Genomic DNA, 1,153,433 nt, shown 5'->3' with positions numbered 1-1,153,433 from the left:
GCATGCTTTATACCTAAGCTACTGTTTGATGTACAACATATAACAATCACTGGAGTATTGCCTATATAACATTGAGGACTGCGATTGAGTCCAACTATCTTACCCAGCTGATGGATAAAGACGTTGCACATGACTGCGATTGAGTCAACTGGTTTATACATCTTCTGCTAACTATGAGGAGGTGCACATTGCTTGGATAGCTACAGGTTTTTTCGGAATATGAGGAGCTGGAAATACATATTCTTTGGTTCAGTAATTACCTTAGCATGCACATTTCTAACCCAATAGAGTGCTTTGTTTGACCTGGGAAATTCCTAGAACTATATTTCATTCACAAGTTGCTCTGGATGTGTCCTGGTGTATATCTCTTTGGAGGACTGCAGCCTCCAAGAGACTCAAGTGTGGTTGTGGGAGATTTGGCTCCTTTTTTCAGGGCTCTCTTGTCCCTGTTTTAATCCTGTCTATGTAATGTATGTTATTCATGTTCTAGCAATGTATATGTTTTTGTATATCAACTTTTTCTATATTAAAACATTCTAGCATGCACCCAAGAGTCAGTTACTTCCTATGTAATTTTGCTATTTATCTTTGCTGACAAGGTGCATGCTAGGTAATATATTGGGATTTATCTTCATCACTTTGGATATATAGTTGGTGTCCTGTGGCGGGTCACCAACACACATGATAAGTCGTCTGCTACTTAGGTGTCCTTTTTCCTGTGCTTTCTCACACTGTAAATTGCCATCAGCAGTGCAGTGCGTTGTGCCTGCTGCAATGCCAAAAACAGACCTTCAGGGAGCACCGTGTTAGTATATGAGGTTCCCTGTCTGGCCACCAGCAAAGCAGGAAGTGACAATTTAAATACATCAATCAATAAGCACTTCTAAACACACACAAAAAAACTTAATGCATCTGACAAGATATTACAGCAGTATAGTAACATAACATTTCTACACATATAATTAATAGTCTAGAATGTTTCCTATACATGTATTTAGAAAAATGCTACTCTCAACCTGGGCCAATCATCTATTTAATGTTGAGTCCATCCAGGCAAGAGGCCTCTAAAGTTGGGATGCTATGTCTCAGTTTTCCCCCAAAAGTTCCGCATTTTTCGTGCTATATCTGAAGGTGTTATCCCGTCTGTTGAATTTTTTGGCATGTATGTTGTGCTGTCGTCTATTTTCATGAAAACATTTGGAACCTCTTTGATGTTTCACGTCCTATGGAGGAATTATGCTGCCAAAAATATGGTACACAAAAAAACAACATGCAGTACACTACAAATTTAATACATCACTCAATAAACACTTCTAAATACACAGAAAAATACAACAAGCATCTAAAAAGATATTGCAGCAGTACAGTGGCATAACATTTTTAAACACATAATTATTACTCTAGAATACTTACTCTACATGTAATAAAGAAAATGCTACTCACAACCTGGGCCAATCACCTGGGCCAATCATCCATCTTAAGTTGAGTCCATCCAGGCAAGAGGCCTCTAAAGTTGGGATGCCATGTCTCAGTGTTCCCCCAAAAGTTCCACATTTTTCGTGCTATATCTGAAGGTGTTATCCCGTCTGTTGTATTTTTTGGCATGTATGTTGTGCTGTCGTCTATTTTCATGAAAACATTTGGAACCTCTTAGATGTTTCACGTCCTATGGAGGAAATATGCTGCCAAAAATATGGTACACAAAAAAACAACATGCAGTACACTACAATTTTAATACATCACTCAAGAAACACTTCTAAATACACAGAAAAATACAACAAGCATCTAAAAAGATATTGCAGCAGTACAGTGGCATCACATTTTTAAACACATAATTATTCCTCTAGAATACTTACTATACATGTAATAAAGAAAATGCTACTCACAACCTGGGCCAATCACCTATCTTAAATTGAGTAGATCCAGGAAAGAAGTCTCTAAAGTCGGGATGCCACGTCCTAGTTTTTCACCAAAAGTTCTGCATTTCTTGTGCTATATTTAATGGTGTTATCCCATCTTTTGTATTTTCTTGCATGTATGTGCTGCTGTCATCAGTTTTCATAAAAGCAATTTCTCCAAATGTTCACCCAGTGAATCTCTCAAACGTTCCAAATCTATGGAGGAAATATGCTGCAAAACATCTTGTACAAAAAAAACATACAGTACACTACCACTTTAACAAAATAATGGTGAAACACTAAACTGGCAGCTATACAAACACACTTTTACATTCAATAACAAAGTCATGTAACCTGCAGAGTAAAACTCAGGGGCATATTTGAAGTGATTTAAATATACCCGTAAGCTTTACCTGTGGCCTCCTCCTCCCCTACAGCCACACCAAACACCAACCAAACTGGTACTAAGCAGGTTACATATGGTTGTGAACCGTTTAGGATGGTTCACACTGTAAATTGCCATCAGCAGTGCAGTGCGTTGGGCCTGCTGCAATGCAAAACACAGACCTTCAGGGAACACCGTGTGAGTATACGAGGTTCCCTGTCTGGCCACCAGCAAAGCAGGAAGTGACAATTTAAATACATCAATCAATAAGCACTTCTAAACACACACAAAAAAACTTAATGCATCTGACAAGATATTACAGCAGTATAGTAACATAACATTTGTACACATATAATTAATAGTCTAGAATGTTTCCTATACATGTATTTAGAAAAATGCTACTCACAACCTGGGCCAATCATCTATCTAATGTTGAGTCCATCCAGGCAAGAGGCCTCTAAAGTTGGGATGCCATGTCTCAGTTTTCGCCCAAAAGTTCCGCATTTTTCGTGCTATATCTGAAGGTGTTATCCAGTCTGTTGTATTTTTTGGCATGTATGTTGTGCTGTCGTCTATTTTCATGAAAACATTTGGAACCTCTTTGATGTTTCACGTCCTATGGAGGAAATATGCTGCCAAAAATATGGTACACAAAAAAACAACATGCAGTACACTACAATTTTAATACATCACTCAATAAACACTTCTAAATACACAGAAAAATACAACAAGCATCTAAAAAGATATTGCAGCAGTACAGTGGCATAACATTTTTAAACACATAATTATTACTCTAGAATACTTACTATACATGTAATAAAGAAAATGCTACTCACAACCTGGGTCAATCACCTATCTTAAATTGAGTAGATCCAGGAAAGAAGTCTCTAAAGTCGGGATGCCATGTCCTAGTTTTTCACCAAAAGTTCTGCATTTCTTGTGCTATATTTAATGGTGTTATCCCATCTTTTGTATTATCTTGCATGTATGCGCTGATGTCATCAGTTTTCATAAAAGCGATTTCTCCAAATGTTCACCCAGTGAATCTCTCAAATGTTCTAAATCTATGGAGGAAATATGCTGCAAAACATCTTGTACAAAAAACACTGCAACTTTAACAAAATAATGGTGAAACACTAAACTGGCAGCTATACAGACACAATTTTACATTCAATAACAAAGTAATGTAACCTGCAGAGAAAAACTCAGGGGCATATTTGAAGTGATTTAAATATACCCATAAGTATTACCTGTGGCCTCCTCCTCCCCTACAGCCACACCAAACACCAACCAAACTGGTACTAAGCAGGTTACATATGGTTGTGAACCGTTTAGGATGGTTTCACACTGTAAATTGCCATCAGCAGTGCAAAGCGTTGCGCCTGTTGGAAAGCCAAAAACAGACCTTTAGGGAACACCGTGTTAGTATACGAGGTTCCCTGTCTGGCCACCAGCAAAGCAGGAAGTGGCAATTTAAATACATCAATCAATAAGCACTTCTAAACACACACAAAAAAACTTAATGCATCTGACAAGATATTACAGCAGTATAGTAACATAACATTTCTACACATATAATTAATAGTCTAGAATGTTTCCTATACACGGAGTTAGAAAAATGCTACTCACAACCTGGGCCAATCATCCATCTTAAGTTGAGTCCATCCAGGCAAGAGGTTTCTAAAGTTGGGATGCCATGTCTCAGTTTTCCAACAAAAGTTCTGCATTTTTTGTGCAATACCCGATGGTGCTATCATATCTTTTGTAGTCTATTGTATGTATGCGGTGCTGTTTTCAAATTTCATAATAGCGATTTTTCCAAATGTTTACCTAACGAATCTCTTAAATGTTCCACATCTATGGAGAAAGTATGCTGCAAAACATCTTGTACACACAAAAAAACATGCAGTACACTAAAATGTAAATTCGTCAATCAATAAACACTTTGAAATGCCCATAAAAATACTACAAACATCTGAAAAGATATTACAGCAGTACAGTGGAATAACATTTTTAAACACGTAATTATTACTTTAGAATACTTACTATACATGTAATAAAGAAAATGCTACTCACAACCAGGGCCAATCATCCATCCTAAATTGAGTCTATCCAGGAAAGATGTCTATAAACTTGGGATGCCATGTCTCTGTTTTCCACCAAAAGGTCTGCATTTCTCATGCTATATATGTTGGTGTTATCCCGTATTTTGTATTCTTTCACGTATTTCAGTGCTGTCATCTATTTTCATAAAAGTAACTTTTCCAAATGTTCACCTAGAACACCTCTCAAATGTTCCACATCTATGGAGGAAATATGCTGCAAAACATCTTGTTCACAAAAAAACAACACATGCAGTACACTACAACGTTAAAACATCAATAAACAAACACTTCTCAACGCACACAAAAATACTTTAGGCAACTGACAAGGTATTACAGCAGTATAGTAGCACAACATTTTTAACCATGTAATTATTAGTCTAGAATGCTTCTTATACATGTAATGAAAAAAATGCTACTCACAACCTTGGCAAATAATCCATCCCAAATTGAGTCCATCCAGGGAAAATGTTTCTAAAGTTGTGATGCCATGTCTCAGTTTTCCCCCAAAAGTTCTGCATTTCTCATGCTATATCCGATGGTGTTATCCCGTCTGTTGTATTTTCTTGCATGTATGCTGTTCTGACGTCTATTTCGATGAAAACATTTTGAACCTCTTAGATGTTTCACATCCTATAGAGGAAATATGCTGCCAAAAATATGGTACACAAAAAACAACATGCAGTACACTACAATTTAAAGACATCAACCAATTAACACTTCTTAATGCACAGAAAAATACAACAACCATCTAAAAAGATATTGCAGCAGTACAGTGGCATAACATTTTTAAACACGTAATTATTACTCTAGTATACTTACTATACATGTAATAAAGAAAATGCTACTCACAACCTGGGCCAATCACCCATCTTAAATTGAGTCCATCCAGGAAAGAAGTCTCTAAAGTCGGGATGCCATGTCCTAGTTTTCCACCAAAAGTTCTGCATTTCTCGTGCTATATTTAGTGGTGTCATCCCATCTTTTGTATTCTCTTGCATGTATGCGCTGATGTCATCAGTTTTCATAAAAGCGATTTCTCCAAATGTTCACCCAGTGAATCTCTCAAATGTTCTAAATCTATGGAGGAAATATACTGCAAAACATCTTGTACAAAAAAAACATACAGTACACTACAACTTTAACAAAATAATGGTGAAACACTAAACTGGCAGCTATACAGACACAATTCTACATTCAATAACAAAGTAATGTAACCTGCAGAGTAAAACTCAGGGGCATATTTGAAGTGATTTAAATATACCCGTAAGCTTTATCTGTGGCCTCCTCCTCCCCTACAGCCACACCAAACACCAACCAAACTGGTACTAAGCAGGTTACATATGGTTGTGAACCATTTAGGATGGTTTCACACTGTAAATTGGCATCAGCAGTGCAGTGTGTTGCGCCTGTTGCAACGCCAAAAAAAGACCTTCAGGGAACACCGTGTTAGTATATGAGGTTCCCTGTCTGACCACCAGCAAAGCAGGAAGTGACAATTTAAATACATCAATCAATAAGCACTTCTAAACACACACAAAAAAACTTAATGCATCTGACAAGATATTACAGCAGTATAGTAACATAACATTTCTACACATATAATTAATAGTCTAGAATGTTTCCTACACATGTATTTAGAAAAATGCTACTCACAACCTGGGCCAATCATCCATCTTAAGTTGAGTCCATCCAGGCAAGAGGCCTCTAAAGTTGGGATGCCATGTCTCAGTTTTCCCCCAAAAGTTCCGCATTTTTCGTGCTATATCTGAAGGTGTTATCCCGTCTGTTGTATTTTTTGGCATGTATGTTGTGCTGTCGTCTATTTTCATGAAAACATTTGGAACCTCTTTGATGTTTCACGTCCTATGGAGGAAATATGCTGCCAAAAATATGGTACACAAAAAAACAACATGCAGTACACTACAATTTTAATACATCACTCAATAATCACTTCTAAATACACAGAAAAATACAACAAGCATCTAAAAAGATATTGCAGCAGTACAGTGGCATAACATTTTTAAACACATAATTATTACTCTAGAATACTTACTATACATGTAATAAAGAAAATGCTACTCACAACCTGGGCCAATCACCTATCTTAAATTGAGTAGATCCAGGAAAGAAGTCTCTAAAGTCGGGATGCCATGTCCTAGTTTTTCACCAAAAGTTCTGCATTTCTTGTGCTATATTTAATGGTGTTATCCCATCTTTTGTATTCTCTTGCATGTATGCGCTGCTGTCATCAGTTTTCATAAAAGCAATTTCTCCAAATGTTCACCCAGTGAATCTCTCAAATGTTCCCAAATCTATGGAGGAAATATGCTGCAAAACATCTTGTACAAAAAACACTGCAACTTTAACAAAATAATAGTGAAACACTAAACTGGCAGCTATACAGACACAATTTTACATTCAATAACAAAGTAATGTAACCTGCAGAGAAAAACTCAGGGGCATATTTGAAGTGATTTAAATATACCCGTAAGTTTTACCTGTGGCCTCCTCCTCCCCTACAGCCACACCAAATACCAACCAAACTGGTACTAAGCAGGTTACATATGGTTGTGAACCGTTTAGGATGGTTTCACACTGTAAATTACCATCAGCAGTGCAAAGCGTTGCGCCTGTTGGAAAGCCAAAAACAGACCTTCAGGGAACACCGTGTTAGTATACGAGGTTCCCTGTCTGGCCACCAGCAAAGCAGGAAGTGGCAATTTAAATACATCAATCAATAAGCACTTCTAAACACACACACAAAAACTTAATGCATCTGACAAGATATTACAGCAGTATAGTAGCATAACCTTTCTACACATATAATTAATAGTCTAGAATGTTTCCTATACATGGAGTTAGAAAAATGCTACTCACAACCTGGGCCAATCATCCATCTTAAGTTGAGTCCATCCAGGCAAGAGGTTTCTAAAGTTGGGATGCCATGTCTCAGTTTTCCAACAAAAGTTCTGCATTTTTCGTGCAATACCCGATGGTGCTATCATATCTTTTGTAGTCTATTGTATGTATGCGGTGCTGTTTTCAAATTTCATAATAGCGATTTTTCCAAATGTTCACCTAACGAATCCCTTAAATGTTCCACATCTATGGAGAAAGTATGCTGCAAAACATCTTGTACACACAAAAAAACATGCAGTACACTAAAATGTAAATTCGTCAATCAATAAACACTTTGAAATGCCCATAAAAATGCTACAAACATCTGAAAAGATATTACAGCAGTACAGTGGAATAACATTTTTAAACACGTAATTATTACTTTAGAATACTTACTATACATGTAATAAAGAAAATGCTACTCACAACCTGGGCCAATCACCCATCTTAAATTGAGTCCATCCAGGAAAGAAGTCTCTAAAGTCGGGATGCCATGTCCTAGTTTTCCACCAAAAGTTCTGCATTTCTCGTGCTATATTTAGTGGTGTCATCCCATCTTTTGTATTCTCTTGCATGTATGCGCTGATGTCATCAGTTTTCATAAAAGCGATTTCTCCAAATGTTCACCCAGTGAATCTCTCAAATGTTCTAAATCTATGGAGGAAATATACTGCAAAACATCTTGTACAAAAAAAACATACAGTACACTACAACTTTAACAAAATAATGGTGAAACACTAAACTGGCAGCTATACAGACACAATTCTACATTCAATAACAAAGTAATGTAACCTGCAGAGTAAAACTCAGGGGCATATTTGAAGTGATTTAAATATACCCGTAAGCTTTATCTGTGGCCTCCTCCTCCCCTACAGCCACACCAAACACCAACCAAACTGGTACTAAGCAGGTTACATATGGTTGTGAACCATTTAGGATGGTTTCACACTGTAAATTGGCATCAGCAGTGCAGTGTGTTGCGCCTGTTGCAACGCCAAAAAAAGACCTTCAGGGAACACCGTGTTAGTATATGAGGTTCCCTGTCTGACCACCAGCAAAGCAGGAAGTGACAATTTAAATACATCAATCAATAAGCACTTCTAAACACACACAAAAAAACTTAATGCATCTGACAAGATATTACAGCAGTATAGTAACATAACATTTCTACACATATAATTAATAGTCTAGAATGTTTCCTACACATGTATTTAGAAAAATGCTACTCACAACCTGGGCCAATCATCCATCTTAAGTTGAGTCCATCCAGGCAAGAGGCCTCTAAAGTTGGGATGCCATGTCTCAGTTTTCCCCCAAAAGTTCCGCATTTTTCGTGCTATATCTGAAGGTGTTATCCCGTCTGTTGTATTTTTTGGCATGTATGTTGTGCTGTCGTCTATTTTCATGAAAACATTTGGAACCTCTTAGATGTTTCACGTCCTATGGAGGAAATATGCTGCCAAAAATATGGTACACAAAAAAACAACATGCAGTACACTACAATTTTAATACATCACTCAATAATCACTTCTAAATACACAGAAAAATACAACAAGCATCTAAAAAGATATTGCAGCAGTACAGTGGCATAACATTTTTAAACACATAATTATTACTCTAGAATACTTACTATACATGTAATAAAGAAAATGCTACTCACAACCTGGGCCAATCACCTATCTTAAATTGAGTAGATCCAGGAAAGAAGTCTCTAAAGTCGGGATGCCATGTCCAAGTTTTTCACCAAAAGTTCTGCATTTCTTGTGCTATATTTAATGGTGTTATCCCATCTTTTGTATTCTCTTGCATGTATGCGCTGCTGTCATCAGTTTTCATAAAAGCAATTTCTCCAAATGTTCACCCAGTGAATCTCTCAAATGTTCCCAAATCTATGGAGGAAATATGCTGCAAAACATCTTGTACAAAAAACACTGCAACTTTAACAAAATAATAGTGAAACACTAAACTGGCAGCTATACAGACACAATTTTACATTCAATAACAAAGTAATGTAACCTGCAGAGAAAAACTCAGGGGCATATTTGAAGTGATTTAAATATACCCGTAAGTTTTACCTGTGGCCTCCTCCTCCCCTACAGCCACACCAAATACCAACCAAACTGGTACTAAGCAGGTTACATATGGTTGTGAACCGTTTAGGATGGTTTCACACTGTAAATTACCATCAGCAGTGCAAAGCGTTGCGCCTGTTGGAAAGCCAAAAACAGACCTTCAGGGAACACCGTGTTAGTATACGAGGTTCCCTGTCTGGCCACCAGCAAAGCAGGAAGTGGCAATTTAAATACATCAATCAATAAGCACTTCTAAACACACACACAAAAACTTAATGCATCTGACAAGATATTACAGCAGTATAGTAGCATAACCTTTCTACACATATAATTAATAGTCTAGAATGTTTCCTATACATGGAGTTAGAAAAATGCTACTCACAACCTGGGCCAATCATCCATCTTAAGTTGAGTCCATCCAGGCAAGAGGTTTCTAAAGTTGGGATGCCATGTCTCAGTTTTCCAACAAAAGTTCTGCATTTTTCGTGCAATACCCGATGGTGCTATCATATCTTTTGTAGTCTATTGTATGTATGCGGTGCTGTTTTCAAATTTCATAATAGCGATTTTTCCAAATGTTCACCTAACGAATCCCTTAAATGTTCCACATCTATGGAGAAAGTATGCTGCAAAACATCTTGTACACACAAAAAAACATGCAGTACACTAAAATGTAAATTCGTCAATCAATAAACACTTTGAAATGCCCATAAAAATACTACAAACATCTGAAAAGATATTACAGCAGTACAGTGGAATAACATTTTTAAACACGTAATTATTACTTTAGAATACTTACTATACATGTAATAAAGAAAATGCTACTCACAACCAGGGCCAATCATCCATCCTAAATTGAGTCTATCCAGGAAAGATGTCTATAAACTTGGGATGCCATGTCTCTGTTTTCCACCAAAAGGTCTGCATTTCTCATGCTATATATGTTGGTGTTATCCCGTATTTTGTATTCTTTCACGTATTTCAGTGCTGTCATCTATTTTCATAAAAGTAACTTTTCCAAATGTTCACCTAGAACACCTCTCAAATGTTCCACATCTATGGAGGAAATATGCTGCAAAACATCTTGTTCACAAAAAAACAACACATGCAGTACACTACAACGTTAAAACATCAATAAACAAACACTTCTCAACGCACACAAAAATACTTTAGGCAACTGACAAGGTATTACAGCAGTATAGTAGCACAACATTTTTAACCATGTAATTATTAGTCTAGAATGCTTCTTATACATGTAATGAAAAAAATGCTACTCACAACCTTGGCAAATAATCCATCCCAAATTGAGTCCATCCAGGGAAAATGTTTCTAAAGTTGTGATGCCATGTCTCAGTTTTCCCCCAAAAGTTCTGCATTTCTCATGCTATATCCGATGGTGTTATCCCGTCTGTTGTATTTTCTTGCATGTATGCTGTTCTGACGTCTATTTCGATGAAAACATTTTGAACCTCTTAGATGTTTCACATCCTATAGAGGAAATATGCTGCCAAAAATAAGGTACACAAAAAACAACATGCAGTACACTACAATTTAAAGACATCAACCAATTAACACTTCTTAATGCACAGAAAAATACAACAACCATCTAAAAAGATATTGCAGCAGTACAGTGGCATAACATTTTTAAACACGTAATTATTACTCTAGTATACTTACTATACATGTAATAAAGAAAATGCTACTCACAACCTGGGCCAATCACCCATCTTAAATTGAGTCCATCCAGGAAAGAAGTCTCTAAAGTCGGGATGCCATGTCCTAGTTTTCCACCAAAAGTTCTGCATTTCTCGTGCTATATTTAGTGGTGTCATCCCATCTTTTGTATTCTCTTGCATGTATGCGCTGATGTCATCAGTTTTCATAAAAGCGATTTCTCCAAATGTTCACCCAGTGAATCTCTCAAATGTTCTAAATCTATGGAGGAAATATACTGCAAAACATCTTGTACAAAAAAAACATACAGTACACTACAACTTTAACAAAATAATGGTGAAACACTAAACTGGCAGCTATACAGACACAATTCTACATTCAATAACAAAGTAATGTAACCTGCAGAGTAAAACTCAGGGGCATATTTGAAGTGATTTAAATATACCCGTAAGCTTTATCTGTGGCCTCCTCCTCCCCTACAGCCACACCAAACACCAACCAAACTGGTACTAAGCAGGTTACATATGGTTGTGAACCATTTAGGATGGTTTCACACTGTAAATTGGCATCAGCAGTGCAGTGTGTTGCGCCTGTTGCAACGCCAAAAAAAGACCTTCAGGGAACACCGTGTTAGTATATGAGGTTCCCTGTCTGACCACCAGCAAAGCAGGAAGTGACAATTTAAATACATCAATCAATAAGCACTTCTAAACACACACAAAAAAACTTAATGCATCTGACAAGATATTACAGCAGTATAGTAACATAACATTTCTACACATATAATTAATAGTCTAGAATGTTTCCTACACATGTATTTAGACCTTTAGGGAACACCGTGTTAGTATACGAGGTTCCCTGTCTGGCCACCAGCAAAGCAGGAAGTGGCAATTTAAATACATCAATCAATAAGCACTTCTAAACACACACAAAAAAACTTAATGTATCTGACAAGATATTACAGCAGTATAGTAACATAACATTTCTACACATATAATTAATAGTCTCGAATGTTTCCTATACACGGAGTTAGAAAAATGCTACTCACAACCTGGGCCAATCATCCATCTTAAGTTGAGTCCATCCAGGCAAGAGGTTTCTAAAGTTGGGATGCCATGTCTCAGTTTTCCAACAAAAGTTCTGCATTTTTCGTGCAATACCCGATGGTGCTATCATATCTTTTGTAGTCTATTGTATGTATGCGGTGCTGTTTTCAAATTTCATAATAGCGATTTTTCCAAATGTTCACCTAACGAATCTCTTAAATGTTTCACATCTATGGAGAAAGTATGCTGCAAAACATCTTGTACACACAAAAAAACATGCAGTACACTAAAATGTAAATTCGTCAATCAATAAACACTTTGAAATGCCCATAAAAATACTACAAACATCTGAAAAGATATTACAGCAGTACAGTGGAATAACATTTTTAAACACGTAATTATTACTCTAGAATACTTACTATACATGTAATAAAGAAAATGCTACTCACAACCAGGGCCAATCATCCATCCTAAATTGAGTCTATCCAGGAAAGATGTCTATAAACTTGGGATGCCATGTCTCTGTTTTCCACCAAAAGGTCCTCATTTCTCATGCTATATATGTTGGTGTTATCCCGTATTTTGTATTCTTTTTTTACGTATTTCGGTGCTGTCATCTATTGTCATAAAAGTAATTTTTCCAAATGTTCACCTAGAACACCTCTCAAATGTTCCACATCTATGGAGGAAATATGCTGCAAAACATCTTGTTCACAAAAAAACAACACATGTAGTACACTACAACGTTAAAACATTAATAAACAAACACTTCTCAACGCACACAAAAATACTTTAGGCAACTGACAAGATATTACAGCAGTATAGTAGCACAACATTTTTAACCATGTAATTATTAGTCTAGAATGCTTCTTATACATGTAATGAAAAAAATGCTACTCACAACCTTGGCAAATAATCCATCCCAAATTGAGTCCATCCAGGGAAAATGTTTCTAAAGTTGTGATGCCATGTCTCAGTTTTCCCCCAAAAGTTCTGCATTTCTCATGCTATATCCGATGGTGTTATCCCGTCTGTTGTATTTTCTTGCATGTATGCTGTTCTGACGTCTATTTCGATGAAAACATTTTGAACCTCTTAGATGTTTCACGTCCTATGGAGGAAATATGCTGCCAAAAATATGGTACACAAAAAACAACATGCAGTACACTACAATATGAAGACATCAACCAATTAACACTTCTTAATGCACAGAAAAATACAACAACCATCTAAAAAGATATTGCAGCAGTACAGTGGCATAACATTTTTAAACACGTAATTATTACTCTAGTATACTTACTATACAGGTAATAAAGAAAATGCTACTCACAACCTGGGCCAATCACCCATCTTAAATTGAGTCCATCCAGGAAAGATGTCTCTAAAGTCGGGATGCCATGTCCTAGTTTTCCACCAAAAGTTCTGCATTTCTCGTGCTATATTTAGTGGTGTCATCCCATCTTTTGTATTCTCTTGCATGTATGCGCTGATGTCATCAGTTTTCATAAAAGCGATTTCTCCAAATGTTCACCCAGTGAATCTCTCAAATGTTCTAAATCTATGGAGGAAATATGCTGCAAAACATCTTGTACAAAAAAAACATACAGTACACTACAACTTTAACAAAATAATGGTGAAACACTAAACTGGCAGCTATACAGACACAATTCTACATTCAATAACAAAGTAATGTAACCTGCAGAGTAAAACTCAGGGGCATATTTGAAGTGATTTAAATATACCCGTAAGCTTTACCTGTGGCCTCCTCCCGCCCCTACAGCCACACCAAACACCAACCAAACTGGTACTAAGCAGGTTACATATGGTTGTGAACCATTTAGGATGGTTTCACACTGTAAATTGGCATCAGCAGTGCAGTGCATTGCGCCTGTTGCAACGCCAAAAAAAGACCTTCAGGGAACACCGTGTTAGTATACGAGGTTCCCTGTCTGGCCACCAGCAAAGCAGGAAGTGACAATTTAAATACATCAATCAATAAGCACTTCTAAACACACACAAAAAAACTTAATGCATCTGACAAGATATTACAGCAGTATAGTAACATAACATTTCTACACATATAATTAATAGTCTAGAATGTTTCCTATACATGTATTTAGAAAAATGCTACTCACAACCTGGGCCAATCATCTATCTAATGTTGAGTCCATCCAGGCAAGAGGCCTCTAAAGTTGGGATGCCATGTCTCAGTTTTCCCCCAAAAGTTCCGCATTTTTCGTGCTATATCTGAAGGTGTTATCCCGTCTGTTGTATTTTTTGGCATGTATGTTGTGCTGTCGTCTATTTTCATGAAAACATTTGGAACCTCTTTGATGTTTCACGTCCTATGGAGGAAATATGCTGCCAAAAATATGGTACACAAAAAAGCAACATGCAGTACACTACAATTTTAATACATCACTCAATAAACACTTCTAAATACACAGAAAAATACAACAAGCATCTAAAAAGATATTGCAGCAGTACAGTGGCATAACATTTTTAAACACATAATTATTACTCTAGAATACTTACTATACATGTAATAAAGAAAATGCTACTCACAACCTGGGTCAATCACCTATCTTAAATTGAGTAGATCCAGGAAAGAAGTCTCTAAAGTCGGGATGCCATGTCCTAGTTTTTCACCAAAAGTTCTGCATTTCTTGTGCTATATTTAATGGTGTTATCCCATCTTTTGTATTCTCTTCCATTTAGGCGCTGCTGTCATCAGATTTCATAAAAGCAATTTCTCCAAATGTTCACCCAGTGAATCTCTCAAATGTTCCAAATCTATGGAGGAAATATGCTGCAAAACATCTTGTACAAAAAACACTGCAACTTTAACAAAATAATGGTGAAACACTAAACTGGCAGCTATACAGACACAATTTTACATTCAATAACAAAGTAATGTAACCTGCAGAGAAAAACTCAGGGGCATATTTGAAGTGATTTAAATATACCCGTAAGTATTACCTGTGGCCTCCTCCTCCCCTACAGCCACACCAAACACCAACCAAACTGGTACTAAGCAGGTTACATATGGTTGTGAACCGTTTAGGATGGTTTCACACTGTAAATTGCCATCAGCAGTGCAAAGCGTTGCGCCTGTTGGAAAGCCAAAAACAGACCTTCAGGGAACACCGTGTTAGTATACGAGGTTCCCTGTCTGGCCACCAGCAAAGCAGGAAGTGGCAATTTAAATACATCAATCAATAAGCACTTCTAAACACACACAAAAAACTTAATGCATCTGACAAGATATTACAGCAGTATAGTAACATAACATTTCTACACATATAATTAATAGTCTCGAATGTTTCCTATACACGGAGTTAGAAAAATGCTACTCACAACCTGGGCCAATCATCCATCTTAAGTTGAGTCCATCCAGGCAAGAGGTTTCTAAAGTTGGGATGCCATGTCTCAGTTTTCCAACAAAAGTTCTGCATTTTTCGTGCAATACCCGATGGTGCTATCATATCTTTTGTAGTCTATTGTATGTATGCGGTGCTGTTTTCAAATTTCATAATAGCGATTTTTCCAAATGTTCACCTAACGAATCTCTTAAATGTTCCACATCTATGGAGAAAGTATGCTGCAAAACATCTTGTACACACAAAAAAACATGCAGTACACTAAAATGTAAATTCGTCAATCAATAAACACTTTGAAATGCCCATAAAAATACTACAAACATCTGAAAAGATATTACAGCAGTACAGTGGAATAACATTTTTAAACACGTAATTATTACTCTAGAATACTTACTATACATGTAATAAAGAAAATGCTACTCACAACCAGGGCCAATCATCCATCCTAAATTGAGTCTATCCAGGAAAGATGTCTATAAACTTGGGATGCCATGTCTCTGTTTTCCACCAAAAGGTCCTCATTTCATTTCTCATGCTATATATGTTGGTGTTATCCCGTATTTTGTATTCTTTTTTTACGTATTTCGGTGCTGTCATCTATTTTCATAAAAGTAATTTTACCAAATGTTCACCTAGAACACCTCTCAAATGTTCCACATCTATGGAGGAAATATGCTGCAAAACATCTTGTTCACAAAAAAACAACACATGCAGTACACTACAATGTTAAAACATCAATAAACAAAGACTTCTCAATGCACACAAAAATACTTTAGGCAACTGACAAGATATTACAGCAGTATAGTAGCACAACATTTTTAACCATGTAATTATTAGTCTAGAATGCTTCTTATACATGTAATGAAAAAAATGCTACTCACAACCTTGGCAAATAATCCATCCCAAATTGAGTCCATCCAGGGAAAATGTTTCTAAAGTTGTGATGCCATGTCTCAGTTTTCCCCCAAAAGTTCTGCATTTCTCATGCTATATCCGATGGTGTTATCCCGTCTGTTGTATTTTCTTGCATGTATGCTGTTCTGACGTCTATTTCGATGAAAACATTTTGAACCTCTTAGATGTTTCACGTCCTATGGAGGAAATATGCTGCCAAAAATATGGTACACAAAAAACAACATGCAGTACACTACAATATGAAGACATCAACCAATTAACACTTCTTAATGCACAGAAAAATACAACAACCATCTAAAAAGATATTGCAGCAGTACAGTGGCATAACATTTTTAAACACGTAATTATTACTCTAGTATACTTACTATACAGGTAATAAAGAAAATGCTACTCACAACCTGGGCCAATCACCCATCTTAAATTGAGTCCATCCAGGAAAGATGTCTCTAAAGTCGGGATGCCATGTCCTAGTTTTCCACCAAAAGTTCTGCATTTCTCGTGCTATATTTAGTGGTGTCATCCCATCTTTTGTATTCTCTTGCATGTATGCGCTGATGTCATCAGTTTTCATAAAAGCGATTTCTCCAAATGTTCACCCAGTGAATCTCTCAAATGTTCTAAATCTATGGAGGAAATATGCTGCAAAACATCTTGTACAAAAAAAACATACAGTACACTACAACTTTAACAAAATAATGGTGAAACACTAAACTGGCAGCTATACAGACACAATTCTACATTCAATAACAAAGTAATGTAACCTGCAGAGTAAAACTCAGGGGCATATTTGAAGTGATTTAAATATACCCGTAAGCTTTACCTGTGGCCTCCTCCCGCCCCTACAGCCACACCAAACACCAACCAAACTGGTACTAAGCAGGTTACATATGGTTGTGAACCATTTAGGATGGTTTCACATTGTAAATTGGCATCAGCAGTGCAGTGCATTGCGCCTGTTGCAATGCCAAAAAAAGACCTTCAGGGAACACCGTGTTAGTATACGAGGTTCCCTGTCTGGCCACCAGCAAAGCAGGAAGTGACAATTTAAATACATCAATCAATAAGCACTTCTAAACACACACAAAAAAACTTAATGCATCTGACAAGATATTACAGCAGTATAGTAACATAACATTTCTACACATATAATTAATAGTCTAGAATGTTTCCTATACATGTATTTAGAAAAATGCTACTCACAACCTGGGCCAATCATCTATCTAATGTTGAGTCCATCCAGGCAAGAGGCCTCTAAAGTTGGGATGCCATGTCTCAGTTTTCCCCCAAAAGTTCCGCATTTTTCGTGCTATATCTGAAGGTGTTATCCCGTCTGTTGTATTTTTTGGCATGTATGTTGTGCTGTCGTCTATTTTCATGAAAACATTTGGAACCTCTTTGATGTTTCACGTCCTATGGAGGAAATATGCTGCCAAAAATATGGTACACAAAAAAGCAACATGCAGTACACTACAATTTTAATACATCACTCAATAAACACTTCTAAATACACAGAAAAATACAACAAGCATCTAAAAAGATATTGCAGCAGTACAGTGGCATAACATTTTTAAACACATAATTATTACTCTAGAATACTTACTATACATGTAATAAAGAAAATGCTACTCACAACCTGGGTCAATCACCTATCTTAAATTGAGTAGATCCAGGAAAGAAGTCTCTAAAGTCGGGATGCCATGTCCTAGTTTTTCACCAAAAGTTCTGCATTTCTTGTGCTATATTTAATGGTGTTATCCCATCTTTTGTATTCTCTTCCATTTAGGCGCTGCTGTCATCAGATTTCATAAAAGCAATTTATGTTCTCAAATGTTCCAAATCTATGGAGGAAATATGCTGCAAAACATCTTGTACAAAAAACACTGCAACTTTAACAAAATAATGGTGAAACACTAAACTGGCAGCTATACAGACACAATTTTACATTCAATAACAAAGTAATGTAACCTGCAGAGAAAAACTCAGGGGCATATTTGAAGTGATTTAAATATACCCGTAAGTATTACCTGTGGCCTCCTCCTCCCCTACAGCCACACCAAACACCAACCAAACTGGTACTAAGCAGGTTACATATGGTTGTGAACCGTTTAGGATGGTTTCACACTGTAAATTGCCATCAGCAGTGCAAAGCGTTGCGCCTGTTGGAAAGCCAAAAACAGACCTTCAGGGAACACCGTGTTAGTATACGAGGTTCCCTGTCTGGCCACCAGCAAAGCAGGAAGTGGCAATTTAAATACATCAATCAATAAGCACTTCTAAACACACACAAAAAACTTAATGCATCTGACAAGATATTACAGCAGTATAGTAACATAACATTTCTACACATATAATTAATAGTCTCGAATGTTTCCTATACACGGAGTTAGAAAAATGCTACTCACAACCTGGGCCAATCATCCATCTTAAGTTGAGTCCATCCAGGCAAGAGGTTTCTAAAGTTGGGATGCCATGTCTCAGTTTTCCAACAAAAGTTCTGCATTTTTCGTGCAATACCCGATGGTGCTATCATATCTTTTGTAGTCTATTGTATGTATGCGGTGCTGTTTTCAAATTTCATAATAGCGATTTTTCCAAATGTTCACCTAACGAATCTCTTAAATGTTCCACATCTATGGAGAAAGTATGCTGCAAAACATCTTGTACACACAAAAAAACATGCAGTGCACTAAAATGTAAATTCGTCAATCAATAAACACTTTGAAATGCCCATAAAAATACTACAAACATCTGAAAAGATATTACAGCAGTACAGTGGAATAACATTTTTAAACACGTAATTATTACTCTAGAATACTTACTATACATGTAATAAAGAAAATGCTACTCACAACCAGGGCCAATCATCCATCCTAAATTGAGTCTATCCAGGAAAGATGTCTATAAACTTGGGATGCCATGTCTCTGTTTTCCACCAAAAGGTCCTCATTTCATTTCTCATGCTATATATGTTGGTGTTATCCCGTATTTTGTATTCTTTTTTTACGTATTTCGGTGCTGTCATCTATTTTCATAAAAGTAATTTTACCAAATGTTCACCTAGAACACCTCTCAAATGTTCCACATCTATGGAGGAAATATGCTGCAAAACATCTTGTTCACAAAAAAACAACACATGCAGTACACTACAATGTTAAAACATCAATAAACAAAGACTTCTCAATGCACACAAAAATACTTTAGGCAACTGACAAGATATTACAGCAGTATAGTAGCACAACATTTTTAACCATGTAATTATTAGTCTAGAATGCTTCTTATACATGTAATGAAAAAAATGCTACTCACAACCTTGGCAAATAATCCATCCCAAATTGAGTCCATCCAGGGAAAATGTTTCTAAAGTTGTGATGCCATGTCTCAGTTTTCCCCCAAAAGTTCTGCATTTCTCATGCTATATCCGATGGTGTTATCCCGTCTGTTGTATTTTCTTGCATGTATGCTGTTCTGACGTCTATTTCGATGAAAACATTTTGAACCTCTTAGATGTTTCACGTCCTATGGAGGAAATATGCTGCCAAAAATATGGTACACAAAAAACAACATGCAGTACACTACAATATGAAGACATCAACCAATTAACACTTCTTAATGCACAGAAAAATACAACAACCATCTAAAAAGATATTGCAGCAGTACAGTGGCATAACATTTTTAAACACGTAATTATTACTCTAGTATACTTACTATACATGTAATAAAGAAAATGCTACTCACAACCTGGGCCAATCACCCATCTTAAATTGAGTCCATCCAGGAAAGATGTCTCTAAAGTCGGGATGCCATGTCCTAGTTTTCCACCAAAAGTTCTGCATTTCTCGTGCTATATTTAGTGGTGTCATCCCATCTTTTGTATTCTCTTGCATGTATGCGCTGATGTCATCAGTTTTCATAAAAGCGATTTCTCCAAATGTTCACCCAGTGAATCTCTCAAATGTTCTAAATCTATGGAGGAAATATGCTGCAAAACATCTTGTACAAAAAAAACATACAGTACACTACAACTTTAACAAAATAATGGTGAAACACTAAACTGGCAGCTATACAGACACAATTTTACATTCAATAACAAAGTAATGTAACCTGCAGAGAAAAACTCAGGGGCATATTTGAAGTGATTTAAATATACCCGTAAGTATTACCTGTGGCCTCCTCCTCCCCTACAGCCACACCAAACACCAACCAAACTGGTACTAAGCAGGTTACATATGGTTGTGAACCGTTTAGGATGGTTTCACACTGTAAATTGCCATCAGCAGTGCAAAGCGTTGCGCCTGTTGGAAAGCCAAAAACAGACCTTCAGGGAACACCGTGTTAGTATACGAGGTTCCCTGTCTGGCCACCAGCAAAGCAGGAAGTGGCAATTTAAATACATCAATCAATAAGCACTTCTAAACACACACAAAAAACTTAATGCATCTGACAAGATATTACAGCAGTATAGTAACATAACATTTCTACACATATAATTAATAGTCTCGAATGTTTCCTATACACGGAGTTAGAAAAATGCTACTCACAACCTGGGCCAATCATCCATCTTAAGTTGAGTCCATCCAGGCAAGAGGTTTCTAAAGTTGGGATGCCATGTCTCAGTTTTCCAACAAAAGTTCTGCATTTTTCGTGCAATACCCGATGGTGCTATCATATCTTTTGTAGTCTATTGTATGTATGCGGTGCTTTTTTCAAATTTCATAATAGCGATTTTTCCAAATGTTCACGTAACAAATCTCTTAAATGTTCCACATCTATGGAGAAAGTATGCTGCAAAACATCTTGTACACACAAAAAAACATGCAGTACACTAAAATGTAAATTCGTCAATCAATAAACACTTTGAAATGCCCATAAAAATACTACAAACATCTGAAAAGATATTACAGCAGTACAGTGGAATAACATTTTTAAACACGTAATTATTACTCTAGAATACTTACTATACATGTAATAAAGAAAATGCTACTCACAACCAGGGCCAATCATCCATCCTAAATTGAGTCTATCCAGGAAAGATGTCTATAAACTTGGGATGCCATGTCTCTGTTTTCCACCAAAAGGTCCTCATTTCATTTCTCATGCTATATATGTTGGTGTTATCCCGTATTTTGTATTCTTTTTTTACGTATTTCGGTGCTGTCATCTATTTTCATAAAAGTAATTTTACCAAATGTTCACCTAGAACACCTCTCAAATGTTCCACATCTATGGAGGAAATATGCTGCAAAACATCTTGTTCACAAAAAAACAACACATGCAGTACACTACAACGTTAAAACATCAATAAACAAACACTTCTCAACGCACACAAAAATACTTTAGGCAACTGACAAGATATTACAGCAGTATAGTAGCACAACATTTTTAACCATGTAATTATTAGTCTAGAATGCTTCTTATACATGTAATGAAAAAAATGCTACTCACAACCTTGGCAAATAATCCATCCCAAATTGAGTCCATCCAGGGAAAATGTTTCTAAAGTTGTGATGCCATGTCTCAGTTTTCCCCCAAAAGTTCTGCATTTCTCATGCTATATCTGATGGTGTTATCCCGTCTGTTGTATTTTCTTGCATGTATGCTGTTCTGACGTCTATTTCGATGAAAACATTTTGAACCTCTTAGATGTTTCACGTCCTATGGAGGAAATATGCTGCCAAAAATATGGTACACAAAAAACAACATGCAGTACACTACAATATGAAGACATCAACCAATTAACACTTCTTAATGCACAGAAAAATACAACAACCATCTAAAAAGATATTGCAGCAGTACAGTGGCATAACATTTTTAAACACGTAATTATTACTCTAGTATACTTACTATACAGGTAATAAAGAAAATGCTACTCACAACCTGGGCCAATCACCCATCTTAAATTGAGTCCATCCAGGAAAGATGTCTCTAAAGTCGGGATGCCATGTCCTAGTTTTCCACCAAAAGTTCTGCATTTCTCGTGCTATATTTAGTGGTGTCATCCCATCTTTTGTATTCTCTTGCATGTATGCGCTGATGTCATCAGTTTTCATAAAAGCGATTTCTCCAAATGTTCACCCAGTGAATCTCTCAAATGTTCTAAATCTATGGAGGAAATATGCTGCAAAACATCTTGTACAAAAAAAACATACAGTACACTACAACTTTAACAAAATAATGGTGAAACACTAAACTGGCAGCTATACAGACACAATTCTACATTCAATAACAAAGTAATGTAACCTGCAGAGTAAAACTCAGGGGCATATTTGAAGTGATTTAAATATACCCGTAAGCTTTACCTGTGGCCTCCTCCCGCCCCTACAGCCACACCAAACACCAACCAAACTGGTACTAAGCAGGTTACATATGGTTGTGAACCATTTAGGATGGTTTCACACTGTAAATTGGCATCAGCAGTGCAGTGCATTGCGCCTGTTGCAACGCCAAAAAAAGACCTTCAGGGAACACCGTGTTAGTATACGAGGTTCCCTGTCTGGCCACCAGCAAAGCAGGAAGTGACAATTTAAATACATCAATCAATAAGCACTTCTAAACACACACACAAAAACTTAATGCATCTGACAAGATATTACAGCAGTATAGTAACATAACATTTCTACACATATAATTAATAGTCTAGAATGTTTCCTATACATGTATTTAGAAAAATGCTACTCACAACCTGGGCCAATCATCTATTTAATGTTGAGTCCATCCAGGCAAGAGGCCTCTAAAGTTGGGATGCCATGTCTCAGTTTTCCCCCAAAAGTTCCGCATTTTTCGTGCTATATCTGAAGGTGTTATCCCGTCTGTTGTATTTTTTGGCATGTATGTTGTGCTGTCGTCTATTTTCATGAAAACATTTGGAACCTCTTTGATGTTTCACGTCCTATGGAGGAAATATGCTGCCAAAAATATGGTACACAAAAAAAAAACATGCAGTACACTACAATTTTAATACATCACTCAATAATCACTTCTAAATACACAGAAAAATACAACAAGCATCTAAAAAGATATTGCAGCAGTACAGTGGCATAACATTTTTAAACACATAATTATTACTCTAGAATACTTACTATACATGTAATAAAGAAAATGCTACTCACAACCTGGGCCAATCACCTATCTTAAATTGAGTAGATCCAGGAAAGAAGTCTCTAAAGTCGGTATGCCATGTCTAAGTTTTTCACCAAAAGTTCTGCATTTCTTGTGCTATATTTAATGGTGTTATCCCATCTTTTGTATTTTCTTGCATGTATGTGCTGCTGTCATCAGTTTTCATAAAAGCAATTTCTCCAAATGTTCACCCAGTGAATCTCTCAAATGTTCCAAATCTATGGAGGAAATATGCTGCAAAACACCTTGTACAAAAAAAACATACAGTACACTACCACTTTAACAAAAAAATGGTGAAACACTAAACTGGCAGCTATACAGACACACTTTTACATTCAATAACAAAGTCATGTAACCTGCAGAGTAAAACTCAGGGGCATATTTGAAGTGATTTAAATATACCCGTAAACTTTACCTGTGGCCTCCTCCTCCCCTACAGCCACACCAAACACCAACCAAACTGGTACTAAGCAGTTTACATATGGTTGTGAACCGTTTAGGATGGTTCACACTGTAAATTGCCATCAGCAGTGCAGTGCGTTGTGCCTGCTGCAATGCAAAAAACAGACCTTCAGGGAACACCGTGTTAGTATACGAGGTTCCCTGTCTGGCCACCAGCAAAGCAGGAAGTGACAATTTAAATACATCAATCAATAAGCACTTCTAAACACACACAAAAAAACTTAATGCATCTGACAAGATATTACAGCAGTATAGTAACATAACATTTCTACACATACAATTAATAGTCTAGAATGTTTCCTATACATGTATTTAGAAAAATGCTACTCACAACCTGGGCCAATCATCTATTTAATGTTGAGTCCATCCAGGCAAGAGGCCTCTAAAGTTGGGATGCCATGTCTCAGTTTTCCCCCAAAAGTTCCGCATTTTTCGTGCTATATCTGAAGGTGTTATCCCGTCTGTTGTATTTTTTGGCATGTATGTTGTGCTGTCGTCTATTTTCATGAAAACATTTGGAACCTCTTTGATGTTTCACGTCCTATGGAGGAAATATGCTGCCAAAAATATGGTACACAAAAAAACAACATGCAGTACACTACAATTTTAATACATCACTCAATAAACACTTCTAAATACACAGAAAAATACAACAAGCATCTAAAAAGATATTGCAGCAGTACAGTGGCATAACATTTTTAAACACATAATTATTACTCTAGAATACTTACTATACATGTAATAAAGAAAATGCTACTCACAACCTGGGTCAATCACCTATCTTAAATTGAGTAGATCCAGGAAAGAAGTCTCTAAAGTCGGGATGCCATGTCCTAGTTTTTCACCAAAAGTTCTGCATTTCTTGTGCTATATTTAATGGTGTTATCCCATCTTTTGTATTCTCTTGCATGTATGCGCTGCTGTCATCAGTTTTCATAAAAGCAATTTCTCCAAATGTTCACCCAGTGAATCTCTCAAATGTTCCAAATCTATGGAGGAAATATGCTGCAAAACATCTTGTACAAAAAACACTGCAACGTTAACAAAATAATGGTGAAACACTAAACTGGCAGCTATACAGACACAATTTTACATTCAATAACAAAGTAATGTAACCTGCAGAGAAAAACTCAGGGGCATATTTGAAGTGATTTAAATATACCCGTAAGTATTACCTGTGGCCTCCTCCTCCCCTACAGCCACACCAAACACCAACCAAACTGGTACTAAGCAGGTTACATATGGTTGTGAACCGTTTAGGATGGTTTCACACTGTAAATTGCCATCAGCAGTGCAAAGCGTTGCGCCTGTTGGAAAGCCAAAAACAGACCTTTAGGGAACACCGTGTTAGTATACGAGGTTCCCTGTCTGGCCACCAGCAAAGCAGGAAGTGGCAATTTAAATACATCAATCAATAAGCCCTTCTAAACACACACACAAAAACTTAATGCATCTGACAAGATATTACAGCAGTATAGTAACATAACATTTCTACACATATAATTAATAGTCTCGAATGTTTCCTATACACGGAGTTAGAAAAATGCTACTCACAACCTGGGCCAATCATCCATCTTAAGTTGAGTCCATCCAGGCAAGAGGTTTCTAAAGTTGGGATGCCATGTCTCAGTTTTCCAACAAAAGTTCTGCATTTTTCGTGCAATACCCGATGGTGCTATCATATCTTTTGTAGTCTATTGTATGTATGCGGTGCTGTTTTCAAATTTCATAATAGCGATTTTTCCAAATGTTCACCTAACGAATCTCTTAAATGTTTCACATCTATGGAGAAAGTATGCTGCAAAACATCTTGTACACACAAAAAAAACATGCAGTACACTAAAATGTAAATTCGTCAATCAATAAACACTTTGAAATGCCCATAAAAATACTACAAACATCTGAAAAGATATTACAGCAGTCCAGTGGAATAACATTTTTAAACACGTAATTATTACTCTAGAATACTTACTATACATGTAATAAAGAAAATGCTACTCACAACCAGGGCCAATCATCCATCCTAAATTGAGTCTATCCAGGAAAGATGTCTATAAACTTGGGATGCCATGTCTCTGTTTTCCACCAAAAGGTCCTCATTTCTCATGCTATATATGTTGGTGTTATCCCGTATTTTTTATTCTTTTTTTACGTATTTTGGTGCTGTCATCTATTGTCATAAAAGTAATTTTTCCAAATGTTCACCTAGAACACCTCTCAAATGTTCCACATCTATGGAGGAAATATGCTGCAAAACATCTTGTTCACAAAAAAACAACACATGCAGTGCACTACAACGTTAAAACATCAATAAACAAACACTTCTCAACGCACACAAAAATACTTTAGGCAACTGACAAGATATTACAGCAGTATAGTAGCACAACATTTTTAACCATGTAATTATTAGTCTAGAATGCTTCTTATACATGTAATGAAAAAAATGCTACTCACAACCTTGGCAAATAATCCATCCCAAATTGAGTCCATCCAGGGAAAATGTTTCTAAAGTTGTGATGCCATGTCTCAGTTTTCCCCCAAAAGTTCTGCATTTCTCATGCTATATCCGATGGTGTTATCCCGTCTGTTGTATTTTCTTGCATGTATGCTGTTCTGACGTCTATTTCGATGAAAACATTTTGAACCTCTTAGATGTTTCACGTCCTATGGAGGAAATATGCTGCCAAAAATATGGTACACAAAAAACAACATGCAGTACACTACAATATGAAGACATCAACCAATTAACACTTCTTAATGCACAGAAAAATACAACAACCATCTAAAAAGATATTGCAGCAGTACAGTGGCATAACATTTTTAAACACGTAATTATTACTCTAGTATACTTACTATACATGTAATAAAGAAAATGCTACTCACAACCTGGGCCAATCACCCATCTTAAATTGAGTCCATCCAGGAAAGATGTCTCTAAAGTCGGGATGCCATGTCCTAGTTTTCCACCAAAAGTTCTGCATTTCTCGTGCTATATTTAGTGGTGTCATCCCATCTTTTGTATTCTCTTGCATGTATGCGCTGATGTCATCAGTTTTCATAAAAGCGATTTCTCCAAATGTTCACCCAGTGAATCTCTCAAATGTTCTAAATCTATGGAGGAAATATGCTGCAAAACATCTTGTACAAAAAAAACATACAGTACACTACAACTTTAACAAAATAATGGTAAAAAAACTAAACTGGCAGCTATACAGACACAATTCTACATTCAATAACAAAGTAATGTAACCTGCAGAGTAAAACTCAGGGGCATATTTGAAGTGATTTAAATATACCCGTAAGCTTTACCTGTGGCCTCCTCCCGCCCCTACAGCCACACCAAACACCAACCAAACTGGTACTAAGCAGGTTACATATGGTTGTGAACCATTTAGGATGGTTTCACACTGTAAATTGGCATCAGCAGTGCAGTGCATTGCGCCTGTTGCAACGCCAAAAAAAGACCTTCAGGGAACACCGTGTTAGTATACGAGGTTCCCTGTCTGGCCACCAGCAAAGCAGGAAGTGACAATTTAAATACATCAATCAATAAGCACTTCTAAACACACACACAAAAACTTAATGCATCTGACAAGATATTACAGCAGTATAGTAACATAACATTTCTACACATATAATTAATAGTCTAGAATGTTTCCTATACATGTATTTAGAAAAATGCTACTCACAACCTGGGCCAATCATCTATTTAATGTTGAGTCCATCCAGGCAAGAGGCCTCTAAAGTTGGGATGCCATGTCTCAGTTTTCCCCCAAAAGTTCCGCATTTTTCGTGCTATATCTGAAGGTGTTATCCCGTCTGTTGTATTTTTTGGCATGTATGTTGTGCTGTCGTCTATTTTCATGAAAACATTTGGAACCTCTTTGATGTTTCACGTCCTATGGAGGAAATATGCTGCCAAAAATATGGTACACAAAAAAAAAACATGCAGTACACTACAATTTTAATACATCACTCAATAATCACTTCTAAATACACAGAAAAATACAACAAGCATCTAAAAAGATATTGCAGCAGTACAGTGGCATAACATTTTTAAACACATAATTATTACTCTAGAATACTTACTATACATGTAATAAAGAAAATGCTACTCACAACCTGGGCCAATCACCTATCTTAAATTGAGTAGATCCAGGAAAGAAGTCTCTAAAGTCGGTATGCCATGTCTAAGTTTTTCACCAAAAGTTCTGCATTTCTTGTGCTATATTTAATGGTGTTATCCCATCTTTTGTATTTTCTTGCATGTATGTGCTGCTGTCATCAGTTTTCATAAAAGCAATTTCTCCAAATGTTCACCCAGTGAATCTCTCAAATGTTCCAAATCTATGGAGGAAATATGCTGCAAAACACCTTGTACAAAAAAAACATACAGTACACTACCACTTTAACAAAAAAATGGTGAAACACTAAACTGGCAGCTATACAGACACACTTTTACATTCAATAACAAAGTCATGTAACCTGCAGAGTAAAACTCAGGGGCATATTTGAAGTGATTTAAATATACCCGTAAACTTTACCTGTGGCCTCCTCCTCCCCTACAGCCACACCAAACACCAACCAAACTGGTACTAAGCAGTTTACATATGGTTGTGAACCGTTTAGGATGGTTCACACTGTAAATTGCCATCAGCAGTGCAGTGCGTTGTGCCTGCTGCAATGCAAAAAACAGACCTTCAGGGAACACCGTGTTAGTATACGAGGTTCCCTGTCTGGCCACCAGCAAAGCAGGAAGTGACAATTTAAATACATCAATCAATAAGCACTTCTAAACACACACAAAAAAACTTAATGCATCTGACAAGATATTACAGCAGTATAGTAACATAACATTTCTACACATACAATTAATAGTCTAGAATGTTTCCTATACATGTATTTAGAAAAATGCTACTCACAACCTGGGCCAATCATCTATTTAATGTTGAGTCCATCCAGGCAAGAGGCCTCTAAAGTTGGGATGCCATGTCTCAGTTTTCCCCCAAAAGTTCCGCATTTTTCGTGCTATATCTGAAGGTGTTATCCCGTCTGTTGTATTTTTTGGCATGTATGTTGTGCTGTCGTCTATTTTCATGAAAACATTTGGAACCTCTTTGATGTTTCACGTCCTATGGAGGAAATATGCTGCCAAAAATATGGTACACAAAAAAACAACATGCAGTACACTACAATTTTAATACATCACTCAATAAACACTTCTAAATACACAGAAAAATACAACAAGCATCTAAAAAGATATTGCAGCAGTACAGTGGCATAACATTTTTAAACACATAATTATTACTCTAGAATACTTACTATACATGTAATAAAGAAAATGCTACTCACAACCTGGGTCAATCACCTATCTTAAATTGAGTAGATCCAGGAAAGAAGTCTCTAAAGTCGGGATGCCATGTCCTAGTTTTTCACCAAAAGTTCTGCATTTCTTGTGCTATATTTAATGGTGTTATCCCATCTTTTGTATTCTCTTGCATGTATGCGCTGCTGTCATCAGTTTTCATAAAAGCAATTTCTCCAAATGTTCACCCAGTGAATCTCTCAAATGTTCCAAATCTATGGAGGAAATATGCTGCAAAACATCTTGTACAAAAAACACTGCAACTTTAACAAAATAATGGTGAAACACTAAACTGGCAGCTATACAGACACAATTTTACATTCAATAACAAAGTAATGTAACCTGCAGAGAAAAACTCAGGGGCATATTTGAAGTGATTTAAATATACCCGTAAGTATTACCTGTGGCCTCCTCCTCCCCTACAGCCACACCAAACACCAACCAAACTGGTACTAAGCAGGTTACATATGGTTGTGAACCGTTTAGGATGGTTTCACACTGTAAATTGCCATCAGCAGTGCAAAGCGTTGCGCCTGTTGGAAAGCCAAAAACAGACCTTTAGGGAACACCGTGTTAGTATACGAGGTTCCCTGTCTGGCCACCAGCAAAGCAGGAAGTGGCAATTTAAATACATCAATCAATAAGCCCTTCTAAACACACACACAAAAACTTAATGCATCTGACAAGATATTACAGCAGTATAGTAACATAACATTTCTACACATATAATTAATAGTCTCGAATGTTTCCTATACACGGAGTTAGAAAAATGCTACTCACAACCTGGGCCAATCATCCATCTTAAGTTGAGTCCATCCAGGCAAGAGGTTTCTAAAGTTGGGATGCCATGTCTCAGTTTTCCAACAAAAGTTCTGCATTTTTCGTGCAATACCCGATGGTGCTATCATATCTTTTGTAGTCTATTGTATGTATGCGGTGCTGTTTTCAAATTTCATAATAGCGATTTTTCCAAATGTTCACCTAACGAATCTCTTAAATGTTTCACATCTATGGAGAAAGTATGCTGCAAAACATCTTGTACACACAAAAAAAACATGCAGTACACTAAAATGTAAATTCGTCAATCAATAAACACTTTGAAATGCCCATAAAAATACTACAAACATCTGAAAAGATATTACAGCAGTCCAGTGGAATAACATTTTTAAACACGTAATTATTACTCTAGAATACTTACTATACATGTAATAAAGAAAATGCTACTCACAACCAGGGCCAATCATCCATCCTAAATTGAGTCTATCCAGGAAAGATGTCTATAAACTTGGGATGCCATGTCTCTGTTTTCCACCAAAAGGTCCTCATTTCTCATGCTATATATGTTGGTGTTATCCCGTATTTTTTATTCTTTTTTTACGTATTTTGGTGCTGTCATCTATTGTCATAAAAGTAATTTTTCCAAATGTTCACCTAGAACACCTCTCAAATGTTCCACATCTATGGAGGAAATATGCTGCAAAACATCTTGTTCACAAAAAAACAACACATGCAGTGCACTACAACGTTAAAACATCAATAAACAAACACTTCTCAACGCACACAAAAATACTTTAGGCAACTGACAAGATATTACAGCAGTATAGTAGCACAACATTTTTAACCATGTAATTATTAGTCTAGAATGCTTCTTATACATGTAATGAAAAAAATGCTACTCACAACCTTGGCAAATAATCCATCCCAAATTGAGTCCATCCAGGGAAAATGTTTCTAAAGTTGTGATGCCATGTCTCAGTTTTCCCCCAAAAGTTCTGCATTTCTCATGCTATATCCGATGGTGTTATCCCGTCTGTTGTATTTTCTTGCATGTATGCTGTTCTGACGTCTATTTCGATGAAAACATTTTGAACCTCTTAGATGTTTCACGTCCTATGGAGGAAATATGCTGCCAAAAATATGGTACACAAAAAACAACATGCAGTACACTACAATATGAAGACATCAACCAATTAACACTTCTTAATGCACAGAAAAATACAACAACCATCTAAAAAGATATTGCAGCAGTACAGTGGCATAACATTTTTAAACACGTAATTATTACTCTAGTATACTTACTATACATGTAATAAAGAAAATGCTACTCACAACCTGGGCCAATCACCCATCTTAAATTGAGTCCATCCAGGAAAGATGTCTCTAAAGTCGGGATGCCATGTCCTAGTTTTCCACCAAAAGTTCTGCATTTCTCGTGCTATATTTAGTGGTGTCATCCCATCTTTTGTATTCTCTTGCATGTATGCGCTGATGTCATCAGTTTTCATAAAAGCGATTTCTCCAAATGTTCACCCAGTGAATCTCTCAAATGTTCTAAATCTATGGAGGAAATATGCTGCAAAACATCTTGTACAAAAAAAACATACAGTACACTACAACTTTAACAAAATAATGGTAAAAAAACTAAACTGGCAGCTATACAGACACAATTCTACATTCAATAACAAAGTAATGTAACCTGCAGAGTAAAACTCAGGGGCATATTTGAAGTGATTTAAATATACCCGTAAGCTTTACCTGTGGCCTCCTCCCGCCCCTACAGCCACACCAAACACCAACCAAACTGGTACTAAGCAGGTTACATATGGTTGTGAACCATTTAGGATGGTTTCACACTGTAAATTGGCATCAGCAGTGCAGTGCATTGCGCCTGTTGCAACGCCAAAAAAAGACCTTCAGGGAACACCGTGTTAGTATACGAGGTTCCCTGTCTGGCCACCAGCAAAGCAGGAAGTGACAATTTAAATACATCAATCAATAAGCACTTCTAAACACACACAAAAAAACTTAATGCATCTGACAAGATATTACAGCAGTATAGTAACATAACATTTCTACACATATAATTAATAGTCTAGAATGTTTCCTATACATGTATTTAGAAAAATGCTACTCACAACCTGGGCCAATCATCTATCTAATGTTGAGTCCATCCAGGCAAGAGGCCTCTAAAGTTGGGATGCCATGTCTCAGTTTTCCCCCAAAAGTTCCGCATTTTTCGTGCTATATCTGAAGGTGTTATCCCGTCTGTTGTATTTTTTGGCATGTATGTTGTGCTGTCGTCTATTTTCATGAAAACATTTGGAACCTCTTTGATGTTTCACGTCCTATGGAGGAAATATGCTGCCAAAAATATGGTACACAAAAAAAAACATGCAGTACACTACAATTTTAATACATCACTCAATAATCACTTCTAAATACACAGAAAAATACAACAAGCATCTAAAAAGATATTGCAGCAGTACAGTGGCATAACATTTTTAAACACATAATTATTACTCTAGAATACTTACTATACATGTAATAAAGAAAATGCTACTCACAACCTGGGTCAATCACCTATCTTAAATTGAGTAGATCCAGGAAAGAAGTCTCTAAAGTCGGGATGCCATGTCCTAGTTTTTCACCAAAAGTTCTGCATTTCTTGTGCTATATTTAATGGTGTTATCCCATCTTTTGTATTCTCTTGCATGTATGCGCTGCTGTCATCAGTTTTCATAAAAGCAATTTCTCCAAATGTTCACCCAGTGAATCTCTGAAATGTTCCAAATCTATGGAGGAAATATGCTGCAAAACATCTTGTACAAAAAACACTGCAACTTTAACAAAATAATGGTGAAACACTAAACTGGCAGCTATACAGACACAATTTTACATTCAATAACAAAGTAATGTAACCTGCAGAGAAAAACTCAGGGGCATATTTGAAGTGATTTAAATATACCCGTAAGTATTACCTGTGGCCTCCTCCTCCCCTACAGCCACACCAAACACCAACCAAACTGGTACTAAGCAGGTTACATATGGTTGTGAACCGTTTAGGATGGTTTCACACTGTAAATTGCCATCAGCAGTGCAAAGCGTTGCGCCTGTTGGAAAGCCAAAAACAGACCTTTAGGGAACACCGTGTTAGTATACGAGGTTCCCTGTCTGGCCACCAGCAAAGCAGGAAGTGGCAATTTAAATACATCAATCAATAAGCACTTCTAAACACACACACAAAAACTTAATGCATCTGACAAGATATTACAGCAGTATAGTAGCATAACATTTCAACACATATAATTATTAGTCTACAATGTTTCCTATACACGGAGTTAGAAAAATGCTACTCACAACCTGGGCCAATCATCCATCTTAAGTTGAGTCCATCCAGGCAAGAGGTTTCTAAAGTTGGGATGCCATGTCTCAGTTTTCCAACAAAAGTTCTGCATTTTTCGTGCAATACCCGATGGTGCTATCATATCTTTTGTAGTCTATTGTATGTATGCGGTGCTGTTTTCAAATTTCATAATAGCGATTTTTCTAAATGTTCACCTAACGAATCTCTTAAATGTTTCACATCTATGGAGAAAGTATGCTGCAAAACATCTTGTACACACAAAAAAACATGCAGTACACTAAAATGTAAATTCGTCAATCAATAAACACTTTGAAATGCCCATAAAAATACTACAAACATCTGAAAAGATATTACAGCAGTACAGTGGAATAACATTTTTAAACACGTAATTATTACTCTAGAATACTTACTATACATGTAATAAAGAAAATGCTACTCACAACCAGGGCCAATCATCCATCCTAAATTGAGTCTATCCAGGAAAGATGTCTATAAACTTGGGATGCCATGTCTCTGTTTTCCACCAAAAGGTCCTCATTTCTCATGCTATATATGTTGGTGTTATCCCGTATTTTGTATTCTTTTTTTACGTATTTCGGTGCTGTCATCTATTGTCATAAAAGTAATTTTTCCAAATGTTCACCTAGAACACCTCTCAAATGTTCCACATCTATGGAGGAAATATGCTGCAAAACATCTTGTTCACAAAAAAACAACACATGCAGTGCACTACAACGTTAAAACATCAATAAACAAACACTTCTCAACGCACACAAAAATACTTTAGGCAACTGACAAGATATTACAGCAGTATAGTAGCACAACATTTTTAACCATGTAATTATTAGTCTAGAATGCTTCTTATACATGTAATGAAAAAAATGCTACTCACAACCTTGGCAAATAATCCATCCCAAATTGAGTCCATCCAGGGAAAATGTTTCTAAAGTTGTGATGCCATGTCTCAGTTTTCCCCCAAAAGTTCTGCATTTCTCATGCTATATCCGATGGTGTTATCCCGTCTGTTGTATTTTCTTGCATGTATGCTGTTCTGACGTCTATTTCGATGAAAACATTTTGAACCTCTTAGATGTTTCACGTCCTATGGAGGAAATATGCTGCCAAAAATATGGTACACAAAAAACAACATGCAGTACACTACAATATGAAGACATCAACCAATTAACACTTCTTAATGCACAGAAAAATACAACAACCATCTAAAAAGATATTGCAGCAGTACAGTGGCATAACATTTTTAAACACGTAATTATTACTCTAGTATACTTACTATACATGTAATAAAGAAAATGCTACTCACAACCTGGGCCAATCACCCATCTTAAATTGAGTCCATCCAGGAAAGATGTCTCTAAAGTCGGGATGCCATGTCCTAGTTTTCCACCAAAAGTTCTGCATTTCTCGTGCTATATTTAGTGGTGTCATCCCATCTTTTGTATTCTCTTGCATGTATGCGCTGATGTCATCAGTTTTCATAAAAGCGATTTCTCCAAATGTTCACCCAGTGAATCTCTCAAATGTTCTAAATCTATGGAGGAAATATGCTGCAAAACATCTTGTACAAAAAAAACATACAGTACACTACAACTTTAACAAAATAATGGTGAAACACTAAACTGGCAGCTATACAGACACAATTCTACATTCAATAACAAAGTAATGTAACCTGCAGAGTAAAACTCAGGGGCATATTTGAAGTGATTTAAATATACCCGTAAGCTTTACCTGTGGCCTCCTCCCGCCCCTACAGCCACACCAAACACCAACCTAACTGGTACTAAGCAGGTTACATATGGTTGTGAACCATTTAGGATGGTTTCACACTGTAAATTGGCATCAGCAGTGCAGTGCATTGCGCCTGTTGCAACGCCAAAAAAAGACCTTCAGGGAACACCGTGTTAGTATACGAGGTTCCCTGTCTGGCCACCAGCAAAGCAAGAAGTGACAATTTAAATACATCAATCAATAAGCACTTCTAAACACACACAAAAAAACTTAATGCATCAGACAAGATATTACAGCAGTATAGTAACATAACATTTCTACACATATAATTAATAGTCTAGAATGTTTCCTATACATGTATTTAGAAAAATGCTACTCACAACCTGGGCCAATCATCTATCTAATGTTGAGTCCATCCAGGCAAGAGGCCTCTAAAGTTGGGATGCCATGTCTCAGTTTTCCCCCAAAAGTTCCGCATTTTTCATGCTATATCTGAAGGTGTTATCCCGTCTGTTGTATTTTTTGGCATGTATGTTGTGCTGTCGTCTATTTTCATGAAAACATTTGGAACCTCTTTGATGTTTCACGTCCTATGGAGGAAATATGCTGCCAAAAATATGGTACACAAAAAAACAACATGCAGTACACTACAATTTTAATACATCACTCAATAAACACTTCTAAATGCACAGAAAAATACAACAAGCATCTAAAAAGATATTGCAGCAGTACAGTGGCATAACATTTTTAAACACATAATTATTACTCTAGAATACTTACTATACATGTAATAAAGAAAATGCTACTCACAACCTGGGTCAATCACCTATCTTAAATTGAGTAGATCCAGGAAAGAAGTCTCTAAAGTCGGGATGCCATGTCCTAGTTTTTCACCAAAAGTTCTGCATTTCTTGTGCTATATTTAATGGTGTTATCCCATCTTTTGTATTCTCTTGCATGTATGCGCTACTGTCATCAGTTTTCATAAAAGCAATTTCTCCAAATGTTCACCCAGTGAATCTCTCAAATGTTCCAAATCTATGGAGGAAATATGCTGCAAAACATCTTGTACAAAAAACACTGCAACTTTAACAAAATAATGGTGAAACACTAAACTGGCAGCTATACAGACACAATTTTACATTCAATAACAAAGTAATGTAACCTGCAGAGAAAAACTCAGGGGCATATTTGAAGTGATTTAAATATACCCGTAAGTATTACCTGTGGCCTCCTCCTCCCCTACAGCCACACCAAACACCAACCAAACTGGTACTAAGCAGGTTACATATGGTTGTGAACCGTTTAGGATGGTTTCACACTGTAAATTGCCTCAGCAGTGCAAAGCGTTGCGCCTGTTGGAAAGCCAAAAACAGACCTTCAGGGAACACCGTGTTAGTATACGAGGTTCCCTGTCTGGCCACCAGCAAAGCAGGAAGTGGCAATTTAAATACATCAAACAATAAGCACTTCTAAACACACACAAAAAAACTTAATGCATCTGACAAGATATTACAGCAGTATAGTAGCATAACATTTGTACACATATAATTAATAGTCTAGGATGTTTCCTATACATGGAGTTAGAAAAATGCTACTCACAACCTGGGCCAATCATCCATCTTAAGTTGAGTCCATCCAGGCAAGAGGTTTCTAAAGTTGGGATGCCATGTCTCAGTTTTCCAACAAAAGTTCTGCATTTTTCGTGCAATACCCGATGGTGCTATCATATCTTTTGTAGTCTATTGTATGTATGCGGTGCTGTCTTCAAATTTCATAATAGCGATTTTTCCAAATGTTCACCTAACGAATCTCTTAAATGTTCCACATCTATGGAGAAAGTATGCTGCAAAACATCTTGTACACACAAAAAAACATGCAGTACACTAAAATGTAAATTCGTCAATCAATAAACACTTTGAAATGCCCATAAAAATACTACAACCATCTGAAAAGATATTACAGCAGTACAGTGGAATAACATTTTTAAACACGTAATTATTACTCTAGAATACTTACTATACATGTAATAAAGAAAATGCTACTCACAACCGGGGCCAATCATCCATCGTAAATTGAGTCTATCCAGGAAAGATGTCTATAAACTTGGGATGCCATGTCTCTGTTTTCTACCAAAAGGTCCGCATTTCTCATGCTATTTATGTTGGTGTTATCCCGTATTTTGTACTCTTTTTTTACGTATTTCGGTGCTGTCGTCTATTTTCATAAAAGTAATTTTTCCAAATGTTCACCTAGAACACCTCTCAAATGTTCCACATCTATGGAGGAAATATGCTGCAAAACATCTTGTTCACAAAAAAAAACACATGCAGTACACTACAACGTTAAAACATCAATAAACAAACACTTCTCAACGCACACAAAAATACTTTAGGCAACTGACAAGATATTACAGCAGTATAGTAGCACAACATTTTTAACCATGTAATTATTAGTCTAGAATGCTTCTTATACATGTAATGAAAAAAAAATGCTACTCACAACCTTGGCAAATAATCCATCCTAAATTGAGTCCATCCAGGGAAAATGTTTCCAAAGTTGTGATGCCATGTCTCAGTTTTTACCAAAAAGTTCCGCATTTTTCGTGCTATATCTGAAGGTGGTATCCCGTCTGTTGTATTTTTTGGCATGTATGCTGTTCTGTCGTCTATTTCCATGAAAACATTTTGAACATCTTAGATGTTTCACGTCCTATGGAAGAAATATGCTGCCAAAAATATGTTACACAAAAAAACAACATGCAGTACACTACAATTTAAATGCATCACTAAATAAACACTTCTAAATGCACAGAAAAATACAACAAGCATCTAAAAAGATATTGCAGCAGTACAGTGGCATAACATTTTTAAACACATAATTATTACTCTAGTATACTTACTATATATGTAATAAAGAAAATGCTACTCACAACCTGGGCCAATCACCCATCTTAAATTGAGTCCATCCAGGAAAGAAGTCTCTAAAGTCGGGATGCCATGTCCTAGTTTTCCACCAAAAGTTCTGCATTTCTCGTGCTATATTTAATGGTGTTATCCCATCTTTTGTATTCTCTTGCATGCATGCTTTGCTGTCATCAGTTTTCATAAAAGCGATTTCTCCAAATGTTCACCCAGTGAATCTCTCAAATGTTCTTAATCTATGGAGGAAATTTGCTGCAAAACATCTTGTACAAAAAAAACATACAGTACACTACAACTTTAACAAAATAATGGTGAAACACTAAACTGGCAGCTATACAGACACAATTCTACATTCAATAACAAAGTAATGTAACCTGCAGAGTAAAACTCAGGTGCATATTTGAAGTGATTTAAATATACCGTGTTAGTATACGAGGTTCCCTGGCTGGCCACCAGCAAAGCAGGAAGTGACTATTTAAATACATCAATCAATAAGCACTTCTAAACACACACAAAAAACGTAATGCATCTGACAAGATGTTACAGCAGTATAGTAACATAACATTTCTACACATATAATTAATAGTCTAGAATGTTTCCTATACATGTATTTAGAAAAATGCTACTCACAACCAGGGCCAATCATCCATCTTAAGTTGAGTCCATCCAGGCAAGAGGCCTCTAAAGTACGGATGCCATGTCTCAGTTTTCCCCAAAAAGTTCCGCATTTTTCGTGCTATATCTGAAGGTGTTATCCCGTCTGTTGTATTTTTTGGCATGTATGTTGTGCTGTCGTCTATTTTCATGAAAACATTTGGAACCTCTTAGATGTTTCACGTCCTATGAAGGAAATATGCAGCCAAAAATATGGTACACAAAAAAACAACATGCAGTACACTATAATTTAAAGAGGAGCTGTTAGGTATAAGGTCTCAGAGAAAATAAACACATATATCAGTAGCTAAATATAGGCTGTACTTACATTACATATGCATTTCACTGTCCACGTTTGGATTTCACAGAATTTTTATATAGTATATGCAGAGAATGATGCTCCTGACAGCTCATGGCAGGTTCCATGTTTGTCCGTCTCCCATGAAGCCAAATGTGTCGTCATGTCCTCCCTGCTTCCTGATCACAGAAAAGCTCGTACTGAATAACAGTAGTGAATATTAATAAGCCATGTGGCTAGGAACAATAGCGGACTCCTGCAGTGTACTCTGCAGGGAGATTTATCAGTGCTGTGCGCTGGACTGAGTTACATGCTATTGTTACTTGACCCTGTAACTTCTCATTAGCAGCCGAGGGGAGAGCCCCAGAATGCTTTGCAGTATGGAATGCGGCTTGCGTCTTCTTAAGAGCTTGGGAATAACAGCTTTGCTGATAAGCACACATCAAATGTAAGAGAGATTTTTATCTTCAGTAATGCCTTTTTGGCTTCCTTCTAAACTGTTTAACACAGGAGAATAGAGGTTTAAATTAGCTTTTGTAGCCTGACAGTTACTCTTTAAATACATCACTCAATAAACACTTCTAAATACACAGAAAAATACAACAAGCATCTAAAAAGATATTGCAGGAGTACATTGGCATAACATTTTTAAATACATAATTATTACTCTAGAATACTTACTACACATGTAATAAAGAAAATGCTACTCACAACCTGGGCCAATCACCCATCTTAAATTGAGTCCATCCAGGAAAGAAGTCTCTAAAGTCGGGATGCCATGTCCTAGTTTTCCACCAAAAGTTCTGCATTTCTCGTGCTAAATTTAGTGGTGTCATCCCATCTTTTGTATTCTCTTGCATATATGCGCTGCTGTCATCAGTTTTCATAAAAGCAATTTCTCCAAATGTTCACCCAGTGAATCTCTCAAATGTTCCAAATCTATGGAGGAAATATGCTGCAAAACATCTTGTACAAAAAAAACATACAGTACACTGCCACTTTAACAAAATAATGGTGAAACACTAAACTGGCAGCTATACAGACACAATTTTACATTCAATAACAAAGTAATGTAACCTGCAGAGTAAAACTCAGGTGCATATTTGAAGTGATTTAAATATACCCGTAAGCTTTACCTGTGGCCTCCTCCTCCCCTACAGCCACACCAAACACCAACCAAACTGGTACTAAGCAGGTTACATATGGTTGTGAACCGTTTAGGATGGTTTCACACTGTAAATTGCCATCAGCAGTGCAGTGCGTTGCGCCTGTTGGAAAGTCAAAAACAGACTTTCAGGGAACACCGTGTTAGTATACGAGGTTCCCTGTCTGGCCACCAGCAAAGCAGGAAGTGGCAATTTAAATACATCAATCAATAAGCACTTCTAAACACACACAAAAAAACTTAATTTCTCCAAATGTTCACCCAGTGAATCTCTCAAATGTTCCACATCTATGGAGGAAATATGCTGCAAAACATCTTGTACAAAAAAACCATACAGTACACTACAACTTTAACAAAATAATGGTGAAACACTAAACTGGCAGCTATACAGACACAATTCTACATTCAATAACAAAGTAATGCACCGTGAACCGTTCAGGCTGGTTTCACAATTGGCATCAGCAGTGCAGTGCGTTGTGCCTGTTGCAACGGTAAAAAAGGCCTTCAGGGGACACCGTGTTAGTATACGAGATTCCCTATCTGGCCACCAGCAAAGCAGGAAGTGACAATTTAAATACATCAACCAATAAGCACTTCTAAACACACACAAAAAAACTTAATGCATCTGATAAGATATTACAGCAGTATAGTAACATAACATTTCTACACATATAATTATTAGTCTAGAATGTTTCCTATACATATATTTAGAAAAATGCTACTCACAACCTGGGCCAATCATCCATCTTAATTTGAGTCCATCCAGGCAAGAGGCCTCTAAAGTTGGGATGCCATGTCTCAGTTTTCCAATAAAAGTTCTGCATTTTTCGTGCAATACCCGATGGTGCTATCATATCTTTTGTAGTCTATTGTATGTATGCGGTGCTGTCTTCAAATTTCATAATAGCGATTTTTCCAAATGTTTACCTAACAAATCTCTTAATTATTCCACATCTATGGAGGAAGTATGCTGCAAAACATCTTGTACACAAAAAACCACATGCAGTACACTAAAATGTAAAATCATCAATCAATAAACACTTGAAAACGCACAAAACAATAATTCATGTAACTAACATTACAGCAGTACAGTTGCATAACATTTTTACACGTGTAATTTTAGTCTAGAATACTTCCATTTTTAAACACGTAATTATTACTCTAGAATACTTACTATAGATGTATTTCGAAAAATGGTACTCACAACCTGGGCCAATCACCTGGGCGTCCATCCAAGCAAGAAGTCTCTAAAGTCGGGATGCCATGTCCTAGTTTTCTACCAAAAGTTCTGCATTTCTTGTGCTATATTCGATGGTGTTATTCCATTTTTTATATTCTCTTGCATATATGCGCTGATGTCATCAGTTTTCATAAAAGTGATTTCTCCAAATGTTCACCCAGCGAATCTCTCAAATGTTCCACATCTATGGAGGAAATATGCTGCAAAACATCTTGTACACAAAAAACAAATTGGCGGCAATGATGCAATGCATTCCACCTGTTACACCGCCAAAAAAGGCATTCAGGGAATACCGTGTTCACGGCCCCTCAGGAAAAGGCCAATCATCCATCCAGGAAAGAAGATTCTAAACTTGGGATGCCATGTCTCTGTTTTCCATGAAAACGTCAGCATTTACCAAGTGCTACTTTCAATGGTGTTATCTCATCTATTGTATTCTCTTGCATGTATGTGGTGCTGTTGTCAGTTTTCTCAAAAGCATTTATTTTCCATTGTTCACTTAGTGAACCTCTCAAATGATCTATGGAGGAAATATGTGCAAAACATCTTGTGCACAAAAAACAACCCACAGTGTACTACAACTACAACAAGGTAATACCAATATCTTTACTATTAAGCCAATTATAATTCATTAGAAAGTAAGGTTTTGGCACCTCTAAAACCTGACCGATAACCAAAACAAAGACAGGGCAAGGAGGTGTCAGAGGTGTAACAAACACACCAATGTTAACACTAAAGAAGATACACAGATCCTCATGGCAGGGTTTTATGGAAGACGGACAGAAAAAAAGTCATTGCTTAAAACCCACCCCCAGAAAAAAAAAAAAGGACACTTGGATCTTCAACAACACTACATGGTGGACTCCTCAAAAACACAAAAGAATGTGCTCAGTTCTGATGAGGCTGACCTTTGGCCAGCAATCTATCATGTGAAAACACCATATGTGACTAAACTCAACACTTCCCATCACCACATATCACAATTCCTGAAGTGATGCATGGCGTTGGCAGTATCATACTGCAAGGGTGCTTTTCAATAAAATGGGTCAAAAATGTAAGAAAAAAGGATGGCGCTAATTCTTGAGGTAAACTGGGATTTGGAATGACATTAACCATAGTGCTAAAGTGGAGTACATTAACAGGGAACATACTGTAAAAGTCATGGAAAGGCCTAGTCAAAGACCAGATCTCAACTCAACTGAGAATCCGTGGCATGATCCCAAGATTGCTGTAAGGCAATACAACCCAATACATGAAGGAGTTGGGGTGCATTATAGCCTTGAGGAATGGACTACCTGAGGTATAACTAAAAAGATGTTCATCTGTAACTTCAGCAAAAGGTGGCTCTAGAAAGTATTGACTAAAAGTACACCTGAACTTAGAGGATTATGTTGGCTGCCATATTTATTTCCTCAGGGGCAGCCTTTTGGTGGGGCAATCATCCCAAGACCCATGCCTGAAGGGGGCCCGCTCCCTCTGCAGGGGCCTTGGATTTCTCTGTGACAGTACCTTGTCTATGAGCAGCAAATTAGGGGGAGACATGTCAATTTACCTCCTACTGCTGAACACGTGCCGCCTCTCGCTATTACTGTAATTACTCTTTCTCTCCCAGAGCCCCGGCAAAGCATCTTTGAACCCCCCACCGGGGCTCCCGTTTGGTCCACTGTCTGGATCATTTTCATTATCTCAGACAGTGGAGCAATGGAGAGCCCCAAAGATGCTTGCCAGTGCTCTGAGAAAGTAATTACAGTGACATATACACTTGCGTCAAGAGGCAGCTGGTGTTCAGCGGCAGGAGGTAAATTGCCAGGGGTGGCAGCACAGCTACATGAAGGGCTTCGGCTATCTGCGGTGACCCGACTGGGAGCTCTGAGGGTCTCCTCATTAAAGGAGACTCCCAGATGCAGCTTCGGAAAATGGCGGTAGATGTTCGGCGGGTGCATGCATGTGTGGGAAGCAAGGCTGTGGTGCTGAAGGACAGCTCCACAAGGTAAAACCTCACTCCCCCTCACCCGGAAAAAGGGAGCAAAAAAAGGTAATGCTCCCTAGCGAACAGCCATCGCACGAGTGAAACGGGCAATAGGATTTGCCGGTAATCCTTGTACGATGGCAATGTGATAAGTAGCTCGCATCTGCAAGCTACTTATCACCTTGAATAGAATCAGGCCCATAGTGTCTGGCCCCTTAGTGAGGACGGTAGGAGCAGAGAGGTGAGATCAGGGTGGAGGGAGTCTGAATGTGGAGGGAGCGCCTGTGTGAAAGGAAAGGCAGAGAGATTGGTTTCCCCACTCCTATAAGCTAAAAGACAGGCACAGCTACAGTGTAGTGAAGGTGAAAGGTCATGCATTCATACCCTACAGGCACAGTACACTCTTGATGAGGCAGGTGTGTTTGTGTGCAATGCAGGTGCTGCCATTGGGAGACAGGAGAAGACCCAGGTAAGTAAAAATAGCTCTTTTTACTGACTTTTTCAGTGCTTCAAAGAGATCCCGAGGCAGTTCCTTGGGGGCAAATAGGACACAGAGGCATGTTCTCTGCCTCATGGCATGCCTCTGTGCCCCCACACCACTGTTCTCTGCTCCCCCCCCCCACCACCATGCTATAGCCCACTGAAATTAGCGATCATATTTGTCGCTATCTCGAATGGTAAATAGAGGAGAGTGATTGACTGTTCAAAATGCCCGCTAGGGGCGTTCCTTCAGGGTTTCTCTCTCTCCTTGGCCATGCCCCTTCTGCTCCCCCACCTCCCTGCACACTGGGGGAGAGATCTCTCTCCTTCCAGCGTCATGACCAAGAGGTCACGAAAGTGAAAGTGGGCCAATGCGGCCCACAGGAGCGTCGGAGAGGGCTACCCGATTTTTGGGGCTTCCGGATCCGGTCGGTTTTTATTTATTTCATTTTATGAGCCCACCTCAGGCTCTCTTTAAGTTACAGTACTAAATGTTTTGCAGTTATTTCTATGCACTCTGTTATAGTATTGGAAAATTTGAACTGGCTGCCTGTAGAGTTGCAATGGTATGAAATTCCACGGTATGATAACTGTCTAAAAAAATACCACGGTATGACGGTATTACGGTATAATACGATTATTTGGACCTGAGCCCCCCCCCCCTTACATTAAATAATGTGCCCCCACCCCAGTGTGTGGTGCCCCACTTCCTCAGCATACATATGATTAAGCCGCCGGGAGATTTGGGGCGCCAGGTAAAACTGTTAAAAGGCTCACTCTGCTCCTGCAAAAGTCCTGGTGGCATTAGAGATACTCAATCTCATTACTGTTCCTCTGTAAGTCATGTGATCCAGTGAAATTGTTACACTATCCTTTCCCGGCACTGCAGAGATGCCTGAACAGAAGTGGGAACGAATTATTAAAAGACCAGTAGTACAGCTAAAAATGTAAGCAGTTCAAATTTGACAAAACCGACATGTTGTGGACTAGTCCATCTGCTCATGGGGGATTCTCAGTTTTTTTTTTTCAAAACATTTCCTGATTGGCAGTTGCTAAGTCTAACTGCCAAAATAGTGTGTAGATAAGTAGGCTGGCTGGTATCTTACTGTTTTGGTAGTTATGCCTGTTGCACACTATGAGATTTTCTGACAGATTTACTGCCAGATGGATTATTTCCAACATGTCCGATCTGATTTTCCATTCACTTCTATGAAAAATCGATCAGAAATCAGATCAGACATGTTGGAAATAATTCATTTGGCAGTAAGGCCTCTTTCACAGTAGGACGTTGCGTTTTGATGCGACGTTAAAGTCGTAACGCAAATTACACTGCAATGCCCCCAAAAAGTCGCAACGCAACTTAATGCCCCATTACGGTCGCATACAGTAGTAGAGCATACAGGCAATGAACAGTGTGTCTCCAAGTCATTACTGAGCATGTGCAAACAGTCTAACGCAGGTAATAATGTGTATAACGCACAGCATGCAGTACTTTCACTTAACGTGCAGCGTTAGACACCAACGCAACGTGTGCACTGTGAACAGGGTATTGATTTTTCATTGCAGTGAGTTATTCTGCGGTAAATGTTGTTTTAACATGCAAATTTAACGTCGCACTGTGAAAGAGGCCTAAATCTGCCAGAAAAGCTCATCGTGTGTACCAGGCATTAGACTTAACAACTGTCATACAGGAAATGCCTTTTGTCGGTGCTGTCAGGATAGCCACTAATGATCCATTCTTTTTCATCCAATCTTACCAAATCTTTGTAGTAGAAGAGTAAACTGAGTAAATATATTGAATGAATACTATAGGCTGTCCCTTATATTACATAGAAATGGTAAGATTGCATGAAAAAGATTGGATCATTAGTGGCCACCTTCAGATTTTAACTGCTTATGTTTTTTTGCTGTAGTGGCATTTTAATGATAATCACTATTTAAATCAAACACAATAGTAATTGTTACAGCTAAAGGTGACCACTAATGGTCCAATTTCTAGCGAAAAAATCGTTTGAGCGAGCGATCAGAAACTCTGATCGGAAGAAAAATCGTTCACTACACCATCAACAAACCAATCTTTGCTTCCTATCTATTGCAACCAATCAAGAAAATCCATATTTCGGTTTAACAAAAATCTAGTCTATAATCGTTCATAATCGATTGCGCCCAACAACTGAGATTATTTTCAATCAGAATTTCTGATCGCTCAAACGATTTTTCACTAGAAATTTGACCATTAGTGGCCACCTTTAAACAGCTATTAACAGTAAGTACTCCTTTGCTGCTGGCTCCCTGGTGCAGGAGCCCAATGCCAGCTTCCATCCTACACTACTCTGGTCACACAGGCAGCTCAGTTATCTCCCTATAGCAAAGTGTAGCCCCGCCCCCTGTCACAGGCAGCTCAATATTCTGCCTTTTATCAAGTGTAGCCCCGCCCCTGTCACAAGCAGCTCAATGTTCTCCCTTTCCAAATGTAGCCCAGCCCTGTGACAAACAGCTGTGTTCTCTCTTTCCAAATGTAGCCCCGCCCTGTGACAAACAGCTGTGTTCTCCCTGTCCCAAGTGTAGCCCCGCCCCTCTACGTGACAGGCAGCTTAGTGATTTCTTTTTCCTATGCATAGCCCTGCCCTCTTTAACAAGAAGCTCAGCGTTCTCCTTTTCCCAAGCGTAGCCTCGCCCCCTATCAGAGACAGCTGTTCTCGCTTTCCTAAACATAGCCCCGCCCCTCTGTGATGTGATAGGCAGATTAGTGTTCTCCATTTCCCACGCGTAGCCACGCCCCCTATGTCATGTGCTGTCAATTTTAGCGATATCACTCGTGATCACATTTTATATTTTATCTGTATATAAATCAGCCAATTGCCGGTGCAGCAAACTCCCCCATATACCTTCTCTCTCTAATCCCCTTCAGGCCTGTCCTAGTAATTGCTCTGGCGGCCACCAGAGGGAGCTGCTGACAAATAGGAGTAACGGGCACTCACATATGGCTGCTGCTCTGCTGCCTCCCGTAGCTAGACGGAGACCCGTTCTTGTAGGCGGAGCCTCTGCCCGGGAATGCCACTCTTGTGTGTGGAGCCTCGGAGAGTCTGGAGACACGTCCTCCTCTGGTCCCGCCGCCGTCACTCTGCCAGTCCGCACGGGCTGCTTCTCCATGACGTCACATGCAGGAGCTCGGGGACTGCTGCTGCACGGGACTCCTGGTGACGTCAGCAGGCTATCCCTCTGCAGGTGCGTGATGTGTGTGCGGCATCCAGCCTGCCTGACAGTGGCGTAGCTCTGGAGCTCGGGGCCCCGGTGCAAGTTTTACATTGGGCCCCCCCCAAGCACTCTATACATAACACTTGATACAACGCAAAAAAAACCTGCTACGGTCATCTACAGTATTAGAGGTGCAAGAAGGGGATGGGGAACAGTGTGTTAACGATTACTACCATTCCAAGCATCTGTAGAAGTGATTATTACCACCATAGGACCAATAAACGCGTACATTTGAATACGGCGCTGGTAGACTTGGGCGCAGGATCCAGCTGTTAAATGGCTGGTCCTGCTTCTGCACAAGTCCGGGGCGTTTTAATTACTATTCCCCCTCCAGGCCGACATGGATAGTGGGGGAATGAAATAATTCGGCTTCCAGCGATTGCTGGAGGCCGAATTATTGTGTTTTTTAAACAACTTCGGCTCCGTCTTCTGACGGAGCCGACCTTCCTCACTGAGCGCCGCTATAGACTGATTCCCATTACAGTCTATGGCGGCGCTGGCTGCGCCCAAAGCTAGCAGCGCTGAAAAGCACTGCTCCGCAATAAACCGCTTATACTTTGGTTTAGGAAGGGCCCCGTGGGGCCCCTCTGACCCAAGGGCCCCGATGCGGTCGCTACCTCTGCAACCCCTATTGCTACGCCCTTGCTGCCTGACAGTATTTATATGTGTATATTATTGGGGTTACTGACATCCTCCTCATCCTCTTAGCATATATGCTGGTGACAGCCATGTAATGAGAGTATAATGACAGCAGCACTGTATCGGGTGTGTAAGAGAGGATCAGCCTGACACCAGCAAGCTGTGATGGGTTCCCCTTCTCATGCCCCTCCCCCACCGGTGATTCCCATGGCCAGCAGGCATACCACATGGCACTCTATAACAGCACTGGTTTTTATGACCAGTGATGAGCGAAAATGCTGACATTTTTTTCGCATTCATTTTTGCGGAAATTCACTTGAAAAGCATTTTGTAAAAAGGTTGTGATTTTTTTTTTTTAAATTTTATTTTAATTTATTTTTTTTCATTTTTCACGATTTTTTTGCACTAAAAAAAATGATTTTCGCAGTAAAAAAAATTACTTTTTTGGGCATTAGAAAGAAAAAAATCGTTTCCTTTGACCACATTGCGGAAATGCAGTAAATTTTCGCAAATATTTTTCCGAAATCAAAAATGGCATTTTTGATGTGAAAATGACTATTGACAATTTGCAGGCAACACTGTCCATGACACCTTCACCCTTCTCTAACAAGTGCAGCCCCCATGAGACTCCTCCCTCCCATGAGTGCAGCCATCTTCCCTTCCCCACCTCACTTACCAAATGCAGCCATCATTGCACCCACAAATTAAATGTACAGCACCCGGACGTCTTCCCTCCCCCATAGTTAGTGTGCCTCAGGATACACTTTTCTCCCCATAACAAGTGTGACCACCAGAGCTGACACAGGAGAGGGTGGAGCCAGCTATCCATGCAGCAGTGAAAACAGGTTAAAAGATACAAGAGCCGTAAGCCTCTGGTAAGAAGTGATGGTGCAGTGAGTAGAGGGGTATAAGCAAATACATAGCACTCCTCCCGTTCCCCTCTGTCACTCGCCATTCTCCTACAATCAGTCCTGTTATTCTTGGTGACTCCAATCCTGGACATACTGCGCCGTGCATGCGCAGTATGTCTGTTCCACGGCGCAGTATGTCTGTTCTGCTCCTCTGTGGCCGGGCAGTGATGTCACAGGACAGGCGTGCGCTCCTGAGTTCCGGCGTGCGCACTCCACTGCAGTGAGCATCAGATGCTGAGTGGAGACGCTGGGGGAGCGAGCGTGCTCCTGTCCTGTGACCTATTTCTGCATGGTCACAGGTGAGAAGAACAGACAGTATGTCCGGGTTTGGAGTCACCAAGAATAACAGGACGGATTGTAAAAGAACAGTGAGTGACAGAGGGGAATGGGAGGCACGGCAGATATTTGCTTATACCCCCCCCCCCCCCTCCTTACCCACTGCACCTTCACGGTGCTGGATAGTGTAATGTTTAAGGGCTCTGCCTTTGACACGGGAGACCAGGGTTCGAATCTCAGCTCTGCCTGTTCAGTAAGCCAGCACCTATTCAGCAGGAGACTTTAGGCAAGTCTCCCTAACACTGCTACTGCCTATAGAGCGCGTCCTAGTGGCTGCAGCTCTGGCGCTTTGAGTCCGCCAGGAGAAAAGCACTATTTAAGTGTTTGTCTTTTTTTTTTTTTTTTTTCACATTTTACCAGAGACTTTTTTTTTTTTTCCCCTCTGGTATCCTTTAAGGAGGCAAATTTCAATGACTGTGACACCTGACAGTTTGAGGTCCCATTGCCACAGATGCTAAATTAACTGCGTTTTCCCGCATGAGATTCGGATGGAGAAACACAACCTATTGAAATCAATAGGCTGCAGTCCTATTCGCATGAGGGGGCAGCATGCTGGATTTTTCCGCATTACACATCCTAATTCCTGTAGCTGTGTTAAGGCTAGAGGGATCTGGGTGTGTCTCGCCTCACAGCTGTGCCGTTATCGTGTCACACTATACATGCCTAGCACAGTGGAAACAAGCCCTAACCATGCTCCCATTCCTTGCCATCAGTATGCTGATCAGAATGAGTGGCTAGGGCTAGCAGCCACTCTCTGTCTCCAGCCATTGCCATTAGCAGCATTCAGTGGCGTAGCTAAGGAGCTGTGGGCCCTGATGCAAGTTTTACAATGGAGCTCCCCTAGCACTCTATACATAATATTGACATATTGATACACACCAAAACCTTCCAAGTACAACTACAGTGTCAGAGGTGCAAGAAGGGGATGGGGAACAGTTTAATGATTACCACTATTCAAAGTATCTATAGACGTGATTATTATGAGCACAGGACCAATAGAGAGCTAATACCGATGCGGTTGCAACCTCTGAAACCCCTATTGCTACGCCCCTGGCAGCATTCAGTTATCAGAGATTGTTTTATCTTTATCTACATCCCTTCTTTAGCGCTGGTTGTAAATAATCTGATCGGAATCTTTTTTTCTAGGCATTTCCCGCATTACCAGCGTGTGTATGCAAAACGGAGGAATCCTGGAGGCAGCCGAGGACAAGCTGAGGCCGCCGACAGGTAATGCATCACTTGCTCTGGGCCCCGGGGGGGACATTTAACATTAGGGGTGACGGGGCCGGGGGTTTCGTCGCATACGTCGGTCATCCCGAAATTGGACGCCGTTACCACCGCGTACCAATCAAGCAAGTCAGCCCTGCATCTTGCAGCGTGTGCGATCAAGTAATGTGACCAATTTTGGTCTGTAATTAATCGCATTAATGGTCGGGCATGCACTTGGCGGCACTGTTTTTTTTTTTCCCAATTTGGGTATGATAATCAAATTGGATGGTCGATCAACCGCCAAGTCACCTGATAGATGGCTACCTTAATCGTACAGATTGCTATCCCTCCCACACAGACATCACCTAGCTAACAACAGGCTTACATCACTGTGTAAACTCTTCAAAGGGAGGGGAGATTCAATTACCTTCTGGTGTAGTGTCATTATCTTATCTAAGATGGGATGTGTTTTGTTTTTTTTAATCTGCATTTTGAGATAAGCTTGGTACTGTAGCTAAAACCTTCCCACAATCCTGTTGGCACTGCACCGTTTAGCAATGGCACGCAGACTACGTAAAAAATAAAATATATGGACCATTTTGTTTTAAGGGGGCTTACATGTACATTAGGGGCACTAACTATTTTTAGTTTCATTTTTTTGGAATGTTACCACCCCCTTTAAAGGACAACTGTAATGAGGGGTATATGGAAGGGGCCATATGTATTTCCTTTTAAACAATACCAGTTGCCTGGCAGCCCTGCTGATCTATTTGGCTGCAGTAATGTCTGAATAACTCCAGAAACAAGCATGCGGCTAATATTGTCAGATGTGACAATAATGTCAGAAACACCTGATCTGCTGAATGCTTGTTCAGGGTCTATGGCTAAAAGTGTCAGAGGTAGAGGACAATAGGGCTGCCAGGCAACTGGTATTGCTTAAAAGGATATAAATATGGCAGCTTCCATATCCCTCTCACTTCAGTTTTCCTTTAAGTTTTGATATATAATGTTAATATGTGTGGACTCTGGGACTTTAATTTGGGATGTGGGGAAAACTCTATAATACTAATAAATATTGAAAGGAATGCTATTATAATCTTATATTGGTCTCACTCATATTTTATTCTGTCTACGTTTAGGGGCAGTTAGTTACACAATAACCGCTCACCCCCAGTTAACCCCTTCTAATAGGTTGCATTCTTCCTCAGATCCACCTCTTGAGTACATTGGTACAGACTCAGACCTCTACTGCAGACTGAATAGCAGACAAGTGCCTTAACCCCCCTGGCGGTATGAAAAATTCCGCCAGGGGGCAGCGCAGCAGTTTTTTTAATTTTTTTATTTTTTTTAAATCATGTAGCGAGCCCAGGGCTCGCTACATGATAGCCCCCCCCCCCAGCCCCGTCGATCGCCTCCGGCGATAGGCGATCAGGAAATCCCGTTCAAAGAACGGGATTTCCTGTAGGGCTTCCCCCGTCGCCATGGCGACGGGGCGGGATGACGTCGGCACCCTCCGGCGGCTTACCCCGTGTCCAGCACGGGGTTACCGCTAAGGAGGTTAAGGTGCCCATACACTCGTCAGATTGGCAGCACATAGATAAGAAATGCATCTGATGATCTATCTGATGCGTTTTTAGAACATTTTTTTTACCAGGATAGAATTCCAATAGATTTCAGTTTGAAATCTATTGAAATTCGATCTGATGGCATTTTTTTGCCATCAGATTTCCATTAAGGCCAATGCAAACTGATAAGCAATCTCATCAGATCGACCTAAATTTTCCACCCTGCCAGTTCGATGGAAATCCATCGAAATCGGCCATCGATCGGTCGATTGGCCAACCGATTTGAGATCGATCGATCGGTCAGAAAATCGGCTGAGTGTATGGGCCCCTTTAGTTACACCCTGGCCAGTAGCTCAAGCTTGAATCTGACCTGTATTATACTGCTGATCACTAGTAACTCTACTTGCAGAATGTTAGCGCTTTATACAAAGAAAGGACCAAAGAATGTTCCAAAAAAAGCACCACACCACTCATAAATTATCAATTCCAATTGCTATCTTTATTAACCGCAAATGCACAATAAAACCAATTAAAATAGGAGTAATTACAATAAGTAATGCATTACAATGCATCAAATTATACACTACAATCAATAAGCGATATATATATATATATATATATATATATATATATATATATATAACCCTGCGTTTCACAAATTAAATACATAGTGACCCGAAATGTGTATATATAAACCGTATACACACCATCAATTGAAAGGCATATTACAAACATGTCCAGAGAGTGAAATAGCATATAGAGTGCAATAGTGAGTTGAGGTAGAAACGAGACACAAGAAAGAGGCCATTAGGCCAATAATATAGGACCCCACCACTGAGGAAACCATAAAGTGCATATATGAATAATTAAGTGATATTGAAGTAAAAATAGACAGGCAGAAGAGAGAGGCATACCAAAGAAGTGTGTCAGGAGCACATGAGGGGCAAAGTGCGCTCCTAGGGCTGTCAGGATTCGCCCCCAAACCAATACAGCTTCCTCTGGTTGGTTTGGCGGCGAACCGCGACAGCCCTAGGAATGCGCTTTCAATAAGTAATGCTTTCAATGCATTACTTATTGCGCTTACTCCTATTTTAATTGGTTTTAATTGTTTTTATTGTGCATTTGTAGTGAATAAAGATAGCAATTGGTATTAATAATTCATGAGTGGTGTGGTGTTTTTTGTAACATTCTTTGGTCCTTTCTTTGTATAATGTGTAATATGGTTCCTTCTGCACACTCGAGTTGGATTACATTTAATTGGTGTGGTTGATGGTGCTTGCCCAATCTGCATGATTAGAATGTTAAAACATGACCATCAGTATGATCTCCGTTCACTTTTATTACATGTTATTCTCTTTCATTTAAAGTAAGCCTGTCATGAAAAAAGTGCCCCTAGGGGGTACTTGCCTCGGGAGGGGGATGCTTCTGGATCCTAGAGGCTTCCCCCGTCCTCCTTAGCCAGTGCAATCCAGCGCAGAGACCCCCGAACTGCCCACAAGCATAACAAGCCTATGACGCACCTTACGCAGGTGCAGTAGCGGCTTTCTGATGGGCTCTGGCGGAAATAACCGAGTCTGAAATCCGCTCTACTGCGCAGGTGCAGCCACCTCATGCTTGTGCAGTACAGCGGACCCGATCAGGCTCGGCTATTTCTGCCGGTGGCCAAACTGAAAACCGAGGCGCAGGATTGTATGTGTGCGTCACAGGATTGTGTGGAGCCGGATGACTGCTGCGCCTGTTGGGATTTTTGGAGGATGCCAGCGCTGAAACGGGGGTGCTGAGGACAGGGAAGCCTCTTTAGGATCCAGAGGTAAGTACCCCCCGGGGACACTTTTTTTCTGACAGGTTACCAGAAACATATGATTGTGATATTGTAATGGAACAACCCAGGCCTGTCACATTCACATAGCACCGGTTCAACAACCCCATAAATGCAGTTCCCAGGTGCTTTCATGTAAGTTTTACAGACTTATGTTGAACACTGTGAATTATATTTTTCCAGTAACCTCCAGGACAGGTCCACCATGAGACGACATAGGCTCCTCCCAGGAACAGGAAACGTTCCACTTGAGCACTCTATAAATTTTAAACCAACCCCTCTAACCTCAGTTGACGTTTCCTGTTCCAGGAAAGAGTACTCTATGTCGCTCGCCGGTCCGTCTAGCCAGGTGTGCTGGGGACCTTTGGTTGGCGACGCATGGTGGACCTGCCTGGAGAGGATGGGGGTCCGATGTAAGAAGGTCGGCTGTTTTACCTTCTTAGGATGCGTCTTGGCTGCCCGGGTGGTGGTGGTTCCGAGGACGCGAGCGGCGTCCATGATTCTCTCTTGGCGGAGGCTGTGGCGCGCCGGAAGTGACGTGGGGCAATCCTGGGCGTCCGGAGGGATTGGCAATCGGATTGCCCTCAATGGCGGCGCTCGTAGAGCGGACTTCCGCCCTTACGCGACGTCACTTCCGGTCGCGTGAGTGAAGAGACGCCGGATACCTGCATGGCTCGGCATTTCGTTGTGCGAGCGGAGCAGGATAGACGCTAAGCAGGAGCCGGGAAAGGTAAGATGGGCGGAAGGCTTGGTGACCTTCATGGTATGAGCCGAGGAGCCCTATACCGCGTCTATGCTGAGGTCTGATCTGATTATAAATATTAAGACACATAGCATATGATACTGCTTAAGCGTCTGATCTGAGGTCTCTTACTTTGACAGAGGATATTTATTCATATATATATTACGTCTGTCTGAGGTTTGAATTTATGCAGGGCTTAGTATGTATATCCATGCATATATTTTGGGACATCTGGTAGTCACTTTGTTGCTAATCCATCTAGATGTCTTATTGCGAATTTAGAAAGCCTGTTGTCTCTGCATATATTGTATACATTTTTTTCCCCAGAGTACCTCAGTTAAGGTTTATGTATAGTTTATTGATATACATGTACCTTTTATTTTTCATTCTGGTGAACGGATGATTACTCTAACCACGCTCTGAGAATTTATGCACCTGGGTGTCATTATAGCTACAGTTGTAGGCAGAGGATTGACATTTGGTTTTTATTGTGTTTTATTATAGGGCACAGAGTCTGCTGACCCTTCAAGGCCTAGGAGGCGTTGCCCGCTCTGTGACACAAAGCTTGCCCAGACGTACACTAAACAGTTTTGCCAACCCTGTTTTGTAAAATTAATTCAAGAGCAATCTGGGGGTCTGAAACAGGAGATTATGACAGCAGTTAAACAAGAAATGTCTGATACAATTAAATCCTTAAAGGAAGTTTTTTCTGCTGCTATGACCCCACCTACAGATACGCCTAGTGCTAGCGCTAGTACGGCTGCACTGGCAACTCCTGTACCTTGTACTGGTGAAACAGGGTCTGAACAGCCAGCAAAGAGTAAGAGTAAATCCTCCACCAAAAGACCTATCATTTCTTCCTCTGAAGATGAAGAGGCTGAAGAAGGGGAGGAGGAGGATGATAATGAATCTGAAATATCTTCAGCCAAGAGTATGGAGAGTATATCAGAAATAAAGAAAGTGTCTAGATTCAGATTTCCGGCTGATGAGACTGATCAGCTAATATTGGCGATCAATAAAACTTTAAAAATTGAACCAAAGAAATCTGAAGAGATATCTTTACATGATAGATTGTACCAGGGAATGGAACCGGATGAGCCACTTACATTTCCGGTACATAGGTCTACAAAGAATACTATTCTTAGTCAATGGAAATACCCAGATAGAAAGTTGTTCATGTCTAAGGGGTTTATTAAGAGGTTTCCATTCACTGAAGCGGATGCCAAAGTATGGGATCGATGCCCTAGACTTGATGCAGCATTCTCTCAAGTTAATAAGGATAACGAATTAGCTTTTGAAGATCTGGGATATCTTAAAGATCCACAGGATAAGAAGGTGGAGTTTGCACTTAAGAAGGCATGGACGTCAGCAGGAGCAAATTTTCGACCAGCTGCTGCAACAACATGTGTATCCAGGGTATTAGCCTTATGGGTAAAGGATGTTGAAGAAAAGGTAGAGAGAGGAGCATCTAAAGAGGAGATCCTAGAGTCATTAGACGTGGTGTCAAAGGCTACGGATTACATAACAGACGCAGCAGCAGAAAACATAAGAGTGAATGCAAGAACTTCTGCTTTAATTAATTCCGCAAGACGTAATTTATGGATAAAGAATTGGGAAGGCAGTCAGGCCTCAAAAGCAAGGGTGTGTAACATACCCTTTGATGGAGACCTGTTGTTTGGGGCCCAGCTGGATGAGATACTGGAGAGAACAGGAGATAGAAAGAAGGGATTCCCAAAGAAAAAGAAATTTATACAAAATAAAAGGTTCTTCAGAAGGAATAGACAGGAAAGCAGGGATAAACCTCAGCAGAGAAGGAAACCCTGGGCTATCAATAGAGAGGGAACGAAAAGGAATTTTCCTTTTCGGAACCCAGAAAACAAAGAGAAGAAGTGACGCCAAAGAGAGAGTTGGGGGTCGTCTAACACAATTTTATTCTCAATGGACGAAAGTAAGCAGAAACGATTTCATCCTCAGTCTGGTAAATCAAGGGTACAAGATCCAATTTCAATCACTTCCAAGAAACAGGTTTGTTTCCACTCCTCTGCCAAGGGACAAACAAAAGCGTCAGGCCTTACAAGGCATCATAAAAGATATGATAGAGGAGAAAGTGGTAGTTCCGGTTCCTTGCGATCAACATCGCAAGGGATTTTACTCTACGATTTTTCTAGTAAAGAAACCGACGGGCAAATTCAGGTTAATCTTGAACCTAAAACCTTTAAACCCGTTTGTGACTTATCAAAGATTCAGGATGGAATCGATCTTCTCTGTAAGAAACTTGCTAACCCCCAACTGCGTCATGACGAATATAGATCTAAGGGACGCCTACTGGCATATCCCAATAAGAGAGTCGTCACAAAAATTTCTCAGATTTGCGATAAAACGGAAAGATTCAATCCAGCACCTCCAGTTCAGAGTCCTGCCCTTCGGCATTTCATCAGCACCCCGCATATTCACGAAAGTAATGGGGGAGGTGATAAAGGACTTTCACGTAAAGGGAATTCTGGTAATTCCCTATCTAGACGACTTACTAGTAGTGGCAGACTCGTATCAACAGGCAAAGGAGGACACGAAGAAGGTGCTGGATCAACTTCAAGCTCTCGGTTGGCTGATAAATTGGGAGAAGTCGGTATTGGAACCGACATCAAAGATACAGTTTCTAGGAGTAGTCATAAACTCGGAAAAAGAAAGGCTGTACTTAACAGAAGAGAAAATGACAAAGTTAAAGAGGATAATACAAGATTGTATAACAGATCCAAATCTAACAATAAGAGAAGTCATGCGAATACTAGGATTTCTGACGTCAACATCCCCTGCAATCCAGTGGGCGTTATTGCACACAAGACAACTCCAATATTGGATGATGGAAGTCTGGAGCAAGAAGCAGGAGGATTTGGAAACAGAGGTAACATGTCCAGAGACAGTATTAAAGTCATTAGAATGGTGGACGTCAGAAAAGATTCTAACCGAAGGAAGATTATGGACAATCCCAACACAAAGATATATTACCACGGATGCAAGTCTCCTAGGATGGGGAGCTTATCTAGACGGAGAGATGTTCCAGGGTCTCTGGCCAAGACTAATAAGGCACCAGTCGTCAAATTACAGAGAGCTAAGAGCAGTAAAAGAGACATTAGTACGGACAGTACAGTTACTGAAAGGGCAACATGTGCAGATCAGGACAGACAATACGACAACAGTAGCCTACATAAACCGCCAAGGGGGGACAAGGTCAAAGAAGCTTCTAGACCTGGCAATAGATATCCTAACGATAGCGGAAGACAATTTCCTATCCTTATCAGCAGTCCACCTAAAGGGTTCCTTGAACAGCATGGCGGATTTCCTAAGCCGACACAGACTATCGAATTCCGAGATAGAGATATCCAGGAAAGTCTTCAGAACCTTAGTCAGGAGATGGGGTCGGCCCCAGCTGGACATTTTTGCGAACAAAAGAAACACAAAATGCAGAAGATTTTATTCCTTAAATCCAGGAGAAGGGGCGGAGGCAGTGGACGCGCTCAGTCAAAGTTGGACCTTCAAGAAAGCATATGCGTTCCCACCAATTCAACTGATACCCCGAGTTTTGCAGAAATTAATGCAGACCAGAGCAACTTTAATCTTTATAGCTCCAGACTGGCCAGGGAGAACCTGGTATCCAATTCTCCTGAAGATGAGGCTGGAGGGAACAGTGAGACTCCCTCACGGGAAAGTGCTGTCTCAGGTGCAAAGAGGAAGTGTAAGTTACATACCAAATCTAAACCTGTCTGCCTGGCTTCTGAGAGGTCTCCTTTAAGGAAGAGAGGGGTTTCAGAAAGGGTTATCAATACACTTCTGGACTGTAGAAAGAAGATAACCAGGAAAATATACTTAAAATACTGGAAGACTTTCAACATGTGGAAGGAACAATCAGGTTTTTCCGGAGGAGTGATACCCACAGTGTTAGAATTTCTACAGGAAGGAGTAGAGAAGAACATTGCGCTAAGTACATTGAAGGTGCAGGTGACAGCAATATCTACTTATCTGGACATAAAGTTAGCAAATGATCCCCTTATTATTCAGTTCTTTAGGTCTATAGAAAGAAAGAAGCCTATAATCAATAGGAAGGTTCCTTCTTGGGATCTATCCTTAGTATTAAGAGTTTTAAAGGGAGATCAATTTGAACCAATAACGGAAATTCCGATAAGACAATTAACAATGAAAGTAATTTTTTTAGTAGCAATTACTTCAGCCAGAAGAGTGAGCGAGCTGGAAGCCTTATGTTGTGACGAACCCTTTTGTCTAATGTTTAAGGACAAGGTGATATTAAAAACATGTGAGGAATTCCTTCCTAAGGTAGCTACAAAATTTCATAGGTCACAGGAAATTGTACTACCATCATTCAATGAAGAACCATCCTTGGACGTCAGAAGGTCCCTGATAGCTTATTTGGATAGAGTAGCAGATTTCAGAGAATCAAGAGCTCTATTTATCAATACCACAGGAGCTACAAGGGGTAAAAAGATGTCTAAAAGAACTATAGCCAAGTGGATAAAGATATGTATAGAAGAGGCCTATAGGTTAGCAGGATCTACACTGCTAGGTACAGTTAAGGCTCATTCAACTAGGGCAGCTGCCACATCATGGGCATACAGAGCGGGTGCTACGCCAGAAGAAATTTGTAGAGCCGCTACGTGGTCAAGTATGGGCACCTTCTCAAGACATTACAGGGTGAATCTGATGACTGCAAGACAACAATCCTTTGGGGAGAAAGTTCTACAGGCAGTCGGCCCACCCTAGAATTGGTAAGATCTTCTTGCTCATCTTCTCATGGTGGACCTGTCCTGGAGGTTACTGGAAAAACCAGTGTTAGTTACCTGGTAACATCCTTTTTAGTAACCTCCAGGACAGGTCCGTAACCCACCCGGATAACGGGATATATATATATAGATATATGTGTATGGAAATGTATTTATGTATGTATGTAATTATGTATATAGGTACATGGTATAAGGACCCTCTTTTTGGTTAACAGTTCTTGTGGTTGACTGAGGTTAGAGGGGTTGGTTTAAAATTTATAGAGTGCTCAAGTGGAACGTTTCCTGTTCCTGGGAGGAGCCTATGTCGTCTCATGGTGGACCTGTCCTGGAGGTTACTAAAAAGGATGTTACCAGGTAACTAACACTGGTTTCCTGCAAAGATGCAAATGATGTGATAATATGCTCTTAGAAATGTGACAGTTTTTGTTATTGTTAAAGCTTACAATAAAAAATATTGAATCAGAAAAGCAGCAGTCGTGTGACAGCAATTATTGAAATGGTTAATAAACCTCTCAGGGCCCTTTCACATTGAGGCCTCTTGCACAATACATGTGATTCTGATTATTATTATTTTTTTTCTATACGATCCGATTTTTGATTCAGATTTAAAAAAACGTATCTGAATCAATAATTGGATCATATAAAAAAAAATCGGAATCGCATGTAGTGTGCAAGAGGCCTGACACGGTGCGGTAAATTTACCGCATGACACCGCAGCCTAATGCTAGTCTATAGGAGAGTTCAGCAGAAGTATCCAGAATGGTGACCATTCTGTTTGTGTTGCCTTGACAAAGGGGACCTCACGGGGCCCCGAAACGAATCGTTGGTCTTTTGAATGGAATTTTGTCACGTTTGAATAAAACTTGGATGTTTATTCTTCGAGTGTGCGGACCTCCTGGATTCTTCTACTTGACTTATTTGGGTCCCAGCACCTCAACAGTGGTGTGCAATCTCATATCAATTCATGGGAGAGTTCACACTCCTCACGTTGCAGTACGCTGCACGGATGTGCTCTATCTAACGTGCTTCAGTAGTCACGTTACCGCGCAGCGTCCTGCGGGGATCTGTGTCAGGCCGGAAGTCATGTAAGTCTATGGCGACGTGTACGCTTTTAAATAACCTGCCCCAGTGACCTGCGTTGCAAATGCGTTGAAGCATGTTTTAGAAATATGCTTCAACGCACGTCATTGATTGCCAAATAGGAAGTGAGCGTCACTTCCTGTTTGGCCGGATGCCAGACGGGAATTATCCCTTACTAATGCGATAATCCCCGAAGGCCTGTTTTGTGCCGTGCAGCTACTACACCGCACCGCCAATCTACAGTGTGACGCCTGCCTTAGTGAAGTGTCCACTACAAGAGGCTTCTGCATAGATGACAATGAGCACGGTAAGTTTAGAGGCCCGTGAGTAACAGGAAGTTCAGGCTTGAAGTCACAACAATACTGTGCTGGTCCACCTATCAGTGGTGCTAAAGTGTGACCACAGTTCAGCACAGTTTGTCACACTGCAACGCACCACCTATGCGGGTGATTGAGGTACACCGGCATGTGGCATTATAATGCACTGCATGCAGTGCGTTACCACAAAACACACTGGTTAACGGTGACAGTGAAGAATTTATTTTGACTGTATGTGTCACTGTATACAACATATTGCGCGGAAAACACTATCCGTTTGTTGCATTCCTGCGGTTACAGGGAACACAACAGCCACTGTGCAGCTAGCCTGTGTGTTGAAATAAAGCAAAGCTATCCTGGGATGACTAATCATGGTCAGATATAAACCCCAGGGAAATATCTAGGAATAAGGCTGGGCTCACAGTCGGCACTGCGCTCCGTTCCCTGTAACAGCAGGAATGTAACACAGCAGGAAAGCAGTGCTGCCTGTTATCTGCACATTGTGTCTGATACAGTAAAGCATATAGTCAATGAAAAGTATGCTTCACTGCCACTGTTAATGCACCTGTTTTGCGATAATGCACAGCATGCAGTGCGTTATGGCTCACGTGCCCTTATATCGCAACGCACCCGCCGCACTGTGAGCGTCACATAGGTGGTGCATTGCAGAGCTGCAAGCTGTGTTACAAAGCGGCCGTTATGCTGCACCGCAATGCACCTCTGTGAACGCAGCCTACTACATTTCCAGGGACAAACCTTGGAAACACTCCCGGAGAAAAGGGACATTAAGCAAGCATGGATCTAGCACACTAACATTAAGTAGAAAATATCAGCTCACAATGACATTTTGCTAATGAAATATACAATGCAATATTACATGAGTGGGACACAAAGAATATAAGATGCCAACACCCCTGCTGGAAGGCCGACACTGGTAAAAGGGCCAGAATGTCCATGTGCCAGTTTGTATGCCTCATACCCACCTACTTACTATACTGAATACAACTTAATGATAAAATGCTTATTTTTTACAATATTACTTTATTAATTAGTATTTGTCCATTGTTAAATCTTTCCCCATGCCAATCATGAAAATATGCAAAATACATACATAGAAATGTAGATTTCTCCTAGAATAAGATGCACTATAGATCAGGGGTCCCCAACCTTTTCCGGCCCGGGGACCGCTCTCTGACCAAATTTTTCTCGGGGGGGGGGGGGGGGGGGGGTACGGTGTCAGGGGGGGGGGGATGTGGGTGGTGTGCGCCCTAGTGGACAGTGTTGTGCGCAGCGGGTTATGGGGGGGGGGGGTTGGGTGCGGCAGCATGACTAGTATAGTTGCCCCAGTATGGCTAGTATAGTTACCCCAGTATAGTGCCCCAGTATAGCTAGTATAGTGCCCAGCATGGCTAGTATAGTGCCCCAGGATGGCTAGTATAGTGCCCCAGGATGGCTAGTATAGTGCCCCAGCATGGCTAGTATAGTGCCCCAGCATGGCTAGTATAGTGCCCCGGCATGGCTAGTATAGTGCCCAGCATGGCTAGCAAAGTGCCCAGTATAGGTAGGTAGTGGCCCAGTATAGCTAGTATAGTGCCCCAGCATGGCTAGTATAGTGCCCCAGCATGGCTAGTATAGTGCCCCAGCATGGCTAGTATAGTGCCCAGCATGGCTAGTAAAGTGCCCAGCATGGCTAGTAAAGTGCCCAGTATAGGTAGGTAGTGGCCCAGTATAGCTAGTATAGTGCCCCAGCATGGCTAGTATAGTGCCCCAGCATGGCTAGTATAGTGCCCCAGCATGGCTAGTATAGTGCCCCAGCATGGCTAGTATAGTGCCCCAGCATGGCTAGTATAGTGCCCCAGCATGGCTGGTATAGTGCCCCAGCATGGCTGGTATAGTGCCCCAGCATGGCTGGTATAGTGCCCCAGCATGGCTGGTATAGTGCCCCAGCATGGCTGGTATAGTGCCCCAGCATGGCTAGTATAGTGCCCCAGGATGGCTAGTATAGTGCCCCAGGATGGCTAGTATAGTGCCCCAGCATGGCTAGTATAGTGCCCAGCATGGCTAGTATAGTGCCCAGGATGGCTAGTATAGTGCCACAGGATGGCTAGTATAGTGCCACAGGATGGCTAGTATAGTGCCCAGCATGGCTAGTATAGTGCCCAGCATGGCTAGTATACTGCCCAGCATGGCTAGTATACTGCCCAGTATAGGGAGGTGGTGCAACCGCGGCCGCCGCTTCTGTTACCGTATGAGCGGGCGGCCGCTTCCGGATTCCCCCAGGTGCCGCTCTCCTTCAGTATCTCCGATAACAGTAGCACGTCTTGTGGAGGCGGGAAGGAGGCGGGACAGCGGCTTCCTGTAGCGGCGATATGCTACGCCGCTACCATTGCAACCGCTGCCCCGCCTCCTTCCCTCCTCCGCAAGACGCGCTGCTGTTATCGGAGATACTGAAGGAGAACGGCGCCTGGGGGAATCCGTATGCGGCCGTCCGCTCATAAGGCAACAGGAGCGGGGGAGAGGGGGGAGATGACAGACCCGCCGCAGCCCAGCTGGAAACTGCCAACGGACCGGCAGTGGGCCGCGGCCCGGTGGTTGGGGACCCCTGCTATAGATGACTTTTTATCCTATATTGCTGTCACTTACAGTGGGTGGTGCAAATCTGACAAGCTTTGGGCTAGTTCATCTCCTCATGGGAGATTCTCGGTTATTTCTTTACAAAAACACTTACTAAACTTCAGTTGGTCAGTCCAACTGTCAAATTAGTGTGGAAATGAGTAAGGCTTCCTTTCCACGAACTGTTGAAAGGCAGTGCAATGACTCTCAAACTCTCTCAACTGCTCACTGCTGCCTGGTAACTGTTTGTTGCTGCATGATAACTGCTTACTGCTGCCTGGTAACTGGTTGCTGAGCACAGAGCTCAACAGTTCGTGGAAAGGAGGCCTTAGGAAGCAGGCTCACATGTTTGTATAGATCAGTGATGGCTAACCTTTCAGAGGCCGAGTGCCCAAACTGCGACCTAACATCGACTTTTTTATCTCCGAGTGCCACTGGGGGGGGGGGGGGGGGGGCCGCGGCGTGCCGAAAAATGGGCGTGGTCATGATATTGTATGGGCGGAGCTAACATAATGATGTAACAGCGAGGCATAAGAAAGCAGTGTTTTCCGCCATGATGTGGTGAAACCAGGATTCGCATCATGGGTGTGCAGAAACTGTATGATGCTATGTATACCCGCCGTAACCCCAAAGCAGCAAATATAGCCAACTATGACCACTGTCAGTTTTGACGCAACGCACATAATGTAAGATTCATATGGTAACATGAAAGTCAATAGACTTCCATGTTACCATTCACACTACAGGTGTGCGTTCCCATGCGTTACGTTGTAACGCATCTGGGAACATTTTAACGCACAACGCATACGTTTCCCCGATGGGTACAGCTGCTGACGTCCACGCTTTAGCGCACCAAAACGTGCATTCCGTGCGATCACTGTGCGTTGGCAGCGCATGCATGAAATCGCATTCGTGCATACGTTCTGTAGTGTGAATGAGCCCTTAATAATAAATGCAGCAAGTTACCCCAGACACCAGAAAATAAACGCAATGTGTGCAACATTTCAGCAGAAAATAATGCAATGTGGGCCACATTGCACCAGAAAATAAACGCAGTGGGCCACATTGCACCAGAAAATAAACGCAGTGGGCAGCATTTCACCAGAAAACAAACAGTGGGCCACATTTCACCAGCAAACACACGCAGTGGGCCACATTTCACCAGCAAACAAACGCAGTGGGCCACATTTCACCAGAAAATAAACGCAGAGGGTAGCATTTCACCAGAAAACAAACGCAGTGGTCCACATTTCACCAGAAAACAAACACAGCGGGCAGCATTTCACCAGAAAACAAACGCAGTGGGCCACATTTCACCAGAAAATAAACGCAGAGGGTAGCATTTCACCAGCAAACAAACGCAGTGGGCCACATTTCACCAGAAAACAAACGCAGCGGGCAGCATTTCACCAGAAAACAAACGCAGTGGGCCACATTTCACCAGAAAATAAACGCAGAGGGTAGCATTTCACCAGCAAACTAACGCAGTGGGCCACATTTCACCAGAAAACAAACGCAGCGGGCAGCATTTCACCAGAAAACAAACGCAGTGGGCCACATTTCACCAGAAAACAAACGCAGAGGGTAGCATTTCACCAGCAAACTAACGCAGTGGGCCACATTTCACCAGAAAACAAACGCAGCGGGCAGCATTTCACCAGAAAACAAGCGCAGTGGGCCACATTTCACCAGAAAACAAACGCAGCGGGCAGCATTTCACCAGAAAACAAATGCAGAGAGCCACATTTCACCAGAAAACAAGCGCAGCGGGCAGCATTTCACCAGAAAACAAACGCAGTGGGCCACATTTCACCAGAAAACAAACGCAGCGGGCAGCATTTCACCAGAAAACAAACGCAGAGGGCCACATTTCACCAGAAAACAAACGCAGCGGGCAGCATTTCACCAGAAAACAAACTCATTGGGCCACATTTCACCAGAAAAACGCAGTGGGCCACATTTCACCAGAAAACAAACACAGTGGGCAGCATGTCACAGGACATAAACACAATGTGACAAAACATTTTACCAGAAAATAACACAGTGGGCCGCATTTTACCTGAAAAAAAAAAAGTAATGTACTCACCTGACAGAAGTCTTCTCTCTCGGCTGGGCTCTGGCGCGCATCTCCCCCGGACGTTCCTCCTGCAGTCTGCTGCTGACACAAATAGTCTCCAGTACAGGGCTTCGGCAGCCATCTTGCCGTAGCCCTGGTCTGCCTCCCGGGAGACTGCGGGGCTGCGGGATATGAACTGGTGCGGCGGCGTCTAGTAGACGCTGCGGCCAGTTCATAAGCAGCGGTGGCGTGCCAGCAGATTAGGCTACGCAGCGGGCAGCATTTCACCAGAAAACAAATGCAGAGAGCCACATTTCACCAGAAAACAAACGCAGCGGGCCACATTTCACCAGCAAACAAACGCAGTGGGCCACATTTCACCAGAAAATAAACGCAGAGGGTAGCATTTCACCAGAAAACAAACGCAGTGGTCCACATTTCACCAGAAAACAAACACAGCGGGCAGCATTTCACCAGAAAACAAACGCAGTGGGCCACATTTCACCAGAAAATAAACGCAGAGGGTAGCATTTCACCAGCAAACAAACGCAGTGGGCCACATTTCACCAGAAAACAAACGCAGCGGGCAGCATTTCACCAGAAAACAAACGCAGTGGGCCACATTTCACCAGAAAATAAACGCAGAGGGTAGCATTTCACCAGCAAACTAACGCAGTGGGCCACATTTCACCAGAAAACAAACGCAGCGGGCAGCATTTCACCAGAAAACAAACGCAGTGGGCCACATTTCACCAGAAAACAAACGCAGAGGGTAGCATTTCACCAGCAAACTAACGCAGTGGGCCACATTTCACCAGAAAACAAACGCAGCGGGCCACATTTCACCAGAAAACAAACGCAGCGGGCAGCATTTCGCCAGAAAACAAACGCAGTGGGCCACATTTCACCAGAAAACAAACGCAGAGGGTAGCATTTCACCAGCAAACTAACGCAGTGGGCCACATTTCACCAGAAAACAAACGCAGCGGGCAGCATTTCACCAGAAAACAAGCGCAGTGGGCCACATTTCACCAGAAAACAAACGCAGCGGGCAGCATTTCACCAGAAAACAAATGCAGAGAGACACATTTCACCAGAAAACAAGCGCAGCGGGCAGCATTTCACCAGAAAACAAACGCAGTGGGCCACATTTCACCAGAAAACAAACGCAGCGGGCAGCATTTCACCAGAAAACAAACGCAGAGGGCCACATTTCACCAGAAAACAAACTCATTGGGCCACATTTCACCAGAAAAACGCAGTGGGCCACATTTCACCAGAAAACAAACACAGTGGGCAGCATGTCACAGGACATAAACACAATGTGACAAAACATTTTACCAGAAAATAACACAGTGGGCCGCATTTTACCTGAAAAAAAAAAAGTAATGTACTCACCTGACAGAAGTCTTCTCTCTCGGCTGGGCTCTGGCACGCATCTCCCCCGGACGTTCCTCCTGCAGTCTGCTGCTGACACAAATAGTCTCCAGTACAGGGCTTCGGCAGCCATCTTGCCGTAGCCCTGGTCTGCCTCCCGGGAGACTGCGGGGCTGCGGGATATGAACTGGTGCGGCGGCGTCTAGTAGACGCTGCGGCCAGTTCATAAGCAGCGGTGGCGTGCCAGCAGATTAGGCTACGCAGCGGGCAGCATTTCACCAGAAAACAAATGCAGAGAGCCACATTTCACCAGAAAACAAACGCAGCGGGCCACATTTCACCAGCAAACAAACGCAGTGGGCCACATTTCACCAGAAAATAAACGCAGAGGGTAGCATTTCACCAGAAAACAAACGCAGTGGTCCACATTTCACCAGAAAACAAACACAGCGGGCAGCATTTCACCAGAAAACAAACGCAGTGGGCCACATTTCACCAGAAAATAAACGCAGAGGGTAGCATTTCACCAGCAAACTAACGCAGTGGGCCACATTTCACCAGAAAACAAACGCAGCGGGCAGCATTTCACCAGAAAACAAACGCAGTGGGCCACATTTCACCAGAAAACAAACGCAGAGGGTAGCATTTCACCAGCAAACTAACGCAGTGGGCCACATTTCACCAGAAAACAAACGCAGCGGGCAGCATTTCACCAGAAAACAAGCGCAGTGGGCCACATTTCACCAGAAAACAAACGCAGCGGGCAGCATTTCACCAGAAAACAAATGCAGAGAGCCACATTTCACCAGAAAACAAGCGCAGCGGGCAGCATTTCACCAGAAAACAAACGCAGTGGGCCACATTTCACCAGAAAACAAACGCAGCGGGCAGCATTTCACCAGAAAACAAACGCAGAGGGCCACATTTCACCAGAAAACAAACGCAGCGGGCAGCATTTCACCAGAAAACAAACTCATTGGGCCACATTTCACCAGAAAAACGCAGTGGGCCACATTTCACCAGAAAACAAACACAGTGGGCAGCATGTCACAGGACATAAACACAATGTGACAAAACATTTTACCAGAAAATAACACAGTGGGCCGCATTTTACCTGAAAAAAAAAAAGTAATGTACTCACCTGACAGAAGTCTTCTCTCTCGGCTGGGCTCTGGCGCGCATCTCCCCCGGACGTTCCTCCTGCAGTCGGCTGCTGACACAAATAGTCTCCAGTACAGGGCTTCGGCAGCCATCTTGCCGTAGTTCTGGTCTGCCTCCCGGGAGACTGCGGGGCTGCGGGATATGAACTGGTGCGGCGGCGTCTAGTAGACGCTGCGGCCAGTTCATAAGCAGCGGTGGCGTGCCAGCAGATTAGGCTACGCGTGCCGGGCCCGGCACGCGTGCCATAGATTCGCCACCGCTGGTATAGATTCTTTCCACGGAATTCCTTTATAAAGAATAAAGGAAATACTGAGAATCCCTAATTAATAAATGACTTTTTCCTATGTCGCTGTTACAGTAGATCGTGCAAATCTGACAGGTTTTTGACTAGTCCATCTCATCATGGGGGGTTCTCAGTTTTATTTTTTTAATTACAAAAACACTTCCTAAACTGCAGTCTAACTGCTAAATTACTGTGCAAATGAGTAGGAAAGAAGACTGACATGTTTGTATGGATTCTTTCCAGGGAGTGCTTTTGTAAAGAATAAAGGAAATACCGAGAAACCCACATGTAGAGATGGACTAGTCCAGAATCTGTCCGGATTTTACTGTCTACTGTAAGTGACTACAACACAGGAAAAACACAATTAATAGTGCATTTTACTTCAGTAGAAAGTGTACATTTTAGATGTAATGTAAGTATTGTAAATATTAAAATGTTTCATAGTAATGGTCCTTTAGTACACCTGCAACATTTAAAAGAAATTTGGATACTTACCTCAGTAGGGCGGAGCCTTTGGATAATCCAGACTTTACCCCAATGACCATGGCACATCTGCTGGCTGGGACCCACCTCCTTTTCCCAGCCACGCCCCCCTCTGTGTACAAGTGCGGCCGTACTGCGCAGTAGCATGGAGCTGCTCCTGTATAAAGCTGTGTACGAGCCCCTCCATGCTACTGCACTGGTGTGGCCATCCATGCGTCTAGCCAGGGCTAGCGAGCAGGAAAAGCATTTGGTAGCTATCAGCAGCGCTTCACCTGGGATTGTCGTTTTTCACCCCCGTAGAGTGGCAATGGAGCGTGTCGGTGAACGATCCTGAATGCCATCAGGGTCGTCTAAAAATGATGCCAGCAAAGCACGGCATATGCGCAAACATCAGTGCCAGTGCTGTCCAAACTTAAACGACGTACACCGCATCCATTTTTTAGCGCCCATGTGAACCGAACCTTAGACTTTCCTAGTGGTCTCGGTCACCATGAGCTATCTGGGTATTAGTATTGTATGGTGAGCAGTGGCGTACCTAGGGCATTTGGCACCCGGTGCTGGGTATTAAAAGACACCCCCCCCCCTCCTAAAAAATGGGCGTGGCCACAACCTGCGGCGTGCTTCGCAGCAAAAAATGGGCGTGGTCATGACCAGATGAGGGCGGAGCTAACTGTATTTTAAAGTATTAGCTAGTATAGTTGCCCCCAGTATAGCTAGTACAGTTTCCCCCAGTATAGCTGCCCCCAGTGGAGCTAGTATAGTTGTCCCCAGTATAGCTAGTATATTTGCCTCCAGTATAGCTGCCCCCAGTATAGCTAGTACAGTTTCCCCCAGTATAGCTGCCCCCAGTGGAGCTAGTATAGTTGTCCCCAGTGTAGCTAGTATATTTGCCCCCAGTATAGCTGCCCCCAGTGGAGCTAGTATAGTTGTCCCCAGTGTAGCTAGTATATTTGCCCCCAGTATAGCTGCCCCCAGTATAGCTAGTTTAGTTGCCCCCAGTATAGCTAGTTTAGTTGCCCCCAGTATAGCTAGTATAGCTGCCCCCAGTATCGCTAGTATAGCTGCCCCCAGTATCGCTAGTATAGCTGGCCCCAGTATAGCTGGCCCCAGTATAGCTGCCCCCAGTATAGCTAGTATAGCTGCCCCCCAGTATAGCTAGTATAGCTGCCCCCCCCTAGTATAGCTAGTATAGCTGGCCCCAGTATAGCTAGTATAGCTGGCCCCAGTATAGCTAGTATAGCTGCCCCCAGTATAGCTAGTATAGCTGCCCCTCAGTATAGCTAGTATAGCTGCCCCCCAGTATAGCTAGTATAGCTGCCCCTCAGTATAGCTAGTATAGCTGCCCCCAGGTATAGCTAGTATAGCTGCCCCCAGTATAGCTGCCCCCAGTATAGCTAGTATAGCTGCCCCCAGTATAGCTGCCCCCAGTATAGCTAGTATAGCTGCCCCCCAGTATAGCTAGTATAGATGCCCCCAGTGTAGCTAGTATAGCTGCCCCCAGTGTAGCTAGTATAGCTGCCCCCAGTATAGCTAGTATAGCTGCCCCCAGTATAGCTAGTTTAGTTGCCCCCAGTATAGCTGCCCCCAGTATAGCTAGTATAGCTGCCCCCCAGTATAGCTGCCCCCAGTATAGCTAGTATAGCTGCCCCCAGTATAGATAGTTTAGTTGCCCCCAGTATAGCTAGTTTAGTTGCCCCCAGTATAGCTGCCCCCAGTATAGCTAGTATAGCTACCCCCCAGTATAGCTGCCCCCAGTATAGCTAGTATAGTTGCCCCCAGTATAGCTAGTTTAGTTGCCCCCAGTACAGCTGCCCCCAGTGTAGCTAGTATAGCTGCCCCCCAGTATAGCTGCCCCCAGTATAGCTGCCCCCAGTATAGATAGTTTAGTTGCCCCCAGTATAGCTGCCCCCAGTACAGCTGCCCCCAGTATAGCTAGTATAGCTGCCCCCCAGTATAGCTGCCCCCAGTATAGCTAGTATAGTTGCCCCCAGTATAGCTAGTTTAGTTGCCCCCCAGTACAGCTGCCCCCAGTATAGCTGCCCCCAGTGTAGCTAGTATAGCTGCCCCCCAGTATAGCTGCCCCCAGTATAGCTAGTATAGTTGCCCCCAGTACAGCTGCCCCCAGTATAGCTAGTATAGCTGCCCCCAGTGTAGCTGCCCCCAGTATAGCTAGTATAGCTGCCCCTCAGTATAGCTAGTATAGCTGCCCCCAGGTATAGCTAGTATAGCTGCCCCCAGTATAGCTAGTTTAGTTGCCCCCAGTATAGCTGCCCCCAGTATAGCTAGTATAGCTGCCCCCAGTATAGCTGCCCCCAGTATAGCTAGTATAGCTGCCCCCAGTATAGCTAGTATAGCTGCCCCCCACCCAGTATAGCTAGTATAGCTGCCCCCCACCCAGTATAGCTAGTATAGCTGCCCCCCAGTATAGCTAGTATAGCTGCCCCCAGTGTAGCTAGTATAGCTGCCCCCAGTGTAGCTAGTATAGCTGCCCCCAGTGTAGCTAGTATAGCTGCCCCCAGTGTAGCTAGTTTAGTTGCCCCCAGTATAGCTGCCCCCAGTATAGCTAGTATAGCTGCCCCCCAGTATAGCTGCCCCCAGTATAGCTAGTTTAGGTGCCCCCAGTATAGCTAGTTTAGTTGCCCCCAGTATAGCTGCCCCCAGTATAGCTAGTATAGCTGCCCCCCAGTATAGCTGCCCCCAGTATAGCTAGTATAGTTGCCCCCAGTATAGCTAGTTTAGTTGCCCCCAGTACAGCTGCCCCCAGTATAGCTAGTATAGCTGCCCCCAGTGTAGCTGCCCCCAGTATAGCTAGTATAGCTGCCCCCCCAGTATAGCTAGTATAGCTGCCCCCCAGTATAGCTGCCCCCAGTATAGCTAGTTTAGGTGCCCCCAGTATAGCTAATTTAGTTGCCCCCAGAATAGCTAGTACAATTGCCCCCAGTGTGAGGAAAGCCTGGAAGGAGGGGTGGCGGGGAGGGGGGCCGGACCCCCCACCTCCCTCACCTGGGTCCCCTCCTTCTGGCGCTTCCCTCTCCTAATTAACAGCAGCGGGCAGGAGCGGCGAAGAAGACTCACTCACCTGCTCCTGGCGATGGCGCATAGCGTCATCCTCACGCGACGCTGGTCTCCGACCTCTCTGTCGCTCACTGTGCTTCCGCCAATCAGGAAGCACAGTGAGCGGTGGAGAAGGCGGAGACCAGCGTCACGTGACGATGACGCTATTTGCCATCGCCTGGAACGCAGGAAGGTGAGTCTCTTGCCCGCTGCTGCCCGCTGCGACTAATTAGGAGGGGGAAGCGCCAGAAGGAGGGGACCCAGGTGAGGGAGGTGGGGGGTCCGGCCCCCCTCCCCGCCGCTTTCCCCGCCACCCCTCCTTTCCGTGCTGCTTCCCCTCCTGTCTTGCACAGGCCTCTGTGGGAGGCCTTGATGACACCCCCTGGGGCGCCCGACACCCGGTGCGGGGCGCCCCCTGCCGCCCTATGGTAGGGACGCTACTGATGGTGAGTAATGCATCACATTCTACTCAATCCCATTACTGTTCCTCTGTAAGTCATGTGATCCAGTGAAATTGTTACTCTATCCTTTCCCTGCACTGCAGAGATGCCTGAACAGAAGTGGGGATGGATTATTAACCCTCCTGGCGGTTTGTAAAAATCCGCCAGGGGGCAGCAAATACGTTTAAAAAAAAAAAAATTTCATGTAGCGAGACGAGGTCTCGCTACATGATAGCCGCTGCTCGGCGGCATCCCCCCAGCCCCTCCGATCGCCGCCGGCGATCGGAGATCAAGAGATCCCGTTCAAAGAACGGGATCTCTTGGAGGGCTTCCCCCGTCGCCATGGCGACGGGGCGGGATGACGTCACCGACGTCAAAGGGGACTCCGATCCACCCCACGGCGCTGCCTGGCACTGATTGGCCAGGCAGCGCACGGGGTCTGGGAGGGGGGGCAGCTGCGGCGACGCGTATAGCGGCGGATCGGCGGGTAGCGGCGGCGATCGGACACTGCACGCAGCTAGCAAAGTGCTAGCTGCGTGCAGCAAAAAAAAAATTATGCAAATCGGCCCAGCGGGGCCTGAGCGGTGCCTCCCGGCGGCATAGCCCGTGCTCAGCACGGGCTTACCGCCAGGGAGGTTAAAGGACCATCACAGCGAAAAAAGGAAGCAGTTTAAATCTGGCAAAACTGATGAGTTGGAGTAGTCCATCTGCGCATGGGGAATTCTCAGGGTTTTGTTTTCAAGAGCATATCCTAGGCGGCATTTTCTAATTTTAACTGCCAAAATAGTGCGCAAGTAGAGAGGCTGTTGGCAGTTAGACTTAGCAAACGCCATACAGGAAATATCTTTTGGGCCCGTACACACTAAAAATCGCAATGCAAATTTTTTTTTTTAAATCAAATTTCCATTTGCGATTTTTATGCGCTTGCAATTTTGGCTGAGGCAATCTTTTCCTGGTTTTCTCATCGTTTACCTAAAAAGCACAGCAGCCGCTGAGATTTTTCTAAAATCGCATTGCACCAGTGTGTACAGGTCATCACGATTTTCATGATTTTTCAAGACACATGCGATTTTTTAAAGTGTACCAGAGATGGTACACTATCGCTAGTTTATACATACCTGGGGCTTCCTCCAGCCTCATAAGCACCGTGGCTTCTCTTGCCGTCATCATCAGCCTCTCTGTTCTGGTGCTACGACTCGGTAACCCAGCCAGTGGCTGCCAGTCGAGCCCCTCTGCTCATGTGCGGCTCGGCAGTGCATGTGTAAACCCTCCCCCTCTGTGTCTCCATCCCCCGGAGCTTTCTGCGCCTGTGCAGTACAAGCCGTGAAGAAGATCTTGACTGCCGGATTCCTGGGAGTCATAGCAACTTAACGGACAGGCCGAGGTGCTTATGGGGCTGGAGGGAGCCCCAGGTAGGTATAAATGAGTGCTAGTGAACCATCTCTGCTTCACTTTAAATCACTGATTCTCAACCTTTTTAGCACATTACGCCACAAGTCAGTATACCTCCTATGTTTTTCGTAAGTTGGACGAGTATTTTGTGCTGTATATTTTTGTGACAATGAAGGCGCTTGGTTCACTAAACTGTGCTGCTACAGCAGCGCAGCTTAACGACAGCAGGGGGTGTTATAATCCCCTGCAAACGCTATGCAGCCATCGCGCGTGCAGTTACATTTACGCTGGGCTCAGATAGTTTAAAGAGCGCTTTGTTATACTTAACCAGCGCTCCAATGAATTCGCTCGAAGCACGGGGGGGTCCAGTAGCTTCAAAGTATGATATTCCTGCACTTTGGCCCAATAGCCCGACTGTCACTTGACAGGAATATCGTACTTTGAATCACTGATTTAAAGTAAAGCAGAGATGGTTCACTAGCACTTATTCTTACTAACCTGAGGCTTCCTCCAGCCCCATAAGCATCGTGGCCTCCCTCGCCGACCTCCTCGACCCCTCCGTTAAGCCGTTGTGACTCCCGGTAATCCAGCCTTCTGCGCTCGTCACGCTCCCGTCCCCTGGATAGTTCTGAACAGAACAGTCCAGGGATGGGAGCGTGGCGGGGGCATGCACGCGATCGAGCTGCGCAAGCGCAGAAGACCTCTCCTGTCGGTGACCGACTGGGTTACCTGGAGTCGTAGCTCCAGAACGGAGAGACTGAAGAGGATGGCGAGGGAAGCCACGGTGCTCATGGGGCTAGAGGAAGCCCCAGGTAAGTATAAATAAGTGCCAGTGTCCCATCTCTGGTACACTTTAAATGATAGAAATAACATTTAGAGTCTATTAAACTGATTTTTCAGTGGAAAAATAATTATCTTTACATAGATCTGGACATGAGTCCTGAAAGAGGGACAAATGAGGAAGAAAAAGAGACACAGGGATTTATTTCCTAAGGAGGGACTGTCCCTCTAAAAAATGTACAGTTGGGAGCTATGCATAAATGTGAACTCTCCCTGACACTTCTAGCCCTTAGCGTTGGTATGCGTTAGTACACGTTTATGCGTTAGAACGCGTTTTTTCCATAGCCGTGCATGGTGAAAAAGATTTCAGTTAAAACGTGTTAAGTGGGAAATGTGCCATAGGAAAACATGGGCATTGCTTTGAAAATCAGTTTTCTTTTGGTTTTAACTGAGAGCAATTATTTAAAGAGACTCTGAAGCAAGAATAAATCTCGCTTCAGAGCTCAGTTAGCAGGGGCATGTGTGCCCCTGCTAAAACGCCGTTATCCTGCAGCTTAACGGGGGTCCCTTCACCCCCAAACCCACCCCCACAAACCTTGGTCGCAAACTTGGTCGTTCCTGGAGGCAGGGCTAACGGCTGCAGCCCTGCCTCCAGTCGCGTCTATCAGCGGCGCATCGCCGCCTCTCCCCCGCCCCTCTCAGTGAAGGAAGACTGAGAGGGGCGGGGGAGAGGCGGAGATACGCGCTGACAGACGCGCGTGGGGCAGGGCTGCGGCGGTTAGCCCTGCCCCAACCAGGAAGAGATCCCCCCCGCTGCACCGAGGGGATTTGGGGGTGAAGGGACCCCCGTTAAGCCGCGGGATATCGGCGTTTTAGCAGGGGCACACATGCCCCTGCTATCTATGAGGTCTGAAGCGAGATTTATTCTCGCTTCAGACTCTCTTTAAGTGTAAACAGGGCCTTGGGCTTTTTTCATTATGCACGTTGTTACAATTACAGTGCTGACGCATTGCACATTACAAATGTGATGTTTACAGTGAAGCAAACAGTACCATTGAAAGTATGACACTGTAAATGCAGTGCATGCAGCGCGTTATCCTGACAGAACCCGCTGCACCGGACTAACTGCATAGGAATATCATTGCATCACGTCGTGAAGAAATATTTTCATTTGAGATGGATTCTCATTTGAGAAAAAAAAAATCTTCTATGAACTCCCCATACTCCTAACGCAGAATACCTTGGGGTGTCTTCTTTCTAAAATGGGGTCACTTGTGGGGTTCCTATACTGCCCTGGCATTTTAAGGGCCCTAAACCATGAGGAGTAGTCTGGAAATCAAATGCCTCAAAATGACCTGTGAAATCCTAAAGGTACTCATAGGACTTTGAGCCCCTTAGCACACCTAGGCTGCAAAAAAGTGTCACACATGTGGTATCGCCGTACTCGGGAGAAGTAGTATAATGTGTTTTGGGGTGTATTTTTACACATACCCATGCTGGGTGGGAGAAATATCTCTGTAAATGGACAATTGTGTGTAAAAAAAAAATCAAAAAAAAAAAATCCTCATTTACAGAGATTACGGCGATACCACATGTGTGACACTTTTTTGCAGCTAAGGGGCCCAAAGTCCTATGAGCACCTTTAGGCTTTACAGGGGTGCTTACAATTTAGCACCCCCCAAATGCCAGGACAGTAAACACACCCCACAAATGACCCCATTTTGGAAAGTAGACTCCCCAAAGTTTTCAGAGAGGGGCATGGGGAGTCTGTGGCAGATTTCATTTTTTTTTTTTTTGGCACAAGTTAGCAAAAATGGAAACTTTTTTTTTTTTTGTCACAAAGTGTCATTTTCCCGCTAACTTGTGACAAAAAATAAAATCTTCTATGAACTCACCATGCCTTTTAGTGAATACATTGGGATGTCTTCTTTCCAAAATGGAGTCATTTGGGGGATATTTATACTATCCTGGAATTCTAGCACCTCATGAAACATGACAGGTGCTCAGAAAAGTCAGAGATGCTTCAAACTGGGGAAATTAACTTTTTGTACCATAGTTTACGCCATAACTTTTACCCAAACAAATAAAAAATCCAATAAGTGTCGATTTATTGATCAAAGACATGTAGCACAATAAATTTAGACAAAATGACAAAAACAGACAAAAATGTAGACAAAAATGTATATAGAAATTTTACTTTATTTGAAAAATGTCAGCACAGAAAGTTAAAAAAATCATTTTTTTTGACAAAATTCATGCCTTTATGATGAATATAATAAAAACTAAAAATCGCAGCAGCAATCAAATAGCACCAACAGAAAGCTGTATTAGTGACAAGAAAAGGAGTTAAAATTCATTTAGATAGTAGGTTGTATGACCGAGCAATAAAAACCGTTAAAGCTGCAGTGGTCTGAATGGAAAAAAAAGTGTCTGGTCCTTAAAGCAAACCTTAGGCCAAAAAATAAATTAAAAAAGGGGAGTTTTACTCACCTGGGGCTTCCAATAGCCCCCTGCAGCTGTCCGGTGCCCTTGCCGTGTCCCTCCGATCCTCCTGTCCCCGCCGGCGGCCACTTCCGGTTTTGCCGTCAGGACCCGACAGGCTGGGAACGCGAGTGATTCCTCGCGTTCCCAGCCACAATAGCTTCCTCTATGCTGCTATAGCAGCCCTCTATGCTGCTATAGCAGCATAGAGGGAGCTATTGTGGCTGGGAACGCGAAGAATATGTATAGCTATAGCAGCATAGAGGGAGCTATTGTGGCTGGGAACGCGAAGAATATGTATAGCTATAGCAGCTTAGAGGGAGCTATTGTGGCTGGGAACGCGAAGAATATGTATAGCTATAGCAGCATAGAGGGAGCTATTGTGGCTGGGAACGCGAAGAATATGTATAGCTATAGCAGCATAGAGGGAGCTATTGTGGCTGGGAACGCGAAGAATATGTATAGCTATAGCAGCATAGAGGGAGCTATTGTGGCTGGGAACGCGAAGAATATGTATAGCTGTAGCAGCATAGAGGGAGCTATTGTGGCTGGGAACGCGAAGAATATGTATAGCTGTAGCAGCTTAGAGGGAGCTATTGTGGCTGGGAACGCGAAGAATATGTATAGCTGTAGCAGCATAGAGGGAGCTATTGTGGCTGGGAACGCGAAGAATATGTATAGCTGTAGCAGCTTAGAGGGAGCTATTGTGGCTGGGAATGCGAAGAATATGTATAGCTATAGCAGCTTAGAGGGAGCTATTGTGGCTGGGAACGCGAAGAATATGTATAGCTATAGCAGCATAGAGGGAGCTATTGTGGCTGGGAACGCGAAGAATATGTATAGCTGTAGCAGCATAGAGGGAGCTATTGTGGCTGGGAACGCGAAGAATATGTATAGCTATAGCAGCATAGAGGGAGCTATTGTGGCTGGGAACGCGAAGAATATGTATAGCTGTAGCAGCATAGAGGGAGCTATTGTGGCTGGGAACGCGAAGAATATGTATAGCTATAGCAGCATAGAGGGAGCTATTGTGGCTGGGAACGCGAAGAATATGTATAGCTGTAGCAGCATAGAGGGAGCTATTGTGGCTGGGAACGCGAAGAATATGTATAGCTGTAGCAGCTTAGAGGGAGCTATTGTGGCTGGGAATGCGAAGAATATGTATAGCTATAGCAGCTTAGAGGGAGCTATTGTGGCTGGGAATGCGAAGAATATGTATAGCTATAGCAGCATAGAGGGAGCTATTGTGGCTGGGAACGCGAAGAATATGTATAGCTGTAGCAGCATAGAGGGAGCTATTGTGGCTGGGAACGCAAAGAAGGTTCACTTTAAGGGGTTTTAAGACTGCAGTCCTTAAAGGGACTCCGAGCAGTGCAAAAACTATGGAAAGATGCATATCATTTTAAAGCTCTCTTTCTCCTCTTTCCAATGATATATAAACCGCCGCCCTACGCCTTTTAGTTTTCGCTATTTTCACGATTGAATTTGCCGCAGCCGCGATTTCAATCGCGAAAATAGAGAAAACTAAAAGGCGTAGGGCAACGATTTAGGTGTCGCCAGAAAGAGGAGAAAGAGAGCTTTAAAATGATATCCATCTTTCCATAGTTACTTGTATTACACAGGACGACACTTTCCCCAGTGTCAGCAGCTCCATTCAGCAGAATAGAGCTGCTGACTTTAGGAAAAAGTCGCCCTGTGTAATACAATGTAACTATGGAAAGATGGATATCATTTTAAAGCTCTCTTTCTCCTCTTTCTGACGACCCCTAAATCGTCACCCTACGCCTTTTAGTTTTCTCTATTTCCGCAATCGAAATCGCAGCCGCGGCAATTTCAATCGCGAAAATAGTGAAAACTAAAAGGCGTAGGGCGGCGATTTATATATCATTGGAAAGAGGAGAAAGAGAGCTTTAAAATGATATGCGTCTTTCCTTAGTTTCTGCACTGCTCGGAGTCCCTTTAAGTGGTTAAGTTTAGGTAGTTTACACAGCATATCTGAAAACCGCTTCAACAGTTTATGATTATTTATTCCTGTAATACAATGAGGGTAGCCATGTTCTGTTTGTCAATTTGTCACAGGCTGAGGGATGGAGATGTTATCAGCTTGCCTGTGTGTACATTCAGTCCCCCTACCCCACTCCCTTCTCCCCTCTGCCTCTGAAATCAATGGCTTGTAAACTCCTCCTCCTGCCCAGACTGAGCTCTCATAAGCCCTTGCTACAGTGCCAAGGCTCTGTGAAAAGCTGTGGGCGAGGCTTGTTTCATTTATAGGGAATAGAGAGTATTAAAACAAAACAAAAAAAGTTTTTGGCTTGAGGAATGCCCTATAAACTATATGAAAGAAACACATTTATGCAATGAATAAAAGTTTATCTCAGATCCACTTTAAACACATTTTTCAAGAGAAAAAAAATGTTTGCATAGATCTGTACATTAGTCTTGAAAGAGGGGCACATGGGGAAGTAAGCGGGACAAGGAGGGTCTGTCCCTCCAAAAGAGGGACAGCTGGGAGCTATGAATTACTGGGGGCCTAGCAACCTACATGGGGGGCAACCATACCTGGCTACCTATACCAGGGGCACCTTTACCTATCTACCTTTACAGGCAGGTCCGGTTCTCTCATGAAGCAAGGTGAAACACTTGCATCAGGCGCAGAGATTACAGGGGCGGCATGTTTGTACTGTTTACACTTACAGCATGCAGTCAGAGTACAAGAAGCAAGAGGGAAAGTAAGCGAGATGAAGAGGTCATCAATGGGGAAAAGCAGCTTGTTGTGCTTTGTGAGGAGTCTGACAGTGAGGGGGGAGGCAAAAGAGCAGCAGTGTTTCATTTGACTAGCACCGCAAAAGGGAGGAGGTGGCACTGCGGTCCTGACTGAGGAGGGATGGAGTGGCTGAGGGTGAGCAGTTTGTCACAGACTCACAGCTAGCCAGTGTGCTATTGTGTTGAGCTGCAGCATGTCAAGTCTCAAGTTGTTGCATATGCTCCCTTGCTGGCTGAGAACATTAACCACCCTGGCGTTCTATTAAGATCGCCAGGGCGGCTGCAGGAGGGTTTTTTTTAAATAAAAAAAAAACTATTTCATGCAGCCAACTGAAAGTTGGCTGCATGAAAGCCCACTAGAGGGTGCTCCGGAGGCGTTCTTCTGATCGCCTCCGGCGGCCAAAAGTAACACGGAAGGCCGCAATGAGCGGCCTTCCGTGTTTTGCTTACTTCGTCGCCATGGCGACGAGCGGAGTGACGTCATGGACGTCAGCCGACGTCCTGACGTCAGCCGCCTCCGATTCAGCCCTTAGCGCTGGCCGCAACTATTTGTTCCGGCTGCGCAGGGCTCAGGCGGCTGGGGGACCCTCTTTCGCCGCTGCTCGCGGCGGATCGCCACAGAGCGGTGGCGATCGGGCAGCACACACGGCTGGCAAAGTGCCGGCTGCATGTGCTGCTCTTTATTTCATCAAAATCGGCCCAGCAGGGCCTGAGCGGCACCCTCTGGCGGTAATGGACGAGCTGAGCTCGTCCATACCGCTAAGGTGGTTAAAGGAGTTATCAGGCAAATAAAGCGTTTCACTTACCTGGGGCAAAATAGCCCACAACACCCCTTTAAGGCTACTTGCACACTAAGACGTTGCGTTAGGTGCCACGTTAAGGTCGCATAACGTGCACCTAACGCGACGCCTGGTGCTCTTCTATGTGGACGTCAGAGTGAGCCGCGTTGTGCAGCTCACTCTGGCGTCCGTGATGCGTACTCTTGTGCGCATGCGGCATCACGTGGTCCCGCCGGCCAATCACTGCACAGAGCGGCCGCTCCAGGAAGTAAACACTGCACGTCACAACGTGCAGTGAATATTAATTAGCCATGTGCCTGGCTGCTCTCCGCTCCTCCCCAACATGACTACGCATGCGCAGACAGTCTAACGCGGCTTAAGCTGCTCTACCGCCGTAGCATGCTGCACTTTCTTAAGAACGTGCAGCGTTACATGTAACGCAACGTGGGCTGTGTGAACAGCCCACTTGTGTTACATTGCTGTGCGTTGGGGGAGCGTTACAGGCACACTAACGTGTGCCTGTAACGTCCCTGTGTGTAAGCAGCCTAAGAGTTATCAGGCAAAAAATAAAAAATGAGTTTCACTTACCTGGGGCTTCTACCAGCCCCATGCAGCCATCCTGTGCCCTCATAGTCACTTACTGCTGCTCTGGTCCCTCTCCGTCAGCTAGTTTAGTTTTTGCCAACCTCGGGGTCGGCGGGCCGCATTGCGTACATTTTTACGCATTCCCCCTGGTGCAGGAACATTTACGCGTTACTAACGTGTAAAAATGTATGTATCAATGTCCCTGCACCAGCGGGAATACGTAAAAGTTTACGCAATGCGGCCCGCCGACCATGAGGTCTGCAAAAACTAAACTAGATGACGAAGAGAGACCAGAGCAGCAGTAAGTGACTGCGAGGGCACAGGATGGCTGCATGGGGCTGGTAGAAGCCCCAGGTAAGTGAAACTCATTTTTTATTTTTTGCCTGATAACTCTTAAAGGGGTGTTGTGGGCTATTTTAAAAACAAAAACTGACACTTACCTGGGGCTTCTACCTGCCCCCTGTAGCTGTCTTGTCCGACGCCATCCTCTACGATCCTCCGTTACCCACCTCAGGTCACCGTCCAATTATTCAACTAAGTAGACGATTGCAACTGCGTGGCCTTGCTCGTGTCTCCGCGACCTTTCTGCACAGGCGCAGTACAAAGTTTTCTCGTACTGCGCCTGCACAAGAAACTCCCGCGAGACGCGAGGAGGTGCGGGCGCATTCGTCTAGTTAGATTATTGAACGTTGACCGGCGGCAGAGGAATGGATGATCGTAGAGGATGGCATGGGACAAGACCGCTGCAGGGGGCAGGTAGAAGCCCCAGGTAAGAGCCCGTTTTTTGTATTTAAAATAGCCCACAGATCCCCTTTAAATGAAGCTCAGCAAATTGTCGGGTGCTGTGCGATCATTCCAAAACCAGGGGTGGGCGCATCCTCTCAAAATTGCCTCAGGCTGCAAAAAGTCTACAACCGACTGTATACTATACTGCAACTATACCTGGCTACCTGCATTGCTGCTAATTACTGCAAACTTTCTATAACAGGCATGCATTTCAACTAGAGCTGACATTTGCCTTTTTTTTTATTCTACAAAAGCCAGCAAGTTTGAGTACTTTCTCCTTTTACATACAACGTGTGTATATACTACATTCACATCACTCTCTGCTCATCTCACAACGTATAGCAGCTATAGAACACGTGTCATCTTGGTTCAGGTCATTATTTTGCCAGTGCGCGATTAATCCTCTGGCAGATTTCCAGTATCTAAAGGTGGCCACTAACAATCCAATTACTAGCAAAAAATCGTAATTCTGATCGGATTGGTTGTAAATTATCTCTGTTGATGGGCACAATCAATTACAGACGATTATAATATCAGTCGTCCGATTGGATTTTCGTCTAACCAAAATTTGAATTTTCTTGTTGGTTGTGATAGATAGGAAGCAAAGATTGGTTCATTGATGGTGTAGTGAACGATTTCACTTCCGATCAGAATTTCTGATCGCTCAAACAATTTTTCGCTAGAAATTGGATCATTAGTGGCCACCTTGAGACTGATTGTGCTAGCGCTACTAGCAAACAGCTAGTGTGTGAAGAAGGCAGAGCTCAGACACGCTTGTGGGCATACCTCCCAACTGTATGAGATAAAAAAGAGGGACACTTAAGGTACTGGTCGATTTGCCATCAGATTCGACCAACAGATAGATCCCTCTCTGATCGAATCTGATCAGAGAGGGATCGTATGGCTACCTTTACTGCAAACAGATTGTGAACCGATTTCAGCCTGAAACCTTCACAATCTGTTGTGGTGGTGCTGCCACCGCTCCCCCCGCGCCGCATACATTAGCTGCTCCGCTGGTGCGACTGCCCCCGGTCACCGCTGCTCCGTCTCCGTTCTGGTCTCCAGGTCTGGCATGCTTTACTTCTTCCTGCCCGGCAGGAAGTTTAAACAGTAGAGCGCCCTCTACTGTTTAAACTTCCTGCCGGGCAGGAGGAACTGAAGCATGCCGGAGACCAGCGCGGACACTGAGCAGCGGTGACCGGGGGTAGTCGCGCCGGCGGAGCAGGTAATGTATTGCCGTTCTATTGCGTCGGTCGTCGGGCACTCGAACGCCGCAAGCGACGTGCTCCCTACCCGCGGGTGATCGACAGTAATTTTCCGCACGGAGCGATCGACGGGATCGGACGAAATGGATCGAAATTCGGCGTGTAGCGCGAACGATTGGCAGCAGATTTGATCCTAGTGATCGAATCTGCTGTCGAAACGGCGGCAAATCGGGCCAGTGTATGGCCAGCTTTAAGCCATTCCTCTGCCACACCCCTAACCATGCCCCTGACACACCCCTAGTCTTGCATACCATAAGGATTTCATAGGAAAAATATGTTGTTTTTGTTTTATAATTCAAACCACACTGGTCCTTTTTATCCTGGCTCATTTTCCTCCATATCAACACTTGAAAATAAGAAATATATCATTTTAAAGGATGTGAATACAGTTTAGAGTCATCTACACACAGTTTTTAGTAAAAAAAAAATACATATATTTACTCAGATCCATACATCAGTCCTGAAAGAGGGACAGGGTTCCCAAAGAGGGACTGTCCATCCAAAAGAGGGATGAAAAGAGAGAAAAAAGCGGGGGTTTAAGCAGGGGAGGACTGGCCAGGGGGGAAGGGGGGAGATTTCCCCCCAGGCTGCCACTCATTTAATGATTTGGGGCTGGTACAGTGCCTGGTGCATTCATGTTTTTGTATAAGGCAATGTCAACCACTAGGCTGGCTAAGGCAAATAAATACCCAATTACAGAGCAATTAGAGGGTGGGAAAGCTGGTAAATATACATAGCATGATACAGAGCAGAGGCTTGCCTGCAGGGTCTGTGGGAACAAATATATCTGGTCTCTCACCATTGTTAAAATGACTGCATGTGCACAGCTACATAAGGCATTGTCTAGGTTGAAAAGTATTCGACAATCCCTAGACTCCAGAAGGGCTGCTTGAAAACAGTCCCTAGACTCCAGAAGGGCTGCTGGCAGACAGTCCCTAGACTCCAGGACATCTGCTGGCAGACAGCGCCTAGACTCCAAATGGGCTGCTTTCAAGACTTGTGTGAGAGATTGGCAGGGACACGATTGATATTATAGGCAAGTAGCTTCTGTGTGATTTGGCTGCAATACAGATAAGCTCTCTGATCCATCTCAGGCTATTCTCATCTCTCTCCCACTACTGGAATATAGCACATGGGGCACGTGTGTGATGTCATTTGGGCTGGGGCTGCTGTAAAAATGGGCCTCTTATTTGTGTTTTCCCCCAAAGCCAAAAGGTCCCAGTCCTCCCCTGGGTTTAAGCTGGCCAGTACCTCATAGAGCAGCAGCATGCTTTTTCAGTTGGTTCTATCTTTATTACTGGTGGACGCGCTTCTATGGTCTCTATTATCTCTACAACTATTTTCTCTCTCCGGCCAGCAGGTGGCGCTGCTCACAGTGCGTGTCGCAGAGCCCTGCTGGCTGTACTCTCGCTGGTCGCCCAGCTGTGCGGAATAGAGGGGTGCAGATTGCAGAAGCCGCTGCTGCAGGTTAGTAGTAGCCGGGGAAAGCAGCTGCTGCGTGTAGAATGCAAGTGGCCGGGAACCGTGCTTCAGCTACCAGAGGCTGTACATTCTCCCTCCCGTACAGAGGCAAACTAGGCATTCATTCCTAAGTGCACTCCTCATGCAGTCTGAGCGTGCTACACTAACAGTCCCTCCTGCCCTAGCTGCGGGGGAGTTCTACAGTGTGCAGCATGGATCAATCTGGAGGGTGACACTGAACTGGGATTGAAAGCTGGGATCTAACCTTGTCCACATGTACAAGGGGAAGGTACTTACAACCAGTGATCTGCTTCCTCCTCAATATAAGAACATTCCCGATGTTAATGAGCTGCCCCAGACTTAAAGGTACCTGAACTGAGGCAATATTTAAGAGGTGGTCGGTCATACTGGGGTTTCTTCAGCGTCCCCATTATTACAGTGGTCCTTCAACTTCGCTGGTCTCCACTATGGGTTGGGGTCATGCCCTCGGTCAAACCTCCAAGCTCTGCCTGAACCCAGTCGGAAACATCTGTCACCAGGGGGGATGTGTTATAGGGAACACTTATTCCATCCCTTAAGCCCAATCTACACGATACGATTCTTTGTGCGATTCGATTACGATTCTATTTATGATTTGATTAAATCCGACATGTCCGATCGGGATTCGATTCGCCGTTGCAAAACAATGGCAAATCTAATTGAATCGAATCGAAACCCGACTGGACATGTCGGATTTAATCGGATCGTAAATAGAATCCTAATTGAATCACACAAAGAATCAAATCGTGTAGATGGGGCTAGTCTTCGTTCACATTGCGTTCGATCGTATTTGTGTTGGGCGGCTCCCAGCGATTTCTGTGAGTTGGGCGGTTTTGGTAAGCAATTTTGTAAACGCTTTTGCAGAGTGATTCTGTTTTTTTTACTTCGTGACGTTAGTCAGGAAGTTACCTCTTTGACCGGAAAAGAATAAATACAATGTATTTATTCTTAAAAATGCTCACGCAATCGCCGCACAAAGCGATTTTGTGAGCGTTTTTTGTTTTTCCGATACCTTCCATTGAGGCAAAATGCTTAAAAAATGGTCCATGCAGCGCTTCTCTGAGCGGATCGGAAATTAACTGCTCACGTGTTAACTCTCTCTCATAGAGAAACATTGCACAAGCGCTTTCAGGGCAATTTGGAAAAATCGACAGCACTTAAAGAGACTCTGAAGCGAGAATAAATCTCGCTTCAGAGCTCATAGTTAGCAGGGGCACGTGTGCCCCTGCTAAACCGCCGCTATAGCGCCGCTAAACAGGGGTCCCTTCACCCCCAAACCCCCCACTGTGACACTTGGTCGCAGACTTGGTTGCTCCTGGAGGCAGGGCTAACGGCTGCAGCCCTGCCTCCAGTCGCGTCTATCAGCGGCGCATCGCCGCCTCTCCCCCGCCCCTCTCAGTGAAGGAAGACTGAGAGGGGCGGGGGAGAGGCGGAGATACGTGCTGACAGACGCGCGTGGGGCAGGGCTGCGGCGGTTAGCCCTGCCCCAACCAGGAAGCGCTCCCCCGCTGCACGGAGGGGGATTTGGGGGTGAAGGGACCCCCGTTAAGCCGCAGGATAGCGGCGGTTTAGCAGGGGCACACATGCCCCTGCTATCTATGAGGTCTGAAGCAAGATTTATTCTCGCTTCAGACTCTCTTTAACAAACTCCAAAAGCGCCTCCAGTGTGAACAACCCCTAAAAGTTTGATTCAATTTATGTATGCACTGAGCCTCTTGCACATGCTAGACTGAACTTGCCCAATGAGTAACAGTAATTGTGTGCTTGTATGCACAGTAAGGACCCTTTCACAGTCAACTAATGGCCAGCAGTTAGGCAGCATTCTGCTGTGCTCTTGATGTCCTGTAGTAGACCCCTTCCCGCATGTCCACTGTCTTACAGCATGGCAGTGTATATTTTTCTAGAACACAGAAGTGCAGTGTATATAGTGTCAATGACAGTGGTTCCCAGACTTTTTTTCAAGTCATGATGTATCACGCCAAACGTTCAGCTATGCATGACACTGTTTCTGGGACATTGGCTGCTGCTTATCATTGACTGTTGTTACTGTCATAATGGCAGTTGATAATCAGTGGCTGTTACTGCTGCCAGCACAGTGGTGACTGCTAATTGGTGGTTACTGCTGGCACAATGGTGGCTGCTGCTGCTCATCAGGTTTTGCTACTGGCACAGTGGTGGCCACTGATCATTGGCTGGTGCTGGCACAGTGGTGGGAGCTGCTATAATGCTGCCTGCCTTCCACTTTCTTCAGTCACCATGTCTGACTGCAGATCTGCCTTTCCCTCCACTCTTCCTCCTCCTCACCCTCCCCGTTTGGGACTCCTGCAGCCGTTTCCGTAGTCCCACAACTGTTACTATAGGACTACAAAAAAATGGCCAACGGCGAACGCATTCACGGACATATTTTCAATATAAAGTAAAAGAAAACCTGAACTGAAAATTAAAAGTCAAAACAAACATACACATATTCTTCCCTCTGTGTAGTCTACTCATCCATCTTTCTCTTCTCCTGCGTCCTGTTTGTCCTCTGTGATCAATGGAATTCTCCATCCTCCATTTTGAAAATCACCATTACCCCATAACCGCTTCCTGGTCAGCACACTGATAAACTGTAATATCGCCACATACACATACACATACATACACGTTTTTCTCATCATGTCGCACATCGGCTCGAGTACACTTTAAAGGCAACCTGAAGCGAGTAAAATTATTTAAAATAAACATGACGTAGCTGCAAATGAATATTGCATACTAACCTCACCGTCAGTTCCTCTGAGAAGCTCACTATTTTCTTCTTACAGTGATCCCTTCCAGCTCTGACAATATTTTGTCAGAACTGAAATATACCAGTTGCTGTCAGTTACAACTGAATGTGCAAGGTAATGTCCATGTTTCCCTATGGCTCAAGTGGGTGATATATATTACAGTTTAACAGTGTGCTCACCAGAAAGCTGTTATGGGTTATTGGCCATGGAGGACGGAGAATTCCATTGATCACAGTGGACAAATGGGACGCAGGAGAGGAGAAAGAGATTGATGAGCAGACTACACAGGAGGCAAGTATGACCTGTGTATGGTTATTTTTACTTTTTTATTTGCAGTTCAGGTTTTCTTTAAAGGGGAACTGAAGAGAGAGGTATATGGAGGCTGCCATGTTTATTTCCTTTTAAGCAATACCAGTTGCCCTGCAGCCCTGCTAATCCTCTGCCTCTAATACTATTAGCCATAGCCCCTGAACAAGCATGCAGCAGATCAGGTGTTTCAGACTTTAAAGTCAGATCTGACAAGACTAGCTGCATGCTTGTTTCTGGTGTTATTGAGATACTACTGCAGAGAAATAGACCAGCAGGGCTGCCAGGCAACTGGTATTGATTAAAAGGAAATAAATATGGCAGCCTCCGTATACCTCTTACTTCAGTTCCCCTTCAAGTCTGCTTATTCTCCATTGACATCAACAAGGTACTTTTATCCACACAACTGCCGGTCACTGGATATTTTCTCTTTCTTGGACTCTGTAAACCCTAGAGATAGTTGTGCATGAAAATCCCAGATCAGCTGTTTCTGAAATACTCAGACCAGCCCTTTTGGCATCAGTCACTTTCACAGTCACTTGAGGCCTCTTTTCCTTGGACGTTGAACTGCTTGTATTAATGAGCTAGCATATCATAGCAGATATTCCAGGCAATGTATTTCACAATTACCTGTAAATAACATTCAAATTTAATGCATGGAAAATTACAAAAACTACCTACAATATATTTAAAAAATGTATGGTATTTGCTGCCTCTGAAGAAGCAGGTTATCCTGCGAAACGGCTGTCAGGCTGATCTTTTGTGCATGTATGTTTTGAAGGTGTTGGGAGCATAAATTAAAGGTGACTTCTTGATGCATATTGGTGCCCGGAAGTTCTTTTTCAACTGATACAATCCTTTGCTGGAGGCACAATTGCCTTTCTGCACCTATATCTCCCGACCTGCCAGAGCTTCATCTTGTGCCGATTTTTTTCTTTTCTTTGCTTTGATACCAATTTAAAAGATGTAGAGGAAACCATGTTTAAATGCACTTAACATGACATATATTCTTTCTAAAGGGTCGGACCCGGCTTGGGATATACCTGTACTATTTTGTGTATGAAGAATAGAACGCTCGCACAAGGAATGTGAGACTAGAGAACTGGGTTTAATGATGTGGAAGAGCTGTTATTATTTACGGTGAGTTAATTACAGTTGTATAAAGGCACAAAAATGTACAGCGTGTTATGGGAAGAAAAGTATTGCCTGTGAGGAGTGTAATGGGCATATCGGAACACCTCTATAGTGGAAAGAATGGTTTTTCATCAGTAAGGTTGGAATGGGTCAGCCTTACTGAGCACCCGCTGTTCCCGCTCTCAGGAGTTACCAACCCTGTTGTGGAGATTTCTTCCTTTTTGCAGTCATGTGTATCGTGTTAGAGAATGGACAGGTCTGCCAAATTGAGTTAGGGAGCAAAGGGTTCAGACAAATTCGACAAGGTAGCCAAAGCACTTTCAAAAATTACAGATTATTATTCCCTGCTTTCCAGTAGAGCTAGTGCCTAAAAATGTCTGCTCATGAGTTCCAAATCAATTCACCCACCCTGGACCTAAACAGTTTGAATTTTTTTTAGACAGGTTTACATTAAAGCTAATGTCAATCGAAATAAAACAAAAAACAAATCAACAGATACTGTATGTTCTGGCGTATAAGACTACTTTTTAACCCTTGAAAATCTTAGTCAGGGGTCGTCTTATACGCCGGGTGTCATTGATGCCGGGTGATATGCCCTATCCTGTTATTGATTCTCAGATCTCGCTCAGTGTTCTCCCCAGGATTTTTTCCCAGCCGGGTGGCATGAAAAAGTAACCGGGTGGGGGGCGCGGTGAAATTTGGCGGTGTGTAAAATTAAATATGCACTAATTATGTCCCAGACCTGCGCCCATGTGTACGCTGGCAACCACGTGGGGCATGTGTATGGATGAAGGACGCAGCCCGAAGCTAGCGGTGCACACGGACAGGTTAAATATAGGGGCGGGGGCACATTGCACATTAGGGGGGTAGGCGGCAGATGCGGCATCAAAAGACCGATTCCTGATCGAGTTCTGCATGAAATCGATCAGGAATTGGCCTGCAGTGTATGGACAGCCAACAGATCTTTAATCAGATTCGATCAGAGAGAGATCTGTCACTTAGGCGAATCTGCCCATCATCCCATAGATGTATGGCCACCTTTACTGTTTGTTACAAAGGGAAGAGCTGGACTCTCAGTGACAGCAGGGGGGGGGGGGGGAGCCTCTGGAATATGCAAAGCCTTGGCTCTATTGAGATGAGTACCCATTTTGAGCACTTTTTTTTCAGTACAGGTACACTTTAAACATTTTGCACTAGCAATGTTGCTGCCAAAGATGGCAAGAATTTATTATTTTTGTTATTTATATCTTTTACAATGTTTATTAAATGTTGTAAATGCGTTGTTTCCAGTGGGCATTCAGTGCCGTTATCGCATTTTGGAGGGAAATATCTGTGTCTTGTGATGCCAATGATGAAACCTCTTCAGCTAATGAGCAGAAATGGTAAAAGACTGGCAAGTGTCCTGTGCTATCGCCACCCAGTGTTTCTCTCTACATCCTGCACCTCACACAGCAGGAAGAAGAAAGTGAATGGTTATGAGGCCGTTGACCAAGAGAAGTACACAAATCTGGTACGGATGGTTACAACTTCCAAGACCACCTCACAGACTCCAGACAAACTCTTTGAAGAAGACAGCTTCTTGTATGGTGATGTCATAAAGTCAAAGCCTCCATCACAGAAAGCAGAGCCCAGGATACCCCAGAATAATTTACCACTGCACAACCCTAACAAAGTCCTGCTATCTGTAGAGAAGATGGACCCCAGCATCCCACTGAAAATCAACTTACCAGTTAGAGACCAGAAGAGCGGCGCCAGACTGCCAAGTGTCACCCGCATTCTCCAGCAGACCATGCCAATGGAGCAGGCATTTTATTTGGAAAGGTGGAAGCAAAAAATGATAATGGAACTAGGAGAAGAAGGGTTCATTCAGTACACAGCTGGTAAGTATGTCTATACTGTCATTTACAATTTACCTTTTTAAACAGTTAAGAAAATCTTTCTCATTTTGGAGGCACTCTATCCTTAACTTGTTCCAGCAGGCGAAGGCCCTCAACACACTTTAAAATGTAACTTGTATTGGTTTACATATAAAATCTTAATAGATGGAGCAAAAAACAACATAAATATATACAAGAAACTAGTGTCCACATCCTACAAAACCCACAATAGAGTCTGTATGTTGAGACACTACGGCTGTTTAGAAGAGGAGGAGGTATAGATATAATGGGCTCTATCCACAATGGGCAGTACTGTAAAAGCATTTTGGACAGTAAAATATCTCCTGCGGTATCTTACACTTTTTTTTTTCTAATTTACAAAAGTTTTCCCCCATGAAGCAGAAGTTCGGTAATTTACCAAACAAACATGTCTCTATTCACTAAGCCCTTCTGGTAAGTGTCACTTGCCAGAATTCTAGCAGGGCAGCAGGCAGGGAGCTGTGTGTGTGACTCAGAGGTTTTCCAGACTGTGTATACGGTCATCCCTTTAGATGTGCTGCAGCCACCAGGGGGAGCTCTTCTATGTGCTACAATACAAATATGCACATCTAAAGGGATTCAGGGGTGCCCACATAATTGTTTGTTTCTGCTTTGATACACTTAAAGACACACCAGCATCCCTGTTGCATCCAATCAGCGTGAGTAGCAGGCTGTGTGGCTTCCTATTGGCTTCCTGGCCCAACGGCTGTCTGTCAAGTTACCACATAGAGACAGCATGGGGAGAGCAAGTTATCGGCTGCTGTGAACTGGAGGAAAAAAAAAACACTTTTGGCCGGTAATTGAAATGCAGAAATCTTTGTGAATTGACATTTTCCAAAGTAATTACCACACAAGTCGGACACTGTGATTTTCTGTGCGGAGATAGGTTTAGTCAATTGTAACTTTTGAAGGTGATTGGTAAAATCAGCTGTTTTCAGCATTACTGAATGCAGTAATGCTTTGTGAATAGAGCCCAATATTGTCTATCTCTTTCATAGGCTGAGAGGAAGCTGAGAGCTGGCTCTCTGGTCATATGACTCAGCTGTGCCAGCTACTCAGCTTATGCCACTATATACTGCGTTACTCCAAAAAGCCTCCCCCTCTGTCCTATTGTAAGCTAACAGTATTGGTAAGTTAGTGCAAGACCTCAACAGCCACACACACACCCCTGTTGTTTGTAGCTGTTGAGGTCGTGCACTAACTCACTAAATGGATGCCACATAGGAGGTGGGCTGCTGGGTGAGCTGTGTTTTCAAAGCAAAAGACTAGCTAGTGCCCACTCCCATTTTCTCTCTGTCTAATGCAGGTGGTGTTGGGGAAAGGTGGAGGGGTTTTGTTGAAGTTTGCTTAGCTGCAGTCTAGCTAAGCAGCATCTGACATAGGCACAGCAAGTCAGCATTGCAAATCCAGCCATCCAGGTAATAAAAAACTGAATGATTCGAAACAGTTTGTACCATGCATGTTTAAAAGCCTGAACTTGGGCTTTAGTGTGAACCTAAGATGGCTCACTAGCCCTATTTATCCTTACTTGGGGTTTTCTCCAGCCCCATGACCACCGTGGACACCCTCTCTGGAGCTTCCGTTCTGCTGCTTTGCTGCTCCATTCTGCCAGGCAGCTGTATGCTTCTGCGCAAGTTCGGCCACATGCGCACCCCTCATCACGCTCCCGTGGCCGGGGCAGCGCGCTCCAGGGGACGGGAGCGCTGCCAGAGTGCATGCGCAGAAGCCCACGACTGGCGGCGACTGACTGGATTACCGGGAGTCGTAGTGCCAGAACGGAGAGGATGGCGAGGGAAGCCACGGTGCTCATGGGGTTGCAAGAAGCCCCAGGTAAGTATAAATAAGGGCCAGTGAGTGTACCATCTCACGTACTCTTTAAAGGTCCTTGTCAAATCAATGAAATATGCATATGCCAAATGGTCAGTCATCTAACAACTCTGCGATTGTTCTTAAGCTATTTTCTCCCAGGGAAAGATGTTCCATGCCAGGCTGGAGGACCTGCTGATGTCCAGGGAAGATCAGGTCCAGCATCAAGAAGAAACAAATGAGCTATCAGGATTCCTGGGCAGTGTGGAGCATATCCTGCCTGACATCACAGCAGTAAGGACACTTGAAAGTGCTGTTCTGCACTCCGAGCTGAAGTACTTGGGCTTTGTAGATTGTGTAGCTCAATATAGGTAAGAGATACAGAATTACCTGAAATACCTGACTTGACATTCTTTATACTGCTCACTTTCATTTTAGGGTATTCAATGTTTACCTACGATAGCAGAAATACTGTTCTGCTTTGTGAATGGGCTGACTTGTAAAAAATAAATAAATAAATTGGTCCCCATAATTATTATTTACTTCTTTGAACACAATTATACAGCATCATTTTCACTAGTTATGACAGGCAAATTTTATGGGGGAAGGGAGGGGCGGGTGTAACATGTTTAATGTACATGAAATTGAGAAAGCATAATCTGCCAGCTTGTCCATTTTATGTGAAACAGAACATTGCAAATTATCCAGGCATCAAATCATATTGTGAAACCACTTTTGTTATTACAGCTGGAGCTCTTTGGTGATTTATTTCTCTTAGCCTAGCACAGTGATGGCTAACCTTGGCACTCCAGCTGTGGTGGAACTACAAGTCCCATGAGGCATTGCAATACTCTGACAGCTTTTGTAAGCATAACTCGAGGAGACAGAGGCATGATGGGATCTGTAGTTTTGTCACAGCTAGAGTGCCAAGGTTAGCCACTCCCAACTCCTTCACATTAGATGAGTTGCGTCAGTGTACTGCAATCTTCACTTGATGCCACAGATTTCTAGTTGGATTGAGATTTGACTAGTTCATTCCAATACATTTAAATGTTTTACTTTAATATAGCCACAAGTCTATCATGAAGACTTCTTCTACCCAGAATCCTCTGGACTATAGATGGAAGTACCAGGGTCCCACTGGTTTCTGCCAGCTCTGAGCAGATGGAGCTACTGTATAACTTCCAATTCGGAAGGGACCTCAACATGATGTCTTCATCTGGTGCAAGACTCATTTTCCACTGTACGCACTTTGCTGTGTTTTATGGCCCTCAAAAGATTTGTGATTATCATAGACATCAGTTCAGTTTTCCCCTAAATTCAAATGCAGTGCATTTGCATTAAAGAGACTGTACCAAAATTTTGAGCCTTATTTTTTCTATCCTATAAGTTCCTTTGCCTGTTCTAATGTGGTCTGTCTTACTGCAGCATTTCCTACTTGCACTGTCTTAGTAATAAATCTTATCTCCTTTCCTCTGCCATGTCTGTCGGGCTGAGGCTGGAATGTGTGGAATGTGCAGCACTGCTTGTCATTGGCAGAAGCTTTACACACCCCCTCCAAGCTCTGTATGAGTCACACAGTAAGCTGTTCACAGCCTATGATACTCTGGTTAGAAGCCAGTCTTTTGTTTGTAAACACTGCCTAAAACTGTTAATTACAAACCAGGATTGCAGCAGGGAGTGGCAGAAACAGCACAGAGGGGCACAGGAGAAAATAAGGAATAGAATGGTATGCTTTTTAATGTAAGAATATTAGAGTACAGATTCTCTTTAAAGTAAATGGAAGAGTAAGAAAAGTGCATGCCAAGTATGGTACTTTGCCATTATCTTTCAATTTTGCAATAAAGTACTGTACAGTACCTTGAAACAGTGTGTTCCAAGCCTGCCCTCAAAGACCATCAACTATACGTTTTGAGGAAATCCACAGGTAGTTATCTAGTAGTGTTGTTGTTGTTTTGGTGCTTGGAAGGAAGGAAGGAGGAAGCATTTGAGTCCCGTGGATCGCAAATTCATGACTCTCTCTGTTAGTAATGGAACTGCTATGGAGTGCATTATCCAGGTTACCAAATACGGAAACCGGATTTGAACAACACTATGAACTAGCTGTGGCGAGACACCAATTGCTTCACCTATGGATGCTTGTGGTTTCCTGCAAAACATGTACTGTTGGTGGGCTTTGAGAACTGGGTTAAGGAACTCTGCCTTAAAAGTCAGGCATGCACAGATTGTACGTTATCTAATTAAAATTCATATCAGCATATATAAGTAATGATGAATGCTTGCTATCTGACTACCATTGACATTTGAGATGTATTTTCCATCTCTTTTACATGTACTTGTAAACAGGAAAGCTCTACTGAGGTTGCTTTAAGTGTACCAGAAACAAAACAAGAGAGATTTGATACTTACCCGGGGCTTCCTCCAGCCCCATAAGCACGTCTGAGTCCCTCGCTGTCCTCCCGTGGTCTGCTGTTCAGCCACAATCAGTCCTGGAAGCTGCTACAGTCGCGTCATTCAGGGTCTTCTGCGCATGCGTGGACCTCACACATGCGCAGTAGACCAAGGCCGATGCGACTGAACCAGTTACCAGGGAGAATTGTGGCTGAATGGCAGACCACGGGAGGACAGCGAGGGACTCGCACGTGTTTATGGGGCTGGAGGAAGCCCCGGGTAAGTATCAAATCTTTCTTGTTCTATGTTTTTGGTTTCCTTTAACCGCTTCCGGACCGATGTAGTTGGAATCTACGTCCTGCTGGTAGCTGTGCGGTTCTGACAAGATGCAGTTTCCCACTATTCACTGCCGCGCACTCATGCCATCCTCGCCGTTCACTCCACCGTTTGGCTCCTGACTGAGATGCGGAAGCTCTGCTGTCACTGAGACTGTAAGCGGGTGCAGGAACAATATCCTCCGCTTCTGACCCCATGATTACTGTAAGCCAATCACAGTATTCACAGGGCACAATAGGGAAAGGAATGCTCTAGTCCTTAAAGGACAAGTGCAAGAAGAAGAAAAAAAAAGAATCAAGATCTACTCACCTGGGGCTTCCTCCAGCCCCTGGCAGCCTATCTGTCTCTTGCCGCAGCTCCAGGGTCCTGGCAGCCCCTCCGTTGCAGATGCTGACCTTGGTTGGCATTTTCTGCGCCTGCGCACTGCTCACATGGCCTGGAGCGTTCTGCGTAGGTGCAGAAGTACTGCGCCTGCGCAGAACGCTCCTGGCCACGTGAGCACAATTGCAAGTGGCACGGCCACGCGCAGGCGCAGAAGATGCCGACCTGGTGATGTTGGCATCTGCCACAGAGGGGATCCCAGTACACTGGAGCTGCAGCGAGGGACAGATAGGCTGCAAGGTGCTGAAGGAGGCCCCAGGTAAGAAGATCTTGGTTTTTTTTTTTTCCTTCTCACACTTGTCCTTTAATGGGCCAGAGCCGTGCGGTCTCCAAAAGGTTAAATATTATAAAAGTTTAATTTTATTCTTTACATTCTAAATGCAACAAATGTTCTGTTATTTTCTCATCATTTCTTTTATGTGTAACACTTCAAATATTCTATTTGTGTGCCAGTACTGAGTATTACAATATATTGTAGGGGAAGACTTTGTGTGATAGACTGGAAGACTTCAGAGAAACCAAAGCCACATATAGAAAGAACATTCGACAATCCTCTACAGATTGCTGCCTATGCTGGTGCCATAAATCATGATGACAATTATAACTTTCAGGTATGTAGTTCTTGGTATAAATGATTATGGATGTGAATTGGCTTCCATAGCATTTGACGTGAACCTGAAATGAGAGGAATTCGTACGGAGGCTGCCATCTTTATTCTCTAATAAACAATGCCCTGACTTCTCTGCCTCTAATACTTAAGTCACTGGCCTAGAATGAGCATGCAGATCAGATGTTTTGACTGCAACTGGCATTGCTTATAAGGGAATGAAGATGGCAGCCCTGCCATATTCCTCTCACTTCAGATTCCCTTTAAAGTGTACCTGAGATGGTACACTGGGCTTTATTTATACTTGGGGCTTCCTCCAGCCCCATGAGCACCGTGGCTTCCCTCACCGTCCTGACTCCCTGTAATCCAGTCAGTCACCACCAGGCTCGGGCTTCTGCTTATACCGCAAGAATGGAGTGGTTGAAGAGGACGGCGAGTGAGGTTATGGGGCTGGAGAAAGCCCCCAGGTAAGTATAAATAAACAATCACCCAGTGTATAAATGCGCTCACTCACGGTTATCAAAATAACAATAGCTCAATATTCAATAATAGTAACAGTGGATAATCAATAGTGAAATTCAGTCCATTGTTTACGTGTCCATGGGTCGCAGAATCAGTCACCAAGCATATCGTGTATAATCCAATTCTTCAAAATATCCTGCGCTCACATGTATCACTTCCAATTCCGTGATTATATTGCTCATAAAAAGAAAAGAAATAAACAAAGAAACATAGCGTGATACTGTTTCAATAGTCTTATTTCCTAATACCAACTTCCCCAGTGCTATACATTCACTTGTGGTCTACCAGAGCTCAGTTGTCATAAACCCTCACCATGTGTCACTGCTGCCAGATCACAGACAGCAGTAAAAACCTTATATAACAACACTTCCCAGCAGTGAAGCAGACACTCCCACAGTTCTTAATCCAAAGACATAGTCTCATAGGTCCTCACCATTTGGGCGGAGCTTAGAGGCGTGGGCGAGTCGGCATGTTGGATCTGTCTTTTGATATGCGCATTTTTACTGAGGAGATGTGAGTGCACTACTTTTAATAAATGATACAGTTTTACACTGTCAAGCTCCTTCAGTCATTAGGTTTACAGCATAAGATATGAAGTTGTGAGAACTGTTTATACTGCTGAAGAAACGCTGTGGAGAGTGCTGAAGATTAACATAAGTGGGGGGGCGGAGCGTGCCATGGAAGTGTGAGGACGTGTGGTTCCAGAGCTCCCGGCCACATACAGAGATTTAGCCGGTTTAGCCCTCTATAATCACCTAGCTGAAGCCCGACAGGGTATGGCAAGTAAGCCCAGACGACAGAGCAGACGACGGCAGACTCAAAAGACCTCTAAAGGACCTTTAGATAGCTTTTTCTCCCAACGGGTCACCCGGAGCAGCACACCTAAAATGGCAGACACCCCGGCCTCGGGCCTCTCCCCAGCCAGCTCCCCAGGAGCCTCCGACAGAACAACAGCGCTGGAGGAGATGTGGGCATTTCTGTGGGGCATGCCAACCAAAGAAGATTTGATCCGCCAGACTGAGCAGATAGTGCGGTCCACTAGGGAGGAGATTGCCGCAATAAGGTCAGATATCGCAGCAACGTCACAACGGGTTACGGGACTCGAGGACATGGTGAAGGCACTACAGGCTGATGTTGCCTCGCTGAAGGAATCCCGGGACAAGCAAACCCTCTTGCAGAGCCACACACGTGCCCAGCTGGAGGACCTGCAGAACCGGAGCCGCCGCAACAACGTGAGAGTGCGTGGCCTCCCGGAGGCCACGAGGCAAGAAGATCTTGGGCCCTCTCTGCAAGCTATTTTTAATGGCTTGCTAAACAGACCAGTCGACACTCCTATAAAGATGGACAGAGCCCACCGCGCATTACGCCCAACACCTCGCAATGCAGAACCTCCTCGCGATGTGATATGCCGCATTCATGACTTCCCTATCAAAGACGCAATCATGAAAGCGGCACGCTCTGCTGGCTCATATGACTTTGATGGCGCTATCATCACTTTTTATCAGGACCTAGCGCCTTCCACCTTGGCGCAACGCCGAGCTCTGAAGCCGATACTGACTGCCCTGCAACAAGCTGGGGCCACCTACCGCTGGGGTTTCCCCTTCTATCTTTATGCAACCCTGAACGAGACCTCCTTCACACTACGGCACCCTAGAGATCTACCAGAGTTCTTCTCAACCTTGAATATCGCACAGGTCACCGTACCCGAGTGGGACCCGGATTCCCTAACTGTGCCTAAACCATCACGCGTAAGACGACAGAGATGTCGCCTCACCTACAACAGACTCTAACATGTGAGTGACATAGGAAACTCTTTCTTCCTCCTCATGGGACCGTCTACTGGTAAGACCCCTAGACCACTTTGCCCTCCCGAGCTAATATTAGAAGCTTGGACCTCCTTCGGTGCTCCCTTTCCTCTCGCCCCCACGCCCTGCTATACTCTTTGCCACAGTGCACTGCCTCCTCTTCGGACACAGACGCTACCTCACAAAACTTTATTTCCTGTGCACTAGAAGCGTCCTCCCCGTATTAACAATGGTTGTGTTATGCTCACGTACGGGACACTACTGTCACATACCTTGGCACTTCGCCGGATATAGGTACGCTTATCCCTTTGCCGCGGGCGTGGATCTTTGTCCTCCCTTTCCCTCCCCTCACTTCCCACATAGCACGAGACTTATTATCTATAGTTATACATGATATGTCACTTCCTTGCAACAAAGGTTTTATTCTAATGTTTATATACATCTGTGATCAGGATAAGCATACCCATTGCTTAGGTTTGAAAAGGTATGTACCTGTATAACAACTGCACTGTCATAGATGAATCAATAACCTTTGTATGATGCCTCACTTAAATGTGACATGGAGGATCTTGTGCGGGGGGGGGGGGGGGGGGGGAAGGGGGAGGTTGGTGGTGGGGAGGGGGTTGGGTTGGATCTTATGGTGAGGCGGGGGTGGGCGGGGGAGCAACGGGGTACTAGCAAATACACGAGGTCGCCCTATCCCAATAGGGTTATTCTTTTGTAAATTTCATAAGACTAAAAGGTTTTTCTCAGCTGTTGTTTCTATTTTCAGTTCTCCATACCTGTCCTATACTAAGGGATACCAAATATGCACTCCTTATTATTCTATGGCCGGGGGCAATGGACTCCATCCGTGATGGTGGTACATTTCCCCCTCCTTTTCTCTCTGGCCAGAACGTTAATTTTCCTCTCTTCAATTACGAACGAGGGGACTGGCCTAACGAGAGTATTATGCTGTGTGGAGCTTGAGCTTTACACGGCATGTACTTGGGGATTTTTTCCCCACCTCTTTATACTTGTTACTTTCCTTGTTGTCTACTTTCCTGTCTCTATCTTCTCTTTTTCTAAGCGATCTGGTTCGGCGTCGGGGACCCTGGTGGGGCATATATGCCCAACAATAACACAATCCAATGGCATTACTTAAAATACAGACGCTTAACGTCAGGGGATTAAACATTCCCGAACAGAGATCTGCGCTACTTGCGGAGCTCCGTAGGACCAAAACACACGTGACCTTCCTCCAGGAGACGCATTTACGCGGTGAGGAACATCCTAAAATAGACAACAAATATTTCCCTAATGCCTTCCTGAGCAATTCCCCTGACTCCAAATCAAAAGGAGTAGCAATACTACTATCTAAAGATGTCCCCATTTCCCAGATTCAAATATGTAAAGATCAAGAGGGCAGGTTTATTATAATAAAGGGTCGAATTAATAACCAAATGTTTACTTTTGGGTCATATTACGCTCCAAACTCAGGGCAACAAACCTTTCTAGAACACTTCCTACAGGAGCTGGACGCGTTTGCTGAAGGAAGCTTGGTTATTGGAGGTGATCTAAACGTTCCCTTGGACCCGGCCCTTGACACTTCCTCAGGTAAAACAGCCTTACCGTATAGGCTAATTTATAAATGCAAAAATGCTTTACGATCTAGGCAACTAGTGGACACTTGGCGTATTTTAAATCCTTCAGTTAAGGACTATACCTTTTTCTCCACCCCTCACGGGATCTACTCCCGCATCGATCATATTTTTGTCTCTCATAACCTCTTGTCACTGACATCGTTAGCTCAGATCGATACATGCCCATTTTCGGATCACTCATTTGTGTCTGCCTCAATTGCCATTCTTGAAGGGAGACGAGGCCCATTTTCCTGGCGGCTCAATACCTCTCTTCTTAAGAACAGAGATATAGCAGACAGGGTAGAGACTGCTATTACTGATTATTTTAAAGCTAATGATGTAGAGGGTATGTCCCCTATGACACTGTGGGCTGCGCACAAATGTGTGGTCCGGGGAGTTTTAATCCAGGAGGGGAGTAGGCTAAAAAAGGAAAAAACAGAGGAGATTAATAGGGCACTTGGGGAAATCCACAGATTGGAAACGCTCCATAAGCGCTCTATGTCAGGTACCGATCTAGAAGCTTTGACTGCCGAGCGTGAAAAGCTAAAGTCCCTGCTATATTTTAAAGCCAGATACGCTGCATCCAGATGTAAGCGCCATTACTATGAATTCGGTAACAAATGCAGCCGTCTCTTGGCTAGAGCCCTTAGGATCCAACAAAATGCAAACTATATTCCTCATATAAATGACTCTATGTCCAAAAAACACCACAGAACATCCTCAATAGCCCGTGTGTTCCGGGAATTTTACAAGTCTTTATACAACCTACCAAATCAGAAACCGAGCCGTTCAGGCACACCCACCGTAGAAAGAATACAAGACTACATTAAGCAGTCAGGCCTACCTAGGGTACCGGAGGGGTCGCTAGAGGAATTAGGTGAACCAATCTCCTTCTCTGAGCTTAAACTCGCCATCTCACAAACTCCATCAGGCAAGGCCCCAGGCCCAAATGGCTTCACGCTGGAGTATTACAAACATTATCTTTCTTTATTACACCCCTTTCTTCTTAAGGCCCTCAACTCCACAGCCGACCCTGATACACCGACTTCCTTCCCTACGGATATGCTACTATCGCATATTACTGTGATCCACAAGACAGGTAAAGACCCTTCTCTTTGTTCAAACTATAGGCCCATCTCCTTACTTAACATTGACCTGAAACTCTATGCCAAGATTTTAGCAAATCGCCTCTCCCCTTTGATGGCTAGTTTAATTCACCTTGATCAGGTTGGCTTCATACCCACCCGTGAAGCTAGGGACAACACCCTTAGAACCCTGTTGGCAGTACATTGGGCACGGTCGAAGGCCTCGCCCATGATGCTCTTATCCACTGACGCGGAGAAGGCCTTCGACCGTGTCCGATGGGATTTTGTTAATAGTACCTTACAGCACACCGGCCTTCCTAGAAATATGATAGATCACATTATGGCCCTTTATAAGTCCCCCTCCGCCAGGATCAAAATAAATGGAGAACTATCAGAATCATTTCCTATTTATAATGGCACCCGACAGGGATGCCCCCTTTCTCCCTTTATTTTTGCCCTATCCCTGGAACCCCTACTCCGTAATATTAGAGCAAATCCGGACATCAGTGGACTTAAGTTCCCGACAGTTGAACACAAAACCGCCGCGTATGCGGATGATCTCTTATTCTATATAACTAACCCACACATCTCCCTTCCTAACCTTATGTTGGAATTTTCCAAATACAGTGACCTATCTAACTTTAAAATAAACTATAGCAAATGTGAGGCGTTAAATGTCGGCCTCTCCTCCACCCTAAAGTCTCAATTAGAGTCCAATTTCCCTTTCACCTGGTCCCTTCGAGCATTAACATACCTAGGCTCTAAAATACCCAATAACCTTACAGAAGTCTTTGCCCTTAACTATGTCCCGTTGCTCTCTAAGATTAGGACTGATTTGAAAAGATGGGATGTAGCAAAATTCTCGTGGTTTGGTAGAGTGAATATTATCAAAATGAATGTGTTACCACGATTCCTCTACATTTTTCAGGCCCTTCCGATACTGGCACCTGCATCATATTTTAAAGAACTCAGGGTACTGCTTCAGAAATTCATATGGAAAAATAGACCTCCCAGACTTAAATATGCTTTAACGATCCTACCTAAAACTCAGGGAGGTATGTCAATCCCAGACCTCTCACTATACTATGGGGCCTCGTCACTCATACGGATTGTTGACTGGCATCGACATGGTGCCCTCAAGCAATGGGTGGGAATGGAGAGTGACTTAGTTTCGCCCCATTTACCACACCTACCATGGTCTAATAGGACAGTGTCTCCTATAGTCAAAGCCTCCCCGTTGACTGAGTGCACCCTCAAGACCTTAGGCCAACTTAATAGATCAAATATCCTCTTTACTCTGCCTTCACCTTTGACTCCCCTACTAGATAATCCTGATTTCGCACCAGGGCTATGTAAAAATGCTTATAAACAATGGAGAAACCCCGGCCCCATTAGAGCCTGCCAACTACTTGAAAACAATAACTGGGCGACTCTGTCGGCTCTCAGGACCCGTCTGAAATCCCCCTCACTGGACGTTTGGTCCCACTCTCAGTTCATACACTTTCTCTCGGGCCTTGGGAGGGCTGAGGCGTTCTCCAGAGCTCTCTCCCCCTTTGAGAAACTGTGTAGTGGGGATGGGCATGTCCAACGAGGTATCTCCCAAATATACTCACTGCTCCTTTCTGATGCTGGGCTATCAACCTCATTACGCACTAAATGGGAATCCTCCCTTGACAGAACTTTTTCAGATCTTCAATGGCAAAAGATTCTCATACTATCCCAGAAATCATCTATATCAGCGCGTATACAGGAGTCCGGTTACAAAATGTTGACACACTGGTACCACACCCCAGATAGAATACACAGGATGTTCCCTAACTCTAGCCCTCTGTGCTGGCGATGTACGGCTCACAAGGGTACCTTGCTCCATATTTTCTGGAGCTGTCCAATTATAGTGCCTTTTTGGAACGCCGTCAAATCTATCATCACTAAAATCACAGATGTAGAACCCTCGAAAGACCCTTCATATTACCTACTGCACAATACCCCGAGGAGACTGGGCAAATATAAGAAATCATTGTCAAAACACCTCATTAATGCGGCCAGACTTGTTATTGCACGCCACTGGAAGTCAAATCAGGCACCCCTTATCGCAGAATGGTTAAGAGAGATTCAATCTATTAAATATATGGAGGATCTTACACATTCCATCCAAGATCGTCTAGAACAATTTAACCGCACATGGTCACCTTGGTGAGAATTCGAGGAAACGGATACCTACAAAAACTTAATATTCCCTGGAGTGGGCTATTAGCCCTTAAGTTCCCTGTCGTTAAAGTAGCGTCACTTACACCCTGCGACATGTTATGGTTTTTTTTTTTAGAGAATCTTTTTCAGCAGACCCATCAGGTGAGCCTGAGACGTGCGATCCAGATCGTACCTTCACTTTTCCTTCTTACTTTCTCTCTTTCTATTTTCTTTGTTTCATCTTACCTTTTTCTTTCTTGTCTTTTCTCTTCTTCTCTTATATCACTATTGCACACTTACCTCTTCATACATTTGATTAAACACTGATAGATATGGCTATGTCTCCGTCTATCTCTGAGTCTCTTAGATACTTGCAGTAGAGGGTGAGCTCACTGGGTGTATGATCCCTCTGGGCCCCGGTGTCCTCACCCCCTCATACTGGATTGCTCTGCTACATAAAGTAGAGACTCGTATTATATACACATAGGGGCAGATATGTGTAACCACTCATTCACCGGGGACAGTGTTCATTTATTTCCTTAATCAGACTTAGTATCAGTGCACAAGCATACTCTCGCTCTGTTACGAATTTGACTTAAAAGGAGCTGCTGCTTGGCTCCTATGCTTATGTATAATATACAATTTAATATGTATGTAACATTGTGTCATTTGGAATGGTATTACTTTCTTCCATGTACTGTTATTTCCTTGAAAACTTCAAAATAAAGAATCTTTAAAAAAAAAGATTAACATAAGTGTGATCGCTGTCTTATAATCTGGACAGCAACCAGTAAGGTGAGAGGCCATTGGTGGTGGTGTGATACACTACACACAGGAGGAGGTGAATTGAGTTCGTGGGTTTATGCTTTTCTGCTGTCTGATTTGGCAGTCATTGGAAATAGTGAGGACCTGTGAGACTCTGTCTTTGGATTAAGCACTGTGGGAGTGTCTGCTTCACTGCTGGGAAGAGTGTTGTTATATAAGGTTTTTACTGCTGTCTGTGATCTGGCAGCAGTGACACGTGGTGAGGGTTTATGACAACTGAGCTCTGGTAGACCACAAGTGAATGTATGGCACTGGGGAAGTTGGTATTAGGAAATAAGACTATTGAAACAGTATCACGCAATGTTTCTTTGTTTATTTCTTTTCTTTTTCTGAGCGATATAATTACGGAATTGGAAGTGATACATGTGAGCGCAGGATATTTTGAAGAATAAGTATAAATAAAGCCCAGTGTACCATCTCAGGGTCACTTTACAGGGAAACTATAGCGGAAAAAACTCATATTTATATACATATATTTTTTAGGTGGACTGTGGCTTAATTGTAGTGGCCTATAAAGATGGATCCCCAGCTCATGCACACTTTATGGACCCTGAACTGTGCCGCCATTACTGGGACAAGTGGTTGCTACGACTGGAAGATTATAAAGACAAGAATGATGGAAAGCAATAGCAATGCAATGTACTGGACTCTGGAGATCGCACATCTCTAGCAGCAGCAGCTCATATTGCATCAGTGGGCTGTCCCATACCAGCATTTTTTTATCAGAATGCAGCTACATTAAGTGTTGCCCTGTAACTGGCAAATTGATCCATTTGTTTCTAGCTACTTATTGTCAGCAGTATCTCAACTGGTGATGGAGCAACATATCTCTGTGATTACTGCAATAGCATCTTTAGAAATTCAGGGCCATATGCAATTCGTTTTTTCACCTGAGTTTTCTCCTAGGTGATATTTTTAAACTTGTAAATAAAATGCATTTGAAGCCACCAGAAAGCAAGCAAATACTCAAAATAATTTTGATAGTACTTTTTCACCTACTTTTTGGTACTTTTTTAGTTGAAAAGTGCTGAAAAGTTATTTTAAATCGAAGATGCAAAATTATCTCCCAGGAGAAAACCCAGGTGAAAAAGTGAATTGCATATGGCCCTCAGTGTATGCCAGCCTGGTGCAGAGAAGAACGGTGGTGAACTTTGGAATGTAAATTTCTCAAATAGCTGCAACATTGTGACTGTGAAATGAGCCCACACACTTGAGTGCACATGCCTGTATTTTGTCCTATGCGCACACATGGCTTGTGTTATAGCAATCTTATCAGAATTGAAATATGGGAGCTGCCATTCTGGACTATTTTAAGGTGCTTTTTTCCTTATCTGTGTACTATGTTTTTTTCTACTTGAAGTTTTAGTGTAGTTGTAAAATGAGACTGGTCAATAGTACAACCTACTCTTATTACTAACTTTCACTTTTTTAAATCTTAACAGAATTGTAAAACTGGGTACACATTATTTTTTGTCCATTGAGATCGGGACCCAATCTCTCAGGAAAAAAAAAATCCCTCAGGTTTGGGGCAAAATGCTGTACAGACGCATTGCCAGCATATGGGCTAGTTTAGGCCATAGAGGCCTCTTTAGGCGATATTGGTAGGGCTCTTGTACACATAACTCTCGTCAACATGGTCCTTAAAGTGATCTGAGTTCTGGAATTTTTTATTTTTGGAAAACAAACCTCCTCATAAGGGAGGTTAGTAAGGGTGTGTGCCATTGGGGGGGGGAGGGAAGCATCATTACTTACCTATGGGAAGCTGCTTCTCTGGCTGCAATCTTAAAGAGGAACTTAAGCCTAAACAAACATACTGTCATTAAGTTAATTAGTTATGTTAATTAAAATAGATAGGTAATATAATCTCTTACCCACCCTGTTTTAAAAGAACAGGTAAATGTTTGATTTCATGGGGCAGCCATCTTTTTGGTTGAAAGGAGATGATAGGGAGCGTGAGATACAGTTCCAACTGTCCTGTGTCCTGATCACCCCTCCCAGTTGCTAAGCAATGAGAACAACATCAGAAATCCCATCATGCTTTGCACAGTATCAGGGGGAAAATGCCCGGGCAGCTTTCATTGATGGGCGCATCTTAGCTTCTGTGTAGCCAAAAGTTCTGAGGCTATGAAACTGTTAGGGCTCTTTCACACTAGAGGCTGTGGTAGAAAAGGCTGAAAGTCAGCCTTTTGCTTAACGCCAATACATAGCGTTTTCAAAGCCTTTTGAAAGAGTTTTACAGCCCATATGAAAACGTCCTTTTTTTTTCTTCTATAAAAATAAGTGAACAAGATAGCTGTAAAACGCTTTGAAAACGCTGAAGTTGGCGTTTTCCATTGACTATCATTGAAACGCCAACAGCCAACTTCGGCTGTTAACAGCCCTGAAAAAGCTCCTGGGAGCGTTGAAACGCAACGCTCCAAAACGCCGAGTTAGATGTGAAAGGTAAAATGAAAGTCTATGGACTTTCTTTTACCTAGCAAAACGCCAACTTCGGCCGTGGCGTTAAAACGCCGAAAAATCCCTCTGGTGTGAAAGGGCCCTTAAAGAAACACCAAGCCTTTTAATGGCTGCTGAGTAGATTTTTAGTCTTAAGGTCCACTTTAAGCTTTTGCCAGCATTTATAATTCCCAGTGTGTCACGCGTGTACCACAATGCATGCCGGAAGATGTAGTCCGTAGGTGCGAGTTTTGTAATTCCCGGAAGTATAACGTGCACACTGCAATGCATGCCGGGAGATGTAGTTTGTGGGCTACATCTCCCGGCATCCTTTGTAGAGTGAAACCACCTGGAATTACAAAAGCCGCCAGAATCTGCCAATTGGGATATCTTGTATGGTGAATCTGCCAGAAAATGGGGTATCTTGTATGGTGACCCAGTGGCACATACCATTACAATCCTTCCAAACAGTGTTAGTTACACTAACATACTTTGCATATTTACCCCAAGACAGCAATTATACAGTGATGTAAAAAACTATTTGCCCCCTTCCTGATTTCTTATTCTTTTGCATGTTTGTCACACTTAAATGTTTCTGCTCATCAAAAACCGTTAACTATTAGTCAAAGATAATTGAACACAAAATGCAGTTTTAAATGATGGTTTTTATTATTTAGTGAGAAAAGAAACTCAAAACCTACATGGCTCTGTGTGAAAAAGAAATTGCCCCCTGAACCTAATAACTGGTTGGGTCACCCTTAGCAGCAATAATTGCAATCAAGCGTTTGCGATAACTTGCAACGAGTCTTTTACAGCGCTCTGGAGGAATTTTGGCCCACTCATCTTTGCAGAATTGTTGTAATTCAGCTTTATTTGAGGGTTTTCTAGCATGAACCGCCTTTTTAAAGTCCTGCCACAACATCTCAATAGGATTCAGGTCAGGACTTTGACTAGGCCACTCCAAAGTCTTCATTTTGTTTTTCTTCAGCCATTCAGAGGTGGATTTGCTGGTGTGTTTTGGGCCATTGTCCTGCTGCAGCACCCAAGATCGCTTCAGCTTTTAGTTGATGAACAGATGGCTGGATATTCTCCTTCAGGATTTTTTGGTAGACAGTAGAATTGATGGTTCCATCTATCACAGCAAGCCTTCCAGGTCCTGAAGCAGCAAAACAACCCCAGACCATCACACTACCACCATTTTACTGTTGGTATGATGTTCTTTTGCTGAAATGCTGTGTTACTTCTACGCCAGATGTAACGGGACACGCACCTTCCAAAAAGTTGAACTTTTGTCTCGTCGGTCCACAAGGTAATTTCCCAAAAGTCTTGGCAATCATTGAGATGTTTTTTTTTAGCAAAATTGAGACAAGCCTTAATGTTCTTTTTACTTAAAAGTGGTTTGTGCCTTGGATATCTGCCATGCAAGCCATTTTTGCCCAGTCTCTTTCTTATGGTGGAGTCGTGAATACTGACCTTGATTGAGGCAAGTGAGACCTGCAGTTCTTTAGATGTTGTCCTGTGGTCTTTTGTGGCCTCTCGGATGAGTTTTCTCTGCGCTCTTGGGGTAATTTTGGTCGGCCGGCCACTCCTGGGAAGGTTCATCACAGTTCCATGTTTTTGCCATTTGTGGATAATGGCTCTCACTGTGGTTCGCTGGACTCCCAAAGCTTTAGAAATGGCTTCATAACCTTTACCAGACTGATAGATCTCAATTACTTTTGTTCTCATTTGTTCCTGAATTTCTTTAGATCTTGGCATGATGTCTAGCTTTTGGTCTACTTCGTGTCAGATAGCTCCTATTTAAGTGATTTCTTGATTGAAACAGGTGTGTCAGTAATCAGGCCTGGGGGTGAGTACAGAAAATGAACTCAGGTGTGATAAACCACAGTTAAGTTATTTTTTAACAAGGGGGGGCAATCACTTTTTCACACAGGGCCATGTAGATTTTGAGTTTTTTTTTCCTCACTTAATAATAAAAACCATCATTTAAAACTGCATTTTGTGTTCAATTATGTTATCTTCGACTAATAGTTAACGGTTTTTGATGAGCAGAAACATTTAAGTGTGACAAACATGCAAAAGAATAAGAAATCAGGAAGGGGGCAAATAGTTTTTTACATCACTGTATAACCGATACCTGCACAGTTTGATCAATATCAATCCTGAGGTCCAAAAACTCTTGTGCCCAATCCACCGCCATCTGCAAACTACACAGTAATAGTTTGCACACCAAGTGCCCAGACCACTGACTCAAAATAAGTGGTTTACCTTACCACCAGTGCCCAAACCACCTGTATTGTATTCATACTCATATAGCATGTAGCACTAGCCCTCAACCACCAAAAAAAGTTTATATTTCATTGTGAAAGTGTGTGACCATGGCTGCAATGTTTCTTTCCTTTTTGTACAAGTTTAACCATCAAAGATGGGTCATCCATTAGATTTAATGCAGTTCTCTCACCTGGGTCCATATGCAATTACATTTTTCTCCTGGATCTTATCTTGAAAAAGTATCAATATTTTGAGCTTTTATTCCTTGCTGGTGGGCTAAAAGGCATTTTAATGACAAGATGTGAACAGATCACCTAGGACAGGCATGTCCAAAGTTTAGCCTGGGGGCTAAATATGGCCCACTGAGTCATTTCTGGTGGCCATAAAGGTCGCCACAGTTGAAAATTCCATGTGGTCTGCAGGCTGTAGCTGCAGTGCCACATGCAGGGGCCAGCAGTAACAGCCACTGATTAGCAGCTACCACTGTGCTAACTGCTCACAGTATATGGGTTATTTCCCATGGAAATATTTTATTTGTCAAAATGTGATATTGGCATAATGTAACTAACAGCAATCAGCAAAAATGGTTTAATTTCGCTAGCTTGGCCCCCTTGTACTCAAGAACAGCGATATGGCCCTTGGCCTAAAAACTTTGTACACCCCTGACCTAGGAGAAAACATTAATTGCATATGGGCTGTGGCTTCCAGTTGCCTTGGCCCATTAACATTGAAAGCTTACTTGATTTTGCTAGTGACCAACACCACAGAAGTAATTTGACTGCTGCTCACAGGCATGGAACTGAGAATTTACTATGGAAACTAAATGTATTTCGGGCACCAGTGACACAGTTTTGTTCTCTGTGAAATCATGTGTTTTCAACAATACAGAATCTGAAATAAATGTTATAACTGTATGCCTCCCCAGTCTGTATATTTGCTTTAACCAGGAATTCAGTCAAATCTTAACCTCTTCAATAAATGTTATCACACTCGTGGAATTACTAAGAAAAGACTCCTGTAAAGAAAAATATCAAAACTTGTGCCTACAGACTTTATTTTAACTGAGCTAACATGGACTGTGCCCTGTATTTGTGAGAATTTTGTTCTTTGACCGCTTGGATTCAGAAAGATACTTGCCTAAAGCTGGCCACTAATGATCCAATCTTTTTCATCCAATCTTACCATTTCTATATAATATAAAGGTAACTGCCTGAAGCATCCATTCAATATATTCACTCACTTTACCCTTATACTACATAGATGTGGTAAGATTGGATGAAAAAGATTGGATCATTAGTGGCCAGCATAAGAAGGAAGAAGCCTCTGGATTCTAATGAGGCTTTCCATGGCATTCCCGGTCCCACATTGCCGCTCATGGACTCTCCAGCTGATCAGGGCCACTCTCCTTTCCTGACAAATGCGCATGTGTGCCCATTAACACACGGGCGCAGTACAGCCATGTTAATGCTAGAAGCGGAGCACAGCTGATCGATCATATTACCAACAAGCCTTTGTCGGTAAGCTTTGGAGGCTCCACTAGTGGCAACGGTGGATCCGAGGACACCATGGGGCGAACACAGAGAATCCAGCGCAGGAGACTTGGGCACACAGGGAGTAACTTCGGCGCCGTCAGAAGACAGAGCTGAAGTTACTTTTAAAACACAATAATTCGGCTTCCAGCAATTGCCGAGTTATTTAATTCCCCACCATCCTTGGCGGCCTGGAGGGGGAATAGTATTTAACATGGCTGGGACTTGTGCAGCAGCAGGATCAGCCATATACCAGCTGTATTCTGCGCCCAAGTCTCCCGCGCCGATTCCTCTCGTACACCCATGTGGAGCTTTATTTGGATCCAGAGGCTTTCCCTCTTAGGAAAGTATGTGCTTATACACTTTAACCTAAAAATTTGTACACATGCCAGACAGAACTCTGACAAGGCAGCCTTTTAGGGCCGTCTCTAACCAAGAGTCCCACTTTTTTCTCTTTGCATTTTTTTTTGGGGGGGGGGGGGGCAATAAGTACTACTTATTGCAGGGACCTTGCCTCCGCTGATTTTATCATAAGTGCCCTCAGGCAAAAAGTTTAAGTTAACTGCCCCCCCTGCTATGGCCTGCAAGTTCTACTTGGAATTTGGAATCTGAACGGCAGAGCTAATGCCTAAAGGTGATACCTTCTATTCTCTAGGGTTTTATTAACAGGAAAAATGGTGACATCTCTAGAAAGCCTTTTACTCAGTTCTACATATATGTGCAAGTGCATAGACCAATGTATGTAACTCAAGATGCTTTAAAGTGTAACTGAAAGGACCCCAAAAATGAGTTTGATACTTACAGTAGAGGCAAGCCTCTAGATCAGGGGTCACCAAACTTTTTCGGTCAATGGCCAGGTCAACATACTTCATAATGCTGGGGGGGCCGGAGTATACATAAAATTACATTACATTGAGCCTAGGTAGTGTAAATTACCTGTTAACATGTGCAGTTCTTATGTCTCCCATTTAACCAAATCTGATAGTATGCCGCCCAACACAGCATGTGCAGATAATATGTCCTGCAACACAGAGGAGATCTCCTCCAGAGAAGTAGCCATTCATGTTGTGCTCTAAGAACATCTTTTCTACAGACAGTGAAACAATTGGACCCATATGGATGGGTGGTGCCAGCAGTGCTATTCTATACGTGGGTCACAGATATTTAAAGATGCAGTGGACCGCATCTATAAGTAATAGATTTTGAGAGTGGGGGGCCGGTGAAAAAGCCTCAGGGGGCCGCTTTCGGCCTGTGGGCCTTAAGGTGCGTACACACATGCGACTATAGTCGTTTGAAACGATCGTTCCCCGATCCTTTCAAACGACGATAGTTTGAAAAAAAAGCAGCCAACGACCATGAAGTCAAACGACGGACGAGCTAGATCGTTCAAAACGAATGATCTAGCTTGGCGGATTTTTCCCAACGACGATCGTTTGCAAAAGTAGTACATCGTTGGAAACAATCGTTCGTACTAGGCTTGACATGCACATTTCACTATTTCTCCATGGAACGTTTCATTTTTATGCGCAGGCGCAATAGTTACTTTTACATGATGTAACGTTCGTTCTAACGATCTGATCGTTACACACCTTTTAAAACTAACTTTACTTAGGTCGTTCTTTCATCAATTAAAAGTTTGTTTCTTAGTTCACAACGAACGATCGTTGTCGCATGTGTGTATGTAGCTTTAGTTTGAGGACCACTGCTCTAGATAGTCCAGAGGCTTCCCATATCCTCTGCTGCACACTCCATATCACACACAAGCATACAGCGCTGCGTAATATGTTGGCGCTTTATAAATACATAAATAAATAATAAATACTGCACATGCGCAAGAACAGAGGGGAGCGCAGCCATAAGAACATACCTGACAAGTTCTTGTCAAATATGTTCAGTGAGAACTGTGGCATCAAAGAAGACATGAGATTGGCTTCTGAACTATCCAGAGGCTTTCCCTCTACTTCGATAAAAGAGAATCTGAAGCGAATAGGAAAACAAAAAACAGATACCTAAGGAGAGGGAAGGCTCTGGGTCCTACAGAGCCTTCCTGTTCCTCTCATCCTCTCGTTCCCCGCAGGCTCCCCCGTTTGAATCTCCTGCCGCAGGAGGCCCGAGTGCTCCCAGAGCAGAGGAGAGCTGTCTCCGACCCATGGGTCTGAGACTGTTAATGGGAGAACCAGCGCAGGAACAACGGGATGAGGAGAGAAATGGGAAGGCCCTATAGGACCCCCAGAGCCTTCCCTCTCCTTAGGTATGTTTTTTTTTTTCTTAGTTTATGGTTCAGACTCCCTTTACGTATCACACTTATTTTTTGGGTCCTTACAGGGTAATGTAAAGGATATCTGCATAATTGATTAACATTTCTAACATTTAAAGAATGAATAACGGTTGTACAAAAAAAAATATCTCCAAACAGCCTGTTAAAAAGTTGTGTAAAAATGTCCGGAGTGCACTGCATGTAACCAAAGAAAGATGCTATAAGAAAATGCATATTTCACTCAGAACGTTGTATATGTATGTATTTCAAAATAGTTTAATAACAAATGTGCCCAGTCTGTACAAGGATGAATATTGATAGTAAAAAAACAAAACAAAAACAAATCGCAGAATAATACAGAGTTCTTGACGTCAAGATTCACTCTCATCAATGTCTTTGTCAGGATCTTTTTCTTCATCATCTTCTTCATCGTCATCTTTCTGCTGCTTTTTCCAAAGTTTGGCCATGGCAAGCAATTTAAGATTGGGCTGATTGGCAGCATCTTCAGGAAAGATGTAGTCATAGTACTCCTCCCAACCAGCATCTGACTATAAGGGAAAAGTAAAGAATAGTTATCAGCTCCAGTTTAATTTAAAAAGGAATGACTATCCATACCATGGGGGACAGGCACTCTGTGGCTACATATACAGGTACTAGAGGGGCTCTCTAGCTACCTATACTGGTGGTCCGATTATGTCAGCATTTTTAAAGCGGTAAACAATGTACTGCTTTTGGTAGCAAACATAATCAGACTGCCAAGGTTGTTAAACATGCATTTTATGGCCCTGAAAAGTTTGCGGGTCTTGTCCTCAGTTTATATGATCTGCCAGAAATATTCCTATATCTCTTAAGGTGTGTAGACACCTATCATGTATTTCGGGATTGGGACCAGATTACCTTGGGCGACATTGCTGGGCCAGCCAGCACAGATGCATCAGCTACATAGCTGACGGTGCTCACTGTTGCAGGGCGGGGTGAATGTGGTATTCGGGGGCGGAAGGATGAAGGTATTCCATCTTCAAAGAAGTTGGCCATCCGACGGCTGAGTAGATCCACCATAGTAAATCCAGATAGCTCGTGGGTTGAGGGTCTGCGGCTGCTGTACACAAGCTTGATTGTTGGCTGAGGTGGTAGTTATTAGCTGCCTCAGCCAACTTAAAGAAAACCTGAACTGAACATGTAGTCTACTCCTCAGTGTCTTTCTCCTGTCCCGCGTCCTGTTGGTTCACTGTGATCAAGGGAATTTTCCGTCCTCCATTTTGAAAATAGCCATTACCCATAACAGCTTTCTGGTCGGCACACAGTTAAACTGCAACATCGCCCACTTGAGACAGGGAAACATGGACATTACCTGGTACATCAGTTTTCCTCTCAGCTATAACTGACAGCAACTGATATATAACTGACAGCAACTGATATACAGTGGAGGAAATAATTATTTGACCCCTCACTGATTTTGTAAGTTTGTCCAATGACAAAGAAATGAAAAGTCTCAGAACAGTATCATTTCAATTGTAGGTTTATTTGAACAGTGGCAGATAGCACATCAAAAGGAAAATCGAAAAAATAACCTTAAATAAAAGATAGCAACTGATTTGCATTTCATTGAGTGAAATAAGTTTTTGAACCCTCTAACAATAAAAGACTTAATACTTAGTGGAAAAACCCTTGTTTGCAAGCACAGAGGTCAAACGTTTCTTGTAATTGATGACCAAGTTTGCACACATTTTAGGAGGAATGTTGGTCCACTCCTCTTTGCAGATCATCTCTAAATCCCTAAGGTTTCGAGGCGGTCTCTGTGCAACTCTGAGCTTGAGCTTCCTCCATAGGTTTTCTATTGGATTAAGGTCCGGAGACTGACTAGGCCACTCCATGACCTTAATGTGCTTCTTCTTGAGCCACTCCTTTGTTGCCTTTGCTGTATGTTTTGGGTCATTGTCGTGCTGGAACACCCATCCACGACCCATTTTCAGTTTCCTGGCAGAGGGAAGGAGGTTGTCGTTCAGGATTTCACGATACATGGCTCCGTCCATTTTCCTGTTAATGCGATTAAGTTGTCCTGTGCCCTTAGCAGAAAAACACCCCCAAAGCAAAATGTTTCCACCCCCATGCTTGACGGTGGGGACGGTGTTTTGGGGGTCATAGGCACCATTTTTCTTCCTCCAAACACAGCGAGTTGAGTTAATGCCAAAGAGCTCTATTTTGATCTCATCAGACCACAGCACCTTCTCCCAGTCACTCACAGAATCATTCAGGTGTTCATTGGCAAACTTCAGACGGGCCTGCACATGTGCCTTCTTGAGCAGGGGGACCTTGCGAGCCCTGCAGGATTTTAATCCATTGCGGTGTAATGTGTTTCCAATGGTTTTCTTGGTGACTGTGGTCCCTGCTAATTTGAGGTCATTCACTAACTCCTCCCGTGTAGTTCTAGGATGCTTTTTCACCTTTCTCAGAACCATTGACACCCCACGAGGTGAGATCTTGCGTGGAGCCCCAGAGCGAGACCGATTGATGGTCATTTTGTGCTCCTTCCATTTTCGAACAATCGCACCAACAGTTGTCACCTTCTCTCCCAGCTTCTTGCTAATGGTTTTGTAGCCCATTCCAGCCTTGTGCAGGTATACAGTTTTGTCTCTGACATCCTTGGACAGCTCTTTGGTCTTTCCCATGTTGGAGAGTTTGGAGTCTGCTTGATTGATTGATTATGTGGACAGGTGTCTTTTATACAGGTGACTAGTTAAGACAGGTGTCCTTAATGAGGGTGACTAATTGAGTAGAAGTGTCTAACCACTCTGTGGGAGCCAGAACTCTTAACCTCCTTGCCGGTCTAAAAAATCCGGCAAGGAGGCAGCGCTGCACTTTTTTTTTTTTTTAAAATCATGTAGCGAGCCCAGGGCTCGCTACATGATAGCCGCTGAGCGGCAGCATCCCCCCACCCACTCCGATCGCCTTCGGCGATCAGAGTATGCAGGGAATCCCGTTGAGAACGGGATTTCCTGCAGGGCTTCCCCGGTCGCCATGGCGACCGGGCGGGATGACGTCACCGACGTCATGGACGTCGTGACGTCAGAGGGAATCCCGATCCGCCCCTTAGCGCTGCCTGGCACTGATTGGCCAGGCTGCGCAGGGGTCTGGGGCGGGGGGGGGGGGCGGCTCGGCGGGTAGCGGCGAATCGGCGGCGATCGCGTACTACACGCAGCTAGCAAAGTGCTAGCTGCGTGTAGGAAAAAAAAATTATGCAAATCGGCCCAGCGGGGCCTGAGAAATCCTCCTGCGCAGGTTACCCCGAACTGTGTTCGGGATAACCGTGTAGGAAAAAAAAATTATGCAAATCGGCCCAGCGGGGCCTGAGAAATCCTCCTGCGCAGGTTACCCCGAACTGTGTTCGGGATAACCGGCAAGGAGGTTAATGGTTGGTAGGGGTTCAAAAACTTATTTAACTCAATGAAATGCAAATCAGTTGCTATCTTTTATTTAAGGTTATTTTTTTTATTTTCCTTTTGATGTGCTATCTGCCACTGTTAAAATAAACCTACCATTGAAATGATACTGTTCTGAGACTTTTTATTTCTTTGTCATTGGACAAACTTACAAAATCAGTGAGGGGTCAAATAATTATTTCCTCCACTGTATTTCAGGTCTGACAAAATGTTGACAGAACTGGAAGGGATTATGGTCAGAAGAAAATGGTGAGCTTCTGAGAGGAACTGATGGCAAGATAACTATGTAATGTTCATTTGAAATTACCTCATGTGTTTATTTTAAATATTTTTACTCAGTACAGGTTCTCTTTAAGTCAAGTGTGTGTATAAGCCTTTCCTGTGCTAACAAAAATAAGTAAGCTCCCAGACAGTCTATTGTTACTCAAGAAACTGTTTTCTTTGGATCTATCAGTCAAGCTTTTTCTTTATTTGTATAATTCAATAGCGACAGTTCAACCAGACTAAAAACAGTCTGACCACAGATGTTCTAATGCCAATAACTAGTGATGCTCTCCGGATTGTATTTGGATGAAATCCGAATGAGTTTCATTCGGATTTCATAGTCTTAATTAATGCATCTGAGCGGGTGGGTGAGGGAAGATTAAACTTACACAGCATACGTCATCTTTCATCCGTCCCACAGCGCCTCCCACGCTACATTCCAAGCCGCGTCATGTGACTAAAAACACTTCCCCCTTCCGGGTTGAAGGAGGAAGTGTTTGTAGTCACGTGACACGTCTTGGGATGGATGAAAGAAGACGTTTGCTTGGTAAGTTTAAACCCCTCGCCCACTCGCTCAGCTGCATTAATTAAGAGGATAAAATCCAAATGACAGTCATTCGGCTTTCATCCGTCACTCATCACTGCTGAAGGATAAAAAATAAAAATGAATAATTATAGATCAAATGTTATTCCTTCTTAATTTCCTTTTCAATGACTGTAATATTCTGGCCTTACTGGTCACCACTTACCATTTTTGCAGGCTGAAGAGAATATGTGTGGTTAATGGGCAGTGGCAACCTTGTTTTTAACACACTTAAAGAGGAACTGTCGTGAAAATCTTAAAATTGAAACCCCATACAAATAAGAAGTTCATTTCTTCCAGAGTAAAATGAGCCATAAATTACTTTTCTCCTATCTGACATTACCGACAGATGTTGGGTTAGTCCATCTCTCCATAGGGGATTCTCAGCATGGCCTTTATTCTTTATAAAGACAGTCCCTGAAAAATCTTTATACAAAAGATAAAAAGAAGCTGACCAGCCTCACTGCTCGTAGCACACTTTTTTGGCAGTTGAGCAGAGCAACTGCCATTCACTAAGTGCTTTTAAAAAATAAATAAAACCCTGAAACCATGAACCCCCCCCCCCCATGAGAAGATGGGCTAGTCCAAAGTCTGTAGGTAATGTCAGATTTCTGCTACTGAATGTAAGTGACGGCAACATAGGAGAAAACTAATTTATGGCTCATTTTACTCTGGAAGAAACGTACTTCTTATGTTTACATGTATTTAAAATTTTTAGATTTTCGCGACAGAGGTCCTTTAAAGTGCACCCGAAATGGGACTAAAGGGCATATTTTTACTTTGCTGAGGCTTTCTCCAGCCCGATGAGGTGCATTGGTTCCCTCACCGTCCTCTACATTATCTTCCCCTGGTAATCCAGCCAGTTGTGCGCTCTTGTGCTGCCTAGCCGTGCGCCCCCATGCTTGGGAGTGTTCTGCGCAAGCGCACTGCTACTGCACAGGTGCAGAAGTCTCCCAACTGCAGGAGCACAATGGTGAGTGCGGCCGGCCAGATTACTGGGGAGGATTAGAAGATAACTGAGCAACCAGAGAGGATGGGGAGGGAGCCCATGCACCTCATGGGGCTGGAGGAAGCCCCAGGGAAGTAGAAATATGCCCTTTAGGCCTATTTCAGGTTTCCTTTAAAGCCAACTAAACACAAAACTAATGATGTTGAATTCTGAAAGCATGGGTTGTCTAATGTAAATTGCAGGTGATATTTTTGGCATTGAACATTTTAATTTAGAATTCTATGTTACACTAGTGCTAATCTGAATTCAGTTTAAAGGACAACTGAAGTGAGAGGTATATGGAGGCTGCCATATTAATTGCCTTTTAAACAATACCAGTTGCCTAGCTGTTCTGCTGATCCTCTGCCTCTAATACATTTAGCCATAGACCCTGAACAAGCATGCAGCAGATCTGGTGTTTCTGACATTATTGTCAGATCTGATAAGATTAGCTGCATGCTTGTTTCTGGTACAATTCAGACACTACTGCAGCCTAACAGACCAGCAGGACTGCCAGACAACTGGAATTGCTTAAAAGGATATAAATATATCAGCCTCCATATACCTCTCACTGTTACTTGGTCTCCTTTCAGTGTATAGTGAGGTCCTAGCTGAAGCTGAAGAGGTCCTAGCAGAATAAGCGATAGAGAATTACATTTGGGCAGAGGTATGTATCTTACCCCATCTTCTGCTTGGAGCTTTCTCCTTTTCTTGACTCTCTCTGGCATCAGTTTAGCTACTCTCTCTTGTGTATTTTCACTGCCAAACTCCTCCTCAAAACTCCTCCAGGACTCCAACAGCATCAGCCTCTCTTCCTTCTCTTCACAGTTCCTCAGAGTCCTGTTTGCCTCCTCGTAGATCTGTCTGCATTTGACCAGTGTATCCTCCCCTCCAGTAGTCAACTCAAACTGTGCAAAACTGATCCAAACCTTAGCAAATGAGAAAGAAAGTCAGTAGGACCAATAACATGAGATGGGTGAACATCTTTATCAGATTCTGGAAATATTGTGCTGATATTCTTAATACGTTTGAAGCAGAAACCTTCATGGAGAGGCACTCTGCACCTGGCTTTTGAAACCGTTCAGCACTTTATTTGGCCCGGGGAAGTGGGCAGAGGCCCACAAAACACATTGCCTGTGTTAATTAGAAATGCATATTTATATACATGGATTTGTCGTTATTGAGGTAAGCCACCCCCTCCCCCCCCCTTTTTTTTAATACTCTTATGAGTTTTGTGCACTCCTGGGCGCCTCTTACCCCTTATCCCCTTTGTACTTGTCTCCCTCCTTGCGAGGGCCAAGTCTGGTCATGTCAGGACCTTACTGCTGTTTTTCAAGAGTGCGACCATCACCACACTCTCTGGATACCCAAATGGAGTCGGGTTTGTGCATCTCCACCTGTTTCCAGTGGTCGGTTGCTCCCTATGGAACCTCCCTTTGTGAGTGTTCATTTCACCTAATTTTTATAGATTTAACGATGTACTGCACCATTTTGGCTTATGGGTAAATTTATAAAGATGTAAGTAATTAAATTAAATTAAATGCTTTAAAGAGAACCTGAGGTGGCATATTATAATCCTAATAGGACCCAGAGGCATGTCGTTTGCACAATGACATGCCTCTGGGTCATTGTATTGTTGCTGCCAGCCGCCCCCCCCCTCCCCCACGCCGTGGTGCACCCCGTTAAAAGATCTCCAGGCTAGCAACAATCTGCTTGTCGCTAGCTGGCTTTATTTATGTGAGGCTGTCAGTCAGACTCGTAGCATTTCCCCCGATAACGTAAAGTACTTCCTGGGTTGCGGCTTGGCTTCCTATTGGAGGACACAAACGGGGGGTGCGTTATCAAGGGGGCGATGCTACGAGGCTGACTGACAGCCTCACATAAATAAAGCCAGCAAGCGACAAGCAGATTGTCACTAGGCTGGCGATCTTTTAAGGGGGTACAGCGCGGCGCAGGGGGGGATGGCAGCGGCGATACAATGACCTCTGGGTCCTATTAGGATTATAATATGCCACCTCGGGTTCCCTTTAATGGGAAACTGCATTGCAGATGTATATCATTGTTCCCACAAGACTTCAGACATCAGAGCACTGAGGGAGACCTCAATAGGATCCTGAGGCTTCCATCTCTTTAGGCAAGTATCTAATTTTGTACTTGAGCTTTGGCTCATGAACACTTTAAAATCCCTGATACTACAGGAAAATGGAACCAAGTCAGGTTCCATTTTTTTTCTTAGACTATTTCTGTTTCAAATAATCAAAAAAATAAGTATTTGATTTAAATTCACCTTGTCCTGTTTGAAGTATAAACGAAGTAAAGCTGGCCATATTATACATGTCGATTTTTCTGATCGATTTATGGCAGAACTAGTAGACCCAAGCCTGTTTATAAACGGGCTCTAGGTCTGTCTCTCACCTGCCAGCCGCGCGCATACGCCCACCTGGCTAACTGGCCCCGTCCTCCTGTCCCAACGGTCTGTGCTGCGCACATGCGCAGTAGCAAAAAGCACAGACCCAAGGAAACAGAGACAGGAACACTTAGGTTTTATTAGGTAGGATTAATCACTTTCAATTGAATCTGCCAGTAATCTGTTGCTCCAACATATCTGATAATGTGCAGTCTATCGGTCAAATGTCTGATTGGATGACCCATAGCGTTCGACTGCATTGAGAAGCATTCAGCTTGTTGTTTCTGAGAAATCCATCAAAACTGAGCTTGCTATATATGGTAAGAATTGATCATTATCAGACTGAATTCCAAACAGATAGGTATCAATAAGCTTGGCATATCAGGCCATAATCGGCCCGTGTATGGCTAGCTTAAAATACCTGCCATTTATTATCCTATATATATGGAATACCTTAACATGCTGTGTTCTTTGCAGAAGTCTCCTGTACAAGTTTCTTGTCCTGTCGTATTCTTCCTGCTCTATTTCAAAGTCAATGTACGATTTCCAAAGAACCTGCAAGAGTCACAGACGAGTACATGAGACAGTCCTCTCCATTCTAATGTTCAGTGCACAATATATTTGTCATCCAAAACAATCTTTGATAATTTCTAATGGCATATTGCTGTACAAACTGCTCAGCTATCTGCAAAGCAGTTTGTTCTTCTTTAAGGGAAGGAATAGGAAAAGGTCACGCAACATCCACCTGCAATGTTTTTGAAAGGGTATTTACACACACACAGAGCAATACCATACCTGGTGTTTTGATTAAAAAACAAAATAAATTTCAGACCATGTTTTCCGATGGGACTTAGTCAGGGGTCATCGGGGCCGGAAGTCCATGGAGTGAGGACGTACTGAAGATCAGCTCCCGTCAGAGTCTTTAACCACTTCAACACGGAGGGGTTTTACCCCTTGAGCACCAGAGCAATTTTCACCTTTCAGCACTCCTTCCATTCATTCGTCTATAACTTTATTATTACTTATCGCAATGAAATGAACTATATCTTGTTTTTTTCGCCACCAATTAGGCTTTCTTTAGGTGGGACATTATGCCAAGAATTATTTTATTCTAAAGGTGTTTTAACCATCTTAGCGGTATGGACGAGCTCAGCTCGTCCATCACCGCCGATGGCTGCCGCTCAGGCCCTGCTGGGCCGATTTTGCTCAAATAAAGAGCAGCACACGCAGCCGGCACTTTGCCAGCCGCGTGTGCTGCCCGATCGCCGCCGCAGAGCGGCGATCCGCCGCGAGCAGCGGCGAAAGAGGGTCCCCCCAGTCGCCTGAGCCCTGCGCAGCCGGAACAAATAGTTCCGGCCAGCGCTAAGGGCTGGATCGGAGGCGGCTGACGTCAGGACGTCGGCTGACGTCCATGACGTCACTCCGCTCGTCGCCATGGCGACAGGAGAAGCCAAACACGGAAGGCTGCTCATTGCGGCCTTCCGTGTTACTTCTGGCTGCCGGAGGCGATCGGAAGAACGCCTCCGGAGCGCCATCTAGTGGGCTTTCATGCAGCCAACTTTCAGTTGGCTGCATGAAATAGTTTTTTTTTAATTTAAAAAAAACCCTCCCGCAGCCGCCCTGGCGATCTTAATAGAACGCCAGGGTGGTTAATGGGAAAATAGGAAAAAATTATTATGTTTCAGTTTTCGGCCATTATAGTTTTTAAATAATGCATGCTACTGTAATTAAAACCCATGAAATGTATTTGCCCATTTGTCCCGGTTATAAAACCGTTTAAATTATGTCCCTATCACAATGTTTGGCGCCAATATTTTATTTGGAAATAATGGTGCATTTTTTTCAGTTTTGCATCCATCCCTAATTACAAGCCCGTAGTTTATTAAGTAACAGTGTTATACCCTCTTGACATAAATATTTAAAAAGTTCAGTCCCTAAGGTAACTGTTTTTTTTTTTGTATTTTTTTTTTTAATTACAAAAAAAAAAAAAAATGGGGAGTGTGGGAGGTAATGAGTTAATTTATTGTGTAAAACTAATGTATTTGTATATGTAAAATGCTTTAGGGTGTAGTTTTACTATTTGGCCACAAGATGACCACAGTGAGTTTGTGTTCATGCGACCTGTAAGCGTCCGGAAGGACGCTTACAGGAAGCACTATGAGGCTGCGAAGATCACAATTATCGTGCTGTTTCTCATAGAAGCAGCAGATCATTGCGGGGGCTTAGATCAACGAACGGGAATGGATTTTCCCGTTCATTGATCTCCGGGCGAGTGGGGGGCGGCGGCGTGCACGAGCGGCAGGAACGCGGACGGTACGGATTTCTCCGTCCCTTAGTTTTTTAGGGAGGGAAAAAGGGACGGAGAAATTCGTACCGCGGGGGGTAAAGTGGTTAAAGGACCTCTTTCGCGAATGAGGGAAAAAAAATAAAAAGTGGTTTATGCATAAACTATTAAACATCCTTCTAAAATAGTGTAAAAAATTTTTTTTTTAAAATTAATGGTTTCATCAATACAACATGTAATGTAAACAGTGACTGATGACAGACTGTGAGGCTGATCCATTTGTTAGGGGTGTTTTTTTTAACTTTCATTTCACAAATATAACTGCTGCCTACCTAGTTTTCATTGGTGTAATCCATTGCTGGCAGGAATCGCCTTTACAGCTGTTATAATAACGCTCTGTATGTGTTTACATTGTTGCCTGGCAACCAGACTCTCCTCTGTGCAGAGAGTAATCTGTTATCAGCTGCTGGGAGAATCAGCCAGAATCAGCCCCATCTACACCATACGATTCTTTGTCCAATTTGATTAAATTCAATCCGACTTGTCCAATTCATGATTCGATTCAAATTGAATCAAATCATGTATCAGACATGTCAGATTGAATCAAATCGAATCAATGAATTGAATCAAATCGAATCTGACAAAGAATTGTATGGTGTAGATGGGGCTGATTCTGGCTGATTCTCCCAGCAGCTGATAACAGATGACTCTCTGCACAGACCAAATCTCTGCACAGATGGGAGTCTGGTTGCCAGGCAACAATGTAAACACATACGGAGCGTTATTATAACAGCTGTAAAGGCGATTCCTGACAGCAATGGAAAGGGGAAGTTCCTTACCTTGGAAGAAGGAAGCCTCTGTATCCTCCAGAGGCTTCCCACGTCTCCTCGAGACCACCACTGGATGCCGGAACCCTCTGGAAGTTTTAAGTAAGCTCCCATCTGAACGTGGCCACACTGTCTTGCACCTGCGCAGTAGCACGGAGCCGCTCGGGCTCAGCTTTTTCGGTCAAGCCTGAGCAGCTTTGTGCTATTGCCCACTGCAGCCGCACTAGTTCATGGATGGAAACACAGCTATGCGCACTCTTTCACAAGCCCTTGCCATAGAGGTTTGGGGGGTCCCAGCGCTGGATCGGTGGAAGTGAAGGGGATGGGGGAAGCCTCTGGAGACTTCCCTGTTGTAAGGTAAGTATCTAACGTTTCAGAAAATTTTAATTTCAGGTGCCCTTTACGTTTAATGTTGACATATCTTGTAACACAAGTAAGAAGCTACACACCGAAAAGGTTACTTACTTCAGGCATATCAAGGCGAGGCTGTCCAATGGCCAGTTCATACACAGCGCGGGCTCGTTCCACATCACCCAAAATCGTTTCCAGCTCGGAGAACTTGATCCATGTTGTGCAGTTTTCTGGTCCAAATTCCAAAAACTTTTCATACAGTTTTCTGCATCTGTCAAATTCTCTTAGTTGCAACTCCAACTCTATATAACCTTTAAACAATTTATGTTTTGGGCATTTTCCAATAGAGGTGCCCTGCATGGAGGAATAAAGTGAGACGTGAGTTAGATACAGTTCAGAGGCATCCTAAGGTGACTGCATACGGATATAAAAATGTTAGACAACAATCTCAGTCTGCTTTTTATTTTATTAACTTTCATATTCCACAGCCATGTGCCACATTTTCTTGGATGCACAGACCCAATTTACAACAATCAATTGTTTTCTGTACTAGATAAACTGCTAGTAATGGTGTTAAGCAAATGCTGTAGGGGAAACTGTGTGTAAGAGACACTGGGCCTGATGCAGTAAACTCTGGTAAAATTTCCGTGCAGAAGGCAATTTTACTGCCACGAGTGTGGGGGGAGTACCGGCCATGAACAGTTTAGCACCGCGCATGTTCCCATGGTAATGCTTGTGGCCATAAAGGTCAGTGCTCCCCCTGCACTAATGGTAATATTGCTGTGTGCTCCCTGAATATTGAATCAGGACCAGTGGTGCTTAAGGACAAAAAACACTGCTGACACAGTGGCTGCTGCTAATCAGTGGCTGTTACTGCTGCTGGCATAGTGGGCGTGGTTAATTAGTGGCTGCTACTGCTAAAGTGGTGGCTGATAACCTACAGGTCAGCAAAGGAGGAGGCAGAGCAGAAACACAAGATGGCCCCTGCATACAGCTACACAGCTACGTCCTGCCGGCCGCATGGAATTAACAACTGTATTGAGCTTCAGGGAGTGGGGGGGGGGGGGGGGGGGTTGAGGAATCACCAGAGAAGGCTTGGCGATACGTATTTTGACCTGGGCCAGACTTTGGATATGCCTGTCGTAGTAAAAACTGGTAGAGATAACTGAAAGCTAATAACATTGACACAACTACAGGGGTCTTTAAAAAAATTGAAACACGCTAGAAGACAAGCTAGAAACTTGGAGCACTGAAAAACTGTGAAGAACAATGCAGTAAACCAGTATGATGGGATGCAATTTAGAGGCCTCTTCAAATTTTGACTATGGGATCTTATAATTTGCAGCTGGCAACTCCCCTTTAGCCTGATCACATACATGTCTCTGTAGTACAAGATTCTGTATAGGAATGAAGACACCACTCTGCGCTTACAACGCTGTGGTATAGTAGTATTGGCCGCACTACTCTCTGGAAGGATACAGCAATCACAAGTTGAGAACTAGGTACAGATTCTGTACAAAAAGACACGACTACTTCGGAAATATGTTCACAAACGTTTCAAAATGTTTGCGCTTTTTTTATGTGGACACCCAGCCACCAACACCTTACCATGTTGCTGCTAAAAAAAAAAAAGGGGGGGGGTTTTGGATTCTAGTACCTTGACATCTGCTCTGTATAACCACGCTTGCAGCTACTCTTTCTGTAATTAATCGTGTTGTATTTATGAGCAATAAAACTTGATTTAAAAAAAAAAAAAAGGTTTTTGATATGTTTCATCACAGTAAAGGAGGGTCAACATCCAATAACCACTAAACCTTGGGAATGTCCAAAAAAACACAACGAGAAGCAGAACTATAGTGATGGATGGATAGTGTAAGTGATGGCTGGATAGTGTAATGGTTAAGGGCTCTGCCTCTGACACAGGAAACCTGAGTTCGAATCTCGGCTCTGCCTGTTCATTAAGCCAGCACCTATTCAGTAGGAGACCTTGGGCAAGTCTCCCTACCACTGCCTATAGAGCGTGTCCTAGTGGCTGCAGCTCTGGCGCTTTGAGTCCGCCAGGAGAAAAGCGTGATATAAATGTTCTGTGTTTGTTTTAGTGCAGATTTAAAGGGAACTAAAATAGACATGTTAATCTCCATATCCCTCTCACCTCTGGTTCCATTTAACAAGCATTTAGGAAGGACACTCATAAATTTATTACAACAGCTAAAAAAGAAAGCAACCATCTATGAGGCAAAGTAGGTAGTGGGGCTTCAATTGTCACGCAGCTGTGACACCAAACAGCAATAAAGATCACTTGTGTTTACAACTGGGAAGGTTTGTATGCAACACATTGTAACCATCAGCAAGAGACCATATTAGTGAAGACACCATTAAGGCTGCTTTCACAGTGGGACGTTACAGATGCACTTTAGAGCAGCCTGTAACGCAGCCCAACACACAGTAATGAAAAATCAATGGGCTGTTCACAGTGCCCACGTTGCGTTACAGTGTAACGCTGGAAGCTGAAAGACAGAGCAGCATGCTGTGCGTTATAGGTGGTTTTAGCTGCGTTAGACTGTTTGCACATGCTCAGTAAGGGGAGAGTCCGCTATTGTTCCTAGCCACATGGCTAATTAATATTCACTGCACTGTAGTGTTGTCCAGGTCATGAACAATTCGGATCTTTTTTGTGAGTCGAATCATCCGGATCATCACAATGAAGGATTCGGTTTACAGTGGATGTCTGGAAGAAACAGGATCTGCAGCTTCTGTGCACAAGCACAATCTTCCTGCTGCATCTCTCCCTTCCCCATTAGCACCCTCAATGTGCCCTCATTCTCCTGCACCTCTCACTCTGCTGCACCCCTGCTTCCTGCTTCCCTATTAAAATGATTCAAAGATTCGGTTCAAATATCCGGATCTTTTCAATGATCCGATTCGAATCATCCAAATTATTGAAAAGATCCGGACTTCCCAGGATAGCACCAAGAGCCTCATAACGTGGCTCAATCTGATGTCCAACTTCAACACCACCATGCGTTGCGTTACGGGCACGTTATGGGACCTTAACGTCCCCTAAAACGTGAACCCTTGGTGTGAAAGAGGCCTAAGAAAAGCAGCTAAACCAGCCATGTGAACCAACTAATTTATTATCAGCGTTCAGTGCAAACATTTCTAGTTTATGTTTTTCACAATGAGCCTAATTTACAAGTTCTGACCTGGTAATAAAAGAGATTGGATTGTCAAAACAAATCATACGACTTTTACTGAGCTTACCAAAAATTTTCGAGCCATAGCAAGGTCTTTTTGCCGTATTTCAAACTGGGCATACATTAACCAGATTTTTGCAAATGTAAACTGTAAAGATAGAAAACACAAGGTGGGATCAAAGATGCAGCTTCAAGCATATAACACACAGACAAAAATTGTTTTATACAGAGCATTGAACAAGCCAGTCACAGAACTATAGTCTATAAGGGCAATTATGTGGACGGAGGTAAGTACTCTACAGTTTAGCTTATCTCTTAAATTTTTGTTATTATAAAACCAAAGTAAACAACAAGGGACCAATAATCATACACCCTGCGGCAGACACACACTGAGGCTCACCCAATTCCCCCAGCGGCTGGTCTCTTGGGTGAAATCCCACACCCTTTGAAAAAAGCATATGAACTTGTGTTTATCTATAATTTGGTAATACACACCCTGGCACCAACTTCCATACTGAGCCAAGTATAGTTGTGGGACCACAAGAGGCATGTCTATTTATTATACATTCAATTATTTTACTGCAGTGACTTTCATACATGATGCACTGTTTACTTTTAGTTCTGCTTTAAATATGCCCGCAATTCATTATTTCCATGACACATGCCACGTCTGAAAGTGGTATACGCACAAACAATACCCAGTGTGCCACTTTCTTACCTTCTTATGTGGTATTAGCTCCAAACAAGCTCGATATACCTCTCTGGTCCTTTCTGGATCCTGCAATAAATTTAACATATACATAATGAACCCCTCAAAAATCACCTGAAGGCCAGGGATTTGATATAAAGTACATGTTAATGGAAGCACTGAATTAAAAAAAAACAAAAAAAAAACACATAATTACAGCTTTGCACTTTTAGACATGATAACACAAATAAAGCAGGCCACTGAATAATTTTATGCTATTAGCAATATCTTCTCTGTTGCCATGACTGCTAGTCCACTATTAAAAGCAAAGCCCAGTAGCATAGTAGATAGCACTCATCTTGCATCTGCATGGAGTTTTTATGTTCTCTTCATGTTTGCAGGTGATTCCTTTCGGCACACCTTAGACCATGGTAGGGACAATAGTATGGCACATTGGCTACCTATACTGGTCTGGTCCACAAGTCAAAAAGTTTGCCTACCCATTCAAAGAGACTCTGTAACAAAATTTTCAGCCTTATTTCTTCTATCCTATAAGTTCCTATACCTGTTCTAATGTGCTCTGGCTTACTGCAGCCTTTCATAGTTGCACAGTGGCTGTGTTATCTCTGTTATATGATCTAATCTTTTCTCCTCTGTCGGGCTCAGGCAGTCAGGCTGGAATGTGTTGTGCTGCTTGTGATTGGCTAGAAGCTATACACACCCTCTCCAGGCCCCCTGCAAGCTCTGTATGAGTCACACACTGACCTACTCTCAGCGTATCACTTGCTAGGTCTTTTGTTTGTAAAACACTGCCTAAAACTGGCAATGACAAGCCAGGATTGCAGCAGGGAGTGGCAGAAACAGCACAGAGGGGCTCAGGAGAACATAATGAATAGAATGGCATGCTTTTTATTGTAAGAATTTTAGAGTACAGATTCTCTTTAAAGAGACTCCGTAACAAAAATTGCATCCTGTTTTTTATCATCCTACAAGTTCCAAAAGCTATTCTAATGTGTTCTGGCTTACTGCAGCACTTTCTGCTATCACCATCTCTGTAATAAATCAACTTATCTCTCTCTTGTCAGACTTGTCAGCCTGTGTCTGGAAGGCTGCCAAGTTCTTCAGTGTTGTGGTTCTGCTATGAATTCCCCCTTCCAGGCCCCTCTATGCACACTGCCTGTGTATTATTTAGATTAGAGCAGCTTCTCTCTTCTCTCTTATCTTTTACAAGCTGGATAAATCCTCCTCTGAGCTGGCTGGGCTTTCACATACTGAGGAATTACATACAGGCACAGCTGTCTGCACTCTGCAGGAAGAAATAGCCTGACACTTCAGTGGAAGATAGCTGCAGGGGGAAAGAAACACACAAATGATCTCTTGAGATTCAAAAGGAAGGGTGTATACAGCCTGCTTGTGTATGAATGTATTTTCTATGTGTGGACATACTGTACATCAATCTACTTCCTGTTTTGGTGGCCATTTTGTTTGTTTATAAACAAACTTTTAAAAACTGTTTTTAACCACTTTTAATGCGGCGGGGAGCGGCGAAATTGTGACAGAGAGTAATAGGAGATGTCCCCTAACGCACTGGTATGTTTACTTTTGTGCGATTTTAACAATACAGATTCTCTTTAAGATTGTGGATGGAAACAAGATCACTTGAAGAAAACACAGGCAGATGTCGAGTCCATTCTGTCAGGATACCTAGGAGGAATCAATTTAGGAATCCCATGCTAAATGACAAGACAGCTAACCACTTAGCACCTATGCTACCACAATATCATAAGAAGTAACAAAAAAATATGCTTCCTAATATTTGTCAGACTAAAGTATAGGCAGATACACTTTCAGTTGTTTTACACATTGTTATACCTTTGCCTCTAGCTCTTCATAAAAGGCATAATTAATCCACAGGTAAATATATCTTTTCCAGTGTCTCTTCTCCTTGGTGGGTGGGACATTAGCTATGGCCCGCTCGTAAACCTCTCGCACCGTGTCCGCATCTGTATCGCTTTCCACCAGTCGCAAATAGTCAAACCACGCATCATAATTATGAGGATTGGCCTTTAGTAAGAGAGAAACCTCAGTGAGTTACATTGTTATGCTATCCAGGCACAGGTGAAAGACAGACATTAAACTACAGTATGTATGTCTTCATAACCTCGCAGTCAATTACCTTGACTTCTTCCTCGTACTGGAAACGCCTTTTATTCACGATGATATCTTCAATACCCCTCCGGTCACCATATTTCTTTTCGAAGATAGTGTAGTTCTTGAACAGTTCTTGGGCATTTTGCTTTGAGATTCTGTCGAGGGCATATTTATAGATAACTCGTACTCTTTCTGACTAAGGAAAGAAAGGTCGGTTTGGTTTATTTCAATTTGAGCACTCAGAGGACAAAATCTAGAAACTTGTTTTCACGGTAAACGTTTTGAATGCTACACAAATGTTATACACTAGAAACAGGCTGCTATTAAAATTATATTCCACCATGGTGAAAATATCACTGTTTAATACACTGCCTCCCTTTCTCCACAGAGCCGCCATACAATATAAAGCAAATTGGATGCACAACCTGCAGTGACCCGTCTGAACACATCTCTTTTTCAGCGGTGGACTCCTGTACAGGAAGTTCAAAATGATCTCATTGTGCCAACTGTGGTGGGAGATACAAACGTTTAGACAAGACACAGAACATTTATATTGCGCTTTTCTCCTGACTGATTTAAAGCATAAGAGCTGCAACCACTAGGACGCGCTCAGTAGGCAGTAGCACTGGTAGGGAGTCTTTCCCAATCTGCAAATGGGAATAGTATACTGAGGTCTTCTTTTCCCACAAAGCCACTAGAAAAGAAGCAGGTGGATGGAAGACCAAGCTTGGTTAAAGCAGGAGGATTAGTCATACTATGCCAGGGAAAAAATACACATATATAAGTAGATAAATACTTGATCTACTTACATAACACCTGTATTGTACTGTCCAAATTTTGATGTCAGTGAATTGTATATAGTAAATTAAGAGAATTCTGTTCCTGGTGGGAACTATGTCTTTTGCCCACAGTTTGAAGCTAAATACTGATGTCATTTCTTCCCTTAACTTTTTTCTTTTCTCCTCCAATGGCGGAGTCACCTCAGCCTTGCTTGTAAACACAAGTGAGCAGAGGATCAGGTTTCAGCTAGTCAGGGAAATAAAGAGAAGAGGAGGAATACATTATAGATAAAAAGACCCCCAGCATGAACCTGAATGGCAATGGCTATTAAAGGGCCAGTGCTCCTAAGGTATGTGATAACTCCAAACCATAACAGCAGAAAAAGTTTTCAATGCAGGATTAGCATCTTTATCACTTAATGCACTCAGACCAGTCGCTGTTGAAATTTGATTTTTATGGTGACAATCCCATTTCATACACTGCAGTGAGGAACATACATCTACCTATATTATATGACTATACTATGGTTGAATTTATTAAACAGTAATACTCCTACTTGCAGCAGCATATTACCTTACACATTACATCTACAGGTCTGTTATAAAATTGGTAAACAATATTAAAAAAAAAAAAAAAGATATTAAACATAACAGATAACAGAACTATGTCTGCACACATACAACTACTGTATACTGTTTTGCCAATAATAATTCTGCATTGAAAGATGGACACAAGACTGACTTCTCTGAAACACTGTAGAGTAAGCCCATCGAATTATAACTTTAAAGCAAACCTGTCATTTAAAAAAAAATACAAATTTACATACTTACTTCAGTAGAGGGAAGCCTCTGGATGATTCAGGGGCTTTTTTAATCCTCCTGGACCCTTGCCTCGCTGGGACTCTCTAAATAATCACTGCCGTACTCCGGTCTATGTACAATTGCGGTCGCACCGTGTCACCTCAAGTACTGCCGCACCTACACAGTAGCACAAAGCCACTTATGCATGGAGGGAAAAGCCATGCAGAAACCACTCCGTGCTACTGCCCAGGATGTACTTTGCACCTGCACAATGCAACCACATTCGTACATGGAAGGGAACACAGACGTGCAAATATATTTGACAAGGCTTGTAGAATATGGTCAGAGGGTTGCTGCACTGGAAAAGCGAGGTCCAGGAGGATGAGGGAAGCCTCTAGATTATCCATACTGAGGTAAGTATCTAACTATTGCATTTTTTCCCTTTGGGTACACTTTAAAAAGAGTATTTCAGGTTAAAATAGAGCCTGTAATGACAGGCTCTGTCTTAATAAAATCAGATATGGGGGAGGGGTCACGGAGATAAATACATACCTGTCCTGACGTATTCGGTGCAGAGGAGATGCTCCACCCCCCTCCTCGACAGTGCGGTGGTAGTGGGGTGGGCCGCAGCTATGCATATTGACGTGGCCAGTGCCTTAGCGGCGATTTAAAAACAAAATCGCCAGGGCCCATTCTGATAGGGAGGTGGAGTGATCAACTGCCTGAGGGGAAGACATCAGTACAGGCGAGTACTTAACACTGCGACCCCCTCCCTCCCCCAAATATTTCATCATTCAGACAGAGCCTATTTGGCTTTAGGTACACTTTAAGTATTCATCTTTCACATGTAAATGCAGCTAAAAGCCACAGAGAAGTCAATTTTCAGGATGGTCATAGTTTTCTGCTGTATTACAGGGCAGCAGTGCAATTAATGTAATCAGATTTATACTAAACCTAGATTAGAGCGCAATCACTATGTCCAGGGCTGCTACAGACCCAGGTGTAGCTAACTTAAAGGGGAACTGAAGAGTGAGGTATATGGGGCTGTCATGTTTATTTCCTTTTAAGCAATACCAGTTGCCTGGCAGCCCTGCTGATCCTCTGCCTCTAATACTATTAACCATAGCCCCTGAACAAGCATTCAGCAGATCAGGTGTTTCAGTGGTTCAGACTTTAAAGTCAGATCTGACAAGACTAGCTGCATGCTTCTTTCTGGTTTTTATTCGGATACTACTGCAGAGAAATAGACCAGCAGGGCTGCCAGGCAACTGGTATTGATTAAAAGGAAATAAACATGACAGCCTCCATGTAGCTCTCTCTTCAGTTCCCCTTTCAGGCAATTCATTCAAACTACAAAGATATGAAGGGAATAATAATAGAATATATGCGGAGCGCACAGCTTTAGGTAAATAGCTCCATTACAGTTAACCTTTATGCTCTCTCAGCATTTTGCAAGCTGAATACACTGCAGAATTGGGTATTTCAGAGCGATTATCATTCTAAAACAAAGTTTCTTATGTTCTAGTGGTTGAAATAAAAATCAGGCCGTTTTCAGCCTTGTACTGCTTAGCTTCTCTGCTGCCATCCAGTGGCTGAAATAGAATAATGCAGCTTTCAGCCTTTTACTGCTTTGTTTTTCTGTTACCATCTAGTAGTTATTGAAACAACACGATGCAGCAAATATGCATTATACTAGGAGTTTTGAATATGCTTTAAAATATTTAAGAAAATCTGTAACAAACCTGGATCCTAATGAGCCTTACCCTGTCCTCTTCACCCTCTGAGGTCCAGCGCTGGCAGCCCCTGACCACAGGTAAGATAGTTTCCTACCATGATCCTGTGCAGGCGTAGTAGTGGCTTTCCGATCGGACTCAAGCGGAAATAGAGTCTGATCAGGTCCACTCTACTGCGCAGGCGACTTGTGCATGTGCATGAGCAAAAAAGTCTGTTACCGATTCTCTTTAATGATTTTTGCATGTTTTTCTCGACGTAAATTTGACTTAAAAAGTTAATACGTGATAAACCAAAATACTTCAACTTACCTCTTTTTGATTCTCCTCAAACCTTGCAAAAGCAACAAAAAGATTCTCATCCATGTGAAACTCTCCAAAAAACTCCACAGCCCGCTCATAAACTTTTCTTGCATGTGCAATGTAGCCATGCTTCTCCTCAAACCGAGCATACTTGATCCAGTTCTTCACATCGGGGTGTACAATGACAAGTGCACTGTGGTTAAGGAAACCAATCTAGCCAGAAATCATTTACAAAGAGATTTTTTACTTTTCTGTGCATACAACAAATTTTAACTGAAAAACCTGAATCTAAATTTAACTGAATAATTTACAGATCCTGACTGCAGACTGGTATTAACCACTTCAGGACCACAGTCTTTTCGCCCCTTAAGGACCAGAGCCTTTTTCTCCATTCAGACCACTGCAGCTTTCACGGTTTATTGCTCGGTCATACAACCTACCACCTAAATGAATTTTACCTCCTTTTCTTGTCACTAATACAGCTTTCTTTTGCTGCTATTTGATTGCTGCTGCGAGTTTTAGTTTTTATTATATTCATCAAAAAAGACATGAATTTTGGCAAAAAAATTACTTTTTTAACTTGCTGTGCTGACATTTTTCAAATAAAGTAAAATTTCCTATACATTTGAGCGCGAAAGTTATTCTGCTACATGTCTTTGATAAAAAAAAAAACCATTCAGTGTATATTTATTGGATTGGGTAAAAGTTATAGCGTTTACAAACTATGGTGCCAAAAGTGAATTTTCCCATTTTCAAGCATCTCTGACTTTTCTGCGCACCTGTCAGGTTTCATGAGGGGCTAAAATTCCAGGATAGTACAAATACCCCCCAAATGACCCCATTTTGGAAAGAAGACATCCCAAAGTATTCAGTGAGAGGCATGGTGAGTTCATAGAAGATTTTATTTTTTGTCACAAGTTAGCGGAAAATGACACTTTCTGACAAAAAAAAGAAAAAAAAAAGTTTCCATTTCTTCTAACTTGCGACAAAAAAAAAATGAAATCTGCAAGAGACTCACTATGCTCCTCTCTGAATACCTTGAAGTGTCTACTTTCCAAAATGGGGTCATTTGTGGGGTGTGTTCACTGTCCTGGCATTTTGGGGGGTGCCTAATTGTAAGCACCCCTGTAAAGCCTAAAGATGCTCATTGGACTTTTGGCCCCTTAGCGCAGTTAGGCTGCAAAAAAGTGCCACACATGTGGTATTGCCGTACTCAGGAGAAGTAGTATAATGTGTTTTGGGGTGTATTTTTACACATACCCATGCTGGGTGGGAGAAATATCTCCGTAAATGACAATTGTTTAATTTTTTTTACACACAATTGTCTATAGAGATATTTCTCCCACTCAGCATGGGTATGTGTAAAAATACACCCCAAAACACATAATACTACTTCTCCTGAGTACGGCGATACCACATGTGTGGCACTTTTTTGCACCCTAACTGCGCTAAGGGGCCCAAAGTTCAATGAGTACCTTTAGGATTTCACAGGTCATTTTGAGAAATTTCGTTTCAAGACTACTCCTCACGGTTTAGGGCCCCTAAAATGCCAGGACAGTATAGGAACCCCACAAATTACCCCATTTTAGAAAGAAGACACCCCAAGGTATTCCGTTAGGAGGATGGCGAGTTCATAGAAGATTTTTTTTTTTTGTCACAAGTTAGCGGAAATTGATTTTAATTGTTTTTTTTCACAAAGTGTCATTTTCCGCTAACTTGTGACAAAAAATAAAATCTTCTATGAACTCACCATACTCCTAACGGAATACCTTGGGGTGTCTTCTTTCTAAAATGGGGTCATTTGTGGGGTTCCTATACTGCCCTGGCATTTTAGGGGCCCTAAACCGTGAGGAGTAGTCTTGAAACCAAATGTCGCAAAATGACCTGTGAAATCCTAAAGGTACTCATTGGACTTTGGGCCTCTTAGCGCACTTAGGGTGCAAAAAAGTGCCACACATGTGGTACCGCCGTACTCAGGAGAAGTAGTATAATGTGTTTTGGGGTGTATTTTTACACATACCCATGCTGGGTGGGAGAAATATCTCTGTAAATGACAATTGTTTGATTTTTTTTACACACAATTGTCCATTTACAGAGAGATTTCTCCCACCCAGCATGGGTATGTGTAAAAATACACCCCAAAACACAATATACTACTTCTTCTGAGTACGGCGATACCACATGTGACACTTTTTTGCAACCTAGGTGCGCTAAGGGGCCTAACGTCCTATTCACAGGTCATTTTGAGGCATTTGGATTCTAGACTACTGCTCACGGTTTAGGGCCCCTAAAATGCCAGGGCAGTATAGGAACCCCACAAGTGACCCCATTTTAGAAAGAAGACACCCCAAGGTATTCTGTTAGGAGTATGGTGAGTTCATAGAAGATTTTTTTTTTTGTCACAAGTTAGCGGAAAATGACACTTTGTGAAAAAAAAAACAATACATATCAATTTCCGCTAACTTGTGACAAAAAATAAAATCTTCTATGAACTCATCATACACCTAACAGAATACCTTGGGTGTCTTCTTTCTAAAATGGGATCACTTGTGGGGTTCCTATACTGCCCTGGCATTTTAGGGGCCCTAAACCTTGAGGAGTAGTCTTGAACCCAAATGTCTCAAAATGACCTGTGAAATCCTAAAGGTACTCATTGGACTTTGGGCCCCTTAGCACAGTTAGGCTGCAAAAAAGTGTCACACATGTGGTATCGCCGTACTCAGAAGAAGTAGTATAATGTGTTTTGTGGTGTATTTTTACATATAACCATGCTGGGTGGGAGAAATATCTCTGTAAATGACAATTGTTTGATTTTTTTTACACACAATTGTCCATTTACAGAGAGATTTCTCCCACCCAGCATGGGTATGTGTAAAAATACACCACAAAACACATTATACTACTTCTCCTGAGTATGGCGATACCACATGTGTGACACTTTTTTGCAGCCTAGGTGCGCTAAGGGGCCCAACGTCCTATTCACAGGTCATTTTGAGGCATTTGTTTTCTAGACTACTCCTCACGGTTTAGGGCCCCTAAAATGCCAGGGCAGTATAGGAACCCTACAAGTGACCCCATTTTAGAAAGAAGACACCCCAAGGTATTCCGTTAGGGGTATGGTGAGTTCATAGAAGATTTTATTTTTTGTCACAAGTTAGTGAAAAATGACACTTTGTGAAAAAAACAATAAAAATCCAATTTCCGCTAAGTTTTGACAAAAAATAAAATCTTCTATGAACTCATCATACACCTAACAGAATACCTTGGGGTGTCTTCTTTCTAAAATGGGGTCACTTGTGGGGTTCCTATACTGCCCTGGCATTTTACGGGCCCAAAACTGTGAGTAGTCTGGAAACCAAATTTCTCAAAATGACTGTTCAGGGGTATAAGCATCTGCAAATTTTGATGACAGGTGGTCTATGAGGGGGCAAATTTTGTGGAACCTTTCATAAGCAGGGTGGCCTCTTAGATGACAGGATGTTTTGGGCCTGATCTGATGGATAGGAGTGCTAGGTGGGTGACAGGAGGTGATTGATGGGTGTCTCAGGGGGCGGTTAGAGGGGAAAATAGATGCAATCAATGCACTGGGGAGGTGATCGGAAGGGGGTCTGAGGGGGATCTGAGGGTTTGGCCGAGTGATCAGGAGCCCACACAGGGCAAATTAGGGCCTGATCTGATGGGTAGGTGTGCTAGGGGGTGACAGGAGGTGATTGATGGGTGTCTCAAGGTGTGATTAGAGGGGGGAAATAGATGCAAGCAATGCACTAGCGAGGTGATCAGGGCTGGGGTCTGAGGACGTTCTGAGGTGTGGGCGGGTGATTGGGTGCCCGCAAGGGGCAGATTAGGGTCTAATCTGATGGGTAACCGTGACAGGTGGTGATAGGGGGTGATTGATGGGTAATTAGTGGGTGTTTAGAGGAGAGAAGAGATGTAAACACTGCACTTGGGAGGTGATCTGATGTCGGATCTGCGGGCGATCTATTGGTGTGGGTGGGTGATCAGATTGCCCGCAAGGGGCAGGTTAGGGGCTGATTGATGGGTGGCAGTGACAGGGGGTGATTGATGGGTGGCAGTGACAGGGGGTGATTGATAGGTGATTGACAGGTGATCAGTGGGTTATTACAGGAAATAACGAATGTAAATATTGCACTGGCGAATTGATAAGGGGGGGGGGTCTGAGGGCAATCTGAGCGTGTGGGCGGGTGATTGGGTGCCCGCAAGGGGCAGATTAGGGTCTAATCTGATGGGTAACAGTGACAGGTGGTGATAGGGGGTGATTGATGGGTAATTAGTGGGTGTTTAGAGGAGAGAAGAGATGTATACACTGCACTTGGGAGGTGATCTGATGTCGGATCTGCGGGCGATCTATTGGTGTGGGTGGGTGATCAGATTGCCCGCAAGGGGCAGGTTAGGGGCTGATTGATGGGTGGCAGTGACAGGGGGTGATTGACGGGTGATTGACAGGTGATTGACAGGTGATCAGGGGGGATAGATGCATATAGTACACGGGGGGGGGGGGGGGGGGGGTCTGGGGAGAATCTGAGGGGTGGGGGGTGATCAGGAGGGGGCAGTGGGCAGGGGGGGGGGATAAAAAAAAAAATAGCGTTGACAGATAGTGACAGGGAGTGATTGATGGGTGATTAGGGGGGTGACTGGGTGCAAACAGTGGTCTGGGGGGTGGGCAGGGGGGGTCTGAGGGGTGCTGTGGGCGATCAGGGGGCAGGGGGGGGAAATCAGTGTGCTTGGGTGCAGACTAGGGTGGCTGCAGCCTGCCCTGGTGGTCCCTCGGACACTGGGACCACCAGGGCAGGAGGCAGCCAGTATAATAGGCTTTGTATACATTACAAAGCCTATTATACATATGTGCAGCGGCGATCCGGGTGCTAGTAACCCGCCGGCGCTTCCGAACGGCCGGCGGGTTACTACGAGCGGTGGGCGGAGCCAGTCCCCGGCGGCTGATCGCGTCACGAATGACGCGATCGCCGCATAGCCACTCCCGCAGCCGCCCCCGCCGATGGGCGTATTGCGGTCGTTTGGGCCCGGACTTTGCCGCCGCCCATCGGCTGGGGGCGGTCCTCAAGTGGTTAAACTGAATAAGCATAAAAACTTTATAATACTACCTTTAAAGCGGATCTGAGAAAAAAAACGAACTATAACAAGTAACTTGTCTATATATCTTATCTAAAGTTTAGATAGTTTGCACAGCAAATCTAGCTGCAAACAGCTTCAATAGAATATGATTATTTCTTCCTGTGATACAATTACAGCAGCCATGTTGTTTGTAAACATGACACACAGGCAAGCTTATCTGCATCTTCAGCACTCAGCCTGTGAAAAAAACCTAATCCCCCTCCTCTTCCCTCCTCCCCTCTGCCTCTGAAATCTCTGGCTAGTAATACCTCCCCCTCCTCCTGCCCAGACTGAGCTCCCATGAGCCCTTGCTACTGTCTGAAAATGCCAAGGTTCTCTGAAAAGCTGTGGGCAAGGCTGGTTTAGTTTATAGGGAATTAGAGAATTAAAACAAAAAAGTATTTGGCTTGAGGAATGCCCTATAAACAGTAGGAAAGGAACACAATTATGCAATGAGTAAAAGTTCATCTCGGATCCACTTTAAGCAACTTGAGCACTTCTTCTAAAAAATATTTAAAAAAAAACATTCCCTTGAAAGAGGTTCCTAAATTATGTGTTCTATGTGAGGGGGCAGTGTTAAATTAACTTACCTATTGTGGCTGTTATGAAGGCCCATTTCCACAAGCCCATCCATCTTGCACCTGTCAATACCACAAATCTGCGGTTCAAAGTGCCCGCGAGTCCTCTGGTGCATGCAAAGAGATGTAGCATGTCCGGCCACTAGTGCATACTAGTAGATGCAGCGAGCCTGGCTGCTGGTGCATCTCTGCTGGGCGGGAGATGTAAAGGTATTAAGGACTACATTCTCCTGGCATACACCAGTAGCCAGGAATGCTAAATCTCCCAGCATGCACCAGTTGCTAGGAACGCTAAATCTCCCGGCATGCACCAGTTGCTAGGAACACTAAATCTCCCGGCATGCACCAGTGGCCAGGAACGCTAAAACTCTCCCGGCATGCACCAGTGGCCAGGAACGCTAAAAATCTCCCGGCATGCACCAGTGGCCAGGAACGCTAAAAATCTCCCAGCATGCACCAGTGGCCAGGACTGCTATCTCCCGGCATGCACCAGTGGCCAGGAACGCTAAATCTCCCGGCATTCACCAGTGGCCAGGAACGCTAAATCTCCTGGCATGCACCAGTGGCCAGGAACGCTAAATCTCCCGGCATGCACCAGTGGCCAGGAACGCTAAATCTCCCGGCATGCACCAGTGGCCAGGAACGCTTAATCTCCCGGCATGCACCAGTGGCCAGGAACGCTAAATCTCCCGGCATGCACCAGTGGCCAGGAACGCTAAATTTCCCGGCATGCACCAGTGGCCAGGAACGCTAAATCTCCCAGCATGCACCAGTGGCCAGGAACGCTAAATCTCCCGGCATGCACCAGTGGCCAGGAACGCTAAAAATCTCCCAGCATGCACCAGTGGCCAGGAACGCTAAATCTCCCGGCATGCACCAGTGGCCAGGAACGCTAAATCTCCCGGCATGCACCAGTGGCCAGGAACGCTAAATCTCCCGGCATTCACCAGTGGCCAGGAACGCTTAATCTCCCGGCATGCACCAGTGGCCAGGAACGCTAAATCTCCCGGCATGCACCAGTGGCCAGGAACGCTAAATCTCCCGACATGCACCAGTGGCCAGGAACGCTAAATCTCCCGGCATGCACCAGTGGCCAGGAACGCTAAATCTCCCGGCATGCACCAGTGGCCAGGAACACTAAATCTCCCGGCATGCACCAGTGGCCAGGAACGCTAAATCTCCCGGCATGCACCAGTGGCCAGGAACGCTAAATCTCCCGGCATGCACCAGTGGCCAGGAAAGGACCAGTGGCCAGGAAAGGTAAATCTCCCGGCATGCACCAGTGGCCAGGAACAGTAAATCTCCCGGCATGCACCAGTGGCCAGGAACGGTAAATCTCCCAGCATTCATCAGTGGCCAGGAACGCTAAATCTCCTGGCATGCACCAGTGGCAAGGAACGCTAAATCTCCCAGGATGCACCAGTGGCCACTAACGCTAAATCTCCCGGCATGCACCAGTGGCCAGGAACGCTAAATTTCCCGGCATGCACCAGTGGCCAGGAACACTAAATCTCCCGGCATGCACCAGTGGCCAGGAACGCTAAATCTCCCGGCATGCACCAGTGGCCAGGAACGGTAAATCTCCCGGCATGCACCAGTGGCCAGGACCGCTAAATCTTCCGGCATGCACCAGTGGCCAGGAAAGGTAAATCTCCCGGCATGCACCAGTGGCCAGGAACAGTAAATCTCCCGGCATGCACCAGTGGCCAGGAACGGTAAATCTCCCAGCATTCATCAGTGGCCAGGAACGCTAAATCTCCTGGCATGCACCAGTGGCAAGGAACGCTAAATCTCCCAGGATGCACCAGTGGCCACTAACGCTAAATCTCCCGGCATGCACCAGTGGCCAGGAACGCTAAATTTCCCGGCATGCACCAGTGGCCAGGAACGCTAAATCTCCCGGCATGCACCAGTGGCCAGGAACGCTAAATCTCCCAGCATGCACCAGTGGCCCGGAACGCTAAATCTCCCGGCATGCACCAGTGGCCAGGAACGCTAAATTTCCTGGACTGCACTAGCAGTCAAGAATGATGAATCTCTGGGCATGCACAAGGCACTGTGAACACCACATCTCCTGGCACACACCAGGGACACGCTGGACTTGCGGGCACTTTGAACCCCGACCTTGTAGCATTGACAGGTGCAAGATGAATGCCCTCATGGAGATGGGGGCTACAGAGCAGCCTCCATAGGAGAGTTCATTTAATTCTGCCCCTCACATAACACACATCATTTACAAACATGCCTTACAGGAAGGTTTTGTTTAAAATACCTTCTTTTATATGAAGTGGTCAGGTTGCTTTAAAGTGCTAATTAAACTATTAATAAAAAAAAAAAAATACTGGGGCCCACTAGACCACTAAGGATTTCAAGGAATGCGATTTTGGCCCCTGCAATCCCTGGATGAAATTGCTCTGAAAATGCTGCAGGTTTAACAATTGTGATTTCTGCAAATCATTGGAATCATTGCCATAGGCTTTCATTAGTCTAGTGCTTCTGGAAATGCCTGCAAAAACAGAAATTGCTGCTGAAACAACTCTAGTGGGCTCCACAAAACATGTCCAACCTACATTTCCGATCTTACTCAGAGGTACACACCTAGCCGCTCACTCCGCTCTTCCAATGAACTTCGCCTAACCGCCCCCCCGCATCACCTAGTCCCATGCACGCCTCCAGGACTTCTCAAGAGCTGCTCCAACACTATGGAACTCCCTACCTCCACCATCTTCAAGAAAGCCCTCAAAACTCACCTTTTCACTCTGTCCTACTACCCCGCACAAGTGCTCTAAACCCACAGCTGAACTCTGGTCCCCTACCTTTCGTGTCCTTGCCTTTCCCTCTAGATTGTAAGCCTTCGGGCAGGGTCCTCCTCCTTTTGTGTCCTACCTGATCATGCGCCTCCATTACTGTGAACCCATGCTATACATCTGAGTGAACCTAACTTGCCTAATCTCCATGCTCCATCCAGTGACTAAGCATTACCTTGTACTCATACTGTGGTCTTTCTTCTATTCATGTATTGTCATTTTGCTGTATGTCACCCCTAAATATTGTCTGTAACCTAAACTAATGTCCAGCGCTGGGTAATATGTTGGTGCTTTATAAATACAATAAATAAATAATGCCTAAGGGATGTTTTATACTGCAGGTGTCTTGCTGCATCTTGCAATCTGTTTGCAACAAATGACAAAACGACATGAATAAAACAACAGAAATCGTAGGGCATGTTTTATCCTGGTGTGATCCATTTTTTATCCAATTTATACTGGTGTGATTAATTCATGATCAGATTTTGCCTGATCGCACACGTCCAGTATGCTGCATTATTTCTGTGTTTCTAGCCTCCAGTATAAATCGTGAAATGCAGTCACAGCAAAATCATATTGTAAAAAAACGTATTGTGTTTTTTCAGTGTAATACTGCCCAAAAGGGTTTTCAGTGATGCTGGCCCCACCTTCTTCCATCTCCACTCTGATGACCTTTGCACTTGAGCAAGGCCCAAAGGACAAAAAGGGGGGCCAACAGCACAGACATTTAGGAAAGCAAAAACATATGATCTGCATACTCATTCTAGGTCATTGAGATGCAATAACCAGGAAAGTAGTACTGTTTAAGAGACATCCTTTCCATTTCTCTGACTTAGGGTTAATTTTATAGAACACTTGTGCCAGCAGCACCAGAGAGCTCTTCTCAAGCCAGAAACATGCAGATTATCCTATTGGTAGTACAAATTAAATGCATTTCACTAATGAGCAAAATGGACTTTTCACAGTCCACGAAATGGACTTTTGCAGTGCTGCAATATTTTTTTTTTCTAAACATAGTGACAAGGTTTTTTTTTTTTTTAAATAACAGTAAAAAACCCCAAATACAGTAATGCTTTCCGTCTGCCACTCCTTGCATTATACGTAGAACCTACAGAACTGTGGTGTAAACACAGTGGCATGTAACTCTTAAAGGATATATCTCTCATAGATAGAACGTGCACTTTCTATTTCCTTGTAACGAAGTTCAAAATTGATGTAGGAATGCCACGCTTGCTCCTCCGGCTGCCAATCCATCCAGCGCTCAAACACTTGCCTGGTACCCGCTACATTGCCCAGCATCTCCTCCATGTAGGTGTATTTGTACCTATTAAGTGAAAATAAGCACATGTCCAAATAAGCCACATTTCTAGAGAGGTCTACATCTGGCGTTCCATCATATAAAATACACAATTACATACCAGAACTGGTTGACTCTGGGTAGGACGGTGATAGCTCGATCCCAGATATTACGTGCATGGTTAACCTGGCGGTTCTTCATCTCCATCTCTGCATACTTCAACCATAATGTAATATTCCGGTGGTCCACATCCAACGCCCTTTCGTATATAGATCGGGCCCTATGAAGACAAAGACCAACTGTAACTTTTAATAAAAAACTTTTTATAAGGCTATCCTGAAAGCCATCAGATTGCAAATGATCACTTGCACAATAATTTACACATCAATGAAGTATCCGCAAATTATTATTATTTAGTAATAAAGAAATCACAAATAAAAACATAAAAAATGTAAACCCCAATTTACATACCTCTGAACCTCTTTCAGGCTTTCTTCCCATTGTGCATACTTTATCCAGTTACTTATAACAGTTCTGTTTTTCCTTATATTATCTTCAAAGGTCTGGATGTGGAAAACAAATTATATCAGAATAGATTATTTTGGCACAGACAGCACAGCAGACTTTCATAAAACAGGTGGTGGGTGCTGTACATATTGCAGATTAACGTTACATTACACAGTGTGGATTGCTAGTTACTTTTACGTTACACAGTTGAGGGCCAGTACAGCTTGGGGGAAGAACGAGTTCCTGTGCCTGGATGTCCTGGTAGAGAAAGTCCTGAAGCAGCGCCCCGATGGGAAAAGGTTAAGGTAGCAGCTGCCAGGATGGGTGGGATCGTTTGCAGTCCTCGCTGCCCTGGATTGCAGTCTGGAGAAGTACAGGAGGTCTAGAGATGGGGGGGGTTCTTATAATCTTCCCTTCAGCTTTGATGACTCTCTGGAGCATGTGCTTGTCCCTAGCAGAGCTGCCCGCATACCATAAGATGATGCAGGAGCAGATCATTTCAATCTCCTGGTGGTAGGCTTTTTTTACCACTCTTGTCCAAAACTAATCAGCTATTATTATAAACTTATATATAACATTATATCCTGATATCGCATGGGCCTGGCTGTAACAATGTATGCCGGGAGATGCAGTCCATCAATGTTGGGAGACTTAATCACACTGCTGGACTACATATCCTGCCATGCATTGCAGTGGCTGCACAATATCACCAGACACTTCAATCTCCAGCAGCTGTGGCATAACGCGGGGGATGGGCAGGAAGCAGCCCCCCTGAAGGTAACTAAATGTGCTCGCCGCCTCCACAATAGACCACTCCAATTATGAACTTCCTTTAGGGGGAGGCTCATTTCATATCATCTTTAACTGAACCGTCAAGTTAATTTGACGTTATCTGCATCGTGACGCAACAGATAAGCTTACCGCAGAAGGTTTTCATTATCAATTATCTTCCATAGTTAAATCTCTGCGTTTTTTTTCCTGCATGGGAGCTGACATTTTTCTGGTGAAGTCAACAGTGCACAGAGTAGGGAAAATACACAGCAATTTTTTTAAGCATGCTGTGTATAGCATATCAAATGTATATATATTTAACAGGGTTAATAGTCATCACTTCACTCACATCACTAATATTAAACTGGGCTTCTGAGTATTCAATCTTTTGTCTTATTTTAAAACTTTCTCAGGAGCAAGGTGTACTTTAAAGCGGTCTGAAAGCCAGCATTTCTACTTTGCTCTAAAAGATTCCTCACAGCTTGAAAGCTTTTTTTTTTTTTTTTAGCAGAACATCACTGAAATGGTTCAACAAAGCACTTTGTCCTGCTATTCAGCTTCAAATCTGCATCCAAACTGGAGAACAGTATCTTTGTTTGCATTCCAATGTTGATAGATAAACACAGTGTAACAAGTGAAAAGGAGCTCTCTGTCAAGCACACAAACCGCTCAGAACAGCTAACTAGAAGATGTTAATATATAATAAAAAGCAGTATGAATAAAATGCAATGGCAGGTTTCAGGGCAAGATAAACTACACTTTGGAAACTTGTAATTTGTAAACAGACAATATTACTTATGCACAAAAGCAAATATGATAACTGTATGAGTAATAAAAAGTAGGAAAACACATTTTTATTGAATGTTATGTCGGAGTTTCAGACCACTTTAAGGGGAAGTAAACCACATTATACAGTTGCATAGATTTACCTTCCTTTTCCTTAGTTTGTAGTCGTTTAGTTCCTCTTCATCTGTTATCTTCTGTTTCGGAGGAGGGGGCAGTAACTCAAGCTCTCTTTCCTTGGCTTCTCTCAGCAACTGTTCCGCTGTGATCTGGACTTCAGCAGGAGCTTTATTTTTTACCTGCACAAGACAAGAGGACATGTTTAGCATTCACATACATCAAACCACCTGGATAGTGTAATGGTTAAGGGCTCTGCCTCTGACACAGGAGACCTGGGTTCAAATCTCGGCTCTGCCTGTTCAGTAAGCCAGCACCTATTCAGTAAGGAGTTTCTTGGGCAAGTCTTCCTAACACTGCTGCTGCCTACTGAGTGCGCTCTAGTGGCTGCCTCGCAAGCGCTTTGAGTCTGACAGGAGAAGGGCGCTAAATACTGCAATTAATTCCATTATTCTGGCAGCAGTTACTCTGCAGTCTCTCTTCATAACATTTATGATATTCGAATTATTTGACAATATTAACAAATATAAAAGTTTAGCGGCTGTACTGAGATTTTGGACAATCTATGATGATCAGCAGCTGAAAAGGGCTGGACTCAAAAACAGCACTGAAGCACTGACCATGGCAGCAGGAGAACAGGCCCTGTGCACCTCAAAGAAACTCCAACACCTAGTGGCAGGGTGTATGATGCTAGCAGGAACAGCACCCACTCAGCAGCAGGGCTGTGCAGTCAGAGTAATTTTGGGTACCTGGAGTTGGAATAAACTGAGGAGTTGAAGTCAGATGATTTTTGAACCAAATCCATATCCTTTGTAAAAATTAGACTAAGGAGTCGGAGCAATTTTGGGTGCCTGGAGTCGGAGGTTTCATAAACTGAGGAGTCAGAGTCAGTTGATTTTTGTACCGACTCCACAGCCTGCTCAGCAGCACACTCAAATAGCTACCATCAAATACAGGAACATCTGCAAAGTATATGGAGTAGACCAGTGGTTTCCAAGTTTTTTAGACCAAAGAGTGAGCAAGGGCAAAACAAATTGGGGCATAACTTAAAAGTACCTCAATAAAACAAAAAATCAAATTCTATATTCAGCCAAAATCCAGAGATATACAAATAATACCAATGACCCGAAGATTATCAATGGCTTGTACACATTACTGGTATATCAAAGGAAAGCCAAATTCCAACAATGAATGACACAATTATGCAGTGCTACCACCCCCAAACATTATAATTAGGCAGCGTGTCCGTCCATACATCAAAATTAGACAGCGGGACAAAAATAATTAAGTAACGAGCTGTGAAATAATATTTAGAATGCCCCCCAAAATAAAATAGCCCTCAAATAAAACAGGTAGACTGCACCCCCCCCCCCCCCCATAGTATAGGTAGAAAACACCCTCAAACACAAACACAAACACACACACACACACACACACTAATAAAAATGTAGGTTGAGTGCACCCCCCCCTAGTATTATGCAGAGTGTTTGTGTCCCTCAAATAGCATAGGCAGAGAGTATGCCAAATATCAGGCGCAGTGCCCCCCAAATATAAGGATGAGATCTGCCCAATTGAGCAGAGCGATTTCCAAATATTAAGCAGTGTTGCCCCTACGAAGCAGACCATTCAATGTTAAGGGACGATTCCACTCCATGAGGCAGACTAACCCCCAAATATTAAGCAGCATGTCTTTTAAGGTGCCCACCAGTTAAGCAGAGTGACCTCTAGTTATAGATTCTCTATAGATTCTTCCGCCAACCAGGCAGACTAAACCCCCAATTCTCACCCCAGTTATGCACAGTGACCCCCTAAAAGTGATCCAGGGTTTCCCCTGAAAGATTAGGCCGAGTTCCATCCGCATTAGGCAGAGTGAATCATGCACAATACGGCAGTGTAACCCCCAAAAGTCAAGCATTTCCCCCCTCCCATTACGCAAAGCGATCTCCAAATATTAGATATACACACCTACCTAACAACTGATGTTGCCTACGGGGAATAGGGAGCCTATCCCCATGGGCAGCATCGCTAGGCCAGCCTCTACAGACGCTTGTCAGCTGTGCAGCTGAAAACGCGTTCTGTTGCTATGGGGGGCTGAGTTGAGGGACAATGGAGTGGTGGGTGCAGATTGTTTGCCAAGTGGCTGTTGCTGTTCAGGAGCCTCTGCTCCACATGCCTGACTATTGGCTTAGGCAGTCCTTATCTGACTTTATTTAGGAGTTCCACTTCCCCTTTAAAAAGAACACTGCCCAGGTTTCTTCCCTCGATGAAAGAATACCAATACTCCCACGTGCCTCACTGAAGACCTGGGTGATGCAGCGTGGCGTATATTAATGTGCTACTCCACATTAGTCCTCTTATATGCCTACACCATACTAACGGAGAACGGGTGATGCAGCCCCATATATGATAATGCTAGGGCACATACGCAATTGCTATTTTGTGGTGCTTCAGAGAACCACTTAAAGGCTTGGCAAGCTGTAGTTGGGTCCCACTGGGTAAAAACCTCCAAAGTGAAGATGGGAGATGCCACAGAAGGTCGTGGAAAATAAATGGTCTAAGGGTACATACACATGCAATTTTGATTAATCAATATCACTGACTAATTTAAGCACCTCCACGTAGCATGAGATCCAACAGATTTTGAATACTATAACCATATTGTGTAGGTAAGGTCTTGTACTACATGGGACTGGCAAAAATGTCCAATCAAAACTGACTGTGTATACACATGTTAAGATCCTGATCCAGACAGACAAATGGGTACTGGCAGCAGACTTCACAACAGAAGATAGCGCTTGTAAGAAATAAAGCAGCGGCATGTGATGGCAACATCAGGAGTATGAAAAGCTGGAAAAATGGCAAAAAAAATGAACTAGAGATGATGTGGAAAGTAAAGGACAATGGTTCCAGTAGCAGTGGCTCAAGGCACTGACGCTGAAGCTGGAGGGACAGCGGCGTAGCTGGGCTTTCAAGCACCCGGGGACAAATTGGGCATGGCCACACATCAGAATGTGGTCATGGGTGGAGCCAAATGTACAAATGCTGTTTAAATAGCCAAATGTGCCCCCCTTCCCCTCATTTAGATAGCCAGATCTACCCCCTATAGTTATCCAGATGTGCCCCCCTTGTTCTGCTGCTGTTAACACTTCTGCACTTCTCTGCAGAGGGTGGGCGAAAAGCAGGGGCACTTCGGGAAGCCAGCAAGCTGCTTCTCACTCACCTGGGGGTGCGGTGGCAAAACTCTGCACCTCCTTACAGTGCTGCGTCCGGGAACATGTGCCCCGGAGCAGTGCTTTTCAGCGCTGCTAGATTTGGGCGCAGCCGGCACCTCCATAGACTACAATAGGGATCATTCCTATTGCAGCGCTCAGTGAGTAACGTCGGAGCCGGCAGAAGACGTTGCTGAAGTTGCTTAAAAACATAATAATTCGGCCTCCAGCAATCGCTGGAAGCCGAATTATTTCATTCCCCCACTATCCATGGCGGCCTGGAGGGGGAATAGTAATTAAATCGGCCCGGACTTGTGCAGAAGCAGGATCAGCCTTATACCGCTGTATCCTGCGCCCAAGTCTACCGGCGCCAATTTCAAATGTACTCCATGTACCCCCCCCCCTTGCCCAGCCATAGCTACACTTCTGAGGGGCGCCTCCATCAGATCCCAGGAACATCAGACATTTCTGCATAAAAAGTGTGGTGTTATGCTGGGCACACACAATGCTATATGCTGTCTGGATCAGCAGGAATTAAAGGATTATTTCCGTCATGTCCGATCTGCTCAAGTTTGATAATGGGATCAATTTTCCGAAGTTAGCACGGGAAAAATCAATCCTGTTATCGATCAGGAGCAGTTTTCACATGTAAACACGATGCAACTTCCAGTCAGATCACCCATTGCTCGTACAGGAAATTGCATCGTGTGTACCCAGCATTAGAAACAGCTAAGGGACTGTAAAGTACCCTGAAGCTCCCAGGCCTTTGACTGGTAGAGAATCCAAGCTCGTAAAAAAAAAAAACATATGCCACCCACGTGGAGTTAGGAAATAAGTAATATTTTACAACATACATATTTCTTAATGACTAAGAAAGTCAGATCTCACTAATTAGTGCTAAAACTATGAGACAATATTACTGCACAGTCTACAGTAACACTGGGAGTGGGGGGCAGTGACTGCTCTGGGGACACCCATGAAGCCAGATTACGTGTCACCTCTCCTCTACCCACCTTTGCCACTTTCGGTATCCGCTGCTTCCCTGCCGCTGTGGACGCCATGTTTCCCCCGGTTCACGTCCACTCTAGCCTAGACTCAGAGTACACAACACACCGGAACGTCCGCACCGTACGTCCTTCCGTACGACTGACGTCAGAATGTCTCAGCACTGGAGGCTGAACACACACTGTTCCTGCACACGGCGGCCATGATTGTGAAGACCTTGGCATGCAACTTGTGCATTTTAATGATTTGATAGCAAAAAACCTCCAGCTTCGCTGTTCACCCAAGTCATACATGACATGTGAATGTCCTCAGCGGAGTTGTAGCTCTGCATTCTGCTTGCTGTAGCGCCTGTGTCACTTTCTCAGAGTGCAGGCGGCCATGTTTCTGTAGACTGAAATACAGCGCAGCTCAGGTGGATGACGTTGACTGTTGCCATAGCTACTACAGCGTCCTTTCCATAAGGGCTGTGTTGGGAAATCTGTTCTTTCTGCATTTGCTTATCAAGAGGAGGAAAGACAGAAGCACAGCGAGGTAATAATAATGATGGTTCTGTTTCTTCGAATGAGGTGAATTTTGGATTCTTCCAAGATGTTATTATTATTTAATATTTTTATAGTGCTGACATCTTCCGCAGTGCTTTACGGAGTATACAGTATATAGTCTTGTTACTATACAATACAATAACATTTCTATAGCGCTTTTCTCCCATAGGACTCAAAGCGCTTAGGCTCTCTCAGATTCAGTAATTGGTAGTAGGATGATGTATTCACACAACAAAAGTTATATTTCTGCAAATGCCAAACTGAACAGGTGGGTTTTCAGGCCGGATTTAAACACGTCCAGGGATGGAGCTGTCTTGATCTGTTGAGGTAAGGCGTTCCAAAACATAGGGGCAGCATGACAGAAGGCTCTGGGACCAAAAGTTTCCAAGTGGACTCTGGGTACGACTAGATTATTAGAACCTGTGGATCTGAGAATGCGGGGATTGTTACGCAGCTGCAACATTTCTTTCATGTATCCAGGGCCCAGATTATTCAGTGATTTAAATGTCAGTAGGCCGATCTTGAATAGGACCCTCCATTCTATAGGTAGCCAGTGAAGGGAGTGTAGGACTGGCGTTATGTGGCAGTGATGGGGTTGGTTGGTTAGCAGTCTGGCAGCAGTATTCTGTATCAGCTGTAGGCGTTACAAGTCCTTTTTTTGGAAGGCCAGTGTAGAGAGCATTGCAGTAGTCCAGTCGGGAGGTAATCAAGGCATGAACTAAGGTTGGTAGATCTTCTGGGGGGATGAGGTGCTTGATTTTTGCAATGTTCTTAAGGTGAAAATAGGATGATTTCATCACAGCAGAGAGGGGCTCACAATCTAATCCCTAACAGGTGAAGTTTCATACTTGTCATTTCTGCTAAATATTTTGTAACAATATTCAACCTTCATCCACAGCTACTGTAATGATCTGTAAATTATCACTGTGCAAATTATCAATAAAAAAACTTAAAGATAACCTAAAGTCAAAAAAAAAATGAGATTAACTCACCTGGGGCTTCCCTCAGCCCCCTGCAGACGATTGATGCCCTCGCAGCTCCGGTCCGATGCTTCTGGACCTGCCGACGACGACTTCCGGTTTCACCGTCACCGGCAGACAGGCATAGGGACGCGAGTGATTGTTCGCGTTCCCAGCCTGTATATCGCCCCCTATGCTGCTATTGCGACTAGGAGGCGCAAGCATAGGGGGCGATATACAATCACTCGCGTTCCCATGCCTGTCGGCCGGTGACGGCGAAACCGGAAGTCGTCGCCGGCGGGTCCAGAAGTATCGGACCGGAGCTGCGAGGGCACCGATCGTCTGCAGGGGGCTGAGGGAAGCCCCAGGTGAGTTAATCTCATTTTTTTTGTTGCCTTTAGGTTCACTTTAAAGTGGAACTTTAATACAAACCATCATTTAAAACTGCATTTTGTGTTCAATTATGTTATCTTTGACTAATAGTTAACGGTTTTTGATGAGCAGAAACATTTAAGTGTGACAAACATGCAAAAGAATAAGAAATCAGTAAGGGGGCAAATAGTTTTTCACACCACTGTATTTCCACTGGTCTAATGTCCATTCCTTGAGTTCTTTAGCCCAAACAAGTCTCTTCTGCTTGTGTGGCATTGAACTGGTCTCTAATCTGAGCTGCTGTTAACCTGCGATTTCTGAGGCTGGTGACTCGGATGAATTTATCCTCCGCAGCAGAGGTGACTCTTGGTCTTCCTTTCCCGGGGCGGTCGCATGTGAGCCGGTTTCTTTGTAGCGTTTGATGGTTTTTGAGACTGCACTTGGGGGCACTTTCAAAGTTTTCCCAATTTTTCGGACTGACTGACTTTCATTTCTTAAAGTAATGATGGCCACTCGTTTTTCTTTACTTAGCTGCTTTTATCTTGCTATAATACAAATTCTAACAGTCTATTCAGTAGGACTATCAACTGTGTATCCACCTGACTTCTCCACAACGCAACTGATGGTCCCAACCCTATTTATAAGGCAAGGAATTCCACGTATTAAACCTGACAGGGCACACCTGTGAAGTGAAAACCATTTCAGGTGACTACCTCTTGAAGCTCATCAAGAGAATGCCAAGGGTGTGCAAAGCAGTAATCAAAGCAAAAGATGACTACTTTGAAGAACCTAGAATATGACATATTTTCAGTTGTTTCACACTTTTTGGTTATGTACTATACTTCCACATGTGTTAATTCATAGTTTGGATGCCTTCAGTATGAATCTACAATGTTCATAGTCATGAAAATAAAGAAAACTCTTTGAATGAGAAGGTGTGTCCAAACTTTTGGTCTGTACTGTATATATATATATACAGAGAGAGCTGTATATATATATACAGAGAGAGAGAGAGAGAGAGAGAGAGAGAGAGAGAGTTATTCAGTTAAAGGGGCACAATGGCGATAACTGTTAAAATTTTAAATATGTGCAAACACATACAAATAAGAAGTACGTTTTTTCCAGAGTAAAATGAGCCATAAATTACTTTTCTCCTGTGTTGCTGTCACTTACAGTAGGTAGTAGAAATCTGACAGTAGCTACAGGTTTTGGACTAGTCCATCTCTTCATAGAGGATTCTCACCAAGGCTTTTATTCTTTATAAAGATATTCCCTAAAAAGGATTTAAACAATGATGCTGACCAGCTTCCCTACTCGCTACACAGTTTTTTGGCAGCTGGACAGAGCAACTGCCATTCACTAAGTGCTTTTGTAAATAAATAAATCCCTGAGAATCCCCTATGAAGAGATGGAGTAGTCCAAAACCTGTCGCTTCTGTCAGATTTCTACTACTTACTGGAAGTGACAGCAACATAGGAGAAAAGTAATTTATGGCTCATTTTACTCTGGAAAAAAAGTACTTCCTATTTGTTTATGTTTGCACACATTTAAAATTTTAAAATTTTTCGCCATAGTGCCCCTTTAAAGAGTAACTGTCAGGCTGCAGAAGCTAATTTAAACCTCTATTCTCCTGTGTTAAACAGTTTAGACAGAAGCCAAAAAGACATTACTAAAGATAAAAATCTCTCTTACATTTAATGTGTGCTTATCAGCAAAGCTAAGCTCCTAAGGAGGACGCAAGCCGCATTCCATACTGCAAAGCATTCTGGGGCCCTCCCCTCGGCTGCTAAGGAGAAGACGGGATCAAGTTTCAGCAGCTTCTAACTCAGTCCAGCCACAGCACAGATAAATCTCCGGGAAGAGTACTCTGCAGGAGTCCGCTATTGTTCCTAGCCACATGGCTCATTAATATTCACTGCACACTGTGTTATTCTGTAAGAGCTCCTCTGTGATCAGAAGCAGGCAGGACATGACGACACATTTGGCTTCACAAACATGGAACCTGCCATGGGCTGTCAGGAGCATCATTCTCTGCATATACTATATAAAAATTCTGTGAAATCCAAACGTGGACAGTGAAATGCATATGTAATGTAAGTACAGCCAATCTTTAGCTACTGATATATGTGTTTATTTTCTCTGAGACCTTATACCTAACAGCTCCTCTTTAAAACTCACCTCTCTGATCAAGATCAGCCCATTATCTGAATTTGATGAGTAAAGAAGGAGGCACTCCAATGGCTTATAAACTTTGGTTTATCAAATCTCAGCAATACACAACATGTTTCAGCCTCAATGTTAAGTAGAGGAAAATTGCTCTAAAAAGCGCTGAACATAACGATTTTCCAAGCGCTTTTCTGGTACAATTAACCCTTCGCACACTCACATGCAAATGTTCAAACAAATGCATATACAGATTTACTCATCCAGGCACAACTGTTATCCCTACAGCTAAATTAAAAGCCAGGGTTTTAGTTCACAGAAGAATGCATTCTTATGCTTAGTCACCTATACTGCGCAGAAGTACCCAGGTAAACATAGGTGTCCTAACTCTGGCCCTGTAACATGCATAGTGCAGACATGCAAACACATTCATTGCATCAAACCTATCAATGGATTAGGAGCACACATCCTAACTTATCATTGACCCCTGTGGCTAGGGTCCAATTCGGTGCACTCCCCCTTCCCCTGTATGTTTGTCAGCATGCAGACAGCTTATGCTGGTGTATGCGCATGGTGCACATGGAAACATAATGTTAGCTCCCTTGTGCGATTGGTAAGATGCACTGTCTTTCCCAGGAGAGGAAGTTAGGATGTGTGCTCCTAATCCATTGATAGGTTTGATGCAATGAATGTGTTTGCATGTCTGCACTATGCATGTTACAGGGCCAGAGTTAGGACACCTATGTTTACCTGGGTACTTCTGCGCAGTATAGGTGACTAAGCATAAGAATGCATTCTTCTGTGAACTAAAACCCTGGCTTTTAATTTAGCTGTAGGGATAACAGTGGTGCCTGGATGAGTAAATCTGTGAATGCATTTGTTTGAACATTTGCATGTGAGTGTGCGAAGGGTTAATTGATTTTTTCTGTTTCTAGCCACACCCCCTTCAGCACCTCCCTTTCCCTAATAATTTATTTAATGTCCTAACTAGAGGCGATGTGCCTGGATGTATGTATGTTTATTCTTATCATTGACCCCTGTGGCTAGGGTCCAATTCGGTGCACTCCCCCTTCCCCTGTATGTTTGTCAGCATGCAGACAGCTTATGCTGGTGTATGCGCATGGTGCACATGGACACATAATGTTAGCTCCCTTGTGCGATTGGTAAGATGCACTGTCTTTCCCAGGAGAGGAAGTTAGGATGTGTGCTCCTAATCCATTGATAGGTTTGATGCAATGAATGTGTTTGCATGTCTGCACTATGCATGTTACAGGGCCAGAGTTAGGACACCTATGTTTACCTGGGTACTTCTGCGCAGTATAGGTGACTAAGCATAAGAATGCATTCTTCTGTGAACTAAAACCCTGGCTTTTAATTTAGCTGTAGGGATAACAGTTGTGCCTGGATGAGTAAATCTGTGAATGCATTTGTTTGAACATTTGCATGTGAGTGTGCGAAGGGTTAATTGTTTTTTTCTGTTTCTAGCCACACCCCCTTCAGCACCTCCCTTTCCCTAATAATTTATTTAATGTCCTAACTAGAGGCGATGTGCCTGGATATATGTATGTTTATTCTTATCATTGACCCCTGTGGCTAGGGTCCAATTCGGTGCACTCCCCCTTCCCCTGTATGTTTGTCAGCATGCAGACAGCTTATGCTGGTGTATGCGCATGGTGCACATGGACACATAATGTTAGCTCCCTTGTGCGATTGGTAAGATGCACTGTCTTTCCCAGGAGAGGAAGTTAGGATGTGTGCTCCTAATCCATTGATAGGTTTGATGCAATGAATGTGTTTGCATGTCTGCACTATGCATGTTACAGGGCCAGAGTTAGGACACCTATGTTTACCTGGGTACTTCTGCGCAGTATAGGTGACTAAGCATAAGAATGCATTCTTCTGTGAACTAAAACCCTGGCTTTTAATTTAGCTGTAGGGATAACAGTTGTGCCTGGATGAGTAAATCTGTGAATGCATTTGTTTGAACATTTGCATGTGAGTGTGCGAAGGGTTAATTGATTTTTTCTGTTTCTTGCCACACCCCCTTCAGCACCTCCCTTTCCCTAATAATTTATTTAAAGAGAATCTGTATTGTTAAAATCGCACAAAAGTAAACATACCAGTGTGTTAGGGGACATCTCCTATTACCCTCTGTCACAATTTCGCCGCTCCCCGCCGCATTAAAAGTAGTCAAAAACAGTTTTAAAAAGTTTGTTTATAAACAAACAAAATGGCCACCAAAACAGGAAGTAGATTGATGTACAATATGTCCACACATAGAAAATACATCCATACACAAGCAGGCTGTATACAGCTTTCCTTTTGAATCTCAAAAGATCATTTGTGTGTTTACCTTCTGTCCCCTTCTTCTCTCATGCACTGAACATTACAGGCTTCCTGCAGACAGCTCTGCATGTGCCTGTGTTTGTAATTCCTCAGTATGTGTCAGCCAGCTACTTTCACAGCCTAACAGAGGAGGATTTTTATCCAGCTCTCTTCTATCACTGATAAGATAGCAGAGAAGCTGCTGACTTATGTAAAAAAAACACACACTGGAGTGTGCAGAGAGGAACAGACCAGCACGGAAGAGTTGGCAGCCTTCCAGACACAGGCCGACAAGTCTGACAAGGGAAAGATACATTGATTTATTACAGAGACCGTGATAGTACAAAGTGCTGCAGTGAGCCAGAACAGATTAGAATAGGTTTAGGGACTTGTAGGATGGTAGAAAAAACGTTGTAATTTTTGTTACAGAGTCACTTTAATGTCCTAACTAGAGGCGATGTGCCTGGATATATATATGTTTATTCTTATCATTGACCCCTGTGGCTAGGGTCCAATTCGGTGCACTCCCCCTTCTCCTGTATGTTTGTCAGCATGCAGACAGCTTATGCTGGTGTATGCGCATGGTGCACATGGACACATAATGTTAGCTCCCTTGTGCGATTGGTAAGATGCACTGTCTTTCCCAGGAGAGGAAGTTAGGATGTGTGCTCCTAATCCATTGATAGGTTTGATGCAATGAATGTGTTTGCATGTCTGCACTATGCATGTTACAGGGCCAGAGTTAGGACACCTATGTTTACCTGGGTACTTCTGCGCAGTATAGGTGACTAAGCATAAGAATGCATTCTTCTGTGAACTAAAACCCTGGCTTTTAATTTAGCTGTAGGGATAACAGTTGTGCCTGGATGAGTAAATCTGTGAATGCATTTGTTTGAACATTTGCATGTGAGTGTGCGAAGGGTTAATTGATTTTTTCTGTTTCTAGCCACACCCCCTTCAGCACCTCCCTTTCCCTAATAATTTATTGAATGTCCTAACTAGAGGCGATGTGCCTGGATATATGTATGTTTATTCTTATCATTGACCCCTGTGGCTAGGGTCCAATTCGGTGCACTCCCCCTTCCCCTGTATGTTTGTCAGCATGCAGACAGCTTATGCTGGTGTATGTGCATGGTGCACATGGACACATAATGTTAGCTCCCTTGTGCGATTGGTAAGATGCACTGTCTTTCCCAGGAGAGGAAGTTAGGATGTGTGCTCCTAATCCATTGATAGGTTTGATGCAATGAATGTGTTTGCATGTCTGCACTATGCATGTTACAGGGCCAGAGTTAGGACACCTATGTTTACCTGGGTACTTCTGCACAGTATAGGTGACTAAGCATAAGAATGCATTCTTCTGTGAACTAAAACCCTGGCTTTTAATTTAGCTGTAGGGATAACAGTTGTGCCTGGATGAGTAAATCTGTGAATGCATTTGTTTGAACATTTGCATGTGAGTGTGCGAAGGGTTAATTGATTTTTTCTGTTTCTTGCCACACCCCCTTCGGCACCTCCCTTTCCCTAATAATTTATTTAATGTCCTAACTAGAGGCGATGTGCCTGGATATATGTATGTTTATTCTTATCATTGACCCCTGTGGCTAGGGTCCAATTCGGTGCACTCCCCCTTCCCCTGTATGTTTGTCAGCATGCAGACAGCTTATGCTGGTGTATGTGCATGGTGCACATGGACACATAATGTTAGCTCCCCTGTGCGATTGGTAAGATGCACTGTCTTTCCCAGGAGAGGAAGTTAGGATGTGTGCTCCTAATCCATTGATAGGTTTGATGCAATGAATGTGTTTGCATGTCTGCACTATGCATGTTACAGGGCCAGAGTTAGGACACCTATGTTTACCTGGGTACTTCTGCGCAGTATAGGTGACTAAGCATAAGAATGCATTCTTCTGTGAACTAAAACCCTGGCTTTTAATTTAGCTGTAGGGATAACAGTTGTGCCTGGATGAGTAAATCTGTGAATGCATTTGTTTGAACATTTGCATGTGAGTGTGCGAAGGGTTAATTGATTTTTTCTGTTTCTTGCCACACCCCCTTCAGCACCTCCCTTTCCCTAATAATTTATTTAATGTCCTAACTAGAGGCGATGTGCCTGGATATATGTATGTTTATTCTTATCATTGACCCCTGTGGCTAGGGTCCAATTCGGTGCACTCCCCCTTCCCCTGTATGTTTGTCAGCATGCAGACAGCTTATGCTGGTGTATGCGCATGGTGCACATGGACACATAATATTAGCTCCCTTGTGCGATTGGTAAGATGCACTGTCTTTCCCAGGAGAGGAAGTTAGGATGTGTGCTCCTAATCCATTGATAGGTTTGATGCAATGAATGTGTTTGCATGTCTGCACTATGCATGTTACAGGGCCAGAGTTAGGACACCTATGTTTACCTGGGTACTTCTGCGCAGTATAGGTGACTAAGCATACGAATGCATTCTTCTGTGAACTAAAACCCTGGCTTTTAATTTAGCTGTAGGGATAACAATTGTGCCTGGATGAGTAAATCTGTGAATGCATTTGTTTGAACATTTGCATGTGAGTGTGCGAAGGGTTAATTGATTTTTTCTGTTTCTAGCCACACCCCCTTCAGCACCTCCCTTTCCCTAATAATTTATTTAATGTCCTAACTAGAGGCGATGTGCCTGGATATATGTATGTTTATTCTTATCATTGACCCCTGTGGCTAGGGTCCAATTCGGTGCACTCCCCCTTCCCCTGTATGTTTGTCAGCATGCAGACAGCTTATGCTGGTGTATGCGCATGGTGCACATGGACACATAATGTTAGCTCCCTTGTGCGATTGGTAAGATGCACTGTCTTTCCCAGGAGAGGAAGTTAGGATGTGTGCTCCTAATCCATTGATAGGTTTGATGAAATGAATGTGTTTGCATGTCTGCACTATGCATGTTACAGGGCCAGAGTTAGGACACCTATGTTTACCTGGGTACTTCTGCGCAGTATAGGTGACTAAGCATAAGAATGCATTCTTCTGTGAACTAAAACCCTGGCTTTTAATTTAGCTGTAGGGATAACAGTTGTGCCTGGATGAGTAAATCTGTGAATGCATTTGTTTGAACATTTGCATGTGAGTGTGCGAAGGGTTAATTGATTTTTTCTGTTTCTAGCCACACCCCCTTCAGCACCTCCCTTTCCCTAATAATTTATTTAATGTCCTAACTAGAGGCGATGTGCCTGGATATATGTATGTTTATTCTCATCATTGACCCCTGTGGCTAGTGTCCAATTCGGTGCACTCCCCCTTCCCCTGTATGTTTGTCAGCATGCAGACAGCTTATGCTGGTGTATGCGCATGGTGCACATGGCTACATAATGTTAGCTCCCTTGTGCGATTGGTAAGATGCACTGTCTTTCCCAGGAGAGGAAGTTAGGATGTGTGCTCCTAATCCATTGATAGGTTTGATGCAATGAATGTGTTTGCATGTCTGCACTATGCATGTTACAGGGCCAGAGTTAGGACACCTATGTTTACCTGGGTACTTCTGCGCAGTATAGGTGACTAAGCATAAGAATGCATTCTTCTGTGAACTAAAACCCTGGCTTTTAATTTAGCTGTAGGGATAACAGTTGTGCCTGGATGAGTAAATCTGTGAATGCATTTGTTTGAACATTTGCATGTGAGTGTGCGAAGGGTTAATTGTTTTTTTCTGTTTCTAGCCAAACCCCCTTCAGCACCTCCCTTTCCCTAATAATTTATTTAATGTCCTAACTAGAGGCGATGTGCCTGGATATATGTATGTTTATTCTTATCATTGACCCCTGTGGCTAGGGTCCAATTCGGTGCACTCCCCCTTCCCCTGTATGTTTGTCAGCATGCAGACAGCTTATGCTGGTGTATGCGCATGGTGCACATGGACACATAATGTTAGCTACCTTGTGCGATTGGTAAGATGCACTGTCTTTCCCAGGAGAGGAAGTTAGGATGTGTGCTCCTAATCCATTGATAGGTTTGATGCAATGAATGTGTTTGCATGTCTGCACTATGCATGTTACAGGGCCAGAGTTAGGACACCTATGTTTACCTGGGTACTTCTGCGCAGTATAGGTGACTAAGCATAAGAATGCATTCTTCTGTGAACTAAAACCCTGGCTTTTAATTTAGCTGTAGGGATAACAGTTGTGCCTGGATGAGTAAATCTGTGAATGCATTTGTTTGAACATTTGCATGTGAGTGTGCGAAGGGTTAATTGATTTTTTCTGTTTCTAGCCACACCCCCTTCAGCACCTCCCTTTCCCTAATAATTTATTTAATGTCCTAACTAGAGGCGATGTGCCTGGATATATGTATGTTTATTCTTATCATTGACCCCTGTGGCTAGGGTCCAATTCGGTGCACTCCCCCTTCTCCTGTATGTTTGTCAGCATGCAGACAGCTTATGCTGGTGTATGCGCATGGTGCACATGGACACATAATGTTAGCTCCCTTGTGCGATTGGTAAGATGCACTGTCTTTCCCAGGAGAGGAAGTTAGGATGTGTGCTCCTAATCCATTGATAGGTTTGATGCAATGAATGTGTTTGCATGTCTGCACTATGCATGTTACAGGGCCAGAGTTAGGACACCTATGTTTACCTGGGTACTTCTGCGCAGTATAGGTGACTAAGCATAAGAATGCATTCTTCTGTGAACTAAAACCCTGGCTTTTAATTTAGCTGTAGGGATAACAGTTGTGCCTGGATGAGTAAATCTGTGAATGCATTTGTTTGAACATTTGCATGTGAGTGTGCGAAGGGTTAATTGATTTTTTCTGTTTCTAGCCACACCCCCTTCAGCACCTCCCTTTCCCTAATAATTTATTTAATGTCCTAACTAGAGGCGATGTGCCTGGATATATGTATGTTTATTCTTATCATTGACCCCTGTGGCTAGGGTCCAATTCGGTGCACTCCCCCTTCCCCTGTATGTTTGTCAGCATGCAGACAGCTTATGCTGGTGTATGCGCATTGTGCACATGGACACATAATGTTAGCTACCTTGTGCGATTGGTAAGATGCACTGTCTTTCCCAGGAGAGGAAGTTAGGATGTGTGCTCCTAATCCATTGATAGGTTTGATGCAATGAATGTGTTTGCATGTCTGCACTATGCATGTTACAGGGCCAGAGTTAGGACACCTATGTTTACCTGGGTACTTCTGCGCAGTATAGGTGACTAAGCATAAGAATGCATTCTTCTGTGAACTAAAACCCTGGCTTTTAACCTCCTTGGCGGTAACCCCGTGTGTGACACGGGGTAAGCCGCCGGAGGGTGCCGCTCAGGCCCTGCTGGGCCGATTTTAATAATTTTTTTTTTGCTGGACGCAGCTAGCACTTTGCTAGCTGCGCCAGCACTCTGACCGCCGCCGGCCCCTTTGCGATCGCCGCTATCTGCTGCGGCGCGGGCCCCCCCCCCCCCTCCAGACCCCAGCGCTGCCTGGCCAATCAGTGCCAGGCAGCGCCGAGGGGTGGCCCGGGACTCCCAATGACGTCCCGACGTCAGTGACGTCGGTGACGTCATCCCGCCCCGTCGCCATGGCGACGGGGGAAGCCCTCCAGGAAATCCCGTTCTATGAACGGGATTTCCTGATCGGAGATCGCCGAAGGCGATCGAAGCGGGCGGGGGGGTGCCGCTCAGCAGCGGCTATCATGTAGCGAGCCCTCGGCTCGCTACATGATTAAAAAAAATTTTTTTTAAAAAAAACCTGCTGCGCTCCCTCCTGGCGGTATTTTTCATACCGCCAAGGAGGTTAATTTAGCTGTAGGGATAACAGTTGTGCCTGGATGAGTAAATCTGTGAATGCATTTGTTTGAACATTTGCATGTGAGTGTGCGAAGGGTTAATTGATTTTTTCTGTTTCTAGCCACACCCCCTTCAGCACCTCCCTTTCCCTAATAATTTATTCAATGTCCTAACTAGAGGCGATGTGCCTGGATATATGTATGTTTTTTCTGGTACAATTGTTAACTTTTAGGTCAAACTGTAAAAAAAAAAAAAATACACCAAAATGCTCGCTAGGCATATCTAGAAAATCGCTAGGCACATACGTCAAATCGATTTGAAAAAACACTTAAAAACCGTCTAGCGTTTGCGATTACGCTAGCTCTTTTAGGTGTGCACCAGCCCTTAGTGGCAGAGGATCAGCAGGACAGCCAGGCAACTAGTATTGCTTAAAAGGATATAAATATGGCAGCCTCCATATCCCTTTCACTTCAGTTCTCCTATAAGGTACTTTATTCCCCCCTTGAACTGGGGCAAAAAAAAGATGACTTTTACTTGTCTTGTTTAGTTGTCTATTTAACTGCTGTAAGAAGAGCGCTAAACACTCACAAAATCGCTTTATGCGGCGATTGCGTTTTTAAAAGAATAAATGCATTAGTTCTTTTCCGGGTCAAAGAGTTCACTTCCTGACTAACGTCAGGAAGTGAAAAAACAGAATCACTCTGCAAAAGCGCTTACAAAAGTGCTTTGCACAAAATCGTAGCGCGCAGTGGCGTGCTGGGAGGGGGAAAAAAACTCACAAAAAAATCAAAAATCGCTACCGTCAGCGATTTCGTTTTTAGATGTGAACAGAACCTTAAAGGGGAACTGAAGTAAGAGGTATACAGAGGCTGCCATATTTATTTCCTTTTAATCAATACCAGTTACCTGGCAGCCCTGCTGGTCTATTTCTCTGCAGTAGTATCTGAATAACACCAAAAACAAGCATGCAGCTAATCTTGTCAGATCTGACTTAAAGTCTGAAACACCTGATCTGCTGCATGCTTGTTCATGGGCTATGGCTAATAGTATTAGAGGCAGAGGATCAGCAGGGCGGCCAGGCAACTGGTATTGCTTAAAAGGAAATAAACATGGCAGCCTCCATATACCTCTCTCTTCAGTTCCCCTTAAACTGTTGTTTTGGTTTATAAGATGTGGGGAACCTTTGAGGTGTGTTTTCCTATCTATACAGTAAGAAATGTGTCCCTTTTGCTTTTCAGTGCTATCCTATTCAATCATGACTATCCTGACCTCAGTAAGTGGCACAGCTGAAGAGGTGACTGTGAGAAGAACAGAGTCTCTTGATGTTCATGGTATCGCTGAGCTTAAAACAACATCCACACAAAGCATATTTGGAAATGTGAATGTGATATATCTGCTGTAAGTGCATTCTCCGGGATTGTTTTATCTAAGGCCGGGTTCACACTGGCGTTAAAAAAACTTCCGTTCCTTGATCGGAACGGAACAGATCCTAATGGATGTGAATGGATCCAATGTTAAGCTGTGGATCCATTCACATCCATCCATTCAAATGAATCCCTTCCTCACGATCCGCTGAACAGAATGCAAGTTTCTGCAGCACCAATGTTTCCGGACCGCTGAGCCCAGCAGAACGGGAACGGAAGCTGAAGCGCTGCATTGGGGGCAATGAGAAAACGGAACGTTTCTTCACACTAGTGAAGACACGGACTATTCTAAATAGAAAAATACACTTTGAGGGTGGGGGTCTGGGTGGGATGTAGGGAAGTGGAACGTAAGCAGTGGAACGGAAACAGAGTGAATACGGATCTGATCGACAGGCTAACAGATCTGTTTTCACTGACCCGTTTGCCACTCCAATGCAGGCCCAGATTTACCATAAGGCAATGTAGGCACGTGCCTACAGGCGCCTGATGATGAATAGGCGGCTCACTCCCCTCCCCTCCCTCCCTCCTTCACTATGCAGAGTCCTGATGAGAGTGTAAATGAGAGGTTACTCACCAGCTCTCTGCATTCCACTTACGAGATCTCCATTCAGTCAGGGGCACCTCTAGCTACTTAATACTGGGGTTCCTCTAGCGACCTAATACTTGAGGACACTTCTAGCTACTTAATACTGAGATTCCTCTAGCCAGGCCCGATTTTAGGGCCGTGCGGCCAGTGCCGCCGCCCGGGGCGCTTTTGGAAGGTGGGCGCTGAAATGGAGGGGGGAGCCGGAGCCGCGGGGAGGGCAGCCCGACCTCTCCTTCCCTCTCCTGGGCCGCCCTCCATGCTCCCCCCCTCAGATGCAGAGCGCAGCAGCAGCCAGGGAGGGAGCGCTGTATACAACATACCTCCCTGCGTTCCAAGCGCTGCTCTCTCGCCGCTGGTCTCTTCCTCTCTGCCTATACGATGATACACACGCTGGTTCCGGCTAAACAGGAACCAGCGTGTGTATCGTATAGGCAGAGAGGAAGAGACCGGCGGCGAGAGAGCAGCGCTTGGAGCCAAGCAGGTGAGTTGTATACAGCGCTTCCTGCTGCGCTCGCTCTGCATCTGAGGGGGGAGCATGGAGGGCGGCCCAGGAGAGGGAGGGAGAGGTCGGGCTGCCCTCCCCGCGGCTCCGGCTCCCCCCTCCATTATGGGGGACAGCTACCTATCTAATCTACCCTGGGGGGCACCTACCTAATCTAACCTACGCTGGGGGGCACCTACCTAATCTAACCTACGCTGGGGGGCAGCTACCTATCTAACCTATCCTGGGGGGAGCCACCTAATCTAACCTACGCTGGGGGGCAGCTACCTAATCTAACCTATACAGGGGGGCAGCTACCTAATCTAACCTACGCTGGGGGGCACCTACCTATCTAACCTATACTGGGGGGCACCTACCTAATCTAACCTACACTGGGGGGCACCTACCTAATCTAACCTACACTAGGGGGCACATACCTTATCTAACCTACACTGGGGGGCACCTACTTAAAATAACCTGCGCTGGGGGGCAGCTACCTAATCTAACCTATACTGAGGGGCAGATACCTAATCTAACCTATACTGAGGGGCAGCTACCTAATCTAACCTACGCTGGGGGGCAGCTACCTAATCTAACCTATACTGGGGGGCAGCTACCTAATCTAACCTACGCTGGGGGGCACCTACCTATCTAACCTATACTGGGGGGCACCTACCTAATCTAACCTACACTTGGGGGCAGCTACCTAATCTAACCTATACTGGGGGGCAGCTACCTAATCTAACCTACGCTGGGGGGCACCTACCTATCTAACCCATACTGGGGGGCACCTACTTAATCTAACCTACACTGGGGGGCAGCTACCTATCTAATCTATACTGGGGGGCAGCTACCTAATCTAACCTACGCTGGGGGGCAGCTACCTATCTAACCTGTACTGGGGGGCACCTACCTAATCTAACCTACACTGGGGGGCAGCTACCTATCTAACCTACACTGGGGGGCAGCTACCTATCTAACCTATACTGGGGGCAGCTACCTAATCTAACCTACGCTGGGGGGCAGCTACCTATCTAACCTATACTGAGGGGCACCCACCTAATCTAACCTATACTGGGGGGCAGCTACCTATCTAACCTACACTGGGGGCAGCTACCTAATCTAACCTACACTGAGGGGCAGTTACCGATCTAACCTACGCTGGGAGCACTTATCTAACCTGTATTGGGGACACCTACCTAGCTAGCCTATACAGGTGGCAACTATACTGGCTACCTATATTGCAGGCACTTACCTAAATAACCTATACTGGGGGCACCTACCTATCTAACCTATGCTGGGGGCAACTATTCTGGCTACCTATATTAGAGGCACTCACCTAGCTAACCTGTACTGGGGCACCTACCTATCTAACTTATACCGGGGCGCCTGCCTATCTAACCTATACTGGGGGCAACTATACTGGCTACCTATACTGAAGGCACCTACCTGGCTAACCTATAGCGGGGGCAACTATACTGGCTCACCTATGCCTGGCTACCTATACTGGGGTACCTATTCTTGGCTACCTATACTGGGGGGACCTATACTAAGTGCAACTAGACCTGGCTAACCTATACTGCAGGCACCCATACCTTGCTGGGGGGGGGGGCGCAATTTTTACACACTCGCCCTGGGTGCATTTTAGCCTAGAAACTGCATTGCCTCTAGCTACTTAATATTGAGGGTACTTCTGGCTACCCAATACTTGTAGCTACCTATGATGGGCAGTGGAAGTAAGGGAGGAGGAGTGACAACTGGAACACTTGCGGTGCAGTTCGGTGGGGGTTTGTAGGTTCATAGAGGGCGAGGTCTAGGGTGACACGACATCTGTACCTATAGGCTCCTGTGAGGTAAATCTGGGCCTGATCTAACGCAAGTGTGAACCAGGCTTTAAGGTTCAACTTAAGGGGGAAAAAAAATAATTTCAAAGTTGGACAGTGTATAAGGGGGTCTAACATTTTTGTGGGGTTTTATTGCTGTCTGTGTCCCCTTCCGAGTGAATTTCCTTGGCAGGAAGTGACTATAGCTTTCCAAGAATGATGGACAAATAAAACCTTGATTTCATAGCTCCCAACTGTCCCTCTTTTGGAGGGACAGTCCCTCTTTGGGAACCCTGTTCCTCTATTCCTCTTTCTTACCAATTTGTCCTTCTTTGAAGACTGATGTATAGATCTGTGTTAATATATGCATTTTTCTACTGAAATTGTGTTTAACTGACTCTAAACTTTATTCCCATCAATTATTTCTTATTCTCAAATCTTAAAGAGAACCCGAGGTGGGCAGATGGGACACAGAGGCATGTACTCTGCCTCCTGACATGCCTTTGTGTCCCCATACCTCCACTCTCTGCCCCCCCCCCCCACTCCCCACCACCACACTATAGCCCCCCAAGAATATTTGTCGCTATCTTGGAGGTAAACATTGAGGAAAGAATTCCCTGTTTAAAACACCCGCCAGGGGCATTCCTACAGGATTTCCAGAGCTGCCGTTGGGCAGCTCTCTCTCCCTGGCCGTGCCCCCTGCCGCTCCCCCACCTCCCTGCACACACTGTTAGAGTGAGAGTCTCTCGTGGCAGCGTCGTGACCTATTAGTCACTAAATTGAAAGTGGGCCAATGCGGCCCATGGGAACGACATTTTTTTGCGGCTACCTGATCCTCTCAGCCCCGCGGATCAGGTAGCCTACATTTTTATTTTTTGAGCCCACCTCGGGCTCTTTTTAAAATGAAGAAAAACTAATGATAGAAATGAATAATGAGGTTTGAATGATAAAACTACATCTTTTGAGTCTGAATTCTTGGTGATATGCATGGCAAGGGGTGTGATTAGAGGTGTGGCAGGGGTGTGTCTTGAAGTGTCCCTCTTTCTTTCCTCAAAAAAGTTAGGAGGTATGTTTATGTTTCTTCACATATGGGTAGAAATATAAAATTATAATAAATGTTGTTATTGCTGTCTCTCATTTCCTGACCCAGAGACACCAAAATGCATATTAAAGAGAACCCGAGGTGTGTTTAAAGAATGTTATCTGCATACAGAGGCTGGATCTGCCTTTACAGCCCAGCCTCTGTTGCTATCCCAAACCCCACTAAGGTCCCCCTGCACTCTGCAATCCCTCATAAATCACAGCCCTGCTGTGAGGCTGTGTTTACATCTGTAGTGTCAGTCTCAGCTGCTCCCCTGCCTCCTGCATAGCTCTAGTCCCTGCCTCCGTCCCTTCCCTCCAATCAGCAGGGAGGGAAGGGATGCAGGCGGGGTCTGGAGTTCTGCAGGAGGCGGGGAGAGCAGTAGACTGACACTATAGAGATAAACACAGCCAGCTCTGACAAGCTGTTTGTCAGCAGCGTAGCTGTGATTTATGAGTGATTGCAGAGTGCAGGGGGACCTTAGGGGGGTTTGGGATAGCAACAGAGGCTGGGCTGTATAGGCAGATCCAGCTTCTGTATACAGATAATATTCTTCAAACCCACCTCGGGTTCTCTTTAAAGCAAATGCAGTTCATGGCCGTCTCAGGAACAGGAAGTGAAGGAAGTTCTCCCCAATAGAGAACCCCTCACAAAAGGTTCTTATCCATTAGCATGCTGTCCAAACTAAGTGAAAGCAGTGGTCTGGCATTGGGCTTTGTCATTTGATGTCGCTGGTTATGGTGATGGCAGCATAACTCAATACATTACGAAAGCCAGATATATAAAGAAACAATTTTTTGAATGTTTGATTTTTCATGTTATATAATGAAGACTAACCTTTTAGGGCTGGTTTACATGGGCGGTAAATGCAACATTTTAGCCTGTCGACGAAAACGTTGTTTAAAGGGGATCTAATGGAAATGTTTTTTAAATGCAGTGACAGCATTTGGCATCGTTCTTGCTGTTATTTTGAAAAAAAATACTTACTGGAACTGGAAGTGAACGTATATTCTTCAATTTCAGAGAGAAATCCAATTTGGCTGTGACCATCAGTACCAAGGAGAACAACATCATAGCTCATGCTACTTTTTTGGACTATCCCAGCTGTGGTGTGGTGGACCAGTCAGAGTGGGAAGAATGGATGCATAAACACTATGCAGAGAGCAACAGTTGTACAGTGAGTATAAGCAAGTAGTGCGTAGTATAAACAAGGAGGAAAAGAAGTGAGCACTTGCTGGTGGCAGCTAGGTAGCATTCTGTTTTTAATGGACCCACTTTCGCTGTTGGTTTTTGTGTCCATTGTTGTCCATTGTAGCATGTGTTTTGACAACATACAAAGCAGAACAGATTTTGGTGGGGTCTGGGGTTGGACGTTAGATATTTTTATCATGTCCGATTTTTACTGACGGCACTACCGAGAACAGATGTAGTGTAATTCTATAGACCTTCTTTCTGTTTGTCAAAATATGCATTGTCCAAAAAAATCGTGGAAGACAGGACTTTGCGTTCCGCTACCACAGTGGAGACAATCGATATGTTGTAAATGGGCATATCTGAATAGACTCTATAAATAACAAAAAATCCATTGACATGTCCGTTTATCCACTTGCCTCCATTCCGGAAAATGGTCTGTTTCTATGTTAATGTGAACCTAGCCTAAGGTTTTCTTGCATACCCTACAAAATGTTATTAGTGTCCCAAATAGGTTAAGCCTGTCCATTCTGAGGTCATCCCAAAGATCTGGCTTCCTGTACGTGACAACTGGACTGGTTAGGGGGCTGTAAGACAATAGTAAGACTTGAGAAGCAGTAAAGAGTGAGGCAAACTATAGATTATAAGTCATCATTTATCTTGCTAGAAAACTCTGGTATTCACTTCCAAATCATTGAGCAAGATAGGCAGAGATGCATGAAGACACCTCTGTGGATTTGTATGTCAGACATGCTGCTGAGGAAGCTAAGCTTTAATTAAGGCTGACTTTAATTGTAGACTCACTTGAAAGCAGAACTCCATACAGTTTTTATTTTTGTCAGAATGGAGATGGAACCTCAATTTGTAGTCTGTGTACATTTTGGAGAGATTCTCTCTAATATCCTGTTTTGTTGATGCCAACGCTCTCCTACAAGCAGAACTTGCTTTTTGCCTGATATAGAGTGTATTCTCCATATGTCTTTATTGAGTATCCATTAGTAAGCCACAGTCACTGTCACCAGCCCCTGCTAAAGTCTACATATGAATATTTGAAGAATGTGTTACAGAGAGGAGAGAAAGAAGTTCATTACATAGAATATTACAGGCAAGGGAATGGAAGGAAAATTTCCCCAACTTGGACATAGACGACAATAAGATACGGTAATTTTGACACAGATTCTAATCTTCTACTCTGTCCAGGATTGAAAAAAGTCACGTCTGCTGGGGCTTAACTACAAACCATCAGGCCCTCCCCTCAACTTAACGTTATGGGGCTCCCATCCTCAGTTGCCACACCCTCCTTTCCTTTCATGGTGTCCTCTGGTCTTAGGTGTCAATTCATCAAACATTACCGCATTCGGTAATGCTGAAAACAGCTGAGTTTATGGAGCATTTCATAAAAAGTCAATTCATCAAGGCTGTTACCACATGGCATGCTGAAGTTACCGGGCAGTGAGGTAAATTACCGAGTTGTGTGGTAAACAACTCCAACACATGTCAGCAAATGTCAATTCATGAAGATCAGAGCATGCGTTAAAGCCCAGAAACATTTTCCATATTTACCGGCAGCTCTTATCTGTCAAAAGCCAGCTTTGAATGCCTTCTATGTAGATATCCCCATGACTGACAGGAACAGAGAGCCAATAGGGACAGCCTCTCTCTCCTGCTACTCCATTTGGTAGGCTGTGATAGCCTCTCAGGCGGAACAAGCTTTTCTACCCCCCAGGCAGCTGAGCAGAGTGAACGGAACAAAAGAGGTTTCCCCTGCAGCCCTTCAGATGTTTAACAATTTAAGTTCCTTACCCCGGGGGATTTGTAGGGTATAAAGACCTTCTTCTGCGGGAATGCGGCATGTCACCTCTGCTCATATTGCTTAAGATAAGTAGCAGGTAAAAAGAAGTATTTATCTTCACTTCAGACTGTCTTTAAATTCAGCTCCTCTAGCAGCACAGAGCAGGTAACACTGTTACCTGCACTAGCTGAGTGACTGGCAGCTCTGGCACTCTAATCAAGCAGCTTCTATTAATATCATTGTGAAGTTGTTGTGTTTTGTATGCTCCTCCCCCCCCCCCCCCCCAAAAAAAAAAAAATAAGTACGTGAGTAAGTAAGTAAGTAAAAGTGAAGTAAGTTCATTTAATATTTCAGCCAGTAATCCTAGCAATGTGTAAAGCTGAGTTAAAGGGATCTCCTATTAGCCAACAATTCAGGACAGCTTAGATAAAAAAAGATCTGTCAGGCACATCCAGGACATTGATCACTACAATTTTCAAGGAAAAGCATAACAATATACTTGATCCTAACTGTAACATTCTCATGGTTTTCTAGGCCCTGAATACATTGTTTTTGCATCTGTTTGTTACCAAAGAAGAATTTTCCTTAGTAAGCATCCAAGAGATTCTCAGGTAAGTGAGATAATTGCTGTAAACTACAGAAAGCTATCACAAGTCGTCTATGACAGTGCTGTCCAACTTCATGGGCATGGAGGGCCATTTTTTTTTCAGACCCCATGGTGGAGGGCCGAAGGTTCTTGCTAGAGCCGCTGCCCCCCCCCCCCCCCCCCCCCCCCGGAAAAAATGCAATTAAAGGATAATTAGATTGGCAGCACTTTTCACAAAATGCAATTTAAAATAATGGTGAAGTTGTGTGAGGGTTCCATGGGTGTGGCCATGGACCAGAATGCGGGTGTGGCCACGGGTGGAGACAAATTTACATGAACTTAGCAATGTGGGACATTAGATTAGGATAGTGGTGGTGAACCTTTTGGAGGCCGAGTGTCCAAACTGCAACCCAAAAGTCACTTATCGCAAAGTGGCAACAGCAATTTAAACTACATACAAACGTTTTAACTCATACATGAACATTATGGAAAATCCAAGTTGAAAATAAACTGTGAAGATAAACAATTTCATCCATCCTACTCCTGAAAAATGTGGGGTTTTTTTTAGAACCTCCCAGTTTTATTTTCCGTTTTAAAAAGCTAAAAAAGTAGGTTTAATGCTATTGTCTCATGATGACGATTCAGCTTTTCCATAGTCTCACAGTTCGCAATCATGTGACCCCCAACAAGACAAATTCAGCAATCATGAGGCCCCCAACAAATCATGAGGCCCCCAACAAGACAAATTCAGCAATCATGATGCCCCCAACAAGACAAATTTAGCAATCATGAGGCCCCCAAAAAATCATGAGGCCCCCAACAAGACACATTCAGCAATCTTGAGGCCCCCAACAAGACAAATTTAGCAATCGTGATGCCCCCAACAAATCATGAGGCCCCCAACAAGACAAATTCAGCAGTCATGAGGCACATAAATAGACAGCATTTCACATAAATAAGCAGAATGACAGGTGACAGGTGCCCCCCACTTAGATAGTGACAGGTGCCCCCCACTTAGATAGTGACAGGTGCCCCCCAGCTAGATAGTGACAGGTGCCCCCCCAGTTAGATAGTGACAGGTGCCCCCCCAGTTAGTGACAGGAGCCCCCCCAGTTAGTTAGTGACAGGTGCCCCCCCAGTTAGATAGTGACAGGTGACCCCCCAGTTAGTGACAGGTGCCCCCCCAGTTAGATAGTGACAGGTGCCCCCCCAGTTAGATAGTGACAGGTGCCCCCCCAGTTAGATAGTGACAGGAGCCCCCCCCAGTTAGTGACAGGAGCCCCCCCAGTTAGATAGTGACAGGAGCCCCCCCAGTTAGATAGTGACAGGAGCCCCCCAGTTAGATAGTGACAGGAGCCCCCCCAGTTAGTGACAGGAGCCCCCCCAGTTAGATAGTGACAGGAGCCCCCCCAGTTAGATAGTGACAGGAGCCCCCCAGTTAGATAGTGACAGGAGCCCCCCCAGTTAGATAGTGACAGGAGCCCCCCCAGTTAGATAGTGACAGGTGCCCCCCCAGTTAGATAGTGACAGGAGCCCCCCCCAGCTAGTGACAGGTGCCCCCACCAGTAGCGAGCCCGTTACCTCTGGGGCTGGCCTCTCCTGTGTCCCCGCTGGCCTCTCCGGTGTCCCCGCTGGCCTCTCCGGTGTCCCCGCTGGCCTCTCCGGTGTCCCCGCTGGCCTCTCCGGTGTCCCCGCTGGCCTCTCCGGTGTCCCCGCTGACGATGCCGCTGCCTCTCCTATGTCCCCCTGCTGCCGCTGCCTCTCCTATGTCCCCCCGCTGCCGCTGCCTCACAGATCAGACCTCACAGATCGCGGCGACTGAAGCAAGCAGAGCGCGCGCATGACACCCGCGCGGCAGAACGTCACATGCGGTAGTGACTAATGATTCACTTCCGCATGTGACGTACTCCGTGCGGGTACCATGCGCCCTCTGTTTACATCAGTCGCCGCGATCTGTGAGGTCTGATCTGTGAGGCAGCGGCAGCGGGGGGACATAGGAGAGGCAGCGGCAGCAGGGGGACATAGGAGAGGCCAGCGGGGACACCGGAGAGGCCAGCGGGGACACAATAAGAGGGAGCAGGCATGGCGCCCATAGCGCAAGCCATGCCTGCATCCCAGGGAGACGAGCGGGCCGCAGCAGGTGGCCTGGCGGGCCGGATGCGGCCCGCGGGCCGCCAGTTGGACAGCACTGGTCTATGACAACACAAAGGTGCTAAAAGTCACTCACTGACTAATATTTTGATAATAACACCTCACTGCACATTATTATTATTGATTTATTTAGCTCTTTCATCTTCCGTGGCGCTGTACAGCATAAAAAAATAAAAACATGGGTACATAAAAAATACAGACATCAGTGTACAGACATTGATATATACAATACATAAATGGTATATACTATAATACAGTAAGTTAAAGTGACAATTGTGATTAACAAAAATCTGTACAGCAATTCACAAATAGGCGAGAAACTGAATGAATGCCTGTTTGCATTATCTGAGATCTGTTTTTTTTCTGATCCAGTGGCGTAGAAATAGATGATGCAGAGCTTGCGCCCGCATTGGGGCCCTTGGGCCAGAAGGGGCCCCGAGTAGCCCTCCCTCAACGGCAGTATTAGCTCTTTATTGGCTCTGTGCTGATCATTATCTCTTCTATAGACATGCTTTGAATAGTAGTAATTACGGTATTAACAAACTTTTCCCCATTCTCTGCTTACGCCTCTAATTCTGTGGCTATCCTTGGCAGGTTTTTGTGCACCGTATCAATTGTTATGTATAGAGAGCTCAGGGTGCACAAAGAAAAACTTGCATCGGGGCCCATAGCTCCTTAGCTACGCCACTGTTCAGATCAAGTCTAGTTTCATATCTCATAGAAAGCCGATGTTTTTCCTAAGTCACTTTCACAGTATGTTGTAAAAATCGGACAGATATTGGAGTAGTCCAACTCCTCATGGGGGGTTCTTGGGGTTTTCTTTATTTTTAAAAAGCACTCACTGATTGGTAGTTCCTCAGTCACATTTCCAAATAGTAATGTAATGTGTTTGCGATCAGTAAATTTGGAGTTGATTACTGAACATAGTATTAAGTTGTAGTGTTTTTGACTAGTCAGGAATAGGTCATAGAAGGAGCCTTTATTAAGGTTTAGCTAATAGTAATTAAAAAGTAATAAATACGAATAATCGATGATTTAATACTAGAATGTACATCTATTATAATTAAAATATGTTCTAATGGATGCATTTGTGAAGAATGTGAAGGATGACTGCAGGATTTTTATTTGCTGCTTCTTTACCAATTTGTTTGTTGTTTTGGCAGTTTTAGTAATTGTTATGGTGGTGGAATAATAATCCTCAATAACTTTACTTTCAATCCAGTGTATATGCTTTATTCAATTGTTTTTGTTGTGATTGTGTCAAAATCAAATACACAGTACGTGTGTGGTACATCTGTCCCATGAGTCAAATTTTCCATTTGAGCAAAAAAAAAAACACCATAGAAATTGGTGAATCACAAAAATTTTTTATGTGTGTGGCCACCTTTAGATTGGGTTCAAACTGCATATAAAAATGTTCTGTTTAACGGAACTAAACAGAACAGATTGTCACAGATGTGAATGGATCCTATGCAAAGCGAGAGGATCCGCTCACATTAGTGTGTTCCGACAAGTGGAATGCAAGTATGGGTCCTGCTTGACTTTTCTGGATTGGTTGGACAAAGAGGATGCCAACTGAATCAAAGCCTATGAGAACGGACAGTGTTTGTTTTCACTAGTAAGTGTACGTTTTTCAAGTTACTCACCTGCCGTCTATCCAGAGTCCATCTCCACTGCATGTAAGAATCACCTATATACCGACCGATTAAAGTAAAAAGGCTCTGCATTTAGATCCTCCCTTGGTTCATTTTTTTTCAGTTTCGTAATTCACTTCTTTGTAATCTTTATATGTACATGTTCATCAGAACACATTGTACCATCTCTGTGAGAGCACACACATCTGGTGAAATATTTGCTTTTGTTCCAGTCTGAAGCACTTATAATGCATCGTGTGACAATTTACTGATACATTTCATAATTTTGTCTGCTTAGATTGAATATTCCTAGAACAATGACATCTATAAAAAACGTATGACCTTGCTTGACTGAGGTTAACTCCTGTGCTTTCACTAAAAATATATATTTTTATTTTAGTTTTCAGCCTGGAAATGTCTAAAGGAGCCTTAAAGGAAATATAAAGTCAACAAAACAATCAGGTTAACTTATTTGGGGCTTCTTGCACCCCCGAGTCCTCCAGTGCCCACGACGTCCATCCAAGTCCCTCCGGCCAGCAGCAGTGACCCCCGTTAAGCTGGCCGGCCATGCACCGCCTCACCGTGCTTCTTTGGCCAGGAATGTCCTGGGCATACGCAGTGCACGGAAATGGCTACTGCTCATGCGTAGAACGCTCCTGGCCGCGGGAGCATGATCAGGGCATGCGCGGCTTGGTGACCGGTCAGCTCTGCGTAGGTCGCTGGAGGGACTCAGGCAGACGTTATGGGCACCGCGTGACTCCAGGTGGCTGCAAAAAGCCCCAGGTGAGTAAAATTGTTTTTTGTTTTTTTTACTTATAAAGATGAACTGTCGCGAAAATCTTACACTGTGTCGGGCATACCGCTCTGTGACCCCAGGAGTCCCCCATAAATAAATAAATGTGCCAAATGGCTGTAAATCCTCTAGCTAGCACTAGGCTAGCTAGTAAGAGTGTCCGGCACCCCCCGATCCCCGCCGCTTCCCCGTTTATACATTACCCAGCCTGGATCCAGCGATTGCGCAGCCTCCCTGCACAGCTCCGGTCTCTCTATGGGGAGGATCGTATTTGCGCATGATGTCAGAGACGTCATGACGTCATCTGCGATCCTCCCCATAGTGAAGACCGGAGCTGTCCGGGGAGGGCAAAAAATAACAAAACCTGAGCGGCGTAACGCTCAGGAGGTTAATAAACAGCCTGTCTTTAACTCTGGAGTTCGTCGGCGTGGGAGCGATCCATGCGGATGGGGCTGGAGGAAGCCCCAGGTATGTATAAAATCTTTTTTTCAGTTTTTAGGCAGTCTTCGTCTCTGGTTCCCTTTAAAGAGGCACTGTAACAAAATATAGTAGAATGCAGTAAATAATTCAAAATATTCCATCTCTGTCCCAAAATACAAATAAACATGGTATTTATTTTTTATTCACAGATCTGTATTTAACACAGTTGCAGATTTGCACTTTATCTGTCTGGTAGTACCGCATGGCATCACTCTACGTAAGTATCACTGCTAATGCTAGTTTTTCATTTGCTTCTCTCCAGATTCATGAATTCATAATAGGACATGACTCAAAAATAAATTCTGCCTTATGTCTCAGGCAACTTGCACACGATAGGCTTGATTCACTAAACTCATAGCACGGCCTCGCGAGGGTTTTTTGCGCAAGCTTTCGCGCGCAATCGCAAATTTCCACGCGCAATCATGAAAATACACAATTGTGCACGGAATTCGCTATTGCGTTCAAAAACACTAGCGCGGCCATGCTATGAGTTAGCAAGGTTTAGTGAATCAAGCCCCATACAGTATGTGATGGGATCAGTCACAATGCGATGCAATAATATTCCTATGGGGCTAACAAATTGATTGCAGTGCGGACAATATAATCATGATTGACAATATAATCACATCCCAACGTGATGCATTTATGTTTCTATGGTACGTTCCGTTCCGATGTGGCGCAGCGATTTCTGTTGGAGTAACACTCAGCATCCTGTGCATTTACCAGTCAACGTGTGCATTTAAAGGGACCCTGAGCAGAAGCCGGAAATACCATAATGAACTTACCTAGGGCATCCTCCAGCCCCCTGTAGTCTGCAGGGCTCCCTCCATTAGCTGTGCCACTTAGCCAGAAGTCTTGCACAACTACGCATGCACGGCCCCTTTGCACGCTCACCCTCTCAGGCTCCACCACCTGAACAATACCAACCTATGTGATTCGTTACATGCGTATGCTCTGCAAGAGGGAGGTGGTATACATATACCTCTCCTTCCCCTTGGAAAGCACCCTTGATGCCAGCTAGCATCAGGCCTTGACATGCTCCCACTGTGCTCTGCATCTGCACAGGTAGTACTGGGCGGGCGCAGAATGCTCACAGTGAAGGCAGCCTGAAGGGGGTATGTGGGCGACCAGGCTGCTCATGCGCAGTACAGCCCAACTGGCGGGACTGAAGGCTTCCTAACGGAGAGTATTGCTAAAGAATGGAGCTGCCCAGGCTAGGGAGCCCACCGGGTACACAGGGCTTGAGGAAGCACCAGGTAAGTATAAATTATTTTATTTAATCTCATGTATACGTTAAAGTTTCCCACCTGTATTTAAAGATGAAGACCACCTCATCCAATGACACTATACGCTGAAAACCAAATGGGTTTTAAATTTCCATAGCAGTGCATTGCAAAAAAGCTTTCAGTTTTTCAGTGAAAAGTGTTAAAGAGGCATTAGGAAAACATAGACATTACCTTGCACATCAGTTGCCCTTTTAAGTATAACTGAAAGCAACTGATAAGCGTAAAAGGACTCTTAGCTCCTTTTGCACTACGGCTGGTACTTTCAGAAAACTGATTTGCAAGGCCATGCCCATGTCTCCCTATGGCTCAGTTCACATTATATGCATTTTAACTGAAAGTTTTTTCACAATGCACCCAGGGCCAGATTTAGGCCAGGGCCATTTAGGCCATGGCCTAAGGCACCACAGGAGCGAGGGCACCAAAGCAGTAGGCTAAACTGGTGCAGCATTTGCAAGCTTGCAAATGCTGCCTGCAATGGAGGGGAGATCAGGCGAGCCACCTTGATCTCTGTGCACCTTGGCATTGTGGTGGGTGGCTATGGACTTGGGCAGCATTGGAGACAAAGGGAAAGACTAATAAAGCTACATACACACGAGGCACGGATGTTTGCAGCTGCATGGAGACAAGCAACAGTTGAAAGTCTCCAGCAACGACAGTTGTATACAAGCAACGATTGTATACACGCGGCAACAACCTGTCTGCAACATAGCGGAAACTGTTGCTCAACAACTTCTGTCGCAGGTTTAATGAACTGTCGGACTCACAAGAGTTGCTAGAGACTAGCATACACACGACTGCACCGACTTGAGACTAGGGACAGTTGCTGCAACATGCGCGCGCCATGTGTTTCCAGCAACAGTTGTAGCCCGTGTGTATGGGCCTTAAGCTTCTTCACTGGAGACGAGCGGAGAAGTGAGTGACACTGATGGCTGCTGCAGTATGGAGGCAAGTTGGCTACTTATACTGAAAGGGGGGAGGGAAAGGGAGGGATTAAGGGGGTCATCTGGGTACCTATACTGGAGGGGGATGGGTCCTCAGGCTACCTATTCAGAGAGAAAGGGAGGAGGGGTCACCTGGCTACCTATACTGGAGAGGGGGGTGGCCATCAAGTTACCTATACTAGAGGGAAGGGGTGGAGGGGTCATGTGGCTACCTATTCTGGAGGGAAGGGGGAGGGGTCATCTCACTACCTATACTGAAGGGGGATGGCTGGTGACAGTGGCCTTGGGAGGTAAAGAGAACAAATCCGGCCCTGAATGCACTTCTATGGAACAACTGATCAGTAGGACCATTACAACCAAATAAGAAAGCAGTTAAAATCTGACTGAATCAACAGGTTTTGAACTAGTCCATCTCCTCATGGGGGATTCTCCTTTTCAGGTCTAATTTACAGTGCTCAGTTGCATTGCAGAAAAATTCTGTGTGTCACCTCACTGCAATACACTACAATAAAATGGGCTTATTCACAGTACAGCATTGTAAGTGATCGTGTTGTTCTTACTCGCTGCATGCAGGCTTTGTATTGAAGTAAATGCCAGTCTCCATTGCCATTCACACTCATAACACATACGTTATGCAACTGACCACTGTGAACACAGCCTAAAAAGCATTTCCTGAATGGCATTTGCTAAGTCTGACTGCCAAAATAGTGTGCAAGTAAGTAGGGAGGCTGGCTGGTATCTTACTATAATGCAGGCGTTATGTAACTGACCACTGTAAACCTAGCCTCGTTCACATTAGGGCTGTTTCTGTGCATTTTTCACAACACATTGCCCTGTGCGTTCTGCAAGGTATTGATTTTCCCATGTATCTCGTTCACATCTATGCGCTGCGCTGAGCTGCATTACAAAAGCCTAGTGTTGCATGCATTTCTGTATGTTGTGCTGTAATGTGCACATCAATGCAAGTGAATGGGTTTGTTTTTTTAGCACATAGAAGCGCATGCGTTTTTTACCCATAATTGAAAAACAAAATACATTTACATATGAAAACAAAGCTTTATTGACAACTGCTACTGCTACAATAAGCAAAACATGCTTAAAAAAAGCGCACCGTAACGCACTTAAACGCGCACTAAAGCACGCACAAACGCATGCATTTGTTAACATGCGCTTTTACACGTTTCTCAACGCTCCCAATGTGAACGAGGCCTAAATCTGTACATTTCCGGCCCAGTCTAGTCCTGTCCGATCAGTTTTGCATCAGTTTTCTATTAGTTTTATCTGAGGGTACCGGAAATGTACAACTTTTATGTGTGAACACAGACATAGAAATACATACAAAAATGATACAAAACTGACAGGAATGTATACCTTTTAGGTTTTTCATAGTATAGTAAAAGAGACAAAACTGATGCCATTTAAAGGACCACTATAGTGAAAAAATTAAGCAGTTAAATATGACAGAACATAAGTTTTTCAGTGTATAGTGTAAAAAAGGCCTTCATGTTTTATGTGCAATTTAAACGTACCTTATTTTTGTTCATCTAGCTACTGCTTTGGCAGCTACATTTGAGCCTATGAGGTATATTCCATCTTCAAAACCTACAGAGGGGCATGCATTATATATATGTCACCGGCACAAACACTGTCCTGTTCTGTACATCAGGAAAGCAAGGTAAGATTATTGTTTTCATTGGCATTGGAAGATTATCAAGTGAGCTAGGAAGAGTTCCATCTGTGCAATGTTGGAAGAGCATAAGCATACTTACTGTTAGCTTGTGTATTTTCCCCATTACTACTTATATCACATTTACCTTTCATCCTGGCAGTGGTTTGAACCTCATGGCCTCAGTCTGGACTATACATTCAGGTTCTTAGCGTGTATTTTTAATGTTAAGAGCTAACAAAGAGTTTCACCACTTGAGGTCGCTGTAGTTCATAAAATAATATGCACAGCCAATGTTGAACAAAAAGAAATGACTTTTTTTTAAACGGTTATGTGTGATTGAACGCTAATGTGGCGGAAACATACCAAGGTAAGGTATGCAGTGCACTCAATCTAAATTTAAGTTATGACTACTTTTGTGCGGAATATTTTTACTTTCTACACTTTGTTTTTTGGATTGGTAAACAAATATAGGGAGGGTATATTAAATGAAACTTTAAATGATAACGCATTTCAATAATGGTGACGTACTGTACTTTCTGCAGCACTTTAAAGGTTATGGGCCCTTAGATTTGAAGGCTTTTGTTTGCTGTGATCACTTTCTGTATCGGCCTACACTGGAAACAGAAAGGGCATGTTATTGTGACCAGCAAATCAGAGCCTTACAACTCTATCAGCTGACCAAACTGATCACATGAGCCACTCTGTTTAGAAATATTTTTAAAAGAGAGACTTGTAAATAATTCCTTTTTTTTGTCAGCTTAGCCTCCTGCTCAATGCTACGATTTTAAAGCACAGCTGACCTAAGAGGGATATGGAGACTGACATATTTACAAACATTTCCTTTTACACAATACCAGTTGCCTGGCTGTCCTGCTGATCCTCTTTTTCCTCCTCTTCCTGTAATGTACAGTATATGCGCTGTAATGTGCATCTATACATTACCTGTCCTGTGTCCCGGTGGCTGTCCGTCTTCCTCCTCTCTTCAATTATCTGCATACACGCTGGCGGTGTGGCGCGTGTGTGAAGTCACCCGCCTGCTATGCGCCGGCAGCGTCTATGTGGCTAATAGGAGGTGGAAGACGGATGGACACCGCAACACAGGACAGGTGATGTATAGATACACTTCACAGCACATATACAGTGGTGTGAAAAACTATTTGCCCCCTTCCTGATTTCTTATTCTTTTGCATGTTTGTCACACTTAAATGTTTCTGCTCATCAAAAACCGTTACCTATTAGTCAAAGATAACATAATTGAACACAAAATGCAGTTTTAAATGATGGTTTTTATTATTTAGTGAGGAAAAAAACTCCAAATCTACATGGCCCTGTGTGAAAAAGAAATTGCCCCCCTTGTTAAAAAATAACTTAACTGTGGTTTATCACACCTGAGTTCAATTTCTGTAGTCACCCCCAGGCCTGATTACTGACACACCTGTTTCAATCAAGAAATCACTTAAATAGGAGCTATCTGACACAGAGAAGTAGACCAAAAGCACCTCAAAAACCACTCACCTGTCAACCGCTTCCTGTAAGCTGCAAAAAAATAAATTTAAAATCACAAACACTGGTGTGATTTGTGATTTTAAATTTCTTTTTTGCAGCTTCCAGGATGCGGTTGACAGGTGAGTGGTTAGGAAGGGGACCGTGTGGGAGATGTGCCTACACGGGGCGTCCCTGTAAAACGATGCAATCTAAGATTGCATCCAACCGAAGCCTCCCACCTGAATGCTAATTTATGCAATTCCTGCTAGATTTCTTACAGCAGGCAAAGGGTGTATGACAGTACACCTGCTTGGCTGACTGGCGTCTGCTGACCAGATAAAGGCAGGAGATTGCTCTAGCTGGGAGTTAGCAATTGTGTTTGTTGCAGTTAGCATTCAGTTTAGAGGCAGTGGGGGTAAGTTCCCTGGAGGTGAGAGGTCCAGGGCTTGCCCACACTTCCCTCTAGGTATCGCATGGTGGTTTGAGGGCCCCAGCTAGTGAGAGAGACCTGGGGCCCCCGGCTGTCGTGCGGACCAGTGTTTGTGATTTTAAGTCTATGGCAACATGCGTGTATTTAAAAAACCTATTGCAGTAAGCGTATTTTAGAAATACACTTCCACGTATGTCATCGATTGCCCAATAGGAAGTAAGCGTCACTTCCTATTGGCCAGATGCCAGACAGGGATTACCGTGTACTAATGTGGTAATCCCTGGAGGCCTGTCTTTGGCGGTGCGGTGTGTGAGCCGCACCGCTGCTGCCAAACTGCAGTGTGAAGCCGGCCTCAGGTGCTTTGACTAAAGTCTGACTGGATTAGCCACATGCTTGTTTTAGATCAGCAGGACACCAGGCAACTAGTATTGTTTAAAAGGAAATAAATATGGCAGCCTCCATAACCCTCACACTTCAGGCACAGATATTTCCTAACCCCGTGTAGGCGTTGAAAAGTTTTTTTCTAATTCTTCTTTATTAGTCAAAATAAGCTTTATTTCTGCTATAACATGGTTCTTCTGCTATATTTGGTAACTGGTTGATTTATGTCTATGTTGAGATGGATGTAAATAGACACTACAATTTATGCATGTGCTAAATAACTTTTCATTTATTTTTTTTCAGAGTGGAGGATCATGATGATCTAATACCAATTTTCCTGCATCACAATGAAACCCTAAAAGCCACCTATGGAGAGTATTTCCTTGCAGAATTAATCCAAGCTCAAGATGAAGAGACCCACGCTGTTGTTTGTGAGGTTGGTTTATTTCCTCTCTAGTGCAATTTAATTTTATGCATTCCACTGACATAGCCAACGTTGCTTTTGTGCTTCAATTATGTGTTTGTTCATTCATCCAGTCCAGTGTTCCTACAACCAACTTACCTTTAGATCCCTGGTGTCCAGTCTGCAGCCCAGGAGCCTCATTCAGGCCTTCAGTGTCTGTTGTGCAGCCCCTAGGCTGTTTAAACCAAATAAAACGATTCCAGTTTCAGCCTGTCACAGCATTATTTTTGGAAACACACAGCTCATTCTTGTGCAGTTATTGCCCTGTTTATGTAGCTGTCATAGAACGGTCTCTAATAACATGCAGTCACATTTTGGTCCACATATATTCCAGTTATGCAATATAAATAATACAGATATTATAAGCTTTATACCCTCCAACTGCCCTCAGTTCCCCTGGCCATTTCTTTTATATTTGAGTAATTTAAGGATGCAGATGCATGCAAGCTACCAAATGATTGGCAATGCTTTCCAATAACTATCATTTGGCAGCGTACGTTTGTTTCAGTCGCTATTTGCTTTAGGCGTGGGATATTGCTGAAATTAGCTTTTTGCCAATATCTTGTCATATTCGAGCGGAGAGCTCCCGCAATATAGCACTTTAATGCTTGCTTGTTTTTGTGGGCTGGGATGACTGAGGGGCTTTGGAGGAATTAATGTGGCGTTAATATGCGGCATTGTTGACTCACTAAAGTTTGGGTTTTATTTCTGATTAAGCACCATTACTTTTTTAAATAATGCAGAGTTCTGGAATATTTTTACGGCAGCTTCCACACAAAGAGGTGGTTTAGCAAAAAGGTTATAGGGTGGTGCACTCCCGGTGTTTTCTTATTTGAATTATCCTTGCATGTTCCCTCTCTGTCTCCTACTCTCACACTAACCTTTCTCCCTTTAACACCTGACACTAACCTCCCACTCTGATCCTAACCTTCTCCTTTTGACTCCTAACACTAACCTTCCCCTCTTCTCTCCTAACACTAACCTCCTGTAATGATCTGCTCTGCTGTCTGCACAGGCAGACAGCTGTTTGACCATTTTGTAAATCTGAGTGCTGCAGGTCTCTGGGAAAGAGACCTGTCTCCACTCTGCATGCTGCAGAGTTTCTGTTCTGGGGAGGAAATTGCATCCACTTGTCATGCAAATTGCTTAGCTGCTTCCTCTGATGGCTTGCAGTATAAAAAACATTTCTTCCCAGAATTCCTTGCTGGTCATGATGGTTTGTTCCTGCTAACTTACCTGGAGTCTCAGCCTTTGCTAATTGTTTGCTAAGATTATCTTAGAGTAATTCCTTGGGACTGCACTAGCATCCCTTCTAGCGTAGTCAGATTGTATTATCTGTTTTGCCTTGTTCTGTCTATCTGTATATAGTACCCACCAGCTCCTCTGGTTAGGTTTTGCTAAACTAGTCAGTTACTGTGTTATAATAGTACCCACCAGCTCCTCTGGTGAGGTTTTGTCAAACTAGTCAGTTACTGTGTTTACGATTTTCTTGTCGCCAGCGGCGGTCGACAGGAAATCGTTCTGTCTGTTTGTCTAGATCGCATTCGCCCTAGCGGTAGTGGCAGTGTTTCCTTCTGTACTCTGTCTGGGAGTGTAGGCCAGAGCTGCGGTTGCTACTGGCTACTCCTTCTGTTTGTCTTGTCTGGAACGAACGCTTGCTGTAGGCTCGGTGAGGTAACCGTTTAGCAAGCGTTCGCGTTCTCTGTTCGTTTTTGTGTTACATTAGTTAGTTACAGTTGGCGGGCTTTGTCTCTGTTGCGCTTTTCATGCAGAGACCACGCCATTAGCGTGCTTTGTCGCTGTTGCGCTTTTCGCGTGGTGACCGCGCTTAGCAAGTGCGTTTGTTAATTTCCTTGGTGTTCTGATCATTGTTATTTGCTGTGCCTTTCTTGCTACACTTGTACTCTGTCTTACTCGGTCTTGTGTCACTGTTGGCAATCGTCACTCTTGCGATTTCCCACTTGGTTTCCGCTGTTGTGTGTTCACCGTCGCCGGGTGGCGACTAGATTGGTGGACACACATACATTCTGTCTCTGTGCTCACTTTCTCTCTACAAGTGCATTGCACCATAGCTAGGTTCTGTTGTTATTTTATACGCTTGTGGAGGATTTCCGTAGTGTTAGCGTGCATCTTGTGCGCTGACCACGGAAATAATTCTGCAATCGTTACACCTCCCCCGTCCTCTTCTAACACCAACTTTTGTCATTACAATGTACCTGAAATCAATACCGATCGAATCACCGCCCCCATCGCTCCAACTGCTCAGCTACATCATAGCCGATTGCTTGGCCGGGCTTTGCTGTTATGCACCTAAACTCAAGGCCCTGGTAACTTATAGCCGCAAACTGGTATATTGCGGTTTATGGGTAGCCAAGACACAACAGGGGTGCCAAAGATGCCTGTTTTGCATTTGGCATACTCTTGCAGAGAATTTACATGCATGAAATTGTTGTTTCATACAGTAAAAAAAGATGTCAAGATCAGGTAATTGTATTCTACTTTCCTTTGAAAACTTGATATGGGGACCCAGAACCAAAAAATAATGAACATAGTTTTATTGAGTTGCAGGATCTTAGCTGTTGCTGGGTTACATGGTGAAGACCAGTATTAAACAGCACATCATCTAACATGGAGCCCTTCGTAGATGTCATAGGTTGAACCAATGGTCTAGAACACTACTTTGTTAAGGTCCATATACACCTGGGACTGATATGACCCTTCAGGGATCAGAACCCGATCCCTTGGCAAACATCACTGGGCCAACACTGCAAAGTTACAGTTGGTTGCGAAAGTTTGGGCAACCATGTTAATCATCTTGATTTTCCTGTATAACTTATTGGTTGTTACGATGGGGGGGGGGGGGGGGGTTGCAGGCTAAAGCTTTCCTGGTGGGCCCTTAGTGTCCCAGTCCGACCCTGAATCTCCCTAGTGTTAACCTATAGAAAGTTTTGACCACCCTGAGGCAACAAAGTAGCCATGGTCAGAGCCCTGACATGACAGATAGGTTTCACAACATTGTACAATGGAAAATAGTGGTGTTGGGAAGTAACCCACACAGGGCAGGGTTGAACTAGTCACCATTACCCTTCTGTTTATGTTCTCTTTTAACCTTTAGCGATGATGCAATCACCAAGCGCTTTTGTAGGGATTTTAGCAGGGTTTTCCAGATAGATTTCTGGTGATTTGACCACTTGACGACCAGGGGATTTTTCCTTTATCTGTGCTGCGTGGGCTCTTCAGCCCACAGCACAAATCGTGTTTGTAGCATGGCGATCAGACTTCTCCCCTTTTTTCCCCACTGGGGGGATGTCCTGCTGGGGGGGTCTGATCGCCGCCGGCTGTTTGGGTTTTGCGGGGGGGGGGCTCCTCAAAGCCCCCCTCCGCAGTGCTATTCTGCCCTCTCCGCCCTTCCCTCCCTCCCCTCCTTGCTGTGGGCGGCACAGGACGGCGATCCGTCCTGCGCCGCCTCTAATAGGCTTTAGCCTATCAGATGCCGGCGATCCCCGGCCAATCAGAGGCCGGGGATCGCTGATCTCCTTTACGGCGCTGCTGTGCAGCAGTGCCGTATTGATGTAAACAGCGGGGATTTCTTCCCCGCGTGTTTACAATTAGCCTGCGAGCCGCGATCGGAGGCTCGCAGGCTGTTCAAGGAGACACCCTCCGTGAACTGACATGGAACGGCCGCTCCATGGAAACACCACTTCGACCTGCCGACGCCTATCGGCGTTAGGCGGTCGTTAAGTGGTTAAAAGAGCTTTTTAGTTTAATGCTAGCGACTTGTGCAGCAATAGTGTTGAAACAAAATGTTCGTAATTTCTTGTTTCCTTATTTACGGATGCAAATTTTGCGGCTACGACACGAATTCAGAATTTCGTAATTGTCATACAAACACTAATTTGAAATAACGGAAGCAAAACTTCGCTTTTGTAATTTCGCTTTTAAGCGCAAATTCGCATTTAACACGAAATTTTGCATAATCGTAATTAGGTAATTGCGCTCATCACTAAAACAGCTATTTCCCCCCCCCCTGTTGTTCTGGGTAGTAAAATTGCTTTGTACAGTGATCGATAAGTAATTTTGCAGTGATCCTATACTTTGTGTTGAAGTGCATTTGCTACAAAACTGCCACAGGACCCGCAATTGCGATTTGATTTTTTAGTGAGATTTCTGTAGTGATTTGCCACTAACTGCCGTGCTACGGGACTGCAACGACAATCACTTCGTGATCATAATGCTGCTGTGGAACCACCCCTAAGGTTCCACTGTTACAATGCTTTTTTGATCAAGGCGGTTGGAAAGCCAGGCAGTTTGTTGCACTAATAACGTTTATTCCACCCTACTCCCTCCCAATTTATTTACACATCCCTCGTTCCTGGCTGTAATGCTGGCCATTTGGTCTCAGTAGTGGTTTTTTTTTTTTTGTGTGTGTTTTTAATCAAGATTTTTTATTGAGTTTTAGCCAACAAGACAAAACAACATAATAAACATAAAAAGAAAGACAGCGATCCAGCCACGTTACATCTCAATGACATGGGTCATATAGCAAGGAGATTCTTCCAAAAAGCTACATATTTTTTAAGAGTCATAAGTCAACACAACATCTGTATACGTCAACCAGGATTTCATTTCACATAGAGCGGTCTCAGCAGTGTTTTAGTAGCAGACTTGTAACAAAAATGTAGCCATTGGAATCAAGGAAGAGTCAAAACATGTGATTTGTATCCTTGTTCTAGGTCATGATTCAGAAGCTATTAAGAGCAATGGATCAACAATACAATACCAGCCAAATAGCGCTTATTAAAAGAGAGTTAGAAATGGCATCGTCAGCATATTTCTAAGCTCAGGCTTATTTAAAGGGAGCATACCCAACCAATTTACTTCCAGCTATAACACCCTCCCTTCCCCTTTCCCCCACCCCAGTAAAAAAAACAAACCTGTGAATTAGTTTGTTTCTAGGTAAATTGTGCCCCATGGGAAAAATGAATGTAACATTTTAGTACTACAAAGAATGTAAAGTTGGTGTGACCTCCGCTATCAATGACTTTGGGGGCCCTTACAGAGGAACTGTAGTGAAAATGACATAATTATTACAATTTCTTATTACTTTACAATATTCATTTATAGATTATTTAGTCAGTCCCTGATTTACATTCTGAAATTTATCACAGGTAGTAACATCTTTAGTCCTGTCAGGTGATCTCTGCAGAATGTTAGTTTACTGAGAATTCTATGCACTTCACAGAGGGAGAGATTGCTTGCTTGGCAGTTGGAAACAGATGTTGCAACCACAATGCAACAAGGTTCACAGACAGCAAACTGTCAAGGCCAGGGGCGTTGCTAGAAACCTAAGAAATCGGGGGCACCGCGCCATGGCAAAAATGGGTGTGACCATTCAGGGAGTGGGCGTGGTCATGGGCGGGACCAAATTACATGAACTTAACAGTGGTGTAACCTAATAATAATGGGCCTTCCTACTCAAAATTGTATGTGTATACAATGCTTTACAGCTTACACTGTACATACTGGTAGCAGAGATCAGCACACACTGCAGCTAGTTTACAATCAGTGAAGGCACAGAGTAACAGCTTATACTGTACATACTGGAGGTAGCAGAGATCAACACACACTGCAGCTAGTTTACTATCAGTACAGGCACAGAGTAAAATCTTATACTGTGCATACTGGAGGCAGCAGAGATCAACACACACTGCAGCTAGTTTACTGTCAGTACAGGCACAGAGTAACAGCTTATACTGTACATACTGGAGGCAGCAGAAATCAGCACACACTGCAGCTTGTTTACTGTCAGCACAGGCACAGAGTAAAATCTTATACTGTGCATACTGGAGGCAGCAGAGATCAACACACACTGCAGCTAGTTTACTGTCAGCACAGGCACAGAGTAAAATCTTATACTGTACATACTGGAGGCAGCAGAGATCAGCACACACTGCAGCTAGTTTACTGTCAGCACAGGCACAGTGTAAAATCTTATACTGTACATACTGGAGGCAGCAGAGATCAGCACACACTGCAGCTAGTTTACTGTCAGTACAGGCACAGAGTAAAATTGTATACTGTGCATACTGGAGGCAGCAGAGATCAACACACACTGCAGCTAGTTTACTGTCAGTACAGGCACAGAGTAACAGCTTATACTGTACATACTGGAGGCAGCAGAGATCAGCACACACTGCAGCTTGTTTACTGTCAGCACAGGCACAGAGTAAAATCTTATACTGTGCATACTGGAGGCAGCAGAGATCAACACACATTGCAGCTAGTTTACTATCAGTACAGGCCCAGAGTAACAGCTAATACTGAACATACTGGAGGTAGCAGAGATCAGCACATTGCAGATAGTTTACTATCAGTACAGGCACAGAGTAATAGCGTATACTGTATATACTGGAGGCAGCAGAGATCAACACACACTGCAGCTAGTTTACTATCAGTACAGGCACAGAGTAACAGCTTATACTGTACATACTGGAGGTAGCAGAGATCAGAACACACTGCAGCTAGTTTATTATCAGTACAGGCACAGAGTAACAGCTTAAACTGTACATACTGGAGGCAGCAGAGATCAGCACACACTGCAGCTAGTTTCCTATCAGTACAGGCACAGAGTAGTAGCTTATACTGTACATCCTGGAGGTAGCAGAGATCAGCACACACTGCAGCTAGTTTACTATCAGTACAGGCACAAAGTAACAGCTTATACTGTACATACTGGGGGTAGCAGAGATCAGCACACTGCAGCTAGTTTAGTGTCAGTACAGCAACAGAGTAATTGCTTATACTGTACATACTGGAGGTAGCAGAGATCAGCACACACTGCAGCTAGTTTACTATCAGTACAGGCACAGAGTAACAGCTTATACTGTACATACTGGGGGTAGCAGAGATCAGCACACTGCAGCTAGTTTAGTGTCAGTACAGCAACAGAGTAAAAGCTTATACTGTACAGGGGCATGGAGGCCACGATATGTGACGCTGGCAATGCCACTGGATATCTAGCTAGCAGCCAAAGCATGTATATAGCACAATGCACAGTAGTATAGCCTTGCACGCATACATTTATAGCAATACATATAAGTGTCCTAGCTGACAGCTTAACGAGAACCAGAGACCACGTATAGTGCTGTGTCCCTCGCCGTCCTCCTGCGATCTCCCATTCAGCCATGGTGAGCCCCGCAGCTCAGTGACGTCAGCGGTGGACCTTCTGCGCATACGCAAACGCAGAAGGCCCCGGTTGACGTCACTCAGTCAGACTGAGTCCAACTGAGGCACTTACCATGAATTGACTGTGGCTGATCGGCGGCACTGAGGACAGGGGGGGACACAGCCATGCTTATGGGGCTCAAAAAATCCCTGGGAAAGTAAAAATACAGCACTATGTTATCTCTGGTTCTTTTAAGCAACTGTACAACACAGTTTCTCAGTTTTCCCACACAGAAAATTAATCAGCAGGCTTTAGGGATTTGCATAAACTCCCATAACAAAGTTCAAAAGGACCCATATATTGTTCTGGTGGACTAGCAGTTCACAAGCAGGTCAAAGCTTAGGTCATAGATAAGGTTAGGCTCTGCAGCCAAGCTTTACAACTTTTTCTATATTGTCTCGCTGTCAGTCTATTGACTGACAGCAGCACAAGATTCAGGAGATCTGCTATCGGTAAATTCACCTCAGCCCTGGCCGGTGGCTGGAAGGGGAGAGAGGATGCGCAGGGCTTAGCGGACAGCCCGACTCAGACTGCAGCTTGCTAATCTAGCATTTTATGCCTGCCAGGCTGCCAGGAACTGCTTACCTCCTCGGTCCACGCTCTGAGCCTGCAGTCATCTTCCCTTCCTGTCTTCTCCCTGTAGCGTCTGATTCATTTTCAGACACTAGAGGGAGAAGCCTGGAGGAGAAGATGTCTGCAGGCACCGGGGACCAAGCCGAGAGGAGGTGAGTTACAGCACTATTCTTCCGGGGGGACTTTCGTGGCACCACACAAAGGGTCCGGGGCACGTGCTTCGGACCTTTTGTGCTAGCGACGCCTCTGGTCAAGGCCATGGCCCTGACATCACACTGTGGGATGGGCTTCAGCTCAATATCAGCCATACAGACATCCCTGATGATATATTTGAGAAAATGTTAAGATTTCTCATGGGAAATGGGATATTGGCTGCTACATGGGATGAAGTTCTAGCCTGGGTTAACGTTCTTCTTTAAGGAGCTCAGGAACCTAAGCATTTGCCTAGTGCACCGATATGGAAGCACAATCCCTGGAAAACCCAGACCATGATAGCTTAGGTGAAGGTCATGTGTTTAGCTCAATTGGCATACTCTTCTGAAAATCTCAGCATTGATCTCACTTGTTGCCAGGGGTATTTATTAATTGTCTTAAATGTTTTAGTTTTTTTTTACATTGGCAATATCTTAAATATGTGCCGCCTACTTAGGTGCTTTATGATGCTGTCCACTACAGTCTCCATAGTTTGAAGTTCTGTGTTTTCTCCTCATGAACTGCTAGCGATTTCCTAGCCATATGTGTTTTGCGTGTTGTTTTGGAGCTAATTATAAGTGACAATGAGCCATTAGCCTAATAGCTTGCTGCAAACAGCAACACAATAAATAATAGATTCACGTCACAAGCTTCCAGATCTGGAATAGGCAGACAAGCCACATTTCAAGCCATAACAGTAGATCCTCACCACAACTGTTGTAGATTGAATAGACAAGTCCAAGCGAGCCAGAGCTGATGCCAGTTTCCCCTGCCGAGTCTGGAGCTGGCAAGTTCTCCTTTCACATATGGTAAATGGATTGGGTAATCAGCCTTTGCTGAGTGTTGGCCCTCAAAGCAGACAACTGTAATGCCTCAGCCTTTGTTCATGTCCTCAGCTTGGACAAAAACAGCCAGTCATCCTTTTTGAAAGAGAGGATTTGCATTTTTACTCTTGCTTTCTTTATTATTATTATTATTATTATTATTTAGTATTTATATAGCGCCGACATCTTACGCAGCGCTGTACAGAGTATATTGTCTTGTCACTAACTGTCCCTAAAAGGAGCTCACAATCTAATCCCTACTATAGTCATATGTGTATGCATGTATCATGTAGTGTATGTATTGTAGTCTAAGGCCAATTTTAAGGGGGAAGCCAATTAACTTATCTGTATGTTTTTGGGGAGGTGGGAGGAAACCGGAGTGCCCGTAGAAAACCCACGCAGACACGGGGAGAACATACAAACTCCTTGCAGATAGTACCCTGGCTGGGATTCGAACCTGGGACTCAGCGCTGCAAGGCAAGAGCGCTAACCACTACGCCACCGTGCTGCACTTCTTTATGTAAAGTGTCTCACTTGTTTAAGGGACAGCCATACTATCCCAAGGAAAAAAAACACATATACAGTACAGTGCTGCCCATAATTATTCATAGCCCTCACAAATTTTGACTTAAAGTTACTTTTATTAAACCAGAAAGTAATGTTTTGACGGGAGATGACATAGGTGTCTCCCAAAAGATAATAAGTCGATGTATGATGTATAAGAGACATTATTGTGGGGAAAAAAAACATTTCTCAGCTTTTATTTACATTTGAGCAAAGAGTATCCAGTCCAAAATTTTTCATACCTGTAACGAAAAATACGCAACGCCGGATGGATTGCGGAAATATGGTCGCATCCAATCCGGCAAGCGGAATTTCCTACGCGGGATGCGGAAATTCGTCCACATCCGCTGCATAAACCCGTCCGAGCGTTCTGCTTCAAACTCACCAGCATGCTGCTCACCAGGGCTCTGCCATCTTGCCTCTAGGGGGTGCGCGCGCGCGCCAGGCACGCCTTTATACTCTGAGAAAGCGTGTCAGCTGACCTGGAGGTCAGCTGACATTTTAGCCTGCTCTGATTGGCTGCTGCCTGGGGTGGAGACTTCTCTCCCAGGCAGTATATAAGGAAGTGCTTTTCAGTCGCACTTTGTCTGTGTTTGCGATACCCTGTGTCAGCACTCAGACCTAGTCAGCCTTGTCTCTGGTTTTGTGTTATATATTGGTTTATCGCCAATATATACACATATTATACTGCCTTGATTTATCGTGTATGATTCTGTGCCTGTCTTGACTACTCTTCTGCTTCCTGATTTTGTACTTCGCCACCCGTACCGTTATCGACTATTGGCTTGGTTTCCGACTATTCTCTTGTCTCACGTTTCTGTACTGCTGCCGCCTGATCTGTTGCCGAACCTCATTTTGTCTGACCTTTCTCCCTTCAGTGGAACGTCTCCCACTGTAGGGTTCTAATAGAGGCTTGCCTCTTTGAGACGACTGCCACTGGCAAACCCTTGCTGCTAGAGGCCGAGACTCCTCCACGCTGTCCTTTGGAGGATCTCACACACAGGGTTCCCATTCAGAGGTAACCACACGGTGTGGTGGATATTTCCACAGACTTGAATTTACGCTGTATATTATTATTGTTGTCTGCTGTTCCAGCTTGCTGGAGGTTGTATCTCTGTGCCCTATAGAGATACTCTATTGTATCAAGCACCCTCTTGCATACGATTGGATCGTGTCACACTATACGTGCATTATTGGTGATTCTGCAGATCACCATATAATCAGGTATAGCATCTGAGTTATTGGTGATACTGCAGATCACCAATAATCAGAATAGCTGTGCTTGCTGACACCAATCGTTACATAAACACAGACCAGAAAGAAGTAAGATGGAGGAGGTGGTAAATCAGCTTCAGACCATAAGGCCAGAAGTATAACAGCTGAAGATTACTGTGACTGCACAGCAGGCTCAGATTACTCAGCTGACTGAGACTGTCCAGAGGCTGCAACCACCACTTAACGTTCTACCTCCCCCGACTCCTAGTGTGCCTAAAATTAATATTGCTGAGAGATTTTCAGGCGCTAGGGCAGATTTCCAGAACTTCCGCCACAGAGTGTTATCTTACTTTCAGATGAGACCTGTGTCCTCGGGAACCGAGGCTCAGAAGGTTGCTCTCATCAAGACTCTATTACATACAGACTCCCAGACTTGGGCTTATGGCTTACCTGATGAGCATCCTGCCCTTTCTTCTGTCCAGGAGTTTTTTAAGGCCATGGCAGTCATTTACGATGATCCGGATAGTGCCGCTACGGCTGAACGTAAACTCAAAAGCCTTAGACAGGGACGCAGTACAGCAGAGGAGTATGCGTCAGAGTTCAGGAAGTGGGCAGTCTCCTCTAGATGGGAGCGGTATGCACTCCTGGATAGATACCTAGATGGGTTATCAGAGGCAGTCACTGACGTGATGGTTAGTCACCCAGAACCCAAAGACCTAGATGAGGCTATATCACTATCTATTAAAATAGATAGACGTTTGAGGTACAATAAGAAGGGCAGATACCCTATGTACTCCAGGGCTTCAGGTGCTTGTAGCTTGTAGCTCGGCAGCAGTGGAGACTGAGGAGCCTATGCGGCTAGGCCACGGACGCCTTACGGAGGCTGAGAGGTCAAGAAGACACAAAGAGGGTCTCTGCATGTACTGCGGAGAGAAGGGCCACATTGCACAAAACTGTGGTAGGAAGTCGGGAAACTCCTTAGCTTAGGTGTGGTTGGGGGTACCACCCTAAGCGGAGTAGTTTCACCCCCTAAACAAGAAAAAATATTATTGCCCTGCTCCTTAAACTGGGAAGGGCAGAACTTTCCTACCACAGCATTTGTGGATTCTGGGTCGACTGCTAATTTTTTAGATTTAAGTTTTGCTTTAATTTTAAATATCCCTGTACTTCCGGTAGAAAAACATTTGTATGTTACAGCAATCAACGACACTCCTTTGCAGGGAAAGTCCCCACTGTGCCAGACTCCTCCTCTCTCGCTGCAAGTAGGAGCCCTGCATAAGGAGATCATTCAGTTTTTTGTTTTAAAGATGTCTACCTCTATGGTGATATTAGGGTTACCTTGGTTACGATTACATTCTCCTCAGTTTGATTGGGGGAATGGGCAGTTTATTACTTGGTCACCTTATTGCTCACAGCAGTGTTCACAGAGAATAGTCTTGTGTTCTACTAAGGTTCAAGTGGAAGGAGTACCTCCACAATATTAGGAATTTTCCGATGTCTTTTGTCCCAAGGCAGCAGATCAATTACCCCCCCCCCCCCCCCCCCCCCATAGACCTTTTGACTGTCCTATTGATTTGAAACCAGGAACCATGCCTCCCAGGGATCACCTATACAACCTCTCATCCCCAGAAAAATTGGCCATGGGTGAGTACATCCAGGAAAATTTACAGAAAGGATTCATCCGCCCTACGAGATCTCCTGCAGGGGCGGGATTATTTTTCGTTCAGAAAAAGGATGGAGGTTTGCACCCCTGTATCGACTACAGGGGTCTAAATAAGATCACGATTAAAAATCGGTATCCACTACCGTTAATCGATGATTTATTTACACAGGTTTCTGAGGCTTCTGTTTTCACGAAGTTAGATTTAGGAGGGGCCTACAATTTGATCCGTATCAGGGAAGAAGATGAATGGAAGACGGCATTCAACACTCCCAAGGGGCATTACGAATACTTGGTGATGCCCTTTGGGTTGTGTAACGCTCCTGCAGTTTTCAAGGAGTTTGTGAACGAAATCTTCAGGGAGGTACTGGGTCACTTTGTAATTGTATACTTGGATGACATCCTAATATTTTCTAAAAATCTCACTGAATATCGTCAACATGTTAAGTATGTGCTGAAAAAACTTAGAGAGAATCAATTATTCGCTAAGTTAGAAAAATGCGTTTTTGAAGTAAAGGAGATTGCCTTTCTGGGGTACGTTATCTCCACTACAGGGTTGTCCATGGATCCCAAGAAGGTCTCTGCTGTAAGGGAATGGCCACAACCATCTGGGCTTAAAGCACTTCAGAGATTCTTGGGATTCGCAAACTACTACAGAAAGTTTATCAAGGGATTCTCTTCTGTGGTATCTCCACTTACTAACTTGACTAAGAAAGGGGCTGATGCCTCTCATTGGTCCAAAGAAGCATGTGCAGCATTTTCCTCTCTAAAAGAAGCTTTTTGTTCTGCTCCCATATTACGTCATGTAGATGTTGCTTATCCATTCATAGTGGAGGTGGATGCCTCAGAGGTTGGAGTGGGAGCAGTGTTGTCTCAACGTTCAGGACTTCAGGACAAACTTCATCCCTGTGCTTTCTTTTCTAGAAAATTCTCCCCTGCCCAGAGAAATTATGATGTTGGGAACAGGGAATTGTTGGCCATTAAGCTTGCTTTTGAGGAATGGTGCCATTGGTTAGAGGGGGCTAAGCATGTAATAACTGTATACACAGATCATAAAAACCTACAGTACATCGAAAAGGCTAAAAGACTCACCCCCAGACAGGCTAGATGGGCTCTCTTTTTCTCCCGTTTTAATTTTATAATTACGTTTAACACCAGGGAGTAAGAACGTTAAAGCAGACGCCCTCTCTCATTGTTTTGAACCTGAGACTGCTCCATCTCCTTTCCCAGAGAGTATTCTGTCAAAAGAGATCATCCTGGCAGCCACTGAAATTGTTGAGGATCTTGTTAGCCTCTTAAGCCCTTTCCAGTTGGAAGTCCCAGAGGGGAAACCAGAAGGGGTTCTATATGTTCCTTGTCTCTTGTGTCCCAAAGTATTGCAGTTGTTTCATGGACACAAGAATGTTGGACATCCTGGCATTACCAGAACCCAGGAATTATTGTGTAGATCTGTCTGGTGGCCATCGTTACAATCAGATTGCGGGGAATTTGTTAAAACTTGTACCATCTGCGCCAGGAGCAAACCCTCCCGACTAGCTCCAGTTGGAACTTTACAGTCTCTGCCCTCCCCTCAGGAGCCATGGACGCACATTTCCATGGACTTTGTAGGAGAACTTCCGTTTTCCAACGGGAAGACTGTCATATGGGTAGTCACTAATAGATTCAGTAAGATGGCCCACTTTGTGGCTTTGAGTGGTTTCCCTACTGCTCAAACGTTGGCAGATCTTTTTATTCAAAACATCTTTAAATTACACGGTATTCCGGAAAATGTGGTCTCGGACAGAGGGGTCCAGTTTGTCTCCAGGTTCTGGCGGGCCTTCTGTAAGGGGATGGGTATGTCATTGTCCTTTTTATCAGGTTACCATCCGCAGACCAACGGTCAGACGGAAAGGATCAATCAGTCCTCGGAACAGTTCCTGAGATGTTATGTGGAGGACGCCCAACATCAGTGGGCGGATTTTTTACCATTTGCAGAATTTGCACATAACAATATCAGGAATGAGTCCTCTGGTTATGCGCCTTTTCAGATAGTCAATGGGAAGTTCCCCAAATTTTCTCCCTTGCCAGTGACGGCATCTCCATTCCCTGTTCTGGAAGAGTGGCAGGAATCTTTTTAGAGGATTTGGGCTAAGGTCGGGGAAAATCTAAAAAAGGCTTTTTCCATACAGAAGAGGCAGGCAGATAAGAAAAGATCTCCGGAGTGGGAGTTTAAACCAGGGGACAAGGGTTGGGTGTCAACTCGGCATATAGCTCTGAGACAGCCGTCCGCGAAACTGGGGCCCAGGTATATTGGACCATCTCCAATTTCGGAAAGAGTTAATCACGTGTCTTACAGAGTCAGTTTACCGCATTCCCTGAAGGTGGGAAGAACCTTTCATGTGTCACTCTTGAAGCCGGCTGTCCAGGTGGATTCCCTCCCTCCTCACCCTGTCATGGTTGATGGTGAGCCCGAGTGGGAAGTTGAGGAGATTTTGGACTCCAGGCGAGTTCAGGGCTCAGTACAGTACTTGGTGCATTGGAGAGGGTATGGTCCAGAGGAAAGATCCTGGGTCAAAACAGGTGATTTACATGCAGATAATCTTAGGAGACGGTTTCATGAGCTTCATCCTGACAGGCCGGGTGGGACGTGTCCAGGGGCCACTCCTAGAGGGAGGGGTACTGTAACGAAAAATACGCAACGCCGGATGGATTGCGGAAATATGGTCGCATCCATTCCGGCAAGCGGAATTTCCTACACGGGATGCGGAAATTTGTCCGCATCCGCTGCGCCAACCCGTCCAAGCATTCTGCTTCAAACTCACCAGCATGCTGCTCACCAGGGCTCTGCCATCTTGCCTCTAGGGGGTGCGCGCGCGCGCCAGACACGCCTTTATACTCTGAGAAAGCGTATCAGCTGACCTGGAGGTCAGCTGACATTTTAGCCTGCTCTGATTGGCTGCTGCCTGGGGTGGAGACTTCTCTCCCAGGCAGTATATAAGGAAGTGCTTTTCAGTCACACTTCATCTGTGTTTGCGATACCCTGTGTCAGCACTCAGACCTAGTCAGCCTTGTCTCTGATATTGTGTTATATATTGGTTTATCGACAATATATACACATATTATACTGCCTTGATTTATCGTGTATGATTCTGTGTCTGTCTTGACTACTCTTCTGCTTCCTGATTTTGTACTTCGCCAGCCCCTACCGTTATCGACTATTGGCTTGGTTTCTGACTATTCTCTTGTCTCACGTTTCTGTACTGCTGCCGCCTGATCTGTTGCCAAACCTCATTTTGTCTGACCTTTCTCCCTTCAGTGGAACGTCTCCCACTGTAGGGTTCTATCAGAGGCTTGCCTCTTTGAGACGACCGCCACTGACAAACCCTTGCTGCTAGAGGCCGAGACTCCTCCACGCTGTCCTTTGGAGGATCTCACACACAGGGTTCCCATTCAGAGGTAACCACACCTCTGAGGAATTACGGTGTGGTGGATATTTCCACAGACTTGAATTTACGCTGTATATTATTATTGTTGTCTGCTGTTCCAGCTTGCTGGAGGTTGTATCTCTGTGCCCTATAGAGATACTCTATTGTACCAAGCACCCTCTTGCATACGATTGTATCGTGTCACGCTATACATGCATTATTGGTGATTCTGCAGATCACCATATAATCAGGTATAGCATCTGTATTATTGGTGATACTGCAGATCACCAATAATCAGAATAGCTGTGCTTGCTGACACCAATCGTTACAATACCCTTCTCAATAATCAATAGAAAAGCCTTTGTTGGCTATTACAGCAATCAAACAATTCCTATAATTGCAGACTAGATTTTTGCACGTCTCCACAGGTAATTATGCCCATTCATCTTTAGAAATGAGCTCCAAATCTTTCAGGTTGGAGGGTCTTCTTGCCACCACCCTGATCTTTAGCTCCCTCCACAGATTCTCAGTTGGATTCAATTCAGGACTCTGTCTGGGCCACTCCAAAACATTAATGTTGTTGTCTGCTAACCATTTCTTCACCACTTTTGCTATGTGTTTTGGATCATTGTCACGCTGAAATGTCCACTGGTGCCCAAGGCCAAGTTTCTCTGCAGACTGCCTGATGTTGTCGTTGAGAATCCTCATGTATTGCTCTTTTTTTATGGTGCAGTTTACTGTGATTAGGTTTCTTGGTCCAATGGCGGAAAAAACACCCCAAAAGCATTAGGTTCCCACCACCATGTTTGACAGTAGGGATGGTGTTCTTTGGGTTGAAGGCTTCTCTTTTTTTACGCCAAATGAAGGAAACATCATTGTGACTAAACAATTCAATTTTTGTTTCATCTGACCATAACACAAAAGACCAGAAGTATTATTCTTTGTCCAGATGAGTATTTGCAGATTCCAAAAGAGCTTTTGTGTGCCTTATCTGGAGAAGTGACATCCTCCTTGGTCTGGAACCCAGCAGTGTGCAGCGTCCGTTGGATTGTCTGCCTTGAGACATTGCCACCAGCAGAGCCCAGATTCATCAGGATGGCCTTGGTGGTGATCCTTGGATTTTTTTTCACCTCTCTCACTATTGTCCTGGCCAGTACAGGTGTCGCTTTTGGCTTACGACTACATCCTCTGGGATTTTCCACTGTGCAGAACATATTGCATTATAAATATTTTTCAAAAATGAATTACAAAAACTAAATAAATAGAAATATATTTGTCATTATCTGCATTTTTTTCTGCAGTATCTTTTCATTCTTAATCATTTTCAATGGATGATCTTTGCCAGAGGTGCCATCTTACAGGTGATGTCAGCACTGTGCACAAAACAGGGATAACTAACAGCACATGCGGTCCAATCTACTGTGCATGAGTTCGACTTCTCATCTACAAGTCTTGAATATCAGAGAGCAGCAGAATCTAATCTTAAACCTCCTGACAGATTTAGTGTACTGTAATTATAAAGCCATCATACCAATTAATTAGGTCTGAGCTTGTGGCAGTCATAACAATTAATTAGGTCTTCCCTGGCCTTGTGCACATGAGCTGTACTAATGTTAACCTGGACATGTGTGTATAGGGGAGGGGGATGCAGCTCAGAGACTACTGCGAGCTGCGACCCCCCCCCCCCCCCCTTCCCCTATTACCCACAAGAGGTAGTCAGGAAAGAGCTTGGAGAAGAGATGAGCCAGTTTCTCCTCTGTAAACCTGCCTTTCCAGTTTCCAGTGATGCTTAGCCTAAGCTGATTGGATATGTCAAATCCTTCCCCCATCCCGAGTATCCTGGCTGAACCACCACCCCCCCCCCATCCCGAGTATCCTAGGCCCCCCCCCCCCCACAATGGGCAGACATTGACTATATAATGTATAAATAAATATTGTAAAAAAAATACAGTATGCAATATTATTTATCATAGCTCCTCTTTAAGGATAAGGCATGTGGCTGTAATGTTATACATTTTGTTTGCTAACCAATTTGTACACCTTTCCGGAGTGCAAAAACGCATGTACATTATTGACTTCATCTTAGTAACATTCCTAGTCGCTGGGAATGAGACTGACTAATGCTGTAGTCACTGCTGTATAGGCTTTCCGCACATGATGTCACCAGTGCAGGTATGATAGAGTGCCTTACTAATTCCACCTCTCATCTTTACTTACATGAACAACTCACTTCCATTATGGGAATGTATAGATGGACAAACACTTGGTGAAAACCTCTTTCACCCTCTACCTGGCTAATGTGTTTCCGTGCAGCCTCTCTGAGGATAGAAATGTGTTTTTATCCAGAAAATATGTCAGTTTTCAATGCATGGAAACTTACTGTACCCAGTGTGTTCTCTATTTCCATGCTGACTGTTAAATACTGTATATACATTAGTTCAATTGTATGGAAGATTTTGTGGCTACCATTGTACATTATAAACTGAAATGTCTGGTTGGTTGATATTCAATTTATATATTAGGATTATGTTTTAATCCAAATAAAATTACTGTATATTCTGGCATATAAGACTTTTTAACCCTTGAAAATCTTCTGAAAAGTCAGGGGTCGTCTTATACGCTAGGTGTCATTGATGGTGGGTGATGCGCCCTATCCTGTTACCGACTCTCAGATCTCGCTGCTGAGGACTGTAGTGAAGCGACGCAGGCGCACATGTGTGAGATCTGAGAGGCAGAGAAGGAGGTAAATAGGATACAAGGGCGGGCCAGAAGGGTCAAAGAGGCGTGTTTTATGGGCGCAATGCAATCTATTCTTCCATACAGCTCTGATAAACAGGTAGAGCTGACTAATCCACTTAGGGAGAGTTGACCATTCTAACCAGTCAATCGCCTATATACTGTTATATACTGGGTACCACATACAGAACAGCGCCAGTATCTGTTTATACTTAACACCAGTATATGATTTTTTAAAATTGTTATTCGGTGTGCGTTGGAAGAGGGGTAGTCTTATACGGCGAGTATATGCCAAACTCTATAGTTTAACTGGAAGTTCAGGGGTGGTCTTATACGCCCAGTCGTCTTATACGCCGGAATATATGGTAAGTATTTTTATGACTATATGACTGGTAAAATTGTGATAACTTTATTGATGTGATATCTTTACTAAACCAAGAGTATGAAGTCGCTGTTCTTATTCTGTATGTATTAGTAGTGTTTGTTTTGTGTTTAAATTTGGAAATTGTTCCAAATTCACCCGAACACCACCATTCAGCGCTGAACCTGTGGACTTACCTGCGCTCCACAGCGAGTTTTAACGTGAATTCATGCTTCCTCTTTCCAAAGCCAAAAGGAGGAAGTATCAGAGTTATGGGACAGATGCTGTGAAGTGCAAATAAATGAATGCTCCCTGACCCTGTCCGCAGGTTCAATGCTGAATGGTGCTGAAGTATGGTGTTTAGGTGATGTTCTGAATTCGAACATCAACAATATTTATTGGTATACGATGGGTGTTAGCTCCTTTATACAGGATATCTGCACTAATGTAAATTTGCCCTGTTAGCACCCCTAATTCCAATGGCGCTTGCTTTTTCCAGCACTGGGCTGCAACCATTGGAGACTGACTGCATCATCATCTGGTACTGTGTTACTTATTAGCTGCTGCTTTAGACAAAACATTGGAAGCACTGTGGAAAAAAGGAGCAGACAGCTTTTCCACTGAAGTGAATACAAAGGCAATCTACCTTCTCCTTAGCCCTGCTGTTGAGCAACCAGGAGGAGCGAGGGTGCTTATGTAAATATCAAAGTGCTGTCTCTTCACAGATCAAATCATCCCTATTGCATTCCCCTTTAACATGACCAGAAGATGAGTCACTTGGAGGGTGACCTTAGAGGAGGTGGGACTGCACTGCACAGTTTAATATTTCCCATAGTACATATTTATACCTACTAATAAGACAAAAAAGAAAACTGGTTCTGACTATAGTTTCTTTTGAAAGTACACCTGTCACTTGTCAACATGTGATGAGCGGAAACCCTAATAAAACAGAATTTCGTGAAGCATAGCTACAAAACCAGTGTCATAAAAATTACCTGATAAGCAAGGATAGTGGTAGACAAACTCTCAGCAGCAATATTTCATCGTAGGAAGGCGTCCTTTAACCTTACCTTACAGATATATATTGGTGATATCTGATAATGAGACAAAGCTGAAGTGCTAGATATGAAATATTAGATCTACGTAGGATTAACAGCAGCTTTCCTATTATGCTTCTGTGCAGGATCATGGCTCTGCTGTGGGTTTCATAAGTGTGAGCAGTGAAGTCAATGTCCAGTTGCTGCAAGATTCCTTTGACCTGGGACCTTTCCATGGGCTCTGTAAGCCACATCCTGAAGACATTCTTCAGGAACAAATACTCTTGGAAAAAGGTATGGCTAGCTATTTATTAGTCACTCTAATTTTTTTCCATATTTTACCTGTATTTATGAATATACACAAAATAGGAAGAAAAATAACCATCCCTTGAGAAATATTAGACCTGACAGGGGTAAAAATAATTACTTGCAAAGATTTTGAATAAGTTTGAGGTGCGGCCATCGTCCTGGCACGATCAAACATATGTCATAGTAATTGTACAGAACTGTAAAAGAGAGATACAAACTTTAAAAATGGGGGGTGAGTGGTGGACTTACCTCCCCATGGTAGACACAAGATGCTGTTTTTTTTTTGTTTTTTTTTTACAAAAAAACTATTATTTTACATACTCCAGATAAGTGCAACGCATTTTGCGGGCACATCCCACTTCATCAGGCTATAAAATGGAGCAAACAACTGTCACAGCAAATAGGGATGGTCACCGCTTTCCGCCGAATTGTATTTTCCACGATTCCGGATGGAAATTGGTCATTCCGTTCCGTTTGGTCGGAACGGAATTGCTTTCTCGATCCGGCAGAATTCCGAAATTGCCTATGAAATTCCGCCGGTATCCGTTGATGGTATTAAACTGAAAATTCAATGGCACCAAGTCCTAGAGAGTAGAGATGCAATTTCCGACTGAAAAAATCTCTCTCTCTCTCTCTCTCTCTCCCCAGCAGGTGGGGGTTCTCTTCGGTGCAGCGGAAGTGCAGCAGAAGTGTGCTGAGCCCATAACCCAGAGGTTGATGGATCTAAACCATCCTCTGCTAGGTGTGCTTTGGTTTCTACACCTTGCTTTACCACATGGGCCAATCAGTGGCCATAGCCCCGTAAGATAAAGTGTCATTAGGGCCTTGCTGTAACATAGATAGTAGTGTAGCTATTTCAACTAATGTTATACCCTTCCGACGGTATGTAGCAGTTACGGAATTTTGTGTTGGCGGAACGGAAATTGCACTTTCCGATCATCCCTAACAGGAGCAAACAACTGTCAATGGAGCAAACAACTGTCACAGAGGTGCTAAGCTTTCTACCAGACTGCATAAGTTGCTTGCTCCATTTTATAGCCTGATGAAGTGGGATGTGCCAGTGAATAGAGATGGCCCGAACGGTTCGCCGGCGAACGGGAACTGGTGAACTTCCGGGGTTCGCGATCGCGGGGAACCGTAAAGTCTGGTTCGCCCCTATAGTGCATCATTAGGGTCAACTTTGACGCTCTACATCACAGTCAGCAGGCACATTGTAGCCAATCAGGCTACACTCCCTCCTGGAGCTCCCCCCCCCCTTATAAAAGGCAGGCAGCGTCAAGCATTGGACTCACTTGTGTGCCTGCAGTAATTAGAGAAGGGAGAGCTGCTGCTGCTGCTGCAGAGAGAGCTATAGGGAAAGCTTAGTTAGGCTCTTGTAGGCTGTTAGCTTGCTCCTTGCTGATTCTTATTGCTAAAAAAGCACCCCTCAACAGCTCTTTTGAGAGCTAATCTTGTTGTGTGTGTGTGTGTGTGTGTGTGTGTGTGTGTGTGTGTGTGTGTGTGTGTGTGTGTGTGTGTGTGTGTGTGTAGATGTGAGCGAATCTCTATGTGGCCGTACTACTTCCGGGTCGCTATGACCCATAGTAGTACGGCTGTGCTGGGCCGGCGGTGCGCGACTTTGATCGCGCGCCTGTTGCCGGGCACTCTCAGCGCATGAGCGTGACATCACTCATGACGTCACGCACATGCACAGAAAGTGCCCGGCAACAGGCGCGCGATCAAGGACGCGCACCGCCGGCCCAGCGCAGCCGTACTACTAAGGGTCATACTGTAGTGACCCGGAAGTAGTAAAGGTTGAGGGGTTCGCCAGCGAACGGTTCGGGAACTGTTCGCCGACATCTCTATGTGTGTGTCCCACGGACACTTGTGTTGCATAGACAGCCTTGGCAATTCCTACTGTGCAAATCTTCCTGTTGCTTCTTCTTACAAGTCATGTTGGGATTGATAGAGGACTGACCACTGGATAACGATAAAAAGCTTCTGGTCAGATTATTGTGTTTCTATGCCAAAAAATCCATTGCGTTAGAATGGAAAAAGGCATCTGAGCCACCTCTTGGTTTATGGGTACAGCTAATACCTCTCTCCCTTTGTACCAGATGACTTGGTTGGTAAGGGGTGCTGGCTCTAAAGATCATAAAGTCTGTAGCTCCTAATAAGTACTGATTTGGTTATTAACAATTTAGATGTTATACCAGGAGGCACCCTCTGTACAAAGTCCCATATTAAATAACTTATTCTATTGTGTTTCCTCCTAGGTGATATGTTCACACCTTGTCAATAAAATGGCTTTTAAACCACCAGCAAGCAAGAAAATACTTTTGCTCCTACTTTTTGTACTTTTTCAGTTGCAAAGTGCAGAAAAGTTAAAAAAACTTAGGTGAACAAGTTAATTGCATATGGGCCTTTGTATTTTCTGACTGCACCCAATCAGTGGTCACAATCATCTCATTTTTGTCTGATGCTTTAAAGAGGAGCTGTCAGCCATACTATCCCAGAAAAAAACACATATATAAGTGGATAAATACTTGCTTTACTTACATAACAGATGTATTGCACTGTCCACGTTTGGATTTTAGTGATGTTTCTACAGTAAAAAAGAGAAAATCCTTCTTAGCATTTCCCATTTTAAGTGTGGCTATTTTGAAGCCAATCCTGATGTCATTTCCTGCCCTACTCTCCTCTGCCTGCTTTGCCCGCCCTTCACTATAGAAAGTGCATTGTCTCCGTATGAGAAATATTGGCCAATCAGAGAGGAACAGAGGTGTAGGAGGGGAAAACAGGGGGTAAACAGGCTTCAGCCCATCAGACTGCATTAGTTACGGTAAGACTGAGGGGAAATAGAGAAGCAAAAAAAGGACAACCCAGCATGCCCTGCAACTTCCTTTTTGTGTACCAAATTTTGTGTGTACCAAATAAGAGTCAGGTAAACTGGGGAATGATCATTTATCAGAAAGAAAAGTAATAGTGATTTTAACTTTTGGATTGCCTGGTTAGCATCCTTATTACTGTTTACCAAATAAAAATAAAGAATTGATTTTTGATGTTATGCCCGACAGTTACACTTTAGGTAAGCAGCTTGATTGTCTGAGGAGTGAGACCCACTACAGGCACTTAGTGGCAATCGGAAAGCTCCCCTGATTTGCCAAATCGTGGAAGTGCCGCAATTTCACTGTGATTCCCGGAGCAATCATGATTTGGCTACTGTAGCCACTGATGCGATCACTCCGGGATTGCTCACAAAATGCTGCAACACTGCTAGTGAGACCATCCCCATAGGGATCCACCGGTGTATCGCTTTCCTGATCGCGCTGCTAGTGGTTCACAAGCCTTAAAGTGGCTATGCACACAAAGATTGCTACCCATTGTGGCAAAATTATTGATACCTGTCTACTCTAAATCTGAGGAATCAATATCTATCACACACACGGCACATCAATTATTACGAGATTTCGGCATGAAACATATTGAAAAATCAATCGAGCCATGGCGTCGCGCTGCTTGAAACAGTGCAATGCCATGGACCATCGACCTGCCGTCGCTACTGCCAGCTCCTGCCCGCCCCCCTATCGACTGAGACTTTCCATCTTGTCCGATCTATAGTTTTAGCCCAAAATCAATCAAAATTACTATTGATCAAACATGTTTTGCAGTAGATTCCTGGCAGATTCAATCAGTAATTGACTCAAACAGGAAAATTGGTGTGTCTATGGCCAGCTTAAATCTTACTAAGGTTTCTTTGAATTTTAGTACTGTATAGATGCATGTACAATTCACCGAGAGCAATGTTTTTATTAGTGTGTGTTTTGTTAGGAAAACCAAATGAGCACAGCAGTAACATTAAAACTGCAACGCTTTAATAGGATGTTTCACCCCGACCTTTTCTTGGGATTTGTGTGCTTTCCCCCCAGTATCTGTGAGATATTTGGAAAGGATGCTGGCAGTGTAAGGAAACGAGAAAGTGGGCACATTGGGTTGGCAGTGCTTAGCAGGGATATTGTGCAGCTGGTGCTTGGTAGAAATGGGTGATTAGACCTGGCATGGATTCTTAAGCACTAGTGCTATGCAGCTGGGCCTATGTGCAGCAGAACCATGTCATGTGAAGGATGGATTTAATACAAAAACATGAACATAGGCATAAGCAACATCTAGGCCAACTATTAATAAAAGACCCATCTCTAGTATGTCACATTTAATCCATGAAAACATTCACAGTGTTCATTCTTTCCTTCACCTTAAGCTCCCGATGTTTAAAACCATGAATCGCCTTCTTGTGAGTTGATTGCTGAATGCAGTTTTTACGTTTTTTTAAGCTGTACAATTCTTACCTGTGTGTTGATGCTGGTAACTAAAACCGCAGACTCCAAGCACAAAGCAAACTACTCCGTTGAAATACAGTATTATGTGAATTTTCTTCGCTGCCAAAGCATTTGTCATACTGTCCACTCTGTTCTGTGATTCAGATGACTGTAGACAGCCCAATCATACAGCACTGGCAGAAAACTGATCTCTCTTTTATTTATTGTACTCCACCCAAAGCAGACAGGTCAGCACATGGTGATTGGACTATGAATAGCAGCTGCACATTAATGAGTCATTATTGCACTTAAACTCACAGTGTAAGATTTCCGGCTTAGTTCTTCTTGATTACAATGACAAAGGTAACCTGATAAATAAAATGTATAACAGAGTGGAAACTATAAAATTAATAACAAATTCCAAGACACAGAATGGTGAGGGAGCCCTGCCCTTGTGAGCTTACAATCTAAAGGAATGGGGGAAATACAGTGGATTGCAAAAGTATTCGGCCCCCTTGAAGTTTTCCACATTTTGTCACATTACTGCCACAAACATGCATCAGTTTTATTGGAATTCCACGTGAAAGACCAATACAAAGTGGTGTACATGTGAGAAGTGGATCGAAAATCATACATCATTCCAAACATTTTTTACAAATCAATAACTGCAAAGTGGGGTGTGCGTAATTATTTGGCCCCCTGAGTCAATACTTTGTAGAACCACCTTTTGCTGCAATTACAGCTGCCAGTCTTTTAGGGTATGTCTCTACCAGCTTTTCACATCTAGAGACTAAAATCCTTGCCCATTCTTCTTTGCAAAACAGCTCCAGCTCCGTCAGATTAGATGGACAGCGTTTGTGAACAGCAGTTTTCAGATCTCGCCACAGATTCTCGATTGGATTTAGATCTGGACTTTGACTGGGCCATTCTAACACATAGATATGTTTTGTTTTAAACCATTCCATTGTTGCCCTGGCTTTATGTTTAGGGTCTTTGTCCTGCTGGAAGGTGAACCTCCGCCCCAGTCTCAAGTCTTTTGCAGTTTCCAAGAGGTTTTCTTCCAAGTTTGCCCTGTATTTTGCTCCATCCATCTTCCCATCAACTCTGACCAGCTTCCGTGTCCCTGCTGAAGAGATGCACCCCCCGAGCATGATGCTGCCACCACCATATTTGACAGTGGGGATGGTGTGTTCAGAGTGATGTGCAGTGTTAGTTTTCCGCCACACATAGCGTTTTGCATTTTGGCCAAAAAGTTCAATTTTGGTGTCATCTGACCAGAGCACCTTCTTCCACATGGTTGCTGTGTCCCCCACATGTCTTGAGGCAAACTGCAAATGGGACTTCTTATGCTTTCTGTTAACAATGGCTTTCTTCTTGCCACTCTTCCATAAAGGCCAACTTTGTACAGTGCATGACTAATAGTTGTCCTATGGACAGAGTCTCCCACCTGAGCTGTAGATCTCTGCAGTTCGTCCAGAGTCACCATGGGCCTCTTGACTGCATTTCTGATCACCGCTCTCCTGGTTCGGCCTGTGAGTTTAGGTGGATGGTCTTGTCTTGGTAGGTTTACAGTTGTGCCATACTCCTTCCATTTCTGAATGATCGCTTGAACAGTGCTCTGTGGTATGTTCAAGGCTTTGGAAATCTTTTTGCAGCCTAAGCCTGCTTTAAATTTCTCAATAACTTGATCCCTGACCTGTCTTGTATGTTCTTTGGACTTCATGGTGTTGTTGCTCCCAATATTCTCTTAGACAACCTCTGAGGCCCTCACAGAGCAGCTGTATTTGTACTGACATTAGATTACACACAGGTGCACTCTATTTAGTCATTAGCACTCATCAGGCAATGTCTATAGGCAACTGACTGCACTCAGATCAAAGGGGGCCGAATAATTATGCACACACCACTTTGCAGTTATTTATTTGTAAAAAATGTTTGGAATCATGTATGATTTTCATTCCACTTCTCACGTGTACACCACTTTGTGTTGGTCTTTCATGTGGAATTCCAATAAAATTGATTCATGTTTGTGGCAGTAATGTGACAAAATGTGGAAAACTTCTAGGGGGCCGAATACTTTTGCATCCCACTGTACGTGAGTGCGAGAAGGTGATTCTAGAGGAAGACAAAAGAAGCTCATGTACAGATCCGAGATTGCGGTTGGGTTGGTATCTGGAAACAAGCGAGGAAATGTGTCCTCTCGGTTTCCCTCTTGCTGTGCAGGGAATTACAAGGCAGATCCAATCCAAGTATTTTTACTATTTATGCATACAAGTGCTTAAAATGTTGTTTTTATGCTTGCTTAGATATATTTTTGAATGAAACTTCCACTGTTTAAAATGCATGCTCATTTACAGAATAGGGAGAATAAAGGGAATGGGGAATTTATACCTGACAAAATACATACCAAAACACCCGCTTCCCTTCTGATGTGCTCCAGACTTTCCCTCTTCCTGGCATTGGTGCAGAGGATAGGTCAGAATTGCCAAACAAGCAGCCATTCCCAGGCAATCTAGCTGCATTCTGTGTGTGATGTCATCATCCTTCCTGTCTGTCCTTGTCTTGTTTATTGTGGTGGTTTCCAGAAGTTTAGAGCTGCAGTTGCTCTAAACAACCTTCCTCCCTGTTTCTCGTTTAACTACTCCTGCTTTGATCTGAACTGTCTCCTCCAGAGTGTATGCTGCACTACTTTTGGATATTACCCAGTATTTCCTGTCTTTGCCTAGTGGGTTCTGGTGGTACTCCTGCCTTCCCAGTCTCAGGGCCAGTGCACACCAAAAACCTCTAGCAGATCTGCAACACGCTAGAGGTTTTAGAAGCAGATTTCAGAGCGATGCTAGGCATGTTTAGAGGCATTTTCTAAACATGCCTAGCGTTGTTTGGAGCAGATTTCATATATTGTTAAGGTGGCCACACACGATACAATAAAATGATCCGATTTTACAGCAATTCGATAAAAACGATCGCATCTCCCGAAAAAATTTAAAGCTTTTTTTTGTTCATTCGACTGAAAAATCTGATCGGATTTCCCGTTTTCTTCAATTTTTATCGATCCGGAATGCCAGATATTTTTCTTCAATCTTTCTAAAGATTGTATGGTGTGTGTTAGATTGTGAATTTATTAATAAGCACACCCTAGCAATTTTGTCAGAGTTTCCAATCATTTTTTATTATAATTGAGGAAAAATTGAACATAGGTGTGTGGTACAATGGTCAGATTTTTGAAATGTTACAATCAGTCAGAAAAATTGATTGCAATTCTTAAAGAGAACCCGAGGTGTGTTTAAAGAATGTTATCTGCATACAGAGGCTGGATCTGCCTATACAGCCCAGCCTCTGTTGCTATCCCAAACCCCACTAAGGTCCCCCTGCACTCTGCAATCCCTCATAAATCACAGCTGTGCTGTGAGGCTGTGTTTACATCTGTAGTGTCAGTCTCAGCTGCTCCCACGCCTCCTGCATAGCTCCAGTCCCTGCCCCCGTCCCTTCCCTCCAATCAGCAGGGAGGGAAGGGATGCAGGCGGGGACTGGAGTTCTGCAGAAGGCGGGGAGAGCAGCAGACTGACACTATAGAGATAAACAGAGCCAGCTCTGACAAGCTGTTTGTCAGCAGCATGGCTGCGATTTATGAGGGATTGCAGAGTGCAGGGGGACCTTAGGGGGGTTTGGGATAGCAACAGAGGCTGGGCTGTATAGACAGATCCAGCCTCTGTATGCAGATAATATTCTTCAAACCCACCTCGGGTTCTCTTTAAATTGAACAGATATATAAAAAATGGTATGGTGTGTGGCCACCTTTACAGTAAAGCTGTTACTGAACGGGCTTCTGTAACAAAAACACCTGGAAAACCGCTCTGATCTAGCTTTTTTTCAAAGCGGTTTGAGCTTTTCCTATACTTTAACATTGAGGCAGAAACGCTTTAGAAATCTAAAAAATGCTGCAGCCTCCGAGTTTGCATTTGTGGAAAAAACGAACCGCTCTGGTGTGCATCAGCCCATTCTCTTTCTTTAGCCAAGCGGTTTTCCCCTTGCAAGTGTTTTAAAAAATGCTCCAGAACCGCTCTGGTGTGCAACCACCCTAAGTCTATGGGCTTGATTCACAAAGCGGTGCAAAGTGTTTGCACACCAGTGAAAAGCCCCTTATCACGCCTAAACTCACTTTAGGCGTGATAAGAAGAAACTCGCGCGAAGTTACCGCGCGTACGTGCGCGCGCAGCACCCGACGCTTCGCGCGAAGCTCCCGTTAAACCCTATGGGACTTTGCGCGCGCTCTCACGCGCGTACGCGCGGTAACTTCGCGCGAAGAGCAGGAAAAAGCGGTGATAACTCAGTGGTGAAAAGGTCATCACGCCTAAAGTCTTTTAGGCGTGATAACTAGGTTATCACCGCTTTGTGAATCAAGCCCTATATCTTCTATACTTTGGCATACTAAGTCCTGAGGGCAACCAAAGTCAGGCAGACAGTTCCAGCCTCCTGTTCAAGCAGGGGCTTGTCTAAAGGTAAACCTTGGTGTCAGATTAGTGTATAGAGGGTGAAGGAAGGTGAAAGATCTGCCAGGCCTTGCAGTGTCCCTTGTCAGTGGCATGTGTTTATACGGTACTTATTACATTCTAACAGGCAGTGTAGGATTGTCCATTAACTGGTGATGGTGATTAGCAAAGGACACCTTGATGTATTTGTTTTTCTATAGATTTATCTTTTTGTGCTCCCCTTTCATCGTGGTGAAAGAACACGTGTTGCGCCACATAAAAGCTGTGCTGCATCCTAAGGTCCATGTCGTGCAAGAGGCAGGATGCTAACATGCACTGTTCAGTTTCTGAATTTAATAGATACTAGATTCAATAAAAACATTGAATACAATGAAAATCTAGTTAAAACTAAGAGCCTCTCTTTTTATTGCTTTATCAGTTGAGCCTTATTCGGGACAGGCTATGTTTGGTGCGATGAGTGGTGGGCCTGAGTTTGGAGGACGTGAGTTTGGAGCAGGGTACGATCAATGGTCACATGCTGCATTCCTGGCTGCAGTAGAAATCAATGGAAATGATTTTATGGTCATACTGCAGTGAATCGTGCTTCAGATTGCCCTTTAGGGTGATTATGGTAGGCGGTCAAAGGACTATTATCACAAAATAATTGATTTTTACACAGTATTCACCACCAATACATAGAGAAATCACAGTGACTTTGTTTTTAGTTTTAAAGGGTTGAATGTAATGTATACATATGAATTAAATGCAGCAGTGATGTAGTCAGAAAACTGATGCTGACAGACTTAGGAATGATCCATTGCCATCATAGGTTAAGTAGGCTAAATCACCTGGTGTGATGAATACTGTGTATTTCATGATAGTGGTCCAAGTGTTTAATTTTTATAATCAAAACATAAGCTGGCACTTCCCAAATAAATGTGTTTATTGTTGCAAACCAAGCAGACATTTTGGGACACACAGGTTCCTTCATCAGCGATGTGTGTTCAACAGAGGCTGTGGCATAATTATGCAGCAGACTCCATTGAACACATATCACTTGCTAGTGAGTGTTTAGAGACTGACCACCTGGACATTGGTCCGTGTGATTCTGATTGACATACTGTTAATGCCCTGATGAAGGAACCTTTGTGTCCTGAAACATTGGCTTGGTCTGCAACAAGAAAGCCATTTATTTGGGAAGTACCATCTTATGTTTTGATTGTCTTGAATATAAAAGAGGGTGTTGTCAATGTTGTCGAGCACCCCCATTGATTGACTTGATCACTCCTACACATCATTGGCCCATATCAAGGGTGCACAGGAAGACCCTACCACAAACTGTTGTAATTGTTCTAAGCTTTCATGTAAATCTCTATGTTAGAGCTGCGAGGATTGGCAGGTGTCAGCAGCAAAAACTCACCCACTCGTCTGTAAATCATTAGAAGCCGGAAACTTCGACTTAATCAGAAACAGGCCCAAACTAGACTTCTACCTCTTTGAAACTCTCAAGGGAAACTGATTCACAATCCTTTAGAAATCCTCGCTGAATTCAAGCATTACTACTCAAAACTCTATGAAGGGTCTGTAACTGATAAAGCGAATGTCCCTGTCCCCAAAATTGCTGATTATTTAGCTTTCACTAATATCCCTAAAATAACCCCGGCAGAGAGAACACTATTAAATGATAAAATCTCTACAGAAGAAGTAGCTGCCGTTGTTAAAACACTAAAAAGCTCCAAAGCTCCTGGACCGGATGGTTTTACGGGAGCTTATAAAAAACTCTCCACTAGACTCATGCTAGTTCTTACAAAAGTATTTAATGATGTGATGTTCAAAGGTGTAGAATGGCCTTTGGATATGCTCAGGGCGCATATAGTTGTAACACCGAAGCCGAATAAGGACACTACACAATGCAGTAGTTACGGACCGATTTCACTAATTAATACAGACCTTCAATTATTTGCGAAGATTCTGGCAGTTCGTCTCAACCCCATACTCTGCCGCGTTATCCACCCCGATCAGACGGGGTTCATAGCGAGCAGACAAACCACCAACAACATCAGGTGGAATCTGGATCTGATACACTGGTTTCACACCTGTCGGACGCCTTCTCTGCTCCTCTCTGTGGATGCGGAGAAGGCGTTCGACAGGATAGACTGGAGATTCCTGCGCATGATCTTGCAGAGATTTGGGGTGGGCTCCCACTTTTTAAATGCTGTCCGAAGCCTGTACACTTTACCAACAGCAAAGATTTGCAATATGGGTTTTCTATCTGAAGAGGTGGCTATCAAAAATGGTACACGGCAGGGGTGTCCGCTTTCACCCCTGCTATTTGCCATGTGCATAGAACCACTGCTGGCTAAAAGAGTAAGAGACTCTCCTGATGTTCATGGGCTAACAGTTGGCAAAGAGGAGTTTAAAATCGACCTATTTGCAGACGACACAATGTTTTCCCTTTCTAAATCGGAAGTGTTACTGCCTATTCTGGTAAAAATTATGGATGCTTTTAGTCAGATGTCCGGATTTAAAGTTAACCCCACCAAGTCAGAAGCACCCCCTATTTATTTATCCAACGCTTAACAGTTGGCTCCGCACCAGTCCTTTGGTTGTATTTGGAAACCGAAGGGCCTGAAATATCTTGGTGTGACTCTCCCTTCTAATCTAGGTGACCTATATAAAATTAACTACACACCCCTATTTCAGAAGCCCTCTCCTCCTGGAATGGGAGAACTACAATATCTCTCTTTTTGGGCGCATAATCTCGATCAAGATAAACGTCCTCCCAAAGATCCTTTTTTCAGAGCTTTACCAATTCGAGTGGTTCCTGAGGATCTGTCTAGACTTCAGAGTCACATTAGTAAGTTTATCTGGAAAGGGAAATGTCCTTGAATTAGATTTAACTATCTGGTTCGCTCAAAATCACAAGGTGGTACAGGGTGGCCTAATCTCCCATTTTACTATAAGGTGGCTCGATTAGCTCAAATTATGGCCTGGGTATCACTTCCTCCCCACCCAGATGGGTCTCCCTTGAAGGTCAAATTATCCATCCTCTTTCTATCTCAGATATCCTCTGGCTTCCTAGTGGATCTCCCCTCCCAGATAAACTCTCACTCTCCCCCTTTATCCACTATGCAGTAAGTTCTTGGCTCTCATGGAGAAAAAAGGCTAATATTTGTTATCCACATGCTCTCTTAGAACCTTTATATCACAACCCTAACATCTCCTTCACTGCCCAAACACCCAACTGGGGCAGATGGAAGCGAGTGGGCATCAAGAATATCAACTCTATTTTTTGAGATGGCAAATTGCTTTCCTGGGATGATATGAAAACCAACTTTCACCTCCCAAATTCTGATTTCTTCTGTTACAGCACAGAAGCTACATTACATCTTCTCTAGATGTAGCGCATGTACCTACACAAATAAAACGGGAATATAAACAGGGAGCAGATAGACCAAATTTAATTTCCCAATTATACGCTTTTTTGTTGTATGATGCCCTGGAGCAGTGCTGTCCAACTTTGCGGGCATGGAGGGCCGGTTTTTTTCCAGGCCACATGGTGGAGGGCCGGCAGACAACCCCCCCCCCCCCCCCCCCGAAAAAAAAATCTAGCAGCAGTTTCCCCACAAAATGCACTCAGATTGGCTGCAGATGTACCCACAATATGCTGTCAGATTGGCTGCAGATGGACCCACAAAATGCACTCAGATTGGCTGCAGATGGACCCACAAAATGCTGTCAGATTGGCTGCAGATGTACCCACAAAATGCTGTCAGATTGGCTGCAGATGGACCAACAAAATGCACTCAGATTGGCTGCAGATGTACCCACAATATGCTGTCAGATTGGCTGCAGTTGTACCCACAATATGCTGTCAGATTGGCTGCAGATGTACCCACAAAATGCTGTCAGATTGGCTGCAGATGTACCCACAAAATGCTGTCAGATTGGCTGCAGATGTACCCACAATATGCTGTCAGATTGGCTGCAGATGTACCCACAGAATGCTGTCAGATTGGCTGCAGTTGTACCCACAATATGCTGTCAGATTGGCTGCAGTTGTACCCACAATATGCTGTCAGATTGGCTGCAGATGTACCCACAATATGCTGTCAGATTGGCTGCAGATGTACCCACAAAATGCACTCAGATTGGCTGCAGATGTACCCACAATATGCACTTAGATTGGCTGCAGATGGACCCACAATATGCTGTCAGATTGGCTGCAGATGTCCCCACAAAATGCACTTACATTGGCTGCAGATGTCCCCACAAAATGCACTTACATTGGCTGCAGTTGTCCCCACAAAATGCACTTACATTGGCTGCAGTTGTCCCCACAAAATGCACTTACATTGGCTGCAGATGTCCCCACAAAATGCACTTACATTGGCTGCAGATGTCCCCACAAATCGCTGTCAGATTGCCTGCTGTAATGTAATATTTCCAGCCCCCCTCCGCTCCGCTCCTCTCCTCTCGTCTCGTTCCCCCGTGCTGCCGCCGCCACACCTCAGATCAGCCGCGGGTAGGAGATAGCAACCAGCCACACCAGCGCTCGGCAGCCGCGCGGTGAATTTAAATGCAGGAAGTGACATCATCGGTCACGTCCCGCATTTAAAGTCCCCCGTGCGGCTGCCGTGCGCGGTGTAGCTGGTTCCTATCTCCTGCTCGCCGCCGGTCTGAGAGTTGAGACGGCGGCTGCATGGGGGAACTAGGGGAGATTAGCGGAGGGGGGCTGTAATTTAATATTACATTATATCAGAGGAATGGGGGAAAAGTTTAAAAAAAAAAAGCTCTGGGGACACGGAGGCCAACACTGCCACAGCAGGGGGGGCGCAGCAGAAGGCCTGGCGGGCCGGATGCGGCCCGCTGGCCGCCAGTTGGACAGCACTGCCCTGGAGTAATTCCCTAGCTTTTGAATCTCCCAAAGAGTGGACATCGATTTTCGATAATATGGCCAGAACTTCAGCTAATATTGTACTAAAAGAAAAAGCCTATAAAATACTATATAACTGGTATTTTACCCCTCAGAAGCTGGCCAAAATTAAAGCTATACCAACCCCTAAATCCTTTGATTGTACCGAAACTATTGCTGATATGGTTCACTGTTGGTGGAGCTGTCCTGCTATCTCTAAAACATGGCTGCTCCATAAAATCTCCGTCTTGGCTGCTCCATAAAATATGGTGGATCTATCTATCTATACACTTAAAAGGACACTTAAGTCAAACAAAAAAAAAATGAGTTTTACTCACCTAGGGCTTCCAATAGCCCCCTGCAGCTGTCCGGTGCCCTCGCCGCCTCCCTCTGATCCACCTGGCCCCCCCGGCAGCCACTTCCTGTTTCAGTGACAGGAGCTGACAGGCTGGGGACGCGAGTGATTCTTCGCGTTCCTGGCCGCAATAGCACAATCTATGCTGCTATAGCATATATCATATACCATATAGCAGCATAGAGAGTGCTAATGTGTCTGGGAACGTGAAGAATCACTCGCGTCCCCAGCCTGTCAGCTCCTGTCACCGAAACAGGAAGTGGCGGCCGGCGGGGCCAGGAGGATCGGAGGGAGGCGGCGAGGGCACCGGACAGCTGCAGGGGGCTATTGGAAGCCCTAGGTGAGTAAAACTCATTTTTTTTGTTTGACTTAAGTGTCCCTTTAAGTCTACTATGCACAATTATGATCAAATATGGGATCCTTGGATGTTAAAGGGGTTCTGTGGGGGTGTGCTGAGGGTAAAAACAGACACTTACCTGGGGCTTCTATCAGCTCCCTGTAGCAGTAATGTCCCCCGCCGTCCTCCTCCGATCTGCCGTTTCCCGCCGCCGGCACCAGGCAATTATTCATCTAACACAGCCGAATAATGTGTGCTCCCTCTTGCATCATCGGAAGCTTACTGTGCAGGCACAGTACGAAGGTTTCTTGTACTGCGCCGCACGCTTCCGATGACGCAAGAGGGAGCAAGCAGGGCCGCGCAGCCACAGTTGGAAAGCATCCCGCGATAGACCCGAGCCGGCGGCGGAGAACAGCGGATCGGAGGAGGACGGCGTGGGACATTACTGCTACAGGGGGCTGATAGAAGCTCCAGGTAAGAGTCTGTTTTTACCCTCAGCACCCCCCCCCCCTCCACCCCCCACAGAACCCCTTTAAGATTCCCTCTAGGCCAACCATCTTCTAGCTGATTTACCTTTTACTATGCTAAGCCTTAAATTATTTTCCTTGTTGATGCCATTCTTTGTGCATATTGTTTTCTTCTCCCTTGTGATACTCTGTTTTCATGCTATGTCTGCGATACTTTGTATGTGACCTAATGTATCACAAAAATTCTCTTGAATAAAAATTACTGTATTTTCCTGCGTATAAGACTACTTTTTAACCTTTGAAAATCTTCTAAAAAGTTGGGGGTCGTCTTATACGCCGGGTGTCATTGATGCTGCTGAGGACTGTAGTGAATCAGCGCAGGCACGCATGTACGCGATCTGAGAGGCAGAGGAAGTAAATAGAATACAAGGGTGGGCCAGAAGGGTGTAAGAGGCGTGTTTTATGGGCACAGAGCGATCTATTCTTCCATACCTCTCTGATAAACAGGGAGAGAGGGAGAGCTGACCAATCCGCTTAGAGAGTGGGAGAGGGAGAGTTGACCAATCCAACCAGTCATTCACATATATACGGTTATATACTGGGTACCACATACAGTACAGCACAAGTATATGATGTTTTTTAATATTTATTTTGTGTGCATTGGAAGAGGGGTAGTCTTATACGGTGAGTATATCCCAAACTCTATATTTTAACTGGAAAAGTTGGGGGGTCGTCTTGTAAGCCCAGTCGTCTTATACGCCGGCATATACAGTATAGTAAAAAAAAAAAAAAAGAAGTCTGAAACTTTACCCCTTCATCAGCATTTTTTTATAAAGTGTTCTGAACTCTGTGGCCACTTCCACCTGTGTCGCCTTGGACCGCCACCAGCTTTGGGCAGGCCGTGGTGGCCATAGAGCTTCAGAACACTTTGGGTAAAAATGGCTGCGGCAGTCTTGCAGATGGAGGGGCAGTTTTCAGAACCTCTAATGATTTTTACGGGTGAGCAGGTGAGTTACTGCCGCTGACACCCATCAATCCTTGCAGCTCTAACACAGAGCTTTTACGTTAAGGACTCTTTCCCCCTTATTGATGTACAAGCTTCTTTGTAAATTGGAAAGTCTTCATTTGGTGATCTGATAATGAATAAAGAAGCAGCTATCCGTTATCAGATCACCACTTCTTTATAAATAATTCCCTTAAAATCTGAGGGCTTATTCACAGTGGGACGTTGCAGAGCTGCGTTATAAACTCTTATAATGCAGCTAACCGCACTGCAATGCTAATCCTATGGGATGGTCACGGTGCGACGTTAGCGTCGCATTGTACCATTTAGAGTTATGGTAACGTGATTGCTGCAGTGCTTTATCTCTAAACTCACACGTTACTAGGTACAGGAAAGCATACTTTTCATTGCTTGTATGCTTTACTGCACCTACTGTATGCAATGGTAACGCAGCGTTAATGTGCGTTACCACCTTTATTTTGTGTTGTGTTGTAATGCTGCGTTGTGACTTTAGCGCCGCATTACAACACAACGTCCCACTGTGAATAAGTCCTCAAAAGACAAAAAGTAGCTACTCAGTAACAGCAAGGTTACATTTCTTTCTTCTCTCCACGTGGCTTGGTTGGTCACACACACACACACACACACACACACACACACACACACACACACACACACACACACACACACACACACACACACACACACACACACACACACGTGACAGATTTATTTTAATTTTAAAGTGGGATGAAACACTGACATAACGTTCAATAAAAATGTGTTTTCCTACATTTTATTACCCATACAGTTACCATATTTGCTTTTGTGCACAAGTAATATTGTCTGTATACAAATTACAAATTCCCAAACAACAGTTTATCTGCTCTGAAAGCTGCCATTGAATTGTATTGCATAGCTGCTGTATTTATATATTAAAATGTATCTAGTGATCGCTTCTCAGCTCTTTCTGCTTCTCAGCTCAGTACAGTTTCAGAAGTTTGCTAATGTTTACTAATTGCACCTGACAAAGGAATGTAAACAAAAGATAATGTTGTCACCTCTTTGGATGAGGTCAGAAGCTGCCCATTAAAGCAAGGAGCTTTCCACTGAAGAACAAAGTGCCCTGTTTAACTGAATGGTGCTCTGCTGCAAGTTTTTTTTTTGTGGTAGTAGATTTTATGCTGTAAATAATCTCTTAGAGCAAAGAGGAAATGCTGAGTTTCAAACCACTTTAAGATACAGACAGAGATCTGTTACAAAACAAAAGCATACATCTATCACTAAATATATAACAGACACAATATTCAGTATCAAGATATACAGAATGTTGTTTGCTATATGTATACCTACCAATTTTTTAAGATGAGTAAGAGGGACTCCCTTTAGGACAAGAGGAACCCCTTTTAGGACAAGACACCGCCCCACCTTCAGTCATGCAGACAAATTATTTATGAAAAATAGATTTCATTTTTCAGATCACACTGTTCCTCTCTCATCGCTACTCTTCATTCATACTGACATTTATTTATGCAGTACAAGCATATATTTACATTTAGAGACTGGGCATGATGTTCAGCACACTAGTAGCCCTCTTTTCAGCAGTTAAAGGACATCCGAGGTTAAAATAAACTGATGAGAAAAACAATTGTATATATCCTCCTTCTCCTAAAAATGACTTTTTTTTAGATATCCCACAGTTTTATTTTATATTTCAATCTAGTTTTTAGGTTTTTACTGTTTCATTGGCTCTGCTCAATGACATCTTCATTGAAGTTTGCCAGAGCTCAAATCTATAAATTATTGGCCCTTTGTATCTGTTTTTTGCACACAAAAGCCATTTACTGACAGGAAAGTGTTTTATGGCTGTAATCATTGAGGGTTATGCTGTAGTCTGACCTAGTCCCGACCCGGACAGAAACTGTGACTTCCGTATCTGATGTTTTAACTCTTTCAGGCAGAGAAAGAAAAAAAAGGAACACAGCATAGTTATTTGTGTGCTAGGCACTGTACATACACATGTCTATCTCATCATGTCACATGTCACTTCGGGTATCATTTAAATATGTTTATTTATATAAATCCTTACATCAGGCCTAAAAGACAGCAGCAAGAGGGACAGGCAATTTTGGTCCTAAGAAACAAGACGCCCATCCGAAATTAGGCACAGTTCTGAGTTATGCAATAATGGCCCTAAATTAAAATGTGTTAAATGTGAACATACACTTTAAGTAAGGGCTTATTTACACTACACGCAGATTGGATGCAGAATTGATGCAGAATGACTCCATTGAATGCCTATGGGAAAATCTGCATCAGAAAAATCGCGTTTAGTGGAAACAAGCCCATAGGCATTCATTGGAGTCAGTTTTTCTGCATCCATTCTGCATCCAATCTGTGTGTAGTGGAAATAGGCCCTAAATAAATGTCCTACTTATTAAATGGATAAAAATGTTTTTCACTCATCTGACTACTATAAGATAACAATCTATAGGCATGTACTGTTACTATCAATGAACATTAACAAATCACAGAATGGTGACACTCAGCAGAGAAGGGGTTAGGCACATAATTTGTATTTACAATGTAGGGTGCCAATTATGGAAACTATTGAACACAGCTCTGCCTCAGCCATTTGTTCCTGAGCCATTTACCCATCGAGCACAATAGGCCAACAGCTGCAAAATAGCCACAGAAAGCCTCCTGTGATAAAGCGCATTCTGCTTCCTTTGTGCTGTGCTACGACTGAAAGGATACAAAACCAGAGCACCATATAGTTCATATAGTCTGTCAGAAGAAATTCATGGAATTTCTACCCATCTCAGAGTACCTGCGTCTCTGTTATGTAAGCTGTGCGTGTTTTTACCAACAGTTTAGCGCTACTGAGAGAGGAGACAGGACTTCAGCATTAGCATTCTAGCAATAAATGTACAGCCTGAATAAGAACTGTTGTAGAGGAAAGGTAACTAAATGTCCTTGATAAAACTGTGACTTCCCCTCACTGTGAGATGTGCTAAAAGTGCTCATCTTGTATAAGTTTATTGTATAAATTTGGTCCTTGTTATTTCGGCCTGTGACCACATTTGTGCGACTAATGTAATCTCTAGTATATATCTGGCCCTTTTCCCACAGCACGCAATCTGATGCATTTTAGGGGATCAGAGAATCACCGTCCCGAGGTCTTATTCATAAAACGTCTGTACGGCTGTGTACAGTATTGTGATGCGGTTGCATGGTGATCAGCCAATGCACTGCATGTGATTGGATTTCTGCCTTATTTAGTACAACTGAATGGGATGTTGCAATTGTATCAAAAATTGCTTAGCAAATGCACAGGGAACACTATTACTTATTTCCCGTGTTTTGTGATCTGTAATGAAAACTGGCTCTTGTATAGTGTAAAGGAGATTATAGTGAGAGCAAGGCCAGATTTCCCATAAGGCACTGTAGGTGCATGCCTACAGCCGTTTGATGATGGAGGGGCGTCTCATTCCCCTCCCCTAGCGCCTCCCTCCTTCCTTTAGTTGGGGCACCACTAGCTACTTAATACTGAGGGTACCTCTGGCTACCTAATGCTAAGGGACACTTGTAGCTAACTATGACAGGTAAGGGAGAAGTGACAGCAGGGACAGCCAGCACACTTGCAGTGCTTTTGGGCGGGTTTTTGTGGGTTCCTGGAGGGCGAAGTTTAAGGTACCAGGACATCTGTGCCTATAGGCTCCTGTGATGTAAATCCAGGCCTGAGTGAGAGGCATGAGGAGGCTGACCTCTTTATATGCCTTTAAAAAATCCATGAGCGTTTGTAGGTACTACTGCAAACTTAAGTGATACATCACTGTTTTTGAACAGAAGTATTTAGACTGTACAGATTTATAAAGTTCCCATTTCTTTAAGCACTGAAAGAAGATTTCAGTAAAAGCCAAGCAAGTTGTTCAACCACTTCACATCCAGAGGTTATGGACCAGATACTTTAGCTATAAGGCTATATACAGTAGCCGATGATAATTGTATTACTACTTATTACACCTAACTGAAATATACAGTAGTACTGTATTAGCTAGGCCTAATTTTAACATTGAGTCTCAGGCAACCAGAACTTCTCATTATTGTGTTCCCATTATTGTGCCCAACATGTACAGTTATTACTCCCCCCCCCCCCCTTTGAGCACTCCTTTTAGATTGGGCCCCCATTATGGTATGTTAAAATGTACTTCTGCCTACTTAGTGGCTCTGCCTCCAATTCCCTATATGTATTATTAGGTAGCATTATTAGTTAGATGCTACCTGATGTCCAGTATCAGCATAATGGAAGTGATGCTGAGTAAGGCTAGGTCCACACAATGCCTGTTTGCAGAATCGACCTGCGGTCCGTGATCGTGGCGGTCCGTGAGCCTGTAAAACCTTAACGCAAACGGATCCGTGCTGCCCTTTTGCAGCAAACGTTTTTGAGGCGTTTGCATTCTTTTTTTTTCCCCAAAAAAATTGAATGGCTGCAGCCAGGACTCCAGTAGGTGTCCCCCAGGTAGCCTGAGGGGGTAGCAGCCAGAACAGGGGTAGCGAGCACAGCGGCGGGGAGGGGGGTCAGACCCCCCCCTCACCTGGGTCCCCCTGTCCTTGCTCCCTCCTCCAGCTATTTGCGACAAAAGTGTAGCAAGCGAGTGAGCAGGGAAGCACCTTACTTCCTCTGCTCGCCATGACTTCCTGCAATGCTGCCCTCTAGTGGGCGGCATTGCCGGAAGTCACGCGGCGAGCAGAGGAAGAAAGGTAAACGTCCCCTCTCGCTCAATCGCTACACTTTCCCACAAATAGCTGAAGAGGGGAGCAGAGACGGGGGGGGGGGGGGGGCAATTATAGGGGAAGCCAATTAATTTATCTGTATGTTTTTGGGATGTGAGGGGAAACCAGAGTGCATGAAGGAAACCCACACAGCCACAAGGAGAACATACAAACACCTTGCAGATGTTGACCTGGCTGGGATTTGAACCAGGGACCCAGTGTTGCAATATGCGAGCGCTAACCACTACACCACCGTGCTGCCCACCATGCCACTGTGCTTCCTGCACAAATTCACCTGTATTTAGATTTATGCAGGAAGCACTTTTTCCATTTCAAAGGTGCAGTTTTTTTTATTAAAGTGAACCTCCAGACTAAAAATCTACTCAACAGTACTGCAAAGGCTTGGTGTTTCTTTAACAGTTTCACAGCATCAGAACTTTTTTTTTCTTACCCAAGCCTCATTTTTAGCTGCACAGAATAAAACTTCCTGGGCATTTTTCCCCCTGATGCTGTGCAAAGCATTATGGGATTTCTGATGTTGTTCTCGTTCTGCTGTTTTGGTGCATTTTTTTTTTTAAATTGAGATTTGAAGCATAGTGCATGCAGCTGGGAGGGGTGATCAGGACACAGGACAGTTGTAACTGTTTCTCATACTCCCTGTCACCTGCTTTCAACCAAAAAGATGGCTGCCCCATGAAAAAGATGGCTGCCCCCATGAAATCACAAACATTTGCCAGTTCTTTTAAAACAGGGTCGGTATGAGATTATATTACCTATCTATTTTAATTAACATAACTAAGGTAACTTAATGACAGTATTTTTGTTTAGGCTGAAGCTCCCCTTTAATGCCGAAGGTTCATTATTCTCATTTCAATAACATATGCCTAGGACTAAAGTCTATGTGCTACAATAAAGTCGTACAACAAGCCGTGTATATACAGCCTGCTTCAACAAGTATTCACAGCTGACCAGCAGAGGCACCAGTGGGACTGCTGTGGCTCATTCACTTTCAATGGATTTCCGTTCAGCAGGATGTTTTATGCTAATATCAAAGAAAATACTAATTTCGAAGTCCAGGCCTCTAATAATCACCACATGTATTTTCGCTTCCCAACTGCTTCATTTCCTTAATCTTTGCGCTGTCTGCAGGTAGTTATTGTTTTCCTCTTAGAAACCTGTGTTAAACAACAACAAGGAATAATTAGGCAAAAATCAATTGTAACTATACCGTCGATATGCCATTTATGTTAGGAGATAATTACAGTTATTTCGATGCAACCCTATGTGAGGTCAGGAATTAGTTGCTTGAGAATAGCGATTTGGAAGTAGAGAAAAGATCCTTTTCCTCTAGGTAGCACACTGTGGGCCCCGCTGTTTTTCCCACTCAAAAACCTCATGTCGGTTCTGTCTGTTCAAGCAGCTTTTAATTTCTTTTTTTTTATTGAATTTAGGAGTTTTTTCTCCCTTTTCCAAAAAGCTGCTGATGCTTTTCTTTGTATTGATAGTCATAAGAAGCTGTTCGGCGAGATGCGGGATGTTATGCTTAAAATGTTAATTAATTGTTGGGATCTTCTGGACTTGTCAGCTTATATGCAAATAGGTTTTCATGTGATCTAATGAATGAGATGTTCAAAGTACACCTAAAGCTGGTTATACTTTTTGACTATGAACAAGATACTTTTTTTTGATTGGTTCTTTTATCAGTGCTTAGATTGAGAATCTTTGTCTTTCATAAATCATAAGGATATGGTACACTGATTTTTTTGTGCTTCGATATTACAATTGATTCGATTTCTCAGTTGAAACTAGTGTTGAATTTAAATTTTTTTAGTTTTACAACTCACAGATTTGCTCTAAATACTTTTTTTTGTTGCTTAAAGAGGAACTCCAGTCAAAATAATGTAATAAAAAGTGCTTTATTTTTACAATAATTATGTATAAATGATTTAGTCAGTGTTTGCCCATTGTAAAATCTTTTAAATCCCTGATTTACATTCTGACATTTATTACAAGGTGACATTTTTACTGTTGGCAGGTGATGTAGCTGCTGCATGCTTTTTTGGCAGTTGGAAACAGCTGTAAACAGCTATTTCACACAATGCAACAAGGTTCACAGACAGGAAACTGACAGGATTACCACGATCCTCAGAGTTTCTTGTGGGAGGGGTTTCACCACAATATCAGTCATACAGCGCCCCCTGGTGGTCTGTTTGTAAAAAGGAATAGATTTCTCATGTAAAAGGGGGTATCAGCTACTGATTGGGATAAAGTTCAAATCTTGGTCCGAGTTTCTCTTTAAGACTCAGTGTTAATAATAAACCTATCTAATACAGTACTATACCCCACTCTATATACTCACCATGAACTCTGTATTATAGGCCTAGCTAATACAGTACTATACCCCACTCTATATACTTACCATGAACTCTGTATTATCGGCCTAGCTAATACAGTACTATACCCCACTCTATATACTTACCATGAACTCTGTATTATAGGCCTAGCTAATACAGTACTATACACAACTCTATATACTCACCATGAACTCTGTATTATAGGCCTAGCTAATACAGTACTATACCCCACTCTATATACTTACCATGAACTCTGTATTATCGGCCTAGCTAATACAGTACTATACCCCACTCTATATACTTACCATGAACTCTGTATTATAGGCCTAGCTAATACAGTACTATACACAACTCTATATACTCACCATGAACTCTGTATTATCGGCCTAGCTAATACAGTACTATACCCCACTCTATATACTTACCATGAACTCTGTATTATAGGCCTAGCTAATACAGTACTATACACAACTCTATATACTCACCATGAACTTTGTATTATAAGCCTAGCTAATACAGTACTATACCCCACTATATATATATATATATATATATATATATATATATATATATATATATATATATGTATATATATATATACCATGAACTCTGTATTATAGCCCTAGCTAATACAGTACTATACCCCACTCTATATACATACCATGAACTCTGTATTATCGGCCTAGCTAATACAGTACTATACCCCACTCTATATACATACCATTATCTCTGTATTATAGGCCTAGCTAATACAGTACTATACCCCACTCTATATACATACCATGAACTCTGTATTATAGGCCTAGCTAATACAGTACTATACCCCACCCTATATACTTACCATGAACTCTGTATTATATGCCTAGCTAATACAGTACTATACCCCACACTATATACATACCATGATCTCTGTATTATAGGCCTAGCTAATACAGTACTATACCCCACACTATATACATACCATTATCTCTGTATTATAGGCCTAGCTAATACAGTACTATACCCCACTCTATATACTTACCATGAACTCTGTTTTATAGGCCTAGCTAATACAGTACTATACCCCACTCTATATACTCACCATGAACTCTGTATTATAGGCCTAGCTAATACAGTACTATACCCCACTCTATATACATGCCATGAACTCTGTATTATAGGCCTAGCTAATACAGTACTATACCCCACCCTATATACTTACCATGAACTCTGTATTATATGCCTAGCTAATACAGTACTATACCCCACACTATATACATACCATGATCTCTGTATTATAGGCCTAGCTAATACAGTACTATACCCCACACTATATACATACCATTATCTCTGTATTATAGGCCTAGCTAATACAGTACTATACCCCACTCTATATACTTACCATGAAGTCTGTATTATAGGCCTAGCTAATACAGTACTATACCCCACTCTATATACTTACCATGAACTCTGTATTATAGGCCTAGCTAATACAGTACTATACCCCACGCTATATACATACCATGAACTCTGTATTATAGGCCTAGCTAATACAGTACTATACCCCACTCTATATACATGCCATGAACTCTGTATTATAGGCCTTGCTAATACAGTACTATACCCCACTCTATATACATGCCATGAAGTCTGTATTATAGGCCTAGCTAATACAGTACTATACCCGACTCTATATACATACCATGAACTCTGTATTATAGGCCTAGCTAATACAGTACTATACCCGACTCTATATACATACCATGAACTCTGTATTATAGGCCTAGCTAATACAGTACTATACCCCACTCTATATACTTACCATGATCTCTGTATTATAGGCCTAGCTAATACAGTACTATACCCCACTCTATATACATACCATGAACTCTGTATTATAGGCCTAGCTAATACAGTACTATACCCCACTCTATATACTTACCATGATCTCTGTATTATAGGCCTAGCTAATACAGTACTATACCCCACTCTATATACATACCATGAACTCTGTATTATAGACCTAGCTAATACAGTACTATACCCCACTCTATATACATACCATGAACTCTGTATTATAGGCCTAGCTAATACAGTACTATACCCGACTCTATATACATACCATGAACTCTGTATTATAGGCCTAGCTAATACAGTACTATACCCCACTCTATATACATGCCATGAACTCTGTATTATAGGCCTTGCTAATACAGTACTATGCCCCACTCTATATACATACCATGATCTCTGTATTATAGGCCTAGCTAATACAGTACTATACCCAACACTATATACATACCATAAACTCTGTATTATATGCCTAGCTAATACAGTACTATACCCCACACTATATACATACCATGATCTCTGTATTATAGGCCTAGCTAATACAGTACTATACCCAACACTATATACATACCATAAACTCTGTATTATAGACCTAGCTAATACAGTACTATACCCCACGCTATATACATACCATGAACTCTGTATTATAGGCCTAGCTAATACGGTACTATACCCCACTCTATATACATGCTATGAACTTGCCATGTGTTAAATGTTAAAATACAGTAATTGAAAGTATATTAACCTTGGGGGAGCTGTGGACCCCAGTCTTTAAGCAAAGCAGAGCCCACAAATAACCTAAGAAGTTGGGCTTCACATTGTAAGTACTGCCATCAATTTGCTTTGGTTAGCTGAGACTTCTGTTTGTTTAGTTGAGTTCTGGATGACTGGGACTCTACTGTATATACTACAGATAAGTTATACTGCTCCAGAGGCCCATTGCAGTGCTCATGATTGGATGTATGGCAGTGCATCTGCTTTCCAAAAAAAATCACATAGGTCGAGTTTGTGGATTGTGGAAATGCAGTGGACAAAGTGAAACTCAGTAACAGTCATGTAAACAGGCCTATGGGAAAGCATGGGTCCATTCTGCATGTACATTGGTCCACTGCCATCCAATATAAGAAGTTGTTTGCAAAGCTGTGGAGTCGGAGTTGGAGTCGAGGAGTCGGAGCATTTTTGGGTGCCTGGAGTCAGAGTCGGAGTCAGTGGTTTCATAAACTGAGGAGTCAGAGTTGGATGATTTTTGTACCGACTCCACAGCCCTAGTGGTTTGGCAGCGCACCTAGTGTGAAGAGAGCCTTATATCAAGTCTCATAAGAGACAAGAAACTTAAAAAAAAAGTCTTATAAGAGACCTTATGCTGTGCTGTGCCTGTAAATGGGGGTGATGTTAGTACAGTCCTATGCATGCTAAGCTCATCTTACAACTTTGATAATAATTTATGTTCGAGGCCAAAGACTGTTCTCTCATGAAGCAAGGTGAAACACTTGCATCAGGCGCAAAGATTACAGAGACGGCATGCTTGTACTGTGTGTCTACACTTACAGCATGCAGAGTAGGAGGAGAAGCGAGAGGAGAGTGAGCGAGGTGAAGAGGTCATCATTGGGGAAAAACAGCTTGTTGTGCTGTGTGAGGAGTCTGACAGTGAGTGAGGAGGGGGAAGCAGGAGAGCAGCAGTGTTTAATTTGACTTCCACAGCAGAAGGGAGGAGGTAGCACTGCTGTCCTGATTGAGGAGGAATGGAGGATGGCCGACTGGCTGAGGGTGAGCAGTTTGTTTGTCACAGACTAATAGCCAGCCAGCGTGTTATTGTGTTGAGCTGTAGCATGTCATGTCTCAAGTTGTTGTATATGCCCCCTTGCTCACGAAGAACATCAAATGAAGCAGAGGAAATTGTCAAGGAATGGCGCATCCTCACAAGTTTGCCTCAGGCAGCAAACAAGTCTAGAACCGGCAATATTTGAGGGTGTACTTCTAGCCTGACCTAAAATTTGTACGTGTTAGAAGTGGATAGTGAGGGCATGCATCCTTTGGATTTCAGCTTGCTGACTGCTAGAAGATTATAATTAGATTGGGAGACATTTACATATTACAAAATGCATGTGTGTACGCTTTGCATTGTTGTACATTAATAGCATGGTAGCAAAATAGAATTAAAGTTTATTGCTGGTAGCAGATGTCTTAATACCAGGTATCACTTCAGCTACTGGTTGCAGCCCTAAGCCACTGATAACCTTGTGTATGTTGGAGTGATAAAGGACATGGGTGACATGTCCATGATATGTGCGCCTTGCTGTCACTGAAAAGGAACAATGGGACAGCTTGCATGTCACTCAGTCCTTTTTATTGCTGCCTGGAAAGTGTACAAAGCCCGATAAGCTCAGGCAAATGAGTCACTTGTGCATCTACAGCCAGTTTTGCTTGGGGATCCATCACATTATTTTTAGCAGAAAGTACAACAGCTGTTTGTTTATTTCTTAGAGATGTCCCAGGTTGATAGTAATTCATATTACCTGCAATGGGCTCACATTATATTGCCTTCTCAGGTTTTAGTGGCTGTTTATAGAGCAGGCAATTCTATTATCTGCAGTATCAAGTTAAAATCCCTGTGTCCTCTAATAGAAACTATTCATAGGTTTGCTGATTTCAAGCTCCCTGCTAGTGTGTTAGTGTTTTTTTTTGTTTTTGTTTTTTGAAAAGACAAGTTTTATTGATACTTAAAGATACAGCACCTGTCAACTGAGCGGTGTAACTGATAAAATGGAACAAAACATACAACATATGTATATTTATGGCCTATTTCAATTAGCAAGTGTTCGAACCGTGTACGGAAATCCGCATCCATTTTTAATGCGGATATGCATTGCGCATATGCATTTTTATGCACAAATATGCGTTTTATGCGATTTGAAAACTGCCCAGCAACAACACATGTCACATGTACTTGCTGGGTAAATCCACGTTCGCAACACGAATTTCCGTGTTTTTGAAGCGGATATATGTGGTCCCACTGACCCACATTAGCCGCGATTCACATCCAGATCCCACCCGCATGCGGAAAAATGCAGCATACCATCCAGAAAATTTGCATTAAATGGAAATAGCTCTATTCACGAACATGTGTTGCATTTTGGATGCAGAAATTTACATGCGGAAATAGGCCCTTAGAGTTGTGGCAGAGTGAGGCCCAAGCCCATGATTCAAAAAGTAATATTAAGGTATGCATTACGGCAAGTGCAATTGCTTACAGGTAACTTAATTTAGTGAAGTGTTGTAAAAGACTCAGCCACTTGGACCAGACAATATGGAATTTTTCCAGGATTTTCCTGTATTCATATACTTATTTAATTATTGGTAATTCTTGCTTAATATGAGACTCCAAATCCTGTTTTGTCAGAGAATTGCCATGGTCCTATCTTAAGACTTTTACCCTGATACCATAGTGGGCTAGGTTCCTAAACAGCAGGTGTTTATCCTCACCCTTTACTGTATCATTAATTATGCCCAGTAGGTAGTGTCTAGGCCCAGTCGGTAAAGTATGATTAGGAATAATTTTCTGCGTCCAGATTTGAATCTGCAACCAAAATGCTAACAAGTGAGGACATTGACATAAGAAAAGAAAGAAGTCTGCATCTACCAAGCCACATCTATGTTAAACAGGAGGGGTGTCTCTTTTGAGCAGTAAACTCTATGTAAAACCTTCAGCATGATCAATATTTCTCTTGCAGAAATTCTTGCCTTTACTGTAAAGGAGAGGGATTCCTCCCATTCCTCAGTGTCAAGATCAGGGTCATCTGCTTGTCACTTTTGTCCATTCTGTCGTACGTTTGTGGCAATAGTGCTTTGTAAAGTGTGGACAAGGCCTTAGGAAGGTTCTCAGTTGCTGCCATCGATTGTCGGGTCAGTTGGGTATTTAACCTGCCAAACTGAGATCCAAAAGCATGCAGAACTGGAGGAACCAGAAAAAGGGTTTATTACGGAGACTATATGTTTCCTTCAGCTAATCAAAGGTTATAAGATATCCATCCAAAACCAGGTCTCTGAGGCATATGACGCCCTTGGTCTGTGAAGTATACAGAGGAGTAGATACACTGTCCAGCAGTTGGGAAGGGTTAAAAGAGAGGTTCCTATTGCCATTTATGTGCCATTTATTCAGTATCTTTCACTGCTTAATTCTTCATATATATTTAAATGTACGGTATTATTCTTGATTAAATTATTATTATTATTTGTTGTGTCCCTACCTCTCCCTCTAGATTGTAAGCCTTTCGGCAGGGTCCCTTGAGTGAACTCTTAAGTGAACCTGACTTGCCTAATCTCCATGCTCCTATCCAGTGACTGACTAAGTATTACCTTGTACTCATACTGTGCTGCGTGATCTGGTTTGCATTTATTCCTGTATTGTCTTATTGCTGTATGTCACCCCTAAATATTGTCTGTAACCTTAACTAATATACAGCGCTGCGTAATATATTGGCGCTTTATAAATACAATAAATAAATACATTTGTGGAGTTATTAAATAATAAATGGTTTATCGGAGGCTTCTGAGACCTGGATCTAGAGTCACTGGGGGGCATTTATCAAGAGTGTCTGAGACAAAATATTAGTAGGTTTTTAGAAATTCATGCAGAACTGTCTCAGGCATCTTAAGAAATCATTAGATAGTGCAGATTCCTTCTAAAACTGTTGTAAAATAGGAGGCACTAGGTGGAGTCTCTCAGACAGTGCAGTGCATGAGGGGAATGCTGTTGCTGAGGTAACAAACACACCTGCTGTATTGATAGCAGCAGGCTCTGAGGAGGAGTTCAGCAGGTGGGAGGAACACATCACAAATCTTGTCTAGCCTGCACTCTGCAATCATGTCTAGTCTGCAATTCTACACTTGTAGAACTGCTATCAAGCACTTCTTAATCTGTACCAGTTTAGGGATGGATTTGCACTTTTCTTAAAGGATATCCGAACTGACATGTAACATGATGAGATAGACATGTGTATGTACAGTGCCTAGCACACAAATAACTACGCTGTGTTCCTTTTTTTCTTTCTCTGCCTGAAAGAGTTAGATATCAGGTATGTAAGTGGCTGACTCAGTCTTGACTCAGACAGGAAGTAACTACAGTGTGACCCTCTGATAAGAAATTCCCCTTTTTATCTCTTTCTTGCTCTCAGAAGCCATTTTCTGCTAGGAAAGTGTTTTATAGTTGGAATTTCTTATCAGTGAGGGTCACACTGTAGTCACTTCCTGTCTGAGTCAGGACTGAGTCAGCCACTTACATACCTGATATTTAACTCTTTCAGGCAGAGAAAGAAAAAAAGGAACACAACATTGTTATTTGTGTGCTAGGCACTGTGCATACACATGTCTATCTCATCATGTCACTTGTCACTTCAGGTACCCTTTAACTCAGGGGTCTCAAACTCGCGGCCCGCGGGCCATTTGCGGCCCGCGATACAATATTTTGTGGCCCCAAGGCCCCAGAGCTTGTAGGGGCCCCCAGTGGCTACAAGAGGAAAAAAAAATTTTGCAAATCGGCCTTATAGTTTTTGAGAAAATCGATTTTAAAGTTGCAAAGGAAAAAAATACACATTTAAAAACCCGCCGACTTTAATGGTTAATAGCAAATCCACCTTAAATGCTAGAAACCCTAAATTTAGGAATACGAGGAAAAAACAATTTTTAAAAAAGACCTTATAGTTTTTGAGAAAATCGATTTTAAAGTTTCGAAGGAAAATAGTATACTTTTAAATGCGGTAAATGTCACTTTTAGTAGCAAGCCTAACGGTAGTGTAATTTTACATGTATCAAAAGAAAGAGCAATACATTTCCTGACAGAGTTTCCAGGGGGTCCATACGCAGCCGCAGCGCTTTGGCCAGGTATCGCTATACAGCCGTAATATGGCTGTATGAAGATTCCTGGCATTTTTTCCTATTTTCCCAATTTTTTTTTTAATGTTTAGAGTGGGCGGGCAGAGGCGGCGATCCGCCGCGATTGACGTCAGGAGGGGCAGAGCTGAAGCTGAAAGCTCTGCCCCTTCCAGGAAATGCCGGCGGATTGCCCCCGGGGCAATTTGGGGGCTCTGCAGCCCTCGTTTTGCGGCGGGGACACGTGAACTCCCTTATGCGGCCCAGCCTCATCCTGACTTTGCCTCCTGCGGCCCCCGGGTAAATTGAGTTTGAGACCCCTGCTTTAACTGTAGTGTAGCTCTATAAATCCACGCTAAATTGCCACTATTACCTAGGATTTAAGAAGGTTCTTATTATTATGCAGAACTGTTCTCCCTGCTGGTTAGAACAGATTAAGAAGAAAAAAATTTCGGTAATGCGTTGATAAATCTCCCCCACTGCCCCTTATTCAATTCACATTTTCTCCTAGTTTTTCTCCTAGGTAATATTTTTGTACTTTATAAATTAAAGACCACCAGCAAGCAAGAAAATACTTAGAATAATGTTGACAGTACTTTTTCTCCATCTCTTTTTCTTCAGTTGCAAAGTCCTGAAATGTTCTTCTAAACAGAAGATGAAAAATGATCCCCACCAAGAAAACTTTAATTGTACCTAAAGGGAAATAAATCTGGCCAGTTTATTTTACCTGAGGCTTCTTCCAGCCCCCTGTAGTTGTTCTGGTCTCTCGCCATCATTCTATGCTGTTCCGTTTAGTCACTGCCCCCCTCAGAAAGCTGGTCGACTCATCCAGTCGCAGGCCACTGTGCGTGTCACCTCTTCAACCACACTCTCATTACTGGGAGTTTTCTGCGCATGTGCAGTAGCAATTTTTGCTCACTGCGCAAGTGCATTACACTTCTGGCCACGGGAACGTGATGGAGGAGCCACCCGTCACAGGTCGTGCATGCAGCATTCCGAGGGGCATGCTGAATGGAGCAGCATGGAATGACAGTGAGGGTCCTTGAAGAACAACTACAGGGTCCTGGAAGAAGCCCCCAGGTAATAATAATAATTCCTTTTTTTGTGTAGCGCTTTTCTCCTGTCTGACTCAAAGCGCTTGCGAGGCCGCCACTAGAGCGCACTCAGTAGGCAGTAGCAGTGTTAGGGAGTCTTGCCCAAAGAACAGCTTACTGAATAGGTGCTGGTTTACTGAACAGGAAGAGCTGAGATTGAACCCAGGTCTCCCGTGTCAGAGGCAGAGCCCTAAACCAGTACACTATCCAGCCACCGTAAGGTAAGTTAAAGAGGAACTTCAGCCTAAACAAACATACTGTCATTAAGGTACATTAGATATGTTAATTAAAACAGATAGGTAATATAATCCCTTACCCACCCTGTTTTAAAAGAACAGGCAAATGTTTGTGATTTCATGAGGGCAGCCATCTTTTTGGTTGAAAAGAGGTGACAGGAGGCATGAGACACAGTTCCAACTGTCCTGTGTCCTGATCACCCCTCCCAGTTGCTAGGCAAAACGAACAACAACATCAGAAATCCCATCATGCTTTGCACAGCATCAGGGGAAACATGCCCAGTCCGATTTCTTTGATGGGGCGGAGCTTAGCTAAAAATGCAGCTAAAATGAGGCTTTGGTAAGAAAAGTTCTGATGCTGTGAAACTGTTAAAGAAACACCAAGCCTTTTCAGTGCTGCTCAGTAGATTTTTAACCTGGAGGGTCACTTTAAACTGGACAGATTTATTTCACTTTAGAATCCCTTCAAGAGAAAAAGTGAATTGAATAAAGGCTACTGTCCCCATCTGACTCCTATGTGTAGGATGTGATGGCAGTTGCCCTATTTTTTTTTTTTGTGTGGAAGGAGTGGGTTAACACATTGTGTTTATTAAGAGACATGCATTATCTGAGAATACCGGAAGAAACAATATTGATGCATGTACACTACAGTATACATTACACAGTACAGCACCAGGAGAGTACTTCCCATAAGTACACACAGTAAAGTGGATGGCTCCACTCCACTACTAAGTAAAAAATAAATTCTAAACCTGAGTTGACAAAATTAAAGGGCCACTATGGTGAAAAATGTTTAAATTTAAAATATGTGCACACATAAATAAATAATAAGCATTTATTCCAGGGTAAAACGAGCCATAAATTGCTTTTCTCCTATGTTGCTGTCACTTTCTGTAGGTAGTAGAAATCTGACAGAAGCGACAGGTTTTGGACTAGTCCATCTCTTCATGGGGGAATTTCCAGGGATTTATTTCTTTTCAAAAGCACTTAGTGAATGGCAGTTGCTCTGTCCAACTGCCAAAAAACTGTGTAGCGAGCAGGGAAGCTGCCAGCATCATTGTTTAAATCCTTTTTAGGGAATATCTTTATAAAGAATAAAAGCCTTGCTGAGAATCCCTTATGAAGAGATGGACTAGTCCAAAACCTGTCGCTTCTGTCAGATTTCTACTACCTGCTGTAAGTGACAGCAAGATGGGAGAAAAGTAATTTATGGCTCATTTTACTGTGGAAAAAACATACTTCTTATTTGTCTTTGTTTGAACATATTTTAAATTTTACAATTTTTTGCTAAGTGCATCTTTAATAACGTAAAAGCAACATAGTGAACATAACTACACTAGGTACATGTCCCACTCTTATTTTTAAACCAGACCAGTTAACAATGTTGTACAATAGGTGCCTTTAAGTTTGTTAGCATGCACCAAGAGGTGACTTTTTCAAACTTGTCTGCATGTCTGCAATCTCTAATTCTGCCTTGCTTCAGTGACAGACATTTTAGCCTAACCACTTAACAATATCATATGTAATTCACAGAAAATGTTGTTAGCCCTGTTTGTAGTTAGATCATTACATTAAGTTTGGGCAATCCATAATTGCTGAGGGTAGTCTGGATCTCCTATGCCACTCCCTTCTATCCCAGTCCTCTTTAATTAATTCCAGAAAGTAAACATGTAATCACTCTTTAATTAATTAGTCTTAACCCAGTACCAGTCACTTCTCATTGTTTGATGTATATATTATGAATGTCTTGCAGAAGATGTAATCTGGAGCAGACAAGCGAGTCAAAGGTCGGGATCCAAATTATCGCAGCTGTCAGACGTCATCAGTGTTTGTGAGACAGATGAGAAGGTACATAATAATGACATTAATACAGCACATTCTGAATGCTGCATGCAGTGGATCATGGCTCTGGTCATATAGAAATAATCAGAAGAAATGTGCTCATATAATTTAGGTCAAAATAAGTTAGCAGAGCTGAGTTTTCCGTATTGTTTTGCATCAGCTATCTGTATTATATTGTATGCAAAAGCTTCATATTTTTCTGTTCCAGCTCTATAAATTTGCAAATAAAAAAAACAGGAGTTTTAGAATAATGGATAGCCTTACAGGACATCTGAGGTGAAAATAAATTTATGAGATAAACATTTGTATCTATTCTCCTTATCTTAAAAATGACTTTTCTAGATATCCCACAGTTTTATTTTATATTTAAATCTACTTTTTTATGTTTTTACTGCTTCATTGTCTCTGCTCAATGACACCTTGATTGAAGTATGTCAGAGCTTAAATCTATGAACTATTGATTCTTTTTATCTCTTTCCTGCTCTTAGAAGCCAGTTACTGTGAGGAAAGTTTTTTATGGCTGTAATTTCTTATCAGTGATGATTACATTATAGCCCGACCCAGTCCCGACAGAAATTGTATAAAAGTATAGTTATCTGTGTGCTTGACACTGTACATACACATGTCACCTCGGATGTCCTTTAAGGGTGTTCCATTACACCCAGCTAATGCTTTGTATGTAGGAAGGACAGTTCATATCAAAACTATTCAAGAAACCACAAAAAGATGCACTACATTTTTTTTTCTTTTTAGTAATGCAAATGTTCAGCTAATAAATAGATGCATTTCTTTCTTCAGTATAGGAAAAATGCACAGAGTATTCAGTTTGCAGTAACCGTCCGGTATTTTGGCAAATACATATACATTTTCCTGCCAGCTTGTTCCGCGTCTTAAATGACTCTTCTTCAGGCCTTTAAATAACAGTAGAAAAATCTGAAAATGGAAAAAAATATGTATATGTTACGGCCAGAACCTGAAGTCTGGCCACTTCGGGTTCTGGCCGGTCAAAACGCGAAGTGGCTGTGCACCTGCGGCCAATGTTAGAAATGAACAGGATTCCCTGCTCCCAGTGGCGTTAAATTGATGAATCCCCCGCCCCCCCCCCGGTGGCAATGTAACAGATTAATCCGCCGCCTCGGCTCTGCCTCCTCTCCTCCCCCTGCCTCTCTCTCCCATGCAGCTGCGACAGCCGGGGACACGCGTGCCCTCCAGGATCGTTCGTAGCAGCAGGGAAGCAGAGCGGGGAGGCTGCAGACATTATTTCTGCCAGCACCCGCTCTGCAGGAAGGAACGGCAGGATTCCCTGTCACTACGAATGACCCTGGGGAACGCGTGTGTCCCCTGCCTGCTAAAGCTGCATAGGAGAGGAGCAGGGGGAGGAGAGGAGGCAGCTTAATCTGTTACATTGCCGCCGAAGGGGGAATTCATCAATTTAATGCCGCCAGGAGCCGGGAATACTGTTCATTTCTCACATTGGCTGCAGAGGCACGGCCACTTCGCATTTTGACCTGCCAGAAACCGAAGTGGCCAGACTTCGGGTTCTGGCCGTAACATATACACTATTTAAAACCTTCATCAAAATACAAAGTGCGAACAACCACCAAGGTATATGAAAAGATGTAACCATTTATAAAGATGCTCACAAAATAATTTGATATTTTGGTTTAACCACTTGCCGACCGCGCACTCATACCGCGCGTCAGCAAAGTGGCAGCTGCAGGACCAGCGACGCAGTTCTGCGTCGCCGGCTGCAGGCTTATTAATCAGGAAGCAGCCGCTCGCGCGAGCGGCTGCTTCCTGTCAATTCTCGGCGGGGGGCTCCGTGAATAGCCTGCGGGCAGCCGATCGCAGCTCGCAGGCTAAATGTAAACACAAGCGGAAATAATCCGCTTTGTTTACATTGTACGGCGCTGCTGCGCAGCAGCGCCGTAAGGCAGATCGGCGATCCCCGGCCAATCAGCGGCCGGGGATCGCCGCCATGTGACAGGGGACAGCCTGTCACTGGTTGCACAGGACGGATAGCGTCCTGTGCAGCCCAGGTTGCTAGAGGGGAAAGGTATGAGAGGGAGGGGGGGAATTTCGCCGCGGAGGGGGGCTTTGAGGTGCCCCCCCTGCAACACCCAGGCAAGGCAGGAGCGATCAGACCCCCCCAGCACATCATCCCCCTAGTGGGGAAAAAAGGGGGGCGATCTGGTCGCTCTGCCTGCACCCTGATCTGTGCTGGGGGCTGCACAGCCCACCCAGCACAGATCAGCTAAAACAGCACTGGTCCTTAAGGGGGGGTAAAGGGTGGGTCCTCAAGTGGTTAAAAAAAAAGTAACTGTGAGGGCTCGTTCACACTAGGGGCGTTTTTGCCCTCTTTTCAAGCGCAAGCAATTTTCATAATCGCCCGTAAAATGTTTGTGCAATTAATCTCTATGAGAAGGTTCATATGAGCACGTTGCATTTTTGTAGCATTTATGCTATGATGGAAGGTATAGGAAAAACGCAAAACGCTCACAAAATCGATTGCGTTTGCGTTTTTGATAATAGATACATCGGGATTGATTCACAAAAGAGTGCTAGCTGTTAGCACGGCCGTTTTTGCGTGAATATTTGCGTTATTGCGCGCAAAAATTCGCGGCCGTGCGCAAACGTGAAAATTCGCGTAAAAACGGCCGTGCTAACAGCACTCTTTCGTGAATCAAACCCATTGTATTTATTCCTTTCCGGGTCAAAGAGTTCACTTCCTGACTTGCGTCAGGGAGTGAATTGCAAAACCGCTGTGGAAAAAACAGAAACGCAGTGCTCGATGGAGCGCCGGGAGGGGGGGGGGAAGCGCACAAAAACGTGAAACGCTTGCATTTTCGTTGTGAATGACGCCTGTATGAGTCATTTTCTGACTTATAAAGTATCCAGGGCAGCCATCAGGGGGGGACAACTGACACTGCACTGAGGGGCCCAGGGCTTCTGGGGGCCCTGGGTCCCCCAAAGTGCTGGTAGGGCTGCATGTGTTGGCTGCGGGCCTGTGGCTCACTTACCAGCACACTGCGTTCCAGCACTGAGAGAAGAGTGACATCAGCGCTTGAACGTGGGGAGCAGATGAGTAAGCCCACTACAGCGGACTTTCTATATTGGGGCACCACCTATATCTGGCTACAGGCTACCTATACTGGGCCACCACATATACCTGGCTACCTATACTGGGACTGGAACCACCTATACCTAGCTACCTATACTGGGGCACCACCTATACCTGGCTACCTATACTGGGGCTGGAACCACCTATACCTAGCTACCTATACTGGGGCACCACCTATACCTGGCTACCTATACTGGGGCACAACTTATACTTGGCTAATTAGACTGGGGCGCCTATAGCTTGCTACCTATACTTGTGGCACCTGTACCTGGCTAACCTATACTGGTGCATCACCCATACCAGGCTACCTATACTGGGGGCAACTATACCAGGCTACCTATACCGGGGCACCACCTGTAGTTGAATACCTATAATGGGGGCACCTGTATCTTGCTGGCCTATACTGGGGCACCAGCTATACCGGGTTACCTATACTGGGGCACCAGCTATAGCTGGCTACTTATACTGGGGGAACCTATACCTGGCTACCTATACTGGGGGCACCTATACCTGGATTCCTATACTGGGGGCACCTATACCTGGCTAGGGCAGGGGGACAAGCCTAGACAGAAGGGGACAAAAGGTAACACAGGGATAAAAGAGGCACAGGGAGAAAAGAGATAAGATGGGAAAATGAGGTCACACAGAGGGACACAAAGAGGCACAAACTGAGGTGAGACAGAGGAGGACAAAAGAGGCATAGGAAGAAAAGAGGGGGACTAAAAAGAACGGATAAAGGATAAGAACAGACCTACAAGTCCCTATCTCATTTTTTTTTTCTCATTTGTTAAACAGGGACTACCTGTATTTTGCTAGTTTTTGGCTCCACCCACAACATGCCATGGCCACGTCCAGTTTTTGCCGCATTACGCTGTTCATGCTGCTTTCCTCAGTGTCGGAGCCATGCACATATTTCACTGCAGCGCACTTCGCGCACGGACACGGGGGTGGCGTGGCTAGTGGGTGGGCCCAGGGAGGGGGCCAGGCTTGATGATGTGTGAGGGGCCCCAAAATTTCTGATGGCAGCCCTGAAAGTATACATGTGCCTTGGCTCAGTTAAAATGTGGACCTTGTAAGCTATGCGGTATACTTGTAATTTTAAAATTAGTGACATTTAGAGATGTCCTCATATTCAATATTCTCACATATTGGCGATACATGTTATCTCCCCCCCCCAATATGTACAGTTAAAGATGTTACTCTGTATCTAGCCTCATACAAAAATAATGCAGTGTATGGTGATCTCTGTCTGTAATTTTCGATTCCGAAATCTTCTTTCTCCCTATTTGTAAATTGTCCCTTTGCACTCCTGATTCTATCCCTGTGCAAATTTTCATCACTTTAGCACACGCTGAGAATGCAGTTAGCCAGTGCTTCTTTCTTAAAAGAAGGCTAAAATAAGTAATGCTAGTTTAGTGCACTGTTGATTGTAGCTCCATTTTAGGACATTTTAGAAAATCTTACTTGAGAAGCTCTAGGCCCCCCCCCCACCACCACCACCGATCCACGACACAGGCTGTCTCCTGTAACGTATATCGGGGGGGGGGGGGGGGGGGAGGCCCTAGAGCTGCGCAGCTGCACTCGCGTCTGTGCAGACTGTGCAGCCACTGCCAGCTCAAGCGGCCATTTTAGGGGAGGCAGGAGAGCCCGACCCGAGCTGTGGGGTCGGGAGCCGGGTCGGGGGGCTAATGAGCAGGACCCGGCGGAACGGCACTGGGGAGCGGATGGCATCCTCCATGCATTAAAATTTCATGCAGGTATTTAAAGGGACTCCGAGCAGTGCAGAAACTATGGAAAGATGCATATCATTTTGAAGCTCTCTTTCTCCTCTTTCCAATGATATATAAACTGCCGCCCTACGCCTTTTAGTTTTCGCTATTTTCGCGATTGAAATTGCCACGGCTGTGATTTCAATCGTGAAAATAGAGAAAACTAAAAGGCGTAGGGCGACGATTTAGGTGTCGCCAGAAAGAGGAGAAAGAGAGCTTTAAAATGATATCCATCTTTACATAGTTACATTGTATTACACAGGACAACACTTTCCCCAGTGTCAGCAGCTTCATTCTGCTGAATGAAGCTGCTGACTTTAGGAAAAAGTCGTCCTGTGTAATACAAGTAACTATGGAAAGATGGATATCATTTTAAAGCTCTCTTTCTCCTCTTTCTGGCGACACCTAAATCGTCGCCCTACGCCTTTAAGTTTTCTCTATTTTCGTGATTGAAATCGCGGCCGCGGCAATTTCAATCGCGAAAATAGCGAAAACTAAAAGACATAGGGTGGCAGTTTATATATCATTGGAAATAGGAGAAAGAGAGCTTTAAAATGATATGCATCTTTCCATAGTTTCTGCACTGCTCGGAGTCCCTTTAACTTTTTTTTTGTATTTGGCCTCGTGAGTCCTTTAAGGCCTGAGCCCACTAACGCAGTTGTATCCGCTTCTGTCCGCTTTTCTGCATCTCTAACATTGATGTGTAACTGAAAAGCGGACACAACTTCGTCAGTGGGCTCAAGCCCTTACTGTCCTTCTTGACTGCTGCTTTGTGCTGTTATCCATGACCGCCTCCTTTGTCTGCTCACCCCCAGTAGTGCATGCATGCAGACAGACACATATCACGTGCCAATTCTGCCAGATTGTGGGGGGTTTTCTGCTCCTCCCTCTGTATCAGTCTAGAGGGAGGGTGTGGCATGATTTAGGTAGCAGGGGCCAACACGGCTCTTCAGATGGATTCATTCCACAGCACTGGCACTATTGGACTTTGGAAGAAAATATGTATTTTTGCTAGGCAATTATTATTTTCCCCTAGATCAACAATGCTTCCCATTAAACATTAACTTGAAGGCAGATACGCGTAACTTTTTACCTGCCTGGAGCAGGTGAAAGTGTGTACCACCTACCTGCCACCACCTTAAGTTGGCATGTGTGAGTATCCTTTACTTAGGAGACCCAAGATGCCGGTCTTTTAGATAGGTGAAGGGAGTGCAATGGCCAGGTGACTTGCACACGGTAAGCTACTTATCACCTGGAATAGAATATGGCTAATTGTGTTGTCGTTAAAGGACCACTGAAGTTAGAAGAACATGGAGGGTGCCATATTTAATTCCATTTTCAGAATCAGAAATCAGAAAAATTTATTTCGCCAAGCATGAGGGGTCATGCCCGGAATTGTTTTTGGCACAGTACAAATAGCTCAGGAAGAGTACATAGAGAGAGACAGCAGTAAACAACAGGCAACAGGTTAACAATACATTTGTAATATACAACACATTCCCTGAGTGTCCCTGAGATGTCAATAGTTAGTCCTGTGGGTCGGAAGACTGGTCGGCCATAGCGCAGCCGGCATCGCCGTTCCTTGGGGCTTGCTTTGGTGGTAGGATGTGGAGTGAATTAAGGAGGCTGACTACCGAGGGGAAGAATGAGTTCTTGTGTCTCATGGTCTTAGTGGAAATGGCTCGTAGCCTCCGGCCCAAGGGCATAAGGTTGAAGTAGCGGTAGCCTGGGTGTGAGGGATCACTTGCAATTCTCAGTGCCCTGGATCTAAGTCTTTTATTGTGTAGTAGAGCAAGAGAGGGGAGGGGGCACCCAATGATCCTCTCTGCTGACCTGATGACCCGCTGTAGTTTGTCCTTGTCATCGGCAGTGGCGCCAGCATACCACACCAGGATGGAAGAGCAGAGGATCGACTCAATGGTGGCGGAGTAAAAGCTGGTTAGAATTTCTTGAGACATGCCGAACTTTCTCAGCTGGCGGAGGAAGAAGAGCCTCTGCTGGGCTTTCCGTTGGGTGGCAGTGATGTTGGTCTTCCAGCTGAGGTCGCTCGAGATGGTTGTACCCAGAAGCCGGGCACAGGGTACTCTGGTTACCTCATTGCCGTCAATGTAGATTGGCGGTGGGGTGGGAGCAGACTTCCTGAAGTCGATGATTAACTCAACGGTCTTAGCAGTGTTTAGCACCAGCCTGTTCTCCCTGCTCCAGTTGCAAATTCTCTCCACCTGCTGACGGTACTCCTGGACATTGTCCTTGGTGACAAGGCCCACAATGGTGGTGTCATCAGCGAACTTGATGACCTTGACAGAGTCTGTCTCCGATCTGCAATTGTTTGTGTAGAGGGAGAACAGCAGTGGTGACAGGACGCAGCCTTGGGGGGCTCCAGTGTTCGTGGTCGCTGCCTGGGAGTGGATCTTGCCCAGTCTGACGACTTGGGACCTGTTGGTAAGAAAGTCCGTGATCCAACGTTGTAGACTTGGGTGGACTCCAAGTGCAGCTAGGTCCCGTTGGAGAATGCTTGGGCATATGGTGTTAAAAGCCGAGCTGAAGTCTAGGAGTAGTATTCTGGCATACGTGTCTGGCCTGTCAAGGTGTTCGTTGATGAGCTCCAGGCAGATATTGATCGCATCATCGGTGGACCTATTTGCTCTGTAGGCGAACTGGAGGGGCGAAGTGGAGAGCTTGAGGTAGGCTAGGACCGCCCGCTCCATGGTTTTCATGATGACGGACGTCAGGGCCACGGGCCTAAAGTTGTTAAGTTCGGTGACCCCTTGTTTCTTAGGGACAGGTATGATGGTTGACCTCTTGAAGCACGCAGGGACCTTGCCCTCACCCAGGGACTTGGTGTAGATAGCGAAGAGGATGGGGGCAAGTTGCTGACAGCAGGTTTTCAGGCAAGCTGGAGATACTCCGTCGGGGCCGGGGGCTTTCCTGGCATTTAAGGTAGATAGGAGGCGCTGGACCTCGGCTTCACTCACCATCGTGGTCAAGGGCAGTCTCAGGGTGTTGCTTGCTGGGCATGGAGGTGGGGGAGTCCGTACCTGGTTCCCCTCCGGTTCTTCCTGGTGCTCGAACCTGCAGTAGAATCTGCTAAGTTCCTCTGCAAGTGCCGGGCTGGGTGTTGCATGCTGGGGTTGGGGCTTGTAGTTGGTGGCGGCCTTCAGCCCCTTCCATACAGCGCGTGAGTCGTTTGAGCGCAGGTTGTCTTTTATCCTCTCGGCATACTCTTTTTTGGCAGCACTCAGCTCCCGCTTAAGATCGTTTCTAGCCATCCTGTAGTCCTCCTGACTAGAAAACAGTTGCCTGGCAGTCCTGCTGATCTATTTGGCTGCAGAAGTGTCTGAATTGTTTTTATTTTTTGCACTGCAGAACTCTATTTATTAATTTTGTTTATCCTTCTTCAGGTAGATGGAAATGAGAAGAACACATCAGAGACTATGATAGGACTGGATGATAAAAATGTATGTTTGGCTGATGTCTGTGAAATGTTTATACTGTATGTATTATAATTTAAAGCACATGTGAAGTAAGGAGGCTGCCATATTTATTTCCTTTTAAACACTTCCAGTTGCCCGGCAGTCCTGCTGATCTCTATGGCTGCAATAGTGTCTGAATCATACATCTGAGATCTGATCTGCATGCCTGTCCAGTAGGGCTGCACGATTTTAGGGGAAAATCGAAATTGCGATTTTTCTCTCAGAAATCGTAATTTCGATTTCCCCCCGATTTTTTCAAATCCTGCTTTTTGCACTTGAGGGGGGGGGGGGGGGGTTGTTCACGGTCCGCAATGCCCGGTCCGCTGTCTGTAACTTGCTTCTGGCCCAGCTGTGCGCTGATTGGCCAGAAGCAGTGAATATGCATAAGTGTTAATGAGCGGGCGGGGGGGGGCGGATCCACTCGAGCGAGCGGCGGGCACATGCAGCATTTCTAATCACTGGCTAGCGATGGAATGACGGCAGCGGTAGGCGGAGCTGTATGCTCTGTACAGCTCCGCCTACCGCTGCCATCGTTCCATCGCTAGCCAGTGATTAGTAATGCTGTATGTGCCCGGCCGCTCTCTCGAGTGGATCCGCCCCCCGCTCATTAACACTTATGCATATTCACTGCTTCTGGCCAATCCGCGCACAGCGGGGCCAGAAGCCGTGATCCTCAACACTAGCGGCTTAACTAACAACATTAAGCTCGACTGAGATTTTCAGCTTGTGCTGCAAGGAGGGCACGTCTGAGTCAAGCGCTAGTACCAGTCTGGTACTATCTGCGCTTGACTCAGACGTGCCCTCCTTGCAGCACAAGCTGAAAATCTCAGTCGAGCTTAATGTTGTTAGTTAAGCCGCTAGTGTTGAGGATCACTGCTTCTGGCCCCGCTGTGCGCGGATTGGCCAGAAGCAGTGAATATGCATAAGTGTTAATGAGCGGGGGGCGGATCCACTCGAGAGAGCGGCCGGGCACATACAGCATTACTAATCACTGGCTAGCGATGGAATGATGGCAGCGGTAGGCGGAGCTGTACAAAGGATACAGCTCCGCCTACCGCTGCCGTCATTCCATCGCTAGCCAGTGATTAGTAATGCTGCATGTGCCCGCCGCTCGCTCGAGTGGATCCGCCCCCCCCCCCCCCCCCCCGCCCGCTCATTAACACTTATGCATATTCACTGCTTCTGGCCAATCAGCGCACAGCGGGGCCAGAAGCAAGTTAGACAGCGGACCGAAAAACCGAAGACACTGACGATCAGTAGATCGTCTTGCCTCGAACAGCGGTTTCGGTTTTGAACCGAAAAACCGTGCAGCCCTACTGTCCAGGGTCTGTGGCTAAAGCTATGAGAGGCAGAGGATCAGCAGAACTGTCAGGCAATTTGCATTGTTCAGAAGGAAATAAACATGTCAACCTCCATATTCATCTCAATTCTGGTGTCTTTTAACCACTTTACCTCCAAGGGTTTTTCACCTTAAAGCGGACCCAAACTTAACATTTTTTTAATTCAAAATATTTAGTTGCACCACTCTGACACATACAAATATAAATAAACACTCCTTTAAGCCTATGAGCATTTCAGTGCATGCTTTTCACCCTTCTCTTTTCATAACTAGGGTTATACAGGTGGCAGCCATTACTTCCGAGCTTAGTAGGAGGTTTTAGATCATGGGGTGTGTTTGTCATCAGCTACCCTCCCTCACAGGGGCGTCGTCTATGTGAAATCTCACACAAGCTGAGATCACCTCCCCTGTGACATCATCAGTAGCAGCCTGTGTTTTGTTTTTGTTTTCTATCTCCTCCACCAGTTTGCCGGAAAAATCCCGGCAATATGAAAGGAAGGGAGGGGTTCCTCCAATTAATGTAAAATATTTTATATTTGTCATCATGCAGCTGAAAAAAGGCTGCGACTTATTATTATAATTTAGAAAATAGATTTTATTTCTGAAATCTTGTATTTTTAATTTGGGTCCACTTTAAAAACCAGAGCAATTTTTACCTGTCAGCGCTCCTTCCATTCATTTGTATGTAACTTTATTACTACTATTACAACAAAGTAATCTATATCTAGTTTTTTTTTTGCCACCTAGGCTTTCTTTGAGGTCTACTTTTTGCTAAGAATTATTTTATTTTAACTGCATTTTAACAGGAAAAAAAATGGAAAAAAACAGATTATTTCTCAGTTTTCGGGCATTATCATTTTAAAATAAGACATGCTACCATAATTAAAACCTATACATTTTATTGGCCCATTTGTCCCGGTGATCGCAATGTTTACATTTCTTCCCTAGTACAATGTATGGCGCCAATATTTTATATTGTAATAAAGGTGCATTTTTTCAGTTTTGCGTCCATTCCTAATTACAAGCCCGTAATTTAAAAAGTAACAGTAATATACCCTCTTGACAAACATATTGAAAAAGTTCAGTCCCTAAGGTAGCTATGTATGTATTTTTTTTACTTGTATATACCGTGTTTCCCCGAAATGAAGACAATGTCTTATATTAATTTTTGCACCAATTTTTGCTAGGGCTTATTTTCAGGGGATGTCATATATTTCTATGAACACACAAGTTCTTGTGCTGTGTCCTCCTGCCTTCCCCACTGTGCCGCCTCTTCCTCTGCTGTATTCACGTCTTGTGTGCCCCTGTGTCCCCCTTGTACCTTTAGTGTCCTCCTGGTGTCTCCCTCTGCACCCGTGTCCTCCTCTATCCCCTGTCCTCCTGGTGTCCCCATGTCCTCCTGGTGTCCTCCATGTCCTCCTCTATCCCCTGTCCTCCTGGTGTCCCCATGTCCTCCTGGTGTCCTCCATGTCCTCCTCTATCCCCTGTCCTCCTGGTGTCCCCATGTCCTCCTGGTGTCCTCCATGTCCTCCGGTATCCCCCTGCATCCTCTTCTTTCCTCCAGCTCAATACCGCTGAGTCCCTGAGCTTCAGCTTATGAGGGAGAAGTACGGCAACTTGTGTTTCTGGGCTCCAGTAGAAACACAAGTTACTTTTTCCTCTGTCTGCAGCTAGGGCTTACTTTCGGGGTAGGGCTTATATTTTGCTTATGCTCGAAATTCTTGCTAGGGCTTACTTTCAGGTGATGTCTTAATTTCAGCGAAAGAGAGTATATATATATATATATATATATATATATATATATATATATATATATATATACACAAAAGATTTGGGGGGTTAACGATTAGGGAGTGTGGGAGATAAGGGGTTAATTTTAAATGTAAAAAAAGTCTGTATGAAAAAATGTTTGTAGATGTAATTTTACTATTTGGCCACAAGATTTCCTTGTGCATTACTTCTTATTGCATATTTACTATATAGTACGCTAAATAGGAAGCAATGCCCGCATGGCTTCTGCCGGATGTAAACAAATGATTGCACTAAAGGACCGCTATCGCCAAAATCATAAAATGTAAAATGCATGTAAAGTCATTGAAATAAGAAGTGCATTTATTCCAGAGTAAAATGAGCCATAAATTACTTTTCTCCTATGTTGCTCTCACTTGCAGTAGGTAGAAGAAATCTGACAGAACCGACAGGTTTTGGACTAGCCCATCTCCTCATGGGGGATTCTCAGGGGTTTCTTTATCTTTAAAAGCACTTAGGGAATGGCAGTTGCTCCATCCAACTACCAAAAGTGTGAGGCGAGCAGGGAGGCTGGCCAGCATCTTTGTATAAATCCTTATCAGGCAAAGTCTTTATAAACAACAAAGGCCATGCTAAGAATCCCCCATGAAGAGATTGACTAGCCCAAAACCTGTCAGTTCTGACAGATTTCTACTACCTACTGTAAGTGACAGCAGCATAAGAGAAAAGTAATTTATGGCTCATTTTACTCTGGAAGAAATGTTATTTTTATTTGTATGTTAAGTACATGTGTTTTAAGGCCTCTTTCACAGTGGGATGCTGCGTTTGATGCAACGTTAAAGTCGCTCAACGTGCCCCTAACGCAGCGCATGTAGGTTATGAAATTGGACATTATTTTGCACTGCGTTATGTGTCTCTTGGTGCGCCGTTTACGTTGCATACTGATGGAACGAAAACGGTGCATGCGTTACATTAAAAAAAAACAAAAAAACATTACTGAGCATGTGCAACACACATAACGCAGCAAATGTATTGCTAAACGCACAGCATGCAGCACTTTCTAAATATTGCTACACGTTACACACTACGCAACGTATGCACTGTGAATGTCGCACAGACTTTGTATTGCTGTGCGTTAGTCCACGTTAAAACATTTTCTAACGTGCGACTTTAACATCCCACTGTGAAAGAGGCCTAAATGTTAAATTTTTTCGCGGTAGTGGTCCTAAGTGTAAAAGGGCCCTGACTCTGGTAACATTTGATGGCAGTGCACACTACCATCAAATAACTGCTTTTTTGTCTGTGAGGGAATAGGAAGTCATCTTTAATCAATCGCATGGTGTTAACCTTATGCTGCTTATTTTAAAAATGATCACAAGTGATACTTGAAGTTCCTCAAATCAGTTTTGGGCCCCATGTGCAGAGCCTGAGATGGACATTTTAAATTGGTATTCTTTGACCTGTATTCACCTTATGCTTGCCAGAGTTTATTGAAAACACTTGACTTTTATCCTGACTTGTTGATTCCTTAATTAAACAAAAGAATATTGCTGATCCCATGTTTCTGCAGCAGAGCCGTGCACTTAGCAGAGAGTCTAGTACATCCAGTACAGATGATGCCATCCGAGGTGTGAATTGCAAAACCCCCGAGACACCTGGAATAACAGAAGAGAACCAGCCCTTCCACCCTGTCTACAGAGGAGAAGCCTCTGCATTCTGCATACAGTTGTTCTGCATCGATGAAAAGCATGAAACAAGGCAAGGCTGGAATAGTAGCTCTACAATTTCTTATCAAACAACAAGATGAAGTGTTGTTATACTAAACAAACCTCAATCTTCATTCCTATCAGTAAACCAAGTAGAAAATCAGTGTAAGCTTTACCTATCTTTAAATGGAACCTGAACCAAGTGAAATTATTTTAAAAAAAAACCAATGTACCAGCAAATGATTATTACATACTTACCTTGCTGTCAGTTCCACTCAGAAGCTCACCATTTTATTCTTACGATTCCTTACATTTCTGACAAGATTTTGTCAGAACTGAAATATACAGGTATTAGTTTCTGTCAGTTATATATCAGTTGCTGTCAGTTATAACCGAAAGGGCAACTGATGTGCAAGGTAATGTCCATGCTTCCCTATGGCTCAAGTGGGCAATATCACAGTTGCTGACCAGGAAGCTGTTATGGGGTAGTGGCCATGGGCAATGTACTAACAGGACACAGGAGAGGAGAAAGAGATTGATAAGCAGACTACACAGGAGGTAAGTATGACATGTATATTTAGCAATTCAAACAGTGGGAGGCACCCATCAGTTTTACAAAGATATAGTATATAACTTCTGATTCACAAAGGTAAGAGTATAAAATCTTACCTGAGAGGAAGACTCATAGACAGATATATAAGTTAATAATTTATTTTGCACTTGGACAACGCGTTTCGCGACCAAACAGTCGCTTCTTCAGGTCAAGTATCGTGCTAATAATACTGGAAATAAAGTCTGGCCGTCAGATGGCTCCCAGGCTTCATTTCCAGTATTATCAGCACGATACTTGACCTGAAGAAGTGACTGTTGGGTCGCGAAATGCGTTGTCCAAGTGCAAAATAAATTAACTTATATATCTGTCTATGAGTCTTCCTCTCATTTAAGATTTTATACTTTTACCTTTGTGAATCAGAACTTATATACCATATCTTTGTAAAACTGAGGGGTGCCTCCTACTGTTTGAATTGCTAAGAATCTTCACCCTACCAGTTAGGGTTACGTTCCTATTAATACATAGGGCACACTTTTTCTTAGGAGCAGCGACCTACAAGGCCGAGTGGAGACGGTTCTTCTCCACATGCACTGACAGTGGTTGCCTTCATAAGCAACCTACCCTTGTCAGTATAACATTTTTTACAATCGACCAAATATTGTGACATTATTAGGCCCGGTTCACATTAGCATTCGCTATCCGGATTTTCCGGATCTGATCCGGACCGCATACTGTACAAACGGAACGTACGTTCCGCATAGCAATGTAAAGGCTATGCGGACGTTCACACGTGTCCGTACAGTACGGAGCCGGATCGGATCCGGACTCTTTTCCAACATGCGCTATTTTTTGGGTCCGGCTCTCCGGCCCACGCACCCGGACCGCAGCCGGACCTGAGCCTGACAGCACCATCAGGAACACAGAAACCAATGGGGAACGGAAGGCACAGAACACACTGCCTACAAAAACCTGACGTTCTACCCCACTTCCTATGCGTATCCAAGCGGCCATTTCGGATGGGGACACATGGGCCAAGCATGTCTGGAGTGGAGCAGCAGTGACAGACGTGCTGGAGCTGTTTGGCAGAATGTCGGAGGTGGAGGTGAGGCCTACAGCGGAGGAACCTGATTCTACAGGTGCACCAGGTGCACCTTCTGCTGACCCCAACATTTTTTTTTTAAATTTCGCTATTTTTTTGCCCACGGATCCGGATGGCAGCCTGATGCATGCCTGATACAAACGGACCGGATCCGGATCGGAACCGTACGGTTCTGATCAGGATCAGGTCAGGATCCGATCAGGATCCGGTCCGTTTACTTGCCAAAACGCAAGTGTGAACGGGGCCTTACACAATATTGGGCTCCCGGTGTCCTTGTGTTTTTACTAGTCCAATGACATGAATATGTTTATTTTACTTTTATTTTTCATTTCAGGTTTGCTTTAAAGAGGAACTGTAACCAAGGATTAAATTTCATCCCAATCAGTAGATGATACCCTTTTTCCCATGAGAAATCTTTATCTTTTCTCGAATAGATCATCAGGGGCTGTGTATGGCTGATATTGTGGTGAAACCCCTCCCACAGTGTGATGTCAGGCCCTAGGTCCTGACAGTTTCCTGTCTGTGAACCTTGTTGCACTGTGGAAAGTAACAGCTTTTTCCAACTTCCAGGCAACCAGTATCTCCCTTTGTGCATATGTATATCTATTCAAAAATATCTTTTAGGGCCTCTTTCCTCTACATGCAGATTGGATGCAGAATGGATGCCAAAAAACTGACTCTGAGTCCAATTAATGCCTATGGGCCTGTTTCCACTAAACGCGATTTTCCTGATGCCAATTTTCCCACAGGCATCCATTCTGCATCCAATCTACGTGTAGTGGAAACAGACCCTTAGCCTATTGTTAGGAGGTGCGCTCATAAATAATGGCAGTTGTTCCGGTCTGATTTTTTCCATGTCTGCGAGTAGTAAAGATAGTTACATGCAGGTTGATTGTGGATGAAATTACATGGCGAGTATCAATCATTTCTTGTTCTCTCTTCTATTTTTTAACTTCTCACTTTGCAATGTATTGATTCCCCCCTTCCTTTCACTTAAGTTCCTTTTTAAGGAATTTTACTTATCCAAGCTTAAAGGGCCAGCTCATCCAGAACAGTTATTTTAGTAATAGCTGAATACTGCCAGGTTGTTACCTCTGATAAAAAAGGAAAAAGTTTGCGCTTGTGTGGATGAATGTGTTGCTGCTAGAGGTGGGGTTGGCTCAGACCCAATGATGAAGGAGAAAATGTGTATAGTACCTCAGCGCAAAAAGGGGTGTGAAACTTGCCCCGGGCTATGCAAGCCCACTCGAGATGTAAGCAGATGACAGTACAGTACCTTAATAGAGGTTACATCTAGCTGCCCAAATACTTGCTGTAATCCCGATCTCTGTATTTCAAGTAATCCCGATATCACAGTGGCGGGGGATAAGAGCTAGCTCGCTCTACCACTTCCTGTTTCCGGTCCGTCAAGCCCTACTGCCAGTAGGGTGCGTGCTGCACTGCAATGTAGTTCCGTGCGCCAATAAAATCGCCAATAAAATCGCACCGGACAGCTAGAAGCAGAGCTTGTTTATTGCACGTAATAAAACACGTAGACTCCTCTCCCGATTCGAGTTTCGGCTGTATGCCTTCCTCAGGAGCGATTTTATTGGCGCACGGAACTACATTGCAGTGCAGCACGCACCCTACTGGCAGTAGGGCTTGACGGACCGGAAACAGGAAGTGGTAGAGCGAGCTAGCTCTTATCCCCCGCCGCTGTGATATCGGGATTACTTGAAATACAGAGATCGGGATTACAGCAAGTATTTGGGCAGCTAGATGTAACCTCTATTAAGGTACTGTACTGTCATCTGCTTACATCTCGAGTGGGCTTGCATAGCCCGGGGCAAGTTCCACACCCCTTTTTGCGCTGAGGTACTATACACATTGTTACCTCTGATAGTTGTGGTCTACCCCCAATTCATTTATTTGCTTTATTTGGACACCTAAAAGCAAAACTATGAGCGATACAGTAAGGTCCTGGTTATTCGCAACTCAACTAACCAGCAATCTCAGCCAACCAGCACAAATCGCCGGCAGTACTCACAGTGGCAAAGGCCAAATTTTTAGCCTTTTTGTGGGCTAAAGCAAATCTGAAGCCAGCCAGCTTTAAAATAAAAAAAACAGATAGTTACCTAAGGAAAGGGATGGCTCTGGGTCCTAATGAGCTTTCCCGTTCCTCTCGCATTCCCCGCGTTCCAGCACTTGATCCCTGGTTCAAATCTCCCGTCCCAGAAGGCTTTGAAAGTGTTCAGGAGCCCGGAGTGGCCCGTCTTCGGCGACTGAAGACCTCTGAAGGGTTGAGCAGCGGCAGAGAGCAGTCTCTGACCAATTGGTCGGAGACTGCTTACGGTAGAGCCAGCCCAGGAACAACGGGACCGGAGAAGAATGTGAAGGCTCTTTAGGATCCAGAGCCTTCCCTCTCCTTAGGTGAGTATCTGTTTTTTCATTTTAAATCTGGCTTCAGACTCCCTTTAAAGCCTGGGTTCCACAGCTCCCCCAAGGTTAACATGCTTTTAATTAGTGTATTTTAACATTTAATACAGAGTTCATGGTACGTATATAGATTGGGGTATAGTACTGAATTAGCTAGCCTAGTTTTAACATTGTGCCTCAAGCAACCAGAAAGCACACCTAAGGCCCTTTTCCACTGCTATGCGTGATCACAAGCGCAATCACGCTGTTTTGCAACTGCCCAAGCAGTAATTTCCATTTGCAACGTTTGGGCCGTAGCTGTCAGAAATGGAGAGCAATTGCGGCAAGAATTGCGCAAGCTGGTGATTGCGTTCAGGGAAAAAACTACTTGAACTAGTGGGAAATGGTGCTCTTGCGATTGGCAAAACGTTTACAATCCACTTTTTGAAGTGAATCGCAGCTAGTGGAAAAGGGTCTTTATCTAGCATCAGTCTATCTCTGGTGGTGCCCTATAACCAAGACTCTACTGTACTTACTTTGGGAAGGGTCACTTTCCTGTCTCCCTCCACCTCGCCATTGCAACAGTGTGTCCTCCTGAAGCTCACCACTCTGTGCCTGTGCAGTAGCATGGACCTCGGGCTTCAGGGGATAAAGCCAAGCTCGGTGGAAAAAGACAAGCTACTGCACAAGTGCAAGCCATTGGACAAGTGCTTGTCAATGGTTTTCTGCAGGACAAAGTGCTGGAACGACCCGGTGAAAGGGGTATGGGGGAAGCCTCTGGATTATTTTAAACAGAAGATGAAAAATTATCTCCTAGGAGAGAACATGGGAAAAAAAGTGAATTGGATAAGGGCCCATTGTGTCAAGCACAAGTGACAAGTTGCTAAGTAGCAGGTAGATAAATGACTGGCAGACAAATGGCAGGCAAGTAGTAGCTATATAGAAGACAGGCATGGAAGTGGTGCCAGCAAGTCTCCAACTATGAGTACAATGCTAGGATGAGAAGCAAGTGGATTGATTTTTAATCCGATTCCCATTGAGTGTGATCAAATTTGTGTGGCACAAGGTAGTACATCAGTCACTACTACACGATTGATCTACAATCATAATGTTATTAATTGTTTGCTGAATATCTTTTCAACCCATGTATGGCTAACACACTCTGGCTCTTCATATTTCTTATGGTACCCATACATGGTACCATTTTTTTCATTCAATCTTACCATTTCTATTTAGTATAAGGGTAAATTAAGTGAATATACTGAAAGAATAATTTAAGCAGTTCCCTTATATTACATAAAAATGGAAAGATTGGATGAAAAAAAATTGTACCAGATATGGACACCGTGGGATTAATTCACTAAACCGTGCTAACTCATAGCACGGCCGCGCTAGCGTTTTGCAATAGTTTTCACGTTTTAGTTGTGCAATTGCAAATTTTCATGCGCAAGCGTAACTTTTCGTACGCAACTGCAAATTTGCACCGCGAAAACGCGCGCTAAACCATGCACAAAAACGCTAGCCCGGCCGTGCTGTAAGTTAGCAAAGTTTAGTGAATCAAGCCCCATATGTCACAAGGAAAAAAAATGCTTACTATTTTTTTCTAGTAGTTTTATTTGTTATTTTTCAAGTCCAACAGGAAATTATTCATGTATAGACCATATGTAAGCAATTTCCAAATTATCTTTTCATCTTCTAATAAGTGCTGCTTTCTGTCTTATAGATCTCTTGACTTTTTGAACCATGTTTTCAGCCTTTTTCCGGTAAGTATATTCAAGTATATTCCTCCGGTCCTTCACCTACACGTAATAAGCTCATTAACCTATGTTTAGACATGGCACATTAATGTTTGTAATATAGACATGGGAAAGATGATATTGTGTGTGGGAAGGGAGGACTCTGCTTACGTTTCAATGAAACCTATGTAGGATAGACGTTTACATTGCAATAGCATCTACTGCTTGAGCAATAGCATCAAGATGTCAGTCTGGAAATCTCAAGTGTGTAATGTCTTGCTGGCTCAGTTAAATGCTACACTCCAGCAAATAAAAATATACCGCTAATATATTAGCAATCGTGTTCCTAATACTATAGTGCTTCATATAATGGCTTTCCTTAAACTGCTCTCCCATGTAGTGCTCCTCACTATAAAAACAACACAAATACGCTTCCAAAATGAAGATATGACCCCTTCAAAGAATCCTTGGTCTCTTCTATGCTATACACTGTATACTGGAGCTCCTCCACCACAGGGTACAAAATGCAATCTAGAAAAAACAGGAGCGCTCCATAGTGTATTACCAAGGATATCAATTTATTCTTGTTCAAGGTTCTACTTACATAAAGAAGAATTACAATTCGCCTGTAAGCGGTAAGGCACATCCGCTGAAAGCCCGGGGGGATGGATCCACACGCACTGTGGCCTGCAGCGCGGTTTCCGATGGCCTGGGAGTTTCGTCTCTCAGGGCAGTGGGAGGAGCCTATGCCTGGTGTGCTGATAGTGTCATTACGCGTTTCGGCGCTCTGCGCCTTCGTCTTTATGTAAGTAGAACCTTGAACAAGAATAAATTGATATCCTTGGTAATACACTATGGAGCGCTCCTGTTTTTTTCTAGATTGCTCCTCACTATAGTTGTTCCTTATATAAGCAGTATATTGACCGTCTTTATATTGCTTCTCCATATGCCAGGCAATTAATTTCAGCGCACGCTCTTCCCCGCGCTGTGCCTGATCTGGGTGCTGCGTTATAATGTTATTCTACAGAGTGCACATATTTATACAGCACTCCCATGTATTGCAAATTATTATAGTGATCGTCCATAGAGCGGACCCCAGTTTGATATCCTCAATGTGTAGTCTTCCACTTTGTATCTCTCATTATAGTGGTCACCAAGATGATGGCTCTTATTATAGAGCCCCCATATAGTGGTTGTCATAGTGCTCCCCTTAATAGTGACCTTGCATAAATTACACTCTTGACCCCCTTTAGAGTGCCTCCATTATGGTGGTTCTTCATATAACTGCTCATTACAGTGGCCCTCATGCTAGCACTCACATCTATATAATGCTCCTCATTGTAACAGTTGCTCTTATATAGTCATTATAGGAATCCTGCATATGGTCAGTGTGCTAAAAGATAACCGTGTTAGAGTAAGAATCTCTGAAAATATAGGAAACATCACCTGCTTGGGAATAGAGGTCGGGTTGGTGGGGATTTCAAACAAGTGACGTCAGGATGCTAAAGCATACATTTTCATTCTGCATAGATTTGCGTACAATTTAGCATCAACTTGGAATTATTAGCAGCTCATTGACCACTCTTTGTTCTCAGATGCTACTCCTTCCTGTCAGTACTTTGACTGGTTACCCATAAACCGCAGAATACAATTCAAAGGATACCCTTACCTAAAAAACTCTCTCAAATCTGCTTTCTTCATAGAGGGCTCATTCACACTGAGGGTTCGATCACTTTAAGGGTGTTTTTGCCCTTTTTTTCCAGCGCAGTTGATTTTCAAAATCGCCCACAAAATGCTTGTGTAATGAATCTCTATGAGAAGGTTCATATCAGTACGTTGCTTCCACTTTGCGCTCTGCAAAGCGGTGCCTGTACCATTTTGGGGGCGTTTTTGCTATAATAGAAGGTATAGGAAGAGTGCTAAACGCTCACAAAACCGCTTTATGCAGTGATTGCACTCGCGTTTTTTAGAATAAATACATTGTGTTTATTCTTTTCCGGGTCAAAGAGTTCACTTCCTCCCTTGCGTCAGGGAGTGAATGACAAAATCGCTCTGGAAAAGCGCTCAGAAATGCGCTTTTACCAAAAACGCAGCGCCCAGTGGAGCGCCGTAAGGGGGAAAAAAAGCCACACAAAATCGCAAAACGCTTACGATTTTAGATGTGAACGAGGCCAGAGTACTACATTGTTTTCCAGACATAATCTTTAACACAACTTGTAGTCCGCTAATGATGGTTTCCTTTCATCCACCCTAATCACCACTTCCTACAGGATTTCTAACATGCCTTCCCTCTTCTCTAGAACTCCTTCACTAAGTCAGTTTGAAACTCGCCCACTTTTAAAAGTTTCAGACACAATGTAAAAACTGCAAAAATATAATCAGATCTAGGCAAATTTAGTCAGGTGTTCTTAACCACCATTGTTTCTCCTAAGCTATCCAAACATCACTGGAAGTGTACCTGAAATTTACCTGAAAGGTCTGCTTTAAAGAGAACCTGAACTGAAAATCAAAACTCAAAATAACCATACACAGGTCACACTTACCTCCTGTGTAGTCTACTCATCGATCTCTTTCTCCTCTCCTGTGCCCTGTTTGTCCACTGTGATCAATGGAATTCTCTGTCCTCCATTTTAAAAATGGCCATTACCCCATAACAGTTTTATGGTCAGTACACTGTTAAACTGTAATATCACCCACTTGAGCCATAGGGAAACATGGGCATTACCTTGCACAGTCAGTTGTAACTGACAGCTGCTGATATATAACTGGCAGCAACTGGTATATTTCAGTTCTGACAAAATATTGGCAGAACTTGAATCGATCACTGTAAGAAGAAAATTGTGAGCTTCTGAGAGGAATTGATGGTAAGGTTAGTATGTATTCATTTGCAGCTAGGCCATGTGTTTATATTAAATCATTTTACTCGCTTCAGGTTCTATTTAAGAAGGTACATACTATAGTAATGTTGAGAAACACTCCGTCTGAACACATTTCATGCAGAAGTCCATAGAAACAAATGACAAACAGAATCTGTTTTCTTCTTCTTGTTTGTCATTCTCCCATTTAATTTTTGATTTTATTCCTGCAATTTTTCACACCTGACCTGGTGTGAGACAGGGTTTAATTTCCCAGCAACACTATTGTTAAATATTCAAGAAAAACAAGCATCGCAGTTACACCAGGCTCAGCAATAATGTAGGTAAAATATTATCGCTCATGTCATTTTACGGTATTGTTTATTTATAAGTCCTGCTGGCAGCCTGTTCCACCTCTAGTGCATGAAATCATTCCAGGCTAATTCTGTGAGCTGTGATGCATGAAACATTTTAATTAATTAGTATTAATTCCCAGGTGTGAGGTATGCATGGATTCCAGTAATGTGCTTTGTGTTTCATTGTTCAAGGATAAAGACTTCTGCATCATCACGGTTCCTCACCTCACCCCCGAATTTCCTCTGCTGCAGAGCTTTGCGCGAGCCGTCCCTCTGAGCACTTGCACATTGCCCCAGGAGCTTTACATTTTCCACCGCGCTGGTTTGATCAAGTAAGTGGAAAATCAGCTCTGCAATCTTTGCCTGTGTCGTTACAGCTGCACTTGTGTGAAAAATACTATCACAATATGTTCTCGCATCAGCAGCCAGCTCTGGAGTTCTGGGGGGGCCGGTTTCATTTATTTTTTCCAGGCTTTCTGGCAACTTAATTAATACAAGCAATAGAGGAAGACACCCAGCTGATCACCCACATGCATACTTCATGTAGCCCCTTTTAAAGTGGACCTGAACTCCTCTCTGCTCTAAAAGATACACACCAGCATAATAACCTTTAAAGAAAAAACATTTATTTTTACAGCTGATACAAATCCTGCAATAAATCTACACAGTTTCTACTTCCTGGTTCATGGAAGCAGACATAGGGGTTGATTTACTAAATAGTGCTATGACAAATAGCACGCCTTATCAGGGATAGCACCCCTTATCAGAGATAGTACGCCTTATCAAAGATAACACGCCTTATCCGAGTAGTATAGCGAGCGCTACGAACCCACAGGGGCTCAAGGCAGGATGAGTGCCATTGCCAATTAGCAGGTATAAGTTCGTAGCGCTCGCTATGCTACTCTGATAAGACGTGTTAACTTTGATAAGGCATGCTATCTCTGATAAGGGGTGCTATCTCTGATAAGGCGTTTAGTGAATCAACCCCTATGTCTGCTTCCATGAACCAGGAAGTAGAAACCGTGCAGATGTATTGCAGGATTTGTATCAGCTGTCATTGTCAGGTTTTGGTGCTCCATATCAATTGTTACTGTTACGTATTAAGTGCTTGAAGGAACCCAGTGTAAAAGTGGAACTGGGGCCCCTAGCCCCTTAGATATGCCACTGCTAGAAAGACTCCTTCGGGTACTCATTTTTTTGTTTTAATTTTTGAGTTTTCATGAAAACAAAGCTAATTATTTTGTGCTCATCATTTATCAGGATGTGATACATCAGTGTTTTCTTCAGTGTTTATGTGCAAATATAATGGTTAGTACACACAAGGCAATTTTTCGTCAGATTGACGGTCAAATCAATTTTTTCCGACAGGTCTGATCTGATTTCTGATCGTTTTTCTGATCTATTTTGTATAGAAGTGATCAGAAAATCAATCAGAAAAGTGATCAGAAATCAGATCAGACGTGTCGGAAATAATCAATTCAACGGTCAATCTGACGTAAAATTGCATGGTGTGTACCAGGCATGCTAGATGTCTGCTGCAAGCACTATTGTGTGTTCTTATTCTTTGCTTTTCTGAAACAATAACGTTCCTTATATGATTTCAGAGCGACTTGTTTTGAATGTTTTTGCTTGAATGATAGATTGGGGAACAGCAAGTGGAAATAAGAAAGTAATGAAGTTAATCAAACGGATTATAAAATCCAGACACCCACTAGTGCCATGGGAGCAAGCTTTAATTAATGAGTAAAGATCATAAAGATAAGAACCTGCAGTCTAATTAATATTATGTCTACTGATGATTCTCCCTGCGCGACAGTGTTCTGAAACTAATAAAGGAGCGCATATTTAGTCTATGGCAGACATGCACACCCTTACAAACATACACAATTAGGGCTTACCAGCCTTCCTCCATGGTGCTGCACATTGCACTTCTACACTGTCATATGTGGTTCTTTTGTAATAAACACCCTACAATAGCTGGTTAATGCCATCTCTTATCATCTCTACACAGGCAAAAGAAATAAAGTGCAAATAGAGCACAGTGAGCTTTTTTACTGGTATGGTCAGCAAAGCACTATGCTTTTATGTAAGGGTTATTTGGAGAAAATCACATGTAAAGAATAAGTATCAAAGGAATATGTTAAATCCCCACTACTTTATTCCCCGTTGTTTACAATTACATCTGCTTTACCAGAAGCCTGTACACCTTATACAACAAAGCTGTATGTTGGTCTCACAACTTCCATTGCTGCCCCTATTTCACTTTCTTAAGGCCCCGTTCACACTGCACGCGTTTCCAGCCGCGTTTTGGAAACGCGTGCAGGAGGCAGACACGCACGACATCAGACAGTGCATAGAGTGCACTGTCTGATGTTCACACTGCATGCATTTTTTGTAAAAACGCGTGGCTGTCCCATTCACTTTTCAGTGAGGGGATCAGCCACGCAACGCACACAAACGCGGATTTTGTGATGTGACCCGGGCCTAAAAGATACCCAAGGTGACATGTAATATGATATAATAGACATGGGTATGAACAGTGCCTAGCACACACATAATTATGCTGTGTTCCTTTTTTCTTTCTCTGCCTGAAAGAGTTAAATAACCAGGTATGTAAGTGGCTGACTTATTCCTGACTCAGACAGGAAGTGACTACAGTGTGACTGTCGCTGATAAGAAATTACAACTATAAAACACTTTCCTAGCAGAAAATGGTTTCTGAGAGCAGGAAAGAGATAGTTCATAGATTTTAGCTCTGGCATAGCAATAAAACAGTTAAAACTTAAAAAGTAGATTTAAACATAAAATAAAACTGTGAAATATCTTAAAAAGTCATTTTAGGAGAAAGAAGATGGATACAATCCTTTATTTCAATCGTTTATTTTCACCTCGGGTGTCCTTTAAAAGAGTGCTGTAGGGGTAAAAGAGTTGAACTTACCCAGGGCTTCTAACGGTCCCCTGCAGACGTCCTGTGCCCACGCAGCCACTCACCAATGCCCCGGTCCCCGCCGTCGGTTCACTTCTGGAATTTGCGACTCTAAAGTCGCAAGCCCCTGCACGTCCGCGTCCTCACTCCTGCTGATGTCACCGGGAGTGTACTGCGCAGGTTCAGCACGGTCTGCCCCATGTAAGTTCAACTCTTTTTCCCCTTACCCCCCTTACAGCAACTCCTTTAATTAGGTCGCAATAAGGAGTGCACAGCATTAGGAAGATACTGTTCGATTTCAAAAGCAGCACAGTAGGTGACAAAAAGGACAAATATTGTGAAAAATTGGAAAATGTAAAATCATGCATATCAGTGGCTTAGCAATAGGACCACACAGGGGCCCTTGGGCCAGAGGGGCCCTCCCTCAGCCACAGTATTAGCTCTCTATTGGTCCTGTGCTGGTAGCAATCACTTCTATAGATGCTTTGAGTGGTAGTAATCATTAAACTGTTCCCCTTCCCCTTTTTGTACCTCTGACACTATGCGGCCCTTGGCAGGTTTTTGTGTGCCATATGAATTATGTATACAATGCTTGGGGGTGCCCAATGTGAAACTTGCACTGGGGCCCATAGCTCCTTGGCTATGCCACTGATACATATTATATGTGCATTACTCCTAGGGTAAAAGCACTATAAATTCATTTTTGCTGTTACTTACAGTAGGAAGCAAAAAAGGCTGGCAGATCTGAAAGATTTTGGACTAGTCCATCTCCTCGTGGGGGATTCTCAGGATTTCCTCTATGCTGGTGTTGTACTTTGTTCTCTGGTTGAACTCGATGGACGTATGTCTTTTTTCAACCCAAATAACTATGTAACTATGTAACTGTACAAAAGCAGCCACTGGAAAGGATGTATATAAAAATGCCAGTCAGCCTCCCTTCTCATTTGCACGGTATTTTGGCAGTTGGACTTAACAACTGCCATTCAGTAAGTGCTCTTGTAACACTTGAGAATCCCCCATGAGTAGTTGGACTAGTCCAAAACCTGCCAGATCTGTACGTGATAGTGACATAGGAACATTCATGGTACATTTTACTCTAAATGGGGGGAAATCTACATTTTATGTGTATATAGTTTGAATTTTACAGTTTTTTAGTTGGCCTTTAATTCATCTATATCAAGTTAGAACTGAAGAAGTGTTTTTAAGGGCCTGTACACACTGAAAATGACTGCCTTTTTAATCAGAATTCTACTTGTGATTTTTGTGCGTTTGCAATGCAATGCGATTTTGCTGAGGCTGTCTCTTCCTGGTTTCCCCCCAAAAACGCAATGAAAATTGCGTGCGTTGCATTTTTGCTGCGCTTCTCAATTTAAGCATATAAAAAATGCTGCAGGCACTGCAACTGTGATTTTCTAAAATGACATCTCACCCCTGTGTACAGTGCCTCGCGATTTGCTTCATATTCATGAAGGCTTTGCGATTGAAAAATAGCATGCGTTTCTAAAATCGCAGCGCAGTGCAGTCAGTGTGTACAGGCCCTAATTCAAAGCACTGACTAAGGGACTGTACACACTGCTGCGTTTGCGATGCGTTTTTAAAATCGCAAAGCTTTTATTAAAATAGAAAACCACATCGCACGAGTGTTTAGGGGTCTTCACAATTTTCCAAAAGATGTTGTGATTAAAAAATGCATGCAATTTTAAAAGCGCGTTGCAAGCGCAGCAGCGTGTACAGGCCCTAACACCCTGCATGCCACATAGCAATGCTCCATGCCAGTGCCATTACAGACAGGCCGGGTCAGACAGGTGTACCTCCTGCTTTGGTAGATGCCAGAGCTGGTATTTATTTAGACAATTGGGGGCCTAGTGAACTGTAGCAAAGCCGTGTTTTGTGGCTCCATTGGTATCCTCCGGCACATTTAGTTAGATGCTTCCAGACAGGTCAGTGTGATTATTCTTACCTCATTACAGGTTCACTTAACATCTGTTTCCGCAATATAGTCTATTATCATTTATTAACCTTAACTGATCAACTGTTAAGGAAAGCTTCGCCCCAGGCAAGAGTTAGTGAAAACAGCAGTGCTCTTATGTTATATTTTGTATATTATTGTTTATATGTGTATATGCTAAAGAGAAAAAAGTTTTATATCCATAATTGCACCATCTATGCATATAGTGAAATGGTTGGTCATTATGAAGCCAGTTCTTTATATTGTGATAAGGGACAAAAATGCAGGCTTCACATTATCCCAGTGCCACGCTTTACAGTGTACTCTCTGAGACAGAAAACAGACTGTGTGCATAAGTACTAAAAAGCCCAAGGGATTAATGTGCTAATGGTATTGTAGCTGCATTTCCCTGAGCTTCTCAGTGCTGCTTCCTGCCTCTGAATAATGGTGCTGAAAGAACAGCTCCTGTGGGTTTTTGCATTGAACATCGTGTGTTTAGCAGCTCCTGCTTTATAATAGGCAGCATTAGTACAGTTAATCTGCAATTACATTTCATGCAGTCAGACACCAATCATTTGCATGAATGTTTCACCTTCATTTTCAGCTCATTACAGGTGAGAGCAGTAAAGTTCAGTGACGTGCCAGCTGTTGAAAAGCTCGTACGGACGCTACACCTCCATGAAAACATATTGGATGACCTGAAAATCTACAATGAAGCACGGAGGGATGCTGTGAGTGAAGTCATTCAACAACTCTGTTGTCATAGTTGCATAGTTTATTTGAAAAAAGACAATCCTCCATCAAGTCCAACTAGAAAAAAATAAATTAATTAAACACCATCCTGAACATGCACGTATCCCAGTTGATCCAGGGGAAGGCAAAAAACCTTACAAGCCCTGGGGCAATTAGCCTTACAAGGGAAAAACTCCTTCCCAACTCCAGATGACAGTCAGATAAATCCCTGGATCAACTCTTCTGGGAATTACCTAAACATTATAGCCGTGGATGTCCTTCAATGCAAGGAAAGCATCCAGGCCCTCAGGAAAGCATCTAAGCCCTAAGGAAAGCATGCAAGCCCGAGTCATTTGTCTCGGGACAGGCAGTCGCATAATAAACTATTCAAGTAAAGCAGTTCTTCCTTTTGAGTTGCATTGAAAAGGTCAGCTCATAAAGTTACACATTACTTTTTGGTACATGCTGGAGCAGTGAAGCGGCTCTCATATCCTACACAGAACTCCATAGTTCATGGAGTTCACTGCATAAGTTAACTCTAGAGAGATGTTGTGACCCAAAGACATGTTGCAGTTGATGGAACGTGAAGGTTGCAAGTTGTGGTTACCACCCCCAACTGTGCTGCCCCCTAGCTGCTACTTCTTCCTTCTCCCAGGCATATAGCCATACACAGTGTGTCGGAAAGGGACTTGGTTAGGCCTGGTTCACACTGGACCAATCAAAAACTGATCCATGTAAAAACTGATCTATGAAACAGATCAGTTTGTGATCTGTGACCCTCCATTCCGCGTGGCCAATGTGACTGGAGATGTGGCTTTGGAAAAATCACTGCAGACCCAAACTAATGAAGGCAGAACAGCGTCATACAGAGATCCTTGGCATGATATGATATGCTTCCAATAATGTTACTGTGAGTATACTTAGAACACTACAAGTTAGAGAATTACGGCTTGTAAACATCTATTCATGGAGTAGAATTTGCATAGGCTTGTTTATTTTATTATTTTTTGTAGACTGTTTATATTTTCATTTTTACTTGTGTTATATTTGACAGGATGGAACACCTGTTCAGGCATTTGTGGCTGAAGTAGCTGACCAGATTGTTGGCATTTCCATACTGAGGAATGAAGAGGTATCATTTCTAGCTTAGTTGTAATTCTTCAGAAATTGTTTATCTAGTATATTCAGATTACATAAAATGGCACACATACCGTATTTTTCGGACTATAAGACGCACTTTTTCTTCCCCAAAGCTGGGGGGGAAAAGTCTGTGCGTCTTATAGTCCGAATGTACGGTTTCAGCTGAGCAATACCGGCATTCTCTTCTATGTGCAGGAGGCGGCCATCCATCCACGGGCATACATGCAGAGAGCTGGCGGCGGGTGTTAATCAGATGTCCCACCTGTTCAGGAGTGAGGCGGGCGGGCGGCCATCCATATGCGGGAATGCATGCTGTAAACTGGCGGCGAGTGGGAGATCGGCCATGTCCCACGTGTTTAGGAGTGAGGCAGGCGGGCGGGCGGCCATCCGCGGGCATACATGCAGAGAACTGGCGGCGGGGGATGAATCAGCGTTGCCCCACGTGTTCAGGAGTGAGGCGGGCGGGCGGCCATCCATCTGCGGTAATGCATGCTGTAAACTGGCGGCGAGTGGAGATCGGCCATGTCCCACGTGTTTAGGAGGGAGGAAGCCATCCATCCGTGGGCATGACACATGCTGCAGACTAGCCTGCAGCCCGCACGCTCCTCTCCTCTGCCTCAGTCTTTCTCCGTATGCAGCCGGTTTCAAAAATCACGCAGCGCTACCGGCTTCCCGTACTTCCTGGTGTATGACGTCCTATCACCACGTGACCTGAAAGACCATGTGACTCTTTCAGGTCACGCGGTGATAGGACGTCATACACCAGGAAGTACGGGAAGCCGGTAGCGCTGCGTGATTTTTGAAACCGGCTGCATACGGAGAAAGACTGAGGCAGAGGAGAGGAGCGTGCGGGCTGCAGGCTAGTCTGCAGCATGTGTCATGCCCACGGATGGATGGCTTCCTCCCTCCTAAACACGTGGGACATGGCCGATCTCCACTCGCCGCCAGTTTACAGCATGCATTACCGCAGATGGATGGCCGCCCGCCCGCCTCACTCCTGAACACGTGGGGCATCGCTGATTCATCCCCCGCCGCCAGTTCTCTGCATCTATGTCTGCGGATGGATGGTCGCCCGCCTCACTCCTGAAAATTGGGGATATCGCTGATTAACACCCGCCACCAGTTCTCGGAGGTCCTTGAAATCGGCTGCAGACAGTGGAGAGAAGGGTGTGTGCTGCAGCATGTGCGCATCTAAAGATGTAAGTTCACCTTTGGCTCAGTTCCTCACAAGGGGAATATATACAGTAAACCAATACTAGATAAATCAGGATTGTTCCTCTGACCTGCAAATGGGGGTCATTCTGGGTAGTGACAGTTTGGGGGAAAAGGTCCATTAGACACCCCTGCACTATAGACCACCAGGTTTAGTATATATTTTTTCCCCTGATTTTTGACCTCTAAACCTAGGTGCGTCTTATAGTCCGGAGCGTCTTATAGTCCGAAAAATACGGTATTTCTATGAGTTTAATGTACAATGATGTTCAGAAATGATGGTTGCTTCTTGATGTTTTCCCATTTAACTTTCCTTGAGGTTATGCCTCGGGATTTGCAAAATTGACACTCATCAGTTTAGTAAGATTAGGCCTTCATCTTAAAGTGGCATTACATTCAACAAAAATCTGTCTCCCATCTACTTACTGCCCATGTAATATTCCTGTCTGGCTTTATGCCAAAGTAATTTCATCCGTGTAAAAATCACAATTCTTCTGAGCTCACAGCACAACAAGCACTGGACAGAGCCACACTACATGATCATTTCATGCACAATGCAGACAGAGCTGTACAGTAAAGAATGAATAGCATTCTGCTGCATACAATCAGAGTAGCTATCACACATAATCACACAGAACTGATTTTCCTCTGTATGCTTTGACTTCTTATAGGGACCCTTAAGTGACACAAAGGCATTCAGTTTGACTTACCTGGGGCTTCTTTTAGCCTCCTGTAGTCCTTCAGGTCCCTCGCTGCCCTACCAATCCACTCCGTTCCACTCCTTTGCACCTCTGAAAGCTGTCCGACTGAGCCCTGTTGTGGGCTACTGTCACCGGCCTCGATTACACACCTGTGGCCATGAGCATTCTGCACATGTGCAGTTTAAAGTTTTACAAACTATTCATGTGCAGAACACTCCTAGCCACGGGGGTGTGAATGAGGCCGGGGCCGAAAATGTGCAATAGCCCGTGACAGGACTAAGTCGGACAGCTTTCAGAGGGGTACAGCACAGGACCAGGAGGACAGCAAGTGACCTGAAGGACTACTCAGACTTGAAGCGCCATGTTCCGTTTTTTCGCAATGAACCCAGCCTCAGTATGCTTTATGAGGTTTGTAAGATGAATAGGATCAGGCTTGCCCCCACCTTCAACACCTTCAAAAAAGCACTCAAAACTCACTCAAAACTCACTTCTTCAAGGAGGTTTACATCAACTCAACACTGCCCTAACCCTCCCTGCCAAGAACTTCTTGATGCACCCCCTCCTTTCGTGTCAACAACCCCTCCCTCTAGATTGTAAGCCTTTGGCAGGGCACTCTCCCCTTGTGTATCATACTTGACTGTGTGCACTTTACCCAGAGTTATGGAACTTGAATTTTTACCACTACCACTCCAGTGTATGATCTGGCATTGTATTACTATCTGCATTGTGTTGTGTATCTTACTGCTTATTACCTGTATTGTTGTATCTATTGTCTATTACCTGTATTGTGCTGTCACCCCTGTTATCATTGTCTGTAATCCTATTTATTGAACAGCACTGCGTAATATGTTGTCGCTATATAAATCCAATAAATAATAATAACAGGAGAGAAAAAGTTAGTACATGACTATGCAAACAATTTTTCATAATAAAAATATGTACACATGACAGTAAGGTCCACCCCCACCCCCCCTTTCCCCATGTCATGATTTTGTCCCAAGCTCTATATAAAGGACCACTATCGCGAAAAAAGTAAGCAGTTAAAATCTGACAGGACCGACAGTCCATCTCCTCATGGTGGATTCTCATGATTATACCTCTTATGATTCATACGAGCTGAGGTACAGATATGATAAAATAAACGTACTGTATTATTGAGTCACATAATAGAAGACATAAACTTTCTTCCAGTCCTTGTTTGTGAAATGCTACTGCAAGAGCTTCTACACTACACAGAAAGTGACCATTTGGAGTGAATCAGGTGCCTTTGGGTGCAGCAGGTTCTCACAGTCCCTGAGCTTGCTCTGTGATAGTGAGTCTTTCATCATTCATAAGTACTAATTAATATTTAAAGCTCTTATTGTGCTCTAAGAAACTCTGCATTCCATATGCAAATACCCACTTTCTGAAGGTCGCAGCCTAGACACAAGAATAACAAATCTCTTAAAAGATTTTGGAGGCATCTGCATTGTCCTGACAACGAGTCAGTATTAACATCTAGAGGGTTGGAACTCGTAGAGTGTACTCAAAGTGTGCAATAAAATAGTTTATTGATTGTGACTGAAAGCACATGGGTAGCTAAAGAGAACTGCAGCCAATTATAGCACTCTCACTAAGCCACCCTGGTGGGCATCTGAACTATAAGCGAGGACTCCTTACTGGTTATGTACTGGTTCCAGCCAAGATTCAAAGCCTGGTCTCCTGTGTCAAAAGTGGTGGCCTTAAAAGATACCCGAGGTGTAAATAAACTAATGAAATAAACAATTGTATCTAATCCAAAAACATACAGATAAGTTAATTGGCTCCCCCTAAAAATTGGCCCTAGACTACAGTACTTACACTACATAAGACATAGACATATGGCAATGGTAGGGATTAGATTGTGAGCTCCTTTGAGGGACAGTTAGTGACAAGATATATATATACATTGTACAGCGCTGCGTAATATGTCGGCGCTATATAAATACTAAATAATAATAATAATAATAACCTCCTTCTCCTAAAAATGACTTTTTAAGATATTCCACAGTTTTATATTTAAATCTACTTTTTTAAGTTTTTACTGTTTTATTGTTTTTGCTCAATGACACCTTCATTGAAGTATGCCAGAGCTAAAATCTAGGAACTATTGACCCTTTTATCTCTTTCCTGCTCCCAGAAACCATTTTCTGCTAAGAAAGTATTTTATAGTTGTAATTTCTTATCAGTGAGGGTCACACTGTAGGGTCACAGGAACATACCTAATGTTTAACTTCTTCAGACAAAGATAGAAAAAAAAGCAACACAGCCTAGTTATTTGTGTGCTTGGCACTGTACATACCCATGTCTATCTCATCATGTCACATGTCACCTTGGGTATCCTTTAACCAGTTCACTACTCTTGCATTACAGCAACCCACATGTAAGATTAGAAGAGTATGAAAAAAATAAGGTTCAGTTTATACTGTACAAACAGAAGCATCAGTGGAAGCTCCGTGCCCTGGATGTGCATCCCACAAATCTCCATTAACTGCAAGATTCTATTCTATCAATATGGGCCAACATTTCTAAAGAATGCTTTCAGCACCTTGTAGAATTAAGGCAGTTCTGAAGGTGAAAGGGGGTTAAACACCGTATTAGTATGGAGTTCCTAATAATCCTTTAGGTGAGTGTACATACGTACACTAAACTGATAGTAGGTATAACGTGGATTACTGGCTGACTTGATCAGTGTTATGATATTGGGTCAGCCAGTAACACACGTTATACCTACAATGTGTACATTGTATGTTTAACACAAGAAATGCCAACACTCGCTAATGTTTACATATGCTTTTAGCCCATGATAAACACTATTAAATACAATACACCATTTGTTACCCTCGTTACCTTTTCTGAATGTTTGGGCTTGGGAGGTAGGATACTGAGAGCTGATATTTAGAGAATTTTTAGATTTGGTCACCTGTACCAGGTTTATACAAGCAGTTTTTGATCCTCCATAACTGCCAGGAACTGAGCTTTACCCTTCAGTAAAGGTTGTTCTGGAGCTTATAAGGAAGTGAAAAACACTCCAGTAAACATCTGTTATCATACATTTATCGGAATCTTGTTGTGCAAACTAGAATTCTTCTTTGGAGCAAATCTGAGCTGAAATTAAACTGATGAGATAATGAATTGTAAGTATAGTATTAAATGGTAAATAGAACATTAGTAATATAGAACAGAATTTCATTTTTCTGTTTTATTTATTTTAAAGGCTGTATTCCTAAGTCTGAATTGCAAACAGCAGCCATGACAGTCTGATGTAAAATCTTTTTCATTCAGCTACAGAACAAAAGAGATATGAATGATAACATTTGTATAGCCCTTTTCTCCGGTTGAACTCAAAGTACTTCAGAGCTGCAGCCACTAAGGGTGCGCTCAGTAAGCGACCCAGGAATGTTAGGGCCCGTTTCCACTATAGCGTTGCGGAATCGCCGGCGAATCACCACAGGAAAATCGCATGCGGGTGCGATTCCGCATGCGTTTTTGCCGCGATTTCGCATGCGATTTCGCATAGGTAAGGGTGATGCGATTTTAACCATGTCACTGCCTGTGTGAATTAACATGGGTACCTATGCGAAATCGCATGCGAAATCGCGGCAAAAAACGCATGGGGAAAACGCATGCAATTTCCCTATTAAATACATTGCGTGCGATTCGCCTGCATTCCACACGCAGGCGAATTCTGAGGCCCCTACCCTGCAGATTTTTTCTGCACAGAAAAACGTGCAGGAAAACGTACAAGTGGAAACAGTCCCATCCACTTGCACTGGCTATGCGAATTCGCATGCGGGCACCGCATGCGAATTCGTGATAGTGGAAACTATCACTATTAAAAAACTATCACTATTAAATCACTATCACTATTTAATCTCACTATTTCTCCTCCTCTAATTGACAATTCTAGATCCAGGTAGGCTACTTTTTCTTTACTCCATTTAAAAGTGCAGTTCACTTTTGAATGGAGTAAAGAAAAAGTAGCCTACCTGGATCTAGAATTGTCAATTAGAGGAGGAGAAATAATCTCTAAAGGATACAAGAAACCAATTGGTGGAAATATGTTGTTACATAAAATAATACTAAATAATACTAAGTATGAAGACTTTATGGAACAAGCAATAGATCTGAAAAAGAAATTGGACGGAAGAGGATACGAGCCTGAGGCACTTGAGGTGGCATTGGAAAGAGCACAAAATATGGAAAGAGGAGCTCTGATAAGAGGAAAAAATAAAAAGAGGGATACAAACTTGGAATCAAGTGAGAGGTTGAACCTTGTTTTTGACTACACCCCAATGCATAGAGAGATAAGACAGAGTGTACTAAAGAATTGGAAAGTGATTCAGAGGGATCCGACCCTAAGAGAAGTGTATAGGCAACCACCATTGGTCACATTTAGAAGAGCGCCAACTTTAAGTAATAAACTGACAGCCAGTGAATTTAAAACACCAAGGGAACCCACATGGCTGGAGCAAGGAAGATCTAAGGGGAACTATAAGTGCGGCCATTGCTCTTTATGTACACATATGAACCCAGGGAAATATTTGAAGGTGGGACCAATAGATAATAGAACAAGGGACTTTATAACCTGTAGAACAACTCATGTAGTATATATTGTATGGTGTCCATGCCACCGCTTTTACATAGGCATGACGACAAGACAGATGAGGAAGCGAGTACAAGAACACATCAAGTCAGTAGAGACTGGAGTAGGATGTAGTAGATTGATTGAACACTTCAGGAATGTACATGACAGAGATACCACTTGTTTGAAATTTGCAGGCCTAGAACAGGTCCCAATCCCCACAAGAGGAGGGGATCGCGAACGTTTATTGTTGAGAAAGGAAAGTAGGTGGATTATCAGTAGTGATGCCTTGGGACCTTTAGGTTTAAACGATCATATAGATATGGCCAGTTTTCTGGATCCTTAATGAGAAGGTGCAATCGCATGGAACCCAAAACCTTTGATTACCATTATTGTTTTTAGATTGGACCTAGTATTTTCATGGATGGGGCAATGTGAGAAGTGTTAATATGGTGCTAAATAGTCGCAAACAGTTGACTAAGAAATAACAATGAATCAATAGAAAATGTAATGTTTAGCGCCACACACACACACACATTTTTTGTAGAACAACAAGAATATGCCCTGATAGCCCCTGAAGAGTAACTAGGCCCATTTTTTAATAATGAGGAATAATATCTTTAAATATTTTCCTGAATATTTTCTTTTTATTTCTAAGGAATAAATTAATAAAGTTTATCTTTTTAAGTAGTTCTAGGAAAGTCCACTCCATATAGGATACATTTGAAGAGTCTATCTAATTATTTAGCACCATCTAGTGGTACATTTGGGCGTCTTAAAGAATAGACGCACAGATGTCCAGAAAGACAAATACGTTACTTCCTGCTGAACGTACGCGTGGAACGCAAACAAATGCACGCATGCGTGTTCACGTAGTATACGTGTGACACGCAGACGAATGTACGCATGCGTGATGACGTGGAGACGCAGGAAGTGACGCGGAAGCGGCGTGACAGGTGCATTACACGGAGCGAACGCCCGGTAGTTTAAAAGAACCAGAAGTGGGATCTTTTGTGCGCACGGAGCCTCAGAAGAAGCTTGCACTAAGCGAAACGGTCGTCAGGCGGACCGCTGCTCCCACATTGCCCCACGGTAAGAAGATCATACGGGTATGTGATATACATCTGTGTTTATTATGGATGGAAGATTTTAACAATACCAATAAAACCAATGAAGATTTGCCTGGTGATAGTGCCGGAAATTTGTTTCTATGGTGAGAAGAAGAGATCAGATTACAACTTGTATTAGACACAAATGAGGGGGAATTAAACAGGCTAAACTCTCTAAATACGTACAGGGTGCATGTCTCTGTGTTTTCCTTCTGTCCTGTGCAAGAGTTCAGGTCCACTTTTAGTTAATTTGTGTTACTGCCCTACCCTTGGAAAAAAATACTGTGCTCTAATGTTGTGTCATTTATTTATAGGACATAGAGTACATTCGTTCACATTATAACATTGAAGACTTTATTTACTACAACCATCACCAGCGGGATGAGCATGGACATCTGTACCATTATGCTTTAAATCCTGTATTTAAACGCTACTGCAAGCATTTCCTGAAGGAGATTCTGAGGCTATCACACAAGTCTTCCCTGTACTACCCTGTTTATCCAACATATGATAGAGGAGGTCAGGTAAGCCGGGGCTCTTGTGTTTCAGTGTTTTATGAATGCAGATGTATTTTTATCATTCTACCTGTGATATCGAAATCTGTGTTCCCCCTAAAATTACTTGGCAACCTAAAATCCCTCCTACTGAGAACCATGGCAAAGTCCAATTTTGACATCGAATGCAAGCTTTATTTGCAAATTTCATTTACACATTACTATGAAGACCCACAATGCATCTCTTTAGGACACTGCTTGAATTTCCCATCCACTGTATAGGCCCAATACAATTGCAGTAGATAAAAGACTTGCGTGGATGAGTTCTTTTTATCTCCAGACCTTTCACACAACTGGCAAATTCAATTGCCGGTGTCTCACTGCCAGTGTCTCACTGTATGAGGTGATCTGTATATTGTGACCACCTGTTATCCAGAATAACACCTCTGGATAGCTGCTACAGGTATGGAACCATGCAGACTGCAATCCATACCGCAGTGGCTGATGGGTGTATGGTGGTGGATTCAGTTGCCAAACATGTCAACCGAGACTGTCCCAAGTGTGCTGAACTGGGAAATGGTCTGATGAGTTTAGAGGCTAGGGAAGTAGCTTAAAGTCTTCATCATGCTCTCTAAAACACTCACAAACAGTTCCGGTGGTATGACAACACATGTCCCATTGGCGATAGAGAAAACTGTCAAGTTGTATTGGTGTGCTTTATCCGCAAAGATAGAGAGATATCAATATCAGTTAAGAATTCTTTCCAGAAGTATAAAAGGACCCAGACTATACCAGGAAAACATACTCTGCACCATAATGCTTGTCAAAGACAGGTGTTAGCCATAATAATGTGATTCAGCTTTGTAGCTGCTGCTGCTCGAGCTAAGCTAAGAACTTTCTCCCATCTCTAAACGATAAAGGGGAACTGAAGAGAGAGATATATGGAGGCTGCCATGTTTATTTCCTTTTAAGCAATACCAGTTGCCTGGCAGCCCTGCTGATCCTCTGCCTCTAATACTATTAGTCATAGCCCCTGAAGATCAGGTGTTTCAGAATTTAAAGTCAGACCTGACAAGACTGGCTGCATGCTTGTTTCTGGTGTTATTCAGATACTACTGCAGAGAAATAGACCAGCAGGGCTGCCAGGCAACTGGTATTGATTAAAAGGAAATAAATATGGCAGCCTCCGTATACCTCTTACTTCAGTTCCCCTTTAAGCAACCGCATAATACCCTTTACAGAAAAGCTTTTTTCATTACAACGTATAGACAACCTACACAAACCCTGCAGTGTTTACTTCCTGGTAATTCCTGGGAGCACAGAAAGTGTTAACCTCCGGTATTTACATATTAGCCCAGAACGAGGGCACAGCTATCATCCCTGATTTACACTTTCTGATTACTTGCTGATATCAGCTAATTTGGCTTAACCACTTGCCGACCACCCCCAGCCGATGGGCAGCGGCAAAGACTGGGCCTAAACGACCACAATACGCCCATCAGTGGAGGCGGCTGCAGGCGTCATTCATGACGCGATCAGCCGCCAGCGACTGGCTCCGCCCCCCTCGCGCTGTAACCTGCCGGCCTATCGGAAGCGCCGGCGGGTTACTAGCACCCGGATCGCCGGATGTAATCTGTATAATAGGCTTTGTAATGTATACAAAGCCTATTATACTGGCTGCCTCCTGCTCTGGTGGTCCCAGTGTCCGAGGGACCACCAGGGCAGGCTGCAGCCACCCTAGTCTGCACCCAAGCACACTGATTTCCCCCCCCCCCCGCCCCCTGATCGCCCACAGCACCCCTCAGACCCCCCCCTGCCCACCCCCCAGACCACTGTTAGCACCCAATTACCCCCCTAATCATCCATCAATCACTCCCTGTCACTTTCTGTCAACGCTATTTTTTTTTTAACCCTAAACTGCCCCCTGCTCCCTCCTGATCACCCCCCCCACCCCTCAGATTCTCCCCAGACCCCCCCCCCCCCCCTGTGTACTGTATGCATCTATCCCCCCTGATCACCTGCCAATCACCTGTCAATCACCCATCAATCACAGGTAATTTTTATTCACAGGTAATTTTGCGACATTTGGTTTCAAGACTACTCCTCACCATTTAGGGCCCCTAAAATGCCAGGGCAGTATAGGAACCCCACAAATTACCCCATTTTAGAAAGAAGACACCCAAAGGTATTCAGTTAGGAGTATGGTGAGTTCATAGAAGATTTTATTTTTTGTCACAAGTTAGCGGAAAATGACACTTTGTGAAAAAACACAATTAAAATCAATTTCCGCTAACTTGTGACAAAAAATAAAATCTTCTATGAACTCACCATACTCCTAACAGTGAACACACCCCACAAATGACCCCATCTTGGAAAGTAGACACTTCAAGGTATTCAGAGAGGAGCATAGTGAGTCCGTGGCACATTTCATTTTTTTTTTTGTCGGAAGTTAGAATGGAAACTTTTTTTTTTTTTTTTGTCACAAAGGTTTCATTTTCCGCTAACTTGTGACAAAAAATAAAATCTTCTATGAACTCACCATGCCTCTCACTGAATACTTTGGGATGTCTTCTTTCCAAAATGGGGTCATTTGGGGGGTATTTATACTATCCTGGAATTTTAGCCCCTCATGAAACATGACAGGTGGTAAGAAAAGGCAGAGATGCTTCAAAATGGGAAAATTCACTTTTGGCACCATAGTTTGTAAACGCTATAACTTTTACCCAATCCAATAAATATACACTGAATGTTTTTTTTTTAATCAAAGACATGTAGCAGAATAACTTTTGCGCTCAAATGTATAGAAAATTTTACTTTATTTGAAAAATGTCAGCACAGAAAGTTAAAAAAGTCCTTTTTTTGACAAAATTCATGTGTTTTTTGATGAATATAATAAAAAGTAAAACTCGCAGCAGCAATCAAATAGCACCAAAAGAAAGCTGTATTAGTGACAAGAAAAGGAGGTAGAATTCATTTAGGTGGTAGGTTGTATGACCGAGCAATAAACCGTGAAAGCTGCAGTGGTCTGAATGGAAAAAAAGGCTCTGGTCCTTAAAGGGAACCTTAACTGAACGGGGGGTAAAGAGTTTCACTTACCTGGGGCTATTACCAGCCCCCTGCAGCAGTCCTGTGCCCTCGGCGCCGCTCTGGAATCCTCTGGTCCCCCGCTGTCACTTAGTTTCGTTTTTGACGACTCACCAGTCGCCGGCCGCCATGCGTATTATTGGACGCATTCACCAATGCAATTAGCGCTATTGCGGACCGCAACGCGTACAAAAATACGCACGCGTAGATATGCGGCAACGCGTATTTTTGTACGTGTTGCGGTCCGCAATAGCGCTAATTGCATGGCGGCCGGCGGCTGGTGAGTCGTCAAAAACGAAACTAAGTGACAGCGGGGGACCAGAGGATTCCAGAGAGGCGCCGAGGGCACAGGACTGCTGCAGGGGGCTGGTAAAAGGTTCCCTTTAAGGGGCGAAAAGACTGTGGTCCTCAAGTGGTTAAGTGACAGCAACATAGGAGAAAAGTAATTTACGGCTCATTTTACGCTGGAAGAAATGTACTTCTTATTTGTATGTGTTTTAAATTTTAGGATTTTCGTGACAGTTCCTCTTTAAGCATGCTATACATAATACATATATAGCAAAGCCTTGTGCAAATTCATAGATATTTTTAAAAAGTAAAGGTCAGACGCTATATACTGTAGGTGCCACATACAAGATTGGCATAGGCATTGCTCCAAACTTTTTGAGTTAAGGAAGAGGAACCCTTTAAGACACTCCCCTGCTACACCTCTAGACACTCCCCTGCCACACCCCTAGTCACGTATATAACAAAATAATTCATAAGCAAAAAGATATAATTTTATCATTTAAACCATGCTAGTCTGTCATCATTAGTTGTATTGCACAATAACATTTAAAAGTAAGAAATATATTAATTTTGAAGGATGAGAATAAAGTTTAAAGTCTATTTAAAACATATTTCAGAAGAAAAATACATATATTTACACAGTTTGTACATCAGTTCTGAAAGAGGGACAAATGAGGAAGAAAGAGGGACAGAGGGATTTGGTACCCAAAGAGGGACAGTCCCTCCAAAAGAGGCACAGTTGGGAGCTATGGCATAGAAATATATTAATTAGGCATTTGGACCTTTGATGTAAGGTCTTCCAAGCTTATAGCACAGCCCATTTGTTGTCGCAGCATTTGGTCTGAAGGTGAGGAGTAAACATGCTTTATATTTCCCATCACCTCATGTAACAGTTGATTCTGAATCCTGAATGGTTGTCGGCATGCATAGAACAAAACAGAGTGAGGTCAGGTCCCGATGATGTATGACAGCGCTGAGAAAACGAGCTCCTGGGAAAAATACTAGTACAGCAAAATGCCATAAACCCAGCCACTTGTTTATCTGTCATTCCCACTGAGATGGTAATGTAATTACTCTCATAATTATCTTCATTAGTGATGGGTATTATGTGAAATTCATTCCGCTGCTCTAGGAGTATGTTTATTTGTTATTATTTTCCCTAACCCTCGCTCACAATTTGCCAAGTCTGTTAGGAATTCTGTGTTTGTTGAACATCTGTGAGGCGCAGAGCTGACATTCTCCAAACTAAAGTGTTGATCGCTGTCTTTCAGTTTAAGATTCCCTGTGCCCATTCACTGACATCTGCCCTTCATTACATGGTTCCCGTGCGACCAAGACGACAGATTGTCTATCCTCTGGAAAAGCTTGGCATAAACGCTCCATCAAAGCAGGTCTCCAAGGATCAGGTGGGTAACAGAAGCTACAGCAGGCAACAGGCACCATGCCAGGCTCTACAAGGTTTGGCAGATGGCATGGAATTACTGCCTCAGCATCAATAGGTTGCTTCTTAATTACACAGAAGCCAGCGTTCATACCCTTACAGGCAGTGCGGCAGTCATTCATCGCTGTGTTTCTCTAGCTAATGGAGAATTTACAGGAGGAGCGTAAAAACAAAATAATTCAGTACACGTTTTATCCGAGCTTCATGGTGGGCATCTATTATAGCTGTTTTTGTGGATCTGAGTGAGCTTTGGTATTAAATATGTAACTGTTGGTATATTTACACCACATGGGCCCATATGCAATTAACTTCCTCCTAAGTTTTTGCCTAGGAGTTAATTTTTCAACAACTTTTCAGCTCTCTGCAATTGAAAAATTACCAAAAAGAAGGCGAAAAGTACTGTCAAAATTAGTATTTTCTTGCTTGCTGGTGGCTTAAAAGGTATTTTATTGATAACATGAAAATTCACAACTTAGGATAAAAAGTGAATTGGATCAGGCCCATTCTCTTATGAAAGTGTTTCCGAACTCAGGAACATTTTGTGTGTATGTGTGAGTTTCCCTCACAAAAACAATTCCACACATACCTGTCTGCACATTTCAAGTGATGTTTAGGAGATACTTATCTTGTTCACAATTTAGTCACCCTATGGAAAGCTTTGAAGAATTTGTAGCATTGACTCACCACTTGACTTTGATGTAACCCTATACCATAAATATATTAATTTCAGTGTAGCTTAGAGGCAGATATAACCATTTAGTGTCTGCAGCAAGCATCATGTATGATTTACAGTAGAAATATTGGGCCTGAAGATAAAGACATTTTTAAAAAGCAAGATGGTCTCCACCATGAAATACATTCTGCAGCTCTAGCCAGCAGTAAGAGAGGACTCTGTGCACTGGTAAAACAAAGTCATTAAGGTGTTAAACATGGCAGAGATAGACCTGCATTACTGACACAACAATAATGTATAGATAGAAGAGTTGCTAATAGTAAGTAAAATCCATTGTTCTATACCATAACCTGCTTACCTCTATACAGTGTCTCATGATTTATCCATATTAGAAGTAAATGTGAGAATATAAAAAGGTCTGTCACCCCTATTCCATCCTATGAGATAGTCAGGGAGGATGTGTGAGGAGGCAGCTCCCAGTCTTCCCCCTGGTGAGCACAGTTCATCAGACCATATCCATTTCCTCCATGTTCTGGGAGATTAAAGGTGGCCACCAGATTGACCATTTGATAGTTCTTGTCCCACTCGGGCCTGTGGTGAGTGAGGAAGCAGCTCACCTATCTGCTGCACACCTCCTCTAGTGTCTTCTCTGCATCGCCTGTACTCCATGACCCTGTCTCATGTACATGACATCAGTAGGTGAGATGGGGTCATGAGGTCATAGAGGGAAGAGGAGGTGCGGGGAGCTGTTCCCAAACTCACCACATTACATTGGGATAGACTGCCCAGGGCTCTGTCAGTCATTGGAATATTGAATGTCATCATCACTACTGTGCACCTGATCAAAGCAAAATGTTTCCAGTTTCGATCATTTTGATCGATTGGGTACCCCGTTGCAGCATTTGTCTTTGGCCGATTTGATCATTATAATCAAACTGATATATCGGCTATTGATGCCGCAAATCAAGTAATGCATGGGCAGATTGACTCTTTGTGGCCGATTATGCTTAGCAGAGGTTCATCTCCCAGTTTTAGTTAGTGAAACAAATAACTTGGCTCTTTCCATAGCCTCTCCATTGATTTTGTATAAGGGTTAAATAAGAAAGTATTTAAAATTATTCATTACAGGCTGGTCATGGCAAAAAGCTTTATTAAACACTGAGTAGGAAGGAACTGTAACTACAGTGCTGGGCACAAAGCGTTCATCTCGCTCAGTAAAAGAAGTGGGTGGGTCCAGTCAAGTTATCTGCTCTGTGAAAACTCCCACCCTGCTGGCAATAAGGAGTCACAGGAGTAGGGAAAATGCCATATAATCTGGTAATTCAATAGTTTTAATGCAAAACATTTTTATGCACCACCTATCTGCCTATGCACTCCTCAAGGTGTTTGCCCCAGGAACCCCAGGCTTCACTTTCCATTCAGGGTGGGGCTACTGCAAAGACATTTAGACAAACTTCAGGCAAACCTGAACATTCATTTAGGAACTCATACTATTATGTAAATGCTTACCGTATTAGCTAATTTACAAAGATGCAACAGGTTTTTGTATACTTCAGAAATATTGATAACCACTAATGTGGCTATGTTTAACAAGGTATAATTTGAAAGTTGACTTTTTCACTATTCTGGTCGTTTATATATTATCTAATCCAAAAAAAAAAAAAAAACAGAACATGGCTAGAGCTGACTAGTTCAGCACTGTCCTGATTGAATGGTTTACCACTCACTAGGGATGGCAATGCTTAGTAGAACTCATGGAGAAGCATGTGATCAGTTTTATCAGCTGATAGGTTTGTAAGGTTCTGATTTGCTGTGAAGACTGGTTTAACGCATGATCATGACCAGCAAATCAGAACCTTAAAAATCTATCAGCTGATTAAAATGATCACATGCTTCTCCTTGAGTTCTCCTAAGCATTGACATGCCTACCGCTCAACACGGATATTTTAAACTGAGGTACTAGTGTGGCTGGCTTTCTTCCATTGCCAGACACACCACCTTCGGGCTACGATCATGTTGCCATTACTTACTTCCTTTTTACTCCTCACTCCCATTTGCTAATATCATACTCTACCTAGTGTTATCCTATAGGGGCTAGAACCACTGTCACTAGATAGTGTGGATGCAATCCAAGCCCAAAAACAGTGGTTGGTGTCTGGTTTTCAGAAGGGCATGGAAAGAGGCTTCTTCTTTTAAGTACTTCTTTCATATGGAAATAGTGTTTAAGCATACACATTGGCTGGCTTCACTGAGGCTTTGTTGTGAAAAGTCCCTGAGAGAGAGGGCAAAGGGGATATTCTCTGACGTTTACAAACCAGAAAACGATGTAATTAGTTAAAAAGAAAGATTAATGTAAATTCTTTAACTTGTTGAATGATGGAAGCAAAGAGATATGAATGTGGTTTATACCTTTATGTGGGTTGCTATGCATTGTAAATCTCCAGATTCCCTAATGTTTGCTAATTCAAGTAATTTGAACTATAGCCAATAAACACTCAGGTCTTTAGGGAAATTGCAAACAGGAAATGGATATATATGGTAGAGAAATATGAAGGGTTCCATCATATAATAAATACAAATGGGAGGTTTGCTTTTTATTCATGCTTACTTTGATTCTTTACTCTTCCTTGTTGTTATACAGGTGAAACTCGAAAAATTAGAGGTGAACTTGAGGAGAGACTCGAAAAATGAGTCCATTGATTTCACTTAAAAGGTGAAATTAATATATGACTTAGGAACCCTTTGCAGGTGTTTTGGATGAATTAGCTGCATAGAGTCTGACACTTTGAGCCTAGAATATTGAACCTTTTCATAATAGTCTAATGATCTGAGATTTTGATTTGGGGGTTTTCATAAGCTGTAAGCCGTAATCATCAAAATTATAACTAATATAGGCTTGAAATATCTCCCTTTGCATGTAATGAGTCTATTTCATATATTAGTTTCGCCTTTTAAGTTGAATTACTGTACTAAATTGACTTTTGCTCAATATTCTCATTTTTTTTTACATTTCACCTGTAAATAACATTAGTGGTGCATATTTGTTGCGTTGTCCTCTCTCTCTGAATTTACTTTAAAGCAAACCTAAAGTAAAAATAAACTGATGAGATTGTGTCTGATTGTATATGTAGTCGTAATGGTGTAATTCCTGTAATTCAATTTTGAATAAAACTTCATTAACAGTTGTAAAGATTCGCAGAGGGTTATGGACAGTCCCAGTTTCAGTTTAAAGCGGAATGAAACCCAGGATTCCTTCTTTGCTCTAATAGATTATTTACAGCATATTATATACTACCACCATTTTTTTTTACTAGAACAGCATTCAAACAGTTAAACACAGGACTTACAAGCTCCCTGCAGGGAAAGCTGGACGCATCCGAACTGGAGATTAGAGATGGCTCGAACCTCCGATTTTAGGTTTGCGAACCTCAAATGCAAACTTCCGAAAACCGCCATAGACTTCAATGGGCAGGCGAACCTTCAAAACTACAAACATTAATTGTGGCCACTAAAGTGATGGAAAAGATCTTTCAAGGGGCCTAACACCTGGAGGAGGGCATGGCGGAGAGGGATACACACCAAAAGTCCCAGGAAAAAATCCGGATTTGACGCACAGAAGGGTTTAAGGGCAGAAATCACATTTTATTGCTAAATTGGAGGCCTAAAGTGCTTTAAAACATCTTGCATGTGTATACATCAATCAGGTAGTGTAATTAGTGTACTGCTTCACACTGACAGACTAAACTCACTGTGTAATGCACCGCAAACAGCTGTTTGTTTGGTGACGGCCGTGCTGGACTGGTGCGCACCATGGCGAGAGTGCAGGTGATGGCGGTTTTCAAGCCCATATGGTCGGGCTGAGGTAGCTGAATGACAGAACAACAGTGACTGAGTGTCCAGCTGATCGAATTTGGTCTGTCCACAATGAAGCAACGACCTTATTATCTATCTTCTTGGGTCAGGTGTGCCCACCCCCCCTTCCCCCCCGCTGAGCCCTGGGGTGATGGCATTATGGTGGCGTCAGCAGCTGACGTTGAAGGGCATGTTCGCTGGCTGTCCATAGGTGGCGATACATGCCGCCGGACACTGCCATGAGCTGTTTATGACTATGAGGTCCCCCTGGTTTTTTCAGCAACTCGTCTCCTCCTACTCCTCTCTGACTCCCCCTTTAAACTGTCCCCCTGTTCATCTCCTCTGTCGGGAACCCACGTGACTTCCATATCTTCATAATCATCCTCCCCAGCTTCGCTTGTATCAGACACCTCCAAAACTGCACCAACAGCAGGTACTTCATCCTCCTCCTCACAACCTACATCCATAGTGACGCCTAACTCAGACATATGAGGTGGTGTGACTTGCTTAGCGCCTTCATTTTGTTGTAACAATAATGGCTGTGAATCATTTAATTCCCCACCAAATAACTCCTGCGAAGTGTCAAATGTAGCGGATGTGGTGCTTGTAGTAGCGCTGGTGGCTCCGGAAGATGAGGTTTTCCTATGGCATGTCGCCATCATCTCAAACTAGGGGGCTTGGCGATGTGTGTCCGTGTGCGTTGTGTGCGATGGCGTAGACCATGGCGCCAGAAAGTGTAGAGGTTGCGCGTTGCAGAGGGCCGTGCGTGCGTACATGTTTGTTCTATTGCGCATGTGCGTGCGGCGTTGTGTGTTATGCGCGTACGGCGTTACATGTTACGCATGCGCAATAGATCAAACGTGTACACGCGCACGGCCCTCCGCAACGCAAATGCGCAACCTCTACGCTTTCTGGCGCCAAGGTCTACGCCATTGCACGCACGGACTGGTATTACAAATGTGCAGCTGTCACACACACAGGTACCGTGAACAGGTATGCAGTGACTGGTATATAAATTTGCGGCTGTCACGCAGGTGCAGGGAACAGGTATGCTGTGACTGGAATCAATACAATGTGCAGCTGTCACACACAGGTGCAGTGAACAGTTATGCAGTGACTGGTATACTATATAACACTGCGTGCTGTCACGCACATGAACAGGTATGCACGGTCGGACTGGTATTACAAATGTGCAGCTGTCTGTCACACACGCAGGTGCAGTGAAAAGGTAGGCACTGAATGTGCTGCGCCTGGCAGTGGCACAGTATAAGAATTAGCAAGGGCCAGTTGCGACTGAAGGGGCTGTATATGCAAGTATCGATGGGACACACACACAAAAAAAAAAAACAGATCACAAGAACAACATTAGCTCTCAAAAGAGCTGTTGTGGGGTGCTTTTTAGCAATAAGTATCAGCAAGGAGCAAGCTAACAAGTCTAACAAGAGCCTAACTAAGCTTTCCCTATGTCTACAGCAGGTTCCTCTCCCTTCTCTAATTACCGCAGCCACACAGATTGAGCTAATGTCTGCCGCAGCTGCCTTATATAAGGGGGGGGGGGGGGGCTCCAGGAGGGAGTGTAGCCTGATTGGCTACCATTTGTCTGCTGACTGTGATGTAGAGGGTCAAACTTTAGCCCAATGATGTAGTGTAGGGGGCAGGTCGAACTTGCATAAAGTTCGCGATTCAACGCGAACCACCGATGTTCGCGCAAATAAGTTTGCATGCGAACCGTTCGGGCCATCTCTACATGAGATAACATTGTCTTGTGTTTACTTAATTGTTTCAATTGAGGAATGTAAACACTTCTCTGACTGCAGACACTCCTGAACACAGACAGACACTCAGAAAGCATTTCTGGGGACATTACAAGATTAATAAACCAGTTATGAATAAAATGCAAGGGCAGCTCTCAGAGCAAAAAAAATGTACTTTGGGAACTTGTAATTTCTAAATGAACAATAATACTTATGCACAAAAGCAAATATGATAACCATATGGCATTTAAAAAGTAGGAAAACATGTTTTTATTGAATATTATGTCAAAGTTTTATACCACTTTAAGTAAGAGGTGCTGACCTCTACTGCAGTCATGAAATGGTGATTCTGAGTGACCCAAAAAGGGATTTTAGATCAATTGTTTTGGATATGCTTTATTTAACTTATGTAAGGGGGGGGGGGGGGGTTGTTTGCATGCTTCAAGAGAAAGGAATCAAGCCCTTACCTGTCCTATAGCGGCTATCCCAAGAGGTGATTCAAGCTGTGTGTGGTTGGGACAACCACAATCATTAGGCAGAGTGCACACTTGTCTCTTTGATATCATGGATGGCTTTCTGTTTCTCCAGTGCTCAGCGAATGCATTTTGGTTTGTCTTTTCAGCGTGCAATATTTCCATTTCATTAGTGATTTTATTATTTCGCAGTAAAATACAATAGAAGTACAAACGTGCATAATATTATTATTTAGTACACTGGTCCTCAAACTAAGGCCCGCGGGCCGAATGCGGCCCCCTGAAGCTTTTTCACCGACCCCCACTCTCATAATGTATTACTTATTGCTTAGTACTAAATATTGGCAGCCTGCATATAGAATAGCAGTGCTGGCACCACCCATCCACACAGCAAGTGTAAATAGTATGCCGTAATGATGAGCGAAAATGCCAATATTCTTTTCGCATTCATTTTTGCGAAAATAATGTTAAATTCGATTTGTTTGTGAAATTTCCAGCAAATATGTGTATTGTTATTTTTAACGCTTTTCGTAAATTTTTGCAGCAAAAATATTGTTTTCTTGCAGTAAAAATTGTTACGATAAAAATTTTATTTTTCTACATTGAAGTAGAAATATCGTTGTTTTTTTTGCGGTAAAAATATAGATTTTCCGCATTTTTGCGAGAACCGAAAAAATCCAAGCCTGTTTTTCGTGAAAAATTCTGGAAATTAAAAATAGCATTTTCGATGTGAAGATGACTGACGAAAATTTGCAAGCAACACTGTTAACAGGTAATAGATTATACTACCTAGGCACAATGTAATATTGTCTACATCATTTAATGTATACTTTGGCCCCCCAGCAGTCTGAAGTATGTTGACCCAGCCCTTGACTCAAAAAGTTTGGGGACCCCTGATTTAGTATTTATATAGCGCAACAGCGTCCACAGCGCTGTACAGCGTATATTGTCTTGTCACTTGACTGTCCCTCATAGGGACTCACAATCTAAGCCCCACCATAGTCCTATGTCTATAACGTGTAGTGTATGTATCTAAATTGGGGTAAGCCAATTAACTTATGGAGAAAACCCACATAGACACGGGGAGAACATACAAACTACGTGCAGATAGTGCCCTTGCTGGAATTCGAACTGGGGGCCCAGTACTGTAAGGCGAGAGTGCGAACCACTATGCCACCATGTCAGAGCCGGGACAAGGTCCTTCAGCACCCAAGGCTGAGACACCAAAGTGCCCCTAACACCTTAATCTCTAGTTATCTGGCTTGCAGTCACTGCCATGTATCCCTTTTCTTATTTCTTTCTGCTTCACACACAGTAGAACAGGGGTCAGGAACCTTTTTGGCTGAGAGAGCCATAAACGTCACATATTTTAAAATGTAATTCCATGAGAGCCATACAATATGGGACAGTAGGGCTCAAGTCCCTGTTGCCATGAGGATGTGTATACAGTTGATCCACCAGGCAGTGGAAGTGTCAGACACGTCTTCAGCTTCTCTTGAGTTTCAGCAACATCAGCAATTTCCCCAAAAGCCAGACAGGAGAAATACTAACTAACAGCTTGTACAAATAGCTAGCTGACTTGGGGGTTGATTCACTTTGTAGGATGAGATCCCCGCACTTTCGCCCAATAGGCTGCATGTCAAGTAAAAGGCAGCCTTTTGGGCCAATCAAAGTGTGGGGATCTCGTCCTACAAATTTACTGGACCTGACAGGGTCCAGGGTGGGACAATTGGAGCGACCGTTAGTTTTGCGGTAGCGTTAGTAAGTTAGTAGTGCACGCTACAGCAGTAGCTTGCCTACTTTGAAAATGTTACTTGCGCTGCCACACTAAGCTGTGCTGCTTGAGCAGTGTAGCTTAATGAATCAACTCCTACTGATTTGTCTGTGAGCCAGATGCAGCCATCAAAAGAGCCACATCTGGCTCCTGCGCCATAGGTTCCCTACCCCTGCAGCAGAGGAATGATAGCTGCGTGAGTTGTGAGCCCCCTCCTACACTGCGCCCTGAGGCTGGAGCCTCTCTTGCCTCAGCCCGGCCCTGCACCATGCTGCCCATTATGATATGCAGTAAAAAGCAGAAAGTTGTTTTGTTTTTGTTTTTTAAAACAGAACATGGATAATGCAAAAAACAAACAAACAAAAAAAAAACTATTCTTCAGCAGCCCATTGAATTTAGTCATATGTGCGGTGGTGCGTGTTTCCCGGTACGCGGCAAAGCACCCATTATTATAATAATAATAATAATAATAATAATAAAGTGTGTTCTCAGCTTTAGACTTCCTGTTTTTCTTCCCAAGCTTGCTATATTATATCTATAGGGTTAAAGGAAATAAAGTTCAACCTTCCTGTAAAAAAAAGCTTAATCGGAGCGCAAACTGCTTTTCAACCCACTGATGTGCGCAAATGTAAAATGATTTATGTACGGCAACAGTTAAGCTCCAGAGAACTGTTAGCTCACATTCCAAATACACATTTGATTAGCATTGCAATTCTTTGTTTTTTCTAGCACCAACTTAGTTAATGCGTGTTGGGCCATACTATATTTAGATTTTTATTTATCTTTTAACATGAAGTCCTTAGGAAAAAAAAACTGTTTTCAGCCTGTTTACTTCCTCACCATCTGCTAGCATTCTGCAATCCATCTGCTCATTGTCATTATGCAATTATTGATATGAGAGTGGCATAAGTGAAATAATTATAGGCAATAATTGACCTGCTTTGATAGCTTGCCCTCCTGGCCTTTTCTTCCTATTTTAAAATAATGCATCAGACCGGTATCACTGCTTTTGTCTTTTTAAAACCTTGTACATATAATTCATGCTCAAAAAGAAGACTGAAGTAAACGGAAAAGGCAATATTTTCAAATGTGCTAGGTCTAGCTTCTGTAGGAATCCTTTACCTTTACAACTTTCAAAGTCATTGACATATCATGGTGTTGTGACTGCTGTTACTGCTTTCTGGTTTTAGGTGTTCGGCTTCAGAACTACTAATGACAACCGATCGAAATGATGCCCAGGCAATGGGCAATTTTTCATGCGGGAATAAAGATACTATTCTACATATTTCTTTAGCTTTTGGCTCATTTAAGTGTACCTGAGGCAACATGTGACATGAGATAAACGTATATGTACAGTGCAAAACATATTAATCGCCATGCTGTTTTACTTGCTTTATTTTGCTGCCTGAAAGAGTTAATTTTTAGGCATGGAAGTGACAGCTTCTGTCTTGTCAGTAGCTTGTCAGGAATATAGTACACATCACTGATAAGAAAATTACAGCCATAAAAGTTTTCCTGGCAGAATATAACTTCTGAGAGCTGGGGGAGAGAAATAGTTCATGTATTTTCAGCTGTGATGCAGGCTGCTGGATGATGCAGGCTGCGGGAGTTCCGTGAGAAGGGGCAGCGTTTGGAGGCAGGAGCTGATTGTCAGCTGAGAGTGCGGGGGCTGCTGGCTGCCCGGACTGAAGAAGTTCGGCATGGCTCAAAAACTCCTGACAAGCTTCTACTCCATTACAATTGAATCAGTCATTTGCTCTTCCATCCTGGTCTGGTATGCTGACTGCTCCGCCAGGGACAGGCTCAAACTACAGAGGGTCATCAGACCAGCGGATAGAATTATCGGGAAACCTCTTCCCACTCTGGACCTCCTCTACCACTCCAGGCTGCGCTGCAGAGGCACCCAGGCCTTTGCTTCTTCAGCCGGCTTCCTCTGGGCCAGGGTATCGGTCCATCTCCACCAAGACCTCAAGACACAGGAACAGCTTCTTCCCCTTAGCTGCCAACTTTCTGAACTCTCTCCACGCACTCCTGCCCTCCCACTGTGGTCCTGCCACTACATGAAGTCGTTCATGTCATGCATGCACTAATGCACTTTGAACATGGATACTACCAAGTTCTTGTTTTAAATGGTGTTTTCCTGTAAATGATGCCACCTTGTTTACCTCTGCATGTGATATGGTGTTCTGTTCTTCTGTCGTATTCTGTGTCCTATCTTTTACTTGTTTCCTGTACATGCCAAACCCAATTCCAGACATGACCCAGTCATGCTTGGCAAAATAAAGATTCTGATTCCGATTCAGTCTGGGGCACCTAACAAGCTGCCACTAAGCAGAGGCAACAAAACATTCAATCTGCTTTGTAATTGTTTAAATATAAAATAAAACCATGTGATATCCAAAAAAAAGGCATTTTTAGGAGTAGGAGGATAAATACAATTGTTTATCTAATCTGTTTATTTTCACCTTGGGTTTGGTTTTCAATGAGTTTTGCAAAAAACTAGATAGGGTCCCACAATGTAATAGAAAACTTGTGTACAGCAGTTTCTGAACAACTGCATGGTGTAATATAACATATGTTATAATATATATAATCATAAATAATAGTTTTTATAATTTATAAATATAAAATATATATCATAGGCTATTACAGTAGGCTATTGGTCTGACCGCAATTTGTCCCATTTCTGTGTCAAAGAAAATGTTTTACTCTGATTAAATATTAGGCAATTAGATACAGGCACCCAAATAGACATGTAGCACTTGCCGTAATCCCACACGTGTTAAATATACTCATTGTCCGTGGTACCGTCAACAGAGGCTAAATACATTTTTGCATTTTGTAATTTCTTGTATGATGCCCCAGAATTTGCTACACAGATTATGTAGAGACATCTTCTGAAATAGTGAACAAACAGTCATCAGGTCAAGTGTCTTGTATGTCAGTAGACAATAGAGTTCATAATCTGCCAGCGCATCCAGGTGCGCTAAAGAATAAAAGGCTGTTTTTTTCTTTTCTTACTACAGTACTTGAAGTCTTTGAAAGACTGTTTGTTAATTCTTGCATGCATTATAATGTGGATCAGAATACTGTATTCATCAATTATTATTAGTAGTAATAAGCAAGCATTTATCATGTTATTGGTATTATTATTTAGGATTTTAGAAGTACTATCAGTAAGGTAGGACTGTTTTAGCCGCTATCAATGGGTTTTGGCTGTATACTTGTTTTCATTTCTTGTCTCTTATGACTAAACACCACTGACTGTGCATTAAGGCAATTCTGAGTTTATTTGCTTAGTGATCGCAGGTTAAAGCAAACCTGTAGCGTAAAAAAGTTAGTTAACACCATAGAGGAAAGCCTCTGGATGCTCCAAAGGCTTCCCCATTGTCCATGACCCCTCTGCTGCCGGTCTGGACCTTCTACCTCCTCACAACCTCACAAAGGCTTCCCCATTGTCCATGACCCCTCTGCTGCCGGTCCGGACCTTCTACCTCCTCACAACCTCACAAAGGCTTCCCCATTGTCCATGATCCCTCTGCTGCCGGTCCAGACCTTCTACCTCCTCACAACCTCACAAAAGCTTCCCCTCTGCTGCCGGTCCGGACCTTCTACCTCCTCACAACCTCACAAAGGCTCTGCTGCCGGCCTGGACCTTCTACCTCCTCACAACCTCACAAAGGCTACCCCTCTGTTACCGGTCAGGACCTTCTACCTCCGCACAACCGCCCTCCCAACCATTTACGATTGTGGTCACACTGTGCAGGCACCAGTAGGATTCACGTGTGTGCAGTAGCACAGAGCCACTCATGCACGGAGGAAAAAACCTATCTACAAGAGGCTCCATGCGACTGCACAGGCCATACTTTGCTACTGTGATGTGCAGCCATGCTCATACACTGAGGGGGGCACAGCTGAAGGCAATATTTGACAATAAAGTTATCCTCCCCTGGGCTGAGTATGTAGGTCCCTGAAAATTTCATTTGAGCTCCCAGGGGCGTAGATACTCCTCAATGTCTCGCGCGTGCATGCAAATGCGCAAGCCCGCGGCACCCTGTGGTAGTGCACAGACTGGTGAATGGGAATATATGTTCCCAAAGCCAAAGTCTCAACAGAGGCCGTAGGAAAACTGAGGAAGCCTCTGGACCATCTATTGGCTCACTTTTTTTTATCTGACTACAGATAGCCTTGAAACGCTCTCCTTGGTGCTGAATATGTTCAACTTTCTATAAAGCCAGCAAAAAGAATACAAGCATAGCAACCCCTCTCCTTTAGGTTATAGCTGCCCAGCCATAGCAGCTATAAGAGGTTACTGTCTGCAGTGGCTGATTGAGCATGTTTGCCGAGTGACTACTGTGGCTATCGCAAAAAAAAAAAATACAATTAAAAATACATATAAGACATACATTTGGCCGAGAGTAAAGACTCCTATTAGACCTACCGGTAATGGAGTTTCTGATTGGCATCCGGGACAACATGAGATCCGGTCCCGCCCCGGATCTGGGGAAACATAACCCCAAGAAGATTAAAAGCCCCCGCCCTCCCTCCAACCTCAGTGCGTCTGAAAGTAACTATGTCAAAACACCAAGATGAAGGAAGGAAAAAAAGAGAGAATAAACAACCTTCGTGGATGCTTAATATACCCCCCCCCCCCCCGTGCTCCTAGTCGTCAAGGAAAGGTGCCTGACAGGAAAGGGAAGGGTTATAGCCGTTGTCCCGGATGCCAATCAGAAACTCCATTACCGGTAGGTCTAATTGGAGTCTTTCTCTAATTGCCATCCGGGACAACATGAGAGATAAGCGAGAAAGTCTTTAAAAAACTTAAAGACTCACCTAGGGAGGGACCACCGCCTGCAGCACCTTTCTGCCAAACGATTGATCTTGTTGGGACAGCACATCCACCCTGTAATGCTTGATGAAGGTCGATGCACTTGACCACGTTGCAGCTTGGCATATTTGGTGAATGGTGGCTCCTGCTCTCTCTGCCCATGAAGTGGATAGTGACCGGGTAGAATGAGCCTTAATGTTAACTGGTACTGGGCAATTACTACTCTCATATGCCAAGGTAATAACCTGCCTTACCCATCTGGCAATTGTTTGTCTTGAAGCCTGCATACCCCTATTCTTCCCTGCAAATAGTACTAGTAAACTGCTGGATTTACGAAATTCTCTTGACCTCTTTAAATAAACCAACAGCGACCTTCTTACATCTAAACAATGGAAACCTTCCTCTTTCTCCCCCGAAGGATTGGAACAAAAAGAGGGCAGAATAATCTCCTGAGCTCTATGGAATTCCGACGTGACCTTAGGTAAATAGGCCGGGTCTGTCCTCATCCTAACACTATCGGAACATATAATTAGGAAAGGGTCTTTAATAGATAAAGCGTGTAGATCACTTAGCCGTCTAGCCGACGTGACTGCAATCAAAAAGGCTAGTTTAAGAGTCAAAAATGTTATGTCAATTTTCTCAATCGGTTCAAAGGGGGTTCTTATGAGGCCATTAAGAACAAGGGATAGATCCCATTGCGGAAAGATTTTCTGCTTGACTGGTGTAGATCTCTGTAAGGCTTTAAAGAAACTTTTAACCAACTCCTCCTGTGCCAGGTGTCTATCTAAAAGAATAGATAATGCTGAACACTGTACCTTTAGTGTACTGGGTGCTAGTCTCATATCAAATCCGTCCTGTAAGAATTCTAACACTGAAGGAGTCAAATTCTTATCCCTGGAACGAGATGAACACCACGCTAAATATACCTTCCATACTTTACGATAGATTTTCTGAGTCACCGGCTTTCTACACTTCAGGAGCGTCTCAATAACTTTCTCAGGAAGCCCTTTGTTCCTCAAAATCACCCTTTCAGGATCCATGCGGCCAGTTTGAACAAGTGGGGCCTGGGATGCAGTAGAGGACCCTGCATTAGTAAGTCTGGACGAACTGGTAGCAGAAAAGGTGGGCTCATTTTCGGCCAAAAAGGAGCTACGAGAATCAGTTTCCCTGATTCTTCCTGAAGCTTCACCAAAACCTGCGGAAGCAGAGCTATAGGGGGAAAAGCATAACTCAGGTTGAACCCCCATGGTAAACTTAGGGCATCCAGCCCCAGAGACCCCTAGCCCTTGTGTAGGGAGAAAAATTGTTTTACTTTTGCGTTTGCTGGGGAAGCAAAAAGATCGATCTCCGGGGTCCCAAATTTCTCTATTATCATTTGGAATACCTCCGCATGTAACTCCCACTCTGCTTGACTGACCTGCTGGTGGCTCAAAAAGTCTGCTTCTATATTGAGAATTCCTTTTATGTGAACCGCCGTTAAGGATAGAACTCGCGATTCCACCCAATTGAAAATTTCCGACGCGAGAAACATCAGATCCCGAGATCTTGTGCCTCCCTGCTTTGATAGATATGCCACCGTGGTGACGTTGTCCGAGAAAATCAGCACATGATTTCCCTGTATTAGAGATTGAAAAGATTGAAGCGCTTTCTGAACCGCCAGCAACTCCCTGAAATTGGAAGATTTCTTTCTTATCAAGGGAAGTCAATCCCCCTGGGCATGAAAACCTTCTGTTGTTGCTCCCCAGCCCCAGGAACTTGCGTCCGTGAAAATTTTCACTGGACTGGCCTGTCTCCAGACTCTCCCACTGTTCAGGTTCTCGAGACTCAGCCACCAAACTAGACTGTTTCTGACTGTTTCTGGAATCGAGATTGATCCCTCTAGGGACTCTTGAGATTTGTCCCAGTTGTCTAGAAGAAGGGCTTGTAGTTCCCTGCCATGGAACTGTGCCCAAGTCACTGCTGGCATTGAAGAGGAGAACAGACCTAGTATTCTCATGATCTGCCGAAGTGAACAAACCTCCTGGGTGAGAAGTTTCTCCACCTCGGATTGAACTCTCACAATCTTTTCCGATGGAAGATAAATCTTCATGTCTAAAGAGTTTATCCTGTACCCCAGAAAGGTGATCTCCTGGAAAGGTGTCAGGTTGGACTTTTCGTAATTTATAATCCAACCTACTTGAGTCAAGATCTTGATTACAATGTCCCTGTGACATAAAACCAAATCCTCTGTCTTTGCAAAAATTAGAAGATCGTCCAGATACGGGACGATTGATATACCCTGTAATCTCAAATCCTTCATGACCTCTGCTAATACTTTTGTAAAAATTCGTGGGGCAGATGCTATCCCGAAGGGAAGCGCCTGGAACTGGAAATGACGCAATTGGGAGCCGACCCTGATTGCGAACCTCAAAAATCTCTGATGACCTGGAAAAATGGGTATGTGCAGGTAGGCATCCTGGAGATCTATTGAAACAAAGAACTCCTTGCCCTGTAATAGTGCTCTTACAGAATAGATGCTTTCCATCCTGAACTTTTTGTAAATCAAAAATGGATTGAGAGATTTGCGATTCAGAATAAATCTGAATTCCCCGTTGGCCTTCTTTACCAAAAAAACGTGGGAGTAATACCCCTGGAATACCTCTTCCTGGGGGACTGGCAAAATTACCCTTTTCTCTAATAACTTCTGAATCTCTGATTCCAGGCCCCATGCTTTCTCTGGGTCCTTTGGATAGGGATTCACAAACTTCCTGTGAGGGGGAGTCCTTGAAAACTGAAGCCGGTAACCCCGCTTTATAATTTGAAAAACAAAAGGATCTGGGTTTAACCTTTCCCATTCCGAACAAAAATAAATTAGTCTCCCCCCCACTGGTAATGAGTCATTTATTGGTTTTGGGGGGCTCAGTCTTCCCGAGAGTGAACCCACCTCTACCTTTCCCTCTAGGAAAGGACCATTTCTTCTGCACATTCCTATTTTTCGGTTGATCAGAAGACTGTTTATTAGGGACAAAAGGTTTCCTCCCTTTAAAATTTCTCTTTTTATTCGGGAACTGCTTGCCCTTTTCTGCTGAACGAGATAGAACCTCATCAAGTCCAGAACCGAATAAGAGATTCCCCTCAAACGGGATTGAGCATAATTTATTTTTAGACGTCTGGTCTCCTTCCCAGGTTTTTAGCCACACTGCTCTTCTAGCAGCATTAACGAGAGCTGTAGTACGCGCCGAAACCCGAATGAGCTCAGTAACCGAATCCGCTAAAAATGCCACTGCCCTCAATACTACTGGTAGTGAGGCTGCATAATCTTTCAGCGGAACTCCCTTAGCAATCTGTTCGAATAAATTATCCATCCAGATTCTAAGGTTACGTGCGATACAAGTGGCTGAGATTCCTGGGATAAAACCAAACGCCGCCGATTCCCATGCTTTTTTAAGTAGGGAATCAACTTTCTTGTCCATTACATCTTTGAGAACCCCCGTATCCTCAAAGGACAAATCAGCGTCCTTGGAATACCTCGACAAGGATGCGTCTAATTTTGGGCATTTTGTCCATTTTTCAATATCAGACTGTTCAAAGGGATACTTCCTTTTAGCTGATTTGGGGATGAACAAAGGCCTCTCCGGGTTTTGCCACTGCGAGGTGATAATATCCTGGAGGGTCTTATGGATAGGGAACACTCTACCCTTAGACTGACCTAAACCCGAATATACCTGGTCCTGCGGGGTTAATTCAGGAACTGGTTCCTTAATTTGCTCTGTGGTGTATACAGCCTTAAGTAACTCAGAAGATTCGTCCGGAGAAAATAAAAATCTCGGAGTCTTAACCCTCTCCTCCTTTTCTGAACCCTCTGAATGAGGCTGTTCCCCTTCCTCGTGAGAGACGGACACCCCCTCCTCCTCCTCCTCCTCTTCTTCCTCTCCCTCCTCCTCCTCTGCACCTAAACCTTCAAAAAGGGTGGAAGGGGGGGGGGGGGCAAAAACCCTGAGGAGGGTCCTGGAAGGGGTTCAGGAGCTTGTGGTACAAAGGATTCTTTAAATTTGTCCAAAGTCTCCTGCATATTCCTGTTAACTACCTCCATTACCCCCTTTAAAATATCTGATGAATGGGAGGATACAATATCATCGGTACAGGACTGACACAAATTCTTTGGGGCTTCTAAAGCTATCTTGCTGTTACACAAGCCACATCTCTTATAAGTCTTAACTTGTCCAGCAGCCTTAGGATCAGTCTTTGTCTAAACACATAAAAAGATAGAAACAGACAAAAAGACCTGATAAGCCATCAATGCTGAGTAAGTAAGGTAACCAAACCTGTCCTTCACTGGAGGGCTTACCGTACTTGACCCTGATGGCTGGACTTGCCCGGAGGATTTTGCAGTCAGACCTGCCGCCTCAGAGTCCCGCTGCTGCGGCTGCTGTGGCTGCTCTCCCTTCTGCGACATCCTCCTCTCCGTAGCCCCACTGCGGAGATAGTGCAAGTGAGACGGAGACGCCAGGAACACGTTTCACTCTCCTGGGTCTCCTCAGTCCGCCCCCTTCCGGCCGTCAGCCAGCTGACGTCATCACCATGCGCCGGACAGAGCGCGGATGCGCCTTGCAGAGCCGGCTCTGAAGGGGAACGCTCGGCATGTCGGCCATACGCTGCATAGAGGCCGCATGCCGGATTAGCCGGAGGATCGTAGCCGGCGTTGCCTCCTGCGCTGCCCAGGCCACCGCCTCCCAGAACGAACTCACACACTGGTGAGTAATATATAACAAAAAAATAAAAAGCTGGAGCTTCTCTTCTTAAGTGTTTCCGACACGGAAACACAGATGAACTAAGGTTGGAGGGAGGGCGGGGGCTTTTAATCTTCTTGGGGTTATGTTTCCCCAGATCCGGGGCGGGACCGGATCTCATGTTGTCCCGGATGGCAATTAGAGAAAATACACTATAAATTACTTTTTTTTCTATATCGCTGTCACAGTAGCAAGCGAAAGTCTCTTGGGATAGTCCATCTCCTTATGGGGAGGAAGTTTCCTCAGTATTTTTTTCATTCTTTACAAAACTCCCTGTTGGCCAACCTGCTTACTCATTTGCATTTGCAAATGGACTGAGCACCGCTAAGTGCCCTTGAGAATAAAAAAAAATGTATGTTATATGTATGGATTTTACATTTTACAAATTTTCATGAAAGTGGTCCTTTAAGAAGCTTTCCATGGTGCTTTATATTTTTGGCTTCCTGAAAAGGCATGAAAGCATAACCCTATTATTCTGAGACTGTATTAGCCCCCACCCCTTCAATATATTCATGCAAAGGGAATCTGCACAAGCATTGGGGCTACCTCCAGGTCTTTCAGCAGCTTATTAAATCTGTCAGCAGTGGGGCAGTGCCCTGCAGAGGAGCAGTGACATAGCATTTCCTCCTATCAGAGCACAGCATCCACTGCAGGTGGACATGGGAGCTACTTGGTCAGCTCTGGAGTAGACATCACTTTTTAGTTCCGTAGGGATCTGGTCATTTTACAAAGGGAAAAGCACTTCAATAGAAGTATACTCTGTCAACATAAGGTAATATACCTTAGAGGCTGAGTTATTAGCACTTTCCAGATGCAGAAGGTTTGTTGGTCAACGATATATTTCAATTGCAAAGTTATAAAGAAGGGAGCACCGTCCCTTGAAACACGGCAAGACATGTAATTGCTATAACAAGACATAATGATCATATGCCGGAATAAAAAAGACTAGGCACTCAGGGACAGAACTGCAAATCATAGGCTCCGCCTCCCCAACATAACTTAGATGCCCCCCCTCCAATGTTCCCACCATTTCCCTAGCTTATACCTGGTGACTCCACATGCTAGGAGCCCAGCTTGCAATAGTCATAAAACATGTGTGGACATTGTAATCTTATAACAAGTATGTCCACAAAAACACCTGATCTGAAGGATGATCCCATGAATTGGAGGGGGTGTATAGTATTTGGGGCCCCCTTACTCTAGGTCCCCCCTGCCCTGTCACATAAGCTGCTCCCTCGTACATTGTTAGGTGCAGCGTCCTAGTGGACTTGGGTAATCCTTTCCATTTTTTTTTCTCATAAGTGAAGCTGAAATTGGCATGTGACAGCAGCTCCATTGTAATTGGGCTTATTCATTTACCCGGATTGGTTGTCCGTGTTGTTTATTATGTTTTTTTTAACTACTTGTCATTTCCTGTTTGAAGAGGCAAGCAGCAATACATTAAAACATTTTTTTTGTCTTAGGCCCCGTTTACACTTAATCATTTGCTCTCAGTTATAACTGAAAGAAAACTGATTTTCAAAGTAATGCCCATGTTTTCCTATGGCACCTTTCACACTTAAAAAGGAACTCCAGTGAAAATAATGTAATAAAAAAAGTGCTTCATTTTTACAATGATTATGTATAAATTATTTAGTTAGTGTTTGCTCATTGTAAAATCTTTTAAATCCCTGATTTACATTCTGACATTTATCACATGGTGACATTTTTAATGCTGGCAGGTCATGTAGCTGCTGCTCTCTTTTTTGGCAGTTGGAAACAGCTGTAAACAGCTATTGCCCACAATGCAACTGTAACGATTGTGGAATTATCTCCGTGGTCAGCGCACAGAATGCGTGCTGACACTGCGGAAATCCTCCACAAGCGTATAATTTGACAGAACCCAGCTATGGTGCTATGCACCTGTAGAGGGAAATTCCCAGATGGAGCTGTGCAGCGCAGATGAACACAGCCTCTGCACTGCCACAGATGCCAGTTGGGAATTGTACGAGTTGAAGCAATGCAGGGCAAGATAGCCCTTAAAGAGAGAGAGCACAGAGACAGAAGGTATGTGTGTCCACCAATCTAGTCGCCACCCAGCGACGGTGAACACACAACAGCGGAAACGAAGTGGGAACGCAATCACAAGAGTGGCGATTGCCAAATAGTGACACAAGACCGAATTAGACAGAGCACAGGTGTAGCAAGAAAGACATAGCAAATAACAATGATCAGAACATCAAGGAAAATAACAAACGCTAGCTAAACGCGAACACCGCACTCATTCGCAACAGCGAACGCGTTTAATACACGATCACCACGCGTTAGGCGCCCAGTGATAAGCGTGCCACCCTAACTAACCAATGTAACACAAACACGAAATAGAGAACGCGAACGCTTGCTAAACGGTTACCTCACCGAGCCTACAGCAAGCGTTCGTACCAGACAAGACAGACAAACGGAGTAGCCAGTAGCAACCGCAGCTCTGGTCTACACTCCCAGACAGAGTACAGAAGGAACCACCGCCACTACCGCTAGAGCGGATGCGATCCAGACAGACAGAACGATTTCCTGTCGACCACCGCTGGCGACAAGACAGACGCAAGACAGAAGGAGTAACTAGTAGCAACCGCAGCTCTGGCCTACACTCCCAGACAGAGTACAGAAGGAACCACCGCCACTACAGCTAGGGCGAGTGCGATCCCAACAGACAGAACGATTTCCTGTCGACCGCCGCTGGCAACAAGACAATCGCAACAGATAGACAAGACAGAATAGGCAGTACAAATATACACTAGCTGACTGCACTAAATAGGAATGCAAGGAGCACTCCCCAAGAATTAACTACACTAAGATTGCAATGGCTGACACTCCAGGTGAGTTTAGCAGGAACAAACCTCTATGACCAGCAAGGAATTCTGGGAGCAAAAGGTATTTATACTGCAAGCCATCAAAGGAAGGAGCTAAGCAATTTGCATGAAAGTGTATGCAAATTCCTCACCCGCAGAGTAACTCTGAAACTTGCAAAGTGAAGACAGGTCTCTTTTCCAGAGACCTGCAGCACTCAGACCTACAAAATGGTCAAAAAGCTGTCTGACAGCAGAGCGGACCATTACAGTACCCCCCCCCCCCCCCCCCTTCCTCTAGAGACGACTTCCAGACGTCTCTCAAAACTGATATTTTCAAAAAAATCTGACTGAACACTCATGAAGGTCAGGTCAGCCCGGCAAGGCCCGATTCCAGAGTCAGTCCTCCCGAAACCGACCTTGTCGGAGGCAGAAGCCACCGAAACATGCCCATCAGTACTACAGGTCTCAGCGTAACACCCATCAGAACTGTGAATGCCAGGGAAGAACCCATCGACACGCTCCAAGTAATACCCACCACCTTCCAGGGAGCGTCCAAAAATACCAAACCTGCCACAATACCCATTAGAAGTGTCCCTTTCAACAGAGAAGCCACTGTTGATCCCATCCAGGGTACCAAGAAAAATTTCTCTCAGAATCTCCCAGAACACTTTGAAGCTCCGCAGAGATCCCAAGAGGCCAGAACGGTCACCAGGCTCACATGGAGAACTACCAAGAACCCCTATGGAACCTATGACCATTCCAGATTCAGGATTACCAGGACAACCATCAAGATCAGGGCCTTCAGGGACCATTTCTGGGCATGCAGGTAACATCAGAACATGTCTCCACCGAGGAAGCATCTGAGCATGCTGGCAACCGAGACACACTTGGGCTTTCTGGGTCACAGAGCGCATTCGGGTACACTAGCACAAGAGAAACCTCAGGACATGTCGAGGAACTGCCAACCTCAGAGTTCGTCACGACAAGACCAAAACCGGGCAAAGAATCATCACGAGTAGTGGTCACAAGAACTGGACTTTCAAAAGAAGACTTGGACTCAGACTTAGAAATTTCTGTGACTGTAATGGTATTGAACCAAAACTCATCATTGACTACGCATGACTGAAGCTCCACAAGAGCTGCAAAAGTAGTCAGTATAGCAGCGATGCCTATTGAAGTGGGCAATACCTCAGACGGCCCTGCGGGGCAGGAGGCACCGCCTAAAAGTTCTGCACCCTTTGGGAGGAAATCGGAGACCTCCAGAACATCAAACAAAAGCTCAGGAGCATCGTTTCCCAAGTTTTCTGACAAAGAAATCAAGGATTCTGAACTATCCATGTTACAGGGCAAAATATCAAATACATTTTGCGGACAGAGCAAATGTCCCAGGGGTGGTTCTACAATCCGCTGAAACTGAGTTTCATCTTCATGAACAGGATGCACAGGAATATCTACTGGAACACACACTGACTCCCTAACTCTGATCTCACTGCACGCAGAATTCTGCATAGCAGTCAAACTAGACTGCAATTCAAAAATAACAGAAAAACAGGTGAGAATAGTAGCAATACCTAGACGGGCCTCTAGGGTCACTGCAGGAGATTTTATGCAAGGCAATACTGACTCATCCAGAGTACAGGGTGGAGAGTCAGTACTATCTTCAGAGCAAGAAAGGGACTCACAAATGTCAGTGCGAGTGGACATCATGGTTTCATTCATGGTACAGGGCAGGCTCACAGAAACCTTCTCTGGACAAGGCAAAGATCCCTCAGTATCAGATTCGCAAAACCAAAGCGCGGTCTCACCCTTAGACTCGGCTAACAATGTCAAATCCGAAGAGTCAGAACGCAAAATTTGTGAATCCAAGATCGCTTTAGGTTGTGAAACTGACGCTTCCAAAGCGCAAGCCCCGCAATCTGTGGACCAGACTGCAAAGTGTTCAGTACAGAAACACTGGAAAAACTGTCATCTGGCAACGTGCCTTTACAGGTGTGAACAGAGTGAGACATAGATTTATTTGCAGAAGAAGTTGTGACAACAACAGGAGAAACTTTATTAGTCATATTAACATTACTCTTGAGGCTGCATAGTTTGGGAATTTTCCCCATAGCAGGATCATAGATGATAGATCTTGAAGAATTACTGGGAGAAAAAGATCTGTTCAATGACAAGGGATCCCACATATCTTTGACAAAACTGACACATTTATGTTGATCATAATCTGCAGGAACACCTGAGAAACAGGCATTAGATCGCACAGATTCAAATGCCACAGAAACAGGAGAAAATCTTTCAGAATCCATACAGGTGTCAACAACAGTAGTACACCCATTCATTTCAGATCGCACAGTGGGCCTGATTCACAAAGCGGTGATAACTCAGTTATCACGCCTAAAAGACTTTAGGCGTGATAACCTTTTCACCACCTAGTTAACACCGATTTGTGCTGCGCAATAGGGCTTAATGGACGCTGCGCGCGAAGCGGGGGCGCTGCGCGCGAAGCGGGGGCGCTGCGCGGTTGCGCGCGGAAAATTCGCGCGAGTTTCTTCTTATCATGCCTAAACTGAGTTTAGGCGTGATAAAGGGCTTTTCACTCGCGTGCAAACACTTTGCACCGCTTTGTGAATCAGGCCCAGTGTCTGCACTCACTTGCTTTACCCCAGAAAGGCAGGAACAATCATCCGATAATGGTGTCTCTTTATTGGAGTCAATTGGTTGGTGTGTGTGCAATTCATCCAAAATCGTCTGCCACACACAAATCACCGGATCCACAAAACATTCGTCACACTCATCCGAACAGGGGTCTAGTCCTGGGAAAAGAAGTGAGTGGACTCACTTGGAGAAATGGGCGTGGCCAAGCACACCGTGGGCGTGGTCATGGGTGGGGCCAAATATACATGACCTTAGCAGTGATGTAAAAGGTCTGCCAAGGAAGTTTGAGCTCTGCCGTAGTGTATCCCCCAAAAATAGATGTAATCTGACAGCATTTCACCAAAAAGACACATAATCTGGTAGAAGTTCCTCCAAAATACAGATAATATGGAAGTGGTTCCCCCAAAATAGACAATGTGGCAGCAGCAGTTCCACCAACATACACATAATTTGGAAGCAGTTCCCCAAAATACGCGAAACCTGGCAGCGGATCACCCAAAATACACGTAACACCCAAAGGACATATAATCTGGCAGTAGTGGTCCCCCAAACATACACAATCTGGCAGCAGTTCCCCAAAATACACATAATCTGGCAGCAGCCGTTCCCCTAACATACACATAATCTGGCAGCTGTTCCCCAAAATACATAACAGCGGTTCCACAAAAATGCAGATAATCTGACCGCAGTTCCCCCAAAATAGGTACCCCCAGGTAGCCAGGTCTATGTGTCCCCAGTATAAGTAGCCATGAGTATAGTAGTCCCCAGTATATGTGGCCAGAGGTATAGTTGCCTAGTATATGTAGCCAGGGGTATATGTGCCCAGTATATGTAGCCAGGGGTATATATGCCCAGTATATGTAGCCAGAGGTATATGTGCCCAGTATATGTAGCCAGGGGTATATATGCCCAGTATATGTAGGCAGGGGTATATATGCCCAGTATATGTAGCCAGGGGTATATGTGCCCAGTATATGTAGCCAGGGGTATATACAGTGGTGTGAAAAACTATTTGCCCCCTTCCTGATTTCTTATTCTTTTGCATGTTTGTCACACGTAAATGTTTCTGCTCATCAAAAACCGTTAACTATTAGTCAAAGATAACATAATTGAGCACAAAATGCAGTTTTAAATGATGGTTTTTATTATTTAGTAAGAAAAAAAACTCAAAACCTACATGGCCCTGTGTGAAAAGGAAATTGCCCCCTGAACCTAATAACTGGTTGGGCCACCCTTAGCAGCAATAACGGCAATCAAGCGTTTGCGACAACTTGCAACGAGTCTTTTACAGCGCTCTGGAAGAATTTTGGCTCACTCATCTTTGCAGAATTGTTGTAATTCAGCTTTATTTGAGGGTTTTCTAGCATGAACCGCCTTTTTAAAGGTCATGCCACAACATCTCAATAGGATTCAGGTCAGGACTTTGACTAGGCCACTCCAAAGTCTTCATTTTGTTTTTCTTCAGCCATTCAGAGGTGGATTTGCTGGTGTGTTTTGGGTCATTGTCCTGCTGCAGCACCCAAGATCGCTTCAGCTTGAGTTGATGAACAGATGGCCGGACATTCTCCTTCAGGATTTTTTGGTAGACAGTAGAATTCATGGTTCCATCTATCACAGCAAGCCTTCCAGGTCCTGAAGCAGCAAAACGACCCCAGACCATCACACTACCACCACCATATTTTACTGTTGGTATGATGTTCTTTTGCTGAAATGCTGTGTTACTTCTACGCCAGATGTAACGGGACACGCACCTTCCAAAAAGTTCAACTTTTGTCTCGTCGGTCCACAAGGTATCTTCCCAAAAGTCTTGGCAATCATTGAGATGTTTTTTAGCAAAATTGAGACGAGCTCTAATGTTCTTTTTGCTTAAAAGTGGTTTGCGCCTTGGATATCTGCCATGCAGGCCATTTTTGCCCAGTCTCTTTCTTATGGTGGAGTCGTGAACACTGACCTTAATTGAGGCAAGTGAGGCCTGCAGTTCTTTATATGTTGTCCTGTGGTCTTTTGTGGCCTCTCGGATGAGTTTTCTCTGCGCTCTTGGGGTAATTTTGGTCGGCCGGCCACTCTTGGGAAGGTTCATCACTGTTCCATGTTTTTGCCATTTGTGGATAATGGCTCTCACTGTGGTTTGCTGGAGTCCTAAAGCTTTAGAAATGGCTTTATAACCTTTACCAGACTGATAGATCTCAATTACTTTTGTTCTCATTTGTTCCTGAATTTTTTTGAATCTTGGCATGATGTCTAGCTTTTGAGGTGCTTTTGGTCTACTTCTCTGTGTCAGATAGCTCCTATTTAAGTTTTTTCTTGATTGAAACAGGTGTGGCAGTAATCAGGCCTGGGGGTGACTACAGAAATTGAACTCAGGTGGGAAAAACCACAGTTAAGTTATTTTTTAACAAGGGGGCAATCACTTTTTCACACAGGGCCATGTTGATTTGGAGTTTTTTTCTCACTAAATAATAAAAACCATAGTTTAAAACTGCATTTTGTGTTCAATTATGTTATCTTTGACTAATAATTAACGGTTTTTGATGAGCAGAAACATTTAAGTGTGACAAACATGCAAAAGAATAAGAAATCAGGAAGGGGGCAAATAGTTTTTCACATCACTGTATGCCCAGTATATGTAGCCAGGGGTATATATGCCCAGTATATGTAGCCAGGGGTATATGTGCCCAGTATATGTAGGCAGGGGTATATGTGCCCAGTATATGTAGCCAGGGGTATATATGCCCAGTATATGTAGGCAGGGGTATATATGCCCAGTATATGTAGCCAGGGGTATATATGCCCAGTATATGTAGGCAGGGGTATATGTGCCCAGTATATGTAGCCAGGGGTATATGTGCCCAGTATATGTAGGAGGGGTTTATGTCCCCAGTATATGTAGTCAGGAGTATATGTGCCCAGTATATGTAGCCAGGGGTATATATGCCCAGTATATGTAGGCAGGGGTATATATGCCCAGTATATGTAGGCAGGGGTATATGTGCCCAGTATATGTAGCCAGGGGTATATGTGCCCAGTATATGTAGCCAGGGGTATATGTGCCCAGTATATGTAGGCAGGGGTATATGTGAACTGCAACAAACACAATTGCTAACTTCCAGTCAGAGCAATATCCTGCCTCTATCTGGCCAGCAGACGCTAGTCAGCCAATCAGGTGCACTGACATACACCCTTTGCCTGCTGTACCATACCTAGCAGGAATTACATAGATTAGCATTCAGGTGGGAGGCTTCGGTTGGACGCAATCGTGAATTGCGTCATTTAACAGGGACGCCCCGTGTAGGCACATCTCCCACACGGTCCCCTCCCTAACCACTCACCTGTCAACCGCATCCTAGAAGCTGCAAAAAATAAATTTAAAATCACAAACACTGGTCCACATGACAGCCCAGGGGCCCCAGGTCTCTCTCACTCACTGGGGCCCCCAAACCACCAGGCGACACCTAGAGGGAAGTGCGGGCAAGCCCTGGACCTCTCACCTCCAGGGAACTCACCCCACCACCTCTAAACTGAATGCCAACTGCAACAAACACAATTGCTAACTTCCAGTCAGAGCAATATCCTGCCTCTATCTGGCCAGCAGACGCTAGTCAGCCAATCAGGTGCACTGTCATACACCCTTTGCCTGCTGTACCATACCTAGCAGGAATTACATAGATTAGCATTCAGGTGGGAGGCTTCGGTTGGACGCAATCGTGAATTGCGTCGTTTAACAGGGACGCCCCGTGTAGGCACATCTCCCACACGGTCCCCTCCCTAACCACTCACCTGTCAACCGCATCCTAGAAGCTGCAAAAAATAAATTTAAAATCACAAACACTGGTCCACATGACAGCCCAGGGGCCCCAGGTCTCTCTCACTGGGGCCCCCAAACCACCATGCGACACCTAGAGGGAAGTGCGGGCAAGCCCTGGACCTCTCACCTCCAGGGAACTCACATCACCACCTCTAAACTGAATGCCAACTGCAACAAACACAATTGCTAACTTCCAGTCAGAGCAATATCCTGCCTCTATCTGGCCAGCAGACGCTAGTCAGCCAATCAGGTGCACTGTCATACACCCTTTGCCTGCTGTACCATACCTAGCAGGAATTACATAGATTAGCATTCAGGTGGGAGGCTTCGGTTGGACGCAATCGTGAATTGCGTCGTTTAACAGGGACGCCCCGTGTAGGCACATCTCCCACACGGTCCCCTCCCTAACCACTCACCTGTCAACCGCATCCTAGAAGCTGCAAAAAATAAATTTAAAATCACAAACACTGGTCCACATGACAGCCCAGGGGCCCCAGGTCTCTCTCACTCACTGGGGCCCCCAAACCACCATGCGACACCTAGAGGGAAGTGCGGGCAAGCCCTGGACCTCTCACCTCCAGGGAACTCACCCCACCACCTCTAAACTGAATGCCAACTGCAACAAACACAATTGCTAACTTCCAGTCAGAACAATATCCTGCCTCTATCTGGCCAGCAGACGCTAGTCAGCCAATCAGGTGCACTGTCATACACCCTTTGCCTGCTGTACCATACCTAGCAGGAATTACATAGATTAGCATTCAGGTGGGAGGCTTCGGTTGGACGCAATCGTGAATTGCGTCGTTTAACAGGGACGCCCCGTGTAGGCACATCTCCCACACGGTCCCCTCCCTAACCACTCACCTGTCAACCGCATCCTAGAAGCTGCAAAAAATAAATTTAAAATCACAAACACTGGTCCACATGACAGCCCAGGGGCCCCAGATCTCTCTCACTCACTGGGGCCCCCAAACCACCGTGCGACACCTAGAGGGAAGTGCGGGCAAGCCCTGGACCTCTCACCTCCAGGGAACTCAATCCACCACCTCTAAACTGAATGCCAACTGCAACAAACACAATTGCTAACTTCCAGTCAGAGCAATATCCTGCCTCTATCTGGCCAGCAGACGCTAGTCAGCCAATCAGGTGCACTGTCATACACCCTTTGCCTGCTGTACCATACCTAGCAGGAATTACATAGATTAGCATTCAGGTGGGAGGCTTCGGTTGGACGCAATCGTGAATTGCGTCGTTTAACAGGGACGCCCCGTGTAGGCACATCTCCCACACGGTCCCCTCCCTAACCACTCACCTGTCAACCGCATCCTAGAAGCTGCAAAAAATAAATTTAAAATCACAAACACTGGTCCACATGACAGCCCAGGGGCCCCAGGTCTCTCTCACTCACTGGGGCCCCCAAACCACCATGCGACACCTAGAGGGAAGTGCGGGCAAGCCCTGGACCTCTCACCTCCAGGGAACTCACCCCACCACCTCTAAACTGAATGACAACTGCAACAAACACAATTGCTAACTTCCAGTCAGAGCAATATCCTGCCTCTATCTGGCCAGCAGACGCTAGTCAGCCAATCAGGTGCACTGTCATACACCCTTTGCCTGCTGTACCATACCTAGCAGGAATTACATAGATTAGCATTCAGGTGGGAGGCTTCGGTTGGACGCAATCGTGAATTGCGTCGTTTAACAGGGACGCCCCGTGTAGGCACATCTCCCACACGGTCCCCTCCCTAACCACTCACCTATCAACCGCATCCTAGAAGCTGCAAAAAATAAATTTAAAATCACAAACACTGGTCCACATGACAGCCCAGGGGCCCCAGGTCTCTCTCACTCACTGGGGCCCCCAAACCACCATGCGACACCTAGAGGGAAGTGCGGGCAAGCCCTAGACCTCTCACCTCCAGGGAACTCACCCCACCACCTCTAAACTGAATGCCAACTGCAACAAACACAATTGCTAACTTCCAGTCAGAGCAATATCCTGCCTCTATCTGGCCAGCAGACGCTAGTCAGCCAATCAGGTGCACTGTCATACACCCTTTGCCTGCTGTACCATACCTAGCAGGAATTACATAGATTAGCATTCAGGTGGGAGGCTTCGGTTGGACGCAATCGTGAATTGCGTCGTTTAACAGGGACGCCCCGTGTAGGCACATCTCCCACACGGTCCCCTCCCTAACCACTCACCTGTCAACCGCATCCTAGAAGCTGCAAAAAATAAATTTAAAATCACAAACACTGGTCCACATGACAGCCCAGGGGCCCCAGGTCTCTCTCACTCACTGGGGCCCCCAAACCACCATGCGACACCTAGAGGGAAGTGCGGGCAAGCCCTGGACCTCTCACCTCCAGGGAACTCACCCCACCACCTCTAAACTGAATGCCAACTGCAACAAACACAATTGCTAACTTCCAGTCAGAGCAATATCCTGCCTCTATCTGGCCAGCAGACGCTAGTCAGCCAATCAGGTGCACTGTCATACACCCTTTGCCTGCTGTACCATACCTAGCAGGAATTACATAGATTAGCATTCAGGTGGGAGGCTTCGGTTGGACGCAATCGTGAATTGCGTCGTTTAACAGGGACGCCCCGTGTAGGCACATCTCCCACACGGTCCCCTCCCTAACCACTCACCTGTCAACCGCATCCTAGAAGCTGCAAAAAATAAATTTAAAATCACAAACACTGGTCCACATGACAGCCCAGGGGCCCCAGGTCTCTCTCACTCACTGGGGCCCCCAAACCACCATGCGACACCTAGAGGGAAATGCGGGCAAGCCCTGGACCTCTCACCTCCAGGGAACTCACCCCACCACCTCTAAACTGAATGCCAACTGCAACAAACACAATTGCTAACTTCCAGTCAGAGCAATATCCTGCCTCTATCTGGCCAGCAGACGCTAGTCAGCCAATCAGGTGCACTGTCATACACCCTTTGCCTGCTGTACCATACCTAGCAGGAATTACATAGATTAGCATTCAGGTGGGAGGCTTCGGTTGGACGCAATCGTGAATTGCGTCAATTAACAGGGACGCCCCGTGTAGGCACATCTCCCACACGGTCCCCTCCCTAACCACTCACCTGTCAACTGCATCCTAGAAGCAGCCCAGGGGCCCCAGTGAGTGAGAGAGACCTGGGGCCCCTGGGCTGTCATGTGGACCAGTGTTTGTGATTTTAAATTTATTTTTTGCAGCTTCTAGGATGCGGTTGACAGGTGAGTGGTTAGGGAGGGGACCGTGTGGGAGATGTGCCTACACGGGGCGTCCCTGTTAAACGACGCAATTCACGATTGCGTCCAACCGAAGCCTCCCACCTGAATGCTAATCTATGTAATTCCTGCTAGGTATGGTACAGCAGGCAAAGGGTGTATGACAGTGCACCTGATTGGCTGACTAGCATCTGCTGGCCAGATAGAGGCAGGATATTGCTATGACTGGAAGTTAGCAATTGTGTTTGTTGCAGTTGGCATTCAGTTTAGAGGTGGTGGGGTGAGTTCCCTGGAGGTGAGAGGTCCAGGGCTTGCCCGCACTTCCCTCTAGGTGTCGCATGGTGGTTTGGGGGCCCCAGTTAGTGAGAGAGACCTGGGGCCCATGGGCTGTCATGTGGACCAGTGTTTGTGATTTTAGGGGTATATGTGCCCAGTATATGTAGGCAGGGGTATATATGCCCAGTATATGTAGGCAGGGGTATATATGCCCAGTATATGTAGGCAGGGGTATATATGCCCAGTATATGTAGGCAGGGGTATATATGCCCAGTATATGTAGCCAGGGGTATATATGCCCAGAATATGTAGGCAGGGGTATATATGCCCAGTATATGTAGGCAGGGGTATATGTGCCCAGTATATGTAGCCAGGAGTATATATGCCCAGTATATGTAGCCAGAGATATGTCCCCAGTATATGTAGGCAGGTGTATATGTCCCCAGTATATGTAGGCAGGGGTATATGTGCCCAGTATATGTAGGCAGGGGTATATATGCCCAGTATATGTAGCCAGGGGTATATATGCCCAGTATATGTAGGCAGGGGTATATATGCCCAGTATATGTAGGCAGGGGTATATGTGCCCAGTATATGTAGCCAGGAGTATATATGCCCAGTATATGTAGCCAGAGATATGTCCCCAGTATATGTAGGCAGGTGTATATGTCCCCAGTATATGTAGGCAGGGGTATATGTGCCCAGGTAGCCAGGTGTGCCCCCACCCGGAGGGAGCAGAGCAGAGAAGGAGAGCTATGGGGACAGCGGGGATGGGCGGACATCTCCCCCCCATCCCTCACCTTCGTGCTCCCCTTCCTGCCTCTCCCCTCCGGCGTTGTGAAGTGTCGGGCACTGCGGCGAAAGTGGGCGGAGACTTACCTCATTCCAGCCGCAAGGGACGCTCCGCTCTGTGTGCGGCTAGTCTGGTCTTCTAGCCGCACACAGAGCGGAGCGTCCCTTGCGGCTGGAACGAGGTAAGTCTCCGCCCACTTTTGCCGCTGGGCCCGACACTTCACAACGCCGGAGGGGAGAGGCAGGAAGGGGAGCACGAAGGTGAGAGATGGGGGGGAGATGTCCGCCCATCCCCGCTGTCCCCATAGCTCGCCTTCTCTGCTCTGCTCCCCTCCACACAAGCCAGGGTGAACGGTGTTCACCCTGAAGAAAAAGTCGGTGGACGCCGTTCACCCGTGTCCACGCAGGACTCGACCCCTGCATCCGAATCAATCAAAGTGTACACAGAATTAACACAAGCATTAAGAATCTCTTCGCTTTCTGCGATGTAAAAATCGCAAAACGCCTTCCAATCAGCCTCGAACTCCTCAATCAAAGCCCCAATCTCCCATGAAGCAAATGGAGGCTCAAACAACCCTCTATCAAGGCAACACTCATATGGGTTAGGATCAGGAACATGCATAGATTTTCTTACACCTTTAATATACTGAATAATTCTGCCTATTATAGGATCCACATATGCTTTTGCTTGGGGCAACAAAACCTGAGACTGAGAATTCTCTCTGGATTCATCACATTCAAGTGTGTTCCACATTTCAGACTTTACAGAAATAATTTCTTTATTAGTAGTTGCTATGGGCAAAGGATTTTTCCGCTTGGAAGCCTTCCTGGATTTTCTCCTTAGTTTTAGCCGCTACAAGTGGCTGCTGTCTAGATACAAGGGAGCTGTTACTGCATTCATTATCACACTGAATGGTTTTGCATGGAATGGATAGAACAGCTGACTGATTAGCAGGTACACACTCGTCAAGAATAGATGGTAAGCAAGGCAGTTTAAACCAGTGGGAAAAAATCAATGTAAGAAACTGATAAGGATTACCATTCCTGGAATGACTTTTCAAAATCTCATAAGCCCACACAAACAGATCTCCTTGCAATAGAATATAAGCTAACTGGAGAGCCGATGTGGACGAATCAGTAATTTGAAAGGTAGTATTCAGAAAAAATCTTACACATTCAGACAGGAAGTCCTCCTTGGTTTCAGAGTCAAGTTTTTTAAACCTCTTAAAGGTACAAGAGCCATATTCGACAAAATCATACAAATCGAAAATTCCCTCTACACTGGGAATTTCGGTTTGGCTGGTCATACTGTAACGATTGTGGAATTATCTCCGTGGTCAGCACACGGGATGCGCGCTGACACTGCGGAAATCCTCCACAAGCGTATAATTTGACAGAACCCAGCTATGGTGCTATGCACCTGTAGAGGGAAATTCCCACTGGCAGATGGAGCTGTGGAGCGCAGACGAACACAGCCTCTGCACTGCCACAGATGCCAGAGGGAAATTGTACGAGTTGAAGCAATGCAGGGCCAGATAGCCCTTAAAGAGAGAGAGCACAGAGACAGAATGTATGTGTGTCCACCAATCTAGTCGCCACCCAGCGACGGTGAACACACAACAGCGGAAACGAAGTGGGAACGCAATCGCAAGAGTGGCAATTGCCAAATAGTGACACAAGACCGAATTAGACAGAGCACAGGTGTAGCAAGAAAGACATAGCAAATAACAATGATCAGAACATCACGGAAAATAACAAACGCTAAACGCGAACACCGCACTCTTTGGCAACAGCGAACGCGTTTAACACACGATCACCGCACGTTAGGCACCCAGGGATAAGCGTCATAGGTGTAGCAAGAAAGACATAGCAAATAACAATGATCAGAACATCACGGAAAATAACAAACGCTAAACGCGAACACCGCACTCTTTGGCAACAGCGAACGTGTTTAACACACGATCACCGCGCGTCAGGCACCCAGGGATAGGCGACAAGACAATCGCAAGACAGAAGGAGTAACCAGTAGCAACCGCAGCTCTGGCTACTGATTGGGATGCAGTTCAATTCTTGGTCACGGTTTCTCTTTAACACGTTTTAACTGAAATCTTTTTCACAATGCACTGCTATGAACTATGATCATATTGCATTATCTATAACTTGCTGGCAATTCTTGGCCTTCGTCTCCAGGACTTTGATCAGCCTTTTTGAATCAAGTCTTTCTCCTTTCTTGTTGATAGAATGCTTCTCCTCATGTTTCTGCCAGTCTTCATTTTGCTTCATGTTCCCCTGGAAAATGTTAACTAGTATCCTGCCATCGGCATCACTTCTATTTATAGGCACATCTGAGGCTCGCAGCAGCAGTGGTGGGAAATTTAAATAAGACCCTTTCTTGTAGCAGCTAATGTCACTATCCACACTAGCCTACCACTAAGCCCTGGCCGAGCCTATAAATACAAGCAGAGCTGGCGGCAAAAGATCAGGTGAGACAAAAAGCTTGAAGAAAATGAACCTCCTCCAGAGGCTTTTCAAGCAAGACAAATACTGCAGGAAACGCTTGGAGAAAACTGTAGTAAAAAAGATTGGACTTAGACCACAATCAAAGAGGCTGAAGACAGGTCGAGAGAAGAATAGATAATAAAATATTACAGCACAGTCTTTTTTATGATCTTTTACATGGGCACATGTGCAGGGCCGGTTCTAGACTTTTTGCTGCCCACCGATTTGGAATGATCGCACAGCACCAGACAATTTACTCTGCTTCATTTAATGTTCTCACATGACATGCTGTTGCTCAACAGCATCACACAGACTGGCTGTGAGTCTGTGACAAACACACTGCTCACCCTCAGCCACTCCATTCCTCCTCAGGAAAGTACACGGTATAAAAATGCTGCCCCTGAAATCTCTGGGCCTGATGCAAATGTTTCACCTTGCTTCATGAGAGAACCGGCCGTGCACATGTGTAAAGCCGAATACATTTCTAAAGATGGATCAGGGAGCATCACAGTGACGCCTCGCGACAAACAAGGTTCACCGGTCCATCTTCCTACCCGCGGGAACATGCGGCATCATGCAGCAGGACATAACGGGCGTCACGGGAGGTCAAGCGGTCGTGGTACTTTGCGCAGGAGTTGTTGGGGATCTTAAAGAGAAACTCCAACCAAGAATTGAACTTTATCCCAATCAGTAGCTGATACCCCCTTTTACATGAGAAATAGAATGATTTTCACAAACAGACCATCAGGGGGCGCTGTGTGACTAATTTTGTGCTGAAACCCCTCCTACAAGAGGCTCTGAATACCGCGGTACTCCTGGCAAACTGCCACAATGTAACAATGTTCACAGACAGGAAATGGCTGTTTACAGCTGTCTAACAGCTAGAAACAGCTAAATAACCTGCCCACAGTAACAATGTCACCATGTAATAAATGTCAGAATGTGAATCTGGGAGAGGAAAGATTTTACAATGAGCAAATACTGACTAAATCATTTATAGATAATTATGGTAAAAAATAAAGCATTTTTTTTACTACATTATTTTCACTGGAGTTCCTCTTTAAAGATCAGATCCGTCGTGATGGTCATTATCGAAATTGCAGAAGCGATTGCGAGATCGCAGAAACAATCGCTCATTGCTCAATAAATTGTCATTTGTCGAAAAAAATCAACATCAACATCACGTAGTGGGTGTGGCCTTAAGAGTTGTTAGTAGACTTCTGTACAGATTAGCCAGAGCAGCAGTGCTTGTCTTGTGTTAATTTGGGCTCAATTTTGCACAAATGTGTTAATTTATGCACATACATAATTATGAGCTAAATGAATGCAAACCTTTGCATGTTTCTTTAAAACCTGTTTGATTTAGAGGTAAAATGAAGACAACAAAATCTTCAAAAGGAAGTAAAAAGGTAATTTCACATTACATCACAAAATTACTTGTTCATCACCAGTCCATGTGTATGGCAGCTTTATAGCAAAAAGTGAAATTTACCTTTAAAACAATCACTAACCTTACAAAATTGTGTAAAATTACCGATATACTACTAGTTAATTTCAATAGTAAAATTGGTAATGTTCACTGATATTTTACTATGACCTAACTTTACCCTAACACTACCCCTCCCTCTCAATGCCTAACCCTAACAACCCCCCAGGTGGTGCCTAACCTTACAACCTCCCCTATGCTGAGGGGGAGGGAGGCAGCCTTAGTTACCTTTACTGAGGGGGAGGGGTTGCCTTAGCTAACTATACTGAGGGGGAGCTGGGCAGCCTTAGTTACCTTTACTGAGGGGGGGGGGGGCAGCCTTAGCTACCCACACTGAGGGGTAGGGGCTGCCTTAGCTACAGGTACTGACAGGGACTGCCTTAGCTACCCATATTGAGAGGAAGGGGGCTGCCTTAGCTACATATACAGAGGGGGAGGAGAGCTGCCTTAGCAAATTATACTGAGGGGGAGGGGGGCTACCTTGACTACCTATATTGAAGGGAAGGGGGGGTTACCTATTCTGGGGGCTACTTTTGGTACTTACACTAGGGGAGTGGGGCTACCTTGTCTACCTATGTTCAGGGGGTACCTATACTGAGGGAAGGGGGCTACCTATACTGGGGGGAGCAATCTGTACTCAGGAGTGGGGGTGGACCTTTGACTACCTACCTTTACTTAACTGCAATGAAAAACTGATAGTGAACAGATCCTATTTTATAAATAGGCTCTGTTCATATTTGTGAGTCTGCAACAGGTCCATTGGATCCGTTGTGTTAAAGCAGAACCGAGGAAACTGACTACAGTACATTACACAAGTAGAATTATAAATACAAAGTACAACAGTACTACCTAGCTAAACCTCACCCACTGTTGAAAATGTCACCCCTTGTGGGTTCCTTTATCAAATTCTGCCTACCACCATCTTAAAAAATGCAAATGCAGAACGCAACCTAAGAAAAAAGCAAAATGCAAACACAAAATGCAAATGCAGCCTAAAAATGCAAAATGATTCTGGGAGAGGTGCCTCTAGAAACACTTGTGATCTTGGAACCAGGAGAGTTGTGGTTGTAGACGGATGAAAGGGAGAGGCTAGAGGATAGTTGAAAAATGTGAAGTTCCGCTCGATGTTCCAAAAGTATCAAATTCTTTATTAATGCAGATCACACAGATAAAAGGTTCGCTAACATGTTTCAGACACACATTGGTCCTTAATCATAGCACGGATCCAAGTAAAATCACACAGATTATGTATGGGAAGACCACACCCAAAGCCCCCACATCCAATTGAGAGAAACACACCCAAAGAGGGGGGGGAGGGGGGGGAATCTATTAGGCTAAAAAAAGATTCTACAGTGTATATAAAATCAAAATTAAATGTTATGTCAATTAAGGAAACAGATCTTAAATTATTCAAACGCAGCAATGGATAAATTAATATATTAATATATCGGTAAAGCTCCCAGGACATGCCAGAAACATCAAAATGCTAATAATCCTGATAATTATGAAAATGATTAAAATGATTGTATGTAGACGGGCACTAAAAGTTCTTGGGTATATCTAGTGGGCAAAACATGAGAAAAGTGGGGCTCATAAGCTACATAATACGGCTGAGGTCCCATCTAGAATTTAGGCCCCTCGGTTTCCGTGTATCTAGCTGAAAGATCCAATAAGCCTCACGTGTCAAAAGTGTCTTATATAGATCACCCCCTCTCTGTGGTCTTTTGATTCTCTCTACTGCTTGAAAAGAGAAAGATGACATGTTGCCTGCATGCACCTGGCGGAAATGTCTAGGGACATTTGATATCTCCGTAGTTAGCCAACCGGCACCCCTATAATGTTCAGCAACACGCTCCCGTAATGGGCGTGTCGTACATCCAACATATTGCAGGTGACATGCAAGGCAAGAAACAAGATATACCACAAATTTTGTACCACAGTTTACATATTGCTTCAAGCGGAAAGTCTTACCATTGGTAGCAGAGGTTACCGTCTTTGTGACGTTATGAAAAGCACAATAGTTACAGGTTCGAATTCCACATTTGTATGAACCCACAGTGGTGAGCCAACATGGTTTATTATGGCTAGTTGAGAAAAGGCTTGGAGAGAGAATGCCACCCAAAGTGGGGGCCCGTCTGCTTGCAAATTTAACACCTTTACCTATCACCTCTTCTAATTGTGGGTCCAAACGCAAAATGGGTAACGATTCATTAATAAGGGAAACAACATGTTTGTATTCCTCACTAAAGGCAGTGACAAAGACTATATTGTTGTGTGAATAAGGTTGTTGTTGTCTTCCAGAAAGTGCCTGTAGTAAATGATCCCTATCTTTGTTGAGGGCAATTTTACGGCCCCGTATAATCATCCAGTTAGGGTAACCCCTCTCCCTCAGGCGAGATGCCACCACGTCACACTCCATATTGAAAGCCTCATCAGAGGAACAGTTTCGGCGCGCACTAATGAACTCGCCCACCGGAATTGCCCTCATGGTGTGGGACGGGTGGCAGCTGTTAGCCCCGAGGGTTGAGTTCCCACTGCACGGTTTCCGATACGTTCTGGTTGACAAAGAACTTAAAGGAGAGGAGAGGCTAGAGAGTAAAGGGAGAGGGAGAGAAAGGAAAACATCTTTCTTTTTTTTTTTTGGGGGGGGGGGGGGGGGGAGGTGGACTAATATGTGAGGAGACTATTAGTGATGACCCCACATTTGATCTCAGATCCACTTTAAAATGGTATGAAACCCAGCATTTCCTCTTTGTTCTAAAAGATTCCTTACAGCCTAAAATCTACTACCACAAAAAATAAATAAATAAAAATTGTATCAGAACAGCATTCAAACAGTTCAACACAGCACTTCTTCAATTGAAAGCTCCTTGCTTCAGTGGGCAGCTTATGGCTGCATCCAAAGAGGTGATAACATTATCTTTTGTTTGCACTCCTTTTTCAGATATATTTAGTAAACATTGGCAAACTGCCGAAACTAAGCTTTACTGAGCTGAGAAGTGATCACTAGATAGATTTTAATCTATAAATACAACAGCTATGCAGGAACATGCAATGGCAGCTTTCAGAGCAGATAAACTGTTCTTTGGGAATTTGTAATTTGTAGACAGACAATATTACTTGTGCACAGAACCACATATGATAATTGTATGGGTAATAAAAAGTAGGAAAACACATTAGTATTGAATGTTATGTAAGAATTTTATCCCATGTTAAGCACTCTTGTGCTGTCCACAAATTTTCCCAGAGAGCAAGTGTGTTTCCTACATAGCCTATGGTGGAAATTAATTTTCCCCAGAGTTCAACTGGACCACAACAGACCGCCTGGAGCAAGTGAGAACCTAGCCTTATAGTTCTCCCCTTCAAAATGTGCTTTGTTGTCTTTGTTATATTGTTTACATACATTCTGTTTTTATTTTTAAGTTACGCGGTTTCACAACTTCTTTTGGAAATGGGGCTGTGTTTATTTAGAAGCGATAGTGTTTTCCATTGTGCTTTATGAAACATTGTTCCATTTTATAGTAATACGTTGCTATTGCTGACTAACCTGCAGATTTCTCCATCCTAACTGCAGCGTTTCTCCTGCATCACCTTTCAGACCAGTGAGTTTACAGCACAAGTTTCCAGTGCAAACACATTACATGTAAAGTAACAGCCGCCAGTAAATTTCCTCAGTGTAAATGTCAGCAGGTTCCCTGTGTTGTTCCCATTACATCTCATCTGAGAGGCTGACTATTGCCCAATCGTGGCAGGAAGCAGATGGCATTGTTAGCAGGAATCTCCCTGATGTTTGTCACTTCTGAGCTTTTGTGAAATTAAAAGGAAGATGACCTACCTAGCCTTGAAAGCAAGATGTCAGCAGCGCACAGGTGTTAATGGCATTTACAGGGAAGCTGAATGATCATTGTGTGTGAAGGACAAGGCAGCCTTTTCAGCCGGGGCTGACTGGTTAATAAGTAGCTATCTGAATAAATGAAAATGAAAGAGTCACATTTCATAAATAAAAGACAGAAAAGAGATTTAATGAGTGTAGAATGTAACTGCAAAATAGGCAGCTGAGTGCTAGACATCTCTGATAACAATTAAAAAGAACATCAGACTACAGACAGCAGAATGCTAGCTCAAGCCTTGTACTCTGTTACTTGGTACCCAGTTTGCGCTATTATTTGACAGTCTATTCTACTGTGCTGCTTTATTCTCATGGTGTTTTGAATTCAGGCTTTTACTATGTGTTTTTTTTTCTGTGTGCTGGATAACAAACAAGTTGGTAATCAATGGTGTTGATCTGCTAATGTTGCAGTAGGCGGCGATGTCCCATCATTAGGAAAAATCCTAATCATATATTCACAAGAAAAGCAATGCCTGCATATGCTACACATGATGGCACATCAGGAATTTACTGTGCGATTCTTGCCCATTGCTGCAGAGCCTTAAAGAGATTCAGGGCTGAGTCTTCCTGCAGTTTTTTTACTTACCGGGGCTTCCTCCAGCCCCATAAGCATGGATGTGTCCCTTGTTGTCCTCCCGCGGTCCTCCATTCAGTCGCAGTCGCCAGGCAACTCCCGGTACACGGTTCAGTCGGACTCAGTCTGACTGAGTGACGTCAGCCGGGGCCTTTTGCCCTTGTGCAACAGGACCGCGCATGTGCAGAAGGTACACCGCTGACGTCACTGAGCCGCTTACCGGGGAAGATTGCGGCTGGACAGAGGCACTGAGGAGGACGGTGGGGGACACATCCATGCTTATGGGGCTGCAGGAAGCCCCAGGTAAGTAAACAAACAGCAGGAAGACTCAGCTCTGAGTCTTTTTAACCACTTGACGCCCATAGGCTTACACCCCCCTAAAGACCAGGCTATTTTTTACAATACAGGGCTGTGCAGCTTGGTCAGGGTGCTGCACAGCCCTGCAACTCAGCACACAAATTAACTTTACCTCCTTTTAGTGTCCTTAATAGGACACTCTGGCGGAGGTATCTGATCGCTGCTGCAATCTTTTTTTTAATTAATTAGAAAGGGGAGGCTTTTCCCTTCCTCCTTCCTCTCTCTCCCTCCCCCCTGTGCCGTCCTAATCGCCATAGGGAGGCGATCGGCCCTTATCCCCGCCTCTCATAGGCATCGGCCTATGAGAGGGCTTTGTCTGCCAGCCAATCCAGTGGACAGCCGTGTGTCAGACGTACAGTGCTGCAGAAGATCGCAGCGCTGTACAGAGGTAAACAAAGGGGAATTATGTCCCCTTTCGGCAGAAAACGTAAAACGGCAGGGAACGATCGTGTATGCGCGCACGCATTCCCTGCCAAACTGCAGCTCCAGGATTTGACGCTAATTGGCATTAGGCAGTCCTGGGGCTGCCACCGCAGTCACGCCCATTGGCGTAATGAGGTCGTTAGGTAGTTTAAACCTGGTACACACCATGCAATTTCCCGTCAGATGGGTCGAATAGATAATTTCCAGCAGGTCCGATCTGATTTCCAATCATTTTTTCTGATCGCTTTGCATAGAAGTGATCAGGAAATCGATCCGAAAAATGATCAGAAATCCGATTGAATCTGTCGGAAATTATCTATCGACCCATTTATCTGATGGGAAATTGCATGGTGTGTACCAGGCATAAAGTGTACCCGAGGCGACATGTGACATGATGAGATAAATGTGTATACGTACAGTGCAAAACATATTAATAACCAGGCTGTTTCCCTTTTTTTATTTTGCTGCCTAAAAGAGTTCATTTTTTAGGCATGGAAGGGACAGCTTTTGTCTTGTGGGTACCTTGTCGGAATATAGTAAACATCACTGATAAGCCATAAAAGTTTTCATGGCAGAAAAAACATCTGAGAGTAGAAGGTGATAGAAAAAGGTCAATAAATCATGTATTTTCATTTAGGAACTCTTAATAGGCTGCCACTTGAGCAGAGACAACAAAACATCCATTCTACTGTGTAAATGTTTAAATATAAAATAAAAACCATGGGATAGCTTAAAAAAAAGTAATTTTTAGGAGTAGGAGGATAAATACGATTGTTTATTTCATCAGTTTATTCTCAGCTCGGGCTCACTTTAACCACCTGAGCGGTCTGGACGAGCTGAGCTCGTCCAACACCGCCGGAGGTCGCCGCTCAGGCCCTGCTGGGCCGATTTTCATCAAATAAAAAGCAGCACACGCAGCCGGCACTTTGCCAGCCGCGTGTGCTGCCTGATCGCCGCCGCTCTGCGGCGATTCGCCGCGAGCAGCGGCGAAAGAGGGTCCCCCCAGCCGCCTGAGCCCAGCGTAGCCGGAACAAAAAGTTCCGGCCAGCGCTAAGGGCTGGATCGGAGGCGGCTGACGTCAGGACGTCGGCTGACGTCGATGACGTCACTCCGCTCGTCGCTATGGCGACGATATAAGCAAAACAAGGAAGGCCGCTCATTGCGGCCTTCCTTGTTTATTCTGGGCGCCGGAGGCGATCGGAAGATCGCCTCCGGAGCGCCCTCTAGTGGGCTTTCATGCAGCCAACTTTCAGTTGGCTGCATGAAATAGTTTTTTTTTTATTTAAAAAAAACCCTCCCGCAGCCACCCTGGCGATTTAATCAGAACGCCAGGGTGGTTAAACCATGTAATAACTGGGGCTGCTGCATGCTTACATTTATTTTGTCAGGGCGAATGGTTATTAAAGATCCCAGCAAACTTAAATGCGTTCTATAGAATTTTTTTGTTTTATATTTATTTTTTAATTACCATAACAGCACAGCTTCCCTCTAAAGCTTTAAAGCATGGGTCCCCAACCTGGGGGGTCCATGGGCAGATTTCTGGGGGGCCGCGGCTTCTCCCTCTCCCCCCGTGGCCGCCGCTCCTGTTACCTTATGAGCGGGCGGCCGCTTCCTTCCTTATATTCCTCCAGTCGCGGCTCTCCTCTTCACAGCATGTCGTATTACAGCAGCGCTTCCTGCGCGGCTGCTGTAAGGAGCCAAGGGAGCCGGGACAGCGGTTCCCATGGTAACGGTGATGCGTATCGCCGCTACAGGAAGCCGCTGCTCCGCCTCCTTCCCTCCTTAGAGCAGCCGCGCAGGAAGCGCTGCTGTAATACGACATGCTGTGAAGAGGAGAGCCGCGACTGGCGGAATATAAAGAAGGAAGCGGCCGCCCGCTCATAAGGTAACAGGAGCGGCGGCCGCGGAGTGGAGAGGGCACCTCTGCTAGCTACACTCGGGCAGCTATACTGGGGTAACTACTGGCTACACTGGGCTAATTGTACTGGGCTAACTGTACTGGCTACACTGGGCTAACTGTACTGGCTACACTCGGCTAACTGTACTGGCTACACTCGGCTAACTGTACTGGCTACACTGGGCTAACTGTACTTGCTACACTGGGCTAACTGTACTTGCTACACTGGGCTAACTGTACTTGCTATACTGGGGTAACTGTACTTGCTACACTGGGCTAACTGTACTTGCTACACTGGGCTAACTGTACTGGCTACACTGGGCTTAATGTACTTGCTACACTGGGCTAACTGTACTTGCTATACTGGGGTAACTATACTTGCCATACTGGGATAACTGTAGTTGCTATACTGGGCTAACTGTACTTGGTATACTGGGCTAACTGTACTTGCTATACTGGGCTAACTGTACTTGCTATACTGGGCTAACTGTACTTGCTATACTGGGCTAACTGTACTTGCTATACTGGGCTAACTATACTGGGGTAACTATACTATGCTTGCCATACTGGGATAACTTTACTTGCTATACTGGGCTAACTGTACTTGGTATACTGGGCTAACTGTACTTGCTATACTGTGGTAATTGTACTTGCTACACTGGGCTAACTGTACTTGCTATACTGTGGTAACTATACTAACTATATTGGGGCAACTATACTACCTAACTAACTATATTGAGGCAACTATAGTCCTTATACAGGGGCAACTGTGTTAGCTACCTATACTGGGGGCAACTATACCTAGTTACCTACTTACCTATATACTACACTTAAAATCAAGGAAAAGAGGGGGGCTGCCACCGCCACTAACCATGCCCCCCCAGAAAAGTTTGGTTGGGATAGTGGGCCCCGGGCTTAAAAAGGTTGGGGACCCTTGCTTTAAAGGACCACTATTGCAGAAAATTGTAACATTTTGGCTATTTTTACACATGGCGCAGTGCAATATTCCTGCGGCAGGAGAGCCCAGGGCAGGAGGATCGCACCGCACCATTTCCTCTTGCATATTACACCTATTACCTACAGGGTAATATACGTAGCTCCATCCCCCACTTAGAGTTGGGCCGAACGGTTCGCCTGCGAACTTCAGTGGTTCGCGTTCGCGTCCCGCAGGCGAACTTTTGCGGAAGTTCAGTTCGCCCCATAATGCACCATGAGGGTCAACTTTGACCCTCTACATCACAGTCAGCAGGCCCAGTGTAGCCAATTAGGCTACACTAGCCCCTGGAGCCACTCCCCCCCTAATAAAAGGCAGGCAGCGGCGGCCATTACGCTCACTCTTGTGCCTGCGTTAGTGAGAGTAGGGCGAGCTGCTGCAGACTGTCTCTCATAGGAAAGATTAGTTAGGCTTAGCTTGTTCCTGGCTGCATACCTGTTCTGTTCAGTGAGCCCACCATACCTGTTCTGTTCAGTGAGCCCACTGGATACCTGCATACCTGTTCAGTGAACCTGCCACTGCATACCTGTTCTGTGAACCCACCACTGCATACCTGTTCAGTGAACCCACCACTGCATACCTGTTCAGTGAACCTGCCACTGCATACCTGTTCTGTGAACCCACCACTGCATACCTGTTCTGTGAACCCACCACTGCATACCTGTTCAGTGAACCCACCACTGCATACCTGTTCAGTGAACCTGCCACTGCATACCTGTTCTGTGAACCCACCACTGCATACCTGTTCTGTGAACCCACCACTGCATACCTGTTCAGTGAACCCACCACTGCATACCTGTTCAGTGAACCCACCACTGCATACCTGTTCAGTGAACCTGCCACTGCATACCTGTTCTGTGAACCCACCACTGCATACCTGTTCTGTGAACCCACCACTGCATACCTGTTCAGTGAACCCACCACTGCATACCTGTTCAGTGAACCCACCACTGCATACCTGTTCAGTGAACCTGCCACTGCATACCTGTACTGTTCAGTGAACCCGCCACTGCATACCTGTTCTGTTCAGTGAACCCGCCACTGTATACCTGTTCTGTTCAGTGAACCCGCCACTGTATACCTGTTCAGTGAACCTGCCACTGCATACCTGTTCTGTGAACCCGCCACTGTATACCTGTTCGGTTCAGTGAACCCGCCACTGTATACCTGTTCTGTTCAGTGAACCCGCCACTGTATACCTGTTCTGTTCAGTGAACCCGCCACTGTATACCTGTTCAGTGAACCTGCCACTGCATACCTGTTCTGTGAACCCACCACTGCATACCTGTTCTGTTCAGTGAACCCGCCACTGCATACCTGTTCTGTTCAGTGAACCCGCCACTGTATTCCTGTTCAGTGAACCCGCCACTGCATACCTGTTGTGTTCAGTGAACCCGCCGTGGTGAAGGGGCTTGCGTATCACAATGAAGCAATGACCGGCGCCTAGATTAGTGTCTCGGGGGGCATACCCACGAGGTCGTTGCCTCATTGTGGTCAGACCAAATTTGATCAGCTGGACAGTCACTGTTCTGTCATTCAGCTACATCAGCCAGGCGACCATATGGGCTGTAAAGCCACCAAAACCTGCACTCTCGCCATGGTGCGCACCAGTCCAGCACGGCCGTCACTACACAAACAGCTGTTTGCGGTGCGTTACACGGTGAGTTTGGTGTGTCAGTGTGAAGCAGTACCTTAATTACACTACCTGATTGATGTATACACATGCAAGATGTTTTAAAGCACTTTAGGCCTGTCATTTAGCATTCAATGTGATTTCTGCCCTTAAACCGCTGCTTTGCGTCAAATCCAGATTTTTCCCGGGGACTTTTGGCATGTATCCCACTCCTCCACCTGGGGGTCCAGGTGTTAGACCCCTTGAAACATCTTTTCCATCACTTTTGTGGCCAGCATAATTTTTTTTTTTCAAAGTTCGCATCCCCATTGAAGTCTATTGCGGTTCGCGAACTTTTACGCGAACCGAACCTTACGCGGAAGTTCGCGAACCCGGTTCGCGAACCTAAAATCGGAGGTTCGGCCCCACTCTACCCCCACTCAGTGACATACTCCCTGCTAGACGACCAAGCATTCACACTTACGACGTTATAAGTATAAATTCTCCTAAGAGGCAAATTACATTGGCCCAGGGAGGGAATTAAATATAATCAATCAAGTTTCTAGAGGTTGGTTAATAAACCAGCTGCCTGCTAATTGATCTGCCTTTGACTTGATTGACTTTGAGTCTTCCAGAGTCAGTGAAAATTTGCATGTTAGGAGATTTTTTTTTACCTCACTAGTACATTTTCCACCCATAGCATAGAGCTTTTAATCCACACTATGTATGCTGGATAATTTGGGTTCTCTGCTATTCTCCAGTCCAGGTACATGCTGGTGGGTCACGTGATGACAGACCGGGACGACTAGGAGGAAGATGGGTCATGTGTGTCGCTGAATCATAGAGACGAGAGTCACATCACCTCTCTCCTCCACAGCGTACTCTGCATGCACCCACTTCTTCCCTCCCCACTACTTCACCCGAGCAGTGACCTGCCTCGCCCGCCCCTAAAAATGAGCCTGCTAGATCCTAATGATACAGTGCTACAAAGAGACCCCATTCATCCCTGTTTTTCTCTGGCTGGGGTAAGAGTCCCACCAACCTTGTCTTCAGGGGAAAGTCTGTGGTGATTGATTACATTTTTTTTTTTTCATTTAGAGACGTTATAGACAATACATTTACCTTTTGCACCAGTTATATTATTATTATTATCATGTCCTCTCTCACCACAATCTCTTTTTTCTTAAAGTGGAGCTTCAGCCTAAACAAACATACTGTCATTAAGTTGCATTAGTTATGCTAATTAAAATAGATAGGTAATTTAATCTCTTACCCACCCTGTTTTAAAAGAACAGGCAAATGTTTGTGATTTCAGGGCGGCAGCCATCTTTATCATGGGGGCAGCCATCTTTTTGGTTGAAAGGAGGTGACAGGGAGCAAGAGACACAGTTCCAACTGTCCTTTGTCCTGATCACCCCTCCAAGCTGCCAGCGCTAGGCTTCAAAATCTCAAATTCAAAATGAAAAATAATAAATTTGCACCAAAACAGCAGAAGGAGAAGAACAACATCAAAAATCCCACCATGCTTTGCACAGCATCAGGAGAACAATGCCCGGGCAGTTTTCTTCTGTGCAGCTAAAAATGAGGCTTGGGTAAGAAAACCAAGGTTCTGATGCTGTGAAACTATTAAAGAAACACCAAGCCTTTTCAGTGCTGCTGAGTAGATTTTTAGTCTGGAGGTTCACTTTAATCAGAATATTATCAAACTGCTGAAAGCTTGTTTGAATTGTCAGTCATGCTTTAGCTTTGTGTTGCTGTATCATGTGGTGTATTAGCAGTGCAGTTTCTAGGCTAAAATGCACCCAGGGCGAGGGTGTAAAAATTGCGCCCCCCCCGGAGCAAGGTATGGGTGCCCGCAGTATAGGTTTGCCAGGTCTAGTTGCACTTAGTATAGTTCCCCCCAGTATAGGTAGCCAAGAATAGGTACCCCAGTGTAGGTAGCCAGCTATAGGTCCCCCCAGTATAGGTAGCCAGGCATAGGTGAGCCAGTATAGTTGCCCCCGCTATAGGTTAGCCAGGTAGGTGCCTCCAGTATAGGTAGCCAGTATAGTTGCCCCCAGTATAGGTTAGATAGGCAGGCGCCCCTGGTATAAGTTAGATAGGTAGGTGCCCCAGTACAGGTTAGCTAGGTAGGTGCCTCTAATATAGGTGGCCAGAATAGTTGCCTCCAGCATAGGTTAGATAGGTAGGTGCCCCCAGTATAGGTTATTTAGGTAGGTGTCTCCAATATAGGTAGCCAGTATAGTTGCCACCTGTATAGGCTAGCTAGGTAGGTAGGTGCCCCCAATACAGGTTAGATAAGTGCCCCTAGTATAGGTTAGATAGGTAGCTGCCCCCAAGTATAGGTTAGATAGGTAGCTGCCCCCAAGTGTAGGTTAGATAGGTAGCTGCCCCCCAGTGTAGGTTAGATAGGTAGCTGCCCCCCAGTGTAGGTTAGATTAGGTAGGTGCCCCCCAGTATAGGTTAGATAGGTAGCTGCCCCCCAGCGTAGGTTAGATTAGGTAGCTGCCCCCCAGTGTAGGTTAGATTAGGTAGGTGCCCCCCAGTATAGGTTAGATAGGTAGCTGCCCCCCAGTGTAGGTTAGATTAGGTAGCTGCCCTCCAGCGTAGGTTAGATAGGTAGCTGCCCCCCAGTGTAGGTTAATTAGGTAGGTGCCCCCCAGTATAGGTTAGATAGGTAGCTGCCCCCCAGTGTAGGTTAGATTAGGTAGGTGCCCCCCAGTATAGGTTAGATAGGTAGCTGCCCCCCAGCGTAGGTTAGATTAGGTAGCTGCCCCCCAGCGTAGGTTAGATAGGTAGCTGCCCCCCAGTGTAGGTTAGATTAGGTAGGTGCCCCCAGTATAGGTTAGATAAGGTAGGTGCCCCCCAGTATAGGTTAGATAGGTAGCTGCCCCCCAGTGTAGGTTAGATAGGTAGCTGCCCCCCAGTGTAGGTTAGATAGGTAGCTGCCCCCCAGTGTAGGTTAGATAGGTAGCTGCCCCCCAGTGTAGGTTAATTAGGTAGGTGCTCCCCAGTGTAGGTTAGATAGGTAGCTGCCCCCCATTGTAGGTTAGATTAGGTAGGTGCCCCCCAGTATAGGTTAGATTAGGTAGCTGCCCCCCAGCGTAGGTTAGATTAGGTAGGTGCCCCCCAGCGTAGGTTAGATAGGTAGCTGTCCCCCCTAATGGAGGGGGGAGCCGGAGCCGCGGGGAGGACAGCCCGACCTCTCCCTCCCTCTCCTGGGCCGCCCTCCGTGCTCCCCCCTCAGACGCATACTCAGGCAGGAAGCGCCGCTGTTTACAACTCACCTCATTGGCTCCAAGCGCTGCTCTCTCGCCGCCGGTCTTTTCCTCTCTGCCTACACGCTGATACACACGCTGCTTCCGGCTAAACAGGAAGCAGCGTGTGTATCAGCGTGTATACAGAGAGGAGACCTGCGGCGAGAGAGCAGCGCTTGGAGCCAATGAGGTGAGTTGTAAACAGCGGCGCTTCCTGCCTGAGTTTGCGTCTGAGGGGGGAGCACGGAGGGCGGCCCAGGAGAGGGAGGAAGAGGTCGGGCTGTCCTCCCCGCGGCTCCGGCTCCCCCCGCCATTACAGCGCCCCCCTCCCAACAGCGCCCCGGGTGGCGGCACGCCCCACACGGCCCTAGAAACGGGCATGTGTATTAGCTCTGCTACACTGTACTCTTTAGCTGTTCTGGCATTTGTCTTGCTGTTGTCTTCCTAACCCTAACCTCAGGGCCGGCGCTACCATAGAGGCAAAATAGGCAACTGCCCCAGGGCCCCAGAGCTTGTAGGGGCCCCCAGTGGCTACAAAAGGAAAAAAAATTCAAATCGACCTTATTATAGTTTTTGAGAAAATCGATTTTAAAGTTTCAAAGGAAAAAAAATACACATTTAAAAACCTGCCGACTTTAATGGTTAATAGCAAATCCACCTTAAATACTAGAAACCCTAAATTTGCAGGGTATGTTAAGGAGATCATTGGGAATAAGAGGAAAAAACAATTTTTCAAAAAGACCTTATAGTTTTTGAGAAAATCGATTTTGAAGTTTCGAAGGAAAAAAGTATACTTTTAAATGCGGTAAATGTCACTTTTAGTAGCAAACCTAACGGTAGTGTAATTTTACATGTATCAAAAGAGAGAGCAATAAATTTCCTGACGGGGTTTCCAGGGGGCCCATACGCAGCCACAGCGCTTTGGCCAGGAATCGCTATACAGCCGCAATATGGCTGTATGAAGATCCCTGGCATTTTTTCCTATTTTCCCAATTTTTTTTATGTTTAGCGTGTGGGAATGAAAAAAAAAAATTATGTGGGGTCCCCCCTCCTGAAAATTTTTAACCCCTTGTCCCCCATGCAGGCTGGGGTAGCCAGAATGTGGAGTCCAACCGATTGGGGCTCACACCCTGACTATACCAGCTCCAAAAAAGGTCCCTTAATGTCGATTTTTGTTCTGGGGTATCTGTTGCCCCCCCCCCCCCCAGGTTTATTTTGCCCTGGGGCCCCATTGTTGCTTAAACCGGCCCTGCCTAACCTTGCCCCTAAATAACACTGTTGTATTGATGCCAATCCCTAACCTCCATCCTTTTAAAAACTCCCTTCCTCATGCCTACCCTTCACCACCCTTAAAGTAGATCTGAACTCTTGCACAGGACAGAAGGAATACATAGAGAAATGCTCCCTGCATCTATTTACAGGGTTTAGCCTGTGTAATTCCCCATCATCTGTGTCTAATCACTGGTTATAATTGACCCCTAGGCTGTGTCAGCTGACTGCTATGGCAAAGAGGCTAATGTGAAAGCACAGGAACGGGATACTACTATGTCTGCTTCCATGAAAGCAGGGAGTATAAACACTGCAGATTTATTGCAGGATTTGTATCAGCTGTAACAAAAAAATGCTTTTCTTTAAAGGTTATTATGTTGTTGTGTATCTTTTACAGCAGAGAGGAAGTTCCGGAGTTCAGGTCCACTTTAAATAAAAAATCTTATGCTAAAGAAACCCCCCTTCAAAGTCGGGGACCCCATCCATCGTAATAGTCTTGTACATGTGTCCAACCAGTAGAGGCAGTATTGGCATCAATTTCCAGATGCCCAAACCACCGCCTCTCTGCTGAATTTTTAGTTTTTGGTTTAGTCTAGTGATGATGTTTAAAACACCTGCCTGTTACTGGTTTATTCAGTAAAGTTACTAAATTGCAATACATATGTAATGTAGACATGAATGGCACATCTGCACTGCTCTGTGATGGAGAAATCTTGTGCTTTAAGATAAAATAACGTGTAATGTGCATGGCAGGTAAGAGAATATTCTTCCCTCTTTATCTCTCCGCGCAGGATACACTGTGGTCTGTGCAGTGTCCATGCATATCGATGGTCAATGAGATGCGAATAATTTCGAGTTGATGCTGTATTATGAAAATTATGAATGCAAATGTACGCAACTTAAAATTGAACCAATCAAATCCTACTGAGGTAGAATTTTATTGGTCTATTTTCAAGCTGCATACATTTGCATACAAAATTAGCATAATCTGGCATCAACTTGAAATAATTTGCATCTCATTGACCATCCCTATCCATGCGCCTTGTTCACATATTCACCATTGCTCATCTGGTCAGTTTGCGTTGCCACCTGTCCAGGTCACTGGTCGGCGCTCAGGTCCACTGCAGGAAAGAAGCGCTGGTATACAGATTGGTGCTCCATCAGAAGCATGGGGCTCTCCAATGGATTACAACAGACTAGTAGGAATCATCTCTCAAAGGGAAGAGCAGTTGCAATCCAGTGGGAAGCCCCATGCTTCTGCAGAATATTTATCTTCAGTATTATCAGACAGAAAAATCAAGGTACAGGTTTGTTTGCTGAAAAAATACACTTTTGTAAAATAAACTCACCCCCCCCCCCCCCTCCTCTAGGCTTATGTACAGCAGCCCCCAACCCGCAAACAATTCACCCAGCAGATCTACTCTCCCCCAGCGATGCCGATCCCTTTGTTTGCGCTACTCCCCCGCCCGCCGCTCATCATCCCTCTGTAGTCCCCCCGCCCACATAGCAACACAGTGCATCATCAGCTACACAGCTAACATACTTGTGTGCAGCCCAGGCCAGCAATGAAGCCCAAAGGGATCAGGCTCTGATCCCCGACGGGCGACATTCGTCAAAGCTTTGTACGCATCTTAAAGAGAACCTGAACTGAAAATAAAAAGTCAAAATAACCATACACATGTCACACTTACCTCCTGTGTAGTCTGCTCATCAATCTCTCCTCTACTGCGTCCCATTTGTCCACTGTGATCAATGGAATTCTCCGTCCTCCATTTTAAAAATGGACAATAACCCCTTAATAGCTTCCTGGTCAGCACACTGTTAATCTGTAATATCACCCACTTGAGCCATAGGGAAACATGGACATTACCTTGCACATTCAGTTGTAACTGACAGCTGCTGATATATAACTGACAGCAACTGGTATATTTCAGTTCTGACAAAATATTGTCAGAACTGGATGGGATCACTGTAAGAAGAAAATTGTGATTCTGATAGTAACTGACAGTGAGGTTAGGCCCGGTTCACATTAGCGGTTGTTTGCCAAACGGACCGGATGACCTGACCGGATCCGGACCGGATCCGGATCGGAACCGTACGGTTCTGATCCGGATCCGATCCGGATCCGGTCAGGTTGCATCAGGTGGCAATCAGGATGCGATCCGGATCCGTTTGGCAAAATATACGTAAAAAAAAAAAAAAAATGTTGGGGTCTGGGAGGTCAGCAGAAGGGGGACCTGTGGAATCAGGCCCTCTGCTGTTTAGCACTCACCTCCACCTCCGACATGCTGCCAACATCCTGCCAACACCTCCAGCTCCTGCTGCTCCACTCCAAAATGCTTGCCCATGTGTCCCCAGCCAATATCGCCGCAAAAATCCGCATAGGAAGTGGGGTAGAAGATCCGGATTTCTCAGCCAGTGTGTTGTGCGGCCTCCGGTTCCCATTTGTTTGTATTGGCCGGATGGTGCAGTCCGGCTCCGCCCCGGATACGGCTGCCGGAGGGGCCGGATGAAAAAATAGCGCATGTTGGAACGGAGGCCGGAGTCCGGATCCGGCCCGGATCCGGTCCGGCTCCGGTTCTGCAGAACGGACCCATGTGAACGGACGCGTAGGCTTTAATTGCTATGCCGTGCGTCCGTTCCGTCCGTTCTGCAGGCGGTGCGGCTCCGGCACGGCGATTCCGGAGGGCCACCGCAAGTGTGAACCGGGCCTTAGTATGTAATATTCATTGGCAGCTGCGTCATGTATTTTTTTAAAAATCATTTTCCTTGCTTCAGGTTCCCTTTAAAGAGGAACTCCAGTGAACATTTTACTGCTGGCAGGTGATGTAGCTGCTGCATTGTTTTTGGCAGTTGGAAACAGCTGTAAACAGCTATTTCCCACAATGCAACAAGGTTCACAGACCGGAAACTGCCAAACATTCGTACTTTTCTTGTGGGAGGGGTTTCACCCCAATATCAGTCATACAGAGCCCCCTGATTGTCTGTTTGTGAAAAGGAATAGATTTCTCATGTAAAAGGGGGTATCAGCTACTGATTGGGATAAAGTTCAATTTTTGGTCGGAGTTTCTCTTTAAAGTAGTTGAACTGACTGATCACCTATACAAAAAAGTGGTAAATCTTTGAGTTTGCAGAACTGCTCAGGATGTGTGACAACATTGTACTGTCATACTAGATACAAAGACACAACATACTGCATCTTGAATTATCTCCCACATCTTGAAATTTATCACGGCTGCAGACTGGAGTGTCAAAGTAACTTTAAACAACATTAAACGACAGATTGGTTTACATAGCTCTGCTGTGTTTGTATCAGTTTTTCTGCGAAAATGTCGTTTTTCTTTAAAACATGATTACATTAATTGGCAGCCCTTGGGGGCATGTGCCTATAATATACATTTTGTATTCCTTGTGAAAGATTTAGTTAAGCTTTATAAAATATTAATGAACTGACACGGTTTAGGAGCTTATGGCTTGGAAGAAAAGCAGACAGCAGCCTATATATACCTGTGTGCATGTTTTGCCTTTTTGCTTAATTACCCGTCAAGCCAGCAGCTAGGTACCATACGCTACTCCCATGATTGATAAGTATCACCCCATATGTTTTCCGCCTAATGCCTGGTGAAGCTGTGTAATGCCGTGTACATCAATGTACTTATCAGGACTCCTGTTTCTAGGTCTAATGAAAGGAGAACTGTAACTATGTGCATGTGATAGGATAGAAGCCTTTTATCTGCTTAAACACTGCTAGTGTTAAAGGTTAAAATACTCAACTGTTACCGTGGTAATTCCTGCCTGTCTTGTTCACTCAGAAAATATAAGCTTCTCTATAGATAATATATGCAAAGACCTTTTAGACCTAACACTGTTTTATGTGCTTCCATGAGATAAATGGTTCTTCATTAAAAAGGAATGTTGTTAATATGCTTATTGTGAATGGTCCATGAGATACTCTATCCCTTGGCATAATTAACATTGTTGGAGGCATGAGCAGATTGACATATGGCTATTTGTTTGTCCTGAATTATGGATGCAGGGAATGCATAATTCTGCCATTAAGCTGAATTCCATATTCTTTCCTGGGATGCCATCAAAAAATAAAAGCGAATGTGAATTTTAATTTACCTAGACAAAGGAACCAATGAGGCCAAAACACTCAAGACCAGCATGTCATTAATGGTGTATAGGACACGTCATAGATTCTGTGGGTGTATTCTGCACAGTGAAAAACATTTCAATGCAAGGATTTGTAGTTGATTTTAAGTAAACCTATCCCAGTGTAAAAGGGGAGTTGTTGCTATCTTTTTAGGGCCCTTTTCCACCACAAATTCGCAATTGGCATCACAAACGCAAACAGGGGACAGATAAAAAGTTCAGTAGTTCAAGATTTGTCAAGATTTGTCTGTGTGGGGGCAGAGAATAGACATCGAAAAAACTGTTGTCATTCAATTGAAACGTTAAACAAAGATGTTTATCCTTTAACCTAAAATTATAGGATCCCAGGACGTGTAAATGTCATTAAAGTCAATGGGAATTGGTGAAAACAAAATCAGCCAGATACTTACCTAAGGAGAGGGAAGGCTCTGGGTCCTATAGAGCTTTCCCGCTTTCCTCTAATTTCCCTCGTTGCCGCCGCAGCTCCCCAGTTTGAATCCTCCGCTGTGGGGAACTTTGGAAGTCTTCGGTAGCTAAGTCCTCCCAAAGACAGGCATGTCCATACTGCAAGTGCACGAGAGCAGGTGCTCACGCATGCACAGTTTTCTGAATATTAATCCGAGTCACCCAGTGACCAACTGTGCAAAGTTTGAGAACCCTACCATTAACAGTGTAAGAATGGCTGCAGTTTACATTTGCGCAATGAAATTTGTATTTTTCTCTACCCACTTATTTCCTAACATTGTTCAGGTATGTATTTGGCTGGTGTTGGCTCCGCCTACTATTTCTAACCCTAACACACAATTATTCAATGACCAAGTTTGTTCGCTTTGCGGTCTTTGGCATCAATAATTTGCATTGAGATTAAACAAATCTAATTGCCTGTTTGTGGCTCCAACCCTTTGTCTGAATTTGAACCCCAGTCACCCAATGACCAACTGTACCAAGTTTAAGGCTTGTGCCATTAACAGTGCAAGAATGGTAGTAATTACGTATTCCCCTAGAAAATCAATAGGTGAATTTTGATTGGCTTTTGTAGGCTCCACCCACTTCTCTGAATATTAATCCTAGTCACCCAGTGACCAATTGTGCAAAGTTTGAGAACCCTACCATTAAAAGTGTAAGAATAAGAATTGCTGCAGTTTACATTTTTTCAGTGAAATTTGTATTTGTCTCCGCCTACTGATGACCCAGCATTGCCCGATTATGTATTTGGCTGGTGTTAGCTGCGCCCACTTTTCCTAACCCTAGCACACAATTAATTAATTACTCAATGACCAAGTTTGTGAACTTTGTGGTCTTTGGCATCAATAACCTGCAGTAAAATGAAACAAATCATATTGACTGTGTGTGGCTCCACCCTGTTTTATGAATGTAAACCCCAGTCACGCAATGATCAGCTGTATCAGGTTTGAGGCTTGTGCCATTAACAGTGCAAGAATGGCAGCAATGAAATATTCCCCTGAAAAATCAACAGGTAATTTTTGATTGCCTTTTGTAGGCTCCACCCACTTTTCTGAATATTAACCCCAGTCACCCAGTAACCAACTGTGCAAAGTTTGAGAACCCTAACAATAACAGTGTAAGAATGGCTGCTGTTTACATTTTCCCCGTAAAATTTGTATTTGTCTCCGCCCACTTATGACCCTGTGTTGCCCGCTTATATATTTGGCTGGTGTTGGCTGTGCCCACTTTTCTAACCCTAACGCACAATTAATCAATTACTCAATTACCAAGTTTGTGAGCTTTGCGGTGTTTGGCATCAATAATGTGCATTGGAATGAAACAAATATAAATGGCTGTTTGTGGCTCCACCCCCTTTCTGAAATTGAACCCTAGTCACCCAATGATCAACTGTACCAGGTTTGAGGCTTGTGCCATTAACAGTGCAAGAATGGCAGCAATGTAAATATTCCCCTTGAAATTCAATAGGTTAATTTTGATTGGCTTTTATAGACTCCACCCACTTTTCTGAATATTAATCCCAGTCACCCAGTAACCAACTGTGCAAAGTTTGAGAACCCTACCATTAACAGTGTAAGAATGGCTGCTGTTTACATTTTCCCCGTAAAATTTGTATTTGTCTCCGCCCACTTATGACTCGGCGTTGCCCGCTTATGTATTTGGCTGGTGTTGGCTGTGCCTACTTTTCTAACCCCAACACACAATTAATCAATTACCAAGTTTTTGATCTTTGCGGTGTTTGGCGTCAATAATTTGCATTGAAATGAAACAAATCAAATTGGCTGTTTGTGGCTCCACCCCCTTACTGAAATTGAACCCTAGTCACCCAATGATCAACTGTACCAGGTTTGAGGCTTGTGCCATTAACAGTGCAAGAATGGCAGCAATGTAAATATTCCCCTTGAAAATCAATAGGTTAATTTTGATTGGCTTTTATAGACTCCACTCACCTTTCTGAATATTAATCCCAGTCACCCAACAACCAACTGTGCAAAGTTTGAGAACCCTACCATTAACAGTGTAAGAATGGCTGCTGTTTACATTTTCCAGTGAAATTTGTATTTGTCTCCGCCCCCTTTTTGGTTATGGGAATAAAAAGTATCCTATACTTTATTCCAGGTAATGTACTATGTGTGTGCCAAATTTCATTCAAATCCGTTCAGCCAGTTTTGCGTGATCGAGTAACAAACATCCGAACTGTCCCATTTATTATATTAGTAGGATTAGTCCTGCCACTGAGTTCCCTGGGAGGAAGAGAGGGGTTTGCTGTGTAGCATTGTTATCAGCTCAGAGATAAACAGTGTTATCTAGGATTTCGTAGGGAGTGGAGTGCAGATACTTATTTTCATGTCACGGGGAAGGAAGTGGTTAACACTAGTTTTTTTGTAGAAGACATTCCTAAAAATGAAAATGAATCAAAGCTGTAGGGAATTAGGGATCTGTAGTGAAAATAGAGAGAGCCTGATACAGCTTGAGGAAGGACCTTGTCCGAAACAGCGTTTGTCGCTGTTATGGCTATCTCTTTGTCTTTTTAAACAATAAAAGAGCTATATATTACTGACGTGGTGCTGTGGACTCTTCGTAGTGAAATTAATGTCATGAATAAATTCACTTATTTGATTAGAATATTGATTTATAAATGATTTAGTCAGTGTTTGCCCATTTTAAAATCTTTGCTCTCCCTGATTTACATTCTAAGATGTATCACAGATGGTGACATCATAAAAATATACCAGGCCTCCCAGAATGCTCTGGGGATGGCGGGGAATTCCGCATAACTGACAAGACTAATAGGTTAGACATTACTGGGAGGGCAGTCAATATACAATATACAGTATATATAATATATAGTATTCAATATACAGCAATATATTGTTGTAGGAAGGGTTTCTGATGCTGAAACCAGGAAGATTACTGTGAAAGTGGGTATCCTAAATAATTTACTGCATTCTATTATATGTCACTACAGTGCTTCTTTAACCATGTAGTGTTAACCCCCCCCCCCCCCCCCCCCCCCCTTAGTGACCAGGCTATTTTTCATTAAATAGGCCTCTTCAGATTTAAGGCCTAGCTGTAGGGCCGTACATGTCAGCACACAAGTTATTCTCCCCACCAACAGAGCTTTCTGTTGGTGGGGTCATATCGCCCCAGGAATGTTTATTCATTTTTTATAAATATCTTATTTGTTTTATCAAATTTCCCTATTTTTTTTATTATTTTAACAGCCCTCCCTCCCCTTGTCAGCCTATCACAGCGATCAGCTTCAGCCTATCACAGCTGATCGCTCCTGTGTCCCCCAGTGGGACAGCCAGGTGACACGGCTGTCCCCAGTATAGCGCTGCCTTAGATGGCAGTGCTGTACAGTCCTGTTAGATGGCGATTTCGCTGTCTAACTGTCTTCGAGTGGCGAGCGGCCGCTGGGAGAGTGAGGGCGGAGTGGAACTCCATCATTTCAGCTGGGATTTGCTCGCAGTCGGCAAGAGGTTAAAGTGGTGTTAAACTTCAGTCCACTGATTTATTCTTCAGTTGAAAGCTCCTTGCTTCAGTGGGCAGCTTCTAGCCCAGGCATGGGCAAACTCGGCCCTCCAGCTGTTACGGAACTACAAGTCCCACAATGCATTTGCCTTTATGAGTCATGACTGTGGCTGTCAGACTCCTGCAATGCATTGTGGGACTTGTAGTTCCTTAAAAGCTGGAGGGCCAAGTTTGCCCATACCTGTTCTAGCCCCATCTGAGAGGTGATAACATTATCTTTTGTATACATTCCTTTGTCAGATGCATTAAGTAAACATTTGCAAAGTGCTCTCCTTCTGCTTCTAGTATGTGTGCAGTTGAGAAGTGATCACTAGATAGATTTTAATCTATAGATACAGCAGCTATGCCATGAAATATAATGGCAGCTTTCAGAGCAGATAAACTGTACTTTAGGACCTTGTAATTTGTAAACAGACAATATTAATTGTGCACAAAAGCAAATATGGTAACTGTATGGGTACTAAAAAAGTAGGAAACACATTTTTATTGAATGTTATGTCTGAGTGTTATCCCACTTTAATAAACACTACTTACATAGCCCAAAATTATTATGTCAAGGATGAGCTTTTGTTTTTTTTTATAACATGCAATATCTCACCAATTACCTTAATAAATCAGGTCCATATTCATGTAACGTTCCTGGTCCATGACAAATAAGCTGAACTGCATTACATAATTACCCTAGCTGGGCACCATTAACGTCACTCAAATTGATTAAACCAACTTTTATATTAAATGTAGACGCCATGCATGTTTATTGACTCTTTACAAATCTGAGTATTATTCAGTTCACCACTGCCTATGTAAATTAATCTATTGTTTACAGTGTCACCGAATTCCTGCAGTGTTCTGGGTTGACAAAGCGTTCTCGTATAAGAGATGTATTATTCATAAGTGTATTCACTTGCAGTAGGGTAGATTGTGTCTGAAAAACAAAGACAAACAGATTGGAATTATAGGCATCCTGTCATATGTTATGCCTGATTACTGCTCAGGGAAACATATGTAGTTATTTGTGCTGACAGTCAAAAGAAAAGGTTGTCGGTATGGGACCAATCTACCTAATTCCCTGCACCCTATGGCCAGTTCGTATACGTATGTATGAAAAAAGCACTTTCCTATGCATGACAGCTGCTGGTTTTAAGCTATTGTGTCACCAACAAAAAGTCCTGTGTCCTGTCCATAGATTGCTTTGTAGTGTCGGCACAAGAACAGTTACTTAAATTATTCATGGTTTAACATGCCCATAACTGGTGCTTTATAGTCAAGTCACTTTTATGTACTGTATACAGCTTGTGCTCTGAAATATACGTTTTCCTTTGTGTTGTCCCTGGGATAATTTAAACTGGACCTGAACTCTTAGGCCTAGTGCACACCAGAGCGGTTCTGCTGCGGTTTGCGATCAGCTTGCGGGTGCGGATCCGCTAGGGTAATGTATTTCAATGGGCTGGTGCACACCAGAGCGGGAGGCGTTTTGCAGAAACGCATACTCCCGGGCTGCTGCAGATTTTGGATTGCGGATGCGTTTCTGCCTCAATGTTAAAGGGAAGGTTCAGGGAGGGTGGGTAAAAAATAAAAATCAATTTCCACTTACCTGGGGCTTCCTCCAGCCCGTGGCAGGCAGGAGGTGCCCTCGCCGCCGCTCCGCAGGCTCCCGGTGGTCTCCGGTGGCCGACCCGACCTGGCCAGGCCGGCTGCCAGGTCGGGCTCTTCTGCGCTCCAAGGCCCGGAACTTCTGCGTCCCACGCCGGCGCGCTGACGTCATCGGACGTCCTCCGGGCTGTGCTGCGCAGGCGCAGAACTACTGCGCAGTAGAGCCCGGAGGACGTCCGATGACGTCATTGCGCCGGCGTGGGACGCAGAAGTTCCGGGCCTTGGAGCGCAGAAGAGCCCGACCTGGCAGCCGGCCTGGCCAGGTCGGGTCGGCCACCGGAGACCACCGGGAGCCTGCGGAGCGGCGGCGAGGGCACCTCCTGCCTGCCACGGGCTGGAGGAAGCCCCAGGTAAGTGGAAATTGATTTTTATTTTTTAGGCACCCTCCCTGAACCTTCCCTTTAAATATAGGAAAAACGCAAACCGCTCTGAAAAACGGCACTTCAGAGCGGTTTGCCAGACGTTTTTTGTTACAGTATCTGTTCAGTAACAGCTTACTGTAACAATACATGAAATCTACTACACCAAAAACGCTTCACAAAACCGCAAAATGCTAGGTGAAACGCTACAGAAAAAGAAGAAAAAGCGTTTCAAAATCTGCTAGCATTTTGCGGATCTGTTAGCGGTTTTTGGTGTGCACCAGGCCTTACACAGGACAGATGGAAAACTTAGAGAAATGTGCCCTGTATGTATTTTGAGAGTTAAGCCTGTTTAATTCCCCCTTTTTAGTGACTAATCACCACTGTAATTTGATGTCTCAGCTGTGTCAGCTTAGGAATCTCCACTGCCTTGAATAGACAGCTAATTTGTAAACAAAGGATGTTAACAATATTTCTGCTTCCATGAAAGCAGGCAGTAGACACACTGCAGATCTATTTCAGCATTTGTATCAGCCTTAACAAATAGTTGTTTTTCTTTAAAGGGTATTATGCTGTTGCTTATCCTTTAGAGCAGAGAGGAAGTTCTGAGTTCAGGTCCGCTTTAAGTTGAACCCCATGCATAATATTATTATTTTTTCACGTATGTAACTGTCTTCAACGTTATAAACAGAGGAAACAAATCTTAGGCTGGGTTCACATTGTAAAGGATTCATGCCTTTGGAGGTAACTTTAAAGGGGCCCTATGGCAAAAAATTGTAACATTTAAAATATGTGCAAACATATACAAATAAGAAGTACGAGTAAAATGAGCCATAAATTACTTTTCTCCTATGTTGCTGTTACTTACAGTAAGTAGTAGAAATCAGACAGAAGCGAAAGGTTTTGAAATAGTCCATCTCCTCATGGGGGATTCTCAGGGATTTATTTATTTTTAAAAACACTTAGTGAATGGCAGTTGCTCTTTCCAACTGCCAAAAAACTGTGTAGCGAGCAGGGAAGCTGGCCAGCATCATTGTTTAAATCCTTTTTTAGGGAATATCTTTATAAAGAATAAAGGCCTTGCTGAGAATCCCTTATGAAGAGATGGACTAGTCCAAAACATTTCGCTTCTGTCAGATTTCTACTACCTACTGTAAGTGACAGCAACATAGGAAAAAGTAATTTATGGCTCATTTTACTCTGGAAAAAATATACTTCTTATTTGTCTATGTTTGCACATATGTTAAATTGTAAACATTTTCACCATAGTGCTCCTTTAAGTCCGCTGTCACGTCCAAGACATGAACGCCATGTTCAAAGTAGCTCTGCTGGGTCACTTGCAAGGGACATGTCATAGATAACTGCAAGGGACATGTCACGGATAACATGCTATCTGTGACACGCCTCGTGACCATCCGGTGCCTTTAGAAATCATGCAGGTCAGGACTTTGCGTTCCTTCACTGCAACAGACACAGCAAATACTGGACAGAACGGACATGTTAGTACTTGTATGAATGGATCCCATGCATAACCTTAACCTCTTTGATGGTCCATAGTGACCTGTTCCATGAAACAGAAAATTTTAGCCTCTAGTGGGGATCCAGCCTTACCCACAGGGTCCCTGGGGAAGCCAATTACATTAGGAGGAAACTAGAGTACTATGAGGAAACCCATGCAGACACAGGGAGAACATACAAACTCTGTGCAGATAATGCCCTGGCTGGGATTTAAACCAGGGATCCAGTGCTACAAGGTGAGAGTGTTATCCACTTTGCCGCCGTAACGGGCAGTAAGAATGATTGAACTTCTATATTCAGTAGAACCTGTACGGAAGATGAAAAATTATCACCGAGGAAAAAAAGTGAATTGGATTGGGCCCAAGGTGTTTTATTTTAGCTTATAATGTTATTTCTTGTGAGCTGCATAGGGTCGTATATTAATGTAACTATGGAATACAGCTGGATTTTATTAGAGTATAAACTTACAGTTATTAGCGTCTCATTCACCATCCCTATTTCTAAACAAAGGCAGAATGAAGTGAAGTAGGCCACCTTGAAGGTATTTTGTCTTAGAGGAATTCATATTCTTTCTCTTTTACTGTGCAGTACATTCACTGTTACTCTTTGTTTTCCATTCCATTCAATATAAATTGTCTCTCTTTACAGCCTGGTTACGCCTTGTACCACCTCAACCGAAAGCTTACATTTGAGCCAAAAATAACAATCAATGCCCGCATTGTGGTGGTGGGCTCTTCCACTGTTGGAATCTCTTTTCTGGAGACCCTCGTGTTCTGGTGAGTTTTTTTGTCAATTATATTCTGTTTTAATATTGCAAATATAATATCTCTAGTATATGTTTTCCCTCTCTATTATCTCTAATATATTAGAGATGTTAGAGAAATCTCTAATATATGTGTGGGAAGCACATGTACTCCATGCTGGGGATGACGTCCTAAGCAGCTACAGGACATGATAGGGCTCAGGGTGGGAGTAAAGGGGCAGCCAGTAAATACAAGGGAGCGCGCATAAGTTAGCAGTGCACGCTACACAGCCTGTAACGTGCGCTGAGGATTTTAACTTGCGCTGCTCAAACTAAGCTATGCTGCTGTAGCAGCTCAGCTTAGTGAATCAACCCCATAGTCCAATGAGTAGACATTAGGACTTACAAAATACCTGTTTGTATAGATAGATGAGATGCATGGACTTAGAAAGCAGCTCTACTGCCTGTTTTGCATACTGCACTCCATAACAGACTTGATCTAAACAGATTTGTTTTATCTGGCCGTAAGCTCCCCACTTTCAGGGAGACCCAATTGGCTTAAAAAAATTCTACCTGATTGATTGCTATCTGTCCAACATATGACAAGCAAGACAGGTGATGCCTATATAGTTATCAGACTGTTGGCTACAAGTGTTACAAATGTTTGTTTCTACAATACAAAGTCTAATGTATGTGCAGCCATGTATCCCCACCAGCTCTCTTTACCAAGCCCACCTCTCTCTTTTCACCATCTTCCCTAGCCATCTACCTGTATATCCTCGAATATAAGTATTATTATGTATAAGTCAACCCCAAGATTTGGCCCTCTCAAGCTGGATTTTTTTATTAATTCAAGTATAAGTCTATCCAACAAAGTTCATGGCTACACTTGGGAACCAGGAAGAATTAACAGCTGCACTTGGGGACCAGGAGGGGTAAATAACTGCACTGCATAAAGTATTGCAGCCATTAAGCCCTCCTGACCTTTAAAGAGAATCTGTATTGTTAAAATCGCACAAAAGTAAACATACCAATGCGTTAGGGGACATCTCTTATTACCCTCTGTCACAATTTCGCAGCTCCTCGCCGCATTAAAAGTGGTTAAAAACTGTTTTAAAAAGTTTGTTTATAAACAAACAAAATGGCCACCAAAACAGGAAGTAGGTTGATGTACAGTATGTCCACACATAGTAAATACATCCTTACACAAGCAGGCTGTATACACCCTTCCTTTTGAATCTCAAGAGATCATTTGTGTGTTTCTTTCCCCCTTCTGCTCTCATGCACTGAAGTTTCAGGCTGCTCTTTTCTTCCTGCAAACAGCTTTGCCCTTGTCTGTAATTCCTCAGTATGTGAAAGCCCAGCCAGCTCAGAGGAAGATTTATCCAGCTTGTAAAAGATAAGAGAGAAGCTGCCCTAATCTAAATAATACACAGGCAGTGTGCATAGAGGGGCCTGGAGGGGGGAGTTCATAGCAGAACCACAACACTGAAGAACTTGGCAGCCTTCCAGACACAGGCCGACAAGTCTGACAGGGGAAAGATACATTGATTTATTACAGAGACTGTTATAGTAGAAAAAGCTGCAGTAAGCCAGAACACATTAGAATAGCTTTTGGAACTTGTAGGATGATAAAAAACAGGATGCAATTTTTGTTACGGAGTCTCTTTAAGTGCAGCCAATAACTCCTCCAAGTCGCCAAGTGCTGCAATTATCCACCACCCCTCCATAGTAAGCAATGCAGCCCAGTATCTTTCTTCCTCCCCTTGTTAATTGCTGTGGCCATGACTTTCAGACCTGTGTTTTCTTGGCATTCCCTTTATCGAGAAAGTGTCAATTGCAACTGGGTATATTGGTGCAAATGGGAATGCCACTAATAGTGCACACATTACTCAGTGTGCTCAGTGTTGCAGGCATTCGTTGGTAAAATGTCAGTGTCTCACAGGCAATGTATGCCTCTTCAACCTTCTCATATTAAAAGTAAGCAAAAGGTGCAAATGGGAGGAGGGTTATAAAGCAGCATGGGTGCTGCGACTCACTCTGTAAAGGTTGAGAGAGTGGTGCGTCCCCTACTTCCTTGGCTATAAGTGGACTTTTCTACTACTTGCAATGTGGAGACTTTTCTTCACTACACTTCGTTGGCAATTGACGTCCAGGTCCGACTCGAGTACAAGTTGACTTCTAGACTTCTAGACTTCTAGTCGAGTGTATACGAATTTTCTCTTTCTTTCCCCATTTCTTTATCTTCTTCTTCTTTCTACATCTGCGCCCCCTCTAAAAAATTCTATATCATATTTAGCATATTCCACCTGTACCCAAGTCGGCACACTCTTCACTAGCAATTTCTGTTCTATTTGTCTTTTTGTTTTGGTGTTGTTTTTATGTACTTTTTTTATTCTTTCAAGCAATATGTTTAAGCCATATAAATTATATTTGAAATGGTAGAAAGGGTTATATTTTTGAGAGTGGGGTGAAGTTATGTGACAATCTCCGTTAATGGAGAGAGAATTTTATTACAAACATTTTGCAAGTAAAGTCAAACAGAAAACCTCTGTTTGCATTTATAAGTATGCCACTGACACGCGGAAAATGATTAAATTAAGTACTATAAAACATTTACTACTTATTTGTATAATTTTGCAGCCACTTTTGCCGCACGCTACAAAGGTTTCTTTCAATGAAAATACAGTGATTGAAGCAATTTAACAGCCTTTAATCCTTTAAAGAGGGAAGTCTTTTTTTCTTATATTTTATGTAATTATTTTAAAAAGCTTGTATCCATGGATACAAAAGTAGATTTGCTATCCTTTATAATAATACTTGGAATATAGCTGTTTAATTAAAAGCAGCGTATGCAAAAATGTAAGAGCTTGTTAAAGTAAAAAAGCAAAAATCCAACATTAATAGAGGTAGAAAGAAAAGAGGGGCGCTCTAAGTCCGCTGCACCACTATACTATGCATCAATAGGACAGGTCTCACCTGTTTACGATGGGGCTGGCACAGCGTACACAGCCCGGATTCGCCTTGTCCCTCTTAGCCGAGCCGGGGACTGAGCTCTAGCGCGGGGCGGAAGTGACGTCACTCGCTCCAGGAAGTGGTGGATCAATAGCCAGACGACGCTAGGCAGCTCTATACAGAGCTTCTGGTGCTGGAAAGGACCTCTTCCAACCGTGTGTGTGGTGGATGGTACCTCTTTCTGTGCATAAATCTTGCTGTAATCCCGATATCCAGGGACACGCTGGTGCTCTGCTCAGCGTGGATGGAAACTGACCACGTGATATCCTGGTCAGCTGATACCCAGACTTCCTGTTCCTGGCTTCTCTGCACTCCACCAGTGGCTCCAATCCCAGACTGCTACTGGGATTGGAGCCACTGGTGGAGTGCAGAGAAGCCAGGAACAGGAAGTCTGGGTATCAGCTGACCAGGATATCACGTGGTCAGTTTCCATCCACGCTGAGCAGAGCACCAGCGTGTCCCTGGATATCGGGATTACAGCAAGATTTATGCACAGAAAGAGGTACCATCCACCACACACACGGTTGGAAGAGGTCCTTTCCAGCACCAGAAGCTCTGTATAGAGCTGCCTAGCGTCGTCTGGCTATTGATCCACCACTTCCTGGAGCGAGTGACGTCACTTCCGCCCCGCGCTAGAGCTCAGTCCCCGGCTCGGCTAAGAGGGACAAGGCGAATCCGGGCTGTGTACGCTGTGCCAGCCCCATCGTAAACAGGTGAGACCTGTCCTATTGATGCATAGTATAGTGGTGCAGCGGACTTAGAGCGCCCCTCTTTTCTTTCTATCTCCACTACAGTGTTTTCAATGGGAGCAGCCGAGTTCAAACTGCGGGGGCCTGATCGCTATTTAGGGGCACACACTAGCTCCATATTTCCTTGGACATTAATAGAGGAACCTGGATGTTGACTCTGTGGATTATGATAAAACATGTTTGTGTGTTAGCAGTGATGGTACTAATACATGGGGAGAAATCATTCACTGTTATGTGCCCATTTTCTTTGAACCATTGCCGGGACAAGATCCTCCAGCACCCAAGGCTGAGACACCACTGGGCTTGATTCACTCAACCGCAGCACGGTGTTGTAGTGGTTAGCACTCTCGCCTTGCAGCGCTGGGTCCCCGGTTTGAATCCCAGCCAGGTCAACATCTGCAAGGAGTATGTATGTTCTCCCGAAGTCTGCGTGGGTTTCCTCCAGGGACTCTGGTTTCCTCCCACATCCCAAGAACATACAGATAAGATAATTGGCTTTCCCCTAAATTGGCCCTAGACTACGATACATACATAATTATATGACTATAGTAGGGATTAGATTGTGAGCTCATCTGAGGGACAGTTAGTGACAAGACAATATACTCTGTACAGCGCTGCGGAAGATGTCGGCGCTATATAAATACTAAATAATAGTAATAACTCATATCACAGCCGTTTTCGCGTGAAAATTCGCAATTGCTTGCAAAAATGTACGATTGCGTGCACAAATTCGCGAACACGAAAATGCGCGCAAAAACGGCTGTGATATAAGTTATCACAGTTTAGTGAATCAAGCCCACTGATTGCTATTAGACGAAGAGGCACCCTCCCCTCCACACACACACACCTTAATTTCTAGTTATCTGGCTTGCAGTCACTGCCATGAATACCATATTCTTATTTCTCTCTGCTTCAAACACAATGGGCTTGATTTACTAAGAGGCGCTAACCTACTTAGCACGTCTAAATTCTTAAGGCGCGCTAACCAGGGTGCTAAGTAGGTTAGCACCAGTTTTCTCAATCAGATCGTGCGCTAAGTACCACGCGCAAAGTTTTGCGCGCGCAAAGTCCTATGCGCGCGCTAAGTCCCATAGGCTTTAGTGGGCACTTTGCGCAGAGCGCCCTGCGCTCTGTGCAGTGCGTGCGCAAAACTTTGCGCGCGGTACTTTGCGCACGATCACTACTTCTCACATTTCAACTGAGTTTAGACGTGATAAGGGCCAGTGCTAAAGTTAGCACCGTTTTGTAAATCAAGCCCAATAAGGGAATGGTAGCTGAGTGAGTTGTGCGCCCCTTCTACACTGCGCCCGGAGACTGGAGTCTCTCTCGCCTCTGCCTCGGCCCAGCCCTGCTTTTAACCCCTTCATGGTGGCATAATTGTAAATTAATATTATGTATGACTGTTTAGAGTGCAATCACTAGACTTTTGTTTTCTGCTCTAAGCTGCTTTTCTAGCCAAGAACCTAACAAATGCATTAATACCCAGCATGTGAACATTGTTATCATTACCTTAATTACTATTATTAACATTTATATTCTATATTTTTGAATAAAAGAATTCTCTAGAATTTCCCTCCCTTCTTTGGGACTTCATTTCACAATATGTGTAGTACTCACCCGCTGTAACTGTCTTTAGACACAACGTAAACTCACCTTTTTCAGGCAAGCATATAATCTCACCTAGGGCACGCTAGTCATCAACCATTACACCACCTTGTACGCAGCTTCCCCTTACCAATTGTTCTACACCTTAAAGGGAACCTGAACTAAGTAAAATTATTTAAAATAAACACATGACGTAGCTGCAAATGAATATTACATACTCACCTCCCCGTCAGTTCCTCTCAGAGGCTCACCATTTTCTTCTTACATTGATCCTTTCCAGTTCTGACAATATTTTGTCAGAGCTGAAATATACCAGTTGCTGTCAGTTATATACCAGATGCTGTCAGTTATTCAGTTAACTGAATGTGCAAGGTAATGTCCATGTTTCCCTATGGCTCAAGTAGGTGATATTACAGTTTAACAGTGCGCTGACCAGGAAGCTGTTATGGGTAATGGCCATTTTCAAAATGGAGGATGGAGAATTCCATTGATTACAGTGAAAAAATGGGGCGCAGGAGAGGAGAAGGAGATTGAGGAGTAGACTACATGGGAGGTAAGTATGAGGGGTTTATGTTTATTTTGACTTTTAATTTTTAGTTCACGTTCTCTTTAAAGCTAATGGGAACCCGTTTTTTTTTTTTAAAAAGTCAGATACTCACCTAAAGAGAGGGAGGCTCTGGGTCCCATAGAGCATTCCCTCTCCTCTCCTGGTCCCCGCTGCTGTCCTGGCTCCCCCGTAGCGGTATTCGACCGTTTCGGACAAATACCGCTGTCTCTCGGCCGAAGGGAGGCTCCGGAAATGCTTCGGGAGCCCGAGTGCTCCCGAAGACGGGCCACTCTACACTGTGCACGCGCCTTCTATGACGCACTCGCGTGTGCGCCGCCTGTCTTCGGGAGGACTCGGCTCCTGAAGACTTCCGAAGTCCCCTCAGCGGGGGATGTGAACGGAGGAGCCAGCACCGGGGGCACCGGGAGAGGAGAGGGATGGCTCATTAGGACCGAGCCTTCCCTCTCCTTAGGTGAGTATCTGCCTTTTTTTTTTTTTTTTTTTAATACGGGGTTACATTAGCTTTAAAGAGAATCTGTATTGTTAAAATCGCACAAAAGTAAACATACCAGTGCGTTAGGGGACATCTCCTATTACCCTCTGACACAATTTCGCCGCTCCTCGCCGCATTAAAAGTGGTTAAAAACAGTTTTAAAAAGTTTGTTTATAAACAAACAAAATGGCCACCAAAACAGGAAGTAGGTTGATGTACAGTATGTCCACACATAGAAAATACATCCATACACAAGAAGGCTGTATACAGCCTTCCTTTTGAATCTCAAGAGATCATTTGTGTGTTTCTTTCCCCCTGTTCTCATGCACTGAAGTTTCAGGCTGCTCGTTTCTTCCTGCAAACAGCTTTGCCCTTGTCTGTAATTCTTCAGTATGTGAAAGCCCAGCCAGCTCAGAGGACGATTTATCCAGCTTGTAAAAGATAAGAGAGAAGAGAGTAGCTGCCCTAATCTAAATAATACACAGGCAGTGTGCATAGAGGGGCCTGGAAGGGGGAGTTCATAGCAGAACCACAACACTGAAGAACTTGGCAGCCTTCCAGACACAGGCCGACAAGTCTGACAGGGGAAAGATACATTGATTTATTACAGAGACAGTGATAGTATAAAGTGCTGAAGTAAGCCAGAACACATTCGAATAGCTTTTGGAACTTGTAGGATGATAAAAAACAGGATGCAATTTTTGTTACGGAGTCTCTTTAAAGGACATCCAGGGTAAACTCTATATGCAGCTTTACTTACTTGGGACTTCTTCCAACCCCTGGAAGTCTGTCTATCCCTCGCTGCAGCTCTGGTCTTCTCCTGGTTCCAGTATTTGCGGTGGCATATACTGTAATTGCGAAACACACATGTAGTGCGGGAAAAAGCTAGTGTGTTCCCTGCCTGAAGAGGGCAAATTTCTGTTTTGCATAGCATTTTTAGTAAGATGGCTTTTTGATCCTTTTTAGCCCCTTACACACTCCTAGGAGTTCTGGTTCACCATTAGCTTGCTGGGAAATCTGTAACTCTGGGTATTTCAAGTCTTACCTATAGAGCCATATTGATTCATGCCATGCACTAATGAGGATCAACCAGTCTGAAACAGTCTGTATGCATGTTGGATTAATATAACCCTATACAATTCTGTTCTGGAGGTGTGCCTAGCTTTCTAGGACAACAAAGGGACGATTTACATTTTCAGCAGTGAAGCAGTGTGGGACACCTCATATGCTCACTCCAACCTGAATAATCACAAATACCTTCTGTTTTAAGAAGGCAAATTTCTGTTTTGCAATATACATCACTAACTATTTCTAATGCTGGGCATCCATGGCTCGTTTTTGCCGCTCGATTCTGAAGTCGATTCTTTTATCTTCTGCTCGGTTTTCTTATCTTTTTCCATTCACTGCTATCACAAATCGAGCGGCGAAACGATCGAGCGGGAGATCGGACATGTTGGAAATGATCTATCGAGCCATCTAAATGGCTCAAAAATGAACCGTGTATTCCCAGCATAAAAAGAGCACACAATTGTACCACAGTACAAGAACAGTTTTTGGAGGAAGCCTTCCATACGTTGTTAAGGTAACACGGTACAGGGGGCGGGGATTCTGATGCTGTGTTTGTAACCCCTTCATCACAGACAACACACAGACAGCTCTTTCTCTTCACCTAAAACAATTATTCATCCTACTTGGACTACCTGGACAAATGTCTTAGAGAGTTGTGAGGATGAGAGTTAGTAGGCCAGTACCTGCTGATCTTTTTCATCAACATTGCAGCTTAGGCTTCTTTCCCACTAAGATGTTGCGTTTAGATGCCAAGTTCAGGTCGCATAACGTGCCCCTAACGCAACGCATAGTGGGCTTGAAGTTGGACGTCATATTGAGACACGTTATGTGGCTCTTCATGCGTCCGTGATGCCGTGATGCGTACTTTTGGACACATGCGCCATCACGTGGTCCCGCCAGCCAATCGCCACACAAAGCGGCCGCTCCAGGAAGTAAACACTGCACGTCACACAGTGCAGTGAATATTAATTAGCCATGTGGCTGGCCACGGAGGAGGAGGGGAGACCTCCTCCTCTAATATTACTGAGCATGTGCAAGCAGTCTAACGCTGCTTAGCCAAGTATAACATACAGCATGCAGCACTTTGTTTAAACGTGCTGCGTTACAATGTAACGCAACGTAGGCACTGTGAACAGCCCATTTAGTTTCCATTGCTGTGAGTTAGGTTGCGTTACAGGCTGCACTAATGTGCGCCTGTAACGTCTTACTGTGAAAGCAGCCTAAAGGGAATCCAAAGTGAAACTAAACTTATGATATAATGATTTATTTGTATGTGTAGTACAGCTGAGAAGAATTAAGAAACTGCAGTCGTCATCTATGCAAAAGAGCTTCTCTGAGCCCTCCGACCAAGCTAGGTTGGCTACAGTGCTGTTTTCTGAAGCACTTGTTTCTTGGTTGTTTAAGGGTTTACTGCAGGAAAGTTCAAAGGGTCATTAGCTTTGCTCTGTTTCATAGTTTAAAATACAGTATGTAGTTTGTAAACTGCAAATATTAGAGAATGATGTAATGTTATAAAAAAAAAAAAAAGCGATGTACACATACAATTCATTATATCATATTTTTTTTTTTGCTTCATTGTCACTTAAAATGCTGTCGCTGAGCTATACGCTTGTCTTTGGTGGTCAAAAGAGTAAAGGAATTTAACACGCCTAAGTTGACTTATCCTTTAATTATGATAGCTGCTTCTTATTTGTGGGGGAGCAAATATAGATAGGTCTTCTAATCTGCCTGAATGTTCATCTCCCATCAGGAATGGCAACAGTGGTCAATGGCTTTCCCCTGTTATACAAATCATTACAAGACCATCACCTGATCTGGAGGATAATATCTGGGTCACACAATTCTCTTCAAAAGTCAATAGGCAGCTAAAGAGTAGTTTAAACTGATAGAGCAGGGTTGTTATTTTTTTCAGTGAGGCTACCGTAATTATAAAACGTTGGCTGTGACATTTCATATTCTACAATTTGGCGATGACCTCTGTTAATTGGAGTGATGTTTTCTTCAGCAGCTAAAATCCCTGAGACTCTGCTGTATCTTGTCTGCGCCTCAGTTTAGCAGTGGGATTTAATCCTTTCCTTTGTATACAGGTGGAAGTAATGTAATTGCTTCTTGATAAGGGTAAATATCCTTTGTAATCCATGATTGAAAATTTCTTCTTAATCCATCCGGTACTGGAAGTAAGTTTCAAAGAGATGGAGAAATGTAATGTAGATACTGCAGAGATAAGGGAAATTACATGAGCCTAGGAAGAGAAATAAAATAAAGTGATGTTGCTGTATACGGATTAAGAAATCTGATTGATCATTCCTATGTGCAGAGGATTATTTGCACTGCAAATGTGCTGATATATTTGAAATGAGAATCTGTCTGCTTCAAAGGCACATTTGAATATTGCTTTCTCCCAATGCCTCGTCTGATCCCTGGCTTGTCTTTGCACGACCGTCTCTTTCTCATGTCAATATGCTTTTTATGTGTCTCTGGGTATCTCTACAAGTTCATTTGCAGATGATTAGTTATTGAGAAGGTACAAGGGAGATAATTTATTTGGAAAAAAAACGAAATTAGCTCGTATAAATAGAAATATTATTTTGAGCAGAATGTATACTTTTGTTTGTGTTATGTGAGTTGTTCCCCACATTTGCTTTTAAAGGACCACTCCAGCGAAAAAAGTAGGCAGTTAAAATCTGACAGAACTCACAGGTTTTGGACTAGTTCATCTCCTCATGGGGTATTCTCAGGGTTATCTTTTGTTTTCAAAAGCATTTCCAGGACTGCCAAAACAGTAAGATACCAGCCAGCCTCCCTACTCACTTGCACACTATTTTGGTAGTGAGACTTAGCAACTGTTGTTCAGAAAATGCTTTTGAAAACAAAGAAAACCCTGAGACTTCCCCATGAGGAGATGGATTAGTCCAAAACCGGTCAGTTCTGTCAGATTTTAACTGCTTGCTTTTTTCGCTGGAGTGGTCCTTTGGCAACATTTACCTGTCAGTGCTGCTGATGTTTCAAATTCCCCTTGCAGTATAGTAACATTAATATACAAGTCTAGTAGATGCCACCTAATAGTGCCCACTAAGGATACAATCTTTTTTTGAAGGAGGCACCCCAATTACGCAACTAATGGTGCCCATACAATTTTTGTTTTCTCTTATTAGATAATTTGGTTTGAGTGTTCAGTTCGAAAACATTGCATTGTTGTTTTTGAGCTACCATACATGAACATTCGATTTGTCAAAAAATCCAGAAAAAATTATCCAATATAAAGATTTTTCCAACATGTCCGATTGGATTTTCATTGAAAAAAATTGGATAATCGTTCATGTTTCTTGATCGAAAAAAAGATTATTTTCTACTTTTATTCAATTTGATCGTTTTGGTGGAATAAATTAATAAATCGAATGTTTTTACTGTACCATGTATGGGCACCATAACAGTATGAATGACAATTTGAAATGAAACAATCTGACCTCAGATTTTGTGGACACTTAATGGACGATGCTTTACGCAGACCTTACCCATTTCTTCAGGCCATAATTATAGTGTTTTAACAGCTCTGAGTCCATGGAGCTCTAAACTAAGACACTATCATTTTGACCTGAGGAAGTGGGTAAGGCCTGCGAAACATGTCATCCTTTACGTGTCCAATACATCAAATTCATTTTTACTCTTTTTTTTCTCTCTGGGGTAAGATTATTTTATTTCATATTGTCATTCATACTGTTAGTTGCATAATTTGAGCTGCCTTCTCCCACCCACCTTTGAATTTAGTCTTAAAAATTCAGCCCTTAAATTGAAGATAATGAGACTGCAGGATAGTTCTGTGAGGGTCTTTTAGAAAGTAACAGCTGATTGCTTTTATCTCCCACAAAAGGTATTCTTTCTGTCTAACTTAACGTAAATCTGTCAGGATAATCTTTTCTCTCACTGCAGGACTTGTCACAGCATTACGCCAGTAACTGTTTGTTCATCAGCATTAATATGAATGCCTTACACCAGAATTCCTCCAACTCATAGGTGAGGAGTGTGATGTACTTTAACAAAAAGAGTGAAAACCTTGTAAAAAGATACGATAAATGCTTAAATAAAGTAGGTGATTATGTGGAGAAATAATCAAAAGATACAGAGGCCCACATGCAATTAGCTTTGTACATCAATCACCATCATCATCTATCGCATGTCATGTATCACATGGCAGTGTAAAGGCTCTTACACACACCTGACTAAGGCGGCCGATAACGACAGCCTCAGCCGATAGTCTGGCGTATCTACAGCAGCTGCTGACCCCCTAACCCAGGTATGTCAAACTGGTCCTGCGAGGGCCGAGATCCTCACACATTTTTGATACAGCTCAAATGAATTGATGAGTTTGAATCAGGAAAGGTGTGGTCCATCAGGTAGAACACATTCCTTTCTTTCTCAGTCCATCCTAAACACTGGCATGGATCTGGCCCTCCAGGCCTGGAGTTCGACACATGTGCCCTAACCCATGAGCGATCCGCCCAGCAGATCGCCCGATGGCCAATCACATTGTCTGCACCGCTTCTCTGCCCGCCTTGTGACATCAAGCACGTGTTGCTCCGTCGTCCCTCCGCCCCTTCACATAGCAACAGAATGTGTCATCAACTACGTAAATTACACGCATCCATAAAAGCACGCGAGTGAAGTTGCCCTAGGGGATCGGGTCCCGATCCCTGAAGGGCGACACAAGTCTAGAGGTGTGTATGCACCTTAAGACAGCTCCCTTTGACTGCAAGCATGGATGTTAGAAGAGGGCTGTGATAGAAAGACTAATATAAGAGGCGGGTGCTGTCTGTGGTGCTGAATGTATATTTCTTTATCAAAGAAACAGATTCTGCTCAGAATCACAATCATTTTTTTTCTAAACTGTGGTGACCCACTGCAGTTTCCAATCAACTTGGTGCTCCAGTTGGTGGCCAGTGTGTGGCAATGGGGATTTGGATGCAATCTGTAAAACTTTATTTTCCCTGCATGCAAATCAGAAGCAGCCTATTGGTTTTAAAATCACGCTGAGTGAAAATAGTGCCAACAGGTTTTGGATTGGTCCATCACGTCCTGGGCGTTGTCAAAGTGACAGCCTCAGATTCAGTAGGTCAGCAATGAATTTACTCATTGTTGGGAGGGAGGTGCCAAAAGATAATAGGGGAATTAAAACAGAGAAAGGAAGTGAAATGGGACACTTATTCCTTCAAAAGGATGTGGAAAGCATATAAAGCTCCATACACAATAAAACTTGGTCAAGGCAGCAGATATTGTCTGCTTCTACTGAGAATCTAGCATGTGTACAGAAGCCCTAACCCTCTTGGGTGCTCAGCCAATGATTGGGCTGGCGGATTGCTCCAGCTGACAGTATTGCTCTCCTCGCTCACCCAACTCCTGCATGACATCACGCATGCACCGCTCTGTCGCCCCCCCCCCCCCCCCTCACCGGGCATCATGCCTCGTTCGTGTTTACCAGGCTTCAGGTATATAAACGCAACTGCATTACAAAACACTTTTTAAGGGTTCGTACCTCTTTCTTCAGACGAAAGAGGCTGTACAACATAGATGAGACTTATGCAAAGGCTGTGCTACAAAAATTACATCAGAAATCAATAATAAATAATAATAATTTTATCTTGAAAATGATAAAACAATGTATAAAATATACACTTATGCACTTAGGGTGACCTGGAATTGGGAGTACTTTCCTATTCTGTGCAATCCATCTGGTAATACCCAGATACTGCATTGGCTTGAAATGGCACATGCATAGTCAAATGCCTGATGACTACTAAATCCTGGCAGCAGATCCATTGCAGGCTGAGCCTGTATAATGACAGCGTTGTGATAACTTCTGTTATCTGGCTGAGCAGTACCCAATATCCTGCACATCTGTCCTGCCTGGCAATCACCAGTCCAATGCTGGCTGTTTAATTAGGCATTTTATCTCTAGATTTGTCTCAGGACATCTGAAGCCTTCCAACACTGCCTGTCACTTATTAGTTGACTAATTAAGTAGTTTGTGCTTACTTGCTGATCACAGAGCTGAGAGGTAATAAATGGTTGGGGGGTCGTTATTGTATTTCCCTATCTGTAAACTCCACTGTAGCCTGATAAAAGTGGACAATTCCTACAGCCTGACTATATTGTCATGGATGGGGAAAGCTGCACAGAAATTGACATTGTTGTGGTTGGGCATGTGTTGCCATTAATCTCTCATCACTCCAAAGTTATTTGTGTCTTTTGAGACAAGTGAATAAAGCACATATCATGTGTGAAGATTGATTGGAGGAATTTTCCCTTATTGCAGGTGATAGATGGTATCATTGAGTGCACATGAGAATTGCTCGGATAACTGTTCTATATTAGTGTAATCTGTTCTCATTGATCTGAAACCTAAGTAAACACACATGCATAGGGCTATTCTTTCTCTTTGTTCTTTTCAAATAGATGTTCAATTTCTGTCTCTTATCTATTGTCAGTGTTCATTTAGCTAGCAGCCTTATTTATTCATCCTGTTACTACCCTACAAGACAAATCTAAATGCTGTATAGACCTATTTCTCAGACAAAAATGCTGGTCTATATGCACAGCCCCATCTCCAAGATACAATTCCACGTGCGATTGATCGAATTCGATTGGATCGATTAAATCCGACATGTCCGATCGGGACTCTGTGAGGCGCTCAGTGTTGATGATACTGGCAGATGCTGTTTACTCCTATCTGTTATTGCCTGATGAAGCGGGTTTGTATCCCGTGAAACGCGTTGCACTTTATTTGGAGTATCCAATAAAATTGTTTTGACTGAAAATCCACAGTCGTGTGTTCTGCTTGGAGGGGGTGAGTCCACCACTGCCTCCTCTATTACCAAGATGGGTTTTTAAGTTCTTTTAGTGTTTTTTTTATCCTATTGGCGCCTCTGTTATCCTATTATCTCCATAGAGACAGTACACACCACTCAGGTACAGTATATCTAAGTGACATGTCTGTACAAGTCTTATTCACAATAATATTGTCCAGAGGAAATGCCTTGCTCCTCACAGGCAATGCTTATGGAAGGAGTCTTTACTCACAGGTTGCCTACTATGTATACATCAAAGAGTGTTTCGATATACAAGTCTACTTGACTAACTTGAGGGTCCCTTGGGAAGCGACACTAAAACTTTTGGGATTTCACCATCTACAGTACATACTACTATTTAAAGAGTCACAGCATCCAGAGAAATTTCTGTATGCAAGGTCAATATAGAATGGCTAGTATTTTGGGGCCATAAGCTGGAACTGCATTAAAAACAGACACAATTCTGTGTAGAAATGACCGGTACTTATTGGACTCAGGAAGTCAGTTGCTATATCCACAAATGCAGGTTAAAAAAAACTGCCAAGCAAAGACAAATTCTTATATAAACATGATCATCCCACATTAAAGGATACCTGAGTGGTCGTAAATTGTAAAAAAAAAAAGGGGGGGGGGGGAATGTGTAGGAAGCAATCCTCATGCTCCACCCATTCTCCTCCATCTCCCTTCATTACCTGGTCAGCCAGGTCGGTGAGTAGCGCACAGGCATCCTTGATCACTGGCCTACATAGTTGTGACTTCATGCGCATGTGCAGCAGAGCACTCCTGGCTGCAGGCGTGTGATCACGGTCGTGTGTCGCCGGGCCTTTAAGGTAATCCGGGTGTTTGTCTTTGTCAACCCTATCAGAACAGATCCAGTTGCATCTTATAGCTTGGCTGTCATGATCGCTGTACTTACTGTGTCCACTGCTGGAGACCAAGGTCCGATCTGACTATGTATGTCACATGTTGCATTTTTTTTTTTTTACAAATATGTATATACAGTAGCAAGAACAACTGTGTGAACCCTTTGGAATGATATGGATTTCTGCACAAATTGGTCATGAAATGTGATCTGATCTTCATCTAAATCACAACAATAGACAATCACAGTCTGCTTAAACTAATACTGAAAAAATAATAAAATGTTTCCATGCTCTTATTGAGCACACCATGTAAACATTCACAGTGCAGGTGGAACAAGTATGTGAACCCTTGGATTTAATAACTGGTTGAACCTCCTTTGGCATCAATAACTTCAACCAAACGTTTCCTGTAGTTGCAGATCAGATCTGCACAACTCCTCGCTCCAATTAGCTCTTGGAGATGTCATTAGTCTTGGGGTTCACATACTTTTTCCACCTGCACTGTGAATGTTTACATGGTGTGTTCAATAAAAAATGGAAACATTTCATTATTTGTGTGGTATTTGTTTAGGCAGACTGTGATTGTCTATTGTTGTGACTTAGATGAAGATCAGATCACATTTTATGACCAATTTGTGCAGAAATCCATATAATTCCAAAGGGTTCACATACTTTTTCTTGCTACTGTATAAATATGTATACAGTATATTAGGTGAGATCTGCACACCAATATGGTATACTGGTATGTAGGGTTGATAGGTGCTATTAACTAGAGGGTGAGTAGTGCCTTCAGAATTAGTATAATCAGGCAACTCAGATTTCCAGTTAGCTTTCAACTAAGGTAATATTTATACTTTTTTTTTTAACAGTAAATATTTATTGGTTTATTAAGAGTGGTACAAGTTATAAACATGTTGACACATAACAAGTATAAACCACAGATTAGTGGGATGGGTAAAAGTAAAGGAACAATATATCACATTAAAACAAAACCCATTACTTATACTCAAAATGTTCCAACTAGGAAGCAGAAGTAGAATATGAAAAGATCAACTACAACAAGAAACATTCAAAAAGGTAATGAACAGTAGTGAACAATAGTAAAAAAAAAGTGATGAACATTGGTAAGCATTAGTAAACATGGGTGGTGTACCCTAGGTAGCAATAAGGGATGTGAGAAGCCCAGGGGAGGCGTACATTTTTTAACTGGTTAGGGGTATTAGGCTCCGTATCTGATGGATTGGGGATAATAGTTATTCCGTAAATATTTATACTTTTATTGTGAAGCAGAACAAAGCTGAATAATCCAATGTTTCAGAATTTTGCAGGACCCATTTATGCAGGTAAGAAAACAAAATAGGCCTTGCAAAATGGAGAACATATGGAGTGTGTAATAAACAATACGTGAGACACTGAGAACCAATGCATTTACAAATAAATCCCCCAAACAATAGTGAATACTCCAGTGCAAAAATCAGTATTATCACTTGCATTCTCTGAAAGGCTACAGTTTTCCGTACCACCTTCCTTTGTACCCGCAATGTACTGGACAAATAAAATATATGCATACATTTGACAAGTCTGCATAGAAAACATGTAAAAACAATTTATGAAGGTATTTATGCTGTAACTTGAGATGTTTAAATATTTTTGGTTGAACATCTCAGAAAATATGCATATTTTTCTTTTTTTGCAATATAATTAAATGGTGGCAGCTTCCATATAATTGAAAAAGAAAGCTCTTTATGCCTTGAAAAAATACAACATTTGTTTGGAAATCAAAAAAGTCTCTGGCCAAGAATCTAGGTCACTAAAAAGTGACCAAGATATTTAAACTTAAAGTTGTAAAAATGTGGTAAAAAATTGGGTTTAGTCTGTTGCGTATATCAAAGATTTGCCACAATTCATTATCTGTCAGTGTGTACAGAAGTATCATTATCCTTTAAAAGATGCAAACATCGCTCAGCCTCTGATTATCAGAGCGATTAGACAATGTGAGACAGTTTCTGAAGGATACAATCTAATATGGATTATGTGCTATGAAACTACTACAATGGATCAGGGTTGAGACCAGCTGCACTCTTCTCTTTCTCTCCCTTCTGTCTTTGTTCTCTCTTTAATGCTCTGGGTCAGATGCAGTTCCAAGAGATAAAATACTTGCTGCAAGTGAGTCTTTTATCCCCCTGACATTGCATACAAGTTAATGTGTGATTCCGTTTTAAAGTTACCATTCCCGATGTCCCAAGGTTAATCTCACATAGCTTATTACAGAAACTGCCTAAAGGTATTTTAAGCAAAATGATAGGTGATTTTTGGGCAAGTTGCTGGGCGATTTCTAAACAACATTGTGGTTGTAGAGCTTTATCTTCAGCACCACTCACCACTTCTTGCTTCAAAGGTTTTGGTTTTTTTTTTAATATATTTTCATTTTGCCACCGGAACAATACCAGCTTGCATGGCCCATGACATGGGGAAATTTCTACAAGAAGGAGAAATTTTGCTTTGTTATTGCAAACCCCTCACCATGCCAATGACAAGAGTCTCATCTCTACCTCGTGCTTGGGAAAGTGGAGGGAACTATCCTACACATGTGGCAAGGAGGAGAAAATTAGTAGAGGAACAATATAAAGGCACGGACATCCGCCTGGGGAAGTGGGCAATTTTATTGTCCCTTCCAGTTTTTGCCCCGCATTTTTTCTTCCCCTACTCAAAAATGCACTTTAATGAAGTAAATTATAAATTTTCATGTTTGAACAAGTAAACAAACATTTTTTTGTATAGGCACAATTCAGTTCACATCGATACTAAGGGTAACTCACTAATTTCCACCTATTCAGGACCTCCTGATCATCTAACTGAACATCATGCTTTTTCTTTTCTTCTTCTTGTGCTTCTTTTTGTATTTATTCCTTTTTTCCTTCTTTCCCTTTTTCTTCCCCTCTACCCTTCAAGCCTAAAGGTGTGGTTGTAACTGAGCTGTGCCATACTCATTTTTGGCCATTAGAGGGAGCTCTTTCTCCTCTCTGATGGTACCATTTTTACGCATGCGCCATGCATAATAATGCAGTACGCGTGTATCCATTGGTCACGCATACAATACTGGCGCCATGCGTAATTGTATACGTGTGTGTCGCACAATGACGTATATGCGTCAATACGTACGTGCACACATTGCGGAAGTATGGGCGGCGCCGGAAGTGACGCCACACGCCGGCTCTGGATGATATATAACCAGAAGCCATTGCCCGCATGGTTGTAGCCTCTGTAGAAGCGCTGTTTAGCACGAAACGGCTGTCAGGCATCCAGTGCCCAGCACCCACCACCACCCACGCCTCTTCTCACAGGGTATGTGCTCCACCAATTGCATTTTGATTTGATGTTGTACAATCGCACATCTGCACCTTATGATGTTATAGCAATAAATTAAACACCTGCAGCAGTGCCAGCTTTCCATTTTTCTTTATTTGCCTGAACAATATAAAGGGAAAGAAAGATATATGACAATGAAAATGACAGAAATAGATGATGTCACAGAATACAAATATACCAAAGAAGAAATAAGATTACAGAATAGAAGATAGAAGTATACAAATAAAAAAAAAAAAAGCTACAAATGAAAAAAATGTTTTTATGTTAATAACTTTTTTATTGTTAACTCTTATTTCAAATACACTTTTTACAACAAATCCTTTCTTTGAAAGGGGTAGTGGACAAATATAAATGACTTCCTATTATTTATCATTAAACAGACCTGAATTCTTACACAGCACACAATGAAAAGTCTTTATTCCACATATAGTTCCTGAAGAAATTCACTGCTCTGTATTCTGTGTATATTTAGTCAAATTAAAGTGTCTAATTAGTTCTTATCAGGAGCTGTGAATAGACTGCAGTAGCTCTGCCAAGGCAGCTTTCTCCATACAGTAAACACTGAGGCTTAACCCTTTCAGTGTTCCCTGGAAAGTGAAATCAAGTTAACATTTCAGGCTTACCACTAGATGTGTGGGTTAGTTACGCCCATCTCCCCGAACACAAGGTAGGAATAAGCCCCTTCTCTTTGACAGGATTTGAAAGGATTTCTGCCTCTCTCCTGCAGAGTCCCTCCAGTGTTGTGGACTGTATAGGTTGATATTGTTCAAGTGGTGGTGCCCCACACTGACTTGCTGAGCCGTCCTAATAATACCAACTGGCATGGTGGACAAGGAATTAAAGAGGCTTCAAAGAGGTGCTATCCTGAGTTGAAAAAAATAAAATAAAAATAATAATTATAAAAAATGGCAAAAATCATTCTGAGATTAATATCGCCATGTTATTACCTGTTAGAATTGGTGCAGTGTCCTGTTTCTCCTGCTGGTGGCAGTATGTGAGACAGGTGTTCTTAGTGCTAGCTCTTAGTCGCATAGCGCCTGCTTTGGGCACCACCACAGACCACAGTATTATTACGGCTTAGCTGCGCTGCAGGGAAAACACTGTAATTCAGGTGCCGGCAATAGCCAGACCCCGAATTACATCCATAGAGGGACAGGCTAGGTAATCGATAGGGAAATATATTTGTTAAATTCCCCAACTTTGCAATGCACAGGGAGAGCCATCTCTCATTTTCTCCAGCACCCACCTAAACACTGCCAAAACCACATATACACGGCAGTGTGTGTCTTTACTATGATGAACTTTCACTGTTCACTGGATTTCCTTCTTGTGAGAAGATCTGGTTGTTTACACATTGCTAGTTAGGAATATGATTTGATATATTTTGTAAGGTCATGTGTTGACCTCTAAAAGAGCAAGATTGGAATTTGCTAGTAAAGTTTGAAAACAATATGTTAAGCAATGTGTCATGTGTCATCATGCACTATGTTAGTCAAGCAATGTTTGATATTTTTACTGTTTGTACAACATTAAAAACAGTGCTTTTTGTATTGAAATCTTGACTACTATCCATTTAAGTCCACCCAACCTCAGATTTATTCCTGGCAGTGTTGAGGCGACATATCTGCCAAACCTCATCTACTAGCATCTGCTTGGTTGGAAATATGCCCTTCCGAGATGTACATATGTGCGCATCGCCGGGGAGTTGGGTGTTCGGAGAGACGAATGACAGTTCTCCCTGCTGCCACAAAACTGCCCGGCGGCGTTAAATACTATTCCCCCTCCAAGTTGTCGCAACTCGACAGGAAGTGTAATTCAGGATCCAGCAACCGCCAGAGCCCCGAATTACCGTTACTAGTTTCGGCATCCGGCAGTGAGCGCCGTGTGCCAAAACCACCAGCTTCACTCCACAAGATAGTAGAAACATGTTCTGTAGTTCCGTGTACACTGTTAAATGCTGTTTAATATACTTACGGCATTTGAATATGGACAGTATAAAATAAGTCACAGTCCTTAGAGAATCAGTAGAAATATCTGTACATTTTGTAGACTTTAGGTTAGTGTTGGTATCCAGTTCCCATCTATATGGAGGTTAAATGAGACCTCTTGTCATTACGGAGATCTCAACTGAATATTGTTAGTACATCGATTACTATTACATTTTGAAGTGCAAAGGTTAACTAAACATTCACTTGACAGTGTAGAGCAGCAGAGGCAGAGACGTTTTTGCAGTTGTTATACACCGAAGAGTGGAGTGGAACATTATTATTTCGAAGAAACTACCATGATCATGCTGAAAAATTACTGACATCGCCTTTATTCTACTAGCTATTTAACAACCTGTCACATTTATTTAGTCTTTAATTATCCATGGAGTGTCATACTGATTGATTTTTACTGCTGACAAATGGTCAATACCCTTTCATGCTTATTCTGAAGCAAGGCCATGCATTATCATCAGAGAGCCCCTGCAGTTACCATACAGAAGAATGATCTTGGTTTAATTTGGCCCATTTACTAAAAATATACTAGATCAGTGCTTTGAAATGTTATGCAATCAGTTATCCAAAAGTAATTTTCAGCTACAGACTGTGGTCTGAGGGAATATTATGTCTATGGAAAGCAAAAGGAACCAGTTGTAAAATGATCTGACATCACTTATTCTTAAAATTGAGAATATATTTACTTCGTGTTTTTTCTTACCTAGTTATTCCTTTTTTTTAAAAAAAGAACCCTGTGGCGAACCAAAGTAAAAGAAACGGAGTATATGATTTAAAATACATAGCTTGAGATACCCTTAACGTAAAGCTGAGGCAGAGGCAAGAAAGGCACCCGTCTTGGGTGCAGCACTGAACTGGTTTGGAAAATTGCACAGCAGATACACATGCCATCTCACACAAATTGACTATGTTCTCATCCAGTGTTGTCAGTATGCTCATTAGAGCAAGACCCTGGGGGTTGTCAGATGGCATCTTCAGTGGCCTATCCCTATATATACACTCTGTAATGCAAGTGGCACCATGAGAAGGGCTGTTGAATGTGTAGATAAGTAACAAGGGCTGTGAAGTTAGAGTCTGAGCAATTTTGGGTACCTGGAGTTAGAGTCGGAGGTTTCATATACTGAGGAGTCGGTGTTGGATGTTTTTTGTACCGACTCCACAGCCCTGTAAGTAACCACTGTATGGGTGATTGGTGGGGGTTGAATAGGGGCCATCTCTGTCAGTCAGCCTGACTGAATAAATAAGCAAGTTGCAAGCAGGTTCTGATTTAAAAAGGGGGGTGGGGCAGTGGGCAGTATTCTCAATGTCAGTCTGAGTAAATAATGGATAAAAGGGAGGAGACACTTGAGTGCTGAGCAAACCATCAGGCAGGGAACACACTTGACTTTCAGTTTTCCGTGTGCGTTTTTCTGCATACTTTTTCTGCACACCAAGTGTGTTTCCATGCTGGAAAACACGCGCATTTTTTTCACAGCAGCTGATGTAATTGATACAGAAAACTGCCAAAATGTGCAGAGTAATCATGCAGAATGTCAGTTTTTTTTTCTGCGTGCGAACAACACAGTAAGTGTGAACTAGCACATTGATTAACATGAGTTCTCAGTTTTTCTGTGCAGAAAACGCGTACGAAAACTGTCAAGTGTGTTCCCTGCCTCAAGGTCTGCTGGGTGGCAGGGGGCACACTTTAGCATCTCTGTCTTGGGCACGAGAGAACTTTGTCCAGGCCCAGTGGTGTGTGCGTCTGACTCATGCTCTGTCCAACAGGAACACGTTTGATGAAAATAACGACATTAAGTCATTATCAGACTAAGTCTGTAGCTGAGTTTAATTTTTCCACTGTGGATAATTTTTCCATTCCTATCTGTATTTGTCTACTTTATGGCAACTGTTTTATTATCATGGATAATGTGTAACAGTAATTCAGGTGATGAATTCATTGACTTCTACCACCAGAAGCAGATGTGATGTGATGTTGTTGCTGCATAATAAGTATTCACAGAATGGCAAGCCCTTAAAGAGACACTGAAGCGAAAAAAAATATATATGATATAATGAATTGGTTGTGTACTATGAATAAGTACTAGAAGATTAGCAGCAAAGAAAATATTCTCATATTTTTATTTTCAGGTATATAGTGTTTTTTCTAACATTGCATCATTCTATAATATGTGCAGATTACACAACACTCAGCATTCAAAATGATTATTTCAGAGCAGTCTGTGAAGTAATGACATCTCCTCTGGCAGAGAAAAAGTAAATAGTTCAATAACAGTTGAGATAATAAAAGTCAGATAACAGCCCTCTCCACGACTTTGAAAGTCGTAGAGCTTAATGGCTTGTTTGCATAGAGATAACAACTGGAGTTTCTTAACTCTTCCTGTACTGAAAACAATTAGACTGATGTATCGGATCTTAATGTTTTATTTCTTAGCTGTACTACACATAATATCATAATTTTTTTTTCGCTTCAGTGTCTCTTTAAGTTTTGTTCCTCTCTCTCTCTCTTTTTAATATTAGTAATTTTTAATATTAAGTACTGTATATTTAATGTAATAAATTGAAATTTGGCATTTCTCTGAAGCTAGTTTAATGTTGAAATTTAGAATATCCAGAATGATTCTTGTTTTACTACTCTGTAGTGTTGGTGTTTAGGCTACGTGGTGCCAAATTCAGAACTCAAACACACGAATTCTGCACCATTTTAGCACCGAGCGCATTTCATTTATTTCTTATACTTCCTCTTCACAGCTTGGAAGAAGGAAGTATCAGAGTTGAATGAAACGCACCCCACACTGCTGTTCAGTGCTGAATGCATGTGTTCAGGTTCTAAACCACATAGTGCCAAATTCAAACACCAACACTACTACCCTGTAAAAAAAAAGAAAGAAAAAAAAGCTCTGAAGTTAACAATGGAGCTCAGTGATCATTCACCGAGTGAAGAAACTCGGAATTTGCAACATTATAAGCTTATTGCAGCAGTAAAGTAAAATGCTTTTTAGCTTACAAAATGTTAGTAGCCAGACTTGTAAAAAAGTGTTTCTTGTATTATTTTTTTCAATTACTCCAAAATTATGAATTCTTAATTCATCAAATAAACCCAAATAGATGCCGAGAACACTATGGACCAAATGCAAGTCCCTTTTTCTCCTCCTAGGAAATCATTTTTCATCTTCTCTTTAAAATAACTTTTCAGCACTTTGCAATTGAAAAATTCAAAAAGTAGGTGAAAAAAAGTACTGTTAGAATTAGTTTGAAAATGTTCTTGCTTGCTGGTGGCTTAAAAGGCATTTTATTGAGGTATAAAAATATAACCTAGGTGAAAACTCTGGAGAAAAAAAGGGAATTGCATATGGCCCTATGGCAGTGATGGCTAACCTTGGCACTCCAGCTGTGGTAGAACTACAAGTCCCATGAGGCATTGCAATACTCTGACAGCTCTAAGCATAACTCGGAGAGGCAGAGGCATGATGGGATTTGTAGTTTTGTCACAGCTGGAGTGCCAAGGTTAGCCATCACAAAGGTGTGCAAAAGTTTTCATGTGCGGCATTATAGACTTCTTTTCAGCAGCAGGCAGGGTGTTTCTCATATGATACTTATTGACTATTAATTATATATTAGACCTGCAGGAAGCAGGTGTTCTGTTATTGCAAAGCCAGGTAATATTTCCATCATGCTACAGAAGCACTGCTGGGCTTGAATTGTTTTGTCCCTTTTACATATGCAAACCAGCAGAATACCCTGAGATATAGGATGGAAGCTATAATTCTTATACATTTATATAGCATGGACATGTTCCTTAGGTCTTCACAAAGTCCAGTCATGTCTCTTATTGTTCTTGTGCAACTGTTTTTGGATTATAGGGGGAATACAAAGCAATACTTTTCATCAAGCATTTAAAGGGACACTGTGGAGAAATATATGTTGTTCTAATATCCCTATTATCAGTTGGGTAATAAAGACAGCATAGATTTCTCCATAGAGCTTGTGTTAAAAAAATGACCGGCTAGTAGCATTTTTTCATCACTAAACAAGTGATCTCCCATCAATAAATTAGCTACAGCCGATGTGGCTCCATAGAGCTTGTATTAAAAAATATGTACGCCATGCAAGGTAGATGCCTAAAGAGCTTTTGGTGTGAGGTCTGACTTTTTCATATTTAAATTTCAAAAATCCTTTTTTTGAATGTAGAACAGTTGCAAACAAGCCTCAGCAAAAGCTCAGCACCATGGAGAAACCCTGTTGTGCAGTAGTTGAGCTATTTACACTCAGACCAACACAACAGGTAGGAACAGTGTTTCTCTGCTATTGCACAAAGGTTTGCTATGGCAGGGCAACAACTATTGACAAAGACTAATATCTTATTGCTGAATGCTTATTGCCATAAATAGCTAATCAAAGCAGCATAATTTTGACTTATTATATATAACAAAACAAATGATTGAGACAAGACAGTATATCTAATACAAAATATTATATCCTTTTTTTTAATTCCTATAATTCAATTTTCAGCTTCCATTCAAAATAAACATACTTAAAGGGAAACCGTAACCAAGAATTTAAATTCATCCCAATGAGTAGCTGATACCCCCTTTCCCATGAGAAATATTTTCCTTTTCTCAAACGGATCATCAGGGGGCTCTGTATGGCTGATATTGTGGTGAAACCCCTCCCACAGTGTGATGTCAGCACCTCACAGCTCTGAGGTCCGGACATCACATTGTGGGAGCCTTGTTGCATTTTGGGAAATAGCAGCTGTTTTCAACAGCCAAAAAAGCAAGCAGCATCTCCTTACAGTGACATCTCCTGCAAGCAGTAAAAATATCACCATGTGATAAATGTCTGAATGTAAATCAGGGAGAGGAAAGATTTTACAATGAGTAAAAACACTGATTAAATCATTTATACATAATTATTATTAATACATAATTATTATTATTATTTTCACTGGAGTTCCTCTTTAAGGGTGAACTGCTTTCACTGCCTTGAACATGTCTCTATAAGGCAGGGAACACACTAGCTGCGATTGTGCACATTTTGCTGCACATGATAAAACCTGCACAATTCCACAGCCTATTGTAGTCAGTAGCCTTGCTCGGAAACAATTGTTGTGACCGTTCATTCAACGCTTACCCCGCACTTTTAAATCGCACAGCTTTCTGCTTTTTACCACATGATGCATGCATTCGCAAATCGCAAATGACAAATCATGGAACGATCATGGCAAAACATTTATGGAAAATGCGAATACAAAAGCCAACGGAGACTTGGGAATCGCCTGGGCAAGTGGTTCTTCAAGTGTGTCCCCTCCCTAGTGTAGCAGCTGCTGGCTGCAGGAACGGATACATGTTTACAAATTCTGTGCTTTTTTTTTATATTAGCGGCACATAAATGTAGGAAACATAAAGTATAATAAACTGTCTTTAGTTACACGTTGCTCACTGCATTAACGTATACAGGAAATTAATATTGCTACTTACTGAAAGACATAGTACATTCAACAATGAAAAAAAGCTTTATATGGCAATCCATACTGGAAATGGTATGTTCTGTTTCATTCGAGTCAAAAGTACTCGAAGTCTGTGACCTTTTGTATTTCAAGGACACTGGCATTTAGCTCTCATACCAGGCACACCGCCTTCAGTAGCACCAAGCAATGAAATTCAATAAGGTTTTCATTTATTTCCCTGGATACCCTAATACCTTTCCTGCGGTAGAGGAGTCTTTTGAGCATCTCTTTCTCTCTTTTTGTATCTGCAGCAACACACAATCCCTGCTAGAATTAGCTCCCGCTGCTACAATGCAGGTGCATTTGCTAAATGTTTTAGTGGCACTGCACTCCTACCTTTAGCCCATTCTGTAAAAGCAACACGTAAATAAGAAATATGAGAACAGTCATAGCCGCAGGAGTAATTAGATGTGCTTGACTCCTTCCCTTAAAATGACTATCAACTGTTAGCTAATTAATTTAATTGGTTAATCCAGGCTTTACTGTTTTCTGCATTAAAACATTGCATTCAATTAATGTGATTAGCCTTCTTCTTCTCCAATCCGACAATAAAATCACCAGGCATTGTGGCCTTTTGCAAAACAAAATGGTAAATGGTTAATATACGCTTAAAGGTTAATACTTTTAACATGAAATCAGTAAAAAAAACTCACATACAGAAAAAAAAAATCAATGTGCATTTGTTGAACCTGTAATAGTGAAGTGAAAGATATTATAGCTAAAACAGCAAACAAAATAAAATAATATAAAAAAAAAAAAAACATAATCTCTGTACAGTACTTTTTAGAACTAAACAATACTTAGTGTTTTATTTTAGCTTAAACAATTTATATCGAGCATGTTGGCCCAAGATTTTTTAACAAATCTGATCGATACATACAACCAATTTCAGCCCCAAATTGGTTGCATCGTTGATCGGCCATACATTTGGCGGCACCAATTCTCATCCATTTCGATAATAATTATTGAATCAGCTGGTTAATCGGCTGACAAATTTGCAGATGTATGGCCACCTTTGAACAGTTAATATCTGAATATTAATGTTAATTAGCTAGACTGCTGGCTGAAGTCCTTGGATTACCATAGTTACAAAATGCCTTGGAATCTTTTCAACTTAAATAGAACAAAAAAAAATGTCTTCTAGAACAGTAAAACAGTGTCCAGTTTAAGCTACCTAAATTTTCTTTGTATATACCGATGACCTGGATAAACAAGAACCTTCACAAATGTATGGAAAGGAATTAGAAAGTTTCAAGGTTTTTATTGCTGTCTTGCCAAATATGTTTTCGGGGTCCTCACGGCATTGGTGGTCTCCTGGAGGACATGGGAATCCTCTGAAGGATTCAGAGGCTTCTCTCTTCTTAAAGGACCACTATCGCGAAAATCGTAACATTTCAAATGCATGTGAACACATTCAAATAAGAAGTACATTTCTTTCAGAGTAAAATGAGGTATAAATTACTTTTGTCCTTTGTTGCTGTCACTTACATTAGGTAGTAGAAATCTGACAGAACCGACAGGTTTTGGGTGCTAATCCATCTCTTCATGGGGGATTCTCAGGAGTTTCTTTATTCTCAAAAGCCTTTAGCAAATGGCACTTGCTCCGTCCAACTGCCAAAAAAAGTGTGAAGAGCTCAGGGAGGCTGGCCAGCATTTTGTATAAATCCTTTTCAGGTAGAGAGTCATAAAGAATAAAGGCCATGCTGGAAATCCCCCATGAAGAGATGGACTAGCCCAAAACCTGTTGGTTCTGTCAGATTTCTACTACCTATTGTAAGTGACATAGGAGAAAATTAATTTATAGTTCATTTTACTCTGGAAGAAATGTACTTATTTGCATGTTATTACATGTATTTTACATTTTACATTTTTTCGCAATAGTGGTCCTTTAAGTAAGTAGCTTACTTTTTTGGATCCCCCTTGGATACTCTTTAATATTAAAACTGTTAACAGGACATGAGGGACAGTGATTTAAGCTAGTCAGCCACTGTAACTCCTTCACACTCACAAAAACAAACAAAAAAAGTTTGTGTCGCTGTGTGTGTTATCTTGGAAAGATGTCATCACTTTCTGCCTGTACAAAAAGTTCTGGAAATGCTCACAGATGTGGACAGAACAGAAATACATATCTAAGAGTTCCTAACTCATTACCACGCAATTCAGTAATTATTTTTTATTTTTTCACTACATCAATTAACTAACAGCATATTTTTTCTGCTTTTAGCCCACATCTGAAGTTCAATAATATCACGCTGATATCAACCCATGGTCTCCCTGGGAACAACCCTCCTGTTTCTTGTGTGGATCCAACATTCTTGTCTAGAAGGTGAGTGTGAAATCTTAACTTAGTGTTGCTGCACACATCATGTCAGAGCAATGTGTAATTGCTAAATTATGGGGATTCACTTTACGTAACGCTTGGTTCACACTTCACCACAGCCACAATGTTGATGGTCACAGGGGATCTGATGTATGATGATCCCCTGTGTCTGTCAATATTCATAGGTGTCCATAGTAACGGAAACTTCATAGATGCCACTATCATGACATGTCTGTGTTCTGTGAGGTGTACATCTGTGTTTTGTGAGGCGTCTGAAAACAAAGCTGGTAATTTTGGGCGCCAGCGGGACTTCTGTAAAGTGGGCACCACATTGACCGCAGTGTTAATTACGGCTATAGCGGCACTCAGTGGGTCTTTTGTAATTTGGGGGTACAGAGATCACAAAGGGCAAGTTTACCAAGTGAGAACAGGGTTAGGGTTATTGTATACTACCCCACCTCTTGTTCCACCCATTCCTTTAGATTGTAAGCTCGCAGGGGTAGGGATCTCTCACCCTTTAGTATCTTGGAATTTGTTATTCTTTTTCTGTCTTGCAATTTGTTATACATTTTAGACTAATATAGGATAAACAGAGGCACTATAAAGAATAAAATACACTAAACACAGTTTAAAAGGGGGAGGCAGTGGTGGACTTACTTCCCAACTGATGACACAATGGGTCTACTTCGACAGAGGCACCCATGCACTGAGAGACTTCTCACAGTTACCTGAGGAAGCGTTTCTTAACCCTAGTGGGGTCGGGTCTTATCTTCCCACCTGCATTTACATTAGTTGCCTATGTGGTAACCCACACTTGTGAGAATTGTTTCAGCTGTCGAAATTTGCCACAAACCTTTGTGTTATCCCATACAGCCATATCAATCCCTGCCAAGTACTGAGGATATTATACACACAATTGATCCCTACAGAAGTCCTTAAAATATAACTTTTATTAATTACTTATTAAAAATGTTCCATATTTGTTTTCATTTTATAATGTATAGACAACCCCAGATTAGATCTCTGGTACTGTATTGAGCATTTGCACCAATTTACGGTTTTTAGTGATCATGCTCTAAGACCTAAATCTGAGTTAATTGCTTTTTACTTTCTACATATAATTAATAAACCCCCCACCAATCCGACATGTTTCGACTCCTTAACATGGAGTCGTCGTCAGGGAAAAAAAAGTGCTTAGTGCAAAGAGTTGCTAGTGCATATAGAAGGAAGAAGCATTATATTTATATATACATTTCAGTAAGGAAAACAAAAATGAGAGTGTAGTGCTCTCTAGCTCTGTCAGCATTTCCATCAATGGAAAATTCTCCCTGTTGTTAGGGAGAATTAACCTAAAGCAGCCTATGGAGAGCCCCATGCTACTGCGGGCCTCTGGGCTGAATACGGATAGACCAAGCGGCGACGGGACAGGTGAGCAGCAATGTATATGGGCAGACATGATCGACGCAGGAGCGGACGGGCAGATGAGCAGAAGTGGAGCGGATGGGGAATTTGTTGCAAGCGAATGCAAAACGGACGGAATGCATCCATCTAGTGGATGCGCTTACCATTTCCGTTTAGCATTTGCTCTAGTGTGAACCAGCCCTAAGTAAATCAGGCTGATTTATGTTTGCCCAATTTGGCCTTGATAATGACACAAGAAGTAAGTGGTTGTCATTCTCTTGGCTAGGACACAATCTGCATGAAGTTTGCATGTTCTCACTGTATTTGCATGGATTTCCTCCAGGCACTTTAGTTTTTTCCCACATCCAAAAAGCATGCTGGTAGTTTAATGGGTCCCAGACTAGGGTAGGGGATGTGACTGTGACTATGACAGGTACATTAGATTGTGAGTGCCTCTGAGGGAAACTTAGGGGCATATGCAGTAAATCCCACTTAAGTTGCCATGCACAGAAAGAGTAGCAAGTAGCATAATGTACGTTAACCTACCCACACTTGCATTACCTAGGTAACACGAGTTACGCTAATTGTGCAATGTGTGCTTCTTTATCAGCGAAAGGTATGGTAAAATTGCTATGCACAACTTTCCCAGAGTTTACTGAATAAACCCCTTACAGTTCAAAGGCGCTCTATTCTTGGCTCAAGATACGTCTCGAGCACTGTATTTGGCCTGAAGAAGTGGGCGTTAGACCCACGAAACGCGTTGCCTGTGCATAATTATACTTTATTTGTGTATGAACGTGACGTTATTGAGGTAAGACACCTCCCCCTTCATTATTTTAGCCATTTTTAGCACAGTTTTATCTACCTTTAGGTGCCTGTTCCCTCTTTATACTCCTTAGAGACATTAACATGCCCTGTAAAGTGCTGTGTACAATATCAGCACTGCATAAATGTGTAATAATAACTCATTTTTTTGCAGAACAAAGTCTGCACAGATAAACCTGTATCTAATAGATCGTATTTATCTGTAAGCATAAGATGGGATAATAATAGCACCACTGTTCTAATTCTAGAAATGACTACTATTTCCATGTAAACCCTTACAGTCAGGAAGAATGATAGCAATTTTTCCATGTGTTCTAAGGTATTGAGTATTTTATTTTGCGCCTGTCAGTTATTCCACACAGAGCTGAATTATGACTAATCTCTTGGTAGAGGCTTTTGGAGAGTGCAGTGCAGGCAGCAGACTTAAACCACTAGAGACCCTCCACCTTCTCAGCAGATGTCTAATTAATGCCTGCTGTCAGCTGCTAAAATGTCACTTACGGCTTTTCTCTCTTCCCAGCCACTGTTATAATGATAAAGATTATGCACTGATGTCACTTCGATCCTGGGTTAATGTTGTGGTTGGTAAAATGACTGGCATAGACAGAGCTGCCAAGTTCGTGATTGTTTCCAGTGAGAGAAAAGTGCCCTACGACCATCTGATTCTTTCTACTGGGCAACAATACCAGGTAAGACGCAATGTTCATTTCAAAGGCTATAGTACTATGTGGCCTCGCTCAAGTCATACTACAGAGTTTAGCAGCAGGTCCTGTACCAAAAAGGGAATCTGTAATTACAGGAATAAATGTGACGTTGTAATCCTTGTATTCCCTCATAGTTTTTTGTAATGAAGCTGTCATTCCAATTTAAAGTGAAACGTCACTGTTGCTGTAGAAAAAATGTGTCCCTTCAGTTCAGTTGTATACATTGCTGGGTTCAATGGCATACCTTATTTCAGCTTACTTACATGTGAGCATGTAAGATACAGGTTTTCCTCAGGGTCACCATAGCAGCCATAGCAACTGCTATTCCTAGCCAAACGAGGCCCAATGGTAGTGGCCGGCAGCAGGAAGGGGGTCCTCAGTGGCCCCCTGAGGTGCAAAGTAATGCAAGCAGAGTAAAGGGGAGAAGTTATCTTTATTGGGCCTACCTAATACTGGGGACCCCTCAGGTTACTTATGCTGGGGCACTTTTACTAGAAGACCCTCTGACTACCCATAAGGGGGGCTACTTAATACTGGGGACCCCTCTGGCTACCAATACTGGAGGGCTAGTTATTACTAGAGGCCCCTCTGGTTATCCATACTGGAGAGCTACCTAATACTGAGGGTACCTTTGGCTACTAATACTGGGGAGTTGCCTAATTCTGGGGTGCACCTCTGGCTTCCTAAAACTGGTGTGTGTGTGGGAGGACACAGAGGTGTCTTTTTCTTGTTGTTGGGGTCCCCCAACCAATATTTTGCTATAGGGTCCCGTAGTTTCTAGCTACATCCCTGCTCAGGGCTCTTAACAGAGACTGTAATATGGAAGTTTGCAAGTTTGGTGCCAGTAAGTGGCTTAGCCTACGTGTGGAAAATGAGTTACAAGTTCCTACTTGTTAATCATACAGCAAGCCAGGAGGGGCCATATTCACAGAAGTTTGGTAAAGCTGCCGTGCGCAGGGAGCAGATGGTAATTTTACTGTTACTTACACTGACAAGGTAGTGCGTGATGTACAACAAGTGCTACCTGTGTTACCTAGGTAACTTAAGCCTACTAACTTTCATGTTACCTAGGTAATCCAGGTCGCACTAACTGCGTAACGTGCACTACCTTGTCAGCACAAGTAATTGTAAAATTGCTATGCTGGCAGCTTTACTATGCTATGGCATGGCAGCTTTACTGTACTTTTGTGAATATGGCTGATGGTTTCTAGCAGTCCATATACTGCAGAGATAAAGGGAGGGGGGGACACCAAGAGCCCAATAGTGTGAAATTGTATAGATGAAAATTAATAATGAGTAATATAACAATTTAATACTCACAAACCAGGGTTACCATTAGGCAACCACTGTGAAGGCAGGTGGGGAGATTAACCTGACCCCACTCAGGATTAAAAGTCGCTCTCTGTAGATGGGAAAAAGATGGGTACAACCCTCCACCAAGGGTGGACTTAGCAATATGTAGAAGCTCTCCAGAGGCGCTAATAGAATAAAGTCACTTAAACAAGCTTAAAACCGATGGGGCAGTGGTGGACCTATCCCATCCATGCGGACAAAACAAACAAAGGAAGGACTGTGGCATCAACAGTCAAACAACAATTTATTTATACTCCACAGTAAAAATAGGCAACGCGTTTCACGGGCACAATCCCGCTTCATCAGGCCAATCAAAAAGGAGCATACAGCTTATCAGCATCAAAACCACACTGAGGCGCTCAGTGTGGTTTTGATGCTGATAAGCTGTATGCTCCTTTTTTGATTGGCCTGATGAAGCGGGATTGAGCCCGTGAAACGCGTTGCCTATTTTACTATGGAGTATAAATAAATTTTTGTTTGACTGTTGATGCCACAGCCCTTCCTTTGTTTGTTTTGTCCGCATGGATTGGATAGGTCCACCACTGCCCCATCGGTTTTAAGCTCGTTTAAAGAGAATCTGTATTGTTAAAATCGCACAAAAGTAAACATACCAGTGCGTTAGGGGACATCTCCTATTACCCTCTGTCACAATTTCGCTGCTCCTCGCCGCATTAAAAGTGGTTAAAAACAGTTTTTAAAAGTTTGTTTATAAACAAACAAATTGGCCACCAAAACAGGAAGTAGGTTGATGTACAGTATGTCCACACATAGAAAATACATTCATACACAAGCAGGCTGTATACACCCTTCCTTTTGAATCTCAAGAGATCATTTGTGTGTTTCTTTCCCCCTGCAGCTCTTATTCACTGAAGTGTCAGGCTGTTTCTTCCTGCAGAGTGCAGACAGCTCTGCCTGTATGTAATTCCTCAGTATGTGAAAGCCCAGCCAGCTCAGAGGAGGATTTATCCAGCTTGTAAAAGATAATAGAGCAGAGAGAAGCTGCACTAATCTAAATAACACACAGCAGTGTGCAGAGAGGGGCCTGGAGGGGGGAGATGCATCACAGAACCACAACACTGAAGAACTTGGCAGCCTTCCAGACACAGGCTGACAAGTCTGACAAGAGAGAGATAAGTTGATTTATTACAGAGATGGTGATAGTAGAATGTGCTGCAGTAAGCCAGAACACATTAGAATAGCTTTTGGAGCTTGTAGGATGATAAAAAACAGGATGCAATTTTTGTTACGGAGTCTCTTTAAGTGACTTTATTCTATTGGAGCCTCTGGAAAGCTTCTACATATACTGCAGAGAGATTCTATGCATGCAGAGAAGTTTTAACTTCTATCAGGTTTGGAAATCAATAATGGGAAATTGAAATAGAGAAATTCTTTTTTTGATAACCTTAACCTATTATTTCCAGATTTTAGGGTCTAAAAGCAGTGTCATTTTTTCATGAGCTTTTAGACTCTAAAAGCAGGGGAAAAAATCATACCGCAGTGAGATCTGCTGCAGTCCCTGCATAGACTCACATCCCTGGGATCCAGCACTGCAATTCTCCCTCCTTCCTCTGGGTGGCATGGTAACCGTATCGTCAGATCACTGTCTGTCATCATGACGACAAACGGCAATGTCAAAAGAGGGATTGAGAGCCTCGGAGGACCGGAAGAAGAATGGCTGCCAGCATCTGAATCCCAGGGGAGGTGAGTTAGAAACATTGACACACTGCACCCCATACCTCTCGGCAGCTACTCCGAGTCAGGCTCAGGATTACCGCTCCTGGCTTCTTTCTTCCACCCTGGTTTACCACCAAGGAGGTTAAACTACACATTTTGTATGCAGCACCAATTTTTATGTTAATGTCCATTGGAAGTGAAATCTGACTTTAAATAAATGTACATATATATGGTCAAAAGCACAACCCTAGGTAAGAAGTAACCATGGTGATGATCAGGGCTTAACCACTTGCCGACCAGGGGTGATTTGCCTGATCTGTGCTGCGTGGGCTCTCCAGCCCGCAGCACAGATCAGTATTATGCCAGGGCGATCAGACTTCCCCCCTTTTTTCCCCACTAGGGGGATGACCTGCCGGGGGGGTCTGATCGCCGCCGGCCATCTGCGTTTTGCGGGGGGGGGGGCTCCTCAAAGCCCCCCTCCGCAGCCATCTCCGCCCTCTACCGCCTTACCTCCCTCCCTCCCTCTCTCCGTAATGCGCAGGACGGAGTTCCATCCTTGAAGGATAGGCTTCCACCTATCAGATGCTGGCGATCCCCGGCCAATCAGAGGCCGGGGATCGCCGATCTGCCCTACGGCGCTGCTGCGCAGCAGCGCCGTATGATGTAAACAGTGGGGATTTCTTCCCGCGTGTTTACATTTTGCCGGCGAGCTGCGATCGGCGGCTCTCTGGCTGTTAACGGAGACACCCTCTGTGAACTGACATGGAAAGGCCGCTCGATCGAGCGGCCATTTCCATGGTAACCCGCAGACGACCAGTTTACGTCAATCGGCGTTAGCTGGTCATCAAGAGGTTAACTAGAAGTCACTGGGCCGCCCTGCGAGAATTTGGATGCCCCCCACGGGTGCCTGCTCAGGGCTGTTTTGGGGGGCAGGAGGGGTCGCAACATGAGGGGAGAGCGATGCACATCGGCAAGGAGGGAGGACAGTCCCCCCTCCCTCCCCTTGGGCTCTCCTTTTCAGCGCACTCCCCTCCTGCATCTATCACTGGTAGCGGTGGCAGCAGGCAGGACATATACCTCCATTCACCGCAGAGGTCCGATCTCTAAGTGCTTCATGCTACCTGTTTAAACAGGAAGTAGTGTGAAGCACTTAGAGATCGAAGACCTCCGCGGTGGATGGGGGTATGAGCTGCTGCTGCCATCACTGCCAGTGATAGATGCTGGAGGGGGAGCGTTGAGAGCCCGAGGTGAGAGAGTGGCCTCCTCCAAAACGGCCCTGAGCGGGCCCTAGGGGGTCCTTTCCCCTTCCCCCCCCCCCATCCTGCCGGTGCAGAGACTGCATCCCCTATTGTTATGCCACTGGTGATGTGATGATTAAAGGTGGCTATAGATAGTTTGAGAAAAGATTGATTTGCGGCACATCTTATAATTTTTATTTAATCGGCCTGTAATCTTCTGCTCGCTGGAGATCAGTTCATGCCTTTTGGTAGATTTTCAGGGCCTAAGCATTTGAAGATGAACATACAGGTTGGACATTTTCAGCAGAATTGCCTACAAATCAATGGTTTGATAATGAAGTGAGCAGCAGAAAATAATGAAGAGTAGCAGGTTTTATCACTCTTAATCAACAAATAAATCCAATCAGAATTGCACTGCTATTTGTTTTAGGATTTGACTTCAAAGATTTTGTTATACCCATCCATTTCCAACCAATCTTTTGAACAAGCTTGGTGGGTTGTTGTCCAACTTGTCCCTGACCTCCCAGGATACCAGAAAAATCAAAGGGAACAAAACCAAGAGCCAATAGTGCAGACTGTTAAAACACCTTCAAAAGGTGTTATACTCGTGTTTTCAGGGTTGCTATTTAAGTGCAACCACTATCAGTGTGTATGGAAGGTTCCTACTTCTGCTTGGGTTGGAGTGTTCACCTGTGGTGGTCGCTCTCCAGGTGATTAGGCTCCTTGATGTAGGGAGTAAGTAAAAGCAGACTCTCAAACAAGGTGATGAACTGAAATTACAGCCTTCCAACTAAGGTGTAAAATGAAACAGCTGGTTAGGGGAGGCACCCAGGATAATACAATGCAATAAAAATACTAAAATAGAGATAAAGGTTGGCCTACCATTCTAGGCAAATTAACCAGTCGAACACTGCCTAATAGAAAATCATTTTTACTACCAAGACACTTGTTCCTTACTCACTGTCACAGAGGCGCTGGGTACTATATCGACATATGACTGTTAGATACTCCATTTTTTATTGCCCGATGAAGCAGGACTATACCTGTGAAACGTGTTGCAACATTGTTTTGGAGTATACCAATTAATCTATGTGTTTTTGAATTTAGACAGTTTCATATCTGCTTTGGGGAGGTAAGTCCACCACTGCCTCCTCAGCGATTTTAACATTTTTAGTTTATTTCTGTTGGCGCCTCTGTTCACTGCATACATTACCTAAAAAGACGGAAGCCTCCTCCAGTCCCTGTTGGCGAACTTCGATCCCGCCCCCCCCCCCCCCCCCAAAAAAAAGTCAAAGGTTTGTCGGTAAGAAGATTAGCTCCTCTTCAGGCACAAGCACAGCTGCACTGTGTCTGTGCGAGAACGCCCCACTTGTGCAGTAAGCCGGAGCAAGGCCCTCTGCTACTGTGCAGGTGCGCCCGTGCTCATGTAGGTGTGGCATGGCTGGACTCATACTCAAGTGGTGTGCGGCCCCAATGTTCCAGAGGGACCTGGTGAGCAGCGTCGAGCAGGACACGGGAAGCTTCTACAGGATCCAAAGGCTTTCCTCTTCTTAGGAAAGTCTTTTTTACCCAAGGTTTGACTCAGGTTCCCTTTAAGGCCTTGGAGGTCCATAGAAGTCCTAGTGCAGGAAGTGTGAAAAAATAATCTGATAAGAACATACAAAGTCAAAAGAGTGAGTTTTAGCTTTGGCACCAGAACCTAAATACAACACCGAAAGCAGAGACAAACAGCATTAATAAACATTCTCTAAGGCTGAGAAAAATATTACTAATACAGCTCATGTGACAGCGCAGATTGAATAAACATTGATATGGTTTGCTAGCAACCACGGTCGCTTAAACAATGTTTTCGATAGCACATATCAAGCTTATTGACCCATTATGCTTGTTTACCGTAGGCTTTTACAGCCTACAGACATCTGGACCTTTGTGCAAAAGGAACTGTGAGCATGTTTTTCACATATTATGACAGAAATAATTGTGTAGCAACATGTACAGTCACAGAGCTATTTGTGTATTATTTTCAGGGTTGTTTTTTTTTTTACTCTGCTTTTGTTATTTTGCCACTGAGCTGAGTTAATGCATAGCTATGAATGCACGCTCTGTATCTGCTTGAAACACATTAGATGCCCCAGCAGTCATTGTCGTGCATAACTGGATGTTCGCACAACAACATATATTAATGGAAACCTAATACCAACACCAACGTTGTTTACCGCTCTGAGCTGTTTTTATGCAGGTTCTATTTATATTTTAGATGCAGCTTTAAGTAGATTTGAGTTATTTTCCATTTTTTGTCAATACCGTTTTTCAAATCCCCTTTTTTTGATTAGTTGTGTACTAGCCTTTCTGAAGGTGGTCACACACAATAGAACGAAAAGATACAATTTTATGTCAATTCTATAAAAACGGTTGGTTGTACAGAACAAAGCTTGTTTGTTTTTTTATTTATTTGTTCAAATTTCTTTTTGTTTTTTATATTTTGATAAAAGAAGATCAGGGCCCCTATTCCAATAACTTGTGAGTTTTTTCCTAGGTGTCATTTTATGACCTTGTCAATAAAATGGGTTTTAAAGCGGTATAAAACCCTGACATAATATTCAATAAAAACATGTTTTCCTACTGTTTATATGCCATACGGTTATCATATTTGCTTTGTGCATAAGAATTATTATTCTTTTAGAAAATACAAGTTCCCAAAGTACAGTTTTTTTTTGCTCTGAGAGCTGCCTGTAATGATCCGCTCAGCTGGCTGCACAGGCAGCCAGCTGTTTGACCATTCCTTATGTCTGAGAGATGCAGGTCTCTGGATCGCACTCGCTCTGGCGGTAAGAGCAGTGGATCCTGCTTGCTCTGTTACTTTACCTGGATCGCACTCGCTCTGGCGGAACGAGCAGTGGATCTTTCCTATCCTACTTCCCGTCCGTCTGTCTGTCTTGTCTGATACGAACGCTTGCTGTAGGCTCGGTGAGGTAAGCGTTAAGCAAGCGCTGGCGTTCTCTGTTTTGTGTTTGTGTGGCTGGGGTTAGTTAGGCGTGCTTGTCTCTGTTGTGCTTAACGCGCGGAGACCGCGCTGTAAACGCGTTCGCTGTTGCGAATGAGTGCGGTGTTTGCGTTTAGTTAGCGTTTGTTATTTTCCTTATCTTCTCATTGTATGATTTGCTGTGCCTTTGCTACTCTTGTGCCCTGTCTTGCTTAAGCCTTGTGTCACCTCTGGCAATCGCCTCTCTCACGATTGCGTTCCTACTTTGTTTCTGCTGTTGTGTGTGCACCGTCACGGGTTGGCGACTAGATTGGTGCACATACATACATTCTGTCTCTGTGCTCATTCTCATTCGCAATCGCTTCTCTTGTGATTGCGTTCTCACTTGGTTTCCTCTGTTGTGTTTCCACCGTCGCAGGTTGGCGGCTAGATTGGTGGACATACATACATTCCTCATCTGTGCTTATTCGGTGTTGTGTTGCTGTTAGCAATCGCCATCTCTTGCGATTGCCTTCTCACCTGATCTTAATGGTTGTGTGTTAATCGTCGCAGGGTGGCGACTAGATTTGTGGACAATCTAGTCGCCACCCTGCTCTGCTCTCTCTCTTTCAGGGCTATCTTGCCCTGCGTTTCTTCCCTTTGTACAATTCCTGTCTGGCGTCTGTGGCAGGGCAGAGGATCTGTTCCTCTGCACTCGACAGCTCCATCTGCCGACAGGAATTTCCCTCTACAGGTGCGTTGCACCTTTTGCTGGGTTCTCTCAAATTATACGCTTGTGGAGGATTTCCGCAGTGTCACCACGGAGAGAATTCCACAATCGTTACAGTATGACCAGCCAAACCGAAATTCCCAGTGTAGAGGGAATTTCCGATTTGTACGATTTAGTCGAATATGGGTCCTGTGTCTTTAAGAGGTTTAAGATACTGGACTCTGAAACCAGAGATGAGTTCATATCAGAATGTTCCAGATTCTTGGCAAATCCTGAATTTCAGGCCACCAATATTTCCACTTGGAGTAGTCAGATTGCTTACAATCTTTTCCAAGGGGATCTGTTTGTGTGGGCTGATGAGTATGCCAGACACAAGAATCTGAGACATAACCCTCGCAGGTTTCTGGCTCGTTTTTTCTCGCAAGCTTGGAACTTCCATGCCATGTTATTTCTATGAGTTTTTCCCTGCAGTGCAAGTTGCTGATCAGATTGGTTTATGCAACACCTCTCAGTCATTACCATATGTTAATGAGTTGGTGCTTGCAGGCCAGTCTGCTGATTCGGCTTCTCAGCCAAAAAATTTGTTGCCCAGAGCAACTACAAATAAAGAGATTATTTCTGTCAAGTCTGAGATGTGCAAAGTTGCTAAAAAGGGAAAAACTAAAAACCGCAAGCATCGGAATAAAACACTCCCAATAGATGTTGACAATGATGTTGCTCAGTCTCAGGGTTTATTATCCCAATCAAAAGCTTTTGTGGATCCTTTAATAGGCAGAATTATTTTCTATATTAAAGGAGTAAGAAAGTCTATGCATGTTCCTGACCCCAACCCTTATGAGAGCTACTTAGATACCGGGTTGTTTGAGCCCCCATTTGCTCCTTGGGATATTGGAGCTTTGGTTGAGGAATTCGAGATTGATTGGAAGGCGTTTTGCGATTTCTATATCGCAGAAAGCGCAGAGACGCTAAACGCTTGTATAAATTCCGTGTACACTTTGATAGATTCTGATGAGTGTGACAGGTGTTTTGTGGATCCAGTGATGTGTGTGTGGCAGACGATTTTGGATGAGTTGCACACACACCAATCGATTGATTCCAATAAAGAGACATTGTTATTGGATGATTGTTCCTGCTTTTCTGGGGTAAATCATGTGAGTCGAGACATTGTGCGATCTGAAATGAATGGGTGTACCACTGTGGTTGACTCCTGTGCGAATCCTGAAAGATTCTCTCCTGACTGTGTGCAGTTTGAATTTATGCGATCTAAAAACAGATCTTTAAGATCTTCCATCTATGATCCTGCTATGGGGAAAATTCCTAAATTATGCAGCGTCAAAAGTAAAATTGATATGTCTTATAGACTTTCTCCTGTTGTTGTCGCTATTTCTTCTGCAAATGAGTCTTTGTCTCACCCTGTTCACACCTGTAAGAGCCCGTTGCCTAGTGACAGTTGCTCCAGTGTTTCTGTCCTGAACGCCTTACAGTCTGCGCCGCAGATCGCGGAGGTTTGCGCTATGGAAGCGTCAGTTTCACAACCTAAAGAGATTTTGGATTCGCAAGTTTTGTGTTCTGACTCCTCGGATTCGACATTGTTAGCCGAATCTAAGAGTGAGACAGCGCTTCGGTTTTGCGAATCTGATGCTGAAGCTTCTATGCCTTGTCCAGAGAAGCTTTCTCTGAGCCTGCCCTGTACCATGAATAACAATATGATGTTCAATCGCACTGACATTTGTGAGTCCCTTTCTTGCTCAGAGGCAGGTGCTAACTCTCCACCCTGTACTCTGGATGAGTCAGAATCTCCTGTGGTGACCCTAGAGGCTCGTCTAGGTATTGCTACCATTCTCACCTGTTATTCTGGCATTTTGGAATTACAGTCTAGTTTAACTGCTATGCAGAACCCTGTGTACAGTAAGATTAGAGTTAGGGAATCAGTGAGTGTCCCCGCAAAGATTCCCGTGCATCCTGTTCATGAAGATAAAATTCAGTCTCAGCGGATTGTAGAACCATCCCTGGGACATTTGCTATGTCCACAAAATGTATCTGATGTTTTGCCCTGTAACATGGATAGTTCAGAATCCGTGATTTCTGTGTCAGAGAACTTGGGAAACGATGCTCCTGAGCCTTTTCCTGTTGGTCTGGGGGTCTCCGACTGGCTCCCAGAGGGTGCAGAATCTTTAGGAGATGCCTCCTGCCCCCCAAATACGCCTGAGGTTTTGCCCACTTTAGTGGGCATTGCTGTTGTACTGACTACCTTTGCAGCTCTGGTGGAGCTCCACTCATGTGTAGTCAATCATGATATTACAGTCACAGAAATTTCTGAATTTGAGTCCGAGTCTTCTTTTGAAAGACCAGTACCTGTGACCTCCACTCGTGATGATTTTCTGCCCGGTCCTGGTGTTGGTCTTGTCGTATCGGACTCTGAGGTTGGCAATTCCCCGACATGTCCTGAGGTTTCTCCTGTGCTGGTGTACCCCGATGTGCTCTGTGACCCAGAAAGCCCCAGTGTGCCTCGGTTACCAGCATGCTCAGATGCTTCCTCGGTGGAGACATGCTCTGATGTTGCCTGCCTGCTTGCATGCCCAGAAGTGGTCCCTGAAAGTCCTGATCTTGATGGGTGTCCTGGTAATTCTGAATCCGGAATAATCATAGGCTTCATAGGGGTTCTTGGTAGTTCTCCATGTGAGCCTGGTGAGCATTCCGGCCTCTTGGGATCTCTGCGGAGCTTCAAAGGGTTCTGGGAGATTCCGGGAGAAATTTTGCTTGGTACTCTGGATAGGATCAACAGTGGCTTTGGTGTTGAAAGGGACACTTCGAACAGGTATTGTGGCAGGTTTGGTGTTTTCGGGCGCTCCCTGGAAGGTGGTGGGTATTGTCTGGAGGGTGTCGATGGCTTCTTCTCTGGCATTCACAGTCCTGATGGGTGTTACACTGAGACTTGTAGTACTGATGGGCATGTTTCGGTGGCTTCTGCTTCCGATGAGGTCGGTTTCGGGTGGACTGACTCTGGAATTGGGCCTTGTCGGGCTGTCCCGACCTTCATGAGTTTTCAGTTAGAGTTTTGTGGAAATACCAGTTTTGAGGGACGTCTAGAATCCGTCCCTAGAGGGGGGGGGGGGGGGGGCACTGTAATGATCCGCTCAGCTGGCTGCACAGGCAGCCAGCTGTTTGACCATTCCTTATGTCTGAGAGATGCAGGTCTCTGGAAAAGAGACCTGGCTTCATCTTGCAACTTTCAGAGTTGCTTTGCTGAGGAATTTGCATACATGCAAATTGCTCAGCTGTCTCATTGGAGGGCTGGCAGTATAAAAGCCTGCTGCTGACCAGAAGGCTTCGCTGGTCATAACGGTTTGTTAAATCACTCCTGGAGTGTCAGCCTTTCCTGTTGAATTGTTGTAGCTAGCTTAGAGTATTCTGGGGATGAACTAGGCAGCCTCTCTAGTGCAGTTGGCCTGCTTATCTGTTTTGTCTGTATTGTCTCTCTGTTGCGATTGTCCTGTCGCCAACGGTGGTCATCAGGAAATCGTTCTGTCTGTCTTTGGGTGCTAACCAGGGCAGCGGTTGTTACTGGTAGCCCCTTCTGTTTTATCTGTCTTACTTGGATTGCATTAGCCTCTAGCGGTAGCAGCTGTGGATCCTTCTGATCGCTTTCTTGGAGTATAGCTGGAGCAGCGGTTGCCACCGGCTATCTCATCTGTCTGTCTTGCTTGGATCGCACTCGCTCTGGCGAAAAGGGCAGTGGATCCTGCTAACTCTGCTTCTATACTTGGATCGCACTCGCTCTGGCGGTAAGAGCAGTGGATCCTGCTAACTCTGCTTCTATACTTGGATCGCACTCGCTCTGGCGGTAAGAGCAGTGGATCCTGCTAGCTCTGTTACTTTACCTGGATCGCACTCGCTCTGGCGGAAAGAGCAGTGGATCTTTCCTATCCTACTTCCCGTCCGTCTGTCTGTCTTGTCTGATACGAACGCTTGCTGTAGGCTCGGTGAGGTAACCGTTAAGCAAGCGCTGGCGTTCTCTGTTTTGTGTTTGTGTGACGGGGGTTAGTTAGGCGTGCTTGTCTCTTTTGTTCTTAACACGCGGAGACCGCGCTGTAAACGCGTTCGCTGTTGCGAATGAGTGCAGTGTTCGCGTTTAGTTAGCGTTTGTTATTTTCCTTATCTTCTCATTGTATGATTTGCTGTGCCTTTGCTACTCTCGTGCCCTGTCTTGCTTAAGCCTTGTGTCACCTCTGGCAATCGCCTCTCTCACGATTGCGTTCCTACTTTGTTTCTGCTGTTGTGTGTGCACCGTCGCAGGTTGGCGACTAGATTGGTGCACATACATACATTCTGTCTCTGTGCTCATTCTCATTCGCAATCGCTTCTCTTGCGATTGCGTTCTCACTTGGTTTCCTCTGTTGTGTGTCCACTGTCGCAGGTTGGCGGCTAGATTGGTGGACATACATACATTCCTCATCTGTGCTTATTCGGTCTTGTGTTGCTGTTAGCAATCGCCATCTCTTGCGATTGCCTTCTCACCTGATCTTCATGGTTGTGTGTTAATCGTCGCAGGGTGGTGACTAGATTGGTGGACACACATACCCTCTGTCGCTTTGCTCTCTCCGTTTCAGGGCTATCTTGCCCTGCGTTTCTTTCCTTCGTACAATTCCTGTCTGGCGTCTGTGGCAGGGCAGATGATCTGTTCCTCTGCACTCCACAGCTCCATCTGCCGACAGGAATTTCCCTCTACAGGTGCGTTGCACCTTTTGCTGGGTTCTCTCAAATTATACGCTTGTGAAGAATTTCCGCAGTGTCAGCGCAAGTCCTGTGCGCTGACCACGGAGAGAATTCCACAATCGTTACAGTGCCTTTGCATTTTGTTCATAACTGGTTTTTCATCTTGTAATATAAGCAGAAATGCTTTCTGAGGGTCTGACTGTGTTCAGGAGAGTCTGCAGTGTCAGAGAAGTATTTACATTCCTCACTTGATACAATCAAGTAAACACAAGATAACATTATCTCCAGTTCAGATGCGTCCAGCTTTCTCTGCAGGGAACTTGTAAATCCTGTGTTTAACTAATTGAATGCCGTTCTAGTAAAGAAAAAATGGTGGTAGTATATAATATGCTATAAATAATCTTTTAGAACAAAGAAGAAATGCTGGGTTTCATTCCGCTTTAAGCCACTAACAAGTCAGAAATTACCAGTAGTAAAAATAAATTTGATAGTACTTTTTTTTTTTTTTTTTTTTTGCAAAGTAGTGAAACAATATTTTAGAGAGAAGATGAAAAATGATCTTCTAGAAGAAAACTCGGGATATAAAGTTGATTAGAGGTGCGGGAGTGGTGGATTTTTCTAATCAGTTTTTATGAAAACTGAATGGTGTAGGGTAGATTGCCAATTTCTTGATTTATAGATCCAAGCCTTTTTTTCAGAGTTTGCAATGTATGTGGTTGATAAAATAATCAGATTTTTGAAATGTTTCAATCAACCAGAAAATTTGATTGTAGTTCTTGAATTGAAAAGAAATGTAAAACATTGTATGGTGTGTGGCCACATTTTCACTAACCTCTGGATGGACCATTAGTTGGCTCAAAGAATGTATTTGTTCCAGTTTGGTACTATCAGGGCCGGATTTACCAAAAGGCACTGTAGGCATGTGATGATGATGGAAAGGCGGCTCACGTCCCTCTCCTAGCTCCTCCCTCCTTTCCTATGCAGAGTCCCAAGTGAAGTGTAAATGAGAGGTTACTCACCCGGCTCTCTGTATTCTACTGACCAGATCTCCCCTCAGTCGGGGAACCACTAGCTACTTAATACTGAGGGTACCTCTGGCTTCCTAATGCTAAGGGACCCCTAGGGAAACCTATAGCTACCTATGATAGGCAAGGGAAGTAAGGGAGAAGTGACAGCTGAGCCTGCTAGCACACTTGCAGTGCGGGTTCGGCGGGGGTTTGTATGTTCATGGGGGGCTAAGTTTAGGGCGCCAGGACATCTGTGCCTATAGGCTCCTGTGATGTAAATCCGGGTCTGAGTACTATAGTAAAGAGAACACATGTACTGCAAAAATGTAAGGAAACTACAGGAAGGTATATAATCCCTCTGCTATGATGAGAATCCTTAAAGTGGACCTGAACTCAGAACTCCTCTCTGCTCTAAAAGATCCACAATAGCATAATAGCCTTTAACCTCCTGAGCGGTCTGGACGAGCTCAGCTCGTCCATCACCGCCGGAGGCTGCCGCTCAGGCCCTGCTGGGCCGATTTTTATCAAATAAAGTGCAGCACACGCAGCCGGCACTTTGCCAGCCGCGTGTGCTGCCTGATCGCCGCCGCTCTGCGGCGATTCGCCGCGAGCAGCGGCGAAAGAGGGCCCCCCTAGCCGCCTGAGCCCTGCGCAGCCGGAACAAAAAGTTCCGGCCAGCGCTAAGGGCTGGATCGGAGGCGGCTGACGTCAGGACGTCGGCTGACGTCGATGACGTCACTCCGCTCGTCGCTATGGCGACGATATAAGCAAAACAAGGAAGGCCGCTCATTGCGGCCTTCCTTGTTTATTCTGGGCGCCGGAGGCGATCGGAAGATCGCCTCCGGAGCGCCCTCTAGTGGGCTTTCATGCAGCCAACTTTCAGTTGGCTGCATGAAATAGTTTTTTTTTTATTTAAAAAAAACCCTCCCGCAGCCACCCTGGCGATTTAATCAGAACGCCAGGGTGGTTAAACAAAAAACATTTATTTGTTACAGCCGATACAAATCCTAAAATAACTTTACACAGTTTCTACTTCCTGATTCATGAAAGCAGACATATTGTTTACAGCCTGCATTTTCAAATAGGCTTATCTGCCATCTCTGCTATAGGCAGTCATGTGACACAGGGAGGATCAAATTACAACTTGTGATTAGACACAAATAAGGGGGATTTAAATAGGCTAAACTATCTAAATACATTCAGGGTGCATTTCTCTGCGTTTTCCTTCTGTCCTGTGCAAGAGCTCGGGGCGCTTTAACTACAAACAAAAGGGACATGTAAACTTCTAATATCAAGTATTGCAAGTGGTCATGGAGAAGTTCTAAAAACATACTTTTTGTCAATATAGCAAATGTTTCTTAAAGAGACTCTGTAACAAAATGTTCAACCTTATTTCTTATATCCTATAAGTTCCTATACCTGTTCTATTGTGGTCTGGATTACTGCAACCTTTTCTAGTTACAATGTTTCTGTAATCTAATCTATGGGAGAAAAGCGCTATAGAAATGTTATTGTATTATTGTATTATTTATCTTCTTTTCTATGTCAAGCTTTGTCAACCCAGGGAGGAATGGGCTACCCCTGTTGTAATGAATACACATTATGCACGCCCCCTGCAGGCGCTGTGTGCTTTGTTTACTCCTCACAGACACCGTCTCTGCTCTCAGTTTCAGCTTATCTGTAATGTAGTTTGTGAAGCTAAGGGAGAAACTGTGAGAATCCCAGACTGGGGCGCAGATAACTCACTAAGTAATAAAAACTTGTAGTAACTGTAACATTACATATATATATACACACACGTACACACACACGCACACATATACATACACACATATTAGTGTGTGTGTGTATATACTATATATATATATATATATATATATATATATATATATATATATATATATACTGAATATGTAAACAAACATCACTTCCTGGTTAGTTTCTTGTTTGTAAACACTGCCTAAAGCTGGCGATTAAAAGCCAGGATCGCGGCAGGGAGCTGTGAAAATGGCAAAGAAGGATCCAGAATATCACAGTGACTCGATTGGTATGTTTTTTATTGTACAAATTGGACAGTAGAGATTCAGGTACAGGTAATAATTTAGATAGCCTTCTTGCAAGCTTTCTAAGCCTATGTTTCTTCTTCATTTTGGTAATGCACTGGTATAGATTAACACCTCCCTAATATGTAAACCTAAATATTGAAAAACAGACAAAGAAGTGCTATGCTTCTGAAATCCCAAATCCCAAAGCACTGTTTAGTGTCAAAAAACATCGGTCCTCAAAGATTCAAGTGAAATTAGGTATCATTAAGGTTGTCGAGGCGTCCATGAAAGGTGGCGGGTGAGTCACAGCGTGTCGGCATGGTGTTTCAAGATTTTAATGTCCAAGTAATGGCATGTGACTTTACTTTCTAACCTTTGTAATATTATGATCCCAATTAAACTCCCAGAGACCCCTATTTCAATATTTATGTTACAAAAAGGAGGGGGACTCCAAGAGCCCAATATAGTGTAGTAAGTACTGGTATAGGATGATTAACCACTTCAGGACCAAACAAATTTTCACATATCAGCACTGCTCCCATTCATTCGCCAATAACTTTATTACTACTAATCACACCTAAATGATCTATATATTGTTTTTTTCAAGACAAATTAGGCTTTTGGTGTGTGATAATTTTGTTTAGTAATTACCTTATTTTCAAGGCATTATAAAGGAAAAAGAAGGGGGAAAGAAAAAAAACAGAAAAACACACTATCTCCATTTCCATCCATGATAGCTTTAACAATAAACCGTGCTAACTATAAGTTAAACCCACACATTTTATTTGCTTATTCATCCTGGTTATAACACATTTTATATTATGTTCATAGCACAATGTATGGCGACAATATTGTATTTCGAAATACAGGTATGTTTTTCTGTTTTTCATTTTTTGCTTTCTCATTGTACACTACTGATGATTATGGGACCTTATTTGTAAAAATAATAGTAATATACCCGTAAGGCATACATATTTAAAAAGCCAAGTTCCTAAGATAACAATATGTGTTGTTTATTTCATATTCTGTCACTTTGTTTTCATTTTATTTAGGTTCAAAATATGCAAAAATGTAATTGCCTTTGATATAGTTTGTGACTAAAAAGAATAAACAAGACTTGGGCCTCAACCCTAAAACTCTCTAAACTCTATTCTACTACTTATCACAGTTAAAATGTTACCACATATGTCTCTCGTAGTTTTGCTAAAACTTTCACAAATGTGATCATAATTTTGAAAATGACTTTTTTTTATGTTGGATTGAGGTTGTCCCTACCCATTTTTTATGTGACATGTGCCCAAGCTTTAAGACTCACCAAAATGTATTCTACAACTTGTCACGGTTAAAATGATATCACCTGTTTCTCATTTAGTAACAAACTGGTGGTGCACTCTCCACAAATCCAGTTGTCATTAAGTAGTTAATGTGGAATAGGAAAGTAATACTCACAAACCAGGGTTACCTCCAAGGCAACCACTGTATATGCAGGTGGGGAGATTAGACCTGTCCCCACTCAGAATTAAGAAGTCGCTTTCTGTAGATCAGAAAAAAAGGGGGAACCCGGGGTGGACTCTAATGTAGTATACAACAAACAGGGGCGCCAAAAGAATTAAATGAGCTAAAAATCTTCAAATTGCTAAGGAGGCAGTGGTGGGCTAACCTCCTTGAAGCAGACACAAAAACTGTCAATTTCAAGACAGATATATATTTATTGACATACTCCAAAAAACAATGTTGCAACGCATTTCACAGGCGTGATCCTTCTTCATCTGGCGACAAAACGAGGCGTATATAACAGTAGTGTGTCTGGATTACACCAAGCGCCTCTGTGCCTCCTTAGCCATTTTAAGATTTTTAGTTCATTATTTATGTTATACAGGACTAGATTAAAAATGTACAAAACTGCATATTACATGTATAAGCTTGTATACGAAGTGTCCTATACATAAACACGATTTTGAAAGTTTGTGTGAAACTATGATGAGTTATTTTTAAACTTATTACCTAATGTTTTACAAAAAGTATATTGTATTACAATGTATTATAATCTAATGCAATCCACACCACCTGTTTCTTGAAGGAGCAGACTCTGTTATGCAAATGGTTGTCTGTGAGGGGTTTTCAGACTGCAAGGCAATGCCTATGTGTTGGCATACAGAGAAGGTGATGTTTTAGTTCCAAGTAGGCTCAACAAGGTTTCTGTTATCTAAACTTTGTGCAATGCCTGGATGGCCAAATATGTCATATGCGTAAAAAACCTGGAAGACACATAGAAGTGCACATCAGGTAGCCACAAAAAAACGCCTCTCCCTGCCGTTCCTGTGGGCCACGCTGGCCCACTTTCATTTTTGTGGACTCTGGGTCACAACGCTGCAAGGAGAGACTGTGTGTTTCTCATTCAGCATGTAGGGAGGCGGGAAGTGGCAGGGGGTGCGGCCAGGGAGAGAGAGGTGCCTCTGGAAACCCTGCAGGAACGGCAGCTCTGGAAACCCCGCAGGAATGCCCCGGTGGGCGTTTTGAACAGGGAATCCCTCTCCCACATGTTTACCTCCGAGATAGCGACAAATATTGTCACCAATTTCGGGGGGCTATAGCATGGCAGTGGGAGGGCAGAGAGTGGTGATGTGAGGCATGTCATGAGGCAGAGAACATACCTCTGTGTCCCATCTGCCCCCATGTATCAGCCTCAGGTTGTCTTTAAAGGAATACTTAAGTCTAAAAAAAAATGATATTTACTCACCCGGGGCATCCCTCAGCCCCCTGAAGCTGGATGGTGCCCTCGCAACCCCGCTCCGATCATCCTGTCCCCACCGGCGGCTACTTCTGGGTTCGGCGACAGCTGCCGACAGGCTGGGAACGCGAGTGATTTTCCGCGTTCCCAGCCGCTATATCACCCTCTATGCTGCTATAGCGTATAACATATACGGGTGAGTAAATATCATTTTTTTTTTAGACTTAAGTATTCCTTTAAAGGAGGATGTCTTAATGTAGTATAATTTCGAAGTATTTAGCTGTATGTGACCGAGTAATCGATTATACAGTTGTAGCATGCAATTGTAGTTCTATCACTAATCCTGTACTGTACAATGTTTATTTTAGTTGATTTAGCACATGCTTTCTGCTCACTAATTATGTGTTCCTGTTAACTGTTATTGATTTATTACATCTTCTGTTAATTAGCTGTATTGCTTCTTTGACTTATGAATAATGGATAACCTTATTATCAGTTACAGATGAATATTGATCACATGTTGTCACAATGAAATTACAAACAAGAATAGAAAAATACTTATGCAACATAACTATTTAGTTATACTAATGTAGTTATTGCTAAGACAGGCGTGTTGGATCTTTACCTTTCAGAAAACTGTTGTTTTCTGAAAAGTTGGGGGATGATTGCATGCAAAATAGTAACCTTTGCAGCCCTGATATAAAAGGGCTGCTGTTTTTCAAGATCGAAGTCCTTATAACTCTATTTGCCCAATAACTCTTATGAAGCCCTTCAGCTCTTTGGAGGTTATTTTTTAAATGACAGAACTAAAGTACACAGCTCATTAGAGAGTCATGGAGGCTGCCATCTCTGCCTTCTCCTGAAAAATCTAGTTGGCTACAATGCGTATCTTCTGATTATAATACTTTCTAAATCATTAACCTACAGCAAGTATAGAGATCAGATATTTTGACATTTCAGACCAAATGGGTACTTCATGATACCCACATCAGACTTAGTCAGATCACTCTGTCACTCCTACTCTTCACGCTGGGCCAATCTCTCCCTCTGGCAGCCGTGTCTCTGCTGGTACGTCACTTCACATTGGCATGACACAGTTGCCATGGAGGTGTACCGTGGATCCGCAGTGATACCAGGAAGTTACGACCACATCTCCGTGGCTCCATCCCTGGCCTACAGATCTGCCACCAGTGTATGGCCACCGGCCAGTAAATACCTTTTTGACACACTGACTCCAGGCAGACACTATACGGAGGAAGTCCAGTGGAAGGGACCACCCCAGACTGACCTGTGGCGCCCACTCACACCCTGCGAGGGGTCACTGGATGCTGCCAAGGGGTAGGGGAAAGAGGTCACTGGGTGCTGCCGTGGATGAGATGAGGTCACTGGGTGCTCCTGGGGAAGGGGAGAGGCCACAGGGTTCTGCCTGGGTTGAGGGGTAGAGGCCACAAAGTGCTACGGTGGGGGGGGTATTACGTCACTGAATGCTACTGGAAGTTGGTAAAGGTCACTGGATGTTGCTGGGGGTCCAGAGAGGTCACTGGGTGCTGTTGAGGGGTGGGAGGAAAGTCACTGGGTACTGTCAGAGTGGTGTGGTTGAGAGATCACTTGGCGCTGCTGGCTAAAAGGGGTGAAGGTCACAGGGTACTGCCATGGGGTGGGGATAAGTCTACTGAGTGCTGCTGGGGGGAGAGGTCACTGGGGGGGGGTTGTGCTGTCGAGAGGTGGGGGAAAGTCATTGGGTACTGCCAGGGAGGTGGGGGGAGAGTTTGCTTGGTGCTGCCGGGGAAAAGGTAGGGAAGTCACAGGGTGCTGCCGTGGGGTGGGGGAGAGTCTACTGAGTGCTGCAAGGGGAAGGGAGGGAAAGGTCATAGGGTGCTGTCAGAGGGTGTGGGAGAGAGGTCACAGAGTACTTCTGGGGGGGGGGGGGCAAAGGTCACTAGGTGCTGCTGGGAAAAATGTGGGGAAGGTCACAGGGTGCTGGTGGAAGAGTGGCTACTGAGTGCTGTGGGGGGGGGGGAGCTTACAGGGTGCTGTTAGGGAAAGGAGAGGTCACAGGATGCTGATGGGGGTCAGAGCTTTCAGGAAAACCCCCATCTTACCTGCCCAGGCTGCCTTAACGCATCTCCAGTAATCCCCGTCTAGGTTCCAATGCATTACTTAGAGTGGGTGGAGCTTGCGGGAGGTGGAGCCTAGGATACACAGAGGTGGGGCTTTCACGGCAGGGGGTGGGGCCTCATCCGTGAGTTTTTGGCAATCAGCAGCGGCCCTGGAGATCAAAGGGCCCTCCTGCCACCACCAATGCTTCCTCTGTGCCGGGGACTTCAAGTAGAGGCACGGTAGAACATATGTTGACCCAGAGAGAAGGGGGGACAGCATGCAGAGGCTATGGGCAGCTCCGAGCAGACTTCTGCTCACACAGGAAGAGAGCTTCAGGAAGCAGAGCTGCGCTGAATGCTGTAGCTGGTAACAGGGCTCTGCTGCTCAGAGCTCTCTTGTCTTGTGTGTATGGAAGCCTACCTGGAGCTGCCTTCTGCATGCCATCTTGCCCCTTCTCTGCGAGTTGTCCTTGCCCTGTACGCAAGTTCAAACGGCCACTGGGGCCATACTAATGAGACTTACAAAGGGGGAGGTACTTGAGCACCCAGAGCACCCCCCTGTGCACATGCCTGATAACCAGTTTGCCTGAAACAAGCTGTAAGGAATGTTGCAAATTTTAAAGCACACCTGAATTGAGAGGTATATGGAGAATGACATATGTATTTCCTTTTAAAAAATGCATATTGCCTGGCTGTCCTGCTAAACCACTGCCTCTAATAATAAGCAGGGCTGGTTCTACACTTTTGCCACCTGAAGGCACTGGCACTACGCTTAATGCCCTCTGCTTTCTTCAAGACAGCCCAGCCACATGTGAAGTCTTGCTTCCTCTATGACTACAGAGTTACCTCATGTGACCCGGCAGCATGTAACAAGTCACATGAGGAACCACTGTAGCCATGAATACAGGATGCTGGATGGGGGGATGGTGATCGCATTGCTGGAACGCTGAGAGCAGGTGAGTGAAGCGGTGCCGCACATCTATTGAGGGGAGACAGAGAGTGCAAGGAGCTTGATATTTGGGGAGGGGAGCCGCCTCTTACCGCCCTCTAATTGTTGCCGCCCCAAAGCACGCGATTCACATTGCTTCATGGAAAAACCGCCCCCTGTGAACAAGCATAGAAGTAGATTAGATGTTTTTGACAAAAATCTGACAAGATTAGCTGCATGCTTATTTCAGATGAAGAATTTAGACACTACTCCAACCAAGGAGGTCAACAGGACAACCAGGCAACTCAAACTGCTTAAACAACAGAGGGTACTCTGTTGTTCATTTAGGATTTTAGGTGCTGTGAAGGTTATATTAAACTGGAACTGCTTAAAAGGAAATAAATATGACAGCCTCCGTATCCCTCCCACTTCATATGTCCTTTAAGGAATGGAAAGCAGTGCTGGATCTCCAGAACTACACCCACTGAAAAAGTGTTTTAACCACTTGCCGACCGCCCCCAGGCGATGGGCGGTGGCAAAGACTAGGCCTAAACGACCGCAATACGCCCCTCGTCGGAGGCAACGGCAGGTTATGCGGCGATCGCGTCATTTGTGACGTGATCAGCCGCCGGCGACTGGCTCTGCCCCACTCGCGCTGTAACCCGCCGGCCGTTCGGAAGCGCCGGTGGGTTACTAGCACCTGGATCGCCGCATGTAATCTGTATAATAGGCTTTGTAATGTATGCCCTCAGACCCCCCCTTATCAATTCGCCAGTGCATTATTTACATCCGTTCTTCCCTGTAATAACCCACTGATCACCTGTCAATCACCTGTCAATCACCCCCTGTCACTGCCACCCATCAATCAGCCCGTAACCTTCCCCTTACGGGCAATCTGATCACCCACCCACACCAATAGATCACCCGCAGATCCGACATCAGATCACCTCCCAAGTGCAGTGTTTACATCTGTTCTCTACCCTAAACACCCACTAATTACCCATCAATCACCCATCAATCACCCCCTATCACCACCTGTCACTGTTACCCATCAGATTAGACCCTAATCTGCCCCTTGCGGGCACCCAATCACCCACCCACACGCTCAGATTGCCCTCATACCCCCCCTTATCAATTCACCAGTGCATTATTTACATCTGTTCTTCCCTGTAATAACCCACTGATCACCTGTCAATCGCCTATCAATCACCCATCAATCACCCCCTGTCACTGCCACCTATCAATCACCCCCTGTCACTGCCACCCATCAATCACCCCCTGTCACTGCCACCCATCAATCAGCCCCTAACCTGCCCCTTGCGGGCAATCTGATCACCCACCCACACCAATAGATCGCCCGCAGATCCGACATCAGATCACCTCCCAAGTGCAGTGTTTACATCTGTTCTCTACCCTAAACACCCACTAATTACCCATCAATCACCCCCTATCACCACCTGTCACTGTTACCCATCAGAATAGACCCTAATCTGCCCCTTGCGGGCACCCAATCACCCGCCCCACACGCTCAGATTGCCCTCAGACCCCCCCCTTATCAATTCGCCAGTGCATTATTTACATCTGTTCTTCCCTGTAATAACCCACTGATCACCTGTCAATCGCCTATCAATCACCCATCAATCACCCCCTGTCACTGCCACCCATTAATCACCCTCTGTCACTGCCACCCATCAATCAGCCCCTAACCTGCCCCTTGCGGGCAATCTGATCACCCACCCACACCATCAGATTGCCCCAGGCCTACCCTCAGATCACCTCCAAAGTGCATTGTTTACATCTGTTCTGCCATCTAATCACCCACTGATCACTCATCAATCAGCCCCTGTCACTGATACCCATCAGATTAGACCCCTATCTGCCCCTAGGGCACCCAATCACCCGCCCACACCCTCAGAACGCCCTCAGACCCCAGCCCTGATCACCTCGCCAGTGCACTGCTTGCATCTATTTCCCCCCTCTAATCACACCTTGAGACACCTATCAATCACCTCCTGTCACCACCTGTCACCCCCTAGCACGCCTACCCATCAGATCAGGCCCTAATTTGCCCCGTGTGGGCTCTTGATCACTCGGCCAAAACCTCAGACCGCCCTCAGACCCCCTTCCGATCACCTCCCCAGTGCATTGATTGCATCTATTTTCCCCTCTAACCACCCCCTGAGACACCCATCAATCACCTCCTGTCACCCCCCTAGCACTCCTATCTATCAGATCATCCCCAATACAACCTGTCATCTAAGAGGCCACCCTGCTTATGACCGGTTCCACAAAATGTGCCCCCTCTTAGACCACCTTTCATCAAAATTTGCAGATGCTTATACCCCTGAACAGTCATTTTGAGAAATTTGGCTTCCAGACTACTCGCGGTTTTGGGCCCGTAAAATGCCAGGGCAGTATAGGAACCCCACAAGTGACCCCATTTTAGAAAAAAGACACCCCAAGGTATTCTGTTAGGTGTATGACGAGTTCATAGAAGATTTTATTTTTTGTCAACAGTTAGCGGAAATTGATTTTTATTGTTTTTTTCACAAAGTGTCATTTTTCACTAACTTTTGACAAAAAATAAAATCTTCTATGAACTCACCATACACCTAACAGAATACCTTGGGGTGTCTTCTTTCTAAAATGTAAATCGATAGAAGATTGCACACCACTCGATCGAGGTGCAGAGACCCATCTAAGTCATCAAGCAATCAAATCCAAAAGGGTCCGCACACTCACAGGATAAACTTCCAAGTTTTTTATTCAGACAATGTGACAATGTTCCATTCAAACGACCAACGTTTCGTTTCGGGGCCCCGTGGGGTCCCCTTTGTCAAGGCAACATGAACAGAATGGTGACAGTGAACAAATAAACCATTCGCCCTAATGGTTTATTTGTTCACTGTCACCATTCTGTTCATGTTGCCTTGACAAAGGGGACCCCACGGGGCCCCGAAACGAATCGTTGGTCGTTTGAATGGAACATTGTCACATTGTCTGAATAAAAAACTTGGAAGTTTATCCTGTGAGTGTGCGGACCCTTTTGGATTTGATTTCTTTCTAAAATGGGGTCACTTGTGGGGTTCCTATACTGCCCTGGCATTTTAGGGGCCCTAAACCGTGAGGAGTAGTCTAGAAAACAAATGCCTCAAAATGACCTGTGAATAGGACGTTGGGCCCCTTAGCGCACCTAGGCTGCAAAAAAGTGTCACACATGTGGTATCGCCGTACTCAGGAGAAGTAGTATAATGTGTTTTGTGGTGTATTTTTACACATACCCATACTGGGTGGGAGAACTCTCTCTGTAAATGGACAATTGTGTTTAAAAAAAATCAAAAATGTGTCATTTACAGAGATATTTCTCCCACCCAGCATGGTTATATGTAAAAATACACCACAAAACACATTATACTACTTCTCCTGAGTACGGCGATACCACATGTGTGACACTTTTTTGCCTCCTAACTGCGCTAAGGGGCCCAAAGTCCAATGAGTATATTTAGGATTTCAAGGGTCATTTTGCGGCATTTGGTTTCCAGACTACTCCTCACGGTGTAGGGCCCCTAAAATGCCAGGGCAGTATAGGAACCCCACAAGTGACCCCATTTTAGAAAGAAGACACCCCAAGGTATTCTGTTAGGTGTATGATAAGTTCATAGAAGATTTTATTTTTTGTCACAAGTTAGCGGAAATTGATTTGTATTGTTTTTTTTTTTCACAAAGTGTCATTTTCCGCTAACTTGTGACAAAAAAAAAAAATCTTCTATGAACTCACCATACTCCTAACAGAATACCTTGGGGTGTCTTCTTTCTAAAATGGGGTTACTTGTAGGGTTCCTATACTGCCCTGGCATTTTAGGGGCCCTAAACCGTGAGGAGTAGTCTAGAATCCAAATGCCTCAAAATGACCTGTGAATAGGACGTTAGGCCCCTTAGCGCACCTAGGTTGCAAAAAAGTGTCACACATGTGGTATCGCCGTACTCAGAAGAAGTAGTATAATGTGTTTTGGGGTGTATTTTTATACATACCCATGCTGGGTGGGAGAAATCTCACTGTAAATGGACAATTGTGTGTAAAAAAATCAAACAATTGTCATTTACAGAGATATTTCTCCCACCCAGCATCTGTATGTGTAAAAATACACCACAAAACACATTAAACTACTTCTCCTGAGTACGGCGGTACCACATGTGTGGCACTTTTTTGCACCCTAACTGCGCTAAGGGGCCTTTAGGATTTCACAGGTCATTTTGCGACATTTGGTTTCAAGACTACTCCTCACGGTTTAGGGCCCCTAAAATGCCAGGGCAGTATAGGAACCCCGCAAATTACTCCATTTTAGAAAGAAGACACCCAAAGGTATTCCGTTAGGAGTATGGTGAGTTCATAGAAGATTTTATTTTTTGTCACAAGTTAGCGAAAAATGACACTTTGTGAAAAAACACAATTAAAATCAATTTCCGCTAACTTGTGACAAAAAAAAAATCTTCTATGAACTCACCATACTCCTAACGGAATACCTTGGGGTGTCTTCTTTCTAAAATGGGGTCATTTGTGGGGTTCCTATACTGCCCTGGCATTTTAGGGGCCCTAAATCGTGAGGAGTAGTCTTGAAACCAAATGTCGCAAAATAACCTGTGAAATCCTAAAGGTACTCATTGGACTTTGGGCCTCTTAGCGCAGTTAGGATGCAAAAAAGTGCCACACATGTGGTATCGCCGTACTCAGGAGAAGTAGTATAATGTGTTTTGGGGTGTATTTTTACACATACCCATGCTGAGTGGGAGAAATATCTCTGTGAATAGACAATGGTGTGTAAAAAAAATAAAAAATTGTCATTTACGGAGATATTTCTCCCACCCAGCATGGGTATGTGCAAAAATACACCCCAAAACACATTATACTACTTCTCCTGAGTACGGCAATACCACATGTGTGGCACTTTTTTGCAGCCTAACTGCGCTAAGGGGCCCAAAGTCCAATGAGCATCTTTAGGCTTTACAGGGGTGCTTACAATTAGGCCCCCCCAAAATGCCAGGACAGTGAACACACCCCACAAATGACCCCATCTTGGAAAGTAGACACTTCAAGGTATTCAGAGAGGAGCATAGTGAGTCCATGGGAGATTTCATTTTTTTTTGTCGCAAGTTAGAAGAAATGGAAACTTTTTTTTTTTTTTTTTGTCACAAAGTGTCATTTCCCGCTAACTTGTGACAAAAAATAAAATATTCTATGAACTCACTATGCCTCTCACTGAATACTTTGGGATGTCCTCCCCCATCCCGGCAGAATATCTAGAAGCAATAATAACAGTGATCCCCAAATCAGATAAAGACCGTTCTAACCCAGCAAATTACCGCCCAATATCACTACTTAATTGTGACACTAAACTCTATGCCAAACTTCTAGCAAACAGACTAATGAATGTAACAAACACATTAATCGCACCTGACCAAGTCGGGTTCACTAAAGGAAGTCAGGCGGCCGATGGCACTAGAAGAATAATTAATATACTGAAATATGTGGAAATGTCGAAGGCCCCCTCCGTGTTCCTTACACTGGACGCGGAGAAGGCCTTCGACAGAGTACACTGGGGATTCATGTCTCAGGTGTTGCATAAATTTGGTTTTACAGGTCCGATCTTGGGTGCCATCTTAGCATTATACTCCTGCCCCTCAGCCAGGGTAAACGCGGCTGGCTTTATCTCGGAAAAACTCCCTATAACAAATGGCACGCGCCAAGGCTGCCCTCTTTCACCGATTATATTTTCTTTATTGGTGGAAACATTGGCAGAAAAGATAAGAACCAACCAAAATATCACAGGAATCAAGATGCATCAGATGGTTCACAAGATCGGACTATTTGCAGATGACGTAATACTAACACTTTCCAACCCCCTTACATCACTACAACAGGTCTTACTAGACCTGGATAAGTTCTCAACAGCCTCCCTCTACAAACTGAATAAAAACAAATCATTACTGATGGGAATACATATATCACCACGCCTAAAGACCGCTATAGACTCTGAAATTAACTTCCCGTGGGCCACTAAATCCATTCCCTACTTAGGGATCTCACTTCCCCACTCCACTGACGAGTTATTTAAATATAACTTTATCCCCCTTTTAATGACAGTCAAACAAGACTGCGAAAAATACAGCAAATCCATGATTTCTTGGCTGGGTAGAATTGTCTGCTTCAAGATGTTTGTTCTTCCTAAAATATTATATATCTGCCGTACTATAAATATACCTATAAAAAAAGCATTTTTTAACGATCTCAAAAGAATTATCTCAAATTTCATCTGGAAAGGAAGCAAGCCCAGAATATCCTACAACTTTATGACACTACCGACCAACAAAGGTGGACTAGGCCTACCTTGTGTAGAAAAATATTACTATGCTACTCTGTTAAGCATGTCCAAAGACTGGTGGGAAAAGACTCCTTCCAAACTATGGGTTGAAATGGAAGAACAAATAATGCACATTCCATTAAAAGCAGTTATATGCAGTATCCTAATTGGGAACAAATTCTCTAAACCCCCCTATCCTACAATTCAAGCCAGCATACTAGCATGGGAACATTATGCCAAATATCCGCGTATCAGCTCTAACTCTGCTACTATCCAACTACCTATCCAAATCCTTAATACTATAGCTACCAACTTAAACATTAATCCACTAATTGACAAAGGGATACAGCGCCTTGGAGACATTACGCAAATGAACAAACTAAAACCTTTTGATATATTAAAATCAGAGTATAATTTAGCCGATTCCTTTAGATTTACCCACATGAGAATACATCATATTTTGGAAACAACAAAACTAGACCCTCCCCGACTCCCAATGCATATAACAACCATGCTCAACAGCAAGCTGATATACAAAGGAGGAATTTCTATTTGGTACACTGAACTTTTCATAAACCAAATGACATTACTCACCAAATATACAAATATTTGGTCCTATGACTTAGAAATAGAAATTTCTCCAAATCAGATTATATTATCAAGTAGGTTGATCAAGAAATTCTCACATTGCGCCACGCACTGGGAGCAATTTCAAAAAATGCTCACGAGATGGTACCTAACCCCAAGAAAAATAGCCTCTTTCACTCCCAATCAATCTCCTTTATGCTGGAAATGCAATCATTCCCTAGGCACACTAAAACACATGTTGTGGGACTGTCATTTGGCAAGATCACTATGGGACCCTCTAGAGGTCTTCCTTAAAACATTAATTTCGAGAGATTTTTCACTGAAGCCCGAACTAGCACTACTAATGGTAGGACTCGATAATCTTGATACCCACAAGCAACCTATAGTATGCCACTTGTTAGTAGCGGCTACCTACCTTATAACAATAAACTGGAAATCCACAGAACCCATATCATGGACGAATTACCAAAATTTGGTCAACTCTAATCTACAGTTAGAAAGTATTATACGAACTAGAACCAGCAAATCTGCTAACACTTACCAAAGCCCATTTCCTAGGTAAATATAACTCTAACGTAAAACCCAACTTAAGGTACTTAGTGTCAAAAAAAAAATACTAATCCAGGCAGCTTCCTTAGATTATTAGATTAGTAGTTTGTAGTTTGTAGTTTTATAGTTGTGTTATTTGTTAGTATGTAAAACTCTATGAATACGATTTACCTCAATAAATCGGCTGCAACGCTCTGTAAAGTGGATAGAGAACCCACAAACAGCATAAAATGATTAGTAAGCTGATATCCAGTCAGGGTAAAGAAACTCAGGTTAAAGCAATTACCACACAAGAGCTTCAATTCTGAGAAGACTCACTCATACGGCCCCCTCCAACCTTCCACCTCTAGATACGGGAGGGTTGGGAAGGTTATGAGAGGGGACTATGCAAGAGTTTCTACCTGCTACATCAAGCAAACAGAACATTCTATGATAATGTGATTGAAATGTTAATTGGTTACAACTGTATATTTGGTTATAATAAGGTGCTCCATATTTCTTCGGTTTACCATTCTACTTATGTTTAATGCATGTTCCTGAACCCCCCAAACTGTACATGTATTGAGGTGAAACTTTTCACCATAATGTTGTAAAGCTTAAAATACACTTAATAAAAATTTTATAAATAAAAAAAAAAAAAAAAAAAAGAATACTTTGGGATGTCTTCTTTCCAAAATGGGGTAATTTGGGGGGTATTTATACTATCCTGGAATTTTAGCACCTCATGAAACATGACAGGTGGTTAGAAAAGGCAGAGATGCTTCAAAATGGGAAAATTCACTTTTGGCACCGTAGTTTGTAAACGCTATAACTTTTACCCAATCCAATAAATATACACTGAATGTTTTTTTTTTTTTTATTAAAGACATGTAGCAGAATAACTTTCGCGCTGAAATGTATAGGACATTTTACTTTATTTTAAAAATGTCAGCACAGAAAGTTAAAAAAGTCATTTTTTTGACAAAATTCATGTCTTTTTTGATGAATATAATAAAAAGTAAAACACGCAGCAGCAATCAAATAGCACCAAAAGAAAGCTGTATTAGTGACAAGAAAAGGAGGTAAAATTCATTTAGGTGGTAGGTTTTATGACTGAGCAATAAACCGTGAAAGCTGCAGTGGTCTGAATGGAACAAAAGGCTCTGGTCCTTAAGGGGCGAAAAGACTGTGGTCCTCAAGTGATTAACATCTTTATGATATGTATCCATATTGCAGCACAAGCTGCAAATAACAGGAGGTATACATTTCTCCAGTCTTTCTTGTCAAGACAAGACACAGAACATTTATATTGCATTTTTCTCAATTAGTGCTGCAGCCACTTAGGACATGCTCCACAGGTGGCTAGAATCATTATGGAGTCTTGCCCAAAGATTCCTTACTGGGTAAAAGGAGAAACAACAGGCAGTACAGTCACTAGTGCTCTGTAAGAGTAACAAATAGATTGCTGAAGCAAAGATCAGGTATATATTACAGGATGAGCATGCTCCAACCCATGAAAGTACACATCTCAATCATATATCAATGTAAGAAGACAGTTTGGCACATGCAGCTCCTTGTATAACATCACAGCTTTAATCAATCTGTCTGTACAACAATAGTGAACATTTCCAGCTTCAGTAAAAGTTCCTACCTGATCTTGCAGTTAGTGGGGTGAAGTGGGAGTGATGGATTGCTGACGTTTCGCTCAAATGAGCCTCTTCTGAGGCCCTGCGCACGGGCCTCAGAAGACACTCATTTGAGCGAAACGTGCGTCAGGCAATCCATTGCTCCCACTTTACCCGCTAACTGCAAGATCAGGTAGAAACTTTTACTGAAGCTAGAAACATTCACTATTGTTGTACAGCCGGATTGATTAAAGCTGTGATTTTATACAAGGAGATGCAGATTCCTTACTGGCTTGAGCAGCGATTCGAACCCTTGTCAAAGGCTCAAATCCTACATCAAAGGCAACAGCCTGGTTCAAAGTAGTATTTCTCTAGCTAGACCTTTACATTTTATATTCGGTAAATGTGATTTTACAGCTCTGAATTTTGTGTGATCCTTTCCCCTAGATCCCCTGTCCGAGTGGCGCAGATATAAGCAAGCTACTGACAAACCTTGAAGCACCTGATTGCTCCAAGCAGAGGTATACGGGCAAAATTCCATCAAACCTCTTCACCCTGCAGGATGATGAGGACTGTAATAAAGCAATGAGCTGGCTGAAGGACAATGCAGCCAAGCAGGACGGTAAGAGAAACTCTGCCTTCGCAATGAATACCATTCTTCCATCATCCTCAGCGTATAATTAGTGTCTATTTAATTGCGGCAAAATGTTGTATTTTTCTTGTCGTGTTTTCTTCGTTCATTCAAAGCATGCTCTTTTTTTTGTGCATATGAGAAAGGAGGTAGATAATCAGCATATGTAGCAGGAGTGGAAGAAGAGGGCTGATGCAGTTTAATTATATGTAATTACAATACAATACGAATTGAAAGTTCTGAAAGCAATGTATGTCTAAAATCATTAGCTAACTAATTAAAGAATAATTTAATTAACAAGTACGCTTTGCAATTATGTGGACAAAAAAAAAAAATATGTATCATTATGAGCTACAAAACAGCGCACAGAGGAAAGGAGGCCTAATTTAGAAATCATTTTCAAAGTATTTAAAACCATTTTTCTAATGTCTTTTTTGGCTTGGAATCATTTACACTAATAACGGGACAAATAGTAAATGTGAATCTGTTAGAATTCATTGTTTACTTAAATGAGCCTTGAAGCCGCTCTGGTTCACGCAGTCACCTGTTTTTCTATAATTTCCCTCCATTTGTGTCGGCTAAATTATGGAAAGTGGAAAACGAGGAAGAAGAAGATCGCTTCACGGGAATATTCTTTGATTAAAGAAAATGTCAAAGGGAATCTGAAAATAAACTGATGAGATAAACACTTATATCTTTAGCTCTACTCCTAAATTGGACTTTCCTAGAATCCCAGTCTTTTTGTGTTTGGAAGCTAAACACATAAGTTGAATAGCATGGTCTTTTTAAAGGAAACCTGTCATGAAAAAAAAAACAGCCTGTGGGGGGTACTTACCTCTGGATCCTAATGAGCCTTCCCTTATCCTTCTCCTCCCCAGCTCTGGGCTGGAAGCCCTCCAAAACCGGGGAGGTAAATATTTACCTACCGCTATCCAGCCTGGGCGCAGTAGCGGCTTTCCCATCGGGTTCAGGTGGAAATAGCCAAGCTTGATTGGGTCCACTCTACCGTGTAGGCACTCACGCCTGTGCAGTAGAGCGGACCTGATCGGGCCTGGTTATTTCCACCTGAGCTCATCGGAAAGCCAATGCTGTTCTGAAGGTATATATTGCTGCGCCTGCACAGTACTTGCCAGGGGAATTTTGGGGGAGGTGTTCATCCAGTGTTGGATCCCCAAGGCTACAGAGGTTGGGGGGAACCCTGAGGCTCCTAATGAGGTTTCCCTTCTCTTCCGAGGCAAGTATCACACAGGGGCTGTTTTTTTGTTACAGGTGTTTAATGTTTAATGTTTTATAGTTCCCATCTTGAACTATTGACCTTTCTATTCCCAGCATTGAAAGTGTTTTTTTCCTATGCAAGAGATTTATTGCTCGTAATTATCAGTGAGAGCTACATTATGGTTCAATTCAAGCCAAATTGAAGAGAAAGTGTCATTTAAGTACCTGAATTTTTAAACCTTACAGCGCGGAAAAAAATGTAGGCTTGGGACTGTGCATACGCATGTTTATCTCAACATGGCCCTAATTCACCCTCCATCAGTAAGATTGCCGTGTTAACCCGGTAGCATGCGTGGTGCTAATGGGTTAATGGGTGGTGCTCTCCCAGTGTTAGTACCGGTAAAAGTGTTGTACACTGCCTGGCAATCTTACTGGTGCATAGTGACTCACGGTCCATGTCACATGTAGATTTAAGTACCCTTTAAGCACCTTTTTTTTAACAGTCATAGAACTCAACATCATGTAACTTTAGAAGCCTGATGGTCCAGACTAAACCTTTTATGTCGGTCCTTGCTGGAGGAAGGGTGATTGAAATCCATGCCACACCCCCTTCCACAAAGTGTTGAGAAATGTTGAAGTGCTGGTGTACTTATAAGTATGTAACAGTTGTTTTTACAACTCTATTATCTCAGTCAATGCAGCCATGTGCTAAGTCTATGCCCTTTTCTTTTAGTTCCATCACTGTTTCTGCCCTCCTAGACACAAGTTAAAATTTCAGTTGTATTATGTCACACACTGTATGCGCTGTTGCAGACACAAGACTATGGCAAGGGTTACATAGTTACATAGTTAATTTGGTTGAAAAAAAGACATTTGTCCATCAAGTCCAACCAGAAAAATAAATAAATATATAAAATAAAAACAAAACACCATCCTGAACCTGCACGTATGCCAGTTGATCCAGGGGAAGGCAAAAAACCTTACAAGGCATGGTCCAATTAGCCTTAAAAGGGAAAAATTCCTTCCCGAGATGGCACTCCGATAAATCCCTGGATCAACGCTTCCAGGAATTACCTAAAAATTATAGCCATGGATGCCCTTCAATGCAAGGAAAGCATCCAAGCCCTCTTTAAATGCAGATATAGAGTTTGCCATAACTTCTTCCTGAGGTAAGATGTTCCAGATTTTAACCAGAAGGACCACTTTCTAAATAGATGGCAGAATAGAAGGTGTAATGGCCACCTTCATTGTAACCCCCAACAGCATGAATATGCTGTCACTCTAAAGGTCTGTGCCAGTGTCTGACATTCTATGTGATGACTGAAGACACATTTTCTGTCTGAAAAAATGAGCAGATCGTGTTGGTGCATTATGGAAACGCAGTGGAAAGACCCAGACACAGTGAAGATGGACATGTGCAAACCAGCCCATACTTTCCCAGAGGACAGCATTGGTCTTTCTTCATGTCTGTTGGTCTGCTGCTGTCTGCTCTGGGAATTGTGAACAGAGCCTATAAAGCTCTATCTACACGATACTATTCTTTGTGCGATTCGATTACGATTCTATTTATAATCCCATTAAATCCAACTTGTCCAATCAGGATTCGATTCAGTGCAATTCGATTTGCCATTCGATTTGCCATTGTTTTGCAATGGCAAATCGAATTGAATCAAATCAAATCCCGATCGGACGTGTCGGATTTAATCGGATCGTAAATAGAATCGTAATTGAATCGCACAAAGAATAGTATTGTGTAGATTGGGCTTTACACTTTCTCCTCAAACTCATATTACTGTCTCTGAGGCAATCTCCTGTAAGAAAGGAAAGGCTGCAGTACAGAATAGTCATTGCTTTTATTGCAATTGTCAAGAGGTTCCTAGACTTATTCACAAAATGTTACTGCTTCCTTCTTAAATAACTACAAAGTCAAGCTCCTTGTGCTGCTGAGGGACCCCATAACAGTTGCATGGTCTGCTTTGTTTGCAGTTATGCCATTGGTTCTATGATCCCACTTTACAGTCACAAATTGGTTTTAATCATTTACTTTTTGCAGTATGTTGTTTTATATAGTGAAGCCATAGCAGTCATGCATATTGCAGATCATTTTGCTGTGCTTGACCTTTTGTGTAATGTTTCAGACGGTATCCTTAAAAATGAAATAAATCTCCCAAAGCTAGAGCTTGTAGATAAAGTTTATCTTATTGTTAAAAACTGTAAGAAAGAAAGGATTCATTGTTGACCAAAGGCCATCTGTCTCTCTGAGGACTCAACACAAACAACCATTTTCTTCCTCAAATGCTGCAGATAAACCTTCTTTATTGAATATTATTGATCAAGACCTTTAGTTTCACTATCTTTCCATGCACACAACCCTTATACTGCTGCCACTGTTCTAAGCTGGAGAAAAGTGAGTAGAATAGTCAAGGAATGTTCCCTATTTCAGCGAGATGTATGAGAATCTTACTATATAAGATAAACTCTGAATATTATGGACTCCCATAGATGGAGAGTAACAGGTTTTAGAAGTTTTAAAGGATACCTTAGCCCTAATACACCATGTGTGTGTGGGGGGGAGGTGCGAATAGGCTTACCGCATCTCCTGTGGCTCAGCGTCTGTCTCCGTTTTTCTAAAAAAGCTCCCGGTACAAAGCAGTGGTCGGCAGAGTTAGTGGTAGCTGCAGTATGTTCGCAGAAGTACGTGCGCACTCCCACAGGAAGACGTAGCTGGCGTGTGTGCTCTCTGACCCGGGCATACTGCACGCACATGCGCAGTATGTCTGCTTGGGCACCTGTGACTGCGCACGCCAGCAACGTCTTCCCATGGGAGTGCGCACATACTTCAGCGGACATACTGCAGCTGTGCCGACCCCGCCTAACACTGTTTTGTACCAGGAGCTTTTTTAGGAACAGAAGGTAAAGCCGGACACCATCCGTAGTAATAATGCTCTTTTATTGAAGTTCCATAAGAACAGGCTGTCACACAGAGTGCAACGTTTTGGGATATATCCCTTTATCAAGCCAGTGACAGTCTGAATACATACACAAAATAACAGCTATTTATACATATCCACCAATCTAACAACGAATCACAGGCCAGAAAATTACTAGGCCAATCACAGGTCCCGAACAAACTAGTGGACCTGATGGGGAACTGAAAGATAGCACGTAGAGCCAATGGGAATACAGGACACTCACCTGTAGTTGCCTCGCCTTGGCTTAACTACATAAAGAATTTTTCAATTTGAAAAAGTAATCTCCATAGGTAATACTTACAATTTACACCAATCAAAGATTGCTTTCAGAATTTGCCTTGATTAGTTACAGGTTTAGATGGGTGTTAAGGCAATCTAACTGGATACACAGTGTTCTCTCTTTTCTTTTATCACACTTGATTTTCTTCACCTCTTTATATGTCATAGAAAGTGCAAAGTGGAGGAGCTAACTGGCGCTCAGTGTAAACCAAATTGTAAGTGGATAGGGCTGCATATGCTACTGCGCAAGGTGTAGGCCCCAGTGTCACACATTGTGCTCCAAACTGTAAAGATAGACTTTCAGATGAACAGATTTTAGCCTAGAATTTCGGCACTATTGTGCTATGTTTATTTCTAGCACAAACAGACACAGCACCTTCAACATGCATGCAATACAACGGTTCTGTACTTATCATTGCTGGTGACTCTTATGGGGGAGGGGGAAAAGAGGTGCACGGTGCAGGAGGGTCCCGGGCAGTGGCGGAGGTCTGGAGAATGGAATACTTAACAATACTTAGGTAAATATTGGACTGTTGACTCAAGGTTGACCTCTGGTTCTCTTTATATATACAGTATAATGAATTGCAAGAAATCAAACCTATTTATTTCAGTAGTCTTGAATTTGATGGCCATTGACAACCAATCCTTCTTTCGAAGTGGTCGCTTGACCACTGTGTGCATTAAAGTCACGCTGTACAACGGACCTCTCCCCTACAGCCCACAATTGGTTTGTATGGTATTGACCTCAGGTGACATCTCTCACTCATAGGCTTAGGGCCCTTTTCCACTAGCAATCACAATTGCTAAACGCTAACGATTGCACCTTCTCACTATTTTTGAAAGCACTTGCATTGCATTGTAAAATCACGGTAAAAATTGATCAGGCAATTTTGTAAAAATCTAATCACAGTAGTGGAAAATACCTACCGCGATTCCTATGTTAAAGTGGCAACCCTAGTGATTCAAAAATTGCTAGCGATTTGCGATTCAACACCGCAATCGCTGTAGGTGAAAAGGCCCTAACACTTCCATTGTATTGAGCCTCTGTTAATAGGTTTTTCAGGATCTATAGATATTTAGATTGCACATTATTGATTTATTTGTGATTGTCATAGCATTGGCACTTTTTTGAATTAACTATTTCATTATAATTATTGTTGTTGTTGTTACTACTGGGGCATTCCATCACCTGGGTCATGCTCCTGTAGGGGGAGGTCTACTTTGCATAAACATTGCATTCTAATGGAATCCTATGGTCCTGTATGTTGTTTTTATAGTTATGTCAAGGTTATGTCAATGGCTGTTTTCATGAATAAAATTACTTTTTTTTTATACTTTCTTTATGGTGGATGTTTGGGTTTATTCAGGTATTCAAAATTATAACAATGGTGGTTCTATAGGAAAACTCCTCCCTTGTCCCTCTAGTATAAAAATCCTGTTAGACCTGAGAACTCATTTCATTGAAAGCTGAAATAGTACAAAAAGATCTGCAGTCTGGTCTCCGGTCTTTTTCGATATATATATTTGTTATTCTTCCAATTTAGACACTGCCTCATAATTTTATTTTATAGTCTTTTTGTTTTACTGTTGAGAAATTAGATTATCAGCACGCTCCTACAGGAAGCGTTTCATTCTTCAGTGCTCATTGTGACACCTGTAATTTCCAACTAGATGTTGAGATTAGAAATGTTAATAACGGTTTTGTCTTCAGCTGTCAGGAATACTGCCAGTATTAGACCTTATTATAATATTAGATCATTTCGACACCCTTTTTCCAGCTGCTTAATTATACTGTGTGCGGAGTATTAATTATAGTATTTGTTCATGTATGAGGTTTTTAATTTCTCTATAAGTATAGTGTATGCCGTGGTGTAATGAATTATTTCCTTTGTTTTCCATAAAAATAGGCAAAATGTTAGGTTTCCATTGAGATAAATGTTTAGTGGAATGCCAGAGATGTAATGGAATACATCGCAGTTTCTGTGATCACACAGCAAACAAGCCACCGTTTGTGTTAGCGGCTAGTCTTGTTCGAATCCTCGGTTCCCTATTCTGATAATGCCATGCACAGTAGTTCAGCACCATTACGATCGGAGAGAGTCATGGAGTTGAACCTGCGTTGTACGTCATGATCCACGTGACTCCGATTCTTCTTCCTTCCAAGCTCTAAGAAGGAAGAATCGTAGTCACATAAAATGTGATAGACAAGGCAACGCCTTCACTCTCTCCGAACGTAATCGTGCTCCAAACGTAATGGTATCTGGGTTTATGAATAAGGAAACCTGGATTTGGACAACAACACTAATAGTATGGGGATTAGAATGATCTGAAGTATGAACGACTATTTCTTTGTAGTTCCAGCATGACAGCATAACCACCACATTATAACTTCAGAATCACAACTTCATCCCTACCTCAACTCTTGACCAATTTATCAATTGTCAATGTCACCTTGCTTGCATATAAAGAATGCTTTGCTACTGTCTTTATTGTTATAGGAATACTGACTTATGACTACAATTACTGGTGGTTGCGGTTCTGGTATTATAAGCTTTTCGCTTTCCACTTAAGGACTAGGGGTGTTTTGCAGGATCTGTGCTGCGTGGGCTCTCCAGCCCGCAGCACAGATCAGGATTTAGCCAGGGCGATCAGACTTACCCCCTTTTTTCCCCACTAGGGGGATGTCCTGCTGGGGGGGTCTGATCGCCGCCGGCTTGCTGCGCTTTGCGGGGGTGGGGCTCTTCAAAGCCCCCCTCCGCAGCGTTTTCGGTGCTCTCTGACTTCCCGTCCCTCCCTCTCCCTCCATTGGCTGCGCAGGACGGATATTGAAGGATAGGCTTCAGCCTATCATATGCCGGCGATCCCCGGCCAATCAGAGGCCGGGGATCGCCGATCTGCCTTACGGCGCCGTATGATGTAAACAGTGGGGATTTCTTCCTCGCGTGTTTACATTTTGCCGGCGAGCCGTGAACGGTGGCTCTCCGGCTGTTCACGGAGACACCCTCCGTGAACTGACATGGAAAGGATTTCATGGGAAACCACTTAAGACCTGCCGACGCCTATGGGCGTTAGATGCTTGATCTAATGGAAAGATGAAATATAATTTTTAAAATGTTGAGCAATTTAAAGGTTAGTTGTAATAATGAAACAAATCTAGCATGGCATTTAAATTCTCAATGGAAACCCATTCACTTCATCCTTTCCTTGCTACCCTGGCTTTCTAGCCTAGGCACAGCTTTACACTGGTTCCTGCTGTGTAATATCCAGGAGGAGGTGGACACCTGCTCAGTAATGATGGCATAAGGATAGAATCTGTGCAATTACTTGCTGTCAACCATCTTGACACAGACCTTGCCAACAGTCATCCCTTTTATTTGCCTTCCCTTCCCGGATATTATAGCACAGCAGCCTTTGTAAATGTGTTGATTCCAGATAGGCTGAGCATCAAAAAAACAGATGAGTTGGTAGAGAATTTTATGGGGATGCAAGCTATGATGTCTTGCGAAGTTACCCTTTCAACCACTAAATGGATGTATTTTGGTTTGACATGGCTGGATTCCATGCCGTTGGGGACGTCTGGCTACAGTTCTCATTCATTCAAATCATTTATCATATCGGGTATGCAACACTGTTTTTTTGTTTCATTATCCCTACTCTTCCATTGAGCTAATGTGAATGGATTCCCACTAACCAAAACACCCTTACGAAGTCTAAGGGCTTGATTCACAAAAGAGTGCTAACTGTTAGCATGGCTGTTTTCGCGCGAATTTTCGCATTGCATGCGATCACGAATTTTCACGCAAAATCGGTATCGCGAAAAATCGCGTTTGCGCGTGAAAACATTATAATTGCACGTGAAAATTTGCGATCGCGCGCAATGCGAAAATTTGTGCAAAAACAGCCGTGCTAACAGTTAGCACTCTTTTGTGAATCAAGCCCTAAGTCTAGTCTAAGTCTAAGTCTAGTCCTATCCTATCCTTTTGACAAAAAATATTTTTTGACCTTACCCCATTGATGCTAAGCCCTTCTTGATCCAAACGCTTCTCTCATTTTGCCTAACCTTAACTTCCTTCCTTAATAAAACTACCCTTCCAGTCAAAACACCCCTTCATAACACCAAACCTTCCCTTTTATGTAATCTTTTTTTTAATACCTAACCTTAACCAGTAATTCTAATTTTATCTTTTCGTCCTACCCAACCTGAACCCACCTGATCAATACCTAACACAAACCAATACTCACCTTTCATCCTCTTCATTTTGCCTTCAGTGCCTGCCAAAATGCAAATGACTGTATTCATGATTTTGCTAATGGAACAAGATTTGTCAAACAGCAGCAATATATGAAGAACTAGTTGGCACTTTCTAAATACATTCTTCCATAGAAGACAGAAACAGAGAGTATCCTCCTGCCCTGTAATCACTGTCTAGCAGGCTACATTCCATGCAATTAGGAGGTCTTCTGGAGGTGTAGAAAAAAAAAGAAATGTTCCTTTCATCTACAGAAGACAATGAACATCACGCATGAGCCCTATTTTATGGAATATACACTCACTGCCCATTGCTATGCCACTCCTAATATCCACGGCTACAGCTGTTTCCCCAGCCTGCATTGTAATCAGTATACAATTGCTGAGCTGTGCCCATGCTAACCATCCAAACACACCTATTAAAATTGTCTTCTCTTCAGCGCAATCCACAGAAATCTCTGTTCTTTTTATTCAGGGTATATCTTATTATTTTGGAAATTGCCAAAAGCTATTCATCTAGGCTAAGTACACTCTACTTTCACGGGATGTTTTGTTCAGATTCTTCTTTAGATTTTCTAGTTTGGGGTTGCTAAGCGACACTGTTTGCTTTCAACATCAGATAAATAATAGGGTCAGTGAGAGCAAATCTGTATGATAAAAAATTATGTTCTACTAATATGGATCTTTTATTTTTTTGCCTCTAAATGCTACGAGTATATTTTTCTGTATTTTTACAGGTAATGTGATTGTGTATGGAAATACACTGGATGCATACACAACAGTCGCTACGCTTTTGTCAATAGGAATTAGTGGCATTCGCATTCACTTGGTACAGCCTCCACTCACATCCAACATCACTTGCTTTAACAACTATGCAGTTGAGGAAACGGTGCAGAAAGCCTTATTGGCAGCCGGTGTGACTACCTACTACAACTGCAGGCTGGCACAGTGGAATGATGGTGCAGATCCAGATCCTATTAGTTGTTGTTCCTTCACAAGCGATACACAGCCACTCCGACTGCAATGCTCTGTAAGTATAGACAACCTAATATGAAAAAAATCATTTAAAAGACCATTAATAACAATGATTAGCTAGAAAGCAACAAGGCGATCAGAAAAATCATAGTAAATAATTATTGAATGTGTACATTTTTTTTCCTTATTTATTTGTAACACTTTTAACACTCCCTCCCCTCCACCACCACCACCCGCACAAAAATTGTTAATTAGGAAATATTAAATATACTGAGAGTAATCATTTGCAGAAGCTGCAGATATTATCACAATTGAAAAATATTGTAAACATTAGGAAAGGATTATTTTTTTTACGTATCATATGCCCAAAATCCTTAGTCTGATGTCAATTATTACATATAGAGGCTTATTTATGAAAATACATGCATATTCCCCTTGGTTTCCACTCTGTCACAGCGGTGTTCACCTCTATCAAAGTAGTGAACAAACAGGCCATATTTGTACAGGTAGCCCCCGACTTACCAACACTCAACTTACGAGTGACCTGCCGATATGAACTGCCCAAAAATATAATATTTGTTTTTGAGGAAACAAGTCAAAACATTTTTTTTTCAAAAAGACCTTGTAGTTTTTGAGTAGATCAATTTAAAAAAAATTCAAAGAAAAAATGTTTTTGAACTGGTAAAATTAAATTTTGCTGTGGTACACTGAGGACACAGGGGGACAGAGGTCACACAGAGGAGGACACTTAAGGCACGGGGAAATAGAGGTGACACAGAGGGGGACACTGGAGGTACAGGGGGGCATAGGGGAGGTACAGGGGACAGAAATGGAACAGTATTTCGACTTATGGACAGATTCAAGTTCAACAAACCACTCATGCTAGCTATACATGGGTTTAGCAGCCCAATATGCCAAACGATTGATGGCTAGTATTCATCAGTTGGACTGTTAAGGAAGGATTGTGAGTATGGAAAGCCCTTGGCGCCACGTAAAAACACTAACTTGATCATTGCACAGACGAGGAAAAACAACGTGCAGGTCCTGTCATTCTTACTGTAGAATCCACCCCTCCATAGCCAATATAATGTTTATTGTAGACCATACTGCTACTGGTGTATGGACATTATTAAGGGGTTGCTTACACACAGGTATCAAAAAATGACCATGTTGTGAAGCATTTTAAGTATCTCAAAGCAGTAAAAATGTCTACAGGAATAAATGGAAGCACTGGAAATGTTTCAAAATGCTTACAATACTGGCAGGATGGTTTCTGCAGTATATTCAAATGCCTCTGTGTGAGCAAGGATTTTTTATAATTATTTTTCCATGTAGGCTTTCTTTCTTAAAATCGTAAATAATATTGCAAAGTTGTGCGCTCATTCTTTACCTGCTTTTTGTGTCTTGTAGGCAGTGATGAACTTTACTCAGAAAGGATTAGACAGCGATGCTTTCAAAGCAATAAATGATGCATGTCTAGTATATGATGGAAGGTTGGTCATTGACACTGCATTCCACACAAATGATGTATCTATAAGAGCAGCAGGACCGTTAACCAAGTACTCCAGTCGGTATTATGCAGATGAATGGTCTCACAGCAACTTCAACTCTAAGGAAATTGGCTCTCAGCTTGCTGCTAGCGTGCTGCCTCTGTTTGACCCCACGCTGGAACCAGTGAGTGAGCCATCCCAGGAACTGGACAGGCTTATCCCAATTTACAAAGGACCAATTATTCAAGGTAAATAATCCGTCTATTTTCATTAGCTAGTGTAGTTTCTGTATTTTTAGTTTTGAAGAAAAAAAAACCTAAAGCCTGATGAGATAAACATAGGTACATATAGTACCAGCCCTACTAACAAATTGTCTGAATTTTCTTCTGTTTGTCAGTACAACAAATTGCTACCTAGGTAAATTAAGTGAGTTTGTCCAACAGCTTGTGAAATTCAGTCCGTTTCCTGAAAAGTAAAAGGAAGCCAAAAGAGCTTTAGCTGAGTGATGAATGGCTTCTGACAAGTTTTAAGGGTCATCATTTCTGTTTGTTTTTTAGCTGAGCAAGACAGATTTGTCACAACTGCTGTTTAGAATCCATTCTTAAACTTAAGTTCTAAAACTAAAAGTATGAGACTCAGTTCTTTGTTCCATTTAACTTTAGTAAAACACATACAATTAATAATCTCACATGTTTTCTTCATTTCAGGTTTGCTTCAACACATGATAATATTATCAATGCAAAGGGGTCCAAAGTTGCTACTTTACCTTGGGCCCCACTTGGTCCTATTCCAACCCTGCTTCCACTTTACTTGAGTCAGCGTGACCACTGACATAACACAAGTGATACTGCCATAAGACAAGAGAGAGTTATAATATAGGTGGAGGTTACATAACATATCAATTGTACTACGAAATAAATCAAAATCAGTCCTCAAACTGGATACCTTGCTAAACCAATCATGTACTCAAATATACTTTCCATGCTCATATTTTGCATAGAGAGATTGTGAGTATCCTATGACCCCAAAGGATCTTGTATATAAATGGAAAGGATCGCCTCTATGCATGATGAACCCATGGAGATCATGCTAGTGTGGAATACAGGTTTCATTTCTTGAATCCCTGGTTACTTCACTTGCAGATCAGGGGTGTGTGTGTGTGTGTGTGTGTGTGTGTGTGTGTGTGTGTGTGTGTGTGTATATATATATATATATATATATATATATATATATATGTGTGTGTGTGTTACAGGCAAAGTACAAAATTCAGACATTCTGTAGAATGCCTGACCATTTTAGGCAAAGTACGAAATGTCTGTTTTTGTTACGTACTTTGCCTAGGCATTCTATAGAATGCCTGAATTTCGTACTTTGCCTGTAACATATACAGTGAATGTAGAACCGACCCACCTGTAGATGTGAGTGGTCTCTCTCCTCCCCTGTTATGTCTGCAGCTCTCTTTCTCTTCCTTACTTTAGGTTATTTTCAGTAGTGCTCTCTTGTCTGTGCCTTTGCTTTGCTTTGTCAGTCTCACCAACGGCTGGTCTCTTCTTTAGTCTCTGCCCTTTATTTTCTCACAAAAAAAAAAAACATGCTTATTTGTTGCTGCAAAGTAGAGCATTGTATCATGACTCTAAACTTTTTTTTTCTTTTGCTGCATCATGGCTTTTCAGCCCCCCCCCCCCCCTCACTAGCAATTAAACTGCTAAAAAAAAAACTGCCATTTTTTTTCCACCTGCACATGTCCAGCGTTTCTCTACCCTCTTTCCTGTTCATGGGCTCCCCCCTGTTGGCAGAGCACCTGAAGGCTCCTTCTTCACAGCAGCACTTTCTACAAACAGTAAATATCAGCAAGCATGCACCCCATCATCATCATCACTAGCCTCACTGACACATCATAGGTATGCAGCTGTTACAGTCAAAGCGTGAAGAAAAAAAAAGCAGGCATTCTACAGAGAACTGGGTATTCTACATTTTGCCTGAACAACTTCAGACATTCTATAGAATGCCTAGGCAAGTACGTATATATATATATTCATTTTCACTGGCGTGCATGCCCGCACGTGCACCAGCACGCATTGCTGCCCCTGTCCTGCCAGGCACTGATTGGTGAATGGGAACATGTGTTCCCAAAGCCAATCATAGTGCCTGTAACAAATAACCACCAGCATCAGTGAGATGCCTGTGGTCATTCCCAAAGCTAAAGTAAAATACACATACACTACTGCAGTGGCGGACACAGGCAGCAGTGGGCCCCTGTGCAAAATATCAATTGTGGGCCCCCCTGACCTGCGGCGCGCGAAGCGCGCCGCGGCAAAAAATGGGCGTGGCTATAACCTACGACGCGCGAAGCACGCCGCAGCAAAAAATGGGTGTGGATAGAACCTGCGGCGCGTAGCGCCGCGGCAAAAAATGGGCGTGGCAATGACCGGATAAGGGCGGAGCTAACTGTAATTTAAAGTGATCCCGGGGTGAGAGTGATATGGAGGCTGCCATATTTATTTCCTTTTAAACAATACTAGTTGCCTGGCGGCCCTGCTGATCTATTTGGCTGCAGTAATAAACTGAATTACACCAGCAACAAGCATGCAGCTTAATCTTCTCAGTTCTGACAATATTGTCAGAAACCCCTGACCTGCTGCATGCTTGTTCAGGGTCTATGGTTGAAAGAATAAGAGGCAGAGGACCAGAACGGCAACCAGGCAACTGGTATTGCTTAAAAGGAGAGAAATATGGCAGCCTCAATATTATTCTCACCTCAGGTTCCCTTGAAAAGTGCAACGCAAAGACAGTGGGCCCAGGTTTTGGTGACCCTTTCCCCAGAAAATTCACATAATTGTGCAGGTTTTCTCATGAAAATACACATAATGTGAGCAGATTTGCCCAGAAAATACGTGCAATGATGTCGGCAGATATGCCCAGAAAATACGTGCAATCATGTCGGCAGATATGCCCAGAAAATACGTGCAATCATGTCGGCAGATATGCCCAGAAAATACGTGCAATCATGTCGGCAGATATGCCCAGAAAATACGTGCAATCATGTCGGCAGATATGCCCAGAAAATACGTGCAATCATGTCGGCAGATATGCCCAGAAAATACGTGCAATCATGTCGGCAGATATGCCCAGAAAATACGTGCAATCATGTCGGCAGATATGCCCAGAAAATACGTGCAATCATGTCGGCAGATATGCCCAGAAAATACGTGCAATCATGTCGGCAGATATGCCCAGAAAATACGTGCAATCATGTCGGCAGATTTGCCCAGAAAACACATGCAATCATGTAGCAAATTTGCCCAGAACATACATGCAATCATGTGGCAGACCTGCCCAGAACATACACCTGCTAAAATAAATAATAAAAAAAACCATTTACTCACCTGCAGCAGCAGACCTCCTGTCCCAGCCTCCATCCAGCGCGCAGCTCCCATGGGTGGTTGGGTGGATAGGTAGCCTGGTGGGTAGGTAGGTAGGCAGCCCTTAGCCGGGTGGGTAAGTAGCCTGGTGGGTGGCTGGGTAGCCGGGTGGGTGGGTAGCCTGGTGGGTAGGTAGCCTGGTGGGTGGGTAGGTGGGTGGTTAGGTAGCTGGGTGGGTGGGTAGGTAGCCTGGTGGGTCTTTAGGTAGGTAGCCTGGTGGGTTGGTAGGTAGCCGGGTGGGTAGGTAGGTAGGTAGCCTGGTGGGTGGGTAGGTAGCCGGGTGGGTGTGTAGGTAGCCGGGTAGGTAGCCGGGTGGGTGGTTAGGTAGCCGGGTGAGTGGTTGGGTAGCCGGGTGGGTGGGTAGCCAGGTGGGTAGGTAGCCGGGTGGGTAGGTAGGTAGCCGGGTGGGTAGGTAGGTAGCCGGGTGGGTGGTTAGGTAGCTGGGTGGGTAGGTAGACGGGTGGGTGGTTAGGTAGCCGGGTGGGTAGGTAGCCGGGTGGGTGGGTGGTTAGGTAGCCGGGTGGGTGGGTAGATGTGTGGGTGGTTAGGTAGCCGGGTGGGTAGCCGGGTGGGTGGTTAGGTAGCCGGGTAGGTAGCTGGGTGGGTAGGTAGTCGGGTGGGTGGTTAGGTAGCCGGGTAGGTAGCCGGGTGGGTAGGTAGCCGGGTGGGTGGTTAGGTAGCCGGGTGGGTAGGTAGCCGGGTGGGTGGGTAGGTAGCCGGCAGGGTGGTTAGGTAGCCGGGTAGGTAGGGGTGGGTAGGTAGCCGGGTGGGTGGGTGGGTAGGTAGCCGGGTAGGTAGCCGGGTGGGTGGTTAGGTAGCCGGGTAGGTAGCCGGGTGGGTGTGTGGGTATCCGGGTGGGTAGGTAGCCGGGTGGGTAGGTAGCCGGCAGGGTGGTTAGGTAGCCGGGTAGGTAGCTGGGTGGGTGGTTAGGTAGCCGGGTGGGTGTGTGGGTATCCGGGTGGGTAGGTAGCCGGGTGAGTGTGTGGGTATCCGGGTGGGTAGTTAGCCGGGTGGGTAAGGTAGCCGGGTGGATGGGTGTGTAGCTATCCGGGTGGGGGGCCCGACTCCTATCCTCCCTCACTCACCTCGGGGCCCCCCTCCCGGTATGCGCGGCGGCGGCGGCGGGCGGGAGAGCAGAAAATCCAGGAAGTCTCCGCCGGGGCTGCAGCAGACACTAGAGGCTGCTGCCGCTTGGTCTCCCGTGTCTCCAACTTTGTACACTGCTCGCTACTAAACCAGGAAGTAGCGAGCAGTGTACAAAGTTGGAGATACGGGAGACCAAGCGGCAGCAGCCTCTAGTGTCTGCTGCAGCCCCGGCGGAGACTTCCTGTATTTTCTGCTCTCCCGCCGCATCGCATGAGGGGGAGGGGGAGGGGGAGGGGGGGGGCGATGTGAGGGGGGAGGACAGGAGTCGGGGCCCCCCAGGTTAAAATAAAAGGTAAAATTAAAAAAAAAAACCTGCAATACTTAATGGGCCCCTGAAGCAGCGGAACTTCAGGGGCCCTCGTGCGGCGGCACGGCCTGCACGGCCGTATGTCCGCCACTGCACTACTGTATTGTTAACAGATGGGGACATCTGGTGGTCAAAAAATAAAAATACACAGAATACATTAACATACATTAAAAAATAAATCCCCCATTAGTTATTAATCCTTCCAAGTAATCCTAGACAAATACAAGTGTTCTGACTTCTATTTACTTTTCAGGAGAGCCCTTCCATTCAACTGACCAATAAATAAAAGCACATGTTTTCAACTGTCCACATGAATTATCACTAACTGTGGTCCTACTGGAGAATAAAAATATCCCCATGAACAAACTAGTGCATTAGATAAACTCTGAGACGAGAGCTAGATGACAGCAGCACTTTAACTTCCTCTGGATGCAGTTGGTAGACTTGAGGTGTCACACTTCTATATGTTTGTAGACGTTTAACTGATATCACACTTTTAATTAGTTTTAGAAGCAGATACTTTGGAGTGTTTTTGAGCTTGAGTACTTCCTTGTTTTTATTTATGTTTACCTGCCCCACCCATTCTTATTCACACACATTGTATAAGCTGCCAAGCTATTTATAGCCATTACTTCTTCCTGCCCTCTACATTGTACACCTGAGGCAGAAAGCTCAGTCACTCTGTGCTATAGCTTACCCTTTGGCTAGGTGCACACTTAGCAGAAACGCTAGCGTGGCGGAAAACGCTGAGTTCTGACCGCTAATGGAAGTCTATGGGCCGCAGGAAAAAACCCATATGTGCTTTCAAAAACACTGGTTTTTGTTGCATATTATGCAAAAACGCATCAAAAACGCAAATAATGAAAGTTAATGGAAATGTAATGGTATGCGTTTTCATGCGTTTTTATGTGTTTTTGTAACAAAAAAATATGTTTTGTGATGTATTTCCGCTTTCTGTTGTCTTCCTAATTATTTGCATAAAACGCAATTGTAAAACGCATACAAAACGCGTATGTGTTTTGTATATGCGAACCGCAAACGCATTAAATGCATGCAAAATACTTGAAAAACACATCTGCAGTAAAAAATGCTAATGCAAACGCATCATAAAAGGCAGTAAAAATGCAGGAAAAACGCACAATACATAAAATGCAACTTTTTATGTTATGTTATGTTATGTGTGCACCCTTTCTTCTAAGCTTATAGAAATTCCAGAGGAATGCATGCCTGAGATGAGACCATGTAGAGTATTTGCAGCATTAGCTTCCTCTCCATTTATTTGACCATATCAATCCTGATAACTGCAAGAGTACATTTATTGTGACAATAAGCAATCATTGTTCCCTAGAGAGTGGTTTATGGCTTCATCAAGGGCAAGAACAGGGCATAACATAGCTGCATTCCACCTTTCAAAAATAATCCTATTCCCCGTTCTGTTTGTCTTGCCATTCATTGCAGTTTTAACATTTTTATTGTTGTTAATAGAACACGTACCACACTTCAGACAGATATTTCAGAGGGACATTCTGTCCTATATTAGAGCCAATATTACTGCATGTTTTACAAATACATTCTGGTACCCTTTTTTTTGAGTCACAAATTAAAGGTCTGGTTTTGGCGATTGTAATTTATGCACAAAAGTCTCTATCAACATATTCCGTTTTTTCAGTAAGAAACCAAGCTTTAGACCTCCAATATAATATTTCCAATGCTCCAGTGTTGGTTACACTTTTTATTCCACTATTTAAAGGGACTCAGAGGTGAGCCTTCCTTCTTATTTTTTTCACTTACCCGGGGCTTCCTCCAGCCCTATGGGGCTGGAGGAAACCCCAGGTAAGTAAAAAAAAGGCAAGAAGACTCATCTCTGAGTCTCTTTAAAGCTCAGCTCCAGGATTACATTTTTATGATCCCTATTACCTCCCTTCCTCCCAACTTAAAGGATACACAAGGTGACATCACTGCCACCCACTAGACCCCAGACACGTGCCTAGGTTGCCTGGTGGTTGATCCTGCTCTGCCCCTCCATTTACCACTAATTAGAAGGCTCGCATGAACCGGCTATGAATGTCCTCCACCAGTATATCGAGCACAGGTGTGTGGAAGAGAGCTATGTGGTTGTGATGTGATGGATCAGGGCAGCAGGAATGAATGAGTGATGTGGGGATTCTTGGGATGCATTGCAATGAATTGTGTAGGAAAGGGCTGTGTGGACAGCATCTATCAGAGCTGGTTTGGCTTTTCAGCTGTCCGTCTGAATCCCAAGGTTGAAGAAAAAACTTCAGAGGTAAGTATAGAGAGAAAACAATTCAAAGCGTGTTCCACTGCGCTCAATCAGTAGGTATATCCACATAAAGTCGTTAAGCCACCAATGAGTGCTGCTCCTGATTTACTCTGGGATAAGAGTAAGTGTGCTGGTAAAACAGAAAAAGAAAGAGGAGAGGAGCGCTCTCTGGTGCATTAACTTTTTTAATTATGCTTTCTCGCACAAAGACAATTAAAAACTTACAATGTTAAAAATAATTCAGAGCATATCACAATATAGTGTATCACCGTGTCCAAGATGTAAATTCACCAATCTGGCCTCCTCCACACTATGGCCAGTAGATGTGGTAATCCGAGGATCAAGTAACGCCAGCGGGATGGGGTACACGGGAGTGTGGTCGGCAGCTGCCCTGCGCCTAGGACGTCATGACGCGTTTCGGCGTTCCACGCCTTCGTCAGTTCTTAAGTATAGAGAGAGGCAGTTGGAGAGTAGGTGATGTAGTTAGAACATTTTGTGCAAACTGGCTTTAAGAAAGATCTGAAACACGTAAGTTAATGCCATACAGGGCATTATAATATTAATAATAATTGTATTATTAATAATTGTTCTGTTCTACTAGGTGGAGTTGTTCCTGGAGGTTATCACTACTTACATGTCGCCAAGCCTGCCATCCCATGTCCATTACAAGCTCAGATAGCGCAACCCAATTATGTGAGTCACTTTATATTACTGGGTTAATAGACATGAACCTGTGAATAAAGCGGAGTACAAAATATGAATGGATGAAATGTATTCAGTCACATAAAATGCTTGCCCTTAAGTAGATATTTACTTAGAATTAAAATGTATTCTTAAAGGCACCCTGAATTGGATTCATTGCTGAATGCTTTAAAATGCTAATTACCTAGTTTTCGTAGCTATGCAGATGAGGAGTGCCAAATGTACTAGCTGCAAATACATCTAAAAATGGCGCTGGGACATTTGGGGCGAAAGGTGAAGCTGAAAAACGGCTCACCCAGCTCCTGCAAAAGTCCCGGCAGCGTTAATTACTATTCCCCCTCCAGGCCACCATGGACACCAAGGAAAGAAGTCACTTGCTTTAGACTTTCAATTAAGGTGGGCATGAAACAGGGCAAAGCCAATTTCTACTGGATTACAAACTCTAACATATATATACTATACACCCTGTAGCACTAGTACCATGTACTAGCCATCAGTGAAAGCGGAAAGTTTAAATCAGGATACCATTTATTGGCTGACAAAAAATTAAAAGCGTAAGCTTTCAGCTAAAAATCCTTCTTCAGACTCTATTTCTGTGACAGATGCTTTTTGCCTTCTGGAACAGCCACAGTGAAAAGCAATTCTGGAGTCTTTTTGATTCATCTTAACATTTTAGCCCACCAGCTCCATATCCTATGAAATTAGTGTAAGTTTTCCTATGTGTAATAACCAGCTTTTAATAGGGAAGTGCTTTGTTGATTCTTTAGGTGACAGAAAAGCAGGGAGGGTGCCAGATTCCCAGTAAGTCACATAATGTTTTGGGCTGAGTCAGAGGCAGTCAAGGTTTCTGAACTATCCCAATTGCCAAACTCACTTTGCCAAATTTTAGGCAACCATTTCTGCAGAATAAGTCTGTTATTCACACAAAATACCGTATGTCTCCTTTGTAATTGTCATTTTACTCAAAACTGGTACTCTTTCGAGAGTTTTATTATTTTGAGCAGACTGAGAATATATATTCAAAGCTTGGGTGTTTACGCAGGGGGGTAACTATAAATCATGGGGCCCCCAAGCAAAACTTTGATGGGGCCCCCCAATGTTTATACGCTTTCACTTGCCAACCCCTTGTGACCCTCACAGCCTGGGGGCCCATCTTGCAAGGGTCAGAAAACAAGTGTGGCCATCATTATTTTCACACCATAAATAGCACCTATTCTGAAGGCTGGACCCCTTGATCAGAGGGAGTGAAGTAGTAGTTGGGGCCCCCTTACAGCTCTGGGCCCCCCTGCTGTTGCAGTGATTGCTCCCCTCTAGTTACGCCCCTATGTTTAAAGCAATAAACCTGGCTTTGAAACTGTCTTAGCGCAGATGGCATCTGATTTGTTTAGCTGCCTTTAAAGGACTTTCCACTCGAAGTACATCTATTTATTAATATCTATCTATCTATCTATCTATTTATTTTTTACTCAGCTGGTGCTTCTACCAGCCCCTCGCAGCTGTCTCAGTCCCTTGCCGCAGCCTCTGTCCTCCTCGGTGTCCCCGCTGGCCGGCTGCAATGATGGCGACCCGCCGGCGGGGTCGTTTCTGCTGCTCCTGCTCTGGCACTAGTGCTCGCGCATCCACGTCATCTGGCGAGTACTGCACCTGTGCAATAGTTGTGTGCAGGCACAGTATGTGCCAGATGATGTGGACGCACAGGCACTCATGCCCGCACAGGTGCAGAAGAGTCGGCTGGTCGCTATCATTGCAGCTGGCCAGCGGGGACACCGAGGAACACCGGGGCTGCAGCGAGGGACTGAGACAGCTGCAAGGGGCTGGAAGGAGCACCAGGTGAGTAAAACGTAGATTATATATTTTGCCTCAGAAGTCCTCTAAGGAATGTCTATGATGCAGAGGTTGTTTTCCTCTGATGCATCTTTCGTGTTACAAAGTGAATTTGAAAATATGTAGCTAAGGAAGAATTCTAGCTTTGCTGCATCAGTTTAAGTGGTGCGCTGTATCTTATGGATGTTCTATCAGAAATGGTAAATTTGGGTATCATTGGGCATCAGCAATGGAGATTTTTGCTGACACCTTTGAAATCCCCAAACATTACTCGAGCCCCTTAAAGTCATTGGGAATCGGCTTTAAAAAAAGCTTAGGAGAGGGAAAGCTCTGGGTCCTAATGAGTCTTCCCTCTCCTTTCCCGGTGCCCGTTACAGCGCTGGCTCCCCCGTAGCAGCATTCCACTAATTTGGGTAAATGCAGCTGTCTCCACCGCCCAAGGGAGGCTTTGGAAGTCTTCAGGAGCCGCTCCATACTGCACATGTGTGAACGCCCTCTCTCGTCCAATCGTGGAGGACTCGGCTTCCAAAGATTTCCGAAGTCCCCTGCGGTGAGGGATTTAAACAGAGGAGCTGCCGCTGCAATGAGAGCACCAGGAGAGAAGAGTGAAGGCTCATTAGGGCCCAGAGCCTTCCCTCTCCTTATGTAAGTATCTGGTTTCATTTTTTTAATATAGCCTCCCATTGACTTTAAATAGACTACCCATATACTCTCCATTGGCCTGTGTTCCAGTCCTATTTGATAGTTGTACCCTAAAGCCCCAACTCCAATAATCATAATTTTAACTCGCTACTTAGACTTGAATATAACTCTAACTCATTTTCTAGTCCTAACCTTTACACAAACTCTATAAACCATGCCTAAATGTGACCTACCATGTACTCTAACCCTACGTTTACCCTAACTAATAAACTAGCTAACCTTAACCTCATAAAGGACAGGTATAGTAAGTAGGGGAGGTCTCGGTGTTGGAGTACCCATCTGACTGCATTGATCGTATTAAATTCCTTCTGTAAATGTTGCCATATGACAGCTAGCGGAAGAATATCAGAATATCAATAAATATAATAGTTCCAGAGTGATGGGAATAAGTGCAATCAGCAGCAGGGCAAGCCTGTAGCCACAGAGAACAGCAGCTAAGCAGACCATTGCTGCTAGGTGAATACTTGAAAGGGACCCTGAACAGAGGAATTTTATGGAATGTGAAATTATCTGGGCTTCCTCCAGTTCCCCGTAGCCCGCAAGGTCGCTCTGGGTCCCCTCCATCCTCCGGCTGGCACGCCCGGGAGGGCATTGTGACAGTATTTTTTTCTTTATGGGGAACATGGCAATAACATGTGATATATATATATATATATATATATATATATATATATATATATATATATATATATTTATTTTATTTTTTTTTCCTATTTATTTATTTATTTTTTCTTGGGCATCATGGTAGCCATGTTATAGTGGGTTACAGTATGACTTCATTTGTTATCATGGGGACTTGGCACCTGAAGTTGTTATTATAGGGGATGTGACAGTTGCACTTGTTATTATGGGGAACATGATGGATGCATTTGTTATTATGGGGGATACGGTGCCTGTTATTATGGGGTATGTGATACCTGCATTTATTATGGGGGCCTGGCAGTGGTATGTAATGACTAAAAATGTAATGAGGAATAATGAATAGGCTGCAGATTTAATTGGGCACAGATAATGAGCTACATTGTCAATGTGACTGCACATTTAGTGTGGGCACACGTGGGGATGCATAACAGTCAGTTCTGGCACTTGGAAAAAGCATGACTGTAATTTTCCAGTGCTTTGGTGCTACTATAATCTTGTATGATTGGATTCATTATGTTCCTTTTCTCAGCTAGATATGAAAATGTGTTTTGTCCATAGTGTTATCCATTGCTGAACAAACTCTGATGTGTTCTCTTGTCCAAATCTTATAAAGAAAAGAGCTGGATAAAATTATATTGAATGACATCAATGAAAACACAACATATAAACAAAAAGAGCAGTAGTGTAACTACAAATCTTGGGGATTCAAGTTTTATATGATCTCCAAGCTTAGGCACACTTTAGCCTCCCATATAGATATGAAAGGAAACGACAATATACAATCACAATCAAACAACCAATCAATATACAATCACCTGGACCCAAATGTATATTTACCACAGTTCCCATAATCTGCCCACTACATTTGTATGCTACTACCAATTTCCTTAATCTCCCCACTGCATCTGTACATACCCACCGACATCCTTAATCTCCACACTGCATCTGTATGTACCCACCGATTTCCATTATCTCCCCACTGCATCTGTATGTGCCCACCGACTTCCTTTATCTGCCCACTGCATCTGTATGTGCTCACTGTTTTCCTTTATCTCCCCACTGCATCTGTATGTGCTCACTGTTTTCCTTTATCTCCCCACTGCATCTGTATGTACCCACTGATTTCCTTTATCTCTCCACTGCATCTGTATGTACCCACTGATTTCCTTCATCTCCCCACTGCATCTGTATGTACCCACTGATTTCCTTCATCTCCCCACTGCATCTGTATGTACCCACTGATTTCCTTTATCTCCCCACTGCATCTGTATGTACGCACTGATTTCCTTTATCTCCCCACTGCATCTGTATGTACCCACTGATTTCCTTTATCTCTCCACTGCATCTGTATGTACCTACTGATTTCCTTTATCTCCCCACTGCATCTGTATGTACCTACTGATTTCCTTTATCTCCCCACTGCATCTGTATGTGCCCACTGATTTTCTTTATCTCCCCACTGCATCTGTATGTACCCACTGATTTCCTTTATCTCTCCACTGCATCTGTATGTACCTACTGATTTCCTTTATCTCCCCACTGCATCTGTATGTACCCACTGATTTCCTTCATCTCCCCACTGCATCTGTATGTACCCACTGATTTCCTTCATCTCTCCACTGCATCTGTATGTACCTACTGATTTCCTTTATCTCCCCACTGCATCTGTATGTACCCACTGATTTCCTTTATCTCCCCACTGCATCTGTATGTGCCCACTGATTTCCTTTATCTCCCCACTGCATCTGTATGTACGCACTGATTTCCTTTATCTCCCCACTGCATCTGTATGTGCTCACTGTTTTCCTTTATCTCCCCACTGCATCTGTATGTACCCACTGATTTTCTTTATCTCTCCACTGCATCTGTATGTACCCACTGATTTCCTTCATCTCCCCACTGCATCTGTATGTACCCACTGATTTCCTTTATCTCCCCACTGCATCTGTATGTACCCACTGATTTCCTTTATCTCCCCACTGCATCTGTATGTACCCACTGATTTCCTTTATCTCCCCACTGCATCTGTATGTACCCACTGATTTCCTTTATCTCCTTTATCTCCCCACTGCATCTGTATGTGCCCACTGATTTCCTTTATCTCTCCACTGCATCTGTATGTACCTACTGATTTCCTTTATCTCCCCACTGCATCTGTATGTACCCACTGATTTCCTTTATCTCCCCACTGCATCTGTATGTGCCCACTGATTTCCTTTATCTCCCCACTGCATCTGTATGTGCCCACTGATTTCCTTTATCTCCCCACTGCATCTGTATGTACGCACTGATTTCCTTTATCTCTCCACTGCATCTGTATGTACCTACTGATTTCCTTTATCTCCCCACTGCATCTGTATGTGCCCACTGATTTCCTTTATCTCCCCACTGCATCTGTATGTGCCCACTGATTTCCTTTATCTCCCCACTGCATCTGTATGTGCCCACTGATTTCCTTTATCTCCCCACTGCATCTGTATGTACGCACTGATTTCCTTTATCTCCCCACTGCATCTGTATGTACCCACTGATTTCCTTTATCTCCCCACTGCATCTGTATGTGCCCACTAATTTCCTTTATCTCCCCACTGCATCTGTATGTACGCACTGATTTCCTTTATCTCCCCACTGCATCTGTATGTGCCCACTGATTTCCTTTATCTCTCCACTGCATCTGTATGTGCCCACTGATTTCCTTTATCTCTCCACTGCATCTGTATGTACCCACTGATTTCCTTTATCTCCCCACTGCATCTGTATGTACGCACTGATTTCCTTTATCTCTCCACTGCATCTGTATGTACCTACTGATTTCCTTTATCTCCCCACTGCATCTGTATGCGCCCACTGATTTCCTTTATCTCCCCACTGCATCTGTATGTACCCACTGATTTCCTTTATCTCCCCACTGCATCTGTATGTACCCACTGATTTCCTTTATCTCCCCACTGCATCTGTATGTGCCCACTGATTTCCTTTATCTCCCCACTGCATCTGTATGTACGCACTGATTTCCTTTATCTCCCCACTGCATCTGTATGTGCCCACTGATTTCCTTTATCTCCCCACTGCATCTGTATGTGCCCACTGATTTCCTTTATCTCCCCACTGCATCTGTATGTACGCACTGATTTCCTTTATCTCCCCACTGCATCTGTATGTACGCACTGATTTTCTTTATCTCCCCACTGCATCTGTATGTACCCACTGATTTCCTTTATCTCCCCACTGCATCTGTATGCGCCCACTGATTTCCTTTATCTCCCCACTGCATCTATATGTACCCACTGATTTCCTTTATCTTCCCACTGCATCTGTATGCACAAACCAATTTTGTTAATCTCCATACTGCATTTGTATGTACCCATGGATTTCCTTAATAATCTCCACACTGAATTTGTATGTACCCAACAATTTCCTTGACCACTTAACTCAAACTGTATGGCAGTTTGAGGCACTGTATATCAATCTGGATGCCTATATGTGCCCAGTGTTTCTGCGGCAGGTGCTGCAAAAACTCTTTTTTGTGTGGATTTTTTTTGTATGTCGTTGTCTTTGGTTGCCATGGGGAAGGCACTTTTGGAAACAGTTGTTGAACAATCATTTGTTTCTGACAACTTTTGTTGCAGATGTGCCCAGAACTATATTTGAAAATGTTTCAGCCAATAACCTGCCATCAGCCTGAAATATGAATATCACTGAAGATGTCTGCTATGCACTTAAACATGCATGCTTTTGAGATTCCTGTACATGTGCACACATTCCTTTACGGGTAGAGAAATGTGCAGCAGTTTCTATACCTTTGTATATGCCTCACCTTACAAACCTGGCTTTCCTTTCAGTTAGGCAATAAATGGTACTATACTGAATCAAAACTTCACTCTTCACGATATCTAAAGTTAAGATTTTATCACTACGGTTTACTTAACACCTGTGATACTACAGCCATACATTACTTACTTAAAGCGTTTTTACACTGATGTCTTTTTCAGGGACGAGAAATAGTAACAGGCACGGCACAGAGTGGTGATTACTTCCGGCTACATATCAATCAGTACAATATGGTGGAAACAATAACCTGCCTATCTTTAAAGCCATTTCCTGCATCCAATTTTCTATGCCTGTTTGGGCAGCATGAACGTCTGCTGAATAACCTGTGTTCCAGATTTCAAGAGGGACTTATAACAGATCTCTATAGGTAAGGGTACTATCCTTTAGAACATCTAGAGATGAAATACATATGTATACCGTAATTCATATGAATTCATGGAGTCCTCTACTCTTGGTTGTTTTCACTGCTTCTGCGTGAGTCAGAAATGAAGGTGTGTCTTGTAGAGAAGTTGAATGAACTTTTATGGCATCTTTTTAATGCAATGCTGAGTAGTAGGAGCATCATTCACATAGTCTCTTCTGGTGCTTATGATTTTAAGTGATCCATACCCTGCAGCCATTGTAACACACAAGCTCACCAAGTGAATCACGCTCCTCTGGTTGAAAATGCCAGTTGTGTAGAATTTATCACAAGGCAGTTCACTGAAATCTTGGGGCAGAAAAAGGGCTTGCTGAGAAGACTTTCTTTTTTTAAAAAATAATTAAATCCCAGTACCTTGATTTTTGTTGGTGTAATCTTCGCCCACCGCATACGTATGGTCCAGGTGGTGGTAGTTTGGGCGCAGGAAGAAGCTGACAGATGACTCTCCCTGTGCTAGGTAATCTAGGAGAATATAACAAATATAACCTAATTTTATCTTTTGGTCAGATAATTCCAGGTACAGCTATTGCCAGCACCGGAATCCTGCACACTGCAAATCCGATTTGCGATTCCGATTCTGATTTGCGATTCCGATTTTCCCTGGATGCTGTCAAAAGAAAAACCAGAAAAAAACGCAGCATGCAATACCAATTAAAAATCAGAATTGCAAGTGAAAATCAATTACAAATTGTAAATCCGAATCGCATGTAGTGTGCAAGAGTGGCCTCTTGCACACTACATGCGATTCTGATTCCGATTCGCGATTACCCCTTTGTTAATTTCAATTCGATTCCGAATTTGCGATTTTGATGCGATTTAACATACGATTCCGATTTGCGATTTTCAATCATTACTGCATGCTGTGTTTTTTTCTACATTTTTCTTTTGATAGCATCCAGGGAAAATTGGAATCGCAAATCGTAATCACAAATCGGATTTGCAGTGTGCAGAGGGTCTAACAGTGATTTTACTGAAATTCCCCCTGTAGTTAACATTATGGTCTATGGCGGTGCCAAAGCTACCTGACACACTCCCTCCCGTGCAGATCACCCTCCCGCTCACCACACAGGCTGTAATACAGGCTTTTCAGACATTGCCTTGTCTCTGCAGCCATGCCCCCTGCCATAGGAAATATGGGGGTATATTCACTAAATTGCGGCAAGCAGAATAATCTGCGTAAAGTCTTATGCACGATGAGTAGAGCGTAATGCATTGTATGTAATGTATTGCATTATGCTCTACTTATTGTGTGTTTACGCACGTTATTCTACTTACTGCAGTTTAGTGAATATACCCCATGAAGAGGAAGTTTTAGTGGCAAGCTATGTTCCCTACCACTCCTGGCACCATATCCCACAGACCCTGGATACACTGGGTGCTTGACCTCAGTGGATGGCCACTCCCATCTCAATCACAAACAGTCCTAGTACAAGTCAGCACGCCAGTATAAAACATTTAGGTTTTACTGATCCACCCAAATAACAGAGTATCCCTTTGCCAAGGCATAAATCATCGTGTAAGAGAGTACCCCTTTGTCAAGGTATAAATCATGGTCTCTCAGAGTATCCCTTTGCTAAGACATAAATCATGGTCTAACAGATTACCTCTTTGTCAAGTTATATAATGGTCTAACAGAGTACCACTTTCCAAGACATAAATCATGATCTAACAGAGTACATTTTTTTTTTCAAGGCATAAATCATGGTCTAATAGAGTACTCATTTGTCAACATATTTCTCATGGTCTAACACAGTGATGGCTAACCTTGGCACTCCAGCTGTGGTGGAACTACAAGTCCCGTGAGGCATTGCAATACTCTGACAGCTCTAAGCATACATCGGGGAGTCAGAGGCATGATGGGATTTGTAGTTTTGTCACAGCTGGAGTGCCAAGGTTAGCCATCACTAGTCTAACAGATTACCCCTTTGTCAAGGCATAAATCATGAACTAACAGAGTACCCCTTTGTCAAGGCATAAATCATGGTCTAACAGATTACCCCTTTGTCAAGGCATAAATCATGGACTAACAGAGTACTCATTTGTCAAGACATTTATCATGGTCTAACAGAGTACCCCTTTGTCAAGGCATAAATCATGGACTAACAGAGTACTCATTTGTCAAGACATTTATCATGGTCTAACAGAGTACCCCTTTGTCAAGGCATAAATCATGGACTAACAGAGTACTCATTTGTCAAGACATTTATCATGGTCTAACAGAGTACCCCTTTGTCAAGACTTAAAGGGACTCCGAGCAGTGCAGTAACTATGGAAAGATGCATACCATTTTTAAGCTCTCTTTCTCCGCTTTCCAACAATATATAAACCGCCGCCCTACGCCTTTTCGTTTTCGCTATTTTCGCGATCAAAATCACGGCAGCTGTGATTTCGATCGTGAAAATAGCGAAAACTAAAAGGTGCAGGGCGGCGGTTTATATATCGTTGAAAAGAGGAGAAAGAGAGCTTCAAAATGGTATGCATCTTTCCACAGTTTCTGCACTGCTCGGAGTCCCTTTAAATAATGGTCTAACAGAGTACCCTTTTGTCAAGGCATAAATCATGGTCTAACGAGGACCCTTTTGACAAGGCATAAATCATGGCCTAAGAGAGTACTCCTTTGTGAAGGCATAAATCATGGTGTAACACAGTACCCTTTAGACAAGGGCATAAATCACGGTGACCCCCAAACTCGGACAAATAAAACTTAAATGGTTCATACAAGTGTGCTAACCTGTTAAGGACCTCTTATATCCTACCTTATATACGACCCCTACACAGCATCTGGAAATTCTGAATCCCTTCCTGGTTCTGTAGCCACACTCACTTCATTAAGAAGACTGGGATGGGAAGGTTCACTGTGAAGTGAACAAACACTGTTTTACAAATAATGCCTTATGTACCTTTCTGCCAATCTAAACACATACACTGCTACCGGGAAAAGTTTCTAGGATGCATCGATTTGTTGTTAAAACCTGAATGAGAAGGGAGCATACTTTTTTTTTTAAAGTACTTTAAAATATTTTACTTTGTGTTTTGTTCTGAATGCATCATGGTTAAAAGCATCTACTGTACTGCACAGAAGAGCAATAGCAGCTCTTAGCATTAAAAAACGTTCATTCCAAAGCACTTGAGACCCAGTGCTGCTGAGAAGTACATTGACTCTGTAGCAAAGTTACATAAGAATCATTTCCTCTGTACATTTAAGAATCAAAAATGAGATTAAGTTCCTACCTATACTGTATGGCAAATACAATGCATTATGCAGCAGATATAGTCATACTTAAAATGGATCTACACACAAAAATAAAATCTGTGTATTACAGCCCTCACCACATTCTTTAAGAAAATTCACAGATCTTTTAAAGTAAAACTTCAGGATTTGTGGTATAAGAAAAACCTGCTTTGTTAATTTAATTGATGACATTAACTTTTAAATAGCAATTTTCCATGTTTATAATCTGCCTTAACCCCTAGACTGCCGCAGACACATATAAGTTCAGTGTTTCTGCATCCCTACGCCACAAATGTATAAAGGCATTTTCGTACAAAACTACTTATGCCTGTTGCAGACATCTATAGGCATTTGTGTCCCAATATTCCTTTGCCAGGGATGTCATAAAGGTGTTTAGTACAAAGTTTTGTCTCAGTGCCAACTTTTTACTTTACATGAAATATGCAAATACTTCTGAGCTGAGATCTTTCAATGAGAAAGCACTCTCTGGCTTAACCCAAGAAAATGGTGAAGTGTGTGGAAAACCAGTTCCTGAGCACCACAGGATTTTCAATAGAATATATTTGTAGAGATCCACACCACTTCAGAGTATTAATCTTAGTTTATTTTACAAAGAGACAAGACAATTAAGAAGAACTGTAGGGCACCACAGTCCACTGTTTTAGGCTCCTACCCTTTTTCAACTTGCCCTGTTATAAAAGTACAAATCAGCAGACACATATACTGTATATACAAAACACAAACCAATCAGGATAGAGATGTAAATGAACGGACCTGATGGGAGATTGGAACTGTGGTCGGGGTGGCTCTGCACCCGGGAGTAGAGATACAGGAGACACAAAGACAAGAGCCCAGTAGTGCAATATGTATGGTATAGGAATTTGAAGTGTAATAATAGAAATACTACTCACAAAGGAGGGTTGCATGGGACAACCGACCACAGGAAGCAGGTGGAGACAACAAACCCGACTCCACTCGGGGTGGTCCTAACCGGGACCTGGATGTGGTCGCTCTCTTCAGAAAAAAATTAACAGGTGTCCGCCGTGGTGGGAACCACCGGTGGCCTGTCGCCACCCCTTGGACCAGAAAAGTACGGGGGTATACTTAGCACAATTGGGGGAAAGAGGCGCCCTGGGTGTAATAAAAGCATCTAAAACAGCTTAAAAACTATATATAGTATGAGGTAGCTTACCTCAATGATGAAATCTTTGTTAGTGTACAAAAGATTTTTTATTTAGCAAAAACACTCACTTTGTACACTCACAAAGATTTTGTCATTGAGGTAAGCTACCTCATACTTTATATCGTTTTTAAGCTGTTTTTAGACGCTTCTATTACACCCAGGGCGCCTCTTTCCCCCAATTGTGCTGATGGGAGATTGCTATTCAATATGCAGACCACTCCCAGGTCCCTGTATTTACTATTGCTTAGTATATATATTGGAATATATATTTAGGCAATTTTAAGACCTGTTTGAAAAAAAATCCCTGTAAAACACAAGTTTAAAATCTCTGTAGGTTTTTGCATTCAGGGGAACAAACAAAAACGTAATTCCATATCTCAGCACTCACATTTCAGCACACTGCTAAATTCCAAAATATATATAGTTTATTTAATATAAAATAAATATGAGCCTTCCCAATAGTGATTCTATAAAAACACAGAATCAGTAGCATGACACCATAATAAGTGAATATAAACATCACAGCTTCAAATGGAGCTAAGACTAAGGACCCGATGAGGTCAGAAACGTGTCAGCTTGCATGCTGCCATGCTTTTTCTGCTAATTTTCTACTGATGATTTAATAAAATATTCAATTTTTATCATATGGAAGGAGTGCAGAGATTTCTCTTTATCACAGCCTCAAAGTTAGCCATATACATATCTTATAGCTTGAATCTTAACTTTTGGACTTTGTTTTGCCTTGTAGAGACTTTTTTTGCCTTGTACCTTCTGGGTGTAACATCATCCATCATGGCAAACTATGACCAGGGATTTGTACTGCAGATCCCATTAAGTGTCAGTATGCCTTATAAGAAACTTAAGAAAACATTAAAGGGGTCATGTGATTTAGCATATATATATATATATATATATATATATATATATATATATATATCCTTCCAGTTAGTAGTAGGGTACGCCATCCTCTCCCCACCACCCCCTTTTTTATATACTATTCAGTGGACCTCTAGGGGAACTATCCTCCTCCTGGCCACACTTTTATGGCATCTCCCATTAGCAACTGTCAAACAATTACAATACTACCACCGCACAGGAAGGAAAAAAGCTGGAAAAGTGCTAGAAGAATGGGAGCTCTCAGTTCCTCGCTGGCTTACTTGTAGGTGTAGTGGTTAGCATTACAGTTTCCAGGCATTTGTTAATAGGACATATTGCACCTTCAAGAAAGACTCTTTACCCTACAAGCAAGAACAGAAAGGGAGGACCCAACTCCATGCGTCCATTTGGAGAGTCAGGCACCTAACCTCTAGCAATGTATGCAGATGCACTATTGCTTTTTACATGCAAAACACAAAGTCAAGTGAAATCATGTCTTTATCTCTGTTTATTCATAACACTGGAAATTCTTGGAATATATATTTAGGCAATTTTAAGACCTGTTTGAAAAAAAATCCCTGTAAAACACAAGTTTAAAATCTCTGTAGGTTTTTGCATTCAGGGGAACAAACAAAAACGTAATTCCATATCTCAGCACTCACATTTCAGCACACTGCTAAATTCCAAAATATATATAGTTTATTTAATATAAAATAAATATGAGCCTTCCCAATAGTGATTCTATAAAAACACAGAATCAGTATCATGGAGAGAGAAAGCATACGGTAATTTGCCAGATCATTGTAGCAAAAGAAACATGCTTACAAATTACGATAGCAAAGAGGATTATGTTGGAAGAACAAAATAAGAAAATATTGTAAACTGTGTTAATCATTAACAGACCATTCCTTTACCTCTGCGTACTCCTCTCACTCAGTGTAAAATTTGCACTGGGGCTTATGGCTCTGAAGCTACACCACTGGTGTTCAGTAATACAAATATGGTGACTTGATTTGTAATTGACTTCATTTTGTTTTGCATTTAAATCTGATCAAAATTGCACTGCTGTTTCTGGCAAGATTTGGCTTCAGTAGGACTGTACAATACTGTAATTCGTATCAAGTCCCCTTGCAGGGGGCTAAAGTGAATAGCATTTCATAACAGTACAGTGGAACCTTGGCAGGGGCATAACTAGGGAGGAGCAGCCCCTGTGATCTGTGGGGGCCCAACTACTACGGCAGGCAGGCGCAGCGGCAGCTCCACAGGTTGGGAATCGATTTCATGCGGAAATTGATTCAAAATCTGTGTGCAGTGCATGGGCAGCCAATAGATCCCTCTCTGATCAGATTCGATCATAGAGGGATCTATCTGTTGGTCGATCTGCTGACAATGACAATGTCAGCCCTTAGTCTGCAAGTATAAGTTGTTCCAGAAACATGCTTGTAATCCAAAGCACTCTAACAACAAAGTGCATTTCACCGTATTAATGGAAACTCAGATAATTTATTCTACAATCCTAAAACATTTATAGAAAAATATTAACTATAAAGTACTGTACTGTATGAAGTATAAAGTGAAAATGTAAAAACATACTTTCACTATAACTAAGAGAATGGTTGCTGTCTGTTGGCTCACCCCATCCTTTTGTGGAATGGCTTTAACAAAAAACGTATCCTACTTTTGAGGATTTTACGTAAATGTGACATGACATTTGACAGTCCCTACAATGAGATTAGGTACAATGTAGCAGATAGAGGAAAAGCAGTTGGCACATGCAAAGGTTTGCAGCGTAAAAAAGCTTTATTGTTAGGCTACATGCACAATATTAGGCAAACATGTCCGTAATAAAATAGATCCTACCCGGTACTTAGATGGCTGTGGGGTGAGGTGGGAGCGGTGGGGGTTGCCTTACGACCGTTTCGCTCTCCTGAGCGTCTTCAGAGGCAGTGCGCACTGCCTCTGAAGACGCTCAGGAGAGCGAAACGGTCGTAAGGCCGTATCAAACGGTCGTAAGGCATATCAAGTCAACGTTTTTTTGCCTTGCAAAGCGCTCTTAAACCATGTTACTTGCAATCCAAGGTTTTACTGTATAACATAAATGAACAATCCAATTACAGTAATTTACAGTACATCATGAGAAACCCATCTAATGAGAAGAAAAAACAAAGCCTATTAGATCAATATTGGTCCTACATGTAACCTATCTAACATTCAGTAGCAAAAATCAGCACCAGAGTTGGATTAATAAAAAAAAAATGTACTGGAGACTCAAATTATCAGCATAGACCATAGACTAGGTCTTGCTAAATTAAAGCATACTGTCCTCTACTAGAGCAATCATCCTTCATTGGATCATAATGCAATGATTTCTAGTTAAAGCATGATCAAGGACCACCTTGGAATCCTTCCACTTGAAAGATAAATAGGTTTTGGCAGTGTTAGCCATGCATCAAACTAAACTATGAATTTGAATTGGGTTCATCATAGGGATGGGCTTGTTTCTCAGTAGAAGTACTGAGGGATTTTTCAGAGGAGCCATATTTAGAGCTGTAGCAATTAGGACATTTACCTGAAACAAAAACTGGGAAACCCTGGATCATTCCCACCAAATATGATAAAATGCCCCTTAGGCCACATTTGCAAAAACATAGAACTGAGCTGTTACAGCATTCTCCCCAGGCTCTTTTAGCCGGGTACTCCACCCAACTAATTTTGATGGTTTTCCGGTTGTTTTTGGCTCATCTGCCTTCTATGCTGTAAGCAGAGCTGCATCGGGCCTGCATTCTACTGTCACACCTTATCTGGCTACTTTTTCATGCCACCCGGCCAGAAAAAAATTTCTGAGGAGAAGATATAATCTAGATAACAAATCTGTTGTTAAGTAGGCCCTATGCCAAATTTTAATATTAGTTTCAATGAGAGAGTAGTATAAACTTCCCTTCATGATTGTCTCCAAACAGTGCTCCCGCCTACTAGAAGAGGTTGAGAAACCAAAGTCCCTCTCCCACTAATCCATAATTGGATCCTTGAATTTTTAAGGGTGATTAGCAAGCACACCATTAAGGCACCCTGTAAAGAATATTCTTTACACCATAGCTAAAAATATGAGTAATCTGCATTAGGGGATATAGGACCCAGTGAGGACCAGCAATGATAAAGCTGACATATCTGGAAAACCTGGTAAGAAAAAACACTAGATAAACCTTATTTGGAGATTGGTTAATGTTAATAAAACGTAACTTTTAATAAAGTCGGGTTAAAATAGATATTTCGAACAGATTATACTACCCCTTAGTGCAAACAGTGATACATTGGGTTGGGGATAAAGGTCATTTGTCTGTCAGACTCTCCTCCAAACTCACAATGCATGTATATGAACAACCCCACACACAACCCTACATGTTTCACTTCCTTAATTGGAAACTTCGTCAGGGGTAACCAAAGCACTTAGAGTGCCTAAAGTGCTAAAGTATATACATTATAAAACATCACATATTACACATATCAAGGTTGCTTAGTAACTAGGTTAGGTCACTACCAGCAGCCAAATGAGTCTGCTCACCTCGCCCTTTTATAGTGGAGTGATGGCTCCAGAGGATGCTGAGGGGGAGGGTCCAGGTTACTCCCACCGACACGCCCCTTTGTTCCTGTATTATTTGTCAAAGGACCTATCAATCATGAGGTAGTCCAACTGGTATCTGGAAAACCTGGTAAGGCATGCAGCCATGACTAGCAACAAGATATACCCAGGATATGAGCTTCCCAGCATTTAGGAAATTAGCAAAGGTGTTTAAATCTAGGACATCTAGCCAGGCCTCATCTTCGGTGGTACCTAGAGTGAAGTAAATACTCTAGGAGTCAATAGGAAAAACCTTAGCGTGAACCTATTCTGTTTCCAAAATTTCAAGCGGGGTAATGGGAATATGGAGAAGATGAGGTTACCTCAGAGAGAGTTCTGAGGTAGGACCAGGGCTCGGATTTTCAATAAGGCACTGTAGACTTGTGCCTACAGAGGCCTAATGATGAAAAGGCAGCTCATTCCAATCCCCAAGTGCTACACTCTCTCCTTCCCAATGCAGAGTCCTGAGCAGAGTGTAAATGAGAGGTTATTCACCTGGCTTATTGCATTCCACTGACAACATCTCCCTTCAGCTGGCGGCATCTCTAGCAACCTAATGCGTGCACCTGTGGCTATTGAGAGTACTTCTGGTTAACTAATATTAAGGGGCCCCTGTGGCCACCTTTGCTGGGCAAGGGAAGTAGGAGAAATGTAACTGCTGGGCCAGCCAGCACACTTGTGGTGCGGTTCAGTAGGGTATTGTGGGTTTGTGGAGGGCGAAGTCTGGGGTGCCAGAACATCTGTGCCTATCGGCTCCAGTCATGTAAATCAGGGCCTGGGCAGGACCAAACCACCAAAGATTTTGTAGCTATTTCAATATGTTTTTTAAATCAAACTGAATATGATCAACTGTAGAGATGTTTATCATCTGTGAGAAACATACTTTTTTTTCCCTAAGAGCACTAATGAAATAAGATCAGTAATGGGCTTATAATTAGTGTGCAGATAGGAGAAATCACTGGCTTGCTGTATACTTTATTCTGAGTTCATTATGAAAGCTTATTATTGCTACTACAACAGTTATTTCTTTATAGCTCCGTAGATGCATAGCATGCCATGTTGGCTCTGAAAAGGCATTAGAAACTAAAATTGAGTCTGAAGCTAAATGGCATAAGGTAGAAGAAAACACTTTGAAATCATTTTATGTTTCTAAGAAATCTTTAACAAAGAGCTGAAAAAAAGGAGAGAGAGGACTTTTTTGTGTCCAAGTCTATCTTTTGTGGTCACCAGTGTCATCAGACTGAACCTCCCTAGGACAAGGATTGTAAGTGCTACTTACAAGTCAATAGCTAGTCGTGATAACATGCATTACCCAGCTACTCATGTGCTTGTCTCTCCTGGCAGTCAAGCACGCTGACCTTCTGGAAAGCAGTAATGCTTCAAAGCATCTTGAAACAAACACTATCATGAGCAACAGAAAAAAGATAAAAGGAACCACAGAGATGTTCATTTGAAATATTAACAAATAGGTGACATTGTTCTACTGTTATGCTACATAGTAGTGCTCCTCTATATGGGGTGAATGCTTTGTGATATAGGTCTCAGCAGACATTAGCTATTCCAGCATGAGAAATGTCTATGAATGTGGAGAGAAGCACTTACAAAAATTAAAAGCTGATACGGTACATGGAATATAAAAACAAGGTTTTATCATGAATAATGAAAGGGGAAAAATGCCTGTTCAAAGCCAAGGTATGAATAATTAGAGGCAGAGGCATATTATGTTGTCTGTAGAAATGCCAGCTGTATTCTGTGGACTGATGCTATGTACAGTAATGCAAGTATGTATAATAATAGTAAATTGAATAAATGTCATCTATATATCTAAACGGTAGTTGTAATCAGTGCAGTTTCTAGGCTAAAATGCACCCAGGGCGAGGGTGTAAAAATTGCCCCCCCGAAGCAAGGTATGGGTGCCCACAGTATAGGTTATTCAGGTCTAGTTGCACTCAGTATAGGTCCCCCCAGTATGGGTAGCCAAGAATAGGTACCCCAGTATAGGCAGCCAGCTATGGGTCCCCCCAGTATAAGTAGCCAGGCATAGGTGAGCTAGTATAGTTGCCCCAGTATAGGTTAGCCAGGTAGGTGCCTCCAGTATAGGTAGCCAGTATAGTTGCCCCCAGTATAGGTTATATAGGCAGGTGCCCCTGGTATAAGTTGGATAGGTAGGTGCCTCAGTACAGGTTAGCTAGGTGGGTGCTTCTAATATAGGTAGCCAGAATAGTTGCCCCCAGCATAGGTTAGATAGGTAGGTGCCCCCAGTATAGGTTAGTTAGGTAGGTGCCTGCATTATAGGTAGCCAGTATAGTTGCCACCTGTATAGGATAGCTAGCTAGGTGCCCCAATACAGGTTAGATAAGTAAGTGCCCCCAGTATAGGTTTGATAGGTAGGTGCCCCCCAGTATAGGTTTGATAGGTAGGTGCCCCCCAGTATAGGTTAGATAGGTAGCCCCCCCCCAGTATAGGTTAGATTAGGTAGGTGCCCCCCAGCATAGGTTAGATTAGGTAGGTGCCCCCCAGTATAGGTTAGATTAGGTAGCTGCCCCCCAGTATAGGTTAGAGTAGGTAGGTGTCCCCCAGTATAGGTTAGATTAGGTAGGTGTCCCCCAGTATAGGTTAGATTAGGTAGGTGTCCCCAGTATAGGTTAGATTAGGTAGGTGTCCCCCAGTATAGGTTAGATTAGAGAGCTGCCCCCCAGTATAGTTTAGATAGGTAGCTGCCCCCCAGTATAGGTTAGATTAGGTAGGTGCCCCCCAGTATAGGTTAGATTAGGTAGGTTCCCCCCAGTATAGGTTAGATTAGGTAGGTGCCCCCCAGTATAGCGATCCCTAGCGCTGTGTGAAGGCTTGTGTGATTATTATTCACCATGCCTCTCTAGCAACAGTTGCACACCTTCGCCATGTACAGCTCCGATCTGGGCACCTATACCAAGCTAACCTATACTGGGGACACTTATGCCTGAATAACCTATACTGGGGGCACATATACCTGGCTAACCTATACTGGGCCACCTATACCTGGCTAACCTATACTGTGGCACCTATACTAGGGACACATATACCTGGCTACCTATACTTGGGCACCTATACCCGGCTAACCTATAGTGTGGCACCTATACCTGGATAACCTATACTGGGGAGCCTACACCTAGCTATCAATACTGGGGACACTTATACCTGTCTACCTATACTGCAGACACCTATACCTGGCTATCTATACTGGGACCACCTATACCTGGCTACTTCCACTAGAGTTGGGAGCTGCAATTTTTACACCCTTGCCCTGGGACCAATTTAGCCTAGAAATTGCCTTAAGTGGAAGCTTAGCTTTTGTTTCCAATGCGCACTCTGCATCACACACATGGGGAGTGTGGGGCGGTCTTCGTTGTGTACCTACATTAGTTTCCCCAGTGTCTTCTTCCCTCTGTCCTTTGGCGGATTTGCTTCTCCCTCGGCAATGACATGTTCCCCTGCGGTCGGTGTTGATGATGCCAGATGCCAGGGTCACACAGCATCATACACATGTGGCGGCAAACTCATTTTTTTTTTTTTATTGAATTCAATACAAAAACCTGTATTCAATATTAATCATATGGACATGCCTGGGCTAAGGAACTAGCCTTTATATAAAAAATAATTACATGAAGATAGTGAAATTATCTTAAAATCTGTCAATGTTCTCCAGCATCATTCCACTGTTCCATCAAGGAAACTGTTGAGTTGTGCACCACCCACTTGACAAAAACGTGCAGAACCATATAAATTCTGCTAGGACTATGTAACCCCTGCCTCTTGCTTAACCCCCTTGGAGTTACGACTCTTTACGGATTTTAGAGTCTAAAAGCAGTGCAATTTTTTTTTATCCTAAAATCTGGAAAAAAATGATGCTGCTATGGAGTTCTGCAGCAGCCCAGCACTCACTCACCTCCCTGGGATCCAGCACTGTCATGACGACAGACGGCGATCTCACCAAGGGGAAGCAGAGCCTCGAAGGAGAGGAAGAAGAATGACGGCCGACGTTGGGATCCCCCAGGAGATGAGTTAAAACCCCTGCTGCGTGCTTTGCTCTGCATAGACCTCCCAGCGGCTACCATGAGTTTAGCTCGGGGTTACCGCTACTGGCTTGTTTTTTCCACCCCGAGCTAAACTCATGATTACCACTAAGGAGGTTAAGGAAGTTACAGAAAACTTACTTACACTATTGAAAATATCCTGAGGTTTCCATAAAACTGAAATGCAATTCATTGAATTGTTTGTAGCCTTACAGCCATGGGCGTAGCAATAGCAGGGGGGCCCAGAGGGTTTGGGGGCCTACCTCCTCCCTCTCCCCAAACACAAGTGCAGCCAATTAGCAAAAAAATCCTCCACGTTCGATCAAAAAAAAGTCCCTGCCAGGCGGCCACCTCCACCCGCCATGTAGAGTAGCAAGTAGCTGTCATTTTTTTTTCTGCTTCCAGACTCTGCTTCACAGCAGAACACTCCGTGCTGCCATTCGCTGACTCCCGATTACATGACCCTTATGAGGGATCGGGGACCAATGGGGCCCCATGCTGTAATTTTTGCAGGGGGCTCTATTAAGTCTAGTTATGCCCCTGCTTACAGCTCATTGAAAACATTATTTATGCTTACTGAAAGGTGAGTAAATTAAAAGCTATTGTCCCATGTATGCCCCAAGTTATTTAGTAAAGCAAAAAAGTGGGAAAAGAGAGTATTGATTATTCCTCCAACATATTGTAAAACAGTCTGGCCACTTTTCTTGCAACCTCTAGAGAAAATCATAAATAACTGTATAAGGGCAATTTTTTAAAATACTGTTTTCTTTAATAATTTTTTATAATTATTTAATGACAATAATTATCATTGCATGTGTTTCCAACCAAGCAGTCAATCAGACTACTAAGAGTGACAATGAAGCAAAAAAAACTTATGATATAATGAATTGTAAGTGTAATACAGATAAGTAATAGAACATTAGTAGAAAATAAATGAATCTCATGTTTTTTTTTTTATAGAAGTTCATCCTTCTATCATATGTGCATTGACAATCCACACTGTATTTTAAAGTGGACCTGAAGATACATGAAAAAAAAGAGATTCACTTACCTGGGGCTTCTCCCAGTCCCCTGCAGCTGTCCTGTGCCCGGGCCGCGCCGTACTGGAACGATTCTCCGCCCCCCCACCGTGGCTTACGTTCTGTTTCATCGGTCTCCGTCCATTGCACCTGCTCAGCTCTGGCCACGTGTGTCCTCATTCGCACTCCCATCGCAGGTAGCTTCCTCCGGGGGAGCAGTAGAGATTTTCTCGTTTTCTCTCACTGGCCATCGACTTGTATGTCGGCAGTGAAGAAATGGATTTGCTCTATGGATGAAATCGCACTCACTGGCTAGCCGTCCAATCAGGAATGGCAGGTGTGCTGGAAAAACAAATCCCGGGCACCACAGGATCCAAAGCTAGTATTAGGACATAGTAATCCGCACCACCTTCAGTAGTAATTCTTCATTTATTGGTATAAAAAGACATACAATTAAAATTAAGAACTGTAGGGCAAGACAGTCCATGTTTCAGGCTACCTGCCCATCTTCATGTTGCCCAGTTCTGGCGTCCTAATACTGGCGGTGAAGAAATGGAGCAGCGGAGGGGAACTGAAGGATCTTTGACTACCGGCGGGGGACAGGACGGCTACAGGGGGCTGGGAGCAGCCAAAGGTAGTGAATCTCTTTTTTGTTTTTTTACATGTATCTTCAGGTCCACTTTAAACTATGAAACAGAGGAGGGATAATGACCCTTTGACCTTCCCTGCAGTCAAAATCTTATCTGAAACTACCTGTCAATGTTTCTTTGAAGTATAAGTGCCTCAGGAAACAGCACTGTAAACTAAGTAGACTAAACTGGTCAGAGAGCTAAGAAAATCTCTTTTGCATAGATAACAAGTGAAGTTTCTTAACTTTTCCTGTAGTGGAAATAATATCAGACTGGTTTCTGTGCTCCTAATGTTCTATTTCTTAGCTGTACTACACATACAATTCATTATATCATAAGTTTATTTTCTCTTCAGATTCACTTTAAAAGGAGAAAATAAGTTGTCACTCTCTACTGTGTGGTATCATTGTGTGAGTTGTGTGAGGAAGAATCAGAAAGAAACCTATAGACTTGTATGTGAAAAGGAAAGGCTATAAGGCTATCTTTAAACATACTGATGTTCCTGTGACAACTGTTGCAAGTATTAGGATGTAGAAGGTCCATGGACTGTAGTTAAAACCTGGCTGGTAAAAGACAGCTTCTGTTGAAATGTAAGCTGAATTTCAAGGTCAAAGTCCATCAATGTTTGATTGCAATATCTAGTGTTTTTGAGTAACAGTGGGCTTAGCAGAAAAAGACCAAGGGTAACACCATCGTTGAAGGAAAAACATAAAAAAGCCAGACTGTTTTTTATAAAAATGCAAGGCAAAATGCTATGCTGGAAGATTGTCATTTGGAAAGCTGAGACAAAACTTGTATATTTTTTTTTTTTACAAGTTTCAGGAGCTCTGTGTCGTTTGACTAAATATTATATTAACCATACCTTTTTTTTTACAAATATGGAGGAGGCTTGGTTATGTTTTGGTGCTGTCTTGTTGCATCTGTGCAGGGAACAATGAAATCTCAAGAATACCAAGACATTATGGAGCCAAACTTCCCACATTAGGAAATCTCTCTCGTAAAGGTCAAGGATCACTGTCGTAAAAATCTTGAAATGTAAAATATATGTAAACAGATACAAATAGATTCATTTTCTCCTTTGTTGCTGTGGCTTACAGTAAGTAGTAGAAATCTGATATTACTGACATGTTTTGGGCTAGTCCATTTCTCTATAGGGGATTCTTAGCATGGCCTTTATTCTTTATAAAGACACGCCCTAAAAATGATTTATACAAAGATGCTGGTCAGCCTCCCTGCTCACCATACACTGTTTTGGCAGTAGGATGGAGCAAGCGCCTATCAGTAAGTGTTTTTGAAAATAAAGAAAACCCTGAGAATGCCTCCAAAACCTGTCAGTTCTGTCAGATTTCTACTACTTACTGTAAGTGACATCGACATAGGAGAAAAGTAAATTATGACTCATTTTACTCTGGAAGAAACACACTTCTTATATGTACATACAGTGGGATGCGAAAGTTTGGGCAACCTTGTTAATCGTCATGATTTTCCTGTATAAATAGTTGGTTGTTACGATAAAAAATATCAGTTAAATATATCATATAGGAGACACACACAGTGATATCTGAGAAGTGAAATGAAGTTTATTGGATTTACAGAAAGTGTGCAATAATTGTTTAAACAAAATTAGGCAGGTGCATACATTTCGGCACCACAAAATAGAAATGAAATCAATATTTAGTAGATCCTCCTTTTGCAGAAATTACAGCCTCTAAAACAGGGCTGCCCAATAGGTCGATCGCGATCTACCGGTAGATCGCGACCGCCTTCTTGGTAGATCGCGGCCTCTTGGCCGCGTCTCATTAAATTTTGCGGCCAGCAGCATGTTTAGCTGCCGGCCAATAAGAATGCAGGGCAGAAGACGCGGCGAGGAGAGAGGGAGGAGAGAGGCGGCGCGGCCGCTACGTCATGGCTGGGGGAGGCGGCAGGCAGCCTGCAACGTGCGTGCTTGTAACATGCCCGGCGCCGCCCCCAGCCATGACGTAGCAGCTGCGCCGCCTCTCTCCTCCCTCTCTCCTCGCCGCGTCTTGCCGTCTTCTCCCTGACGACATTCTTATTGGCCAGCGGACTGCCTGCCGGAGGTCCCAGGAGTCCACAGGACCCTGGCTAACCTAGGCTGCAGGTACATAAACCTGACTAAGCTACACTGAGGGCTACTATACCTGGCTAAGCTACACTGAGGGCTCCTATACCTGGCTAAGCTACACTGAGGGCTCCTATACTTGGCTAAGCTACACTGAGGGCCCCTATACCTGGCTAAGCTACACTGAGGGCTCCTATACTTGGCTAAGCTGCACTGAGGGCCCCTATACCTGGCTAAGCTACACTGAGGGCTTCTATACTTGGCTAACCTACACTGAGAGCCCCTATACCTGGCTAAGCTACACTGAGTGCCCCTATACCTGGGTAAGCTACACTGAGGGCCCCTATACCTGGCTAAGCTACACTGAGGGCTACTATACCTGGCTAAGCTACACTGAGGGCTCCTATACCTGGCTAAGCTACACTGAGGGCTCCTATACCTGGCTAAGCTACACTGAGGGCTCCTATACCTGGCTAAGCTACACTGAGGGCTCCTATACTTGGCTAAGCTACACTGAGGGCCCCTATACCTGGCTAAGCTACACTGAGGGCTCCTATACTTGGCTAAGCTGCACTGAGGGCCCCTATACCTGGCTAAGCTACACTGAGGGCTTCTATACTTGGCTAACCTACACTGAGGGCCCCTATACCTGGCTAAGCTACACTGAGTGCCCCTATACCTGGGTAAGCTACACTGAGGGCCCCTATACCTGGCTAAGCTACACTGAGGGCTCCTATACTTGGCTAAGCTACACTGAGGGCCCCTATACCTGGCTAAGCTACACTGAGGGCTTCTATACTTGGCTAACCTACACTGAGGGCCCCTATACCTGGCTAAGCTACACTGAGGGCCCCTATACCTGGCTAAGCTACACTAAGGGCTCCTATACTTGGCTAAGCTACACTGAGGGCCCCTATACCTGGCTAACCTACACTAGGGGCCCATATACATGGCTAAGCTACACTGAGGGCTCCTATACCTGGCTAAGCTACACTGAGGGCCCCTATACCTGGCTAAGCTACACTGAGGGCTCCTATACTTGGCTAAGCTACACTGAGGGCTCCTATACCTGGCTAAGCTACACTGAGGGCCCCTATACCTGGATAAGCTACACTGGGGGCCCCTATACCTGGCTAACCTACACTGGGGGCCCAAATGCCAGGCTAACCTACACTGGGGGCCCAAATGCCAGGCTAACCTACACTGGGGGCCCATATGCCAGGCTAACCTACACTGGGGGCCCATATGCCTGGCTAACCTACACTGGGGCCCATATGCCTGGCTAACCCACACTGGGGGCCCATATGCCTGGCTAACCTACACTGGGGGCCCATATGCCTGGCTAACCTTGACTGGGGGCCCATATACCTGGCTAACCTATACTGAGGGCCCATATACCTGGCTAACCTATACTGAGGGCACGTAACCTATGCTGCAGGCACATACACCTGGCTAACCTACGTTGGGGGGGGGGCATGCTTAGCATTTGGGACGTTGGTAGATCTCCTGGCCTCGGCAAATTTTAAAGTAGCTCGCGAGCCGAAAAAGTGTGGGCACCCCTGCTCTAAAAGCTTCCCGTAGGTTCCATTGAGAGTCTGGATTCTGGTTGAAGGTATTTTCGACCATTACTATTTACAAAACATCTCTAGTTCATTCAGGTTTGATGGCTTCCGAGCATGGACAGCTCTTTTTAACTCACACCACAGATTTTCAATTATATTCAGGTCAGGGTACTGAGTTGGCCATTCCAGAATGTTGTACTTGTTCCTCTGCATGAATGCCTTACTGGATTTTGATCAGTGTTTAGGGTCGTTGTCTTGTTGAAAGATCCAGCCCCGCCACAGCTTCAGCTTTGTCATTGATTCCTGGACATTGGTCTCCAGAATCTGCTGATACTGAGTGGAATCCATTCATCCCTCAACTTTAAAAAGATTCCCAGTCCCTGCACTGGCCACACAGCCCCACAGCATGATGGAACCACCACCATATTTTACTGTAGGTAGCAGGTGTTTTTCTTGGAATGCTGTGTTGTTTTTGCTCCATGCAAAATGCCCCTTGTTATGCCCAAATAACTCAATTTTAGTTTAATCAGTCCACAGCACCTTATTCCAAAATGAAGCTGGCTTGTCCAAATGTGCTTTAGCATACCTCAAGCGGCTTTGTTTGTAATGGGGCGGAGAAAAGGCTTCCTCTGCATCACTCTCGCATACAGCATCTCCTTGTGTAAAGTGTGCCAAATGGTTGAACGATGCACAGTGACTCCATCTGCAGCAAGATGATGTTGTAGGTCTTTGGTGCTGGTCTGTGGGTTGACTCTGACTGTTCACAGCATTCATCAATTCTGATTATCCGAGAATTTTCTTTGTCTGCCACTTCGAGCCTTAACTTGAACTGAGCCTGTGGTCTTCCATTTCCTCAATATGTTCCTAACTGTGGAAACAGACAGCTGAAATCTCTGAGACAGCTTTCTGTATCCTTCCCCTAAACCATGATGGTGAACAATCTTTGTCTTCAGGTCATTTGAGAGTTGTTTTGAGACCCCCATGTTGCTACTCTTCAGAGAAAATTAAAAGAGGAGGAAAACTTACAATTGACCCCTTAAATACCCTTTCTAATAATTGGATTCACCTGTGTATGTAGGTCAGGGGTCACTGAGCTTATCAAGCCAATTTGAGTTCCAATAATTAGTTCTAAAGGTTTTGGAATCAATAAAATGTAAACTGTGCCCACATTTATGCACCTGCCTAATTTTGTTTAAACAATTGTTTCACACTTTCCGTGAATCCAATAAACTTAATTTCCCTTCACAAATATCACCGTGTGTGTCTCCTACATGATACATTTAACTGACATATTTCAGCGTAACAACCAACGATTTATACAGAAAAATCATAACAATTAACAAGGTTGCCCAAACTTTCGCACCCCACTATATATATATATATATATATATATATATATATATATATATATATATATTACATTTTATGATTTTCGCAACAGTGGTCCTTAAAGGGTCATAAGGCCTGTACAAACACTTGATCAACGTTGGTTAAAAAATTAGCACTCCCCGATGGTTAGCGGCGAGCCAGTGATGTTGGAGGACATTTTAATTCAACAAGGGCACAATGATGGTCCACCAATCAGATAGTTTGTGGAAACGCAAAAACGAGGCCCTAGAAGTGCACAATTTGCCACACGTGATTACTTTGAATGGATCGATTATTTGTTGTCATTTGGTACGAGTGACTAACACTGATTAACGCCCCAACACAAACACAAGGAGGACACCTGTATGCTGCATATAAATGTTTAAGAATACAATAAATGGTCTGCATATATTATCTGTCAAGTTTATGACTGGTCAAGCAAAGGAAGTCTGGAGAATATTGAAAGCCATCATAAACTATGAATGGGCTTATGTCTATAGGCCTCTAAAGTATAACTATCAGGACAAATAAAAGAGAAAAGATAGCTTGTTCCTTAACCTATAAACATTAGGATGGACTTCAGCATTTCATGTTGCCTATTTGAACGTCCAGTTTTTGCTAACCATCAGCTCATATCATCAGACAAGTCAGATGGCATTACCTATACGCAAAGTGCATCAGTCCAATTACACATTCATCATTATGATGCTATGAGATATTCATTATTCCCATTTGTAATTCCTATAACAAATAGATAATTGCACCAGAAAATAACATTTCATTTGAGCTAAAGAGAACATTGTCTGGCGTAAGAATGGATCTTGCATTGAGGAAGGTAATTGAGGTAGATTCGGGCATGAAATGTGCCCATCTGTAGACTGTACTCTTCAGTCGCTGCCTCTTGTGTTCGCATTAACCGCTTATAATCTTGCAGCCGTAGCACTCACCTAGCCAGCAGCGCTCCTAGGATCGTATTTACAGGGAAGTAACCACTCAGCTAATGTTTTGAACCCTGTGGCCTTTTCACTTAGACTCAATTTATCAGGGCCATTGTTTGCATCAGGCTAAAAATGATTAAATAATTATCACAATTTTAATGCCATGCCAAGATAAAATTGCATGTGTAATGAGATAATTAGAATAAATGCTGAGCCAATAATGGGTAATAGAGACATTAGGGCGGAAGAATGGTTGCAGATCCCCGTATAGTAAGTGGTATTTTTCACAGGATCAGGGGAAAAGAAACGAATATGTTTGACAAAAGAGATTTTTATACAATAATAGTTGCTAATCAGATTATGCTAAATGTGAGATGCATACATAATGTTCACATTAAATAGGGAACATTAGTTGCTAGAAGAAAAAAAAAAAGCTACCTGCTTCTGGAATGTACCGAGGATAAGTAGGTCCACAATTACATAAAAGATGTATCATCTTGTTCTTATTGTTCAGCCCCTTCAAATAGTAGGAGAGTCATTTTTTTTTCAGACAAACACTGGGAAATGGGAATGACTGCGGTATTGACTGAGCAGCTGAGTGGGACTAATGCAGCTCGGTACACTTTGCAGTCTAATTAGAGGTAAATAGGTGTGCTTTTTATGAAGGCAGAGGTAGAATAGCAGAGGAGAAATATATGAAGGCAAACAAGAGACTGAGCATGTTTCCTTTGTACCGGAATTAAATGGCAGCCGTGCTTCCAACCACTAATTTCATCTCTCAGAACGAAATCAATAAAAATCGCTCGACAACTTAAGATGATTTCAGATATTTCATGTTATTTATTTCATTTCCTCTGTCGGTTTGCTGCCCTCGGCAGGAGGCTAGACTACACCGCTAATTTAGATGTTGGAGCAAATTTGCCGGGGAAAACGTGAAGTGCAGCGGAAATAGGTTGAACTACATAAAGATGACAATGCAGGGAGCATTTGTATAAGAAAAATAAAAGCGTTAAGGCTCACATGGGTATGAAAGAGAGCCGTGGTGTAGAGCAGCGACTTTCCTTCCTATGTACATAAGCTGGGTATTTCATGGCTTTGTCACCAGATCTCTTTCGAAGAAATCAAGGCTGACAAAAAAAGGTCAAGAAGCACCAAGTCATACATAATGATGAAAGCTACAAACCCAGAGATCTGCTTCCTGAAAGTTATGCCAAATATGCATCACTCTGTGGAAGGGTTATCATTAGCACGTGATGCTGCTCTCCCTACAATCAGCACAAATAAAAATTCCATCATGTATTGTTAGTGCTGCGTTTGTGCCCATTTGTGCTGCAAAACTTAAGATTTGTTCTGCTTTCCTATTGAAGATAGTAGCAATTATTTTTTTAACAGCCAATAACATCACCCAGCACAAATCTTAATTTTTGCAACACAAATGGGAACAAACTTAGCAGTAACCAAATATGATTACATTTTTATTTATGCTGATTGTAGTGGGCAGTGTCAGGAGCTATTACCACTGCCTATCACTTCATTAAAGGATACCCGAAGTGACATGTGACACAATGAGATAGACACGTGTATGTACAGTGCCTTGCACACAAATAACTATGCTGTGTTCCTTTTTTTCTTTCTCTGCCTGACAGAGTTAAATGTTAGGTATGTAAGTGGCTGACTCAGTCCCGACTCAGACAGGAAGTGACTACAGTGTGATCCTCACTGATAAGAAATTCCCCTTTTTACCGCTTTCTTACTCTCAGAGGCCATTTTCTGCTAGCAAAGTGTTTTATAGTTGGAATTTCTTATCAGTGAGGGTCACACTGTAGTCACTTCCTGTCTGAGTCGGGACTGAGTCAGCCACTTACATACCTGATACTTAACTCTTTCAGGCAGAGAAAGAAAAAAAGGAACACAGCATAGTTATTTGTGTGCTAGGCACTGTACATACCCATGTCTATCTCATCATGTCACTTTGGGTATTCTTTAACCCATTCACGTTCCGTCGTTTTCACGTGAGAAATGTTCACCTCCCATTCATTAGCCTATGTCTTTATCACTACTTATCACAATGAACTGATCTATATCTTGTTTTTCCGCCACCAATTAGGCTTTCTTTGGGGGGTACATTTTGCTAAGAGCCACTTTACTGTAAATGCATTTTAACAGGAAGAATAAGAAAAAAAATGGAAAAATTCATTATTTTTCAGTTTTCAGCCATTATAGTTTTAAAATAATACATGCCTCCATAATTAAAACTCACATATTGTATTTGCCCACATGTTATTACACCGTTAAAATTATGTCCCTATCACAATGTATGGCGACAATATTTTATTTGGAAATAAAGGTGCATTTTTTCCATTTTGCATCTATCACTATTTACAAGTTTAAAAAAAAAAATATAGAAATATTTCATCTTTACATTGATATTTAAAAAGTTTAGACCCTTAGGTAAATATTTACATGTTTTTTTTTTATTATTGTAATGGTTTTTTTTTTATAGTAAACATTTTATTTGGGTAGTTTTGGGAGGGTGGGAGGTAAACAATAGATTTATAATGTAAATGTGTGTTAATTTTTTTTTTTTTTTTTACTTTCAGTTGTAGTATTACTTTTTGGCCAGAAGATGGCGGCCATGAGTTTGTTTATATGACGTCACTCTAAGCGTAACACACGCTTAGAGTGACGCATCGGGGAGGGAACAGCCAGAAAAAGCACAGCTTCCGAGAGAAGCTGTCGCTTTTTCAGCGGGGGAGAGCAATCAGTGATCGGGCACCATAGCCCGATTCACTGATTGCCTGGCTAACGAACCGCGGGCCGGGAGCGCGATCGGCCGCGGGAGCGCGCGGCAGCGCGCATGGTTCCTGGACGTAGTTTCTACGTCCAGGAACCAAAATAGATTAACCTCTTGAGGACCATGGGCTTTACCCCCCCCCCCCCTAAAGACCAGGCTACTTTTGTCAAAAAAGGCCACTGCAGCTTTAAGGCCAAGCTGCAGGGCCGCACAACACAGCACACCAGTGATTCCTCCCCCCTTTTCTCCCCACCAACAGAGCTCTCTGTTGGTGGGATCTGATCGCCCCTCCCCCGTGTTTGTTTGTTTGTTGCAAATATTGTGGGTTTTTTTTTAAATAAAATTGCATTTTTCCCCCCTTTGTTTTCCCTTTCTCCCTCCCACCCCACAGCCAGCCAATAAAGGCGATCGGCTGTCATAGGCTTCTGCCTATGAGAGCCGATCGCTCTCTAATGTCCCATGGGGACAGCCGTGTCACACGACTGTCCCCAGTACAGCGCTGCTGAAGATCGCAGCCCTGTACAACGTAATTAGACGGAGACTGAAGCTCGGAGACTGAAGGCGGAGCTCAGCTCCGCCCACTAACAGGAGATGCGCACGCAGCGTGCGCGCGATCTCCTGCACTGCAAGCCCCAAGGACTTTACGCCAATCGGCATTAGCTGGTCCTGGGGCTGCCGCCGCGGCCACGCTCATCGGCGTGACGCGGTCGGCATGCGGTTAAGATGAAGCAAAAATAAACTTATGAGATAATGAATTGTATGTGTACTACTGATAATAAATAGAACATTAGTAGCAACAATTCTCATATTTTTTATTTTCAGTTATATAGCTTTATTTAAAACATTGCATTATACTGTCACAGTTGCATTATAGAATCCACACTCTGTATTTTAAGATGTACAAGAAAGCAGAGCTAATGACCCTTTAAACTTGCCTGCAGTAAAACCTTATCTAAAACTGTATCTCACTGTGTCTTGGCCATTTAAGCTCTTCAGAAAACGAGACTGATCTCAACTAATTAGTTGACTAGCTCAGAGAAGCTCTATTGAATAGATAACAACAGGGATTTTTTTTAACACTTCCTATACTGGAAATCAGAAAGGAACTTTACATCATTTCTTAGTAGGGCTAGTATCATATGTGAATATATTTATCTCATCATGTCACATGTCACTTCAAATTCACTTTAAAGCTTACCTCTGTCTAAAAAAACAACCTGTAGGATGAAAACCATATAATCATTTCCCCACAAAGACCTTCTCTTGTGGACCTTTCTTTCCAGGTCCCCTTTCATCTGCCATGATATTGATACAATAGGGCGAATTTATCAAAAACCAATGCAAGGTAAACTGGAGTAGAAATGGTGCAAAAAATGGAGTGTGCAGAACAAGGATTCTGATTGGTCATTCTGAGCAGCTGCTCCACTCCTGCTCCTTTATTGCAGCACATTTTCTCCAATTCTCCTTGTACTGATTTTGATAAACCTGTCTCAACAAGATTTACATTGCGACACATCTTAAAGAGGCACTGTACCCAGAAATCAACAGCTACATTATCACTATGCTCAATTACTTTATGGTATAACAACCTCATAATGGCAGAAAAATCCCTGCTGCTCAAATATCTAAATACCTGGGGTTATGATTTAAACTTGTTAGATTTTTCTGAAACAAAGACTCCTCTTGAAATACTCTAAATGTAATTCCCACTGGGAACAATTGCAGAGGTCCCTGACAAGGTGGTATATTACCCCAAGAAAAGCAGCGTCTTACGCTAAAACCGGGTCTTCCACATGCTGGAAATGCAGTAGAGACTTAGGAACTATGATGCATATGCTTTGGGAATGCCCCTTAGTAAGAAACCTGTGGCAAAAAATTTACTGCATAATTCAGACATATTATGAACCCTCTTTCAAATTGACGCCTCAGTTAGCGTTACTTTTAATCAATCTTGAGGAAATTGATATTCCACATCGCCTAATTATTTGTCACATATTGATATATGATAACCCATCTAGTTGCATTGGTAAAACGCAACTTAGTAATGGAACAATTACTTCGAAATAAGGCCCCGAGTAAACACTCTAACTATCAATTGCCAGATAGCTGGAAACCGTTCTTCAAGTTCTAGTTGGTTTTAGGCAATGTTTGTTTACCTTCCTAAACTAGGTTAACCATTTCTGCCAGGTATTTTTCACCTTACGCACCAGATCAATATTCACTTCCCATTCATTCTCCAATAACTTTATCACTATTTATCACAAATAATTGATCTATATCATGTTTTTTCCGCCACCAATTAGGCTTTCTTTGGGTGGTACATTTTGCTAAGAATAATTTTTTTTAATAAATACATTTTAACAGGAATATTAAGAAATAAATGGAAAAATTCATTATTTCTCAGTTTTCGACCATTATAGCTTTAAAATAATACATGCTACCACAGTTAAAACCTATGTATTTTATTTGCCCATTTGTCTCAGTTATTACACCATTTAAATTATGTCCCTATCACAATGCATGGCGCCAATATTTTATTTGGAAATAAAGGTGCATTTTTTCAGTTTTGCATCCATCACTATTTACAAGCTTATAATTTTAAAAAATGTTCGTAATATACCCTCTTCACATGCATATTAAAAAAGTTCAGACCCTTTTATTAATTGTAATTTTTTTTTCATAAAAAAGTTTATTTGGGTAATTTTTGGTGTGGGAGGTAAACAGTTACATTTTAATCTAATAATGTGTGTTTACTTTATAAAAAAAAAATGTATGTACATGTTGTTTTACTATTTGGCCACAAGATGGCCACAGTGAACTTTTTTCTTTTTAGTCCTGGAAGCGAACTCTCGCTTCCAGGAAGTATAAGGAGGATTGCCTCAGGTGGCAAAAAGTATAGAACCGGCCCTGTTCATCGGGGCCCAAATGAGCCCACCCTTAACCACAGGGCTAACTCTTTATCGGTCCCTTGCTGGTAATAATCACTTAGATGCTTTGAATAGTGGTAATCATTAACAAACTTTTTCCCAATCCATGCTTGCATCTCTGACACTTTGGTTCTCCTTGGCAGGTTTTGGTGTGCCATATCAATAGTTATGTATAGAGTGCTTGGGGGGCCCCAATGTAAAACTTACACTGGAACCCACAGCTCCTTAGCTACACCACTGTTTATTGTGCTTTCTAACAATAACAGTTCTCAAGATAACTCCTGGAGATATTTTTTGAAATGGTGAATGCAAATTAGATTTTTTTGACTGAGGGAAAAAGAAGCCAGGGCTAGGTATTATTGACCTGTCACACCGAATCCAAATAACTAATAACGATAGTATGCACTGATTTTTTTTTCCTTAAAACTTCAACAATGTTGTATTGTTTAATGATCCACATAAACATTTACCATCTGTTCTTTTTACTTCAGTGCCCAGAAACAAAAAATAAAAAATAACAGTCAATTCATTATAAGACACAGGGCCATATGCAATTCTCTTTTTCACCTGAGTTTTCTCCTAGGAGATAATTTTTCATCTTCAATTTGAAATAACTTTCTAGCACTTTCCAACTAAAAAAATACCAACAAGTAGATGAATAAGTACTATCAAAATTATTTTGAGCATTTTCTTGCTTTCTGGTGGCTTAAAAGGCATTTTATTAACAAGTTTAAAAATATCACCTAGGAGAAAACGTGAATTGCATATGGGCCACAGACAATTTATATTGCGCTTTTCTCCTGGTGGACTCAAAGCACCAGAGCTGCTGCCACTGGGATGAGCTCTATAGCCAGTAGCAGTGTTAAGGAGTCTTGCCCAAGGTCTCCTACTTAATAGGTACTGGCTTACTGAACAGGCAGAGCCAAGATTCAAACTCAGGTCGCCTGTGTCAGAGGCAGAGGCCTTAACCAGTACACTATCCAGCCACCGCTGCTGCTACACAAAGCTATTTAAATATTGAAATTCCTCTCTTCCTTCCCTTTTTTCCTGTTCCTAGTTTCAGTATATTTTATTTTGAAAACTGCATTCTTTAGTTATTGTTAGCATATTTACATTATTGACCAAAACAGAACAAAACGGGGCTGGGAAATGTGGGCGCACCTTGCGCCGCCATAGGCCGTAATGGGAATTATGGCTATAGTGGTATTCAGACAGTAATTTGGGTGCCATCAAAAGCCTATGCCCAAACTACTTCAAAATTCGTTCGTCAGCACTAGTTGCAAACTGAATTACGTCTTTCTCTAGTTTCCATGGGTGCCTGGACAGGGCCGCCATCAGGGGGGGAGAACTAGCACAACAGTGAGGGGCCCAAAGCCTCCAGGGGGCCCGGGGCTTCCCCCTCTAATGTGCAGCAGCCTGGTGCATGTGTCGCTGCACGCTCCGTCTCCGCATTCCCGCTCTGCCTGGTCGGAAGTTAGAGCAGGGCTACAAGAAAATGGCCGCCGATGTCCACAAATGCAGACATCGGAGGCCAATTTCCTGTAGTCTTGGTCTAGCTATCAATGGCAGAGCAGTGGAAACGCTACACGGGGGCCAGATGAGGCACTTTCCATCCCCCCCAATGGCTCACAGCTGTTTTTATGCGGTTCTGGGGAGTCAGGACACAGCACAGCAGCACACATAGAAGTGTGCTTCAGCACACTGCACAGTCCTGCTGTCTGCATTCACGCCCCGCCCCCTCTATCGCCCGACAGAGCGGTGTGTTTGAATGTGAGTGAGAGACACACACAGCCTCCTGCCTGCTGCCCATTTTGTTCCCTTCACAGCCAGAGACAGCCATCCAGGAGCAGAGGAGAAGAAGCTGCAGCATTGCTGAACATGCTGCTTATTGTGAAGATCGGTGTCCCCCTGTTATTACAGGCAAGTGAGCTGGTGTTCTGACTCCCCACTGCTCCTGTCTCTCTGTATGTCTCTGCCTTCATCATCATCTGTGTCCTGCACAGGACAACTGGCTGCTCTGCATTACTGATTTACCATTGTGATCAGCATATATGCTAATGATTACAGTATATGCTGATCACAGTGATCGATCAGAAGTGCAAGGGAAGTCAGTTGTAGAGTCAGGATACAGATAAATGGTTGCAGTGATTTGAGAAGTGATAGGAAAGCAGTGGGGAGTCCTGACTATAAGATAAGCTAAAGTGCCTGACTGCCTGTACAGCCAAATGATTCCTGGCTCTGATTTAGTACCCTATATCACCTTCACCCTGCGTGCCTGTTCTCGACCTGATCGCTCTTCCGCTTGATTCCCACTTGCAGCGCATCAAAATGTCCTGGTCACATCAGAGTGGTCAGTTCGGTGTCCGCTCTGATTCAGCTTCATCTGCCAGTTTGCATCCGCAGCGGATGCGTTTCCACCATAGGTCAATATGGGAAACACATCCACTATTTGGAAAAGATGCTGCAGGTTGGGACTTTATGTTGCATTATTGCATGGTTCCACTTGTATTTTTAACATTAGATCTGTTCGAGTGTCCAGCGCTGGATTTACCGTGTTCGGCTTCTGCTTCTCCTTCCTCCATGCACTCTATCGCTTGCCTGGAATCAGAACCCTATCCTTGGATGAATGTCTCCCCCCTCCTCACTGCAGCTCTCTTGTGTCTGGGGGCACCTCTAAATACTTAATACTGGGGGGGGGGGGGGGGGAGCAAGCACGAAAATACTCAAAATAAATGTGATAGTACTTTTTCACCAACTTTTGAGTACTTTTTCAGTTGTAAAATGCTGAAAATTTAGCTTACAGGGAAGATGAATATTATCTCCTAGGAGATAATTCAGGTGAAAAAATTAATTGCATATGGGCCTACGTCAGTTGCATTGTGTTGCATTGTAGGGGACAATATCATTGAATCACAGCATGATCCAATCATATTTGTATGTGGCTTTTACATACAGTTTGGTGTGGCGAGGTGCGGTGGGTTCCAACACAGTAACACACAATGGGGTTGATTCACTATCACTATAGCTCCCCTTACTGCATGCTTAGTGTGCCTTATAATAGTTAACATGCCTTATAAGAGTTAACGCACCTTATCAGAGTAGCATAGCGAGCGCTACGAAATTATGCCTACTAATTGGCAATGACGAGAGCTCCACTTGTCCTGCCCTGAGCCCCTGCGGGTCCAATCACTTTAAAGAACATTATCTCTGCACTTTGATTGGCCCAATGGGCTGCCTGTCAAGTTTCCTGTCAAGTGACAGGCAGCCTAGTGGGCCAATCAAAGTGCGGGGATAATGTCCTTTAAAGTGATTGGACCCTCAGAGGCTCAGGGCAGGACGAGTGGAGCTCTCATCATTGCCAATTAGCAGGCATAAGTTTGTAGCGCTCGCTATGCTACTCTGATAAGGCACACCGACTCTGATAAGGCATGCTAACTCTGATAAGGCACGTTAACTCGGATAAGGCACACTAACTCTGATAAGGCATGTTAACTCTGATAAGGCACACTAAGCGTGCTGTAAGGGGAGCTATAGTGATAGTGAATCAGCCCCAGTATGCTATGGGTTCACTGAGAAACTTGTGTTTACAGTGGCAGTGATGCATACGTACATTGTGCTGTATGCTTCACTGTGTAGTCACACTTTTTGTGACTTATCAGGCAGCATTGCATTACGATATGATCCAAATGCAACCTGCACAGTGTGGAAGGGCCCTTACTCTGAATAACTTCTTTTTCTTTAGGTCTGGTATATTACAAACATTCTGTTTAGAAGCAGCAATGATTAAATTTGACTGAATAACGCTGCTGCTCTGAACATTGATCAATAACCTCAAATCGATTTTCAGGATCTGATTTATTCAGATAGGTTGGTAAAGTTTGTTGCAATATGATCCTTTTATACCATATTAAACAATGCAAAAGAATGTAGGGTAGCAAATGTGTTCAGGTTAGCATCAAAATACGATCCAAACTGCACTGCTGTTCGTGGTAAGATTTAATTTTACAGTGGCTGGAAAGTGTAATGGTTAAGGGCTCTGACACAGGGACCTGGGTTCAAATCTCAGCTCTGCCTGTTCAGTAAGCCAGCACCTATTCAGTAGGTGACCTTGGGCAAGTCTCCCTAACACTGCCTATAGAGTGCGTCCTAGTGGCTGCATCTCTGGCACTTTGAGTCCGCCTGAAGAAAAATGCAATATAAATGTTTTGTTTTTGTTTGTTTAAAATGATTATTCAATCATTTGTACCCGATATTTTAAAGCACACCTGAACTGCATACAAAACTGGGGACTTTAACTTACCTGGGGCTGCTTCTAGCCACCTGTAGTCCATCAGGTCCCTCAGCGTCCTCTGGATCCCTTCTATTGGCACTGCCAAATCCATAAGATCTGCGACTGGAACTCTAGTCGCGCCTACTATGCATGCAGGGGGGCGCATCCGTGCGCCCTTCTTGATCATGCTCCCGTCACCGGGAGCGTTCTGTGCACATGCGGCTCGTTCTTTTGAGAATCCTCATAGAGAATCTGGAATGGTAAGTTAAAATCCCCAGTTTTGTATCCAGCGCAGGTGTGCTTTAAAAGATTGGGTACAAATGATTGAACAATTATTTTAAAGTTCTATCCTAACACGAACAGCAGTGCAGTTTGGATCGGATTTTGATGCTAACCTGAACACATCTGCGCAGGTGTGCTTTAAGCAATCATTTTGAGGGTGATGACAGGAAGACTATCTCTCTTTTCTCCATTCTACCTTTCCTACCCTCATCCTCCATATCTTTTTTCTTTTCTGTAATTTTTTTGGCTTGTTTCAATGTTTTTTTCCCGCCAAGTTAAAGTGGGCCCAAACTCCAGCACAGCACTCAATAAAAAGTTCTTAGTCCTCAAAAAAGTTGCTGAAAAAAATCCACTGCACTGAACTGCATGTTTTTTTGTTTATATAGCCAGATCAATCTGTCCTTTCTTTATTTTCTTGCTACTGAGAACACTTAGGCAGGGCGCCCGACCGCACATATGATAAAAGTAAATGGGCTGCTTACAATTCGGAGTTTGTTTTTCCATTCATTCGTGTTTCCTCCACATTAAAATGATTTTCTGCTTTTTTTCACATACCACAAGTATTTTGCTGCAATTACAAAATCACACAGAAAAACTAGAAATTATGTATGAAAAATGCAAACAAAATCACATTGCAACTCTAAAACAAAAACCGGCTGCAACATGGCACAGTCAATTGTGGTATCAACCAGCCTAGCGTTATGGACGAATTTTTTTTTTAAAACACACAGCTAGCACTTTGCTAGCTGCGTGTTTTATTCTATCTCGGCCGCCGATCCGCCGCTACGCGCCGCGAAAGAGGGCCCCCCCAGACCCATAGCGCAGCCTGGCTACGCTATGGGGTGGATCGGGACTCCCCCTGACGTCATGACATCGATGACGTCATTCGGATTGTCGTCATGGTGACGAGGGAGGCCCTAACAGGAAATCCCGTTCAGAGCGGGATTTCCTGTTCGGTATGATCGCCGGCGGCGATCGGAGGGGTGTGGGGGTGAAAGCGCAGGGATGGGGGAATAATGTAGCTAGCACTAGGCTAGCTACATGATAAAAAAAAATAGGTGAAAAAACCCACCCGTGGCCGAGCGCTGCAAAAAATCAAAACGCCAGGGTGGTTAAAATAATTATTAGGCTCAAACTACATTACAAGGACTGCAGCAATAAAAGATAAGTAGATAGAAGGCAGTGTAGGAGTGTGTTTTCACCACTAGTGGGCAGTTTAGGACAGGAGAGACGCTAGAGGACTGTAAGTCATGTGATAGAACAATCTTGGTATCGCATGGAATTCAAAGTATACTCATTGTTGGCACTTCTGTACTGTGTTATCTCATACAAGATAACTCGTGTAGTGTCTAAAAGGTTAAACACCTCCCCTATTCCTTCTTTGTCTCACTTGGTCCCTTAGGACCCTTCGGTTTGATATAGCTTGGGTAGATGTGCGTAGTCCTTTTAGCCCAATTGGGTTTGCCAGAACCAGGTTTAAGATGTGCCAGGGGACCAGAACTGCATCTGTTGTTTCATTTAAAAAGTAACATTAATTGTGGTAATGTACAGAACCAATATTAAAAAAAAAAAAGTTGTCTCTGTACAAATATTTATGAACGTAAATGTAAAGACGCTTTTTGAGCAGCTTGTCGAATTCAGTCCATTTCCTAAAAAAAATGCAAGCCAAAACCGCTGAGGAACAGTGAGATAAGGCTTCACATAAGGTTTTAGCGCTGGAAAGTTCAAAGGCTCATTACTTCTATTTGTTTTTGTATTTGTCCGATGCTATTTATAAAGAAGAAGCTTAAAATGAAGCCATTAAACTGAACATAAAAGTATGAAACTCAGTTCTGTGTTTAATTTACCTATAGTAAAACACATACAATTAATCATCGAATAAGTTTATTTTTCAGTCAGCTTCACTTTAATCTAAACAATTGATCTGCATAGGTTTTTCTGCCATTGACTTAAAGGGACACTTAAAGAGGAACTCCAGTGAAAATAATGTAATAAAAAAGTGCTTCATTTTTACAATAATTATGTATAAATGATTTGGTCAGTGTTTGCCCATTGTAAAATCTTTTAAATCCCTGATTTAAATTCTGACATTTATCACATAGTGACATTTTTACTGCTAGCAGGTGATGTAGCTGCTGCTTGCTGTTTTGGCAGTTGGAAACAGCTGTAAACAGCTATTTCCCACAATGCAACAAGGTTCACACACAGGAAACTGCCAGGACCATGGTCCTTAGAGTTTCTTGTGGGAGGGGTTTCACCACAATATCAGCCATACAGAGCCACCTGATGATCCGTTTGTGAAAAAAGAATAGATTTCTCATGTAAAAGGGGGTATCATCTACTGATTGGGATGAAGTTCAATTCTTGGTCACGATTTCTCTTTAAGCCAGGAATAAAAAATCAGTTTTACTCACCTGGGGCTTCTACCAGCCCCTTGCAACTTTCCTGTGCCCTCGCAGTCACTCACAGAGCCTCCGTCCATCCGGCCGCCTGCTAGTTTCGTTTTCGCTGACACACATATTTTCCTTTACGTTACCGTCCGCAATAGCATCCTGCGCCTGTGCAGGACGCCATTGAGGATGGGAACATAAAGAAGGAATAAACGCTGCCAGGCCTGCGCAGGCGCCGAAAGCCCGCCGACTCTCTGTCAGGGCCTGTCAGCGAAAACGAAACTAGCTGGGAGCGGGGGACCGGAGGCTATGTGAGTGACTGCGAGGGCACGGGATGGCTGGTAGAAGCCTCAGGCAAGTAAAACTGATTTTTTATTCCTGGCTTAAGTGTCCCTTTAAGTGTGGATTAACAGCACAAAAGGAATAGCCAGTATTTAAAAAAATACTAATGATGGCAGCCTCCACACTCCTCTCACTACAGGCCCACTTCAACTAAATGCCTGTTTACCAGCATTGTTTTTCTGCACTGTTATGGGATGTGAGTTATATGTATAATAAAATGGAATTGCTGCTACACAGAGGGTGTAATATTGTCGCCATATCCACCAGCTCAGTGTCGTTGAGCCTTGCTAGTGTTTGCTGAATGGCACAAAGCATTTTACCACCAACAGTAACTTGTTCCCTGTGTTATCTGCGCTGTCCTTCCCAATAAATTTTATTGCAGCCGGGGACAAAAAGGGCAACATATGGCATTGTGTTTCCTGGTTCTATCTCCTCACTGCTGGCGGTCCTTTAAAAGCATTGTCTGAGACTTTACAAGCCGCTGATGTTATCCCTAAATCCTAAATTAGTCTCTGTCATAACAGTTTTTAGTAAGTCACAGCCTTGATGGTTAGCCCGTTAAAAGTGTTCTGAATGCGCTACAAAAAAAAAAAAAGACACTCCAAGGAGTGGAAAATTACCTAAGAACTAGCAAGACACTGAGGAGAAAATGAGACTTCTTTGTGCTCAGTGGTTAATTCAGTGCAAGCCCTAATGGTCTTCAGATAATTACTGAAGTAAACTGAATTATCCTGCTCTGATCTATGGAATATAAATTAAAGAGCAAGTATTAATCACAAGATCAAGGGTTTATGATGACACCATTAGCCGCAAGATTTAAACGGCTTTTGGTTCTGGGATTTGTAAATGGCAATAAAAGTCACATCATTTAATAAATGGAATATATTATGATGGCACTAAAAAGAAATGATTTCTTATGGCTGAGGAGCCGTACTCTCCGATTCACTGTCGCCCATGCTAGCGGCTTCCTTTTATACAATGAGGAGGCAAGTGGCGGGGGTTACCTACTTATGTAACACTGTCTGTGAGTAACAATACTGCCATTGTTAAAGTGTAACTGTCGGGCATAAAATCAAAAATCAATTATTTATTTTTATCTGGTAAACAAGTAATAAGGATGCTAACCAGGTAATCCAAAAGTTAAAAATCACTCTTATTTTTCTTCTCCATAAAACATCATTCCCCAGTTTCCCTGGCTCTTATTTGGTACATCTGCCACACAAAGGAAGTTGCAAGGCATGCTGGGTTTTCATTTTTTCTTCTTTACTTTTCCCTCAGACTTGACTAATGCAGCCTTTTTTGCCTGAAGCCTCTTTCCCTCCTGTTTTCCCCTCCCACACCTCTGTCCCTTTCTGATTGGCCAATATTTCTCAAAGCACTTTCTACAGCAGAGCTGGGTGGGAGTGTCTGAAGACTGGGAGTGATACACAGACAGAGTAAGGGAGGAAATGACGTCAGGATTGGCTTTAAGATAGATACAGACAAAATGGAAAATCCTAAGAAAGATTTTCCCTCTTTTTACTATAGAAAAATCACTAAAATCAAAATGTAAACAGTGCAATACATATGCTATGTAAGTAGAGCAAGTATTTATCTATTTATATATGCGGGGGGGGGGGGGGGGGAGAAATGGGGGGGGGGATCTGAGATAGTATGGCTGACAGCTCCACTTTAAAGAGGAACTGCAGTGAAAATAACGTAATGAAAAAAATGCTTAATTTTTACAATAATAATTTATAAATGATTTAGCCCATTGTAAAATCTTTCCTCTTACTGATTTACATTCTGAAATGTATCACATGGCGACATCTTTACTGCTGGCAGTCGATGTCTGTGGAAGGAGATGCTGCTTTTTTGGCAGTTGGAAACAGCTGTTATTTCCCACAATGCAACAATACTCCCACAGTGTGATGTCAGTACCTAGGTGGTGACATCACACTATGGGAGGCGATTCGCCACAATATCAGCCATACAGAACCCATGATGATCTGTCTGAGAAAAGGTAAAGATTTCTCATGGATAAGGGGTATCAGCTACTGATTGGGATGACGTTCAATCATTGGTTACAGTTTCACTTTAATACAAGTATTATTTTTATTGATCCATATTACCTACTGCTTTAAATTCTTCTATCCTTTACTGCAATCCCCCTAATAGGTAAGGCAGTTTCAGAATCTATATTTTCAACAATGTGTTTTCCTACTGTGTACTCGTACTGAACTCTCTCACCCTCAATTTTGAAGGGTTTCATAGCTACAAGATTTTTTTCCCTAGTGAAAATCAGGTTGCTCTTAAATGGCAACAAACCGAGCGGCTCCTGTGCTGAAGTTTTAGTAACAATGCTGGAACTGTGATTCAGTGAAATGCACCGTTAAACTTATGATGCTATAACAAAAGAGGGAAGATGTGATTCACAGAAGCACACAATCCAGGTAAATCATTGAAGTAGCACGGAATTTAAATGGTAGAATGTAATACTGGTCCCCATCGAAAAGGGCGCCCGATTCACATCAATGCAAATCTTTTCTCTATTACTGCCAAGTGTATAAAAAGGGTGCCGCGTAAAATAATGTGGGGGGCACAGCAACCATGCAGAAACTATGGAAAGATGCATATCATTTTAAAGCTCTCTTTCTCCTCTTTCCAATGATATATAAACCACCGCCCTAAGCCTTTTAGTTTTCGTTATTTTCGCGATTGAAATTGCAGCGGCCACAATTTCGATCACGAAAATAGAGAAAACTAAAAGGCGACTTTTTCCTAAAGTCAGCAGCTCCATTCTGTTGAATGCAGCTGCTGACACTGGGGAAAGTGTCGTCCTGTGTAATACAAGTAACTATGGAAAGATGGATATCATTTTAAAGCTCTCTTTCTCCTCTTTCTGGCGACACCTAAATCGTCGCCCTACGCCTTTTAGTTTTCTCTATTTTCGCGATTGAAATCGTGGCCCCTGCAATTTCAATTGCGAAAACTAAAAGGCGTAGGGCGGCAATTTATATATCATTGGAAAGAGGAGAAAGAGAGCTTGAAAATGATATGCATCTTTCCATAGTTTCTGCACTGCTCGGAATCCCTTTAACAATTATATTACACATCCTCCTCTATCTAGCCGTACACTACAGAAGAGGTCAATATAATTAATTGCTAACACTATTCCAAAAGCTGAAAGATGTCCAGCAAATAGATGTGGTTACACCACTGTTTGGAGTATTAACTAAATTCATGTGTGCTGTCAATATAGGATACAAATCTAATAATCCAATAAAATTGGCATTGTGTGTAGATGACCTCTTTTTGCCTGAATAGAAGATCTAATGATATATTTGTACATACATAAATGTGAGTCATCGTAGGTCTTCAACACCTGCAACACCCTCAGGTTCATTATTAGGTATGTTTATAGCCACACATGATTGATTTTAAAGTGTACCTGAGATGACATGTGACATAATGAGACAGACATGTGTATGTACAGTACCAAGCATGCAAATAAATAGGCTGTGTTCCTTATCTTCTTCTTCTGCCTGAAAGAGTTAACAATTTAGATATGGTAGTGACAGTTTCTCTCCATTTTAGACTTAGTCAGTCTATAGCGTAACTAAGTCAGACATTTTGATCGCCGCCGCCCCCTGCTCCACCGCTGTGCCAGATAATTTAGATATTAAAGAGGAGCTTTAGCAAAAGTGGCAAAAATAAATCAATACATTTCAAGTTAAACTATAGAAGATAGATCAAGAAATAATCGATATTCGCCATGTAATTTGTTCATATTGTTTGATCCATAATTAGCCTGCACATCATCATCTTTACTACTGGCAGACATGAAAAAAACAGACAGCACCAACTGCCATTATTTATACCACACCCCCTAACAATGCGATAGGCAAAAAGGTTTTTTGTTTTTTTTATAGATATATATATGCAAAGAGGAAGATACTGATTGCTTGGCAGTTGGAAACAGCCATTGTTTCCCACAATGCACCAAGGCTCACTGAAAGGACAGCTTCTGAAATCACACTGTGGGAGGGATTTCACCACAACATTAGCATACAGGTCCTCCCTACCCCCCCTCCCCACCCAAGGAGCACATTAAGGCTTGATGCTGGGTTGAAACAACAGCATGTGAACTGGCGCTGATGCCGCCTCACCTCTTTGCTCTAGTGCGAGGAGGTAGAGACCCAGCTGGATCCTCTAACAGTAGCATTCTTTCAATCACCCACATTCATCACCCCTCCCCCACCCATGGGAAAAAAGTATGTGCTGGAAGGGACGTGGGTGATGGAGAAAATGGATTGAAAAGGGTTAACTCTTTATACAGTTATTTAGGGAAGTGCAGGGGGCCTTGTTTTGGAAAGACCAATGAAAAGTAATGAAATGTGTATTGTTTTAAAACTTAATTTATATAATTTAGGTCAAGAAATACTTAATGCATTATCTCATGCACTTTCCTCCCTGTCTTTTTTTCTCAATTTAGGCCTGATTTTATTACAGTTATCGCTACCATTAAAGGCTAGTGACAGTCTAACATAAGTAAATATATATTCAAATCATTCAAAGACGAAAAAATATTGTATGAAAATGTGCAGGCAAAATAAACTTCCCTGTTTGAAATTAATGTCTTTTTTTAGTATTGCAACAGTCTTTTCTCTTGAGATACTCTGGGCAGCATGGTAGCTTAGTGGGTAGCGCTCTTGTCTTGCAGCACTGGGTCCCCGGTTCAAATCCCAACATCTCCAAGGAGTTTGTATGTTCTCCCCGTGTCTGTGTGGGTTTCCTCCGGGCACTCTGGTTTCCTTCCACATCCCAAAAACTTACAGATAAGTTAATTGGCTTCCCCCCCAAAATTTGCCCTAGACTATGATACATGCACTACACGATACATACATAGACATATGACTATGGTAGGGATTAGACTGTGAGCCTATCTGAGGGACAGTGAAGTGACAAGACAATATACTCTGTACAGAGCTTCGTAATATGTCAGCACTATACAAATACTTAAATAATTAAAAATAAATAAGAAATTCAACATTTTTTGATGAAGCAAGTTTTTAAACACCGGTAAGTTGTCAGAGATTGTCTAAAGTTTGTCATTTTTTCTTGCCAAGTGCTTACAATACTGTATTGGTCTTTCTTAACCTTTTCACTGTGGAGGAACCCTTCAAATAATGTTGTGGATCTCAGGGAACCCCTGCATTAGCAGAAACATTAGCATTTATTTTGCAGGTGTCACGGTGTTTAACCTGTTCCCGATGGGCATCATCTCGCTCCCCAGCCTTGTCACTTAACTGTCCCACACAACGGCTTACAACCTGATCCCATACATAGGCTGATGCCTATGTATGGGTAGTGTAGTGTATGGATCCCTGTCTATGGCAAATTTAGGGGAGTAGGGTTAATTAAAAAAATAGGGTTTTTTCTTTTAAAAAAATAATGAATTTTAAGTAATTTAAAAAAAAATTCATAATGACAGCTGAAGTCTTAGGAACACTCAGCTGGAGGATGGTTACTATACAGCACATATGATATGCTATGAACCAAGACGCCAGTCGAGGAGTTGATTCACAAAGGGGGAAGATCTGTATCATCCCAGTAGTGAAGGCACGTCCCTCTGGAGTTCAGCACGTGGTGTCAATCATATATTGTATAGACAGTGCTGGGCACTATGTGTGCCCTCTTTCTGTTTTTATTATAGGGTGTCATATCTCCATGGGAGAGTGAACTGTGTATGCGCAACAAGTGATTTCTGTATATGCTGATATTTGAGTGGGTGACTCTATACAAGTTGCGATCCCCTATTTTTGTTTTTAATTTATCTGTGGAGCGCAGTAACTTTGTACTGTATTGGATAAATAACAAAAAGAGAAGTAGTAAGAACTAGTTAGAATTTCACAAAGATTTTGTGCATCAGGGCCTATGCATGACAAACAGTCACTAATTGCTTGTGTGGGTGGGACAAAATGTTACTGCATACTACGGGAGACATTGGCCTCAATTCACTAAGCTTATCTCCTGTCTTTAATAACTCTTCTAGAGTTGTTACCATGGTGATAAGGCATGTAGTATTCAGGAAACATTTTACCTCAGGCAAACCTAAAGTTAACTCTTCTGTCTTTAAGTTAACTCTTGAATCCTTAACCACTTGAGGACCTAGGGCTTTCTACCCCTTAAAGGGACACTTAAGTCAAATAAAAAAAATGAGTTTAACTCACCTAGGGCTTCCAATAGCCCCCTGCAGCTGTCCAGTGCCCTCGCCGTCTCCCTCCGAGTGATTCTTCGCGTTCCCAGACACATTAGCACCCTCTATGCTGCTATATGGTATATAATATATGCTATAGCAGCATAGATGGCGCTATTGTGGCCAGGAACACGAATAATCACTCGCGTCCCCAGCCTGTCAGCTCCTGTCACCGAAACAGGAAGTGGCTGCCGGCGGGGCCAGGAGGATCGGAGGGAGATGGCGAGGGCACCGGACAGCTGCAGCGGGCTATTGGAAGCCCCAGGTGAGTAAAACTCGTTTTTTTTGTTTGACTTAAGTGTCCCTTTAAGGACCGGCCACTTTTTTTCCATTCAGACCACTGCAGCTTTCACGGTTTATTGCTCGCTCATACAACCTACCACCTAAATGAATTTTGGCTCCTTTTCTTGTCACTAATAAAGCTTTCTTTTGGTGCCATTTGATTGCTCCTGCGATTTTTACTTTTTATTATATTCAGCAAAAAAGACATGAATTTTGGCAAAAAAATGATTTTTTTAAGTTTCTGTGCTGACAGTTTTCAAATAAAGTAAAATTTCTGTATACATGCAGCGCGAAAAATGTGGACAAACATGTTTTTGATAAAAAAAAACCCATTCAGCGTATATTTATTGGTTTGGGTAAAAGTTATAGCGTTTACAAACTATGGTGCAAAAAGTGAATTTTCCCATTTTCAAGCATCTCTGACTTTTCTGACCCCCTGGGAGAAATAACTCTGTAAATGGACAATTGTGTGTAAAAAAATCAAAAGATTGTCATTTACAGAGGTATTTCTCCCACCCAGCATGGGTATGTGTAAAAATACACCCCAAAACACATTGTACTACTTCTCCCGAGTATGGCAATACCACATGTGTGGCACTTTTTTGCACCCTAACTGCGCTAAAGGGCCCAAAGTCCAATGAGTACCTTTAGGATTTCACAGGTCATTTTGCGGAATTTGATTTCCAGACTATGCCTCACGGTTTAGGGCCCCTAAAATGCCAGGGCAGTATAGGAACCCCACAAATGACCCCATTTTAGAAAGAAGACACCCCAAGGTATTCCGTTAGGAGTATGGTGAGTTCATAGAAGATTTTATTTTTTGTCACAAGTTAGTGGAAAATGACACTTTGTGAAAAAAACAATAAAAATCAATTTTCCTCTAACTTTTGACAAAAAATAAAATCTTCTATGAACTTACCATACTCCTAACAAAATACCTTGGGGTGTCTTCTTTCTAAAATGGGGTCATTTGTGGGGTTCCTATACTGCCCTGGCATTTTAGGGGCCCTAAACCGTGAGGCGTAGTCTGGAAATCAAATTCCGCAAAATGACCTGTGAAATCCTAAAGGTACTCATTGGACTTTGGGCCCTTTAGCGCAGTTAGGGTGCAAAAAAGTGCCACACATGTGGTATTGCCGTACTCGGGAGAAGTAGTACAATGTGTTTTGGGGTGTATTTTTACACATACCCATGCTGGGTGGGAGAAATACCTCTGTAAATGACAATCTTTTGATTTTTTTACACACAATTGTCCATTTACAGAGTTATTTCTCCCACCCAGCATGGGTATGTGTAAAAATACACCCCAAAACACATTGTACTACTTCTCCCGAGTACGGCGATACCACATGTGTGGCACTTTTTTGCACCCTAACTGCGCTAAAGGGCCCAAAGTCCAATGAGTACCTTTAGGATTTCACAGGTCATTTTGCGGAATTTGATTTCCAGACTACTCCTCACGGTTTAGGGCCCCTAAAATGCCAGGGCAGTATAGGAACCCCACAAATGACCCCATTTTAGAAAGAAGACACCCCAAGGTATGCCATTAGGAGTATGGTGAGTTCATAGAAGATTTTATTTTTTGTCAAAAGTTAGCGGAAAATTGATTTTTATTGTTTTTTTCACAAAGTGTCATTTTCCGCTAACTTGTGACAAAAAATAAAATCTTCTATGAACTCACCATACTCCTAATGGCATACCTTGGGGTGTCTTCTTTCTAAAATGGGGTCATTTGTGGGGTTCCTATACTGCCCTGGCATTTTAGGGGCCCTAAACCGTGAGGAGTAGTCTGGAAATCAAATTCCGCAAAATGACCTGTGAAATCCTAAAGGTACTCATTGGACTTTGGGCCCTTTAGCGCAGTTAGGGTGCAAAAAAGTGCCACACATGTGGTATCGCCGTACTCGGGAGAAGTAGTACAATGTGTTTTGGGGTGTATTTTTACACATACCCATGCTGGGTGGGAGAAATAACTCTGTAAATGGACAATTGTGTGTAAAAAAATCAAAAGATTGTCATTTACAGAGGTATTTCTCCCACCCAGCATGGGTATGTGTAAAAATACACCCCAAAACACATAATACTACTTCTCCCGAGTACGGCGATACCACATGTGTGGCACTTTTTTGCACCCTAACTGCGCTAAGGGGCCCAGAGTCCAATGAGTACCTTTAGGCTTTACAGGGGTGCTCACAATTTAGCACCCCGCCCACTTGCCAGGACAGTTAACAAACCCCACAAATGACCCCATTTTGGAAAGAATACACAACAAGGTATTCCATGAGGGTAATGGTGAGGTCATTGAAAATTTTATTTTTTGTCACAAGTAAACGGAAAATGACACTTTGTTAAAAAAAAAATTAAAAAAAAATTCTGCTAACTTGTGACAAAAACTAAAATCTTTTATGAACTCACCGTGCACCTCACATAATACTTTAGGGTGTCCTCTTTCCAAAATGGGGTCATTTGTGGAGTCTGTCCTGGCATTTTAGGGTCTCTGCAATCATTACATGTATGGCCAGTATTAGGAGTTTCTGCTATACTCCTTATATTGGGTATACAAGTAATGCACTCTGGGCTGAAAGGAAAAATGAACGGCAAACATACCTTGCTCCACATCAATGGCAGATCTTCCTCCACATCAATGGCAGTGATAACCTCAGGAGAGAGACACCCCGTGCCACCCTGCACTCAGGGTGAGCCACCAACTTATGTGACTGGGCCTCAGAACTTTAGTATACAGCATTATGCCTGTAGGATACAGCAATATGCCTGCCAATAGAGATGACTCTGTGTGGCATTAAAGCATCATCATAGGCCCAAATCACATATAAACCGGGGGTGTCCACACTCAAGGGAAATTCAAACATGCCGTCTTATATCGCCAACCCAGGACAGATCAGCAATATCAAGCATGGAAACCGATCCTTCTTCCCACTTTTATGCTTACCCGTTTGGTCTTCAAGCTTACCTCTCCTCTCCCTGCGACAATGTGCGAAAGACCACTGAGTGTGTGCCTACTCCTGTGTCTGGAGTTCCCTAGGTTCTAATAGTGTACCTGCTCGTGGTACCTCTCAAAACACGGCCCTACGCATAGACCAGGCTGGTCAGGACAGCGGGGACAATAAAAACTGGTGTCATTCCTTCTTCCAGTCCTGCTGCAGACACGACAACGTTTTCTTCGGATGCGTTGACCTGGGGCACACGGAATCTGATAGGCGTAATGCCTACCATGCAGTCGGCTATTTGCATCTGGGGGGGGGGGGGCCTGGCACCTCCTGGATACAGGATGTCCAGAATGATCTGTTCCTGAAATTGGAGGAAAGATCCAGTTCTCCCAGCCTTACTGTAGAGAACAAAGCTGTTGTAAACTGCCAATTGAATCAGATAAAAAGACACTTTCTTATACCAGCGTCTTGTTTTCCGGGTCATTAAATAGGGCGCTAACCTCTGGTCATTGAAGTCCACCCCTCCCATGTTGACATTATATTCGTGGACGACAAGGGGCTTTTCAATGACCTTAGTTGCCCGTTGAATTTGGACTGTCGTGTCTGTGTGAATGGTGGACAGAAAGTAAACGTCCCTCTTGTCCCTCCATTTCACCGCGAGCAGGTCTTCAGTACGCAAGGCGGCCCTCTGCCCCCGTTGAAGTCTGGTGGTAACGAGCCGTTGGGGGAAGCCCTGGCGACTAGGCCGCGCAGTGCCACAGCATCGGATTCCTTCTAACTTTAAGTGCTGAAAGAGGGCCACACTTGTGTAATAATTGTCCACAAAAAGATGGTACCCCTTCTGGAACAAGGGTGACACCAAGTCCCACACAACCTTTCCACTGCTCCCCAGGTAGTCAGGGCATCCGACCGGCTCCAATTTTGAGTCTTTTCCCTCATAGACCCTAAAACGACATGTATAGCCTGTGGCCCTTTCACAGAGCTTATACAGTTTCACCCCATACCGGGCGCGCTTGCTTGGGATGTACTGTTTGATGCCAAGGCGCCCGGTAAAGCGTAAGAGGGACTCGTCTACGCAGATGTTCTGTTCAGGGATATAAGCATCTGCAAATGTTGAGGACAGGTGGTCTATGAGGGGCCGAATTTTGTGGAGCCGGTCATAAGCAGGGTGGCCCTTTTCATGACAGGTTTTGTCGTCGTTGAAGTGCAGGAAGCGCAGGATGGACTCAAATCGTGTCCTGGACATGGCAGCAGGGTACAAGGGAACATGATGTACTGGGTTCATAGACCAATACGACCGCAATACATTCTGTTTCATTAGTCCCAAGTGAAGGATAAGGGCCAAAAAGATTTTAATGTCGGAAACTTGGACTGGTTTCCACCCGAAAGGCTGGGCATACATGCTCTCCGGGTGCTCGGTGATGAATTGTGTGGCTTTACGGTTGGTCTCAACCACAATTAAGTCCAAGAGAACCTGGGTGATGAACAGCTGCAAAAATTCTAGGGCCGTTCCTAGATGAGCTGTCGCCACCTGGACTCCAGACTGGGCGGTGAAAGGGGGCACTACGGGTGCGGCGGAATCAGGGGATTGCCAATCTGGTTGTGCCAGCACCTCTGGGAGTCTATGGGTACTACGGGCCCGTCTTCTTCTTGGTGGCTGCGACGGGGGTACTACTGCACTTGCCACCGTACCAGTTTCAACTTCCATGCTGACGCTCACCACTTCGCCAGGGTCTACGGAAGCACTGGCACTAAGTCCAGGAGATGCTGCGCTGCTGGTGCCTGCCTCACCAAGAAAACTATCAACAGCGCTAGCACCACCCTGCTGCCCTTGAGGCGGATCCTGCGCCACCTGCGGTCTAACGACTTGGGGTCTGGTACGCCTGGCTCTAGCCGGGACCATAGCCTCGTCATCACTATCGGTCAGGGAACCACTGCTTTCTACAGGTTCAAATTCGGACCCGGAAGATTCGACGGAAGATTCTTCCCAAAAGAACTCATCCGACTGGTCCATGTACCTGTATACCTCGTCATCGGAAAGCCCCCTTCTTGCCATTTTGGATTGCTAAATTTATGGGGTTTTCCTCCGAGACTACCCAGAAAAAAAGAGCACCTACCTAGCAAAAAGGGAGTATTTGAGAGGTATTGGGGTTGGTGGGAAGTGGGGTCTCAGAGGCAATCAAGCAATCACAGGACAATCAAATACAATTACAGCACAATCGACTCCAATCACAGCACAATCAAATCTGATGCACTCGGAAGGTGATGGGGGGAGGGTGGGATTGGGTGTGGCGGGAAGTGGGGTCTCAGGCAATCAAACAATCACGGTGCAATCGAAGCCGATCACGGGACAATCAAATACAATTACAGCACAATCGACTCCAATCACAGCACAATCAAATCTGATGCACTCGGAAGGTGATGGGGGGAGGGTGGGATTGGGTGTGGCGGGAAGTGGGGTCTCAGGCAATCAAACAATCACAGGGCAAGCGAAGCCGATCACGGGACAATCAAATACAATTACAGCACAATCGAATCCAATCACAGCCCAATCAAATCTGATGCACTCGGAAGGTGATGGGGGGAGGGTGGGATTGAGTGTGGCGGGAAGTGGGGTCTCAGGCAATCAAACAATCACGGGGCAATCAAAGCAGATCACGGGACAATCAAATACAATTACAGCACAATCGACTCCAATCACAGCACAATCAAATCTGATGCACTCGGAAGGTGATGGGGGGAGGGTGGGATTGGGTGTGGCGGGAAGTGGGGTCTCAGGCAATCAAACAATCACGGGGCAATCGAAGCAGATCACGGGACAATCAAATACAATTACAGCTCAATCGACTCCAATCACAGCACAAGCAAATCTGATGCACTCGGAAGGTGGTGGTTGGAGGTGGGGGGGGGGGGGGGGGGGGGAGGGGGGGGTTGGGTGTGGTGGGGGGGGAGGGGGGGGTTGGGTGTGGTGGGAAGTGGGGTCTCAGCCAATCAAACAATCACGGGACAATCGAAGCAGATCACGGGACAATCAAATACAATCGCAGCACAATCAAATACAAGCGCAGCACAATCGAATACAAGCGCAGCACAGTCAAATACAATGCACTTGGACGGTGATTAGGGGGGGGGCCTGAGGGCGATTTGAGGGGGTGGGGGGTTGATCAGGAGCCTGCACGGGGCAGACTGAGTCCTGATCTGATGAGAGGCAGACACAGGGGGTTACTGATCAAAGATCAGTTAGTGATTGCTGGGGAGGACAGATGTAAACAAAGAGCAGGGGATGTAATCAGAAGGGGGGTATGAGGGCAATCGAGGGCCTGGGCAGGTGATCGGTTACCCCCGCGGGGCAGTTAGGGTCTGCTCTGATGGGTGGGGGTGCTAGGGGGTGATGGACAGGTGATAGACAGGTGATCAGAGGGGGATCAGAGGGGGATCAGAGGGTAAGGTAGCTGTATACAGATGTATACAGTATACAGGGGGGTAGTCTGGGATGGGGTCTGGGGGTGATCTAAAGGTAGGGGGGGGGGGATCAGGGGTGACTAGGAGGCAGTTAGGGACCTAAACTAAGGGGCAGCGTCGCTAGCTAGTGGCAGGTGGGGGGGGTGGGGGTTTTGTAGGGGTGCAAGGGTGCTAGGCAGGGGTCTGCTGGGGTGATCAGGGGGGGTATGAGGCCTGGGGTGGGTGATCAGGGAGGCTGAGGTCAAAAAAAGCTGTTTGCTGGATACACTTACGAGTGGTTCCTCCTCGCTGGTGGTCTCTGCAACAATGAGACCACGAGGCGAGGAGGAAGCACGTATAAGGCACTTTGTTTACCTAACAAAGTGCCTTATACTTTCCGATTGGCTGAATTTTCGGATTCCTCCGCTCGCCGGCTCTGCTAAGTGGCCGGCGAGCAGAGGCAAAATGCCAGGCTTCCGACTCCCGGCGGAGGATCGCGTCACTGATGACGCGATCGCTCCGCCCATGCCCCTACAAGGACCGCCGCCATTTGTCTATACGGCGGTCCTTGCGGGGTGCGCTTCCCGGCCGCCATTTGTATATACGGCGGTCGGGAAGTGGTTAAAATAACTCCAGAGTTAAAGACAGGCTGTTAATTAGATCATGCTAGAGATAATAAGGCAAGAGAAAACTTACCTCCACACGTGAGAGAGTTATCTTACCTCTTCATTCCTTAAGTTACCTCTCATGTAGTTAATTTACCTCCTCTGTAGTTAATTTACCGCCTCTGTAGTTAATTTACCTCCTCTGTAGTTATTTTCACATGCAGCTAATTAAAAGCCTGTCTTTAACTCTGGAGTTATTTTTAGGATTGGAGAGTTAATTTAAAGACAGAAGAGTTAACTTTAGGCTTGCCTGAGGTAAAATGTTTCCTGAATACTACATGCCTTATCACCATGGTAACAACTCTAGAAGAGTTATTAAAGACAGGAGAAAAGCTTAGTGAATTGAGGCCATTGTATCTGAACTTGTAATGAGCAGCACTATAAATGGTGAAGATGTACTACTGACAAAGCTTGTTAGGGGGGGGGGGGGGGGGTGAAAGTATAAGGGGAAGACACGGTGGTAGAAATTCATACAAGGAAGCATTATAATCACACTTGCATTGGTAGGAATGTGGGGGAGAGGCAAAGGAGGAGGGTATTTAAGTGAGAAAGCATAATGGTTGTATCTGTTAGGGGCATTTTTTAAGCATTTCCTATGGGGACATAATGAACGTACTTGTAGTATAGCGGAAACATGATGGAAGTAGAAGTAACTTACAAGGGTCCAATGGAGAGGTTTACTAAATAGGGGCATCAGCAGGGGTTCAAAGCATGACTACACAAAATAATATACAGGGGCATACAGGGCACCATATATAGCTTATTTAGGCTTCCCGTATGATCAGAAATTCCTCTACAGGCAAATCACTGTGGTTATGAAAAAAGTTTGAATAGGTTTCTTTTAAACTACTATTGCTAATACATTACAAAAAATGAAACATAACTTTTAAAGTTATGACACCTCTTTAACCATTTCCGGACCGCAGTGATAGAGATCTACGCCCTGTTTTGATGGGCTCCTGGCTGGCAGGGCGTAGATCTCTATCACCGGCGCCGCCGCTCCCCGCCGCGATCGCGCGCACCGAACCGGCTGCACTTAGCTGTCTTATGACAGCTAAGGCTTCCGGGTATCGACAGGAGCCGTCACTGATTGGCTCCCTGCCGTGTGATCGCTGTGAGCCAATCACAGCGATCACCCTCTGAAAGGCAACATAGTTGCCGTTCCGCCTCCCTCTCCGCCTCCCTCTCCCTGTCACTGTGGATCTTGTGTGACAGGGAGAGACGCACAGCCTGCAGCCGTGACAGGCTGTGCGATTTTAGTGTAAAAATAAACTTTTTTCCAGCTCTCCCCCCCCATGTATCCCTTGATCCCCTCCCAACCACCTATATATAGATCTATATATATATAGATCTATATATATATAGATCTATATATATATATATATATAGATCTATATATATATATATATAGATCTATATATATATATATATATATATATATATATATATATATAGATCTATATATATATATATATATATATATATATAGAGAGAGAGATCTATATATATAGATCTATATATATAGATCTATATATATATAGATCTATATATATATATATATATATATATATATAGAGAGAGAGAGAGAGAGAGAGATCTATATATATATATATATATATATATATATATATATATATATATATATATATACATATATATATATATTTTACTGGATTGTGATTTTAACCACTTGCCGACCGCCCCTACCTAGGGGCGGCGGCAAAGTGGAGCCCGCAACAACCGCAATACGCCGATCGTCGGCGGCTCGTTGCGGACTAGCTGGCCGGGGATTGCACGCTGGATGTGCCCACCCGCGACGTCAACCCGCCAGCCAATTAGCGGCGGCGGGTTGTTAACCCCCGATCTGCCGCATGTAAAGCGGATAATACGCTTTGTAATGTATACAAAGCGTATTATACAGGCTGCCTCCTGCCCTGGTGGTCCCAGTGATTGAGGGACCACCAGGGCAGGTTGCAGCCCTCCTAGTAAGTACCCAACCACACTGATCCTGCCCTCTGATCGCCCACTGCACCCATCAGACCCCCCCTGCCCACCCCTCAGACACCTGTTTGCACCCAATCACCCCCCTAATCACCCATTAATCACTCCCTGTCACTATCTCAACGCTATTTTTTAGATTAGGTCCTAAACTGCCCCCTGGGGGCTCCTGAACACCCCCCCCCACACCCTCAGATCCTCCCTAGACCCTCCCCCCTGTGTACTGTATACATCTATTCTTCCCTATAATCACCCACTGATCACCTGTCAATCACCCATCAATCACCCCCTGTCACCACCTGTCACTGCCACCCATCAGATCAGACCCTAACCTGCCTTTTGTGGGCACCTGATCACCCACCCACACCCTCAGATTGCGTGCAGACCCACCCTCAGATCACCTCTGAAAGTGCATTGTTTACATCTGTTCTCCCCTCTAATCATCCACTGATCACCCATCAATCACCCCGTCACCACCTGTCACTGCTACCCATCAGATCAGACACTAATCTGCCCCTTGCGGGCACCCAATCACCCACCCACACCCTAAATTAGCCCCCCAGACCCCCTCTGATCAACTCGCCAGTGCATTGCTTGCATATATTCTCCTCTGTAATCACCTACTGATCACCTATCAACCACCCCGTCACCCCCTGTCACCACCTGTCACTGCTACCCATCAGATCAGGCCCTAATATGCCCCCTGCGGGCTTCTGATCACCCGGCCAAACCCTCACCCGCCCCACCGCAGTGACAGAAATTTTTTTTCTGATCACTGCTGGTACGACTTAATTGCCATGTCCAGGTCACGATTTGAGAACATTCCTGCACTTCAGTGCCAATACAACCTGTCATCTAAGAAGCCACCCTGCTTATAACCGGTTCCACAAACTTCGGCCCCTCATAGACCACCTGTTATCAAAATTTGTAGATGCTTATACCCCTGAACAGTCATTTTGAGGCATTTGGTTTCCAGACTACTCCTCGTGGTTTTGGGCCCCTAAAATGCCAGGGCAGTATAGGAACCCCACAAGTGCCCCATTTTAGAAAGAAGACACCCCAAGGTATTCCGTTAGGTGTATGACGAGTTCATAGAAGATTTTATTTTTTGTCAAAAGTTAGCGGAAATTGATTTGTATTGTTTTTTTTCACAAAGTGTCATTTTCCACTAACTTGTGACAAAAAATAAAATCTTCTATGAACTCACCATACACCTAACGGAATACCTTGGGATGTCTTCTTTCTAAAATGGGGTCACTTGTGGGGTTTCTATACTGCCCTGGCATTTTAGGGGCCCTAAACCGTGAGGAGTAGTCTAGAAACCAAATGCATCAAAATGACCTGTGAATAGGACGTTGGGCCCCATAGCGCACCTAGGCTGCAAAAAAGTGTCACACATGTGATATCGCCGTACTCAGGAGAAGTATTATAATGTGTTTTGGGGTGTATTTTTACACATACCCATGCTGGGTGGGAGAAATCTCTCTGTAAAGGGACAATTGTGTGTAAAAAAATCAAAACATTTTAATTTACAGAGATATTTCTCCCACCCAGCATGGGTATGTGTAAAAATACACCCCAAAACACATTTTACTACTTCTCCTGAGTATGGTGATGCCACATGTGTGACACTTTTTTGCAACCTAGGTGCGCTAAGAGGCCCAACGTCCTATGAGTACCTTTAGAATTTCACAGGTCATTTTGAGGCATTTGGTTTCTAGACTACTCCTCACGGTTTAGGGCCCCTAAAATGCCAGGGCATTATAAGAACCCCACAAGTGACCCCATTTTAGAAAGAAGACACCCCAAGGTATTCAATTAGGTGTATGGGGAATTCATAGAAGATTTTATTTTTTGTCACAAGTTAGTGGAAAATGACACTTTGTGAAAAAAACAATAAAAATCAATTTCCGCTAACTTGTGAAAAAAAAATGAAATCTTCTATGAACTCCCCATTCTACTAACGGAATACCTTGGGGTGTCTTCTTTCTAAAATGGGGTCACTTGTAGGGTTCCTATACTGTCCTGGCATTTTAGGGGCCCTAAACCGTGAGGAGTAGTCTAGAAAATAAATGCCTCAAAATGACCTGTGAAATCCTAAAGGTACTCATAGGACTTTGGGCCCCTTAGCGCAGTTAGGGTGCAAAAAAGTGTCACACATGTGGTATCGCCGTACTCAGGAGAAGTAGTATAATGTGTTTTGGGGTGTATTTTTACACATACCCATGCTGGGTGGGAGAAATATCTCTGTAAATGGACAATTGTGTGTAAAAAAATCAAAAGAAATCTCATTTACAGAGATATTTCTCCCACCCATCATGGGTATGTGTAAAAATACACCCCAAAACACATTATACTATTTCTCCTGAGTAAGGCGATACCACATGTGTGACATTTCTTTTGCAGCCTAGGTGCGCTAAGGGGCCCAAAGTCCTATGAGCACCTTTAGGCTTTACAGGGGTGCTTACAATTTAGCACCCCCCAAAATGCCAGGACAGTAAACACACCCCACAAATGACCCCATTTTGGAAACTAGACACTTCAAGGTATTCAGAGAGGGGCATGGTGAGTCCGTGGCAGATTTCATTTTTTTTTGTCACCAGTTAGCAGAAATGGAAACTTTTTTTTATTTATTTTTTTTGTCACAAAGTGTCATTTTCCGCTAACTTGTGACAAAAGATAAAATCTTCGTTGAACTCACCATGCCTCTTAGTGAATACTTTGGGGTGTCTTCTTTCCAAAATGGGGTCATTTGGGGGGTATTTATACTATCCTGGAATTCTAGCACCTCATGAAACCTGACAGGTGCTCAGAAATGAGAGAGATGCTTCAAAATGGGAAAATTCAATTTTTGCACCATAGTTTGTAAACGCTATAACTTTTACCCAAACCAATAAATATACACTGAATGGGTTTTTTTTTTATCAAAAACATGTTTGTCCACATTTTTCGCGCTGCATGTATACAGAAATTTTACTTTATTTGAAAAATGTCAGCACAGAAAGTTAAAAAAATCATTTTTTTGCCAAAATTCATGTCTTCTTTGATGAATAGAATAAAAAGTAAAAATCGCAGCAGCAATCAAATAGCACCAAAAGAAAGCTGTATTAGTGACAAGAAAAGGAGGTAAAATTCATTTAGATGGTAGCTTGTATGACTGAGCAATAAACCATTTAAGCTGCAGTGATCTGAATGGAAAAAAGACTCTGGTCCTTAAGGGGTGAAAAGACTGCGGTCCTTAAGTGGTTAAAGAGGAACTCCAGTGAAAATAATGTAATAAAAAAAGTGCTTTATTTTTACAATAATTATGTATAAATTATTTAGTCAGTGTTTGCCCATTGTAAAACTTTCCTCTCCCTGATTTACATTCTGACATTTATCACATGGTGACATTTTTACTGCTGGCAGGTGATGCCAGTGACAGGAGATGCTGCTTGTTTTTTGGCAGTTGGAAACAGCTGTAAACAGTAAAACAGCTGTTGTTTCCCACAATGCAATGAGGTTCACAGACAGGAAACTGCCAGGACCATGGTCCTCACAGTTTCTTGTGGGAGGGGTTTCACCACACTATCAGCCATACAGAGCCCCCTGATGATCCAATTGTGAAAAGGAATAGATTTCTCACGGAAAAGGGGGTATCAGCCCCTGATTGGGATGAAGTTCAATTCTTGGTCACGGTTTCTCTTTAAGTAATACATTGAATTTTGTATATTATTTCTTACCTTTATTTTTTATTTTTTAACCACTTTACCCCCGGCGGTACGAATTTCTCCGTCCCTTTTTTCCCTCCTAAAAAACCAGGGACGGAGAAATCTGTACCTTCCGCGCTCCCGCCGCTGTCCGCGCTACCGCCGCTCGTGCGCGCGCACCCGCCGCTCGTGCACGCCGCCGCCCGCTTGCCCGGAGATCAATGAACGGGAAAATCCATTCCCGTTCGTTGATCTAAGCCCCCGCAATGATCTGCTGCTTCTTTCAGAAACAGCGTGATCATTGTGATTCTCCCAGCCTCCTACTGCTTCCTGTAAGCGTCCTTCCGGTCGCTTACAGGTCGCATGTAAACATACTCTCTGTGGCCATCTTGTGTCCAAATAGTAAACTACACCCTAATGCATTTTACACATACAAATAAATAGTTTTACATAATAAATTAACTCATTCCCTCCCACACTCCCCAATTTTTTTTTTTTTTGTAATTTAAAAAAAAATATATATACAATAAAAAAAAAAACATAAATAGTTACCTTAGGGACTGAACTTTTTAAATATTTATGTCAAGAGGGTATAACACTGTTACTTTATAATCTGCGGGATTGTAATTAGGGATGGACGCAAAACTGAAAAAAATGCACCTTTATTTCCAAATAAAATATTGAGGCCAAACATTGTGATAGGGACATAATTTAAACGGTTTTATAATCGGGAATAATGGGCAAATAAATTTCATGGGTTTTAATTACAGTAGCATGCATTATTTAAAAACTATAATGGCCGAAAACTGAAAATAATAATTTTTTCCCACATTTTTCCCTATTTTCCCCATTAAAACACATTTAGAATAAAATAATTCTTGGCATAATGTCCCACCTAAAGAAAGCCTAATTGGTGGCGGAAAAAACAAGATATAGTTCATTTCATTGCGATAAGTAATAATAAAGTTATAGACGAATGAATGGACGGAGCGCTGAAAGGTGAAAATTGCTCTGGTGGTCAGGGGGTAAAACCCCTCAGTGGTGAAGTGGTTAAAGACAGATATATTTCTCTAGACCTTCAACCACCTTTAGCTTTTGGGATATTCTGCAGAGCAAGATTGTTTTGTCAAAGCCAAGTCTTTGTGTAGCTTAGAAGTAGGCCTAAAGAAAAAAAAGCCATGACATCATTAATGTTTTTTGGGAAATTTTTAGCAAAGGTCAAAGACTGTAATCTGAACATCACTGCACATTAGTCTATGTGGAAATGCTATTTTAGAATAAATGTCCTAAACAGCCCTAGTGCTAAGATTACAGGAGGCAAAAATCTCTCCACTACGAGCTGCACATAAATGGTCTCTTATGAAGAGATGCAGAACGAAAAGATGTCCAAAAGCTGAGGCGGGGAGTATTAAGGTCCATCATTCTAAACACCAGAAGAGAACACAGCAACTTGGGAGGTAACAAATAGCAGACATTTTCAAGATAACATAATGCAATCAAAATGACTCTAATCAAAGAGAGGGACATTACAGAACTACCCCGTATAAAATAATGTTCTGAATCCTCTTGTATGATGGCTGATAGAAAACGGGATTCTAAGAGATTTCATATGGAATACTCATGTTAAAATGTGTCAGACAGATGATAGGAATGGCTTGACTGTTTGTATCACCTATGTCTTAATAGGTCATGCCTTGACAGACATAATATATATGTCTTGCCATGAGAGTATTAAAAAGAAACATATATGTGTGGTCCATTTATTTTATTTTTAGAAGCATTTTAAATATTTTTTTTTTGGGGGGGGGGGGGGGGGTATATTTCCTTTGTTTTTGTATTTATTGTCAGTATAAGCAGTACATTTAGAGCAGTTTTGGAGATGGACAACTGTAAATGGTTCTATTCTGTAAATACAGGGTAATTATCAATAATATTCTTGTGTTATATTTAATATGTATTTGATAAAATAAAGTAATCAAATATTTCATTTCTAGTACTGTACATTAAAAATGAATGCGGTATGTAGAAAAAAAAAATCATGTTTACTCTACATTAAAAAATAAATGCAGTACTGTATAGAACATATACTACATGTTTCTTTGAAATATTAGTCATACTTTTATTTTTTTATAAAATTATACTGAAGACAATACTGTCATGTACTATTTTATTGATTTTCTATCTCTATTTTGTTATTCTGCAGCAGCGGTCCATGCATATACTCAGGGGTGAGCCTGGGGTGCCTGGCACCTGGGTGCAAGATTTTCTCTGGCGCCTATGGGAGTGGTTAAATTAACCGCGCCCAACCACATAACCACACCCATGTCCTGCCTAATCACACCCATGTCCCCCGTTTAGGTAGTGAGTGACAAAGACCCCCGTTTAGGTAGTGAGTGACCGGGTCCCCCGTTTAGGCAGTGAGTGACAGGGACCCCCGTTTAGGCAGTGAGAGACAGGGACCCCCATTTAGGTAGTGAGTGATGGACCCCCTTTAGGTAGTGAGTGACAGGGACCCCCTTTAGGTAGTGAGTGACAGGGACCCCCTTTAGGTAGTGAGTGACAGGGACCCCCGTTTAGGTAGTGAGTGACAGGGATCCCCTTTAGGTAGTGAGTGACAGGGACCCCGTTTAGGTAGTGAGTGACAGGGACCCCCTTTAGGCAGTAAGTGACAGGAGCCACCCCTCTAGCCGCCGCCGCTCCCCCCTCACCTTGCAGTGTCAGACCTCAGGATCAGCGGGCGACCAGACCAGCCATTTGTAATAAGAAAATGGCAAGGGACTGTATGGTTGCCCCTCACAAGCCTTCCCCTTCATTTACCCGACAAAGAATACAAATAAACTCAAGAAAGAATGAATTGTATTTGTAGCACCAATAGTACATTCAACTTTCTTGGTGTCTCATGGTCTTATTTTCACTTTTAGGAATTAAATCTGATCTCTGAAGCGGCACAGCAGCCATGTCAGCAATCTGGTTTATTCAGTTCCCAACATAAAAAAAATAATTAACTTTCAGCTTTTCAGCACTCTGGTGTTATCAAGATTGTTTGCTCTGCTGGACTATTCAGGAGAGCCATGGTTGTATTTCACTGCAGCTGAACTGCTTTATTTGAATACATAAAGCACTGCTCTCACAATGCAACAAATAAAAAAATGAATGCAGGCAAGTTCTAAATTGTACTGAAGATGCTCTGTCTCTACTAAGAGATCTGATAGATTTCAGGACTCTGCTAAGGGCATTCAGACTCTATCCTAAGGTGAAGACTGCCTAATTGTTTACATTTTTATAGGAGGGCTTCTCTAAGGATCATTTACTTGCACTATGAGCTGAGGACTGAGAAAAGTCCAAAGTCCTTTGCCTCTACTACCGAGGTGAGGACTGCAAAATTTGTAGTAAATCTTCTGGCTAATTATTAATGCGCACGGCAATTTAACGCTAGCGGTTTTGAGTGCGGAGTGCAGATATTTGGCGCAATGCACACCGAGCAGATTTGGATGCGATCCGCCGGCCGCATCCGCCTGTCAATCCGCGTGGCTAATGTAATTGAATGGGCTGGTGCACGCCGTCGGTTTGAGTTCTTTAGCAAACCGCAAAATTGCTGCAGCAGGATAAAGCACACTAAAATAAGGGTTACTGTAAAAGTACTAAATTTGAGATCAGAATAATGAGTACATTAATAAATTAATAAAAGCACTGGGATAAGGAGACAGTATAAAGAGTGGCAGTATAATAGGGGGTAGTGAAATAAACACCCATACCTACTTTTAAAGTCCATGCCTCCTGCAAAATAAATGCAGGGGTTTCTTGCAGGTCCAACAAATATTTGCAGGGTTCCTTCAGGTTAAAAAGGCTGAGAAAGGCTGTATTAGAGGAAGAGGATTAGTACAATGGCCCAGTACTTAGCATTTTCCTAAAAAGGAATAAAGATGGCAAACTCCCTGTGGCTTTCACTACAAGTTTCCTTTAATTGACATTCGTATTATGGCATAACCCCGTATTATGGCATAGCATTCGTATTATGGCATAACAAGGTTCACAGCAAATTATAGACACCATTTTATTTATGTGCTAACACAGTGCTCCTCTGAAGCCAAACCACTTCAAGACTGAGACTCCATTACTCCCCAACAATGTCAGTGAATTATAGTATACGGTACTTCAAGTATGTTATATTATGGGCTGGACAGAGAACAGCTTTATTGTATTTATTAGTTTTGATCATAATGGGCAATTTCGCTTTTGTAAACTTTCACATACTTTTTTGCAATTCTGATTCTGTTCATAATTTGCATTTGGTGTGTAATCTTGATTTTGCTTAATTTTTTGCAAGTTGCACAAAAATGTATCCACTATCATTTGGGCATGAGAAAACAAAATTTCCCACAAATGCATTCAGGTCTTGGAAGGCCTAATCAGATTTGGAGCACCTAATCAGACATGTAATAAGCACTCCAAGTCGGTGCATGCAGCTGTTTAAGACGCTGTACTTATAGACCTGAAGAAGCGGGTAGGTTCCATGAAACGTGTCATCCTTTTGGTGCCCCATAAATTGAATGTTCTTAACCTCCATCCCAATTTGAATATAGGATTTTGTATTTGTGGATTTTAACATTTTTCTTCAAAGTATTTTCTTGAAATCAAAATGGGATGGTGGTATTTACAGGTGCTGTCCAGTCCTATCATGCTTCTACTGATCCCTTTTTATCTGACTTTGTACAACATCTCACCTGTATCTAATAACATCACATTTTTGTTTCCCTCAGGGACAGCTGCTTCTGCATCCTTTTTTTTAGTGTGTGACCTGCCCCTTGTGTTTATTCTGATCATTTTGTGCTATACAAGCCCTGATTCTTAATCGGGTGGAAGCTACAATTTATCTGATGTGTTTTGGAACTCTTGTTTGATTTCTGACAGGAAATACTACGTTTTATTTGTGCATTTTTTACAGAAATGTCATTTACTGCCTATTACATGAACAGGCTCAATGCTGAAGTCATGGTTACTGTGCTGTCCTTATCAGCAACTCATTTTGCCATTTGTACTGATTCCTGCAAAGTGTGAAGTGTCAGGTTTCATTGTGTCTGTCCATTTTGTGCTTACCTTTACAACAGCATCCATCCTGTGCTTTATTTCCTGCAATCACGCTTACAGGACATTTAGTTATTATTGTGTTTTGCTGTGTACTTACTTTTAATCATTACAAATAATGTTTTGATCTAGACTTTTGTTTTATTAGAATATGAAAAATAGTACAGTACTTTTTCAGAATCCTCTATAATAATCTCAGTGTCCCTGCGTGTGCTGTCTCTGTGTAGTGTTGTGCATGCTGAACTGCTGTGCGCATGTGCGCAGCACGGACCCAGCCTCACAGAGACAGGAGGACGGGATGAGGGAGCCAAGTGGGCGGCATGTGAGGGGGCAGCCTGGTGTGCGGCGGATCAGCGGGTGGCGCGGTGTGCAGCGTGTATACGGGCGTCCGGATGTCCTGTGTGTGCGTGCGCGAGTGATGCGTGCAGCGGCGGTTGAGTGGGCGATTGGGTGTGCTGACCCGCAGCGGCCGGCCGGGTGTGCGGCGGGCGGCCGGGTGTGCGCGCGGGTGGCGTGCACGCGCGCCGAGAAACACAGACCTAGAGCCCGTTTTTAAACGGGCTTAGGTCTACTAGTATCAATATAAAGTATCCATACACCAGAGAACTGTATAGGCGTTGGATGAGGCCATTAGACACCATGAAACTTTACAAGGGAGGAAGGTGGCCAGTAGGCATTGAGGTTGGCCCATGACTAGGTCTCAGTGTACAATTTCGGCCCACTTTGTATTTGAGTTTGACACTCTTGCTCTACCGCATTTGTTACATCACATAGGCGCCTCGGGACTCAGGAGTGAAGAGACAGGAAGGAAATCGACATTTGCTGGTTAGATGTCGGCAAAAATACTGTCAAATTTATCCTATTTTCTTGCTGGCTGGTGGCTTAAAAGACATTTTATTGATACGGTGTGAAAATATGACCTAGGCCTAACATATTTTTGGTATACCTGTCATATTTATTAACTTTTTACCAATGCCAATTTCCTGGCAGCTCTCCTGATCTCTTTGGCTGCAGTAGTGTTTGAATCACACACCAAAAACAAGTATGTGGCAAATATTGCCAGACACATCCAATTTTGATTGCCCAATGATTGGCCAATTTTACCACTTAGTAGTATGAGGGCCAACAGATTTTGAATACTGTGAACAGATTGTGTAGGTAAGCTCTCAGGCCGGTTTGACACTGTAAACTGGCGGCAGCAATGCGGTGTGTCGCTTTCGCAGCACCGCATCACACTGCCAGAAACAGGCCTTCGGGGAATACTGTGTTAGTACGCTGTATTCCCCATCTGGCATTGGGCCAAGCAGTAAGTGAAGCGAGCTTGCGGTCACTTCCTGCTTCGGGGTATGTGGAAGTGCACAGAAGCGTATTGTAAAATTATCGCCATAGAGGAACATGACTCCTGAGCCGACGCAGATCGCCACAGCGGGAATGCGGTGAAAAGGTAACTTCCGTCGCATTGTGCCATACTGTGGAACTATGAAAGTCTCCATAGGCTTTCATTGCCCGGCGGTGGGGTGCTGTAAAAATATCCCACCGCCCCGGTGTGAAAGGGCCCTGATACTACATGGAAGTGGTAAAATTGACCAATCAAAATTGGATGTATGTTCAGGATTAGCAAGATAGCCAGGAAATTGGCAAGGTTTAAAAGAAAAAAAAAAGCCAGCCATCATATTCCTTTCACCTTCTTTTAGACCCATTCACACTTAGAAGCGCAAAACTCTGGCGATGTTTGACGGCGTTTTGTGGGAGTGATTTTTCCGCGATTTCACATGGAAAAATCACTGGACATTGCAGTGATTTCTCCGCAATCGCGTTTAGTGCTTCTATATCACTGAAACGCGATTGTCGGGAAATCGCCTGAAAATGGTGCAGGCTACGCAATTCGCTTTTTGCGTTTTTGGGCGATTTGCGGCGATTACCGCAAATGGCCCAAGGGTTTTATTACACTAGTGCTTTCAAAAGCGCTAGTGTTTGAGCTTTTCTGATTGCCAGCGCTATCCAGTGTCCTATGGACCATTTCACACCAGACAGAATTGCTTTTGGCTTCCTTCACACTGATGCGCTTTGCTGATCATCAGCGATCAGCAAAGTGCTGCTGCATGAGTAATCTTATGGGAGTACTATCACTGCAGCGATTGCAATTTCTAACAATCCGCAATTGCTTCAAAAATCGCCTAGTGATTGATTATGATCGTGATTTGTGATTCCTGTGAGTGTGACTGAGGCCTTTATTAACCACTTTACCTCCCGCGGTACGGATTTCTCCGTCCCTTTTTCCACCCTTATAAAACCAAGGGACGGAGAAATCTGTACCTCCTGCGCTGCCGCCGCTGTCCGCGCTCCCGCCGCTCGTGCATGCCACCGCCCGCTTGCCCGGAGATCAATGAACGGGAAAATCCATTCCCGTTTGTTGATTTAAGCCCCCGCAATGATCTGCTGCTTCTATGAGAAACAGCGCGATCATTGTGATTTTCCCAGCCTCATAGTGCTTCCTGTAAGCGTCCTTTCGGACGCTTACAGGTCGCATGAACACAAACTCACTGTGGCCATCTTGTGGCCAAATAGTAAAACTACACCCTAAAGCATTTTACATATACAAATACATTAGTTTTACACAATAAATTAACTCATTACCTCCCACACTCCCCAATTTATTTATTTTTGTAATTAAAAAAATAAATACAATAAAAAAAAACACATAAATAGTTACCTTAAGGACTGAACTTTTTAAATATTTATGTCAAGAGGGTATAACACTGTTACTTTATAAACTACAGGCTTGTAATTAGGGATGGATGCAAAACTGAAAAAAATGCCACTTTTTTTCCAAATAAAATATTGGCGCCAAACATTGTGATAGGGACATAATTTAAGCGGTTTTATAACCGGGACAAATGGGCAAATACATTTCATGGGTTTTAATTACAGTAGCATGCATTATTTAAAAACTATAATGGCCGAAAACTGAAAAATAATAATTTTTTCCCACATTTTTTCCTATTTTCCCATTAAAACACATTTAGAATAAAATAATTCTTGACATAATGTCCCACCTAAAGAAAGCCTAATTGGTGGCGAAAAAAACAAGATATAGTTCATTTCATTGCGATAAGTAATGATAAAGTTATAGACGAATGAATGGAAGGAGCGCTGAAAGGTGAAAATTGCTCTGGTGCTCAAGGGGTAAAACCCCTCAGTGGTGAAGTGGTTAAAATCGCAAAATTGCTGCATGCAGCTTCAAAATCCCTTTATAATTGATTGCAAAAAATCGCTTTAAAATCGCCAGAACTTAATGGTGTAAAACAGTCCTTAATTGACTGTTTGTTCTACACTGGTTTTCAGCAGGAGCCATTTGAAGTTGGCTTGTGTTGAAGTCTGGGTGCACACATAATAGAGCGTGAAAGGTTGCATTTTCTGTCATGTGCGTGTTTTTTTTTTATTTGCTTTTTTTCCCGCATATGCGTTTTTTTGGTAGCAGGAAAAAAGGGCGCCAGCTGAGGGTGGACGAAAAGGGCGCCGCCATAGACTTTAATGCAATTATCGTTAATACAGCGAAAAAAGCAGAAAAATGGGCGCCACGAAAAATTTCGTTAATAACATTACAACATTATAGTTTTTGAGGTAGTTATCGTTTTAGAAGTTTACAACGGTATAGTTTTTGTCATATTATTTTGTTAATAACTACAAATTTTACATTTTCAAAGGTATTATCGTTAATATATGTAAAAGGGTGTTTCTGCAGAGGGAGTGGTTAGGGTTAGGCACCGCCAGGGGGAGTGGTTAGGGTTAGGCACCGCCTAGGCGGCAGTTCGTTTTAGGCAACACCAGGGGGGGGTGGTTAGGGTTAGGCACCACCAGGGGGTGGTTAGGGTTAGGCACCACCGGGGGTTAGGCACCACCAAGGGGTGGTGGTTAGGGTTAGGTGCCACTAGAGGAGTGGTTAGTTTTAGGTACCACCAGGGGAGGGTTCTGTGTGAGGGTAGGGTTGGGTTAAGCAGTATTGCCGAAAAACGTAACGACATTTAACGTTAATATTTATTCGTAATTACTTCTCGTATGTTTTTGCAACAGTAATTATCATTCATAAAGCTTGACAACAATGGTTCTCGTTAGCAAATTTTGTTAATACCTGGCGCCAAATTCGTTAATAAGTCGGGCCCTTTTTTCACGGCGCCCTTCTTCAGGCACGTGTTTTTTTCTAGTGCTTTGCATGCGTTTTTTTCACATTTGCGGTTCGCATATATAAAACCCCATTGACTTTCTTTATGTGCATTTTTGATGCTTTTTGTAATATTATGCAACAAAACCAGCATTTTTAAAAACGCACGGATACCAAACGCATATGTGTTTTTTATATGCGTTTTTTCATGCGGCCCATAGACTTCCATTAGCTGCAAAAACACAGCGTTTTCCACAACGTTTGTGTTTCTGCTAAGTGTGCACCTAGCTAGAGGAGGATGTATGCAGTGTCTCGCCCCTGAGATAATTGGGCAGGATTTCAGCTCTGTGAAACAAAATCCCCATAATCAGGATTTCATTACATGAACCCCTGGTTCTAGGCAAAGGCCTCTATTAGAATTCTATATTTAAAGCAAAACATGCTATATACCTACAAACTGTGCAGGGATAACACACACGGATTAAGAGATTGCAGCCTATAAAAGACAAGGTAACTGGACCCAGAGTGCAGCTTTTGTGCTATTCTGTGTAGATGGGTGTTTTGTACACCATATAGGCCCAATTTACTCAGGTAATTGAAGCTGAGGTACAGGCGAGTTTCCACAACAGCTGCTCTTTCCCCACACCTGCTTCCTCTGTATCACTGAATATAGGCATCACACCTGTACCATAATCCAAGACCAGGTGCCCATCGGCTGGATAACATCTACATCCTTGAAAGCAGAGTTCAAAATGTCTGTGTGACCCAGTAAACATTGTACACAATGTACACAAAGGAGAGCAGATTGATTCTTGTCAGATTTGGAAATTCTTAGCTCGCTGCAGATTGAAAGGGAAAATTATTTTCAACAGCACTAAACTGCAGAAGCACTTGTGTAGCGTTACACCAACACTAGCACAGCACTCTGACTTGTAGCTGAGAGCTGTACTTCGGAAAAAAATATGTGGAGGGCAAGGGCGTAACTACAAATCAAGAGGCCCACCAGCGAAACTTTGATGGGGCCACCTAAAATTCCTAACCCTTGCCCACCACCCCTTGAGGCCCTCACAGCCTGGGGGCCCATCTTGAAGGGGTCTTGAAACAAGTGTGGACATCATGATCTTCACAAGTGTAGCCACAAAAACGCCTGATCTGAAGCATGGACCCCTTTATCAGATGGAGTGTAGTATTTTCGGCCCCCCTTGCAGCTCTGGGCCCCCCTGTTGTTGCAGGGGCTGCTTTTCTCTAGCTACGCCCCTCTTGGAAGGCTCTCTACTGTCCATTTTTTTGAAAGGCACAATCCTTCTTTTGTGTCTTTCATACCTGATTTCGGGGTAATACCTAGGATGTGGGTATGTTGGGCAGCAAAGATTACCTTTTTCTTTTGCTATAACTTTCCATGCTGCAGTCTCGATGCATCAGGCACACTGTGAGTATGTTTAATTAGGCCCACAGATTGCACATTGTGATTCTTTGCCTTAATATGACGTGAACAATATAACTGGGCAATCACATTGTGACCAGCCAGCGATGGTGCATTTAGGCCTGGAACCCACTAGCAGTGCTTTTCTGAGCGCTTTGCAATTTGAAAGCTCTTGCTAATGTATTGCTATGAGTGCACATTTGTAATACCAGTCCAACCGTGCATACCTGTTCATGTTCACTGCACCTGCGTGACAGCACGCAGTGTTATATAATACCAGTCACAGCATAACTGTTCACAGCATCTGTGTGTGTGACAACTGCACATTGTATTGTGTAATACCAGTCCGTGCATACCTGTAACTGCACCCGTGACTGACCGCACATTGGGCCTGATTCACAAAGCGGTGCAAACTGTTAGCACGCTGGTGAAATGTCCCTTATCACGCCTAAACTCAGTTTAGGCATGATAAGTTTAGGCATGATAAGTTTAGGCGTGATAAGTTTAGGCGTGATAAGTTTAGGCATGATAAGTTTAGGCATGATAACTATAGCACCAACTGGGTTAGCACCACAGTACACAGCTGATCAAAAGTTTTGCGCTAGCAAAGTCTGGTGCGCGAAACGTTGCATAGAGTTTAATGGCGCTGCTTTGCGTGCTGGACTTTGCAATCTAAACGTATCTAAACTTATCACGCCTAAACGTATCACGCCTAAACTTCTCATGCCTAAACTTATCATGCCTAAATTTATCATGCCTAAACAGAGTTTAGGCATGATAAAATGGTTATCACGCCTAAAGTCTTTAACTGGGTTATCACCGCTTTGTGAATCGAGCCCATTGTATTATATATTATATATTCAGCAGTCAGTGCATTCATTTTCACTGGACCTGTGTGTGTGACAGCTGCACATTGTATTGCGTAATACCAGTCAGTCCATACCTGTAACTGCACCTGTATTATATACCAGCAGTCACTGCATACCTTTTATTGCACCTGTGTGACTGCACATTGTTGTACCAGCAGTCCCCTTTTCACTGCACCTGTGTAACCGCACATTGTATTAGTCAAGTCAGTGCATACCTTTCACTTCAGCCTCCCCAATATGGACAAAACAAGATGCAGAGCCAGAGGCAGGCCACCCGGCAGGTCTGTTCAAGGTCGAGGTGACGTGATTTCGTGCGGCCCTGGACCAAAGTACAGTGTTCAGAAGGCATGTGCCATCAACTCCCAAGATTGCCAGGACGTACTTGACTATTTAACACAGAACACCTCATCTTCCTCAGCTTCTGCACGGAAATGTGACATATCTTCCTCCGCAGCCACCACTGCTACTACTAGCACCACATTCGGTCCATTTGACACTTCACAGGAGTTATTTGGTGGGGAATGAACTGATTCACAGCCATTCTTGTTACAAGATGATAGCGCTAAGCATGTTACACCACCACCTCATATGTCTGAGTTAGGCGCCAGTATGGACCTAAAGTGTGATGATGATGAAGTACCTGTTGTTGGTGCAGTTTTGGAGGTGTCTGATACAAGCGAAGCTTTGGAGGATGATCATGATGATGATACTGCCATGGATGCCACGTGGGATCCTAATAGACAAGATGACCAGGGGGACAGTTCAGAGGGGGAGTCAGAGAGGAGTAGGATGAGACGAGTTACTGAAAGAAGCAGGGGGAACTCATCGTCAGAAACAGCTGGTGGCAGTGTCCGGTGGCATGTACCGCCACCTATGGACAGCCAGCCAACATGCTCTTCAAGGTCAGCTGCTGACACCGCCACCAAAGTGCTATCATTCCAGGGCTCAGTGGTGTGGAGTTTTGTTTTGTCAGATGAGAGCAATGCCTTCTGTACTATCTGCGATCAAAGATTGAGTCGTGGAAAGACCAAAACCCACATAGGGACAACTGCCTTACGAAGGCACATGGTGAAAAAGCACAAACGGCAATGCTGTGGTTTCTCAAATTTTTTTTAAATCCTCCTAACATTATACATGTTTTATATCGAGTGTGGTGAACTACTCAAATGGGAATTCTTTACTATTGAATTAGCATGACCTTCTCCCAACTATTATATACATAGACATCTTTAGGCTTGTCAGGGGATCTCTGCATAATGTTGCTTACTGAAAATTCCAAAGCCAGTATAAAATGTACCCGGTCTCCCAGAATGCCAAACATTACTGGGAGGGTGGGGCTACATTCAATATGCAACAATACAGGATCTTCTCAAAAAATTAACATATTGTGATAAAGTTCATTATTTTCTGTAATGTACTGATAAACATTACACTTTCATATATTTTAGATTCAAATACACACAACTGAAGTAGTTCAAGCCTTTTATTGTTTTAATATTGATGATTTTGGCATACAGCTCATGAAAACCCCAAATTCCTATCTCAGAAAATTAGCATATTTCATCCGACCAATAAAAGAAAAGTGTTTTTAAAACAAAAAAAGTCAACCTTCAAATAATTATGTTCAGTTATGCACTCAATACTTGGTCGGGAATCCTTTTGCAGAAATGACTGCTTCAATGCGGCGTGGCATTGAGGCAATCAGCCTGTGGCACTGCTCAGGTGTTATGGAGGCCCAGGATGCTTCGATAGCGGCCTTAAGCTCATCCAGAATATTGGGTCTTGTGTCTCTCAACTTTCTCTTCACAATATCCCACAGATTCTCTATGGGGTTCAGGTCAGGAGAGTTGGCAGGCCAATTAAACACAGTAATACCATGGTCAGTAAACCATTTACCAGTGGTTTTGGCACTGTGAGCAGGTGCCAGGTTGTGCTGAAAAATGAAATCTTCATCTCCATAAAGCTTTTCAGCAGATGGAAGCATGAACCCACTTTTGAACCATAAACAGCGGCAGAAGCGCCTGACCTGGGCTACAGAGAAGCAGCACTGGACTGTTGCTCGGTGGTCCAAAGTACTTTTTTCGGATGAAAGCAACTTTTATATGTCATTCAGAAATCAAGGTGCCAGAGTCTGGAGGAAGACTGGGGAGAGGGAAATGCCAAAATGCCTGAAGTCCAGTGTCAAGTACCCACCGTCAGTGATGGTCTGAGGTGCCATGTCAGCTGCTGGTGTTGGTCCACTGTGTTTTATCAAGGGCAGGGTCAATGCAGCTAGCTATCAGGAGATTTTGGAGCACTTCATGCTTCCATCTGCTGAAAAGCTTTATGGAGATGAAGATTTCATTTTTCAGCACGACCTGGCACCTGCTCACAGTGCCAAAACCACTGGTAAATGGTTTACTGACCATGGTATTACTGTGCTCAATTGGCCTGCCAACTCTCCTGACCTGAACCCCATAGAGAATCTGTGGGATATTGTGAAGAGAAAGTTGAGAGACGCAAGACCCAACACCCTGGATGAGCTTGAGGCCGCTATCGAAGCATCCTGGGCCTCCATAACACCTGAGCAGTGTCTCAGGCTGATTGCCTCAATGCCACGCCGCATTGAAGCAGTCATTTATGCAAAAGGATTCCCGACCAAGTATTGAGTGCATAACTGAGCATAATTATTTGAAGGTTGACTTTTTTTGTTTTAAAAACACTTTTCTTTTATTGGTCGGATGAAATATGCTAATTTTTTGAGATAGGAATTTGGGGTTTTCATGAGCTGTATGCCAAAATCACCAATATTAAAACAATAAAAGGCTTGAACTACTTCAGTTGTGTGTATTTGAATCTAAAATATATGAAAGTCTAATGTTTATCAGTACATTACAAAAAATAATGAACTTTATCACAATATGCAAATTTTTTTTTAGAAGATCCTGTATATAGCTATAGGAAGTGTTTATGAGGCTGAAAACAGGAAATTTACTGTAAGAGTGGGTATCCTGAATAATTTACTGCATTCTATTATATGTAACTACAGTGCCTCTGTAAAGGGGAACTATCAAAGAAACTGTCTTTCTGTAAACCCCACACATCTATAGAGCTTTTAGACAGCAGCAATAGAAGGCTTTTCAGCATCCTCTGATGACAGCCTGTGTGAAAAATAAAGCTTTTGTAACAGTGTGTGTTGGCATCAGGGCTAGAGCTGTAGCATGTAGATAGGTTCCACTTCTCTGTCGCTATTCACAGAGGAATGATTTACTGTTTGTTTCTGCCCTGCTTACAGCAACACTGCTTTTTCACAGATAATATGAGAACAGCTGAGGGATTTTTTAGATACAGAGAAGGATCTGAAGAGAAGGACCTGTACTTTTTCCTTACTTGGATGCTTCCCCACCCCCATCCAGAATGAGCTCTTCCTGGCTGTAAACGCTGTCTACACACAGAGCTGCAGCTGATGAGCTATGTATACACTATTTGAAACTATATTTCTGCTTTCTATCATTATAAACACATTTTACTCACAGTATTAAAGCCTGTGAAGATTGTTTCTGTATGCTGAATGTTCTTGACACAGTCCTCCATAGTAATTCCCACAGTGAAAACTGTTCTCTGTAGCCTAGCAAGAAAATTTTGTATTTGTAGTTTTCCAAAATTAGTAGCTGGCATTATTCCTTGTATTAAGTCAATTATTCTGGACCGATAAGAGGCAAATTGAATAAATGTAATGATCCGCTCGGCTGTCTGCACAGACAGACAGCTGTTTGACCATTCCTTAAGTCTGAGGGCTGCAGGTCTCTGGAAAAGAGACCTGTCTTTGCTTTGCAAGTTTCAGACCTGCTCTGCTGCTGAGGAATTTGCATATATTTGTTATGCAGATTGCCTAGCTGCCTCCTTTGAAGGCTGGCAGTATAAATACCATGTTCTCCCAGAATCCTTTGCTGGTCATCTTAATGGTTTGTTACTGCTAAACACTCCTAGAGTGTCAGCCTTGCCTGTTTGTTAAAGGTTATCTTAGAGTAATTCTTGGGACTGTACTAGGCATTCCCTCTAGTGTAGTCGGATTGTATTATCTGTTTTGCCTGTACAGTCTTTGTGTCTCGATTGCCTTGTCGCCAGCGGCGGTTGACAGGGAATCGCTCTGTCTGTCTGGGGGTGCTAACCAGAGCAGCGGTTGCTACTGGTAGCCCCTTCTTTTTATCTGTCTGGATCGCACTCGCCCTAGTGGTAGTGGCAGTGCCTCCTTCTGTATTCTGCCTCAGGGGTGCTAACTAGAGCAGCGGTTGCTACTGGTAGCCCCATCTGTTTGTCTGTCTGGATCGCACTCGCTCTAGCGGTAGCAGCGGTGGTTCCTTCTGAACTCTGTCTGGGAGTGTAGGCCAGAGCTGCGGTTGCTGCTGGCCGCTCCTCCTCTCTGTCCTGTCTTGTACGGACGCTTGCTGTAGGCTCGGTGAGGTAACCGTTAGCAAGCGTTTGCGTTCTTTACCTTGTGTTTGTGTGTCATTGGTTAGTTAGGGTGGCACGCTTATCACTGGGCGCCTAACGCGTGGTGATCGTGTAGAAACACGTTCGCTGTTGCGAATGAGTGCGGGGTTCGCATTTAGCTAGCGTTTGTTATTTTCTTTACCTTCTGATAAGTTGTTTGCTGTGCCTTTGCTATTCTCGTACTCTGCTCTGTTCTGCATTCTGTCACTTCTGGCAATCGCATCTCTTGCGATTGCGTTCCCACTTTGTTTCCGCTGTTGTGTGTTCACCATCGCTGGGTGGCGACTAGATTGGTGGACACACATTTATTCTGTCCCTGTGATCTTTCTCTATTAGGGCTATCCAGCCCTACTTTGCCTTTATCTGTACAATTCCCATCTAGCATCTGTGGCCGTGCAGAGGCTGTGCTCGTCGGCACTCCACAGCTCCATCTGCTGGTGGGAATTGCCCTCTACTGGTGCATTGCATCCAAGCTGGGTACTATCTAATTATATGCTTGTGGAGGATTTCCGCTGTGTCAGCGCGCATCTTTTGCGCTGACCACGGAAATAGAAACCCGCAAACGTTACAATAAATTAGAAGAAACATTTATAGAGAAAACCAGGGCCGGTTTAAGGGGACCTGTGCTCCTGGGGCAAACTACAGTGTTGGGGGCCCCCAAGTTCAAGACGCCCCCCCCTCGCTATTACCCCTCTGCTCCCCGGGGCCCTGCAGGCAGCCATAATTACCTATTAGTCCCGGGGGGTGAGAGGACGGGCAGTGGCTACACTCTGAGACACGCTGTCTCTCTCCCACTCTATGACCCAGCACGTTATTTGTAGCCGCTGCTTGTCCGCTCACCCATCGGGACTAATAGGTAATTACGGCTGCTTGCGGGGCCCCGGGGAGCAGGCAAAATGTAGCAGGGTCGGTGCTGCGGGGGCCTCAGCAGAGGTCGGGGCCCTGGGGCAAATGCCCCCTTTGCTTCTATGGTAGCGCCAGCCCTGCCGAGAACCTGCTATCCTGGTTGTATGACCATCTGGGGTCAATAGGGTACGAATACAGTACAATATGGTATTGTGATAAGTGGGAAAAGGAGCTTGGAGAAAAATTAGATGAACTTGCATGGGGTAAGATTATCTGGTTCTGGTTACCCAGAAACAGTAGTACTCAGCTATTACAATTTAAGATCATTACCAGATGGTACTTCACTCCTGAGAAATTATATCAGAGCAAGTTAAGAGAAAATAATCATTGTTAGAAATGTGATGCTGAGGTGTGGAATCTGTCACATATGTTATGGTACTGCCCAATAATACAATCTTTTTGGTCAGAAATAGAGCTATTTATTAAAAAATATATTGCTCCAGATGGTGATATAATAAATGCCATGGTGGCAATTTTTGGCCTCAGCCAAAAAGGAGAAAATAAGATGGTGGAACTTTTGCTATACATTCTCTCACTAGCAGCAAAAACCATCATAGTGAGGGACTGGAAATCCACAAACAAACCCTCAAAAAAAGAATGGATGAAACTATCATCACACTTGCTATTGATGGAATCGGGGGAGGAGGGAGAACCAGAAGGTGGCCCATGTAAAAACTTTCGGATGGTTAGAGAGCTGTAGGAAAAGGCAAGGGAAAAACACGATGGGAGGGAAGAGAGGATGGAAAATATGGGATATTAGGTATGAATAAGTGAGGTGTAGATATACAGTATATGGTTAGATGAATAGATGGATGATGTGGTACAAGAACCATTTTGTTTGGTTGGCGATTGGGAGACAGAATGTGTTGAAAGTAAGGTAACGGATTTAAGTAATGAATGGGTAGTGTTCAAGTATGGGAGACTGAATGAAACTTGGCGTACATAAATTGACATGTATACTATGAATCCAGAGACTGGGGTCATTTCGACCCTTTTCTCTCTTATTTTGTCATCTTATAATCAAAAAATCAATAAATTATCAAACGATGATGCAAAATGAACTCAACACAAGCGGGCTTCAGTGAAGCACATTTGTTCTAGTTGGGTACACTACAAATATGTACGCTGAGTTGAAAAGAAAAAAGAAAAAAAGAAAACTGTTCTCTGTAAATCAATATGTCAGTTTTTTTACATAAAAAATGAAAAGACGAAAAAAAAAACCCCGCTGTATTGCTATTTGCTTGTAATTACTGGAAATATATGTGGCATTTAGAATTTTAGTTACCTTTGATAGTTGTCCTTTAACCACTTTGTCCTCCTTGACGTATAAAAACGTCAAGGAGGACAGGCGCGCTCCCGCGGCCGATCGCGCGCGTGCACGCGCACTCCCGGCCGCGGAGTCGGTAGCCACGGAATCAATGTATCGGGCTGGGGAGCCCGATCATTGATTCCTCTCCCCCGCTGAAAAAGCGACAGCTTCTCTCGGAAGCTTCGCTCTTTCTGAAACTGTGTCCCTCTAAGCGTACATTGTACGCTTAGAGTGACGTCATGTAAAAAAAAATCGAGATTGCCATCTTGTGGCCAAAAAGTAAAACTACATGTAAATGCCCAAAAACATTACAATACACCAATATTTCCCCAAATAAAACACTTTTAAAACCCACCCTCCCAAAAATGCCCACATAAAATGTTTAATAAAAAAAAACCAAAAAAAACATTACTATAAAAAAAACAAAAACACATAAATATTTACCTAAGGGTCTAAACTTTTTAAATATCTATGTAAAGATGAAATATTTCTCTCTATTTTTTTTTATAAGCTTGTAAATAGTGATGTATGCAAAACGGAAAAAATGCTCTTTTATTTCCAAATAAAATATTGTCGCGATACATTGTGATAGGGACATAATTTAAATGGTGAAATAACCGTGACAAATGGGCAATAACAATACGTATTTTTTTTCTTATTCTTCCTGTTAAAATGCATTTACAGTAAAGTGGCTCTTAGCAAAATGTACCCCCCAAAGAAAGCCTAATTGGTGGCGGAAAAAACAAGATATAGATCAGTTCATTGTGATAAGTAGTGATAAAGTTATAGGCTAATGAATGGGAGGTGAACATTGCTCGGATGCATAAGCTGAAAACGACTGAGATGTTAAGTGGTTAAGCTAAGCACTTGGCAACCAAACAATTAGTGATGCAATAGTGGAACCATGTTTGGTAACCCTTGGTACATACCTGGTCTGGCACACTTTGTATTCTGCAGCTGATTTCCAGTCCAGTGCTCATGCTTTTCTGAGAGATCTGTTTCATTATATGTTTAATTTGCACTAACTACTGAAGATGCAGAATGGAAAAAGCAGCTCCAGGTCTGGAAACATAGAAAACCTCATTAAACACGTCTCCTGTACAAGTAAGCCTGGAACAATTCAGATTAATTGCATTTAGCTAATCAGAATTAATTTATCCTATTATACTAAGGGGAAATATTTATTGCAATGCAGATTATAATGCTGCAGAGGGATTTGCATTTCATAAAGTAGCAGAATGCAAAAAAACTGTGTTTAATGTGTTTTTAATTGAAAAATCTTTCCCTAAGCAGCAATCACGTTCCCGATGAGGGGCTGTTGTTTAACTGTACGTGGAAAGTAGAACCGGGCTGCATTGTAGATCCTCTTTCAGAGTAACATGAACACATTTACAGAGGACATCTATCGGCAAATGTTATATCTATATAAATGTTATATCTGCAAATGTTATTACAGCAATGATATATTAAATACACTGTAATATCGGGGAGGCTGTACTCTATCAGGAATCCCAACTACACAGACACACAGAGATGCATCCTGTTGTAAAGGGTGTCTGACTGTGGGCGTCTATCATTTGCAGCTACAGTTCGCATAGTGGGCAGCCCTGGCTTTCACTATTTTAGCAGGTGCACTTTTCAACAGGACATTGGCGGGTGTGGTAGTTTAAATATGGGAAGAAGAGGGTAAGGTTAGGCACCCACCGGGGAGGTTAGGCTTAGATGCCCATCCAGAGGGGAAGGGGGGGTTAAGGTTAGGTGCCCACTGTGGCAAATGGGGTTAGGCACCACCAGGGAGGAGGTTAAGGTTAGGCACCCTCTAGAAGAGTTAAAGTTAAACATCACTCGGGGTTAAGGTTAGGCACCACTGGGAGGGTGGTTAAGGTTAGGTGCCCACCACGGGGAGATTATGGTAAGGCCTCCTCCAGGAGGGTTGAAGTTGGACATCACTCGGGGTTAAGGTTAGGCACCACTGGAGGGGTGTGTGTGTTAAGGTTGGGTGTCCACGGGGAAGGGGGGGGGGGCAGGCGGCTTATGAGGTAGGAGAGGTAAATCACCCATCCAGGCTCCAGCGACATGATACTCATTCCACCACTAGCATCTCTGTCTTCATGGCACTGGTTGACTGGATAGAGATAGCACCATGGAGGCAGCAGGATGGGTAGGCAATGAATTTTAGCAGCTACTCTGCATGCGAAGGAGAGCATATCTGGCTATTTAATTATATACAGCGGCCCCTCTGGCTATCTAGCACTCTATTGGGAGCCTCTTTGGTTTCCTAATACTCTATGGGGGTTACATCTGGCTACCTAATACTCTATGGGGGCACTTTGGCTACGTAATATTCTGGGGCACACTTGCTATCTAATACTCTATGAGGTGGCACATCTGCAAAATGGCGGCTAAATCATTGCTTTACCTGGGGCTCTGTATAGTCATAATCTGTCTTTGACCTATGTTGGTGGTCGGTCATAGGTCATAGCAATCCACACAGAAATCCAGTCTGGACTTGACCATTGGCAAGAGATGCTTCTCCAAACTTAAATTATATTCTTTAAAGGTGATACAGCATAAGGAAAGTACAACGTTTCGGGCTACGTGCCCTTTGTCAACGCACTTGACGAAGGGCATGTAGCCCACAACGTTGTGCTCTCATTATGCTGTATCACCACTAACAAGAATTTAAGTTTTGGAGAAGCATCACTTGGCAAGGGTCAAGCCTAGACTGGTTTTCTGTTTGGATTGCTATGACGTTTAGAGGTTTGATGGTCTTCTCACCAGACCTGTGACTCTCCTACGGATAACTTCCACACACTGAAGCCTGTGGATTCACTTTTGTTTGTGTTGGTCAGTGGTCAAACACACAATGATAGATTTTGAGCAATAAAAAGCTCCACCCACGTTTAGGATATTTAGTCATTTACAGAGACCATGTTTTGGTCCAGAGTAGATGTACTTTTTCACAGAAACAAAGATTCTGTTAGAGGATGCAAGTTGCAGTGAGGACAGGTAGCCACACATGCTGAAGCACGCTCCACAACACACTCTGCATACGGATGGTCCCCAAACATGTCACCAGCGGTATGTCGCCCATGCATAGCTCCCCTTCCCCCCCTTACTTTACATTTAAAGTTTGTGTGTCAAAAAGTTAGCCTACCCGTGGTGATATACGGTATACCTTTTCAAGACATACTACAGGCCCACAATGGGGGAGGAGGGTGGTATTGTGTGAGAAAACTGTTTTTAAGAATTTTATTGAGTGCTAATATATCACTTTGCCGGTTGCAGAGAGACAGGTATGCTAGTGAAATCGGATTCTTATTCAAGTAATATTTTCCTGTGTCCTTTTATATGTTCTGTGTCTGTAGATGGTCAATATTCTTAGAGTTCAGCAGAGTGAGGGTCGGCATGAACCACAGACAAAACTTATACTTATGAATCTGAGGCTACACATGTTTGCACATGTAATATAATGTTTATGAAGGGACTGGCTAGGACATAACAAGAAGTTTGGGCGTTAGAGCAGCAGTCTAGCTGCAGCACTGCGACACTACCATAGCCTGTTTTCCTGTCTTGTATTAATCCTCAGACCTTAATGCTGAACAACATTTGTGTCATTGTCTACACAAATTTAATTTGTTTATGCACCAGTTCAGTTAATCCTACAATCTGCTTTTCTCAAATGAGGCCGGATAATGGAGACATGGTTCCTCACAGGTCTTCAGGCTTTTAAATTCTGATAAAATCAGGATTCTTCACTGGGTCTTGCCACTGCTCTGAATTAAGCCACTTTAAATGTAATTACCAGAGCTGGCTGTACATCAGGAACATCCATTAAAAAAATTGATTGACTATGCTGTTATGGGGAGGCATTTTACGAACAAACGATCCTGATGGGTCCTGAGTTGTAAATTATGAAAGCAAAAAAAAGGTGAAAGGAAAAAAAAATCAAGTAAATACTTTATCAGCCGTTAATGAGAGATTCACTGGATAACTCAGTATTTTCTTCTTTGGAAAACAGCTACTTCACTGAAGCGTGGTGCATGGCCATCTATCACGATCGCTTTATTGATTTCCAGCAAGAGGTGCATGAAATCCTAGCAGCCAAGAAGGTAAGAAAATCACTTCCATCTTTTCTTTACAAGGCCTGCCTTTGCCCTAGAAGATAGCAGCTTGTTATGACTGTTCACTTTGTTGTGCATTCTGACAGCCTTCAGAAAGAAAAAAGGTATTCGAGTACGCCTTACATAATTCTACATGGCTATTACTGTGGGATTCAGAGAACTGAAGATAAAGTGTTATGAACATAATATTTGATGGTAACAAAAAACCTATAGGAATCACATTTTATCCTGGCAAGAAGCCACATTCTACTGTCCATGGTAATGAAGAGACAGAAAGCTGGTAATCAGCGGTGACTGGTAGGGTTCAATAGATGGATGCTGGAACACAGTGTGCTCACAACCCAAGAGCACGTAATATAGCAGTTGTAGAGAACAGTGCTGGGCATCAGTGTGACTTGCTCCAAAACTTTAATCCATCTGGTACAGTACTGTTACAGCATAAACGGCCCAACAGCCATTTCATGGGTCTCCCCGCTTCGTCAGAGGCACAAGGCCTCTGACGAAGCAGGGGGATCCGTAAAAATGTCTGTTAGGCTTTCCTTACATTTCTTTATGCTGCACTGTACCCAGTGGATTAAAGTGTTGAAGCAAGTCACACTGGTGCCCAGCTCTGTTGTCTACAACTGCCACATTCCACTGTCCATGGCCTATATCTGTCCCACGCTGCTGTTTTTTTTTTCTATCCCTTCCCATTTCAACAGGTGTCAGGATACATTGCATTGCTTGACTATTCGTGATTTGGCAAAATACCTACCTAGCTGGGACACTATCAGTAGAACACATGCCATTGAGCAGTAATGTGCACTTCACACTAGTGTTGGTGTTTCGAATCCAGCACCACATTGTTCAGAAACTTGAACATACACATTTAGCACTGCTTCAGTGCAGAGCACCAGGGCGGTATGCGTTTTATGGAAGGAGAAAGTATGCAACGCCCCCCGCCCTGCTGTTTCATGCTGAATTGATGCTGAGTGTGGGTGTTTGTGTTCTGAACTACGTGGTGCTGAATTCATAGTTAAATAGTTATTTGGGTTTATAAAAAGACATACGTCCATCGAGTTCAACCAGAAAACAAATTACAACACCAGCCTGCTCCCTCACATATCCCTGTTGATCCAGAGGAAGGCGAAAAACCCTTACAAGGCATTGTCCAATTAGCCCCAAAAGGAAAAAAATTCCTTCCCGACTCCAGATGGCAATCAGATAAAATCCCTGGATCAACATCATTAGGCATTACCTAGTAATTATAGCCATGAATGCAAGGAAAGCATCTAAGCCCCCTTTAAATGCAGATATAGAATTTGCCATAACTACTTCCTGTGGCAACTCATTCCACATCTTAATCACTCTTACTGTAAAAAACTCTTTCCTAAATAAATGGCTAAAACATTTTTCCTCCATGAGCAGATCATGTCCCCCTAGTCTATTGTAAAAGCCTAGGGACAAAAAGCTCATCCGCTAAGCTTTTATATTGCCCTCTGATGTGTTTATACATGTTAATTAGATCCCCTCTAAGGCGTCTATACACACTTGCAGGGCTGGTTTAAGCAGCCCCGGGGCAAAAATAACCTGGGGACCTCCTACCCTAGGGCAAAGTCAGTCACCCCCCCCCCCTCCCCAAACACCCTGGCAGCCAGCTCCCACTATAGGTAGGGTGTTGAACCCAGTATAGGTAGAGTGCTGCACCCAGTATAGGCAGAGTGCTGCCCTAGTATAGGTAGAGTGCTGCCCCTAGTATAGGCGGAGTGCTGCCCTGGTATAGGTAGAGTACTGCCCCCAGTATAGGTAGAGTGCTGCCCCCAGTATAGGTAGAATGGTGATCCCCAGTGTAGGTAGATTTCTGCCCCAGTATAGGTAGAGTCCTGCCCCCAGGATAAGTAGAGTGGTGCCCTTAGACTAGGTAGTAAGGTGTCCCACTCAATTTGTCTCAGACCTGCAAATCAGTACGGCGACCATCAGACCCCAGAGCAGCACGGCGAATGACAGACTTGCAGATCAGCACAGGACTCGATTCAGAGCAGCCACAGCAACCACGTGCACCACTTCAAATGCAGGAAGTGATGAGTAACGTCACTTCCACATTTGAAGTCTGCGGCACTGTGTGCTGCTCTCTCTCTGGTCTGTCATTTGCTGCACTGCTCCAGGGTCTTATAGCCGCCCCACTGATCAGCAGGTCTGAACGGGGGCCATGGAAAAGCAAGGGCAGTAGTAGGCCATTTTTAAAGAGACAAAGGGGGACGCTTGGGGGCCCCTACAGACCCTGGGCCAATTGCCCCCTTTGCCTCTATTGTAGCACCGGCCCTGCATACTTGTGAAATGTGTTGTTTAGGTTCCCATCAGCTCCTGGAGGCAGCCCAGTCTCTCTTAATAACCTCTTGGAGGTGACATAGTGTTTTTCACTGCGTATTGGAGGGAAGCATGGCTGTTCTAGCATAAAGTATAAGGAGTGGTGAAAGGGACATGTATTCAGTGAGGGAAGCATGACATTTTGAGGGCAAGTGGTTGACCCTGGGACGCAGTGCAGGGGGTTGTGGAAGGGAGGCAACACAGATGACAGGAGTGCTTCAGGCTCCATGTGTGTCTGACAAATAGTGAGGTTAAGTGACCCCAAACATGAAGACCCTCAAAGATGAGTATGGGGGTTGTTGAGGCATTGGGGGTGTATGGTTAGATTAGTAAAGGGGTGAGGGAATGGATAAGTAACAAATAAAAACATTCTCAGAATTGAAATTTAAATAGTACAGAAATGAACTACTACGGGCAGGGGGGGGGGGGGTGACTTCAGCCGATTAGGCTGCATTAGTTAAGTCTGAGGGGAAATAGAGAAGCAAAAAAGGACAACCCAGGTTGCCCTGCAACTTCCTTTTTGTGTACCAAATTGTGTGTGTACCAGATAAGAGTCAGGTAAACTGGAGAATGATCATTTATCAACAAGAAAAGTAATAGTGTTTTTAACTTTTGGATTGCCTGGTTAGCATACTACTTGTTTACCAGATAAAAATAAAGAAATGATTTTTTATTTTATGCCCGACACTTACACTTTAAAGTTTAATGAAGAACAAAGCATTGAATAAAACTATTCCCCAAGTTATATCAATGATTGCAGTGCATTTACAAGTTTCAGTTGCTGCTGATGATCTGCTTTGAAGGATCATGCTTTATCTGCCTCTGAAAACGTAAGCCTTGTACACACGTTGGATAAAAGTAATTTGAAACGTCCAATGACTGACAGCTATCGCCATATCGGACTACAATCAGTATAAAAAATGTAGCCAAACAATGTTAAACGACCACGACAAGCAATCAATATCACATATTCTGGCTGATCCAACCGGCAGATCAATGCAGATGACTATTGTAACGATATTGTGTAGTGAATGTGTACAATGTTGTTTAACCAAGAAGGCATGCATGCATACGTCGTGTGAAATGACACATCCACTTCCGTGCGCAGCATTCAAAAATAATTGTTTGGAATATTGGTGTCCATGCACAAGATCATTTAAACTACTTTATCTTGCATGTGTCCATTCATGTGTCTTGCTCTCAGTTTGAATGACCTGCCAGTAGTCCTTCCATACCTCTTGCTGTGCTAACAAAGATAAGCACGTTCTCCCAGGCCTTGTATATCCTTCATCAAGCTAATTTGATTGTCTCTGGAAATGTCCATCAAGATACGTGCCTCTAATTATCTTTCAGACTAATTTACAGGCATTAGTTTGAATTTTGACTAAAGACAGAGTCTAACCGTACATGGGTCAAAATAATGCTATTTCTTCCAGTTTGAATATTAATAATCATCAGTAAACTTATGTCTAATAAATGTATAATTATACAGTAATGTTCAACTACTATACACAGTAAAACAGGGACACAAAAAAGTCAATTACTCCACAACTATCCAAGTTAGTCATGATGCACATTTTTTTTATTTATCTAAAGCAATGTACAATGATAAGTAACATGAAATGACCTGTAAATTGCCAGGACAATTAAGTATAACATCATACAAAAACATTTTTCCATACCATTTTGATTAAAATTGATCTGTTTTTAGTATGATGTGTGAGATCAACCAAAAACGTGAGGCTATAGAGAAGAGTCCATAATTATTCTTCTTAGCTACCTATATTTTTTTCAATACTCCCCACTCTGTTATATGTCTGTAAGCTTTACCTAGGTAGGTCAATGTGCATCAATAAGGTCAAATCTAGTTTTGAATTGTTCTGGTTTCAACAAATTAAATGCAATTATCCACTGGCCAGCAACTATTAACAAGAACTATAGTTTTTTGAACACCCATGAGACCTCACTGCTCTCTTTAAAGAGAGCCTGTGGGCCATTAAATATAATCTTCAGATTGGTGGACCACTCAAAAAGAGAGCAGACCTCTGCACGTGATTTGCAAATAATCCATCCAGTTACATTCACAATTAATCCTGATGTTCTTCCATCATCCAACAATCATCATTCTAACAATCATAGCAATGTTAGTACATTAGTTGATACATCTAAATAAAAGCCTTATAAAGGGGGAGTTTGAAGGTGAATGATGTCACTCTAGGGAAAACAAAAATGTATAAAATCAATAGTCTTTATTACAAAACAGGTTATAAAAAAACACTGCAGGCTAATACAGAACTGAACAGGACCTTTGGTATAATAATGAATAATACAAAATTGGCGACAGTGTTAATCTGGACACAATATATTTTCCTGGTCCACATAAAATATACACAAAAAGTAGTAAGTCCTTGGGCCATAATGAACACACATTTTATACCCTCAAATGAGTCCAATAGATATATAATTAAAGGAGTTATCAGGCTAATATGAACAAAATAAGTGCTACTTACCCAGGGCTTCCTCCAGCCCCAAGCTCCCAGCATGTCCCTTGCCGCAGCTCCCTCCTGGTCCCCGTCGATGACGTCATGCCGACCTGTACTGCGCCTGCGCGAGCGGCGCTGTCAATTACCGCCACGTGGACCGGAGTGGACTGCGCAGGCGTAGTAGTTCTGTGCCTGTGCAGTCCACTCCGGTCCACGTGGCAGTGATTGACAGCGCCGCTCGCGCAGGCGCAGTACAGGGCAACCTGAAGGTCGGCCTGACGTCATCACCGGGGACCGGGAGGGAGCTGCGGCGAACGGCTGCGTGCAGAACTGCGGCGAGCGATATGCTGGAAGCTTGGGGCTGGAGGAAGCCCCGGGTAAGTAGCGCTTATTCTGTTCATATTAGCCTGATAACTCCTTTAAGGAAGTCTATAAAGTGTAACTGTTAGAAAACTGAAAACATTTCATGAACACTTACATTTCAGCTCCACCTCCTTTCGACAGTATTGCTTTCTCTCCTGTGACTGGATCCTGAGAAAGGGAACTTTGTTCACAATACATGTTATGTGTTCTAACAGTTAGATGTTGCCTGCTGGGTGTGTGATATCCCTGCAAATGCACTGTGTACATAACCGTTGCAGATACACATTACCATGTATTATGAGCAAGCATGTCCTCGGAGAGAGTTCAGCAGAACTGAATTCCTCAATGTAATGTGGAGGCAGCTACACATTAAGCACACGCATGTATGATGGTCCATGTGTTACCAGCCAACCAACCATTTCTTGGATCAATTTTTATGAAAATGTAATGGTGTAGGGTAGTTTGTCAACTACTTGATTTATAAACCCAAGCATTTTTTCTGAGTTTTCAATCTTTTTTTTCCATAATTGGGGAAACATTGAACATATGTGTGTGGTACATTGGTCAGATTTTTGAAATGTTACAATCAGACATAAAGAATGATTGAAATTCTTGAATTGAAAAGATATTTAAAAAATTGTATGGCGTGTGGCCACCTTTAGGCTTCTTTCCTGCATGGTAACAAGCAGGTAACAACATAAAAAATTAGTAAGACAAAAAATAAAAATTTGAGCACTCCAGATAGTGTAATACTGTTATTTGTATATAATGGAACAATGAATGAGTGAAAATGTACTCACAAAAATGGGTTGCCACCACAGGCAACCACTATATGTGCAGATGGGGAGAGATTATCCTGTCCCCACTGAGGCTAAGAAGTCGCTCTCTGTAGAAAGGAAGAAGAAGGGCAGGAACGCCCATCCACTAGGTGGATAGTCAATACTTTGTGTATACAGAGGCAGCTGAAAGTATAAAATGTATTAAGAACAGTTTAAAATGGGGGGTACTAGAGGCGCTAAGAAAGTATAAAATGTATTAAAGGGGTTCTGTGGTAGTAAAAAAGTAAAACAAGCTGACACTTACCTGGGGCTTCTATCAGCCCCCTACAGTGGTGATGTCCCACGCCGTCCTCCTCTGATCACCCGTTCCCTGCCGCCGGCACCAGGCATTATTCGTCTGCATAGCCGAATAATGCGCGCTCCCGTTCCCATCATCGGGAGCTTACTGCACAGGCGCAGTACAAAGTTTTCTTGTACTGCGCCTGCTTAGTAAGCTCTGATGCGTGCGGGAGCGAGAGCTCGGCCGCACAGCCACAGTGTAATCACTCACGTGATTACACGGGGACCGGCATCGGGGAACGGCGCATCGGGAGAGGACGGAACGGGACATTACCGCTTCAGGGGGCTGATAGAAGCCCCAGGTAAGTGTCAGCTTGTTTTACTTTTTGACTAACACAAAACTCCTTTAAAAACTGTTTAAAATGGGGGGTACCCCCACCAGTACCCCTCATTTTAAACTGTTCTTAATACATTTTATACTTTCTTGGTACCTCTGTATACACTAAATAAAAAATTAGAGCTGCTGGCTAGAAAATTGTGCAAAATATGAATATAAACACATGGAAATGCCTCTGTACAATTCTATGGTGGCGTTCTCTATGTGGCTTCTGTCATTTATACATCTCCAAATGCAGCTTATCACTACAAATGACAACCTAAAATATTATACCTAAAAACATTTTGGTAGGTGAACAGAGGCGCCAGAAGGATAAAAGTACATAAAATTTTTAAAAAATTGCTGGGAGGAAGTGGTGGACTCGCCTCCGTTAAAGCAGACACCAAGGACTGTAAATATATAGATATAAACATTTATTGAAAATACCCCAAAGATGCAACGCGTTTCGCGGGCACAGCCCACTTCTTCAGGCAATAAGCAGGGGATAAACAACAGCAATTCAGTTATAGCAAGACAGAGGTGCTCTGTTTGCTATAACTGAATTGCTGTTGTTTATCCCCTGCTTATTGCCTGAAGAAGTGGGCTGTGCCCGCGAAACGCGTTGCATCTTTGGGGTATTTTCAATAAATGTTTATATCTATATATTTACAGTCCTTGGTGTCTGCTTTAACGGAGGCGAGTCCACCACTTCCTCCCAGCAATTTTTAAAAAAATGTTATGTACTTTTATCCTTCTGGCGCCTCTGCCCACCTACCAATATATTTGAGTCCACCCCAGGTGGAGGGGTGATCTACCCCCTTTCTTCCTATCTACAGAGAGTGACTTCTTAATCCTGAGTGAGGACAGGTCTAATCTCCTCACCTGCCTAATGAGTGGTTACCTAGGTGGTAACCCGTGTTTGTGAGTATTACCATCTCACTGTTTCATTTATCCAATCAATTTTGACATACTACACCATATTGGGCTCTTGATTTCTCTTCAACTTTATACCTAAAAACATGTCCCTTGTGTACTGCAAAGTGGAGGACTATGGGGATCTTCCACAAAAGTGTCTGAACATGGCACTTAACTGCTGCAGAAATCATCTGTGTAAACTGAGCGTAAAAGAAAAATTGCTACAATTATTATTGACCCTATCCCAAAACAATTTTAATTCCGTATCACTGCCTGCCCAAATAAAGATCACATGGTCTATGAACCAACGCCATAGAATAAGGCTTGCGGCAGTGTTACATTAAGTCCAGATTTTATATATTAGTATAATAAATGTACCTGTATTTTGTTTTCCCTATTATTACTTTTGATGTGTGGAAGGGGATTTTGTTTTTGATTAGTATGGGCAGCTGCAGCAGGGTGTATCGGAACTCATAATAGTAATAATAATAATAATAATAATAACATTTCTACAGCGCTTTTCTCCCATAGGACTCAAAGTGCTTAGGCTCTCTCAGATTAGTAATTGGTAGTATGATAAAGTATTAACACAACAAAATTATAATTCTGCAATTGCCTGACTGAACAGGTGGGTTTTCAGTCTGGATTTAAACACATCCAGGGATGGAGCTGTCCTGATCTGCTAAGTTAAGGAGCTCCATAGTGTAAGAGCAGCATGACAGAAGGCTCTGGGACCAAAAGTTTTTAGGTGGACTCTAGGTATGACTAGATTATTAGAACCTGTATATCTGAGATTGCAGGGATTGCTACACAGCTGCAACATTTCTTTCATGTATCCAGGGCCCAGATTATGTAGTGATGTAGAGAGCATTACAATAGTCCAGTTGAGATATAATGAAGGCATGAAAACTATGGTTGGCAGATCTTCTAGGGCAGGGGTCGGCAACCCGCGGCTCCGGAGCCGCAAGCGGCTCTTTTTCCCCTTTGCCGCGGCTCAGTCCCGGCTCCGGTGCTGCAGGGCTGCCCATTCTGACACTACACCGGTAGTGGGTGTCAGTGGTTGCTGCGCGCGTGTGACGTTTGCGCGTGTGACGTCACGTGTGCTGCCGCTGGCCGGCAGCCTATCAGAGAGGTCGCCGGACCAGTGCAGGGCTTCGGGCGGCCATTTTCCCGTAGCCCTGCAGTGTAGTGCAGGCAGGACGTGACGTCGGGAAGGAAGAGGAGCCGAGGGAGTTGCGCGCCACAAGGAGGTCGGGACCGGAGGTCGGGACAGGAGGAGATCGTGACAGGAGGTCTTCTTACTAGGTGAGTAAATGGGGTTTTCTTTTCAGATCTGCTGAAAAATTTGTGCATATTGGGGTCATTTCTGCTGAAGGATTTGTGCATATTGGGGTCATTTCTGCTGAAGGATTTGTGCATATTGGGGTCATTTCTGCTGAAGGATTTGTGCATATTGGGGTCATATTTGCTAATGATTTGTGCTGCATATTGGGGTCATATCTGCTAACGATTTGTGCATATTGGGGTCATATCTGCTAACGATTTGTGCATATTGGGGACATATCTGCTAACGATTTGTGCATATTGGGGGTCATTTCTGCATATTGGGGACATATCTGGTAACGATTTGTGCATATTGGGGGTCATATCTGCATATTGGGGTCATATCTGCTAACGATTTGTGCATATTGGGGACATATCTGCTAACGATTTGTGCATATTGGGGGTCATTTCTGCATATTGGGGACATATCTGGTAACGATTTGTGCATATTGGGGGTCATATCTGCATATTGGGGACATATCTGCTAACGATTTGTGCTTATTGGGGTTATATCTGTATATTGGGGACATATCTGCTAACGATTTGTGCATATTGGGGTCATATCTGCATATTGGGGACATATCTGCTAACGATTTGTGCATATTGGGGGTCATATCTGCATATTGGGGTCATATCTGCTAACGATTTGTGCATATTGGGGACATATCTGCTAACGATTTGTGCTTATTGGGGTTATATCTGTATATTGGGGACATATCTGCTAACGATTTGTGCATATTGGGGTCATATCTGCATATTGGGCTCATATCTGCTAACGATTTGTGCATATTGGGGTCATATCTGCATATTGGGCTCATATCTGCTAACGATTTGTGCATATTGGGGACATATCTGCTAACGATTTGTGCATATTGGGGACATATCTGCTAACGATTTGTGCTTATTGGGGTTATATCTGCATATTGGGGACATATCTGCTAACGATTTGTGCATATTGGGGTCATATCTGCTAACGATTTGTGCATATTGGGGACATATCTGCTAACGATTTGTGCATATTGGGGACATATCTGCTAACGATTTGTGCATATTGGGGACATATCTGTTTTATAATGGTTTTGCGGCTCCCAGTTTTTTTTCTCTTTTCGGAAACGGGTCCAAGTGGCTCTTTCATTCTTAAAGGTTGCAGACCCCTGTTCTAGGGGATGAGGTGCTTGATTTTTGTGATGTTCTTAAGGTGAAAATAGGATGATTTCACCACAGCAGAGATGTGAGTTCTGAAGTTTAAATCCCCATCAATTAGAACTCCCAGGCTATGCACATACTCAGAGCTGTTTAGATTGGTGCCTCCTATTCCCAGTGGTGAAGACTGCAAGTTAAGTTGTATGGTTGTCATGCGCTGCCCTCCGATCAGAAACACTTCAGTTTTATCTGCATTCAGCCTCAGTCAGTTGTCACTCATCCATTAGTTTGCCTAAGCAGGCGTTTATAGTTGGAGTTGGGTCTGTCACACCAGGCCTGAAGGAAAGATGGGTGTCATCAGCACAGCAGTGGTATGTCAGCCCGTGTTTTTGGATTAGTTTTCCAAGCGGTAACATGTAAATTGTGAATAGCAGAGGAGAAAGGATTGAACCCTGGGGGACCCCTTACTTAAGTGGGACAGAGGTGGACAGGAAGGGCCCCATAGACACTTTTTGGTTTCTGCCACTCAAGAAGGATTGGAACCACTGGAGAACTATGCCATCAATGCTGCATTATTCCTGTAGATGTCATGGTCAACTGTATCAAAGGTTGCAGAAAGGTTTAGCATTATCGGGATGAAGCACTCTCCTCTGTCTCTTGCCATGAGCAGGTGGTTGCATATTTGTATGAGGGCCGTTTCAGTGCTGTGATATTTCCTGAAGCCAGACTGGCATGGGTCATAAATGTTGTTTTGTAAGATTTTGGCTTCTAGCTGGTGGTATACAACTTTTTCTAAATTATCTTCCCCATAAAGGGAAGGTTAGACAGGTCTGTAGCTGGTCATTGCATCTCGGTCCAGGCAAGGTTTTTTGAGGAGAGGCCTGATGATTGCCTTCTTCTGTAATATAGTAAATATACCCGAATGTAAGGAACAGTTTACAATTTTGAGGAATACTGGTATGAACAGATATCAACATGAATTGTGTTGGGCCAGGATCCAGGTCACAGGTAGTTTAGCGGAGGGGAAGGAGGATGCTTGACACCACTTCTTCATCAATTTCCTTTGACCAAGTCTGAACAAGGTGTTACGTTGTCACTGCTAAGGGTCTTTGGCGCTATATTAGGCTGAGGTGCTGTTAGTTGGATGGTGGACCGGATAGCAGAGACTTTGAGAAGAAATGGGCAAATTGTTCACAGAGGTCCTTTGAAGACTGGATATTACATTTTTGGCATGCCGGGGTGAAGAGTTTTTCCACTGTGCGCAATAGTAATTTGCAACCTCATGTGTGTGTTATGTGTGACTTTTGCCTAGGAATTGCCTAGGCAAAAACTTCTCATAAATGACTTATTTTTATCCCAATTGATAAAAATAATCTTTCAGCACATTTACAAGCAAAAAAAAAATCACTCAAAGCAAGTTGTTCCTTATTAACTTCATTTTAATATTACTTGTCTTACCTTAGTGATGTTGTTTTTTTGCTCTTTGGGAGCTTCAAAATGTAACATAGATAAGGTGAAAACAGATGAAAACTGGTGAAAAAGCTTTGCCAATTCATGCCAATTGACAGGGACTTTTCATTTCATTATTGCTCCACATCTTATCAACCTTATCTTGCAAGAAACTGCATGCTGATTTGTGGCATGCCATTCTGTGGCACACCATATTTGGAGACAGAAAATTGGGATTCTCACTAACGTTGGAAGTTTGGGCACTGCCATAGGCGCCGATTTAATTTATTTACAATGGAAATGATAATAATAATGATGATAAATGATAATAGTAAAATATCTGTGTTAAATACTAATATTTCACTAAAGCAAAAACAACGCAACGTGGGCAGCCCCAGCGCCTGATACGGCACCCGAATTCCTCCTCAATGCTGATATTTCAATGGGTTGCAGTGCCATTTGCATTTTTCCAGCGATTGGTGGCAGGTGGGTGGTTAAGGTTAGCCATGGGGTGTGGTGTGGTGTTTATACTTATCCGTAGGGGGTAGGAGGGTTAGCCGTGAGGGGGGTGGTTACGTTTACCCGTGGGGGGAGTGGTTAAGGTTAGGCATGGATAGCGGGAGGGTCCAGTTTGAATATAGCGTTATGTGTAGCCTCAGCAGTGGCGTTGCTATAAACCTCTGGGCCCCGATGCGGAATCTGGATGTGCCCCCCCCCCGGCAACAACAGTCCCCCTCCCCGTCAACACCCGACGCACACACATATCCGAATCCCTATTCCAGCTATAGGTCCCCCCAGTATAGGTAGCCAGGCATAGGTAAGCCAGTATAGTTGCCCCCGGTATAGGTTAGCCAGGTAGGTGCCTCCAGCATAGGTAGCCAGTATAATTGCCCCCAGTATAGGTTAGATAGGCAGGCGCCGCCGGTATAAGTTAGATAAGTTAGATAGATAGGTGCCCCCAGTACAGGTTAGCTAGGTGGGTGCCTCTAATATAGGTAGCCAGAATAGTTGCCCCCAGCATAGGTTAGATAGGTAGGAACCCCCAGTATAGGTTAGTTAGGTAGGTGCCACCAATATAGGTAGCCAGTATAGTTGCCACCTGTATAGGCTAGCTAGGTGCCCCGAATACAGGTTAGAAAAGTAAGTGCCCCCAGTATAGGTTAGATAGGTAGGTGCCCCCCAGTATAGGTTAGATTAGGTAGCTGCCCCCCAGTATAGGTTAGATGAGGTAGGTGCCCCCCAGTATAGGTTAGATTAGGTAGCTGCCCCCCAGGATAGATTAGGTAGCTTTCCCCCAGGATAGGTTAGATTAGGTAGCTGCCCCCCAGGATAGATTAGATAGCTGCCCCCCAGGATAGATTAGGTTGCCCCCCATGATAGATTAGGTAGCTGCCCCCCAGGATAGGTTAGAGTAGGTAGCTGCCCCCCAGGATAGGTTAGAGTGGGTAGCTGCCCCCCAGGATAGATTAGGTAGCTGCCCCCCCAGGATAGATTAGGTAGCTGCCCCCCAGGATAGATTAGGTTGCCCCCCATGATAGATTAGGTAGCTGCCCCCCAGGATAGGTTAGAGTAGGTAGCTGCCCCCCAGGATAGGTTAGAGTGGGTAGCTGCCCCCCAGGATAGATTAGGTAGCTGCCCCCCCAGGATAGATTAGGTAGCTGCCCCCCAGGATAGATTAGGTTGCCCCCCATGATAGATTAGGTAGCTGCCCCCCAGGATAGGTTCGATTAGGTATCTGCCCCCTAGGATAGGTTAGATTAGGTAGCTGCCCCCCCAGGATAGGTTAGGTAGGTAGCTGCCCCCCAGGATAGATTAGGTAGGTAGCTGCCCCCCCAGGATAGATTAGGTAGCTGCCCCCCCAGGATAGGTTAGGTAGGTAGCTGCCCCCCCAGGATAGGTTAGGTAGGTAGCTGCCCCCCCAGGATAGATTAGGTAGCTGCCCCCCCAGGATAGGTTAGGTAGGTAGCTGCCACCCCAGGATAGGTTAGGTAGGTAGCTGCCCCCCCAGGATAGATTAGGTAGCTGCCCCCCCAGGATAGATTAGGTAGGTAGCTGCCCCCCCCAGGATAGGTTAGTTAGGTAGCTGCCCTCCAGGATAGGGAAGGAAGGTAGGTAGGTAGGTGCCCCCCGCCGATAATGAAGGGGGAGCCGCAGCTGCGGGGAGGGCAGCCCGACCTCTCCCTCCCTTCCTCTCCCCGGGCCCCCCCCCCCCCCCTCAGATGCAGAGTGAGCGGCGCACGGAAGCGCTGTAGGCAGAACTCACCTCCGTCCCTGCGTTCCAATCGCCGCTGATCTCCTCCCGCTATATAGATGCTGATACACACTGCTTCCGGATAAACAGGAAGCAGTGTGTATCAGCATCTATACAGCGGGAGGAGATCAGTGGCGATTGGAACACAGGGACGGAGGTGAGTTCTGCCTACAGTGCTTCCGTGCGCCGCTCACTCTGCATCTGAGGAGGGGGGGCCCGGGGAGAGGAAGTAATGGGGAGGGTTTCCATGAATATGAAGAACCATACAGGCTGGTATAAAATAAATGCTCATAAACACACCTGTGCTACTTGCCCTAACAATTGGTCAGCCCAGGCAGCTGCCGTAAATGAAACTAACCTGAGCTTAGGTGTCTTCCTGCCCTCCCCGCGGGTGCAGCTCCCCCCTCCCAATAGCGCGCACGGATCTCCAAACGGACATGCCCCCCCCGGGCCCCTCCCCCGCCTCTTCAGGAGCCGGGCCCGGTCGGCGTGGCGACCGTTGCGACCACGGGCCCTACGCCCAGGGCCGGATTTGTACTTCTTACCGCCCAAGGCCGACTATTACCAGCCGCCCCAACCGAAACCGTATCCTACCACCTCTCTCCACACACACCCAAACTTTTTGGGCCGATGGTGTCCACTATTGCGGCTAGTGCCGAGGTCTCCATGGCAACGTGCAGTGAATCAATCACGTCACACGGGGGAACTGGTCAATCAAGCGATCTACAGGTGATGGGCATGGTGGGAGCGTTCCACCACACACACATAGTCAAAAGTGGCTCACAATTGGACATTGGGTGGGGTCAGCAACACGTAAAAGTGAGTCCTGTACCCACTGCTGTCTCCAGGGTAACAGCGCTGGCCAATCAATAATTAAAAAATGGGTACTGTGAGACGCTGCCTTCTGTATTCTGTACTATTTGCTGGTGCTGCCCCTGGTCCTTTCATCCCCCACACCAAGTGCATGAGAACCGGCCTTCTGTAACTGCCTGCAGCTGCTGCTATGTCATTGGACAAGGTCTGGCTTTTTGCTAGTACCACACTGTTCACAAATGTTTGGTTAACGGACTGCAGCTGCCTGTAACACAGCACAGGCAGATGCCAGCTGGTACTAATAGTGCAGTTATCCTGACCACTTTCATTTGTTTGGATACTTGCAAATAATGCCCACTGTCTGCAGGCCGCCCCTTGTTTATCAGGTGCCCTAGGCCATGGCCTATGTGGCCTTGCCAGAAATCCGGCCATGCCTACGCCAGTGCCAGTGAGCCTCAGTAAAATATCGGTATTTAATTTGGATATTTTACTATCGTCATTTCCACTGTAATAGTACAAAATCCGTAAATTTACTGATATTCAACAATTTGATTGCCTGGGCGCTGAAATTTCCCCGATCCCCTTTGTGCATGTATTCATTCAGGAATCTTTTGAGAGATAAATAGATTTATAGATAACCTTTATGTGACTTTTATCTCATATACAGTACTGGTAAGGCTATTATTGGTCCAGCTTTAATATTCTGATATAATAAATATACTGTGATGCTAGTTTGATTTATTCTTATATAATAAATATACTGTAATGCTAGTTTGATTGCACACTTCATCTTTGTTTTCTATCCTCTTATTTTGATCTTTTGTGAAAGAGGATTTTGATCGAGGTGCAGCGTATAGACTATAGTTTTTTCGAAGTGCCATTTGCCTGCTTTATGGAATGCAAATATCATTTTAAATAACAATTTATCAAAGAATCATTATATCATTCCATGCCACTGTTGCTGCTAATCACCATCTTCCCTCACCATCCTCAATCCAAATTCAGAATCATAGAGAGAACAGTAAGAGCAGCTATCTGGCCTCTAATCCTTTATATCAGATGTATAACGACATCGCAATGAAGCAATTCTTGAGCTGTTCATCATAATAAAACGGAGGGTCATTAGTGTTGGGTTGTGTGTACATAAATCCTAAATAGCAGACATCATTAAATCGCAAGTAAATGGAGAGCATCATGGCTTTTAACGGTGATTAAAGTGGGAAAACATAAAAACGTAATTGGAGTCAGTTGACAGCAGTGTTGAAGCATTTAAAACCTTTTTGAGGATTTATGCTCTTAGCTGGTCTTGTGTTACCTGTTGTCCAGAGAAATAGGTCATAGAGGCCATCTTACAGTCTATCTCCACTTTCCCTACAAATAAATACAAATAAATCCTTATCAAGTCATCTCTGTACCTTTCAGGTTTCTTTAATTGACCATGTAATAGGTCACTGTGTACCACTAGGCACTCTAGACGGCCTTACTACCTCACCGACTGCTTTTATAAAGACTCTACTGAGTCCTAGTGAGTCCATATAGTCATATGAGAATCCATTCATGGACTTTGCTACCAACCCTTACTCCCTCACCTCCTGGCAGCTGTATGGCAACCCTTACTCCCTCACCTCCTGGCAGCTGCCTGGCAACCCTTACTCCCTCACCTCCTGGCAGCTGTATGGCAACAGTTACTCCCTCACCTCCTGGCAGCTGCCTGGCAACCCTTACTCCCTCACCTCCTGGCAGCTGTCTGGCTTTGGTAATGGTGCTAGGGCAAGGCAATGACATCACTATGAGCCAGGGAGGGGTGTGTGGCTGGCACAACAGGGATGTGGCATTAGTGGCAGTGGAACATGCTGGGCTTCCAATCCAGAAAGTCCAGGTAAGCACAGGAAGACACCTAAGCTCAGGTTAGTTTCATTTACGGCAGCTGCCTGGGCTGACCAATTGTTAGGGCAAGTAGCACAGGTGTGTTTATGAGCATTTATTTTATACCAGCCTGTATGGTTCTTCATATTCATGGAAACCCTCCCCATTACCTTGCAAAGCACCCATGTCTGATTTTAATGGGATTACCCTTATGAGTATGTGGGGGATGATAATACAGGGTGGATGATTGGATGAATGTTGGAATCCTGTAGTCCCGTTTAATAAGATAACTGCCACTTTCCAGGAAAATGAGCAGGGAAACAATGCTACAGAACATGGGCGTAGCAGTTAGCTCATTGCAGCACTAGGTCCCTGGTTCATATCCCAGCCAGGGCACTATCTGCATGGAGTTTGTATGTTCTCCCCATGTCTGTGTGGGTTTCCCATGGGCACTTCGGTTTCCTCCCACATCCCAAAAAGAAAACATACAGATAAGTTAATTGCTGTCACCCTAAAAATTGTCCCTAGACTATGATACATACACTACAGGATACATACATAGACATATGATTATGGTAGGGATTAGACGGTGAGCCCCTCTGAGGGACAGTTAAGTGACAAGACAATGTAGAGACTATATAAATACTGGATAACAATAATAAAATGTTACCCCTTGTCCATGTGCTTGATAGGTAAATACTGTATAAATAAACACACAGACAACTTGAAAACTGATTCAATAAATGAAATCACCCCCTCACCAAAACAAAAGACAGCGTTTCTCTTATCTTCTGTAAATGGAAGGCCTCCCAATTCCCATTTGCAACACCCAGATGCTATAGTAATAAACTGATGGACGTCCCAATAGAAGCCTCCATTGGCCTATATGATTACACTAATGTTCCCCAACCTTGTCCTCAAGGCCCACCAACAGTGCATATTTTGTGGAAATTCACAGAGGTAGTTAATCAGCTCTAGAGAGATGCTAATTACCTCACCTGCGAATGTTTGTGGTTTCCTGCAAAACATGTACTGTTGGTGGGCCTTCAGGATAGGGTTGGGGAACTCTGCACTAATAGGAAGCCCCTACAGGAGAATTACAGATGATTGTGCCAAGGCTTCAATCAGTGTATTAATGCTGCTTGGATTCAATGGCACAGAGGTGTCATTTGTCCTTAAAATTCAACATGGGTGCTTTGCAAGCTTTTCACCTCCTTTTGAAAAATACTTCCCAGTGTCAAGAACCATGGAGGATTAAATTAGAAGAGCCTCACGCTTGTGGGTTCAGCCATCCTTGAAGGACCACTATCGCGAAAAAAGTAGGCAGGCAGGTTTTGGGCCAGTCCAAATCCTCATAGGGGAGTCTCAGGGTTTTCTTTGTTTTCAACAGCATTTCCTGAACAGCAGTTGCAAAATAGTGTGCAAGTGAGTAAGGAGGCTGGCTGGTATCTTACTATTTTGGCTGTTAAACTGCTGTTCAGGAAATGTTGTTTAAAACAAAGAAAACCCTAAGGGCCCGTTTCCACTACTAAATGATGCGAATGCAGCTACCTAGCCGCATCGCATCACTTCCGCCGCCGGCCGCATCACTTCCGCATCTCCCGATGCGGAAGTGTATTGGAGGAGATGGGACGCGGCTGCGGGCAGATGCGGCCGTGCGAGATTCTGCAGCATGCTGCATATTCTCGGATCGCTCTGCTCCGCACCGCTCCACACAAATTAGCCGCATCGCACCGCTCCTAGTGGAAACGGGCCTAAGCGGTGCGATGCGGCTACATAGCCGCATCACACTGCGGATGTCCTGAAACACATGCACAGCAATGGAAGAGTTTCCACTGCGTGCATGTTGTGCGGAGCGGTGCGGAGCGATCTGAGAATCTGCAGCATGCTGCAGATTCTCGCACAGCCGCATCCGCCTCCCATCTCCTCCAATACACTTCCGCATCGGGAGATGCGAAAGTGATGCGATGCTAGGTAGCCGCATTCGTATCACTTTGTAGTGGAAACCGGCCCTAAGAATAAGAAGATGTACTGGCCCAAAACCTCTCGGTTCTGTCAGATTTTAACTGCCTACTTTTTCCCAATAGTGGTCCTTTAACAATATTGGTCTATATACAGATGTAATTGAAAAAGCAATCTCTGATAAAGGTTTTTCTTGAGATGTTGATTGTGTAACAAAAGTTCTATGTTCAGAAAAAAAAATTGGATTTATTGTGTCTTTACAAAAATAGGTAAGGGTAACAATAATAAAATGAGGTATACAAAAACGTCAAAAAATAGAATAAGCAGTTATGTGGCTGTTTCTCTTGAGTTTCAATATGTTATGTGTATTTCAGTATGTGTATGAACTTAGGTATTTTTCTCCTACTTCTTTTAAGCTGTGGGAAAAATAGAGCACCCAGACTGAGGAGAGTGTTGTTGGAATCATGTTTTGTATCATTTATATAATAGATAGTGGAGGGTCTCATAGAAAGGAGCAGCACTAGAAAACCATCATAGAGGTGGATAAGTTGGGCAGCAGAGTTCATGTTGGACTGGAGTGGAGTTTACAGGCTAAACACATGTTGTTATACTACATTTTATTTATACAAACACACACACAGTGTAGCCATATCTTCAGTAAAGAACAAATGCTTGCAAATGTTTTCCGTGGATATTACAGGAGATGGTAAGTGTGCTAATGTAAGGTTTGAATGAGAGTGCTGAATCAAATGTCACATCTAAAAAGCTAGCCTGAGTGTAAGAAGATATTAATGTGTTATTAATATTAAGTGTTATATTGGGCAGAAGAGCTTAATCTCATGGTGAAAAAATGACTATTAAGTTTAAGAAAGCAAGAGGATGTGAAGGAGGAAATAATGTTAATATAGTTGGGGGCATGATAAATTATTGCTGTCAGATCAGCAGCATAGATATACATTTGGATACTGTCAGCATACAGATGATACTGGGAACCAAACAGATTGATTGGCTGCCCAGGACCAAAGGTTAAGAGAAGGGGTCTGAGGACTAATCCTTGTGGTACTCCAACAGAGAGGGCATATAGGAAGGATGTGATGTTGTAATGTGTAATGTTTTAAACCTACTGTTGAGATAGAAGGAAAGCCAAGAGAGGGCAAGACCCTGAATGCCCTGAATATAGAGGATCTAGATAAGTAGGTAGCTAGGTGGTGTCCCAAGTATGAATGAAAGAGACTTTCAAGTAACTTGGAAAATAAGGACACGCTGGTACATGGCATTTATTGTATCCCTTCTATTTTCCTGACGAAGCACAGTTTCATTTGTGAATTCAAGATGGCAATGAGTGACTGGAACCAGAGTATCTAGCAGCAGTCAGATCATTCTTGATACAAGCATGCTCTTCTACATGTCCAAGCTCTACATTGAGACAAGGCTTATAATGAAACCTGCAGTCCTGTTTCTAAACACTGTGTAAAATAAAATAATTCCAAGATTTGCAAATCATTTAAATCGTATACTTAATTGAAAACAGTATAAAGACATATATTAAATGTTAAAACTAAGAAATTGAATTGTTTTAGAAAAACTGAAAGCTCATTTTAATCTCCAGTTGCATATTTTAAATAAGGTGAAATAAAGCAACAAACGACTAAAAAGTTGTACAATCCTTAAAAAATACAAAAAAAAAAAACAAAAAAACTGTGAGCTGATGACATTGGTATTTTTGAAAATAAGCATTTTGCTAAATACACTTTCTCATGCCCAGTTCTTTAAAGCAGTATTGTCACCATAAAAATCAAATTTCAACAGCAACTGGTCTGAGTGTATTAAGTGATAAAGATGCTAATCCGGCATTCAAAACTTTTTCTGCTGTTATCGTTTGGAGTTATCACATACTTTAGGAGCTCTGGCCCTAGTGCCAAAAAGTTGAATGCTGGGAGTTCTTTTTATCTATAGTATATTCCTCCTCTTCCCTTTATTTCCCTGCCTAGCTGATCACTTGTGTTTACAAGCAAGGCTGAGGTGACTCAGTGATTGGATGTGTAAATAAAAAAAAAAAGACTCTGGGAGGAGGGCAGCTAATGAATACACAATGAGCAAGAGAAGGGAGGGGGGAAAACAAGAGTCAGGAAGGATATGATGTCAGCATTAGCTTGGCAAGATGGCCACTGCCTAGAGTAGGATTTTCTGCTTTTCCTTTGTTAAATTCACAGGAATCATTACGTGGATAGCACAATACATCTGTTATGTAAGTAGAAGTAGTATTTATCTACTTATATATGTGTTTTTTTATTTCTAGGTTAGCATGGGTGTCGCTTGTTCTTCAAAATGCATTTTGTGAAAAATGTAAGAGGCTATTTGGTGAAAATATTTTCATGAAAATACTAGTGAGAGAAAAATAGCCATATTTGTTGGGTTAAAGGGAACAGGCCAGTAGCATGGTTGGGTATGAAAAAAAAAAAAAAAAGAATAAAAAGCATTCCAGAGAGGTCCTCAGAAGTAAAAAAGGGGAGGGGTACTCCACTTTGTGAAACATTCTTCAATGTAAAATTTCAAAGAATGTAGGGATTCATCATCTATGACACCATCATTAAGAGATTCTTAGGTTCTGGTAACTATCTTTACACAAAGCGCAAAGCTTAAAGCCAGTATGTTGTACTGGTTACAACACGGTGGCGTAGTGGTTAGCACTCTCGCCTTATAGCACTGGGTCCCAGGTTTGAACCCCAGCCAGGGCACTATTTGCAAGGAGTTTGTACATTCTCACCATGTCTGTGTGGGTTTCCTCCGGGCACACCAGTTTCCTCCCACATCCCATAAACATACAGATATGTTAATTGGCTTCCCCCTAAATTGGCCCTAGACTATAATACACTATACGATATAGACATATGACTATGGTAAGCATTTGTTTGTGAGCCTCTCTGAGGGACAGTTAAGTAACAAGACAATAGACCCTGCACAGCTCTGTGGAATATGTCGAATCTATAGAAATACTGAATAATAATAATTTGTCTCCTGCCTACAGACTAGTTTCCTACATGCTGTCCAATCTCCAGCCTGTGTGCTACTACAGGCACCTATCACCAGTCCTGAACTGCTTCTCTAGTCTCACATCTTTTTAGTCCTCCACCAGTAGGGTGTGCTGGTAGTGGGGCACAACTTGACAGTCCTCATCAACAAAGAGTTTCCTGCCACTGAGGGGTATCAGCGTTTCATACCTTGCATGGTGCTGAGATTAAAACCAGGGTGTGTCTTAGACGCTGTGCCCTGGGTGAATCCATGTGTCCTGTAAGTGGTGCTGTAACATCAGGAGATTGGCCACAATTCACTAAGCTCCTCTCCTGTTTTTAATAATGATTCTGTGCTGTTTTTACTATTATCACCATGGTGTTAGCATTTAGTATTCACTAGGCAATTTTTTTAAGGCAAACCTTAAAATAAAGATTCTATCCTCAAGTTAAGGCAATCCTTAAAATACCAACAGGATTTTAAAGTTAAAGACAGGATGTTAATTGACAGAGAGGAATGCAAATGATAACTACATGTTAATAAAGCAAACTGTAGTGAATTAACATTTAAAATACTGATTGATGTGGTGATACATTTTCACATACCTTATTCTGACTAGTATGATCTCAGTGAATTGTGACCAATATCTATATCATATCTGCATTCATCTTCATTCATGCCATTGTGGCATTCATCCTCAGTATAAATCACTTCACTGACTACTAAGAAAGCACAATACCTCAAAACATTTTACTTTTTGTAAGTGGCCTAAACAGCAACCTACATCTCTGAAACAAAATATTTTTTGCAATGCAGCTTCAAGTATGATAATTGTTATTTCATGATGTGCTCTGTCTCTACCGACCAGGTTTATCCCACATTTACAAAAACATTTTGAACTCAAGTCTCTCATTCAAACCACATTATCAAACTATCCTCCTCTTTTCGCCTCCACCTTAAAAAACATCTCCAACATCAGCCCTTTTCTTACGCAAGGCTGCCAGTTACACAAAGGATACAATTTAAAATTCTTACTATCACTTGGCCCTTTCACACCAGAGGACTTTATCGGCGTTTTAACGCCACAGCCGAAGTTGGCGTTTTTCTAAGGTAAAATGAAAGTCCATAGACTTTCATTTTACCTTTCACATCTAACTCGGCGTTTTGGAGCGTTGCGTTTCAACGCTCCCAGGAGCTTTTTCAGGGCTGTTTACAGCCGAAGTTGGCTGTTGACGTTTCAATGATAGTCAATGGAAAACGCCATCTTCAGCGTTTTCAAAGCGTTTTACAGCTGACTTGTTCACTTATTTTTATAGAAAAAAAAGACGTTTTCATATGAGCTGTAAAACGCTTTGAAAACGCTATGTATTGGCGTTAAGCAAAAGGCTGACTTTCAGCCTTTTCTACCGCAGCCTCTAGTGTGAAAGAGCCCTTTTCAAAGCGTTTTCAAAGCGTTTTACAGCTCATATCAAAACGTGCTTTTTTTTTTTTATATAAAAATAAGTGAACAAGTCAGCTGTAAAACGCTTTGAAAACGCTGAAGTTGGCGTTTTCCATTGACTATCATTGAAACGCCAACAGCCAACTTCGGCTGTAAACAGCCCTGAAAAAGCTCCTGGGAGCGTTCGCTCCAAAACGCCGAGTTAGATGTGAAAGGTAAAATGAAAGTCTATGGACTTTCATTTTACCTTAGAAAACGCCAACTTCGGCTGTGGCGTTAAAACGCCGAAAAAGTCCTCTGGTGTGAAAGGGCCCTTTATTTCCAGATACTATCTTACACGCAATCTCCGCTCTACTAACGATATCCTTCTGTCTTCTTCCCTGATGACTGTTGTATTGTATACTTTGTATTGTTATACCCTGTATGCTATTGTACAGCGCCATGGAAGATGCTGGCGCTATAGAAATCGATAATAATAATATTTTCAGTGCTTTTTCTATGCCATGAGCTCACTGTATAGCTAGGCGAGCCGTTATATTAGGATGCTTTCTGTATTGCATGCACTATCACCAATGAAATACCTACCCTAACAGTAAAAGCAATGTATCTGAGGGTTATGAACGATACACGCTACAGAAAATTGTGTACACAAATGTCTGTGATTTGCAGTTACTTCCTGCATGTCAGAGCAAGCTTCATAAATGGCCCCCCTGCTGTGTTTTTAAAGCAAAATGAACACAATCACTCCATCAATTCTCTGTCGCAGTGTCCACCCCGATATATCACAATTCATTGCTTCTGACTAATAATTTAAGAAGACTTAAGCCTAATTAATTCTGACAAGCCATAACAAATATATCTCAGCCTGTTGTTGAGGGGAGGACTGAAAGGTGCCTTGCTTGTGTAAGGAGGGGGGCAGGAATGCTGCTTTTACCACTCGGTCATATGAGAGGAGAGGTGCCCATGTGCAGACACAAGAGCGTCAGCTAATCCTCTCAGATAGCCATAGCCACCAAACACATTTATCTCCCGCTGTGAGGCTGGTGGGCCAGCTGCCTCCACGTCTGATGCCAGCTAGGAGCATTCTCTGGGTAGGACATGCTGATGTTCAGCTTGCCGCCTCCCCAGAGACACAGTCATTTTTACAGAGCAGCCAAGCATCCTTTATTAGACGGACCGTGATCCTAAATCTCTACATTTGTAATGCAGCGCTGCGCACTGGCTATCCCAGGAACAAAGATGAATTACACATGTCCCCCGCTCCCTCAGAAATGACTGCATCATCCCATTTATTTATTTTTTCAACGGAAAATGATGTACTTTACAATGAGCCAGCGCCCTGCTTATGCTTAGGATGCTAATCCAGTGACTTTTAATAGCCAGCGTTTTTAAGTCAGGCCAGAGCACTGACTTCAGTACGTGGTAATGCTTGTCTCTCTCCACGGTTTTATGCCATTCATTTACCACTGTCTGCTGATTTAATTAGATTGAGCTGATTTTATTGTGCATCAAGAGCAGTAACATTTCTAAGTAATTCAGGTGAAATATCTGTGGAAATTCCATGGGTTGTATTGGCTCCAATTCTATCCACATAGTTATAAATTCTGTGTTTTTTCCCCTTTGGATGTTAGTGTAAGAAGAACAAAACTCACAGAATGATTTAATATAAAGCACAGCTCTGATGTTATATATCTCATTCCTCTGTGTGGTGATTGCATTACTCATTAAACTACCAATCAAGCCAAAAGAAGAGGTTTCCTGTATAAAAGATGTTGAAGAGACTCTGTAACAAAATTTTCATCCTTATTTCTTCTATCCTATAAGTTCCTATACCTGTTCTAATGTGCTCTGTCTAACTGCAGCCTTTTCTAGTTACACAGTGGCTGTATTATCTCTGTTATATGATCTAATCTTCTCTCCTCTGTTGGCTCTGTCGGGCTGAGGCAGTCAGGCTGGAATGTGCTGTGCTGCTTGTGATTGGATAGAAGCTATACACAACCTCTCCAGGCCCCCTGCATACTCTGTATGACTCACACACTGAGCTACTCTCAGTGTATCACTTGCTATGTCTTTTGTTTGTAAACACTGCATAAAACTGGCAATTATAAGCCAGGATTGCAACAGGGAGAGGCAGAAACAGCACAGAGGGGCCCAAGAGAACATAATGAATAGAATGGTATGCTTTTTATTGTAAGAATTTTAGAGTACAGATTCTCTTTAATGAAAAAGGCACAGTAGTGACATATAGAAGAATTATCCAGGATGCCCACTTTATGGTCATTTTCCTGGTTTTAGAAACACTTCCTATATCTGTATATTATCAATTTAAAAGTTTCCAGCTGCGCTCACCATCAACCAGTATTCCTATAACAAACAGAAAACACTTTGCATAGCGTAACTCTGAACAAAACTATATGACCTGCAGGAGGAATTGCCACCGTGAAGGGTACAGAAGTCCCATATAAAACACTTCACAAGTGCATTCAGACAGGGGACCCCCCCACCAACAGTGAAGGGGCTCACCAGAATGTTGCCACCTCACAGACCAGGTGGATCTAACGCATATATCTATATATCGCAGCAATCTTCCAGCTAAATTAAGATCAAATCATTCATATCATAAAAGTATGTTTTAATCCAGAAACATGTAAAAAAGACATAAGAACAATCCCATTGCATAATGCTGTCACAAAAGAGCTTCTTGCGCAAATAGAAAGAGATACACTAAGGCCTCTTTCACACCAAAACATTGCGTTTTAGGGGACATTAAGGTCGCATAGCGTGCCCCTAATGCAATGCATGGTGGTGTTGAAGTTGGACGTCAGATTGAGCCGCGTTATGAGGCTCTTGGTGCGCTGTTTTCGTTCTATCTATACTGATAGAACAGCCTCTCCAGGATAGTGATGGGAAGTCCGGATCTTTACAAGGATTCGGATGATTTGAATCGGATCACTGAAAAGATCCGGATCTTTGAACCGAATCATTTGAATCATTTTACTAGGGAAGCAGACTGGGGGTGAAATGACTAGCAGGACAGACTTTCCCTGCACTGTACATTCTGTATGTTCTTGTTTCTTCCAGACAGACATCCACTGTGAACCGAATCATTCATTGTGATGATCCAGGTGATTTGACTCACAAAGAAGAACCGGATCAAATGAACGATTCAATCATGATCCGGACAACACTACGAGTCCAGGTTACGTCACCACAGTGCAGTGAATATTAATTAGCCATGTGGCTAGTCACTGAGCATGTGCAAGCAGTCTAACGCAGCTAAAGCCCAGTATAACGCACAGCATGCTGCACTTTCATTCAATGTGTAGCGTTACAATTATTATTATTATTATTATTATTATTGATTTATAAAGCGCCAACATATTCCGTGGCGCTGTACAAAGTAAGAAACAAACATGGGATACATAATAATACAGACAATGGTGTACACCAATATACAAGATACATAATTAGTGACAAAATACAAAGAATGATACAAAATATAATTTATCGAATTGGTAATGACAGTGATAAAATTAACATGATGAATAAAATGTATAATAGTTACCAAGACACAAAAGGGGAGAGAGCCCTGCCCTTGCGAGCTTAAAATCTAAAGGGAATGGGGGGGGGACAGGAGGAGGGGTAGTATGCAGCAAATATATAGAGGCTTTGTGTTTTAGGATACCTAGTAGGAGTGCAATTTGGTCTTAGTACAAAGGGAAGTGGCCTAAGGTAGAGCATATGCTTGTCGGAACAAGTGTGTTTTTAGAGAGCGTTTAAAGGTAACAAAGGTTGGCGAGTGACTGATGTGTTGTGGGAGGGCATTCCAGAGGAGGGGTGAAGCGCGTGCGAAGTCTTGTAAACGTGAATGTGAGGAGTAGATTCTAGAGGAGGACAACAGAAGATCATGTGCCGATCTGAGATTGCGATTGGGTTTGTATCTGGAGATTAGTGAGGATATGTACCGGGGAGAGAGATAGTGGAGAGCTTTGTAGGTTAGGGGCACTGTGAACAGCACATTGATTTTTCATTACTGTGAGTTGGGCTGCGTTACAGGCTGCTCTAACGTGCGCCTGTAACGTCCCGCTGTGAAGGCAGCCTTACACCTCCGGGTGTTAGTTCGCACATATAAGGACCAATGAGCCTTTCAACCGTGCACTGCTGGGGGTCTCAGACACGCGGCGTCCCGCACCAGTTTGCTTCCCTGCTCCCTCCTGCTTTCTCACAGTTTCCCTTAGTAGTGCAGTTTGGAACTATATATATATATATATCTGTATAATGCTGTATAATGATATGTAGCCCCGCCCTCCCAGTGATGCTTAGCCTAGGCTCTTTAGCAATCCAGAATTCTCCTCCCAGAGCATTGTCGGTGCCCCTAATACTTTTGGCCATAGCCCCTGAACAATAGAGATGGGAAGTTCGGATCTTTACAATGATTCGGATGATTTGAATCGGATCATTGAAAAGATCCGGATCTTTGATCCGAATCTCGGATCATTTTACTAGGGAAGCATTCGGGGGTGACTAGCAGGACAGGACTTTCCCTGCGGTGGACAGAGAAGGGGAGGGGGGGTGGACACACAGAGAAGGGGAGATGGTGGACAGAGACGGGCAGGAAGTGGACAGAGAAGGGAGGAGGGACGAGCAGAGAGCAGAAATGTTTGTTTGCACACAATACCCACATGCTGCAATCATATGCTTTACATATATTTCACCTAGATGTTCATCTGTATAATTTGAATGCAGACGTCGCACAGTGAAAGAAAGCATTCCCCAAAGCATTCCCAGAAGTGAAGTGCAGCTGTTTAGAGCAGTGCAGGAGGATCATATTGCCCTGCAATCACAGTGCCTGCCCTGTCATTCTAGCCCAGCACGCTGTCTACAAAGTTACTGAGCTGTGCTTCTGAGCCAAAACTTTCCCATTTGTTCACTGTGCACAACTAGGAACAGACAGCCTAAAATCAGCAGCACATTATAGCCAGTATGTGTGTTCTACACATATCTGGCAGTGGCACCCATGTCCCCTCTCTCATCTACCTGTGGCTGTGCAAGGCTGGCTCCCCTGGAACTAAGCGATCCATCTCTGCTCTGCTTCCAGGACCCCGCTGCCCGCTGAGAGGGGGTGTGTCGCTCCTGGCCCCACCCCCTTTGTGATCCAAATCACTCATTTTGATGATTCGGATGATTCGACTCACAAAAGAGATTCGGATCGAAGATCCGAATTGTTCATGATCCGGACAACACCACTGAACAAGCATGCAGCAGATCAGGTGTTTCTGACATTTTTGTCAGATCTGACAAGATTAGCTGCATGCTTGTTTCTGGTGTTATTATGACACTACTGCAGCCAAATAGACCCACAGGGCTGCCAGGCAACTGGTATTGTTTAACAGGAAATAAATATATCAGCCTTCATACCCCTATCACTTCAGTTGTCCTTTAACCCTGTGCTTATGTTCAATACCTCTATATGTAAATGTAAAGGTGATCTTTATTAAACCTTAACTTATGAAAAGATTCCAGGAAAAAAATAATATTTGGGATAGTATGGAAAAGAAAAAGGTTAGAACTGCTTTTAAATTATTATTTGTGTCCTATGTTCCCATCTGTGAGAATTCCCATCACTCGCTGTCCAGACATAAGAGGGGAAATCAGTTCAAGAGCCACAGAGACAACAACTACAGCGTGTTTGTTGAATGGGCAATCCCTGAAAAGTATTACTGTTGTTCCTCATTTCCTGTGCTGCCTGGGTCTCCTAGTTTACAAAGCTCAATGGAGGTTCCAGGGAGAGGAAGTGAGAAAAAAACTTTCCAAGGATGACACAGACAGCAATATAATCCTTCATATGTTCTAACTAAGGATGGCCCTGCCTATGAGAAGCATGTGCTCAGTTTGATCAGCTGATAGCTTTGTAAGGCTCTGATTTGTTGGTCATGATCATGTGTTAAACCAGGAAGTCATCACAGCAAATCAGAGCTTTAAAAATCTATCAGCTGATCAAAGTGATCACATGCTTCTCTGTGAGTTCTCCTAGGCAGGTCCATCCCAAGTTCTAACCCCTTTTCAGGGCTAGATTTAGCATAAGGCGGCTCCCTCCCTCCTTCCCTTTGCAGAGTCCTGATAAAAGTGCAACTGAGTGGTTACTCACCCAGCTCTCGGCATTCCAATGATGAGATCTCCCTCAGGGGCACCTCTAGCTACTTAATTCTGAGGTTCCTCTAGCTTGGGGCATCTCTAGTTACTTGATATTGAGGGTACTTCTGGCTACTTAATACTAAGGGACTGTCATGATCGCTGCTGCAGCAGGCATTGCTGGAAGTAGTAGTGCTGCAGCTCAGGTAGTTCTGATCTCTTTCCATGCAAGCTGCATAGCTTTGTCTGCCTTTCCCTGCTGTCAGCTTGTGACTGATTATCATTCACCTGTGTGGGAATCTGCATGTCTGCTCCCATTGGATGACCTCAGTATAAAGATCTGCTTCCTGCAGGACTCCTCGGGTTTTCATAGCTTCAGTTTAAGCCTGTCTTGCTGTCGCTTCAGCCCCCGATCGTGTTTCTTGTTCTAAAGATACTTTGCTGGTTTTGCATCATATATTGGTTCATTGCCCATATATATGCATACCAGCACGTTTATTATTTTCCTTGTATTCGTGTTACGTTGATACATCAGTGACGCTGATATATACGTACACGAACTGTTTATATCCTGTGTTAAGTTAGTCAGTTCTAGCACGTTGATCACCCGTGCTGAGCTAGTTATCCTGTTCCTGGTCCTGTTTGTGGATTGCGTTCATCTCTGCGAGGAGATAACGAATCCTTCTGAATCCTGTCCTGTTACCGTTTGTGGATTGCGTTCATCTCTGCGAAGAGATAACGAATCCTTCTGAATCCTGTCCTGTTACCGTTTGTGGATTGCGTTCATCTCTGCGAAGAGATAGCGAATCCTTCTGAGTCCTGTTCCCTGTATTACTCCAGTCCTAGTCAGCGTTCCTGCTTATGTTATATATCGGTTCATTGCCGATATATACATATGTTAGTCAGACGTTACAAATAGTTTCATTGATAGCTGTAATTGTAAAACGCTAGGAAAACATACTTATTGTATATTTGTCTGTGTTACGTTCATCTATCTTGATCCTGCTATTTCCTGACTATCCTGTCCTGTCTTTGTAAGGCACGCCATCGCTGCAACGCATTGGCTGCCTCATTCCAGTCTGTCTTGTTGTGGACGCTTGCTGTCACTAAGTAGCGGCTAGCTAGCAAGCGTTCATTCTGTCTACCTGTCCTGATCTCCTCAGTTCTGGTTTATGCGCTCAGCGCTACTTTGCGCTGAGACGTTATAGCGAAAGCATTGTTTGTGGCTGTCGGATCTGCACCGGCTCTGTGCGCCACAATCTCCTTTTGGAGTCAGTCCTCCCCTCCACTATACTGGGGATAGCCTGTTTCCTTGTGCTAGTGTGTGTACCTCCTCCACGTCAGCTCATGCGTTGCATGCTGACTGTGGAGAATACACCACCAAGCCTCACAGGGACATTGGTAGTTACGTATGATGACTAAGGGAAAAGTGACAGCTGGGCAAGTCAGCACGCTTGATGAGGGTTGGCCTGGTTTGTAGGTTCATGAAGAGCGAAGTCTAAGGTGGCAGGACATCTGTGCCTATAGGCTCCTGTGATGTAAATCCGGGCCTGCCCTTTTTCATGCTTTTCAAAATTAACCACTTAACATCTCAGTCGTTTTCAGCTAATGCATCCGAGCAATGTTCACCTCCCATTCATTAGCCTATAACTTTATCACTACTTATCACAATGAACTGATCTATATCTTGTTTTTTCCGCCACCAATTAGGCTTTCTTTGGGGGGTACATTTTGCTAAGAGCCACTTTACTGTAAATGCATTTTAACAGGAAGAATAAGAAAAAAAATGAAAAAAATCATTATTTGTCAGTTTTCGGCCATTATAGTTTTAAAATAATACATGCCTCCATAATTAAAACCCACGTATTGTTATTGCCCATTTGTCACGGTTATTTCACCATTTAAATTATGTCCCTATCACAATGTATCGCGACAATATTTTATTTGGAAATAAAAGAGCATTTTTTCCGTTTTGCATACATCACTATTTACAAGCTTAAAAAAAAAAATAGAGAGAAATATTTCATCTTTACATAGATATTTAAAAAGTTTAGACCCTTAGGTAAATATTTATGTGTTTTTGTTTTTTTTATAGTAATGTTTTTTTTGTTTTTTTTTATTAAACATTTTATGTGGGCATTTTTGGGAGGGTGGGTTTTAAAAGTGTTTTATTTGGGGAAATATTGGTGTATTGTAATGTTTTTGGGCATTTACATGTAGTTTTACATTTTGGCCACAAGATGGCAATCTCGATTTTTTTTACATGACGTCACTCTAAGCGTACAATGTACGCTTAGAGGGACACAGCTTCAGAAAGAGCGAAGCTTCCGAGAGAAACTGTCGCTTTTTCAGCGGGGGAGAGGAATCAATGATCGGGCTCCCCAGCCCGATACATTGATTCCGTGGCTACCGACTCCGCGGCCGGGAGTGCGCGTGCACGCGCGCGATCGGCCGCGGGAGCGCGCCTGTCCTCCTTGACGTTTTTATACGTCAAGGAGGATAAAGTGGTTAAAATACTTTTTTTCCTTCTGGAATTGAACTTTTTAAGGACTCTATGTCAGAGTAAAGTCTGAACTCAACCAAAACATTTATTTTAGTTATGAAAAAACTGAGAAAGAGCTGAAACCTCTTTCAGACTCCATCCCACTCTGTGCGGTGCAGGGAGGTGCACAACACTACACGCATTGCTGGAAACTGGGAATATCACACATTGGACAGAAAGCAATGCCTGGCATTCCCACTCGTCCAGTTCGCTGTACTGCAATGCATTATGCCACTACTGCATGTATTTTTGTGCATTGCCTTATTCAGAGTAATGAATGGTATCAGCATGATAATAGATGGCACCGCAGGTGGCTTTGTGTTGTGGTACAACGTGCGGCCACCTGCTTCCCCTAGTGTGAATGAGTCCATTTTACTATGTCTGTGTTGTGAGGAATTTTCCACACTTCTCGGCTTTACAGAAGTGTAGTAAATCTTTTCAACATAGACAAGCATTGCTCTGAAAAGCATTTTTAGTAGACCGAGGAAGTGATAGAATCTTTGCCAGGTTTTTAGCATCGTCTATGACAACCTTGGCCCACATAAGGGGCACATTTGAGCCCATGGTGTGACAGAAAATCAAACCACTTTTGGCTAGAGCTGGTTAGAAGTCAAACTTCCTTAGGTATGGAGGTGAATTTGCTCATTACAATTGACTTCCTGCTTAGCAGGTTTACTTGAAGCCCAAATAAACCTAAAATTAAACAATACATTCTTAGGGCAGTTGTGTTGATTATAAGTATAGTACCTTAGGACTGATCTTTTTTAGATTGAAACCCCCATTATATACAGTAGTTCAGCCTTCTAGCAGCTGTGCACCAATCCATACAGGCTTTTGACCCACACAGTTATTTCCCTTTAGCAGGCTTGAAATATTACAAATGCTCACACTTACTACCTGTAAAATACAATGTGGAACCACATCATCAAGACACATAGGTAGGGGCGTAACTACAGGGTAGCAGCCCCTTCAATTGCGGGCGGGGGGGGGGGGAGAGTTGGGGGGCTGAGGTGTGGGGGGCTCAACTACTAACCTACCCTCCCTTCGATACTCCAGATCAGATTTTCATGGCTACACTTGTTATGGGTGTGAAGATCCTGATGACCACACTTATTCTATGACCTTTGTAAGATGGGCCCCTAGGCTGTGAGATCGTGGTTGGGGTGTCTTGGCACCCTATGGGAAAAAAAAGATACAGGAGACAAAAAAGGGAGCCTGATAGTGCAGTATGTCAATAGTATGTGTGTAGAGAAATCAATTGATTGAAAGGGCTACTCACAAAGGAGGGTTGCAAGGGGCAACCGACCACAGGAAGCAGGTGGAGACCATAAACCCGACTCCACTCGGGGTGGTCCTGGACGGACCTGGTTGCGGTCGCTCTCTTAGATGAAAAAGGATGGACAAAACATTAACCGTGGTAAAACAACGGGTGTTCTGTCACCACCCCTCGGACAAACATGTACGGGGGTATAACTATGCACAATAAGGGAAAGAGGCGCCCTGATTTGAATAAAAGCTTTTAAAACCAGTTTAAAAACGAAAAAGAAAAATGAGGTATCTTACCTCAATGACGAAATCTCTGTAAACTTACAAAAGATTTTTATTTGAGCACAGGCAACGCGTTTCGCGGGTCTGAGCCCGCTTCCTCAGGCCAATACAGTGCCAAATGACAGAAATCATGTAGCATAGGGAGCCTCCCTAGCTACTATGCTACATGATTTCTGTCATTTGGCACTGTATTGGCCTGAGGAAGCGGGCTCAGACCCGCGAAACGCGTTGCCTGTGCTCAAATAAAAATCTTTTGTAAGTTTACAGAGATTTCGTCATTGAGGTAAGATACCTCATTTTTCTTTTTCGTTTTTAAACTGGTTTTAAAAGCTTTTATTCAAATCAGGGCGCCTCTTTCCCTTATTGTGCCTTGGCTGCGAGGGTCACCAAGGGGAGGCAAGGGAAGTGTTGTGAACATGAAAAAGGTCTGAAACTCCGAGATAACATTCAAAAAAATATGTTTTCCATACAGTTATTGTATTTGCTTTTGTGCACAAGTAATATTGTCTGTCCCCAAAGTACAGTTTACCTGCTCTGAAAGCTGCCATTGCATTTTAATCAAGCTGCTTTTCATTATTTATATATTAAAATCTTCTAGTGATCTCTTCTGAACTGTGTGTGTGCTTGAAGCACAGAGAGTTCCTTTTCAGTTGTTACACACAATGGCCTCAATTCACTAAGATCATGCTGGTGATAAGGCAAGAGAAAACTTACCACCACACATTGGGCTTGATTCACTAAACTGTGATAACTCATAGCACGGCCACACTAGCGTTTTTGCGCGCAATCGCGAATTTCCGTGTGCAATCGCAAACTTTTGCACGCAAAAATTTGCGACTGCGAGCACAAATTTGCGATTGCGCATGAAAACGCTAGCGCGGCCGTGCTATGAGTTGTCACGGTTTAGTGAATCAATCCCATTGATCGGTATGTTCAGTGTTAATTCACTAAAGAAGCTTGCCTTAATAAGGTGTAGAGATTTTCACAGTAAGAGAGTTATCTTATCACTTCAGTTTTTAAGTTACCTCCTCTGTTGTTATTTTTACATGAAGTTAATTAACCACTTCGCCATATCTGGACGCATATATCCGTCCAGATAGGCAGTGGTGCTGCAGCCGTGTGGTGCTCGCGATCGGGCGCGCGCCCCTGCGCGCGCCCCCGCTGCCTCCCGCTGCCCCCCCGATCAGTGAATGGGAATATAATTCCCATTCACCGATCCAAGTCCCCGGCAGAAATACCGACGCTTTCTCATCAGAGAGCGTGGTATTTCTGCCCCCAGGAAACAACTTCTCTTCATTTTAGTTCCTAGATGCGACATCGTTCGCATGTAGGAATTTTTTGAATGTGGCCATCTTGTGGCCAAATAGTAAACTGCACCCACATACCTGTATTGAATAAAAAATACATTATATTACATCTAAAATTGGCTATTTACCCCCCAAACTAAAATTACCCAAATACATTTTTGTATTAAAAAAATAATTAAAAAAATTACAATTAAAAAAAAAAAAAACTACATAAATAGTTACCTAAGGGTCTGAACTTTTTAAATATACATGTCAAGAGAGTATCTTATTACATTTTTTAAAATTATAAGCTTGTAAATAGTGATGGACGCAAATTGAAAAAATGCACCTTTATTTCTAAATAAAATATCGGCGCCATAAATTGTGATAGGGACGTAATTTAAATGGTGTAATAAGCAGGACAAATGGGCACATAAAATGCATGGGTTTTAATTACTGTAGCATGTATTAATTTTAAACTATAATGGCCAAAAACTGAGAAATAATGATTTTTTTTCCATTTCTATCTTAATCTTCCTGTTAAAATGTATTTACAGTAAAGTGGCTCTTAGCAAAATGTACTACCTAAAGAAAGCCTAATTAGTGGCGGAAAAAACGAGATATAGATCAATTAATTTTGATAAGTAGCGATAAAGTTATTAGCGAATGAATGGGAGGTGAACATTGCTCGGATGCATAAGATTTTCGAAGCTGTAGGCTGAAGTGGTTAACAGTCTGTCTTTAACTTTAGAATTCTGTAGTTATTTTAAGGATTGAAAAGTTAACTTTAGAGATCTCACATTAACTTACAGACAAAAGAGTTAACTTTAGGTTTGCCTGAGGTAAAATGTTTCCTGAACACTACATGCCTTATCACCATGGTGATAACTCTAGAAACAGCTCAGAAACGTTATTAAAGACAGGAGATAAGCTCAGTGAATTGAGGCCAATGTAACAACTGAGGAATGTAAACAAAAGATACTGTAATCTCCACTTCGGATTGGATCCTAAGCTGAAGGGGCTTTCCATGGCAAGACAAAGTGCTGTGGTTAACTTTTTGAATGCTGTTCTGCTACAATTCTTGTTTATGCTAGTAGGTTTAAGGCTGTAAGGAAAATTTTAGAGCAAAGAAGAAATGCTGAGTTTTAGATCACTTTAAGGGGACCCCATCAAAGTTTTGCGGGGGGGGGGGGGCATGATTTGTAGTTATGCCCCTGCACATGGGGGTTGATTCACAAAGCAGCGTTTTTAACCTATTGATTTACACTGATTATATTACAGCACCATGCTTATCCTCCCGACCGCTGTTAGAATCTGCCTTGACAGTTTTGGGGTTAGTTTGTATTACATAAGCCGCTTGTAATAGGATATGGCTCATCCTGTAAAACACTGTATACACTTAGCTAAAAATACCCATTCATGGCATTACTATTAATGTTTAAAGTGAACCCGAGTTGAAAATAAACTGATGAGATAAACAGTTGTATTTATCCTCCTACCCCTAAAAATGACTTTTTTAGACATCCTAGGATTTTTATTTTATATTTAAACATTTAGAAAGTAGATTGAATGTTTTGTTGTCTCTGCTCAGTTGCTGTCTATTAAGTGTCCCTAAATGAAAAAACCATGAACTATATTGACCCTTTTCTCTCTCCCTCTGCTCTCAGAAATATGTAGAAAAATGTAATTTGTAGAAAATATGTAGAAAAATGAAATATGTAGAAAAAATTGCTTATCAGTGATGTTTACTATGTATATTCCTGATACGCTCCTGACAAGACAGAAACGGTCACTTCCATGGCTAGAAATTAACTCTTTCAGGCAGCAAAATAAAATGAGTAAAACAGCCTGGTTATTAATATGTTTAGTAAACATGTCTATCTCATCATGTCACATGTCGCCTTGGGTACACTTTAAGAATTGGCTTTATAGATGAAGCAGCTTGGGTGCTGAATTTAGAAGATTTGTAATACCCAGTTTAGCATAAAATCCCAGTATGCGTACAGTAGTTGGATACCGTTCATTATACATATTCCAGTGTTCAGCATTCAGTTCCGGGGAGACACTTCTCATGTAATGGTTTTCTGAATCCTGCGTAAAGACATAATGCATGTGGACATTAGCGCTGTCCCTATCCCTGCATCCCTCTTCTTCTCTAAACTGCTTGGATTAAGACTTTTTTCCTTTATGTTTCATTACTGATATGTTAAACATAGCCTGGGGGCTGCACACAGAGCCCTGATCTCCACCCTGACTTCAATTAAGAGCACATCCTGCTGGACTATCTTTATCACTGAAATGCATGGCTGTCTCTATGTGTTTTCAGTCTGCATTTATGCTAACAAAGCAGAATGCCCTTGTTTATTAGAATATAAAAGTATATTTTACTTATGCATGCTATAAAGCTAATTATGGAAAGATTGTGTGGGCAGTCCTGGTGCCCCTGATAATACCCAGCCTACGCCATCAGGCCTGACAATAGGCTGGTAGGGGGTCCTAGTTAAAGGCATTTAGCCTGAAGTAGGAAATACAACCCTTCTGACCAAGACATTCAGTGAGAAAGACGTCTTCAGACACGTGTATGAAATGTCTTATAACACTTCATCAGCTAGATCTGGTACTAAGGAATTGTGATGCTGGATTTAAGTCTGTCATGGTCAGGGCTGTTTTTGGGCACAGGCAGCCCAGGCAAAGGCATGTTCTAAGTGTACAGAGCACAATACTGCATTAGTATTGGCTAGATAGTGTAATAGTTAAGGGCTCTGACACGGGTGACCTAGGTTCAAATTCTGACTCTTCCTGTTCAGTAAGCCAGTACCTATTCAGCAAGGTGTCCTTGGGCAAGACTCCCTAATGCTGCTCTTGTCCTAGTGGCTGCAGCTCAAGCACATTGGGTCCGCCAGGAGAAAAGCATAATATAAATGTTGGCCAGGGGAGGGGGAAGAAAAAAAGAAAAAACGTTGGCACTGCAGCTATGACAGCTGACGCTGGAAGGGTCTAGGCAGGGTGACACACACTCTTCACCTGCTCTGGTGCAGGCTGCATGCTCTGATCAATAATAAAGAGCAGATATACAAAATAAAGAGAAGGAAGGCCGATCGGCACTGCAGGTGCTTTATTCCATTTGCAGGCACAGTGACAGTACAAAAAATGTAAAGATAAAACTATTCACATATCATGTTAAGGAGAGTGGTGTGGAGGTGCGGTGGGTGCCAGGGGATGATGCCTGACGGCCGTTTCGCGCTATCAATGCGCTTCAACGAAGGCATCCACCGCACCTCCACACCACTCTCCTTAACATGGTATGTGAATAGTTTTATCTTTACATTTTTTGTACTGTCACTGTGCCTGCAAATGGAATAAAGCACCTGCAGTGCCGATCGGCCTTCCTTCTCTATAATATAAATGTTATTTCTCTTGTATTCATGTTTCAGGCAGTCACACTACAGTATATTCCAACTTTTGCAGTGCCCCTATGATGTCTTTTAAATTTGCAGTGTACTGGTATTGTGATCTTTGGCTGCTGCTACTTCACCCATCCGCTCCCCCTTTCTTTCCAAAGAGTGTGCATGTGTATGAGAATAAGGGTAAGGTCACAGGTTGTAGTGTCTGGGGTGCCAAATAGGTCAGAAATGGTTACGGGCACAGAGCACCATTAATTTAACTTCAGTGCTGGAGAACCTGCCCTGATCCTCCCCCCCCCCCCCCCCCACACACACACATACATACAAAACACCAAAAGCAGGTACCAAGACTGCATATCAATTTCAACCCTGATCATTTTGCTGGTTTCAGCAGTCAAATTTCAGCACTGTACGTCTTCATCTAGTGATCCTTTTGGAGCCTTTTATCTTAGGGGTTGAAGGGGAGTCAGGAACTTGCAGATTGGGGATAATTAGTAAATTGAGGGGAATTGGCTTTACATTAGAGGGCTCACATGGGTGGTGGTGGAGAAGCAGAGGCAAAGGGCTTAATGTAGAGAGGAGATCGCTAGGGCATGAAGGGTTAATAACTCATAATTATCAATAGGTATAGGACTTCTGGCATAAAACACTTACAATGAATTACAAAGTCAGTGATTAGCACAACAGAAATTTTCTCTCTCTTGGGTCGTTCATTAAGAGCTCCTCATGGATATGGAATGGGGTTCAGTAAAAAAAAAAAATAGTGCACATGTGCAAAATGTATACACCATAAAGTGCTAATTTCATAGACACAAACAACATAAGTAAAGTGCTACATCCTGTGCTGGATGGTGCGCAGTACTGATGTGCATAGTGTATAGAGCTGGCTTTGTTAACCAGGGTTCCTTGAGAACTTTGCAGAGGTTTCCTGGCATTTTCCCTTTCTGTGACAGTGGTGGGCAGGGAGAATTCCAAAAGTATCTCTGTGTCCTCTTCACTCGTATGATTTCCCCAAATATTTGGTGTCGGTGTGGGGGAAGTATAATGCAACACACTAATAGGGGATACTTTATAAAGAAGCACTGAATTAGGGGTAAGAATAATAAGGAGCACATTAATAAAACTAAGCACTAGAATAGGGAGACAGCATAATGAAGGGCACTATAATTAGAGGGTAGTATAATAAAAAAGTACCATTATAGGGGAGCAATATAATTGCAGGAGCTATAATAAGAAACACTAATGTGTGGTACTGTAATAGGGGACATTGGCCCTTGTTCAATTCTTTTTTTCTCCCAGGTGATATTTTCATACCTTGTCACCAGCAAATGCCACCAGCAAGCCTGAATACATTTAGAATAATTTTGACAGCACTTGACAGTATTTTTTCACATACTTTTAGATACTTTTTCAGTTGCAAAGTCCTAAAAAGTTATCTTAAAGCGGAATGAAACCCAGCATTTCTACTTTGCTGTAATACATTATTTACAGCATATTATATACAACCAGCATTTTTTTTTTACTAGAACTGCATTCAAAGGGTTAACACAGGCTTTAGAAGCTTCCCTTCCAGCAGAGCTGGCCTCTTCCGAACTTTACATAATGTTATCTTGTGTTTAATTGTATAAAGTAAGAAATGTAAACAAAGCCTTGTCTCACACTGCTGGGTCCCCTGAACAAAGTCAGCCAAGCATAAATGCTTTCTGATGCTTTCTGATTAAGTTAGAGGATGAATGAAGCAGTTATAAATAAAATGCAAAGTCAGCTCTCAGAGTAAAATAAATCTACTTTAGGAACGTATAATTTCTAAATGAATAATAATACTTATGCACAAAAGCAAATATGCTAACCGTATGGCATATAAAAAGTAGGAAAACATGTTTTTTTTTAATATTATGTCAGGGTTTTATACCGCTTTAAACAGAAGATGAAAAATTATCTCCTAGGCAAAAACTTAGGAGAAAAAGTTAATTGAATAAAGGTGACTGTAAGGAAGAAACATAGAATGGGTGATAAACAACAAGACTGTTACAATAAACAGACACACCCATTTTTTAAGATCATGCCTCCTGCAAAATAAAGAACCACCCCTGCCGTATATACAGGGTACCTTGAGATCCAAAAATTATGTGAAGGGTTCCTCCAGGGTAAAGAGGTTGAGAGAGACTGGTAGAGGGTATAGATACATCACACAATGGGGACTGGGAGAGCCAGAACATCTATTAGCCGCTTTTGCAACAGACAGGTACACTGGTAGTGCAGCGTCAGGTCGCCAATAGCGAACACTTCCAGTTTCATGTCACGCACTGACAACTCGTGCATTTAAGCCCTCCTTCCAGTTGCGGCGCATCAGGTTTCTGTAGCTTTCTGTGACAGACGCAATATCAGTGGATCTGTCTATATATTTACAAAGGGTTGCAGCATACAACTCAAAAAGGAGTAGTAGGAGCTCTTGTTCATGCTTTACAGCATTGGTAAATGCATTCAAGTTTGCCGGCTATGCCACAGTGGCACCCATCTGGTGAATCCTACTGTAACCGTGCTCTTTATTTTTCTAGGGAAAGTGCCAATAGCCTAAGAATCAAACAAAAGGGATAAAACAAAATCTTTTTTTCTTTTTTATCTTATTTCTTTTTCGTGCATTTTTGCATGGTTGTTAAGCTTGAACGCATTTACTAATGCTGTAAAGTGCAGCTAGCCCTATATTTTATATGGAAATTAGGCACTCCTTTGCGTCATGCATACACTGCCTATAGCTACTTGGTTTGTGCTGCTTTGCCTCCCTTGATATACAGTATATCATACAGTAAAGTCTCGGCTATCCAGAACTCAGGCATCCGACAGTCTCAACCAACCGCCATGCTGCCTGTGGGGGAGAATGGGGGCACTCCTTTCCTGTGCTGCAAAGCAGTGCACAGCAGAAACAACATACAAATCCTCCGGGCGCCAAGTCACTCCTGTAGCTGCTAGTTGCGTCCATGTTGCCTCCTGGCATGTCACCTGACCCGCAGTGAGTCACATGCATGCTTCAGCAGCCATACAGAGAGGATGTAGCAAAGCAGTTGGGAGCTGCAGGGGTGAAGAGGACCAGCATACTGAGGAATTGTAAGGTGTTCATGCAGCGCAACGCTCTGCAATTCATATATGGAGGAGAATAGTGTTATTTTGTGCCCGGTTGGTTGAATTCTCAAGCAACCGATATGCACACATATCCAGCATCAAGCAATCTCGTCCCTCCGGATATTAGGGACTTTACCGTACATATATACAGTATATGTATATGGACTCTGCTCAGGGCCGGTTCTAGACTGTTTGCTGCCTGATGCAAACTTGTAATGAACGCACAGCACCCAACAATTTTTTACTACTCGTTATAGCTACTGTGAGCCCCCCCCCCCCCAAAAAAAACGCCCTCAGTATAGGTGTCCCCAGTGTTGGTAGCTAGGTACAGTTGCCCAAAGTATAGAATAGCCAGGTACAGTTGCCCCCAGTATAAGTTGGCCAGGCATTCTCTTCACTTCCTGTTTCTGCCTGTTGCTGCCCCCAGACTTGGGGAAGTCGCCTCACTTGGCATCATGAGCAGACCAGGCCTGATTCTGCTAACGGCAGCAGGAGTTTTAGTAGGCAAATCTATTGTTTTTACATGTATCTCTCTTGCACTTTTAATTAGGGCTTTAATAACCCAATTAATTTTGTAATACAGGTGTTGAAAATTAATAGCAAGGTCTCCCGCCCTGTGCAGCTCATTACTCCTGCAGCAAGAAAGGAGTCTCATTCTGGACAGTCTCAGGGAAATAGCAGTCCTAGTAAAGTACACACCGTACTGTTGTTAAGACTACAAAGAACAGCAGTTTGAGGTTACTGTCTGTTTTTAGACTGGCTGCAGACTGAAATGCAAAGATGCTGCCCCTTTGGCCTTGGAATGCCCTTCCAAATACTCGTTACCTGTTCTCACTTCTTCCATATCTGCAGGCACTGGGGGCTGAGTCATCTGAAAAGCCAATACTGTATTTTAGTTTGTTTACAGACATCCCTCCAGCCACTAGGTGACCCTAATGAATAGAAAGCAGATGGCCTCTCAATGAATTACAATGGACAATGGGTCTACTTTCTACTGAAAATTATGGTTAAAGTGAACCAGAGGCGAAGCACCCTCATGTATTTTACCATATACAGTATATCAGTGGGAACATTAGAGAAAACACCTACCCTGCTCTCCGTTTCATCCTCAGTGTTAATAGTGTCTGTTGTCAGCTGTGATAAGAATCCCTGACTGAGAATTCAGTCTGGCTTTGCCGGGAATGATTTTAGCTGAGTCATTCTAACAGAGCCACAAGGGGGCAGGCTTGGGCTTGAAAAGACTAAGTCAGATTAAACAGAGAACAATGAAACAAAGAGCAGATTAGGTGTTTACTGTCATGTTCCCACTGATTTATAAGGTAAAATACAAGAGGGTGCTTCGTCTCTGGTTCTCTTTAAGCTGCCAGGTTAGTGCTAGATGTATGAAAATGAAGTCCTGGCTCTGTAGATCACTCTGCCCCCTGTGCCTGTGAATTTGGACCAGCAGGGAACCAGTAGTGAAAATCTGGAGGATCTTTCAGAAAGCCAAAGGGGGGATTGTTATTGTTCGTGCCATTATTCTTTAGCTTTTAACCACCCTGGCGTTCTGATTAAATCGCCAGGGTGGCTGCGGGAGGGTTTTTTTTAAATAAAAAAAAAACTATTTCATGCAGCCAACTGAAAGTTGGCTGCATGAAAGCCCACTAGAGGGCGCTCCGGAGGCGATCTTCCGATCGCCTCGCCCAGAATAAACAAGGAAGGCCGCAATGAGCGGCCTTCCTTGTTTTGCTTATATCGTCGCCATAGCGACGAGCGGAGTGACGTCATCGACGTCAGCCGACGTCCTGACGTCAGCCGCCTCCGATCCAGCCCTTAGCGCTGGCCGGAACTTTTTGTTCCGGCTGCGCAGGGCTCAGGCGGCTAGGGGGGCCCTCTTTCGCCGCTGCTCGCGGCGAATCGCCGCAGAGCGGCGGCGATCAGGCAGCACACGCGGCTGGCAAAGTGCCGGCTGCGTGTGCTGCACTTTATTTGATAAAAATCGGCCCAGCAGGGCCTGAGCGGCAGCCTCCGGCGGTGGTGGACGAGCTGAGCTCGTCCAGACCGCTCAGGAGGTTAAACAAGACTTGTACAAATATACTGTACATTGAAGTGAACCCGAGGTGAAAATAAACTGATGAGATAAACAATTGTATTTATCCTTTTACTCCTAAAAATTACCTTTTTTAGATATCCAATAGTTTTATTTTATATTTAAACATTTACACAGTAGAATAAATGTTTTGTTGTCTCAGCTCAGTGGCAGCCTATGTATTAAGTGTCCCTAAATGAAAATACATGAACTATTGACTTATTTTTTCTATCTCTCCCTGCTCTCAGAAGTTGAATTCTGCCAGTAAATCTTTTATGGCTGTAATTTGCGCATCAGTGATGTTTACTATATTCCCAAACAAGACAGAAGCTGTCAATTCCATGCCTAAAAATTAACTCTTTCAGGCAGCAAAATAAAACAAGTAAAACAGCCTGGTTATTAGTATGTTTTGCACTGAACATACACGTTTATCTCAGGTCACATGTTGCCTCGGGGTACACTATAATGGCAAACAAAAATGGAATTTCTCCTTATGTGCCATGCCTATATCCCTGCACAGCTGTCACTATTCACCAAGGCTTGATCACGATAAATGACATCACTCCTTTGCTTGTCACGTTAGCGCGCTCTTCACAGTTTATGATTTTAAGATTACAGATCTGACCCTGCGGTTGCAAAGGGCTGAGATGTCAGGCCACACAGAACAATCGCAAATTAATCCTGGATTTCTGGCCAATCTATTCCACCCTGTAATGGGTTTAAGCTGTAATCTGTTTTCTGCACTTTAATGAATATCTACTTCATTTTCCAGGTCTACGAGCATCCATCTATGAAAGAGCTGGCCCTGAAAGTCACCGAAGATGAACTGAATCTTGCAGAAACCCCGCAGAAATATCTTAAGCGCATCCTTCAGCAAAACGGCTACCAAACAGACATCGAGAAACAAGTCCTGAATTACCTCAATTACAACAGCAACCACTTGTCTATGTTTGCAAGGCCAGGGATGGTTTAATGTTGACCTTTTCAGCAAACATGATTTCTTTTAACTAAATCCACAACACCTTTTATCCACGATGTATTATTGTTACTGTACCATATACACTGCATTATACAGGGTGTCCTGTAGGGGGCAGTGCTGCCTATTTAGCTTTGCCCAAAGAAACAGCACAAAATCAAGTGAATAAACACAGAAGAGCAGTTGTTTTTCTTCATGCCTGTTAATATGCAGAATTATGAGGACATGTGTGAATGCTTCCAGTATCTGTCTTCTCAGAATTACAGAGGAAATTAAATACATTAAACAAGGGTTCTTACGCTGGATTTAATGTATGTGATTAAACAACAGGTGCATGTGCTAATTTGCAGTCACAAGAGCTTTTCCAATTGTTTATTTATCATTACACGGAAATACAGATTGTTTTCGACACATCTATGTTTCTTCTAAACTCGAGGGCCAATTGATAAACAGAGGGTAGATAAGGGGGAAAGTAGGCAAGGCTGGATCCTCCTCTGCAACTATTCACAGCTATATACAAGTGATTCTAGGGTACAGTAGTATATCGTAGTGCCAGAATCTGCCAAGAAAGGCAATCAGGGGGTTGGTGCTCAATGTTGGCTTTGAACGTTTTCAGAAAGGTTTCTACAGGGGAGCATAGTTACGGTAACTATGTTAATTAACATAGTAGCGGCCGCTATTGAATTATTGTGGTCCCGATACTTTACAGGACGACCCGCATTGAAAGTTACGCGCGTTTCTATGTAAGTAATGTGCGTAACTAAGGAAGGCTAGCACTGCTATGTTAGGCGTGCATAGTGGGCGCTTTTCTGTTTAACGACCGCCCCCTCACATTGAGCTGCGCTGCTAATGAATCAAGGCCCTGGACATTTACACCGCAAATGCCTCAACAGATGACAAAACGACCACTTTATAGAATGGTTGGAGTTATAAGTGGATGTTATTTAAAGCCGACATGTGCACAGATGTGATACTGATGGTAAGGTTGCATGTTAACCATCCTTACTACCCTGTACACCATGCTGCCTTGTTAAATTGCAGCTCTATACAGCCTCAAGGGATCCCCAAAATTGCCTCGACTTCTGTGTACAAGACAAAGAAGATGCTTATCCATCCTGCAGGACTATCAGGGAGGTGTCTGATCAGTCCCAGCATCATTCTGCAGCATGGCAATGACCCCAAACACGCATCCCAAACCATAAAACACTATCTCCAATGAAAAGAAGAACAAGGAACTGTGCAACAGATGGCATGGTCCCCGCAGAGCCCTGATCTGTACATCACTGAGCTGGTTGTCTGGATTACTTGCAGAAGCAGATAAGACACACAGCGTCTGCAGGCCAAGCTCTCCTGGATTCTCAGAACAGGCCAACACATGACACATGCTAACGGCAAGGAGGAGTCAGACCAAATCATTCGTTTTTCTTAAGTTTCTTATTTTTTTATTTTTAAAGTATTCTTTCCAACTTTTTGATAAATGGGAAAGGTTTTTGTTTAAAAACTTTTTAGCAATAGCATGGCCCAACAAAACCACCAGGTATAATAATTCATATGTGTGCACCTCTAACACACACTGCAATGGTCACAGAAGAATGCATTGGTTCAGACTCGCAAGCTCCGCTCAGCGCAGGAAGCAGATCCTAATGTTAAAAATTCAGATCCACTTACACTAGCTAAAACAAAACGGATCACAGAGTCCTAACTTGCTGAATTTTTTCAGTATGAGCAGATGTGATGCCCATAGCCATGGTGTAACACAGCCAACCCTGGGTCGGACGCAAACGGCGGTAAAAAGGAGTGGAGTAGATCCAGAATTGTCCGCTCCTCTCTGTGCCAAATGGATCCAACACAAAAGGGAACTGAGTGTTAGTATAAACACTTGCAGTAGTTAATACATTAATCTCATGTTATTTCTTAATTCATATAGACCTATGCATAAGACCTGAAAGAGAGACAGCTGAGGATCAAAGATGGATAGAGGAGATGGTTAAAGAATAGGGACTGGTCACACAACAGGGACAGTTGTGACATATGTATTTTCATACCACTAATTCTTTATGATCAGTTACTGTATGACTTGTCAGATAGTGAAGGACGAAACTGTTCACTGGTGAACAATCAGTGCTAATCGTTTGCATTTAACGTGACCTTTACGCAATGCTCGTATTTACCCTATACTTTTCCATGGTCACAATACAATAGAGAGGTATACAAGAGGTGAGCTCTACTATATAATATATATTTTTGTATTTCCTGAGGACAGTGTGTTAGGAATAGAAAGGGTCAATGTACAAAAAAAGGCAAAAATATTCCTTAAACAGCAGCACTCCAATAATCAGGGATTACCTGAAAACAACCTAACATCCATCCATGTAAGGTTTCAAAATACATATAACTTTATTAATGTTACGCCAAAAACACAGATATATAAACTTTAAAAACAAATAAAAATACAGGGACCAAGAGGTCCACACTACAGATATAGCAGGTATAAAGCAAGAACAGTATATCTGTAGGCAGAGCTAGCATCCCCCAAGAAGGGCTAAGAAAGCCCTCAATAGGGTATGACCCTCAGGGATAAGTCAGTTACAGACTCAGTACAGTGATGAAACATGACAAAGCAATTGAGGAAAACATTAAAAATAATAACACAAACTATCTTTTTTGTCATGCTGATTTTTGGCTTCAGTAGTATTTGAGTTACACCTGAAACAAACATGCAGCCAGTGCAGTCAAAATAGATTTGGAACACCTGATCTGCGTTCTCTATTGGGGTCAGTGGATTCAGCGAGAATTAGAGGAAGACTGTCACTAGCCACGCAAGTGACACATCTTAAAAGGAAATAAAATGGCTACCTCTATATCTCTCTCCCTACAGGCTCCCTTTCATTGTAACCTTCCATATTAAGTATCCTCTCTACAGTGTGTCTTGTCTTTAACAGTCAAGTCTTCAATCTTTCCTTATAGTTCTATTTTCTTACATTGTTCCAAGCAGTCGACTTCTGCTCCAGAGGACGTCTCTACTTAGGAGGAGAAGAAAAAAAAACATAATTGCGAAGATAGGTGAGGAGGATGAAATTGCGGTCACTGTGGAAAAGCATCCGCGTGTAATAAACAGAAGTTACTAGAGAAAAGAATCGATAAGCAGAGGCTCTGACAAGTCTCCCCATTCACAGGACATCATTGTACAGCTGTGGAGCACTGCTGACTGCATTCATCTCCTAGGAACTGTAGGACACTGCCGAGAGCCAGATCTGCTAGGGAGCACTGACTGCCGGTGAAGCAGGAATACAATGCAAACTTATCCGGGTTTATTTGACTTAACTAACGACATTTCTTGGTAAACTAGCAAAAGAGGATATGCATGTCATCACAACTGTGTTTGTAACCATTATATACTTGTTAAGGAGCTCATACATCCACCCACTTGGCGGAAGATCAACCATTCGGTAATAATTGTTACCGATTATTCAGTATTAATTATCGGCTGATAATTATTACCCAATCAGATGAAAGTGGGTGCTGGGAAATGTATGCCGGATCGATGATGCGATCAATTTTAGGCCGAGCATGTCGATCGGACATGCTGCAAGATGTTGGGTAGTTGTGGTCGATCGGGTGCGTGGCTGTAATGGTGATAAGAAACGAACGCGATGGAACCCCTGATGCTATCCCCCTAATGTCCAATGTGCACCCCAATCACGTGTACGTTGGCAACCAGGAAGTGGGGCATGTATGGACGGAGGACGGAGCCAGTGGCGGACATGGACAGGTAATGTATAGCACACTGGGCACCAGGGGACACACTGAACCACGGAAGCAGAGTCACAAAGCCCATTCCAGATTGATTTCAGCCTGAAATTGATCATGAATCGGCCTGCGGTGTGTGGGCAGACGACAGATCTCTCTCGAATCAGATTCAATTAGAGAGATTTACCTCTTAGTCAAATCTGCCCATCATTGCCTGATGTATGGCTACCTTTACAGCCCAAGGGGATTTTTAGGCTACATTCCTTGTTCTCACAGGCAGCAATCCTGGGCCTACAACGCTTACTGAGGAAGCCTATGAAATTTTGTAGTCCAGTCTGTAACTGGGAAGCAAACAGAAGCGGTTTTGAAGATTGGTGCACATCATTCAATATTTGGATGGTTGGCAACACTTGTCCAAATATGTTTACTATATACCTATACTTGTAAAAGCAAGTATAGGTATATAAGGGGGGGGAGGGGCTGGGTGAGCGTCACTAGTTACTTACGGAGTACTGCTGATCCCCCGTCCATATGGGAACCACCATCTTCTCCACAGAGAGGCCGCATCTGCCACAATTCCAAGCCACCAGCTAAGTGTTGCACATAGGAATGGGGGCCAGATGATCAGCACCCCGTAGGTAAGTAGTGACACTCACACAAACCTCCCTTACGTGGGAGGTTCATTTAAAAAAAAGTATTTGATTATTTGCAGGTGCTCAGTTCCTTTTAACTAATTCTTTTCAAAGGTGTACCAAATGAATGTGGGTTAACATTTAAAAAGGCACATCAACAACATAACATAAAGTGTAATTCAATATTAAATAGTAAAGTTCCTCTTTAATCCTTGAAAGTGAAGTTAACCCTCTGCACGTCATCATGTTTTAGCTGACGATTATCACAAAGTAAAAACGGGGACTAGAAAAACATGGATGTCTACTCTTCTTTGCTCAAAAACAGGGACTATATCTACGGTACGTAGTATAATATACGTAGTATAAGCTGAAGAGGTTGTTTGGACAGTGTTTTGCTATTAAAGAAAATATGAGGGTTGCTGAAAAGGTCTAGATTGGATGTAGAATGGAAAACCCCAGAGCTATGAGATTCATTCAGTATTCCACATACTTTCCAAACATCACTTCTTCACAGTTATTTCTATCTTATATTCATGATTTCCTTTGGAATTTTCTTCAGCAAGAACAGGAATTCACCCTGGACCATAATTCAGAACTTGAAAATTCTTCACTGTTGAATGAAACGGTACTGTGGATAGCCTGCACCACAACCCTGCAAAGTGACACGTTATTCTCAGCTACAGTGACGAAATTGCACTCAGACTTTGGAATAAGGGTCTGGCTGAAAACTTTGCAGCACACCTCTGTGAACTTAGCTAGGGATGTCTTTTTTTATTAGTTTTATACATAGTACAACAACACAGGAAAAACCTATGATTTAGACAAGGAATACAAACACATCATTCCTAACAAGGAAGGTAAAAATAAAATAAAAAACACATACTGAAGGTGCACTGGGTGTATCTGTCATGGAGTGTGTGTGTGTGTGTGTGTGTGTGTGTGTGTAAGGGGGGGGGGGGGAGAAAAGCATCCCACTATGTAGTCCATACAGGGGCAATAAGGGCATACTACCAAAGCAAGTCAACTGACACGCTAGTACAAGAATATACCATGCAGGTCCATCCACTTGGACCAAACTTTATCAAACTTTTTCAGGATCTTTCTAAAATCATAAACTTGTCTTAAGGGTCAGTAATTACTGGGCAGTATAGGCTTCCCAATTTCTCACCATTTGGGGGGGGGGGGGGGGTCACCCTGGTTCCACCTCAGGATAATAGTCTTAACAGCATAGTGGGCAAGATTCCTAAATAATAGGCTCTTGGGTTCGACCTTAACATTAATGATGCCCATCAGATAATTCCACGGACCTGTTGGAAGGGTATGATTTGGGAACAGCCTCTGCATCTCCGCTTGCACCTGCAACCAGAAGGGCAACAACTAAGGCACCGCCACAAAATATTGAATAAGTCTGCACCCAACAGGCCCCATCTATTACACACGGGGGAGAAGTCTTTTTTGAACTTGGTAATGAAGCGAATACCGAGGTACTTAATTTCCAGAGTGCAAATAAACTTGCTCCCTGGCCTCTCCAGGGGGGTTATTGGGTCTAAGGTTAATATCACCAATTTACCCCAGTTGATTTTAAGGCGGAGAGTAACACCCAAATCATTCAATTAAATCAAGGGACATCACCAGAGAGGGACCTGGATCCTCGAGATACAGGAGGAGGTCTGCGTATAAGGAGTTTACCTCAGTTACATCCCTATACATTAACATTGCTTCGCATCTCAATTGCCAAAGGCTCTATGGCCAACGCGAAAAGAGATGGGAATAAAGGACAACGCTGACTAATACCCCAGTGTCCTAACCCTTGTGGTAGGACAATATTACAAAGCCTGGACCTATGCTTTTAAACCAAGGGCCAAATCCAAAACACCCGAGGACCTCTCCACTCCACAGAATAAAAGGCCTTTTCCACATCAAGAGGTGCCACAACCCTAGTTGTCATGCATAGTTGAGAGATTCGTCATAAGGTGGCAGATATTCAGATCAGTACTCTTACCAGGTATAAATCCTAACTGATCAGGATGGATCAACTTGGGCAGGACTCTGTTGATACACATTGATAGAATTTTGGCCAGCAATTTATAGTCCTGATTCAGGAAAGAAATGGGACAATAGGAGGGGCACTCAACAAGGTCCTTGCCCGGTTTAGGTATAACCTCAATTATGCTCACTTCTGCCATGGATCTAGGTAGACTCTCCCCAGAATGTGCCTTGTGGAAGATCTGAAGGAGCCTTTGGTGCAATGTTTTGCTGTGCATTTTATAAAAATGCACTGGCAAACAGTCGGTGCCCGAGGATTTATTCAGCGGGGTAGCCTTATGTGCAGCATCTAGTTCCTCCCTGGTGATGTCCGATTCTACAATCTTCACATCCTCCGGTACGGAAGAACAGGGAAAGGTAATAGTGTCTAAATAGACACGGAGCTGAGCCACAGTATAATCTACTTTGGATGCATAAAGTTGAGAATAATAACGTTTAAATACCGTGTTAATTTCAGTGGTAGTATGATCCAGGTTTCCAGTATGATCTCTAGCTAGAGATGTCTTTAAGTAAGATGCACTTACCTAAAGTACGTCGCCAAAGTAACTTAGATATTTGAACTTGCTAACAAAAAAAACAAACAAACAAAAAATATATATTATATATAGCCTCCAAAACTGTATACCCTTCCCCTGCAGATGAGCCCTGTCCCCACCGTTAGTGGACAGCGACACATGCCTTCCCAGTATTAGCGCTGTGGAGCTAAGTGACTATATTTACCTGATCCTGCTGCCTGACATCTCCTCTTCCTCCTAGCAGCCACTCGCTCTGTGCAGCATGCATACAGGCTCTCGATGTCACATGATCGGAAACCGTGTATGCAACACAGAGCGAGTGGCTACTGGGAGGAGGAAGAGGAGGAGTAAGAGAGCTGGATCAGGTAATACAGTCACATAGCTGCATTGAACAAATGCTCTGCAGGTTAGGTGGAAAGGAAGTGCTGGCCCTCATAGCTCCCCTGCCATCTTGGTGGCTATTGTTACACTCCTGCCTGGGTGTATTTGAATGACTGTGGTACAGTTGTCCAGCTGTGTCAGTAGCAGTATGTTGTTCTAAACGTTGCAATCTAAACTGCCAGTAAGTCTAACAGAAATGATAAATAAGAAAAGCATGTGAAGAAACCTTGAAAACCCTTTATGTGTTTGAAGACTGATGTTCATCGTACCTTGTACTTTCACGTTTTTAGAAAGACTGCTATTCACATACTCAAATCCATCACAGTCTCCAGCCCACCACAAAGGGTGCTAGTTATATGGGAATGTACTAGTGGTCAAGGCTTTTATTTTATTAAGAATCTGAGATATTTTGTAAAGCTATTGAAATGATAACAGTTTTGGTGCTAGTCTACTTTAGGGGACCCACCGCAAATCCCCATAGACACTTTCAGCTGGGCTGCAAAACGGAACAAATGTCTTCCGTTTGGTTGTTTAAACCCCCACAAACCTTATATCCCCGGGTAGCTCAGCATGCCCTGTAACAAATTTTGCTGGTTTCGGTAAAAGAAAAGTTTGAACTGACTGTATAGGAGCCGCGGAACGGCCGCAATTTTGGGTCCGTCAGCCATCTTGGTACTGCTCTGCAGGTCGTTTCTTCCTCCTCATTGGAGGGATTGTTAGGTGGGGGCGTGCCAGCTTCTGTTGGCAGCTAACAAACCCTCCAATGAGGAGGAAGAAAAGACCTGCACAGCACAATTAAGATGGACGACGGAACCGAGATTTAGGCCGTTCGGTGGCTCCTACACGGCCAATTTCAACTTTTTGTTACCGAAAACCTCCAAATTCGTTAGAGGACATACTTACCTATCCATGGGTATATGGCTTGTGTGGGTTTAAACAAGCAAACGGAAGACATTTGTTCCGTTTTGCAACCCAGCTGAAAGTGTCTATGGGGATTTGCGGTGGGTCCCCTAAAATAGACTAGCGCCACAGTTTTTACCTGAAAATTAATTTCTGTTTCTACTTCCTGATTCATGGAAGCAGACATATTGTTACCAGTCTGTGCTTTCAAATGAGCTTATCTGCCATGGCAGCCATGTGACACAGGGGAGAGATCAAATTACAACTTCTCCCTGTTTTCCTTGTGTCTTGTGCAAGAGTTCAGGTCCACTTTAAACTCAGATAAAATATCTCTATATTCCTTCGTAGTCACTCACTTCACAAAAAGCTGCTAGTCAACTTACCTCCTCTGTCAAGCTGGAAATAAAATAAGGGTCGTTTCATGGATCTGATAATGACGTTTGACCGACTTTGGAGGGCACTGTTTCTTCTCTCTGTCAGAAGCTGCTCCGACTTGTTTAGTGAAATGCAGACAAAAACAGTCAAAGGCAGTTATATATATATATATATATATATATATATATATATATATATACAGTGGTTTGCAAAAGTACTTAAAGAGACTCCGTAACAAAAATTGCATCCTGTTTTTTTTTAACCTACAAGTTCCAAAAGCTATTCTAATGTGTTCTGGCTTACTGCAGCACTTTATACTATCACAGTGTCTGTAATAAATCAATGTATCTTTCCCCTGTCAGACTTGTCGGCCTGTGTCTGGAAGGCTGCCAAGTTCTTCAGTGTTGTGGTTCTGCTATGAACTCCCCTCTCTGCACACTGCCTGTGTGTTATTTAGATTAGAGCAGCTTCTCTCTTCTCTCTTATCTTTTACAAGCTGGATAAATCATCCTCTGAGCTGGCTGGGCTTTCACATACTGAGGAATTACAAACAAGGGCAAAGCTGCTTGCAGGAAGAAAAGAGCAGCCGGAAACTTCAGTGCATGAGAACAGGGGGAAAGAAACACACAAATGATCTCTTGAGATTCAAAAGGAAAGCTGTATACAGCCTGCTTGTGTATGGATGTATTTTTCTATGTGTGGACATACTGTACATCAACCTACTTCCTGTTTTGGTGGCCATTTTGTTTGTTTACAAACACACTTTTTAAAACAGTTTTTAACCACTTTTAATGCGGCGAGGAGCCGCAAAATTGTGACAGAGGGTAATAGGAGATGTCCCCTAACGCACTGGTATGTTTACTTTTGAGCGATTTTAAAGAGAACCCGAGGTGTGTTTAAAGAATGTTATCTGCATAGAGGCTGGATCTGCCTATACAGCCCAGCTTCTGTTGCTATCCCAAACCCCACTAAGGTCCCCCTGCACTCTGAAATCCCTCATAAATCACAGCCATGCTGTGAGGCTGTGTTTACATCTGTAGTGTCAGTCTCAGCTGCTCCCCCGCCTCCTGCATAGCTCCGGTCCCTGCCCCCGTCCCTTCCCTCCAATCAGCAGGGAGGGAAGGGATGCAGGCGGGGACTGGAGTTCTGCAGGAGGCGGGGAGAGCAGCAGACTGACACTATAGAGATAAACACAGCCAGCTCTGACAAGCTGTTTGTCAGCAGCGTGGCTGTGATTTATGAGGGATTGCAGAGTGCAGGGGGACCTTAGGGGGGTTTGGGATAGCAACAGAGGCTGGGCTGTATAGGCAGATCCAGCCTCTGTATGCAGATAATATTCTTCAAACCCACCTCGGATTCTCTTTAACAATACAGATTCTCTTTAAAGCTTTCCACATTTTGTCATATTACTGCCACAAACATGAATCAATTTTATTGGAATTCCATGTGAAAGACCAGTACAAAGTGGTGTACACATGAGAAGTGGAAAGAAAATCATACATGATTCCAAACATAAAAAAAAAAAGAAACTGCAAAGTGGGGTGTGCGTAATTATTCAGCCCCCTGAGTCAATACTTTGTAGAACCACCTTTTGCTGCAATTACAGCTGCCAATCTTTTTAAGGTATGTCTCTACCAGCTTTGCATATCTAGAGACTGAAATCCTTGCCCATTCTTTGTAAAACAGCTCCAGCTCAGTCAGATTAGATGGACAGCGTTTGTGAACAGTTTGTCAGTTTTCAGATCTTGCCACAGATTCTCTATTGGATTTAGATCTGGACCTTGACTGGGCCAGTCTAACACATGGATACGTCTTGTTTTAAACCATTACATTGTTGCCCTGGCTTTATGTTTAGGGTCGTTGTACTGCTGGAATGTGAACCTCCACCCAAGTCTTTTGCAGACTCCAAGAGGTTTTCTTCTTCTAAGATTGCCCTGTGTTTGGCTCCATCCATCTTCCCATCAACTCTGACCAGCTTTCCTGTCCCTGCTGAAGAGAAGCACCCCCAGAGCATGATGCTGCCACCACCATATTTGACAGTGGGGATGGTGTGTTCAGAGTGATGTGCAGTGTTAGTTTTCCGTCAAACATAGCAGTTTGCATTTTGGCTAAAAAGTTCCATGTTGGTCTTATCGGACCAGAGCATCTTCTTCCACATGGTTGCTGTGTCCCCTACATGGCTTGTGGCAAACTGCAAACGGGACTTCTTATGCTTTTCTGTTAACAATGGCTTTCTTCTTGCCACTCTTCCATAAAGGCCAACTTTGTGCGGTGCACGACTAATAGCTGTCCTATGGACAGATTCCAATACCTGAGCTGTAGATCTCTGCAGCTCATTCAGAGTCACCATGGGCCTCTTGACTGCATTTCTGAACAGCGCTCTACTTGTTCGGCCTGTGAGTTTAGGTGGACGGCCTTGTCTTGGTAGGTTTACAGTTGTGCCATACTCCTTTCATTTCTGAATGATCGCTTGAACAGTGCTCTGTGGGATGTTCAAGGCTTTGGAAATCTTTTTGTAGCCTAAGCCTGCTTTAAATAATAATCCCTGACCTGTCTGGTGTGTTCTTTGGACTTAATGGTGTTGTTGCTCCCAATATTCTCTTAGACAACCTCTGAGGCAGTCACAGAGCAGCTGTATTTGTACTGACATTAGATTACACACAAGTGCACTCTATTTAGTCATTAGCACTCACCAGGCAATGTCTATGGGCAACACTCAGACCAAAGGGTGCTGAATAATTACGCACACCCCACTTTGCAGTTATTTATTTGTAAAAAATGTTTGGAATCATGTATGATTTCCGTTCCACTTCTCATGTATACACCACGTTGCATTGGTCTTTCACGTGGCATTCCAATAAAATTGATTCATGTTTGTGGCAGTAATGACAAAATGTGGAAACCTCAAGGGGACCGAATACTTTTGCAAACCACTGTACATATACCTAAATCTCGGTGACCGCATGACGCCTTTTTTACCTGACTTGAGAAAAGGTGTGTCTGCTGAAGGTAGAGGCTGTGGGAGGACATCGCTGATCGGAGGTGGAATATCCAGAACACAGTTAATAAGCCTGACGCTCCTTATAGGTAAGATGAAGAACTGCAGGCAAGTACAACCTGGTGCCAACCTTCTGCTGGAAAGGGAAGGTTCAGCAATTCAGCAAATAGTGCCACCACCGGTTAAGGTCAAGTATTTCACAGTTCCTAGCAGTATGCCACAAAAGTCAACTGGAATGTGACTGAGATTTAACTCACCTACCCCCCATCCCACCAGACTTAGCCTTTCCAAAAGTGCAGAGGCTAGTATATAATGTGGAGGGGGAAATGTCTGGATTTTCACATCTAGATGTTTACGCAAATCTGAGGACTCACTGCGACTCTGTTTTATTGTTTTAGAAAACATTGACCCAGAATGGGCTTGCTTATCAGGTGCTCTGACTCTGCAATATAGATAGATAGATAGATAGATAGATAGATAGATAGATAGACAGTAGATGGTGGCTGGATAGTGTACTGGTTAAGGGCTCTGCCTCTGACACAGAATCTCGTCTCTTTCTGTTCAGTAAGCCAGCACCTATTCAGTAGGAGTCCTTGGGCAAGACTCCCAAACACTGCTACTGCCTATAGAGCATGTCCTAGTGGCTGCAGCTTTGGAGCTTTCAGCCCACCAGGAGAAAAGCGCAATATACATTTTCTGTGTCTCGTGTCTTTCTCTGACTCCACTGGCTGCATGCTTGTTGCAGATCTGCAACTTAACTACCTGTATATACATGTGTGTATCTGTGTGTGTGTGTGTGTGTGTGTATCTGTGTGTGTATACATGTCAGTGTATATATATGTATGTGTGTGAACATGTGGTTGTGTGTGTATCTGTGTGTGTGTATATACGTGTGTGTATACGTGTGTTTGTGTGTGTATATGCGTGTATACGTGTGTGTGTGCATACATCTATGTGTGTGTGTGTAACTGTGTGTGTGTGTGTGTGTGTATATATGTGTATACGTGTGTGTGCATACATGTATGTGTGTGTGTAAGTAAGTGTGTGTGTATACGTGTGTGCATACATGTATGTGTGTGTGTAACTGTGTGTGTATACGTGTATGTGTGTATAGTATACGTGTGTGTGCATACATGTATGTGTGTGTGTAACTGTGTATACGTGTGTGTGTGTATGTATGTGTGTATAGGTGTATGTATGTGTAACTGTGTGTGTATACGTGTGTGTGTGTATACATGTATGTGTGTGTGTAGCTTTGTGTGTATATGTGTGTGTGTATATACGTGTATATGTGTGTATACGTGTGTGTGCATACATGTATGTGTGTGTATTTGTGTGTGTAACACACACACACAAATGAATAAAGAAGCTGAAATCATTTCTGAAATGTTGCAATGTATGGAGCTGAGCAGAAGGGGTGGCTTTTTCTTAGCAAAAGTAGAATTTCACTTTATATTACTGAAAAATGAGAGTTTTGTTAAGCTCTGATTGGCTGCTGACTGCATCACTATGTTTGCTAGCATGACCCGTGCCGCTGCTGTATTATAATATCTATGCCTGGATTTCAGCCTGTCCAGGTGCTGCTTCACCTCTGTCTAATGCTATTCTGCAAAATATAGGATCAATTAAACAGACTATGGAGTGAAATGCAATGCTAAGGAAATAACCAGGACACAGAGGCACCTGCCCATTCTATCTGGCGTTTCAGCGTGTGTTGGGTTTGTGTAAGCTTGCACATAACATGAACACATAGCTGGCCACTCAGGCAGGGAGACTCTTCACAGCCAAGCTTTGTGTGTCTCTTGGAGGGAAAGGCAGCGGAGGAGCCCTCTGTAAGTAGATGCTGATCCTCCTTCTGGCTGCCTGCAGCACAAGTGATGATGAAGCGGCATAAAGTATACATGGCTTAAGGGAGTGTGTATAGTATGGAGGTGGTGGGGGTGTGGAGGGCTAACCTGCAGCTGTATGCTAATAGGGTGAAAAATCCACTGCCTCCCAACATTAAACAAGCAGCGCTAGGCGCACACATCATTGAGCAAACATAGAGTGCCAAGGATGAACAAAAATGAAATAACATCAATGTACAAACAGCTAGGAGAGGTATGAAGAGTGAAGAGAGGAGGAGGCACCAGCAGCCCTGTGTCCTGGCCATGCTTGTCCTTGTATTTCCACAGCCTGCCAGAAAATGATCTAAACTGTGCAACACCCTTCCTATCCTCAAGCAGATCATCATGTCCAAACCACATATGCCCCAATACACCACACATTGTGAAGACTTGGTCCATTCCTTTACATTACTCTAAGTAACCAACTCCATCTCTGATCAGGCAAAGACTTTCCCTGGGATGGTGTATTATTAACTAACACAGTACATAAAGGAATAACTACAGTTCCAATATAAATAAATGGAAGAATGTCTTACTATTCGCCTGTATCGAATTCTGTGCTCATTATCTATATAGGTTTGTCTTTTGCACCTTATTTATTGTACAACGCTACTAAATAGGATGGGTCTTGATAAATAAAAGTAATACCAAAAATGAATAATATAATTATTATTCTTTTATATTATTATTTGCATATAACGAGTTTTTAAAAAAAAAATATTGGTTAAATTCATTGGACATTATTATTATTTATAAAGAGTATCGTCTTGTCACTACCTCAGAGGGGTTCACAATCTAGTCCCTACCAAAGTCATATGTCTATGTATGTATTGTGTAGTGTATGTATCGTAGTCTAGGGGCCAATGTAGTGGGAAGCCAATTAACTTATCTGTATGTTTTTGGGATGTAGGAGGAAACTCTGCCACCGTGCTGCCCATGGACGTATATATATATATATATATATATATATATATATATATATATATATATATATATATATATATATTTTCCTTCAGCAAAGTTCAATGTGCTATTTTGGTGTCGGTGTAGTTGTGGGGAATGCAGGAAAATATAAGTTATTTAACACCCTTGGATTGTAAGTGGAGAAAAACCTGCGTACCCACATAACATTAAAGGACAACCGAGGCGACCTTTAAAGTGTAACTGTCGGGCATAAAATAAAAAATAAATTCTTTATTTTTATCTGGTAAACGAGTAATAAGGATTCTAATCAGGCAATTCAAAAGTTAAAATCTCTACTACATTTCTTGTTTATAAATGATCATTCCCCAGTTTACCTGCCTCTTATTTGGTAAGTTGCCACACAAAGGAAGTTGCAGGGCATGCTGGGTTGTCCTTTTTTTGCTTCTGTATTAGGGCTGGTTCAGACGGACGTTTGGAGGCGTTGCGTTTGCTGGCGTCGCGTTCAGCAGCGTTCGTGTGCGTTTGGATGCGGTCGCGTTTTTTCTTCCCCTAGGGGGACATTAGCCGTCGCGGTTAACCTCCCCTGGAAGCTACATGTAGCTTCCAGGGGCTCCTTGAACGCCAGGGAAAATCGGGACCCAAACGGCGCGTTTGTGTAAACGCGCTTGAAAGCTTGGTACAAACGCTCCCATTCACTTGAATGGGAGCGTTTAACACCAAGCCCTGAACGCTGGCTGTAAACGCTCTGCAAACGTCCGTCTGAACCAGCCCTTAGTTAAGTCTGAGGGGAAATAAAGAAGCAAAAAAAAAAAGACAACCCAGCATGCCCTGCAACTTCCTTTGTGCGGCAACGTACCAAATAAGAGTGAGGTGAACTGGGGAATGATAATTTATAAACAAGAAAAGTAAAAGAGATTTTAAATTTTGGATTGCCTGGTTAGGATCTGTATTACTTGTTTACCAGATACAAATAAAGAATTGATTTTTGATTTTATGCCTGACAGTTACACTTTAAAGGTCTTTCAAAAACGATCCATCACCAATAATTATATAAATAATCATTACAGAATAGTTTGCAAAAGACCTCCAAAGATAGCGACCAGAAATATTTGTCTCTTTCATTTCCCTCCCAGCAGCTGTGTTCTGCCCTTGATCGTTGGTTAAACAAGGTGTGTATGAGATCGCTAGTTATTTCCTAGCCCTGGTATGCACAGCTCAAGTGCGAAAAAGAAGGAAGTAAATGGACTACAAACGCATTTCTTGGGTCTTTTGCATGAACTGATTGTTTGCATGTGTAAATCATTGTCAGAACGATCCGTCATTAAAACCTTCCTGACAAATCTATGCGGCAGATTGATTCCTCCGTAGCAAAGATTTTTATCTGACACGTGTGTACCCTCTCAGCAATCCACTCTATTATTAGAACTCTATTATTACTATTTAGTATATATATTATATATTTAATATATATTTATAGCATGGACATCTTCTGCACACTTTACAGAGTATGTATGTATATATGTATGTATATATCACTAACTGTTCCTCAGAGGAGCTCAAAACCTAATCCCTACCATAGTCATATGTCCATCATAATCTAGGGCCAGAGGGAGCCAATTAACTTATCTGTAGGTTTTTAGGGATGTGGGAGGAAACTGGAAAGCCCGGGGGACAGATAGTGCCCTGCTAACCACCATGCCGCTGTACTGCCCATTTCTACATTCTGATATGACCCGTAGGATGGCTGTAAACGTTTGCCAGACAATAGTTGTGAAATGCAGTGTGAGAGGTGCCAGTGTTCTCGCCACTGATCAGTGTCACTACCGTCTGCGCTGGCATGGGCACACACTGCGCTTACATGCCTCGCTGAGCTCCTCTCAGATCATTTCCTATCACACAGCAAGCGTGACACGTGGAATAAAAACCAAATTGCAGGTCTGATCCTGCGCTATCTAAAGTGTGTGCCGTAATGAGCCGTGTTCAGCCACACAATTACCCTCCACTAACGCTTCTCCTCCGACCAGTGCGTTTTAACTATTTGATGGCCTGGAGAAGTTAACAAAAGGCGGGCCCCGCACTTTGCTGCAAGGTCTGAATAGAGGCAACAGATTGCAATGTGTATTGTTCAGTAAATTCCTAATGCATCTCTCCCCCCCTTTTCAGTTTGGACTCATTGCTTTTTTATTCATTCATTCCCTATTTTACTGTCTCTGCCTATTAATTTCCCTTTCTCCCCTTCCCCTGTTCATTCTATACTATTATGAATGTAATTATTTAAACGGGAGATCTATTGCAGCTTTATGCTAATGAGCTGAACAAAAGCGAGGGGTCTGGGGAGGAGGGTAAGGTGAACGGCTAAAGAAATGGAAGCTGGAGCACCAGAGGAGGGGGGGGGGGGAGGGGGGGTGATGGGCACCAGCGGAGGGGGTATGTGTGTGTGTGTGTGTGTATGATTATGTGAGCAAATTGTGAAGCGGCTGCAGGATCATAAATTATGCCTCCAAACACGTTTGCAAGTTCATCAGACAAAGTTTTTTGCTTTACCTGTTTTTTGCACAAATCTGTATTTGTTTGTGAATTTTTTTGCTGCAATACATCGAGGTACTGCATGAAATGACATCCATCTTGTCATCTTTCTGATCTCAGCAGTATCAATAGCATCCACTTTATATATTACTGAGGAGTCCCCAGACTCCTGTAGTGTATAATAACAGTGTTAAAAGATTTTAACAAAGGTTCAAAACCGTCATGCCGGGGTTGGTAAAGGGGCAGGACAGATTCCGAGCTGCTTGGGATGAATTTAGCATTTTCCTAAACACAAACAAAGGCTACCACTATTTTTGCGACAACCAGCGTGTTTTTGACTGACAAGCGATCATTTCCCCAATCTCGCGACGTGGATACAGGCACACGATTACGCAAATGATGCTTAGAGTTGCGTGGCGTTAATGGCCATCAGATCGGATCTTTAAGATCCCTGACGACTCTTGCGCTAAGTACCTCGATCGCTTGAACTGTCGCTCAAGCCTGTCGTGTGCCTCATGTACTGTATACCGGCCACCAGAAAGCAGGATTGGGGAGTACTCATTGTCGTGGGACGTCGCTGGGATCCATCTTCCAGGGTCATGAGGTGAGCATTCAGCTTTAAAGAGAAACTCCGACCAAGAATTGAACTTTATCCCAATCAGTAGCGGATACCCCCTTTTACAAGAGAAATCTATTCCTTTTCACAAACAGACCATCAGGGGGCGCTGTATGACTGATATTGTGGTGAAACCCCTCCCACAAGAGACTGATGACCGTGGTACTCCTGGCAGTTTCCTGTCGGTGAACCTTGTTGCATTGTGGGAAATAGCTGTTTACAGCTGTTTCCAACTGCCAAAAAAGCATGCAGCAGCTACATCACCTGCCAACAGTAAAAATGTCACCATGTAATAAATGTCAGAATGTAAATCAGGGATTTAAAAGATTTTACAATGCGCAAACACTGACTAAATCATTTATACATAATTATTGTAAAAATGAAGCACTTTTTTTATTACATTATTTTCACTGGAGTTCCTCTTTAAGCGAGGTTCACACTATAGAAACTGTGAAATAGAAGTTACAAAAGGGGGGACCCCGATATATGTGCATATGGGGATGAGAACAGGGTAACATTAGTGCCCCTTAGCCATTCCCACACGCAATTAAATGTATAAAACACTCCAAGCATACATGTGTTAACATTTCTTAAAAGATATGTAATAAAACAATACACCAGTTATGCTGTTATTACACAATGTAGAAAAGTGATATATTCTGAAAGGTGTGGCTTTTATTGTAACTGCATTGAAATGTTGGAAAACCAATAAAGAATTTTGTCAAAAACAAAAAACACACGACACGCTCTGCCGCTATACTGATCTTATGGTGCCCATACATGGTACCATTTTTTTAACATTTTTTTCATATTAGATCATTTTGTTTGATTATTCCATATCGAATATACAGATTTTTCCAACATGTCCGAAAGGATTTTTTATTGAAAAGAACGGGATAATCATTCGTTTTTCTTGATAAAAAAAAGAAAGGATTCCTTTCAATTCAATCATTTTGGTCGAAAAAAGGGGAAAGTCGAACGTTTTTATTGTACCATGTATGGGCACCTTGGCTCAGATCATTGAATCTCTTACTGGTGATCGCTACTGGTCAAATAATCAGATTTGTTTGTCCTTACTGAGGGAAGTGTCTTTTTTATATATATATATTTATTTATTTATTTTTTTACATTGACACTTTTTTTTAGTTCTTTGAGAGTTCTGCGAGAATAGCTAAGGAGTACTAATTTACCCCATTTTCATTCAGCCCATGGTGGATCTGTTATCTGTGGGACCCCTTTATTAAGTGGACGGTTTCCACAATGCCACCCCCCAGGGATCGATGCAACCTCATTTTCATATGGAGGTGAGGACGAGCTCCTTATAATGTATATACAGTATAATAATGCTAACATTTATATAGTGTTTTTCTCCTGTCGCACTCAAAGGGCTTGAGAGCTGCAGCCACTAAGGCCTCGCTCAGTTGGCAGTAGCAGTGTTAGGGAGCCTTGCCTTGCCCAAGGACAGAATAGATACTGGCTTCAGCCAGGATTCAAACCCTGGTCTACAGTTCTCTATCCAGCCTCTTGCCTAAGGGCTCGTTTCCACTATCGCGAATCTGCATGCGTCCAACGCATGCAGATCCGCACATGTAATACAAGTGGATGTGCCTGTTTCCACTGTAGCGTTGTTGAGGTGCGTTTTTTTCAGCGTGAAAAAAACGCACAAAAGAGCCAACGATTTCGCCTGCGTCGGGAATCCGTGCGAATCGCCGCTAATGTATTTAATAGTAAAAACGCATGCGTTTGTTACATGCGTTTTTACCCGCGATTTCGCGTGCGATTTCGCATCTTTTTCAATTTTATTTAGCCCTGGCAGTGTCATGGTTAATTTCGCATGGCACCCTGCCATGCGAAATCGCATGCGAAATCGCGGGTAAAAACGCATGTGGAAACGCATCCGCATGCGTTTTTACAAGCGTCGGAATGCGGCCGAAATCGCGTCGCAACAGTGGGAACGAGCCCTAAACATCGGAAAAAAATGCTTTAAAAAGCATAGGAGGATTTGCTGCTACCCTTTCCCTCAGGGTTCTAGGCCACGTGGGCTGGTATTGCTCATGGGGTGCCGCTCATGCACACAGGTTCTGAATTTCATCTGGAATGCCAGCTTGCATGGCAGGTAATGGGTTAGCAGTTTTTAGGAAGGAGACCTCATTCTGTTCTTTTAATGGAAAAAATGTGAAAAAAAATTGATTAAAGAAATGGTTCATTGTGAACTGGTCCACTAGAAATCACTGCTATATTCAAACAGTCCATTGTGGGCCTGTTGCCAGGCCCGTCCGAATGAAGTGCAGCAGACACAGTCTGAAGTAAGTCTAAGGCCATATACACACATCCTGCCGCATCTTGCAAAGATTTCTGTCTGATGGGGAGTTCAGCTCCATAGAATAGACTGTGTAGGTATGGCTCTCATACTACATAGAAGGGGGTGAAATTGGTCTGTGATCTTTCATTTTCAAAAGACTATGGTCTGATGTGTGTATGAGCCTTTAGAGTTGTTGAGGAGTTCAGGGTTGCGCCCAACAGTCTGAGGAAGCACAATCATCTGCCCCAAACAGCTGTCAATTAGCCATTAATGAAGGGATATTTTTTTTTAAATGTGTTTTGCCATGGGTAAATGCAGGACCATCTCTAGTTACTACACCAATCCTTTTCATCAATAAAAAAATAAACTGATTTGTCCATGCTGTTGAAAGCTGGACTCTGATTGGTGGTTGTGGGTTACCTCACAGCACCTTTCTTCACTGCATATAAATACCACAGGTTTTCTTATATTTGTAGACAGGAAAATACCTAATAAGGGTTATATTACTGAAAATACACTATTGTTCTTATTGTTTCGTAAATCGGAGGGTTTTCTAATTATGCCGAACCTAGAACAATATCTGCTTTGGCATTATTTCTATTATCTTCTTCAGATCTTTTCAGATCTTTCCAGCACTCTGTATTTCTTTAAGACACAGCATATATGCAAATCTGACATTGGTGACAATAATAAGGTCACTTTCACATATACTAGTGGCTGCCACTCAAGGGCCCAGTGCAGGGTAACATTAACGGCCAGTGTGAGACTGTTTCAAGCACCCTTGAAGAATGTCCTATTGATTGAACATGCCCAGTGCCACACACGTGTCCAAACACAGCTATTGTCACTGCTGGAAGCTTTGGTGCAGCAGGTGCACATTCTGTTGTATATTCGGTGGTTTTGGAATAGGAAATAGATATAAACATACAATACTGAATCCAGTGAATATTAATGATCACCATCAGGGGCAAATCCAGGAGTTTCAAGGGGGGGGGGGGGGGATTCCTGAAAGGTCTTCCTCAGCCACCCACAATACAGTATAATAATATGGAGGACATCATGCTGAGTACACATAATGCAATTTCCCATCTGACAAACCAACTGACAGGATCTGACAGTTAATCCTAAATGTCCGATCTGCTCCCGATCGACAAGGGAAAAGATCAGAAGCAGTTTGGATACAGATAATAATGATGACAGCCGACATTGCTAATGAAGGGGAAAGTGAAGCATTCACACAGCCGGGCAAAGGGCTGTGCTCATAGAGCTGCTCCATGCTCTGTATACACGCTGCTGCTCCATGCTCTGTACTCACACTACTGCCCCATGCTCTGTACACAAGCTGCTGCTCCATGCTCTGTATACACGCTGCTGCTCCATGCTCTGTACACATGCTGCTGTGCCATGCTTTGTACACACGCTGCTGCTCCATGCTCTGCACACACGCTGCTGCTCCATGCTCTGTACACACGCTGCTGCTCCATGATCTGTATACACACTGCTGCTCCATGCTCTGTACACACGCTGCTGCTCCATGCTTTGTACACACGCTGCTGCTCCATGCTCTGTACACACGCTGCTGCTCCATGCTCTGTACACACGCTGCTGCTCCATGCTCTGTACACAAGCTGCTGCTCCATGCTCTGTACACAAGCTGCTGCTCCATGCTCTGTACACATGCTGCTGCTCCATGCTCTGTACACACGCTGCTGCTCCATGCTCTGTACACACGCTGCTGCTCCATGCTCTGTACACACGCTGCTGCTCCATGCTCTGTACACACGCTGCTGCTCCATGCTCTGTACACACGCTGCTGCTCCATGCTCTGTACACACGCTGCTGCTCCATGCTCTGTACACACGCTGCTGCTCCATTCAAAGTCAACTGTAGCAGGGAAAGAAAGGGGCAGTGCTGTGAGCTGCAGAATACCTGCAGACATTCTGGTGTCTCAACTCGTGCCTGTCCCCAAACACTGTACCGGCCCTGGTCTGAGGGGTTATTCTGGGCAGCTGTTATCTCCCCTGCGTTTGCCTATGAACATCAGTTTGACACGTGCCTTATAAAAGTCAGCAGCACAGAAATACAATACAATAACATTTGTAAAGCACTTTTCTACCCTATGACTTAATAGGCATAGATATGTCTCAGATCAATACATGGTTGCAGGCTGGACTGTGTTACAAAGGAACTAGTCAGGTGTTCATAAATGCCAAACTAAACAGGTGGCTTTTCACTTACATCTCAAGCTCACTCCAACCTGAATTATCGCAAATTCTTTCTGTTTTAAGAAAGCAAACTTTTGTTTTCCATAGCATTTTAGTAAGGGGGCTTTTAGGACCATTGTAGTCCCTTCTGGTTCACCATGAGCTTGCTGGTTAGTCTGTACCTCTCGGTGTTACAAGCCTTACTCCATAGAGCCAAATTAATCCATGCCATGCACTGATGAGGATCAAACAATCCGAAACAGTCTGTAGGCATGTTGGATTATTCTGGCTCTGTACAAATTAACAAGCTGAAACATCATTGCATTCCAGCAGTTCTGGAGGTGTGTTTAGCTTCTAAAGGTAACAATGGTTAATTTGCATATATTCAGCAGTGTTGCACTGGGAGACATCTCAAGCTCACTCCAACCTGAATTATCGCAAATTCTTTCTGTTTTAAGAAAGCAAACTTTTGTTTCAGTTTCTTCCAGGGAGCATTAATTAATTTGGACTGGCACCTCTAATATAAGTTTGGGAACTATTTTGCATTTTACAGAAAATATGAACTTCACTTCAAGAAAGTCAAGTATGACCTATTTTTCACGCCTCGTGATTGGAGGCAGGAGTGGAAGTAGAAACAATGGCCGTTACTTAGAAAAGGACCTGCACACAGCAAGATCTGCCAACCTTAGTCCATGCCTTCATCACATCCCGACTGGACTACTGCAATGCTCTCTACACTGGCCTTCCAAAAAAGGTCTTGCACCGCCTACAGCTGATACAGAATACTGCGGCCAGACTGCTAACCAACCAACCCCGTCACTGCCACATAACACCATCCTACACTCCCTTCACTGGCTACCTATAGAATGGAGGGTCCTATTCAAGATCGGCCTACTGACATTTAAATCCCTGAATAATCTGGGCCCTGGATATATGAAAGATATGTTGCAGCTACGTAGCGATCCCTGCATTCTCAGATCCACAGGTTCTAATAATCTAGTCATACCCAGAGTCCACTTGGAAACTTTTGGTCCCAGAGCCTTCTGTCATGCTGCCCCTACGTTTTGGAACTCCTTACCTCAACAGATCAGGACAGCTCCATCCCTGGACGTGTTTAAATCCGGACTGAAAGCCCACCTGTTCAGTTTGGCATTTGCAGAAATATAACTTTTGTTGTGTGAATACTTCATCCTACAACCAATTACTGAATCTGAGAGAGCCTAAGCACTTTGAGTCCTATGGAAGAAAAGTGCTATAGAAATGTTATTGTATTGTATTAAGAGTGGCTGCAGTTTCATGGCCATGAGAAGTGTGTATATGACCCAACTTCTCATAGAAAGTTAAGTTTGACCTACTACCTTTCATGCCTTATGACTACCACCTGAAGCAAGGGCGTAACTACAAATCATGGGGTCCCCCAGCAAAACCTTTATAGGGCCCCCTAATAATCACCACACCCGTTCCCTTGCCTACCCATGGTGACCCTCACAGCCCGGGGCCCCTCTTGCAAGGGTCCTAAAACAAGTTTGGACATCATTATCTTCACACTCATAACAAGTGTGGTCATAAAAACCCCTGATCTGAAGGATGGACACCTTTATCAGATGGATTGAAGAAGTAGGCGGGGCTCCCCTGTAGTTATGCCCATGCCATGAGGCAACCTGTAGACCAACAGAGGGGACCGAATGCAGGAGTGGAACAGGAAATACTGGGCTTTACTCAGACAATTTAAAGTAAGACTCTGCATACAGCAATTGTGGCTGCGTTATCTTGGTCATGAGTAGTGGGGATATTCCCACCAAGCAGGAAAAATAGTTTATTAACGCATGTAAGTCACTGGGAGAGACTTCACAGGTACTGATGTAGCTCACAGTCAGGGAAATAATACATATAATCTAGGTTTGCTGTGATTTTACTTCAGCTAATCTGATGCAGAATTTTCCATATGTTCTTTTATGCCGCGGTCACTTGTGTGGCTGTCAGCCTAGTTTGTGCTGAAGATGACGGATCACTACCATTAATGCCGATGAGATTCTGTCACCCAAAGCAGGCAGAACAAATTCAATTAAGGAAACAGTAAAAATTAACACCGGGGTCAGCTACAAGGTGAGTGTATCCCCCGATTTACCTTCAAACATAAGGGAGAATATTTAGTCAGGAAAACTGCTTTATAAGCCATGGAAAAAAAATGATATGACAACTTCCAATCACAGACAGATGCTTGTGTGTATATAGCATACTGTCCTATACTATACTGTACTATCTTCTTTATCCTGAGCATGTTACATTCTGTCAGATTTCCCTCATGCCCTTTGGGCTTCTTATGAGTCCTATTGAGGTGCAGGCTCAGTGTTATATTGTTTATATGCTTTTATCTACAATATTCATAGATTAATTTAACTTTTTATGGGGCTTTAAGACCTCATTTTAGCTTAAAGAATCTGTACTGTAAAATTATTACAATAAAAAGCATACCATTCTATTCATTATGTTCTCCTGGGCCCCTCTGTGCTGTTTCTGCCTCTCCCTGCTGCAATCCTGGATTGTAATTGCCAGTTTTATGCAGTGTTTACAAACAAAAGAAATAGCAAGTGATAGGCTGAGAGTAGCTCAGTGTGTGAGTCATACAGATTGTGCAGGGGGCCTGGAGAGGGTGTGTATAGCTTCTATCCAATCACAAGCAGCACAGCACTGCCTGAGCCCGACAGAGGAGAGAAGATTAGATCATATAACAGAGATAACACAGCCACTGCAAATAGGAAAGGCTGCAGTAGGACAGAGCACATTAAAACAGCTATAGGAACTTATAGGATAGAAGAAATAAGGCTCAACATTTTGTTACAGAGTCTCTTTAATTTTAAAGCACTATTAAAATTTGTTTAGGGGGAAAAATGTTCAATGCTGCTGCCACAGAGGAGAATTACTATCACTTCCTCTTCTGGTGACATCAAAGGCTCAAATATAAGTCCAGAGTGCCACAATGGAAAGAACTTAAGGAATAACAATAATGATCCCAAAAGCAGTATTACCTTTTAGCCACACATTTTTTCACAATTTCCAGAGGCAATATGGCACTTTTGCCTCTCAGCGCTATGTGCCAGGTCTAATTTCTACTCTCTACACTGCTTCCATGTGTTGTATGCTCTCCCTTTGTTTACATGAGTCTCCTTCAGATTTCTTCCCACTTTCTAAAACATTAACAGGATAAAGAGGCTATACAGCCTAAAATTACAGTTTCATTTATGATGCGATCTTCTTGTCTCATAAAAATAATATTTACATGCTGACAAAACGCCATTCTGTTTTCTATACTCGAGATTGAAAACAGAATGGCGTTTTTTCAAAAGGGGGTGGGGCTATGCAACGGAACCCGACGGGCAGGTGGCTTTGGGAGGTTTTGGAGAGGAATGGAGGCGGCAGGTAAATATAACTGTTACATGACATGAAGATCGCAGCATAAAATGAAGCTGTGATTTGGCGCTGTACACCCTCTTTAAAAAGCTTCCCCTTATTGATCGCAGTATATGACAAGGGAAGCAAATTATGACTGGAACACACACATGCAAAACCAGGGTAATTTACTGAGCATTCTCTTAGGTGGCTACTCCTCTCCTTATTTGCTAGTACAAGAGCAAGGCACTGCACAAATGTTGGTTTATTCGTCCATCTTTGTCTGGCCATCATTAGGGATTGCAAAGGAATTGGCAGCACTCCTATTCAGTCTGCAACTGAAATAAAACCAACAGAGGTGTACAACGCCCCCCTGAGACTTAGATACAGGATTATTAGTATGTTAGCTTCCAATAAACAGTTTGCCCGCAGATTGTTCAGTACTAGACTCTTCCACCTCGTTGAGGGATCCTCACAGAAGAGACCTAACCTGTAACTAGTGATTAAACATAGTGTAAACCTGGGGACACTAGCCACAAAATGGCCTACACATTTTCTAAAGAACAGCGAAGGAATTGGCAGTGCTCCTATTCAGGCTGCAACTGAACAATCTGCACGCAAACTGCTTATTGGAAGCAAACATCCTCCATTCGCTGCATCTGTTTTGAATGCAAGTTGTGTAATCTGCCCATGTTTTGGGCTCTGCACATCTATGCAGCTGGCCAACTCAGGTGCAGCCTGCATTTGGAAGTGCTGCGATCTCTTCATGTTGTACATCATTAGGGATTAGCACATGGATGTCTTGCAATTCCGACTTTCGCATTGGAAATTCACAAATTTGAGTTGGACTGGATTCCGACGAGTAAATTCTGAATGTTACACAAAATTATGTTCATGCGATGCCCAAAGTTTTTCATATAAATAGCAAGAATGTCTACTGAGCATCTCAAGGTACATGAATGCGGAAAATTCGATGCAAAAAAAGCCAAAATTCTGCGAAGGTCGGACTCTTCTCTTGTACTCACATCCCCAATCTACTTCCTATACTCTCCAGTAGGAATGCTCATTCGGGCTCCACGGAATTCAAACTTTCGCATTTCTGAACAAAAATCTGCATTTCCAATTGGACTTAGTGGAACTCTTTAATTTTATCCCAATCACATAACCCAGAAGCATTGGACCAAACAGAGAATGCAGATTTTTCTCTGCCAAAATCAGATTACCGTGGTTATTTTAGACCAATCACATGATTCCGTTTTTCCGATTTCCGATTTTTTTCAAATAATTTTTTGCATTCTCTGACGATTTATTTGCATGACAAATAAAATGGAAATTGGCGGAAATCGGAATTTCTGCAGAATCGGAAATGGGCCTTTCCGACATTCCCTACTCTCCAGCAGCGTAGCATAGCAGGCCACATTCTCTCCTGCAACTAGAGGATTGGAGCGTCAGATGGTTTAACCTCCTTGGCAGTAATCCCGAGCTGAGCTCGGGGTATGCCGCCGCGGTGGATTTCTCAGGCTCTGGTGGGGCGATTTGGCTAATTTTTTTTCTAAACACGCAGCTAGTCTTACCTGATCGCCGCCGCTCGCCGCCGACGTGCCGCCATGTGGTCGCAAATCAATTGACCGCCAGGGAGGTTAAACCTCCCTTCCATATGGCCTTACATCATTGGCTGTTAATGTTGTAAACAACTTGTGGTGAAAATTAAAAGTAAGGTATTTTCAGGCTTTGAAAAAAAGGAGGGTTGAGTTCCTTATGGGAATTGTGTGGATTGATTTGAAAAAAAGGATGCATGGAAGGAAGGAAGGGAGGAAGGAAGAAAGGAACAAAAGCACTGTTAGCGCTGCAATATTTGAGTATGGAGGGAAGTAAGGGGCAGCTTTATGAGCGCTAGTAGCACTGAGAAAAGTTCAGCGGGTGGTGGGTGGGATGGGACAATTTTAAGCTCCACTTTAAATCTATATTCGCAGGTGGCTACGTCTCCCTCAACAAGCACAAGTTCCTCCAGACTCAATGCCCACACTTCCAACGGCACCGGGGTCAAACACTACACAAACAGCCAATTCCCCTTGTTCAGCCTGACAATGGAGCAGAGGCGCCTCACAATGCAGCACACTCCTACTGACAGCATCAGGAATAAAACAAAGGCACAGAAGGAGAATCAGCCTCAGCCTACTATTGATTAGAGAGCTGCAAAATAAATACATCATCAGACAAAAAAAAGCGGGACAGATGTCAGACCGATGCGCCATAACATGACAGCATTCAGAAAAATGCATTTGAGAGATGTATTACACATAACCAGGTCAAATTGCCGAGCGGAGACTTCTCCAGCCCTCATTTCACCAACACTAACTTACATAATAATATGTAATAGCTGGGAATTTAGATGATCACAGAAGCTGCAGGACACAGAGAGGTGCTGAGCGCTAAGTGGGAAAAAAGCTGCAGAATGAGCCATTGCTCAGTCCTGTTATCAGGAATCACACTCATTATCTAAAATCCCTTTTCTGGCCTTGTTTATCTGAGGCTGCTGTAATATTCAGCAGAGTTTGGGGAGGGCTGGGAGGTAGGTTGTGTTTCAGTAAAAATACACTGACTGCACACTGGAAATAATGTCACTCCAGCCCACAGTTTAATGGTTCTAATGCTTGAACTGTATATTGAGTATTGTTATGGGATGTGAATGCATGTGATTTTTAGAGGCAAATCTAAAAACACAAGAATTATTTTGTAAAAGCCTAAATTCAAGGGAAAAAATACTGTAAAAATAAATATTTTGGAAAAAAATATGCGTTTAGACAGAAGAAAAACTAAATGTGTCTTTTCTTCTGATCTGTGTTCCTCTGGATTCTATTGGCTTACATATGGATCTTGATATTCTCAGTGATAGGAAATAAGAGAAATACAAACTTTACATATTTGTTACAGCTATGTTCTGGCAGCAAAATAAAAAAAGCAAAACAGCCTGGTTATTAATATGTTTTGCACTGTACATGTACAGGTTTATCTCATCATGCCACATGTTGCCTCGGGTACACTTTAAAGGGAACCTTAACTGGTGAGCAAAAAAAAATTCACTTACCTGGGGGCTTTCCCAAGCCTCCCGCAGCCGTCCGGTGCCCGCGCCGGTCCTTCGGTGCCCTCCGGTCTCCCTCCGCCGCTAAGTTTCGTTTTCGGACGACTGCCAGTCGTCCTCGGGCCACTTCCGCATTCCTCGTCGTAAACTGCAGTAAAGCGCGCCGCATGACGCGTTTGGCGTCATGCACATGACGCGTTCGGCGTCATGCGGACGCGCTTTACTGCAGTTTACGACGAGGAGTGCGGAAGAGGCCCGAGGACGACTGGCAGTCGTCCGAAAACGAAACTTAGCGGCGGAGGGAGACCGGAGGGCACCGAAGGACCGGCGCAGGCACCGGACGGCTGCGGGAGGCTTGGGAAAGCCCCCAGGTAAGTGAATTTTTTTTTGCTCGCCAGTTAAGGTTCCCTTTAAGCACACTTAAAGGACAACTATCAAAGTTAGTTAAAATTCTAAATGCCACATATATTTCCAGTAATTACTAACAAATAGCAATACAAAGGCTTTTTTTTCATCTTTTCATTTGTGTGAAGAAAAAACAGAACAGAGTCACTGTGGGCATTACTATGGAGAACTGTGCCCAGCACATCCAGCATGCAGAGACAGACCTCACTAGCAGTAAAACTGTGAGGAAAAAGTGTTCAGAATGATATAAAGCAGAAATATAGCTTCAAATAGTGTGTAAATAATCCTCACCTGCAGCTCTATGTGTCCCTGTCTGTGTGTCTCTCTGCCTCACAGTGTAAAGTAAACAGTTTACAGCCAGGAAGAAGTGTAACCTAGCTACATATTACAGCTCTGCCTCCCACTCCTTCTCCCACTGCTGACTCAACAAATTTGTTACATTCAGCTGGTATAAACAAAGCTATTTTTTTCACACATGCTGTGATGAGACACCTCTGAAAAACTTTCTAGTGTTTCTGGCTAAAAGCTCTAAAGGAATGTGGGGTTTACAGAAAAACTGTTTCTTTGATTGCTGTTCTTTAACTACCTTACGGCCGCTCCATGCCAATAGACGTGACCATGGTGGCAGCCCCAGGACCGCCTAACGGCAATTGGCGTCAAGTCCTGGGGCCAGCTACTGCAGGAGATCGCGCGCATGCTGCGTGCGCATCTCCTGCTTGGGGGCGGAGCTCTGCCCCGCCTTCAGTCTCTGAGCGGCGATCGTCGCTCGGGAGACTGTTAGACGGCTAAACCGCCGTCTTTCTACTAAGTACAGCACTGCGATCTGCAGCAGCGCTGTACTGGGGACAGCCGTGTGACACGGCTGTCCCCATGAGGCAGAAGAGAGCGATCGGCTCTCATAGGGTGAAGCCTATGAGAACTGATTGCCATGATTGGCTGGCTGGGTGGAGGGAGAGCTTTAAAATAAATAAATAAATAGTTAAAAATATATTTAAAAAATGACAAATATTTGCCCCCCCCCCCAAAAAAAAATGAACACGGGGAGGGGGGGCGATCAGGCCCCACCAACAGAGAGCTCGGTTGGTGGGGGGAAAAGGGGGAGGAATCACTAGTGTGCTGTGTTGTGCGGCCCTGCAGCTTGGCCTTAAAGCGGCAGTGGCCAATTAAACAAAAAATAGCCTGGTAGGGGGGTTTAGCACTGTGGTCCTGAAGTGGTTAAGTATAGGTGCATTAACACTCTAAAGCTTATTATGCAAAATATAAAAACTGGTTGATGGTGAGAAAAGGGGATACCCACCTTCCTAGGCGGGCTCCAACAAGTGTTCTGTCCTTCTTCTCCCCTTTCTGAGCCATTGCCCCGTCTCCAGTAGTGAGCGAGTGTCTCCATGCAGTGATGGCCTTCCAGCCACACTCCATCCTTGAGAACAAATGAGAATCATCGGTGAGAGATTTGAATAAGCTCCTTGTAAGAAATTCAAATCATCCCCACTAGGGTGTATTTGAGTTTCCTGATGAGCATCCCTATCCCCATATTACTATCCCCAATTCTTCCTGGGCACTGTAAGTGAAGATGAACCTCTTGCCCTTAAAATCAGGATAAGGGTGCTTTGCAAAGAGGGGAGAATGTGTCACCACCTTTTGCAGAGTACGCCCTGATGTTATGGACCTTGGGGGTTGGTATTACACAGGGAGCGGGACCCCATGCTTCTAGGCTCTGAAATTACTGGGGAATAGCAGCCTGCATGTGGTACAAGGGGTTAACAAAGCTTGGAATTTATTTGATGACTTGTATGAGTAGCCTACTCAATTAAAAACTGCAATGACTGCCAATGATGATGACCAGGGAAACATGCACACGTGTAGATAGTTTCTATGTCCATTTCAATGGAACTGCACGTTGTAATCCCTTTTAAAGAGAACCTGTACTGAGTAAAAATATTTAAAATAAACACATGAGGTAACTTCAAATGAACATTACATAGTTACCTTGCCATCAGTTCCTCTCAGAAGCTCACCATTTTCTTCTGACAATAATCCCTTCCAGTTCTGACAATATTTTGTCAGATCTGAAATATATCAGTTGCTGTCAGTAAAATATCAGTTGCTGTCAGTCAAAGCTGAGAGGAAAACTGATGTACCAGGTAATGTCCATGTTTCCCTATGGCTCAAGTGGGCGATGTTACAGTTTAACTGTGTGCTGACCAGAAAGCTGTTATGGGTAATGGCCATTTTCAAAATGGAGGACGGAAAATTCCCCTGATCACAGTGAACAAACAGGACGCGGGAAAGGGGAAAGACACTGAGGAGTAGACTACATGGAAGGTAAGTATGACTTGTGTATGCTTATTTTGACTTTTAATTTTCAGTTCAGGTTTTCTTTAAGCTACATACTCACCTCATGATGTGGTAAGATGGATAAAGCGACGTTTCCCTGATGATAAGCACTTCTCTCCGATCCATCTTCCGGCCGACGGGTATGAGCAACGTCGCGCGACATTACACGACAGGCGCGAATGAGACTTCAAGCAACAGTGGTACTTTGTGCGGGAGTCGTCGGGGATCTTAAAGATCTGATCCACCGTGCCGGTCATTATCCCCATACAACACTAAGCAACGCTCGCGTGATTGAGGACCTGTACCAACATCACAAGATTGCAGAAAAAAAATCGCCTGTCATCGGGAACATTGTCAGAAAATCCTGAGGTGGCCTTTAGAAAATCAGGACCCCAATCTTTCCAACTGTTCTAAACAAAAAAAAGTAAATTTAGGAAATTTGTCTGGATGGGCAATAAAAACCCTATGAAAATCCTACGCTCATTTCCACAATATCTAAACAATTTTTTCTATTTTTTAAAATCACCCACAAAATGCTTGTGCAATGATTCCCTATGAGAGAGTTGAGACCATGAGATCGTTCACATCTGAGCGGTTCGTTTCCGATCCGCTCAGCAAAGCGGTGCCTGTACCCTTTTTGAGGTGTTTTTGCTATAATGGAAGGTATAGAAAAAACGCAAAATGCTCACAAAATCGCTTTGTGCAGTGATTGTGATTGCGTTTTCACATGCGTTTTCGCGATCAAGCCCATTGTATTTATTATTTTCCGGGTCAAAGAGTTCACTTGAGTCAGGGAGTGAATTACAAAACCGCTCTGAAAAAGCACTTAGAAAAGCGCTTTTTACAAAAACGCAGCACACAGTGGAGTGCCAGGAGGGGGGGGGGGGGAACAGTGCAAAAAACGCAGAAACCGCTTGCGTTGTTTTTTAGATGTGAATGGGGCCTAACTCTGCAGCATCTGCCAAAAATAAAATGTCGCCTTCTAAAAAAAAGTGTGCATAAGCGTCAAATCATGAACTCTGTTTGCGGGAATACTGCCTGCTTTACAATTTACAATGCATGTGCAATGTCTCTGCTTCTGCTATGCAGTTACAATTCACTGTCATCAACAGCAGTGCACAAAAAAGGCAGTCAAAACACCATTAAAACAGCAAAAAGCCTAGCAAAAGCGATTTTGGAAGCAAGTTTAAGTGGTTCTATGAGATCCCATATAAAAGGCAAACCGTGCTTTTAAAGACCAATTCCTGGCATAGTTCTAAACATACTTGTCTTAGAGAATACTCAAAATGCCAAGTTATGTGGTACATCCAAAGAAAAATAAGACAAATTCAGAAGCATTCCATATCTACTACCTGCTGAAAAATCCTTAGTTGTCTTTTTTTTTTTCACTGCATGTCATAGAAACTAGTCTAAACAAGAAAAGGAGCCCAATAACAGTAATTCAATTGTATAAAAAAAATGCTGATATCGTCTCAATGTAACAACCAATATTTTATTAGGGACTTATCCATACATCACAACAATAAGTTAAAAACAATAATTAAAACCCCTGTCTTAATCCAAGAGTCATTGGAAATCAGTGTAGCAGCAGATATAAAGCGGAGCAGTGCTTTTCAGCGCTGCTAGATTTGGGCGCAGCCGGCGCCTCCATAGACTACAATAGGAATCATTCCTATTGCAGCGCTCAGTGAGTAACGTCGGCTCCGTCAGGAGACGGAGCCGAGGTTGCTTAAAAAACACAATAATTCGGCCTCCAGCAATCGCTGGAAGCCGAATTATTTCATTCCCCCACTATCCATGTCGGCCTGGAGGGAGAATAGTGATTAAAACGGCCTGGACTTGTGCAGAAGCAGGATCAGCCATATACCGGCTGTATCCTGCACCCAAGTCTACCAGCGCCGATTTCAAATGTACTCATATAAAGTGACTAGTGCTGTGTAATTATTGTGCAAAAATGGGACTGGCTTTGTCCTGAGGTTGTGTATACAAGGTGCAATACACCAATTTAAACTCACTTGTGTGCAGAATAATAAATATAAATACAATGAAATTATATTATATAAAAAATACAAAAAAATTGCAAGAAAAAGAGGATGCGAAAAATAGGTACTAGAACTAAAACTATATACTAATGAACTGTGCAAAATAGGTGCAGAAAAATGCTGTGTGATACCAGATGGTCACATGAAAAGCCAGTAAGCCATAATAATAATGATAATATCCCAACACACTAATGATATATCAAAATACAAAAGTGCAAAGTGCTTACCATGAGTGATGAAACTGCTGCATGCAGATAGACTGGGGGACTGCGCCTTGTGCGTTCGCAGCGAGCGGCTGCTTCTATGGAGGCCACGCTATGCAATGCCGGGAGCCCTGTTATACTCACTGCCCTCTCGCGATATGATAATACCATTAAACAATGCATTACCCCTCGAGCAAGCATTACAGCACGAAGATCACTGACTTTAAAAACAATATTGAGTAAAAGTCATTTTTCAAAAAATGGAGGATATGGTAATTTTCTTGCCATTTTTTTGTATTTTTTATATATTATAATTTCATCGTATTTATATATTTATTATTCTGCACACAAGTGAGTTTCAATTGGTGTATTGCACCTTGTATACACGACCTCAGGACAACGCCAGTCCCATTTTTGCACATTAATTACACAGCACTAGTCACTTTATATCTGCTGCTACGCTGATTTCCAATGACTCTTGGATTAAGACGGGTTTTAATTATTGTTTTTAACTTATTGTTGTGATGTATGGATAAGTCCCTAATAAAAAATTGGTTGTTACATTGAGACGATATCAGCATTTTTTTTATACAATTGAATTACTGTTATTGGGCTCCTTTTCTTGTTTAGACTAGTAGCGTTGTTTAGCCCAATTGGACATCAGTGTCCATATTCATTGATAAATAGCTCTACATTTGTTTGTGTTGCATGCATGTCATAGAAAGGGAAAGAAATGCTAAAAAGCTTTTCTAGTTGAAATCACATTGCAAAACTTTTTGTGATAACAGAAACAGATGCAGTATATCACCGACGGCCACCTTTTCCCTACTTGACACACTGCTCTAGTTTCTCTCAAAAACATGTGCATACTTTTTTATTGATATATTTGGTAATTCATGACATCTTTGTGAAACCTTTTTGGACTTATAAAGTCCACAGCATTCACTATAGGTACTATAGTTGCTGATTGGGAGACTACCGTACTTTTCTCAGCTCTGTGTAGCTTACTACCTACCGTACCTTTGCATAGTTTTTTTTGCATAGTTTTGTAAACATGTATGCATTTTCATATGATCAATTATGATAGAACTCTACTCAGTCCTAAACAAACCTGGACCGCATGTTTTTAGTTGTTCTGTCTATGTGATAAATAAATAAAATATTTAATTATTTTCATGACCAACTGTGTCTTTTACTTCAAATACATCTCTTTAAGGAAATAACTTTATCTTTGGTTTGCTATAGTCATTAATCAAAGAGGAACTGTAGTGAAACTGACATAATGAATACAATTTCTTCTTTTTTACAATATTCATTTATAGATTATTTAGTCGAAGTTTGCCCAATGTAAAATCTTTCCTCTCCCTGATTTACATGCTGAAATTTATCACTGGTGTCAAAATATTTAGTTCTGCTAGGTGAACTGTACAGATTGTTTGATTACTGAAGCTAAATGCACACGAGCTACATTTGTAGCTGTCGCTAGCACACGGGAGCGTGCGCGCGACAGCTCGGCGACAGCTCGTCGCCAAGTCCCTCTGCATCCACACGGCAGCAGAGGGATTAGCGATGCGGCGGAAGCTGTCGCCGAGGTTGCACCCCCCCCCCCCCGCCGGAAGCTCTATGTGCTGTGTGTGGGTTGCTGTCGCTAGCCCGCGTACACATGCGGGACTAGCGACAGTTCCGGCGAAGTTGCGGCGACAGCTGTAGCCGGCGATTGAACATGTCAATCGCCGGGTGACAGCTCTGACGGGCGACGGTTCGGGGCGCGCATCATACACACGGGCGACCTGTCGCCGCAACACGCGCGTGCCACGTGGTTGCGGCGACGGCCGTACCCCGTTTGTATGAGCCTTGAGAGTTCTATGCACGGAGGGAGCTATTGCTTGCTTTGCAGTTGGAAAAAGACGATATTTCCCACAATGCAATGAGGTTCACAGACACCCCTGATGATTTATTTGAGAAAAGGTATCGTGGGAAAGGGAGCATTAGCTACTGATTGGGATGACGTTTAATCTGGCTTACAGTTCCTCTTTAAAGAGGAACTGAACTTAACATTATTAATAAATCTGCTTTTTTATTTATTTTTTACAATAATCATTTAAAAATAATTTAGTCAGTGCTTGCCCACTGTAAAATCTTTACTCCCCCTGATTTACATTCAGCAATGTATCACAAACGGCAAAACCTGTTGTCACCTCTAGTCTTGTGAAATTGATTATAGGAATAGTGGGCATTGGTCTTCAATCACTATAAAAGTTACCGTACCATATGAACTGACATTGCCTAGCAAAATTCAATACAATCTGAATGGCATGGCCAATGTGGGCAGTGAACTGGAGTGTACACTCACACAATAGATGTAACATGAATGTGGGCAGAGAACTGGAGTGTACACTCACACAATAGATGTAACATGAATGTGGGCAGAGAACTGGAGTGTACACTCACACAATAGAAAGAACATGAATATGGGCAGAGAACTGGAGTGTACACTCACACAATAAAAATAACATTAATATGGGCAAAGAACTGGAGTGTACACTCACACAATAGATAGAACATGAATATGGGCAGAGAACTGGAGTGTACACTCACACAATAGATGGAGCATGAATATGGGCAGAGAACTAAGGTGTATACCCATATAACAGATAGAACATGAATATGGGCAGAGAACTGGAGTGTACACTCACACAATAGATGGAACATGAATATGGGCAGAGAACTGGAGTGTACACTCACACAATAGATGGAACATGAATATGGGCAGAGAACTGGAGTGTACACTCACACAATAGATGTAACATGAATATAGGCAGAGAACTGGAGTGTACACTTACACAATAGATGGAACATTAATATGTGCAGAGAACTGAGGTGTATACCCATAGAATAGATAGACCATGAATATGGGCAGAGAACTGGAGTGTACACTCACACAATAAATGTAACATGAATATGGGCAGAGAACTGGGGTGTAAACTCACACAATAGATGGAACATGAATATGGGCAGAGAACTGGAGTGTACACTCACACAATAAATGTAACATGAATATAGGCAGAGAACTAGAGTGTACACTCACACAATAGATGGAACATGAATATGGGCAGAGAACTGGAGTGTACACTCACACAATAGATGTAACATGAATATGGGCAGAGAACTGGAGTGTACACTCACACAATAGATGTAACATGAATATGGGCAGAGAACTGGAGTGTACACTCACACAATAGATGTAACATGAATATGGGCAGAGAACTGTAGTGTACACTCACACAATAGATGTAACATGAATATGGGCAGAGAACTGGAGTGTACACTCACACAATAGATGTAACATGAATATGGGCAGAGAACTGGAGTGTACTCTCACAAAGTAGATATAACATGAATATGGGCAGAGAACTGGAGTGTACACTCACACAATAGATAGAACATGAATATGGGCAGAGAACTGGAGTGTACACTCACACAATAGATGCAACATGAATATGGGCAGAGAACTGGAGTGTACACTCACACAATAGATAGAACATGCATATGGGCAGAGAACTGGAGTGTACACTCACACAATAGATAGAACATGAATATGGGCAGAGAACTGGAGTGTACACTCACACAATAGATAGAACATGAATATGGGCAGAGAACTGGAGTGTACACTCACACAATAGATGTAACATGAATATGGGCAGAGAACTGGAGTGTACACTCACACAATAGATGTAACATGAATATGGGCAGAGAACTGGAGTGTACACTCACACAATAGATGTAACATGAACATGGGCAGAGAACTGGAGTGACACTCACACAGTAGATATAACATGAATAATGGCAGAGAACTGGAGTGTACACTCACACAGTAAATAGAACGTGAATATGGGCAGAGAACTGGAGTGTACACTCACACAATAGATGTAACATGAATATGGGCAGAGAACTGGAGTGTACACTCACACAATAGATGTAACATGAACATGGGCAGAGGACTGGAGTGTACACTCACACAATAGATAGAACATGAATATGGGCAGAGAACTGGAGAGTACACTCACACAATAGATAGAACATGAATATGGGCAGAGAACTGGAGTGTACACTCACACAATAGATAGAACATGAATATGGGCAGAGAACTGGAGTGTACACTCACACAATAGATGTAACATGAATATGGGCAGAGAACTGGAGTGTACACTAACACAATAGATGTAACATGAACATGGGCAGAGAACTGGAGTGTACACTCACACAATAGACGCAACATGAATATGGGCAGAGAACTGGAGTGTACTCTCACAAAGTAGATATAACATGAATATGGGCAGAGAACTGGAGTGTACGCTCACATGTAACATGAATATGTGCAGAGAACTGGAGTGTACACTCACACAATAGATAGAACATGAATATGGGCAGATAACTGGAGTGTACACTCACACAATAGATGTAACATGAACATGGGCAGAAAACTGGAGTGTACACTCACACAATAGATAGAACATTAATATGAGCAGAGAACTGGAGTGTACACTCACACAATAGATAGAACATGAATATGGGCAGAGAACTGGAGTGTACACTCACACAATAGATGTAACATGAACATGGGCAGAGAACTGGAGTGTACACTCACACAATAGATAGAACATGGATATGGGCAGAGAACTGGAGTGTACACTCACACAATAGATGTAACATGAATATGGGCAGAGAACTGGAGTGTACGCTCACACAATAGATAGAACATGAATATGGGCAGAGAACTGGAGTGTACACTCACACAATAGATGTAACATGAATATGGGCAGAGAACTGGAGTGTACACTCACACAACAGATGTAACATGAACATGGGCAGAGAACTGGAGTGTACACTCACACAGTAAATAGAACATGAATATGGGCAGAAAACTGGAGTGTACACTCACACAATAGATGGAGCATGAATATGGGTAGAGAACTAAGGTTTACACTCACGCAATAGATGTAACATGAATATAGGCAGAGAACTGGAGTGTACACTCACACAATAGATAGAACATGAATATGGGCAGAGAACTGGGGTGTACATTCACACAATAGATGTAACATGAATATGGGCAGAGAACTGGGGTGTACACTCACACAGTAGATCTAACATGAATATGGGCAAAGAACTGGAGTGTACACTCACACAATAGATGTAACATTAATATGTGCAGAGAACTGGAGTGTACACTCACACAATAGATGTAACATGAACATGGGCAGAGAACTGGGGTGTACACTCACACAATAGATAGAACATGAATATGGGCAGAGAACTGGAGTGTACACACACACAATAGATGTAACATGAATATGGGCAGAGAACTGGAGTGTACTCTCACAAAGTAGATATAACATGAACATGGGCAGAGAACTGGAGTGTACACTCACACAATAGATGTAACATGAACATGGGCAGAGAACTGGAGTGTACACTCACACAGTAAATAGAACATGAATATGGGCAGAGAACTATTGCTCCAGTTTGAAGCATGTTACAGATGTAAAGTAAACCCAATGTGAGGGTGATATGGAGGCTGCCATACACCATTTCCTTTTAAACAATATCAGTTGCCTGGCAAACCTCCTTAGAAAGCCCAATCCAAGTTTGTCAGACTTGTCGTTGGCTTAGGCAGGGTTATTTTTTAGATATAAAGTTAAAAACAAAAACACATACAAAGCAGAATAAGGGTGTAAGAGGCGCCCTGGTGTAATAAAAGCATCTAAAAGCAGTTTAAAAACGGGAAATAAATTTGAGGTAGCTTACCTCAGTGACGAAAAAAATCTTTGTATTTAACAAAGGTTTTTATTAGTAGCACAGGCAATGCGTTTCGCGGGTCAGAGCCCGCTTCCTCAGGCCAATAACAGTGCCAAACTAAATGACAGATTCAGCAAAGGGAGCTAGGGACTAGATTGTGAGCCCCTCTGAGGGACAGTTAGTGACAAGACTCTGTACTCTGTACAGTGCTGCGTAATATGTCGGCGCTATATAAATACTTTAATAAATAAATGAAATTGTTCTGCACAATTTCACGACTACTGCTCCAGGTTTTGCGCTGACCTGCATACATCAGCACTGATAACAACTGGATCATAGTTACCATACTCTGAAAAGCACAATTGTATTACTGTTGTTGCTATTGTTTCTATTATTCTTATAATTATTACAGTATTATTATTCAACTCCCTAAAAACTGGGACACATATGTTCAGAAAGTAGCTGATTAGAGAAATTCCGCTAAATAGAAATATTTTAATGATAACGTAAACGTGTGCAGGTGTTTGACTCTCAACTTTTAATAGAACCACAAATTTGTACCTTATTAGACACAATTTGCTTCTTTCTCCGTCACTGAATACTAGTGGTGGAACAAATCCCAAATTTCCTCAACTCCGAATTCAAAAAGATTATCTATTTTGTCAAGTCTTCCAATCTGAAAATCTAACAAATTTTATACAAAAGAATTGTGGGATTCTAAGTCTAGCTACTAGATTTACACCGATCACACAATTCTTATGTACAGGATTCTCTAAGCTTGAGATTGGAAGGATTCGAGGATCTTTTTGGATTTGAGGAAATTTGAGATTCATCCCATCTCCAGAGAATACTATTACAGTAGTTTCCTAATGTGATAAAGGGCTGTATGTATAGAAAAAAAATGATAAAAAATTAAAGATTTATAAAAAAAAATGTCCCTATTCATCACAACCATTCTCTGAATACAAACAATGTAAATAAAAATGGTGGAATGCACTATATATAGAAGAGGCTGGAGGTATAATCGGCATTAGCAGAATTTAAGCATAAAGAAGTTTGTTTACAGTGGTGTAAGTGATAACAGCTGCCTGTGTTTCCAGAGGCTGAACCCAGGACTGCTCTTAGTATAGAGATGTAGCTAATCTTTCCATGTTCTGCACCTGCCCTGCAGAGCCTTGCTGTTCCCTCTTGTGTTTACTGTCAGCTGCCCAAGCCCTCCAGCTACTGTATAGTACTTTACCTCTCTCTATGCTGCATCATCTGCTTCAGCAGTACTCCAAACAGAACAATGCACACCCCAGCAGGGAGGGGTCCCATGGAGCCAGGTCACCCTCCGACCGGCACAAGGATCTCTATCTTCTCAAAAGACCTTACAAGTTAAAAGAAACAAAAACCAAAACCAAAGAAAAAAAAAATTCAGATTTGCTATTTTCTCCATAATGCAATCACACACGGGACTAAATTTTGGCCTCATACATTTTACTTGTGATTGTTCGATAGCACTTCAGATCTGATAAAAAAGGTCAAATTAATTCTAATCAAACTGCAAAAAGTGACTTACTATTTGCAATAGTTGTAGATCAAAAGTGATCATTTAACTGAATAGAAGAGTTGTAAAATATAGATTTGATCAAATTGTACAGATCATTTTAAAACATTCAATTATTTTAAATTATTTTTGTGATTGTTTTAAAAGGGACAATTTAAGAAAATTGCACATCCTATTCATCAAAACACTTACTTGTTACAGGCTACCATAAGTGGTATGGTCCAACAAGTAGCTGTAGCCTTAACCACAAAGTCTGTAACAGTGAAATTGAAAGATTGTGTCAAAGGAAACAGTGCCAAGTACTCCATTTACAAACAATTTGAGGTAGTCAAAATCATAACGGAAATTATCCAACTCAACATTTGAATTACTATAAATTTAAAATATCTCTTTGAAAGGTTATTTTAGTTATTTTTAGCGTACAAACATATAGCCAATTTTGATTGGCTGATTGATCAATTTTATCACAGGCATGTACAATGAGAGCCAACAGATTTTGAATACTATGAACAGATTGTGCAGGTAGGCTCAAGTACTACATAACAGTAATAAAATTGGCCAATCATATTTGGTTGTTTGTACGCACCCTTAAGGTGCGAAATAATGGTACAATTTTTTCATCAGATGCGATATTTCAACGCACATTTTACAATCGAAAGTAATCTGAAGGTAATTCTCGATTGTTCCCATAAACGAGTTAATTAGGGCATATATGTCCATCACTCTCTCGGCTCATTTCATAAAGAATGGAAGATTTGGGATATTATAACCATTTGCTGCGCCATATAGGAACTGCTTTGGATTTCGCTGGGTTGGACATAAATTAACTAGCAGCTTAGTGTGCGGCAAAAAGAAAAGAAAATAGTTTGGTGTATGAGAGCATTTGCAAGGTTCTGTTTGAATTTACAGAAGTTCCAAAGAGAAAATCTGTAGTTTTAAAACCTCTGCAGTATTTGTGAACTTTGCCCAGCAGTATACAGTAATTGCCTAAAACACACGTTCACATATATGGTAGTTATTGTTGTAAATCATTATTTATATAATACCGAATGGCACAACCTATTGTTATCTTATTACCAAAAGATGGTAATAACATGGGATTAGTTTGGTGATAGAAATGAGCACATAGTAGTGAGAGGCAAGAATAGAGAAACACTCTAATGATTGGTATGTGCATCAAACAGTTTTATTAGCACTAAAACTAAAGGGAGCCAGGAACAATAGTGTGTCCATCAGTCTTTTTGTGTGAGATAGATGGATTTCTGATGAGCAGATTCTGGGTGGCTATTGTGAGATAGGAGAGGAATATCCCCCTGTGAGTTGGTGTCCAGTAGCTGCTAGAGATGCTTTTTGTTTGTGAAAAGAGGAGAAACATTTGGTCAGAGCCCAGGGCCCACCCCTGTCACCCCCCTCGCTTGCCAGGCACGTGTCTCCAGATCTAGCAGATTGCCTACAATCCCCTCTTGAATGGCAAGAGGTTAATTTCCTAGCCAGAGGTGAAAGGGCCAGGGGTCTGCAGACACACGCTTATATACACCCTTTATTCTGTCTACTCTGACCCCCCAGCAATGCCGGCAATGAAAAGCAGTTATTGCTCCACAAACAAATTCCACCTTATGGCTTCAGTAAAAGCATTTTGCATTAGCCGAAGCATTACAGTAACCAGTGAGAAAGAAGGCAGCACAAACCCTGGAAAGTGTAAGATATGTGTACAAGTGACTAAAGACACAAGGAGACAGATGCCACCTTGTTGTCCTCATTCAAAGAGGACAAGAACCTCATGCCCAAGGTTTCTCAGAAGACTCCACTGGCAAAGTGAGGAAAGGAAATTAATGATCAGGTACATTAGAAAACTTAATGTGGGACACTTCAGTACATCAGTGCTCAGCTATGAGGTTTGGCTATTACTGTATATTGGCAAAGAGCCTTTTTTGAGCACTTGACTGTGATATGCATTACAAAGTCTGCAATTTATCTAGGTGGAGTCACAAATCTTTCTTTGATCAATGGACCTATTTCAGCCATTGGCATGCAGCTATTATGGAGAAAGAACGGACTGTGGAGATACCCAACATGGATTAGGGCACATTTAGGAGAATTTTTTTTATAATGAACAGGGTACAGGGCTTTTATGAGTTGGGGAGAAGCTAAGCAATATCCATTAGGAAGGTGGTACTTGTTGAGGAGGGAGGAGGTATAGATTAAGAAAGAAGAACATTTAGGGGATAGTTTAGGTGTCAAGAAGAGGTCAGTGTTAAAGGAAACCGGAGGTTAAAATAACTGATGATATAAACTATCTTCTATCCTCCTAAAAATGATTTTCTTTTTATTTATTTTTTTTTAGAACCCCAAGTTTTATTTTATGTTTCAAAGGATTTTTAATATAGTCTCAACTGAATGGCACAGTCTTTCACAGTCTTTTGGTGTCCCAAAGCTAAAATAGGATGACGTAGTGGTGTGCACAAGGAAGTTGCCCGCCAGTCGACCAAGTTGATCCACTGGGTGGATCGCTTGCGGAAGTGTCAGCTGTACAAACGCCTATCAGCTGAGGCAGTCAATATCAGGCACCTCAGCCGACTTCAGTCAGGCGTGTACAAGGTTTAAGGGTTCCTTCAGACTAATTACGTTGCAGTGCACATTTTGGCAGTGTGTGTAGTGTGCGACACGTAAGTATGGTAGAAGTGCATGGACATCCCTTCTACCGTTCCCATCATATGCGCTGCGCAGCAGTACGATGCGCTATCGCACTGCTGCATGCATTTTTCGAGAATCGCAGCGCTGACCCATTCACTGTAGTGAATGGGATCCGCAGATGGCATGCGTTCATACAAGTTACATTACGATCGCACGGCCATCTCCACTAAATGATGTGAACGAGGCCTGAGTGTGGACACCTGCAACCCCCTCCTCTATCTAATGGTCAAAGTATCAATTTGTTTCCTTTGATTCGTTACTTTTTATTATTGTGAACTATCCTGGCCAGGATCTTGTTTGATTTTTTAAATACTTGCTTCCTAATAGATCTTTCTTATTCATCGCTGGTGGCATAAATGTTGGAACCAAGGACCAGATAAAGATGGACAGATGATATATAGATTGCAGGGCAAGGAGTACAGGCATAACATTACCACAGCGGATACAACACAGAAACCTAAACGTTCTAAGACTACAACTAGCCATACACAAATTAATTTAGGTTCAAGTCGATTTTCTGTTTCATGACTTGGCGAGTATAAACCCAAATCAAAAATGAATTGTCCTCTATACCTTACTCAGAAATAACTGTAAGCTCAATTCTGTAGTGATGTCCAATGAGACAGGAGAAATGTACAATGCATACAAGCCTGTGTCTGTATGCTTCAAAATTCCATCGGAAAGGAATTAAACAAGATATTTAAACAACTGACACAAGTTTTCCAACCTCACCAGCTGCAATCCTATACTCCTTCAGGCCCATACACACGTCTGATCTCCTGTAGATTTGATCACTCTAGTTGAATCAGATGGTAGTAAATTCTTGATCGAACAAATTTTGATCTAAAGTATGGATCGGGCAAAATGGAAAATCTAGATCGATTGGGTGAAAGGGAAGGAGCATTGGGAGATCGACAGCTCATATAGTAACACTGCATCTAGCACTGCAATGCTGTGGTTCAAACGATTTTCAGTCGATTTCATGATCTGTGTGGTAGGAATCGACTAGTTCCGTTCTAAAAGCAAATATGTTGCAGCATGGGGTAGAAAGCAATACATGTATGGCCAGCTTTATCACTCACAAATCAGAAATGAAAATTGATTTTCATAACGGATCCGAATCGGTTATACATGACAAGTTTCGGCCAGTGATGGGCTCACCAGTAGATAAGTAGCAGAATTCGTGATTCTAATAAGGCTTAATTGCCTCAGGTGTGAGCATGGGAGACAGGGGGTTAATTACCCAGATGTCCGAGGCTTCTATGCGGATCACACGCGTCCAATGGGACGCGTTCCCCGACTCAATACCGCGCATTTCCTCCTTCCAGCCAAAGCGTGCAGTATTGAGTCCTGGATCGCGTCCCATTGGACGCGTGCGAACTTGTGATGCGCGTAGAAGCGCCGGACATCTGGGTAATTAACCCCCTGTCTCCCATGCACACACCTGAGACAATTAAGCTTCATTAGAATCACGAATTCGGCTACTTATGTACTTGTGAGCCCATCACTGGACTTTCGACCTCTGTATGGTTTGCTTTTGCCTATGAAAATTATGCAAAAATACTACAAAAACCATGCCAGATAACATCACTACTACAAGATATGTTATTTAGAAGTAGACTTTAGCAAACTACAGGAAGGACTATTCAGAGCTGGGTCCAAAAAAACCCCAAAACCTGGCAGCTTTTTCTCTGCAGCGATGTAGAATGTAGTGAAGAAGGCAGCAGACATGAGGAGGTGTCACACAAGCTACATGTCCTCGGATTACACAGCTCACAGCTAGCGGGGATTGTGTGCAGCCAGCCGGGCGGGGAGGGGCTCCGCTACGGGGTCAGCGCTGACTCTTCCTTTGTGCTGCAGCGGGCGGAGGGTCAGGCCGGACACCCCCGGGACGGAGGCACGTGCGTCGCTCTATTGAGGGGCAGCCAGGCGTGAGGGTGGGCGGGGCCGGGCGTGTGGCTGCAGCCGGAGGGGCGGGGTTCCAGGTACATCTGCCGCTTGGCTGACAGCCCCGCCCCCAGCAGCACTCCAGCCGCCGGGCCGGGCTGGGATTGGCTGCCGGGCTGACAGCTCGGCTCGCGCTGAGGATGCTGCTGGTTTATAAAGGCGGCGGCGGGGCTGGCGGGGAGATCAGCGCTGCAGCACCTCGGACAGAGCACAGCGCCGCCCGCACCGCAAACATGCCCAAAGGCTTCCTAGTAAAGAGGAGCAAGAAGTCCCCTCCGGTGTCCTACCGCGTGCGGGATGAGGAGGAGGACCGAGCAGCGTGGATGATGCTGTACGCGATGCCCACCCAGAGGCCAGTGTCCCCCGCTGCCCCGGCTCCCCCCTTCAGCCCCCGGCCGCCCCCTGCCGGACAGTTCGGGAACCCGGATTCCGTGCAGCAGGCGCTGTCCAGCCCGACCCGGCCGGTGAGCAGAGACTATCTGGACCGCAGCTTCAGTCTGGGCTCCCCGGTGTCTGCCGAGTCCTTCCCGCTGCTGGCGCCCTCTATGGAGCTGAAGATGGGCTCCTCCGGCAGCCTTCCCGCCTCCTCCTCCTCCATCAGCGGGGCGCCCCCCCTGAAGAGGCCGCCTGAGGCGCAAGCCAAGCCCGCAGGCCAGCCCAAGCCGCCCGCCGCCAAGAAGACCAAAGCCATCCGCAAGCTGACCTTCGAGGACGAGGTGACCACCTCCCCGGTGCTGGGGCTGCGTATCAAGGAGGGCCCGGTGGAGCCCCGGCCCCGGGCCGCCAGCTCCGGCCACAACAAGCCGCTGGGGGAGTTCATCTGCCAGCTGTGTAAGGAGGAGTACAGCGACCCCTTCTCCCTGGCTCAGCACCGCTGTTCCCGCATCGTGCGGGTGGAGTACCGCTGCCCGGAGTGTGACAAGGTCTTCAGCTGCCCGGCCAACCTGGCCTCTCACCGCCGCTGGCACAAGCCCCGCCCCCCTGCAGTCCCCCAGGCCAAGGAAGAGCCCCTGAGCGACCGGGACACCCCCAGCCCCGGGGCCTCCGAGTCCGGCTCCGAGGACGGCATGTACGAGTGCCCGCAGTGCGCCAAGAAGTTCCGCCGCCAGGCTTACCTGCGGAAACACCTGCTGTGCCACGCCCCCGAGGAGCTGCTCTACCTGGAGGAGCGCAGAGCCAAGAGCCCCGCCCCCGTCAACCTGAGCAGCAGCAACGCCGGCTCCGAGTGCCACCTGTGCCCGGTGTGCGGGGAGAGCTTCCCCGGCAAGAACAGTCAGGAGCGCCACATCCGCCTCCTGCACTCCTCCCAGCTCTACCCCTGCAAGTACTGCCCGGCCACCTTCTACAGCTCGCCCGGCCTCACCCGGCACATCAACAAGTGCCACCCCTCCGAGAACAGGCAGGTCATCCTGCTGCAGGTGCCGGTGCGTCCTGCCTGCTGATGGGACTCTTCCATGGAGGGTGGGGGAGTCACTGCCAGGCTAAGTGAGGTGCCCGTTGCCCGAGTCCTGTGCAGGACACAAGAAAGAAAGAGACTCCAGGGCAGTGAGGGGACTTTTCCAGCTGGGACATTAATGGTCACAGGGTGCTGCACACATATTACCCCTTCCAAAGGGACTTCTTGTGACTGAGTGAGTTATGACTCCTATTGCCCCCCTCCCCCCAGGGCTGTGCCCACTTGCCTCAGTGCCCACTTAGATATGGATTGTGCATTGTGGTCTGTCACCACCTCTGCCTGATAACTATGGACTGCTGCCAAACATTGTCCCCTTCCATTGAGGGGACAAGGACACCTGCCTGAAGTGAACTGTGCCTTTTTGATGCAACCAATGCCATCTTCTAGAGACTGGAGGTCTGCCTTCTTTCAGATCTGCTGTTCTCTCCTGCCAAATCAAGACACATTCCTAGCAGCCATAGATTGAAGTGCATTAAATGTGGTTATTGTGCTTTAAAGCAAGACAGCATTACATAGAATTTACAAAGGGGAGAGAGCACTACTGGGTTCAGTTTTTGTATGTTTTTAAGTACCAATCGCTGTGCCCACTTGTAAAGGGAAGTAGCACTCTAAAGAAGAAAAATATCATAATAGGAACTGTCAAGTATGTTGTGTACTTAGGGCTACTAGCAGCACCAAAGCAATAATGTTCACTTCAGACCAATTCACTACATTCCAGAGCTTCTGTAAAGTCTGTATGGAGGCAAGTTTCTAATCATGAATATTTGCACTGCCGATTGGCTGGGCCTTGCCCGTGTAGCCTTAAGGGGTAACATTATTGCTTTCTGCAATTATAAAACAAAAATAATACTACTTTTATCTGTGCTGTTTCCCCCCTGGAAATAACTAGTGATGCAAACATATAATAGTGTTGTCTCTGTGTCTTAAATGCTCTTGTACTGACATGCCAGTGGGCATGATCACGGGATCTGAGGATACTGTTAAATTGTCTTTTTGTTGTCATAATCTGAAGATTTAAAAAAAAAAACTGTATTCTTAGATGGCAGGTGAGTTTTACATGTATTTGGTGTGCTTATCTGAGACACTTACAACACAAACTGCAGTTACCTGTAAAATGGGCAGTGTCATGCCCCCTTTTTACTGTACTTGCAAACTTTGCCCCCTCTTCTAGAAGTAGACAAAGGGTTAAAGTCTTAAACAGCTTTCTGTGTTTCTGTAATTTCTGTCTCTCTCTCTCTCTTGCTCTTGTCTTTTTAATGTGTTTTGTAGCCTACGGGTTAATGTTTTCAGTCAATATTGAGAAATAACTGCCTTTTCGACTTCACAGCCTTTACATTGAATGACTGACATGATTAGCTTTATAACGGGCCTGTGAGGTGCTGGATTATAGTCATTATATTTTGTGAACAGATTTGTTTAGAATCGGGAGGGGGGAGACATCTCTTTAGTCTTTAGCCACTATTGCCTTGTACTTAACTTTGTAGAGAGAAACATTAAAAGAAACTGCCTTTTTCTCCATTCACCAATGTTAGGGGCCAGCCAGAATTCTCACCACCAAATGGCAAACTTTTTCATTCAAACAGTCTTATGTATTTTTTTTTTTCTTAACCTTTTCCAAATAATCTTGGGTGGAACCACAGCCTGGCTTTATTATCCAAATGTATATGTTGATTTTAATATTAATTATGTTTATTTATTCTTTTATTTATTAATGTGAATGACAGATATATTATTTGATCACTGTTTTATTGGACTATGTTTTTTGTTGTTGTTGTTATGACATTCCACTCAAAATGGCAACCATTTTATTTTTTATTTATTTGTATTTCTTTTTTTTATTATTATAATGCTAAAAGGAAAATGGTAAAGGTTGCGTCTTGAAATACATTCCTTGACAAATGGCTTTTTTGCATTTACTGTGCTTTAAGGGGCAGACGGCTCTTGTAAACGGATAGCTCTTATATGTCTAGAAGCAATCTCTTTTTCTACACACATTATTTTCTTAACCGCTAGCTATTTATAGAGAGCTTCAATAGAACTGTTTCGACTGTGTAACAATTTGCTATTCAAATAAAAAAAAAATATTTTCAAATTCAAATCCAAACCTGTTGGCTTGTGTTTTCTGTGTGTACAGTTATGCTTTGTGTGTGTGTACAGTTATGGTGTGTGTGTGTGTGTACAGTTATGGTGTGTGTGTGTGTGTGTGTGTGTGTGTGTGTGTGTATGTGTGTGTGTACAGTTATGCTTTGTGTGTGTGTGTGTGTGTGTGTGTGTGTGTGTACAGTTATGCTTTGTGTGTGTGTGTGTGTACAGTTATGCTGTGTGTGTGTGTGTGTGTGTGTGTGTGTGTGTGTGTACAGTTATGCTTTGTGTTTATGTTTGTGTTTTTTCCCTTTAGTCATGTTCTGAATGCATTGTAATCATTTAACAATACAGACAGTCTCCTACTTACAAACTACTTAAGTTATAACATTTCATGTACTAAATATAGAATGCTGTCTTTTTCTATTACAAGTTTTTTATTGTTAAATGTTACAGTATTGTATAAACTGTTATAAGGAGTTTTAAACACTTTTTAAAAACAACCAAAAAACTAGTTTATACTATATGTCCAAATCCAGATTTGTCTGAAAGGAAATCATTTATCTATGCTTCACCATGTTCAACACAGAGTTCAACTTGCAAACAATCTCCCGGGGCAGAATCTGTTTGTGAGTATGGGACCAGCTGGCCTGTACTGGTTATGAGTGTTAGGTACCCCATGCATGCAATGTGCATATACTAACCCATAGGAATTACACTGCTACATCCTTTTTTAGTAGTGAACAGAAATAGCTCTCTCTGGACAATTAAACTTTGCATCGGTCACCTTAATGTCATGTCTAAAAAGTGTCTTTTTTGTTGTTTCTGTTTCCATTTATTTTGGGGAGGCTTTAACTACAGCGCATACATTGACATATTGCTTTGATAATAGAAAATGCTTATTGTTTGTTTTTTTCTTGGTGTTCTTGAAAGTTCTACCTTTCCTTAAGCTCTATGAGATTAATAATGCTATGTAATATTGTTTGTTTTATTTTATAACCATAGCATAGAGGCAGAAAAAGTTCCACAGCAAAGTAGCTGCTGCTCGTTACTGCACAATTGCACAGATGCTTATTAGTACGCTTGCAAGCTCTTTAATAGAACTGTGCACTTTTTTCCCCCTAAAAAACAAAACAAAATAAAAAGGAGTAGGAAACAGCACTCTTACATTTTTTACAGCCTAAATGTGCCAAAAATATTTTTTCATCAGATGTGATCTTTCAAAGCGATTATTATGATTAAATTGTACAGGTAAATCGATGTAAAATGATTCTATGGTCGAATCGGAAGAGAGGAAATGCCCCAAATCAACCTGTTCATGGGGACAATTGCAAATTACCTTCTGATTACTGTTGATCCTAAAAATCACGTCAAACAATTGCATCTGATGAAAAAAAAATTGTACAGTTAATGGGCATCTTAAGTATAGTTTATAGTGCAGTTATATTATGCAGTGCTTTACAGAGTGCTCAGAACTACTCTATCTATCCTCGTCCTCAAAGGTGCTTAAGCTGTGTACGCACATGGGATTAAAATCTTTGGAAAACGAACTATAAATATTCAGATGATTGTTAAAAATAGTTTGTAAAAGACCTCTCCAAAGATAGCAACAAAAGATATTTGTCTTGGTCTTTCAAGTCCATCCTGGCAGATATGTTCCTCCGACAATTGTCTTTTCCACAAGGTGAGTATGAGATCGTCAGATAATTTTAACCCTTGGGTGCACAGTGATAGCATGAAGAAGGATGTAAATGGACTTCAGAAGCATTTTCTCTTCTTTTTCATGAGTACAACATCGTTAGATTGATCCATCCTTCAAACAAAATATGCAGCAGATTGATTCCTCGTTTCCCAAAGACATTAATCTCACATGCGTGCACAGCTTAACAGTCTAATGTTCTTAAGCATGGTAGGATTGGCCAATTAGTGACCAATATTACCATCTCCATGTAGTATGAGGGTCTATAGGTATTAAATACTATGAGCAGATTTTGTATGTAAACCCTCATACTGCACGGAAGTGGTAATACTGGTCAGTGATTGGCCAATCTTAATTTAAATTGTGTACCAGGCTGTAGTGCAGTTACAAAAATGTCTGCCAATTTGGTCGGTCACAGATTATTTCAGTTAAGCCAGGAACACAGATCCAATCTGGTTGGCAAATTCTACCATTTCCGTGTAGTATGAGACCTTACCTACACAATCTTTGGTATTCAAAGTCTATTGGCCCTCACACTACATGAAGGAGGTAAAATTGGTTAATGATTGGCCAAAATTGGATGTGTGTGTGTAGGTGCCTCTAGTGTTTAGGCATGTGGGAAGACGCCCAAGAAGACAGGAGGACATGCAAGAAACCCAGCTCCTTATTGGGTGTCTTCAGGGTTGTTTTTTTTTACTTTGATTACATTTCTCCATAATAACATGTTGCGTTTGAGTAACATAGCAGTTACTTCTCATCACATCCTTGTGATTTATATAGCGCTTTGAGTTCTCAGGGAGAAAAGTGCTATATAAATATTATTGTTATTATTGGTAAGAAAATCTGATACTAAAGAGGTACGGTCGTGAAAATTTTAAAGTTTAAAACACATACAAATACAAATAGGAAGTACATTTCCTCCAGAGTAAAATGAGCCATAAATTACTTTTCTCCTATGTTGCTGTCACTTACAGTAGGTAGTAGAAATCTGACGGAATTGACAGGTTTTGGGCTAGTCCATCTCTCCATAAGGGATTCTCAGCATGGCCTTTATTCTTTATAAAGACATTCCCTGAAAAATCTTTATACAAAGATGCTGGCCAGCCTCCATGCTCACAGCACACTATTTTGGCAGTTGGATGGAGCAACTGCCATTCACTAAGTGCTTTTAAAAATAAAGAAAAGCCTGAGAAACACCCCCCCCCCCCATGAGAAGATGGGTTAGTCCAAAGTCTGTCAGTAATGTTAGATTTCTACTACCTACTGTAAGTGACAGCAACATAGGAGAAAAGTAATTTATGGCTCATTTTACTCAGGAAGAAATGTACTTCTTATTTGTATGTGTTTTACATTTTAAGATTTTCACTACAGTTCCTCTTAAACATGTTTTGGAATTCATTAGCTAGTAGAAAATGCAGGGATTTGTAGTGCAACAGCAGCTGAAATGAGGGTGAATTGTAATTTAATCAAGAATGAGTATGCAGCTAAACACTAGCACATTTGTTACTTTTAGAAATGTCATAATACTGGGTGTCGTACGGCATCCTGGTGGACATTGCAAATAAGTATCTGCTCAGAATGATAAGAAAGGTAGTTGGATAGATGGTATTGTTTTGTTACAGAATTCCAGTGTTTCATCTACATGCCACTGACATGTGTTAGGTCAGGATCACACTGGCAATGATAAACACAAGAGATCACACTCTTATTTTCTCCCACATCAATTATTATTATTGATTTATAAAAAAAACACAAACCTATTCTGTGTCGCTGTCCAAAGTAAGATACAAACTTCTTTTTCCCCCAAAAAGTTTTATTAGCAAAACAGAAAAAAAAAATATGATAACATACAGTTGTTCAATTTCAAAACAGCTAAAGCTAAATACTAAACCCAGTACAGAACATCACTAACAGCAATGCAGTCACAGTGAAAAAAAGATAAAACATATGAATGGCCAGATTAAAGCGGACCCAAACCAAACATTTTTTAATTAAAAATATGTAGTTGCACCACTCTGACACATACAAAGATAAATAAACACTCCTTCAAACCTATGATCATTTCAGTGCATGCTTTTCACCCTTCTCTTTTCATAACTAGGGTTATACTGGGGGCAGCCATTAGGAATTCCTCCATTGTCAGACACCCTCTACTCCACCAGTTTCCTGGAAAAATCCCGGCAATTTTAAAGGAAGGGAGGGGTTCCTCCAATAAATGTAAAATATTTTATATTTGTCGTCATGCAGCTGAAAAAAGGCTGCTATTTATTATTATAATTTAGAAAATAGATTTTATTTCTGAAATCTTGTATTTTTAATTTGGGTCTACTTTAAGAAATCTGCCAAAGCAATAGTCAATGATAAATTAACATATTGTGCAAGTCAAGCTACTAATATGATACAACAGTGTAGCTCCTACAAACAGTAAGAAACAAACATGGGGTACATAATAATACAGACAATGGTATATACCAAAAAAATGTACAAAATACAGAATTGGTTATTACAGAGACAAAAGTAATCTAATAAAATGTATAACAAATTCAAAGACACGAAAGTGTGAGAGAACCCTGTCCTTGCAAGCTTGCAACCCAAAGTAGGGGGGGGGGGGGGGGGGCAATGAAGCAAATTACACATTTTTGATAAAATTACACCTTTCTTTTAATTCACTACTTAATTCAAAACACATCACTTAGCTGTTTCCCAGATACAAGGGGTTAAATTGACCTCACTAGTCTTAATAAGTATGTCGATAGCCTCGACTCCATCAATCCAGCATACTGGATTGCTCTTGTCTGATCTCTTTTCCACTTGCAGGAAGTTCCTCTGAAGCTCCTACAGTGAGGTGTCCCTTGCCTGTCCTCATCTCTACTGGGTCGAATACACTGCTCAGCCAGGAGCAAAGCAGAATATCTGTACAAAAATGTGTCACCCGATCTGCATCTTACACACATCCAATTTTGATTGGCCGGTGATTAGCCAATTTGACCTCTTCCTCTTGAAAGCTTACCTACACAATCTGTTCATAGTATTCATCTGTTGGTTCTCATACTACATTGAGGTTGTAAAATTGCCCAATCGTTGGTCAATAAAACTTGGATTTGTGTATTGGCCTTAAAGATTAAAAGAGCCAAAAGGCTCTGGTAAAAGTAAAGGTGCAGTGGGAAGGGGGGCATAATCAAGTACTTACTGCACCTCCTGTTCTCCTCTGTCACTCACCATTCCTCTCCTCTCAGTCCTGTTCTCCTCTGCGACACCAAACCCGGACATACTGCGCCAAAATGCACAATATGTCCGTTCTGCTACCCTGTGGCTACGCAAAGTGATGTCACAGGACAGAAGCACGCTCGCTCCCCCAACCAGCCTACACCCCGGGACGCAAGAAGGAGTGCGCTCCTGTCCTGTGATGTCACTGTGTAGCCACAGGGGAGCAGAAAAGACATAGTACACATGCGTGGCACAGTATGTCCCGGTAACGGGTTTGGGTTCGCCCAAGTCACCGAAGAGAATGGTTCTGAGCGGAGAGGAACAGTGAGTGATGGAGGCAAATGGGAGGCGCTGTAAATATTTGATTATGCTCCCCTATCCACTTCACCTTCACTTTGTATCAGACCCTTTTGGCTCTGGTATCCTTTAACAATAGTTTTAGAATACAGTAGTTTAAAGTCTGTAAATGGTTTAACAATTGAGAGGAAAAAGGCTCATTTTGAGCTTTAATTTAAAGTCCATGAATGGACACCAAAATTAAGTTTTGATCATCCATCTATGTATAGTGGCATGGATACTTTCACACCTCGTGGGCATCTGCTATACACTGATTTTATAGGACAAGGTGGTCAAGCAGGAGTTAAAGAGACTCTGTAACACATTTTTCAGCCTTAGTTCTTCTATCCTATAAGTTCCTATGCCTGTTCTAATGTGCTCTGGCTTTCTGGCTTACTGCAGCCTTTCCTAATTGCACAGTCACTGCAATAAATCTTATCTCCTTTCCTCTGTGGTGTCTGTCAGGCTAAGACTTGAATGTGTGGAATGTGCAGGGCTGCTTGTGATTGGATAGAAGCGATACACATCGTCTGCAGGCCCCCTGCACACTCTGTATGACTCACACACTCTGTTTATGTGAGCCTATCACAAGCTGGTTAGTTTGTAAACACTGCCTAAAACTGTTAATTACAAGCCAGGATTGCAGCAGAGAGTGGCAGAAACAGCACAGAGGGGCACAGGAGAAAATAAGAAATAGAATGGTATGCTTTTTAGTGTAAGAATATTAGAGTACAGATTCTCTTTAAAGAGACTCCGTAACAAAAATTGCATCCTGTTTTTTATCATCCTACAAGTTCCAAAAGCTATTCTAATGTGTTCTGGCTTACTGCAGCACTTTGTACTATCACAGTCTCTGTAATAAATCAATGTATCTTTCCCTTGTCAGACTTGTCAGCCTGTGTCTGGAAGGCTGCCAAGTTCTTCAGTGTTGTGGTTCTGCTATGCACTCCCCCCTCAGGGGGGAAAGAAACACACAAATGATCTCTTGAGATTCAAAAGGAAGTCTGTATACAGCCTGCTTGTGTATGGATGTATTTTCTATGTGTGGACATACTGTACATCAACCTACTTCCTGTTTTGGTGGCCATTTTGTTTGTTTATAAACAAACTTTTTAAAACTGTTTTTAACCACTTTTAATGCGGCGGGGAGCGGCGAAATTGTGACAGAGGGTAATAGGAGATGTCCCCTAACGCACTGGTATGTTTACTTTTGTGCGATTTTAATAATACAGATTCTCTTTAAGTCTTTTGATCTCAAACATAGCCTTAAAGGAAACCAGAGACGACGCATACTTACCGCTTTATACATAACTGGGGCTTCTTCCAGCCCCATGGGCATGGATCGCTCCCATACCACCGTCCTCCGCTGCCTGAGGCTCAGGTACCAGGTCCGGTCACTTCCTTCAGTCGCGGGCAGTCTGCGCAAGTGAAGTGCGCTCTCTATGTAACTCTCAAGCGGGCTCTGGAGAGATACATAAAGAGCGCACTTCCTCTTGTGCAGACTTGCCGCAACTGGGCGAACTAACGGGACTCAGTACCGGAGCCTCAGGCAGTGGAGGATGGAGGTGTCGAAGCGATCCGTGTCCATGGGGCTGGAGGAAGCCCCAGCTATGTATAAAACGGTAAGTACGCGTCGTCTCTGGTACACTTTAAGCTGTGGATGCAACGTTAGTGTTTTTGTAACATTCTTGGGACATATGGATATTTAAACTGAAGTGAGAAGAACATGGAGGCTGCCATATTTATTTCCTTTTAAACAATACCAGTTGCCTGGCAGCCCTGTGGGACTATTTGATTGCAGTAGTGTCTGAATAACACCAGAAACAAGCATGCAACTAATCTTGATAGAAACGCCTGATCTGCCACATGCTTGTTCAGGGTCTATGGCTAAAAGTATGTTAGAGGCAGAGGATAAGCAGGACTGCCAGGCAACTGGTATTGCTCAGGGGCGTAGCAATAGGGGGTGCAGAGGTAGCGACTGCATCGGGGCACTTGGGCCAGAGGGGCCCCGAAGGGCCCTCCCTCAACTGCAGTATTACCTCTCTATTGGTCCTGTGTTCATAATAATCACTTCTATAGATACTTTGAATAGTGGTAATTATTAACTAGCTGTTCCCCATCCCCTTCTTGCACCTCTGACACTGTGGTTGCCATTGCCAGTTTTTGGTGCGACGTATCAATTGTTATGTATAGAGTGCTTGGGGGGCCCCATTGTAAAACTTGCATCGGGGCCCACAGCTCCTTAGCTACGCCACTGGTATTGCTTAAAAGTAAATAAATATGGCATCCTCCATATCCCTTTCATTACAGTTGTCCTTGAATCTCCTAATATTGTTAAAGAACAAGCGACACCCATGCTAACCTAGAAATAAAAAACACATAGTAGATAAATACTAGTTCTACTTATATAACAGATGCATTGTGCTATCCAAGTAATTTTATAAAGGAAAAGCAGAAAATCCTATTCTAGGCAGTGGCCATTTTGCCAAGCTAATGCTGACATCATATCCTCCCTGACTCTTGTTTCCCCCCCCCCCCTTCTCTTGCTCATTGTGTATTCATTAGCTGCCCTCCTCCCAGAGTCTTCAGATACTCCCACTGAGGTGTATACTAACAACTGCACTGTCTTATCCTCCAATCACTGAGTCACCTCAGCCTTGCTTGTAAACACAAGTTAGCAGAGGTGTTTCAGATAAGCAGCTAGATAGGGAAATAAATGGAAGAGGAGGAATATATTATAGATAAAAAGAACCCCCAGCATTCAAATGTTTGGCACGACTACTAAAGGGCCAGTGCTCCTAAAGTATGTGATAACTCCAAACCAGAACAGCAGAAAAAGTTTTGCAAGTTTTGAATGCAGGATTATCATCTTTATCACTTAATACACTCAGACCAGTTGCTGTTGAAATTTAATTTTTATGGTGACCATACCGCTTTAAATTTGTGATTAAAGTATTAAACAATTATAGCTGAAGAAAAGACTTTGCAAAATTGTCTGCTAAATATTATTCTCCAAAAATACAATTTGTGGTAAGGAAGAAGTCAGGACACCTTTACTTATTCTTGTTCCTTGCTTCTAAAGACCATGACTTCTGGAATAATGTTCTTTGGACAGAGGCGTAAACAATTGAACCACTTGGACACCAAATTAGAGAATGACCAGTTAGCATTTCACCTCGCTGGGGTCATGTTAGTCTTTAGTGCTACAAGGTTTTAGGTGTAAAGAGGGAGCAGATGTGTTACATTTTGATATTCTTCACAGAGGAACGTACTCACTTTTGTTACCAGCGTTTAGATATTAATAGCTGTGGGTTCATTTATTTCTACATTGTATCAGTGTCTTTCTTTGTTGTCCCATTAAAAAAAGATGTGTCGTAAAATATTTACAAAAATGTAAGAGAAAATGTAATGGGAGGTGTACTAACTTTTGTGCGAGATACGGTGCATATGTATGTATGTATGTAGCAGCTAGTACCATAGTCACCAAGAAGACAATTGGTATCACTCTACACCTTGACATATAAAAATCTGGCAGAGCCTTCAAGGTCCCCATGCTCAAGACAGCACGTGTCTTGAGCACATGAAATGTACCCATGCACATTTCAATGATCCAGAGGAAAACTGGGTGAAAGCATTGTTGTCAGATGAGAACCAAAATTGAGGTCTTTGTCAGCAACTCATCTTGCCGTGTCTGGAGGAGGAGGAATGCTGGCATGATCCCAAGAACATGACCCCAAGAACATGATCCCTTCCATCAAACATGTATGTAGGTGGGCACTTTATGCTTTGGGGGCGATGTTCTGCTAAGGGGACAGGACACATTTAACGTGTTGAAGGGACAATGGTTGGGGCCATGTTCCAACAAATCTTGAGTAAGTACCTCCCTTCCCTCACTGTATACAGACCCCCCCCCCCCCCCCCATGTCTCCATGTGCAAGGAGCTGTTTTTTTTTAACCCCCTGAACTTCTCTGCTACCTGGGGAGGTCTCTAATCGGAGCTGAACTGCAGGATTACTGAGTGGACATTGTGGGGAAATTGTGTTAATAATAAGGTTGTGATCTGTTAGATGTGTGATGTGCATATGTTAGAAAACATGCTGTAGATAAAGATAAATCGGTGGCCTTTTTTGGGAAAGTAGTACAAGCGGAGGTAGTGACAGCAGCAGTCTAGAGCTGTACTGGGTCCTATAAAAGTCGACATTTGCATCATATTGCTGGTTTTAATGGCTTTCAAAAGGTGTTGTGAGAGCTTCAATTATGTCCTTGGTGTACTGACAGGGTCCTGGAAGAGGCACTCATAGGGGATTACGGATGGCTACCCTTCTCTTCTTGATGGGACTTGGACAAGGGCGGCGGTGACAACTCAGCAGAGGGACTGGCACTAGTTATTATACAACATGGAAAAAAGCCAGGGTCTTTCTAGTGGTGAAAGCCACCATGGTATACAGGCCTGCAGAGAGGCTCTTCCATAATGTCTTTATTTAACAGACTTGCTGTGGAGGACATTAGAAAGGAGAGATCATGAACCTGCCCAGTAAACACCATACCCTGAGTGTTAATTGTTAATTACATAATGGATACGTTTTGCAGTAACACACTGTATGCAGTGCGCAAGCTGCGCTCGAATGCACCGCAACTTCCTTAGAGGCAGAGGATCAGCAGGACAGCCACGCAATCTGCATTGTTTAGGGCCCGTTTCCACTATAGCGTTGCGGAATCGCCGGCAAATCACCGTAGGAAAATCGCATGCGGGTGCGATTCCGCATGCGTTTTTTGCCGCGATTTCGCATAGGTTAGGGTGATGTGATTTTAACCATGTCACTGCCTGTGTGAATTAACATGAGTACCTATGCGAAATCGTGGCAAAAAACGCATGGGGAAAACGCGTGCGATTCGCCTGCATTCCACACGCAGGCGAATTCTGAGGGCCCTACCCTGCAGATTTTTTCTGCACAGAAAAACGTGCAGGAAAACGCACAAGTGGAAACAGTCCCATCCACTTGTACTGGCTGTGCGAATCCGCATGCGGGCAACGCATGCGGATTCGCGATAGTGGAAACGGGCCCTTAAAAGAAAATAAATATATCCTCTTAGTTCAGATTTGCTTTGATTACCTCAATCTAAAGTAATATTCATCCAGCACATATTCATACTTGTGGTAAATCTATAATAAGTGTCAGATTTCCCTTTAAATTCAAGTACTCTTAAAGGACACATCCGAGGAAAAAAAAAAGTTCCACTAACCTGGGGCTTCCTCCAGACCTGGGCAGCCGACCTGTCCCTTGCCGAAGCTCCGGTGTCCCCCTCCATTGACTTTGCCAGGTCGGCATCTTCTGCACGAGTGCACAGACGCACCGTGTCACTGGAGCATTCTGCACTCCACGCTCACGTAAAAGATGCCGAGACGAGCTGGCAAGGTCAGCGGAGAGGGACCCCAGGACACCGGAGCTGTGGTGAGGGACAGGTCAGCTGCCAGGGGCTGGAGGAAGCCCCAGGTAAGTAGAACTTTTTCTCCCTCAGACCTGTCCTTTAAGCTAAATACTTACCACCCGACAGATGACGATAGATCTAACGATATCTCCCTGACAACAAGCGTTCCATGGTCCATCTTCTGGCCAGCGGGTACATGCAATGTCACACGATGGTCACGAACAGGAAGTGTTTGTGGTACTTTGCGTGGAGTTGTCAAGGATCTTCTAGTGGATCCTAGATAAACTTTTACTCATTGTATAATTGTGTTCCTTTCATATAGTTTATAGGGCATTCCTCAAGCCAAATACTTTTTTTTGTTTTGTTTTAATACTCTAATTCCCCATAAACTAAACAAGCCTCGCCCACAGGTCCTTTTGTGCCTTGGCACGGTAGCAAGGGCTTATGGGAGCTCAGTCTGGGTAGGAGGAGGAGGTTACTAGCCATTGATTTCAGAGGCAGAGGGGACGAGAGAGGAGGAGAGGGGACTAAATTTACACACAGCCAAGCTTATAGCATCTCCAGCCCTCAGCCTGTGACAATGTGACAAACAGAACATGGCTGCCCTCATTGTATCACAAAAATAAATAATCATAAACTTTTGAAGCTGTTTGCAGCTAGATATGCTGTGTAAACTATCTAGATATATAGATAAGTTACTTGTTATAGTTAGTTTTTCATCTCAAATCCGCTTTAAAGATACGCCCTGATGGTCGTTATCGCCGTGCGTTCACATGAGCCGCACATGTACCCACGACGTGAGATCGCAGAATCGATCGCGCGTCGTTCAAAAAACCGATGGCCATCAGAAAAATCGGCAGGAAAATCATGTGGTGTGTACGGGCCTTAACACTTTTAATATCGGCAGTGTAAAATAATACTTTTTTTTGTTATGTTTGTTTAAATTAGCTTGTACTCATTCATATGTTTGAAAAATAAAACCTAAAAAAGGATCTGATTGAAAGAATAATGAAAATCCCGCCATGCTTGGTACATATGCTGTTGCCATGCAGAGGACACATTCCAGCATGAGTGGAGGTGCTCAGAGTCGGGAGTTGCAGCTAACAGAACAAGCTGCTTACAAGTCCCATGTGAGAGTGACGCGTTCCTTCCTCACAGCTCTGCTCTCTGAGGACACAGCCCTGTGTATGACATGTCCTAGAAAGGGTTCCTAGATCATACCTGGAGAGGAGAGACCTGGAAGGCAGCAGCACTGAACAGCTACATGTTACTTTTCTACTTCTTCTCCAGATATTTCTATAATTAGAGGAAATACACTGCTACTAGGAAGTCATGATAAACAGGGAAATCTTTACTTTTTAAATATTTTTTTCTCATTAGTATACCAGTATGTAAAGAGCAGAAAACCATGGCAACCAAAATTTCATAGTGACATATTGGATAGCAATCAAATCTGGCCCTGTACACCATCTGCATAATCGCAAACGCTCATCGTTTTTGAAGTGATTTTTTAGGCAATTCTAGGCATGTGCCTAGCGATCTTCTAATCACGTTTACCAATTTTTGGAGCGTTTTGGTGTAGCATTTTTTATTTTTTGTTACAGTAGAGCTGGAACTGAACAGCTTCTGTAACAAAAACGCTTGGAAAATCGCTCTGATCTAGCACTTCTCTTCCACTTTCCTATACTTAACATTGAGGCTGAATCGCCTCAGAAAAGCGCAGAAATGCTGCAAGACCTGCGTTTGCGTTTGGGTGGAAATCACATCGCTCTGGTGTGATCCATCCCATTTAAATACATTAGCCAAGCGCTTTTCAAAGGCGCTAGCATTTTTAAAAAGCGCTCAGAAGCGCTCTTGGTGTGCAACAGCCCTAAGTGTTATTTATTTCACTGGCTTCAAGTGAGTTAAGTTGGAGTTGTGTTGTTTTTTGTGTGCAATGCATAAGCATAAACCATAGCAGCTTTTCTCCCTGAACTACTGGATTTTAGTAGAAGTGGTAAAAAAAAAAAAAAATAATGTCCAGAAGTAGCAATTTTTAACCACTTAAAGACAAGCAGGCATATTAAAACGACCTGCTGGAGCCTCTTAACGGCTCCAGGACGGCTTTATAATTTAATGCTGTGCGCATGCACGCTCCTGCGTGTGCACGTGCGTTCCCAGCGCACGTGCACATGAGATCAGTAAAAAAAAATAAAAAATACACCTTTATTTCCAAATAATATATTATCACCATACTTGTACTAGTGACATAATTCAAATCTTGTAATAACCAGGACAAATAGGCAGATAAAATGTGTGTGTTTGATGTACAGTAGCAGTGTTTATATTAAAACTATCATTTTTTCCCTTGTTTTTCCCTTTAAAATGCATAGAAAATAAAGTAATTACTGAAAACAAATATCAACCCCAAAAAGTCTAATTGGTGGTGAAAAAAACAAGATATAGATCATTTCATTGTGATTAGTAGATATTAAGCTATTGGCAAATGAAAGGGATGAGCACTGAAAGGTGAAAATCACTCTTGTCCGTTAGGGTAAAAACCCCTTTGGGGTGAAGTAGTTAATTGGTGATATATGGGGCACTTGACTACTGTTTTGCCCATTTCCCCCCAGCCTACTGTTTACTACTGAGGACTACTGTTTTGCCCATTTCCCCCCAGCCCTGGATGAGGCTGGTACTACCTTTGTGGCAGGTGAAGTAGCACACCATAGGGGCTTTCTGGTGGTGGCATATCTTGGACTTGCAATAATCTTATGTGGAAGTCCAGGATCTGTAGAAGCTGGCCAGTGTCATGTGACTGTATATACCAATTAACCTCCTTGGCGGTATGATATGTGCGGCCGCGGAAGGGTTTTTTTTCACTTTTTTTTTTAGCATGTAGCTAGCCCAGTGCTAGCTACATGCTTCCCCCCTCACTGCGGCGTCCCCCCGTACTCACCGATCGCCGCCGGCGCCGCTTGCCCATAAGGAAAGCCCATTCTGAACGGGATGACTTTGTCAGTCTCTCGACTTTGTTGTGGAGGAATTGTGACCCACCGTTCTTTGAAACATTGCTTCTCTTAAGTTCACTGGCATTCAATTTCCCCAGGATTTCTGTGCAAAAAGTGATCCAATTAATTTTCATAACCTTTTTTCCTGTAACTTGCCAAAATGTGTCAAGCAAGGTTCTAGTGCAGGAGAGTATTAACGTGTATGCATGTCAATACTGTTCACAGCATTTTTTGTATTGACGTGTATACCACGTCAATACCGCTGGGGATTAATTGAGTTTTGAGGAATTTGCTTATGCACAGCTCTTATGGTCCAACCACTTCAGGTTAGTCAGGTTGAGGTCTGGAATTTTACTGTGCCATTGTTCCCTTTTTTCTTCATTCTGTTGTAGATCTGCTTGTGTGCATTGTCCCGTTGACCTAATTTCAGGTCAAGCTTTAGCCATTACACAGATGGCCTCACATTTGAGTCTCCAATAATTTAGTATACAGATCAGCTCATGGTTGACTCAATGATTGCAAAAGTGCCAGGTCCTGAAACTGCAAAACAAGCCCTTCACCACTGCCTGACCGTTGGTATGAGGAGTATAAATACTCTTCCTCGTTTTTTCCCCCCACTTGTCACGCTATGCATTATAGACAAACCACTCCTTTTGTGTCTTCACTGGACATTGTTCCAGAAGTCTTGTGGTTTATTCAGGTGCAACATTGCAAATCTTTCTTAGAGAGAAGATGCTTTCTCCTAGCAACTCTTCCACTGAAGTCACTCTTATTCTAATTGTACTTTCATGAGCTTTTAAGTAGCTCTTGGTTGTTTTCTTTGTTTTAGTAGCTATGAGCACTGCACGGTCTGACCTTGGGGTGAATATGCTTAAATGTCCACATCTGGGAAGGGAAGCATCTGATGGAGTCTGCGTGGGCACAATACAGCTGCAGGGGGCTGCTGGAAGCCTCAGGTGAGTAAAACTAATTTTTTTCCACAGCCTTAAGTGTCCCTTTAAGGTAGTGGTGTCTTACAGCTGCAGAATACAGTGGGCTAGATTTATGAAAGAATTACTGACAGTTTTTTTTTCTTCTTAAACAGTTTTAGCCAGCAGGAAGAACTGTTCTGCGTGAAAATAAGAAACTTCTTGAATCCTACTTAATTGCGGTATTTTAGAGTGAATTTCTAGAACTGCACTACAGTTAAGAAAAGTGGAAATCCATTCCTAAACTGCTACAGATTAAGAAGTGCTTAGTAGCACTTTTACAGATAGTGCAGCAATGCAGGCAAGATAGGATTTGTGAAGTACTCATCCCCCTTGCTGAATTAATAACTCAGAGCCTGCCAGTATCAATACAGCAGATCGGTTACCTCAGCAACAGCAATTTCCCTCACACACTGCACTGTCCGAGAAACCATCCAAACTCCTCCTATTTTAGACTTAAAGCTTGGTGTTTCTTTAAAGAGACTGAAACGAGAATAAATCTTGCTTCAGAGCTCATAGTTAGCAGGGGCACGTGTGCCCCTGCTAAACCGCAGCTACAGCGCCGCTAAACGGGGGTCCCTTCACCCCCAAGCCCCCCACTGCAACACTTGGTCGCAGACTTGGTCGCTCCTGGAGGCAGGGCTAACGGCTGCAGCCCTGCCTCCAGTCGCGTCTATCAGCGGCGCATCGCCGCCTCTCCCCCGCCCCTCTCAGTGAAGGAAGACTGAGAGGGGCGGGGGAGAGGCGGAGATACGCGCTGACAGACGCGCGTGGGGCAGGGCTGCGGCGGTTAGCCCTGCCCCAACCAGGAAGCGCTCCCCCGCTGCACCGAGGGGATTTGGGGGTGAAGGGACCCCCGTTTAGCGGCGCAATAGCGGCGGTTTAGCAGGGGCACACATGCCCCTGCTAACTATGAGGTCTGAAGCGAGATGTATTCTCGCTTCAGACTCTCTAACAGTTTCACAGCATCAGAACTTTGTTTTTCTTTCCCAAGCCTCTTTTTTAGCTGCACAGAGGAAAACTGCCCGGGCATTTTTCCCCTGATGCTGTGCAAAGCATGAAGGGATTTCTGATGTTGTTGTTCTCGTTCTGCTGTTTTGGTGCAATTTTTTATTTTTATGTTGAATTTGAGATTTGAAGCCTAGCAGCTGGGAGAGGTGATCAGGACACAGGACAGTTGGAACTGTGTCTCATTTTTCCTCCTTTCAACCAAAAAGATGGCTTCCCCTATGAAATCACAAACATTTGCCTGTTCTTTTAAAATGGGGTGGGTAAAAGATTATATTACCTATCTATTTTAATTAACATTACTAATATAACTTAATGACAGTATGTTTGTTTAGGCTGAAGTTCCCCTTTAAGAAGTAAACTGCACCTATTGATTCCTTAAATAACTTTCGAGGCAAAGTAAAAAAAAAATAAATCTTTTTTTTACTCACCTGGGGCTTTTTCCAGCCCCGAGCAGCAGTCTTAGTCCCTCGCCGCAGTTAAGGTAGTCCTCAGTGTCCCCACTGGCCGCCCACAATGATGGCGGCGCGCCGGCTCTTCTGCGCCTGCCCATGCATCCACGTCATCTGTCGCGTACTGTGCTTATGCAGCAGTTGTGCGCAGACGCAGTACACGTCAAATGACGTGGACTCACAGGTGTAGACGAGCTGACCCCGCCGACAGGTTGCCATCATTGCGGGCTACCAGCGGGGACACCGAGGACCACCAGAGCTGCGACGAGGGACTGAGACAGCTGCTCGGGGCTGGAAGAAGCCCCAGGTGAGTAAAAACTAGATTTTTTACTTTGCTCCGGAAGTCCTTTAAGCTGTCTGAGACAGTTCTGCTTGGATTTCTAATAAATGTCCTCCAGTGAACCAGAATTATAAACAGTGGAGTAATATGTCTGTACATAATAAAAGACATACAGGTTTCAGTTCATATGCGGAGCCTTTGGATCTACTGTATTTGTAGATCTTCAGGAATAACAACCCTGCTGAATAACTGAACTTCAAATTGGTACTAGTGCACGGCAGCGACATTACAGGGGTAATACCATTAAGGGGACTGAATTGAATGGTACTATCGATCAATATTTTTTGGTAGGCCCGGTTAACATTAGCTTTCCAGGTCCGGCTTCCCCGGACCCGGAATGCTCCGTATACAGCGGATGGTGAACGGATACATTCTTAATGAATGTATCCATTCACACTGGTGCGCCGTCTGGATCCGGGAACGCAGCTCCGGGACGGTCCGGCTTTTTTTTCCAACATGCTCTATTTTTCAGTCCGTCCCGGTGCGGCTGCGGACCCGGGCCGGATCCTGACCCTTCGCATGCGGCCATGCTGTGTGTGCAATGGGAAACGGATGTTTCCCATCACACTGGCAATAGGACCGGATGCTTCCAGCACCAGTCCTATGCCACTTGGGGGGCCCGGACTACACGCCGGTATCCCCCATGCTTGCAGTGCCTTTCCGGCACTGCAATGTATCTAGTTCCGGCTACTTTATTGTAGCCGGAACTGATACATGCATCCGGCGCAACTTGTGGCCAGCGCAGAAACCCGTAGGGTCTCTTTGCGGCCCCCGGACCCTTGCGAGCTTGAACCGCAAGTGTGAATGGGGCCTTATGCACTTCAAAAAACAATTCAGTATTAAACAAGTACGCTAAAACTGGCACAGATGGTGGGATGTCTCACTGAAAACTATAGGCAGCTAAATTGTATCTCGTCACTTATACAGTCCAGTACTTCTTTCCATCTTCCTAATCCAAAACTCTTCCAGTGGTTTTGGGTAATAGTTATACCTCACTCCTGGCCACCATAAGTGATCCTCATGTGAACGGCATTGTTCTTAGCCACTATGTCACATAAACATCATCACCGCCCACTTTCTGCACAGCACGATATGCCAGGTAAAGTGGTCCTGAGAAAAATTATTTAAAACAAACACATGATGTACCTGCAAATAAATATTACGTACTTACCTCACCATCAGTTCTTTTCAGACGCTCCCCATTTTCTTCTAACATAGTGGTCCTCAAACTAAGGCCCGTGGGCCGAATGCGGCCCCCTGAGGCTTTTTCACTGGCCTTCCAAACACAAAATATTTAACTTATAGATGCAGCTCACTGCACCTTTAAATATCGGCTGCCTGCATATAGAATAGCAGTGTTGGCACCACCCATCCACATACTGTAGAAGGTAGTGAGTAGTCATTTGCTGGCTTCCAATTCAATTTTGCATCAGGTGACATTGCTGTCCAATTGGACGGCAGATTGTCACATGGGTATTCTTCACTGTCTGGTGCACAAGGACGATCTGCGGGCTGCTGAACGTCTTTGGCTGCTGCTGGGAATTCTCCTCCGGGCAAGACTGGAAGGGAATCAATACTTAGATTCAATGTAATGTTTTTCAACATCATTTTATGTATGTTCTGGCCCCCCAGCATCTGAAGTATGCTGACCTGGCCCTTGACCGAAAAAGTTTGGGGACCCCTCTAACGATTCCTTACAGTTCTGACTAGATCTTGTCAGACTTGTCACTAAGGAAGCTAAAAAACTTAGGGCTCTTTTTCACTATATTAGTTGCTTGCAGCAGTCCTGTAGCTTCTAGAGGCTTTGCAGCATCCTCTGTGCATGGAAGCCAGAGTATCAGCTGACCTGTATCGGGTCAGGTGACACTCCAGAAGCCGCGGACGGATGCCGAAAGCAGCTAGGAGCTACAGGAAGGGTGCAAGACGACGCTGGAGGCTCGGTGAGTATTTTACCATCTACAAATACCCCTGAAATGCCCTCAGGCATGCCGGTTAGTTGAGACTTCCAGTTGCTTGAGTTCCGGATAACAGGGCCTTTGTTGTACTAGGAAGTCCTGACTTTTGCATAAACGTTATATGGAGCCATCAGGTTTGGGGCAGCCGGTTTATGGTCACCTCCAGAGAGGAATAAGGAGGTCACCATGAGGTCGTGCCATATTCCATAAACATGCCTACAACTGGCTCCGTCTATTTGGCAGACTTACTAAACCCCTTGTTCTCCAACAAAGAAAAGGAAAACACAATGATTGATTTTTAAATACTTTTAATTAAATTCAACTGAGATTTGGAAAAACACAATTCATTTCAAGAAATTAAAAAAAATGATATGTCAGCAGTAAAGATGGGCATTTCAAGCATTTATTTTCTTTTACAAATATTACATTTAATGCACCAAAAGGGAGAATTTAAGGACCCGCGTTTCTTAAAGCACACCCTTAATTAGAAAGAACATGATTCGTAATGTACAGATATACTGCTATGTACATACCACGTCTAATAGAATTCAATAGGACATCCAAAACGGACTATTCTTCAGACTCGAGAACCTCCCCGACTACGAAGAAAGGCCTCTGACATGGAGGCTAAAACACGCAACATGGCCTCAAGCCTAGAATATCAAGTTCACAAATAATCCACAGGAATGAAGGGAACCCTGTTCAATCCCAGTCATTAAAGATAGAGTACAAACAATATATTAAGAAACAAAAAACTCATTCTTTCCATTATATATATATATTTTTCTTCATAATTCACTTTACATACAGGTAAGGACTGGGTGGTAAGGAATGAATAAGGATAAGACTGACAGATAATAAAACAGACCCTAACGGTGATAGGCAAGATGAGTATAATCTGTAATTGTACACTGACTCATATTTACTGGCATCACCTGTGTAATTCCAGAGGAACTGACAGCCAAATTGCTGAAATCCCGCTCCTTCACAGTCACCCTGAGTGGAAGTAATCCTTGCTGTGTAACTCTCACTCTGACTGAACCTGGTGTAACCCTTTCATTGCTCTGTATGCAGTGACAGAACTCAAACATATAGCCGCTTACACATCTTAATAATATATTAAAAAAATATATACACCTGATAAAGCAGTCCAGCTCCTCACTTTATCCAAGCTACATGAGATGTAGACACTAGACGCGTTAGTAGGTTTAAATCCTGGTGGATTTGTGAGCTTTCATCCAATGTACAAGAGACAGCCATTTTGAAATATGTGTAAAAATGCAGCCTTGTTTGTCGTGACATCAGTGAACTAAACTGCACAATGTGAATGTCAAATTAAATCTACAGCTAAGCACACATGGCATTCAGGTCACCTAAAACAATCTTTAGTGAGTACCTTGGGTAACAGTCTACCTGCTTTCAGTGTACATATGGGCTCATTCTGTCCTGTTGGGAGAGGGGGTGGAGGAAAAGCAGTGGATGTACCACAGCAGGAATTACAATAGTGGCTAGGTGAGAATTACCCAACTTGGTGGACCATTGATGAGAGGAGACATTGCGATACTTGCTAGATGATCACTAGATTATTTAGCACAATCATTTCGGGCGACAACAAAAAAAAGGCTTTATAGATGTAACCATAGAACTGTAGTTTTGACGGGGCACAGTCATCCACGGTAGTTCAGAACTACGTTATTTAGAGGTGGGGGTCTCATAAATAATGTAGTTAAAATGCATTATTGATATAGTGGCTCTCCCAGATTCTGTTGCAGACCCTTTCCACTGACAGCTGTGCCAGGCCACCTCCTCATCCACTTGCTCTAAGCCTGTCCTGCTGGGGTGGGTTTTGGTGCTAGACAATACTGTGCAGAAATGTAGCATATTACCCAGACTGCACAAAACAAGGACCCCGACACAGGATCAGAGTGTGACAGTAACTACACTGCCTTAACACAACATCTCCTCAGAGCATATCTTACATGCATTCTCATATTTGTTGTCCAACCGTCTTAGTTGTTTAACTTCCTGTTTCAGTGGATTGGAGGAACAAGGATGGCAGAGAGAATAAAACAACTGCACATAGTTTCATACTCCAATAGCAGCTTGAGTTGTACTATATAGGATTCTGTCGCAGTCTTGCTTAATAAATGCTCCCCTCGTCACAGAAAGGCATCACTAAGAGCCCTTTCCCACTACCAGTGTTTTTGATCTGATCCCAATCGCTAGCGAATTGCAAAATGTTAGGTACAGTAGAAAACTAATGGAAACCGCGGCAACCACTTCTATTAGTACGATCCACTTGTGGCATAACATTTCTCCTGAGTTAAATCTTTTTTTTCTCCAACATTTTCTGTGTGTTTTAGCTCCTATACTTTGTATGGGAGCGCAGGAAAATCGCATAGCAATCGCACACTATGTGATTTTCCCAGCAATTCTGTCATTTCCTGTTCGTTTTGTTTTATAGATGCAAATTGCACATGCAAAATGCACATCAGTCAAGCCATACATCCAACGGATTGCAGCCCGATTGCCATGGAGGAAATGGGAAAGAACCGCGATCACATCACAAGGCGGTTGGGATCATGTTTGTAAGTGGAAGAGAGCACTCAAATCGGAAGAGACCCTTGCCACAGCCTTCGTTTATTGGCAACACGACCTGAGGAGGAAGACAGACATCAGATGGATTTAAACCCATTTGCAGGTTTTTGACCTTTTCGGACAACATTTAAAAAGCCATGCACAAACACTCAACATTTCTTGCCTAAAACGATCTACGCAGGTGCTGTATAGAGATACTGCACCCGCTCCCAGCTGAGCAGTGCGTTTGGTTCTATGGGAGGTACAGCATGGGCGAATTGCACTCTGCTGTGTGAACTTCCTGTGTAGATCCTTCAGGTACAATGCCAATAGCAGTCAGGAACAGCAGTCTGTCTCGCTGAAGAAAAGGCCACCGACATGGAGAGATACCCTTCATATTTTTAGCTAAAACCATAATGAACAAATTTTCAACCAAGGGAAAACTAAAGTGTGTATGTAGCTTTATGCAATTCAACCACATTACTGATGCACCCCAAGTCTGGAACAATTAGAGCTGCTGTAGGTGCAGGAGTGTAGCACTCAAAATGCAGTATGAAGGCTTAAGGCCTAGGCCAGCTAGGCGGTCAGCCACTCCCTCCTTTCCCTCATGCAGGACTTGATTGTTTATGTGGCTGGAGCACTGATCGACATGGGGGCAATTTGTAGAAGATGATAGGATTTATTGATTCTAGATATGCATTGTTATATGGTTATGCCAGTGTCAGAACCATTGCTTCAGATTCATACTCATAGGTTTGCTTGAAGTGCAGACTGGTCTACAATCTCCAACATTCTTTTGCATGCAAAAGCTGTCCAAGAATGGCAGGGTTTGTCAAATTTCCACACACTAGTGGTGAAAGCCCACTGATGTCACGCTGCTATTAGCCTGAGTTTACGTGAGGAGAGGCCCATCTGACTCGCAGGGCAAAATGGCTGCCTGAGCTCAGGCTTGGTGAACCTAAGTTTTATTATCAACGCACCAAAACAAATGTTAAAATACAACAAAATCTGATGCAGCAAACAATGTAAGAAACCTTCCTATCAGCATTTGTTTCTTAATACATGATTTCTGACAGTAAAAAAAAAAAAAAATCATCCTTCATTATTACACAGAAGAGAAGCAAGAACAATTTCCTGCTTCAAGCAATTATTAAACCAATACAATCCTATCTGTGATATGCAAATGAAACAATTACTAATAGTTTGTGGGCAGGCTGCCACACAGGCAACGGAGACAGGCTCAGTCAGAATGGCCAGAGCAGTGGCAGACTCACCTCATAGCGATCGCCTGGAGACACACCCTGCTTAATGCTTTCCAGTATCTGACTGGAAGTCAAAAGGCAAAGGTTCAGCTCTTCACTTATATGTTCACTAAACAAAAGTACAAAAAAAATTCTCAGTATAATCAGTATACATTATATACATAAATCTAATCGGTACAACCCTGAAAAAAACAAAGGGAACCTGTCACCACATCCACTATGGGAAGCAATTTTACGGGACTCACAACTACTTCAGAGATTTCCCAGTGAACTGAAAAGCTATGGAAAACCAGATAACACACAAGAGGGCTGCCTTTAGCGCATGGGTGACAGGTGTTCTTTAAATAAGACAGCAAATTAGTGCAAGAAAAAAAAATACAACTTACACACATAAAGAACATAACAACGTACAAGTGCCCAAATGTGCATTTAGATGCATTTAAAGAAATCTCTACTTCATCTGCCCTACTGAAACATAAAACAACCCACACGGAAACGTTTACATAGCTAATTCTCCCCGAAACATATTCAAATATGAGGAAAGTCCCACAGGAAATAAGAAGCATCTACAACAAAGATATGGAGATATACAAGGCAACAACGAGGTCAAACATGAACAATAAAACACCGGCCTTCACTAGGTGTCACCCCAAAGTGGTAAATATAGGTCTGAAATAAAAGTGAAAATGGGTCTGTACAAAAAGGAACCTGGACCATGAAAACTTAAGTATTGATGATTATGGCCTATACAAGTTCAAGATATTTCAGAGCTATTCAAAGGGGCATATTGATGAAGGTGTAGATCCAGTGTATAAAGGTATCACCACACGGCATCTAGGGGTACATTGTGTATATGGGATTCCTGGCATGACTTCCCTGATGTTTGGGACCTGAAGGTATGTATGGAGCTAAATCTCTTCTCAAACAAAGCTGATCAGTGTTTCCAAATGTATAAGGCAAGGGCGTAACTACTGTAGAGCAGGCCCTGAAACTGCAGGGGGGCCCAAAGGTGTGGAGAGGCCCCCAACTACTAATCTCCCCCCCCCCCTCCGCTACTCCAGATCAGGTGTTTTTGTCTCTACATACTGTATGCTATTGGTGTGAAGATACTTGGCCACACTTGGTCTTTCACTCTTGTAAGGAGGGCCCCTAGACTTAAAGGGTCACAACGGGTAGGCAAGGGAAACAGTGTGAACAATAAGAGTCAGATCAAAGTTTTGCTGGGGGGGCCCACGACTTGTAGTTATGCCCCTGGTATAAGGGATTCGACTAGGGATGATCAATAGGATGCAAAAAATGTGTCCTTGCATTCAAATTTACTTGAAACAATAAAAATGTATAGGAAGTTATTGTGGTTGGTCCAATTTCAAGCTGTATTGAATTTACATACGATTTGCATGCAAGGAAAGATCTCACTGATTATCCCTCGATAAGCCATCCTTTTGCTTTGCCCCCGAATACCTCAGCTTACCCTGGGTCTACTACAGAATATTTACTTATACTTAAGTGTGCATAAATTAACTTAAAGAGAAACCGTGACCAAGAATTGGACTTTATCCGAATCAGTAGCTAATACCTCCTTTCCCACGAGAAATCTTTTCCTTTTCACAAACGGATCATCAGGGGATCTGTATGGCTGATATTGTGGTGAAACCCCTCCCACAGTGTGATGTCAGGACCATGGTCCTGACAGTTTCCGGTCTGTCAACCTCATTGCATTGTGGGCAATAACAGCTGTTTACAGCTGGGTCCAAATGACATAAAAGAAAGCAGCCTATCCTTCCACTGACATCACCTGCCAGAAGTCAAAATGTCACCAAGGGTAAATATCAGAATGCAAATCGGAGAGGAAAGATTTTACAATGGGAAAACACTGACTAAATCGTTTATACATAATTGTAAAAATGAAGCACTTTTTAAATTACATTATTTTCATTGGCGTTCCTCTTTAAAGGTAGGCTCTGATCAATAAAGCAGTGTATTTGCATCTCTGATTTTAGTTCTGTTCCCAAATGCTAGCTTTACATTACAAAAATGGTTCACCAGTAGGCTGTTTGCAGCCTTTATCAGTAGTTATTTAAAGAGACACTGAAGCGAAAACAAAAATTATGATATAATGATTTGTATGTGTAGTACAGCTAAGAAATAAAGCATTAGGAGCAAAGACATAAGTCTAATGTTGTTTCCAGTACAGGAAGAGTTAAGAAACTCCAGTTATCTATGCAAATTGCCATTGAGCTCCTGACTTTCAAAGTCAAAGTCACAGAGAGCTCTGTGTTCTGAAGGTTGTTATCTTAACTGTATTGTTTTTTTTTTTTTTGCAGAGAACAGTTCAGGACAGGTCAAAAGTTCACAGCCTGTTCTGTAAAAAAACATTTAGAATGCTGAGTAGGGTGTAAACTGCAAATATTAGAGAATGATGCAATGTTATAAAAAAAAGCTATATAACTGAAAATAAAAATATGAGAATATTTTTTTCGCTACTTATGTTCTAGTAATTATCCGTACTACACAACCAATTCATTATATCATAATATTTTTTTTGCTTCAGTGTCTCTTTAAATAGATATTAATGAGTATAGAAAGTAAAATTACAATTGTAAATGCTGTCTGAATAGTTTCAAAGTCATTAGACAAAGAAGAAATCGGTACACGCTACAGCTAGTTTACTATTAGTATAAGAAAAGTGTAACAGCTTTTACTGGACATACTGGGGTTGACAAGCTTGAATATTAATCACTTTCGGACCTGCAGTCTCTGGCCCCTTAATGATCAGAGCCTTTTTATTAAAATAAATAATGCAAGCATGCTGCATTTCTGATCAGAGCACAAAGATTTGTGGAAACCATTTTTGTTTTACGCATCTTTCTTATTACCAGGTTTGCAAAACTGGCTTCCTGTGTGAGTGTGATATGCAGCTGGGTTAGGCCAAATAGCAGTTTATGAGCTGTCCAAACTCTTCCTCCTATCCCATCATTAGGGATGCGCTCACAAGTAAATCCGAGTGCCTAAGCACTCGGATTCATGATTTAAATAACCATTAATTACTGCAGGTGTGGAGCGGGGACATAAGGGGTTATTTACCCATAAGGCTGCATCCTCCCTGAACTCCAAATAGGATGCATACACGTCCTATTGACCGCGTTACAATCCTCGCTGTGGGCACTTCTTCCTTCTGGCTTGAAGGAGAAAGTGCGTGTGTGAGGCTAACAACGCTATCAATAGGTCGCGTGTGCATCCTATTTGGAGTGCAGGGAGGACACAGCCTTATGGGTAAATAACCCCTTATGTCCCCGCTCCACACTTGCGGTAATTAATGCTTATTTAAATCACGAATGATTTACTTGTGAGAACATCCCTACCCATCATCACCTACAGTAGGTAGTCAGGAAGTACCTGTAAATACAAAGCTGGCTCCGCCCATCTGCTCTTTGTGCCCCACAAAAGGAAGTAGGTGGGCGGGTCAGGTGATGGTTCTGTGCAGAACAGTAAACTCACACTATGCTTCCGCCCTCTACTTTTCCAAAAGAACATTTCTTAGGAACAGCTAAACCAAATATTACAATTGTGTAAGGGTATAATCCTATGGTCAGCATTACTAACAATGCAGGTGATCTGGGGCATTGAAGTGTGCCTTAGGCGATATGTAACATGATGAGATAAACGTTTATGTACAGTGCCAAACATAATAACCAGGCTGTTTCATTTTGCTGCCTGAAAGAGTTAATTTCTAGGCATGGAAGTGACAGCTTCTGTCTTGTGGGTTCCTTGTTGGCAATATAGTGAACATCACTGATAAGCAAATTACAGCCATAAAAGTTTTCCTGGCAGAATACAACTTCTGAGGGCCAGAAGAGAGAAAATACATGAACTATTGACCTTTTTTTAACTCTGGGACACTTAATAGGCTGCCACGGAATAGAGACAGTAAAACAATCAACCTTCTTTGTAAATGTTTACATATAAAAGAAAGCCATGGGATACTCAAAGGTAATTTTTAGGAGTAAGAGGATAAATATAATGGTTTATCTCATCAGTTTATTTTCACCTTGGGTTCACATCAAGATATTTTAAGCACACTTAAGTATAAGAACATTAAGAGTTTAGAATGAGTGGTAGGTGTAGGACAGAAATAGAGTGTTTCCTACAGCAATTACAATTTAGCTGACATTTTTCATGACTGGCTTCAATAAGCACCAGCTACATTCCCTCAGGTTTGTTTGTTTTTGAAATAAATCTGCCTTTCTAAGGAGCTGCCAGGATGACTATAAATTAGTAAGCTGTTAATGTGGATGCATTGTGTAGAACTCCCAGAAAACCTCATGAAAGGTTAATTGTGGTAGGCTTCAATTTTTGCAGTTAAATCAAACATGTATCGCACTTTTCTTCTAACGCTGTACAGTGGAAATATTCACATTTTAAGGCCATATTCACACAGGCTCTCCCGGGAATCCCTGTCAAGCAGGTCGGTGATTGTAGCTTGCAAACAAGCAGCTGTGAAGACGTTTTATCAGTGAAGCGCTGACGCCACACAATATCTCAGCAGTGAAAGTGTTACAGAGACAGCCCTCAAAAGCGTGAGGCAATGAACTCCATGTCACTTCAGACTCTTGCAGGAACTGTTGTTGTCATTCTGGCATGCTGGTTACGTGGTCCCTTGTCACTTGGTGATGTTGCATCATCATTAAGCTCCGTCAGACAATTCTCTCGCCATCATCTGTGTTACAACCAGAGTTGCATCATATCTCAGTGCCTAGTGAATGGTGTACTAATATCCTACCCAGGGGGTCCCGCCCCGCCAGAGACACATTACAACATTGCGCGGCTTAAAAGTTCTATTCACAGGTGCAAAGTAATATCTTTATATATATTTTCTTTGTTTTTCTTTTTTTCTTCAATGTAGATTAAAAACAGCTCTGTACTACAGCGGAGAATATAAAAAAGTGCTTCAATTGGAAGATTTGCTGACAGCGCTGGCCGAGCGACGTAGCTTTCCCGAGACTTTACTTCTGGTGGCACGCGTTAGTGTCGGGGATGGGGGGTCCGCCGGCTCTGTTCCTGTACTGGCTGATAGGTCGGAACTGGTGCTTGCAGGGAGACCTAGGGAGGTACAAGGAGAGACTCTGTGAATAGCTGTGCTGTGGGAATAAGAGATTAATTGCAGAAGAGAACAGGTCCTGACAAACACAAATCGGTAATATGATAACATACGGTCCCAGCATAACTGATGCTATTTAATAAAAAGCTATGTGTACGACCCCTAGTGATATGCATTCTTTCAGACCTAATGGAATGTCTTTCAGGTTACTGCTAACAGTCTTCCTATGCTGCAGAGTACACGTAGTAGACAGGTGCTGCCATCACATACCTCCTGCTTCAGTCCAAGCTCAGCTCAAACCAGAGACGGCAGAAGCAGCCCACATGCTTCATTGTGCAGCCCCCTCTTCCATGTCTAACATTCATGTACAGCAAGTACAAATGAAATCACCACCGGGAGACTTGGGCCGATATATGGCTGATCCTGCTGCTGCACAAGTCCCGGCGGCGTTAATTAATATTCCCCCTCCAGGTCCACATGGATGGTGGGGATTATGTAATTCGGCTTCCAGCTATTGCTGGCGGCCGAATTACAGTGTTTAAAAGTAACTTCAAATCTGACTTCTGACGGCGCTGAAGTTGCTCAGTGTGCACCGCTATAGCTGTAATTCCTATCACGGTCTATGGTGGCGCCGGCTGCACCTAAATCTCCTGCGCTGGATACAATGTGCTCGTGTAAAGCAGCCCCCTTCAGTTCTATACAGATCCCTTGGGCAGCAGCTCCCTTTCTCCATGTGTTGCTCCTTATTTGCAACCTCTGTATTCCATTTGCAACAATCCCTCTTCCATGTCCAGCCAACCCTTGGCAAATTATTTTTAGATCTCAGGGAACTCAGATAACCCTGCAAATAATTTTGGGATCCAGAGGAACCCCTGAATTTATTTTGCAGCAAGCATAGGCTTTAAAAGTAGGTGAGGCTGTTTATTTCACTACCCCCTATTACACTGCCACACATTATACTGTCTCCTTATCCTAGTGCTTTTTATTAATGTGCTCATTATTATTCTGACCTTCAATTTAGTGCTTCTTTTTACTGTATCCCCTACTATAATCTGCTATACTTCCCCCATCATGGGGGAAAATGCCAAGAAACCCCTGCAGAGTACTCAAGGAAACCTGGTTGAGAAAGCCTGGACTAGACGGTGGAACCGGAGAAGTCAATTGGTTACTAAGGAGAATACATCGGATTCTTGCAGCTTATAAAAATCACAGTGTATTCAACATTTAACCTACGGTTGATTTTTTTTTCTTTTAGTAGAAAAGTAATAATGTTCAAACTAGAAGAGCAATATTTTACAGTCAGGTCTTCAGGCATTTTTTAGGACGTGAATAGACAAGCACTCAACTCTTGTCCCTTATATGTGTGTTATGGATTCCCCTGACATCCTCATCAGTGTATAGGATAAAGTACAGTGGCCCAGACAAAGGTATACAAACTGGCCACACACATAGGAATCTGATTGTAGCAACCGATGATGTTCCTTACACCTTTACTCTGACACACTTATGCACGTTATATGATGTACGTCTACGACAGCCAATCACTTATTGAGATTACTTGATGGGAGTTTCTATTTTTATATGCTCATTGTAATGATTGACCTACATAGTTTATATTTATTTACAATGCATGTTGCTTGCAATTGTAATATTGATCATTTAATGCCCTCGACATTCCCAAATATACATATACCCAACTTGAGGGGAATTTTCTTTTGTGAAAGACATGTAGGAGGACTCCATTACGTTTTAAAGCATTTTAAATGTTTGTACTTGTTGTGAAAATACATCCTTGGATAAAGATTACATTTTTCTAGATTAATAAATGCATCCATTGTTGCTGAAACAGGAGAAAAGGGAACCCGAGGGGCCGCAGAAAGAAGGGCACCACCACGCGCTGTAATGATAAATTATTGGCAATAGGCAGAAATAAATTTGGGCGCTGGGCCTACCCGCTATACAAATTGTGACAGTAAAAAGTAGGTGTGCCATTTTATTCAGCACCCCAGGCGCCCACATCTCTGCTTATTGCCATTAACTGTGGCTTTGCTGCGGGGGGGGGGGGGGGGGGGTGATGGGCAGCAGGTGGGTTAATGGTTAGGCACCAAAGAAGGTGTGTGTGTGTGTGTGTGTGTATAAAGAGTTAGGCATCGGTAGAGGGAGGGTTAAGGGTTAGGCATCAGTAGAGGGAGGGTTAAGGGTTAGGCATGGGTAAGGGGAGGGAGGGTTAAGGGTAAGGCATTGGTAAGGGGAGGGTTAAGGGTTAAGCATCAGTAGAGGCAGGGTTAAGGGTCAGGCATCAGTAGGCGGAGGGTTAAGGGTTAGGCATGGGTAAGGGGAGGGAGGGTTAAGGGTCAGGCATTGGTAAGGGGAGGGTTAAGGGTTAGGCATCAGTAGAGGGAGGGTTAAGGGCCAGGCATCAGTAGAGGGAGGGTTAAGGGTTAGGCATCGGTAGAGGGAGGGTTAAGGGTCAGGCATCGGTAGAGAGAGGGTTAAGGGTCAGGCATCGGTAGAGGGAGGGTTAAGGGTCAGGCATCAGTAGAGGGAGGGTTAAGGGTCAGGCATCAGTAGAGGGAGGGTTAAGAATCAGGCATCGATAAGGGGAGGGTTAAGGGTTAGGCATGGGTAGAGGGAGGGTTAAGGGTTAGGCATCAGTAGAGGGAAGGTTAAGGGTCAGGCATCGGTAGAGGGAGGGTTAAAGGTTAGGCATCGGTAGAGGGAGGGTTAAGGGTCAGGCATTGGTAAGGGGAGGGTTAAGGGTTAGGCATCAGTAGAGGGAGGGTTAAGGGTCAGGCATCAGTACAGGGAGGGTTAAGGGCCAGGCATCAGTAGAGGGAGGGTTAAGGGTCAGGCATCGGTAGAGGGAGGGTTAAGGGTCAGGCATCGGTAGAGGGAGGGTTAAGGGTCAGGCATCGGTAGAGGGAGGGTTAAGGGTCAGGCATCAGTAGAGGGAGGGTTAAGGGTCAGGCATCAGTAGAGGGAGGGTTAAGGGTCAGGCATCAGTAGAGGAGGGTTAAGGGTTAGGCATGGGTAGAGGGAGGGTTAAGGGTCAGGCATCGGTAGAGGGAGAGTTAAGGGTCAGGCATCGGTAGAGGGAGAGTTAAGGGTCAGGCATCGGTAGAGGGAGGGTTAAGGGTCAGGCATCAGTACAGGGAGGGTTAAGGGCCAGGCATCAGTAGAGGGAGGGTTAAGGGTCAGGCATCGGTAGAGGGAGGGTTAAGGGTCAGGCATCGGTAGAGGGAGGGTTAAGGGTCAGGCATCGGTAGAGGGAGGGTTAAGGGACAGGCATCGGTAGAGGGAGGGTTAAGGGACAGGCATCGGTAGAGGGAGGGTTAAGGGACAGGCATCGGTAGAGGGAGGGTTAAGGGTCAGGCATCGGTAGAGGGAGGGTTAAGGGTCAGGCATCGATAGAGGGAGGGTTAAGGGTTAGGCATGGGTAAGAGGAGGGTTAAGGGTTAGGCATGGGTAGAGGGAGGGTTAAGGGTCAGGCATGGGTAGAGGGAGGGTTAAGGGTCAGGCATCGGTAGAGGGAGGGTTAAGGGCCAGGCATCGGTAGAGGGAGGGTTAAGGGCCAGGCATCAGTAGAGGGAGGGTTAAGGGCCAGGCATCAGTTGAGGGAGGGTTAAGGGACAGGCATCGGTAGAGGGAGGGTTAAGGGACAGGCATCGGTAGAGGGAGGGTTAAGGGTCAGGCATCGGTAGAGGGAGGGTTAAGGGTTAGGCATCAGTAGAGGGAGGGTTAAGGGTCAGGATTCGGTAGAGGGAGGGTTAAGGGTCAGGCATCGGTAGAGGGAGGGTTAAGGGACAGGCATCGGTAGAGGGAGGGTTAAGGGACAGGCATCGGTAGAGGGAGGGTTAAGGGTCAGGCATCGATAGAGGGAGGGTTAAGGGTTAGGCATGGGTAAGAGGAGGGTTAAGGGTTAGGCATGGGTAGAGGGAGGGTTAAGGGTCAGGCATGGGTAGAGGGAGGGTTAAGGGTCAGGCATGGGTAGAGAGAGGGTTAAGGATCAGGCATGGGTAGAGGGAGGGTTAAGGGTCAGGCATCGGTAGAGGGAGGGTTAAGGGCCAGGCATCGGTAGAGGGAGGGTTAAGGGCCAGGCATCGGTAGAGGGAGGGTTAAGGGCCAGGCATCAGTAGAGGGAGGGTTAAGGGCCAGGCATCAGTTAAGGGAGGGTTAAGGGTCAGGCATCGGTAGAGGGAGGGTTAAGGGACAGGCATCGGTAGAGGGAGGGTTAAGGGTCAGGCATCGGTAGAGGGAGGGTTAAGGGTTAGGCATCGGTAGAGGGAGGGTTAAGGGTCAGGATTCGGTAGAGGGAGGGTTAAGGGTTAGGCATCGGTAGAGGGAGGGTTAGACATCGGTAGAGGGAGGGTTAAGGGTTAGGCATCAGTAGAGGGAGGGTTAAAGGTTAGACATCAGTAGAGGGAGGGTTAAGGGTTAGGCATGGGTAAGGGGAGGGTGGGTTAAGGGTAAGGCATTGTTAAGGGAAGGGTTAAGCATGGGTAGAGGGAGGGTTAAGGGTCAGGCATCGGTAGAGGGAGGGTTAAGGGTCAGGCATCGGTAGAGGGAGGGTTAAGGGACAGGCATCGGTAGAGGGAGGGTTAAGGGACAGGCATCGGTAGAGGGAGGGTTAAGGGTCAGGCATCGATAGAGGGAGGGTTAAGGGTTAGGCATGGGTAAGAGGAGGGTTAAGGGTTAGGCATGGGTAGAGGGAGGGTTAAGGGTCAGGCATGGGTAGACGGAGGGTTAAGGGTTAGGCATAGGTAGAGAGAGGGTTAAGGATCAGGCATGGGTAGAGGGAGGGTTAAGGGTCAGGCATCGGTAGAGGGAGGGTTAAGGGCCAGGCATCGGTAGAGGGAGGGTTAAGGGCCAGGCATCAGTAGAGGGAGGGTTAAGGGCCAGGCATCAGTAGAGGGAGGGTTAAGGGTCAGGCATCGGTAGAGGGAGGGTTAAGGGACAGGCATCGGTAGAGGGAGGGTTAAGGGTCAGGCATCGGTAGAGGGAGGGTTAAGGGTTAGGCATCGGTAGATGGAGGGTTAAGGGTCAGGATTCGGTAGAGGGAGGGTTAAGGGTTAGGCATCGGTAGAGGGAGGGTTAAGGGTCAGGCATCGGTAGAGGGAGGGTTAAGGGTTAGGCATCGGTAGAGGGAGGGTTAGACATCGGTAGAGGGAGGGTTAAGGGTTAGGCATCAGTAGAGGGAGGGTTAAAGGTTAGACATCAGTAGAGGGAGGGTTAAGGGTTAGGCATGGGTAAGGGGAGGGTGGGTTAAGGGTAAGGCATTGTTAAGAGAAGGGTTAAGCATGGGTAGAGGGAGGGTAAAGGGTTAGGCATCGGTAGAGGGAGGGTTAAGGGTTAGGTATCGGTAGAGGGAGGGTTAAGGGTTAGGCATTGGCAAGGGGAGGGTTAAGGGTTAGGCATCGGTAGAGGGAGGGTTAAGGGCCAGGCATCGGTAGAGGGAGGGTTAAGGGTCAGGCATCGGTAGAGGGAGGGTTAAGGGTCAGGCATCGGTAGAGGGAGGGTTAAGGGTCAGGCATCGGTAGAGGGAGGGTTAAGAGTCAGGCATCGGTAGAGGGAGGGTTAAGGGTTAGGTACCGGTAGAGAGAGGGTTAAGGGTTAGGCATTGGTAGAGGGAGGGTTAAGGGTTAGGCATTGGTAGAGGGAGGGTTAAGGGTTAGGTATCGGTAGAGGGAGGGTTAAGGGTTAGGCATTGGCAAGGGGAGGGTTAAGGGTTAGGCATCGGTAGAGGGAGGGTTAAGGGCCAGGCATCGGTAGAGGGAGGGTTAAGGGTCAGGCATCGGTAGAGGGAGGGTTAAGGGTCAGGCATCGGTAGAGGGAGGGTTAAGGGTCAGGCATCGGTAGAGGGAGGGTTAAAGGTTAGGCATCGGTAGAGGGAGGGTTAAGAGTCAGGCATCGGTAGAGGGAGGGTTAAGGGTTAGGTACCGGTAGAGAGAGGGTTAAGGGTTAGGCATTGGTAGAGGGAGGGTTAAGGGTTAGGCATTGGTAGAGGGAGGGTTCTGTGTAAGAGTAGGATTATGTTAGACCATAGTAAAAAATCAGTGAACATTAATGAATCGGACCCATAGAATGCAGTAGAATATCGGCAATTTTATTGATATTCAACTAGCGGATATATCTAATGCCCCATCATCCATGCGCCTTTATTACATGTACGCCAGTGTGGTTTTTTGTTTTTTTACAGAACAGCCTTTAGTAACATGACCACAACTGCTGAGGTACCTGGTTATCATACCAGGTTTTCAACAAATGCTGAATTTCACTGTAACTACCCCTTACAATACAGAGCAATACTACATGATTAATAATTACTTCTATGCTTTATGTATCATTTCCTCACATTAGCTCCAATAAGCATGGCATAATCCTATTAAGCGCTGAATATAAAATGCACGGTATCTCTACCATAAACCATTAAAGAATATAAGAGCGGTATGTCACTAAATCCTGCTGCTGCTAATATTCACTTACGCTCTGCAAAGCTGTGCATCTCTTTCTAGGTATGTTAATCACCTGAGTCTCAGCGCTGTGGTGACAGGAGACAGGAAGGGGGCAGTAATAGAGGTTACGCAGACAAGGTGACAGGATGACAGCTTTGTTTACCTCACCCCTAAAACCCAAATAAAGCATAAATTATACAACAAAACCAGCACGAGGATAGCATTTTGTGAAGCCAGGCAAATACCAGGCCGCGCCAGCAGCAGCTTACGTGAGCTCGCACGCTGATATTTTAAACATTAACTTGCGATGCAATTATTCCCTGAAGAGGAAGATGACTGAAGGTCACAACAAAATAGCTTGTCTGAATGGGAACAGATGAGGATGCGGCTATTAAACACACCAGAAAATGAATAAAATTAAAGCCTGTGTAACAAATCTTTCCCAGTACAATTTTAGAAAGATGCACGGAGGAATTAAGCACTGTCTGTTGCAATCGAGGAGTGTTGTTGCTTTGCTCTGAGAAAGCGTCTCCCTGGGCAGAGGGCTAAGAGGGAATTTAATTTCATCACTTACTCTCCCTCTCTGCATCATCTTTAAATCATGAGCTATTGCCACAAACAACTGAACATGCAAAAATCTCCCCGCTAACCCTTTGTGTGTCATGAATGGGAGGGATAATGAAGTCCGTGCCTCGGAATTCTTAGAGCAGAGCAATCTTAATGCGATTGGTGTGTTTACAGTGCTGAAGCCTGGGCACAACTGCACATCACAGACCTCAGCAACCGATGATGACAGCTCATGAAGTCAGTGGAAAAATGCAGTAAGTGGGCACGTAACACCGCATAGAAATTTTTGCAGTCAGTAGGTACATAAATCTGTACTTAAAGGACACCCGAGTTGAAAATAAACTAATGAAATAAGCAATTGTATGTATCTATCCTTCGTCTCCTAAAAATGACTTTTTAAGAAATGCCACAGTTTTATTTTATATTTAAATCTACTTTTTAAGTTTTTACTGTTTTATTGTGTTTGCTCAATGACACATTCATTGAAGTATGCCAGAGCTAAAATCCATGAACTATTGACCCTTTTTATCTCATTCCTGCTCTCAGTAGCCATTTTCTGCTAGGAAAGTGTTTTATAGTTGGAATTTCTGATCAGTGAGGGCCACACTGTAGTCTGACCCAGTCCCGACTCAGGCAGGAACTGCCAATTACTTACCGGATGTTTAACTCTTTCAGGCAGAGAAAGAGAAAAAGGAACACAGCATAGTTATTTGTGTGCTAGGCACTGTACATACACATGTCTATCTCATCATGTCACCTCGGGTATCCTTTAAACCCACCAATCAGGCATACCTGTGCATCAATCTCTGACTCCTCCAACAAGTCCAGAGGTTATTCACAACCTGATTGTTAAGCGGAAAATTCTTTAAAGTGGATCTGAACTGTTGCACAGGACAGAAGGAAAGCATAGAGAAATGCACAGTGTGTATTTAGCGAGTTTAGCCTGTCTTATTTCCCCCTCATCTGTGACTAATCACAAGTGTAATTTAAAGGAGTTATCAGGGAATTTTATCAAAATGTGGTTTACTCACCTGGGGCTTTCTCCAGCCCCTTGCAGCCGACTCTCCCATGCCAACCACTCTGCTCCTCGCGGGGGTCGGCCTCACTGCGCCTGCGCGAGACGCAGCTTTCAATCATCGCCACGTGGTCCACGGTGCACTGCGCAGGCGCAGAACTACTGTGCCAGCGCAGCGGACCATGTGGTGACTATTGCCATCATACCCCCAAACATTTTCAGTCTTGCAGTTTAATAGTTTTTAGGCAGTTCTTCTTCAAAGCAATTCCTTGCAATCCCCAATAAACAAAACTTAATATACTTACCTAAGAAGAGAGAAGTCTCTTGATCATCCTCAACATTACTGCCTCTGGCCGGTAGGCGCTTTTACTTCGCTTCCCTTTGTGCACGATCGTGGTGTGCAGACACAGTACAGCCTTGCTCATACACAGCGGGGCCACAAGAACATATCTGACAAGCTCTTGTTGGATATGTTAAGAGGGTTCTTGAACAGCAATGGTCAATGAGGACTATCCAGATGCTCCTACCTAGGTTAAGTCTAGGTCTATCTAACTTTTTTTTTTTTTGCCACCTTGGGTTCACTTAACCACCCTGGCGTTCTATTAAGATGGCGCAGGGTGGCGGCACAGCAGTATTTTTCTTTTAAAATCATGTAGCTAGCCTAGCGCTAGCTACATGATTCCCCCCTCCCGGCGCGTCTTACTCACCTTTCCGATCTCTTCCGGCGCATTAGCCCATTCAGAAATCCCGCTCTGAACGGAATTTCTTGGAGGGCTTCCCCCATCGTCATGGCGCTGATCGTGATGACGTCATCGGAGTCCCGATCCACCCCTCAGCGCTGCCCGGCACTGATTGGCCAGGCTGCGCAGGGGGTCTCGGGAGGGGGGGGGGGGCCCTTACACGGCGGGTAGCGGCGCATCAGCGGCGATCGTCCCCCACACGCAGCTAGCAAAGTGCTAGCTGCGTGTTTTAAAAAAAAAATGTTTCAATCGGCCCAGCAGGGCCTGAGCGACGCACTCCAGCGGTCATGGACGAGCTGAGCTCGTCCATACCGCCAACGACGTGAAAAGCCCCATTCTTACATTTTTTTAAATGTTCCTTACTTTTTCATAGATCCCTATGAAAGAGGCGTTGAGTGGTACGCTGGTCATGCTCCACCCATGTCCTGATTAGAAGGTTTGGTGTGCAGCAGCTGGACCACACCTCTCCTCCCAGAGGACAGTGGATTTTTGCTACACTCGGAAAAGGGGTTTCTGTGGAGCAGTGACTTTCCTTCTAAATTAAATTATACAATACAAATTTTTAAATCAGTTACAAAAAATTGATGTGACTAGAAGGAGGGGAAGGCTGCAGTTAGTTTCATGAAATCTTAATGCAGAACTGTAGATAGATATCAAACACACTGTTTCACGTACCTGGGGCTTCCGCAAGCCCCCAGCAGCCGTCCTGTCTTGCGCCGGTCCTCCACGAGCCTCTGCTCTCCCGCCGCCGCTCCGTTTCTCAACTTGTAAGTCGAGGCCAGCGTAGCCCTGCCAAGTGTATCTTTTGTTCGTGTTCCTCTCTTCAATATCGCTGTTGCAGAGGGGAAACGCAAAGAAAGGATACACCTGGCCAGAGTCGCGCAGGTGCAGTGGCCCGGTGGCAAAACCGAAAGTAGCTGGCGGCGGGAGAACGGAGGCTCGTGGAGGACCAGCGTGGGACAGGACGGCTGCTGGGAGCTTGCAGGAGCCCCAGGTAAGTGAAACAGTGTGTTTGATATGTATCTACAGTTCCGCTTTAAGTTGGATATGGACTTTACCGCAAAGGTGTGAACTAACCATACTAACATTTTTCTTTCCACAGGTCTTCAAGCACACAGGCACCTGCCGATTACTTAGAAATGATCAGACATCTCTGCAACTAGATGACATTTTTTAAAAAGTATACATTAGGTGACAAAACCCTGTACCCCTTGCCTAGGTCATATTAGAAATAAGGTGGGTGGCTGAAAGGTTAAACTTGGGTGTGAGGCTTCTCTTGGTGCTCCACAGAGAGGTAGTTATTAGATCATTATAATTGATTTATATAGCGCAACATCTACCACTGGTGTTTGGAAAGCTAAGGCGCATGGTTTAATCAATGAAGAGACTGTGACTGCCCAATGTTTTACAACTTGCCCAATCATTTTCCTTCTAAATTCCCTCTTCTAATCTTGTTCACGTGAAAACTCACAGACAGAAGATCAAACTAATCTGGCCTTTAGGTACAGACGTTTGACAGCAGAAACTGTTTTGCAATCCTATCAGCCTTTAGTGTGGCATCCATAATCGGAGTTTAGGGTCATCTGCATCTGTCAAAGAACAAGCAAAAAGGAGTCGGACATGGTGGAATTTTATGACCGACTGGTTTCTCCATTACTACAGGGAACCTCCTGGTTTTCCTTCATTCCTCTACATAGGACAGCACACTTAGCCAAGCCCACTGTGAGTATAATGCCACTGACTTCTCGGAGGAATGCCAGTAAAGAAGATCATGGATAATTTTGTGTAGCAAAGACTTGTACAGATCTTCAATCTACTGAACTGGATTGGGTCACTGGGTGTCATGGCTAGGAGTAATTTAAGATCAGTAAAGGTAGCCATACATCTAGCTATATCACACAGCGTGATTAATGACTTTATTGGGCAATCAGCTACAGTGTGACACACACACACACACACACACACACACACACACACACACACACACACACACACACACACACACACACACACACACACACACACTAAGCAAAATCCTATGCGATTCAACTCCACTAATCGATCTGAACGATGTTGTGCTTCCATAAAGTAAAGCATTAGCCTGCACCCTCAGATATCACTGTTACTCCAGAGGCAAAAACCCTTACAAGGCATGGTCCAATTAGCCCCAAAAGGGAAAAGGAATCCTTCCCAACTCCAGATGGCAATCAGATAAAATCCCTGGATCAACACCACAGGGAATTACCTAGTAATTATAGCCATGGATGTCTTTCATCACAAGGAAAGCATCTAATCCCCCCGTAAATGCAGATATAGAATTTGCCATAACTACTTCCTGTGGCAATAGATTCCACATTGTAATCACTCTATCCTAAATAAATGGCTAAACCGTTTTTCCACAATGCGCAGACCATGTCCCCTAGTCCTTTGTAAAAGCCTAGGGACAAAAAGCTAATCCGACAATCTTTTATATTGCCCCATGATGTATTTATATATGTTAAGTAGATCTCCTCTAAGATATCTCTTCTCCAGACTAAATAAGCCCAGTTTATCTAATATTTCCTGGTGAGTCCTTCTATCCCTTTAGTCAGTTTTGTTGCTAGTCTCTGCACCTGCTCTAAAACGGCAATATCTTTCCTGTAATGTGGTGCCCAGAACTGGATGCCATACTCCATATGTGGCCTTATTATCTTGCTCGATTGAGCTTATCTTGCTCTCGATTGAGAAATCAACATGATTCACCCAGACATCGGTTAATTATTGTCGATCGTGCATACTGGCCAGCACTTGATTCTCTCTCGATTCGATAAAATTATTAAATTGGTCGGTGATCAGGTCAGCAAATCACTAAATGCATGGCTACCTTTAGTCAGTCATTTCTGGCGAGGAACACACTTGAAGGGAACCTAAACTGAGAAGGATATGGATTTTTCCTTGTAAAATAATACCAGTTGCCTGGAAGTCCTGCTGATCCTGTCTCTCTAATACTTTTAGCCACAGCCCCTCAACCAGCATGCAGATCAGGTGCTCTGACTGAAGTCAGACTGGATAAGCTGCATGCTTGTTTCAGGCGTGTGATTCAGCCACTACTGAAGCCAAAGATCTCAGCAGGACTGCCAAGCAACTAGTATTGTTCAAAAGGAAACCTCCATGTCCCATCTCAGTTTAGGTTCCCTTTAAGATACACAGAGACCTCTCATTTACGGCCAGATCAAGCAATGGTGATATGTCCTGAATTGTCTACTGCTGCCTGTAGGAATGAAAATGGTTATTATAACTATGTACTTGTATAGTGCTGATTAGTCCACAGCACCTTACAGAGTACATCTCCAAGAGACTCTCAGAGGAGCTTACATTCTAATCTACTTATAGTTTAATGTTCCTGCCATAAAGCAAATGTCTAAAGAGATTTATACCTACAGTTAGCAACTGAAGTGAAATTCCTTAACTGTTAGTGATGCGACAAAGGGCAGAGGAATTTGAGGTCAGTGGGCAGCAGGTTTCATTGTTAGACCAAACCATTATATATGGTCCAATCAACACTGTATGTAAACAGACAAAAAAGGCTACTAACATTCCTTCTTCTATTCACTAGTAACAGTTCAACAGTTCAAAAGATCACAGTAGGAAAACCAAAGCTGGCCATAGATAGGGGGTCTGACAAATATGCAAGCACAGCTCTCCAAGGGACATGTTTACTGACTGAAGTGGAAACGCAAATACCTAAGCTTACTAAAAGTTTATATTTATGTGCCTGCAGAGAAAGGAAGGGGGAAGGAGCAAACATGCAAGCAGCAGACTGTTGCATGGCACGATCATGAGCACACATGTTATCCGACAAATGTCGGACATCTCTAATGGGTTTTCGGCAACATTCACGGTTCCAGTAGAAAGTAAAATCTACTGAAAGTATGAGAGCAGCCCCTCATTAAAATGCATTATAGGGATGAGCGAGATATATGTGGAACTGAACAGGCCTGTTGTAGGTTGCTGCTGCAACAACAAACAACATTTGTAATGCGCTTTCTCCCATAGGACTCAAGCGCATAAACATAGCTCAAACCAGTAATTTGTTGATTGGTAAAATGTTGGTACAGAGGGAGAATTCTGGATTTGAATATCTCCAGGGATGGAGCTATCTTTACTGGGTGTGGTAGGGAATTCCAAATGGTAGGGGCAGCATAACAGAAAGCTCTGGCTCCAAAGGTTTTGAGGTGCATTCTGTGTTTATGGATCATGCTGATCTAAGGTTGAGAGAGGTGTGGTGCAGTTTCGGCAAATACATCATGTACCCAGGGCCCAAATTGTGTGGGGATTTAAATGTCAACAGTGGGAAATTTGAATTGGGAACAGTGAGCGAATGTAAAGACAGAGAGAGATTTGGGAAGACTCTATAGGATCTTCTAGAGCCTTCCCTCTTATGTGAGTATGTCATTTTTTAGGTGGCTACAGGTATCCTCTAAGCACAGCATACACAGCTCCCAGGCTATTATGCACTCGCAGATAACAGTCAATCATCCTAATTAGAACTTTTTGATTAGAGTGACAAGTACTGAATAAAGCCTCATGCTCTGGAGATCGGGCTACCAAGTGACCAAAACATTGAGCTAGCCAGACTATATAGTCAGCTACAGTTTGGCTAATAACGCATAAATTCTCTTTACAGGCTGAGGTCCTCCTTTGTTTTTTTTTGTATTGAATAAGCATTTATTTTAGGGAATAATGGTGGATGGACAAGGTTTTCCACTCTGTCCAATTAATTCTATTCCCTGACACTGATTGGATAGCGGTGCTTATTGAAACCATAGACCGTAGGAAAAGTGATACAAATTTCACTTTCATAAGCAGCCTTATAAACACACAAATAACAACAACAAAGATAAACCTTTTAAAAAAAAAAGCTAGAAAAACAAAAAAAAAACCCAAGATAACATTGTGCTCCCCACTTTGTGTTTTGCACAATGTACAGTGCTATGGAAGATGTTAGTACTCTATAAATAATAATAATAATAAAAAACAACAACACTCTACACATCTAAACCAATATATCTCTAGTATTTACACGTTTTTATTTTTAGCCTGTTTTAAAATAACATTTACTGTTAAAATAATCTAAACCAAGATAGCAGCGCAAGAGCTGCAAAAGAGGGGGAAAAATCGAACTCAGCAACGGATGGTACATAAAGAAAACTGATCTGTGAAAAAATGCAGATGCTTGTTAGTCTGGGGGTTAGCAATGGAAATTCTTTATCCTCTCTTTTTGTGTGTGTGTTCCCTGGGGGCACAGAGATGGGGGAGGGAGAGGCTTTTTGTATCATATGTTCCTGCAGCTAAACAGAATGGCAGATGGTCAAATTAATACAAATTCAGCCAATTGGGCAAGCTCAAGCAGCCTTCTTGTGAGCTATTCAACAATACCGCTCCTGTGTGTAGAAAGAACAGTGCAGTCCAAACAGACAGGGTTGTGTAAAGACAGGCCACACCTAGGTGCTTACAAGCACTCACAACATTCCATTAGCCTGAAAACTTTGCACATTCCATCAGTCAAAACTTTCTTCTGGCAAATCCTAAACTATGCAATCAACCTTGAAGCTTCTCCTGAAGCATCTTGATTGATAGAGAGACGGCAGCTGCACAACAAGCCGGTAATAACCGCAGAAGATAAAGCCTTTCATACAAATATTGTAATTCCACTCGCAAGCTGCCTGGCACGAACTCTAATTACTTGGCCTTTTTCTTGTAATGAAACTTTGAAGGTCTGTTTCCACACCAAGCTGTAAACCAATTAACCCGCTTCATCCCAGGCAGGCGCACTGGCTGGGACCCGCAATAAGGCACTTAAAGAGGAATGATTCATCACAGCCCTAACAAGGTCACATCCTAGCAATATGGGCTGGTGGAAATAGCAGAACAACGGCCGCAATATACAGAAACTCTATCTTCTTAATGATTACAATCATTTTTAAAAGACCACTGTTGCAAAAATCTTAAAATGTACAATATATGTAAACACAAACAAATAAGAAGTGGACTAACCCATCTCCTCATGCGGGGCCCTTAGGGTTTTCTTTATTTTCAAAAGCACTTAGTGAATGTCAGCTGCCCTGTCCAACTGCTAAAAAAGTGTGCAGCGAGGATGGAGGCTGGCCAGCAGCTTTGTATAAATCTTTTTCAGGGAATGTCTTTATAAAAGAACTAATAGACCTAAGCCCGTTTAAAAACGGGCTCTATGTCTGGTTGAAACCCCACCTCCACCGCCGCACAGTTACCGCGCAAGCTCTCCTCAGTCTCTGCGTTCCTCCCTGCACATGCGCAGTAGCGCAAAACACGGGACACACACACACAGGAAGTGCAGGGATGGGACGCAGAGACAAAGGGGTTTATTATAGAGGATAAAAGGCCATGCTGAGAATCCCCTATGGAGAGATGGTCTAGCCCAAAACCTGTCAGTTCTGTCAGATTTCTACTATTTACTGTAAGTGACAGCAACTTAGGAGAAAAGTAATGTATGTCTCATTTTACTCTGGAAGAAGCCTACTTCTTATTTGTATGTGTTTACATTTATTTTAAAATTTTCGTGACAGTGGTCCTTTAATAATGTGCATTACGGTATATTAAGAGCAACAAAAAAACACATGCAAAGAATATACTACATCTAAAGTGTTGATGGTAAAGGTTTAAGGCAGTATGTACCGTAAAGAGAACGATAACAACAATGTAATGGGGATAATGACATTTTCTCTGCCCGTCAAGCGTGGGGCAGCTCACAGTTGACTCAGGAGAGAATCAGCACTCAGCTATCTGTTACATAATTCACTCTGGTGAAGTCATACCAATTGCCCTTCCTGGTGAACTTTTCACAACCTCAGGCTTGGTTCACGAAAAGGCAAAACAAAACCTCCTGGGCAGCTCAGCCAATTCTGCATCAAAGTGCCAAGATATATTTGGATCTCATAGAGGAAGTTACATCCTTGGGATAAAATATTTTCACAGAATATTTAAAGCAAATCTGAAGCAGAAATAAACTTCTGAAATAATGTATTTTATGTGTGGTGCACATAAATAGAATATTAGTAGCAAAGTCTCAGGTTGTTTCCTAGTACAGAAAGAGTTAAAACGTGTTACCTGTCCAAAAGAGCTTCTCTGAGCTATTCAACCAACTTGATCCAACCCTGTTTTCTAAATAGCTTAAAGAGAACCAGAGACGAAGCACCCTCATGTATGTTATTACATTTATCAGTGGGAACATGACAGTAAACACCTACCCTGCTTTTAGTTTCATTCTTCTCTGCTTAATCTGTTTCCGCTTTGATAAGAATCCCCGACTGAGCATTCAGTCTGGGTTTGACCTGGAATCATTATAGAAGAGTCAGTCTTCTGTGGAGTCTTTTCAAGCCCAAACCTGCTCCCTCCTGGCTCAGCTTTCCTGCTTTGCATACTCAGAGCTGATGTTTGCACTATCTGAAGAAGGGGACCCGCCGTGGCCCCAAAACAATTGTCATTTTTCACGTGCTTATGAAGCAATAAATTGAGACAATCTGCATTTTGAAAAGGCGTGCTGACCTGGACTTTTTGCTTTACAGAGATGATGACATGGGAGGGGCTGCTCCTGCAGAAAGAAGCTCTGAAACAGACAAGTGTGTCTGTGTGATCTGTGTGCACTGTGCAGCCAGTCATCATTATTATCTACTGTATGCAGTTTCATTTCTATAAGAGACACTTCCTACAGGCTGCCACACAGCGTACCAGAATAATAAAGTTGAAAGCACACAGATGAAAGGCTGCAGCAGCAGCCCTGCTTGTCTATAGTCTCATAGAGGCTAGACAGCACATCCAGAACAGTTTATAACCTGGAAGCAGAAGAGATATGAGCCGGCGGCCATATTGGATTTTTCCTGGAGCAATAATGGATAAAAAACACTCAAAAAGGCACACTAGAGTGGCGAAATTATCAGGTAGAGCATTTATTCTTTACAAGCTATCAACTGATATGTTTATTTTGTGTGAATGGTTCATCTCTGGTTCCCTTTAAACAGCCAAGAAACATACAGTGAGAGACAGCTCGAGATAAGGTTTTACTGCAGGAAAATTCAGAGGGGCACTAGCTCTGCTCTGTTTTACAGCATAAAATACAGAGTGTGGTTTCCAAACTGCAAATATGACAGAATGATGTGATGTTATAAATAAAGCTATATAACAGAGTCTGTTTTCTTTGCTTCTAATGATCTATTAAATTATCCATGCTACACATGCATTTCATTATTTCATAAGTTTATTTTTGCTTCAGTGGCGCTTTAAATCTCAGTACTTAAAGGATAACTGTAGTGAGATGTATATGGAGGCTGCAATATTGATCTCCTTTTAAGCAATACCAGTTGCCTGGCAGCCCTGCTGAGCAATTTGCCTGCAGTAGTGTGAATCACACCAGAAACATGCATGCAGCTAATCTTGTCAGATCTGACAAAAATGTCAGAAACACCTGATCTGCTGCATGCTTGTTGAGGGGCTGTGGCTAAAAGCATTAGAGGCAGAGGTTCAGCAGGGCAGCCAGGTAACTGGTACTGATTAAAAGGAAATAAATATGGCAGCCTCCATATACCTCTTACTACAGTTCTCCTTTAAAATGCAAGTTGGAGAATCTCTGCCCCACCTTGGTCTTTATAGATGAACATATACTCCTTATGCCAAGGGATGGCCTTACTGCCTCTCACCAAAGTACGCCTGAACAGGTAGAGTAAGAGTAGGTTCACACTTATTTTAAAAACATATCCATGGCTCTGTTTTTTGGCCCGGATCAAAAACGGGGCCACGGATACAAATGTTAAAAATAGCAGCAGTCTTCACTCAGTTTCAAAACGGATGCGTGTGTGTCCCAGTGGATCAGTTTTGAAAAACTGAACGCAGGGCCTGGACTTTTTGGGACTTCACATGGATCCAGATACACAGAGGGGTAATGGCAGGCAATGCAAAAACTGATCTTCCTCTACACAGACACGAAGCGAGATCCGTTTTGCCTACTGCCTGCTCCCCTCAGCATAGGTGGTGTCCCCAAGTATAGGCTAAAGGGGGAAGCAGCCAGGATGGGGGTGGCAGCGGTCAGCGCGGAGGGGGGGTCGCGCCCCCCTCCCTCACCTGGGTCGCCCGTCCCCGCTCCCTTTCCAGCTATTTGTGCAGAAGATGTTAAATGTAATGTCCGCAGCGAGTGGAGAGCTTACCTTCTGTACTTCCTCCGCTTGCTGCATCACTCCCTGCAATGCAGTCCTCCGAAGTATAGAGGGCAGCATTGCAGGAAGTCAAGCGGCAAGTGGTGGAAGGCATAGAGAGAAGGTAAGCGTCCCCACTCGCTGTTGACATTACATTTTAACAACTTTTGTGCAATAGCTGGAGGGGAGCTGGGACGGGGGACCCAGGTGCATCAGCATGACTGAAACAGATGTGGTCTGCAGAGGAAGCAGCAGATAGCACAGTACCAGTCAGATAGGGCAAAGACATTTACAGCAATAGAAGAAAAAGACTGGGTCTCCACCTGGATAAATGCAATTATAGCACTATTCTATTGCACCATAGTGACAAAACAACACAACGTTTCGGCCAGCAGGCCTTTATCAAGTGTCAAGTGAACACTTGATAAAGGCCTACTGGCCGAAACGTTGTGTTGTTTTGTCACTATGGTGCAATAGAATAGTGCTATAATTGCATTTATCCAGGTGGAGACCCAGTCTTTTTCTTCTGTTGCTGTGGATTGTTGCACCTTGAGGGATCCGGGTGTGGACTGGTTGACTCCCTGGCTTTACACATTATCACAGTGCTTATAAACATAATCCTGAATACAAAATCTTTTTCCATTATATGACGGAGCTAAATATCCCAGAGGACATGGCAGACAGGTGTACAAATGTAGTATTTTCATGTAACTATTAAGATGAAACAAATGTACACAATAAATGTTTAAACACAAATACCGTACCTACCGTAGTAGTTATTAAAGCAAGTGAACAGTGGACAGACTAACATGTGAAGGAAACCATGGTAGAAAGCAGAAAAGGAACTTCGGCTCCCACAGGATGGAGGTGCCAGCAGGTTAGATGTATAGGTATCAAATTCTGTGCCAGCAAGGAGCAAGGCTTTATTGCTACGCACCACACAGCTGCAGAGATCATTCTATTAATCTACTCCGCTGCTACATATAATGCCTTTTAAGCCACCAACAAGCAAGAAAATACTCAAAATAATTTTGACAGTACTTTCTAACCGGTCTTTTGTTTTTGTTTCAGTTGCAGAGTTTTGGAAAATTATTTTAAACAGAAGATGACAAATGATCTCCTAGTAGAAAAAGTGAACGGAATAAAGGCCAAGGTGACAATAGCAATAGTTAAAAAAGAAAAAAAGTAAATCCCATTGGCCTCAATTCACTAAGCTGATCTCCTGTCTTTAATAACTCTTCTAGAGTTATCACCATGGTGATAAGGCATGTAGTATTCTGGAAACATTTTACCTCAGGCAAACCTAAAGTTAACTCTTCTGTCTTTAAGTTAACTCTTCAATCCTTAAAATAACTCCAGAGTTAAAGACAGGCTGTTTATTAACTGCTGTGTGAAAATAACTACAGAGGAGGTAACTTAACTACAGAGGAGGTAAATTAACTACAGAAGAGGTAACTTAAGGAATGAAGAGATAAAATAACTCTTTCACTGTGTGGAGGTAAGTTATCTCTTGCCTTATTATCTCCAGCATGATCTTAGTGAATTGAGGCCTTAGTCTTTGAATATAAGAGGACATGTGAATACAGTTTTATGACTCTATATTAAACAAAAAATAATTTATATGAAAAAGAGGGCAGCCTAAGCTTCTCCTCTACTCATTTTTGACACTCAAGTATGAGGTTCAGCCATGCCTCTCCCCTCCCACCCCCACCCTCATTTTATATCAATGTTTAAGGGTTGAAGCTGTATGGGGGAGAATAAACATTTAAAAAGAAAAAAACTATTTTTTGCCCTTTAACACCAAAATAGGAGTGTAGGATACCAGAAAGGTTCTATTAACTTTGTACAGCACCACGGAGTATGTTGCCACTTTACAAATCATTAATAATCATAATAATTTAGGATTAGAACTATACAATGCATACACAATCATTTCTCACATCAGTTTATTTTCACTTCAGGTTCTGCTTTAAGCCATTTTCATGCATCAATGTTAGAATAAACTGTGAATTAAGAAATCTAAGTTGTCATCATGCTTGGGATGCACAGATCTACAAACTCTAATCTAAATTGAATTTTCACCAAAGTCAGCCCATGAGACCAACTACACGTCTAGTTATTCCAGAATCGTTTCTAAAATCAGCCAGTATCCCCCTACCCCCTGAGTATTTCTTGCTTCCTGTACAGCCATTGTGCTCCCCCCTCTATGCAGCATCTGCCCCCATCAAATATTACATACACCCTTACTGGCTGTCTCATGTATACACCTAGATAGGCTTATGCTAGGATATGGCATATACAGCTCATGCACCTCATTACCTGTGGATGATATGCTCATGGTGGTAGACACGTTTCACCTTTTTTATTCATGCCAAGCTTTGTGTTTCTTTATGGAATATCACAGATTTTTTTTTTAGAAATACAGCTGAAGACTGATTGGTCAAATTTAATCTATAATTTAAATTAGGTTAGATTTTTATTGTACATGCAGAGGTTTAGTTTAAATGTAAAAAGCACTAACAGTGTGTGCAATACAAATATATACAATTTCATGAATACTTTGCAATGACATGAATGCTCATTACACATGCAGGGTCTGTTTTCTGCTTTAAAATGCAGCAAAGTGGCTGTACCATACTGTTCACCTCTCACAACACAAGTCTATAGCCCTGTGCAGAGACCAGATCTGATGCACTGCCTGCTGCCAGTTGCAGGTCATGCATGCAGAGTTCAGTCTTATGGAGAGAGAAGGGGGGGGGGGGGGGGCAGGAGGCTCTCCACAACGTCCAGGGACAATGTGATCAGCTAGAAAGCTTCCACTGTGGCTGGTGACTTGTCACCTATCTTGTGAGCTGAAGATGGGCAACGCTTGTCCGGACATCAGACTGATGACTGAAGCAATCCCCAGAAATCATTTTGACTGTCTAATATCTCTGTACACAGCTAACTGGTCATGTCAGACACACTGAGAATTACAGTACTCTGCATGAGGCTGAAATCATATCTCAGCAGTTGATTGTTAGGGAAATGCCCTCTAGTGGCTTCAATACAAATTTACATATTTTGCTAAATAAAGCTGAAAAATAAAAAAAATGAAGAAATCCCTTGATATTGAATTTACACGAAATAATACAAATTAAATTTAAAACTGTACTCACTGAAAATATGTGCTAGTTTCCCTTTAATACACACACTATGCTGGTGTAGTTTTGGGGGAATCATTATGTATAGTCTGTGCTGGAGAATGGCTTGTGATCATTATGCCGGGGAGCAGCCCTCCTCCGCGTCCTTCATTATACACAACAAGTATGCTGTCACTGTCTTTCAGCCTCAGCCCTGAATTGTAAATTGCCCAGACAAACAAGCAAAGCCAACCAGCCTGCAAAGGTCACACCTGGCGTGTGGCCAGCCTGCTCCCTGCTCTGTAGACTGCTCCCTCCAATCTCTAGGTTCAAGGCACTCAATGTTTCCCCTTCTTTTGTCTGCCTGTCCTCTCCCAGCTGTTCCATTCAAAAGCCCAATCTGCCCTCCCCCAGGAAAAAAACTGAAAAAAAGGGGGAGAGAGAGAGAGAGAAAAAAGAAAGGTACTTATTAAGTTTAGCTAACTCAAAGGGCTAGAGTTGCACAGCACGTGCCGATTCTTATCTGTGTATCTGCAGATCCTATTCTATGCTTCTTAAGCTGACAGAGGGAATGAGAGCGAGGCAGCAGAAGTGAGAGAGAGGAAAAAAAAAAGTAAATGGATTTAAACTCCCATTGGTGTCCCTGCAGCAATTCAAACAAAAGTGCAAAGCAACAAAGACATGTTCCAGTATATGGCAGGTGCTGGTGTCAGATTCCGCCCCAAGCAAACAGAAGCAGCAGAAAGGGAAAAAGAATGCGCCTTTCCGTTGAAGCTCAGACATGCAGGGGCAGGGGGAATTACTAATGGTGCAGCAGAGTTATTGTCAGTGCCACTACACAGTCAGGTGTTCATTCCCAACACCACTTGTTTCTCCAGCTTCTTGGGGAATTTCTTTTCTTTTCATGGAAAAGGGATTTTTGGTTTTTTGTGTGCGTCTTTCCCTCCCTTCTTACAAGATGTATAATAAAAGCTGATTAGCAAAAGAAGGAGAAAAGCCACCGTGAAACAAGCAAGGGAAACCAGTGCAGCCCTCCAAGTTGCATACGTCTTACCTTACTCTCAATACCGAAAAGAGTTTTCTAATCTAAAAGGAAGGAAAGAACAAAGAAAAAAAATAACACAAGATGGAGTAAGTACAACACATCAGCTGCATTAGTGCACGGGCATGGCTGGTAAGTCAGTAATAGCAGAATGCAGAGTACATGAGCACATGGAAAAGGCCATATAGGAGGTATAATCAGGGTTCAGTAAAAACACACAGGAGCTGCCAAGGCTTGTGATACAGGATACCACATGGCAGTACTACCGTAGTACCCACTGACAAGTTAGAGAACCAATCAGGATTGGGTTTATGAAATATATCAACTCAAATCATCACATTTCTTTGTACTTATATTATGTGCAGTAGACAAAACCGCAGTCAATTAACCAGCACAAACTGCTGGCAGTACTCACAGGGGTGAAGGCCAACTTCTTAGCCTGTTTGGGGGCTCTGCTGGGCTATATGACTGGGTTCCACGGCTACCCCAAGGAAAATTTACTTTCAATTACTGTATCTTAAAGTGGTCTGAAAGCCAGCATTTCTACTTTGCTCTAAAAGATTCCTTACAGCTTGAAAGTTACTATCCCAGAATTTTTTTTAGCAGAACATCACTGAAATGGTTAAACAAAGCACTTTGGCCTGCTATTCAGCTTCAAATCCGCATCCAAACTGGAGATAACAGTATCTTTATTTACATTCCAATGTTTTAACAATTTGTGTAAACACAGTGTGAAAAGGAGATTTCCGTGCTTCAGACACACATACAGTTCAGGATAGCTCATTAGAAGATGTTAATATATAATAAAAAAGCAGTTGGAATAAAATGCAATGACAGCTTTAAGGGCACGATAAACTACACTTTGGAAACTTGTAATTTGTAAACAGACAACGTTACTTATGCACAAAAGCAAATATGATAACTGTATGAGTAATAAAAAGTAGGAAAACACATTTTTATTGAATGTTATGTCGGAGTTTCAGACCACTTTAACATTGAATAGAGAGTTCATGGTAAGTATATAGAGTGGGGTATAGTACTGTATTAGCTAGGCCTATTTTTAACATTGCGTCTCAAGCAACCAGAAAGCACATTTATCCGGCATCAGCCAATCCCTGTCAGTGCAGGATAACCAAGACTCAAGAATAAAGATTTGAAGGAGGCACTCCACTGGTGAGTTTAACTTGAGTTTAATAAATTAGTAGCTTAACACGCACATGTTTCAGGGTTTCCCCTTTCCTCAGGTGTATAAGCACCCTCTAGAACACAGCACATACATATACATCTCAAAGCAACACACCGTCACCCAAGACCCCACCCACTTGGTCAGCAGAGTTAGTCCAAATTAACCCGTTTGGGCAAATCCATCAATTCTTGCTGGGCACTACACTCAAGGTGTCTACCCACTAAACACACCTAGTAAACAGAGTTTAAGCAAACATTTAGCAATCCAAACATGGATATACATAGCATACATACAGCTTAACCACTACATGTCCAGATAATCTAAATCAGCATCATAATAGCCTTCAGTGGTATCCATACATACATTTCCTTATTTCATGTTACAGAAAAAAAAAACACTTAAAAAAAGCACATAAATCCCTGCCAATTTTCTTCTCTGACGTGTATCACACTCTGCACTAAAATGATGAATGACACTAATTTGTGAGCTGTGCAGACATTACACGCTGAGAATCCCGGGCACTGTGTAAACATGCTACTTTGGGCAATGATCCATTATAACCAGTTGAATGTGCCTGCACCATTTTGCACACACATACAGTACATACATATATACATACACACAATTTTTTTTTTCCGTGCAAACATGAATGAATACAAACATTAAAAAGAAACACTGCACATTCCCATTGAAAATATCTTCTGATTCTGTTCCTGGTTATTGCGGTTTGTGAAAGTTGTTACAAGTTATTTGTTAATCCGACTACAAAAAACTAAAATCAACTTAGAACATTTAAAATGAAAATATCTCCTGATCAGTATTAAATAAATGAGTATTAATGAAATAAATGCATTACTGATTCTGCTGCCTTTTATGTGGCCGTAATTACAAATGCTGAGCTACCTCTACATAGCAATGGTTGGGATCAGGGGTGTAACTACAGTGGAGCAGCCTGTGCAATCACAGGGGGCCCAGAGCTGTAAGGGGGCCCAACTACTATGTTACTCCCTCCAAAAAAGGGGTCCATCGTTCAGATCAGGAGTTTGTGGCTGCACTTGTTATGGTAGGGTCACCAGTGGTCGGCAAGGAAAAGGGTGTGAACATTGTGGGCAAGGGAAGGGGTGTGAACATTGTGGGCAAGGGAAGGGGTGTGAACATTGTGGGCAAGGGAAAGGGTGTGAACATTGTGGGCAAGGGAAGGGATGTGAACCTTGTGGGCAAGGGAAAGGGTGTGAACATTGTGGGCAAGGGAAGGGGTGTAAACATTGGGGGACCCCATCAAAGTTTTGATGGGAGGCCCCATGATTTCTAGTTACGACCCTGGTTGGGGTACTGGCTTCTGTAGAACATCTCCAGCTTCCAGCTCTGGTATTGACTGAGGAAAGATAGGAGGAGTAATAATTTTTCTTCATAGGTTATGAATTTTTTAACAGGACCAGGGCTGTGGAGTCGGAGTTGGAGTCGGAGCCATTTTGGGTACACGGAGTCGGTGATTTCATAAACTGAGTCGGAGTTAGGAGTCAGATGATTTGTGTACAAAATCCACAGCCCTGGTAAGTATTAGACTAAGGAGTCGGAGTCTGAGTCAATTTGGGTACCCGGAATTGGAAGTGTCATAAACTGAGGAGTCGGAGTTGGAGTCTGAAGATTTTTGTACCGACTCCACAGCCCTGAACAGGACAGCTGCAGTTGGAGGATCGAAGTTCAGGCTTTCAGCATATATAAACCATTTTCCTATGTAAACAATTCTCCTACTGTACTATTATAAATGGGACAAATCGCTAAGATGGGTAATCTGAACAAATTTGTTGAAGAAAACTTAAAAATTACAGGTAATCCTTTACTGAGACTTGCATTCAGAGTTGATTAGTGCACATGCAATGGGTGTCACCCAACAAAGGCACATTTTATTTTTTCTGCATTATTAATTTGCTGCTGTCTTTACCTGGAAACCAAATTTATTGCCCACACAACATTGCTCTCTGCAAACCTACATTCAATTCTGATTGCTTCCTTGCCCTCAAAGACTAATGAGTTCTGATTCTGGGCCTACGGTATAAGAACATATGAAATGTCATCATTTCTTACATTGCACAAATAAATAAGGGTGGAGTAGAGATAGGACCGTTGCAAGCATTTTTTTGGGTGACCGGGGTGAGCAGAGAGTTTAGAGGACACGGTTATTGTAGTGTTTAGGTTACTAACGCACAACTAAATGTTTTAGGTTGATTGCACCGACAAAAAAAAAAAAAACCCTTTGGAAATTACTGCGGTAGAGCACGGTAATCTCCATTTTGGCTGCAGGAAAAGCAGGCAGGAAGGGAGGCTCTTTAGCATTCACTTCCTGTGGTCGAAATTAGAATTGCGCATAACTGAATAAAAAAAAAAAAGACACTTCCGCACATACGCACCACAAATGTTTTTAGAAACCGCATCGCCATAGACTTACATGACTTCTGGTTCGCCGCTGCGCAAGTTACCTGACAACGCGTTGTTGCTCTTGCTTTGAATTGGGCACTTACGGTGGAATGCAATGCACTAGATATAAACTGCCCCATAGACTTACATTGGCGTATCATTGGCCTGCTGCCAAATTGGTTAATGCAACGCGCCAGTGTGAAAGAGGCCTCGAGGAAAAAAAACAATATACGGTAAATGACAATTAAAACCATTATTAACAGCGTGAAAAGGCAGCAATCCACAGAAACCAAAAGTTATTTTTTAATAGTCTACTAATAATGTGCCCCTAAAATGTTAGCAGTTAGCCAACCCCCATAATGACAGCCAGAACAATGCAGTGTTAACACAGTTACTAACCTTCCATGTCTACAGCTGCCTAGGAAGGCTCTGCTGTGGTGCATACACATGCTAAACTCACAGGCCTGCTCAACCTAGCCAGAGGTGATAAGTACTGTCCACCTATCGCTCCTCCAGCCATGATGTCATTGGTCAAGCAGAAAACAGGCTGCTAGCAGAAAAGGGAACTAATGGTGGCTAAATGGTTAGAGCGGTGAGAAATGTATATACAGTCTTTCCCCGAATTTAAGACCTCCCCCTAAAGTAAGACACCCCATATATTTTGAGAGTGCTTGAAATATAAGACATCCCCCTAATATAAACCCTAGTGGCAGACCGGCTCCTGCTCGCTTGCCCGCCCCGCTCCCTTTACCTCCCGTTCTCGCCGCTGTCCCCTCGTTGAAGTCCGGAATCCTCTGCTGATTATGCCTGTCATTAATCACACCGCAGATTAGCGGTGACTCGCGGTGAAAGCAGCTACAGGTAACAGCTCCGCCCTACAGGAAGTGATCTCTGTTTACTTCCTGTCGGCGCTGTTACCTGATACATTCCTGTAGCTGCTTTCATGCGAGTCACCGCTAATCTGTGATTAATGACAGGCATAATGAACAGAGGATTCCGGTGTTCCAACACTTTAGCATACCCGACAGAATAGCATACATTTAAAGTGATATAGTCCTTTTAAGTAGAATCAGTGTCCCCTTGCCCGCTCGCTTCGCTCGCTGGGCTGCGGGCACGGTCCTCGCTTCGATCGGACAACTTTTTATTCTAACTCTATGTCCACTTGGATAGTGGAGATTGCACATCAGCACCCAGGCAGCTAACTCGGGTTGCAAGGGTAATGCTGCTGATGGGCATTATGGGGTTAATGTATGACCTGCATCACTTTGCACATGCTCAGTAGCATTTGTATGCTATTCTGTCGGGTATGCAAAAATGTTGGAACGCCGGACTTCAACAAGGGGACAGCGGCGAGAGCAGGGGAGGTAAAGGGCGCGGGTGGGCAAGCAAGCGGGCGGGCAGACTGACAGGCATAATCAATCAGGAGAGGCTTCCGGAGTTTAACAGGAGGACAGTGGCAAGAGCAGGGGAGGTAAAGGTAGTGGGCGGGTAGGGGGAATCTATCTGGCTATCATCATTAAATTTAAGACCCCCCCTCCTCCCCCCCCCCCCCCTGAAAATAAGACCTAGCACAAATTTTGAAAGACAAATTAATATTAGACATTGTCTTATTTTCGGGAAAACACGGTAGATGAGCACTGATTGCCTCAACCCCAATCACACTGGCCTCAGACTGTTGTGCTGTCACTGGATTGTAACAAGCTCTGAGGAAAAGACTGTGGCATGAACTGTTTGATGTACTCATGTCAGGTTACAAAGGCAGAAAAGCTGGAATCAACTGAATGATGTTTGTGAATGCAGGCCAAAGTGCTTAAGTGCTATGCTATGCTAAGTGCTCCTGTGAGGTAAGCAGAGTGACCACCTGACAGATCTTTACTACTGTCATGGATCAAAACTTGAGAAAGTGTTTTCTATACAGAACTGTTGTGCGGAATCTACTAAGGAATTGGTGACACCAGCATTGACAACACGTCAGTCGTGTCACAAAAATATATGAAGCTCCACAGAAAACAAGCAGGAAGCTCTAGATATCACTTTTAAAGTGTACCTGCGGTAACGTGACATGATGAGATAGACAGTACAGTACCAAGCATAGAAAAAACTAGACTGTGTCCCTTTCATGCCTGAAAGCATTAACCACATAGGTATGCAAGTGACAGTTTCTCTCCATTCGGGACCTAGCCATATTAGAGCTTGACCATAATAAGGAACTACAGCCATACAACTCTTGCTTGACAGAGAACACTGAGTGCAGGGGATAGATAAAAAAGGTCAATTGTTGAATGTACATACATCATACAATTATTTTCTTTTAATTCTTTTGCATTCAATCTTTTTCCTTGACTGATTGTATTGTTACATACACTATTTTTTTCTCATTTTTCTTTTAATTACATAAATTAATCAGGATTTGCCACCACTTCTGATAGACGATAGATAATTATCTGAAAGTCTAAGAAAATCAATATTGATACCATCCTGTCTAAAACCCACTATAACTCCCTCAAAGGAGCTATGTGAGAAATTTGCCTGCTACTTTGCTGACAAAGTATCTTCTATTCGGTCTCTCATTCAGTCCACAGCACCCAAGACTCATGCAACTAATAGAAATAGCTGCAAAAACAACCTAACACCCTGGACTGATTTCAAAAGTATTAGTGAGGAAGAGATCTCAGACACCCTCTGTCGTCTCCACCAGACAACCTGCGACCTGGACCCTGGACCAACTAAACATATGCTGAAATGCCCTGACCTGCTTGGTCCAGCATTTCACAAAATAGTAAATTGCTCTCTGCAAGCAGGGAGGTTTCCTACCTCTCTAAAAGAAGGAATCATCAAGCCCCTTCTCAAAAAACCTTCCATGGATCCAGATGCTATGAGCAGCTACAGACCTGTCTCCAACCTCCCCTTCTTAGGTAAAGTTATTGAAAAGGCTGTCTATCTGCAACTTGAAACCAGGCTGTCAGTAAACAACATCCTGGACCCTCTACAATCTGGCTTTAAGAAACACCACAGCTGTGAAACAGCCCTCATCCAAGTCTGCAACGATCTGCTCATGGCAAGGGACAGAGGGGAATGCTCCATCCTAATCCTGTTGGATCTCTCAGCTGCTTTTGATACAGTTGACCATGAAATCCTGCTTAACAGACTGCAGGAGTACTGTGGAATCAGTGGATCAGTCCTCCAGTGGTTCAGATCATTCCTGACTGACAGAACACAGAGAGTATCCCTAGGACCTATAATGTCCAAACCTGCACCTCTACAATTCGGAGTGCCACAAGGATCAATCCTATCCCCTCTGCTGTTTGCAATCTACATGTTGCCACTCGGTACACTTATCCAACGACATGGCCTGACGTACCACTGCTACGCCGATGACACACAGCTATACCTGTCCTTCAAACCTGGTGGAACAGACCCTACCCCAAAAATAAACTCTTGCTTAGCTGAGCTTCAGGCATGGATGAATGATAACTGGTTGAAACTGAATGCTGACAAAACTGAGGTCCTGTTTGTCCAAAGCCAGTGCTCGCCATCAAAACAGCTCTATCCTAAAGCAACACCAATCAGGATTGGGAATTCAGACATAAACAGCTCCAACCTTGTGCGCAGCCTTGGCGTACTAATCGATGGGGAATTGAGTTTCAGAAACCAAATTTCATCTGTAGTTAAATCTTCCTTCTTTCATCTGAAGAACATTGCAAAGATTAAACATCTGATTCCCCCAGAGGATCTTCAAACCCTAGTCCACGCCTTCATCACATCACGGCTGGACTACTGCAATGCCCTTTATGCTGGCCTCCCCAAAAAAGACTTGCGTCGCCTGCAATTAGTGCAGAATGCTGCTGCCAGATTGCTAACAAACCAGCCTCGCCACTGTCACATTACACCGATCCTTCGCTCACTGCACTGGCTACCAGTAGAATGGAGAATACTCTTCAAGATTGGACTGCTGACATTCAAATCCCTGCACAATCTGGGCCCTGGATACATGAAGGACTTGCTGAAGCTGCACCACACCTCTCACAACCTCAGATCAGCAAGTTCTATAAACTTGGTCACTCCCAGAGTGCACCTCAAAAAATCTGGAGACAGAGCCTTCTGTCATGCTGCCCCTACTCTTTGGAACTCCCTACCACACCCAGTAAAGATAGCACCATCCCTGGAGCTATTCAAATCCAGACTGAAAAGCCACCTGTTTAGCCTGGCATTTCCAGATTTATAAAATTCTTCCCCTGTACCACGATGGTCGGAGCCATGCTTATGCGCTTTGAGTCCCACGGGAGAAAAGCGCTTTACAAATGTTATTTGTTGTTGTTGTTGTTGATACACCCCCCCCCCCCCACCCCCCAAAAAAGAAAGACATTCTATAAAAATAAAATAAAAACCAGTTGATAAGTGTATAGCAAACTCTAAATAAATAGCATAGTACATAGCTAATGTAACTTATGGCTAGGAAAATATTTCAGAATCCGCTTTATTCTCCAAGTGCGACAGATATCCTGGAACTATTTGAGGTCCTCACGGCACTGGTAATAGTTTAATATGCCGTGTATATCGCAAATAATTCCAGGTATGTATGTAATATTTATAATAAAGACAGACAAACTAATAGAACAAGAAAACAGTAGAAATTGATGACTACACGCAGTGAGGTTATATAGACAAAAATACACAGACAGAAAAAAGGCAGCTAGAAAACAAAGTATAATATTTCACATGCTGTTTCTCTTCAGTTTTCATTAAGCATTATAACAAATGAAACTAATAAAGATCATTCTTTTCATGTCAAAAGGATTAGTTTACATCCTAGAACACAATACAATAATCCTCCATAATTACAAGAAAGCCCATAGAGATGGCCAGTGTTGTGCATTAGTCTGACTCTGCTAGGGATGAGGATTTCACGTCTCGGATTGTCACACAAACATCTGTAGTAAGAAAACCAAGGGAGAAAATCCCATTGTGCTAACACTGAAAACATTGGGAACGTAAAGGCTTAAGATCTATACAAACTCTATAAATATATTTATGATGTATTGCAGTAAGTAAAACGCCCCATTCCCACTGGGACAAAAAAAACTGACCATTTCTATACCAGTAGAGAGATATAGAAAAGGACACAAAGAGCCCAATATAGTGTAATTTGTACTGGCCAATGGAATTCTGAAAGCAAGTACAAATATACTTACAAACTAGGGTTACCTCCAAGGCAATACTGTAAATGCAGTTGTGGAGATTAGACCTGTCCCCCACTCAGGATTAAAAAGTCGCTCTCTGTAGATTGGAGAAAAAAAGAGGGTATGTCACCCCTCCACCAGGGGTAGACTCAATTGAGGTAATAAAGCAAATAGAAGCGCCAAAAGGATAAAATATACTAAAAATCTTAATATTGCTACGGAGGCAGTGGTGGATTTACCTCCCAGAAGCAGACACAAGAACTGTCAATTTCAAAACAATCGTAAATGTATTGACATACTCCAAAAAAAACCTCACATGCAAGACTGGACTGCATGCTTGCTGGGCAGATCTGCCTCCTGTCTTCTGGCCACTGAGTACCGTGTAGCTGCAATTTCAATGCAGCTGAATAGACAAATTTTGTAACCACAAACTTGTCAGCGTTTGACATGTGGTGCGGTTAAAAAGTACCTAAAACAAGAATGACAGGCTCTTTCTGCAGGATGGAGGACTGCGGGGTTTAATTCTCACCTGTCCTGACAACCTCCCTCCAGGCAGGTGATCGCTCTACTCCCCTTGATCAACCGTCCTTGGCAATTTTTCTTTCAAATTTGCCGTCCAAGCTCTGGCCACACCCACCTGCATGTCCGCAGCACGCTCCCAGCTCGGCAACCATGGCCTGATTGGTGGATGCTGAGCTGGGGGCAGGCCACGGCTACACAGGTAGTTTCCTAGGGAGCTTTGGCAGTCTGGCTGAGGGAGGCAGAGCGTCACCTGTGCCCCAAAGACACAGGTACAGGGCACTCCGAAGACTCAGGACAGATACGTATTTAAAGGGGAACTTCAGCCTAAACAAACATACTGTCATCAAGTTACTTTAGTGATGTAAATTATAATAGATGGGTAATATAATCTCTTACCCACCCTGTTTTAAAAGAACAGGCACATGTTTGTGATTGCATGGGGGCTGCCATCTTGGTCATGGGGGCAGTCATCTTTTTGGTTGAAAGGAGGAGACAAGGAGCAGGAGACACAGTTCCAACTATCCTGTGTCCTGATTACCCCTCCCAGCTGCATGCGCTAGGCCTCAAATGTCAAATTCAAGATGTAAAAAAAAAAAAATTGCACCAAAACAGCAGAACGAGAACAACAAAATCAGAAATCCCATCATGCTTTGCACAGCATCAGGGGAAAAAAGCCCGGGCAGTTTTCTTCTGTGCAGCTAAAAATGAGGCTTGGATAATAGAAATAAAGTTCTGATGCCGTGAAACTGTTAAAGAAACACCAAGCCTTTTCAGTGATGCTGAGTCGATTTTTAGTCCGGAGGTTCACTTTAACCCTGCCAACCCCCCCATCCATCCTCAATCAGACAGAGTCTGTCATTACAGTCTCTGTCATTTTTAACCATAGGTACTCTAAGTGTTAGCAAAAAAACACATCACTTCAGTTCTGGGTGCGGCCACACTGAGACGTGAATCAGTGCAGAGGCCACCTCTCCATTGCCAGTTCTGAGCTCTAGCGAGCTTCCGGCATTCGCAATAAAATAATGCTGGGGCCACCTGCAATGCAACTGCAGCTACAAATAGCACGGCCGCTATTTATAGCCGTAATTTGCATTGCAGATGGTCCTGGGCACCTGCTATACTACTCAGTGAGTCCGCTACCCAAATTTACAGTTTTAGCCCAACTTTACATGAGCACCTATAGCAGCGCCCAGGGAGTAGTGGTGGTGGGGGGTGTCCTTAGGCTAAGGCGGCCACCTACGGTTAGGTAGTGGTGGCGGGGGGTTAAAGGATACCTGAGGTGACATGTGACATGATGAGATAGAGGTGTATGTACAGTGCCAAGCACACTAATAACTACGTGTTCCTTTTTTTCTTTCTCTGTCTGAAGAGTTAAATATCAGGTATGTAAGTGGCTGACTCAGTCCCGACTCCGACAGGAAGTGACTACAGTGTTACCCTCACTGATAAGAAATTCCAACTATAAAACATTTTCCCAGCAGTAAATGTCTTCTGAGAGCAGGAAAGAGATACAAAGGGTCAATAGTTCATAGATTTTAACTCTAGCATACGTCAATGAATGTGTCAGAGCAAAAACAATAAAACAGTTAAAACGTAAAAAGTAGATTTAAACATAAAACTGTGGAATATCTTAAAAAGTCTTTTTTAGGAGAAGGAAGATCGATACAATCGTTTTTTTCATAAGTTTATTTTCACCTCGGGTGTCCTTTAAGGCTAGGCACCCACCAGGGGAGTTTTAAAGTTAGGCACCGCCAGGGGGGATTGGTTAGTGTTAGGCATGGGTAGAGAGAGGGTTCTCTGTGAGAATAGGGTTAGGTTAGGAAATCGTAAAATATCAGTAAAACTACAGATATTCTATTATAGCAGATAATAGAATATCGGTATAATTACCAATATTCTATTACTGTTCTTTCACGCCCATTTTACTTGCGGCACTTTTATAGGTATCTATATAGTCACTTGACTGCAGAGCTATTCTGTCTATAAGATTCTTGATTAGTTAGGGGTGGGGACGTCCATCATAGATTACTTGTGCAGAGGGTGTTTTGAATATTTCATTCTTACCCTCTCCTGGTGTTCTGTAGACTAATATGTATAACCTTGATTAGCCAATTTCAAAACAACCACTTATAAAATTCTTGGCCAGGAGCCCAGATGATAGCCACTTCATGCATAACAGACTGACTGTTCTACAGGCTGCAGTCTTCTCAGGCAGATTCAGACTGTGCTTTCCCCCTGGCACTCTAAACAGTGAAAATGATGCAATCCAGGCATAAGTGACCTCTGTATCCCTCTGTGTTTGGCCACACAAATTTTAACTGCAGAAGCCTTATTTCAAAATGAAAGGACACATCTGAGCACCCGGATTATTCATGTTAGATGATATTTTTGATATGTGGCTGGAGAATCTTCTTTAGTAAGTATGTGACAACATGCATACATTTTTTGCCTGTATTTTTATTTTAATAAGACAATGCACTTAGCAATAACGATTAGCCAAGGGCAGCAACATACAACAGCTATATCTGTTTCATTGTACTAATCCCTGGCCCCTGGGGCCCACTTGCAACGGCAAATCGCAACAGATGAGCGTTTTTTCTTGTGGTGTTTTAGAAAGCAATTCCAGCAGCAATTCCTAACTGTTTTATAGCAATTTTTTTTGTGTGGTTCAGGTTGTAAAATCACTGGAAAATTGCTTTTGTACAGCGACTGCAAAGCGATTTTGCAGATATTCCATACTTAATATTGAATTGCAAATCACAAAAATGCTGCAAGCAGAGCGATTGTAACCAAATCGCAAATGCTCCAATGGAGCCCACCTCTATCCACTTTCATTGGCATAGTGATTTTTGGAGTCACCAGTGATTCCTAGAAAGCATAAAGTGCTGCTGAAATCATTGTAGTGGGTCTGCTGCTAATCGCAAAACTCAGTCACAAACGCAATAGGATTTGTTTGCGGTTTTCACTGGATGCTAAGAATATAAGGAGAAATGCAAAAAAAAAAAATATATATGTATACTGTATATTTTGTGATTTGCATGCGATTGAAAAACAGCCTTAAGAGTCTGACTGACTGCAGTGAGAGACTGCACTTTGCATCCTGCTTTGTGCATTCATAGATAAGGTTGAATGTCTTTGATCCTCTCCGCAAGGAATTGCTAAGCTCCAGCATACCTATAGTATACAAAGTTACAGAACACACAACAGTTTCCTCCAGATAAAAAGTGTCCTGTTCTAGAAGGGACAGCACCTCCTTTGATGGATGAAAAGAAAGAAAGGCTGTCTGAGGGGTTTGGAAGAGGGAATGCCTGGGATGGACAAAGAGAAAAAGGTGAGGAGGGGGGAACAGATGTAGGCACAGAAGGGGAGAAGATATCTAGAAGGGAAAAGGACACAATAGGTCAGAAATGAATGAGGGTGAGTGGGAGGGGGCTGCATGCAGCAACAATAGACTGAAGAGGAACTGACACTGAACAACAGATCCACTGGGACTGGGGGGAGCAGAAGTCATATTGCTGACGGCTGGAGAGATGAGCGTATGAATTGTTTTACTAGAACATACTTTCCGCCTGATTACTGGGGACGCCGATCATACAATGTCCTGTACCGCTGAAAGCAATGTATGAAAAAACCTGTGTGTAATCAATATGGAAAGTAATAACTAAATACCCTCGGAATGATTTTCAGAATTATTCAAATGAGGGGAATAGAAGTTGTTGTAAACTTTGCTTTTTTAAATTGAATCGGTTTGTAATGAAAGCTACAGCTGGGTCTGTAGGATGAAGAATCCAATGATCATGGGCATAAAAAAAATGCATGGACATGCTGGAAGTGAAAGAATGATGATATATAATTAATCTCCATCACCCTCCCTCCCTCGGCCTCCGCTCCAGACGCCAGCCCACCCTCAAGCTATGACAGCTGTTAAGCAGGGCTCTTCTCCGCCCAGGACAGCACTGGAGATGCACAACTGCTGTTCTGTAAACGGTTAAGCAGGAGATTGCCATACATGTGGCAGATCAGTTACACAGCTACAGGGGCACAACACCTTTCTGCATGCCTCTCCAAAGGGAAGCCTGCTCTAATGGTGTCAATCTGAGCAGATAGGATACACAGCAGTGAGCATCCTACTGACTGTCTCCTGTAACAAACTAGCCCAAAAAGTGATACAGGTGCTAAATACATCTTATTTAAAGAGACACTTTAGTGAAAAGGGGAAAATAAATCAATACATTGCAAAGTGAGAAGAGGGATCAAGAAATTATTGATATTAGTCATGTCATTTGTTCATATTGTTTGATCCACAATCAGCCTGCACATCATCATCTTTACTACTGGCAGTCATGAAAAAAAAAACAGACAGCACCAACTGCCATTATCTATACCACACCCCCTAGTACTGCGATAGGCTAAAAGGTTATTATTTTTTATAGCTATACATATGCACAGAGGGAGATACTGGTTGCTTAGCAGTTGGAAACAACCATTATTTCTCACAAAGCAACAAGGCTCCCACAGTGTGATGTCAGAACCTAGGTGTTGACATCACACTGTGGGAGGGGTTTCACCACAATATCAGCCATACAGACCCCCTGATGATCTATTTGAGAATAGATGAAGATTTCTCATAGGAAAGGGGGATATCGGCTACTGATTGGGATGAAGCTCAATCCTTGGTTACAGTTCCTCTTTAAGTGGCTGTTATATTACAATATAACCTACCAGCAGAATGTCACACTAAAAAAACATGGTGCACAAAAAAAGCTTATGTGCAGCTTCTTGCCAGTGTGAATAGTAATAGCTGTGACCCGTTACTTAGTGAAAGTAATGCGTTTATTCACAGCTAGGCAAATGGACGATAAATATTCCCCAGCATTGTGCTCTGCTAGCATGCCGACAGGAAGTGATGTCAGAGTCCAATCACCTTTGTAGATCTGCATGTGGTATGAAGCATTTGTATTACTGTATGGACTCAAAAAATAAATATATTTAAACTGAGTCTTCCATTTTCACCTAAGAGGACAGGCTACAATGGCTGATCTGACTATAAACTGATGGACGTTTACAACAACAACCAAACATTTGTAAGGCACTTTTCTCCTGTAGGACTCAAAAGCAAACACTCACCCACTTTACTCACCCACCGTTGGTAGTGCAACCACATAGGTTATATAATACAATAACATTTGTTAAACGCTTTTCTCCAGTAGGACTCGAAGCGGTTCTTTCACCAGCACCAGTCCTGATCCGACTGCTTTCCCATAATACACAGCGTACATAAGAAGCAACAAGGAGGGACATGGAGGCAATGCTGGATTTACCATAAGGCACTGTAGGCATTTGCCTACAGGCGCCTGATGATGGAAAGGTCGGCTCACTCCGCCCCCCGGAGTGCTTTCCTCCTTCCCTATGCAGATTCCTGAGAGTGTAAATGAGAGGTTACTCACCCTGCTCTCGGCATTCCACTGACCAAATCTCCCTACAGTCGGGAGCACCTCTAGCTTCCAAATACTTAGGGGCACCTCTAACTACTTAATATTGACAGTACCTCTGGCTACCGAATGCTGAGGGGCACCTGTAGCTACCTATGATGGGCAAGGGAAGTAAGGGAGAAGTGACAGCCAGCACACGTGTGGTTCGGCGGGGGCTTTGTAGATTCACGGAGAGTGAAGTCTAGGGTGACAGGACATCTGTGCCTACAGGCTCCTGTAAATCCGGGCCTGCATGGAGGGCACAAATGTGGGCAGTGGTTGGACAGGGAAGATATGGGTGCGGGAACATGAAGAGGTAGCTATAACAACCTCCCTCTAACATGCTGTATGTGAGGATTTGATATTAGATTTCACAAACTGAGTTATGATAGGTGCTCTCCACTGATGCAAGAGAATTATGGGGGAACATGCATAACTATATTGGGGAGGGGAGTAATTTTTAAGGAGGGACTCTACAGGATTATGTTTGGGAATGAGGATGGGGAAGTGATTGTGCCCATTTACATTTGGATGGGGATACTCTGCCAATTTAAATGGGGTTAACATACAAGGTATGACATATTAGAAGCACTAATGGTATGTCTGCGGCTTTAGTCATTTTAGTTGGGGATTAGGAGGTTCTGTTTTTTAGGGGGGGAACTGTGTAAGTATGTTTGCTGATTTAGTCACACACACATATACTGTAGATATATATATATATATCTTTTTTTTTGGGGGGGGTGGGGGGTGGGATAGATTAGCATTTCAAATGTTGGTATATCACTTTGACTTGGTGATTTTTAAGGTACTTTGTGAGATGAAAAGTGTGGGGAGCCCTGCTGTGGATTGATGGAATTCTGCTTCAGGCGGCATATGACACTGTATTGCAGTGTCCCTGTGCTGTCCTGCAGCTTTTCAGCATCCTCTCTATTGTACTCCTGATGCTAACAGACACATCTCTCCCCCTCCCCCTCCACGGAATGTGTGTGTGTGAAAGAGGGGGGGGGGGTCACAGGTTATTGTGCCAGGAGCACCAAATATGCCAGAAACAACCCTACATCATACATTGCTGCTATGCTGATCCTCTGCCTTTTATGCTTTAGAGAATAAGTATGCAGACGAGCACCCTTGGGGGGTAATAGAGGTGGGCACCCTTGGGAGGTATGAGAGAGATGGGCACCAGGTCAAATATCGTGGTTGACTTATACGTGAAATAAACCTACGGCATATTGGAAGATGTACGGTATTCTGTGATATGATTATGTCAGCTCTATATGAAGATCAAATAAATAAAACAAAAACATTTTTGTTAACATTGTTTTCTTTCTGATGGAAGTTAACACTTTGTGTCATCATAATATGTTTTTGTCCTTCACATGTGATGAGTGGAATTAATTCCTGCAGAATATATTAAAGGAAGCCACTTATGTGATACTAATATGAAAAAAAAGTAGCAAACCTTCCCAAGTATTAGGTGTATGTTTATAAGTAAATATTACCATGTAAAGGTTTAATACTAGATTTGAGACGCTGTTTATACTTAACATGTATTGAAATGTGACATGAATATGTCTAATTGAGGCAATTAGTAAATCATTTGATGGGTTAGGATGCCTCGGGCTGTGATTAGAAGCGTCTGTTGTATCCGACATTTGCTTGTGTGAACTACGGGCTATGATCTAGCTTCTCACATGTGACACACTATTTCTGAAGGCAAGCACACATAGCTGACTGTTCCTTTATTAAACATGACAGTTCCTCTATACATCTTCCACAGACCACAGTAAACACCTGCTAGTCACATATTATTATTATTTAGTATTTATATAGCGCCGACATCTTACGCAGCGCTGTACAGAGAATATAGTCTTGTCACTGACTGTCCCTCAGAGGAGCTCACAATCTAATCCCTACCATAGTAGTATGTATTGTGTAGTGCATTTATTGTAGTCTAGGGCCAATTTAGGGGGAAGCCAATTAACTTATCTGTATGTTTTTGGGATGTGGGAGGAAACCGGAGTCCCCGGAGAAAACCCACGTAGACACATATAACCACGACCCTCATCCAAAGCATCACATTTAAAGGATCTCTTAATATTATAAAATACATGTAAACGTATACAAATAAGGAGTAAGTTTCTTCCAGAGTAAAATGAGCCATAAATGACATTTCTCCTATGTTGCTGTCACTTACAGTCAGTTGTCGAAATCTGACATTACCGAGGGATTTTGGACTAGCCCATCTTCACATGGGGGGTTCTCAGGGTTTTCATTATTTTTAAAAGCAATTAGTGAATGGCAGTTGCTCCATCCAACTGCCCAAAAAGTGTGCATCAAGCAGGGGGGCTGGCCAGCATCTTTGCATAAATCTTTTTCAGGGAATGTCTTTATAAAGAATAAAGGCCATGCTGAGAATCCCTCATGAAGAGATGGACTAGACCAAAACCTGTCGGTAATGTCAGATTTCTACTACCTATTGTAAGTGACAGCAATATAGGAGAAAAGTAATTTAAGGCTCATTTTACTCTTGAAGAAATGTTTTACATTTTAAGATTTTCGCGACAGTTCCAAAGGAGACATAGGCAATAAAGGTAAGTAGGGATATGAGATAAGTACAACAAAATTTACACATAATTCACTTTAATATGATTTCATGGTCTTCACCTGTCTAAATAGCCGTGACATTCTTTTTTGTTTTCCACGATTGTTGTTATGTCTGTATAGCACTTTGAGCACTCTTGCACTTTATTGATAGTGCCCCTGATGAAGCCCCAATGCTTAGGGGGTGAAACATGTTGGGTTGTTTTATTGGGGTGAAGTGTGTTTAGATACAGGATTAATAGTCTAGGGGAGAGGGATGTCCATTGTGTGAGGGCGTCTCTAGCATCATACACATAGGTTTTTGTTTGATATTTACTCTACCTCCCCCAGAGAAAGATATGGAAACGTTATTTAAGCTCATGTGTTTTAGCAAACCAATAAAAATTAAGTTTTATAGGATTTTCTTTAGGAAAGGTATAATATTGTGCAATAGTAATTGAATCAGGAGTGATTTGTTTACCATGCAATCAAATAAACTAGTGAGTTCCCGCAGGTAACCCGGCATCCATAAACTCCTTCCAGAATGTCAAATTCCAGCCTCTGCACCAATGAAATCAGAGTGTGGTCATGTGATGGTAGAGGGCCTGAACAGTACTGCCCTGATCCACATTCCTGTCAGAATCAAGTGGTGATCATTTTAAGTAAAGACCCCAGAGATTGGTAACTAAAGCTAAATACACACATGCAATTACCGTCGCCTGGCAGGGATTGGGAATTTATCTAGTTTATCAGTCTAGTCATAGTATTCGAAATCTGTTGGCCCTCATACTACATGGCAGTGGTAAAATTCATCTGCAGATGAAAATTTAATGTGTGTACGGAGCCTCAGGAAGCATTTGGCTGAGATAATCTAGCAGGCTGGATCTCTTACCAATGCAATATACACAGGTTCATCAGGTATTGAGAGAACATGACCACCATAAAGATAGAGAATGATGAATACAACAGCCAGTGAACCACAGCAGATATTGATATCACAGCTAACAGATATTCACCACATTACCAGCAGTGCAACTGAAAAGTGACCACAAGGTCATTGTCATTATTACTAAGGAACAGGCATCAACTATGTGTATTGGTCAGATACTACCAACTAAATAATTTCTGACATAGCATCCGTAGTGTGTGCATCAAGGCACAACTCGGCTCCTGCATCTGAGACCGACTCCCAGATCCAAAGGTGGCTACACACGATACAATAACAAGATCCAATTTTATGGCAATTCGATAAAAATGATGGGATGTCTCCCCCAAAACTTTTTTTTTAAATTTGAGCAAGAAATCCAATCAGACTTCCCCTTTTTATTCGATAAAAGTTGATCGGGAGTGTTGGAGTTTTCTGGTCAATTTTTATGAAAATTTAATGGTGTGTGGTAGATTGTCAATTTATTAATATATACACCCAAGCAATTTTCTCAGAGTTTTCAATCTTTTTTTTCACAATTGGGGTAAAATTTAACATATGTGTGTGGTACATTGGTCAGATTTTTGCAATGTTATCAGTCAGAACAATGAATTGCAATTCTTGAATTGGAAAGATATTTAAAAATAGTGTTTGGTGAGTGGCCACCTTAAGACAAATACCTAAAGCCAACTTTTTAAACAACTTAAAGTGTACCAGAGATGACATGTGACATAATGAATTAGATGTGTACAGTTGTGTTCTAAATTATTCAACCCGCACTGAAATTGAGTGTTTTGGCCAGTTTGACATTGATTTTGATCATTTCAGTCATCTTGTTTACAATGAAATCAAAGAGGCACTTGTAAGTCAGACAAATATAACATAACATTTATAATGAAATAACCACAAATGTCTTTTCTGTGCTCACATCATTATCAGTTTTATTCAACCCCCAAGTGACATTCATTCTTAGTACTTAGTATAACACCCTTTTCCAGTTATAACAGCCTTTAAACGTGTCCTGCAGCGATCTACGGGTATCTTAGCCCATTCTTCATGGGCAAAAGCCTCCAGTTCAGTCACCTTCTTAGGCTTGCGCCCTGCAACTGCTTTAAGTTCCACCACAGGTTCTCAATCGGATTCAAGTCTGGTGACTGCGATTGCGACTCCAAAATGTTCCAGCCTTTAATCTGCAACCATGCTCTAGTGGACTTGGAGGTATGCTTGGGATCATTGTCCTGTTGAAAGGTCCAATGTCTCCCAAGCCTCAGGTTTGTGACGGACTGCATCACATTTTCATCCAATATCTCCTGGTACTGAAGAGAATTCATGGTACTTTGCACACGCTGAAGCTTCCCTGCACCTGCAAAAGCAAAACAGCCCCAAAGCATGATTGACCCCCTGCCATGCTTTACAGTAGGCAAGGTGTTCTTTTCTTCATAGGCCTTGTTCTTCCTCCTCCAAACATAGCGTTGATCCATGGGCCCAAACAGTTCTAATTTTGTTTCACCAGTCCACAGAACACTATCCCAAAGATTTGTCCACATGACTTTTGGCATACTGCAGTCGACTCTTCTTATTCTTTGGAGACAGCAAGGTGAGTTCTGCCATGGAGGCCTTCATTACGCAGTGTGCGCCTTATTGTCTGAGCTGAAACTTCAGTACCCACATCTGACAAATCTTTTTTCAGTTCCTCAGCAGTCACACGGGGACTTTTCTCCACTTTGCGCTTCAGGTAGCGCACAGCAGTCGAAGTCAGCATCTTCTTTCTGCCACGACCAGGTAGCGTTTCAACAGTGCCCTTTGCCTTGAATTTGCGAATGATGCTTCCTGTGGTGTCTCTTGGTATGTTTAACATCTTTGCAATCTTCTTATAGCCATTGTCCTTCCTGTGAAGAGAAATCACCTCTTCTCGTCTTCCTGGACCATTCTCTTGACTTCACCATGTTGGTAAACACACCAGTAAATGTCTAGAGGTCATTTTAAATCTGCCTAATTGGTGCTTATTATGCTCGATTGCTGCTCGTTAACATCCACAGGTGTTTTCAATACCTGATCGAAAACACTTGAATGAACCTCTGTTCTTAAGAGTGGTAGTCTTTAAGGGGTTGAATAATTGTGTCAATGAAGAAATCACAAAAAAAAAAAAAAAAAACAACATTTAATACTGTATTACAAAAACAATTGATGTCAATTTAGTTGCATTTGGTTCTTTAAAAAGTCCTTGTAAGATTTCATTCTGAACACAATTACAAATGTACACTAAATTCCGTAAAACCATTTACAGCATTGGGGGTTGGATAATTTTGAACACAACTGTATATACAGGGGCAAGCATACAGACACTTATGCTGTGCGCCTTTTCTTTTTTCCCTGCCTGAAAGAGATTATAATTAGCTATGGAACTGACAGTTTTTCTCCAGTCAGGACTCAGTCGGCTCACGGATAACAAATTACTGCTATAAAACACTTTTCTAAGCAGATACCTGGGCTTTTTACTGTGAGATGAAAAGATAAAAAGGTTAATAGTTCATGTATTTTCACTCTGAGACTCTTGAGACGCTGCAATTGAGCAGAGGCTATGACACATTAAATCTGCTTTGTAAATGTTTATACATAAAATAAAGATATTCAGATATCCAAGAAAGTCATTTTTAGGAGTAGAAGGACCGATCCAATTGTTTATCTCATTAGTTTATTTTCATCTCTGGTTCACTTGAAGTAACTCGTTCTTGCAGCAATCAAAATTGATTAACTGCAATGTCTTGTGTGTCATCAGTGATAGAATAAAATGTTTACTGGATTTTCTGCTCTTTGAAAAGTAATATTCATCTATAGTCATCATGAAGCAACATAAAATCTAGTCCCTTTCTCCTTAATTTCAGTGTCCTGTGTGGAGAGCTCAGCGTGCATGTAGTGGTCAAATGGCAAGAAGGGGAGAGAGCCCTGCCATCTGCTATACACTGAGAGGGAGAGCACAGCCTACTTGTAAACTATTTCTAATGCTGACTTACAGTACATGTAGTGTTTGTCGTTATTAAATCGCTTCAGTTCCCTTCCACATTTGTGTCTGGAGTAACAGGTAAAGAGCGAAACTGTTTACTTCCATTTGTATAAAGTGCATCATTACGCTTCATTTTACAAATCATTAGCATGCAGAATGACCTCATAGTGAACAGATGTACATGGACACAGCAGTGATTAGATCAGTCCTCTCAGCAGTCAAGAGTCCCCATGTAATTAACCCTTTGGTGGTTTTCGCCGGCCCTCTCTATATCATAATTGAGAAATAGAATCTCTGGCAAGTGGAGCTGTATTAAATATGTCACAGTATATTTCTATTTGCAAACAACCATAAAGTGGACCTATACAGTTAAAAACATAAATATGAAAAGAAGCACAACTACCCATGAAATATTTCCAGACGGGGCTAGCAAAAATCAAAAAACATTTATTTTTGTGACTCCTCAATGATGGAGGCTGCCATACGCATCATTCAGCTGGTGCTCAGGGTAGCATCTTGTTTGCAATGTGTTATGTACAACCTTATACTGGACTCAGAGTTACCATACTAAAGATGATATACGAATGAAACACAACTCAACAGCATTGAACAAGCAGATTAATTCAAGAGGATTTCTGATCACATCATTCACAGCCCAGCCTACAATCAGTTTCCTGTCCAAAAATGCCTTTTTAATGGACAACTGTAACGGTAACGAGAGTTATATAGAGGCTGCTCAAATGTATTTCCTTTTAAAGGGGAACTGAAGTAAGAGGTATACAGACGGAGGCTGCCATATTTATTCCTTTTAATCAATACCAGTTGCCTGGCAGCCCTGCTGATCCTCTGCCTCTAATACTATTAGCCATAGCTATTAGCCATAGCCCCTGAACAAGCATGCAGCAGATCAGGTGTTTCAGCCTTTAAAGTCAGATCTGACAAGACTAGCTGCATGCTTGTTTTTTGGTGTTATTCAGATACTACTGCAGAGAAATAGACCAGCAGGGCTGCCAGGCAACTGGTATAGATTAAAAGGAAATAAATATGGCAGCCTCCGTATACCTCTTACTTCAGTTCTCCTTTAAGCAATACCAGTTGCCTGGCTGTCCCGCTGATGCTCTGACTTGTTAAGCCATAGACCATGAACAAGCATGCAGCACATCAGGTGTTTCTGACATTATTGTCAGAACTGACTAGATTAGCTGCACGCTTGTTTCTGGTGCGATTCAGAAATTACTGCAGCCAAAGAGATCAGCACGGCTGCTAGGCAACTAGTATTGTTTAAAATGAAATAAATATGGTCGCCTCCATATCCCTTTCACTTCCGTTGTCCTTTAAGGCTGGATTCATACTTCGATGCGTTGCATTGTGTCAGAGCATGCTTTTTTCCGATGGGATGCAACCCAACTTAACGCAACGCATCTTAAGCTACTTACCTACCGGCACATGCCAAATCTGCAAGCATCGTTTGTAACAACGGAAACAAACTATCGTGTAAAGGATCATTTACACAATCGTGGCAAAACCCGTCAAGTCAATGACTCAATCGGACATTCAAAAAAGAATGATTACCACGGGTGGCGTGCATCAAATATTATTTAACGTATTTTGTCAAACCATGTTGCGTGGCATCGTGCAAAAATGATTTTTTTGCGCAAAATTGTGCGCATAAATCACTAAGTCAGTATAGGCCTTAAGTGTGAATCCAGCCTAAAGCGATGATCTAGGAAGAAGTGTTGGTCATTTATGCCCGACAGTTACACTTAAAATCTGCTTGAATAAATCTGACCTAAAAAAAAAAACCTTTCTTGTCTGGGTTGTGTCATCTGGAGAGGAAGCACACCTATTTTTTTATTTTAATATATTTCAATATCCATCATTTGGATCATCTTGTCGCACAGGCTAATGTGGATACCCTGCAGTGACCGCTTTTTCCTGAGATAGAGTTTGTTTGTTTAGTTTTTCAATGATGGTGCTCCGGTACCTTTGAGATACCTTAAAGAGAAACTCAGACCAAAAAATGAACTTTATCCTAATCAGTAGCTGATACCCCCTTTTACATGAGAAATCTATTGCTTTTCACAAACAGACCATCAGGGGGCTCTGTATGACTGATATTGTGGTGAAACCCCTCCCACAAGAAGCCACATTGCCACAATGTAACAAGGTTCACAGACAGGAAATAGCTGTTTACAGCTGTCTCCAAAGGCCAAAACAGCTAGCAGCAGCTACATAACCTGCCCACAGTAAAAATGTCACCATGTAATAAATGTCAGAATGTAAATCGGGGAGAGGAAAGATTTTACAATGAGCAAACACTGACTAAATCATTTATACATAATTATTGTAAAAATGAAGCACTTTTTTTTATTACACTATTTTCACAAATCTAACTGTAGACTCTGCTGTGGGGAAGCTTTGCTGACAGCAGTAACTCTGAGGAGAGTCACAGGATGACCTGCAGAACAATTACGGTGAAAAGGACAGACATTTATCTCAGCAACCCCAAGGTTATTAGTCAGCCATTTTTATAAATGATGTGACAAATTAAACATCTATGAATATCATGACACTAGTTGCTGTTAAAGAGCACCTGAAGTGACGTGTTATATGTTGAGAGGAGAATGTCAATGTATATCCCCAGTCCTACTTCAAATTAGCGTTCCTTTTTACTCACTGGAAGCGCTAAGAATGTACGGCTCTGAATGACAACTGGTGCAATTGGACTGTGAGCACAACTCTCAGAAACAACCAATTAGAGGTCATGAGAACCTTCAGCTGTGGGAGCGCATTGGGATAAAAGTGCCTCTAGACTGCGCATGCGCGACAGATTGCGACTGGGCAAGATGATAGGATCCGCTAGCGGAGGATCGGAGCAACCTGGTGGGATGGTGAAGGAGCCAGAAAAGTATCAATACCTTTATTTTCTGTGTCTCAGGTGTCCTTTAACCCGTTAGCGTATTCAAACAAAATATTTAGTTTGGAGATGCTGCATCCATTTTAATCTCAAAGACACTCCTGAAATACTCCTCTGACATCTGATCACATTATGGCCTCTTGCACACTGCAAGCAAATCAGATTCAGATTCAGATTTTTAATCTGTTTTTACATCCGATTCCGATTTAGATTTTTAATCTTAACTGCATGCTGCGTTTTTTGATCCGTTTTTCTGTTGAATGTATTCAAGGAAAATCGGAAACGGAATCAGAATCGGAAACGGAATCGGAAAACGGATTTGCAGTGTGCAGGGAGCCTATCACATGTGATGGGGGCACAGAAGATAGTAGCAGCAATGCAGTACCGCCGGTTGGCATTGCACCACTGACACTATCCTCAGAGCCCCGATCCTTTGAGCCCCTGGAGAGAGGAAGCCGGTCCAGCGACAGGAACAGGTAACTATAACTGCTCCCTGCGCCACTCTTCATACCCTGCCTAGCCTGCCATGCTGGGGACGCACCCTTCCTCAACAGCAAGACTGCATGACATCATAGCCTAGGCCAGTGGTCCTCAAACTATGGCCCGCGGGTCAAATGTTGCCCCCCAAGGCTTTTTCACTGGCCCCCAAACACAATGTATAATTATAGATGTGGCCCACTGCACCATTAAAATGTCAGCGGCCTGCATATAGAATAGCAGTGTTGGCACCACCCAACCACATACTGTAGAAGCCAGTAAGCAGTTACAGTATTTGCTGGCTTCCAATCCAATTCTGCATCAGGTGACATTGCTGTCCAACTGGACGGCAGGTTGTCACCTGGGTATGCTTCACTGTCTGGTGCACAAAGACGTTCTCCGGCCAGACTGAATGGCTCCTGCTGGGAGTTCTCCTCCGGGCATGATTGGGGGGAATCAATACTTAGATTCAATGTAATGTTTTTTCAACATCATTTTATGTATGTTCCGGCCCCCAGCAGTCTGAAGTATGCTGACCCGAGGGGCATGACCAGAAGCCGACAAGGATGGCTGCTTAGAGCTCCGGGGAGACAAGCGCCTTTCGCTATAATTTATCAGTACAAACTGTCTTTTGGCGATGGTAAAGGAGAAGGAGAAGCAGGGGAAGCAGGCTGGAGGGTAGAAAGAGACCTCACCGAGACATTCGCAGAGAGGCATCCCCGAAATCTTCAAGACGCAGAAAGCTGCTACCGGAGTAAGTACAAGAAGCAAGATGGCGCCGGATCCAGAGAGTACACCCAGAGATGTAATGGCGACTGGAGAAACGGCCTGGGGAGATACTGGAGGATCTCAACCACCCGTCAAGGTACTGACTCTTGGGGATTTAACTGCTGTCGCGGGAGAGTTGAAGTCTGCATTCCAAGCGGCCGTTGATTCGGTATGTGGAGACATTCAAACACTCACTGCTTAGGTGGAAGCTGAAGTATACTGACCCGGCCCTTAACCTAAAAAGTTTGAGGACCCTTGGCCTAGGCTAAACATCACTGGGGGTGGGGTTACATACCAATATACAGCAATATACAGATATACAAAGTGTCTGTGAAGCTGAAACTAGGATAATTAACACAAAAATCGATATTCTGAATAATTTATCACATTCCACTAAATGTCATTGCAGTACTTTGGAAGGGATTGGGACACGATTCCTCAGGTGACATTGCTGGACCAAGGCTGTACAGATGTAGCCTGCAGAGGGGTGAGCGGTATTTCCCTTCTCAGCCACAGCCTCAGCCAATCAGTAAGGAGCAGGAATGTGGGAGGGGAGAGAAACTTCCTTCTCCCTGGCAATGTACCAGAATACAGCGAGGCTGACTAAGTTAAGATTCATCATAACAGAAACCTTTATGATTATATTGGAATGCTTGCAATGCAGGGTCAGGAAGTAGAATGCATAATAAACACAGAGCAGTGGGTAAATGTAACTTGATTTTGTGGCTTTAATCTAGTGTGTGTATGGGCCTTAACTGAAAATATCAACCTGTACGGAAAAAAAAAAATACAAACTACCACAGAAATATATGCAACAGGGTGGGTTAGATCAACCGGAGCCCTATATTTCCAAAATGAACCAAAACACTAACCATCTACAAGACTTTGCCCAAATGGTCATATTTTCATGTACACTTTCTTGTATAGAATGCTTAGGGGGGGGAAAAAATTACAGTAATCTGAGGTATTCACATCAACTAGCTATACTATCTAATTCAGTCTGAGCGGTTAAAATTTTAGCACAGAGTTAAAAATAGTTTGCACCTGGCGCTTTTCTGCTAAATAAGCACTGGAGAAAACAAATGTACAAGAGAAAGACAGAGAGAGAGGAGAGAGAGTGAGTGCTAATGAAAAGCTTTAACTTGGGCTCTTTTGCCAATGTTGCTTAGCATTCCAGTTCAACAAAGATAAATAGAGGCCATCCCTATGTTTCTTGATGCCTCTCCAGGAAGCAGGGCACGATTATGTAAATAGCATCGGCTCCCTTTACTCCTGCCAGCTTGCTTATCTCTAAAGCCTTCTGCCTGCTGCTACTGGCGACCAATACAAGTGTATGCACACAGCTCTTATCTCTGAACAAAGCTCGAGAAAGGCACAAGGATAGAGGCCAGCGGTGTTGGACAGTGACGCATGGCTGATTTTCTGTGCGATTTATTTAACCGAATTTAATTTCTTTTCTTCACTGGTGCAGTTTCCATCAGATATATTTATGAGCTGTGCCAAATAGGAGATTAGGGGAAAAAAGGAGGTCTAGAAGTGTGGTTATTAATTAAACCAAAGCAGGAATAGATTTTTTTTTTACTTCTAATGATAAAAATGTATCTGAGTTAATGGATTTCATTAAAATAAACAGACGCAAACGGACAGATCCCTGTAGGTCTGTAAAAATATGACAAGCATTCCATCAAAGTGTTATAGACATGAACGATACAGCGCAAAACGATGCTGTCTAAATGGCAAGAATGAACGTCATTCAATAACAAATGTGCTTCTCTTGCCCTTACATGACCTGAGAGGATAAACCACTTACATGGCAGATTCTCTTTAGCTTCAGAAGCAACGCATCAGAGAGGAATATAGCTGTGTCTAGAAGTGATATGCGAAAAAAAGAGAACAGTACACTTAAAAAAGAGTAGCACCTGACTTTGGCATAAAAGCAGCCAAATTAGATAGAGCTGCCACTTATCAGCACTGCCTGAAAAAAAAAAAAACCGACAGATCGTGAAGGACAGATAGTCACCGGCAGTCAGGATTCTTGTCTGGATATGTGAATATATATAATGGCTTATTTGTAGCCAAATAACCCTGGCCAATGAATTTCAGGATGCGATGTCTGGAATTAAAGAACATGTAAATGATTATGATTGTCAACCACTGATAGCTAAAAGGTGGCCACTAACGGTCCAATTTCTAGCGAAAAATTGTTCAAATGATCAGAAATTCTGATTGGAAGAAAAATCGTTCACTACACCATCAACAAACCAATCTTTGCTTACTATCTATCACCACCAACAACAAAATCCAAATTTTGGTTTGACAAAAATCCAATCGGACAACTAGTTTTACAATAGTTCATGATCGATTGTGTCCATGAACTGAGATCATTTATAACCAATATGATTAGAATGTTTGATCGCTCTAATGATTTTTCGCTAGAAATAGGACCATTAGTGGCCACCTTAAGTCAAACATCATGGAAAAATATACAAAATCTTATATTTAGTATAAAAGTTGATCTCTTTTGGCATTTATCAATTCTTTTTTATGTTTAGGCCTCAACTTTACCAGTTTTAGACACACTTATTTCACATTAGGGTTGCAACGGTATGAAATTCCACGGTATGATAACCGTCAAAAAAAATACCACGGTATGACGGTATTACGGTATACGGTGTTATACAATTATTTGGACCCGGGACCCCCCCCCCCCCCCTTACATTAAATAATGTGCCGGTCCACCCCAGTGTGGGGTTCCCCACTCCCTCTGGAACTGTAAAATGGCTCACCCTGCTCCTGCAAAAGTCCTGGTGGCGTAAGACATAGGTGTAGCCAGTAGTAGGTGGCCGTAGCATAGGTAGCCAGGAATAAGTGTAGCCAGTAGTAGGTGGCCATAGCATAGGTAGCCAGGGATAGGGTGTAGGCAGTAGTAGGTGGCTGTAGCATAGGTAGCCAGGGATAGGGTGTAGCCAGTAGTAGGTGGCCGTAGCATAGGTAGCCAGGAATAAGTGTAGCTGGTAGTAGGTGCTGGCAGCATAGGTAGCCAGGGATAGGGTGTAGGCAGTAGTAGGTGGCCGTAGCATAGGTAGCCAGGGATAGGTGTAGCTGGTAGTAGGTGGCCGCAGCATAGGTAGCCAGAGATAGGGTGCAGGCAGTAGTAGGTGGCCATAGCATAGGTAGCCAGGGATAGGTGTAGGCAGTCATAGGTGGCCGTAGCATAGGTAGCCAGGGATAGGTGTAGGCAGTCATAGGTGGCCGTAGCATAGGTAGCCAGGGATAGGTGTAGGCAGTCATAGGTGGCCGTAGCATAGGTAGCCAGGGATAGGTGTAGGCAGTCATAGGTGGCACAAGTGGAAAGAAATAGTGCCGGCGATGTAATACTGCCTAAAATTTGCCCAGCTTACCAGTCCTGTTTGTAGAGCTTGGACCGGGCATTGAGTGGCAGCAGGATAATGAAGAATGGCATAGGGATATCAGAGAACATTCAGCGCTTCAGCGCGCAATACTGAAGAGGCAGATTTTAATTCAAAGGCTGTCTCTTGATTGGCCGTGATGGGCGGGACAGGAGCCCCGTTACTGAGCCAATCACTGCTCTCGCTCTTCTGCTGCGTGTGCGCTCCAGCCGATGGGGAAGCAGTCTCTGCGTTCCAGGTGCGTCATCATAGGACGCGCATCCCATCCGGCACCTGCGCAGTGCATCAGCAAGCCTCCCGCAACCAGGAAATAGCTTCGGGAGCTTGCTTTTCATGGAGGTAGACAGGGAAATGTGAACAGCGGCAGTGGCGGCGATGCGGAAGTGGCGGCGATGTGGAAGCGGCGAAAGGCAGCGGGAAAAAACGGTATTTTGCAAATGTGCATGGTATGATTACCATGCACATTGAAACCGTGATATACCGTAATACCGGTATATCGCGGCAACCCTATTTCACATCATCAGCTTCAGTAAAAGGCGATCTTTATATATGTTGCTGATATTGCGGTGAAACTCCACCATCCCACAGTGTGATGTCATGACCATGGTCCTGACAGTTTGCACGCAGTCTTGTTGCATTGTGGGAAAGAAAAGCTTTTTCCAACTGCCAAGCAAGCAATATCTTCCTCTGTGCATAGAACTCTTAAGTACTGAACATACGGCACAGATCACCTGGCAGAACTAAAGCGGTCACCACCTGTGATAAATTTCAGAATGTAAATCAGGGAAAGGAAAGATTTTACAAGGAGAAACCACTGACTAAATAATCTATAAATGAATATTGTAAACAATAAGCAAGTTTATTAATGTCGTTTTCACTACAGTACGTCAGGCTTACACCCCCCTAGTGACCAGGTCATTTTTCACAATACAGGGCTGTGCAGCTTGGTCAGGTTGCTGCACAGCCCTTCAACTAAGCACACAACTGAATTTTGCCTCCTTTTATTGTCCTTAATAGGACAATCTGCCGGAGGTCTTTGATCACTGCTGCAATCTTTTTTTTTTTTTTTTTTTTCTCATTGAGAAAAGGGAGGCTTTTCCCTCCCCCTCCTTCCTCTATCCCCCCCCCCCCCCCCATGCAGTCCTAAATCGCCATTGAATGTAAACTAAGGGGAGTTCTTTACCCTTTCGGCTCTCAACAGCAATCGCGGCTAGCAGGCTGATCACGGAGCGGAGCTCTGTGAACCGGCAGGGATCGATCGCGCATGCGTTCCCTGCTAAACTGCAGCTCCAGGACTTGATGCCAATCAGCGTTGGCGGTCCTGGGGCTGCCACTGCGGTCACGCCCATTGGCGTGACGTGGTCGTTAGGTAGTTAAAGACAATACAGCAAAGGCCAAACAATAAATCCCTTCACCCTGTGCAAAACATAATATCAGGCCAGACCATCTTTCTTGGCCATTACAGCTATACCTTACACTAAAGGTGGCCAAACGCCATACAATTAAAAGATCTAATTTTAAACCGATTCAAAAAATATGATCGGTTGTCCTAAAAATTAAAAGCTTTTTTTTTTTCATTCGTTGATATAATTTCCCATTTTTATTCAATAAAACAAGGTTGGGAGTGTTGGATTTTTCTGATCAATTTTTATGAAAATTGAATGGTTAAGGGCTGATGGTGTAATGATTAAGGGCTCTGCCTCTGACACAGGAGACCAGGGTTCGAATCTCGGCTCTGCCTGTTCAGTAAGCCAGCACTAATTCAGTAGGAGACCTTTGGCAAGTCTCCCTTACACTGCTACTGCCAATAGAGCGCGCCCTAGTGGCTGCTGCTCTGCTCTGGCGCTTTGAGTCCGCAAGGAGAAAAGCGCAATATAAATGTTATTTGTCTTGTCTATTTGTCTTGTCTACATCAAGTAATTTTTCAGTTTTCAATTATTTATTCATGATTTGGGAATAATTGAACGTGTGTGTGGTACATTGGTCAGATTTTTGAAATGTTACAATCAATCAGAAAAATTGATTGCAATTCTTGAATTGAAAAGATATTTTAAAAAATTGTATGGTGTGTGACCACCTTATAGGGAACCCTAACCGAGAGGGATATGGCTGTTTCCTTTTAACCACTTGAAGACTGCAGTGGTAAACCCCCCTAAAGACCAGAGCAATTTTAACTATATGGGCCACTGCAGCTTTAAGGCATAGCTGCAGGCCCGTACAACTCAGCACACAAGTGATTCCCCCTCCCCTTTTCTCTCCACCAACAGAACTCTCTGTTGGTGGGGTCTGATCGCCCCCCCCGTTTGTTTTTTAAATATAAATATTTATGTTTTTTTAATAAAGTATGCTGCTTTTGTTTGTGCTGTCCCCTTGCTCCCTCCCTCCCCTCAGCCAGCCAATGATGCGATCGGCTGTCATAGGCTTCAGCCTATGAGAGCCGATCACTCTCTTGTCCCCCAAGAGGACAGCCGTGTCACACTGCTGTCCCCCGTACAGCGCTGCTGCTGATCGCAGCGCTGTACTAACAGAAATGACGGTAACAGTCTTCTGAGCGGCAACCGCCACTCGGAGACTGAAGAGGGGGCGGAGCTCCGCCCCCCCGAGCAGGAGATGCGCGCGATCTCATGCAAATCAGAGCCCCAAGACTTGACGCCAATTGGCGTTAGGCGGTCCCGGGGCTGCCGCCGTGTCCACGCCCATTGGCGTGGGGTGGTCTTTAGATAGTGAAACAATACCAGTTGCTTGGCAGTCCTGCTGATCTCTTTGGCTGCAGTAGTAGCTGAATCACACATTTGAAACAAGCGTACCGCTAATCCAGTCTGACTTCAGTCAGAGCACTTGATCTGCATGCTTGTTCAGGGGCTGTGGCTAAAAGTATTATGCTGGGAATACATGTCTCGATTCTGAGTCATTTAGATGGCTCGATAAATAATTTCCGACACATCCGATCTCCCGCCCAATTGTTTTGCCGCTTGATTCTGCATTGAGGACAATGGAAAAAGATAAGAAAAACGACCGGAAGATAAGAGAATCGCCTGCAGAATTGAGCAGGGAATCGATCGAGCAGAAGAATTGAGCGGCAAAAATCGAGCCGTGTATGCCCAGCATTAGGGACACATGACCAGCAGGAGTGTTAGGCAACTGGTATTATTTTAAAGGGAAAATCCATATCCTTCTCAGTTTAGGTTCCCTTTAAGTGTTCTACTCTCTCTGTCTATCCCAACAATTCCATGAATTCCTAATCTGGATGTCTGAGCTGCATAGCATGGTATATAATGAATAATACAGGCAGACACTCCAACACTTCCAGACGTGAATTTTCAATCCATCAAGAAAGTCTCATCCAAAGTTGTAACTTACAGCAAAGATTCATTGAGGGGAGATAGAGAAAGAATGAAAAGGTATCGTGAGAAAGGATTCATTGACCTTGTTATGGTATTGAGGTTCACAAGGAAGAAAAAACAAAACAAAACATTAATACAATTACATTTCATGACTCCCTTTTGATATTCATTAGCGGCTTCGGAAGGACAAATGTGCCCCATAAATTTTCAGGCACTTATCTTGGAAAACGTGAGATGTAGATTTGGTTCCCAAAGGGCATATTTTGGAATACTCTGAGAAAACAGAAACAATAGTCCTAGATATCTAGTTTTATATAATTGAAAGATAGTGAATAATGGCCTCAATTCACTAAGCTTTATCAAACACTTTATCGAACGTCTGATAATTTACCTCATGGGTAAAATCTAATTCTGAATTCACCAAGGGGTTATATATTTATCGAATGCTTTATTGATAAAACATCCACTAAATATATAACCCCTTAGTGAATTCAAAATCAGATTTTACCCATGAGGTAAATTGTCAAATGTTTGATAACGTGTTTGATAAAGCTTAGTGAATTGAGGCCAATGTCTTTTTTGTTAATTAGGAAAGAAAACATCTTGTATGGCCCATTTTATATCAGATCACAAAGGCATAGTTGTTGGAAGAAATAACATGTATACGGTTATGGATTCATATCGTTCGGCCGCCCGTGAGTTGGGAGCAGGGCAAACTGAAAGACTGTTCTCCCTGCTGCCGCTAAACTCCCCCGCGGCGTTCAATACTATTCCCCCTACGAGTTGTAGCAACTCGGATGGAGAGGTCATTCGGGGTTCTGAGATTGCCGGATACCTGAATTACTCTGGCATGGGGCGCGCTTCATATTGGCATTAGTGCTTTGCGGGCACCCAGCTTGGAAGTAAGCTGCTTCGACGGCTACGCCCTATCCCGTCTACAGCAGCTGACAGGAAGAAGGACCCAGAGGGATTCCTTTCCACACTACATAATGCTTGTAGGGCTTAGGTACCAAATATAAGGTTTAGATAGCTACTGTCTTCAATGCAGTATTACGCAGTGGAAAGGTATGAATGGCTTCAAGGCAGGGGGGTAACTATAAGCGAGCAGCACCTGCGACTGCAAGGGGCCCAGAATTGTGGGGGCCCAACTACTAACTTTACCTCCCTTTAAAGGGGAACTGAAGCAAGAGGTATACAGATGCTGCCATATTTATTTTCTTTTAATCAGTACCAGTTGCCTGGCAGCCCTGTTGGTCTATTTCTCTGCAGTAGTATCTGAATAACACCAGAAACAAACATGCAGCTAATCTTGTCAGATCTGACTTTAAAGTCTGAAACACTTGATCTGCTGCATGCTTGTTCAGGGGCTATAGTTAATAGTATTAGAGGCAGAGGATCGGCAGGGCTGCCAGGCAACTGGCATTGCTTAGATGGAAATAAATATGGCAGCCTCCATATCCCTCTCACTTCAGTTGTCCTTTAATACTCCAGATCAGGCGTTTTTTTGTGGCTACACATGTAATGGGTGTGAAGATCAGATGTCCACACTTGTTTTTTATCCTTATAAGATGGGCCACAAAGGCTGTGAGTGTCACCCCGGAGTGGCAAGGGAAGGTTTGTAAACATTAAAGGGGCCAAATTAAAGTTTTGCAGGGGGCCCCATGACTTCTAGTTACATTCCTAATTCAAGATATTCCACACCACTTTGTACCTAGCGTCTCTGTGTAGAAATGGCAACAGAAGTCTAAGTATAGCAAAACATACACAATTTTACAAATTTAGCCTGAATAAGAAAAAAGTTTGATCATTTCGGTGAGCAAAAGAAAATGTTTTGAAGAGCCAAATGTTTCATATGATAAAGTGAGAAATAATCAGCAAACAAGGCACCTGCCAGTTCACACACACCTCATAACTCAAAAGGTGCCCATTTCTATTAAACAATCATATTAATCAGTCAATTATGAACAATTGAATTATCAATCCTTTATTTCAAAAACTGGTTGATTGGCACGAGTTTTTTTTTTTTAATACATTTGTTTGTAAGTGGTTTTGCTATCAGGAATAGTATGGATGCTTTAATGCTGGCAATCAATTTCATTAGATCTTTTCTTTCGATTTGAATGATCTGATTGAAAATACAATAGTTCATTAAAATTGCACCATTGCAGTACAACAGTTAACTACTGTCCACCTACACTGCTAGATTATTTCCTGTAAGCGCCATGCTCTCCAGCATGGGGTAGTCCATAGAATAAAATGGCTCCTAAAGTATTATACTCTATACATTTTGCAGGTTGTTTAAAACCACAAAAAAAATTTAACATCTACCTTTGAACATGTTATTAGGTGCAAAAAGACACATTGCATAGTGATTGCTCTGTAGGAGATAATTATACTCACCCAAGCCAACCATGGAGTAGCTAGGAGTCGGAGAAAACATCTGTGCAGCGAAGTCTTCAAAAGTCATCATTTCTCTGTGATTCTGAATTATTGCTTCAAGGTACAGAGCTCTTTCCTCATAACTGGAGGGACCAGGTTAAGGAGTTTCCAGTAAAAAAGATAAGACAAATAAGCAGCAAAAGCAATCAATTCAAGAATACAGTGTAGATTAGTCCAAAACCAATGCTAAACACAATCAGACTGATAAAGTAATAATATGAAAAAGGGCAGGAAAGTAAATAAACTTCACCCAAACATTTTGGCTATGGTTATAAGATCTAGATTGTCCTTACCTGTACATCTCCAGACCTTAATTGGGTCACAGCCCACAATGCAAACTATTCATACCTGAAAAAACAAAATCCATTTTCAAATCCCTTTTTCCCATTCAACAAAATCCCATTTTCAAATTGTTTGAATGTGTCCCGGCACGGCTTCCTGTAAAATGACTACATTTATCATGTGTTGCTTCTTTGAAATTTGGGTTGTTGTGCAGCATGATGACAGTTGAATAAAGGATTCCAGGTAATTATGCACAGCAAGGTTAAAAGTTAAACAATAAGAGCAGCAGCAGTTTTTTTTTTGTTTTCAGTAGAATTAAGATGTTCTCCAATCCCACTGGCTCTTTATGATGGTCTATAAATGTCCTATGCCTCTACAGTGACAGACAGAGGTTTACTGCATGTGGCAAATCGATATCCAAGGCTAGTAAAGTAAGATTATCTTGCTAGAAAAACCTCATTTTACATAAAGAATTTTACCCTATCCTATAACATTTGTAGGCTGTTGCCTTTCAGATTATGAGGTAATGAAGACAGAGGTACAAATGGTTTTGCTCCAAACAGGCGCTCAGCTTAATTTTTTATAAAAAGTACAACTGGATACGGAACGGAAGCAGCTGAACAGCAACGGAGTGAAAACGGATCCGATCGACCGGTAATCAGTTCTAATAACGTGTATAACACACTGCATGCAGTACCAATGCATTGTGCGCACTGTGAATGGCGCATTGATTTTCCATTGCAGTGCGCTATTCTGCGTTACATTTTGTTTTAACATGCCGCTGTGAACTTAGCCTCAAGGCCAAATACTTTCTTCCCAAAGCCATGTATTTTCAATACATTCAGTTGCACCAGGCATATGCCATTCAGTTTGGTTTTAGCTCCATATGGCTTCAATCTAATGCAATAGAGACTATACCAATGCACAAAAGGCCCTTACAGGGGTTATGTCACAATTATATGAGGTATTAATGGTCAATATATCAAATATCTTTAAAGACCTCTCAGGGCATGGCAAAAAGATTTTCCAGCCTTGACCGAGGAGGACTGGGTGAACAGTGTATCTGATTATCTCAAAGTTCCTATTGCAGCTCGTCACAAACTCGGTGCTCTAAAATACCCTTATTAGGACCCTCCTTAACCTCAATTAAGATTGTCGGAAAAGAGTGTAGCCATCTCCAACGCCTGCTGGCATTGTGGTTCTGCTGGAGCTGGTTTCTTGCATATGTTTCGGGAGTGTCCTGAGCTTAGCCTCTACTGGTCCCAGGTACAGGTCCGTTTCTAGGGCCGTGTGGGCGCCCTGAGCGCTAAAGGAGTGGGGGTGCTGTAATGGAGGGAAGAGTCAGCCACGGGGAGGTCAGCCCGACCTCTCCCTCCCTTCCTCTCCGCGGGCCGCCCTCCGTGCTCCCCCCTCCGAGTGTGATTGCAGAGTGAGCGCAGGGAAGCACTGTATACAGACAGCATCTCACCTGCCTGCGTTCCAATCGCTGCTGGTCTCCTCCTCTGCCTAGCCGCTGATACACACACTGCTTCCGGCTAAACAGGAAGCAGTGTGTGTATCAGCGGCTAGGTAGACTCTCCCCTCCATTATGGGGGGGCGGGTACCTAACTATACTGGGGGGCAGCTACCTATCTACCCTATACTGGGGGGCACCTACCTAATCTAACACTGGGGGGCACCTACCTAATCTAACCTATACTGGGGGGCAACTACCTATCTAACCTATAGTGGGGGCACCTACCTAATCTAACCACACTGGGGGGCACCTACCCAATCTAACCTATACTGGAGGGCAGCTACCTATCTAACCTATACTGGAGGGCAGCTACCTAATCTAACCTATACCGAGGGGCAGCTACCTAATCTAACCAATACTGGGGGGCACCTACCTAATCTAACCTATACTGGGGGGCAGCTACCTATCTAACCTATACTGGGGGGACCTACCTAATCTAACCTATACTTGGGGGAACCTACCTAATATAACCTATACTGGGGGGACGCTACCTATCTAACCTATACTGGGGGGACGCTACCTATCTAACCTATACTGGGGGGCAGCTACCAATCTAACCTATACTGGGGGGCACCTACCTATCTAACCTGTATTGGGGGCACCTACCTACCTAGCTAGCTAGCCTATACTGGTGGCAACTATACTGGCTACCTGTATTGGAGGCACCTACCTAACTAACCTATACTGAGGGCACCTACCTATCTAACCTATGCTGGGGGCAACTATTCTGACTCCCTATATTAGAGGCACCCACCTAGCTAACCTGTACTGGGGGCACCTACCTATCGAACCTATACCGGGGGCACCTGCCTATCTAACCTATACTGGGGGCAACTATACCGGCTACCTATACTGGAGGCACCTACATGGCTAACCTATACTGGGGCAACTATACTTGGGCACCTATGCCTGGCTACCTATACTGGGGGGGATCTATAGCTGGCTACCTATACTGAGTGCAACTAGACCTGGCTAACCTATACTGCGGGCACGTATACCTGGCTCCGCGGGGGGGCGCACTTTTTACACCCTTGCCCTGGGTGCATTTTAGCCTAGAAACTGCTCTGCCCAGGTACAAGGAAATACAATGCACAGTGATGTTAAACCACCCAAGAAAAGGGGGGCAATCCAGTAGCAAAAGTTACAGGAGTAACCTGCCAGAAAATGATAGAATTACGAGTGTTTAAAAATGTTTCAGTCGTATGGAAAGCAGGAAAGTTCTAACCTACATGTTTAGAAAGGGACTCTATGAAGTGATAAGCTTATATTTAACATTGTTTCAAAACTGGACAACATCTAAACAAGTGTTTTGTTTCCTTTGGAAAAGGCATTAAAATAACAAGTGTACAATGTATGGATGTCATTGTATGCAGAGAATAAAGCAGCTGCCAAGCTGAATTTATTAAAGGCCTGCTTGCTGCTTGTTAATTTGTAGTCACTAAAATACCAACTAGAATTCTACTGTGGCCATTACAGGCTAAACTCTTCGAGACGTCCATTTAATGAATAAGCTTGAAGCCTTCTATGGAGAGGAGACACGCGCCTGCACCCAATTCTAAAGGGAACGAATCATGCTATTCACAGTTCATTACAAGCATGCCTATTCTGCAGAGCGCTTAGCTGTTGCCAGGGCTGCGAGCTGCACACTGCCACAGCAAGCCTCTGGTCCTGCTAACAGCAGGATACGAGGCCTGAGTGGCCGTCTGGCGGGCAAACACTCTGACACTAAGCTGGCACGTGCTGGAACAGCAGGAGGAGGCTACTGCGTGACAAATTACTGAAAGAACAGAGCTAAACTTATGTCAGGAAGCCACCTGAGCCTGATAACCTCTATGGTCCCTGCCACCGCCCTACAATTCACCGGTCACTCATGTCTCTGTGAGCTTATCCACTTTAATGAAGATGCAGTTGTCCTCCTGCCTTTCATGTGCTGCTGCCTAATTATCAGGGTTACCAATAAAGCTAATAAGTTTACTTTTTATAATCTGTTTATTGTTCTGTTATTTGATGAAATGAAATGTGAAATATATGAAAGATATTTAGTTGTAAAATTTTAAAGCCACCTATTTGTCGTCATTGCAAAGTAGTTGTAATGACAGCCTATCATGGCTCAGACTAACTGCGAGGAGGATGGTGGTGGCAGGAAAGTGTACTGGTTAAGGGCTCTTTCTGTTCTGTAAGCCAGCACCTATTCAGTAGGAGACCTTGGGCAAGACTCCCTAACACTGCTACTGCCTATAGAGTTCATGCCAGTGGCATCAGCTCTGGCCCTTTGAGTTCGTCAGGAGTAAAGCGAGATATAGATGTTGTCTTTTGGTAATGATCCAGCAGTTAAATATCACGCATTTTGTCTTTTTTTACACTGTAAATCACAATTCTGATTTTCACTGGATGCTAGCAACACAAGAAGAAAAATGTAGGAAAAACGTAGCATGCAGGACTTTTTTTTAATCACACCAAAAATTAAATTCGGAATCGCATGTTAAAATGCATCAAAATCAGAAACTGGAATTGCATGTAGTGTAAAAGAGCCCTTTATTTTTCAAAATTGGCAACTATAGAAAAAATGAGAAGTAAAAAACAAAAACAAGCATTCTTTTTTGCATAATTCATATAAAATAACTTTCTGTGAAATCCACTGAAAAACTGCACCTGACTTGTGCTTTAGTAATATGTTTAATTCAGTCAATATTTTTTTCTTCATCATCTCATCACTTGTCCATCAGCACTCTAGTAAAGGACAGTAAGCAGGCTGCTTTTACAGTGATGTGGGGCCATAGCACACGCCAGGGGTTTTCTTTTCATTCCTGTGTTAGTGCACCCACCTCACTGCCATCAATGTGGTGTGGCTGACACTTTCCCAGATGTTGATATAAGGCAAGGTCTTTGCATAGCAGCCTGTCTCAAGTACCTGATGTGCAAGACTGACAAGTCTTGCTTGAGCTATAAGTCTCACCCTTGAAGACAAATTCATCACTAAACCAATGCTGGTGCTTATTACCTTGCACTTCACAGCCATGCCATCAATACTAATGTGAGTAAACAGAGTTCTCACATGTGACGGACTGCTGGTGTGGCAGGGAGGCCGTATCAGTCTTTGAAACAGGAAGTGTGGCGCCATAACACCAACACAGGTAGATAAAAACCTTCTATTGCAAAAATAAAAATCATCACTCTGCTTTGTAATCAAAAATAAGGTGCCTGAACTAAAGCCATGTATGCAGCACAGTACAGGACTTCCCAGGAAAGAGAACAGAGAAGTGTCCATGGTGCTGAAAGTAACTGGTTATAAGCCTGGCACAGCCTACTGCTTGCATGCACTCTATTCCACATGTAAAACAGAAGGATTCATATGCAATAGAGCTACCAATGTAACAAAGATGATCCCAATGCAGAGCTCCCATGAGTCTGCATAATAATAAACTGAGCATATGATAACTGTATCCATAAAACTTGTTTTCATTAAAAGTTCACATAAAAAATAGAAATAGTTCCAGAGTTGCAGCTATTTCCTTGTGTTTTGTGAAATTAGTTTTTGTTCTGAGCCATACTGTTATCCCCTGAATCAATCCCTGATCCTATTACATCCTAATATTCTCTAAATGACCCCCCCCCCCCCTCCACACCCGCAGGTACTGGGGCCTTGTGGCTAACAGTAGCCAGAGAGGAGTTTCTCTATTCACTATACTGTCCCAGTGTGGTTCTTTACTGAAAACGGACCCCCCAATTGGGGTTAATGGAAAAGTCGTTAAAAATGTCAAGTCTCTCCCTGCATCAGCTATGGTCAAATGACTTTGTGGTGGCTTTTACGGACATAATCATACTTGTCTATTCAATGCATGCATTTTGCTACATTACCATTATTTTAAGTAGAATCATATCTATGTGGCTAATTCACACACACATTCATAACAGGCTGAATGGCGGCTAAATTGTTAGTGCTTTGATCTTGCAACACTGAGGACAAGGAATTGACAAGTGCCTCTCGTGTTTGTATGAATTTGCTCTGGGTGTTCTTCCTGAAATCCAGAATTATAGTTTAGTCAATATTCTTCTTCATTCATAACAGTAGCCAGTACTGCTGAGCTAGTCAGGCTGCCTAGCTATAGCTTTATGACAAGAGAGGCATGTGGTGACCCACTACAGGATCCCCTTAAACACTGCCTGCCTTCACTTCCAGCCTCTGCTCTGCTATACAATCTGCTCTGTTAATATTACTACCAACTTTTCTCCAAGAATGGATTACCGGTACTTACAGATGGCCATGCCAGTTCTGGAGCTCTCCTCCATATTCCACATCCCAAGTGCTGCTGGAAACTTGTAATTCTGCAACACAGCTTACTAGACTGAGCCCCTGTCCTCAGTGTAGAAGGAGCTGTAGATCTGTACCCGCCCTGATCAGTATGCTCATTATGATAAAACTACTGTAGTAAAGCTTTAACAGGGCACACAAAAAGATCAGATTGACCCGAGAGGGATCTGATGGTCAAATCTGGTGGCCATCTATAAGTGCATGGCCACTTTAAGTGTTATGTTAACAATGAAAAAAATGTTAAATGACACATTAATAACTATATACTTTTAGGCAACCAGTGGAAATGGTCTCTAACAGCTAACAAGCTGCAAGCAGAGGAAATAGAAATGTTAAAAGACTGTATCATGTTTTCAACACTTGTATACGAAACATATCAGTGGCTCCATTTTTTGGCCTGGACCAAAACCGGAGCATTGGATACCAAAGTTAAAAATAGTGCCGGTCTTCACACACACTTCAAAAACGGACCCATGGGCGATCCGTGTTGAAAAACTGAACTGAGAGTCCAGATTTGCAGGTTTTTCATGGACCCCGGATACACAGAAGGGTAGTAAAAGGAATGCAAAAACGAATCTCCCTCTACACAGACAGCTTTGGACACAAAAACAGATACATTTCCCAGTGTCCCAGCCCTGTCCATGGGTGGGGGCCACCGAGCTGGAGGGAGTTACAGCCAGTAAGGGGGGCAGTGGGCATTCCCGCTCCCCCTTCAGCTATGTCCGCTTTAGCTAAGTAATAATGAGCGAGTGATCGGGGAAGCAATTACCTTTCCGTCCTCTGCTTGCTGCGTGACTTCCTGCAATATTGGCCACTAGAGGGCAGCATTGCTGGAAGTCACGAGGACGGAAGGTAATTGCTTCCCCGCTCGCTCATTATTACTTTTGCTATAGCGTACATAGCTGGAGGGGGAGCGGGGACCCAGTTAAGGGACCCCCTTTCCCCGCCACCCCCCTTCCTGGCTGCTACCCCCTCCAGTTTAGCGGCTGCCACCCCACCCACGGCCAGGGCTGAGGACACGGACTGGAAACGTATGCTGCAAAAGGGCAGCATTTTGACAATCGGATCCGTTTGTGTTCTGTTTTTTTAAACCAGATCTGGATCTGCAGGATTGCGTTCCACAAATGGACATGTGTGGACCGAGCCTTACTCTCGATTAAGTAATATCTTGATGTTAGGTTACACAGGAGCTGTCTTTTAAGTCAACCCTAAAATGACTCATAAGAGAACACATTTTCCTCTAACTATAAAATACATATCTCGATCTTTTAAATATAACAGACATATGTTGTTCTATGCTGACACCACGCCAAGAGTTCAAATAGTCAAGTCTAAAGAAAGAGGCACACTTCAGAACATTATTAATGCACATCTTTCAGGAAGTACAATGAAGTCATAGAAAACAAATGTTTCTTTCATAAGCTGCTTAAGTTAAATATTGTTTCAATCCTCCTTAGCATCTGCCACTCAAAGATTTTGTCTCTCTCTCTCTCAAAAAAAAAATGCCTCAGCAGCATCATTTATCAATGGGGGTTAGTGAGGCAGTGTGGCTGAAACAGGGCCATTAGGGGGAAGGCGGAGGGGGGACCTTTGTGCGGCTGCGAGTCATTCAGCTGTGCGCAATCAAAGGAATTCTATGATACCCAGTTTCTGCCTCCGCAACAATAACCTGAATTAAAATGTTTCTGCTGAAAGGGACTTCAAAAAAAGAAAAAAAAAGAGGCGCTTCTATTTATTTTAAACTTCATTATTATGTCTTCCCTTCCCCTTGTCTTGGAGTGGAGAGGGCGACATTAAAATTCTTCTTTTGCATTGCCACGGCCTGGTTTTATTAAAATAATTTACATGTGAAAATGGAATATTCTTCGACACATCACAACATAATGATGACAGGGGGCATAGATGGCGGCAGAAAGACAAACATTAATCGCCAGATGCAAATTTATTGTAATACACACCTGTTAGATGCTACAGACAACGGCGGCATAACAAGGGATGGATGGAAAAGGGAATCAAATTATTTTGTCTTATTGGAAGCTGAACAATCAGAGGGAGGCACGAGAGACATCTAACAAAGCTGCACTGCGAAATTTCAAAGGGTCCGAGGGAGTGAAGAGGAGAACGCACCTGACATTCCAATCATTTATAAGTGCTGTTTTAGAATGGAATGGTCGAGGCCTGTAAACTTGGCCCAGTTACTGCCCCATGCAACTTGACTGTCATAGCAACAACCACAGAAACCCTGACTTAGCTGAAAACAATGGCCTCAATTCACTAAACTTATCTCCTGTCTTTAATAACTCTTCTAGAGTTGTTACCATGGTGATAAGGCATGTAGTATTCAGGAATCATTTTACCTCAGGCAAGCCTAAAGTGAACTCTTCTGTCTTTAAATTAACTCTCCAATCCTTAAAATAACTCCAGAGTTAAAGACAAGCTGTTAATTAGCTGCATGTGAAAATAACTACAGAGGAGGTAAATTAACTACAGAGGAGGTAACTTAACTACAGGAGAGGTAACTTAAGGAATGAAGAGGTAAGATAACTCTCTCACGTGTGGAGGTAAGTTTTCTCTTGCCTTATCTCCAGCATGATCTTAGTGAATTGAGGCCAATATGTATTAGGCCTGAGACAAACTGTGAGCACTTTCTGAGTTATTTTCTGACCATCAGCGTTGTTTGAGCGATTTAAAAAAGAAAGCTCACATTGACTTGCGATTGCGGTAATTTTACAGCGATTGTAATGCAAGTCAATGGGCAGAACATGGGCACTTGAAGGTAGGAAAACACTAGGCAGAATCGCATGAGTTTCCCCCATAGCAAATAGTGGAAAACGCATATGTGATTCTGCCTAGTGTGTTCCTACCCTTAGGAAGGTGGCCATGTTAGTAATGATGAATCCTCTTTTATTACTTTTACTTGCTATATTTTCTACAGCCTTACTTACTTAATTGGACTACTTATTAAGGCAGACCTAAACCCAAGACTGCCTCTCTGCTCTAAAAGATAAGCAACAGCATAATGACCTTTACAGAAAAACATTTCCTTGTAACATCTTATAGAGCACCTTCATAGATACTGCAGTGTAGTTACTTCCCGCTTTGCTGGACACACATACAGAGTTAAACTCTCGTGTTCACATATAGGCTGTTTGAATGGCACACCGCGGCATAATTCAGAGATGACAGCTCAAATTACAGAGGCTCATTACTAGCAGACAAGGGAGAATTAGACAGGCTGTTACCGATAAATACAAACGCTGGGTTTCTCTTTGTTTTCCTTCTGTGTTGTGGAAGAGTTTAGGTTCTCTTTAACTCAGAATTATGTGTGTTTACAGCACTCATTCAGTACTACCTCACCCAATAGTTATTATTAGTTTATTTTTGCTGTACACTATCTTCTTTTGCACTTTATGATATCCAATTCAATTATTTTATCAAGTGCATCCCATTTTTGGTTATACTTTATATAATGGTGCCCATACACGATACAATAAAAACGTTTGATTTTCCAGTTTTTTCGATCTAAATGATTGAATCTAATGAAAGTAGAAAAAAAAAATTTCGATTAAGAAATTCGAACGATTATCCAGTTTTTTTAAAAAAAAAAAAAAATCTGATTGGACATGCTTGAAAAATCTTTATATTCGATCTAGCGGAAAAATCGAACTAAATTATCTAATCGAAAAAAAATGAAAAATTGTACCATGTATGGCCACCTTTAGAAATATTTATATTAATTCAAGAAAGTGACAAGTGAAAGAATTATTTGTATTATTAATTGCATCCTGTAATTACCATCATGCACCCCAGTACTTATGTGCGCTATTTTTAAACCATGTGCTGCAATGTTTTTATCGTTTTTGTTTTGTGAATAAACATACTGTGGTTTGTGCTGACAGCATATATCTGCTTCTTCCTTTTTTACAGATAGGGCTAGTGGCGATCCCATAACACTGAGGCCGTTTCACACTGGAAACCGGTGTTATGGGAGCGCTGTGGTGCGATGAGCCTTTGGGTATCACCGCGGTAATTTCCCTTCTGGCTGCAGGCCATAAATTTGAAAGAATATGCTACCGCGCATCTACATCGCAACGCAGAAAATGTTAAAAACCCTGCACCTCCATAGACTTACATGACTTCCGGTTGTGGCGCAAGCTTCCGGACAATGCGCTGTTGCTTTTACGGCAAACCGGGCACTTCCGGCGCATCGCGCCAAGTATGAAATGCTCCATAGATTTTCATTGGTGTAGCTTTACCTTGCGGCAAAAAAGGGTAACAATGCGCTAGTGTGAAAGGGGCATGAATAAAAAAAAAATTCACCCAGAATACACTTTTAGGCTGCTTACACACTAAGACGTTACAGGCGCACGTTAGTGCGCCTGTAACGCTCCCCCAACGCACAGCAATGTAACACAAGTGGGCTGTTCACACAGCCCACGTTGCGTTACATGTAACGCTGCACGTTCTCCGGAAAGTGCAGCATGCTACGGCGTTGGAGCGGCTATAGCCGCGTTAGACTGTTTGCACATGCGCAGTGGGGGGCGGAGAGGAGGCGGGGAGAGCCAGCTACAGTAGCCGCGCACATGGCTACTTAATATTCACTGCACTGGCGGCTGCTGATTGGCCGGCGGGACCACGTGATGCGGAGTGTCTCGCTCCGCATCACGTGGTCCCGCTGGCCAATCAGCGCCACTCTGGGAGACATTATAGGAATCGAGCCGCCTGACGCGGCTCACTCTACCGTCCTCACTTGCAGCACCATACGTTGTGTTAGGTGCACATTATGCGACCTTAACGTAGCACCTAACGCAACGTCTTGGTGTGCAAGTAGCCTAACAGTAGAAAGTTGTTACTAAGTGTCAGCAGAGTGCAGGAACATGGAAATGTTCTCAGGTTGGGATTGCCATTAACCTCTATGACCTGGTTCTAGAGGTTAATGTAAGAGAAATGTTATGTAGATATTTGCCCATCCTTTAATTTTGAGTTTTAAAAAAAATCCTTCTTTCTGAAACAAGTACAAAATCTTAAGAATGTGACACATTAATCAAAACACATCATCTTCAAAATGGAAAAAATGTATAGACTGCTCCCCTTTCCAGCTGAACACATTCTTTGTGAAATGTAATACTGCATATCAGATAGTAAGTGGTAATATGGGATTACATGTCCAGGAAAAGTTTTGGGGATTTTTCAGCCACAAGGAACAATAAAGCTATGCATGGATTGAAGACGAGCTGTAACGCTTCACAGATTAACAGTTTAAGATTTTGGAAAATTCTGGACACAAAATCAAACATGCTGTTTTATAATAAATGGCTAAAATACAGAGAGCTTGGTTTCCTCCACACTAGTATATCAGATGAAGCTCTAACTTCAGAACTTGTTGGTCTACGTTCAAAGTGGACAGGTCCTAGTATCAGAAACTGTGAACTAAGACTAGCAGCTCATGAAAGATTATCTAATGGCATAAAAGGGCATAGAAGCTCTTACAGAAGCAAAATTGGGCTACGCATGTTTTACTCTAATACTGTCGACAGCCAAGGAATCGACTCCTGATCAAATCCTATTGTGGCATATGTGTTAGGGCCATTCCCTCTGCACAAAAAGCAAAACAAAATAAAACTGCATTTTCCGCAAGACAGGAAAATGTTAAGTCGGACTGTGAGGGCATCCTATGCTATTAACCTCCAAAGCGGTAATCCCGAGTCAGGCTCGGGGTGGAAATTCACAGCTCAGAGAGATAACCCCAAGCTGGATCCATGGGAGTTGAATAATGTACAGGTAGTTTTTTTTTTTTTTTTTTTATTTAAACACAGATTTGCCTTGAAAAAGGAAAAATAAAAATAAAACATAACTTTTAATGAAAGATCAAAGATAAAAACGTAGTAGTGCTGCTAACACATACTAGTTTCGTGACAAAACAGTGGAAGGTGATACTAATGAATGGTATTATCCTCATTTTACACTGCAAGGGCTAAATTCACTCTTCTCACTGCTCTGATACATAACAAAATACACCCCCCTTTATTAACAACCCAACATGTTTTGGTCCCTCTATAAATGGGGATCTTCCTCAGGGGAAAAAAAGTGCTAAACGTAAAACATTGTAAATTATTACAAGTAACAGTGTGATAGCACAGGGGTAGGGAACCAAAGGTTCGGGAGCCAGATGTGGCACTTTTGATGGCTGCATCTGGCTCACAGACAAATCAGTAGGGGTCGATTCACTAAGCTACACTGCTCAAGCAGCGCAGATTAGTGTGGGAGTGCAAGTAAAATTTTCAAAGTAGTTCATGCTACTACTATAGCATGCACTACTAACTTACTTGTGCTCCTCCCAAAACGAACAGCTGCTCCAATTGTCCCACTCTGGACCCCTTCAGGTCCAGTGGCTTTGTAGGACGAGATCCCTGCACTTTGATTGGCCCAATAGGCTGTATGTCACTTGACAGGCAGCCTATTGGGCCAAAGTGCAGGGATCTCGTCCTACAAAGTGAATCAACCCCCAAGTCACCTAGCTAATTGTACAATCTGTTAGTCGGTATTTCTCCTGTCTGGCTCTCGGGGAAATTGCCAACATTGATGAAACCCAAGCGAAGCTGAAGACGTGACTGACACTTCCGCTGCCCGGCAGATCAACTGTATACACATCACCATGGAAACAGAAACGTGAGTCCTACTGTCCCAGTTTGAAACATATTGCATGGCTCTCACGGAATTACATTTTAAAATATGTGGTGTTTATGGCTCTCTCAGCCAAGAAGGTTCCGGACCCCTGTGATAGCATGTTGGCCTAAGCACCAGCCACTGCAGCCGCAGATCTATCTATTGGTATTATGTTTAGGGTCTTAAATCCTGTAAAAAATTGCACGGCTTTCACACCCTGAAATATGGAAATAATCATAATGCCAGGGAGGTTAATAGGATGCATTCACATTGTCAATCGGAACATGAACGCAATGCACACAGACTGGCCTGCCAATGTAAAGTTCTGACCTGCTGCATTTTTACACAAACCTTTTGTGATTGCAGCACAAATCGGACACAATAGAAGCTTATTGTCCATTCCCCCAAGGATGTCCCGTGGATGTTCATTGCCACCACTGCCAGTAGGCCCACTGCAGGGGATCGGAGACCAGTAGACGCATAGGTGTTACTCATTGGTTTGAAGAAAATAAAAACAATGGGAATCCTGATGCAACAGGAAAATTCTCATTGGTTCATGTTGGACCAATGAGAATCCTCCCTGTTGCTTTTTTTTTTTTTTTATAATTCAACAAGGGCGCCCCATACTGGACAAGTGGATGGATGGAAATGCAAATGCAGCAGGTGGAAACAGTAAGGGCCTGTTTCCACTACACACAGATTCTGGGTGCAGAAAAACGGACTCCAATGAATGCCTATGGGCCGGTTTCCACTAAACGCAATTTTTCTGATGCAGATTTCCCATAGGCATTCATTGGAGTCAGTTTTCTGCATCCAGAATCTGCGGGTAGTGGAAACAGGCCCTTAGTAAGGTTAACTGACCGGATGTGCTTATAGCACCTCATCAGCATCATGCGTTACAGTGCAAACGGGCCCTTAATGTTTGACTGTTGTATATGTGTATAGCTTGCAAGCCGTAATCATCTTTCTTAAAGAAAACCTGAACTGAACATTAAAAGTCAAAAATACATACACAAGTCATACTTACCTCCTGTGCAGTCTACTCCTCAATCTCTTTCCCCTGTCCTGTGTCCCTTTTGTCCGCTGTGATCAAGTGAATTCTCTGTCCTCCATTTTGAAAATGGCCATTACTCCATAACCGCTTTCTGGTCAGCACACTGTTAAACTGTAATATCACCCACTTGAGCCATAGGGAAACATGGACATTACCTGGCACATCAGTTGTCCTCTCAGCTATAACTGACAGCAACTGATATATAACTGACAGCAACTGATATTTCAGTTCTGACGAAATGTTGTCAGAACTGGAAGGGATCGTTGTCAGAACAAAATGGTGAGCTTCTGAGAGGAACTGATGGCAAGGCAACTATGTAATATTAAATTGAAGTTACCTTATGTGTTTATTTTAAATAATTTTACTCAGTTTCGGTTCCCTTTAATGTATAACACAAAACAACCGCTCACAACAAGGACAAAAATCATGTGTGTTAAGAGAGCACAGTGACTGTTCTGTGCTATGCAGACTAACACCAAGTGCAGAATGCCAAAATTGTTGTGTCCAAAAATCACCATACATGCTTTGTAGTCCACAAAAGACATGTCTGACAAATGAATGCCTTTTCATGCCCAGTAATTATCATGCCCACATCCATTCACAGTAAACCTTGTGTAGAGACAATATGGAAGTACAATAAAAAGGGGAGAATGTGACAGAAAGCAGAGGTGGACCTCAGGTGACCCCCATGTAATGCACGGAACTACTTCACTAAACAGAATTAACATAAAAGGATGAAAATGACAAACAAGTACCAATGCGCAGACATTAAAAGAATATGTCATCCTCAAGCTTTATTTACTACAATGTAAAAAAAAAATGCTGGCTAAACGCAGCAAGCCATTAGTAGCGCAATTAACAAATTACAATCTTTAATGGCAAATACAAAAAAAAGATGAAAATGGCTATGCGATATAATTTCTGTGCAGGTCATGTCAAAATCATGCTGGAAAAAACAAGTAGGCCGGAATCTTAAGCATACAAAAGTAGGGACAGGGATTACAAAGCAAACTTGTCTCTAATGTAAAGAATGTAATGTAATGTAAAGAAGTCCCAATATCACCCTTGAAATAAGCCATACACAGATAGATTGTGGACCTAGTTGGCAAAATATGAATTATTCCACAACAAAAAAAATCAGAGTGTAGCAATCCATGAATCCACATACCAGACTGTACCACTCAATCAAAATCAGATTCCTATCACCTTTCTACCACTAAAGCCCCATCTACACCATACAATTTTTTGCCCGATTCGATTCATTGATTCGATTCAATTCGATTTGCCATTGCAAAAATTGAACTGAATCGAATCCCAATCAGACATGTGGGTTGGATCAAATCGAATCAATGAATCAAATTGAACAAAAAATTGTATGGTGTAGATGGGGCTTTAATTAGTTAATGTAATACAAAATGGTGCAGCAGTCAGAGAAATAGAATGCTACCTTTACTTGTATGGCAGCACGGTGGTGTAGTGGTTAGCGCTCTTGCCTTGCAGTGCTGGGTCCCCGGTTTGAATCCCAGCCAGGTCAACATCTGCAAGGAGTATATATGTTCTCCCCATGTCTGTGTGGGTTTCCTCCGGACACTCCAGTAACCTCCCACATCCCAAAAACATACAGATAAGTGAATTGTCTTCCCCCTAAATTGGCCTTAATCTACGATGCATACACTACATGATACATGCATAGACATAAGACTATGGTAGGGATTAGATTGTGAGCCCCTCTGAGGGACAGTTAAGTGACAAGATAATTACTCTGTACAGCGCTGCGTAATATGTCGGTGCTATATAAATACTAAATAATAATAACAACAACAATTGCTAGGAACACGCAGGCCTCTTTCACAATTTGGGGGCAGATATGCACACTTGTTGGTCCGTCCTGCTGACCACGAGCGCCTTTTAGGTGCAATTAAAGGACCACTATCGTAAAAATCGTAACATTTAAAGTACATGTAAACATATACAAATAAAAAGTACATTTCTTACAGAGTAAAATGAGCCATAAATGACTTTTCTCCTATGTTGCTGTGACTTACAGTAGGTAGTAGAAATCTGACAGAATTAACAGGTTTTAGACCAGCTCATCTTCTCATGGGGGATTCTCAGTGTTTTCTTTATTTTCAAAAGCACTTAGTGAATGGCAGTTGCTTCATTCAACTGCCAAAAAAGTGTGCAGCGAGCAGGGAAGCTGGCCAGCATCATTGTATAAATATTTTTCAGGGAATGTCTTTATAAAGAATAAAGGCTTTGCTGAGAATCCCCTATGCAAAGATGGACTAGCCCAAAACCTGTCGGTAATGTCAGCTTTCTACCTCTTCTACCTACTGTAAGTGACAGCAACATAGGAGAAAAGTAATTTAGGTCTCATTTTACTCTGGAAGAAACATTCTTATTTATATGTGTTTACATATATTTTAAATTGTACACTTTTTTGTGATAGTGGTCCTTTAAGGTGCAGACAAACGGCATTGTTTGTTACCCCATGCATCATCATTTGGCATGCGCTGGCATGACCACCCAAAAGTCTGCAACATCTGAGCATGGCTGTACTCTGAATTAATTAAGTTCATGAATAAACTTAAAAAATTGTGAAACTGTACAAACAAGGCAGGCGGAGAGTAGTCAAAACCCAGCCAGACGTTGGTGCAGGCGGCAGACAGAGAGTAATCAAAATCCATGCAGAGGTCAGTGCAGGTGGCAGGGAGAGAGTTATCAAAATCCAGGCAGATGTCGGTGCAGGTGGCAGGGAGAGAGTAGTCAAAATCCAGGCAGACGTCGGTGCAGGAGGCAACATGTATATACATATCTACATGTATATACATGTCTACAGATGTATACAGTGGTGTGAAAAACTATTTGCCCCCTTCCTGATTTCTTATTCTTTTGCATGTTTGTCACACTTAAATGTTTCTGCTCATCAAAAACCGTTAACTATTAGTCAAAGATAACATAATTGAACACAAAATGCAGTTTTAAATGATGGTTTTTTATTATTTAGTGAGAAAAAAAAACTCCAAATCTACATGGCCCTGTGTGAAAAAGTTATTGCCCCCCTTGTTAAAAAATAACTTAACTGTGGTTTATCACACCTGAGTTCAATTTCTGTAGTCACCCCCAGGCCTGATTACTGTCACACCTGTTTCAATCAAGAAATCACTTAAATAGGAGCTATCTGACACAGAGAAATAGACCAAAAGCACCTCAAAAGCTAGACATCATGCCAAGATCCAAAGAAATTCAGGAACAAATGAGAACAAAGTACTGAAATTGAGATCTATCAGTCTGGTAAAGGTTATAAAGCCATTTCTAAAGCTTTGGGACTCCAGCGAACCACAGTGAGAGCCATTATCCACAAATGGCAAAAACATGGAACAGGGATGAACCTTCCCAGGAGTGGCTGGCCTAACAAAATTACCCCAAGAGCGCAGAGAAAACTCATCCGAGAGGCCACAAAAGACCCCAGGACTACATCTAAAGAACTGCAGGCCTCACTTGCCTCAATTAAGGTCATTGTTCATGACTCCACCATAAGAAAGAGACTGGGCAAAAACGGTCTGCATGGCAGATATCCAAGGCGCAAACCACTTTTAAGCAAAAAGAGCATTAAGGCTCGTCTCAATTTTGCTAAAAAAACATCTCAATGATTGGCAAGACTTTTGGGAAAATACCTTGTGGACCGACGAGACAAAAGTTGAACTTTTTGGAAGGTGCGTGTCCCGTTACATCTGGCGTAGAAGTAACACAGCATTTCAGCAAAAGAACATCATACCAACAGTAAAATATGGTGGTGGTGGTAGTGTGATATTCTGGGGTTGTTTTGCTGCTTCAGGACCTGGAAGGCTTGCTGTGATAGATGGAACCATGAATTCTACTGTCTACCAAAAAATCCTGAAGGAGAATGTCCGGCCATCTGTTTGTCAACTCAAGCTGAAGCGATCTTGGGTGCTGCAGCAGGACAATGACCCAAAACACACCAGCAAATCCACCTCTAAATGGCTGAAGAAAAACAAAATGAAGACTTTGGAGTGGCCTAGTCAAAGTCCTGACCTGAATCCTATTGAGATGTTGTGGCATGACCTTAAAAAGGCGGTTCATGCTAGAAAACCCTCAAATAAAGCTGAATTACAACAATTCTGCAAAGATGAGTGGGCCAAAATTCCTCCAGAGCACTGTAAAAGACTCGTTGCAAGTTATCGCAAACGCTTGATTGCAGTTATTGCTGCTAAGGGTGGCCCAGCCAGTTATCAGGTTCAGGGAGCAATTTCTTTTTCACACAGGGCCATGTAGGTTTTGAGTTATTTTTCTCACTAAATAATAAAAACCATCATTTAAAACTGCATTTTGTGTTCAATTATGTTATCTTTGACTAATAGTTAACGGTTTTTGATGAGCAGAAACATTTAAGTGTGACAAACATGCAAAAGAATAAGAAATCAGGAAGGGGGCAAATAGTTTTTCACACCACTGTACATAAAATGCATGCATATACATAATACAAACTATAAACAAAAAAAATTATCGTCCTCTTTAAATTTAGCCCCGCCCCCTGCCGACGTCACACCGCTACAGCCGCACTGATTGGCCGCCGGAACCTCGACCTGAGCTCGGGCTTACTGCTCGCAGCTTTTTTTTCTGCCCCGAGCTCAGGTCGGGGTTACCGCCAGGAAGGTTAAGAATGTCCCATGAGGAGATGGACTATTCTGAAATCTGTTTTGTCATCTTTTCACTACCTACTGTAAGTGACGACAACAACAAAGGAAAAAAAAAACAATAGTGCATTTTACTCTGGGGAAAAATGTACATTATGTACGTATATATTTTAATTTACACAATTTTTTGCAATTGTGGTCCTTTAAGATAAGAAATGACTTAGAAAACAAACAAACATAAAACGCACCAATTCTCTATTTTATTTCTCTTTAAAGAAAACAAACACCTCAGCCATCTTAAAAAATGAAACTTTTGATCTGTGAAATGAATCGGAGTAACTTGTGATAGCTGTACACTTGTACAATAGCAGCATGCCAGCTTCTGAGTGAGCATCCGCAAATTGGGGGTCTGGAGAGTACAGGGAGCAATCAATGGCTGAACGTGATCCATCTTCTCATTTTGTCTGAAAGGCCTCATACAAAGCTCAAGTCACTCTCTCCATCAAGTAAGAACAGGCGTGCGTGCTTTCTGTCTCAAATTCTCAAGCCCGTAACACAAATGACCGCATTATCGTCACATGAAGCTGGCCAGCTGTGCCTCATACAGCAAGCTCTCAAATCAAAACTCCACAGTCAACAGCACAAAATCCAATAGAAATAAAAGTAGGAGAACCAATGGAAACTCAATAATCAATTACTGGGTATTCAGTGCAAGGGAGAAGACCTTTTAAACAATGATTCAAACAGGAAGGTAGTAAATTCATTGTGCCGTGTAATGTTCATTAACTGACGCGTACAAGAGGTCTTCGGAGACTCTGAAAGGCCGTTCGCACATAGCTCTGTTAGTGAAGAGAGCAGTCCTGTACATTATGACATGTCTGCAACCTGACAAGACCATACAAATAAACTGCATCAAATAAGCTCTGTAATCAGCAACGTCTAACACTGACTTTTACGTCAGAAAGATAATGATTCCAAAAACTCCCATCAATCGCATCCATTGCACCAAAAGTCTGCATTTTTAGTGATAATGTAAATAGTAAATGTGTGCACAGTGGGGCTGATTCACAAAGCTTTTCTGTTGAATTGTGTCACCTTACTTATTAGCTCGCAATATTTCTCTCCTTAAATGACAACTCATGATTTTTCTCTCCTTGTCCCTCATTTATTTCACTTTTTCTCTTAAAGAAAACCTGTAACATAAAAAGTGCCCCTGGGGGGTACTTACCTCAGGAGGGGGAAGCCTCTGGATCCTATTGAGGCTTCCCCCGTCACCCTCTGTCCCACGATGGTCTCGCTGGGCCCCTCCAAAGGGCAGCCATGTAAATATTTACCTTCCATGGCTCTAGCGCAGTAGTGGCTGTCTGCTTGGTATCAGGCAGAAATAGCCGATCCCAGTCGTGTCCGCTCTACTGCGCAAATGACTTGCACCTGCACAGTAGAGCGGACCCGACTGGGATCGGCTATTTCCACCTGATCCCGAGCCGAGAGCCGCTACTGCGCCTGCACTGGAGATGGGAAATGTAAATATTGCAGGCGCTACTGCGCCTGCACCACAGCCTGACAATTTGTCGGCTGTGGCTTTGGAGGGTCCCAGCAACAAACACTGCGCTGAAGTTACTTTTAAAACACTATAATTCGGCCTCCAGCAATTGCTGGAAGTCAAATTATTTCATTCCCTACCATCCATGGCAGCCTGGAGGGGGAATAGTAAAATCAATTGGCAATTTGGGCAGGAGCAGGATAAGCCATACAGGCTGTATCCTGCGCCCAAGTCTCCTGCGCTGATTCCTCTCTGACGCCCCAGCAAGACCAACCTGGCATGGAGGAGGACGGGGGAAGCCTTGATAGGATCCAGAGGCTTCCCCCTCCCGAGGTAAGTACCCCCATGGCCCATTTTTTTTTAATTTTTTTTTATTACAGAGTCTCTAAGTTTTCTCCACATATTTTCACACCTCATCAATAAAACATCTTTTGAGCCACAATTAAGCTAGAAATTTTTTGTGACTGCATGTTTTCCGTTTTACCTACTTTTAATACTTTTTAATTGCAGAGTGCTGGAAAGTTATTTTAAACGTAATATAAAAAATTACCTCCTAGAAGGAAACTTAGGAGAAAAAGTGAATTGAACGATGGCCCTTAACTGACTTACAGTGGAGGAAATAATTATTTGACCCCTCACTGATTTTGTAAGTTTGTCCAATGACAAAGAAATGAAAAGTCTCAGAACAGTATCATTTCAATGGTAGGTTTATTCTAACAGTGGCAGATAGCACATCAAAAGGAAAATCGAAAAAATAATCTTAAATAAGAGATAGCAACTGATTTGCATTTCATTGAGTGAAATACGTTTTTGAACCCCTACCAACCATTAAAGCGGAATTTAACCCTGCATTTCAACTTTGCTCTAAAATATTATTTACAGTAGATTATATGCAACCAGCATTTTTTTTTTACTAGACCAGCATTGGAAGGGTTACACAGGGCTTTGTTCCTGGAGATTTCTGCAGACACATCCGAAGTTGAAATAGATACATTTTGTTTACATAAATGTATCTAAGTGTTGAATGTGACTCACTGTCTCTGACTGAGAAGGAGCTTGGAGGACAGCCAAAGAGTGTGGAAAGTTTATCAATAGATACATCTAACTAAATAGAATGTATCTATCTGAACTTCTGCATATCTCTCCACGGAACTTGAAACCTCTGTGTTTAACCCTTCCAATGCTGATCTAGTAAAAAAAAATGCTTTTTGCATATAATATGCTGTAAATAATGTTTTAGAGCAAAGTTGAAATGCAGGGTTATATTCCGCTTTAAGAGTTCTGGCTCCCACAGAGTGGTTAGACACTTCTACTCAATTAGTCACCCTCATTAAGGACACCTGTCTTAACTAGTCACCTGTATAAAAGACACCTGTCCACAGAATCAATCAATCAAGCAGACTCCAAACTCTCCAACATGGGAAAGAGCTGTCCAAGGATGTCAGAGACAAAATTGTAGACCTGCACAAGGCTGGAATGGGCTACAAAACCATTAGCAAGAAGCTGGGAGAGAAGGTGACAACGGTTGGTGCGATTATTCGAAAATGGAAGGAGCACAAAATGACCATCAATCGACCTCGCTCTGGGGCTCCACGCAAGATCTCACCTCGTGGGGTGTCAATGGTTCTGAGAAAGGTGAAAAAGCATCCTAGAACTACACGGGAGGAGTAAGTGAATGACCTCAAATTAGCAGGGATCACAGTCACCAAGAAAACCATTGGAAACACATTACACCGCAATGGATAAAAATCCTGTAGGGCTCGCAAGGTTCCCCTGCTCAAGAAGGCACATGTGCAGGCCTGTCTGAAGTTTGCCAATGAACACCTGAATGATTCTGTGAGTGACTGGGAGAAGGTGCTGTGGTCTGATGAGACCAAAATAGAGCTCTTTGGCATTAACTCAACTCGCTGTGTTTGGAGGAAGAAAAATGCTGCCTATGACCCCCAAAACACCGTCCCCACCGTCAAGCATGGGGGTGGAAACATTTTGCTTTGGGGGTGTTTTTCTGCTAAGGGCACAGGACAACTTAATCGCATTAACGGGAAAATGGACTGAGCCATGTATCGTGAAATCCTGAACGACAACCTCCTTCCCTCTGCCCGGAAAATGAAAATGGGTCGTGGATGGGTGTTCCAGCACGACAATGACCCAAAACATACAGCAAAGGCAACAAAGGAGTGGCTCAAGAAGAAGCACATTAAGGTCATGGAGTGGCCTAGTCAGTCTCCGGACCTTAATCCAATAGAAAACCTATGGAGGGAGCTCAAGCTCAGAGTTGCACAGAGACAGCCTCGAAACCTTAGGGATTTAGAGATGATCTGCAAAGAGGAGTGGACCAACATTCCTCCTAAAATGTGTGCAAACTTGGTCATCAATTACAAGAAACGTTTGACCTCTGTGCTTGCAAACAAGGGTTTTTCCACTAAGTATTAAGTCTTTTATTGTTAGAGGGTTCAAAAACTTATTTCACTCAATGAAATGCAAATCAGTTGCTATCTTTTATTTAAGGTTATTTTTTCGATTTTCCTTTTGATGTGCTATCTGCCACTGTTCGAATAAACCTACCATTGAAATGATACTGTTCTGAGACTTTTCATTTCTTTGTCATTGGACAAACTTACAAAATCAGTGAGGGGTCAAATAATTATTTCCTCCACTGTAACTCATGGTTTACGTCTCCTTATTTGAATTAACTCATGATTTATCTCGCCTTATCTGTTTATCTCACAAATTATATCTCCTTATTTGTCATGCATTAAATTTCGTTAAACCTGACATGGCGAGGGAGAGAAAAATGATACATACCTGGGGCTTCCTCCAGCCCCCTCCTGGCTGATCGCTCCCTCGCTGCCCTCCTCTGCTGTCTGGATTGTTTGAAATCTGGCCCCAAAACTCCTCAGGTCTGGAGGAATCTGCGCATGCGTGGCCTGGCAGCACCCTCGTCGCCAAGAGAGATATATGTTTTTAAGTGATGGTCACTGTCTCCAGTACTGAGCATGGGGTGTGGTACTGCTTGCAAGTCCTCCCTGCTCCCCTCTCTATAGAGCAGGACACACTGCTGTAAAAGGGAGATGAACAGCATGTCTGTACAAATATCTGCCCTAAAACATACTTAAAAGGACAGACAACAAGTGAATGTTAGTTTTAGTAAATGTTAGTAAATTTTTACAAAAGTGAATTCTCTTGTAGCAACCAGATGCATGTTTTACAGTTTTCATTTTTATAATTAAAACTGCATATAGCTTAGTCGTCTTAACAGTACATTTGTTTCATTAAGTGGAGTTTTTCACAAAGTAGACGGCCCAAGTAATAGAACCTGCTTCTTAGAATAACACGACATGTTTATTCCTTGTCATTACTTCCTGTACAATCCAAATCCCTAAGCCCCGTCTGGTCCACTGAGAGCAGTGTAACAATGCAGGTGTCCTGTTCCATCAGTGCTGCCGATAGCCACGTTATGTAATTAGCTGGCTGGTTCTACAGGCAAGTGTATTGCCAAGGGAGGTATGTGTGAGGAAAGGCTGCATGTAACCAAGCAATGTGGTCCTCTGTGTGCTGCTGCAGTGTTAATCCTATTCATAATGACGGTAACATCTACGTGTTTCAAGAAGTCCCCTAATCAGAGGCTGCTTTAAAAAAAGCTATGACAAGTTAATTGAATCTTCAGGGATTTCTCGCTTGTGGGGGCCATTCCACTCCCTTGTTGCATCAGCATTGTTGAATGTCCGGCTCTTAAGTCACAGGGAGAAAACGCACTAGAATTACACAGGCCAATGAAGGGAATATTTGTTATTGCGGTATTTTCCATCATCTTGTGGCTTAGTTCTTAGTATATTGCAATTAGCAACAGGATTATGAAAATCATTTTTGTTTTCAATAATGTGAAAAAGGGCAGATGATCTTGTGAGATTGTATTATTTCCTAGGTCAACATTTAAGAACTAAAATAATTTAAAAAATGTCAAATTAACACATCCATATATAGGTATTAGTGTATTTAATTCTTTTTCCAAACTCAGCGTACATTCTGTACTATACCCAACTCAGTCAAAACGTGCTTCATTGAAGCCCTCTTATGTTGGGTTCATTATGCATCATCGTTTGATTCGGGCATGACGTCATCGACATCATGCGCAGTTCCAATCTCCGCTATAGCGACCCCTGGAGTCTATGGAGAGGCTGTGCCGGCGGCGGCGGGGCTATGTATGCCGTGGCGATTGGGGTGGTGAGTGGTCAGAACGGGCCGGCAGCGATCGGGGGGGCGGAATGTAGCTAGCCAAGTGCTAGATGCACACCCCACAGAAAATTTTATTTTACAAAGACCCTCCAGGGGCTGAGCCATTCACAGCGGCGGTAAAGGACGGGCGTGTGTGTGTGTGTGTGTGTGTGTGTGTGTGTGTGGTGTGTGTGTGTGTGGTGTGTGTGTGGTGTGTGTGGTGTGTGTGTGTGGTGTGTGTGTGTGGTGTGGTGTGTGTGTGTGTGTGTGTGTGTGTGTGTGTGTGTGTGTGTGTGTGTGTGTGTGTGTGTGTGTGTGTGTGTGTGTGTGTGTGTGTGTGTGTGGGTGGGTGGGTGGGTGGGTGGGTGGGTGGGTGGGTGGGTGGGTGTGTGTGTGTGTGTGTGTGTGTGTGTGTGTGTGTGTGTGTGTGTGTGTGTGTGTGTGTGTGTGTGTGTGTGTGTGTGTGTATACACATATATATATCTACATATATACATCATTCATTCATCCTACCTATATTTCAAACACTCCCCATTCACTCCCTCGCATCCTTCCTCTCTTCCAGCTTACTACCCGAACGTGCCCCACCTCGTTAGGCCTTAAACTCCATCCTCCAACCTTGCGTCACCCTCATACGTACCCATACAATCCCCCGATTCCCTTGTCCTGATCAAGTTATTACTTCTCTTCTCAGTCATCTCTTATTTTCCCTCATATCTTTCTTTTGCTGATTCCCATATGTCTCTATCTATCTGGAAATTCTTACTTAGGGCACCCTCTGCTGTTTCCTCCTCTATACATGTATTAGTTTAAACTACAAGATCACCTTTAAGGTGGCCACACACCATACAATTTTTTAAATATCTACGCCACTGATCACACACCTGAAACAGGCATGCAGCTAATCCAGTCTGACTTCAGTCAGAGCATTTGATCTGCATGCTTGTTGAGGGGCTGTGGCTAAAAGTATTAGAGACACAGGAGCAGCAGCAGAGACAGACAGCTGATATTATTTTAAAAGTAAAAATCCTTCTCAGTTTAGGTTCCTTTTAAGGTAACCACTGTATTAAGTAGCTAGAGGTGCCCCTGACATAGGGGAGATCTCGTCAGTGGAATGCAGATAGCAGGGTGAGTAACCTCTCTTTTACACTCTCATCAGGACTCTGCATAGGGAAGGAGGAGGGAGGGGAGTGAGCTGCCTTTCCACCATCAGGCACCTGTAGGAACGTGCCTACAGTGCCTTGTGGTAAATCCAGCCCTGCCTGCTGCTATCTGTACGTATGATGTCTGCAGCGACCACTGAATGCTTAGGCCTGAGACCAACTCAAGTGCTTTTGGATTGCCAACAATTCCAATATGTGCTTTGCCAATGAAAGCTTGAGCGGAACCCACTAGAGTGATTATTCTGCATGAAACATTTTTGGAGCCCTTGCCCTCCAATACAAAGTATAGGATTAACTCAGCCTGCGCAACCCCCGAGTTTATCTCTCACTTGCGCATTGAAGGGGATCAGGGGCCGCCCCACCTGGCTGCAATGGCTGAGGGATTGCGTCCCGACCCCAATGTTTGTAGATCAAATCTGGGTAGGGGGATGATGCACACCATAGGGTATAGCCCAATGGTTCCTGGGTGCTCAGGCCAATGGCTCCCGGAAAACAATATGTAATTGGAGTGAATCATCTTTATTGCTGTATAAAAAACATTCCAAATTTTCGAGAAAACGGTGTCGCTTTCTCAAGGACAACAAATGCCAAAAAGATGTGCACTCAGGGGAATAAGTTGGATATGTATCATCGGGTATCTAGAGCAGCAGTTGCAGCTGGAAGTGCATCATCGGGTGTCTGCAGCAGCTGCTGCTGGATGTGCATCATCGGGTGTCTGCAGCAGCTGCTGCTGGATGTGCATCATCAGTGTCTGGAGCAGCTGCAGCTGGATGTGCATCATCAGGTGTCTGCAGCAGCTGCAGCTGGATGTGCACCATCGGGTGTCTGCAGCAGCTGCAGCTGGATGTGCACCATCGGGTGTCTGCAGCAGCTGCAGCTGGATGTGCATCATCGGGTGTCTGCAGCAGCTGCAGCTGGATGTGCATCATCGGGTGTCTGCAGCAGCTGCAGCTGGATGTGCATCATCGAGTGCCTGCAGCAGCTGCAGCTGGATGTGCATCATCGGGTGTCTGCAGCAGCTGCAGCTGGATGTGCATCATCGGGTGTCTGCAGCAGCTGCAGCTGGATGTGCACCATCGGGTGTCTGCAGCAGCTGCAGCTGGATGTGCACCATCGGGTGTCTGCAGCAGCTGCTGCTGGATGTGCATCATCGGGTGTCTGCAGCAGCTGCTGCTGGATGTGCATCATCAGGTGTCTGCAGCAGCTGCAGCTGGATGTGCATCATCAGGTGTCTGCAGCTGCAGCTGGATGTGCATCATCAGGTGTCTGCAGCAGCAGCTGCAGCTGGATGTGCATCATCGGTGTCTGCAGCAGCTGCAGCTGGATGTGCATCATCGGGTGTCTGCAGCAGCTGCATGTGCATCATCGGTGTCTGCAACAGCTGCAGCTGGAAGTGCATCATCGGTGTCTGCAACAGCTGCAGCTGGAAGTGCATCATCGGTGTCTGCAGCAGCTGCTGCTGGATGTGCATCATCGGGTGTCTGCAGCAGCTGCTGCTGGATGTGCATCACCAGTGTCTGCAGCAGCTGCAGCTGGATGTGCATCATCAGGTGTCGCAGCAGCTGCAGCTGGATGTGCACCATCGGGGGTGTCTGCAGCAGCTGCAGCTGGATGTGCATCATCGGGTGTCTGCAGCAGCTGCAGCTGGATGTGCATCATCGGGTGTCTGCAGCAGCTGCAGCTGGATGTGCATCATCGGGTGTCTGCAGCAGCTGCTGCTGGATGTGCATCATCGGGTGTCTGCAGCAGCTGCTGCTGGATGTGCATCATCGGGTGTCTGCAGCAGCTGCTGCTGGATGTGCATCATCGGGTGTCTGCAGCAGCTGCTGCTGGATGTGCATCATCGGGTGTCTGCAGCAGCTGCAGCTGGATGTGCATCATCAGGTGTCTGCAGCAGCTGCAGCTGGATGTGCATCATCGGGTGTCTGCAGCAGCAGCTGCAGCTGGATGTGCATCATCGGGTGTCTGCAGCAGCTGCAGCTGGATGTGCATCATCGGGTGTCTGCAACAGTTGCAGCTGGATGTGCATCATCGGTGTCTGCAACAGCTGCAGCTGGATGTGCATCATCGGTGTCTGCAACAGCTGCAGCTGGATGTGCATCATCGGTGTCTGCAACAGCTGCAGCTGGATGTGCATCATCGGTGTCTGCAACAGCTGCAGCTGGATGTGCATCATCGGTGTCTGCAACAGCTGCAGCTGGATGTGCATCATCGGTGTCTGCAACAGCTGCAGCTGGATGTGCATCATCCGGTGTCTGCAGCAGCTGCAGCTGGATGTGCATCATCCGGTGTCTGCAGCAGCTGCAGCTGGATGTGCATCATCGGTGTCTGCAACAGCTGCAGCTGGATGTGCATCATCCGGTGTCTGCAACAGCTGCAGCTGGATGTGCATCATCCGGTGTCTGCAGCAGCTGCAGCTGGATGTGCATCATCAGTGTCTGCAACAGCTGCAGCTGGATGTGCATCATCGGTGTCTGCAACAGCTGCAGCTGGATGTGCATCATCCGGTGTCTGCAGCAGCTGCAGCTGGATGTGCATCATCGAGTGCCTGCAGCAGCTGCAGCTGGATGTGCATCATCGGGTGTCTGCAGCAGCTGCAGCTGGATGTGCACCATCGGGGGTGTCTGCAGCAGCTGCAGCTGGATGTGCACCATCGGGGGTGTCTGCAGCAGCTGCAGCTGGATGTGCACCATCGGGTGTCTGCAGCAGCTGCAGCTGGATGTGCATCATCGGGTGTCTGCAGCAGCTGCAACTGGATGTGCATCATCGGGTGTCTGCAGCAGCTGCAGCTGGATGTGCATCATCGGGTGTCTGCAGCAGCTGCTGCTGGATGTGCATCATCGGGTGTCTGCAGCAGCTGCAGCTGGATGTGCATCATCGGTGTCTGCAACAGCTGCAGCTGGATGTGCATCATCAGGTGTCTGCAGCTGCAGCTGGATGTGCATCATCAGGTGTCTGCAGCAGCAGCTGCAGCTGGATGTGCATCATCGGTGTCTGCAGCAGCTGCAGCTGGATGTGCATCATCGGGTGTCTGCAGCAGCTGCATGTGCATCATCGGGTGTCTGCAACAGTTGCAGCTGGATGTGCATCATCAGTGTCTGCAACAGCTGCAGTTGGATGTGCATCATCGGTGTCTGCAACAGCTGCAGCTGGAAGTGCATCATCGGTGTCTGCAACAGCTGCAGCTGGAAGTGCATCATCGGTGTCTGCAACAGCTGCAGCTGGAAGTGCATCATCGGTGTCTGCAGCAGCTGCTGCTGGATGTGCATCATCGGGTGTCTGCAGCAGCTGCTGCTGGATGTGCATCACCAGTGTCTGCAGCAGCTGCAGCTGGATGTGCATCATCAGGTGTCGCAGCAGCTGCAGCTGGATGTGCACCATCGGGGGTGTCTGCAGCAGCTGCAGCTGGATGTGCATCATCGGGTGTCTGCAGCAGCTGCAGCTGGATGTGCATCATCGGGTGTCTGCAGCAGCTGCAACTGGATGTGCATCATCGGGTGTCTGCAGCAGCTGCAGCTGGATGTGCATCATCGGGTGTCTGCAGCAGCTGCTGCTGGATGTGCATCATCGGGTGTCTGCAGCAGCTGCTGCTGGATGTGCATCATCGGGTGTCTGCAGCAGCTGCAGCTGGATGTGCATCATCAGGTGTCTGCAGCAGCAGCTGCAGCTGGATGTGCATCATCGGGTGTCTGCAGCAGCTGCAGCTGGATGTGCATCATTGGGTGTCTGCAACAGTTGCAGCTGGATGTGCATCATCGGTGTCTGCAACAGCTGCAGCTGGATGTGCATCATCGGTGTCTGCAACAGCTGCAGCTGGATGTGCATCATCGGTGTCTGCAACAGCTGCAGCTGGATGTGCATCATCGGTGTCTGCAACAGCTGCAGCTGGATGTGCATCATCGGTGTCTGCAACAGCTGCAGCTGGATGTGCATCATCGGTGTCTGCAACAGCTGCAGCTGGATGTGCATCATCCGGTGTCTGCAGCAGCTGCAGCTGGATGTGCATCATCCGGTGTCTGCAGCAGCTGCAGCTGGATGTGCATCATCGGTGTCTGCAACAGCTGCAGCTGGATGTGCATCATCCGGTGTCTGCAACAGCTGCAGCTGGATGTGCATCATCCGGTGTCTGCAGCAGCTGCAGCTGGATGTGCATCATCGGTGTCTGCAACAGCTGCAGCTGGATGTGCATCATCGGTGTCTGCAACAGCTGCAGCTGGATGTGCATCATCCGGTGTCTGCAGCAGCTGCAGCTGGATGTGCATCATCGGTGTCTGCAGCAGCTGCAGCTGGATGTGCACCATCAGGTGTCTGCAACAGTTGCAGCTGGATGTGCATCATCAGGCAGCTGTAGCAGCTGGATATGCATCATTGGGTGTCTGCAGCAGCTGCAGCTGGATGTGCATCATCAGGCAGCTGTACCAGCTGCTGCAGACACCAGATGATGCTTATCCCCCTGAGTGCACATCTGTTTGCCATTTGTTGCCCTTGAGAAAGAGACACACTGTTGTCTCGAAAATGTTGTATTGTTTTATATACAGCAATAAAGATGACAATTTCCTATATCTGGAGTGCGGACCATTCACTCCGATCACATATTGGTTTCCTGATGCCAATGGGCGTACATGGATTGGGTACAGTTAAGCATTCTACTTAGGCAATAAAGATTACAAAAAATAGGCTTTAAAAATGGTGGATGTTGGATTTTAAATTTTGCAAATATAGCTTGTGGAGGGGAAAAATAACAACAACAAAAAAAAAAAACAGCTGCTACATCACATAAAAAAACTGAGCTCAAAGCAAAAAGTATTAAACATTATTTACATTTGCTGTGTTATATAATTAATATCTGCATATTCTATTCACATTTCAAACATTGTCCTGCAGCATTACCCTTATAAAAAAAAAAAAGACAAAATGACAAACGCCTGAGTTCTTGCATTACTCAGCCCTAATTTGATTGTTTAGCGATATAAAAAGTTGTATGTCCACTTCCGGTTGAAGGCGTCTCTTCTCAAGGTTGTGCATTGTAAGCAGCACATTAGCGTGATAATGTTCATATTGTCTATACATGACACATTTGTTGTTCATCCAGCCTTCAATTTCTCCAGAGAAAATTGAAAAATGTTCTGGATGAACTGGCTGACAGGAGTCATACGGAATAGCAATTACAAAGTGCTGTCAGGATTGGTTAAGCCCAAATGTCTGCAGAGATGTTCACAGGCCTTTGTTTTATTTATAAGGCATATTCATGCAAACAGGTTAACCCACTTGCTGCCAGGTAAGATCTCGTATACAATCACCACAGGCGAGCAATCGATTCTTTGGGCATACCTGTTGCATGAAATATATTCTATTTTTTGTCAGTGCATGCACCTGCATGGAAAACCTATTAAGTAATGGTGGCCACTAATGATCCAATCTTTTTCATCCAATCTTACCAAATATCTGTAGTATAAGGGTAAATTGAGTGAATATAATGAATGGATACTTCAGGCAGTTCCCTTATACAGGTAGTCCCCGGGTTACGAAACGCCCGACTTACGAACGACCCTCCGACCCGCCGCGATGACGTCACGCCACCGGGGACTACCTCTTGTGCCGCCTTTCCTAATGCAGAGTATGTGCAGCGGAAGGCGCAACAAGTCTCACCTGCTTCCACGGCGACTCCAGGCCAATCAGCGGCGTCCTCTCTTCCCTCAATGTTCCTCCCGGAGGCTCCACTAGTAGCGTCGCGTAATGACGCAATCAGGAGACCCCGCGGCTCCTTCTGATTGCATCATTACGCAACGCTAGTGAAGCCACCGGGAGGAACATTGAGGGAAGAGAGGACGCCGCTGATTGGCCCGGAGTCGCCGTGGAAGCAGGTGAGACTTGTTGTGCCTTCCGCTGCGCATACTCTGCATTAGGGAGCACAGAGGGGGGCACCAGAGACACAGAGGGGGGCACCAGAGACACAGAGAGGGCCACCAGAGACACAGAGGGAGGACACTGGAAGCACAGGGGACAGAAAAGGCACAGCATCCCGACTTAAGGACGAGCCTACAGTCCCTATCACGTTTGTTACATATAAATGGAAAGATTGGATGAAAAAGATTGGATCATTAGTGGCCACCTGAGTGCTGGCTAACAACATTACAACACATATTGGTTGTACACTAAAACTCATGCTTGGATAATGTTCTTTTTAAGACATGTACGATAAAATCACAGAGTTCATTTTCAAAGTATATGTACAGATTCCCAGGTTGTCTGGTGGGGGACGGGGGGAGAGGGTTGGCTTGCTGTATATGGGGCAGTTTTCTTATTATTCAGATTATTTTCTTAAAGAGGAACTCCAGTGAAAATAATGTAATAAAGTGCTTCATTTTTACAATAATTATGTATACATGATTTAGTCAGTGTTTGCCCATTGTAAAATATTTTAAATTCCTGTTTTATATTCTGACATTTATTACATGGTGACATTTTTACTGCTGGCAGGTGATGTAGCTGCTGCTTGCTGTTTTGGCAGTTGGAAACAGCTATTTCCCACAATGTAACAGGGTTCACAGACAGGAAACTGCCAGAAGTACCACGGTACTCAGAGCTTCTTGTGGGAGGGGGTTTCACCACAATATCAGTCATACAGCGCCCCCTAATGGTCTGTTTGTGAAAAGGAATAGATTTCTCATTTAAAAGGGGGTATCAGTACTGATTGGGATAAAGTTAAATTCTTGGTCGGAGTTTCTCTTTAAGGGCTGGTTCACACGGACCCTTGGCGGCGGTTTACCACCAAGCGATTGGGACTCATCGGCTAAACGCTCCCATTCAAGTGAATGGAAGCGTTTAGCATCGCGTGGTTACCGACAATTGCAGTAGATTGCACAAACACGGCATTCCGATCCCGATTTACCGCGTCGTTTCAGCCAGCCCTAGAAGTTGCGTGTGGCGTTCAGGGTCACCAAGCCACCGCGGCTTTATGTCCCCTTGCGGGAACGAAAACCGCTGATCGCGACGGGAAGCGAACGATCGCCGTACCGCCACCCCCAATCCCCCCCCCCCGAACGAGGCTTCACAGGATGACGCGGCTTCCGGCTGCCCCAAAGCTGCCTGCCGTCCGTGTGAACCAGCCCTTAGTGAACAGTAGAGCAGGGAGAAACTTAACAAAAAAAAAAACTTGTCTGGGTAGCTAAAATCCCCAATATTATTATCCCCTGATCCAGGGGACAGAGAAGGACACATGGGGGACACAGGAGGACAAATGAGGTATAAGGGGAACACAAGAATTGAGGGAAACATCTTCAAGGTGCTCCTAGACCATGACGCACCAGGATTAGTATACATTTTTCCTCTGGTTTTTGCCCTCTAACCCTAGATGCATTTTATAGTCTAGAGCATCTTATATGCCAAAAATGTGGTAACGGATGTCCAGGTACTCTGTGTTATTGCCCATGCACTTATAAGAATAAGCAGTGGCTGGATAGTGTAATAGTTAAGGGCTCTACCTCTGACACAGGAGACCAGAGTTCGAATCTCGGCTCTTCCTATTCAGTAAGCTGCACCTATTCAGAAAGGAGTTCTTTGGGCGAGACTACCTAACACTGCTACCGAACACTGCCATTCCAGCGCAGGAGAGTTGGGCGCAGCAGTGAGTAACTTCAGTGCCGTCAGAAGACGGAGCTGAATTTACTTATAAAACAATATAATTCGGCCTCCAGTAATTGCTGGAAGCCAAATTATTCCATTCCCTACTATCCATGGCGGCCTGGAGGGGGAACATGGGAATTTGTGCAGGAGCAGGATAAGCCATACAGGCTGTATCCTGCACCCAAGCCTCCTGCGCTGATTCCTCTCGTACGCACTGCTACTGCCTACTGAGTGCGCTCTAGTGGCTGCCTCGCAAGCACTTTGAGTCCGACAGGAGACAAGTGGTAAACAAAAACTGGAATTATTATAATAAGAATGGATCTACATGTATATCTTTACAGTCAAAGGGTAACTTCAGCCAATATATACATATTTTACTTGGTTCTAAAGAGTGTGGTAGAGTTAGAACCACTGGCAGAAGAGTGAGTGTGAGCTGTTTTCTGATCTGGGCCGATTGTGCTGGTGTATCCAGGCAGACGTACATCAACAGTATCCTTCTATTCTGCTCCGGTAGTGATTCATGTATCAATTAAATACTAACTCTTGGAATCACAAATTCACCAACTCATCAGCACATGAAAGATCAAATTCTTGGATCTGATAATTAACAGTATGTTAATAGATCTCTCACTATGCCATAATTCAGGAAACCTATTATATTTAAAAATCACACATAGCTGTTTAAACCCATCTGACTTTACAAGAGAAGCTGATAACCTTCTCATTAGATGCAGCCCTGCAGTTATAGCAGGAAACCTTAGGAGTCCTGAAATGCCGCACTCCCGCGGCTGAACGAGGGCTTCATACCCCCAAAATCCCTGGGGCAAAAATGGGGGAGCGCTTCCTGTAAGAGGCAGAGCTCAGTGCTGTAGCTCTGCCTCTACTGGGGTCAATCTGCGCTGATCGCCACCTCTCCCCGCCCCTCTCAATTTATTTTCACAGAGAGAGGCAGGGGAGAGGCGGAGATTGCGCAGATTGACTCCTGTAGAGGCAGAGCTACAGCGTTCAGCTCTGCCTCCCCGGGCAGCAAAATACACAACTTTGAAAGTCATGGACGTTTGCCCCGGGATTTATGGGGTATAAAGCCCTCGTTCTGCCACGGGAATGCGGCATTACAGGACTCCTAATATTGATAAAAATAACTAGAAGGTAAAAACATCGATTTTATTAGGCTTCAGAGTCTCTTTAATGCCATAAAATTTTCACACTGCACACAAGAGACATTAAAGGTAAGAGTAAAACACTGACTATACATTAATATGAATTTATCATTCTAGGCCCCGGTATGTGCAGATACGGTACAGCTTCTCTCAGTGCAGATCACCCTGGAGTGCTCCCTGTGCCACATGCGGGTGCAAAAATATGCGGAACGCTATGCATAATGGTGCGGTCACCCCCAAGTCTCTAACTGCCACCTGACCCCTCACCAGAGAGGAGCGAGATGCTGCCTTCGGCTTCCCACGGTCCGTTCTCAGTTTTCTATAATGTGTGCCACTGTAGGATGTCATAGATATGAGACTAACAGGCGGCGTGCATAGGTGAGTGAACGCTCCGCTATGCGTTTCACTGCATATGCCGCCTGTCGGGTAGAGAGCCGTGGGGGGAAGCAAAATAATAGATCGCTCCCTCTGGTAATCAATGGTCCGGAAAACGGCCTGTGGGAAGCCAAAGGCAGCATCTCGTTTTCCTCTGGTGAGGGGCCGGACGGCAGTTAGATAGAGACTCGGGGGTGACTGTGCCATTATGCCTAGCGTTCCACATCTTTATGCTGCCGCATGTGGCACAGGGAGCACTCCGGGGGTAGCGGCGGGGAGGCACTGGGGGTTATTCAAAGTAGTGCCTTGAGTATAAGCCAAGGCCCCCACTTTGGGCCACTTTTTTGGGCCCAAAAACTCAGCTAATACTCTACTATATACGGTACATACAACCAGAGTAAAATGTACTATGAGGTACTTTATCCTTTTGTTGATGTCACTAACAGTAGGTAGTAGAAATCTGACAGATTTTGGACTAGTCCATCCCCTTCATGGAAGATTCTTAGTATTACCTTACCTTATCTATACACAGATGTCAGCCAGGTTTTCTACTCATTTGCTCACTATTTTGGCAGTTGGACTGTGCAACTGCAGTTCAGTAAGTGTTTTTGTAAAGAAAGTAATAACTAAGAATCACCCAAGAGGAGATGGACTAGTCCAAAACCTGTCAGAGCTATCATATTTTCATTACATACTGTACGTGACAGCGACATAGGGAAAAAGTAATATGTAGTGCATTTACAATGTTTAAAAATATCTGCCCTTTAACTTTTTTTTTTTTTTTTTAAATCTCTACTTTTTTTTTGCAGAAAGCATGGTATTCATTTGGCTTTGACATAGGGCTTGATTCACTAAGACAATTAGCATGCCTTATCAAAGTTAGCACGCCTTATCAAAGCTAACATGCCTTATCAGAATAGCATAGCGAGTGCTACAAACTCACAAGGGCCTCAGGGCAGGACGAGTGGAGCACTCGTCATTGCCAATTAGCAGACGTAATGCTGGGAATACACGTTAAGTTTTTACTTTAGATAGATGGGTTCGATAGATAAATTCCAACCTGTTGGATCTGGTCGATTCTACTTTCGTTTCGATTCTCCTCATTCAAGTGAATGTAATTGATAAGAAAAGATAAGGAATCGAGAGGAGAATCGAGCAGTGAATCGAGAGTAGAATCGAACGAAAGCGAAAACGACGGCAAAAACGAACGCAAAAACGCATCGTGTATTCCCAGCATAAGTTCGCTATGCTACTCTTGATAAGGCGCGTTAACTTTGATAAGGTGTGCTAACTCTGATAAGGTGTGCTAACTCTGATAAGGCATGCTATTTGTCTTAGTGAATCAAGCCCATAGCCTCTATAACATTGACAAGAAAGCATGCACACATAGCTGCATACACAACTCTATCCACAATCCAGAGTACTGTTCCATTGCCCATTGCAATATCATTACAGAGGTTTTGCACAATGCATTGGCTTGGCAGATGAAGTAAAGGCTTTGTAGAAAGTGTGTGTGTGGGTGGGTGGGAGCATCATATACACACAGGCACTTTAGGTTGTGGCGATGCTCTCTGGAGCGCAGGAGAATAAGCCAGTGACTCTAGGTGCACATTTACATCTTTTAGCATGAAGCAGCGACAGTATTGCTTTAAAGGGAACCTGAAGCGAGTACAATTATTTAATATAAACACATAACGTAGCTGCAAATGAATATTACATAGTTACCTCACCGTCGGTTCCTCTGAGAAGCTCACTAAACAGTGATCCCTTCCAGCTCTGACAATATTTTGTCAGAACTGGAATATACTAGGTGCTGTCAGTTACAACTGAATTTGCAAGGTAATGTCCATGTTTCCCTAGGGCTCAAGTGGGTGATATTACAGTTTAACAGTGTGCTGACCAAGAAGCTGTTATGGGGTAATGGGCAACTGCCATTTTTAAAATGAAGGACGGAGAATTCCATTGATCACAGTGGACAAATAGGACGCAGGAACAGAGAAAAAGATTGAGGAGTAAACTACACAGGAGGCAAGTATGACCTGTGTATGGTTATTTCGACTTTTTATTTTCAGTTCAGGTTCTCTTTAAAGAGACTCCGTAACAAAAATTGCATCCTGGTTTTTTTTATCATCCTACAAGTTCCAAAAGCTATTCTAATGTGTTTTGGCTTACTGCAGCACATTCTACTATCACCATCTCTGTAATAAATCAACTTATCTCTCTCTTGTCAGACTTGTCGGCCTGTGTCTGGAAGGCTGCCAAGTTCTTCAGTGTTGTGGTTCTGTGATGCATCTCCCCCCTCCAGGCCCCTCTCTGCACACTGCCTGTGTATTATTTAGATTAGGGCAGCTTCTCTCTTCTCTTTTACAAGCTGGATAAATCCTACTCTGAGCTGGCTGGGCTTTCACATACTGAGGAATTACATACAGGCAGAGCTGTCTGCACTCTGCAGGAAGAAACAGCCTGACACTTCAGTGGAAGATAGCTGCAGGGGGAAAGAAACACACAAATGATCTCTTGAGATTCAAAAGGAAGGGTGTATACAGCCTGCTTGTGTATGAATGTATTTTCTATGTGTGGACATACTGTACATCAACCTACTTCCTGTTTTGGTGGCCATTTTGTTTGTTTATAAACAAACTTTTAAAAACTGTTTTTAACCACTTTTAATGCGGCGAGGAGCGGCGAAATTGTGACAGAGGGTAATAGGAGATGTCCCCTAACGCACTGGTATGTTTACTTTTGTGCGATTTTAACAATACAGAGTCTCTTTAAACTGCAGCATTTGTATTTTTCTGGAATCAGAAATTATAGCTAAAGCCTAAACCACAATTCAAGTCGCATAAAAGACTTGTTTCTCTGTACAAAAATGAAGTTTGTTCTGTGTCACTGAACCACGATACAAATACCACAATCCATGCCGGGGAAAAAAAAATCCATTTTGCACAAGCTGATTAGGGACATGAGTAGAGAAGATTATGAAGAGCGAGAAGCCCTTCTTTGCCAAGCAATCCCCATGCTGTCACACTGTGAAATCAAGCGGTTTATTCCAGTATAAGAATCAAAGAGATAGAGGCTGTAGAACACCTGCTTCTCCAGCTCACATGCTCCCTGGCAGCTCCAGCCAAGGAACCCAAGTACCGGGTGCTATTTTTTTAATGACATTACCTACTCATTTCAAGATTATCTTTCTTCAGTGCTACGGGCTGCAATGCAGTGTTGTTGCCTATGAGCTTATACATGTGTAGTGATGCTTAGTCTACGAAGAAACATCTTCAAAACAAAAACAGATTTCTAACAAATTGTAATAATCCGATAACTGCCTGAGAGTACAAAGCTACTTTAATTCACTTGAAAATGAAAAGCAAGATAGAACAGAGGAACTGATGAATGCTTACAGACCAACATCACTTTTACCCACTTTAGCTATGATGGGAGAACTAATACACAGCTGAGAATGGGACAGCCTAACAATGTTGTGTCCTTCCCAAGTCCTCAACAACATGCTGACCAGCATTACTAATCATCTTAAGCAAACCAAAGCAATTATAGGTCCTTAGGAGAAGTAGCCACACTATTGGCAAGAGTTAAGGTGGCCACTAACGGTCGAATTTTCGAGCGAAAAATCGTTCGAGCGATCAGAAATTCTGATCGGATTGGTTGTAAATAATCTCCATTGGTGGCCACAATCGATTATGAACGAGTGAAAAAAATGTCGCCCGAATGAATTTTCGTCGAACCAAAATTTGGATTTTCTTGTTGGTTGTGATAGATAGGAAGTAAAGAGAGAGAGAACTGAGAGGATCATAATACCACATGGACTGTATACCCCTTATACTAGCCTCCCCTATGGGCTGTATATATCTATACCCCCCTCCCCTATCTCAGCCCCCAATACCATCCCTTACATCCTCCACACGTCTATGGACTGTATACCTATATCATTCCCTTATTCCCACAATCCCCCCCATGTTAATGCTTTGTTTTGCTTTGGCAATGCTAAATGTATTTGGTCCTGCCAACAAAGCTTTTTGGAGAGGGAGAGAGAGAGAGAGAGAGAGAGAGTAACAATTCAGAATTATTTGTGCTTACTTTCCCAATTGGTACACCAGACACGCACCAACAGGTGCCTTCAGTGGATATGGAGGGCAGAATATCCCAAGAACTGTCTGAGAATTCTGGGATTCTAGGATTCAAATAGTCCAGCAAGAGGCTAAAACAAATGCCTGTCGGTTGCAAAATAATGCAATGGAATGGAAGTGTTAGCAAACACAAGTGTGACAGCAGTTAACGCGGTGCAGCTACTGGCTGGTAGAAAAACCAGGGCTGTGGAGTCGGAGTCGTGGAGTCGGAGTCGTGGAGTCGGGCAATTTTGGGTGCCTGGAGTCGGAGTCGGAGTCTGAATCGGGAAAAAATGCACCGACTCCGACTCCTAATGAATTTGTAACTGTAATTAAAATAGAAAATATGATAAAATGTTCTATTTCTCAGATAATAGTCATTAAAAATAATGTATATATACACTATATATACAGTAATAGCTGTGCTTAGTCTACAAAAATGAAATAAACCAATCAAAATTAGTTACTTGTGCTGCTTCAATAAAGCAGTCCCCGTATTTTTAAGGTCAGATATACATATCTGATTGTTACTGTATATATGATGTATACACAGGAATCTCTTATATATACTAAATAACATCTATGCTGTAAGAATAAAACCTGATGTGTAGCTGTGTCACTAATAGAGATGGTCAACGAGATGGAAATAATTCTGCATTGATGCTGATTTATGCAAATGTATGCACTCCCTTTGCTGATGAAAGCAAATAATTTGATATGTTGTTAAAATTTGGTTTGGTGACTACAAATTAAAGGGTAACTGAGACGGATGAAAAGTAAAGTTTTAAACATACCTGGGGCTTCCTCCAGCCCCCTTCAGGCTAATCAGTCCCTCGCTGTCCTCCACCACCTGGATCTTCTGCTATGAGTCCTAGTAATTCAGCCAGTCAGCGCTGTCCGGCCGCATGCCGCTCCCACAGCCAGGAACATTCTGCACCTGCGCAATAGTGCTGCACAGGTGTAGTATGCTCCTGGCGGCGGAGTGTGTGCATGCGCACTACGCCCGACTGGCTCAAGTACCTGGACTCATAGCAGAAGATCCAGGTGGTGGAGGAGGACAACGAGGGACTGATTATCCTGAAGGCGGCTGGAGGAAGCCCCAGGTGTGTATAAAACTTTAATTTCATCTGTCTCAGGTTTACTTTGTTACACAGTAGTACTATACTCTACATATGCACTCCCCACAGAGCTGCAGGGAATCCACTGAGAATGCTGTGCACATTGAACACAGAGGGGTTGTCTGTTTACAATCTCCTCATTCCCCTGCAGAGTACCTGCACATCATTCTTACATGTACCCACACTTACATTGCCTAGGGCCTGATAGATGTTCTTTGTTCCGGTTTGTACCTTTTACAAGTACTCTTACCAAGGACTAGTTTTAGTCTAAAGGGAATAAATATAGTAGTCTACATATCCTTCTCACTTCAGTTGTCTTGTAAAATTCCTAAGCGTTGGCAGTTAAGAGACGAATTTCATGTTACATACTTTTAATCAACAAAATTGTAATATGCAAATTAGAGGAGTCGGAGTCGAGGAGTCGGAGGAATCCTAAACTGAGGAGTCGGAGTCGGTGGATTTTTGGACCGACTCCACAGCCCTGAGAAAAACACTGCACGTTGCGTCCAGGGCCAGCTGCTTGGATGCACACGCAGCAACTGCTGCAAGTGCTGGGTGCTTGCAGCCAGCGGCATATGTCCTGCACATAAACAAGAGCGACTAACAAGCAGTAAAGTGTACTCCTTTCAGCCTTTCCTGTGAAAGAGCCCTAAAACAGAATGGGGTCCTTTTGTCTCCTTAACTTTTACTGTGCTCACCTCATGTTGCAGCACTAGAGATAGCCCTTGAGTTGACACGGTCATTGGTTGTCAGGATCGACTTATGAACGCGTCACTGTGAGCTGTGCTGGGAAGCCTGTGTCTGCATTCTAATAACTAAAAGTGGGGTTAAGATATGAAATGATCTCACCAAACAAGATGATACCTTGGTGAGTGAACAGTGTGCATCTCATTCTCATATGTCCTAAACAGGATGATCAAAGATATGGAAAATTTTCCGAGTTTATCCAAATGTATACAGCTTGAAAATGGACCAATCAATTTAAACCTGGGTGGAACTTTATTGGTCCATTTTGAAGCTGCATGTATTTGCATAAAAAGTTAAATAGACTTGCATAAACTTTGCATAAAAATAGACTTGCATAAAATTTGCATTAAAAAAATTGTATATTATTGATCATTCCTAGACCTAAATTAACTCTACTACTACAGAAGGACCTTTTTGCAATAAAGCTTTCCTTTCTACTATTGGCTTCTTGGAAGGGACAGTTGGAAAGGCTATGCATTTACCGCACCAGTTACCTCTGCCCCTAGTTACGCAGGTCTGACCTGAGTGGTGGCGTACCTCGATTAGAGTGTCATAAAACCAAGGGCAAAGTCAATGGCTTGTACCGTTTACACGTCTATTGGCTTCTCCAAGTTCAATAGAGGAGGAGAATTTGTCTAGCGCAAAAGCTGAGAGTGACTAGTAAGAATAAATTATTGTGTACTTGATAGGTCAGGCCTTGTTTTTGAGTCTTGAGGTCTTAGATAAAAATAAATAAATAGAACATTAATAGCAAAGAAAATATTCTCATATTTTTATTTTCAGTTATATCTTTTTTTTTAAACATTGCACAATTCTCTAATATTTGCAGTTTATACACTGCTCAGCATTCTAAATGATTTTACAGAGCAGGATAGTAAACTTTCGAACTGTCCTCTGTCATTGTATTTTCTCTTTCTCTGCAGACACTTGAGATAACAAGCTTCAGAAGACAGAGCTCTCTGCGACTTTGAAAGTCGTGGAGCTCAATGGCTCTTTTGCATAGATAACAATTGGAGTTTCTCAACTCTTCCTGTACTGGAAACAATATTACACTTATGGCTCTGCTCCTAATGTTTTATTTCTTAGCTGTAGTACACATACAAACAGGGGCGTAGGAATAGGCCCTGCAGCCCCTGCGCCCGCGGGGGGGCCCGGCCCCCCCCTGGGGCCCGCTTGGGGCCGTTTTGTGGGTGCTGGAGGGGTGACAGCATGAGGGGAAAGCCTTGCCCACAGTCGGCGGGGAGAGGGGTAGTTCCCCCCTCTCCCTCACCTCGGGGCTCTCCCCTCTGTGCTCCCCTCCAGCTCGTAAGTGTCTGTGGGGCTGTGGTGGGCAGCGAGCGGCGGGCAGATACATACCTGCTTCCGTGCGTTCCATCGGAGACTTCTCCCTCTAGCGGCTGACGTCACTTCCGGAAGTGACGTCAGCCGCTAGAGGGAGAAGTCTCCAATGGAACGCACGGAAGCAGGTATGTATCTGCCCGCCGCTCGCTGCCCACCACAGCCCCACAGACACTTACGAGCTGGAGGGGAGCACAGAGGGGAGAGCCCCGAGGTGAGGGAGAGGGGGGAACTACCCCTCTCCCCGCCGACTGTGGGCAAGGCTTTCCCCTCATGCTGCCACCCCTCCAGCACCCACAAAACTCCGAGCGGGCCCCAGGGGGGGGGGGGGGGCATATTACGATTTTCTGGTGTCTGCTGCCCACATTACGATTTTCTGGTGTCTGCTGCCCTCATTACGATGTTCTGGTGTCTGCTGCCCACATTACGATTTTCAGGTGTCTGCTGCCCACATTACGATTTTCAGGTGTCTGCTGCCCTCATTACGATTTTCAGGTGTCTGCTGCCCTCATTACGATTTTCAGGTGTCTGCTGCCCACATTACGATTTTCAGGTGTCTGCTGCCCACATTACGATTTTCAGGTGTCTGCTGCCCTCATTACGATTTTCAGGTGTCTGCTGCCCTCATTACGATTTTCAGGTGTCTGCTGCCCTCATTACGATTTTCAGGTGTCTGCTGCCCACATTGTGATTTTCAGGTGTCTGCTGCCCACATTACGATTTTCTGGTGTCTGCTGCCCTCATTACGATTTTCTGGTGTCTGCTGCCCACATTACGATTTTCAGGTGTCTGCTGCCCACATTACGATTTTCAGGTGTCTGCTGCCCTCATTACGATTTTCAGGTGTCTGCTGCCCTCATTACGATTTTCAGGTGTCTGCTGCCCACATTACGATTTTCAGGTGTCTGCTGCCCACATTACGATTTTCAGGTGTCTGCTGCCCACATTGCGATTTTCAGGTGTCTGCTGCCCACATTGCGATTTTCAGGTGTCTGCTGCCCACATTGCGATTTTCTGGTGTCTGCTGCCCACATTACGATTTTCTGGTGTATGCTGCCCACATTAGGATTTTCTGGTGACTGCTGCCCACATTGCGATTTTCTGGTGACTGCTGCCCACATTGCGATTTTCTGGTGACTGCTGCCCACATTGCGATTTTCTGGTGACTGCTGCCCACATTAGGATTTTCTGGTGTCTGCTGCCCACATTACGACATTCTGGTGACTGACTGCTGCCCACATTAGGATTTTCTGGTGACTGCTGCCCACATTACGATATTCTGGTGACTGCTGCCCACATTAGGATTTTCTGGTGACTGATGCCCACATTGCAATTTTCTGGTGACTGCTGCCCACATGGCGATTTTCTGGTGACTGCTGCCCACATTGCGATTTTCTGGCCCACATTACGATTTTCTGGTGAACACTGCCCACGTTACGATTGTCTGGTGAATGCTGTCCACGTTACGATTTTCTGGTGAACGCTGCCCACATTACGATTTTCTGGCCCACATTACGATTTTCTGGTGAACACTGCCCAAGTTACGATTGTCTGGTGAATGCTGTCCATGTTACAATTTTCTGGTGAACTCTGCCCACATTACGATTTTCTGTCCCACATTACGATATTCTGGTGAACGCTGCCCACATTACGATTGTCTGGTAAATGCTGCCCACGTTACAATTTTCTGGTGACTGCTGCTCACGTTACTATTTTCTGGTGACTGGTGCCCACATTACGATTTTCTGGTGAACTCTGCCAACATTATGATTTTCTAAAGGCCCACATTACGATTTTCTGGTGAACTCTGCCCACATTACGATTTTCTGGCCCACATTACGATTGTCTGGTAAAATGCTGCCCACTTTACAATTAATTTACAGTGAAACGCTGCCCCATTACGATTATTTGGCACCTATGGGGGGGGCCCCATCCAAATATTCGCAGGGGGGCCCAGTGATTTCTAGTTACGCCCCTGCATACAAATTATTATATCATTTTTTTTTCGCTTCAGTGTCTCTTTAAACCAGTACATTAAATTTACCAGATTAGTAATATTGAAAGTGAATACTGATGGGTTTATAGTTTGACTGTGTACTGTGCATAAAATACTGTTTTATATAATTATTTGATGGAATACCTGGCTTATGAAAGCAACATATAGTTCAAAAAATGTCACCTCCAAGTCTCTGCTAACTATATTTTTAATCATCTGAATACATGACTATTTTACTTTTGTTTTAGGCCAATTTACCTACAATTTTTGGGATTGTGGTATAGATGTGGCTGATTCTCACTAGTACTGGGAGCAACCCTCATATACTGTATATGAGCACCAATCAGGAGCCATGCTCATTCATAATGATGAAAGTAAAAAGTAGTGTATGAAAAAAAAAAAGGATTGAACACTTCCTGGTAAGCCAGTGCAGCACCATCTTGTGGCTAAAAAGTAAAGTAAAATAAAAATACAATAAAAAAAAATACATTTATTATAGTTGTTAACCTCTTCTTACCCCCCTTCCCCCGTAGTTACCAAACAAAAACGCTTGTAAAAAAAACCCAAAGTTACGGCATTTTGAAAAACATAAATACATAAATAGTTACCTTAGGGACTCCGCTTTTTAATTTGTGTGTCATGAAGATATATTATTGCTATTTTATCAAATAAGGGCTTGTAATTATTGATAGGGTAAAAATAACACAAAACAGAAAAAATATGCCATTTTGTGAAAATAATAATATATAGTCGCCATACACTGTACTAGGAACATAATTTAAATATTTTTATAGCCGGGACAAATGGGCAAATAAAATGTGGTGGTCTTATCCATAGTAACATTGTTTAATATCAAACTATAGGCGGTGGAATTGAGGAAATATTGATTTTTTTTTTCATTTTTTCCTAGTTTTATCTTATAAAATGCATAGAAAATAAAGTAATTACTGAAAACAAGTATTTTCCCCCAAAAAGACTTTGTGGTAACCCCCCCTTAAAAAACCCAAGCTATAGATCATGCGGGTATGATGAGCAGTGATAAAGTTGTGGCCAAATGAATGGGAGGAGCACTGACAGGTAAAAATTGATCTCAGCGGTAAGGGTAAAATAGCATATGGGGTTAAGTAGTTATAGTGGCAGAAGGTTACTGTTAAGGCCCATACACACGTTGGATTTCCGCGAACGACGGGTCGTTTGAACGTCCCGTCGTTCGCCCGCTAAATCGGGCGTGTGACGGAACGTTCAAACGACCCGTCGTTCGCGGAAATCCGACGTGTGTATGGGCCTTAACTGCCTCTTGTTCAGTTGGTCATGGAACAAGCGGAAAATGTACAGTTCTTTAAACAAACTGCTTTGCTAAACTTACAGCTATTGATTACAGACCAAATTTAATTGTAAATGTTCTAATAATCACACATTAATTCATAAATCACAAGCATATCCATACATGTTTAGTACACGCTGGTTGTAAGTTTTATCCGTTCACAATACACATTCATAAAAAGGATAAGACACTCTTTAAAAAACCAAAAAACACCCAAAATGTCGATTTCACCAGAACAGAACACATAACACTGCATGAATTACTTGACTCTCATAGTTTCTACTTTTTCTGCTTGAGTGGTCTTCACAGGACCGCATCGTAAATCTTACCCGTAAATGCCAACTTACACGTACAGATCCGTTTGGGTAAGCACCTAACATTCCCTCTGATTAGCGGTCAGCGAATAATTACAAAACTGTAATTCCCCTTATTTAACCACTACAGGAATAGAGTCCCAGATGGTCTGGAAATAAGCCAGACTACATAAATGGGTAACTCTGGTTTTGGACACCAATGGATTTTGCACCTGCATCCTTCTGTGGGAAAACACATCGGGGCAGCAACACGATAGAATTCGAAAAGAATTATTAAGCCACTTCTCACCATCTGTAAGGTGCATTTACCTGCCCCATTCATTGTGTATGATCAGCAAAAGTTTATTTTACAGCATGGTTCAAATAAAAAAATTCCTCAAATTTAATAAGCCAAGACTATCTAAGGACCCGAATAAGATTTCGTTTCCTTCTTTAATTTGACATTTTCAGTAATGTGCAACTGTAAATTCTCAAATGCTGAAACATAACATTTTTTAGAAAAAACAAACAAACAAGGAAGCTGCTACATTCATTACACAAACTTGCCAAGACATTCTTTACTACACATTTAAAAAATGGCAAGTTATGTTAATGAATAGTAGAATTTACTTGTCACAATGTTAAGGTATCCATAAACAGAATAAATGTGATCCTTCAATCAGATTTTTACAATTGAATTGTACAGGAAACCGTGAAGTGTGTGGAGAAAATCGATGTGAAACAATTCTATGGTTGATTGAAATACAGAATTTTGTCGATTGCAATGTTGGATTTTACAATCGTATCTGAAGAGAGAAAGTTCCCTAATTCCTAGGTTCTCAACGTGTGGTACGCGTACCCCAGGGGGTACTTCTGATGGTTCCAGGGGGTACTTGGGCTTGATATACTTAACCCATTCGCGTTCCGTCGTTTTCACGTGAGCAATGTTCACCTCCCATTGATTACCCTATAACTTTATCACTACTTATCACAATGAACTGATCTATATCTTGTTTTTTCCGCCACCAATTAGGCTTTCTTTGGGGGGTACATTTTGCTAAGAGCCACTTTACTGTAAATGCATTTTAACAGGAAGAATAAGAAAAACCGGAAAAAAATCATTATTTCTCAGTTTTCAGCCATTATAGTTTTAAAATAATACATGCCTCCATAATTAAAACTCATGTATTGTATTTGCCCATATGTCCCGGTTCTTACACCATTAAAATTTTGTCCCTATTACAATGTATGGCGACAATATTTTATTTGGAAATAAAGGTGCATTTTTTCCGTTTTGCATCTATCACTATTTACAAGTTTAAAAAAAAAAAAAAAAAAAAGAAATATTTCATCTTTACATTGATATTTAAAAGTTTAGACCCTTAGGTAAATATTTACATTTTTTTTTTATTGTAATGCTTTTTTTTTATATTAAACATTTTATTTGGGTATTTTTGGGAGGGTGGGATGTAAACCATAGTTTTTTAATGTAATTGTGTGTTGATTTTATTTTTTTTTACTTTTTGTTGTAGTTTTACTTTTTGGCCACAAGATGGCGGCCATGAGTTTTTTTACATGACGTCACTCTAAGCGTAACACACGCTTAGAGTGACGCATCGGGGAGGGAACGGCCAGAAAAAGCGAAGGTTCCGAGAGAAGCTGTCGCTTTTTCAGCGGGGGAGAGGAATCAGTGATCGGGCACCATAGCCCGATACATTGATTCCGTGGCTACCGAATCCGCGGCCGGGAGTGCGCGGTAGCGCGCATGGTTCAAATAGGTTAACCAAGAATAACACATTCTGAGTTTTAGAAAATGGTAAATCTTATTTAAACAATACCAGTATTTTAGCTAATTAAAAGCAATAGTAAATGCTTGGAAATTGTTTAGAACCAATTATAATGTACTATGATATTAAATATATATTTGTCAAAGGGTACTTGTGATCATGTTTACTATGCTAGGGGGTACTTGGTGAGTACAGGGTTTTAAAAGGGGTACATGCCAATAAAATGATAATGGTAGGGGTGGTTCAGCACCCTGTAGGAAAAGGCACAGGAGACAAAACGTGCAATACGTCAAACGCAATAGATGTAAGTAAGTAAAAGGCACTACTCTCAAGAGGAGGTTGCTGGGGGCAACCAAGCACAGGAAGCAGGTGGAGCCAATGAACCCGACTCCACTCGGGCCGGTCCTAGCCAGAACTAGAAGGATGGTCGATCTCTTAGTGGAAAAAAGTTTGGGACTCCACTAGTGGTAATTTCACTTTGGTATGTCACCACCCCTTGGACAGGGTCTGTTCAGAGGTAAACTTAGCACAACGAAGGAAAGAGGCGCCCTGGTATAAAAAAAGCGTCTAAAAACTACCTCAATGACGAAATCTCTGTAATTAATGAAAAAGATTTTTATTAGCACAGGCAACGCGTTTCGCGGGAGCCTCTCCTGAGGCACCCTATGCTAAAGGATTTTTTCTATTTGGCACTGCTATTGGCCTGATGAAGCGGGCTCAGAACCGAGAAGTGCGTTGCCTGTGCTAATAAAAATCTTTTCTATTAATTACAGAGATTTCGTCATTGAGGTAAGATGCCTCATATTATTATTATTTTCGTTGAGAAACACTGCCCTAATTGACCCATTAATGGGAACAATCGATAACAACCTTCCATTTACCTACGATTCCGCAAATCTGATTGCTTGATGTACAAGACCGAATCACCAGATCATTTTGAAACATGTACTGCGCGAATAAAATTGGAGTATGTTTAATCCCAAAAGGCAAGTAAGCTAAAACGGAAAACATAAAATTCAAGCTCCTGATCTGCATGCCGGTTCAGGTTCTAATGCTAAATGTATAAAAGGGAAGAGGTTTAGCAGGCAACTGGTATTGTGTAAATAAAAATATCTATGGCAGTCTCCATATCCCTCTCACTTCAGGTGCCCTTTAAGATGACACTTTTCTTTCAATGCCAGTAATTCCAGATCATTTGTTGACTTGATCAGGCTTCCAGTATTGTTTAGCGTATGTTAAAGAACACCTGCACAATCTTTTCTTCCTGAACATACGTGGCCACTAGACATCAAACACTGATCCGGCAGTAGCAGCAGTGGTTGTAACAGCCTCATCTGCTAAACACCAATAATATTGCCCGATGTTCAAGCAGTATTAATTGCGGAGGTATCAGTATGGACTCATTTCAGGATGACACTTCTCCATATCAAAACAATGACTAGCCCATCGTAGAATGAAAAGACGTAGCTGAGCACACATTACCACATCAAAAGCTGCACTCCCCCGAAACGACAACATTTGCATGGCTGACACTTTCATCTTCATGGCAAATGGTGTAAATTCCAATTTTGGCTAAATGAGGCAACTTGTCACAAGGACACCTCTTCTACCTCAACGATAAACACAGAGGCAAAATACAATGTAAAGCATTCTATCAGCCGGTTAAACCCCTAGTATCACCATCAATCCCCTATGAACATAGACCCTATTAAGATCCATGAACACAAACAAGAACAAAAATGGAAGTTGTACCCTTATTGTATGTCAGGGTAATTGAAGTTGAGACCAAGATTATGTTTGTTCCTTGATCCTGTACTGCAGCATGTAATTAGAAGCAGTATTTGGTTCTCATTGAAACATTGAGGAAATAAAGATCAAAGGCTCTCTTGTATTTTTAGTGAACATTATTTAATTTTTTTTAAGATAAAATAAAAAAACTAAATAGCTTTGAATTTAATGACCTTTAATGACTTGAACATATCCAAGTCAATAGCTGCACAGCAAAGTAAAAACTCTGTGCTACGCTGATCAATTTAAGTGTACATTGTCATGTAACTAATTAGGGCCAATGTTACTTTGCTGATATGCTAAAGATGCTATCCAGCCAAACGCCCCTTTGAGATTCTTCGAGTATCATCATTTACTGGATCAAAGCAATATTATGCCAAGCTGAAAATAAACACATTTTCCCCAGTGTTCTCATCTTGACACTCCATGTCTACATTTAAAAGGAAGCCTGTTGCCAATACTGGTCCCATCATGAAGCAGTAACTAGAGATGGGCCTCCTGGTTATGGATTCTTCAGCACACGCTTTGCCCTCAGGCCAAAAAACAAGGCAATCAACTGATAGGTCAGGGTATTGTCACATGGTTGCCCAGAGCCTATGTAAATAGGGAGCTATAGGGTCCCTACTTGCATATTATCTTTGTGGTGCTGCAGGGACATGGAGCAATCACAGAAAGTTATTGAGAAGCGCATTCAGGGTACTTTGTGGTGTAGCACTGATGTTCTGGATATATATTTTACTGGCTGCATTAGGGGTGATGGGGGTGGGGCAGGGTTTAGTTCCAGTTACATGTATTTGTTGTTGTAAGGGCCCGTTTCCACTAACCGCCGTACGTCCTACGAGACGCGCAACGGCACTTCCTATTGTGCCAATACGCAGCTGAATCCCGGATTCGCTGCCACTTGCGTGGAAAAATGTTGTCCTAATCGCTATGGCAAGCAATTTGGACGGCTGCTACATTATCCCCTATGGCAGAGATTCTTCACACGATTTGCCTGCTGGGAAACTTTGTGGATTCACCCCAATTTCTGCACTAGTGGAGACGGGACCAGAGAGACGCCATTATGCCATCATTTACAGTACTTATTTTTTTTGTAACAGTACTCCCATCACGATGCTTCTGTCCTACTTGCACCCCGATACTCAAGGGAGAGATGCTCAGCAAGGCACTTTTTTTATACACAGTACAATTTTCAACATGGACAGGGCGAAAAAGGCGGCTATTTCATAGTTTGTCCATACATTTAGTGATGTGGCACAACAGCTGCTTAGACAAATAAAGGGACAGGGCATTTTAGCACGGCTATAGGTGAAGTTTATTTTACATTTGGGTCAATGTAGACAAACTATGATTTTTATCAATTTTTTTTCTTTCTTTACTTAGCAAAAATAAACTGTGCATCAGATGAAATCAAATGTCCTTTACAATAAAAAACAAAACTGGTGGGTACACCGGAAGGGTTGTATTTCTTTTAACAACCAAAGCCCTGTTATTTTTTCAGTGCAAAAAAGAAAAAAAAAAGTAATTCCCATTTTTGCTTTCATAATCTAACCCAAATTCATCATACCTAACGTCTGGCTTTATGTAAGAAAGCGCCAGAGGAAAGTGGAAGCATCTCTTAGGGCAACTTATCAGTTTGCAACTGTCATTCTTTGTGTGCCTGTTGGTGATTGGTCATTACAGACAATATCTTTCTTGTTTTCTAGCTTTCTTTCCTACAGACACATTTCTGACAAAGGAAAGGTAGAGGTCAATAGCTTTTTCTTCTTTCACAACTAACAATTTGGGCTTTCTGTAGACCATAATCATGCAAGACGTTAGAACAAACCTAATCAATGGACTGACAAGGCAGAAAGTGACACTAGAAAGTAGCGCCTTTATTAAGTGTGCCACTAGCACAATAATAAAGCATTGTAGCTTAATTAAAAAAAAAATCTCTTTCTGAACATAATTTTGAGTCTAATTAAGCATCTGAATAATACAACTCTAATCTCTCTGCAACTCTTTTCAAGTATTAATATGTACGTGTGAGTTTTGGGATTCCATAATGAACAACACTGTAAGATTTCTTTCTAATCAATGAGCAAAAAGCTGGAATGCAAATCCTATTCAACATCTTGAGAATACTAAGAGCTTTTTACAAGGCAAAGAACATGCTGAAAAGTTCATTAATTAAACAGTACTTGAAGAACAGATGGAATGGCTATCCGGACTCTAATTACTGTAAGTTGGCATGTAGGTTTGCAGACCTTAATGAGATTCAATAAAACAAGTGGTTGAACATCAATCACTATCAGAGGGGAAAAAATGGTAAGATGAGATGACTTATTAGGCAACAAGTTAGAAAATAGCAATGTAGCCCCATAATGGAATTTCACTGCTAAAGGGTATTTTTTTCTTCTTTCAATGACTGTCATCTGCATGTACATTTAACACTTTACACTACAGCGAAAAAGTAAGCAGTTAAAGGACCACTACAGTGAATAAAAAAAGAAAGCAGGTAAAATCTGACTGAACCAACAAGTTTTGGACTAGTCCATCTCCTCATGGGGGATTCTCAGGGTTTTCTTTGTTTTAAAAAGCATTTCCTGAATTGCAGTTGCTAAGTCTGACTGCCAAAATAGTGTGCAAGGGAGTAGAGAGGCTGGCTGGTATATTACCATTTTGTCATTTTAATAGAGTCTGAAGCCTAAAAAAAAATACCGGTTTTTAATAGCCAGTCCTCCTCAGCATTAAAGCTATATCTGAAACGCCGTATTCCTGCAGGAGAACGAGGCCTTAAACACTACAAAATCCCCGGGGCAAAATTCAGGGCTCCTTCCGGGTAGAGGCAGAGATGTGTGCAGTAGCTCTGCCTCTACTCGTGTCAATCTCCGTGGATCTCCGCCTCCTCCCACCCCTCAGTCTTCTTTCACTGAGAGGGGGCGGGGAGACGCGGAGCTCCGGGGAGATTGACGCGACTGGAGGCAGAGCTACAGCGCAAAGCTCTGCCTCTAGGGCAGCAAAATCCATGACATGAAAAATCATGGATTTTTGCTCTGGGATTTTGGGGGGATAAAAGCTTGTTCTGTCGCGGGGATGCAGCATTTCAGCTATGGCATTAATGCTGAAGAGGACTGGCTATTAAAAATAGGTAATTTTTTAGGCTTCAGACTCTCTTTAAACTTCCATTCAGAAAATGCTTTTGGAAACAAAGAAAACTCTGAGAATCCCCCATGAGGATACGGACTAGTCCAATACTTGTCAGTTCTGCTAGATTTGCTTACTTTTTGTTTACTTTGGTGGTTCTTTAAAATCTGACTTTCCTGAAAGGCAGTTTGAATGCCAAAATAATACGATACCAGCCAGCCTTCCCTACTCACTTGCACACTATTTTAGCAGCTAAGACTTAGCAACTGCCCTTCAGGAAATGCTTTTAAAAACAAAGAAAACCCAGAGAATGCTCCATGAGGAGATGAACTGGTCCAAACCTTATCAGTTTAGTCAGAGCAGAGAACAACTTACTTTTTTTCACTATAGTGGTCCTTTTAAAGCATACAGATCTCGTGAAACGTAACAGTACATTATATGGGTGGGATTGTTGCATTAGGTTCATTGACATTTAAAACAAATGATCTGTATTCTATTGCAAGGACAGTTTTTGTGCCCGACATGCCCGTCCCTCCACATCATACTGCCTAGGTGACATGTCACGTAAAAAAAACGTGGTGCTGGGAAACTGAAACATTCGCCATCTTCTAAAGATGTCCACGGTGTGAATCTGCAAGTCAAACCTCCTGAGATGTGGCCCACCATATTCTCTTCCACTGCACATGAATGTTTACTAGTAGACAAAGTGTACTACTGTCTGTACATAGCATTAGCTTCATGTCTAATAAGAACATTTAGTGCTGTGTACAGAACAATTCCACAATGCATTCATAAACATTCCAGATGCTCCGCTGTAATTTATGTACGATTTAAGTAACTTTAATGCATTATTTTATTATCATGTTCCTTCATGTTGTTGTTTTTTACATAGTTATTACATAGTTATTTTGGTTGAAAAAAGACATACGTCCATCGAGTCCAACCAGTATAAAGTACAACTCCAGTCTGCTCCCTCACATATCCCTGTTGATCCAGAGGAAGGCGAAAAAACCCGTACAAGGCATGGTCCAATTAGCCACAAAATGGAAAAATTCCTTCCTGACTCCAGATGGCAATCAGATAAAATCCCTGGATCAACATCATTAGGCATTACCTAGTAATTGTAGCCATGGATGTTCCTGAATTCTAATGCAAAACACTAGGACAACGTAGGAGTCACAAGAATGAAATGTTTAACATTTTTACATTTTTTTTGTGAATCTTTCAACATTCTACACATAACATTACTTAAAAAAAGTGAATTAGATGCTTTTATGCCATTTTGATTTGTTCTTTACATTTGCAATCCCAGTGACAATTATTTCCTGTTAGTCAAATTGTGTTTTTCCCCATGAAAGTGAACAAATGTGTCACTTTTAATCTCAACTGTGAAGGTAGAAATAAGATGTCCAAAAATTAAAGAGGGATAAATCCCCTTAAAAGTAAACACACAACGCAACATCTAATAGAAATTTTTAAAAATTGATAAGGGAAGTGAAAAGAAGCAAAGTTGCTAACAGAATACCAATCTCATGGGCCAAAAGTGCTCGACACTGCAGTACAGTGCGTCTCCTGTCCTATCTGAAATCAGCTGCGGGGCTGGGCAATCAGATGTGACCATGTTAAATCAATCCAAAGGGAGAACAATAGAGTTGTAGAATTTTTTTTTTGTTTAACAATATGCAAGACTACATTTCCCAGCATTCTTGATTTACAGCACAAAATAATTGTCTACAATCAAATGCTGGACTTAGCAGGTCACAGGAAATAGATAATGACAAACTTTAATGCCTCAGTTCTGCTAGCAAGAAACAACACGATCTTGGTGTATTCAACATGTATGGATACTTGCACAGCTGCAGAGATAAATCCAGCTTCACTATGGATTTACCAACTTGAAAAGTTTAGTTCTAAAGGCATGACGTTGAAACAAATGAAGATGGCAACATGATTGCTCTCAGAATGTGTTTTGTTTAATTTTGGCTTTAGGTCAGTTTCAGGCTATTGGGACATGGATCTGTGACATAACGAGTCAACACCTCATGTGTCTAATTAAAGGGTCAACACATACATGATCTTCCTGTCCAGGTAATGATTAGGGGTTTTAGTTCACATGGTTACAGTAGGTTCACACTTGTTCCAAAACCGGAGTCACGGATACCAATGCTAAAAATAGCAGCCGCCTTCACTTAAAAAAAAAACAAAACCCCCCCAAAAAACGACGTGTCTGCGTTCTGGGGGATCCGTTTTGAAGACCTGACTGGACGGCCTGGATTTATACGAAGGGGTAATAAAGAGCAATGGCAAAATGGATCCCCTCTACACAGACAGCTTTTGACACAGAAACTGATCAGTTTTCTGTGTGCTATGGGAGGGCGGTCCGGCACGCTGGAGGAGGTAGCAGGCAGGAAAGTGGGCAGCGGCGTCACCTGGATCCCCCCTTTCCCACTCCCTCTCCAGCTAGTTGCATTCATAGAATCATTAATGTAATATAATGTAAGCCAATCGGCGAGCAGGGAACTTAGTTCCTTGTGTTCCACTGCTCGCCGTCATTTGGCGCCACCTGCAATTCCGCCAAATGAAGTACAGAGGGTGGCATTCGGCTTACATTTTAATACATTAATTATTTTATCAATGAAACTATCTGAAGGGGGAGCAGGGAAGGGGGGACCCAGGTGAGGGGGGGGGGGACCCCCTCCCCGCTGCTGCCACCCTTCCTGCCAGCTACCCCCTCCAGCATAGCGCCCCCCCCCCACCCACGGACGTTTCCACTGACTGGAAACGTAGCTGAAAAAAAGGCATTTTCTCTCAAAACGAAGAGAAAAAAAAATTGTTCTGCAACGGACAAGTGTGGACCCAGCCTTAGCCGATATCCACTGGGCAATAAGAAGCCATAAATGTCAGTCCTGGAAAGCTAAGTGCTTTGTGTGCACATTTGGGAAGCACCCCTAAAATTAGTCTACATCCCTTTTGGACATTTCTGAATACCTTTTAGTTTTGGCTTACATACCTTTTTGTGACTTGCACTCTTGTATGACTAGTACCTTAACTAACCCACCACCACTTAGCAGAAGAACAGATACTGATCTTACTTTTCTCCACTGCGATCCAGAGAATGTTTCAAACTCAAAATTATTGATTTTTTTTTACTTTGTACCGTATTAATAAGATTCTTGTTCATGCAGAACTAAAAGGCTCTCAACCTACTTTTTTTTGGCAGTTTGTCTTTGTTGTTTTGTACGCCGAATAGAGAAAAAGTCTGCTCTTAAAATCTGAACAAGTGCTTAGAAAAACTACCATAAGTGCATATAATAAAAAATTATCAGAATAATAAAAATGCAAGCTATTATGTTTAAGCTGCTTGAATATCATTCTGAGTATTTAGCAAATTTGGGGCAAGATCATGATGACATTTTTACTGAATTGCTGCCAGCAATAACATTTAAAAATCAAGCACAGAAAAAGCCACGTCATTTTTAAATGTTAATGGTCTGCTTTGCTGACAATTAATAAGCAACTGCAGTATCCAGAGGAAAGGAACAGGTTGACACATTTTACAACGTTACCACCCATCTAAAACAGTTGCATGCCAATCTAAAACAAGATATCTGGCAGGTAACATGAAAATATCGTCTTCATTTCAGGACACACATACACTGAGTTATTACAATAATGTTTACTTTAGAATGCTTAAAGGAAAGGTTCAGGGAGGGTGGGTAAAAGATAAAAATCAATTTCCACTTACCTGGGGCTTCCTCCAGCCCGTGGCAGGCAGGAGGTGCCCTCGCCGCCGCTCCGCAGGCTCCCGGTGGTCTTCGGTGGCCGACCCGACCTGACCTGGCCAGGCCGGCTGCCACGTCGGGGCTCTTCTGCGCTCCAAGGCCCGGAACTTCTGCGTCCCACGCCGGCGCTCTGACGTCATCGGACGTCCTCCGGGCTCTACTGCGCATGCGCAGTAGTTCTGCGCCTGCGCAGTAGAGCCCGGAGGACGTCCGATGACGTCAGAGCGCCGGCGTGGGACGCAGAAGTTCCGGGCCTTGGAGCGCAGAAGAGCCCGACCTGGCAGCCGGCCTGGCCAGGTCGGGTCGGCCACCGGGAGCCTGCGGAGCGGCGGCGAGGGCACCTCCTGCCTGCCACGGGCTGGAGGAAGCCCCAGGTAAGTGGAAATTGATTTTTATTTTTTACCCACCCTCCCTGAACCTTCCCTTTAAAGAGACACTGAAGCAAAAAAATAAATAAATGATATGACTTGTATGTGTAGTACAGCTAAGAAATAAAACATTAGGAGCAGAGAAATAAGTCTAATAATGTTTCCAGTGCAGGAAGAATTAAGAAACTCCTGTTATCTATGCAAAAGAGCCATTGAGCTCTACAACTTTCAAAGTCGCATAGAGCTCTGTCTTCTGTCAGTCACTGTATTTTCTTTTTCTCTGCAGAGGATAGTTCAATAGTTCACTGGCTTGCTCTGTAAAATCATTTAGAATGCTGAGTAGTGTGTAAACTGCAAATATTAGAGACTTATGCAAGGTTATAAAAAACATCTATATAACCAAAAATAAAAATATGAGAATATGTTCTTTGCTACTAATGTTCTAGTTATTATACAAACAAAAGTTTGCTTTCCTAAAACAGAAAGAATTTGCGATAATTCAGGTTGGAGTGAGCTCGAGATGTCTCCCAGGGCATCACTGCTGAATATATGCAAATTAACCATTGTACCCTTAGAAGCTAAACACACCTCCAGAACCGCTGGAATGCAATGATGTGTCAGCTTGTTAATATGTACAGAGCCATAATAATCCAACATGCATACAGACTGTTTCGGATTGTTTGATCCTCATCAGTGCATGGCATGGATTAATTTGGCTCTATGGAGTAGGGCTTGTAAATCCGAGAGGCACAGACTAACCAGCAAGCTCATGGTGACCCAGAACTCATTAGGGTGTGTAAGGGACTACAATGGTCCTAAAAGCCCCCTAGTTATTATACGTACTACACAACCAATTTATTGTATCATCTTTTTTTTTTTTTTTTTCGCTTTAGTGTCTCTTCAAAGAAAGTGCACAAAACCTAAGCAAAAGGCAAAGATGCTAACTATGCAGGTTTACCAATATTTTTGTGGATCCGCTTCAGATCCACTTTAGGCCCCTTTCTCACGGTCAGCATCGGTCTGCTTTGTGGTACACTCCTCTGCTGCTCACCCGTCACAATGGCCATTAGTCTCAATGAGACTATTCACACTATCCGCAGGGTGGAAATTTGTGATAAATAGTCACTAGGCTGTCGCAAACTCCAGCGTGTTGTCGCATGATCTATGGTGATGTGGTAAGTGTGCACAAGTGATTGCGGTAGCGGCATGGCGCTCATGCACCCAGCCTTGGTAAACCAGTGAAGTTCTTCCAGTCTGTCCGGCATGGAGTACATCACTGAGCAGGGGTGGCGCTACTCTGTTGCAGGATAATGTGAAAGGGACAGTGTGATTGTCCTGCCCCAGACTCTTGCAACAACTATTGCAAAAAATAAATAAATAAAATGCATGTATATGCATATGTATAAAATGTACATTTGTTACAGAGTAAGATGCACTATAAATTATTTTTGCAGTAAAAATCTGATCTGATTTTGGGACACCTCCTCATGGAGGATTTTCAGGGTTTCTTTATTTTCAAAAGCACTTTCTGAGTGGCAGTTGCTCTGTCCAACTGCCAAAATACAGTGCAAATCAGACTGGAGGCTGGCATCTTTGTATACATCATTTCCAAAGAGAGCTTTTGTAAAGAATAAAGTAAATACTGAAAATCCCCCATGAGGACATGAACTAGTCTAAAGCCTGTCAGATTTTTACTGCCCACTGTGACTGATGTAAGAGAAAAGTAATTTACAGTGCATTTTACTCTGAAAGAAATGTAGTAAGCAGGTGTCCACACGTATGTCAAATGCTTAGAGTTTTTCATCACAGTGGTTCATAAAGGCTACGAATCTATAAAGGCTAAAAGCAATGGCATGTTTTTTTCTACATTTGAAATATAATAATAGTTTGTAAAGTGTGCTGCAGCTATGGTAATGCAGGACAATGGGCACAAGCAAAGGACTTACACTGCTAGAGGAGAGGTATGTCTAGGCTACAGACCTGAGCGCGTCTGAAATTTAAGACCAGCCCTTGACCTGCACCTGCAGGATGCCACTTGCTTTGCTGCTGGATCTAATACCATGTGTCTGATATTAATTTTTGCTCCAAATGTTGTGCTGCCGCTTATTTTCAGTAGATGTCTTCTATTTCTATGAAAACACAAGTTCCTGTGCTGTGTGTCCTCCTGCCTTCCCCACTGTGCAGCCTCTTCCTCTGCTGTATCCACCTCTTGTGTGCCAGTGTCCTCCTGGTGTCCCCCTCTCTGTATCCGTGCTCTCCTCTATCCCCTAAACTCCTGTGTCTCATGTTACCCTATGTCCTCCGATGTCACCCTGCATCCTCCTTTTAACCCTAGCTCCATGTCGCACTGTCCCCCGCGTCCTTTGATGTCCCTCTAATCCTATTCTTCCCCCCAGCTCCATGCTGCTGTGTTCCCGATCTTCAGCCTATGGGGAAGAAGTACGGCAACCTGTGTTTCTACTGGAGCCAATGATCTCGTAGGCGAGGCCATGGCTCTGTCATTGGGCCAATCACTGCACTCGCTGAGTAGCAGCGAGTGCAGTGATTGGCCCAATGACGGAGCCTTGGTCCTGCCCCTGAGATCATCAGCTCTAGTAGGAGCAGCTAGGGCTTACTTTCAGGGCTTATATTTCGAGCATGCTCAAAATTCCTGCAAGGGTTTTACTTTTAGGGGATGTTTTAATTTTAGGGAAAGAGGGTATGTGCGTCTGACTTGGTGCTTGCACCAGCTTATAGGTCTTCAAAGTGCCTGTGAACTGCAAGGCTATTGACGATAAAGGCAGCGTTTCCCCATTCCAATTGCATTGGAAATGCTATGCCTTCTGCAGTAGTAGAAACGGGCCCTAAGTGAACTAAGATCATACTACTTTGAGAACAAGCCACTCCCCCTTTCCTTGTATTATGCTATTAATGGTTATGTAAAGAGTGTAATGACCTAAGGAAGCCAACCACTTAATAAAGTACTGAGAAGCCTTCAACATCATCCTAGATAGTAACAGTACACTGCTGCTAATGAGCAAGTAAATGGTAATCTTTCGTAGAGGATCAGCATGGATCATGGTTATCTGAGTGTTGGTGCCATGCATACACCAGACTGGGGCTACTGCTGAGCAATCACAGCTTTGGAAGCAATGGTGCAAGTGGCCAGAACAATGCTATATACATGCCTTAAAATAACTAGCCCGAATGGATACAAACAAACGCCATCATTCATTTCCTCTGCCTGACCTGCAGTGTACAACTTACAAGACAGACTACAGTGATGGACGTTTTCCACTGGACAACATTTCTAGCCCCTGAGCAATATACATTAGACTAATGACCACAGCACACGTTAGCACTCACAAAACAGTGCCAGAAAATCACTTTGAAGATGTGAGGAACACATGCCAATTAGCATGATAATTCCCAAAAATGCAAACACAGCCACCGCTCTTTAAACAGACAGACTGCTTTTTGAAATGTAAATGGCTTGGTAGATTTGGGTAATAAACTTTGGTAATAAAGGTACTCAGACAAAAATCGAACACATGACCTACATATTTGTCCATTCAAATTCAAGGGAAAGAACAGTGTGAAGAGAGGCCATCTATTAATTCTACATGACGAGCTCCCAAAATGTTTCATCTTTAAAGATATGCATGCTGATTGACTGATTAACCACCTCATGCCTGGCAGGATTATTCACTTCAACAAAAGCATCCCGCAACAGAAATGTGACTGTTTAAGGGACCACTTTCTGATTTATTAGAACAGAACCTAATATTACCATATATTTTCTCCCAATTACATTCTTGTATTCTAAAAATGAAGACATTTGTAAGAATTCAGCTTAGTGAGCGCAAAAAGTACCACCCCATAATGCATCACTCCAAGCCAGGAAAGGGATAATCAAATTCTTATTTAAGACCCCTGAACAGCCTAGGCATGGATCTATCTAGAACTGCTAGCTCATGGCAAACCTGAGTCAGCTTAATCTTACAGAGCAGCATATAGTTTTTTTTTTTTTTTTTAACGTTAGTTTTTGCAAAGTAAAAAAAAAAATGCTTAGTGCATTAATTCATAGATTCTTATAGACGTAACATATCTTAATAGTAGAATTATTCATGTAGATCAGGGTGAGGAAATATTTTACAATTGGCAAATATTGCCTAAATAATGTATATTGTACAAAAGAAGCCATTTTATTCAAGAAGCTATATTTAGTAAAGTTCCTATTTACATCCTTTTCAGCAATATCTAGCCGCCTGCTCAGTTCCCAATCTCAGCGAGGCATGGCTTAAAGAGAAACTCCAACCAAGAATTGAACTTTATCCCAATCAGTAGCTGATACCCCCTTTTACATGAGAAATCTATTCCTTTTCACAAACAGACCATCAGGTTCAGTATGACTGATATTGTGGTAAAACCCCTCCCACAAGAAACTGAGGACCGTGGTACTCCTGGCAGTTTCCTGTCTGTGAACCTTGTTGCAGTGTGGGAAATAGCTGTTTACAGCGGTTTCCAAATGCCAAAAAAGCAAGCAGCAGCTACATTAGTAGTTATAGACTGCCCAATGCAGCAACAGCACTGCCACTCCCCTCACCTACAGGGGGAACCACATATTCTACTGTTCTGAATAGTTTACTGTACAAATCAATCAAACATTGTCAGTCAATATCAGAAGAAAGCAGAAAAGAGTGGACAGCTTTGATCAAAATTACCGAATCTGTGTGTTATCAATGAAAATTATCAATCAGTCTAAGGCTACCACTAAGAAATGGAATAGTTTGCTGCCACACACATAAATCTGGTAAATTATTGAGAAATGCCACAAGGCATAAAACAGTCTTTCTCAAATGTAATGTTTATTCAGCATTCATATTTTAATAATACTACAATGTCACACTGATCTCTACATAAAAGAAAAAAATAAGACTAAAGCCACTTATTCAGTGACTGAAAGCATTTTGGTAATTTTGTAAAGGATTTAAAACATACGGTGCTTACACTGTTCAAAAATTAGAGGTTGTTCAACAAAAAAAGAAATAAAAATGACTACATTAAAATGCTTAAAATTCATTACAGCTATTGCATTAATGAATTACAGCTAAAGTTATTAAAATCAGAAAAATATATGAGCCTGTTCTTATTTGTCTAATTCTCAAAGTAACATACCGGTCATGGAACCTAAAGCAATAGTCAATATCTGTGCTATTCTTTGGTTCAGTATTTACACATAACTTCATAGTTTATTGCCAGTGTCATCTAAACAGAAAAATAGCATTAGGCAATACTAAAAAGCCAATGGTTAAATAAAAAGTAATTTTTTTTTCCAGCAGATTTGAAAACAAACAAAAAAAATAAAATAAAATAAAAACAAAATTATAAAAAAAAGAGAGAAAGAAAATAAGAGTGATCTTTGTAAAGTTCCGGAATTATTTTCTTTTAAGTAACCAAAAGACTCCTAGCCTGGGGTTGAAAAGCATGGGTGTGGAAGGTGGCTTTTGTTTGGAAAAATTAGCAATGCTATGAGTCATTGTGCATTAGTGCTGGAATAGTTTTGCATCTTGTATGAATCCAGACACCATATGCCATGCGAGGCTCTATTACTTTATGCGCTGCCGTTGTAGACAGGGCAGACACGTGGGTATCCCCAATGGAAAGCCTGTCTCCTCTCAGTGGTGAGTGGAGGAACCCAGTGATCTGAACACATCAGACATTGTAGCTAGCAGCAGGAACAGCTGGTAAGCTAGCAAGAAGCAATGGCAATACAGAACTAGAATGTTAATGAGATCCAGTCAACTGACAACACAGCCAGGGGGAAAAAGGGGAAAATTATCTTAGCTTTCCTCAAATTTTACCAGCTACAACATAAGTTAACAATACAGAGGCAACAAAAGCATAAGCGTAAAAACAGAACAAAAGTTCAATTTTTTGGCAAAAGCAAATAAAAAAATGATGTTGAAGAGCTTCTTGGGCGTGAACATTTGGCATTATTATCTCTCGCATTTGTTACATTGAATAACATGTTACTTTCACTGACTCCACGGCAAACTTAAAGAAATTTACAAAAATATCCAGTGAATTCAAAAAGTTGAAAGATGGGTGTTTTGCTTGTGTTCTGCTTGCCTGGGCAATGAAAAAAAAATGACATATAAAGGAAATGCTAATGAACCAGTCCTGCTTAATATTCCTAAACGCCGTGGCTCCTCAAAAGCCCAGTGATACGTGTATTACGGCCCACTGAGTGGCGGATGGTTACTGCGTTAATCCGGCATATTTAAGTGGAAGGAAAATGAAGCTGATGAAGTGTTTGAGATGCAGACTGCTCAATTAACCCCTTAAGTGCTAAGGTGGCCTGCAAATACTGCATACAAACAATCCAAAATGAGAGACGGGGAGCCGCAAAGCAACACGCTGTGGGTCACATTTCCATCAAATGGCGAGATCCCGCGCTGCATATGTGATTATCGCTGTTGAATGTGGAAGCTGCTTAATACAGAGGAGCATGGGGGGGAAATAAATAAATAAATAAATAGGCACGTAAAAAAGCTCAGCGGGGGACCATTTCATTGGGTTGTAGGCTGTAATTAAAGTGCATAAAATAAGTTAAAGTAATTGCTGCAAAATATTTAAATAAGAGCTTGAAATCCCCCCAATATCCAGACGCAGCAGCTTCCACACACTAATGTTATCTTATCAACACATAAAATACACTACTAACCATATGCCTTCATCCAGTGCTGACGCACAATATAAAGAACACTTCACAACACCAAATGGCCTTTAGTGGAGCTCAACATCTCTTGAATCGATCTTATTTTCGGAGCCTGGTGCCTGGCTCTTCTACTGACCACATATGCTATTGCTCTGTTATTGCCTGATGAAGCGGGATCAAACCTGCAAAACGCGTTGCACTGCCCCCTGGAGTAGGTAAATAATTTGATAAGCATTGGCAATTTTTGTGTCTGTTTGGAGGAGGTGAGTCCACCAATGCCTCCTCATGTTTTAAGATACTTTTATCCTTTTGGCCCCTCTGTATCCATACTACACTATACCAAGTCCACCCTTGGTGTAGGGGTGTTACCCCCCCTTTTCCCCCTCATCTACGGAGAGCCACTTCTTAATCCTGAGTGGGGTCAGGTGTAATCTCCCCATCTCTTGCATGCAAGCTGTTAATGGAAACCAACATCCTCCTCTAGTGGTAGACAGGTCATGTGTATGCTCGGTGTGTATTCGACCCCACAAGTGGGGCTTGCACTCTTTTGCAGGTAGGCACTAGTCTGGTTTTAAGTAGCGCTGCTCATTTCCTTGCTATGTACTAATGTAATTCGTTTTTGGTCAGCTGCTCCCACTTAACAGCCATGCTTTTGGTGTATATGCAGAGCTTCTGTTTGGGTTCAAGGTGCGTTTGTAGTTCCTGGGGGGGCTCAGCGCACCTCTGATTGGAGGCCATTCGGAGGCGGCCTGGTGTTGCGCTGATCCACCTTTTGCGTAATCTCCCCACCTGCCTATACAGTGGTTGCCTTGGAGGTAACCCTGCTTTGTGAGTATAGCTTATTACTCTATCATACGTCATTTCAACTACCAGTACATACTACACTATATTTAGCTCTTGATGTTACTACTCTGTGTTCAAAAATAAGCTTTTATTTAACCCGTTAGCATCTTCAAATGAAAAATTTTGTTTGAAGATGTGCATTAATTTTAACCTCAGCTGGCAGAACTCATTGAGGTCATGCCTAGCAGCGCAGGAAGCGTTTTTATAATTACCTATTCCGCTGGACCAGCTTCCTCTCTTCATCCACCCGCGGGGCTACATTCCCGACATAGTCTTCTGATTCTTACATGTGATCGGGGCTCAGAGGATAGCATCAGTGGTGCAGCGCCACCCGGTGGTGGAAGAGGGGTGATGGAAGAATCTCTTCAATCACCCCTCTTTCACCACTGACACTATCCTCTGATCCCCGATCACATGCAATAATATGAGACCGGAAGTCAGAAGAGGACTGTAACGTCTTGGGTGAAGTGAAAAATCCAGTCCAGCATCCGAAACAGGTATCTATAAAAGTTCCCTGCCCTCTGCACACCCTGGCAGGCTGGGGAAGGCACACTACCCCAGCAGCAGGAAAAATTCAGCCCTGCGAGTTTGCTAAAAAGTTAATGGAATTGCTCAGAAGAAACCCCATTCCCAACATACATACATACTGACCCTGCTAGGCATTGAACCTGGGATTACCGCTGCATGGTTAAAAATGGGAGCGATGAAATTCTATATCTATTTATTTGATCTGCTGTAGCACATTGCTAATATTTCTTTTCAGGAAAGAAGCAGATACATCAGTATTAGTGATGGTCATGTCTAGGAAAACTCATGAAGAAGCATGTGATCAGTTTGGTCAGGTGATAGATACTATATGTACATTTCTAATTTGCAAGTTATGATCATGTGCTAAATTAGGATGTGATCACAGCATATAAGAGCTGCTATCAGCTAATCAAACAAATCACAAGCTTCTCCATGAGTTCTCCTAGACATCACTAATCAGCATTTTCTGCCTGGTTCAGCCAACCATGCTACATGCAGAGTACATAACACAGCCCTTGCAGACTACTTTGTCTGGGATAAGATTGATAATTAGACAATACCTCACAGAGGAGTATGGAGCAATCTTAGAATAGTTTGCATATGTGTATAAGCACCTTTCATGCCACTGTACACAGAGGGAGATGGTAGAAGACAACTATTTTGTGATGTGCCTGATGCAAGTATAGCACAAACAAGATAATCGCTTATCCTTTTCTATTAATAAGAAGGAATTTAAGTATCTGCTCATACTTGTGTTCTCAAAAAGTTCAAAGCATCATAACAAATAAAAACAGTGCCTAACTGGTTAGCACTATTAGTGAGATATTCGTGAGATAAGTAAAAAGAAGCACCCAAGGTAAAGAAAATAAAAAACAAAAACACTTCAAATATCAATAAGTAAGACTATCCTACCTTGAGGAAGTCACGTTCATGACAACGGTATTTTCAGTTAAAAACATTTTATTATGCACATCAGACGAGTTTCGAGGCCACAAAAGCCGCTTCATCGGGTCAAGTTTAAGTGCCAAGAAAGGAACCTATACGGGAATAGCCCTGAGCGCCTGTTCAAAGCATCATAACAAGAGCTTCTGTCAACTGTAAAAATAGTGCCCAGCTGGTTAGCACTATTGCCTTGCAATGCTAAAAGTCCCATCTCAGGTCCTGGATCCCAGCCTGATCAGCATGGAGTTTGCATTGTTTCCTTCAGGCACTTCTATTTTTTCTCACTAAATATTGGCCATAGAATGCTCTGAGGAACAGCGATGAGAACTAATTGACCTACTCTGTGAAGCATTATGGCTGTGTGTGCCAGTGCCTTATAGACGTTCACAAATAAAAATAAAACAACTCCGTCCAGGTAAACATCAGATCAGTTTTTGGCCACTGCACTGCTCAGTCTAGCTAAGCTATCTCGAGACTTTACAGTGAAGTCTCATCCATGGGAGCAAGACATTTATGTTTGCATATATGAAATGTGCATAGCTCTGATTTGCAAAGGAATAGGCATATTTCATACAACCATGGAGAGTTAGGCAGAAACTTTCCTGGCTTCATGTACTGCTGCACTGAAAGCAGAAGAAGCATCCTTTTAAGCAGAGTCCTCATCACTTGACTGTCTAAGCTGTCACTTTCTGTCACTCAAACTATTGGAAAGGTAAGAACATAGCAGCCCTGTCAGTTAAGTCTGCTCCCATTGCTTCCCCACGAATCTTACTTTGAGTAAATGTGCAGGAACCATCTTTGAAGAGGAGTTGTAGGGTATTTGCATTGCGGTCACTGGAGAGGACATACGCAGATTACTGAAGAAGTTTTTTGGGACTAGTGAGAGAGGTGAATATTAGCTCTGCAAGTCATTTTTTATATAATATACAGTAAATTAGTCCCATTTTAAGGCGGACTTAAACTCTTGCACTGAATACAATGAAAGCACATATAAATGTTCAAGGGAAACTGAAATGAAAATAAACTTATGATATAATAAATTGCATGTGTAGTACAGCTAAGACATATAACATTAGTAGCAAAGATATATCTCATTGTTTCCAGTGCAGGAAGAGTTAAGAAACTCAGTTATTATCTATGCAAATAGTGCTTCTCTGAGCTCTCCGACCCAACGCAGATCGGAGACAGTCCTATTTTCTGAAGCACTTATACAAAGAAACAGTGAAAGACCACTTCATATTAGCTTTTACTGCAAGTTCTAAGGGTTATTAGCTCTGCTCTGTTTCATAGTTTGAAATAGACTGTAGTTTGTAAACTACAAATATTAGAGAATGATGTAATGTTAAAAAAGCTATATAACTGAAAAATAAAAATATGGGACTCTTTTCTTTGCTACTAATGTCCTATTAATTATCTGTACTACACATACAATTCATTATATCCTACCTTTTTTTTTGTTCAGTGTCATTTTAAGAAATGCACTGTGAGTGTGTTTAGAGCAGAGGTGTCCAATGCGTCGATCCCGATCTACCAGTAGATCACGAAGCACTGCTGGGTAGATCGCGGTCAGACGCTCAAAGCGGAGACTGACACTGCTCTCGCACTGTGACTGGCTGGTGCTGCACTCTCAGCATGTGGCGAAAGCCAATCACAGCGCAAGAGCACAGTCTCCGTGGCCACTCCCGGCAGTTCATAGCAGCAAATGAGAGCTGCTAGTGTGTCTGTGGCCCCTCCCCTCCAGTAGTTGGCTTAGGAATTGAAGGATTCCTCCCCTGGCTGCTATTTCCTGGACCTGAGCAAATTATTTTTTTCCTGTGCCCCGCTCCAGTAATGACAATACACACGGTGGGGGTCAGCATTACCAAAGGGTGCTTCCTGCATGCTTTATGTGTGAGGGGGAGGGAGAAGAGAGGAATCATTATCCTCTGGAGTGGGTGGAGCGTCAGCTCTTCTGCCCACACTTCTCCTGGGACTATATAAGATGGCAGAGTGGAGCTGGTGACTGAAGCATCACAGTATTTATAATAATCAGTAATGTAGCAACAGGGAGTTGATAGTGAGTATAGTATGATATCAAGTAGTGTAAGTGGCTGTCACACTTTTTCAGGGTGGAGGGGGGTTTCTGCCTAACTATGTGGGCTTTTTTGTTTTGGGGGGGGGGGGGGGTAGATCACCTTGAATCGGAAGCTTGTGAAGTAGCTCGCAAACCAAAAAAGTGTGGGCACCCCTGGTTTAGAGTAAGCAGCCCGTCTAATTAGCCAGCATCAGCAAGTGTGAGTCAGGGCTGGGAGGTGTGTCTGAGCTGTGCCCTGGTGCAGAGGATCTGTGATAGCGTGTAAACACTGAAGGTCAGCCCTTTCTGTGCTGCCAGGAATGTCCCGGAAATGAACACTGCAGGTTTTTTTAGGGTTTCTATAAGTTGTAACAAATAATATTTTTTTCTTTAAAGGTTATTATGCTGTGACTTATCTTTAAGCGCAAAGAGGAAGTTCTGAGTTTAGGTCCAATTTAAGAAGACAAGACAAATAACATTTATATCGCGCTTTTCTCCTGGCGGACTCATAGCGCCAGAGCAGCAGCCACTAGGGCGCGCTCTATAGACAGTAGCAGTGTTAGGGAGACTTGCCTAAGGTCTCCTACTGAATAGGTGCTGGCTTACTGAACAGGCAGAGCAGAGATTCGAACCCAGGTCTCCTGTGTCAGAGGCAGAGCCCTTAACCATTACTCCATCCAGTCACCACCGTTGCCTCCATAGAGGACTGTTTTACACATGAGTCCATATGCAATTCATTTTTTTCTCCTGAGTTATCTCCTAGGAGATAATTTTCATCTTCTCTGTAAACTACATTTTCAGCATTTTACAACTGAAAAAGCACCCAAAATTGGTGAAACAGTACTAGCAAATTGCATTTTCTTGCTTGCTGGTGACTTACAATGTATTTTATGACAAGTTGTAAAAATATCACTTAGGAGAAAACTCAGGAGAAAAAGTGAATTGCATATAGGCCATTGTGCTCAAAGATTCCAAATCGAGAGCGATCAAAGGACACAATGATGTGACACACTCACGACTACAATCCCTAAAACTAAGTATACACAACTAATTCCTATAAAACATTAGAAAGAAGATGTGTACATTTTACCAGACTAAACAAACTAAACAAAAGGTATAAGAAATGGAGTCTGCCATAGTTCACGGAGGTTCATGAAGTAGGCTACACGTAAGAATACTTTTTTCCACCATCTCAAGTAATGCTACCTAAAAGCTCTGCCTTGCATGAATTGTAACAGGCTAGGACAGATTAGAGCTATCGATTGATGCCTGGAGAAGGTTCTCACTGTGAGAACGGAAGGTAAGCAGTGGAGACAGACAGCTAAACTATCGATCTGCAGCAGCAGGGAAACTGCACTTCAAAATGAAGGTCAGGGCTTCTTTATCCCACCTATTACAGCTACTGCAGTGTTCATCAGGACACAGCCAAGATTGGTGTTGCTTGGGCAAGTGCTTATTCCTCAAAACTCCAGCTCGTCTTCACATAACTGGTTACAATAACTGACAGGAGCGGCTTGAGATGGCAAGTTAAATCTTGTGTTTCCGATACAGCATTGTAACAAAGACCGACCGCAGACAAGCCTGTCAATCACAGATGATGGTCTCAGAAAAGAGAGCTGTCAGGTGCCATAGAGAATAAATTGCCACAGCTATGTCAGGCGCTCTTCAAGAGTTCCATAATAATCTCCAAATGAATCCACATACAGGAGCTGGCTGGACGCACCTCAGCCACTGCCAGGAGAGAGCAGGAACAAGGGGTGGAAATCATACAAATAAAATGTGCCTATTACTCCAGAGGACAATGCTGTCAATTCCATTTAAAATAAACTGGTAACAAGGTTTTCCTGACACACCATACTGCTTGCACACGTTTGTAAAAGTATGTCCAATTTACCTCATGGCCAGAGTTCTATGAAATGAACACTAAAAAGAGCAGCTGATGGAGTTAAGACTTTCCTAAATGTAGTTTTAAGTAAAACTTTCAGATTTCATATTGTTTAATATTACAGTTTCACCAGAAATCATAGACGAGCGGTTCCCTACTTACAAAAAGGTCCCATTCTGGGAGATTGTAAGTTGAATTTGTTTGTACGTTGAGTCCTGTGTTAAACATGGTGAAACGTGGATACATTATTTTTGGATTTGGGCACATAGTATAAACAATGTGTTTTGGTTGTTTTCTGCACCAGTACTAATAAATTAAGTATTAATTAGCTTTGCTGAATTATCGCAAATACCTTCTGTTTTAAGTAGGCAAACTACACCGATCATTGCTTTTTAGTAGGAGGCCTTTTCGCTCTCTTTTGGTTCCCTATACTTTCCTAGTGGTTTTGGGTCACCCCGAGCTGCTTGGGTATTCTGCTTAATTGTAACAACATGCAGGTAGTGTACCAGAGCTGAAAATAGTAAAAAGATTTATTCATACCTGGGGGCTTCCTCCATGCCCATCCGCTCATATCGCTCCCACGCCACCGTCCTCCGCTGCAGGCAGCTTTGGGAACTGGATCCGGTCACTTACGTCAGTCGGCTCCAGTCTATGCAGGAGAAGTGCGCTGTTTGCGTATCACTTCAGCAGCCGCTGGAGAGATACGTAGAGGGCGCACTTCTCTTGCATAGACTGGAGCCGACTGATGTAAGTGACAGGAACCGGTACCGGAGCTGCAGACAGCGGAGGACGGCGGCGTGGGCGCGACAGAGCGGATGGAGCTGGAGGAAGCCCCGGGGTATGTATGAATGTTTTTACTATTTTCAGAGCCAAGTTCCATTTTAATGTGTAATTTAAAGGACTTCCGAGGCAAAAATGAAAAAAAAGTTAGATACCTGCATCACATATGAAGGCATGGAGGACGCTGTCCGCGCCGCTCAATAGCCCCCAGGGCCGGCTCTCGACCCCACGGCCCGGGTCGGGCTCTCCTGCCTCCACAAACATGGCCGCATGAGCTGGCCGCGGCTGGGCAGTCCGCATAGCCGCGAGTGCGGCTGCGCAGCTCTAGGGCCAACCCCCAATCCACGCTACAGGAAACAGCTCATACGGCCATGTTTGTGGAGGCAGGAGAGCCCGACTTGGGCCGTGGGGTCAGGAGCCGGCCCGGGGGGCTATTGAGCGGTGGGGACCCGGCAGAATGGTACGGACGGCGTCCTCCGTGCCTTCATATGCGATGCAGGTATTTAACTTTTTTTTCGTTTTGGCCTCGGAAGTCCTTTAAAGCAAAGCTCATTAACCAGTGATGAGTCATTAGTTTCATAAAACGTATAGGGATGAGAATTAGAGGCACAAGTGTGAGGAACAGAACTCAAGCCACTGAAATCAACATTTTTTTTAAATTACAGAACCTGCCAGTGGTTGTAATTTTGGGTACACCATGGGGAGGATTTTATTCAAACACTTATAAATGTGACTTTACATATTCAAATCCTTTCCCAAGAGGCATATTGGCCCATTGAATTGAGGGTCTGATGGCATTATTTATGGTCCTTATTAGCATCTGTTAGCCTCCCAGGGTGCACTGTACAGCTATAAATAGAAGGTGTTTTCTGTATTGATCACAAACAAGTCATTGTCCGAGCCATGGTCAGAACAGGAGACCTAAATTGGTTGCATTACTGTCAAGTCCTCCTTTAGTGATGTAGAACAATTAGAGGTTTGTAGCTGGCTATAATAAAAGTCAAAGCAGCTACAAGCAGCCACTAGATCGTTTGTGTCTGCTAAAGCGCTTGTGGCCACTAGAGCTTTTGTGGCTGCTAGAGCATTTGTGGCCACTAGAGTGTTTGTGGTCACTAGAGCGTTTGTTGCCTAGAGCAACTGTACTGAATAATGGCAGCCAGAAATTTGTAGCTGCTACAAGTCTCTCTGTGTGCCGTAGTCCACATCCCCAGTTTTCAGACCAGCAGCCTGCTGTCTAAGCATCAGTCGCAGATTGGATGTTAATTAATGCTACAAATTAGCATTTTTCTGCAAATAAGCACAAACATTTTCACACATATTTATCTGGTGTCACTGATAAATATTAAACATTCTAAATGACAAGCTTGAGGAGAGACCGGGGTTCCACAAAGAGCCGTGGATTACACTGCAGCAGATGGATTGAATTAGCAGACAAAAGAGTGCGTTGGTTTCAACTCTTTTTGTCACCTATATAATGCTAAACATTTATAATGCATGATGTGTTCAGCGCTATGGCAAGACTGTTTAACTGAACATGGAAAAGGGAAATAAATATTAACCTCTTATACCTCAGTAACATCACTCATATAACGCTAACTGCCAGAATCACAAGAACAGTTAGAAAACTGGAACTATGCATAATCCCGTGATTATTTTCTTTAATACAGTGGATACCCTCAGCATTCTATCTTGCAACTTCAAAAAACAAACCTTCAAAACGAAAAACCGATAGGGGATTAAGCCCCATTGCTACAATCACCAATTGTATTAAAGGGATACTATCAATTAACGTGTTTTTAACCTGAGTAGAGAGAGTTCCTGAAGTGCTGGTAAATAATGATGTATACATTTCATTCTCTTATCTCTTGCTTACTGTAACAAAATACTTTCGCTCTGAACTGACAGCACTGTCTGCTCATTTCTGATGAGAGAGTTAATGAGGGGAGTTTCCCTCCCAGTGTAGTTAAGTCTGTAACTGTGTGTCAGAGAGCTCTCAGAAGAAGCTGCATGTTTCTGAGCTGTCTGCAAGAGAGCAGAGGAAATGTAACTTGTTTTAAATGTGTAATTATCTGGGACAGCACAGCTTTTCCATATTTTTTGGGGCTTTCAGTGAAAAATACTCTGTAGTCTGATATGCAGAAAACAGCACTGGCTGTGCATTGAAGCAGACAGCCCTTTGCAAATGATTTGTCCCAATAGAGCTAAATCCTACACACAATGTATTAAAGCTTGTGCCTCTGATATTAACATAAAAAGTAGGAAAATGTTTACACAGCTACTTAGACATTATTTTTACATTGTCATTTTATAACACTTGGGTATTGATAGTGTTCCTTTAATCATGAATACAATATTTCTATTTAGGATGCCTGTGAAATGCAACAGATGCACTACAGATGAATATGTTTTGGTTTAAAGTGGTATTCCAGAAAGTGTAAATATATGTGGAGCAAAACTGCAGATACAAAAGTATAAAACTGGCATGATTGAAATGAATAAACAAACCCTAAAAACAGCTGCCAAAAAACTGCAGCTTACGTTCTTACAAAATGCCATAAGAGAAAATGCAGTATAAGCTTTTATAAATGGTATTTTATATGGTTGTATGTACGGTCGTGAGTAGTTCTAGGGATAAACTGAGGCTAAAGACCACTTCTCAAAAGGACCAAGAAATTAGAGCAGGTGGACAGTTAAAGTAAACTACCCATCCAGAAACTTCTAGAAGAGCCTACTTAATCGAGAAAATCCATCTAAATGGTTGCACTGTTCAGTGTACTGCAGTATTGCTCATGCTTGATACAATAACTGGGATTATCTATTCATCAATTTAATCCTGAATGTGATGAGGCCATCTTTACTGATTACTTCCCAGTGTACCCCCTATTATATCCCAATGACAGAAGTTGCTGGATAGGTATTACCTTTACCTAGCCACCTGCCCTAACTTACTGGTCCTTTGATGAAGTAGACCTTGGCCACAAAATGTTTCAGTTTAAAGAGAACATGAGGTGGGTTTGAAAAATCCTATTAGGACACAGGGGCAAGTGCTGTATACAATGAGCAGCCTCTGTGTCCATACAGACTTTCTCCAGGCTCCCCCCGGGCTCTGCTGTCCCCCACGAAAAAACCCGACAGGCTAGCGACATGCAGATTATCGCTAGCCGGCTGTTTACCTAAGGCTGTCAGTCACCGCCGCTCCCCCGCCTCCTCTATAGCGCAGCTCCCCGCCTGTGTCTCTTCCCTACCCACCTCCATAAGCCGATTAGAGGAAGCTGATTGGAAGATTAGCATGCAGCTAATCTTGTCAGATATGACAATAATGTCAGAAACATCCGATTTGCATATGCTTGTTCAGGATCTATGGCCAAAAGTATTAGAGACAGAGGATCAGCAGGGCTGCCAAGCAACTGGTATTTCTTAAAAGGAAATAAATATGGCAGCCTCCATATTCTTCTGAGTTCAGTTCTCCTTTAAGGCTTTCCTTAGCAAAAAAAAAAAAAAAATCATCAGATCAGACATACACTAGTCAGTCACTTTAAAAACCACTGACAGATAAAATGGACAACATTGACCCTCTTGTTACAATAGAACCTGTCTACAGGATTGTTGTTTTTATTATTTTGAATATATACAATGCTGTACAATAGACTCGTTTATTGTTTTTGAGAATCTTGTAACTTAAACTGTGGTCATTAAACCCGAACACAGTGATTCCAGCGCATCTACTTAGAATAAGTTTTAACTTGGAGCAACTGAAATGTATTTGAATGATAAAGTGTGAAAATATCTGAAAATATCTCTTGTGAGAAGACTCAGGAGAAAAGTGAATCTGGGCCTAAGCTGTATACACTGTGTATTGCAGCTATATGATGCTGGGTTCAGATACTAGAACAGCCATCATGTGCATGAAATGGATATAGTCTAAGGGTGGGGCCCATAGGAGTGCTTTTACCCGTGCTTTGGAATCACCAGCTAAGCTCGGCTGATTAAAATGTATGGAGGTGAACCCAAAGGAGCAAGTGCGATTACTCCATATGGTAATTACGGGTTCTGACATTTTTGGAGCATTTAGGCCCCAATACAAAGTATAGGGTTGATGCAAATTTGCTTTGTTTCCAATTGCTGTACAAAAGCTATTTTGCAGCGACTTCACTATCTGAACCACAAAACAAAAAAAGGCAAATCACAACCCCCGAATTTACTATAAAAATACACCCAAAATGCTGGAAAATGTTGCAAAGCATAAGCGCTGCTTACAGTGGACTTTAACCTATGAACCCACAGCCAGGTGGTTCGGGGATCTCTGGCGACAAACTATCCTTCCTTGATCCATCTGGCCGAATCTGCAAGTCTCATTGTGTAAATGTTTGTTTACACGATCACTGCGAAAGTCAATGGGGAGCAGAACGATCCTCCGTGGTATGATCCAACATGGCAGTTGTTTAAAACCGAATGACCACCACGGGTGGCCTGTGTCATAAGACATCATTTAATACATTTTCACTAAACAATGTTACGCAATATAGCGAATAATATGGTTTGTTGTGAAAAAATTGCGTCATTGGTATGGACCTTTACTCTGTTTGCAAACCGTTCTGCAGGGTGCTCTGAGCTTCTCCCACAAGGCATATTGGTAGGAAGTAGTTTATCCAAATGTCGCTGGTCTTGTGACAGAGCATGCTGTGCTAGGGATGTCACATTGTAAACAGCTTTGGAGAGAGAGAGCCTGACGTACATGGCTCAATGTTCTCTGTAAGGTGATGCAGAGATAAAAATATCAATGCTACACTAATTAGTTAAAAAAATACAAATGAAAGTGAACCAATGTCACACTACACATAAATCAACAAGGATAAAGTCAGGCATGGCAGTGATGTAAGAGGTTTGCTGACTGGATGAGGTTTTGTATCATAGCTGTGCCTTGGTGCTTATTTTATGTCTTAATGAACCTCTTTTTCTCACTCAGGAAATGGAAAACAAAAAAAGTCTCTTTTCTGTCCAACCTAGATAATGACGCCAGGTAAATAAAAATGTTCTCTCTCCCCAGCTCTGCTGCGTGTGGGCAAAAGCAAAAGCAGTGGAAGTAGGATCCTAATGAGATCAATATTTTCCACCGAAAGTCATTGGAACTTTTCTTTAGTAAATAGCAATGTGATTTAGTCACTCTACAAAAAGGGTATACATATTGGCACCACCAGCAAACACTCTTAAACACATTATTCCCGATAATTACACAACTTTATTAAAAGTCTATTAGCCCAACCTCTAACAAATCTGAAAGACATGCATGATAAATATCATGAGGCGCCCCTTACACAGGCTGAGATATCCTTTGGCACTGTATTTGGCCTGAGGAAGTGGGCAAGGACCCACAAAACGCATTTCCTAGTGCAGTGATCTGCAAACTTGGCTCTCCAGCTGTTAAGGAACTACAAGTCCCACAATGCATTGCAGGAGTCTGACAGCCACAGTCCTGATTCATAAAGGCAAATGTATTGTGGGACTTGTAGTTCCTTAACAGCTGGAGAGCCAAGTTTGCAGATCACTGGCCTAGTGCTTAATAAAATTGAATTTGTCGTCATTTGAGGTAAGCCACCTCAACCTTTTCCTTTTTTAGCTGTTTTTAACACAGTTTTATCACCATTTGGGAGCGCCTCTTTCCCCCTTGTGTTACCCAACTTCCTTTGGGAGGGGTGTTCTATTTTGGTTAAGTGTTCTCCTACTCATACAACCAACTTGGAATCCTTTGCTAAGAGTGTGACCACATCCAGTACTTTTGGACACCCAAGTGGAGTCGGGGTTGTTTATCTCCACCTGCCTTCAGTGGTTGGCCCACCTTCATTTGCGAGTACCACTCTCTACCTAAATCAGCCGACTCTTTGTTGTGATTTACTACACCATTGGGATCTCTGTATTTTCTCTCAGGGTGTCCCCTCTGATCACCCTATGCAGCATGATACATATGCTTAATATATTTTGAGAATAGTAACAGCAAACACATAGCCCCGTGGCTGCTGCTGGGCTTTCATCTCCAGCCTGGACGGTCCAGAAAGAGCTTATATTCTCTGGAATCCTGTCAATCTGAGCCCTGCCTTCTCCACATAGGTTTCTATGGAAGGGAGGACAGGTTGCTTAGAGGTTTGGGCCATAGCCATAATTTCATGTGTTCTTTACAGCGCACCTATTTCATACCTGCCATTATACTGTTCCCTAAAAAAGGATTAAAGCGGTATTAAACGCTGACATAATATTAAATAAAAATGTGTTTTCCTACTTTTTAAAACGTTCCCAAAGTATCGTTTATTTGCTCTGAAAGCTGCCATTGCATTTTATTCATAACTGGTGTATTTATATTGTAATGTACCCAGTAATGATTTCTTAGCTGCTGTCTGTGCTCTGGAGAAGACAGTATCAGCCTGGAATCTCAAACTGCAAAGCAATTATGAAGACCAGGGAGTCAACCAATACACACCCGGATCCTCCAAGGGAGCTAAAAATCCACAGCGAAATTACTAGAATGACTGGGTCTCCACCTGGATTTAGTGCAAATGTAGAACAATTTTTAAAATACCATAGTAGCAAAAACACAACATTTCGGCCCAGAGGCCTTTCTCAAGTGTGTTCTGGACACATAAAAGGAGTTTCTGCACTGCCAGGGAATGTTTCATTCTTTACTTGCTACAATTAAAGAGACTCTGAAGTCTACTAAAAACAAGGTTTTTACTTAATGCTGCATTGCATTCCTCCAGCTGACAAAGCCATAATTCACCCCTAATTACCCCCGCAAAATCCACAACTTTCTTGGTCGTGGATTTTGCTGCTGGAGGAGGCAGAGCTTTCAGCTGCAGCTCTGCCTCCATGCGTGTCTATCAGCGCATATCTCCGCCTCTCCCCCACCCCTCAGTGAAGGAAGACTGAGAGGGGCGGGGGAGAGGCGGCGATCCACGCTGATAGACGCATGTAGAGGCAGAGCTGCAGCTGAAAGCTCTGCCTCTATGTGAAGGAGCCTGCGATGTCCCCCAGGTAATTTGGGGAGATTTACGGCATTGTCAGTGGCGGGGATGTGGCGTTTTAGGAGGGACAATTAGGTTACAGAGGTTTTTAAAGTAAAAACCTCATTTTTAGGAGACTTCAGAGTCTCTTTAAGTGAACACAAGATAATGTTATCACCAGTTTGGATGCGGTTCTCACTGCAGGGAGATTTCTATTGGAAAAGTAAGTCCTTTGTTTAAAGCCCCATACACATGCTCAACAGTGGTCTTTTATGCAGCACAATTGTTGAACAACTTTTGTTTTGAAACAAGTTGAAACAGCTAAAGAAAGTTTTTTGCTATTGTTCAAAAAGCTGATAAGACTGATAAGAAGTCAATCCAACAGTTGGATTGACTTCTTATCAGCTTTTTGAACAATAGCAAAATACTTTTTTTTAGTTGTTTCACAACAAAAGTTGTTCAACAATTGTGCTGCATAAAAGACCACTATTGAGCGTGTGCATGGGGCTTAACTGTTTGAATGCTGGTATGTTAAAAAAAATGTGGCAGTATATTATATGCTATAAATAATCTTTTAGAGCAAAGAAGAAATGCTGGGTTTCATACCACTTTAAAGAGAAACCGTGACCAAGAATTGAACTTCATCCCAATCAGTAGCTGATACCCCCTTTTACATGAGAAATCTATTCCTTCTCTAAAATGGATCATCAGGGGGCTCTATATGGCTGATAATGTGGTGAAACCCCACTCACAAGAAACTCCGAGGACCATGGTCCTGGCAGTTTCCTGTCTGTGAACCTCGTTGCATTGTGGGAAATAACAGCTGTTTCCAACTGCCAAAAAAGCAAGCAGCAGCTACTTCCAGTGACATCACCTGCCAGCAGTAAAAATGTCATCATGTGATAAATGTCAGAATGTAAATCAGGGATTTAAAAGATTTTACAATGGGCAAACACTGACTAAATCATTTATACATAATTATTGTAAAAATGAAGCACTTCTTTATTACATTATTTTCACTGGAGTTCCTCTTTAAGATGGAATGGGCATCTAGGCAAGATAGCACTTTTTGCCCACTGCTGATGATTACCTGGCTTTTTTAGTTATATTTGGTGGAGGCTAGCGTCCACCAGGCCCCTACACCTCTCCAGGCCTCATAGGCAGCTGCCTAGCATTGCCTTGTGGATGAGCCGGCTCTGCTGCTCCCTGTCCTGCATTATGTTGATGAAAAAAATGGTTTCGTAATAATCACTGTAGTTATAAGGATGGCAAATGTTCTCATTACAGAAATATTTCCTGCCTCAAATTTCCTAAGTCTAGAACTGCACATCTTCTATCACTTCCGTGATTTCCTATGCACTCTGAATATTGCCCTTGACATTCGTCTCACTACATTAAAACCAAAAAAAAAAAAAAGTTCAAGAGTTAAAAACATATCTGGTAAGGACGGTGGAATTTATCATCATGATCAAATGATTACAGTGCAAGCCCCTGAGATTTTTCAATGGCTCAGCAGGTTATTGGTCCCCATGGAAACCAAATCTGGTACATTGTCCTCCACTCAGCTGGAGTATTGAATGTTGGGGTCTTTTGTGCATGATGAGATTTCTGCAACCTTCCAGCAACAGACTTCAGTGCTTCCTCCTGACTCGCTTCTAATTGTGATGCAAATGAATCTCTCTGGCTGATTACAGTTCCCTCAAAGCTTCTGACAAGTGCAGCTGTATCCAGAGTTTGCAGACGTTCCAACAAGTGACTTCAGCTGTCCTTACTTGAAAACGGCTGCCAAGCTTCCCCTGTCCTTGTGGAGATGGATTTGTTTCAGAGACACCCCATCCCTAAATTCTGGAAGACACAATTATCCATCAAGCCATTGTTGTGCCCTTGTACTATCTGCAGTGGAACCTGCCCAGGGATTTTTCAGGACATAGTCCATGCATTTCCCTTCTGAAGTTCTAGATCAGGGCCCATCGCACGCAAGGATTTTGTTAAATGTAAACAGAATTTTTTTTTATTAGAGATTTATATTATTTTTACACAGTACATAAAAATCCTGAGCTTTTGGCAAGCCATTTGTGCATGTATGCCTATATAATAATAAGCCAAAAACAAATTTAAGGTGGCCATACACTGGTCGATTTGCCATCAGATCGACCAACAGGTAGATCCCTCTCTGATCGAATCTGATAAGAGAGTGATTGTATGGCTGCCTTTACTGCAAACAGATTGTGAATCGATTTCAGCATTAAACCGATCAGTCTGTGAAGCTGCCACCGCAGCCCCCCCCCCCCCCCCCATACATTACCTGATCCGGCCGGCGCGTGTTCCCTGGTCTCCTCTGTCTTCTTCTCCATGCTCGGCTCATCCAGCTTCACTGAACTTCCTGCCAGGGAAATTTAAACAGTAGAGGGCGCTCTACTGTTTAAACTTCCTGCCGGGACGGGAAGTTCAGTGAAGCTGGAGGAGTTGAGCACGGAGAAGGGACAGCGGAGACCAGGGGACTCGCCGGGCTGGAGCAGGTAATGTATTGCCACTAGCGTCGGTCGTCGGGCATTCGAACGCCGCTATCAACGCACTCCCGACCCGCCGGCGATCGAGCGAAATCTTCCGCACGGACGGATCGACGGGAACAATTGATTTCGGACGGAAATTGATCATTCTGTCAGCGTTTGCGCAACGATTTCACAGTAGATTCAATCACAGTGATCAAATCTGCTGTATATCGGCGGGAAAATCGTTAGGTGTATAGGCCCCTTTAAAGGACAACTGAAGAAAGAGGAATATGGAGGCTGCCATATTGGTTTCCTTTTAAACAATACCAGTTGCCTGGCAGCCCTGCCGATCGTCCATGCATCAGTAATGTCTAAATCACCCCCCCCCCCGACCCCGTGCGCTGCCTGGCCAATCAGTGCCAGGAAGCGCTGTGGGGTGGATCGGAGTCCCCTTTGACGTCGCGACGTCGATGACCTCATCCGGCCCGTCGCCATGGCGACGGGGGAAGCCCTCCAGGAGATCTCGTTCTTTGGGGGGATGCCGCTGAGCAGCGGCTATCATGTAGCGAGATCTTGTCTAGCTACATGAACATTTAAAAAAAAAAAATGACTTTGCTGCCCCCTGGCGGATTTTGATAAACCGCCAGGAGGGTTAAGCAATACCAGTAGCCTGGCAGCCCTGCTGATCCTCTGCCTCTAATACTTTTAGCCATAGACCCTGAACAAGCATGCTGCAGATCAGGCTTCTCTGACATTATTGTCAGATCTGACAAGATTAGCTTCATTCCTTCATTCTTGTTCCTGGTGTTATTCAGACACTACTGCAGCTAAATAGATCAGCGGGGCTGCCAGGCAACTGGTATTGTTTAAAAGGAAATAAGTATGGTGGCCTCCATATTCTTCTCACTTCAGTTGTCCTTATTTTCTGTGTTCTCATTAAAAACCGTCACAATATAAAAAAAAGCAGTCTGCAAAGCTAAATAGTTTCTGAGACAGACACGGCAGCAAAGAGTGGCACCCTGAGAATCTTTGGTCTTCCAACACCTCATAAACCCAAATGCTTGACTAAGTACTCCAGATTACACCTCACGTGGATCACTGAACAACTAAGCAACCTTATATAGCTGATGACAATAGTGGTGGCCGAATCCAACTGGATTTCCTGGTATTTAAGTCCAGACACTCTCACACCATGCCAGCCACTCTCACAATCCCATCCTCTTCATTTTCCTGATGCATTACAGTCTGGCGTTTACACCAAAAACATTGAATTATTACAACATACAGTAAACGGTTTAAGAGATATGTACTGTATACACGGTTTAGACTATGTTAACACGTCTACTGAGTCAACTGCACTGTTTGGTCTCAGTCTAATGGCTGTACCAACTTCTTTTGACTTTAGTAGATCTCTTGAGGTTTAAGGACAAATGGAACAGAGTCCTGGACTTTCCCCTCTAAGGTGAGCAATGGAGCACGATCTAGGATAATATTTACAAGCTCACAGGAGCACACATTTACATTCCAGACTATGTGGTGCAGGACCCCAGAAACACTACACAAAATACAACAACACCCATAGTTCACAGCACAATTATTGCTGGGAGCAAGCTTTATGTATTTTTAAGGCAACCCCAAAGCCTTTCCCTTTCTTTATGTAGTAAATAGAAGTTTATATTCGCTCTATGTATCAGGAACACTCTCCCCGCAGAACGCCTAATCACATGATTATGTTCAAGAGAAAACAGCATTTGTAAACTCCGTAAATTCAGGTGACAGGGCTGTGTATTAATGTAGCCATACACTGGTCGATTTGCCATCAGATTCGACCAACAGATAGATCCCTCTCTGATCGAATCTGATCAGAGAGGGATCACATGGCTGCCTTTACTGCAAACAGATTGTAAATCAATTTCAGCATAAAACCGGTCACAATCTGTGGAGCTGCCGCCGCCGCCTGCCCGCCAGCTATACATTACCTGATCTGGCTGACGCGGTTCCCCCGCTCTCCGCTTTCGTCTTCTTCGCACTGGTCTCCGGTCCGGCTGACTTGCTTAACTGAACTTCCTGCCGGGGGAAGCTTAAACAGTAGAGGGCGCTCTACTGTTTAAACTTCCTGCCGGGACAGGAAGTTCAGTGAAGCTGCAGCCCTGGAGCCCGGAGTGGAGAAGAAGACAGCGGAGACCGAGTGAGTCGCGCCAGCCGGAACAGGTAATCTATCTCCGCTGTATTGCGCCGGTCATCGGGCATTCGAACGCCACTATCGACGCACTCCCAACCCGCCAGCGATCGAGAAAAATCTTCCGCATGGACGGATCAACGGGAATGATTGATTTCGGATGGAAATCAATCATTCTGCCAGCGTTTGCGCAACGATTTTACAGCAGATTCGATCACAGTGATCAAATCTGCTGTATATCGGCGGGAAAATCATTAGGTGAGTGGGCCCCTTTAGAAGTTGTTCTGGAGTGGCAAATCAATAAGGGGAAAAAGGAAAACTTTCCACTGTTATCCCATTTCAATGTAAACATTTTGATTTCCTTATCAGTTGTTTTGACATTTTAAGTGGAGGCTGATAAGAATAGGACTTGAGGACTACAGCAGCAAGTGGCCCCAGCCACATTCTCTGGTCTGCACAGTCTATCACTGCTTTTGCTAGGTTTGTCATCATGCAAAATTTGACGAAACAAAACTAAAAAGTCCTACTAAAGGTTCCAGTAAGTACCTAGGAGCTTAAATGCTGATTTCTAACCAAAAGAGTCACGGGGAGTTACAGAAAGTAGGGGGTGTTTAACACACGCGAGAACAACAACATTTAAGAAACTTTTTTTTTTTTCAGTTAAGTGTCTATCACAGCTTGCAAAAGTTAATTAAATTCTTTGTAAGAGTCATGTAGAGGTGAAATAATACCCAACACAACTGGAAAACATAGAAAAAAAGTAAGTAAAGCTTTCACTGCAAAAGTAATTACAGACCCTAATAATGATACCTGGAAAAAGAGAAAAGAGTTTCATGGTCGAATGGGATGTCCTAAAAATGATCGTTGCTTATAAATCCTTCTGTTACTCCCTCTAGGTCACTCCTTCAGTACAGGACATAGTAGACAACCTCTACATTGAAATGAATAGAAAGGGCACGGACTATCTGCTGTGTGACAACATTTAGGGCCTGAGCACACGTTCGAGTTTGTCAGCAATACAGGTGGCCATGCAATTTACAAAAAAATGAATGGTTTCCGTATTGATCTCTGGCACAACGCTGATCCCATTCAAATAGACTGAATGGGATAGTGTTGTGTTGCACACAGAAACCTATGTAGCAGCGTGTTGATAGCCTTGCATATTGCACACTAAAACACGTTGCTGAAAACCACGCAGCAATATGCACGTGTGCTCAGGCCCTTAACCTCATTGGCGGTGGCCAGGAGTCAGGCTCGGGTGGAACAAAGAAGCCAGGAGTGGTAATCATGAGCCTGATTCAGGGTAGCCGCCGGGAGGTATATGCAAAGCCTGCGGCACAGCAGGCATTTCAACTCCCCTCACCAGGATCCAGATGCTGGCAGCCATTCTTCTTCCGGTCCTTGGAGGCTTTGGATCCCTTGGAGCAGATTGCCGGTTGCTGTCAGGATGACAGGTCTCAGTATAGGGGTACAGTGCCACCCAGAGAATGGAGGTAGAATTGCAGCACTGGATCCCAGGTAGGTACGTGCAGGAGCTGCTGCAGATCGATCTCATTGTGGTATGTTTTTTTCCTGCCTTTAGGGACTAAAAGTGTGTGAAAAAATTGCACCGCTTTTAGACCCTAAAAACAGGAAATAATCATTCCACCAAGGAGGTTAATCGTCAAAAGGGAGCAATGGCATGGTATATAGAGTATCACTGTGCCGACTCAAGTGCTATGTCCCCGGTACGCATGGGTGCAAATAGGTGAGTGGGCAGATAGGTCATTGCCCATCCTTAGCAACCCAGAGTTATGCCTCTTCCAAGTCCAAATATCTCACTTAGATTTTGGGGTTATGTCTATATTTTGTAAAGGTTTTACTATACAATAGTACATAACTTGAAACCTAACCATTTCGCATACTGGGATAAATAAAACATAAAAGTACAAGTGTAAGTAATCCTAAAATAGCAAGAAATACAGCTGTGATTCTGTGACATGTTAATCCCTTATAAGTCTGAAAAGAATAGGTTACTAATGTGTTTGCATTTCTAGCACAAATAAAAAGGTAGAGAGATCTTAACACCTTTCAACTCATTTGACATACAGAACATAAATGCTTACAGCGTGCAATCATTTAATTTCATTAATTAGACCTCCTGTTTGGTCAACGCTTACAAAACGTCATTCAGCTCTTGGCATGTCTAAAATACTGTCTCTTTTCTAATTTAAATGACCAAATGGTAGTCATTAAATTCCATAGTTTCAGCCTGTTAAAATACATATCATCCCTTTAGGAGACAGCATTTTAATCAAACTTTGAAAGTTGATTTCATCCCTATGTAGCCAACTTCAAAAATAATGTCCTGTAGCATGGGTGTAACTACAATTTATGTTCACTCCCTTTTATCTTGTCTCCCCTTGGTGACCCTCAAAGCCTGGGGACCCATCTTGCAAGGGTCATAACAGAAGTGTGGCCATCATAATCTTCGCACATTAAAATAGTGTATCCACAAAAACACCTGATCTGAAGGAGGGACCCATTTATTGTAGGGGAATAAATAATTGCCTCCCCCCATTACCCCCGCAGGGACTGCTCCCCTGTAGTTACACCCATCCTGTAGTTATTACACACTTCTATAAGTAATGACAAGACAAATTACATTTATATTGCGCTTTTCTCCTGGCAGACAAAGTAATCTAAGCTCAGAAATGCTTACCGAGAAGTAGGAGAAGATGAACAATTGGACAACGGCAAGAAAAGGATACAAACTCTGGTAGAGGGGGATGAGGGACTTGACTGCTCGGCTGGCGTTGATGCAGGTCGCACACACAAGTGTTGGCAAAAGCTTCTCCGTTACGATAGCGCCATCAAACAGTGGGCCGAAAAATGGCACCTATTAATAAAAGTGGAACAGAAGAAATATAACTATGACAATAATCTGGATCACACAGTCACAAGATTAATAGAATATTTCACAAAGCAATCAGTGTTATTCTCATACCTCCATATAAATATATTTTCTATAGGCAACAGCACAGATGGCATCAGCTTGGACTATTTATGCACAGAAATTGCAAGAAAGCGTGCATCCGGCAGACAATACTGATAACGAGATGGTGATGGAACTGCCATTAAGCGGGCCTAGATATACAATCTACTGACAAATCGCCTTATTAAAAATCGAACTGCTACAGCTAACACTCTCTAAGACAGGAGTGTCAAATACAAAGTAGGCCAAAACTGAACACTGAGACCAAGTTGTGGGCCAACCTCAATGTCTAATGGCCACGACCCTCCCATTTAAAATTCCCTAGTTTCTAATGCACCCCTCCCTCCCCTAAACAGTTCCTTGCTGTCTAATGGCCCTACTCCTTCCCCTACACACTTCCCTGGTGTGTAATGCCTCCTCCCTCCCCCATACAGTTCCTTGGTGTCTAGTGGCCATCCCTACCTCCCCCTATAGAATACCTTAAGGCCCATACACATGGGGTACAACTGTCGCCACAAACACGTGCCACGAGCATGTTGCGGCAACAGGTCCTCTGTGTGTATGAGGCGAGCGCCACGAACTGTCGCTACTCAAAGCTGTCGCCAGGCAATTGATTTGGCCAATCGCCGGCAACAGCTGTCTCAGCAACCGTTGCTAGTCCGCCATACGTACTACGTGTGTATGTGCGGACTAGACACAGCTACCCACAGCCAGAAGAGAGCTTCCGGCGGGGGGACGAAGCTTTCGGTGACAGCTTCCGCCGCATCTCTGCCTTTTGGGCAGAGACGTGTAGACAGCTGTTGCTCAGGCGGAGCTGTCGCCGAGCTGTTGCACACACGTCTCCTGTGTGCTAGCAACAGCAACAACGGTGCCCCGTGTGTATCAGCCTTTAGTGTTTCTCCCTCTCATATACAGTTCCCTGGTATCCAGTGGCCCCCTGCCTCAAAATCTGATGGCGCTGCTGGCCAGATTTGGCTCACATGCTGGAGTCTGACCTCTTTGCTCGAAGACCATTCAGGACTGACAGACCATACATGACATGGTCATCGTCATAAGGGATGGTCACTGCAATGCTAATGTTTTTATATTTTTTGAAGAAAAAAATGTAAGTAGAATGGCTAGGTAGGGTGACCCATCTTTTGGCTCCACCCTGCGCCCAAGTTTATCCAAGCATGCCGGGAAGGTGCGCACACATACATAAGTATTTATGCAGAGCTGTACAGACTATATTGTCTTGTCACTAACTGTCCCTCAGAGGGGCTCACATCTAGTCCCTACCATAGTCATATGTCTATGTATGTATTGTGTAATGTATAATAGTCTAGAGCCAATTTAGGGGGAAGCCAATTAACTTCTCTTTTGGGATGTGAGAGAACACCAGTGTGCCCAGAGGAAACCCACACAGACACAGGGAGAACATACAAACTCCTTGCAAATGTTGACCTAGCTGGGATTCGAACCGGGGACCCAGCGCTGCAAGGCGTGAGCGCTAACAATTATGCAAAATAAACTGAAAAGGAAACGTTATATATAACAATCATTGTTGTATGCAAACACAATATCTATACGGTAACATTTTCAGAGGCGGGTTTCAAATCTGTGTATCATTAGGACAGGATAATAGCCTTGTCATTGATTTTGTAAATAATGTTTAATATTGTAATGTCTCTCCTATCTATTGTACAGCGATGTGTAATATGTTAGAGTTTTACAAATAATGTTTTATAATAATAATAACTAAGACAGCCCCCCAAGCATTCTATACAAGGACACCCCCCATCCTGTAAAATGCGAGCACGATCCCTCCTCTTTACATATTATGGCCCTCCCTCATCCATTTAACAGTTATGTGCCACTGCCCCAATGGCCAGATAATGTTCTCAAATTAGATTGATAAATTAATATGGGTGGAGAGATCACAGGAAGAGGCAAGGCTTAACAAACAGAAAGGCGTGATCTGCCTGTATAAAGAATGTATACTCCTCCTCAGGAGTCAGGACTACTAAAATGAAGACCATCGCAGGTACCACAAGGTATTGTATTGTTACTTGGCCTCAGCTTGAGGCACTACAGTTCACTTCAATACTCATACCTGTTAAAGTAGAGCATTCAGATTCTCATTTTGATTTTATCTACGCTTCAATATACCTGTATGATACCATCTATATTAAATGTCCATTAAATCCCCTCATGGAAAGTGCTTCATTATTTCATCCTTTGATGCCATTTTGTCAGGAGTCTAAATTAAAGGGAACCTGAGGTAATTGACATATGGAGGCTGCCATACTCATTTCCTCTTAAACAATACACATTGCCTGGCTGCCCTGCTGATCCTCTGCCTCTAATACTTTTAATCCTTTGACCCTGAAAAAGCATGCAGATCACATAACTGAAGTCTGACAAGATTAGCTGCATGCTTGTTTCAGGGTTGGGACTCCGATGCCAGAAAATCAACAGTACAGCCAGGCAACTGGTATTGTTTTAAAGGTAATAAATATAGCAGCCTCTCTATACCTATCACCTCGGATTTACTTTAAAGAAACATAATTTGGAAAAAATTAACACACATCCCAAGAAAATAACAGAAAATGGCAGAGAACAGAAACTGGATTTTTGCTAGGGAAGCATGTCTTTAGTTATTCATAAGCTGCTGTGCTGGTTTTTGTTCCAGCAGAGAAGCTGTGGCTGCCCGTACAGAGATTAGTGACATTTGACAGAGGGGTCACAAACCGTTTTGAACAGTGACAGCATGAATAGCTAATCTATTTTGCGGCATGTGTGTGTATATATCAAGCTATAGCGGTGTACCACAAGCGACCTAAAAGACTCTTTTATAATAAAAATATCTTAAGTAACACTATAGTTAAAGCTGTAATATTGCATTCTCCATTTAGGATGAAGCACGCAGTTATACACGTGTTAATCAGCCAACGGCAGGTGCACTATCTTGCGAGCATCCTTGCAGCCAGCTACCAGGCAGAGAGAAAGAAAAAGCAAACAAAAAGGATCCTATATGAAGAGCAAGTATCGACCGCCCCAATCACAACTGCCTACTGTCCTTAAGAGCTCAGCAGGGCAGATTGAGAAGCTTCTCCACAAGAGACAGAATGCAGACTCTGCCTCCGCTCCAGCACTTTGATAGGCTCACTCCGGTCCTCCAGGGAGAAAACGGTCAGGCCTGACACCAGATTTGCACCATCTGTTCCCCTTTTCTTATGTGTGCAGATCAGTCATAACTGACCAGAGCCAGCTCGGATGCTGAGGGACGCTGGATTTAGCAAGCGGCATTGTAAGACAAGGAACACATGCTTTCTGAATTATTAAAGCGCCACTTAAAAAGCTAAATGCATGCCTTTAGGTAAGCCCAGATTAAAAACCTGAAAATCAGAAAATGAAATGCAAAACTGCTTAATGTAACAACACGGCAATAAAACTGGGTGATTGTTTCGATCGGTGCGCAATAATTGCATTAGTTTATGAACTCTGGAATAAGTATGTATGCAGCAAACTGCTGAGCTTATGCAGATCCTAACCTCTATAGGCAACAAAAGCCTCAACCAGTCTTCGAGGGAAATTACAAACTAGATACTTGCCCACGATATGCCACAGTGCTAACGGACCCCTTTTATGAAAAACATCCTCTGGACTAATTATCTACACTCACTTTTGAAAATCTCAATAAAAAAACAAAACAAAAAACAAAGGAGAGGGGCGTTGGTTGGAGAGAAGAAACAACCCAAATAATGATCTATTCTTCAGTCTTGCTTCATTGTTATGTTAAAATCTTGCAATCGATTTCAAGGAATTATTTTCATAAATTCTGCAGTCATATAGGGTTCTGTGTCAGGGTTGTGGAGTCAGAGTCGAGGACTTGGGGATAATTTTTGGGCACTTGGAGTCAGAGGTTTCATAAACTGATGAGTCGGATGATTTCTGTATCCACTATATAGCACTGCAAGAGCTGTGAAGTTGGAACAATTTTGGGTACCTAGAGTGGGAGTCAGAGGTTTCTGATTTCATAAACTGAGGATTTGGATGAAGTTTGTACTGACTCCACAGCCCTCAAACTCTATATGAATGGACAGTCCCTCTAGGTTTATCTCTACATGCTCACACCTCTGATTGGAAAAACTTTACTTACAGTTCAACAATTAGAACCTGAAAAATATAATCATCAGATACTATAATTTGAGCACTCTAGGGATCTTTTCCTGGTAAAAGGGTGTCCACAGACAATGAAACAGCAATCTGGTACAAAGAGGTCCATAATGTGGAAGAACGTGGATGTTCAGATGGAAGGTTGCTACAATTAAGTATTGCAAGTATTGCACAAGATCTATTTTTAATTTAAGATTGAAAATATTGATGAGCAGAAAGCTAAAGATAATATACCATACTTACTGCTTTGAAACAAAGTGAAAAAAAAAAAAAAAAGCATGGAATGGAGTACTGCACCCTAAGGGCCTGTAAACAGTGCTGCACTTGCGCTGCGCTTTTCAAATCACATGCGCTTTTTAATCGCAAGGTCTTTTGAAAAATAATGAAAATCGTGAAGACCTGTACACACTGGTGCGATGCGTTTTTCCTATTCTCATGAAGGCTTGCGATTTAAAAAGTGTGTACAGGCCCTTAGGCTAGGTCCACACTAGGCACGGTTGCAGGATGGAGCCTGCGGTCCCAGCCAAGTAAACGCAAATGGATCAATGCTGCCTTTTGTGCAGCAAACATTTTCGATCCGTTTGCGTTGTTTTTTAATTTTTGGCTGAGGGGGTAGCAGGCAGGATGGGAGTGGCAGCGGGCAGGTCCCCCTCCTCACCTGGGTCCCCCCGTCCACGCTACCCCCTCCAGCTACTTGTCCCAAAAATGTAAAGTATAGCAGCGGCAAATGGGGAGCTTGCCTTCTTCTCCTACTACTTCCTCCTACTCGCCGTGTCACTGCCTGCAATGCCGCCCTCTATACTTCGGAGGGCGGCATTGCAGTCAGCGGCGCGGCGAGCGGAGGAAGTAGGAGGAGGAGGTAAGCTCCCCGCTCGTGGCTTCTATACTTCACATTTTTGAAGCCTGAAGTTGGAGGCAGGGCCGGAGCTACCATAGGAAAAAATGGGCAATTGCCCCAGGGCCCCAGAGCCTGTAGGGGCCCCCAAGGTGTCCCTCCCCCATCTTAACTGTTGCTCCCCAGGGACTCTGCAGAGTCTGTTAAGTTGGGAGGTGATTGCGGGAGGGTCAGCAGCCAGCTCAGGGGCCCAGGAGGGAAATTTGGCTGCAACAAAGGGCCTCTAATGACTGGCTAATTTTGCCCTAGGGCCCAATTGTTACTTGAACCGGCCCTGGTTGGAGGGGTTAGTGGGGACAGGGACCCAGGTGAGGGAGGAGGGCGGTCCTCTCTCCCCGCTGACCGCTGCCACCCCTGTCCTGGCTGCTATACCCCTCCAGCATGGCGGCCCCCTCTCTCCCCACAAGCTGTGAAACAGAAACAGATCCGTGTTCAAATCTGCCTGTGTAGAGGCGGATCCGTTTTTCCATAGCTTGCCTCTACACATGCATGTATCAGGTTCCAGATCCATTGCAGGAAAATGCAGCAGATCCGGACCTTCCGGGACGGTTTTAAAAATGGGTCCCCGCACACGCCGACGGATCCGTTTTTTTTGTTGGGTAGAGACAGCTACTAATTTTAACATTGCTATCCGTGGCTCCCGTTTTGATGAGGTTTTAAAAACTGAGCCACCGATACATTTCCAGACCTAGTGTGACCTAGCTCTAATGGTCTTATCACCCAGAAGGGTCCTACCCATTTTTGATTGGTTGCTATAGGTTACTTACCATAACAAGAGACAATTTGCATAAGTTACCAATGAACAGTAAACAACAGACAAGACTGAATCTGTCATCATTTATTGCTGGCAAGAAAGTTTACCAACATGCCAAAACATTATGGGTGCTCCCCCCACACACATGTGCAAGTAAATACTGTATTAGTCCCGGGACCATACTAGTGCAATATTACAGCACTACTTCTTGGAACACCATCTTTTTGATATTCCCATTTTTTGTAATTCTGGCATCTACTTTAATGGCATAAGAACAGGTAGGTCAGAACTTCTCTAAAAGGGAACCCGGGGTGAGAGGCAAATGGGAGCTGACATTTATTTTCCTTTAAATAATGGACATTTCCTGTCTGTCCTGCTGATCCTCTGCCTCTAATACTTTAAGCCATAGACCATAAAGAAGCATGCAGATCAGATGTCTATGACAAATCTGACAAGATTAGCTGCATGCTTATTTGTGTGTGTTTTAGACCCTACTGCTCAGAAAGATCTTCAGGACTGCCAGGCAACTGGTATTTGTTTAAAAGGAAATAAATATGGCAGCTTCCATAGGTCTCATACCTCAGGTTCCTTTTAAGAAGCTCATACACTTGAGAGAACTGCAACAAGTTCAGCTGAAGCAAATGGCAGCATTGTGTGCTAGAATGTGCAGCTCTCAGCCCTTCCCCACAAGGGCCGGCTGCATTTCCATGATCCGCATGAAATGAACACAGCAGACTGCTGCTGTCAACCTGCATGAACACCCCTCTCACATCTCGTCTCATCTAGCGGACCATTAGAGCGGAGTTTCAGGCGTCAGTCATTCTAGATCTTTGTCTCCAGGAATGAAAGCCAAATTCTGATAGACTGACATTCCTGGTTTCTCTTGTTCCAGATTTCAAAAGCCAGAGTCTCTGTTCTTCCTTTCCCTTCTTGTGGTCACAGATGTGAAAACATATCACATTTAAACCAGGGAAAGAGGGAAGCCACACTAGATCCTGAAATGACCCGTGCTGCATAAGGTCCTCATATGCACAATTACACAGAAAAAAATAGGACCTAATATATTAAAATATATCAATATATACACACACAGGAAAAAAAAACGTAATATTAAAAACACTAAAGCATGTTGCTACACCAAACACCAGTAGTGGAACAATGACTAATGGACTGGTAATAATTATAGCTATGGCATTTGACTCGGATATGGTTAAAAAGAGGCTCCATGCAAAATAGGGAGAGGACTAGACAAGACAAAACAAACAACATTTATATTGCGCTTCTTTCCTGGCGGACCTTAAGCGCTTTGACTATGTGCATGCAGGCCTGGATTTACATCACAGGAGCCTATAGGCACAGATGTCCTGGCACCCTAAACTTCACCCTCCAGAAACCCACAAACCCCCACTGAACCGCACCTCAAGTGTGCTGACTGACCCAGCTTTGACTTCTCCCTTACCAGTCATAGGTAGCTATTGATGTCCTTAGCATTAGGTAGCCAGCTAGTGGTGCCCCAAATGAAGGGAGATCTTGTCAGTGGAATGCCGAGCGCCAAGTGACTAAACTCTCATTAATGCTCAGCTCTGGACTCTGCATAGGGAAGGAGAAAGGCACTAGGGGAGGAGAGTGAGCCACCCCTCCATTATCAGGCGCCTGTAGGCGCATGTCTACAGTGCCTTATGGTAAATCCGGCTCTGTGTGCATGAGTAAAAAAGTAGTACGGGATATACCGGTATTTGTAAATATAACATTGCCATGAAATTATCATCATGAAAAAGTAAAACGATTCTCAAAGTATAAATATGTATTACAAAGTGCTGTTGCACTAAATGTGCAAAAAAGTGCATGGAAATGTCAAACTTTAAAATATGTAAATGAAAAGTATCCAAGGTGATGGAAAAAAATTGTGAGTGTAACAAAAGCACTAATGTGTCAGTAATACTGCCCCATGTAGCACAAACAGGTACTGTACAATTAATACGTGCAAGTAAACTGATCCTGGTGTAAGTGGGTAAACTAAGCATGATCCACACATGTGCCTCCGCCACTGCCCTCCTCAGAGTGGTGGTCAGTGGGCAGCAAAGATTACAGGCAGTGGCAGCACATATAGAAGATGCGCTATAGCGGTCACAGGTATGTCTCCACAGCAAGAACTTACCTTTGTAACAGCCTGGATTTGTAAAAAAAAAATGTGATTGTGGGTTCATACATGTGATTGCTGTTGTACATTGCTAACTATTGAGCGAACCCTTAATCTAATGATGGCTGAAAACTGTTGCTAGCTATTGGCTGACACTTGGGAAAAATACTATCCAGTTTTGCTGGATTGATTTGGTTTCCCATTGTCTTTCAGTATTACTAAATCAATCCTTTGCAGTCACTAAATTTAATTTAAAAAACACCTATGGTATGACTTTAAGGGCTGCCATCTTTATCTTGTTTTAAAATACACCTGAAGTGGGAGGGATATGGAGGCTGCCAAAATGATTTCTTTTTAAACAATGCACATTGCTTGGCAGTCCTGCTGATGCCCTGCCTCTAATAAACCCTGAACAGGCATGAAGATCAGATGTTTCTGACTGAAGTCTGACTGGATTTAGCCACGTGTGTTTCTGGTGTGTATTCAGACACTTCTGAGGGCCGAAAGATCAGCAGGACTTCCAGGCAACTGGTATTGTTTAACTTCTATATGGCCGCGTCAAACCCATGGGTGTCATCATGGCGGCGGCCCCAGGACCCCCTAATGCCGATCTGCAGGGATTTGCAGGAGATTGCGCGCGGATCTCCGCTTGGATGACTGAGCTCCACTCCGTCATCCATCTCCTAGCAGTGATCGCCGCTAGGAGACTGTTAGACGGCGGCCGTCTCTTTACTCTTTACAGCGCTGCAATCTACAGGAGCGCTGTACTGGGTACAGCCGTGTGACACGGCTGTCCCCCTGGGTGGCAAGGAAGCAATCCGCTGTCATAGGCTGGAGCCTATGATAGCCGATTGCGCTGATTGGCTGAAGGGGGAGGGAGGGTTTAAAAAAAAAATAAAAGAACAGGAACATTTATTACAAAAATAAAGAAATGAATATTTATAAAAAAAAAAACCACCAAAACAAAAAACAAAACAAAAAACGTTGGGGGAGCAATCACAGCCCACCAACAGAAATCTCTGTTGGTGGGCAGAAAAGGGGGTATGACTTGTGTGCTGAGTTGTACGGCCCTGCAGCGAGGCCTTAAAGCTAAAATGGCCTATTTTGTAAAAAAAAAAATGGCCTAGTCACTAGGGGGGTTTAAGCCCAGGGTCCTCAAGTGGTTAAAGCGAATGGAAACCCACTAAAAAAAAAAAACAACAAAAAAACAAACAAACAGATATTTACCTAAGGAGAGGGAAGGCTCTGGGTCCTATAGAGCTTTTCCGGGCCACTCACGGATCCTTCATTCCAGTGATGGCTCCCTCGGTAGCAGTATCCAACCAAATTGGTCAAATACTGCTTTCTGCTGCCGAAGAAGGCTTAGGAAATCTTTGTGAGCTCGAGTACTCCCGAAGACAGGCAGCTCCTTACTGCGCGAGGACCCTATCTCGCGCACTCACGCAGGCGCAGTACGGAGACGCCCATCTTCATGAGCACTCTGCTCCCGAAGTCTCCTCTGGCGGGGAATTCAATCGGGAGAGCCAGCGATGCAACAAGGGCACCCAGGGCCTTCCCTCTCTCCTTAGGTAAGTATCTGGTCCATTTTTTTCCCTAAATTTCCATTAGCTTTAAAGGGAAATAAATATGGCAGCCTCCATCTCTCTCTCACTTAAGTAATCTTTTAAAAAATATAAATTGCTGTTATCCTGTTGTATAGACTTCAGTAGTGTCTGAGTTACACATTGGCAAAAAAGAAAAAAGGTGGAGTAAAGGTGCCCATTAGCGGTACAATTTTTCCCCAAAATGCGATCTTTCAATGCGATTTTTACGATCAAATTGTATAGAAGATTTGCCGTTTATGAAGGCAATAGAGAAGGAACGATTATTTGATTGATTGCTAAATAGTATAAAATTGATCCAAAAGTTGGATTTTATAATCGAATTTGAAGAAAGAATCATTCAGTAAATGTGAATAATCGATAATTACCTTCTGAACGATTCTTTCTTCAAATTCGATCATATAATCCACCTTTCGGATCGATTTTATCCTATTCAGCAATCGAGCAAAGAATCTTTCCTTATCGATTGCCTTCATAAATTGCTAATTTTCTATAAAATTCGATCATTAAAATTGCATTAAAAGATTGTATTTGGTGAAAAAATTGTACGGTTAGGCCTCTTACACACTACATGAGATACTGATTTTTTTTATACATCCATTTTTTGGATTCCGATTAAAAAAACGTAGCAGCATGCACAGTGGCGTAGCTAAGGAGCTGTGGGCCCCAATGCAATCTTTACAATGGGGTCCCCCCAAGCACTCTATACATAACTATTTATACGGCGCACCAAAACCTGCCAATGGCAACTACAGTGTCAGAGGTGCAAGAAGGGAATGGGGAACAGTTTGTTAATGATTGCCACAATTCAAAGTATCTATAGAAGTGATTATTATGAGCACAGGACCAATAGAGAGCTAATACTGTAGTTGAGGGAGGGCCCTTCGGGGCCCCTCTGGCCCAAGGGCCCCGATGCGGTCACAACCTCTGCAACCCCTATTGCTACGCCCCTGAGCATGAAGTACGTTTTTAATCGGAATAAAAAATCGGATCAGAAAAAAAAATTGAAATCACATGTAGTGTGCAAGAGGCCTAAATGGGCATCTTTAAAATAACTGATCTGCATACTTGTTCAGATATTGAAAGACACAGAAGGATCACTACAATTGCCAAGCAAGGAGCAATCAGCAACTGCAGAACTTCACGTTACAAATTTACCTGAAACAGGCTAGCATGAATTATTTGTATGTAAAAAGGCTATGTGCAGCTTTTCTTATGCAGCGGTGGTTCTGAGCTACCACTGGAGGACGCTGTTGAGAGACAAACATTGTTCCCTGAAAATATATAATAAATCTTGAAAGTGCACATGTTCTGTAATGTTAATAGTGTTTTCCTGAGTCTAGAAGAGTGGGCACAAACAAGCAGATGATTCACTGAGCAGCAGAAACATCTGCCTGTTCTCAAATCAGCCATCAGTAACACAGAATAAGGAATGCTTAGTCTCTGCTTCTACTGAGGTTTCCCCAAACACACTGAGTGCTTAGAAAAAAAGGCTGTCTATTGCCTAACACAGTATACAGAAATTCAACTTTTGTTAAAAATGGCTATTACATGCATTAGTGTCATTTTGTAAGTGAATGTTATTAAAATCTATTTTTCCATTTCACATTGCATGTCTCAAGGCAGCAGGGTCAGCCATACTAGCCAAGGAAAAAAAACATATATAAGTAGTACTTACATAACAGATGTATTGTACTGTCCACGTTTTGATTTCAGTGAATTTTATATAGTAAATAAAGAGAAAACTGTTCCTGGCATTTTCCATCTTTTCTGCTTCTGAAGCCAATCCTGAAGTTTACTCTTTTTTTCCCCTCTTAGAAACTGCGGTCATATCTAGCTTGCTTTGTAAACACATGTGAGCACAGCATAGATCATATTACAGCAGCTACTCCCTTCTCAGCCTAGTGTCAAACTGAAAAGCCCTCAGCCAATCAGTGAGAAGCAGGAATGTGGGAGGGTAAATTACAAGCTTCCTTCTCTTGGCAATGTACCAAATAAAGCCAGGCTGACTGAAATAACATTTATTACAGCAGCAACATTTCTAATTAGTTGGAATGCTTGCAATGCAGGCTGCATAATATACACAGAGCAGTGGGTAAATGGAATTTGATTTTGTTGCTGACTATCCTGCTTTAACCACCCTGGCATTCTATTAATCTATTTCATGCAGCCAACATGAAAGCCCACTAGAGGGCGCTCCTGCTGCATTCTTCCGATCGCCTCCGGCGATCAGAAGTAACAAGAAGGCCCGCGATGAGCGGCCCTCCTTGTTTTGCTTTTCTCGTCGCCATGGCGACGAGCGGAGTGACGTCATGGACGTCAGCCGCCTCCGATCCAGCCCTTAGCGCTGGCCGGAACTGATTGGTCCGGCTGCGCAGGGCTCGGGCGGCTGGGGGGACCCTCTTTCACCGATGCTCGCGGCGATCCGCCGCAGAGCGGCGGCGATCAGGTAGCACATGTGGCTGGCAAAGTGCCGGCTGCGTGTGCTGGAGATTTCATAATAAATTATATTGTATATATAGCGACTCATTGGCTGGTCCTTGTATACCTGAGGGTGGTTTCCACCAACCTTAAACTGATTTTAAAACGGTTTTTACTCTAATTTGGCGCCTCTGTTATTACAAATTTCAACTCCGTAAGGGGCTGGTTCATACATGAAAATAAAACACACAGATTTCTGGACTGGAGAAAGCCAGATAAATGGACAGGACAATCGATCTCATGCTATTGTAAGGAACTAAACGCACATTTTCGCTATATCTGTTTTAAAAAATGGAACGGAAAGACCAAACCGCATGATTTTTCCAGACCTGAACCAAAATAGACTGGATACCAATGCATACAATGCATTTCTAAGGGAACGAACAGTAAAGGGACCGGGACTCAATCCTACAGAAGAAGTTTGGGGACCGAGTGCTGTACTGAAGCCCCCTCTGCTTTAGTAGAGCAATGCATCTTGTTGCTATGGAGTGGGGAGGTGGGACAACAGTGTGATGCACAAGAGAGAGTGGCTTCCACCAGGTAAGGAGGAAAACAAGGCACAACATTTGGCGTTCTGGAGCTTGGGCAACGCGTGTACATATTGCTTGTGTCTTGGCTGATAACGACCTCAACACACCTCCAAGATGACCACTGCCTTGCTAATGAAACTGAGAATAAAGGTGCTGGACTGGCCAAGCATGTCTTCAGACCAAAACCCTATTGGACATCTGTGGGGCATTCAGAAACAGAAGGTGAAGCAGCATAAGGTCTCTAACATCTATTAGCTTCATAATGCCTTCATGGAAGAACAGAAGAGGATTCCAATGGCAACATGTGAAACTCTAGTGATCTCCATGCCCAAATGAGTTAAGGCAGTGCAAAAAAAATAATGGTGGACTATAAATATTGACACTTTGGGCACAATTTTGCTATTCGTCACTTAGGAGTTTACTCACTTTTGTTGCCAGCAATTTAGACACGATGGGATAGCAAATTTGCAGTTATACAAGATGTACACTGACAAATTTACATTGCATCAAAGTCGCATGTCTTCAGTGTCCATGAAAAGATATAATAAAACTATTACAAGAATGTGATAGGTGTACTCACTTTTGTGAGATACTGTATCTTGACTGCAGGAGCATCTTGTCCAAGCGTCAGCCATTGTTGTTCTCCTTACTTTCCTGTTACTTGGTGTGCCACACCATTGCCCCCCCCCAGAAACAAATCGAGTCGCTAGACTCTAGGCTAGCAACGCGTCTGTATGGAACTTGCCAACTGTCGCCTGTTACAACTCTGTACTATTGAACTGTTATGCCTGCAGACATAATGGGACATAAAAGTCAAAGCAGAAACGCACTGCAAGGCCAGAGTGCTATCAACAAAGTGACAAAGCTGCCCAGTATTTCAACCCCTCTTAAAATTTAGTAGTGATGTATATGAGAGCTCAGCTTGTATGATGTAACAAACTGTAGTCTGTGTAAGCTCTTTGGGAGAGGAAAGGACAGAGGGACCAAGGGAAGCGGGGAGGAGGTTGGCACTAGGACACATTAGCATGGTCTCTCAAGCTGTTGATTACTGCTCTACCCCATGGCCAGCACAAGCGTCGCCTGGTTATGTTTAGTAACGTTAGCAAATTAGCATTTAAAAATAATATCCTGCCTTTTCATTAGACTGAACCTACATAGCAGAATGCAGTGCTCTCTGACAGCGGCAGAGGATTACTTTATTATGCTCATTACTATGTTCAGCACAATAGGAAAAATGCATATTCCATGAAAACAAAGTAGATGAGGTTAGCGTAAGCATCTGAGTACAAAGACCCGCGGTCCACAGTCAATGACACTGGTTAAAACTCAGGGGAATGGGTAAATTATTGTACCAAATGGCTAAGAATTAATCTCTGATGACTAGCTGCAATATAACGAGGCATCTGTGTCCCGGGGAGGCTGGACTCTGTCCCTAGCGGTATGTCTGCATGCTGCTCTTTGTCCGCTATGGCAGGCAGCTTTTCACCTCATTGTTCAGAATACCCTCATACATCTGTGACGCGTGGAATGTTTCCATTCTAACAGACTTACTATTGTCTTCCTCCAGAGCTTTGTTGAGCAAAAGGCCGCTCATGGGCTGTGATAATTATATTGCTTAATTAAGTGAAAAAATGTGAATCAGTTCTGTTTGCTAAATTGGGGAATGTATATTTTCAATGGAAAAACAAATGTGACGGGGGATTTTCTGCCGCGCGGGGCTGATGGCTTATCAGAACGGGTTCTGTGACGGAGCAATTCACGCTGAATCAACACGGCTCCAGGTGTCCCCACTCCAAGGCAAACAAAAAAAGACCAACATTATGCTATATAAAAGCCAAATGTTGCCATGGAGGTTGTAACCTGATAGAGGACAACCTTTTCATTTGATTAGGGAATGCAATTTAAATACCAGGGAATGGGGCCAAACAACAGACCTCTCCCTCGCAAGCCTCATCCATTCACCCTGGGGTCAGTGGCTGGTGAACAAAAGGTCAGCTGCACTTGCCCTGAAAATGTCTGCATTCATTTTATTGCTTTGTAATGGCTCTGCATGAGGTTTTTTTTTTGAATGTAAGAGTGCCATGGCATAGATTGTGAGCATCACTACACTAGAAGGGGGAATAAGGAGTATCAGAGCCAAATATCCCATTTCATATCAGCATATAAGGATCATCTGTTACATCTTCACTTTCAGTATGCTCTAAATATGGCAAATTACAGATGGAAGTAACCAGTAGGAAAACCACCATGGGAAAGAAGCAAGCTACTTATTGATTTGCACTTATATAAGATGTCAATCCACACTGTCCTACATTTGTAAACAGGAGTGCTGAGCAAAGGTTAAAAAACAAAAATAAAATAAAAAAGCCACTTGCAAACTGAAATAAAGCAACAGTTCTATCTTCTCATCTGGAGTATATTGTCTCACTGTTAGGATGACATCGAGGGTAAGTGGGTGGAGTAGAAGACCGTGACGGTCACCTGAAAATCTTCTCCTCCCATTGTCACCTGAGAATCTATTTGCAGGAGAAGCTATTCCTTTCATTAGTATAAGGAAGATGTTAGAAATAGTGCCCCCCACCTCCCTGCATGGGTAGCCAAGCAGGATAGGCAAATATTGGGGGGTACCTCTGCTTACCTATAATGGGTATCACAACAGGCTGCTCATGCTGGAGGATGGGGATGGTTACGGAAAGGGTGGGTGGGTGTTGGAGGGTCATGACAATTTTTACACACTTGCCCTATGAGCTATGTCCTGAGAAGGGGCAACACACTTCCCACCTGGTGCGCTTCAAGTGCAGGAAGCGACTGACGGGTGTGTAGTGTGTGCATTCCGACAGGGACTGAGAACCAGCATGGGGGGAGGGGACCTGCTGGAGACCTAGCTACGTCACTGGGGGCAAGGGAGAGACAGAGAGAGAAAGGGAGAGAGCAAGCGTGTGTGTGTGTGTGTGTGTGTGTGTGTGTGTGTGTGTGTGTGTGTGTGTGTGTGTGTGTGTGTGTGTGTGTGTGTCAAGAATCAGAGTATGTGAAGACAGGAGTGAGAGAAAGAGCCAGAGAGTGTGTGCGAGGGCAGGAGTGAGACAGAGAGTGTATGAGGACAAAAGTGAGACAGAGTGTATGAGGGCAGGAGCAAGAGAGGGAAGGTGTGTGAGGGCAGGAGCAAGAGAGGGAAGGTGTGTGAGAGCAAGGAGCGAGAGAGGAAAGGTGTGTGAGGGCACGAGCGAGAGAGGGAAGGTGTGTGAGGACACGAGCGAGAGAGGGAAGGTGTGTGAGGACACGAGCGAGAGAGGGAAGGTGTGTGAGGACACGAGCGAGAGAGGGAAGGTGTGTGAGGACACGAGCGAGAGAGGGAAGGTGTGTGAGGACACGAGCGAGAGAGGGAAGGTGTGTGAGGACACGAGCGAGAGAGGGAAGGTGTGTGAGGACACGAGCGAGAGAGGGAAGGTGTGTGAGGACACGAGCGAGAGAGGGAAGGTGTGTGAGGACACGAGCGAGAGAGGGAAGGTGTGTGAGGACACGAGCGAGAGAGGGAAGGTGTGTGAGGACACGAGCGAGAGAGGGAAGGTGTGTGAGGACACGAGCGAGAGAGGGAAGGTGTGTGAGGACACGAGCGAGACAGGGAAGGTGTGTGAGGACACGAGCGAGAGAGGGAAGGTGTGTGAGGACACGAGCGAGAGAGGGAAGGTGTGTGAGGACAGGAGCGAGAGAGGGAAGGTGTGTGAGGACAGTAGTGAGAGACAGAAGATGTGTGAGTGCAGGAGCAAGAGAGGGAAGGTGTGTGAGGGCAAGGAGCGAGAGAGGAAAGGTGTGTGAGGGCAGGAGCGAGAGAGGGAAGGTGTGTGAGGACACGAGCGAGAGAGGGAAAGTGTGTGAGGACACGAGCGAGAGAGGGAAGGTGTGTGAGGACACGAGCGAGAGAGGGAAGGTGTGTGAGGACACGAGCGAGAGAGGGAAGGTGTGTGAGGACACGAGCGAGAGAGGGAAGGTGTGTGAGGACACGAGCGAGAGAGGGAAGGTGTATGAGGGCAGTAGTGAGAGACAGAAGATGTGTGAGGGCAGGAGCGAGAGAGGGAAGGTGTGTGAGGGCAGGAGCGAGAGAGGGAAGGTGTGTGAGAACACGAGCGAGAGAGGGAAGGTGTGTGAGGACACGAGCGAGAGAGGGAAGGTGTGTGAGGACAGGAGCGAGAGAGGGAAGGTGTGTGAGGACAGGAGCGAGAGAGGGAAGGTGTGCGAGGGCAGTAGTGAGAGACAGAAGATGTGTGAGGGCAGGAGCGAGAGAGGGAAGGTGTGTGAGGACAGGAGCGAGAGAGGGAAGGTGTGTGAGGACAGGAGCGAGAGAGGGAAGGTCTGTGAGGGCAGGAGCGAGAGAGGGAAGGTGTGTGAGGACAGGAGCGAGAGAGGGAAGGTCTGTGAGGGCAGGAGCGAGAGAGGGAAGGTGTGTGAGGACACGAGCGAGAGAGGGAAGGTGTGTGAGGACACGAGCGAGAGAGGGAAGGTGTGTGAGGACACGAGCGAGAGAGGGAAGGTGTGTGAGGACACGAGCGAGAGAGGGAAGGTGTGTGAGGACAGGAGCGAGAGAGGGAAGGTGTGTGAGGACAGGAGCGAGAGAGGGAAGGTGTGTGAGGACAGGAGCGAGAGAGGGAAGGTGTGTGAGGGCAGTAGTGAGAGACAGAAGATGTGTGAGGGCAGGAGCGAGAGAGGGAAGGTGTGTGAGGGCAGGAGCGAGAGAGGGAAGGTGTGTGAGGGCAAGAGCGAGAGAGGGAAGGAGTGTGAGGACACGAGCGAGAGAGGGAAGGTGTGTGAGGACACGAGCGAGAGAGGGAAGGTGTGTGAGGACATGAGCGAGAGAGGGAAGGTGTGTGAGGACACGAGCGAGAGAGGGAAGGTGTGTGAGGACATGAGCGAGAGAGGGAAGGTGTGTGAGGACACGAGCGAGAGAGGGAAGGTGTGTGAGGACACGAGCGAGAGAGGGAAGGTGTGTGAGGACACGAGCGAGAGAGGGAAGGTGAGTGAGGGCAGGAGCGAGAGACAGAAGGTGAGTGAGGGCAGGAGCCAAATACAGAAGGTGTGAGGGCAGGAGGTAGATACAGAAGGTGTGTGAGTGCAGGAGCGAGAGAGAGGGTGTGTGAGGGCAGGCACTAGATACAAAAGGTATGTGAGGGCAGGAGCAAGACAGAAGGTGAGTGAGGGCGGGAGTGAGAGGCAGAAGATGTGTGAGAGGAGGAGCAAGAGAGAGGTGTGTGAGGGCAGGAGCAAGAGACCTAAGGTGCGTAAGGGCAGGAGCGAGAGACAGAAGATGTTTGAGGGCGGAAGTGAAAGACAGAAGATGTGTGAGGGCAGGAGTGAGAGACATAAACTGTGTGAGGGCAGGAGCGAAAGACAGAAGGTGTGTAAGAGCAGAAGCAAGAGAGAGACAGAGAGTGTGTGAGTGTGTGCAGGAGCGAGAGAAAAAAACACAGAGAGAGCAGGAACAAGAGGGAGAGAGTGTGTGAGAGCTGAAGTAAGAAAGAGACAGTGTGAGTGTGTGAGAGCAGCAGACCAAAACTATGTTGTTTCAGAGCAAGAGCACAAGTCAACCCAGAAGCCCTCCTTCACAGCGAATGATTGAAAACTTGGCAGAACTGAGGAATATACCTATCTTGATGTGAAAATCAAGCAGTCTGAAAGCCTTAAGCCAGCGATAAGCATGCTAAACTTTCTTTGTCAGCAGGAAAGAATTGTACAATGTCAAACCATTAGTAAAGGTCTGGCTTGACATTTCAGAAAGTATTATCAACCCAATCCTACTGTGTGGAAGCAAACTATGGGATCCCAACAGTAGTGATGGTCAAGCAGATGCAAATAACTTCGAGTTGATGGAAATGTATGCAAATTTTTATGCATATTTGTGCAGCTTGACAATAAACCAATAGATTTTTAAGCTGCATATATTTGCATAAAAAGGTGCAAAAATTTGCATCAATTCGAAGTTATTTGCATCTACTTGGCCATCACTACCCAACAGCTACCCAGATCAATCAAAATAGACATCTAGCCAAACAAAAAATATTAAATGTGGAATTCTGCAATCACCCCTTTATAAATGCTTCACAATGAAGACCAGAAAATCAATATGTCAGTTCCCTGACTCATTCAAACAGGGAACTGTTATCCATTGTGCTAAAAATCAGCATAGTGGTAAAGATCCCATGTGGTTTACAGTGTCAGGAATTTGGGTTGGGAAACGCATTGTGTATGAATAGCTTAAAGCACCCCTGACCCAAGGGCAAAGCTACCTAAGGTTGGCACAGAGCTATGTTCCTGCTGGATCCACATAGCTTTGTGTATTGTCAGTTCCTCTACTTGTTCCCCGTTACTGCTCCTTGAAAATGTTGACTTTTGGCTAAAGTCAAATTTGTAGACAAGAAAAGGCAGGCTTCTACAATGTTCCCTCCCGTCACCTTCCCATTCCCTCCTAGTCCTCATCCCATTCACTCTGCTTAAGAGGAGGAAATGGGAGGGTGACAGGTAGGCACATCACAGCAAGCCTGTCCCTTCCTCTCTGAAAATATGACTTCAGCCGGAAAGTCAAAATCTTCAAGGAGTGATTACGAAGGTAAGAGGTGATGAGGAGAGGAATGGACAGTGCACAAAGGTATGTGGAGCCGGCATGAACATACCTCTGTGCTTACATTAGGTAGCTTTGCTTCGGGTCAGGTATCCTTTAAGACTAACCCAGTCAGGCAACAGTACACAGAAAGGATTACAGGAGATTAACTGAGGGGAGGGTTGCTACTGAAAAAGGCAGGATACATCAAATGTAATAGTTTTGGAGAAATCTACAGGTGATTATAGTACGCTACAGAAAAGTTCAAACTGAGGACATCTAACTTCTGTTGAGTCAAAACAACGATTTTAAAGGACAATGACCTATAAGAGAGACAAGCCTAAACTATACAGTAGCTCATTTTTATACTTGGACTAAAAGAAAGATTGTATGTTGATATATTTACTAAAATGATGTTGGGTACAAGTGCAACATTAATTACAGTACATTAATTATAGACGCCTCTTCTGTGCAGCTACTCGTAATTCTTTCCAGCATCATATTGAACAGAATTTCAAAGTACTTTAATGACTGTTGATTTCAGATTTTTTGAGTCTCTCATTTATCCTTCAGTCAGAGTCCTTGACAGAGCTTTCTGGCACTCGAGAGGAAGCTTTGATCACCATGTTTCCTAAGTAGATGAATGCCGAGAAATCTCTCCTGTTTAACCTTATATCCTGTATCCTTCTCACTTGTGGTCAGGGATGAATAGTTAAGTCTTGTACATTAAGTATCTTATACCCTATATTTCATCCTCCTATATATCTTTATGTCAGTCTAATGAAGGGTGGCTGCTTTGCTGTTTGAGAGTAATGTCTCCATATCCCTGTAAGATCTTCAGTTGCAAGGTGAACACAGCTCCACTCCACCACTTCTACTGCAGTGCTGGACCTGGTTGGCAAGACCAAGAGATACAGCACACAAGGGAAGGTCTGCACTTGTCAGATTGAAGTAACCTTTATTAACCACCCTGGCGTTCTGATTAAATCGCCAGGGTGGCTGCGGGAGGGTTTTTTTTAAATTAAAAAAAAACTATTTCATGCAGCCAACTGAAAGTTGGCTGCATGAAAGCCCACTAGAGGGCGCTCCGGAGGCGATCTTCCGATCGCCTCCGGCGGCAAGGAATAACATGGAAGGCCGCAATGAGCGGCCCTCCGTGTTTCGCTTCCCTCGTCGCCATGGCGACGAGCGGAGTGACGTCATGGACGTCAGCCGCCTCCGATCCAGCCCTTAGCGCTGGCCGGAACTGTTTGTTCTGGCTACGCTGGGCTCGGGCGGCTGGGGGGACCCTCTTTCGCCGCTGCACGCGGCGGATCGCCGCGCTGCAGCGGCGATCAGGCAGCACACGCGGCTGGCAAAGTGCCGGCTGCGTGTGCTGCTTTTTATTTGGTGGAAATCGGCCCAGCAGGGCCTGAGCGGCAGCCTCTGGCGGTGTTGGACGAGCTGAGCTCGTCCAGACCGCTCAGCAGGTTAAGGACATATCCAAATTAAAAACTCAGCAGGCATCAGATAGCTGACATGTTTCGGACTCAAGTGTCCTTAATCATAGCTCATACAAAAATGGCAGTTTGAACATATAAATAGGGATGTCAGTACATAGTACCCGCCCCAAGACTATCCCAATTAGGGAGTGGTCACATACCAAGGAGGTGTCTAAAAAGCACCGCCTCCCACCCACACATGCAAACCAGTGCATCAATGCAACATTCAACATTAAAAATGCATATGTAGAAAAAATATATGTATATACAAACTAAAAACCAGGAGCATGTAACCTAAAAACTCCCGAAGGAGAAGAAACAACCAATAACAGCAAGGACAAACCTGAAGGCAGACCAACATGGAAGAGCAAGGCCGGTAACCTATTAAACAAAAATCTGAGGGACAAGAGACAAAAATGCTTTAAGTAATGGTAGCCAAATCTCATCTCGCATTTAAGCCATGTGGGACCCTAGTGTTTAATTTGAAAATCCACTCTGCTTCCTTTCTCAGTAATCTCTTATAAAGATCCCCTCCCCTCTTAGACGGTACTACTCTCTCAATCCCACAAAAAGAAAAGCTGGTCATGTTCCCTCCATGTATCTCACGAAAATGTTTGGCGACATTGGTAATATGTGTAGTGTGCCAATCTGCCCCCACTGCCTCAAAGGCCTTGCAGTGCACCCCACATATTGCAGTGAACATACTCCACAAGAAATAATATACACCACATATCTAGTTCCACAGTTGATAAACTGTGAAATGGGGAAACTTCGGCCGTTAGAAGCAGAGACAGCAGCTTTGATCTAGCATGGACATGGCAATATTTGCAGGTTGAAAATTGCGCAAAAGGTGGATCAGCGCAACACCAGGCCGCCTCCGAATGGCCTCCAATCAGAGGTGCGCTGAGCCCCCCCAGAGACTACAAACGCACCTTGAACCCAAACAGAAGCTCTGCATATACACCAAAAGCATGGCTGTTAAGTGGGAGCAGCTGACCAAAAACGATTAAATTAGTACATAGCAAGGAAATGAACAGTGCTACTTAAAATCAGGCAAGTGCCTACCGGGCAAAAGAGTGCAAGCCCCACTTGTGGGATATAACACACACTGAGCATACACATGACCTGTCTACCACTGGAGGAGGATGTTAGTTTCCTGTAACAGCTTGCATGCAACCTATTAAGTACTCGTCCCTCCCACTGCGAAGAAGTCGATCCTTAATAGGTTGCATGCAAGCTGTTACAGGAAACTAACATCCTCCTCCAGTGGTAGACAGGTCATGTGTATGCTCAGTGTGTATTACATCCCACAAGTGGGGCTTGCACTCTTTTGCAGGTAGGCACTTGCCTGTTTTTAAGTAGCGCTGTTCATTTCCTTGCTATGTACTAATTTAATTCGTTTTTAGTCAGCTGCTCCCACTTAACAGCCATGCTTTTGGTGTATATGCAGAGCTTCTGTTTGGGTTCAAGGTGCGTTTGTAGTCTCTGGGGGGCCTCAGCGCACCTCTGATTGGAGGCCATTCGGAGGCGGCCTGGTGTTGCGCTGATCCACCTTTTGCGCAATTTTAAATTTTCGATCTTATTTGATTAGCAGCACCCAGGCTATGCATATACATAGGTTAGGATTTAGTTAGTGTTAGGCCCCTCCCATGGAGGATCGACTTCTTCGCAGTGGGAGGGACGAGTACTTAACCACTTGAGGACCCACCCTTTACCCCCCCTTAAGGACCAGCGCTGTTTGTTGGGATCTGTGCTGGGTGGGCTCTGCAGCCCCCAGCACAGATCAGCGGGCACGCAGAGCGATCAGATCGCCCCCCCTTTTTCCCCCCTATGGGGATGATGTGCAGGGGGGGTCTGATCGCTCCGGTCTGCAGGCATGTTGCGGGGGGGCACCTCAAAGCCCCCCTCCGCGGCAAAATTCCCCCCCTCCCTCTCCTACCTGTCATGCCTAGTGATCCGGGCTGCACAGGACGCTATCCGTCCTGTGCAGCCAGTGACAGGACGTCCCCTGTCACATGGCGGCGATCCCCGGCCGCTGATTGGCCGGGGATCGCCGATCTGCCTTACGGCGCTGCTGCGCAGCAGCGCCGTAGAATGTACACAAAGGAGACATGTGTCTCCTACGTTTACATTTAGTCTGCGAGCCGCGATCAGCCCGATCCGTGATCTGACAGGAAACGGCCGCTCGCGCGAGCGGCCTTTCCTGATTAATTAGGGAGGCACTTGGCGACACTTGGTCCTCCAGCTACCACTTTGCCGCCACACGGTATGAGTGTGCGGTCGGCAACATGCAAGCTGTTACAGGAAACTAACATCCTCCTCCAGTGGTAGACAGGTCATGTGTATGCTCAGTGTGTATTATATCCCACAAGTGGGGCTTGCACTCTTTTGCAGGTAGGCACTTGCCTGTTTTTAAGTAGCGCTGTTCATTTCCTTGCTATGTACTAATATTTGCAGGTTGCCAAACCACACCTATGGGAGCCGACCGTGGTCAACCACGTTTTGCCTGTAACCCCCGTGCTAAACAAGCTGGGGGACAAAACTTGTCCCAAAGTTGGAGCGCGTCTGCTCGCATATCTTACTCCATCACTAAGGATATTGGATAGACCCGTGTCAGCTCAAAGCATTGGGAGATATTTTGCAATGATCCTATTCACCTGCTTGTACTCACTTGAATATGTAGTAAAGAAGGTGGGCTTCTGGGGTTCGGTATTTTGTGGCACCTGAGGATTAACCAAGTCTATTCTAGATTTCTTGGCTACTCTGTCCCTTCCCCTCTTATTGCACCACCATGGGTACCCTCTGGCCCTTAAACGGAGTTCAGCTGTATTCAACTCCTGTTCCATGTGGTCGACATCAGAACAGTTACGTTTCACCCTCGTAAACTCACTCACAGGAATACCACGAATAGTATGCATAGGGTGGCAACTATCAGCTCTTAAAACTGTGTTGCCACTACACGGTTTCCTGTAGGTGGAGGTCAAAATGTTACCCCGTTCTGTATCCCCTCTCAATTCTAGGTCCAGGTAGCTGATAGAGTCATCTCCCACCACATGTGTGAATTGGAGGTTCACATCATTTAAATTGAGGAACTCCATTAAGCCACCAACATGCTCCACATCACCCTTCCAAATGACCAACAGTTCGTCGATGTACTTCCTGTACCACACAATGTCTTCCATGTGACAGCAGGCACCCCCAAAGACATAGCGCTCCTCCCACCATCCCATATAAAGATTGGCTAAGGATGGGGAAAACTTGGCGCCCATAGAAGCGCCCCGCCTTTGGTGGAAAAACCTGCCGTCAAACATGAAATAATTGTGGGTCAGGAGGTACTCGACAGCCATTAATATAAAGGTGCAAAGATCCGTAGAATAATCAGAATAATGGGTGAGGTGGAAATTGAGGGCCTGAAGGGCCAGTACATGGGGAATGCATAAGTACAATGACTTAACGTCTGTAAGATCTTAATATAATGGGTGTTACATCATGTGACTTATGCTTAAAGGATACCAGAGCCGAAAATGTATAGAGAAATGTTCTCCTCTCGGTCAGCTTTGAGGGGGTCACCGCTGCTGGCTGGAGGGTCACAGAAGGACAGAGCGGGCACAGGATGACTGCAGGGGGCCGCAAGAAGCCCCAGATAAGTTGAACTGTTTTTTACTTAAATACAGTGGTGTGAAAAACTATTTGCCCCCTTCCTGATTTCTTATTCTTTTGCATGTTTGTCACACTTAAATGTTTCTGCTCATCAAAAACCGTTGACTATTAGTCAAAGATAACATAATTGAACACAAAATGCTGTTTTAAATGATGTTTTTTATTATTTAGTGAGAAAAAAAACCTCAAAACCTACATGGCCCTATGTGAAAAAGAAATTGCCCCCTGAACCTAATAACTGGTTGGGCCACCCTTAGCAGCAATAACTGCAATCAAGCATTTGTGATAACTTGCAACGAGTCTTTTACAGCGCTCTGGAGGAATTTTGGCCCACTCATCTTTGCAGAATTGTTGTAATTCAGCTTTATTTGAGGGTTTTCTAGCATGAACCACCTTTTTAAGGTCATGCCACAACATCTCAATAGGATTCAGGTCAGGACTTTGACTAGGCCTCTCCAAAGTCTTCATTTTGTTTTTCTTCAGCCATTCAGAGGTGAATTTGCTGGTGTGTTTTGGGTTATTGTCCTGCGGCAGCACCCAAGATCGCTTCAGCTTGAGTTGACGAACAGATGGCCGGACATTCTCCTTCAGGATTTTTGGCAGACAGTAGAATTCATGGTTCCATCTATCACAGCATGCCTTCCAGGTCCGGAAGCAGCAAAACAACCCCAGACCATCACACTACCACCACCATATTTTACTGTTGGTATGATGTTCCATCATTCTGCTTCTGCTGAAATGCTGTGTTACTTCTACGCCAGATGTAACGGGACACGCACCTTCCAAAAAGTTCAACTTTTGTCTCGTCGGTCCACAAGGCATTTTCCCAAAAGTCTTGGCAATCATTGAGATGTTTTTTTTAGCAAAATTGAGACGAGCCTTAATGTTCTTTTTGCTTAAAAGTGGTTTGCGCCTTGGATATCTTCCATGCAGGCCGTTTTTGCCCAGTCTCTTTCTTATGGTGGAGTCGTGAACACTGACCTTAATTGAGGCAAGTGAGGCCTGCAGTTCTTTAGATGTTGTCCTGGGGTCTTTTGTGGCCTCTCGGATGAGTTTTCTCTGCGCTCTTGGGGTAATTTTGGTCGGCCGGCCACTCCTGGAAAGGTTCATCACTGTTCCATGTGTTTGCCATTTGTGGATAATGGCTCTCACTGTGGTTCGCTGGAGTCAAAAAGCTTTAGAAATGGCTTCATAACCTTTACCAGACTGATAGATTTCAATTACAGTACTTTTGTTCTCATTTGTTCCTGAATTTCTTTGGATCTTGGCATGATGTCTAGCTTTTGAGGTGCTTTTGGTCTACTTCTCTGTGTCAGATAGCTCCTATTTAAGTGATTTCTTGATTGAAACAGGTGTGGCAGTAATCAGGCCTGGGGGTGACTACAGAAATTGAACTCAGGTGTAATAAACCACCGTTAAGTTATTTTTTAACAAGGGGTGGCAATCACTTTTTCACACCGGGCCATGTAGATTTGGAGGTTTTTTTTCTCACTAAATAATAAAAACCATCATTTAAAACTGCATTTTGTGTTCAATTAGGTTATCTTTGACTAATAGTTAACGGTTTTTGATGAGCAGAAACATTTAAGTGTGACAAACATGCAAAAGAATAAGAAATCAGGAAGGGGGCAAATAGTTTTTCACACCACTGTAAATGGCTTTCATTTCCATTGGTGACCAGAAACCACTGATGAAGGCAGAGCTCATACTCCAGAATAGCAATGATCAAGTGATCTAGAGCAACTTATTGAAGTTCACAAATGTAGGTGTTGTGACTCAGGATGTTTTCATATATACCTATGAATTTAAGAAACTGATGCTTTCATATAGATGTATTTAAAGTGGGTACCAAGTACAAGTAGATAAGCACAAAGAAAGCCATACCTTCCATTCACTTCTACCTATGCTACCATAGGACACAGGGTTGAATTTCAAATACTGTAAGTGCATGGTAATGTATCTTATTCTTAATTGCCCAAAAATAGCAGCATATCGGCACAAACCAGGTGCAACTAAGGAAGGGGATACCAAGTTAGACCCAACGTTCGGCAAAGCATGAGAAAGATGAAAGAAAGAATACGTTTCCAAGCACGAAAGGGTAGACTAGCTGAAAGTACAGTTGAACTTCTGTAATTCTTTCCTGTTTATTAAGCACTTTGAAAGCTTTTAAAACAAGAAAGAATTCAGTAAGTGCAACTGTTTGTGTGTGATTCTAACCACAGGTGCAGTCTGCACGATTCTATCCATTTTCTCACTCATACTACCAGCTCTGGATGTCCCGCACTTGTTGGCTCGTGTGGAAGGATTGGATAGCAGGGACGGACCAAACAGAGGGCACAAACTGCTGGATTGGAACAACAGCCCAATGTGTCACTGTCTGTGCAAGAAGGATATCTTTACCCACCAGCTGATAGGAACCTTATTGGAGCTCAGATATTTGAGCATTTGAATCAGCGGATTACTTACCCTATCCAGGTACCACCAGAGGTGGTAAGACTTGTATTGCTTCAAAAACGTATTGATTCTTTCATTATTCTTTAATGCTGAATTTTAATAGTACAAATAAAAACACGAATAAACAGATTAATTGTACTGAATAAAGATATACTGTACTATGTAAAATAAACAGCAGCAAATGCTATATCCTCTCCACAAACCGCTATTTTTCATTTCTTTTGCCTCCAAATTAAGGCTAGTTTCACTATAAAGTTACACCAGAGATTTTCCATTATTCTCATAGCCCAAAAATGACAAGGTAATAAAAAAAGACATGGGTTTCTATGACAAGTTTTCATACTGATGTTTAAGCCGATGTTAAATTGCAGTCGTGTTTGGCAATCACTGTAGTAATTGAACATCTTTTATCTGTTTCTGGGGCACTCTCACAAGCTTTTACTACATTTTTGTTTCTGATATTTTCTTAATCACTTTCTACCACTAGTAGAAACCTAGTCTAACATTATTCTGAAACAGCCTCATATTTACGTTTCTTAGTCCTCCTCGCCAATCAGACCACAACAATGGTGAAGGAAGGAGGACAGCAAAACATGCACTACACTGACTCCGAGAAAGAATTGTGGGAGGCTGGGCTGCTGCTACGATGCAGAGGCCAACCTCATGATGACACTGGAAGCCTGGCCAGAAGCACCAACTTTAATCATCGTTTGGAGGTTACTTTGGAAAGTATGAAAGAGGAGGGATTTATTACTGTTTGATAGAGAGAGCAGAAGAGCTAAACATTTTTTTTATTGGCGATAGACTTTAATCACCTTAAATGACTAGACTGCTCAAACATTAAGGTTGTTTAAAACCATTTTTAATCAACACTGGGAGGCCAACATGACATTAGGTTTTCTTCCAAATAAGATACCAACAGGCTTCTTTCTGCATTCTTAGGGATCCTGGCAGTCTTAACATGCCCTGCCATCTGTTATATGGGAAGGCAAGTGGCAGTCCTGCTCATGCCCCCTCCCCTGACTTCCATAAAGAAGGGGAATGTAAAAGTAAAAAACTAGAGGTTATCGACTGACCAATGGGGGGAAAACAAACATACACTTTGTCAATGTATCTATTAGCCACTGTTACTTTTTCAAAAGGAAATTGGGTGAGAGTAGGATGGGAAACGGTTGATCCAATTTGAAGCTCTGTGGTAGAACAAGCAGAGTCAAAACTCAATCAAAAATAATTCACCACAGGAATGCCAAAGAGATATGAGAAAGCAGTATGTGATTTTGTCTGCAAGCTCCATTCACAGCTGAAATATGAGATTATACAAAGAAAAGCAGATATGTTGCTGACTCTTATATAGTGGATTACCCACCTCTGGCTTCTTCATTATTTCAATGAAATACATCCTGTTCTTCATTGGGTAAATGATAATTAAAACATCCCCGAAATCTGTAGGTATAATACCCCTTCGGTAGTTCCTGGTGTGTTCAGACCACACAATGTGAACTTCATCGTTTCCCAGGTGGCGGAGCTGAAGAAACAATGGCATGGTTAGTTCATCTACGCCTCTTCTTATAAATCATTTTACATGAAATTGTTTAGACCAAAGGCGGCCTTTGTTTCCTATATAAGTATGTGCATCTGTGCATAGTGTATATGTATGCTCAAACACACAAACAGAATCATGGCGTAAAACTCATTTATGTCCACCTCTTGGCATTTTATCATCTCATGATCCAGGTATGGCTGATTGAGCACTAACTTTGTACTTTTACATTTATCACGTTCCCGTTAGCAAATTAAGCAGAACAGATAAATAAGGATGGCCAATGAGATGCAAGTATTTCCTGTTCATGCAGGATTATGCAAATATTGTAGGCAAATGTATGCAGCTTGAAAATGGATCGATCCAGTCCCACCAAGGTTTAAACTGATTGCTCCATTTTCAAGCTGCATACATAATTTACAAAATCCTGCATGTACTTGAAAATATTTTCATCTCATTGGTCATCCCTATAGATAAATATACAAAACACCAATTTAATCCAGACATAGGGCCTGATTCACAAAGCGGTGCAAACTTTTTCGCGGACTTTTGCGCGCGCAATTTGCCGCGATTCGCGTGATCGCGGACTTTTGAATCAGGTCCATAGACCCTTATCCAATTAAAGGGACCCTGAGCAGGACTCAAAAATGCTCAAATGAACTTACCTGGTGCTTCCTCCAGCCCCTCGCAGTCCATGAGGTCCCTCGGCATCCTCTGGGCTCCCCAAGATCTTCCGCTGGCGACTCTGGTAGCCCAGTGAGTTCTCGAGGAGTAGTGCACAACTGAGCATTTTACGAGGCTTCCCTGGTCTTCATATAACCGTTCATGCAAATGCAGGCATTCCTTCAAATCGCTCTGCAAATCGCAGGTGTTTGTGATTGCAGTTTCTTGTGGGTCTCACTGCTTAATTTTGAAGTAGTGCTCGGATAAGTATGCTTCACTGCAACAGTAAATGCGCACATTATCCTGTATGGTACAGAACGCCTCACATTATTCCTACAGATTCCATTGCAACCCACTGCAAATGCACCAAAGGGAATGTAACATTACAGTATACTCGCATTGTGGCTGCCATGCGACTATATTGGGCCTGATTCATGAAGCTGAAGTTACACGACACCAGCGTAAGATAAATACGCGCGGTCATTCTGCGTAGAATGCTTTCCTTAGTTAGGCGCCCTGTTTACATAGTAATGCTTGCCTCTTTAACCACTTAACGACCACCGTCGGCAGGTCGAAGTGGTGTTACCATGGAAACGTCAGTTCACGGAGGGTGTCTCCGTGAACAGCCTGCGAGCCTCCGATCGCGGCTCGCAGGTTAAATGTAAACACGCAAGGAAGAAATCCCCGCTATTTACATCATACGGCGTTGCTGCGCAGTAGCGCCGTAAAGGAGATCGGTGATCCCCAGCCTCTGATTGGCTGGGGATCGCCGGCATCTGATAGGCTGAAGCCTGTCAGAGGCGGCGCAGGAGCCGCCCAGAAAGAGGAGGGGAGGGAGGGAAAGAGAGGGAGGCTGGGAATCGCTGCGGAGGGGGCTTTGAGAAGCCCCCCCGCTACACGCAGGTAGCCGGCGGCGATCAGACCCCCCAGCAGGACATCCCCCTAGTGGGGAAAAAAGTGATTTGTGCTGTGGGCTGGAGAGCCCACGCAGCACCGATCACAGAAAGATAGCCCGGTCCTTAAGTGGTTAAAGGATACACGAGGTGACATGTGACATAATGAGATAGACGTGTATGTACAGTGCCAAGCACACAAATAACTACAGTGGGATGCGAAAGCTTGGGCAACCTTGTTAATCGTCATGATTTTCCTGTATAAATCGTTGGTTGTTACCATAAAAAATGTCAGTTAAATATATCATATAGGAGACACACACAGTGATATTTGAGAAGTGAAATTAAGTTTATTGAATTTACAGAAAGTGTGCAATAATTGTTTCAATACAATTAGGCAGGTGCATATATTTGAGCACCACAAAAAGAGATGAAATCAATATTTAGTAGATCCTCCTTTTGCAGAAATTACAGTCTGAAAACGCTTCCGGTAGATTCCAATGAGAGTCTGGATTCTGGTTGAAGGTATTTTTGACCATTCCTCTTTATAAAACATCTCTAGTTCATTCAGGTTTGATGACTTCAGAGCATGGACAGCTCTCTTTAACCCACACCACAGATTTGCAGTTCTATTCAGGAATGGGGACTGAGATGGCCATTCCAGAATGTTGTACTTGTTCCTCTGCATGAATGCCTTAGTGGATTTTGATCAGTGTTTAGGGTCGTTGTCTTGTTGAAAGATCCAGCCCCGGCGAAGCTTCAGCTTTGTCACCTATTCCTGGACATTGGTCTCCAGAATCTGCTGATACTGAGTGGAATCCATGCGTCCCTCAACTTTGGTAAGATTCCCAGTCCCTGCACTGGCCAAACAGCCCCACAACCACCATATTTTACTATAGGTAGAATGTGTTTTTCTTGGAATGCTGTGTTGTTTTTCCTCCATGCATAATGCCCCTTGTTATGCCCAAATAACTCAATTTTAGTTTCATCAGTCCACAGCACCTTATTCCAAAATGAAGCTGGCTTGTCCAAATGTGCTTTAGCATACCTCAAGAGGCTCTGTTTGTGCTGTGGAAGGAGAAAAGGCTTCCTCTGCATCACTCTCGTATACAGCATCTCCTTCCTTGTGTAAAGTGCGCCCAATGGTTGAACGATGCACAGCGACTCCATCTACAGCAAGATTACGTTGTAGGTCTTTGGTGCTGGTCTGTGGATTGACTCTGACTGTTTTCAACATTCATCGCTTCTGTTTCTCTGAGATTATTCTTGGTCTGCCATTTTGAGCCTTAACTTGAACTGAGCCTGTGCCATTTCATGAACTGTGGTCTTCCATTTCCTCAACATGTTACTAACTGTTGAAACAGACAACTGAAATCTCTGAGACAGCTTTCTGTATCATTCCCCTAAACCATGATGGTGAACAATCTTTGTCTTCAGGTCATTTCAGAGTTGTTTTGAGACCCCCATGTTGCTACTCTTCAGAGAAAATTAAAAGAGGAGGGAAACTTACATTTGACCCCCTAAATACTCTTCCTCATAATTGGATTCACCTGTGTATGTAGGTCAGGGGTCACTGAGCTTACCAAGCCAATTTTAGTTCCAAAAATTAGTTCCAAAAATTAGTTGTAAAATGACAACAGTGCCCAAATGTATGCACCTGCCTAATTTCATTTAAACAATTATTGCACACTTTCTGTAAATCCAATACATTTCATTTCACTTCTGACATATCACTGTGTGTGTCTCCTATATGATATATTTAACTGACATTTTTTATTGTAGCAACCAACAATTTATACAGGAAAATCATGACGATCAACAAGGTTGCCCAAACGTTTGCATCCCACTGTATGCTGTGTTCCTTTTTTCCTTTCTCTGTCTGATAATGTTAAATATCAGGTACGTAAGTAGCTGACTCAGTCCTGACAGGAAGTGACTGCAATGTGACCCTCACTGACAAGAAATTCCAACTATAAAACACTTTCCTAGTAGAAAATGGCTTCTGAGAGCAGTAAAAACGTTTCTGTTGTATTACTTTTACAAAACTTAGTTATTTTCTACCTACATACTTCTAAGAGCAGGAAAGAGATAAAAAGGATCAATAGTTCCATAGATTTTTAGCGAATGCTTCACTGAGCAAAACAAAAAAAAAAACAGTTAAAACTTAAAGTAGATTTAAACAAAGTAAAACTGTGGAATAACTTAAAAAGTCATTTTAGGAAAAGGAAGATAGATACAATAATTTATTTCATTACTTTATTTTCGCCTCGGTTGTCCTTTAACTACCGGGTAACGTGAAGTATCGCGACCGCAATACTTTACTAGCGCAAACACTACTGACATAGTTACTATGTTAATCAACATAATAGCGGCTGCCCTAGTGAAACAAAGCACTGCAACATGTTACTGTGAAAGTACTTTTATTCATACTGATTTTTTTAATGTAAGATGTTCCGTTTATATCGTCAAAAGCAAAAAATTTCCAGCATGCGGAAGAAATGGAATCTCTTGAGACAAAAGCAGGCTTTGTAATGATTGATTCTTAAACCCTAAACAGTTGTAATAAAAAAAACAGCTTGCTAATATCGGCTCATGTATGGGCATCCTTTGTAATAACCACCAGACATGTTCTGCAACTGCCATACTCAAACAGTGCACAGAGGCATGTAACAATCTATTAAACACAGCAGGGCCAAAAGAGTAGAGTGCAAGTGTAGTTCAGCTGTGTCTAGGAAGGTCAGGTCAGCTGGAGATCATACTTGTTATGGACGTCTACGCTACGGTAAGGCCAATTCATTTTGCCTGAACTTGGTCTCTTTGGCAGCAGCTCGGCCTTCCTATCAGGCTCCCAAACAAACACTCATTTTTCAAGGCTTAGCAAAACAACATAATAGTTTAAGGGCCTGACCATGTGCCATGCTCATTCACTGGCTGAAAAGGCCATCTTCATTTCCCTTTTTGCAGGCCCTCCCTTCTCTCGCTTTGTAATATGCAGCCAGCCGGGCAGCACGCCACTAGTGACACTGGTCATGGTACACACCTAATGGTCTGACCTCCTCTCCCTACTAATTGCATTACATGGCCAGCTGGCTCCAGCAAGAACTTGTCTATTTGATTGAAGAATTTCTGCTGCCGAATAGTCACGGCTGCTGCTCTCGCAAAGTATCTTGAGCCTGACAACCTCATTGTTTTCCTGACAGTGTGCCCATCCTAAAATCGAACTTTTATTTGTAAATTAACCGAGGAAACTTCCTGCCAGACCAGCGGTGCCTGGAGACTAATAATGTGCTCCTTTCATTCCCTTTCACTCTTACTGTATCACTGCCAATTTGTTTTTCTGCTGCCGGCCAGCCCTGGGCTATAAAAGCCTGGTAAGACATAAGTGCAATTATAGTCCTAGAGTCAAATGAATTGGACAAATCCAATAGCACAGCCCTGTCCCCACTTTACAAACCCCTACAGCAGTGAGATTAGCTGCTAAAAATCTAATCTTGGAATAGCTAACAAATTTCTGCAGCAGAGGCACAAGAGTTCACGATGGGGCTACATCTAGGTCTCTGCGTGGAGAAAGGGTTCTGTCTCAAACAGGGCCAAATATCAAATAAGCCCCAGCTATTTTTACTCCCTTCTTAAAGAACCTCATTTCAGAGTTGTTAGCTGCAATTTAGTTAGGATAACAGGACGGGTTGTAAGAAGCTGTTAGTGAGATTGATTTTCTATTCTAGCAGAGACACATCCTGATAAAGAATGCTTATTTCTAATGAACACAAATCTCCGAGCTGAAAAAGGTACCATCTGAGTCATGGATGCTTCGGTGGGGAACCTTCCTGTCGAAACTGAGGCATGCAATATTGTTTAAATGGCACGCTTTGGAGGTGGCCGAGAGAGCGCCTGATTTATCCAAGCAGCTTCACGCCGCAGATACAAGTCATTTCACTTCAACCGGGGTGGTTGTCATGCTCAGGAGCTGGAAATTGCCTCAACTGAAAAGCCAACGTGTAATCCCGGCTCATCAATTAACATGGAACATGACATTTTCCAGCAAAGGACCACAAGGCCAATGCGGCCGCGCACTGGCTGGGGCTACAAGGGCACTCATGCAGGTGCTCTGTCAGTTATCCAAAGGGAATGGCGAGATGGAAACGAAGCCAATTACTGAATGCTATGAGAATAACATAGCGTATTGCATGTGCTAACAGGATGTGCAAGGAAACTGGAAATGAGGGAAGTAGAACTTGTTTGTGTAGTGCAGCTGATCTACAAAAACTTCACTTACAAAACTAGGAATGGAAGTAGAAATGTAAAACTAAAACGCGGTAGACTGAGGGAAAAGCCTTACTAAAGATGTGGATGCATAAGAGCACCTGTCTAAGGTTGAAACCGTTTTAATCCTCATTTCTTTACAAGTTAGACTTGATTACACCGAACAGCAATATGCTGCATCTCTGCTAACGGAGGTGTGGAGGTGTGGAAAGGTGGGATTTCTCTTAATCCTAACTGGGCAAGTGAAATGAAGTGCAGAAAGGTTAGATCATCTTTTGGGTGTTTATTTCTGCCTCTATTAATGTTGAGGAGAATTTTCTTCACTCCATGCCCCAAAATGAAGTGGGGCAATTGTTTCCAATAGGTACACAGACAGCAATATTTATTGTAAAGCAGAGAAAAATACGAACCAATTTCAGAATGTATGCATTGGGCAATACAAACCTAGCAGCTGCAGTAAGGTAATATCTGCAGGTGCAATGTGTTAGACCAGGTAAGTAAGCAAAAGCTGCAACATATTGATCTGGTAGACTAAAAATTGTATAGTGTATGCCTAGCATGAGGACCTGTTCACACTGCGACAAACGCAGTGGATGCCGAATCTATGCAGTAAATGGAAATTGCAGGTGATATGAGCATTGCCATTGCATCCTGGGCAAATGGGCTGGCAATGTTCATATTAGTAGCCATTTTCATCCGCTGCATTTGCGTTGCCACCCCTCTGCCATACTGTTCACCGCTTCTCCCTTCATCTGTCGCCATCCCTGTTCATCTGCCGCTTGTCTTGGAGACCAGAAAGCATGGGCCATCCTTGCTGAAAACTAAAAAAATCAATGCGATTCCTACCTAGCAACATGGAGGTTTCTTATTGGTCCACGACGAACTAATGAGGCGTTTCTGACATTATTGTCAGATCTGACAAGATTAGCTGCATGCTTGTTTCTGGTGTTATTCAAACACCACTGCAGCCAAATAGGCAAATGGTATTCCTTAAAAGGAAATAAACATGGCAGCTCCCGCATTCTTCTCACTTCATTTGTCCTGTAATAATCATTTGGAATTGAAACTCTTTGCTATTATTAATGCTGAAACTGACCTTTTTGGTTAGTGAATCATCAGAGTCGGATAACATTCGTGTAGACACATGGAAAATAACTTCAACTGTAGAGGTAGCATAGTATGGTGCAGTTTGTCCAGTGCTTCCATTTCTCTGAAGACCACCCATAAAGCCACAGTGAGTGGAAAGGTCAACCTGAACAGTTTTCAGGAAAAAAGACGACACCAGTTTCAATCATGTGATGCTTTGGTTGGAAACGTAATAAATACAGCATGTAGCTTCAAAAATACAGTTTCTAGGGTTGTTTGATAGAGCATTACAACTGCACATTGTCAATGCAAACAGTATGAATGCTGCAACTAAGATAAAGGTTAATTTTCTCAGAGACAGGCTGTTTGGGATCCATGATAGATCTCCTCTAGCCTTTTTATATGCCATTTCATATTTAAGGATTAGTACACTATTGCCATAAAACGTGGTAAATTCCAATCCAAGCTGCCACCTGATCAATAATACAAATACAATGCATAAAGCCTGGTAAACCTTCAATTGATTGGCCAATGACTGACCAATTTTACCACCTGCATGTAGTATGAGAGTTTACCTACATAATCAGTGTATAGTACTTAACATCTATTGACCTTCATATTACACGGAGATGGTATATTTGGCCAATCCTAATTGAAGGTGTGTACCAGGCTTTAGTGATATTTAACCCATTTGGATACGGATGAAGCAATGAAGTGGCTGCTGTTCACATGCAGCACTTGCCGATTCCCTATGACAGTGATGGCTAACCTTGGCACTCCAGCTGTGGTGGAACTACAAGTCCCGTGAGGTATTGCAATACTCTGACAGCACTAAGCATAACTCGGGGAGGCAGAGGCATGATGGGATTTGTAGTTTTGTCAGAGCTGGAGTGCCAAGGTTAATCATCACTGCCCTATGAGCTCATAGCCACTGTAGAGCATGAAATTCCTATGAAACGCGTTGTTTTAGGTCGTAATTAAAAGCCAATATAAAAATGTGACTACCTGTGCCGCATACCTAGAGGTAAGTCCATCACTTCCTCCTATGTAAATGGATTGTATCGTATCCTAAGTGGTGACTATGTTACCTTGATAGTACCTACTCACCAACAGTGCTCTGTTGTGGCTAGTTTTTTTTTTTTTTTGTTTTTTTTTAAAACACAAATTGTACTTTTCCTTAAACTGAATGCTCTTAACCAGAAATGGGTAATGGGATACTTTACAATCTCATGTAAATTGTATGCAGCTTGATATCGGACCAATTACAATAATTTCCTGTCAGTTTGATTTATGAAAGTTCAAGCTGCATACATTTACATTTGGTCAGAAGATACCATTTCCCTCATTCAAACTGTTAGATCTGCTTGCTCCCTCCTCTATAAACTGAATAAAAAGTTGTTCCTAATAGAGTTGCTTCCCACACAAGCAAACTCCACTCATATTTAGGCAGCAGGAAGTAAGGAGATTGTGCAAGCTCCTCCCATAACAAGGCAGTGGGAGTGGTCACTGTGAGGATATTTATTTATTAGTATCTAAGGTAGCCTCCATTTTGTTTGTCTACTTCAAAAGTGTGGGGCTATGAAATATTGTAGTGTCGCCTGGAAATAGTACATTTGCTTCTGAAGGTGAACAGTAGAGCAGGAACTGCTAATGTGATTGTCTGTATGTCAATGACACTACATTTGCATTCAGTTCCTCTGGATACAGGTAATTAGGTAACGACCCTCTATTCTGTCCTGGATCTTGCATTGCTTTGAACTTTGTGTATATGTAAACAAGCCAAAATACAATCCAGATTAAATGAGTCTGGACAGTTGGAAGCTAACACAGGAATGTTTGAAGTTTACAAATGACAGCCGGCTGGAATGTTGAAGAAGTTGGAAGCCTTACTCAAAAAATCTTTTGATGTGTGTAAATACAATTTTACCTGTGGAAATTAGATCTATGGGGGAGATGGGAAATGTCTAGAAAGTTAATTAAAACTGGTTCCTCCCCTTCCCAACGAAATTGCAGCCTCAAGGCATACCTCTCAGCATAAAAGGCAGGGCCAGATGCCTGAAAATCATCTTCTCCTGAGGGTAGCGCATAGCTAGAGATGATCCTGAGCGAACCAGAAAATTTGTGCCTCCACGGTTGGACATTTGTGCTGGTAAAAGTTCAATTTTTGTTCATTCCCGTTTTATTTTATGCAACTTGTCTTGTGCATCTTTGTAACTTTTATTTTGTAATTTTTACTTTGTTTTTGTTAAATATTTTGTATATATTATTTTCTGCATTGTTCCACTTTTTTCTGGAATATTAAATCGTAATTTATTAAGTTTAACTTCTGCTGTACTAAGCTAACGCTCATAGCCTAGAGGAGACTGCAGTGTAACTTGCGATACAAAGTCAGTGTCTGATTGTGCCTTGCTACTGTACGATTGTAGAGTGTGTGTGTGTGTGTGTGTGTGTGTGTTTCCCGTATTCGGCCTAAAGCGCAAAGCTGACCCGAATACGAAAACGCGGATTGCATGCAGATTACTCAACAGCAGAGTGGAAGTGTCTAGCGGCAGCTAGTGGTGGCAGTGAGAAGTGTTCTGAGGGGTCACAGCCTTGTGTCAGCTCGACTAAGGCTGCTTCCCCTCTCGATCTGGTCAAACCCGCAGTCGGGAACCGTATCTGCAGGCCTGCCGCGGGGCGGGTTCCTGACAGTCACTGTTCCTGTTTGAGCCTCACACTCACTGTACGGTCCTCTCTGACCTACAATCCATGTACATTCTTACATGAAGGAGCCATTAGGAACAAATTAAATACATTTAAAATATTAGCAAAAATGATCTCATCAACTGCAGTTCCTCTTGGCGTACACAAAGAAAAAGCAGCAAAAAATAACCATCAAATGGATGTCCTTGGTATACAGGGAGTGCAAAATTATTAGGCAAATGAGTATTTTGACCACATCACCCTTTTTATGCATGTTGTCTTACTCCAAGCTGTATAGGCTCGAAAGCCTACTACCAATTAAGCATATTAGGTGATGTGCATCTCTGTAATGAGAAGGGGTGTGGTCTAATGACATCAACACCCTATATCAGGTGTGCATAATTATTAGGCAACTTCCTTTCCTTTGGCAAAATGGGTCAAAAGAAGGACTTGACAGGCTCAGAAAAGTCAAAAATAGTGAGATCTCTTGCAGAGGGATGCAGCACTCTTAAAATTGCAAAGCTTCTAAAGCGTGATCATCGAACAATCAAACGTTTCATTCAAAATAGTCAACAGCGTCGCAAGAAGCGCGTGAAAAGACCAAGGCGCAAAATAACTGCCTGTGAACTGAGAAAAGTCAAGCGTGCAGCTGCCAAGATGCCACTTGCCACCAGTTTGGCCATATTCCAGAGCTGCAACATCACTGGAGTGCCTAAAAGCACAAGGTGTGCAATACTCAGAGACATGGCCAAGGTAAGGAAGGCTGAAAGACGACCACCACTGAACAAGACACACAAGCTGAAACGTCAAGACTGGGCCAAGAAATATCTCAAGACTGATTTTTCTAAGGTTTTATGGACTGATGAAATGAGAGTGAGTCTTGATGGGCCAGATGGATGGGCCCGTGGCTGGATTGGTAAAAGGCAGAGAGCTCCAGTCCGACTCAGACGCCAGCAAGGTGGAGGTGGAGTACTGGTTTGGGATGGTATCATCAAAGATGAGCTTGTGGGGCCTTTTCGGGTTGAGGATGGAGTCAAGCTCAACTCCCAGTCCTACTGCCAGTTTCTGACACCTAGTCCTACCAGTCCTACTGAACCCTTCTTCAAGCAGTGGTACAGGAAGAAGTCTGCATCCTTCAAGAAAAACATGATTTTCATGCAGGACAATGCTCCATCACACGCGTCCAAGTACTCCACAGCGTGGCTGGCAAGAAAGGATATAAAAGAAGAAAAACGAATGACATGGCCTCCTTGTTCACCTGATCTGAACCCCATTGAGAACCTGTGGTCCATCATAAAATGTGAGATTTACAAGGAGGGAAAACAGTACACCGCTCTGAAGAGTGTCTGGGAGGCTGTGGTTACTGCTGCACGCAATGTTGATGGTGAACAGATCAAAACACTGACAGAATCCATGGATGGCAGGCTTTTGAGTGTCCTTGCAAAGAAAGGTGGCTATATTGGTCACTGATTTGTTTTTGTTTTGTTTTTGAATGTCAGAAATGTATATTTGTGATGTTATATTGGTTTCACTGGTAAAAATAAATAATTGAAATGGGTATATATTTGTTTTTTGTTAAGTTGCCTAATAATTATGCACAGTAATAGTTACCTGTATACACAGATATCCCCCTAAAATAGCTAAAACTAAAAACAAACTAAAAACTACTTTCAAAAATATTCAGCTTTGATATTAATGAGTTTTTTTGGGTTCATTGAGAACATGGTTGTTGTTCAATAATAAAATTATTCCTCAAAAATACAACTTGCCTAATAATTCTGCACTCCCTGTAGGAGCTCGCTGGAGTTTACATTTCAGTGGCTTGGCTAATGTATACTCCTCTGCTATATACATTAGGGCTCATTCATACTATGGGCTTGATTCACTAAGACAAATAGCATGCCTTATCCGAGTTAACACTCCTTACCAGAGATAACATGCCTTATCCGAGTTAACACTCCTTACCATAGATAACATGCCTTATCCGAGTTAACACGTCTTATCGAAGATAAAATGTATACTCCTCTGCTATATACATTTGGGCTCATTCATACTATGGGCTTGATTCACTAAGACAAATAGCATGCCTTATCCGAGTTAACACTCCTTACCAGAGATAACATGCCTTATCCAAGTTAACACGTCTTATCGGAGATAACATGCCTTATCAGAGTAGTATAACGAGCGCTACGAACGCATGCCTGCTAATTGGCAATGACGAGAGCTCCACTCATCCTGCCCTGAGCCCCTGCGGGTTCGTAGCGCTCGCTATGCTACTTTGATAAGGCGTGCTAACTCGGATAAGACATGCTATTTGTCTTAGCGAATCAAGCCTCTATGTGAGTTGCAGTGTGTGTTTTACTTGGTAACATGAAAGTCCATAGACATTCATTTTATCTTTCACACTACAACAGTGAGTTGCTGTGCAGTGCTTTTCAACTTGAGAGTGAAAACTTATGGAAATGAACAGCAACTCACAAACCCATGTATGAGTTTTTATTCCTGCATTTACATGCATTTCAACTCACTGACTAGCGTGAATGAGCCCTAAAGGGGATGTCACACGAGTGTTGCCAACACTATATAAAGGTGGCCACACAGGATACAGTAAAATAATACGACTTTATGGCAATTCGATAAATATGATAAGATCTCCCGAAAAAAATCGAAAGCTTTTTTTTTTCATTCAACTGAAAAATCCGATCCATTTTTCTTAGATTTTTATCGACCCGGAATGCTGAAAAATTTTCTTCAAGTTTTCTAAAGATTGTATGGTGTGTGTTAGATTGTCAATGTATTAATATACACACCCTAGCAATTTTCTCAGAGTCTCCAATCATTTTTATCATAACTGGGGAAAAATTGAACATAAGGGTGCCCATACATGGTACCATTTTTCATTTTTTTTCGATTAGATAATTTAGTTTGATTCTGTTAGATCGAATATAAAGATTTTCCCAGCATGACCAATCAGATTTTTCTCGAAAAAACAAGATAATCGTTCAAATTTCTTGATCGAAAAAAAAATATTTTCAACATTCTATTCGATTCGATCAGTTAGATCAAATAAACGGGAAAATCGAACGTTTTTATTGTATCGTGTATGGGCACCAGAAGTCAAAAAAATGTATTGCAATACTTGAATACAACAGATATTTAAAGAAAAATGTATGGAGTGTGGCCACCTTAAATAAGATTAAAAAAAAAAATTTTTTTGAAAGAAGGTTATGCACAACACCACAATTGCTACTGAAATCATAAAATCTGGTGTTGTGCAGATCCACCTCTTGCATGCGCTGATAGACTCTGTTTTTTGCATACACCTCACATTAGATGTTTGCAGGAGTGGCCATGTCTGGTTTGAGATGGAAAAACAACAGGCTACTGTTATCTTTCATTAGCTATCAACACTAATGAAATGAATGGTGTATGTAACTTACCTCCCACCCTAATCCCGCCACAAAATCTTCATAGGCTTTGCTGCCTCCACTGTTGGACAGTATGGAACACTTATCTTCCTGTCCTTCAGCAATGTAGAACACAGCAATCTTGTGGGTTTCCCGACTGTGTGAAGAAAACAAATTATATATACAAGTGTGCAATATAGAAAGGTACAACCAAAAGGAAATGATACAAGCACACTAGCTGGGCATGATTCTGAGAAAATGCAGATAATGCTATCCATACATGAAACATATTACACAAACACTTGATACAATAAAGTTTTTTTTTTTATAACAAAGATAATAAATCAGGTTGTATGGATACAATTTGTCATTTCTGTTTCCAACTGAAACATGTGATCACATTTCTCATGTTTCAGAAAACAATGTTGTAGGATAGAAATGTTTTGATTTATAGACCCAAACATTTTTTGGGACATTTTCATGAGTGGGAAAAATGGAACACGTGTATGCGATACATTGATTAGATTTTGAAAAAAATTACTTAAAAAAAAAAAGGTACTATAAAAATAATTTTGAGTAATTTCTTACATTATGGGAGCTTTAAAAGTACTGTATATGGTGATAAGGTTTGAAAAAAATCTACTTGGAGGAAACTCAGGAGAAAAGTGAATAGGATATGGGCCATCATGTGAGGTGCTTTATATTCAGTGCATTTCAGAGCAGCCACATGCATGGCCACCTTACAGTGCACCTGAACTCACAACTCCTCTCTGCTCTAAAAGACACACAACAGCATAATACCCTTTAAAAAACATGTTTTTGTTCCAGCTGATACAAATCCTGCAATACATCTGCAGTGTGTCTACTTCCTGCTTCATGAGAGCAGACATCTTGTTAACAGCCTTTGCTTTCAAATGAGCTTACCTGCCATATCTGCCATGGCAGTCAGGTGATACAAGGCAGAGATCAAATTACATCTTGTGATTAGACACAAATAAGGGGGAAAATAAACAGGCTAAACTCTCTAAATACATACAGGGTGCATTACTCTAGGTTTTCCTTCTATCCTGTGCAAGAGTTCAGGTCCACTTTAAAGGTACAGTAATGCTTGAAAAAAAAAATCCTAAAACTAAAGATAAACTTATCATACCGTTTTTTTGTTACAAAGAGTGATGATTATAATGAGCACAGCCAGGAGACTCGTTCAATAATTGCTCCATGGGCTCATTTTTTTTCATCTAGCCAATGTAAATCTATAAATTCCTGGTGTTTGCCTACCTCAATAGTCTTCCAATTAAATTATCACAGGGATTCTCCTCACCTAATTCAATTTCTCCCCTTGCAGTATTAATCAACGTCTCTACTTAACAACTGCGTGCCTCGGGTCTCTGGGGACCCTAACATCTCTACAGAACATGTGTTTGAGCAATAATTTGCTGCACGAGATGATCAAGAATTAACCAATAGCATTTGATCTATTCTACGACAGATTTACAGATTTCATTTTGGTCCAGCTTGAGCAAAGAAAACCTTATGGTTGCAACAAATAAACGTAACCAAGATCTGATCTAGTGTATCTGCAACTTTCATTGCCTCTCACAGGAATCTGTCTGCCTGTTAAATCTGCTTCTATGCCGGGTGCTTACCACAGCCATTTCACTTAACTAGATTAGATACAAAGCATATAGAATTAAAGGGCAACCATCGCTCAAATTGCAAAAATGTAAAATACATACAGGTACATATACTGTACATGCACATTTCTCCAAGAGCAAAATGAACTATAAATTACTTTTCTCCGTCACTTACAGTAGGCAGTGAAAATCTGACAGATGTTAGGTTTTAGACTAGTCTATCTCCTCACTGGGTATTATCAGTTATTTCTTTATTGACAAATGCAATCAGTAAATTGCAGTTGCTCAGTCCAACTGAAAACTAGTGTGCAAACAAGTAGGGCAGTTAGCTGACATCTTTGCATTGATTCTTTCCAGGGAGTGTTTTGTAAAGGATACAGATAATACTGAGAATCACCTTTCACCTAGTGGTGGCAACACAGTATGGCAGCCTCAGCTCATGGCTTTCGGATATTTCCCCCTTACTCTCACGATCCAACCCCCCCCCCCTTCCAGAACCTGTAAGAGCCAAAAACAAATCCGGGTACAAATCCCCCCTCCCCCTTTGTACTTAGCAAAATAAATAAATGATTCTGATTATGAAAAGAATGGATTAGTGCAAAATCAGTCAACCTTATACTATTTACAGTAAGTAACCGCAATGTAGGATAAAAGTAATTAATAGTACATATAAAGCAATGGGAAACAGAATTGTCTATTGGGTGCATGCAGGTATTATAAAAAGTATACAATTATTGTTAAACTCTTAAAGGAATACTGTAGGGGGGGTCGGGGGAAAATTGAGTTGAACTTACCCGGGGTTTCTAATGGTCCTCCATTAAAGTAGGAGCGTACTGACTGCGCAGGCACAGACCATACTGGGCCTGTGCAGTATGCTCCTGGTGACATCAGCGGGAGCGAGGACACGGGAGCGCAGGATGTCTGCGGGGGACCGTTAGAAGCCACGGGTAACCAACTCATTTTCCCCGACCCCCTACAGTATTCCTTTAGAAATCAGCACAAAAAACATACTATAGTTTTTCCAAAAAACTCACACATACGACATAGGGCACCATAGTGTTGCAACCCACGCTTTCGGAGACCCAAGAGTTTTTAAAAAAGGGCTAAAAACTCACCTCTTTTCCCGAGCCTTTGAGACAGTACACTAATGCAGGTCACAGTGCTTTGAGTCCCCAGGGAGAAAGACGCTATAAAAATATTATTGTTATTGTATGTGTGGGGTTTTTGTAAAAACTGTAGTTTTTTGTGCTGATTTTTAAGAGTTTAACAATAAATGTATACTTTTTATAATACCTTCACGCACCCAAGAGACAATTCTTTTTCCCATTGCTTCATATGTTATTTGTTGGCATGGTGCATGTCGGTAACCATTTTGATATTTTGTGCTAATTAAGTAGTCCCGTATAGCCCAGTGATCTGCAAACTTGGCTCTCCAGCTGTTAAGGAACTACAAGTCCCACAATGCATTGCTGGAGTCTGACAGCCACAGTCATGATTCATAAAGGCAAATGCATTGTGGGACTTGTAGTTCCGTAACAGCTGGAGAGCCAAGTTAGCAGATCACTGCTTAGCCTATTTGGGTGCCGCCCGCGTTTAGCCATGGATTTCATAATTAAAAGAACATTTTACAAAACAATAAATATACGTCTAATATGCGTGTATTTTATATTTTAAACATTTTTGCGATAGTGATCCTTTAGTGAAAACTTCTTAGTAAATAAGCACATTGCTCAATGTACGGCAGTCTTCCTGATCACAAATCGATTGGACATTCTGTAATGCATCAAGTAGGGCGGGAGTGAGAGGTATGCGACTCACATTCCTGCAGCTTTGCACTTCATTCGACAGCACAAATCTAAAGGCGGGCCATCAATATTCAATCAAATGTATGCTGAAATATGATTGTTTGGGAAAATGTTCCACAGTAAAGCCGACATACCTAACTCTTGGGCATAAACAACTTAGGTAAATTATTTTATGGCGGATGGATGGTTAAACCAGCATCTACAAATCTTTCAGATGGAAGGTTACCCATAAAAAATAAATAAATAAAATGAATAACTTCTTGCAGATCACAGCAACATCTTTGTTTGTACCATTTTCGCCTGTTTGATGCAGTACCTACCGTGTTTACCCTAAAGTAAGACAACCTCTGAGAATAAGCCCTAGCAAGAAGTCCTAGCATGCTTGAAATATAAGACATCTCCTAAAAGTATGCCCTAGGAGCAGCCCGCATGACACCAGCAAGTCACGCTCAATACAAAGCCTGGATACTGGAGAGCAGCAGTATAATGTGAGCTCTACAGTCCTGTAGATGTCAGGCAATTTGTGTTTTTGTTGGAGCCATCCCTCCTGATCTGTCATGATAAGCAGCAGCACTTCACCTCTTCCCAGGACACACAGCTTATCCTATCATAGCTCTGGGGAGCCTGACAGAGTTCTCTGCCTGCAAGAAATAGACTCTTACCCACATGAGCAGCAGAATCAATTTCTTGTAAGTGAGAGCCAATATCTGCAAACCACAAGCTCTGTGTATGCTGCTTGTGTTTCAGCATGGCATGCAGTACAGACATTTTGTATAGGAAAGCTACAAGCGTTTCCCCCAAAACTAAGACATCCTATGAAAAATAAGCCCTAGCACATCTTTTGGAGCAAAAATAAATATAAGACAGTGTCTTATTTTCGGGGAAACAATCAAAAAGAACAGGGTCTGGCCCTGCAAAGACCACGCCACTAAATGTTTAGGAAAATACAAAAAAGCCTTTATTACAAATATTGCACTTTGCTGCAGTCACTAGGGCGTGCTCAGTAGGCAGTAGTAGTCTAGCCCATGAACTCCTACTGAATCGGTGCTGACTTAGCAGAGATTTGAGCCCAGGTCTCCTGTATCAGTCCATTACACTATCCAACCACTGTTACTACTATCCCTAGAGTTCGGTCTCTGGCGCACATCAAATCAGGCGGCAGCTCTACAGCATGTCTTATTTCATCACTAAGACAGCTAACGTGATTACAGAAAAGGACCTCAATTTCAGAACGCCCACTAGAATCTGCTGAAGATCTGCAATGGCATTTGCTCAAATTCTTCTACATATTTACAGCTATGTTATTTGTATTTTGCCATCTGCTTGCAAAAGCTTCTGGATTACACATGGGGCTACATGGAAGTAAAACGAACTATCATTAGACCTAGCAACCCTATAAACTGGGTTGATTATAGATTTGTATATGATATTGCCTGTGTAATTCATTTGTCATTATAAATATTGGTTTGCAGATGGGATGGGTCAAATAAAGTTATACTTATACGCTAGAGAAAGTTGATGAGACTGCAGATTGATCTGGATATAATGCAATCAGTTCCTTGGAAGTCACTGACTTTAAATAAGTTACAAAACCGCTATTAATCATCGTTATTTGGCTGTAATAATGTTCCTGCCAGGACACAGCATGCCTCATTGATATTTTGTAAGATGAGGCTGGTGAGAGTAAAAACAGCATACCATAACAAGATGTTCTGACTCTAAACTGGACCAGCAAATGTAATTTCCGCATAGCTCTGCCATCCAGCACTCTCAAATTCACTAAAATGTATGTAAGCTCCTACACTGGATTCAATGACTACTGCAGTCTGCATGAATGCTTCTACCAATGTTACTTTGTTGTTACACAGTCTAATGTGCATATGGGAACTACCTCTCTCACAACATACCTTTAGGTCTTTATAGTTGAAAGTACTAGTGACCTTAGCCCGTTTAAAAACGGGCTAGGTCTGTCACTAATTCGCAGTGCGCGTGCGCACGTCCGCTGCGCGCACACACACACGCCCTCCCCTTCTGGCCCCGTCCTCCGGCTCTCGGCAGTGTCTCCGAGTCTTGTCCCTGCACATGCGCATGGCAAAAAAGCACTGACACACAGACAGACGCAGGGACACTTGCCTATTATTGTATAGTATGCGGCACAATAGCAAAACTTTTACAGCTCCTTCCTCCACTCACACTATGGATCTCCCTACACCTAATTCCCACAATGCATTTCACTACTATATCTCCTGTCTCTTGCTATAATTGCCACTATTACAACACCCACAGTTAATCTCCTCTAATAGTGTGCCTCTACATACAGTGCTGCCATGTATAGTGCCTCCCATGTATGGGGGAAGCATTTTATAATGTGTTTATGTATGTATGGATTTGCTGCTTGCTATAAATGTTATGTCATTTGCAAATTTATAGCTAAGCGTAGTATTTTTCTTATGGATGCCATCTTTAAATCAGGGGTCCGTCTGTCAGGCTTGATGTTCATGTTTGGCCTCAGCACTTGAGTTGCTCATCGGCTTGTGAAGTCAGCAGTTAAGGCCTGTACACATACTAGATAGAACCAATCCCTCGGGCGACATTGCTGGGCCGAGGCTGTACAAACCTGTACTTAGCCTGTTAGTTATTAACGCACTCTGTTGCAATACTGAGTGGTGCAGATCAGACGTTGCGTTGTGGGTAAAACAAAGCTATCAGCCGTCGCTCAGCCGCGTTGATCTGACTAGTGGATTGGCAGTCAAGGACTGCTGTACACAAACCAGATTATCAACAGAGGAGCCGACCTCAGCCGACTTTAACCTAGTGCAGTGATGGCTAACCTTGGCACTCCAGCTGTGGTGGAACTACAAGTCCCATGAGGCATTGCAATACTCTGACAGCTCTAAGCATAACTCCAGGAGGCAGATGCATGATGGGATTTTGCAGTTTTGTAACAACTGGAGTGCCAAGGTTAGCCATCACTGACCTAGCGGGTACGGGCCTTAGCCAAAACCTAATCTACATAGGGCACATGGCAGGCAGGGAGAGCACATGGCAGGCAGGGAAGTCACAAAGCAGGCAGGGTGAGCGGGGAGAACAAAGCTATTGGCCATTGCTTGGATGAATTGATCTGCCTGCTGAATCGCTGGCCGGGCAGCGGTCGGGGGCTGCTGTACACACGTCGGATTATCTGCAAAGGTGGAAATCTAGCATATGTACAGCCCTTTAGTCAGAACCTGATCTACATACTTTTTTTGGATGAATAATTTGGAAAGCATTAGAGGCAAAGGATATGCACAGCAGCCAGGCAAACTGGATTTGTTTTCACAAATGGTGACAAGATGGCAGAAAAATCCCTCTCATTACAGGCCTAAAAATAGAACTTAAAGCAGATCTGAACTCAGAACTTCCTCTCAGCTCTACAAGATAAGCAACAGCATAATAACCTTTAAAGAAAAACATTTCTTTGTTACAGCTCACAGAACTCCTGCAATAAATCTGCAGTATGTCTACTTCCTGCTTTTATGGAAGCAGACAATGGGTTAACATCCTGTGTTTACATGTTAGCTGTGTCTGCTGAAATTCTGTTCTGACAAAGCTGAGAGATCAAATTACACGTGATTACTTGAAAATGAGGAGGAATTAGACAGGCTCTTCTCTCTAAAAACACAGATGGTGCATTTCTCATTGTGTCCTGTGCAAGAGTACAGGTCCACATTAAATTACTCCATCCATTTTTATCCAAGATTCTACTTTGATAGCTAACTAGGTGATTATATTCTTCAGAGTATATTCCTCTTAAAACGGACCTGACCTTAGTACTTTTTCGCTGCTGTAAAAGATAAGCAACAGCATAACCATCTTTAAAAAAAAACATAGGAGAGTCCTTAACTAACACAGCTGAGAGATCAATTTGCAGTGGTGATTAGTTACAGATGAGTGGAAATTAGACAGGCTAAACTCTCGGTTTCCTTCTGTCCTGTGCAAGAGTTCAGGTTCACTTTAACTAAATTATTTCCACCAGTTCAATAACGGCATTTCCCTGTCCCGAATCAAAGACATCATTTTTTGTGTTCAACGGGTTCAATAAAGAGAACCAGCTCTTCATTTATTTATTTTTAAGCATTTTGCTACCAATTCTCCGCTTGACTAATACAAATGCAAATCTGGTTTCATCCAGTAAGGCAAGTTTCCCTGTAACTCGCTGCTGTGCAGTGCATAAATTGCATGAAGCAATAACAATATATTTGCAGTGTACCACTTCCTCCGAGTCAAAGAACCAAATGAAGCACCACTGCTAAGTTATTCATTGAAATGATTCAGCTTTTAGCACAGACTTGATGATAAAACTGTGATTTATGACTAATGCATCATCCTCATTGTAGGGAGCATGCAGCAATAGTTGGAATAAGGCCAAGCCATTAAAAGTCTAAGAGGACCAATTAACTGGGCATGAAAAAAAAAAAAAGTTTGCTTAACTGCATCCAAATGCAGGCAGCGTGCCATCAACTGTGACAACGAAATAAAGGCTAGATATCAGGAAAAGTTCCTGTACCCTGGCAAAGTGTTTGTGGAAGCTGCTGTACACAAAGAGAAATCCATCTCTCCTGGCACACAGAAAGCATGAATAGTGCATGATGAATCTGGCATGGACCAGGAATAATCATAGCATGCTTTCAGGAACATCTGAAAATCGAGTTTTGGGGGGGGGGACTATCGCTGCACTGAAAATGTCAAGAATTTTTTGCTCATTTGGCGCCTGCCTAATATTTAAAGTGACACTGAAGCGAAAAAAAACCATATGATATGATGAATTGTATGTGTAGTACAGATCATTAATAGAACATTAGTAGCAAAGAAAGTCTCATATTTCTTATTTTCAGTTATATAGCTTTTTTTTCCTATAACACTACATCATTCTCTAATATTTGCAGTTTACACTCTGGGCCCTTTGACACTTAATGCGTTGATATGCGTTAGTGTGCGTTCGTAAGCGTTGGTATGTGGTTTTTCCATAGCAGTGCATTGTGAAAAAGATTTCAGTTAAAACACATATAGTGGGAACTAAGCCATAGGAAAACATGGACTTTCATACTTTCAAAATCAGTTTTCTTTCAGTTTTAACTGATATCAACTAATTAAGTGTAAAAGCGGCCTCTGCATTTTAAACTATGAAACAGAGCAAAGCTAATGACCCTTTGATCTTTACTGCAGTAAAACTTTAAGGCTACTTTCACACCAAGACGTTGCGTTTAGGGGACGTTAAGGTCGCATAACGTGCCCCTAACACAATGCATGGTGGTGTTGAAGTTGGACGTCAGATTGAGCCTCGTTATGCGGCTCTCAAATCAGCCACTCCAGGTTAGTGATGGGAAGTCCGGATCTTTTTAAGGATTCGGATCATTCGAATCGGATCATTGAAAAGATCCGGATCTTTGAACCGAATCATTTGAATCATTTTACTAGGGAAGCAGACTGGGAGTGAAATGACTAGCAGGACACGACTTTCCCTGCACTGTACATTTTGTATGTTCCTGTTTCTTCCAGACAGACATCCACTGTGAACCGAATCGTTCATTGTGATGATCCGGATGATTCGACTCACAAAAAACATCCGGATCAAATGAACGATTCGTACATGATCCGGACAACACTACGAGTCCCACCACGAGTCACCACAGTGCAGTGAATATTAATTAGCCATGTGGCTAGTCACTGAGCATATGCAAACAATCTAACGCAGCTCTATAGGTGTATAACATACAGCATGCTGCACTTTCATTTAACGTGCAGCGTTATACCCTAACACAACGTGTGCACTGTGAACAGCACATTGATTTTACAGTGCTGTGAGTTTTTGATTTTACAGTGCTGTGAGTTAGGCTGCGTTACTGGCTGCTGTAACGTGGGACTTTAACGTCCCACTGTGAAACCAGCCTAAACAAACAAGAAACGGTGAGAGACAGGTTGAGATAAGTTGTATCAAAAGAGCGTATACAGTGGGGGTGAGGGAGGCCTGACAGCTGTTTCGCTTTAACACAAGCTTCCTCAGAGACCAATAGAAAGAAGGAAAGAAAGTTCTTTCGATTGGCCTCTAAGGAAGCTTGTGTTAAAGCGAAACAGCTGGCAGTCCTCCCTCACCCCCACTGTATACCCTGATGTGTCTCTACACTGTGGATTAAAGGTATTTTCTTTTGCAATCACAGTGCCTCGCTAATCTTTTGCTACAATTTATACAGTGGTTATCTATGAGTTGCATGTGAAAGCATGAAATACAGAATCCGGTGAACCCGGTCATTGTCCTCTGCTGAGATCTAGTGCCAGGCTTTTTCTCCTTTGCTTCATCAGGTTGAGATAAGTGCTTCAGAAAAAATCACTGTAGCCCACCAAACTTGGTTGTAGAGCTCAGAGAAGCTCTTTTGCATAGATAACAACTGAAGTTTCTTAACTCTTTCTGTACTGAAAACAATAGAAGACCATATATGTGCTACTAATGTTCTATTTCTTAGCTGTGCTACACATGCAAATCATCTTATAAGTTTATTTTCACTTCAGGTTCCATTTAAAGTGACCTGGTAATTTATAGCTTGCCAAACTATGCACTTACTGAGTACTTTATTAGGAACACTACACTAATGATGGCCAGGCTCTCCATTCCCAAACATTTACACTTTCTTACTCCTGGTAGTACCGTCACTTCCTTTATAAAGTTGTTATGGAGGCTTAAAAATATTGGATCTTAACAGTGTGACTGATTAAACACAGTTGAAAAGCACAGAGGCCATTTGACAGACTAGAACTAGACTAAGTCCTAATGCTACAAACAATAAGACCCAGAGAAGGCTTTCCACTTGTCAGGAGCATTGCCGCATTTTACCTGCTGGTGGCAGTGTGTGTGGTGTGGTGTGTTTATGCTGTAGTGGCCTTCTGTTGCCCACCAGCAGATGACCTTTTTAAACTTCTGGACTTGACCTGGAACTATATAGGTCACCAGCAGGTGGCATCATGAGCTCAGAACCACTGTGAACTATTCAACAGCAGTTTCTCATTTGCTTGGGTTAACTAAGCATCATCTATAGATCATTTTAATAAAGGTTCCTGTTGCAGTCAAACCTTGCCAGAATATGTGGTAGTGCTGCTGAACTTGTGCACCCGTTTCACAATCCCTAGTCTGTAGCCCTGATGTCCCTGGTTGTGACCTAGTGCTTTCTGCTTCATTGCATTACTATGGCTGATTCTGTAGCGTTTCTTGTATAAAATATTGTATATATTTTTGTCATCATAGTGATTAAATCATAGTGATTGCTGGGTATAGTTTACGCTTATGTTTGTTATGTAGTCACTTGTAAATAGTGCTTATCAAAAATGTAACTTTCCCTCTCTCATCTGGTGTAGCTGAACCAAGGATGGCAAAGCACAGTCCATTTATTACTATGGGAGAAGCTAGGCTTAAAGGGAAGGTCAGAAAGGTCCGAGCTTATTAAAAAATCTAAATCTACTTACATGGGGCTCATCCAGCCGATCTGATCGCTCCCAGCTGGTGGCCCAGGGTACACTCCATTGCAGATCCCGAACTCGCCAGGTTGCGAACACCCTCACGTGGCTTGGCGTGTTCTGCACAGGCACAGAAGTACTGTCTGCGCAAATCGCTCTAGACCACGTGAGCGATATCACGAGCAGCTCGGCGGCATGCGCAGATGCAGAAGATGCCGACTGGCATGTACAACAGAGGGAACCCCTGGCCACTGCCTTGGAGCGGAGCTGCGTCGAGTGACAGATCGGCGGACAGGTGCTGGCTGGAGGAAGCCCCAGGTAAGTAGATCTGTGTTTCTTTTTTTTTTATAAAGCTTGGATGTTTCCTTTAAATATAATGTCCACATAAAAACTCGTGAGCTCTTTAGCAGTTCCACCCGCATATAAAAGTGGCCCTGCTGTCACAAAAGCCAGGGAAGTGCCCACTGTTATATCAATCAAGAAGTAGGTGGTAAGGATGCAATCACCTTGAACAGATATAGATACTGCAATATCATATTTCTCTGACAAATACATTCTTCCTCCATCCCTTAGAGATTGTTCTCACTTGTAGTCGCTTGTTTTGTGCAGGTGATTTTACCACGATTAGCGCAGTAAAATCACTGTACACACATAATTTTGAGCGATCAACATTAGCCCTTTTTAAGCACTGTATCGCTTTAGAATTGCGGGAAAATGCTGAAATAGCTGATAATTGCAAACTGCCCGTGATCAGCGGCAATCGCGGCAGTGAGATCACTGCCATTCGGTGATTAGTGGGAATTGACCGCTTATCGCCCAGTGAGAACAGGCCCTAATTCCCCACATAGGTGGGTCAGAAGAATTTTCAGTTGTTGGGTGGAGAGAAAAACTGATTTTTTTTTTTATGCCACCAACAGAACTCAAGGATATGCAAACCTGAAATGAAATTACGGTAGATTTATGAGATTACTTATTGTATGTGTTTGACTAAAGGTAAATAGAACATAGATCTGAGTATCATATATTTATCTTCAGTTTAAGAGCTTAATTTTAAAATTGAATTCTAAACAGCAGCCATGACAAATCTGCCTTGCTGAGCTGAAAAGCAAAGAGAACCGTTTGAGCTTTTTAACTCTTGCTGTACTGAAAAACAGAAAAGGACTTCAAATAATTTCTTAGAAGGACTAGTACTATATGTAGCTAGCTATGTTTATTATGTTTATTAGTCATTATTAGTTCTTATCCTTCTTGCTGAAAATATTCAGAGAAAAGGTTTCCTCATAATGAATCAACCAAAGCCCAATACAAAACTGAAATTCATGTTAGCATAAGGACTTGATCTTCAAATTCCCATACCCGTCTCCAAATGGACACAACACTGCACATAACCAGCCATACAAAAGGTAAATGCATCCTAAGTTACAGAAACATAATTGTAACTTCTGTGTAGAATAACTCTGCTTGTTTTAAAGGGTGCATCAATGACAAAGTACCATGGACCTGCCAAACTGCATTTAGTTTTAGCTGCAGAGAACTAGTTTGGCCTCTGTTGTTTTGTTAACATGAATTCCCAAAAAATCCAAAAACCCGTTTTTCTTCTTGATGAAAAACACTAACTACAAAAATTGTATACTAAGGACTTCACATCTCTTTATGACAGGCAGATCTCACAATGCTACACAACTGAAGCCAGCCACACTCTCAACAAATTATGTAAAAGAAAAAACACTGCAGCTATGATCTCTGAGACGCTCATTGCAATGCTGAAAGACAATAGAGATAATTTCTACAAAAGCTGGCTGCCTTGGATTGGTTATCTCAGCAATAATTGCCTAAACTTTATAATTAGAATGTTCTAACTTCAAACTGTAGATGACAACAACTTGATAGATACGAAAAATGTCTTACGCTTAGGTGACCTTGGTTTTGTTATAATGTGCTGTAAGCTTACAAAAATAGCTAAACCCTTAGTTTATGGAGAATATCTCATTAACCCCAATATGAGGGAAATGTTTTTGTTTCTCCTTTTTGGCATTTTGATATATTAACTCTGACCTTTATAGTCAATAAAAGTCTTTGGTCTTTGTTCAATTCACCCTTCCTCCTAGGTAATATTTTCACACCTTATCAATAAAACACCATTTTAAGCCACCAACAAGCAAGAAAATACTCAAAATAATTTTGACAGTATTTCCTCACCAACGTTTTGGTATTTTTTTCAATTAAAGAGTGCGGAAAACTTATTTTACACAGAAGATAAAAAAATGATGTCCTAGGAGAAAATTAAGACTTAAAAATGAGCCATGATGTACAACGTTGTAAGACTTTTTAACCTCCCTGGGGGTTTGATTCCTTTCTGATCTTAGGGTGTAAAAGTGGTACAATTTTTTTTATTAGCTTTTAGACCCTAACAGAAAGAAAAAAAAAATACTCCCAGAGAGCCTGCAGCAGCCCCTGCATTTACCTTTCAGGAATCCAGTCCTGCAGTTCTCCCTCTGTTCTGAAATGCCCACTGCGCGCTATGCTCTGCATTAACCTCATGGCGGCTACCACAAGTCAAGCTCGGGGTTACCGCTCTGAGCTGCAAATTTCCAGCCCCGAGCCTGACTCGGGGTTACTGCTAAGGAGGTTAAGGATGTAAAAATAATATGATGCCAATAGGTCGTCACTCATTTCTTATAGACTTTTATAGTTTAATATGGATCGTGGGAAATAAATGCCCAAAAGAGAGCTCCTAAAGATTGAAGAAGCAGTGGAAAGATAAGAGGGCACAGATGGAGTCTGTCGCATTAATTTTAATGGAAGGTAGAGGTTCACTACCATTAGTACATATTATTAGACATTTTTACCTTGATGGAATCCCTAGAAGTTGAGGAAAAAAAAGGTTTAATCTATAACTACAAAAAAGTGCTTTGAGAGGGCGGGGCATAATGTCCCATTCACACCAGTTTATTTGGTTTGTTTTAATCTTTTAATTGTCCTTTTAATTGTGCTTCACCTACAAAAATTGTAAACTAGGTATGAGTGACTTCCATTTTTTTTTTCTCATAAGCTTTGGTATAGCGTGCAGATAGCAAGTTTCTGCGGCAGCCTGTCGGGCATAGCGATTACCTAACTTTACACTGTAACCAAAGATAAGTGATGAGCTACCAGCAGCCTTCTCTGGATCAAGCAGGGATTTTAGACAGCCTGCAATTTTGTAAAAAAAAAAAAAAATAATAAAAAATAAAATTGTGTTTATTACAGGTCTTGACCAAATCTACATGGAAGCGGAAATTCAGAAATGCCTACAGATGTCCACGGTAGTGTGTTGTAAATTTAAACTTCTACAAGACTTGCTAATAGAAAACTCTGCTGAAAAATGAATGCATTTCGTACTACGGTATGTATATATTAGCAGTGTTATCAGAAAATCCTTTTTCGTCAAAGTGTACCTTTAAATCAGTACAATAAACTAGCATTAGCACACACAGCATTACATTAGTACACTAAACTAATCCTTGCTCACAACTGGTCTCCGTACACTTAAATAGACATTCCAATAAAAAACAGCTGTTTTCTGCTAAGCCATTTACAACTTAAAATCTACACTGCGGGCCATACCATATTGCTGAACTCTCTAGCATTCTTAATTAGGCGATTAGAGCATTGCCTTATCCTATTTAATTTTTAGACACCCCTCCCCCGGCGGAAAAGAACTTAAGTTCTTTACACACTATCCAATTGCCCTTTTCGTGCCTCCACATGAGGGTAAGCTTGGACCTGCACAGAGCAGGTCTAAACACACTAACGCACATCGTCGCAGTTGCATCTGGGGGTCTCCTTTAATAAGGAGACCCCAGACATCCCCTTTGGGCCGCCGCACATTGCCGAAGCCTCCCGCGTAGCCACCCCAGAGCCGCTCGTCACAAGTTTCCCGTTGTGTAATTACAGTGTATGAGTCCCTGTAACTACTGTGTATCCTAACCCTGGCAAAGCAGCTTTTAAACTCCAGCTGGGGCTCCCCATTGGTCCACTGTCTGAGTCAATGAAAATGGTCCAGAAAGATGACCAATGGGGAGCCCTGGCGAGAGCTTCAAAGATGCTTTGCTGGGGTTCAGATACACAGTAATTAGTGACTCATAAACTGTAATTACACAACGTGAAACTTTTGGCGAGAGGCAGCAGTATGTTTATTGCTCTGGGGTGACGGCGAATCTACATGGGGGGCTTTGCCGATGCGCAAAGGCCCGATGGGGAGCTCTGGGGTCATCTCATTAAAGGAGAACCCCAGATGCAGCGGTGGAAGATGATGTTTGGCGTGTGAGTGCGCATGTGTGGGGAGCGAGGCCATGGTGCTGAAGATCAGCACCACAGCGTAAGCCTCACTACCCATCGCCCTGTAAAAGGGAGCATCGCTCAGGCTTTCGTCTGAGTAATGCTCCCTAACGATTGGCCATCGCATGAGTGAAGCTGCCAATAGGATTTGCCGGTAATGGCAAGGTGATAAGTAGCCCGCATCTGCAAGCTACTTATCACCTGAAATAGAACATGGCCCTGTATGTCTTATTTTGATGAGACTTTCATAGCCAAAAAACCTGGTTTTCTTTCAAAAACAATGACATTTCTAATTGGCTCCAAGCTTTTGAATGGTATTGAATCAGGAAAGCCGACTATCCAACAATATTTGCCAGAATGCATGTGCACAAATCATACTAAGCAAATGTGACTTAAAATACAGGCATGATTTCATTGCCTTCTAAGCTTCTTCTGAAGACTTTAGTAGCACCAGTGATTTCCTGCATGACTTCCAATAAACACCTGTTTGTCCTGAAAGGATTTCTATGTAATGTGTAAAAATAATCCACAGCACTGCTCTGGCTGAGACACTAGAGGTTGGTGGGCAGCCACTGGTGGGAGAACTTCCTGTGAATCACTAAGGCAGCAACAAAAGACCTACATGAAGAATAATAAAGGTATGGATGGCAGAGAATAGCTGGTACATAAATGTCATCTCGGGGAGCCTGTTGACACACGCGGTAGGAGTCAGCCAGAATGGACTGGATTTATCACCTGTATTTTGGTTGTAATCTTTTTATTGTGTTCAGTGGGCTTGAATGCATTTTTATTTTTTATTCTTTTATAGTTTCCGGCGGCAATTTTGCTCTACCTGCTTGTTACTATTGCTACTGTACTCCAGCCCTTTCTTTATGACCTACTTCTGTTTCACCCAGTGATGTGAGATGAATGTGAGTAGGTGGAAACACAAAAACTGTATTACTCTGGCTGCGTCAGAAAGGAGCATTATTTATTTTTATTTTTTTTAATGTAAGAACTTTAATGAGAATACAAAGCTCAAAAATCTCAAAGTGCAAAAATGTGCTGACAGTATACTGTAAGTATACTATCAAAGCTTTGCAAATCACATTGCTTTGTAAAGATTCCAGGTCACTAAAAAGGCCAGTATCCAGTGGGTGGGTGGTAGAGGGAGCCAAACAGAAACACAGGCAAATACGAAGGACCGGTATTAAATATACTCATTTACCACATCATGCTACTTCCAGTGATTACCGTATGTATAGTAAAAATGCTTGGTGTTGCCAATGGTTAAAATATTGGTTATGTTGTATTACCAATACTAAACCAACAAAGCAAACCCCTATCTATACACCTAACACTAACTCCGCCTCCCCAAGCACATCCCTATGTATACACCTAACACTAGCCCCCCTCCCATGCTCATTCTGGGCCAGTGACTTATAGAGGCAAAGCATCAGCACAGAAGTGAGGCAACTGGCATTGGCTTCAATTCATCAAAGGGTGTTCGATAACAAAACCCCAGTCCTTAAAATACCGCATTCGGTATTTTACACTTCACTGTGCTAATTCATCAATATTTTCCCATGTGTGGTAGAGGTTCGTTAAGTTACCGAACTACTAGGCTTCAATTCATCAAAGGCTGTTAGATAACAGCAGAGTGGTGCAGAGCAGCTTGGAATGTCCGTGTGTTGTTACAAGCTGATAACAATAGAAGGCATCCAGACATCCCTTTAGATGTAAAGGTGTTATAGTTACTGTTATTTATACTGCCTCTGCTGCTCTGAATCTGTCGATCAGTCTTTCTTAACATTTTACTTCTTTGCCACAACGTAGATAAACTTCCTGGAGACATTACAAATGCCATGCTTGGTGATTTCACCACCAGCATCTTTGCATTATCAAACAGGGCCTGAAAGGGTTACACCACCGAAGGGAATCTGGGGATATATTTTGACCCGTTCACTCTGCTCACTGCTTGGGGGGTCTGAAAGCTTGTGTGGAGAAGCCTGTGTGACCTATCAGCGGCACTTGCAGGAGAACAGGGGCTGTTTCTATTGGCTGCCTGCTCCTGCTAATCATGAAAACATTCACACAGAAGGCTTTCGAAGCCTGTAACGACAGGGGAGAGCTTGAGATAAACACCGAATGTGTTAGCGAATGTGGGAACCTTGATGAATTAACATTTGTTGAGCACATGTCGGTAATTTAGCTCATTGCTGTGTCATTTCAGCTTCTCATTCGGTAACAGCTTTGATGAATTAACATTTTCTAAAGTGCTTCGTTAAGTCAGCTGTTTTCAGCATTACCGAATGCGGTAATGCTTGATGAATTGAAGCCATTGTGTATTAGAGAATGAAGATGGCAGCCTCTGTATTCCTCTCATTTCAGGTTCCCTTTAAAGATAAAAATCAAGAGGGCCTTTTCTGTTTACTTTAAAACGACAATAGTTCTTACAGAATACCTCAGGCCACTACAGGCTCACTCAGATCAGCCAGCAGGCCTGAGAAAGTGTTTAGAGTGCAGCTGATAACTTGTCAAGAATTATTTCTAGCCTAGTTCTTTCCCTCTCTCGCCTCACTAAGCCTGTGTAGTGGTCGTGTGGCAGGGGAGCCTGCCACACAATCACCTCACGAATCCTTCCTCATATGACCCTGCAACAGAGTTCACCAACAGGGTCATATGCATAGTACTGCCCACCGCCCAGTCATGTACTCCGTGCTGGGCAGGAAGTACAGTACTGCGATTCCCATCAGTCTGTGCATGTGTGCAGCCCCACACTTTGTCGTTCACACACAGAGGCGTCCCAGCCACCAGGAAAGGACAGACGGTGGCCTGGAGCACCGGGTGGGGGAGGGGCGCTGCCGCGGGGGGAAGTGCCCACCTTCCCCCGCCAAACTGTGCGACCGCTGTGGTGAACCCAGTTCATCCCCGAAGCTCCCTGCTCCAGCCTGCAGTCTTCTGGAAGGCAGAGCAGGGCTACGGCAAGATGGCGCCCGAAGCCCTGTACTGGAGACTATTTGTGTCTCCAGTACAGGGCTTCAGGCACCATCTTCCCGTAGCCCTGCTCTGCAGGTCAGCGCGGGACTTTCACAGGTTGGCTGTGCTGCTGCAGACCGTCGGGGAGGCTGAGCCCAGGGAGTCGACTCTTCTGCAGGTGAGTAAATGCTTTTGTTTTTACAGGTGATTATACATTTTTAGTGAAACGCTGCCCACATTAGCATAATTTCCTGGTGATCGCTGCCCACATTAGCATAATTTCCTGGTGAACGCTGGCCACATTACTATTATTTTCTGGTGAACACTGGCCACATTACGATTATTTTCTGGTGAACGCTGGCTACATACGATTATTTCCTGGTGACCGCTGGCCACATTACGATTATTTTCTGGTGAATGCTGGCCACATTACGATTATTTTCTGGTGAATGCTGGCCACGTTACGATTATTTTCTGATGAACGCTGGCCACATTACGATTATTTTCTGGTGAACACTGGCCACATTACGATTTTCTGATGAACGCTAGCCACATTACGATTCTTTTCTGGTGAACGATGGCCACATTACGATATTTTTTCTGGTGAACGCTGGCCACATTAGCATAATTTCCTGGTGAACGCTGGCTACATATGATTATTTCCTGGTGAACACTGGCCACATTACGATTATTTTCTGGTGAACGCTGGCCACATTAACATAATTTCCTGGTGAACGCTGGCCACATTACAATTATTTTCTGGTGAACACTGGCCACATTACGATTATTTTCTGGTGAACGCTGGCCACATTACGATTATTTTCTGGTGAACGCTGGCCGCATTACGATTATTTTCTGGTGAACGCTGGCCGCATTACGATAATTTTCTGGTGAACGCTGGCCACATTAAGATTATTTTCTGGTAAAGGCTGCCCACATTACGATTATTTTCTGGTGAACGCTGCCCACATTACGATTTGTTTATGGTGAACGCTGCCCACATTACAATTATTTTATGTTGAATCATTGCTGCGTTATGGTTATTTTATTGTGAATCATTGCTGCGTTATGGTTATTTTATGGTGAATCATTGCTGCGTTATGGTTATTTTCTGGTGAAAGAATGCCGCATTCCGATTATTTTAAGTGAATCATTGCTGCGTTATGAATATTTTCTGTTCAAAGATTGCCGCATTACTTTTATCTCATGGTGAAACATTGCTGCGTTACGATTATTTTCATCAGGGGGCACCACATGGGGGGGGGGGGTGTTGTCGGCCACAGGTTTTCTCGCTTGGAGCGACAAAATGGCTAGAGACGCCCCTGTTCACACTTAATGTGTTGCCCATAGACTTCCACTTCCCCAAACACTGTGCGTTAAGCGCGGTGCTTGCAGTAACACGCTGCAGGTTTTGCAGCAGGATGAACACTTTCGGCATGACGAGGAAAATGTAAAATCCTCATTGATTTGGATTGCCATTGCGTTACCCTGCGTTAAAACAGGATAATGCAACACACACTTGCAATAATGCAAGTGCAAATGAGGCCTATGATAAAGCGCTAAGTTTTGTCCGAAACATGTCAGCAATGTGATGCTTGTGGCTTTTACTTTGGATACGTCCATTAATAAAGGAATCAACGGAGAAGTGCGGACTTCCCTTTTTATCGGATGTTGTGTGGGCTTTGCTGACCTGGTTGAGCACTTTCCTGGCATTTAGTGGGGTGCAGCAGTATTCACTACTCTTCTATTGTAAAAGGGGCCTGAAGCATACAACAAATAAAAGGATTTTGTGGTTCAGTTTGCCAGCAGTCATGCACAATGGGGAAGTTTTGCCAGGAAAAATCCTTCAACTATGTGACACAAACAGTATGCTTAAATGAAGAAATTAAACCCTTAAGAACCGTCCCTCTGTGGAGCTCTTACCACTGTCTGGAATCCAGATTTTTAAGTTCACGCAGAAGCTTGGAATTTTTCTTCAAAAGGTGGAAATTTTTCCTGTAGAAAGAAAGTATTACAATTATGCACACTCTTAATCTATCTCAACCAAAGAAATAACCCATAAAATGTTCTCTTTAAAGAGAGTCTGAAGCCATTATACAATCTTCTATTTACCTTCAATTTATCTTAAAGGGGAACTTCAGCCTAAACAAACATACTGTCATTAAGTTACATTAGTTATGTTAATTAGAATAGATAGGTAATATAATTTTTCACCCAATCTGTTTTAAAAGAACAGGCAAATGTTTGTGATTCATGGGGGCTGCCATCTTTGTCATGGGGGCAGCCATCTTTTTGGTTGAAAGGAAGTGACAAGGAGCAGGAGACACAGTTCCAACTGTCCTGTGTCCTGATAACCCCTCCCAGCTGCACACACTAGGCTTCATATGTCAAATTCAAAATGTAAAAAAAAAAAATTTGCACCAAAACAGCAGAATGAGAGCAACAACTTCAGAAACCCCATCATGCTTTGCACAGCATCAGGGGAAAAAAGCCCGGGCAGTTTTCTTCTGTGCAGCTAAAAATGAGGCTTGGATAAGAGAAACAAAGTTCTGATGCTGTGATACTGTTCAAGAAACACAAGGCCTTTCCAGTGCTGCTGAGTCGATTTTTAGTCCGGATGCTCACTTTAAGCAGTAAGAGTAGAGCTGAAATGCTGCATTCCCGTGGCAGAACGAGGGCTTTATACCCCCCAAATCCTGGGGCAAACATCCACCACTTTCAAAGTCGTGGGTTTTCCTGCTCGGGGAGGCAGAGCGCTGTAGCTCTGCCTCTACTGCATTCAATCTGTGCGCAGATTGCCGCCTCTCCCCGCCCCCTCTGTGAAGGAAGACGGAAAGGGGCGGTGAGAGACGGCGATCGGCGGAGATTGACTCCAGTAGTGGCAGAGCTACAGCGCAAAGCTCTGCCTCTTACAGGAAGCGCTCCCCGATTTTTGCCCCAGGGATTTGGGGGGCAATAAAACCTCGTTCTGCCGCAGGAATGCGGCGTTTCAGCTCTAATCATATTGCTTAAGATAAATAGCATGTAAAAAGAATTTATTTTGGCTTCAGACTCTCTTTAACAGAATCCCTACTACATCAGAAGAACGTTTGCTTTTTGCGTGTCCACGTGTCTCAGTGGTGGATCTACAGTACATCACGCTCTGCTTGTATTCCTATAATGTAATGTGTATATGGAAACAAAGCAGGTGTGTCATTAGCTCTGAAGCATTATATTGTGCATTCTAAAAGCAGGGGTGCAGCACAAAGTGCACAGTGTAAACTTATTACTTAGATTGGCTCTTAATTGTCATCTTCCAACCCCAACAAATGAGTCTTTTATGTTTAAAGGCCCTCTAAAGCAAAGATGTTAACCACTTAAGTGACTCATTTAACAGCTCCAGAAAAAAATACATACTGTGTCTCACAAAAGTGAGTACACCTCTCACATGTTTGTAAATATGTTATTTTACCTTTTCATGGGACAATACTAAAGATATGACACTTTGAGACAATGTAAAGACGTTAGTGTGCAGCTTGTATATCAGTTAACAGTGTACATTTGCTGTGTAAACCACTAAGTGAAGAATGTTAAAATTGTGCCCAAAGTGTCAATATTTTGTGTGCCTACCATTATTTTCCAGCACTGCATTAAACCTCTTGGGCATGGAGTTCACTAGAGCTTCACAGGTTGCCACTGAAACCCTCTTCCATGGTTCCATGACGGAACTCCACCCCCTCTCCAACAGCTGTCTGGGGAGTACCAGAGCTTCAAAGCACTTTGATACTCACCTTCCCAGCTGGCGCGCTCTCTCCTCTGCTCTGCTGTCCTCTCCTGGCACTCGTAGTGACCCCATGTTAAGGGTTTGTACCGGATGTGTGTGCGTGTGTGTTAACAGGTAGGCATCAGGTCTGGGGTTTGTGTGTGTGGCGGGGTAAGTGTTAGGTATTAGGAAGGGTGCTTGTGTGTGTGGGGGGTTGCGTTAGAGTAGGGTTAGGTTTAGCTATAGTAAAATATTGATAAGATTTACCAATAATTTTTAAAGCAGGATTGTCACCATAAAAATCAAATTTCAACAGCAACTGGTCTGAGTGTATTAAGTGATAAAGATGCTAATCCTGCATTCAAAACTTTCTAAACTTTTTCTGCTGTTATGATTTGCAGTTATCACACACTTAAGGAACAATGGCCCTTTACCGTCTTTCCCCGAAAATAGTACCTAGTCCAAAAATAAGACCTAGCTTATATTTCAAGCAAGCTTGAAATATAAGCCATCCCCGGAATATAAGGCCTAGTTGGCCGCCCAAAGTGCCCCATTTGCTCCCGCCCTCCCTATGCAGAGTGGCGAGCGAAGCGCAACCTATAAAGCAAACAAGAAACTCACGGGGTTCCGAGGGGCCAGCGTTAACACCTCTCTTCAGCAGCGCGCAGCTTCCTCTCTTTGACAACGGCTCTTGTCATGTGATGTACGCACGTCCCCGCTCGCCACTCTGCATAGGGAGGGCGGGAGCAAATGGGGGACTTTGGGCTTCACTCGCCACTCTGTAGAGGATGCTGGGGGCTGCCCCTGACTACACGGGGGACACATCTGACTACCGGGGGGGGGGCACATCTCACTACGATACATGGGGGACACATCTGACTACCAGGGGGGTGGCAAATCTGACTACATGGGGGGCACATTTTACAAGAGGGAGCACATACAGTAGTGTCACCCCCTCATAATTATAAGCCCTCCCTGAAAATAAGCCCTAGCACATCTTTTAGGGGGAAAATTAATGTAAGACAGTGTCTTATTTTCGGGGAAACACGGTAGTAGTCAGTGCCAAACAGTTGCATGCTGGGGGTTCTTTTATCTATAATATATTCTTCCTCTTCCATCTATTTCCCTGCCTAGCTGCTATCTGAAACATGATCACCTGCTCACTTGTGTTTACAAGCAAGGCTGAGGTGACTGAGCGATTGGAGGAGAAAAGAAAAAAAGGGCAGAAATGACATCAGGATTTAGCCCAAACTGTGGGCAAAAGACATGGTTCCCACCAGGTACAGAATTCTCATTTACTATATAAAATTCACTGAAATCAAAATCTGGACAGTACAATACATGTATTATGTAAGTAGATCAAGTATTTATCTGCTTATATATGGGTTTTTTCCCCTGGCATAGTATGGCTAATCCTACTGCTTTAATATGGAAAATAAACACTGTACATAGTATAATATAAGTAAATGTACTGATATTCTACTATTGGCACTTTCCCTGCACCAGATTTTCCCTGGACCCGTATTTCACATATGCCTTATACAAGTACTAAATAATAATTATGTACACAACTTAAAACATACAGGATATCAATAAAACATTCTACTTTTCAAAATGCTGCATCAAACACTTCACAACTAGTAGTTCGCTAGGAATGAGTATGCTTCTTATGATTAAACTCTTCCACATACCTTCTCTCCCAGGAGTGCATTCCTAAATCATTCAGAAGAAGCCTACAAAAATAAAATGGTGCCTGTGGCTCAGCTGTGGTGGGCTCTTCTTGGCATGAGACTCTGACACTGGGGTCACAGTTACATCGCTGTATGTGCTCAGCCTCACTGACACTCTGCCTAGTGATTGCCTCAGTTATCGACAACTCCTGCTCACGAGTCATCCCAAAAGGAGGTAAAGCAGGTTCATTCAGCTTCAGCTCCGAATGTTGTAGACACTCTGGACTTGTGGTGCCAAGTTTTTCCAAAAGCTCATCAAGGGCATCAATTCCTTCTCCTTCCAAAAGATCTGATTGTGTCAAGCTCTGAAACTCTTGGCCTGGATGTTTAGTTTGCAGTTTTCCTTCCTTTGAGGCAGTGGCAGGACACTCTAATGGTCCATACATGATTCCACCATCCCACGAGTATTTCCCTGAGATATCTCGGACGATTATTCGAACATCACCTGGAACCCCTGTTGAGTCCCGTCCAATAGAATTTTCTGCAGGGATTTGAAGGTAAGAAATAAGAGCACTATCGTTAAATACAAAAAGCTGCAAATTAGGACTTCGGAAAACGTCATTTGAGAGTTCAGATGCCTCCACATAAGGGTTATCCTGATTCTCATTAAGCAAGCTGTGTAAAATAGCTGGGCCTCCGCTCAAGGGATAGTGTCCCAGGTGGTTCACAAGTTGTGTCATAACCATACGAGCAGTCAGAGGGATAAGTTCCATATTTCTTCTTTTCTTCTCTGAAACATAAAAACAAATATTTTAAACGAACATTTATGACTTGCCTTCCTAAAAATACAGTAATTAAAGAATTCCTTGATGCAAGAATAACTAAGCTGAACTGCCCCATTCTGCATATTGGAGTTTTATATGGTAAGGCCAGAACCCAAAGTCTGGCCACTTTGGGATCTGGCCAGCCAACATGCAAAGTGGCCGGCTGCTGTGGCCAATGTGCAAAGAAACAGTGTTGCTCTTCTGCTTTCAAACTTTGAAAAATCTAAAATGTGTCCAAAGTTATCAGTAAAGCATGTCGCCTGTACAAATAATAGACCAGAATATTATATTTGCGTGCAGCTCAATACAACTCAGGTACCATCCAACTCCAAGACAGAGCAATAGGCAATAGTGCATAGACAATCGTTTACAGCTGTAGAGGAATACAACTGAGCAGGTAATATTGCACTTCAGAATTGCTAAGTGTGATGCGCCGATGCGGTGCTTGAAGGCCTGGAGCAAGTGCAGGGGAGTTCCTGCTAGGGGATAGGATAGCTGCAGGATGACGGGCCTGTCGGGGGAGGGCTAGATGGAATTTCCATTGAGAGATTAAGCTATCGACATTGAGCGAACAAAAACAGTATAGTCGATCGAAAGTAAATCCACAAGTACATAGGCATAAACACAAAGGTTTTGGGTGCTCGTGAAAACTACAGATTTATTCATAAATAATGTAATGAACACTTTGTCTAATAAAAAAAAAATGATATTTTTATCTTTATCAATTAGCCTGCAAACTATGAAAATATAAAGATAATAAATCTAAATCAAATCAACATTATGCATTATAACACTTTGCTTTTAAAACTGCACCAAATTTCCTTAGGTCTCTAGCAAGTAGAAATTACAGGAGGGGGGGGGGGGGGTTGCCACATGTGTTATCCAAGCTTCTCTGCAATAGCACAAAGTCAGTGTGCTATTGTAAACCAGGAAATGCAGTGGTCAAAAAAAACTTCATACCCGATATGAAAGAAACATCCCTTATCAATCAGAAGTGCTTGGCTGTGATACAGACCAATACTAGTTCTCTCCGTTATTTGACTGATGAAGCTGAACTGTACCCGCAAAACTCTTCGCAAAGTGGAGCTTCTAATAAATGTAAGTCCACCTCAATTTCCCTTTTTTAAACATTTTTATCCTATTTTGGTGCCTCTGTACAAATTTCTATACAACCAGTATCAATGGCCTCAATTCACTAAGAGTTTAGACTAGTCTACAGATGGTTTTTAGTCTACTCATGGTTTGGTGTAATGTTTTAGACCTGTTTTTAGACCTGGTCTAACAATCAGTAATACACAATTCACAAAGGCAAACAAGGAATGACCATGCCCACTTTTTCTGACAGCGATTAGACCAGCTGATTTCGTGTTGGTAAAGTAATTCTATAAGGTATTTTAGATGTGAGGATGGAACCTTTTGAATTAATTATGCAGGAGTTTCATGGTATGCAGAGGAGAGCTCATCAGAGGAGAAGGATTGCAGTCATAGCTACTTGTTTGTGAATTGCATCTTTTGATAATTTCCCCTGCTTTACCCTCCTAATTACCAAATGGTTTAGACCAAGTCTAAAAAACAGGTCTAAAGCATTTGGTGATAGTGAATTCCTCTTTGATGCAACTGACCAAACCATCAGTAGACTAAAAACCATCAGTAGACTAGTGTAAGCTGCTTAGTGAATTGAGGTCAATGTCTTCTATTAGCTAAGAAATGGCAGGAACTGCAATGGGTCTTAATGGAAGACTTGCAAGTGAAAAGACATATCTCAGATATGGAATAAGGCAAGTGAACAATCTAAGTATGAGGATAGAAAAAAAGTGCTCTCAAAAATGGCAGCAGGTGATGTACCCTGATGAGTCAAAAATGGAAATAATTGACTGTGACAGAAGGTAGGCAGTTATCAAAAATCCTGTAGAGCAGTACAATGATGAGTTTCTGTACACTAAAGTGCAGGATGGTGGAGATTGCTTTTAGGTAGGGGGCTTTGTTCCTGCATGGGGAGTTGGGGGGATTGCTCCAAATTAACAGTTTTTTCAAAACTCATAAGTACAGGCAGATCATTATCTATCATAGGGTACCATAATGTAAAGGTTTGATCGGTCCCACATGCATTCTGCAGCAAGACAAGGATCCCACATGTACAAAGTCATAGGGTACTATCGTTAGTTAAAAGAAAAATGTTGTGGCGAGACGGATTTCTCCTACAGAGCTTTGATCTTACCATTAATGAGTCTGTCCGGGAATACATGAAAAGAACAGAGGCAGCTCAATGCGACAAAACATCTGTGGACAGTCCTAGATCAGGGATGTCCACTACAGTCCTGAGGGTCACATCCATGTCAGTATTTAGGATGTGTTCTACTTGATGGACCACACCTTTCCTGATTCAGTCCCATCAATTAATTTGAGCTGTGCCAAAAATGTATGAGGACCTCATCCCATGAGGAGTGTAGATGGACATCCCTGTCTAACTCTAGATGTTTGGAACTAACTGCCTTAGTTCTTAAAATAAAAACGTGTGGCAGCAACCTCATAGTATTGATGCTATTTTAAAGGAAAACGTTTTTACACTAAATGTTGATTTCATTTATCCTTTATCTACTTACCCACTCTAAACCAATTATCCAGTGAGCCGCACAGCATTATGAATATTTGTCCTGGACCTGTACTACTGTGGACCCCCTTTGGAGGGTTGGGAGAAAGAAGATCCCAACAGTCGTAAAAACATTTCTTTATAGGTGCAAACTGGTATTTCCGGCTTTTATTTTTCAATTCACAATAAATATCCTGTAAGTGTAGGATGTAGTTGTGATGACCATAATATCTATGCTTATTCTAGTTCTTTTACTGTCTATATAGTGAAGCTATAGAATATCAATGAGAGACACAGTTTGGGATTCTCTTACAAAAGATCTGAATCACCTGTTTCCACATTAAACTAATTACAGGTATGCTTTAAAATTGGCTGTCTGCGTCTGGATGTAACGGTCCATACAAATTGTTCCAGTTAATAAAATAAGCTGTCATTGACTTAAGTAGAAACAAACAACTAGCACAACATGAAATGATTCAGACGACTGAGTAAGTGGAGCACTGTTTATCAGAAAGCATTGAAATTATTTATCAGATTAGCTATATGGTAAACTGTTATTAGTTCGGAAAACAGCACTTTAATAGCACCAGAGGTACTCTGTAACATTGTACCATTTTCATTACATTCAATTACTTTTATCAGCCCATCAGCATTCCAAATGTTTACCGTAATTACCCATAACAACCTAAAAACCATTTCTATGAATTTTGGCAGACAAGAACTTGCACTAAATTATTGTAAATGTTTTCTATATGCAGAGAGGGTTATTTTACCATGTGATGGAAAAGGGAGATAAAAGGAGAGAAGGGAAGAGACAAATGGGGAGGAAATGGGCACAGAGAAAGACGGATCAAAAACTGGACAAACAAAATCAGGCTATCATTGTTACCAAGTTGAAAAGTATTTTTTTTTGGTGGGGGACGAGAGGGGGTGGGGGGCTTAGGATGAAGCTGCCACTAATACGTCTGATAGCTCCTATACAATATAGGATAACAAACTTATTTTAGGGAGCTTAAAGGACCACTGTCGCAAAAATCTTAAAATTTGGAATACATGTAAACACATACAAATAAGAAGTATGTTTCTTCCAGAGTAAAATGAGCCATGCATTACTTTTAAAGTAAGTAGTAGATATCGGACATTACCGACAGGTTTAGGCTAGTCCATCTTTCCATAGGGGATTCTCAGCATGGCCTTTATTCTTTATAAAGACACTCCCTGAAAAAGATTTATACAAAGATACTGGCCAGCCTCCCAGCCCACCGTGCACTTTTTGGTCGTTGGACCAAGCAACTGCCATTCACTAAGTACGTTTGAAAATAAAGAAAACCCTGAGAGCCCCCCATCAGGAGATGGGCTATACCGAAATCTGCCAATTCTGTCAGATTACTACTACTTACTATAAGTGACAGCAACATACGAGAAAAGTAATTTATGGCTCATTTTACTCTGGAAGAAACGTACTTCTTATTTGTATGTGTTTACATCTATTTTACATTTTAAGATTTTCGTGACAGTGGTCCTTTAACTCAAAGTGCTAATTCTACCCGAGCCAGTTATATGGTTTACAAGACCACTGTTAGCCACAATACGGATACGTAAACAGTTACCCCTCATTGAAATAATTAGAACACTTACACCAAAATCATTTTATGTAAAAATATACTCCTGCAGTTACATACACAGAATATACAAAGATAAGAGTTATACTTCGCATTCAAATAAAAATATTGAGATATGTTGGAAAAGTATTGGTCGTCCAAATTACATTGGCAAAAATACGTAAGTACATCACCAGCCCCTCTGATCATCTTCTCTCTTTGTCTGGCTCTCTTGTTCTCATTTCATTATTTAATTAAGCAAGACCCCCCGCCGTTTATACTATGCCATGGATTTGTTCCTCCCGTTATTATATACATATGCATTTAGTCTTGTCCATCACCATAATACCATACTTTCAGTTTCTAGTAACAAACTGGAGTCGACTTCTACACAAGATCGACTTGTATTCGAGTATATACGGTAGTATATACTCGAATACAAGTCGACCTTGTGTATAAGTCGACTCCAATATTCAACCATCTTAAGCTGGAATTTTTTTATTGACTCGAGTATAAGTCTACCCAGCAAAGTAAATGGGTGCACTTGGGGCCCAGGAGGGGTTAATTACTACACTGCAAACAGTATTGCAGCCATTAACTCCTCCTTTCCCGTAAGTGCAGCGAATACCTCCTCCTGGCCCCCAAGTGCTGCAATTATTCACTCCCCTTCCTGCAGCCCAGTACCCCCCCCCCCCCCCTTTCCTTGATAATTGCTGTGGTCAGGACTTTCAGACCTGTATTTCCTTTCCTCAAGGTATCACTGACCACAGGGTAAATTGCTGCAAATAGGAATGTCTCTATTAGTACACACAATACTCAGTGTGCTCAGTGTTGCCCAGTGACTCGTGTATAAGTCGACCCCTACACTTTTATGAAGTGAATCAGAACTAAATTTCTAGACTTATACTCGAGTATAAACAGTATTTTTCATTTTCCTATCTACCAACACTTCTTTCCTATCTACCCACACTGTTGTCTTAAATATGAGCCATACAGTAATTCACCTGATAAAGCTAGAGTCCCCACACTGCCAGGGAAAAGCAGAACATTTTTTTTCACAGGCTATTTTCACACCGTTAAATAAATCAGTTGCACAGTATTTCAACAATGTTATTAAAGAGAAACTGTGACCAAAAATTGAACATCATACCAATCAGTAGCTGATACCCCCTTTCCCATGAGAAATCTATTCCTTTTCACAAACAGTTCATCAGGGGTCTTTGTATGGCTAATATTGTGGTGAAACCCCTCCCACAGTGTGATGTCAGGACCATGAGTTTTCTGTCTGTGAACCTCATTGCATTGTGGGAAATAACAGCTGTTTAGAGCAGGGTCCAACTGCAAAAAAAGCAAGCAGCATCTCCTTCCACTGACATAACTTGCCAGCAGTACAAATGTCACCATGTGGTAAATGTCAGAATGTAAATCAGGGAGAGGAAAGGTTTTACAATGGGAAAACACTGAATAAATCATTTATACATAATTATTGTAAAAATGAAGCACTTTTTTTTAAATTAAATTATTTTCACTGGAGTTCCTCTAAGACATCTTGAAAAGAGACAAATCATAATAAAGTATTTTGGATACTTCTGCCAACTTACCTTCTGCCACAGTGAGGAGATTGCTGAAATCAGAAGAGTTGTAAGAGGGTGGTGGTTCAGAATTTTTCACATTTCCTAAAGGCAAAAATGGGTCGTAGTCTATGGATGAAAGGTCAGCCAGGCTTAAAATATACTGGCTTTGTTGAGTGTAAGTGTTGGAACCACATACACAACAGTGCAGAACCTTTAAAAAAAATTATAATAGTTACAATCCAGCAATTTAAAAAAACAATATTAATGAGAAAGAACAATAAACTCTTGTTTATTTAAATCTATCAAAACAGCTATGACACACACACACGTTTATAATTATGGTGTTATGTGACCCCAGTGTCTGTGCAGACTGCCATTGTCCTTGGAGTTACTTCAGCTCCAGCTGGCACTGGCATGACCACTTCCCCTTCTCACAACCTCCTGTGTGGCATCTGAGAGTCCCCAGACAGATTTGACATTGCCAAGCTTCTTCTAATGCCCCTCCCTTACTCCCTGCGGCGTCAATGGTCTTAGCAGCATTCTTGCTGCTTAATACATTGGCATGGAGGTCATTGACTCTAACAGCCATGTCTCCTGCCAATTGGTGGTGAAGAAAGGACTGAGCAGTGCAAGCACCATAACCTCTTCCAGAACTGACAGAGGGAGGCCAAGTGCTACAATTACTTAGCAGCCTCAGTTTCAGAAGCTGATGGAGGCCAGGATAAGCCCCAGAATAAGACTTGTTTACAGGGGTCAAATAGTGTGCACGTCCACTTTCAACCCATATAAAACACCCACCTTCACCACACCTGCCCCAGTCAGTCAGTCAGGTTGTTAAGCAGGCTATCACTTGAACTGATCACAAATGATCCCCTTAGAGCAGCTTAAAGTGTACCTGAGACTAACAAAAAATTTTTTTATACATGCCTGGGGCTAACTCCAGCCTCCTTCAAGCTGCAGTCCAGTCGTGCGTGCTCCCCCTGCAGGGAGCGTTCTGCGCCAGTAGTACGGTGCAGACGCAGAACTCTCCCGGACGATGGAGCGGCTGGTCATGCGCAGTATGCCCTGACTGGTGGAATTACCAGGCCACCTAGCGGAGGATCCAGACGGCCTGGGAAGACGGTGAGGGACCAATCAGCTTGAAGGGGGGCTGGAGGAAGCCCCAGCTATGCATACAGTTTTTCTTTTAGCTAGTCTCTGGATTCCTTTAAATATAATACCTGATCATTCCTTTAGATGGAATAAAGAAAAAAAAGGGAGTTCTTGGTAACTTGATAAGGAAAATAATTTACTTCCAATGTGTACTTTCAGAAAACATTTTACTTTAAACTGATACTTAATACATTTTTTTTAGTAATAAAATGTGCAATATCATCTCATAGTTACTAAACATCATACTAAACAAAACCAGAACAGTGATGAAGAAAATGGAAGAAAGAAGAACTGAAGATGAAGCAGAAGAGGACAAAAATACAGACGAGAAAACCAGTGGAAGATCAAAAAGGGGGGTAAGGAGAGGCTGGAGGTGCAGAAAAGGTAAAGTTGGGGGGAGGAGAGAACCATCAGGAAAGAGCAGGTAGGTGGGAGCTTCTACCATTTTATTACATACTCCACTTGTAGACAAAACACAAACCAAAGTGAAAGATGTTTTAGCCATAGATTTAAAGAGTAACTGTCAGGCTGCAAAAGCTAATTTAAACCTCTATTCTCCTGTGTTAAACAGTTTAGAAGGAAGCCAAAAAGGCAATACTGAAGCTAAAAATCTCTCTTAGTTTTGATGTGTGCTGAACTGCAAGGATGTTAGACCCAAGCTCTTAAGAAGCCGAGAGCCGCATACCATACAGCAAAGCATTCTGGGGCTCTCCCCTCGGCTGCTAGTGATAAGTTACAGGGCTCGTGTTACAACAGCAGCAGCTCACAGCACTGAAAAAACTCCCGGCAGAGTACACTGCAGGAGTCCGCTATTGTTCCTAGCCACATGGCTAATTAATATTCACTGCACAGTAGTGTTTTACATTACCGATCTTTTGTGTGAGTCTAATCATCAGGAAGCAGGCAGGACATGACGACACATTTGGCTTCATAGGAGACAGACAAACATGGAACCTGCCATGAGCTGTCAGGAGCATCAATCTCTGCAAATACTATATAAAAATTCTGTGAAATCCAAACGTGGACAGTGAAATGCATATGTAATGTAAGTACAGCCAATATTTAGCTACTGATATATGTGTTTATTTTCTCTGAGACCCTATACCTAACAGCTCCTCTTTAATACTGCAAGAAAAATGCACCAATAACAGACTAAAGAAGCTGGCAGATGAGCAGCACTGATGTAGTAAGCCTTTTTATGTAAGGCAGCGGGCGTTACAAATAAGAACATCCCATATGGTTCTTTCCGACTGTCGAGAAATCCACATATTAGTGTAACAGTAGAAGACCTCTGCTTGACCCTCCAAATCAACGAGGTGCAGACTGATCCAATGGCTTTATGAAATGCTTCTGGCAAACATTACTGCGATTTACACAGAGATGAAAAGAGAACAATAAGGTTAACTATACAAGCAGATATATATTAGTATAAAATACCTACCCTGTAAATATAGTTAAGGAGGGACGGTTTGGTTGGATGGGGATCTTCAAGGGGAGATGTAGAGATTGGCTCTAGTAATGTCTGCAGCGGAAGAGCCATGCACCAGTCCAACAGGCACAGCAGCAGCGATACGATAAACTAAATAATGAAAGCAGACAAAAGATCGCACTGAATTCTGTAACATACAGGCCCTTAGAGACCACCTGAATTCAGAACTTACTCTATACTCTAAAAGATATGCAACAGTATTAATAACCTTTTCAAAAAACATTTCTTACAGCTGATACAAATCCTGCAACAAATCTGCAGTGTGTCTACTTCCTGAGTTCATGGAAGCAGACATATTGCCAACATCTTGTGCTTTCAAATGAGCTTATCTGCCGTTGCAGTCAGCTGATACAGGGGAGAGATCAAATTACAACTTGTGATTAGACACAGATGAGGGGGAATTAGACAGACTAAAGTCTCTAAATACATACAGGGTGCATTTCTGTAAGTTTTCCTTCTGTCCTGTGCAAGAGTTCAGGTCCACTTTAACAGTACATGACGAGCAATTAATAATCCTGTATAAAGCTATACAAATCCTGATAAAGTTAGCGTATCACAAAGCTGTTCAGCAGACCTAGGAAGCAATATAGGGTGGCATACATTATAGATTACCATTATCGTGCTACAGTGCTGCAGTGATTTCAAATGTTTGCGCAATGGTGGATGGCGAACAGGCAGGGGGGCAGCTTCTCCAGCCCAGTGACTTACAACTAGGGATTGTCAATGACATACTAAGAAATCAGATTATGCTAATTTATATAACTTGAAAATGGACCAGACAAAACTTGCTGCACTGCATAGGTACATTTTCAATCTGCATAAAATCTGCATCATCCTGGAATTCTTAGCCTCTCACTTACCCTCCTTGGAATGTAGGAGAGGTAGCAGTACATGACTTCCCCAGTGGAAGTGAAGTGGACTCGCTGGTAGAAGAAGTGCATAGCTAGCTTTCTTACATTCCAAGTCACCGGGGTCCAATGCCTGGAATGCACTATTTAGGGTTCTTTCCCAAAGCTCTGAATGTGACAACCTCAATCCTTTGGACGTAATCTAATGCATATCTTCATATTTACCTCCATTATGTCATCATACATAAACATCTGACGAATTTAACTTTCTGATATTCGATCGAAGATTTGGGGTATATTTTACAATGTGTACAAACTGTATGTAGCTTGGACTTGGGTCAATGAAAACAGAAACAAATGCTACATATCCTTTACATGCAAGACAGAAGTATTAGGATCTTATTGGCAATCTCTATTTAGCATTATTATTTGTGGTGGCAAAGGGCAGGACCAGCACTACCATAGAGGCAAAGAGAGGGCCCTAGAACCTGTAGAGGCCCCAAAGTGTCTCCCCCCCCCCCCCCCCCACACTGGAATTGTTGCTTGCCGGAGCCTCTGTTGAGTCTTTGGCAGAGTAGCGTCTTCTCTGTCAGTCTATGGTTCTGTGCACTCCCGTCTTAATGTACGGCTTAGTAAAATGCGCTGTAACATTTAGTAACATGCGCCGTGTCTTGGAAGAGAGGCTCCCCTGTGTGGGTGAGGAAGTGCATGGAACCACACTGGCAGGGAAGTTCACTCACTGGGACAGATGAGGCATGACTCTGCTGGGGTCCCGGGGAGCAAAAGCTTTTGGTGGGGGTGGGGGTGGTGGCCTGTTGCAGGGCACCTGAGTTAATTTTGCCCAGGGTCCCATTATTACTAGATCCCTGGAGATGGGTGATCCATTTGTGACCGCATATGGCACTACATTTAAGCAAGTGACTGTTAAAGCACTTCACTGAACAGTTTCATAATCAAGCATGGTTATTAACCACTTCCCGTAAGGAGCAGAGACTGCTAGTACCAAAAACTGCAGCATACAGACGAATCGCCGCACATACCCGCCCCACTCTCGCTGGTCACGACGCTGTCCCATCGCCGCAGGCTTCTCTCTCTGCCGTCATAACACGGTCACCCGGTGAGGAGCCACTTTCATTGGCTCCTGACACTGTCTATCAATGTGAGCCAATGTGATTGGCTCTCCGTCATAACACGGCCATGAGCCAATTAAAGTGGCTCCTGACCTCCTCACAGAGCTATGTTGTCTTATAGACGGCAGAGCAAGAGAATTGCGGCGTGAAAAGAGCGGCAACATTAGCGTAGCGGCAGGGATGCTGAAAAAACCGAAGCAGTAGAATCTACATCCAGTCAGAGTCGCAGCACCACCTGTTGGGCGTAGATTCGTACTGCTTCGGTCCTGAAGCACATAAGGTAGAGTTCATTGCATCCATTTGTGACTATTAGATAACGCTTTTATATTTGAGAGAGTATAGTGAACTGAAACTGGAGGTTTCCTACCTTCTCACGCCATCCCTCCAAACACAGAAACATCCCAACACATGCAATTTCATATTTTTTTAAGTTTGTTATATTTGAATGTAGTAGACATGCTGTATTGACAACATGTTTGAATTATATAAGCTGCTGTGCAGGTTTATAGCAGCTCCATACTGAACTATTGTTTCAAACCGCTGATCAGGATTCCTTTATACTCTAACCCACATGCATCAAAAAGGCCCGCGGGGCAAATGCGGCCCTCGAGATCTGCCCATAACCATCACTGTAAGCAGCAAAAGAAAGACCGCATGCTACCTTCCCATCCAAAGAAGTTCACTGGTGACAGTGTTTCTAATGGAAACATTATCAGTGTGAGCTGAGCCAGGGAGCAGCAATAACCCATGGGACACTCCCACAAAGAAATTAGTCTGAGGCCTCCTCCTTTGACCCAATTCTCCTCCCACCCGGTAACTGGTAAATCATACACACACCTACACACCTTCCCCCCGGCACCATCTACCCAAATAACAGAGTAGCCAGCAGAGCAGTGTAATATTTACCTGCTCCAGCAACATCGCATGCTCTGCGCATCCATACCTGCTGATCATGTGACATGTCTCAGAAGCCTGAGGTGTGCAGCATAGAGAGTGCGGCTGTCAGGAAGATCAGAGGAGACCCGAAGCATCACTGGAACAGGTAAATATTAAACTGCTCCACTGCACTACTCTGCAGAAAGGGAGAGGGGAGAAACACCCGTCACCACAGTCGCTATGCTTACACTTCTTACTTTGAGACTGTTCTGAAAATGTTAAATCTTAATAAAAAAATTTGGCCCACGACTTAGACTAGGTTTTAGAATTTGTCCCCTTACACAATTGAGTTTGACACCACTGCTCTAACCAGTTAAAAGCTAAATCAACCAAATCAACTTGTGGTGAGGTAGAAATCAAACCAAAAGCATCTGTTGACTGACTGGGCTGAGGATTGGGAAATTGCGCTTCACAACCTTCGCACTGAAACATAAGGATATACATTTCCAGGTGTTCATGCATCTCATTTTAGTGTCAACAAATGTGGATTCAAGGTTACAAACATACCTTTTTGTCTACTTCTACCGAAGAGTTTTCTGCACTTGGCAGAAGGAATGAAATAGTTGCCACCAGGATCTAAAAATAATAATATATACTTTTGGTAAAACAATTTCATGAAGACTACAAGCAAATGTAGGAAGACAGGAAGCCTAAACTGCAAAAACTCACTAGCGCAACTATATAGAATGTGCTAGTCTGATAGGAAGGGAATAAGACATAAAAATAATATCAATCTTCAGGCCAAAATAAAAATAAGTCACAATTTGGACCAGAATAGAAAACCAGTAAATGGGGAAAACATATGGCCTCAATTCACTAAGCTTAAAGAGAAACTCCAACCAAGAATTTAACTTTATCCCAATCAGTAGCTAATAGCCCCTTTTACATAAGAAATCTATTGCTTTTCACAAACCGACCATCAGGGGGCGCTGTATGACTAACATTGTGGTGAAACTCCTCCCACAAGAAGCTCTGAGGACTGCGGTACTTTTGACAGTTTGCCACAATGTAACAAGGTTCACAGACAGGAATTAGCTGTTTACAGCTGTCTCCAACAGCCAAAACAGCTAGCAGCAGCTACATAACCTGCCCACAGTAAAAATGTCACCATGAAATAAATGTGAGAATGTAAATCGGGGAGAGGAAAGATTTTACAATGAGCAAACACTGACTAAATTATTTATACATAATTATTGTAAAAATGAAGCACTTTTTTTATTACACTATTTTCACTGGAGTTCCTCTTTAACTCCTGTCTTTAACCACTTGAAGACTGCAGTGCTAAACCCCCCTAAAGACCAGGCCATTTTTTACAATTCAGACCACTGCAGTTATAACTGTTTATTGCTCGGTTATACAACTTACCACCCAAACAAATTTTACCTCCTTTTCTTGTCACTAATACAGCTTTCTTTTGGTGCTATTTAATTGCTGCTGCGATTTGTACTTTTTATTATATTCATCAAAAAAGACATGAATTTTGTCAAAAAAATGATTTTTTTAACTTTCTGTGCTGACATTTTTCAAATAAAGTAAAATTTCTGTATACATGCAGCGCGAAAAATGTGGACAAACATGTTTTTGATTAAAAAAAACCCATTCAGCCTATATTGATTGGTTTGGGTAAAAGTTATAGCGTTTACAAACTATGGTGCAAAAAGTGAATTTTCCCATTTTCCAGCATCTCTGATTTTTCTGACCACCTGTCATGTTTCATGAGGGGCTAAAATTCCAGGATAGTATAAATACCCCCCAAATGACCCCATTTTGGAAAGAAGACATCCCAAAGTATTCACTGAGAGGCATGGTGAGTTCATAGAAGATTTTATTTTTTGTCACAAGTTAGCGGAAAATGACACTTTGTGACAAAAAAAATAATAATAAAAAGTTTCCATTTCTGCTAACTTGTGACAAAAAAAAATGAAATCTGCCACAGACTCACCATGCCCCTCTCTGAATACTTTGGGATGTCTACTTTCCAAAATGGGGTCATTTGTGGGGTGTGTTTACTGTCCTGGCATTTTGGGGGGTGCCTAATTGTAAGCACCCCTGTAAAGCCTAAAGGTGCTCATAGGACTTTGGGCCCCTTAGCGCACCTAGGCTGCAAAAAAGTGTCACACATGTGGTATCGCCGTACTCAGGAGAAATAGTATAATGTGTTTTGGGGTGTATTTTTACACATACCCATGCTGGGTGGGAGAAATATCTCTGTAAATGAGATTTTTTAGATTTTTTTTTACACACAACTGTCCATTTACAAAGATATTTCTCCCACCCAGCATAGGTATGTGTAAAAATACACCCCAAAACACATTATACTACTTCTCCCGAGTACAGCGATACCACATGTGTGGCACTTTTTTGCACCCTAACTGCGCTTAGGGGTCCAAAGTCCAATGAGTACCTTTAGGATTTCACAGGTCATTTTGAGACATTTGGTTTCAAGACTACTCCTCACGGTTTAGGGCGCCTAAAATGCCAGGGCAGTATAGGAACACCACAAATGACCCCATTATAGAAAGAAGACACCCCAAGGTATTCCGTTAGGAGTATGGTGAGTTCATAGAAGATTTTACTTTTTGTCACAAGTTAGCGGAAAATGACACTTTGTGAAAAAAACATTAAAAATCAATTTCCGCTAACTTGTGACAAAAAAATAAAAGCTTCTATGAACTCACCATACTCCTAACGGAATACCTTGGGGTGTCTTCTTTCTACAATGGGGTCATTTGTGGTGTTCCTATACTGCCCTGGCATTTTAGGCGCCCTAAACCGTGAGGAGTAGTCTTGAAACCAAATGTCTCAAAATGACCTGTAAAATCCTAAAGGTACTCATTGGACTTTGGGCCCCTTAGCGCAGTTAGGGTGCAAAAAAGTGCCACACATGTGGTATCGCTGTACTCGGGAGAAGTAGTATAATGTGTTTTGGGGTGTATTTTTACACATACCTATGCTGGGTGGGAGAAATATCTCTGTAAATGACAATATTTTGATTTTTTTTACACACAATTGTCCATTTACAGAGATATTTCTCCCACCCAGCATGGGTATATGTAAAAATACACCGCAAAACACATTATACTACTTCTCCTGAGTATGGCGATACCACATGTGTGGCACTTTTTTGCACCCTAACTGCGCTAAGGGGCCCAAAGTCCAATGAGTACCTTTATGATTTCACAGGTAATTTTGAGAAATTTCGTTTCATGACTACTCCTCACGGTTTAGGGCCCCTAAAATGCCAGGACAGTATAGGAATCCCACAAATGACCACATTTTAGAAAGAAGACACCCCAAGGTATTCAGTTAGGAGTATGGTGAGTTCATAGAAGATTTTATTTTTTGTCACTAGTTAGAGGAAAATGACACTTTGTGAAAAAAACAATAAAAATCAATTTCCGCTAACTTGTGACAAAAAAAATAAAATCTTCTATGAACTCACCATACTCCTAACTGAATACCTTGGAGTGTCTTCTGCCTAAAATGGGGTAATTTGTGGGGTTCCTATACTGTCCTGGCATTTTAGGGGCCCTAAACCGTGAGGAGTAGTCTTGAAACCAAATTTCTCAAAATGACCTGTGAAATCCTAAAGGTACTCACTGGACTTTGGGCCCCTTAGCGCAGTTAGGGTGCAAAAAAGTGCCACACATGTGGTATCCCCATACTCAGGAGAAGTAGTATAATGTGTTTTGCGGTGTATTTTTACACATACCCATGCTGGGTGGGAGAAATATCTCTGTAAATGGACAATTGTGTGTAAAAAAATGGAAAAAGTTGTCATTTACAGAGATATTTCTCCCACCCAGCATGGGTATGTGTGAAAAGACACCCCAAAACACATTATACTACTTCTCCTGAGTACGGGGATACCACATGTGTGACACCTTCTTGCAGCCTAGCTGTGCAAAGGGGCCCACAGTCTAATGAGCTTCACAGGTCAATTTTACTCATTTGTTTTCCAGACTACACCTCACGGTTTTGGGCCCCTAAAATGCCAGGGAAGTATAGGAACCCCACAAGTGATCCTATTTTGGAAAGAAGACACCCCAAGGTATTCCATGAGGGGTATGATGAGTTCATAGAATATTTTATTTTTTGACACAAGTTAGTGGAAATGGATTTTTTAGGTTTTTTCCTCACAAAGTGTCATTTTCCACTAACTTGTGACAAAAAATAAAATCTTCTATGAACTCACCATACCCCTCATGGAATAACTTGGGGTGTCTTCTTTCCAAAATGGGGTCACTTGTGGGGTTCCTATACTGCCTTGGCATTTTAGGGGCCCTAAATTGTGAGGAGTAGTCTGGAAACCAAATAATTAAAATTGACCTGTGAAATTCTAAAGGTACTCATTGGACTTTGGGCCCCTTTGCACAGCTAGGCTGCAAAAAAGTGTCACACGTGTGGTATCGCTGTACTCAGGAATAGTAGTATAATGTGTTTTGGGGTGTATTTCACACATAACCAATCCTGTGTGTGAGAAATATCTCTGTAAATGACAATTTTTTCCATTTTTTTACACTAAATTGTCATTTACAGAGATATTTCTCCCACCCAGCATGGGTATGTGTGGAAAGACACCCCAAAACACATTATACTACTACTCATGAGAATGGCAATACCACATATGTGACACTTTTTTGCAGGCTAGCTGCGCAAACTTGCCCAAAGTCCAATGAGCACCTTTAGGCTTTACAAGGGTGCTCACAATTTAGGCCCCCACCAAACAATTCCAGGACAGTAAAACACCCCAGAAATGACCCCATTTTGGAAAGAAGAGACCCCAAGGTATTCCACGAGGGGCATACTGAGTTCATATAAAATTTTATTTTTTGTCATAAGTTAGCGGAAAATGACACTTTGTGGGAAAAAAAATAAAAAAATCCATTTCTGCTAACTTATGACAAAAAATAAAATCTTCTATGAACTCACCATGCCCCTCAGCGAATACCTTGGGGTGTCTTCTTTCTAAAATGGGGTCACTTGTGGGGGTCTGTCCTGGCATTTTAGCGTCTCCACAAACATTACATGTATGGCCAGTATTAGGAGTTTCTGCTATACTCCTTATATTGGGCATACGGGTGATGCACTTTTTGCTCCATAAAAGGAAAAATGAACGGCAAAGATTCTCACATTCACATTGATCAATGTGGATGAAAAAAATATCTGCCGAAATATGTGAAAAAAGAGGGGGGCATGGCGTTTGCCAGGACATAGGAGCACCGCCCACAAAATTTTCCAAACCCACTTTGCTCCTATGCCCTGGCAAACCAGATTAATCCATTCACATCGATCGATGTGGATGAAAAAAACTTTTGCCAGTTTTGATACAAAGTGCTTGCCAAAGCATAGGAGCTCCAACACCACCCCTCAGCTCATATGCCTTGACAAACGTATCTTACTGCGGAGGAGAAATCTCGTCCTGCAGCGCTGCATGCACCGACTTGTGTGTAATCTGACAGACGCGCAATGCTTCTGTCAGGATGCACCATCAGTGCTGCAGCTGGTTGGTCGATCAGTCGTTTGCTCGGTCCACCTGGAAGGGTAAAGGATGGAAAAAGAGAGAGAGAAAAAACATACAAAAAAAAAACAAGCAAGCAGCAATGCAAGAAATTCATTAACATTAACATTCGTAAACTTTATTAAACCTTTTTAACCAAACAATAACATTTGGAACTTTTGCTTACCTGTTTTTTTTTTGTTTGTTTTTTTTTAACTTACCTTCCGAGGACAAACTTCTCCTTCCCCATGGGACAGTGTGCAAAGCGCAAATCGCACAGAGATGTAGCAAAGTACACTATGCACTTTGTCCCAAGTGAAAGGAGAGGTTTCTGGCAGCCCTGTGTATTTGGGTCTCTCAAAAGCAGATGTCTGGTTTCACACACAGGAGTTGCGCAGTAGCGTAGGTATGCACTAGCTTTAAGTCAACCACTTCCGGCGTAAGGGGGGACCGCAAAGTGGGACTTTCGCTAGGCAATATGCTGCAACCATCACTCCAATGTATTTGGGTCTCTCAAAAGCAGATGTCTGGTTTCACACACAGGAGCCGCGCAGTAGCGTTGGTATGCACTAGCTTTAAGTCAACCACTTCCGGCGTAAGGGGGGACCGCAAAGTGGGACTTTCGCTAGGCAATATGCTGCAACACATCGCTCCAGTGTGAAAGAGCCTTGAGAGACTACTACTGTGTCTCACGTTCCCTACTCCAATAGCGAATGTGTTCGTGGAACTTTTCAAAACACTCCCCTATGCATAGGGCAGGCTGGTCAGGACAGTAGGGACAATAAAAAGTGGTGTCACGCCTCATTCCATCCCTCTTACAGACACGACAATGTTTTCTTGGGGTGCGTTGACCTGGGGTACTCGGAAAGACATAAGCATAGTGTCTTTCATGTAGCCGGCTAACTACATCAGGGGGATTGGCCACGGCCCCTCCTGGATACAGGAGTTCCGAAATGATCTCTTCCTGAAATTTAAGGAAGGATCCTGTTCTCCCAGCCTTACTGTAGAGAACAAAGCTGTTGTACATTGCCAATTGAATCAAGTAAATAGCCACTTTCTTATACCAGCGGCTGGTCCTTCGGGAAACTAAATAGGGAGCCAACATCTGGTCATTGAAGTCCACCCCTCCCATGTTTAAATTATAGTCGTGGACGGCGAGGGGTTTCTCAACAACCTCAGTTGCTCGCTGAATTTGGACTGTCGTGTCTCCGTGAATGGTCGACAGAAGGTAAACGTCCCTCTTGTCCTTCCATTTCACTGCAAGAAGGTCGTCATTACACAAGGCAGCCCTCTCCCCCCGTGCAAGTCGGGTAGCAGTGAGATATTGGGGGAAGCCCCGGCGACTAGGCCGCACGGTGCCACAGCAAGGAATTCCGAGTATCTTCAAATGCTGATAGAGGGCCACACTTGTGTAGTAGTTGTCCACATAGAGATGGTACCCCTTGTGGAATAAGGGTGACACCAAGTCCCACACAATCTTGCCACTGCACCCCAGGTAGTCAGGGCATCCGACCGGCTCCAATTTTGTGTCTTTGCCCTCATAGACCCTAAAGCGATATGTATAGCCTGTGGCCCTTTCACAGAGCTTATACAGCTTGACCCCATACCGGGCGCGCTTGGTTGGGATGTACTGCTTAATGCCAAGGCGCCCGGTAAAATGTACGAGGGACTCGTCTATACAGATGTTCTGTTCAGGGGTGTAAGCATCTGCAAATTTGAATGACAGGTGGTCTATGAGGGGCCGAAATTTGTGGAGCCGGTCATAGTCAGCGTGGCCTCTTTCATGACAGGTTGTATCATCATTAAAGTGCAGGAAGCGCAGGATGTCCTCAAAACGTGACCTGGACATGGCAGCAGAGTACATGGGCATGTGATGTATTGGGTGCGTAGACCAATAGGACCGCAATACATTTTTTTTAGTTAGACCCATGTTAAGGAGAAGGCCCAAAAAGACTTTAAATTCGAAAACTGTAACCTGTTTCCACCGAAAAGGCTGGGCATGGGAGCTGTTCGGATTGGCGGTGATAAATTGTGTGGCCTTACGGTTGGTCTCTGCCACGACTAAGTCGTAGAGATCCTCGGTGAAGATCAGATGAAAAGCGTCTAGGGCCGATCCTAGATGATCTGTCTCCACCTGGACTCCAGACTGGGCGGTGAAAGGGGGTACTACGGGTGCGGCGGAATTAGGGAACTTCCAATGAGGGTTTGCCAGCACCTCTGGGAGCCTAGGGGTACTACGGGCCCGTGTTTCTGGTGGCTGCGACTGGGGTCTTACTGCACGTACCACCGAACCAGTTTCAACTGCCATGCTGGTGCTCGCCACTTCACCAGGGTCTACGGCAGTACTGGTTTCAAGTCCAGGATGTGCTGCGCTGTTGGTGCATGCCTCACCATCAAAATCTGGATCAGCGCTAGCACCACTCTGCTGGCCTTGAGGTTGATCCTGCGCAACCTGTGGTCCACTGACATGGGGTCGGGAACGCCTGGCGCTAGCAGGGACCACAACCTCGTCATCAGAACTATCGGTCAGAGAGTCACTGTCCTCTACAGGTTCATATTCTGAGCCGGATTCATCGGATGAGAAGTCCCAATCACTCTCACCCGACTCGGCCATAATACTGTAGGCCTCTTGCAGGGAATACATCTTTTTTGCCATTTTGGGCTGCTAAATTTAGGGGGTATTCCTCTGAGACCACCCAGGAAAAAATGCACCTGTCTAGCAAATGGGAGTATTTGTTAAGTAAAGAGCTGCGATCGCTCAGTTTTGATTTAAAAAAAAAAAAATCAAAACTGATCTTTATAGCGTCGCAGCTATTGTGTTTTTTTGCAGTGATCAGAAAACAAAAATTTCTTTCACTTGGTGGGGAGGGCTGAACGCAAGTGCGGCAGAACGATCAGGCCTGATCGGGCAAACACTGCGTTTTTAGTGGAGCCTACTCTAAGGTGACCCTAACGTACATATATAGATCTGACTGTGATCAGTACTGATCACTTACAGATACTATATAGTACCAATGCAGATTAGCGACAGTGATGACGCTAATTAGCGACTTATAGTGATTGCGGTGTAGTGGGCTGGGCGCTAACTACCTAACAAAAGGGGCCTAGCTAACTCACTGGCCAAAAAAACAGTGCACAGGCAATAGATGTCACTCAGACCTCGATCAGAGCTGTGACAGGCGACCAGATATCAATCACAGTGCCGCTGTCAGATTCCAACAAATGTAAACAGCAATTGGAATCACAGGGAAATCACAGATGATCAAAAACCAATCACTAATCAATCAATCAGATGTCAAAAATCAGTACACAGACAATAGATGTCACTCAGATCTCACTCAGACCTCGATCAGAGCTGTGACAGGCGACCAGATATCAATCACAGTGCCACTGTCAGATGCCAACCAATGTAAACGGCAATTGAAATCTCAGGCAATCAGATGATCAAATACCAATCACTAATCAATCAATCAATCGTCAAAAATCAGTGCACAGACAATAGATGTCACTCAGACCTCGATCAGAGCTGTGACAGGCGACCAGATATCAATCACAGCGCCGCTGTCAAATGCCAACCAATGTAAACAACAATTGGAATCTCAGGCAATCACAGATGATCAAATACCAATCACTAATCAATCAGATGTCAAAAATCAGTGCACAGACAATAGATCTCACTCAGACCTCGATCAGAGCTGTGACAGGCGACCAGATATCAATCACAGTGCAGCTGTCAGATGCCAACCAATGTATACAGCAATTGAAAACACAGGGCAATCACAGATGATCAATAATCACAACGCAATCAATCAATCAGAAGTCAAAAAACTGTTCACAGGCAATAGATGTCACTCACATGCCACTCACATGTCACACAGACCTCGATCAGAGCTGTGACAGGCGACCAGATGACACTCAGACCTCAGTCAGACGCCTTGGCAGGGCCAGTGAGGGGGGCTGTGGGGGTGATCAGCGGCGATCGGGTGGGGGATCAAGCGGGGAAACGTGTGTGGCTTACTGAGCAGGGCTGCCGTCCTCTCTCCTGGTGGTCCGGGCGCGCTGTGACCAGGAGAGGAGGAGGCAGCCAGTATAATACACGTTGTTTACATAACAACGTGTATTATACGCTTTGCATTGGGCCGTTTGAAAGATCGCAGCCCGCCGGCGCTGCTAATTGGCCGGCGGGCTGATGACACAGGGGGGCCCCAAGTGATGCCGGGCGATGTGCGCGCGCATGCGCGCGCGATCGCCCGCATTTCTAATTGAAAGGACCTTCCGCCAATCGGCGTTAGGCGGTCCTGGGGCTGCCGCTGCGGCCACGCCTACTGGCGTGACGCGGGCGGCAGCTGGTTAATAACTCTTCTGAGCTGTTTTACAGTTATCACCATGGTGATATAATTGTGATAACTGTAAAACAGTTCAGAAGAGTTATTAAAGACAGGAGTTAAGCTTAGTGAATTGAGGCCATAGTAAATGAAGGTCTTCCTAGCAATCTCAATGCTGGCAGAGGCCACGATACTGTCCCACCCTAAAGAATTGCACAGTGCCAGGAACCAGAGGCTGCAGTGCCTATATCTACGTGTGGGTGTGATACAGTTATGGGTCATGCCAGAATTCAAACTGGTATGGAAGAGGTAAGTATACCCTAGAGGATGCATTAATCTGAGCTTAAAGAGACAATGAAGCAAAAATAAAAAAGATGATATAATGAATTGGCTGTGTAGTACAGCTAAGAAATAAAGCATTAGGAGAAGAGACATAAGTCTTTACAAATTAGACTTATGTCTCTGCTCCTAATGCTTTATTTCTTAGCTGTACTACACAACCAATTCATTATATCATCATTTTTTTTGCTATGCAGAGATATAAGTCTAATATTTGTTTTCAGTACATGAAGAGTTAAGACACTCCAGTTATCTATGTAAACAGCCATTGAGCTCCACGACTTTCAAAATCGCAGAGAGCTCTGACTTCTGATGGTTTTTATCACAACTGTATTGTCTTTTCTTTTGCAGAGAACAGTTCAGGACAGGTCAAAAGTTCACTGCCTGTTCTACAAAAACATTTAGAATGCTGAGTAGTGTGTAAATTGCAAATATTAGAGAATGATGCAATGTTATAAAAAAGCTGTAAAATTGAAAATACAAATATGAGAATATTTTGTTTGCTACCAATGTTCTAGTAATTATCCAAACTACACAACCAATTCATTATATCATAATTTTTTTTCCGCTCCAGTGTCTCTTTAAATGAACAGTATCTAACATCTCCTAGCTTTTAAACATAAAAAGGCACATAATGCGCCACCACGGTGGAGTACCAAGTTTATTAAAACACCATAAATATCTGGCCTCAACTACATGCTCTACTCCGCCATACACTTACTTGAATGTGTTTTAATAAACTTGATAATCTGCCATTGTGGCACGTTGCATCTTTTTGTTTTACAGTTGTCTGCCTGTTGTAAACGCTGCCGCCTGGCTGTTAATGAAGAGCTGAGACATCAGCAGTATCTTCTCTTATGATGTGTGTTTGTTGTTGTTTTAGCTTCTAACTCTTGACTATTTGGCTATGTATTTGCCACAATGTGCCACTCTCCTTCTCCGGGTCCTGACTGTTAAAGACCTTCAGCCCTGAATCTTCACTGTTGATGTGAAACTTCATAGAGGGCTGGCTGCTAGTTGCAAGGCAAAGATGAAAAGGATGCAGCAGATCAGGTGTTTCTGACAATATTGCCAGAACTGACAAGATTAGCTGCATGCTTGTTTCTGGTGCAGCCAAATAGATGGGCAAGGCTGGCAGGCAATTACCGGTTTTGTCTAAAAGGAAATAACTATGGCAGTCTGCATATCACTCTCACCTAGGATTTACTTTGAGAGTTGACTGAAATGTAACCTACCTCAGTGATCTTTCTAGCAAGAGGTAAATCAGGATTTTGGAGCTCTCGCCAGTAGGACACCAGCAATTGAAGAACATCGCAGGCCACCTGAGCAACGGTTTTGTTAGAAAACTGAAAGGTAAAACAACAACATATAAATAAATGCATTGCTTTAGGAAGCACTACCAATATGTAATGACTTAAATAAAAAACAAGACATACACAGCAGCATTAAAGAAATACAGGCAAGCAATATTTGCACCCTATGTTCAAGAAAATTGGAGGGGAAACAAAGGGTGTAAAATGAAGTGGTTGCTCAGAGCAACCAATCAGAATCCAAGATTTCTCATCTGCTTTAATTTTCTCTCCAGTTTTTGCTCCTAATCAGCTTGCCATAACATCAGCTTGTGACAGGTCTGAACACACTGAAAACTTTTTCTGATTGCTACAGGTTACTGCAGATCTATGAAACCTTACTGCTGTTGGCAGTGTGTTGACTAACAATAACATTAGTTCCTGTTTTGTTCTACACATTGAAGTGAACCATGCATGCTGGAGGCAGCTTCTGTGCTGGGAGAGAGGCACTGGAGACAGACCTGACAGTAACTGTCCGTGGTGCTGAAATCCAGCAACAATGCAAGGCAAGCGCTTGGCAATGTATTGTACTCATTTAGGAATGCCAGCTGTGTAGTGGAAAAATATTACCGTACTCTGATGCACAGGGAAAGGAGACACTGCCTTAAAATCATCCTGACAAATGTAACAATAAAAGGGGCCACACACGGTACAGATTTTTTATTTTGATTCAATTTGAACAATCCGACTGAGATTTCAGTTGATTGGAAGTTTTGAATAGGTAGAAAAAAAACAAATTTTTGTAAAACTAATACCTTTTAGGTTTTGAAGCAATTGTTAGATTTAACACACGTGTGTTCAAGAGTGCCACAATTTCAGGAAAAGAAAAGAGATCATAAATGTGGAAAAAGTTTGTTTGATAAAAAAACATGGCTAATTATTTACTCAAACAACTTTTGACCATTTTGCATTTTCCATCGACATTTATCATCATATTCCATCTCTGTACAGCTATCCATATCTCATGCAATCATCATTTGCTGTTTAGCATACAATGACCACTGAACACCTCATGGCTACCTACAACTGCATTTGCGACATCCTATTTAGCTACAAGCACCCAGTGATTTCTGTTTATTAATTACATAAATAAACCAAGTACAATACAATGCATGGAAATCCCTGCATATTGAGCGCTGTGCATTTTCATCTACACTGTCTGTGCTCGCTTGCTGAAGCATTACAAAAAAGCAATCCCAAATATTGACTGAATTAAGATACAGTGTACTATATTTCCTTGCAAATGACAATTTCTGATATAGTAAACTTCTGATTTAGTAAAACACTTTGCCTAATCTAGCATGCAGACTGCAGCAGTTTCAGGCTAAACTGACCTTTATCAGTGCAAGCCAAATTATCATTGCACAATCATTAACCCTAAACACTCACAACAACCTGGAAATCCAGTAATGATGAAAACAACTAGAATGCAAGTTGTATTCGATTGCACTAATGGAGGATATCTCCTTCCAAAACAGATTGCATGCAAAAGCATTCTGTACTAATCCCTTCCACCAGCGCTGAGGTTCCCTCCATTCAAAAGGGTCCCTACGCTACACACTAACAGAGAGAACCTCAGCATTAGTGAAAGCCAAGGCTGTGCAGGCGCATTCGCCGCAACCAAAACTGAGCCGTGGCGGGGGACCAGAGGGTCATAAAATACCGGCGCGGGCACAAATCGATTGCAGGGGGGCCGGAAGAAGCCCAGGTAAGTAAAACGGTTTTTTCTTGCTATGCTTAAGTGTCCCTTTAAACTGGAATGGTTCAGTGGTGGAAATGCAGACAAATCTTAGGTAGATAGATCATGTGGTATAAACAAAGGCATCTAGAACTACAAGGCTTCAGTACAAATCATTGAACTACCAGGTTTTAAACCTCATCCAGAAAGGAGAACTAAAATAGGTAAAATAAACGGGTGCCGATTTCTTAACTGTCATTTTCACCACAATGCCAAGCACTAGGATTCAGCCACGCATTGTTTCATGTTAAATATGGCTTCTTTTACTCTAATATGATCTCATTAATAAACAGCTAAAAGTTCTGTTAAGATGCAGAATTTCCCATCAAAACAAGAGAACAAAAGAGATGACTTTGTAATATTTATTGATGCCTCTCCCACACAGTGTGAGTAAAGCAGCCGTTTCTTGCCATTAGCATAAGAATGCCAGGGCTAATTTATAAGCAGTGTGGTAGGAATGCGTGAATAGGGCTCATCAACGAGATGCAAATATTTCTGAGGATTATGATTCATGCAGGTTTATGTAAAGTATCGAATTTATGCAACTTGAAAATGGACCAATCAAACCCCACCCAGGTTTAAATTGATTGGTCTATTTTCAAGCTGCATACATTTACATACAAATTTACATAGTCTTGCCTGAACTGGGAAATATTTACACCTCATTGATCATCCCTATGCCTGAGGCAGAAGGTTGGCTTTTATTCCCATTTGCCATAAAGTAATTAGGTTTGCCAATCATTCATTTGGAAGTCTGCGGTGGATTATTTATCACCTTATAGCCACCTGTCTATATCACAGGCTCTCTCAACCGGGGTTCCCTGGAACCCCAAGATTCCTTGAGGTCCTTGCAGGGGTTCCCTGGAACCACAGGGTTCAATGAGGACATTACAGGGGTTGCCTGGAACCACAGGGTTCAATGAGGACATTACAGGGGTTCCCTGGCATATGCCCTCTGGTGAGAGTGGCCTCAGATGGTGGGGTGAAAAACAGTACGATAGTAATGGTGGCAACTATAATTTAAAAAAAAGCCGAGACAGGTTACAATTATAGGGAGCACTATAGAGGAGGGGCATGGAATAGGGGCTAAACAAGGAGACTGTTGCTGTGAAAAAAAAAAAAAAAAGCCACATCTTTTAAAGTGTAACGGTCGGGCATAAAATAAAAAATCAATTCTTTAATTTTACCTGATAAACAAGTAATACGGATGCTAACCAGGCAATCCAAAAGTTAAAATCTCTATTACTTTTCTTGTTTATAAATGATCATTCCCCAGTTTACCTGACTGTTATTTGGTACGTTGCTGCACAAAGGAAGTTGCAGGGCATGCTGGGTTGTCTTTTTTTGCTTCTTTATTTTCTCTCAGACTTAACTAATGTACAGAGGCAAAAAAGGACAACCCAGCATGCCCTGCAACTTCCTTTTTACGGCAACGTACCAAATAAGAGTCAGGTAAACTGGGGAATGTTCATTTATACACAAGAAAACTAAAAGAGATTTTCTTTTTTGGATTGTCTGGTTAGCATCCTTATTAGGCCTCTTGCACACTGCAAGCGATTCAGATTCAGATTCCGCTTTTTAATCAGTTTTTACATCCGATTCAGATTCTGATTTGCAGTTTGCTCCCTGCACACTGCAAATCGGAATCTGAAACTGATGTAAAAACTGATTAAAAAGCGGAATCTGAATCGGAATCGCGTGCAGTGTGCAAGAGGCCTTACTTGTTTACCAGATAAAAATAAAGAATTGATTTCTGATTTTATGCCCGACCGTTACACTTTAAAGACCGTGCCACCTGCAAAATAAATGCTTCTGCTTCTGCTAATGCAGGGGTTCCCTGAGATCCAAAACATTATTTGATGGGTTTCCGGATGAAAGAAAGTCAGATATAAAGTCACCAAGGTTTACAAAGGTTTTAAAGTATGACCAACAAGTTCAATGCCAGTGGCAGATCATCACATTAAAGTGTCTGTCAGCTGAAAGCACAACTACACAGACAAGTATGTAAAATAGTTCAGCCTAAGGCAAAATCATTGTGGTAAAAATGATTAACACTTCTCACTTTAAAAATAACACCATATGAAAATAATGGCCATAGAATTGTATGGAAACCTGCGTACTGCATTTATGGTCCAGCCCTAATGACCTCTGCATGAAGATCACCACTGGGTCTTAAACGTTCCTCCACACATTAGATTAAACTTGGCCAAGGTGGCTGCTAAAGACCACTTCATGTGAGAATCTACAGTGGCCCTAATATGCCGGTGAGAGAATTGGCCACGCTGGATCATCTTGCCTGAATGCAACCAGACGCCATGGTTTTCTCCTGTGCTCTGCCCCCTCAGTCACGCGCCATACATGGTCTGTCCGTCATGCTCCACAGTGATGGAATGTAGAGCATGGAAATAAATATGGTAGCCTCCACATGTCTCTCTATGTCTCTCACTTCGGGTTCCTTTTAAAGTGAGTGTTACGTGCACAATTTACACCAGTTTAACTTACCTGGGGCTTTTCCTAGCCCCCCCTGTAGTTGGTCCCTCACTGTAGCTGTAGTTGGTCCCTCGCTACCATTTTATGCAGCTTCTTTCAGCCGCTGTACCCTTCTGAAAGTTGGTCCACTCAGCCAGCCACTGCATCTGTGTGGGAGTGCCTCCTCGATCACAGACCCGTGGCTGGGAGCGTGTGGCCGGGACCTACATGAAGCTGCTAAAGCAGAGTTCCCCAACCCTGTCCTCAAGGCCCACCAACAGTACATGTTTTGCAGGAAACCCCCAAACATGCACAGGTGAGGTAATTAGTGTCTCAGCACAGCTGATTACCTACCTCTGTTGATTTTCCAGAAAAAAATGCACTGTTGTGGGCCTTGCGGACAGGGTTGGTGAACACGGTGCTAAAGCATGAAAAGTGGAATTATGGCGAGGCACCAGGAGGACTATAGATGGCTAGAATAAGCCCCAGGAAAGTTAAGTCATCTTGATTTCATGTGGTTGCCAGATAGACATCTTATGAAAGTCATGCTGGCGAATATAACAGTTAGAGAATGACAGCTTGAATATATATATGCTATTGTGGCATAGTGTATACAGAACTAATGTGAGCCATGCTGGTAAATGACATCACATGGAATAATCATAATGCCGTGTACAAGTTACACACTACATTCACAAAGATAATTTTCCATGACCTGATCCGTTTACGCTCTACCTTTACTGATGAGGAATTATAAAAAATGGTGACATCATCCTGAAGCCTTATCATGAAGAATAGTTTGGATTTCTTTCTCCTGGCAATGTAATAAGATCATCAAGCACTCTGCTAGCTATGAGCTAAGTGTCAAGGCCTGTTCCCAGCACTAGATGCATCCATCCATTACATGGAAGGTCTCAGCGCAGGCCATGCCAGAATAAGCTCACAGCGGAAAATGGGAAATTAAATGTGTGCATCGCACCGTACAGCTCGAAAGAAAATATAAACAATACCTTTAGTGTTACCCCGATGACATTAATGGCCTCTATAACCTGAGGGTGATTGGTGTGCTCTACCAGCTCTTCACAGATCCACACTCCAAGACAGCAGATGGCAATGCACCTTAAACACAGCATATTAAGTGTAAGCAATACAATGACAGCGAGAGGAAGAGCAGAATGTCTTAATGGAACTGTAGGAACATCAAATCACACCAGCCTAGAGTCATAAAAGCACACTGAAAAAAAGAGCACATTGACGCTGGCAAAATAGGATTATAAATAACTAAAGTGCGGCCGGTACCATTAGGACACATTAAAAGTGAATTGTAAAGATGACCTGAATCCCCAATCCGCTACAAACAAGGGCAAGTGACAAACGAAAGCTAGGCATACGCTAATCAATTTTATTCTAAACAGATTAGACATAAGATTTGATATAAACACAGAATCTAATAAAGAATAAGAACGTGTTGATGTATGTTTGGCTGCATGATTGATGCGACAAGTGCATTTTTATTGCATTCGGCGTGGTGGGAGTGTGTGGGGGTCTCAAGCAACAACAGCACACGATGCATGTTCCTGTAGCGTTCTGCTCAATCAGGTAGCACAAACCCAGCAATGGTACCATGTTTGACCAGGTTTCTATTAAAGTCTGATTGCAATGGAGTCCTGCAAAGCAGTAAAATGATCATGATTTCCAGAAAGAGCATATACATATACAGCACAAGAGCATATACACAACATCTACTGTATAAATCAGGATTTACTAGATTTTCATGATCGTATTTTGTATTTAATGTACACCTGAAGAGATAAGCATATGGAGTCTGCCATAATCATTTTCTTTTAAACAATACCATTTGCCTGACAGTCCTGCTGAATGTTTTGGTTACATTAGTGTCTGAATTATACACCTGAAACAAGCATTCAGCTATTAGTCAGACTTCAGTCACAGCACCTGATCTGCATGCTTGTTCAGGGTATAGGACAACCAGGTAATTTATATTGTTTAATAAGGATACCAGAGACCAACTTGCTCTGCTTAAAAACATGTTGTGCTGGTGGGAGGGGGGGTCAGTGTTCACATATCACCCCCTCTGTTCTCCCCTTTTCTGCCCCTATTGTGGCTCCCGACCCAACCGTCTGGTATGGAAATTCCCCCCCTGAACGCGCTCCTCACTTTTCCCTAGATGCGCCCGCTTTTGCAGGCATCCTGGCATGCGCGCTCCACAGCCCTTAGCAGTTCCTGCTGTGGAGACGTACTTACTATATGCCTGTGACGCAAAAAAGAAAATCCCCCAGCTGCTTTTGGCTCCCGGCCAGGCAGCGCGTCTCCACAGCAGGAACTGCTGAGGCCTGTGGTGAGAGCATGTCAAGACGACTGCAAGAGCGGGCACGTCTAGGGAAGAGCGAGAAGCACGTTCACAGGAGAGAATTTCCATACTGGACGGTCGGGTGCCACAACTGGGTAAATGGAGGCACGGAGAGTCTAACAGAGGAATCGGTAAGTGAACCCCCTCGCACCAGCATAAAATGTTTTTTAAGCAGAGCAATGGTATTGTTTAAGGTGTACTTGAAGTGACATGTAACATGGGATGAGTGAAACATAGGTACATATAGTATTACTTCTACTAAGAAATAATCTTCTTGGAGAGCAAGTGTTAAAAGTCTATGCAAATTAGTTTGTCGAAACGCTTGTCAAATTCAGCCTAGTGTTTTGAAGTTAGGAGACAAAAACACTTATTAAGCTGAGAAAACCCTGCTGATAAGGTTTTAGTGCTAAAAAGTTCAAAGGTCATTATTGCTGTTTGATTTGTGGCTGTATGAAGCTGATTTTACATAAGATTGCTGCTATTTAAAATTAAGTCCTTAAACTGAAAATAAAAATATAAGACTCAGCTCTAGGTTACTAATGTTCTATTTACCATTAGTAAAAGACATACGACTTATTTCAAATGTTTATTTTCACTTAAGGTTTGCTTTAAACATTTAAAATCTGCCTTTAACAGGGTCGGGGCTGCCAATGTTAAAACCACGCCGCACTTCTGGCTGGCTAAGCCTGTTGCAGCAGTTTTGAAGCTGGCGGCTGCTGAGCATGGGAGGCAATAGCACGTCCCCGCCAGCACAGATCGTGGGTGACTATCTATAGGTATTGGTGCCCATGCGCCACACAGTCTTTAGTTAAGGTTCATCTGTGTAACTGCCCTGAAGAAGAAGGCAACAACCCATGAAACTTGTTGTCAAAAGGAGAACCAGAACCATGCTTTGAACATTAAAGAACCCTTTTTCCAATATATTTATCAGTCATGAGTCATCATAAGAGGTAAGATACCGCTCTATATAATTATTTATTATTTGTTTGCTGAGCAATCCCAGAACATACATCCATTGGGCGCCTCCCTAAAAACACCCCCCTTTAAGTATTGACTGGACTTTCAGAAAATTCCTGAATGTGGACATAACGAAACACCTATATTTTTACAACTGCTTAGTTATCTTTTACCTGGCAGCTTCACTTGGCTCTTCTCTGGCATTCTTCAATAAACTGTTCACTAGGACGCTCTAACACAGAAAGAGAAACAAAGTACAGTATATTATCACTAAAATTCCAATTTTGGTATCACATGTGTTAAAAGTCCTAATTTACTATTTTGCATGTTTCATTGGTAGTAAAGACCAATAGGGGACTACACCATCTCTCACACAATGTTCACATTCGATGCAACTGTTCCAGAGAAACGTCCTTTGGAAATGTCAGTCATGTGACACAGAGATCTGTGCACAAAACAGGGAGCTGCCAGGAGAGTGGGTGTTTCTTCCTCTGCACAGAGTCATCACTTAACCACACATCTCCTTAAGCAGACAGAGGAGGTGGGCAGTTTCAGTTCCATGATCACAGTAAAAGACTGGCTGGTCTACCCCCTGACTACTTCAGGAAAATTATAACAGGAGAGATGGAGGAAGTCAGCACCGCAAACCCAATAAGTCAGGTAATTAAACACAAATAATGCAAAAATGGCTTGTGTGCAACGAACAACACATTGGCCCTAATTCATAAAGCATTGCCGCATTCGGTAATGCAAAAAACCGCTGACTTTACTGAGCACTTAGGGAAATGTCAATTCATAAAGATTGTTACCGCATGGAAAGCTGAAATTACAGAGCAGTGCGGAAAATTACCAACTTGTGCGGTAAATACCTAAACAAATGTCAGTAAATGTAAATTCATAAAGACTAGAACATGCGATAAAGCCCAGAAACATTACCGGAAGCTCTGATATGGCATAAACAGTGCGGAGACTGTGCAGAGCCGTAACACGAAGAAGCACAGAGAGCTATGACTGACAGGAGCAGAGAGCCAATAGGAGCAGCCCCTGTCTCCTGGAAATCCCACTGATCGGATGTTGATAGGTTTCGCAGGCTTCTCTAGTTTTTCTACCCCCCCCCCGGCAGCGAGCAAACAGAACAGAACAGAACAAAACAAAAGAGGTTTCCCCTGCAGCCATTCAGCCGTCTAACCCTTTAGGTTCCTGTTTGAAGATGCAGAGGAGCTACTGGGGAAATCACCTAAGCAGGGCATGTATAAAGTTTCTTGGAGTTCATCTAAGCTGTTGCAATTAAATAAAATGTTAAAGGACAACTGTAGTGAGAGGAATATGGAGGCTGCTATATTTACTTCCTTTTAAGCAATACCAGTTGCCTGGCTGTCCTGCTGATCCTCTGGCTCTAATACTTTTAGCCATAGACCCTGAACAAGCATGCAGCAGATCAGGTGTTCCTGACACTATTGTCAGATCTGACAAGATTATCTGTATGCTTGTTTCTGGTCTAATTCAGACATGACTGCAGCCAAATAGACCAGCAGGACAGCCAGGCAACTGGTTTTGTTTAAAAGCAAATACAGCCTTGCATATCCTTCCCACTACAGTTGTCCTTTAAGCAAGACTAATAGACAGATTAAGAGCCAGCAGGGACGGAATAACAAACATGTACAATCTAAAGTGATGTCGGGATGCCTCTTACTATTGTACTGCCCTCACTACACAGAACAGCATGTAACAACTGCTCTGCTGTTACCGAACAGGTTTCTGTACTGCAAATCACTGTATGCTACAATCTGCACCATATGCAATCAGCATTAGTCTTAACTACGGTATTTTCCGTCTTAAAATGAGGAGAAAAAGTCCCTGCATCTTATACGGCAAAGTCAGGGAATCCCCATCTTACGAACTCCCCTTGATACGTACCGCCGACACGTTGGGAATTCCATGCCTGTGTGTCCGTTCCCCTGCATGCCTCTGCTCCACCCCCCTTGTCTCTCCTGGCCTTCCGTGTGTATAGACAGCATTGTGTAGCAGCAGCTTACCTAATCCATGCTCCCGCAGGAGTCCTCCGTCTCTTCCGTGCAGCTTCCTCTAGTAAATGACTTGTACAGATAGCATCATCAGTACAAGCCGCTCACTAGAGGGAGAAGTGCAGAGGAGATGGGCGCATGGAGGTAGGATTATTTAGGATTTATATAGTTTTCCACAGTGCTTTACAATTTTTTTTCCCTTTAATTTGAAAACAAGCCATAATTAACAAATATGTTTTCTCTAAATTCTACAGATTTCTCTTTTGTTTTTCTTGAACCATAAACGTTATAGATTTGTTACCTTAATATCTTTATTTTCAATGATGATGTCACTGCCTCCGGGTGAAGACTCCAATAAGGAGAGATCTCTGTAAACATTTGGGAAGCACACAAGTGACCCGAGGATAATCTGAGCTTCCAGTCGTGGTGCCTAGGCAAGAAAATATACAGCAAGTGAAAAAGGCTTAATTTTTATTGTTTTGTTTTAACCAGTCATTTTTTGTCATAACAACCAACGATTTATACAGGAAAATCATAACGATTAACAAGGTTGCCCAAACTTTCACACCCCCCTGTATAACCAAAATAAATGTGTTTGAATATCTGTTAGCTATTTATACATATACTTAAAGGGACTCCGAGCAGTGCAGAAACTATGGAAAGATGCATATCATTTTAAAGCTCTCTTTCTCCTCTTTCCAATGATATATAAAACGCTGCCCTACGTCTTTTAGTTTTCGCTATTTTCGCGATTGAAATTGCCGCCGCCGCGATTTCAATCGCGAAAATAAAGAAAACTAAAAGGCGTAGAGCAACGATTTAGGTGTCGCCAGAAAGAGGAGAAAGAGAGCTTTAAAATGATATCCATCTTTCCATAGGTACATTGTATTACACAGGCCGACTTTTTCTGCTGAATGGAGCTGCTGACACTGGGGAAAGTGTCGTCCTGTGTAATACAAGTAACTATGGAAAGATGGATATCATTTTAAAGCTCTCTTTCTCCTCTTTCTGGCGACACCTAAATCGTCGCTCTACGCCTTTTAGTTTTCTTTATTTTCGTGATTGAAACCGCGGCCGCGGCAATTTCAATCGCGAAAATACCGAAAACTAAAAGGTGTAAGGTGGCGATATATATATAACATTGGAAAGAGGAGAAAGAGAACTTTAAAATGATATGCATCTTTCCATAGTTTCTGCACTGCTCGGAGTCCCTTTAAAAGTCTAATTCTAGGAGGGAAAAAAAATGTTTTGGATAAAGTAGTAAAGGGCCACGGCATCTTTTGATTTTTATTGCTGTTCTGTGCCCCCATCTGTGACAATTTTTATCACAGTCGGTCAAGACAGGAAGAAAGGAAATTAATCGAAGCCAGTGACAGAGACAGTGGAATATGGAGGATTTAAAATCCCAGCTAGTTTTTGTTGTTGTCTTGTGTCCCCAGGATGAACAGACTTCATGTTAAAGTCACACAATTCCAGAGGTCCTAGGGACAGAAGGTGAAAGGATAATCTCTATACTGTTGACACGGAGAACAATACAAACAAAAAATAAACTATAAACTTTCTCACACTATTTTAAAACAAAAATAAAATTATTTCCAGGAATTGGGTTTTAAGCAATACTGAAATTAACAAATATTGTTCCTGGAAAAAGAAAAGTTTACAGGTAGACAGTTTCAAATGTCAAGATATGAGGAGGCAGATCAGAAGTAGTCAGGTAGATCTGGGGATCTCCTGCCTACTTAGTGTAACTGAAATACTGAACAAGTACCGGTAGATAAACTAACCAAGGGATGGTGTGATGCCCGAGAGGAGAGCAGGGCCAAAAACAAAGCCTTCGAGAACCCTAACCTCAAAAAGAATATGAGGTAATATTGAAAAGTGCCTGGTAAGGACCATCCAAGTAGGGGAAGAATCATGAGAGAACATTGTTTAGCACAACGACAGAGTGCGGAGTTTGCAGCAACATGGGATGGCCAATGGTGTCAAAAGCAGGTGTATAAAAGAGAAACAGGAACAAATAGTCACTTATCACATTAGCGAGGAAGCAAGAAAGAGCTCAGCAAACATACAAAAAGTTTAAATGGCAAGAAATACTTTATTTTACTAAATATAAAAATGGCACTTGATATGGTAAAAAGCATCTTACTGATTTACAGGAAGTATAATTTTAGTGACAAATCTGCTTTAAAAACAAGAATGTTAAGCAGACTTTTACAATCAAATGAAGCTCTACTGAGCATTATGTGTTTTTATTTCATTATTCTACTGTAAGAAAAAAAACCTCCCATAATTATTACCGCTATCAGACTGAATGGCGGAGGAATCTCCAGCATCCCAAGGAAATTTCCATCAAGGACCATTTCGTACATATTTTAAAAAAACGTAAATGTTATTCAGTCAGTATTGTGTTCCACATTTTAATGCCTCAGTAGCCGAGCGGTGACGGCAGATCGCATTAACGCCGCGGGTCTGACCCCGCTTGGCAAGTAGTTAAGCACGCTCTGATAGATTTACTCCCAATCAGTCTGCACCGGTGTGATTTTATTTCCGGTTAGCCATCTTCTTGATAATTATTTCTGCAGTGCAGTAGAGCTGGCGAGTGCCTGAGATGACAGCGACTGATTACAAGTAGTACTTATGACGGGAATTATTCTTCCCATGAGACACAATTAACCTTTACTTGGTCTGCAATGTTTTTCTCCCCTCTACAACCCCCCCCCCCCCCCCCCCCCCTTCAAAACTCCCAGTTGATTACATCATGTTATTCTCTTACTATTCTGTCAGTAATATCGGCACTGAAAAGCTTAGAAAATGGAGAGGGGCGACTAAAAATAGTGCGGCTTAGAGATGCTGCCAGATTAATGGAGCTTTATGAGCAGAAAAATACAAGGAATGCTGTACAGCTTCATGCCTCAGTCTTCCAGTGTGGCTTAGCGAGCTTCATACTCTCTCTCCAAGCCTGGCAAATTGCTGCGGAGAACAAGACAAAGCATACGCTCCAAAGCTGCTTTCTCTCCAAGGGAACATCTCCCTTGATAGGCTATTTGCAGGCAAGCGTCCGAAAAATAATAGAAAAACTAGATTATCACTGCTAAAATGTGTTCTCTGTACTGTATCTATCTAATAAAACAGGACAGCTTTACATGGCAGAATCCTAGGTGGATTTCCAGAATTCACATTGCCTTTGGCAACTATCTGTGGACAGGCTCAGGTCAGGCAGATATGTGCTCAGCAACCGGTGGCATAATTAGCTTGTGGATATTGTGATCATGAGCTTATGTGTAGTGTGCGAACCAAGTCATCCTATGGGATAAATAGAGCAAACAAAAGAAGCCATACTTTATTGTGCAAGCATGTGTTTGAGACCCAACATGTTAAGAACTTAGAGACTCTGAAGCGAAAAAAAAATTATGATATAATGATTTTTATGTGTAGTACAGCTAAGAAATAAAACATTAGGAGCAGAGTCATAAGCCTAATATTGTTTCCTGTACAGGAAGAGGTAAGCAACTCCAGTTATCTATGCAAAAGAGCCATTGAGCTCCACAAGAGAGCTCTGTCTTCTGAAGCTTGTTATCTCAACTGTCAGTCACTGTATTTTCTTTTTACAGAGCAGGTCAGTGAACTTGTGCAGAGAAAATCATTGAGAATGCTGAGTAGTGTGTAAACTGCAAATATCAGAGAATGATGCAATGATATAAAAAACACTATATAACTGAAAATAAAAATATGAGAATATTTTGTTTGCTACTAATGTTCTAGTAATTATCCGTACTACACAACCAATTCATACCAAATTTTTTTCCGCTTCAGTGACTCTTTAGAAGTGTATTTAATAGTGATATCCAAAAGTACAAACTGTTGTCTTACAGCATTTTATTTTCAGAAATGTAGGTCAAGTGTAAATGCTGGCTATAACTAAAGCAATCTAGTGCTTCTATTGGCTGCTAACCGTTCATGCACTGCTCTGGATCAATGCTGTTCTGCCAGTCAGGACAAATCAAAAATGTCGATGAAAGGGGTGGAACATTCTGATCTATTTCTCACTTTTACACCCATTTTTTCCCTTGCAATTGTTTTGTTATAGCCACCCTTCATTTTACTAGATGCTTTATAAAAGGTTATCACAACTTGATTTTAGAAATGCTGCAAAAAAAAATAATAAATCAAGCTCAGCAAAGATTCTGATTGGTTGTTGTGGGCAACAATGTTGCTTCAGGTTGCTGGCTACTTATCTCTATCAGTTACTAGTATCAGCTGAAACGATAATTGGTGGTTGATTCATAAACTGTTTTTAGAATGTTGCTATACAGACAAGCTGCATGGCTACAGCTGAGCAGTTTGTTCTGTTCTATGGAGTGAGACAAGGGAACAGCGTTTAGCAGGTGGCAAAACATTGTGGACATTCATTGCTTTGTGATGGCTGAATGGCATTGTGGGACAGCGGTCAGGTTGTCAGATTTTCGCCTTTTCGCCTAGTATTATCAGGGCTGTGGAGTCGGTCCAAAAATCCACCGACTCCGACTCCTCAGTTTAGGATTCCACTGACTCCGACTCCTCTAATTTGCATATTACAATTTTGTTGATTAACAGTATGTAACGTGAAATTCGGCTCTAAACTGCCAACGCTTAGGAATTTTACAAGACAACTGAAGTGAGAAGGATATGTAGACTACTATATTTATTCCCTTTAGACTAAAACTAGTCCTTGATAAGAGTACTTGTAAAAGGTACAGACCAGAACAAAGAACATCTATCAGGCGCTAGGCAATGTAACTGTGGGTACATGTAAGAATGATGTGCAGGTACTCTGCAGGGGAATGAGGAGATTCTTCCTCTATTACACATTCTTCATGCACAATCTGAACAAGGTTTATGGGTGATCGACAACATCTCTCTGTTCAATGTGCACAACATTCTCAGTGGATTCCCTGCAGCTCTGTGGAGAGAGCATATGTAGAGTATAGTACTACTGTGTAACAAAGTAAACCTGAGACAGATGAAATTTATGTTTTATACATACCTGGGGCTTCCTCCAGCGCCCTTCAGGCTAATCAGTCCCTCGCTGTCCTCCTTCGCCACCTGGATCTTCTGCTATGAGTCCAGGTACTTGAGGCAGTCTGGTGTAGTGCGCATGCACACACTCCGCCACCGGGAGTGTACTACACCTGCGCAGCACTATTGTGCAGGTGCAGAACGCTCCTCGCTATGGAAGTGGCACGTAGCCAGACTGCTCTGACTGGCTGAATTACCTAGACTCATAGCAGAAGATCCAGGTGGCGGAGGAGGACAGCGAGGGACCGAATGGCCTGAAGGGGGCTGGAGGAAGCCCCAGGTATGTATAAAGCTTTTCTTTTAATTCGCCTCAGGTACCCTTTAATTCATAGTCACCAAACCAAATTTTAACAACATGTCAAATTATTTGATTTCATGAGCAAAGAGAGTGCGTACATTTGCATAAACCAGCATCAACGCAGAATTATTTCCATCTCATTGACCATCTCTATTAGTCACACACCTACACATCAGGCTTTATACTTACAGCATAGATGTTATTTCATATATAGAAGAGATTCCTGTGTACATTGATCTACTGAGCGCGCCCAAGCTGGGTTGCAGCTCTCTCAAGCTGCTCCACATCTTGTCTCAGAAATTTGACTATTTAAATACATTTGGGCATGGACAGGACCAAAAATACAGAGGAATCCTATGCATCACCTCTCTGGCAACAACTACAGCTCATCAGAAATTATGGATCACTTTGGATGGCTGAGATTTAAACTGGATTAAAATTGGACTTGGACTGAAAATGCCTAGCCTGCTAGGAGCTGACCTCAAACTTTGAAATTCTTCAACTTTCTTCAACCCTCAGCTCCTGATCCTTCTGTAAGTAACGGAAATGGCAAAAAACACCTTGTGAGCTTTCTATGTTATGACTATCCTATTTCTACATTTATTCCAAACTTTTTAAATTGAAACAAGGAACTGTCTTAATTTGTTTTAATCTGGAGCATCTCCTTTTTTTCTGAGAAGTACAGCTTGCAAAAGACCCCTTCCCTTTGATCTCAGCAGGGTGTCTATCAGCTGTCCAAATGCCACCATTAAAATACTCAGCTGAGATGCTTATCTATATTACAACCTCTGTTCCCAAGAAACTCTTACAAATAGATTCTGCTTTGATTACCCCTCTAAAATCCTTTGGGACTCTCAAGAAAACAAGGCGCGGGAAGAGGGGAGGAGGTGCAGGCACCCATAAATCAAAGCCAAAGCAATCATCACATATCTATAAATCAGCTGTATCAGTAAAGGACCCAGATAACAGAGACAGCTGCCACACTCCTGATTACAACCCCCAGCCAGGAGCTAGGAACACAGACCTCAAAGTTAAGGGAAACAACATTAAAGCAGTACTCTGCAATGCCAGGTCCATAAACAACAAAACAGCAGTTATTCATGATCTAATAGAGGCTTCAGATCTAGCTTTAATTACAGAGACATGGTTGGATCAGAACTCAGGACCCACTCTCGCAGCTGTGGTACCAGACAATTACTCAGTTTTACACTGTGAAAGGCAAAACCGCAAGGGCGGAGGATTAGCTCTGTGCTTCAAATCCAGTTTGAATATTAAACCCCTTGCTGTAGCCCCCACCCACTCTTTTGAATGTCTAGCAGCCCAGCTCTCAGCTGTAAAAAAAATAAACATACTGCTTGTCTACCGACCCCCTGACACTGGCTCAGCTTTTCTCAAGGAAATAGAACTTGTATCTTGCATAACACTGAAACACCCTAGGTGGATAATTCTTGGAGACTTTAACGCACGGGTCGATACACACTCTTCCCAATTTGGAACTAAGCTACTTCTCTCCATGAATGAACTGGGCTTCTCTCAAGCCGTCAACCTCCCTACCCACAAAAAAGGACACACTTTGGACCTCATTTTCCATTCAGAACTCCTAATATCCAATGTGGAAATTGATCCAGTAGTTTGGTCAGACCACCACACTGTCCACTTCTCCTTTACAGCACCGGCTACAAAACACCAAGTGAAAGAACTAATAAAATATCGTTCCTTGAAAGGTTTGACACCCCAACACCTTCAGAACAGCCTCAATCTAGGTGGACTGACAGATCACAACTTAGGCCTTGAATCCATGGTCCTTAAATATAACCACAATGTCTCAGCCGCTTTTGACGCCATAGCTCCCTTAAAGATTAAACGTTCCGCACCATTACATCACGCACGCTGGTTTGACAACTCTATAAAGGAACTAAAGAAACAGGGACGCAAACTGGAACGAAGGTGGCGCAAACATCAGTCTCCTGATGACAAACTTTCCCTAATTGCTCACCTGAAAAAATATCAAATGATGATTAACAAAAAGAAGTCCTTATTCCTGTCTCACGAAATTGCAAATGCAGCCAACAGACCTGCCCAACTCTTCCGCACGGTTGACAGTCTCTGCAATCCATCTTGCAGGAAATCCAGCATCAGACCTTCACAGGAACTGTGCGAGAAATTTGCCCACTTCTTCTCAGACAAAGTCTCCTCCATACGATCTGCCATTCAATTCACAGCCCCAGAAACTCATGCAGAGCCATATAACAGGTGCAAAAATAGCCTACCACCATGGTCTGATTTTAAGGTAATCACTGAAGAAGACATCTTGGATATCCTCTCAAACCTTCGCCAGACTACCTGCGATCTGGACCCTGGCCCCACTAAGTTCATGTTGAAATGCCCTGAACTATTTACACCGGCATTCCACAAAATAGTCAACGGCTCCTTACAAGAAGGGTGGTTTCCCTCTACTCTGAAAGAAGCAATAGTCAGGCCTCTACTCAAGAAACCATCCTTAGACCCAGATGCTCTAAACAGCTACAGACCTGTCTCAAACCTCCCCTTTCTGGGAAAAGTTATTGAAAAGGCTGTCTACCTCCAACTTGAAGCCAGGCTCTCCAGAAACAACATCCTTGACCCTCTTCAATCTGGTTTCAGGAAATATCACAGCTGTGAAACAGCCCTCACCCAGATTTGCAATGATCTGCTCATTGCAAGAGACAAGGGTCAATGTTCCATCCTGATTTTGCTCGACCTCTCAGCGGCTTTTGACACAGTCGATCATGAAATCTTACTCAACAGGCTACAAGAGTACTGTGGCATAGATGGCATTGTTCTCCGGTGGTTCAACTCCTTCCTGGCTGGCAGAACACAAAGGGTAGCCTTAGGGCCCTTCCTCTCCAACCCTGTACCACTAAAATACGGTGTACCTCAGGGCGCAATATTATCCCCTTTACTGTTCACCATATACATGCTGCCACTTGGAGAAATCATACAAAAACATGGCCTGACATATCATTGCTATGCTGATGACACCCAGCTATATTTGTCATTCAAACCCGATGTCACAGACCCTACTCCACAAATAAATGCATGCTTAGCTGAACTTCAGGAGTGGATGAATAATAATTGGCTAAAACTTAATGCTGACAAAACTGAGGTTCTTGTTATCGAGGGCAAGGGCTCAACAGCAAAGCAGCCCCAGTCTCAACCAACACCGCTAAGGATAGGGAGCTCAGACCTGAACAACTCAGACTGTGTGCGCAGCCTGGGAGTACTGATTGATGGGAAATTAAGCTTCAGGAATCAAATCTCAGCTGTTGTGAAACATTCCTTCTTTCACCTAAGGAATATTGTAAGGATTAAACACCTAATTCCTTCAGAGGATCTTCCAACCCTAGTTCATGCCTTCGTCACATCAAGGTTAGACTACTGCAACGTCCTCTACACAGGCCTGCATAAGAAAGACTTACGCCGCCTGCAATTAGTACAGAATGCCGCCGCAAGGCTGTTAACGAGCCAACCCCGCCATTGCCACATAACACCAACCCTGAGCTCACTCCACTGGCTACCGATAAAATGGAGAATTCTGTTTAAGATTGGCTTACTGACATTCAAATCCTTGCACAATCTGGGCCCTGGATACCTGAAGGACCTGTTGCAACTACATCACACCCCCCACAATCTTAGATCAAAAGGACGTAACACCTTGGTCACACCCAGAGTCCACCTCAAAACCTTTGGAGACAGAGCCTTTTGTCATGCTGCCCCTACACTTTGGAACTCCCTGCCACATCCAATCAGGACAGCCCCATCCCTGGAAGCATTTAAGTCTAAACTGAAAACCTACCTTTTCAGTCTGGCATTCATGAACATCTGACTATCTCCTCTGTAACACAACCCAGCCTGAAACCCTGTATTAATCTGAGACACAGCTATGCGCTTTGAGTCCTATGGGAGAAAAGCGCTTTACAAATGTTATTGTATTGTATTGTATTGTACATATCATATATACAGTCACAATCAGATGTGTATATCTGACTTTAAAAATACCGGGACTGCTTTATTTAAGCAGCACAAGTAACTAATGTTGATTGGTTTATTTCATTTTTGTGGACTGAACACAGCTATTACTGTATATATACATTATTTTTAATGACTATTATCTGAGAAATAGAACATTTTATCATATTTTCTATTTTAATTACAGTTACAAATTCATTAGGAGTCGGTGTAATTTTTCCCGACTTAGACTCCAGGCACCCAAAATTGCTCCAACTCCGACTCCACGACTCCGACTCCACAGCCCTGAGTATTATCACAAATTATCACCTCAAATGTGGAAAATCTTGTATCTGCATGTACCCTAAAATCTGTCCCGTCATATGCAGAGATGCGTCCACGGTAATGAAGTGTTAGTGTTTACCTGAATAAACAGTTAATATTAAAGTGTACCCGAGGCGGTATGTGACAGGATGAGATAAACATGTATGCAGAGTACAAATGATTAATAACCAAGCTATTTTACTTGTTTTATTTTGCTGCGTGAAAGAGTTAATTTTTAGGCATTGATGAGGCAGCTTCTGTCTTGTCAGTACCTTGTTGGAAATATAGTAAACATCACTGATGAGCAAGTTACAGCCATAAAAGTATTCCCGGCAGAATACAACTTCTGAGAGCAGGAGGAGATACAATACATGAATTATTGACCTTTTTCTAACTCTGAGACACTTAAAGCCAATGGGGACCGCTAAATAAAAAAAGAAACCAGATACCTAAGGAGAGGAAAGCTCTGGGTCCTAATCAGCATTCCCTCTCCTCTGCCAATGCCCTCGGTGCAGCACTGGCTCCCCTGTTCAAATCCCCCGCCGCGGGGGACTGTGGAAGGCTTTGGGAGCCGAGTCTTCTCGAAGACAGGTGGCTCCATACTACGCATGCGCAAATAGAGGACGCTCGCGCGTGCACAGTTTGCAGCGGCCCATCTTCGGGAGTACTCGGGCTCCCGAAGACTTTCTGAAGTCACCTTTGCCGGTGGAAGGAGAAGTATTTGACCAATTTAGTCAAATACTGGTCCCGGGGACAACGCTGCACTGCGGGCACTGGGAGAGGAGAAGTAAGGCTCAGTAGGACCTAGAGCCTTCCCTCTCCTTAGGTAAGTATCTGGTTTATTTTTTTTTATGTAGCGGTTCCCATTGGCTTTAATAGGCTGCCACTGATTAAAGACAGTAAAACATTCAACCTATTTTGTAGACGTTTAAAAATAAAATAAAACCACGGTATACTTAAAAAAAGTAATTTTTAGGAGTAGGAACACAAATATAATGGTTTATCTGATCAGTTTATTTTCACCTCAGGTTAACTTTAAATGAGGTAAGGAATGGTGATTGACCTGACTATTCACCTCCGAAACAGAATCTGCATGGCCAGCACAATGCTTTACATGTGATGGTATTCCCTTATGCTAGCTCGGTCTTTGCATAAAAGCAATAGGTCCTTCTCCTCACGTCCTTGACAACAGCACCTTTCCAAACCTTGGCGTTTTCAATACTCTGTATTGAACAAAACTAATGAGACTGTGAAACCAAAGACTGCAGAGTTCATGCCACAATATTAGTGAGGATATGATTTGTTAAACTTCAGTCCTTTGATGAAACACCTCTGCAACAGCAGTGTGTCATCCTATCCTACAATTTCACACATCAGCTGCCCTGGTATCTTTCCCCTGGAGGCCAGTTTCACATTGCACTAATGAGCTGACACCTGTTAGAGTGGAGAAATCTGAACCTTGTTAGCGACTGGGCTCTCTCCAGAGAGTGTTCACAAAGAGCATTGTCATACTCACCTCCAACATGTCTGTAGTGAGAACCCTGGCTGCAGCTGAGATAAAGTCACTGATCAGCATGGTGAACCCGGGCAGGCTGAGGAAGAAGAAGCTGGACGAGCAATTCCTTACAACTGTATTCACGATATCCTGGAACAAAAACAAAACCATTCAGTCTATGGAGAGGACACCTGCTATAGTAAATCATTACACCTATTCGACATTAGCTATTAAATGGCAGTATTCTTAGTATCAACCCAGAAGACTTAAACAGTGCAGTCAGTTCAGTTTTATATTTCTTTAGTTAATAGAAATACTCATTCTATGTACAAATAAAGTGTTATCCAATTCTTTAGCATGATTATTACAATTACATTTAAAGAAGAAAATGTTTACATATAAATATTTGATTTGTCCATAAGGCATGCAGACGCCAAAAGCAAAAACAACTAAGCTGTAGCTGACTTTAACCACTTCAGGACCACAGCCCCCCTCCCAGTGACCAGGCTATTTTTTACAAATTAGGGCTCTGCAGCTTTAATAGCTTGCTGCAGAGCCTTACATGTCAACACACACATAACCTCTCCCCCTGTTCTGCCCACCAACAACAGCTTTCAGTTGGTGGGCTCTGATCGCTGCTGCAGGCGGTTCATTTTTAATTTTATTTTTTTTAATACATTTATTTCTGATTTATTTTAAACCCTCCCTCCCTCCGCCAGCCAATCACAGCGATTGGCTCTCGGACATCAGCCTATGAGAGCCGATCGCTCTCTGTGCCTCCCCAGGGGACAGCTGAGCATCACAGCTGTCCCCAGTACATAGTTGCCGTAGATCGCAGCGCTGTATAATGTAAATAGAAGGAGGTTTCGCCTAGTGGTGATCGCCGCTGGCAGACTGATGACAGTTCAGCTCCGTCATTCAAGTAGCGATCCCCTGCAAACCACGCCCCCAGGACTTAACGCAAATTGGCATCAGGCGGTCCTGGGGGACCCGCTGCGTTCACGCCAATTGGTGTGGGGCGGTTGTTTAGTATTTAAAGAGGAATGGTACTTGAATTGATGTAATGAATAAAATTTCTTAATTTTATTTTTTTACATTCATTTATACATTTAGTCAAGTGTTTTTCCATTGTAAAATATCTCCTCACCCTGATTTACATTCTGAAATTTATCATAGGTGGTGACATCTTTAGTCCTGTCAGGTGCAGCTCTGTGGAATGTTTGTTTACTGGGAGTGCTAAAGCCAGTACAAATAATACCTTGTCTCCAGAATGCTCTGGTAGAATTCCACATAGCTAAACAGCCTAGGCCTGGACATCACTGGGAGGGCGGGCCTACATACCATTATACACTTATGCTAATGAGGTGCTAATAATTATGAGTTGATGGCCGCAAATATTAAAGCAGATGAATGCAGCTTGGTGATGGACCAGTCAAGTGTAACAGTGCAGGGAGGCAGGGAGACTGGGAGTAGCTGCAACAAGGTACGGGAGGGGGCACTAGGAGTGGTGGGTACCTCAGAGAAAACTCAATAGAATGGTACTAATGAACAAGAAATGGCAAGAGAAGTGACCTCCAGATGGGTCCCGCATCAGCCAGGACACTATCTGCACAGCGTTGGTATGTTTTCCCCGTGTCTGTCTGGGTTTCCTCCAGGCTCCCTGGTTTCCTTCCACATCCTAAAAATATACAGATAAGTTAATTTGGTTTCCCCTAAATAGGCCCCAGACTAAAATGGGCATATGACTATGGCAGGGATTAGATTGCGAACCTCTGTGAGGGACAGTTTGGGAGGGTTCACACTTATCCCTGAGATTTTCAGCAACATTTTTATGGACACTATTTACGCTCATATGTGGTTTTATGCACCTTTTTTACGGCAGATGATGAAAGTGAACGGGTAATCACATGCAACGTGCAAATTTATGCTGCGAGAAGTTGGGGGGTTTTTTTGCGCATGCGCAAATTTTAAGCAGGAGTGTGACTCTCCATTAACTTTTAATAGATGTGTAGCAAATGCATTTTTTGCAGATTCAGAAAACACACATTTACAATAAGTGTGAACCCTGTCTTAGTGAAAAGACTATATACTCTGTACAGCTCTGTGGAAGATGTCAGCATTGTATAAATACTAAATAATATGAGTCCCTATAGCTGCTATGGTATGTGGTCTGAGTGTAGATTGCCTTCTTAGAACAGAAGGTATTTGCGATAATTCAGCTTTAAGTAAGTGACTGTGGTCTCCCACAATGCATCACTACTGAATATGCAAATTAACTCTTTATGCCCCTGAAGCCAGGCTTACATCCAGACTCTATGGGATAAAGCTTGGACCAGTACAATAGAATTCTGGATGTAAGCCTGGCTTCAGGGGCATAAAGAGATAATTTGCATATTCAGTAGTGATGCATTGTGGCAGACCACAGTCATTCACTTGAAGCTAAATTATCGCAAATACCTTCTGCCATACTGATTTCCTTTTAAACAATACCAGTTGCCTGCCAGCTCTGCTGATCTATTTGGCTGCAGTAGTGTCTGGATAACATCAGCAACAAGCATGCATCTTGTCAGTTCTGACAATATTGTCAGAAACGCCTGATCTGCATATGCTTGCTTAGGGTCTGTTAAGGGTTAATGGCTGAAAGTATTAAGCCCCATCTACACGATCAGATTCTTTGTACGATTCGATTATGATTCTATTCACGATCCGATAAAATCCGACATGTCCGATCGGGATTCGATTCGATATTGTTTTGCAATGGCAAATCGAATTGAATTGAATCCCGATCAGACATGTCAGATTTAATCGGATTGTAAATAGAATCGTAATCGAATCGCACAAAGAATCGTATCGTGTAGATTGGGCTGTAGAGGAAGAAGATCAGCAGGACTGCCAGGCAACTGGTATTGCTTAACCACTTCAGCCTAACTGGACGAAAATTTTCATCCAGTTAGGTTGCGCGCACTCCCGCGGGTCCCGCGCGCTCCCGCGGGCCCCCCATGCGCGCTCCCGTTGCCGGCCGTTAACCCAGCAATCAATGAAAGGGATTACAAATCCCTTTCACTGATCGGAGCGCCCCCCCCCCCCGGAGAAAAGCCGACAGCGTCTCTTAAGACGCTGCGGCTTTTCTGAGATCAAAAAGTTCCCCGTCATTCATACTTCTTCCTGGGAGCGAGATCGATCGCTCCCAGGACTTTTTGACTGCGGCTATCTTGTGGCCAAATAGCAAACTACACCAAAAAACACTTTGAATTGAATAAATATAATTTAAAACTTTTAAAATCCCGTTTACTTTCCACACCAAAAAATACCCACATACAAGTTTTAATAAAAAATAAAATAAAAAATTACAATAATAAAAAAAAAAAAAAATAATAATTACCTAAGGGTCTGAACTTTTTAAATATTCATGTCAAAGGAGTATATCAATATGATTTATTAAATTATGGGCTTCTAAATAGTGATGGACGCAAATTCCAAATTAAATTTTGGCGCCATACATTGTAATAGGGACATGATTTAACCACTTCAGCACCACAGGGTTTTTTGCTTAAAAACCAGAGCAATTTTCACATTTCAGCGCTCCTCCCATTCATTCACCAATAACTTTATTGCTACTCATCAGATGTAAATGATCTAGATCTTGTTTTTTTTTTTTTTGCCACAAATTATGCTTTGTGAGGGTGATATTTGCTTTTAGTAATTATGTTATTATCTGTGCATTTTAAAGGGAAAAATGAGAAAAAAAAAATACACTATTTCTCCATTTCCATCCACTATAGTTTTCAAATAAACAATGTTACCATAGGTAAAACCCACACATTGTATTTGCTAATTTGTCCTGGTTATCTCAACATTTAAATAATGTTCCTAGTACAATGTATGGCGATAATATATTAGTTTCTGGTTTGTGTTTTTTGTTTTCTCATTGTACTCTATCAGTAATTAAAAGCCCTTATCTTCATGATTAACAGTAATACACTCTCATGGCATACATATTTTAAAAGCTAAGTCTCTAGGGTAACTATGTATTCTCTTTTCAATGCTGTCACTTTTGTTTTTTTTACAAGTATTTATTTAGGGGTATAGAGTACATGAAAATAACAGTTTTATTGCTTTTCATTCAGTTTTCCGGTAAAAAAAAAATCACATGACTTAGCCCTCAGTTGTCAAACAACACAAAATCTATTCTCTCACTTGTCACTGTTAAAATGATACCCTATATACACAATCAGATGGCTTATTGGGCATACAGCACACTGTTTACCACAAGTACGCCTATCTACTCCCCTGAGCTTCAGATGAAGTTTTGTGGGGAGTAGATAAGCGTAGCAAGGGAGGTGAAGTGTTTACATGGTGTAATAAGCGGGACAATTGGTAAATAAAGTACATAGGTTTTAATTATGGTAGCATGTATTCATTTCAAACTATAATGGCCAAAAGCTGGGCAATAATGATTTTTTTCCCATTTCTTTCTTAATATTCCTGTTAAAATGGATTCAGAATAAATTAATTCTCAGCAAAATGTATTACCCACAGAAAGCCTAATTGGTAGAGGAAAAAACAAGATATAGATCAACTCATTGTGATGAGTAGTGCTAAAGTTATTGGCAAATGAATGGGAGGTGAAAGTTGCTCAGATGTAAAAAAAATCTCAACCCTGTAGGGTTAAAAGGAAATAAATATGGAAGCCTTTATAGCCCTTTCGCTTCAGTTGTCCTTTAAAAAGGCAAACTGCACTGAGCGTTGCTTTTTAGTAGGAGGTCTTTTCAGTCTCTTTTAGTCACCTATACTTTCCTAGAAGTTTTGGGTCACCCCGAGCTGCTTGGGTATTCTGTTGTACTGGTCCACTTAAATATATGTGTGTCAGGGTCAAAAAGGGGTAAATGCTGTAATAGTGTAGAGCAGGGATGTCAAACTGGTCCTTCGAGGGCCGAGGTCCTCACGCATTTTTGACACAGCTCAAATGAATTGATGGGTCTGAATCAGGAAAGGTGTGGTCCATCAGGTAGAACACATTCCTCTCTTTCTCAGTCCATCCTAAACACTGGCATGGGTCTGGCCCTCCAGGCTATCCTGTCAGCTGCCTAAACTTGCATGAACTCATGCTGTCTAATGCCAGGAATACATGGTGCGTTTCCACGGTTCGATTAATTTCCGACGTGTCCGATCACCCGCCTGAACAATTCCACGCTATATACCGCGGGCAGGACAATAGAAAAAGATAAGGAAAACGAGCAGAAGATAAGAGAATCGCCCGCAGGGACGAGCGGGAATCGATCCGGCGGCATAATCGAGCCGCGGAAACATCCCGTGTATTCCCGGCATAAGGGCTCTTTTACACTACACGCAAGTTAGATTTCCAATTGTGGTGCGATTTTATCTGTAACTCTGATGTTTGACGCAATTAAAAATAAAGCCCTCATGCTTCTTTTACACTGCAAATCACAATTCCAATTTTCGCTAGATGCTAGCAACGCAAAAAGAAAAAAAAAAAAAAGAACGCTGCATTCAGGTCTTTTTTTAATTGCATCAAAAAACCGAATCACATGTGAAATCGCATCAAAATCAGAAATATGAATCACACATTGTGTAAAAGAGGCGGCATACTGCGGTTTTCTTTTTGTGTTGCTAAAATCCAATGAATATTGCAAATCAGCATCGCAAACCATATTGCAATTGGCAGTGTAAAAGAAGCCTTCACCCCTTCACCCAGGCTTCAAAGTACACACCGCCAATTTTGATTAGCCAATGCAGTATGAGGCACAAAAGATTTTGAATAGTATGAGCAGAATTTGTGTAGGTAAACTCTCACACTACAAGGAGGAGGTCAAATTGGTCAGTGATTGGCCAATTAAAATCAAAAGGTGTGTACCAGGCTTAAAGAGGAACTGTCGCAAAAATCTTAAAATTTAAAACACATACAAATAAAAAGTACATGTCTCCCAGAGTAAAATGAGCCATACATTACTTCCCTCCTATGTTGCTGTCACTTAGGGCCCATTTCCACTATGGCGAATCTGCATGCGTTTTCTGTATGCAGATTCGCTTAACCAATACAAGTTAATTAGCCTGTTTCCACTTGTCAGGGAAAACAACGTTTTCTGCACAGCAGAGCCATCAGAATTCACACACTGCGAGGAGGTGTGTGATTCGCATAAAATGTAATTGAAGGGAAATTCGCATGCGTTCTCGCTATGTGAATTTCCCATGCGAATTTGCGTACATTTTCGCATAAAATCAATGTAAAAGCACACAGGCACTGACATGGTTAAATTTGCATACTTACTAACATACGCGAAAACGTACGCAAATTCACGGTAAAATTCGTGTACAAATGTGCATCCGCATGCAAATTCGTTTTCACGGTTTCCACAATGAATTCGCACTGCACAAGTGGAAACGGGTACTTACAGTATGTAGTAGAAATCTGACATTACTGACAGGTTGTGGGTTGGTCCATCTCTTCATAAGGGATTCTCAGCATGGCCTTTATTCTTTATAAAGACATTCCCCGAAAAAGAGTTATACAAAGATGCTGGCCAGCCTCCCTGCTCGCCGCACACTATTTTGGCAATTGGACGGAGCAACCTATGAGAAGATGGGCTAGTCCAAATTCTGTCTTTAATGTCAGATTTCTACTACTTACTGAAAGTGACAGCAACATACGAGAAAAGTAAATTATGGCTCATTTAACTCCGGAAGAAACATACTTCTTATTTGTATATGTTAAAATGTATTTTAACTTTTAAGATTTTCGCTACAGAGGTCCGTTAAGGCTATATGAGAAGAATGAAAGTGCACTAGATTCCTCTATTTTCAATCAGATCTGGCAATTATTTCATGCCTGTGGGTGTTCTCAGACTACACCAGACAACAGAGCAGACGGTCCTGTAGCAGCTATGAGCCACCAAACTCAGGTTTGCATATTTATTTCTGTGTGTGTCTATTTATTACAGAGAGACAGCAGCCATTCTACTGCCGCAGACATTCTTCAGGGACCTTGTGGTATTTGATGGCTACGTTACTGGGATCTCATTAGTACTGGTTGCCCAAATACATTCTCTATTTACTCTCTAAAATAAAAGTACAACGGAACAGGGGCAGTAGCACTTTTGTGGCTGCAGAAAGTGTATTAGATTTTTTTGCAGGCGACACCCATGTCCCCTTCTGTCTGAAAGCAAACTTGCAGAGATGAAATGTACAATCTTATTCCTGACATCTCGACAGATTGTGTTTTCACTGGACAAACACACTGCTCTAATGCTTCTTTCAGGTTAATGTGTAAACTGGTTTTAATCACTTCCTTTGATACATTTTTATGTCAATATCAGTCCGAGTAAACATTCTGAGAGTGAGCAGATGGATGCTGGGCCTCATAAAAAGTGTGCTGGAGCTCTGTGAGAGAGGAACAAAAGACCCACCTTCTTCATAATTAAGGGGCTGATTATTGCTGAGGGCTCCCCACAACACACCTGTAATTACTGACACAGCTAGGTATTGTGCTGGGCCCTCATCTGTGGGTTTCAGGCAGCAACCTATCCGCAGCAGCAGATGGGAGTGCGCTTCTGTTGACATATGCTACAATAAAAGGCTTGGAACAAACCTGGCTAAAGGAGGTGACAGAATGTAGCATATCTCAAGCTTAATAACTCAAACAGCTCTGCTGTTAAGTTTGCGGTGCTGGCTTTTACATCCATCTGCTGCGCTGGGGAAAAAAATAATAATAACAACCTGTTGAACCCATTAAGCAATAAGGGACTGGTAAAGGATACTACACCATTTTTTTCTAAAATGGCTCCACACATAAGCTCAGCAGAGCTGCAGCCCTTTCTGTGGAAGAAAATGAACACGCCAAGCTTATAAAGCATGGCAGAAATGTAAAATACAGCTGTCCCCAGGAAATAAAAGGAAGCAGTAAGCGGTTTGTGAACACGTGTTCCTTCTTTTCCAAGGCTCTATTGGAGCTGCAAGCTCTTGAACTCTTGATGTGCAGTTTGAACATTCAGCTAGAAGACTCTCAATGTAAGGAAGACAGGAACATACACACTAAACTCCAGCCCTCAGAGAGCACCACATACACCATCATGTAAAAAACTTCCAAAGTAAACTATGGTGGGCTAGAGTGCTTTCAATCACTATTATTTTTTAAAAAAAGTCAACCAGGATGTTTTACAGGATTCAGCAAGCAGTAAGCTGGTCAGGACTTTGCTTAAAGTGGTCTGAAAGCCAGCATTTCGACTTTGCTCTAAAAGATTCCTCACAGCTTGAAAACTACTATCCCAGAAATGTTTATTAGCAGAACATCACTGAAATGGTTAAACAAAGCACTTTGTCCTGCTATTCAGCTTCAAATCTGCATCCAAACTGGAGATAACAGTATCTTTATTTACATTCCAATGTTGATAGATGTGTGTAAACACAGTTTACCAAGTGAAAAGGAGCTCTCTGTGAAGCTCTCTGTGCTTCAAGCACACAAACAGCTCAGAACAGCTAATTAGAAGAGGTTAATATATAATAGAATGCAATGGCAGGTTTTAGGGCAAGATAAACTACACTTTGGAAACTTGTTATGTCGGAGTTTCAGACCACTTTAACTTCATGTAAAAACAGTTACCTAGAGCCAGGGGCGTAATTAGAAGGAAGCAGTCCCTTTGACCGCAGGGGGGCCCCAACTACTACACTTCCTCCGATAAAGGGGTCCATCCTTTAGATCAGGTGTTTTGTGGCTACACTTGTTATAGGTGTGAAGATCCTGATAGCCACACTTGTTTTACAACCCTTGTGAGATGGGCCCCCAGGCTGTGAGGGTCACCAGGGGTAGGCAAGGGAAAGGGTGCGAACACTGAGGGGGACCCCATCAAAGTTTTGCTGGAGGACCCCATGATTTGTAGTTATGCCCGTCTAGAATGCTCTGTTTTGTGGCATTTATTAGTAACGACCCACATGGCTATTACCAGAGTGGAGGCAAGCAAAGGAGCCTAATGATAGTACAACGCTACGTGTATGCTGGTATTTTCAATCAGATTATTCAGATCGCAATATAAAAATAGAAAAGCTGGTAGGCCCAATCAATTCTGAATGATCGCATTATCGATTGTTTGCTCAAAGAACTGGTTGATGGGCATGGCTGATTTTGTGTCATACATATGATCATAATTTGATTTGATATTGGATACAATTCAAAGATTCTTTCGCTCTGAATGATCTGATTAAAAAATACAATTGTTGAGTAAAAATAGCACTGCTAATGGGCACTATAAGATGTGGGAGAAAAGAGGACAGAGACCAATTCAGCTACATCCTATGGCTGGCCAAGAGCAGGACAATCTTTTTTAAAAGTGTACCAGAGGGGTCATGTGACATGATGAGATAAACATGTGCATGCACAGTGCAAAACATCAACAACCAGGCTGCTTTGATTTTTTTTTTTTATATCTTACTACCTGAGTTAATTTTCAGGCATGCAAGTGACAGCTTCTGTTTTGTTACCTTGTCGGAAATATAGTACACCTCACTTATAAGCAAATTACAGCCATACATTTTTTACTGGCAGAATACAACTTCTGAGGGCAGTGGAAAGATACTGCCACTGAGCAGAGACAGTAACACATTCAATCTACTTTGTAAATGTTGAACCACTTCCCCTCCCCCAGCACGAGTATCTGCGTCCATGCTTTACCTTGCAGAGACGTATATACTCCTCCCTTGCCGTCGTGCACTCCTGCTCGCTCCCACCCTTGTTCTCGCCGCCAATTGGTTAGAGGGGGATCAAGTCATTAATCCAATTCATTAATCCAAGTCCCCATGTGAATGATCGCTGCTGATCAATGAGATGCCGCGTCATTCACAAAAACAGAAAGCAATGTGGCCACGCATTGTTGGAATGCACGAGGACATCTTGTGGCCAAATAGTAAATTTACACCTACATACATTTTTTTTAAATAAAAAGTACCACATTTACATTTAAAATTAAATCTTTCCCTTTCACACTCTCCCATAGCAACCAGTTTTGGGGTTTTTTAGGGGACTGAACTTTTTTTTTAATATGCATGTCAACAGGGTATATTATTGTTGGTTTTTTTAAATCATGGGCTTGTAAATAGTGGTGGATGCAAAATTGAAAAAAATGCACATTCCCAAATAAAATATTGGTGCCATATATTGTACTAGGGAAACATTTTAAACGTTGCAATAACCGGGTCAAATGGGTAAATAAAATGTGCAGGTTGTATCCACAGTAGAACATTTTAGTTTAAAACTACAATGGACGAAAACTGAGAATTAATTTTTTCCAGTTTTTTCTTATTATTACCATTACAATGCAGTTAAAATAAAAGAATCCTTAGCAAGAAGTACTACCCAAAGAAAGCCTAATTGGTGGCAAAAAAAACCCAAACAAGATTGTTTCATTGTGATAAGTAGTAATAAAGTTATAGGTGAATGAATGGAAGGAGTGCTATTGCTCTGGTTTTGAAGGGGAAAAACCTTTAGGGGCCGTTTCCACTAGTGCGGTGCGATTCCGTTGTGGAAAATGCGAAAAAGAATTTGCATGCGGATGTGAAATCGTACGCATTTGTATGCAAATTTTGCAGCAAAAACGTGATAAAATTTGCATCTGTTTGTAAGTATGAAATTTAACCATGTCAGTGCATGTGTGTTTTTACATTGATTTTAAGCGAAAACATATGCAAGTTCGCATGGAAAATTCGCATAGAGAAAAACGCAGGCGAATTTCCAATGAAATACATTACAGGCAAATCGTACACTAGCCTTGCGGTGTGCGAATTCTGATGGCTCTGCTGTGCAGATTTTTCTGCACAGTCCAACGCACAGAATTTCTGACAAGTGGAAACAGGCCCATTGATTTATATTGGTTATGCGATTCTGCATGCAGAAAACGCATGCAGATTCGCTCTAGTGGAAACGGGCACTTAGAGGTGAAGTGGGTAAAAATAAAATTAAACCATATGATATCTAAAAAAGTAATTTTTAGGCATAGGAGGATAAACACAATTGTTTATTCCATCAGTTTATTTTCACCTCGGGTTCATATTCAATTCCCTTTAGTTGAGGGAACCCGATAAAATGGCAATACAATTATAATTTTTTTCTAGTGAATAGTTTAATTACTATAAATCCTCCAGTGCTGAACTGAGGAAAACGATAATTAGCCGAGTTGGAATAACTGCAGTTGTACTCTGTGTATGCAAAGCTAGTCACTATTTACTGGTATTATAATTTTATAAATACATATATTTAAGAGGAGTGATTGAAAACTATGTAACGGAAGTGATGATTAGTCAGCATGTTTAGATCAGAGCCCAGTGTGTGGCTGCATAAGCTGAAATCCTGTGAAGTCAGCACACGGGAGAGCGATGTAAAGTATAGTAATTTCATCTGTCACATGTATAGTAAACAACGCCGAACCACAAGGGACCAAAAATCAAGGATGTGGATTGACAGTCTCACAAAGAAGGAAAATATTTTTATTTTCCAGGTTTTTTTCTTTTTTTTAAAGAGACTTAAGTCTCGTTTTTTTAACCATTTTTTTATTTAATCCTGTTAAGCATCATAATGCAAGTAAATTCGCTGCATAAGTGTCTGTATAAAACGAGGGTTAGAAAGCATAGAAATAGCACAGCAAAGTTCCTGGGCTCTGGAGCTTCTATTTCCGCATAGAGGCAGAGCTGTGCGCTGTAGCTTTGCCTCTACTCCAGTTAATCTCTGCAGACTGCAGCCTCTCCCCGCCCCTCTCTTCTTTCACTAAAAGGGGCGGGGAGAGGCGGCGATCAGCGGAGACTGACTGGAATGGAGGCAGAGCTACAGCACAAAGCTCTGCCTCACCAGGGCAGCAGAATCTGCGACCTGCATAGTCGTGGAACTTTGCAGGTCGATTTCTCTGCCTTAAAACGCTTGTTTTGCTGCGGGAATGTGGAGAATTTACTTGGATTATTATGCTTAACAGGATTAAATAAAAAAAAAAAACTGGTAAAAAACGAGACTTCAGAGCCTCTTTAAGTACAGTGAGGTTAAAGAAGACTGTTGAAAAATAGAAATGTTTTAATTTTGTATTTTCTATGTGAGGCTAGACCGGCATATCCCCATATCTAATGATCAGTCAATACGTATTGATGTAAAGGGTTAATTATTTTTCACACTTTCAACCCTTTACTTATCGCTTATAACTCAGGCAATGCTTTTGTGTATGGATGAATACTGTAAAGATTGTTTGCAGGAGCATTTGCCAATACCTCTCTCGCTTGTGTGTATAGGAGTACATGAGAATCGTTTGTTAAGTTGATAGATTTTTAAGGTTCTGATGTACTGTAATCACTTCCTGCTTTAAAGTGAACCAGAGATGAAAATAAACTAAAGAGATAAACAATTGGAACTGCCCTTCTACTCCTAAAAATGACTCTTTTAGATATCTCAAGGTTTTATTTTATGTATAAACATATACAAAGCAGATTTAATGTTTTATAGTCTCTGCTCAATTGCAGTGTCTCAAGAGCACCAGAGTGAGAATACATGAAATGGATCTGGGTAATCATATTTATCTAGATTTATTGAGTGGTAAATTTATTATATTATTGACTACCCTATTTTTGGTTTTCAACAAGAGTTTACTGAAATATTTTGATATAATGCAGAATTGCTGAAGATGCAGCCAGTGCCAATGACAGTGTGACAGTATAAAGGTTACATGCTTCACCAGATCATGAAAACAAAGCATGGGTTAAAGAGACTATTTATGTTAGCTCTTATTTATGTTAAGGATCTATGCCCGACCTAAAACGTCGCTATCCCGCGGCTGAACGAGGGTTTTTATCACCCTCAAATCCCCAGGGCAAAAACGGGGGAGCATTTCCTGGAGGAGGCAGAGCTTTCTGCAGTAGCTCTGCCTCTCCTCGTATCAATCCCCGCTGATAACCACCTCTCCCCGCCCCTCTCAGTCTTCTTTCACTGAGAGGGGCAGGAGAGAGGTGGAGATTTGCAGTGGATTGACGCGAATGGAGGCAGAGCGCCTCCCTAGGCAGCAAAATCCACAACCAAGAAAGTCATGGATTTTTGCTCAAGTATTTGAGGGTGATAAAACCCTTGTTCAGTCGCGGGATAGCGGCGCTTTAGGTCGGGCATAGATCCTTAACATAAACAAGAGCTAAAAACTGATTTTTAAAGAGGCTTCAGAGTCTCTTTAAACAACACACTGTAATAGAGGTAAAAAAAAACAGGAACCCGCTGCCTGAAGCTAGTGGGTGAGAAGCCACTCAGACAAGGGGACCAGATCTTAATGTGAACATCCAGATTAAGAATCTACTCAGCAGCACTGGAAAGGCTTGGTGTTTCTTTAACAGTTTCACAGCATCGGAACTTTGTTTTTCTTACCCAAGCCTCATTTTTAGCTGCGCAGAAGCTAAGCTCCACCCCATCAAAGAAATCTGCCCAGGCATTTTCCCCGATGCTGTGCAAAGCATGATGGGATTTCTGATGTTGTTGTTCTTGTTCTGCTGTTTTGGTGCGAATTTGTTTTTTTTTATTTTGGATTTGAGATTTGAAGCCTAGCACGCGCGGCTGGGAGGGGTGATCAGGACGCAGGACAGTTGGAACTGTGTCTCATGCTACCTGTCACCTCCTTTCAACCAAAAAGATGGCTGTCCCTATGAAATCACAAATATTTGCCTGTTCTTTTAAAACAGGGTGGGTAAGAAATTATATTACCTATCTATTTTAATTAAAATAACTAATGTAACTTAATGAAAGTATGTTTGTTTAGGCTTAAGTTCCTCTTTAAGGAAGTGCCCTCTGCAGTTATTGAGATAAAAAGTGATCTTTTTCAACAGATCGATTTCCTATAACTTATTTTTAAGAGCCTCATTGCTAAGGGGGGGGGGGGGGGGCTTACATTCTTTAGCTATAATAGCCTTAGCCACATTGCAAAACTTCATAAAAAATGATTTTGAAATGTATTCAACAACGGGACTTTTCTGTGGAACAAAGCTTACCGAGGATCAGGGGGCAGCTAAACCTCAAGAATTTCAGAGGCCAATAGGAAACACTCCTCCCAAAAACATCAAAACACTGAACAGTACCACCAGCAGTGCACCTGGTCAGCTGCTGAACCGACTACCCTATTTGTGTTATCTGAAATCATGTACATTTTGACTACTTTCACAAGTATTACAGGGAGTTCCTAATCGTTATGGTCTTAAGACAGCTAGCGACCTACAGACTTCAAAGCCTTCAGGAACTGACACTAAACAGGACCATCTTTGGGGTGGGGGGAGTTGGGGGTCAGCAACCAAAATAAAAACAAATAAAACACAACACTGACTATGCGTTAAATGGAAGAGAGCATCACCCATAAAACCTCATTCAAAATTCAAACACTGCATTTAACATATATTCAAAGTATTTATTCTACAAAATACAAAAAAAGTCTGTGTACCCTAGTCCCAAAGGTGCTTGCACCCGGTCTCTTAGTGCAGGAAATAATAAAGGGCAGGAGATGCCCAGCACTTCTGTGACCATAATTTGCTTTAATTAGCTTTCAGGTTTTTTTTCTTTTTATAAAGAACTACCATTACTGTACCTAAAATAAAGGAAAGGGGTGAGGACAATTTACAAAGAGTGCACATTTTGAAGTAGGCTTTATGTAAATTCCTCCCAAAGTGTTGTTGAAGCAAATTAATGATAAAAGGTCCAACACAAAAAAAGCAACTGAATTCAAGAAAGGAGTCAATTTGTATTTTATGGTGCTGAAGGAAGACATTACTTTAATTGCTCTGTGAGAATTTAAACACTAAGAACATATGTCAGTTATCTTCAGGCTTCCAAAGAGATAGGGGGGAAAAAAAAAATCACGTCAGGCAAACAGACGCCCTGCTTTCCAGAATGCAAAGTGCGGATCTTTAAACACAATCTGCAGTGAAAAGCATGCTGCCTGGTAAATGAATCACCTTAATTGAATGCTACTGTATGTACACAGCGACTGGAAAAACACAGCCAACGAGGAGGAAACATATGGTGGTGGCAATAGAAATTGGTTTACTCATTTGGAGCGACGTTGTTTCTGCAGCACTTTCATAATTGACCTTTAGAGCGATAAACGTGTAAAATAATTTTGTTTATTATTGGCTACAAAGCTATCGGCAATTACGCAGAATGAAATAGTACGACAGAGGAAGGATGCGTTCCGCAAGCATTTCCATTGTTTACATAATTGCACAGCTATAATTTGCTGCTTGTGTTGTTATGGAAAAGTATTAAAGAGGAGGAGAGAGGGAAAAAAATTAGAGCCATTATAAACCATTTCCAATTTAAAATGAAAATTCTGCGGTGGCAGAAATAGGACTGGTACCCTAGGTGTGCCAGCTTCAAACCATTAACCGGGCGAGCTACGGCGGACTTAACCCCGTCGCTTCCGCTAGATGTGGTCACGCTCTGCGCGATCATTCTGCACTACGAAGGTTAACAGAAACTCCAGGAGAGATAATGAATTAAGCAGGACAATTACTATAAAGGGTTTCACAATCGCCCACATGGACGCAAAGGACAATGAGAAAATACGCAAATGAATCGGGATGCTAAAAGGTCAGAAGAAAATAAATATGGGAGAACAAGGCTATTTTTAACCTGATATTTATTTTTTGCAGGGGAAATATGATTATTGCCGTGTAACCAAATAGACCTTTAATCTTTTTCTCAGAACAGGGATAAGCTGTTCTCTCTTTTTGGAAAATTGGTGATCAGGGGAACCTGGTTATTTCAGAGAGTAAACAGGCTTCATCAATCAATAGCAATTCTTTTAAAACTTTTTTTCATAAACTGAACATAGTGATGTTGATGGACAAGTGTAAAAAACTGCAATTCCAGATGGCATTGATGAATGCTCTGGGGTTTTAATAGTCTCAAACCAAATATGAGGATATTTCTTTTTTTTTACATGAGAAAAAGAATTTCACTGACCTTCATTGAAAGACCATCTCCAGGCAAATGTCTAAAAACTGCTATTTAGCAGATTAGTCATCAGAGAGCTCGGATTTTACTGATTATATTTGAGATGGGATATGTCAGGTCAACAAAATAAAAAAATAAAATACAGAGAGCCTTACGGATATTTACACAGACGGCTAAGGTTGGCCTACATACTAAATAGGTACTGGCAAAGTTTTACAGTTGCCTGGCATCCTGCTGATCATCTGCCTCTAATACATTTAGCCATAGACCCTAAAAACAAGCATGCAACAAATCAGATATTTCTGACTGAAGTCTGACTAGATTGGCCGTATGTTTCAAGTGTGGAATTCCGATACGACTGCAGACCACAACAGGACTGACAGACAACTGGTATTATTTAAAAGGAAATAAGTGTGGGAGCCTCCATATCACTCAGTTCAGTTGTCTTTTAAAGGAGGTATATGGAGGCTGCCATATTCATTTACTTTTAAGCAAAACAGTTGCCTGGCTTTCCTGCTGATCCTCTGCCTCCAATTCCTTTAGCCATAGACGTTAAACAAGCATGCCATTGTCAGATCTGAGAAGATTAGCTGCATGCTTGTTTCTGGCGTGGGGCTTCCGGGCAACTGGTATTGTTTAACCACTTGCCGACCGCACACTCATACCGTGCGGCGGCAAAGTGGTAGCTGGAGGACCAGCAACGCAGATCTGCGTCGCCAGGTGCCTCCCTAATTAATCAGGAAAGGCCGCTCACGCGAGCGGCCGTTTCCTGGTAGATCACAGAGCGGGTCTTCGTGAATAGCCTGCGAGCCGCTGTTCGCGGCTTGCAGACTAAATGTAAACGCAGAAGACATTTGTCTCCTTTGTTTACATAGTACGGCGCTGCTGCGCAGTAGCGCCGTAAGGCAGATCGGCGATCCTCGGCCAATCAGCAGCCGGGGATCGCCGCCATGTGACAGCGGACATCCTGTCACAGGCTGCACAGGACGGATTGCGTCCTGTGCAGCCCCGATCACCGGGGGGACAGGTAGGAGAGGGAGGGGGGGGATGTCGCCGCGGAGTAGGGCTTTGAGGTGCCCCCCCCCGCATTATGCCACCAGCAGGAGCGATCAGACCCCCCCCTGCACATCATCCCCATAGGGGGGAAAAAAGGGGGGCGATCTGATCGCTCTGCATGCCAGCTGATCTGTGCTGGGGGCTGCAGAGCCCACCCAGCACAGATCACAAAAATCAGCGCTGGTCCTTGGGGGGGGGGGGGGGGGTAAAGGGTGGGTCCTCAAGTGGTTAAAGAGAGAAAGTGAAAATATATCTGAAGTGAACATATTTCTATAAAAAAAAAAACACATAGGTCATTAGATTGATTTAGTGCAAGTTAAATGGGCCTATTACCGTTACCCTGTTGCCTCCCGGTTGTCCGCAGATCTTCTTTTGAAATTAGCAACTTCCTGTTTAACAATAACAATAATATTTTTATAGAGCTGTGTCCTCCCCAGGCTCTTTTAGCCGGGTGCTCCACCCGGCTAGTTTTGGTGAGCACCCGGCTGTTATCAGCTCACCTCCTCCCCACGCAGAAAGCAAGAGTTGCTCACAGAAGCGCCGGCCCTGCATTCTCTCATCTCGCCCCACCTGGCAACTTTTTCATGCCATCCAGCTGGAAAACAATTCTGGGGAGAACACTGCTTTTGTCCTAGCGTGCAACCCTGCTCCTTCCTAGATAGTGCGCGCAGCGCTGTGAGGAATCTTTTAGAGTACAAATGCTAACTTTCAGACCACTTTAAGTAACTCAACAAATTAGGACTGCAGGCAAACATTCCATGCACAAGAACTGTTGATCATAGGGATTGACAGTCATTAGGGCGACAGTTTTGGCCCCAGTGTTGTACTGACTCGTCACTTAGCTTCAGATGAGCAACACATACTGTTTCTGTAGAGGGGAAGGGGTAAAGCAGTGCAGAACAGGACAGAGTGACTTTGGGCAGATATTGTAAGGAGAGGAACAACACCCTCAATCGCCAATGTGGTTTAAAGATCTGGTGTATATAAATACATCAGAGCACAATATAAAGGCTTGGCAGATAAGCTTTTTGTCCCTAGGCTTGTAAAAAGAACTAGGGGACATGATCCGCTCATAGAAAATGTTTTAACCATTTATTTAGGAAAGGGTTCTTTACAGTAAGAGTGATTAAAATGTGGAATGTATTACTACAAAAAGTACTACAAATTCTATATTTGTGTTTAAGGGGCTTAGATGCTTTCCTTGCATTGAAGGACCTCCATGGCTGTAATTAGTAGGTAATTCCTGTCAGAGTTGATCCAGGGATTTTATATTAGTACCATCTGGAGTAGGGAAGGGTTTTCTCCCCCTTTGTGGTTAATTAGATCATGTCTTGTGAGGGATTTTTTCACTTTCTTCTGGATCAACTGGGTTATGTGTAGGTGCAGGCTAGTGTTGTACCTTAAAGATTCTGGTAGAACTTGATGGACGTACTGTAATGTCTTTTTTTTCAACCCACATAACTACTGTATTTTTCAGTTTAGAGGACATAAACCAGCTAAAACCGCAAAGCCTTGGTCCCTTGGCTGCCGTGTGCGAGAGCTGCCGCAGCCACTGGTGGATCCATACCTATGCTCTTTGTCCCAAACCAGCTAAAACCGCAAAGCCTTGGTCCCTCGGTTGGCTTGTGCAGAGAGCCGCCGCAGCCACTGGTGGATCCATACCTATGCTCTTTGTCCTAATCCAGCTAAAACTGCAAAGCCTTGGTCCCTCAGTTGGCTTGTGCAGAGAGCCGCCGCAGCCACTGGAGGATCCATACCTATGCTCTTTGCCCCAAACCAGCTAAAACCGCAAAGCCTTGGTCCCTCGGTTGGCTTGTGCAGAGAGCCGCCGCAGCCACTGGTGGATCCATACCTATGCTCTTTGTCCTAATCCAGCTAAAACCGCAAAGCCTTGGTCCCTCGGCTGCCGTGTGCCGAGAGCTGCCGCAGCCACTGGTGGATCCATACCTATGCTCTTTGTCCTAATCCAGCTAAAACCGCAAAGCCTTGGTCCCTCGGCTGCCGTGTGCCGAGAGCTGCCGCAGCCACTGGTGGATCCATACCTATGTTCTTTGTCCTAATCCAGCTAAAACCGCAAAGCCTTGGTCCCTCGGCTGCCGTGTGCCGAGAGCTGCCGCAGCCACTGGTGGATCCATACCTATGGCTCTTTGTCCTAATCCAGCTAAAACCGCAAAGCCTTGGTCCCTCAGTTGGCTTGTGCAGAGAGCCGCCGCAGCCACTGGAGGATCCATACCTATGCTCTTTGCCCCAAACCAGCTAAAACCGCAAAGCCTTGGTCCCTCGGTTGGCTTGTGCAGAGAGCCGCCGCAGCCACTGGTGGATCCATACCTATGCTCTTTGTCCTAATCCAGCTAAAACCGCAAAGCCTTGGTCCTTCGGTTGGCTTGTGCAGAGAGCCGCTGCAGCCACTGGAGGATCCATACCTATGCTCTTTGCCCCAAACCAGCTAAAACCGCAAAGCCTTGGTCCACCGGCTGCAAGAGTTGGACAAGGCTTTCATCGCTTAATTCTGGAGGCTGCTTGTGATTGGCCACAGCTCCATGATTGGGGCCAATCACTGTGCTTGCTCAGTAGCATCTGAGGTTTTAGCTGGATTGGGGCAGAGAGCACAAGGCATGCAACCTCCAGTGGCTTGAAGCTGCCGTATCACGGACCTCAACACAGTACGTGTGTGTGTGTGTGGGGGGGGGGGGGGGGTAGGACACCTGGCGTTGGTGCAAATTGTACTTATGTGGGAGAAAAAGTGTGTCTTATGCTCCCGAAAAAATCTTTAATGTATGTGGTGGATATGCACATGCTATGCTACTGAAGACTATTAAACGAGATGACCATGCATGGCTGCCTCTGCTAGGTTTAGTCTAGCCTGTATACGAGGCTTCAGTTGCGGCTAAAGCTGGTCTCATCATGTTTGCCGTCTTTGTCAATCAACTCTGAACAGAACATGGGAAGCGACTCTAATTTATTGCAGCATATTTGTTATTGCAGCATATACTGACGGCTTTTCTGGGTGCCCTAATTTCCAGGCACCCTTTTTCCATTTATGAAATATGAACATCTGTGGATGGTTAAGCGACCAAAAACAAAAAAACCAACAGATAAAAAGGGCATCTTTATGTCTGTTATATTTATCTGTCATGCCTATTAGAATTAAAAAAAAAAGTAAGCAATGTATATAGCTAGCAGGAATGGCATTCGTCTCGTACAATCTTAAAGATATACAATATAAAAACATAAGCAACCTTTTCCATACTATGAGAAATATTGTCCAATTTTCAATCACAAGTCTGCAACTACTAACTTTGCAATGCCAAATGCAGTACAAAGCAATTCATATTTTACCCAGCCTTGGCCTCCCTGTGCTCTGGCCATCACTGATTAAAAATAGCAGGCATATCCAATGAAATTGGCAAGTTTTACTAGAAAAAGTTTTATTTTAACACTAAAAGGGACAATGCGTTTCGCGGGTGCTTCTTGCTTCCTCAGGTCCCTTTTAAATATTTTTTAAATATGTTATTTACACGGGGCACCTCCAACCTTGTTGTAATTTTACACCTCTGTTGGGGGTAGTAGTTTTTTAGTTTTGCTCTAAAGAACCTTAGATGTGTGACCAACCAGTTACTGTTCTACAAACCTCGAGAACCAAGTGGGGACAGTTATTTTTCCGCAGGTTCTGAAGGTGCTTGCAAGGCTTTACAACCCACCTCTTGAGTATACTTACCTACCTAAAATGAATACCAATTTTTTGAGATACCGAACTATCGGGCTCCTGATCTCTCAGTTTTCCTTTCAATGGATCCTGAAGTTCCATTAACCACAGGAATCATCGTTATAACCCATCTTAGTATGACCAAGATACTAATTGGGATTGCTCAATTTCTCAAAGACACTTAAAAGTTCTATTTCGAAGGAATACAACACAAGACAGCATACAACATCATAACGAATCCTGCCTCAACAAACTGTGTATGGCAGATCCCAACAAATCCATCCCCAACTGCTCATAACTCTGTCTTACCATTCGTCTCCACCATGACCTGCCCATGGCCTTCCATATAAAGAGACTCTGTCTCAGTGAATTTAGCCTCACTGCCCTGAAACGAGTATGAGATTCAAGACCAATGTAATGACTGCTTCCAACAGTGCACACTCACAAAGAGGCTTACCTTTCTAACAGCGTTCCTTTACAAATGTACTATGCTAATATAGTTAATGCACGTTGCATGAGGAATACAAAAAGTTGGAACAACAAAAACAATAAATATAATCAAGCAATGTTATTAAGCAGCAAGCACATTTAATGATATTCAGTAGCATCTGCTACTAATGACCTAATAACGGTAAACATGTCACGATTAACCTTTCAGGCAACCCTTTTCCCATCTAAATAGTACTGTGTGCAGCTATCAGATTACACCTCGTCCATATTGAAGCCTACTCAGGACATGCAGGCTAAAATCTAATTGCTCTTTACTGGAACTGCCACCATCTGTTCGGAAGACATTCTTCTAGTGTCTTCTTTCAGCATTTTACAAAGTGCACACTTTAGGATTCCAAAATAACCTTCCATTTCAATGGAGGAGGCGGAGGAGGGTCACAGACTGAGAGCTTTTATGCTGGAAATGGCTGGAGATAGAGAACGAGATTAAAGGCCTGATATATTCTCATCACCTCTGTATACATATGAACTGCATTACGATTCAGGTAATGTAGAGCTCAGAATATTATTATTAACACTTATATTTATAAAGCTCCATCATATCATGCTAAGCTGTACAATAATAAGAGGGGTTGCAAATTAAGTACCACTAATGATTTTCTAATGTAGTCCCCACAGCCTGTACAGTGATTGTTCTTTGAATCTTCCCATGACCGGCCGTCCTACCAAAATTAGTACAAAGGTGCAGTGACACCCTATCCTGAAGGCTACAAACATCCCAGAACATCCAAAGACCTACAGGTAGCCTCACTGAAGGTCAGTTTTTTCACATTACAAAAAAAATTAAACAATGATACTAAGTGGCTATTCAAAATGAACAAAGCTCCTCAATGATTTTTTACAATTTTCTAAGACTTCAGACAACACAGGTCTCATGTTTGATGTAAAGCAAATCCTTAATTCCAGAGTACAGCAAACTCATGGACACAGTGGTGGTATTGAGATGGTTTGGAGGTGTTTGGATACTTTAGGACCTGAAAATTTCATCCTTACTGTAGAAACCAAAAGACCTTTATCATTCAAAGACCTTTTAAGGTCCACACCCACCGAATGTTATTTCACAAACTATTTTGCGATATCGCGCAACATCATTTAACAATAATTTGTTAAACTATGTTGACCGATGCACGACACCCTTGGCAATCATTCATTTTTGAAAAACAGACAAGTCCGATGAAGTTGTTAAGGATCCTTTCAATCTTCATTGACTTGCGCAGGCTTGCCATTTACACGACCGTTCATTTCAACTGGCACAAACAACGATTACAGAAGTGGCCAGGAGGATCTGATCCATCTGGCCACATCTGCCGGTGGGTATTCAGCTTAAAGAGAACCAGAGGTGGTTTTTAGGGAGGAGGCAGATGGGACACAGAGGCATGTTCTCTGCCTCATGACATGCCTCTGTGTCACCACACCGCCACGCTATAGTACCCCGAGATTAGCGGAAAGATTTGTCGCCATCTCAGAGGTAAACATCGGGGAGAAGAATTCCGTGTGCAAAACGCCTGCCAGGGGGGCGTTCCTACAGGGTTCCCTGGGCTTCCATTGGGCAGCTCTCCCTAGCCACGCCTCCTGCCGCTCCCCTGCCTCCCTGCACGCTATGAGAGACACAGTCTCTCAGTGCACCGTTGTGACCCACAGGTCGTGAAAGTGGCCCATTGCGGCCCACGGGAGTGGAGTTTTTTGCGGCTACCTTATCTGCCTAGCCCCACAGATCAGGTAGCCTACTTTTTTTTACTTTCATTTTTTGAGCGCACCTCGTGCTCTTTTTAGGAAAGAATGTCTGATGGTCTGTCTCTAAACAGTGATTTGTGAAGCTACACTGATATAAAACACAGGGACAAGGCTTGAAAAGCAGAAGAGAAAGGAAATCAAAATGTTAAAGTGGCCTAGTCAAAGTTCTGACTGGAGTTTAATAAAGATACTGTGACAAGACATTCTACCTTATTGTCTGGCTTAAACTGGCATTAAAGTCTGGCATGACATGTAAAATAAATGTGTTTCCTTACTCCTCATTGCCCAACTAATGTAAGAAAAGTAAAAATCACCAGTCCCCACCAGCACAGATAAAAGCCTCCTTTCTGCTATGTTTACTCACCAATATTAACTGCAATTAATGACCAAAAGACAATATAGTAAGCTATGTGCCACTACAGCATGTGACTGATAAATGTCTGAGCGACATGGGACACAATCTATTGACCTTTTCAATAACCAACTACCAAATAATTGTTTCTGTCTCTATTGTTCATATGGTGTGGTTAATCTATTGGAGCAGAGGTGGTATTTTGACTCTAGTTTCACTTTAAAGCAGGTTTGCTAAAGGGCTGAGCACACACACTCAACCAAACCACCTGATTGTCAGCTGATTTCAGTCTATTGAATGACAACGTGCACAGTGTGTGCATGCGTAGCAAATGGATAGACGAATGTAACGATTGGTGTCAGCACACAGAGAGAATCTGATGATCTGCAGAATCATCACGAATACAGATGTATATCTGATTATGGATGATCTGCAGAATCACTAATAATACAAGTATGGCTAACCTCTGGACACCTAATAAAGTGTAAGTGTTTTGGTGTAACTGTAGGCTATCTCCCGCGAGGCGGGAGATACAGGCAGCTTAGCCAAGAACCACCTGAGGGGCAGGTGGCCCTGGGAAGTGCAGGAACTATCCCCTAGAGAGAGGGAATAGAGAGGACCTGGCAACCAGGGATATCTGGAGATAGATATAAACTGTACTGCAGCCAGGGGACTCCAGGAGAAGAGGCCACTGGCTGCTAACAGGCCGGACTCCCTGAGGAGCAGGAGTCCTAGTTGCAACTGACACTTGGTGGAATTGTGTCACTGCTAGTACAGAGAGACTGAGCACTCAGGGAGTGAGTAACAGCCTGGAAGGTTGGGCAGGCCAGGTCCGCAACACACGAGCAGATCAGGTACAGAGACAGAAGGCTGATTCGGTAACCGGGTACAGGCAGGGTCTGGCAACAGGAAGGCAGATATGCAGGGGTACCGAATCAGAAGGCAATAGAGAGGTCGACAGAGCAAATAGTCATAACAAAATAGAGCAGAGTCCTAGTCTGGGGTGTGAGGTCCGTGGTCTCGACACCCAGGAACTAGTCTAACGTATAACACAGCAATGACACAGTAATCCTAAGCTTGGGTGTGAGGTCCTTGATCATAACACCCCGGAACTGGTCTAAAGTATAACACAGCAATGACACAGTAATCCTAAGCTTGGGTGTGAGGTCCTTGGTCACAACACCCCGGAACTGGTCTAAAGTATAACACAAGCGTAATCAGGCTAAGTGTGAATTCCAAGGTCCACCTGGTTCTAACACACTGTGGGATCTGACTATGGTCTGAGTGCTTATACGTATGTATTCGCAACGGCAGACAACTTGAGACTGACCAGCGAGATCTATATATAGTGAAGCGCTCCTCAGCGCCACCCAGCGCTACTCAGCCAATCAAAGCCTGCACTGGGATCAGCTGATCCCTCTCCTACTGGCATAAAGGTCCTGCCTCCCAGCGCGCGCGTAGCTCTCCATCTGTGTGCACTAGAAGGCTCAGACAAACCAGATGCATGCTGTTGTGCGGAAACCGCCGGTCTGAACGCGGAGATGGCGCCCCGCTGCCAGACCAAGCGGCGGCATCTCCGCAATCCATTACAACGAATTACTGATAACTGGCGGGTTTGCCAGATCCCTCTGTGAAGTGAAGCAAGACCACTGTGGGACACAGGAGGAAGGGGGAAGCCTCCATAGGATTCAGAGGCTTTCCCCTACAGAGGTGAGTACCCCCCAGGGGAATTATTTAACATTACAGATCATCTTTAAATACACAAAGATAAATGTCTCATAATAATATGTTTTAAAATGATAACACTCTCTATTAAAAATGAAATTCTTGGTGGAAAAAGTACGAAAGCATCACCATACAGAATCGGTCTTGCTACAAGTAACTATAATCAAATAAACTTTTCTCACGTACCCCAAATCTCTTGTGAACGAATCCATTCATCAAACAGGTGTTGGGGGAAGATGAACTGCGTATACTAACCAGGGAATGCTCACGGAATAAGGGAGACAATGAGGTTTCTCATTACTATACAAGCGTAGCTTGGACAATAACTGATGTTAACCACTTCAGCCTTCAGTCATTTTCACTTTATGCATCCGAGCAATGTTCACCTCCCATTCATTAGCCTATAACTTTATCACTACTTATCACAATGAACTGATCTATATCTTGTTTTTTCCGCCACCAATTAAGCTTTCTTTGGGGGGTACATTTTGCTAAGAGCCACTTTACTGTAAATGCATTTTAACAGGAAGAATAAGAAAAAAACTAAAAAGATTCATTATTTCTCAGTTTTCAGCCATTATAGTTTTAAAATAATACATGCCTCCATAATTAAAACTTGCCCATATGTCCCGGTTATTATACCGTTAAAATTATGTCCCTATCACAATGTATGGCGACAATATTTTATTTGGAAATAAAGGTGCATTTTTTCCGTTTTGCATCTATCACTATTTACAAGTTTAGAATAAAAAAAAAAATATAGAAATATTTTATCTTTACATTGATATTTAAAAAGTTTAGACCCTTAGGTAAATATTTACATGTTTTTTTTATTATTGTAATGTTTTTTTTTATATTAAACATTTTATTTGGGTATTTTTTGGGAAGGTTGGATGTAAACATTACTTTTATAATGTAAATGTGCGTTAAAGAGACTCTGTAACATCAAAAAGATCCCCTGGGGGGTACTCACCTCGGGTGGGGGAAGCCTCCAGATCCTAATGAGGCTTCCCACGCCGTCCTATGTCCCACGGGGGTCTCGCTGCAGCCCTCCGAACAGCCGGCGACAGACCCGACTGTCAGTTAAATATTTACCTTTGCAGGCTCCAGCGGGAGCGCTGTGGCTGCTCTCGGCTCCGAACTACACGGAAATACCCGATCTCAGTCGGGGCCGCTATACTGCGCAGGCGCTGGAAACTTGCGCCTGCGCAGTAGAGCAGACCCGACGGCGATCGGGTATTTCCGCCTACTTCGGAGCCGACAGCCGTCAGAGCGCCTGCGCAAGAGCCAGGAAGGTAAATATTGACGTCATCTTTCTCGGAGGGCTGCAGCGAGACCTCTGAGGGACGGAGGACAGCGTGGGAAGCCTCATTAGGATCCGGAGGCTTCCCCCACCCGAGTTGAGTACCCCCTAGGGGATCTTTTGACGTTACAGATCCTCTAAGTTTTATTTTTTTTACTTTTAGTTGTAGTTTTACTTTTTGGCCACAAGATGGCGGCCATGAGTTTGTTTACATGACGTCACTCTAAGCGTAACATACGCTTAGAGGGATGCATGGGGGACGCAACAGCCAGAAAAAGCGGAGCTTCTGAGAGAAGCTGTCGCTTTTTCTGCGGGGGAGAGGAATCAGTGATCGGGCACCATAGCCCGATTCGCTGATTCGTGGGCTAACGATCCGTGGCCGGGAGCGAGCGCACATGGCCTCCTGGGCGTAGCTAGTACGTCCAGGAGGCCAAAGTAGTTAAAGGACCACTATTGTGAAAATGTTTAAAATTTGCAATACATACATATGAAATGCACATTTCTTCCAGATTAAAATGCACTATTAATTACTTTTCTCTTATGTTGTAGTCACTTCCAGTGGCAGTAAAGAGCTGAAAGCTCTGACAGATTTTGGACAGAAAACAACAATTTTCACTGAAGACTGTAAATGAAAGAGACATGGGAAAAGTAAATGATGGTGCATTTTACTCTGGGAAAAAAATCAACATTTTATATGTATACAGTGTATACTCGAATACAAGTCGGCCTCGTGTATAAGTCGACTTCATCATTCAAGCATCATAAGCTGGAATTTTTATTGACTCAAGTATAAGTCTACCCAGCAAAGTTAATGGCTGCACTTGGGGACCAGGAGGGGTTCATGATTGCACTGCATACAGTATTGCAGTCACTAACTCCTCCTGTCTCTTAAAGAGGAACTCCAGTGAAGTAAATGTAATTTAAAAAAGTGCTTAATTTTTACAATAATTATGTATAAATGATTTAGTCAGTGTTTGCCCATTGTAAAATCTTTTAAATCCCTTATTTACATTCTGACATTTATTACATGGTGACATTTTTACTGTTGGCAGGTGATGTAGCTGCTGCATTTTTTTGGGCAGTTGGAAACAGCTGTAAACCGCTATTTTCCACAATGCAGCAAGGTTCACAAACAGGAAACTGCTAAGAGTACGTACTCAGAATTTCTTTGTGGGAGGGGTTTCACCACAATATCAGCCATACAGCGCCCCCTGATGGTCTGTTTGTGAAAAGGAATATATTTCTCATGTAAAAGGGGGTATCAGCTACCGATTGGGATAAAGTTCAATTCTTGGTCGGAGTTTCTCTTTAAGTGCAGCCAATACCTCCTCCAGGCCCCCAAGTGCTGCAATTATTCACTCCTTCTGCTACAGCCCAGTATTTCCTCCTGCCCCTTTCCTTATTAATTGTTGTGGCCAGGACTTTCAGACCTGTGTTTTCTTGGCATTTCCTTTCCTCAAAGTATCACTCACCACTGGGGAAATTGCTGCAAATGGTAATGTCACTATTAGTACACACATTGCTCAGTGTTGCCTGTGACTCTTGTATAAGTCGACCCCTATACTTTTATGAAGTGAATCAGACCTAAATTTCTAGATTTATACTAGAGTATATACAGTACATTTCTAATTTTACATTTTTCTGTGATAGTGGTCCTTTAAGCTGGTACAGTAGTGGCTGAACAGTGGTTACTATAATAGCCACACATTTTTCTATCTCATGATAGCATGGAGGACTTCATAGACTCGTTTTACCTGTAAGTCCTTCCTGGTCAACTTCCACAACATCTACATGATGAACAGGTTTGTTCAAAGGATGTAAACAATGTGTCCAAACATACCTGTATGAACACTGATCTAGATACTTTACAACCTTTGATGAGATGGCCCAGCAACCAGGTATTATACAGTGGTTAAAGGGAATCTGAAGTGAAAATAAACTTATGATATAATGATTTGTATGTGTAGTACTGCTAAGAAATAAAACATTAAAAATATGACACTATTTTCTTTGGTACTAATGTTTTTTTGCTTCAGTGTCACAGTATGTAATTTTGTAACAAATGTTAATTGATTGCATTCACTTGTAATGAATTCTTAGAAGTATGATCAGAAATGGTCAATAAGATGCAAATAATTATGGCTTGCATGCAAATGTCATGTATATTATATGCAGCTGAAAGTTGGTCCAGTTAGATGCTCTTCCTATTGATCTCATACACGCACATCTCAGCCATCTCTGATGGTGACGTTTTCATGTACTGTCTACAACTGCACATCAATATTATAATATGTACAGTCCCGATATATATTTTTAGTGAAATTGGTGATTGTTACTTTTCTCCCAGTGAAAGCTCCCTTTTCAGTTATGGAAGAAGTTCCTGCAGACTTCTTGTCATTTTCCTAGCAGCCATTATGTTGTCGGCAGCTATGGAAATCTACAGTAAACTTGTTGCAGAAATGTTTGTGATAATCTGTGTAATATAATGTATATAGAGATTTTTCTTACTCTACAGAAGACTAGACACCTCTTAAAAGGTCAGCTCCAGGAACCCATCTAAAAACACCATCTAATAGTTTTGTAATAAGAGTAACTAATGTTAAGTATTTTGTATGAAAGTAGGCAAATATCCTAAATGATTTTTTTTTTTTTTTTTTTTTTATCAAGGCATGAATTTGGAAGGGGAGAGAGAGAGAGGGGAAAGAGAGAGAGGGGAAAGAGAGAGGTGGGGGGGGAGGGGAAAGAGAGAGGTGGGGGGGGGGAGGGGGAAGAGGGGGGGGGGAGAGAGAGAGAGAGAGAGAGAGAGAGAGAGAGAGAGAGAGAGAGAGAGAGAGAGAGAGAGGGTGTGTGCATCAGTTTTGGGTGTGACTGCTTCTGGTGTTTGCATCATTTCCACCGTTCACAGGGATGGTACAGTCTAAAAACAGAGCAGCATTCAGCACAGGAGTAGTATAGGAAGTGATTAGTGTCTGAGATACTTATCAAGCAATTTTTACAAGTTATTTATTTGGCACCGTGAAGCATCATCACTGACACAAACTAATTCTTGGCGAACACCTAGATCTGATCTGGGGCTTTAAAGAGGAACTGTAGTGAAAATAACAATGAATAAAACTACATATATGCAATATAGACATAGGGTGTGTTTCGGATGCGGAAACCAGGACAATTACCATAAAAGTGGGTATACTGAATAATGTACTGCATTGTACTTTACACTGCAGTGCATCTTTAAAGTGAACCTCCAGACTAAAAATCTACTCACCACTGTCAGCAAGCACTGGAAAGGCTTGGTGTTTCTTTAACAGTTTCACAGCATCAGAACTTTGTTTGTCTTACCCAAGCCTCATTTTTAGCTGCACAGAAACTAAGCTCCGCCCTATCAAGGAAATCTGCCCAGGCATTTTCCCCCTGATGCTGTGCAAAGCATTATGGGATTTATGATGTTGTTGTTGTCGTTGCCTAGCGCGTGCAGCTGGGAGGGATGATCAGGACACAGGATAGTTGGAATTGTGTCTCAAGCTCCCTGTCACCTCCTTTCAGCCAAAAAGATGGCTGCCCCCATGAAATCACAAACATTTGCCTGGCCTGTACTTTCTAAACAGGGTGGGTAAGAGATTATAGTCCCTATCTATTTTAATTAACATAACTAATATAACTTAATGACAGTATGTTTGTTTAGGCTGTAGTTTCTCTTTAACCTCCATGGCGGTAAGCCCGTGCTGAGCACAGGCTATCAGCAGCTATCATGTAGCGAGACCTTGTCTCGCTACATGAAATTTTTTATTTTTTTTTTTAAACGGATTTGCTGCCCCCTGGCGGATTTTTAGCAAACCGCCAGGAGGGTTAACCAAGTATAAATTGTTTGTTCACTATGGTTCCCTTTGTTTAACTACCTATTTTGTTAATTCTCATACATACATTTATATTTATGTCACACAGGTAAGGAGGGGTCTCCTTTACACAAATACCCGCTGGCACTCAAGTGATGAAAGTTCCAATTTTTGCAATCTTATGTCGGGGGTGATTATGCTATTTTATGTGTGCTAAACAGTCTTTTTTTAACACTTTATAAAAAACTATTACAAACTATTTACAATATAAAACACTGCATAAAAAACAAAAGTAACATTTTAGGCTCTCAGTTGGAACGTTATTGTTTTCATCAGAATATATATATATATATATCTCATTAAATTATAGGTTATCATATAGAAATAGAAAAAAGACCCCCCTTTTGTTGTATAACATGTGTAAGCAGTAGAGCAAAGCGTACATGATTTCCCCATGAGCCTCTGTAAACTCTTAGTGGCTTTGTTTTCATTTCATTTGTGTTCATCCACTTCACCTCTTTTACCCAGATTTCCCTTTATAGACAGACTTTGCAGAATATGTTACTGCTCTTCTAGTTAGCTATTCCATATCTGCCTTTGTGTAGATGGTTTCCACTTCACTGTACCTGAACCTGGATGTGCTTCTCTTCCTAAATGTGAACATTATAAACACATACAAGAGCTCCATCTTGTGGCCGATCAAGAGTAATCAGTTTTGTTCAAGAGAAAGTTACCAGACAATCTATTTTGATTGTTTTGGGATGAAGGTCATTTTTATCAACAAAACGAATGTGGTGGAAATGGAAATACAAAATCAGGACTACAGGGAGTGCAGAATTATTAGGCAAGTTGTATTTTTGAGGAATAATTTTATTATTGAACAACAACCATGTTCTCAATAAACCCAAAAAACTCATTAATATCAAAGCTGAATATTTTTGAAAGTAGTTTTTAGTTTGTTTTTAGTTTTAGCTATTTTAGGGGGATATCTGTGTGTGCAGGTGACTATTACTGTGCATAATTATTAGGCAACTTAACAAAAAACAAATATATACCCATTTCAATTATTTATTTTTTTCCAGTGAAACCAATATAACATCTCAACATTCACAAATATACATTTCTGACATTCAAAAACAAAACAAAAACTAATCAGTGACCAATATAGCCACCTTTCTTTGCAAGGACACTCAAAAGCCTGCCATCCATGGATTCTGTCAGTGTTTTGATCTGTTCACCATCAACATTGCGTGCAGCAGCAACCACAGCCTCCCAGACACTGTTCAGAGAGGTGTACTGTTTTCCCTCCTTGTAAATCTCACATTTTATGATGAATCACAGGTTCTCAATGGGGTTCAGATCTGGTGAACAAGGAGGCCATGTCATTAGTTTTTCTTCTTTTATACCCTTTCTTGCCAGCCACGCTGTGGAGTACTTGGATGCGTGTAATGGAGCATTGTCCTGCATGAAAATCATGTTTTTCTTGAAGGATGCAGACTTCTTCCTGTCTCACTGCTTGAAGAAGGTGTCTTCCAGAAACTGGCAGTAGGACTGGGAGTTGAGCTTGACTCCAGCCTCAACCCGAAAAGGCCCCACAAGCTCATCTTTGATGATACCAGCCCAAACCAGTACTCAACCTCCACCTTGCTGGCGTCTGAGTCGGACTGGAGCTCTCTGCCCTTTACCAATCTAGCCACGGGCCCATCCATCTGGCCCACCAAGACTCACTCTCATTTCATCAGTCCATAAAACCTTAGAAAAATCAGTCTTGAGATATTTCTTGGCCCAGTCTTGACGTTTCAGCTTGTGTGTCTTGTTCAGTGGTGGTCTTCTTTCAGTCTTTCTTATCTTGGCCATGTCTCTGAGTATTGCACACCTTGTGCTTTTGGGCACTCCAGTGATGTTGCAGCTCTGAAATATGGCCAAACTGGTGGCAAGTGGCATCTTGGCAGCTGCATGCTTGACTTTTCTCATTTCATGGGCAGTTATTTTGCGCCTTGGCTTTTCCACACGCTTCTTGCGACCCTGTTGACTATTTTGAATGAAACGCTTGATTGTTCGATGATCACGCTTCAGAAGCTTTGCAGTTTTAAGAGTGCTGCGTCCCTCTGCAAGATATCTCACTATTTTTGACTTTTCTGAGCCTGTCAAGTCCTTCTATTGACCCATTTTGCCAAAGGAAAGGAAGTTGCCTAATAATTATGCACACCTGATATAGGGTGTTGATGTCATTAGACCACACCCCTTCTCATTACAGAGATGCACATCACCTAATATGCTTAATTGGTAGTAGGCTTCCAAGCCTATACAGCTTGGAGTAAGACAACATGCATGAAGAGGAGGATGTGGTCAAAATACTCATTTGCCTAATAATTCTGCACTCCCTGTAGAACACGGCAGTTTGCTCAACAAGTACTTAACCTTTAATTTAATGTGTTTAAAAAATAAAAAAAAACACAGCCACATGCAATTAATTTTTTCCCCCGAGTTTTCTACTAGGTGACATTTTCACAACCTACTCTTTAAACCACCAGCAAGCAAAAAAATACTCGAAATAAATTTGACAGCACTTTTTAACCTGCTTTTTGGTACATTTTCAATTGCAAAATGCTGAAAAGTTATTTTAAAGAGAAGATGAAAAAAGTTAATTGCATATGGGCCCGAGTGATAACTAGATTGTGTCCCACAACTCCAGCCTATATACTACTGAGCTTTTACTGCCACTTCATTGCAAATATTCCCAGTGGGCAATGATGGGGCCCTTTTACACTTAAAGAAAACCTGAGGTGGATCGTCGGGGGCAGATGGGACACAGAGCCATGTTCTCTGCCTAATGACATTGCTCTGTGTCCCCCCCAACCGCCACTCTGCGAACCCCCGCCTCCATTCCACCCCCCCTCCCCCGAGTTTAGCGACAAGATTTGTCGCTAACTCGGAGGTAAACTGAGGGGAGAGGAATCCCCAGTTTAAAATGCCCGCCAGGGGCGTCCCTACAGGGTTTCCTGAGCTGCTATCGGGCAGCTCTCTTATCCCCCTGGCCGTGCCACCTGCTGCTCCCCCACCTCCCTGCACGCTATGAGAGACAACACAGTCTCAGCACAGTGTCGTGATCCAGGGGTCACGCAAGTGAAAGTGTGCCATTGCGGCCCATGGGAGTGGCGGGGGACGGCAGTTTTTGCAGCTACCTGATCCGCTCAGCCCTGCAGATCTGGTAGCCTTTTTTTTTTTTTTAGCCCATCTCGGGCTCCTTAAAGCGTTGGTATATGTTAGTATGGGTTGTGGGTTTTTTTTTTCCTCCAAGGCAGTGCATTGTGAAAAAGCTTTCAGTTAAAACGCATATTGTGGGAACTGTGCCATAGGAAAACATGGACATTACTTTGAAAGTCAGTTGTCATTTCAGTTATAACTGAGAGCAACTGATTAAGTGTAAAAGGACCCAAAGGTAACCAGCAGCAAAAGGAAACTCATCAAAAAGAAAGTCAACATGACTGGATGTGATATGTGAGATCAGGGAAGATTTTTAGTGGTTTACAAGTCAAAACCTCTCTCTATCACACGTCTTCTACTTATAATAAACAAGTGTAGTAAAATGTTGAGCATCCTCAGTGCAATATAATTGTATTACTGATATTTTACGGCCATTATCTGCATTACAACAGTAGCTCATCAGTAGCCATACTCGGGAGAATGCAGTGTTTCAGAAAAGAATGCCACAGAGACAATTAAGTTTGTAGAGACGGGGGAAAAGCTTCCCAAACATTAGAAATATTTCAGAAGCAGATATAGCACACACTGAAGCTAGTAAAGTTGAAGAGAAATCGAGAGCCCAATATGGTGTAGTATGTCAAAATTGATTGGATAAATGAAACAGTGAGATGGTAATACTCACAAACACGGGTTACCACCTAGGTAACCACTCATTAGGCAGGTGAGGAGATTAGACCTGTCCTCACTCAGGATTAAGAAGTCGCTCTCTGTAGATAGGAAGAAAGGGGGTAGATCACCCCTCCACCTGGGGTGGACTCAAATATATTGGTAGGTGAACAGAGGCGCCAGAAGGATAAAAGTACATAAAATTTTTTAAAAATTGCTGGAAGGAAGTGGTGGACTCGCCTCCTCGACAGAGGTGCTCTGCTTGCTATAACTGAATTGCTGTTGTTTATCCCCTGCTTATTGCCTGAAGAAGTGGGCTGTGCCCGCTAAACGCATTGCATCTTTGGGGTATTTTCAATAAATGTGTATATCTATATATTTACAGTCCTTGGTGTCTGCTTTAATGGAGGCGAGTCCACCACTTCCTCCTAGCAATTTTTTTTTAAATTTTATGTACTTTTATCCTTCTGGCGCCTCTGTTCACCTACCAATACACTGAAGCTAGTGTACTATGAATATAAGCACAACGTAACAGCTTATACTGTACAATCTGGAAATGATATTCCACTACAATAAAATGGGGGAAAGAATCAGTAATGCATTTATTGAGCAGAACCCCTTTTTTAGACTTTTTAAGTATACTTGAATGTACAAACACTTCAATCACAATTTTTAAGAAAAATCAGAATGAAAAGTGTGTAAATGATGGCTTCATGTTTCTTAGAAGAACATGCTAAGGCATCTGGGGCAGGGGGGGTTACAAGAGAAGAGTGGAAGGTAGGAGAGAAAGACAGACATGGGTGACAGAGAGAGAGAGAGAGAGGTTGAGTGTGTGTGTGTGTGTGTAAGAAAGAGGAGGAGAGACAGACAGGAAGACAGACATGGGTGGCAGAGAGAGAGAGAGAGAGAGAGAGAGAGAGAGAGAGAGAGAGAGAGACAGAGAGACAGAGAGACAGAGAGACAGAGAGACAGAGAGAGAGAGAGAGAGAGAGAGAGAGAGAGAGAGAGAGAGAGAGAGTGTGTGTGTGTGTGTGTGTGCGTGTGTGTGCGTGCGTGTGCGTAAGAAAGAGGAGGAGAGACAGACAGGAAGACAGCAGACATGGGTAGTAGAGAGAGGGAGAGAGAGAGGGAGAGAGAGAAAAGAGTGGAAGGAAGAGGAAGGTCAAGACAGAGAGAAACCGCAAAGTAGACAGATGCCAGGGAGAGAAGGGAGGGAGACAGAATGTTTTCTAACATTCTATATGTGTAATAACTGTATATACTGTATGTGTAATCAAAACAGGCACATTCACAAACCTAGAAACTGCAATTCACTGTTATAAACTGGGCATATGTACAGTTTGGCTTAAACAACTTAGAATTGCTGGTACTGATACAAACCTTTAACACATTTATTTTCAGCAATAGTACTTAGCTGTACATCATTATTATTATTTAGTATTTATATAGTGCCGACAGAGTATACTGTATTATTTAGCACTATATTTATATAGTGCTGTACAGAGTATACTGTCTTGTCACTAACTCAGAGGGGCTCACAATCTAATCCCTACTATAGGCTTATGTTTATGTGCGTATCGTGTGGTGTATGTATCGTAGTCTAGGGCCAATTTAGGGGAAAACAATTAACTTATATGTATGTTTTTGGGATGTGGGAGGAAACCAGGGCACCCAGAGGAAACCCACACAGACACAAGGAGAACATACAAACTCCTTGCAGAGGTTGACCTGGCTGGGATTCGAACCGGGCACCCAGCACTGCCAGGCGAGAGCGCTAACCACTACCCTCCGTGCTGCCCATCATCTTGCATGGAGTAAATCTGTATTCTCTGTACTGTATATTACTCAGGCTAAAAGCGGATTATAGGAATTAAAAAAATAAAATAAAAACAATATAGAACTACTTGAAAAATGACAGAGGAGCAGTAGAAAATTGTCTAAAATCCTTCTGACACGCCTGTAACACCAGGGGGTGCTATTCTTGCTTCAACAGACTGGAACATAAGGACAATTTCTCTGGGATTGCGACAGAAAGGTGTGAAACTCTTACAGAATTCCTACTCTCTTCTCTGCAGGTGAAGGCTTAAAGGTGCCTCGGCAAGAAAAGCTTTCAGAAGTTAGGTGTAAGACTGAAAACTGGAGCAAAGCACTTCACAATAGATGGTGTTTAGCAGGAAGTGCCATTAAGCGTGGAAGCTGAGACCTCTTGTTGTCTTTTGGATTCCAAACATAATGAGAGATAGGCATTATGGCAAGAACAGGTTGCATTGACCTCTCCTGTGAATAAAGGCGTGTTTTTTATGACCCAAGATGAGTAAGCAAGACACAAGAAGCTTGACACTGCACTGCTTTAAAAGACTATGATGGAGGTTTTCAGAGGGTTGAAGTATTCCAAGAATATGGGAGACTAAACCCTTTCGCTGCCAGGGAAAAAGCTATTCAGTCATTTATCACACAGAAAAGCACCTTATATTGTACACATCCATGCATTACTGTTTTGGGTGCTACCATTCTGAATATAAACATACTAGTGAAACTAAGCCCGTTTAAAAACGGCTAGGTCTGTCCCTATTGCGTCATGCGCATGCCCAACGCGCACCAGTCGCGCGACACACACGCCCGCCCCTTCTGGTCCCGTCCACCTCCAGCTCTCGGCAGTGTCTCTGCTTCCCTGCACATGCGCAGTGCACAAAAAGCACTGACGGACGGACATGGGACGCAGCCACACTTGCCTTTTATTAGGTAGGATTCTATACTTGCACATCTGCTGCCACACACATACACACCCAGGTTCATAAAAATTGGGATATCAACACTTTAACATTTTTGGCTCTATACACAACCACAATGGATTTAAAATGAAACGAAAATGATGTGCTTTATCTGCAGACTGACAGCTTTAATTTGAGGGTATTTACATCCAAATCAGGTGAAGAGTGTAGGAATTACAACAGTTTGTATATATGCCTCCCACTTGTTAAGAGAACAAACGTAATGGGTCAATTGCCATCTCAGTTGTTCCATGGCCAGGTGTGCGTTATTCCCTCATTATCACGATTACAATGAGCAGATAAAAGGTCCAGCGTTCATTTCAAGTGTGCTATTTGCATTCGGAATCTGTTGCTGTCAACTCTCAAGATAAGATCCAAAGAGCTGTCACTATCAGTGAAGCAAGCCATCATTAGGCTGAAAAAATAAATAAAACAAACTCATCAGAGAGATTAGGCATGGCCAAAACAACTGTTTGGAACATTCTTAAAAAAAAGGAACACACTGGTGAGCTCAGCAACAACAAAAGATCCGGAAGACCACAAATAACTGTAGTTGATGACCGAAGAATTGTTTCCCTGGTGAAGAAAACATCCTTTACAACAGTTGGCCAGAACAAGAACACTCTCCAAGAGGTAGGTATAATTAATTAAAATGAAGACTTCACCAGACTGAATACAGAGGGTTCACTACAAGATGAAAACCATTGGTGAGCCTCAAAAACAGGAAGACCAGATTAGAGTTTGCCAAATTACATGTAAAAATGCCTTCACAGTTCTCGAACAACATATTATGGACAGATGAGACCAAGATCAACTTGTACCAGAGTGATTGGAAGAGAAGAGTATGGAGAAGGAAAGGAACTGCTCATGATCCTAAGCATACCACCTCATCAGTGAATCATGGTAGTGGTAGTGTCATCGCGTGGGCATGTATGGCTGCCAATGGAATTGGTTCTCTTGTATTTATTGATGATGTGACTGCTGACAAAATCAGCAGGATGAATTCGGAAGTGTTTTGTCTTCAAGACAAAACTGAAGGGAAAGTGCACCAAGAACAAGCCGGAACTGAAGAAGAAGTTGCAGTAGAGACTTGGCAGAGCATCACCAGGGATGAAATTCAGTGTCTGGTGATGTCTATGCGCTCCAGACTTCAGGCTGTAATTGACTGTAATGGATTTGCAACCAAGTATTAACAAGTGAATGTTTAATTTATGAGTACTATACTGTCCCATTACTTTTACTTCCTTAACAACTGGTTGTGTACAGAGCCAAAAATGTTAGAAATGTTTTGATGTCCCGATATGTATGGACTGGACTGTACCTAAACGTGCCAAACTTGGGTATGCACGCCACTATGCAGCAGATGGCATTCAACTGGAACCTTTGGATGCAGCTAGAGGCAATCTGTGATGATGTTTTGCCGATATACCTCTAAATTATTCTAGATCTTTTGATCTATATGCAGAATTTGCTCCTAAGATATAGTATGTATTAATGATGAACAAAAATCCGGTCTAAAAACCGTTTAAGGCGGGACCACTCCTGAAAAAGTGGCACAACGGTCTCAATATGGGTCACGAAACGCATTGAGTTTGTATCCCACACCTCAGCTAAAACATCAACTTAACTATTTCAACAGTTTGTATCTTACTATTAATGGGCCTCTCTGACATATGGGGAGAATTTGCTCTACCAAACACCAAAAACAAGGGTGTTAGAGGTATTAATACATTACTAAAAATTTTGATTATTGAAGAAAAATGTGCACATCCATTATTGTATAATGGTTATATGCGTTGAGCTATGTTTAAAAGAAAAAAAAAAAAAACTTGTTCATGTGCTTTGTTAATAAATTTTAATTAACTACTGATCCGATTTATGATCTACTTTACCCAGTTGTGCCATTTATCCCCAAAAAGGTCCTACCTGCCAAGCCTCTATATACCGTAAATAAAAGAATACATTATATAGGATGTGGTGACGCTGACCAATAATTTATGATATAAGCTGGGATAGGCTACTACCCCCACACTAAATTGAAAGTGGATCCGAGATGCATAATTGTGTTCCTTTCCTATTGTTTATAGGGCATTCCTCAAGCCAAATACTTTTTTGTTTTTGTTTTAATACTCTAATTCCCTATAAACTAAACAAGCCACGCCCACAGGTTTTCAGAGAGCCAAGGCACTTTCAGACAGCAGCAAGGGATCATGGGAGCTCAGTCTGGGCAGGAGGAGGGGGAGGTAATACTAGCCCGAGATTTCAGAGGCAGAGGGGAGGAGGGAGGAGGAGAGGGATTAGGTTTTTTTTCACAGGCTGAGTGCTCAAGATGTAGATAAGCCTGACTCTGTGTAATGTTTACAAACATGGCTGCTGTCATTGTATCACAGGAAGAAATAATCATATTCTATTAAAGCTGTTTGCAGCTAGATTTGCTGTGTAAACTATCTAAACTTTAGATAAGATAAGATTATAGTTGGTTCTTCATATCAGATCCGCTTTAACATAAATATGCGTGATTTTCTCTTCTGGTTCTTTTTTTGGCTACATATTTCCCATCATACCTGTGCCAAATGGTTAGGCAGTAAATCCAATAGCACTTACTTGATCTTCATGATTGAGGCCATTGTGTAAGACAAGGTAGAACTGAACCAGGACATCAGAGTTTGGCAGGACATCCTGACGTCTTGTCATCATACCACAGATCAGTCTGTAAGCATGCAGCTTGCCCTCCTTGTACTCACTTGGCAAGGTAGTAGCCTATCAATAAGCACAACCAAACTGGTCAAAATTAAACATAAATCAAACAAAAAAAAAAAAGCATTAACCCAAATATATTAGCACACACTCTAATGACATGATGCACACTAAGCCACAACAACTGTTTCCAGTAATTTGCAAATTGAAGTGACATCATTGTGCTATACATACGCTATGACCAACATAGGCAAAATGTACAGAGGATCTCATACGTTAAGCGTTCCAAGATTTATAAAAAGTAATGTTGATACATAGAATCACAACATAAACTACAGCAATGACATTTTTCTCTTATGTAACACTCACAGTAAGTGAGTGCTCATGCAAGGTTCTGCCATAAGCAGGTTCTTTTCTACCGCAAGTTTCTATACACGTAGAAAACATTGCGCAAATTTTCTGTTTCACACCAACCTAGAGATAAACACAAAGCATAGCAGAGGAATGCTCTGAAAGCCAAGATGTGACCTGCTGTCTATGTACACCTAAGGCTCACCTTAAACAGCCATGATGCAAACATTCTGAGAGGCGGGATCAAAACGGGAGGAGGCGGGGAAGAATGATTGTGCAGACTGATTGACTGGTTGTCTCTGATCTGAAAGAGAAAAATATGTTGATACTTTAAAGTGGACCAGAACTCTTTCACAGGACAGAAGGAATACATATAGAAATGCACAATATATGTATAATGTGTATCAGCTGGTCTAATTCTCCCTCATCTGTGCATAATCACCAGTTGTAAATTGATCTCTCCCCTGGGTCAGCTGATTGCTATGGCAGATAAGCTCATTTGAAAGCACAGGTTGTTAACAATATGTCTGCTTCCATGAAAGCAGGAAGTAGAAACACTACAGATTTATTGCATGATTTGTATCAACTGTAACAAAGAAATGTTTTTTTCTTTAAAGGTCATTATGCTGTTGTGTATGTTTTGGAGCAGAGAGGAAGTTCTGAGTTTAGGGCCGCTTTAACAGTCATCTGATTTCGGCTTCCTTCCCATAAATGCACACACATATAGCAGTCATATATACTTATGGTAACCAATATGTGTATCCAGAGAGCACAACCATGTTATTAATCAATAATATAACAATATATAAACGTGCATATCTAGAGGCAACAAAGCAAAAGTCAAATTATAGAGAAAAAGATCATACAACGCACCATTTATAGTTAATGTCATCATTTTTATTTATATTAAATATGTCATGAATCAAACACTTACACACATACAAAGTTTCCACATAGAGAATCTATAAGACAAGGGCAAGAGACAAAACAAAATTAAAAACCCACAATGTGGTCTCTGAGGAAGCCAGGAGATCCGGCGACACGTGTAAGACCTTCTTACATGGTGGCTTCGGCGTTTGGAGCAGGGCTGTGGAGTCGGTCCAAAAATCCACCGACTCCGACTCAGACTCCTCAGTTTAGGATTCCACCGACTCCACGACTCCGACTCCTCTAATTTGCATATTACAATTTTGTTGATTAAAAGTATGTAACATGAAATTCGTCTCTTAACTGCCAACGCTTAGGAATTTTACAAGACAACTGAAGTGAGAAGGATATGTAGACTACTATATTTATTCCCTTTAGACTAAAACTAGTCCTTGGTAAGAGTACTTGTAAAAGGTACAAAGCGGAACAAAGAACATCTATCAGGCCCTAGGCCACTGATGGCTAACCTTGGCACTCCAGCTGTGACAAAACTACAAATCCCATCATGCCTCTGCCTCCCCAAGTTATGCTTAGAGCTGTCAGAGTATTGCAATGCCTCATGGGACTTGTAGTTCCACTACAGCTGGAGTACCAAGGTTGGCCATCACTGCCCTAGGCAATGTAAGTGTGGGTACATGTAAGAATGATGTGCAGGTACTCTGCAGGGGAATGAGGAGATTGTAAACAGACAACACCTCTGTGTTCAATGTGCACAGCATTCTCAGTGGATTCCCTGCAGCTCTGTGGGGAGTGCATATGTAGAGTATAGTACTACTGTGTAACAAAGTAAACCTGAGACAGATGAAATTAAAGTTTTATACATACCTGGGGCTTCCTCCAGCCGCCTTCAGGATAATCAGTCCCTCGTTGTCCTCCTCCACCACCTGGATCTTCTGCTATGAGTCCAGGTACTTGAGCCAGTCAGGCGTAGTGCGCATGCACACACTCTGCCGCCAGGAGCATACTACACCTGTGCAGCACTATTGCGCAGGTGCAGAATGTTCCTGGCTGTGGGAGCGGCATGCGGCCGGACAGCGCTGACTAGCTGAATTACCAGGACTCATAGCAGAAGATCCGGGTGGTGGAGGACAGCGAGGGACTGATTAGCCTGAAGGGGACTGGAGGAAGCCCCAGGTATGTATAAAACTTTACTTTTCATCCGTCTCAGTTACCCTTTAATTTGTAGTCACCAAACCAAATTTTAATAACATATCACATTATTTGATTTCATCAGCAAAGGGAGTGCATACATTTGCATAAATCAGCATCAATGCAGAATTATTTTCATCTCGTTGACCATCTCTATTAGTGACACAGCTACACATCAGGCTTTATTCTTACAGCATAGATGTTATTTAGTATATATAAGAGATTCCTGTGTACACATCATATATACAGTCACAATCAGATATGTATATCTGACCTTAAAAATACGGGGACTGCTTTATTGAAGCAGCACAAGTAACTAATTTTGATTGGTTTATTTCATTTTTGTGGACTAAGCACAGCTATTACTGTATATATACTGTATATATACATTATTTTTAATGACTATTATCTGAGAAATAGAACATTTTATCATATTTTCTATTTTAATTACAGTTACAAATTCATTAGGAGTCGGAGTCGGAGCATTTTTTCCCGACTCCGACTCCAGGCACCCAAAATTGCCCGACTCCACGACTCCGACTCCACGACTCCACAGCCCTGGTTTGGAGCGGGGGCATAGTACAGGTAACTACCTGGCGGTTCATCACTAATTCTATAGTGCTCGGATGCCCCCTATATGGTTATTTTGGTTTGTACTTTTTGCTCCAACCGCATTTATTATGCAGCCAGCAGTCTCCATTGTGGGTTTTTAATTCGTCTTGTCTCCTTCCCTTGTCTTATAGTCTCTCTGTGTGGAAAATTTGTATGTGTTTAAGTGTTTATTGATTCATGACATATTTAATATAAATAAAAACTAGTACTTTTTTTAACAATAAATGGTGCGTTGTGAGATCTTTTTCTCTATAATTTGATCTATACTTATGGTGACTTTCTAGTTTGAAGAAAAAACAAAGCAAACCACTCATCCATGCAGCCTCACACACACGTTTGGATTATTCCTTTTCCAAAAGGGACTCTACTGAGCCCCTGAAGCAGGGATGTCGACCTCCAGTCCTCAAACATTTTTGGCAAAGCTCAAATTGCTTGATGGGACTGAATCAGGAAAGGTGTGTATTATCAACTAGGACACATTTCTCTGTCCATTTTAAACACTGGTATGGATATGGTCCCCAAATTTCTATTGTAATGTACCAGGAATGATTTCTGAGTACCTCTCTGTGTTCTGGAGTGTCTGCTCAGTCAGAGGAGTGTTTACATTCCTCACTTGATACAATTAAGTACACACAAGATAATGTTAAACACAAGATAAACACTAGTTGGGATGCGTCCAGATTTCCCTGCAGGGAGTTTGTAAGTCCTGTGTTTAACTAGTTGAACGCTGTTCTAGAAAAAAATGTGGTAGTATATAATATGCTGTAAACAATCTTTTAGAGCAAAGAAGAAATGCTGGGTTTCATTCCACTTTAAGCTGCTGAGGAGGCTGTTGAGGTTAGTATTATCTGTGACTTTCAAATTTGCTGTCTTTAAACAAAAAAAACTTTCCATTTAATAAACAAAATAAACTAAAACTCTGTACAGGATTATAAATCAAAGATATACCAATGCTTTCATTTTTAAATAAGCCAAATTTATTCCATCAGTCAGCATTATCTCGTGCTGCCATCTAGTGCTCATTATTTAAAATTACATTATTCTATCTGTAGCTTGTACAAGTCACAGGGCGTGCTGTGCTAACTGGCAGCACCTTCAGAATCTTGCCTGTAAAGCTGGGTAAATGGCTTCTCCCCTCCTAAAAAGCAGCACTGGTAATAATAATTTTATAATATTAATATATATATAAATTATAATGTTATCCTCATCTTGTAAGATAGGCACAAACTTTTGCAACTTCATAATAATTAGGACTAGAAAAGGATTTCAAAAATAGTTCCATGACACGTCATTGAATCGTACATTCAATAAGGAACATATATGTAATGGGGGTGACACTAATGAAGAAAGGCTATGGAAATGGAGACTTAGGTTCCTATGAAATGAAAAGCGGTGCCCGACGAGGGTCCTACATTATTGCACGGGTCTTTGAACAGACTGTGGTGTTGTAGTGTTGCCCAGGAAGTGAAAGCCGTGCTAGTAAATGAAAGCCACTTGCTGTTCATCACGAGGTGAAAATAAACTGATGAGAAAAACAATTTCATCTATCCACCTCCTCCTACAAATGACTTTTTAAGATATCCTACAGTTTTCTTTTATATTTTAATGTAGTTTTTAAAGTTTTTACTGTCTCATTGTCTTTGCTCAATGACACCTTCATTGAAGTATGCCAGAGCGCAAATCTATGAATTATTGACCCTTTTTATCTCTTTCCTGCTCTCAGAAGCCATTTACTGACAGGAAAGTGTTTTATGGCAGTAATTACTTATCAGTGTTGGGTTATGCTATAGTCTGACCCAGTCTGACCCGGACAGAAACTGACACTTGCATGCCTGATTCTTAACTATTCAGGCAGAGAAAGAAAAGAAAAAAAAAAAAAAAGAACAGCATAGTTATTTGTGTGCTTGGCACTGTACATACACATGTCTATCTCACCATGTCACTTCGGTTGTCCTTTAAGCTGGCCATATGCTGTTAGATATTTCACCTAAATGCTGATCAGCTGCAAAGAAGTGCTAAACTAACACTCACCCATATCTATAAAAACAGGGAAAACCAAGAGCCCCAATAGTGTAATACGTACTGGATAAGGTGGCAATAAATTCGTATTGCTAGATACTCACAAGTCAGGGTCACTAGCAGGCAACCACTGTAAAGGCAGGTGGGGAGATTATCCTGACCCCACTCAGGATTAAGAAATTGCACTCTGTAGACAGGAAAAAAGGGTAGCAACCCTCCACCAAGGGTGGACTCGAAATTGTATACAATGAACAGAGGCGCCAAAAGTATAAAAGTAGATTAAATGAGCTTAAAAACTAACTCAAATGGCAAAAATGATGGAGGAAGTGGTGGGCTTACCTCCATCAGACAGTCAAACACATTTATTAGAAACTCCCAAAAAATTTGCAATGCGTTTCGCAGGCTCAATCCCGCTTCATCAGGCAATACAGGGAGGAGTATCAAGCGATCTGCACAAGGATTCAAGTTAAGGACTCACTCGCTCAGCGCTTGTATTCTCTGCTGAGGGGGCGCGGCTAGCTGGCAGTGTAGTTAGTCATGTGGGAGGTCGTGTGGAGCCGCCCACATGACGTATAACAGAGCGAATGGAGTGAGGGCAGACACGAGCGGGGCTGTAATCCTGCGCAGCCGCGGCTATGCGAGCTGCGCAGGAGGTAGATTTTTAAAACGGCGATTCTGCTAAGGCGACACTGGGAAGGGTCGGGACCTACAATGAAGCATGGATTAGGCTGATAAAGCACCTGATAGTGACAATGTAGGTGCTGTTCGTCTGCCCTGAGGTCTGCTTTTGCAATGAGGTAAATAACTTTTTTTATGCAATTCACCTCTTAAGTCCTTTAAGACCATTTGTGATGAGTCACAACAGCAACGACTAAGGACCCAGTGGGGTCAGAAACGCGTCAGCAGCTTGCATGCTGTTCTATTTTTGCTATTTTTCTACTATGATTCAATAAAAGGACTGGTTTTACTTTATGGAAGGTGTGCGGAGAAATCTTTTTGATCATATGTATTGCACTGTCCACATTTTGATTTTAGTGATTTTTCTATAGTACAAAAAGAGAAAATCCTTCTTATGGTGCCCATACACGCTACAATAAAAAAGGTTGATTTTCCAGTTTATTCAAGCAAAACGATCGATTTGAATGAAAGTAAAAAATAATCTTTATTTTGATCAAGAAACGCGAATGATTATCCCGGTTTTTCAATAAAAATCTGATCGGACATGTTGGAAAAATCTTTTGTATTTAATCTAACAGAATAATCAAACAAAATTATCTAAACGAACAGGGGCGTAACTAGACATCACTGGGCCCCCCTTCGAAACTTTGTATGCCCCCCGCAAAACTTTGGATGGGGCCACCCACCCCCCTCGCTTTCTGCACAGGAAAACTGAGGACCAATGTGTTTTCCCCATGCAGATAAAAACACCTAGACTTAAAGGAAATATCAGGCAATCTATACTACCCCCAGATCTACTTACCTGGGGCTTCCTCCAGCCCCTTGCAGCCGACAAGTCCCTTGTTGCAGCTCTGATCCCAGTACATACACACACAGCCGTATTATTTTACTACATGAGAGCACTTGCTATATGGAGGAACAACAATGACATGCTGAACATAACATATAGTATTCACTGAAACTTCAGCAAAACATTCAGAATGTCACTGATTGATACTCATATTACAGGATCTTGGACTCCGTATATGAGACAACAAGCTCTCAATGAAGCAGCAACAGTAAGACGTCAATCTCCTCTCTGCTGTGTTGTAAAAGTAATTAGAGGCCATAAGGTCATTAGCCTGTGTGATAAGAATCTAGCATTCCTTTCAGAGTGAAAAAGGGAAAGTCTACAACTTTTTATCAAAATGTGACTCTGTTCTTTGTTAGGTTGCCCGCCCTTTTCTCAGCATCTCAGCATGATAATTATTGGCCAATCAGAGAGGAACAGAGGTGTGGGAGGGGAAAACCAGAGGGGAAAACCTGAGGGAAAGAGGCTCTAGACAATAAGGCTGCATTAGTTATGTCTGAGGGGGAAGTAAAGAAAAAAAAAGAAAACCCAGCATGCCTAGCAACTTCCTTTGTGCGACAGATGTACCAAATAAGAGCCAGGGAAACTGGGGAATTTTTTTTAATGGAGAAGATTGGAGATGGAGGGATATTTAAAGAGAACCCGAGGTGGGTTTGAAGAATTGTATCTGCATACAGAGGCTGGATCTGCCTATACAGCCCAGCCTCTGTTGCTAGCCCAAACCCCCCTAAGGTCCCCCTGCACTCTGCAATCCCTCATAAATCACAGCCACGCTGCTGACAAACAGCTTGTCAGAGCTGGCTGTGTTTATCTCTATAGTGGCAGTCTGCTGCTCTCCCCGCCTCCTGCAGAACTCCAGTCCACGCCTGCATCCCTTCCCTCCCTGCTGATTGGAGGGAAGGAACGGGGGCAGGGACCGGAGCTATGCATGAGGTGGGGGAGCAGCTGAGACTGACACTACAGATGTAAACACAACCTCACAGCATGGCTGTGATTTATGAGGGATTGCAGAGTGCAGGGGGACCTTAGTGGGGTTTGGGATAGCAACAGAAGGTGGGCTGTATAGGCAGATCCAGCCTCTGTATGCAGATAACATTCTTTAAACACACCTCGGGTTCTCTTTAACTTTTGAATTGCCTGGTTAGCATCCTTATTACTTGTTCATCAGATAAAAATAAAGAATTGACTTTTTGATATTATGCCTGACAGTTATGATTTAAGGAAACAACTGATAATACGATCATTCAGGGTCAATTGCCCCATCAGCTTCTTCATGTTTTTATCCAATACGGTCTGGTTAATCTGATTAAAAATGCAATTGTTCACTAAAAATAGTACCATTAATGAGCACCTTTAGACTGCAGCTGTCTTTTCTAGAGCAGGTTATAAGCTGACTGGCAGTTCCCAGTACCATTTTTACCAAAGACCCATCATAAACACAGCATGAATACACACAGAAAAAACAGACAACAGAGGAGTCATACCTTCGCTAGCTTGTACCACAGCTCATAGAGGTAGCCAAACACCTTGGCATGAATTTTGGTGGACTGAATGTTATTCACATCTCCAAGAATTCCCAGGATCCTCCTCCACAGAACAGCCGCAGAGTCTGGGTGCCAGCCGGACAGATTGCCTCCTGCTATGATGCTACAGTCCCCTGCAAGGCACTCGCTACTGTCTGCAAGCAAAACAGCATGTTACGATTAGCTATATAGCAGGTGCATATAAAATGCCAACAGATCAACAACTCTATTAACCTGGCAGCTTGTATATGTAATCCTTATAAAATACATAACTACTCATTCAAGACAAAAAGTGCAAGTTTATCATTACCCATGTGCAAACAAGAATGTTGTTCTCAGCAATCTAACCTCTACAGCATGGCTTTAGTTCAAATTGCTGGTGTAGATTTGCAACAGGAGACTTGCAAGGTAGTCTAGGAATGAGTGGGCAACATCACTGCCACATTTATAACAGATGGCCATTTCTAGAAGAAGACTGGCAATGACTGCCTGTATGATTTTCACAGCCCGGATTCTTAAATTACAACTGAAGTGAGCGGGTATGGAGGCTGCCATATTTTTTTCTTTTTAAACAATACCAGTTGCCTGGCTATCCTGTTGATCTTTCATGCATCAGTAGTGTATGAATCACATACCTGAAGCAAGCATGCAGTAAATGCAATCACACTTCACTATCGTAAAAATGTAAAACGTAAACGCATACAAATAAGAAGTATGTTTCTACCAGAGTAAAATGAGCCATAAATGACTTTTCTCCTATGTTGCTGTCACTTACAGTAAGTAGTAAAAATCTAATAGATCCGAAAGGTTTTGGACTAGCCCATCTCCTTATAGCCTATGCAGGACTCTAGGCCTCTTCTATTAACCATGTGAAAATGGCAAACATGTAAATATTTACCTTGAAAACCAATTGGTGAATTTTAATTGGCTGTTGTAGGCTCCACCCACTTTACTGAATAGTAATCCCAGTCACCCAATGACCATCTATGCTAAGTTTAAAGGGGCAGTTTAGTGAAAATTATTATTTTCCATTAATCACATATCAGTTATTTAATATGGAGAGCATATGTTTCTCCATAGACAAAATGGCCTTAATTCACGGAGCATTATCAAACGTTTATCAAACACTTTATCAAACGTTTGATAATTTACCTCATGGGTAAAATCTCATTTTGAATTCACTAAGGTGTTATATATTTGTTGAACGTTTTATCGGTAAAACATTCGAGAAATATATAACACCTTAGTGAATTTAAAATGAGATTTTACTCATGAGGTAAATTATCAAACGTTTGATAAAGTGTTTGATAAACGTTTGATAATGCTCCGTGAATTGAGGCCAATATTGTGTTAAAAAAAGTAGATGATATCACCAATTCTGCTTTTGCAGAGAGCTGAGCGGCTTCATTAGCATACTAAGTGACTAACTTCACTGATAGTAGCAGACACTCCAGCTGATTATAAGGCTGACTCACACACTACAGAGAGCCATGCTGTTCTTTATAACTAGCTAAGTAAATAAACAAACAGGCTGCTAAGTAAGTAACTAATTAGCAGCCTGCTTTATCTATTTACTTAGCTAGTTACATGTGAGAACAGCAGCTCTCTGTAGTGTGCGAGTCAGCTTTATAAATCAGCAGGAGTGTCTGCTATCAGTGAAGTCCGTCACTTAGTATGCTACTGAAGCAGCACAGCTCTCTGTGAAAGCAGAATTAGTGATATCATCTACTTTTATTAACACACGGTCTATGGAGAAACATATGCTCTCCATATTAGATAACTGATATGTGATTAATTGTAAATAATCATTTTCACTAAACTGCCCCTTTAAGAACCTTGCCATTAACAGTGTAAGAATGGCTGCAGTTTACATTTTCCCAGTGAATTTTTTTTGGCGCTGCCCCCTTTTTGTACCCTTGATACACAGTCACTCAATGACCAAGTTTGTGAGCTTTCAGGTACCTGGCATCAAAAATGTGTGAATGGAAGCAGTTTATCAAGCAAATAAATCTGATTGGCTGTTTGTGGCTCCATCCCCTTTAGAGAATTTGAAGCCCAGTTAGCCAATGACCGGCTGTAACAGGTTTGAGTAACTGGCATTAACAATAAAAATAGCCGGAGTTTAACCACTTCCCCTCCCCCAGGACGAGTATCTCAGTCCCTGCTGTACCTTGTAGCGACGAAGATACTCCTACCTTGCCGCCGTGCACTCCTGCTCACACCCACGCTCGTTCTCGCCGCCGATCGGTAAAGGGGGATGAATGAATGGGAAAACAGTTCCCATTCATTAATCCAAGTCCCCATGTGAATGAGCGCCGGCGATCAATGAGATGCCACGTCATTCACAAAAACCAAAAGCAACGTGGCCATGCATTGCTTCCTGATAAGCGTACTAAAAGTATTCAACAGAAAGGAATGCACGGGGCCATCTTGGGGCGAAATAGTAAAATTACCCCTACATACTATTTTTTTTAATAAAAAGTCCCACATTTACATTTAAAGTTAAATCTTTCCCTCCCATACTCTCCCAGAGTACCCAGTTGTTGTTTTTTTGTATTTAAAAAAAAATAACATAAAAAACAAACAAACAAACAAATAGTTACCTTAGGGACTGAACTTTTTTTTAATAGGTATATCAAGAGGGTATATTACTGTTATTTTTTTAAATCATCGGCTTGTAAATAGTGATGGACGCAAAATTGAAAAAATACACCTTTATTTCAAAATAAAATATTTGCGCCATACACTGTACTATGGAAATATTTTAAATGTTGCAATAACCGGGACAAATGAGCAAATAAAATGTGTGGGTTTTATTTATGGTAGCATGTATTATTTTAAAACTATAATGGCCGAAAACTGAGAAATAATGCATTTCTACCGTTCTTTTCTAATTATTTCCATTAAAATGCATTTAGAATAAAATAATTCTTAGCAGAAAGTACCAACCAAGGAAAGCCTAATTAGTGGTGAAAAAAAAAAAGATGGTTTTGTTGTGATAAGTAGCAATAAAGTTATAGGTGAATGAATGGAAGGAGCACTATTGCTCTGATGTTTAAAGAGACACAGAAGCGAAAACAAAATTATGATACAATGATTTGTACTGTATGAGTAGCACAGCTAAGAAATAAAACATTAGGAGCAGAAACATAAGTCTAATATTGTTTCCAGTACAGGAAGAGTTAAAGAGAATCTGTATTGTTAAAATCGCACAAAAGTAAACATACCAGTGCGTTAGGGGACATCTCCTATTACCCTCTGTCACAATTTCGCAGCTCCCCGCCGCATTAAAAGTGGTTAAAAACAGTTTTTAAAAGTTTGTTTATAAACAAACAAAATGGCCACCAAAACAGGAAGTAGGTTGATGTACAGTATGTCCACACATAAAAAATACATTCATACACAAGCAGGCTGTATACACCCTTCCTTTTTAATCTCAAGAGATCATTTGTGTGTTTCTTTCCCCCTGCAGCTATCTTCCACTGAAGTGTCAGGCTGTTTCTTCCTGCAGAGTGCAGACAGCTCTGCCTGTATGTAATTGCTCAGTATGTGAAAGCCCAGCCAGCTCAGAGGAGGATTTATCCAGCTTGTAAAAGATAAGAGAGAAGAGAGAAGCTGCCCTAATCTAAATAATACACAGGCAGTGTGCAGAGAGGGGCCTGGATGGGGGAGTTCATAGCAGAACCACAACACTGAAGAACTTGGCAGCCTTCCAGACACAGGCTGACAAGTCTGACAAGAGAGAGATAAGTTGATTTATTACAGAGATGGTGATAGTAGAACGTGCTGCAGTTAGCCAGAACACATTAGAATAGCTTTTGGAACATGTAGGATGATAAAAAACAGGATGCAATTTTTGTTACGGAGTCTCTTTAAGAAACTCCAGTTATCTATGCAAAAGAGCCATTAAGCTCCACGACTTTCAAAGGCACAGAGAGCTCGGTCTTCTGAAGCTTGTTATCTCAACGGTCAGTCACTGTATTTGATTTTCTTCTGCAGAGGACAGGTCAATAGTTCACTGGCTCTGTAAAATCATTTAGAATGCAGAGTAGTGTGTAAACTGCAAATATTAGAGAATTATGCAATGTTATTAAAAAAACTATATAACTGAAAATAAAATATGGGAATATTTTCTTTGCTACTAATGTTTTAGTAATTATTAATGATCTAGTAATTAATTATCCATACTACACAACCAATTCATTATATCATATTTTTTTTTCGCTTCAGTGTTTCTTTAAGGGGAAAAAACCTGGGAGGTGAAGTGGTCAAGTATTCCCCTTGAAAATCAATAGGTAAATCTTTAATTGGCTGTTCAATGAAGGCTTCACTCACTTTCCTGAATATTAATCCCAGTCACCCAGTGACCAAGTGTGCCAAGTGTGGAAACCCTGCGATTAACAGTCTAAGAATGGCTGCAGTTTACATTTTCCCATTGAAAATGAATTGCTGAAATTTGTTTGGCTGTTTTATTTTTTTCATACAAAACAATCTGATTTCAGATAAATACTTGAAGGATTAAAAAATGCTAACATTTACTAGCACTTTTACACATGTTTCCCATAGTGCTAAATCCAGTAACAGATGTTTTATTTGCACAGACTACCAATCTGACTTTCGTAGAAGACAACATGGACTGTGAATGTCAGTGGGAACAGACAGTGTAGTGTCCACTCCGCTGATCCATTGGCATCTGGCTGGAGCGGGGGGATGCGCGTTCCAACCACATGGCTATATGGAAAACAACCGCCTGTCCGGGAAAATCATGGACAGCACAGAAGTGTGGTCTGCTCAACAAAACGGATCCAAAGGACAAGTGTAAATGGATCCTATTCACTGTCTGTTATGTGTCATGCTGTAAAACGGAACCAAAAAAACAAAAACAAAAAGTTTTCCACTGTAAAGGGAACACTGCCTAATGCACCTTTGAACTTTCCAGAACTAAAAACTTATTTGCAGCCTTTTCTCAGCCGGATAAGAGAGTATAATTCTTTTATTTACTTTTCAGAACATCTGGCTAATTTCAACAAGCTGTTCAACAAGCTCATATGCATACATTACTATTTTTTTTATTCACTGCATACTGAAAAATATAAAGGGACTTCAGACCACTTCCTAGAAGGAGTAGTGCTAGATGTACCTATGTTTATTTTATGTCACTTTAGATATGCTTTAAAGGAAAACTTAAGTCAAATAAAAAAAATGACATTTACTCACCTGGGGCATCCCTCAGCACCCCGAAGCTGGATTGTGCCCTCGCAGCCCCGCTACGATCGTCCTGTCCCCGCCGGCGGCTACTTCCGGTTCGGCGACAGCCGCCGACAGGCTGGGAACGCGGCTGATTTTCCGCGTTCCCAGCCGCTGCTATCACCCTCTATGCTGCTATAGCGTCTATATATACGCTATAGCAGCATAGAGGGTGATAGCAGCGGCTGGGAACGCGGAAAATCAGCCGCGTTCCCAGCCTGTCGGCGGCTGTCGCCGAACCGGAAGTAGCCGCCGGCGGGGACAGGACGATTGTAGCGGGGCTGCGAGGGCACAATCCAGCTTCGGGGTGCTGAGGGATGCCCCAGGTGAGTAAATGTCATTTTTTTTATTTGACTTAAGTTTTCCTTTAAGTAGGAGGATTGTTTACAGTCTTTCTTCTGTGTCCATCTGTCCCCCCCCCCCCCCGACTTTAGTATGGTTGATCGAAAATCGATCGACTAGTAACCCACACACTAAAAACGATATCCTATGCGATTCACCTTCACATTCGATTTGACCAATGTTGTGTCTTCATGCTCTGAATGCAAAAATCGATTGAATGGCATGTGAACAGTACCCGATTCCTATGCGATCGATCGATATCTTGCATCCTGCTCAATCGAGTAAGCTGGTCGATTCGACATGAAATCAGCCACTTTTCATTGATTGGAAATTCTGGAACACACTCGATTCCTTCTCGATTCAATAAAATGATCTAATCGAATGGTCGTCCGTACTGAAAAATCGCTACATGTATGGGAACATTTAGGCTTCTTTCACACTAAGACGTTGCGTTAGGTGCTACGTTAAGGTCGCATAACATGCACCTAACGCAACGCATGGTGGTGGTGGCAGAGGACGTTAGCAAAGAGCTGCTCTTAAGCTGCTCTTTGATGTGTCCGTGATGCGTACTATAGTACGCATGCGCTGGTGGAGACCACGTGAGCGGAACACTCCCCATCACGTGATCCCGCCAGTGACGTCAGCACAGTGCAGTGAATATTAATTAGCCATGTGGCTAATCACTGCGCCTGTGCAAGCAGGCTAACGCGGCAAAGCCGCTCTAACGCCATAGCATGCTGCACTTTAGATTGACGTGCAGCGTTACAATGTAACGCAACGTGGGCACTGTGAACAGCCCATTGCAGTTACATTGCTGTGCGTTGGGGAGCGTTACAGGCTGCACTAACGTGCACCTGTAATGTCTCACTGTGAAAGCAGCCTAAAGCCCCGTCTACATGAGGCGATCCGGCGGCTCGATTAGCCACCGGATCGCCTCTTCTGCATCCCCGCGCGTACCTGCTCGCCGCACATTCGCCGGATTCGATCCGCCCTCGTCCCCGCCTGGCGCCGCTTATCTTCCGCTCGATTCCCTGCCATTGTCCCCTCGTGGGGAACGAGCAGGGAATCGGCGGTGGCAAGATCCAACCTGTCGGATCTTATCAATCGAGCCGCATCAGCGGCTCGATTGATAAGTAACGTCGCTTCGTGTAGACGGGGCTTAGGACTATAAAGTTTTGTACTCATGTCCAAACAATCTGCCCAACTATGATATAAACTTGGCCTGTTGGAAGACAGTTGGGCGTGTGTATGGATGGCAAACAACAAGAAGACCAACTGATAACAGGTGGTTTGCCAGATCCATCCGTCAGATCAACCTGCACAACTATCTTGCAGGTTGGCCACGTGTGGAAAAGTCGTTTTAACAACTTTGTTGTTTTTGAATGTGGACATGTTGTGCAGTATGTAGTTTCGCTTCTACACGCAGTAAGCGAGTCCGTTGTTTAGCTGGTTGGTATGTGTGAACGGTCGTGTAAACAACTTGTTGTGCGGTTGGTCAAGCATTATGTGTATAAGCCTTAATAGGGGCATTACATTATGACTGCAGACGTTATTAGATTGGAGGTGCTGTGAGGGACTGTTGAAATGCAGACATCAAACCAACAAATGTGGATTCCGGTAATACCTTTAACGACTAAAGGGGCATACACACGTCTGATTTTATGCACGATTGTCCTTCAAACCGCACGTTTGAACGATTTGTCATTCAAACAAAAAGTTGTTCAGACTCCTTGTACACACAGGCGACAAAACGCTTGAAATGCTAATTACAGCTAATTTACATGTCATTTGACTGTTCAATGGACTTGATAGAGAACAATGGTCTAGAACAAATGACTGCACAAACGACTTGTACTTTGAAAGTCTATTAGTTTCAAACAAGTCGTTTGTACACATGTACAGACCTACCGTATATTCCGGCGTATAAGACGACTGGGCGTATAAGACGACCCCCCAACTTTTCCAGTTAAAATATAGAGTTTGGGTTATACTCGTCGTATAAGACTACCCTTTTTTTAACGCACAGCAAATAAAAATTAAAAAACATCATATACTGGTGCTATGTATGAACAGATACTGGTGCTGTACTGTATGTGGTACACAGTATATAACGGTATATAGGTGATAAACTGGTTGGATTGGTCAACTCTCCCTCTCCCTAAGTGGATTGGTCAGCTCTCGTCTACCTGTTTATTAGAGCGGTATGGAAGAATAGATCATGCTGTGCCCATAAAACACACTTCTCTCACCCTTCTGGCCCACCTTTGTATCCTATTTACCTCCTTTTCTGCCTCTCAGATCTCGCACAAGTGCGCCTGCGCCGCTTCACTACAGTCCTCAGCAGTGACATCTAAGAGTCGGTAACAGGACAGGGTGTATCACCAGGCATAAATGACACCCGGCGTATAAGACGACCCCTGACTTTTCAGAAGATTTTCAAGGGTTAAAAAGTAGTCTTATACGCCAGAATATACAGTAACTGTTATTTGAACGACAGTTAGTCCACGGATCCACCAAGCGGTTCAGTCAAAACTGCGGCTATCAGTCTAACGATCGTTCGTACACACGCCAAACTGTCGTTCAAACGACCGGTTTGAATGACAAGTCGTTCAGAAATATCAGACGCGTGTACGTACCTAAACTGTACGTGGTTTATTGCAAGCTTTTGAAACGTTAAGTTTCTTCTTCAGGCATTATACAGAACTGGATCAGAAACGTACAATAAGAAGTTGATGGACTGTTGCTGACACAAAATATTTGATATGTTTTGTATGAAAATGTCAGTAATGTTCGTCCATCCACCCATCCAGGCTCCCACCAGGCTTTATAAAGTAGATATATAATAGATAGCTTCCATAAAATGTCTGATCTATGCATCGTTTTTTCGTGCCGTCATCCTGCCCCGCAGTGTACAGGTTCTACTACGTGGTTGAGTACGTGCAGTTTTTCATTCATTTTTTGTATCTATGCATAGTTTCCAACAACCGTAAGGGAAAAAAAAAAAAAGGATTCTAGTTGGTAACAGATACCCATAACAAATCATTCAGGGCGCCTGGTTACGAGGATTGGCTAACAGCATTTTTAACAGCCACCAAACCAGACGGGATTGTTAGGTGGCTACACTTAAATAGAGAAGTTTTTGTGTACATCGAGGCTTCTCATTAATTAAAAATCCCCCTCACCTCGCAATACACCCCCCCCTCCATTCAAGTCTAAGTAGAGACAGAGACAAATTATAGTAAAAACTAAGCCCACCCACTTCCTAAAGAGTCTATAAGAGGAGCTCTGAGAAACAGCTGATTACCATGAGATGAGAATAAAGAGTGATGGGTAGTGTCAATTCTTGCCAATCTAAACATTACTCAGCTCCACAGAGCATGTGCTGTTCCCAAGATAATTGTCAAGCGCGGAGTCAAATGAATACAGAAAGCCCGTTTGTCAGCTGAATGCAGAACAGTCAGGTCTCTCTGGAAACATCTTTACTGGAGGAGAAAATTCTAACAAATACTCTCAGATTATAAAGGAGTTTGGTGTCTTTCCCAACAATGAGGCGGAAAACAAAGGCACTGACTGAATGTGTACATACTCTCCTAAGTGGCAACAAGTTCCAGCTCTGCATGTGCCGCTGCCATAATGAATGAGCTCTGATAAGTGCTATCTTCAGTGCTATACAGCCATGCCAAGAGCACAACAAAGGGATTCCTATTGACAAATAAATGCCAGTCCACCCGGCTGACTGCCGATGTCTTGCAGCCTCCTAGCACCTGTCCTCTTTACCTTACGTCTTCCTTTTAATGAGCTGCAGCTGCGTGGGAGTGAATGGGAGAACGTATCTAAAGGGCTCGCCTCTGATCTGGCAATCACACGAGACGGCGTGCAAATATCCACAATGCTGATAAATAGGGCCGGCATTCATCCTGCAGGTTACAGGCATACAAGACGCTCAGTGGCAAAGGGCATAGTGAGGAAAGATAACAGTGTCTATGTCAACAAAGCAGTTGAATGGGTCCAGCAACAATGTGTGGCTAGAATGTGTGTCTGTGTACACCTGCCAGCAGCTGCAGGTCTCTGTCGGGAGGCAAGTTACGACTTTGGACAAAGCCGACGTCCTGTACACCTTTCACAGCACAAAGAGCCCAGCGTTGGCAGCTGAGCAAGTCAGCCATAAGCAGCCTTTTGTTCTATTCAATGCCCTTTTATATTGTCGTCACGTGACTACAGTAAACATGAGTAGTACACATGTCTACGTTTCCAGCAGTACAATACACTGCAATCAAAAGAAGAATGAAATGTGTCACTGGAATGTCATTAGTTACTTTCCAATCCCAATTATTTTTCGAATTTTTTTTTTTTTTTTTTGCAAATTGAATGTAGAAAGCAAAAGTAACCGAGTCATCAGATGGAAGTAGAACTGCCCAGAAACAGGACATTTGGGCGCAGCCACATCCGCACATATAAATAGCAGCCACGGTGGGAAATTGGGCCTCCAGCAATGCAAAATGTGTCTACAAATGTGCCCATTATTTGTACCCGCATTTTGCATTAGGGGTGGCTCCCATAGGCAGGGCGTAGCTATAGGGGGTGCAGAGGTTGCAACCACATCTGGGCCCTCTCTCAACTCCAGAATTAGCTCTCTATTGGTCCTGTGCTCATAACAATCACTTCTATAGATACTTTGAACAGTGGTAATCATTAACAAGCTGTTCCCCATCCCCTTCTTGCACCTCTGACACTGTAGTTGCCATTGACAGGTTTTAGTGTGCCAAATCAATTGTTATGTAGAGAATGCTTGGGAGGCCCCAATGTAAAACTTGCATCGGGGCCCAGAGCTGCTTAGCTACGCCACTGCCCATAAATTAGGCATATAGGCATGATTTTGGGGAAGGGGGGGGGGGGTGTAGGTTTAGCTGTAGTAAAATATTGGTATCCTTTACCAATATTTTACTATTGTAGTTGCACCGCAAAAGAGTAGAATATCTGTAAATTTAACAAGGCAACCAAATTTTCGGGCACCTTTTTTCATGAATAACCACTTTTCAGATTTAAAAAGACCACTGTCCTAAAAAAAAAATTATACAATTTAAAATACATGAAAATAAAAAAATGAAAACAAAAAAGGTTCAAATCCTTCAAAATCTTTATTAAATAGACATTAGATGAAGACATAGTGAGATTAATTATAAAACACTCTTCATTCTCTTTAAACTGCATTTCTGTGCAAACTGAAGATAAAGCAAGATGGAGAAAAAAAGAAGGGTTTTAACGTCAACTCTTTTTAAAAACAATTCTAATGCCAGTAAACCAAGAGTTGCTACTCCACAGTCCTAGTTAAGATTTTTACCCTGTAAGTCAGCACTGGAGTGCTACTTTAGTATAATTGGCTATAGGCAAAAACACTCTATATATTAAAACTCATTCCAGGGTGAAGACTTGAAGAATAACTGCTAATGATGCCACTGACTTGCACCTTCTCCATAGTCCATGCCCCTAGAAACTCAGACCACTACCATTGTTCACTCATCCAGAGAAAAACCCTAACACCACCCCCATCTTCACAGCAAAAGAGCAGTACCTGGATAGTGCAATGGTTAAAGAGACTCTGAAGCCAATCTAAAATCTCCTTTCTACCTTCTATCTATGTTAAGCAGTATCAGTAAACCTAAAACGCTGCATTCCCGCGCCAGAACAAGGCGATTAGACTCCACAAATCATCGGGGCAAATTTCAGGCAGCACTTCCTGTAAGAGGCAGAGCTTAGTGCTGTAGTGGATGTTTGCCCCAGGATTTGGGAGGTCTAAACCCCTCATTCTGCCGCGGGAATGCAGTGTTTTAGGTCTGTGCAGCGGCATCCCCCTACCCTCTTCAATCGCCTCCGGCGATAGGCGATCAGGAAATCCCGTTCAAAGTACGGGATTTCCTGGAGGGCTTCCCCGTCGCCGTGGCGACGGGGCGGGATGACGTCATCGACGTCGTGATGTCATTGGGAGTCACGATCCACCCCTCAGCGCTGCCTGGCACTGATTGGCCAAGCAGCGCACGGGGTCTGGCTGCGTGGCGGATAGTGGCGAATCGGCGGGTAGCGGTGGCGGTCTTATGCACACGCAGCTAGCAAAGTGCTAGCTGCGTGTAGCAAAAAAAAAAATTATGGAAATCGGCCCAGCAAGGCCTGAGAGGCACCCTCCGGCGGCTTACCCAGTATCACACACGGGGTTACCGCCAAGGAGGTTAAAAGAAGAAAAAAGTAAGCTTTTGGCTTATAAGACTTCTTCAGTCTCTGTTCCTGTACACTGACAAGATGTTAAAGCACACAGCTATATAAGCATTCAACATCCAAAGGCAAAGGTTCCTCAAACACTGGCTTGATTTTCTTTTGGCACTGTATTCAGCCTGAGGAAGTGGGCTGAGAGCCACGAAATGCATTGCCAAGTACACATTAAAAGTACGTTACAAATTATTTGAAAGTGTCAACATTAAGTTAAGCCGCCTCAAACTTTTTCATTTTAGTTGCTTTTAACATAATTTTATCATACCCTGGGCGCCTCTTTCTTCCCCTTTGTGTAACATCCACAGGAGATACATAGGTTGTTTTGCAAATTAAAAATAAATTACATTTAGTGGTCACCTTGTTTGAAAACATCCTGCTTTCACTGATGGCTAACAGTACAATGCTCTATTGCTACTAAAATGAGTCAGGAAAGAGTTAAACCATAGCACAGAGACTGTTACTGTCATTGCCTAGGGGAAAAAAAAGACCTGAGACCTTTTACATTTATGTCTGGCTTAACAGCATTAACTGGTCAACAGCATTGACCAGTAATAAACTGTCACAGAAGTGAGGGGAGAGAGAACTTAGCAGAGCTGATAATTCCTGTCCATGAATGTGTGCATGAAAACTCTATTGTAAACCTCTGGCACATCTCACAGCAGCTTGTCTCACTCATACAGAGGACAGGATCATCAGATGACAGCAGCTGCTGTCATCACACACCAGGAAGTGAGAGAGATGACGAGATCTCTGGAATTTGGGCAGCAAAGCAGGGCGGCTGGCTGTGGACCAAGAGAGATGATTTGCATTGAGATGCAACACCTCATCTCTCCAAGCCCTGTCGCCTTTCTGCTTTTACCAACCGAGGCCATGGCCTTTGTGGCCTTTCCAGAAATCTGGCCCTGAATCTCTGCATACATTTTCTTGTACATGCATAACCAGAAAAAACAAAGTGATACTGATATTATAAAGCCTGGCAATCAGAGCCTGTAACTATTCAAATACCTGTAAAAGGAGCAGCATCCGCAGGACTGAGCTGCAGCCAATGTCTGGCATCTTGATCAATGGCAACATCTGATGGTGTAACAACATCTGGGTCCTCGTCACAGTTCTGCCAAGGCATGAGATAAATCTCTGCATCGCGGCTGTATCCATTTGTCACATCACTGCTGACACTGTCAACTGCAGCGAAAATGACTGTTAGTTCTGAAGGATGAATGTATGAGAAATAAATGAGCTAGCACATAGGCTATTTTTCTGATTAACTGAAGGTTGACTGCACCAGACACTGATGTGTACACTCTGTATGGCTGTTGACATCCTGAATCATACCCTAGAACCCAGTACTTTTTTTGAGACAGATTTTACCAGACGGATGTTTTCACCTAGAGATTTGGGCTCTATGTCAGTAATGCCATAATAAACACAAATGACATTAAAATGCTTCCACAATTCAACGCTTTTAGCAATTACTACAGCACCCTATATAATCTTAATGACGACCCACAGACCTTTCAACCATCTCCAGACAACATCAGTGAATTTCTTAGTAAAATCAACCTTCCTAGTATTCCCTCAGTACAACTAGACCAGATAAATAAACCCTTCAACATATCGGAAATTTTAAACATTATGATGAAGCTAAAATCCCACAAATCCCCAGGCCCAGACGGCTTCTCAAATGAGTACTACTCCATGAACTATTTAACAATTTCGTAACCCAAAAACAAGTACCCCCTGAAATTACAAAAAACATTATTACTGTCACCCCTAAGCCAGGAAAAGACCATACTGCTCCCTCCAACTACCGCCCTATATCCCTGCAAAATGGGGATCTGTAAATCTATACTAAAGCAATTGCCAACCGTTTGCTAGATGTTTTGCCAGGCTTAATTAAGATTGATCAAGTTGGCTTCACCAAAGGCCGCCAAGCACCAGACGGTACACACCGAGTAATAGATATGCTATATTCGATGGGGTCCTGTCGAAGGCCTTCTTTCCTCCTAGCCTTGGATGCGGAGGCCTTAGACAGGGTCCACTGGGGATTTCTTCAATCGGTCTTTTTGAAATTTGGATTGAAAGAATTTCTATTTAATGCTATCATGTCGGTTTATAAGAATCCCTCAGCACAGGTATTATCATCTGCTTTCATGTCCAAACAGTTTGTAATAACCAATAGCACCCGTCAAGGGTGCCCACTATCGCCGCTAATTTTTGTGATGTTAATGGAGACTCTGGCCGAGACTATCAGAACCAACCCGAACATAAAAGGGCTCTCAGACAACCCACAATCTCCAAAAATTAGCCTATTCGCGGACGATGTCCTACTGACGCTAACCGACCCGGTCAAGTCCCTCAAAGCCGTTACACAATCATTGGAAGCCTTCTCCAAAGCCTCACTATATAAAGTAAACAACACTAAATCGACCTTATTGGGTATTAATCTCTCAAGGCACATCCAAACTGAAATATCGACCAAGTTCCCATTTCCTTAGGCTAAAGCCTCAATTACCTATCTAGGTATTCAAATCCCGGCCCACATAAAGGACATCTACTCCTGTAATTTCCCCCCTCTCCTAGAAAAAATAGCAATAGACCTAACACATATAGCCTCTTTCGAATTCTCAATCTCCGGCAAGATTGCGGCCTACAAAATGTCAGTTTTTCCTAAAAGGTTATACTTCCTTAGGACCCTACCTATCCCGATACACTATACATTTTTTAGAAATTTACGCACAATACTCCTAAAATTTCTATGGAACAAAAAGAAACACAGGATTGCCTATTCAATTTTAACAACCCACCCATCCCAAGGGGGCTTCGGCCTACCGGACCCTAAAACCTACTACTTTGCGTCTCTATTGGAGATGTCAAAGAACTGGTTCACTACAGAACAGCATAAAGGCTGGGTAGACTTAGAAAAAAAAGCATCACCTCTCCCGTTACAAGACCTTATATACCTGACCTGGTTAAAGATCCCAACAACCCATCATCCCCCAATTAAGGCAACAATTAACGCTTGGCAATATCTTAGTGCGAGAAACCTCAAAGATTCCACAACGACAGCCCCAAATATTCCTATTGAAACTCTATCAGCAGCAATACCTAACCTCAACACCCGCAAATGGACTAAATCAGGAATAAAATGGGTCCAAGACTTATTAATAGATTCGACTCTAGCACCCTTCTCCCACCTCAAGTGGAAATTTAAGTTAACAGAGAAAGACAGATATGCATTTATACAGATAAGCCACTTAAACGCAAAACATAAAATCAACCAAGCACCCATGCCACATATAATAACCTCATATATATGGTCAAATAGAGGAGTAAGAACCTCCCACAAAGGTATCTCTTTGGTACAGGCAAATAATAACAGCTAGTCCTGACCCTTTAAAGAAATGTTTAACAACATGAAGTAACGACATTCATACACAATTGCATACCACTAAAACACTTAAAGCGCTACAAGATGTCAAGAAACACTCTAAATGTATTTCCCATGTAGAAACTGCAAAGAAAATATTATATAAATGGTACCTAACGCCTAGAATAAATGTCCCTAATCTCCCCACAACATTCTCCTAAATGCTGGAGAGGATGTCTGAATATAGGCACCCTTTATCACATATTATGGGAATGCCCAATAATTACACCTTGTTAGAATTTAGTATCAACAATAATATCATTACAAATGAACACCCAATTCAGATTAACCCCAGAACTTGGATTATTTCTGGTGGGACTGGAAGCTATTCCACCAATATACCAAACCGTAACTGTCCAATTAATATGTGCTATGAGACAACTAATATCAAACTGGGGATCCGTTGATACCCCTAACCTTACTCAACTTCGAGTGTCAGTAAAATTTAATCTCCAGATGGAAAAACTATTTCTGACCAGGGAACGTCCAGGCGCCCCGACTAAACACCTAAAAATTGACTGGGAAAACACAACATAACGGTAATAAAACTAAACTAATAGACGTATAATTAATAAATGTAACAACATAAAACCAAACAAGCCAGCACAAAAAAAAAAAGTATGTTTCACCTACCTTCATCCCACCCTCCCCCCCACCCCATCCCACTGATGTTGCAGGCTTCCAATAACACTGCCTGACTCACTCAGGGAAATCCTTGCCTCGAGGAGTGAGAACAGGCAGGAGCTCTAAATTAATATCCACTAAATACCGAGAGTTTTAAGACCAACGACCCAAGAATCTAGACTAACCTCTTATGACCTTCCACATTATCTGTCTAGTTTAACATCAGTTAGGATATTAAAATAAACTACACCTGCTTCACACAACCTCAGCCTACAGGGCCCAAACTGGTGTATCCACAGCGTAAACATACGCTGTGGATACACCAGGGCTACAAGTACGTTGTAGAGCATTTTCTACGTTATAAATGTTATATATTGGTTTTTATGTTTATATGTTTGTTGGATATAAAAACATGTAAATCTGCATCTGTTTCTATTACTGCAGTGTATCGCATATTCTCAATAAAAACTATTAAAAGTAAAAAAATGCTTCCACAACTGACTATTGCGTACAATACAAACATTCCAAGTGATCTGATTGTTATGATATTGTGGAAGTGGTGTAAACAGTTGCATGTGGACAATTTTCCACTTGTGTATTAGGGCTGCACGATTGTTTTAAAATCGAAACTGTGATGTAGGGCACGACAATTACGTAATCATGAAATCGGCAAATATTTGTACGCGTATATTTTTCCGCAACGCGCCGCATATAATTATAGCCTCTTCCTACTTCCTCTCCCAGGCGTCGTCAGTTGCGTTGGTAACAGCGCCCCGCTGTAATGACGTAACCGAAAGTCCTCACCGAGGGCACTGATATTAACGTGATGGACGGCTGGGAGAGGAAGAAGATGCCGGTGTCATGCTGGAAGGTAAGTTGTTACTATGCCCGCTCTCCCCCGCTGCTACTCCTATGCTGCCTGGCTACCTACACTGGAGGCAGCCACTTATCTAGCTAACCTATGGGGCAAATATACTGGCAGCACCTACCTAGCTAACCTTTACTAGTGGCAACTATACTGGCTACCTATACAGGAGACACTTACCTAGCTAACCTATACTGGGGCAACTATACTGGCTAACCTTTACTAAATAGCTAACCTTTACTAGTGGCAACTATACTGGCTACCTATGCAGGAGACACCTACCTAGCTAACCTATACTGGGGGCAACTATACTGGCTAGCCTTTACTAAATAGCTAACCTTTACTAGTGGCAACTATACTGGCTACCTATACAGGAGACACCTACCTAGCTAACCTATACTTAGGGGTAACTATACTGGCTAACCTTTACTAAATAGCTAACCTTTACTAGTGGCAACTATACTGGCTACCTATACAGGAGACACCTACCTAGCTAACCTATACTGCGGGCAACTATACTGGCTAACCTTTACTACCTAGCTAACCTTTACTAGTGGCAACTATACTGGCTACTTATACTGGAGGCAACTACCTAGCTAACCTATACTGGGGGCATTGTGAATTTAGTGCTAAAGCTTGATTTTAAGAAAATCCTGAAAAAAAAAATCGAAATCACAATTTTTGAGAGCAAAATCACAATTTCAATCTTTTTCCTAATATCGTGCATCCCTATTGTGTATACAAGAGTACTAAAAAGAAACCCGCAATGGGCAAACTCAATTACCAGCAGACATAGAACTGCCTTTGGATGGCAATTTCCAAAATCACTGAAAACCAGTCAGCCAGGATTTATGTGTAGTAATAAGCAAGGTCATTCTGATCATCTACTCTGTTCCTATTTCTACAGCACCAAAAGCCGGTATTAATGGTTCCATCTCCGTTCTTTTAATGTTATTGAAAATAAATCAAACAGTTTTCTGCACGTTTTCAGGTTACCTCTCTCATGATCTGATCCTCCCCCAATGGAATGCTGACTATCTGCATGCCACTCTAATTCTGCTGGGCTGCTGCTCCGCCGTATCAATATCTAGAAGAGAAAAGAACCACTCATCAAAATAATATTGAGTTCAATACAGATACATGTGGCATGTGACAGATATATGTGGCATCTAAAATGAACTGTTCCTGCAATTAAAAATCAATATATTACAGAACACCAAGCAGCACAATGGCGTAATCTCGACTCGCAGTTCTGGGACTCCAGGACCTCATGGATCATTGCTGATGTCTTTCCTCCTTGCTATTATGTTCAAATACACATGAACGCTGAAGATCAACAAACTGGCACAACATCCACAGCTATTGAGGAGGTAACAATGACAATCAATCAAGTGCATTTGAATAGCAGCAGCTGGGTAACTTAATTCTTATGGAAGAGTTTTTTCCACACTCTCACTTCTGCACTTTGAATTAAAGCAGGATTGTCACCATAAAAATCAAATTTCAACAGCAACTGGTCTGTGTGTATTAAGTGATAAAGATACTAATCCTGCGTTCAAAACTTTTTCTGCTGTTATGGTTTGGAGTTATCACATACTTTAGGAGTACTGGCCCTTTAATAGTCAGTGCCAAACAGTTGCATGCTGGGGGTTCTTTTTATCTATAATATATTCCTCATCTTCCATTTATTTCCCTGCCTAGCTGCCTATTTGAAACATGGTCCTCTGCTCACTTGTGTTTACAAGCAAGGCTGAGGTGACTCAGCGATTGGAGGAGAAAAGAAAAAAAAAAACAGTTAAGGGCAGAAATTACATCAGTATATGGTACACTTGAGAAGAAAAAGTCACTTGGCACTCTGCTGAATGAACAGGGGATAGAGCAAGCTCCTATAAATCTGCAAAAGCTTCACCCCATATGTTTGCACCTGCGCTCCTGGGGTAATGGTCCCAGCAAAGAGAAGTGCAGCGAGCTATGATTAGTGCAGGGCACAAACTGAAGCACATTGGTACATGGAAGAAATGCTGTGCACCTTGCTCTTGTATTGCTTTTATTGGAATCCTCTACCAACAGCCAGCGTACATGACATGGAAAACAAAGATTGTCAAACCTGGGTCCACGGAGGTGCGGAGGTGAGTAGGGGAGAGGTGACCAGGGGATGTATGGACGGCACTACAGCCGTTTCACGCCGTCTGGCGCTTGCTCACGTGCATACCACGTGTATGCACGTGAGCAAGCGCCAGACGGCGTGAAACGGCTGTAGTGCCGTCCATACATCCATGTACCAAAGAAATTACATCAGTATTTAGCCTCAAACTGTGGGCAAAAGACATGGCCCCAACCAGGAACAGAATTCACTTAATTTACTATATAACCTTCACTGAAATCAAAACGTGGACAGTTCAATACATGTGTTATGCAAGAAGATCATGTATTTATCAAGTATGAGTGGCTGAATAGTGTAATGGTTAAGGGCTCTGCCTCTGACACAGGAGACCGGGGTTCGAATCTTGCCTCTGCCTTCGCAGTAAGCCAGCACCTATTCAGTAGGAGACCTTGGGCACGTCTCCCTAACACTGCTACTGCCTATATAGAGCGCGTCCTAGTGGCTGCAGCTCTGGCACTTTGAGTCCGCCAGGAGAAAAGCGCAATATAAACGTTCTGTGTTTGTTTGTTTGTTGTTTGTTTATCTACTTATATATGTGTTTTTTTCCCTGGCATAATATGGCTAATCCTACTGCTCTAAGTATTTTTATATAAATAATGGCACAAGCATAATATGTCATGAGATGTTCTTTATACTTCACTTATATCTCCTCTGAAGACCCTGGTAGGGACAAGATGGTATGCTGCTATGTCCGGATACACCAAATCCTAGCATTGAAAGAGGATGTGCTTTCTTTTTCTTTATATACGGCTGTATATAGTGAGTTCAGGCTTACCATTGGACCTTCACTGTCTCGCTTTGTTCCTTCTCCTAGTTCTGGATCAGTGGTACATTCTGATAAACAGTCATTAGTGTTTTCTGTTTTCTCATCTACACAAAAAACAACAAAGAGGCAATGGAACACCTGTCTTAAAATGGTTATGATCAGTATATCTACAATCAATATATTATGGTAAGTTTAAAATGATACAATTTATATAATAAACCTTAAAAGGTATCAATAGCTAGTTAAAGTAATATATGCATCAAGGAGTACCGAAGATGTTACCCACAGTATAGGTACTTGGGCACTGTGATTAACCTGTTCAGCACCGATGTACCATTTATAAATTACCCTGTAGACTTTACTTCAGCACCAGGGACAAATAGGCAAATAAGTTGTATCCATCGTAGCACATTTTATTTTAAAACTATTATGGCTGAAAATTGGGAAATTTTATTATTCCCTTTAATATGCAGCAAAAATAAAATCATTCTTAGCAAAAAGTACCACCCAAAGAAAGCCTAATGTATTTTTCGGACTGTAAGACAACCTGACCATAAGACGCACCTGAGTTTAGAGGACTATATATATATATATATATATATATATATATATATATATATATATATATATATATATATATATATATATATATATATATATATATATATATATATATATATATATATATATATACTAAACCTGGTACATCCATGGTGAAGGGGCATTTGATGGATTATGCGCCCTTAGTACCTCATGCCCCCTTGTACCTCTTGTGTCTCCCTGTGCCCTCCTCTGCCCCCTTGTGTCCCCATTGTGTCCTCCTGGTCTCTTCCTCTATGCCCCTTTGTGTCCCCATTGTGTCCTCCTCTGCATGGGCACAGTACAGGGAGGCCCAAAAATTGCGGCGGGTTGGAGGCTGGTATTGGCAGGCATTCACAAGTCAGGAACTCCCTGCATTCGGACTATACGACGCAGAGACTTTTCCCCCACTTTTGGGGGGAGAAAAAGTGAGTCTTATAGTCCAAAAAATACAGTAATTTGTGGCGAAAAAAACTACGCATAGATCATTTTGGTGTCATAAGTGGCAATAAAGTTCTTGGCAAATGAATGGGAGGCGTGTGAAATGTTGCTCTGGTTTTTAAAGTGAATCTAAGCTCAGAACTTCCTCTCTGCTCTAAAAGATTAGGTACAGGTATTACAAAACTGGGTTGCTATCAGGCAATCACAGAAACAAATGAAGAATTCAGTCTCCACAGTGACACGACTCTTCTTCACAATGTAGTAGGTCGCACTCCAAAGAAAAATAAACACGGCATAGGATATCACAGGTAGCACCCTTAGTAGGGCGGGGAAGCACTAACTACAGTGGAGGGATGCGTCCCAATGCAACTTAAAGGGAACCTTAACTCTAAAAAAAATGTTTTACTTACCTTGGGCATCTACCAGCCCCCTGCAGCTATCCTGTGCCCTCGCAGTCACTCATGGCTCCTCTGGTCCCCAGCTAGTTTCGTTTTTGCCGACTGGGAGTCGGCCGGCCGCCATGTGTACGTTTTTACGCATTCCTGCGGGTGCAGGAAGCTATTTGCAGGCATCAACAAGTACATTTTTACGCGTTACGGTTGTAATGCGCAACCGTAACGCGTAAAAATTTACTTGTTGATGTCTGCAATAGCTTTCTGCACCCACAAGAATGCGTAAAAACGTACGCATGGCGGCCGGCCGACTCCCAGTCGGCAAAAACGAAACTAGCTGGCAGCTGAGGACCAGAGGAGCCATGAGTGACTGCGAGGGCACAGGATAGCTGCAGGGGGCTGGTAGATGCCCAAGGTAAGTAAAACTCATTTTTTTTTTTTTTTTTTTTTTAGAGTTAAGGTTCCCTTTAATAAGGCTGATTAGAAATATCATTAAACCGTCTGACCTCCGTTAGAAAAAGGTTAAATATACTGTTTACTGGACACTAAAAAGACACCCTTCAGGTCAAAGAGTATGGTGTCTTAGTAACTGCTACATGGACTCGGAGTGCGTATTTCTGCGCTCCAAGTCTGTGCATGCATGTACTAGGACATTGTACCCTTTGACTTGAAGAAGCTGGCAACACCTGTGAAAAGTGTCATCTTTGTAGTGTCTGTAGAGTCTGTGTTCATGGATAGGGAACTGGCTAATGGACAGAAAACAAAGAGTTGTGGTCAATGGATCATACTCAAAATGGGAGACTGTTAGCAGTGGGGTCCCACAGGGGTCTGTTCTGGGTCCAGTGCTCTTCAATTTATTTATTAATGACCTAGTAGATGCAGTAGTGAGCAATGTTGCTATTTTTGCAGATGATACAAAATTGTGCAGAATCATTAACTCTCAGGAAGATAGTGTCATATTGCAACAGGATCTGGATAGGATGGCTATATGGGCACATACATGGCAGATGAAATTCAATGTTGACAAATGTAAGGTCATGCATTTTGGACGTACTAATGGTCTAGCACCATACAAAATAAATGGGATACAGTTGGGGACATCAAACTTGGAGAAGGACTTAGGAGTACTCATTGACAACAAGTTAAATAATCGTACTCAATGCCAAGCAGCTGCAGCTAACAAAATTTTGGGATGCATTAAAAGGGAAATAAAAACTCGAGATGCTAGCATAATATTGCCCTTGTTTAACTCTCTAGTAAGGCCACATCTGGAATATGGAATTCAGTTCTGGGCACCACATTACAAAAAAGATATTGCAGTTTTAGAGCAGGTGCAGAGACGAGCAACAAAATTGATGCGTGGGATGGAAGGTCTCACTTATCGAGAAAGGTTAGATAAACTGGGTTTATTTAGTGTAGAGAAAAGACGCCTTAGAGGGGATCTAATTAACATGTATAAATACATCAGAGGGCAATATAATACCTTGGCGGATGAGCTTTTTGTCCCTAGGCCTTCTCAAAGGACTAGAGGACATGATCTGCGCATGGAGGAAAAATGTTTTAGCCATTTATTTAGGAAAGGGTTCTTTACAGTAAGAGTGATTAAGATGTGGAATGCATTGCCACAGGAAGTCGTTATGGCAAACTCTATACCTGCATTTAAAGGGGGCTTAGATGCTTTCCTTGCGTTGAAAGACATCCATGGCTACAATTACTAGGTAATGCCTAATGATGTTGATCCAGGGATTTTATCTGATTGCCATCTGGAGTCGGGAAGGAATTTTTCCCTTTAGGGGCTAATTGGACCATGCCTTGTAAGGGTTTTTTCGCCTTCCTCTGGATCAACAGGGATATGTGAGGGAGCAGGCTGGTGTTGTACTTTATACTGGTTGAACTCGATGGACGTATGTCTTTTTTCAACCAAAATAACTATGTAACTATGTGTCTAATAAACCGAGTTTATTTAACCTTCCTCTTAGGGCTCTTTCACATCTATAATGCGTGCAGGAGCCGATCTCCTGCACGCATTATATGCCCTGCGGCGTGTCGTCGGGATGTAGCGGTGCGACGCAATTAGCGGCGGTAGTAATTAATTCACCCGAATGGAAATGCCAGCTCCAGACGATTAAAAGCTCCCGGGAGCGTTGAACCACAAGCGTCAGATGTAAAAGGCAAAATGAAAGTCTATGGACTTTTATTTTACCTTGGTTAACGCAAAGTTTCGACCTTGTGTTAAACCGCAGAAAACGGGCTCTGGTGTGAAAGAGCCCTTACTGCGGTAAGACTCATTTCTAATCAGCCTTATTCATTTACATTGGGGTGCCTCCTTCCCCCGTACTAAATGCTATGATGAGGAGGAACCTAATATATCAAGTCATGAGAGAGACAGTGGTTTCCACGACCTGCTTCCTGAATCTTCCAGCTGCCTGGCAGCAGGAAGGGGAGGGACTTGTATAAAAAGCCTCAGTCCAGGCACAAATGTTTTCCTATTCCAGCAATGTCACTCTGCTGCAGAGCTTCTTTTTATATGTTTATTATTGATTTATCAAGTGCCAACATATTCTGTAAAGGCTTTACAGAATAAAGGTGGCCACACACCATACAATCTGACTGTACAATCAATTACCAATTTTACCACTTTCATGTAGTATTAAGCCCAATCTACACGATACGATTCTTTGTGCGATTTGATTACGATTCTATTTACGATCCGATTAAATCTGAAATGTCCGATCGGGATTCAATTTGATTTGATTTGCCAAAACAATGGCAAATCGAACTGAATCCCGATCAGACATGTCGGATTTAATCGGATCGTAAATAGAATCATAATCAAATCGCTCAAAGAATCGTATCGTGTAGATGGGGCTTAAGAGACTAACTAAAAATATATCCATGTCACAGTGAATTTATTACTGTTATACTACACGGATGGTGGTAAGATTGTATGGTGTGTGGCCACCTTAAGGGGCCCATACACCTAATGATTTTCGCCGCGCACACCGCTGACAGAACGATGAATTTCCGTCTGAAATCCATCGTTCCCTCGATCCATCCGTGCGGAAGATTTTTTTCGAGCGCCGGCGGGTCGGGAGTGGGTCGAAAGCAGCGTTCGAATGCCCGACAACCGACGAAATACAGCGGGTATACATTACCTGTTCCGCCAGGCGCGAGTCCCGCTGTCACCGCTGCTCCGTCTCCGCACTGGTCTGGTCTTCGGCATGCTTCAATTCTTCCTGCCCGGCAGGAAGTTTAAACAGTGGAGCGCCCGCTACTGTTTAAACTTCCTGCCGGGCAGGAAGAAGTGAAGCATTCCGGAGACCAGACCAGCGCGGAGACGGAGCAGCGGTGTCAGCGGGACTCGCGCCGGCGGAACAGGTAATGCATGCGGGGCGGGGAGCGGCAGCAGCACCACCACCACCACAGATTGTGAACGGTTTCAGGCTGAAATCGGTTCACAATCTGTTTGCAGTAAAGGTGGCCATACGATCCCTCTCTGATCAGATTCGATCAGAGAGGGGTCTATCTGTTGGTCAAATCTGATGGCAAATCGACCAGTGTATGGCCACCTTTAAGAATGGTTTATAAGCTGGTTCATTAGCTGATATCAGCACAATCACTTGTAATCGCCTGATCAGGAGGCCAGAGACACTGTTCACTTCCAGTACTTTTGACTGTCTGTAACAGAAGCTGTACTCTTCTTATCCAGATTAAAGAAGTGGTTTGCATCTGCTGAGATGTATGCAGGAGTCTCACCTTGCAATGAATTGGGCTGCGTCTGCTCTGTTAAGTCTGAAGTGCTACTGCAGCGAGTCAGCTCCTGTGATTCCGGATTGCATATGGCAGCACTTGATTCGGAGCTGGCTGTTCCTTCTGCTGGCTGCTGCATCTCATCCACTTCTGTAAAGCCCAGAAAATTATTATTATTATGGATAGCATACATACAGAGCTGAAAATGTAATTTGTCATGATATATTCTTAACTTTAAAAATATATCAAAAAGTTAGGCTTTGTGTCTGAGCCAAACCACAAGGGTTTCATGTTTTAGAGAACAATTTAATGCCAAATGAGAACTATGTATAGTGTACTGCTTACATCTCTAAATGTAACTTATAACCAGCTAAATAGAGCAATGTTTACCATACCATGATCACAGTTTTCACAGCAAACACATTAGTGAATAATAATGCACTGAAGTGCATGTCCTATCATGGTTGCATTTACAAATAAAATGTGGGAGGATTCCTTGTTCTGCCATTACTCTATCATGTGATGCACAGTCACCAATCACTGGACTTTACATCATAAAAGGATGGCTAGAGTGATCAGGGGCAAAGCGGGAGTGGTTTGCACTTTCTGAGGATGCAAGCTTCTATTCCCAGAACCTGCACTGAGTATAGGTAAGGGGTCTGTGGGTTTCATCCACCATTTCACAGGACACATTCAGAACACTGTTGATATTGCTCCATGATCAATTTAAGATTAACCACTTAGCAACCCTTGCCACGCTTATCTACGTCCCTTTAAAATTCACCTGGGGCACAGGGGCGTAGATAGGCATCTCCTGTTTGTTTTCCCGCTGTGAGCGTTCGCGTGCGCGATCGCGTGCACGCGATCGCGCGGACGCGTGCACGCGGATGCGCGGTCGCGTTCGGCACCCGCTGATCAGCCAATCAAAGTGCTTACAAGTTTGAATAAGCACTGCCAAAGCCAATGGCAGTGCTCATTCATTCAGAATGTTTACAAACAATGTATCTGTCACTAAGCTGTTACAGTTACTGAGATCACTCGTGAGAGGATCTCATAACTAGAACAGCATTAGTGACTGATCAGGATCAGTGAGTTTTATAAATTATACCCCCCATTGAGCCCATTAACCCTTACCTCCCCTGCCACTGCTCCTCTGCTCCAATTTTCATTTTACTGTGCAGGCATTTCAGGCCCTTTTGGCTTTTCCCATATATATGCTGTATATATATATATATATATCCCCATTTCTATATTTTGCCACTGAAAAAATAAAACTTTTTTTATTTGATCCCCTATCTGACTTGCCTAGCCACTTACGTAGTAGTACATACTACTTCCCTACTTGTCTAGCCTAGTATAGCATAGCCTAGCATAGCCTACCTACATTTACTATGGCGAAGAGGCTTTACACTGCAGAACAGGCGGCCGCCATTCTGCAGGAGGACAGCGACAGCAGCAGCAGCAGCGAATGGGAAGATTTAGATGAGTCGGATGCTGAATGGCTACCTATGGAGGAATCTGACTCTTTCTCAGAAAGTGACTCAGATTCTGAGTCCTCTGAGCCACCACCAGCTCAGCGAGCTAGGAGAGAGATACAGGGGAGAGGCAGTGACACCGAATCTGCATCTGAAGGGGGATCACCTGTACCTACCACCAGCAATGCCAATGTCAGAGGTCAGAGGGCTGCCAGGCCAAAGCGGAGCAAGCCAGTGAGGGAACACCTACCCTATGATATAGCCCACCCACAGTGGTCCACCCCTAATATGGAAGCCCCTAACATCCCTCCCTTCACAGCAAGAAGTGGTTTAATAGTTTATACCCAGAATATGCAGCCAATTGATTATTTCAGTCTGTTCCTTACTGACACTTTTCTGGACTGTATTTGTGAACAGACCAATCTTTACGCCCAACAGAAGATAGCAGACAATCCCACTGCATATTTGGCAAGAAAATGGGTCCCCACTACTACCCCTGAGCTAAAGGTCTTTTTGGGCTTGACCTTTAATATGGGCCTTGCTCCGAAACCAAAATTATGCCATTTCTGGTCCACAAAATCCATACATTGTATGCCTATCTATTCCGCCGCCATGCCTAGAGGCCGGTACACATTGCTGTTAAGATGCCTGCATTTTAATAACAATGAAGAGCAGCTCCACCGTGACGACCCAGCCTTTGACCGGCTATTCAAATTACGGCCGATCATCAAACATTTAAATGAAACATTCAAAGAAGCTTATATGCCAGAGCAAAACTTGGCTATAGATGAGTCCCTAGTCCCATTCCACGGAAGGCTAGGGATCAAACAATACATTCCCAACAAGAGGGCACGTTACGGGATAAAAGTCTACAAGCTGTGTGAAAGTGGGAGTGAATATACTTTTACGTTCAAGATCTACGAAGTGAAGGACAGCTTGATAGAGCCTGCTGGATGCCCTCCTTACATGGGTACAATTGAGAGAGTAGTCCTGGACTTGCTAAACCCGCTTCTCCACCAAGGGTATCATTTATATGTGGACAATTTTTATACTAGTGTCCCATTATTTAAATTTTTATTTTCTGTCCAGACTCCAGCCTGCGGAACTGTTAGGGCAAACAGGAAAGGCCTGCCGCCACAGGTTGTCAGTAACAAATTAAAGAAAGGGGAGACCTGTAGCCAAAGGAGCAATGAGCTGCTTGCCTTGAAATTCAAGGATAACCGGGATGTCCTAGTTTTGACCACCATCCACTCCGAGGCCACAACAACAGTCAGGTCTCGTAGAGAGCATCGAGTCAAGCCAGTAGCCATTGTTGACTATAATAAATTTATGGGGGCAGTAGACCTGGCCGACCAAGTAATGGCACCATACAGGATTGATAGGAAAAGAAAGGCCTGGTATAAGAAAGTTGCAATAAACTTAATGCAGGTCGCCGTTCAGAACTCTTTTGTTCTGTACAAAAAATCAGGCAACAAGGGCGCTTATTTAGACTTCCTGGAGGAGATCATAACATCATTGATACATGAATCTGGACCACCTGCCACAAACCAAGACCTGGTTTCAGAGAATGTCATCCGACTCGAAGGAAATCATTTCCCCGCCCCAATCCCCCCTACTCCATCAAAGAAATATCCCCCAAAAAAATGCAGAATTTGCCGGAAAAATGGAGTTAGAAGGGACACCCGCTATCATTGCCCAAAGTGTCCATCCAAATTAGGACTGTGCCTCAACCCGTGCTTTGAAGTGTACCATACAGCAGTCCGTTTTTAGGGGTTTTTTTCTTTTTCTCTCACTGCTTCAATTTTTACTTTACGCTTGACCTTCTGGATCTGACCTCTGGCATGGACTACGACCACCCCCTGGCTTCTGACCTCTGGCATGGACTACGACTACCCACGGCTTCTGACCTATGGCATGGATTATGACTACCCCCTGGCTTCTGATCTCTGGCATGGATTACGACTACCCCCGGCTTCTGACCTATGGCATGGATTCCGACTACCCCCTGGCTTCTGATCTCTGGCATGGATTACAACTACCCCCGGCTTCTGACCTCTGGCATAGATTACGACTACCCTCTGACCTCTGGCATGGATTTCAACTCCCCTCTGACTTCTGACTTATGGTTCAGCTAAAGACACTACAGCTTCTGACTTCTTAAGCAGTGAGTACCAATGTTTTTGTGTTTAATGTTAAGAGAACTTGCTGCACTTGTTTCATTTTTTTAGTGAAATGTCAGTGAAATGGTTTAGCCACCCAAGAAAGAATTTAGAAAAGTCCAAATGTTACAAAATGGCAATATCTGAGTAGGCCTGGGTCTCTAGTTTTCAGAATGGTAACATTTGTGACTTTTATTCAATGATCTGATGTTACAGGGGTTTTTATAAGAAAGAATGGCATTGTTACATTTGGTGAAAAAATGGCCTTGAAAAAGCCACTGGTGCTACTTGTGGTTAATAGTCTGCGGTGTGCCCAAAAAGCTATCTGTTTATGTATATAGGGTATCATTTTACCCGTGACATGTGAGAGACTCAAATTTGGGAAGTTTGCGAGCCTAGGCATATGTCAAATTATTTTTTTTTCATGCCAAAGTGAAAAAACTGTAAAAAAAAATACCATTTTCAAAGTTATAGTGCAATTTCAGCAAAACTGCATGGGTGCAAATGTTACAAAATATGTATATGTGAGTAGGGCCAGGTCTCTAGTTTTCATAATGGTGCCTTTTTTGGCTTTTCTTGATTGTTCAACTGCTCTAAAGGCTTTGCTAAGAATGAATGACTGCATTACTTTTGGTACAAAATATGGCCTTGAAAAACCCATTGGTGGTACTTGTTGTTAACAGTGTGCCCTATGCCCAAAAAGCTATCTGTTTATGTATATAGGGTATCATTTTACCCGTGACAAGTGAGAGAATCAAATTTGGGAAGTTTGTGAGCCTAGGCATATGCCAAATGATTTTTTTTTCATGCCAAAGTGAAAAAACTGTAAAAAAAATACCATTTTCAAAGTTATAGTGCAATTTCAGCAAAACTGCATGGGTGCAAATGTTACAAAATATGTATATGTGAGTAGGCCCAGGTCTCTAGTTTTCAGAATGGTGACATTTATGGCTTTTCTTGATTGTCCAAATGCTCCAAAGGCTTTGCTAAAATAGAGTGACTGTATTACTTTTAGTACAAACAATGGCTTTGAAAAATCCATTAGTGCTACTTGTGGCTAACAGTGTCCCATGTGCCCAAAAAGCTATCTGATTATGTATATTGGGTATCATTTTAACCGTGACAAGCGAGAGAAGAGAATTTATGGTGTTAGAGAGCTGAGGCCTATATTATATGAATGTTTTTTGTAATGAACTGAATCAAAAGCAGTAAAATTGTTATTTTCATTTACGCTACACCAAAATAAAAACACTTGTAAAAAATCCCTAAAGTGACAGAATTGAAAAAATAATACATAATTTGTTACCTTAGGGACTCGGCTTTTTAAATATGTATGCTACGAGGGTATAATACCATTATTTTTGCCAATAAGGGCATGTAATCATTCACAGAGTACAAAGTGAAATCAAAAAACACAAAATGGAAAAAATACACCTTTATTTCCAATTAATATATTGTTGCCATGCATTGTACTAGAGACAAATTTTAAATGTTGTAATAATTAGGACAAACAGGCAAATAAAATGTGTGGGTTTTATCTAACGTAACACTTTTTATTTTTAAATTATAATGGCTGAGATCTGAGAAATAATGACTTTTTTCTTTTTTTTCGTTATAATTCCTTTTAAAATGCATACAAAATAAAATATAACTCAGCAAAAAGTACCCTCCAAAGAAAGCCTAGTTTGTCCTGAAAAAAACAAGGTATAGATCATTTAGGTGCAATGAGTAGTGGTAAAGTTATTGACGAATGAATTGGAGGAGCGTGAAATGTGAAAATTGCTGTGGTTTTTAAGGGGAAAACCCTGTGGTAGAGAAGTGGTTAAATGATAGATATTGGAAGCTTGAGGTGCTTTTGTCATTTTTGAAAGTGAAAATTACAGATTACCATGTTACTCTGAAAATAGCCATATTATAACAAAAGCAAAGGTTTCCTTTCTCAACTACTCAACCTGGACACGTTGCAGGCAAATAAGTCAGCGGATTAATAAACCAGACAAAGATAGGTTACTGTATGTAGTAAGCCTTAAAGGGAACCTACACTGGGAAGGATATGGATTTTTCCTTCTAAAATAATACCAGTTGCCTGACTCTCCTGCTGATCCTGTGTCTCTAATACCACAGCCCCTGAACAAGCATGCAGATCAGGTGCGCTGACTGAAGACAGACTGGATTAGCTGCATGCTTGTTTCAGGTGTGTGATTCAGCCACTACTACAGCCAAAGAGATCAGCAGGATTGCCAACCAACTGGTATTATTTAAAAGGAAACATCCGTATCCCTCTCAGTTAAGTTCCCTTTAAAGGACAATTGTAGTGAGAAGAATATGGAGGCTGATATATTTGTTTCCTTTCATAATACCAGTTGCTTGGCAGCCCTCCTGATCTATTTGTCTGCAGTAGTGTTTGAATAACACCAGAAACAAGCATGCAGCTAATCTTGTCAGATCTGACAATAACGTCAGAAACTCCTGATCTGCTGCATGCTTGTTCAGAATCTACAGTGGTGTGAAAAACTATTTGCCCCCTTCCTGATTTCTTATTCTTCTGCATGTTTGTCACACTTAAATGTTTCAGCTTATCAAAAACCGTTAACTATTAGTCAAAGATAATATAATTGAACACAAAATGTAGTTTTAAATGATAGTTTTTATTATTTAGTGAGAAAAAAAAACTCCAAATCTACATGGCCCTGTGTGAAAAAGTGATTTCCCCCCTTGTTAAAAAATAACTGTGGTTTATCACACCTGAGTTCAATTTCTGTAGTCACCCCCAGGCCTGATTACTGCCACACCTGTTTCAATCAAGAAATCGCTTAAAGAGAACCCGAGGTGGGTTTGAAGAATATTATCTGCATACAGAGGCTGGATCTGCCTATACAGCCCAGCCTCTGTTGCTATCCCAAACCCCCCTAAGGTCCCCCTGTACTCTGCAATCCCTCATAAATCACAGCCACGCTGCTGACAAACAGCTTGTCAGAGCTGGCTGTGTTTATCTCTATAGTGTGAGTCTGCTGCTCTCCCCGCCTCCTGCAGAACTCCAGTCCCCACCTGCATCCCTTCCCTCCCTGCTGATTAGAGGGAAGGGACGGGGGCAGGGACCGGAGCTATGCAGGAGGCGGGGGAGCAGCTGAGACTGACACTACAGATGTAAACACCGCCTCACAGCATGGCTGTGATTTATGGGGGATTGCAGAGTGCAGGGGGGACCTTAGGGGGGTTTGGGATAGCAACAGAGGCTGGGCTGTATAGGCAGATCCAGCCTCTGTAAGCAGATAACATTCTTTAAACACACCTCGGGTTCTCTTTAAATAGGAGCTATCTGACAGCTATCTGACACAGAGAAGTAGACCAAAAGCACCTTAAAAGCTAGACATCATGCCAAGATCCAAAGAAATTCAGGAACAAATGAGAACAAAAGTAATTGAGATCTATCAGTCTGGTAAAGGTTATAAAGCCATTTCTAAAGCTTTGGGACTCCAGCGAACCATAGTGAGAGCCATTATCCACAAATAGCAAAAACATGGAACAGTGATCAACCTTCCCAGGAGTGGCCGGCCGACCAAAATTACCCCAAGAGCGCAGAGAAAACTCATCCGAGAGGCCACAAGAGACCCCAGGACAACATCTAAAGAACTGCAGGCCTCACTTGCCTCAATTAAGGTCAGTGTTCATGACTCCACCATAAGAAAGAGACTGGGCAAAAACGGCCTGCATGGCAGATATCCAGGGCACAAACCACTTTTAAGCAAAAAGAACATTAAGGTTCATCTCAATTTTGCTAAAAAATATCTCAATAATTGCCAAGACTTTTATACCTTGTGGACCAACGAGACGAAAGTTGAACTTTTTGGAAGGTGCGTGTCCCGTTACATGTGGCGTAGAAGTAACACAGCATTTCAGCAAAAGAACATCATACCAACAGTAAAATATGGTGGTGGTAGTGTGATGGTCTGTGGTTATTTTGCTGCTTCAGGACCTGGAAGGCTTGCTGTGATAGATGGAACCAAGGAGAATGTCCGGCCATCTGTTCGTCAACTCAAGCTGAAGCGATCTTGGGTGCTGCAGCAGGACAATGACCCAAAACACACCAGCAAATCCACCTCTGAATGGCTGAAGAAAAACAAAATGAAGACTTTGGAGTGGCCTAGTCAAAGTCCTGACCTGAATCCTATTGAGATGTTGTCGCATGACCTTAAAAAGGCTGTTCATGCTAGAAAACCCTCAAATAAAGCTGAATTACAACAATTCTGCAAAGATGAGTGGGCCAAAATTCCTCCAGAGCGCTGTAAAAGACTCGTTGCAAGTTATTGCAAACGCTTGATTGCAGTTATTGCTGCTGAGGGTGGCCCAACCAGTTATTAGGTTCAGGGGCAATTTCTTTTTCACACAGGGCCATGTAGGTTTGGAGTTTTTTTTCTCACTAAATAATAAAAACCATCATTTAAAACTGCATTCTGTGTTCAATTGTGTCATCTTTGACTAATAGGTAACGGTTTTTGATGAGCAGAAACATTTAAGTGTGACAAACATGCAAAAGTATAAGAAATCAGGAAGGGGGCAAATAGTTTTTCACATCACTGTATAGCTGAAAGTAATAGAGGGAGAGGATAAGCAGGATAGCCAAACAACTGGTATTGCTAAAAAGGAAATAAAATATGGCAGCCTCCATATCCCTCTCACTTCAGCTATCCCTTAATTAAAAAGACACCTTGCTTAAAAAAAAAGAAAAAAAAAGTGTTTTGAAATAAGAGCATAGAGCAGGAGTAAAGTCCTCCATGTAGAGAACATTGCAAATATGCAGCTCTCCATTTTTCAGATCAGTAATACTGGCAGGAAACATGCTGGTCTTGGGGGCTGATGCTTTTATATGCCGGTAAAGTTTTACCTGTACTAACGCAGCAAGAACACCGCCTGTTAACCATTAATGCCATGATTGGTATCCTGGTTAATGCGCCCATTGCTATGGCAACTGGTGTTACACTGTGAGCTACCACAGCAATGCGCACATAATATGCATGGCGCTAAAGGGTTAAAAGGTGGTGTCCTTGCTGAGTTAGTACCAGTAAAATTACCGTGCACTGCCTGCACATGGCAACTTTACCAGGTGAGAGTGCATCAGGCCCTGTGTGACAAAGCATCCAGTTGGTCCCCATGGAGCAATGACTGTTTAGGGTAGAAATAATTAATGGTAAGAACTAGGGATGGTTATTGAGATGCAAACAATTTCAAGTTAATGCAGCATTATGCAAATTTTGCACACTCATTTATGCAGCTTGAAAATGAACCAATCAATTACTGCTGAGGCAAGATTCAATTGGTCCATTTGCAAGCTGCATACATGTGCATACAAAATCTGCATAATCATGCATCAACTCAAAATTATTTGCATCTCATTGACCATCCGAACTATCAGGACAACAGCTGCTGACTCATCAAACACTTCTTCAATGATAGAAAATGTCAGCACTCTATGCCGTTGTCCTGAATGGTCATCTACAGCTGTGGACACTTGTTCTACATAAACAGAGCAGCTGATCGTGGAAAGAGACGCAGATCTATGACACTACTTACGGTACATATCTTATAGCTTGAATGTTCTGTATGTCAGGACTTCAAGTCCCACTTAAAGGAGTTATCAGGCTTTTCCACCTCCCCCCTCGGATCTACTTACCCGTGGTTTCCAACAGCTCGTTTTAGGTGACATGTCCCACGACGCAGCTCCGCTCGCAGCCCACGGCCCGGGAATCCCCGCCGGTGCTGAGGCCAACCTCAATCGACGGCCTCGTACTGCGCCTGCGAGAGTGGTGCTGTCAATCACCACCATGTTGTCCGCGCTGTACTGCGCAGGTGCAGTAGGGATTCCGGGCCGTGGGCTACGAGTAGAGCTGCGTCGTGGGACTTCACCGGCAACGAGCTGGAGTAAGCCATGGTTAAGTTGATCGGGAAGGGGGGGGGGTTGGGCCGAAAAGCCTGATAACTCCTTCAAAGAGACACTGAAGCGAAAAAAAAAATTATGATATAATTAATGTTGTTAATGTATAAATAATTACTAGAACATTAGTAGCAAAGAAAATATGCTCATATTTTTATGCTCAGGTATATACGTTTTTTTTTTTTTTAATAATATTGCATCATTCTCTAATATTTGTAGTTTCCACACTACTCAGCATTCTAAATGATTTTACAGAGCAGGCCAGTGAACTATTGACCTGTCCTCTGGAGAGAAAAAGAAAATACAGTTACTGACAGTTGAGATAACAAGCTTTTGAAGACAGAGCTCTCTGCGACTTTGAAAAGCCGTGGAGCTCAATGGCTCTTTTGCATAGACTGAAACTGGAGTTTCTTAACTCTTCCTGTACTGGAAACAATATTTGACTTGTCTCCTTATGTTTTATTTCTTAGCTGTACTACACATACAAATCATTATATCATATTTTTTTCCGCTTTAGTGTCTCTTTAAGGGGAACCTGTACCGAGTAAAATTATTTAAAATAAACACATGCGGTAACTTCAAATGAACATTAAATAGTTACCTTGCCATCAGTTCCTCTCAGAAGCTCACCATTTTCTTCTGACAATGATCCCTTCCAGTTCTGACAACATTTTGTCAGAACTGAAATTTATCAGTTGCTGTCAGTTATAGCTGAGTGGACAACTGATGTGGCCGGTAATGTCCATGTTTCCCTATGGCTCAAGTGGGCGATGTTACAGTTTAACAGTGTGCTGATCAGAAAGCTGTTGTGGGGTAATGGCCATTTTCAAAATGGAGGACGGAGAATTCCCTGGATCACAGTGGACTAACAGGATGCAGGCGAGGAGAAAGAGATTGAGGAGTAGACTACACGGGAGGTAAGTATGACCTGCGTATGTATATTGTGACTTTTAATTTTCAGTTCAGGTTTTCTATAAGCAGTCAAAAGGTAAAGACAAGCTGGAGGGGAGGTAGACAGCAGAGAGACAGTGAGGAAGAAGATACAGTACCTGAAAGTTTCTGAGAGCAAGAAGCATAAGAGATACCAGGTAAGAGAGAGCTCACAGTGTGAAGGAGATGGGGAACACTTTTAGCTGCTGGCAAAGCCTCATACAGATGAACACAGTTGCTGATAGACTGACTTCGTTTGGCTTTCAGAGAAGACAGAGGCAGAGAAAAGAAAGACAAGTGTCAGATTTAGGAAAAACTTCAGACGTTCAGCATGCAAAGAATTTGCTGTCTCTTTTGTTTCCATGGGAAAAGAGAGACCAATATCAGAATAAGGATGAACAAATATCAATCAGCTGCGATCAACAAGCACCCCAGGTAAAGGTGTCCACATATAAAGCCTTCATGTTCTAACATATTGATCTCCAGAATATTCCCCAGCAAATACTAACTGGTGACCTTTTCCTGGACAAATGACCACAGTTCTCTAGATCAGACTGGGGCCAGAGGTCTCGGGGTCCTTTCACATTGGTACGGTGCGGCATTGTACTGCACCCCAATGCTAGGACAATGAAAGTGTATGGGGTAGTTCACATTAAATTCGGTGTGCTGGAAATACCCTAACGCGAGTGTATACCTAGGTTACCGTGCACCTCCTGCGGCGGCCTGTGGCGGACAGGAAGTCATGTTAGTCTATGGTGACACACGTGTTTTAAAATGACTGCTGCAAGTTTTACTTGTCGCGCATGTGCAGAAGCGTATTTTGTCGAGATACTTCGGCGCAAGTCATCGATTAGGCGACAGGAAGTGAGTGCTAGAGAGCCTCATTTCCTGCTTGGCCTGCTGCCAGATGGGGATTACCGCGTATTGCCACGGTAATCCTCGAAGGCCTGATTTTGGCGGTGTGATGCGCAGTCTGAAAGGGGCCTAAGCATGCCCAACGCATAAGATCATTACTTCAATTCTTCAGTGGTTTGTGGGCACCTCTACACTGTACCATTCACTAATCAGGTACAACAAATTCAACAGGTACAAGTATTGTCATAAATAAAAAGTAAAGCTCTCCTCTCCGTGCACCGTAAAGCACTTACCTGTATGTAGAGAAGACCCCTAGAGGAGAAGCATGGGGGTATTCTACTATGCAAACAGCCATTTTACTGGAACGTTATGCTTTGCCCTACCCCTCCATCTTACACCATAGGCTGATCATTGCGACTGGCAGCCCAACTAACCAATAAAGAAGCTCAGGAAAAACAATAAGGTTTCCTCTGAAACAAATGCAACTATTTGCATGCATGTCAGAGCACTATGGGCTTCACAGCATACAGCAAAAACTATGTTTCAATAGTGCCTGCAGTGCTGTCAGCACAGATGTATGTACTTAGAGCATTTATTATTACTGAGAATTGCATGGATACCTTTTTGCCATTTTAGAAAGACCTGTAGTTTAGTTTGAATCACAGTTGAGTAGTAAGGTTGTAACTTCACAATCTCCAGGAGCTATACAACGTGGTGACACCTTCTTTTAACTATACTGGATGTGAATCATGCGTAGGTCACAGAGGGACACACATTTAAAGCAGACCTGAATGCAGAACTTTCTCTCTGCTCTTAAAGGTACGCAACGGCATCATAACCCTTAGAGAAAAATATTTATTAAAGCTGATACAAATCCTGCAATAAATCTGCAGTGTGTCCACTTCCTGCTTTAATGGAAGCAGACATAGGGTTAACATCCTATTTTAGGTGCGCTGCCGAGGACTGCTGAGGTTCCTGAGCTGGCACAGCTTAAGACATCAAATTACAGTGATGATTAGTCACAGATGAGGGGGAATTAGACAGGCTAAACTCTCTAAATACATACAGGGTGCATTTATCTAAGTTTTTCTTCTGCCCTGTGCAAGAGTTCAGGTCCACTTTCCACATTCTCCAGGGACTTATTTGCCACAGTTTCATGTTAGAAGAGATGTGCTGGCCATTAATGTATCTGAGGAAGGAGGCTTTGTGTACCTGTGGCTTTTTGCCGCACCATGTTCCTTGCCTTCTCCACACCTGGGGCTCCAGAGGTAGTAGCACTCCGGAATCTCATAGGCTCATGAGCATCCTGATGGTTTCTCCAGCTCAAAGAGAATGATCTGCCCACCGCAGCACCTTTCTGAGGATCGGGATAGCCACCTAAAGAGAAAAAACAGACAGCTATAGAGGGACTCCAGACAAACTGGAAAAGACCGGTTTAGCTTTCCCTAAGTAAAGCACATAAACACAGCTCATAACTCTAAAGACTGACTAAAGATCGTCTGTTATCGCATATAATACAACTACAGTAAGGGCTTGTTCACACCTAGGGCGTTTTGCGTTTTTTTCAAGTGCCGGCGATTTTCAAAATCATCCTAAAAGCGTTTGTGCAATCAATCCTTACGGGATAGCTCATATCTGAGCGTTTCGTCAGCTTTCAACTCAGCAAAGCGCTGCCTGTACCATTTTTAGGGCGATTTTGCCACAATGGAATGCATTGGAAAAGCGCAAAACGCTCACAAAATCACTTTTTACGGCGATTGGGTTCGCGCTTTTAAGAATAAATACATTGTATTTATTATTTTCCGGGTCAAAGAGTTCACTTTCTGACTCTGACTTGCGTCAGGGAGTGAAAATATAGACTCGCTCTGCAAAAGAGCTTTGAAAAGCGCTGTACACAAAATCAAAGCGCGCAGGTAAGCGCCGGGAGGGGGGAATCACTCACAAGATCGCAAAACGCGGCCGTCTGCAATTTCCATTTTAGATGTGAACAAAGCTTCATTCATCATGTTTATAAAACTCTAAGCTTTTGTGAATTTAGAAAATTGATTTTGGAAACAAAGGAGGGCTGGATTTGAACTAAATGCTTTAAACTGTAGAAAAGTCTTTGCTATGCATGAGAATTACTTGCAGTGTCTATAGTTATCAAATATATAATTGCATTACCGCACACGGCCACAAGAGGGCATCTGACATCACACTCATTGCTCAGACAATAAAATTACGTTTGACAACTAAAAGATGCAACTTTCATACCATGCCCATTTATTCACTTTTTTGTAAGGTGAAATGCATTACGACTGACGCCCTTAGTAAGTCAATTGGCCTATTCACATCTATTGTGCTTTTTTTCAATCTATATATAAAAAAAAAAAAACTGTTGGAGCTGTTTTTTAGAAACACCCATCCGTGTGCATTGTTAGTGGCTGTGGACATGCGCACACAAACCTGCATGATATGCACTGATAGGGATTACGCACAGCTGTCCACTTCTTTCTAATGTACAAAGTGTGAATATTGTCCATGCCCGTCTGTAGACCACAGGATTTTGGCTTCAGTGTAAATAGTGGCTGGATAGTGTAATGGTCAAGACCTGGGTTCGAATCTTGGCTCTTCCTGCTCAGTAAGCCAGCACCTATTCAGTAAGATCTTGGGCAAGACTCCCTAACACTGCTACTGTCTGAGCGTGTTCTATTGGCTGAAGCACAAGCACTTTGCGTCCGCCAGGAGTAAAGCGCAAAATAAATGTTATTTGTCTTGTCTTAAATACAGATAATGCAGTCGCGTGTATGGAGCACCTGACCTAGCCATGCTCCTAATACATCATCAATTAGGATGATGTATAAAATTGCATATTATATAGAACTGAAATCTTCTGCAGTGTTTCAGAGTGTATAATCATAACACTAACTGTGCCTACCACAGTCTCATGGCAATAATCTGCCCAAGCTAAGTTTCCATACACCATTCAATGTGCACTCTGCGAGGCAGATCCATCACCAATAGGCTCAGTGTTGATGAGACAGTTTGCAGTTAGTAGACTGATCATAGCCTCTTATTGACATACCACTGACTGTAGTCTGGACAACAGTTCATGGTACTGAAACTAAATTAACTGAACTCAATAAGGGCAAAATAATTTGGTTCTTTCTTTTTACAGAATGTCCACTAGATGTCAGTGTTGCTGCACCATTGGAAAACTAGTGTTTGGAATTACTGTAGTTCCTCAAACAGCAGCATCCATCAGCCAAGTTACAGGCTCAGTAGGTCTACCCAACACAATGCTTTCATATTACAGTAGTAGCATTAATGTTAACAATAATTCTCCGCTTAAATGACATGATTGGTAATTTTACACAGACAGACAAATGACAGCGCTCAAGGCTGCACCTGCATTGTAGACCAAAAGAGGCAATGCAAAGCCCCACTGGAGCTAAATACATGCATTGAATGCAAAGCAGATGCAAATTATGTAGTAATTCTAATCCGACCGCCGTGGGGAAGTCTATTAGGTAATAATCTGTGCACACATTATCACTGAAGCTACCACCCCCCTTTACCTGTAGTAAGTGCTAGTTGTGTAATATCGTCCAGTTACTGGATCTCTGCACATCCATGCAGATAAATCATTCAGGTATAAGTTCTGTTTGAAAGCGCTGCCATCTCTCCCGCTGTGGTACTTTTACATGGCTACTAATTCTTACAAAAAGATTAAAACTAGCTTACAGTGTGACTGAGCTCATCTTGACCCCTTTCGCCATACATGTGCAGTGCATAAAGCAAGCAAAGAATACAGTATATAGCAACAATACAAGTCCTGATTACAGGAAAGCCTGGGACCAATCCATGTGCTGCCATAAACCACTCTTTCCTAGCAGTCAATGTGAATTATGTGGCTACCCACTCCTGCAGTCATCAGAAAAAATAAATACTGTATATACTCGAGTATGTGTTGAACTTTAGGTCTCACTTCATAAACGTATAGGGGTCGTCTTATACACGGGTCACAGGCAGCACTGAGCACACTGAGTTATGTGTGTACTAATAGTGACATTCCCATGTGCAGCTATTTACCCTGTGGTAAGTGATACTTTGAGGAAAGGAAATTCAAAGAAAACACAGGTCTGAAAGTCCTGGCCACAACAAGTAACAAGGAAAGGGGCAGAGGGAAAATACTGGACTGCATAAAAGGCAGTGAATAATTGCTGCACTTGGGGGCCTGGAGGAGGTATTGACTGCACTTGAGGGACAGGAGGAGTTAATGGCTGCAATACTGTATGCAGTGCAGGTATTAACCCCGCCTGAGCCCCAAGTGCAGCCATTAACTTTGCTGGGTAGACTTCTATTTGAGTCAATAAAAAATTCCAGCTTAAGAGGGTTGAATATTGGCATCGACTTATACACGAGGCCGACTTGTACTCGAGTACATACGGTAAATAATGAACTGAATCAATTAGCTCTTCAGCACTGTGCCACGGCATACCAGCTATTGACTTCCGTTTTGCTTTAAGTTTATTTGCACTTTTACATCAGTTGATATCCAAGTTAAAGGGCAACATCACTTTAATAAAGAAATCTATATAACATAGCACCACTAAACAAGATATTTAAAGAGACACTGTAATGACATAGTACAATGTATTAAATTATTAGAGAAACCCATTTTTGGGGGGTTAATTTTCTTGGTTTCAGCATCAAAACCATTTCTATATCAATATATTGCTGTATATTGGTATGAAGCCCCGCCCTCCCAGTGGTGTCACAGCCTAGGCTGTTTGGCTATGCAGAATTATCCTCCCAGAGAATTCTGGGAGCGAACACTAGTAATCCAGCGCAGGAGATTTGGGTGAAGCTGGCGCCACCATAGACCGTAATAGGAATTATGGCTATAGCGGCGCTCAGTGAGCAACTTTGGTTACTTTTAAAACACGCCAGCAATAGCTGGAAGCCGAAATTACATCATTCCCCACCATCCACGTGGACCTGGAGGGGGAATAGTAATTAACGCCGCTGGGACTTGTGCAGTGCAGCAGCAGGATAAGACATATACTGGCTGTATCCTGCGCCCAAGTCTCCCAGCAGCGAGTTCTTTAGTACGCTTCTGGGAGGCCAGGTATTATACTCACTGACTTTGGAATAAACACAGAAAATCAATGTGACAGCATCTAGGCAGTCACTAGAGAAACTAACAGTAATTTACATTAGTGGACAGAAACACAGCTTTTTACAGACGTATATAGTGTTTATGAAATATGACTTATGAGTTACTGCTCCATGCATATTTCAACAACCCTTAGAAGACGTCTACAATACCTGGATGCCTGTAAAGCTGAGCACCACTGTAAGACTGAAAGGAAAAAGCCTGCTCTAACCTCTGCTCTAATCATTGTGCATCTGTCTGGAAGACACAACTCCATCCAACTTATTATGAAAATTTGCATTGCGTATCGCTAGAACAGGAAAGCACACAATACCTTTGCCCCTCTGCTTCTTCTCCTTCTGCTCGCTGAGCTTATCTAGAGGTAAATTGCCCATGTCCAGCCCATAGACAGTCCTGGCCAGCACGGCAGTGAGCGAGTCCATGATCTTAGACCACTCGCTTATAAGCTCCTCCCAGTCTGTGAGCGACGACAGGACACTCAGCAGCTCATCCCACAGCTCTCGGGATATGAAAACACTCAGGTTGGCTCTGATCCATGCTACAATTAGAGTCTGTGGAGGGGGAAAACACATTTCATTACAAAAATATTATTACCAGTTCAGGAGCATTCTGAAACAAGGTTATTCTTGCCATACATTACCAAGGAAGAAAATCAGGCAATGATAATAAACACTAGAATAATACAAAATCTAGATTAGGTGACCTAGTGAGAAAGTCCATAGGGAAATTCCACTGACGTGATTGGGTGGACAGCACCCTCTTGACCTCTTCGTTTTAAGATAGGTTGTGCTAATAATACACCCAAACTGTTCGGCCAATTAGAATGCTTTAAGTTGTAGACAGTGGCGTAGCTAAGGAGCTATGGGCCCCAGTTTACATAGGGCCCCCCAAGCATGCTATATGTAACAATTGATACGGTGCACCAAAACCTGCCAAAGACAACCACAGTGTCAGAGGTGCAAAAAGGGGGTGATGATAACTACCATTCAAAGCATCTATAGTGATGATTACCAGCACAGGACCAATAAAAAGCTAATGCTGTGGTTAAGGGAGAGCCCTATGGGGCCCCTCTGACCCAAGGGCCCCGATGCGGTCGCAACCTCTGCAACCTCTATTGCTATGCCACTGGTTGTGGAAGTCGCTACGATTGGAAAACTGTTCCCTATGGACTTTCTCGCTGGGTCATCTAAACCATACTAACTCCACAAATCCTTCATACCCGCTACACAGAATTTCTCAGCATGCTGTAAAGTCTCAGAATTTGAGTATTATACGTACAAACAATTTAGATTATCTATTTTTTTTATACTTGGCCCCAAACTGCTACAGATGCAAAGCAAATTGCAAAAAAACAAAAGGTCATAGACTTTTTGTGAAATAAAACTGCAGCGGGACCAGTTCTCTGTGCAGCCACTGGCTCTCCATTGGTTATTTGGGTGGAGATTATCCAGCTCCCATCTTGAAAATGGAAACAGTGATTGATGGCTGAAGTTCAACAGTCAGTCTCATGTGGGAGGGGCTTGTACTTACAGTTGAGTGCAAGTTTCCCAGCAGCCCCCAATGAAATGACAACTTATGGTCACCTGACGGAGAAAAAGTTATCTTGCATAACAATGGGATGTGGTGCCAGCAAACTAAATTAACAGGATGCTGCAATATTTTTGAAAAACTACATTTTGCATTTTTAATATGAAGTAGAAATAACATGGGAAAAAGCTGTACTGTACACACAATGGCAAAATACATAATTAGATCCCACTGGAACAATGGATCCATGCTCCAGCTTTTAAGGAGGAACTCCAGTGAAAAAATGTAATAAAAAAAGTGCTTCATTTTTACAATAACTATGTATGAATGATTTTGTCAATGTTTGCCCATTGTGAAATCCTCTCCCTAATTTACATTTTACCATTTATCACATGGTGATATTTTTACTGTTGGCAGGTGATGTCAGTGGAAGGAGATGCTGCTTCCTTTTGGCAGTTGGAAAGCTGTAAACAGCTGTTATTTCCCACAATGCACCAAGGCTCACAGGCAGGCAACTGTCAGGACCATAGTCCTGACATCTTACTGTGGGAGGGGCTTCACCACAATATTAGCCATACAGAGCCCCCTGATGATCTGTTTGTGAAAAGGAAAATATTTTTCATGGGAAAGGGGGTATCAGCTACTGATTGGGATGAAGTTCAATTCTTGGTTACAGTTTCTCTTAATGCTAGGTACACACCATACAATTTTCTATTAGATTTTCCTGCCAGATAGATAATTTCCAACATGTTGGAAATTATCTAACCATCTATCTGCGGAGCAATTAGGCATTGTTCTACTCAGCAGGAGATAACCGGAAGACAATGCACCAGAGATAATGACCAGTCTCTACAGAAAATAATCTAACAGAAAATCTAGCATTAAGCCTGGTACACACATCCAATCTTGATTGTCCAATTTTACCACTTCCATGTACTATCAAAGCTTAGTTACATAGTCTGTTATGCTGGGTTTACACCATACAATTTCTGTTAGATTCTTCTGTTAGATTTTCTGTTAGAATGCATAATTAGATAATTTTCTGTAGAGAATGATCATCATCTCTGGTGCATTGTCTTCTGGTTATCTCCTGCTGAGTAGAACAATGCAGAATTGCTCAGCAGATAGATCGTAAAATAGATAAATTTCCAACATGTTGAACTTTATCTATCTGGCAGGTAAATCTAACAGAAAATTGGATGGTGTAAACCCAGCATTAGAGCTTTTCAATGTTGGCCCTCTTATTACATGGAAGTGGTAAAGTTGTCCAATAAAAACTGGATGTGAATACACCTTTATCCCCATTGTAAATGGTTCCTATAAAATAAATAGCTGAGGTCAGTGTTGCTTCTTACCCGAAATAGAACACCAGCAAGATCCTGAGAAAACAAGTCCTTTTTGGAGGGATCCTTTGGTTTTTGAACAACTGCTTCTGTTATTCTCAGTAGTATCTGCAGCATCTGCTCCCTGCATAGTGAGAAAAATATCGAGGTTACTTTCGTCAATGGTGAGGAGATGTGTAAGCAATCATAGTACAGGAACAATAAGAATGAGGTACAATGCAACATCAGTGTCCTCCCCAGGCTCTTTAAGCCAGGTGCTCCGCTCAATTTTGGGGAGCACCCGGCTGTCATAAGCTCGCATCCTCATTCTTCTCTTATGCTGTAAGCAGAGTTGTGCCGGCCCTTCATCCAGCTACTTTTTCATGCTGCCCGGCTGGAAAAATTTCTGAGGAGAACACTGAACATGTATGATACAAAGGAATTAGATGCATCCAAAAGAACTTATCTTACTAGCCTTGCAATGGTCTGATTTCGCCCAACCCCTGCAAAGGATGCAAATTCCAGCACATGAGTTTGTTTGAATAAAGCCAACGTAGTTTTGCAGAATTGGGTCTGCTCGTCAATGATATGCAGACTAGGGGCTGTACTGTAACCAATGCAAAGCAATGGAACAGCAATGGAACAGTTTCCATTGCATGCTGGTTATGCGAAGCAGTGCAGAGCAATCAGAGAATCTGCAGGACGCTGCAGACTCTCTCACACATGGCCGCATTCGCACGCCGTCTCCTCCTATACAGTTCCACATCTCCCGTTGCAGGTGTGGCGCAAATGGGAGCGGAAGTGATGTGCAGCCGCTTCGCATCCCTTCAACTCCCATTTGCGAATAGAAAAGGGCCCTAAGAAGAGAAATACAATATTGTTTATCTTATCAGTTAATTTTTACTTAAAGGGATACTGTAGGGGGTCGGGGGAAAATGAGTTGAACTTACCCGGGGCTTCTAATGGTCCCCCGCAGACATCCTGTGTTGGCGCAGCCGCTCACCGATGCTCCGGCCCCGCCTGCGGTTCACTTCTGGAATTTCAGACTTTAAAGTCTGAAAACCACTGCACTTTCATTGCTGTGTCCTCGCTTCTCCTGATGTCACCAGGAGTGTACAGCACAAGCCCAGTATGGTCTGTGTCTGCACAGTGCGCTCCTGGTGACATCAGGAGAAGTGAGGACACAGCAACGCAGGCGCAGTGGTTTTCAGACTTTAAAGTCTGAAATTCCAGAAGTGAACCGGAGGTGGGGCCGGAGCATCGGTGAGTGGCTGCGCGGGCACAGGACACCTGCGGGGGACCATTAGAAGCCCCGGGTAACTTCAACTCATTTTCGCCCGACCCCCCTACAGTATCCCTTTAAAGGACAATTGTAATGAGAAGGATATGGAGACTAAGCATGCAAAGATTTCCATATAGCACTCCACCCTAGGCAGGATTATTTTTTTTTCATCAATAGTGGTGATACAGCATAACAAACCAGTACATTGTTTCAGGCCTGTCGCCCTTTGTCAAGTGCGGTTTGTTAGGGTTGAGTCCTATATCTGAATCTTTACATGCTTGGACTTGATTTTGAGAGGTGTGATGGCCCTCTCGTCCCACCAGGATTCCCCGTGATATATGTGTGTACATCTCTGAGGCTAGTGTACTCCATACACATCAGAGGGATGTGGAGGCTGCCATATTTATTTCATTTTAAGCAATACCAGTTGCCTGGCTGCCCTGCTGATGCTCTGCCTCTAATACTTTTAGCCATAGACCCTGAACAAGCATGCAGATCCGGTGTTTCTGACATTATTGTCAGATCTGCAAAGATTAGCTGCATGATTTCTGGTGTGATTCAGACACTACTGCAGCCAAATAGACCAGTGGGCTGCCAGGCAACTGGTATTGTTTAAAAGGAAATAAATATGGCAGATTCAAGATCCCACTCTTTACATTTGTCCTTTAAGGTTCACTTTAAATAAGGGTAAAGTCAGCAAAATGACTGCGGATGCTAACTTTAGGTAAGCTGGTGCAGTTTTAAGTACATTTTACAAGGCAATTTAAAAAGTTGGGAATAAAAAAATAAATACAAGGAAGCTGGCAGCAGGGAAGAACGCCTGAATGGCAGGAGGACAGGAAAATGCGGGATTTGTGGTCTCCAGAGTTGGCTGAGGAATTAGTGGCGACTATCTGCAATAAGACACATCTTGGAAACATATAAAAGCCTGATAACTTGGCACTGCGAGGTGCTAAACGGATTTCTCTTGTCAGTGGCTTCTAAATCACCCCTTTCATGAGCATTATTCAAAGGAAGGAAAGTGGCAGGTCCTCCTCTATCATCAGTCACATTTGGACAAAATGAAAACAAAACAGGCAGAAGGTTCCGTACCTGACAAGTTGGCATCTATTCTAAATGAGCTGCAGATAATACAGAACTGGGCACCTCACAGAAAAAGTATAAACAAAAACAGGTTTGTTGAAAGTAAAAGTATAGTGTGTGTTTGGACTGTTTACTTTAAAAAGCTTTTCTTTTCTTTACAGTAAAAAAACAGATGCATTATAAAACATGTTGGCAACATGGCTGATAAGTATTTAACAGTTCTGCCTTTGAGGACTGAAGTCCCAGGCTTGAATCTCTGCCAGGCCCAGGACACTATGTATTGTACATGGAGTGTGCAGGTAGTTCTAAGTATGTGTGAGTTTCTTCAGGGAGCTTTGGTTTCTTCCCAGAAAACACTGGTTAAACTGACTGCCTTAGGTCAAATGTAAACAAATATGTAACAATGCTTTTATCACTTAATGTTAAACAAAATTTTAGCCAGTTGTTTTCCCCTTATGGACTAGATCAGTTCTGACTGTTTACATGTCACTATTAAACCACTTGAGGACCGCAGTCTTTTCACCCCTTAAAGTGGATCCGAGATAAAAAACTAACTATAACTGTCTCTATATCTTATCTAAAGTTTAGATAGTTTACACAGCAAATCTAGCTGTAAACAGCTTTAATAGAATATGATTGATTATTCCTGTAATACAATGACAGCAGCCATGCTTTTTTGTAAACATTACACAGAAGCAGGCTTATCTGCATCTTGAGCAAAAAAACCTAATCCTCCCTCCTCCCCTCTGCCTCTGAAATCTCTGGCTAATAATACCCCCTCCTCCTGCCCAGACAGAGCTCCCATGAGCCCTTTCTACAGTCTGAAAGTGCCTTGGCTCTCTGAAAACCTGCGGGCGTGGCTTCTTTAGTTTATAGGGAATTAGAGTATTAAAACAAAAACAAAAAAGTATTTGGCTTGAGGAATGCCCTATAAACAATAGTAAAGGAACCCAATTATGCAATGAGTAAAAATTCATCTCGGATCTACTTTAAGGACCAGAGCCTTTTTTTCCATTCAGATCACTGCAGCTTTAACGGTTTATTGCTCGCTCATGCAATCTACTATCTAAATGAATTTTACCTACTTTTCTTATCACTAATACAGCTTTCTTTTGGTGCTATTAGATTGCTGCTGCAATTTTTAGTTTTTATTATATTCATCAAAAAAAGACATGAATTTTGTCAAAAAATGATTTTTTTTACTTTCTGTGCTGACATTTTTCAAATAAAGTAAAATTTCTATATACATTTTTGTCCAAATTTATTGTGCTACATGTCTGATTAAAAAAAAACAAAAAACATTCAGTGTATATTTATTGGTTTGGGTAAAAGTTATAGCGTTTACAAACTATGGTGTCAAAAGTGAATTTTCCCATTTTGAAGCATCTCTGACTTTTCTGAGCACCTGTCATGTTTCATGAGGTGCTAAAATTCCAGGATAGTATAAATACCGCCCAAATGACCCCATTTTGGAAAGAAGACATCCCAAAGCATTCACTAAAAGGCATGGTGAGTTCATAGAAGATTTTATTTTTTGTCACAAGTTAGCGGAAAATGACACTTTGACAAAAAAAAAAAGTTTCAATTTCTGCTAACTTGTGACAAAAAAAAAAATGAAATCTGCCACGGACTCACCAAGCCCCTCTCTGAATACGTTGGGGTGTCTACTTTCCAAAATGGGGTCATTTATGGGGTGTGTTTACTGTCCTGGCATTTTGGAGGGTGCTAAATTGTAAGCACCCCTGTAAAGCCTAAAGGTGCTCATAGGACTTTGGGCCCCTTAGCGCACCTAGGCTGCAAAAAGGGGTCACACATGTGGTATCGCCGTACTCTAGAGAAATAGTATAATGTGTTTTGGGGTGTATTTTTACACATACCCATGCTGGGTGGGAGAAATCTCTGTAAATGAGATTTTTTTCACACACAATTGTCCATTTACAGAGAGATTTCTCCCACCCAGCATGGGTATGTGTTAAAATACACCCCAAAACACATTATACTACTTCTCCTGAGTACAGCAATACCACATGTAGGACACTTTTTTGCAGCCTAGGTGCGCTAAGGGGCCCAACGTCCTATTCACAGGTCATTTTGAGGCATTTGGTTTCAAGACTACTCCTCACGGTTTAGGGCCCCTAAAATGCCAGGGCAGTATAGGAACCCCACAAGTGACCCCATTTTAGAAAGAAGACACCCCAAGGTATTCCATTAGGTGTATGGTGAGTTCATAGAAGATTTTATTTTTGTCACAAAAATGTCACAAAGTGTCATTTTCCACTAACTTGTGACAAAAAATAAAATCTTCTATGAACTCACCCTACTCCTAACAGAATACCTTTGGGTGTCTTCTTTCTAAAATGGGGTCACTTGGTGGGGGTTCTATACTGCCCTGGCATTTTAGGGGCCCAAAACCGTGAGAAGTAGTCTGGAAACTAAATGCCTCAAAATGACTGTTCAGGGGTTAAGCATCTGCACATTTTGATGACAGGTGGTCTATGAGGGGCCGAATTTTGTGGAACCGGTCATAAGCAGGGTGGCCTCTTAGATGACATGTTGTATTGGCACTGAAGTGCAGGAAGCGCAGGATGTTCTAAAATCGTGCCCTGGACATGGCAGCAGAGAACATGGGCATGTGATGTATTGGGTGCGTAGACCAATAAGACCGCAATACATTATTTTTGATTAGACCCATGTTAAGGAGAAGGCCCTAAAAAAATGTTACGTTCGGAAACTTGGAGTGGTTACCACCAAAAAGGCTGGGCATGGTAGCTTCTTGGATTGGCAGTTGCGTATTGTGTGGCATAATGGTTGGTCTCAGCCACAATTAAGTCGCAGAGACCAGCAGTAATCAGGAAAAAAAATTCATCACTGCGGTGGGGCGGGTGAGGGTTTGGCTGGGTGATCAGAAGCCCGCAGGGGGCAGATTAGGGCCTGATCTGATGGATAGGAGTGCTAGCGGGTGACAAGAGGTGATTGATGAGTGTCTCAGGGGGTGATTAAAGGGGAGAATAGATGCAATCAATGCACTGGGGAGGTGATCGGAAGGGGGTCCGAGGGGGATCTGAGGGTTTGGCCGAGTGATCAGGAGCCCACACGGGGCAAATTAGGGCCTGATCTGATGGGTAGGTGTGCTAGGGGGTGACAGGCGGTGATTGATGGGTGTCTCAAGGTGTGATTAGAGGGGGAATAGATGCAAGCAATGCACTGGTGAGGTGATCAGGGCTGGGGTCTGAGGGCATTCTGAGGCCGTGGGCGGGTTATTGGGTGCCCAAGGGGCAGATTAGGGTCTGATCCGATGGGTTGCAGTGACAGGTGGTGGTGACAGGGGGTGATTGATGGGTGATCAGTGGGTGATTAGAGGGGAGAACAGATGTAAATAATGCACTGGAGAGGTGTTCAGGCGGGGTCTGAGAGTGATCTGAGGGTGTGGGCGGGTGTTTGGGTGCCCACAGGGGGCAGTTTAGGGTCTGATCTGATGGGTAGCAGTGACAGGTGGTGGTGACATAGGGTGATTGATGGGTGATCAATGGGTGATTAGAGGGGAGAACAGATGTAAACAATGCACTTTGGAGGTGATCTGAGGGTGGGTCTGCGGGCGATCTGATGGTGTGGGTGGGTGATCAGATGCCCGCAAGAGGCAGGTTAGGGTCTGATCTGATGGGTGGCAGTGATAGGTGGTGACAGGGGGTGATTGATGGGTGATTGACAGGTTATCAGTGGGTGATTACAGGGGAGAATAGATGTATACAGTACACAGGGGTGGGGGGTCTGGGGAGGATCTGAGGGTGTGAGGGGGTGATCAGGAGCCCCCAGGGGGCAGTTTACAACCTAATCTAAAAAATAGCGTTGACAGATAGTGACAGGAAGTAATTGATGGGTGATTAGGGGGGTGATTGGGTGCATCAGGGGTCTGTACGGGGGGGGGGGGGCTTTGGGCTGATGGGTGCTGTGGGCGATCAGAGGGCAGGACCAGTATGCTTGGGTGCGTACTAGGGGGGCTGCAACCTGCCCTGGTGGTCCCTCGATCACTGGGACCACCAGGGCAGGAGGCAGCCTGTATAATACGCTTTGTATACATTACAAAGCGTATTACATGCTTATGTCGCGGCAGATCGGGGGTTAAGAACCCGCCGGCGCTGCTAATTGGCTGGCGGGTTAACGTCGTGGGTGGGCGGAGCCTATTGCCGGCAGATGCACGCAATCCCCGGCCAGCTAGTGCAGAACGAGATGCCACCGATGGGCGTATTGCAGTCGTTTTGCACACCACTTTGCTGCCGCCCATGGACTGTGGGCGGTCAGCAAGTGGTTAAACAGCAATAACTTTATCACCACGTATGCCACCCAAGTGCTTTGTACATTGTTTTTTCGGCTACTTGCACACATGGTGGTGTGTGATTTTCCTCTGTAAGGAGAGCTTGCCACAGGACATCGCACTGCACCATTTCATGTATAGGTCACCCTGCGGCAGACTGCGCCGACAGGGTCATTTACGTAGCTCCATCCGTATCTGTATTTTGCATGATCAATGCATGTGCACCGAACCGCTACAGCAACAATCTATAAAGATTGTTGCAGTGCTATTGACTCTAATGCAGTTGTGCTGCAAGTGATCCCGCTCAGCAATTTACTGCAGAGTCGGTGTTGCTCTAAGTACTTACGTCGCATTGCGTTGCCCTGAAGGTACTGTGGCCAGTCCCATAGAGACTAATGGCCGCTGCGATGGGGGAAAGTACAAAGAAGCGAGGCGATAGTGTAAGAAGGCCTTTAAAAGACAAACCCTACTTTTCTTGGGTGCCATTTTCTCCAGATATTATTTTATAAGGATATAAAAGTAAAGTGTACAAAAGCATATCACCAATTACTTAAAGTGGAACTAAACTCAGAACTTCCTCTCTGTTCTAAAAAAAAAATGATAACATTGGGGAAAAAAAATCTTCATTACAAATTATGGAAATCCTAAAAAAAAAATAAAGTTTTAACTGCCTTCACATTCCTAGGAGCACAGAAAGGGTTAAGCCTCAATGTTTACTTATAAGCAGAAAACTAGGGCACAGCTGATAAGAACTAATTTGACAGGCTGATCTGCTGAAGTTGGAGCTGAAGATTCACATAAAACAAAGTGTTTCACTTACCTGGGGCTTCTGCCAGCCCACTGCAGCCGTCCTTTTTCACGCCGTCACTCAACAATCCTCCATTCTCCCGCCGGGGTGCAGTTTCGTTACCACCGACTTGTAACGTCAACTGCGCCTGCGCCGCCCTGGCCACGCGTATACTTCTTTGCATTCCCGTCCTGCAGGACGCTATTGCGGACGGGAACGCAAAGAAGGATACGCGTGGCCAGGGCTGCCCAGGCGCAGCTGCTGTTGACTTACAAGTCGCCAGTAAAGAAACACTGCAGCGGCGGAAGAACAGAGAATCGTTGAAGACTGGCGTGGGACAGGACAGCTGCAGTGGGCTGGCAGAAGCCCAAGGTAAGTGAAACACTGTTTTTAGTCAATATTCAGTTCCGCACACAGAATACACAGCATCAGTTTTAGTTTACCAACTTTTCATTATGTGCTGTGCAAGAGGCAGTGGGTCAGCAGGATAGCCAGGCAACTGAAATAGCTTAAAAGGAAATAAATATGGCAGCCTGATGTCCTTTACCAAAAAGCAAAAGACATTTACCTTGATAACATAGCTTCCTGACAGGCTTGTGTCACATACTGTAAATCACTACAGTTGGAAATTTTCCTTTATTTTTGTTGCAAAAGTTTATTGTCAACTCATATTTAAAATTTTTACTGTCAACTCATAAGTAAATGTTTGTCAACTCATATACAAATGTTATTGTTAACACATGCAAAAGTTTATGGTGAACTTTAAATACTTAAGTTTATTGTCAAGGTGCTGTAACTGTCTCAGTCTGTCATCACTGCTTTACACACTTCATCTTCCACATGATGCAGTTTCCCCCACTGGAAGGGTCTGTACACATCCGTTGGCGCATACAAACAAGCAACAGTGCTCAAACGACATTACACAACAAAAAGAAACAGCAAGTAGTTTAAAAGTCACTGTTCACAAACGCCGAGTTACCAAACGATTATGTCGTTTGAATACTGTGCGCAAAAGCGTTAGTGGCATTTCATAGGACATATGCATGAATACTCCAGAACAATGTGGGTTTGAATGACATTGTACACACCGGCCGACTGCACAACATCTGCCGCATAGTCGTCTTAACTGATCCACCAGTTTGATCTGACAGAATACGCGATATCGGTTGCTCGTTGTTATGGAACGTAGTTTGTCTACATATATAATACGGATTGTCAACAGATACGACGATATTTGTCATTCATTGGCTGTTTCAACTTCTCTTTTTAATCTGCGCTCTCTTTTTATTTGCTTTTTATTTGCTTCTCATAGTGAATTTTATCAATCTTTTATATGGATTTATTATGTATCGATTACAAATGATTATTGTCATGATTGACCCGTTATAGCATATTGCACTCCATGCCTTACATCAGTGCCTAGGTTTTATATTATATATGCTCTTATCCCTACTACTTATAGTTTTATTCATAGGAATCATTTTATGATCTTCGTTTTTGCTTTTATTATATATTTTTGTATTTTTATGCTTTATTGTATATTTATGCTTTATTGTTACATGTCATTTTGGAGCTTCGTCTATATGTCTATCTTATGGCTTTATATAACTGTCCTCCCAAAGAAATGAAGATACATGTGAACAACCTAACTAAAATATCATATATTATGACATATGCACCTTTTATTCCATACTTGGACACAAGGGGGCAGCACTCCCCCACAGGAGAATGTAACCTTATTCTGATGCAAAACGCTTAAAATCTCCCTAACTTTCCCTTCTAACACCCCCACTCCAGCAAATTCTTACCCAGTATGTCCCCCAGTTTATTCACACCCCCACTTCTCTTATTAACATCCATAAATCAATGTCCTTTCCCAACCTTCCCTAACCCAATATGGCCGCTGCTGCCTCCGGCGCATGCGCGCGGTCCGCTCCCCGCCGCTGTACACCATAAGAGACCTTGCCCGCATATACACATGCGCGGCACCTAGGGACGTCGGGTGCGCGTGCGTGGTTCGCGTGGCGGCAAGACGCTTCGCACACACCGCCCATCTACGTCACTACACACATCCTCCTCCACCAGCTCAGACCTTCCTCCCCGCCCACCTTCCACTAATTATTAGCCAGGCAACACGGCCAGCTGCCACGCCCACTCCCCACCTGTAATCCATCCCATCAATCTATTTCCGGCTACATAATGGGTCCCGAGCGGGCAGATCAATACAGAGGTGCCAAACCCGATCGGGACTTCAAGCTGGTAAGAAACTTTGTTACAATATTTCTCCTACACAGGACTGGTTAATGTTTTCACCCCACATCCGTCCCCAGGTCACACTCAGTTCATTCCACCTTATACCCAGCCTCTTTTTCTGTTCACTCCCCCACCTGCTACTATATGAAGCATTCTATAGTCTGCTCCCTAATTTTTGCCCCCATTTAAACTTCCATACTCTACTCACTACCACTACCCACTCTACCCTCGACATATTAACCCCCACACACTATTTGGTATATATGAATACAGGCGAAAAATCAGCTACACTAATAATAGATTATAAGCAATATACTATACCTGTCCCACTAATGTTCATGTACATGTGTACACATGCAGCGTTCTGATTTGGTGTTATCTCTGTCATTTGCATCATAGTGTGATACTCCAGTTGTTTAATGCCTGAGGAAGCGGGATTTTGCCCGTGAAACGCGTCGCAGTTGTTCTTGGAGTATACGAATAAATTGTTTGACTATACTGACAGCATTGTGTCTGTTTTTGGGTTGGTCGGTCCACCACCACCACCCGAATATTTTTAAACTTTTTAGTGTGTTTTATCATATTGGCGCCTCTGTACTTCGCTACATCGATTGTTTCACCCTTGGTGGAAGGGCGTTGCCCCCCTTTTTTCCTTCTTTCAGAGAGCGACATCTTAATCCTGAGTGGGGACAGGTCTAATCTCCCCACCTGCCTATGTAGTGGTTACCTGGACGGCAACCCATGCTTGTGAGTATAATACTTACTTTTTCATATACCCTACCTCATCTAATACATACTACACCATACCGGGCTCTCGGTCTCTCCATTTTATATTGGCTGTTTCAAATTACTTTTCTCTAACTTGTGTACAAGGCTGAAGCCTAGAGTTTGGGCAATCTTATCTTCTTACACTTAAAGAGAAACTCCAACCAAGAATTGAACTTTATCCCAATCAGTAGCTGATACCCCCTTTTACATGAGAAATATATTTCTTTTCACACACAGACCATGAGGGGGCGCTGTATGGCTAATATTGTGGTAAAACCCCTCCCACAAAGAAATTCTGAGTACGTACTCTTGGCAGTTTCCAGTCTGCGGGCCAGATTTATCAAGAGTGTCTGAGACAAAATATTAGTAGGTTTTTAGAAATCCGCGCAGAACTGTCTCAGGGCACCCTAAGAAATCACTAGATAGTGCAGATTCCTTCTTAAACTGTAAGGAATAGAAAGAGCTAGGAAGGTCTCTTAGGAAGTGCAGTGTGTGAGGGGAATTGCTGTCGCTGAGGTAACCAACACACCTGCTGTCAGCAAGCTCTGAGTGAGGGGGGAGGAGCCCTTCACAAATCACATCTAGCTGCACTATTTGTAGAACAGCTAATGAGCACTTCTTAATCTGCAGCAGTGTAGGGATGGACTTGCACTTTTCTTAACTGTAGTGTAGCTCTAGAAATCCTCACTAAACTACTGCTATTACATAGGCTTTGGGAAGTTTCTTACTATCATGCAGAACTGTTCCCCTGCTGGTTAGAACAGTTTTAGAAGAAAAAACTGTCGGTAATGCTTTGATAAATCTGGCCCTGTGAACCTTGCTGCATTGTGGGAAATAGCTGTTTACAGCTGTTTCCAACTGCCAAAACAGCATGCAGCAGCTACATCACCTGCCAACAAGTAAAAATGTCACTATGTAATAAATGTCCGAATGTAAATCAGGGATTTAAAAGATTTTACAATGGGCAAACACTGACTAAATCATTTATACATCATTATTGTAAAAATGAAGCACTTTTTTATTACATTATTTTCACTGGAGTTCCTCTTTAAGATCAACTTTCTGCCCTCCATACATTTCCTCACTAAATTCCAGGATATTACACCTACAATCTTTGCACCTCACAGGAAACTGTCCTATCCTCCACTTTGGTCACCTCCTCCCATGGTTTCATCCAGGGTCTCCCACAAGTTTTCCCTCTCCTTTGCAACTCTCTTTTCCACATCGTTCCTCCATTCTCTGAGCCTTGAAACGTACCCTTAACACGTTATTGTTCTGGTATACATCCAATCATTTAAAGGGAACCTGTACTGAGTAAAATTATTTAAAATAAACACATGATGTAGCTGCAAATGAACATTACATAGTTACCTTGCCATCAGTTCCTCTCAGAAGCTCACCATTTTCTTCTGACAATAATCCCTTCCAGTTCCCTTCCAATTCTGACAATATTTTGTCAGATCTGAAATATATCAGTTGCTGTCAGTAAAATATCAGTTGCTGTCAGTTATAGCTGAGAGGACAACTGATGTGCCAAGTAATGTCCATGTTTTCCTATACCTCAAGTGGGCGATATTACAGTTTAACAGTGTGCTGACCAGAAAGCTGTTATGGGGTAATGACCATTTTCAAAATGGAGGACAGAGAATTCCCTTGATCACAGTGGACGAACGGGATGCAGGAGAGGAGAAAGAGATTGAGGAGTAGACTACATGGGAGGTAAGTATGACCTGTGTATGTTTATTTTGACTTTTAATTTTCAGTTCAGGTTTTCTTTAAAGTCCCCTTCCGGTGATATGTCCTCATCTATACTAGATATCAAGACTCACTGCCACACATGCTAGAATGTCATCTTACCCAGTGTCTCCATCTCACTCCCCTGTGGATTGTAAGCTCACAGACAGGGTCTTCCCCTAGTCTGCAGCACTTATTGTAACAAAATAATGTGTACCTGTAATGCTGGACGTTATGCCATGCATGAACTGTGTGCCGAATCTGTACTTGTGCTACTGGATGATTGTACTGTGCGTAAACTATGTATGTATTTAAGGTCCATATTTTTATCTGTATTGTACTCAGAAGATGATGGTGCTTCGTACATAGAATATAATAACTTCTCTTCCAGTATACATTCATGTTAGTACTGCTGAATGGTATAATAATCTTTACCAGGTCTTTTTATCCATTGCAAGGTCCATAATCATCCGCCTGTAAATACTTAAAACAGATTTGCAGGCTTCCACTTGCTCCTCCAGCAGCAATGGGACCTCAGCACACGGCTCCAGCAGGAAAACATTCGCCGAGTTGGTTAGGAAGACCTGGAAATGAAGGACACACGGATTTACATACAGTTCATTACATAGAAACAATATTAGCGATACAAGCCATTTATATTTAGTGTTAGCAAAAACAACCATTTCATGTCGAACGGCTGTCAATTATGAATTTGTAACACAAGAAGAAAACTCTCCCTTAACCTGGCCATATAATTATTGATTTTTTTTACTTTTAATTGATACAACAGGATTCTGTAATCAACTCAAACAGGAATTGATTCGAACTTCAAGCTCAATCAAAAATGATCAATATCAAGTAAGGAATTAAAAATCCTCAGAGAAGATGGTGAATTTCCGTTGATTGTGCAAAAATCAAATTCTAAAACAAACCAAAAAAAAGGGCAGGGGCTTATGCTACGTACACACATGCGACAACGATCGTTCGTTAAGAACGACGAACGAACTTTTAATTGATGAAAGAACGACCTAAGCAAAGGTAGTTTTAAAATGTGTGTAACGATCTGATCGTTAGAACGAACGTTACATCACAGAAAGCAACTATTGCGCCTGCGCATAAAAATGAGAAGTTCCATGGAGAAATAGTGAAATGCGCATGTCAAGCCTAGTACGAACGATCGTTTCCAACGATGTACTACTTTTGCAAACGATCGTCGGTGGTAAAAATCCGCCAAGACAGAACTTTGTTTTGTAGCGATTTGCCTCGTTCGTCGTTTGCCTTAATAGTCGTTGGTTCGTTTTTTGTAACGATCGTCGTTGGTAAAGATCGGGGAACGATCGTTACAAACGACTATAGTCGCATGTGTGTACGCACCTTTAGGGTGATGGACTTAAAGTGGTCTAACACCCAGCATTTCAACTTTGCTTTAAAAGATTGCTTACAGCTTATAAACTATTATGCCAGATTTTTTTTTTTTTTTTTTAGCAGAAATTCACTGAATGGATTGAACATGACATTTAGCTAGAAATCCTTCTCTGTGCTGAGGTTTAGTTACAAATGTATCTATTTACAATGTAATAAACAAACACCTCTCTGAGAGAACAAAGAGGGCTTCCCAGACCGGCTTTTCAGAGGTCTATTTGCATTCCAAACAAAGATACATTTGTAACTAAACCTAAGCACAGATGTGTAATCCTAGCTGAATACAGCACTAAAATGTCATGTTTAACCCATTCAGTGAATTTCTGCTTTAAAAAAAATCTGGCATAATAGTTTCTAAGCTGTAAGCAATCCTTTAAAGGGAATGTCCAAGCAAAATAAAAAAATGAGTTTCACTTACCTGGGGCTTCTACCAGCCCCATGCAGCCATCCTGTGCCCTCGTAGTCACTCACTGCTGCTCCAGTCCCCCGTTGGCAGCTTGCTGACCTCGGAGGTCGGCAGGACGCATTGCGTACATTTTTACGCATTCCCGCTAGTGCAGGAACATTATCACATACATTTTACGCATTACTGGTTCAATGCGTAAAAATGTACGCATTGAATCAGTAACGCGTAAAAATGTATGCGTTAATGTTCCTGCACTAGCTGGAATGCGTAAAAATGTATGCAATGCGGCCCCCGACCTTCAAGGTCGGCAAGCTCCCAGCGGGGGACTGGAGCAGCAGAGAGTGACTACGAGGGCACAGGATGGCTGCATGGGGCTGGTAGAAGCCCCAGGTAAGTGAAACTCATTTTTTTATTTTGCTTGAACCTTCCCTTTAAAGCTAAGTTGTAATGCTGGGTGTTAGACCGCTTTAATTTTAAAATACCGAACCAAGAGAAAAATAAACTCACTCGATGGGTTCATGATTCACGTTCTGTACATTGTGGTAGTTCCACCTCCTACAGCCATGATTTGGCAGCGACTGTCAAGTGTGTTTCCTTGTGTTGTTTAAATGCAAGGAATGACATACGTTTAACACTCAACAGCTCCACCTAGCAGCTAAAAAAGCAGTAGTGTATTATGTAAATAAGCAAAAGTCTTAAAGAGAACCTGAGCCGGATGTATCAATCTTAAGAGGACCCAGAGGCATGTCCTGTGCACAATGACATGCCTCTGTGTCTCTATTGCTGCCGCTAGTCCCCCCGGGGTCTGCTGTGCCCCCCTGAAAATATCGCCAGGCTAGCGACAATCTGCTTGTCGCTAGCCTGATGTTTACCTCTCAGCCTGTCAATAACTTTTTCAAGCATCACCTACCCCGCCTCCTCCATAGCGCAGCTCCGCCTGCCGCTCTCCGCCTCTTTAGCTTCCTGCAATCGGAAGCTAAGCCGTGACCCACCTGGAAGCTAGGGAGGCGGAGATCGGCGAAGGGAGCTGCGCTATGGAGAAGGCAATGCTTGAAAAAGTTATTGACAGGCTGAGAGGTAAACATCAGGCTAGCGACAAGCAGATTGTCGCTAGCCTGGCGATATTTTCAGGGGGGCGCAGCAGACCCAAGGTGGACTAGCGGCGGCAATAGAGAGACACAGAGGAATGTCATTGTGCACATGACATGCCTCTGAGTCCTCTTAAGATTTAATACATCCGCCTCGGGTTCTCTTTAACTTTTCAGATCACAAAACTCCAAGAGCCTGTGGGTGCAGCACTGCCCTGCCTCTTTTACCTGCAAAAACAGTTTTTTATCACAGTGTAGTGTCTGTACAGTCTACTCGATCTTTCTGGCACCCCACATTTTGCTGGGAGATAAAACTATGTCACTGCTGTCTAAATTGTGTAGTCCTAGACCCCATATAATAATATTAAGTCATGTGTGCACATATATGCACACACAGGCAGGGCACTGCTGCACTCACAGCACTAGCCCTGCTGTGCCTGATTTTTGGTTTCCACAGTAGATGGACCTTAAATAGTGTTTTGTGCAGAATGGAAACTGTTACACTGATGTAAAGGAATCTGTGTGAGGTTCTTCGCTATTGTATTTTTACAAAAAAAATAATGAATTATTCAGGTATAAATGCCTCTCTAAATGATACTAGCTCCATCTTGCATCACTCTGCAGTGATTAACAAAGGAAGTTTCTCCACAGATCTGTGTTTCCGTGAAAAAGAGGTCTGAAGAAAGCCAGGTTACCTAACAGGATGTCAGCTCAATTCTGCTGTCCTCCTGACCTTCAACATAATAATCATCAGAGCAACAGGAATAGAATTTATTATTGAAAAAATAGCAAATACAGAAACTATATTTAATAATTTCTACTATTTGTCTGAACTAGCAGTTTGTTTTTATGATGGTTTTTCATGCACCTATGGATCTATGCAATTAATGTACTTTTATTTGTAAATAGACAGGTATCTTAGCAGCCTTTATGAGAATGACTTGGCGGTCCTCTTTAAGTTGTAGTTGGTGAGGATTCTACGTGCCTCTCTTTGTATATTACTTCCTGTTCAGATAATCGGCATGGTCAATCCATTGTATGTTTCACTTGTGTTCCCTTCTCATCCCACCTGCTTCACAGGGTTTGCTGCAAAGACATTCATTCCAGGCCAGAAGTGATTCTGGCTTTGCATAAGCACTCCCATCTCAGTAACAGCTGGCAAAGGCAGGCAAAGCAGGTTTTGCAGAGATTAAAGGAGTTCTCTGGAGAAAAAGAAAAAAAAAACAAAAAAAAAAAGACACTTACCTGGGGCTTCTATCTGCCCCCTGTAGCGGTCATGTCCCGCGCTGTCCTCCTCCGATCACTCGTTTCCCACCGCTGGTCTCGATCTAATCATCTCTTCAGCGAGACTGCGGCTGCACGGCCGTGGCTGCGCGCGTGCTTGCTCCCACTCGCACCTCCGGGAGCTTACTGCGCAGGCACAGTACGAGAAAACCTCATACTACGCCTGCGCAGTAAGCTCCCGGAAACACTATTCGTCTTGTTAGACGAATAACTGACCAGAGCCGGAGAACGAGTGATCTTAGGAAGATGGCGTGGGACATAATAGCTACAGGGGTCCGATAGCAGCCCTAGGCAAGTGTCTGTCTGTGCTTTTTTTTTTTTTACAACTCCACAGAACCCCTTTAAGAGCTGCAGCATGGACACACACCAGAATAATGGCAGATATGTCTGTGTAATGCAGCTTGTTAAGGCAATCCTAAAGTAAACGTAAACTGACAAGATAACAAATTGTATCCTTATAAATACTGTATGACTTTCCTGATATCCTACAGTTGTGTTTTGTGTTTAAAGGGAACCTTAACTGAGAGGGATATGGATGTTTCCTTTTAAATAATACCAGTTGCTTGGCAGTCGTGTAATCGAATTGGCTGCAATAGTGGCTGAATCACACACCTGAAACAAGCATGCAGCTAATCCAGTCTGAATTCAGTCAGAGCACCTGATCTGCATGCTTGTTAAAGAGGAGCTGTTAGGTATAGGGTCTCAGAGAAAATAAACACATATATCAGTAGCTAAAGATTGGCTGTACTTACATTACATATGCATTTCTCTGTCCACGTTTGGATTTCACAGAATTTGTATATAGTATATGCAGAGAATGATGCTCCTGACAGCTCATGGCAGGTTCCATGTTTGTGAAGCCAAATGTGTCGTCATGTCCTGCCTGCTTCTGATCACAGAACAGCTCATACTGAATAACACTAGTTTGCAGTGAATATTAATGAGCCATGTGGCTAGGAACAATAGCGGACTCCTGCAGTGTACGCTGCCCCGAGATTTATCTGTGCTGTGGCTGGAATGAGTTTTAGAAGCTGCTGAAACTTGATCCCGTCTTCTCCTTAGCAGCCGAGGGGAGGGCCCCAGAATGCTTTGCAGTATGTTATGCGGCTTGCGTCCTGCTTAGGAGCTTAGCTGTGCTGATAAGCACACATCAAATGTAAGAGAGATTTTTATCTTTAGTAATGCCTTTTTGGCTTCTGTCTAAACTGTTTAACACAGGAGACTAGAGGTTTAAATTAGCTTCTGCAGCCTGACAGTTACTCTTTAAGGGGCTGTGGCTACAAGTATTAGAGACACAGGATCAGCAGGAGAGTCAGGCAACTGGTATTTTAAAAGGAAAAATCCATATTCTTCTCAGTTTAGGTTTCCGTTAACCACTTTCCGACCCCCGGGACAAGTAACTACGTCCCTGCACAATCCCTCTTCTCCTTGCAGGGATGTAGCAACTACGTCCCATCCTGCCGCGCACTCCCGCTCGCAAACCCCCCCCCCTCCCACGCTCCTGTGCTCGTTATCCTCGCCGATCACTAGGATCACTATGTATGTCAAGAGGGTATGTTTTTGTTACTTTTTAAATTATGGGCTTGTAATTAATGATGGATGCAAAACCGAAAAAATGCACCTTTATTTCCAAATAAAATATTGTTGCCATACACTGTACTAGGGAAACATTTTTAACGTTGCAATAACCGGGAAAAATGGGCAAATAAAATGTGTGGGTTTTAATTACAGTAGCATGTATTATTTTAAAACTATATTGGTCGAAAACTGAGAAATAATCATTTATTTTCTTATTTTCCTGTTAAAACCGTTAGAATAAAATAATTTTTACCAAAAAGTACCCCCTAAAGGAAGCCTAATTGGAGGCGAAAAAAATCAAATATTGATTGTTTTGTTGTGATAAGTAGTAATAAAGTTATAGGCAAATGAATGGAAGGAGCACTGACAGGTGAAAATTGCTCTGGGGAAAACCCTTGGAGGCAAAGTGGTTAAAAGCCAAAAATCCAAGTGTTTATTTATTGTCTCAGCTAAATGAAAACCTGTTTTTCATGTTTTGCTACTGCACTCTAACTGGTTGCGGCCCGATGTAGTGTGAATCTACGTCCAGCAGGTGGTGCTGCCACTCTGACTGGACGTAGATTCAACGTCATGCTGAATCGCACATCCCCTCTTCAATACACTCGCCCTGCTGTCTCCGACGGCAGAGCTCTGTGAGCCGATCAGGAGCAGTTTTCATTGGCTCCCAGACCCCACTGGCTCACATTGATTAACAGGGTCAGGAGCCAATGAAAGCGGTACCTGACCGATGCACAGCACTCTGCCGTCATAGGGACGGCAGAGAGAGGAGCCTGCGGTGATGGGGCAGCGTTGTGAATGGCAGATTATTGTGGAGAATCCTCGGGAGGTGGTGTTTTACCGTATTAGCAATCTCTGGTCCTTAACCTTCCTGGCGGTGGGTAAGCCGCGCAGGAGGATTTCTCAGGCCCTGCTGGGCCGATTTGCATAATTTTTTTTTTCTACACGCAGCTAGCACTTTCTAGCTGCGTGTGCACACCGATCGCCGCCGCTACCCGCCGATTCGCCGCTACCCGCCATGCCGCCGCCCTAGGCTCGCTACATGATTTTAAAAAATAAAAAATAAAAAAACTGCTGCGCTGCCCCCTGGCGGTTTTTAATAGACCGCCAGGAGGGTTAAGGGTGCAGAGACTGCTGGTACGGAAGTGGTTAACTAATTATTTTTTATCTGTCCCCGGCACTGTGAAGTGTTCCTGTTTCATGGCAGTTATCAATATGAGTTATACTAGGTCAGACTGAAATCTGACTGCTAAGAAAGTGACATTTACAGGCCTGGTATTCTTAATCCTTACAGTGAAGGAAAAAAAGGAACACAGCCTAGTTATATAGGCTCGGGACTGTGCATGCACATGTTTAAAGGGGTTCTGTAAATAGTTTTTAAAAACCAAAAACTGACACTTACCTGAAAACGTCGTACTGCGCCTGCGCAGTAAGCTCCCGGAGATGCAAGCGAGGATGCGCATGGCCGTGCAGTTGCATTCGTCTAGTTAGAGGAATAATTGGACAGCCAAGCGAGTCATGCACAAGCATACCGCGCATGACGCACTTGACGGCGGGGAAGGTGAAGAAGAGGACGCATTGCCGGGGGCCGACTGTGAGTCAGCTTAAAACGAAATTAAGCCGTGGCGGGGGACCACAGGGCACTCGAGGAGCTGCAAGGGCACAGGATGGCTGCGGGGGGCTTGGGGAAGCCAAAGGTAAGTGAAACTTTTTTGTTTCAGGGTTAAGGTTCACTTTAACTTTTTTACTGACTGTTTTGTAATACTTATTATGAAAATGTAACATTGAAGTGTACCCAAGGCGACGTGACATGATGAGATAAACAGGTGTATGTACAGTACAAACATATTAATAACCAGGGTGTTTTACTTTGCTGTCCGAAAGAGTTAATTTTTAAGGATGGAAGTGACAGCTTTTGTCTTGTCAGCACCTTGTCAGGAATATAGTAAACATCGCTGATAAGCAAATTACAGCCATAAAAGTTTTCCTGACAGAATACATTTTTCTACATATTTCTGAGAGCAGAGGGATAGAGAAAGGGTCAATATATTTCATGTATTTTCATTTAGGGACACTTAATAGACCGCAACTAAGCAGAGACAACAAAACATTCAATCTACTTTCTAAATGTTTAAATATAAAATAAAATCTGGGAATGTCTAAAAAAGTCATTTTTAAGAGTGGGAGGATAAACAGAAATGTTTATCTTACCAGTTTATTTTCATCTCGGGTTCACTTTAAAATTAAACTGTAGCTGAAAATGTAATAGGGCACTAAGCACTAAATTAGAGATAATTTTAATTTGTTCTTTTTACACAAAACTGATAAAAGGTAACATCTAATCGGTTTATACAGGATAATGCACTTTATACTTCCTTACTGACCTTTCCAATGCCTTCTCAGAAAAGCATCACCTCAGCAACCCAGGTACATGTCAAATACCTCATTCCCCATACAGAAACATGCGTGGCAGTTACCTGCAATGCAGCCTGATCCCCGGCCTTCACATCCATGTTCTCGTCTTCACAGACGCATCCTCGGCTCACAGCGCTGGTGAAAGAGTACGTCCTTCCCCAACTCGATGAGCGTTTGTGGCCGCTCGGCTCTGACGAGACCTTTAACAAATGTCAGCGCAAATTAACTGCCCTGTCAGTTTGATTTAAAGACTTATAAAACAGCAGGTTGCATTTAGATAGGAATAACTGGTGTCAATCCTAGCACAGCTTCCCAGGAACCCCCGGGGAGAATGAAGAAAACAATTCTGGTACAGGCCACGATGGTTACTACTGAGAAAAACAACAGTTGAAGCGAACCTGACATTTCTTTCAGCAAAATAAACAAAATGTCTGCCTTACACAGCATGTATTTATAGAGCATTATGTAATTCTAGAAATGACTGATAGATAAAATGCTGGACTCCAAAATAAAGCTCCTCTCCCATTCCCTTTCAGCACTCCCAGTGGTGGCTGGTCATGTGACCATCCTCAGATTTACAGGGAGCAAGAACAACATAATACCCAAGAAGCTCAGGGTGACCCAGAACCACTAGGAAAGTATAGGGGACCATATCTTGTTTAGTTCCCTATACTTTCCAAGTGGTTCTGGGTCACCCTGAGCTGCCTGGGTATTCTGTTGTACTGATCCAAGCCCTATCCCACAGAGACATATCAATCCATGCCATGTACTGAGGAGGACCAACAGTCTGAAACAGGCTGTATGCATGTTGGGTTGGTGTGGCTCGGAAAAATGTATGAGCTATAGGCTAGCTATACACCAGCGGTTCTAGATAGGAGCTTGGCTTCAGGAACATAAAGATATACTTTGCATATTCAGTAGTGATGCATTGTGGGAAATCAATGCTGCCCGCTTAAAGCTGAATTGTCGTAAATACCTTCTGTTTTAAGAAGGCAAACTACAGTGAGCAGTATGTTACCCTCAAAGTAGAGTCTGCTGTCAAGTTTGCCTAATTGTAAAACTTCTGAAAAAGTCAAATACTATAAAAAAAAACCATACGTAGTAACTTTGCTCTGAGCAAAGGTTAATTATAAATCACTGAAATGAAGAAGTACCATATTCCCACCAGTCCCTTCTTGTTTCCAGCATTTTGCTGGCATGGCATTTTTTCTCCTGAATTTTGGATAATGGAAAATAACCCTGGTGATTGGACTGTTGGCACAAAGCAATTAACATAAGATTCATTTTTATGGAAATCCCTGATTTCCAACATACTGATGTCAATGATCTAAGGGATTTTACTTATAGAGGGTTCACTTTAAAGGCACTCAGAGCTCCCGAAAACAAAAAGATTTACACATACCTGGGGCTTCCTCCAGCCCCATTAGCTTGGAACGCTCCCACGCTGCCTTCCACCGATGTCTGCAGCTCCGGTACTGGATCCCTGCACCTCCGTCAGTCGGAGCCAGTCTGACGCAAGGGAAGTGTGCCCTCTACTTATCTCTCCAGCAGCTGCTGGAGAGATAAGCAAAGAGCGCACTTCTCCTGTGTAGTCTGGAGCCGACTGACGGAGGTGCAGAGACCCAGTACCGGAGCTGCAGACATCGGAGGAAGGCAGCGTGGGAGCGTTCCAAGCTGATGGGGCTAAAGGAAGTCGCAGGTATGTGTAAACCTTTTTGTTTTCGGGAGCTCTGGTACACTTTAAGCTACGAATGCAAAATGTCTAGTGTAACTTATATCAGAGCAGCAAAAGATCAACAGAGGATTTCACAAAGGTGGAACCATACAGCATGGGTCTGGCCTAACATATACATTTACAGTGAGCCCTAAAGGTGCCCAATAGTGTAGTGCTGTCCAACTGGCAGCCCGTGGGCCACTCTTTCTTGCCCAGCCTTTTTGTGTCAGTCACCCTCCTCTTATTTATGCTTGGCTCCACCCCCAAAAATAGGACATTGATGCCTGCAGCCAAAAAAACTTGGTGCTTGCCACGCCCGTCCATGAAGATGGACAGCATGCTCTAGTGTAATAAAGTACCCAAACACAAAACTTTCTTCTGCAAATGAAGTGTTTACCCAAAATATTATTGCTGTTCCAGCAGAAAACCATGTTGAAATTTCATAGGGCAGTTGAATTTGCAACTCTTCTTAGCATTTTGCCAACTTCGCCCTGACCCCTGCCCTTCATGAGTCATGCTGTCTGCCCTCTGTGTGCAAAGATAAGACAGATGCTTTGTGTTTTCGGTGCTGAGAGTTAGAAGAGCAAAAAAAAAAATACTACTTCACAACCAATACCCAGGGATTTAGACAAAGGCCCATATGCAATTCACCTTTTTTTCTCCTGAGTGTTCTCCTAAGTGATATTTTCAAACCTAGCTTTCAACTTCGCTTTTAAATCACCAGCAAGCAAGAAATACTTAACCACTTCAGCCTACAGCGTCGAAAATCTTAAGCATCCGAGCAATGTTCACCTCCCATTCATTCGCCAATAACTTTATCGTTACTTATCACAATTAATTGATCTATAGCTTGTTTTTTCCACCACTAATTAGGCTTTCTTTGGGTAGTACATTTTGCTAAGAGCCACTTTACTGTAAATGCATTTTAACAGGAAGATTAAGATAGAAATGGAAAAAAATCATTATTCCTCAGTTTTTGGCCATTATAGTTTAAAATTAATACATGCTACAGTAATTAAAACCCATGCATTTTATGTGCCCATTTGTCCCGCTTTTTACACCGTTTAAATTACGTCCCTATCACAATTTATGGCGCCGATATTTTATTTAGAAATAAAGGTGCATTTTTTCAATTTGCGTCCATCACTATTTATAAGCTTATAATTTTAAAAAAATTAATAAGATACTCTCTTGACATGTATATTTAAAAAGTTCAGACCCTTAGGTAACTATTTATGTAGTTTTTTTTTGTTTTTAATTGTAATTTTTTTTTTTTTTTAAATACAAAAATGTATTTGGGTAATTTTAGTTTGGGAGGTAAATAGCTAATTTTAGATGTAATAGAATGTATTTTTTTATTTAATTTAGGTATGTGGGTGCAGTTTACTATTTGGCCACAAGATGGCCACATTCAAAAAATTCCTAGATGCGAACGATCTCGCATCTAGGAACTATAAGAAGAAGGTGATGTTTCCTGGGGGCAGAAATACCGCGCTCTCTGATGAGAAAGCGTCGGCATTTCTGCCGGAGACTTAGATCGGTGATTGGGAATTATATTCCCATTCACTGATCGGGGGGCAGCGGGAGGCAGCGGGAGCGCGCGCGGGCGCGCGCCCGATCGCGCGCACCACACGGCTGCAGCAGCAGTGCCCATCTGGACGGATATATCCGTCCAGATAGGGCGAAGTGGTTAAAATAGTTTTGATGGTACTTCATCTACTTTTTGGACTTTTTCAATTGCAAAGAGCTGAAAAGTTATTCTAAAGAGAAGAGGAAAAATGATCTCCTAGGAGAAAACGTCCAGAGCAAACGTTAATTGCATATGAGTCAAAGTGTTCTCCACATCTCCCACACTTGGCAAAGTAGAAGCAGAGACACAGAGTAGTATGATTTCTGAAAGAAATACCACTGTCATGTGAGCACAGTAGCTACAGCCATAATCTTCCTCCATCCTTCATTGTAGCATCCTATTTCTAGGTTCTGCAGGGGAGGGGGGGGAATCAGGTTCTGTAACTGGGCTTCTCTACAAAGCCGGTGTTATACCCTATACCCTAATACTGTATACACATTTTTTTCCACATGGAGATCCTCTAAAATATACTAGCTAAAGGAAGACTAATGTTTTCTGGGAGACTCATTTTTTTATTTTTTACTAATGTGTATAAAACTTAAAACTTAAATTGTAAAGAGAAAGCATCTTCTATCTTGCGGTTTCCAACAGAAGCCAGATTTTGTTTGGAAACACCCCAGCACTGCTGCACGTCTGGAAGCATCCTGAATAAATAAAATATAGTCCCCTTTATTTTGTGGATAAAGAGGTGGGGAATGCCCCTCCTAAGGGCGGGCTTCCACTAGTGCAGCCGCCCTTCTCCGAGATGGACGCCGGCACTTGTGCACTGCGAGTACGCAGCTGAATCCCTTTAGCGCTGTCAGGCACAGCTATAGGGATTCAGAATTTTTTTCACTCGCACAAATTTGGAGGCAGCCTATTGATTTAAATAGGCTGAGATTCCGGATCCACATTTGTGTGCGTGAAATCGGGCACAAACAGCCCCAGTGGAAACGGGCCGAGTCAATCAATGTGCAGCATACGGTAACCAGTATAACTACTTCTGCACAAACTAATACATAGTACAAGCTAGGATTTGCCACCTGCTAGCTGGAAGTAGTTTGTAGGAAATAAACGTTAATAGTATGTGTTGGTCTGCTTTAAATACTTTCTAATGTATTTTAGTGACAAACCATTAAACATTATGTATTCCCATGAAATGTACTTTCAAAGGCACTTTAAAGGTTAACTGACCGGCGGGAAAACGTACCTAAGGTAAGCACAGAGGTACCGTATTCTTCCGACTATAAGACAATCCTGTCCATATGATGCGCCTAGGTTTACAGGACAAAAACCAGGGGGAAAAATATATATACTAAACCTGGTACATCCGTGGTGAAGGGGAATCTTTTGGGTTATGCCCCCTTTGTACCTTATGTTTACTTTTATCTCTTGTTTCCCCCTTGTGTCCTCCTCTATGCCCCTTTGTTGTGTCCCCCTTGTGTCCTTCCCCTATACCCCCCTGTGTGATCCGTTTGTCCCTGCCCCCCCCCCCCCCCCCCCCCCCCCTGTATGGGCACAGTACAGGGAGTCCCCTACAGCAGTGGCTTTTTTCCCCCACGTTTGGGGGAGAAAAAAAAAGGAGTCTTATAGTCCAAAAAATGCAGTATGTTCATGTTGGATCCACATACCTCTGTGTTGTCCGTTCCTCTCCTAATTCCCCCATTCCCCATAATCACTCCCTTCAGCTAAAGTCAAATCTTCAGACAGGAAGATTGCTGCAATGTTGCCTCCCATCACCCTCCAATTCTGGTAGTGGATGGGGCAGGGAAGCGAAGGGTCTAGGAGAGCAGCTTCGCCTTGGTACTATATACTTTGAATACAATAGATGTACATACAATCAGTATGCTGCACCACTGTTATTTCAATGAGTATAAAATACCTCTGCATTACATTTCAGGCAACTGCAGACATTAAATCCTGCATGCGGGAAAAAAAACAACGAAAAAAAACTATGCAGCCCAACTCAGCATTTTTCATACCTGTTTTCCATCAGTTTCTGTAACAGCTGATTCAAAAACCAGCACATTTTCAGTGTTCTCAACTGGCTTTGATGGCTCGTCCATGAAAATCGGCTTTTCTTTTAAGATCCATTTCCTGTAAACCTTCACAACCTTCCTTGTGGCAGACACATCACAGGCTGGTAATAAGAATGCCTAGGCAAATCAAAAAACAGTGTGCCCGTCATGTGACTATCTGACTGTAAGAGATTTAGAAATTCATGTTGGACAGTTTTCTAGGATTTTGCAGCTTATACTTCTATGTGTGTTGGCTACACAACACACTAATGGATGTCTTTAAAATAGGAGCTCCCACGGTCATCAATTATATTCTGGTGACATTTTTCCACAGTGCTTTACAGAGTGTATCAAGCAATTCATGCCACTAATTGTTCTTTAGAGGAGCTCAAAGGCCAGTGTGGCTGGATAGTGTACCGGTTAAGGGCCCTACCTCTGACACAGGAGACCAGGATTCAAATTTCGGCTCTTCCTGCTCAGTAAGCCAGCACTTATTGTACAGGGCTCTTTCACACTAGGTCAGTTTTGATGAATTCCTCCCACGATGCGGTTAGAAAAGTAACATTAAAGTCTATTTGACTTTCATGTTACCTTTCACATTAGATGAAGCATTCCAGAGCGTTACGTTGTAACGCATCTGGGAGCTTTTAATCATTCACCCGGTTGGGTGAATTAGAACTATTTCTGCTGACCAGCATCGAACCGCAACTTTCCAACATCACAACATATGTCAATAACGCTGCCTAGAGTGAACGAGCCCTCAGTAAGGAGTCCTTGGGCTAGGCTGCCTAACACTGCTACTGCCTACTGCAGCTCAAGCACTTTGAGTCCACCAGGAGAAAAGCACAATATAAGGGTTATTTGTCTTGTCTACCACAGTCATAGTGTAATTTCCCTTACATAGTCTAAGGCAGTGGTCCCCAAACTTTTTGCATTGAGGGCCGGGTCAACATACTTCAGACTGCTGGGGGGCCAGAGTATACATAAAATTATGTGGAAGTCTTTGTGAGCCAGACAGTGAAGCATACCCAGGTGACAACCTGCAGTTCAATTGGACAGCAGTGTCACCTGATGTAAAATTTGGTTGGAAACCAGCAAATTACTGCTTTCTGGCTTCCATGTGGATGGATGGTGCCAGCACTGCTATTCTATATGCGGGCCACCAATATTTAAAGATGTAGCTGATCGCATCTGTAAGTAATACATTTTGTGTGTGGAGGGCAGGATAAAAAGCCTCAGGGGGCCACATTCGGCCCGCGGGCCTTAGTTTGAGGACCACTGGTCTAAGGTCAGTCAGGAAGGGGGTGGGGGAGGGGGGGTAATGGATCAACCAAAGATTGTGTTTTTAGGATCCCACGAAAATTAGGAAAACATACAAATTCCATGTAGATACTGCCCTGAGAGAATTTAGCCTGAGGCCGGTTTCACGCTGAGAATTGGCACCAGGGGCCGCAGCGCACGGCCAAAACAGGCCTTCAGGGATTACGCTCACTTCCTGTGGCTGAAGCGTTCACGTGCGTGGAAGCGGATTGCTAAAATACGCTTCCGCACACGCATAATGCGTAAAACCTGCGGTTGGCATTTTCGCATACTCACGTCGCCATAGCCCTACATGATTTCACGTGTCGCACAGTAACGTAGGTTTGCCTTAGCGTCGGGATGCCTTTGAAAACGTCACTTCCTTTGCATTGCGCTGTTCCGTGTTGGTATGAAAGTGCCCATAGACTTTCATTGCCCTGCGGTGGGGTGCGGTAAAAATACCACACCAATGTGAAAGGCTCCTCGGGCTTCAGTACTACTGGTCTGCGGCCACAAACGCATGCCTCAAAACTAGCAGTGATCAATCAGATGCAAATAATTTCTCCTTGCATTCAAATTTCATGTAAAGGTTATGCAGCTTAAGTTTGGCCCAATAAAAATTGACAGAAAGTTATTCTGAATGGACCAATTTGAGGCCGCATATTATTTACATTAAAATCTGAGTGCAAGGAGAAATAATCTGCATCTCATTTATGATCCCTAGTGGAAACGCAAACAAATTTTCAAGTGTGAGCCTAGCTTAACACTATGTATACACAGTTGTATATACACTAAAACCTGCCATAGAGCCTGGTACACACATTCAATTTTGATTGGCCAATCACCGCCAATTCTTCCACCTTCATGTAGCATGAGGGCCAACAGATTTTGAATACTATGAACTGAGTGAGGTAAGATCTCATACTACATGGAAGTTGGTTGTAAAATTGGACCATAAAAACTGGACTTGTGTACCAGGCTTAAAGTGAACCTGAACTGAGTAAAATTATTTAAAATAAACACATGATGTAGCTGCAAATGAATATTACATACTTACCTCACCATCACTTCCTCTCAGAGGCTCACCATTTTCTTCTTACAGTGATCCCTTCCAGTTCTGACAAGATTTTGTCAGAACTGAAATATACCAATTGCTGTCAGTTATGTATCAGCTGCTGTCAGTTCCAACTGAATGTGCAAGGTACTGTCCATGTTTCCCTATGGCTCAAGTGGGCAATAGTACAGTTCAACAGTGTGCTGACCAGGAAGCTGTTCTGGGGTAAAAGCCATTTTCAAAATGGAGGGCAAAGAATTCCATTAATCACAGTGAACAAACAGGACACAGGAGAGGAGAAAGAGATTGATGAGTAGACTACATGGGAGGTAAGCCTGACCTGTGTATGTTTATTTTGACTTTTAATTTTCAGTTCAGGTTCTCTTTAAAGAGAAACTCTAGTGAAAATAATGAAATAAAAAAAGTGCTTCATTTTTACAATAATTATGTATATTATATGATTTAGTCAGTGTTTACCCATTGTAAAAGCTTTCCTCTCCATGATTTATATTCTGACATTTATCACATGGTGACATGGTTACTGTTGGCAGGTGATGTCTCTGGAAGTAGCTGCTGCTTGCTTTTTTTTTTGGCAGTTGCAAACAGCTGTAAACAGCTATTTCCCACAATGCAACAAGGTTCACAGACCGGAAACTACGAGGACCATGTTCCTCAGAGTTCCTTGTGGGAGGGGTTTCACCACAATATCAGCCACACAGAGCTCCTGATGATCAGTTTGTGAAAAGGAATAGACTACTCATGTAAAAGGGGGCATCAACTACTGATTGGGATGAAGCTCAATTCTTGGTCACGGTTTCTCTTTAAAACTTCATACACTGACACTTTATGCATAGTCCTATTTATGCTGAAACAATATGCACAGACAATATAGACATCCAGATTGCACAGAGCTGTGTAAGAGATTCCCGTGCAGGCTTTGCCTTTGACATTACATTGCAGTTTTTTCGTTTTGTTTTTTTACCAGCAAGGCATATGCAATTTCACGGCATTCAGCAGTCTTCTTAATTGTATTGCTGACAACAGCAATCCAAGGCAACTGCTTGAGTAGCAATTTCACAGGATCACAACCTACTCAATACAACATTCCGGTCTGTCCAATGCCACCATGAAAGCTGAGATTCACAGTATTCTCTTTGATCGGATAGGTGCAGATGGGTAGAAAAAACAAAACAAAAAAAAGCCCTTATACAATTTTAAGAGCGTTATGTCCTGTGGTCATTACCTACTCTGAGCACTTACAAGAGGCCCGCTTCAGACTGCATGAAATGCACACAGTGACTTCCTACAGTTTCTCCATAAAAACAGCCGTTACACCACAGGAAATAAAACACTCAACAAAACTTGCTATAAATGTATGAACTTGGCATAGGAACATTGTATTAAACCAGCCAATACCAATTCTGAACACTAGATGGTAGTATGAAACCTTTGAAACTCGCAGGTAACTGCAGTTACTGAAAGCACCTGTCAGAATGAAATCAAATGGCTGAGTACAAAATGATTTCACTATGCCTCGCTCTATCCTCTGAAAATAACAGTTCACTTGCCCTCCGTCAACAGGTTCCGAAAGAGCAGGTCAACAGAAAACATAGATGCAGCTTGCCTTTTCTTAGGAAGACAGCGGAGCTAAAATATTTTCCTATCCAGGCAGCAACAGCCACACGGGAAGCTTGACACAAAAAAATTAGGGAAGGGAATTATGCCACACAACAGAAGTCTAAAGGGGTAGAAAGAGCAAAATAAGTGTTCTAGAAATTGTTATGGCAAATGTGCACACTGGTTTAAAAAAAAGCTGTTCATGGGTTACATGACCAGTACTTTAGGGTTAAAAATAAATAAATCAGGTACTTAGCATTATTGAAGTTGGCAAATATGATAACTAAGTACTGTAAGAATCATCATTTCCTTTGCACAGAGAAACTCGAAACTCTCATGATCCTAAGTGCACTCTCGTCACAGAAAATAGACTATACAAAAGGTTATTGAGATCCAATAACCTGTTATTACAAGTAAGGGCCAGGTTAAGAAAAAGATGACCCCGAGCAAACAACAATATGGACCACCCATTGCTAATAACATAAGTAACAGCAGGCAAAATTGCAAAGCAGACCACAAAGCTGGGAAAGGTAACAAGGAAACCCTCAAAGTACTCATCCTTAAAGAGACACTGAAGCAAAAAAATAATGATATAATGAATTGGTTGTGTAGTATGGATAATTACTAGAACATTAGTAGCAAAGAAAATATACTCCTTTTTATTTTTCAGTTATATAGTTTTTTTTATAACATTGCATCATTCTCTAATATTTGCAGTTTACACACTACTCAGCATTCTAAATGATTTTACAGAGCCGGCTAGCAAACTTTTTACCTGCCCTCTGCAGACAAAAAGAAAATACAATGGAATGACACTTGAGATAAGCTTCAGAAGACAGAGCTCTCTGCGACTTTGAAAGTTGTGGAGCTCAATGGCTCTTTTGCATAGATAACAACTGGAGTTTCTTAACTCTTCCTGTACTGGAAACAATATTAGACTTATGTCTCTGCTGCTAATGTTTTATTTCTTAGCTGTACTACACATACAAAATATAGCTTTTTTTTCGCTTCAGTGTCTGTAAGACCTTTAACAGGCACACAAAAAAAAAAGCCACATGACCAGCATTTGGGGGTCTGCAAAAATTATAGGGTGGTATTACTTAACTATTAAGTGTGTACTACTTAACCTCTGAGCAGGGCTGTAGAGTCGGAGTCAAAGCAAATTTGGGTAGCTGGAGTCGATAAGAATTAGACTAAGGAGTCGGAGTAATTTTGGGTACATGGAGTCGGAGTGGACGGTTTCATAAACTGAGGAATCGGAGTTGGATGATTTTTGTACCGACACCACAGCTCTGCCTCTGAGGGTGATTGGAAAGTACACCTGAATAAGTCCTTGGAAACTGTCTATATACAACAAAACTTGCCTACCTAATAAAGTACTCTCTTTAGTCTGGAAACAGGAAGAAGACAGGGTGAAGCTCCAAAGCAGAGAAGTCAAAGCCGCCATTTGGTATAGTTCTAAGATTGTCTGGATTGGAACTCATCTCCACTTGGAATGCTGAGTCCTTGTTTACCAAATACTACTGTGTAATATGTTACATGTAACAGAGAAATGTCATCTGTTCTAAAACCCAAGAGGCTCACTTTAATTGAATCACAGAGTACACCCGCTCTATAGTCATGTTGCCCAGAGGTAAAGCTGTGTGTGGTGTTCTGTCACACCTCACCCACCTGCCTGAAGACCTCGTTGATGAAGTTGACATATCCCCGTGTGGACAAGAAGATTCTCTGCACCATGTCATACACATTCTTGTGATCTTCTTCTATGCTGCACAGGCTGGAGTTACTGAGTCTTCGGTCTGACAAAGTGCTGCTGTTTGAGTGGTTCTTCTCCTGCTCGGGGACCCCAGAGGTCTCCACTTCTTGGCTCTTCTCTTGATTGACATTAACCACAGATACAGTCTACACAAAGCATAGAGAACAAACCAAATGCAAATCAATGAACAACACTAACTGAAAGGAGTTACCCTCTTATTAGAGATCCTTTCTGTTTTAGTTCAAGGTTATACTTTCTACAAACTGCCCATACATTTGGAACATTAGTGCACATTGATATATCAACACATTTATTTTTAAGGTGGAGCTCCATGTATGATTGTATGCGAGATGGACCGAGTTTGTGCCAATTTCCATATTGTAGCACATTTTCAAACAGACTTGGTTCCATTGCAAATGTGATATCAGTCTATTGTGGTTTTATCGTTATCTCTTAATAAATGTATTTTTTTTAGCGCTACCATTCTTTATCCTTTTTGCATATTGGTGGTTTCACAGAACATAGCAGTTTGGTGTGCGGCTTACAGGACAACTGTAGCGAGAGGTATATGGAGGCTGCCATATTTATTTTCTTTTAAGCAATACCAGTTGCCTGGCAGTCCTGCTGATCCTTTGCTTCAATACTTTTAGGCATCGACCCTGAACAAGCATGCAGCAGATCAGGCGTGTCTGACATTATTGTCAGCTCTGACAAGATTAGCTGCGTGCTTGTTCTGCCAAAGTTCTTACACTACTGTAGCCAAATAGATCAGCAGAGCTGCCAGGTAACTGGTATTGCTTATAAAAAAAAAATATGTCAGCCTCCATATCACTCTCACCACAGCTGTCCTTTAAGGAGTAATCAAATACTGTGAAGCCACCTTCTCATGGTTTTACTTTTGTAAATCTGAAAATCTCCCATGAGGCAATGGACTAGTCCAAAACCTGTCAGATGTGCCAGCTTTCTACTATTGAGCACTCTAAGTACTAAGCCATCAGGTTATATTTATGTCTGTGTCTGAAAATGGACTGTAAATAAATGAAGTAACAAGTAAACACTGTGTTGTACCTCACTCAGAAACCCCGTGTCAAATATGCCATTTGATTAAAAACGAGAAGCTATGCCGTGTTATAGAAAGGGAAATCAAGGGCAAGGCGGATAGGAGATCACGTCACAATATATGCTCTGCTTCCACCAATAAAGGCGGCAATGGACTAAGAAGTAGTAAATTAGGTTAAAATAGAACAATCTTACAGAATCCTAATTTGACACTAATTTTATCTGGATCCCAGCAGACTTGTGACCTCAAAAACTGCATCACATATTAACCATCACAATTGAAAGCACTCTATTGCCACATTATTCTTAGTACACAGAAGTGCCAAACTAGTTACTTTGATGGAAACAAACGATTTCATTTAATGTATTTATAAAGAGAGGAAAAAAAACAAGCATTTTTTAAAAAAGCGAACTATGAAAATGTAACCCTAGGTGAAGACTTAGAGAAAGGTGAATTTGATCGGACCCAATGTGAGAAGTTAATGAAACAAAGCTGCAAGACATCACCTGCATTGTGAAAGGCTAACTTTACCAAATCCTGTTACTTATTTTGAGCTAACAGAACAATGCTCCAAAAGACTTACCTCCCCATTTTGAATCCTGGTTCATGACAGTAAGATTTTAAGGAGACAGGGTTTATAATGCACACATATGCATACATTGATGCCGGTCAGAGCAGATCCCACTGCTCTTGTCAGCAATCTGCTTGGCCAATAGTCTTGGCGGAGTGCGGGGCAGGCCATGAGCATTGTTCTCCTATTCACCCACCCACTTATTTGTGAGCTGCACTACTGGCCCTCTTCCTCCCTTACACAGTAACAGAATGCCTCACTAGCCTACAGATGCATCTGTACAGCCTCAGCACCAAAGTGTGGCCTGAGAAATCGAATATCAACCCCTGCTGCCAGGTGACCTAGTACCTGGTCGTCATATGCTTGTATGAGGCCAGACTCTGGAATCAAACCAAAGGGAAGCTATTGTTTTCAATTCGCTCAGTCAGATACTAAAAGTGAGATAATATAACAAAAAGGAAACAACTATTGTCAGCTCAACTGCTTATGTAATCAGAAGTGCTACCAACGTCCTCCTCACTAAAAACAGTCTCCCCAGTTACACTTCTCTTATGCTGGGAATACACTATGAAATTTTCAGCAGATTTAGTGTCCGATCGATTTTCAGATCCCATTCCTAACGATTTTCCTATCCCATTTTTCTTATCAATTTCCATTAACTTCTATGAGAAATCAATCAGAAAAACGATCAAAAATAAGATTGGACCAGTCAGTAATTATCTATCGAACCCTCTATCTGCTAAAATAATGCATTCACATGGATCAATCATGCAAGCACCACCGCTTTCCCTACAGATAAGTGAAAAGCTGGGGTCTCAGTTACAAAAGAATGCATTCCCTTGTGTAGTCACCTACAGAAGTACCCAGGTATTCAAAGGTGTCCTCACTCTAGCCCTGTAACATGCATAGTGCAGACATGGAAACATTAATTGCATCAAACCTATCTAAAAGATTAGGAGCACACATCCTGATGAGGGTGCAGATAGTGCATCAAACTAAACTCACAAGGGAGCTAACGAAATATATTAATGTCCACTGTGCACACACCTGCATACGCTGTGTGCATCCTGGCAATGGTCACAGACAGGGGAAAGAGGGAGTGCACTAGATTAAAGGACCACTGTCGTGAAAATTGCTAAATTTTAAATACATATAAAAACATACAAATAAGAAGTACATTTCTTCCTGAGTAAAATAAGCCATAAATTCCTTTTCTCCTATGTTGCTGTCATTTGCAGTGGGTAGTAAAAGTCTGACAGAACTGATAGGTTTTGGACTAGTCCATCTTCTCATGAGTGATTCTAAGGGTATTATTTATTTTGAAAAGTACTTAGTGAATGGCAGTTGCACCGTCCAAGTGTACAGCGGGCAGGGACAAAGGACAGCGTCTTTCAATAAATGCTTTTGAGGAAATGTCTTTATAAACAACTAGTGACCTTTGTGGGTTTAAAAACGGACTCTAGCTCTGTCATCGTCGTCACATGCCAGCGCGCATATGCGTACTTGCCAGCCGCACACACCGGCTCGCTGCGCCTCATTTTACACTGGAGGAAAACTACTTATCTGTATGCGTTTACATGTGTTTTAAATTTTACAGTTTTTCGCGATAGTGGTCCTTTATACCCTGGCCACAAGGGTCAGTTACAAGAAAAAATTACATATATTAAAGGGATGTGCCTGGATATATCTATCTTTTTCTCATTCAGTAGAGTTCTGTTCCTCATCCTCGAAGACCACCCCCATTAACATGTTGAAAAGAAAAATCCCTCAGATTCTCTCTCCTCAGGAATGTCTATCCATCTTTCTCTGAGTCTTGACCCCTCCCTACCCACCAACAAGCAAACTCTCCATGACTCTAAAGGTGGCCACACACCATACAATTTTTTAAATATCTGTTCAATTTCTGACTGATTGTAACATTTCAAAAATATGACCAATGTACCACACACGTATATTCAATTTTTTCCCAATTATGATTGGATAGAAAATAGCTAGGGTGTGTATATTAATAAATTGGCAATCTAACACACACCATACAATCTTTAGAAAGATTGAAGAAAAATATCTGGCATTCCGGATCGCTAAAAATCGAAGAAAACGGGAAATCCGATCGGATTTTTCAGTCGAATGAAAAAAAAAAGCTTTCGATTTTTTCGGGAGATACGATTGTTTTTATCGAATTACCGTAAAATCGGATCATTTTATTGTATCGTGTGTGGCCACCTTACGACTGACAGAAAAGCAACGTCCTCGTCCCCTTCTGTGTCATGTTGTTGTGATTGTTCACCTTATATTTGTAATTTACACCCTTTGCTACTTTACTGTACAGACCACCTGCTGAACATGTTGGGGTTCTCAAGTAATATAAACAAATCAATGCAACCAGATGTAACGGAAACAGCCTTCTGTCAATTTCACACCCACCTGGATAAGTTTTGGTAGAACCTCTCCTCCATTTTTAGTGCTTTGAGAAGATGCTACATATTTCTTTTCCAGAAAGAAAGTGACAAGCCACTTGATAAACACGACTCTAGCTGCCATGTGTGGGATTTTTGTGCTATAGTGGTTTTCATTGTTCCGGGTTAAGGTGACATATACTGGCTTTGGTCTGACATCCGGAATATCTGAAACAGAGAGTGTCTGTTACTTCCACGGTATCAACAACCCTGGTCATTTTACAAACTATTGGCAAACAATAAGTACATTGTCCTGCTTTGCACGTAAACTGGTCTCTGCCAAGTCCCTATAAATATCCTTCTCTTTCTGTTTACCTTGCGTTAATGAAAAACAAAGTCAAAATGGCTGAAGGTGACCTTTACTTACAGTCAATTAAGCATGCCTACCGCCTCCACAAAAGTTCAGGCTAGACATGACCTTATTCACTAAAAATAAATAAATAAATGTGAAAGCACTAGTGATAGAAAAAACCCAATCATGTTCATCTTAGTTAAAGAGGGACTCTAGACTCTACAGCTAGGTGCATATGCTGGATTAAGCTTGGTAGTGTATGGTACCTCTATGAAACGGTTTCAAAGTCCATATATTCAATATATCAGGTAGGCGATAAAAGGCATCACTTTAAGGGTGTGAAGGGGAGTAAAGGTGACCAATGATCAGTCATAAATTCAATTTTCCAAGTCTACAGTACATGCAGTTTCCCAAAACTTTTACATTCTGATCTCTTTCCCTCAGCATAAAGTAAACAAAGCATAATTTGGCGCGGCGGGGGCAGTTTTGAGAAACCAAAACTGTTGCCACAGTTTATAAATACACAATTCAAGCTGTAACAAGGGTCAGATAGCAGAAAACAAAACAATTGTAAAGCTACAATAAAGTACAGGCAGCCCCCCATTAACGAACAAGATAGGGGACTGTAGGTTCGATCTTAACCTGAATCTGTCCATAAATTAAAATATTTTGCCATCTCTGTGCCCTGTACTTTAGTTCCCCATGCCTTCAGTGCCCCCCGCTGTCTTACAAACACCCCCTCCCCCCCCCCCCCCATGTGCCCTCTGTCCCCCTGTGCTCTAAGTGTACTGCAGCAAAATGTGATTTTACCCGTTTCAAAAACAATGTTTGAATTTTTTAAGTCGATTTCCTAAAAAACTACAAGGTATTTTGAAATAACGCTCGACTTGTTCCCACAGAACCAAATTTTATATTTTCAGGTTGCTTGCACTGTATTTTAGGACTATAAGACTCAATTTTTCTCCCCCAAAAGTGGGGAAAAAAGTCACTGCGTCTTATAGTCCAAATGCAGGGAGTTCCTGACTTGTGAATACCTGCCAATGCGAACCTCCAACTCGCTGCAATGTCGGGGACTCCCTGTAGTGGGCCCATGCAGAGGAGGACACAGGTGGACAAACAGAGGTCACAAAGGGGCATAGAGGAGGACACAAGGACAGAGGCAGACACATGGGGGACACAGTAGGACACAAGGGGACAGAGGAGGACAACATGAGGTACAAGGGGGCATAATCCACAAGATGCCTCTGCACCACGGATGTACCAGGTTTAGCATATATATTTTTTCCCCCTGGTTTTTGTCCTCTAAACCTAGGTGCGTCTTATGGTCAGACGCGTCTTATAGTCCGACAAATACGGTAAGTCTGGGACTGCAATAAGATGTTAAATTACTAAGCAAGCAAGTTCTGCAGTCCCATTCCTGTTACTGGAGTCAAGACATGACACAATTACTTACCAAGTACAGGCTTATAAAGGTTAGTGAGCTTTGTAAATGACGGAAACAAATGATGAAGATAATACTTTCTAAACAGATTAAATAAAAACTTGAAGCCCGTGTCTTGGTTTTCCTTATTTCTCCATGATAAACTTGCAGCCTGTAAAAAAAGGAAATTCTTAATTTACTGTATATTATGGAGAGTGCAGCAGGGAGTGTAAAAACCCCCAGAACATTTGTTACATTAGGATTCCAAGAATACCAGGACAGGAGCTACAGCAAGGCGACCTTGCCATTAAAATTTCCACAAAAATATAAGAAATCAGCAATAATTCAGTCCATCAGATTTCATCTCTGAGAGGCTGATCCCTTAAATCCCGGTAATACCCCCTCCAACTTGCTAATTGACCATAAAGGATACCTGAGGTAGTGATGGTGAGGGGTTGCAGATTAGATCTACTTACCTGCAGCTGGCCCTGACAGTCTATTAGGTCCCTTGCTGCAGTTCCGATGCCATCCAGGGTGCCAATGTCCCCTCCAAAAGATCCCTGACCACAGCTGTGTCCCGCAGCTTCTGCGCATGCCCGTCTGCATTCCTCTCTCGATCACGGTGCTGCACCCGGGAACATTCTGCACTTGCATAGTAAACAAAGACTTAAACTGCACAAGTGCAGAACGGTCCCGGCTACAAGAGCACAATTGAGATGGGCAGGCAGGACACACCCACACATGCACAGTACCAGTGACCACAACTGTAGTCAGGGATTTTTCAGAGGGAACAGCGGTGTACTGGAAGGCATCAGAACTGCAGCAAGGATCCTAATAATTTGCTAGGGACAGGAGGAAGCCCCTGTTTAGTAAATCTAAGAGAAGTTCAGAGGGTTGTTATGTTTTCTGTGTTTGAGCTAAATTAATCAGATTTTACTCCTCACTGACATGGTTGCTGTTCAAAGGACACCTGAACTGAGAGGGATGTGGAAGCTACCATAGTTATACAATACCAGTTGCCTGGCAGTTCTGCTGATCTCTTTGGCTGCAGTATTTTGATCACACCTATGAAATAAGCATGCAGTTCATTTAGTCAGTTTTCAGTCAGAAACATCTGTTCTGCTTGCTTGTTCAGGATCTATGGCTAAAAGTATTAGCGGCAGGTGATCAGCAGGATAGCCAGGCAACTAATATTGTTTAACTACTTAGCGTCTGTTCCCTGTCAATTGGCTTGAGCAGCGCGGCAACCCCGGGACCAATCCACGCCAATCCAATAGCGTGAATGGCTACGGGCGGAGATTGCAAGCTATCGCGTGCGCATTTCCGCATGAATGCTCCGCCATCAGCCTCCTAGCGGTTAGACAGCGAAACCACAGTCTATTAACATTGTACAACGCCGTGATCTACAGCACACGGCTGTCCCCCTGGGAGGCAAAAAAGTGATCTGCCCTCATAAGCTGAAGGGGAATGAGGGAGGAAGACATAAAAAAAAAAAAAAAAATAGAAAAAATAGGCATATTTATTAAGAAAATAATAAAATAAATATTTACAATAAAAAAAAATATATAACCATCCTGGGAGCAATCCTTGCCCACCACCACAGACGAGGGCAGAAAAGGGGGGGAATAATTTGTGTGCTGAGTTGTACAGCCCTGCAGCGAGCCCTTAAAGCTGCAGTGACCTATTTTGTAAAAAAAAATTGCATGGTCACTAGGGGGATTTAAGACCGCGGTCCTCAAGTGGATAAAAGGAAATAAATACGGCAGCCCCCATATCCCTCTCAGTTAAGGCGTCCTTTAAACTGCAGACTTGGAATTCAAGCCCTTAAACTGAAAAGATGAAATTAAAACTCCATGAAAGTTCTACTGACCATTACTTCCACTTCAGGTTTGTAATGAGTAAAGAGCAAATGGGATTTCAGCATTCTATATGGCTGGGTAGATCAGTAAACCTTATACATGGCCTTACCTGGATTACCATGTACTTCAGCAACATCTGTAAGAAATAGCAGCTTGGATCTTCAGGTGTTTTCTCACCAGACACGGCTGGCAAAAGAGGGGTTATTTCTTCAGGATAGACTTTACCTGAAACAGAAATTATACAAATCACCAACAGAATAACTGAGGTTTATGCATACCTCAGGCAGTAACATTTGCCTACACATTGACTGCAACATAAATTCCAACACAAAATCATAAAATTAACGCTGTTAGAAGTGAACCAGCGTTATCTGAGATAAATAAAAAAATGAATATATTAAAAATGTACATGAAATGAATCCTTGCCCAGCAGCTATGCATACCTTCAGCAGCAAAGGTGAATTTAGTATTTAGTAAATATAAAAGCAAAGCTGGGCAATAAAAAAACTACAAAGGGCCTCATTTACACTGGAGTCATTTACTAATGATTTCAGCTTGTCTGTAAAGCACTATGACAATGCAAATCAATGGTAGTGTTCACACTATACCACCCGCAATTAAGGATTTGCTGAAATCGTACATGGTGCATGCAGCATTTTTTGTTGTTGTTGCCATTTTGGAGCAATAACATTTCAAAGTTACAGAATCACAAAATGCAATCACTTCAAAATCGCTTTCCTGTACAGTAAAAATGACAGGAAAAATCACTTTGCAAAAGGCCAATGATTTTGCTAGCGTTTTGCATTTTCCAGTGTGAATGGGGCCTTAATCAGAACTTGCCTAGAGTGAAAAGTGCATGTTGTAGATTTCAGTTTTTCAAAGATCTGGGCAGATGTAAGTCAAGTGGAGGTGAGAGCTCAGCTACTGAGCAAACCGCCTACTGCTAACAGAATCGTCAAAAAGAACTTGACGGTTTTGAGAAAATCAACTTTAAAGCGGAACTGTAGATATAAAATAAACATGGTTTCACTTACCTGGGGCTTCCCCAAGCCCCCAGCAGCCGTTCTGTCCCGCGCCGGTCCTGCCCGAGCCTCCGTTCTCGCACGGCCAGCTACCTCCGGTTTCGCTGCCGGGCGAGTGCGCGGCTCTGGCAACGCGTATCCTTTCTTCGCGTTCCCCGCTATTGCAGGGGGGAATGCGAAGAAAGGATACGCTTGGCAGGGCGGAGCTGGCCTCGACTTATAAGCGTGGGACAGGACAGCTGCTGGGGGCTTGGGGAAGCCCCAGGTAAGTGAAACAATGTGTTTATTTTATATCTACAGTTCCGCTTTAAAAATGTAAAGGAACATTGAAGCTGATATTTTTCTGAGTTTAAAAAACATTTTTCATTTGCATCATTAAAATCAATTTTTTTCAAAAATGACTTTTTTGAAAAAAAAATTTGACTTGTTCCCACTATGTCCCTTAACAAATGTAGCAATTTTGGTGACAATAGCATGTATGGGGGCTTTGCTATTAACCACTAAACTTGGCACAAAATTATGCACAAAATATGCAAAATTTCAGTTACTAATTACTGTTACAATCAAAATTAATTACGATTTTTTCAGAAATTCCATGTTACGATTTTGAAAACAAAGGAAACCCTGAGAATGAGGAGACAGACTAGTCCAAAACCTGTCGGTTTTGCATTGTAATTGCTCATTACATTGCAAAATTATGATTAAGTGAAATTTGTGCTTATCACTACAATCTCCCCTGCCTCTCCCGCCATTCCCAAAAAAGAGCACCTTTTACTTAGCAATGGTTGATCAATAGATCAAATAAAGAATGCCTTTATGTTTAAAGGACCACTCCAGTGAAAAAAGTAAGTAGTCCAAAACCTGTCAGTTTTGTCAGATTTTAAAGAGACTCTGTAACATGAAAAAGATCCCCTGGGGGGTACTCACCTCGGGTGGGGGAAGCCTCCGGATCCTAATGAGGCTTCCCACGCCGTCCTCTGTCCCACGGGGGTCTCGCTGCAGCCCTCTGAAAAGCCGGCGACAGGCCCGACTGTAATTTCAATATTTACCTTTGCTGGCTCCAGCGGGGGCGCTGTGGCTGCTTTCCTCTCCGAACTACACGGAAATACCCGATCTCAGTCGGGTCCGCTCTACTGCGCAGGCGCCGGAAACTTGCGCCTGCGCAGTAGAGCAGACCCGACGGCGATCGGGTATTTCCGTGTAGTTCGGAGCCGACAGCCGTCAGAGCGCCTGCGCAGGAGCTAGGAAGGTAAATATTACGTCATGGCTGCACGGAGGGCTGCAGAGAGACCCCCGTGGGACAGAGGACGGCGTGGGAAGCCTCATTAGGATCCGGAGGCTTCCCCCACCCGAGGTGAGTACCCCCCAGGGGATTTTTTGAGGTTACAGATCCTCTTTAACTGGTCTGTCTCCTCATTCTCACGGTTTCCTTTGTTTTCAAAAGCATTTCCTGAAGTTGCTAAGTCTAACTGACAAAATAGTGTGCAGGTGAGTAGGGAGGCTGGCTGGTATCTTACTATTTTAGCAGTTAAACTACCATTCAGGAAATGGTTTTGAAAACAACGAAAATCCTGATAATCCCCCATGAGGAGATGGATTAGTCCAAAGTCGGTTCTGTCAGATTTTAACTGCTTACTTTATTTGTTGGAGTGGTCCTTTGATAAGAATCTGAAGCAAAAATAAACTTATGATATAATGATTTGTATGTGTAGTACAGCTAAGAAATAAAACATTAGTAGCAGATACATGATTCTAATATTGTTTCCAGTACAGGAAGTTAAGAAACTTCAATTGTTATCCATGCAAAAGAGCTCCACTGATCTCTCCGACTTTCAAAGTCTCAGAGAGCTCTGTCTTCTGAAGCTTATTATCTCAAGTGTCTGTCACTGTATTTTGTTTTTTTCTGCAGAGGAAAGTTCAAAATGTCATTAGCTCTGCTCTGTAAAATCATTTAGAATGCTGAGTGTAGTGTGTAAACCGCAAATATTAGAGAATGATGCAAAAAAACCTAAAAAAACCTGAAAATAAAAATATGAGACTATTTTCTTTGCTACTAATGTTCTATCAATTCTCCGTACTACACAACCAATTCATCGTAATTTTTTTTTTTGCTTCAGTGTCCCTTTACAACTGAATTTCATCTTCACTCAGTGATTAGAAGTTAATAGATCATATGTTATAATTCCAGCAGCTTATCTCAGTATTAGTTAGAATAGTGGAACAATCACAGCTGTTTTAATTCCTGTGAAAAGCTGCATATAATGATAATTCAGTTAACACCTTTTAAGCAGCTGCGGAACTAGAAGGCCGATTAAAGCGGTGCACAGTAAATGGTGCTAAATAAGCAATCCAGTTAAAGCGGTGTCACTAACCATCGGGTAAATTATAAGCAGGATTTATGAGGGTATCCAGTGTGCAAGGACCTCGAGATGATGGGACGGCGGGAAAGCCGGGAACAAGACATGCAAATATGAGCGCCTGCTCCTCTCCGCAATTTGTCTGCAGTGCTTGAAGCCAGAGAAGAAACAGCCGCATTCCTTCACAACGTATCTACAGAATTGAAAGACATTCGTTTTAACAGGATGAGTATCACAAGTGCAAGTTACCATCCATGCAAGAATGTGAGAGCACAGCAACAAGAGACAACATGCGTGTGGAGAAGCAGCGGGAGCATTCTGTCACGGGTCATGGTTGTCACCTTTATATAACATACAGGTGCCCCTTCCTTCAACTTATATAATGAAAGGTCTGTACAATAGAGCTTTTATGTGCTACATACTGTAGATGTGCTTTTTCGGTACGAGCAGCCAGTGCCGAGATATGCGTACATCACAAATCTTTCTGTAATGTCCTCAGTAAAAGTGATCAACCATTTGCCTTCCTCTTTCTGAGGTAAATGTGCTGCCTGTTCTCCCCCCTTAAAGTATCACTTTCTCGAAAATCATAAAATATACATTGTAAAATCTTTTAAATCCCCTATTTACATTCTGACATTTATCACATGGTAACATTTTTACTGCTGACAGGTGATGTAGCTGCTGCTTGCTGTTTTGGCAGTTGGAAACAGCTGTAAACAGCTATTTCCCACAATGCATCAGGGTTCACAGACAGGAAACTGCCAAGAGTACGTACTCAGAATTTCTTTGTGGGAGGGGTTTCACCACAATATCAGCCATACAGCGCCCCCTGATGGTCTGTTTGTGAAAAGGAATAGATTTCTCATGTAAAAGGGGGTATCAGCTACTGATTGGGATAAAGTTCAATTCTTGGTTGGAGTTTCTCTTTAAGCACCTCACGGGGACTGGCACAGACCCAGATCTTTACCCTGGAATGGTGCTATAGTTGACTGTTCCTTGGGTTGTTGTTACATAGAATATATACACAGCCTTTAACATGTATTTCTGAGGGCCTTCTGTACCAATTATCATACTTCTACACATCACCACAGTCTGATTGGATTGCTTGTTGTACACTCATCAAGATGCATAATTGTACACATTTGACTTATGATGAAGCCATCTGTTTTGACCTTGGAATTGGCATAACACAAATCTTTACTCAATGATTCAGCTGTCACTTGTTTTCAATGTTATGATGCAATCATCCTGTATTTGTGGCTGTTATATATTTTTGGATCAACACAATGGATCTGACTTTGAACCTGAATGGTAATTTACACTATTGTTAAAGAGGAACTGTAGTGAAAGTAATGTACTGAATACAATTGTTTATTCACAAATAAATTATTTAGTCAGTGTTTGGACATAAAATCTTTCCTCTGTCTAATTCATATTTGGAACTTTATCACAGGTGGTGACATCTGTAGTCCTGTCAGGTGCAGCTCTGCGGAATTATGGTTTCTGATAATTCCAAAGTCAGTGAAAATAATGCCTGGTCTCCCAGAATGCCTTAGGAGGAGAATTCTAGGCAGTGACATCACTGGGAGGGCGGGGCTACATGCCAATACACAGCAGTATTGCTATAGGAAGTGTTTCGGATGCTGAAACCAGGAAATTTACTGTAAAACTGGGTATTATGAATACTTTACTGCATTCTACTATATGTCACTACAGTGCCTCTAACAAACATTACATTCTTTGACTCCTTTACGTCCCACCTCTGACCATGTCTTTATATTTTGTTATATATATATATATATATATATATATATATATATATATATATATATATATATATATATATATATATATATATATATATATATATATATATATATATATATATATATATATTTTCTTAAAGGGACTCCGAGCAGTGCAGAAACTATGGAAAAATGCATACCATTGTGAAGCTCTCTTTCTCCTCTTTTCAACGACACATAAACCGCCGCCCTACGCCTTTTAGTTTTCGATATTTTCGATATCGAAATTGCGGCGGCCGCAATTTTGATAGCGAAAATAGCGAAAGCTAAAGGGCGTAGGGAGGCAGTTTATATATCGTTGGAAAGAGGAGAAAGAGAGCTTCACAATGGTATGCATCTTTCCATGGTTACTGCATTGCTCGGAGTCCCTTTAAATCAGAATCAGAATCAAGTTTGTTTCGCCAAGCATGACTGGGTCATGCCCGGAATTGGGTTCGGCACAAAAACAGAGAACTCAGCGGCAAAAAAAAAAAAAGGCAACAACAAAGACATTAAAAACAACCATGACAACTTACAACAAAAACAGTAGGCAGATGTACGCTAAAAGGTGTGGCTTTACAGAATTAAGGCACTAATAAAGATAGGGGTGGCAGGAAAAACAAAAACACACAGCCAGTGGATGACCTATCACTCATATCAATGGACCATATGATCTGCCTGCCGGCCTGAGGGAGGGAGGCAGTGAATAGAGTTCAAGAGTTTAACGGCAGCAGGGAAGAAGGAGTTCATATGTCTGGTTGTCTTGGTGGAAATGGTCTGTAGCCTTCTTCCGGATGGGAGCACATTAAAGTAACGGTTGCCTGGGTGTGAGCGGTCATTTGCGATCCTTTGTGCTCTGGAACGCAGTCTGGAGTTGTAGAGGAGGTCAAGCAAAGGGAGTGATTTCCCAAGGATTCTCTCCGCTGACCTGATGACCCTCTGAAGCTTGTATTTGTCCCTGTTTGAGGATCCAGCATACCACACCAGGATAGAGGTGCAGATGACGGATTCTATAGTGGCAGAGTAGAAGTTTGACATGAGCTCCTGTGCCATCCCGAACTGCCTCAGTTGGCGAAGAAAGAAGAGTCTCTGTTGGGCCTTTCTCTGCGTGGTGCTCGTGTGAGTCTTCCAGCTCAGGTCCCTGGAGATCTGGGTACCGAGGAGGCGGACACTAGATACCCTTTCCACCTCAGTGCCTTCAATGAAGATTGGAGGTGGGGTGGGGGCCTGCTTCCTGAAGTCAATAACCATCTCAACGGTTTTGGCTGTGTTGAGGACCAGCCTGTTTTCCTTGCACCAACGGCAAACTCTGTCGACTTGTTGACGATAGTCTTGCTCATCATTCTTGGTCACAAGACCGATGATGGTGGAGTCATCCACGAATTTGATTACCTTGACCGAGTCTGCTGTGGATCTGCAGTTGTTGGCGTAGAGGAAAAACAGGATTGGCGACAGGACGCAGCCCTGTGGGGCACCTGTGTTAGTAGACCTTGCTTGGGAGGAGATCTTGCCCAGCTTGACGACTTGTGATCTGTTGGTCAGGAAGTCCGTGATCCAGTGGCGTAGGGACGAGTGGACGTCAAGTGCCTCCAGGTTGTTCTGGAGGATGCGAGGGCAGATTGTATTAAATGCTGAGGTGAAGTCGAGTAGGAGGATTCTGGCGTATGAGTCAGGTTTATCCAGGTGGTCACTGATGAGCTCTAGGCAGATGTTGATGGCATCGTCAGTGGACCTGTTTGCTCTGTACGCGAACTGAAATGGGTCTAGTCGGGGGAGCGTGGCGTTCTTGAGTTCGGACAGGACTGCTTTTTCTAAGGTCTTCATGATGACCGAGGTGAGGACCACAGGCCTGTAGTTATTTAGATCGGACCTGCCCAGCTTTTTGGGAATGGGGATGATTGTGGACCTCTTGAAGCATTTGGGGACTTTGCCCTCCTGTAGGGACTTTGCATAGATGGAGAAGAGGACGGGGGCTAACTGCTGCGAGCAGGATTTTAGGCATGCTGGTGACACTCTATCCGGGCCGGCGGCTTTTCTAGGGTTCAGTGAGGCCAGAAGGCGTCTGACCTCGACGGCCCTCGGTAGAGGTGGGCTCGATTCTGACTCAGCATCTGCAGGGGGGGGGGGGGGGGGGCGCAGGGTATTTGGGGCCCAACTAATTCTGGCTGGTTCTCGAACCTGCAGTAGAAGGCACTGAGCTCTTCGTCTAGCTTGATGCTAGGTGTGGCGTGCTGAGGGGGAGGCTTATAATTGGTGGCAGACTTGAATCCCTTCCAGATGGCTCGTGGGTCGTTTGAGCTAAGATTGTGCCTCAGCTTCTCAGAGTATTCTTTCTTGGCGGATCCGAGATGAAAAACTAACTATAGCATGTAACTTGTCTATATATCTTATCTAAATCGTATCTAAAGTTTGGATGGTTTACACAGTAAATCTAGCTGCAAACCGCTTCGACAGTAAATTATCATTTCTTCCTGTGATCAAATGAGAGCAGCCATATTCTGCTTGCCATCATTACACAGGAAAGCTGCTCTGTATCTCCACCCCTCAGCCTGTGAAAACTCCACTCCTCTCTCCTCTTCCCTCCTCCCCTCTGCCTCTGAAATCTCAGCAGCTCCCACCTGGTAACGCCTCCTAATCCTCCTTAGGGAAAAGCCTCCTCCTCCCCAAACTAAGCTCCCATGAGCACTTGCTACATGGGACTCAGAATGTCTAGGCGCGCTGGAGGAGCTGTTGGCATGGCTTGTATAGTTTATAGGGAATTAAGGCATAAAAAAAAAAAGTATTTGGCTTGAGGAATGCCATATAAAATGTATGTAAGGGAAACAATTATGAAATGTGTAAAAGTTTATCTCTGATCCACTTCTACATAGGACTTAACCTCCTTTTTGGGATTTCTGATCTTGGATCTAGACAAACAAAGCTTTATCACGATTTATTTTCACTTCAGGTTCACTTTAAGCCTCCATCATTGGCATACAGCTGAACCTGCAGGTTTGTAAACACAGAGTATGTAAAGCACTCGTCACAAATGAAGGGAACGGCTCAGTGTTCCTCGCATTGTGCTGAGGATCGCTTTCATGGAAAACTCAACACCATGAAGTAATTTGCTGATAAACATACATTTTCATAATCGGTCCCTTTAGAATAATGTTCAGGAAAAGGGACAGAAATGACATGATAATTGTCACATAAGCCTTGTCCAGGAAACAGAGCTGATGTGATGTGTACTGCAGTCCTTTCCATGAAACACCAACATATATCTTTATTCCACAAATCCTTATCTGGATGCCATGTGTACTGCCATACTGAACTTAGTTTACATTTTAAAGGCCCTTTCCCACTGGCTGCGATTCGATCCAAAAATCGGATTGCTCACGGTTTGCAGATCAGACCAACACATGTGATAAACATATAAATCACAGAGACTTTTTTTTCTAGATTGCGATTGCCGACATGCCGTATTTCTGCTGTGTTTGTGCACCTATACAAAGTATAGTAACATCGCATAGCAATTGCACCGCCATCCAATTTTGCAATTCAAACTAATTTTCCCGCTACGTTTTTTCTTCCTCCTGTCGGAAATTACTAACACAAACAGGGCTGTGGAGTCGGTACAAAAATCATCTGACTCAGTTTATGAAACCACTGACTTTGACTCCGCAAAAATTGCAATGACTTCAACTCCACAGCCCTATCAGAGATATGGAATTGGTCCAAAAATCATCTGACTCTGCAGTTTATGAAACCTCGAACTCCAGGTACACAAATATTGCTCCGACTCAGACTCCACAGCCCTGAACACAAACACAACATGATCGCAACATACTCCTGGCGAATTACAGCAAAACTGCGGTAGTGGAAATAGAAAGAAATGCGGTCACGCTTTCTTAGTGGAAAATTAGCCATAAAGCTTACCAAGACAGAAATATAATAAATAAACATGGATGAAGTATTATTATATTGCTAAACTGCATTAACCATATTTCTAGAGCACTTTGGAAGACTGTGTAGAACAAAAGCACCATCAATAATATCATGAAGTTATTTTAAGGGGAGGCGTTTCTTCTCCATATGCCACGATTCTCCTTTAGGCTACGTTATAGACGACATTATAGAGGATCTTCTAGTTAGCATGAGGGAAGGGAGGGGTGCAGACTGTGGAAGAAAAGTGACATTTTCTTGAGGTGACATCACAGCTGAATGGGGAAGGGTGGTGTCCGCTGCAAGGTGCAGGATGACAGACGTCAGTAATGGAGGCAAAGTGTCATTTTATACAGCACTAGTACACAAAGCCACTCATAAAAGGTCTCAGCTATGGACGTGAATGATGCCTGACTGCAGGTGTTTGAAATTCAAGACATACACACCTTCCTTAGTACTCTCAAGTACCAAAGGGGAGCCCTGCACTGTGCTAACATTGCATCTCTGCTCTGAAATGTTCAGTATAGGAAATAAGAGAGTGTATTGAAAGCAGGGCTCCGAGACAGAGGGACAGAGACATTGCTACAACGTAGTGTGCAGTTTCCTTATACTCCAGGAACCCCCCCCCCACCCCCCCCCCACCCCCCCCCCCCCCCGATTCTCAAAAGAATAATGCGTGCAGCGGGCAAACCACAACTGCTGCACTAAGTCACCACTCAGAACTGCGCTGCCACTCACAGGTGGGTCCGTGCATAATTAAACATCTGCGTGCACACCACAGCCACCACACTAAGCCGCCATTCACAACTGCGCTGCCCCTAGTAAGCTGCCACCACAATAAGTCGCCGCCTACAGGTGGGTCCATGCATACTTTAAGAGTAACTATAAGAAAAAAAAAAGTGCCCACAACCACCACACTAAGCCGCCATTCACAACTACACTGCCCCCAGTAAGCTACCACCAGACAAAGCTACTGCCCACAGGTGGGTCCCTGCATACTTATGCTCCCTACAAGCACACCATAACTCATAAAAGGCATTGCCATTTAAACTTTGCATGTGATTTTAATAACGCAGCTTAAGCGCAGCAGTGTGTACAGGCCCTTGGCCGGCGTTCACAACTATGCTGCCCCTAGTAAGTTACCACCACACAAAGCTACTGCCCACAGGTGGGTACCTGCATACGTATGCACCTGTGCACACCCCAGAACCGCCACACTAAGCAGTGGCTTGCTCTAAACTGTTGCCCACAACTGCACTGCCCACAGGTGCTTCTAGGTCTGTGCATAAACTATTGGTTAGTACCTAGGTTCTCAACATGTGGTACGCGTACCCCAGGGGGTACTTCTGATGGTTCCAGGGGGTACTCTGAATTGATATACTTAACCAAGAACAACAAATTTAGAGTTTTAGAGAATGATAAATCTTATTTAAACTACACTAAATGAGTATTTTAGCTAATCAAAAGCAATAGTAAATGCTTGGAAATTGTTTAGCACCAATTATAATGTACTACGATTAAATAGATATTTGTCAAGGGGTACTTGGGATAATGTTTATTATGCTAGGGGGTACTTGGTGAGTACAGGGTTTTAAAAGGGGTACATACCAATAAAATGTTGAGAAACACTGGGTTAGTACATAGGATGAGTAGTAAAGTATGCCACAGTGCAGGAGATCTGTATCCCACAGATACAGCATACTCCACTCAGCAGGTCCCTTCAGGACAATGACACAACCTGTGTGCGCCCTCAGTGCAAGGGAAAAAAAAAAAAAAGGAAAAGGAATTCTCTCAGTGCATTTCGTAAATGTCTCCACTTTATTTCAAATAAAAAGCAGCCAGAGTAAAGTAAGGTTTACTCACATAATGAGGGCCCAAATTCACTTAGGACCCTCCCCAATGTATATCGCTTCCCACAAATGTGGTACTCAGACCTTCTACTTGGCACTCCGCAAGCACTGCCCACTCTCATCCCGACTAGTTTCGGCATTTCGCCGTCTTCAGTGGTCACGTTTGCTAAAACGCACTGAGATTCCCTTTGGTTTTTTTGCATTGAGGGCACACACAGGTTGTGTCATTGTCCTGGAGAGATCTGCTGAGTGGAATGTGCTGCATCTGTGGTATACTGATCACCTGCGCTGCGGCATACTATACTACTTGACTTCTTTGGATACAAGGATATATCCAGCCGTGGCAGCATTAATACTGTGGTTTGTTTGACGACCTCAGGTGGTATTGCTGGGGCCCCTCTGATTACCGTTATCAGTATACAGGATGAGTTTGGAATGATACTGGTCAAAATCCTTGTAACATAAAATATGACAGTTGCCAGGTTGTCATGGTGACCTCTCAGCTTCCGGTTCTGTTCATACTTACAACTGTGGATTAGTACTGTAGATTACTGTACACATGCAGCACAACAGAAACATGCTTTTATTCCAGTTGGTTTTATTTGGGTCATCTTTTGCTAACTACCCACCTATCGTGATAACTACCACTGCCAAGAGCCTCAGCCTTTATATCAAGTGTTTTACTGCCAAAATAAAAAAAATGATAATCCCATTTGGCTTTTATATTGAATACGACAGAGGGCCGCTGACTGCCAGGGCTGGAGAAACATACGCTCATGCAGCTCTTCCTTCTGTTTTGGATTGGCTGACATTCTGAGCTGCTAGAATTTGACCTAAATTCACAATCAGCACTGATTCTGACATTCCTGCAGTTTCGGCACACAGGAAACAATTCAAAACTGCAATGCGAGCGGAGGATCAATTTCACTTAATTGCCAAGAGTCAGGGCTGCAGAGAATACCCTTTTCAATGCTACCTATTCTACTCAAGCTACAATGATAAAGCACTGCTAGACGATACTGTAAGATACTGTTCAGGATGCTGTTTTACTTAAAAGCAGGCCTGTCACTTTTCAATATGATGGGCTTTAACCTAGTGCGACTTTGCTCCTGTTTTCAGTTGATGGTGTCACTCCTGAATAATAAACTGTATGGGGATTGCCACACTCTGAAATGTCCCACTTTTAACTTGTTTATGTATTCCAATTCAGACAAGGGGAAGTTATCAAATGAAACAGACTTCTCTTTTCATATTTGTTGCAAGGTCTGAATGGGCAGATGAGAGCAGTGGCTTCCCCACCTATCAGCTGCTTCAGTATGACAGCCAAGGTCTGAATGGGCAGATAAGAGCAGTGGCTTCCCCACCTATCGGCTGCTTCAGTATGACAGCCCAGCGTTTGTGGGCAGCCATATAAGAGGCAGCACAGTGGCGTAGAGGATAGCACTCTTGTCTTGCAACGCTGGGTCCCTAGAGTTCAGCCAAGGCACTTTTGTATGTTTTCCTCCCGTCTGTGTGGGTTTCCTCCGGGCACTCCAGTTTCCCCCCTCACCTCCAAAACATACAAGTATGTTAATTCCCCCCCTTCCCCATAAGCCCCCTAAATTGGCCTTAGGCTACAATGGACATATGGCTATGGCAGGGATTAGGTTGTGAGCCCCTCTGAGGGACAGTTATTGGCATGAATATATAATCTGGGACTGTAAGGTATACCTGACCCAATGCAAAACTACCTATTGTAAGCACACAAGAGAAGCAGCTCGGTAAAATAGGCGATGCATAGACCGCAATGGGTGGGAGTCGGTTAGTGCTAGGAGTAGGTAGATGGAGTCTGTTTTAGAAGAGGATTAGGTTAGGGGATAGCAAAGTATTGTTAAAAACTACAACTATTGGAATTAGCAACTGCCCTAATATAGAATATCGGTACTTTTACTGATAATATACTAGCGGCTCTACCCAGTGCCCAAATGACTGCAGCATCCTTAGTGTATGCAGGCACAGATGTATGTTCATGCTGGATCTACATGCCTCTGTGGGTTGTCCATTCTTCTCTTCATTACCCTTTCTCTCCATAATCACTCCTTGAAAAATATTTCCTTTCAGCTAAAGTCAAACTTTTAGATAGGAAGAGATAGGCTTGTCCTTTAAAGTAAGTTGTGTGTACCTGCATAATTTGTATGATCTGCTGAAACCATGTGGCTCCTTATTGTGACCTACCTTCCCTCTGTGCTGCCACTGTAGCCCCTATTCACAGGGACACATGCATTGTTCACTCCATGTGCCCCTGTGCTCCTGTTGGGATCGTGTTCCAACTGCTTGCAAAGCAGATGCGACCAACAGCATCCTGGGCATGCGGGGCTCAGAAACATTTGGAACCGTGCATGCCCATAGCATTCCCAGTGACTGCTGCTTGTGTGGATGCGTGTGCTAAGATGGTGTGCAGAGTGAACAAAGCATGTGCCCTTGTTCACCGACTGTTGTTAAGAACGGCAACATGGAGGGGAGGCCAGGCACAAAAAGGTATCATGCAGTATATAAAGACATTACATAGTATACAGGTATGCATAAATGAACATTTTTCTCATCCAAGTTCTACTTTAACTTGTAATCCACAGTAGAGAGAGTCCAGGAGCAACTCACTTGTATCATAAGAACTTCAATACTTTAATCAAGAATCTTCCTAAAACAATGCAGCAGTAAAAATTGCAAAATACTTATCGTTTCCACAAGAAAGTGATGCAGCATGATGGTAAAGTTCAGCAGGAGGTGCAGAGGACTTTAACTTGGATTAGCAGCCAAACCACAGTAGCCGCTTCTACAGAATATGCCAATAACACATTCAGGTTGGTTCAGGTGTTGACCAAATATTCCAAACAAAATAAATTTTAAGCTGCACCATAACTTCCAAACTGTGATCCATGCTTGGAAATGGACTTCAGCAGGCATCCTAATCCAAGGAAGTGGTAGGTCCCCTATGAACTGTGTATCTATACCCCCCTCTCCTACAGACTGTATGTCTCAGCCTTCATACCATCCCTTACATCCTCCACACCCCTGTGGACTGTATACTTATATCCTTTCCTTATTCCCACAATATCTCCCCCCTCCCCCCCCATGTTAATGTTTTGTTTTGCTTTGGCAATGCTAAATGTATTTGGACCTGCCAATAAAGCTTTTTGGATTTGGATTTGGCTGAAAACATCTGCGGGTGAAGAAGTCTGCAGTGCTATGGACAGGCACTACCATGACTAAAGTAACAGATACAACCAGCCTCAGCATGCCTTGTTTATGTATAAGCAGTTTTGTTTCTGGAGCTTAGTTAGAATTGAAATGAATATACAGTAGTTATCCGGAACTCAACTAACCAGCAGTCTTAACCACCACAAATCACCAGCAGTACTCAGTGGCGAAGGCCAACTTCCACGTCGGTTTGTGGGCTATGTTGTGTGTAAAGGATACGTCCAAGGAAATTTAAAAAAAAAAAAACGAGATCTACTTACCTGGGACTTCCTCCAGACCCTGGCAGCCGATCTGTCCCTCGTCGCAGCTTTGGTGTCCCAGGATCCCCTCCGTTGGAGATGCTGACCTCGCCAGGTCTGGATCTTCTGTGCCTGTGCGAGCGCAGGGCTGCGTCGCTCACGTGGCCTAGAGTGTTCTGCGCAGGCAGAAGTACTGCGTCTGCGCAGAACACTCCAGGCCAAATTAGCGCAATCATAAGTGGCAAGGCCACACGCTTGCGCAGAAGATCCCAACAGCGAGCTCGGCATCTCCAATGGAGGATCCCAGGAGACCGGAGCTGAGGCAAGGGACAGATCGGCTGCCAGGGGCTGTAGGAAGCCCCAGGTAAGTACATCTTTTTTTATTATTATTTTTTTATCTCCTTGGTTGTAACCTTTAAAGACTGTGTTCAACTGCTCTTTAAAGGTAAATATAGTATCAATCACAGAGGAACCTTTATTTACGAGCATAATTAGTGCCGGAAACATGCTTGTAATCCAAAGAACTCTTATATCACGGCAGATTTCCCCATAAGAATGAATGGAAACTCAGTTGATTTGTCCCACAATCCAAAAACAGTTATAGTAAAATAGTATAAAATAAAAATGTAAACAAGTCTTTCACTATAACGAACAGAATCATTGCCATCTGATGGCTCACCCAAACCTTTTTTTGTGGAGCTTTAACAAGAAACTTCTCCAATGACAGTTACTTTTGAGGATTTCATGGAAATGTGACTTTGCACAGTCTCTACACTAAGATTAAGTACAATCCTGCAGCGCCAAAGGGAGAAGAAATATTGTCTCAGGTGTGATAATGTGACACATGTATACTTTTCTTTGCTTGTATATCCAGTCAAAATTTCACAAAAATGTTTGCTTGTATTGCAAAGTGCTCTTAAAGAGAACCCGAGGTGGGTTTGAAGAATATTATCTGCATACAGAGGCTGGATCTGCCTATACAGCCCAGCCTCTGTTGCTATCCCAAACCCCCCTAAGGTCCCCCTGCACTCTGCAATCCCTCATAAATCACAGCCACGCTGCTGACAAACAACTTGTCAGAGCTGGCTGTGTTTATCTCTATAGTGTCAGTCTGCTGCTCTCCCGGCCTCCTGCAGAACTCCAGTCCCCGCCTGCATCCCTTCCCTCCCTGCTGATTGGAGGGAAGGGACGGGGGCAGGGACCGGAGCTATGCAGGAGGCGGGGGAGCAGTTGAGACTGACACTACAGATGTAAACACAGCCTCACAGCATGGCTGTGATTTATGAGGGATTGCAGAGTGCAGGGGGACCTTAGTGGGGTTTGGGATAGCAACAGAGGCTGGGCTGTATAGGCAGATCCAGCCTCTGTATGCAGATAACATTCTTTAAACACACCTCGGGTTCTCTTTAAACCAAGTTGCTCTCAATCCAAGGTTTTACCCCCTCCCTTAGTGTGTCCTTCTTAATTTTACTACCCCAGCAATTACACCCTTCTCATGGACTAACTCGTACTTGTTTTGCTGGGTCTCTGTAAATCGCATTTTATACCCCGATTGTATGTATAACCTTGTGCTATATTGTATAACCGTTTGCTACCTCTCTGTCTGTCACCCCTTGTTGCAATGTATGTATCCCTATTTATTGTCCAGCGCTGCGTAATATGTTGGCGCTTTTTAATAAAATAAATAAATAATAATAATAATAATATGTACATAGAGTGAGCTATAGTACTACATTAGCCAGGCATAGTTCTAACATGGAGTCTGAAGAAAGCACACTTATCCGGCATCAGCCAATCCCTGTCGGTACCAGATAACCAAGACTTATGTATTAACAAGAAATAAAGAGAAAGACGAACGATTCCACACATAAAACAGATTTTATTATTAAATTTAACAAAAGCTTTCATTTACTAGTGTTCAAAGTGCGCTAGGTATGCAGACATTAGCCAGAGAAGTTAAAGGGAACCTAAACTGAGAAGGATATGGATTTTTCCTTTTAAAATAATACCAGTTGCCTGACTCTCCTGCTGATCCTGTGTCTTTCAGCCACAGCCCCTGAACAAGCATGCAGATCAGGTGCTCTGACTGAAGTCAGACTGGATTAGCTGCATGCTTGTTTCAGGTGTGTGCCGCCACTACTGCAGCCAAAGAGATCAGCAGGACTGCCAGGCAACTGGTATTGTTTAAAAGGAAACATCCATATCCCTCTCAGCTTCAGTTCCCTTTAAGGAATGTCCTTCCATCCACCCTCAGCTGTCATTTGCCTGTATCAGCTAAAGCGCGTCTGTAAAGGAAACAGAATTGTGTCCAGAATTTCCCTGAAATGCAAAAGAGATCGGGAGAGTCCTGATTCACACACTCCACAGGGAAAAGCTGCAATTATTCTGAAATGTCTGATGCCAAACAAAAGGAAAACCGCTTATGACTCGGGGCAGGACAAGTCCCAGGAGCCAGGTAGCAAATGCTCCTTAAAAAGTGTACAGCTGCTGCCTAACGTGTTTTTCTGATTGTTGTCAATGCAGCTGGCTCCTAAGCATTTCCTGCAGGATCCTGACTTTTCCTGAATCCCACATTAACTCCACTCCTCATGTCATCTCATGTATAGAGGCAGCAGTCTACCCTTACATCTGCTATTTCTACCTGTACATCTGCTCAGCAAAATGCTTTATCAGCCAGAGCTGACCGACCTTCTAAAAATATAGGTTTCCTGCACCGTACATCCCCTGGCTATAATTCTTTCCAGGTCAAGTACCTGAGAGAAACAAGACGATAGGAGTATCAGAAAACCCGATTCCATACCCTCGGCTACAGCTGATCAACACATAATACTGCTATGAGGGGAGGGTGGCATGTAGCAGGTTCCAACACGCAGGGTATGGAACTTTGCTGTTGGTGGACACCTCCACACATGCTTGATTCTCAGCTGAGATGGGCTTGAACAGGATGTGTACCATGCTTTACATAGTACACAAGCCAAAAGATCAGCATCGTAGCCCCTCCCCCCCCCCCCCCTAAAAAAAAAACAAAAAACAGATTTATACACAAGATGTAGAAAAAGGGAGTTCGCTCAAATTGGTATAGCGCACTCTTTTACCAAAACAGGTTTATACACAAGGTGACCAGCAAGCATGCATGTAATTAGTAAGCCAGGAAATTTGGGCAAAGGGCAAAGGCGATAAACGTTTCACCCTGCTCCTGCAGAAGTACAGGCGGCGTTAATCACTATTCCCCCTAACGGCTGCTGTGGACTCTGGAATAAGACGGAATTCGGCTGCCATGTATTGCTGGTGGCCCGATTTAGGCTATTTTTATAGTATATTATAGTATAAAATGTATAGTCTGAGCACCGATATAGCCATAATTCACATTCCGGCCCATAGCGATGCATGGTGCACCCAAATTTCCTGCACCGCTTTTGCCTGTCTCGGACCAGCAGTGTTGGTTATGTCAACCAAACCTCATGGAGAAGCATGTGATACATTAACTGACCGATTTGTCTCTGATTCACTGGTCACAGTAATGTATTAATGGAGGAAGTGAAAACGGCCAAGCAGCAGCCTAATCAACTTCTCTGAAGTCCTTCACAACCAATCGGAACTATATATAAAGGGGTACAAGTATACACAATTCAATCGATAAATACAGTATATCAGTATTGAGGGGTGAAAAAAAAGCAAACACAATAAAACCTGAAATACATTTTGACACTGAAGCTTCTCCCAGACTAATTTGTGAAACCAGTCTGCATCAGATCAACACAGAAAGCAAAATGTGCAAAGAGAAAACATTTTCACTGATGCATAAAGCACTCAGTAAAGTGACTCTGGCCGGAGCCACCTGCACAAAACAACACAATTCTGGCTCATACCTTTACAGAATTTCCAGTGTGTAAAAGCTTCTTTAAAACGGAACCTGAAAGAGAAAAAAAAAAATAGTTCAGGAATATAAACAGTTTCCAAAGTTATAGGCTCAGCTCAGACTTCGTTTAGCCGATGCCAAATGCTATTTTGCTACTCAACAGAAAACCATTTGCCAGCCCTCGGCATTGGTTACCGATGCTTTGTCATTGCTCCGTGTTTTGAAGCCCATGGGGAACACGGAACTGCAGAACGTAGCCGATCGGGATGGCAAGCTCTACCGAGGCATTTTTGCGAATGACGGGAAAAGCTGGTACCGTCATTTACACTGCTGTTTCTACCCAAATGAATGGAACCGTGATTATCCCTTTAAACTGCGCTTTAGTCGTCCAACAGAAACGTTATGTTTCTGGCGCACAGTAGTCTGTGTGAACCAGCCCTTACACATACCCGACTCCCCATCAACTGAACAGGGCAAATAGCCCATAGAAATAAATAATGCCCATGTACTGTTTGCAGGCCCCAAAATGCTGGTCACATGACTTGAGTGCCCATTTCCAAAACTCCTTAGGATCAGCTCACTGTCCCTGATATCCATGAATAGCTTCACCAGCCTTATGGGCTCTTTTACTCCTCCTATTTAGGCATCACTGGGCAGGTGAGAGGAGGGAAAGCTGGCCAACGTTTAAACTTCATACACTGGTAGGAGCACTGCTACCAGAGCGGGGTCCCTAGGATGACAGTGCTGGGCAGAGGCTGGCCAGACGCTAGCCTCCAAGCTAGACATGCGTTCTGTTGCTATGTAGGGGAAGGAGGGTTGATGAAACGGTGCATGATGAGTATCACAGAGCAGGTGGGGTGAGCAGAGAGAACATCGCTCTCAGCCGGGTCAAACTGCCATGCGGATCATTTACCGATGTGCTGATTCTTGGCAGATGTGGTCGTTACCACTTTTATGCTAGGTAAACACCATACAATTTTCTGTTAGATTTTCTGTTATGGTGGGCAAAGACGGTTCGTTTTTTCTGCTTGACTCTCTTATCTTCCCCTCCTTTTTCTTATCTTTTTCCATTCACTTTTATCAGGAATCGAGCGGCAAAACGATTGAACGGAAGAGCAGACATGTCGGAAATTATCTAACCATCCAATCACCTCAAAAACTAACCGTGTATTTCCAGCATTATGCTGGGCATATAATGCTGGGCATACACGTCTCGATTTTGCCGCTCGATCAATTCCCCGCTCAATTCCATAGGCGATTCTCTTATCTTCTGCATTGTCTTCAATGCGGAATCGAGCGGGGAAACGATCGAGCGGGAGATCGGAAATGTTGGAAATTATCTATCGAGCCATCTAAATGGCTCAAAATCGAGCAGTGTATTCCCAGTATAAAGGTGGCCATACACTGGCCCGATTCGCGGCCGTTTCGACAGCAGATTCGATCCTGGGATCGAATCTGCTGCCAATCGTTCGCGCTAAACGCACCTGCCGATCCGATTTCCTCCTGAAATCGGATTGGTCCGTCGATCGCGCCGTGTGGGAAATTACCCTCGATCGCCCGCGGGTAGGGAGCGCGTCGCTAGCGGCGGCCGATCCGATCAGGTATACATTACCTGACGCTGGCTCCCGGGCGTCTTCTCTGCATCTTCTCCGCGCTGCACCCGCTCCATCCCGGCGCTTCCTGTCACTGCAGTGACCAGGAAGTTCAAATAGAGGGCGCTCTATTTGAACTTCCTGGTCACGGAGTGACACAGGAAGCGCCGGGATGGAGCGGGTGCAGCGTGGAGAAGATGCGGAGAAGATGCCCGGGAGCCAGCGTCAGGTAATGTATACGGGGGAGGGGACAGGCGGCAGCGGCGGCTCCACAGATTGTGATCGGTTTCAGGCTGAAATCGATTCACAATCTGTTTGCAGTAAAGGCAGCCATACGATCCCTCTCTGATCAGATTCGATCAGATAGGGATCTGTCAGCTGGTCGATCTAATGGCAAATCGACCAGTGTATGGCTACTTAAGCAGGCCATACACTGGCTCGATTCGCGGCCGTTTCGACAGCAGATTTGATCCTGGGATCGAATTTGCTGCCAATCGTTCGCGGTAAACACAGCCGCCGATCCGACTTCCTCCCAAAATCGGATCGGTCCGTCGCTCGCGCCATGCGGGAAATTACCCTCGATCGCCCGCGGGTAAAGTGCGCGTCGCTAGCGGCGGCCGATCCGATCAAGTATACATTACCTGAGGCTGGCTCCCGGGCGTCTTCTTCACGCTGCACGGCTCTGTTCCGGCTCCATCCATCCCGGCGCTTCCTGTGTCACTGCAGTGACCAGGAAGTTCAAATAGAGGGCGCTCTATTTGAACTTCCTGGTCACGGAGTAACACAGGAAGCGCCAGGATGGAGCCGGAACAGAGCCGTGCAATGCGGAGAAGATGCCCGGGAGCCAGCATCAGGTAATGTATACGGGGGGGGGGGGGGGGGGGGGACAGGCGGCAGGAGCAGCTCAGCAGATGGTGAATCGGTTTCAGGCTGAAATCGATTCACAATCTGTTTGCAGTAAAGACAGCCATACGATCCCTCTCTGATCAGATTCGATCAGATAGGGATCTGTCAGCTGGTCGATGGCACATCGACCAGTGTATGGCCACCTTTACTCTATAGTTAGATACCTGCCAGATAGATAACATGTTGGAAATTATCTATCTAACCATCATCTGTCTGCCTAGCAATTAGACATTGTTGTACTCAGCAGGAAATAGCCAGAAGACAATGCACCAGAGATAATGACCAGTCTCTACCAGTACTTTATGCTGGGCATACACGGCTCAATGCAGGCTTATCAATCGAGCAGCTGATGGCTCGATTGATAATATCCAACGTGTCCGATGACCGCGAGGATCGATTCCGCGCTCGATACCCGCAGGCGGACAATAGCGGCGAATCGAGCGGAAGATAAGAAGCACTGGCGGGGACGAACGGGAATCGATCCGGGCGCACGCACGGACGAGCGGGGCTGCGGCAGGAGTCGATCCGGCGGCTAATCGGCCGCCGGATCGACCCGGGTATGCCCAGCATTACAGAAAATAAACAGAAAAATGTAACAGAAAATTGTATGGTGTGTACTAGGCATTAAACTAGCATTTCTAAAACGCTTTACTGCTCCGCTCAAAAGAACTATGCAAACATAAGCGCATGCTATCCAGGCACATCTAAGGGCGCCAGAAATAGCTGCTAGTAGAATATTGGTAAACTGGCTAATATCTTACGACTGTGCAGTGCTAATTCAGAAAATATCAGTAAATGTTATCAATATTTTACAATAGCTAAACCTAACCCTATTTTCACACAAGCTCTCCCTCTACCGATGTGTGACCCTAACCGACTCCCCCGCCCCCGCTGATGGACTCGCCCCCAGTGATGTCACTGAGGACAGGTGGGCACTGTCATAGGCCGTAAAGTAATTAGGGCGCTGGCAAAATCCCAAATTGCGACAAAAACAGTGCAATTCGGCCAACAGCAATAGCTGACAGCCATATTGCATCTTACCCCACTATCCACTGTGACCTAGAGGGGGAATAGTAATTAACTCCGTAGGGAAATTTGCTACAGCAATGTAAGGGCGTTTTTCAGCTTCGCCTTGCGCCCAAATTTTGCAGCGCCCTTTTTTTACATGTATACGTCTTTTCCTCCTACTGCCCCCACCCCGCAAACCCACCAATATAGGCGCTTCCGCAAAAAAAAAAAAAAAAAAAAAAAAAAAAAAAACACTTGCAAAATATTAGGCTCCACAGAAGTTTGAGCGCCCAAATGTCCCGATTCCCATTCTGGGGATTGGGAGAGGAGAGACACAGTGGTTTCCTGACCTGCTCTTTCAGCAGGAAGCCAGCTCATAATTTAGGGGCAGGGAACACAATAGGAGGCATTCTCTGCAGCACTTTTCATACAACATTAGCAGGATCTAATTAAAACAATTACATATAATAACTGGCTATTATATTCCAGGCTGCCCATACTAAAAGCTGCACCAACTCATTTAGATTTATGACTGCAGACAGAGATACAGCAAAATGGTGCATTAAAATTGATTTTTATTTTAATGTACTTTTAATTACATAAACACTAATTATGACCTATAAATATTTTATACATACAATGTGAAGTAAGCAGCTAAAAGTCTAGACAATCAAAACTATAAAAAAGCCAACTTGCTAAAAGATCTAGGGTAGGGTAAGAAGACCGCACCTTAAAAGAAAAGCATATAGAGACGGCAGGAGCCCAAGTGGTGCAGTACGTCACTCACTAGAAGGGGAATGCGAGAGGAGGAGTGTTGCTCACAAAATCGGGTTGAACCAACTGCTAAAGCAGGTGGAAATTATAATACCTGTCTCCACTCGGGTGTCCCAGATGTTCCTGGTGTGGTCGCTCTCTAGAAAAACACAAGGTACCAACTGCACAACTGCAGATTATGCAGCTGGGAACAGAGGTCCCCTTAAATGGGAGGGTAACAAACGCAAGGGGACATGAAGCGCCCAAATAGTAAAAACTTTGTTAAAGCTCAGAGCTCAGCTTAGTGATTACCTGGCACAACTATTATCCTGAGGAAGTGGGCCGAGACCCACAAAACATATTGCCAGTGTTCAATGAACTTTTTGTCTTTAACGCAATGTCATCTTTTGAAGTACGCCAACTCTTCCCATTATATTTTAGTTGTTTTTAACAAAGTTGTATCCATTTGGGCGCCTCTTATCCCTGTGTGCTAAAAGCTCTGACCATCTATAAATGTATAACATATACAGTATAGGCAGCCAAACAGGATACTGAAGGCCCATACAGACACTGGCTTTTCTTGGCTGAAATAATGGTGTGTGATCATTTTAGACAACTGCCAGGTAGTAACAGCGAGAAGGTTTAGGAAAGTTGGGTTATAAACAGAAACAAACTGGTGTTATTACTGTGTTTATACAGCCCTGGTATCTTCTTCAGCACTTTGCAGAGTACATAGTCATGCCACTAACTGTTCCTCAGATGAGCTCGCAATCAACTCCCTACCATAGACCTAGTATATATTCAGCTTACCAAAAGCAATACCTTGCTGATTAATTAAACAGCAGCTTCAGTGTTCTCCTCAGGCTCTTGCACTAGGCTAGTTTTGGTGAGCACCCGGCTGTCATCGGCTCATCTCCTTCTCTGCTGTAAGCAGAGTTGTGCAGATAAGCTCTTGCTCTGCATTCTTTCATCTTGCCCCACCCGGCTACTTTTTCATGCCACCCGGCTGGAAAAAAATTCTGGGGAGAACACTGAGCTTGTTAATTAACTGCCAACTAGAGATTATGATTGGTTGGTTACTGTACATTTCTACTATTACTGGATCAGTAGAGATTTTCATTTTTTTTTTGTTTGGCAATTATTATTATTTATTATTTTTATAATAGAGTATTTATATAACGCCAACATCTTCCACAATGCTGTACAAAGTGTTTAGTCTCATCACTAACTGTCCCTCACAATCTAATCCCTACCCTAGTTATATCTGCATCAAAGTTTTTTGCAAATACGTTTTTTCGGGTGTGCAAAGAAACCGGAGTGCCTGGAGGAAACCCATGCAGAAACGGGAAGAACATGCAAACTCCGTGCAGAGAGTGCCCCAGCTGGGATTCCAACCAGGTGCACTTAAGGAGGAACTGCAGTGAAAATAGTGTAATAAAAAAAAGTGCTTCATTTTTACAATAATTATGTATAAATAATTTAGTCAGTGTTTGCTCATTGTAAAATCTTTAGTCTCCCCGATTTACATTCTGACATTTATTACATGGTGACATTTTTACTCTGGGCAGGTTATGTAGCTGCTGCTAGCGGTTTTGGACATTGGAGACAGCTGTAAACAGCTATTTCCTGTCTGTGAACCTTGTTATATTGTGGCAAACTGTCAAAAGTACCGCGGTACTCAGAGCTTCTTGTGGGAGGGGTTTCACCACAATATCAGTCATACAGCGCCCCCTAATGGTCTGTTTCTGAAAAGCAATAGATTTCTCATGTAAAAGGAGGTATCAGCTACTGATTGGGATAAAGTTAAATTCTTGGTTGGAGTTTCTAGTTTTGGGTGAAGTTCTAGAATGTGTACTGGTGACCTCCCCCACCCCAAGCTGTTAAGGACTTCCCTCTAAATCAAGAATTACCAACTTGCACTTTAAGGAAATTCTATCAGAAGTTCCAAGAACAGGGCATTTCCCACCCATCTTTCCCCTCCATGCAACAGAAATTCTTGCTATGAAATCAGTTAATTAGCACGTCTGTACAGCCCACCATTGTATAACTGTCAACCAAAATAATTACAATTATTTCGGGTAACAGAAATTCAAAGTGTGTTCTTTGCTTTCTATTGTAAATGTGTTATCGCTATGGTATCTCTCTGCTTCATTCTAGCCAAACACACCCTCCGTGTGATAATAGAGAAATAAAGCCCTGTAGAAAGTAGTACTTATTAGGAAGGCAATGGGATAGCATGGAATAGTCAGAACCACTGATGAGGATTCCAGTATCCTGAACTCGCTACGTTTCTTTCAGATGAAAACATGGGGCAGCGTCCTCAGTGTTTTGTTCTGAAATGATCATGAAAAAACATGAACAGGAAGGAAGAAGCTTTCAAGAAGGCCGAGCAGATGCCTCAGTCTTCCCAATAAGACTCCATTTCCCCTGACCTTCCATTTCCAGCCATTATGTCCACAGATATATTCCTGCATGCTCAGCACATGGCTGGAAAAACATGCAGGGCACATTCGCGGAAAGCTGATTTACAAAACTATTGTGAACATGTCAAAGGGAAAGTTCAGTGATTTCAAGTGAGTTTCTATTTTACCCAGCAATTAATTCATCCGCGTTGCCCTTAAAGGGACACTTAAGTCTCTAAAAAAAAATGCGTTTTACTCACCTGGGGCTTTCAGCAGCCCTCTGCAGCTATATTGTGCCCACGCTGACTCCTTCAGATGCTCCTGGCCCTGCCGGCAGCCATTTCCTGTTTCGGCGACAGGAGCCGACAGGCCGGGAACGCGAGTGATTCTTTGTGTTCCCGGCCACAATAGCGCCCTCTATGCTGCTATAACATATAGCATACAGCAGCATAGAGGGCACTATTGTGGCCAGGAACACGAAGAATCAATCGCGTTCCCAGCCTGTCGGTTCCTTTAGCCGAAACAGGAAGTGGCTGCCGGCGGGGTCAGGAGCATCTGATGGGAGTCGGCGTGGGCATGATACAGCTGCAGGGGGCTGCTGAAAGCCCCTGGTGAGTAAAACTCATTTTTTTTTTAGAGACTTAAGTGTTCCTTTAACAATTTGGTGGACCTCTGGGATGCAAAATGTAATAACAGAAAACAGAAAAAACAAAAAAGCCCACCACTCTGACTAACCACTGGTACGTGGTGCAAAACTTGTCAGTAACATGATCCACTTGGATCTTCAGGCAGCTAGACACTCATAATAGTAGTCAGGCCTTTTATGGTGCCTCCTGAGAGAAAGTATAGTGTATGCAGCTACTCACTCATCCCCATATTGTGCTGTGTGGGGGGGGGGGGGGGAGATTGGATCGTTAGTGGTCACCATAAGAGAGAGGATAAATCTGGCATTTTGTACAGCCATCCATTGGAGTGTGGGGGAGATGGGATAGTCAGAAAAGTTCTCTGAGGTGAAGGGAAAAAGGTAGCAGTCTTGAAAAAAGGTCTCTGGTGTGGTGATAGGAACCTGACAGCCTTCTCAGAATGATCATCAAATGACTATTGATCTCTATCCTGGTTGGAGGTTGACATTAGTTAATGCTGAGTACACAGAATTTCCCAATACGATTGACCAAGAGGAAGTTGCATTAGGTGTACATGACCAGACCACTCCCGATCAAGAACAAGATCGATTTTGCAGTGATAACTTTGGAAACTTGATCCAGTTATCGCACAGGAGCAGATCGGACAAGACGGAAATAATCATCCAATTCCCATTGATCGGATGGGAAATAGCATCATGTGTACCCAGCACAAGGTTGAATTTAAAAGAAAATCTTCAATATGTACAGGATGTTATGTGGCAATATGATCACGCCCCAAATGCAAAAATAAGTTACATTGTATAGGTAATAAAGTCAGTATTCTTACCTATACTATGGTATTGCCAGCGGTAGAAAATCCTTTCAGGTAGTAGTTGTAGAATTTTCTAAACAGGAACAAAGTAAAGTAGTAAGTAAAAGCAATGCCTGAAAACAAACATCAAAGACAAATTGACTAGGGGTTAACAACAAGTACTGGCGTTTGCAAAAGGTGATGTACATTGTCCTGCATGGATTTTGCTTTACATCCGATCTGCCAGATCACCACAATTTAACAGCTAAGCAGAGTGAGGGTCTACCTAAACAATCCCCTCTCATCAAAAACACTTCACACTATAGAACCTCTAGTGAATTTTGCCAATTTACTGGTCAAGTCTGAAAAAGTTTGTGTGAAACCAGCGTTGCAATAATTCTGTTTCTGTTTCAAAATCCTATAAGGTCAGGCCTATACTGGCAGCCATTGGGGAGAAGGATACAACAAAGTAGCCACTATTCACTAAAATCATGCTAGGGATAATAAAGCAAGTGAAAACGTATTACAAAACATCAATCCACGCTGAAATCCAGGTCATAATTCCTCACACACTTAGGAGTTATCACTGCATTCCTCCCTGTGAATTGTTAGCTCACAAAACTATATCCTTAAATTAAGGATTCAATCTGGATTAAATCCTTAGCTTTAGGAATCAATGCTTAACTAAAAGGGTACCTGAACCAATCTAAAAATAAAGACTTAGATAGTGACCTATAGAGAGGGAAGGCTGTAAAGGATTCTGAGCTGTTTTTCCTGTTATCACCTTAGTGAGAAATCATTTAGTATTCACTAAGCAGTTTACCCCGTGCAATCACTAAAGTAAACCGGAGATAAAAAAAAAATAATTTTAAAAAATACACAAACCTGTAGCTGCCTACAGCACCCTTCAGCCTCGATGTCCTCCCAGGCCGCCTGGATCCTCTTCTAGGCGGCTCAGTAATTCAGCTAGTCAGGGAAACTGTGCTTGCGCGCAGAACGCTCCCAGTGACAGGAGTGCGACAGGGGAGCGCGTGGCCGAACTGCACCAAGTGGCCCCGAATGGCCGAATTACTGGGCCACCTAATGGAAGATCCAAGCGGCCTGGGAGGACGGCAAAGGACAGATGAAGCCGAAGAGGGCTGGAGGAACCACCAGGTATGTATAATTTTATTTTGTATTTTTCATCTCAAGTACACTGTAAAGCTAACCTGAACCTACCTTAAAAAGATACTAACCTATGGAGAGGAAAGGCTCTGGATCCCACAGAGCCTTCCCAGTGCTCTCTGCATCCCCTTGTTCTACCTGAACAGAAAGGGGTAAAGTGGCTGCCAAATTTATTTCCTTTTAAACAATACCAGTTGCTTGGCAGTCCTGCTGATATCTTTGGCTGCAGTAGTATCCGAATCATACACCAGAAATTAGCATATGGCTATTGTAGTCAGACTTCAGTCAGAGCATCTGATCTGCATGCTTGTTCAGGGTTTAGGCTAAAAAGCATTGGCGACAGAGGATCAGCAGGGCAGGTTAGCAATTTACGTCGTTTAAAAGGAAAAAATGATGTCAGCCTCCATATACCACACAGTTCAGATGTGCTTCAAATTTGGCATTGGCAGATGAAAAAGGTTGCATTGCGTTGCATTTTGTCTTTTACAAAAGTTGCTTATTTTATTTTAGTGAAAATTTTGAAAATGTAGACAACAGAGAAAACCGGCTCCAGACATGCATGACTCCTCTGGAATAGCCTCCTCTTAGCTGCCCTACCAGCCTGGAACACTGCAAGAGCTCCAACACACAAGAGCAACGGAAGAAAAACCTGTTTTTCCTGCACAAACATTATCCTGCACATTAAAAGAAACGGCCCTCCATATCAGAGGCTAAAATTACTGCTCCTGGCAAAGAGACGAAGCAAGGCATTGTGTGATGGTAAACCCAATGCAATAGTGGCCTACATTAATCCTGTTACATCCAGCATAGCATCATTTTATTTTCATTCTTCCACACTAATCCACTTGGAAGGGAGACAGCAAAATGACAAATAAGTGCATCACAATTTTGCATAAATAATCCTTTATCAACGTGGACTGCTCCTAAAAAGGGCTTCATTACAGAAGCCCTGTAATGAAAAAAAAACTCTCTGTGGCATACTTACCTCAGGAGGGGGATCCTAACGAGGCTTTTCCTGTCCAGCAGCAGCTCTTCATTCGGGTTAAGGGGGAAATAGTTGAACCCGATTGTTCCGTTCTACTGCACAGGCGCGAGTCCTTTTGTGGCTGCACAGAAGAGTGGATACGATCAGGTTTGGCAATTTCCGCCTAACCCGATGAAGAGCTGCTGCTGTGCCTGGGCTGGATTCTGACAAGGTAAATAATCCTCGATTATCAAGCTTTCGGGGGAGGATTCGGGGGAGCCAGCACTGGATTCCTGTTATCTACAAAAGGTCGGGGAAGACTCACTAGGACCCCCTGAGGCTTCCCCCTCCTGAGGTAAGTATTTACCAGAGGGGTTTTTTTTCTCATTAGAGTCTCTTTAAAGTGAACCTCCAGACTAAAAATCTACTCAGCAGCACTGAAAAGGCTTGGTGTTTCTTTAACAGTTTCACAGCATCGGAACTTTGTTTTTCTTACCTAAACCTCACTTTTAGCGGCACAGAAGAAAAACTGCTCGAGCACCTTTCCCCTGATGCTGTGCAAAGCATGATGGGATTTCTGGTGTTGTTCTCCTTCTGCTGTTTCGGCGCAATTTTTTTTTTATTTTGAATTTTAGATTTGAAGCCTAACATGCACAGCTGGGAGGGGTGATCAGGATACAGCACAGTTGGAACTGTGTCTCATGCTCCCTGTCACCTCCTTTCAACCAAAAAGATGGCTGCCCCCATGAAATCACAAATACTGCCTGTTCTTTTAAAACAGGATGGGTAAGCGATTATATTACCTATCTATTTTAATTAACGTACCGTATATACTCGCATGTAAGCCGAATTTTTGAGCACAATAAATGTGCTCAAAAGTCCCCCTCTCAGCTTACATGCGAGTCATGTGTGGCTGTGTCACCCCTTTACCCCTCCATAGGCTGCCGGGAGATGTCTGCCAGTGTCTGTGTGTCCCAGCCCCAGGCAGGGGGTGCTTGTCTGCAGAGTGGAGCGGCCGGGGACCCTTGCTGCCTGCATGAAGTATGTGGACGGTGCAGTGGCTTAACTATCAGCGCCGGGCCGTCTGCATTAAGTATGCCAGGAGATATACCGCTGTGTGAAAGCAGGTTTCTGCGTTCAGCTGGTGGCTCCGTGCCCACAGGAATGTCACCGGCAACTTGTACGGGATCACAGCGGTGACGTCAGCGCCCGGGTCTCCTATTTAGCCTCTGACGCTCATGTTGGCTCATCTTTATGACGCCCTCTAGTGGCGTCTTGGTACACAGTGTGCGTGTCTCACAAGCGGAGTAGGAGACCTCGGCGCTGACGTTACTGCTGTGATCCCGTACAAGTGGCCGGGGACATTCCTGTGGGCACGAAGCCGCCGGCTGGGACACAGACAGCTTCTTTCACAAAGCAGTATATCTCCTGGCAGCATACTTAAAGCAGACAGCCCCAGCGCTGATAGGTACATTAAGCCACTACTGCACACTCTGCATCTACTGCACCTAATATAGGGAGATACGGGGGGCCTAATATTGGGAGATACAGGGGGCACATCTAGCTAAGTAGGCGGGATGACTAATATAGTGGGCACATATGGCTATAGTGGAGGGGCACATATGGCTATGGGGGGGGGATTTCTAATATAGGGTGCACATTTGGCTATGGGGGGAAGCCTAATAGGTGGTACATCTGGCAATAGGGGACTGCCTAATACAGGGGCACATCTGGCTATTTATAACTATGTGGGGGGATTCTTTTTACTTAAGACACACCTGTCTATTTATCCTATGGTGGGGCTATAGTGGGAAGGGGGCTTACATGCAAGTCAATGACATTTTCCTGATTTTGGAGGTAAAAGTTGGGGGTCAGCTTATATGCGGGTCGGCTTATATGCGAGCATATACGGTAACTAATGTAACTTAATGACAGTATGTTTATTTAGGCTGAAGTTCCCCTTTAAAGAGATAAGGCAATGTTTTATAAATGGTGTACAAGTTTTGGCGTGCCAGGAAAAGTCATGGCAAACCAGAACCACTAGTTTTTGGAGTGGTTAAGGTGCCAATTTTTTCATCAGATGCGATCTTTCGACATGATTTGAACGATCGTAAATAATTGGAAGGCAATTATCAGAACGATTTAAGAAGATTTTACATTCCGATTCAATCATAAACTCCAACTTTCGGATTGATAATTTTTCCTTTTCTGATCGACCAAGGAATTGTATAACAGCAGCACAGTTTTCTAAACAATTCGTTCATAAAATGTGCGTCAAAAGATCAAATCTGAAGGAAGCATTTTATCATTTAGGCCCCGTTCACATTAGCACTAAAAAATAAATAAATAAATCGGAAAAACTGGATCGGAAGCTAATAGATACAATGATAACCTATAGATCCGTTCACATCCATCTATTCTGCAAGATCCACTGAACGGACCCACAAGTTTCCTTCTGTAGCATATTTTCCGGACTGCTGAGCCCAGAGGCCCGTAAAAAGGAACCTGTAGCACTGCATTGGCGGCATTGATATGCATGTGTGCCTATAAAGTTTTTCATAAATGACATGCCTTTAAGCAAGAGTAAGCCAGAAGAAAATTAACTGTACTGATTATCAGTTCACTGGCTTCTTGTTTCTAAATCTATCTTTCTAGGAATGGCAGGCAATGACATTTTTTTATATAATTATTATCTAGCTGCTTAGCTTAAAGAGGAGCTGTCAGCCATACTATCTCAGAAAAAAAACATATGTATTGGTACTGTCCACATTTTGATTTTAGTGATTTTTCTACAGTAAAAAAATCCTTCTTAGCATTTCCAATTTTAACTGTGGCTATTTTGAAGACAATTCTGATGCCATTTCCTCCTTTACTTACTTCTGCCTGATTGTGTATGCATTGCCCGCCCTGCACTATAGAAAGTGCACTGTCTCAGCATGAGAAATATTGGCCAATCAGAGAGGAACAGAGGTGTGAGAGGGGAAAACAGGAGGGAAAGAGGCTTCAGCCAATCAGGCTGCATTAGTTAAGTCAAAAGGACAACCCAGCATGCCCTGCAACTTCCTTTGTGTGGCAATGTACCAAATAAGAGTCAGGTAAACTGGGGAATGATCATTTATGAACAAGAAAAGTAATAGTAATTTTAACTTTTTTATTAACTGGCTAGCATTCTAAATACTTGTTTACCAGATAAAAATAAAGAAAGAATTGATTTTTTATTTTATGCCTGACTTGCACTTTAATTTATCCAATGCTCAGTTAAAACTGCAAAGATTATTATTTAGGATTTATATAGCACTAGCATTTTTGTGGTTAGTACATAAGGAAATCCACATGAGTGCAGATGATTGCACAAACTGACCGACCTTGGGACTTGGGCCTTTGAATCTTCTATAACAGCACTCAAACGATTTATAGCAGATGCCAAATCTGTTTATTAAAATCAATGTGACAATCTAATGTTTATGGGTGGGGGGTTTGGGAGGACAATTAATCATGCAAGTATGAAAATCACGCCTAATCTCCATTTGTCAGCTGCCCACTCCAAAATCATCCAACCTCCTTTAAGGTGGCCATACATGGTACAATTTTCAAATTTAGATAATTTAGTTCGATTATTCTGTTAGATTGAATATAAAGATTTTCCAGCATGTCCGATCAGATTTTTCTTGAAAAAACGGGATAATCGTACGAATTTCTTGATTGTCATTTAGATTGAATAAACGGGATAATCGAACGTTTTTATTGTACCATGTATGGCCACCACTAGACAGACAAAAACGTGGATACTGGGGGAAGTCAGATGTTTATGTTTAAGTGCCAAAGGGCATGGAGACGGTGCCTACGGCTAGGGGCCCACTTGCGGCAGCATTTGGCGATTCCCAATGATGTGGAAATCACAAGCGTTTTCCTAATCGTCGAAGTGCAATGTTTTTTTTGCTATATTTACGGGGCAATTGCCATTTGTCGCTCATTGGCCTGAATCCAATCATCCTGGATCAACTGCAAAAATGCTGCGATCAGTCTGCGATTGCAGCGCTGCTGTGGGCTCACGCCCATGGCCTTTCAGCAGCAAAATGCTTTCTAGATTGCTAAAATGCATCAACGCTTCTGAAAGTGCTCTACTGGACCCCAAGCCTAAATATTTACCTAGAAGAACACAATGAACAAACACTGCGGCTAAATGAAGAGAATAAAAGAGGAAGCTGCACAGAAATGTTGTCACTTCATAAATAAAGAGCAGGTCGCTGATTAATCCTCTGAAACAAAACATCCGTCACTCCAACCACTGACGCTTCCTCAAAATTCACAGACAAGCATACACTCTACCTTAGGCCAGTCCCCCCATGACCTCTGGCCAAGTTGTACTCCAACTGGATAACCTGAGACACACTGACTCTAGGTATGGTTATTGTATACTACCTCATCTCTTGTTCCCCCCAATGCATTTAGATTGTAAGCTCACAAGGGCAGGGCTCACTCACCCTTTTGTGTCTTGGAATTTGTTACACATGTTTTATTTATGTTACTTTTGTCACTGTAATTACCAATTCTGTATATTGGTGTAGACCACAGTCTGTATTATTTTGCACCTCATGTTTGTTTCTTGCTTTTTGCGGTGCCATGGAATATGTTGGTGCTTTATAAATCAACAATAATTAACAACTCCCTTCCTCAATCATTCCTGGTCAGCAATAGAAGGAACAAACACAGGCAGGCTGTATTTGTTCATCTAGTGGTATTTAGCTATAGTTCTACGTTTTTTAAGAAAAGTAAAAATATTAATTTGTAGGTGAATTGGCTTTTTTTTTTTTTTTTTTTAAATTCATATGGCACCTTTTGTGAAGAAAATGGCTGTTTTGAGACAAATTAGCCGGCCATCAGCCAGCACCCTCTTTACATATGCACCTTACAGCCTGCTATTAAAGAGGTTCTGTGGAGTCCTGCAATAAACAAAAAACAGACACATACATGGGGCTTCTATCAGCCCCCTGTAGCTGTAATGTCCCGAGCCGTCCTCCTTGTTCTGCGCCTGTGCAGTAAGCTCCCGGACACGCGAGCGGGAGCGCACATTATTTGTCTTGTTAGACAAATTATTGACCGGTGCCGGCGGCGGGGAATGAGTGATCGCTGGAGGATGGCACGGGACGTTACAGCTACAGGGGACTGATAGAAGCCCCAGGTAAGGGTCTGTTTTTGTTTCTTGCAAGACTCCACAGAACCCCTTTTGCTGCTAGGAAACCCGCTTTATTAGTCTTCAAGAAACCTGAAGTTAGAGGGATTTGGTGGCTGACATATTAATTTTCTTTGTAAACAATGAGGCTACCTGGCTTCCTCCTAATAATTTTATGCATTAGTAGTGTCTGAATCACACACCTGAAACAAGCTTGCGGCAAATGCAATCAACTTCAGGCAGAGCACCTGATCTGCATGCTTGTTCAGGGTATGGCTAAAAGTATTAGATACAGAGGATGAGGAGGACAGCCAGGCAATATGCACTGTTGAACAGGAAATAAATATTGCAGCCTCCATATCCCTCAGTTCAGGTGAACAGCATAATAACCTTTGAAGAAAAACGTTACTTTGTTACAGCTTATACAAATCCTGCAATATTATATATACGGTGTGAACTAACAACAAGCAGATCTATATCTTGTGTGGGCCAAGGTGTGTAAAAGGAGCAGCATGTGATACAGGCACACATTTCACACAGCGAAGCCGCACCCATCAGTGGCACCTTTGTTTCTGTTTCCTCCTCCAGGTGACTACATATGAGGTGAAGGAGAACAGTCATTACACAAACAAGATCAGGATTGTTTTATTACACATTACTTACTTCAAAAAGAAACAGGATGGAGTCCAGCTCCTCCCTTTGAGATTTATTCCCTGGAAAAAATAAAGGCAAATAACCTTCTTTATAACTACATGATGACAGGACAAAACGTTTTGACTAAACGCAAACAGAAGAAAATCAAACACATTTAATGACATAATTTCTGCCCAAAATAAATCTGTACATCTTATTACAGAGTAGAGGCGAGTCTGAAAGCAATGGAGTAACTATAGGGGAGCAGCTCCTGCGACCACAGGGGGGGGGGGGGGGCTACTAAATTCTCTCTGATACAGGGGTCCATCCTTTAAATTAGGTGTTTTTGTGGCTACACTTGTTATAGGCGTGAAGATGATGATGTCCACACTTGTTTTGTGGCCCTTGCAGGATTGGACCCCAAGCTGTGAGGGTCTCCAAGGGTAGACAAGAGAAATGGCATGAGCAATGAGGGCCCCACTAAAGTTTTGATTGAGGGGGGCCCATGACTTGTACTTATGCCCCTGAATGATACCCTGAACATACAGAGCTGATGAAATCTGATGGCACCTTAGGCTTCAGGGGTGTTTTTAGGCATTTATGGGCACTTGCTGTAGTGCCATTGGAATGGGGGTTGGGCACCATGCCCTTGATTAAGCCCAGCCCCAAACTAAGCCCTTCCCCCAAACTAAGCCATGCCCCTCACGTGTGTTTATGCCTCCCGTCTCCCTTTGCACTTCTTTCTGTCCCCTTTTGCCTCCTTTAGCCTCCAGTGCCACCTCTACCGCCAGTGTGTCCCTCTGTCCCCCTGTGCCTCCTTCTGTCTCCTCGTGCCCCCTTTAGTCCCCCTGTGCTTCCAAAAATGGATAAAGGTGAAATGGTGCCCTAGATAAGCAAGACATTGGGCCCACCCTTGATGGCGACCTAGCAAGATTTGTTGGGGGGCTAGCATAAACTCAGCCCCTAAACTCTCTCCAGGCCCTAGGCACCTGCCTAAGTTGCCATGTGGATGATCCGGCTCTGTGTGCCTCCCTCTGTCCCCTTGTCCCACTATCTGTTCCTGTCCCCATACTGCGCTCCCCTAGTCCAGTGTGTAAAGACAGAGTATAGCGCAGAAAAAGCTGTGCTCTAACCTCCCCTTTGGAGTCCAGTGCTGTGCCTGTGCGACCATCCTGCTTTCTGCTCCCTCTAGTGTCGGCACTCCTCATGTAGCAGGTTATCATGCTACATGCGGTAGGAGATGCTGGGCACTAGGATGAGTGGTGAGCAGACAGGGGGAAGCACAGCACTGGACTGCAGTGGAGTGGCAAGATCACAGCTTCTGCTGCACTTTAATCTGCATTTACACACTAACCCGAGGTAATGCAGGATGGGTGTGTGCAATAAAATGCGACAGGATCGGTTAATTGCTTGTACCTAAGGGACTCCCTGTATTATGCATCTTTGTAGGATCCTTTCAAGGAAGTGCTTTTGTAAAGAATAAATTAAGTTCTAAGAATGCCCCATGAAGTCAAAAACTAGTCAAAAACCTGTCAGGTCCGTCAGATTTCACTACTTACTGTAAGTGACAGCAAGATAGAAGAAAAGCAGCTCATTTTACTTTGGAAGAAAAAAAAACTCTTATTTGAGTGTGTTTACATGTATTTTAAAATGTTTCCCATTTCTTTCTCGCGATAGTGGTCCTTTAAGGCTGTAGCCCAGTTTTGCCAAACAGCTGCTGCTAATGGAACTTTGTCCCAGCTTTTCCTCTAGCAACTGTGACTGAGACAAAAGGCACTCATGCAATACAGCTTTAAGAGATATTCCCTATCTTTGGCATCAATACCACACTGTAACACATAAAAAGTGAATGGGCTGTTATAATTCATATTCTGTAAAAGGAAAAGTGTTTACAAAGTACCCCAAATGTTCTATCCGTTGAGGATCCCAAAATTGTACACATTTATTATAATACAAATGGTATTATATTAGAATTAATATATTTTATAATTATATACTGTATGGATTATAATAATTATGTAATGCATATATTATGTATTTATTATAATTCAGAATATATTTTGCAAGGATTTATTAATAACTAAACATACCCATTCAGGCTAGTTTTATGAATTATTATTACCATGGTTCAAGGTATGCCGTCGTAAAATCCTCCGACTCCAATTCCATCCATTCCAACTCTGACTCCTCTAATTTTCATACAACAATCTTGTTGATTGAAAGTATGTAACTCAAAAAGCCATTTTCAAAGCTTAGGAATTGTAAATTTATATCTAAAATGGCATCTGCTTTTGGGGACCAAAAGCTCCTGGCCAGGAAGCCGACACTCTACCCATTTCGGCCATCTCAGCCGGTCATTGCCAACATGAATGCCCCAGCAAGCAGGGCTGTGGAGTCGGAGCAATTTTGGGTACCTAGAGTCGGATGATTTTTTTTTTTTTTTCTTTTTTGAGTCTTCTGTGGGGAGGTAAGTCCAACACTACCTCACCCCATTTTTTCCTTTTTAACTTATTTTATATTTTACTGGTGTCTCTGTTTACCTAATATGGTCAATCCACCCTGGATGGTACCTTTGACGTATTTTCCTTATCTATGGAGAGTGACTTATTTTACCTGAGTGGGGACAGGATATTCTCCCACCTGCCTAAACAGTGGTTGCCTTGGAGGTAACCCATCTTTGTGAGTGGTTTTCATAAAGTGTACAATTTAAACTCTTTCCTACTAAACATACTACACCATAGTGGGCTCTCGATTGTTGTCCCCCTCTCTTGTGTGCTGGTCTTTCATTTAGCCATACATGGGTTAACAATAAAAATATAAGGCAAGGCATAGATTTCTCCCTCACTAGAAATAGATTAGTTAAAGAGAATCAGTATTGTTAAAGTAAACATACCAGTGCGTTAGGGGACATCTCCTATTACCCTCTGTCACAATTTTGCCGCTCCCCGCCGGATTAAAAGTGGTTAAAAACAGTTTTAAAAAGGGGAAAGATACATTGATTTATTACAGAGACTGTGATAGCAGAAAGTGCTGCAGTAAGCCAGAACACATTAGAATAGCTTTTGGAACTTGTAGGATGATAAAAAACAGGATGCAATTTTTGTTACGGAGTCTCTTTAATGATAAAATCACTATGCCACTGCCTACTCTCCTTTAAATGACTGATGAACTGATATAAACCAGTACAACAAAATTACAAAGGGTACAGTACATTACATTACGGAATAAAAGCTATATGGATATAAACTGATGTCCTTACTTTTACCGGAAACAATGGCTACAGCTGTAAATGGTGTAACCCCATTCTGCACCCCCTGCCTGGGTCTCACACTTATCCCTGGTGCCAATACTGATGTCACCTTGCAAGCACAAAGGATAGACGTGACAGCTGGACACTGAATTGGGTGGGCCGCCAGGACAGATAGCTATGCCACTGCATGCTTTCTAGGACATATCGGCGAGGAAGGGGGCAAAGCAGGACAAAGCATAGTTGTACACAAATGCTGTAACTGTACAGACATAATACAAGTATGTGTAAGAGGCCACAGCCTTACCTTTAACTTTTAAGCTACTTTCCAGTGTAATGAAATTTTCATAGAAGATAAAATAAATCTGAGAATAGTGCGCTTCAAAAAATTGTTTCAGTTCACCCCATTCCTGAATATCTGCAAAATAAAAAGGAGAAAAGATACGGTAAGTAAAAATGTAACATCTCATAACAAATGTAACAAAGTAAAAGAGAAGAAAAAAAACAATACAAATAAACGCCTTATGCAAAAACTTGGTAGGATTTCCCATACAGTTAGATTCTGGCTATGGCTGAAGGCCCTTTCACAACCACCCAGTGTGTTGCAATATAACCAAGCAGAAAGCACATACACAGTGGTCATGCAGAAAATAGTGTTTTCCCATGGACCCTTTTACACATATGCATTTTTGTTCTGTGTACTGTATTTTAGAACTGCAGCACACAATTTATCTCTCTACCTTAGTGAAGCATACGTGTGAAATCACCGCCGGGAGACTTGGGCGCAGGATACAGTCGATAAACTGTTTACCCTGTTCCTGCACACAAGTCCCGGCGGAGTTAATTACTATTCCCCCTCCAGGTCGACGTGGATGGTAGGGAATGATTTAATTTGGCTGTCAGCTATTACTGGTGGCCAAATTACAGTGTTTGACAAGGTAACTTCAGCTTCGTCTGCTGATGGCGCCGAAGTTACTCACTGTGCGCCGCCATAGACGTAATTCTTATTACAGTCTATGGCTGCGCCCAAAACTCCTTTGCTGTATAGGCAGTGTTCACTTAGTGAACTGCTACATGCTTCATTAAAAGAATGGCCTATCCATGAACAAGGCACATGTATACTTGGAGCTACACAGCTTCCAAAATGGATTGCAGAGATTTTGTACTGGTTTAATTCACCAGCGTCAAGGGTCTAGTACAAAATCACTGCAGTCTATTTTGGAAGCTAAAATCCTCAGTTTTTGCAAATTAATACGAATTTGCGATGTAGTTCTTTTTATCACTACTACAGTGCCAGCTTGTTCTGAGTGTTTCCAGTGCAGATTGCTTGTATGGAAACTGCCCACTCCACTAAGCACCAGTTTTTGCCTCATTTAAAACCAAGCAAGAGAAGCATAACTTTGTGTATGGGTTAAAGTCTCCATCATATTTAGGTTGTGGAGTTTCCCCTGTTGTGGAGATTTTCTTTTACCTCTCGTCTCCAGTGAAAGGTGTTCATTAGTGCAGGAATAGAAATCTCTGTGACAGGAAGAAGGCAACAAAACTTGCCAGCTTGTAAAATGTGTTCGTATTAGTGTGCTAGAGGGTGATCAACACATTCAAATACAAGATCTCAGAAACAACGGGAGCCCAAATGCAGGGCTGTGGAGTCGGTACTAAAATCATCTCCAACTCAGACACCTCAGTTTATGAAACCACCAACTCCGACTCCAGGTACTCAAAATTGCTCTTACTCTCCAACTCCAACTCCACAGCTCTGCCAAAATGGTGCAGCATGTCACAACATTGAGCATGACAAATGTATAAAACGGTTGTGGTACTCACAAAGGAAGGCTGCAAAGGGGTAAACCAACCACTGAAGGCAGGTGGAGATTTATAAACCAGACTCCACTCTGGTGACCAGATGGAACTGGAACCGGTCGCACTCTTGGCAAATCAACAAAGGACCTTTCAGTGGCGGAGCCACTGGGTACCAGAGTACACCCCACCAAAGGAGGGTGAAAAGCACAAAGGGGAGGCGAGGCACCCAATGATAGATAAAACGGTGTTAAAAACCGCTAGGGTGATAAAGGGAGAGCGCCTCAGTTCTTGGCTCTAGAGACATCTCTGGCACTGTATTTGACCTGAAGAAGTGGGCGTTAGACCCACAAAACACATTTCATGTGCATAATTAATCTTCATATGTGTATGAATGTGTCGTTATTGAGGTAAGCCACATCCATTATTAAGCTGTTATTGAGGTAAGCCAAGTCCATTATTAAGCTGTTTTTAACAGTTTTATCGATCTCTGGCACCTCTTCCCTCCTTTGAGTTGTTAGTGATAGGCTAGAGTTCTCAGGTCAGCCAATTTATTTTCAGGTATATTGTTTCTGTACCAATATCTTACGCATCAACTATCCATGAAGAGATGGGTATGTCAAAAACAGTCTGCTACCTAAAGCTGACATAAGACCTGACTGCCCATTTCCAGATGGAAAAGCTGCCAGGGCTTGGAGAAGGAACATATTCAGTCAGGACACAAACATGCTCTAGTAGTGGAAAAAACTATAGTAAACCACTATAAACAGTGATGAGTCAATACACAGGCTCTCTGATGCAAAGACTGCAGACATTAGGCTTTCTCACCATTTGTTAAACCGGAAGATCAAGTTTCATTTTAAAACTATGTAACATAAAATACAATGATGGATCTTTAAGAGAGATGAAGCATGGCACAATTATGTCATAAAAACACTGTGTGGTGTCCTTATCTTATGCATTTAAAGTATTACTGTAATTTTAAAGGCACAAAGTACTTAGCAATCTCATGGTGAACCAGAACTCCTAGGAGTGTGTAAGAGGCTACAATGGACCTAAAAGCCCGCTTACTAAAATGCTATGGAAAACAAAAGTTTGCTTTCTTTAAGGCCTGTACACAAGCTAGATAAAACGTAACCAAGGTGGTTGACAACAACCGCCCCCAGGGGTGCCTCTAGCCATTTTGCCGCTCCAGGCGAGAAAGCCTGTGGTGCAACCCCCCTGCGGCATTGTTTCACCAAAAAAAATCATACTGTAGCAGCATTTCGGCAGAAATTACACATAGGCAGGGACCCACTTTCATGAGGCACAAAGGGGGACAGAAGAAGGCACAAGGGAACAGAAGGAGGCACAAAGGGGGACAGAAGGAGGCACAATGGGCAACAAAATGAGGCACAATGGGCAACAAAATGAGGCACAAAGGTGGACAGAAGGAGGCACAGGAGGACAGAAGGAGGTACACAGAGGGGCAGCGGACAGTACAGGGGGACAGAAGAAGGCACAAAAAAGGACAGAAGGAGGCACAGGGGGACAGAAGAAGGCACAAAGTGGGGCAGAAGGAGGCACAAAGTGGGGCAGAAGGAGGCACAAAGGGGGGCAGGAGGCACAAAGGGGGGCAGAAGGAGGTACAATGGGTGACAGATTGAGGCACAAAGGGGGACAAAAGGAGGCACAGGAGGAAAGAAGGAGGCACACAGAAGACAGAAGGAGACACACAGAAGACAGAAGGAGACACACAGAAGACAGAAGGAGACACACAGAAGACAGAAGGAGACACACAGAAGACAGAAGGAGACACAAAGGTGCTGGCCAGGAGGCATAATAGGGGACAGGGAAAAAAATCACAAAGGGGGGCAGAAAAAGGCACAGGAAGACAGTAGGAGGCACAAAAGGGAACCGAAGGATGCACAAAGGGAGACAGAAGAAGGCAGAGGGGGATGTAAGGAGGCACAGGGAGACAGAAGGAGGCAGAGGGGGAATAACAGAACCACAGGGAGACAGAAGAAGGCACAAAGGGACACTGAAGGAGGCACGGGGACAGAGGAAGGCGCAGGGGGCAGAGGTGGCACATGGGGACTGAAGAGGCACATGGAGACAGAAGGAGGCACAAAAGGCGACAGAAGGAGGCACATGAGGACAGAAGGAGGCAGAGTGGGACAGAAGGAGGCAGAGTGGGACAGAAGGAGGAACAGGGGGGCAGAGGTAGCACAGGGTGGCAAAGAGAGGCATAGGGAGACATATGGAGGCACAGGGGGACAGAAGGAGGCAGAGGTGGCACAGGGGGACTGAAGGAGGCACATGGAGACAGAAGGAGGTACAAAGGGAGACAGAAGGACAAACAGGGGGTCAGACATGGCACAAGAGACTGAAGGAGGCACAAGGAGACAGAAGGAGGCACAAAGCACACAGGGACACAGTGCCAGCTGCCTGCAACTTACGCTAAGCAGATGCAGCAGAAGCAAGTAATAGAATACCCGTGGGGTGGGGCTTCATCCAGGGGGTGGGGCTTAATCCAGCAACATGGCGCCCCCAGGACGAATGGCACTCCAGGCAATGGCCTGTACTGCTTATGCCTACAGGCTCCCTAACCGCCCCTACAGAGAATCCTAAGTGTGCACAGCAGCCCCTGCCTCCCAACAGATAGCTTTGGCCGAGCAGCAGCTAAGAGCTTTGTTCTCCTCACCCGTCACTTGCGTAACCACACTTGCTCGCTGCTCCCCCGGCCCCACGCCCCGCATTGCAAAAGAACACATTGCGTCTGTACAGTGTCAGGCCCACAATATCGTCTGAGTAATCAGATCCCGGTGGGCGACGTTAATTGAGTGTGTTTACCGTCCTTTAGACGTAATAGATTTGGTCCAACAGACATCAGACTGATACACCACACAATAATGGAAGATTGTTCCAGGCGACAAAACACTGCTGTCTGTATGAGGCTTTAGCTGAGAGTGTGAGAGAGAACGGCGCACAGTACAGACACGTCACCTGAGACTACACACCAACAGCAATAATTATTCCTATAAGGAATCTAACAGCACCGGATTACATTAATTATTTTAATTGGGGTCTGCGTGAGGTGATTTCTCACTAATTCCCACTGCAGAGGTTTCTCCACATGGTCTTTGTTCTGCAGCCTGGTACCTGAGAGAGAAAGCGTGGAGAATTCTCTCCAAATGTAACACAGACAGTAGTTATAGTCTGACAATGGCCCGAAACCTTTCCTCACTCTATTCAAAAGTAAATGTACTACATGGGGCTGGAGGCGTGTGGGCAAGATGTTGGGCTGCTGGTACAGAGTTACGATACGGTAACTGCTAAGCTGGGTCATACTTTGTAGAGCGCTACAAAACGACAGCAAGGCATGGTGGGCACAATACACAATCACCACACAACTGGTGTCTCATGAACTTTCACATACTATGCTGCATGTAACACCACCCACTTTCTGACCACCCAGCTGAAGCTCTATCCCGTCTAAAAAAAAAAATGTATTTTTTTTTTAAAGGAGAACTTCGTGAATAGAACACCTGAACTGAGAGGGATATGGAAGCTGTCATATTTATTTCCTATTACACAATATCAGTTGTCTGGCATACTGCTGACCCTCCTAATACTTTTAGCCATAGAACCTGAGCAAGCGTGCAGATCAGATAAGTCTGACTTAATCTAGTCGGACTTCAGTTGCAAGCTGCTTGCTTGTTTCAGATGTGTGATTCAGATACTACTGCAGCCAAAGAGATCAGCAGGTTACGAAGCAACTGGTATTGTTTAAAAGGATATAAATTTGGCAGCCTCTATATCCCTCTTAGTTCAGGTGTCCTTTAAAAGGACATCCTAGGTGACGTGTGACATGATGAGATAGCCATGTGTATGTTCAGTGGCAAGCACGCAAATTACTATACTGGGTTCTTTTTTTCTTTCACTGCCTGAAAGAGTTACAAATCGGGTATGCAAGTGACAGTTTCTGTCCGGGTCGGGACCGGGGTTGGACTATAGAGTAACCCTCACGGATAAGGAATTACAACGATAAAACACTCTCCTGGAAGTAAATGGCTTCTGAGAGCAGAGAAGAGATAAAAAGGGTCAACAGTTCATAGATTTTAGCTCTGGCATACTCCAATGAATGTGTCATTGAGAAGAGGCCATGTAAAAGTAAAATCTTAAAAAGTAGATTTAAATATAAAACTGTGGGATAGCTAAAAGAAAGGGAGAGAGGGGGGATAGATACAATTGTTTAGCTCATTCGTTTATTTTCACCTCGGATGTCCTTTAAATCTAATTCTGCCTCTTCCATCTCCCTCCGAATACACATACCAATATATATCTACTGTAAAAGCACAATTATTGCACTATAAGAGATTGCTGAATAAATGTAATCAGTGTGGGAATGAAACGTAATGGTAAAAAAAACAAACAGCGCACAAATCACAACCTCCAGGCCTCCTGACAGCAGAGCGGTGCTGATACCATCTACTATTATGAATGCAGCTCTGTATTATAGAAAGAAAACTGCTTTTAATTTGGAGAAAGGAAGAGACTGTCAAAGCTGAGATGAAAGGGAAATTAGCAAATGTTTACTGTGACAATCATGCCTACACTGGCCTAATTATGGCAGACGTTGCATAATGATGCTCATCGCAAACACAATGATTTATTATGAGCCAATTAGTCATACGGTCACATGAAAACATCATATAATCATTTGAACAGGTATGTAATATAGACTGTATATTACAACATAAAGAGACAACCTAGGGCCAGGAACCGAGTCTTCACCTAATGCTGGATGCATAGGTTTCCATTTTCTTTAATGCACTGAACTATAGTATCCTTGCGTGGCTGAGTTGGAAAATTAAAAAGGACTTATTTTGATTCAAATGTTTTATTGAGTGAGAGCTCTAACTGTTTGATCACACTGAATCAACTGATTATTCTATAAACCAAATCATCTCTTAAGATTCGTCTTTGGCCTCTTGCACACTGCAAGCAATTCAGATTCAGATTCCGCTTTTTAATCTGTTTTTACTTCCGATTCAGATTTAGATTTGCAGTTTGCTCCTTGCACACTGCAAATCTGAATCTGAATCGGAGGTAAAAACTGATTAAAAAGCGGAATCTGAATCTGATTTGCTTGCAGTGTGCAAGAGGCCTTTGACTGTTTTAAAATCTATGTCACAGGAGAGAGGTCTGCATTCAAATCCAAGTGCTTATCTGGCATAACACTTGGCAGAGTCAATGAGATGCTAAGAATTTTGAATTGATGCAACACCAAGCAAAGCCAGCTAAAAGAACCAATCAACATCAAGCAAAGCCAGCTAAAAGAACCAATCAACACCAAGCAAAGCCAGCTAAATGAAAGAATCAACATCAAGCAAAGCCAGCTAAAAGAACCAATCAACATCAAGCAAAGCCAGCTAAAAGAACCAATCAACACCAAGCAAAGGCAGCTAAAAAGCACCAGTCAGCACCAGGTAAAGCCAACTAGAAGCACCAATCAGCACCAAGCAAAGCCAGCTAAAAGCACCAATCAGTATCAAGCAAAGCCAGCTAAAAGCACCAATCAGCACCAAGCAAAGTCAGCTAAAAGCACCAATCAGTACCAAGCAAAGCCAGTTAAAAGCACCAATACGCACCAAGCAAAGCCAGCTGAAAGCACCAGTCAGCACCAAACGAAGCCAGCTAAAAGCACCTATCAGCACCAAACAAAGCCAACTAAAAGCACCAATTAGCACCAAACAAAGCCAGCTAAAAGCACCAGTCAGCACCAGGTAAAGTCAACTAGAAGCACCAGTCAGCACCAAGCAATGTCTTTTGAAAGTGTCAGCTAAAACTAGGATTTTAAATAAACACAAGCAGTTTGGGTCATTAAGATTAGAGGTGCATTTAACACAAATCAGTCAAGAAAATCCCGCATTTTACAAGAAACACACACTGCAAATTTCCCAGGTAGTGCAAGCTAAGCTGCAGTCATCAGTAATTACTAGAATGACTTCAGATCAATAAGAGGAGAAACTGACAGAGCTTCACATAAAATCCTGTTATTCCAAAATAAGCAGGTCTATTTCCACATTACAGCCTCTTCCTGTACAGCTGACTCCTGTCTGGCAGGACCAATGAAACAATCAAAGCTGCAGAATGGCAAAAAAGGTCAAGGGAACTTTACAGTGCAAGCTTCCTCCTGTGTTCTTCCTGTCCAGCATCAATTAGCTGCTCTCCCTGTGCTTATCATACTGTACAGATAAGTGTTTTATCTTTATGCACAAACAATGGACAGTGGTGATGCTACCACAGAGTCATGCAGGTTCCCATTCCCAGCAGGCTATGGGCTGGAGGGGAACATGACTTAAGCAGCCCATACACTCAGCCGATTTTCTGGCCGACCGATCGATCCCGATCGATCGATCGATTGATCGATTGCAAATCGGTTGGCCAATCGACCGATCGATGGCCGATTTCGATCGATTTCGATGGATTTCCATCGAACTTGCAGGGTGGAAAATTTAGGTCGATCTGAAGAGATTGCTTATCAGTTTGCATTGGCCTTAATGAAAATCTGATGGCAAAAAAATGCCATCAGATCGAATTTCAATAGATTTCAAACTGAAATCTGTTGGAATTCTATCCTGGTAAAAAATGTTCTAAAAACGCATCAGATAGACCATCAGATGCATTTCTTATCTATCTGCTGCCAATCTGACGAGTGTATGGGCACCTTAATGCTGGGAATACACGCTTTGTTTCTGGCGCTCGATTCTCCTCTCGATCGTTTTTACCGCTCGATTCTGCAGTTGATTCTCTTATCTTCCACTCGTTTTTCTTATCTTTTTCCATTCACTTCTATCAGAAATCAAGCGGTGAAAGGATCGAAAGGGAGATCGGACATGTCGGAAATTATCTGTCAAACCATCTAATCACCTCAAAAAGGAACCGTGTATTCCCAGCATTATGCTAGGCACACACCACACAATTTTCTGGCAGATTTATCTTCAGATCGATTATTTCCAACATGTCCGATCTGATTTTTTATCGATTTTTAAATTTTTCGATCATTTTTTGACTGATTTTCATTCAGTTCTAAAAAAATCAGTTAAAAAAACGTTCGAAAAAACAATTAAAAAATGATCAGAAAATCGAAAAATGTATCGAAATTCAGATTGGACATGTTGGAAATAATCGATCTGGCAGGTAAATCTGCCAGAAGATTGTATGGTGTGTACCTAGCATAAGTCATGTTTCCCTCAAGCCCATAGCCTGACTGGGAATGGGAACCACTGAGCAATTTATCAAATTGCCCAAAATAGGTTGATCGGGGTTTCAGAAGAGATCTGATGGAAATCTACCAATGCAGTTATGTTCTGTTCTTTTGCTGCGTGAAACAATACAAAACCACATTGATCATCTATCCAGTGACACGGTTTTTCTGCTTTCCCAATAACTCTTCCTAGTAACATTCTCTTGAAATTGATTAAATGTTGCATAAGCAGAGGGTTACAGGCAGATTTGATAAAAGTGATGAGGTTCATCCTCACACATGTGCATACAATCTATATGAGGCAGGATGTTTTGGCACGCCAGCGCTTGTTACTATATCCATAGGCCGCAATGCCAATTTGCCATGAAAGCAGAATGCTCGGAGTGGCTGGCAGGGGCGCACACAGATCAGTTATGAGCTGCATAGCAGCAGGCCTGGTAAGTTAGTGTGTGGATATAAGAATGGGGTTTGACCATCATAGCCCAGCCCCAGTGGTTAGTTTTAAGTGATAAAGTAGAATGGAGGGAACATTGACAATATCCTGCACCAAATTTCTTAACACCTGTTCTAAGCATAAACAATGGCCCAGCCCAAGTCATGATTACACAGGAGGTCTGGGGGATGTAGGGTGCAGCTTCCACAACCAATGAGTAGTAGTAGCTTTAGTCTGTTGACAATAGTAAATGCAGAAAAGTGGCTGATCCCACTGACTAAGGAGAAAGGCACGACTGAAGGTCACACTGCCTACAGGGTACATTGTTTATGGCCTGAGCTCACTTGTGCGCTTCTGTGCAGATTTTAGCAACACACCAATATTACAGAGTGATACGCATTGATAAAATCAGAACAGAAATGTGCAAGTGTGCTCAGGCCCTTATAGACACAGAACATTTATATTGCTGCTGCCGGACTCAAAGCGCCAGAGCTGCAGCCACTAGGAGGCCCTCTATAGGCAGTAGGAGTGTTAGGGAGCCCTTAACCATTACACTATAGATACACTGTATGAATGGCTCAGTAAAAGCATTCAAGATGCTGAATCACTTGCTGATTGATCAGCAAATATCAGGGGACACCTGTACACTTGGAAAAGGAGCCTGAAGACACTGGAAAAGACAGCTGGAATGATATGAAATGCTTTCTCTGGTGAGCTATGATGCAAATGTGTATGAGGTACTAATTTTAACAAAAACACTAGAGGTGCATTTAAAGTGGACCTAACATTTTTTTTACACATTATACGTCTCTGGAATTAACAGGCAAAAAACGGCCAGTAGTAAGAAATTAGCATAAACAGCACTTTTACACCATGTAAAAACTGCTGTCCTATTGGCCAGCCCTGCCTCCACCTAGACCTTCAGGCAAGGTCCAGCCCACTGACTGTCCAGGACACACCCCCATCATAAGGCACTGCAGAGATGTGCCTCACTAAGTCTATGCAGCAATCCGCCTCTGAATGTCATTAACAAGAAGAGACAGCCAGCGATTAACTCGAAATTAAAGCGTTATATCGTGTCTCTTCTGATTAAAGGCCTCATTATTGCCTGTTAGTACAGTGGCTGGAGAGAGTATCTGAAATAAAAAGAAATCCTAGAGATCTGCGTTTATGTTAAACAAATCAGTAAAATAACACTTCACACAGATGAATATGGTGCATCCAGCATCAAATCACATTACTATTCTGAGTAGAAGCTTGGCTTTGGCTTTGTGGCCATGAATAAAAAGCCTCTCGAGTTCTGACCTTTTTTACGAGTAAAAAGGCTGCACAAGATACATGATGGAGCTCAGAAGTGTTTTCAGTGTTTCGTATCAATAGACAATGGCTGTAGAACAGAGGCATCATGGGATCACACAAAATAGATTTTAGCTTGCTTAGACTTAAGTATGTATTTTCCCATAAAATAGCCTGGAGGTCCCCTTTAATCTTAAGAGCTGTTCCAATCATGCTGTAAAGGGAGAATAATGACAAAGATTCTGGTTACATCCTATTATAGGAGATGGTTAAGCTACACCTGAAACAATAGTGAGTGAGTGATTGCTTTGGTAACATTCTGCTGCCTGTTGAGGCCTCCCCCATATGTCAGTCCACTTCAGTTATCAGGTCATTAGATTGTAAGCCTTTGTGGCAGGGCTCTTCTCCACATGTGCTCTTCTCTGCAATAATATGGAATCAGTGACTACTCTGCTATTTTTATCCCTACATTGCAATTTGCACACTATTTACTGTTACGTCACTATTTTGTGTACCATTGTTATATGCACAGTGTTCTCCCCAGAATTTTTTTCCAGCCGGGTAGCATAAAAAAGTATCCGGGTGGGTTGAGATGAAAATGCAGGGCAACTCTGCTTACAGCATAGGAGGGGGTGAGCCGATGACAGCTGGGTGGTCACCAAATCTAGCCGGGTGGAGCACCCGGCTAAAAGAGCCTGGGGAGAACACTGTGCTATAATGTCTCTGTGTAACATTCCTCCTATGCTGCGTAATGTTAGCGCTTTAAATATTAAGGTTAATAATACTGATTGTTCTTGAGACGTGGGCACAAAGGCGAGTACCCAGGATACAATTTTTGGAACGGTTTCTTTGCAACATTGGGTAACATCTTACGAATATTGGTTAAACTATGTTAAATGGCATAAGGCTACCAGCGAAGGTTGTCATGCCGAATCAATGGACGAGTGATCGTTCTGATGTCCATTGACTCCCGCACAAATGACCACAATTGTTTCAACACTTGTTTGCTCCCATCATTTGTTTCTGCTGTACGTGATTGCGGAAGATGGATCGGGGAACGCTGGTTTGTGGTATTCTGCATGTGAACTCACTATCCCAACAATTGTATGGACATGTTCACACCTCTGTGTTGTAATGGATTGCTTCATTCTAACTGGCTGCATGCATGAAGTTTCTGAATAAAGTGTACAAATATGTGCACATTTCATAGACATTGTCCAGGCTTTGATAGAACATTGGTGTTATAACTCGAGCACCACACACACAGTAGAGTCTTGGTTATCCAGAACTCAACTGACCAGCAGTCTGCAGCAACCAGCACAAATTGAAGGCAGTACTCACTGGTGAAGGCCAATTTCTTAGGCGATTTGTGGGCTCTGCTGTGCTTACAGTTTGCGTTCCACGCCTCCCCCAAGGTTAATATACTTTCAATTACTGTATTTTAACATTTAATACAGAGTTCATGGTAAGTATATAGAGTGGGGTATAGTATTGTATAACTGGACCTATTTTCAACATTGAGTCTCAAGCCACCAGAGAGCACACTTATCCGGCAGCAGCCAATCCTCATCAGTGCCAGATAACCGAGGCTCGTGTGTGTATAGAACGTATGCATTATGCAGTGAGCACGGTATGAATCCAGCCTAAAGGTGCATACACACATACATACACACAATGACTGCCGCCCGCAGAGGGGAACTATCTGTAATAACATTGCTCTCTCAGTGGAGCAAGTCAGAGAGGCATACTGTGGATCAGAATGGAGTTATCTGTTGTGTGTGAATCTAGAAGATCATCAAGATGGCTAAGTAAATATCATATCTTATAAGTGAACACAATAGAACTCTCCTTATTCCTCTGACTTGGTTTCCTTTAACCATAATCCAGTCTTTATCATCCTCCAGTCACAGCGAAGTACTTCAGAATGTAAGCCACAGGTGTCTCATAACTCCACAAAGACAAAAAGCATTCACATCTCTATATCTACTGGGTAAACATCCAAAGAAGCAGCCAGCCTTGGCTGAAACAGGAAACTCAGACTCATTTGTTTGCCCATTTCCCTTCCTGTATTGCCATACCGCTTGCTAAATTAGTCTCTTGAATTTTGCTTTAGAGATTAAGCCTGGCTGTTAAGCAGAGACAAAAACACAATAAATTTGATTTAATGTTTACTGCCCTTCCTTGAAAGATTCACCTGCCATTACTGGGAAGACTTTATATTCTCTAAACAGAGATAATGAGTGATGGATCCATAATTTGGTCACTTGCATCTTCTGCAGCTTGTGAATGCTCTTCTGAACTGAACAGTGGGATGCAGATCGGAGGTTATGAGCTATAATGCTGCTGTCACACCAGCAGTGTGAGTGACTCGATTATGACAGATGACAGCACTTTGCAGACTGGCAGAGGAGAGCTAAGAGAAATGTCTTAGCTGCGTAAAGTCAACATTAACCTAACAATGTGACAATCTGTCACACAGAAAGATGTTCAAACAGAGCTAAACAGTTTTCTAAGTACATTACACAGCAAACAGGCAACACGATATCTATAGTGATATTAACCAAGAGGTTTTGTTCACAATACCTGAAGTGAGAAGTTATCGTACACACTTACCTCATTGCAGCAAATTTGGCGCCCGGCACTCAGCGCCGAAGCTGGGCGCCATTGCAGCACTATCAGTAGGGCTAACCTGCGTGCTCGCTCAGGAATGCAATTGTGATTTTGTGTTGCGCTATTCCATGATTTTGTGGCGATTGCGATTAGCGATTCTCATCCCAGTGAATGAGAACCGAAACGCACCAGACAAATGCTGCATGTGGCACATTTACTATCAGTGATAATCGGAATGCACCGCAATCGCTGCAGGGAGAGTAAGGAGAGTAATCCCACAGGATTACTTGTGTGGCAGCACTTTGCTGATTATCAGTGCTCCAACGAATTAACCTACACCGTCGAGCTAACCTACTTCCCATAGACTTTACTATCCCCTCCCCTTCTCTAACCCAAACCCTTAACCCTCCTGCTATGCATTTGTCACTGGATGTAGGAGGATTCGACGGGTAGGTTATTTCATTGGCGCACCGGCAATCAGCGAATCAAGGGTGCAAATCGCCTGAGTGATAATGGGCCTTTAAAGCCTAGGTTCTCAATATGTGGCACGTGTACCCCGGGGGTACTTCTGTGGGGTCCAGGGAGTACCCTGGCTTGATAAAAGTTAACTATAACAAAATTAATAATGGTAGAAAGCCAAGGCTGCCCGCTTTCGCCTCTTTTATTTGCTCTCTCTATCGAACCACTTGCTATTCAGATTAGAAACTGTGCAGAGATACAGGCCATACCATTAGGGAAGAGAATGCATAAAGTTGGCCTACTCGCCGATGACTTAATAGTCTGTATTTCACAACCCACCAGATCAATCTTAGCTTTAACTAAAATCCTAAAGCAGTTTGGTGCAATCTCAGGGCTTTGCGTTAACCCGGCAAAGTCAAAAGCCCTAAATATCTCCCTTTCTCCTCGATTGATGCAAGCATTACAAGATGCGTTTGAGTTCGATTGGGACCCTCACAAACTCCCTTATCTTGGCATTTATCTCACTAACTCCTATGACACTCTATTTCAACATAATTTCCCCCCGCTTGTAAAGAAGCTTACAGAGTTGCTGGAGTGCTGGAAGAGGTATGCTATTTCTTAGTTAGGCAGAATTGTGGCTATAAAAATGACCTTTCTTCCCAAATTACTATATGCATTCAGCTTATTGCCCATTTCCCTGCCCTCTACGTTTATCGAATCCCTACAGCGGAAAATCAAAAGTTTTGTCTGGGGAGCTAAGAAACCTAGGTTCAATAAACACTATTTATATCGCCTAAGGACGGATAGAGGGTTGGGAGTACCTAAGATCTTTCACTACTACAAAGCAGCTCAATTGGCCATTCTGACCAATTTTCATGTAGAAACTGATAGACCTTCTTGGGTGGATATTGAGAGCCAGCTTATTACACCCATTAATATCAAGAACCTTCTTTGGCTCGCACCAGTGCACCGTACTAAAATTGACAACCCTATTATAAGGCATTCCCTACAGGTGTGGGATATCTGTAAATACTCTGGTCGTTTAGTATCTGCCTACAAGCCGCTTCTCTCCTTTCTGGGCAATCCCTCATTTCCGGCCGCCTTGAGATCCTCCGGTCCATATCGATGGTGGATCTCTGCAAAACTCCATAGAATTCAAGATCTCGTCACCGATACGGGTATCAAATCCTTTAACTATCTACGTGAGAAATTTGCAATCACTCCTTCTGAATCATTCCGATATATGCAAATATCCCATTTTGTAAAGCAGCACCTCGCAACTGTAGATTCTCCAACGTGTAGAACCTTTTTCGAGAATATTTGTGACACCAGTCCCCGCTCCCCAGGGATTATCTCACTTATATATAGGGAACTTACCCTCACACACTCACAAAGTAAACCCCTATACATACTTAAATGGGAAGAAGATTTAGGCCTTCAGATAGATTATACTGATATGAGCGATATCTGGGACAATATCCCTAAAATTTCAATAAACGCAGACTTGGTTGAGGTAAACTATAAACTCTTATTTCGATGGTATCTAGTTCCACAGAGAGTGGCTAAATATAATAAGAAGTGCTCGGGTGACTGCTTTAGAGGATGTAGAACAATAGGATCCTTTGCCCACATATGGTGGAACTGTATGAAAGTGCGTAGATTGTGGATTAGGGTATGTACCTGGGCATCATCACTGATTAACGCCCCAGTTCCACGAAATCCACTTCATGTCCTGCTGGGTTGCCCGTACCCACACTTAACTTTAGCACAAAATGCCCTCCTTAATTATATTTTCACTGTCACCAAAATTAAAATTGCGGCAGCATGGAATACTCGGTCTCTGAATTTTGAGGTTATCAAAAATAGACTTGGCAATATACTATTTTTTGAGAAACAGAGCTCGTATGAACGACAATATGAAAAAGTTTCATAAAATCTGGGATCCCTTAATTAACTACCTGTTAAGCCCCGAACAAATTACATTGGTACGCAACCAATGATTCTCCTTAGGCAACCTCCTACGCATTTATAGGTACTATACTAAGAGGACAAGCTTGCGCGACCCTCGTCTCTGGATTTCCTCGACTTCCTATCCATCCCTCTTTCTTTAAGCCTTTACTTACCTACTTTCCTTTCTTCTAACTCTGACTTCTTTTCTTCCCCTATACCCACTTCCACATAATGTGGATGTAGCAATGGTTTGCGAACACAACAGAACCACCAACTTAAAATCCGGAAGGTTTTTGAGCTATAACCTATCATACACCCCTCTTTCATCAAGAGTCCTTTCACTGCACTTAGTACTCTGCCAAATGAGAATTTGGCCCTTCATTGATAACAAGTAAACCTGACCTCGCTGGAGGACAGGCCCCTTCCCCAAGAGTACTAAAACATGTTGGTAAAGGTGGTCTCCATCCGGCCACATATGGTTATTGTAGGATGGTAGACTCCCTTTCTGTTATTCCCCCAGAGTTTCCCCCTGCTAAAAGTTCAATGTTTGAAACTTCTGGTGTGGTATGATATTAATATGTTGGGAATTAATAGTATAATTAGTAAGATCTTGTATTACGGCCTTTCACTGTCTAATAATGTTAGATAGCATGGTATCATACTATAGCACATGCTCTACTGTAAGTGATGTTTATACAGCATTAGGGTTAGTACATTTCAAGGCCGCTGTGTTTGCACCTACTTACAAGCAATGTTGTGTTGTATAATTGTTTCCCTTTACTACAAAACCTTTAATAAAAACTATTGAAAATAAAAGAATGGTAGAAAGACCCTATGCAAAAATAAATTTGTATTTTAGCTAATTAAACGCAATAGTAAATGATTGTGAACCATTTAGAAATAATTACCATGTACTACTAGTAAATATACTTCAAGGTGTGCCAAGGAGTACGTAAAGTCATCTGTACCATACTAAGGGGTACATTGCGAGCCCAGGCTTTGAAAAGGGGCACATACCAACAAATGCTTAGCAACAATGTTTTAGGCCTCTTTCACACCAAGACATTGCGTTTTAGGTGACGTTAAGGTCGCATAACGTGCCACTAACGCAACGCATGGTGGTGAAAGTCCGGATCTTTTTAAGGATTCGGATCATTCGAATCGGATCACTGAAAAGATCCGGATCTTTGAACCGAATCATTTGAATCATTTTACTAGGGAAGCAGACTGGGTGAAATGACTAGCAGGATACGACTTTCCCTGCACTGTACATTTTGTATGTTCCTGTTTCTTCTAGACAGACATCCACTGTGAACCGAATCTTTCATTGTGATGATCCGGATGATTCGACTCACAAAAAAGATCCGGATCAAATGAACGTTCATGATCCGGACAACACTAAGAGTAGCCATGTGGCTTAGTCACTGCTTAGTCACTGAGCATGTGCAAACAATCTAACGCAGCTCTATAGGGATAGAACGTACAGCATGCTGCACTTTCATTTAACGTGCAGCGTTATACCCTGACCCAACGTGTGCACTGTGAACAGCACGTTGATTTTACAGTGCTGTGAGTTAGGCTGAGTTACTGGCTGCTGTAATTTGGGACTTTAACGTCCCACTGTGAAACCAGCCTTGAGGGCTGGAACCCACAAGAGCGTTTTTTTAAACATTTTGGCAGCGCTGCGATACGCTAGCGTTTTGCCAAAACGCTCAGCTGATGTTAATGGATGGGGCAACTTCCACAGGACATGCAGCATTTTGGGTGCGTTAGCGCTTCAATGTAAAGTATTGAAACGCTAGCAGAAACGCTCAGCAAAACTTAAACTGAGCGGTTTTGCTAGCATTTTGCGGTTCAGCACACTAACAAAATTAAAAATAATTCACAGGACCAATCAGGATAAAAACGCAAAACGCAAAACGCTACACAACCGCTGAGCAAAAAAATACAATGTTGCAAAACGCGACCGCAAACGCGCATGAATCCGCTTGCAAACCACTCAGATAAAACTCTAGCGGTAGCGTTTTGCGTTTGCTGTTTTCAGTGGGTTCCAGGCCTAAAAGGACAAAAGATGAATAAAATGAAGTCTTAAATTGCAGATGTTATTTCTAGATAATGAAGAGCTCAATTAATTTTCATGGATGTCCCATTTAGGAACGAAGGTTGGTTGGATGGATGGTGATTTATTTATTGTGTTTATAAAGTGCCTACATATTACACAGAGGTGGACATTAGTTAAGGGTACAGACAATATTTAGGGGTGACATACAGCAATAAGACAATACAGGAATACAAGAAAAACCAGATCACGCAGCACAGTATGAGTACAAGTTAATGCTTAGCCAGTCACTGGATAGGAGCATGGAGATTCGGCAAGTCGAGTTCACTTAATAGTTCACTCAGATCCATAGGATGGGTGTACGGTAATGAAGATGCACGAACAGATAAGAGACATAAGGAGGAGGACCCTGCCCGAAGGCTTACAATCTAGAGGGAGAGGTAGGGACACGAAAGGTAGGTGACCAGAGTTCCGGTTTAGAGCTCTAGTGGGGGGGGGGGGGGAAGCGAACACTGGCAATCCAGCGCAGGAGACTTGGGCGAAGCTGGTGCCACCGTAGGCCGTAATAAGAATTAAGGCTATAGTGGCGCACAGTAAGTAACTTCAGCGCCGTTAGAAGACAGAGCTGAAGTTACTTTTAAAACACTGTAATTCGGCCTCCAGCATTTGTTGGAAACCGAATTATTTAATTCCCCGCTATCCACGTGGACCTAGAAGGGGAATAGTATTTAACGTCGCCGGGGACTTGTGCAGCAGCAGGATAAGCCATATACCGGCTGTCTCCCGGTGGCGAATTCTCTCATAAGCAGTGGGGAGGCCAGAGTGATTTGCAGCATATACTACTGATCTGACCTGCATCAACAACTGCTAGGGAAACACTAAGGGCATGTTTCCACTACACACAGATTGGATGCAGAATGGATGCAGAAACGGAATCCAGTGAATGCCTATGGAAAAATCTGCATCAGAAAAATCGTGTATTTAGCACATCTTTACGTTGGCTCCTCCCCTCATCACTGGGGAAGAACAGGAAGTGCCAAGGGCGAGGACCCAGGAGAGCAAAGTAATGGGAGTGCAGATCTGTGGCTGATAAGTTTGCCATTTCACTTTTTGCTTTTTTTTTACCCTTTTCCAAAAATGTAACAGCACATGCGTGCGTTAAAGCTTTCATGAGGATAATACAGTATAACACAGAAGAAGTGTACAAATCTACTGTCATTGCCAAATACAACATTCTCAAGAGTCTATGGGCCTGAGTTATTAGAGCAGCACTAGAAGACGTCCCACAACTGAAAAATAAAAAAAATCTTAAAAACACAGATTTCAAGCTTTTTCTTTTTAATTTAATACTCATGGTAGTAAATGGGCATTAAATAATGTAATCAATTAGTTTTGTACATTTAATAATAGGTATAGTGAGAGTACCCTAGCTGGATGGGCCCCATAGTTTCTTACTGCAAGTGGGAGATGCTTCGACAGCATTGAGCCAATCACCTGACTCCACCCAACTCCTGTCTTGTTTGTCTCCCTCTGCTTCTCCATGATTGTGTGCAATAAACTCAATACATTTCCACATCCTTCTCAGTGCTTTCAAAAAAATCTGATTCGTCATCCTCCTGAAAATAAATCTAGACAAAACGGAATTTATGATCTTCCCACCCCGGCCATCCATGAACCTCCCAGATGTGCATGTCACTGTTAACCACACTACCATTCGCCCTACCTCTCAAGCCCGCTGTCTGGGTGTCACCCTGGACTCCGCACTCTCCTTCACTTCCCACATCCAAAACCTCACAAAGTCCTGCAACTTCCACCTTCGTAACATCTGTACGATTCGCCCTTTCCTGACCTCTGCCACCACCAAACTCCTCATCCATGCCCTCATAATTTCCCGCCTTGACTACTGCAATGCCCTGCTGTCTGGTCTCCCTATGACCCGAACAGCCCCACTGCAGTCCATCATGAATGCGGCAGCCAGAATTATCCACTGCTCCCATTGCTCCACCACGGCAGATCCCCTCCTAGAATCCCTCCACTGGCTTCCTATCCAGTCCAGAATCAGATTAAAGATACTGTGTCTGACCTACAAATCTGTCCACAAAACCTGTCCAACCTACATTTCCGATCTTACTCAGAGGTACATACCTAGCTGCTCACTCCACTCTTCCAATGAACTTCGCCTAACCGCCCCCCGCATCACCCAGTCCCATGCACGCCTCCAGGACTTCTCAAGAGCAGCTCCAACATGACTAAGCATTACCTTGTACTCATACTGTGGTCTTCCTTGTATTCCTGTATTGTCATTTTGCTGTATGTCACCACTAAATATTGTCTGTAATCTAAACTAATGTCCAGCGCTGCGTAATATGTTGGCGCCTTATAAATACAATAAATAAATAATAATAAATAATCTTGCCTGCAATAAGTGGCAGTGAGCTGCAATGCTGCCTACAACAAGTTCATCTGAAGAGGTTGACTGATGAGCTCTGTGCTCATCAGGAAACCCCTCATGTTAGTGATGACGGAATTGGAGTTGGATGGTGGTCAGCAAAGATGAGACCTACTCTTTCCCATAAAATTGCACTGTTATCTCTACAGGAAAATGAAGCAAATGCTCGGAATACGCAGTACGTTTTTTGCTAAGAACCGTTCCGATAGATGCCTTCGATGATAAAATTCTGGCATGTCCGATGTTCCGCTTGATTTCTCATAGAAGTGAATGGGAAACGATAAGAAAAACAAGTAGAAGCGAGCAGAAACGAATGGCTAATAGATCGCGCGCAGAATCGAACACGAAAAACGTAATGTGTATTCCCAGCATAAAGGACCAAGGCAGCCAGGTACTGCCAATACATTCATTAAAAACACAGGTATGCAATGCACAGGACTTTGTGCACTGCCAAAACAAACTTGCCATTCTATGCATTAAAAATACACTAAACCAGGTATTTCAATTAAAATTAAAAAAAAAAAAAAAAAACAGCACAATCACACAGGTTACCCATGATGGCACATCAGAAATTCACAGCAATTCAATCCCAATGCCAATTGTGTCATCTGGCCACCATCAATTTTAATAAATAAAACTATCAATACAGAAAAACGAGCAATACAGGTATTGCCAATAGCCATTGATGACAACTATTAACACAAATAGTAAAAAAAAAAAAAAGTGTAACAAAATTTTAATGAAATAAGCACATTCCATTTTCACAACCTTCATAACCAGGCGCTGTAATTAGTATCAATTCTGTCAATCTATTTGCTTCTGTTCATTTTTGTTTGCAGAAAGCTGCCCCTTCATACGTATCCATCTCTTCCCAGTCGCAAAATGCCCAGGATCCCTGGCACTAGGATATTTTTATTTCCAATCTATTATCCATTTACCTGACACAACCCTTCGGGGTAAATTCAAGTTCAGTAGCTGTCCTGAAAAAAAAAACTATGAACAAAATATTCATAAATTAAAAACAGCCAATGTACCAGAAGAGCCATGGAAATTGCACATTCACTTAAAGCCTAGTACACAGGTAGGAGGCAAGTCACTCGTAAGGACTGAGTCTCAATCCCTCGGGCGACAGTGCAAGGCCAATGCTGTACGGATGCCTGCAAGCTAGCAGCACGCAGAGAAGGCTGCTCAGGTCCTCTTTTAACCCTCTTCTGCTGCCCAGGACTCTTCTACTTGTGACCACGCTTCTATCCAATGTGGAGCTTCTCTGTACTGGGCATGCATAAGTACCACATTTTTTAGTACATAAGATGCACCGGACTATAAGATGCACCGGACTATAAGATGCACCGGACTATAAGATGCACCGGACTATAAGATGCACCTAGGTTTAGAGGGCAAAAAGTATGCTAAACCTGGTGCGTGCATGGTCCAGGAATGTCTTGTAGATGTTCTCTCCCAATTATTGTGTCCCCCTCATACCTCACGTGTCCCCATGTCCCCCTATCGGTGTCCTTCTGTCCCTCGTGTGTGCCCTCCACTGCCACTTGTGTGCCCTCCGCAAAGAATGTATAGTTGCAAGCAGCGGCAGCAGCACCTGCTCACCTGATCCAGAGGCGATCACAGACCTCTCCTCTCCCTCATTGCTCCCCTAGTGCCGGCTTCTGCAGATGACGCAATAAGCAGAAGCCGGCACCAGGTGAGCAATGAGGGAGAGGTCTGTGATCGCCATTGGAGCTGATGGATCAGGTGAGCCGGTGCTGCTGCTTGTAACTATACATGAGGAGCGGAAGGGACACAAGGGGCAATGGAGGACACACAGGGACAATGCAGGGAGTCCAAAACATTGCGACGGGTCAACAGTTCATATCAGAGGGTATTCGTAAGTCGGGAACTCCCTGTATCTGTCATATAAGACAGGGACCTTTCCTCCCCCTTTGTGGGGGAGAAATAGTGTGTCTTATATGCTGAAAAATACAGCATGTCAAAATACAGTATGCTCAGTAGAACAAAGCACTTATGTACACAGTGGAAAAAAAAGACACACTGGGCATGTGTGGACCTTACTCAAGCATGCCTAGTATGAATAAGCTCATGCAAGGTGGAAGTACAGTCATTAGAGGCAATATCAACAAACCAAACAATGTTGGTCCTTAAGTGGTTTCTCGACTGTATTACGTTTGGTCCACTCTAGACCACCAGGGAAGCTATATTGGAGAGGAAGAGGGAAAGCACTATACACCAGAGAATAGTATAAGGAGGGGGGGGGGGGGGGGGAGGGTTCACTAGAAGCCAGGAACCTGTATAAGGAAAAGAGGAAGGACCACTAAACACCAGGGAACTGTATAGGAGAGGGAGAGCCACTAGACACCACGGACCTGTATAGGTTAGGGAGGGGAACCACTAGACACCAGGGAAATGTATAGGGGAGGGAGAGGCATTATACACCAGGAAACTTTATAAGGGAGGGAGGTTGCTACTAGACACTGAGGTTGGCCCGTGACTTGGTCAACTTTGTCCCACTTTGTATTCAACTTAAGTTTGACACCCGTGATCTAGAGGGACCTGCGCCATGTAGCAGGACCCAGAAAGCCTCAGAATTGTCGAGAGGCTTCCTACAAGGTATATATATATATATATATATATATATATATATATATATATATATATATATATATATATATATATATATATATATATATATATATATATATATATATATATATATATATATATATATATATATATATATTATTATTATTATTTTTTTTTATCATCAAATTTCACTTCAGGTAGACTTTACATCAAAAGACGCTTATGGGAACAAAAGAGGAAGTCTAGCAAAATGACCTCTGCTAAAACAATTGTAAATGGCAATTCATGCCAGACTTCAGGCTGTAATTCAGGTAAAGAGGGGGAGGGCAAAATATTGAATTTCTACTAGTGTTTGTTAATTATTTAAACACGTATGTGCTATTTTTACTTCCCATAGATTATCCATATGCCCAATTTATATTATTCTGAAAGAGAAGAGTAATGAAAAACTGTGGCACAATGTTCAGCATTCCCTTCCGAGTACACCGTGACTGACAGGTTCTATAGATTAGTCTGCCTTGTCTGCTGATCTCACATTGAGACATAAAGCAGTTGTGCAGGATCTGAGGCAGGACATCTCACCAGAGGTAAGAGAAGGTGAGGGCTTCAGGGGAACCGCACTTACCAGGGCATCAACTATCATGAACAAAGATATGAGCCAGCAAGCTAAAAAAGATCCGATAACTCGCACAGAAAAGCATTAAGTAGAATGAAAATAAGGGCTCACCTCACCACCTGAGCAAAAAAGGCTTCATAAAAAAAGATCTCCGCTTCTCTGTGAAGGTTTTAGCCCCCCGCAGTCACCTCCTACTGGCTGCCTTGCTTTGTATCACTCAAGTTAATTTTATCTGCACAGAACATTTTCTCCTGACAGACTCTCTGCACACCTAACTCTTCTAGGTAATTGCTCTGCTAAACACAGTAATTCAAAGAGTACTCTAAATCTCACTGGGCACCATGAGGCAGAGTCCACACCAGGACATTTAGCTCAGCAGGTGATCCAAGTTTTTACAGGTGGGATGTTCTGAAGTACATTCATTTTCATTTCCACTGAATCACTGTTCTTTCTCCTTATCTCTTTTACCAGTGTAACAAAAAGTTAATAAAATTAAAAAAATCATTGTGATGATCGATTTCTAATTCACAATAAAAATTATAACCTATACCTATTAAAAGGTAAAGTCGTACACTACAAAGTTTGTTGTACTACAAAGCATACGTGCATTCTTCTCCCATCACAGCTACTTTTTTAAAGGATCCTTTTCAATTTCATAATGAAAGACTACATCATGTGATGCAGTGCAACCAATGAGAACATTGCAATAGCCTCTTTCTGTTCATAAAAATAACTTATTTTAGAGGGAAACAATTTGGGATTTTAAAGCAGATTATTGGGCATCTGCCCATGAATTGCTGCATGGATATTTGGGCCAGTAAATGCTTGGTTCATTTAACAGTGAAACGTCAGCAATTGCCACGCCGACGCGTCACTACCAGGGAGGAGACCAGTGAGCAGTGGGAAAAAGCCAGGCAGAGAGCTTCCATCTGCTGGAAACTTGCTATTTCCTGGCAATAAGAGTAGGATGAACTAGGTACTACTATAGCTATAAAACCATGTGAGGGAAAAAAATTAAATTACTGTTATTTTAATAACTGGAATTTAAAACAATTTCAACATGAACCTGAAGGGATAAGAAGAAGGAAGGAAAAAAAAAAAAAAAAAAAAAAAGGGTCCCAAATAGGTATTTACCTCAGTAGAGGGAAGCCTCCGGATAATCCTGAGACTTCCCTTGCCCCCCATGCATCCACCAACCTAGCACTGGGACCTCCAGGGCTTGTAGAGGAGTGCACCTCGTCACGTTCCCCTTCATAAATAAGTGCACCTCGTCACGCTCCCCTTCATAAATAAGTGCACCTGTACTGTGCAGGATGCCTCGCACAGTAGCACGAAGCCTATCAGGCTTAGCTATTTCCAATGAAGCTGAGCAGTTCTAAGTTACTGTGCAGGTGCCAGGGCAGCTGCACTCGTTAACATACGCTTACCAGCCTGACAGTCCCCACATTTAACGCCTATGCCAGTTCAAAGGAGACACACTGATGTTATCTGTGCTTCCTCTCCATCCGGCTGCTACAGTAACCCTGAAATTCATATTTTATGCATTTCTAGCCACTGGGAACATGAAAATTGAACCATTTTTACAGAATTTGTTAAGCTCAATCTGACACATGTTCGAGAAATTCTCAGGTGGATCAGACCCATAGCCACTTAGGAATAAAGGTTCTCTGTAACACTTGCCAAATTGATACTCATGTTTCAGGTGGAGTCGCAGGTCTACTTCATTGTTTGCCCCTAAGGCCACATACACACATCAGACCATAGTCTTTTGAAAATGAAAGATCACAGACCAATCTTACCACCCTTCCTGTAGTATAAGAGCCATACTCTGTCTACACAGTCTTTTCTATGGAGCTGAACTCCCCATCAGAAAAAAATCTTTGCAAGATGCTGAACACACAGATCCTGTACAGACACAAAAGATCAGTATCTGCAAAAGATCTGTTCCTGCCAGAAATCCATTCCTGCAAATTGCAATGATAGTCTATGAGATCTGCAGATCATCATACACACATGATTTAACTGACATTCATCTGCAGATCAGATCCACCAGGATGGATTTTCAGATCTGCGGATCTGCAGATGAATGTCAGTTAAATCATGTGTGTATGATGATCTGCAGATCTCATAGACTATCATTGCAATTTGCAGGAATAGATTTCTGGCAGGAACAGATCTTTTGCAGATACTGATCTTTTGTGTCTGTACAGGATCTGTGTGTTCAGCATCTTGCAAAGATTTTTTTCTGATGGGGAGTTCAGCTCCATAGAAAAGACTGTGTAGAGTATGGCTCTTATACTACAGGAAGGGTGGTAAGATTGGTCTGTGATCTTTCATTTTCCAAAGACTATAGTCTGATGTGTGTATGAGGCCTAAGAATTGGGGGGTTCCTGGACTGACTCCCTGGTGCACCTATTCCTCGATATCCCCAGGTTGAGTGTGTGGTAACCCCTTGTGCATAAAATGTACAACAACACAAGCATTTTCTATTTAGCAGTAACTGCTCTCTACTTATGTTAAACAAATCATTTTACTGGTCATTTTTTATATTAAAAACCATAAACCAGGTCGAGATGGATTTAGTAATACCAAGATAGGTCATAGTGACCCACTAGGAAATTATAAAGGGCAAAAAAATACCAAAAAGGCCCTTTATTAACCTCCCAGCATTTTTTTTTTATTGTTTTTAATCATGTAGCTAGCCTAGTGCTAGCTACATGATAACCACTGTGCAGAGGAACAACCCCCCCCCCCCCCCTCCAGATCGCCTCCGGCAATCAGAGCAAACAGGGAATCCCGTTCAGAATGGGATTTCCTGTTTGGCTTCCCTCGTCGCCATGGCGATGATCGGGATGACGTCATGGCATCTGGGGAAGTCCCGATCCACCCCTTAGCGCAGCCTGGCGGTGATTGGCCAGGCTGCGCACGGGGCCGCGGTGGGGCCCCTGTAACGCGGCTGGTAGCGGCGAATCGGCGCTATACGGCTTGTACACGCAGCTAGCAAAGTGCTAGCTGCGCGTAACAAAGCAAAAAGTGTGCAAATCGGCCCACCAGGGGCAGAGAAATCCTCTGCGGCGGCTTACCGCGAGCTCAGCTCGGGATTATCGCCCAGGAGGTTAAAATGCAATGTTGAATGTAATTTTGTTTTCTTATGAGGACTATAAAGTAGGTTCTGGATGTGCAAACTTGCTTTCAGGGGCATTAAGAGATCATTCGCATTTTCAGGAGTGATGCACCATGGGAAACCACATTGTGTTCACTTAAAGCTAAATTATTTCAAATACCTTCTGTTTTAAGAAGGCAAAATTACATTTAGATGAATTTAGATGAGAAACATTTATGAACTGTAAAAACATGCAATCTGTATATTTGCAAAAGGATTTGAAGGCCATTTACACCCATAATTACCGGTACACCATTATCTAGATTGAAAAAGCACATGCATCTTTTGAGACCTTGAGTATCAATGCACCTCAGGTCAGTGGAAAGGAAAGTCATGAGACCAGAAACCATCTCCCCGACTGGATCATGTCATCTTTCCACATCTCCAAAATTCAGGTAGCAAGGCTGATACTGCAAGTACAACATTGCCCTGCCAGTATTACCTGCAAATGGCTTCCTTTTCTGTAGATTAGTGGTATATGGATTACTACCCTTCCTGGTAACCTGCCATTTTGCCAGGATCCCTGACACAATGCCACATTGCAGAGTGTTCAAAGGGCATTTCACAAGGTAGAAACTGCAATCAAATGGATGTCAAACATGTATGTCTTGTCTCCCCCTGCAGAACAGCATGGCGTAATCCAGAGTTTTAGAAAAAGGTTGTTATCTCCAGAGTGCTAATAAATTCCACAGTGCAGTCGAGGTATAATATAGAGTTCGCTTCATTGTAATTTGTGACTGTGAATTTTACAAATGAATTTTCACAGGCAGTTCATGAAGAGTAAAGAAACATGGGAACCTTTTTCACACGTCTGTACATCTTCCTTGCTGTGGCTGCAGAGATGCAATACTTTCCTGTTCAATGCAAATGTTCCTCTCAGCACAGTCAGGTGGTGTGAGAATGCAGGCTGACAAGTGCTAGAATATAAATATAGTATGTAAAAGAGCACTTATATCATCACCCATCAGTACAGCCAAGACATCCACTTTTTATGCTTATTTATTCAACGTCTGCAGTAAGCATTAGTGAAATCACTTAATCTTGTTTCATATGTCTGGGTTACGCCTATCACTATTCACACAGTGGAAATGATTTATCAAGACAGCTGCAAATACTGGAGTCCTGGTTTGATTAGTAACCAAACTTTAAAGTTTACCTGAACTGACATAAGAGATGAGATAAAACATGGGTACACTGTGTACTAGTCCTACGAAGAACTTGTCTGGGGTACTCATATTTTTCTTTCATTCTTACAGCTAACTAGTGCTTTTACTTGTGCTGCAGTCTAACAACAATTAAATGCAGTAGGAGCTCTCCAGAACCGTAAACTGAAGCCAAAACATTTATTTGGCTGAGAAAACACTCCTGATAACAGTTTAGTTCTGAACAGTTAAAAATTATATTATTTCTTTTGATTTGCAGGCAAATCAAGTAGATGACACTGATATGGCTGTTGCTTAGAATTCAACCCTTAAAATTTACCTAATGGCTAGTTCAGACGGACGTTTGGAGGCGTTGCGTTCATTGGCGTTGCGGCGGCAATGCGTTCGGGCTTTCAGCTGCGTTCGCGTTGTGTTCGGATGCGGTCGCGTTTTTCTTCCCCTAGGGGGACATTACCCGTCACAGTTAACCACCCCTGGAAGCTACATGTAGCTTCCAGGGGCTCCTTGAACGCCAGGGAAAAATCGGGCCCCAAACGCCGCATTTGTGTAAATGCGTGTGAAAGCTTGGTACAAACGCTCCCATTCACTTGAATGGGAGCGTTTAACGCCAAGCCCCGAATGCTGGCGGTGAACGCTCTGCAAGCGTCCGTCTGAACCAGCCCTAAAGGGGAAAAAAAAGTTCCCCGGGGGGTGGGGTGGAGGTATTTATCTCAGAAGGGGGAAACCTCTGACTGCTAAAGAGGCTTTCCCCTTCCTACTCAGAAGAGGTGATCCAGTGCTGGGACCTCGAAAGTCCACCGACAAGGGCTTGTCCTCCGGCTCCAGCTGAGATAGCCGAGCCCAATCGGGTCTGCTATTTACGCCGAAGACAGCGGAATCCTTGCTAGGATCCAGAGCCTTCCCCCTCTCAAAGTAAGTATCTGATTTCAATTGAAATCAAAGTCACAGGTTAGCTTTAAATTGAAAATAAGAATACGAGACTTCAAGAAAACTCTATTTGCCATTACTACTACTCATACAACTAAATTATATCAGAAATTCAATTCCAGTACAGGTTTGCAGTAAGGCCACATTCCACCTTTTCATTATATTTCCCACTCACAATAATGGCTTGGATCTGACCATGTAAGGGCTGGTTCACACGGGCGTCTGCTGAGCTTTTGCTTGGCATTGTGTTCAAACGCCAGCGTTTAAACGCCAGCGTTTAAAAGCTAGCTTTTGAAAGCTTTTGAAAAGCGTTCAAGGCTAGCAGTTCTGGTCTCTGCTATTGTTTCCTCGCGTTTACTGCCTCTGAAAGCAGCATGTTGCTTTTGAGACTAGACGCAACGCTGGGATCTACTGCCAGGCTTACCACATAATGCAAATGTGCATAGCATTGTTTGTAACCACGTGTGTCAGTGGCTGACACACATTGCTCTCATTGCACAGCAAAAAAAACGCCTCATGCAACATAGAATATGCCCAGGGGAAAGTGATAATCCTCAAATCAATTCCTATGCACATGGTAAGATCCTTAAACACCGTGTAAAATAAGAACTGTAGTTTCCTCAGCTTTAGCTAAACCTTCTTCCAAACAAACCTTTTCCATCGCCATTCATCAGCCATTAAAGTGAACCAGAGGTGAGAGTGATACGGAGGCTGCCATACTTATTTCATTATACCAGTTGCCTGGCTGTCCTGCTGATCCTATGCCTCTAATACTTTCAGCCATAGATCCTGAACATGCATGCAGCAGATCAGGCGTTTCTGACAATATTGTTATAATTGACAAAATTAGCCACATGCTTGTTTCTGGTGTGTTATTCAATACAATACAATAACATTTGTAAAGCGCTTTTCTCCCATAGGACTCAAAGCGCATAGTTGTGTCTCAGATTAATACAGGGTTGCAGGCTGGGTTGTGTTACAGAGGAGATAGTCAGACACCACTGCAGCCAAATAGAGCAGCAAGACCAAAAAAAAACAAAAACAAAAAAAAACTTTATAGTAAGGTTCCAGTTGTCATTTTTAAGAGGTATGAGCTTCTGGCAACTGGGTTTGTTCAGCCTTGGCAAAGCTGCTCTCAGTTTTAACAGCTTTATTATCTTTTACAAAAAGCTTACTTCAGTTCCTCAGCTATTGCCCACGGTTGATTGACAGCAACTCAGATATCTGTAATAAGCACCTCATGTTTGATGGTAAATTACCTGTGATGCATACTGCATGTGTTACAGGGCAGTTAGGATCAGCAATAGCAATCAGACAATGGCCTCTATTCATAAAGCATTCCTGCATGCGGTAATGCTCAAAAACAGTTGACTTTCCCGACCATTTAGCAAAGTGTCAATTCATAAAAGCTGTTTCCGCATGAAAAGCTGACATTCCTGAGCAGTGTGGGAAATTTCCGCCTTATACGGTGATTATCACAACACGTCACTACATGTCAATTCATAAAGATTAGAGCAGGCGGAATGGAAACAGAGAATACTGGCTGTTTAGAAAAGGAGATAAGCCAGCGATAACAGGCAAGATAACAGGCAAGCTAATGGGTGCAGACCTCCCAGGCAGCTGCAGTGAGAGGAGAACAAAAAAAGGCATCCCAGAATACCAAGGCTGCATTTTTTAACCCCTTGTGTACCGATGCGGTGTTTTCCCTCCAAGATTTTTTTTTTACGCAAATGTTTTATGAATAGAGCCCAAAGTGTACAGATCGCAGATGTGTATATAACAGTTAGAGCAGCTTGGCGCATAGTACAGAGCTTTGCTTATACACAACAGGCAGCTGAAGGACTTAATCAGGGGTGCCCATTGAATAGATCGCGATCTACAAGTAGATCATAAAGGACTTTATGGTAGATCCCAACTGCACTGCATTTTCCATTCTGTACATACAATTGTGCTCCTAAATATGTACATAGGTAGATCATTTTGGCTTGTTAATTTTTAAAAGTAGCTCACAAGCCAAAAAAGTATGGGCACCTTAATTTATTCAGGGGATAAAATCAATGATGTATTATATCTGTATTATTAATTGTGGCAATCTGGGTGTGATGTATTGAACTTGGCCAGAAGGAAAAGTCCAGGCCTAGCTTAACAAAGAGCAGCAGAAAAAAAATCATTATGAATCATCACACAAACACACAGGGATTACAAGATGACTATTCTCTATCTGTACTGTCAGTCTGGTCATACTTTGCTTATTACAGGTTCATGTTAAAGTGTATGGAGAGATTGCAAGATGATTTGCATATCTACTTCACTACCAATTGCACATGGTACATGTAGCATATTCGATAACGTAGACCTAAGCCCCAAAACACATCTTTGCAATTAGTATTATCAGGTGTTGCAGAACTAGTTGTTATACAAATTCTGTCATTTCCCTTACCTTCTATGGTGGAAAAGGCTAAAAGCAAACAAAAAGGTATGCTAGGAGATTCAGCCAGATAAAAAGTTGCGATCACAATCCTGATCTCAGCATGAGTATAGGATTTCCCAGAAGCTTTCTTGTATTTCAGCATATAAGCCCTCCAACCTGGGCAACAACTGTATGGGACCTTTAGATATAAAAAAAACGGGACTCGCATCACTGGCGAACTGAGGGGGCTATTCCGGGTGTCTGGAACCTCCCCCCTGCACTGAGCTGTGTATTCAGCCAGGGAAGCCCGCATAATATAAACAGCCTCATTCTCCCTCCCTTCTTACTTCTGGTGCCTCCCTCCAGCTAATAGAATGAGAGAGGCAGCCCAGCTTTCCTCACAAGAAGATGCAGCCTGCAGTGAGAGAATGTTGATTATGGAGTCCTGGACTCTTCACAGCACAGAAGTGTCAGACATGATGAAATTAGAGTGCAGGCAAGCTGGTAAATATGCACAGCATGATGCAGAGCTTGCCTGGACTCAGGGTCTGTGGGCAAACATCTGTCTGGTCTCTCCCCATTGTTATAATGACTGCATGTGTGGATAAGGTGTGGATAACAAGCTGAAAAGTTTTTGACAGTCCCTAGACTCCAGGAGGGCTTCTTTCTGACTTGTGTGAGAGACTGACAGGGACAGGAGTCCGATTACAGGCAAGTAGCCTGTGTGATGTGGGACTTCAATACAGATAAGTTCTCTGCTCCATCTCAGGCTATTCTCAATTTCTCCACTCCTCTCTCTGGTGCAACGCCAAAATGACAATAGCAATCGCTAGCAATTTGTGAGTGTGATTTTGTGAAGTGATTTTCAGAGCGATTTTTGAATGAATTGCTCAAAAACATGCTACATGCAGTATACCTGCGATTTTGAAAAAATCACAACGCTGCTATGGGAACACCCACATAGGGTAACATTAGCCAAGCGCTTTTCAAATCACTGTTGATTTGAAAAACGCTCAGAAGCACTCTTGGTGTGCACCAGCCCTCCCTCATTCACCTTTGTTTCCCTCTTCCCCTAGAGCTGACTGTGTGTTCTTGTCTTACAGGAAAGCTAAATAAAAGTGCAATCCTGGTGAGGCAAAATATTATTATTAAGGCCTCGTTCACATCAGGGCCGTTTCTGTGCGCTTTCCACAGCGCACTGCCCTGTGCGATCAGCAAGGTATTGATTTTTCCATGTAACTAAATGTAGTTGGTTCACATCTCTGCGCTGCGCTGAGCAGCGTTACATAAACGTAGTGTTGCATGCATTTCTGTGCGCTGAGCTGTAAAGCGCACAGCAATGCAAGTGAATGGGTCCGCTTTTTTAGCGCATAGAAGCGCGTACAAGCGCATAGAAGCGCATGCGTTTTTTACCCCTAATTGGAGAAAAAAATACATTTACATACAAAAACAAAGTTTTATTGACAACTGCTGCGGCTACAGTAAGCAAAACGTGCTTTAAAGAAGCGCAGCGCAACGCACAGAAACGCAGACTAAAGCGCGCACAAGCGCATGCGTTTTTTACCATGCGCTTTAACACGTTTTTCAGCGTAGCAGATGTGAACGAGGCCTTAGTATTTATGTAGCGCCGACATCTTCCGCAGATGCATATATCCCTGCATCATATGGGTATCGCTTGCGCTATGTGAAACTATGTAGCATATTTCACTGAATTGTCTAAACTAAGTCTATCTCCTGTTCCTCTCTTGGGGAGTTGTTCCAGCGCTGTACCCCGTTCACATTTGCTGCTACCAGAAGCCCTCAGAAACACTAGTGTCCTTGAGTACTTCCAAAGATAGGCAGCTCCGTAATACGCCAGCGCACTTTTGTGCATGGGCAGTATGGAGCCACCTGTATTCGGAAGCACTCGGGACATACGTGCTTCTGGACCTTTCAGGAACCCCCCCCCCCCCCCCTTAAAAATCCTGCGTTTGCCTCTGCGCATAGCGTAAAAAACCTTTCACATTTATTGCTAAAAACCTTGTATAAAATATGTGTACCTGATTGAAGCTTTCACAAGCGCTTATCTATGGTGTCAGCACCGCCGCGGTCGGATCTCCGCTGCACGCCACAGTCCCCGCTTGGATAACTTCCTCCTTCCGTCCCACGTGACTCCTTAGCTCCGCCCTACACGTTTCGTCATTTGACTCATCAGGGGCATCCTTTTTTTATATCTAAAGGTCCCATACAGTTGTTGCCCAGGTTGGAGGGCTTATATGCTGAAATACAAGAAAGCTTCTGGGAAATCCTATACTCATGCTGAGATCAGGATTGTGATCGCAACTTTTTATCTGGCTGGATTTTAACCTCCTTAGCGGTAACCCCGTGCTGGACACGGGGTAAGCCGCCGGAGGGTGCCGCTCAGGCCCTGCTGGGCCGATTTTCATAATTTTTTTTTTGCTGGACACAGCTAGCACTTTGCTAGCTGCGCCAGCACTCTGATCGCCGCCGGCCCCCGCCCGATCGCCGCTATTTGCTGAGGCGCGCGCCCCCCCCCCCCCCCCAGACCCCAGCGCTGCCTGGCCAATCAGTGCCAGGCAGCGCCGAGGGGTGGCCCGGGACTCCCAATGACGTCCCGACGTCAGTGACGTCGGTGACGTCATCCCGCCCCGTCGCCATGGCGACGGGTGAAGCCCTCCAGGAAATCCCGTTCTATGAACGGGATTTCCTGATCGGAGATCGCCGAAGGCGATCGAAGCGGGCGGGGGGATGCCGCTCAGCAGCGGCTATCATGTAGCGAGCCCTCGGCTCGCTACATGATTAAAAAAAAAATTTTTTTTTTAAAACTGCTGCGCTCCCTCCTGGCGGTATTTTTCATACCGCCAAGGAGGTTAACGGAAGAGTGTGTGTACTCAAGTAAAGTCTGCGGATCCCCTATATACACTGGTGACATTTGTGCTATATATATCTATACAGATCTTATCAAAAGTGCTGTGGAGCGCAGTTCTTTTCTTGCCTCTTGGGGCATTATTGATTACTATGCTAGGAGATTGACATCAGCAGAGACTACAGGTATATTTGGCCACCTACCCTGCATAGTTCTAGTTCCGCTTGGTTCCTGATCATGTATTTTTACAACTACACCATACCAAGATGTATGCTGGGAGGTGAGGCAGGAGGCATCACCACTCACTGGCCACTTATTAGGTACACCTTGCTAGTACTGAGTTGGGCTTCATTTTGCCTTCATAAATGCCTTAAAGGAATACTATCCATTCACATACTTTTTTCAATTGACACAGGAATTGTTTGGGAAGTGCTGCTAAGTACTGGTGTATACATTTTAGTAGCAACTTCTTTGTTTACTATTAGCAAAATACGTTCAAACTTTACTGACGCCAAAACTGAGGGCTGACTGAGCCATGAGGAGAGGGGAAATTCCCCTCACACTTGATCAGTTAACTCTATGTGTAACTCTGTGTGTGACAGAGAGAGACAGGACACAGGAGCTGCAGCTGTTGGGAGCTCTGTTTCTGACTGAAGTGTCTGAAGAGAGCAGAGGAAATGTAACTAATTGTCACAGCTTTTTCATACTGTTTTTGCTTTCAGAGTTTGATATGTTTGATATTTGCTTTCTGTAGTCTGATATGCAACTCTGGCTGTGCATTGAAGCAGACACCCCTTCTGCAATTGATTTGTCCCAATATAGCTTAATCCTACTCTCAATAAATTACAGCTTTTACCTCTGATATTGAACATGAAAAGTAGGAAAATGTTTACACAGCTACTTAGACATTATTTGTACATTGTCATTTTAGAACACTTGGGTAACGATAGTATTCCTTTAATTATTGTGGCATAGATTCAACAAGGTGTGGGGCATGATTGCATTACCCAGTTGCTGCAGATTTGCCAGCTGCACATCCATGATGCCAAACTACAGTTTCACCACATCCCAAAGGTTAAGCAGTGAACAAAGGCGCACAGCATGCCTGTCAATTTGGGAGCCGCCATAGCCCACAACGTAATTACACAACGCAGTGCCAGGAGGGTAATTTGAGCGCCGGGTGCCCAATAATTCTGCAGCTGCAGCTAAAGTATCTTTTGCGCTGGCATCCAATAATTCTGCTACTGTGGCTCCATTCTCAAGCAGCTTCTATCTTCAGTGAGCTCTGCAGCAGCTCACAGCTTCCATCTCTGCAGCGGTTATCTGCATCGGATCAGAGCATCCCAGCAGGTCCCAGGCGCTAGGTTATCGTAGGTAAGGGGAAAAGTAGCTGGTAAAATATTGGTATAGAAGACGGTGTGGTGTTGACATCAACAAGGCACTATTTTGGTACACAGAACTTCCGCTCACTGGATACTGTCTCTTTTTCAGACCATTCTCTGTAAACACTAGAGATCGTTATGCGTGAAAATACTAGTAGATCAGCAGTTACAAAATACTCAGAACAGCCTTTCTAACACAACCATATTCAAAGTCATAAACACCCCCTTTTCTTCCCCATTCTCACGCTCTGTTTGAACTTTATCAACTTGTCTTCATAACATCTAGATGCTTAAATGCATTGAGTTGTGCCCTTGTGATTGGCCAATCATCCATTTCTTTTAACAAGAAACTGAACACATTTAACAAAGAGAAAACAAGGTGAAACTCAGGTCAAAAGGCAAATTTGTACCCAAGGAGACAGAAGCCTCCTTTCCTTCCACATTGCCCGGGACACTCCTGCAACCTCTCCATGCAGCAGCTGTGTTGCACCCATGGGGGGATGCCTGCAACTACGCAGTAGCACAGTGCATGAGCGGCTCCTGTTCACTGCGCCGGTGAAGCAGTGTTCAGGCTGGTACCGTACATCCATGCTCGTACGTTAGGAAAAGCAAAGTCGCGAGCTTGGCCTTTTTTTTTTGGGGGGGGGGGGGGGGCGGTCCATGCTCCGCAATGGTGCACGCCATGGGAACCCTCTACAGGATCCAGAGGCTTCTCTCTTCTTTGTATTTTGACCCAAAGTTTGCGTTTGTATGTTCCAGCCAAGTGAAATTTGGGCGTAGGGAGAAGCCAAAAGACAACTTTACCAGCGCTAGATTATCTCAGGGGGAAACACCAAATCTATCCCCCTACTGATTGCCTAACATCTTCTTTAGGCCATGTAATTAGGGGTCCGGGTATTGCCAGAACCCGAATTTAAGTGATTTTATTGTAAGTCCGCCAGCACCGTTATAGTTTTAAATGTTATGGCCTATCTTGGCACCCAAAGCTGGCACAGCATGGGGCCAAAACAACCTGTCTCGCACGGTTCGCCACAGGTACGCTTTAATGAAGTGATCAGTGAGTGCAAGTTGCTATGCAACTGGAATCTTTCACTCTTTATTTTTCAAGAAATCATTACTGAATAAGCTGACCATAAAAAGTAACTGTCAGGCATAAAATCAAAAATCAATGCTTTATCTGGTAAACAAGTAGTAAGGATGCTAACCAGGCAATCCAAAAGTTAAAAATCACTCTAATGGTGCCCATACACGATACAATAAAATGTTCGATTTTCCCGTTTATTTGATCTAAATGATCGAATCAAATGAAAGTTGAAAATTATTTATTTTTTAACAAGAAATTTGAATGATTATCCCGGTTTTTCGAGAAAAATCTGATCGGACGTGCTAGAAAAAAATCTTTATATTCGATCTAACGGAATAATCGAACTAAATTATCTAATCAAAAAAAATGAAAAATTGTACCATGTATGGCCACATTTAAGGTGGCTACACACGATACAATAAAATTATCCGGTTTTACGGCAATTCGACAAATATGATCGGATCTCCCGAAAACAAATCGAAAGCTTTTATTTCATTCGACTGAAAAATCCGATACGATTTCCCGTTTTCCGCCCCATTTTTATTGATCCAGAATGCTGGAAATTTTTCTTCAATTTTTCTAAAGATTGTACGGTGTGTGTTAGATTGTCGATTTATTAATATATACACCCTAGAAATTTTCTCAGAGTTTCCAATCATTTTTACCATAATTGGGGAAAAATTGAACATGCGTGTGGTACATTGGTCAGATTTTTTAAATTACAATCAGTCAGAAAAATTGATTGCAATTCTTGAATTAAACTGATATTTAAAAAACTATGTTGTGTGGCCACCTTTACTTTTCTTCTCCATAAGTCATCATTGCCCAGTTTCTCTGGCTTCTCTATTTTTATCTGGTAAACAAGTAATTAGGATGCTAACCAGGCAATCCAAAAGTTAAAAAAATCACTTATTTTTCGTCTCCATAAAAGATAATTCCCCAGTTCCCCTGGCTCTTATTTGGTATATCTGCCACACAAAGTTGAAGGGCATGCTGGGTTTTCTTTTTTTCTTCTTTACTTTCCCCTCAAACATAATTAATGCAGCCTTATTGGCTGCAGCTGCTTTCCCTCCTGTTTTCCCCTCCCACACCTCTGTTCCTCTCTGACTGGCCAATATTTATCAATGCACTTTCTACTGCAGACATGGGTGAGAGGGTCTGAAGACTGGGAGGGGGCAGGCAATGATACACAGACAAAGGGAGGAAATTATGTCAAGATTGGCTTCAAGATAGACACAGACAAAATGGAAAATCCTAAGAAGTATTTTCTCTTTTATTACTATAGAAAATCTCTAAAATCAAAATGTGGACAGTGCAATACATATGTTATGTAAGTAGAGCAAGTATTTGTCTACTTATACAGCATATGTATTTTTTTTCTGAGATAGTATGGCTGACAGCTCCACAAGGTGGTTAAGGTTTAGGGGCTGAGACTCCCTCTGTGCTGTGGGATCAGGTGTCAGTCTGTGCGTAGTATTACTACTCAAACAGGAAGTAATGTGTGGGCGTGTAAGAATCGGTTCTTGTGAATGACATCGCCATCTCATCGATAGCGGCGGTCATTCACACAGGGACTTAGATCTCCCGTCTAGTGATCGGCGGCGATAACAAGCGCAGGAGCGTGCAGGGGAGGCGAGCGTGAGTGCGTGGCGGGAAGGGACGTAGTTGCTACATCCCTGCAAGGAGAAGTGGGATTGTGCAGGGACGTAGTTACTTGTACCGCGGGACGGGAAGTGGTTAAAGGGAACCTAAACTGAGAAGGATATGGATTTTTCCATATACCAGTTGCCTGACTCTCCCGCTGATCCTGTGTCTCTAATACTTGTAGCCACAGCCCCTCAACAAGCATGCAGATCAGGTGCTCTGACTGAAGTCAGACTGGATTAGCTGCATGCTTGTTTCAGGTGTGTGATTCAGCCACTACAGCAGCCAATTCGAGTACAGGACTGCCAGGGAAACATCCATATCCCTCTCAGTTAAGGTTCCCTTTAAGATCACTGGTGCAGCTCCAATTACAAAAAATGGCAAAGAAGAAAAAGAAAAAAAAAGAAAGCTCACTGTATGCACTATTTTTGAAACAGGTCCCAAAGACTACAGTAACAATGCTTAACAGCATACATTGCAAACACTATGCCCATTTCCCCGTACGGGTTTCCTTCAAGTGCAGGACAAAAATGGTTAATTATCAGGAATTACAAGCAGACTGTACATTCCTGGAGCTGGCCATGTCAGCCTTTGTCTCAGATTCCAAGAACGGTCAAAGAGCAGCCAGGTTGCCTGGATGTTGAATAATGTAAACCTCCTCTTTAATTTTCACATAGTGTATAGGGCAGGAATGCAACGAAGCCAGAAGCAAACAATACAATGGCTTTACTGAGAACTCTAAGCAGAAACAAGTGTATTAGGCTGGATTTACGCTGGCGACAGAGGTGACCTGATCTTTTTAGAAAGGGGTCCTTCACAGTAAAAGAGTGATTAAAATCTGAAATATCTTACCTCAGGAGGTAGATATGGAAAACTAATGAGGGCTTGGATGCTTTCTTTGCACTGAAAGGCATCCACCGCTATAATTAGTAGGTGATTCCCTGGAGAGTTGATCCAGGGATTCATCTGACTGCAGTCGGGAAGGAATTTTTCACTTTTAAGGCTAATTGGCCCAGGCCTTGTAAAGTTTTTGCCTTCCGCTGGATCAACTGGGATATGTGTGGGTTCAAGACAGTGGCCTCAATTCACTAAGCTTATCTCCTGTCTTTAATAACATTTCTAGAGTTGTTACCATGGTGATAAGGCATGTAGTATTCAGGAAACATTTTACCTCAGGCAAACCTAAAGTTAACTCTTCTGTCTTTAAGTTAACTCTTCAATCCTTAAAATAACTCCAGAGTTAAAGACAGGCTGTTTAACTGCGTGTGAAAATAACTACAGAGGAGGTAAATTAACTACAGAGGAGGCAAATTAACTACAGAAGAGGTAACTTAAGGAATGGAGAGATAAGATAACTCTCTCACTGTGTGGAGGTAAGTTTTCTCTTGCCTTATTATCTCCAGCATGATCTTAGTGACTTGAGGCCAGTGTCTTGTTTTGCTTTTCTCTTTCTTGTTGAACTCGATGGACAGGTGTTTTTCAACCTAACTATGTCACTATGTAACTAATAACTGATGTGTTTAAAGATAAACTCTAACCAAGAATTGAACTTCATCCCATTCAGTAGCTGATGCCCCCTTTCCCACAAGAAAACTTTTCCTTTTCACAAACTGATCATCAGAGGGCTCTGTATGGCTGATATTGTGATGAAACTCCTCCCACAGTTTGATGTCAGGACAATGGTTCTGACATCACACTATGGGAGCCTTAATGCATTGTGGGAAATAACAGCTGTTTACAGCGGTTTCCAACTGCCAAAAAAAAAAAAGCAAGAAGCATCTCCTTCCACTGACATCACCTGCCGGCATTAAAAAGGTCACCATGTGATAAATGTCAGAATGTAAAATCGGAGAGGAAAGATTTTACAATGAGCAAACACTGACTAAATAAAATTATACATAATTATTGTAAAAATGAAGCACTTTATTACATTTTCACTGGAGTTCCTCTTTAAACTGATCAGTTACTCTGCACTCTCTCTTTGAGTTGCTGTGCCTCTTCATCCACTTTTCTATGTGTTTAGCCACAACATGCAAAAATGCTGCAGGCAGCGCTCGCACAATGCACAGATAGGAACTGACCCATAGGGGACCATGGAGAATTACTTCATAGGCGCTACACATCAGTTGTCTTTTGCATTACAGATGACAGCAGCTTAGTCAGTATAAACCAGCCCACAGTGTGGTATCAGTATGTATCATATAGTGAGAACTAATGCAACAGAAGCAATGCTCTGACCATTGTCCAACGGACGACAAAGTTGTGCATCTAAATTGTGCAGAAGAACAGAGGGTAAAAGGGTAAAAGGAAGCTAAATGAGCTTAAAAACCAAATTCTTGGTAAATGGAGGAGGCAGTGGTGGACTTACCTCCTCCAAGTAGACACACAACGACTGTAGTAAAGACAGTCAATATATTTTATTTATGAACTCCAAATATGCAACGCGTTTCGCAGGTTTGATCCCATTTCATCAGGCAATAACAACAGAGCAATAGCATATGTGGTCAATACAAGAGCCAGGCACCTGAAGGTCAAAAGTTTCTCCATTCTGTACCCGTGAATTCCTCAATAAAACCATAAATCTGCTAGTAGGAAAATATTGCATTTTAGGTTTACTCCAGCTACAGGTTTAGCAATCTGGGTGGTGTTCACTATTATCAATAAGTCTTTCTCAAAACAAAAACTCTATTGTGCTGTATTGAGTATTTGTGTATCTAATGCAAAGCATAAAGTGGGATGTGAACATTTGGGCACCCTTGTTAATCATCATGATTTTCCTCTATAAATCGTTGGTTGTTACAATAAAAAACGTGAGTTAAATATATCATATAGGAGACACACATAGTGATATTTGAGAAGTGAAATGAAATGTATTGGATTTGCAGAAAGTGCACAATAATTGTTTAAATAAAATTAGGCAGGTGCATAAATGTGGGCACTGTTCTCATTTTATTGATTCCAAAACCTTTAGAACTAATTATTGGAACTCAAATTGGCTTGGTAAGCTCAGTGACCCCTGACCTACATACTCAAGTGAATCCAATTATGAGAAAGAGTATTTAAGGGGGGGTGGGGGGGTCAATTGTAAGTTTCCCTCTTAATTTTCTCCAAAGAGTAGCAACATGGGGGTCTCAAAACAACTCTCAAATGACCTGAAGACAAAGATTGTTCACCATCATGGTTTAGAGGAAGGATACAGAAAGCTGTCTCAGATTTCAGCTGTCTGTTTCCACAGTTAGGAACATATTGAGGAAATGGAAGACCACAGGCTCAGTTCAAGTTAAAAGCCCAAAGTGGTAGGCCAAGAAAAATATCGGATAGACAGAAGTGACGAATGGTGAGAACAGTCAGAGTCAACCCACAGACCAACACCAAAGACCTACAACATCATTTTGCAGCAGATGGAGTCACTGTGCATGATTTAACCATTTGGCGCACTTTACACAAAGAGATGCTGTATGCAAGAGTGATGAAGATGAAGCCTTTTCTCCGTCCACAGCACAAACAGAGCCGCTTGAGGTTAGAGGTATGCTAAAGCACATTCGGACAAGCCAGTTTCATTTTGGAATAAGGAGCTGTGGACTGATGAAACTAAAATTGAGTTATTTGAGCATAACAAGGGGCATTATGCATGGAGGAAAAAGAACAAAGCATTGCAAGAAAAACACCTACAGTAAAATATGGTGGTGGTTCTATCATGCTGTGGGGCTGTGTGGCCAAGCAGGGACTGGGAATCTTGTCAAAGTTGAGGGACACATGGATTCCACTTAGTATCAGCATATTCTGGAGACCAATGTCCAGGAATCAGTGACAAAGCTGAAGCTGCGCCGGGGCTGGATCTTTCAACAAGACAACGACCCTGAACACTGCTCAAAATCCACTAAGGGTTCATGCAGAGGAACAAGTACAACGTTCTGGAATGGCCATCTCAGTCCCCAGACCTGAATAGAATTGAAAATCTGTGGTGTAAATTAAAGAGAGCTGTCCATGCTCGGAAGCCATCAAACCTGAATGAACTAGATAGGTTTTGTAAAGCGGAATGGTCCAAAATACCTTCAACCAGAATCCAGACTCTCATTGGAACCTACATGAAGTGTTTAGAGGCTGTAATTTCTTCAAAAGGAGGATCTACTAAATATTGATTTCATTTCTTTTCGTGGTGCCCAAATTTATGCACCTGCCTAATTTTGTTTAAACAATTTTTTTATCGTAACCACCAACGATTTATACAGGAAAATCATGATGATTAAAGGGACTCCGAGCAGTGCAGAAACTATGGAAAGATGCATATCATTTTAAAGCTCTCTTTCTCCTCTTTCCAATGATATATAAACCGCCGCCCTATGCCTTTTAGTTTTCGCTATTTTCGCGATTGAAATTGCCGCGGCCGCGATTTCAATCGTGAAAATAAAGAAAACTAAAAGGCGTAGGGCGACGATTTAGGTATCGCCAGAAAGAGGAGAAAGAGAGCTTTAAAATTATATCCATCTTTCCATAGTTACTTGTATTACACAGGACGACACTTTCCCCAGTGTCAGCAGCTCCATTCAGCAGAAAAAGTCGGCCTGTGTAATACAATGTAACTATGGAAAGATGGATATCATTTTTAAGCTCTCTTTCACCTCTTTTTGGCGACACCTAAATCGTTGCCCTACGCCTTTTAGTTTTCTTTATTTTCGCGATTGTAATCGCGGCCGCGGCAATTTCAAGCGTGAAAATAGCGAAAACTAAAAGGCGTAGGGTGGCAGTTTATATTTATATATCATTGGAAAGAGGAGAAAGAGAGCTTTAAAATGATATGAATCTTTCCATAGTTTCTGCACTGCTCGGAGTCCCTTTAACAACGTTGCCCAAACTTTCGCATCCCACTGTATTTTTGGCACTGCCCAGCTTCTGTAAAATGAGTCAAGTGATTAGCCCAGGCTGTCAATTCCACAGAGCCCTACATTTCCCCATCATGAATGTGCTGGGAGAAGGAGGTGAGACAAAGCCATTCTGAGGAAGGTGGGAGAAACACTCTCCCCTCTCTGCTAATGCCCAATAAGCATGCATGCACTCAAACACACAGGACAGGACTCCATCTGCCCTTGTTTGCATGACTGCATCCCACACTCCTCCCAGTATGATCACATGACCAGAAATAGGACTATCCCCAGACAGAGATCATGACTCGATACCTCGGGTGATAGTGGAAGGGCAAGGCTGTATAGTTCTGTTGCTATGAAAGGGGGAGGGGGGGGGGCAATGTCCTCTGCCTGCGCTTTGCAAGATGGTCCACCGGGCAGAATGCTTGTGGACCCACTGAAATGGATTGGGGACCACTGTACATGCATTAGATTCTCGGCAGAGGAGGCCTGACAGAAAACCATCAAGCATGTGTTCAGGACTTAAAACATAAATGCTACACGGCTGAGCTGGAAACAATGCAGAGGCAAAACAATTTTATTTCCTGAGCGTTTGCCATGAGATTATTTTGTTGGATTGCAGTCACTTCCAGTTGTGCTGCATGGAACAGTATAGCAATCATTCACAAAATGCAAAAGGCAGTGCAAGTCCAGGTACTCCGAAAGTGTTATTGAGATCAGCAAGCGCCTTTGGTAATTACAAAGTCAGCGACTGGAAAGAATCTGTACCTGCCTTTTGATTTCTTTAAACATAAAAGCCCTTTGGATGAACTCACAAGCTGTATTTTACAGGAGAATCAATACTGTTCCAATAAGTTATGTCGGAAAAAGTTGTTCAGTAGTGGGAAAACTGTTTCAAGCTAGTTTGCATTTAAAGCCGAACTGTCCATTTTAAAGATCTATTGGACAGTAAGCCTACATCGGAGTAGATTTTAACGTCCTGCCCATCCTCTTACATACCCCACATCATGGAATGAGCCACCCCAGGAGGTTCCCAGCATGGTACCAGTATGTGCAGGATTAGGTCATCACACAAAGGCTCAGGGCTAACAAGCTGTTGGAGACTTATGCTGGGGATACACGGTACATTTCTGTACCGTGTATCGACCAGCTGATCATATTCAGCTGGTCCAATCAAGCCGCTCGACCCCCGCCCGCGGACAATGGCAGGAAATCGAGCGCTGATAAGGAAGCGCCGGCGGGGACGAGCGGTAATCGATCCGCGCGCACGCGGAGCGAGCGGGTACGCGGCTGGGGTCGATCCGGCGGCTTGACCCGTCTATTCCCAGCATTAGAAGTGAAGCTGTCAGCCATACCACCTCAGGAAAAAAACACATATAAAAGTAGATAAATACTTATGTATTGCACTGTCTACATTTTGATTTTAGTGATTTATTTGTAGTAAAAAAAAAAAAAAAAAAGAGAAAATCCTTAGGATTTTCCATTTTGTTTGTGTTATATTGAAGCCAATCCTGATATCATTTCCTCCCTTACTCTGCCTGTGCATCATTGCCTACCCCCCCCCAGTCTTCAGACACTAACAAAGCTCTTCAGTAGAAAGTGCATTGAGAAATATTGGCCAATCAGAGAGGAACAGAGGTGTGCAAGGGGAAAACAAGAGGGAAAGAGGCTTCAGCCAATCAAGCTGCATTAGTTATGTATGAGGGGAAAATAAAGAAGAAGAAAAAAAACCAGCATGCCCTGCAACTTCCTTTGTGCGGCAGATGTACGGAATAAGAGCCAGGGAAACTGGCAAATTGTGTTTTATAGAGAAGAAAAATAAGAGTGATTTTTAACGTTTGGATTGCCTGGTTAGCACCCTTATTACTTATTTACCAGATAAAAATAAAGATTTATTTTTGATTTTATGCCCGACAGGTGTAGGTTTTAGAATGTTATAATTAATAAACTTGAGCCTCCTGCAAGTGGTAACGCATTGAACCAGTGTCAAATTGTATTTAAAATATGAAAAAAAAAATCTAAAATAATAGCTGGCTCCTAAATGTTAGAATTGTATTTCATGGTATAAGTTCCTAAACAAAAGTCTTGTATGTAAAGATATTCACCACTTGCTAGAAGCACCATTGGCTGCAATTATAGCTACAAATTATTTGGGGTAGGTCTCTACCACCAGCTTTTTTTCTGAATCCTAAAATTCCTGCCCAATTTTGATCCCAACATAACATTTCTTACAGAGTGAAAACAAAAGTTTGATTTCTTAAAACAGAAAGAATTTGCGATAATTCAGGTTGGAGGGAGCTCTGAGCTGTCTCCCAGTGCATCACTGCTGAACATGCAAATCAACCATTGATGTCCTTGGAAGCTACAGAGAGTGAAACAAACAGGAAAAAGAATCAATCATTGGACGAGGGTAAAAGCTTATGGAGGACATAATACATACGGTATATGTATGTACACATATACAAAGGCACATTAATAAATAAGATCTCCCTAGTGACAGTAGCTATATACTTCTAACGTCATTCCTCGACTGTCCTTACTTGATTCTGCTTACCACAACGTTTGCACCTCCAGCTCTTCACAGCTAATGAACAATCTGTTCTAACACCTTTACATTGTTCGGAATTATTTTTGTCAGCAATGAGGAAACCTGAGAAGAACTGAGACAAGACTAAACAATTGTTTTTGTGACTCAGATTTTAATTTTAATACACCTAGGAAAAACTGTGCATTTGATGTGAGACAGTCACAGGCTATGGGCTGCACTACCCGTGAGGTGCAGACAAGCCATGACCTACATCTCAAAACAACTAACATTGTGTTGGAAGAGAGTTAAATGTTAGCAAATTCTATATTTCTACTGCAATGAAAAATTAGAAGAAACACTTAGAAGAAAGTTAAAACAAGCAACATCCATCAATTCCATCACTAAAAAGTTCTATAAACTTGGTCACTCCCAGAGTGCACCTCAAAAAATCTGGAGACAGAGCCTTCTGTCATGCTGCCCCTACTCTTTGGAACTCCCTGCCACACCCAGTAAGGCTTCTTGCACACAGGGACGTTACAGGCGCACGTTAGTGCAGCCTGTAACGCTCCCCCAACGCACAGCAATGTAACACAAGTGGGCTGTTCACACTGCCCACGTTGCGTTACATTGTAACGCAGCAAAGTGCTGCATGCTGTGCGTTCTCCGCGGCTAAGCCGCGTTAGACTGTTTGCACATGCTCAGTCATGTTGGGGAGGAGGGGAGAGCAGCCGGGCACATGGCTAATTAATATATTCACTGCACTCAGTGACGTGCAGGGTTTACTTCCTGGAGCGGCCGCTCTGTGCGGCGATTGGCCGGGCGGGACCACGTGATGCCGCATGCGTCCAAGAGTACGCATCACGGACGCCAGAGTGAGCTGCACAACGCGGCTCACTCCGGCGTCCACACCAGAGAGCACCAGGCGTTGCGTAACGTGCCCTATAACGTCCCCTAAACGCAACGTCCTGGTGTGTAACTAGCCTAAAGACAGCACCATCCCTGGAGCTATTCAAATCCAGACTGAAAAGCCACCTGTTTAGCCTGGCATTTCCGGACTTATAAAATTCTTCCTCTGTATCACGATGGTCTGAGCCATGCTTATGCGCTTTGAGTCCTATGGGAGAAAAGCGCTTTACAAATGTTATTTGTTGTTGTTGTTGTTGTTGTAAAACGCTAAATTCCCACTTCTCCTCAAAACCCATGTTTGGTTACTAAAGTCTCGTAAACACCTTCAATTTAATTGGCCAAGCACTGAACAATTTTACCACTTCTTTTCATGTAGTATGAGGGTTTACCTACACAATCTGTTTACAGTATTCAAAATCGATTGGCCCTCCTACTACATGGAAGTGTAAAAATAGGTAAATCATTGGCCAATCAAAATGTGGATGTTTATACACCCTTAAAGAGGAACTCCAGTGAAAATAATGTAATAAAAAAAGTGCTTAATTTTTACAATAATTATGTATAAATGATTTAGTCAGAGTTTGCCCATTGTAAAAGCTTTCTTCTCCCTGATTTACATTCTGACATTTATCACATGGTGACATTCTTACTGTTGGCAAGTGATGTAGCTGCTGCTTGCCGTTTTGGCCGTTGGAAACAGCTGTAAACAGCTATTTTCCACAATGCAACAGGGTTCACAGACAGGAAACTGCCAAGAGTACGTATTCAGAATTTTTGTGGGAGCGGTTTCACCACAATATCAGCCATATAGAGCCCCCTGATGATCCATTTGTGAAAAGAAATAGATTTCTCATGTAAAAAGGGGGTATCAGCTACTGATTGGGATAAAGTTCAATTCTTGGTCAGAGTTTCTCTTTAAGCCTTTACTTTTGATTGGCCAATGACTGGACAATTGTACCACCTCTATGTAGTATTAGAGTTTACCTACACAATCTGCACATAGTATTCTGTCTGTTGATCCCTCATACTGTATGGAGGTAGTGAAATTGTCCAGTCGCTGGCCAATCAAAACTGAACGTGTGTACTAGGCTTAAAACCTGGTACATACTTTTCAATTGTGATTGGCCAATCACTGACCACTTTTACCACCTCTCTGAAGGGTTCACCTACACAATCTGCTGATACATTAAATATTTGTTGCCCCTCATTCTACATGGAGGTGGTACAATTGGTCTGTAATTAGCCAATCATAATTGGAAGTGCACACAAGGCTTAAAATAGTATACACATCCAAATTTGGCAGCCGCCGGAGAGATACGTAGAGGGCGCACTTCTCTTGCTCAGAGCGGCTGAAGTTACAGGAACCGGTACCGGAGCTGGAGAAGGCTGAGGACGGCGGAGTGGGAGCGATCCCTGCGGATGGGGCTGGAGGAAGCCCCAGGTACGTATAAAACTTTTATGTCATCTCGTCTCTGGATTCCTTGAAAATCGCTTGCAAGGCAGCCACTAGAGCGCACTCAATAGGGAGCATCAGCGTTAGGGAGCCTCGACCAAGAACTCCTTACTGAATAGGTGCTGGCTTACTAAATAGGAAGAACAGAGATTTGAACCCAGGTCTCCTGTGTCAGAGGCAGAACCCTTAATAACTTTTTTTTTTTTTTTAAATAGTTTTACCACGTTTATAAATAGAGCCCTGGATTTGCTAGAGACCTGTCCTGCACTGCCTTTCAGTTGCCTAGTACTACTAATATGTTTCCAGTTGCACTGTCTATCCTGCACCTGACGCGCCTCTGCCCAGCTTACTTGTTTTATCAGCTGCACAATAACTTTGAAAAAAAAAATGATAGCACAGTACCTTGTGTTTGTTTTCCCGCTAGTTGGGCGTCTGGGGTTTAAAGTAGCCTGATTCTTCTGTTTGCACAGACTGCTGTAATATTACCTGTACTGGTTGCTATGCCACAATTCTCTGATTATATTTGTGCACTATACACATTGAACGCATCATATTTTATATAATCCTGTAAGACTGGTCCCTTTTGTGTCTGTTCCTATGTCTGGTCTTACCTGCAAAGGCAAGAGTCCTGCATAGGCAAAAGCAATCATCAACCAATCGGCCAAGGGGACAGGCACGTGTGTCAGTGTGCTACTCACAATAGGGAACAGGAGTGTATCTGTATACAGTTCCTAAGTACCTCAATGAATTATTACCCACATTTTTATGATACAATAAAGATTAGACGAAATACAAGTAGTTAAAAAGCACTATTAAGGAATTGCACCGTCACACAATTGTACAGGATGCAAAACGACTGAAGAATTTCTAGCACTGTTACTAGGGCAACACTGGATACAACCGTCACACAGGACTGAGGCAGGAGGAAGAACGTCCGGCTTGAGAGTAGCAATATAAAGATCCAGACACCAGATAAGCTATTGCAACAGTATGAAGATAGATAGATAGATAGATAGATAAAAAGCTTGTACACATACGGGACATGGCACGGAGGATTAAAAACGTACCCCTTGTCGCTGCCTCTGCTACTTCTTCCTTCCGGCTTTGAAGGAAGTAGTATCAGAGTGATGGAGCTCAATATGGAGTGCCCCCCACCCTTTGGTTAGGTTTCATTATTACAAAATTTAAGGCGGCACATTTATAAAAATCTGTGTCAATAAAAATATATATTCCCAGGGCTGTGGAGTCGGAGCAATTTTGGGCACCCGAGTCGAAGTCGTTCATTTCATAAACTGAGGAGTCTGAGTTGGAAGTTGGATGATTTTTGTACAAAATCCACAGCCCTGTTAAGTATCAGACTAAGGAGTCGGAGCCATTTTGGGTACCCGGAGTCAGAGTCGTGGTTTCATAAACTGTGGAGTCGGAGTAGGAGTTGGAAGATTTTTGTCCCGACTACACAGCCCTGTATATTCCAAGGACCATGTAAGACAACATAGACACATCAAGCTAAATTTCTGGGAAGTGTTATCTGACAGTTTCATGAAGAACCAAACACCAAAATGTTTCTACCGAAAAGAACCTTTCTCAGTCCCAGTGTAAGGAACTGGTGGATTGCCACTGCCGATACACAGAAAGAACAAAGGAAACTATAGTGTCAGTATTTCGATTTCATTATTATTTTGTGCATGTAAAATTGTACTCTAAGTGGTCACAAACTATGATTTTAGGCTACATCTTGCAGCAGACCAGAAGTTCTGCAGGCCACAATAGCTGCTATACTGTCACTTAATGATGACTTAATGATAGATTACTCACCCAGACCTAAGACTAGGTTCACACATAGAAAAACAGTACTGTGGCAAGCAGGCAACCAGACATGTGAACAGATTCAATATTCTTAATATGATCCATTCACATGTTCATTTTAAACAAATCTGTTGGTCCAGACCTGCACAATTGTTACAGAAGATGGATTTGTCCCATTCGCATATTAGGGCTACCAATAGCAAAATCAAGCCTTTTTAGGAGCTCATGGGCACCCTTGTTCCACAAACTACTTCCTCCATCATTTTCTCACAGTTCCACAACCCTAATCAACTTTTCATCACCGTTAAAGAGGAACAAAACTAAAAAAAACAAAACAAAAAAAAAAGAGCTTTGAATATATTGTACCCACAGCATTTTAAAATAGAAAATACAACAACACTACCCAGTTAAACCTCACCCACTGTTAAACATTTCTTGTAAGCGGGTTGCTTTATAAAAAATCTGGCTACCACCATCTTAAAAACAAGAATGCAAAATGCATACAATCTTTCCGCATTTGCGATTCTGGGAACCTCCTGAATAGCGATGGTCATGCCTAGGAAAACTGATGGAGAAGCGAGATAAACTCATGGGGAAGCATGTCCTCAGTTTGGTCAGGTGATAGATATGCACGTCTCTGATTCGCTAGTCAAGATGATGTGCTAAAAGCAGGATGTAACAGAAAATCAGAGCTTTGCAAATCTATCAGCTGATCAAACAAATCAAATGCTTCTCTATGAGTTCTCCTAGACATGCTCATCACTGCTCCCGGAGAGGTGCTAGCATGAGCACTTGCAATATTGGGACGCAAAACACTACGGCGGCTGAAGAGATTAAGGGGGGCTACATTACCTAATAAGGTAATTAAAAAAACAAAACAAAAAACAAGGAGAAGGAAAGGAGAATAGACTATAGAATATATGTAAGGAGACCACATTTTATCTTGTATCCACTTCCACTCCATACACACTGTAACTCTTCTCCCCAACCACATAGTAATAAGCCCAACGCATTCCTACTTTACCAGTGAGACTGATACTATTTGCAACAGTTATGATTCACCAGCCCAACCAAGTTTCCAAACTCTACCTTTTGACTGCTGTTCCACTTCCTCACTTGAATTAATAAAAGCACTGTGCGACGCAGAGAAAAAAAACACATGCACAGAAAAGGACCTTGAAAAAGTTATTAGTAGGACTAGCACACTATATACCTATGTTTATAGAATGTCACGTCAGTTTAGGGAAGATTTCTTTTTTTATCCAGGGCTGTGGAGTCGGAGTAATTTTTGGGTACCTGGAGTCGGAGGTTTCATAAACAAAGAGTCGGATGATTTTTGTACAAAATCCACAGCCCTGGTAAGTATTAGACTAAGGAGTCTGAGAAATTTTGGTACCTGGAGTCAGAGTCAGTGATTTCACAAACTGAGGAGTTGGAGTTAGATGATTTTTGTACAGACTCCACAACCCTGTTAATATCTCTGTCTCTCTGTACTGGAATTTCCCCTCCTCATTCACACAAGTATCTAATCATAACGCTACTGATAAAACCACCTTCTCTGGGCCCTAAAATAACACAATTTTCCATTAGAAATCAAAATAGTCTATCTAAATTTGGATACACAAACCCAATATTTAATATACTGTTTATTCAAAGACACACTGTAACAAGAGTTTATATAGCATAACATTAAGGAACAAGGATGGGGCCTACTCTATCTGACAGATCTCACGAGAATACATGTAGATTGTGCGTGAGAGTACTCATCACTTATTCATGCGCACAGTACGTTCAAACGATGTCCTGTGCATTAGTGAGGCTGTGTCGAGTCTTTTTCCCTTCTAAAATCAGCAAATGATGGAGCTGGGAAACATTTTAAGATTACGAGTGGCCTTGAATGACCTGCTATCAATTCTAAGAAAGCCCAACAGAGAGTGATCAGCTTACTGTAAATCTCATGAACATGTTACAATATAAAAACTCTTTATGTATTGTTTGTAATGATTTATGCCGATGGGATAGCCATCGTTTCAGAATTATCAGATGGCTCTCTATAGTGCTTCAAAGTTATTCTGTAATGAATTGATTGAATCAGACTGTTTAAGCAAACCATCTGCAGTAAAAGCTACATATACCAGGGCTGTGGAGTCGAGGAGTCGGAGCAATTTTGGGTACCTGGAGTCGGAGGTTTCATAAACTGAGGAGTCGGAAGTCGGATGATTTTTCTACAAAATCTACAGCCATGGTAAGTATTAGACTAAGGACCTGAGGAGTCGGATGATTTTGGCATCTACTCCACAGCCCTGACATACTGTATACACGCTAGATGGAACTCACCAACGGTGGACATTCAGGGCCATCTTGGACGAGATTCCAGTGTATATGTACTGGTGTCCTCTGAGGTCAATGAAAGATCCAACACATTGCCCCCCCCCCCCCCCCCCCTCCCTTACCTCACCAGCTAGAAACCACTCCATCATGCACTGTGCAGTCATCCCTACCACTCCCCAACAGCAACAGTGCAGACTGCTCTGGTACACCAGAGGGATGCATCTGTACAGTGTTCATTCCCCAGTGTCATTTGTAGTATAAAACTCAATCCTGATTGGCAACATAGATAGTGCATGTGCACGCACCTAAAGAAAGATCTGTTGTAATCAGAAATAAAGGACAACTGAAGAGAGAGGGATATGGAGGCTGTCATATTAATTTCCTTTTAAACTATACCCGTTGTCTGGCTGTCCTGTTGATCCTCTAATACTTTTAGCAACAGACCCTGAACAAGCAAGCAGCAGATCAGGTGTTTGACATTATTGTCAGATCTGTTAAGTTTACCTGCATGTTTGTATCTCCATGTCGGCATACTCATGGGCAAAGTCCCTCCCCCTTTGCCCCAGTAGGATGTCCAAAGATTTTAAAAGCTATACTCCACCTCATACTGCCATTCTTTTTTTCGTCCTCGCCTCCAGCAGGATTCCACTGATTTCTTCAGGACCCTTACCTCCGCCTTGTGCGGTTACCAACAGGTTCAGACTCTCCTGTTGGAGTCTGGGTCTCAGGTATCTAAATGATCCTATGAGGCTCAGAGCCCCTTTTTATTTTTCCTCCCGGGGGCGTTTTTATGTAAAAGATTCCTGCTGCCACACTATACTCCTAATTGGAGTAGTGGTCCCCTACAGCTTGGACTCATATATTATGAGTCTCTTGGTTAGCCAGTGGGCGATTGGCTTACCTCGTTTGGTCTGCGTGGTGTCTGCTCCATTTTTGTGTTTCTCCTGGCGTTTGGGGGCACTGGGATCGGCAGAGCGTCCTCTTCTCCATCCGGGAGGTCGGGGAGTGTAAATCTCGCGCGGGCGCGCGAGACTTCTGCCTCTTTTAGCTCAGTATGGGCGGAAGCGCCTGGGCGGCCATCTTGGTGCAGGGCACAGCGCGTCTAGAGCCGGAAATTGGCTCTGGACCCTATTTAAATGGCCGGTTGCGGCGCTGGCGTTGCAGACGCGGGGATTTCGCTGCGGAGCAGGATTCTATCGTTCTAAAGGTTAGCTGATTAGGCATCAAATGTTCTAGTTGTTTTTGGTACAAACAGGGCTTATGCTAGTGAGGATGAGGTTTTACCCCTGTTCCCAGTGCGATAGGTATAGTAAGCATGATTGTATATATATATATATATATATATATATATATATATATATATATATATATATATATATATATATATATATATATATATATATATATATATATATATATATATATATATATATATATATATATATATATATATATATATATATATATATAGGTATATCCACACTAGTGCATATTAATCAAGTATTGCAGAAAACTTTCAGGGAAGTTTCGTTTATCATAAAGATCTTGCAGGAGCAGGCGTGCACCAGACTTCTTATTTTTATTTTTTCATTTTTTTTTTTGCAGCTGTTATGGGGAAAAGTAAGGGAGTAAGCTCTAAAGCTATAAGGTAAGGGTGGTAAGTAAAAAAAAAAAAAAAAAAAAAAAGAGTTGGTTCAGTAGCTCAAAATTACTTTTGTTTCCTTTAGGCGTCCTCAAGAGAGGGGAGCACGACAGAAACTACTGACCAGGTCAAAAGTAAAATCGCTGGACGTGGTCGTGAGTCAGCAGAGCGATGCAAAAGCCTCATCTTCTAATTCAGAGTCGGAGAAAAGGATGTGGACATCGCCCAAAACTACCCGTAAATCCTCGTACAGAAGAATCTTATCTTCTACCGAGGAATCGGATCAGCCGACTGCATCCACCTCATTCCAAGCAAAGTCCTTACCTCCGGGGGATAGGTGTTGGATTTGTGGAAGACCGTCCCTTGCCAACAAAAAAGTGTGTGACGTCTGTCATTTGGACATTGCTAGAGAGGATAGAGAAGTATCTACCCTCATTAAGCAAGTGGTGAAAGACACTGTAGCTGAGATGGCATGGGATCGTAGGGCTCCCGCTAGAGAATCTAGATATTCTTCTCAGGAAGGCAGTTCCGAAAGTGACTCGGGAGAAGATACGGAGGGATTTGATTTCTCTCTGGTACCTTCCTATGTGGAGAAGGTCAAAGATGCTAATCAGTGGCAGGAGGACTCCTCTTCCCCTAGACCTAAGAAAAGAAGATACTTCAAAAATTTGCGTAAAATGAGAGTTTCTTTCCCTCTGATGGAAGAAATAAGAGATGTCATTACAGAGGAGTGGGATAAAACGGTTAAGAAACCGTCCTTTAAAAACAAGTTTCAAAAATTGTATCCTCTGTCTCAGGAAGATGAATCCCTGATTCAGTCAGTGCCTGTGGTGGATGCTTCAGTCATCAGAATTGTACGCAATGTCACACTACCATTGGAGGACTCTGTTTACTTTAGGGACGTGATGGATAGACAGATCGACCAGGATCTTAAGCGCTCATATTTAGCGTCGGGAGAGTGTTCACGGGCGGCAATATCTCTCACGTCAATTGCTAAGGCAATGAAGGTTTGGGTAGAAGACGCCCAGAAGAGGATTAATAGAAAAGGAGATATGGAAGACATTGTGGATACCTTCCAAGACTTAAGTCTAACGGCGGATTTTCTAAGTGAAGCTAGCGTAGACATAATTAGATCTGCAAGCAGAGCAATGTTATATAGCATTATGGCGAAGAGATCACTGTGGCTGAAGCCTTGGGCTGCGGATCCGACTTCGAAGCAATCCTGGGTAAAGATCCCTTTTGATGGTAAGAATCTGTTTGGTTCTAAGATGGATGCGGCAATATCCAGGGTGACCGGCGGTAAGTCGGGCCTACTGCCTCAAGACAGACGATTCAGGAAGCAGAATTATTCACAGTTTAGGAAACAACAACCGAATAGATATACAGAGGCCAGGTCTTATAGACCGGGAAAAGAATATAGGAAAAATTGGCGCAGACCGCAAACAACTTTCCAAAGAGCGAATAAGTCAAGATCCATGACGACTTCAGGTGAAACTTCAAAGCCTTTTTGAGTTGTTGCCCGTCCAAGATTTTCCGGTAGGGGCCAGACTACTTTACTTCAAGGAAATCTGGGCGGGAGAAGTACGAAACAGTTGGGTTGTGAAAACAGTTGCGGAAGGTCATGTATGGGAATTCAAGATAAGGCCTCCAAACAATCGGTATATTGGAACAAAGATTCCAGACAATCAAGAAAAGTTAAGAACTCTCGAAGATTATGTTGCAGAGTTAATCCAGCAGAGGGCAGTAATTCATGTGCCTCATTCAGAGAGACGAAAGGGATTTTGTTCTCCACTGTTTCTAATAAAGAAAAAGACATGAAAATTAAGACCGGTTCTGGACTTGAAAAGTTTAAACACATACATCCGCTTTCCAAAATTCAAGATGGAAAGCCTTCAGTCCATAATCTCGGCTATACAACCAGGGGACTGGATGTGCTCCGTGGATTTGAAAGACGCGTATTTTCATGTGCCCGTACATACAGGTTACCAAAAATATTTACGTTTTTCGGTCGGGAGGTTACATCTTCAGTTCGTCTGTCTCCCGTTCGGACTGTCAACGTCGCCGAGAACATTTTCAAAAATTCTTTTGTCGGTAATAGCTCTTGTACGGGTGCAGGAAATACGCGTCTTTCATTATTTAGACGACATACTAATATTGGCCACTTCAAGTCAGCAGCTAATTCGGCACAGAGAATGTCTCTTACGAACACTTCAGAGGTTCGGATGGTTAGTAAACTATCAAAAAAGTCAGTTTCAACCAACACGGAAAATGATCTTCCTGGGTGCCGAGTTGGACACACAACATGGGACGATTTCTCTTCCTCAGGAGAAGATATACAAAATAAAGCGAAACGTTCTCAGCCTAGCAAGGAATCGAGTAGTAACGGCCAGAGCATGTATGCAGACAGTAGGCCTAATGTCATCCTCGATTCCGATGGTGAGATGGGCTCACTGGCAGCTCCGTCCACTACAACTCTGTTTACTGGATCAATGGAACAAAGAGGATTTGAAGCAGAGAATAGTCTTGACTCACACGGCGAGAAATTCTCTGAAGTGGTGGAGGTCGACTTACAACTTGAAGAATTGCCGTCTCCTGCAACAGCCATGTTGGGAGGTCATAACAACAGATGCCAGTGCAACAGGTTGGGGGGCAGTATACTTGAATCGCACAGCTCAGGGAAATTGGAAGTTCCCCTCTCAGGGCATAGTCTCAAATGTCTTGGAGCTGAGAGCAGTCCTCCAAGCCTTGAAGCACTTTCTTCCTCTGGTAAAGAACAAGCCTGTACTATTAAGAATAGACAACACGGCGGCAGTAGCTTACGTGAAGAACCAGGGAGGGACACACAGCAGATCACTGATACAGGAGCTGGCTCCCATCATGTCCTTGGCCAAGGCCAATCTTCAGGACTTGTCGGCCCTTTACATTCCGGGTCTCCAGAACAGAATGGCAGACTACCTATCGAGATTCAAAATAGACAACAACGAATGGTCACTGCTACCTCGGGCATTCCACATCATAGTGAAACAGTGGGGTTGGCCGGAAGTAGACTTATTTGCGTCAGAGGCCAATCACAAAGTGAAGAATTACTTCTAACGGTTCCAGGATCCAAGAGCTTTGGCGACGGATGCATTGCTTCAACCTTGGAACTTCAACAAGGCGTACGCTTTCCCTCCAACTCCACTAATTTCCAGATTCCTGAGGAAATTAAGGACTCATACGCTGACAGTCTTAGCAGTAATACCTTATTGGCCTGCAAGACCTTGGTTTCCTCTGTTACTGCAGATGAGCACACAGAAACCCCTGCCTCTTCCTCAAGTTCAAGACCTGTTGTCACAGGGAGAAATTTATCATCAGGACCCAGTACGTTTGAAATTAATGGCGTGGAATTTGAGAGGCTTAGGCTTCTAAACTCAGGCTGTTCTATACAGGTAGCAGACACCTTGATAAAAGCCAGAAAACCCTCTACTCTTGCCTCTTATAACAGAGTCTGGAAGGCTTTCTCGGATTTCGCAAAGATTTCAGGTTTTGCGATTGACAGCTTTGAAGTGGCCAACCTCCTAAGTTTTCTGCATAAAGGTTTACAGTTGGAGCTAGCTTACTCTACATTAAAGAGACATGTATCAGCTATCTCAGCCATATCTGGAATCTCTTGGTCAGAGCATGTGTTAGTGAGGCAGTTCTTTAAGGCGGCAATCAAGATGAGACCACCTTTAAAGCCAAAGTTTCCTAAATGGGATCTTCCCATAGTGTTGCATTACCTGGAAAATGACTTGTCCTCCTCTGCATCTTTGTCCTTGTATGATTTAACGTTGAAAACTGTATTTCTTATAGCAATAACGTCTGGCAGAAGAGTATCAGAGCTCCAGGCTCTGGGTTGCAAGGAACCGTACTTAGTCTTCTATGATGACAGATTAGTTCTTCACCCAGTTCAATCATTTCTTCCAAAGGTTACAACCCCTTACCATCTGAATCAAGAGTGGACCTTGCCAAGTTTAAGAACTCAGGAAGATCAGTCTGTGTTACACCCGTTAGATGTGCCATCTACTATGAAACTGTATCTGAAGAACACTGAAGCTATTCGACAATCGGAAAGATTGTTTATAATCCCTAGTGGTTACAGGAAGGGCAAGCCAGCCTCAACTAGAACCATAGCAAAATGGATAGTTTCTTTAATTCAGAGGGCATACAAAGCTAAAGGCTTTGTGCCGCCGCAGGAAATAGTAGCCCATTCAACGAGAAGCATGTCTTCCTCGTGGGCGAGAATGGGGAAGGTAGCATTGCCTACAATCTGCAGAGCAGCAAATTGGGCTTCCGGACATACCTTCTTAAGACATTACGCTGTAGATCCAGCTTTATTGTCGTCTGTAGAGTTTGGTAGAAAAGTAATTTCCTCTACTGTGGCTTCTGCAATTTAATTTAATTTGTTTGGCTGGATTGATTAATTAAATTACTTTATGTTTTGCATCCCACCCTGTTGTATTGTCTAGTTATTGGCCCATGAGTATGCCGACATGGAGATACCAGGGAATTAGGAAAATCGTATACTTACCTATCGGTGATTTTCCTTTCCTGGTAATCTCCATGTCGGCATGCGATCCCACCCTATGCTGTCGGCTCGTCTAGTTACGTGAATGGCAGTATGGGGTGGAGTATAGCTTTTAAAATCTTTGGACATCCTACTGGGGCAAAGGGGGAGGGACTTTGCCCATGAGAATGCCGACATGGAGATTACCAGGAAAGGAAAATCACCGATAGGTAAGTATACGATTTTCCTAATTCTAGGGCTGTTCACTGTTGCAGCCAAATAGATCAGCAGAGCTACCAGGCAACTGGTATTGTTCAAAAGCAAATAAATATGGCAGCCTCCATATCCCTCTCCCTTCAGTTGTCCTTTAAAAATCTTTCTAGTATTTTAAGGATTACTTGATCCAGGAAATGCGGTAGAGTCGTGTAACAATGTTAAATCATCCAGCAGTAGAAAAGCATCTCTAGATTAAACTCTGGATATTAGTGTTTTACAGTAGGCTAACAGGTTTCTCATGTTCAGCACAAAAAAATTAGATCTTAAGAATACCTCAAGTTCTTAATTTAAATGGATTATAGGTTGTTCAAGATCTGTCAATCCCAAACTTGCTGATTTTACAAGGATCACAATAGTCTGCCAACAGCCAATAACAGGCTTTTCCCATTGTAGTTCAAGTTGTCTACAGTATCCAGGATCACAGATTGAATGGTATCAGTAGTAAAGGACAGGTGATTACCATATGCAGATTGACCTGACTATCCTGTGATCACTACAGAACAACATGTGCTGTTCTGTTGTCCCACTGCTCCCCCATGGGGGAGGGGCGTACTAGACGCCATTGAACTTTATAGGGGAGGGATGACCACTAAACACCAAGGAACTGTGTAAGGGAGAAAGTAGGCGTTAGATATCAGGGGACTGTATAGAGGAGGGAGTAGGCCACTAGATACCAGGGACTGTATAGAGGAGGGCCACTAGACACTAGGGAAATGTATAAGGGATGGACGCTATTAGAAACCAGGGAACTTTACAGGGAGGGAGGTGGCTAGTAGACAGACGTTGGCCCACAACTTGGTCCCAATTTTTAACTTTTGGCACACTTTGTATTTTGAGTTGGACACCCCTGCACTAGAGCCTTTTTGGTTTGCATTCAATCGCTAGCGATTTCCCAAAATGCTTTGCCAATGTAAATGGATGGAGCAAATTCCGCTGGGGCAATTCCGATTAGGGGAATTGCAATTGCTGGACATGCAGCATTTTGGGAGTGTTTCCACTGTAATGTATTGTATAAGAGCAGGTAAAATGCTTCTAAAAATCGATTAAAAAGCACTACCACAAATCGCTAGCCACTGTGATTGCGCTTTGTAGTGGGTCCCATGCCCATTTCTGATAGAAGTAAATGGAAAAAGATAAGAAAAAACAAACGGAAGAGAATCGACTGCAGGATCGAGCGGCAAAAACGATCGAGAGCATATAGCAACCTACAGGCAAACAAAACAACTAGTCCACTTCCCAAGCTCAAATCACAGGCAACACAAAGGAGAGCTACAGGCTGTCAATAAAACTAGCGTTCACAACTACAGTACAAAGCCCAGTGGATTCCTTCCATTACGCAGAGTGAATGAAGCAGGTTAAATCGTTCTCTACTTCTCTGTAACTGTAAAAAAAAAATAATGTGTAGAGCTTTATAACAACTTCATGAACTGCAAAGACATCACACTGTGACAAGTGACATCTATGTGTGAACAGCACAAGAAGAGTCTCCGATACGAGAAAGAGCTCAAGACAATAATCAGCTAAACATACAGATGAAACGTACGACCGGTAACAGTCTTTTTTCACGAAATAATAATGACTTAGTTTAGCCAGTCTTGCGGGTCCAGGTACTCCAGCAAACCAGAAAAGCAATACATTTGCTTCCCTCCCCCCAGCGTACCTATGATGCAGCCGCCGGGAGATTTGGGCGCAGGATAAAGCCAATAAACTGTTCACCCTGCTCCTGCTAAAGTCCCAGCAGGCTAATTACTATCCCCCCCAGGCCGCCATGGATAGTGGGGGACAGATGTACCATAATTTGGCTTCCAGCCATTGCTGGTGGCTGAATTACAGTGTTTTTATAGTAATTTGTGCTCTGTCTTTTGACGGCGCACAAATGACCCACTGAGCGCTGCTATAGCCGTAATTGCTATTATGGCCTATGGTGGCACTGGCTGTGCCCAAATCTCCAGCACTCGCCCACCCACAATACAGTCTTCAATGCACCTCTGACAACTATACCTTTAAAGCGGACCTGAACTCCCAACTTCCTTTCTGCACTAAAAAACATATGCAAACAGCATTAACAACTTTTAAGAAACAAATTTCTTTGTTACAGCTGATACAAATCATGCAATAAATCTGCAGTTTGTCTACTTCCTGCTTTTATGGAAGCAGAAATATTGTTAACATTCTGTGTTTACCAATTACCTCTCTGCCATGGCAGTCAGCTGAAACAACTTGTGATTAGTCACAGATGAGGGGGAATTAGACAGGTCAAACTCTCTAAATACATACAGGGTGCATTTCTCTATGTTTTTCTTCTGTCCTGTTCAAGAGTTACGGTCCACTTAAAGGGAACTTACACAGAGGGATATGGATGTTTCCTTTTAAAACAATACCAGTTGCCTGGCAGTCCTGCTGATCTCTTTGGCTGCAGTAGTGGCTGAATCATAGACCTGAAAAAAGCATACAGCTAATCCAGTCTGACTTCAGTCAGAGCACCTGATCTGCATGCTTGTTCGGGGGCTGTGGCTAAAAGCATTAGAGCCACAGGATCAGCAGGAGAGTCAGGTAACTGGTATTTTAAAAGGAAGAATCGAAATCTTTCTCAGTTTAGGTTCCCTTTAAAAAAGTATCTCATCAGTGCAGTAGACACCTCTGCTGCTGCTTCCTCCCATCAGCAGGCTCATCAGTACCGTACACTACAGTAATACGTGACATGGTCACAGTGTACGGACCTGATACATCTGCTCTGTTCTCCAAATCTTTAGTTATTAGAAGGACAAAAATTGTCACTCCCTTTTTAGCTGCTGGATTACTTGGACATCAGCCTGTGGGATAGTGTCACTGCACCCGGTTGGTCGGATGCTTGTTCTCTAGTCTTTTTTTGATCTCCCTCTTGTGGTCAACCTGGCCCAATAGATACATTTTATACAATAAGTCCTGACAAAGGGTATTAGATACCCGAAAAAAAACGTGTCGTCACCAGAAATTGATTATTGCCTATGCTACCAGAAAGTATTGTTAACTTCGTTAAGCCAGATTTAAAGTGTAACTGTCGGGCATAAAATCAAAAATTAATTCTTTATTTTTATCTGGTAAACAAGTAATAAGGATGCTAATCAGGCAATCCAAAAGTTAATATCTCTATTACTTTTCTTGTTGATAAATGATCATTCCCCAGTTTACCTGACTCTTATTTGGTACGTTGCCGCACAAAGGAAGTTGCAAGGCATGCTGGGTTGTCCTTTGTGCTTCTGTACATTAGTTTAGTCTGAGGGGAAATAAAGAAGCAAAAAAAGACAACCCAGCATGCCCTGCAGCTTCCTTTTTTTGGCAACGTACCAAATAAGAGTCAGGTAAACTGGGGAATGATCATTGATAAACAAGAAAAGTAACAGTGATTTTAGCTTTTGGATTCCCCGGTTAGCATCCTCATGACTTGTTTACCAGATAAAAACAAAGAATTGATTTTTGATTTTATGCCCGACAGTTACACTTTAATGCCATTGCTGTTCTTGAAGACAATTTTTTGGGATAAAAGTCTTATGAACATTCACCTTTTGTATTTTTTGTATGAATAAACATTGTATGATGGGTGTGGTGAATCACCCTGCTAAGGACATTGTGTTTTTTATCCTTTTTCCTTAAAATGTGTGGTAATCCCAACTACATATTGAGTGGCCATATTAGCAAAACAAGAGTTCTATCCATTCTTTGCACTTTTTCATATGGTTTAGCTTGTTTAAAAAAAGTTACTCTGTGTCAACAGAACAGAAATGAGTAAAGACAGTGACAAGACTATAAATATACTCCATCTGCGCCACTGATCCCATCCATTAAAGTGATGGGATCAGCTCTGCGCTTGCGGGCAAAATGCAGGCAGCAGTACGCGCATCATAGCACATCGTACTGCTGCGCAGCGCAGTAGATATGAACGATAGAAAGGCTGTCTATGCCCTTCTGCCGTTTTTGCATTCCAGCACATCATACGCGATTCCAAATGCGCACGGAAGTGCGTATGATGTGAACGAGGCCTAAAGCTCCTCAGGAGAGGTCAGCGCTATATAAAATACTAAAGAATAATAATAATAATAATAATTAGGGCTGGGTTCACACAGTCAGTAAAAACATTCCGGCTATAAGAGCAGATCGGCAGACATGCAAACTGATCCTGTGCAGAGCAACAGGATTCCTTCACATTGGTCCATTCGCGGATCCATTCCATTCGCGGATCTGGATACGCTGACAAAATCAATGGAAGCCCAGACTGGTTGCTGCATACATTACACTATTTTACTCACCTGTCTTCTGTCACCTTAGGTCGACTGCTGCTGCTGGCACCGCCACTCGGGTCCACTGCATGGTAGAAGCACGGGTATACAGATCAGAGCCTTGGCAGAAGCATATAGGGCTTCCCATTAGGCCTGAACGATTTTAGGAAAAAAAAGTAATTGAGCAATTTCTGAAATCCTGATTTCGATTCATTATTTCCTTCAAATCAAGCTTTGTTCCCCTCTCTGTGCCTCTCTTTGTGCACCCTGTGTCCGCTCAGTGTCTCCCGCTGTACCCGCTCTGTGCCCCAAGCTGCAGCAGTGCTGGACATACGTTCCAGTACGAGTCGAGTGATGCGCGTCTATCCACTTCACCTCCCGCTGGCTCTAAAGCACGACATACTTCCTGTATGTTATGTGACGGGAAGTATGCCATGCACAAGAGCCGGCAGACAGCGAGAGGGGATGGACAACGTTGGACTTGTGTTGAAGGTATGTCCAACACTGCCGATGGTGCGGGTCATATGTGCCGGGACTTGAGGGAAGTATGAAGCTGCTTCTTCATACTTCCACCATGCAGAAAATACAGTGTGGAAATCGCCACTTTGACAAATCCGAAATTGTGATCTTGATTGTGATTTCGGTTTAAATTCGATCATTCAGGCCTACTTCCCACTGCATTGCAACAGACTAATAGGAATCCTCTCCCCAGGAATGATTCTCATTGGATCATTGAGCATCCCCCCTGGTGAGGGGAGGATTCCCTTTGATCTATTGCAATCCAATAGGGAGCCCCATATGCTTCTGCCAGGGCTCTGACCTGTATACCGGCGGGTCTACCGTGCAGTGGACCCAAGTAGCAGTGCCAACAGCTATGGTGGAACCGAATGTGACGGCGGCAGTGAGCGGCCCAGTACATATGTAAACAAGGTGACTGATCATGCAAAAGACCGCAGTGTATCCTGAGTGGGTATGCTGTCATGCTCCATTGTGCATCTGGTTCAATATGACAAGACAGAACATTTATATTGCGCTTTCTCCTGTTGGACTCAAAGTGCCAAAGCTGAAGCGACTCCGTCACGCTCAGTAGGCAGTAGCAGTATTAAGGAGTCTTGGCCAGGATCTCCTTACTGAATAGGTGCTGGCTTACTGAACAGGAAACGCAGAAAAATTCAACCTTACCTTGGTATCCTGTGTCAGGCACAGAGCCCTTAACCAGCATGCATTGCACCGCGCTACACTTCCCCCGCCACAAGGGCCATGTAAAAATCTATGTGGTGTCGGCCTAAAGGTTTGTACACATGTACGTGAAATGCCACCTGGCGGGCTTCATTGCAAGACCAACACTGTACAGACACGTCGCCAGCCTGATGGTAAATCAACAGTTAGTTCCTGGACCTGATCAGCTCCATGATAAGTTCAATTGACGCAAATTCCTGTTCTGAAGGAAACAAATTTTGAGCTCATCAATTATAATTATTCCATTGATTCTCTGTAATCAGTGAGCCCTCTGGTGGTTGAAAGATTGATCTTCTTTCTCAGGTAGCAGGAATTAAAAACAATCCATGCAAGAAGGTCACAGGGACCATTCCATGATTTGTATAATGCCTCACTCCTTTTAGAATTCAAGGCGCTATAAGAGTTGCTGATACTCAGGGAACGCTCAGTAGGCCTTGCCTAAGCACTCCTTACTGTTAGAGAGTCTGAAGCCTTATAAAAATCATCTTTTTATTAGAGATTTATCTTTAACACCATCAGCACTGCTAAAACAATGCATTCCCGCGGCAGAACAATATCATTAAACCCCCCAAATCCCTGGGGCAAAATGCAGGGATCGCTTCCTTGTAGAGGCAGAGCTTTGTACAGTAGCTCTGCCTCTACTCGTGTCAATCCCCGCCCCTCTCAGTCTTCTTTAACTGAGAGGGCCGGCGATCAGCGGGGATTGACGCTAATGGAGGCAGAGCTACAGCACAAAGCTCTGCCTCCCCAGGCAGCAAAATCCACGTCTTTGAAAGTCGTGGAATTTTGCCCCGGTATTTGGGGGTTTAATGACAGCATTCTGCCGCGGGGATGCTGCGTTTTAGCAGTGCTGATAGTGCTAAGGATACATGTCTAATAAAAAGATGATTTTTTTTTTATAAGGCTACAGACTCTCTAAGGTACTAGATCCCTGAACTCTGTTCTCCCTAAATCAAAGGCCAGGCTCTTATCCAGTACACCATCTCCAGTGTACTTAGTATATGCAAGGTAATTAAGCAACAATGGTGATTTGACATGCAAAGGAACCAAACCCTGGAGTCCCAGGTAGTCTTCAGGAGTCCTCCACAAGGATCCGCACGCTCTTCATAAAAATGTTATTAAAAAATGTTAAAAAGTAACAGCATAAAAGGAAATAAATCTTTTACAAGGGTGGCATGGTGGGTAAGTTGTTAGCACAGTCTTGGCTTCGAAACAGTCAAATGTGTTTGGTGTTTTGCATATGTTTCCTTCCAAAAACATACTGGCAGATAACTGGGAAGTTGCCTCTACTGTGTGTGTGTATGAAATCAGACTGACCTACTTTGGAGACAGCAACAAAAATGAGTTTTCATGTTCTGAATAAATCTGGGTAACAGGTTAGTGCTATATAAATATGGAAAATAAGTGCAATAAAAACACAGAAAGTGCAAATACCATCACAAAAACACACATAAGCAGTGCAGCGGCACAGTCACACAGAGAAAAGGCAGAAACGTAACTAAAATTAAGTACATAAACAAAATCAAACTAAATCCACTTTCAAATTCACCATGAACAATATGAGCATTTAACCTTACTGTACAAAGCAGAGAAAAAAATCAATTTAATCAGTTAAGACTTTTTGACTACAGTGCTTACGCTGTAGTACTGAGTATAGACATAATCCAATGACCTCCACAAGACTATATGCTAGTGCAGCACATCATGATCAGAGAGAGTGTATAAATAAGCATTTTAAGTGGTTGTAAAAAAAAAACAAAAACAAAAAAACACGCTAACAACTACAATCGCTGGGGATTAGCAGCATCAATTTTTAAAAACAAACAGTAACTGGGAAGGGTTTATAGAGAGTAATGAAATGGTTTACAATGAAGTAACTGTAGTCACAGTTAACGAATGAGATAGACACTGAAGGTTCGTTCTTAACCTGAATAGTTTCTTAAGATGGAACACTTTGCCATCTCTGTCCCCGTACCTCTTCTGTGCCTCCAGTGTCCCCCTATGTCACCTCTGTCTGCCTGTGCCTATTTTCATCCCTGTGCTTTCAATGACCCCCCCCCCGGCGCTACTACTGTGTCCCTCTCTGCCACTGTCACCTCAGCCCCTCTTTGTGCCTCTTCTGTGTCCCCCAGCCCAGTGCAAAGTATATGTAGCGGAAGCAGTAGCACTTCACTCACCTGCTTCTGGTAGCTCCAGAAATAAGCAGCCTCTTTTCACCCTCACTGTTCCCCCTAGTCTCCTGATTCATAATTACACAAAGCATGAAGGCAAATGCCGACACTAGGGGGAGCAGTGAAAGTAAAAAGAGGTTGCTCATCACTGGGGGCACCCCTGGAGCAGGTGGGACAAGCGCTGCTGCATCCCAACGGGGCTGATTGAGCACATGACAGGAAGACCCCAACATCGCTACAGGTCAGCGGTCTGTTCGTAAGTTGGGGACCTTGTAAAGGTATGTATACACACAATTACACTCATTTTGCATCACCTGCCAGGATAGAACTTGACCTTGCGGGAAACACAGCGGGTCGTCAATGCTATACAGTTTTTGTCTATGAAGAGAGGGAGACAATGACACAGAGTAGCTACCATGAGTGGAGTAAGGAGGGGAAAAAGAAAAGATCTGGCATGTTGGCCTCAGCAGACCTTGGAGGACATTTGTACACACTACACTATTGTCCGAGACAGTCCCAACCTGTTACCTCAGCCAAGAATAGTCTACCATGTGTACTAGGTCAACGCCTTGGTTCACGCTCTCCCAAACCCAGGCAAAGCATATACAAATAGTACAAGTAAGCTGTACTTCTCCAGAGGTCCATGGCAATGTCCACCGCTTTCAAAACCAGATGCATGCCATTCTATCTGGTGAAAGCAGGGTTGTGGCTTTGGTACACAAATCATCTGACTCCTGGCTTCAACTCCTCAGTTTATGAAACCACTGACTCCATCTCCAGGTACCCAAAATTTCTCCAACTCCGACTCCACAGACCTGGATGAAAGGCAAAGCATCCACTGTCTAGAACAGGCATGGGCAAACTTGGCTCTCCAGCTGTTGAGGAACTACAAGTCCCACAATGCATTTCAGGAGTCTGACAGCCACAGTCACGACTCAAAGGCAAATGCATTGTGGGATTTGTAGTTCCTTAACAGCTGGAGGGCCAAGTTTGCCCATGCCTGGTCTAGAACAACAGACAGAGCTGGACATGGTGAAGGTGCATGTGTGAATGGGCCTACAGAAAAGTCTGGCTCAGTTCATGTGCGTGTCTGTTGGTCCGCTTCCGTCTCTCTGTGAAATGGTCCAGCAGTGAGCCTAATGTAAACCTAATACACAAATTCAATAATTGTTGCCTCGGTTGAACAATGCGAATTGTTCCAGGTGATACATCTCCATATAAGTACAATACAAGTATGCTGCTGGCTACAGCGACAAGTGGCAGATAACCAAAACTATGAACGATAGTGAATCTCAAATGCAACACAAGCTGGTTAGACAAAAATATCCAGCATGGTCTGTTGCCACTGCCCTCAATAGAAGGCTGGGAGTGACCACTCACATCTGGTGAAATCCAGGCTTAGCAATCAGGATATCGGAGAACCTTATGCCAAGGACCGTGTCACTCCGACAACTTAGTGGAAAAGCTTCAGATGGTTACAATGCAAGAAGAAAATAATTGCTTGGTGCAATCTCTCATGTGTCCCACAACAGTTGTGTGTTACTGTGAAATCTATCAAGTGTTTCTACTTTGAAGTGAAGAAACAATTTAAGCTGACATCACAGGGGTGTGGAAAATAATCCAACTGTACTAAACAACTATTGTGGGATGAGAGATGCCTACAAGTAAATATGTTCTGCTTAAAGTGGACTTGAACTCAGAATGTCATCTCTGCTCTAATAGATACACAACAGCATAATAATCTTTAACCAAAAAAAACTTTTCTTTGTTACAGCTGATACAAATCCTAAACTAAATCTGCACTGTTTCTACTTCCTGATTCATGGAAGCAGACATATTGTTTACATCCTGTGCTTTCAAATGAGCTTACCTGCCTTATCTACCATGGCAGTCATGTGACACAGGGGAGAGATCAAATTACAACTTTCTCTATGTTTTCTTTCTGTCCTGTGCAAGAGTTCAGGTCCACTTGACTATGCAATGTTTGAAGAGATTGCAAGTTTATTTGCTGTACACTGCTTGATATTGATCAGATTGCAGCAGAAACCTGATTAGATATCAATATACAGATATTGATGGTGTGAAACATCCCCTTACATGGTCCCGGCACTAAGGGCTGGTTCACATGGACGGCAGGCGGCGGTGTGGCGGCCGGAAGCCGCGTCGTCTCTTTCGGGGGGGGGGGGGCGTTACGGCGATTGTCGGCTTCCTGTCCCGATCAACGTTTGCCATCCCCGCAAGGGGACATAAAGACGCGGCGGCTAAGCGACCCCAGAAGCCGTATGCAGCTTCTAGGGCCGGCTGAAACAACGCGTTAAATCGGGATCGGAACGCCACTTTTGCACAATCTACGGTAATCGCGCGATGCTAAACGCTCCCATTCACTTGAATGGGAACGTTTAGCTGACGAGTCCTGAACGCTTGGCAGTAGACGCCTCCAAGCGTCCGTGTGAACCAGCCCTTAGAGCGAGTGTATGGTGGGGGTGATTGCACTGTGCTTGACAATTGTCGGTAATCGGCAAAGCGCTAGTGCAGTGTCACCCTTTGAGGGTGTTCCCACAGCAGTGTTATCGATTTTTAGAAAATCGGAGCAATTCAGCTTAAAGTAATGTGCAAAACGGCACAATCCTTTAAAAATCACTTGGACAATCACATTCCAAAATCACCATTGCTACGCGCTTAGCGATTTGCAGTGTGAACTAAGCCCAACTCTAAGTGTTGTAATAAATAATGTGCTTAAAAAAAAAAATCTACAGAAATTGCTGCTTAGTTTAGAATACTTTTTTTTATTTGATTAAAGGTTTGTTTGTTTTTTTTACTGTAATATAAATGTTGCACTCTGTATGCTTCCATTTACCGGTACAAGAATAAAGTATCCCATCGGGCACAGAACGGATCTGAGAGTGGGAAAGAGTAAATGCCCATACCATGCTCAATTAATGTCACCCAATGGGGATTGAGACCCAAGGCTGTGCAGATGTGTCACTTGCTTGCAAGCGAGCAGCATGTTCTATGTAGGGGGCGAACCAGCCGTGGTAAGTGGGGAAAACAATGCTATCTCCCGTCGCTCAGCTGAAGTGATCCACCAAAACAGATCACTGGCCGATCAGTCGGGGTGCATCAGGGACTGTCGTACACATGCTGGATTTTCGGCAGAGGAGGTCATTATCGCCTGCCCTGCTCTAGTTTCATATGTCGTGTGTACGGGCCTAAAGGCAGGAAGACACTGAGGTTTGTAAGATACTGTAGTTTCACCCTTAGCCCCATCCACTGGAAGAGGTCACAGGCAATTCTCTGATGGGTCCTAGAGAAGCAACTATGAGCTTTCCATTAGGGGGTGGGGCTACAGACAGAAGCCAGACATTGGTACAACTGGCAAGTATACTAAAGTTTATTTTTAAAATAATGTACGTTAATTAGAAGCGCTGTACAGTTTTCTGTACAGCACTTTAAATCTGAGGGGAACACAATAGGAATCGCTGCACACATCGATTACATGATTTTAAAGCACTGAAACAATTCCTAATGGGTTTTACCCCTAACTCAGTAACTGTACAAAGGCAAGACTCTCAGCTTTCCAGCAATACGTAGATTTCCAAAGGAGAGTAAATACCTTTGAAACTGGGCATTCAAATTTGGTATACAGTGTAAAACACGAGTACATTTTATTCAGATACCAATCCAATAGCATTGTGCTTCTTTCAACAATCATATCTCTGTATGCATGAACATGTACTTTGGGATGCACATCAAGTATGACAAATTCAGGACTGTGCACAGCCATGCATCAGATAAAAGCTTAAATACAGCTATCAGAATACGATTAGACCTATACAAAGTTTAGGTTCAGCCCACACCAGTAATGCAAACCAAAAAATTCGCAAAAATGACAAACTCAATATAACAGCTCTACCCGGCAGTGTTTGGAGTTCTGACAGAGGAACATACAATATAGCAAAGGACACACCAATAGCAGACAGGTGTTGTATGTCAGAGGAATGAACACTACAATGGACACCAAGCAGACAGATATTGAGTGCTTGTCAGTGGAATGAACACAGCAAAGGGCACAGTGCACAACCCACAATCATCAGAGAGGAAGTGTGTGAAGGTCTGTGAAATTAATAAACAGTAGGGCAATGAAAGCACACACAGATACTTCATACCGAGTAGACAGGTACAGTACAAAAGTCAGATAGATCAAATAACCGGGACCAGAGACACACACAGCAGACCCCAAATGCCCAGCAAGCAGGACATGTTAGGAGGTCACACAGGGAAAATGAAAACAAAGCAGATCCCATATATCCAGCAGACAGGGGATGTGTAAAGATAAGAGGTACACATGACAGGAGATATACACAGCAGCAGATCCTACATGGAAGGCAGACAGGGGAGGTGTGGGGTGAGGGGCACACACAACATATATCATATACCAGGCAGGCAGGGGAGGCGTGGGGGCGAGAGGCAGCCAGGGGAGGCGTGGGGGCGAGAGGCAGCCAGGGGAGGCGTGGGGGCGAGAGGCAGAGGGGTGATGTGCAGGGGGCGAGAGGCAGACGGGTGATGTGCAGGGGGGCGAGAGGCAGACGGGTGATGTGCAGGGGGGCGAGAGGCAGACGGGTGATGTGCAGGGGGGCGAGAGGCAGACGGGTGATGTGCAGGGGGGCGAGAGGCAGACGGGTGATGTGCAGGGGGCGAGAGGCAGACGGGTGATGTGCAGGGGGGCGAGAGGCAGACGGGTGATGTGCAGGGGGGCGAGAGGCAGACGGGTGATGTGCAGGGGGGCGAGAGGCAGACGGGTGATGTGCAGGGGGGCGAGAGGCAGACGGGTGATGTGCAGGGGGGCGAGAGGCAGACGGGTGATGTGCAGGGGGGCGAGAGGCAGACGGGTGATGTGCAGGGGGGCGAGAGGCAGACGGGTGATGTGCAGGGGGGCGAGAGGCAGACGGGTGATGTGCAGGGGGGCGAGAGGCAGACGGGTGATGTGCAGGGGGGCGAGAGGCAGACGGGTGATGTGCAGGGGGGCGAGAGGCAGACGGGTGATGTGCAGGGGGGCGAGAGGCAGACGGGTGATGTGCAGGGGGGCGAGAGGCAGACGGGTGATGTGCAGGGGGTGAGAGGCAGACGGGTGATGTGCAGAGGTGAGAGGCAGACGTGATGTGCAGAGGTGAGAGGCAGACGTGATGTGCAGAGGTGAGAGGCAGACGGGTGATGTGCAGAGGTGCGAGAGGCAGACGGGTGATGTGCAGAGGTGCGAGAGGCAGACGGGTGATGTGCAGAGGTGCGAGAGGCAGACGGGTGATGTGCAGAGGTGCGAGAGGCAGACGGGTGATGTGCAGAGGTGCGAGAGGCAGACGGGTGATGTGCAGAGGTGCGAGAGGCAGGCGGGTGATGTGCAGAGGTGAGAGGCAGGCGGGTGATGTGCAGAGGTGAGAGGCAGACGGGTGATGTGCAGAGGTGAGAGGCAGACGGGTGATGTGCAGAGGTGAGAGGCAGACGGGTGATGTGCAGAGGTGAGAGGCAGACGGGTGATGTGCAGAGGTGAGAGGCAGACGGGTGATGTGCAGAGGTGAGAGGCAGACGGGTGATGTGCAGAGGTGAGAGGCAGACGGGTGATGTGCAGAGGTGAGAGGCAGACGGGTGATGTGCAGAGGTCGAGAGGGAGGCGGGTGATGTGCAGGGGGCGAGAGGCAGACGGGTGATGTGCAGAGGTGAGAGGCAGGCGGGTGATGTGCAGAGGTGAGAGGCAGGCGGGTGATGTGCAGAGGTGAGAGGCAGACAGGTGATGTGCAGAGGTGAGAGACAGACGGGTGATGTGCAGAGGTGAGAGGCAGACAGGTGATGTGCAGAGGTGAGAGGCAGACAGGTGATGTGCAGAGGTGAGAGGCAGACAGGTGATGTGCAGAGGTGAGAGGCAGACGGGTGATGTGCAGAGGTGAGAGGCAGACGGGTGATGTGCAGAGGTGAGAGGCAGACGGGTGATGTGCAGAGGTGAGAGGCAGACGGGGGATGTGCAGAGGTGAGAGGCAGACGGGTGATGTGCAGAGGTGAGAGGCAGACGGGTGATGTGCAGAGGTGAGAGGCAGACAGGTGATGTGCAGAGGTGAGAGGCAGACAGGTGATGTGCAGAGGTGAGAGGCAGACAGGTGATGTGCAGAGGTGAGAGGCAGACAGGTGATGTGCAGAGGTGAGAGGCAGACAGGTGATGTGCAGAGGTGAGAGGCAGACAGGTGATGTGCAGAGGTGAGAGGCAGACGGGTGATGTGCAGAGGTTAGAGGTACACATCAGGCGCACACAGCAGATCCCACGTACCCAGCACAGCTCGCAGGTGCTTCAGCCGGGTGGGGACGTCCTTCTTTGGGTCCAGAACTTTCTGTGTAGATTTCTTGAGGTCTCCATGACTTCTTCGGGAAAACATGCCGCTGAGTGTGAGGAGATCCAGGGACCAGGAGGAGGAGGCTCCGGATAACGCCAGGCTCCGTCTCTAGCAGCGCAGCAGCCGCTGCATGTCCAGCAGAGCGCTCCGAGGATCGGGCGCCGATGAGAAGAACACTTCGCCTTTGTATGGGCGCCGCAGTGCCGTGTGTGTTGCCACTTCCCTGCCCGCCTCTCCCGCCTGCCTGACCTCTGCTTCCCTCTCTTCCTCCCCGGCCGGGGTGTGTAAACACGGAACTGACCAGCAATAACGTCAGCCCAGTGTGGGGAGGGGAAAGCAGCCAATACGGAAGGCCAGCCAGGGCCGTGCACGCCAAGCCTCACTCTGCTCCTCCAGGAGGCGGCACACTGGCCATAGCGAGGCTTGGAATGCTGCGAGGATGCTGATTGGTTTAACCTGCTGCTGTCACCGACTCACATGGGGTGAGCGGCGCTCTTGTGCTGCTGTTTATGCATTGCATTGAGAAGATACATATTGACAGGCAGCAGTATACTACACAGAACCTACATAACAGTATGCTAAGGCATAGCTCCTAACTGTCCCTTTTTCAGAGGGACAGTTCTTCATTGGGAAGTAAATCCCTTTTGTCCCTCTTTCTTCTGCATGTTCCCGTTTCAAGACTGATGTAGGGATCTATGTAAATATATGTATATTTTTCAAGGGAAAATGTGATTAATTGACTTCAAACTCTATTCCCATCATTTAAATTGATATATTTCTTATTTTTAAATGTTAAAATGAAGGAGAGCTAATGGTGATAGAGAGGGCCAGTGTTACGGTGACAAGAAGTCCCGCTTTACCGGGGACAGGTCCTGGATTCAGAGTCCCCTGTCCCAGGCTGAAATCTGTCCCGGATTTGCTGCCGAGACTCTGAGTGGTCGCATGCCCCACCTCCTGGTCCACCTCTGATCCGTCCAGAGGTGTATCTAGAGGGGTGCAGACATGACTCGTGCCATGAGCGCCACAGCAACATTGGCTTCATGGTCTGCCCCCCTGTCACTCCGACCTCAGATTAATTGATATCTGGGGAAGATGGCTACTTAATCTATGTATGTGGGGCACACTTGGCTTAGTGTTAGAAAAGAGGACAGAGAGGAAATAAGAGATATTTACAAAAAAAGGTAACTTCAGCAATAACCCGAGCCAAAAGACGCAGGCAACCATAATAAATGTACTCGAGAAAGGATGCAGATTTTAGAGGGGAAGGGGGCTCTGACCAGGAAGGGGACGGGGCGCAATTTTAGTGTTTTCCAGCACGGTGGCGTAGTGGTTAGCGCTTTCGCCTTGCAGCGCTGGGTCCCTGGTTCGAATCCCAGCCAAGTCAACATCTGCAAGGAGTTTGTATGTTCTCCCCGTGTCTGCGTGGGTTTCTTCCGGGCACTCTGGTTTCCTCCCACATCCCAAAAACATACAGATAAGTTAATTGGCTTACCCCTAAATTGGCCCTAGACTATGATGCATATACATAGGACATATGACTATGGTAGGGACTAGATTGTGAGCTCCTGTGAGGGACAGTTAGTGACAAGACAATATACTTGGTACAGCGCTGCGGAAGATGTTGGCGCTATATAAATACTAAATAATAATAATAATAGACTCAATATTACCCTGGATCCATCCACCTTAGCTACTCTGGATTTTCAGTAGGCACGGCGTCCGGTCGCATACACACCCCAGCTCCACTACCAGCGTGCTATTGTGTATGGTGTGTGTCACATATGACACCTTTCGCTGTTGGTGAGTTGCAGGAAACATGCCCCGATTCAAAGCCATGTGGTGCAGCAGCACCAATTGTCGCCCTCTCACCCAGCAGTTCTCTATGTCGCTCTCCCACCCAGCAGCACCCTTTGTCACCCTCACATCCAGCAGCATCCATTGTCACCCTCCCACCCAGCAACAACCATTGTCGGCCTCCTACCCAGCAGCACCCATTGCCACCCACCCAGGAGCACCCATTGCCACCCTCCCACCCAGCAGCACCCATTGTCTCCCCACCACCCAGCAGCACCCATTGTCACCCTCCCACCCAGCAGCGCACATTGTCACCCTCCCACCCTACAGTGCACATTGCCACCCTCCTATTCAGCAAAACTGCATTTTTTGCTTTTTAATTCTTTCTGGTATCAATGACTAGGGGTGTGGCGGGGGCATGAATAGAGGTATGGCAGGGGCATGATTAGGGGTATGTCTTAAAGTGTCCATCTTTCTTGTCTCAAAAAGTTGGGAGGTATGGGTGTGGCGGGGGCATGTCTTAAAGTCACCCTGTAGAGCAGTGTTTCTCAACATAACTACAGTGCATACTGTTTCATAAAAGATGTTTACTGAAAAACCCTTATTGTGAATAATCTCATCTCTGGTACCCACAGGCACACATATACTTGAACAAAATATTTGTGTATTCATGTCTATCAATTATTTCTTTATACATGTAATCCAAGATATTTATTCAGGTCAAGGTAGATTTTAGATTAAATAGCTCTTAGCTACTTAGGGGGCGCACTCACCAGGGATACCTATATTGGGGGGGGGGGGGGCTACCAAGTACTGGAGGCACATCTGGTTACCTATAGTGGGAGAAAGCGCAACCTTATACTAGGGTCACATTTGGTTACCTATGGGGGGGGGGGGAAACTACCAAATACTGGGGGCACATCTGGCTACCTTTACTGGGTGTGGGGGAGATACCTAATACTGGTGGGAAATCTGCCTACCTATACTTGGTAGGGTGGCTGCCTATACTGAGACAGGGGAACATCTGGTACCTATAGTGAGGATGGAGCACATCTGTTACCCACACGGTAAAAAACGGTTTCAACCTAATGCTGGGGCACCTCTGGCTACCTAATATTTGGAGGCACCGCTGGATACCTAATACTATGGGTGTACAAGGAAACACACTTTGTAATGCTGTTCAGTGCTGAAATGGTGCTGAATGTGTGTTCATGTTCCAAATCACGTGGTGCCAAATTCGAACAGTATCACTAATAATTATCTGAGTGGCCTCTATGGTGTACTAGTTAAGGGCTCTGCCTTTTACATGGGAGACCAGGGTACAAATCTTGGTTAGGGTCAGTGCCTATTCAGTAAGGAATCCTTGGGCAAGGCTCCCTAACACTGCATGGTGGCCCTTGAGTGTGCCCTTTGTTGCTGCCACTTTAAGTCCAACAGGAGAAAAGAGCTATACAAATATTAGCTTTATTAAGTTTGCATATATAGCCATGGGATTGTTTTTCCTTGTTATTCATGTCTGTACCTCGACTGACCAGCTTAAAGTGTACTTGAAGGGAAAAAAGCACCCCTAGGGGGTACTTACCTCAGAAAAGGGAAGCCTCTGGATCCTAAAGAGGCTTCCTCCATCTTCCTCACTAGAGGGGATGCAGCACTGGGACCCCCAAAGATCAACTGAGGAGGGCTTGTCTGCAGTGCGCGCAGGTGAACTTCCCGATAGGTCCCAGCGGAAATAGCCAGGCCTGATCGGATCCGCTCTACTGCGCAGGTGCAGACGGTTCAGGCCTATTCAGTACAGCGGACCCACTCTGTCTCCGGTATTTCCAACTGAACGGGATGCCACTACTGCACCTGTGCGCACTGCCGCTTTTCAATATTATTGTGTGTGTCACTGGCTGTTGAGGACAGGGAAGCCTCATTAGGATCCCGAGGCTTCCCCCTCCCGAGGTAAGTACCCCCCAAGGGCCCTTTTTCCCTTGCAGGTTTACTTTAATCCCCATACACAAGCTAGATAAAAGTCGGCTGAGGTGGCTGATAACATGCTGTGTACAGCAGCCCCTGATCCCCTATTGCCGCTGGACCCCCAATGCACAAGGTGGATCAGCTCAGCCGAGCAATGGCTGATGGCTGTGAACTCACTGCCTCCCTGCTCACCATGTGGCATTATGTCCGCGCCTTTCTGTCGGCCATGTAACCTCCCCTCCCTCCCCCTAGCCTGTAGGCTGGCTATGTGTCTGTACAGCCTCGGCCCAGCGATGTCACTCAAGGGAACAGTTCCCGCAAGGGTGTTTACGGCCCTTAACATATTAATCAACAGACAAATAGATCAGTGCACCCTTCAGTATTTCCTATTGAAAGCACAAGTAGGATACTTGCCACACTGATTCGTACACCATGTTAGAAGATGGAAGACAGGCACTCTCCATGGTGCCTCCTCTTCTTTACACATCACAGAGTTAGTAGTTACATCATCTCTGGTGTTTGCACAGAAAGTTCTTTGGATGGTGTTTTATGAAGTAATTAAAAGTTAACAGCTATGGCGACTGCCCAACTTTCTTCTTTCTAACATTGTATAAGTATCACGTCCATAAAGTAACCATTGCCAATTTGCCACCAAAGGAAACAAGTTTCCTGTGTTGATGGGCAATGGACAACTGTTATGTAATATACTTCACTTATGGCTGGGGCCAAGGTTTTAATTGCTTGGTTATCTTCTAGATGACTTCTGCCTTTGGTCAGATCATGAATTGCAAACAAACTGTTAATGAGTATGTAAAGGATAGGTGTACTTATCACATGTATTTATTCAAAACGCAGTACTCTTGCTTTCTTAACACCCCCTTTGCGAAAACATTTTGGGGGACAAAATTCTAAGGGCTGGCACCCACTAGGGTGTTTTTAGCAGCAATTTTGGATCACCAGTGATTCCAAAAAAACGCTTTGACAATGAATTTAAATTGGGCTGAACCCATTAGTGCGATTACAATTAGGGTAATCACAATCACAGGAGATTCAGCATTTTGAACACGTTTGTGCTTAATGCTAAGTAGGAGCCCCAATGGCTCAGACACCCGTAGCACTCAAGGTTGTAGCTTCCATGTGGACCCATTAGTCAACAAACAGCTTTGGAAGGAGAGAGTATAGGAGTCACATGAAGCGGAAGTAAGTGAACTCCCCCTCTTCTTGTCTGCTTGGTTGGTACTGAATGGTGCTGAAGTGTGGCATTCAGGAGAACTTGGATTGTCAGAATTCGATATCCCATATTTGAACACCAACCCTACCACTAACCCTCCTCCCATTTGCTCTGTTGCCAACCTGGCTGGTGACTTGAAGCAGAAAACAAAAGTGACTGGTGAAGAAACCTGTCCAGCCAATAGCTTATTCCTCCAAGTAGTTTTTATTATTATAATTATTATTTATTGTATTTATAAAGCGCCGACCTTTTACACAGCGCTGGACAATAAATACATACAATCATACAAACAATGACAGACGTAACGTTATAAGGTTATAAGACATAGGACAAAGTTATACAAGGCAAACAGGGTATAAGATACATGATCATGTGATTTTGGGCTGTTTAGGTAGGCCCCGTAATACAAGTACGAGGCTGTCATAGGAAAGGCACACACGATCATGTAGAATACACCCTCCCAAAGGCTTACAATCTAAGGGGAGGAGAGATGGACACAACAGGCAGGGCTGTAGAAGAAGTAGAAGTATTCAGTAGAGAGTTACTATGTGGTAGTGGGTGGGTAGGCCATCTTAAAGAGGTGGATTTTGAGGGCTTGCTTGAATGTGTTAAAAGATGTGGCAAGTCTGATGGGCGTAGGAAGGGAGTTCCAAAGGGTGGGGGTAGCTCTTGAAAAGTCCTGCAGGTGTACATGGAAGCAGGAAATGCACAGGTCAGTTAGGCAAAGGCCGTTGGAGGACCGAAGAGGGTGGCCTTCTGTATATCTATAAACAAGCTCCTAGATGTAACTAGGGCAGGTTTTGTGCACAGATTTATAGTTTTTAGAGACAGAAAGTCTCACGGGCTGTATAAATCTCTGAACATTTTCTAATCTTCCCATAATCTTGGACTGGACGATGACCATCTATTGTCTACATTTAGTTTTGCCATTTAAACACTACATTTCATGAGTAATGCGTGTATAATAGTGATTCATAAAGAGACACTGTAGCAGGGAAAAAAATATGATATAATGATTTGTATGTGTAGTACAGCTAAGAAATAAAACATTAGGTCTAATATTGTTTCCAGTACAGGAAGAGTTAAGAAACACCTGTTGTTATCTATGCAAAAGAGCCATTGAGCTCAACGACTTTCAAAGTCGCAGAGAACTCTGTCTTCTGAAGCATATTATCTCAAATGTCTGGCACTGTATTGTTTTTTTTTTTTCTGCAGAGAACAGTTCAAAAATTCACTAGCCTGCTCTGTAAAATCATTTAGAATGCTGAGTAGTGTGTAAACTGCAAATATTAGAGAATGATGCAATGTTATCAAAAAAAACTTTATGACTGAAAATAAAAATATGAGAATATTTTCTTTGCCACTAATGTTCTAGTAATTATCCGTACTACACAACCAATTCTTTATATCATTTTTTTTCACTTCAGGTGTCTCCTTTAAAGCAAAACTGAACTGAAAATTTAAAGTCAAAATAAACATACACGCATCATACATACCTACCGCATAGTATACTCATCAATCTCTTTCTCCTGACCTCTCCTGCATCCTGTTTGTCCACTGTGATCAATGGAATTCTCTGTTTTCCATTTTGAAAATGGCCATTACCCCCTAACAACTTCCTGGTCAGCACAATGTTAAAGGACCACTTCAGCAAAAAAAAGTAAGCAGTTAAAATCTGAAAGATTTAGTCCAGCTACTCAAGGGGGATTCTAAAGGTGGCTACACACCATTCAATTCAAAGATCCAATTTTTCACCAATTCAATAATTTCGATCAGTTGTCCTGAAAAATCGAGAGTTTTTCTTTTGTTTTCTATTCATAAATCTGATCAAATTTCCAGGTTTTTTTCGGAGATTGAACATGTTGGAAAATTCAGACCAACTTTATCAAGAATTGTATGGTGTGTAATGGATTGTCAATTATTTGAGGTACAATTTTTTCTGAGCTTTCAATTCTTTTATTCACGATTTGGGGAAAATTTGAACATAGGTGTGTGGTACATTAGTGATTTGTGTCAGTCAGAAAAATTGATTGCTGTTCTTGAATTGAACAGATATTTAAAAATTGTGTGGTGTGTGGGTTTTCTTTCTTTTCATGAACAGCAGTTGCTAAGTCTAACTGCCACAATAGTGTGCAAGTGAGTAAGGAGGCTGGCTGGTGTCTTACTATTTTGGCAGTTAAACTGCCATTCAGGAATTGCTTTTAAAAACAAAGAAAACCCTGAGAATCCCCTATGGAGAGATAGACTAGTCCAAATCCTTTAGGTTCTGTCACTTTTTAATGGCTTACTTTTCTTCGCTGGAGTGGTTCTTTAAACTGTAATATTGCCCATGTGAGTCATAAGGTAACATGGACATTACCTTGCTCATCAGTTGTCCTTTCAGTTATAACTGACAGCAACTGATATATAATTGACAGCAAGCAATATATTTCAATCTTGTCAGAACTGGAAGGGATCATTGTAAGAAAAAAATGGTGAGCTTCTGAATGGAACTGACAGCGAGGTAAGTTTGTAATTTTCATTTGCAGGTCCTTCATGTGCTTATTTTAAATCATTTTACTCGGTTCTGGTTCCCTTTAGGTACCCTGAAGTGTTACAACATTGCATGATCTACTTTCAGTCCTTTAGAATAATGCGAAGGTCAAGTGCAGCCTGTGAGCTCATTAAGAAGGTTTGTTGAATGGGTCACATCCTATTATTCTGTGTGATGCTGAGCACAGAAGGTAGCAGTTTCCTAATGGGTGGTAATTAGAACATTTTCTTTTCTTTTTTTCCACTATCACATGCATCTTCATCACATGGCATAACTAATGCCCACAGGAACTCCAGCTTAAATATCCAGAGAAATGAAATCTACTTTCATTTCCTTTCAGCTGTGAGGAAGGATGTCTAGGCCTCAAAGCAGCACGATGTTTGGGGCCGAGCCGTTTATCTAATCAGACAGACTCCTGGGACATGCAAGACATGGTTTCCTCTCCTGGTGCTAATGTGTGATAGTTGTCCTGATCATACTGAAAGCCGTCACAAGTTGACTGTGTGTATGGAGATATATCACCTACCAATCTTCACACGTCATAGGCCTGATCTAATCCACTTCTTCTCCTAAGTTTTCTCCTTGGTGACATGACTCACACCGTATCTTTAATGTGCCTTTTTTGCCACCAGCAAGCAAGAAAATACTCAGAATAATTCTGACACTACTTTTTCACCTACTTTTTGCTACTTTTTCAATTGCAGAGTGCTGAAAAGTTATTTTAAACAGAAGATGAAACATTATCTCCTAGGAGAAAACTTATGAGGAAAAGTGAATTACCGGTAGATCAGACCCAATGTTTTCTTGTTTTCATATTAGATTGGACCTTTATTTAAAAAATAAAATGGTGAGGCACATATCAGTGATACACAAGCCCTTTTGCAATGTAATGCTATGGAAAAAGATACTTATAATCTAATGATAAAGAAACAAAATTAAACATAAAATGGAGGTACAGATAACTATATGCGTTTTTTTGTTTGTTTTTGTCGGCCTCAATTTGACTGAATGAAGAAATGCTACTAAACCAGTTTTCCAAATTATTAGTAGAAAAAATGTTTCTGTACCATGTTAGCCAAACAAAGTATGTAGGCAAAAAAAAAACAAAGCCAGAAAGCTTACATAATTTGAACTCTAGCAGTTAGCCATTAAAAGGTATTACTTTTACAAAACGTTGTTTTTTTCTACCTACCAAATTATTAGAGAATGTAGTTTTTTTTTTATATAGCTTTTTTTTATGATACGTTTCTTGTGATATAACAAGTAAAGATAGGTGTTCATTGTCAATTTTGAAATATATTCCATGCCATATTTACGCTCGTAAAAAGAACATACCAGTAAAATCTAAACAAAATCTATGAAAACTAGGGCTCTCCTCCCCAACCCCCTTCATACCTCTTCTCTTTGTGAGTGTGAAATTGAGTTTGTGTGTGTGTGTGTGCGTGTGTGTGAGTGTGTGTGTGTGTGTGTGTGTGTGTGTGTGTGTGTGTGTGTGTGTGTGTGTGTGTGTGTGTGTGTGTGTGTGTGTGTGTGTGTGAGTCTGTGTGTGTGTGCGTGTGTGCGAGTCTGTGTGTTTGTGTGTGTGTGTGTCTGTGTGTGTGTCTGTGTGTGTGTGTGTGTGTCTGTGTGTGTGTGTGTGAGTCTGTGTGTGTGTGTGTGTGTGTGTGTGTGTGTGTGTGTGAGTCTGTGTGTGTGAGTGTGTGTCTGTGTGTGTGTGAGTGTGTGTCTGTGTGTGTGTGTGTGCGTGCGTGTGTGTGTGTGTGTGTGAGTCTGTGTGTGTGCGTGTGTGTGTGTGTGTGAGTCTGTGTGTGTGAGTGTGTGTCTGTGTGTGTGTGTCTGTGAGTGTGTGTCTGTGTGTGTGTGTGTGAGTGTGTGTCTGTGTGTGTGTCTGTGTGAGTGTGTGTGTCTGTGTGTGTGTGTGTGTGAGTCTGTGTGTGTGCGTGTGTGTGTGTGTGAGTCTGTGTGTGTGAGTGTGTGTCTGTGTGTGTGTGAGTGTGTGTGTGTGTGTGTGTGTGTGTGTGAGTCTGTGTGTGTGAGTGTGTGTCTGTGTGTGTGTGTGTGTGTCTGTGTGTGTGTGTGAATGTGTGTGTCTGTGTGTGTGTGTGTGTGCGTGCGTGTGTGTGTGTGAGTCTGTGTGTGTGCGTGTGTGTGTGTGTGTGTGTGTGTGTCTGTGTGAGTCTGTGTGTGTGTGTGTGTGTCTGTGTGTGAGTGTGTGTGTGTGTGTGTGAGTCTGTGCGTGTGTGTGTCTGTGCATGTGTGTGTGTGTCTGTGTGTGTGTGTGTGTGTGAGTCTGTGTGTGTGTGTGTGTGTGCAGTGTGCGTGTGTGTGAGTATGTGTGTGTGTTTGAGTCTGTGTGTGTGTGCTTGCGTGTGCTTGTGCGTGCATGTGTGTGTGTGAGTCTGTGTGTGTGTGTGCGTGCGTGTACGTGCGTGTGTGTGTGTGTGTGAGTCTGTGTGTGTGTAGGGCGTAGTTGACCATGCAGATGATCAGAAGCTAAATACATCAGAATTCCAAGTTCTGTGTGGTGAATCCAAGTATCGTTCAGAATTTAGCAGCATTCTGAGAATTTACATTAAAGTTAATGGTGCCGGCTTTTGTGATTAATTGCAAGGCTCAATACATAGTCATTTGTGACTTGATTTAGCTGGTCATTTAGGGCGGATCAGGTAAAAATGGTGCTGGAGGAGGATCAGTAAAAAGGACACCGCCATACACAGCAATAGTAAAAAAAACGCAATTATGGCAATGAACGATGATTTTGGTGCCCAATAAATAGCTGGTGCCATAATTATCGCTCATTGCCACTAATCATGGCTATTACTATTGCTGCCTATGGCGCAGAAAATATTGACATTAGGGTGTGTTGGATTAGTTTTAAGTTTAGTGTTAGGAGTAAGGGGGGGTTAAGTTTAGGCAGTACGGGGGTTAAGGTGAGACACAGGGTGTTACATTTAGGCACCAGGGGTGGTGGTTACGGTTAGGCACAGGGGGTTGGGGTTAAAGTTAGGCACTGGGGAGGTGGTTAAGGTTAGGCATGGGGGGGGGTAAGGTTAGACACTGGGTGTTTACATTTAGGCACTGGGGTTGTGGTAAAAGTTAGGCACTGGGGGGGTTAAGATTAAGCACTGGCTAGGTAGAGCACTTATGGGTAACTAACACCTTCACCCCCTGCCACACACCTGAGCTAATTAAAGCTCATTTAAATCACAAATTCGACTGCTTAAGCAGGTTAAGCTAAGCAGTGGAAGGGATTTAAGGTTAGACACCGGGTGGGGGTTAGGTTTAGACCGGGGGGGGGGGGGGGGTGGTAAGGTTAGGAAGCACCAGGGAGGGTCTTAGGGTTAGGCACAGGTAGAGGAATGTGTGAGAGTAGGGTTAGGTTAGGTTATAGTATTGGTGAAGATTACCAATATTTTACTATAGGAATTAAGTAGTGGAATATCTGTGATTTTACAGATATTCTACTAGCAGCAGTCTCCAGCACTATTTCTACCCGGTGCCATTTTATAGGCCATTCAGGGTGTGTAGGGATCAACAAAAGCTTCACCTCGAACAAATGTCCACTGCCCAAGAAAGTGAAAGACATTGAGCCAGTCAGAGGCAGCTGGCACCTGGCTAATTAACTAGCAGTGAGTATTAGATGCTTTGGCTGCTATGCACTCCCGCTGCCTGGCCCTCTCTCACCTTCTTAGTCAGAATGAAGCCATGAAGGGCTGTTGGTTAGTAGGGAGCCATGGATTCATGTTACAGAGCAAGCTCTATGAACTGATGGAACAATTCGGGGGTGTTGAAAAATTTGTTTTGTTTAATTTTTTTTTATTATTATTAAACTACAAAACATTTTTTTGCACATAATGAATGTAAAATTAAAAGTTCTCTTAAAGCAAACCTGTGAGAGGCAAAAAAGATACTTACCTGAGTAGTGAAAAGCCTCTGGATGATGGAGATAGGTACAAAGGGTGTCAGACATTAGGGCACTTCCATAGACTGTAATGTGAATTATGGCTATAGCAGCGCTCAGAAGGTAATTTGGGCGCTGGGAAAAAGACGGAGCCAAAATTACAAAAAAAAACCCCAACAAACGGTTCAATTGAGTCACCAGAAATAACTTGCGGCCAAATTGTGTCTTACCCCTGAGTCCATGACAACCTGGAGGGGGAATGGTAATCTAAGCTGCCAGAAAATTAGCCGATTTCGGCTTCACCCTGTGCCCATATATCCCGGTAACCTTTTTACATGTATGCCTGGATGATCCAGAAGCTTCCCATGTCCTCCTTGACCGCACCACTGCTCACTGGGACCCTCTTCTTCTTCTTCGAGGCTGTGCTTATAGCCATGTATGAGCCTTGCAAGGTGACGGCATGGTCCCCACCTGCGCTCTAGCATAAAGCCGTTTACACACATGGAAAAAGCCATGCATGAGCGGCTCCAAGCTACTATGCAGGTGCTGGCTACACTGCCATGGCCATACTAGACAGACAGGAGTGCAGCCACATGAACATATTCGAAAAGCTCTTGTTGAATGTGTTCAGAGGGTCACGGCTCTGGATCGGTGAGGTCGAAAAGGATGGGGGAAAGGCTTCCTACTACTGAGGTAAGTGTTCAATTTGACATTTTTTTATTCACTTTAAGTACTCTTTAAAGCAAACCTGTAATGAGGAGGGGGGGGGGGGGTCAAAGTTAGATGCTTCCCTCAGTAGTTGGAAACCTCCCGGATTGTGGTAAAGACCACTGATCCAGTGTTCTGGTCGTGTTCCCAGCAGAGGACGAGCACTTCCAGATTGGGCATGTGCAGGTACATTCGGTGCATGCCCAGTAGAATGAAGCAGCTCTTGCGCTGCTTTTTTCTTCTGTGCACGAGTGATTCATTCCGTTGGGCATACGTGGAGCTTACTTTCACATGCCCAGTCACAATGTTCTCATCCATAGTGGGAGCAAGGCCACAAGAAACCTATTTGACAAACTTTTGTGAAATAGGTATACTAGGACCCTGCACTGGAACTGTGGGCTGCAGGAGGATCTGGGAAGCCTCTGGAATAATCAGAAGCTTTCTACTACTGAGGGAAATATCTCTCTTTTTTTTTTTTTTTTAACTTCAGGTACGCTTTAAATACATAAAAAAAAAATTAGGCCATATTCACTAAATATGGACCAATTTGGTGTATGGAAGTTTTACCGTTATTTACATCGGGTATGTAGTTTGCATTGCGCAATTAGCACAATCCTGAATGTTGCTATGGTAATGCACATTCTGCTACTTGCATAGCACGCATTACCCAAGCAGTGCTTGCATAACCCAGGTAATGCAGGTTGTGCTAACTGCCCAGTGCGCACTACATAGTCAACGTAAATAGCGGTAAGAATGCTGAACGCGCTCGGCAGCTATATTGATATTTAGTGAATATGGCCCATTATGCTTAAACTTGGGCTAATAGTGAAAAATACTTTGTGCATTATTAATAAAAGATTTTGCAACAGAAGACAGAATAAAAAAAAGAAAATTCCCAGGATCAAATTACTTCTATGAAAGTATTAACCCAGTGCACCAGATACGTATACATATCATAATGTGTCGCAATCTCATTGGTGCTCGGAAGGTCTGGCAGGTGTGTGTAGGTGGTGACTGTTGCCTTTATGCTGAAATACTAGAACACTCGTTTTAACTCACCTTTCTTTTCTGTTGTAGTTTACATTGCACTTGATAAACAAGGCACATGACATTTATGGCTTTGTCCTGTAATAGAATAACTTTGCTGGGCACGGTCATTTAACTGGTTCTGAGCAGAGGTTTTCTAGTGTTACGAAATACAGTAATGTGGTGTAGAAATTCAACTTCTGAGCTATTACTTACACTACCTTCTGGAAATATCTGCATCCAGTGCAAGCCTTGACTAGAAGATGAAATATTATAAAGTTGATACATAAGTCAATTAACCACTTCGCATCCAGACCTTCTTTTCCCCTTATGGACCAGAGCAGTTTTGACGCTTCAGCCATGTACCTATTTAAACAGCCATAACTTTATCCCCATTCACGATACCTAAATGATCTAGGTATCGTTTTTTCCAGGACATACTGGACTTTCATAGGGGGGGGGTATTTTGACCCTAGAAAAAAAAATGTCTATGCATTGTAATGGGAAAAAGAGGGGGGGGGGGGATGAAAAATTGCATTAATCCTTAGGTTTCACCAATTCTAGTAAAAAATAAAAAATGCTACAGTAGATAACAAACATGCCACCAGTATTACGTCCCCCAAGGATAGATAGCCAGGCGTGTCCTCAGTATCAGCCACCTCAGTATAGCCAGATGTGCCCCCCAATATCAGCCCCCCAGTATAGCCAGATCTGTCCCCCGTATTTGCTAGCCCCCATGTAGATATGGGGTGGCTGGATGGTGTAATGGTTAAGGGCTCTGCCTCTGACACAGGAGACCAGGGTTCGAATCTTGGCTCTGCCTGTTCAGTAAGCCAGCACCTATTCAGTAGGAGACCTTAGGCAAGTTTCCCTAACACTGCTACTGCCTATAGAGCGCGCCCTAGTGGCTGCAGCTCTGGCGCTTTGAGTCCGCCAGGAGAAAAGCGCAATATAAATGTTATTTGTCTTGTCTTTGTCTAGATAGACAGATGCGCCCCCCGGAATAGGGCCCACCATTATAGCAAGATGTGTCCCCGGGATCAGGTTATGGCCCCCAGGACCATCAGATGTGCCCCCCATTATTAATTCCCCACCCCCTGTTACCCTGATGGGCCCCAAAATACATTTCAACCCTCCCTTTCTGAATACTACCCCTACCCTCTGTTATGGGTAGCCAGATGTGCCCCCCCCCCTTACTACTCTGCCCCCCCCCCCCCCCCCCGTGGCCAGATCGATAAAAAAATGCCTCTGCAAGCAGAATATCTCACCTTACCTGGTTCCTGCGATCATCCTTCAGCCCCAGCTTCCATTCACCGCGCTGCACTCAGCCCTGTGATACCAAACACAACACCGGGTCCCGGCTTGATGACATCATCAAACCAGGACCCAGATGTTCGGCATCACAGGGCTGCGTGCACCGCGGTGAATGGAAGCTGGGGCTGAAGGATGATCGCAGGAACCAGGTAAGGTGAGATATTATCCTTGCAGGGGCATTTTTTTTTCGATCTGGCGCAGAGGGGGAGAGATGAAGGATCACCGATGTCTGCTACAGCGGTGATCGTTCATCCGCGGGGGGGGTCACTAATTGGCTACAAGGGAACATTTTCCCTTTCACTAATTAGTAAGGCAGCTGACGGTGCTGGGGGGGGGGGGGGGGGTGCGCTCTGAAGTGCACCCGATCGTGCACAGCAGGGCTGCAAGCAAGTGAGTATATCTACGTCACGGTGGCTTGGAGGGTGCCACAGATGACGTAGATCTACTGTAGCAGTGGACAAAGTGGTTAAAGCCCACCTTTAAACATTAAGAAAAATATGTGCCTATATCCCCCACTTCCACTGAGCAGATAAGTAGTTGTTTTAAAAACATATCCCTTCTTCCTTTATGGAGGGAGTATTCTGGTGGTCAGGTGACCCCTTCCAGGGTGCCCTGTGAGCAGACTCTGGCAGTGCACATACACACCCTCTCCAGGCCACCTGCAGTCTCTGTATGAGTCACAGACACAGCTTTTAAAGTGGATCCGAGGTGAACTTTTACACATTGCATAATTGTGTTCCTTTCATATTGTTTATAGGGCATTCCTCAAGTCAAATACTTTTTTGTTTTTGTTTTAATACTCTAATTCCCTATAAACTAAAAAAGCCACACCCATAGATTTTCAGAGAGCCAAGGCAGTAGCAAGGGCTCATGGGAGCTCAGTCTGGGCAGGAGGAGGGGAGGTGTTACTAGCCATTGATTTCAGAGGTAGAGGGAGGAGGAGAGGGGATTAGGCTGATGGCTCAAGATACAGATAAGCCTGCCTCTGTGTAATGTTTACAAACAACATGGCTGCTGTCATTGTATCACAGGAATAAATAATCATATTCTATTAAAACTGTTAGCAGCTATATTTGCTGTGTAAACCATCTAAACTTTAGATAAGATATATAGACAAGTTACTTGTTATAGTAAGTTTTTCATCTCGGATCCGCTTTAAGAGCCTATCACAAGCTTTTAGCAGCCATGTCTTTTGTTTGTAAACACTGCCTAAAACTGGTAATTACAAGCCAGGATTGCAGCAGGGAGTGGCAGAAACAGCACAGAGGGACCCAGGAGAACATCATAAATAGAATGGTATGCTTTTTATTGTAAGAATTTTAGAGTACAGATTCTCTTTAAGTGACTTAGGTGTTGCCACGGCAATGTGTCTATTCAGCAGAGGGAGGGAGGATAAAGCAGAACCAAGACACAGGCAGAGAGTGTCAGGCAGATCTACCAAGTGACAGAACTCTAATTTAATCTGATCGAAGAGAGATCTGTTGCCTGCCCATACACCGCAGACTGATTCCCGATCGATTTCAGCATAAAATCTCTCAAGAATCGGCATTGTGACGCCACATCTGCTGCATCGCCTGCCCGATGCTGCCCCCTCCCCAATGTAACAAGTTCCCCACGGTGCCCATTGCAGTATGCTTTACTTGTCTGTGTCCACTGCTGGCACTGGGCTCCATCCAAAATTCACATACATGCGCCTCCAATACATCACATACAATCCGCATACATGCGTCTTGTTGCCGGAGTAATGTGGGCGCATGTGTGAGGCCACACACGCACCCACGTATACGCTGTAACAATTAGTGTCAGCAGGATAACAGATTTCTGATTATGTGGTGATCTGCAGTATCACCAATAATACAGATACTATATCTGATTATATGGTGATCTGCAGAATCATCAATAATACAAATATAGTAAGCAAGTGGCGTGTAAGACGTGACAGAAGTCACTAGCTTTATTGCACAAAGTGTAGTGATTGGTGCAAACAGTAAGTTTCTGATAGAATCTCAGCAGTAACCTAACCGGAGACGAGGGAGGTTACAGATAGAACCACAACGGTAACCTCACCAGTGGCGAGGGCCCACTGGTGAGTGAGGATAGTCAGACAGATCAGGTAGGCAACAGACTGGCAGATAAGGTACAGAATCGACAAGCAGAATCAGAGTGAAGTTCAAGCAAAAGTCAGCAACAAGATCAGATGGGCAGAGGTACAGAATCGTAAGGCAGAGAGAGAAGTCAGAACAGGCAAGAGTCATACACAGATAAATACAATAAGTATGTTTTTCACTACTGATTACAGCTATCAAAGGTCTGAGCACTAACACGAAGTATTCGCAACAACAGACAATGAGCAAATGACATCTCCCAGCTTAAATACAGAAAGCAAATTCAAGCCGCCCGCCCAGAGGGCTGAACCAATCAGCCGCGTGTGATTGGCAGGCTGGTGTCAGCTGACCGCAAGATCAGCTGACCCCTCTCCTCAGATTATAAAGGTCCTGCCGCCCCGCCCGCGAGCGTGCTGACCTAATCTGATGTGCAGTGGAGAGACCTGTCCTTCCAGGGGCTGTGCAAGATGTCTGAGAGGATGCGGCGGCCACCGGGGTGACGTCAGACGCGGAAGCGGCGGCCGCAGCACTCTCCGCTGGTCAGGGACGGATCTGGGGGGGGGGGGGGGGGGGTAAGCGGGTATCTTGCCCCAGGCGCAGTTTGTTGAATTCTTAAAAAGGCGGCAAAATGAATGGCAGTTTAGGCGCCAAAACCTGACCTTGCCCCAGGCGCAACTTGGTCTTGATCCGTCCCTGCCGCTGGTGAGGTAATACTGCTATACCTGACATACGCCAGCAACATGAGGGGCGCGTGTATGCGGATGGAGCACGGAGCACTGGGGGGGGGGGGGGGGGAGGAGGGGGGACATTTTACATTAGGGGGCAGGGCCGGGGGTTTTGTTTTATTGCTCGCCAAAACCACCACCCACCTGATCGACTATGACAGCTTGAAATTGGTTGCATCATCGATCGGGCATGCTTTTGGTGGCACCAATTTTTATCCGATTGTCGATTGGTCTGCCAAGTCAAGACTAGAGATGTGTGGCCACCTTAAGAGTAGTAACTGAGATTTTCGTTTTTTAAGTATAATCCCACTTTAAGTGGATCAATCGCTAGGAGTTTTGGTTTGCTAATATCAACTTCTGATTCCCCAGTACGTCTAGTTAGCATCATAGGAGAATGTTTTTCTCAACACAGTTTATAAGTATATAAGGCAATAGGCTTGAGATGAGGCAGTCTTGTCTTGTTTCACATAGATTTGAACTGGGCTACCGCAGAACGCTCCTGGCCATGGGAATGCGATCACGAAGGGCGCGTATGCGCAGAAGACCGCTACCCAGCCAGGGGCTAGACTAGGAGCTGGAAGAAGCCCCAGGTAAGGAAAGCTTAACTTTTTTATTTATTTTACCTTGGATATCCTTTATGAATGTTGCTCATGTACTGTATATACCATGTACATAGATTTTTTTTATTGCATTTTTATTCAATTTATATAAATTATTCTTGGCAAATGCACATCATTTCAGCACCTGTTTCCTCTGGAAAACTTAATATAAACAAGCCATTAAATGTGAATCTATCTGTTTGGCATGAAACAATAGTTTCAAAGTTCTCCTCACAGCCATCCATTGTAAAAAAAAAAGTTGCAATTTAATTGTTTCCATGTAACTGTGTTTTAGAATACGGAATATAGTAACAAGTCTTGGATGTTGCTGAAGAAGACTCTGGCATAAGTGCTATTAGCTGGCACACTGTCCAAGAGAACAGAAACATCACGTTTATGTTGGTGCCATGTTGGCACTGTTACCCAGTAAACTTCAAATGCTTAAGTTTTTAGTTGGTTTTTACAAATCGCTCACCCTGCAAGGTCTGGGACGCCCAGGGTATGGAAGAAAGAGATTGCGCTGTGCCCATAAAACATGCCTCTTCCACCCGTCTGGCCTGCCCTATCCTGTTACCGACTCTCAGATCTCACTGCTGAGGACTGTAGTGAAGCGGCGGAGGTAATAGTATACAAGGGTGGGCCAGAAGCGTGAAAGAGGCGTGTTTATAAATAGTTATTTTTATAAACACTCTGATAAACAGGGAGAGCTGACTAATCCACATAGGGAGAGGGAGAGTTGACCAATCCAACCAGTAAATCACCTGTATACTGTTATATACTGACTACCACATACAGTACAGCACCAGTATCTGTTCATACAGCACCAGTATATATATTTATATATTTTTTTATTTGGTGTGCCTTGGAAGAGGGGTAGTCTTCTAGGGCAAGTATATCCCAAACGTTATATTTTAACTGAAAAAATTTGGGGGGTCGTCTTATAAACCCAGTTGTCTTATACACCGCAAAATACGGTACTTTTTTTTTCTTTAATAATTTTATCTTGCTAAGAAAACCTAGGTAAACCAGAACTATGAGGCTGATTTAACACTTGAAATGTGCTTATCCGGTGTGATGCCCCACCCCACCACAATGCACAAAACCACAAACATATGACCTGAGTGCGCCAACAGGTTCATATGCATAGCGCCACATGGCCCTTGCTGCCCCTCGCCCAGTGATGTACTTCCTGCTCTACAGGAAGTACATCACTGCAATTCCCGAGTTTCCCCATCGTATTCCCATTGTTCCACACATGTGCACGGCAGCACTGCCGGCAACATTTTTATCATGTATGCATTGCTTATTGACATTACTGCTGCTGCATCGCCACGGAAGTCTGCCAGTAATGCACTGTTGATTGTGTGGCGGCTTTAGTGATGAGCGTAATGACCCAATTACGATTATGCGAAATTTCACGAAATTACGTGTAATTCACGAAATTACGATTATGGCCGGTTTGTATATGGGGAATTTCGTAATTACGATCTTTTTCATAATTACGATCATTTACGTAACACAAACAAATCAGAATTTTGTGTTTAACACGCAAATTCGACCTTTCTCAAAATTATGTTACAGTCCAGAGCCTCCTGATACATTTAAAGCGACAGCACTTGCAGGTACCTTTGCATTATCAGATATTGCAAGGCCGAAAACCAAGTGTCTCAGCATGCATGACCACTAAGTGCATCTTGACAAAGAGCACCTGTCTTAGAAGTGGCTGCATATAAAGCCTTCTGATACATTTAAAGCAACAGCACCTGCAGGGACTTTTGCATTATCATATATTGCAAGGACCAAAACCAAGTGTATCAACATGACAGCTAAGTGCGCCATGGCAAAGAGCACCTGTCGTAAGGCTCGTACACACATGCGACTATAGTCGTTTGAAACGATCGTTCCCCGACCGTTCCGAACGACGATCGTTACAAAAAAAGAGCCAACGACTATTAAATCCAACGACGAACGACAGTAGTCGTTTGAAACGAAAGGACCAACTGGACGGATCGTTATCTGGCGACGGTCGTTTACAAAACGTACGTGTGTATGGATATCGTTCGAAAACGATCGTTCCCAAACTGCGGCACATGCGCTCAGGCCTTTTGTCCTTGCTTTCTTTAATATAAATGACATATATACATCATTGTTATTAAAGAAATAAAGGCTAATAGGCTTGTGAGCATGTGTTATTATGTTGGTATGTCTATTTGTAGTGTATGCGTATGTGTGTAGATGTGAGTGTGAGATGTTTATGTACATATATATATATATATATATATGTGTGTGTGTGTGTGTGTGTATTTGTATGTATATCTCTATATATATATGAATATATATATATAGAGAGAGAGAGAGAATTATGTATCTATTGCTATTTGGATCTGTGTGTCTCTCTCTATATAGCACAGGTTTTGTATGTGAATAGATTGACACATATTATGAATATTACAGTGGTGTTTGTATGTTGCTATTATGTATTAGACTTGGATATGTCGTTCCATTGCTTACATTGATATGAAGACTATAAAGTAACGCAAGAAACACTACAGTAAGTAACGTTGGTGAACGGTTTTTTTATTTTGAAATAAAAATAAACCAAGAAATGCCTTTACAAGTTCAAAACTTTCTTCACTCTCCCCTTCATCTCATTAATCTCGAGCTGATATTGGCACATAGATGTCCACACGTTGCTCTTTATGAGCTCTGCCTTGGCATACAGCTCATCAAGATCATCCATGATGGCCTGGCCTTGTTGTTTGTCTGTGTGTTTAAAAAATCCTTTGTTTACAATGGAATCAAAGAAGCTATACTACAAATGATATACAATATTTTTGTCTCTCTCTCTCTCTCTTTCTATATATATATATATATATATAGAGAGAGAGAGAGAGAGAGAGGAGAGAGAGAGAGAGAGAGAGAGAGAGAGAGAGAGAGAGAGAGAGAGAGAGAAAGAGAAAGAGAGAGAAAGAGAAAGAGAAAGAGAAAGAGAAAGAGAGTGTCAAACCCAGGGAAATAGAGAGTGTTATTATAAACAGCAAGCAAAATTGGCATACATGTTCTTGCATGGCACCAATAAATGTATCATTGCGCAAAGAAATTGAGATGGGTGTGTGTGAAATAGTTGGAATACGGGAAGGATTGTGATATAGTGTGGCAGATGTAATGGATGGTATGGGGCCATGAAATATATATTTCGTAAGGGAGGGTTTTCTAGGTATACAGTCCATAGGAGACGTGAGTATGGCCTTCTACAGTCCATGTTCTATAATGGTGCTTACAGTAGTAGGCATTCATTGGTTTTTGGAGCAGCAAGTAGCATAGGTTTTTGTTCTTATCACAGTATCATACTTACTGATACTAATAGCATCTATTTCCTGCACAGGTGCGTCTTCATCGCCGTGTGTGCTGAAATCCACAGGCTCATCAGATGTGGTCTTGTCCTGGGCATCACCACCTGGACTTTGGCCTACTGAAATAGTGTATAAAGCATGTATGTTCATACATCGGTGCATATGGATTGTTTGGTAAAGCACAAATTTGTGACAGAAGCCAAGTCAAAAGTGCTTACAAATAGACACCAGCCTAGATTTGTGATTGTTGCTGTAAGACCCATTTGATAGTATGTTAATTTGAATTGGAAGCATGCTAAGCACATACACCAATGCCACCTTCACCATTATTAGTGATACACCGCTAGTTGTGGATGAACACATCAATGTGAGTACAGCGAAAATGATGATGTATTGTGAGTATATGAACACGCACAACTTACCAATCTTCTCCTCATGATCATGTCAGTCTGCTTACAATGTTGGACTGCTTGTGTGGTATGTGTTAAGAATAGAGAGTAACAATATCAATATTACTATATTTGGAATGTTTAAAACAACCTTGTACATAACAAATTAAACATGATACATGAAGTGCAAACCTACCCTCATCATGATTGTTGACATTTTCCTGGCCAAGATCCGCCTCACTGTCCACATCCTCAGGGAGGTCCGTAGAAACGTCTGAAATATATTTCATATGCATTAATGTGTGTAATGCATGTCCCTCATTAATGCACCACAATCATACATTACTTGCTCAATATGGTGTGTAGTAGACGTTACATTGTCTAGGTGTTCAGTCACTCATGTCCCACATGTGACATGTAGGTGTTATGTTATGTCACCTGACATCATACGGAATGTATGCACAGGTGTTTTCAGCTACCTCATTTGTTGATTTTACAAACCCAACACTATAGCCACACTACACTTAACAGTCCCTGAAGCAATGAATAAGACCAAAAAACAAATTTTTGGGGCCATCCAACCTGTCATTTGTGTGTGAATGTCATTCGCATTCATATCTATTTGTACGTGTACTTGAATATTACATGTCCATAGTTGTTGGCATTATGTTTGCCAAGGAGGTGTGGGCCCAATTATAATACTACACTCACAAATGAAGTACTATCAAGGTACAGGTGGATGGGCTGGAATAAAGATATGTTCTATTGCCTGAGAAAGGGGGGGGGGGGGGGCTACGAGCCAAGAACGCTGAAAATATATGTGTATGCTTACCAACATCCTGGCCACCAATACTTCCTTCTTCCACCACATCAGGATCTTGCCCGTGTACAGGTTGGTCATCTAGTTTAGGATGAATGTCGGAGATCAAGGTAAGTATGAACATTAATCTTCGGATACCATTTTTGTTTATGTTATACTTCTAAATTGGTGACCAATGTTAATGTACTTTGAAAGAGATATCAGTCTTGAACTACATTAACAAAATACTCTGCTGTATGAGCAGGGCCAGCCCGAGGCATAGGCTGGAGAGGCTCTAGCCTCAGGGCGCAGTGTAGGAGGGGGCACACAATTCATTCAGCTGTCATTCCTAATTGTGTATGAAGCAGAAAGAAATAAGAAAAGGGGATACATAGCAGTGACCGAAGCCAGATAACTAGATATTAAGGTGTTGGGGAGGTTGGGGGCCCTGTGGCGCCTCTTAGTCTAATAGCAATCAGTGTGTGACGGCTGGGGTGGGAGGGATGGAGGGGTGCACTTTGGTATCTCATCATTGGGTGCTGGAGGACCTTGTCCCTGCTCTGTGTATGAGACAGTAATGACTGCTCATATTATTAGCTCTCAGCACATATATTATTTTTCACCACCACCACAAGGGGCCAGTCTTGTTCTTTCAAAGACAGCACCGAAGTGAGACTGAAGTATACATTTGTACACTCATCACAGACGTAATGCTCAGTCTGGGATTATATCTGGACACTTAATAAGCAAGTGGAACAGTACATAATAACAGATAAAGCAGGGCATTGTTGTGTTTGTAATGTTCCCTCTGATATATATGTGTCATTGCATGATTGTTAGTAGTATCTGGTTAACGTTTACATTATTCAATTTGTACCTTCAGATAATCGCTCATCTCCTTCACAACTTGGACCAGCCTCCTCAGTGTCATCTCTGCTGGCTCGAGATGCTGTTTGTCTGAGGTATTTTTCCCGTTTTTTCTTCTTTTCTGTGGAAGAAGACAAAGGATTCGTCAAAAATGTCACACACATGCTGCACACATTATCTGCATGTGTTAAAGTTGCATTCATATAAAGTTATCGACATGTTATGAGCATCTGATCACAAACTGAGCAAGGAAGGTGTGCAACAATGCAATATCGGTGTTGTTGACATCTAACAAAACAATGTTTGCATAAAGACTATAATAACATTTGCCACTTACTGTCTCTGATAATTTTGCGCCTTAAAGAAGCAAGGACTTCAGATTCTCTCAATTTGAGATCCGACCAACGCCTCATCAGGTGGTTTTTGGTCCTTGCCTCCTTGAATTTCTTCTCCAGGGAAGAAATGGCATGGTCCAATATGGCATTCTTTCGTTCAATAGGCCTTTGGTAGACCTGCCTCCTGCCGTCATAGTCCCTCTTGTCAAAGATGCGGACCATTTCAGCCATTTCATCCCTGGACATTTTTGTGGCTCTTTCGGTCGGTGTCCTGCGTGGCATGGTCACTGCTAGCTGTCACACCTTGCTATAGATGTGACTGGTGGGGAGGAAGTGACGTTTTACCAAACAGGAAGTGCATCGCGGTATAAACGTACGTTCGCAAACGTACGTTACAATGGGACATGGTTACGCGGCCTACATCTTTTCATCGTTCTTTACTACATATGCTCCCTTCAAAGGTAAGTGAGTGGTTGGCTAGTTTTTTTACCGTGTAGTTTTGTTCGAACGATCGTACGTAGTGTCGGCTTGCTATTAAAGTTTGCGAACGATCGTGTGTGTGTGTGTGTGTGTGTGTGTGTGTGTGTGTGTGTGTGTGTGTGTGTGTGTGTGTGTGTGTGTGTGTGTGTGTGTGTGTGTGTGTGTGTGTGTGTGTGTGTGACACTGTCTTTTTGCTGTAGGGAAGGTAGGTTCCCAAGTAATGTTATTTTTCTTTACAGGGCCGTTTGTGAAAGTGATGGCTGTTGATATTTTTGCAGATGTACAATTTGCACGTGAATTTATTGAGCTCTATAGAGCACACCCCTGCCTGTGGAAAAGTACATCAAAAATATATTCAAATAGGCAACTAAAGGCTAAAGCTCACAAGGAGTTAGTGACACTGTGTAAAACTGTACTACCAGATGCAGATGTTCAGTTTGTGAAAAACAAAATTCAAAACCTCAGAACTGTTTTTAAGAAAGAATTAAACAAAATCGACAGATCCAAAAGATCTGGTGCTGCCGCAGATGAAGTTTATAAACCCAGACTGTGGTACTATGATTTACTGGAGTTTACTATACCACATATGAAAGGGAGAGACGCTATAACCAGTCTGCCAAATGAACCCACGGATTTATCCATCAATACGGACATATGTAGTGATGTCAATGAGACTACCACACAAGAGGAGGTATGTGTTTGATGTTTCATATTCTAGCTTTGTTATCCCTACTTGAAGTTGTGTGAATGTGATGATGACTATCTCTCTCAGAAGTTATTAGGGTTGTGATGTCAAAGACCAATCACTCTCATTGTATACGCAATGTGATTACATCGATTTGTGTGAAGTAGTTATATTTAGGTACTACTTTGTCACAAACAGAGCTGCACATACTGTAAACTGAGAGTGTGGTTGGTCTAATTGTAACATACAAGTATTGTACTTGTATGCCTTGGTACTTTCATTGTTGACTGCAATAGTGTCTGAATCACCCATCTCTACCAAGCATGCCAAAATGGCCCTATGAGTTCACTCACAACTCCTGATCATCATGCTTGTTCAGGTGTGGTGTTGATTATTTGAAGGCAAAGTCACACAACTATATAGGAAGCCATTTTCGGTAAGGATTCAACATGTGACATTACATACCTGTACTACTGTGTCAGTGTGCCATTAGTAACCTGAAATGTGTTTGGGTAATGTGAATATGTGTATGTGTGTGAACCTACACCATATTCACATTAGCCTTCACCAAGCATTCATGTGCCTTGTACTATGGTCATCAGGTGTTGTATGTGTATAAATGTGTATCTTTTAATCTTTTTACAGACAGTCCAAGCATCTACTTCTGAGGATACAAACACACGGCAAGCCTCAACTTGCCAGGAGACTAACACACGGCGATTTCCACTTAAAAAAAGTCGCAAACGCAAACATGATCTGGAAGAACAATGTGAGGAAGCCATTAATCAGGCTGTGTCGCTCATCAACAAAAAGGACGATGCTTGTGATGCTTTTGGACATTTAATAGCTACTAAATTAAGAGCCATACCAGAAGATTTGCGTGCAAGTACAGAGTCAGCCTTATTGTCAGTTTTCAGTAGGGCCTCTAGTGAGACACAACTACTACATCAGCCTACATTATCCATTCAACCAGACATACATGAAAGTACAGTCACCCATCCACAACACAGGCATCTGTCTACTTTTCCCCTTCAACCAGACATACATCAAAGTACTTTCACCCATCCACCACACATGCATCATTCAACATTTCCCCTTCAACCAGACATACATCAAAGTACTTTCACACATCCACAACACATTCATCATAATGTAATGAGACAATACAGTCAGAACTATCCTAACCCACACTATCAACATTTGTACTCTCATGACACCATACTTGCAGAGCCACACACACATCCACCACCTCCAGTGTTTGACAAACATAATGACACTGTTTTGCAAAGTAGCAAAAATTATGCAGAGCTGTGATTGGTTTAGTGCCGGGTATTTGTACATGGTTACTTAATGTGAACTCTCCCTAAAATCACAATAATTATTTAAAGGGAAACAGAGAATAAGCCCCCTTGTGTATTTCACATTCTCTATCAGTAAGAACAGTAACGCCTAAAAATTGCCATGCTCTCTGTTTCAGCCTCACTGCTCCAAGTGTCTGTTATCAGCTGTGATAATAATCCCGGAATGACCAATCACTCTGGCTTTCCAGGCCCACTATATAGGTGACTCATTCTAGGAAAGCCACAAGGGGAGTGGCTTGCCCTTGAAAACACATCCGAGAAGACAGACTCATCTATAATGTTTACATTGCAAAGCTAGAATGACTGCTCACTCGGGGATTCTTAGCACAGGTGACAACAGTCCAAATAAACATAGAACAATAAAAACAAGAGCTGATTAGGTGTTTACTGTCATGTTCCCACTGATTATTTCTGTCAAATACAAGCGGTTGATTCACCTCTGGTTGTCTGTAAACTCAACTATGCCTTCCAATTGCTGCATGCAGCAGACATTTTCCATCCCCATCAACCACATATCCTCCTGTCCTTGCCACAAACACATTCCTGCGTTTGCGAATGGTTGATTATTCAAGTGATTGCTTGCTTTCCCAGCCACATTAATGACCTATATACTGCTATAACATATTGCATTCAGCATACATCAGCATATAGGACGCTATTGTGGGTGGGAATGCACATAATCACTTGCATGCTGTGTGCTCCTGTCACCAAAAACTAAATTGGATGTCGCAGGGTAAAGGAGCATTGGAGTTACATGGCAAGGCCACAGGACAGGTACAGTGGACTTTTGGAAGGCACAGGTTCAGAAAATGAAAGTAATGATGACTAAAATAACTATCACTTGGATAAAGGACAACTGTATTTTGACACACATGTATGCTGCCATATTTATCATGTTTGACACTATACTGGTTGGCTGACTGGCCTCCTGGTGTCTGTTGCCTGAGATTTTCGGATAAACCATATGACCAAGCATGTATGTAATAGTGTGAATTTGGACATGATTCATGGACCTACACATGGAATAACCATGTCATGAATGCATGCTACTTCAAGGTCTATGAACCAAACTTGGGAAGGTCAAAGATTAACAGCACAACCAGGAAACTGTTATGTGTTCAAAGGACACACATATGCCAGCCTACAGATCCATATAGCTTCAATTGACATCATAACTGTATCTAATATAATTTAAAAAAGTTAGTGATGTGTTTCACATATAATTATGAACACTACCAGCAACCTAGCATGCATGTAAATTCCTGTGAGTTTTTTTGCAACAGGACATCAACATCCTTGTTGAGGACATCAGCTACATTTTGGCACACATAAGGTGAGCAGCATAGTCATACTATTGTGTAGAGTATTCCATTTTTCTTTGAGTTTACCAATTACATGTGAACATTACCTGAAAAAGGCATATGTAAGCATGTAAGAGAAAGCAAATAACGTTGATGTTGTTGAGTGTATGTGTTTTGAATACACCAAACAGGTTAAATTTTGAGTTAATTGATTGGAAATGATAGTTTGCTGTTTCGAAAACTGTCTACATGCGATGAACCTCAGGAAAGATGTGTGATGCTGAATATTTTCGTTTTTGTTACAGTTATGTTGTACCCAAAAATGTAAGCATAAATAAAAAATAAAAACATACCTCAACATGGTTTTGCCTGCACTTGAATAACCATTTGCCATGCTTGCCACATTGTTTGTTAGTAATTAACTTATGAGTGATAACACCTGCCAATTAACATTAATTTGCTAAAACTAATTGATTGTTGGAGGTATGTTTAGGAAAGGTAGAGTACATATTTCGTCTCTCTCAAGCATTGGTGCAACACACAAATTGAATGGCTACACAGAACTTAAATGCACATATTATTTGTATTAAGCCTACAAATAATATGTGTATTAAAAAACACATATTTTGACCTTGCTGATACCCTTAACATATGCTTAATTAGATAAACAGCATCCAAAAAATACACATTTTGATGATGGTAAAAAATTTATTCACACAATGCATACAAGTAAACGAAAAAAGTGTCATGGCTACTTCAACTAATAACAAAAATCAGACTATGGCGTCATGTTGCCAGGCTACTGATCCGGCTTGTGAGTTGAAATAGGCCACATAGGCGTCTCGATTCTGTTTTGCCTCTGTTGTGGCATTTCTTGGTGGACAGGGCTGCAGGTCAGTTAAAACCTGGGGATTAGACCTCCATTCCCCTTCAACCACCTGACCGGTAGAGACATCTACCCTGTCGACTGCTTGGACAGGCAGATATGTGGCACCATACTGCTGCCTAAGAAAATTATGTAGCACACAGCACGCATACACTACTTTATCGATTTTATCAACCCGCAGATTTATTGCGGTATGTAGTATCCGGAAACGGCTTGCTAAAATGCCAAACGCATTTTCTACCAGCATTCGGGCCCTAGATAGTCGATAATTGAAAATTGCCTGTCTGTACTGAATGTTTTTTGCGGGGAACGGTTTCAAGAGATGTGGCTGTAATGGAAATGCTTCGTCTGCAACGAACACAAAATTAAGATGATTTTTGGTGCTTGCATTGTCCGGTAAGTTCAGCTGGTTGGATCTGAGTTTATGAAAAAAGGTAGTGCGTTCAATGACACCACCATCGGACATGCGCCCATTTCGTCCGATGTCAACAAACAAAAACTCATAGTTTGCATTCACCAAGGCCATTAAAATAATACTAAAATAACCTTTGTAATTAAAATAAAAAGAGCCTGTATTGGCAGGTGGAGTGATTCGGATGTGCTTCCCATCCAGGGCACCTCCACAGTTAGGAAAATCCCATACATCTTCAAATTGGGCAGCAACGTCCAACCAGTCCTGTGGTGTTTCTGGAAACTGTGGACGAGAGAATAAAATTAGTACCCACATTCATCACTAAACATCTGATATTTACAACAACCATTGCTGTGACTAATGAAACACCCCTAACCCTGATTTTATAGGAAAATAAAATTATACTACTATCACACTTGCCTTGTAGTCCTGCTGATGTAATTTGATGCAGTAGTGACCAAAAAATAATTACATACGCATCTAGCTACACCAATGTGACTGTATGCACAACACCTGATCTATGGTTGTTTACAGCTGATGTATAACATTATTATAGACACAAGATCAGAAGCAGAGTCAGGACACAGTTCTTGTTATAACTATGTAAATGCATACAGTTAGCAGGTTACCAATTGCGGTAAAGCTGCTAACTGTATGCATTAATGTAGTTATAACAATCCAAAGGTATGTAATATTTGGTTGCCACAACATGAAATATACACACCTTCATATAATCATTCTTGAGGGCATCAATTATTGCCTGGCAAGTTTCAGGAATTATAAATCCCAGGGCTTGTGGAGAGATTCCGGTTGTAAACTTCAAATCTTGAAGACTCCGTCCAGTAGCCAAAAAGCGTAATGTTGCTGTTAAGCGCTGTCGTGGGGAGATGGACTTCCTCATCCACGTATCCTCCTTAGCTATAAGTGGGGTGACTGCATCCAGCACATATTGAAAGGCAGCTTCAGGCATCCTCAGGTAATTGGTCAGATCATTTGGAGAAGACACGCTAAGTTCACGCAAAAGGCTGTCATGGGAATTGACATCACGGTCTTGCAGCCACGTCTTTGACCATTGTCGCCTTCTGCGCCTTTGCCTCAGCAATCGCAAATTCCTTCTCACTTTAAGCAGAAGTAGTAATGCTAAACTCGCACGCTGTCTGCTTGTCATATAAGAAGGCATAGCTGCACTGATAATGCGCACAATATATGGAAAGCACATCCAGCCCAAATGCAGCAACATGTGTAATGATTTCAGCCCTTTTATAATATAGCTATGACATCACTTCCTCGAATCTACTGAACGAACGTTCAGTTGGCGAACGAACAATACGCAACTTCCTATAATCTACGGGGCCATTTTCAGTGACGTTCGTTCCGGTAAAAAAAAAAAAAGATCGTATACATTTGCATACTTGCCGCCCTTATCTGTACGTAATATCCCTTGATCGTTGGTAAACGAACGATCTTATCGTTTGTTGCGGTTTCTTGGCGTTTATAACGACCGTTTCACCAACCATATGCAAGTGATCGTTCGTCGTTTGTTACGAACGATCGTAGTCGCATGTGTATACGTGGCTTTCGAAGTGGCTGCAGATAGAGCCTCCTGATACATTTAAAGCGACAGCATGTGCAGGGGCCTTTGCATTATCAGTATTTGCAATCAATGAGTGACTTTCCCCGAGTTTAGTCATTACCTAAATGTGCATAATTACTGCTAGAAATGAAATTACGTTCATTTTTGTAACTAAAATAACTTTGTTTCTATAGAAAACTTGAAATTACTAAATTTCGGGTTAAACACGAATTTTGCTACGAAACGCGAAATTACGAAACTGAAATTTCGCTTACGGAATTCTGAATTATGGTTTGTATGGCGATTACGAAATTACAAATTTGTTTCGTAGCGGCAAATTTCATGTCCGTAATTAAGGAAACACAACATTTTGAAAATTTTGTCTCAACACTAGGTGGCTTGGCTGCAGATTGGGCACTCCTGCCGCGATGCGGTAAGTGTGCTAGGCCCCACTGCCTTGCATTATTTTTGCGTTACACTGCGGTAAAACAGGTTACTGCAATGCAAGTTTACAATGCAAGTGTAAAAGGGGCCTGATCAATATAAAGGCTCTCATCTTTATTCCTTTTTGATAGTACCAGTTGCCTGGCTGACACGATGGTCATCGGCTTCCCACTCCTCCCTAGTGAGAATGGACACTTCCCATTCCCATAGGTTTTCATTGACTCCATTGGCATCTGTAGTGTCTGGGGTGTCTGAAAGAATCTTGCAGGTCGGAATTGTGCATTCCGATTCCCAGAACGGATCAAACGGTTCCATTCAATATGGGTTTGACTGGAGTTCTGCTTTAATGTCTCTGTAGGAACTAAGTAAAATTGTAAACACAAATGAAATTTTAAAGCCCCTTCAATTTACATGATTGGTTGACGACTATTAATACAGCATAGGACTACAGAGAATAACTCCAGAAAGCTGCTAAGTTTTGAAGGGCTATTGGGAATGGCTGTAAAGGACTATTAAACCGCAGGAACAGACAATCTTGACTTGTGCCGGCTAAATGAATACGGTAAAAGGAACTGGAAAAAGATATTTATACATCTAGCACATTGCTATGGCAAAGAACTGCACTGAAGGACAGCACATCCCATCTTCAAGAGAAAAGAATTAATGCTACAAGTAATATCCTTCAGACAAAAACATAAGCACATTAAAGCCTATTAATGTATTCCTTGAAGAAAGTCTGCAGCTGAATACAAATCCTACATTCTTGCTGGCAGGCACCTTGTGAACCTACATTACAGAGAGATATTCCAGAAGGACATGTTTGGTAACATCATCCTTTGTTTGAATTGATACAGTGAGGCATAATACCGTTTTATCCTCCGATGTTCCCTTTTCATAGGATTGTAAACCTCACTTCATCATAAGATGATCTGATATGCATGCATGGGATTACAGCTTCAAGGAAGCTCCTGTGACTTTCCTGCTAACTGACAGCAAGGATTGTTCCGGGCTCCTAAGGGGAAAATACTATATGATGCTGGTTTGGTCATTTTAGTAATCTATAGCAAGTGTGAGTATGAGTGGGGATGTTGAAATTGGGAAGGAGATAAAGTGCTGAGTACTTGCCTTGCTGGGTACAGCTACAAGTGGATGCTTTACAAGCATGTCTGTTGTTCACCTGTAACTCACTTTTCAGAGGCGCTCTGCACCTGGTTATTGAAACCCTTCGGCCCTTTATTTGGCCTGAGGAAGTGGGCAGAGACCCACAAAACAAGTTGCTTGTGCTTATTAAAAATGTATTATATATATATGAATTTGTTCGTTATTGAGAAAAGCCACCTCCCCTTTTTCTCTTTTATTTGTTTTTAACTCAGTTTTAAAGAGGAGCTATCAGCCATACTATCTCAGAAAAAAGCACACATATATAAGTGCAGTGGGTTGCAAAAGTATTCGCCCCCCTTGAAGTTTTCCACATTTTGCCATATTACTGCCACAAACATGAATCAATTTTATTGGAATTCCACATGAAAGACCAACACAAAGTGGTACACATGAGAAGTGGAACGAAAATCATACATGATTCCAAACATTTTTTTTTTTACAAATAAATAACTGCAAAGTGGTGTGTGCATAATTATTCGGCCCCCTTTGATCTGAGTGCAGTCAGTTGCCTATAGACGTTGCCTGATGAGTGCTAATGACTAAATAGAGTGCACCTGTGTCTAATCTAATGTCAGTACAAATACAGCGGCTCTGTGAGGGCCTCAGAGGTTGTCTAAGAGAATTTTGGGAGCAACAACACCGTGAAGTCCAAAGAACACACCAGACAGGTCAGGGATCAAGTTATTGAGAAATTTAAAGCAGGCTTAGGCTACAAAAAGATTTCCAAAGCCTTGAACATCCCATGGAGCACTGTTCAAGCAATCATTCAGAAATGGAAGGAGTATGGCACAACTGTAAACCTACCAAGACAAGGCCATCCACCTAAACTCACAGGCCGAAAAAGGAGAACGCTGATCAGAAATGCAGTCAAGAGGCCCATTGTGACTCTGGACGAGCTGCAGAGATCTACAGCTCAGGTGGGAGACTCTGTCCATAGGACAACTATTAGTCATGCACTGTACAGAGTTGGCCTTTATGGAAGAGTGGCAAGAAGAAAGGCATTGTTAACAGAAAGCATAAGAAGTCCCGTTTGCAGTTTGCCACAAGCCATGTGGGGGACACAGCAACCATGTGGAAGAAGGTGCTCTGGTCAGATGAGACCAAAATGGAACTTTTTGGCCAAAATGCAAAACGCTATGTGTGGCGGAAAACTAACACTGCACATCACTCTGAACACACCATCCCCACTGTCAAATATGGTGGTGGCAGCATCATGCTCTGGGGGTGCTTCTCTTCAGCAGGGACAGGGAAGCTGGTCAGAGTTGATGGGAAGATGGATGGAGGCAAATCCAGGGCAAACTTGGAAGAAAACCTCTTGGAGACTGCAAAAGACTTGAGACTGGGGCAGATGTTCACCTTCCAGCAGGACAATGACCCTAAACATAAAGCCAGGGCAACAATGGAATGGTTTAAAACAAAACATATCTATGTGTTAGAATGGCCCAGTCAAAGTCCAGATCTAAATCCAATCGAGAATCTGTGGCAAGATCTGAAAACTGCTGTTCACAAACGCTGTCCATCTAATCTGACTGAGCTGAAGCTGTTTTGCAAAGAAGAATGGGCAAGGATTTCAGTCTCTAGATGTGCAAAGCTGGTAGAGACATACCCTAAAAGACTGGCAGCTGTAATTGCAGCAAAAGGTGGTTCTACAAAGGATTGACTCAGGGGGCTGAATAATTACGCACACCCCACTTTGCAGTTATTTATTTGTAAAAAAATGTTTGGAATGATGTATGATTTTCGATCCACTTCTCACATGTACACCACTTTGTATTGGTCTTTCACGTGGAATTCCAATAAAATTTGATGCATGTTTGTGGCAGTAATGTGACAAAATGTGGAAAACTTCAAGGGGGCCTAATACTTTTGCAACCCACTGTAGATACATTTTTGCTCTACTTACATAACATATGTATTGCACTGTCCATATTTTTATTTTAGTGAATTTTCTGTAGTAAAAAAAAAAGAGGAAATCCTTCTTAGGATTTTCCATTTTGACTCTGTATATCTTGAAGCCAATCCTGACATAATTTCCTCCCTTACTCTGTCTGTGTCTCATTGCCCGCCAGACACTCCCACCCAGCTCTGCATTAGAAAGTGCATTGTCTCAGCATGAGAAATATTAGCCAATCAGAGAGGAACAGAATTGTGGGAGGAGAAAACAGGGGGCAAAGAGGCTTCAGCCAATCAGGTTGCATTAGTTTTGTCTGAGGGGAAAGTAAAGGAGAAAAAAAGAAAACACAGCATTCCTTGCAACTTCCTTTGAGCGGATGTGCCAAATAAGAGCCAGGGAAACTGGGAAATGATCTTTTATGGAGAAGAAAAATGAGAGTGATTTTTTTTAACTTTTGGATTGCCTGGTTAGCATCCTTATTACTTGTTTGCCAGATAAAAATAAATAATTGATTTTTGATTTTATGCCTGACAGTTACACTTTAAACACTCCTAGGCATCTCTTATCTCTTAGTAGATGAAAAGTAATAAACTTAAAGCAAACTTACTTAAAGGATAGCCAAAAATTTTTTCTGAAAGTTGCAAAGGGACCTTTCAGAAAAGTATTTTGGCTATCCTTTAACCCATTCGCGTTCCGTCGTTTTCACGTGAGAAATGTTCACCTCCCATTCATTAGCCTATAACTTTTTCACTACTTATCACAATAAACTGATCTATATCTTGTTTTTTCCGCCACCAATTAGGCTTTCTTTGGGGGGTACATTTTGCTAAGAGCCACTTTACTGTAAATGCATTTTAACAGGAAGAATAAGAAAAAAATGGAAAAATTCATTATTTCTCAGTTTTCGGCCATTACAGTTTTAAAATAATACATGCCTCCATAATTAAAACTCACGTATTGTATTTGCCCATATGTCCCGGTTATTACACCGTTAAAATTACCGTACTTTTCGCCGTATAAGACGCACTTTTTCTCCCCAAAAAATGGGGAGAAAAAGTCCCTGCGTCTTATACGGCAAAGGCAGGGAATCCCCGACTTCCGAACGCCCGCCGATATGAACCGCGACCCGCCGTCGGGGATTCCCTGCCTGTGGTGCTGCTGTGGCCGTCTCCTTCCTCCCCGCTTCCCTCTACCCGCACCTCGGGTCCCCCCTGCGTGTCCTCGGGTCCCCCCTGGGTGAGAAACAGCAGCGCTTACCTTCTCCATCTTGCCCGCGGCGATTGAAGACATCTGGCTTCAGTGGGTGGCTTCCTCTAGTGCCGGCTTGTAATGAATCGTCATCGATGACGCGTCATTACAAGCCGGCACTGGAGGAAGCCGCCCACTGAAGCTGGATCTCTTCAATCGCCGCGGGCAAGATGGAGAAGGTAAGCGCTGCTATTTCTCACACAGGGAGGCCCGACCCGAGGACACGCAGGGGGGACCGAGGACACCAGAACGAGGGGAAGAGGCAACCCGGGGGTGGGGGGGGGCAGAGAGCGGACACATGGGGGGCAGAGAGCGGACACATGGGGGGCAGAGAGCGGACACATGGGGGGCAGAGAGCGGACACATGGGGGCAGAGAGCGGACACATGGGGGGCAGAGAGCGGACACATGGGGGGCAGAGAGCAGGGCCATGGGGGCACACAGCAGGACCATGGGGGCACACAGGAGGACCATGGGGGCACACAGGAGGACCATGGGGCACACAGCAGGTCACTGGGGGCAAACAGCAGGACCATGGGGGCACACAGGAGGACCATGGGGGCACACAGCAGGACCATGAGGGCACACAGCAGGACCATGGGGGCACACAGCAGGACCATGGGGGCACACAGCATGACCATGGGGGCACACAGGAGGACCATGGGGGCACACAGGAGGACCATGGGGGCACACAGCAGGACCATGGGGGCACACAGCAGGACCATGGGGGCACACAGGAGGACCATGGGGGCACACAGGAGGACCATGGGGCACACAGCAGGACCATGGGGGCACACAGCAAGACCATGGGGGCAGACAGCAGACACATGGCGCAGACAGCTGGGGGCAGACAGCAGGACCATGGGGGCAGACAGCTGGGGGCAGACAGCAGCACACTGGGGGCAGACAGCAGGACACATGAGGACACCATTTGGGGGAGGTCAGGAGGTCATGTACAAGGTGCTCCTGAAATATGGATGCACCAGGTTTAGTTTTTTGTTTTTTTTCTTGGTTTTTGGCCTCTAAACCTAGGTGCGTCTTATATTCCGGAGCGTCTTATACGGCGCGAAATACGGGTATGTCCCTATCACAATGTATGGCGACAATATTTTATTTGGAAATAAAGGTGCATTTTTTTCCATTTTGCATCTATCACTATTTACAAGTTTACAATAAAAAAAATATAGAAATATTTCATCTTTACATTGATATTTAAAAAGTTTAGACCCTTAGGTAAATATTTACATGTTTTTTTTTTTTTTTATTGTAATGGTTTTTTTTTTATGGTTTTTTATTTTTTATTCGGGTAGTTTTGGGAGAGTGGGAGGTAAACAATAGATTTATAATGTAAATGTGTGTTAATTTTTTTTTTTTTTACTTTCAGTTGTAGTATTACTTTTTGGCCACAAGATGGCGGCCATGAGTTTGTTTACATGACGTCACTCTAAGCGTAACACACGCTTAGAGTGACGCTTCGGGGAGGGAACAGCCAGAAAAAGCACAGCTTCCGAGAGAAGCTGTCGCTTTTTCAGCGGGGGAGAGCAATCAGTGATCGGGCACCATAGCCCGATTCACTGATTGCCTGGCTAACGAACC

The 1,153,433-nt window shown here is 43.0% G+C and overlaps 6 protein-coding genes across 13 annotated transcripts; 3 read left to right on the top strand and 3 right to left on the bottom strand.

Moving 5' to 3' along the window:
• The first annotated feature begins 46,849 nt into the window (after nt 1-46,849).
• MGME1 (mitochondrial genome maintenance exonuclease 1) lies at nt 46,850-105,504 on the top strand. 4 transcript variants are annotated; one of them, XM_068232443.1, is made up of 7 exons: nt 46,850-47,164; nt 50,227-50,307; nt 88,497-88,617; nt 89,902-90,491; nt 92,482-92,704; nt 95,920-96,052; nt 104,578-105,504. In XM_068232443.1, the coding sequence occupies exons 3-7, from the start codon at nt 88,589-88,591 to the stop codon at nt 104,722-104,724; spliced, it is 1,122 nt and encodes a 373-aa protein (XP_068088544.1). In that variant the 5' UTR covers nt 46,850-47,164; nt 50,227-50,307; nt 88,497-88,588; the 3' UTR covers nt 104,725-105,504. The 4 variants fall into 4 exon arrangements, with proteins under 4 accessions (XP_068088544.1, XP_068088545.1, XP_068088547.1 ...); XM_068232444.1 differs by lacking the exons at nt 46,850-47,164; nt 50,227-50,307 and adding an exon at nt 84,304-84,370; XM_068232446.1 differs by lacking the exons at nt 46,850-47,164; nt 50,227-50,307 and adding an exon at nt 84,633-84,653.
• Nucleotides 105,505-112,836: 7,332 nt separating this feature from the next.
• On the bottom strand, nt 112,837-149,915 carry CRNKL1 (crooked neck pre-mRNA splicing factor 1). The gene is made up of 14 exons (XM_068232442.1): nt 149,590-149,915; nt 145,397-145,549; nt 143,661-143,752; nt 143,311-143,469; nt 143,050-143,216; nt 133,387-133,565; nt 129,790-129,960; nt 129,486-129,677; nt 127,644-127,703; nt 126,993-127,073; nt 123,846-124,085; nt 120,723-120,824; nt 118,543-118,791; nt 112,837-113,135 (listed from the first exon to the last, which is right to left on the bottom strand). The coding sequence occupies exons 1-14, from the start codon at nt 149,635-149,637 to the stop codon at nt 112,959-112,961; spliced, it is 2,070 nt and encodes a 689-aa protein (XP_068088543.1). The 5' UTR covers nt 149,638-149,915; the 3' UTR covers nt 112,837-112,958.
• CFAP61 (cilia and flagella associated protein 61) lies at nt 149,742-548,748 on the top strand. 3 transcript variants are annotated; one of them, XM_068232439.1, is made up of 27 exons: nt 149,742-150,112; nt 162,936-163,095; nt 168,116-168,269; nt 170,610-170,686; nt 175,869-175,936; nt 179,495-179,621; nt 182,215-182,347; nt 202,312-202,459; nt 236,227-236,321; nt 244,607-244,663; nt 249,340-249,524; nt 255,242-255,281; nt 258,658-258,797; nt 263,944-264,070; nt 265,126-265,203; nt 273,151-273,360; nt 277,974-278,108; nt 340,440-340,567; nt 368,815-368,916; nt 371,657-371,825; nt 402,871-403,045; nt 412,507-412,799; nt 414,155-414,482; nt 421,992-422,083; nt 429,253-429,458; nt 504,585-504,675; nt 548,361-548,748. In XM_068232439.1, the coding sequence occupies exons 2-27, from the start codon at nt 162,953-162,955 to the stop codon at nt 548,559-548,561; spliced, it is 3,702 nt and encodes a 1,233-aa protein (XP_068088540.1). In that variant the 5' UTR covers nt 149,742-150,112; nt 162,936-162,952; the 3' UTR covers nt 548,562-548,748. The 3 variants fall into 3 exon arrangements, with proteins under 3 accessions (XP_068088540.1, XP_068088542.1, XP_068088539.1); XM_068232438.1 differs by having other exon boundaries at nt 149,743-150,112; nt 249,337-249,524; XM_068232441.1 differs by lacking the exon at nt 277,974-278,108 and having other exon boundaries at nt 249,337-249,524.
• Nucleotides 548,749-594,185: 45,437 nt separating this feature from the next.
• On the top strand, nt 594,186-597,578 carry INSM1 (INSM transcriptional repressor 1). Its single transcript, XM_068279617.1, has one exon. The coding sequence runs from the start codon at nt 594,205-594,207 to the stop codon at nt 595,504-595,506; it is 1,302 nt and encodes a 433-aa protein (XP_068135718.1). The 5' UTR covers nt 594,186-594,204; the 3' UTR covers nt 595,507-597,578.
• A 25,576-nt stretch (nt 597,579-623,154) lies between these two features.
• RALGAPA2 (Ral GTPase activating protein catalytic subunit alpha 2) lies at nt 623,155-1,117,115 on the bottom strand. 3 transcript variants are annotated; one of them, XM_068232437.1, is made up of 41 exons: nt 1,116,692-1,117,115; nt 1,044,534-1,044,644; nt 1,041,010-1,041,059; nt 1,033,082-1,033,139; nt 1,024,961-1,025,004; nt 1,010,076-1,010,253; nt 1,006,791-1,006,906; nt 1,004,856-1,004,994; nt 1,003,079-1,003,278; nt 998,939-999,169; nt 993,262-993,435; nt 988,019-988,156; nt 980,202-980,350; nt 967,581-967,692; nt 965,012-965,249; nt 960,753-960,917; nt 958,805-958,945; nt 948,196-948,339; nt 943,037-943,131; nt 941,094-941,184; nt 936,187-936,363; nt 923,290-923,483; nt 915,776-915,874; nt 915,127-915,282; nt 875,720-875,848; nt 864,841-864,969; nt 862,689-862,747; nt 860,198-860,306; nt 854,867-854,977; nt 843,975-844,043; nt 840,506-840,643; nt 837,940-838,123; nt 831,345-832,113; nt 827,835-827,906; nt 807,746-807,869; nt 801,634-801,789; nt 794,545-794,703; nt 766,212-766,339; nt 681,668-681,789; nt 647,078-647,109; nt 624,839-624,926 (listed from the first exon to the last, which is right to left on the bottom strand). In XM_068232437.1, exons 1-40 carry the CDS (start codon nt 1,116,795-1,116,797, stop codon nt 647,105-647,107), a joined length of 5,769 nt encoding a protein of 1,922 aa, XP_068088538.1. In that variant the 5' UTR covers nt 1,116,798-1,117,115; the 3' UTR covers nt 624,839-624,926; nt 647,078-647,104. The 3 variants fall into 3 exon arrangements, with proteins under 3 accessions (XP_068088536.1, XP_068088537.1, XP_068088538.1); XM_068232435.1 differs by lacking the exon at nt 647,078-647,109 and having other exon boundaries at nt 623,155-624,926; XM_068232436.1 differs by lacking the exons at nt 647,078-647,109; nt 958,805-958,945 and having other exon boundaries at nt 623,155-624,926.
• A 27,805-nt stretch (nt 1,117,116-1,144,920) lies between these two features.
• LOC137570914 (putative nuclease HARBI1) lies at nt 1,144,921-1,147,696 on the bottom strand. The gene is made up of 3 exons (XM_068279616.1): nt 1,147,670-1,147,696; nt 1,146,243-1,146,671; nt 1,144,921-1,145,800 (listed from the first exon to the last, which is right to left on the bottom strand). The coding sequence occupies exons 1-3, from the start codon at nt 1,147,694-1,147,696 to the stop codon at nt 1,144,994-1,144,996; spliced, it is 1,263 nt and encodes a 420-aa protein (XP_068135717.1). The 3' UTR covers nt 1,144,921-1,144,993.
• Nucleotides 1,147,697-1,153,433: the final 5,737 nt, after the last annotated feature.

The sequence above is a fragment of the Hyperolius riggenbachi genome, chromosome 4, assembly GCF_040937935.1.
Source record: "Hyperolius riggenbachi isolate aHypRig1 chromosome 4, aHypRig1.pri, whole genome shotgun sequence".
NCBI classification, from domain to species: domain Eukaryota; kingdom Metazoa; phylum Chordata; class Amphibia; order Anura; family Hyperoliidae; genus Hyperolius; species Hyperolius riggenbachi.
This window is presented reverse-complemented; position numbering and strand designations above follow the sequence as displayed.

Bases quoted from the DNA above. Each gene is read 5' to 3' on its own strand.
- CFAP61 (XM_068232438.1), top strand. From the start codon at position 162,953: ATGACTATCCTGACCTCAGTAAGTGGCACAGCTGAAGAGGTGACTGTG. The intron at 258,798-263,943 runs GTAAGTGGAAAA...CTTCATTTTCAG, and splicing joins CACCGCGCTGGTTTGATCAA to CTCATTACAGGTGAGAGCAG. The intron at 429,459-504,584 runs GTAAGGGTACTA...TTTGGAAAACAG, and splicing joins CTTATAACAGATCTCTATAG to CTACTTCACTGAAGCGTGGT.
- INSM1 (XM_068279617.1), top strand. From the start codon at position 594,205: ATGCTGCTGGTTTATAAAGGCGGCGGCGGGGCTGGCGGGGAGATCAGC.
- MGME1 (XM_068232443.1), top strand. From the start codon at position 88,589: ATGATGTGGAAGAGCTGTTATTATTTACG. The intron at 88,618-89,901 runs GTGAGTTAATTA...CGTTGTTTCCAG, and splicing joins AAGAGCTGTTATTATTTACG to TGGGCATTCAGTGCCGTTAT. The intron at 92,705-95,919 runs GTAAGAGATACA...AATATATTGTAG, and splicing joins GATTGTGTAGCTCAATATAG to GGGAAGACTTTGTGTGATAG.
- CRNKL1 (XM_068232442.1), bottom strand. From the start codon at position 149,637: ATGGCGTCCACAGCGGCAGGGAAGCAGCGGATACCGAAAGTGGCAAAG. The intron at 143,217-143,310 runs GTATGTAATTGT...TTCACTTAATAG, and splicing joins CCCAGAGTCAACCAGTTCTG to GTACAAATACACCTACATGG. The intron at 127,074-127,643 runs GTAAGAAAGTGG...CTATCTTTACAG, and splicing joins AGCTAATACCACATAAGAAG to TTTACATTTGCAAAAATCTG.
- RALGAPA2 (XM_068232435.1), bottom strand. From the start codon at position 1,116,797: ATGTTTTCCCGAAGAAGTCATGGAGACCTCAAGAAATCTACACAGAAA. The intron at 993,436-998,938 runs GTGGGTGAGGTG...TGATTTGCCTAG, and splicing joins TCAACGAGGTCTTCAGGCAG to GCATTCTTATTACCAGCCTG. The intron at 965,250-967,580 runs GTAAGAAGCAAC...CCCCCTCCACAG, and splicing joins TTGCTGGTGTTCTATTTCGG to ACTCTAATTGTAGCATGGAT.
- LOC137570914 (XM_068279616.1), bottom strand. From the start codon at position 1,147,696: ATGACCATCGTGTCAGCCAGGCAACTG. The intron at 1,146,672-1,147,669 runs GTACTATCAAAA...ACAAGCAGACAG, and splicing joins TCGTGTCAGCCAGGCAACTG to CGTGCGAGTTTAGCATTACT. The intron at 1,145,801-1,146,242 runs GTGTGTATATTT...TCTCGTCCACAG, and splicing joins TCAAGAATGATTATATGAAG to TTTCCAGAAACACCACAGGA.